We start from the raw sequence: 1,059,240 nt of genomic DNA, 5'->3' as shown, positions 1-1,059,240 counted from the left end.
TAATGAGTAATGGGTGTTTTGGGCATAATGTAATGAGAGTCTCAGCTCTCATCCCCTTTAAAAGCCAGTTGCGCTGGCACTATATCTAATCTAGATGACGCACTTTGTAAACTGAAAAACTAGCAGAGGAAGAAGACCCCCAGTTTAAGAATTATGTTAAAGCAACACTACGTAGTTTCCATGTAAAAATGACTTACAGTTCCCCCATGTGGTTGAAAAGCGCAACAGTGCCTGGTATCAGACACTCTTCTGCAGGCAGGGGGAGGAGCGGGGCTGTGCTTTCTACCCTCCACCGCCACTTTCAGAGTGTGCTTGTAGCAGCTAGGAGACTGCTCAGGTTGCAGCAACAGTACAATTTGTCCAGTTAGAAGTTGTTCTATCACTGAAATAATTTTAGAGACATTATTTAAAGGTAAAAAACTACATAGTGTTGGTTTAAAAAATTATTTTTTTCATTTTTATTGAAATTTTAATTTTTTTGGATAGTAATTGTGACGTGAGTTATATTCTTTAGAGATTAAAATGTAGTCGTGACTTACAGTAATTGTGGCCATAAACCTTGTTAAAAGAAAATAAGAGCAGCGGTGCAAACAAATGATGCACAATGGATGTCGTCACATCATCCTGAGTCTGGGGTGATCTCGCCGTAAGGAGTTTTTAGTGTAAGAAAATGGCTGTGTTAAATTTAAAATAATTATATGAAAAAGCAAGAAAGCTGTGATCTGCTTCATTTGTACAAATAAATATGTGGTTGTTAGGTCTGAATAATCTTGATGTTGAATTTAATATTTATCCTGTGCCATATTCAGCAACACAAACACATAGACTGTTTACCCTCAAGTGCCAATGTATTCTGATGAGGGCACGTTCATTTTTCCCACCAAGAAGCTGGGAGTGATTCATTTTGTCTTTATTAATATTTACTTTAGTGTTTAGTGTATTTACTGTGTCTCATTTTCATTACGCAATTTAGCTTTCAAAACCAGAACAGAATTTTACTTCTAAATCATTTAAAAACGGCTTTAGTTTTTTCCTTCACTGGTTACATTTCTCTCTGTCCTTAACTAGTCTGGTATATATGCCTCAAGCCAGCATTAACCCAGTCATACACAAACAGTCATATTCACCAACTCTCCCATCTTTAAAGTGTTATTAAATCTAAACTTAAGACATTCTTCTTTAACAAAGCATTCACATAAAATGTCCAGTAAATGTACATTTCCCGCAGTAGTTAGTTTGTCCAGAACAAAGCACTCACATACCTCATATGGGTAATATACTTATGCCGCAATAGTTAGCCTGTCTGGAACCGAGCCGACTTGAACCACTATAATGTTTGACACTTGCATTGCATGCGAACGGCCCCTACGCTAATAGAATTCTGTTTTTCTCTCCCTGTCTCGTCCTCAACCACGAGGACCATGAGACAAACAGACCCAGTTCCGGTTGCTGTGAAGATCATTGCATCACTGATCCACTGGCTGTCCTTCAACGTGATGACCAGCCGATGCCCGACCAACGACCACCGGCTAAACCAGTTTAATTCGCTTACCCGCCTCCTATCCCTACCGTTTCTATATATATATAAATATATATTAATTCCTCCCAAGGGTTTTTGTCCTTCTAGGACTTTTTCCCATTGGGTTTTTTTTCCTAGAGGGTTTTTAATCCCAGGGAGAGTCAGCCAACTTTGGCTTAACTTAGCACTTTACAGTATACGTTACATTATTAATATGCTCGCTTGTACGGTTTAACCGCTTTCTCTACTTCTTATATTATCTATTGAATTTCTGTGTTCTCCTCTACATCTTCTCATGTAAAGCTGCTTTGCAACAATTAACACTTGTGAAAAGCGCTATATAAATAAAATTGAATTGAATTGAATTGAATTGAATTGAATTATTCATTTATCACTACAACCTATCTGCCCGCAGTGCAGTTTTGCTGTGAAATGAATGCTGTTAAATGCAAGGTCCTGGATGGATTTGCTGAGGTGTGAAATTTAGCCTTGACAGTCCAGATATGAAGAAGTATTAACAGATATACAGCGCCACCATCTTCTCTATATATATTCAGAGAGTGAATGATATTAAATGAATATAAAAAGAGGCTATTTAACAGGAAAAGTAAGGGATAGAGGATGAACATCTGTATTAATGCATGATGATGAAGTTTCATGGTTACACTCGAAAAGTTGGGTCAAATATGGACAAACCCAACAGGGTTCACTTCAACCCAAATGCATAGTTGGGAAAAACCACCAAGCATATGGTAATTTATAATCACCTTTGGGTTTGTCCATATTTGACCCAACTATGGGTTTTTCTTGGCAAAAATGACAATCGTTTCACTAGATAAGACCCTTATGCCTCGTTTAAGATTGAGAGTTCTTTGAAACTGCAATTTTAAACTGCATTAAAAAACTGTAACGTGTAGGGGTCCATTAAAATGAAAAAAATCCTGGAATGTTTTCCTCAAAAAAAACAAAAACATAATTTCTTCTCGACTGAACAAAGAAAGACATCAACATTTTGGATGACATGGTGGTGAGTAAATAATCTGGATTTTTTGTAAGAAAATGGACATCCTTTAAGTTGTTATGCATTGATAATAAAATCAAAAATAGTAATAATACATTTGTTACGAAGCATCTTTCCTCAGCTCGAGTTGCTGTACAAAAGAAAGCTGCAAAATAATTTAAAAAGAAAGCATGAAGACAGTGGGTGCAAGGAATTAAAAAAAAAAAGGATGCAGTAAAAAAGGGTGGTAAAATATATTTGCTTGAGTATATGAAAGAATACAGCTTGATAAAGTTTCAGCATCTATTATTGTGAGTTTGGGATGTTGTGAAGGCAGGAGAAAAACGGTCTCATATCAGAGTTTATGTGTTAATGTTTGCCCCTTGATGAGTTAATTTTTCCTAACTGCTTTTATAATTCATTTTTATTTGTGCCACTATTTTGAATCTCTCTCTTTTGAATCCAATAGTCCTATACTGAAAGACACCAGTATCTGATTTGCATAATTACTGCACACTTAAAATTCATTCATAAGTTATTTAACAATGGTATAACGTCTTTAGCTTTGTAGGCAGTGCTGGTACAGAGAAAGGCAGGTCGATGTGTTTTATAATGTATTTGGACATCTTTGTGCTAGTAAAATAGAGCTGAGGGTGAAAATGTGTTAAAAGGTGAAGGGAAGAAAGAAGGTGGGATTAAAGAAGTTTGTACCCTTTGACCTTTGATGACAATCAATTCTCTGGAGAGTTGCGTGTATTTTAATTTCTCATAAACAGTGAAGTCTAAGGCCTCAGTAGGCTCTCTGTCAAACCTGACCTTTAGCAAGTGAAAAGAGATGCAAATAGCCTTCACTCCACTGTGCTGCGCTCTTTATTATTTTAAACTGCATGCTTTAAAAGCACCTGGATCCATTGAGAAATCCTGTCACTCATTCAAGTATTTAAAAAACTCGCTCTCATGTTTATTTTACTCTTCTCTGACAAAAAGATAGTTTCATTTTAGCCGAATGTGAATTAACCCTTCTTTTTACCATATACACTGCAATAAGACATTAACAACACATAAACAGGAGTACAACTCATACATGTTTGCAAGTTTTTTACAACTGTGTGTTTGAAAATATCTAGCTAACACTATTTAAGTGGAATAAATATATTAAAAGACATTTGGACAGTATGCTTAGGGCCTATCTCTTTCCCCCACGTTTCAAGTCTGAAATATACAGTACATCTTGTATGATGTTAATTTGTCATTGTGGGAGCATCTAAAAAAATAAACACGTTTCCCAATATTTCTCTAAAACATCCATGTGCGTATAGTACATCAGTAAATGTTGTTACTATTGTAACATCTAGCCTACATCAAAATGAGTCATTTTGAAACTGGCAGTGAATTAATTTAAAAAGGTAAAAGTTCGTTTTTTGTATACATTGATTGCATTTGGCAGACACTTTGATCCAAAGCAACTTGCAGTGAATTCACTGACACTGCTTAACTTGGCTAAATACAATGCATTCAACAAAAGGAGCAACAATCTTGGCCAAATCAGGTCAAAACAGAGGAGATATTGGTAAAAGGGTACACATTTTATCAGTAAGTGTATAATCCCTGGAAATAAAACCCACAATTTTTACACTAATGCAGTGAAAATAGTTCAAATAGTTTAATACTCTACCTCCATACATACATCTTTATTTGTGACTCTGGACCCCAAAACCAGTCATAATGGTGATTTTTTTTTTTTTTAAGATTTATGCTGTTTTAGGGTAGAACAATATTCGGCCAATAGACAACTATTTGAAAATCTAAAATCTAAGGGTGCAAAAAAATTAAGAAGTTAAGGTTTAATTCCTTACGTTTGCTTGTCTTTGTGTGTAAAGTCTAAGTACACTCACATATGAATTATAGTGTTGGCTTATAAATTGTTTAATTATTAAATATGTGTCTTTTATTGAGCTTGTGTATATTTCAAATTTGTGTAAGATAAGCTACATAATCACATTTAGGGTACATTAAAAGTAAATTTAACGCTCTTGTCCCAATGGAGCAAAATGAATAACCAAATTCATGCAACATGACAAAAGCAAGAACAAACACATCTTTTAAATATCACAATAATTTTTTATAAATCTTGTCAAAATATTCTCCTGTCAAAATATCTTTATTTTTTAAGTCAGAGAGACAATATTATTCAAAACATATCCAGATGATTGGCAGAAAAGAATAAAGAAATATAATATTTACAGAACAACAGCACGGATAGAGATGCAGGTAAATAGTCAATAATTGTCAATTAAAAAAGTAATTAAAAGTAAATTGTCAATAGTGATTAAACTTAACTTTGTAAATAAAAGTCAATAAAACGGTCTAATTTTTGTATGGCACTATAAATGAAATTTGTTCCTATGATTTAGGATAAAAATGATCCAATGAACTTGATTACAAGTATGCCACCATTTCCCATCAAACCATTAGTTACATACTTCTGGTTAAACAATTCCTATTAACAGTGTGTCAATAAACCACCACTACTCAAGAGTAACAAATGTAAAATTGAGTCAAGAGACTTAAGAAATACAACAGTAGTCCCACTGAGTATATTTTATATATATACTTTTATATTTTACAAAACATTCATTAGTTTAATCTTCATGACACTTTCCTGGATTATTATTGTGCTTTAATGCAAAACGTTGTCTTTAACCCTCTGAGTTAGATTCAAGGCAGTCAGGGATAAATATATGGTAGCGTTGACTGACGGAAAGTCTGTATAAGTACTCAAAACAAAAAATATAATCAAGAAAAAAGCAAATTACAAATAAAGCAGACTGATAAAGTAATGCAGGTAAAGACTGAGACTCAATAAATGTGGCCTATTATAGTCCATGACACCTAAAATAATAGTTTTATAATGTCTAACACAACAGTAAAGAAGGATCAATTGAAAAACCATCTATTTAACACATAAATAAAGAAAGCTAAATAACAATATATTTATCAAATCTGTATTAATTATCAAATATATTTGCAAACTTAAAGCAAATTTTTCAGTTTGATTTCAATTCAAGGTTCAATTAAATCTTTTTCACTGTTCTTTGATTAGCATTTGATCAATGGGGGAAAACTTTACATTTAAAGTGTACAAATTATACCCAGATTAGATTATTATCAGATTATTATGATCATACTGTTCCCTAGAATGTAAAATAACAGATTATGCTGAGGTAGGACAGAGAAATCTGCAGTCTGATAATGGGAATATGCTAAATTCAATCAATTTAAAGGGGACATTGCAGTGTGTAATTTTTAGAAGGATCTTCTGACAGAAATGCAAAATAATATACAAAACTATATTATCAGGGGTGTATAAAGACCTTTCATAATGAACGGTTATGTGTTTATTACCTTAGAACAAGACCTTTTTATCTACATACACCGAGGGTCCCTTACATGGAAGTCGCCATTTTGTGCGGCCATTTTTCTACAGAAGCCCTTAAAGGACAATTTTTTTACTAAGTTGTCTCAGACGATGACATGTTTGTCCGGTGGTGGCTACCGTAGCTTCTCTATGTGTTTCAAAAGCGAGGGGTAAGCCGTGGACTAAGCCGTTGGTTGCAATTCGCAACCTCACCACTAGATGCTGCTAAAACTTGCACACTGCACCTTTAACAAGACTTTTTTAGGTGTCAAATAAATCTTTCGTGTCCTCAGAGTACATATGTGAAGTTTAAGCTCAAAATACCATATAGATAATTTATTATAACATGTTAAAATTGCCATTTTGTATGTGTGAGCAAAAATGGCCGTTTTGGGTGTGTCCTTTTAAATACAAATGAGTTGATCTCTGCACTAAATGGCAGTGCCATGGTTGGATGGTGCAGATTAAGGGGCGGTATTATCTCCTTCTGACATCACAAAGGTAGCCAAATTTCAATGACCTATTTTTTCACATGCTTGCAGAGAATGGTTTACCAAAACTAAGTTATTGGGTTGTTCTTTATCACATTTTCTAGGTTGAAGCACTAGGGACTTAATTATAGCACTTAAACATGGAAAAAGTAAAATTTTCATGAAATGTCCCCTTTAAAAAGTGGTTTGTTTCAATAGATGAGCATAAGAAAAAACTATTTAATAGTTTATGATATTTTATAAAATTTGGTTACCACTCACAAGGATATTATTAGTAATGTTTAGTTGTTTATCAGTGATTTGGTCCAGAGGAAAGTTAACTTTAGTAGTAACATTGTAACAGTAAAATGACTAACAGTGTAGTAAATATATCTGTCTACATGAGCAAAACTTTTATCACCCTTTTAGCAGGCAGACCTGCACGTATCATTTCTGATTCCACTGTTTTCGGGGAAAGGCACAAAGTTTTAAGCCGTAAGTAAGTTTTCTTACTGGGGTGATACACAAGTTTCATGAATGCTTTAGAAATACACTCTTAAAATACAGCGATGTCTACCTCTGGCCAAATCCATTCATGCTATTGCTTCCAGGTGGGGTGATGGTAATGGAGTCTAGAAAAGGACGGAGTGCTTGGCCAAAAGGTGTATAAAGGAAAAAAAAACAGTTTCATTCAGTGCAGTTAGTAGTATTACCAATAACAATCACATTTTTGATTGCCAAGGGTTAACTATGAAGGGCAAACTTACGTAGAGAGCACCTCAGATGGGAGGTCAGTGATGTATGAGGGAATCTTCGCTCCAGTTATAAACTGTGCCACCTCACAACTGAAATTGTTACAGTTGTGTTCGAAAATGTGGTATTTGTCAGGACTGTGGAAACAGATGGATGAAGTATGTGACAGTTTAGTCGTATAGATTTAAAGATTGGAAATATGCCAACTGAGTCACGGTTTTATTTGATTTTCAGTCAAAATATAACACTGAAGTCACAGCTTTTTATAGGAGCATTGACCCATAATAGTCTATTCATCTATGCACACACTTACTAGAAAAGAGAAAGTATTTTCCTAATGAATTTTAAAATTAATTGTAAATAATAATCAATATACTGACCTATAAGAGTCACTAAGAGAAGACAGATACTCCAGAAAGAGCTCTCGGGGAACTTCTGTGTTTCCAAGATCCACAATAGAGTCAGGCATACCTAGAAGTGTGCCTCCCTAAAACATGATAAAAATACTCTTACGGTACATTCACATGGGACAAAAGCGTTAAAGGTGCAGTGTGTACATTTTTGTGGCATCTAGCGGTGAGGTTGCGCAAGCTGCTACTGTGGTTACACGCGTGGATACTGCCTACCAGCGGTTTGCGCGTGTTTGCACGTCGACGCGGAGGACGACGCAAAAGTATAAATGAAAACCTCAGCTACGCCGTAGGACCTACCCACGACTATAGCGAGCCCTTTAGTCCACTGCTCACCCCTCACTTGAAACGCATAGAAAAGCTACGTTAGCCGCCATGGGACAAACATGTCATCGTCAGGGACAACTTAGTAAAAAAAGTTTGTCCGTTAAGGGCTTCTGTAGAAACATGGGGCACAAAATGGCGACCTCCATGTAAGGGGACCCTTGGTGTATGAAGATAAAAACAGCTCATTCTAATGTAATAAAAACATAACGATTTATAAAAAAAGGTCTTTATACACCCCTGATCATATAGTTTTGTATATTATTTTGCTTTCTGTAAAGAGATTCTTCTAAAAAAAATACACACTGCACCTTTAATGCTTGACAGAAGGCTTGTCTGAAGCGTGGCCAACCGCCAGTCTTCCATAAACGTAATTGGCTGGCTCTGCCAAGGTTATTTGCATATGGCGATCTGATTGGCTGACGCACTAGCTGTCGCTTGAAAAGTTTAGAAATGTTCAACTTTTGCCGCGAGCAACGGCAGTGACACGGCGCTGACGGAGCCACAATTCAGTTCGCATGACGTCACCCATTACAAGTGAATGGGAAGCGTTAACGCTTATGCCCCGTGTGAACGTACCATTAAAGAGACAGTTCACCCAAAAATCTAAATTCTGTAAAAATTTACTCACCCTCAAGTTGTTACAGATCTGTATAAATTTCTTTGTTCTGCTAAACACAAAGGAAGATATTTTGAGCAATTTTTGTATCCCAAACCATTTTTAAGCACCATTGACTTCCATAGTATTTCTCTTTCCTACTACGGAAGTCGATGGTGCTCCTGTTACCTGCTTGATTTCAAATATCTTCCTTTGTTTTCAGCGAAACAAAGAAATGTATACAGGTTTGTAACAACTGAAGGCTAAGTAAATTATGACAGAATTTTAAAGGAATATTCCATTTTCTTAAAAGAAAAATCCAGATAATTTACTCACCACCATGTCATCCAAAATGTTGATGTCTTTCTTTGTTCAGTCGAGAAGAAATTATGTTTTTTGAGGAAAACATTGCAGGATTTTTCTCATTTTAATGGACTTTAATAGAGCCCAACACTTAATACTTAACTCAACACTTAACAGTTTTTTTCAACAGAGTTTCAAATGACTATAAACGATCCCAAACAAGGCATAAGGGTCTTATCTAGCGAAACGATTGTCATTTTTGACAAGAAAAATAAAAAATATCCACTTTTAAACCACAACTTCTTGTCTAAATCCGGTCGTGATGCGCCAGCGTGACCCCACGCAATACGTCATGACGTCAAGAGGTCACAGAGGACGACCGCGAAACTCCGCCCCAGTGTTTACAAATGTGTTGAAAGAGGACAGTTCCTACGTTGTTGTATGTCAACTGATACTAATTAATGTCTTTGTGTCAGTTTATTGTTTACAATGGTCCGCAAATTTGCGTTTTATATATGTAACAAGTGACCTCCCTACGTCACTACGCATTTATGTTAGGTCGCGCTGGACCGGACCTAGACGAAAAGTTGTGATCGTTTTGCTAGATAAGACCCTTATGCCTCGTTTGGGATCGTTTATAGACCTTTGAAACTCCGTTGAAAAAAACTGTTAAGTGTTGAGTTAAGTATTAAATGTTGGGCTCTATTAAAGGCGGAGTCCACGATGTTTGAAAAACGCTTGGGAAAAGGAGACGGGCCGACTGCCAAAACACACTTGTAGCCAATCAGCAGTAAGGAGCGTGTCTACTAACCGACATCCTTGCCGGGTTGCGTATGTGTGGGGCGGGTCTATCAACCGAAGGTCCAGATTCTATTGGGGTAGGGGCGTGTTTGTTTAGGTGATTTCAAATATCAACATTGGCTTTCAAACATCGTGGACTCCGCCTTTAAAGTCCATTAAAATGAGAAAAATCCTGCAATGTTTTCCACAAAAAAACATAATTTCTTCTCGACTGAACAAAGAAAGGCATCAACATTTTGGATGACATGGTGGTGAGTAAATTATCTGGATTTTTCTTTTAAGAAAATTGAATATTCTTTTAAGATTTTTTTGGGATAACTATCCCTTTAATGCTTTGAAAGTATGCATCTACTGTGTATAATCCATTCAACAGCTCTTACCGGAGGACAACTTGAAATGCCCACACCTCCAAAGAAAAACTCTTCCCCGTAAGCCACTATAGAGGTATGCCTAAAATTAAAACAAAATAAGTGCATATCCTGTTGAATGGTATAGTGATTATAAAAAGAAAGGTTTTCAAAAGGGTTTAATACTCACCATATTCCCTCCAGTTGCTTTCCTGTAAAATTAGATGGAAGTATTATAGTCAGTATTTTATGACATAAAATATAACATAGTTTCTCATGAACGTATGTCTTATTTAACTCCTTCAGAAATATAAACACAAAAACATGAAGCTTTGTCATAGAAGAAACACAAACTTTAACTCAGGAAGAACTCACCGAGCATCATAGGACTCAGCTGACGGGCCATTCCTTTTGACATGTCGTAAACATACAATTTCACGTTATAAGAGCTGCCATCGGCCATCGCTAAGGCTTAGTTTAGACAAACTTGTGTTTACAGACGAAACCGTAGAGAAACAACGCAATAGCTAACAAAGTTAAGCTTAGCTTGAGTTTCTCGCTCTGCTGACAACTTGACTTTTGCGTGCTCACATTCACAGCATCACAACATCATACAGACGCAGACAGAATAAACTCACGTTCGTTTAAATTATGTAAAGACTCACAACAAGGTTATTGACCGGTACGTCACCGTGACTCAAGATATTTCTGAAACCGGTTATGACAAATGCGCTTACTTATGCATTAGCGAACCGACCAATGGCAGCGAAGACACAGATGCGTAACGTTTGTACTAACAACTTAAACACTAGATGGCGACATGGTAAAAACAAGCATATGAGTGTTTAAAAGCAAAGATTGTGGGTTTTAACAAGATACCGCAGTTTTATTGCTGTGAATGGAGAAAAGTGCAACGGGAGGAAGTCCCGCCTTCCAGAATAAAGGGCCAATCATCAGCTAATAAAGACAACCGATTGTCTGGTTGTCTTGCACATGACATGCGCAGTAGCTGGAGCAACCTGTAAAATGTGTTTTTGCGCAATTCCAGCTTATAAAACTGAAATGATGGTACAGCTGATCTAATGTTTAATAGTTGGTCGACAATGTGTTGTTTTAATTGTTACCTAAGCAAGATGTCAGTCTTCCCCCATTGAAGTATATCGGACTTGGTCTCCTATGACTGAAATAGCTGCCCGGAGGCGTAGCCGAGTGGAATGGCTTTCCTTAAAGTGACTACTTTGTTCAAGAGTCAAGCAGAACCCTCTATATAAAACAACAAAATTGTACTGATTAATATTTAATCAATTATTTACAATACTCCCTTCAGAGTAGCATCTTTAAATAAACGTAATCTCGTTTTACTAAACTGGCGGTGCGAAGACGTCATATCTGAACGTTTGTTTACTTCCTCAGGTTTTTGCCCATGCACGCCGTTTCAATACTCCTCTGTGATAGGCTAATGGAGCTGTCACTCAAACTGTGGCGCCTAGGATGCATGCGCGGTCGTACGACGTTGAAAGGAAAAAGTTGTAAACCTGTTTTTTTCTGAAACTTATGTTAATCATACTTTTATTTGAGAGTAACTATTGATACAGTATAGAGAGAAATCGGAAAGCAATGGCAGACTGGAGAGAACATTATCATAATGAAGACGATGAGGCTGAGCAGGACGAAGAAGAATTTGAAGGTTAGCACAGCCATAGATATATGACCAAAGCTAACTACATTAATTGTTCAGCACTGTACAATAGCCTCGCTTTACGCTATTTTAAACTTATCTGAATCAAAATTAGTAAAATTAAACGTAAGTATTGTGCTTTTCAACTTGCAACCTTATAGGCGATTACAAAAACAGTGGACGCGACAGCTTGGTGTTTTTGGTGGATGCATCCAAAGAGATGTTCATTAAGGAAGAAGGTGGGGAGTCGACAAATTTTGATATGACCATGCAGGTGAATATAATATCAAATAAAATAATGCTCATTCATTTTTATTCTTCTGTGCTTTTTATAATTTAATTATTTTTAACGCATTAAAGAGGTTTTGTCTCTTGTGTCTAGTGTGTGCGTAGTGTGTACACTAGTAAGATCATAAGCAGCGACAAAGATCTGGTGGCTTTGGTTTTCTACGGGACTAAGGAGAGCAAGAACCCCAAAAACTCCTTTAAGCATGTCTACGTCTACCATGACTTGGATTCACCTGGTAGGTAACTTGTCTATGATAGCTTGCAAAAAATATAAAAATGTGTCCCATATCTTGCATACATATATTTTATGTACCCAACAATGCAGTATATCCGATGCATGCATCAATAACTAACCTCTGATTATGCATTTGTCAAAGTGGATCCATTTCATCACACATTTTATCTTCTCAGGAGCTCAACGTGTTCAGGATGTTGATAAGCTGCGGGGTGAGAAAGGAGCTCAGTTGGCTGCAGAAATCATGGGAAGTGGGGAAACTTCACTTGGAGAGGCTTTGTGGTGCTGCTCCAACCTCTACAGCGACATCAAGCTGCGACTGTCACACAAGCGCCTTATGATCTTTACTTGCAGGGACGAACCTCATGGAGGAGACGGTGCAAGAGACAAGCAGGCTCGTACAAAGGCTGGTGACCTCAAGGAGACAGGTAGAAAAACTAGAGGGGAAAATGAATAGATGTCTGTCATGAATTTGAGTTTGTAAATGCCTGTTTGCTCTTTAGGTGTGGTCATAGATTTGATGCACCTTGCAAAACCTGGAGGGTTTGATGTTTCCCTGTTCTTCTGTGATATTGTAAGCCCTCCTGAAGATGAGAGTGAGCTCGGCCTTCAACATGAGCCCAGTGGAAAACTTGAAGACTTGCAGAAAAGGGTCAGAGCGAAAGAGTTGAAGAAAAGAGCTCAAAGCAGGTAAATGCAGAGGGAATAAACAAGTACCTAGATCTTTGATATACTATTAGATTTACTACAGTGGTTGGATATGAGGAGCTCGGCTCTCGGCTCTGATTGATTTGCTTGGTGACTGAAATGTTTCGTAACAAATCTTTTTAAAGAATAATTCATTTTTGAGTCATTACTGGTCACGTTGTGTTGAATCATCGAACAATAACTGTACCTGTTTGTTTTTATTTTATTTTTAAGATTAACATTGTCTCTTGGAGATGGTGTCAATCTGGCGGTTGGGGTTTATGTGTTGGCCAGGACTGCCACCAAACCGTCTGCTGTCAAACTTTACAGAGAAACTAACGAACCTGTCCGCACTAAAACCCGTCTCTTCCACACCCACAATGGCAGCTTACTTTTACCAAGCGACACAAAGAGGGCACAGGTAAAACGTTATGTTGGGTTTACACCAACCACGTTTGAGGCGTCTAAATCGCCTCTATCGCGCCTAGTTTGCCGTTGAACAATTTGAATGCATTGGCGAAATCCGCTTCTTTTGGGAGGGGCAAGTGCTATGCGGTTGTCTGTTTGCAAGATGGCTGATGTTGATTGTGCATTTATCGAGAGAGTTAAGCCCGATGTATAGTCGTGCATATGTTCTACACCATAGCTACGTTCGTAGCCTGTGCGTAGCTCTGCGTAGCCTGACGTGCACCTCACAAAAATTTTAACAGCGCGTCAGATCTACGCGGACCGCAAGCGCTGTGATTGGTCCACCGGAACCCCTCCTGTCAGGTAAAAAAACTGCGTCATAGGTATTTCCGTTTGTGAGAGTGAAAACAAAGAAGAGCCAAGTTGAGGAGTGATTAAACTCAAACTGCATCAAAAGTCGTTGTTTATTTACTTCCATCATTGCTGTTCTTCTTAAATTATACACAAGAAGTTGCTGTTTCTTCTTCGTTTGTGGGTTAACTTGCTAAGCCTCTTCTTCTTTGGCGTTCACGCTGCTACTGTGGTAACACGCGTGGTTACTGCCTACCAGCGGTCTGCGCGTGTGTTTGCACATCGACGCGGACGACGACGCAAAAGTATAAATGAAATCTGACGCGGAACCTACGCCGTCGCAGCTACGCCGTAGGACCTACGCACAACTATAACAAGCCCTTTACCGGTTTGTATTTGGTCACCTTACTATAGGGGGAAAATAAACGGCGTGGGGTCGATAAACGTCATGTGACTCAAAAGTGAAATGTGTATTTACAACTTACCAGGTTGCCCAATGTCCTCACTGACACTCTTCCAAGCGAGGTCTCTATAGAAATAAGAACTTGTGACGTATAGCTCCGGGTGACTGCTCACGGACAAAATCAAGCATTCCTTCAGGTTGAATGATTGACTCTGGACGGGGCTGCCGCCACAGCAGCATGCATGCTCCTGATTGGTTAACGCGGTGCGAAAATCCGCCAAAGTTCAAATATTTTAACTCGGGCGTCAAATGCAAAATTCACCATTCGGGCGTACCGCGGCAAGACGCTCAATTTGCACGAACGAGGCGGAATCGTGTCTACCGTGCCGCGCTAAACGCCTCATTCGCGCCCCGAGACCTCCATACGTGCGTCAACGCGTCTTTACATTGACTTAACATTGAAATCACTCGCACTTGACGCCTCTACTGCGGCTGGTGTAAACGCAGCATTAGATCAAGACTAAACTATAAATTGCTTTAGCTCATGTTGTTTAAAAGTACCTAAATATGTTTTTCCTTTATGCTTCCTGAACCTTCTGTAGGTTTATGGGAAGAAACAGATTGTGATGGAGAAAAATGAGGTGGATGAGATTAAGAAGTTTGATGATCCAGGTTTGGTGCTGATGGGGTTTAAACCCATGGACCGCCTCAAAGTGCACCATCACATACGGCCTGCGCTCTTCATATATCCTGAGGAAGAGCAGATATCAGGCAGGTCTTCATTTGTTGATGTATTTATTATTTTGGAAACATGTTGTGCTGATTCTTACGTTTCTCTTTGGTTGACCATAGGAAGCTCCTGCATGTTCACAGCTCTGCTTTTAAAGTGCAGTGAGAAAAATGTGTTTGCACTGTGCAGATACATCCCTCGTCGTAACACTCCACCTCGTTTTGTGGCGCTGGTTCCACAAAGAGAAGAAATTGATCAAAGTCAAACCCAGTCAACACCTCCAGGTACCTGCTTGCAAAGTGTCTTACAAAATCAAGACATCATGTGACATACACATCATAATTTATTGATTATCTGTCTAGTCTCCTATGCATACAATGTTGATGGTATGTTTTAATATACCCCTATCGTGATGTTAAAGTCGTGGCAGACTCGTAAAGTGTCTTTCTTTTAGGCTTCCACGTGATTTTCCTACCCTTTGCTGATGACATACGCACTCTGGATGTCCAGGAGTGTCCCACAGCCTCTGAAGAGCAGGTAGACAAGATGAAAGAGATCGTGCATAAGCTCCGCTTCAAATACAGGTGTGTGGTCTTACTTTTCAGTCGTAGCGCATCGTTACTACAGACCATTTTTTAAATCGCATTTTTAGTCATGGAGTTTTAAATGTAAGATCTTCTGTATTTTCAGGAGTGATGCATTTGAAAACCCAGTTCTGCAACAGCACTACAGGAATCTAGAGGCGTTGGCTCTAGATATGCTTGCACCTGAGTCTATTGAGGATTTAACAAGTATTTGTAGTTCTGATTTATTTTAAAGCATTTCTTTCAAAATTTTCTTTGTCTCACATTGCTTTAACTTCTTCAGTGCCAAAAGTGGAAATGATGGATAAGCGTCTTGGCTCGCTGGCTCAAGAGTTCAAAGATTTAGTCTATCCTCCTGACTATAACCCAGAAGGAAAGCCTGCAGCTAAGCGCAAACCTGGTGAGATCATGTATTAACTCAAAACATGTCACATAAGTGCAAAGACATACAATTTTGCTCGGGTTATGGCTTTTGTTAAGGGAAAACACCACCGTTTTTCGGTGTTTTGCTATGTTCTTACCTTAACCTGGACAAATTAATACATGCCTGACGTTTTAAATGCGTGCATTTGATCTTTGTGCAGCGCGTCGTGAATGTGTTGGCATTTGGCCTGGCCCCATTCGTTCCTTGGGATCCAAGCAGCAATGAATTTGGAAGCCACCATGTTTCCATGTTTTTCCTATTTAAAGACCGTTACATGAGTAAGTATGGTGGAACAAAATAAAACGTGGCTGTTTTTTAAGCGGATAAAAAATTAGAACTATATTGTATGGCAGAAGAGCACTTTGTTTTCATCACTTCGACGTCGGGCGCAGTAATATTGACGGAAGTTTGAGCGAGAGGAGGAGTAGTCAATAGTGATGATGTTACTGTGCGCCGAGTGAAACATGGAAGTGTTTGGTGGCTTCTAAATTCATCCCTGTTTGGATCCTAAGGAATGAATGGGGCTAGGCTAAATGCTAACACGTTCACGACACGCTGTACAAAGATTAAGTGTACGCATTGGAAGAAGATAGGTATGTGTTGGTTCGTCTAGGTTGAGGTAAGAACATGGTAAAATATTGAAAAACGGTGGTGTTTTCCTTTATGTGTTACTGATATCAGAAACTTAAAACATTAAACAGAATCACAATTGAAATTGCTGTCTCTTCTTAACAATACTATTTATTTTTTGCACAGCTGATTCTGGTGGTGCAGCTGAAAAGAAGCCTAAAATTGAGATATCTGAGGAAGAGCTCAAAAACCATGTGGCAAAAGGCACCCTGGGCAAACTGACAGTGCCTGTTTTAAAAGATGCCTGCAAGCTGTTTGGAGTGCGAACAACAGGAACCAAGAAACAGGAGCTGATCGATGCTCTGACTATGAAGCTCTCTTAATGGCCTAATGTTGTTAAGGCCTTGCCCCTGTATATGAGAGGGGGTTATCATCACACCTTGATGTCATGCATACTAGTTCATGATAACAATACAAAATGTTTTTGTATGTCTGCATGTTTTAAACGGCTCCCTAATGAGTCTGTCTTGACATGTCGGACGTGATTTGGTTCAGCATTGTGATAATGTCATAATGCGTTCAATAAATGCTTGAATTTTGCAGTTAATTTTGACTGCAGTCTTGTTTCACCTTCTTTGCTTTTCTTTCTCTTTATTTTTGTCTAGGTTAGCATCAGCCAGTACTGACTACTAGCATTAATAAATTCATGACACCTAGGCAATTACATTATTAAAGACTATTATTAATATTAAAGTTTTTCTTTTGAATAAAATTGAAAATTATGTAACCTTTGTGTTCAGTCTGTAAAATCCCACAAAAATAAAATCATTTTATATAATGCAAAGAACATTCTGTGCAAATATAACCTTGATATCTTTAAGCTCATGTCAGAGATTGAAATCAATTTAAATCAAACTTAGTTGATGCATATCTCAAAATTAGATTGAGACTTTCGCCTGGATTTCACAGACAGGATCACATGTTGTCTAATGCTCTTTAGTAGATTTGCTTTTTTGTGAGAGTACATGGAGTCGACTCTGCTTCTTGCTGTTTTATGAACGACCAGGTCCAAGATATCAGGAAGCAAGTAAAATACAAATGAGAGCTGAAAGTTTAAAAGGAAAGAGTAGGCCCATGCAGAGATGATTTCCGTTGAATGCATGGGTTAATCCCTAATGCAATTTTGGTTGCTTTGTTTTGTGCAAGTTATATAATTACCGTCTGCTCCTTGTTTACTTAATATTTTATATAATTTGATTATGTCTTTAGCAGCCGGAGAAATGTGCAAATGCTGTCTGGGCAGTTCCTCTACATAAATATATAAAACTGCTGATTTAAATGTGGGTTGTTAAACAGTGCATAATCTGATAAAACCTGGAACATAGTAATCATAACTTGGAGTTACACATTAAACAGTAAATGAAACGTAAAGGGATTGTTGCCTAAAGGCTACATTTTCAAGATTACAGTAGATATATAACTAAACGTCTGTATGAACATTTTGTTTCTACAGCCAGGGCCAAATCACAAAAATATAATAAAATAAATTATTAAAAAAAATTATAAAAGCCAAAATAAAATCCCTCTTCTTAATTTCTTTACGTGGGACGACCAATGCGTGTTTGACAGCCCCATGGGATGCAACCACTGATCTATATAAATGACTGGATTGCGCATGACGTCACAACTGTGAAGCCACCGCGCCGCCATCTTGGTATACCCAAACGTTCCATTAAATCAATGGACGCGATCAGATTTTAATGATAAAACATCACTTTACTAGTCTTCGTTTTTATATCTGAAGTTACCCTGTACATTATGACAACACAAACGTCCTAAGCATGTACATAGTTATTTACTGAAAGTTGTACATTTTAGTTTTTAATCAGTAATTATACATTCATCTTCATTACGGTAATAGATCAGCAGACAGACCGCAGCATATTTAGAATTAATGACAAACGTGCTCATTCTGAAATCTAAATAAATGATCATACTTTGTACCGTATGTGCATGCAATAATTAGCTGGTTTTATGTTATCTAAACTTACAAGTTACCTAAACGTATTAAGAGAAATAACGCTGACCGTGTAGCTGAATGTCAAAAAAACTTTATTTATACCCGTGTCATTAACAGAACGCAGCAGACACACTCACCTTAACGGTTTTTTATAAATCCATTTTCCTGCCCGATTAAAGCATAAACATTGCAAATAACACCAGAATTAACCATTAATTTACGTACACACATCCTAAACATAATCTTGCGTGACTGATACACTGTAAAGCGGGTGAATTTAAAACATGATTTTGAATGGAAGTCAATGACGCCGTCTGCCGGTTGGGTATACCAAGATGGCGGCTCGAACTCTGCGCTGGCTTCACCTCACGCTGTTACGTTAAGCGTTCTATGCGCAATCCAGTCATTTATATAGATCAGTGGATGCAACCTGCCCGTGACGCAAGCCAGTGACGTTCTGCGCATGCTCACGACGAACCAGAGAGCTGCAAGCAAAAAGTACAAGAGACAAAGGGAATAAACAACTCAAGGAGTGGAGGTGAAAACATCGATCCAGGGGAACTTAGAGAAACATCCCATACTCAGATATATCACAAGTACACAATGGTATGTACGGCGAAGGAATCGAGTGAGATTTTGAAGTGTATCGTTATATATATTGCTATCAAACGAGTAGCACGTAGCAAGAGTGTCAAATTGGTAAGAATGCAGTAGCTGAGGTAAAATAACAAAATCCTAAGTGAAATATTGAGAAATGACACGTTTAGATGTTTCGCTTGGCTGAAGATACATTGTTAAACTTGTGTTGAAAGATTTAAATGTCGTTTCTGTCCGTGACCCAAGCAGTCATCTGGCAGGAAGTTTTACAGCCATTCCTAATGCAGTGATTCTGGCCACACATTCACATTAGCCTTAGTGGTTTACCTAAAGGGTTCAGGTTTGATTTCTTCAACGTTTAGTATTTAAGAAACTATATGTTTAGGCCATCATTAATGATTTATTTACATATCATTAACCCTCTTTCTGTTTCTTTCTCACTCTTTTGCAAGCTTCTCTCTGCATGACGGCAATTCTCACAGGGTTTATTGTGGCAGTTGTCCACCCTACCAGGATTCTTTATTGCTGACCCATTGTCTTCGTTCCTGATGTCATTCAAAATGGGAAGAACTGCTTCATCCTAGTGGTTATTATGGTGCTCGGCAAGTCTTGGTGCAATAAAGTGAATGCAAAACGTGGATGCAAGTGAATTTGCTACTAAGAAGATACAACAGATTCACAGACCAAACACTTTTAACCTAAAAGGTGCCCTGGCTCACCCTGTTCCCCTGTAGCTACCTCCCCTCCCCTTGCCACTCATCCCAAGCATCTGCGAGGTTGCTACGGAGATGATAGTGGTGACATAGCAGGAGCAGTGATGGGGAGCACTCCATGTTCTGGTAAGGGGAGGGGGGTAGGGGGGTTTCAGGAGCTAGGTTGTATGCCATGGAAGGTCAGCAAGCAAAAAGGAGCCGTCGGCGGACGCGGGTGCGAGCTGGAGGAAAGGCCAAATGCAGGAACGCCTCACGCATCCTCGCCAACTCCTGCCATCTATCACGAAAAGCAACATAGGGAGCTGTGCGCTCTGCACGCCCTAAACAACGTCTTCCAGGATGGAACTGCTTTTAGCAGGGATGCACTTCAGGAAATTTACCAAAGGTAAATAGGATTTTCACCAAAATTGGCTGCTTTTGGAATTTTTGTGATTATTAAATTGTTTTTAATAGGCTCTCCCCTAGCACGTTGGTGACGCCCCACAAGAAAAACATGCTGGGTAATGGCAACTATGATGTGAATGTTATCATGGCTGCTTTGCAGACTCGTGGATTTGAGGCCGTTTGGTGGGACAAGAGAAGGGACGTTTTCCTCTCGCGCTGTCTTCTGAGGCCTTTTTTTGTGGTCCAAATCTGTAAAGAGACACAGCGCACCGGGGGGAAAACAGTCCAGCCGTCTCCATTGACTTTGAATTGTGAGAGGCCGCCTCCTTGTCATTTCTGGCTTATAACAAAAAACAGAATAATGCCTAAAAGCTGCTGTGTGGCAGGGTGTACAGCTAGCAAGCCAAAAAAAACAAAAATACGTTTTTACAAGCTGTTGAGCCGTAAAACCCAGCCTTTAAGTAGGAAAAAAGTCTACGTTTTCCTCTAGTGGGCGCAGTTCTACTAATAGTAATACTATGAAAAGTTGCCTGTTTCCACTTTTGTGTCTTTAAACGCTCGTTTTTTGTGGTCGACAACTTATTAAAACTTATTTGTGGATTTTTTGGCTTGTTGGCTGTACATTGTGTCACACAGCAGCTTTTGTGCATTGTTCTGTTTTTTGTTGTGGGCCGGAGATGACAAGGAGGCGGCCTCTCGCAATACAAAGTCAATGGAGACGGATGGATTGCCCCCCCCCCCCCCCGGTGGGCATGGTTTTCAGGTTATGACGCGTTGCGCTCTGTCTCTATTTATTGCTCTAGAGGGACGTCGGCAGCATTGCGTTGCCGAATGTTACCGGTTTTATCTTAAACGTGCCATCCAATCTGCGTTGGGGGCCTTTGCGGCTGCCGCTCAAGCGGCAGCACTGGATCGGAGTTCGAGAAGTGGGAGGAGTCTACTACAACTTGGACTCAAAACTACGCAGTCCTCATCCCATTGGGACGGAAGATGAACTAAGGTAGGTGTGAAATGCCAAAGGTGATTTTTAACGTGGAGGTCCGTTTTATGTTTAGCTTTGGTTTTTATGATGTCGCAGGAAGTTCTTGCGTCACCAGCTTCGTGGGAAGAACTGTGAACTCCTGTTGGTCGTGCCGGAAGAGGTTGAGGTTCACCAGACGTGGCGGTCTGAAAACTGATGAACGTTTTGGATCAGTTTTTTCGGGGTGGTTTGTCCAGTTTATGCGTTGAAATGTTGGGTTCAATCAGTTTAAAACAAATGGAAGCACACTGGTCAGACATGGTTTACACACACGTACAGCTGGACTCTTGCCATGGAGACTAACGCAGCAAAGGACACACACAGGGATATCACAAACCTACTCAACAACACTACACTGATCTGAGATTTTGTTTGCTTTTTTGGGACGATTCTGATGCATTTTTTTTATATACGTTATTTCTTCTACTTTGTACTGTTTCTGACTTGAAACTGAGAGGTAATGGATTTATTAGTGATGTGTTTTCCCTGTGCATCACTGTCTGACGTCACCCTCTTTCCATGTGATTTCCTGTGCATCCATGTGATTGTTTGAACCGTCTGTCACACATCTAAGCCTCCTCTCTCACATGTTAAAGGTATCCGACTGTATTTTTAACACAAGGGTGCATATGTACTTATTTAGTGCATGTTATTGAAAATATATAGAGAAGGCACACAGTAGCCATTTAATGGCATATTGACAAATAAGTTCCCTGTATATTACAGTACAGCATGACATCACAGTAATTGGATGTTTGTACTAATTTATTGTATATTACAAAAATGATCAATCATTCATTTTTTTGCATTGGAAAAGATGAGCATTGGTAGAAAAGTAAAACTGCTAAAAGCTTTATACTGGAAATATGAAACGGGCTGCTGTGAGAGAGGAAGGACTCGAATCTGAAATTGGGTTGGTGTTTGGTTGATTCATCTTGACTTGAGATCGATATTGGATTTACATGGCCTTAAAATGTTTACAGGAGGAGCAGATCACACATTCAAAAGGGAACTCTAATAATGCATCTCAGGTTATCTTCAGATCCAGCTTGATTCAATTAACACCTAAACATCACTCATAAACAAAGATAAACAGGTTGTAAGTGTTTAAACAGACATTCCACATTTCCATAAACAGGGTGCTTTGTTACACAGTAGAGGTGGATAAATTCATTTGCCATGACAATCTAAATCCCCACTTCCCTTTTTAAGGGAGGTAGGGACAACATGTGCTCATGCCATTGTTTTCCATTGTTGAAATAAAATGCTTCTGATGGCACTTTATGTATTATGTAAAATGTGCTGTGACATCATTAAAGTTGTCTTTGTATGTACTAGGAAGTTGATGTATCTACTCCGTTAACGCAGACTTCCAGTTGCGAATTATGTATTCGTATTGTAACAATGTGAATAGATTTAGTATTAGTATTATTTTTAGAGTATTATAGATTGCAAAAGCAAAATATAAATGGTAAGTACATCAAAACTATAGTGGTATTGCTGTTTAATAATCCAACACGCTTCGAGTAAATCTGGTGTACGGCGCACGAGGGCGCGCTGCGCGTTGCAGATGTGTCGCAGATTTAAAAAGTCACTGTACTCATCCAGTACAAAGAGGAAATGGAGCGGCGCAAAGCATCAAATATTGACTTGTAAACAAGGCAGCGGAAGAGAGGCAATTGAGTGTCAACTGCTAGTCAAACCGCTCATGGGATTTACATTTCATGCTAACTGTAACCGAAAGCATAGAAAGACATTTTAACAAGCACTTGGTTATTTTAGGCGAACAACTTAACCGATGGAGCTGTCAGCAATCGGCGAGCAAGTGTTTGCAGTGGAGTCAATCATAAAGAAAAGAGTTAGAAAGGTAGGTGATGCGCGCGTATTTGTGTTTGTTGACAGTTCAATCTGCGCATGCTGCATATTCTAGAGGCGCGAGGACACACGTGTGTTTCTAGTCTAGTAACTTCGATGAGCATGCTTTGGGTTAGGATGGCAGTGCTTAAAGTTATAGAGACTAACGTAACGTTAGATAAAATATCCATCGGGTTACAATTAACTACTAAGGTAAAGTTTCGTCATTTAGTCACAGGATTTGTGTTTGAAAGCTGTTGGTTTTAGTGCATGCCACGATTTTATTTTTACTTGTGGCATATTGCTTATATAATCTTGCATAAAAATATGCCCGTTATAAGTGTAATGAAATATGAAAAGGAGGGGCTGATAGTTCAGCGTCATCTCATCTTAATTCTTTATGATGTCAGTGTCATTACGTCACCTTACATAAGAAAAAATATAAACTACGCAATCGGAAGAAAATACTTATCTTTTATCATTTATTTAATGTTTTAGGGACAAGTCGAGTATTTATTGAAGTGGAAGGGCTGGCCTCCAAAGTAAGTATATTCTATTAAAATAATTGTTAAATAATAAATTGCTACTATTAATATTGTTTAAAGGGGCCATGGCATGAAAATCCTTGTTTAAGTGCTATGATTGGGTCTCCAGTGCTTCTATCAACCTAGAAAATGTGAAAAAGATCAACCCAGTAACTTAGTTTTGGTAAACCATTCTCTACAAGCACATGAAAAAATAGGTCGTTGAAATTTGGCTCTCCTTATGATGTCATAAGGAGCTCTTATTATAATAATACCACCCCTTAATCTGCACTATCCAACCACAGCACTGCCATTTAGTGCAGAGAAAAGCACAATTGAGTTTTAATTGGACCATCATTGTGATCAGTGTTCGAATTTCATCAGCTCATTTGCATTTTAAATGACACATGCAAAACGGCACATTTTTGCACACACCTACAAAGTTGCAATTTTAACATGCTATAATAAATTATTTATGTGGTATTTTGAGCTAAAACTTCACATATGTACTCTGGGGACACCAAAGATTTATTTGACATCTTAAAAAAGCTTTACAATAGTATAAAACGGAATTATCTTTATGTATATAATTATGTATAAATAATAATACACATATTTCTGTGATGTATAAAGTTAAACCATTTTATATATATATATATATATATATATATATATATATATATATATATATATATATATATATATATATATATATATATATATATATATATATATTTATTTATTTATTTATTTATTTATTTATTTATTTATAACTGCATGTTTAACTTCTTAAAAATCTATATGTCATCCTTTCATCAACTTTTTTTACAATAGGTACAGCACATGGGAGCCAGAGGAGCACATCCTAGACCCTCGACTGGTTTTAGCCTATGAGGAGAAGTGAGCAAATACATAAAAATGAGGGATGCATTTGTTATTATTTTAGCCAGTGGTGTCTGAATTCATCCTGACATTTTCTTATGATTTCTAACTGCAAACAGAGAACAGAAAGACCGATCAGTGGGCTGGAAGAAAAGAGGTCCAAAACCTAAACGACTGCTTGTGCAGGTAATGATCTCCTAAATATTTCCTTGTTTTTTTTAATTAATGATGATTTCACTCCTAAAAAAGTCTTGTGTATGCCCATATGCTCTCTCTAAGAGGAACATTTACACAATGGATCTACGCAGCACACACAAAGATACAGATAATTCATCAGAACATCTGCCACTATCACTGACACGGTCAACGTTTGGTGATAAGCGTTTCCAGTCCACAGAGGAGTGTATATATCATGACTTAAGCCACCATAACAGTAAAAATACATCTGCATCTGAGGAAGAATGGGATAGAGGGGAAGAAGAAGATGATGATGATGAGGGTGTTATGGAGGAGGAGGATATAAGTCAGGAAGAAGTTAAAACTGGCTGCAGCTCTTTAAACAGTAAGTATGTTAGAGTTCGATTTTTAAGACTTGTTATTCGATAAATAGATGCTAGTATGCAAATGTGTGAATAAATAACAAAATATACTCTCTCTCTTTGTTGCAGAGCATGTCAGGACAGGAGGCTGGAGTCCAAGTGCTGAATCAGATGCAGTGACTATGTGTAACTGGAGTCCGGTTTTAGGCCCAGAGGAGGTAACGGTAACAGATGTCACTATCAACTCACTAACAGTGACATTTAGAGAGGCTTTGGTAGCAAGGGGTTTCTTCGGGACATGGGATCTGGAGATCTGATGTTGCAAAAAGACTGACAGTGGTGAGAGTAAGAGAAACTAAGTTGGTACATCTTTTATTGTTTTGCTATGTTTATTATGCCGTTGCATGACTTCCTCCAGTGTTTCAGACAGCGCTCATTTGTGCAGCAAATAACAAGTATGAAAAGTATTTTAATGTCATATATTGTACTACATTTATTTGTGCTAATGGAGCTATAACCTGCTTTTACGATTTTTGATAGCATCAGTTCAGATCACAGTACGGTTATAGCATGACAATCATCAAAGTAAGGGAAGAATCCTCCCCTTGTTTGTCACTGCACAGTTAGGTTCTGCTGTTAGCATAATGTGTGTGTGTTTATGTGTAGAAAACCGCACTTTATTTTTCCAACACTATATATGGCTAATAATGATTCATTTCTAACTGTTGCAGGGTCTGTGCAAGCATTTTTTCTCATTTGCTTAGGCACTTCCCTTAGTCATCTTGTGCATACTTTCACAAAGTGTGACTGCACCATATTGCACAGTAGTCTACTACAGTGTTCGATTTTAGCGTCGTTTATCGGTGTTATTTTAGATTAGGATAACTGAGGAGAATTGAAGACAACTTTGTTATATTTTTCTATTTTGACATGAATGTATATTTATCTTTAGACATATCAGTCTCTGGAGGCTCAGCTGTTTTATATGCTACATGCAGTAGCTGACTTCTTGTGACCTGTATTATGGTGTATGTGCGCCAAATGTCGTTGCTTTTGCTTTTCTGAATATTTGCACTTTAAATGTATTATTATACCATAAATAAATATTTGGTGTACTTGTGTTGCTTTTTTATATTTGATCAGAAATGCATGGCTCAGGGTTCCCACACCTTAGTTAACATCAAATTGTAGTACCTTTCAAGGACTTTCCAGGTCCAATACCCTCAAATTCAAGGACTAAATGTGGGGACACATTTCAAGTAAGAGCAAGGTTACACCGTGTTCCCTTTCGAGGGAACTTGCGCTGCGTCACTGTGGTGACACTTTGGTGACGCCTCCAGGGGTAAGTGCGTCTGAATGTGTATATCAAATTCAACCAGTGGTGAGGCTTAACGACAAAGACAGGGTGACGCGGGAGCCAGGAAGTATATCGTTATCTGAAATATTGCCAAAGACGGCGTTACAGGGATGTAGGAAGTATGGCAAGGGAGATGGAGCGTCTCGTTCCCTTCTCAGGGAACAAGAGTTACAGATGTAACCAGGGACGTTTTCATTTGTCAAACACAACTATGCGAAAAAGCATTTTGGTATGAATCAACATTCGCATACAGAAGATATAAGCATTTAAAGTGAACAGTTTTGCATAAAATAGATTCAAGCACTTTCAATGACCTGTATCTATAGATGTATATTTTCAAAAACTTCCCAGGGCCTTAATTTTTTCCCCCCAGATTCACAAAATATAAAGGATTTCATGGACCCGTGGGCTGTACAGATTTAACAATTTTAGGAACTTGAAGATCGCATAGCATCTCAGTAAATCAGGAGGAAACCAAATCTACAATATGAGAAGAAAACTCACACTGGAAGCAACTTATTTTTAAATGGTACAAACATTTTATTGTACAATTAAATAATTGGCAAAAATCTGACCACCATAATAACTTAAAACAAAACAAAAAACAACCAGCCAACCAAACAGTAAAAATTATGAAATCATAGCAAGTTTTTTTGCTCTTGTGTTATCAAGAGACAAGTGGTCAAAACTAACATTGGATGGTTGGTTTTCCAGTCTGTTTAAGAAGACAAAACAAAAAAATTACAGATCAAAGCAAATTTTTTCAGTTGCTATGTTTTGTACAGTGAATCATAATGTATATACTTGTATATGCACGCATAAGACATTTCCTCAAAATGCCATGATATTTCTCAGCATTCCCAAAGTGGGATGTATATGGTTATGACAGCAGTGTCATTTTGCATCAATACATCTTTGAAAAAGTGTAATTTAATATCAACTCTTATAGCTTCAAGTTTTTTTAATCTCAAAAAATAAAATTAAATATATCTATATATAAAAAAACAAGTATTGTTCTGCTTGTTTTATAAAACAACAATATTGCCACATAACCATTGATATGTGGTTATCTAGTACCCCCTGAACCTTCTAGAAAACAATTTAATGGGTAGATTATCCACTTTCCAAATTTCACAACTTGTCTCCTTCCTACTTGACTTATATGCAGGATTGAAACGATAACAGCCAATGTTGGTACACACACAAAGGCGCATTGGTGCTTTCTGACTTACACTATATTTACATATCAAAATCTGAGCCTATTCTAAGCTGCCCACAGTTCTTCAAGAGGAAACATCTGTCTCCATTAACATGTTTATACAATTTATTTTTCATTTAAAAGTCATCTTTATACAGTAAGGAAAACACTACAGATTCATGGGAAGGGTCTGGAAAGACAGTGAGGAAATATGACAGATGAAATTTTACATGTACAACTTGATTTGAGCAGTTTTCCCAGCACTCAGAAACACCTGTAGTGTCATTAGTACTTTCATGGTTTTGTTGTTGAATAGGACATAGTGAAAACACATTCATAAGGTTGAAAAACCGTGACATGCATAGGAGGACAGATGTTTCCCATGCAACAAACCATCCCAAAAACACTTGTTACCCATACACTGTCAAAACTTCACGTGACCCCCATCACCCCTTCAAGAAAAAGAAAAAAATACAAAAAGTAGAATAAGAATATAAAATTCATCCATTTATAGTCGGGTTCTATCATTAACAAAAATATACTCTTTGTGAATTGTTAGCAGTTTCGAATAGCATATGCCATAAACTGTCCAAAAAAAAAAAAAAAACTATTTGCCAACCAAAGGAGCCGAGTAATAAATAACAATGCCTGCGTTATTATAATCATTATTACATTTAGTTTAGGAATAAATTGAATAATCTTCAACAAGGATCAGACATTCTTGACGGTTTAGAGGAAAAAGAAACAAAAGTCCATTTTGTTTACTCATTTTGCTTTTTAATTCCATGCCACTTTTAAAATCTTAAAAAATATCTATAAAAAGGCAGACATCTTAACCCCAAAAATATTTCTAGTCATATACCAAGAGGAAATATTTCCCATCGTTTAACCCAAAACCCTTTGAACACAATTGGCAAAAAATATATATATTTATATATTAACAGCAATAACTTACCATTCATTTAACTTAATATGTTGACTTGCACATGTAGTATCTCCCATAGGAAGTTCAGTTCTTTTCAATTACATAAGAAAAATATTAAATAATAATAATACTATTGATGACAGCCATTGTAAATCCTAGATCTGCTACCAATCAGGACAGTTTTGCGCACTGCAACACTATATTCAATTTAATGACTTATGTTTGTCCCCATTTCTTGGTTATTAGCCAGCATGTCATTTGTCCCCTGACCGTGCAAAGTTCCCATTCCACCAAGCTGTGAAAGCATGGCACTCTGGTCTGCTCCAAAAGTTCCTTGGTCTATAGTATTAACCTGTTGCTGCTGCTGTGATGGCTGCTGCTGTTGTGGTGGTGCAACCATGCCAGTGTGGTGCTGAGGAAGATGACCCGGGTGAGGCGACCCCGTCTGGGTCTGGGGAGAGATGTGATGGGGTGATGGTTGGGGCTGCATTCGAGGAGATGGACTTGAATTTGGTGGCTGGGACTGGGGCCGAGGTGATGGCTGGGGTGAGCGGACTTGGCTGCTTAAGGAATTGGGCAATTGCTGGCCTTGCAAATGGGGCGACTGGGACATCTGTTGCTGTGGCTGCTGAGGGCTCATGGGATTGTTGTGCTGAGCAGGAGATCCTCCTCCTCGGTGTGACTGTTGTTGTTGGAGAAGCCTTTGCTGCAAAGCTTGCTGAAGCATGGCTGAGGGTTGCGAACTAACTTGAGCTGCCTGCATGTGCTGCTGCTGGAGAGGACCACCACCTCCAGGACCTCCATCAGCACCCTGCATTCCTGCCATAGCATTCTGCTGATTTTGTTTCTGATGCTGCTGCAATCTCTGTTGAAGAGCTGCTGCGACCTGCTGATGGGACATAGACCCAGAATAGTTCTGCTGCGTTCCAGGTTGGGTGCCTCCTTGTTGCTGCTGAAGACCACCAGGCTGTTGTAGAGGCATTCCAGACTGGCCAAGATAACCTAGTTGCTGGGGTGGCTGAGGATGCTGAAACTGAGCTTGAGTTCCCATATGTTGTTGTTGTTGCTGCTGTTGTTGTTGTTGATGCTGCTGTTGTTGTTGTTGCTGCTGCTGCTGCTGCTGCTGTTGATGCTGCTGTTGCAAATGCCTCCGCATCATCTCTCTGATCTGGGGGGGCATGTTAGACATGTTGCTGCCCTGATTGGACATAACACCTTGTTGATGCTGTAAAGCTGCAATCTGCTGTTGTTGCTGCAAATTGCCACCCATCATTGGCCGCTGCTGCTGTTGAAGTTGCTGCTGCTGTTGAAGTTGCTGCTGCTGTTGAAGTTGCTGCTGCTGTTGAAGTTGCTGCTGCTGTTGAAGTTGCTGCTGCTGTTGAAGTTGCTGCTGCTGTTGTTGTTGAAGTTGCTGCTGCTGCTGAAGTTGCTGCTGCTGCTGAAGTTGCTGCTGCTGCTGAAGTTGCTGCTGCTGTTGCTGAAGTTGCTGCTGCTGCAACTGATTCATTGGCATGCCAGTTCCCTGGGCCATATGCATACCCGCTTGAGCTGTCCCAGGATTTACATTCATTTGTTGGCCGTCCATGACCCCTGGACCTCCACCCGGTCCTCCTGTTGCCGCACCAGGACCTGCACCAGGCCCACCTCGACTAAGGTACCTGGGAGCCCGTTGCCTTATGAAGGTTGCCATTAGCTGAGGATTTGAACGTAATATATTCAGGACTTGTTGTTGTTGATGGGGTGAACTAGGTGACCTTAAGGTATTTAGGAGGTCCTGTAAGGTAGCCTGAGACTGGTTTCCAGTTGCAGCAGGTGTGGCCCCTCCTTGACCTTGGCCCATCATACCCATTACACCAGAATGGCCTTGCTGCTGCTGACCAACCGCTTGCTGCTGTTGCTGGGGTGCAATCATGCCTTGCAGACCCATTTGGTTCATCATACCAGGAGGTCTCTGCTGCGCAGGCATGCCAGGACCTGACCACTGCTGCTGCTGCGCCTGAAGTCCTCCATGCTGGGCCTGCTGCAGCTGCACTTGAGGGACCTGATTTTGAGGTCCTGTCTGCTGCGGCATGCCCGCTGTAATCATTCCCTGCTGCTGCTGTTCAATGTGACTGCGAGCCACTGCTGCTTGCGCTGGCATTCCCTGAGGCCCAACCATTCCAGCTCCTGGAAGGTTCATGCCCATCTGACCTTGAGTTTGAGGACCCTGATGCATGCTTTGTTGAGGCATCATTCCCTGTCCCTGGTTTCTTTGCAGAATCTTTTGCTGAGCCATTTGCCTTTGGCTCTCAGCCATTTGCTGAATCCTCATGGCAATTTCAACTGCAGCAGGTGGGGGACCAGACGGCTGATGTTGTGACATCACAGGCTGTCCTGGGTTTGACTGTTGTTGTTGAGGGAAACCACTTGGCCCCGTACCCGGCTTTCCCATTGACTGAGAAAGAGGAGAGGAGCCTGGTGGTCTCTGCGCATATGGAGGAAGGTTGCTGGCATGCTGAAGCTGCTGAACTGATGTTGGCTGTTGCTGCTGTGGTACTAATGGCTGCTGTGGGGAGTTCATCATCCCACCACCTCCAGACATTTGTTGGTACTGATGGGGCATTCCTGCCAGTTGCTGTTGCTGCTGTGAGGAAACACCTCCAACCCCAGGCTGGGGCAGAGGAGGCTGGCACTGCGGAGTCGGCGTCTGTGGGGTAGGAGGCTGAGTGCTCGGTGTTGGAGTGCTAGGAGCAGTAGTACTATTGTTCCCAGGAGACGGCAACCCACCATTACCTCCTGGAAGTTGCTGACCTGTCCTCTGCATGCTGGCCATTCTTCTACGCACCATCTGGGCCTGCTGTAACCTGTGCTGTAGCTGCTGTTGCCGCAGTTTCTGCTTGATGTTGAGGCAGAATGGCACGGGGCACTTGTTCTCTTGGCAGTGCTTTGCATGGTAACAACAGAGTGCAATGAGCTGCTTGCAGATAGGACAACCACCATTGGTTTTGCGCTTGCAGCCCTTGGTATGCTGAACCACACGTTTCATTTTCTGGCATGATGGAAGTGAGCAGTTTGCATTGCGGCATTGGCAAGCATGCACCAGGGACTGGATGCACCGCTGGATACTAAGACGACGTGAGTCTCCAGGATTTTGTGTTGAGGAAGCAGCCTGGCTGTTGCTTTCATCATCCAACCCCAGACCCAGTTTCTCCATCTTGTGCTCATGACCTTTTGCATGGTAGCAATTGATGCAGAGATCATAGTCCTGTGAAGAAGAGATTTAGAATAATGAATAAATTATTATTGTGTACTAGCCAAAAGGACAAAAATAAATGACATATCAAACTTAATATAAGATGGAGAAGCTATAACAATTGCCCAAATAGAAACAATATATGTGGTGACCATATTTTCTAATAATTCCAGGCACATAAAATGGTCACAAAATATGGATGTTCATTAGCTACACTGCGTTCTAAATTATTATGCACATGCCATTTTTGTTTATTTTTCCAATACAGTCAGTAAGATTACAAATTTTATTTTACCCTCAACACTTATATGACAATGTGAATTTTATTCTATTTAAATGAAATAAAAATAAGATACTTTAATACTTGAAAATATGCAAAATGTGCTGTTCCAAATTATTAAGCAAGTTGTAGTTCTCATACAATATAGGTATGAAAAAGGTCTAAAGAAAAAAGTGTGTATTCTCTTAAAAAAGCAAATTATTAAGTAACACTTTTTTCATAGTTTTGGGGGGTCCTGGAACTTAGGGGTTGTGTACATCAAAACTTTTAAACGCGGCTGAAAATGCCTGGACAATGCCGAATGCCAGCTGTTTTTCAGCTGAGTACCAGCTTTCTTCAGCTAAGCGCTTTGGTAGCTCTGATACGTCAGCTGTGAGACGATTGGTTGTTGTGATACTTGTCCCGCCCCACCTCCACTGTGGTTGGACGGCCGCGTGAGAACTGACATTGACGAGCGGAGCTTTTGTTCCAAAGTTGAACATTTTTCAACTCTCGACGCTCAGTGCTGAGCGCGGAAAACCTTTGTGCGCCGATTTTCAGCGCGGAAGAAAACCGCTAGCTGCTGGCTTATTAGAAAAACGCCGAGCTTCCATTGGAAACTATTGAAAGCATGCGCCGGCCGTGGGCGTAAAAGCTTTGGTGTGTCCAGCCCCTTATAGTCAGGTGTGACTTATACATCAAAATTATTTCATATGAACCAAGAGAAAGCATTACCGTCTACAGCCGCGAAAGTCCACTCTATGCTGCTCCTGCATTTATGTAATTTAATGGATTCAGTGATGTGGAATGACTTCGGGACCTTTTTGAACATGATTTGGCTTATTGTGTTAATTTAGCCTATTCAGCCTCATAGGTATGTTCTGTATGCTATTTTGTATCTTGTAAACAACCGTTTATGTTACTTTAACATGTACGGACACCTATTCAGCCTGCTGTTCTGTGTACTATTGTTTAGTTGAATAACTTGCCTTTCCAGATTAAATGTCTGTTCTTCAGCTTGGGTTTTGTGAAAAAAAATTCTAAATAAACGCGAATTAGTCCACTGCGACTTTTATGTTTTTCCTCTTCAAAACGCATTTTTGACTGATGCGACTTATACTCCGAAGCAACTTAGTCCGGAAAATACGATACTGTTGTATTATGTAAAAAGAGAAAATTGAACAGCAAGAAAATGCAACTACTTCTGACTTGAAACAAATGATGTTTGTCTATGCTGCTACACCAAAATAAATAACAAAATCCACACTGTCATATAACTGTTGAGGGTAAAATTAAATTTGCATTGGACTGTATTGGAAAAATAAACAAAAATGGCATGTGCATAATAATTTGGAACGCTTTAAACAGTATTCTTATTATTAGTATTCAATATGTGCTGAAATTTTCTGCAGTCTTAAAAAAACTTAGTAATGATTGAAATCAGGTAAACTCCTGCAGTCCTCACCTCACACACAGTGCAATGAAAGCGAGTCTCGACATGGTGCTTGCACTCATTGCAGGTATAGACAAAGCGATCCTGGCTTTGGTTGTGCAGTTCCACCAGCATGCACATAGTGCTCCATTTGGAACGTCGCATTGAAGAAAACTCCAAGTGTTTGTCCCGTGCGAGTGTTAAGAAGGCATCACGACCATCCATCAAATCACAAGCCATCAAAGGATCCGGATCAACAATGGGTGGAAGAGCATTGCAACTGGGCCCAGCGATAAGCCGAATCACAAAGAACACCTTATAAAGAAGACAAAATGGGGAAAACCATTAAAACAAAACTGTATATGTTTAGTTCTCGCAGTAGTCACATTTGATGGCAGTGTGATCACCATCATTGTATGTAAATACTTTCAAGTTTTCAATTTCTGAAAGGTTTAAGCTCTCTCCTCATACCTCTTTGTGCTTTTCCATAGTGGCATACAGTTTCTGTGAAAGGTCATTGGACACATTTGGCATCCCTGGCTTCTTTTTGTTGGCTCGGCTTAAACTGCTCTTGTTCTTGCTTGTCTTCTTATTGTTCTTTTTCTTGGCGTTTTTGCTATCACCTTTCGTTGTCTGTGGAAGCAAAGAGAAATGTTTATATGAAAATGCACATTTACAAGGAGCAGAAGTTGTTAGTGAAATCTTAAACACTGACATCAACACTCTCATTGGACGTGCTGTTTTCCTCTCTCTTCCTTTCTTCCTCTTCCTGCTCCAATTCTTTGATACTCTCCTCAAGCACATTAGGCCAGAAATCACCCTCAAAATAAGGCAGTTCTTTGGCGCTGGTGAGACGATCCTCTGTTGCCTGTTTGAAGATGTCCTGTAAAAGATAAAAAGAAAATGCAATTTAAATTACTTTTCCTCTCTTTCTACAATATTTCAATATAATTTATCTACAAATCAAATCTGCACCTTATAGTCATGCACAATACGATCTGTTACAGCTTTATCCAGCATCTTCTTGTACCACTCCTGCAGACGCTTAGGTTTGGGTATTTTTTGGTCTGCAGGATGACAGTGGAAAATGTAATCATCTCCTTCACTAGGAGGGCAGGCCCAGATGTGTCCCGTGGTAAACCTAAAAACATCCACAAGTTAGTAAAGTTCAAAGCAAGTCAGCATGTGTGGAAAAGACAAAGAAACTGGTCTTAAAGATCCAGCCATCTGCTCAATTAAAGGGACAATAAGTAGGATTTACCCCCATCTAGTGGTAAAATTTTATTTTGCATTCAAATGAATAGTGCTCTCTAGCGCCTCGCTTTTCGAAATGCATGTTGCAACTACGGTAGCGTTATGTAATCACTGATCTCAGCTGGTTCACGTGTTTTGAATGAAAACGCATTGTGGAAACGCATTGGTAGGCTAGTGCTTTTTGTCCCTCTATGCTATTATAGTTTATCAGTATGGTGGAACGACATGGAAGCCTCCTTGGACTTACCCGTTCTATGCAAGTAAAGAGAAGAAATTCTAAGCTTACAAAGAAAAGTTAGATCACTGGCAGAGGTCATTTGACACCAACGAGGACATATTTATTAAATAAAGACATTGATTTTGATTAATAAAACACTACTTACTGTCCCTAAGATATGCCATCTGCTGACATAAAGGAGTAGTATATATCCACCTACCCCTGTTTTTTGGCATACTCCAGGTACCCTATAAGAATCTCATGGTACACTCCTGTTCTCAGACAGCGTGGCTGAAAGAAGTGGACACTGTCCAGGTAGGATATGTAAACCCGTCTATAGCAGAAAAAAAAGGGGAGTGGCTTATCACTTACTGGTCTACGAACATTTTAATTAGTTAACAATTCAATTGCATTTGTCTAACCTCTGATTAGGGGGTGGACAGTCTGAGCCATACTCTTGTACGTGCATCCCAAAAAAACAGACATCAACACCGTCAACCTCCTCAAACGCAAATAAAACTTTAGTTCTGTATGGGAAAGACTCTGCCATCTCTCCACTATCCACAAACCTGGGAAAAAGAATGAACAACTATTAAAATCCATGGAACATCACTCTTCTTCCTTACAGCATTATAATGAACTGATATTTGTAATATATTACACTATAAATCAACATGAACAAATCACAACATCAGCATGTGTACATTTGTAGAAAATAATGGTTTTGACTTTTAGGATGCCCTACAATAGGCAGTTGTAGTCTAGTGGTTAAAGAGTCGGCTGTGTAACCCCGAGAGTTACCGGTTCCAGTCTCACGGCCGGAAGGTTGCGACTGTGGTGCCCTTAAGCAAGGCACCTTACCCTAATTGCTCCCCAGGCTGCTATCCCAAGACATGTGTGTTCACTACTCACTGGGATGGATTAAATGCAGGTGTCACATTTCGAGTATGCATTGCATACTTGACAAGCATTTCACTTTCAGGATGCTCTTTCGGAGTCGGTGTGTGATCCCATTAAGGCCAACATTTCTTACCTGGACTTCATGCCTGGTTTGACTTCCACCACTTTGTCTGAGACATGAACAACACGAATAGTGACATCACCAGCCTCTGGGTGATTGTGGCGCTTCAGAAAATCATTAACTCGTCCTTCCAGGTAGTTGCCTAGTTTGGTCTGCGGAAGCCCTGAACGTCCAACAAAATATAGTTAATATTACTGACTGAAAAAATATAGATTTATATATAAGGTGCAAAAATACATTTATAGAAATATTTATTTACTTATTGAAACATATGATCACATACTTTTAGCAGCATATTTGTTCTCTTTTCTGGTTTTGTTAGACTTCTTCAGACAGCAGTCACACACAAAGCTTGGAAAGGAAAAGATCACAAAAGTTTAAACAGACATGTTGGGGTTAGAAATGACTTACAAAATTTACAGTTAGTTAAGATTTTAATGCGGGGAAACTCACCCTGATGGCCAGATAGTGTCATTGTGCAAAACACAGATTTGATGCATCTTACGACCGCAATCAATACATTCCACAAATCTATAAGAAACAAAAATAAGACTTTACAATTTTAACAAAGACTAGGGATGATTATAAAAATGTTTTATTTACTTACAGCTCGGGGTCAAGCATGTCATTTTTCTTCTTCTCAAATTGATCCTTGTTGATTGATCTAAAACAAAATTGCGAAATTAAAAACTACACAAATGGTTTTCTTGAGCATTTAATTTCAAATCCATGGGCATTATTGGAGATGTTGTCCTCCAAAACAGATTTCACTGCTCTCCAATACATGTTAAACATGGCTGTATTAAAGGATTCTGCGGAGTGATGGAGCATTGCTAACAATCAACGTTCCAATTCATCCCAATTGTGTTCAATTAAGTTCAGGTCTGGGCTTTTACAAGATAAGTCAGGATTTTTCACACCATTCCTTTATTGACATTGCTATGTCTAGCAAGATGTTTAAAGCCAGGAGCTAAATTTGTCCCTGTTTGAATAAACCTTAAAGGTGCCAAAGAATGCATAGATACAATGTTAAATTGTTCTCTGGGATCTACATAGAAGCCGTGTGTCTTTATTAAGTGCAAAAATGATTCACATGTCTACATAGAAGCTGTGTGTCTTTATTAAGTGCAAAAATGATTCACATGTCCTTTTGCAACGCTAGAATTTGTCCACAGAATTAAATGATCTGTTATTACCTTATCTGCAAGGGTCATAAATAATAATGTTGAGCTCTGCTCTGATTGGCTGGTTCACATTACATTAGCTTACATGACATAAACAGACCTTATGTTTAAGCCTCTATCAGATAAAGGTAGAGATTAAGTATTTTTAGGCGATATGCCCCATTTTTGAGATCGTCCTACCGTCAGCCTGAGATTGCCAAAACACAATAGTATCGGGGGCGGGGTTATAGTTTACTCATTTATTTGTTAATTTGTAACTAATTAATGACGTCGCACAGCGACAATATTACGCAGTGCCCAAAAAAGTCCCCTGCTATTGAAAGTTATAAGGGGACTATTTTCGGCTGGTGCGTAATGTCATTGCTCCTGCTGCAGCCATGTTACGGCAGCAAAGTCCTTGATTATTATTACGCCAAAAAGAGAGTATAGTTCCTATCCATATATGCCTAGAAAATAACAACTTTTAATTTTCCGTCGGTCTTAGTACACGATGTAACTAAAGAAGAGTCAAGTTTTAAATAGGTAAAATATCAAAACTTTCTGGTTATTTTTTAGCGTGATGCTAAATGGTCTAATCAGATTCAATGAATTATGCTAAGCTATGCTGAACATGGTACGGCCAGACCCAGAAATGCACCGAATGGATTCCAAAACTGTAAAAATCAAATATTTAACTGTAGGGGATCTGAAAAATGTGTCCCTTTAACATTGTAACAACATTGTTATTCATTTAATGTAATATAATGTTGGGGCATACATCCCGACTGTAACGTCAGTCTGTGTTATGTTGAAATTGGCCAGGGAGGCTTTTTGTATTTAATAAAACAATACAAATTATGAATGAGTTTTGAACATAGATACTCACGTCTGAGGTTGAGAGGGGTCATCTCCCAAGGACACGCTCTCACCCTGGATCTCATTGAAACACTTCTCGCAGAAGTGGTACCTGTCAGCGAGAAGTCCATATTTTGGTGAACTACACCATGCAGCAACACCACAGCCAATCACAGAGAAGCAACATGGAGGCAGCCACCAATCAGTGCAGGACAGAGCAGGCAGGCAGGCCAAAGGGGGAGCGCAGGACAGGGTCGTCACCAGAGGAGCCAATCATGATGCAGGATTTTTTGGTAGGGAATTTGAGCAGGGAGGGATTTAGGTGCAGATGATTGGTCAGATGAAAGCAGGCGGTAGCAGACGCGACAAACGTAAAGTACAGAGGAGAAGAAAAACATTAGACGAGACGAAAATGGGAGGACAATGAGGGAGAAACACAACAGAGACAAGCAGAGAGCCAAAGCAAAGCACAGATTAGCATTTGTATGTATAATGAGAAACTATTATAGCAAAACAGGAGCAGAATCAATTGCAAAGGAAAGGGGTATGTTGGGGAGACTCATGGACACATGAGAACATTAAACATGAAAAAAAGTTGGCAGCCACAATGTCAAGCAGATACAGGCATTTTAAAAGGTGTCAGAATAAAAAAAAAAAAGTATTTTTATGGCACACAAATCTTTTAAAGGTCACTATAAGTTAAAAGAAAATATTTCACAGATCTTTTGTAGTTTAAAGGTGCAGGTTCATAGTATATTTCGCTCAAGATATACTATGAAAACATTGATGAATGAAATATTTGTTTTATTTATATGTACCAAAAAAGACTACACTTTAAAATGCCAGATCTTTAAATATACATAATATATTATAATGGCTAAAGACTGATTGGTGGTAAGCTTTTCAATCCCAATGCACAACTGTAAATTCACTTTATGCAGTTCATTCGAGTTAAGCTACACATGCATGTCTAGTAAATAATGTGTTTTTAATCAACATAGGTCCTTCAGATCGTGTCCTGGTGATACCGGACCCAGTTCTTACCTGTTCTGATAACTAAAGTAAGCAGCGTCTCGTGGTATAGTGCACAGCTGCTTCCCATAGCAGCACAGAGTTTGAGGAGAAAACTCAAGCTGTGAGAGAACAAGAAAATAATGAGCTTATGTTTTGAAAAGCGAAACATGCACATGACAAATGACAACTTACACAAAGCAGGCCAGAAAACCTGACTGTGGGCAAGATGTAACAGCAACCAAAAATTAAACAAAGCATAGCCCAGGCTTAAATATCATTAATGCATTAGCCACAAGCCATTGCTCTTATTCTGTCTTAATACAAATAAGATGGTGTAGACACGGAGGAGTGATTTACAAGACCAACTTTACCTTTTTCCCACAACAGTAGCCGAGGCTTTGCATGACTGGGTCGATCTCCTGCTCAAAAACTTCAGCCAGCTTGGAGCAGTACTTATAGACCCGTGACGTCTTGCGGTTGTAGAGCCAAGCGTTGTTGAACATGAGCCAGATGTCATCCACATACTGCCACGGCTCCTGATACTGGCCAGTGTCGAGCTTCCGTTTGATGGTAGACAAGTCCATGGGATTCTTGACTATGTCAAAATAGTCCTGCGATTCGTAAAAAGTGACAAGGTTAAATATCAGTGTATGATCTTTATCTATGAAGGACATTTTACAGAGTCACACCAGCAATATAGACTACAACTACAATTTCATATTAATGTAGGGCTGCATGACGATTAATCGCAACTAATCGTTTCCAGAATAAAAGTTTGTGTTTACATCTCTGTGTGTACGGTGTGTAATAATTATGTGTATATATACACACAAATACGCATGTATATCTTAAGAAATATTTATATTGTTTATATTTATATATAATTTATATATAATATACACACACACACACACACACGCACACATACACATATCAATTTTGTATGTACGTGTGTGTATTTATATATACACACATAATAATTATACACGATACACACAAATAATGTAAACACAAACTTTTATTCTGCAAACGATTAGTTGCAATTAATCGTTATGCATCCCTATGTCAAAGTACGCTGTAAAAATTCCTTGATGCACTTAAAATGTTTAAGTTTAAACCACTTGAATTAATAAGTCATTACAACTTTTTTGACTAGTTAGAAGATGCTATAAATTATAAAAATAAAGCTGTAATAACTTAAAGGAACAGTATGTAGGATTGTGGCCAAAACTGGTATTGCAATCACAAAACTTGTGGCTAAAGCTGGTACTGCAATCACACAACTGGTGGCCAATACACAAAATGACAACGTAAACATGAAAAACCATCAGTTGAGGGCTGCAATTCAACTTTTTAAATGACAATATCCTGTCCAGACCACTGTTGTCGGTGATATAAGTATTTGAAATGAAAATGATTTCTTAATGTCTAGTGACATATCAGGGCCATTTTATGATTAATTGATATAAATTTCTTACATACTGTTCCTTTAAGTCTATTCATCATCTTTGTTTTTGTCATTATACCAACTACTCACTGGTCAAGAAAGTTGAAATGACTTGTTGCACCTAAATTTCTAAGTTTGAACAACTTGAATTAACAAGGAAACATACTGGAATTCCCAGCAATGAAGGATCCACAGGTTGGCGGAAGGGTAGAGACTCTGGGTCCTGGCGGTAAAGAGACTCAAGTGTGGGCATCAGGGCCTGCCTCAGCTCCTCTGGTTTGAAAACTGATGACAAATCGAGAAAGTTATTAGTTACTAAAACACATTATTTTTACAATGTGAAACTGTTATTTACCCAGTTCACTCAAAAAAAATTGTTTTAAGAGTTTTGAGATGGTTTTGTAAATTACTTTTTTTAGTTCCACTGTGGGGATTATCAGATTTTAATTGTTGCTTATATGTTTATGTTGTGTTTTTAATACGTTTTAAGACGAGCCGTGTGCAAATTCATCTTTCAACACAATTTTCTTAAGTATGTTCTCCATAAAATTGGTGACAGTCTCAGTCCTGCAGTTTAAAATCGCCTTTGTTTCCAATATTAAAAATATGTAACCCAGTGCTTCCCAATTCTGGTCCCCGAGTACGCCCTCCCCGAATGTTTCAGATGTCTCCTTACTTAAAACACCCGATTCAACTTATCAGCCTCCTTCCAGAATGGAGCTAAATCTGGTGTTTTAAATAAAGAGACATCTAAAACATTCTGGGAGGGGGTACTAGAGGACCAGGATTGGGAAACACTGATGTGACAATCCTATCAATAAGTTAAACACTTGGATGAGTAGTTATAGATATTATGTATAGATGCTGCAGACTCGGCGCTGAAACGATTGCAGGACAGCTGCTTCAGTTCTGCTTCTGTGCGGCTCAAACATGCAGGGTGAGTGCTGTAACCACTGATCTATATAAATGACTGGATTGCGCATGATGTCTCACTTGTGAAGCCACCGCCCCGCATGTTGGTATACCCAAACGTTCTATTAAATCAATGGACGTTATCAGATTTTAATGATAAAACATCACTTTACTAGTCTTCGTTTTTATATCTGAAGTTACCCTGTGCATTATTACAAAGCAAACGTCCTAAGCATGTATATTTATTTACTGAAAGTTGTACATTTTGCGTTTTTATCAGTTATTATACATTCATCTTTATTACAGTATCAGATCAGCAGACAGACTGCAGCATATTTAGTATTAATGACAAACGTGCTCATTCTGAAATCTAAATAAATAATCATGCTTTGTACCGTATGTGCATGCAGTAATTTGCTAGTTTTGTAATTAAGTTATCTAAACTTACAAGTTACCTAAACTCATTCAGAGAAATAACGCTGACCGTGTAGCTGAATGTCAAAAAAAAACGTTATTACCCGTGTCATTAACAGAATGCAGCAGACACAGATTTAATAAATCCATTATCCTGCCCGATTAAAACATAAACATTGCAAATAACACCAGAATTAACAAATAATTTACATACACATATCCTAAAAATTAATCTTGTGCGACTGATACGCTGTAAAGGGGGTCATTTTAGATCATGATTTTTAATGTAAGTCAATGACGCCCTCTGCTGGTTGGGTATACCAAGATGGCCGCTCAAACTCTGTGCTGGCTTCACCTCACGCTGTTACGTCAAGCGTCCCATGCGCAATCCAGTCATTTATATAGATCAGTGGCTGTAACATGTCAACATCGGCGCTAAAAGATTTGTGCCGCAAACATGCAGTTCACGTATGCATTGTGTGAAAACGGATTTAGTAGTTATGTTTCTGAAACTGCACAATGTAGCATCTATTTGCATATATTAATGAGGGAAGGGTGGAGTTACATTTAAGCGGTTTTAAAGCGTTAAGAAATTACTGTGAAAGGTCAAACTTTTACAAAGTATGCTATTATGATGATAAAGAACTGATAAAATTCTTGAATAAATACAACTATCAAATTTGGGCCACTACTTTGTCAGGGTTCAGAAAAAAATATATAATATGAACAATAGATATTGAAATCCTATTTCACCTAACTTTGTCAACAATAATAACTGTAATGCAGATATTAATAACTTTGATTTAACTCCAACTTTATGACAATTATTAAATTATCATTTTTATTTTCATTCACAAGCTGTTTTATTGGTGTATGATAATAAATGTATATTATAACAATAACTCTTGCCAATTACCACATTTAGGTGAAATAGAGTGATGGGGCTGCTTATTTTCTCTCAAAAGCGCATCATCTGAAAAAAATTAGGGACCAATGCTGTAAACGCTGCAACTAAGTATCATATTACAGCACTAGGTGTAAAACTAGAATTGACATGAGGGTTTGAACATACTTTTCTTTTTGGTGACTCCAGAAGGTGAGCTGTGGGTAAGTGTAGGCCCTGAACCGTCCTCTTCAACCTTAGGCTCAATCTTCACCTCAGGCTTTTTATCCTCACCAGTTGGAGCAGATGACGACTCCATTGGCATACCTTTACAATCTTCACTCAATGGCTCTTCTTTCTTTATCTGATGCCAAAGAGAATGCAGTCAAACTACATGCAGTCAAAGTTATTAGATAGTTTATATAAGTCATGGAAAAAATGGGAAATACAGGCATGTGATTGGCCAAGGACAAAAAAAGAAGGAAGGAACTTAACATCCCTTCACGTGGGCAGAAACAAAATGCACACCATAACATACGCAGAAAATACATTATGACCATTATTTCAATTATTTAATTCTGACGGAAAATTTAGATTTCAAATTTAAAATGTAAACATTTGACCAACAGAAACCATGTTTAATTAAATGGATTGATAAATGTGGAAAGCTGTAACAAGTAGCATTCCCTTACTATTTTACATCTGCAATAATTTTATTTTGCCATAATCTGACTATCACTCGCAAGGTTATAAAATTTTAAATTGGTCTTGGAATAAGGTGGACCTGAAGGCCTACATCTAATTTGAAATGAATTAATTTTACAATATAGTACTGGTTAAATGAATTGCATTATGGTTTTTGAGTCATTGGTTGAATAATTTTCAGATAAGCAAAAAAGTGATGTGGGAAAATAAAATAAGAACAAAAAAAAGAAATTACAAGCATATAAAATAGAAAAGAACAAAGTTACAAATACAGGAAGACGATCTAACAGTATTGATTAGGTAGAGAAACGGTATTAAATTAATATATAACACTGTTTTCATTCTGTAAATTAAATATAATTGATATTTTTAAAGCTATAAAAGTGATTTTCCTTTTGTCTTGTAGTTTGATTAACATAATGACTCAAACATAAGCATTTCTTATAAGATGAACTGTCCCTTAAACACCGTGAGAATACTTGCAGAGACTGTGATATTACAATATAGTTTTTGCGCATATCTCCTGTCAAGCCCAAAGAAATTATGTGTTTGCGTGATTTTTGAAACGCACGTGGGCTTTGGAGTTTGTGCGCGTATGCGCACTGAAAACAGTTCACTTCAGCATCTTTGTCGCTCAAATAGTCTGAAATAGCTTAAATGTTACTGTAAACTGTAAACTTTCTTATTAACAGTATTAGTAACAGTATGTCAGTATGTTCTTATTACAGCATTTCATGCAATATTTTGCAGTTTCACCATATTTACATTTAAGTACTTACAGCCGTAGACTAGTTAGACCAATGTGACTTACAAGCGAGGAGTATGTCCATAATCCGTTCAAGTCCATTCCAACAAAAAATCTTTTAGGTCACTTTGCAATGTCAGTCTGTGTATATGTTGTTTTAATTAATTGATGCCTTAATATTCAACAATGAAAGTTTTACAGCGCTTTGTGTTGACTTTACATCCTGAAGGCAGTCGCTCTACGCATCTTCAACAAGCTTGTATGACGAAGAACACAGAAATGCGGATGACATCAAAGTAGCGCGAGAGCCGTTTGAAAGCAGACTTCCTTATGACATCTCGATTCGCTCTCGTGATACTTTGATGTCACCTGCCTGCCTGTCGGTTTTTGCAGCGCAGCATGAACTCAAATAAATCTAATGTCTGGTATACATGTTGGATGACAGGGAAGGGTGCGTCTACAAACAACACGCGCATACCCCCCTCCCCCCGAAAATGTTTTCTTATCGAATCTACACGTTTCACGTGGGTCACCTTTTTTGGCTTCAAAACGGCGAATTTCGCCGAAAGGTGAGGGATTTTCATGCCTGATGTGTATGACGTAGAACACAGAAAACGTCTGGGATCCATGTTGGATGACAGCGAAGCTCGTGCACAAAGACAGCGCGCGCATACAGACAACGCAGGCATACTGAGACAGCACTTGCAACAACACGGGCATCCAACACGCGCGTGATTACCCCCCCCCAATCTAAAAAAACACTCATCGGATTTACGCGATTCAGACGGGTCATCCCACCAAGGTCAGAAAATACGGAAATCCTTATTTATACGGAAAAATATAAAACGTATATAAAGTGTGCGCGCATTTAAGTGCACTCAAAAGTGCATACACGGAGAGACGCGTTTCCAAAAGCAGGCGAACATATAATCTTTCAATTCTTGACAGGGTACGTACAAATGTATGTACAGACGATTTCATCGGACACACGATTAAGCGTCTCGTCAGAACTTTCCTAGGTAATCTATGCGTTTATTTTGCTTGTTACATAAACAAACTACTTTAAAAGGACTTTGTTGTTCTTTATTCTTAGCGGAGTTTACCGGAAGTTACATGTTGACCACGAAATCCGCTTGTTTATGTAGTTACTGCTGAAACTGTCTATAAAAAGTCAGAAACCAAGTCCATGCTTATTTGTTCTTAAAGAGACAGTAACCTCAATTAACCTACTTAAGTCTGTGTCATTAATGTTAATCAAACAACCAAAGACAACGAAAAAATCACTTCTGTAGCTCTAAAAAAATTATATTTAATCTATACAATAAAGACAGTGTTTCCCAAAAAAATGATCCGATCCAAGACTCAAAAAACGTAATGTGGTCAGGACCGTGAGTTTTGTAATCCGTCACACTCCTAATTTAACAACTCATTTGTAACCGCTTACCACAGGCTTTTCCTCGGTTTTAATGTCTTCCTGCTTTCCTGTTCTTCCTCCCAGCATGGCTTCTTCATCGTCCTCCTCCTCTTTTAGTTTGGGCTCCAGGCTGGTTGTGGGGTCAGAGGGGCCCTGTTGAAACGAGGCATCTGTACTGCTTACAGAGGCAGGGGTCGCAGCCTTGCCATCCAATGCTAAGGAACCCTTTTGAGACATCTGAAAGAGAGATCAGATACTTAGAAACAAGTACAAAAAACAAATAAGCCCAAAATGCTAATTTTTTATAGGATAGCATGAGGGTGAGAATTAAAGGGGAATATTTGGGTGAACTAGTTCTTTAAACACAAATGAAGTAATATTAAAATTAAAGGGATAGTTCACCCAAAAATGAAAACTGTGTCATAATTTTCTCACTTTCATGTTGTTACGAACCTGTAAGCATTTCTTTGTTCTGATGAACACAAAGGAAGATATTTTGAGAAATGTTTGTGACCAAGCCATTCGTGGACCCCATTCACTTCCATAGTATTCTTTTTTCCTACTATGGAGGTGAATGGGGCGACATGAGAGTGAAAAAATAATGACAGAATTTTAATTTTTTGGTAAACCATCCCTTTAAGGTAGTAATACTCACTGGAGTGCGTGGATGCTGGCTAGCATTTGAAGCAGGGTGACCACAATGAGATACAGTCGGTGAAGCTCCTCCTAATGCCTGCTGCATGACATTGTCAGAACTGGGGGACGAGGGTAACTGCTGTTGACTGCCAGTCGTGGCTGGCTGGGGTAGGCTAGGGGTATGAGGCTGGGGTGTCTGGGAGCCCAGCCGGCCTGAAGGAGACATGAGGCGCGGTGTAGGTGTGCGGCTAGGTCCCGGGGAGGGAGAATTCTGATAATATGGTTGGCAGTGTGGAAGGTTCATGGACTGCGACGGTGTGGATGGAGGATGGAGCCCACCTATGTTGTTAGGACCCATAGAGCCCACCGAGGGCCCGCTGCCGGCCCCTCCGGCAGACCCAGGCTGGGCTAAAGGACTGCCAACTGGCAGAGATGACAAGGAACCCATTTGCCCCTGCTGGCAAAATAATAATGAAAAATAAGAAACACAGCACAAAAAATGAGAACGTAAAATATCAAGTCAGACAAACAACACAATTATTAAAACAATATAGCTTACTTGAGTGATGCCACCATCATTTCCTGGATGTGCCATCTCAACAGATCCAGGACCGTGAGGACTGGAACCCGGAAACTGTCCAGATGGCATGTACTGACTTTGCATTTGTGCAGCATTTGGCTGTGGCATCCTCCCAGTGCTCACCTGAAAAAGTTTATCGACATTGAATTCAACCCAGAACAACTGCTATGTGATTCAACAGTGACGTATGAAGGTAACACAATCCCAGTGCTCACCTGGTTAAGAGGTGTGCTGAGAGGAAGAGGTGGTGTAGATCTCTGACTCATGGACTGCATTCCCATATGGTTGAATGGATTCATCCCTACAATGCACAAAGGGTACAAATCAAAAAATGAGCTAATATATCATAAAATTCATGATTCATTCATGATTTTTATTGTGAATTCACATCTATCCCTTTTCCACCAGTTCTGGAAGTCAATCTTGAACCGTGCTGTGTTTTCCACACAAAACCGTGCCCTGATCCTGGTTTAGAATCAGCCCTAAAATCTTGCTGGTCTCGAACCAGTAAACCTGTGATGTCACCAAAACCCTAACAAAATGTGTAAAATGGTTCAACACGACTCCAAGTAAACATGAAATTAATTTTCAATTAATTAAACTAAAGCTGAACGATAAATCTTTTTTAAACATGTTACCAAACGAAACTTTCATGTTGATCTATTTATATGTTGCTATTACTAAGATGTTTTACAAAAGCAAAATACAAAACAGAATATATAGGACATAAACTGCTTTTTTATTAATGTCCATTGTGATTATTTTGTATTTTCAGCACTGATCTAAATAAAATGACTGGATTGTACATAGAACGCTTATTGTAAAAGCGAGAGGTGAAGCCACTGCAGAGTTCGAGCCGCCATATTTGTATTCCCAACCAGCAGAGGGCGTCATTGACTTACATTAAAAATCATGATTTAAATTCACCAGGTTTAGAGCGTATCGGTCACTCAATATTGATTTTAAGGATGTGTACACGTAAATTGTTACTTCTGATGTTATTTGCAATGTTTATGTTTTAATCGGGCAGGATAAGGGCTTTACGTTAAGGTGAGTGTGTGTGTTGCATTCTGTTGTAATGACACTTGTAGATAAAGTTATGACATTGAAAGCCTACACCATCAGCTATATTCTCTGAATAATTTGTAAAGTAAAGAAGACTTATATTCTATGGCTTTAACATAACTGCAAAACCAGCAAATTATTGCATGCACATGCAGTACTTAAAGTATGATTCTTTATTTAGATTTCAGAATGAGCACGTTTTTCATTAATAATAAATATGCTGCATTCTGTCTGCTGATCTAATACTGTATTGAAGATGAATGAAGAGTTACTCATCGTTTAAAAATTAAAATGTACAACTTTGAATAAATACTATGTACTTGCTTAGGACGTTTGCATTGTAAGAATGTAACGCAGTTAATGTTAACACAGTTATAGAGTTGTTTCCTCATGCTAAATGTAGGCAAAGTGTCAAAAAAGCAGTTGGAAGTGTTAGGGCTCAGTCACACCAAAAGCGCTTTAAACGCTTGCAAACGCAAGGCGCGACGCACTGCCTTTTTTAAAAAAGAGCAGTGCAGCGCGGCTTTTCATATTGCTAAGCAACCACAGAGTCAGTTGTCTTGTCAATCAAATATTGAAGCGTGAGCGCTCTTTTGCTGTTAACTGTCATATTAGCAGAAACTTTAAAAAGAGGGCGCTTGCTCTGACCTTGTTTGAGGATAAGAGGAGCACAAACACGCAGGAGAGAGTGAGCGAGTGGAGTTCGGTTCTTCAAAGCAACTGTAAACTTCCCTCGCCACAACGTAAGGCCCGCCTCTCCCCTCATTCGATTGGACAATGGAAGACGCGAATGACGTCAGGCGCTCCTCCGCTCTCAGCGCTCCTTCAAAAACGCGTGCGCGGCAGGCGGCAGAAAACCGCAAGGCGCTCGGCGCGCATAAACAGCGCGCAAACGCGCCCTGCCCATAGAATATCATTCAAAAAAGGCGCCTGCAACTGCCATAAACGCTTTTGGTGTGACTGAGCCCTTACAGAGTATTTCTGTGCCGAATGCACTTCACCAGGGTTTGTACAAGTTTCTGAAAGGTTTTTTCGATTACGAGTCCAGCTGACGTTTCAGGGATTTCAATACATATCACTTCTTTTTATGGGCACTTCCCCCGGAAAACCCCGCCCACCCATCAATCAGCGGGAGACGCTAGAACTTACAAACATCACATCACGCGATAGCTTTGTTTAATTTCAAAACTCAACAATGGCATAAATGAAAAAGTGTGTTTTTGGATGTAAGGAAAAGAAAGCCAGCCTTATGGAAACAATGGATATAGTTTATTATCTGGGGTAGCAGTGCAGTTTTGCGTGTGTGTTTGATGCGCTGGATTTCATTGAAAAGTCCCAACCAGGTCATGAGTTGCATGCGGTAAGACAGACTTCTGTCTTATGTTGAAAATAGGCACGTGCATATTATATAAATAACATGAACATGTAGTGAATCATAAGTTAAACAGTGTTGTATAGTGGTAGTAACTCCTCCTTGTTCATTTTTTCGTACGTTATCGGAAAGAATCGGTAAAGCTAATCTTTCTTTTATAAATCTGATTAAAATAAAGACTCTTCGGAGATATAAAGGATGTAATACTACTCTATAGGTACTCCAGATTAACATCAGAAATACAGAAACAGCATGTGTTATGTGAGCTTAAAAATGATAACGTCCCATTAATTTAGCATACCAACATGGCGGCGCGGTGGCTTTACAGTTGTGACGTCATGCGCAATCCAGTCATTTCTATAGATCAGTGGTTTTTGGACACATTTATTATGTTTTGAATGAATAAGCTAAGAATTTCCCTGCTCCCTTATAAAGCATAAGCAGCTAATTCATTTTGATGGGTAGTGAATACATAAATTCATATTTATGGTGTTTGTTTGAGGTTCCACAAGACATTTGACACTTAAATAAAATATACAAACCAGTGGCATTCGGCATCCTGTTCATCATCTGGTTTGGTCCTGGGGGCCGCACAATAGAAGGATCTGAGAGAGAACCATCTAAATTTAAAACAAAGAAAGAAACAAATTGCTTCATTTGTTAAGCACAAGCTTCTACCGTCCTGGCTAGGCTTGGGAATCGAGAATCGATTGGAACCGGGACTAGCTTTGCGATTTTCCCGGAATCGTTCAAAAGTTTAAATTTCGATTCCTAGTTTCGATTCACAGTCTGCCACCCGGAAAAAGAAACCGCTGAACACCAATGAAGAAGCGTCTGTTTCGTGCATAGGCACGTAGAACGTAATAAAGCACCTCGTTCATTGAGTAGAAATAAATGTGCGCCCCGTCTTTGACGCGCTGCGCCGACCGTCCTCTGCTGCCTCTTCCTCTGTCTCTGACCCCCAGCTTGGCACCGCAGTGACTGCACTGCAGTCCGTATCAAGTAAGTAAAACATACAATGAGGGCTCGCTAAATTTCAAAATCCCTGGTAGAAAAAAGAAACGCTAAAACAATGTTAGTCTCTGAAAACAAAAGGACTTATTATTTTTAAATTACTTGAGTTCGCGCTTTTTGCTGAGCACAAGAACAAGCGCGTACGTGTGAAGAGCGGACCCGGAATGCAGAGGAGTGCGCATCTCAGGCTGCGTTTACACTTGGCATTAACATGCGACCTGTATCCGGATGTTGTCCACATACACATTGAAAAGACAAGTGTAAACGCGTCTGTGATCGGAATGTTATCCGATCTGTGTGTCCTGATGCAGAGGTAGTCGAGGACGCATTGTGATCGGATCTCAGTGTAATGTAAACGCAATCCAGCCATCGTATCTGCATTTACAGGTCAACATCACAAAAAACCCCGCCCACTATCATCTCCTCTCACTGACAGCTGTCAAAAATAAAGGACGTTAGGTCATGGAGCGCAGGTGAGAGACGCATACATTCATATTTGTGGAGCAATGGAAGCTACGCTTAAAAGTATCTTAATAAATCGATATTCAAAAGCATTTTAACACTGCTGATTGTATTTAAGTTATTCAGGCATATGTTAAATGTTCCTATTCATAAAGAGATTTAATATTTAATGTCAGAATTCAGGATCGTCGTTATAATGTTTGAGTTTCCATGGTGACATATCAGCGTGAATGTTGCGCTTCTTTCTGGTCAATCGGCTGTTTCTGTCTCATTTAACACATTTTAAGTTACTTTAAAACACGTACAAACCATAATAACATTAACCAAATACATTTATTCAGTGTTGGTTTTATGCAAGGTTACTTAAATGTGTTTGTAAATTACATTACTTCTTACGCACTATGAACAGGAAATTTAGGAAATTGTTAGCTCTTTTAATTAAATCATATTAAAATTACCAGGAAACATAACTAACAACAGTTTATGGTTAAAATATAAATATACATATAAGTTCAGGCAGAGCCAAAAGCCCGTTATCAAGGCAGAATAAAACAGTGGAGTTGGTCATGTTTCACGCGGATTTTGTTGTTGATTTAAAGCATGCGGGTGAAAGTCAAGTTCAGGACAAGTTAAACAGGACATTCATCCGCGGTGCGGACGCTATAAGGCTTTTAAAGAAGGCTTTTAAAGCTAAAAAATATAACGCTTAAAATGTGAACATCACGGTTGTTGGGGTTGCTAGTTATTCTATGCTGTTGGCTTCTCGGTAGCACTGTACAATACGGGATTGCGGTTAGCGCGAAAACCCTAAATCCTGTGGCTAAAGACAGCTGTACCCATTTTGATTGACAGCTATCCACCCAGCGCGCGTCTCCCCGAACGGGATCCGATCACACATCCAGATACAGAAGCCACATTTATGTGACAAATGTAAACGCGCCGTGTCCTGATATACGGATGATCGGATCTGCGTGAACGGATCACCGAGATCGCATGTTAATGCAAAATGTAAACGCAGCCTCAGACGTGAACACGAAAGGAATAATGGGTTTAATTATACTTTCAGTTTCACTTCTTGTTACGTGAGGATAGTAATGACTGACAAGACGACGCTGTGCATACTACCTAACAAAATCTGAGAGAATGCAAAAACATTAAAATATTTTTCCTATGATAGCCCGACAGGCAGAGCGAAGATGCATTTCGGTAACCCGACAGGAATTCGCAATAGCCCCGGGACGTCGGGCTAGCGATTTTGCGAGCCCTGAAAAGAATGCCTTGCGCCAACATTGAGCTAACAAATTAGTCCATGTATTTTTTCATAGACAATTTACGAGCTAAGAGTGCGAATGTTAGTTAGCCCATCAATGGGAGCAAGGTAACATGTTTAAGTACCTGCAGCAGCATCATACACTCATGTGTAAATGTGTTTTCATGAGGTTTTCAAAAATAAAGCTCTCTTGAGGAAAGTGTACCCCTGTAAAAATATATTCTAAATTTATAATATTTATATTCAAGTTCATAGATTTGATATTTATATTGTAGTTGAAAACAGCCATGTGAGAAATGAATAGTAAAGTTCATAAAAAGTCAAAAGTTTATAAAATTTAAATTGATGGAGAAGGTCATACTATTTCCTTCAGAAAGACCATTGGTTAGCTAGCTCATTTAAAATATACTAAACATTTTTGACCCTGCCTCTTAAAAGAATCAGAATCGAGAATCGATAGGAACCGGAATCGAAACAAGGAATCGCAAATGTTCAAATTCAAACGATACCCAACCCTAGTCCTGGCCTACTATCTTTTCATCTGCATCATGACAACTGAGAACAGTACTCACTAGGTGGCAGTCCTGTGGGCATCCCTGCCTGACCCATTCCAGCAGGGCCTTGCTGCAGGCCAGTGGGAGGCATTCCAGACTGAGTGGGCATCACGCCCTGCTTTTGTAACCGCGTCCTTCGCTTTTCTTCTAGTTCCTTCTGGATTTTATAGATCTTCTCCGCCAGCAGGTGGTAATACTCCGCCTAAAATGTACAATGAATAGTAATATATGAACCAGTGACTGTAATGATAAACACTAAATCTGAACAGGACCGTATCCTCACCCTGCTGTTAGCAGACTCATACATATCTCCCTCCACTTTACGTGCATAGGCCACTAGATTATCCATACGTCTGTCCTTTAGTGCAGCTGGGTCTGGAGTGGGAAAAATGGCCTGGACACTAAACCAAAAAGAAAATAGTAAGCATGTGATTTTTAACCATGTTTAATTAACTTCATCTTTGACTTTAAAGCAAAAGCACTGGTAGAAATGTATGACTTACAGTTTGTGCACAAGGTGGTTGCGAAGATCTTGGGTGATGTCCTCGTGCCAGTTCTTCCTCATGCCAGCACCGGCAGCTGGGTTAGCCACAGGCATAGACCCCAAAGTGCTGTCATTCATCATACTGGGAAAGAAAGTGATGTGTGAGGACAAATGAGAATCTTTCTCTGTTTGTGAAACTCAGCCTAGTGCAAAGTGATTTAAAGACTGAGAAAACGTTGACTTTTTATAGGAGATGCTATTAAGGGATTGCTGACCTCTGAGAGCTCAAATGTAGCATTGCATCCTGCAGGAGGCTCGAATGCTGACTCTGAGACTGACCACCCACTGCCCCATTTACTCCTATGGGATTCGGTCCTGTTACAAGAAAAGTCATGAGAAGAGGCACACTATATCTTTTCAGAGTATGATATATAACCAACATAACATAAAACTGCATATTACTGCATTGAACGACTGCATTTTTTTCATTACCCATGGTGTTCAGTGTCCGTGATGTCTGTTGACCTGGCGAGGGCGATGCCTGGTTTCCTTGGTATGTTAGGCCCAAAGCTGCATAAGCTCTCTCAATGGAGCTGGGGTCAATCTGCCCAGGAGTGTTGAGACTGGGGGCACTGGGTGGGCCACCGGTCACGTTACCCAAAGCAGTACTTAATCCCACACCTGCAGATGCCAAGAGAGTCTGAGAAGATGGAGACAAAACATAAGTATGTCGTTTAAATACAAATAAATGTACAATAAAGTTACATTTAAAGTATAATAAGAATGATGGCACAAACTTTTCATGTTCATTTATGAATAAACACACTCACTCTGCTGGTTTCTCTTGTCTCCTGCATTTTTCAAAGGCAGACATACGGGGCAGTCATGCCGCGTGCAGTTCTTCCAGTGAGAGATTATCTGTCTGGATGAGGCACAGTGCGCCACTGAAACAATAAAAACACAATATTGGTATTACGTAATACTATATAAAATAGCAGAATAGCTCAAAAATAGATCAGATAATGTACAGTTTTTAATTTTGTACAGTTCATACACTTACCTTGGCAAGACTTGCCAGCCTGGCAGTGCGTCATGTGGTTAAGGACGTTCTTCATGGTGCGACAATGGGGCAGGTTGCACTGTCGTACTTCCCCGTTGGCTTGCTCCCGGCGCTGGCACTTGTGGGCATGAAGCAGAAGCACCAGCTGCTGCTGTATGAGTTTGCGCTTTTCGGGGTCGGCCGCTGGAGGCACACCGCCCACTGCTGCTGCGGTCACCGACGAGGCTGCCGAACCGGGCCCGAGAGTTCCTTGGGGGTTGGGCATCATGCCGGCCACTCCTGCACCCCCGGGAGGACCAGTCGGCGAAGGCTGAGATGTCTGCTGTGGACAGGATTAGAATAATGGAATGAGTCAACAAGAAAAAACAGCCACTGACAATTGCTATTATTTGTAATACATAGGATGTAACAAACCATGCCAGGTATGCCTTGCATAGGCTGAGGTTTCTTATCAAGGTTAAACTGGGCCGGACTGTTAGGCAGACCTGGTTTGTTCTGGAGCTGAGGGGCCAGCCCTGCAACACCAAGACCCTGACTGGCAGACTGACCATATGGGCCTCCATAGGGGCCTGGACTTACATTCATACCCATCTGTAAAGTATAAAGATGTTTTTCAAACAAAAGGCAAACAGGACAGATACAAAATGGCCAATATACAATTTTTTTACAAAGTATATATAATTCTCCAGTGATTTACCTTGTTCATTGCTCCAGGCTGCTGAGCCCTCAGTCCACCCTGGCCGCTTGTGGTCTGCTGTTGTTGAAGAGCCTCTGCTAATAGATTACTGTTGCTGCCCATGCCTGGGTTATGATGTCCCATTCTGGGCGACCCGTTCAACATCTGCCCCGCCAGCATGTTTTGCTGCTGGGGAGAGGGCCCTCCTGCCTGCTGCTGTCCATTGCCTTTCTGAGGTCCGAGCATATTCCTGTTCATGTTACCCATCATCCCAGCCATCTGCTGCTGCTGTTGCTGCTGCATTAGGCTGGCTTGTTGAGGGGAAAGATGTTGCTGACCGTGTGTGCCCATGCCCTGGGCACCTGGAGAAGCCTTCATATTTCCAAAAAGACCCATTGTGGCTGCCGAAGGGCTGCCCATTTGCCCCTGCTGCTGCGCTCCCGGTGTGGATCCATGCCGGAGCAGGTCTGAGAGCTGCTTGTGCTTAGCTGCTGCATCCTGGCCACTGGACGAGACTCCTCCGATGGCCCCGACCCCAGAACTCAAGCTGGTGTGCAGCTGACTGAGGTCCCCTCCATTTGCCAAACTCAACTCTGAGGAATTAATCAGCTCATCAGGGAGGTCATGCTCCAGGTCAAAAAGTGAGCCGAAGTCTACAGAAAGCAGAAAAAGAAGGAATTTAGACAATAAATTAATGATGACTATTGAAGTCCCCATTAAAAAAAACATCTTGGTTATTTTGGATTTTAAGGTTTTCTATAACATAGAATACTTGAAAAAGCACAAAAATTTGGATTTAGGGGATATGACAACTATGTGACATGCATAAAAAAAGTTTAGAATTTAGCTTCTCAACAAATTTACTGTCCAATCAAATGCTCTCTAGATGCACAAAACAATGTATCATAAAGCACTCTGAAGCACATCAAACATCGCTGTTAGGGGACATGTACACCAAAGCATTTAAATGCAGCTAAAAACGCCAGGAGAACGCCATCTGTGGGTGCTTGCCAGCATTTCTTGCGCATTATGATAGCTTTGTTTGTTTGCGCGGCAGGTATGCGACCCCCTTAAGACAGCCTCAACATTATAAACAGCACCAGCAAGTAGAAAAGTAGACAAAATGCAGCCATGTTCCAACATAAATACACATCACCAGTGGCGGCAGGTGACTTCTTTTTCGAGGGGCGCATGATGCAAAGCTCGTCACAACATGTATTTAGCCCATCATGTGTGTGGTTTGTCATTTCAAATTATGTGTTTTGCACGTCATGTGGATCATGTGCATCATGTGTCGTGTCAAAAAAAGTGCCTGCTGCACACGCATCTAAAGAGTTTATGGTAAAAGTGACGCTCGCGTTTGCCAGATATTTGCTTAATCTCATGTGTAGATATTAATCTCAAAGTTTACACTTAAGTGAGTTTTTTGTATTTTGTGAACATGAGCGTTTGTTTTATCATATACCCTATCGACGTGTGTGCAGCAGGCATATATTTTGACAAGACGCATGATGCACATGGTTTACGACGCAACAAACACATTTTGAAATTACGAGCAACACACACAACACGTATTTTGAATTTGCGCCCCTCGGAAGAGAAGTCACCAGCCACCACTGCACATCACTTCTATCACTGCCATGTTAGAATTTTCTAATTATTGAATTGCAGATTAATATTACTTAAATTAATTGTTTCTGAAAAACACGTAAAGCAAGTGTCTGACAAACAGTAAAATGACCAATCACCACTCACTTTTTAACGTGATGTTACGTCGTATTACAAACAGCAACACCACGACATCCAGCAAAGTCTTATTTGAAAGAGTACTGTGAGGTGGTAGCAATATAAACATTTACAAATCTCGTGGGTGGTAAGTAATATTATTGTGTTTGAATTCTTGTATATTTTTATTCAATATCTGCCACGTTTAACTTTCCACAGTTACCTAAATAGCATGTGTGAAGTGTACCTTTCCTGTGTTCAAGTCTGTTGTGATGCCATTAACTTGGCATGTAATGAGATTTTCACGACAAAGTATGTAGTCCCATGTAGCAACTTTTTAGCAACCAACATTTTAAAATCACGTTAAAGCTTTAAAAATCATGAGTGGGAGTATTATTGCTGCGTTTTATGTTATAGAATAACACGTGATAATGTGTGTTCAACCAAAGATCTTATTTAAGGTATTTAACCAAAACCCCATTCAAAAACCCACTGACTTCAGGACGATGGAACAGGAAGTGCTAAAAATGGTTCCGGGTTTTGCATCCACAAATACATCTCCCTGCGGCACTCTATAGTATATTTTTTTATAATCGTCATCGGTCGATAAATATTTTCAATAGGCCAAAAAATCTTTCTTGTCCCTACATTTGTTGTTCCTAAAAAAATAGACACTCAGATGTAAAGCCAAAATCTAATAGACTTTTTACGTGACGTTAATTGTGTTACAAGGAACAATATTTTCAAGTACTTTAAAGGGTATATTTATAAATATTGTGTGTAGCAAATGTTTATTTAGTTTAACAAATTTTTTGTTCATCCATGATTTACTCCATTTGTCTTATATTGACTTCATATCGGCCACATTGCCTTGAAAATATCGGTATCAGCATCGGTCGTCCACAATCATTTAGTTTGAACAATTTTCTGTATCTCTCTCATTAACCGTAATTACATTTGAATTGTATCAGATTCATATCAGCACAACCTCAAAATATATTTGGTAGCGTTTGTGCGAGTGCAAATGATTTTTGTGGTATGACCAGTTTTAATTTCTTTACAAAACGTTCCCATATACTGTTAAACGTTTCAGAAAGACCAACGTTACACGAATGACGCAGTTTCGTGCTGTTTTTAGCCACCGACTCCGAGGACACAAATACATAAAGTTCATATTCAGAGCTGCTGTTCATGCAGATTTCACATTTTCATTGAGATATGCAATTGTCAAATACACACGGACAACTAGTGTTGTAACTAGGGGTGGGCCAATCCAATTACTTGGGATCAGGCCAATCCAGACCTTTTTTGCTGGATCGATTCAAATATCGGACTAATGGTGCCAAGCAGATACTTTGCGTTACTCGTGATTGTTACTGTCATGATACAGAAAAGTCAGAGTATTATAAAAGCACCATAAAACTTTTTATACACTATATAAGTATATAAGTCACTATGGGCTCTCTCTTACACCCGGCGCAATGCAGCGCAATGCAGCGCAATGCAGCGCAATGCGCGACGCAAGTGTCTTTCGCTAATTTTCACGTTTAGCGCCGCGTTGTTTAAATAGCAAATGCATTTGCGCCCCCTTTTGCGCCCATGGGCGTTCTGGTCTGAAAATGAGGTGTGTTCAGGCGCATTGTTGGCGCATTGCTATTTTGAGGCAACTAAAATAGACTATGCCTTTGACCAACAAAAACCTGGTCTAAAGTCTAAAGTCAATGGCGCAATGTGTTTTATGTTATTTAAAGAGCGCATTAGTAATATGCGCCTAACGGGAGGACAACGCGGGTTTACTTATCACAAAGTACATGAATGCGCAGCAGCACAAAAATGCTTTTACATATGAAAGATTAAAGGATTGAATGTAAAATATTATTATTGAGTCTCTTGGACATAAATGAGGACTAATTATGAGACGTTAGAAGGCGCAAAGAGCTGCTTCACCTGCAGCCTGGTAAGTAAATAAATGCTTTGCTTTAAACAAATGCATCTGTTTTTAAATGTTTTTTTAAATGCTACCTCACGGATTTATTGTATATGATGACTCTGTACCTGTGGATATGGTGAGATGAGAAACATTTTTAAGTAATGCTTAAAAAAACCTCTTTGCTAAAAAAATGCTGTCCAAAGTGCTGAAACGCGCAGAGAGCCGTTTGTGAATCTTTATCTCCTGTTATTACAAATAAAGTATTTTTAGAGTACAAACCTTATCTTACATACTTGTAAATAATTTTTTGATGATATTGGATAGCCACACATTTAAAGCAATTACAAGCCTGTTTTTTTACTTCAATAACTAAAAGAAAACGGGTTTTAAAGGGTTTAATAAAAAAATAACAATTTCAATATAAGGGAAAAACAACACAATTATTTAACATTAATCTTAAACTGGGGATCTTCTTCCTCTGCTTAGTTTTTCAGTTTACAAAGTCCGTCATCTAAATAGGGATTAGACATAACGCCAGCGCAACTTGCTTTTAAAGGGGATGAGAGCTGAGACTCTCATTGGTTTACTGCACGTTACGCCCAAAATACTCCCATTACAATAGGACCAACCCTTTTCGACCATGCGCTCGGCGCACAAACCATTTTTCCCGTCGTTAAATTAGCAAAAGTCGATTAGGACACGCCCATTTACACGTTGCGCTGTGCGCTTTAGACAATGCGCTTAGATCGTAATATATTCAACAGATTTACGCAAAAAAACAAATGCATATATGAAAATATTTAAGGTCACAAAAATTAATGGTGTGGTGCTTGTGGAGATAATGCACTGACTAAACGCGTTATACACACACAAGAGACACAAACACACCCAATAACCGTATTTTACATAAAAAGTCTCAGTACACCGCTGGATTAATGCAATACACTACATGGCTAGCATATACCAGATTTTTTCAATATTTTACTATGTTCTTACCTCAACTTTCAGATACCCAAAGTATTCCCATACTGCAAATTTTTACTTTTTTTTTTTTGGGTACTCGGTCAATCGATTACTCGTGCCCATCCCTACTACATGTACAGCTGAAAAAAATGGCAGAGGATACAAATTCTGCTCTTATCCCCTGCCATTTTTTTCAGCTGTACATGTAGTAGGGATGGGCACGAGTAATCGATTGACCGAGTACCCAAACGTGGCGTCAACGATCGATCACCAAAACGATGATCGGGTGGGTTTATTTTTTATTTATTTTTCGTAATTATGGCAGCATTTGGATATCTGGTTAGCGTTACAAGCGCCTGTGGTAGTAAAGACCATAGGTAAAGATTGGGTGCGTGTTTGACGTCAACGTAAGCTGCACAGACCGGCGTATGACATCAGTACCATGCATGATTCAAAAGCTTCCCATGCGCATTTTCGCAGCGGCAACCCCACTGATTGCTGTGAAGCCAAACACACCTCACATTACTGAGGCACTATGGTTTTTTCAGATTCACTTCGGTAAAACAAAAATAGGTGCAAATAGGTCAATCAGGTGCAAAATGTACAGCGCTTTCACAAGTTCCCTTATATCATCTCATATTTAAACATCAATGTCAAGAGATACCAGAGAGCCATACGAGCATTACATTTTGACTGACAACAGGTGAGAGCATGACACGACACAACTATTCGCTAAAATGATAGCAAAAATCTTGTGCTTTGACTGGATGTGTTTAAAAACGCGCTGTTATTGTACACATCCACAACAGGAGTTAAACTTTCTGTCCAGTACATAACTTAGTTTAAGTCATGCATTTTGTGCAGATAGATGCACCTTGTATAATACATTTATGTTGTATAAAGGCTTAATATTATGTAGAGTGTGTCATATAAAAAGCGCATCAGTTTCAGTTTATTAACCCTTTAGTTTCACTTCATCACACAGTTAGAGGTTTCTTTACAAACATTTTATTAATTAATAATCTAGTACGTGTTCATTTTTCTGTCATAGTTTCTTACGCCCCACCCCTTTGATTGCCCCACCCCCAGCTAATCGAGTACTCGTTTTTAAGACCTATGGATTAATCGAAATGGAAAAATGAAATACATGCACATCCCTAACATGTATGAGTTGAGTCTAAAGGAGGTCACACACCGACCGCGCAGCTCAGCGTCATGCAGCGTCGCGTCTAGGACAACTCAGAGGTATCGTAAACCGTAAGTGCACATTAAATAGCGCGAGCTTCGTCAGATAGCGTCTACTTCAAAACGCAAAATATACGTTAGCAGCCAATGTTAATCGTTAATGATTTGGAACAAATATGTTGTTATTTAATGTTAAACTGTGTGAGTGGCGCTGTGTGGCGCGACAGGGATTTGAGCAACTTCCTGAGTCAAAGCTGGGCAGCGCAGACAGGCGCCACCGGTGTGCGTATACTCATAGAAAACAATGTGTTAGATTTTTTTTTAAATGGCGCGGCGCTGAGCTGCGCTTCAGGTGTGCGATCCCGTTAACAGTCAGCACAGCACCGCAGGTGAGATCTGCTTTCAAAACTGTGGATAAGCAAATGTTTACGTTATGATAACCATACACATGAATAATGCGGTAAAATGCATACCTGTATGCCGTTACAACCCTACTGACAACCCACCAAAGAGTAATAAAGTAAGAGTAATAAAGTTGACAGAAATACTACTATTGTATAGAACAATCTACTTTTAAATAGGTTTGTAACGATTAATCATGCAAATGCGTTTTTTCTCAATCAATGAATTTTAATGAATTACGGTGAAATCCCCGCACATCCCAAAGCCAGGGGACGCTCTCGTGCAGAAACTCCCTTTGTGCCACAGAAGAAGTAGCATTACAAACGCTATTCCAGGAAATGTCTGCAGGAATATTTATATCGCTGTTCTTCAAATTGTTTCAGGTATTTTCATGATAAAAGAATATTTTGAATGATTTTGTTTAACGAGTTATAAACGACTCCGACTCATGATTTTAGATTGATAAGGACTTTCTACCGACCAAATGCTGTAGTTTACGCACAAGCTGTGCAAGAAACACAGAATCGCAGCCTTGCGGTTCAGAATCGATTTCAGACAGGCATTTTTAATGGGACACACGATTAATCGTTACAGCCCTACTTTTAAAATAATAAAAAATAATGATATTAAATTATTTTTATTTCGTAAGTAATATAATCACACTCAAAAAATGTGTACTTCCATTTTGAATAAAAAAAAAGGTTTGTTATGCAACACTTAGACAAAAAATAAAAATGCATTTTTATGAAAATGTATATGTTTGTTTTTATTTGATTAAGAAAATATAAATTACTACATTTTATGAATTCAATTTATTAAACATGCTGTTTAATAAGTAAAAAGTAATTAACTATTAAAGAAAATGAAAGTGAAAATACAGAATCCAGAAAATTAAAATAATAATAATTTAAAATAACATTAAATTGTTTTAAAGGGCCCCATGAATCTACACGTTTTAGGCATAATAGTTAGTATAAAGATTGGCCAAGTGCAAGTCATAATTTAAGAAAAGTTTTTAAGCTTTTTATCTTTAGGATGGTGTTCCTATAATTTTCTATGGATGCTCCTAAATGTTTGCTGATGCTTTCAAATTTGGGAGCACTAGTGCTACCTACTCAAAAAGTTAATTTGGAGTCCTGTCAATATCAACATCAGCCATTAAATAACGTATTCATCTACCACCATTTTCCTTGAGAGCATCCCAAAACCTAGCCAGTGTGTAATGCAATAGGTGCATCCTTTCATCCCCCTCTATCATACCCTCACTGTCAATCTATCCATCAACACAGTCACATTCATAAGATAACTGACAAGACTTGTTTATTTAAGAATACCATAATGGTTAGCGGTGGTTTGACAGGGAGCCTAACAAGGATAAGTAGATGATTTTAGGTTAGTATGCAAAGTCTTGTAGTAAAGGGGAACATGACTTGACCATGACACTTGTTCACATACAAATTGCATATTACACTGCACTGTTTACATCTGTCATGTACATCCATTCAAAAGTTTGAAAACTAACCAGAACAGCCACTCATAGGGACCACTCATTTACTCCTCAAACAAAACAATTGACGCACACATCTATACGATGTTGTGCAGTGTAATGCATGCAGTTGTGTAACTTAAGTAATTTTTCGTTTAAGGACCAAATCCAACTCGAAGAACAAACGCTTGAAAGACACGAGAGACATCAACAAAGAAACATACTTCGCCTTTGAAGAATACACAGAAGGCGATGCATTTACTACGAAGAAGCAGCATTTACTACGCAACATAACACAATCTATATAGTTATAATTTCCATCACATATACTTTAAATAAGTTTAATGATTTGTTTTGAGAATACATGCTCGTTTGAGGTGTTATGGCTGAACAATGGAAATCAAGATTGGAGAAAAAAAATGACCGACGCACCATTTGAGCCAACAAGCTAACTCAAGACAAGTACACTTGTATTCTCTAAAACACAAAAAAAGGTCGTGGCTCTTCCATTCAAGCTTTATAAACTGTGTTTTAGCAAGCTTATACACTCCCAATAATTAATAAAGATAAGTAAACATCAAAGCTTAAATAATGAAATCATATGCATCTAGCTAACTAACAATGGCAGAGAGTTGTGCGGGCCTTGAAAGCATCACTCTGTTATTAGCTGACCAGCTAGCTAACCAAAGTAATCCATTTATTAGTAATAACAATAAGACCAGGACACATTCAGGAAAACACATGGAGTTATTTAAGGGCCAAAGTTGGTGCTCGTTGAACATCAGCTGTATGTGAAAACAACCGTGTTGAAGTGCAGTCAGAAAGTTTTGAAGTTGATTGACTCATAGTCGGGCAGCCAGGCTAATAATGTTAATCGTTGTCGATTATTATTAATAAATACAGTATTGATCAAATGTTTAAATTTAGTTTTCAAGAGGTAGTTATTGAAGTAAAATGGTTGTTTGACATTGCGCCACGAGTCTTTGAATCGATCACCATTATTAAAGTACTGATGCAAACTGTTTGTAAGCAAGATCTAAAACGAAACAAGCGTTTCACGGTAACATTTTACTTCACTGTTACTTCAACCGTACACCACCTTATACAAACTTAACCGCATTATTTGTTATTTGCAGCCATTATTTATACATTTAGACCAGATGACACCGAGTACAGTCACTCTATGCGAGGGATCACCGTGTGTAGTCCACTACTGTGAGTGAATCCCATCAGAGCGACGAGAGAAACGCTATGCTAACCACTAGCGAGCTGGAATGACAAGCTAACGCTAGTTCGTTAGCTTCTCAAACTAGCATTCGCTCGCTAGCCTGTGACAAAATTGAAAAATAAAAACCTATTATCCCCTTCAAAACCCAAGTGTGCACGGGTATATACAAAACGCTTGGAAATATGAGATTCAAACACATTGGTATTTTTAGAAATAAAAAATAATAATAATATTTACCGTTTCCATCGCTGGCTGAAGCTGAGAGCGCCGGGGAGGATAGCTTAGGCCTCTTGGCTAAAGGCGGGCCAGAGTCCAGAACGTTCTCGGCCATTTTTAACGAAATAAAATATATATCCTCAGAGATAGGCGCCGGTGACTATTTGTAATCCTCGGTTTTAAAAAATATCGCTTTTAAAAATGTGACTTTTCCCCCTCCTTTTTAGGGACGAAGGGGGGGAAAGTCCCGTGTACAAAATAGTCCTCTTTCCTGGGTTCGCCTCTCGATTTCAGCTTCAGCGTATCAATCCCCCTCCCCAGCCCGATTTTGTTCTTTATACAATTCTGCAAGCGGAGGAGGAGGCAGGGGGAGTCGGCTCGGCAAGAATGGATAGAAAGACACTTGCAGCAGCTCTACAAGAGCTCATCTACTCCTATCCAAGAGTTGACCAATCGTGTATTTAAAATAATTTTGCCTGCCTGCCGTGTCTGGTTGAGACAGGTCTGTGTTGAGGACTGGATCGTCTTGTTAGTACCAAATGGGATTGAAATCCTTTACTTTGCGATACTCGTTCAACAAGACTTTTTTTGAATATGATTTTGACACAAGTAATAATGTAGAAACTCTAAAGTGCGGAAATAACACAGATTCAAAAATATATAGGGCCAATACGTGATCGTATCACTTTCACATTCATATGTTCATTTTTGATTACATTTCAGAGCTCAAATGGTAATTTAAATAATTTAACCCTAAACTAAACAAGATTAATCTTAACAGTATTTTGTTGTTAAAAATGAAAATGTGTTAAAAAAAAGAATATTATTATTTAGGGTCTGCAGAAACAGCCAGAATCTTGGATGGTGTTATAAGTTCAAAGTCATTTTCACATCCACATAATAATATATGCATTTGTCAGTCTATTTTTACAATAAAGTACCAACTTGCAGTGAATACGCTTGTAATTAAATGTACAGAATATTAAATATTTATACATTTGGCCTAGTAAACTTATTGAATAGAGGTGATAAACTAGGTTGGATGGCCGCTATACAAATGTGACCTTGGTCCACAAAACCATTCATAAGGGTTATTTTACTAAATTGAGATTTATACATAATCTAAAAGCTGAAAAAAACAAGCTTTCCATTGATGTATGGATAGGACAATATTTGGCCGAGAAATAACTATTTGAAAATCTGAGGGTGCAAAATCTGTATAAAACCGCTTTTAAATTTGTCATTAGCAACTGCATCCACTCACAAAAATAAAGTTTAAATATATTTACGGTAGAAAAAATAACAAAATGGATGGAACATAATGTTTACATAATATCCTAATGATTTTTGGCATAAAAGAAAAATCTATCATTTTGACCAATACAATACAATATTTTTGGCTTTTGCTACAGATATACTATATGCCTATGCTGCCTGTGCTGACTGGTTTTGTGGTCCAGGGTCACATTTACATTTGTTAGATTCTTTGCTGATTCACTGTTTTATCACCTTATTGTGCATCCCAATTTCCTTTGACATCTTTTCACAGATTAGGACATTTTTCCACTCAAGAGATGAAAACATGGAAAAGTCCGATGCTATCCGTTGACAATTGTATCTGTAAAATCAAACCTTCCTAACAGCTTATTTCATCAAGCTATATATCAAGGTTTTCATATGTGCGAGAGCTGGATTCAATTACAGTTTTTGATCTGATTGGCTGGTACTGTGCAATGCCACAGTATACATTGCTATGAATAGTTATTATTTTGCTAATCATTTTGTACATAAATCCTACTTTAGCTTTATGCATGAATCAGAATTACTTTCTACTGCCTCACTTTAAAAAAACAAAATAGCAAACCTAGGTTATAAAAAATAATTTATGTCCACACAGAACTTCTTTAGAATGTACTATTTTTATTTGTTAAAATTAATAAAATTACTGTAATTAATTAATTTGGGTTAAATTCCTAGCCATTTGAATGGAATCACACTTCTTGCACATAAATGTAGTATAACAATATACCACCATTAAAAGGTTTAGGGTCACACACTTATTAGAATAACTGTACACTAAGAAAAATTATGTAATATGAATGGGGACCATGGGTTATGACTAAAAATATAATTTTTTATTCCTTCAAAGTCAAGAATTTCAAACTAGGGAACAACTTCTGATTTTGAAGCCGAAAAAAGTGCATCCATCCTTCACAGATGTAATCCACACAGCTCCAGGGGTTATAGGCCTTCTGAGGGTAATCAATGCATTTTTTGTAAATATTTAAAACCTTATAAACTACAATAACTAGCTTTCAGTGACAATAACTACAGTGGTGTGATAAAGTGTTGGCACCCTTCCTGATTTTTTTGCATGTTTGTCACAATTTAAAGGCAGGGTGCCTGATTTTTGAAAAACACTTTGGAAAAGGGAGTCGAGCCGACTACCAAAACACACTTGTAGCCAATCAGCAGTGAGGGGCATGTCTATTAACCAAGATCGTTGAGAGGGAGGTCTCTGTAGAACAAAAAGAGGCGTTTCCCAATTTTGGGGCGTTTTCAAACTGAAATAGGCATTTTTTTGGCACGGCCGCTGAAGGTAAGTGACTGTGTCATATGGTTTTAAAGTACCACAAGAGTGTTTCGAGAGTAGCCAGCTAGCTGCACGGAGTTTTGATGACGACACAGCTCTTCGTGATTGGTCACCTTACTGATGACAATGATCACGTGCGTTTCAAGTTTAATCCAATCTTCAAAGTTCCACTAATAAACATAAAAATTTGTGTTTTTCAAACAGGTAAAAAACTTTAATATGCATAAATATGTTATATTGTGTTGTGTAATAAAATAAAAATGAAAATACCAAACTCTGTTGGTATTGTAATTAGGGATGCACCGAATCCAGGATTCGGATTCGGCCGAATACTGGGCTTTTTGACGGGGTTCGGGTTCGGCCGAATCCTAGATTTTTTTTCCACCGAACCCTAGGCTTGCACTATGCTGGTCGACGTCACGCGGCCGTTGATCCTATTTTTACAGTTAAAATTAAATAAAATGAAAAATACACTGCTGTGGACGTTGTTTACTTCATTAATGTGTTTTACTGTGTTTATGGAATAAGGATGTGAGTAGGATTCGGTTTCGGATTCAGCCGAATCTTAAACAGTGGATTCGATATTCGGCCAAACCCAAAAAATCTGGATTCTGTGCATCCCTAATTGTAATAATATAGGCTTGTTTCCCATTATTTTCAGGCATACAGTATAAACAGCAATTAAAATATTAGATATAAAATGTTTTTTTGGTTGCAACTTTTTATTAAAAGGTTTGTTTTTAACAAATTCACCATCTAATTCGCTTCATTCGCAATTAAAAAAAGGAATCATGGCACACACGTCACTACGGCAAAGCAGCAGGTGTCCAGGTTGACGGTTCCGTCTTCAGCTCCTCCCTCGACAGCAAGCGGCAAACCTTGCCGTTCTGTCTGCGCAGCGCCAGATGATCTCGAACACACCTTTATACTTCAAATCGTTGCCTGGGTTGCGTATGTGTGGGGCGGGTCTATAAATAAAAGGTCCAGATTCTATTGGGGTAGGGGCATGTTTGTTTAGGTAATTTTAAATGTCAACATTGGCTTTCAGAGATCACGCACCCTACCTTTAATGTTTCAGATCATGAAACAAATTTAAATATTAATCAAAGGTAACACAAATAAACACAACATGCTGTTGAATGAAGGTTTTATTTATGATGAAAAAACAATGCAATTGCAATGACTTGTAATGAGTCTGTTACAGCACTGTGGAGGAATTTTGGCCCATTCTTCTTTGAGGAATTATTGTAATTCAGCCTCATTGGAGGGTTTTCGGGCATGAACCGCCTTTTTAAAGTCATGCTACAGCATCTCAATAGGACTGAAGTCAGGACATTGATTAGGCCACTCCAAAGTCTTCATTTTGTTTTTCTTCAGCCGTTCAGAGGTGGACTTGCTGGTGCGTTTTGGATCATTGTCCTGCTGCAGAACCCAAATTCGCTTCAGCTTGAGGTCACGAAGAGATGGCCGGACATTGTCCTTTAGGATTTTTTGATAGACAACAGAATTTATGGTTTCATTATCACAGCAAGTCTTCCAGGTACTGAAGCAGCAAAACAGCCCCAGACCATCACACTACCACCACCATATTTTACTGATGTTATGATCTTCTTTTCCTAAAACGTTGTGTTACTTTTACGGCAGACGTAATGGGACACACACCTTCCAAAAAGTTCACATTTTGTTTTTTCAGTCCACAGACTATTTTCCCAAAGGTTTTGGGGATCATCAAGATCTGGCAAAACTGAGAAAAGTCTTTATGTTCTTTTGGCTCAGCAGTGGTTTTCGTCTTGAAACTCTGCCATGCAGGCCATTTTTTGCCCAGTCTTTTTCTTATGGTGGAGTCATGAACACTGACCTTAACTGAGGCCTGCAGTTCTTTGGATGTTGTTGTGGGGTCTTTTGTGACCTTTTGTTTAATTTTCACCATGAAAATTAACTTAATACCTCCATTGCATGGAAACACGTGTAATCATCATTGTTTTGCAAATAAAAGTTATTCACAGCAATGATATTGCTGAAAGTAAGACTAAATCAATCATTCATAAAATCATTAAGAACTTCAAGGAAAGTGATTCATTTGATGTGAAGAAGGGTTCAGACAGCCCAAGAAAGTCAAGCAAGAAGCAGGGCCGTCTCCTTAAGTTGATACAGTTGTGGGATCGAGGCAACACCAGTGCAGTGCTTTTCTCAGAAATGGCAGCAAAGAGGTTGTGAGTGCATCTGCACGTACAGTGAGGAAAATACTTTTGGGGGATGGCCTGGTGTAAAGTAGGGAAAAATAAGACAAATCTTTCCAGGAACAACATCAGGAACAGACTGACATTCTGTAAAAGGTACAGGAATTGGACTGCTGAGGCCTGGGGTAAAGTCAAATTCTCTGATAAATCACCTTTCTGATTGTTTGGGGCATGTGGATAAAGCTTGCCCTTGTGTAAGGTTGCTTACTCACAATTTTGTCTAAGAACATAGCCATGGATAAAGAAACTCTAGACCTTAATCCCACTGAGAACTTGTGGTCAATACTCAAGATGCTAGTGGACACCCACAAATTCTGACAAACTTCAAGCATTGATTTTGAAGAATAGGCTGCCATAAGTAAGGATGTGGCCCAGAAGTTGACTGACAGCATGCCAGGGCAAATTGCAGAGGTCTTGAAAAAAAAGCGTTAACACAGAAAATAGCCTACTGACTCTTTCCATAAACGTAATGTAATTGTCAATAACAGCCTTTCACACTTATGCTTGTAATTATACTTTATTATAGAAACATCTGACCAAAAGATTTAAAAACACTGAAGCAGCAGACTTTGTGAAAATTTATATTTTTGTCATTCTCAAAACTTTTGGCCTGACTGCTGTAGGCCTATTGGTTTTAAGCCTCATAATATTTGTCATTATATAAGATGAAACCGGTTTTATATTTTCTATTTAATTTTTCTTGAGCAAGCCTAACCAAAAGATTGGAATGGGCCATGGCATGAAAATCGGACTTTTTCCATGTTTAAGTGCTATGATTGGGTCCCCAGTGCCTCCATCAACCCAGAAAATGTGAAAGAGATCAACCCAGCAACCCAGCCCCGGCAAACCACTCTCTACAAGCACATGAAAAAATAGGTAGTTAAAATTTGGCTCTCCTTATGATGTCATAAGGAGCTCTTATTATAACAATAATAATCTGCACTATCCAACCACATCACTGCCATTTAGTGCAGAGAAAAGCAAAATTGAGTTTTAATTGCAACAAACCACCATCATTGTGATCAGTGTTTGAATTTCATCAGCTCATTTGCATTTTAAACGACACATCCAAAACAGCACATTTTTGCACACAGCTACAAAGTGGCAATTTTAACATGCTATAATAAATTATTTATTTGGTGTTTTGAGCTAAAACTTCACATATGTGCTCTGGGGACACCAAAGATTTATTTGACATCTTAAAAAAGTTTTGTGCCATGGCCCCTTTAAAGCCTACATCTTTGAACTTTTTACTGGTAGTAGCCTACCATGGTGCAATTTTCTGCGGAACTTCCTTTGAACAACATGTATTTTGAATACTAAATAAAACATTATATATATATATATATATTAGGGGTGTAACGGTACGCAAAAATTACGGTTCGGTGCGAACCCCGGTTTTGAAGCCACGGTTCGGTTCATTTTCGGTACAGTAAGGGAGAAATGCAAACATTAAACTGCAGGTTGTTTATTACTATAAACTTTTTTATTATACACTCATTTTGAGATGAGTGAGTTGCATACCTAGCCATCTTTGATCTTTTGCATGTTTCTCCTAATCTTTGCTTGTGTCGTCAATGTAAGCTGTAACGAACCCCTCCGCAGCTGAGTGACAGCTGAGTAAGCCCGGGTTACAGCTCTTCTCTGTCCCGACCAGCTGATCGCATTGGCACAATGATATGATTGACGTGAGGTGCAGATGAAAAATCTGATCACGCATTCCTTATTCTCGCTGTCACAGAAAGCGCGTCTCATGAATGCGTAGCAACGAAAGACGTGCATCCTCTCACGCACCTTTGAAAGAACAAAGCAGCGCGTTGACACGCGTTTAACATGCGCTTTTAGATACGACACGTAAACGTTTACATCAATAATCAAACGGATATACAACTAAGTAAATAAAAATCTTTCTGCGGGCCGAATTATGTTATATGTTTGACAGAAGACTTGCGCTGAACGCGGAGACTTCCGCCACTTAATATGTTCGTGCGGAAACCATAGACCGTAAAAAAATATGGACGTAGTGTCCGTGACGTCACCCATTGGTTTGTGAAGATCGCTTTTGAAGCTTAAAGTAGGCGTTGCCTGCCGTCGCCATCTTGGCCGCGCGTCCCCGCGAATTACTCGCGGAAAACCGAAAATGGGTAAAGAGGCGGGACATGGGTGAAGCTGAGGTGAAACCACGCCCGCCTAGTGCGAGTCTAGTGACAGCAGTGGCTGTTCAACCGACACTCAAGCGGCCACGCCCTGAATTATGCAGAAGTTTAAGGCTTAATATAATCTAAACGGAGGAGTTACAAAAAAATTCACCCCCTCACAGTTGTCATGAAGGGCAAAATTAGCTATATAGGCCAAAAACACTTTTTGTACCAGGCTGTAAACATATTATTTTCTACTGTAAAGTTGGCCATTTTTAACATGGGAGTCTATGGGAATTGACTCCCTTTTGAAGCCAGCCTCAAGCGGCCAGTCGATGAATTGCAGTTTAAGTCACTTCCGTGTTGGCTTCATTAGAGAGATCGGAAGGTTGCCCCTCGGCGGAAACGCACGTATTATGTTCCGCACAGGCGCACACAAAATGCATTCGGCCTTTCGGTGCACGTGTGGACCGTGCCGAAAGCCCTGAACCGAAACGGTCCGGTTCGAATACACGTACCGTTACACCCCTAATATATATATATATATATATATATATATATATATATACTTCAATTGTCTTGCAGAAAAATTTAGGTTCCACCGAGATTTGAACTCGGATCGCTGGATTCAGAGTCCAGAGTGCTAACCATTACACCATGGAACCGCCATGTTGTATAATGCGGAAAGACTGTGTATTCTATGTACTTAACAACGTACAAATTGATGTATTAATAGAAAAGACTTTAAACGTGATATGCTTGGAAATGTTTATTAGACAGCTCATTATAAAATATAAAAGTTAATCGATGTTTATAAATTATTATAGAATATTTTAATTTTCTGCTCTCCAGCCCGGATGATGGCGATAACGAGCTGTTCACCGCACGTAAGCAACAGTACAGCAGGTGAGAAAGATTTTTCTAAACATGAATCGGGAGAATGTGACAAGTGTGGAGAATTAGAAACAGTAATACATATTATTAAGGAGTGTTCTGCATATGAAAGGGAGAGATTTCAATTAATACAAGAATTACGATGTATGGGAGTTGAACATTTTTCTTTAAAAGTATTGTTAGGAAATGAGGGTAGGCAATCAAGAATTCAAGAAGTGTTATTTAAATATTTGAAAAACATAGGAATAATAAACAGAATTTAGGTTTTAGATAATTTTTTTTTTTTTTTTTATTATTATTATTATTATTTTTTTTTTTTTTGCATTTCTTTCTTCCAAATCTATGCTCACTCCACACTCCAGATCAGTAGGTGGCGGTAATGCACCTTTTTCGTTGGTTTGCCAAACCGCCATAAAACACCAGAAGAAGAAGAAGAAGAAGAAAGATTTTTCTTTTTGCACATGATGATTTTTAAACTGTTGTTTTGACTTTAAAACGTTGTATGTTATGCTTTCATTGTGACACAAACGTGTATGTTGTTTTCCAGAGCTTTTATTTTGTTTGTGTGCAACGAATGAGTCTCAACAACACCACTGAAAACAGGTGGTGGATAACATTCGGTCGAGCAGCTGAAAACGCAATTTTTCAAATACGAGGGACTGGTCAAAGTTTTAATTAACCAAACCATTCATTGAAGTGAAGTACAAATGCCAAGCCGATGCGTTGCTTACGGTTGTGGAAAATCCAGAGACCAAAATGTCTCAATGTTCAGATTTCCCCAGGATCCAGAAGAGTTTCGCAAATGGGAGAAGCAGGTCCAAAAAACACGTCAGAACTGGGTGGCCAAGTCTTTTTCCTATTTGTGCTCAGAGCATTTTAGCAAGGACTGCTTTGAGCCTCGATCTAATGCCTCCGTTAAGGCAATGGGATTTAAAGGGCTGAAGCTAAAGGAGGGAGTTGTACCGACTGTTTTTATCCGACCATCCTGTAACTGTGGAGTTAGCGGCGAGTCCTCCTGTCCCATATGTACTTCACAGGTAAAGAAACCTTATTTTATTTTAAGGAGGTTGTCAGTATTGAAGTAACCATTTTTATTTTTGTAGTTAAACTGTAATAATAGAAATGAAAGCCACCCAAAACATTATTACTTCACTTTTAATACAATAAAGCCATGGTTGTTTTTTTTATTATTGTGCCTCTTAAAGAATGAACACAATCTGGCCTCCTTGAATATCAACACGGACACATTGAAGCAGAAGGATGGAGAAGAGAGAATATTGGATGAAGCTGACCATAATAAACAATTTAACTCTGGCAATGAAAGTCTTAAAAGTCATGAGGAGGACAATGGTGAAACATGTAAATTCTGAAACCTTTTTTTAAATGAAATACTATCCATTTTACCTGTGTGATGTTAGTGGTGTGTCTTGTCATCTAAACCCCTCTGTTTTCTGTATCTGCAGTATTGTGTGAAATGTGTGGGGCAGTTGGCACCAGGAGCACCTTTTTCTCCAGGTCCAAGCGCTTTTGCAGTAGATCTTGCTCTCGTTCATATTCATCCAACTCAAAGAAATCCTCCGTTCTCGCACGTCTCCAGGTGGGTGTGAGGGTTTGTCCACAAGAGGGGTTGTTTCCTCTCATTCAAACTTATTTTTATAAATAACGTCTCAGAGATGTGATCAACGACATATGTAATCATGCAGCTGGATATTGGTGATATTTGTATGTTTTGTGTGTCTTGGTATTTAGGGAAGACCACCCATGAAAAAGAAATCCCAAAAACTGACTCCGAAATCACCAACTGAGGCGTCCCATTTAAAGGTGAATGAGCAGCAGCAGGAGAGCAGACCGTTGGGACAAGATGGTGAGAAAATGACTCTGGCTCTTATCACTACAGTAAGCATAAATGGATAGTTCACCCAAAAGTAAAAATTGTGTAATAATTTACTCACCCTCAAGTTGTTACAAACCTGTATACATTTCTTGGTTCTGATGAACACAAAGATATTTTAAGAGATGTTTGTAACCAAGCCATTTATGGACCCCATTTACTTCCACAATTTAATTTTTTTGTGAATGGGGTCCACAAACGGTTTGGTTACAAACATTTTTCAAAATATCTTCCTTTGTGTTCATTAGAACATAGAAATTTATGCGGGTTTGTAACAACACGAGAGTGAGTAAATGATGACAGAATTTTCATTTTTTGTTGAACTATCTCTTTAAATGCATATAGTTCACCCAAAAATTCTGTCCTTTTTTTTCATCCTCATCTTGTTCTAAACCTGTATGTATTTCTTTTATCTTTAAACACAAAATAACATATTTTGATAAATGATTGTAAGCTCATGGTAACCATTGACGTCCATAGTAAGTAAAACAAATACGATGAAATTCAATGGTCCCTATTTTAACGATCTAAGCGCATGGTCCAAAGCGTACAGTGCAAGTGCATTTAGGGCATGTCCGAATCAACTTTTGCTAGTTTAACGATAGGATAGTGGCCTGATGCACAGTCTAAACGTGTTGTTCCTATTCTCGTTATGAGTGTTTTTTGGGCATAACGTGCAATAAACAAATAACAGTCTTATCTCCCATTCCCTTTAAAAGCCACTTGTGCTCACGATTTACTTGTGCTAGTGATTTTTGTTGTTATTTTAATGCAAAAGTTTTACACATTGTGCGAAATCTAAGAGTGTTTTCATTATTTTGTTTTCTTTTTAAGCTACTTTAGCTGGATTTGACTGGGGTAAATACCTTGAGAAAAATGGCTACCTCGCTGCCCCTGTATCCTGCTTCAGCCATGTGGGTGACTCGCTTCTTTATTCATGTAAAAATGTACCAGTGTAACATAAACGTGATGGCATTCTGTATAAATTATATTGACATCATTATTCAGAGATTTCACATTCATTGCAAAGATGAATATAATTTTTTTATAGTTGTGCTTTGAAATATTTAAAGGACAAGTTCAGTATTTTACACTTAAAGCCCTGTTTTCAGATTGTTTATGATGAAATAGAACGGTTTTGACTGAAATTTGGACATATGATGCTGGCCCGAGAATTTTCGGTTTCTGTTGTATTACCCTCCCACCCCAACAATGGGTGTATAGGTGCACTGGAACAATCCTTTCTAAAATGCATTAAACTTTTGTTTACAAAGACGTGAAACTCACCGAGTGGTCAGGGGTGTTCACTGATATGCTCACACAAAAATCGCTGCAAAAGATGCTTTCCAACAGGTGTTTTACCATTTGTTGTAAACTTGTGGACCTATTTTTTCAAACGCCTCACACCCGTACATTCTTTCGCTTAGAAGCTTGAATAATAGACACTCCAGCCCAGTTGGTGGTGATAATCCACCTTTGCCAATTGCAAGACTACAAACAAGGTTCCCGACGTGGAGTAATACCGTACCTCACAGCACATCTAATACAAGTCAATGGAGTTGGACAAAAACTACGATAAAACCTGTTGGAAAGCATCTTTTGCAGTGACTTTTGTGTGAGCATATCAGTGAACACCCCTGAACACTCGGTGAGTTTCACATCTTTGTCAGCATCATATGTCCAAATTTCAGTCAAAACTGTTCTATTTCATCATAAACAATCTGAAAACAGGGCTTTAAGTGTAAAATACCGAACTTGTCCTTTAATTGGATAGAAATTGTTTTCTAATTAGTTTAAAAAAATCTAAGTAATCATGAATGCCTTGAAAAGTTATGAAAAAAATAATGGAATTGTATTATAAAGGTTTGGGAAGAAAGTGTTGCACTACTGTTGTCCAAGTCAATCCATTTGTGACCACTTACTGCTAATTGACAGGCACCACTCTGTGAACATTGGGATGATATCTGTGTGGGATTAAAAGTGGAGGTTTTGAACTCTTACACAGCCTTGTCTACTAAAGTGTACTGGATTGCAACTATAATACTGCTGGCAGGTATATAAAACCTTAAGATGTATCTAGACCATGGCCTTCATTCAACTAATCTTGTTGTATGGTAAAAGAAGATTTAGTTTGTTTCAGAGAGCATGTTATCTTTTCTCTTCCTCAGGTTATAAAGCTCTTTTACGCTATGAGGGTTTTGAGGATGATGATAGCCGTGACCTTTGGTGTAACTTGGGGACAGCTGATGTTCATCCTATTGGCTGGTGTGCAGTGAACAGCAAACTTCTTGTCCCGCCACAAGGTGACAGTTGACCCCGTGAATCCACTGATATTTTATGAATCAGGCTTTGCTACTCTGTCAGAAAAAAATTGTCCCTAGCTAGAAATAAAACATTTGCACCTGAAGAGTTCATATTGTACCTTAAAAGTACATATACATTGAGGAAAATGGGTATTTGAACGCCCTGCTGTTTTGCGGGTTCTCCCACTTGGGGATCATGGGGGGGTCTGAAGTTGTCATCGTGGGGGCGTGTCCACTGTGAGAGACATAATCTAAAATCACAATGTATGATTTTTTTAAACTATTTATTTGTATGATACAGCTGCAAATATGTATTTGAACACCTGTCTATCAGCTAGAATTCTGACCCTCATAGACCTGTTAGTCTGCCTTTAAAATGTCCACCTCCACTCCATTTATTATCCTAAATTAGATGCACCTGTTTGATGTCGTTAGCTGCATAAAGACACCTGTCCACCCCATACAATCAGTAAGAATCCAACTACTAAGGCCCTGTCCCAAATGGCGCACTTCATGTGGACTTTCGGTCTCGTGGCCTTAAATTGCGTGTGCTCGCTTAGTCCACGAGTCCGTAGGGTGTCCCACCTGTCATTTTTACGCTTTGAAGTGTGCTCACCAGCGCCTCCTTTGCCCCCTTGATGTGGTCTTCAGCGAAGCCCGCACTGCAGCAGGCCTTGCGCACTTTACCTACCCAGAAGTCCTTGCGAAAAAGCAATCAGACCAATCAGACGACGGAAGGGAGGAGCTCACACTGACGGGCAACTTCTCTACCTATTTCCGGTGTGACGCTCGAGTCTGTCCCAAAATACGACTCCGTTGCACCCACGTGGACTCACATTAAGGGTCCCTAAAGTCTGGACTATGTGATGTTATCAAAGTGTGGACTCTGAGGAGGACCACAAGTCCGGAGTGTGCCATTTGGGACAGGACCTAACATGGCCAAGACCAAAGAGCTGTCCAAAGACACTAGAGACAAAATTGTACACCTCCACAAGGCTGGAAAGGGCTACGGTGAAATTGCCAAGCAGCTTGGTAAAAAAAGTCCACTGTTGAAGCAATCATTACTAAATGGAAGAAGCTGAACATGACTGTCAGTTTCCCTCGGACTGGGGCTCCATGCAAGATCTCACGTCGTGGGGTCTCAATGATCCTAAGAAAGGTAAGAAATCAGCCCGGAACTACACGGGAGGAGCTGGTCAATGACCTGAAAAGAGCTCGGACCACCGTTTCCAAGGCTACTGTTGGTAATACAGTAAGACATCATGGTTTGAAATCATGCATGGCACGGAAGGTCCCCCTGCTTAAACCAGCACATGTCCAGGCCCGTCTTAAGTTTGCCAATGACCATTTGGATGATCCAGAGGAGTCATGGGAGAAAGTCATGTGGTCAGATGAGACCAAAATATAACTTTTTCAAACAACGTGTTTCTCAGCAACAGGCCAGAAACCTGACTGATCTAGAGAAGATCTGTGTGGAGGAGTGGGCCAAAATCCCACCTGCAGTGTGTGCAAACCTGGTGAAAAACTACAGGAAACATTTGACCTCTGTAATTGCAAACAAAGACTACTGTACCAAATATTAACATTAACTTTCTCAGGTGTTCGGGTGCTTATTTGCAGCTGTATCATACGGATAGGTGGTTGGGAAATCATGCATTGTGATTTCTGGATTTTTTTTTTAGATTATGTCTCTCACGGTGGACATGCACATACGATGACAATTTCAGACCCCTCCATGATTTCTAAGTGGGAGAACTTGCAAAATAGCAGAGTGTTCAAATACTTATTTTCCTCGCTGTAGGTACCAAATGTATACATATCTGTACCTAAATGGTACATATTAGGACCTTTGTAAAGGGTACCTGCAAAGATGCTGGTAAGTGTTGTTAAACTGTATTTCCTGCAGAGATCCACCAGAAGATCAAAGACTGGAAAACTTACCTGATGGAGAGATTGGTTGGAGCGCACACACTTCCTGTCGACTTTCACGTCAAGATGGCATAAACACAGAATCAGTCCGTTTATACCATCTGTTTTACCATCATATGTGCATGTGGTCTTTATCAGTAATTTTTACCCCATCTCCTTGCGTTTCAGATGGCAGACAGTATGAGGTGTCCGTTCAGACAGGGTGTTAGGGTGGAGGTGGTTGATCGCTCGCAGGTGAGCCGTACGCGGTTGGCAGTGGTGGATACAGTGATAGGAGGCCGACTCAGGCTGCTGTACGAGGATGAGGCGCTGAGACCTTCAGGGGAGGTGCTCTCAGATTTCTGGTGCCACATGCAAAGTCCTCTAGTGCATCCTGTGGGCTGGTCTGCAAAAGTGGGCCACACAATTAAACAGACAGGTGAGTATATCTGTAGATAGAGCAAATATATATATATATATATATATATATATATAATATATATAAGCACTTTATTTGTACAAAGACTAGTTGAAATAATTTTTAAAAAATGCATTTGTTTTGATACTTGCATAAAATTTCTGACATAGATGTGAACGTCAACATGAGCACCCATCCTACATTTCGCAAAGCCCTTCAAGACAGTCTGCCACATCAGTTCAAGAAGGTAAGTGCATTACTTTTATTCTTATTTTGTAAATTTGATTGTAAATGTTTATTAATATTGTGCCAGTCAATCATGTACTGTGTCCACAAAGTTAAGGATCGTTTACATGGGAGAAACATATTTTGAGGAAGGCATGAAACTTGAAGCAATTGATCCTCTGAATCTCGGGAATATTTGTGTCGCTACAGTTCGTAAGGTAATTTAAAACGATTATAGTAGTGTATGTTAAATTGCTGAAAACATTAATTGCACTAACTTGTCTTATCTTGATGTTCAGGTGCTGTTAGATGGATACATCATTGTTAGCATTGACGGTGTTGAGATTGGTGATGGTTCTGACTGGTTTTGCTACCATGCTAGTTCACATGCCATCTTACCTGTAGGATATTGCCAGGACAACAACATACCTCTCACTGTACCCTCTGGTAATCTGCTTTGAAACTCTCTTCAATCATTTCCCAATTTCCGAACTAGTTATTTAATCTAAAAAACCATTTATTTAGCACGTCAAGCTGTTTTATGAATAGTTTGTTCAAAATTGCTTACTTTTCTTTTCAGGTTATCATCAAGCAACTTTCAAGTGGCCAAAATATTTAGAGGAAACAGAGTCTGTTGGCGCTCCAGGAAGACTTTTCAACACGGTTAACATTTAAATCTCAATTTAACTGCATCCAGTATTTTGTACTGCATACATTTTGTATGATGGTTTAAATTCAAATAAGCTTTGCTCACGGTTGTGCACTATTCAGTGTTGATACGCCCTTTCTGGTCTTTCCCAGGATGCTGTAGGTCACGGCTTTATCCCAGGTATGAAGCTGGAGGCAGTAGACCTTATGGAGCCACGGCTGGTGTGCGTGGCCACTGTTAGGCGTTGCGTAGACCGGCTTCTCCTCCTACACTTTGATGGCTGGGAGTCAGAGTTTGACCAGTGGGTGGATTGTCACTCACCTGAAATTTATCCTGTAGGCTGGTGTGAAATCACTGGCTACCAACTGCAGCCACCCATTGGGCCAGGTAGGGGAACCAATAAGAAAACTTTTGGAAATTGGTGATGAAGAGATAATATTGTTTTAAAGGGACATTCCACTTTTTTTGAAAATAGGCTCATTTTCCAGCTCCCCTAGAGTTAAACATTTGATTCTTACTGTTTTGGAATCCATTAATCTGATCTCCGGGTCTGGAGCTAGCACTTTTAGCATAGCTTAGCACAATCCATTGAATCTGATAAGAACTTTAGCATCGCGCCAAAAAAAAGAACCAAAGAGTTTCAATTATTTTCTATTTAAAACTTGACTCTTCTGTAGTTACATCGTGTACTAAGACCGACAGAAAATTTTAAGTTGCAATTTTCTAGGCAGATATGCTAGGAACTATACTCTCATTCTGGCTTAATAATTAAGGACTTTACTGATGTAACATGGCTGCATCAGGCGTAGTGATATTACGCACTGCCCGAAAATAGTCCCCTGCCATTGAAAGTAACCAAGGGGACTAATTTCGAGCAGTGCATAATATCTCTACACCTGCTGCAGCCATGTTACATCAGCAAAGTCATTGATTATTATGCCAGTTTAAGAGAATAGTTCCTAGCATATCTGCCTAGAAAATCATAACTTTTCATTTTCTGTCGGTCTTAGTACACGATGTAACTACAGAAGAAGAGTCAACCTTAAATAGGAAAAATATTGAAACTCTTTGCTTATTTTGTAGCGCGATGCTAATGGTCTAATCAGATTCAATGGATTGTGCTAAACTATGCTAAAAGTGCTAGCGCCAGACCTGGAGATCAGCTGAATGGATTCCAAAACAGTAAGAATCAAATGTTTAACTCTAGGGAAGCTGGAAAATTTGCATATTTTTAAAAAAGTGGAATGTCCCTTTAATATCTATAATATCATTTTCATGGTATTTATGTATGCACTGTATATAGAACCCCCCCAGGGTCAGGAACGACCCAACCCAAGCAAAAAGCCAAAACCTTACATGGGAAAAAGGAGTAAGTTGTGCTTTTTATTATAAATTATTTACTTTGTATTCGATTACATCTGGTTTTATCCATAAAAAATTGTAAATGGTTTTGAATTGTTTTTATGCTTGTCAACACCATTCTTTTTATTTTTTTGGTCCAGGACGAAGATTTGCAAAGAAAAATGTAAGCATTAAAAACCCATCTAAAACCCAGCTTCCTCAACCTAATGAGAATCCAGAGACTAAGCTCTCAAAAGAGGAACCAGACCCCTCCGTCATACCCACTACTTTACGAATAAAGACAGAACCACAGGAAGACGGTATGTGGAAATGCCTTGAAAGATATAAGTTCAGATGTAAAACCCTATAAGTGTTTTCATGTTAATGAGCATTTTTTTATCAGACTGTTGTTTAGGTTCAGTAATTTCACTTTAATAGCAATAAAAAGGTTATTAGTCAGTAACTGAAATGCCTTATTTTCACAAATGCCGTGCCATCTTTCTTTAGCATCCACTTGACAAGACATAGCAAAATCACTAAAGATGCAACTAGAAACATTGCAAATGATGAAAGTCAGAATCTTAAAATAAAGAAATTGAATCTCATATATGATGCATATGGCTGTCTCGTTTGGGTTGTATTTAGGGACAATCACAAGGGACACAAATTTGAATGAGATTCATGGTAGTTTCTCACCCCATTGTTTATTCAATTCATCTTATGTGGACTTTGTTGGCAGAATTCGATTCTTCAGCAAAGCCGTATTTCTAAACGGCCTGAGAAGGATTAAGCGATTTGAAGTGAAAGTATTTGATGATTATATAATGTGCTTCAGAGCATTTGGTTAATATCATCAAATTTTTAATGAAGATGTTTAGTGGCTTTTGCGTCTGAGCTCCTCTTGTTATGTATTTTTAGTTTGAATTTAGTCTTTTTAGCTTATATGTTTTTCTGTCTTAAGTTATTGCAGTAAAAGTGAAAGTGGAGGACATGGAAACCCCAATATTACCCAGCACAGACGGCAAAGTAAACAATGACCTGGTGGCCTTCAAAACTGTCAAACAAGAAGACCTCTCAGTTTAAAACACAGCCTGTACAGCTACATGTTCTTTATGGATCACTACACTTTTTTTAATGAAAACATTTTTCATAAACATAACTAGCAAACAGTAGTTAGTTATTAACAATTGTTTATTAGTTTACAAACTGTGAAAATACAGGAACAGTTGAGGCTGTCAAATCTATCACCACATTGTATGTGTAATGGTTTATTGTTTTTATACAGTGTTCATTTTTTTATATTACTGAAATGTTGCTATTCTGTGGTAAATGGATAAAATTGTATTAAAAACACTGACCTTTTTATTAACACAGTAAAGCAGCATACAAATGTTATGCGTGCTTAAAATGAAGAATTATTAAATATTGTGCCACCTTACAACCAGATTTTAATATGCTTTGTTCTAGGTAATAAATAAGAAACTATTAAATATGAAATCCATATAGCAAATGGGTTAGAAAAAGTAAATTTTGTCCAATTTTGGTAATGTAACGTGTGCCACTTTACTGATACATTACTGTTACCAAGCCTTAAACCATTAAATCAGCATTGTAAATTAAAACTGCACATTAAAAGTGATAGAAACTTATGGTTCTACTCAATTCACCTAGATTACTTACTGTGCATTTTGATATTTAAAACATTGGGCAGAGTATTATTTATTACCCGTATAATAAATCAAACGTAAATAAAACTGGTTTGCTTTCTATGGCTAAATCAGTAACAAGGTTTATACAGCAGGTTCACACTGACTTTCTTTTCTTGGTGGTGGTTTTCTGCACCGTATGAGGCTTTGCATTTGTGCGTGTCTGGACTTTGGCTTTAACTATTTTAATAACTTTTGAAGGGCTGATTTGAGCGGATACATTCCGTTTGGTTGGTTTGGTAATTTTGGGATTCCGAGCAGGAGAAGAATTTTCCCCAGGGCAGCTCTTAAAGACATGGACGTCTTTGACTCTTTGACCTCTGAGTTCTGGTGGGTGGCCACAGGTGGCTCTCACCTTCAGATTCACTTGTTCAATCCACCTAGAAGCAGGAGGAAATATTAATTTAATGTTCCACTTTCATAAAAAATAAAGTTTGGACAATTTACTCTCATGCCAGTTGAGAAGAAATTAAGTTCTTTGAGGAAACCATTACAGGATTTTTCCCTATAGTGGACTTAAGTGGACCTCAACAGTTTGCAGTTTAACCTCCTAAAGCCCGATTTATAGTCGTGCGTAAGTTCTACGGCGTAGGCTATCTGTAGCCTGTGCATAGCTCTGCGTAGCCTGACGTGCACCTCGCAAAAATTTTAATAGCGCGTCAGTTCTACGCGGGCCGCAAGCACTGTGATTGGTCCAGAACCCCTCCCGTCAGGTAAAAAAACTGCGTCATAGGTATTTCCGTTTGCGACGGTGAAAACAAAGTTGAGTCATTTAACTCAAACTGGAACAAAAGTCACTGTTTGTTTACTTCCATCATTGCTGGTCTTCTCAAATCATACACAACAAGTTGCTGTTTCTTCTTCATTTGTGGGTCTGTGGGTTAACTTGCCAAGCTTCTTCTACTCTGACGGTCGCGCTGCTACTGTGGTTACACGCGTGGATACTGCCCAAGTATAAATTAGTATAAATGAAAAAGTATATAAAAATGTTATGCATGCTTAAAATGAAGAATTATTTAATATTGTCCATCTTATATGTGGACATCACATTTTTTGTTGTTTGCACCATAATACTTACACTGCTTCATTTTCAAAGAAAAATATTTGGTTATTATATTTACTGGTTCTTCCTAACCCCAAATAGCTGAAAGAAATCTAAAATGCAAGCCAAACCAAGGCTCAGGTCTTCGGAGGTTAAAATTGCAGTTTTATTGCAGCTCCAAAAGGCTCTAAACGATCCCAACCGAGGTTTAAGGGTCTTATCTAGCGAAAAAAAGCACTTTAAAACCTCAACTTCTCGTCTTGCACTAGTCTAGCCGTGTGACGCGCCAGCGTGACCTTAGCTATTAAGTAATCACGTCGAAACGCTTGATGTATGCAAAACTACTGCTATAGTTTTTACAAGTGTGGAGAAAGAGGACCGTTCCAAAGATTAATTGTTAAAAATGGTTTGCAAGTGTGCGTTTCACATATGTAACATGTGACCTTTCGACTTGATTACGTAATGCGTAAGGCCGCCCTAGCGCATCACACGCTACTGCAAGACAAAAAAAGTTTCGCTAGATAAGATCCTTGTGGCTCGGTTGGGATTATTTAGAGCCCTTTGAAACTGCATTTAAAACTGTAAACCATTGAGGTCCACTAAAGTTCACTACATGGAGAAAAATCCTGGAATGTTTTCCTCAAAAAACTTAATTTCTTCTCAACAGAACAAAGATCTATACATCTTGGATGACATGGGGGTAAATTACCAGGAATTTTTTTTATGAAAGTGGAGTATTTCTTTAAGGGCCAATAATGACACTTAACGTAGGGTGATCATACGTGCCATTCTTCCCGCACGCTTCCTGGTCAGGATTTCGGGTGCGTCTTCCGGAAGTCGTATTTGTCGACCGCATACGTCATAGAGGATTTTTATTATTATTACAGAAAAGCAACCGTTACATTTTAAGGTAAGAATGAAACTACCATTGTATGTAGTAACTGAATGGCGTATGCGGTCAACAAATACACCTTCCGGAAGATGCACCAAAATCCTGGCCAGGACGCGTCTGGGAAGAATGGCACGTATGGTCACCCTACTTAACGGGCACAGCAAGATTACATAGGGAATAATCGTAAACTCACTTGCGAAGAGGCAGCAGTGGACAATCACAGAGCAGTGGATTCTCAGCCAAGTTTATGACCTCAAGACCTGAGAGTGGACTTAAGTCAGGAAGCTCCTCAAGCTGGTTCCCTTCAAGAAGCAGACTTCGCAGTCCAGACCCCAAACCTGCAAGAGACTCCCGAGACATCTTCAAAAGGGAATGAGATGAGTGATTTAACTTTTGTATTTTTGTCGCATTAAAGATGACACTTGCTACTCACCTTTTCTAAACCCATATGATCAAGGTAAAGATGTTTTAGTGTGGCAGAAACTGGCTGGAAAACTCCAGCTCCTATCCAGCGAATAGGGTTACGAGAGAGATTAAGCTCAGTCAGACTTTGGGCTTTAGAAAAAGTTTCACTTTGCACCTCATTCAGTTTGTTGTTGCCTAGATGTAGAGTATCCAAGTCAGGTGCAGGATCAAAGGCCTTGGGAGCAATGGTTGTTATAGCGTTTGATGTAAGATAGAGACCTCTCAGTTTCTCAGCACCTGTCAGGATCCCTGCTTCCAACTTAGTGATAGCATTATTCTCCATGTGTAGAGCCAGCAATCCAGGCAACAGTTTGAAAGCACCTTTGGGGAACTGTGTGAAACGATTCTTCTCCAGATGGAGGTAAGTGAGATGGGGTAACCCTTTAAATACATCAGGACTCAGTGAGGTGAGGTCATTTTCGGAGAGGTAGAGGTACACCAGACTCTTCATACCGTTGAAAGCACCGTCCTCTACATCGTGGATTTTGCAGCGCTGCAAATGAAGAGAAACCACTTCTGCAGTACCTGGAAAACTGTTTGCAGGGATGTAGTGGAAATGGTTGCCTCGTAAATCCAGCAAGCGCATGTTTGGTGCAAAACCACGGGGGATCTTGGTGTGGCCCTTGTTTTCGCAAGATGAGTGATGGTTCTGAGCCTGCATTAAATGCAAAGACTTTTTATATAAACAAATAATAAATATTTCAGTGGCATACCTAGCAAGTTCTCACCTACCTCACAATCACAGTTGGCAGGACATTTGACTTTATCTGGGGGTGGTGTTGTTGGTAACGTTGGAAGTCGTCTCAGCTCCTCCAGTTCAGCCTTCATCATGGCCTCCTGGCTCTGACAACGTAATTCGGCAGGCTGCACTGCCTCCAGGTTCTCGCCAGACAGATGTGATGGACCTCCACAAGTGCCAATCAGACGAATGCGCTCTTGTATAGCCCACTCTCGCAGAGGCCGCAGGTAACAACTGCAGTAGGTGGGGTTGCTTGCCAGATTGAGGCGTGTTAATTTGGGAGAGCCAGGGGCCATTGGCTGTAGGACACGCAGCTGGTTATGGCTTAGGTCTAGATAAGCTAGACGAGGAGAGAGCAGGATAGCTGTGTTTGAAAAATCCTGCAGTGAGTTGTGATCCAGATAGAGGTGAGTGAGCTTGGCCATGGATACAGACTCCTCTCCAAGGTAGGTCATAGGGTTATAACTGAGGTCCAAGCGAGTAACTTCTGGAAGTCTAAGGAGAGGGGAATTAAAGAATGATGAGGCGTTTTCCTCTCTATTGAAACACACACTTCTTAATGCATAATTGTGCGTGAGTTTCTACATTTTAAAAAGTGTCTTTATGATTTTTTTTATTACAATGTAATAAGCTTGATCTGCCTCAAACAACTTTTCATCTTATTTCATAATTAACTCTTTTTAAATATCCAGTTCAACCACCTGCCTCTACTTACAATTTACATCTAAACCAGGGGTTGCCAAACTTTTCATTTCACAACCCACTTAAAAAAGGTATAATCTAGCCCAGGACCCACCAACATACTAATTTTGTAAATGGGAAGATGGGGAAAACACATTATTTTCTTATGTGTAATGGATTCGTTTTTATTTTCTTTGTCATTCTATAAATTCAATTTGTATTTTATTCTATAACACATAAAATCAATGTCATTGCAAGTCAATTGTCGGACTAAACATTTTTTTTGTGTGTCTTTTACCGCAACAGCAAAACAACTTTGCATGACCCACATGTGGGTCCAGACAAACAGTTTGAAAACCCCTGGTCTTAACCATGTGTCTTCAACAGGGTGTTCCGTGGTGGTATTACCGGGGGTCCTCCAAATATTATTTGCATTCAAAATATTTTTGAAATTTTTAGAAAAATTAAATAGGCATCAAACAAAAATGCAAAAAATAAATAAAAATAAAATCTATTCAGTTCAATTAAAATGTTATGTAGTATGTTAACAGTACAGTATACGACTGTCTCTCTTTGTAACATAACCATCATAAAGTATGTAAATGAATGTTTAAATTTAAAGGGGACATATCATGAGAATCTGACTTTTTCTATGTTTAAGTGCTATAATTGGGTCCCCAGTGCTTCTATCAACCTAGAAAATGTGTAAAAGAACAACCCAGTAACTTAGTTTTGGTAAACCATTCTTTGCAGGCATGTGAAAAAATAGGTCATTGAAATCTGGCTCCCCTTGTGATGTCAAAAGGGGATAATACCGCCCCTTATCCAACCACGGCACTGCCATTTAGTGCACAGATCAGCTCATTTGCATTTAAAAGGATACACCCAAAAATGGCACATTTTTGCTCACACCTACAAGTGGCAATTTAAACATCCTATAATAAATTATTTATATGGTATTTTGAGATAAAACTTCACAAGAAAAGGTAAAATAGTTTTATTTTTGGTGCATGTTACAGGGTTTCCGTTAACTCACCGTGTCATTGTCTCGGTGGGAAAAAACTGCAGCGCATTGTTGTCAATGCTCAAACGAGTAAGAGTAAAGAGTCCGGCAAAAGCCTCCGTTTCCAGATAATTGAGGGAATTGTGACTGAGACGTAACCACTTGATGTTTTGCAAGCCCTGGAATGCTAAATTAGGTATGTACACCAATTGGTTGTGTGTGATGGAGAGAAGGTTGAGAAAGCCAAGCTGTGAAAAAGCACCAGGCTGGATCTCTTCCACCCTGTTTCGGTCAATAAGTAGCTGCTTCAGAGAAGAAAGTCCATCAAATGATTCCTGTACAAGGAAAGAGAATCACAACATGCATTTTCATCATAACTTTAAATATATTTAATTTTTATTTATTATGCATTTGGTAGACCTTTTCTGGCAAACTCAAAGCAACTTACAGTGCATTAAACGAAATATACTGCTTTACCAGTTGAGCAATATTTTCAAGGTTGCAGCAATGCGTTTTAGATTTTTCTCACCTGATAGAGGATCTCAATGTTGTTGTTGGATAGATTAAGTATGGTCAGTCGACCAAGTTTGCGAAAAGCTCCTTCTTTCACTCTTCGTATGTTGCTGTTCTGCAGTGACAGCTGGGTGAGGTAAGGGGTGCCTGAGAATGCCTCTGTAGGAAGCTCCTGCAGATCATTTCCTCTCAGGTCTAGTTTTACTGTTGTCTTAATTTTAAAGACATACCAATGCAGAACATAAAAGCGATGCACATAAAAAATGCATGACAAATAAAGCCAAAATTATCGGGGTGGTGAACAGATTACCTCATCAATGGTAGGTGGCACCTCAGTAAGATTCTTGTTGACACAAGCTACTGTGAGCTTGATTGTATCACACATACAGGACTTTGGGCATTTGCCTGGCCGTACTGTATGGATCCTTAAGGCAAGAGATATTATAAACAGCCACGTGGGGATAGACATTTTGGTCTCTCTGTGAAGAAGGATGAGAAGATATCGAAATCAGGTAACGATTTGATTTACCTCATTACATTTACTGTGTGATTTAACGTTAGTAAATTTAGGTTGATAATTTGACTGACTTAAAACGACAATGATCAGATCATAAATTGTTTCAAATCCAATTTGTAAACAAACGTTTTAAAAAATTAAAACATTAATTTTTTTAACTCAAAACCATATAATCGATTGATTAGTTTTAAAAAGACATCGTCTAAACAAAACGTTTAACAATTAATTGTGAAAGCAGCACATAATCTCGACATTCCTCACCTCTTTGCTGAAATTTCTCTTCTGCTGTGGTTCGGTTGAATAAACCGCGATAAGTTCTGTAAATTAAAGCTGGTAACGTTAATAACGGAGTTGCAAAATCACTTGAACGTTATGCAACCAAAAATGATCAGGAATACTTACAAGTAAAATCTTGAATAAATACAAAACTCAAAAAAAGGTTCAACTTAAATCAACAGCACCGACTGGAGCAGTGAAACTTTCCAAATGTGAAATATGCCTCCTGGAGGTCGAGACTTCAGACCGCAGATCTGCTGGCACACTGACTTCACACAAAGACTCACACTGTTCCTGTCTCATAAATATACAGTCTGAGTAGAGAAGGGTACCTTTGAAAAGTATATAAACTTATATTTTTACTACTAAAACAATAAAGCTTGATAATTGTAATCCCTTATGGCTCAGTGAGCTCGCGGCATTTATTTATTGTTTTTAGTCAGGCGTTGCAACAAAGCAACTGAAAGCTGGGGATTAATGCAAAAATCCCATTTAGCAATTTACAAAGTTTTATGTAACATCAGCCAATAAGTATGAACAGTGAAAAAGCAACAAAGATTTTCTCCAATGAAAATAATTAAGTTTAATAACAAAACGGAATGTTGACAATATAGCAAATATACAGTGTGTATACCTGCTTTAGTATTACATTATGATGTCCAAATGTAATATTTTAAAACCAGTAATCAATTTTCTTCACTTGAATCTCACTTTATGCATTTCCACAGCTGTTCTTTTGATTTCTATCAATACTTCACATTATAAGACATACTGCAATGACAAGTGTGCATTATTCTCCACTATTATTAAGACATATCAGACAGTTATAACATTACAATCATTGAAGAGATAATTAAGCCCTAATTATCATCCAGTGCCTTATTTCCTCTGCTCCCAGTTAAGTATAAAAATAGATGAAATATTTCTAAAAAAGAGACATAAGTACATCACACCATTCTTATTTAAAGCTCGAATCAAACAGTCAACAGTATGCAAGGTAATTTAGTTTGGTCTAGTCATCTTGAGGCACTAGTTTTGCGTGAGAAAATGGATCCAGAATTGACTGACCAAAGATAAACTACAATATAGTTTTAAAAAGTTTCACATAGGCTGTCAAGTTTGCAATAGTCCAGTTTTGACCCGTATAAAGAGATTTCGGTGGCTCATTTTAGGAATGAAGATTTAAGCAGTGGTCCTTTTTGCCAGTGTGGTCACGAGAGCATCCCTTGCAGTGGAACAGGATTCTAAGGCTTTCCCATGTCTAGAAAATAAACGCATACATAAGCTCAACATCTTAACAGTAACTAGTATGTTAGTTTATGTGCTTTTACTGCTGAAACACACACTAACCGTGTCAGAAACGCTTCCAGAACGAATGCCTGATCGAGCGGGAAGAAGTCCTGTGCAGCTGCGTGCTCGAGAGCTAGCAAGTGTCCAGCCAGCACAGACACATTCTTAACCTTCTTATCCTCACTCTGAAAATGCAGAAGGAATGAACCATTTAAATATACTGATGCCTGAAAAAACTTACGTTATTCTTAACATTGTAAAGTGTGCTACCTTTAAAAGTCCCAGGTTTATCATTAGCGAGGTGATTAAACTGTACGATTGAGAGTTGGAAAAAGCTTTCCTCAACAGGGCATCTGGACAACATGAGGAACAACAGATTTTACTTACAATGAAATACAATGTTTATAACAAAATAATAAAAGATTACACATTTACTGGACTTAAAGAGATAGTTCACCCAGAAATGTAAATTTTGTTATTATTTACTCACGCTCATGTGGTTACAAACCTCTATAAATTTCTTTGTTCTCCTCATGAACACAAAATACTTCTTATAGTATAAAAAAATATTACTATGGAAGTCAGTGGTGCTCAAGTCAAATATTGCTCAAAATATCTTTGTGTTCACATGAGGGGGTGAGTAAATCAGGGTTCCCACACCTTAGTTAACTTCAAATTCAAGGACCTTTCGAGGACTTTCCAGGTCCAATACCCTCAAATTCAAGGACTACATCATGTTACCTTATAAGATACATTGTTACAGTTCCCTTTCAAGGGAACTCGCGCTGCATCACTGCAGTGACACTTTGGAGACGCCTCCAGGGGTAAGTGCGTCTGAATGTGTATATCAAATTCAACCAACGGTGAGGCTTAACGACAAAGACATGGGTGACGCGGGAGCCAGGAAGTTTATCGCTATCTGAAATATTGCCAAAGACGGCGTTGCAGGGACGCAGGAAGTTTGGCAAGGGAGACCCAGGTTCTTGTTCCCTTCACAGGAAACAACAGTTACATACGTAACTCGAGACGTTTTCATGTGTCAAACACAACTATGCAAAAAAGCATTTTGGTATGAATCATCATTTGCATACAGAAGATATAAGCATTTAAAGTGAACAGTTTAGCACGTGTGATTAAAAGGAAATTTAAGTTTAATGATATGATCCTACACTACACAGGGAATAATATGGATTTTTTCCAGAAAACTTCTTGAATAAAATAGATTTAAGCACTTTCAATGACCTGTATCTATGTATGTAGATTTCCAAAAACTCCCCAGGGCCTTGAATTTTCCCCCCCAGATTCACAAACTTTCAAGGATTTTAAGGACCCGTGGGAAACCTGGTAAATGATGACAAAATTTACATTTCTGGGTAAACTATCCCTTTAAAGAGAGATAATAAAATAATGTTCATACCGGTGCTCTCAAATACAGCCTGTTTTACTTCTGGTTCATCCTTATAGACTGAAGAGATCTTAAAAAAAACTTCTGACACTTCACAGGCATCCGAAACATCAATCTGGGAGAAAAAATGGATTTTAAGTGATTGTGTGTAACTGCACTGACAGAATGAGGGAAAACGGTTTTGTTTGGTAGAAATTATTTAATGTATTCAAAGAAAAAGAGTGATTTGTGAAAAAACAAACAGTAAAACTAGGAATCAGCACCTGCTCGAGGAGTTGGATTCTCTTGGCTTCAAGGGAGATCAATTTCTCAGCTGATGGGGAACTGAGAAAGGTCATAAGCTCACAACTGTAGCAAGGCCTTCCCTGTGAAGAGACAGGTTAAATGTCTTAACGGATTAGTCAATTTTCTTAAAAAAAATCCAGATAATTTACTCACCACCATGTTATCCAAAATGTTGATGTCTTTCTTTGTTCAGTTAATGGACTTAAATGGACCCCAACACGTAACAGATTTAATGCAGTTTACGCTTGAATTTTCGACTGAGTTTCAAAGGACTCTAAATGATCCCAAACGAGGCATAAGGGTCTTATCTAGCAAAACGATAATAGAAAAATAAAAAATATGCACTTTTAAACCACAACTTCCCGCCTATCTCACCAGTGCGACCTCACTCAATATGTCATCACGTCAAGAGGTCACAGATGACGAAGGCCAAACTACGCCCCAGTGTATACAAGTGTGGAGAAAGAGGACCGGTCCGACGTTGTTGTATGTGGAATGATACTAATTAATGTCTTTGTGTCAGTTTATTTGTTTAAAATGGTCCGCAAATGTGCGTTTCATATATCTAACACGTGACCTTTCCACGTCATTAAGCAATTACGTGAGGTCGCGCTGGCGCATCACAGGACCAGAGATAGACGAGAAGTTGTGGTTTAAAAGTGCATATTTTCCACCCTTCTTGTCAAAAATGACAATCGTTTCGCTAGATAAGACCCCTATGCCTCGCCTGGGACCGCCCAGAGTCCTCCGATACTCCGCTGAAAATGCAAGTTCAAACTGCATCAAATCTGTTACGTGTTGGGGTCCATTAAAGTCCACCAAAATTAGAAAAATCCTAAAATGTTTTCCTCAAAAAACACAACTTCTTCTCGAATGAACAAAGAAATACATTAAGATTTTGGATGACTTAGTGGCGAGTACATTTTTTAAGAAAATTGACTAATCCTTCAAACAAATATGATCATCCCTTAAAAGCAGGGTGCGTGATTTTTAAAAAACACTTTGGAAAAGGGAGTCAGGCCGACTACCGAAACACACTTGAAGCCAATCAACAGTAAGGGACGTGTCTACTAACCCATAGCGTTGCCTGGGTTGTGTATGTGTGGGGCGGGTCTATCAAAAGAAGGTCCAGATTCTGTTGGGGTAGGGGCATGATTGTTTAGGTGATTTCAAATGTCAACATTGGCTTTCAGAGATCATGCACCCCGCCTTTAAAGTTATATTAACCAATAATGCAGCAGATACACTGTGTGACCAAAATATTATAGTGCTTCAGAGGTTTGCTGGGCTCCCTTTTCTTCACTAACATCTTCTGTTCCATTAACACCATTTTCTTCTTTTGTATCTTCATCATCATCCTCATCTTCCTCCTCATCGCCATCATCATCATCATCATCATCTGGCTCTCCTTCATCATCACTGTATAAGAAACAACTTTCATCACTCTACAAATGTAAATACTTTACATACAGGAAAATATGCTCATGCCAGCTTATACATCTAAAGCAAAAGCAACCACCCACTATATTTACAAGGCCACAGATAAATACCTGAGCGAGCCCAGCATATCCCCTATGTTCATGCTCTCCATAGCTTCCCTGAGAGCCTCACAGCCATCCTCTCCAAAGCAGTTTCCTAAACACACACCCAAACAAGCTCGAATGATCACAGAATAACATAACGTAATGCTAAAATATAACTTTAATTAAAATCCTTTGATTCCAAAACATTAAAATATTACGGCCAAATTGTTTCAATGATGCCTAGATGTCAATCATATTTTCACTGTTTAGCAACCTCAGTCATGACGCCTTTAAAGTTGTAATAATAAAATAATGTGACACATGATGCAATTGCTTTACCATTGAGGTCTAGTTTCTCCAGATCAGCTTTGTCCTGTGCAGCCTTAGCAATTACCATAGCCGCTGCCTCTGTAATCTCTCCAAATGACAAATTCAGCTCCTAGAAAAAAAAAAGAAGAGATATTTTACAAAATGAAATTGTTTTCATTTAAAAAAGCGTTTACATGTGAGTTGGCATCTTTTACTAACCCTGAGATGAGGCAGCCCCTCTTTAAGTGCCCATGCTATAGCAAGAGCACCTTCTGAGCGTACAAGACAGTCCCCAAAATTGATGACCTTAAGACACTGGAGGGGCTTGATGGCCTTAAAATGAACATGGAGGAAATGAATAAAAACGGTGTGTGTGCAAACAGATTTTTAAATAAATACCAGACCTTCCCCTATATAATTCTTTGAGATAATATACCAATTACCTCTGCCATGGCTACTGATCCTCTCTTAGTAAAAGTGTTGTCGTTGAGGTTAAGGACCTGTAGGTTTGGATTCTGTTGCATGGCAGTGGCCAAAGCAGTTATACCAGCATGGTTGATTCCATTCTGTGGCATATGGACCTCCTCGAGACTGCCTAACAACTTAAAAAGACAGGAAACAAATGTAAAACAACAGGACTGAAAGGCAAAATAAACTGAAACCTTGAACATTGTTAGAAGTTGATATTTTTTATTAAAACAGAGCAACATTAAGTGCAAGTACCTTAAATGCTTGGGCAAGTGCAGTGGCTCCATCATTCTCCAGCCGATTACGTCCAGCTATAAAGACTTTTAACCTCAAGGGGGTGCCAGCTGCAATAGACCGCTTATGGCATTCAGTCAATGCAGAAGCGAGGACCGTACAAAAATCACATACTGTTTAATAAACTTAAATACAATGTTGTTTTACAATTCTGTGACTCAAGTGATTACTGAAATCATGATCATAATGAATGACTAAGTGCTTTGATGCAAGACTACACTTACCGTACCCCCTCCGATGCCCATGCCACAATTATTAAGTCTGAGCTCACGTAAAGTGTAGCAGGCAGGGCTCTTGAGCAGGGTTTCAATTGCCTTTACACCATCTGGCCCGAAAGCATTGTCACTCAGGTCCAGCTGAGTCAGTCGGGCCCCTGATGTCATCAATGCACTGCCCAATGATTTCTATGGAAGTTAAACGCGTTGTTGATGATAAAGCAAAAGCATTGCAAATACACGGTACTTGCAATTGAGCGATTTAAAATGAAGTCTCACCAGAGCAGGTGGAATTTCAGAGCGAAGACGTCCTGTAAACATGTCACTCCAATGGCATTGCTTTATAAAATGAAAAAATGAAATTAGGAACAAATGGTAGATCTAAAATATCAATGTGAAATTGTTCTAGTAGCAATGTTAGAATACCTGCAGTTCACTTTTAGCTTCAAGAGCCTTTGCAATGCCCTGTGCTGCCTCCACCCCAAATGTGTTTCCCTCCAATCTGAGGGACTGCAGACCCTGAAACTGTTCAATGTCCTGCACCATTTCTTTGACTGCAGAGTCCAAGAAAATTAAGGAGTTTTACCTTTATGGGTTTATGCACATTAACTGCACATGTAAATACTGTCTAGTTAAAAGGTTTTACTCACCTGACTCTGCATTACACAGTTTAAGCCCTCGTCCCTTATAACTTAATTCCCCCACATGGGTCTTGGCAAGAGCCTCTGTAAGCTGAGCAATATCTTCAGCAGCCATTGCTTTTTTTATTATGTACTAGTAAAATAAAACACGCATACGCATTAATACAAAACTGGTTGGGCATAGACATTTAAATATATCTTAATCTTTTTAAAGTTATACATTTACACATTCGTAATCTTAAATATAGTCTTTGAAGAGATAAGAAGACCAGTAGCAATAGCAACACATTAGCTTAGCTTCGTATTCTTCATAGTTATAGATTATTTAAAGTAATAAATAAAAATCTAAACAACAGTAAGCGTTGTTGCACTTTGTGGTTACACTTTTCCATTCGAGAAAGAAAAAGTTTTAATCAACTCATGTTGTCCCTCAGCGTTAGCATGCTAACACGTAGCATTACACACAGCTCAGGCTAGCGCAGACAATTAGCAACCTAGCTATCCGCTTATGCTAGCTATTAAAAATAAAAACATTTGTATATCGTAGTAACTTTTTATTCAAGAATATTTACCTTACACCACGGTGTAAAAGATCAATGATCGTTTAGTTATTAAAAGAAGTCAGCAAATCACACAGGACTAGCTTTACTACTGAGAAAAGCATCACAACAAGTTGCACATGGAGGCGGCCGGTTTTTTGAAAGTGCCGGTGACATATCCTTACATAATAAAAGCTCGGGGTCCATTAACGTTACTCCTGTAATGGCTTTGCTGGATTAACATTACTGTTTGTACTGGGTATCAGTCATTTAGACGTCGTATAATTTATAGCGAACTTTATCAGTGTGAGAACAGTGGTTTAGTTTAGTCATTGCTTGCATTTAGCAGGATGACAGGATAACACACTAAGTGTGTGAATTTTATATTATTTAAAGAGTGAAATACAACAAATGCTATGTAGATCCAAGTAGCCAGCAACTAATTTATTAGATGCAGATATTCCGATATGTTTCAGATGATTGAATTTATATTTACATATTAGTTTTAATTTATGTTTTAATAACAATGGATTTGCATTACTACTTTCTGGACCAGGATGTGGTCCAATCGTGACGCAAGCCCCAGTGGCCTAATGGATAAGGCACTGGCCTCCTAAGCCAGGGATTGTGGGTTCGAGTCCCATCTGGGGTGGATGTGTTTTGATATTCCTTACAAATTAATGAAAACATTTAAAAGTGAATTTATTAAACAAAAGCAAGAAACAAGTTGCATTCAGGCTTTAGTCTGTTGGACATTAGAGAAAATCTATTTAATGCTAATAACTTTCTTTTTTAGTGCATTACTAGACCAACATATATTTAATATGGATGGACAAAAACTGTATGTAAATGATTTTATCTTAAAGGGGACATATCTGACTTTTTTCATGTTTAAGTGCTGAAATTGGGTCCCCAGTGCTTCTATTAACTAGAAAATGTGAAAAAGATCAGCCCAGTAACTTAGCTTTGGTAAACCATTCTCTGTAAGCATGTGAAAAAAATAGCTCATTGAAATTTGGCTCCACTTGTGATGTCAGAAGGGAATCTTATTATAATAATACCGCCCCTTAATCTGCACTATCCAACCACTGCACAGCCATTTAGTGCAGAGATCAAGTCATTTGCATTTAAAACGACACACTCAAAACGGCACATTTTTTTTGCTCACACCTACAAAGTGGAAATTTTAACATGTTATAATGATCTATATGATATTTTAAGCTAAAACTTCACATACGTACTCTGGGGACACCAAAGATGTATTTTACATTTTAAAAAAGTCTTGTGAAATGTCCCCTTTAATAGGACACATGCACAAGTAAAATTATATAAGAGTGATTCCTAGTGGCCTAAATGGATGTACTGCATGCCGGAGCAAGTCAGAAGATAATATGAGTTTGATAATATTATATAGACGTGACGTCCAATATTATATATAATGTCCATATGGAGACAGCTTCCATGGTATGTGAGAGCAGATGTGTGCTTTCATCTTTCAACTATGTAAAAAAATATACCTATTATACAGAAAGCAAAACAGTTTCTCATATCATTTTAAGGAATCTTGTCATCTCTGGATGACTTTTACTTGCTGGGAACTGGGTTGTTTATACCACAAACAACGTGTTAAACTCCTTTTCTGTTTGCCTGGCAGAGGGTGCGTGTAGCACATGCATTGGCCCTCACACGGAAAAAACTAGGCCCAGATATTTGTCAAGCACAACTCTGGCAAGATTCAGTGCAATGTGTGGCAGCACAGTGGCGAAGTGGGTAGCACTGGTGCCTCACAGCAATAAGGTCCCTGGTTTAAGTCCCGTCTTTCTGTGTGGAGTTTGCATTTTCTCTGTGTGTTAGCGTAGGTTTACTCCAGTTACTCTAGTTTCCTCTCACCAGCCAAAAACATGCAAGTTAGGTGAATCAGAGATACCAAATTGCCCCTCCCCCAACCTGTGTATGGATCAACCTGTTCTTGCCATGAATATAGCCATAGATGCTGGAATGGTGTGAAGAAAGAAAGAAAGTAAATGCACTATGGGCAAATGTGGATAGATTGTTATAACAAACATGCAAATATTGCAGTCCTTGTTTGCAGTATTCTAAAGCAATTGTTTTAGTTCACTCTGAAACTGATGATGGATTATAAACAACAGTGCTGTTCTGAATATGGAGCAGTGCACATGTGTTGGGCTGATCCACGCCAGCAGTTGGGTTTTTCGATTTAACCTGCTTATTCAACTCAGGTGGCTGTTATGATTTTAAAGAAACAGGTTGTGGTATGTGCAAAAGTCTTTATCAAAATAGTTTATATAGAAAATATCAGTGTAGATCTCAAAATTCTTTGGTATTTATCAAGTAAGATTTCTGAATGATAAAGGAGTCCTGAATGATAAACAGAAGTGTGATCCATACAGAGATCATATTTCACCATCATGTACCGTATGAGATAAAAAAAAATTAAGACAGACCAAAGACATAGAAAGTGTCTTCAAATAAATTCTCATTTTTCTGTTTCTCCTTTCAGGTTACAGATTATCACATGGCCCAAATGTTCATAGCAAAAGCTGTGTTTAATGGACTCACTATTCCGAATGAGTCTTCCATCTTTCTCCTGGAGCCATTTCAAACGGACAGCTCATCAAGGGCTCCCTGACACCTACAACTTCACATTTATCACCATGCACCCACTCTTGGGGTCTATAATTACTGATGGTATTAGTGTCATGGACACAAATGCCAGACATAAAATGTATGTAATGGACTTTGCATCAAATGTTAATAGCCTATTTTATAACAATAGCTTTACATAGTCATTGTAAATTAATATCTAAGTATGAGACTGTATACATAATATTTCAACATGATGTGCTTAATATTTGCTTAGAATACCTAAAATGGTTAGATAAGATAGTAATCAACATATATATATATTGAAATTTATTCATATAGTCTTTATAAGATTATTTACATTTTATTTAAAATCTGTCAAAATTAAATAAAAAAAGACAAAGATTACAGGGTACACATTTATTAAAACTAATTTAGTTACTTGATTAAAATGGTTAAATGTATTAAATTATCCAAAAAAATGCAGAAACAGGTTGGCGAAAACGCATCAACTGTGAAAGGGGCGGGGCCAACGCGCCGCAGGGACGAGCCAATCAACAGCTGCCCTTATTTTACACAAGGAAATGCTGCATGCGCAGTTGCGCGAGACAGAACCGTACTGACAGTTCGCCTCACACTCGTCTCTGTTTCCTGCCCTAATGGCAACGGAGGACAAAGGAAAAACAGCGGCGCTACAGGCTTTACCGGAAATTGGATCCATCTCAACAACACACATCAATCCCAACAATAATAACAACAACAACAATAACAACAAAGACAGCGACGGAAGCGAATCAGCCACGACAGCCACATCTACTGCCGTTGAATCCGTCGGGGAGAAAAACATCACAGGCAACGGTTCCGTCGTTAACATCACCGGAGGCAATAACGGCAAATGGGTCCGTCTCAACGTCGGTGGGACAGTGTTTCTAACGACACGTCAAACGCTGCTCAAGGAACAAACTTCATTTTTGTATCGACTGTGTCAGCAGAAGGACCTTCACTCAGATACGGTAAAAGTGAATGATGATGATGTTTAATGATGACGATGAGGCTCGGATGCATACACGTGCTTGTGTGTTAAAACAGCTTTGCATTATTAAGTCAGACGTTCACATCTTCATTCAGTTTTGTGACCAGCATAAGCTGGTTTTGTGCAGAGGGGCTTCATGAATGTGATTGGCAAACCTAGATAAAGTGGTTCGTTACTTCACGTTTGACATTTGAAAGAGATTCAGCTTTGGAAAATCTTTACGCTAAATCGCCAATGATCTATTAATGAGAAGAAACATACTGAGGTTGTTTTAAACTGTAGAAGAGAACACAATTTTATTTTCTGTTTTAATCTGCATTGTGGTAACTGATAGATCTTAAAATGTAATGATGCAAGGTAACTATAGGACCATCTACACCGTACTAAACGAAGAGCAAAAACGCACAATTCCATCCAAATGCTTTAATCTTTAATTTCTAAAACGTATAGAATATACATAACTACAGCACATGCTTGTAAAATATAAACAAATACATCCGGTAATGTAAAGTAAAGGTGCCCTTTAATCTTGACTTTGAAGGGTGTGTTGCGTTTTGGTTCCTAGAATGGCATTTGGACATATACAACTATAACACAACAGAACTGTTGTGACCTTTACATATGCCCTTTTACGGTTCTGATATTAGTGTGAAAATGGTTGTTAAAAACTGATTTTTTTCTTATCCAGTGTGAAGTGAATGCCTTTTATAGCAGAATCGCTTCCAGGAGCCAAAAATTTAGCTGTTGAATTTGTCCCCCCCATCTCATACACCAACCAACCCTCCTGTAGTCAACCATGTGAAAACAATCTGAACAAGTACAGTAATGTTTTTGCTGGTAGTAATGTACATTTGAAATGGAATGCTAAGTCATTTACATTGTTTTGTATAGTGTTTTTTAGATTACAGATACATATGCATTTCATTGTAAACTATATGTATGTATGTAGCCCAATATATGAATATTATTTTAATAGTAGCATCCTTATGTAAAACAAAATGCAAAATGTTTTAACCAGTAACAAGAGTCATCCTGAAAAGCTAAGATTATTTTTCTTAAGAGTTAAGAGTCTTTTCTTTGGTATACATTTAAATAGTATGCTGTAGGTCTGTGACTAAAATCAGCTTCTAATTGTTATGATAATAACAAGACACTCTTTTAAATTGATTTGAAAAAGATTCCCCCCTTCTGTACTTTGTATGGTCCTTACTTTGTTAGTGCTGAAGCATCTGTGTGTGGCAACACATTGAACAGACTACAACAGATAATGTGCCATCTGAATTCAGTTCTACGTTCTAAAAGCAAAACGATTTATACGGTTAAACTCGCACAGTAAGGATCCGATGACATTTATAGCCGCTGAACATCTGTCTAACATCCAATGTCAAATGGCAAAACCAACTTCATCACAGTGATGCCCCCTAAATACAATGTATACAATAAAAATAAAATCTATTATTCCCCCAGTTTCCCACTTATATTTATATTCTTATTTTGCATGGTGACATTATTTCCATGACAATTCAAAACTTTTTTGGACGCCCTCGTATTTAAGTTTATTTCTATGACGAGCATTTCCAGGGTTTCTCGCAGAAAATTTGTTAGTTAAGGTGATAGGGTTGAACAAGTGGGCGGGACCGGGTGCGTGGCAATCAAAGTGCGGGGTGTACATGTCATGATGAAAATTAAAATATTTTTATTAAAAACACCCAAATAAAACTTAATTTTGAAGAAACTATAACAGAAGTGAAACTAAAGGGTTTAATAAACAAACTGAGGCAGATGTTGTAGAACGCCTGGCGAACGATGATAAATAGCGCAAAGATTGTAAAAACAGATTATTTCCCACTATTAATTACATTATCTTAAAGGAGTGTAACTACTGTAGCATGTAAATAATGCACATAAATAACGTGAGCAAGAGCGCTCAACAATTATATCAAATCAACAGGCACATCATGCAACCTAGTAGCTAGCAGGTTGGTCAAACAACAAAATCACCAGCTAACTTTAAATTTGCAGTCGGCCGTGTGGCGTGCATGCCCGCTCGCGGTGTGAAGCGCGTCCGCAATATTCTCCGAGATGCACTTGATGGCCTTTTTGTTCAGCGAAATTTTTTTTTTTTGAATGACTTAAGGCGGTAGGGTTTCCCAGCTTGAGCGGGCCACCCGAACTGCAAAGTGCTGCGGGAAACCATGATTTCTTCACAAAACGGTTATTAACTTATAATAAATATATATTACGTATTTTATTTACTGTGTCTTTTAATAGCACTCCTGCCTTCAAGCGCACTATGCAACACTCCCGAGCTATCCTCTGATATTTCCTCTTATTCCACTTTTAAAGTACATCATTCACAGAAGTCTTGCTAAGCTCATCTCATATCTTCTCATCACCATCATAGCTCAGTTATTACCAGGCTCTCTCCTGTGCTGTGTGCTCTCTCTCACCGCTTATGTCACTTTTGTAATGGGATTAGATTCATGACACCTTGAAGACTTTTGAACAAAAATATCTATGGAGTTTTCTCTGCCATTTTTTAACAGATGGTATCCCCACTACCCCTCAAGGTTTTGGACAGAATGTTATTACCAAACTTCTCAAAACCTTAACATAGTCAGAAAAAAGCTACAAATGCTCTATCATCTTTTGATGGCTTTAAAAAGGTCTTAATATGTATCATGTAGGTACAGATATTGAGGTACAAAGGTGTACTTTTAGAAGGGGTACTACCACCCCAGTGACAGCTTTGGTACCTTTTCTGCAAGTGAAAATCTCAACACAAGACATATGAGGAATAGTTCCTCAATATTTTACTTTTTATACATGGATGTTCAAGTCTTTTTGCACACCGTGAAAACACGGGTTATTATGCAGCTCTGTTTTGAAATTAATAAGCTCTTTGTTTCCCTACCAGGTATTTCCCATGTGATGCAGCTATTTTCCCTAGGGAAATGGTTTTCATACGTCGTTGCGCAACTGCAAGTTAAACATTCACACTAGATGGGCATGGACAGACAGACTTGTCTGGTCTAACGTGTTGTATGTTTAGGTTATATTTGTGCTGTGTGTAAAATCTCATATGAATTCTCGTGTTCTTGTGAAATCCCAGTTGGAGGGACAGCTTGTTCCCTGTGAACGAGATGCTGGTGGAGTCATGCACAGGTGTTGTCATGCAAGTCTAGTCATGTTTAATGTCTGCTGCGATTGCGGTTTTAAAAATGGGATTTGTGTTTGTGCTTAACATGTTTTAATTAAGTTTTGAATCTATGTAAGTGACTCTTGATTGGCTATGTTTACGTGCACAAAATTTTTCAATCCGAATTTAATTTGATTGAAGGTTACGACAGTACAGTTTACATGCACCCTAAACATTGCAGTCTGATTAAAATGTTGGTTTACATGTACATTTTACATAATCCGAACCAAACGTATGCGCAAGCGCACAGCCAGGGTTGCCAGATTCGTGTATCAAAACCATCCCAATGGATATTTAAAACTAGCCCAAAAGCATACAATTGACTATAAACAGCCCAAATACCAATAACTAATCAACAAAATCATTTTTATCTTTAATTCACAGAAGAAAAATTAGCCCAAATCTAACCTCGAAAAAAAGCAGAGGACATGGCAACGCCACACAGCATCTCTAGAGTCAAAGCTGATTTGGAGAAAGTTGTTCTTAAAGAGCCAAAAAGATCCAAAAAGTAGTTGAACCAAAAAGTGCACGATTAATAAAGTTATTGGCTTCTAAAGTAGGGAGTCGACTTTGAATCGCTGAAACAAGTAGTTATATGGACAGTAGAAACATGACAGGGACTTCCATGTAAGGAGACCCGCCGTGTATATAGATAAAAATAGTTCATTCTAAGGCAATAAAAACAATACAGGTCATTATTTAAGGTCTTTATACACCACTGATAATGTAGTTTTGTATATTATATTGCATTTCTGGCAAGAGATCGTCCTTAAACTTACACAGTGCACCTTTTAGTAAGTGTTTTTAATCCAATTTCACGTGTACTCTTTTTTTCCCCCACTCTTCATTTACAGTGCTTCTAAAATCTTGAGACCTTTGTAAAATCAATATACATTTATTCATCTTCTTGACAGGCTTTTACATTTCTAATTCTCATTTCTTTTATCCAGTTTCCTTTCTTTGGGTGTTTTTATAGCACAGTTGGTCTTTCAGAGTGATCATGCCTAGGGCTCAGTTGAGTAATGTTCTCTGTATTATGTGGTATTAAGGTATGATGTTGTCTCTGTGTTATGGACAGCTCCGCAGGTTGTGTCTCGCTAGAGCTCTTATTCACTGCAAAGATGAGAGTCCCAGTCATTCTGGAACAATGACTGTGGCCATGCTAACGTGACCTGCACTCACTGCCACTTTCCACATGCCCTTTCCTTTAATGTTTTTCCTTTTTTGTGCCATGAAATCACATTTTTATTCCCTGGGGCTTTACTGCATGTGTCACAGAAGCTTAAGTCAGAGAGCTTCAGCAATTGCAGTGGCTTGGTCAAGTTAACATTACTAAAGGAATAGTAATTTTATGTCTTCCTGATGTATATGACTTCCATGTTGAGCCCCATATAAAAGAACATGATAGCATTTTAATATAAAATGTTTTGTTTATGTTCAACTACAAAAAGGAAGTCATCTGGGATGACTTGAGAGTGTGAGCAAATTATGAGAGTATTTTTTCATAGGTGAACTTTAGCTTTAAAATATTATTTAAAGGCGGAGTCCACGATGTTTGAAAGCCAATTTTGATATTTGAAATCACCCAAACAAACACGCCCCTACCCCAATAGAATCTGAACCTTCTGTTGATAGACCCGCCCCACACATACGCAATCCGGCATTTGATTTGATTTGATTTGATTGGCTATAAGTGTGTTTTGGTAGTCGGCCCGTCTCCTTTTCCAATACGTTTTTCAAACATCGTGGCCTTTAAATAAATCACTACATAATAATTAAAGATTTTACTTTTCTTTTTATTTTTAATGTTGATTTTACATAATTATGAAGTACAATTATTAAATGTTATAAACCCCTTATACAGACAAACAACCCTCACCTAATGAACACCAAACTGAATGTCAGAATGGGAAAGAAAGGTGGTTTAAGCAATTTTGAGCGTGGCATGGTTGTTGGTGTCAGACGGGCCGGTCTGAGTATTTCACAATTTGCTCAGTTACTGGGATTTTTACGCACAAACATTTCTAGGGTTGACAAAGAATGGTGTGAAAAGGGAAAAACATCTAGTATGCGTTAGTTCTGTGCGCGAAAATGCCTTGTTGATGCTAGAGGTCAGAGGAGAATGGGCCGACTGATTCAAGCTGATAGAAGAGCAATTTTGACTGAAATAACCACCCAAGGTATGCAGCAAAGCATTTGTGAAGCCACAACACGCACAACCTTGAGGCGGATGGACTACAACAGCAAAAGACCCCACCGGGTACCACTCATCTCCACTACAAATAGGAAAAAGAGGCTACAATTTGCACAAGCTCACCAAAATTGTACAGTTGAAGACTGGAAAAAGTTGCCTGGTCTGATGAATCTTGATTTCTGTTGAGACATTCAGATGGTAGAGTCAGAATTTGGCGTAAACAGAATTAGAATATCGATCCATCATGCCTTGTTACCACTGTGCAGGCTGGTGGTGTTGGTGTAATGGTGTGGGGGATGTTTTCTTGGCACACTTTAGTCCCCTTAGTGCCAATTGGGCATCGTTTAAATGCCACGGCCTACCTGAGCATTGTTTCTGACCATGTCCATCCCTTTATGACCACCATGTACCCATCCTCTGATGGCTATTTCCAGCAGAATAATGATCCATGTCACAAAGCTCGAATCATTTCAAATTGGTTTCTTGAACATGACAATGAGTTCACTGTACTAAAATGGCCCCCACAGTTACAGATCTTAACCCAATAGAGCATCTTTGGGATGTGGTGGAACGGGAGCTTCGTGCCCTGGATGTGCATCCCACAAATCTCCATCAACTGCAAGATGCTCTCCTATCAATATGGGCCAACATTTCTAAAGAATGCTTTCAGCACCTTGTTGAATCAATGCTATGTAGAATTAAGATAGTTGTGAAGGCGAAAGGGGGTCAAACACCGTATTAGGATGGTGTTCCTAATAATCCTTTAGGTGAGTCTATATTGACATATTATGCGTCTTGTTGATTCTGATTTGCCAGTCGCGACATTTGCAGGTTTGTTATTCCCAGATAACATCCGTTTAAAACTAATAACCCATGGTAACCCGAATGTTGCAAATCATTTTGACAGGTACAGTTTAATATTACACAAAAATTTTATATATGTTGTTTAATAACAACCTGCCTATACATTATTTCTTTACATACAATATACTGTACTGATAGACTTCTAATTCTTTACCTGTCTACCAGAAAAGTGTAACATCTTTATATTTTCATCATTTGAAGGGATTTTCTCTACAAATATTGTGAAAATGTTTTAAAGTCATTCTCTGAGTCCTGTGATCTGTGTGTTTATAGGATGAAACTGGTGCATATGTGATTGACCGAGACCCCACCTATTTCGGTCCCATACTCAACTACCTGCGACATGGGAAGCTGGTTTACAACAAGGAGCTGGCAGAAGAAGGTGTGTTTAATTTATGGTTTATTTAAACAATAAATGATTTCAGTCGATGAATCTTTAAATCTTTGTTTTTTGTATATTGCCAATTTTTGATATTCACAATACACCAAAACAAAGCATAATGTAAAAAAAAATCTCAAAAAAGGTTTCTGTAATTAAGGAGCTCAGATGCAAAACCCTCCAAGTGCATCTGACATGTTTACATGTTAAATATGCATTTTTATCAGGCTTTAGGTTCAGTAATTTCACTTAAATTGCAATGAAAATGATATGTAATTCAGTTTCAAATATCACTTTTTCACAAATATCTCTTGCACCTTGACATACATGCACATTCATTCATCCAATTCTTCCTCCGTGCACTTAGAGGACTTGCTGAAAAATCATGCTGTCGTTTAATGGATTCTGCCAACAAAGCAGCATTTCTGAATGGCTTGAGGCCGGGAACAAGCAGATTTGAAGCGAAAGTATTTAATGAACGTATAATACGTGCTGAGAGCATTCGGTCAATATCATGATTTAATTTTTGACAGAGGTGGAGTTTAGCGGCTTTTGCATTATTAAAGTGCAAGGTGTCTGTGATTTCAGGTGTGCTGGAAGAGGCAGAATTTTACAACATAACACCACTGATTAAATTAATCAAAGATCGGATTCTTGAGCGGGACTCCAAAGCCACACAGGTAATGAGCAAAGCCTTTGTCACACCTCAACATGGTTTTGATTTGAAGAAATTAAATAGCTTTGTGTTCATGTTTCTCAGCAGAATGATATTTCTGTCCATTACAGTTTCTACTTTAAACTCATGACTATATTGGTGCGCTTATGCAACAGCCATCAGCCTCTCGCCCACACTCCCTCTTCTTTCCATACGTGCATTCGGCATCATCTTTTGCTTCCCACCACATCTTTTAATTTATTCTCTACTCATCCTTGCCCTCTCTCTTTTACTGTCATACAGCAGGTACCACCAAAGCACGTGTATCGGGTATTGCAGTGTCAGGAAGAGGAGCTCACCCAGATGGTGTCCACCATGTCGGATGGCTGGAAGTTTGAGCAGGTCAGCGTGCGTCCCTGCAGAAAGCCCCGCCTTGGACTGCTCTGGACTGTGGGTTGGACTGACACGGAGTTGATATCCCTTACCCTGATCCTAACGCTCCCAGTGTCCAATTCTTCCCCCAGATTCAGAGTCCAGTAACACAGCTAAAAGTGGGCAATGTGGGCAAAAATTTGTCATGGTTTATCAAGTAAATAAATTTAACATGGTCATGGGCATCAAACTCTCTCAACAGTATTAGGAATATAAACTGCATGCTATATATTCTATTCAAGCTTTGTAGAAAATGCTGTTAAGAATTTTTTTTATAATGCCCTTACATTTTACCCAAAAAGCATTATTCTTAAGTACCATTTTTTTGGGTGTACTATACTTGTAAGAAATCTGTTTGTATTTAAGCTCATTTTGTGTTTTTAGAAGGTTCAAGTACATCTTTTTAAGGTATATACTAAACTCTTTGTTTACCATCTTTCACGAGTTCGCATTAACATGTAATCAATAGGGTACAATTGCATAAAGACAAAAAACTTGGTCATAAAAACTAAAAATCAAAGGCATACAAATTGTTAATGATTGCAGAAACAATGCACACCAGCCAGACAATTTTAAAATCTGACCTACAAAAATCTTGCAATAATAAAAATCAAACGTATTTTGGTACCCCGACTGCATTTGATGCATCTTGATATTTAAGGTCTTTATCCCTTTCCTCAAATCTCAAGTACCTGTCATGACAAAGGACTCTGTCTGTCTACTCTTTGCTTCTAAAGATGGTGAACATCGGCTCGTCTTACAGCTATGGCACCGAGGACCAGGCCGAATTTCTCTGTGTAGTGTCAAAAGAGCTACACACCTCAGGTGGAGGACTGGGGACCGAGCAGAATCACAAGACTAAGGTTGGAGCGCTCATAGACGCATACATATTAAAGGGACATTCCACTTTTTTTGAAAATATGCTTATTTTCCAGCTCCCCTGGAGTGGAGCATTTGATTTTGGCCGTTTTGGAGTCCATTCGGCTGATCTCCGGGTCTGGCGCTACCAATTTTGGCGTGGCTTGGCATGGTCCGTTGAATTTGATTGGACCATTGGCATCGCGCTCAAAAATAACCAAAGAGTTTTGATATTTTTCTGTTTAAAACTTGACTCTTCTGTAGTTACATCGTGTACTAAGACTGACAGAAAATTAAAAGTTACGATTTTCTAGGCAGATATGACTAGGAACTATACTCTCTCTCTGGCGTAATAATCATGGACTTTGCTGATGTAATATGGCTGCAGCAGGCGTAGTGATGTTTCGCAGTGCCCGAAAATGGTCCCCTTGGTAACTTTCAATAGAAGGGGACTATTTTCGGGCACTGCGTAATATCATTGCGCCTGGTTGTTTTTTGGCGCGATGCTGGTGGTCTGGTCGGATTCAGTGGATTGTGCTGGGCTATGCTGGGGGTGTTACCGCCGGACCTGGGGATCGGCTGAGGGGATTCCAAGGCGGTGGAAAGTAAATGTTTGGCTCTGGCGAAGCTGAAAAGTGAGCATATTTTCCAAGAGAAGTGAAGTATTCCTTTAACAGGTTTCATTTTTAATTGTGTCATCTCATCGACACCTCACAGTGCCAACATGCTTACGGCCTACAGAAACTGCATCTTTTTCATCTCTCCCCATTCCTTATCATGCATTAGTATGATCCCCATCAATAGCTTTGACAGCCATTCGCACACCTGTTCTTCACACTATTCTTCATTGTTTTTGCTATGCTGTCATCTGTTGCGCTCCGATCCCTCCGGTTTCTGTTCTCTCCGTTGTCCGCTCATAACACAACTAGACCTCGGAAACACAGGAGGAAGATGGAGCAAGGGGGGAAGAGGAAGAGGAGGAGGAAGCCAGAAATGCCACCCCCAATGAGTGGATTAGAGATTAGCAGAAACATAGTGTACCCAAGGAATTGGTGAGGAATGTTAACATGTTATAGTGTTGTAATAGTGGTAGATGCACACAATTTTAATCTTAAAGGGATAGTTCGGCCAAAAATGATGTTGAACCCATGATTTGCTCGCCCTGAAGCCGTTCGGGCTCTTTATGTCCATCATTTTCCAGACACATTTTCAGACACATTTTCAGTTATTTTAGAAAATGTCATATCCTTCAGCTGCTAAACAGTAAAGGGGTCATTCTACAGAAAAGGTGGAATTCAGGTAATGGAAATTTGCTTAAATGAACTTCTTTTAACATACCCAAAACTTCTTTAATAGTATTAATTAACTTGTCAAATCTATGAATCCGCAAAACGGGGAACTTAATCTATTTTTAACTTTTTTAATACATTTGAATAAAGAATCCATGAATCAATTTTTTGTCATTGGTGTTACCTGTGATTTAAACAACATTAATGTTGATACTAAATATTTTTTCTCATAACAGCTTGTGTATTTAGTTAAAGGTTGAGTAGAGGAATGGTAACAGCAAAAAAATAATTGATTATTAATATTTGTTTAATTCAATTCTTCATCTTTACCCAGCCTTGTATGAAATTATTTGATTCTCAGTTTGACTTTTTTCTTTAAAACCAACAAAAACAAAAATATTCAACCAAAAAGGCTTTGATGCAAAGACTGAAATATCAACAATGTCTTAAATCCCATATCAACAACAAAATATTACTAGAAAGTACAAGAAAATACATTCATTACACCAAAACTTTTTTTAACACCAATGACACAATGTAACACCAATGACAAAATTAGAATATAATAATAGATAATGAATATGATAAAACTTATAATCTTTCATAAAATGTTCCATCTTGTTTTGTTTTATGTTGGTCAGTTAAAGGAATAGTGCTTAGAAAGTACTCATTAGAGAAGTAACACTAATGACGGTAACACCAATGGTGGTAACACCAATGACAATTTACAGAAAAAAATTATATTTTAACAAAATGGCTGCCATTAGCCATGTGCTATTTCATCAGAGATGTAACAATCACATACTTATTCAGTATAATGTATTTTTATGTAAAGATCTTAACACTATAACAGCTATAAAAAAAAGAATAACACGTATGATGACATCCAAAAAAATTTATCTCAAAATTCTTAGATATATTATGATATTTTAGACAAATAAGGTAAGACATCTCAAAAACCTTTTGCCTTCCTCCACTGCACTTCTTTCACTGACCTCTTGACCCATGAAAAACTTCAAAGAGCTGATGCATTGTTTCAAAATAAAAGGGTAGGGTAACACCAATGACATAAATATGGGGGACAAATATTTATTTGATATAATTCATATTAATAGTGTATTTTTACCATTTCAGTGTTGTAGTACATTAATACAGGGTTAAAGGTAAATGTAAATTAGATTTGTTTTATAAAAAACATGGTTTTAAATTATAAGTACACAGTTCAACTTCCCTGTATGATCAAAGGGACAGGGCAATTTTCAGGACCAGACTTTAAAAAAAAGGATAAAAAGAAAATTAAATAAATAAACTCATCATTTTAAGGACAGTCTATATTTATTAAATATATATCATTATGGGATTATTGGGTCAAATTAAATGATTAAGGGGTCTGCAAAAGCAAGGGACAAGCATTTCCACCTTTTTTGTAGAATGACCCAAAGTTTCGGGGTCTACGTCCTTCAAGTCCAAAAAATCTGCATATACCCTCCCCAAAGAAATCCAAAGGGCACCCGGATGATAAACAGGGGTTTTCTTAGGGTAATCCGCACAGAAATATTAATATTTAAAACTTTATAAATTAAAATAACTGGCTTCCGGTGGTGCCGCCATCTTAGACTCCTCTGTATTCAGGAGAGAGTATTAGCGTAGTGTACGCACTTTTTTTAGTGACGTATAACAAATTCGAAGGGTGGGAAGCAGCAGCAGAGAAACCTCCGTAAACTGCGTAAGCGCTCATCTTAAATGCAGACGTGACTGGGATGGCGGCATTGCCGAAAGCGGGTTATTTTCGTTTATAAAGTTTTCAATATGGATATTTCTACAACAAAACGGCACGGATTGCCCTCAGAGGGCCTTTGTTTGTCATCGCGGAGCTATTTGGATTTATTTTGTGAAGGATAGATGCACATTTTTTGGACCCTGTAACTTCACATGTGATTAATTGAAAGATCTAAAACATTTTCTAAAATAACTGAAAATCTGTTTGTCTGAAAAATGATGGACATGTGCATCTCGGACGGCTTCGGGGTGAGTGAATCATGGGTTTGGTATCATTTTTGGCCGAACTATCCCTTTAAAGAGGGTTTTGGTAAATTGCATTTTATTGCACCAAATAATAAATCTGAACAGATTATATCTGCTGACTGTGCATATACTGTAGTAGGTGGTATGACTTTTACAGCATGGAAGGACTTTTCTGACTTGTAGTTTTACCTGCTGCATTTATTGAGCGTGGTGCAATGAAATGCAATAGCCTTCACCTTTTAGCAAAAACCCAAGCATGACTTTCCCCCATGAGTAATAATTGCATATAATATGTAAATTCAACTACACATTTCAGTGTTCAGATTTACAGTACTACCACATAGCACCAGACCCCTTATTGAAAGATGTTTAGCTCAGGTTACAAAACTTTGAAGTGATGACCATTTAACCAAATGACTCCTTTGATATATAGCTTGGTGTCCATAAATTGCCATTGAGTCATTGCCATCGTCACCCATTACTGCATCTACTACAAAATTTGTATTGGTTTACATAAATGCACAGGACATAAGGACATTTTTCCACTCAAAACTGCTTGTGATTGTTTGAAATATTTTGTAATGATTCAAATCAGTCTGAATGTATATTTCTATGTCTGTAATATCATCTCTGTTTTGCAGCTTTTCCAGATCCATGGATCCCGGATGTAGGACGAAATTAATTTTATTTTTCTAGATATTTATTTGATTGTGCTCTTGATGCTGGTTTTAAGCCATACTTTTTTTAGATTTGTTGACTTGAGCAACAGGTATTAGGAGACGACAATTTCACAACCAGCAGCAAAAAATTGTGCTGAATTAAAACATTTCTATAAACGGATTACAATTTAAGAAAACACAGTTATATCTTAGTACACAACCTGTTACCAAAGAGTGCAAACTAGTTATTGAACAATGCATTTGAATAAAAAAGACCGAAATATCCTGACAATGAGGGTTTTTATTGTTTAGTTGTTTTTTTTACATCAATAGAATGACAATGTTATCAAAATCATTTATTCATTAGGTTTTAGGTCCTGCAAATAGTACCTCTACATACAGCCAGCCAATGTTTCATCTAGCAAACGTGTAGATCCGTTTTGGGTATAGTGCCAGAAGTGTCCCACTGGCAGACCACCAGAAGTGCACTATACCCCTATTTTCAGTCTGCAGCGATTCATTGTGATAGTCAGTGGCGCCAGCTACAAGGTTATGATGTCATTATAGGTCACTGGGATGTATTTGGGTGCTGTATGTTTAAGTTCCTCTACACTATTTACAAGGTCTTGCACTCTAGACAAAATTTTAGTTTATTAGTTGATGTGCTTGAACTTTATTTGTACATTTATAGTACTGTACACATTGATTGTGTCAAGGATGAAAGTCTTTGAGGCATGTTGATTTGATTGCCAGTTACACAATTGATCAAATATTCAAGTTAAGCACTTTCTGCTCCCTTTAGCATAGAACAGAGCAAATCTGCAATTTTTGGACATGCTATAGGCCGATTTGCATGTCTGGGGTTGTTTATGAGTACATATGCTGTAGTTTTGCACAGATTTGCATAGATATCCAGATGGGTGGAAGTCATTTAAAATAGCTAGGAGTATGTTTTATTGTCAGAATTGTCTTTTTTTTTAAACATGTGTTATGTTCAGTCTGCGTTTGTAATGGTGCAAGGACTTGTTATGCTGGGTACACACCAAAAGATAATCGGGCTGATTTTGGGTCGATTTTCCCCCCTTCCGACAATCTTAGCTATGTCATGATTATCTTGATGGTTTTACGGATTATTTCATCAGATTTTCCCTTGGTGCGAGGTGTGTTAAGAGTGTTCAAACCTGATTGGAAAAACGTCAGAGCCACCCGATCGCGAATCGTAAATATTAAACACGTTTGAAGGACAGGTTCGGTGTTTTGCACTTGGAGCACTGTTGTCGGATTGTTTATGGTGAGGTAGAGCGGTTTTGACTGAAATTTCGACGTGTGCGGCTGCCCCGCGAATTTTTGGGTGATCGTTGTTTCACCTCCCATCTCTGCAGTGGGTGTGTGGGTGCACTGGAGCAATCCTTTCTAGAATGCATTGAACTTTCGTTTGCGGGGACGTGGGGCTCACCGAGTGGTCGGGGGTGTTCACTGATGTGCTATCACAAGAATCGCGTTAAAAGATGCTTTCCAACAGGTGTTTTAGCATTCGTTGTAAACTGGTGGACCTATTTTTCCAAACGCCTCACACCCGCACATTCTTCCGTTGAGAGCTTGAATAATAGACACTCCAGCCCAGTTGGTGGCGATAATCCGCCTTTGCCCATTGGAAGAATACAAACAAAGTCCTGGCGCGGAGTAATACCATACATCACAGCATATCTAATACAAGTAAATGGAGTTGGACAAAACTACGATAAAACCTGTTGGAGTGCGTCTTTTGCGGCGATTTTTGTGTGCGCATATCAATGAACACTCCTGACCACTCGGTGAGTTTCGCGTCTTTGTAAATGAAAGTTTAATGCATTTTAGGAAGGATTGTTCCAGTGCACCATTAAACCCATTGTAAAGGTAGGAGCTGAAACACAAACACCCAAAAATTCTCTGGGCAGCCGCATATGTCCAAATTTCAGTCAAAACCGTTCTATTCCATCATAAACAATCTGAAAGCAGGGCTTAAGGTGTAGAATACCGAACTTGTCCTTTAATATTTATGATCAGAAATCCTGATGTTTGGGTGAACCCCGAGGACAAACATGCGCACGCTCTTGAAATTATCACGTGAAACAAAAAATATCCAACCAGAAAGCAAGATGATGGAAGACGGAAGTAGTCACCCAAACCCTTTCCTTTTTTCCCCCTTGATTCATCCCCTGATGAAAATCATTCCAACACCATCATTGAAATGTCTTCCTGCATATCGTCTGCCATGCTTATTCTGAAGTCTCGCTAGATTTTGCGAGACTTTTTTGTGTTCACAGTCGAGACTCTGGCTGAAAATCTGTTTGTGTGTGGTGTGCTGTCTTTGACCCATCATGGCACACCACACACTATAGGAGCAAAACTGTTAAATCTAGGATTTTTATCCTCATGTTTCAAGTTTTGAAAAGCGTATAAGATGTAAAAAATCTTTTGGTGTGTACCCAGCATTAATGAATTTATAAAGTGGCAATAGGCAAATGTTTTGTTGCTGTGGATTAGCGTGTTACCGGATGAATAATTTCTATTGATGTACATGCAAGCACCAATGACACATTGTTGAACAAAATGTGAACATATTGACAGTCCTTGTGTCTAGACAGAGAGCAGTGAATCATTTGTAATGTCTTAAATTTGACAGCGTGAGTAGAAAGAATTTTTTTTTCCAAAATAAGACAACAGTTCAAATGTTGAACAAATCAAATCATTTCTGAAATATATTTGAGTTTATATTTTTATTTAGTGTGTCCACATATGTCCAACATATTCATGGCCTTTTGCTTTTTTTTATAAAGTGTAAAAAAACTAAACTGTACTGCTTTTTAAAGTGACCATGAATCAATTCACAAAGGGGCGGTTTCCCAGACGGATTTTATCCTAATCCCAGACTAAAATGCATGTTTGAGCTGGCTCAATTTAAAAACATCTTGCACTGATGTATCTTAACATATCTCAGTGTCAAATTAAAGTCAATTTAAAGTTTTGGCTTGTGATAAGTTGACATAACTTTAAAAAGTTGAAATTGTTTAACTTAATTTGTTAAGGTAAAAATACAAAATATATATTGATGAGAGGCTTAGTTCTGGATTCTAACAAACCCTGTCTGGGAAACTGTCTCATATTCTGTCTGTGTTTAATACAGGGTAATAAATCTCAGATGATGTTATTTGTCAAGGCACATGTAATGTTGAATGTGTTGTCTGTATACTGACAATATATAAGTTATGGTCTAAGATATAGTTTTGTAAAACCAACATACAAGATTTTTTTTCCTTGAGGAGGACCAGTCTGCTGATAATTCCAATCAAATCTCTTTTTGATATTTTTTAATTTAATTAAATATGAATTGTGTTGTTGCTTTTTAATGACTATTTATTTTTCAAGGTGTGAAAGATAAATAAGAATGTTGCTGTTTATTTATTTAGTTTTTGTCATGTACTTTATAATTACTGTATGAAATTATTTATACCCCTTGCATAATTCACAAATATTAGTTTTGGTATGTATATAAAAACAGACCCTAAGTAGTGCATGTATGGCAAACCTGGATTCAGGTCCAAGTAACAATCACGTGGAAAATGTTCAATTAGATGTTCAGACAGCGCTGCTGTGTACATGGATATTATTAAAACAAATCAAATAAAGTTTTAGACTTTTTAATTGTGCATGGTCATTTCTGTAAATTATTATTTTGTGTGCACAAAACATTCACATACTACATAAACAGTCACTGAAAGCTGAGAATATGAATTAATATAATAATTAAATTAATTAATAAATCACTTATATTTCCTTTATTAAATATCTAGTCCTTGACACAAATGCCATAAGTTAAGCTTTTACCGCAATAACATAATGGGGCGGATTTCTGCACAGGGTTTATCTTAGTCCCAGATTAAAATGCATGTTTGAGCTGCCTTTAAAAATATCTTAACATATATCAGTGCCATTGTTTTGTCCCAAGATGCACACCAGTAGTTGTTTTTGTTGTAAGGTATGTATGTAAAAACAAGTTAAATGTCCTAATATAACTAAGGCCTAGTCCTGGATTGATCTAAACCCTGTCCAGGAACCTGTCCATTTATGTAATTGCATTTAAATATTAGATTAGGGAATCTGTGTCAAGGACTAATAGATCTTTAGTAAGGGAAATATTAAATGCAAGGTCTAATTCTAAGTTATAGACAGTAATAACAGCAATAGAAAGTAATAGATAGTAACCAGATAACACAGGATAAATAAAGTATATACAAAGAGTTTCGTTGCAAAACAAGATAACCACCGTTTTTTTAATTGTTCAGAAATCTCGTTTTTTGGTTGTGCATTCCAATTAATTTCAATGCAACTGCAGTTGGTTTGTTTTGATTTAAACCTTCATAACTTAAAAAATACAGCTAAGTAGCACCATAAAACAAAATAATAACATGATAACGTAATAATAAACATGTTTTGACAAAAATGTTAAAAAATGGATTTATCTCGTTTTGCAACGAAACTCTTCATATGTTTTTTATCCAAATATAAAGTATGCACATTTTTCAGTGTTTACCCTAAAGTATTATAAAACATTTTGTGTAAATGTCCATATGTTTGTTTAGGAATGGTCTTACAGATATGTGCTTAGGCTGTCACCGGTGACCATAATCAGATACTCTGGCTGGTCTGTGCACTCCATGTCTGTTTCGGCTGCTAGCCTCTTGTGGCGCGTCGACAGGGTCTTTCTTTTCCTCATGCTGGGACGTTGCTCTAGGCAAGTCTTGATCATTTGAGCCAGATCTTGTTGTAGGTGTTGCATGTTTTCCCTTCAGAAGGAATATTTAAAATATTAAAGATGATAGCTTTTAAAGATGTATGTTCATATGACCTTTCCATCAAATCCTTTGGTACATCTCTGTGCTAATGTTCTCCTAAAATAAACTTTGTGGATAAATATATTTTCAGCAGATAAATGGATTGACCGTCTATCCCTTATGATCCTATATTAGTTTTTATAACATGTCAACTTTATGAGCATTATAAACTGTAAACTCACGCTGTTGGAGGCATGGGTAGGTTATAATCTTGCCCTGTAACTCCTGTCAACCAGTACGTTGTCTCTTTTCCTTTACCCTGTATTTGAGAAGATCATTAAACCATCACAATGAACAGGGTAATTTGATAAGAGTGTGAGACAATACAGAAAATGTCAAACACAAACCTTTAAGTATGTTTCTCCTCTCTTTTCATACTCAAACTTACAGTCTGTACGTTGGAGAATGCTGATGGTTGACTCGCTCACATGTATTCTTAATGCTGAAGTGAAGAGATAAAAGGAGAAAATGTATAATAAGATAAAATGCACATGGAGGCAAAGCACAATTACTTTTTTTGTGGCCCCTTCATTTCAATCTTTGACATGAAACACATGATAAAAGTTAGAAATGTATTGCTGAAACATCTATGTAGTACTGAAATGCAGAGTTAGATTTTTGTGTTCAGGATTTTTTTGGAGGGCCTAAACGTTTTTTTTTAATAATTCAAATTTGGTTGGGTGGTTAATAACAGATTTTTCTGTGGTGTGACAAACTCAAAATACATTTAATATCTTTTAAGATGTCAAGGTTATATTTTCACAGAATGTTCTTTACAATATGTAGGATGATTTTATGTAGAAAACAGTAAATCACACAAAAATTACTTAATGTAAGGTGGGATTTTACAGGCTGGGTGATTCTTGCAAAATTAGAATAATGAGGTGTCTTGAAACATTTTGATAAAAAAAGTAAATGCAAAGTAAGATTATCAAAATAAGAAGCATACAGTTACAAACATCTCTTCATGTACTATTTTGCACATGATTTCAAATGACATCATACAAACCAATTTTGTTTTTTTCCACATTTAAGGGGAAAATGTTCATTACCGCAACGTGTCCATGGTTGGATTTGGGTTCTTTGACATGGAAATATTTATAATTAAAAAATCTAAAAAATAAAAAGCTTTAGTGCATGTTATACTATAAACATTTACAGTAAAGAAACATGTGATATTTGGTGATCATTGGTAAATGTAGAGACAATAATAAGGAATATAAATGTGTCCAAGAAAAATGTTCTCATCCTCCGCAACCATTTTCAATCATTGTTTAAGCCCTCAAGGAACTAAAATTTTTTTTTTTAATTGTTGGAAGGGACATTATTGACTGTGACACTCAAGATGGCTACCAGGTGGGCAGTTCTTATTTTTTCTCTAGATAAAATGTAAAATTTTGTTTGTCATAGTACCTAGACAACTTTTTAGTTCTCATTACCGAAACAGGAGTTTGTAAATGCATATATTTTATGTAATATCATGTTGCAGTAATGATAATTTTTTATAATTAGAATCTAAAGATTTAAATAATTAATTCTATAGGAAATATTTTTTAAATCCTCTAAAAATAATGGTTATAGTAAGTTCAGACCTTAATCTTATATGTGCGGAAAAAAAACTTTGCTTCAATGTCTTTTTTTAAAAATCTGATGCTGGACACCTTTTAAGTCTGAATTTCGTGAGAATCACCTGGCCGAGTAAGATGTAGTGAATGCAGATTTAGATATGGCATTAGGTGTCATTACTTACGTAGACCTGTGGACTCCATTCGAGATGCTATGTTCACGGTGTCTCCAAACAGGCAATATCTGGGCATTTTAATTCCCACTACACCAGCAGCACAAGGGCCTGAACACATGCAAAATACATATTACAGATATAAAGGGGTCATTGTATGAATTTATAAATACACTTTTAATATGTCAAGTCATTTTAAATATTGTAACAAGTTCTTCTTTGCTTTCGTGCCTTTAAGAGGCTGTTTACACCTGGTATAAAGATGCGTCTTGATCAAGCGAATGCAAGTGGACGACACTAAAGACCACCCTGTCCACGTTTTGTCCCTACGTTGTCTCAGACGACAATATGTTTGTCCTGTGGCAGCTACCGTAACTTCTCGTTGCATTTTTTGATATTTTTATTGAAAACAATTTTTGAACTGTATATGGCTTAGTGTTGTGCAATAATAACCACAGATTGCAATTCCCAAACTAAAAACCCCACATTACACCTTTAAACCAGCTCCTCAAGTCTAAAATGAGCAACAGTGCTTTATTCTAGTAAGACTGGAGCTGCAAGTTTTCGTTCTGATTTGTAACTTCATTCTCTTTTCAAAGCCCGTGTTACACTTAAATTCAGAATATGTAGTCTATCTTGTGCGATACATTGCTAAAACCCCTAAACTAATGGTCTAAAAAGAATGACTGGGTGTCACCTGAATGCACACCAATACGGATCCACACAGGCAGACCGGGCAGATGGCGTAACTCAAAAGTGCCCATGAAGGCCAAGATGTCCAGAGCCATGTGGCAGATATCCATTGCATGTCTGTTTCCATTCCGTCGAGGCAGACCAGAGACCACCATGTATGCATCACCAATCGTCTCTACCTGAAAGACGCACAAAGACATTTGCTGGAGTCCAACATGATTTAGGCCTCATCTGGAATTGCCCATAGCATATGTTATCTTACTTTATAGACATCATGATTGTCAAGGATGCTGTCAAATTTCTTGTAGATGTCATTAAGCATGTCCACCACCTCCATGGGTGTGCTGTAATAGCATAATGTGGTGAAGCCTACGATGTCGCTGAAGTAGATGGTGACTTCTTCAAAGAGCTCAGGCTCCACTATTCCACTTTCCTTCAAAGAGCGCACAACCGGTCTGCAGTAAACCCAGAATAGCAGGGGTTAAAGGGTTATTTTGTGCTATACTTTACTCACCCAGCAGTAACAATTTTAGGCAGCATGAATTTTACACTTTTCATTAATGATGTATTTGTTATTAACTTAAAGGAATATTAAATTTTCTTAAAAGAAAAATCCAGATAATTTACTCACCACCATGTCATCCAAAATGTTGATGTCTTTCTTTGTTCAGTCGAGAAGAAATTATGTTTTTTGAGAAAAACATTGCAGGATTTTTCTCATTTTAGTGGACTTTAGTAGACACCAACAATTAACACTTAACTCAACACGTAACAGTTTTTTTCAACAGAGTTTCAAATGACTATAAACGATCCCAAACGAGGCATAAGTGTCTTATCTAGCAAAACGATTGTCATTGACAAGAAAAATAACAAATATACACTTTTAAAGCACAACTTTTCGTCTAGGTCCGGTTCAGCGTGACCTAACGTAAATGCGTAGTGGCGTACGGAGGTCACGTGTTACATATATAAAACGCACATTTGCGGACCATTGTAAACAATAAACTGACACAAAGAAATTAATTAGTATCAGTTGACATACAACAACGTTGGAACGGTCCTCTTTCTCAACACTTGTAAACACTGGAGCGGAGTTTCGCGTTCGTCTTCTGTGACCTCTTGACGTCATGACGTATTGCGTGGGGTCGCCTGGCGCATCACGACCGGATCTAGACGAGGAGTTGTGCTTTAAAAGTGTATATTTGTTGTTTTTGTTGTCAAGGATGACAGTCATTTTGCTAGATAAGACCCTTATGCCTCGTTTGGGATCGTTTATAGTCCTTTGAAACTCCGTTGAAAAAAACTGTTACGTGTTGAGTTAAGTGTTAATTGTTGGTGTCTATTAAAGTTCATTAAAATGAGAAAAATCCTGCAATGTTTTCCTCAAAAAACATAATTTCTTCTCGACTGAACAAAGAAAGACATCAACATTTTGAATGACATGGTGGTGAGTAAATTATTTGGATTTTTCTTTTAAGAAAATGGAATATTCCTTTAACTAGTAAAGAGTTGAATTATCTTAAGCTATATAGCCTAACAATAAACAAACAAACAAAACCTTAAAAAAATTTCTTATTTTTCTTCAAAAATACATTTTTTTAGCAAAAAGCTGAAATAATTGCATTTTTATGAAGGAATTTTGTTCAAATTCAGAATGATTATCAAAACATACACAGAGTTTAAAATTAGTAAATAACGTTTTGGCTTCAGTTTTTTCATAAATTGGGTAAGTGATTATCTAGTGGATAATAAGTATTGCAGATTAACAAAAATAAATTAATCAGGAACACCTTTTTTTATGGAAATGTGTTCTCTTAATTGAGGAGAAAACTCGTAAATGGCGGGGAAAGAGTTAATGCCAGTATAATTTTTCATGTTAGCTTATTATGCATTAACTAATGTTAACAGTTACAACTTCTTTTGAAATTAAAATTCAGTCATCATTTACTCATTCTCATGTTGTTAACGAGCAAAAGCACCATTCACTAGTATTATTTTTTCCTACTATGGAAGTCAATGGTGCTTCCGATCGGTTTGGTTAAAAACATTCCTCAATATAATCTTCCTTTCTGTTCATAAGAACAAAGCAATTTATACAGGTTTATAACAACATGAGAGTGAGTAAATGATGACATCATTTTCATTTTTGGGTGAACGATCCCTTTAAGTAACGTTAACAGATACAACCTTATTGTAAAGTGTTACGCAGTGGCGGCCAAGGACTTCTTTTTCAAGGGCGCATGATGCGAAGCTCATCACAACATGTATTTAGCCCGTCATGTGTGCGTCATGTAAGCTTATGTGCTTCATGCAACGTCAAGATATGAGCCTGCTGCAGACGCTTCGAAGGGGTTTATAATAAGAGACACGCCAGATACTCAGTGTCTTGCGGGTATTTTGTGAATGTAAGAGTCTCTTTAATCATAAACTCTTTCGACGCCTGTGCAGCAGGCACTTATTTTGACAAGACGCATGATGCAAATAGATTCACATGACGCAACGAACACATATTTTGACATGACGAGCAACATTGTTTGTTACACTAACCCAGGCAAAAGCATGAAGTTTAGGTAGTCTGCTCTGTCTCTTTCAGCCTTGTACAGAGCTGTACGCTCCTCAACCAGACACTCCAGGTTACGGGAATACATCTGCAACCTCCGAATCAGATTTTCCATGTAACTCTCACTTGCCTGGTTGTCAACACTATGAAATTAGAGATCACTGTTTCATTATAACACGAATTCCCTAAATGTGACCCTGCCTGTAAAAACCCAACTAAAGCCTCTTTAAAATAATGTTGTGATTTACAGAACATTGTACAGTAGAATGCACAGAACATTCTTCTGTGAAAATATAACCTTGATATTTGATATCAAGAAGTAAGGTCATGTCAAAGATTAAAATACATGACTGAAATCAAATTTTGATGCTCCTAATCTCATTAGATTAGTTTAGATTTCATAGACAAGGTCACAAATGTAATTGTCATATGATTCTCATCTAGACTAAAGCATACAAAAAGTGACCTGACAATCTTTCGTAGTGTGATTTCTATCTTTTTAAAGTCTGGTCTTCTGTCTGGGTCCTCATCCCAACAGTTTTTGATTAGCATGCACACCTGAAAAGAAAAGAGTGATGAGTAAATGAATACATGAATTATTAAAGTTAGCTGATCCATAACATTTGCAATTACTTTTCTTTTAAATCAATAGGAAACATTACAATTATGAATGTATAAATGTGTGGGCCAAAAACGCCTGCATAGAGGTACACATTTTACCTCTTGTTCTTTTTCGCCTGCATTCTCAAAGTTTAGATCAGGTCTGAAAATGGAGGTCAGACTGGGATACTGCACTCGGGCCAGCTTCTCTGTTCAAGAAATGTGAACTAGTTGGATTGCATGGTATGGTATAAACAAACAAACAATCTTGACTTTCATGCATGGTGATGTGCAAAAGGCAAAGTCACCAGTAGGGGTCACTATGTCTTTTGAGTTAAGGAACACATGCTGCCGTCATAAATCTTTGTCTCTCTTACCAGCACGATCAGAGCAGGTGTGTGTGTAAAATGTGCACTTCCTCATCATGATCTCCTGGGAAATGATGGCAAAACTGTACACATCTCCTTTCTGAGAAATCCCCTGTTTTCGCAAGTGTTCAGGGGCTGTCCACAAATCTGAGAGACACAGTAGAAAAATGCACAGGTTTAAGATGTATAAAAGCAAATAAATGGCACGCTAAATAATTATAGCTAAATCTAAGCACTAAAAACACTTTTTTTATAATAATGATCAATTTTACCTTTACTGGGACTGAGAATTGTGTTAAAGCCAAAGTCTGCAATCTTCACTACCATACGGTTGTCAACCACACAGTTGGTGGATTTAAGTCGCCCATGGACAGCAATGTTGCTTGTGTGGAGATAAGACATGCCCTGAAATACAGCGTCAAAAGAGTTTATGTGAGACAGTAAATAATAACAGATGACAGATGCATAACCATATATTCAAGCTATAAATAACTAACAAACAAACAAACATGTCAAAAATAAAACTTAAGAAACGTTATCTTAATATTCATGTTAGTTTCTAAAAAGTTTCTTTTTTTAGGCTATTTCTTTTGCAAAAAATGTGCCCCACATCAATAGATGCATTACATATACAAAGATTTTTGAGTTTAAGAACATTTAAGTATGAACAAAAATACACACAACCTCAGTATCAAATCATGTCAATTTACATTTATGCATTTGGCAGGAGCTTTTATAAAATAAAAAAATACAATGAATTACATGGTATACATTTTTTATCAGCAATGCTCTACTACTGAGCTACAGTATAAAGGAGCACCTGCTTTATTTACCTTTGCAATGTCATACATGACTGAGATCTTATACTGCCAGTCCATGAAAGTCTCATCTGGGTATGAAATCTTATCATTAAGCACATGCTAAAAGATTAAAAAGCAAGATTAAAAGTGTGACACTGTATTAGATAACAGGCTTTGATATTTTTTATCGGTTTGAGGTCAGTACAATACTCACTCTAAGAGATGCCCGCTCTCCATACTCGAACACTCCAAAAACTTCATGGTCAAACTTGACTGTGCCATAAAATTTGGTCAGGTTGTAATAATCAATTTTTAAAAGCTAAAAAAACAAAACAGCATTATGTTTCAGAGCGGTAGGTGTTAACAACAAGTAAAGCAGACACTGCTTAGGTTTTAATTTAAACATGATAAAAGACTTTAAAGGGGACATATAATGAAAATCTGGCTTTTTGCATATTAAAGTGCTATAATTGGGTCCCCCCAGTGCATTTATCAACCTAGAAAGTGTGAAAAAGATCAACCCAGTAACTTCGTTTTGGTAAACCATTCTCTGCAAGCATGTGAAAAAATTGAATTTGGCTCTCCTTGTGATGTCAGAAGGTGATAATACCGCCCCTAATCTGCACTATCCAACCACGGCACTGCCATTTAGTGCATTTGCATTTAAAAGGACACACCTATAAAGTGACGATTTTAACATGCTGTAATAAATTATCTATATGGTATTTTGAGCTAAAACTTCACATATGTACTAGTCTGGGAAAACCAAAGATTTATTTGACATCTTAAAAAAGTCTTGTGAAATGTCCCCTTTAAAGTTTTGTTCAAATTTAGCACTGTGTTAAGAGAGTGCATAAAGACTTAAGTGTGAGGACAGTGAAGAGATGATAATCTTTTATACCGCGTTGAGTTCTCTCCGTTGTTCCTCAGTGAAACTTCCATCGGTGTACTTTAATTCATTAAGGATAACAATCTAAAAACAAAACTCAAATAAGTGTTTTCAAAGCCCAAACTTAAAAGTTATGGAATCATATTGGATAAAGGTAATACTACCTTTTTATCATAGCGTGCACGGCGTAATTTGTAACTGTTATTTATAGAGTCCTCCTCAATCTATTGATAAGAGACAATACAATCTTTTAAAAATCCATTAATGTAACAATGCATGTTTATAAAGGGAAGTGTGTTTTACCTTCAAACTGATCATATTTCGCTCATTCATCTCTAAAGGTGTAATGAGCTCTGCTGGAATATGAGACCATTTCTTCTGCATGTTACGATAAGATCTGTTTTGCCAGTAAAAGATAGACAATATAGTAATAATAATGATTGATTATTGAAAATTATTATTATTATTATTATTATTATTATTATCAGCAGTGCCAAATTGTACAATTTATAAGGAGAAGATTAAGTAAATAATATGTATTGCTTTAACCAGTAAAAGATGAAGGCAAGTGTAGCCATCACTCCAACAACAGTTGCGCTCAGTGTTATTACAATATCCTGGACTTGCTGGCCTAAATTAAAAAAAGTGTTAGACTTGGTTAAGTATTGCTTTACATGTGCAACAGTGAAAATTACATTGATATAAATAATACTGAACATTTCAATAACAGAAAGAATGTTTATTGGATAAATTCCAGTTGTGTGAGCTGTTAAATGTTTGAGAAGTCCTTGAGGAGACCTTTACCTTTAATATTTGGACGGTCTTCAGGTAGACGATGCTGAGGCCAAATAAAGGAAGGATTGTCATCCTTTAAATATGTATGGTTGGTGGAAGTATTAAATTCATAAAGAACCTGGTACTAAAGTAAAAGAATAAAAATGACATGACACTTGATATAAATTTTTTATAATTTCATTGCCTTTAATAATATAATGTAATATATAAAAAAATACTGACATATCTAATACTACCTACCTCATTGTCAATGTTAGTGTAGATCAAAGAAAATATCAGATCTCTGTCACCAAACTCGTCCAGCTCATAATCTCCAGCAATACCTATGTAAAGATATCAATGTTGTCATCTAAAGTATCCTGAGGTGCTACCAAACCAAGTCTAAAAATGACTGCAGCTTTGCCTTATTCACCTTTGAAAGACACATTTCTGAAATAGTTTATGCTCACTGTCCCGGTCTGCTGAAAGTTTGAGCTGTCGACAATGTTTCTCATCACCTGTCCAAATAGCAGTACTGCATCATGATACGCTGCAATATAATCATTCATCTGCATAGAGAATAGAAAAGACATCAGTTACACATTTTGTACTAACTACACTCAACATAAAACTACATCGAATGAAGACATGTTGGCATTTGTTCACTTTTTAACCCACGGTTTGATTTTTATTCTAATAAACATATTTATACATTTATGGACATACATTATTTTGAACCCAACGTTGGGTAAAAAGGGGCCAAACCCAGCTATAAGGTTAAATTAACTCAGAAAATTTTTATATTTGATCCAACAGTGGGTTTGCTATGTTTGACCCGTTTTGAGTCAATGCAGGGTTGAAACTAATCCAGCAATTTTATTACATTTATATTAAAAGCTGTCATGGAAAAGACTTTAACCATCCTTTATCATTTATTATTGCTACTTTACAAATGTTCTTTGTGTATAGATTTGACTGTCAAAGACAAATACAAGCTTTTATCCTACCGTGTTGTTGTCAGAATTGTCTATGGTGTAACTTCTTGTATTGGGCATTGTTAGAACCAGAACATTCCTCATAGCAGCATTAGATGAACCATTGTAATAGACGTCACTGTGTGAGAAAGTTAGGATCTTTAACCTTTTCTGTCAGTGGACTGTTAAAATGTTCTTATAATTTGGTCAATATTGTAAACAACTGTACATTAAAGTACTTGAAAGTGAATGACTGACTTGTAAAGATCAATCAGGAGAAAGGCATTTTCATGATCAGAATCCAACACAGTGTCATTCTTCAGATCCATAATGTCTTCGGGCGTTCCACAAAGAATGAACACTGTAAAAAACATAGCAGATAAAACAGGGAGCGGTGAATCAAGAAATCAATTTTAACTTGAGCTTTTGTAATATATGCTGTCATCGTACTTGAACAAATATCTTGTAAGTTTCAGAACTGACATCATGTTTTTAATGTCTCTCTATAGTGGAAAAGCTCAATTAAACATGAGGAGATTTTTCATATGGTACTAGAACACAGCACTAAGTATCATATCAAAGTATCAAAATGTAAAAAAGTTGTTTTTCTTAACAGACGTTAAATTTAAGATGTAACGTGGCACTCACAATTACTCTCTCGATTTTTTTTGTCCAAAGCCTGAATGAGCTCGTCCTCTTTTCGCAGAACAACTCGCTTCTCCAAACTGGAGGAAAAGGGGGCTGAATCCACTTCAAGAGCATTCATGTACCTACAGATAAGAAAAGCTTTCAATAAACCCTAAAAAAATGGTCCAAAAAGGGTCCCAAGTTGTCACTTAAGTTAGGGCAGTACCCTTTTAAGAGGTCCTAATATACCATTTACGTACAGATATGTATTCCATTGGTACCACTGAGGTATTAATGTGCACTGCTTGGTACCAATATGTATCTCTAAGTTACTAATATAAACTCTTAGGTGCAAATGTGTGCTTTTTGAAAGGGTACCACCCTGGTGTCAGCTAGGGACCATTTTTTTTCTCACAGTGTATTGCATCAGAATCCATACAGTGATAAAATATATACTATATTTAAAGGACACTGCTTACCAGAAACAATCCTCAGTGTTATTCTGTTTCTTGTATATATACACTGTTTTCCATGTAGCCTTGATATGATCATTGAACTCCCAGAAGGAAACAAAGAAGCTAGATATTTTCCTTGCTGGAGGCAAAAGACGAGTCAGATCTCTCTTAAAATCACATGAGAGTCCAAAGCTTCCTGCTGAGATGATGGGCATATTGATGTCCAAGCCAATCTCAAGACTAGAAAAAATAACATTAGGTGTTCTTTAAAATCTAATAAACTATTCTGCATAACTAAATACAGTTAAATAACATCCACTGTTTAAAGGTGCAGTGTGTAATTTTTAAAAGGATCTTTTGACAGAAATGCAAAATATAATACAAAACTGTATGATCAGGGGTGTATAAAGACCTTTCATAATGCACCGTCCCCTTACATGGAAGTCGCCATTTTGTGCCGCCATGTTTCTACAGAAGCCCTTAACAGACAAACTTTTTTTACTAAGTTGTCTCCAACGATGACATATTTGTCCAGTGGTGGCTAACGTATCTTATCTATGTGTTTCAAAAACAAGGGGTGAGCAGTGGACTGTGCCGTTAGTTGCAATGCGAAACCTCACCACTAGATGCCGCAAAAATTTACACACTGCACCTTTAACACATTTTGTTTCCCTTGTAGACTGCTAGGTATATAAACAATATTGTTGCCCTGAGGACATCAACCACTTGGCAAAATCAGTTCGAGCATCCCCGTATTTAATACACTTGATGTTGTACTGTTGTTAGTCAGTAGTACAGGTCAGTAATATCATAAAAAGCCAAACTGACCAAAGCGGACATTTACGATAAATTTTAATTGATTTAAAAAAGCTAAATGAAGCAAGGAAATAAACGTATAATATAAACTCAAATTCTGACATACTCAACCATTTGGAAAGTAGCATAGGTGCAGGTTGGTCCCAGGAGAGCACATCCCACCTCACCTGTATTCTTAAAAAATCATAATAAACAACGTGAATACACTTTCACACGCTTCATATGCCGCTGCGCACCCAAAGCATATGACATCAAAGTAACGCGAGAGCGAGTCGAAAGTACTTGCTTGCGATATTTTGACGTCAGAATTATCGGCCTGCGCAGCGCCGAATGAAGTCGAAACACTTGTTATTATTATTTTAACAGTGCATCACAGTTATTAAAAGAACCTGAACTGACCTTAAGATCATTTAAAACTTCAACCCCCTCGCAGGCGCTATTGGTGCAGCCTTTTTTCAGGTAATAAGTGGTTTGAAATCCTTTGAAATTAACTGTTAAATTGCGACTCACACCTTAACGAGCAGAAAAACAAAACATTAAAGGCTCTAGATACAAGATTAACTTTTTACAGAATGAAATAAATGTGTAAATATTTTACCATATTTAAGGTTGATCTCAGAATCATGTTGAATAGCTCTCATAACTGCTGGCTTCACAAAGTTGATGCTCCAAGGCGATACGTCGTCATCCAACAAAACAACATTCATCATGTAACTGCTATTAAAGCAAGACTGACTCATGAAATTATTTTGCTTGAGAAATGTCCAGAAAACAAACGCAAACAACCATCTGTGGTAATCCATTGTTAAAAAAAAGTTAAAATGCGGCACACAGCTCTGGAAAAAAAATTGTAACGTTAGCTAGGATGTAAAACCCCTAATGAGGTTTTGTAAGAAGGCTCTTGTTTAAATAACAAGGTTTGCCTGATTATTTCGAAATTTTAAATGCAATATGACTGTCTGCAAAATTTCCAAAGAGGTGAAGTTTCTTCCAGTTTTTTCCTGGGTTGCTTCTAGTATCCTCTGTCATGTTTCCCAACAAAGGTATACACCGCAAAATGTAAGGTTTATTTGTCCAAGTTAAAATGAAATATGACCTTCTGCTTTCACATTGATCGCCGTGTTCTCGCCTGAGCGCGTTAATGAACAATCAGATGTAAAAGGAGGCGTCTCAAAATCATAAAGTGCACCCTACAAAGACAGCGTTTGTAGGCATCCAATAAAATGTTGGTCCAGATTCACCTGTCTCCCCACCCCACGGTTTTTGTTTATTTGTTTGTTTGTTTGTCTAGGTAGCTTGCTCAATAGGATTGAAAACACACCCAAACTCAAAGTTAGGTCAATTTTTAGGCCCAATATTTCTTTTCCTTTTAAAGAGCTCTTTAGTGTATAACTACAAAAAGGAGCCTACATTTCAGTTTCTCACTATTTGAATGTAGTTAAACAGAATTTTTTCAGAACAGTAATGGCATGGATATTAATCTCATAGGCATATTGTAGGCATCTATTGAAATGTTTATAAAATGAGTTATTTTAAAGTTACTGAAATAAATTCCAAGGTCTCCTGGTTTAAGTGTACAAAGGCGACTACAGAAGAGAAGTAAAGGACAAAGGTTGATGTAGTTGTTGGGCCATAAACCATCGTTTTATGATAAATATATCTGTCATAAAAAGCAATCAAAATGTCCCGTATGTTTGAACAAAAGAGGAAAACACAGGCTGATGGTGCGTATAAATCATGTCATGTTTATTATTTGCATTTGTAATCTTTTTGCTTTTTTATTTTTAAGTAAGTATAAATTACTTAGTGGTACTAAATTTGTCTTGAATTACATTTTATTATTATCCTATAATTTTCCTCTTGCCATCCCAGGTCTATATGATTTTCTTCAGCCATTCACATATGAGTTATATTAAATAATTTTCTGCTCTGCCCGGTTTTATAATGCCATTAAATGGGTGTCAACATTTTAAAGACATACAGTATTTTAACCCATTGGAGTTGTATGGATAAATGCTTTTTGGAGCATCATAAGATTGACCACTATTCATTATACACCTGAGATGGCATGAGGACAAATTATGGGATAGTCTACTTTTTATTTTCAGGTAAACTATTCGTTTAATTTCGTATTTAAACTTTTTTGTGTATAGTGTTTTAATTTTCACATAACCAGTCATTAGTTTTCATGATGTGCTGCTCCCTCTAGTGGTCCTGAAAACATTAAAGTCTATGTAAAGTGATATTAAATATGTGCTCTGAGTTTGTCACGTCGCAGAAAAATAAGTTATTAACCAACCAGATAAATGTAAATGATAAAAAACTGTACAGTAAATAAAATAAGTTTTTACTCCCACTCGCGGGAAAGCTGCGTCTCTTTGTGTTAGAGGCGGGGCCAAGCTCGGTGGCTCCAGTGCCTCATCGAGCCACCGGTTAGCCCCGCCAAAATGATCCTGAACACAGAAATATGGAACAACTTTTAACAATGTAACTCTACAATTTGTTAATAGATAGCTAACAGTCTTTGTAACATGTTTCAGCAATACATTTCTAGCATTTATAAAGTGTTTAGAAACAATTATCTTAAATGGCTTTACACAGACTTTAAAGTCATAATGAAATTTTAATTTAATATACCGGTACAGTAAGTTACTGTGCAAAAGCCTTAGGTCACAATGCCATTATTAGATTTGTTGTTTTTGCAATGTTATAGTGACTATATATATTTAGTTCTCAGGTTCTTTTTGAATACAACCAGAAAAGTGTCAAGTTTTTAGGGTAAACTCCCCTTCCACTTGAGCAATAGCATGCAACTGCAGGATCTCCTTAACCTATATGAAATTAATTATCCTAATTAATTTCTAATCGAATGACTTCAAGACTTCCGTCTCCTCAAAAAAGCTCAAGATGTGTTTAGTGCCAAGAGAGGTCACACTAAATACTGACCAATGCCTGAATATTTTGTGTACATATTTCCTGTATTTTATGTTTGTATCTTCATAAAATACATATGGATGGACATTAAAACTTCTAAAAAAACAAGTCTGGTGGTGGTGACTTAGGACTTTTGCACAGTACTGTATAATATAAATTATAAAAATTAGTGTAAATAATGCTGCATTGACCATGTCATTGGTTTATATTAATTTTATTAGAATGATCATAATAACCATTGTTCCTGATGGCAAAATTCACTATTGTGAATGTGGCTTTGTATCTTACAAAAAATCTAGGAACAATTGGTTACAATTAAAAAATGAAAATGTATTATGATGTGGCTTTTATATTAAATTTCACTGAAATGGAATGAAAGTACATTGGTGAATTAACACATAAAATTAAAATAAATACATAAATATGTGTATTATGTCAAAATTCAAAACAAGGGCAACATTGCTGCTTTTTATTGTCACAGTTATATCATGTTCGGTTAAAGCTCAGATGACACAGATCTCAAAGCATGTTTCAAACAGACCTCCTTGCCAACTTTCTATCGCTTACTTGCCAGGCTTGAGAAAATAACAGTTGCATAACCCTAATTACTATTCCATCCCTATCCTACATACACATAACACCATTGTAAACTTTTAACTCCGTCTTGCATGAGCAGCAATCCACATTTTAAGTTAAACCATTCAACTTTCTTTTTGTCTGTTTCTCTTCATAGCTTATTCCTTCATTATCTCTCTCTCTCTCTCTCTCTCTCTCTCTCTCTCTCTCTCTCTCTGAATGTTATTCTTTTGCTGGCCATTAAAAGTCGAAGCTAAGAGCTGATAACTTGCCCAGACCAAGTCTCGTGCTTCCTCCCGGAAGAAAGGTTGGTGATGACCACCTCAACAGCTTGAAATTTAATGTTCTTTGGAGGAACAGGACACACTTTGTAGGTCACCTCATCTCCCTCCATTGGTACATATTCACCTTCAATACTATGAAAAGAGAATTGTGGTTATTCATTTAATGATTTAATAACATACTTCAACATTACATTTCACAGGTCAATGTACAATAATAAAAAGTCATTTTAAGTCAACAGTTGGGGTTCCTTAGGTGTCATCGTGTGATAAGCTTATATTTCAGTTTTTTAAGAAAAACTTACTTCTCGGGTCATGCAAAAACTCTGAAGGTTTATTCAGTGACAGAATCATAAAAGCGTGTTGATGCACGTAAAATGTATATTTATACTACGGGGCTGTTAAATGCTTTATTCTGATTTGTTAAGAAATGTTCCATGGGTGTTGATTACTTTTCTGTAAAATGCACACCTAACATGTCAAATTTCTTTAAATAACCACCAGAGCAATGTCTGTGGGAACAGTGGTATAAGCGGGGTAAATAGCTGTGTATTAAGCAGGATAATGTACAAGCAGGTTGCCATTGCGAAATAAGCCCGTTCAGTGTGATACAAGACCCTTCGCGTTGGGTCCTGATCACACTGTCTGGGCTTATTTCTGCAATAACAACCTGCTGCCTATACATTATCCCTTACTTATTAAACAGATAAATAAGATGTAAGACTCACTTAAAAGGTGCCTAGCGGTTCTTTAGTGTAATGTAAAAAATCCATTATTGCACATATTGCATTTTTTGTTTTATCGACTTGAATCTATAATTCATTTCAACTTTCTTGACCTGTGAGGAGTTGGTTTAAATATTAAAAATAAAGTTGAATTAGTTTAAAGTTATTATGATATTAAACCCATGATTTACTCACCCCCAAGCCATCCGAGGTGCATATGTCTATCATTTTTCAGATGAGCACATTTTCAGTTATTTTAGAAAATGTCCTAGATCTTTCAGATCTTTTAAGACATAAGCATATGTGGTCCACCCACATGCATCCAGTCCAAAAAATGTGCATCCATCCTTCATCAAATTAATCCAAACGGCTCCAGGGGGACCAACGAAGGCCTTCTGAGGGTAATCCATGCGGTTTTGTCGTAGAAATATTCATATATAAAAAGTTATAATCGAATCTTAGATGCCTTAAGTTTTAAATATGGCTATTTCTATGACAAAACCGCATACGGACTACCGGCACATCCGGGAACTTGACGACTGTAAATTTCGTCACCGCCCCTTTTTGGGGGAAAACAAACCAGACTTTTCATAGACTTCCATACAAAATAGCGGAACAAAACAACATTCGTACACAGCCGGCAGGCATAAATAACTTATGAAATCACTCTGTCCACCCCTGCCTGCCATAGAGCGCGGAAGATACATTAACACATTTAATTTGGTCAATATAAAAATGTGTCCCTTTCATTCTCCCAGCGTTAAATTTGTGTAACAACGCCATCCAGCGATTTCTGGAAATATCACTAAGGCTAGTTGTATGGCTGGACGGAAAAGTGCACTCAGTACTCTAAATATAAAGACATACAAAGTAACTTTCAAATACGAAGTAAAATCATTTACTGTCTTCCCTGTTGACTCGATGAGGTACGAGTAAATGTCCGGGTAAGACAGGCTCTGGCCAATAGGGAGTGTTGTTACACAAATTTGACGCTGTGAAAATGAAAAAAACATGTTTCCACATTGACCAAATTAAATGTGTCAATGCATCCCTCGCGCTCCACGGCAGCCATGGTGGACAGATAATTAATCAACATGTTTAATCTGAGTGATTTCTTAAGTTATTTACGCCCGTCAGCTGTGTACGGACGTTGCTTTGTTCCGCTATTTTGAATGGAAGTCAACGGAAGGTCTAGCCTGTTTTCCCCCAAAAGTGGGCGTGAACCTGTTCAGAGACATTCTATGACATTGCGCCGGTTGTGCGTATTGCTTACCCTCAGAAGACCTTTGTTTATCCCCCTTGAGCCATTTGGATTACTTTTGTGAAGGATGGATGCACATTGTTTGGACTTGAAGGAGGTGGACCCCATATCCTTATATTTCAAAAACTGAAAGTTAAAATAACTGAAAATGTGTTTGTCTGAAAAATTATGCATCTCGGACGGTTTAAGGGCGAGCAAATCATGGGTTTAATATCATTTTTGTCAGAACTATCCCTTTAAGTTATTTCAACTTTATTTTTATAATTTATAGCAACTCCTCACTAGTCAAGAAAGTAAACATAATTGTAATTTCAAATTGATTAAAGCGACACTCCATTTTTCTGACAATAGGCTCACTCTCCAGCTGCTCTATAATTAAACACTTGATTTTTACTGTAATAATCATGGACTTTGCTGGTGTACCATGGCAGCAGCAGGCGCAGTAATATTACGCAGTGCCCGAAAATAGTTTGCTTGGTATCTTTCAATAGCAGGGGACTATTTTCAGGCACTGCATAATATAATTGCACCTGCTACAGCCATGGTACAGCAGCAAAGTCCTTGATTATTACGCCAGAATGAAAGTATAGTTCCTAGCAATATCGGCCTGGAAAATTGCAACTTTTAATTTTCCGTCGGTCTTAGTACACAATGTAACTACAGAAGAGTCCAGTTTTAAATAGGAAAAATATCGAAACCCTTTTGTTGTTTTTTAGCGCGATGCTAATGGTCTAATCAGATTTAATGGATTATGCTAAGCTATGCTAAAAGTGCTAGCGCCAGACCCGGAGATCGGCTGAATGGATTAAAAAACAGTAAAAATCAAATGTTTAACTCTAGGGGAGCTGGAAAATGAGCCTATTTTCAAAAAAAGTGGAGTGTCCCTTTAAACTTTTACAGCGTAGGATGCACCAATGCGATATCTGAGAAAACCCTAAAAAAGCCTTTATTTGCATTCAATGCCACTGTAATCTGGAACATGGACTCTTCTCACTTACTCAGAGATGTGAACAAAAATGTCTTCACCTCCATTGGAGGGTCGAATGTATCCATGACCCTGTGACCTTGAGAAGTTCTTGCAAACTCCCTTGAAAACTGGTCCAGATTTTGCTCTCACCGATCTGACAAGGAACCAGAGTTAGGAGCTTCTACAATCATGGTACAAATTTTCTAGCCAAGTATAAGTAACACTTTTTCGCATTATGTTTATACAAAATATATGAAATTTTTCTGCCTTTGCACTGCATGTACTCACGCTGAATAGGTGCGTGTGCGCTTGGTTGGTAATGGACTGAGTGGCTCCCCCGTCTGAGGCGGTTTCCTCTCCAACACAATACTACCCTCCCTCAGTACGGGTAATGAAAGTGAAGCAGATGTGCGTTGGGAATGCAACTTTGGATCGGGTGTAGAGGTGGTCTGTGAATCAGCCATTGGTGACAGGTTCACTAGAAATAAGGGTCTCTGTGGGTTAAAATTCATTTTGAGTAAAACAGAATAAATCTAGTGTATATAAATTCATTTATCAGTATACCCCATTTAAAAAGGCTTTAACTAATATTTAAAGTGTGATGTCTTTGAACTCGCAAATCAGGATCCAGCATCAGGACCACATCAGATCTTATTACTTCTTTTTATTATCACTCTTTCATTTTTTTAATGCATCATGGATCTGTCCTGTACTCTATGAAAGATCACACTGATCTGGGTACTGCCGACTTCATGTCAGCCTATTGAAAAATAACACTTTGTGATTCAACTGGGTGTGTATCGGCATCATCGCATTAATGTAAATATCCACTCAACAATGAAACATAAACTCGAGAATTTCTTCTGTTTTTATTGTCCACAGTATGCACACAACAACAAGGCCTTGGGATATTCAATGAATAAACGGAAGCGATAAAGCAAAATAACGGCATCAATGAAAGTCACTTGAAGCATCATCTTACCGTACTGCACGATACAAAGTCAATGTTGATATCGCGAGCGCTGCGGAAAAGCGTTCTACATAACTACACGAGAATCCAATGTTTTCGCCTAAATACTATCAATCGTGTTCAGCATCTCAGTTCAAGGGAACCCTGCTGAGCACACAATAAACGAGGATACGGGAGAAGAGGAGGGAGGGAGGGACACCCCATCCACAATGAAAACAAGCGATGCGACGCGACACTAGAAAACGAAAACGCCCATTTATAATCAGTGAAGCCGACTCCATAACAAACGATAGAACTCGGACGTCGACCAATCAGAACGCTTACATTCTATTCATGTACGGAATACGGTTCTTGTGTTGTCAATTTATATGAATTTTACTAAACAACTTACAAATAATAGGCTGTATTAAACCCCATTATATGAGCACAGACAAGAGAATAAAATAAACCAGATGTAAAGTGCCAACACTAGACTAAATGCAAATGAGACGTAATGGCGTTATGAGCTAAGTATTTCATGGCGTCATCTGACGATTAATATTTTTTAAGCAGCTTTTAGTAATGGAATCGCTAAATAAATCCATAATGCTTATAAAGAAGAAAAATTATATATATATATATATATATATATATATATATATATATATATATATATATATATATATATATATATATATATATATATATATATATAAATATCCAAATAATTTCCTTTTTTTGTTAAACAATTTTTTTGTTGAGTGAATTTGTGCTTTAGGAAGAAGAAATTATTTTTAATATGTTTTTCTTTTTGCGTGTATTGGCAGTTGCTTTAATGCATTTAGGGGTGTGGTCCTGGTCAGGACAATCTCCTGAACTCCAAACTGAATGTCAGAATGGAAAAGAAAGGTGATTGCGTGCCATGGTTGTTGGTGCCAGACGGGCCGGTCTGAGTATTACATATATCTGCTCAGTTACTGGGATTTTCACATGCAACCATTTCTAGGGTTTACAAAGAATGGTGTGAAAAGGGAAAAACATCCAGTATGCGGCAGTCCTGTGGGCGAAAATGCCTGCTTGATGCTAGAGGACAGAGGAGAATGGGCCGACTTATTCAAGCTGATTAAAGAGCAACTTTGACTGAAATAACCACTCTTTACAACCAAGGTATGCACCAAAGCATTTGTGAAGCCACAACACGCACAACCTTGAGGCGGATGGGCTACAACAGCAGAAGACCCCACCGGGTACCACTCATCTCTACTACAAATAGGAAAAAGAGGCTACAATTTGCTCAAGCTCACCAAAATTGGACAGTTGAAGACTATAAAAATATTGCCTGGTCTGATGAGTCTCGATTTCTGTTGATACATTCAGATGGTAGAGTCAGAATTTGGCGTAAACAGAATGAGAACATGGATCCATCATGCCTTGTTACCACTGTGTAGGCTGGTGGTGTAATGGCGTGGAGGATGCTTTCTTGTCACACTTTAGGCCCCTTTGTGCCAATTTGGGCACCATCTAAATGCCACGGCCTACCTGAGCATTGTTTCTGACCATGTCCATCCCTTTATGACCACCATGTACCCATCCTCTGATGGTTACTTCCAGGAGCATAGTGCACCATGTCACAAAGCTCGAATCATTTCAAATTGGTTTCTTGAACATGACAATAAGTTCACTGTACTAAAATGGCCCCCACAGTCACCAGATCTCAACCCAATAGATCATCTTTGGGATGTGGTGGAATGGGAGCTTCATGCCTTGGATGTGCATCCCACAAATCTTCACCAACTGCATGCTATCCTATCAATATGGGCCAATATTTCTAAAGAATGCCTTCAGCACCTTGTTGAGTCAATGCCATGTAGAATTAGGGCAGTTCTGAAGGCGAAAGGGGTATGGTGTTCCTAATAATCCATATATATATATATATATATATATATATATATAATGCGTGTGTGTGTGTCTGTGTTTAATTATTACACACAGCACATACACATATATTATGCAAAAACCCACTTTCATTTTGTATGCGATTAATCTTTGCCCAGCACTAGTTTAAATAAAAAAGCAGCTTTTAGCTATTACAAATAAATAGTTTACGTTCGATAGTTTAAAATAGTTTTAGTAAAAACGTTTACATTGATGGATCAGTAACATATTGTGTCAACAGTCTGATAAGTTTTTTCCATCTACAGAAAATAATTTTCAATACAGAGAAAAAGGCATAGCAATCAGTCAGTATTCACACACAAAAACAGCAATACATATTTGAAATGAATTTATTTTATAATGCACTGTGACTGAGCATTCATTTTCTCAAGAAAAACAAACAAAAGGATGCTTGTTTTAAGAGGAGTGTTTGTAGGGTGTTAATAGCAGTAAAATACCCATCATTTATTTTACAGAGCTGCAAACATACATATGTCTGGTTGCAACACAGTATTATTCACTTTTACAGTTGCCCTGGCTGGCACTTACACAACAACAGTAAAAAGTTAATGTGATGATTCTGATAAAGATAAAACTTACAGCTTTCTGAGAACAGGACATATAGTCTGACAATAAGTGTCCGATGTTGATGCTTTAAGCTTTGTAACAACAAAAAGTACAACCCTACAAAAAAGGGCACTCAAATTTACAGAAAAAAGTGCTGCTCACAAGCATAGAGGTCTGATTACTGATCCAATGCTCAATACTGTGAGCTAAAATGCTTCAGGTAATACACATTTGCAATTCATTGACTTATTTTTTTATAAATAACAATTTAAAGACTTGACCTGTGGTGCAAATCCGTAATACATTTCATAGTTTGCGTGGTATGAATAGTTGGACATTAAGCATAGACAAGTCATTCTGATTCGCAGTGGAAATAGCTACATAGTCAAGTTTCAGCTTGCATGAACAAGAACACCGATCATTAAGTGGTTGAAAAGCTGAGTTAAAAAAAAAGTGTGAAACAATCAATCCTCCAATAGATCCGATTACAGTACACAAAAATCACAAGCAGCTTGCAGTTCAGTAGAATATCACATAAGGAAGGAAGGAAGATCAGACTTAATCATTAATATCATTAATTATTATTATTATTATTATTAACAATAATCTGATATTATGTACTAAACTCTGGTGTCTTTGTGCGTCCCTGGCATGTCTTTGTATGCAAACCTTCCTTTTTACTAATTGTTTGTTATGTGATAACAGATCGAGCATGAATCTTCAAATAGTACAACTTGGCTCATTTCTAAACATAAGGCCTTTCATCTGCTCTGCAAATAATTTGTAATACCCCGTAATCTGACTGGCAAAAGTTTATGTACTAACATGGCTTGTCTATGCAACAGTTGATTGTATGCATCGTTTATGCTTGCTTTTAGTTAAATGACATGAGGGCATTTATAAACCATTAATATACGTACCAATCTTTCTGTTTGATACGCAACCCCCCACCCATATACAAGTATATGTAGCCCTCTTCCCATTAAAGGGCCAATCGCTTATTTCTGCAGCTCCTTCATCCTGTTGAGGGCAGAACCGGCCTTGAACCATTCAATCTGGGTCTCGTTGAAGGTGTGGTTCAACTCGATAGTTTCTTTGCTTCCATCAGTGTGCTTGATAACACCCTTCAGTGGCTAATGGATCATAAAATTACAAATGTTATTTAATTAATTAACATTTGAATGAGAACATATACTGTATACTTAAATGTGCAATGTGGGACTTTAAGAAGGATCTCTTGACAAAAATGCAATATATTATACCTAACTATATTTCAGTGGTGTTTAAAGACCTAACATAATGAGCTGTATTAATGACTCACCCTCATGTCGTTCCAAACTCGTAAGACCTCCATTCATCTTCGGAACACAGTTTAAGACGTTTTATATTTAGTCCGAGAGCTTGTTGACCCTTCATTGAAAATCTATGTACGGTATACTGTCCATGTCCAGTAAGGTAATAAAAACATCATCAATGTAGTCCATGTGACATCAGTGGGTCAGTTAGAATTTGTTGAAGCATCGAAAAGTCGTTATTTTTGGTAAAAAAAATAACGATTTTATTCAGCATTATCTTCTCTTTCGCATCTGTTGCATGCGCGAGACTAAAATCACGTGACTGTAGTGACGCAGATGGCGGATGACGTACAACGTGGCTGACGTGTTAAATGGTGCACCCCAGCTGTTTTTTTGCACCCGGGCTTTGCTTACAGTCTGAGAGAGACGCACGCTGTAAGTTTGAAAAAAACTATGCAAACATGTCTGAGGATAACATGTCAGATACGTCACTGCAGTCATGTGACTTTAGTCTAGCGCATGCGCTTCACAACAGATGCGGAAGAGAAGACAATGCTGAATAAAGTCTGAATTTTTGTTCTTTTTGGACCAAAATATATTTTCAATGCTTCAACACATTCTAACTGACCCACTGATGTCACATGGACTACTTTGATGATGTTTTTGTTATCTTTCTGGACATGGACAGCACACCGTGCATAGATTTTCAATGAAGGGTCAACAAGCTCTCGGACCAAATACAAAACATCCTAAACTGTGTTTCGAAGATGAACGGAGGCCCCACGAGCCTGGAACGACACGAGGGTGAGTCATTAATGACATGAATTTAGTTTTTGGGTAAACTATCCCTTTAAAATAAATTGTTTTTATCTACATACACCATCATGTTTTTTACAGTAGCCCTAAATAGACAAACTGCTCTACAGAGCATGTTTCGTCCCTAAGTTGTATCAGACGACAACATGTTTGTCCTGTGGCAGCTACCGTAGCCTCTTATTGCGTTTCGAAACTGAGGTTGGTTGCAATTCGCAATCTCACTGCTAGATGCTGCTAAAAGCCCACACTGGACCTTTAAGACTAACACAAAGTCCCTGTTTGACAAATTAAGTCTTACCTTTCCAGGAGCAAAGCTAGTAAGGCCTACAATAGAGATTTTATCATCTGGACGGATTTTATCATAATCAGCCGGGTTGGAGAAGGTGAGGGGTAGCAGGCCCTGTTTCTTCAAATTAGTTTCTGTTGACAAAAAAAAAAATCAATTGCTTAATAAGGCACTTTTTTTACATTTTATACTATGATATTACGCATATTCATGTGTCACACTCACCATGGATTCTAGCAAAGCTCTTCACAATGATGGCCCTCCCGCCTAAATGTCTGGGCTCCAGAGCTGCATGCTCTCTGCTGGAACCCTCACCGTAGTTCTCATCTCCCACAACAACCCATGAAACATTGTGCTTCTGTGAAATATCACAAGCCACACAAGAACAGTTGGCAACACATTTTTAATTAAAGGAACAGTAGGATTGTGGCCAAAACTGGTATTGCAATCACAAAACTTGTGGCTAAAACTGGTACTGCAATCACACAACTAGTGGCCAATATACAAAATGACAACATAAACATCAGTTGAGGGCTGCAACTCCACTTTTTAAATGACAATATCCTGGCCGGACCACTGTTGTGAGTGATATAAGAATTTGAAATGTAAATTATTTCTTAATGTCTAGTGACATATCAAGGCCATTTTATGATTAATTAATATACATTTCTTACATACTGTTCCTTTAAGACGTAAGATTTTAAATGAGTGAAAGCGGTGCACCCACTTTGTAATGGCGGGCAACATCTGGGACACCAGCGTACTCTCCAGTCAGAAGGTTACGAAGTTTATTGACGGCGTCATTCTCGATATTAACGGCACCAATGAGGAGGTTATTGGAAATGTTATCGAGGTGACCACGGAACTTCAGCCAGGGTCCAGCAGCACTGATGTGGTCTGTGGTGCACTTTCCTTTCACCTGACATTACACAGAATAATGCTTTAGTTTGAATGCGTCCTTTACATTTCGTCACCACTCTGTCACAGTTATCTTTCCCAGCATTTCAGTTTAGCTTGAAAACTACATTTATTTCATGGAGTCGTGGAAATGTATTTGTTTCGTTACTTACCTTGATAAGCACTTGGAGATCTTCAAGGTCTTTTCCATTCCATCTGTCAAAAGGCTCCAACAACTGTAGGCGGTTACTCTGCGGGTTGACGTCCACTTTCAGGCCCAAACCATCGGCTGGTGGGTGCTGGTAAGTATCCTGACCTGGGTCAAAGTCACGGGCAGGAAGTTCATCTCCTGTGGGTGGCATCAGTTTAAATTTCTCTCCATTGGGGGCTGTGAGAAAGTCAGTCTCAGGATTGAACTTCAGTGTGCCTGCAATGGCGAGGGCTGTGACAATCTGCAAGGTGATGAATACAAAATTAGAAATTTTACTAAAAGAGGTTTCAAAAGTAAAGTAAACGCCTCCAAAAAAGTACCTCAGGGGAAGTGACAAAAGCATGGGTGGCGGGGTTAGCATCATTTCTGGCAGTGAAGTTCCTGTTGAATGACGTCACGATGGTGTTCTTCTCTCCCTTCTTGACATCACGTCTGCAAGCAAGATTTTATTGGTTTGGGTTACATAGCTTTACTGCACAGTTCCTTGAAATACTTGATTTTGTTTGCCCAATTGCAGCATTCTGGGGTTAAATATTTTTGTAAAATGACACCAAACCCATGCTTATCTCCCACACCATCTGTGCTAGTTTAAGGTCTGTCACATCACTTCTCACATAATAATTTACAGTGAGCACAATCGCAAACAAACCCTTTCAATGTGATGTGAAACTGATTGCCTGGGTTTATTTTGTGATAATGGAAACACACACACACACACAAAGTAGATATTTCACTTTAAAAAGGCAAATACCTGTCCCATTGACCAATGCAGGGTCCACAGGCATTAGCCAGGACAACTCCACCAACATCCCTAAAAATTTTAGCCTGAAGGCACAAAGACATTTTATTGTTATTCACCAAATTGCAGAACAAAGTAACTTACATGTACCAACACTTTAAAAATGGCTAATATGAATGTTCTCAAACTCTTATTTCAATAAGAAATCCCAACGATTCAAACTCACATAACCGTCTCTTTCAATCGTCGCACGAATCTGCTCAGACCCAGGGGTGACTGTGAATTGAGCTTTGCATTTAAGGCCTTTGTCCAGGGCCTGTTTGGCTAAGGAGGCAGCTCTGCCCATGTCCTCATAACTGGAGTTGGTGCAGCTTCCAATCAGACCTGTAATATTAATAAAAAAAGCAAACTTAATGAAAGTCATCACATATTAATTATAAACACTGAAAAATGTGGTACACCACTGACCAACTTTAACATCCAAGGGCCAGCTGTTTTTCTCAGCAACAGAGCCAATTTCTGAAACAGGGTGGGCGAGGTCAGGAGTAAATGGGCCATTGATGTGAGGCTTCAGCTATCAAGAGGTATCACATATGTTGAGATTATTAGAAAACATGTTTTAAAAGAACTTGTGAGACCACTTTAATGTAAACCGTCCTCCTACCTCACTCAAATTGATCTCAATCAACTGGTCGTATTGGCAACCTGAATCAGGCACCAGCAGGTCTTGGTTCTCAGCTGCCAGTGATGCGATTTCTATCAAACAAGAGAAAAGTGGGACGTGAGGTCAAACATTTGAGAAAATAGCTGAATTATTATTTATTAATTATAGCCTGTTGTTATTGCTTACCCCCCCGACCGGTTTTCTCTAGGTATGTTTTCATACGGTGGTTGAATGGGAACACTGAGGTGGTGGCTCCGATTTCAGCACCCATATTACAGATGGTGGCCATACCTGTTAAGAGAACCCCCCCAAAAAAAGCATGTTTACTACTTACACAGAAAGACAAAAAAAACATCCCAGACATCTAGTTTTTACCTGTGCAGGAGATAGAGTCCACACCAGGACCGTGATACTCCACAATGGCACCCGTACCTCCTTTCACAGTCAAAATACCAGCTACTTTAAGAATGACATCCTTTGCCGAGGTCCAGCCAGATAAACTGCCAGTCAGTTTCACGCCGATGACCTAAAAGCACATTAACAAATAAATTACTATCCAGATAGTGAAATAAAATGACTAAATGTGACATGATTTTAAGCTCACATTTGGACACTTTAGCTCCCAGGGGATGCCTGCCATGACATCAACAGCATCAGCCCCACCGACTCCAATGCAGATACAGCCCAAACCACCACCATTAGGGGTGTGAGAGTCTGTACCAATCAGCATAACACCGGGGTACGCATAGTTTTCCAGGATAATCTACGAAAAGATCAAACAGAATCAAACACACACATTACTGTAAAATGTAGCCATCAATAATAGAGAGACCATTTATACAGAGATTATACAGAGCAGCACAAAAGGGCATGGGATCAAGTCCCAGGGAACACACTAATATATCAAATGTCCATGTAATGCACTGCAAGTTGCTTTAGATGAAAGCATCTCTTAAGTGCATAAATGTCAATGTAAATATAGAAAAATGTATTAAAGAAGAACTAACCACCATCTATTCAATGTTGTAATAGTTCAATATACTTGTCGAAAGCTTTTTCTTTAGTACCTGATGGATAATCCCAGATCCAGGTTTCCAAAAGCCAACACCATACTTAGCACCAGCACTAGCAAGGAAGCTGTAAACCTCCTGATTCATTTCCTGGCACACAGGAGAAGAAACAAATGGAACAAAAATTACAAACGTAACTTCATTCTCAAACTCAATTTAACCGATTAACATGTCTGACTTTACTGTGTTTTACTTATAACATCATTATATGAGCTTTAATAACCTTTGCCCTTTGAAGATCTTCCGCTCCTCCAATCTGGGCCTCGATAAGATGGTCGCAGTGGATTGTGGATGGCACGGCTACTCTTGGAAGTCCACTGCTGATGAACTGCAGCATGGCCATCTGTGCCGTTGCATCTTGCATGGCAACTCGATCCGGTCTCAGGCGCAAATATGTACGTCCCCGAACAATCTCTTGTCCGGCTGGGTCATCCAGATGGCCGTAGACAATTTTCTCTGACAGAGTGAGTGGCCGGTTAAGCCTGGAAGATGCAAATAAGATCAATTTCACATGTGAAGTTGAACTATATACAAGTATTTGGTAAAAACATTGGCAAGATTTAAGCTGGTATCTTCTGTGAAGGTACAAACATGCCAAACGTGTAAAATAAACACATAAGAGATAAGGGGAATGCAAGCAAATAGAGTTTAGTGTAAAATACTAAGCCCACTGACCTTTTGCTGACAATGCCAATATTTGAGCGAAGCTTGTCATAGTTGACGTAAGAGGTCGGCTCAAAGCGGCTCATGGACACCTTGGCCTTTGCGTTGAGTGCTGCCGCCACATGCAGGCGTCGGGCACCATGGCCCAGAGCGAGCTGAAATAAACGCAAAAACATCATTAAAGAGCTGCGATTAAATTTCAAAATGAAACTACAATAAATTTTAAATACAGTAAATAACTAGTTTACAAGAGTGCATCTTAATAACTACATTAAGAGTGTGTAATTTAGTTACAAGATCAACACCTGACAATATTAAGGTTATTTATATCAAGATTATACAATATTAATTGTATTTTGTACACTAAGAATGTTAGAAAATTGTATCGTAAATGTGACACAGTCTGTGAAAACCCACCTAAAATAATTTTTGTGATTTTCTACATAAATGTAAAGAACATTCTGTAAATAAATAACCTTAATATCTTTATAATGACTGTGTAGACTGAAATGAATGACTGAAATAAAACTTGAATGCCTCTGACAGGGTCACATTTATTATGAATTAAATTCTTAAAGTTTACCGCATTATTATAAAATCACTGCGCAAACCAAAATAGCGGTTTGGGTTGGCATATCTAACATCGTTGGCGGCGTTATGCTCACAGTACTATTTTAACCTTGCGTTCACCTTGCGAGCAAAGCTAAATACGCGCACATAAATAATACATAGTGAGTAAATCAATAAAACAGATGCCAATTAATAAACCATGCTTTTGATGTGTTTTATCAAGCAGCTGGAAATAAAGATTGTACGTCATCCGTTAGGCACAGCAGCTCTGCTGCAAACATCCTGGGACACTATGACCTGAGCAAACTCCCTGAACAGTTTTCAACATAAAAAGCGCAACTTCCTACCATGAAATCATAAGCACGGGAATAAGTCACAATAATACATTTACAAACAAATTAGTCATGCATGCTGACGCTTTAAAACGTAAAGTTTTCTATACCTGAAGCCTTGCGACGGTTAAGCAGTAGGTCGCCATTTTGTTCACTGACAAAGATGTGACGCCAGAAAATGACGTGCGGGTTTAAGAGCGCGTTGTCCTGGAAGGATGTTAAAAAATATTTGATAATTAAAAAAAAAAACAATTATTTATAATGTTCATTTTTTTCTCTCATTAATTGCTATTAAATGATTCTTAAAGTCTTAAATAACCTTATTGTTTAAAATATCTAGTAAACTCTATGGTCATCTATTTTCCAGTTGATTATATTTTGCTTTTAGGACCTCCTCTTAAAAGACAAACATTTCCTGCAATATTTTATTTTACCTGTTTTTTATTCTTTCTTTCTTTATTTATTTATTTGCTTACTTGCATTTTAATTTTTATGATTTTTTACCGACTATCTAACAATATTATGAACTCAAAGTCTAAAGTCTTCGCTAACGGTCATGTTATACTATGTCCAGTAGGTGTCCCTATTATAATATCTTCTAATCGAATACAGAAGAAGAATAAGAAGAGTTCAGAGGTTACTGTTGCGTCGCGGCTACGCTAGTGTTTGGCCAGCTAGGTGGTTCGTTGTTGAATAATGGCAAAACATCATCCAGATTTGATTTTTTGCAGAAAACAGGCCGGTGTTGGTAAGTCTTTTAATTTACTATGTATAGGTCGGTGTCAGTTTTAAGTTTAATAGCTTAAGATAAATAAATAGTTAGCAAATAGCTAAACAAGGCAGCCAGAGTGGTGGTTGTAATTGAGTATCATGTGCAGGGTGAAAGGAAAGTTACTTTAAATATTAACGTTAGTTCTACGATCTATATAAGTCTTTATTGGTTAACGTCTAAAACCAACTATTTATTTAAAAAATAAATAAAAAAATATTGAAGCAGTGTAGCGACCAGTGAGAACAGATGCTAACGTGCTTGTATTCTGTAACGTTAAATTAGTTGTACTAAATGTGTACCTTGAAGCTTTTTTGAGTTGAGTAAAGTGCTTTCAGTCTGATTTTATCTCTTTCTTTCTTACAGCCATTGGACGACTGTGTGAAAAATGTAAGTTTGGACGTTTTGGGGTTATATTGGTGCTTTTTATAGTGTTACTTATTGACAATATTTCTTCAAATACACTCATGGTTGATTTTTTTTTCAGTATGTCTAAGCATTTTACTTTAAAAAGTTTCACAACTATTTGGTTAAAGAAAATTGTGTGCTTCGATAAGCTCTCCAATCTTTCCATTATTGTGTCTCAGCAAATGTTTGTGCTTTTTCTGTTAAAGGTGATGGTAAATGCGTCATCTGTGACTCCTATGTAAGACCTTGCACACTTGTTCGCATATGTGATGAATGCAACTATGGGTCATATCAGGGCCGCTGTGTCACATGTGGAGGACCTGGAGTTTCTGATGCCTACTACTGTAAAGAGTGCACAATCCAGGAGAAAGACGTGAGTTAATTTGCCACACTTTTGTTTTAATATTAATGCTGAAATCTCCTCTGATCAATTTTACGAGAGTCCATCTCATAAGTGTAACGAAAAGTGTACATGTATTTTTGTAAACAAACATTTTGCATTATAACCATTTGTTTGTCCTTTCTGTTTGGCACAGAGAGATGGCTGTCCTAAGATCGTGAACCTTGGTAGCTCAAAGACTGACCTTTTCTATGAAAGGAAAAAATATGGCTTCAAGAAGAGGTGAAGACACCAAGCCCGCTCAGTTGTATATTGCAGTAATTTTCCATGCAAGTGTTTTGTTATAAGACTTGACCAATAAAACGTTTTTAAAAAATGTTGAGTTGATTTGAAGTGTTAGGAAAATGTACATCGTGATAAAACATTGAGGGTGTGTTTATCAGTGGAAATATATTCAGATGATGCATTTCAGAATGGCTTGAAAGTTAACCCTCCTGTTATGTTCAAATTTTAGCAACACTTTTAATGTTTGGAGTCAAATTGACCCCAAATAGTTTAATATCTGCTAAATAACTTATACAGTGAGGAAAATAAGTATTTGAACACTCTGCTATTTTGCAAGTTCTCCCACTTAGAAATCATGGAGGGGTCTGAAATTGTCATCGTAGGTGCATGTCCACTATGAGAGACATAATCTAATCCAGAAATCACAATGTATGATTTTTTATCATTTATTTGTATGATACAGCTGCAAATAAGTATTTGAACACCTGAGAAAGTCAATATTAATATTTGGTACAGTAGCTTTTGTTTGCAATTATAGAGGTCAAACATTTCCTGTAGTTTTTACCAGGTTTGCATGCACTGCAGGAGGGATTCTGACCTGTTGCTAAGAAACACGGAGTTTGAGCTCCCTCCAAAGATTCTCTATTTGGTTTAGGTCTGGAGGCTAGCAAGGCCACGCCAGAACCTTGATATGCTTCTTACAGAGCCACTCCTTGGTTATACTGGCTGTATGCTTCAGGTCAAAGTAATATTGGAAGACCCAGCCTTGACCCATCTTCAATGCTCTAACTGAGGGAAGGAGGTTGCATGCTTCACAGTAGGGATGTTGTTCTTGGAATGGTACTCATCATTCTTCTTCCTCCAAACACGTTTAGTGGAATTATGACCAAAAAGTTCTATTTTGGTCTCATTTGACCACATGACTTGGATTAACCAAATGGTCATTGGCAAACTTAAGACGGTCCTGGACATGTGCTGGTTTAAGCAGGGGAACCTTCCGTGCCATGCATGATTTCAAACCATGACGTCTTAGTGTATTACCAACAGTAACCTTGGAAACAGTGGTCCCAGCTCATTTCAGGTCATTGACCAGCTTCTCATGTGTAGTACTGGGCTGATTTCTCACCTTTCTTAGGATCATTGAGACCCCTCGAGATGAGATCTTGCATGGAGCCCCAGTCCGAGGGAGATTAACAGTCATGTTTAGCTTCTTCCATTTTCTAATGATTGCTCCAATAGTGGACCTTTTTCAACAAGCTGCTTGGAAATTTCCCTGTAGCTCTTTCCAGCCTTGTAGAGGTGTACAATTTTGTCTCTAGTGTTTATGGACAGCTCTTTGGTCTTGGCCATGTTAGTAGTTGGATTCTTACTGATTGTATGGGGTGGACAGGTGTCTTTATGCAGCTAACGACCTCAAACTGGTGCATCTATTTAGGATAATAAATGGAGTGGAGGTGGACATTTTAAATTCAGACTAACAAGTCTTTGAGGGTCAGAATTTTAGCTGATAGACAGGTGTTCAAATACTTATTTGCAGATGTATCATACAAATAAATAGTTAAAAAAATCATATATTGTGATTTCTGGATTTTTATTTTTTCAAATTATGTCTTTCACAGTGGACATGCACCTACGATGACAATGTCAGACCCCTCCATGATTTCTATGTGGGATAACTTGCAAAATAGCAGGGTGTTTAAATACTTATTTTCCTCACTGTATATACATAAATGGCTCAATAGATTTATTTCTATGAAAACGTATTTTTTGTAGCACATAAATTTTGTGTATATTTAGTAAAAAACAAAAGTAGTAATTGTATGTAACATTTATTTTATTTGAGAACCGTTTTTATGTATTCATAGTATAAAAAAACAATTATTAGATCAGTTTTACAGGAGCTGTGTGTACTGTGTATGTACATTTATGTACTTGGCAGACACTTTTATCCAAAAACCTAAAAGTAACTTCAAGTCAAAAAGTAGGTTTAAAAGTACAATTAGCATATTTTTCAGAGATGTCCAAGTAGCTTTGGGGTCAATTTGTTCCCAAACATAATAGGAGGGTTAAAGGGATAGTTCGCAGAAAAGATTGCCATCGTTTCCTCATCCTCAAGCTGTTCCAAAACTGCACACATTTATTCGGAACACAAAGATATGTTGAAAAACGCCAATAACCAAACAAAACTGGGGCACCATTCACTTTAACAGTATTATTCTTTCGTACTATGGAAGTTATGGTGCCTCAGATCTGCCTGGCTACAAACATTCTTCAACACATCTTCCTTTGTATTAAGCAGAACAAAGAAATGTATACAGGTTTGAAACAACTTGAAGGTGAAGACAGATTATTTATTTTTCTGTAAACTATCCCTTTAAGGCACAAAGTATTCTAGACAGTGCTTGAAACACAATTTCCCCTTAAAGTATGATGATCTGAATGTTTTATAATATTATGTAATGCTAAACAGTTTAAATGATAATTATTAATAGCTGTAAGGAAATCTGGCAAAAAACACCATGACTGATACTCTTATTTTCAGATTGGAATTTAGTTGCGTCAATGCATGATCTGCATATGACACTTTCCTTTTTTTAGCTCCTCTATCTTCACCTTATGCAACTTTTTTGGCAACGGTCTGTGTTACACAACATTTCTCTCCCATTATAAACTTGAGATTCTGTCATGCAAAATTCTTCTCTTAGGCATCAAAAGATTGTGATTGTACGCCAAATTCACCGTAAACAGCTTCGTTTTTGAGTTCTTTAATATTTACAACATAAAAAAGGCAAGGCATTAAGGCAACACAAGTCAAAAAGATCATCCTTTCTTACAAAAGAACAATGACTTAAAAAAACATTCAAATCTAACAAATATTAGTTATTCCAACAACGCTGGTAAAGTTGAAAATAATGAATGCAGCCAAGCTTTTTACAGAGGAAACACAATGCCAGGAAGCCCCACTTAACAACCATTAAACTGTATTTTGTATTTATTTTTTCTCTTTAGATTTCCCACCTTTAAGATAAAAAACTCTTATTTAAACAGAGGAAACACATTGCCAGGAAGCCCCATCAAACTGTATTTTGTATTTACGGTCATCTCTTACATTTTCCACCTTTTAGTAAAAAGCCCAAGGAGAGCGACATACCTAAAGTGCAATAAAACATAAAGGAGTGGTTTCCTGGACAGGGATTATCTTAAACCAGGATTAGGTCTGTTTAAATAGGAAATATAACTAGTTTTAACAAACATGCCTTACTAAAAACATTACTTGAGTGCATTTTGAGGCAAAATTAGGAAAAGCTCTTACATTGATTTTAGTCTAGGACTAGTCTAATCCCTGTCCGGAAAACCGCCCAAAACATTAAGACAGCCGATTGAAGTGATTTACTTGCTGCAAGAAACTTTTTGCACCCTTTGCTTTTAAATCCGAGTCAGTTTTGGTCAGAATTACATTACATATCAGATTCCATTTTAAAAGGCGAATAAATTTAGATTTGGTTCTTAATATTTAACATAGCATCTCTCATTGAAAACAGGTGCCAAAGATTCTTTAAGGTCTTTACAGAGATATTTTAGTTCACACTGTGCATTTAACTTGTTTTTGTTAAATATCTAAAGTTTAAAAAATATACATGATGTGATGCATATGAAAAAGACTCTGCATATTAATTCGTTTAGCTTTGTTTCTTAATTTTAAGCAAAGAAAATAAGAACAATCACATAAAGAGTGTTATTTATGTACACATATTGACCTTTTGAAACCATGGAGTAGTAAACACAATATGTACATTTTAGGCATATAATCTCAAGTAAACAAAAATTGAAAAGAATAAATCTCTAGGTGTTGTACTGCTATCAATCTACTATTAAAAGACTCAGTGTGGTTTTGCAGATATACAAGTTACATATCATCAATACAAATTTTTTGCAGTCAATTCTAGCACAGTAAGACAAAACGTGACTGTGTGTAAGCACATAACACGATACCTATCAGTACTGATAAACATAACATGATCCATTCACCTTATATTTGAAAAATATTTTAACTGTTAAACGCCTAAAACTGTTTAGGTCAAAAATGTACCACTGTGTGATACATTGTACCAACCATTCTAAATGAATTCTTAGAATTAATATTTTGTAATATTGTAGAGAAAAATCCCATAGTGATGTAAAAGGAAGTATGCGGTAGTCAGTGCTAGACATTCTCTATACAAACCTTTAAAAACATATTATTAACCATACAGTAAACCAGAAACATAGAAGGTAAAAAAACATTTCAATTACAAAAAGCACTTAAAAGCTTCATAAGATATATTGGATATGCTGTTTCACTGAATGCAAACTTACGACAAGTGGTTACATTGGTTGACAGGATTCAACTGTATAAGCTTATGAATGTCACTCGGCTCTACCAACCGAATCATTCAATTGCGTATCTCCTGTCATTTCCTCTTCATCATCGTCTTCTGATAACCCTGACTATTCAGCCCTCCATACTCCACACCATTATTAATTTATTGCCTTACAACAATGCAAATAAATCAACAATTGTTTAGAGATCTTCAGTTGGCTCACTTGAAAAAGAAAAGAAATGTTTGGTTATTCAACATAAGAGTATGTACCAATGCACATTTCAGAAATTCTGTACCACATTGACTAGGAGCTAGTTTTATATTATTGGAGTTTTGTATTTGAAAACTGTTTGTGCGCTGATGTAGGCTTGTGCACACAGCTGTTTCTTACAGTGGTCCGTATTTGGCTTCATAACGAGACACGATGTTCTTGCATCGACCAAAGTCCTTGCGCAGCTCTGCCACTTCCTGCCTCAGAGCGGTGTTCTCTCGCTCGAGAAATGCAGCTCGAACCGTGATCTGATTCTCCTTGAGCCGCCTAGCGTCCCGCGAACGTTTGGCCGCAACATTGTTCTTCTTTCTCCTCTGCCAGTATTTCTCGTCCTGGGACAGTGAGTGATGTTGAAATAAATTTTTTACCTTTTCATTTTTTTTATTAATGCCAATTACACTTTTTTAATGTCTTCGTAATGTTAAATAAAAAGAAATGAAACATTATTAGAAGAATGTTTCTACTGAATATAGTAGTATTTTGTAAATTTGTTCGTTTTATTCATAAATGTATTTACCTTCTGTTCCTCAGGCACAAACACCTTCTTGGCTTTCTTGATCATAGGCTGTGGTTTTAGATCGTCCTCAGAAAAGCGATGTCTTCGTGGGTCAAACAGTTCCCCTCCAGGTACACTTGACAGTACGAGGTCTGTGGGATCTGGTTGGAAGTTCACCTCTACTTCAATTTCATCTGGATTAATGGGATCTGGCGTCACACGCTCCTTGTCTTAAGTGCGAAAAAAGGAGATATTAACAATCAAAATCTAAATCTAGTATCTGTTTAGTATAAGTTTATGTAAACTAAAGTATTTTTTCTGATAAATAACTTGACCATGTAATTGATTTTTGTGAAAAATTACACAATGTTCTTTTCTCTCTCTGCTAACCTGGATTGATGTCGGTGGAGCTGGATGCGGTGATTGTGACCACTTCCTCCTCACAATGATCTAGATCCATGATCGGCAAGAGTGAGATTGGGGAGGTCTGGTCTCCAGATGTTGTAGATGGATTTTCAGTTGTCATCTGCGAGTTATCCTTCACAAGAATATTTTCCTGAATCTCATCACCTGTGGCAGGAATTCCGTTCTCCATGAGAAACTCCTCTAGATCCATGTATTCCAGGTGGAAGGTTCCACCATCATAGGGAATGGTCTTATCCCAGATAGCAGGAGTTAGGGCGGCCGTCGGACCCATACCACTGACCCCTCCAGAGTCCACAACATCTTCCAAGAGTTTCTCCTTGTCATTTTCTGCAATGTAAACACACCAACAAATATTGTTTTTTTAATCTAACCATATAACTGTGTTTTTTCAAAACAGGGGCAGGGCCCAGTAAGGGGACTCAACAAACTTTTAAGGGAAGTTTGACTTGGATTTAAAAACTACTCTAAATCAAAGTATTTCTTTGGTTATTTTTTTATAACGGAAATGCACCTTTCTGGTTATGCCAAGCTTTAGAACATTTTATTGAAAATATTAAGTGGGCGGGGCTATAAATATTTTTGGAAAAGGGCAATAAAATCATTTATTTGAGGAAATCACGATAACAATAGATAAATTCATAGTGTAAAAATGAAAGAGTGATATAATTTCAGTGTGCTGCTGATTACTGAAAGCGAAACCTCGATGTAACTTTACATACATTCACATTAAACGTCCCGTCCCACGTTAAACAATACATTTCACGTTTCAGTAATATTATGTAGATATATCGCTAAAACATGCCCTGTATCCATTTGCTGAACTTTATTATAGGATAAAAAAAGTTAATTTGGACGAAGTTTTATATAGGATGCATTTGTTAAATGCTAACATTTAGGGTGCATTCGTCAACCATTTTGCAGTGCAGCTCCCACCACCGGCGCAGGCTGCGCACAACGACACTCACCGTCCTCGCCTTCGAGAAGATTCGGTGGCGGGATTTCCATGATTTTCTTTAAGACCACTGGAATAACAGTCGGAATACCAGAAACAGTGTCCATCGTGACCGAAACAGGTTCCGTGGCCATTACTATCGCCGACCCTTCCTCGCAGCGCGTAACACTAGAGTAGTAAACCTTCAAGGCACAAACCTTAATAACGAAAGGGATTTCGTTTCTTCAAAACGAAACTTCGATACAATTTTCAATTAAACTTGACCATTAAAATGTCCTTGTTGATCAAGTTATGTCTATTTTCAGACCGCGCTACTGTTGTGCTTAGCCTGCTACGATCTTTAGCTAACCAACCAACTACAAAACAGTGTTCTAATATTCACATACACCACGCCCTATCTGTGTGTGGATAGGTTAGTAGGGTTCATCGCTCGTGAATAATTTATTACACGCAAAGTGAAGTCCTTCTATGGCTCTGAGTGAAGTGACGTTCGCTTGCGAGAGCTACGTCTCATTGGTCGGTTAAAAGAGCTATGTGCCTTTTTACTAATGTATGCGAATTTTTTTAATGAGATTTATCCTTCTTATAAAGTCTTAAATCAGAAATTTAATATAGAAATTATCCCCTGTTCATTTTGTGAAAGCCATTCTGAAGACACAGATATCTTTCTCTTGTGTAATTTCTCCAAACTCTTCTGGATATCAATTCAGGACTGGTTGATAAAAAAAATAGGTGGTTGTAGATAATTTTGTTTTTTCTTTGCATCATATTTTATTTGGAGTTTCTCAAGACTGTTAATTAATTTTTGATTAATAACATTGTAATATTAGCAAAATATTTCATTCATAAATGTAGATTCTTTAAAATGTGTCACTACTAGACAAGAAGCCTTGACACAGTTTGTACCTGCAAGCCAATTTTAATTTATTTATTTACTACCACAACATTGTTTGGGTTGTCTATTGTCTGTTGGCACCGGTTGGCACATGGCCTCACACGTGCCTCAGGGAGCGTACGGACCAATCGTGAACCAGAGAAAGTTGCCTTACCCCTGAGTTTACAACGGATATGCAGTAAGATGCAGCAGTCGAAAATTAGGTAATTCGTGTGTTGCACAAACAAATTAAAATAAATGTCTAATCCCAAACACCTACATAAAGGACAACAAAGATCCAATGGCACTACGTGTTGGGTATTATACACGTATTGTGTTTAATGTTGTTGTTCTCATATACATGTATAGAATACAGCTATATTATATATTAACATGTTAGTTGTACAGGGATCTCTGTGTCACTTTATTTTGTGAATAGTTTAGATTTTACGTTTCTCATAAATTCATTAATTGGCCATTTTGCTATTTGCTTGATATTCCCTCTACAAACACGCGGGACTTCTTCGCCCATCTATCTAAAACTCAAAAGCACGATGGACTATTGTTAGTAAATAACATTATTCAAACAATGTGAACAATATCTAAAATGCTTGTTGTGCGTGTAAAACGCACATTTGAGACTCTTTTCATTTTAACACTATACTCTAAACGTGAAAGACACGTGAGACAGCAGCACCCTTCAATCAAACCACATTCCAACAAGATAGCAAATAGGATAGTCAAAACATGCGTTTGTCGTCCCTTAACCTCATCAGTCTTCAGAAAACAACAGATGGGATAAAAACAACAAACGATGTATTGCAATATCTACTGTAAGACAATCACACGAGTATCTTAATGTATATTTGTATAATATATAAATTCTTACCGTTGTCTTCAAAAGAAGGAACAGAGAATGGGTGCTCAAGCAGGGATTTAAATATTTCCGGAATTTCTGAGCACATTTTAAACAAATATCGGTATAAAAGCGGTTGCAGGAGACAACTTTACGGGCTTCACCAAAGCAAACTGTTATGGACTTTCAGCCTGACCTCCCGCCCAAGAATCCTTAAACTTTGGCTTATAGTCACACGCTTTGTAACCACAAAAGTTACTTAACTAGTCCCACCCCATATTTATTTACTTTCAGAGGGCTCGAACATTTTGACCATTGAATGTCATTTAGGTTTGCGTTTTGTTTAATATTTAATGAGGGGCGATATTTAATTGGTCGATCCAACTGTCACTCAGTCCGCTAGCCAATAGGGATACAAACAGGTAATCTACGACAGACCGAAACATATTGATATCATGAAAGTAGTTGGAACTTTTTCTTCATTTTAATAAATAATAAACAAGCCAATATCACGAAATAACGTATGCTGCTTAAACATCAATGGGTTCATACTCAAATCACAGTTTTAACTTAAACATTTACAACAATAATCCAAAGAGTATGTTCAACAAATTACGACTCGTCCATTATAACTCGGTGAAAGGTTGTTCGTGCAAAGGTCATGACGATCTTTGTACGATTATCTCAGCAGCAATCAACTTCTTACAATTGCATATGTACCCATGTAGTTGCATATGAATCTAAGCAGCAAGTAAAACAGTCAAACGCAATTCAAAGTCAATTAAACCACACTTATTTTCTAAAACAGTCTATTTATTGTTAAACACACTCATGAGATTTGGTCCACGGTAATCATATTTCACTTCCAACCAGGGAGGAAAAGCAAAAACAAAACAAATGTAAAAAATACAGTACAAAAACAGGTGTTTTTCTATTTCTTTCCTTGAAAACCCTGAATTTTACTGGTTATCCGGTAAAGCAAGTCAGAAATAAACCCACCTCAGCATACACTGACCAATGTTTGTTAAATCCTGCATTGCCTTTTTCAGTCTGAATATGGATGAATTCATGTTTTTACTCCATCCAGAAAGTGTGAAGGTCATTTAAAAACGGTCAATTATTTTACTCCGGGTAGCCCCTATCATTATACAAACTCAGAGAATAAGAATATCGAGTAGATGACCATTACTCCTGCCCATAGACAGTCAATGGCCAACGGTACTAACCCTTTGATATGAATATGACTGATTGCAAACCACATCTCATGTTTAAGCAATAGAGACTGTCAACTGAGCTTCTTGGTTTCTTCTTTCTCTCAGCGGTTATGCACCCCACCTTTATTGTAGCCTAGAGAGAAGGCCAACAACTCAATCTAACCGTCTTCCTCACGAAATACAAGTTGTGTGCAAAACCCATTACATCAGTCTAAACCTTCACAAAAACAATCAGGGAGAATTTACAATACACTTTCATTCCCTTGAATCTATGTTCTTAAATTGTCTAACAGTGTGTGTGTATATATATAGATAGATATATAGATATACAGTATATCATCATACTGAAAGAGTAGGATTATTTGTTAAGGTATTCATAATTGTATATAAACATCGTATATAAATTGTATAAGGCGCTATGCAGACAAACATAAACATCCATGTATGCTTTGTGCTCTGTCACTGCGTATATACTTAATATAAGAAAGTAGTGGTAGGGGTATCTTCTAGTTTTCAATGATGTCACTTTGTTACAACTATTCTGTAAACCCTATACCACTAAAGCGAAAGTCCTATTCTTCTACAAAAGGACAGGAACTCAACAACAAACCATTAACACATCACAAAAGCATGACTTTCTCCCACACTACATCTTACATCTCCTGCTATATTCACTTATCTACCCTAGAATCTTAAGCATGTGACACAACATAGCCCGTACGGACATCTGATGTATTGTCATACATTAACATTATTATATATTTCAATATATCAGATTTCTGTATGGGAATCCAACTCCTCTATTCTGGACAGTTCACTAAGCATACATAGACAATTCACTGTTGTGTTAAGTATTATATTCATACATGATAGTACATATATTTAAAATGTTATACATAGCAATTAACATATACATATATCAATAGCATACAGAAGGATAGAATGGCAATCATTATCATTACTGTCATCATAATAATAGCACTAGTAATAATATGATCCCTCAGTAAAGCGTACAACTAGGTCACTCCAGAACGTCCCAATCCGGTTACAATCCATTTTTATCTGGTACCACTGATTCCCAAAAATCTGCTCTTTTTATATTCAAATTAAACTACTTTCTGTCTATGTGTCACATCAAATACTTCTCTAAAGCATTTTGGGATAGCAAATTCTTGATCTCACAAAACTGACATTTCTGGAGTGACACATAAGAAAAAAAATCACTAACCATCTAATCAGCAATACATTTCATATAGCATAGCTCAATAATAACAGGAAGTTCTATGTAATCAATACAATGTAAGGTTATAGTTATTTAAGCTTAACTGCTAAGTTATCAATAATCATTAGTAGAATGCCAATATAGTAGATATTTATGTGTATGTGTGTGTGTGTAATTATTTATATATATATATCATGTCCACTTATAGTAAGGACAAGGCTTACTAAGGGTAGCACAGCATGTCTTGACAATATATTTTGGGACTGATATAACTACGCAAAGGCACGGGCAAGTACGTTTTTTGCCCATTTTCTTGCTAATTTGTCTCAAATCATGCTCCTAATTTGACCAATAAATATTACATGGAGGAACTTTTGAATTCCCCCATACTGAACTGCGGCGTTCCCATGAGTCTCCTATGATTATGGACCAACCTATGAGCTCAAACGAGACAACAAATGGTCAGATCACACCGGAACGGTGCTGCAGACAATTTCCACAGTTACTTTTTGCAAATAGCCCTCGAGTAATGTCCGTTCCCCATTTTTTAAAACACTGCTCCATTGTCACTTAGTGTGCAAACCGAAATTAATGAAGAAATGAAGACTTCTCAATGCATGATCTGTGACTGGTGTATGCAAGCATTTACACTGAAGGATCAGGCCTTCCATGGGGCAGGTATTAAAGTTATACCTAATTGATTGCCTCATGTATCAAACACATTCTACATCTAAGAAAATCTCTTTTTTGTAAATGGCCACTGTCGGCTATACATTCAAACTCCTCTACCAATATGGCAGGAACAGAGTTAAGCACCACATCACAAATCTGACTGCTGCTTAAATTCGACAGTGGGGGAATCAATTCTTCCTCTGCAAATTTTTAAAAGCACTAAGGGTACATTAAGGATTGAGTAGATGGTTCAAGTCATAAAACTTCAAATCTGCCAACTTTGACGCAATAGTACCAGTGTGCACGTCCACATACATGACACCCATGAGTCTGTGCCGAGTGTCATGTCAGTGAGTGTGCAGATTTTGTTAAATGAGTAATAAAGCGTGTGTTGTGTGAGTATGTGTATGTGTGTGTCAACAATCACGGTGTTAGTCCTAAGGTCAAGCCCTCTGCCCTTCAGGGCAGCAGAACCTGGTACTTCCCAGAGTGGCACTGATAAAGTTGAGCCTTTAAACTGACATCAGATCAGGAAGTTTCATCCAGACAACCACATCACGGGCAACTGCACATTTGACCCAGGTCACAGATCTCCTCCTCCTCCAGACATGCGCCTCCCAACCTGTCAGCAAAACAGCTGATATGATGTTGCGGTTATAAAGAAATTTAGGAAACCTTGCTAGCTTTTCATTTTCAGGACTCTACCCAACAATAAAAAAAAAATCAACAACAAAAAATCACTGTACCAGCCAGCCACCCACCATTGTCTCAGAATAATCAGTTGGCATAGCGATCTGTTTTTCTTCTGGGGGAGGAGTCATGAGGGTGCCATCTGCACGGCGATTCTGGTTGGTCAATGATAGCCACATCTCGTACATCTGCTGCATGTCTCTCACTAGGTGAACGCAGAGATACATTTTCAATTTAAAAATGTTTGGGACCACTGAGGTCTTAACACTGCATGGAATTCAAAACAGAACAATGGCATACAAATTGCGGTAATGAATAATATAGTTTAAAAAATACAGATTCTCAAACTGTTGTTTTTCATATATGTCCACACATCCCTCTCCTCCAAACTGTGTGCAAAAGAGCAGTTCCCAATATAGTGGCACTTCTTTTGTTTCATAACATGAACGCACATCTGCAAGCACAAAAACAGATGCAATAATACAGAAAATATGCATTAAACAGTATGAGACTTTTTTATGATGTTAAATAAATCTTTATAGGGTCCCCAGAGTATGTATTTGAAGTTCTAGTTCTATAGATAATTTATTATATCATGTTAAAATTGCCACTTTGTAGGTGTGGGCAAAAATTTTCTGCACCAAATGGCAGTGCCGTTGTTGGAGAGTGCTGATTAAGAGGCGGTATTATCCCCTTCTGACATCACAAGGGGAACCAAAATTCAACTACGTATTTTTTCACATGCTTACAGACAATGGTTTACCAAAACTAAATTACAGGGTTGATCTTCATCACATTTTCTAGATTGATAGAAGCACTGGGGACCCAATTATAGAACTTAAACATGGAAACATTTTCAAGATATGTCCCCTTTAAGGTTCACATATTTAAAGGGGTCATGACATTAGGAATCAATTTTGCCTTGATCTATTGACAAATAATACATTTTGGTATCATTAATACATCCTGCAAGTGTAATGGTTTAAAACACCCTCCTTTTTAATAACGAAAGCATTTATGTAATTAGTGACATCACGTACATATAAATGAAGAGTTTGTTTCCAAAACGCGATAAACTCCATTTTTGAAAAAAATGAGTTACTGCCAAAATCAGTATTATATCAGGTCAGTAGTTAAAAGTAAATTCTTAATTTTACGCAAAATCCAATATCCGCCGTGTTATTCTGTCATCTTTTCTCCCTTTTTTCCCAAAATGCGATAAACGCCACTGCTCCTTTTTTACAGAACGCAATAAATCCATTTCTGATATTACAGCCCACCAGTCACGCAATGTAAACAAACAATGGCGGACGCGCTGAGTCCACGGAGTCCTAGTTTTCCTCATCTACTTTGTACTTCGTGATCAACAAACAAAACAAAATAATACTTTAATTGCATCGCTAAACCTGTGATGGTTTTCTGTGATGGGAAAGAAACGTAAGCCATCAGCATCTAATATTTTCCCCGAGAGGCACTCGGGAGACGGGTGCTTGTTCTCCCGACAGCAAGCTTCTCATGCTAACACATTGACCCCAGAGGATCTTATGAAAAACTTTCCATAATTTTACTCAAAGTCAACGAAAATCGAGCAGGACCAAAAACATTTTACAGCTGATCTCTGTGAAAGACGTTAAGCGAGGACGTCAAGTTACCGCAATGACAGTGATCTTAAAGGGGGGGTTTAATGGTATTTCAAGCATTCTGACTTATTAACACAGTTATAGAGTTGTTTCCTCATGCTAAACGTAGGCAAAGTGTCAAAAATGCAGTTGGGCGTGTTTCAGAGTATTTCTGTGCCGAATGCACTTCGCCAGGGTTCGTACAAGTTTCTGCTAATTTTTTTCGATTACGGTTCTAACTGACGTTTCAGGGGTTTTCGATACGTATCACTTCTTTATATGGGCTTCCGCCGGAAAACTTCCCCCGGAAAACCCCGCCCAGCCGTCAGTCAGCGGGAGACGCTAGAGCTTGCTAACAGCTTATCACGCCACTCAGCTTTGTTTAATTTCAAAAGTCAACAATGGCACAAGAAGAAGTGTGTTTTTGGATGTAAGGAGAAGACATCCAGCCTTATGGAAACAACGGATATAGTTTATTATCCGGATTAGCAGCGGAGTTTTGCGTGTGGGTTTGATGCGGTGGATTTTCAGAACCGGGTCATGACGAGTTACACGTGGTAAGTAAGACTTCTGTCTTATGTTGGAAATAGGCGCGTGTATATTATATAAATCACATGAACATGTAGTGAATCATAAGTTAAAACAGTGTTGTATAGTGTTGTATGACTCCTACTCGCTCCTCCCGTGTTATAACTCCTCCTCCTTCATTTTTTCGTACGTTATCGGAAAGATTCGTTAAAGCTAATCTTTCTTTTATAAATCTGATTAAACTAAATACTCTTCAGAGATATAAAGGATGTCATACTACTCCATAGGTACTCCAGATTAATATCAGAAATGCAGAAACAGCATGTGTTACGTGAGCTTTAATATGACAAAGTAAGTGTTTTGATTAATGACATTAATGTTTATATTTTTAATTAGTGTGTACAACTAGTCAACTAAATGAATATAACATGGCAAAGATGAATGCACATTTATATAGGCTATTGATTCAATAGATTTATAGCATTTTGAATAAAAACTTGTCATGGATTTATTGCATTTTGTGGAAAAAATGATCCGTTTTTATAATAAATCTTTGAAAATCAACTTATGGATTTGAATTTTTTATGTTTTTATAACCTAAAGATGCTATGTGAAAGTTTGTAACAGAAAATAGTTGTTTTCATCTTGTCACTTTCTTGGTATAGAAAACACCTTTTTACCAAAATTTGTCAAAATGGATTTATTGCGTTTTGGAACCAAACTCTTCAAATATTCATTTTCATATGACCTGTTTGCTCCAGGTCTGCGATAAAGATTGTTTGGCTGTCTGCGACATGAAAAAAACAATGTGCTTAAAAAGAAGCTGTATTTGTAATGAAACTGCGTCGTAGCGGCAGCATGTTTGCCATCAATCATAGAAGTGGGCGAGGCCGAACGCTCTTAAAGGGGAAACACACAAATCAGACCGTTTGATGAAAAACAGGGTGGAAAAGGTCATAAATTGTGCAAAAAATAAATAAAATAAGTACAACTTTTAGAACATAATAAATAGTAAATAATAAAAATAAACATGTCATGACCCCTTTAAATAAATACACAAATTTCTTTGAAAGTCATTTTTATGGGAATATGAAGCATATGATTTTTATGGCACTTTGGAATATTCAACTTTGATATTGCACATTTTTGTGGCAAGTTGTTTTTGTATAAGGCAACTGAACTGTTAACTGTTGACTACTGACAACTTACGTCATATTGTTGAGGGTAGGTACGGGAAAAAGGCAGCGGTCGGACTACCACCCACTTTTTCTTCTCAAATGATTTCACTAGCAACACCCTGCGCTCTTTCGTCCAGCTGCAAATCCACAAAAAACACCTTTACGTGAAATTCATAAATCAAATTGCCTACTAAAAGCAGTTACATTATAACTATAACTTGTATATAGAAAGGAAACCAACCTGTGTTTGGCTTTGGCAGTGCAGTACTTCAATGATTTGTCTGGTTCGTTGACCTGGCCCTCCCTCCAACACTGTCCGCACACAAACTTCATCTTCAAATTTAGGCCACGCCCTCGACCACATCCTACCAGTCCACCCCCTCCTGTGCCACCACCTCCAACGCTATCTCCTCCACCACTGACCACACTTCCAGAGACAACAGCACTACCGCTAACTGCACTGTTGCTGCCACTGGTGTGTTGGTGGGGTAAAGGCTGAATATGAAAAAAAAACATTGTTTTGGGAGTTTTGTTTAACAGCGAAAAAAATAAACATTTCAACACACAAAAACAAAAAGAAAGGCTAGATCTGGTCAACTGTACGTTTGTGGATACGGCACAGACACAGTGATGGAGTCTGGACATTGGTCTTCATAACCTCACCTTTTGTCTTTGTGCATTCTGTTCCAATCTGTGCCAGTGTCTCTTAGACTCCTGCACCATCTCCTCATGGGTAATACCTGACCCAAGACATAGATAGGGACACATTTCTGACAGTATAGTGCAACTAAAACTTGTGGACTTTTTTTAAAAACAAGGCACCCACATAAATGCTTTTGTATAAAAATGAAATAGCCACATCAGTCAAAACATTGAACAAGTCACTATATACAGAAATAAGTTAAAGTTTATGTGTACCTGTGTCCTGCTGAAGCACCCAACATTTAAGCTCTATGACCGAGTGTGCAAAGGAGCAACTATCCTCCCGCTGACAGCCATATCGCACCTCATGTCGGCACACGTCGAACTGGCATAGCGGATGAAGAGGGCGTATTTTACTGTAGCGCACGTTTGCCGAGCGAACCACGTGCACCAGGCACTTGTTAGGTTGTATCATAACAAGAGAGAAATGAAATAATGCAGTGTACATTAAGAGCTAAGTGCATCAAATTAGTCATTCAATTCTTAGTGCAGCCATGGATCTCACTTGTTATCGTCAAAAGGATGTCGTGCAGTAAGGTTGGAACACACGGCGAGATTCTCTTTGCTTCGCTTGCTAATGATACGAGGCTTACTGTCAAAACATTCCTCACAGGAAAGAAAGAAAGACCATTAAGACGACATAAATGGAAAAATGAGACAGGCATTAAATATGATACAGTAAGTGTGCGTTACCTCACAGAGGAACATAAACATGCCCATGTGGAGCTGAAGCAGACGGGTGACACTGAGGGCCCGTCGTTCATTGGTGCCCAGTGGGTCGAACAGAAGTTCGCGGCTTAGAGCTCCCTTCCTCTCTTGGGTCCATACATCTATCTCCTCCTGGCAATATGCAAAAGTGCAGTTCTCACCATACTGACACTCCTGACGCTCTTGCACCTCTGCAGAGATTGAGTGAACAGAAAGGGAATCGGGGAGTTACAGATAGATATATCAGACACACACATTTAGTACTGAGTTCCCAAATTGGAAACCAATTTCTTTGCTCAATCCTTAGTACACAGCCATACCTTTGCAGAGTACAAAAGCCCCAAGGAAGTTGTTACGTGCGGGGCGAGGTCGCACCCTTTTCCAACTTGGGTCTTCTGATGATTTGAGGCGACAGAGAAGCACGTCTCTTTTACAGCGATGAGCTGCATCAGGCTGATACCGGTAGTCCATTACCCTGGGACCTGAAGCAGAAAACGTTCACTTACTTGATTCATATATATATATATATATATATATATATATATATATATAACAAACAAAACACAACAATAGTTGCCCATGTTTCTTATAGAAGGTTTTTCATGTGAAATGTTTCATATTAATAGGCTTTCTTAAAGGAATAGTCTACTCATTTTCAATATTAAAATATGTTATTACCTTAACTAAGAAGAGTTGATACATACTTCTATCGTCTTGGTGCGTGCACGTGGGCGCTGGAGCGCGCTGCGACACTTCGATATCATTTAGCTTAGCCCAGGGGTGGGCATCGAGGGCCACAGTCCTGCAGAGTTTGGCATCAACCTTAATCGAACACACCTGAATGTCATTTCCAAACAGTCCTGAAGACTTCAATTAGATTTTTCAGCTGTGTTTGATTGGGGTTGGAGCTAAACTCTGCAGGGCTGTGGCCCTCAGGACCAGGAGTTGCCCACCCCTGGCTTGGCCCCATTCAGTCAATTGTACCATTTAGAGATAAAGTTAGAAGTGACCAAACACATCAACGTTTTTCCTATTTAAGACGAGTAGTTATACGAGCAAGTTTGGTGGTACAAAATAAAACGTAGCGCTTTTCTAAGCGGATTTAAAAGAAGAACTATATTTTATGGCGTAATAGCACTTTTGGGAGTACTTCGACCCGCCTGAAAAGTCTGCTCCCCCTCTCACTCTCATAATGGGAGAGGGAGGGTGTTACTGCACCGAGTCGAAGTACTCCCAAAAGTGCTATTACGCCATAAAATATAGTTCCTCTTTTAAATCCGCTTAGAAAAGCGCTACGTTTTATTTTGTACCACCAAACTTGCTCGTATAACTACTCGTCTTAAATAGGAAAAACGTTGATGTGTTTGGTCACTTCTAACTTTATCTCTAAATGGTACCATTGAATGAATGGGGCTAAGCTAAATGCTATCGAAGCGTCGCAGCGCGCTCCAGCGCTTACGTGCACGCACACAGATGATAGAGGGATGTATCAACAATTCTTAGTTAAGGTAATAACATATTTTAATATTGAAAATGAGTAGACTATTCCTTTAATAGAGTTTCAAGGTGCAATACCTATGCGACTGTAGCAGGCATTGCAGGCCTGTCTAAACTCGTGTGTAGCAGCCAGAGGGTTTCGTGACAGCAGAGAGAGGTTGGTACCTGTTGGGCCATTCTATTGGGAGTAAAAAACATTTTTCTGATTAGCTGACAGCTAAATACACAAAATAGTTAATGAGCAAAAGATCTAGGAAACAAATAAGACTCACTGAATTGGTGGTATTAAGATTACGCAAACCAGGGATAAAACTGTGAGAGAATCGCCCACCTAAAATTGTATAAGAGAAAATGAATAAGATAAAGACAAATTTATACTTGCTGTGTCTGGTTATTAACAAATCTACAAAAAAAAACAATATTTTGCTGGTTTCAGATAGTTAAATTAAATATCTTTTCAAGACCTTTTAAGATCATTATGAGTAAAATTTAAGACCAACACGGCACATTACTAGAAGCATTCAAATGATCTTAAAACATTCTATTTTTATTGATTCACTTATAAAAAAAATATCAAATTAACACAGTATTAAATATGTGCATAGTGGTATTTTTATGAAATTCTATCATGAATGTTTTTTTTTTTTTTGGACAAATAAAATTCAATAATATCAGAAGATTAGTATGGTCAGCTGCTGGTTTGTGCCTTGTCGACATGGTTGACATGGTTTACACTACCTCATAAAACTTTAAAGCTTTAAAAGGCTTCACACTGTGTAGTATGTAAGCTTATAATGTTTATACTGTACAATTAACTGTGTGATGTGTATACATCTTGTGCCTGTTAGATTTATAAATACACAAAAACAAGAGATCACTTTCAATTATTATTAATCCCTGAACGGATTAATATATGCATTTTATTAATTAAAGTTATTAGTAAATGCATTTATAGCATTTTATTTAATTAACCAGCATAATCATACAGCCAAAAACACTTCACCCAAACATTTTATGCATAAATATGCACTATGTACTGCCATCTCGTTTAATAGCCTCTCTAATTACACAATAACGGATGAATCTGCATTAAGAAAATACAATTTACCATTAAAGGGCTGCTCATGGTTTATTATGTGTTGCTAACGTTATCCACTAAGGCTGCAATATGTCATCAGTACTGTTTTATTTCAGAATATTAACAATTATAAAGTTGACTATTATTCTTTGTTAATCGTAATTTGTTGTAATATGCTTATGACTTGTGAATGTAATGCCCAGTTAACTTAAATAAAACCTGCATACGCAACATTCGGAGTCTATCCTCCTTATTTTCGAATGCGGAAGTAAGTGATGTGACGTATTTCCCTTCTTTGTGTGACACGTCCGTTTCAGTAGCCAGCCGGTAGAAAACAGTGTAGTGGGAGCACGCATAAAACATGATTTAAATATTTATTACACCTGTCATGTAAAATCCAGTGTGAGGATGAAATTAAGAAGTGGCCTGATATATCATATGAAGATATTTTCAATAATTCATGTTGTTGCTCGAGGGTGATGTGTCTTCAATGTGCAAATATTAAAGCACGGAGTATCTTTAAAATGGGAAAGTCAGTCAAGTGTTTGTACATGGAATAGACCAAGAATTCGTGTTTTAACCTTTTCAGGCTATAGTTTAAAATGTCACCACGGCCATAAACGTGTTCTGTGTGATCGGCCCCTAACTTACCAGGAAGTGTGTACTCAGAAAGGGAATCTAATCCGCCTGTGATTAGAGATCCAGACCCGGCCTTTCCAGCAGTGTCTTCCGCTCCAGCCCCAGAGCCAAAAGTTCCAAGGGATTCCATTGTCTGGGAAGAGGCTTCGCTCAACACTGAAAAGGATTCTAGTGGGGTAAGAGGACTGTTGAAATAGGGAGATGAGGATGAGGCTGGGAGACCAGGAGAGTATGAAGGCCTCAAACCCACAGCTGTGTTCGGGAGGTTAGTGGGAATGGCTCCTTGAACTGGGTTCTGATTGAGAAACAAGTGATGCTGACGTAAATAAATTAAAAACTTTAAGGAACCAAGCCATTGTTTCAGATTAGCCTAGCTCAAAGGTTATCACACAGCTACATGTTTTATAGAAAAGACTTAAGGTTAAAACACATGTTTGAGCTGTCTTAACTGAAAATAACTTGCACATACAGATGTCCCAGTGCCATGAGTATGTCTCAAGATACACACCAGTAACATATTTTTCTAAGGCATGTTTATAAAAAAAATGCTTAAACGTCTTAATTTAACTAAGGCATAGTCCAGGATTTAGCTATGTCTTGTCTATGAAACCTAAATTCTCAATTTCACTTACCACGCTGACCTCAGCTCCTTTGGGAATACTTTCCAGTAAGTTATCCAGACATTCCTCATTCATCCCACATTCATCCATGTGCTCAGATACAGGCACAGAGTATGGTACACGGCCTGATGGCTCCTGGCTTGGGCTCTCAGGCATGTCTTGGGGCAAAATAGGACTCAGAGGGGGCATCTGTGCATCATCACTGACCGGGATTGGTGTGGCCAGAGGAGCAGGGATACATTGGGCACTAGAAAGGTCTACAAGATAAACAGACAACTGTCTATTTAATTTCCCTTGATGAATATGTGCAATATACTAATATCTTTAATCAACATATACTGTACATGTCAACATTTTGAACAGTCCATACCTGATCCAATATCAGTCAAAGATTCAAGACCATTTGATGAGGTCTGAAGAAAGAAATAGGAATGTTTGCAAAGTGAATTTATAGCATACACAAAAAAATAACTAAACAATTTAGGGACTAGGGATGGGCATAATTAATCGACGATCGATAATTGATTGTTAAGAATTTTGTCGATGACGTTAATTTGTTATCAATTAATCGAATGCATTTTTTTATCTAACTCCTGTTTCACAAATACTCTGTATGCAGTGCGTTTGCGTATATGTGCGGCGAATCCGTCAAGCACCCGTTGCAGTGCGCTGCTGACCGGTTATTCTGCATATAAAACGTTCATGTGATTGACACTTTATGTGAACACTTTTCCGCATAAACAATAGAACAAAGCATAATTTTTTTCACAAAACAATATATTTTAGATATTATTTGACAGACTAGTAAGTGTGGAATAAGGATGTTTAAAATCTCTAGCCTGGTGGTCAGGATCTGAATGGATCAAATCAGCAGTTTTGCAATGCTTTATTTATCTCCACATATATCATAAATAAAAATAAGCAGAGTAACTGCTACCCTTCCACATTATATATTTCCTACTATGATTTCCAAATAATAAACGAGAGTATTCAACGACAAAAAGCGTCTCATATGGAAAAAATCCTCACAATATTATTATTTCTCAAAACTTTATGACAAAAATAAGCAACTGTATTCCTACAGTTATTCAAAGATGCAGACATTATTCCGCATATAATTTGAATATTATATAAAAGTATTCATTTAACGGCACGTTTCATGTGGCAAATAAATATCCTCACATTAACATAACAGCATAATGAAATGAATAAACAGACAATGAAACAGGATTGAAATATAAATTGTATTATTATTACCGGAAAAAAGCAATATTGCTAAAATAATCTCTGAGGTAAATGCGTCAAAAACGCTGTTACCCGCACAATAAGTCTAAATGAGCAATAACAGCGAAAAAAGCATTATTAGGCCATGTCTCAAAACTTTATTTGACAAAATATATTTAAAAGAAATGTATACTTACAGTTATTCAAAGATGCACACATTATTCCATATTACTCCCGTTTATGAGCACGTTTGTCTCTGGCCTCGCTCTGTTATGTAATAGATTGACAGGTGCGCATCTCCGTCTTTCAAACATATATCATTTTGTAATTACTACCTTAGGAAAATTAGCCATGATTTTATCATTGTGAAAATGTTTTTTTTCCAGATAAAAAACGAATTGTATTTCCGCAATTTTACTAGAAATAACATGGTTATGGTAGGCTATATTGTGGAGTTGGAGACCATAGTAAATTTGTGTCTACTGTTGTTTTACAACAAATAAAAACTAAAAGACTATGTTAGTATAATTAAATAATGGTGAATGGGGCTCACAAAACGCACGCTGTTTCACACATACTCTGTATGCGGAATAAGTTAGCGCTGAGGTACCTGTGCATCCTAGTCAGTCTCCTCAGAGCGGCTGTTTTCGGCGGCGGCTGGACTGACGGTCACCATGGGTTGCGGTCGCGTCTGACCCCAAAACATGTTTTTATTTCTCAAAAAAAAAATCAGTAGACTGGTGCAGAAGTTTTATGCGAGTTACTAAAGTTACTTATTTTTCACGAGGCTTTAATGCCTAATTTGTTATAGCCTAATGTTAGGAAGGCTAATATCTTGCACTTTCTTCTGGCTTGAATAATTTTGAGTTACATTTTGACAAAACCTTTCAGATCTAAGTATTATGTTTTTTGTTTAATTTAATGTTAAACATGAATCTGTTTTTTTATTTTTTATTTTGGAACTAATGAGGTCTCTGTTTAAGAACGCTGGCTCGCAGCTGCAGGTTCCGCTGCTTTAGAGCACCCACATGCACGCACATATATGTTTGAAACATAGTTTAATGTCTGCCACAAGTTGATCTTGTAATAAAGGTCTCATCGAGGAAAAACACGCTGTATATTTGTATTCATTGCATTTTATAAGTATAAAAGTTAAATAACAAATTTTATTATAAAAATATTAATGATTAATCGATAGTCGATCGTTAATTCTCCCGACGATCGACAAAGAAAACTTAATCGAATGCCCATCCCTATTAGGGACTATATGATTTCTTATCAAGCTGATAATGATACTTGCCTCCCCTGTAGGAGAATTAGTTTCACCATTGCTGTCTGCCCCAGATGATGTGGAATCAAGCTGAAATTAAAAAACATTAAGTTAGGTAAAGTAGAAACTTTCAATCTGTAAATGAACATATACAGAAGAACCAACCTGAGGGCTGACATAGGCTTTGCGAATTTTCAAACCAAGTTTGTTGGCTAGATCTTGTGCAAGCTCACTGACTTGCCTGTCCTGTGTTTAATAAAGCAAGCAACAGGCACAACCTTAATAACCAAACAAGGTATTTTTGTATATACAATGTATATTATACATATGTGACCCTGACTGTGAAATCCTGATTGAGATTTCACTCACTGATTTCAATATTTAACATGGACTTACTCAGTCAATTCTAAAGGGTATATTTTAACAGAATGTGAATGTACTTTACATTATGTGTGATGATTTTATGAAGAAAACAGGGAGGATCACATACATAAATCTTAATAATTGCATGCTATTGTAAAATCCTGAAAATGGAGGCATACATGAGGAGCAGATAGTAGACATCCAGTGCCACACTCATAAGCCTCTCTGAGTCGGCCCAGCTCTCTCAGACAAAGTGCCTTTCTGAAAAGCGCCCTGCGACTTCCCTCTGACACACACAGTGCCATGTCACAGTCCTGCACTGCTCGCTCAAACTCCCCCTTAACATATCAAATAAATCAGATTTATCAATATCATATAAATAATGCTGCATTGCATACTACTTTTCTAAAAAAAAAAAAAAAAATTAATTATTATGAAGTTGAGACCAACTTACAAGCTTATAGTGTGCGGCTGCCCGGTTCACATACAGGCCTTCTAATAGCTCTGCGGGAATGACCAGCGCTTCAGATTGAGCATAGCGAGCAACATTCACTCCTTCACTGTAATGTACTGATGCCTGCCTCCACTCTCCATCACGAAACACTGCATTACCCTCATCCAGCAAATTACACACTAGCTGAGTAAGAAATGCCTGCAGAAGAAGAGAATGCAGTATCCATTCAAATTAAAAGACATGCAATACAATACATGTGTCAGTTTACACATAAACATGTCAGATATACAAGAATCAGGGGCCCGTTTCAGAAAGGTGGTTAAGTGAAAACTCTGAGTTTGTTAACCCTGAAATAAGGGAAACTCTGAGTTTTCCGTTTTAAAAAGGGAGGTAGGTTAAACCTGAGACAGCGCGGCAAGTCAATCCTGTTTCAGAGGGAGTGGTAACTTATACTCAGAGTCTTATTCCGGAGTAACATACTCTCTGAACCTAACCTGGTCAGGAGCAGGTTTTATCCTGTAAACTCTGAGTTTCTTGTGGTCTCCTCCCCTTTTTTAAAGGAGAAGTGGTGTTTAATCGTGTTAGTTGCTTTAGTACATTCAATCATTGCGCACACTTTTATTATGTACACTGTAGAATTATTTTAGCTGTTAAGTTATAATAAATTGCCAGTGCAAACCATTTTAACTTACTACTTTATATTTTTATATATTACACTAAACTTTCAACTAAAAAATTAAAAGAGTAAATTGAAATGACTTGTAAAGCTAATATGATATACTTAGGTGCATAGATGGTCTTAGTGACTAAAATGTCAAGTACTTTTATAGAGAATCCTGTAGAGGATGATGTTGCATTCATTTGTAGAAAGTTAGATTTATGTCGCGAGAGGATTTTGAGACCCCGAGTGTTTTTTTGTCATATCCACTTACATTTATGTGAGCGAATTTATTATTTTTTTGCAGTCATTTTATATATATAAATATCCTTATATGACTAATATCACTCTTTGTGGTGCTCTTACACGTATACAGTTGTCTTGACATTTCTTACGCATTTGCTCGTCATTACCGCTGGTCTAGTGGGTAGCACTGTGTGCAGTGGTTAGGGCAGACGTGCTGTTGGCGATCGGAGTTCGAATCCCGGCTCTGTGAGCTTTTGTTTTATTCATGACAAACATTTGTAAAATTCGTAGCCTTATATCACAAAGTATTATGCTTAATTTCATTTTTAGGTGAGCTGCTGTCATCTTTTTGTCCATGGGATTGCATGTGCATGTAAATGAATATAATAACGTACAGTCCTCAGTTTATTTACTTCGGATATTTTAACTGTGATGAAAAATGAAATGTACGCATTTACTAGAGTAGCAATTAACAAAAACAACTCTTTTCTTTAAAATATATGCTCGTAGTTGCTGTACACTTGCAGTAACACTTTCAGTTTTAGTAGTAAAAATGATTAAGACCTCTTTGTCACGTGCTGTTGCCATGGTAAATCGTAATATCTGAGCTCCATTGATGATGGCTTTTCATTGTGGCTGTGCACGCGCTTAACTCAGAGTCAACCTACTCAGAGTCGATTGAACTAACTCAGATCAGCTTTTCTGTAACCGAAAACTCAGAGTTTACTATCTCAGAGTAAATCAACTCAGAGTTCAAGTTTAAACTCAGAGTTGGTTGAACCTCCTTATTGAAACAGGCCCCAGGAGTTATTCATAAATCAAAACAAACACTCTTACCTCGTAACTTTCAGGTTCAGGAAAAGGCAATGATGACCTGTGGAGAAAAAAACAACAACTATTGGGATGCCACACAAAGTGAAAAACTAGTAATGATGCAAGCAGTTAATATTATATTTGTATTATGAATGTGAATTTGTTACTTAAAGGTGCAATTTGTAAGATATTTGCAGTAAAATCTCCAAAAACCACTAGGCCAGTGTTATATATTTTGTCCAGCTGATTACTATCAATATCTGTAATGTTTTCAACTACTTGTAAATCGTGAGAAAATTTCCATTCAAAACATTGACACGGGGCAGTGCAGTCTCCTGTCAATGACGTTAATATCCATGTGACCCTTTGTCACCGCCTTTACTGACGTAACCCACATGAGAACACTGGTCGAGCTCGAAAAAATAAAATGGCGGCCAAGGAAGCGACCGGAGCACAAATTTAGTGAAAATAAACGTATATTTTCACTTTTTAAGCATTTTAATTTCATTTCTAGCGAGAAATTAGTATTGTAGTTTTCAAATATGTGATTAGTTATCACAAAGGCGCTCTCTGATTATATTTCAAACACGCTGCCTTTGAAGTGCGTCGGAAAGCCTTTCTCTGAGCGGCCTTCAGGCCTCCGAGGCCGAAGTCATGTCCTCATGAGGCAGCGAGGCCACAAGTCCTCACAGTCCTCACTGCCTTGAGTTTTCGGACGCAGCCAGTGGACAAATGCGGAACTATGCGCTTGCTTATGGACTTATGGATATCTCTGTACCGTCTGCCGCTGGTTGTGTCAGCTCCTGTAAGCGTACGGGCCAACCAAACGACCCAAGAAGAGTTTGGAACAAAACGAGGGAGGATCAATTTGGTGTTGCATTATCTGGATAGAGAGAGCTTCACGACAACATTTAACTAGACCGAGATTCTGATCCTGCTTGTGTTTTACGCGATGGGTGAGTTGTTTTGATTCGTAACCCTTCAAAAAACGTATGCTATTATATCGATCACAACATTAGTGTGTAGATTGTAATCAGCGCGTCTTCCCGCTGACGATATGCACATCAAAGGTATTGTGAGATTCTGATCCTGCTTGTGTTTTACGCGATGGGTGAGTTGTTTTGATTCGTAACCCTTCAAAAAACGTATGCTATTATATTGATCACAACATTAGTGTAATCAGCGCGTCTTCCTGTGGACGATATGCACATCAAAAGGTATTGTACAGCAATATAAATGGTCATTTTAAGACACTTCACAATAAGATTTGTACTGTCAATACATTATGTGAAAAATCATTGTAGATTGTAAGTTGAAAACTTAATTCTGAGCCGTGTTTACCATCGAATTTGGACTAATACTCTAATATCAATATGACTAACAATTTCGTTTTGAACATCACATATAAACTTACATAATGAAATAAACGATGTCATCAAACGCAACATTTATAAGACTTGATTACCTTATCCATCAACGTGATTTCTCGTTCTCGTCTGATATGGCTAAAGTTAAAGACTACAAATCCCATAATTCCACGCTGCTTCAGAGCGTCAGTAAACAACATCATTGTTTTTGTTTGATCTGGCGCCATCTTTCGGCGCATTTTACAAATTGTATCTTTAATTATGCAAACTTACTGAATGAATCCCAGAGCTTTCTGTATATCGTCTTTACGCTTCTGTCGTTCTGTATCCATTGCTGTAACATACAACATAAGCAAGACAAGACAAACCTCTTTAAATAGTTTGAATGGACAATTTTCTATTAGTGCAAGCAGTTTTATAAAGCATACACGAAATACTAAGGGAAATCACTTTATTTCTGTTTTTAACATTTACCTATCAGGCAAAATATTTTTTTGGATTAAATGTGTAGTGGTAGTTATTTGTCACGAAACCACTAAAGTCTAACCTAATAATACATTAATATTTACAATAAAATCACATGCACAACAGGTAAATACTGCAGAAGTGTTAAGAAAACGGATTTTAATCTCTAGGCCCCATAATGTGAGAAAAGCAAGCCTATGAGAAACACCCACTAATGCAACTGTTTTCAGACTGAAGTACTTAAAAAACAATGTCATGGACGCTTAAGCCGTACCTAAAGTACAATTTAATATTTAACATTTTAGTAAAATATAATTTAGTTAGTAAACTTTAAAAAGAAGTGGCAATGGAACACGCCGATGAGAAAGTTGAGATGCAAAAAGCTTCACGTTAGCATTAGCTTTACCGTTAGTTAGCATTCCGCTAGCTAGGCTAATGCTGTCAACTTCAGGTCTGTTTACACACAATTTCGATCAATGTTGAGCTATATCTAAGGTTAGAAAATATTACCAACGAGTACACTTAAGTATTCTTAAGAGTACACTGGTTTGGAACTAAACTGTAACGAACCATCGGCCGCCGTATCACATTAAAATGTCTTTAAACAATTCTCTTGGTAGCCAATTAGCAAGCTAACGTTACATTTCCCGAACTGTTGCAGCGAGGAAGGGTCTGGAGATGCATTTTGTTAGTTAACTTACCTGAACATTAACTACTTGCAGCAAATAAGTGAAATAAAACAAGATGTGCGTTTTTTTGAATAAGTAGAATACAAGTTAGCCTCTACTGCAAAAGTCAGCTAAGTAGCAAGCTAAAAACAGAAGCTTGCTGAGTGGACATCCTACCCACCTATGGTTTTACGTTAGTTCCTCTCTTCCACCAGGGACTGTTTATAAATCAATAAATCCTTTGAACGGCCAGACAAACTGTTTACTGTTTTTATTTCTTGTAAGTCATAATTTGGTTCAGTCGCCTGTTCCGATTAATGGACAGTACACGTGCGACTTCTCTGAGTCGTTTCTCCCAAGTTCCGCTCAAGTTTACCCAAACCGTGCAGACTTGTGAGGTCCTAAAGGCAGAGAGCGGATTTTTTTTGTTCAAAGCGGAGCTTTCAGCCACTAGGGGCATAGAAGGTATTTTTTAGGATAACAACGAAAAGCTTATATTTTGGTATTTTTTGACTGTGGACAAAGTCAAAACTGTTAAGGGATCTGAGGTATCATACTTATTTTTTAATAATAGTCATTTTTAATATACCCACATAAAACCCAATGAATTTAGAATATTTTGTAGAATATGTAATGTAATCATTAGAATAAATACATTAAGATAAAATAAGGTATATTTTCCGCTATATTTCCTTAATACTACGTTATGTTGAATTAATCTTATCAAAGCATCTTCCTAAATATATTAGTCCTATGTGTTTTATTATTATTATTATTATTATTATTTTGCAATATATTGTTTTATTGCAAAAAAAAAGTTATCAAACAATTTATTAGTCATAAGGTCTGTATAATTCCTTTATGAATGAAGGTCGTGGGAACCGAAAAGTCGGTGAGTAATAAACTTTTGCAAGATTTTGTTATTGATACTTTTGCAAGAGTTTTAGTGTGTGCGATCTTTTCTGTTGATTTTTTTGACCACTTTTGGTCTTACTTCCTTCGCACCTTACATTTGCTGATTGTTAACAGTAGACTAAAAATATATTCTCTGCAGATTCAATCACGTGGGACAAAAATCAAGTAACACAACGTCAATCTCATCTAGCATAATGCATAAGTTACATCAAATAACACACTAGTACAGGAGATGTTTCAGCCTTCTTTAAAGTTTTATGGAAGAATGGCAAACCAGTCCATGGTGCATTTTGTTCCAATGGTTCAGTCCTCATTATTTTAAGTTGTTGGGGGGACTTTTAACTCATTAAAAATCTTACTTCCCGCGTTGCTAGGCGCCTCCGGAAGTAGCTGCATGTTTACACGTTCCATGGCTTTGCCGAGCATTGATTAACCATTCGGTAAAAGAAGCTAAAGCAACCGTGTAAGTTTGTTTTTCTGGTTTACAAAAGGACAAACGTTGACATCTTTGTAAAAACAACGTTTTTGAAACGTCATATTAGACAATATGCTTTATAACTATATTATTACCAGCTTATTGATGACAGGAACGTTAACCGGTCTTGAAGATACAGTAACGTTCGTCCTTATTGTCTGCATTTTTACATTAATGTTAGTGTCCTTGGTAATACAAAATCACAAACAGTATTTGTAATACTTTGAGTCTTGAATAGAGTTTTGTTTCTGTTGATGCAGGTTAAAATCTACCTGTTATTCCTTCAAAATGCCCTTGTTTGGGAACACATTCGGTCAAAAGAAAACACCTCCTCGGAAATCAGCATCTCTTTCCAATATACACACAGTAAGTGCAAATAAAGCTTCTATTGGTAATAATATTTTTTTTATTGGGAGGTCAAATCAATCTTATGTTCAAAAAATTTTAATTTTGCCAGTTGGATCGGTCTACACGGGAAATAGAATTGGGTCTTGAGTATGGAGCCCCAGTAATGAACATTGGTTCCCAGAGCTTAAAATTTGAAGATGGCCAGTGGATCACAGGTATGACACTCTACAATAAAAGATGGGTTAAAAAAAAACGCTTGTGTTAGAAAAGTAGTAAATGTCTTTGTTATTCACAGAGTCAGGAGGTAATGTGTCAGGCAAAGAGGTACAGCGGCTGAAGAAGAGAAATCTACAGTTAGAAGAGGAGAATAATCTTCTTAAGATAAAGATTGAGATTCTTCTTGATATGGTGAGTGTCAGGTACATTTAATGATTAAATATGGGTTGAGTAAATTATTTGCACGAAGTGAATTAACATTTTTTTCTACAGCTTTCAGAATCAACAGCAGAAACGCATCTAATACAGAAGGAACTTGAAGATATGAAGAATAATACTAGGAGAAAAAAATGACAGAAGTGAAAAGCTCTTTAAGTGATAATTTCACATAGATTTACTTGATTTGACATGACTTGAGTTGTATATCACTGCATATTTTATATATAATTATTTAGGAGTATGTCACAGTTCATTTAAATATTGTAGAGTTTTTTGGTTTTTTTTGTGTTGGTTTGTTTTTTGCATTGAATTTATTTCAAAGTACATTAAAAGTTGCACTGATATATTACATATTTCCACGGATACAGATAGGCGGTTATTCAGAGTGATATCTGCCTGTACCGATAGTTTGGTGGTTGCATTAAGATTACATTTTCTGAATGTTATTTATTAATATATGATCAATAATATTGAACATTAAATTAGTGATGTTTAGAGTTCAAATTCATTGCATTTTCCTGTTCTCCTATGATTGAGAGGATATATCGGCCATGACTATCGGCTGTTTTTGAACTATCAGCTGATAGCTAAAAGCTAATAGTTAGAAAAATCCTTTTATTGACCAATACAGACTATTGGTCAATATATCAGTGCTTAATTAAAAGTAGCTAAACCTCAGCATGTTTAAAATACAATAACATAAGTTCACAATGACCAAATTAATTAAGTGATTGTAAGTGATTATATGGCAGTCTTAAAAACACCTGCATATGTGTTTTTTAGTCACAGGAAACAATCACACTCTTTCTTTGGTTCACAAGTAAGATTAGCCAAGAGCTCCAAAGATTTAAAAATGCACATGCAGATTTAGTAGGATTTTTATTTGGAGTGTACGGCACGTACTCTCACATGGTTGTAAAACCCTGCCTACAGTTTATAAATTCACACTAAATAAGTGTAGACTTTGTGTTGTGAGTATTTGCTAATTATACAGCATCTCCTTGTAACAGATATTCCATGTAATATTTTGCTGTACATAGTTTTCGAAATTTGCAAATAAACATTGTGTTCTAGATTTGTTCTGACTTGTTGAAACTGCACTGCACAATAAGCTGTACTCATAGCAAAACAAGTAAACAGCCAAAAAATGATGTCCAGAAATCTTAATGCATTTCTTATAAATAGGAGACTATGTGGGCATTACATGTCATAAGTAGGAGGGTCAAGAAATAAAGGAGGTTTACTAGAAGGCAGATTATCCCCCTCAACAATTCAAATACAGTGCCCAATAGGGCTCAGTTGAAAACATGAGACACTAAGGTGGCCGAGTTCATACAGCTTTCCGAAGGTTTTTTTCTGTGTTATACCACAGATCCGGTAAGAATTTACTTTTGTTTTGTGTGCCTGAACAAGATGTAAAAATTGCACTAAGGATGAAATGCTAATATTTAATACTTGAATATGATGATTTTAATTAAGGGAAAATTGGACCACTTGTCCTTAAGATCATTTATCCATGTGGTGCCGTCAGTGGTGAATTTATCAGCTGTGATGTTTACTAAACAAAATATTTTATAATCTGTTCAGTAAAATGCAAATGGACCTGAAAAATTAGCACAGGTTTTGCATGTCCAAAAATTCCTACTACATTGTATTTAGGGGACACTTAGTACTATTGTAGACAGCAAAGTGGGGTGATAAGCAAAACAGGTCTAACAATGACAAAATTACAAATGTGATTAAAATATTACATTTTCATCTATTTAAATGCATAACTATGCTTATGCATAACTACAACAAATTTAACAAAAACGAAACAATTTACTTTAAATATGTGTCCAGTCTGGAATTTGGTTTCCTTTGGAGAAATTTTCTGTTTTATCTTTTGCAGGCCTAATACTATCACAAGTAACAATGGGAATGAATGTAGAGGAAAGAGAGACAGTACGTCCCCCGGATGGTGGCTGGGGCTGGGCTGTTCTGCTGGGATGTTTTGTCATTACGGGCTTCTCGTATGCTTTCCCGAAAGCTGTAAGTGTTTATTTTAAAGAACTGATGAAGGACTTTAACTGTGGGTACAGTGACACAGCCTGGATTTCATCCATCATGTTAGCCATGCTCTATGGCTCAGGTAAGATACAGGGAATTAAGTTCTGATCAGATTGGTAAGACATTCAAAAGCTTAAAATTTTGCTCCATTTACATTCAGGTCCAGTCTCAAGCATTATGGTTAATAAATTTGGATGTCGTCCAGTCATGTTGGTTGGAGGATTATTGGCATCAGGAGGGATGATAGGGGCATCTTTCACGACTAACATTATTCAGCTTTACCTCACTGCTGGTGTCATCACAGGTGACCTGTCTTTGTTGCATGCCTATAGATAATGCAGAGCTTGTATAAAACAATACTGAATCATAAGAAAATAAATAGATCATGCTTTTGCCTCTTTAAAGGTCTCGGCCTGGCCTTGAACTTCCAACCATCGCTGATCATGTTGGGGTCTTACTTTGATAAACGCAGACCATTGGCCAATGGACTGGCTGCAGCTGGAAGTCCTGTATTTCTGTCGGCCCTTTCTCCATTAGGACAAGTACTGCTGAACCACTATGGATGGAGAGGAGGCTTTCTCATAATGGGTGGTCTTCTGCTAAACTGTTGCACCTGCGGAGCAGTCATGAGACCCCTGAAACGTAAAGAAAGAAAAGCTATGGCCAAAGGAGAGGTCTTCTCCCAAGAGCTCAACGAAATGCTGCCTTCTAAGGCCGGACAAGAGAGTGACAAATGTAAAAATAATAATGATGGAAGGCACAGGAAGAAGAAGAAGAAGCTTTTGGATTTCAGTGTGCTTCGTGACAAAGGACTTATTATCTATGTCATTGCAAAATTTATATTAGTTCTCGGACTGTTTGTTCCAACTATTCTCCTAGTCAACTATGCTAAGGATCAGGGTGTGCCTGACCAGGACGCTGCCTTTTTGTTATCTATTATAGGATTTATTGACATCTTTGCACGACCCACATGTGGCATAGTCGCTGGTTTAAAATGGATGCGACCCAAGACGGCATATCTCTTCAGCCTGGCTTTGCTCTTCAATGGCCTAACAGATGTTTGTTCAGCCACAAACACAGACTACAAAGGACTTGTTATCTTTTGTGTGTTTTTTGGGCTTTCTTACGGCATGGTGGGTGCTCTACAATTTGAAGTGCTGATGGGCATTGTGGGGACAAGCGGTTTTTCCAGTGCACTTGGATTGGTGCTTCTCATTGAGGCAGTGTCTGTGCTGATAGGACCTCCTTCTGCTGGTGAGTTATGAAGAAAACATACATTAGACATAAACATGGTATTATTTAATTGCATTAGATTAATATTTTATGCATGTTTCCTGCAGGTTATTTGGTGGACACTTACAAGAACTATGAACTTATTTTTTACATGGCTGGAGGAGAACTGATCACAGCTGGAATATTTCTTGCCGTCGCATCATTCTGCTGCATTAAACAAAAGAAAAGAAAAGACCCGCCGCAAATGCATCATGCTGAAGAGGCGAACAATCACATTAATCATGAATCCTAAAAGATAAAGGGGCAGTTTACCGGACAGGGCTTATCCTAGTCACAGACTAAAATGCATATTTGAGTTGGCTCAATTTGACATCTTGCACGTATCTCAACATATATCAGTGCCACTGTTTTTGTCTCAAAATCAGTAATGTTTTTTTTCTTAGGTATGTTCGTAAAAAGTACTGTCCTAAGATAACTAAGGGCTAGTCCTGGATTAATTAAAACCCTGTCTGGGAGACTGCCCCAAAGAGTTACAGAGCTACAAAGGTTGCTTTGCATCGAGTCACATGATCTACAGTAGTTGCCAAATGTTCTGTCCTCATCTTCACCCTTTATTCAAGCATATTATTTAAGATGTATTAAAGATTTTGCTCATTGTGTAGTTGTGCTTGTATTGTAAACTGAAGCTCAGATTTGTGGTAAATTAGGGGGCTTGGCTTGGCTGCTGTAATATAAAAAACAAGTATTAAAAATATTAATAATTAATAAAACTGTAGTCAATGCACACTTTATTTCCTATGCATTTTTTTTACATATTAGACCCATTTTTGCATAAAACCCATATTCTCTTATACCCTGTAATTTGCATGTTTGCCACATAATTGTATACAATTTTATAAAATAAATATTTAAGCAGGTTTAGTGTTTTCTCCTGTTTGTTCCATACCCTTATTTTGTATTATACAGTACTGTATGTGCGAGTGTCTCAGGTTTACCTAATTATCTGTTTAATATTATTAAAACTGTAGAATTTAAGGATATGAAGTATGTACGTACACATTAAAGCTATACATATGTAATAGTTAATATGTAAATGAATTATTTCGTCTACAAAGAGAAATGTCATAAAATATATGAAAATTCCCATTGGCCAGCTGTATGTGTCGTAAAAACAGTTTCGAATCATGATTGGCCGAACCGGCAATCAATCATCAACAGTAAATCCGGCGACGTCACCCCAGGAAGCGGCAAAATAGTGCCTTCAACGGGACAAATTTAAGTCGATTAGACTACCTTATATTCTCATTTAATTCCTTCGTTTGACAGAACGTAATACAGTTATCAACTCCGAACAGATATATTGAATTTCAGGACCAAATATTATCTTTTCTTTGAGGTTTTCGATCTTTACCGTTAGTGCGTTATCACCACAATGCCGAGAGGAGGTAAGTCTCGTGCTCTTTGGCGCTTTTCTACCTTTAACTCACCAACATCCCGCCAGACTATTATTAACTTAATCGCGTTTATTTCAAAATAATCATGATAGGTAATCTCGGGTATTTAAAGGTTACTAGGGGCTTGTTAGTAGAGACGGAGTCTCTTAACAAAAAAAATCAGTAACGTTAAGCCAATGCAAGCTCACGCCATGTCTGACCAGCGCAGGCACATGTGACTCACTACTGACTCCTTAAGGTTCTAGTTTAAGGTTTGAATAGCTCGTACATTGTCATTTCTTTCATATGTATATACATTTAATAATGTCCACCACATCGCAGGCAAGAAGGGACATAAAGGCCGCGGGAAGCAGTTTAGCAACCCCGAAGAGATTGATCGACAGATGAAGGCTCAGAGGGAATTGGTAAGTGTGTGTTAGTTTGTCACGTTTATTTAGTTGGCACACTTCAAGGAAAGTCCTTCACTAAAATACAAATCATTTTTCTGTGTAGGAGGAGAAGGAGAAGGAGGGGGCTGACCATGAAAGTTCATCAGGGTCTGAAGAGGAGAGCAGCAGTGATGAAGAGGTATAAATCAATGTTTTGTTTTTAATGCAAACCTTACTAATAAGATCAATCTTAGAGGAGCGTGTAGTTTATCAACTCCTTTTGATCTGTAATTTTTTATTTTCCCCAAAGCCACATAAAAGGAAGGGTGTAGAGGGATTAATTGAAATCGAAAATCCGAATCGGGTCTCCCAAAAGAGCAAGAAAGTTGCTGAAGTAGATGTCAATGCACCTAAAGAGCTCTCACGTCGAGAGAGGTACGTGGAGATGCGTGCGTTGTTGGGAACCTAATAAGAAAAGGCACACCGTCTTGTTGGTTTTGTTTATATGCATGTTTCCTTGTATAGGGAAGAGATCGAAAAGCAGGCGGCTAAGGAGCGTTATATGAAGCTGCATCTGGAGGGCAAGACGGATCAAGCCAGGGCAGACCTTGCCAGGCTGGCCATTATCAAAAAGCAGAGAGAGGATGCAGCAAGAAAGAGAGACGAGCTGAGGAAAGGTGAGCTGATTCTTAATAAACTCTTTCTGTTTTGCATTTCCCCAGCCTTTTGGGTCATAAATGATGGATTAAAGAAATGTGACCCAGTCTGTGAAAAGTAACCAGTCTATGAAAACCCAGCTAATGTCAATTCTTGTGATATAAGGGTATTTTCCCGGACAGGGTTTAGATTAATCCAGGACTAGGCCTTGGTTATATTAGGATTTTTTTTCCACAAACATAACTTTTTAAAAAAACGGTGTGCATCTTGAGATAATACAATGACACTGATATATGCTAAAGGGATAGTTGACCAAAAATGAAAATAATGTCATTAATGACCCCAAACTCGTAACACTTCGGAACAAAGTTTAAGATGTTTTATGTTTAGTCCGAGTCCGAGAGCTTGATGACCCTTCATTAAAAAACTATGTACGGTAAACTGTCCATGTCCAGAAAGGTAATAGAGGCATAATCAGGGTGGCCCATGTGGCATCGGTGGGTCAGTTGGAATGTGCTGAAGCATCGAAGATGCATTTTGGTCCAAAAATAACAGAGATTATTTTGTTCAGCATTGTCTTCTCTTCCGCGTCTGTTGTGAAGCGCATATGCGAGACTAAAGTCACGTGATGTGAATGACGACGTTTTTTTTTTCAAACAGCGTGCGTCCCCCTTAGACTGTAAGCAAAGCTTGGGTGCATAAAAAACAGCTGGGGCGCACCAGATAACACGTCAGTCGCATCATTGCAGTCATGTGACTTTAGTCTCGCGCATGCGCTATCACAACACGACACGGAAGAGAAGACAATGCTGAATAAACTCTAAATTTTTGTTGTTTTTGGATCAAGGTGTATTTTCATTGCTTTAGCACATTCTGGCTGACCCACTGATGTCGCATGGACTACTTTGATGGTGTTTTTTGTTGCCTTTCTGGACATGGACAGTGTACCGTACGTGGATTTTCGGTGAAGGGTCAACAAGCTCTCAAACTAAATATAAAACATCTTAAACTGTGTTCCGAAGATGAACTGAGGTCTTACGAGTTTGGAACGACATGAGGGTGAGTCATTAATGGCATTTTCATTTTTGGGTGAACTATCCTTTTAAGATATGTCAATGCAAGATATTTTTAAATTAAAGGGATAGTTCACTTTAAAATGAAAATCCTGTCATCATTTACTCACCCTCATGTTGTTTTAAACCTGTATGAATAAATTTTTTCTGATGAACACAAAATAAGATATTTTGAGAAATGATGGTAAACACAAAGCAGTAAGTGACCATAGACTTCCATAGTAGGAATAAAAAAATTGTGGAATTGAATGGGTACCGTCAACTGTGTGCTTACATCATTTACCAAAATATTTTTTTCCCTACTGTGGAGGTCGGTGGTCACTGTCTGCTGTGTGTTTGCCATCATTTCTCGGGATGTCTTCTTTTGTATACATCAAAAAAAAAGGACAACATGAGGATGTAAATGATGTTTACAGTAAATGATGACAAATTTTCATTTTGAAGTGAACTATCCCTTTAATTTAGTTCAAACATCTATTGTAGTATGGGACTAGGATAAACCCTGTCTAAGAAACTGGCCCTTAGTGTTTACTACATGAAATCATCGTACATAAAACCTTGATATTTTTAATATTAAATGAGTAAGGGCATGTCAAAGATTCAAATTAATGCAAAATTTTAAATTAGACATCTTTAATCACTCTAAAGTAATACAAAAGCATTCATTTAAACCTTTGCCACGTGCCATCAAAATAAATCAACTTGTCTTTAATCTTTCAGAAAAAGAAGCAGAGGAGGCTAAGATGAAACGCTAGCCCAACATCCATCCTGCAGGACAGGGCTTTTTAGGGGGGTGGGGAGGGATGCTTATACATTTCGTCCTTCTGCCTATTAAAGGTTGGAAGGGAATTTGGACATTTATAGGACGCGTAATCAGGAGTGGATGTATGGTATTAAAGCTTTTTTCAACACCACCAAGCTTTCCTCATCCCTCTGACACATTCACTGTGCTCAGGCTTTGAAGCTGCTGGAGTTTATTCTTAATTTCCGTTGTCGCCATTACATTAGATAGGTAAGGTTATTGGTGTACTGACATGGGTGCTTTTGTTCTAATAGGAAGGATTTGACACACAGAAGAATCTGTGGAGTAGGTTATAATGCAAAACCGTGAAACACTAGCCAGGCATTTAGCATGTATTTAATGTCATTATGTCAAGTCTTAAATCGTGTCCACCTTTTTGCCTAATTTTGTTTAAGTGTAAAACAATCCAGCTGTTCGATTCAAAGGTTATTGGTAGTTTTTTGTATGTCACTTGTGTAATCAGGGCATGTTGGTTGTGACCTACATCTGCAGGTTGCATCCACATTTAAATGTTTTTAAATGCAGAAGCAATGCAAAATAATGCACAGAAAAAGCAACAATATCAATACGCCAGTATTATAATGGCTGCGTCAGCACACCTGACTGTGTTTTGCTTTGTTTTGTAAACTTTATAATGCCCCCTTACTCACAGGTTGCACATTTTTCTTTAAATGAGACGATTATTTTTGTCATTACCAGACCCACTGGTGTGTCCTCGCAGTGTTTTATGCGTTAGCCTAACTTGCCTTGACTATTTAGGAAAGCAATATTACCTTGATGATTTTGTTGGTGCAACATTTTCTTTAGCTCTTAAACAATTAAATACAAAGTGTTTTAACATTTGAAAAGCATTTACCAGGAACGAAACAATTATTTACATGGGTTATTAATAGGAAATCTAGTAAGTTGTTTGTTTGAAATTGTTGTATACAAATAAAAACATTGATGAAATAAATGTTTTCTGTTTCACCTTCATTCACCAGCAGGGAGTAGTGGTGAAGCGGGGAAGTGATTTAGTGCTATTTTGTGATGGTAGCACAAAGCCCCACTTATTTGCTGAACGCAAGGTTCTGGATGGGGTGATTTCCCATCCACTGGTTTCAGTTCATTATCCTAACCAGTGTTATCCAGCAATTTTGTGTATGACACACCTTATTAGATAATAAAGGATTTCCCCTTTTACCCCTCTCACATCCTGCTACATGTTACAAAGTATATTTTTTTATTTTTAAGTGTGGCTCAACACTAACCGTTTCCAAATACCCATACTTGTGGTCTTGGCCACTCGAGAGCGTGTGCACGCCACAGAAGTAAGTAGGCAAAACTGATGTCTCTCATGTCTTTAAGTGGATATATCATTAAATCTGACTTTTTCCATGTTTAAGTGCTACAATTGGGTCCCCAGTGCTTCTATCAACCTAGAAAATGTGAATAAGATCAATCCTGTAACTTCGTTTTGGCAAACCATTCTTTGCAAACGTGAAAAAATAGGTCATTGAAATTTGGCTCCCCTTGTGATGTCAGAAAGGGAAAATACCGCCCCTTTATCTGCACTATCCAACCACTGCACTGCCATTTAGTGCAGATTAGCTCATTTGCATTTAAAAGGACACACCCAAAAACAGCACATTTTTGCTCACACCTAGAAAGTGGCAATTTTAACATGCTATAATAAATTATCTATATGGTATTTTGAGCTAAAACTTCACATGTGTACTCTAGGGACACCAAAGCTTTATTATACATCTTAAAGGGATAGTTCACTTTAAAATAAAAATTCTGTCATCATTTACTCATCCTCATGTTGTTCTAAACCTGTATGAATTTCTTTTTTCTGATGAACACAAAAGAAGATATTTAAAGAAATGATGGTAAACACAGCAGTAAGTGACCAATAAAAAAATATAATGGAATTTAATGGGTACTGTCAACTGTGTGCTTACCATCATTTATCAAAATATTTTCTTAGTCATTTATCACAATACTTCCAAAATATTTTTTCACTACTATGGAAGTCTATGGTCACTTACTGCTGTGTGTTTCCCATCATTTCTCAAAATATCTTTTTTGTGTTCATCAGAAAAAAAACTGAATGTAAATTGTGAGATTTTTGCCCAAACCTTGCAAGATGTCGCAGAAACTTTATGTAAGAAATATTTGACGACGGGCCGTTGAATTATAAGAAACTAATGCACACCCAAGGTGGTTATGCGCGTCTTGCCGTTACACCGCTGTTGTGCATTTTTTTTTCAAATAATTGAAAGGACCAGAGTCAATTATTCTACTTATACCACGGTTACCAAAAATATTGCTATGTTGCCTATTTTTAAGACATTTGGCAAGTTAGGTGTGCGGTTATTAAAAAATAATCAACACCCATGGAACATTTCTCAGCCAATCAGAATAAAGCATTCAACAGGCCCGTGGTATAATGTAAGTTAATACATGGATATTACATATTTTGGTAGTGAAACGGAAAGTGTTGCACATTTAATTGTTGCAAAATGTTTTTTATAAGACATCTGCAACTGCTTTTATCACATAATTAGAAACAACATTAATTGTGTAGTTTATTCAGTGACTACCGAATTAACAAACAATAAACTATAATAAAGCTACATGCACAAAACAAAAGTTTTTCTTACATGTGCAAATAATTCTGTGTCAGTGTAGATAATAAGCTTTAAATAAATAGACAATCCAGAGGGTTTATGTGTTCATTTTATTAAAAAAAAAAAAAAAAAAAATATATATATATATATATATATATATATATATATATATATATATATATATATATATATATATATATTTCGGAGTAGCCTAAATAAAAATCGAATACATTTTGGTGCAAATTGCTGCCACTTCCTCGACTGACATTTTTACACTTGCTAAGTAAGTCCCATTGGGTGAATAATTCAACATGCATGCTTGATATCTTCACGTCCACTAGAACACTTAGGTCAAATATAGGAAATACGTCATGTACGTAGTCAAGTGCAGAGACCGCAAGTTGGACGCAGCCTCAGTGATTGCCAGCCACTCAGAAAATAAACTGTTCTGCAGCATTACATTATACATTCACAAATTCCACAGACACCTTTATCCAAAGCGACATACAGTGCACTTATTCTGTAGTGCATTTCTTTTTAATGCATGTTGCCTGATATCTAACTTTTCTAATCTATCACCATCTGATCTACAGGAACTTGCCAATTTAAAGTAAAAAAAATAAAGTGACATAATGACCAATGTATGAAAACTCCCTAATTCTTAATGTGACCTCTGCATTTAACCCGTCCAGTAAGTAGTGAACACACACTTGCACACACACCTGGAACAGTGGGCAGCTATAACTGCAGGGCCCAGGGAGAAATAGGGGACAGTCACAACCTCCCAGCCGTGAGACTCGAACCAGTGACCTTTAGGGGACAAGCCCAACTCTCTTACCATTAGGAAATGAGTGCCATCAGTTTAAACAGCATGGTCAACAACAGTGATTATACAACAATTATACAAAAGTTTACACTTTGCACAATATACAGAACTCAGGCCTCCCAATATTCAGATTTGTGATGGACCAATGACCGAATATTTATATTTCACTTTTTTATGTATATTATTATTTCAATTACATTATTTATTATTAGCCCATTATAACAATGTAACTGTAAATTTGTTCAATAATTTTTAATAATGTACTAATTTTAGTACTGTACCCATAACAAATAAATCAACTTTAATTTACTCCATCGAAGGCTGCATGACTTTCGGCATGATACGAAAATGTCTTTCCCCCTCATGCATTTGGTAACTTCCTCTTTCTCGGAGTCAATGAGGTGTGTGCACAAATGTGAAGCCGTCAACTTGAAACTCTTGCTGAAACAAGTCTGAAGGACTCTGCCTGTTCATTAATTTCAAAATATTCTCCATGAAATGAAGCTACAATCCTCTTCTTGACAGGCGTGTACATATACGGGGACCATAGAGGCGACAGATTCTTCACAATCATGCTTAAGCAGTTTAACATTTTAAAGCAGTTTGGAAATGGGGGGAAGTAAGTACTTTCATGTGTTGTTTTCAGATAATGTTTGTGGTGCTGTGTATGTACAATGTTGTGACTGTTTCATACAAAACAAGGCATTACTACGGTAATTCTTGCAATATTTATCTTTATGTCTGGGCAATGTAGCAAATGCTATTTATATTCCTAAATAATTCTAAAAACAACTGTGTTTTTTTATGATGGCTGGTTATATAATCTGTTGTGACAGTAACGTTATTCATGAATGTGTCACAGTAAATTCATCTACGACAGAAAGGTTTCTCTTGTACTTGACTAATGTAATTTCTCCTGGTCTTTCATTGTTTAAACCCAGGGGAAGTACAAAGTTTGGCATTTGACTTGAAAATCAAAATGGCACAGAACAATGTACACCAATATTAGGCTTTCGCATTCAAAGATGCATATCGACTGTGTGCATGTCTTAAAATAAGGTAGAGGGGGCTAAAATGTATATGTAATATTTGTCACATGAATATATTTTAAAGTAAAAGTAATAAATACTTCCTCTGCAAAAACTTGCGCACGAAAAATGAAAGCATTTTATTTAAGAAGCAAAATACACATTATGGGGGAGTTTCCCGAACAGGGTTAAGAGTAATCCATAGGCCTTCGTTATATTGGGACATTTAGGTAGTTTTTACAAACAAACTTTACAAAAAACAATACTAGTTTGCACATTGAGACAAAACAATGGCACTGATATATGTTAAGATAGGATAAGCCCTGTTCGGGAAACTGCCCACTAAAGTACATACAAATTTACATTTTATAAATATTTATTTGGTAAAAATTATCCAATAAACTCTATTTCTTATTTATTTACATAAATTTGTTTACAAATCACATGGGCAAGCTGTGTCTCTAAACCATTCTTATATTATTTGAATTAATATATATGCTTCGGTTTAATATATTTTTGTTAATAGCAGACGTCCTACAATATTTTTCAGCAATATTTAAACGTCTATTGTTATTATTCAAATGTGTATATCTTATTGTTTAGATTTAAATCTCACGATTAGGTAATTGTCAAAGAGGAAGCTGTGATAAAAGGTGTCAGTTTCTAAGGGGTGGAGAGCACATCTGCATGTTGCAGAGAATAAGATGCTAGTTGCAACCCACATTGATATGAGGTTAGCAGGATAATAATATACTCCTTTACCCCTCACACAGAGCAGGCCAGAGACGGTATCACATTATGTGACATTTGATGCTAAAAACGTAGGCCACAAGCCGAATGTATAAATCTAGTGAAACTTTATCCGTGTTAGAATAAAGTCAGTACCCAGCAGATATTTTAACTGTGCCATTTAAGCATATCGAAAGGCCTCCATCCTTAAAGCAACACTATGTAGTTTTTTTTACCTTTAAATAATGTCTCTAAAATTATTTCAGTGATAGAACAACTTTTAACTGGACAAATTGTACTGTTGCTGCAACCTGAGCAGCCTCCTAGCTGCTATAAGCACACTCTGAAAGTGGCGGTGGGGGGTAGAGTCATTTTTACATGGAAACTACATAGTGTTGCTTTAAAGAGATAGTTTACCCAAAAATAGAAATTGTTCCAAACCTGTTTTAATTACTTTGTTCTGCTGGACACAAAGGAAGAAATTTGGTTACAAACATTGCTCAAAATATCTTCATTTGTGTTCAGCAAAACAAAGATATTTATAAATAGCGGCAGCTGGTGACTGCTCTTCCGAGGGGCGCGGATTCAAAATAAGTGTCGTGTGTGTTGCTGGTGTTTCAATATATATGTGTTCGTTGCGTCATGTGAACCATGTGCATCACGTGTCTTGTCAAAATAAGTGCCTGCTGCATACGCGTCAAAACCGTTTATGATAAAAGAGACGCTCACGTTCACAAAATGCACGCAAGACACTCCCTTAACACTAAACTCTGATTACGCATGAGATTATGCCAGTATCTGGCCAACGCAAGCGTCACTTTTATCATAAACCGTTTAGACATGATGCACATATGTTCACCTGACGCGACAAACACATATTTTGACGAATCACACACGACGGGCTAAATACATGTTGTGACGAGCTTCGCATCGTGCGCCCTCGAAAAATAAGTCACCCGCCGCCAAAGTTTATACAGGTTTGAAACAACATGAAAGTGAAAGTGAAACATTTTTGGGTGAACTGTCCCTTTAAATTGTCAAAAAAATTGAGTATTTTGAACTTTTTTTCCCCAAAGGTTAAGGTCAGGTTAATATTTGCTCTGACAACAGCCAGCTGTCTCCTTTGTGTCAAAAAAGTGCTTGCTTGTGTTTATGCTTTTAAAAACATATAATTAATGACGTGATAATTTGGTTTGATGATCTTCTCAGCATTTCTATAAGCCAAGCAGTGCACAGTGTACAGATACGTTAAGGCTGTTAAAAGAGAAAGCGTATAGAAAAGTTTTGTGCGTCAGATCACAGTCCACTTCCCCTCTACTCTTACCGGTGTCTTTTTTTAGACCAGACCTGACTCTCTAATTTAGGCTTTCGAAAATGTGACCAATGCCATTTTGGTTAACGTGCAATGTTTGATCTTCTCACAGACTTAAAATTGTTTTTATTGTGAATGAAGTGTATGAATACATAGTATTATCCCTATATGACTGTTGTTTTAGACAGGAAAAATTACTTAAATTTTAATTTGAACTAAAAATCCAGGCTAAAGTTGCAATCTAAATATGAGATAGCAGCATTAAAGTTTGATTTCACTCATTGATTTCACATTGATTTTAATCTTGACATAATCTTACGCAATCTTGGAATGCGTATTTTGCAGCAATTTTTGTGATAGCATATCAGTGAACACCCCTGACCACTCTTTGAGTCATTTTAGGAAGGATTGTTCCAGTGCACCTATACCCATTGTAAAGGTGGGAGGTGAAACAACACCCAAAAACTCTCGGGGCAAATTCTCATATGTCCAAATTTCAGTCAAAACCGTTCTATTTTATCATAAACAATCTGAAAAAGGGCTTTAAGTGTAAAATACCGAACTTGTCCTTTAAAGTAAAAAATATTAAACATGAAACACAAGTATGGCAAAAGTAACCAGGTGCAAAATACAGAGCAACCTAATTAGAGAAATGGCACAGTTTGTCTCCCATCAGATGCATAAGCCATGGCAAAAAAGGTGTGGTTGGTAAACGGAGACACTGACCTGAATTAGGGGTGCACCTATAAAGTGGCAAAAAACAAACAAAAAAAAAACTATAAAGTGGCCGATGACGCTCGGGAGGCTGCCCTTTATCTGAATGCCATGCGGGCTAGAATTGCCAAACATTATTGGATAATTCTTATAATTGACACTTCTCTGGGCCAATCGGAATCTTGGCATTTGCTTTTCTCTGGGCCAATCGGAATCTTAGCACTTCCTTCAGAATCTTGAAGACAGCGCGCGAGCGCGGTCCTTTGGATGAGAGACACACCTGGCTAACTTACCACGCGAGTCTGATGGACACTTTTAACGTGAAGGAACCATCTTATTCAAGGTAAGTCAACTTTTTTGGACCAAAAACAACAACTACTTGTTTGCTTGATTTAAATTAGCGTTAACTACCGCTTATATTGTACTTTTAGGAACGAGTCTACACCGAGTAATGCACAAACGTAGCCCTTGCATAAAGTTTGCCTACGCTTCGAGCAAAATGACTAATGTTAGCTAACTTAGCAGGACGATTGTTAGCTAGGCTTATCGTTACCCGGGTGCTCTGCCCTGAGTTCCAAGATATACGGCTACTACTCGAATTCTGAGCTAACGTTACCCTGAATAGAGGGTTTTCACGACGCGTCATCAGAGCGGAAGACGCCATATTGGAGGCACTCCGCATCACAAAGAGCACAGACACTGATGTATATGCCGAACGTCGACAAGGAAAATGGTTAATTATTGCCGTGTTTGAGATGGTACCAACAGCACATATTGAGAAAAACATTTGGATTATTATCGACATTCAAAAGTTATTAAAAACCAGGGAAAGGAATGCAAGAAATTATCAGAGGCGGCGCTTGTGGTTGGTAAAGCTCAGAAAAAAGGGTAGTATTGTATTAGAAATATGATTGAAGTACATAAAGTATAAAACAATTATGCTTCTACTTGTGCTTTATTTAAAGAGTATTTAATATGTACTTTAGTGTATGCACAAAATGTACTTAAACACAAATAAAATTTGCGCTGCTATGCCTTAATGCCAGTGTGCTTAATTGCTCATAACACATTTTCTATTGTAATGATAATAATATTTTTAATAGTAAATGGTAAAAACAATTATTGCTTTTATTTTTTACTGTGCTTATTTTACTGTAAAGCACTTTGGTAGGACACTGGCTATTTTAAATTTGCTATATAAATAAAGCTGACATTGACATATGGGCTCTGCATGAAAACTAGGTAGGTCACTAACTTATATCGGGATATGCAACTGAAGGAAGAATCGCCGGGTCGTCACAGATCCTAGAAGAGGGAGCTTGTAGGAATCTGCATCGCCTATAAATTGTAATTTCTCGAAATATCGTGCCTTTTCTTGTGGTCCAAGTCCTTCCCTATATGCCTTTGCATCTTGGACGCGTTTTCTGTTGTTAAGACATGTCTACATTCACTTAAAGTATCCAAAGCGCATAATATTCCATTGTACTCCGTTCAGTTCTTTACACCGAGTGCCTCCACGATGGCCGCGCATCCGGGTTACCGCCCAGAACGTGACGTCGGTGAAAACCCTCTATAACTTCATTACGGTGGCTGGCGTGCGCGCTTGCGCAGGCCAGGCAGTCATTCGTGATGTGGGTAAATGTTTACACAATAGCTGATGCGAGAGTAATGTTAAATGAAAACCCACCGTTTTTCAATATTTTACTATGTTCTTACCTCAACTTAAACTAATTAATACATACCTATCTTTTTTAAATGCATGCACTTAATCTTTGTACATCGCGTTGTGAATGTGATTTAGCCTAGCCCCGTTTATTCCTGGTGGCTGTTTACCTGGTAAACAGTAATTTTTTACAACAGGGCTAATACACCAACAGCAAATTTCTGTATAATAAAGGGCTACATTTTGCATCAAAGTCTGTCAATGAAATCTTTACATTATGTTGTAAGTTGAATTTACATTATGAACACTAGCACTTTGAGATTGTTTATTCAATGTAAGGAGCCCTACATATAAAATGCATTATTATAATAATTATTGAACAGAAATGTATGTTGATATTCACTGCATATCAGCCATACAGTATGGAGACACGTTGTTTTATCATATTAGTCCTATGTATGATAGTTTGCAAGGTTATATTTTAATTATTTTAATTTACTTTCAGGCAATGGTTCTGGGCACTTTGGTGGAGCACTCACTGCCATTCACAATGGCCCGTCATCGTCATCCTTGCACAGATGCTGGCTGAGGACAAAGTGGCTCTGTCGCACGAACATCGGCAAAATATATATGTATTTTTTTATTTCTGTCTGTCTCTTGTTATTTTTTATTTCAGTGTCATGCTTCACAACACTTCCAGGTGTTTCCGTGAGTTGTAAATAAAAACATTTGTAAAATATTAAATGTGTCATTCTCCTTAAGCTTCAAGGATGTTTTAACATTGATTTTTGATTAAAGTATGGTGATTTTTGTTAAGTCACGTCCAGAATCATATTCAAATCACACAAAGAATAGAGCTGGGGTAACCGCCCCAAAAGTACACCCCCCCCCCCCCCCCCCCCCCCCGCTTGACACTGTCACCTTTTTTCTCTGAGGAGTTTGCAGGTCTGTTATATTGCTTTTCTTCAAACCTTTACAGGTATTTTCATGATAATAAAGAATATGTATAATGATTATGTTTGACGAGTGTTGCTTTTTCAAATGCATGTAAGGAGTTATGAAGCCGTAGTACATGAAATAGCTGTGCATAATATCTGGGTGTGATGGCTACAGCGTCACACAGAACGTTTTTAAATAACTCGTTTTATGTTCGGACCAGGAATACCCTTAAAGCTAAAAAAAACCCGAATAATTTACAAGTTTAATATGCATATTTAAAGTAGCAAATGCACACATTTAATCAATCACATAGAAATTAATACACTTGCAATGAAGTGAACGTGGGTCCGGATCAAATTCCTTTCGGGTTCGGATCCGGAGTTCCGGACTTTGAGAACCCCTGCTCTTAGTGCATATGACATGTTTACTTGTAAATGACAGTTTTTTAACAGGCTCTTATGTTTAGGTAATTGATTTCACTTTAATGGCAATGAAAATGTTAGTCAGTTACTGAAATGCCTTTCACAAATGTCACTTTAGTCATTTCATTGGTATTTCACAAATTTGACTGTCTTTCAAGCTTTTTTGCACAAACCTTCACTTCTAAAAAAAACCCACTACTTAGGAAAAGACAGTAAAAAGTTGCAAAATCACTAAAGATGCAACTAGAAACACTGCAAATGCTAAATGTCAGAACTGAACCACACATTAGGGGGCGCTGTGATTCATATCACTGTCACATTCGGGTTGTATTCAGGTCCAAGTACTCACAAGGCAACCAAGTTTCATTGTGATCTACAGTCGTTTCGCATGCTGTCGTTAACTTTTATACTTATCCGAAAATACACGTGGCCTGGCGTTTGGCGCATTATTTATGAATTGCCTGTGGGAGTAAATAAGTGGCTTTGAAAATAATTTATTTGATTAATGTATAATACGTGCAAAGAGCATTCACTCAATATCGTTAATGAATATTTTACTTTTGACAGAGGTGGCATTTAGTGGCTTTAGCATCTAAGCTCTTCGTATTTAGTTTACAGAAACTGTATGTCGGATTAACATCTAGTGACTGAAGTTGGTATCGCAGTCTAAATTCAAACGATTGCTGACAGTTTTCCATCAGACACATACTAAAGAACTAAAGATGGAAAGCATAAGCTTATCTGCTCATTTTTACGGTTGCAATGTTTTTTTTGTTGTCTGGATTTTTATAACTCAATCTGCGGCTCATTTCGGAGGTTGCGTTCACCGGAGGTCGCATTTATTGCCAATTGCGGTCTCATTTATTGAGCAACCGTAATAACTGGCAACCGAGCTGTCGAAATACACTTTTGGGTAAATTGGCAGTCACACAGACCACAACAAAATCAGACAGTAAGGAACTGTCTCAGTTTCAAAAAGGGAATAACTGGCTACAGCGTTGTTGTTTTTTTGGAGAAACAGATATGTGAACTTAAGGGATAGTTTACCCAAAAATGAAAATTCAGCCATCATTTACCCACTTTCGTGTTGTTACAAACCTGCATACATTTCTTTTTTCTGATAAACACGAAGGAAGATATTTTAAGAAATGTTTGTAACCAAACCGTTCGTGGACCCCATAAATTTTTATAGTAGGGAAAAAGAATACTATGGAAGTGAATGGGGTCAACAAATGGTTTGGTTACAAACATTTCTCAAAATATCTTCCTTTGTGTTTATCAGAACAAAGACATTTATACAGGTTTGTAACAAAATTAGAGTGAGTAAATCAGAATTTTCATTTTTGGGTGAACTATCCCTTTAGCATATTTCCTAAATATCTACAAATATTATAGTATATTTAGTACAGTCAAAATCCTACCTACAGCTCCAGGATCTGCCAAAACTGCGTGTTAGATATGATATATGTATGGGTGATTCTCACGAAAACTTGGTTTTAAAAATGTCAAGCATGAAAATGTAAAAATTGCTTAAATTTACTTTTTTTCCCACCAGACATTGAAAAACAAAGTCTGGAGTAAATGGGAACATTAATTTAAAAATTTTTACTTATCATTTAACACTTTTTGTAACATAATTTTAAAAATTAGTCCTAAAAAATCTCATTACCGCAACAGTCAGAAAACGTCATCAACACTGACATATTTTCAAAATGACATGACAAACCTGAAAGAACATAATTTGGAGATTCTGCACATACATTTAAAATCAAAGTATTATGCTTCTATTAATTAAATAAACATTTAATAAGCATCTGTTGCGGTAATGATAATCAAAATGTCGTGTAAGCATTCTGACAAGACAATATTTCAAATTAACTGTAAAAAAATGATCTTACCTGGTAGCCATCTTGAAGTAACTGGTCCATGTGCTTGGTCACTCAAAATCAAACTTTATTAAAATTCTATATGTGTGCTTAAACTGTTCTCAAAAAGTGTTGCGGAGGATGAGAACATCAGGCATGGACACATCATTTTCCTAATTTTTCTTCATTATTATTATACATGAATATTCAGTAAATATTTTTTCTGTCATCTAAAGTAGTCTAGCAAAACATAAATTTTTTTTCTTAATATTTTTGTGTTAATTTGATTAAATTACAACATAACGCATGTTCAAACACAGCCGGACACATTGCGGTAATGAGAATTTCAGCAGAAAATGAGATAAAATTTACAATTATAAATTCTTATGTTGAAATCACACATTGTGCAAGGTAGAACACAGTTTTGTATTAATTCTGATGCTTTTTAATGTTACTATATTACACATTTTAAAGCTAAAATAATTAGTGCCGTGGTGTTTCAATGGTTTCGTGAGAATCACCTGTATACAAGTAATTTACTTGTCATTTATTTCCCTTGTTATCAGTAATAAACTGCTGTAAAAGGACTCTGTTGTTATTGATGTATTATTGTGAAAGTCTACCCAAAGATGCATTTAGTCCACAAAAGCCGTTTGTTTATGTTGTTACTGCTGAAACCATCTATACCACTTGTAAATTATCTGTGGAAGCTAATATGTGCCTCTATTCTATAGGTCACAAGATGCAACTGACCTACTTACAGATGATCTGGTTTTGGTAGGTCACTAATACTACTACACCTGAACACCTTAACCTTACGTGTGCTTACAGTACATAAATGCAGAGCCATGTAAATTAACTTGTTTAAATGTCCCAAGGTGGAACAGCGTGTTGAGCCAGCAAGAAAAGCTGCCCAGATCATTCATAAAAAGCTGGCGGGCTGCCTGCAAAGTCAGCTGGGACTGGACTCTGAGCGACGAATGGTAAACTGATCTCTTATTTAGTCATGAGTTGGCATGGATTTTGAGGCGGATTAACCACAAACTGTGGGCTATATGAGAAATACAGTATGTAACATTCAGAGAGATGAATGAAACCGCTTTGGCTAAGAAGAATCGTCCACATGAAACATTGCTACAGTGGATGGAGGTGGGATTTCTTCCAATACCGACTGATTTGTTCGACTACTTTCTCAAGAAACTTAATCTCTGGTTTAGGGATAAAGGAGAGTCAATGAATCTGTTTGAATCTGAGTTTATTGTGTGGGTCTGGAGTTGTTTAGTCACACTGCTTTAAAGGAGTGCAAAATACAGACCCTTATTCACCATGTCATTTTGTAAGATTGAATGTGGAAAAGAAAAAAGCTCTTCTTAAGTTAAAAAAAAACTATGAAAAAATATTTTCTCTAGTTTTTTTTCAGAAATGTAAAAACTTTGCAACCTTTAACAAACTTTGGATGACACTTCTCCTTTTTGCCTCTCTATAAGATGAAACACTTTCCTTCGCAAGTAGTTTTCAGTAAAAGTGTCTGCTATTTGAAATGTGAATACTGGTATACATATTTGCTCGGTTCTCCTCTCCTCGGTTGTGTGGCATTGTTACTGTACTCTTTCTTACTTATGATGTTTATGTAAGAGAATTTAAATAGACAATTACAAAAGTGGAAGTACAAACAATATGCTATAGCAGATACCGTAAGACTTCCTTATTTTCCTCATTCACACTCTTATGTTTCCTCCTTTACAGAAAAAGTTACCGCTCATGATGCTGTCTGTTAGTATGGCCGAGAGCTTTAAGGATTTCGATGGTGAATCTTCTATTAGGCAAGTATTCTGTCAGGAAATGTTACCCTACATTTTGGAACAGTTTACCCAAAATGTACTTACCCTTATGTTGTTACCTGTATACATTTTCTTTGCTTTGCTGAAAGGATATTTGTAATAAAGCAGGATACAGAAGCACCATTGACTTACATAGTAAGAAAATAGTAGTATGGAAGTCAGTGGTGCTCAAAAACGGTTTGGTTACAAACATTGCTCGGAAAATCTTCCTTTCTTTCTGTGTTTTTGAAGCTTTGATTGTGTTTACGGTGCACAATATAACGTGTTTATGTTTCACGTGTAACATGTTTCACTGTATAGCGCTGTTTATACTGTCCTAAAAACGGCTGATGTCTTCCTTGTTCTATGAAGTCCCTCCTTCAGAAATATGTATCGAGTTCTGATTGTGTAGCTTGTTTAGTGTGTTGTTATTCGATAGCAGCTTAGCTTGCCGTTAGCTTAGCTGTCGACTGAAGTATTCCTGTGGGCGGAGTTTAGTCAAAAAACTGTTCTAGTGACGTCATTAAAGCAGGAAGTAGAGGACTGTAGTCCAAATCGGCCATTCGCTGTAGGCTTTAAAAGGCAAATTCTGTTAAAGAAAATATATCGCCTGGCAGTAAACTTTGAGCTTTATCATTTTACAGGTATTATTTATGCTATTATAGCAACATTACACACTAATTAGGTTTCAAAAAATGGGATTAGAAAGAACGTGATCTTTTAAATCTTTGGGTACACTATCCCTTTAAGGCCACAGTATGCACTCTAAAGCCCGGGATACATTGCACGATTTTCGGCTGTCCCAGACGAAAGATTGCCATCGTGAAACAATCGTCGCGCTTTCTGTGATCGTGGCTCTTCATCTGTGGTCCTATGTCGTACAGAGAGAGGTTTAAAGACGGCAATTTTTCTGGTCTTGCGTCAAAAGATATAGCCTACGATAGATTTCTGATAGTGTCAGAAATTCAGCATGATCACCGCACAGTGTGTTTGCTGCTACGACCTGCGTACCGGTATTTGTTTACCACTAGCGCATGCTGATGTGTGACGCAGCCACCGAAGCCTCCGTGTCATCATCGTACAGTCTACATGCTTTAGTTTAAACGATCCATGTCGCACAGTGTGATAAGGTAATGATCTTATAGGAGTGCAAAAATCCTGCAGTGTATTCCAGGCTTAAAGGGACATTCCACTTTTTTGGGGGTGGGCTGATTTTCCAGCTCCCACAGAGTTGGGCGTTTGGTTTTTACCGTTTTGGAGTCTATTCAGCCGATCTCCGGGTCTGGCGGTGCCACTTTTAGCATAGCTTAGCACAATCCATTGAATCTTGTTGGACCATTGGCATCGTGCTCAAAGATAAGAGTTTGGATGTTTTTCTTGTTTGAGGCTTCACTCTTCTGTAGTTACATCGTGTACCAAGACCGACAGAAAATTAAAAGTTGAGATTTTCTATGCAGATATGGCTAGGAACTATACTTTCTTTTTGGCGTAATAATCAAGGACTTTGCTGATGTAACATGGCTGGAGGAGGGTCAATGATATTACGCAGTGCCCGAAAATAGTCCCTTGCTATTGAAAGTTACCAAGGGGACTATTTTCGGGCACTGCGTAATATCATTGACCCTCCTTCAGCCATGTTACAGGAGCAAAGTCCTTGATTATTACGCCAGACTGAGAGTACATTTTCTACTGTCTTAGTACACGATGTAACTACAGAAGAGTCCAGTTTTAAATAGGAAAAATATCAAAGCCCTTTGATTATTTTTGAGTGTGATGCTAATGGTCTAATCAGATTCCATGGATTATGCTAAGCTATGCTAAAAGTGGTACTGTCAGACCCGGAAATCGGCTGAATGGATTACAAAACTGTAAAAATCAAATGTTTAACTCTAGGGGAGCTGGTAAATGAGCCTATTTTCAAAAAAAGTGGAGTGTCACTTTAACAAGAAGGTCAAGTTTCTAAGCCCACCCAGTTTTGCCTTCCTACAGAAAAGTTTTGGAAATGTGCTGCTTCATGCAAAATTATCTGGCACGGACATTGGCTGACTTTGAGATGAAGTTGGAGAAAGACGTACTTGTGCCCCTAAATAAGCTCAGTGAGGTACAGTAGCAATTTTCTTACCACAAACATAACACGAACTAAAACAGTCAACATTCATGATCTTTACCATTGCTGTCCATGCAGGAGGACCTACCGGAAATCTTAAAAAACAAGAAACAGTTTGCTAAACTTACAACAGACTGGAACAGTGCTCGGGTCAGGTGAATATTTTGTAGATTTATGTGACCACCAATTTAAGTCAACTGTTAGTTAGGCCTACATCATATTAACATAATGAGATAGTTTCTCATGACCAGGTTTAGATTAAACCTGGACTAGGGCTTAAAGGAACAGTATGTAAGAAATTTATGTCAATTAATCATAAAATGGCCCTGATATGTCACTAGACAATAAGAAATCATTTTAATTTCAAATACTTATATCAATGACAACAATGATCTGGCCAGGATATTGTCATTTAAAAAGTAGAGTTGCAGCCCTCAACTGATGTTTGTGTTGTCATGTTGTATATTGGCCATTAGTGGTGTGATTGCAGTACCAGTTTTAGCCACAAGTTTTGTGATTGCAGTACCAGTTTTGGCCACAATCCTACATACTGTTCCTTTAATTATGAGTAGATTTTACAAAAATACATCACAAAAAATATTACTGGTGTTCATCTTGAGAAAAAAAACAATTGTACTGATATATTTCAAGATTTATATATTTCAGTGCAAGCTGTTTTCAGTCATGTATCTGGGACTAAGTTCAATGTGTTCATAATATGTGCCCTTTTCTTTGAAGATCTCAAACCAGCACAGGTCCACAAGCCAAGCAGGATGGTCTTAGAGAAGATTTAGAGGAGGCCTGGAAAAGACTGGAGTCCATTAAGGTATACAAACCCAATTCATACATGTTAACTGTGAGTGCATATATTTTACTGCAAAGTTGATTTGTTTTATACTTTTTTAGCCAGAACCATTAAACCTGAAATGATTTTTTTTTTAAAGTATTTTGCATGTAGACCACAATTATAAATGGCTCAGATGCAAACCCCTCAGTGTGTCTGACATGATTTTTTTAAAATGAGATTTTTTTATCAGACTCTTAACAGATTCTGCCAACAAACTGCTATTTCTGAATGACCTGAGAGTGGGATTAAGTGGTTTTGAAGTAAAAGTATTCAATGAACGTGTAATACGTGCCGAGAGCATTCGGTTAATATCGTCATCTTGTTTTTGACGGAGGTGCTTTTGCATCTGTGCTCTTTATATACCTCTGGGTTTTGTCACCCACATGGTAAGATTAGCTAGACACACAAGACTGCAAGCTCAGTGATTGGTTCACATGATTGGGCCAATGGGTTTTAAAATCTGGCTCACTCACATTCCTCATCTTTCCAATATAATGTGCTTAATAATAATGTGCTTCTCTACCAATAGGTATTTATTCATGATAAACGGCTAAAAAGCATGCAACTACAGTGGTGTAAAAAAACTGTTGACCCACAGGGCCGTGTGGGTTTGAATTTTGTTTTCCCTTCATAACAAAACCTTCATTTAAAAACTGCATGCTGTGTTTACTTGTGTTATCTTTGATGAATATTTAAATTAGTTTCATGATCTGAAACATTAAAGTGTGACAAAAATGCAAAAAAATCAGGAAGGGGGCCCACACTTCTCACACCACTGTATATGTTGTAAAAACTCTTAACAAACCCTTATACAAAGTTTTGCAAAGCCAACATTTGGCTTTGGTTTTAATTTAATGCAAAAATTATTCTTGCTTCCAGGATCAGTACTCTGCAGATCTTTATCATTTTGCTACTAAAGAGGATGAGTATGCCAGCTACTTTATCCGTGTGAGTACCTATACCTTCATTATAAGGTGCAAGGCATGTTTAGTTATATAGCACATTGCATACACAAAAGTACAGGAAGAGCTACACAGCAAGGTACAGATACCTAGCAAACAATAACGTCATTCGACCAGCTAGGTTAAATATAGACCCAATATAGTCTGGCAATGAGTAACCAACTTTGCTCCAAAAATAACCTTGAATGTGGTTACGTCGTTTTTGCCAAAATAACCTGCGAGATGTATAATATCCCGTCAACAAGGATCACAAAGTGAAATGTTAGACGTCAATTAAATGCTCGCTAGACGTCTGGGTTGTGTAGAAACAGCTATTAAAAATCTTTAAAATTGCTTGCTGGGTATAGGTGCACATACTCTGATATTGGGCCACACATGTGCTTATGCAGATGAGTTCAAATGCATTTATATCTGGTCTGACACATTGAGCCACTATAAATAGACTTCTAAATAAACTTCTCTGACAGCTTCTGGAGCTTCAATCTGAATATCACAAGGCCTCTTATGAATTTTTGGAGAGAAACATATCTGAGCTTAAAGAGAGCCACAGCCACACAGGTGAGCAGAGGAAAAGTGTTATCTACTGTAAATACGTTGCCATCCATTCTAGACAACATTGTCATATAGTGTGCACTTGTTTATTTCGATATAGAGCCTCAAGTGAATTTATCAGAAAATAAGGTATTTGGAGAACCCCTACTGTCGCACCTTCAGAGATGTAATCGAAAGATTGCTGTACCAATTGAGGAGTGTGTGAGCATGTTGATGCGTACAGGACTCAAAGAGGAGGTACGGTTTCGGCTTGCCCACACACGCGACTATTTAAACGCAGTTGACCACAGATGCACATCCGCACCCACTTGCATATATGCACACCCACATAACTAACTTTGTCCTATATATCTCGTTTCACTATCTCTTTTTAACATCCTTATTTAGGGTTTGTTCAGGCTAGCAGCTGGTGCGTCTGTTATGAAAAGACTAAAGAGCTGTCTGGATTCCGGGACAGTCGACCAAAATGAGTTTAAGTGTGACCCTCATGCTGTAGCAGGTAGAAGCCACAATTGGATTTTTATTATTATTATTTTAATTTATTTTTTATTTTAGTGGTGCATTTGATGATTCATTAGCTGACACTTTGACAACTGGACAAAAGTGCATTGTAGGTCAAACAAATGTGGTTGCAAAGTGTGGTGAGGTTGAGGCGGCAAAGTACAAAAGAAAACCTAAAGTTTTGTTCGTTTCGTTTTCAGGGGCTCTTAAATGTTATCTGAGAGAGTTGCCTGAACCGCTCATGACATTTGAATTGTATAATGACTGGTTTAGGGCTGCAGGGTGAGTCTGTAGTTGTTTTGTTTGTTGTTCAACTCAGATACTGATCTTAAAGATTCACTATATTTATTGTTTTCATACTTTTTTTGTTGTCAGAGAAAAAGAAACAGAAGAAAAACTAAATCTGTTACGGGCGGCGCTGCAAAAACTTCCCACAGACAACTACAACAACCTCAGGTTTATTTTTAACTTCTATTGGGCGGTTCCTTTAACCTCCTCAGTCCCGAGCTTTGGTTTGTCTTTTCTTTAGATTTCTTCCAGCTATTTTGGTAGAACCAGGAAGAACCAGTACATTTTCTTTGAACATGAAGCAGTGTAATTGTCCACGTTTATGTACAACAGGTTCCAGTTAATAAGAATTAAGTATTATGGTGCAAACAAAAAAAATTATGTCCACATATGTGGACATCCAGGTCTTAGGAGGTTAATCCAGGACTAGGCTATTTAAGTAGTTTTTACAAACATACCGCACAAAAACAATACTGGTGTGCTTCTTGAGACAAAACAATGGAACTGATACATTGACAAAACTCTATTTAAAAACTGTGTAAAAACCTTCTTGTTAATCTCAAACTTTTGCAGTACCTTGGTTTGCTGGTAGGTGGCCCCTGAGCCCAAATGTGAAACTACCTTGTTTTATTACTTGTGCTCTACCGTCACATGTTCATGTTCTGTGGGTTCCTTTTGAGTTATTGTTTCCTGTATCATGTTTGTAGTTTATTTAAGTTTTTTGGTGAATGGATCCCCTGTTAATTGTCTCCCCAGCCAACTGACATTGCTAATTTAACCAACCTAATCAAACTTAATGTTAATGGACTTGTTCTGTTATGGATTAAATCAGGCTCACCATGATAACCTAACCCGGCATATGGTCCTCTTGGGTCGTTTTCTCCGTTTCACTGCTTGGATCTCTCACAGTAGGCAAGGTGGAGGAGGAAGCTCCCCCTAAACATTTTCTAGAGCCGGGCCAGTCACAAAAGCCTGGAGGCCCTACGTTAATAGTGGCAGGTTCTGTGTTTGTGGAGGCTTTCTTTCCAGAGCCAGCTGACAACATTCCCGCCTCTCCAGAGCCAGTTTACAACATGACCGCCTCTCTAGATTTGAGGCACAGTGTGTGAGTGCTGTGCAGGCAGCTGGTGTTCAGGTGGTCCCTTAGACGTCAAGTCCGGTGGTCTGAAGTCCAGCATTCTCAGAGGTGTCAGAGGTCTGTCCACTATCTGCAGTTCTTCCTGTGGTGGCTATGGCCTTGTGGGGTGTTTGGGCCACACACTGCTCTATGGTTCCCCCCGAGATCGCTGTAGGCATAAATCCAATCCAAAACTTCTTGTCAGGGTCAAGATGACTGAACCTGAGTCTCCTGAGATTCCTGTCAAAGCCAAGATGACTTCTCCTGAGATTGTGCTCTTTGATCTTGTCGAGATAGCTGTTCCCCAGTTCCCTGCACTCTTCGTTTCAGCCAAGATGGCCGTTCCTAAGTTCCCTGTCCTGGCCACTACTACTCCTGAGTTTCCTGAGATTCCTGTCACAGCCAAGATGACTTCTCCTGAGATTCTTGTGCTCTTTGATCTTGTCGAGATAGCTGTTCCCCAGTTCCCTGCACTCTTCGTTTCAGCCAAGATGGCCGTTCCTAAGTTCCCTGTCCTGGCCACTACTACTCCTAAGTCCAGAGATTCCTGTCACAGTCAAGATGACTTCTTCTGAGATTCTTTTGCTCTTTGATCTTGTCGAGACGGTTGTTCACCAGTTCCCGGCACTCTTCATTTCAGCCAAGATGGCCGTTCCTAAATTCCCTGTCCTGGCCACTACTCCTCCTGAACTCCCTGTGTTCCCTGTCCCAGCTAAAATGGGCGTACACTAGTCCCTGGGTCCTTCCTGGTTCCTGTCTCTACCGGCACCACCCTGGTCTCCAGCTCTGCCATCGTTCAAGTCTCCTCCAGCACCAACCTAGGTCTCCAGCTTTGCCCTGGTTTCCGTCGCCACTGGCACCACCCTGTTTTTCAGCTCCATCCTGCTTCCAGTCTCCTCCCTGGTCCCCATGGCTCCTTCCTGGTCTCTAGCTCCACTGGATTCTCCCTAGTTTCTGGCTCTGTCGGGTCCTTTCTGGTCTCTGCGTCCACTGGCTCCTCCCTGGTTCCTGACTCTGTGGACTCCTCCCTGGCTGCCAGACCTGCTGGCACTGCCCTGGCATCCTGCCCTGCCAGACCTGTGTTTGTAGTTCAACGTAGTTCTTTTGTTGATTGGTTCTCCTGTTAATTGTCTCCCCAGGTGTGTCTTGTTAGCCCATGTGCATATGTAGTCCTAGTGTTACATTTGTCTTATGTCAGTTGTTGAATGTAATGTTTCATGTGTGCCTTGCCTGTGCCCATCGTGGTTCCGTATTTTTATTTTTTATTAAACCTAAACTGCATTTGATTTAATGCACTACCTAATTCTCAGGAAAAATATTATAGCTTTGTTTGAGGTTATTTACGCAAAGCTATTACATGACTTTAGAAAACTTGGGCTGTGTCTTATAATGTTCCTATTTAACCCAAATGTTTTTGTCTCTTTCTCAGGTACCTTGTGCAGTTTCTGTCACACTTATCAGAGTATCAAAAAGTGAATAAAATGACCCCCAGTAACATTGCCATAGTGCTTGGTCCTAATCTACTTTGGCCTCGCTGTGAGGGGTCAGTACACCACATACGTTTAATCACAAAATATCACATGACCTGCAAAGCATGCTGTCAGATCGTAATCTCCTCTGCCTTTCTTACATTCAGAGAGACTTCCTTGTTGGACATGGCGTCTGCATCTTCTGTGCAAGTTGTGACTATCATAGAGCCGCTTATACAGTATTCCAAGAGCCTTTTTCCTGAAGGTACAAGAACCGTACTGTTTTACTAACTTAGTTCTGGATGCTGATTGGTCAATAGGCATGCATTTATGATAAAACAAAGCTACAGCAGTCTGCACACTGCACAGAACCCATTGATTATTATTCTTGTTGTATATTAGGGACTGTATCTTTTAATGAATAGGTGTTGTGATTATACTTATGAAATAACAGTGGTGGTAACTGCTTAATAAATACAAAAAGCCTCAGCTGTGACAATATTTACATTACTGCTTATTTAAAGTCCACATAAAATCAAAATCGAAGTTTTTTGGCTTTTTGTATAAATATGTTACCCTTAAGCATATTTATAAATTAGCGTTCTCCAAAACATTGACACAATTCACATTTCGAAGACGTAAGCATTTAAAACGTAGTCTCTCACTTCTGCCAATACAGATCAATGACTTTTATGACATCATTCTGCACTTCAGCTTCTCATCGGATTTCAGGCTGTGATGTAAACTAAATGCTATTGGCTATTTTAAAAGGGGAAAAGAGAGTCAATATGCCCCACCCTAACTTCCAGTTTCAGTAGAAATTGTCATTGCATTGAACAAAGCTGCGCGTGCATATCAGTGGGTCACAAAACATTGCTGTGTATGCCGTGAAAACAGCTATAAATTTCCCTAATTTGTTTGATTTTAGATGCTGATTTTAAGATCACAGAGTCACATTCAAGCTTAGATTTGCAAGATGTGATTCCAGCAACATCCGAGAGGTCTCTTTCTGACAGCGTCTTTCCCCCGGCCCCCTCTCCCACTGGCCCACTTTCCCTCTCACACACAGACAGGTACTGAGACTTTCTCGGTGGTTTCCTACAAAGTCATGGTTTTCAACTAACTAACCAACTTGTAATACAAAAATATCTAATCTTATATAATACCATGTTACGTTTCTATTACTATTTCAGTTCAACCTCATCTGAGGACTTTGGGGTGACACTCAAAACTACTCAGATGAATCGTGACGCTTCTGTGTGGGACAACAATGATCCAGATCCAGCACCTCAGCCACCTGCACAGAATCACATCCCTACTCCTCTTCCCCGGTACACTCCTGTACACCCGCCATCCAACCACCCCTCCAGCCAATCAGAGCCCACTCAGGAACCTTCCCAGTTCCAAGAGCCCTCACTGAAGATCGGGTTTCCTTATAAACGTATGTTGCTCTGTCTGAAGCTCTTCTTTGTGTTGTTATTACAGGGAAAGCTAAATTTCCTATTTTTTGCATTACAGCAAGGAGGTCCTTCATGCAGCAAAAGACATCAAACCTCAGCAAAGTTTCTCCCGTGAGCCAGACAGGAGGGTCACCATTAAATCAACCAAGAGCTATCCCAGTTCCTCTGCCCAGAGTCTCTGAGGTACAACCACTGGCTTTAAACAAGCCTGAAACCACCCAAACACAACTGCCAGCGTTGCCTGAAACTGGACCACAAAAGAAAACCCAAGGCAGAAGACCCAAAGTCCCTCCTCCCCAACCACCACCACCCCAACCACTGAGCAAGCAACTTTCCTTTCCAGCTCAGTAAGTCTTTGAAAAGGAAGTGTACAGCTGGAGAATGAACACATGAAACCTAACGCTTTCTTTTGATAGTAAGCTCAATCTTGTAAATCTTTATTTTGGATCCTTTGACTTCAGGTGCAGTATTTACTGGTTAAAGGGATAGTTCACCCAAAAAATGAATATTTTATCATCATTTACTACTACAAACCTGTATACATTTATTTATTCTGATGAACACGAAGGAAGATATTTTGTGGAAGGTCTCAATCATGAGCCCCATTCACTTTCATAGTAGGAAACAAGAATACTATAAAAGTGAATGGTCGGTTTGGTTATAAACATTAAATGTCAGTGGCGGCCGGTGACTTCTTTTTTTGAGGGCGCTCGATGCGAAGTTCGTCACAACATGTATGTAGCCCATCATGTGTGTGGTTCGTAATTTCAAAATATGTGTTCTGCGTGTCGAGTGATCCTATGTGCATCACGTGTCTTGTCAAAATAAGTGCCTGCTGCAGATGCATCTAAAGGGTTTTTGATAAAAGAGACGCTTGCGTTTGCCAGATACTCGAATGATCTCATGCGTAATCAGAGTTTATTGTTAAGGGAGTGTCTTGTGCGTATTTTGTGAGCGTCTCTTTTATCATAAACAGTTTGACTTGATGCAGCAGGCACTTGTTTTGACAAAACGTGTGATGCACATGGTTAATATGATGGAACAAACACATATTTTGAAAACACAAGCAACACACATGACACTCCGAACACTTACTTTGAATTTGCGCCCCTCGGATGAGCAGTCACGAGCCGCCACTGTTAAATCTAAATGAGTAACTGATGACAGGATTTTAATTTTTTTGGGTGAACTATCCCTTTAATGCTTTCAGCTGTGCAGTGTTTTTGTGACACTGCACTTCCTCTTGTGTTTCGTTCATCTGCTGTAGAGATACAGGTTTTGTAAAGGCTAACAGAGCAAAATGCATATTTTATGTATGAGGGTTAGCGAGTGCTTATTATGTCAACAAAAATCTTTTAAAGCTGACATCGTTTATATCTTGTTTTAATGAAAACTTAATGAAAAAGGTAACATACATTGGTATTTTGTAAAATTCTTGTGCAAAGTTGCACATACGTACATTATGTACATATTATATCATGTGATTAAGGGAATGGAGACTTCAACTTGACAGAAATTCAAATGAATTCATATTAATATTTAATCATATTTTCATAGTGGGGATCATAAAATGTTAATGAATACTGTGCTGATCGGCAGATATTTATCATGTAATAAAAGCAATTGTGACACTGACAGTCATTGTAGTTTCATTGTTTTCATTTCCCAATGATGCAATAGCATAATTTCACTGTTTAGGACAGGAATTTCACCAGAGCCTATAGTCACATCTAGCCAAATAAACTTGAAATTGTTTACGCTGTTTTTGACAAAATAACTTGGGAGATGTATGATATTTCACCAGTAGCAGAGTCAAAAGTGATAACAAAGTGTTTGGTTTCATTTATTTACAGTATTTATTTTATTTCATTTATTTATGGGCTATGGTTAGCAGTGGCGGCCGGTGACTTCTTTTTTTCGAGGCCGCACAATGCGAAGTTCGTCACAACATGCCCCGTCATGTGTGTGGTTCGTACTTTCAAGATATGTGTTCTGCGCGTCGAGTGATCCTATGTGCATCACGTGTCTTGTCAAAATAAGTGCCTGCTGCAGGGTTTATGGTAAAAGAGACGCTTGCATTTGCCAGATACTCGCATAATCTAATGCGTAATCAGAGTTTACTGTTAAAGGAATAGTCTACTCATCTTCAATATTAAAATATGTTATTACCTTAACTAAGAACTGTTGATACATCCCTCTGTCATCTGTGTGTGTGCGCGTGGGCGCTGGAGCGCGCTGCGGCGCTTCGATAGCATTTGGCTTGGCCCCATTCATTCAATTGTGCCATTTGGAGATGAAGTTGGAAGTGGCCAAGCACATCAACGTTTTTCCTGTTTAGACGAGTGGTTGTACGAGCAAGTTTGGTGGAACAAAATGGAGCGTGGCGCTTTTCTAAGCGGATTTAAAGGAGGAGCTACGTTTTGTGGCGTAGTGGCACTTTTGGGAGTACTTCGACTCGCCTGAAAGGTCCGCTCCCCTTCTCCCTCTCATAATGGGAGAGGGAGGGTGTTACTGCCCCGAGTCGAAGTACTCCCAAAAGTGCTATTACGCCATAAAATATAGTTCCTCTTTTAAATCCGCTTAGAAAAGCGCTACGTTTTATTTTGTACCACCAAACTTGCTCGTATAACTACTCGTCTTAAATAGGAAAAACGTTGATGTGTTTGGTCACTTCTAACTTTATCTCTAAATGGTACAATTGAATGAATGGGGCTAAGCTAAATGCTATCGAAGCGTCGCAGCGCGCTCCAGCGCTTACGTGCACGCACACAGATGATAGAGGGATGTATCAACAGTTCTTAGTTAAGGTAATAACATATTTTAATATTGAAAATGAGTAGACTATTCCTTTAAGGGAATGACTTGCGTGTATTTTGTGAACGTGAGCGTCTCTTTTATCATAAACGGTTTTGACGCGTGTGCAGCAAGCACTTATTTTGACAAAACACTTGATGCACATGGTTCACATGACGCAACAAACACATATTTTGAAAACAAGAGCAACACACATGACACTCCCAACACTTATTTTGAATTTGCGCCCCTCAGATAAGCGGTCACGAGTCGTCACTGATGATTAGTCATTTTACTGACAGCCCAAATCTTGTTTTAGCCTAGACGCATGGGCTGTTGGACGGCTATTAGGCGTCTTTTAAATCCAAAATTGCTTGCTGGGCAATGACCTTTAGCCGTGTACTGGTTTCTCAGGAAATAAGTGATTAATAATGAAACTGCCATGTGACTTCTACCATGGCAATCTGTGGTTTTAAATCTACGTTAATGTAAAACGCTTCAATTCTGTGTAAAAACTGTGGCTAAAGTGGTTTGCATAGTAGATATACTGATATAAGTTAGCCAGCAAATAAATGTCTGTTCATACTTTTACATGGTATTACTGTACATTGTATAGTAGAGAGGTTTACTTGAAATACTATTTGAATTGTATATGGTAAGGGTATACCACTTTCCAAAGGCATCTTTGTACATTGCTCTTTTTTATCTTCCATGGCCAGGACTGTTTTATCCACAAGCCCAGTGAGAGGCAAATACATATCGTAATTGTAGTTCAACCAAATTTAGAGGAAGCCGAATGTTGGCACATCGTATCTGACTGTAGCATAACTGCTAATCCATCCTGATGCATTCAATGAAGGGCCACCTACCGACCTGTCAATCATCAAAATCCGATCGATTTTCATTTTCACATTGAAAATGTTATTAAAAGTGCTTGCGATTTGGATTTCTTAAGAGTCTCATTCTCTAAGGAATCTGAGTGTTAGACTTTGATCTCCTCTTCCTCATCAGGGTAGTTGTAGGGTCTCCTGTAAGAGTTTTTGGTGGCTGTATTCCTGAGTCCTCCTCCATAATGACGTGCCAGCACATCAGCGGCCCTCTGGAAACGCTCTGGCTCCATGCCATTATCCTCCACGGCGTAGGAGAACATCACATCTCCCCTCGCGGACTTTTTCGGCGACTCGCCATTTTCAAAATCCGAATGCTTCCACTCTCCTCCATAAAGCCGGGTCCTACCGTCACCATCTTCTCTCAAGAGGGAGTCCACCAGGGACGTGGTTGCATCTGAGTCCACCTCATCATCGGTTGATCCAAAGGCGGCACCGGCCTCGTGCGACTTTTCGATGATCGGACTGCTGTTTTCACGCATGGGGCTGTCAATCATACCAAAGACCTCAGACATGAGGGACGGGCCCAGGTCAAGGGTGAAAGAGTTCATGGAGTCAGAGGGACTGACGGAGTCTGAACAGGGGAAGGAGGAGATGCCAGTGTCCGTGAGGGAACCTCTGTGGATTTCAGGAGAGCAGGACAGGGGTGAGGCAACCTGGGAATGCCGCTCGGTGCGCGACAGCCTGGGCAACGTGACAAAGCCAGACTCCAAACCTAGAAAACATACAAACATAAATAAGACCATCATTATGTGTTTTTGTTAAGAGAACTGCACAAATATCTGCATCCAGCAGATGGCAGCAATGCACACATTGCAGGATAACAGAATGTGGTCAGAATAAATGCTATTAAATTTGTGAGTTCTTCCCATATTGAGCTCTGTAATAGTGCAGAGTAAAGTCAGGGATGATTAATTATTGAAAAACTGTAAATGTTTATAGATACAGAAACACACTTTACATGATTGAAAACAGGACTCTGAATTAGCATTTGTGTTCTGCAAAAACAGTTCCTGATCCGAACAATATTAATGTTTAGCATGATGGTGACATATTTATTTCACTTCAAGTAGCCCTTAAGTAGTCTTTTAACCAAATACATAATATTAAAGGAATAGTTCACCCAAACAGTGTGGTAAATTCATTCGGTGTAGTGAAGTGAAAAAAAAACAACAATGTTATGCATACTTGAGTAGTGAGTAAAAGTACTTCACTGCTTTCCGCCTTTGGTTTCCAAGAATTCACAATGTATTAGCCGCTATATAAACCTCAAAAAATATACAGCACTGTGCAAAAGTCTTAGGCCGCCATGCTAGAATAAGATTTGTTGTTTGTGCAATGTTATAGTGATCATATATAATTGTTTCTCAGTGTCTTTAACAGAATACATCCAGAAAATACAGGAAATGTGTATATAGCATTAAAAACTGTATAAAATGTAAACTGATGTGTCATGTTTTTAGGGTAAACTCCACTTCCACTTGAGTAATAGCAGGAAACTGCAGGATCTCTTAAACCTAAATAAAATTAAATCCTAATTTATAATTTTAAGGAAATGAATCTTTTTACGTCATTCTGCTCAAAAACGCTCAAGAAGTGTTTAGTGCCAAGAGAGGTCAAACTAAACACCGACGATGCCTAAAGAAGACATTTAGTCCTGAAAATTACATTTAAAATTTTTTTGTACACATTTCCTGTATTTTCTGTTTGTATCTTAATAAAATAGATAGAAAAATAAATATGGATGGACATTAAAACTTTTAAAACAAGAAGTCTGGTGGTGGTGGCCTACTTATGCACAGACACAATACTGTATATTAACCCAATTGAGTCATTTTGGATAAACATGCATTTTGGAGCTTCGGCATGTCGAGCCCAATATGTAAAGGGATAATGTATAGGCAGCCGGTCGTTATCGCAGAAATAAGTGGAGTCTTGTTAAGAAACGGATTTGGTTTAATCATTTGTAAATATAATGTCATATATATTATGAAAATACATATGGGTGATTCTTGCGAAATTAGACTTATGAGGTGTCATGAAAAATTTTGATAAAAAAGTACATGTAAATAAGAGTATCAAAATAAGAAACATACATTTACAAACATCTCTTCATGTACTATTTTGCACATGATTTCAAATGACATCATACAAACTATTTTTTCCCCACATTTAAGGGTAAAAATGTTCATTACCGCAATGTGACTGGATTTGGGTTCTTTGACATATTTATAAATATTTATAATTAAAAAATCTAAAAAATAAAAAGCTTCAGTGCATGTTATACTATAAACATTTACAGTAAAGAAACATGTGGTATTTGGTGATCATTGGTAAATGTAGAGACATTAATAAGGAATATAAATGTGTCCAAGAAAATTTTTCTCATCCTCCGCAACAATTTTCAATCATTGTTTAAGCCCTCAAGGAACTAACATTATCAAAAAAAATTGTTGGAAGGGACATAATTGACTGTGACACTCAAGATGGCTACCAGGTAAGCAGTTCTTATTTTTTTCTCTACAGATAAACATTGAATTTTTGCTTGTCATAGTACCAAGACAACTTTTTAGTTACCAAACTCATTACCGAAACATGAGTTTGTAAATGCATATATTTAATGTAATATCATGTTGCGGTAATGAAATTTTTTATAGACGGTTTCATCGGACGCACGTGATACACGTCTGGATCCGAACCTTACTTCCGGTTTCGTTTTTTTAATGGTCTGACAAGTTGCTAAACTGATCTCTTGAACAAATGCCTCGTCGAAAATTACAAATGTTTGGTTTCTTATGTAATCTATGTGTTGTTTTTTTGCTTGTTATATAAATAAACTACGTTTAAAGAACTTTGTTGTTATTTATTCTTAGCGGAGTTTACCGGAAGTTCATGCGGACCGCGACAGCCGCTTGTTTATGTTGTTACTGCTGAAACAGTCTATAATGATAATCTAAAAAATGTAAAAAAATTCTATAGAAAATATATTTTAAATCCTCTAAAAATAATGATTATAGTAAGTTCAGACCTTAATCTTATATGTGCAAAAAATATTGGCTTCAATGGCTTTAAGTCTGGATTTTGTGAGAATCACCCATATTTATATTTAATTTTGTGTGTAATATTAAATTGTACCCGGGTTACCATGTGTTATTAGTTTTGAGCGGGAATAATAAACCTGCAAATGTTGTGACGGGCCGATCAGAATCAAGCATTCCAACGAGCCGTGTAATAAGAGATGATAACATGCTGGCACTATAATATATAATTGTGACTACTGAAGAGAGGAAGTCATATACACCTGGGATGCCATTTTTATATTTTGATATTTTCCTTTAATAAAACACTGCAATCTTTCAACAACAGCACTCGACAGACTTTATTGAGACCCACCGTCTGATTCAAGATTGACAATAAATTGTTTGGATTTTATGAGACTGTGGGGATTGTGCTGTCCTGTAGAGCACACAGTGAGGCATGTTTCAAGTATTTACAGGGGTGAGCCATAGGAATTTAGACACAGATCACTGAACTGTGATACCGCGGTAAAGGAAGTCTGGGATTGGTACAGGTGTTCAGATAGTTTATCAGACACCTTCTTTTTAAACTTCTTTTTGAAGGACGACACACTATAGTCCTCCAACATAACCTGTATCATAAAGGCCTGGTATGTCACTCTTTTATTAAAGCTTATTCGAGACACTGTCTTCCTACGTAATGTACAGTGTGTGAAAAATATTACCTTGATATCTTTAATATTGACTGAGTAAGGTCATGTCAAAGATTAAAGTTAATGTGATATCAAGCTTTGATGCTCCTAATCTCAAAATTGGATATGAGACTTTAGATTGGGTTTCACAGACGGGTCACATTTCTCTGTACAGAGTTTGGTTATTTACAGGAGTGAATCTTCATTGCATATTATAAGCTAACTTCACAACTACTTATGCTATGCATTATAATTTTAGCAAAATTGAGCATGTCTGAATTTAAAAGAGTCATCTACCCACATACGTTGTTGTAAAATGATAAAAAAATATCTTTTAACAGAAAACATGTTCTCTTAAAAACGAATATTTGATGATGCTGTTTTGGACCCACCGACGGATGCAAAGAAGAGCTCAGTTTTATTGTAACTCACATTTACATTACAATCAAGTACATCTGACTAACTGACACTGTAAAAAAATCTGTCATAAAGACAGACAAACTCACCATACATGTAAGTGGAGTTATCCGGTGTCTTGGGTGAACTAGGAAAAAGTACTTTAACAGGACAACCGTTGGGTGAGTCCACATCCAGACGAGGGAGGGAGATGGCATTTTTTATGATGGGAGAAATGGGTGGTGGTGGGGGCGAAAGGTCCTTGGAGCCTCCGCGGGGTCTGTCTGGGGTCCTCCGGACATGGCGAAGCGTTCGGGAGAAGAATCCCTCATTCTTCTCTGAGGTGGAGGAGGAGTCTCCATCTGCGTTATTTCCTGCTCCGCCGTGGTTGCTGAGGAACGAGGTGTCGCCGAACACATCCCCTCCTCGCCCGACGTGCATGGTGTGGCGGAAGTCGCCCAGGGGGGGGCTGATCATGTCTGGGGTGAGGTCACCCTTAAAGCGACGCTTTCCTGAGGAGTGAGACACTAGGCCCTTCAGGCCAGAGAACTTCCCCAAGTTCATGACTTCTCCAGGTAGAAATCAAAGGAAACACTGTAAAACACAAAGTGGAGTCTTAAAAAAACAATGAGAACAGTACAGCAAATTCTACATGTATCAACCTTAAAGACTAAAAGTAATAGACTCAACAGAACTGAATTTTAAAGGGGAAATATAAAAATCTGACTTTTTCCATGTTTAAGTGCTATTTTCTGTCAACCTAGAAAATGTGAAGAACAACCCAGTAACTTAGTTGTGGTAAACCATTCTCTGCAAGCATGTGAAAAAGGTCATGGTAATTTGGCCTTCCCTTGTGATGTCAAAAGAGGATCTTATTATAATAATAGCGCGCCTTAATCTGCACTATCCAACCACAGCAGTGCTATTTTTGTGCAAAGAGTGACCATTTTTTTTTGATAGCACAATTTTGATAGTTTAATTTTCAACAAACCACCCTCATGGCGATCAGTGTTTGCATTTCATTAGCACATTTGCATTTAACTCTATCCATTGAGGAGTTAACTCGTCTATTAAGAGAAAATGTTTCCTTGCCAATGACGCTTCCCTGACGAGTTTTAATGGTAATCTATAATTCCGCTATTATCCACTAGATGGCGCTCTTACCCAATTTATAAAAAACTGAAGCATCAACTAATTCACCAAAATTGTAAACTCAGTGTATGTTTTGATCATTGTTCTAAATCTGGAGCCTCATTCATAAAGAGTGCGTACGCACAGATTTGATCGTAAACGCAAAAATCCAAGGCAAAGTCCATATTTATAAAAACTGTCTTTGACGTAAAAAGTGCTTAGCGCCACGTCAGGGTCTGAGCAGACGTACGCACTTTTGCTTGTCTGATTGCTGCAGGATTTTGGAAATAAGCCACAAAGGCTCTTTTTTATATCTATGACATTAATAGAGCCCTTCACAGTTCACATCACAGGTGGTTCCCAATGCGCATGTCGGGGTCAGAAAAGTCATTACAGCAGATTGAGTTGCTTATTATTCGGTAACGTCAAAAATGCCTACTTGCATCGTGGGCTTTCAAAATCGCACCAGGTCTGCCGTTATCACTCTAAAAATTATTGGGTTGTTTTTAACCCTGGGCTGGATAACTATAGGACAGAACACATTTCTGGGTTAAAATTACCCAAATAATGGGTTGTTTAAAACCCAACTGCTGGGTTGTTTCAACATGGTTGATTAACAATAACCCAGCAGTTGGGTTAAAATGACCCATTATTTGGGTAATTTTAACCCAAAAATGTGTTCTGTCCTATAGTTACCCAGCCCTGGTTTAAATATTTTTTAGAGTGTAAGTTTTTCGGGATTCCTGCAGAATCTCAAAAACAAAAAGTACAACATCTGTGGCTGCAAACAATTAAACGTGCAGACTGGGACAATGCAAAGATTAAAGGGACACAAGGCAGCATTTTTATGTTAATAAATCATCTTCGTAAGTTGGTATATGGTTAAATGACTCATTACATGACGAGTGAAGACTCTCTCGCCTGCCCCTACCGTCTGTAGGAAGAATACCCCACTTGCAAGTTCGCTGTATCCGACCCGGTGTCCTTCAGTCTCGTAAAGTCTCAGATATAGAAAGCATTTACTCCCAGACACTAGGGGGAGCTAGTAGAGAAATAATACTCAGACTTGCCTTGTGTCCCTTTAAAGAGGCTTGTGTTTGTAGTGCTTACTTCATTTCAGGTAAGTCATCATTTTTCTGCCCTGTTAGATTAAAATAGAAAGCCTAAATGGTATGAACAGTTTGACCCCATGCTGCGCGAGCACCCGATAGTCATTCAATGTTTACAAACCTTGAAGGGGTCTATTGGACATCGTTTAAAGGCAAGATCTGAAACTGCTCGTCTGTGCATAAGTTCAAGTTCATTTGAGATTTATAGATTTAAAAGGGGTACGCGCGTTTTATGCGCGTACGTTTGGTTTATGAATCACACGTACGCATTTTTGATAAATGATCGTAAGATCACATGTAGGATGGTTTTTACGCAGCATTTCATAAACGAGGCCCCTGATCTCTAACAAAAGTCCTTTAAAAAATGCAATCATTTCAGCTTTTGCTCAAAAATTTGTATTTTTAAAGAAAGCTACCCATATTTGAGAGGTGATAACAATAGAACAAATGAAGACAGGATGAAACCGTTCGGTTTTTTTTTTTTTCGTTTTGTTTGTTTGAAGGCAGAGGGTCTGTTCTTTCATTTGATATATTGTATGTTTATATATTTATAGAAGAACATTTTCCTGGAAGGCATTTTGTGAAACTTTTGTGAAAATCTGGCAACTTTAAAAAAAAATGCTGGCTGGGAATGAGTTAAAAAGACACACCCACCCAAAACTGGCACATTTTTGCTCACACCAACAGAGTGGCAATTTTAACATGTTATAATAAATTATGTATATGTTCTTTCACATATGCACTCTGGGGACACCAAAGATTTATTTTACATCTTTAAAAAGTCTTAAGTTTAGTGTAAAATTGCTTAGGGCTATTTTATAAAACGCAGACAGATGCGGCTATGTCCCGTTTCGTGTTTGGCCTTTGTTCATATCCAAAAAGATTTACTGACGATAAATGTTAGCTGAAAATATGCATGACTCCAATTCCTGAAAACCTCTGCTGGGTATGTGGTCACAGATTCTGGGCTTCACAGTTGTTCTGGGTTTCTGGCTTAGAAATAAATCAGTTCAGAAATAAATTCAGCTCTGGCTGCAGATTTTGCTGTGGTTTGCGAATAAAACCATAAACTTCTTCAGTAAGGTCCACAGAGTCAGCTCATACATGCTCTGCAACATCAACAAAATATCCGTCAACTATTTTTCCCTAAAAATAAAGGGGCATTAGCACTGACATGCTACATTATCAACCGGCTGTGAACGTTTATATATTTTTAAAAACTGTACGATTTGGATTAGTGTGACAAAGTTCAAGGCTCTTTAAAGTTCTACATTCAGACTGCTTTGACCTCTAGGTCATTCACTTTAAAACATGGTGTGAACTTTTTTAAAACATGCACAGTATCGCGGTCATTCACTTACTTTGCATCCTGTTATACAAAGCATCTATAAAAAAAAACCTACATTTCACAATAAAAAATTTAAGGTTCCCTTTTATCAAAAGGAAATGAAAGCTTCCTCTTGTCTTTGTCTATTTTCCACATTAAAAACTATTGGTGTTAAATTAACAAATGAAACATCTGGTAAATGATTTTGCTAATAGTTCACTTATGCAGAAAATGTATTATCTGGGTTACTGATATTTCAAGATTAGTGGTAGTCTTTTTTGGAAAATCTAATTTTGTATTTTGGTGTTTACATGTGATCTCTGCAGTCCTATTACTGTTATGACAGTGACAGCTGGTGTACATATTTTGACAATTTCCTCTGACAGTGTCTGATTGATTCCATCAATTTACATCAAGTTCTGGTTTGGCTGTTTTGTAAATTTGTGTTGTAAAGACAATTTGTTGTGTGATAAACACAAGACACCCAAACCGTATAACCAATTACTGTCAACTCGTACTTTATATTCAATCTGCTCTACATTTTATTGTTTCCAGCCACTATTAACAACGCACATAGGAATGGCAACATACCTGGATCAGTCTTTTTTCTTATTAATATGAAAGCACTATCCAAGTTCATTCAGTAACCTGTACCCTGCACCTTGCTGGTATGTAAGTTAGTGGCTCAATCCCAGACACTGCAGACTTTATCCCAGCACACATATATTCGTAGTCTGGGCAGAGCCCCTCCTTTTCCAAAGTCTCCTCTGCTCCTGATCCTTTGTTTTGATAGATACGCCGATCCAGCGGCCCGCTCCCCAGGCTCCCCCGGGGGAGGTACAGGAGTCTTTAAAGGCAATAAGTTAAATGTAATAATCTGGGAAAGAGTACGTCTTCAGGGAAGCTCCTTAAAGATTGGTCATGTCCAGGATTAGATCCTAATCCCTATATCCTTCCTTCTTCCGAACCCCCTCCCACCTTTGCTGGCTTTAGTCCAGTCCGCCGTCTCGGTCTGAAGGGTTTCTTGTAAAATCAACAGACCTCCTGTGTGGGAGAGGGAGACAGGTGGATGTGAACAGAATAGATCAGAATCCAAAACATACAGTGGGGTCCAGTGACCACTTCTGAAGATGCTTCTGTTTTGCATTTTTCTCATTTGGTGCATTTTTTATTACACATTTTATAATCAGCATAAAAATTAGATTTTAAAATTTTAAGTGGCCTACATCAATTATAAAATGTATTTTTTTTACCTTTTTTCATTATTTTTCCTAATTATTTTCAATATTATTGATTATTAGTAGGATTTTGCTACCTGGTGAAACATTTTTAAACATTATTTAAACTATCAGAAAAATGGTCAGAAAAAGTTCATAGCTGTCACTGGGACTGTATTAAAAACCACAGCTTTGCACATTAAGAGTACATATTAGTACCTCAGAGGTACATATTGCTACCGAATAGCAAATAGTACATATTAGGACCTTTTTTAAATGGTATAAACTAGAGAGGGACCATTTTCTGACACTTTTTTCTGACAGTGTAAGAATGTTTTCTAAAAATAAATATTTTTGGATTTGACAACATGTATATGATATAATGATGCTAAAATCTGATCCCTATAGAGTGCCGTAAAGATGACATATTCTTGTAGGCAAAACCTGAAAGCAAGTATTTTAGTACTTACGGCTTTACTGACGTCAATGTTTTTTTTGAATGGGGTTTTGGTTAACTCCTCATAAAAGATCTTCGGTTAACACATAAGCCCAAAGAGTTTTTACGTTTTATTCTACAACATAAAACACACCAACAATACCAGCAATACCACCACCAGTATAGTCCAGCATAATTCCCATGCTGGTTCATGCTGGTTTTGTGCTGGTTTAGCTGGTGGTCACGAGCATTCCAGCACCAAAACAGAACAGAGGCCTATGCTGGTCTTGCTGGTATCAATGACCAGCATGGGATAACCAGTATGGGAATTATGCTGGACTATACTGGTGGTCACCAGGAAACCAGCACCAAAACACAACATATGCTGGTCTTACTGGTATGCTGTTGTGTTTTTCCAGCAAGGATAGTGTAGATTGTTTGTAGCCTAAGGTTAGCTTTTCATTTCTAGTATTTAGATTTCAAATTTCCAAAGTTGTGATAATCTGTGAAGATTTTCTTGTTGGACAAAACTTGTCAATGTCATAAACTTTTGTTAAACACAGATCTTAATTTTTGCGATAATCCAAAAGTCTATGGGAAAAATGAATGGGCTTTTTAGCAACGGTGTTGCGCTTAATTCTGGATTGGCCTACAAAAATCTCGGTGGCACTCTATTATTCATTTATGAAAATGTGCATGTTATTGTTAATATTACATGACTAGGTGGCATCAGGACTTTTTATTTGAAATATGTGACCATATAAATATATGTTGTCTAAAATTAGATCATTTTTTAATACAATTATATATATAATAGATATTTTTACTTATTGTGGGAAATGGAAATCACAAGAGGCATGTGACAAATCACATGCTAGATATAACATAAGCCTACATTGACATTTAGCAGGACTACTGTTGCTCCTTGTAGGGCTGTCACGGTTATGAAATTTGGCTGATGGTTAATTGTCTAATAAATTGTGACGGTAATAACGATTTACTGTCTGTTTTAGGACTTTGACGTTTAACTCTCATAGATTTTTTTGTTTGTTCATGAAATAATTTTCACACATTGTTGTAATTATTTAAATTAAATCTTTGCCAGGTTTAGCTGGCAGTAAATATTAATACACATAACACATATTTAAAAGTAATTATTTAATGAATATATATTTTCAAAAACTGAAAAAAAACCCACCTAAATTTGAAATTGCCGTTTTGGAGATGTAGGTTTTACTTGGCAATTCATACCGCTTATCAAAGTTTTGCAGCATTTCTTTAACATTGTATTAAATGGCTTTGCAATGTATTGCGTTACACTGTCAGTCAAGGAGCGCCACTAGATACTGTCTCATTTATACAGGCGCTGCAGCTCCCCCTTGTGTTTTTTAGAGAGAAATGCAATCATTGCGGTGATCTGAAATCATCACGATGAGGTCAAACAATTGCGATGAGATCATTATTTCACCATTGTGACAGCCCTAGCTCCTTGCCATGACAAATGGCCATGGACAAAAACTCAAAACTATTTCAAATCCATCTATTCATTGGAAACAATACAATTATGTCTCTGGAAAATCATTTAAAAATTGCATTATTTGAATAAAGGAGATGTGCATGTCAACCACATAAAACCACAGTCTAATAGAAGCCGCCTGTTTGAATAAATTCCCGGGAGAAACATTTCTGGATAGTGTCTATTACATACAACAAACAGTACCCACATCACAGATTTGAAACACATTTTGGAAACACACAGGCTTCCTGTATGTGGGTATACATCTGCAAAAGAGATCTGTCTGATATCTCCAATATCATTTAGGTTTTGCAGCCCTCTGTGTCTGTTAAATAACTGATGTATATTGTATACTCATATCAATGACATGATAATAACTTATTGAGCTTCAAAAAGTGCTTTTTTAACCCAACATCCCTTTCCCATTTTCATGATTAGCTTGACGACATTACTTTATAACCCACCTAACTAGATGAACAAACATTTAAGATAAGGCCTCATTTTTCTCTTTCACCCAATGACCTCCAATCCTGTCAGGGCTCTAGTTTGGTCTAAAGAAACAGAGGACATCCTAGCACTAAATCACAAATACAATAGCTTACGTTATCAGAAAATAGCATATTTTCTTGCACAGCAATCTGACCTCTGTGACTGTGACCGTGGCAGAGAGGGTTTATGGTGGAAAATACCCCAAATGGAAACAGTCTTGGTGGTTTTATATGTGAATAATATATACACTTGGTCAAAAAGCCAAATGTCTGTCATTGCTGGAATGTCACTGCTACAACTATCAGAGGTAGCTGAAAGGAGCATAAGGCACATTGACCATTTTGCAGACCGAAAACTACTGCCTATAAAACACAAAGGATTCACAAATTAGGAAGCTTTATTGTTTTTTTACATTTTCTGCACACACCCCAACTGTTTTCTTTTAAGTTTTACAAACTCATGTATAAACTCAAAATCATGTACAAAAAGTGACAAAAGGAAAAATGTGATTTGTTACCAATCCCAATTTAAAATTAATTAAATGAAACAGCTATTTAAAATCTAATTTAATAGTTTATCAATTCTTTATAAAGCAATCAATACATCTAAAATAAATCGTTTGACTGTAAGTGAGGTTGCGGGTGCGCATGCGCCCACACTACATTTACAGCAGCACAGATTAAATTTCATGTAAAGGCTCCAAAATACACACTATAATTTTAGTTTAGTCTGTCCCTTTGCCAAAGGCTACGTTTACATAAATGAGCCCTGACTCCATTGTTAAACAATTTACCAGTCCCTACTAAAAAAATAAATCGAGACTTCATACAGTGGCATATTTCGAGCACTGTGACAGAGATGTGTGACAGTCTGAAATAAAAACTGTATCACTCACCTTGTATGCTGACGAATACAAGTTCATCACGATCCAAAAGCGATGAAAAATATTGATTCCCATATAAGTTAAAATCCTGCACTGATTCTGTCAGAAACGATCATCTAACTTTTGTCTTTGTCAGGTTCACAGTGAGAAGCAACGGTCAGTCAGTATGAACACACACTGCACTGCAGCCGCCGCGCGCTTCTCGAGTTTCCACAGAGGGGCGGGCATTTACAACATAAAAATATATCATTCTGTCAATGGGTTTAAAACGACGACGACGACAAATAAGGTCAAGAAACTCACTTTTTGTACTTTTAAATTTTTATAGCGGTTAGAAAAAATGAAAATTGACCTAGTTTTATTACGGTAACTTAAATTTGCAAGTTAAATAATGCGGTACTTCTCTATTTTTACAGATTTTTTGCATTAGCCATACGCACTTAATTTACATTCAGTGTACTTTTTTTTACTAGGGTAAGGTTATTTGTGCCACAATTATAACTTACGTGGTAAAACAGCTGGAAATCAAACAGGGTTATACTTTTACTATAATAAAACCGTGGTTAATTTTCATAATTAAAAAATATTTTATATTAAAACTCGCCCTAATACTAAAATACTTTTCTAGTATGGCTACTACGTTTTCCTTAAAGCACGTGGCTTTAGTGATGCATGGTACTTTTATATAGCCTACGATGGTAATTTTTCATCAATTTTTCATTTGTTATTATCACATCAAAGGAAGAGCTAGTACTGAGACCAAAATGGCATTTTTATAAAGTGAGTAAAGCATCCTTATGCGAGGATGTTTGCCCTTCTCATCAGGGATTGCATAAACTGTGTAAAAGGCCTATGATCAAAGTCTAGAAGGCTTCAGTTTTGGTGTGACTATAAGGACAAAATAATTCATAACCCACAGCGGTGTTGTTGATGTAAGCAAATCAGCGGATCAATGAACGGGTCGGATCCAAGAGCAACGTCTGAGAAACGCTGGGAAATTTTGTGATTCAGAACAGTCCTCTTCATTGTGAAGAAAAATTAGCCAGGAATAATACACAGATCTGCTTCTTGTATACAAGATTATACATAAACCAAGACACATTTCTAAACACGTCCTCTTTTCTACCACATACCTTGTCAGCATAACACCTTATTTTCTCTCTGTTCAACTTTCATTGTCCCATTAAGCCTCTATATCTTGTTCTTCCCAAAGTAAACAGTTCCCTCTGCTCAAGCATGCCAGCTATTTGCTGTGAATAACATGTAGCTTTTGGACACCGTTCAGATGTTGGTCTCAAAAGGGAGGCATGGACATAATTTTAAGTTTACTCTCCCGTTTTTGCCATCACAACAGTCTATCTTTCCTGCATCCAAACCAATCCCTACACATTTCCTTGTACTTTGAACATTTTGAGATCTGATCTCAAAATTTGAGAGTTTTGTTACTTTCTATACATACACAGATAAACAGAATAAGTGGATATGCAATGTGTCTACCATTTCATCTGTTTTGCGTTTTTCCAAGTCTTTTTGCAGTCTCCCATGATTACACAGAACCAACTTCTGTTCTGACCCATTAACTGTGATTCCTGACACAAGACCGGTGCCAAACGTGCAAAGGGTCCAGCAAAAAATTCTTAACTTATCATGGCAATGTTTATTGAGCTCAGATTTGAGCGATGTCGTGCGGCTGGCTTTTCTCTTTGTATGCTACCTCTTAATGAACTCTGGGGTAACAAATAGCGAGTGTTGAAGTTCATAATATCACGTTTCACTTCAAAAACTTCAAACAGACCACAAAGGCATTTAAACAAGCATCAAATTATTTTCACCCATGATTTGATGATGACAAACGTCTTTGAGAAAACAACGTGATTCTTTCTTTCCCACACTTGATGCTTTTTCTTGATTGAGAGGTGATTATTAAGAAATGTAAGATAAGCTTGTAATTGAGTTTTCTGTATACATTGTTGCAATCCTAGTGTTATTTATAGTTTCCACCCTTTGCTTTCAGTTGTTGTCTGTGCTTTTTGTTTATTTCCTTTTTGACTTTCATCCTGTTTTTGGGTTGTATACCGTGTCAAGGCCTTCGAGATTACAACAGAATAGAAGTAAATAAACGTTAGTGTCTTGTCAATAGAAATTGGATTTGGATTCCCGCTACACTAAAATGGGACAAACCCAGCCTATGCTGTGTTGTCTGACCCAAAATATTGATTTTGACCCATTCTTAGGTCAAATATAAACATTTCTGGGTTAATTTTACACATTGACTGGATTTGTCCCTATTTGACCCAATGCTGGGTTAAAAATTATCCATGAGTGTACATTGTTGTGAACGCTACAAACGACATAGAATAAAAAATGAAATCATTACAGTGCAAATAGTGATGCTAAATTATTAGCATATTATATGCCACGCATGGGCGTCGGCAGTGTTGGGGGTAACGGGGTTACAAGTAATTACGTAATAATATTACTTTTCTGAAGTAAAGAGTAAAGTAACGCATTACTTTATAAATGTACACATTAATATTTGAGTTACTTTTTAAAAAAAGTAATGCAAGTTACTTTTCAGTTTAATTAATTCAATTTAAAAATAAAATGACATACTGAATCAAACTGAACATATTAACGTAGAATGACGTACTCTGTGCGCCTAAGCGGAACAGTTTGAGTCAGAAACGGAGATGGCAGGCCAGAGCTTGACATTTTTGCTATAATAAAAAACACCTGCAAGGCCTGAAAGAGATCAAGCCTCAGCCAAGTAATATAAAGTAATGCAAAAGTAACTTAAAAGTAATGTAAGCATTACTTTCCATGAAAAATAACTAAGTAATGTAATTAGGTACTTTTTTGGGGAGTAACTTAATATTGTAATGCATTACTTTTAAAAGTAACTTTCCCCAACACTGGGCGTCGGAACCAAAAAAATGTGGGGGGGTCCAAAACATTTACTGGAGTAGATGCCAATTTCTTGTATTCTGGTGCCATTTAATTAAAAAGCACCTATTTAATTGCTAAAAACAACATTATTTTGTGTATTTGGTATAATACAATGTGTTCATATGGTTTATGGTTTAAAAAAATAATTTTTTCCACATACCGTATATTTTTGGTATTTCAGATTTCACTATCTTCCTGATACGCACGGATTTGAAAAGCTCTGTGTTCCTGATTGGCCAGCTAATCTGTACGTTGTGATTGACCTGACTACCTCTGACGGCAGCCGGAAACGTGCCGCTCCTTACCATGTTTGAAAGATTCGGTTGCTAACAGGAGTTAACTTAAAGGCTGTAAGTCCGAAGTGGGAGGAATTATGATAATGTCGGTCTTGTCTACATCACCAATACCAGAAAGTTAATTGTTGCCTACAATCCATGTGTTTGTTGTAGTCCAAGAAAAGAGATTTACGTTTGAGATGATAACTTGCGTCATCGTTTACTTTGGGGTATGTACATTTTGCATATCGTTAACATGTGCTAATACACACTTACACACCAAAGGAAATTTTAAAACATGAATCGGACAATAGGTGCTCTTTAAACACTTGTTTATATTGCCTAAAAGCTTTGTTTACCTTGAGTCGCGGCCCTCACAGTAGTTGGCGAAAGTAGTGAAAAGATAAAATGGAGTTGAACTTATATGGACTCTAAATGAGCCAAGTGAAATTAATTTGAGGAAGCAACAGTGTGGAAGTCAAGGCTGTAGATAAAATGCGGAATGGATTTTTATATATTAGGGCATACCTCAAGTGGAATGGATTTGACTGATGGCCCTTTGAGAAGTGAACAGACATATGCGCTAAATTTGAGAAAAAGTGAGATGGTCCAATATCATTGGTCTTAAAAAGTAAGCGGGTCTTGTCCCAAGCCCATGATGCCATGTTATTTACATGTTTCTCCGAGCAACTTCATTGACACCAACACTGGGTGCGTTGGCTCAAAAATGGATGAATGAACCGAGCCCATTGTTTTGTTATACCTATGCTGGGTTGTTTTTAACACAAAAGGCTGGGTTGTTTTAACCCATTGTTGGGTCTAATACATTATACATTATATTACATCTGGATTAATTTAACTCAACGGCTGGGCATGACCCTTTTTGACCCAACACTGGGTTGAAAATAACCCAGCATTTGTTACAGGGAAGGATTTATCATGATGTTTAAATCAACATGGTTAATTTTTGTTAGTGACATGTAACGCCCTACTGTTTTTAATCTTTATTGTAATAAGTTAAGTAGATTAAATCCACTAGTCTTGCTAGTGGCTCTCAACTTTCTGTTTAGACTGAGCCATCATCTCTCTGTAGAGATACTGATCATCCTGTTATTTCCATGATGAGACCATGATGAGAGACTAATTACCCCAATCCACAGACAAACAACAAGACTTTAAGTATGCACACTAGGTTTGTGTTCTCACATGGATGGGTCTTTGTGCCCGGTGTTTATCTGTGAGACTGGGATTTACAAAACTATTAGGAATTTAGATGTGAATAATGTCATGCAAGCTGTAGTTTTGTTGCTGCATAGTTCTGACAGGATTATTTATTCAATATGTGTTCATTTACCAAATGCATTAAAATGCATAAAAGCGGATGTTTGAAAAAAAAAACAGGTGAATAATGCAGTGAAAAGGATAAGAATCTAAGGCACTTTTAAAGTAGTGAGGGTACAGGAATGGAGGTGGAGGCAAGGAAAAGGGGCTAGTAAAACAGGATGAATAATTCCCGGTGAGAAAGGATGTCTCCTCAGGAAATTACTTTCACACAGGTTACGAAGCTTGCCAAGGTTTAAACTCTTGTCAGCATTTCACAACTTAATCCACACAGTAACATACATTACTTTGACAAAGCATTCAATAAAAATAGCATTTTTCTATTCGTAATACTCTGGATCTCGACTAAAATAATATTTCATAGTGGCATGCAGTTCTGCTACTTAAATAACATCCTAAAAATACAAAAGCTACCGTGCAACTCCAAAGTAAATATGCAGTTGAGAACCCTCATTGCTTTTTTAAAACTTTGTCATTACAGATGTATAGTGAAACCAATGCTGTAAATTATTAACCCTACTGATCATTTGTTCACCTCCCCAAAATTATTGTTTTACTAATCTGTTTCCTGATCCGCAGCTATTTCTTTCTTAACTAATTTTGGGGAAACAGTGTTAACAACGGTATGGGCGACACAAATAATCTGCCGTTCTGTTAAAACGTATATTTCTCTCATATTTCTCCATCCAGTTTTTCCCTAAAAGCAAATATTTGTCTAAATGTTGCGCCAGGACACAGACACCGAGCCTAGTGGTCAGATCTCCTATTTAAAGTCCATTAGGAACAGGAGAGGAGAATTGGCTAGGATTATGAAAGCCAGATGTTGCCGTCTGAGAAGGAAAGCTTTTTTGTCTTTAGTGTGTGTGGGTGTCTGGTGCGATAGGGGGGGTTATAGGGTATTGAATGTGTGGGTTGGAGACTTTTCGAGAATTCTTGCCTACTGGTATGTAAAATGTATGTAACCCAAAACCTAAAGACCAAGCATCTTTATGGCCATTCAGTCTAATGAACTTGTAATTGGAATAAACAGATAAAAGTTTCCATTTTGCAAGTGCAGGAGAAGCCGGTCATATTCCTGACTCCACCTGCTTCCTCCATGCTTTCCTGAAGAGCTAATTAACTTCCTGTTGGGAACATGCCCTTTCTGGGCACACGGCTCCTTGGAGCTGCGGGTGCAGTGAAACTGGGGTGGAGGTGTAGCCAAAAGAATTTGTTTGGACTACGTCTTTGCTTCCGTGAATTCTGCCGTGTCAGGAAGTGTGACTCGCCCCAAACAATAGGCAATTGTAAGGCTGGACCTGAGTTAGCAGGAAACTCAACACACACTCATTTACACACAAACACACACATCTATCAAAGGGATATAGTGGGTTAAAACATTAGTGTAAAGTCAAAGCAGTTGTCTCAAAATTGTATTTTAACTTAGCAGTGTCTAGATATGAAGAACCTGCATCCCATGAAAAGAGCCAAAACTTTTCTCTAATCCTCAATCCCTTGGCTGGTTGTGATAACACATAGGAGGACAGCTTACATAACTATGTGCATGCGTACGTAGTTTACTCTGTTTTTAGGGTATGTCTAAGGTCAAGGGTGTGTGTCCAGAGCTGTGAGGAATGTTGTAGTCTGACCTCTGAACCCTCTGTGTATTTGTGTATCCACGTCTTGCTTGTGTCCACTTGTGTATGCAAACACACACGCACACGCACACACACACACACACACACACGCACACACACACACACACACACACACACACACACACACACACACACACACACACACACACACACACACACACACACACACACACACACACACACACACACACATAAAAGGAAGACCAACATTATTCTTTTGGCCTTCTGAAGAAGACAAAGTCAAATAAAAACATCTCAACTTTCTTAAACAAAAAGATGAACCCTCCTATTCACATGTAGTGTAATTCAATCACTTAAGTTTCTTTGAATTGCAAATAAATGTTTGTGTCTGTCTGAATAAACTCGAGGTGGTTTGTTTTTCTTGGATTCTTCTGTCTGCATTTGAAGTCTGTGCACATATCTCGATGTAATTACCCCTGTGGTGTAGTAAGGGTGGGATTTTAATAGTAGAGGGTTTCAGAGAGGGCATAAAGCCCAGAAGCAGCCTGGCACTCGCTGACATGTCATTTGTGTTTTTATACAGCGGGGACATGTGATATCACATTTAAAGTGGTAGATAGTGTGGTCTGAACAAGTAAAAATATTCAGTCTCAACAGAGCAAATTTTCCAGCAAGATAAAAAAACGACATTTTATTTTGCTTTGAAGGTCACTTTATATGAGAAATTCACATGTTGTTTGAAAAAATTGTGTGAAACCTTTACACAACCACCCTCTAATGGCAAATATCTGCCCACTCTTTTTTAAATACCTGTAAAACCTCAACAGTCTCATGGGACAAGCTCGGCATTTTATGAGCAAACTGACATCACTTTGCGCAGGCCCCACCCATAATTGTCAAAGACCACAGTTAGATTGTAATTTCTATATAAATCTTTTTTAGATAATTCATTACCATACATTCATTATAACCATGAGGTAAGGTGATGTCTTGTGAACAGTGTATATATATATATAAACGGGGAGTGAAGCAGCAGCTCATTTGCATTTAAAGGGATACTCCATCGTTTTGTCATATTATACTATGTTATTACCTTAACTAAGAAGAGTTGATACATACCTCTATCATCTTAGTGCGTACACTTTAACACTGTGGACACGCTGCGACGCTTTGGTAGCACTTAGCTTAGCCCAGTTCATTCAATGGTACCAAACAGAGATGAAGTTACCAAACACATCAACATTTTCCCTATTTAAAACAAGTAGTTATATGACCAAGTATGGTGGCACAAAATAAAACGTGGCGCTCTTCTAAGCGGGTTAAAAAGGGTAACTATAATGTATGGCGGAATAGCACTTTTGGGTGATACTTCGACTCGGCGCAGTAAAAAGTCATGCCTGAAAAATCCGCTCCCTATCTCCCTCTCATTACTGTAAGTGCTATCAAAGTGTTGCCATAGCGATTAAGTGCACGCACTAAGATAATAGAGTTATGTATCAACTCTTCTTAGTTAAAGGAACAGTATGTAAGAAATTTATATCAATTAATCATAAAATGGCCCTGATATTTCACTAGACATTAAGAAATCATTTTCATTTCAAATACTTAATTCACTCACAACATTGATCTGGCCAGGATATTGTTGAGTTGCAGCCCTCAGCTGATGTTAATGTTGTCATGTAGTGTACTGGCCACCAGTTGTGTGATTGCAGTACCAGTTTTAGCCACAAGTTTTGTGATTGCAATATCAGTTTTGGCCACAATCCAACATACTGTTCCTTTAAGGTAATAACATAGTATAATGTGACAAAACGATGGAGTATCCCTTTAAAGAGACATACAAAAACAGCATTTTTCCCTGCACACCCAATAATGGGCACTTTCAACATGATATAATGAAAGATCTATAGAGTATTTGGATCTGAAAGTTCACAGGCACATTGTGGGGACACATTAGATTATCTCTTGAAAAATTGCCATATGCGTTGAACATTTTAAAATCAAGAAGTGTAGATGCAACACCCTCCCAAGCCTTCAGAATGAGCAGTGCGGGCACCAAATGGCAATTAAATCATTGCATTAACCAATCAGATTTCGAGTTTGTGTCATCAGCGCCTTCTAGCTGGCTTTTAATGACATCAGCATTTTCACGTAAATTGATTGGATTGACCCCCAGCAGTTTCAAACAAACCGGAAAAATTCCCGCGAACGTTCTCCATCTTCACGGAGAGTCACAGAACAATGTACCGGCTATAAACAGAACTGACCGTAATGTATGCCATGACTGATTTTGAAGGCAAAAAAAACCTTTGAAATCCTTGATTTCCTTCAGCATAAAAATCTGGGTGAGAGAATGTGACAGCTGTACGCGTTGACATGTTTGGCGGTGACTATTCCGGTCATCTGCTTCGACATTCTCAAGCCTAACAAATTAAAACGTATGCCAGAAATACTACTGGACAGTCTCGACTTTCAGCATTAGCCTCTATGGCGAAAAAGACTTCTTGTTGTACAAAAGAGTGATTGAACTCTTTTTGAGGAAAAAAAGGAGAATGGATTTCGTTAACAAAAAATAATCCACAGGCTAATTTGGCTCATTTTATTTAGTAAGTCAAGTATTGTCAATTTTGTGAATATCATAACCTTTGACTTATTGCATTATCTTTGACTGTCAACAAAATATTTTGTTATACTTTTGATTTTTCAAAACACTTGTTAAGCTTTCTTAAGAACCATTAATGTGATTTCTTTAGCAAAAACAAAGAGTTTGACTTCATTTCAAATACCTTTAATGGGTTTCTGTATAATATTCGCTGAGTCTCATTTTGTAGTGTCTTTTTTTAATAAAGTAAAATTAGAGGTGTAAAATACAGTCATTTCTATTTTACTATGCAATTAAAGGCGGAGTCCACGATGTTTGAAAAACGCTTTGAATAAGGAGACGGGCCGACTACCAAAACACACTTATAGCCAATCAAATCAAATCAAATGCCGGGTTGCGTATGTGTGGGGCGGGTCTATCAATAGAAGGTCCAGATTCTATTGGGGTAGGGGCGTGTTTGTTTAGGTGATTTCAAATATCAACATTTGCTTTCAAACATCATGGACTCCGCCTTTAAACTGTTGATGTGTTTCTATTGCTGTGACGTCATTATGATGGTATTACGAGATGGATTAATTTAGATAGGACACCACTAAAGGCCTATGTGTGAAATGTACGGACCGCCACTGCTGTTACTGAAATGCCTTATTTTAACAAATGTCACTTTAGTCATTTCATTGATATTTACCAAATTTGAGTTTTGAAATTGTCTTTCACTGCAAAACCCTCTAAGTGCATGCAGGTTTTCTTAAAAAAATCCAATTCTTTGGACAAGACAGTTAGCAAAATCGCTAATGATGCAACTACAAACATAGCAAAAAGATTATTCAGCAATATAGAATTTATCAGAATGTAAAAATGAAGAAACTGAACCACACATTAGAAGGCACTGTGATGCATGTGTCTGCCACATTCGGGGTTGTATTCAGGTCCAAGTACTTACAAGGAACCCAAGTTTGTGATCCACGGTTGGTTCATATTTGTCTTTCATGCAATTAGAGGACTTTGCTGAAAAATCAACGTGGCATTTAGTGGGTTCTGCAAACAAGCCGGTATATCTGAATGGCAGAGGTATTTGATGAACATATAATATGTGGCGAGAACATTCGGTCAATATCATTATCTAATTTTTGAGGGAGATGGCATTTAGTGGCTTTTGCATCTAAGCTTATAAATGCTTTGGCAAATAATTGAGAATCACAATAAAAATAATGGAAATTAAAATAAACACATAAACATGAAAGGTCTGGATGCATTTATTTATTTATGTGGAAAAAAATACTTTTTTGGGGGCAAAATGTGACTTCGCCCACAAATTTTAGATTCTGTCTCATTAACACCGTATCATTATTTTAATCTGCATCCTTCAGCTGAAATCCAGAAAAGCAACAAGTCAAAGACAGGAATGGAGTATATGGTTGTTATGTGGTTACCAGGGCAATGAAGCCCTTGGAGGACCAGTCTGGAGTCTGTGGCTGCTGGACTGCTGTATGTAAAGGGCTGTCGCTCTATGGCTCAACGCCCAGCCACCACTCCGGAAAAATTCCTTGGTAAGGGTCAGCAGCCAGAGACGGTTGAAGCCATATACAGCCATTTTACTGACTGCTTGTAAAAGTTATTTCACCGAATGCTTTTTTGCTGAAGAATCCATTTTAACTAATTTGAGAATTTACAAGGATTGCACATTCATGTGGTTCCACATTTTAAATAAAACACGCTGTTTCTTGCTGACAACCATTACAGTAAAACAATATGTGAGGTTGTGATAAATGCAGAAGAAAAACAGTTTGTGAAAACAGCCTCTGGATATGAAGCTATGCTGGGAATGATGTGATTCACGCAACTTTATTGCTTACTAAAACACTCGCGTTTACAATTATGTCATATCCCGCTAGCAAATTAAACAGTAACTGTTCTGTTAATTTCCCACAGCCAAAAACTGCCAAAGAAACCAATGTGATTTTTAACAAGAATGGTTTGTTCTCACATATCTTGACAAATGTTCGACTTGAGGTTAACCACAGTTCAAACAGTCATATTTGACATCAAGTGAATTCCCAACCCAGGAGTTAGTACGTTCTATCATCTTGTATTTAAAACACATTAAAATTTACTTTACTCAACCTTAACATAAGTTTGCTTTAACTAGTAGTTAACTTTTACAATTTCATTTTTTTTTCAATAAATTTACCTTGTAATGCATGTAAAGTAGGTTCTGCACTGAAAAAAACAACTTGTAAAATTTACTTTAAAAAAATCCTCATAACAATTTGCACAAACTTTTTTAAGTAAAATGTAAACATAGTTCTAGATACTCATAGTGTTATAAATGGCATTATAAAACAAAATTCATGACTGATTTTAAGTCAGTCATTAAATAAAATTGATTCTCCACAGAAATGCACACAAAACTGTGTATTTGATATAAATTGTCAGGACTGTGGAGAGAAATACCATAAAATGTTTTGAACACACTGTAAAAAAGAATACGCTGCATTTACTAAAAAATATAGTGCATCATTTTTGCGTCCCTCTTTGTAAGCAAGTTTCACATGGATATTTAAGCAATTTTAGCTACAATTTTTTAGTTTGCAATGCTTAAATTTATTGGTTGGTATGACATGGAATTTAAAGCAATTGTAGCTAAAAAATTTAGTCTGTAGAGCTTAAATATATTGGTTGGTGAGACAAAATATTTTAAGGCATTTTACCACTGTATTTTAAGTTATGTCTACCATTAAAGTCTTGTTTATACCATTACAACTTATCATTTACATCTAATTTATAATACATTAACTATAAGAAGACACAGGACAAAAAAATAAAAGTTTTTTTATTTGTAGAACTTTTTTAAATACAACATCTATTGTTTTGAACATTTTTGATTAAGTTAAAAAAATCATAGAAACAAGGCTGTAAAAAATAAAACACTGGATTTACTTAAAAATCTGGTGAATTATTTTTGCATCCCTTTTTTAAAGGAAGTTTTACATTAAATTCTAAGCAATTGCATAAATTGCTTAACATTCCATGTGAAACTTCATTTAAAAAGTGGATGCAAACAACATCCACTAAAAAGGCTGGATTAACTTAAAAATATAGTGCATAATATGTTGCTACAAGGCATAAAAATTCATAAAAAATTAAACAAGACATTTCATAACAATAACATGAATCAGCATGTAATGTCTATTGTTGTATGCCGTATGTTGCTAACAGGGCAAGACATTCATTTGAAAATAAGTAAACAACAAGTAAATGTTGTAACAATAACATTAATTAACATGCTACTAAATTTGTGTTGTACACGTGTGTCTGAGTGTGGTGTATGAATGTGTTTAGAAAATTAACTCAACACTCAGTTTATTATTTAATGTTAAAATCTTCTGAGACAGTTTTGCACTGTCTAAGTGCAGCAGTATTTTTTAAAGAATTTAAAAGTGTACCCAAGTCTTAAGATCAAGACAATATATTCAGCCAAACAAGGAAATGCACGCTTTGGTGAGACTGGACAATCCTCACAGAACCTGAACACCATTCCAGAACTATTTCAGCCTCAAATGGAGTGTCATCTGGTGCGCCCCCTCTGGTGAAAAATTAAAGAGATTAAAGTTACATAAAAATTAAATCTGATTTATAAGATACACATATAACATTGGGGTTGCACTAAAAGCCTGAAATGAATGCTGCTTATTTATTTTATTGCTTTTCTAAACATGCAGTAAATATGGTTTTTGATTAGCTGCATAGTTATTTTGAAGGAGAGCATTGCAACCTCAATGTTGCCACTGTCTCACCATAACAACCATAGTTTAACCATGATACGGTAATCAATCCTGTAAAAAAACAATACTTTCTCTTTCCTATTTTATTTATTATAATAGTTACCATCTATTTCAAACACAAGAAATCTGCATTAAACGTCATTTTATAAAAGAAATATGTACTTTTTTCACGTAATGTGCGGAAGCCTTCCCACATCTAGTTTAATTTGCTGTTCTCATAGCGGATAAATAAGGACAAAGATTCCTGTTAGAGAATCAGTCAATGGAGAAGTACTTCCTCAAACTTCTAACTTATTTATTATAATTAAGCAGCCAAGCAATGATAGCCATATACATTGGTAGTATTATGGAGAGTAATGATGAATTACGTTGTGGTCTGTAAAATAAACAAATAAATGAATAAATCTGTATACATTCACTTCAGTAGTTAAGTTTCAGTTATGTGATTAAAACAGCCATGTAAACATTACACCTAACTATTAGTTTAGTTAAGTAAATGAACAGTATATAACATTAACTCAAATAGTTATTAAATATACATTAATATTAAATATACATAAATAAATGTGCGAAGCACATGCTTGCACGTGAGCATCAACGTGTGCAATGCTAACATGGCTAATATACATATCAGATTACTGCGATCGCGTCGCGATCGTCATTTGCATATATAAACACTGGCATAACATCAAACATTCACAATAGCAGGCAGAAGGTGCTAAAGACGTAACAATATGCGTGATTACTCACATATTTGACATGAACGATATCAGAGAGCTCAGCTGTCTGTCACAGCTCTCAGGTCAGTGGCAACTGTTTAATGGTCCGTCGGAAACAAACTATAAAGGCAACAAAGTTCCCTTCCATGAACGGACTTTATGACACGTTACATTTAAATGTAGAATGTAATTTTACTTACCTTAATTCCTGAAGAGGTCTTAACAGTAACGCCACAGTTTAAAATGGCTGCTGCGCAGGCTCCCGATCTGCGTCACGTGACTCTTGACTTTGCTCAAAATTGCTTATAGTGTTAACAATTTTTATAAGTAAACCAAAAGCTCAGTATATTTAGTAATGATTATAGCCATAATTCAAGTAATGTGCAAAACTTAAATTAATGAGCAAAATCTTTACATTTATTTTAGCTATATTTGCTAAGGACAGGAATCAATTTTACTTAAATTTATTAGTAAAATCTGCATGTATTTTTAAGCTATATTTGCTGAGAATTAAAATCATTTTACAGTGTTAAAACGAATTAGCTCGATTTACTAAAAAATATAGTGCATCATTTTTGCGTCCCTCTTTTTAAGCAAGTTTAACATTTAATTTTAAGCAATTGCTTAATTTTTTTTTTAGCCTAAACTGCTTAAAATTCCATGTAAAGCTTACTTTAAAAATTGCAAATGCTTAAACTGCTTAAAATTCCATGTAAAACTTACTTTAAAAAGTGGGTGCAAAGATTGTGCACTATATATTATTATTTTTTAGTAAATCCAGCGTATTAGTTTTTTCAGTGCAGAGTTCATGTAAGAAAACACTGATTGCCTGAACGGTGACTTCACAAAATTATAATTTACAACAAAACAACATCAATAATATAAGAGCTTAAACCTTCATGACATTTTATTAACAAATATGTAAGTTACAGTTCTTATCAGTTCTTATTTTGTGAAAAAATCCAAATATTCAGGCACAAAGGATTGTGGGTATTCCTTACAACATGTGCAAATAAATTTAAGTTCATTTTACTTGAATGTTTTAGTTTAATGGATTTTATATGGTTCAGTTAAAGGAACTCAGATTTTTGACTTGAACACGCTAAAGTTTTTGATTAAAATGTACTTAATTATTTTAGGACCAGGGGTTAAATTGGGATTTGTTATGTGGGGGGGCTCTGCGGGGAGGGGTACTTCAAGGGGTAACATGTTTAATACTGATGATAGCAAAGTCACTGGTGTGTTTCAATGACATTCTGGACCTCTGATAGGATTTGATAAGTTTCAGCTTTAAAGCTGTGCCAGAGGTTGACCCCAAATATTTTATAACGAGCGTCTGAATTTTAAATGATGCAAATCTATGAGTCTGACACCCTATATGCATTTGTTGCACATGTCATTATGCACAATTGATCAAACTTTAAATGAAGTTAAAAGAATCAACCTCCTTGAATAATTCTAGGCATAAGATAGGCTAAAAAGACTCAAATAAAAAGAAAAGGTACAACACACAGTACTGTATCATCAAAATGTCTTATAAATTAGCCATAGAGATTCCCTATGCTGGTCAGCAGCTAAAACAATCATACAGTTAGGTTTGATTTGTGTAATCAAAATACATTATTTTATTAAATTAAACAATGGGTTATATCCAGTGTTATCCAGTTAAAATACTGTAATTAGATGAGTGACATACATACTTTAATCCTTTACACGTTTCTAGTCTTATGAAGTTTTCTCGACGTGGGCACCATTCTTACCTCTCTCTCTCTGTCTCTCTTTCTCTCTCTCTCTCTCTGTTTCTCTCTCTCTCGTCAAATGATCCTGTGTGAGAAAGCGTTCTTGAAGTTCTGAGTTTTTTCGCTTAAGTTGCATAACTTGCGCGAAGACTTTTTAAGGGAAAAGCGCGTGTTTTCGCGGCAATTGCGGCGCCCAATTCGCGTCATTGTCATCGCCCCTTGCAAGGACGCGCCTGGTTGCGTCTTTGCATTGACTTTGTATGTAATCTGCTCGCGCAAATCGTTGAACTTGCGTTGGTGAGTATGCCCCATAATGAATGAAAACGCATTATTCCCTTCGCGTCAGTGCACGCGCATCAGCGCAGCGAGTACACACGCACAAGCGCAGCGGGTACACTGGCAAGAGCAGAGCGCGACCTTCAGCCTATGTGACGGAGCTTAGCCCCGGACGGCCCCGGCCCAATTTAAACCCTGTTTAGGACAATGTGCAGTATAAAAAAAACATGTAATATGATTTACTATTCCCACACAGTTCATTTTGTACATGAATTAATTGTGTATTTATCAAAATTTTACTTAGGAAAATCTAGTTCTCAATAAATGTTAATATTACTATGTAGAAATTATGAGGGTTAATATATTTTACTACACCAAAAAGTGTAGCTTGTTTGCTGTGTGGTTTATTAAAGGTATAGTTCACCCAAAATTAAATCAAAATTAAATTCACACTTCATTCGTGCATGAAAGCAGCGCGTGAAATTCTAGTCATCGAGACATTCACGCGGCAATTCGCGTCATGTGAGGGGCTTCTGCGACTCCGCTCACTTCCTGTAATCACATCACTACTAGAGCAAGCTCCTGGATACTGCGGCGCCTTTTTTCGCCAAAGTTCAAATTTTCAACTCGCGCGTTTGCCACGGAAACTCTCAATTCGCGCCATTCGCGCAAACTAGACGTGCAAATGAGGTGGAACTGCGTGTACCGCGCCGTACTAAACGCCTCATTTGCACCGCGAGACCTCCAGATGCATGTCAACGCTTCTTTACATTGACTTAGCACAGGCCCGGCTGCCGGATGAAATGACTGAGGGGGCATGTGAAATTTTTGAGGGGGCTTAACTTTATACCATCAATGATACACTGAGATCTCGCTTTGGAAAGACATACTTTTAAATGCAGCGATCCATAAAACACTCCATATGCAACTGCACAGCACAGGTAACCAGAAACTCACTAATGATGATAGATCATGAGATATTATTTGATAGACTAGTAAGTGTGGATTAAGGATGTTTAAAATCTCTAGCCTGGTGCTGGGTGGTCAGGAAATGAATGGATTAAATCAGCAGATTTGCAAAGGTTTATTTATCTCCACATATAAATTAAAATTAGCAGGGTGCAGTATACCACATTATATATTTCCTATGTGATTTCCATATTATAGAGAAGAGTAGGCTTTTCAACGGCAATAAACGTCTGCAACAAATATCTTAACATTATTTCTCAAAACTTTGACAAAAGTTATTTTCAAAGGAACTGTATTCTTACAGTTATTCAAAGATGCACACATTATTCCGCATATGATTTGAATAGACTAGGGTATTTATATAACGGCAACAGACGTCTCATATGGCAATACATTTCCACATATAACTTAACATAGCAGCATAATGAAATTAAAAAACAGAGAAGGAAGCAGGATTGACATGCAAATTGTATTATTATTACCGGAATAACAGCAATATTACTGAAATAAACTCTGAGGCAGGCTTAATGCGCCAAACACGCTGTTAACCGCAAGTTTAAATAAGCAATAAAAGTGGATAAAACATTATTATCTCTTAAAACTTTATATGACAAAATGATATTTAAAGCAAACGTATTCTTACAGTTATTCAAAGATGCACAAATTATTCCATATATTATTTCTTGTTTAAGAGCACGTTCATCTCTGGCCTCACTTGCTCTGTTATGTAATAGCTGATTGACAGATGCGCATCTCCGTCTTTCAAACGGGTATCATTAAAACCTTTATAACAATAGAGTAAACTTTATAGTTGCTTCCACTGTGTTTGTCTGATATGAATAACACACGTCTGCAAATTATTATTATTTGAAAATAATATTTATTTATTATTTGCAAATTATCCTATTTGAATAGATTTTTATTGCTGCTTCCACAAACATCAGGGTGTATTTTACAAACTAAATGTAGGCTTTTGTTTTACCAGTGCTAATGTGTACTTAAATGTCTGAAATCTAATATAAACATTATGAGGTTGAAAACACTGCATTGATATATGACAGCGCTCGCGCTGAGCTCGTCCGTCTGACTCAGCGCCAACCAACGCGAAAGACGTTTGAATCTGGCAGTAATGTCACATCACTTAACATTATAAATCCCATATGGGGATAAGTTTAAATTATTACTTAACTCAAAAGGTTGAAGATTTTATTTGTAACCATGAATACAAAAATGAAACAGAGGGGGCACAAATCAGATCTGAGGGTGCAATGCCCCCTTTTGCCCCCTCGTGGCGCCGGGCCTGACTTAGCATTGAAATTACTCGCGATTGACGCCTCTACCGCGGCTGTCTGAACGCAGCATTATGTTGTTAAAAACATGTAGAAATTTCTTTGTTCTGATGAACACAAAGTAAGATATTTGGAGGAATGTAAACAAACCGTATTCACATCCATAGTATTCTTTTTCCTACTATGGAAGTGAATGGGGCTCATGATCAGTTTGGTTACAAACATTCCTCAAAATATCTTTGTGTTCTTCACAACAAAGAAATTTATACAGGTTTGTAACAACATGAGAGTGAGAGAATAATGACAGAGTTTCGTTTTTGGGTGAACTACCCCTTTAAGAACTACCTGACTGATATTTCCTTTATGCTGATGTAGGAAATGTATTTGTTCCTGTATAAATTCACATTCTCAGGCATGCCCCTGTTTTCTTATTAAGTCTGAAACTACATTTGTGTTATAATTGTGTAGGCAAAACATTTTAAGCTTGTTAAAATGCTAAGATTTTTAGGAGAACGTTATTTTTTTTTTCAGAAAACTACTACATCCTTACAAATGGCAGCCTTTCTAAAAATGGATAAGTCATGTTGATTGTAGGACTGAATGTGGCATTCTTGTGTGGTCCAGTTAATGGTGGTCTGTGAAAGTAGGGAGCTGTACCTTCTGTGTAAGCAGCTGCACCTGAGGTGGGGAGTCTGGGGAACAGGCAGCTGGACTTGGGGTAGTGGGGGAATAGGGCAAACAAATTAAGTTTAAAGCACAATATGTAGGATTTCACCACTATATGTCGCACTTTCAAAACAATAACTAAGGCGAAGCTCAATGACATCATGTAGGAGAGTGGAACGATGTAAGATGTTGTTTTCACCATCCAGAGATGGATGGATTTCGCTTATCATGTTCACGCATGAAGTAATGCTTTTTACCTGTACGTTTGATCACATTATTTTATGTCATCATAATGAATTAGCTGCAAGGCACAACCTTATTTGGAATAATGTATACAACTGCATGAAACATCACAGTGCAAGTGCTTTTAGTAAATTTTTTAATTACAAAAATCACACATATTGTGGCTTTAAAACTTTACTGAGAAGAGTTATAGCAAAAAGTAAGACAATAACTGTGGATCATTTAAAGAGCCCCTATTGCTAAAAAAACATAATTTTGTGTATTTGGTGTAATGCAACGTGTTTATGGTTAAAAAAAATTCACATACCATACATTATTGTTGCTCCTCTATGTCCCACCTTTCTGAAATGCGTTGTGCACAGTATGCTATGATTTGCTAGCCTGACGTTGTCATACTCAATTCTAGTCAGAATTTGAGTCTGATACCGCTCCATTGAGCTATAATTATGAGGCGTGTCTCAACCGAAAAATGCCTCTGCACTCAATTGGATAGACCTACGACCAATCAGAGCAACGAAGTGTGTGACGTACGTTACGTCTTTTACAACCTGACCGAACTGCTAGTTATTTCGCAACAATGACACTAACATTGTGATTATACTGAGTTAGCGAATGTACATCAACACCTATTATGTTTACAACATTTCGTTTATATCACAACATGAAGTATTTACTAAGTCATAGAGTAAGACTATCTCTTACCATTTGTACGTTAGGTGAACTTCATCCACGACGATACCCATTACGTTTGCTTGAAAATATTGGAGCCTAGCATGTCCCTCCACTTATTCAGCAACCACGATTCCGGGCTTCCGAAAAGAAGCTGGCAACGACCGCTAATTATATCCATCTCGTCGTGCACGCTGAGCTGCATCGCCGTGATAACGTTAGCCATTTCAGTTGCGACCAACTTTTGCCGAATAGGAAGGACGACAAAAACATCAACAAATGCCCTGCTCGCGTTTCTCTGTTCCTCCTTTAAAATCAATGCTCTGTCGATATCTTTTAGTACAGACTCAATGTCAGAATCCGCACATCTGAACTCTACAGCAGCAGCCATTCAACACACTCGCTCTTTGGTGACGGGCTTCATTACGTTACTGTTGATTATCTGTCCATCATCGTATAAAGCCCGCCCTGACAATTTGATTGGTTCGACCAGCATTTGTCCAAGCATAGTAGCTCCTCAACGGAGAAACGCCAGACCGATCTTCCCGTTTTCACATTCTTGTGGGCGGGGCTAAGATCGGCTGGCACCCAGGCTAATGATTTGCCAGCTATACAGTTCGTTGTCATTGGCCGAATACCTCAAGCACGTGACGGAAATGTGATGCTCTTTACAATATTTGAAAGAACAGCTCCCAACAGGAGATAATATTGTCTTTACTACCTTATCAATACGAGCCTGAATCTCATCCAGAAAATGCAGATGACCAAGCTGATCGATCAACTTTGCCAGTGCGACTTGCGCAGATTCTAACAGATTGGTAAAGTAAGGATATTAAGGAGGACATATCATGAAAATCTGACTTTTTTCCATGTTTTAGTGCTATAATTTCCCTAGTGCTTCTATCAACCTAGAAAATGTGAAAAAGATCAACCAAGTAATTTCGTTTTGGTAAACAATTCTCTGCAAACGTGAAAAAATAGGTCATTGAAATTTGGCTCCCCTTGTGACGTCAGAAGGGGATAATACCGCCCCTTATTTTGCACTATGAAACTATAGGCGACTTTATTCTGAAGCAGGCGAAATTATGATAATGTGTCAACATGCTGAGGAAGTAAATTGTTGCCTACAATCCTTGCATTCATTGTATTGAAAAAAGATTTCAGTTGGAGATGATAACTTGTCATGATAGACTTTGGGATTTGTATAGACTTTATAGACTTTGCATATGATTAACATGTACTACCACACACTTGCAAACCAAAAGAAATGTAAAATCATGAAAAGAAAAATAGGGGATCTTTAAAAATTAAGATAAAAAAGCAACAGAGACAAGCATACACAAGAAATAGGTTTCAGAGCAAACAGGATGATCTATTATTCCTATGTGCAGGCTCCCTCTTATGGCCAAAACGTCAATCACACCGACTATAATTGACTTTCTAAAAGACGCTTAAAGTAATTCAAAATACTGGTGAATTATAACGCTTTCATCAAGACTAAACTAATAAATCATTGTTTTTTTTTTTTGGACAGGAAATTCATACAGTCATATAAAAAACATTTTAATGCAAGAAATAACTGTATTTGTATTAGAAACAATGAGAAAAGAAATAAAGAGAGGACTCCTACATTTTTACAATCATAGAAAAAATTATAGAGACACTATCAAATGTTTAATTAATGAATATGTAGGCTGGTACATGAAGGGTGGTGTTCAAAATTTGTATTATGCTTCAAAAATATTAACTGCCGTGAATGATCAAGCCAGTTTCCTTTGGATTATCTTTAAACTCCTTTAGTTCTTCATTTTTCCACACAGGGAGTAAAGGAGCTCTATCTGTTCAGGATACTCAAAACCTGGCCTGAGTAGGGAGAGTCCAAATAAGATGCTGCAGTTACATCAGTGTCATAATTCACAATAAAAAGTTTTCCATTCTAAAACGTCTACTTACCGACCAGGTGTTTCTAAAATCAGAGGGATATTATCCAGTCGAGGCTCATTTACAATTTCTTGGAAGGCAGTAATTCCTATTTGGCCATGCCCAATGTCTTCATGGCGGTCCAGATGGCAGCCCAATTTTCCTTTAGAGAACAATGTAGAAACAACATTAAAGGAAAATTTTGTTTAAAGTTTAAAGTTTGTTAAGTTAAAAACTTTTTCAATGTGTAAGTGCTAAAATTCGGTCCCCAGTGCGTCTATCAACCTAGAAAATGTGTAAAAGATCAACCCAGTAACGTAGTTTTGGTAAACCATTCTCTGCAAGCATGTGAAAAAATAGGTCATTGAAATCTGGCTCCCCTTGTGATGTCAGAAGGGGATAATACCACCCTTTAATCTGCACTATCCAACCACGACACTGTCATTTGGTGCAGAGATCAGCTCATCTGCATTTTAGAGGACGCACCCAAAAACAGCACCTTTTTGGTCACACCTACAAAGTGGCGATTTTAACGTGTTATAATAAATTATCTTTATGTGGCATTTTAAGCTAAAACTTTACATACGTACTCTGGGGACACCAAAGATTTATTTTACACTATTAAAAAGTCTTGCGAAATGTCCCCTTTAAGATCAATTGACAGCATTTGTGAATAAATGTTGTTCTTCAATGTATACTGATATTATATAACCAATGATAGCAATATTAATATATATGCAGTATTCATAACTTCGTAATACCTTTAGAGTCATTTAGATGAACCGCTTTTAAATAATGCAGTCCAACCACGCGATCAAATTCATCAAGGATATTCTTCACACCTCCAGCTGGTGAAATGTCATAGCCTACAAAAAACATTCAATATATGCGTCAGCAGTGGTGGATTTAGCAAATTGGGGGCCCAAGGAGAAGGTATGTATGGGGCCCCCATCCGACCTTTAAAAGAAAACGAAAAAATTTTTTTACTCCAAAATGAAGATGGAAAGCAGAGAACACACAAAGTGTAGCACTACACAAACTAATAGTCACGATGGAACCCAATGGGGCAAAAACAGCCACGGAGAGTAAATGAGGGAGAACATTTTTTAAATCTAATGCTGCACAAAAATTAACAATGCATCAAAGCCAATGTTGTTACTTATCTTTCACATGCCAAACCTTTTATATTGAAAATAAGTAATTGTATGTGTGTTTCCCCAAATCAGTTTGAGTGAGTTTTGAAAAAAATCATTGGCAATTAAAGACTAAAAAACCTGGATTTTTTCTTAAACATTTTTGATCAGGACGGAGGGTCGTGAATTTGCCCACAATGTATTGTTGAATTTTCAAAGCATTTCCTCAAAATATGTGTCAAAATAAGATTTGTCACCAAAAGTTGTTTAATTATTTTTTACTATATCCCTTTGTAGCAGGATGACGTGTATACTTGCTATTGGTTGACGCAGGGTAAAACTGCCAACCTATTAGAGTACACTTCAGAGGGTATAAGAGTCCTGAATTGTCCGTGCATGTGAGACGTCACCCAGTGGTACCGCCCTCCCGGCAACGCGGGTTTTTATGAATGAACGGTAGGTGTATGCTAGACGTATGAAATCCGCTGGTTACTACGTTTTTAATAATGAACGTTACCTGTTGCTGCCAGGATAATGGTTCTCAAGTGTGCTTCCTCATCGCGGTGTATGGCGGTGGTGGTAATTTCCTGGACCAATTCTCCTTGGTAACATGTCGATTACACCTTAAGGGTGTCCGCAACCAAATTGAATGGGGCGGAATGTAAATCGTCAGAGATGACCGCGCTGCTGCCTTGCCTGGGTTTCATTCACTCCAGTTCGGATATTCATGTCTGAGTGACTATGGGCGAATTACGTCGTCCGGTGTTCCGGCTATGGGGCCATTTATGAGGGTTGTGAAAGCACATGAGTTTTTCCTCTGATTGCCCCGTGGCTTGACATGAACTGATTACTTTCAGCTGTCGTTTTGTTTGTTTGTTTGGTTATTTGTTTTTATTAAATCCTTTGACTGTTTTTGTTTATTTGTTTTGGCTATTAATGTTTATTATTCGATTGTTAATGAGCGTCTTGATTTTGTATTTTTGTTTTGTATTGAGTGGGAAACGTAAGCTGGGGATCGATTACACAACTGGTTGATATTTTGCAGTGTTTCACTGACTTTGCTGTGGTATAGTGTGTGGGGTGAAAACACGATCCCTGCCTGCAGCCTCCACTTTATAATTTATTGTGTTTGTCCCTTTGTGTCCGGGATAATGATCCTTTTAATGTGTAAAATAAATATTTATATTTTCTACTTTGTGTCCGTGTCCTCCTCGCCCCATATTTGACAACCGAACCTTTTGTGCCTTGATTTAATTTCCCGGTATAGTCCGGGTGGCGTAGTCGGACATTTTAATTTGTAGTTTCCTTTGTACACCACACTGCCACACCTTGATTTAAAGTAAAATCTTCCATTCAAGAAACAAAAATATATGATTTCGAACTAATAGTGGAAATACCTAGCCTGGTAATACCATCCTCTGCTATTTTGCTTCGCTTCATAGACAGAGTCTGGCTGGGCATAATTGACAATCGTTTTCCTTCTCGTGGGAGGGGCTTGTCTGAAGTTTAAAATCATTGGTCTAAACGTAAGCCAATCACACATAACATTTGGATATGATGTGCTTTATGCGCCGGATCAGCCGCATCGAATCTCTGCTGTAAAATACACGTATGATGTGAAAACAAACCCCATCGAGCGAAATACCAGAGTTAACATGGCTATGAACGACTTTTGCAGATTATGTAAAGTAAATCGGGCCAGAGCTAGTTGAACACTATCCTTACGGTGGCTTTCCACTCACGTCTAACGGGAGGAAAGCCCCTCTCTCCTCTCAAACTCTTCCACCAGACAACCATAACCATATGTAAATTAAATCTCCCTACCTTATTTTCTGGTTAATCAGGAATGTCACCAAAGAATGCTTGCCCACGCGTCCTCCACCATTAACTGTGAACAATATAATTCCCTTCCATGATTTCTTGATCGTTGTGCACGTCAAGCTGTGCTGCACACAGTTTCTCGCTGACGATCGGTAAAGTTGATAAATTAAACTTTTCCAAAAACTTGTCGGGAGCAGGGCAACAACATAATCTCCATTCAAATGTTTAACAAACACTTTTCTTGTTCGGGTTTAAGTTGGCAAGTGCCGGTTCTCCACAACAGAGCTTTCTGTATCTCCATGTCCACAACAGACTACAACCGTGATTCGGCGTTTAGCGTCTACGTCACGGCTCTCAGCCCGCCCTCTGTTCGGTGATTGGACGGTCGTTTTGAGACCGGTGGAAAACGGTTTGAATGGGAGGTATCTCAGACTGAGTACAGAAGCGTAATGAAATTTAGCGGAAGTACGAAGTCTGACGTAGTCAGGCTAGGACATACCATCATACCTGCTGCAAAAGCATGGCAAGTGTCCAGACACACTCCAACACGTGTCTTGTCACGCACTTGGTCTATTATGCTTCTCAGTTCACTGAACTGTCCACCAACAGTGCTGCCCTGACCACTCATGTTTTCAAGCACTATCAACATAAAGAAAGAAAGAATAGTGCAGTTACAAACTAAACAGCCATGTAAATTGCTATTTTCAAAAGCATTAAACATCATGATTGTCTGGTTGACCTGTAATGACGGCAGGCGTTTGCTGGTGTGCGTGGTTAATTGCTTGGGCAATTTTCTCCATGCATTTCTCCGGGGTGGAGTCTATAGCAGCACCAGGGTGAAAGTTAAACTGGCTCAGGCCCAGTGCACTGCAGCGACTCAGCTCATCCACAAGCATGGCCTGGCTCTTACTGAACACATCTAGATCAACAAGATAAAGATATGCATTATAGATAATACAGATACATTACATACAAATAAAGTTGGTTTTTAACTGGATTATATGACTTATGTTTAAACGTCAGTATTTGATGGGTGTACACAGACCTTCTTTAGGAGAGCCGCAGTTCATTAAATAAGATCCATGTGGCAAGATGTGTATCGGATCGAATCCATTTAAAGCACAGGCTTCTTGAAATTTAACTGCAGCCGCTGGATCAAGGGCAGGTCTGGTCCAGGAGCGCTGGGAGCCCAAGAAAAGGGCGAATGCATGACCTCCTATGGCCACACTTGCTTCAACAGCTTTCCATATTCCTCCTTGAAGATGTACACATTCATAAATATATTAGTTAGAATAACACACCTGTTTAGCTGATCAGGTGATTTGCTCACCTGATATTGAAACGTGAGCTCCTATGTATTTCTTCATTCCCTTTATCCTTTTTTTCAGTGGCTTTTCTTCTTCTCTTATGCTGCCATCTGATGGTTCTGCATCAGTATGTTGAAACTCTGTTGCTTCAGTAACATCCTCCTCCACCTTTATTTTCTTTGCTCCTTTTCTACGTGGACCCATATTTTTCTGAGGTAATAATAAATATGTGATGGTCAGACATTTTTGTGTGGTAAATCACTGTTTAAAAAATATAAATATACACTATACAAATCATGCCTAACCTATAAATCTTATTACAAATCATTGATGTGCATTTCAGACATGTAAAGTGTAGTCAGACCTATTCTTACACAATAATGGACAAGTATTTGTGTTATGTTAGGATGGATCTTTTATGATCTGACTTTAAAGCAACACTATGTAGTTTTTTTACCTTTAAATAATGTCTCTAAAATTATTTCAGTGATAGAACAACTTTTAACTGGACAAATTGTACTGTTGTTGCAACCTGAGCAGCCTCCTAGCTGCTACAAGCACACTCTGAAAGTGGTGGTGGAGGGTAGAGCACACAGCCCCGCCCCTCCCCCTGCCTGCAGAGGAGTGTCTGATACCAGGCACTGTTGCGCTTTTCAACCACATGGGGGAGCTGTAAGTCATTTTTACATGGAAACTACATAGTGTTGCTTTAATGTGCATAAGTAATAATATTTTATAGCAGGTTGATGCAAAGACTATAATTACACTTTACAAGAGGGTTGCAAGTGTTAACTTTAATGCTTTATTTCAGCATTTACTAATACGTTTTTAAAAATCACAGTAACTGTTAACATTAGTTAATGCACAATGAAATAACATGAACAGTTGTATTCTAACAATAAAATTGATTAGTAAAGGCTAAAAACTTATTGTTTATTGTTAATTCATGTTAGATAATGCATTTACTATTGCTATAACGTTACAACCTTATTGTAAGGTGTCACCGAATCATATTTAATTATCGATACTTGATTATAGGCTGTTGCAAGAGACTATATCGTGGCCTCACTTGAAATTAAATATCATTACAAAGAGTGACATCCTCAACAAATAGTATAACTTATGCATTTTATTACAAACAATTAATGAGTTATTGGACTTTTAATATTGAAGGTCAAAAATCTCCCTCGACTGCCCCCCTTCCGTCAGATCGGTCCAGACACACACATTCATACTGAGCAGTAAAATGGCCGACCGTCAACCAACTGACTTTGCAGCGCTTTAAACAGATTCCGCCTCTTTGGTTTACATTATCGTATTTCATATTTAAAACCTAGCATTACGGAAGGAGTGTTTTCAAATCTAGCTATTCGATCTTGATGGAGTATTGTATTTCACGTTGCCTCAAAACCCAGAATTTCGCACTTAAGCACTTTAGCTGTAGCTAGGACACTAGCTGCAGCGTATGTAATTCCTGAGGTAAGTGCTTTATTTTAAAGATCAAATGATTAAAATTGTTTTTCTCTCCCTATTACTTTATCGTGCATTTCAAAACTGCGGCGGTGTTAAAGCATTAACATGTTAAACAGCGTTTTCTCGTCGACATCTGTTAGCCACTAGCTCGACTGCTAGTTAAATTAGCCAGGCAGCTAGTTAGCATCTGCCTGTTTGCAACTTTAGCTTTGCGCTTCGCCGCCGGTCGATGACCAAAACATTGTGGTTTGCTTTTCGACCAGTAACTTACATTGGTTATTATTTATACGTTATTTTTGTATTAAGCGTAGAAACCGTACGCGTTTGTCCCGTGATCTAAGCAGGACATATAAGCTGGACCCGTAGTCTTGGCTCGTTAATATTATCAATATTTGATCAAATGCATGCCTTGTTTTGACAGTTGCTTACCCCTGTGGTTTTTTGTTGTGATCCCGTGTAAACAATCGGTGCCTTATAGGAAAATGTAACAAATGAACAGAGATTTTGGTTGAGTGTGTATCAGTATTTTCCTGCTAACAACCAACGTTAGCTCAGTATTTTATATATTTTCGAGTTTGGCAGGACCACTAAACGCATCAGTTATCTTAAAAAATGGAAATGTTATAGCATCGGTCGTTATAACTGTCGTCGAATGTTGTGCATTATTTGTTTTTGCACGAATTGTTCAGATATTAGCTAATGTATGGAATATGGCTGATTGCACCGGAGGAAATGGGCGGGTGAACGGAGCGCCTATCCGAAAGCTCTGCCCTGTCAACTGCAGACTCACAGACAGGCAGCAGCGACAGTTTCGTTTCTCCGAACAGGAATATGATTTAAATACTATAATACTAGTAATACCCTATCCTTTTTACAACATTTTTCATAATGCACAACATATGAAAATGCGTCTAAACAATATGCCATAAGTTACATATAAAATTCATTTCATATCACGATTCGGCTTGGGGCCTCTGTTGTGTCTCAGCTCTTTTCTGTTTGGTAATTTTGCATTTTAGGTAATAAGGCAGCAGCTCACAGTTCCAGGACTAATTGAATGTAATCTAATTTGATTACTTTTCTAAATTTCGTACGCATGTTTTCTTCTGTTAATCAAACATAATTTTCAAATATTTAAACCAGGGAGGGTTAACCTTACAGTATCACTGTATTGTATACTGGTTTTAGACTTTCTAAATCCTTTATCACTTAAATTAAGATTATAATAATAAAATGTTTAAACATGCCATCACAAAACCAGACTTGATAAATAAGAAATAGTTTAATAGCTATGATTCTGTTTTTGAAATTGAATCTTTGCATTATACATACATAGCTATGACAAAAAAACACTGGCAACTAAAAAACGAGGCCTTGGAAAAAAGTTAATCTTAAAAAATAAAGCATATACATTAACCCAAATGGAAAATAAAATGATTAATAAAAAATAAACATTTGTGTGTAATATTTTGTATGTGCACGTGTGTACGCACGCTCGCTCTTTATCTTTCAAAAATCAAACTGGACTGTAGAACGACATATAAAGTAGCTAAGTGTCCACACCATACTATACAAATGCTATGCATACAAATTTCCCTTGCTTAACCCACTTTTATTAGGGTGCTTTCACACATGTTGGTGCGGCCTCGGAGTGCACCAAATTACATTGGAACATTTTTCAGTTAGTGCGGTCCGTGTTCACATATGTTGTTTTTACCATACTCGAAACGCCGCACCGTACACCACGTAACAACGGTCAGCACTGTCATTGGTCTCTGACAGCTCTTACCATCTCATGACCACCCCCCATGTTTCCACGACAACCATCCTGACAGGAAGAGGGAAGCTAGCAGGATATGGAGATAAACGATGCAGGTCTTTGCGAAGTTTCTTTGCTTTAACGTGAAATTCCGCAACTGTTCTATTAAAAGTCTTCTCATGGAGCCATAACTATTTTTGTGTGTGGAGGACAGCTATGCATTTATAAAATCAACAGCTCAAATGTCCAGGAGACAGCGAATCTCTGCAACGGACCAAGATTGCTTTATTTGTTGTTAACCCACAATATAACACCCTGTTCACGTCACGACGGAAGCCCAGTGGCCCAAACATGTGGAGAACTTCCTGTATTTGGTTCGGCTTGAGGTCGAGCAGTGTTCACACCACAGATGGGTCGCACCAGAGTTCGGCGACAGCCGCTCCAAGACCACCTGTTTAGAGCAGAGTGTGGCTGTTGTGTCCACACTGACCCAAACAAACCATACTCGGACCGTACACTGTATTTTCCCATATTCGATTATCTTTAAATTAACCATTAATCAACCATTAAGCCTTTACTGCAGTGGCATATAGCCAATGACATGAAAGTGTGCGAAAAACGTCAGCTTCCTCAAGCAAATTAAAATATTTTTTGTCTAACTGACTTGTTGGTGGGATTGTACAATGAGACAAGGTAGTTGGTGTTTTGATAAAATCATCAATTTAAACTTTAATCTTGTAATGAAATATAATGACATAGACACAAATAAGTCTATGCATCCATGACATGGCAGAATAAAGGTTTTATTATTATCAAGTGTTACAGTTACTTTTATTTTGTAATTAAACATCATAACACTGTTACATGTAACTAGTTACTCCCCAACACTGGCTATTTTAGGTGTGCTCCGATAACGATTGGCGGTACACACTAATAATATATGGCCGATAACTTCTGAATCGCTAAGCCGATATTATTCACAGCTATTTCATGTACTACGGCTTTTGATCAGTAAGCCCTTATCAATCTGAAATCACTGTTAGTTTGAGTGGTTTAAAACATGCATTTGAAAAAGCAACAGTCATCAAACATAATCATTATACATTATTATTATTATCATGAAAATACCTGAAAAGGTTTGAAGAACAGCAATATAAATATATATTTTAGAGCGCCCTCTAGCTTTTGGATGTAGCAGCATTTCTCCGTATTTCATAGAAAAGCATAGCAAGCATCAGCAGCAGATCGATCGGAGAATCCCTAATATAGATATAAGAATTATCACTGTTGAATGTGCTGTTTTAAATAAAAAAGCTTCTGCATATTGTTTTCAATATTTTGTGTCTTTTCAGAAAGGAGCATCAGGAAAGGGAACAGCAGTTCATGGAAGACAAGAAAAGGAAAAAGGAAGACAAAAGGAAACGGGAAACCTCACAGAAGGTAAAGGTTATCATGCATTGTTACACTTGTGTTTATCTGAATGTGTATTTTCTTTGAATAATGATTATTAAGTTTACTTCACTTCCTTTTGGCATTTGCAATGTGATCTGTAGTTTGGATGTCATTAAATAAATTAAATTTAAGCATTAGCCAAGTAAGAATTATTATGTACTTTGAGTAATATCAGTATTAATGGTCAATAAAACTGTGTTTTTGTTTCAGGTTGTAGAGCAAAAAAATAAAGGTAACTTTATACAAATTAATTTAACTATTATTATATTCTTATATTTATTTATATTTAGCATTTAAAATGAATGTATGATTACAGATCATTAAATTTACATGTGCCGTTGTGTTAATGTTCATAATCTATTTATTTTTCTTTAACCGAATACATCTGCTCTCATTTGATCCTTAATTTTCCTCTACACAGTGCCAGAATTGACCAAGCCTCCATCTGCACAGTCTCCTGCCACCTCCAACTCAGTTTCCCCCAGCCCTGGCCCCGTCCCCTCATCAACCCCATCCGCTGCCACCCCGGCTGCTAGTGCCCTCCCTCAGGGTGGGAACAATGCTAAGCGGCCGGCGGTGGCCAACGGACAGCCCTCCCCCAGCACCCAGAACTCTCAGCGCTACATGCCCCGTGAAGTGCCCCCTCGATTCCGTTGCCAGCAGGACCATAAAGTGCTACTGAAGAGGGGCCAGCCACCACTGTCCTCCATGCTGCTGGGGGGAGGCAACAGCGGGGGAGATAGCCCCAATGAATCAGTGGCTTCTGCCTCAGGTAAGAATTGTCAAGTAAATAATTAGACCTGGTGCAAAAGTTCATATAACATTGTTAGTAATCTATGTGGATGAGATTTTGTGTATGAAACAGAGGAAGTTTTCTCAATGGTTAATCAACATGTGACAAACCCAGTGAGGGGTGTAATTCATCTTGTCAGTCAGCTAACGTACCATCGGAGTGAGAAAATAAATCTTAGACCTGCTGCTCATCTATGTTGTATGTTAGTTACTTGCGAGAACATTACATTGCACATGAGAGTCATTTATAAGGTTTCTGAAGGTTTCTGCTGTGGTCATTTTTTTCAGATCCAAGCCAGGGCCCTGTGGGTCCAGCTGCTCCCTCACTGCCCCATACGTCATCCCCCTCATCAATCGCTGCTTCTACTTCAAATTATGCAAATTCCATGTGGGGGGCCAGCTCTGGCAGCCAGCCCCTCTCTCAGGGCAGGGAAAAGGTGATAGTGGACCGGTCAGACCTAAAAGAATGGCCCAGTATTGCTGCTGGAGATGGGTCGAAATTGGGGGATACAGCAGGTACTGGAGGTGCAGATGGTAGCGGGATTCTGAACTGCAGCGCCTCATGGGGTGAGAGGCATCCTCAGCAGCAAGCTAAAGTTGTGGGAGGAGGGAATGGAGGCAGGAAAGGAGTTAATTCTGACAGCCCCTCCCCACCCACATCCTCCACTTCACCCAATGAATGTATGCAGTCTGGTAGTGTTTGGGCTTCATCCTCCCATGAACTTATAGGGGGAAGTGCAGTAGCAGCAGGATCATTGCCCCCCATTTCCAAAGCTGCCCCTCTTGTAGGGAACTCTGATGGCTCCCTTGGTGTTAGCTGCGGGATTCCAGGTGCCAATTTTACCCCTAATGCCAATCCCTCTGCTTGGCCAGCCCTGGTACAGGATGGGGCTGGGGCAGTTGCAACAGAGGGGGGCTCCTCTTCTCTCCAAAGCTCATCCTTGTCTGCCAGCAACCCTCTTTCTGTGAATCAAACCTCTCATCAGCACCAACTTCACCAAATGCAATCCAGAGACAGAGAGCCATCCTGCGGTGAGTGGGGTGGCACAGCACTGGAACCAGGAGCAGGACCAAAAAACACAGGAGTGGCAGAGGGGGCTGAGATGGACTCTGGAAGCACAGGTGGAGGGGATGGCTCTGCTTCCTCAACCTCCTCCACCAGCTCGTCATTGTGGAGAGCTCAGTCTTTCTCTGCAAACTCCAAAACTGGTGCCTCAAGGACTGAATCTTGGGAGGATGGAGCAGGGGGAAGCTCCATATCTGCTGAAGGAGGAAATGCATGGGGTTTCACTGGCAAGGATGAGCGAGGTGATTTGACAGGAGCAAGTGCATGGGGAACAGGAAGTGGGAGTCAGACCTCCGGGGTATCTCAGGGAGCATGGGGTGGGGACCATAAGTTGGTTGGGGAATGGGGGACTTCAGGTGGAGTTGGGAGTGTCAGCAATCAAGGTAGGGAAGATAGATCAAGCAGTAACAGCAGCAGCAGTGGTGGCAGTGTTGGCAACCCAACAACTTCCTCCTCCACACCTTCAACTATGACAAGAGCTTGGGACAATCAGAAAGGAGTTGGAGATGTTGGGGCAGGAGAGTCCACCGAGTGGGGAGGTCAGGGTAGCAGAGGTGGGGGAGGTACATCATCTTCTAGTGGTGGAGGAAACTCTAGAAGTGGCAATCAGCGCCATGGCCAGCACCGTTTTCATCAGCCTCCCAACCCTGAAGTGACCTTACAGAATCTGCTTAGCCGGTCTGACCTGGATCCTAAAGTGCTCTCCAACACTGGCTGGGGTCAGACACAAATCCGTCAGAATGTGGCTTGGGATTTGGAGGGACGAGGACCAGCAGCACCATCAGGTGGAGCTAATTCCTCTTCTGCAATGATTGCACCTGCCCTTAGTCAACCATACTCTACTGGTTCTACTGGTCCATCTACAACTACTGATCCATCTTCCTCCACACTGCAAGGTGCACCTCTAAATGCCAACTTGAACTCAAACTCCATGCTTGGACCACCAGCTGTCTCACCTGGTGAAGGCTGGGACAACAACAGCAGCTCTTTGCACACCCGAGGCCCTCCACCCCCTGGTGTCAATATCCAAAACCTTGGCGTCTCACAATCTGGAGGTGGAGGAGGTAATTCATCTGGTGGGCAGGGCAAGCCATCTGGGGGCTGGGGAGGGTCAGAACTCCAAGGTAAAGGTTGGGACAACGAAGGACATGAGTGGCGAGATCGCAGAGCAGGGAGTGTATCAGGTGGGTGGGGAGATTTTCAAACACAGGGTACTCCAGCAAGTGGTTGGGGAGACAGTCAGGAAGAGAAAGGATCAGAGAGTTGGAAAGAAATGAGCAGGGGGGATGCAGGCAATTGGGGACAGAGAAGTAGTGACTGGGGAGATAATGAGGCCAAATCAAGCAGTGGAGGTTGGGGAGATGGGAAGGGGAGTGGAGTTACTAGTGGAGACCCAGAGGGCAGTACATGGGGTAATTGGGATGAGGGAGCTCCTAGAGGGGCTTGGGGAGCTGGAGGTTCAAGGGTGAGTGGAGACATGGGTGGCAAGTCTCACCAAGGTTGGGGTGGGAAAATGCACCCTTCACAAATGCCAAACAGCCAATCAGCCTCACAGAAAGGCCCGGCACAACAGCAACAACAATCACAGCCCCAGCAGTGTCAGTCACTGGACACAGGGGCCATACAAGGGGGCTGGGGAAGACAAGGGGGTCCTTCAGCCCAGAACCAAAGTTCAGGTTGGACTTCAGGGCCCATACCACAACTTTCCAGTGGTCCTGGAGATAGCTCAGAGCCTAGTGGTTGGGAGGAGCCTTCTCCGCAGTCCATTAGCAGGAAGATGGAAATAGATGATGGAACATCTGCCTGGGGTGACCCCAGCAGCTACAGCAGCAAAGGTGTCAACTTGTGGGATAAGAATAGCGCCCCATCTGGCCAGGCACAATCAGCGTCCCATCAGCAGGGGCCTCCATCCATGCAACAACAGCCGCCTGGAAGAGTGCCAACAGGCCCTGGGAATAGAGACATACCTCTTACACATTCATCTAGCAAGGGGCCAGGAATGGGTAAGACTTACATTTTTTATAATACATTATTAAAGTAGCAGCCTGTTACATTTGTCTCTTTATCTGCATCTCTGTTTGAAACATAAAATTGCAGTTAGTTAAGAAGTTCTATTTGTGGTGGTCAATTTTGATATTGTGGTGTGCTTCCACAAATAAATCAATGTATAGGAAACACTGAACATGAACAGTGTTCGTCTGTAAATATGCACATTGTTTGTGGTGGTGTGGATTTTTGTCAATTTTTCAAGTCTATTGGACCTATTCCATAGGTCTGAAAAATGAGTATTCAGAGGCAGGGCATGTGTGGGGGGGGCAGGGTGTACTCGTCATGGTGATAATGCAAATATTTCTATTAAAACACTTTTACAAAAATGTATATTAAAGAAACTGTGACAGAAAATGAACACAGACTAGATTAACAGAAATAGTGAACAATTGCTTTCTTTATGATGGATTCTACATTATATGCTATACAAATGTTATATTACAAAGTGTATCTATCTGCACAAAATGCAAGGGAAATTTAACTAAGTTACATGCTGGCTAGAAAGTTTAACTCCGTTGTGGATGCACTTGACTAAAACATGACTTATCAAATGTGTCCATAACCAACCACGAAAAATTAAACCCCACTCTATAATCGTTTTTGGGGACGATTGTCAGTGTCACTCTGGTGCTCGTTAACAGTACTTATAGTTTGTACGTTGACGGAAGCTGTGCATACTAGTAGGGCTGCAGCTATCGATTCTTTTTGTAATCGATTAATCTAGCACTGAATTGATCGATTAATCGAGTAATCGGATAAAATTTTTGTGTGTGTTTTTAAACAACCAAAACAAATAATGCATAACGAAAATGACATGGCTGTAAAATGTTAAAGCATTTGGCTTTTATTTCTAAAACAAAACAGAGGTATTGGCATTTGGCTGCAAAAAATAGCCTATTTATTTCCATTTTTACCCATTTAGTGTTTATAAGTGCCAGTGCCAACAATTAAGCACTTTAATTTATTAATATGCACAACAGGTTTCATGCTGTATTCTAGCCCTTACATCAAAGTAAATATCTGGTTAATGTACATTTCTACACCTGCAGCATTTACCATTACTAACAAATAATATATCATTTCTGGGTTGAGCCTATTTGCTATAGTAACAACCTGTGTGTGTGCGCGCACGTGCACACACACACACACACACACACACACACATGCACGCGTGCTGCGCATGAGGAAGAGTGACACCCCAGTCAGACGTTCAGTTGCTTCATTGCATTTTGTTACGGCAGAAATACATACATTCATTTTCAATAGAACGCTGCATTGGGTTTGCATCACTTGCATTGCGGTGCATTTTAGGTTAAGAATCCGTTCGAAAAATCATAACATCACGTCCCGCTCTATACAGTGAATGCATGCAGCTGAAATTATTGTTGCGTGGCTACATAAAAGTTTAAGCATATGTGATGCATTACGCGATCGGTCTGACTCGCGTGAGAGAGAGACAAGGGTGCATGCATGTGTGTGAAGCCAACTAAATTCAAAATGTATCACGCGCTATGATGTACTTCCTGAACATTGAACAACGGTCCGTGTGAATCAGATCTCGGCGCGTGTAGTGCGCGTCATAGGAATTTAACGAGGCTTCGAGGCAGAATTTTTGCCTCGAGGAATTTTTTGAATCGAGTTAATCGAGTAACTCGATGAATCGTTGCAGCCCTACATACTAGTCTACATCTCAGCATAGCTGCATTGGTCTGTAGTGATGTTGTCATATGACTTTGCAGTTGTGCTTCTCTATAGTTCAGAAGTTGAGCATTGTGTTACCCGCGCAAAAGGTCATGGGTTTGAACCCAGGGAACACGCATACTGATATAAGAAATGTACACCTTGTAATGCACTGTAAGTTGCTTTGGATAAAAGCGTCTGCCAAATGCATAAATGTAGGGATGCGCGATAATTTGCATGCGATAGACTCTTTTATTTTTTTCATACATTATTCATAATGTCTATTTTATTGTGCCATTTAACTAAATGTTAGTTAATATGTTTTGAGTAGTGTGTCTGTAATATTAAATTGATTGAATGTCAATACCTTTTAATAGTGAGCTTGATATCTGAAATATAATTGTTCTGGATTTTATGTAGTATACCTAAGGACTAGGGATGCATATCAATTAATCGCGATCAATCCACAGCAGAACAAAAGCCTCTGTCCACATCATATATGTGTGTGCACTGTGCACAATAACTCTGCACAGTCAAATGCACACACATGCATGTATATATCCAAGCAATGTTTACATGTGTATATACATTTGTATATTTATGTATAATTTATATTATATATAAATATAAATACTTAATATATAAATATATTTTTTTCTTAAAATTATACATGCATGTGTGCATATTTATATATACATAATTATTATACACAGTTCACACACATATATGATGTAAACAAAAACTTTTATTCTGCTATAGATTAATCGCGATTAATTGATATGCATCCCTACTAAGGACTGTTTTGAACACTGTTTTTTTTTATCTCTTAGCACCATCTGGGTGGGGTAATAGTGGCTCTCCTTCCAGTCCATGTGTGGACAATGGTACTGCAGCTTGGGGCAAGCCCACTGAAGCACCCACTGGTTGGGGTGAACCTGAAGACGCTGGCAAAGTGTCAGGTTGGGGAGACCCCTCCACCAATCCAGTGAAGTCTGGTGAGACCTCTACATAATTTCTTAAAACGGATTATATGTATGTAAAGCATTTGTAGCCACTTGTGTCAAAGTAAAAATCCCGAAATGTTATATTTAACAGGTTCAAAGTCTATGCAAGAAGGTTGGGGTGAAGGAGAGGGTTCAGTCAGTGCTTCACGTCACTCCAGCTGGGAGGAAGAGGATGAGAGTGGTGGTGTTTGGAACAGTGCTGGTTCCCAAGGCAGCAGCTCTTCCTACAATTCTGGAGGCTGGGCAGCCAAGAAGGGCAACAAGGTATATCAATCTCAAGCCACCTAAATTGAAACTTGTCAACTAAAGTTGAACTGTCTCCACTGGTATTATTCATCAAAATCTGACCATTAAGTTACTAGTGATATGCATGTAACAACTGTAATTCTGATATTATTTAGGGTCCCATGAAGGGTGCAGGAGACTCTTGGATGAATCCTATGACAAGACAGTTCTCAAACATGGGGATTCTGGTAATAGCTTGTTTTATATTATAAGTATTTTACAAAGTCAATTTAAATGTAGTTGTACAGTTTTTAGAAAAAAATTAATCCTATTTAGTTTTATTCTTTATAATTAAACTCACTCGGACTCACCTGGAAAGGGACTCTTGTTGTAAACATAGCCATAGAAGCTAGCATGGCATAAAAAAGAAAAGAAAGAGGCTATGTTTACATGACAATGATGTAGTAAAACAGAATTATAAATGCAACACTTTTGTTTTTGCCCCCATTTTAATGACCTGAACTCAAAAAGAGGCTGTTTACATCTAGTAGTAAGATGTGTTTTGGTCGATCGGATCACAAGTGGACAAAGCTAAAGAAAGGTGTAAATGAGGTGTAAAACGTTTTGAGCTTGTCTACTTTCAACCACATTCAGAGGTAGTCAAAGGGGCTGTTTACACTTGGTATTAAGATGTGTTTTCATCGATCGGATCACAAGTGGACGAGAGAGACACATTACGTTTACACCTGGTATTTAAATCCATCTCTTTTGTCCACTTTCGACTGCTTCTGTGCTGAATACTGTGAGGGGGCGGTCTGTTGAGACGGTGGGCGAGTCTCTCTGCTGTCATTCAAACCCGAGCGAGAGTAATTATGGAGTTTATATGGATGCAAACTAATATTATGTCGGAGTCCACTGCTTGTTTAGCAAGTAAACATGCTGCACAGAGTTTTGTACTTGTGTATGTAAGAGCTTTCTCTGAATTTTCAGCGCAATTGATGAAATAGGATCGCGCAAATTTCACACGCTTTCAAAACGAAACTACGGAGATCAGCCGCTTAGTTTTATCAATGAAAGGCTAAAAATAGCGTTGTTCACCGTATGTTCACGCCAGAAGTAAAAAAGACGTAAAACCTGTGGTTAATACCTCAGATTAGATGAATGGGCGGAGAGAAGGCGGTCGCGTGTGGCTGTTCGAACGCATTCAACCACATGTAGGTTCCGCAACTCCAAAGCGATCCGATTGAAAGTGGTTTCGACTACCTCCTGGATGTGGTTGAAAGTGGTCGAAAGTGGACGAGCTCAAAACGTTTTGAACACCGTTTACACCTGGCATTAACGTCGTCCACTTGTGATCCGATCGACGAAAACGCATGTTAATGCCAAGTGTAAACCGCCTCAAAAACACATTCAAATGTGTTCGAACAGCCACAAAAGACTGCCTACTCTCCGCCTATTTATATAAAGTGATGTACCGAGCACAATGGTTTTTGACTTCTAGCACGAACAGAGTGTACAGCGCTTTCTTTAGGCTTAAAACTGTTTCTATGTACACAAAAAGGATTTTTTTCTCAAATATTGTTCAGAAATCTGTTTAAATCTTTGTTCATGAGCACTTCACTTTTGCTGAGATAATACATCCACCTCACAGGTGTGGCATATCAGGATGCTGATTAGGTCGCATGATTATAGCACAGGTGTGCCTTAGGCTGGCCACAATAAAAGGCCACTCTAAAATGTACAGTTTTACAGTATTGGGAGGTCTGCAATCCAGTCAGTATCTGGCTCACTAACACAGATGTAGACAGATTTGTGAACAATATTTGAGAGAAATAGGCCTTTTGTGTACATGGGAAAAGTTTTCAGCGACAACAACATAAAGAAAACGGCTTTCGTCCCTCGAGTAGATTATTTTTGATATCAAGCTAAATAAATAACAAGTAAATTGCCTTAAAGGTGTTGAAGAATGTAAAACTGTATTAAAGTTCTGTACATGGTAATGACATATCGTGAGCCTTAAATATGATTGTTTCCTCCTTTTTACGTTAACCTTGTGCATGCAAAAGACAGCTGGAAAACAGGCAAAGCTCCACATAACCACTGACTGTGATGTTACAGTTGAGATGTACACCCCAACATTAAATTATACTTACAATGCTTAAAACAAAATTTTGACTACTGAGTTAGGGCTATATGCTAGTTAACGTTTTGCATGCTCATACTGAAAAAAACTTAACACTCATTGTCTTCTATATTTCATTAGTTTTATACATTTACAGGTGCGCACTTACTGGCTGATGTTAATTTCTTTAAAACACTGCTGTGTTCTGTATTGACCAATGCTCTGTAAATTTGCACTTAACAAGCCTAAACTATGTTCTTCAATTTATTTTAGTTTTTTCACAAAATATATATTTAGCTGTAGTATAGCTTGTGTTAATCTTTTTCTCACAGGGGGATAGACACTTAGCACACTGCGTTCTACTTTAGTGCACATCGTTGTTTGGGATTTAAATAATAATTTTAATTTTAATAAATAAAGGAGGTAAAACCACATACTAGTGAGCCACTCTAAATTATATTTACTGCTGTACAGTATATGTCGCAGAAGAAATATCCAAGCAGCTAAGATGTGCCTTGAAAAACATGGAGGAAGTTGAAATGGAAATATCATTAATGGGTGTTAGACACAATGCAAAGCGTAGTTTACATTGTTATTTGCTTGCCAAGTAACATGATAAATAGTTTTTTGTTGCCAAGCAACATGATGAATTGCCAGATCTGATGTGTATATTTTATAAGGGCTGCCAATGTGACTTGAATTTATGGTAAAAAAAATATGCATTTTAGTGTTAAATTAACAGGTTTTACCTAAGTTGTTATATCCAACACTTTTTGTTAATACCATATTTTGGTTTGGCTTTTTTTATAAGCAAAAAAGATATTAATTGAAGTTGCTTTAATTGCTAAAATATTTAATTCACTGAATGTTGTTATTTCTATGACAAGTTCTTGGTCATACTACCCATATGGAAGATCCATACACTAGACATAGAGACAGAGCGCAGTGCGTCACAACCTGAAAACCATGCCCACCTGGGGGAAAACAATCCCTCTGTCTCCATTGACTTTGTATTGCGAGAGGCTGCCTCCTTGTCATTTCTGGCTTATTACAAAAAACAGTGTGACAGTGTACAGCTAACAATCCAAAAAACCCAGAAATATGTTTTTTAAGCTGTCGAACCCAAAAAACGAGTGTTTAAAGACACAAAAGTGGAAACGTTTCATAGTACTACTATTAGTAGAACTGCACCCACTAGAGGAAAACCTAGTCGGCGATCCACTTTTTTCCTTCTTAAAGGCTGGGTTTTACGGCTCTACAGCTCATAAAAACGTATTTGTTTTTTTGGCTTGTTAGCTGTACATCTTGTCACACAGCAGCTTTTAGGCATTATTCTGTTTTTTGTTATAAGCCAGAAATGGCAAGGAGGCGGCCTCTCGCAATACAAAGTCAATGGAGACGGATGGATTGTTTTTTCCCTGGTGGGCGTGGTTTTCAAATTAGCATAACTGTGCTCTGTCTCTATATTAGAGTGTAAATAACTTGGCAATAAACAGGTTTTATTTGCACTTTAAATCTGTTTGCAATGGAAATCTGTGAGGTTTATTAAAGTAGAGTGTTGGTAACAGGGAGAGGATCCCAATGGTCGTACCCTGGATCTGGCCCCTGGTCCTCCACAGGATAAAAAGATGGAAGGAGAAAAGCGTGGCATGGGTTTGAACGAGTACAATGGAGAGATGCGTAAAGTAGGACGTGGAGGGGGAGCAGGAGGAGTCTTCCGTTCACCTGGTTCCAAAGAGGTGGGGGCTTGTGATCCTGGGCCTTACTATGACAAGGTAATCGTGTTTTCCTTTAACATGAAAAGTGATGGCAATTCTAACTGCTGCATGTTTAATGAAATCTGTTTACTGTGATAATCTACAGACAGGTGGTCAGTTGTTTGGTAGCGGAGGTGGGATGGCACAATCCAGGCACCAACCAGGGGTGCCACCCATCAACCCATCTGTACGAGCGCAAGTGCCTCATCAGTTCCTGTCACCTCAGGTACTTAGAATTCACCAAGTTTTTCATTAAATGTCATTACCTTACTGCAAGGTTGTCAGATTTTTTATAAATTATAGGTCAAATGTGTAGCTTTTATGAGGACCGCGTGTGCGTCACTTCCATTATGAGCGCGCACATTGCGCGCCTACATTTGAAATAACGAACTTGAGTGCGCAAGAGACGTGAAATGAAAATTGCCCCTTAAAGAGTGCGTTTCATAATCACGTTGTGTCAGACCTGTGGTGGCTACCGTAGCTTCTCTATGCGTTTTGAGGGGTGAGCTGTGCACTGAGCTGTCGGTTGCAATTCGCAATCTCACAGCTAGGTGCCACTAAAAAACACATACTGGACTTTTTAAAAAAGTTGGATTTTCCGTGAAATAGCCATTAAGTCTGATTCAGGACTAAACCTAAATGCAAACAAACATAATGTTGTGAACTCAGTAAGACCAGAAACATTTATGAATAAAGTATCATTCCCGTTTTCATGTTGTGTTAAATTCGTATTTACAACATTAATGCAGGTGGGTGTAGTGTAAGCCAAGTAATAGTACTAACTCAGTTTTTTTTGTTGTTCCAGGTGCCAGGCTCTGTGCTGAAGCCTCCTCCCAGTGGAGGTGTGGGAGGTGTTGGGGGAGGCATCTTTCCTCCACAGCTTTCTCCACAGCACATTGCCATGCTCAGCAGCATCTACCCCCCTCATATTCAGTTCCAGCTGGTAAGTTAAAGCCTAGTACATCATCTGTACATCCACTCTGTTCGGTTCTGACTTTTGACCCTGTGATTGTGCGGTCTTGCAGGCTTGTCAACTGCTACTGCAACAGCAACCGCAGCAACAACAACAGCAGCAGCAGCAGCTACTCCAGAACCAGCGCAAGTTCCCTCCAAATATACGCCAACAAACAGACCCCCATCAGGTAACTTCCTTTTGCACACTAGTATCCGTTTTGTTATTTCTGTTGCTTTGTTTATAGTGTCCCTCCTGTTTCCACATTGATATATTTATGCACCATAGGAGAGGATTCTGTATTCCGAATCGTAATAAAATAGCAGATCTCCTGTCATGTTGAACCTGACCTGATGTTTCATTATTCCAGCTTGCCAGAATTATGGCTGTTCTTCAGCAGCAGAGACAGCAACAACAGCAGGTGGGAAGTGCAGGGGGCAGCTCCAAACTCTCTCCTTCTCACCTTGGTGCAGGTGGGCCGAAGATGCCCATGTCGGACCCCTTGTCACATCCTGGCTTAGCAGGCTCTGTAGTAGACATGCATCAAAAAACACAGGGCACTTATTCTGGTGAGTCTATTTTTTTTGAGTATATTACAGAAGATATCAATGCGTAGAAGTTCATGAATCTTGTACTATTAATGCAAGTCATAGCACACAAGGCTGGTAAAAAGTATATTTGGGCTGTAATGATTATTCGTGCAAATGCGCGTTTTCTCAATGAATGAGTTTTAAAGGACAAGTTCAGTATTTTGCACTTAAAGCCCTGTTTTCAGATTGTTTATGATGAAATAGAACGGTTTTGACTGAAATTTGGACATATGATGCTGGCCGGAGGATTTTCGGTTTCTGTTGTATCACCCCCATCTCTACAATGGCTGCATTGGTGCACTGGAACAATCTTTTCTAAAATGCATAAAATTTTTGTTTACAAAGACGTGAAAGTCACCGAGTGGTCAGGGGTGTTCACTGATATGCTCACACAAAAATCGCGGCAAAAGATGCTTTCCAACAGGTGTTTTACCATTTGTTGTAAACCTGTGGACCTATTTTTCCAAACGCCTCACACCCATACATTCTTCTGTTGAGAGCTTGAATAATAGACACTCCAGCCCAGTTGGTGGCGATAATCCACCTTTGCCAATTGCAAGAATACAAACAACGTTCCCGGCGCGGAGTAATACCGTACCTCCCAGCACATCTAATACAAGTCAATGGAGTTGGACAAAAACTACGATAAAACCTGTTGGAAAGCATCTTTTGCAGCATTTTTTGTGACCACTCTGTGAGTTTCAAGTCTTTTTAAACGAAAGTTTAATGCATTTTAGGAAGGATTGTTCCAGTGCACCTATGCAACCATTGTAGGAGATGATACAATAAACACCCGAAAATTCTCGGGCCAGCATCATATGTCCAAATTTCAGTCAAAACCGTTCTATTTCATCATAAACAATCTGAAAACAGGGCTTTAAGTGTAAAATACCGAACTTGTCCTTTAATGAATTACGTTGAAATCCCAGCTCATCCCAAAGCCAGGGGGTGCTCTCGTGCAGAAACTCCCTTTGTGACACAAAAGTGGCATTACAAACACCGTTCCAGGAAATGTCTATAGGAATATTTATATTGCTGTTCTTCAGATTGTTTCAGGTATTTTCATGATAATAAAGAATATTTTAAATGATTTTGTTTAACGAGTGTTGCTTTTTTGAATGCACATTATTAACGACTACGACTCATTTAGATTGATAAGGACTTCCAAATTCCGTAGTACATGCACAAGCTGTGCATGAAACACAGAATCAATTCAAAATCGATTTTAGAGGCATTTTTAATGGGACACGCAGTTAATCGTTGCAGCCCTAAAGTATACAGTGAATGCACTCTGACTCACTTTAAATAAAAGCTTCTGTCTAAATCGAGTGTAAATATAAACATTGCTTATTGGTTATTTAAATGACTTTGTGGCATTGTTTTATAGTACTTAAAATATATTTCTGTGTTTTGAAGGGTTCGGACCTGGTGTTGGCCTTTCTGGTCTTGAACTGGGTCCAATGGTTGGCGGCCCACCTGGGCCTAAAGACAGTGGAGCCCAACAGTCTCGTTTTAAATGGATGATGGAAGGTCACTCACCAGCCCCCTCCCCTCCAGATAGCGCACTCCATAAAAATGGTGCAAAACCTTTTTTTTTTTAAACCTACAAGTTTAAAAGTAAAGGTCGACAGTGTGGTGAATTATCTGTTCTGTGTTTGCCGTCTAGGTCCTATTGCTGCTCCTCTCAAAATGGGAGGTGGTTCTCCATATTCCCAGTATGAGATGCTGGGAGGTGATGGTTTGGGTGTGCCTCCACAAGGGCCATCGGATCACTGGCATAGAAGTCCTGGAAACAAAATGGGCACCAAGACTGGCACATCCAGCTGGCCTCCAGGTATACAGCCAGTGACTCGCAAATAAACACACAGATTTTTTCATAAACATTTGCAAAGGTTTTCAAACTTTTAAATACAGAAATATATACTATGATGGATACACAGGTTTAATTTTCATATTTATGTATTGCCCACAATGCATTTAATTGTGAACTTTGAATTTCAGAATTTCAACCAGGAGTGCCTTGGAAAGGTATTCCGAGTGTAGACCCAGAATCTGATCCCTACATGACTCCTGGAAGTATGCTGAGCTCATCGATGTCAAGCCTTAATGACACAGAGCACCAATTGCTAAGAGATAACACAGGTACATACTCTCCCTACAAAATACACAAATGTAACACTTAAAAACCTTTGATCTAAAGGCTTACAGTTCATGAGGAATACAGCCCAGAGTGACTAAACTTGATAAATGATGGTAGCAGTGATTTGTTGTTTCAGTTGCTAGCACAAACACCGATCTCTAAGCTTTGAATTTCGGATGCAATTTACATGCTTATGTAAATACTAACAAACAAGTCTTGTGGTTTGCATTTTTGGAGCAGAATCAAATCCCACCCTCAACACCTTGCTGCCTTCACCTGGTGCCTGGCCCTACAGTGCCTCAGAGAGCCCCCTCAACAATGCACACAACCCAGGTTCACAAGCACTCTTAATGCTGTTCACATATTTTTCTACTTGGTTGAAATAAGACGTCATAAGCCTCAGTACAGAATTCGGTTGGTTTGTTTGGAGAAACTGAGCTTTGTTTATGTTCCACAGCTAAGTACACAGACTACAAGCCCAGCTGGCCACCTGAGCCCATAGGACACAACAAGCCTTGGAAGACCAATCGGAACAGCTCTCATCTGCCACGCCCACCTCCTGGACTGACCCATCAGAAACAGCCCTCTGCGTCTCCCTGGACAGGAGGAGCCCCGCGATTGGGTAGAGGGTGGGGAGGCTCAGGAGGCGGCCAGGATACCAGATTTGGCCCTGGTAATAGAAAAAATTATGTGGTTTATTGTGGTTATATTAGTTGGATTTAGTAAAACATTTTTTTAAACCTATTTTTTTTATAGGAAGGGACACATTTTAAGCCTTTTAGACAAACAATTTTGCTGTTTGGTCAGATGACTAAGATTACTGGAATGCAAAAAAAATAAGAAAATTTTACACATTAATTTGTGTTTTAGGTTCTGCGTGGAGTGATGGAGGAGCCTCTAGAGGGAGCTGCTGGCTACTGTTAAGCAATCTTACCCCTCAGGTACTGTATGCATTGTATGAGTCGCTTGATAATAGCAATAATTATTAAAAAAAAACATATTTTAATGGTAATTTCTGTAATTTACATTCTAGATCGATGGCTCCACCTTACGGACAATATGTATGCAGCACGGACCGTTGTTGACCTTTCACCTCGGTCTGACCCAAGGTAGTGCTCTGATTCGCTACAGTACTCGCCAAGAAGCAGCCAAAGCCCAGAGCGCACTTCATATGTAAGTGTTTACAAATTCTTATCTTTATATTTTTGTAGCAAAAGGATTGCATATCAAGGTCATAGGTCGCTTCCTAAGTGTCACCCTTTATCCCCAGGTGCGTTTTAGGTAACACCACAATCCTGGCCGAGTTTGTGAGCGAGGAGGAGGTTGCTCGTTATTTTGCACATTCCCAGGCTGGAGCTGGTGGAAGCAACAGCGGAGCGAGCGGAACTGGTGCCGCTGTCTCCGGGCCAGCGGGCGTTGCGGGGTCATCGGGGGCGGGTGCAGTGGGTACCATCAGCACTGGGAATGCCGAGAGAGAACGGTCTGGAAGTTCGACAGCGGGAGGAAGTAACAACAGCAGCGGGACTGGGCCCTCGGGCTCCACCTGGCAGAGTTTGGACGGTACAGGCAGCTCCCCGGACCCAGCCTCTGCCCAGGGAGCAGGCTTAAGCATTTTCGCTCAGTGGAGCAGCAATGGTGTTGGCGGTAGTGTGGGCGGCAACGCGGGGAGCGTTGATCCTGGCAGAGCGGGGTTGTGGGGCGGCATGACCGCAGGGTATACGGGCAGCAGTTTGTGGGGGTCTCCGGCTATGGAAGATCGGCACCAATTGAGCAGCCCTGCAGCACTGTTACCTGGAGACCTGCTAGGGGGAGGGGCAGACTCTATCTGACTAACGCAGACACTTACAGACAAATAAACATACAGCAAGGCACACATACATAACAGATATATAAATGTAACAGTTATACTCCTATATTATCACAAACACATGCAGGAATATAGGAACATTTGTCACAATACAGGCCTGCATACTCCAGTAACTGGATGGGAATGCGCATAAATATTAAAGTATACATTTGCACCACCCATGTAGACGAGATTCAACGATAAGCACTCAAACACTTAATAATCTCGTATGTGCTGAAACTACATGACGAAATTTAGCAAGATGCATTAAATATATAAACGAAACCAGTTACAAATTGTTTTATTCCAGACTCTGCTCCCCATAATCCAAGCTCCATGACAAACCCCATCCACGGGAACATGGAGGAGCAGCGTGTGGAATACAAAGGTTTATGCGAGGAAGGCAGTACAGAGTTAGCAACCAATAAACACACCCACACATCCCATTTCTTCCCCTAAAATGAAGATTTCTACAGCAAGACTTGAACAGGACGTGCAGACAGTTGGACTTTAATACTGACTCAACTGGATGAATCCTAAACCTTGAGGTCATAGAGATCACACTCGCATACTGAGACGCTCTCACTCAGGCATGCACTGTAAAGGAGAAACCAGAGAAAAAAGGACAAATATATGCATCGTACAAGACTCGGCGTAGAGGACGATACGTTGTTACAGCTCCATTTTCATGCAGACTTAAAATTACTCAAAACACTGTTCTGATGTCTGACAAACTGTATCTCGTTGTCTTTTGTTTTAAATGATGGTGAAATCCAGATGTTTTTTTGTTTTTTTCCAAACGCTGACCTCGTTTTTTTCTTAATCGAGTATGTTGTCATAATGACGATCACTTGGATGTTACTTAGCTGTACAAGGTGCCCTTTCTGCCCGTGCGTGCATGAGTGGAGTCCCCAGTAGAGGTGGTGATGTTCAGTGTTCGCGAGGCATTGATGAATGTGTGGCAGTTAGAGATTAACAAACATGGTGAATTTACAAAGATCAGTGCTGGATGAGGAAGGCGAGCAAATGTATGAGTGACAGCTTATTTCAGGTGTTTGATGTGTCTATGTGTGCATGATGCGTATGCAAGCGTGGCTGCGCGCGCGTGTGTGTGTGTGTGTGAAGACAGCAAGTTCAAAAACATTGGCACTAATGAATATTTCTTAAGTTGTGGTTTTAGCAGCCTTTTTTGTTTTATATATTGTCTGAATTGCAATAATAATAATAAAGAAAAAAAGATTTTTTTAGAAGATGCAACCAACTGAAGGCATTCATACTGAAACACGGAACATGCCAAACCTTATTGTACCAAGCTGAGCTGGATGGGTGTTTTAGCGACACTTAAAAAGATACCAATTGTTTATTTTTGTTGTTGTGTACCATTATAAATTAAGGCGGGCTTTATCACTCGTGTTCAGGTTTTTTGTTTCTGATTTTACAAAAGAAATTAATTTAAAAAAAAGAACAAGACAATTAATAAAGGTTGAATTTAATTTTGTTGTCAGTTGTGTGCATTTTCATTTATTCGTTATTAAATTAACAAGCGTGTGGTCATAAATCTAAAGGGATTTTATTTTCACAGTTGGAATATACTATTCTGCTGGACTGTTGTTATTTATAACCTTATTTTCAAAGATCAATGACTTGACATGCTGATAAGGGCCTAATAGTTTGAAGTATCATATCAATGTAGCTGTCATCCACTGCCAATGTTGAGCTTAGTTGAGAAAATTGGCCTTATGAATGTTCTGCTCATACATTTCTTTTGCAATGTTTTCTAAAACGAAGAACCACAGGCATTGTATTTTATTTAGTACTGACCTGATAAACCTATTTGGCAGATTTACATGCACTTTTGTTTACATTATAAAATAAGTGCAGTATTTAATATCCAAAGAGACCAGGTAATATGAACAGGGAAATGTAAACAGCAGGATCTATTGTGTATCATTTAGAAAATTTGCCTAGTGTATTTGACAGTGGTTATGCACACTTCAGAGCTCGAATGTAAGAGCGGCTGAATGGGGAAAAACTTGATCGTAATGGACATGAGTTATTTGTCTTTTGAATAAATGTTGTTTTCATCTATCATGATATATTCTGTGCATTATTACACTGTAAAAATTGCTTTTTGTGTAAAAAGATAACGAGTTTAAAACAACAAATATGGTGAAAAAATTCAATGCAGTACTGCAATGTTTTGTATGTTTTACAATTCTTAACTGTATATTTCAGTACATGATTTATATGATATATAACTGTTAATAAAAAAATCTGCTTTGTAACTTATATAATTAAACACCGTAATACAAGTGAAAAAGGTAAAAAAGCAAGGCCACATTCAATTCAATTTCGATTCAATTTTATTTATATAGCGCTTTTCACAATAGTTAATTGTTTCAAAGCAGCTTTACATTAATAAATGTATGAAAAGCATAAAAAAGGGCATAGTAATAATGTAACGTATACAGTAAAGTAGTAAGTTAAGCCAAAGGTGGTGGACTCTCCATGGGATGAAAAAAACCCCTAGGAGAAAAACCCTCCTGGCTAGTCCAAGGGGAAAACTCCTAGGAGGGAAAAAACCCTACATATATATTTATATATAAAAATACTATCGAGGTATGTGAACGGGTAAGCGAATTAAACTGGTTCCGCCGGTGGTCACTGGTCAGGCATTGGCTGGGCATCTCGTAGAAGGACGGTTAGTAGATCAGCGGTGTGATGACCTTCACGGTTGCAGGAATTGAGTCTGTTTGTCCTCAGGGTCGAGGACGAGAGAGGAAGAGAGAAACAGAATCCTATTAGCATAGGGGCTGTTCACATGTAGTACAAGTGTCATACAGTATAGTGGTTTAAGTCAGCTCGGTTCCAGACGGGCTTACTATTGCGGCATAAGTATATTACCCATATGAGGTATGTGAGTGCTTTGTTCTAGACATGGCTAAGATGATGCTGTCGTACACAAATAACATGTGACACTAAAATATGGACATTAAATAAAAAACAAATGTAACAATATATTCTTTTATACATAACTTGTAACAAATATAGGAAGAAACATGATTAGCTAAATGAAATTATCAAATGTGATGAGTTACAGTAAATTATGAGAATGTCCTTTCTGTATAGTTAAGTTTACAATGACTTAACCATGTTAAAAAAAACAATAAAACCATTACAGAAAATTCTAATGGTTACCATTAAAATACCAATAGGAACTATTGGCTTTTACCATTAAAACCACTACACTGTATTGTGTTTTGGGCCATATTCCATTTAGAACCAATACATACCATTAGAGACCAACAAAAACCAATGCACTGTAGTGTGTTTTGGGCCACATTCCATTAGAACCAATACAATTCCCAATAAAACCATTAGAATTTTCTGTAATGGTTTTATTGTTTTTTTCAGCAGGGACAAAAAATTGTTTTAACATATATTTAACGTAAAAGTGTTTATAATTTTATGTAAACAGTATAGATTTTTCCATAGAATATGGCAACTCATACCTTGCACTTTCATATATAGGTAACGTTATATTTTACCTTATTTTATTATAGTAAAGGTTAGGCCTATTTAGTTTAGCATGTTTTCAGTAGTAAAATTACGCACATTTTTTAAAATGTTTCCGCTGATATGTACTGAAGAGTACAACAAAAAAAAGTAAAATATACATATATTTTTAAATTGTCTATTTTGTGTAATTCGTAAGCGAGCGGTAAAAAGCAAGAGAGTACACGCGTCAAGCGCGCGGCCCCTTGAAGTGATCCGGGTCCTTCAGCTCGTTTGTGAATGACATCATTTCTGTGAGAAGTGCGCTGGGATACAAACAAGGGAGGCTGCTGCTCGCTAGCCTGCTAATGCAAGTAGGTCAATCCATGTGCTGCGATTTTAAAGCAAGGATTTAAATATGTGAGGTAGAAAGCGGTGGTGGGAATGACATTTGTAATGAGTCGTGTAAAATGACGCTTGCATTCTTCGCTGTCCAGGGTCCTGTCGCACGAGCGCAAGACTGTCGATCAGCCTCACTTTTCCACCACCCTCACATTAGGTAAGGAAAGATATTACTGCTTTAAGGTCATATCGGGTATTTGAGATTAATTTGGTTGTCCCGAGTCGTTTTGAGTGTTACCTCTACGATCCGTTTGTGAAACCTCGGAGTCAACATGTTCTGGGTGCGGCTGCTACAAAATTGGCTGAAAATCACTGAAGACAGAGCTGTCTTGTGTATTCAGTTATGCAGACGCCATTAAACTCTTACAAGAAGGCCATTGTGAACAGATTATTCTTCATTCGGGCGTTTATTGTTGATAAAATACTGACCTATATGATGCACATTGATGATCTGTGATGATTAAATATTAACCTGTTCGTTGCAAGTGGTATAGGAACTGTGTTGCAGCACATCACATGACTTAAAATGTCAGATGTTAAATGGATGACTACCAGTGCTGGCTACATTAGCACATTGATGTTTGTGTGTATCTTTTCAATTTTAAATAGTATAACATTATAAATCTGAACTGGTGATAGTCACACTATAAGAAATGATGAAGTGAGCATCCTGTTTAAATCTGCTATGTGCATGCAGGTCTGTGTATTGCAGCTGTGGATACGTTTTACCTATAAAAAAAGAAGGATTAATTTATATGCATAATTTTAATATTTTGTATGATTTGAAGGCTGTATTTAGGGAAGACATAATGGAGTTACGTGTTGGGAGTAAATATCGCCTTGGGCGAAAGATTGGAAGTGGCTCGTTTGGCGATATTTACTTGGGTAAAACATACATCACATTTTACATTTTCAGTCACTTGCGATGGCTCTAGATTTTGTGAGTTTGAAAATTGTGAAAACGAAAAATTTCAGGTGCAAACATCACATCGGGAGAGGAGGTAGCCATTAAATTGGAGAGTGTGAAGACTAAACATCCACAGTTGCATATCGAGAGCAAGTTCTATAAGATGATGCAAGGTGGAGGTGAGACGTCTCAAAATCATTTTAATCCATGATGTTGTGAATGAGTTACTAGAAACGTGTACTCGATCTTCTTTCAACCATAGTGGGTATTCCCTCAATCAAATGGTGTGGTGCTGAAGGGGACTACAATGTCATGGTGATGGAGCTTCTGGGTCCAAGTCTGGAGGATCTGTTTAACTTCTGCTCAAGGAAATTCACACTTAAAACTGTCCTACTGCTTGCAGATCAAATGGTAATTTGATTAAAATGGTGTAAACAAAAACGTTAATGCCATCGATATTGTTCATTTGATGAAATTATAAATAAATTACACATGTAAAAATATAGTGCTAAAATTTATCCCATGATATATATATATATTGCATTTTGCATCGCAATTCTTTTTAAAGTGTTTACAAATATATTTTTCTTCTATCCAGATCAGCCGAATCGAGTACATCCACTCCAAGAACTTCATTCATAGAGACATCAAACCTGATAACTTCCTAATGGGTCTCGGCAAAAAAGGAAATCTGGTCTATATTATAGACTTTGGCTTGGCCAAGAAATACAGAGATGCCCGCACACATCAACACATTCCATATCGTGAGAATAAGAACCTGACTGGTACTGCCCGCTATGCCTCCATAAACACTCATTTGGGCATTGGTAAGAGCACAAGAGGGTCACTGAAATGCATTTTTGCCTTCAAGTTTTTTGTTTATTCCTTATTTACTTTCTTTTTTACAGAGCAATCTCGGCGGGATGATCTTGAATCCCTTGGCTATGTTCTCATGTACTTTAACTTGGGTTCTCTACCTTGGCAAGGCCTCAAAGCAGCCACGAAAAGGCAGAAGTATGAGCGAATCAGTGAGAAAAAAATGTCAACCCCCATTGAGGTTCTTTGCAAGGGCTATCCATGTAAGTATGCCGATTGATGTTGTGTATAAAAATAATCTATTATGCTATTTCATATATTGTTTTTTTCCCCACTTTTGTTTTGATTCATTTTGAATTTTTGCAGCTGAGTTTTCAACCTACATGAACTTCTGCCGCTCACTTCGATTTGATGACAAGCCAGACTACTCCTACTTGAGACAGTTGTTCAGAAACCTTTTCCACAGACAGGGATTTTCCTACGACTACGTGTTTGACTGGAACATGTTAAAATTTGTATGTACCTTAAACATTCTACATTACAGTACAGATCAAGTTTAGTATACTATACAACAATAGTGTTCAAACCTGCTCCTGGAGATCTTTCTTCATAAAGAAATTATTTTTTAACATACTTGCTTGAATGTATAATCTGTATAATTTATATTTCTGTGTTTCATGGGTTTTTTGGGGTTGGGGTTGGATCTATAGGTAGATCTCCAAAAACAGGACAAAGCACCCATGCTATATATTGTAAAGTGCGAGGTATGTGCAGAATATATGTCTATTACATTACTCACCTTGTGGGTTGTTCTGGCTCTGTCAGGGCTCCAGCAGGACAGCAGAAGAAAAGGAGAAGGAACAGAGAGGAGAGGGAGAGGAGAGAGAAGAGAGGACTGGAGGTGGACCACCGGGTTCAGCAGCTCGTGCCCTTCCCTCTGGCCCCAACCTCCCAGCCCCTAACAGGGTCCGCAATGGCCCAGATCCAGCCAGTTCAACACCGGCCTCACGTGTTCCACAGTCTGGTAAGTCTTAGGATGATTGGCACTACATGTGTTTTTTTATTGGCGGGATGACTCTCCTGTGCTGTTGGTTTCCTCAGGAAATGCATCTCCAAGAGCAGGTCGAGGAGCTGAGCGGGAAAGAAGAGTCTGTTTACGGTTACATCGAGGCGCTCCTGCCAACGCCTCCCCTGATCTGCCACTGCGCCACGATCAAATCCGCATCACTCCCCCACAGGTTCGGTTTACACCCGGCTTCTTCACCACATAAGTATTATTTTTATTGCATCTTTTACCTCTCTTTTACCTTCCTCTCACAGGTCAGTGTTCCATTCGAACACATGGGGAAATGAGTGCAACTTCTGTCATTTGCTGTTTTTTTAGGAGGTAGGCCATGCAAGTGCTACAAATGCTTCCTAAACAAATAATGTAATGTAATGTAATGAATTAACTTAAAATTTTGCTTTATATTGCAGGATAACAACAGACAACTCCCCTAAAGCATTTATATTCATCTTTCTATATAAAATGGGAGTGCGACACCGAGACTTAAAGGTAGACTGGAAGCAGGAAGAAAGGAATCACAGCTTTGTAATGGACAGCGTGCTCCCCGTCCTCACACAATGCAGGTTGTTGCCGTTGGGATGAGACGCATGAATCCATTGTGGACAGTGGATGAGAAGATTTATTGAGGACCACAAGGCCGAGATCAAAATCAGTGGAAGTGGAAAATAGTATTTTTACCACCAGCCCAATATGGTCGTTACTCTGACTGTTCTCAGTTTTGTCTGAAATCCCGGGAAAGAGATGGACGTGGTTGTTGGACTGTAATGTTTAAATTGATTATTGATAGAGTGTAAGAAATGTATCCTTCGCACTGTTACTTTACAAAGAGAAGTGTTGTATATTGATACCTTACTGACATATGAGATTTCGTGGAACCATCCTTACCATGTAAAACATTAAATATGCAAAAGTTAAGAATTTCCAAGAATGTAATTAATTTGTAATGATTCTGTGAAATTAATGGAGATATTAAAATCATTAATTAAAGGCTCTAGTGAGCCTAAATATCAAATTGAGCATTAAAACAGACCTGAATTTATTTCGTAAAAGTGCAATGTGGTATACAGAAAATGTCTAATGAAGACTTTTGCGTTTACGTTAGCCATGAGTACTTCATTTATAAATAAACGCACTCATATCAAAGTACTGTTTCAGCTTGGTTAAGCTCATTGAACTTTAATAAGAAGTTAAAAAAGGATTTAAAAATATTTATTATTATTGTATAACCCTAACTAACATTACGTCAGATCAGATGTTTTGCGTTACATAATTCTTTAAAATGCGTTATTTATGTTAGGTTTCGTTACGTCACTTGACTGAGGACTTTTATTATGAAGTTTGAAATCGTAACCCATTTTAGAAAAAAGTATCGCGCTCTTTGTTGTATCTGTGTTCACTGCAGCTTTGCAGTTTTATCACCGTTAAACTAATCCGCAAGAGATTTTAGTCACTGTTGGTTTTCGTCATTAAAGGAACTGCCTTTCCACGTCAATTTAACTAACGTTACACTGGATTTAAAGTCGTTTATAAGCGTGTGAAATACACCGTAAGGTTTAAAGTCGCGGAGAATCACTTCATGGGAAGAAATAAAAGGACAGAGAACAGATTTAATAGCAGCAGAGACTGAGGGCATCGGCGCAGCACTATAAACATGGATGACGGGCAGTAAAGATGCCTGGGAAGATTTAAGGCCAAATCTGTTTCTCTTTGTGCTCGGCGCAGGATTTTCAAGCTGTGTTTATGTTGTTGGTAAGTTAACGTTACTTACATCTGTCGTTTACAAAACGACAGTTTGATTTAAAACAATAAGGCGACCAACTTTGTGAACAAATTAAGGCGATGCTATTCAAAATAAGGTAATCGATTAACAGGAAAAACATATAAAGTTTGTATATGTCAAGCTTTTATTTTGTCTAGGAGGTTAGTTTAAACGTAAAACCAGCGCCAGTTTACCAGATTGGTATCTAATAAATAACGGTTAACAAGTTATCTTTCAACATACACAGTTAGTATGAAATTCACAGTTTTACTAAATCTGTAGTTTAATTATTTTGTTAAGTTTTATTTACGTGGCGTGAGCCTTATTTGTTTTGCTGAATGAACTTGAATTAGATTTTAAAGGTGCAGTGTGTAACTTTTAGAAGGATCTAAAGAAAGAAATGCAATATAATATACATAACTATATTATCAGTGGTGTATAAAGACCTTACAAAATGAACTGTTATGTGTTTATTACCTTAGAATGAGCCATGAGCAGTCTTTGAGGAGAAAAAAGTGGATCGCCGACTACGTTTTCCCCTTGTGGACGCAGTTCTATTAATAGTAGTAATATGAAAAGTTGCCCGTTTCCACTTTTGTGTCTTTAAACGCTCGTTTTTTGGGGGGTCGACAGCTTATAAAAACTTATTTACAGATAAAACTTAAAAACAGAATAATGCCTAAAAGCTGCTGTGTGACAGGGTGTACAGCTAACAAGCCAAAAAACCCAGAAATAAGTTTTTATAAGCTGTCGACCCAAAAAAAAAACCGAGTGTTTAAAGACACAAAAGTGGAAACCGGCAACTTTTCATAGTACTCCTATTAATAGAACTGCGTCCACTAGGGGGAAACTTAGTCGGCGTTCCACTTTTTTCTCCTCAAAGACTGGGTTTTACGGCTCGACAGCTTATAAAAACTTATTTTCAAATTTGCATAACTGCGCTCTGTCTCTATACCGTGTTAACCAATCCCTTTGTGATTCACTTCCATTATGTTTTGGAAATCAATTGTCGTTGCAGGGACTTTATTTTGTTGTAGTCATCCATACTGTCAAACATTCTTATCTCTATATCTCACACACAGCTTTTGAGACGTGACGTGCCCTTGTTTGATCAGTTTGAGGGAAAAGTTTCCAGGATGGCTCCTGGATCGCTAGTCACAGCGGCCCCTGTGGGGCCCAACATTTCCTGGTTTCCAGAGCTTCCTCTGCTCACACCGGAGCAGCCCATCTTCATCATGACGACCACAGCTCAGGCAGTGTCTGGTTTATTTGTGTGGACAGCACTTCTACTTACCTGCCACCAGGCAACCATATATATATATATATTTTTTAACATAAATTCATCTTTAAAAAATCATTCAAAGAACACTGAATGTTCATTACATTAAGACCCAGAATGTTTCAATGCTTTGATTTTGCTTTTTGTAGATCTACATGCATCTCCGTTACTACAGTTCTCCCAAAGAGCAGAGACATATAGTACGCATCCTATTCATCGTCCCCATCTATGCCTTTGACTCCTGGCTCAGCCTACTCTTCTTTACCAACGATCAGTACTATGTTTACTTTGACACAGTCAGAGATTGCTATGAGGGTAAGTTCTCTCTATAACCTGTTTTACAGCGGTCCAGTGTTGTGGTCTGTACTTCTTAGCTCTTAGACGCTACAGTCAGCTGGGATTTCCAGGGATGAGTGTTGCGTAGTAACCATGTTTAGCATGCATCAGTGGAGAGGGTATAGAGGAAACCTGTTCATGGATAAACCAATAAACCAAATGCTCATTTGACAGCAGTCTAGAATGTTGTCATAGCGTTAATCTCATCAGGTTTTTATATGAATGAGGTGCAAGACTTTCAAATGTCACGTGGGTGAGGAGTACAAAGGGAAAGCTGTATTCAGGGCTGTCTGATTCCCGACTCAGCAGCAGTAAACTACAGCTGTGACTGGAGGGTGCACATGCTATCTATAGAGCTGAGATCTCACATACAATGATTCACACATGCACTGATTCATAAGCAAGACCAGAGGACAATTTAACACCCACTAGAGATGCCACAGTATAGGATGCTTAGTTTCTTAAGTTAAAGAGTTATTTTCTTGCATCTAATGAAATTACACAGTGAGATCTGTTTTTAAATGTATTCAACATAAAACAACTCTAGGGTTCTAGAAGTACAAACTATTCATTTTCCTTATATAGAGCCATAGGCAATTCCAGTGTAACGGATGTGACATTTGAACCCATAATGACAGCTGAAGTGTCTCGGTAAAAATAAACTCCTTTTAGTATTTAAATGGTATTTTTTTCTAGAGTTTGAACTTCTAAGTATAATGTTTAAATATTGATATCTGAATGAAGTTAATATACAAGCTAACATAAACTAACAATGAATAATACTTCTACAGCATTTAATAATCTTAGTTCATGTTAATTTCAGTTTCATGTAGTTTATTTTTCTTTTACTAATACATTGACAAAATCAAACGTAGTAACTTTTAAAATCAATTAATGCACCATTAACTTACAAGAATAACTGTATTGACATTAAAGGGACACTCCACTCCATTTTCCAGCTCCCCTAGAGTTAAAGGTAGGGTTTCACATTTTTAAAAATGCTAACGGTAGCTGCCTAGCAATGAAATCAAGATCCCACCCTCAAGTCAAATCGCCATTCAAAGTCACGCCTCTTTCAAAACACATGAACACGCACATGTCAGACGGTCACATCTCATGTCTCATTCACCAGTGAGAAAACTTTGCAGTACAAAGTGAATAACATTTCCAAAATAACCAACATAAACAACTGGTTTACATCAGAATTAATTTAAGCACACTTTCGGTTGTAGACGTAGTAACTATATCGTTACGCTAATCCGTAAACGAACAAAAATTTCATAAGCAACACAATGTTTCATCAAAGTAGAATCTGAATCCATCTCAATACAAACATATCGCGTACCTACCTTACCAAAATAAACAGTGCAACGACTCTTTCAGACCATTTGCCTCCTGCAGCTGTTTGCATCTCGTGGTAAAGCAGTAGTTACCGATGTTAATTTGGGTTTTTGCTGTTGTTGTTATAAAAGATGTCTTTAGTTTTGTGCCTCCTGTGTAGGTTGTCAATTCAGCAGAAACGTTTGCTATTCTCGACGTATGGTGTCTGCGTGGACTCGCGTGGTCTGCGTGGACTCGCTGCGCGGTGGGCATTTAAATTACGCTTACGTATGAGGGACAAAACAGGAAACGTCCGTTCGGACCGAAATCTATGATTGGTTGAACATTTTTTGGTCCTACGCCTTTCACAGATGACATAAATTTCTACAAATACATTTTAACAACTTAACACAGTGATTGCTATCAGGATGTTAAAAGACTTTTAACCATCATAACTAAAAATGTTTCAGGATCAAATCTTTTACCCTACCATTAAGCGATTGAGTTTTACCGTTTTGGAATCCATTCAGCTGACCTCTGGGTCTGGCGGTACCACTTTTAGCACAATTGAATTTGATTAGACCATTAGCATCGTGCTAAAAATAACCAAAGAGTTTTAGAATTCTTCCTATTTAAAACTTGACTCTTCTGTGGTTACATCGTGTGGTAAGGCCGACAGAAAATTAAAAGCTGTGATTTTCTAGGCAGATATGGCTAGGAACTATACTCTTAAACTAGCATAATAATCAGTGACTTTGCTGATGTAACATGACTGCAGCAGGCGTAGTGATATTACGCACTGCCCGAAAATAGTCCCCTTGGTTACTTTCTATGGCAGTAGGGCTGGGTATTGTTAGGAATTTCACAATTCGATTCAATTTCGATTCTTGAGGCTTCGATTCAATTCGATTCGATTCAATTCAGTATTGATTTACTTATTTCAATATCGATTCAATAATAAGTAAATACACAAGCAATTAAGTACCTGAGTATATTTTTAAATAATGTGTGTAGTATTACTGTTTGATCACGTTGATGGTGAAGGCTTGAAAGAAGTGCTGCTGTTTGCCATCTTTGATCTTTCTGTTTTGATAAAGCGCGTCTTGTACAACGCTGAACGCTCTCACTAGAGTGTTGCCAACAGCGGCGCCACTTGCCGGGGGGGCTGAATCGATTCATAGGATTTGATGAATCGATATTGAATTGAGAAACAAATAATTGCAATGCATTGATGAATCGATATTTTTACCCAGCCCTATATGGCAGGGGACTATTTCTCTGTTTTAGGGCTTTATTGTTGGAAATAAAGAAAATGATAAAACAGAGACTTGAATGAAGATTTTGTCCTAAAAAATAATTTGCATTAATAATTTGCATTTATTGCATAAACATAATTGTGTTTTGTGTTCTTTTTTTATTTATGAATACAGCTGATATCCACACAATGCTAAATCTTTTCCATGTAAAAATATTACTAACTAGTATGAATTATTTTATTATAGGCAGACGAAGGGGTGAGACTCCTCTGTTCTGTAATCTCTGTTGTAGGAGAGATCACATTTTTGCTATTGTAACATGGGCTGATAATCACAAGGGACTAGGGATGCATATCAATTAATCGCGATTAATCTATAGCAGAATAAAGGTTTTTGTTTACATCATATATGTGTGTGAACTGTGTATAATAATTATGTATATATAAATATGCACACATGCATGTATAATTTTAAGAAAAAAATATATTTATATACTAAGTATTTATATTTATATATAATATAAATTATACATAAATATACAAATGTATATACATATGTAAACATTGCTTAAATATATACATGCATGTGTGTGCACTCAACCATACAAAGCCATTATACACAGCACACACACACACACGATGCAAACAAAAACCTCCACTCTGCCACAGATCAATCGCGATCAATTGACATGCATCCCTACAAGGGACATTTCATTGTGGACCGCTTTGCCTTTTTTTTTTTTTTTAGATTTTAAGTCTTTTGTTAGTGTTTGATTACACTGTTGAAGGGATTAAAGCAGAAACCATCTTTTACGTGACTGCTGCTTTTAACTTTTTTATGTAACATTTTCACTACTAAATGTTGTTACTGTAGAACAAACCTTTATCTAGCCATTTTAGTGGTCTTGTATTTTATTTTATATTTATTTACATTTATTAGTTTATATAGTATGGTTGTGTGTCTAATGAATATTCTAACTGCTTTTTTGCAGCATTTGTGATCTATAATTTCTTGAGCCTTTGTTATGAATATCTCGGAGGTGAAAGCGCTATAATGGCTGAGATCAGAGGAAAACCCATTGAGTAAACACCACATTCTTATAATTCTCTTTGTGTGATTTATTCACATTTTTTGTCACCGAATTAATTTTCATATTGATGTTTAAGTGGCTGCAAGTTCACAATGTCTTATCTTGTTTTGCTACAGGTCGAGCTGTATATATGGAACATGTTGTCTTTGGGGCAAGACGTACTCGATTGGCTTCCTTAGATTCTGCAAACAGGTTCACTTATTAATCATCTTAATGATATAATATAAAATGGATAGTAATAAACAATCATTTGAAATATAACAATATCCCTTAAAAATCCTTACTACTTCCCAGAAACTTTCCCAGAATTTATTTTTGGTTGTGTGCTTGCTTGTTCATTTCACAGGCAACTTTACAATTCTGTGTTGTCAAACCGCTGATGGCTGTGATTACAGTCATCCTGCAGGCTTTTGGGAAATACCGCGATGGTGACTTTAAGTAGGTGCTTCTCATGTTGTGGCTGTAGGTTTTATGTAAAATTCGAACTATAGATCAAGATATAAAACTGACTTTTTGTTTCTGACCTCACAGCGTCAACAGTGGTTATCTGTACGTGGCCATCATCTATAACATCTCCGTCAGCCTGTCCCTCTACGCCCTCTTCCTGTTTTACTTTGCCACCCGAGATCTCCTGAGCCCCTACCGACCAATGCTGAAGTTCCTCATGGTCAAATCTGTCATCTTCCTCTCATTCTGGCAAGGTCAGCATATGTTCACTTTTAACAACAATCTGAGTTGTCTGCCGGTAGTGATGCTCGGAGGTACCCATGATTGACAAAGTGGTCATGTGATCTTGTTGGTCTGTTAGGCATGCTGCTAGCTATTCTGGAGAAATGCGGTGCAATTCCTAAGATCAGCTCTGCTGAGGTTTCTGTCGGTGAAGGGACGGTCGCAGCTGGCTACCAGAACTTCATCATTTGCATCGAGATGTTCTTCGCCGCCTTGGCACTACGACATGCGTTCACATACAAAGTCTACATGGACAAACGACTGGATTCCCTTGGTGAGATTTAGACAGCAGTGTGGCTTCTTCAGGATTTATCTGGAGGATGCGTATTTTCTCTTTACATTTATCACATGATAATGTCTCTCAAAGCTGACTTTTTCTCTTTTCTTGTTCTGTTATTTTTGTATCATTCCTTCATTATTCATTTATTTATATCGGCTGTTCTGTTCTTTCAATGCTTTATTTATGCCCACCTTGCTTTTCATATTCCCTGCATTCCCATCATGCCATGCAATACACCCCCCCTCCATTCTTTCTCTTGTACTTTTCATGCTGCACATTAAAGGCCCTGTTCCAACATATGGACAGTACGGTAGGCTGCAGTTTCTGATCTTAACCCTTTGTTTGTTGATGTATGCAATGAGGCTGACAGGTGCGGCTTGAATACTACCTGTATGAACAATAACCAAAGTCAAGCCCCTTTGTATTCTTGCTTTGATAGCCTTGACTAAAAACCTGTTACCATAGAAACAGTGACCAAAGGGGAAAAAGATAGCCACTTCCATAACAACCGAAAGTGTTGTTGAGTTTGTTCATTGCACGATGGATCAAACCTTGGTTAACAGACAGTGGCATCTATTGTAAAGTATTTCTGTTTTGAGGTTATCCTAATGGGCAACTAGTTGCAAATCCTAAAAAGTTTAAGGCAGTTCATTTGATTACAGAATTCAGTTGTCACTTATGAGTTCTGTGTAAATGAGACTGTATTTAATAGTACAATAAACTAGGATTTACAACTGTATTCTTTTAATTTATGATGAATGTATCTTAAAGGGATAGTTGACCCAAAAATGAATTATTTTTCATTATTTTTCACCCTCATGTCATTTGAAACCCTAAAGGGGTATGAAAAAAGTTTAACATTAAATAACATCATATTTGTCCCAAATCATTAACGATTAACATTGGCTGCTAAAATATATATTTTGCATTTTGAAGTAGACGCTATATGACGAAGCTCGCATTTTAATGTGCACTTCCAGTTTACGATACCTCAGAGTTGTCCTAGACGCGACTCTGCGCGACGCTGAGCTGCGCGGCTGGTGTGCGCCCCAACCCCCCCCCCCCCCCAAGAGTCAACGGTGACTGCATTTTCAATCTCATTGCTAGATGCCGCTACAAAAAAAAATACACTGGACATTTATTTAAAGTTGACGACATATGAAAATTTGACTTTTTCCATGTTTAAGTGCTATAGACCATTTCAAAAGATGTAAAAAACACTGGTCCAGAAGCACTTCCTGTTTCAGTTTTTTAACACTAGATAAACGTCGGGATAAATAAGCCAACAGAACAAATAAACCTGAATTACCTGAAGTTAAACAAACATCTTAAAGGTAATTATATATGTCAAAAAAAAAAAAACTGTAACAGGAAGTGTTTCTGGACCAGTGTTGTTTACATCTACATAACCTAGAATAACCTTCTAATAACCTAGAAAATTTGAAAAAGAACAACCCAGTTACTTTGTAAGGAATAATTGACGATGGGCCGTTGAATTATTAGAAAAATAATAAGTGATGCAAACACGACGCGAAGCGGAGTGGCCTTTTTTGTACTTAAATCGCTATTGTGAGTAGGACTATTTCTTCCGCGTCTCATCCAACGGCTCTTTTGCTTGTTCCAAAACGTCATTTTAACTAGGCAATGGAGGCTTGAGCCTTGAGGCGATGGCATTCTAATGCAGTTATTAATGAAGTTATTAGAAAAAGAGCGAGAGTGACACAGAGAGAGAAAGAGAGCGAGAGAGTGGGAGATTGTGTGAACGAGGCTACCTACATCTGCGCGTCTCTAAACAGTGCTGTTATTGCCTCGGAAAATCATCTGTCATGTTGTTTTTGTTAGTCCGTTATTACAGTTAACAATGCGAAGTGATATGGAACTGTAATGCGATCAAGAGAGCTGCCTGGAACTACGTTCGCTGTGCGTTTCCCAGAAAATGATTGCACACCTCAGAACGTTCATCAGCCAATCAGATTCAAGCATTTAACAGACTTGTAGTATAAGTTTTGTTAAACCATTCTCTGCAAGCATGTGAAAAAATAGGTAATTGAAATTTGCCTCACCTTGTGATGTCAGAAGAGGATAATACCGCCTCTTAATCTGCACTATCCAACCACAGCACTGCCATTTAGTGCAGAGATCAGCTCATTTGCATTTAAAAGGACACACTTAAAAACGGCACATTTTTGCTCACACCTACAAAGTGGCAATTTAATAAATTATCTATACGGTGTTTTGAACTAGAACTTTACATATGTACTCTGCGGACACCAAAGATTTATTTGACATCTTAAAAAGTCTTGTGACATGTCCACTTTAAATGTTCTGAAGTGCAAAAGGGTTTGGCAAAAAATAATATAATCCATTATTTCATGTCAAGTTTCAAGTCTTGACCTGTGTCTCTCTTTCAGTGAACAATCTCTGTTGTTTAGGCAATTTTACCTGTAAATAATGTGTAACAACTGGGACATACAAAAGTAGAGGAAAATAGAAGAGGAAATGTCTCCTGGACACTTAAAATATATGAGACCGGTTGAGTGAAGCTTAACACTTTTGAAGCTCAGTCGCCATCCACTCCCATAATAACTAGAAAACCTAAAAAACTCTTTTTTAAATAAAAATCTGCATTCGGTGGAAGACATTGGGGGTTCAAATGACATGAGGGTGAGTAAATAATGCCAAGTTTTTGTTTTTGGGCGAGCCATCGGTTTAAGTATTTGTCAGTCTCGTTGATTTTCCAAATAATATGGCCATATGCATCTAATAAATATCCCCGTCCTTTTCAAGGTCGCTGTGCCCCCATGAAGAGCATCTCCAGCAGTCTGAAGGAGACGATGAACCCCGGAGACATGGTTCAGGATGCCATCCACAATTTCTCCCCAGCCTACCAACAGTACACCCAACAGTCTACCCTGGAGCAGGGAGTTACCGCCCCACCGCTATCCCGTAATCACAGCTCCGTGAGCTCTCGAGACAATGAGAAAACGCTCCTGTTGAGCTCTGATGATGAGTTTTAATTCAATCACCCTTTGTCCTAAGCAAAGGTACCTACTAAGGGACCGTGTAACAGCGATGTTACGTTAACATAGGTGCAAGTTATTAAAGGACCATCTTAAGCTAGTAGTTAATGGATATAGTGCAGTATAGTATGGATTTTAAGCTGCTTGTACTTGCTAGTTGTGACGACTTCTGCGCTTTGTACGTTTAATGTTGTTAAATACTACATTCAGCTATACTTGGATATTTGTAGCCAAACTTTTGAAATCGATGTATTTTTTTAAAGTGTGTAGTTTTACATAAGGGGTGTTTGAACATCCCAACATATTTATAAAGAGTGTATTCGACTACGGCGCAGGTCCGGCGGAAATTTGGCACAGTTACTTTCCTTTGTTTTTTGTTTGCGTTCAAGTGCACCTTTCCTTCTAAGTTTCAACAGTGTTTATAGCTTCCCCAGTGATTTAAAAGGAAGGTGTGGCTGCAATGAGAGAGTACAGTGAGGGTGGAGTGACTGTCGGCTCTTTGTAACATGCTGCTGTTGTTTTGACTGAATCGAGGGACGGTACAAAAAGGGGTTGATGGTCCATAAGATTATAGATTTATAGAAATCTGCTGTATATAGGCTTGGATAGGAGTGAGCAATGCTTAGCTGTCTGAACTATAAGGGTGTAATTGGGGCATTATTTGCCTGGTGTGATGACACTAAGTTAGCTGAGGAATATAGATTAAGGGTATGCTCCGCTCAGGGTACGCTAGCTTGTTCCTAAAAATGCCGTTTATCGTTATGTGTGTGAATAAGTAACAACTTGAAAACAATTTAAAAGGCACTTTTTGTGATCGCCCCACTAGAGGGAGGCATATCTCACATTTCACACAGTTACACACACACGTTGCTTATCTTTATCGGACACGCCTGTTATCACTGACCCTATGAGAGCCACACCAAAGTCTCCCATTCTTTAGAAGCACCCGTCGTTGCATATTGCATATATGTTAAGATAGCACTAGGCCCTTAACAAGCTAACTTTATGCTTGTGGTTGGTTATATGGTGTTTTGGTGTTACATATTAACTGCTGTCCTATGCTTTTATTGGTACTATGTAGGCCAGTTTGAAAACAAAGCAGCTGAAACCAAGTATGAGTTTGTATGGTACCTGCTTATTAGTGTGCTATAGTTTTACAGTTTATTCTTTCTTAAAAAAGAATTTCTTTTTAATATAGATGTTATTGCACTAAGCAGATTTTGTATATTTAGGTGAATTCCAAATATTCTAGTACAGTATATATTTTGGCAAGCGATATATGTATTTTCTCACGTTATTCAGAGTTGAGGCTTAAGTGATAATTAAAGGCATAGAAAGTCCTGTTACGTTTGAACTACAATATTTTGTGGAAACCGATTTTGTAGTAACACTAAGAAAAGTCTATATTTTCTTTGTACCGTCATGTTATTTTAAACAGAGCATTATGTATTACAATGTCAATTACGCTTCTTTTTTTCCCTTTGATGCTCTGACAAATATCTATGAAACAATAAATAATTCTGTATGTATATTTTGTCTTAAATTTATGCATTTGGCAGACGCTTTTATCCAAAGCGACTTATAGAGCCGTATATAAGGTATGGGTGATTCTCGCGAAATTAGACTTATGAGGTGTCTTGAAACATTTTGATAAAAGAAGTAAAGGCAAAGTAAGAGTATCAAAATAAGAAGCATACAGTTATATACATCTCTTCTTTGTTTTTAAATGCCCAATTTTTTTTCCACATTTAAGGGGGAAATTGTCATTACCGCAACGTGTCCATGACTGGATTTGGGTTCTTTGACATGGAAATATTTATAATGAAAAAATCTAAAAAATAAAAAGCTTCAGTGCATGTAATACTATAAACATTTACAGTAAAGAAACATGTGATATTTGGTGATCATTGGTTAATGTAGAGACAATAATAAGGAATATAAATGTGTCCAAGAAAAATTTCTCCTCCTCTGCAACAATTTTCAATCATTGGTTAAGGCCTCAAGGAACTAACATTTAAAAATAAAAAAATTGTTTGAAGAGACATAATTGACTGTGACACTCAAGATGGCTACCAGGTAAGCATTTCTTAATTTTTCTCTCCAGATAAAAGTTGAAATTTTGTTTGTTATAGTACCTACAACTTTTTAGGTCTCATTACCGAAACATGAGTTTGTAAATGAATATATTTAATGTAATGTTGCGGTAATGAGAATTTTTGATAATGATAATCTAAAAATGTAAATAATGGTTATAGTAAGTTTAGACCTTAATCTTATATGTGCAAAAAATAAATAAAAAATTGGCTTCAAGGGCTTTTTAAAAAAATCTGATGCTGGACACCTTTTAAGTCTGGATTTCGTGAGAATCACCCGTATATATTATCAGTCTGTGTGTCAACTGTCAACCTATGACCTTCTAACGCAATGCTTTACCACTGAGCTATACATGAACAGTTCCTGCAGATTTTACTCACTGAACGCATATAATTTTATGTACAATATATACAACATTTATTTCAATTAAATGATATAAAATAGACAATGAATTTACCATAGAAAAATACAGCTAATAAATACAAACAACATTTTTGTGCTTTACACTTTTACAAAACATTGGACACATTTGGCAAGCAAACGTGTCACGGGCACAAGTTAGATGATTCTCAGTACTGATGACATAGCTAAATACATTTATTTAAAAATCACCAGAGATATCATGTTTAAAATGATCTTACAGTATAACCTCTAAAGCAGGCTTGTAGTTGGCAAGAACCTTCCTGACAACCACGAGTTGATGTGACATACATGTGATAACCTCATTTCTGTCTTTCATATTCCCTCTGTCACTTTCTAATCCTTCATCTACCTCCCAAGTGAGCTGTACTGTAATTGCTCACTTCCCATTTCGCCTCCCCGCTTCCTCTTTGTCCTCTATTTTCACATCTTGCTCAAATTTCCCTTCGCCACTTTCCTTCTGATGGGATTTTCCAAATATTCCAACTGTTCAAAATATTCAGAGAAGTTTTTTTTAAATCATAAATAGCAAATAATATATATATATATATATATATGGTCTTGGTTTTAAATACACAAATACCACTACAAACAAGCTGCTCTAATATTAGGACGAATATGACCCTTGCACGTACTGAATCGAGTTAAAAGCAATGGGGCCGTATACTTTACCATTACTAAACTACTCATTACGACAAGTAAACGTTACAAAAAAAAATACTCACGTCAAAACCCATTACAATAATTAAGAATGACCCCAAGCTAGTCAAATAGAAGTAGTATTTAGACCAATCACAGCACAGATTACCTTCAACATTTCTGTCTTAAACACAAATAAAATAGCTTTTATGTCTGTTGTTGAACATTTGTCTTTTATACAAACAATAAAATATAGAAATGGCATGTATTAATAGATCTGCATTAACATAACATCCCATGATTAATAAATACCATGGAGACACTCCAGCAAAACTAACCAGCTTCTGAAATTTCAGTGGTCACACATGATGAGTCAAGCTCACACATTAGTCTAGTGAAGAAATTGTGTTACGACTTGCCAACATGTATGGACACCCAGAAAGCATATTAATATCAACACAGGCATAAAAAAGTAGCCTAATGGTATCATATCATTAGCTATAGCTTTATGCAGATGTATACACTTGTCATAATGAGTCCAGCACAACATATATTAGACTGTATGATGTATACATACAGTATATACTGTATGTCTGCGTATATGTGTGTGTAAGTAAATTTAACAGTCCAAAATAAAACTGTTTCCCAACTGGCGTGTTTTTGCTCCTTTATATGCAAGTATAAATAACTTTAGAAATCGCTGCAAATAGTTCTGTGCAACCGAGCAAACGTGGTCCTGTGTGATCATACTGTGTACCTATATGTGTCTGTGTATCCATGAGTGTGGTGCCACTGCGCCCTAGGATGCTCCCTGCTCTCTAGAGGCGTGCACCTGTTGCGGCGTCTTCACTATGGTTATGACGGAGGCCGTGTTCAGGCGAGGCGTGGCGGCCAGTAAACTGGCTCCCCCAGACTCCAAACCTCGAGCGAAGCGCTGCAAAGCAGCGAGGCGGGCCCCCAATCCTTCCAATTCCCGCCGCATGCCTGCGTTTTCCGCTCCCAGCCGCTCCACTTCCCGCTGGAGCTCCTTCTTTTGCTGCTCCAAGGCCTCACGCTGGGACACGCGCTTCACCCGGCAGCTGGCTGCATAGCCCCGGTTTTTCAACGTACGTCTCCTCTGTTTCAGCTTCTGCACCTCGTCCCGTGACAAACCACGCAGGTGCAAGTTCAGCTCGCGCACTGACAGCGACATGAGCTCACTGTCGCTCAGCACTGGAACGTTCTCGCCACATTCCCTTTTTACCTGAAAGCATGGGACAGTTTAGTTTACATGTTACTCGTCTAGTTGTGAATTAGATTTGAAGGACAAGTTCGGTGGTTTGCACTTGGAGCCCTGTTTTCGGATTGTTTATGATGAAGTAGAACGGTTTTGGGTTTTTGTTGTATTACCTCCCACCTCTACAATGGCACTATAGGTGCACTGGAACAATCCTTCCTGAAATGCATTAAACTTTCTTTTACAAAGACGTGAAACTTACCGAGTGGTCAGGGGTGTTCACTGATATGCTCAAATTGGTGGATTATCGACACCAACTGGTCTGGAGTGTATATTATTCAGGCTCTCAACGGAAGAATGTACGGGTGTGAGGCGTTTGGAAAAATAGGTCCACAAGTTTACAACGAATGCTAAAACACCTGTTGGAAAGCATCTTTTTCAGCGATTTTTGTGTGAGCATATCAGTGAACACCCCTGACCACTCGGTGAGTTTCACGTCTTTTTAAACGAAAGTATAATGCATTTTAGGAAGGATTGTTCCAGTGCACCCATGCAGCCACTGCAGAGGTGAGGGGTGACACAACAAAAAAACGAAAATTCTCGAGCCCGCACCACAAGTCCAAACCTCAGTCAAAACCGTTCGACTTCATCACAAACAATCTGAAAACAGGGCTCCAAGTGCAAAATACCGAACTTGTCCTTTAAAGCTATAAAGTACTCCTAAATGTTAAACTAACCTTTGGTAGATATGCATTTTTAATTATAGACTCGGATACTGACTCGCCCTTAACTCATCTGTCACTGACTAGCAAGTAGCAAATCATGGGACATGACCAGGCTTAGATAAAACCTGCTCACTATTATTGTATATTTTATTATATTGTGTGGAGTGATGTTAATTTAACTTAACTACAGCTTGTTGAAATAGATATGGATGATCTATTTCAAGTTTCAATTTTTCTTTTTATAAGGAAGGAAGTAAAAATAAATCATATACTCATTTTATAGTCTGTGCTGACGTAACAAAAGGAAACGTTCACCCAAATATGCATTCCTGCGTGTACTGTGAATAGTTGTCATATTCTTGTTTAGTTACGAGATTGACAAGAACCAATTAGATTCGACGTTACTGATGTGGTGCAATAATGGAATTTAACACTTTGATCTGTATGTTTCCATATGAAGCATTTTCTCTCAGAAGATATATATTAATTCACTGAAGTCACATTAATAATAAATGTGCTGTTTGGAGCTTCTTTTACAAGATAACATGATGGGATTTTAATATAGAAGTGTGTTTAACTAAAGAAATAAAGTCATGTACTGTGATAGCATGTGAATTATAAAAGTATTTTCATATTTGGGTGAACTACTCCTTTAAATGAGGCATAACCTGTCATTGTGAATGGGACATAGCATTACTCTACATGTATCCTCTGATATTAAATGGGCTCGTGATAATATTTTTGTCGGTAAGTGATTGTTAAGTTACCTTGAGAGCTTTACTAGCTCTGCCGTCTGAAGTCATTGTCTGGTTTTATTTATCCCTGAAACCTGTAAATGGAATGAAAAGCAGAACATCAGACAATGTCTTATCTAAGGGTTGTTTCTTGCTTACGAGCCTAAATATTTTGAAAGCTCATGAACCGTCAATTTTCACTTTAATTTGTTAAAACTAGGTTTGATCTCGTGTTATTTTTTTAAGTAAATGGTGAATGGTCAAAGTCCATATGGAGAAGTAAACGCTGCTGTGTGCTGACCACGAGTTTCCAGTCATGTGTGGGCAGGACGACTGAAATAACCGAGCGCCTGTAAGCAGCGTTTTAACACCGTCACCGTGATTCAGCACAAGTCCTCCATTCCTGTCTCAAGCAGCCTTTACTTTCACATTCACAGTTTTACATCGTTTATAAAGTTCTCAACAGAAATATATTCTTACTTATATTAAAATTTACAGCTAAGTTAGTTTAAAACCTAACTTAAATAAAACATTTGGTGTACGCCACCAGTTGGAGTTTACTATTACAATGATTAGGTAACAAGTTACACAATTTCTTTTAGCGAAAATTAAAAACATTTTTTTTTAAACATGTGACTTAAAACATAGTAAGGGTGTGTAACGACTTGACAACTCGTTTTTGACATACGTTCAAAGCAAGACCTTGCTGACTTGACATTTCTCATAAAAACAACTTACGCTGTTATATAAAATTCCTAAGAATATATATAATTACTTATTCAATATAAATATTAATATTTTAGTGAAAACACTTCTTAGTATCTTTCACAACCCCAGCCGTCAACATCTTAGCGGCTATTTCCTTATTTCGCGTTAGCTCGGTGCTACAGCTCGTGTCATGATAAAAACACGCGCCATACTGACGTTTATGTTGACTAATACTGTTGGAATTTATCAAATATGACTTTAAATCAACTCTGAAAGCACAAATATATTACATAATGTTATAAATGGAGGTTATTATTTTTAAAACTGCGTGCACTACAGCAGGTTGGCTAACACCCCCCGTTTCCTTAGTGTAAACAAATACCGAAAGGAGAAATTAGAAAATCTTGCCTTGTGTTGCTTGCTTTATTTCACAAGTCGCCGGATAGCGAAGTCCACGATTATCACCGCCGTCCCGAGATTTCAAATAACATACGTTATCACAATTCGGCCCGTGTTTAGACGGACTATAGAGCAAAACGCCTTTTTCCCGGAATCACTCCACCGTCCGCGGGCTGGATCCTTTCATTCATAAAAAACACACACACGATGACTCAAGGCTTTAAGAATGAGGGCGGGACCTTAGCAGACACATACACGCATACACAAATCTGTCAACAACCTTGTGAAACTCCCATAGTAGGCATATTTTCGTCTTTTCGCCACCCCATGGTTTTATTCCATGTGATAATGTGTTTTCTGTGTAAGTTCCTCCTACACTTAATTATAAAATTAAAGGGAACTGCGTCAATGAAAGCAAAAGTGAGACAAGGTTAAACTTTCCCGAATTTAGCAGAACTCTTTTAGGAACTACAGTAGTGTAGATTTTTATAAAGAGTAATGTAACAAACATTTGAAAGATTTTAAAAAATGTGAAACACTTTTTATCGTTCACTACGCAGAAGCATAATATGCAGTGAGTCCTCCCTGTCGCTAGGTGTCGCATTACCTCATTGTGTGTGTTTCCTTGCAGGGCACCGGGGAAGTACATCCGACTCACATGTAACCCAAGTGACCTCGGTATTCAATGCGTGCTCTGTTAATCTAAATCGTTGTGAGCGTGTATAACCGGTTATAACAACGACCACCAATTTTTTTTACAAAGGTATATTTGAAACCTAGGTAAAGTCACCTTTTGTCAGATTTTAAATGGCTACTATCCAGGAACTCTCTCCAGATTCGGGCCGTGTGGAGACACGATCCCTTGAAGATGAGATAGAGGGAGATGATGAAGATGAAGAGGTAATATTTTTGGATTAAAAAGCTAAGGAAAATATATATATTTTTTTGACTGTTAGCATAGACTAGCAGTTTAGCTTTGCAATGGCGTTTTAATCTATTAAAATTGAATTCATATGCCTTTAACATTTCATATACACTATATAAAACATATTTTAATATTACATATTTACCAGTGGAAACCACCAACTGTCAAGTGCAGTATACCTGATTGCTTAAACGTCCTTTGAATGTTGAGTTACCTGTTTGAGGCCATTAGGTCCAATGTGTCATGCATTTAGACTTGTTTCTGCCCAATTCTTATTTGATGTGGTATTGTTTCTTACAGTTGGATGAAACATTGCTGGAGAGACTCTGGGGTCTAACTGAGATGTTTCCAGATTCAATGAGATCTGCAGCTGAAGTATCTGCACAGTGTTCACTATCTGTAGCAAAAAAACTTTATAGGTGAGCTTGTCGCAGTTGACATAAATTTATAATGGTTGCTTTTATAAACTGCAAATTTCTTACCTTTTAGACCTCACATAATGTTTTGTTGATTGTGTTTGTCCTGTAGTTTTTCCCGCTCAGCTCTATGGATCGGTACAACTTCATTTATGATTTTGGTTCTGCCGGTTGTCTTTGAAACGGAGCGGTTACAGCTGGAACAACAACAATTACAACAGCAGAGACAGGTACAGTATATAAATACTTAAAGTGAAAATAAAAACTTAAATCAATTGTTCACAAGTTTAACATTCATTCTGATTTCTGTTCACCATGGTGAGAATGACATGTACTTGGTCAATGTCTGTTAAGTATCTAGCTCGTTCCAATGAGTTGTAGGGGCCATTGACAGAAGTGGTGACATAATTAATGTATTCATGTAGAAATACACTTTGTATCAGTTCGGAATAGATGAATAATTTAGAGTAAACAGGTGCCTTGGTTGTCTTGGAGGAAATGTTTTATTACCATTCATTTTTATGTTTCTTCTGTGTCTGTTTTGAGTAACATATACCTTTGTGTTCTGCTTTTACAGATTTTGTTGGGTCCAAATGCTGGCATGTCTGGAGGAATGTCTGGAATGATGCCTCCTGCCCCTGGAAAGCTCTGATTGCATAATGTAACATACATAACTTGCAGATCGTTAAGGTTGAAGACAAACAGAAGAATGGGAAAGAGAGAGGGAGCAGGAACTGAAGATACTGTGTTTGGTCAACATCAAGTCAAGGTCAAAGTCATTGCCTTGGAGAGATGATGACTTTTTTGAACTTCCCTCTCTCTCTGCCTTTCTCACCAAAATGCATAGACTGAAGGCTTAAGCTCTGACCTTTTCCTTTTTATAGGTATCGTGAGACATTATATTTTCCAAGGGACTGTTCAGTCTATGGTGCAACATTTGCCATTGTAACGTACTGTATCAACACTTAAGTTGTAGAAAATCATTAACTTCATCAAAGATCTGTGCATTTTAATGAGGGTACACCAAGCCCAATGCTGATTGTGAAATTTTCTGTCTTCAGATTATAGTTATTTCTTGTTTTTGATTTAGAAATGTTAAAACCTTTAGAAATGGCTCTCTACCTGTATTTTACAGGTTAAACGAAGATCATGCAAAGCTACTACGTTGTGTGTACATTCTGAGACAAAAGCCATACGGTCCAAGTGAATCGTTGTATAATTTCTCTGTGGGGTTTGAGAAATACTTGTTCAAAACATACTGTCAATAATAGGGACTCCTGTGAGTTTCACATGACAGCAGGAATAAAAATAAATCCACCCGGGTCTTTGTATTTTTTTTATCATATATTTTATATAACAGAATAACTAAAACAGTTGTAAAACTAATTCGTGTTTTGTCTTTTAGACGAAAAAAGTTTGGCATAAAAAGTTTGAAAGGCGCCTTTATCAATGAAGTCCTACAAAATAAAAGTCACCATAAAACAACTTGATAGAATTCTTTCAAAATAGAATTATTTTTGTATTTTATATCTTACGTAAATTACGTATATTTATTAATGATGGATACAGTATTTTTACGGAGCAAAAGATAAAATGTCCCTCCAAAGGACCTTTGCTTGTTGTTCAGAAAAATATATTTACATAAAATATACATTTTGTTTGTCTGTCTCAGTACCATTCATAAGTGCTGTTTAATATCGGTTGTACATTAAAATAAAGAAAAGTCTTTAGAAACAACAATAACAACAAAGATTAAACGTGACGTTCATGACAGCTGTCAAGCTCGCGAGACACCTGCTAGCGGCGCGAAAACACTCGGCGCGAAGACACTGAAGTTTCGGTCAGCGTTCCCTCAGATTTAAACGTGAGGTAAAATGTCATTCACATGAATTATTTTTTGTTTAAACAGTATTTACACACTTATAACAGCAGACATTTATCCACGGAAACGATATATTTTATTGTATGCGGTTTTTTTTTTACCGATTAATAGAATGAAGTGTGCGGAGGACCAGACTTTGGAGGATGAGGCGGGGTTCCAGGAAGATGAGGTGATACACATTCATTTCTATGGTGCAGCCAGAGCCAGTACAATTAATTACAATACAGTTAATGAAAGTAAACTAAAAACATGAAACTTTACTGTAGCCTAATAATGATAAAGTTCAAATTATCCACAGGAATCTTTCTTTCAAGACATAGAGCTCTTACAGAAGCATGGCATTGTGAGTAAAATGACTTGGGTTCAATATTGTAATTTAGAAGTTGTAAAAAATCATGACTGATGCTGTGCCTCTTTATGAAGAACATGGCTGACATTAAGAAACTGAAGTCGGGGGGGATTTGTACTGTGAAAGGAGTACAGATGACAACGCGCCGTGCCCTCTGTAATGTGAAGGGACTCTCTGAGGCTAAAGTGGACAAAATAAAGGAAGCAGCTGGAAAGTTGATGGTAATTTGATGTATTATTGTATTGGCATGAAAATATTCTTTTTTTTTATTGAAAAGCTATTTTTATTTGATGGAGCTTTAAAATGCTATGCAGGTGTGTGGATTTCAAACAGCCTCTGAATACAGTGTGAGAAGGAGACAAGTCTTTCACATCACAACTGGCAGTCTGGAATTTGAGTAAGAAATAAAAATAACCCTTAACCCATATTTACAGATCAAACACAATAGTTCTGATCTGAAGAACTGAGACACAAAACCTGTTGACAGTCTGTTTTGTAGGCCTGTGAAGTATGCAGGGAGAAACAAAATAGACAGCAATGCAAACAAACCTACCTTTTGAGAGAAAATGCTTCTCATATCTTTTGTTAATGTTTAAAAGCGGCGTCATCAATGAAATCCTATGGCATCTGGAGTCAATTCACCTGCCACTCATTCACTGCTTTTATTGACATTCTGTAGCTATAATAAGCAATTTTGCTATTGTGTTAATATCGCCACATAATGTCTAATGTAACATCTGGATATTGTAGAAAAATGAGTTGAGAATTCTAGTTGAGAGCTTTTATGTCTCTTTTAGCAAACTCCTTGGAGGAGGTGTGGAGAGTATGGCCATTACTGAAGCTTTTGGTGGTAGAGTACTTTTTGATAACATGATTATGTGCCACAATTATATGCTATGACTTTTACTTGTTTAAGCCAAAATTACATGTTTTTTTATCCTTTTTTATGTCTCATTCAGAGTTCAGAACTGGAAAGACTCAACTCTCTCATACACTTTGCGGTAAGGTTTTGCTTATGAAATAAAATCTGAAATGTATTATTTCTAAACAGTTAAAGCTCTGATTACGAACCATCAACTTTACTCAGCTTCTCTTTTCCTTAGTAACTGCTCAGCTTCCTGGTGAATGTGGGTACACAGGAGGAAAGGTCATCTTTATTGATTCTGAGAACACCTTGTATCCCTTCCACATTTGCTTTTTGGTAACTCTTTAGTTTAGGGACCAATTCTCATTATTAACTACGTAGTTGCTTATTTGCATGCATATTACTAGGATATTGGCTGTTTATTAGTAGCCTCCTCAATGCTTTATTTTGCATTACCTTCTTTTACATCCTGTAATCCCACCCAATACCTCAATTTAACCAAACTATCTTATAGTTAATAGTGTGTAATACAGTGTGACTGCTTTTTTGTGCCGAATTCATCTTTTCATGATATGTAATATGAAGAACCCCTTCATTTATCCTTAATAATTGTTACATCAGTCGCCCAGAGCGGTTAAGGGACATAGCTGACCGCTTTAATGTGGATCACGAGGCTGTATTGGATAATGTGCTATATGCACGTGCTTACACGAGTAAGTGGAAATTTGCTTTTTTTCAGTTTACATATTTGAATTGTCATTTTATTTTGCAGCATTAAAGGCTAGACAACGAGGTGCAAAGGGTCCTGTTTAAATATGTCATTTTACTGATAGGTGAGCATCAAATGGAGTTACTAGACTTTGTTGCAGCCAAGTTTCATGAGGAGGGAGGTGTCTTCAAGCTCCTGGTAATTCAAAGAGTAGAAACTTTAAAGTTTAACTTTATAGGAAATAGTTTTACGTAACCTTATGGCCATGAAAACTATATTTTCTACAGATAATAGACTCAATCATGGCTCTCTTCCGGGTGGACTTCTCTGGAAGAGGTGAGCTGGCTGAGAGACAACAGAAGCTTGCACAAATGCTTTCCAGACTGCAAAAGATCTCAGAAGGTCTGTTTTCGTATTATTTCCAAAATAATCTATTCAATTCACTTAAAGGGGACATATCATGACTTTTTTCATGTTTAAGTGCTATAATTGGGTCCCCAGTGCTTCTATCAACCTAGAAAATGTGAAAAAGAACATCACAGTATCTTAGTTTTGGTAAACCATTCTTTGCAAGCATGTGAACAAATGGGTCATTTGAAATTTGTCTCCTTGTGGTGTCATAAGGGGATAATACCGCCCCTTAATCTGCACTATCCAACCATTTAGTGAAGAGATCAGCCCATTGGCATTTAAAATGACATACCCAAAAACGGCACACCTACAAGTGGCAATTTTAACATTCTATAATAAATAATCTATATGGTATTTTAAGAACTTCACATATGTAGTATACACTGGGGACACCAAAGATTTATTTAACATCTTGAAAAAGTCTTTTGAAATGTCCCCTTTAAAGAAACTAGAAACATAACCCTGACATTCAATGCTAGTCAGCCATCATCATTGAACTAAGCACATGGTATTTACTTTGGAGATTATTGTTTGGCTTTTGCTCTGATCGATAATATCTGTTTTGTGGGAAATAGAGTACAACGTTGCAGTATTTGTTACCAATCAGATGACTGCAGACCCAGGAGCTGGAATGACGTAAGTATAAGACTAGAAATTAAGTTTTTAATTATAAAATATATACTGCTTGCAAACTAAATGGCAAACGTATTATCTTAGATTTCAAGCAGATCCAAAAAAGCCTATTGGAGGACACATCCTGGCCCATGCCTCCACCACACGCATCAGCTTAAGGAAAGGGCGTGCTGAACTGAGAATTGCCAAGATTTTTGATAGGTAATAAATGTTTTTTGTATTTGCTAATAGAAATTAAAAATAGATTACATAATAGAAGATATAATTGCTTTTCAGCTAGATATACTATACATTATTGCAGATTTTACAGTGGAAATCATTTACATGATAAAATATTACTAGTAGAATAATACAACAACAATTATACATTTAAACATATATGGGTGATTCTCAAGAAAATCCAGTGTCCATTCTCACGAAATCCGTGTCCATCATCAGAATTTTTAAAAATCCCTTGAAGCCAATTTTTTTTTGCACATATAAGAAGGTCTGAACTTACTATAACTAAGTTAAAAAATATTTCCTATAAAATTATTTACATTTTTTAGATTATCATTATCAAAATTTATCATTACCGCAACATGATATTACATTAAATATATGCATTTACAAACTCGTGTTTCGGTAATGAGAACTAAAAAGTTTTAGGTACTATGACAAACAAAATTTCAACTTTTATCTGGAGAGAAAAAATAAGAACTGCTTACCTGGTAGCCATTTTGAGTGTCACAGTCAATTATGTCCCTTTCAACAATTTTTTAAAAAAATGTAGTTCCTTGAGGGCTTAAACAATGATTGAAAATTGTTGCGGAGGATGAGAATTTTTTTTTTACCAATGATCACCAAATACCACATGTTTCTTTACTGTAAATGTTTATAGTACAACATGCACTGAAGCATTTTATTTTTTAGATTTTTTAAATTATAAATATTTCCATGTCAAAGAACCCAAATCCAGTCATGGACACATTGCGGTAATGAAAAATTTCCCCTTAAATGTGGCAAAAACAACAAAATTGGTTTGTATGATGTCATTTGAAATCATGTGCAAAATAGTACATGAAGAGATGTTAGTAACTGTATGCTTCTTATTTTGATACTCTTACTTTGCATTTACTTTTTTTTATCAAAATGTTTCAAGACACCTCATAAGTCGAATTTCGCGAGAATCACCCATATGTCTAACATAGTTGTCTGTAAATCTCTATACTTTTTCTGATTTTCTGATTATCAACAAAACCTTTGCTTTTTTTTATAGCCCAGACATGCCAGAAAATGAGGCTACTTTTGCCATTACTGCTGGAGGAATATCAGATGCCAAAGACTAAAAATCTACACAATTCCTAAAACATTTCCAAGTTATTCCTCAGGATGGAATTTGTTCCAGTTAATGCACATTACAGTTGTATTTATTTATTTGCATGTTTATCGATTCTCAATCTGTTTATTATTGTCATTTTGAAAAAATGGCATTTTAATAGTGACTTAATATTTATTACTTGTGTAAACAAAAATATTTATTGCTTGTGTATATGTTTTATTTTATTGCAAAATAAAATACAGTTAAAAATCTAGAAATATATATTTAAAATGTTCGCTGTAATTTTTCAATAATAGTGTTACTTTGAAAATAATTTTTTTGTGGTCATTGTGGTCGAGCTATGATAGCTGCATTCACACTCCACGCTTTTACACTGTGCGCATGCAGAAGCCACGATCAGCTAACCAGCTACACGTCTATGGTGTCGCATGAAGACCAGACGCCCCATGCACCATTTCATCACATGTAGAGTTTCCCAACCACTTTATTTACTTTGAATAGATCCTAAAATACAACATATTTGTTTTAGGTAAAAACTGCGTTGTGGGTTATAGCGCAACCCGCAATTAACACCAGCTTGTTCGCGTTATAGCAGCTATGGATTCGGGAGACACAGCCCCTGATTCCTGGGAACAGGAGGACGATGTTGAGGCCACGGCTGAGACTGAACTTCAGTCCGCCTTTATCGGGCTCAATGTCAACGCTCCGGAGTTCGTGCCGTCTTTTCTTTCCCGGGCCCCGGCGGAAAACGCCACGTCTGACGGCAAACCGACAGCGCCAATACACACGAGCCGACAGCAATGACACGGCCAGACCACAAAAGGACCTCCAACTGGCAATGCCACTGAAGGCTAGCCGTTGTAGCTGAGTGCCGTTTAAAACAAAAGTATCGAGTGAGCTCCGTTGTTTAAAAGACATTTTAATATTAATGCGTGTTTTGTCATGAACTGAAACCTATTAAGCCTCGCGTGACCGGTTTGGCAGCCGACTCCACATTAAACGTTTTTATTTTATACATACATGACGATGTGCAACACACTTCAAGTACACAACACCGCGCAGATTGAATTGTCACTGTCCCCAAGATACAAACAGCAAGAACTGTCAATAGACTAATGCTTACATGACGTCGGGGACACTGGGATTTTTGTGGTAGCCCACTCACTGTCCCAAATGATGAAATCCTGTAAAGCACTGAACTGTCGCAGACAAGACACATGATCTGACAATCTGTCAATAAATAAGTAATAAAGGGAAGTGAAATAATATTTGACACCTGTTGTTGTGATGTCACACTGTTGCGTAGATCTGACTGAGTGGAAACAACCCAACTTGGAAAAATCTGTAAAGCTGGATTTATATTACAAGCAATTTTATAAAGTCCCTGTGACAGATTCCACTGCTGTCACAGAAATGTAGCATCTAAAACAGTGTTACAAATGCTAAATAATTACATATGTGTCTTATCTTTATAACTGCCTATAAATGTCATTATTACTTCTGTTTGTCTCTACAGGAACAGATGCAGTGGCCAGCATGGAGATCTCAGAACCTGTGGGTATGTTAGTGTTTTTTTTAGGCCACTGTGAATCAAGCTGGACTTTTCTGCGTGGGTTTTGTGTTCTGGTGTAGTGTATGCCTGTAATGCTGGTTCATCAGCCAGGGCTTATTACATCAGCTCACTTGTGCTCATATTACAGACCTTATTTATCCCTTTACCAGCCACAGACAGTGACCCAGAGAAGTGTTTCAATGACAGTACTAGTCCTGATTCAAAATGTACAGTTTATGTATGATACATTTGGTACGAGTCATCAAAATGAGTGCAAAACTAAACATACTGAGCAATCCAGCATTATGGATGCGGCATTTGCATGTAAAACTTGAAAAATAAATTCTCAAAATGTATTACCAATATATTGAACCATTTGTTTATATTTTACTAAACACCTGATGATAGAGTCCAGACGTCAGAAAAATACCAATCTATAGACAATGTCAGCAGTAACAACATAAACAAACGCCTTTTTGGAATTAAAATAACTTCCGGAAACTTCCACAAAGAATCAATAACAACAGATTCCTTTTAGTATAGTTTATTTCTGATAACATCTAAATAAACAACAAGTAGATTCATATATCATAGCTAAAGCGAATAAAAAATGACACTGAGCTAACTTTACAGTGTAAAATGTGTACTATGGACCATTTCAAAAGATGTAAACAGCACTGGTTCAGAAACACTTCCTGTTACAGTTTGTGACAGTATTTTTTTATTTCACATATATCATTATCTTTAAGATGTTTGTTTAACTTCAGTTAATTCAGTTCTATATGTTCTATTGGTTTATTTTATCCCAACGTTTATATAGTGTTAAAAAACTGAAACAGGAGGTGCTTCTGGACCAGTGTTGTTTACATCTTTTGAAATGGTCTATATAATGTATACAATGTTAACTACAAATCAGCTGCCAAACCTCCGTTCACATAGCGGTTATCCACAGGGTTCCCACAGGTCCCTGAAATCCTTGAAAGTTTGTAAATCTGGAGAAAAAAATTCAAGGCCCTGGGAAGTTTTTGAAAATATACATGCATAGATACAGGTCATTGAAAGTGCTTGAATCTATTTTATGCAAGAAGTTTTCTGGGAGAAAATCCATATCATTCCCTGTGTAGTGTAGGATAATATCCAAAAATTATAGACTTTGTAAGCACACGTGCTAAACTGTTCGCTTTAAATGCTTATATCTTCTGTATGCGAATGTTGATTCATACCAAAATGCTTTTTTGCATAGTTGTGTTTGACACATGAAAACGTCTCGGGTTACGTGTGTCACTGTTGTTCCCTGAGAAGGGAACGAAGCGCTGCGTCTCCCTTGCCATACTTCCTGCATCCCTATAACGCCGTCTTTGGCAATATTTCAGATAGCGATATACTTCCTGGCTCCCGCGTCACCCTGTCTTTGTCATTAAGCCTCACCATTGGTTGAATTTGATATACACATTCAGATGCACTTACCCCTGGAGGCGTCCCCAAAGTGTCACCACAGTGATGCAGCGCGAGTTCCCTTGAACAGGAACTGTAACAATGTATCTTAAAAGGGAACACATTGTAACCTTGCTCTAACTTGAAATGTGTCCCCACATTGAGTCCTTGAATTTGAGGGTATTGGACCTGAAAAGTCCTTGAAAGGTCCTTGAATTTGAAGTTAACTAAGGTGTGAGAACCCTGGATCTATGATCGCCATCTCCCCATGTCTTTAGGAAACCAAAACATTTGTTATTTTTGACATGGTATTTGTTCCAGAATTCACTTTAGACACTATTAAACTTTAGACGCTACTAGCATTAAACAGAGACCGGAAGTTAAGTTTCGCCCAGACGCTTAACCACGACAACGCACGTGCGTTCGATAAAACCATCTATACTCATGTTTTCTATTTTAGATGATGGAAACATGCATGCGTTATGGATGGAAGGACACATGTTTTTGAAAGACAACATACTATGTACAAAAATAAAAAATATATTTAAATTTCAGCAATTGTAAAGAAGTGCATTTTTGCTGGTTTGTTTTCCAAGAACAGGTCATTGTTTCTTTCTGTACATTGTTTACAGAATGTCTACACTGAAACACAAGCATGTTTTTCCTACAGTTGCAGTGGAGAATGGAGAGACAGATGCTAGTACAGTAGACACGTGGGAGCAGAAAGAGGAGCCAGATACAGAAGAACCAGGGGCTGGAAGCCCACCAGAGATCGGATGCTGTGGAGATGATGCACAGGATGAAATGATGGAGGAGGATGAGGAGATGCCGATCCCCAAACTACCTCCGCCTCCACCTGATGCTCCCAAGAAAGAACATGTTAATGTTGTGTTCATTGGACATGTTGGTATGTTTGGATTATGATGACTTCGACTTTGTAGTTCTAATGTTATTATTTGTGATATAAACCTCTGATTTATTGTAATTTAACACAGATGCAGGGAAATCTACAATTGGTGGACAGATCATGTGAGTTCCCATCATTGTCTCTATATTGACGAAAACTTGTGTAATACACAAGTAATAATGCTTATTATTGTGCATTAAGGTATCTAACTGGTATGGTGGACAAACGAACGCTGGAGAAATATGAACGGGAGGCAAAAGAGAAAAACAGAGAGACCTGGTGAGGATATGTTGTTTACACCTGACTTTAAATGCACTTTTACTGTAAACACAAAAGCTGTCCCTATTCGAAGGCTGGATCCTTCAAAGGACGCGTCCTTTAAAGGCGAGGACTCGGTCTTCGAAGGTCGCAGCCTTTGAAGTCCAACTGAAATGAGACGATCTAGCCTTCGAGATCCATAACGCACATGTCAGCGGGACACAGGTTACTTATTAAAATAAATACATTTTATTTTAGAAAATATGTACGATGTAGATTAAACTACCCAACAGTATTTCAAATTTATCAACTTTACAAATACACGCAGCATACACAGAATAATATTAATACAAAACATAATTTATAATCCTAAAACTGACATTTTTTCTGCTAAATACACACTTTTATTTAACAAAGGTTTTAAGGGTTTATTTTAAAATATCCAGCTGTTATATTCAGCCGTTACATGTGTGCAATGAATTGCGGGATAGCCTCCGGTGTGAAAAATCCAAACTTGTCAAACTTGTGTTGTGGTTAAGCAGCCTTCTACATAACAGGATATAGTAGCAAGTCAGTCTTTAAAGAGGATTTCAAACATTCATCCCTATACACAAAATGTTTTTCTTCATTTAATGCAGTCTGGATTGAAGTGACATGATATCAATCTGCTTACCCAGGTATCTCTCCTGGGCTTTAGACACAAACCAAGAGGAAAGAGACAAAGGGAAAACAGTAGAAGTTGGACGAGCTTACTTTGAAACAGAGAAAAAGCACTTTACTATTCTTGATGCTCCGGGCCATAAAAGCTTCGTTCCCAACATGATTGGAGGGGCTTCGCAAGCTGATTTGGCAGTACTGGTGAGTTCAAAATCTTTAGTTATTATTGTCACATACACTACTACACAATGTGTATTTAAATATAATAGTAGCATGAAGATATGGATTAAAAAAATGAAATAAAACAATTAAGAATGATAAAAGAGTGTTTGAACGAATTATGTAAGGATATTGCTATTACTAAATGTTTAAAGAGCACCTATTATCTGGTTCACAATTTTACATTTCCTTTGGTGTGTAAGTTTGTGTAAACGATATGCAAAGGTACAAATCCCAAAGTAAACCATGGCTCAAGTTATTGTCTCCAATTGAAATCTCTTTTCTTGGACTACAACAAACACACAAATTATTATATAAAAATAGTTGTTGTATTTCAGCGTGTTTTAGAATTGAGCTGCACATTTTGTACATTAGGTCTTGGTTTGCCTGAATGCATTGACACACTCTTTTTTTAAGGTCATCTCTGCCAGAAAGGGGGAGTTTGAGACTGGTTTTGAAAAGGGAGGGCAGACAAGGGAGCATGCAATGCTGGCCAAAACAGCTGGAGTCAAACACCTAATAGTTCTCATCAACAAAATGGACGATCCCACTGTGAACTGGAGTGTCGATAGGTGAATTAAATGACATGTGTGACTTTTATATTTGCATCCTTGACCTTCTTTAGGAGATTATTGCTTATTTTTCTCACAGATATGAGGAATGTAAAGAGAAGTTAGTGCCATTTCTGAAGAAGGTGGGCTTTAATCCAAAGAAAGATATTCACTTCATGCCCTGCTCTGGGATGACTGGAGCCAACCTGAAGGAATCTTCTGACTTATGCCCCTGGTATACGTAAGTGACAATGCTACTGATTTTTGTGCCCCATAATCTTTCAGGCCATTATGCCAGTGGTTCTCAAACTTGGCTGTTAACCAACAGTACTACATTGTATAATTTAATACATTTTGTTTAATTAAAATGTGATTTTAGAATGTTTTATGTCATACATTTTCTTTGGGGTGGCCATGAAAGGCACAAGGGGAGGCCACCGTACACAAGGGGGGCCGCACTGCAAAAAAGTTTGAGAACCACTGTATTATGCAACATACAGTATATGCATTGTTATTTTTTTGAACCTGCAATGTTTTTAGGGGATTGCCATTTATTTCCCATCTGGAGAGCCTGCCAAACTTCACCAGACCAACTGATGGCCCCATCAGATTGCCTATTGTAGACAAGTACAAGGTAAAATGAAAGACTTTCTGAGTATTTTAACATCTGATTTCCTGGACAGAGGAAGCTTAGTCCCAAACAAAATGCATGTTTGAGCTGTCTTAACTGAAAACCACTTCATCACTTGACTTCCATCATAAGACATATCAGTGCCATCATTTTGTTTCAAGATGTTTTTGTAAGGTATGTTTGTAAAAACGACTTAATTGTCCTAATATAAATAAGGCCTAGTCTTGGTTTAAAGGGTATAATTCGTAAGATATTTGCAGTAGAATATCCCAAAACCACAAGGCCAGTGTTATATATTTTGTCCCGCTGATTACTAACAATATCTCTAATGTTTTCAACTACTAAATTATGAAAAAATAAACAGTGACACGGGGCAGTGCCATGTTAATCCTTTGTTAACGCCTTTACTGACTAGGAATCACACGACAACAGTGTCATGGACAAATGCGGAAGTATGCGTTAGGTTACTGTATAGCGTCTGTCGGGCTACTCGTTTGTTTATGGTAAGTTTGTTGATTTGAACACTTAATTCTGAGCTGTGTTAACACAACATTGGAATTGGACTAATACTGCAACATCTATGTCTAACAATTTCATTTTGAACATTACATAAAACCTTACATAATGAAATAAAATAATGTCATTAAAAGTAACATTTATAAAACTTGATTACTTTACCTCATCCGTTAAACTGATTTCTCGTTCCCGTCTGATTGATGGCCATCAGTGGTTGAGTTAAAGATAACAAATCCCATAATTCCACGCTGCTTCAGAGCGTCATTAATCTACGTCATTTGTTATTGTTTTAATTGTGCGCCCTCTAGTGGCATGGCTTATACAAATTGTATCTTTAAAGAACAAGTTCGGTGTTTTACACTTAAAGCCCTGTTTTCAGATTGTTTATGATGAAATAGAACGGTTTTGACGGAAATTTGGACATTGGCCCGACAGTTTTCGGGTGTTTGTTGTGTCGGCCCCCACCTCTGCAGTGGCTGCGTGGGTGCACTGGAGCAATCCTTCCTGGAATGCATTGGACTTTCGTTTGCAGGGATGTGGGGCTCACCGAGTGGTCGGGGGTGTTCGCTGGTATGCTCATACAAAAATCGCTGCAAAAGATGCATTCCAACAGGTTTTATCGTAGTTTTTGTCAACTCCATTGACTTGTATTAGATGTGCTGTGAGGGACGGTATTACTCTGCGCCGGGACCGTGGTTTGTATTCTTGCAATTGGCAAAGGTGGATTATCGCCACCACCTGGGCTGGAGTGTCTATTATTCAAGCTCCAAACGGAAGAATATACGGGTGTGAGGTGTTTGGAAAAATAGGTCCACAAGTTAACAACGAATGCTAAAACAAGTGTTGGAAAGCATCTTTTACAGCGATTTTTGTGTGAGCATATCAGTGAACACCCCCGACCACTCGGTGAGTTTCACGTCTTTGTAGACGACAGTTTTTTTTGTTTTTTTGTTTCATATATTTATTGGTTTGCTATAGACGACAGTTTAATGCATTTTAGGAAAGATTGTTCCAGTGCACCTGTGCACCCATTGTGGAGGTGGGAGCTGATGCAACAGAAGCCGAAGATTCTCGGGCCAGCATCATATGTCCAGATTTCAGTCAAAACCGTTCTGTTTCATCGTGAACAGTTTGAAAGCAGGGCTTTAAATGTAAAATACTGAACTTGTCCTTTAATGTAAACACTGTCCTAAACCGCCCCCTAATGTGTAATCTTGCATTTAAAGAGCACCTTGTATGCAAAATTCACATTTACAAGGTATTTGGACCTAAATGTGTGTTGGCAGTGTGTGAACACAACCACCCTACAATGAAAAAAATCACCCACTCCTTCTTTTCTAAATCCCCATTAAACCAAACCAGTCTCATTAGACATGCTTTTTTAATTCTCTTGTTAATATGACGTCACACTTATGAAGCCCCTCCTACAGCCACTGATTTACAGTCCTGCATTACCATAGTTTCCGTCATCAGCGAGTTGTACACTGTCCGCCATATCTCAATAGTGAGATAATATTGTCTCAGACAGGAATTAGATCTATTTTAACTGAAGGCGCTCACTGTCTCTTTTGGTAAAGGTGGTGAGAAGCAGTAGCTGTTTTGCATTTAAAGGTACAAACACCAAAACAGTGTTTTTTTGCTCCCACCCAAATAGGGGCATTTTGGACATTATAAAAAATATGTTGGGTGACTGGGGTATTTTGAAAATGGGCATAATAGGTGCCCTTTAATGGCTCTGTTGTACTGTGATAGATGTTCAATAGCCTTTGTCTAATCTTGTCAGTTTCGTCTGTATTTTCTGGACTATACGTCGCTCCGGAATATAAGTCGCATCAATCAAAAATGCGGCATGAAGACAAAAAACATATATAAATCGCAGTGGACTATATGTCACATTTATTTAGAAAATTATTTCACAAAATCCAAGCCGAAGAACAGACATTTAATCTGGAAAGGCAAGTTATTCAACTAAATAATAGTACACAGAACAGCAGGCTGAATAGGTGTCCGTATGTTAACGTAACATTATCAGTAATTTACATGATACACAATAGCCTGAACATACATGGAAGGCTAAGTAGGCTAAATGAACAGAACAAGCCAACGCGATCATCAAGTTCGCAGGCTCGTCATTCCACATCACTGAATCCATTGAATTACATAAATACAGGAGCAGCATATAGCGGACTCTAGTGGCAGTAGACGGTAATGTTGTCTTGGTTCACATACGTCAAAATTTATTCATACTGACTTACAAGTTGCACCTGACTATAAGTCGCAGGACCAGCCAAACTATGAAAAAAGTGCAATTTATAGTCCGGAAAATACGGTATTTGAAAATGTAGGGCCTTCATTTCCTCAAAGTTGCTTCCATGAGGCTAAAATATTATGCTTAGGTGTTTCTAACTAGACTTTTCTAATGCTCCAAATACTGCTATTTTTCAGTTTTATAATGATATTTCCTAGTTATTTAAATACTGCAGTGTGGAGTAGTATTTTGACAGGAATAAGAATAGTGTGTTCTCAACAGATCTCCTACAAGTGAGACGGAAAGAGTGAGATATTATGTCATCAAGAATATCAACTCATAAAATAAAATTAACTTCTGATTATAATAGCCTTGCCTACTAGTTTTATTTTTTTAAAAGGTAGCAGGACCATTGGTTTTATTCAATAAAAATATCAACATCAAAGCTTCACATATGGTTGAAAGGTGAAAAAGGATTTGAAAGGAAAGTACTTATTTTTGTCTCTTTTATAATCTGCTTTATAGGACATGGGAACCGTAGTTCTTGGGAAACTGGAGTCTGGAAATATAGGCAAAGCACAACAACTTATTATGATGCCAAATAGGGTAAGACTGTACAAACCAACCATGTGTACATTAATGCTTTTTCATTTGTTACAAATGCAATATGTTTTTATTATTACATATTATATATACTATTTCATTTATTATTATAGATGTAAAATGATATTATCTTGAATAATCACAGTTAATGTGATTATGTTGACATTATGTTGTTTCTTATTCCCCAGCACACAGTGGAGGTGTTGAGTCTGCTCTCTGATGATGTGGAGACAGAGTACGCTGGCCCTGGCGAAAACTTAAAGCTTCGACTCAAAGGCATTGAGGAGGAAGAGATTCTCCCAGGCTTTATCCTATGCAACGCTGAGAACCTTTGCCACTCGGGGCGCACTTTCGATGCCCAGGTCTTGATTTCAAAAGAAGTCGTGTTTTAATTAGGGGTCAAGCCCCGAAGGGGCGTAGAACCCTATTGTTATTGTTAGTTTTCTTATTAGGGGTCAAGCCCCGAAGGGGCGTAGAACCCTATTGTTATTGTTAGTTTTCTTATTATTATTCTGTTTCTTGTTCTTCCGCCATTGAAGTCAATGGCAGCCCATAGAACCGTATGTAGGAAAGTTATGAAATTTGGCACACATGTAGAGGACAGTCTCAGAAGTTACTATAGCAACATTGGTGTGTCTGACTCAAACCCTCTAGCGCCACCAACAGTCCAAAAATCCACTTATGTTCATGCTCACAACTTCTGACCCGTGAGTCCTAGAAACTAAATTCTTGTTTCCTCTGAATCCTTGGCTCATGATGATTCAATTGCACAAATTGATGTCATTTGTGTCATGCACATCTTTCCGCCATTTTGAATTTTTCGTAAAACCTACTTTTTCGAACTCCTCCTAGACCGTTTGTCCGATTTGCATGTCCTTTGGTATGTAGCATCTAGAGACACCCAAGACAAAAAGTTATCAAAAGCTTTTTGATAGACCAATGCGTTCTCATATAAATTGACAACATATATGGCGGCGAGCACGCCAAAACGGACGTGAGGCCGTATCTTCGCAAAACTTTTGTGTATCGACACGAAACTTGGTATATGTCATAACAGTCATGACCTGAGGGTGCCTGCAACGTTTCGTCACAGCGCCACCTAGTGGTCACGAGATTCGAAAAATGCCTATTTTCGCTTATAACTACTTCAAACTTAAGTCTAAAATCATGAAGGAGGTCTTGTTAGATTCCTTGAGGCATGCCGAGTCAAACGATACCAAACCGTTTTCGGTCGGCCATTTTGGGTGTCGGCCATTTTGAATTTTCTCATTAAGTTCAGTATTTCACAAACCGAATGGCGTATCGCTACGAAATTTGGCATGGTTCATCAGTGACATGTTCTGAGCGCACCTATAAATCTTTAGGACGGCGCCACCTAGTGGTCAGGATATGTAAATAAATTGTTTAAAATCTTTATATCATTTGATTAAATTGCCACTATGACATAAGACTTCACTCTATTGATTCCTTGGCTCATGCTGAGTCCGACTGTACCAAATATGTCTGAGTCAAACCTACTTCCTGTCGGCCATTTTGAATTATATTGAACACCTACTTTTTCGAACTCCTCCTAGAGCGCTCGTGTGATTGGCTTGATTTTTGGTATGCATCATCTAGAGACACTCTAGACAAAAAGTTATCAAAAGATTTTCGGTAGACCTATCCATTGTCGTATAACGCATCAAAGAATGCGAGGGCGAGCACGCCAAAATGTGTTTGAGCCTGTATCTTTGCAAAACTTTTGCGTATTAATATGAGACTTGGTATATGTCATAACAGTGATGACCTGAGGGTGCATGCACCATTTCGTCATACTGCCCCCTACTGGTCACGAGATATAAAAAATGTCTATTTTTGCTTATAACTACTTCAAAATTGAATGTAAAATTATGAGATTAGTCTTGTTAGATTACGTGAGGCATGCCGAGTCAAACGATACCAAATGGTTTTTGGTCGGCCATTTTGTGTGTCGGCCATTTTGAATTTTTCTTTAAGTTCAAGTATTTCAGAAACGCAACTGTGTATTGTTATGAAACTTGGTATGGTTCATTACCTACATGTTCTGGGAGGACTTGTAAACTTTTCGGTGCCCCCTAGTGGTCAAGAGATTTGAAGCTATATCTCTGCATCTCTTTATCGTATTTACACCAAATTTGGTGGGTGTCATCACAATCAAGACCTAAGTCACAATTTATTTTTTGGTCAGTGCCCCCTAGTGGTCAAGTCATTTAAGGCTATATCTCTGCATCTCTTTATTGTATTTACACCAAATTTGGTGGGTGTCATCACAATCAAGACCTGAGTCACAATTTATTGTTTGGTTAGTGCCCCCTAGTGGTCAAGTCATTTAAGGCTATATCTCTGCATCTCTTTATTGTATTTACACCAAATTTGGTGGGTGTCATCACAATCAAGACCTGAGTCACAATTTATTGTTTGGTTAGTGCCCCCTAGTGGTCAAGTCATTTAAGGCTATATCTCTGTATTGCTTTATCGTATTTACACTAAATTTGGTGTGTGTCATCACAGTCATGACCTGAGGCACCATCTATTAATTCTGCACCGCGCCACCTAGTGGTCTCAAGATACAAAAAATTGCTATTTTTTCATAAAACTAATGCAAACTTAGATCTTAAATCATGACAGTCATCACGTATGAATAATTTTTTGCCATGTTTGGCTTGACCCCGGTATCGCTGCTTGCAGCTATATTTATTATTATTATTATATATTATTCTTCTTCTTGTTCTTCCGCCATTAAAGTCAATGGCAGCCCATAGAACCGTACATAGGAAAGTTATGAAATTTGGCACACATGTAGAGGACGGTCTTAGAAGTTACTATAGCAACATTGGTGTGTCTGACTCAAACCCTCTAGCGCCACCAACAGTCCAAAAATCCACTTATGTTCATGCTCATAACTTCTGACCCGTGAGTCCTAGAAACTAAATTCCTGTTTCTTCTGAATCCTTGGCTCATGATGATTCAATTGCATACGTTGATGTCATTTGTGTCATGCAAATCTTTCCGCCATTTTGATTTTTCCGTAAAACCTACTTTTTCGAACTCCTCCTAGACCGTCCGTCCGATTTGCATGTCCTTTGGTATATAGCATCTAGAGACACCCCAGACAAAAAGTTATCAAAAGCTTTTTGATAGACCAATGCGTTCTCGTATAAATTGACAACATATATGGCGGCGAGCACGCCAAAACGGACGTGAGGCCATATCTTCGCAAAACTTTATTGTATCGACACGAAACTTGGTATATGTCATTACAGTCATGACCTGAGGGTGCCTGCAACGTTTTGTCACAGCGCCACCTAGTGGTCACGAGATTCGAAAAATGCATATTTTCGCTTATAACTACTTCAAACTTGAGTCTAAAATCATGAAGGTGGTCTTGTTAGACTCCTTGAGGCATGCCGAGTCAAACGATACCTAACGGTTTTCGGTCGGCCATTTTGGGTGTCGGCCATTTTGAATTTTCTCATTAAGTTCAGTATTTCACAAACCGAATGGCGTATGGTTACGAAATTTGGCATGGTTCATGGGTGACATGTTCTGAGCGCACCTATAAATCTTTAGGACGGCGCCACCTAGTGGTCAGGATATGTAAATAAATTGTTTAAAATCTTTATATCATTTGATTAAATTGCCACACTGACATAAATCTTCACTCTATTGATTCCTTGGCTCATGCCGAGTCCGACTGTACCAAATATGTCTGAGTCAAACGTACTTCCTGTCGGCCATTTTGAATTATATTGAACACCTACTTTTTCGAACTCCTCCTAGAGCGCTCGTGTGATTGGCTTGATTTTTGGTATGCATCATCTAGAGACACTCTAGACAAAAAGTTATCAAAAGCTTTTCGGTAGACCTATTCGTTGTCGTATAACGCATCAAAGAATGTGAGGGCGAGCACGCCAAAATGTGTTTGAGCCTGTATCTTCGCAAAACTTTTGCGTATTAATATGAGACTTGGTATATGTCATAACAGTGATGACCTGAGGGTGCATGCACCATTTCGTCACACTGCCCCCTACTGGTCACGAGATATAAAATATGTCTATTTTTGCTTATAACTACTGCAAACCTGAATGTAAAATTATGAGACTAGTTTTGTTAGATTTCGTGAGGCATGCCGAGTCAAACGATACCAAATGGTTTTGGTCAGCCATTTTGTGTGTCGGACATTTTGAATTTTTTCTTTAAATTCAAGTATTTCAGAAACGCAATTGCGTATTGTTATGAAACTTGGTATGGTTCATCAGCAACATGTTCTGAGAGGACTTGTAAACTTTTCGGCGCCCCCTAGTGGTCAAGAGATTTGAAGCTATATCTCTTCATCTCTTTATCGTATTTGCACCAAATTTGGTGGGTGTCATCACAATCAAGACCTGAGTCACAATTTATTTTTTGGTCAGTGCCCCCTAGTGGTCAAGTCATTTAAGGCTATATCTCCGTATCGCTTTATTGTATTTACACTAAATTTGGTATGTGTCATCACAGTCATGACCTGAGGCACCATCTATTGTTTCGGCACAGCGCCACCTAGTGGTCTCAAGATACAAAGAAATTGCTATTTTTTTCATAAAACTAATGCAAAATTAGATCTTAAATCATGACAGTCATCACGTATGAATCATTTTTTGCCATTTTTGGCTTGACCCCGGTATCGCTGCTTGCAGCTATATTTATATATTTAGGGGTCAAGCCCCGAAGGGGCGTAGAACCCTATTGTTATTGTTAGTTTTCTTATTATTATTATTATTTATCTTCCTCGTTCTTCCGCCGAAAGTCAATGGCAGCCCATAGAACCGTACATAGGAAAGTTATGAAATTTGGCACACATGTAGAGGACAGTCTCAGAAGTTACTATAGCAACATTGGCATCTCTGACTCAAACCCTCTAGCGCCACCAACAGTCCAAAAATCCACTTTTGTTCATGCTCACAACTTCTGACCCGTGAGTCCTAGAAACTAAATTCTTGTTTCCTCTGAATCCTTGGCTCATGATGATTCAATTGCACACATTGATGTCATTTGTGTCATGCACATCTTTCCGCCATTTTGAATTTTTCGTAAAACCTACTTTTTCGAACTCCTCCTAGACCGTTTGTCCGATTTGCATGTCCTTTGGTATGTAGCATCTAGAGACACCCAAGACAAAAAGTTATCAAAAGCTTTTCGGTAGACCAATGCGTTCTCGTATAAATTGACAACATATATGGCGGCGAGCACGCCAAAACGGACGTGAGGCCGTATCTTCGCAAAACTTTATTGTATCGACACGAAACTTGGTATATGTCATAACAGTCATGACCTGAGGGTGCCTGCAACGTTTCGTCACAGCGCCACCTAGTGGTAACGAGATTCGAAAAATGCCTATTTTCGCTTATAACTACTTCAAACTTGAGTCTAAAATCATGAAGGTGGTCTTGTTAGATTCCTTGAGGCATGCCGTGTCAAACGATACCAAACGGTTTTCGGTCGGCCATTTTGGGTGTCGGCCATTTTGAATTTTCTCATTAAGTTCAGTATTTCACAAACAGAATGGCGTATCGCTACGAAATTTGGCATGGTTCATCAGTGACATGTTCTGAGCGCACCAATAAATCTTTAGGACGGCGCCACCTAGTGGTCAGGATATGTAAAAAATTTTTAAAAATCTTTATATCATTTGATTAAATTGCCACACTGACATAAGACTTCACTCTATTGATTCCTTGGCTCATGCTGAGTCCGACTGTACCAAATATGTCTGAGTCAAACCTACTTCCTGTCGGCCATTTTGAATTATATTGAACACCTACTTTTTCGAACTCCTCCTAGAGCGCTCGAGTGATTGGCTTGATTTTTGGTACGCATCATCTAGAGACACTCCAGACAAAAAGTTATCAAAAGCTTTTCGGTAGACCTATCCGTTGTCGTATAACGCATCAAAGAATGCGAGGGCGAGCACGCCAAAATGTGTTTGAGCCTGTATCTTCGCAAAACTTTTGCGTATTAATATGAGACTTGGTATATGTCATAACAGTGATGACCTGAGGGTGCATGCACTGTTTCGTCACACTGCCCCCTAATGGTCACGAGATATAAAAAATGTCTATTTTTGCTTATAACTACTGCAAACTTGAATGTAAAATTATGAGACTGGTCTTGTTAGATTTCGGAAGGCATGCCGAGTCAAACGATACCAAATGGTTTTTGGTCAGCCATTTTGTGTGTCGGCCATTTTGAATTTTTTCTTTAAGTTCAAGTATTTCAGAAACGCAATTGCGTATTGTTATGAAACTTGGTATGGTTCATCAGCAACATGTTCTGGGAGGACTTGTAAACTTTTCGGCGCCCCCTAGTGGTCAAGAGATTTGAAGCTATATCTCTGCATCTCTTTATCGTATTTACACCAAATTTGGTGGGTGTCATCACAATCAAGACCTGAGTCACAATTTATTGTTTGGTCAGTGCCCCCTAGTGGTCAAGTCATTAAAGGCTATATCTCTGTATTGCTTTATTGTATTTACACTAAATTTGGTATGTGTCATTACAGTCATGACCTGAGGCACCATCTATTGTTTCGGCAAAGCGCCACCTAGTGGTCTCAAGATACAAAAAATTGCTATTTTTTTCATAAAACTAATACAAACTTAGATCTTAAATCATGACAGTCATCACTTATGAATCATTTTTTGCCATGTTTGGCTTGACCCCGGTATCGCTGCTTGCAGCTATATTATTAGGGGTCAAGCCCCGAAGGGGCGTAGAACCCTATTGTTATTGTTAGTTTTCTTATTATTATTATTATTATTATTCTTCCTCTTCCGCCATTGAAGTCAATGGCAGCCCATAGAACCGTACATAGGAAAGTTATGAAATTTGGCACACATGTACAGGACAGTCTTAGAAGTTACTATAGCAAATTTGGTGTGTCTAACTCAAACTCTCTAGCGCCACCAACAGTCCAAAAGTCCACTTATGTTCATGCTCATAACTTCTGACCCATGAGTCCTAGAAACTAAATTCTTGTTTCCTCTTAATCCTTGGCTCGTGTTGATTCAATTGCACACATTGATGTCATTTGTGTCATGCACATCTTTCCGCCATTTTGAATTTTCCGTAAAACCTACTTTTTCGAACTCCTCCTAGAGCGTTTGTCCGATTTGCATGTCCTTTGGTATATAGCATCTAGAGACACCCCTGACAAAAAGTTATCAAAAGCTTTTTTATAGACCAATGCGTTCTCGTATAAATTAACAACATATATGGCGGCGAGCACGCCAAAACAGACGTGTGGCTGTATCTTTGCAACACTTTGGTGTATCGACACGAAACTTGGTATATGTCATTACAGTCATGAACTGAGGGTGACTGCAACGTTTCGTCACAGCGCCACCTAGTGGTCACGAGATTCGAAAAATGCCTATTTTCGCTTATAACTACTTCAAACTTGAGTCTAAAATCATGAAGTTGGTCTTGTTAGATTCCTTTAGGCATGCCGAGTCAAACGATACCAAACGGTTTTCGGTCGGCCATTTTGGGTGTCGGCCATTTAGAATTTTCTCATTAAGTTCAGTATTTCACAAACCGAATGGCGTATCGCTACGAAATTTGGCATGGTTCATCAGTGACATGTTCTGAGCGCACCTATAAATCTTTAGGATGGCGCCACCTAGTGGTCAGGATATGTAAATAAATTGTTTAAAATCTTTATATCATTTGATTAAATTGCCACTATGACATAAGACTTCACTCTATTGATTCCTTGGCTCATGCTGAGTCCGACTGTACCAAATATGTCTGAGTCAAACCTACTTCCTGTCGGCCATTTTGAATTATATTGAACACCTACTTTTTCGAACTCCTCCTAGAGCGCTCGTGTGATTGGCTTGATTTTTGGTATGCATCATCTAGAGACACTCTAGACAAAAAGTTATCAAAAGCTTTTCGGTAGACCTATTTGTTGTCGTATAACGCATCAAAGAATGCGAGGGCGAGCACGCCAAAATGTGTTTGAGCCTGTATCTTCGCAAAACTTTTGTGTATTAATATGAGACTTGGTATATGTCATAACAGTGATGACCTGAGGGTGCATGCACCATTTCGTCACACTGCCCCCTACTGGTCACGAGATATAAAAAATGTCTATTTTTGCTTATAACTACTGCAAACTTGAATGTAAAATTATGAGAGTTGTCTTGTTAGATTTCGTGAGGCATGCCGAGTCAAACGATACCAAATGGTTTTTGGTCGGCCATTTTGTGTGTCGGCCATTTTGAATTTTTCTTTAAGTTCAAGTATTTCAGAAACGCAATTACGTATTGTTATGAAACTTGGTATGGTTCATCAGCAACATGTTCTGGGAGGACTTGTAAACTTTCCGGTGCCCCCTAGTGGTCAAGAGATTTGAAGCTATATCTCTGCATCTCTTTATCGTATTTACACCAAATTTGGTGGGTGTCATCACAATCAAGACCTGAGTCACAATTTATTTTTTGGTCAGTGCCCCCTAGTGGTCAAGTCATTTAAGGCTATATCTCCATATCGCTTTATTGTATTTACACCAAATTTGGTGGGTGTCATCACAATCAAGACCTGAGTCACAATTTATTGTTTGGTCAGTGCCCCCTAGTGGTCAAGTCATTTAAGACTATATCTCCGTATCGCTTTATTGTATTTACACTAAATTTGGTATGTGTCATCACAGTCATGACCTGAGGCACCATCTATTGTTTCGGCAAAGCGCCACCTAGTGGTCTCAAGATACAAAAAAATGCTATTTTTTCATAAAACTAATGCAAACTTAGATCTTAAATCATGACAGTTATCACGTATGAATCATTTATTGCCATGTTTGGCTTGACCCCGGTATCGCTGCTTGCAGCTATATTTCTTCTTCTTGTTCTTCCGCCATTGAAGTCAATGGCAGCCCATAGAACCGTACGTAGGAAAGTTATGAAATTTGGCACACATGTAGAGGACAGTCTCAGAAGTTACTATAGCAACATTGGTTTGTCTGACTCAAACCCTCTAGCGCCACCAACAGTCCAAAAATCCACTTATGTTCATGCTCATAACTTCTGACCCGTGAGTCCTAGAAACTAAATTCTTGTTTCCTCTGAATCCTTTGCTTATGATGATTCAATTGCACACATTGATGTCATTTCTGTCATGCACATCTTTCCGCCATTTTGAATTTTCCTTAAAACCTACTTTTTCGAACTCCTCCTAGAGCGTTCGTCCGATTTGCATGTCCTTTGGTATGTAGCATCTAGAGACACCCCAGACAAAAAGTTATCAAAAGCTTTTTGATAGACCAATGCGTTCTCATATAAATTGACAACATATACGGCGGCGAGCACGCCAAAACGGACGTGAGGCTGTATCTTCGCAAAACATTATTGTATCGACACGAAACTTGGTATATGTCATTACAGTCATGACTTGAGGTTGCCTGCAACGTTTCGTCACAGCGCCACCTAGTGGTCACGAAATTCGAAAAATGCATATTTTTGCTTATAACTACTTCACACTTGAGTCTAAAATCATGAAGGAGGTCTTGTTAGATTCCTTGAGGCATGCCGAGTCAAACGATACCAAACCGTTTTTGGTCGGCCATTTTGGTTGTCGGCCATTTTGAATTTTCTCATTAAGTTCAGTATTTCACAAACCGAATGGCGTATCGCTACGAAATTTGGCATGGTTCATCGGTGACATGTTCTGAGCGCACCTATAAATCTTTAGGACGGCGCCACCTAGTGGTCAGTATATGTAAATAAATTGTTTAAAATCTTTATATCATTTGATTAAATTGCCACTATGACATAAGACTTCACTCTATTGATTCCTTGGCTCATGCTGAGTCCGACGGTATCAAATATGTCTGAGTCAAACCTACTTCCTGTCGGCCATTTTGAATTATATTGAACACCTACTTTTTCGAACTCCTCCTAGAGCGCTCGTGTGATTGGCTTGATTTTTGGTATGCATCATCTAGAGACACTCTAGACAAAAAGTTATCAAAAGATTTTCGGTAGACCTATCCGTTGTCGTATAACGCATCAAAGAATGCGAGGGCGAGCACGCCAAAATGAGTTTGAGCCCGTATCTTCGCAAAACTTTTGCGTATTAATATGAGACTTGGTATATGTCATAACAGTGATGTCCTGAGGGTGCATGCACCATTTCGTCACACTGCCCCCTACTGGTCACGAGATATAAAAAATGTCTATTTTTGCTTATAACTACTGCAAATTTGAATGTAAAATTATGAGACTGGTCTTGTTAGATTTCGTGAGGCATGGCGAGTCAAACGATACCAAATGGTTTTTGGTCGGCCATTTTGTGTGTCGGCCATTTTGAATTTTTCTTTAAGTTCAAGTATTTCAGAAACGCAACTGTGTATTGTTATGAAACTTGGTATGGTTCATCAGCAACATGTTCTGGGAGGACTTGTAAACTTTTCGGTGCCCCCTAGTGGTTAAGAGATTTGAAGCTATATCTCTGCATCTCTTTATTGTATTTACACCAAATTTGGTGAGTGTCATCACAATCAAGACCTGAGTCACAATTTATTTTTTGGTCAGTGCCCCCTAGTGGTCAAGTCATTTAAGGCTATATCTCTGCATCTCTTTATTGTATTTACACCAAATTTGGTGGGTGTCATCACAATCAAGACCTGAGTCACAATTTATTGTTTGGTTAGTGCCCCCTAGTGGTCAAGTCATTTAAGGCTATATCTCTGTATTGCTTTATCATATTTACACTAAATTTGGTATGTGTCATCACAGTCATGACCTGAGGCACCATCTATTGTTTCTGCACCACGCCACCTAGTGGTCTCAAGATACAAAAAAATTGCTATTTTTTTCATAAAACTAATGCAAACTTAGATCTTAAATCATGACAGTCATCACGTATGAATCATTTTTTGCCATGTTTGGCTTGACCCCGGTATCGCTGCTTGCAGCTATATTTAGGGGTCAAGCCCCGAAGGGGCGTAGAACCCTATTGTTATTGTTAGTTTTCTTATTATTATTATTATTATTATTAGGGGTCAAGCCACGAAGTGGCGTAGACACCTATTGTATCTGTTAGTTTTCTTATTATTATTCTTCTTCCTTCTTCCTCCATTGAAGTCAATGGCAGCCCATAGAACCGTACGTAGGAAAGTTATGAAATTTGGCACACATGTAGAGGACAGCCTCAGAAGTTACTATAGCAACATTGGTGTTTCTGACTCAAACCCTCTAGCGCCACCAACAGTCCAAAAATCCACTTATGTTCATGCTCATAACTTCTGACCCGTGATACCTAGAAACTAAATTCTTGTTTCCTCTGAATCCTTTGCTCATGATGATTCAATTGCACACATTGATGTCATTTGTGTCATGCAAATCTTTCCGCCATTTTGAATTTTCCGTAAAACCTACTTTTTCGAACTCCTCCTAGAGCGTTCATCCGATTTGCATGTCCTTTGGTATGTAGCATCTAGAGACACCCCAGACAAAAAGTTATCAAAAGCTTTTTGATAGACCAATGCGTTCTCGTATAAATTGACAACATATATGGCGGCGAGCACGCCAAAACGGACGTGAGGCTGTATCTTCGCAAAACTTTATTGTATCGACACGAAACTTGGTATATGTCATTACAGTCATGACCTGAGGGTGCCTGCAACGTTTCGTCACAGTGCCACCTAGTGGTCACGAGATTCGAAAAATGCCTATTTTCCCTTATAACTACTTCAAACTTGAGTCTAAAATCATGAAGGTGGTCTTGTTAGATTCCTTGAGCCATGCCGAGTCAAACGATAACAAACGATTTTCGGTCGGCCATTTTGGGTGTCGGCCATTTTGGGTGTCGGCCATTTTGAATTTTCTCATTAAGTTCAGTATTTCACAAACAGAATGGCGTATCGCTACGAAATTTGGCATGGTTCATCAGTGACATGTTCTGAGCGCACCTATAAATCTTTAGGACGGCGCCACCTAGTGGTCAGGATATGTAAAGAAATTGTTTAAAATCTTTATATCATTTGATTAAATTGCCATACTGACATGAGATTTCACTCTATTCATTCCTTGGCTCGTGCTGAGTCCGACTGTACCAAATATGTCTGAGTCAAACCTACTTCCTGTCAGCCATTTTGAATTATATTGAACACCTACTTTTTCGAACTCCTCCTACAGCGCTCGTTAGATTGGCTTGATTTTTGGTAGGCATAATCTAGAGACACTCCAGACAAAAAGTTATCAAAAGCTTTTCGGTAGACCTATCCGTTGTCGTATAACGCATCAAAGAATGTGAGGGCGTGCACGCCAAAATGTGTTTGAGCCTGTATCTTTGCAAAACTTTTGCGTATTGATATGAGACTTGGTATATGTCATAACAGTGATGACCTGAGAGTGCATACACCATTTTGTCACACTGCCCCCTACTGGTCACGAGATATAAAAAATGTCTATTTTTGCTTAAAACTACTGCAAACTTGAATGTAAAATTATGAGAGTAGTCTTGTTAGATTTCGTGAGGCATGCCGAGTCAAAAGATACTAAATGGTTTTTGGTCGGCCATTTTGTGTGTCGGCCATTTTAAATTTTTTCTTTAAGTTCAAGTAGTTCAGAAACGCAATTGCGTATTGTTATGAAACTTGGTATGGTTCATCAGCAATATGTTCTGAGAGGACTTGTAAACTTTTCGGCGCCCCCTAGTGGTCAAGAGATTTGAAGCTATATCTCTGCATCTCTTTATCGTATTTACACCAAATTTGGTGGGTGTCATGACAATCAAGACCTGAGTCACAATTTATTGTTTGGTCAGTGCCCCCTAGTGGTCAAGTCATTTAAGGCTATATCTCTGCATCTCTTTGTCGTATTTACACCAAATTTGGTGAGTGTCATCACAATCATGACCTGAGTCACCATCTATTGTTTTGGTCAGTGCCCCCTAGTGGTCAAATAATTTAAGGCTATATCTCCGTATCGCTTTATCGTATTTACACTAAATTTGGTATGTGTCATCACAGTTATGACTTGAGGCACCATCTATTGTTTCGGCACAGCGCCACCTAGTGGTCTCAAGATACAAAAAATTGCTATTTTTTACTAAAAATAATGCAAACTTAGATCTTAAATCATGACAGTCATCTCGTATGAATCATTTTTGGCCATGTTTGGCTTGACCCCGGTATCGCTGCTTGCAGCTATATTTAGGGGTCAAGCCCCGAAGGGGCGTAGAACCCTATTGTTATTGTTAGTTTTCTTATTATTATTATTAGGGGTCAAGCCCCGAAGGGGCGTAGAACCCTATTGTATTTGTTAGTTTTCTTATTATTATTATTAGTTATTCTTCTTCTTCTTCTTCCGCCATTGCGGTCTATGGCAGCCCATAGAACCGTACGTAGGAAAGTTATGAAATTTGGCACACTGATAGAGGACAGTCCAATGTGTCCCCACAGCAAATTTGGACTCTCTATGTCTAACCCGCTAGCGCCACCAACAGTCCAAAGTTGCACTTATGTTTTTGCTTATAACTTCTGATCCGTAAGCCCTAGAAACAAAATTATTGCTTTCTCTTATTCATTGGCTCAAGACGATTCGATTGGACCCTATGGCGTCTTTTTTCGACATGAAAATTTTCCGCCATTTTGAATTATTCGTAAAACCTACTTTTTCGAACTCGTCCTAGAGCTTTTGTCCAATTGCCACGAAAATTGGTATGTATCATCTTGAGACACTTAAGGCAAAAAGTTATCAAAAGAATTTCGATACACCAATCCGTTGTCGTATACCACCTTAACGAATTTTACGTAGAGCGCAAAAAAACAGATTTTAGGCTGTATCTTCGTCAAACTTAGGCCTATTGACACGACACTTGGTACTTGAGATGCCAGTCAGGAACCGAGGGTGCATGCATAGTTTCGTTGCAGCGCCACCTAGTGGCCAGAGAAAAGTTTTATACACCTATAACTTTGGCTCCGATTGACGTATTTTCATGGGACTTGCTTCTTTGGAGTTCTGAATAGTTGCCGAGTCAAACGATACCAAACATTCCAGAATTCGCCTTACGATTAACCCTGCGCAGCAAAATAGCGCTTAAAAAACACGCGTGAATATCTCCGCGAACGTTTTTCCGATCGACTCGAAAACACCATAGGAAGAAACTAACCTTACCTTCTGAACAAAAAGTTCTATTGGTGTTATATTAAAATTTTCATCAGAAATGGCCGAAAATTGCAAAAAACGAAAAATTACCTTCAAATTTTGTGTTTTTTACACATAAATGGTTGTAACTTCGTAACGAAAAGAGATTTTTTCACCAGATTTGATACGCTGATGCATGAGCACATTCTGAGGCTACACAAAAAAAATTGTATGCTTGCACCACTAGATGGCCTTATAATTGAACAAAACCTTTGATAATAAGCCAGCCCTATAGTCATACAACTGTTTCTTCACTAAACTAAAGTGTATAGACATAAAACTAGCTAGATGTAAAACAATCATGACCTGATGTTGCATGCACAATTTTGTCATTGCGCGACCTACTGGTTTTGAGATAGAATATGGTATTTTTGCCTAAAACTATTGCAACAACACATCTAAAACCACGAGTCATCATGGATTATTCCTTTCATGGCTTTGACTATAATCACTGGTGTTTGCCAATTCACTCCCCAGCAACCATTGAGAATACCTTATCAACCGTTTTTGCAAAAGCTATATCTCTGCATCACAACATCGTAGAGACACGGGGATGGTCTCGTTTGATTAATTAAACTTGTTGTAACATGATGTGACCCATGTTTTGCAACTGCAAACACCACGCACATGCCCTTCAGTGCTCTAATGTTCCATGATTGTCAATAACAGAAGGACGATTGCAGTAGTCAAGAACTTAAATTATTTTTGTTGATTACTTTTTTGTTTTTTCATCTAAAATTATTAGGTTTACCTAGGTTCTTCAATCTGCTTATCCAATCTCAATTTTACATCCTTTTGTGCCCTTTTCGGCTTGACCCCGGCATTGCTGCTTGCAGCTATATTTTTATTTACAAACATTTCAGATAACCTTATTGGTTTTTATTTTTTTATTCACAGATTGTCATTATTGAACACAAATCCATTATATGCCCAGGTTACAATGCAGTACTACACATCCATACCTGCATAGAAGAAGTGCAGATAACAGTAAGTAATTTCGCATTGACATTCACACATGGACAAGGCTCTGATTACCACGAATGATCATTATCTACTCCCTAAAAATCTCCATAAACAGGCCTTAATCTGTATGGTGGACAAGAAGACAGGAGAAAAGAGCAAGACTCGTCCACGCTTTGTCAAACAAGACCAAGTATGCATTGCCCGTCTTAGAGCAGCAGGAACTATCTGCTTAGAGACTTTTAAAGACTTCCCTCAGATGGGACGCTTCACCTTGAGAGATGAGGGTAAGACAATTAAAAAAAGCTGTTTTTGACATCAAACTCTTTGAATAATATGTAATGTTGCCTACATACTGAATAGAGGTTGTTTTTGTAATTGTTTCATAGGTAAGACAATCGCAATCGGAAAGGTTTTGAAGTTGGTACCCGAGAAGGACTAAATGTGTATAATGGTGCACTCTGGGATAAAGGAGGATGCATTGGCTCCAGATCTCCTCCAGGCTGTTCCATCCTTTAATGTGGATCAGTCTAGAAATATTACTTTGGATAAAGGACATTATCAAAGTAACACTATCAATTTTACGAAGAACATAAATATAGAAAGACAAGCTCAGTGTGACGGCTTTCTCATATTGAGAGCTCAGCTATGCCACTCATGTAGCCCAATTTTCAAAGCCAGTTTCTTTTCACTGTTACACTTTAAATCTTAAAATGGATGCAATTTTCTTTTAAGACACTGGCGTTTAAGTGTTGGATATACAGATGACAGAGGTAATTAGGTTAGGTTAAAGCCATTCCTGTGTGGCCTGGCAATTCAATGTTCAAATCACCCATACCCCCCAAAACAGTGTAGGGTCTCTGATTGCAAATCGCTTTTTAACAGCATTACATGGGCAGTTAGAGAATGCTGACTGTTTATTTTGGCTTAATATAGGGTCCACACAGGGTCTAAGCTTGCCAGTAACCTTCTGAATTACATGGCAAGTTCTTTAGGGGTAGTACTTGTTAAAATCACATTAAGGGGAATGCCATACAAAAGTGGCCTGGGCCCTTTAAATATAATGACACTTAAGGTAGTGATGTAATTATGCACAAGATGACTGTATGAGTTTGTTTACTGTAATGTCATTACATAATAAAAGACAAATGACAAATGCACTCAACTGGTTGTCACATGAACTAGTGTATATTTTGTACACTACTGTTTGGATGTAAACATCAAACTTCACAAAATAGATATTAAATGTTAAAATGAAATTAAATAAAAAAATCCTTGCTTGTAGCTTGTCCATATTGTGTTTGATTTAATACCACACTGATGATTAGACTTCTGCAACATTATTGTGCTCACATATGCAATAATAATCAAGAGTATTGCAATGACAATTAATGGAGCTGGGTGGCAGTAGAGAACAACAGATGTGTACATAATAAAAAATGTATTAAAGTATTTATAAAAGTATTTTGTTTTACTATTAAAAGGCTTTTAATCGCGCTACTTTGAAAGTATTATGTGCAGGTACTGGTTTCTAAATATGACCTATTATTGGAAAGGCCGAGACGGAAATAAAGCACCCTCCAAATCTAAACGCCTTCAAACATAATACACAAAAGGCGAAAAAGATAATACATACATTATTAAATACTTAATTTTACATATTTATTAGTAAATAAATAAATAAATAAATATAAATAGCTTTACAAATAAAAAATGTAAACACATAAATAGTGCAAACGAAAGTCAATGTAAGGAAATGAAGGCATACATTTAGGTTAACAATGTAATTACTCCTTTTATCGTGACGACCAACGTATTTATTTATTTATTTATAGTTTGTTTTTATACATTTTGACATCTGTATTCAGAAAAACAAATTATAAATACATTTTAAGTCGGCTACTCCAGTTAGCTAAAAGTTTATTTCAAAATAAAAGTCTTGTGACGTTTACATTGGCGGTGCGCTTGCGCTGTGCTCGTTCTCTTAACACGTGCAAATATGGAGCCCACACGAGATGAGTTGGATCTTGATCGGTCTCAGGTAAATAAACGAAATATAATCATTACTCATCATTTATCCTACTGTATTTATTTTCCATGGGTATGCATTTATAAGATTGGCGGGGAAGTAACTTGTAAAGCTCGAGTAACCAACGAGACCGCGTGCTGTCTAACTGCTTACGTTAGCTGGCTAAGTGACTTGTAGTAGTAGCAGCACCAGCAGCTTATAAAACAAACGTATGTTACTTTTGTTTTAGTGTTTTAATTTGTGTATACATTTATGTCTGCTGGAGTTAATATTCTTCTTTGGAAAAACACGTAACGTTATGTAGTTAAGACTTCGGTTTCTGATGTTGACATAGCAAATTAGTTTAGTGTTTAATTCAAATATTTTCTGTGGATCACGTTTATTACAGGTGAAGAAAGCCGCCCTGGCTTTACAAGCCTTTTTAAAAAGCACAACTTCAACCCAGAAACTCTTTTTGAACGAGGGTCAACCCATCTCTCTTCTCTTTACCCTGTGGAAAATCCCTAAAAAGGAGCAAACCATTCGCATGTAAGTTTGTTTCAATCAATAACATTGATTTTGAAGATATTTCATGAGGTTAACTGTATTACTTCTCTTATGTTTTACAGTCCTTTACCCAGTGGATTGAGAACAGAATCAGGAGAGGTCTGTCTGTTCACCAGAGATGAGCCCAAAATGACATCAGAACAGACAGTGACCTTCTACAAAAGGTTGCTTACAGAGAGAGGAGTCAAAAATGTCACAGAGGTGATTTGATTCGTCTTCATTACTTTACATTATTCTTACATATATTATTTATGCACTTCAGCAAACCCTGTCCTTTCGTCTTAGTGCTGGTCATGGGTTTTAAAAAGTGCTAAAGAAAATCAGAGTAAATCCAGATGAGTCTTCTTTTTCATTGAAGCTTGTCTCTACAGACTTTGAAACATCCGTCACTTCCAATGCAGATCTATTTTGTAACAATTTGGCTGTTTTGTAAATAGTCTTGAATATCTCTTGTTAGGTGATTCCCTTCAGAGTGTTAAAGACAGAGTACAAGCCATTCGAAGCCAAGAGACGACTGCTGGGCAACTTTGATTTGTTTCTCTCAGATGCACGCATTCGCCGCAGGTTACCTTCCCACATTGGGAAGCATTTCTACGACAAAAAGAAGTAAGGAAATGCATGATATAAAATGTACACTTTTGACGTGGTGCTTGTTGGATCCATTAAAGGATTAGTCCATTTTCTTAAAAAAAAAATCAGATAATTTTCTCACCACCATCATGTCATCCAAAATGTTGATGTCTTTCTTTGTTCAGTCAAGAAGAAATTGTTTTTTGAGGAAAACATTCCAGGATTTTTCTATTTTTAATGGACCACAACACATAACAGTTTTAATGCAGTTTAAAATTGCAGTTTCAAAGGACTCTAAACAATTCCAAACGAGGCATAAGGGTCTTATCTAGCGAAACGATTGTCATTTTTGGCAAGAAAATTAAAAAAATATACACTTTTAAACCACAACTTCTCATCTTCCTCCGGTCGTGTGTCGCACCAGCACGACCTCACGTAATACGTCATCACGTCAAGAGGTCACGGATGACGTATGCGAAACTACACCCCAGTGTTTACAGAAGTTGAGAAAGAGGAGCGTTCCGACGTTGTTGTATGCGGTATGATACTAATTAATGTCATTGTGTCAGTTTATTGTTTAAAATGGTCCTCAAATGTGCGTTTCATATGTTACAAGTGACCTTTCGACATCATTACGTGGGGTCGCGCTGGCGCGTCGCACGGACGGAGGATGGTGAGAAGTTTTGGTTTAAAGGTGCATATTTTTCTTGCCAAGATAGATGAGACCCTTATGCCTCGTTTGGGATCGTTTGGAGTCATTTGGGGCTGCAGTTTTGAACTGCATTGAAACTGTTGCGTGTTGGGGTCCATTGGAATGGGAGAAGTCCTGGAGTGTTTTCTTTTCGACTGAACGGGGAGGGACATCAACATTTTGGATGACATGGTGGTGAGTAAATTATCTGGATTTTTTACGAAAATTGACTAATCTTTTAAGGGGCAGTCACACTACTTCTCGTTCCATTGACTTCCATTCATACGCATGCGAATGCGTCAGACCCAAAACTGCAAATTCGTATCACGTGGAGATATGTGACCAGTAAAAAAAACGATATGTCACGGCGTGACCTTTCTCTCCCTCTAAGCAAAGATGGACAAAGCAAAAAAAAACCTGTATGTTTATTAAGCCCTCCCCTTCTATATTTGCAGTAACGTCCGAAAAGTGTTCGCATGTTCAAAGTCTAGTGTGACCACCCCTTTATGGTGCTTAAAATTATGGTTAATCATAAATTAATGTATATTTGTGATTTAGGGCTCCTCTGTCTGTGGATTTAGAGAGCAAACACATGGCCAGAGACTTGGAACGTCTCATTCAGGGCACCACCCTCACTGTTTCAATGAAAGGATCATGTTGGTATGGACATTGCTGGTTTGATATTATAAAAAAATCTAGAAGCACTTCAGCGCAAAGTATTTCCTGCTCCATTAAAGCTGAAACTAGTTTAAATAAATTGTATATCCTACAATTGCAACAAAGTCTTTACACATGTAATGATATTGGTACACATTTGTGACCCAGTCTGTGAAAACCCACGTAAAGTCACTTTATTGTGATTGACTGTTTTATAAATAAAATCATCCTAAATGACGATAAGAGCATTCTGTGAAATTATTACCTTAATTACTTTATATTGACTGTGTAAAGTCATAAAAGAAAGATTGAGATCAATGATTAGGAAACTTCCTGATTTGATGCTCCTAATCTCATAATTAGACTTAGACTTCACAATCACATATATTTTCTTTATTGTTTCCCAGTTGCCCTGAATGCAGGTTTGTTTGTTTGTTTGCAGTATGGCACGTGTGGCACATTCAGGCATGACTGCAGATGAGATGGTGGACAACATAGTCGCAACAGTTAACACAGTCTCCACAAAGTTAGACATGGTGAGTGGAGTCGGCCAGAAGCTTTGTGTACATAACCAACCCACTGTCATTTAACTGCATCATTTATTTACATTTCTTTTTTTAACTAAGTTTTTATTTCCCTTGTAGAAAGGAAGAAACATTAAAAGCATACATTTAAAAAGTCAGACCTCAGCAGCACTTCCCATCTATACTTCTGATTTGAGTCACATCACATTAATGGAGGAGGTCATGAAGCAAGCCAGTTTAAAGAAGGTAAAGCTCACTTCAGGATTGCATTCATTTTAGAGCTATTAACAGAACTGCTGTTTCGTTAAGCCACTGGTTTTTCCCTTTAACTTTCAGGGAGCACAAAAGAGGAAGAGAGATAATGAGAATACAGAAGTACCGGGTGATGTCACTAAAGAGATCGAGGACGATCAGGACACTGAAGAAGAGGAAATTCCACAGCTTGTGCCAATCGAGACGCCAACCAAAAAGCCAAAACAGATGGTTAGTAATGTATGTCTATATCTTTCTTTCTCACAGGAGGAGCATCCTGAGTGTTTATCACAAATGCAAACGTTTATGAACAATACAGAATGGGTGTGTTAAACTCAGTTATTTTTTTGCTAGGCATGCTTTGTAAGTGTTGCAATTGTCTTCTGTGCATAATATTTCTATATTTTAATTTTTTTTTTTTTTTAAGGATGTGCCCAAAAAAGGATTGAAAAAAGCACCCAAGCCTTCACCTGGCAAAGGACTAAAGAAAACCGTAAAAGACAAGAAACTGGCCAAGAAAACACCAAAGGTCACATCACGTGGTCAGAAAATTAAAGCTTGATGCGAATGATAAACAGCCTTGTAATCCTGTTAACTATTTGGACACTTTTTTTTTGTTTAAAACAACAATTTACTGTACATGCTTACCCTTATAAAGCTTATGTCTGCATTTGTTCTGACAGATCAATGCTGAATTAAAATCATTCTTATTCTGATGTGTTCACGAATTCCTTACTCATTTCTGGGTTTGTCTGTATAGATGATACAATATTTTGTATGCATTAAATTTGTATAATAGGAGTATTATATTACTTTTGTTATGGCAGACACCACACCCAGTGATGTGTTGGGTCAGCTGCTCTTTTGTTTGTGTTGATGCTCCATCATGCACTGGCTCAGGTCTCAGGAGTTTGTGTATAAGGGTCAGTGATGTTCAGCATTAAGCGCCAAAGGAAATGCTTTACTCAACTTCTGTCTATTTTTTGCCAGCACTACCATTTTTTTGGTCCAAAAATTGCCACCTCTTATAAATTGGGTAAGTGATTTATTAGACAAGACCTATGAGTTGCATCTGTAGGGTGGTATTGTTAGTTCTTTTTAATCATTGGCGTATTGCAGCACAAGGAATTTAAAATCGTCAGAAACAAAACCCGAAAAGGTAAGTATGAAAGTTTTGCGTCTTTAATGGCTCTTAATAACTCAAAATCATAAAAACTTTATTTAACAGGGTTCCCACGGGTCCTTGAAATCCTTGAAAGTTTGTGAATCTGGGGGGAAAAAAATTCAAAGCCCTGGGAAGTTTTACATGAAAATATACATATATAGATACAGGTCTTTGAAAGTGCTTGAATCTATTTTTTGCAAGAAGTGCTAAAGTGAAACGCTTTAAATCTTGCTTATATCTTCTGTATGCGAATGTTGATTTATACCAAAATGCTTTTTCGCCTAGTTGTGTTTGACACATGAAAACGTCTCGGGTTACGTATGTAACTCTTGTTCCCTGAGAAGGGAATGAGACGCTGCGTCTCCCTTCCCATACTTCCTGCGTCCCTGTGACACCGTCTTTGGCAATATTTCAGATAGCGATATACTTCCTGGCTCCCGCGTCACCCTGTCTTTGTCGTTAAGCCTCACCATTGGTTGAATTTGATATACACATTCAGACGCACGTACCCCTTGAGGCGTCTCCAAAGTGTCACCGCAGTGACGCAGCACGAGTTCCCTCAAAAGGGAACTGTAACAATGTATCTTCAAAGATAACACAATGTAACCTTGTTCTTACTTGAAATGTGTCCCCACATTTAGTCCTTGAATTTGAGGGTATTGGACCTGGAAAGTCCTTGAAAGGTCCTTGATTTTGAAGTTAACTAAGGTGTGGGAACCCTGTATTAATTTCTGCACATATTTAACAACTGAATGTTTTTTCTTTTTCAGCTGGGTTAGATTTGAAGGATCAGTATGGACTCCATGGCTCAGGGTGATGGGACTGTACCATCTGCTTTAGCTTTGGTTCAAGATGTACCCAAAAGACCAACCTGCTGTTCTTACTACCACAAACCCATTTTCTTCTTAGTCGTCGGTGGGCTTTTGTTTGGTGCTGGTTTTGCATTCTTCTTCCACAGTTATGGCCAATTATTACTAAACGGAGAGTCTAATGTTACTATACCTGATGTGAACAATAACGGATTTGATGTGGGGCCGTTGTGTCTGTCAGTCGGGCTAGCGTTCCTTGTGATCGGTGTGGTCTTCTTATCGATCACAAAACGAGAAGTAAAACGTATGGAGCGAAAGAACCGTGCAAGATCTAGAAGGGTATAATGAAGGCCTTGCACTGAATATTTAACCTGTTTTTGTTTATCAATATTGATTATTTTTGCTAATATCGCTTTGTTTTGTAGTTATAATGTCAATGTTCAGCTTAAAGCTTATTCTGTTGTTACTTACATGGTGTGTTTTGATCAGAACTCATACAAGGACACGTTTCTGATACTGTATCTGTTAAGATAAAAGCATTAGTTGTTCCGCCAACCTCGCAAAGTTTATTCACTTCAGTGTACTTTGTACATCTGTACAGGTGCACGTCACAATTATAACACAGCACAGATTCAGTCTTTCTCATGATGCCTGTGTATCTGAATAGACAAGCTGCACTTTAGTCTACTTGAATTTAAAGCGTATATATTTCGTGCTATGGAGAAGAAACGTCCTGGAGTTGGTCGTTGTAAATGTGCGTTTTGGTTTGCAGTTTTTCATGACATCTTTGGACTCTTCATCCTCCTGACGGGGGTGTTTTGGCAGGTATTCTTCCATGACTTTTTAATATACGCTGGAGCAGTGATCATTTTTCTCAGTCTCATCTGGTGGATCTTTTGGTACACCGGTAATATTGAAGTGCCCCCCGAGGAACTGGAAGACGACATCGCACAGTACAGGCGCACCAAAGGGATTTCAGGTGTTATGCGTAAAGTCTCCAGCAGTCTTTCCAACGGACTGAGAAGTTCCTTCAGGAGGAACGGAAGAACCAATATGCGTGATTCTCAGGCAAGCCGAACTTCCAGAGCAGACCAACCAATTTCGATTGTCATGGGCGCTTATCTGAATACACAACCATCTGAGATGACCAATCATCTGAACAGAGATCCTTTAGTGATATAACATAAAGGTGACATATTTTTAATGCAGGCAAAGCAGATCTATTTTATTATGCATGTGATCCTTTATTGATCATACAATGTGTGGCCTTGTTAATCATTCATAGTATTCTAGTTATTACAAGGCCTCCAATTGCCCAGGACAGAGAATCAAATGTGACTTATCTTTTTTTACACGCACAGCAAACTTTGCTCGATGTTTAATGGTGGGCTGTGATTTGACTTGTTGTAATAGTCACCTCTATTTCCACAGTGCTCTTCAGGATAGACCCCTGAAAACTACATGAAAACTGCCTTGGAAGGATTTGCGTTATAAATGTGTTATAATGCAGATAAATGCGTTATAGATTTGTAACATTTATACTTGTGTGTTTATGTATAGCCTACAAATGATTTTGTTTTATTTGCTGCACACTTAAAAATTAAGGTGCTTATTCACAGAAATGGCAGATAAGAATAATTTTCAGTTCCTCAAAGAATCCTTTAGTCAAAGGTTCCTATTTCTTTCATGCCTTTTTATAATCTAAAGAACCTTTTTCACTACAAATAACAAAGAAGAAAAGTTTATTTAAGATTCTTTTTGGAACCATTCAGCCAAAAATGTTTTTTCTATGGCATCGTGAAGCACCTTTATTTATAAGAGTGTGGTTGTGTGTTGTCCCATTACAAGTAAGCTGTGTTTATGCCTTTGTTTATAGTATAACTAAGGAAAATATTGCATTGTGTAGAGAGACTTGTTGCAAGGAGTTTAAAGCAAGAAACATATTCAGTCTGGTATTGTTTAATTGCACAAAAAGAATATAAAACAAGTGCTGGTTATTACATAAATGGACATTTCTACAACCACAGACACTTTTATGTTCCATTCAGATCCCTATAGATATTATTATTAATAATAATAACAATATTATAAGAAGGATACAAATAAAATGTCATATTTACTTTTTTAAATATTGTAAATTTTTTTATTGTTTAACACTTAATTCTAAATTATATGAAGAAAAATGAAAAAAAAAAAAAATCTACATAAACTATTGCAAAAGGTACATTCCACTTTTTTTTGAAAATATACTCATTTTTTTGCTCCCCTACAGTTAAACATTTGATTCTTGCTGTTTTGGAGTCCATTCGGCTGATCTCCGGGTCTGGTGGTAGCACTTTTGGCGTGGCTTGGCATAGTCCATTGAATCTGATTAGACCATTAGCATTGCACAAAAAAATGACCAAAGAGTTTCAATATGTTTCCAATTTCAAACTTGACTCTTCTGTAGTAGTTACATCGTGTACTAAGACCGACCGAAAATTAAAAGTTGTGATTTTCTAGGCAGATATGGCTAGGAACTATACTCTCTCTCTCCGACGTAATAATCAAGGACTTTGCTGCCGTAACATGGCTGCAGCAGGCGTAGTGATATTCCACACTGCCCGAAAGTAGTCCACTTGGTTACTTTCAATAGCAGGGGATTATTTTCAGGCGCTGTGATGCTAATGGTCTAATCAGATTCGGTGGATTGTGCTGGGCTGTGCTGGGGGTGCTGGCACCGGACCCGGAGATCGGCTGAATGGATTCCAAAACGTTGGGAATCAAATGTCTAGAGGAGCTGGAAAATTGGCATATTTTCGAAAGAAGTGGAATGTCCCTTTAAAATGGTTTGTATGAGTTTTTCAGAAAATGCAGATGTTCATTAAGCCTATTGATAAACCAATAACTTTTACCTCGAATGTAATCTTTTGCGTAATTTATTACAAAAAGACAACAGTCTCAGTAAAAAAACGTGTTTGGGTGAAATGTGGTTTGTAAAGGAAACAACAAAGCAGCAAATATGCCAAGACAAACAAACAAACAAAATACTTGATGAAAATGATTTTAATCTTTGACATAACCTTACTCAAGTCAACATTTAAGATATCAACAATGTTGTATTTTCACAGATTGTTCTTTACATTACGTAGAATGATTTTATATAGCAAAAAGTATATCAAATAAAATGACTTTAGCTGTGTTTTGTTTTTACAGACTGGGTCATAAACAGTTATTTAAAAAAAAACATCAATACCAGCAAAAATAAGGTGTGAAAAGAAAATGGAAATTTGGTATGTGAGGGTAGTCCCATTTAAAAGGATAGTTCACCCAAAAATGAAACTTCTGTCATCATTTTCTCACCCTTATGTTGTTCTAAATTTTTGTTGATGAACACAAAAGCAGATATTTTGATAAATGATGGTAAGATGATTGTAACCATTGACTTCCATACAATGGAAACTGTGTGCTTACTATTATTTATCAAAATGTCTTCTTCATCATTTATCACAATACTTCTATAATATTTGTCTTCCTACTATGGATGTCAATGGTTACAATCAGCTGTGTGCTTACCATCATTTATCAAAATATTTCCTTTTGTGTTCATCAGAAAAAAGAAATCCATACTGGTTTAGAACAACATGAGGATGAGAAAAGAATGACATAATTTTCATTTTTAAGTCATGTGGAGATGTGACTAAAATGTAAACTTATTTCAATACTAAAGACAAAAGTTTTGATGTTTGGGGACATCCCCTTCTCAAGACACATATTTACATACTGGGCTTATAAAATGTTGCCTGCTATGTAAGTTCAGTAAACTCTCAACACCTCTGCAGAAAATGATTCTCTATGTATGGCTGCTGTTTTACATTGTTTCTCATGCTGAGGCAAAATGTGCAAAACATTTTTATTACGACGGACTTCTCGAGGAATGTCAGCATTGCGCCAGTAGATGCAACTCTCCACCCAGTATTTGCACAACATACTGTACCTCAAGTAAGTACTGTTTATTTGATTTGATCTGAACTCTGTTTTTCACTATTATAGATGTACAAGTGCATTGGATTTACACAGTTCAACTGAGTTGTAATCATTAAATCTACAATGTGTCTATATGACTTCAAACTCTTATTCAGACCTTTATTGTGTTCTTTTCAGTACCAGAAAATGAAGTTGAAAAGAGCCAAAATATACATTTTATTTTGATCATAGTTTTTTCTTTCCTGGGAGCTTTCATGGCACTGACCATTATTTTGAGAGTTATTCGCAGAAAAACCTGTAAGCCCATTGTCATCAAAAAAGGTATCTTAATGAAGAATTTCATCTTTGATGTATAAGAAACAAGTATTACTTATTTGTAATTTGGTTCAAATTCCTTAACATTGTAAATAATAATGAGTATGCATTTATTTTACTTTTAATTATTAACATAAGTAAATACACTTTTATATGCAATGTATATATTATTTATAAATATAAACCAAAATCTGTGCTAGACATTATTTTTATAAAGAGATTAATTGCGCAGTAAATCCTTATAAAGTTGAAATATCACACAGTATTAGGTCAAGAACAAAAGACATCTGTGAGTGAGAGAAGTTCGGCTGTCACCGATCAATCTGAAGATGCAGATGAAGCTACGACTGACCAAAGATCACCTAATGAGAGATTAAATCAACATCACTACAACTCCAACCTTCCTCTTCCCTCCACTGAAGAAGGCACAACGTTGCTGGTTACTACTAAGACTGTGCAAGCTTATCACTGTACACCTGTCACATAGAGAAAAGAGAAACTATTATTTAGTGGCATGGCACCATGTGCAGTACAGTAGACTATGAATCTGTTGTAAGCATCATTTTTGAGAAATCAGACTATGTGCTTATGTGCTTATTATGGACACATTCTTGTTGTCTAATGAACTAAACACATAAAAAGAGCATGCATTTGGCTAGTGAACTGCAGTTTTTTGTATGTTTTTTAAACATACTTATTATCTGTGATGTAAGACTTTAAGGGGCAGTTTCCTGGGTTTATCCTAGACTAAAATGCATGTTTCAGCTGCCGTAATTTTAAAATACTTTGTACAGACATATCTTAACATATATCAGTGCCGTTGTTTTGTCTCAAGATGCACACCAGTATTGTTTTTTGTAAGATTTGTTCGTAAAAACTCCTTAAATGTCCTAATATATCTAAGGCCTAGTCCTGAATTAAGCTAAACCCTGTCCGGGAAACGGACCCTAAAAGTTTTAAAAACCTTGTCAGTCTTATTTGTTTCTGTTTTTCTTTACTTTTTTAAAAAATTGAACCTGGTAAGGTATTTGTTTCTAATATTAAAATATATTGGCTGCCTATTATACTACCTTATGAAATTAATTCGTAGCAAGAAAGAAATGTATACATGTGAGCCATAAATGTATCTGTTCAAATGTTTAGAGTGACGTTTCTATTGGCCTCACAAACCTTTTGATCTAAAAGCATTTGCTTTTGAATGAAATTAGTTTTGTGTACAAAATATAATATTATTTCATACAATATTCTTATAATATATATTTTTATATAATTTTGAACAGTAGTATTTTCATATTTTATATTTTTTAAATGGATTACTTAGATTGAATAACTAAGAAAAAGCACATGATAGATAATAACCCATTCCATATGTTTAAAAGAGACCTCAAAACGACGTTTTAATAAAATGCCAAGAGTAGGCCAGTGGTCTCCAACATGGGCACCAGGTTGCCCGCACAGTGTCTGTGAGGTGCCCGCCAAAGCACATTCTATTAATAGTCTCAATTGTAATATTTGCTTATTGCATATTTTTTATGTTAGCTTGGCTTCTTTTACGTATGTTAACATTTTAAAAAAACGATAAAACATATCAACAAGTAAAATAAAATAGAATCAACAAGTGAAACAAAAACGTTTTAAGTAGATAAATATTAAAAAGTAGCCCTCCCGATTGTGGTAGCCCTTGCTCACAAAAAGGTTGGAGACCCCTGGGAGTCAAAATGTGAATACTTTAAAGATTTATTTTGATTTTTTATTGACGTTTTGATTTAATCAGAATTATTTTATTGGTGTTATTCAATAGTTTGCAAATTTACTGTTATTCTAAAATGTGAACATTTGTATTTGGCTTTAAAAACTTTCATTTTTATATCCTTTTTTTTGTTTTCCCACGTGACACGCTGCTGTCACGTGACACCCGGGTAATGTCATGTGATCAACACGAGCTTTGTGCAGCGCTGTTAGCGAACTGACGTTAGCACAAATACAAAGTGAAACTTCGCATTATTTTGCACTACAGTAAGCTGTTGCGATGTTTACTTTATAAAGCAACGACTTTATAGTTGCGAAGGATTACATTGCTTTTCAAGTGCCAGTATTGTGTAAGTTAGGCCGCGGCTTTGCTGTAACTGTTTTGTCACTGTAAGTTACATTAAAAATATGGACTTAAAATGTAAACAGTCATGTTGACATTCCCTGGAGTTATTTTGAGATTTTTCGGCGACACAACTGTTATTCATGCCGTATGCTAATAAATCGCGCCACCCCGTTTTATCTGGATATTCAGAATGAACGGTGAGTTGCAAATCTGAGGATGGATGTTCGTGAACTGTTAACCTCAGCGAACTGTGTTGTTTAAAATCATCATTTGTAAAGAACTTAATGGTTTCAAATTCAGCATATGTCAAATGCAACAATACAGCTTGAATATGCAAAGCCTAGAATATAAGTTGTGATGTAGTGCATTTAGTGCAAAATTAAATTTGTAAAAAGGAAATATGTGACCTTACAGAAGCCAAGAGGAAAATGTATCTTCACTACTTCATAACTTTAGTTTGACAGGGCTTTGTTCTCTTTTCAGCTGAAATTTTGAAGAGTTGAAGTCAAAAATTTTATGAGCATTACGTCTTTAAATCTTAGAGTAAATAATATTTTTGACAATAAACTGTCAAATAGATATGCAATATGTAAATATGCAATTAATTTCAATTTAATTTGAATTTTTTTGGTGTTGTTGCAAAGCAGTTTTACCTAATAGAAAACAGGAAAATGTATAAAATTGCTGTTATAGAATAGATACATACATTGCAGATGCACCAATGTGATCATAGTGAAATTATTGAATGAAATTAAATGATGCTAGTTATCTCAGAGTTTGATTTTGAGACTTGAAAAAATCCATAAATTCAAGCAATAAGTCAGAATAAGTTAAAATTTATATTTTAAAGTGAGTCATTTGGCATAAACTATTTAAAACTGACATACCATTACTCACAATTATCTGCCCTTATTAATCTTTAACCTGAATGTGAATTAGTGCAGGGCTTTTTTATGTGTTTATTTTAAGTGTGAACATGTTGCTAAGTAGATCATCCATTAATATATCCGGAAACTGTATCTTGCAGGCACAGAGCAAAATGACCTGAAAAGACAAAACCTGTTGGAGAGAGTACTCGATGCAGTTAAACAGGTAAGGTGACTTTACACACTCAAAAAAAACCTGGGTTATTTTTAACCCAGCGTTGGTTCAAAAAGGGACCCATTCGATGGGTTAAATTAACCCAGAAAATGTTTATATTTGACACAATGGGTTGAAAGAAACAGCCCAGAAATGTGTTTAGATTACAACCCAACGGGTTGAGGTCATCCTTTTTGACCCAACCCTGCATTAAAAATAACCTAGCATATATGACTTGTTTTTAGTGATAATAGGAAACAATTTTTATTAGATACCTATAAAAAATATAACAATATGTTAGTCTGTTATATTACGTTACATTACGTTACGTTACTTTATGTTGTTGGTTAGGTTAAACCCAATCGTTAGGTAGAAATTAATGTAGAAATTAATATAGAAAATATATATATTTGACATGACATAATGCGTTAAAACAACCCAGCATGGGTTGAATTACAACCCAGCAGGTTGGGTTCATTTACAACCCAGCAGGTTGGGTTAATTTCTATCTGACCCAAAATAACCTAGCATTTTTAAAGTGTATCTTCCATTCAGCAGCTGTTTCATTAAAGGGGACATTTCACAAGATTCTTTTAAGATGAAAAACAAATATTTGGTGTCCCCAGAGTGTATATGTGAAGTTTTAGCTCAAAATACCATATAGATAATTTATTATAACATGTTAAATTTGCACCTTTGTAGGTTGTGTAAAATTTGCCGTTTTTGACAGTGGCGGAGCCAGAGGGCTAATTGGGGTGGCAATTGCCACCCCAGACGAAGTCCTTGCCACCCCTGTTGCCACCCCGCTGAAAACATTACACTGTTTGATTTTTACGAACATTTCTCAAATCTCCCAGCGTGCTGTTGCTGCTACACTTTTCATTAGGCTTGTTCCACTTCATGTGGCGCCGCAAGAACCGACAGCCGGTGACGTCAAAGTTACACGAGAGCGACTTAAAAGCACTTAAAAGTAGGCTTATTCATATTGGCACGTGTAATGCAGCATATTGAACTTAATAAAACCACCGTGGAGATAGTACAGGGATGTAAACAGCGCGCTTTTCGGCGCCTCACGCTTTTTTCACGTCAGTTTGGGTGACTTGGGTCTGAGAGGGTTGGATTATAATTTCACAAAGTCATCTGAAGCCATTCCATAGCTTAAAGGTGCAGTGTGTAATTTTTAGAAGGGTCTCTTGACAGAAATGCAAAGTAATATACAAAACTATATTATCAGGGGTGTATAAACCCCTTTCATAATGAACCGTTATGTGTTTATTACCTAGGAACGAGACCTTTTTATCTACATAGAAAGAGGGTCCACTTACATGGAAGTCGCCATTTTGTGCCGCCATTTTTGTAAAGAAGCCCTAAATGGATACTTTTTTTACAAAGTTGTCTTCGACGATGACATGTATGTCCGGTGGCAGCTTCTCTATGTGTTTTAAAAGCAAGGGGTTAGCAGTGGACTAAGCCGTTGGTTGCAATTCGCAACCTCACCACTAGATGCAGCTAAAATTTACACACTGCACCTTTAATGTGAGGGACAGAAGTCTATTTACATCATTACATTTAAGTTTATGGAAACTCGTTCCCTCCTCCCTTAACATAACATGTCTAGACGTCTTTAAGCAATTTTCCTTGTGTTGTCAAATAGGCTAGACCTCAATATACTCAGATCTTGTCGTAATGTATTACTTTAGTATTTGTATTATTAGTAATGGTGTACTTGTGGTAAATAAAAACAAGCAAATTAAATTTTGGTTTCACATGAGGTGTGTAACCAAGTTTTCCTTTAGGGACAGCAGAATGAAGAGAAAAAGCGATATTACCAACTTCTTTCTAAAGAAGCAAAAGTCAGGTGCAGATTAGGGCCAAACAGATCCCAGTTGTTCTATTTTTGCTGTATACTTAATACATATATGCTATAATTGTGTACATTTTGGAAAATAAACAACTTTAATTTAATTTATATACATTTTGTGGAAAATAATTTATTTTTAGTGTAGTTGAACCCCCCAAAATAATACCTTGCTACCCCTGTTCTAAAAGTCTAGCTCTCGCTCTGCACTAAATAGCAGTGCCGTGGTTGGATAGTACAGATAAAGGGGTGGTATTATACCCTTCTGACATCACAAGGGGAGCCAAACTTCAATTACCTATTTTTTCACATGCTTGCAGAGAATGGTTTACCAAAACTAAGTTACTGGGTTGTTCTTTTTCACATTTTCTAGGTTGATACAAGCACTGGGGACTCAATTAAAGCACTTAAACATGGAAAAGTCAGATTTTCATGATATGTCCCCTTTAAGTTTGTAAGTTTTTTGAATGGGTTACACTGGAGTATTAAAAAACTTCCCATTAAATTATAATTTATCTTCACAGTGCCAAATCCGCTTTGGTGGAAGAAAGGAGATTGCCTCGGATTCTGATAGCAGGTGAGAAGAACATCACAACTAACCATTATTGTATATTATCTGTATTACAAATGTATGAGTTACAAGACTTTGTGCGTTAAAAATCATTATAGCTGTAGCACAAAAATCGTATTGCAGTCTGAGGTTGTACATTTCTTATTTTATTTGATGATTGTGTTTCTATAGAGTGATATGCCTGTGTGCCCAGTTTGAAGCAGTGCTTCAGCATGGCTTGAGGAAAAGTCGAGGGTTAGCCCTCACAGCAGCTGCAATAAAACAAGTGGCTGGATTTAGCAGTAAAACTGAAGCAGGTACTGTAACTGATTTTGTCAAATACACTTTATATTGTCTTATTTGCATTCTTATTTATTCTTTTGCCAGCCCTATTAATCGATGTGTCATTCTTGCGAAGAAGAGGCTGACGTGCTGTTTTTCATTTGGTGATCTCATTCACCCTACTTAATAATGAGTCGTTTCTCATGAGAGATTTTGCCTCAGAGATTTCCCTAGTAACAATGAACACATGTGGTGCTCTGGGCTGTCCATAGAGGAAACAGATGCTCATGAAAGCACATACAGGAAAAATCAGGTGCTGATAATGTTTATGAAACCAGATGGTTATGCAACAAGCCTTGTAAAAAAGGGCAAAAAAGAGAAACAAGGTTTTTCTGAGGTTAGTCCCTGCACCTGGTGTGGTTTTGAGTTGTTTAAAATTAACAGTGGGACTAAGAATGATACTACGAATCAAAGCTGAGTGCTTTTAGTTTTTGTGGAGTGTAAACTGTGGGTTTTGTTTGAGTGTGAGATGCATGAGAATTGTAAAAAGTACAATTGATGTACTCGTCAGGTACAACAGAAACTGAAACCCAACAAACATTCTTAAAGAGGTTGGTAGATAAATGAGTAATGCTTAGCTTAATCTACCTGTTTTATAGTTTTATCTTGCAGATGTGTTTTTTATTTCCTTGTTGGAAAAATTATACAATCTTGTACTGTGTTTTGTCCGGTGAGGAGTCTGTATTGATGCTGGGTATACAGGGCTCCAGACTGCCATCAAAATTTGAGAGTGTGCCACTGAAGTTTACATCCAGTCGCACATGTGCGACAAGTAAATTTGACCCTTTTTTTGTGATGTGACACTGAATTTGAAAGAGCACATGGTACTTTCCGCATCTATCATTAAAGTATTTGTAGAATTTATTGGAAATTAGTAGAAATGTGATTATTTGGTTGACATGTTGATTTACGGTGTGTGCACCTACATTTTCTGGGGGCCACTGTGCTCCTAGTGAAAAAGTTAGTCTGGAGCCCTGGTATATATATTCAAGGTCTGTTCCCTTGCAGTGCTGTGGGTGAGGATATAGAAAGAGTTAAAAGAACTGCTTATATGCAAATACATTATAAACGCAAAACATTTGTTTTTGCCCCCATTTTTTATAAGCCGAACTCAAAGATCTGAGACTTTTGTTCTCAAATATTGTTCACAAATCTGTCTAAATTTGTATTACCGAGCACTTCTCCTTTGCCGAGATAATCCATCCACCTCACAAGTGTGGCATATCAAGATGCGGAAGTTGTGGATCGAGTGGCCCATGGTGGCGGTGAGGTTATGGTATGGTCAGGCGTATGTTATGGACAATGAACACAGGTGTATTTTATTGATAGCATTTTGAATGTACAAAGATCCCATGACGAGATCCCGAGGCCCATTGTTGTGGCTTTCATCCACGACCATCACCTCATGTTGCAGCATGATAATGCACGACTCCATGTTGCAAGGATCTGTAAACAATTCCTGGAATCTGAAAACATCCAGTTCTTGCATGGCCAGCATACTCACCGGACATGTCACCTATTTAGCATGTTTGGGATGCTCTAGATCGGCATATATGACACATGCCTACCAATGTCAAGCAACTTCGCACAGCCATTGAAAAGGAGTAGACCAACATTCCACAGGCCACAATCAACAACTTGATCAACTCTATGCGTAAGAGATATGTTGCACCGCATAAAGCAAAAGGTTTCGGATCTCCCCATACAGTAAAACTGCACATTTTTAGAGTGGCCTTTTATTGTGGCCAGCCTAAGGCACACCTATGCAATAATCATGCTGACTAATCAGCATCTCAACGAAGGAGAAGTGCTCACTAATACAGATTTAAACAGATTTGTGAACAATATTTGAGAGAAATAAGCTGCATACGAAACTGCCTACTTCCATACTATATAGTAGCCGAAAAGAAGTATGCGAGGCGAGTAGTATGTCCGAATTCATAGTATTCGAAAAACAGTTTGCGAAAAGTACCCGGATGACGTACTGCTTCCGGCAAGATCCCAAAGTGTTCATTTTATGGACACTGTGAGCCCCCAGGAAAGGAGTTTTACAATGAAGAAGACGGAGGGGAGTATGCAATTTCGGACACAGCCATAGGCATTTTGTGTACATAGAAAATGTCTTAGATCTTTGAGTTCAGCTCATGAAAATGGGGGCAAATTTTTTTTTTTTGGATTAGCACATTTTTGCAGTAACATTAACTGGAGGAACCTGGGCTCAAGGGGCTTGCTTAAAGGGATAGTTTATCGAAAAATGAAAATTCTGTCATTATTTACTTAACAATGTTTAGTTGTTCCAAAACTTTATATTTCTTTGTTCTGCTGAACATAAAGGAAGATATTTTGAATAAGGTTTGTAACAAAGCAGATCAGGGGCAGCATTCACTTCCATAGTATTATTTTTTCAGACTTATAATTTTATTGTGAATTATCTCTTTAAGGACACTGTGTTATAGTTAATTTATCACAGCTCATTTATAAATATGTGATAAATTCTCAGATGGCTTAACCCACAGATTTTCAGTGACCAGCCCAGATTTTTAACCAATAGGCTGCAACACACCATATCTGGCACCACCTATGTGCCACAGAGCTACATGACTGGAACCGCATGCAGAAATGCACCAATTTATCAATTCAGAGTTCTGTAGTGTCAAAAACCATCAACCAAAAAGTCTTAAACAAGGCCAAATAATAAGACCAGCAAGGCGAGAATGAAAAATGACAATGAGATTTTTAATACAGTCTGAATATTTTGGAATTTTTCTCTACTTCCTTCTGCAAATCTCTTTCTCTTCATTATGCTTGTGAAGATTAACATTAAAAAAAAATTTTGATGATCTTTGCTGTTTCTTGTAATATTTGGTGTGGTCATTAAATGGCCATTATGGGGAACTGAAAATGTTACAATTCAAACACAGCCTGTTTGTGTTACAGAGCTGACGTTCTGGTTTTATGTGAAGGAGCACCTTAACCGTCATGAGCTGCAGCGTTTTTACTCTCTGAGGAATATCACTTCTGAATCGGGCAGGGGTCGAGCATGGCTTCGTTGTGCCCTGAACGAGCACTCTCTAGAGCGATACCTTCACATGCTGCTGGCTGACCGGTCCCGCCTAAGGTACAAACCCCTATGATGTCATCATGCGCTCTTCTGTCTTTTGGCATTGCGGAATGTTTATCACTACATATAAAATTGGGTCTTCTAGTTGAAAGTGAAATGGTCATATTTTTCACAATTTAGTGCCTTCTATGAAGACTGGGCTTTTATTCTGGATGAGGAGAGAGCCAGTATGCTGCCTATAATGGCTGCAGGTAAGAGTTTGTTGGCATAAACAGTTGGCTTTGTTTTTTCCTTTAGGATAAATAGGATGGAAACCTGTTATTGTCCTTCATCTCGGTCTATTGCCCTTTATGCTATAATGCTAGTAACCATTTATAAAATGCTTTATATAAAATGCTTTATAAATGAGGCCCGATCATTTCTCAAATACGATAATTTCTCAAAAGCATGCAGATGTGATTCGTAAGGAATAATTGATGACGGGCCATTGAATTATATGAAAATATTGCACACCCTAGGTGGTAATGCTTTGCCGTGGGTGTGCATTATTTTTAAAAAATGTAAAGGACCGGAGTCCATTATTCAGATTATACCATGGTTACCACAAACATTGCTCTGGTGCTCATTTTTAAGACATTTGACAAGTTAGGTGTTCGGTGTACAGAAAAAAAAATCAACACCCATGGAACATTTCTCAACCAATCGGGATAAACTAAAGCATTCAACAGCCTGTGGTTTAAATAAAACTAATGTATGCATAGAAAACACGTGTATGCCTCACTTTCAGACTTGAAATCTATAAATCGCAAATGAGCTTGAAATTGTGCGCAGCTGAACAGTTTAACATCAAAGACAGTTTTTATAAACATGGACTTTGCCGTGGATTTTTGGGTAAAAATGTGACACTTTATGATCAAATCTGTCCATACGCACGCTTTATAAATGAGACATACAAGGGTACTACATGCTTTGAGATTAGCAAGAGAGTGTGGCTTCATGGTTTTTAAATATGGTTTAATTGATTTAAAACTATTTTAGCCTTACATTACTCCATCTATCTATTAAAATATTAAAGAGCACCTATTATCCAATTCACGATTTTACATTTCTTTTGGTGTGTAAGTGTTTGTTAGCACATGTGTATGATATGCAAAGGTACAAACCCCAAGTAAACGATTACGATGAGTGAGTATCTGGCAAACGCAAGTGTTTATTTTATTGTAAACCTCTTCGAAGCGTCTGCAGCTAGCTCATATTTTGATGTATTTTTGAAGTTTACATGACACGACGAACACATATTTTGACATGACGAACCACACAAATGATGGGCTTAATACATGTTGTGACGCAAACAACAATACAAAATTAGTGCACCTGTTTTATTGATAAAAAACAACATTATTTCATGTATTTGGTATAATACAATGTGTTTGAGTGGTTTATGGTAAAAAACACATTATTTTCCACATACCGTACATTTTAATAGCTTCAAATTTCCCTGTTCTCCATAAACACAAAGATTTTGTACAAAACTGTACCAGATTTTTGGGATTCTAACCTGTATGTTGTGATTGGCCTGAATACCTCTGACGTCGGAAATGTGACCCTCCTTACCATATTTGAAAGATTCGCAATGCAATGCTAACAGGAGTTAACTTACAGGCTGTGAGACAAAGTGGGAGGAATTACGCTCTTTTCTACATCATAAATTCCAGGAAGTAAACTGTTTGTTGTATTCCAAGAAAAGAGATTTAAGTTGGAGACGATAATTTGCGTCATTGTTTACTTTAGGGTATGTACTAATTCTTACTTGCATACCAAGGGAAATGTAAAATCGTGAATCGAACCATTGGTGCTCTTTAAATGTTGACAAATATTTTATTCAACATAAAAAAATTACGTTTCACCTTTAAATCTCTGCCTTTACTTAACTTGTATGAAATATGTCTAATAATGTCTAGCTGGTCAGTCTCCCTTTGTAATTTCTTTGTGCGTCTAAACAGGGCTCAATTCCATCTTGTTTGCCATTAACATTGACAACACGGACCTAAACGGGCAGATTCGCAGTGGGTCATCAGTGTCCCATCTCCTTAAGGAGTCCACACAAGGAATGAGCAGTTTATGGAAGGAGTCTACACAGGGTGTAAGCACACTTCTGCGGGAAATTGGCACTGCCACTGCAGTGGTTCCTGGTTTCATCCCACGCACAGATGTTCAGTCAGATCCGCTGCCTGTTTTGCCCCGAAGCACTTCTGCAGGTACAGTTGTGTTTTAGTGTCAAATGCATGACAGTTTATTTTAGTACTGTGGATGTTTCTGTTTTCATAGCCTTAATGAAAATCAAGGTTACAGTATGGTTAATTAAGCACTTAATTACCTTACAGATTCCGGTTTAAGGAAAGAACGCCGGCGAAAAAAGAAGATCACACATATCATCTCCTTTGATGATGACTTAGATGGGGGTGCGGATGACGATGACGAGGCAGGTGAGGATGTTGTGAGGAGTCTCAGGAGGAGTGTGGTCGGTCATGTGAGTTCTGAAGAGGCGCTGGACCCTCCAGACTCCATTTTTCCTGCTCAGAACGGGCTGAACGAGTCAGGGATTGTGAGCTGGGCCGAAACGCCTCCACAAAATGGAGTCCTGCCTGATACCAAGAGCATTGATAATGAAGAGGAGGAAGATGATGATATTTATGGAAAGAACAAGCCAGAGCCCCAAGAGGATAATGGGGAGCCGTAAGTTTATTTTACACTAAGCTATTAAGTCTTGTCGGGCATGCAGTGCCAATTAAAGGGGTCATATCTTTTTGCTTCTTGTGTGTTTGAACCCTCCCTTCACATATGAAAGGAGAAACGGTTTGGATGTGGCTTTTTATGTTTGGCTTTAATACTGTTTTAACTAAATTTGCAGCACATAGACACGATCACAGAGCAAGCGCTGTAATGTGCAGATCACATAAATGATGAGTATTTAAAGTTCATAGTACATTGAACAAAAGATTAAAGAAAAGTGCAATTCCATGATAAGACCTCTTTAAAAGGCATGCAAAGTAAAGACTAACAAGCTAAACAAATGATAACTTAAAAGGACATTTCACTTTTAAAAAAAAAAAATATGCTCATTTTCCAGCTCCCCTGCAGTTAAACATTTGATTTTTACCGTTTTGGAATCCTTTCAGTCGACCCTTGGGTCTGGCAGTCCCACTTTTAGCATAGCTTAGCACAATTCATTGAATCTGATTAGACCATTAGCATCGCGCTAAAAATAACCAAAGAGTTTCAATATTTTTCCTATTTAAAGGGGCCATGGCACAAGACTTTTTTAAGATGTCAAATAAATCTTTGGTGTCCCCACTGCACATATGTGAAGTTTTAGCTCAAAATACCATATAGATAATAATTTATTATAGCATGTTAAAATTGCCACTTTGTAGGTGTGTGCAACAATGTGTGGTTTTGGGTGTGTCCTTTAATGTGCAAATGAGGTGATGAAATTCAAACACTGATCACAATGATGGTGGTTTGTTGCAATTAAAACTCAATTGTGCTTTTTTCTGCACTAAATGGCAGTGCTGTGGTTGGATCGTGCAGATTAAGGGGTGGTATTATTATGATAAGAGCTCTTATGACATCATAAGGAGAGCCAAATTTCAATGACCTATTTTTTCATGTGCTTGTAGAGAATGGTTTACCAAAACAAAGTTACTGGGTTGATCTTTTTCACATTTTCTTGGTTGATGGAAGCACTGGGTACCCAATCATAGCACTTAAACATGGAAAAAGACAGATTTTCATGCCATGGTCCCTTTAAAACTTGACTCTTCTGTAGCCACATCATGCACCAAGACCGACAGAAAATCAAAAGTTGTGATTTTCTGTGCAGATATGGCTAGGAGTATACTCTCATTTTGGCGTAATAATCAAGGACTTTGCTGATGTAACATGGCTGCAGGAGGCGGAATGATATTACGCAGCAGCAGAAAAAAGTCCCCTTAGTAACTTTCAATGGCAGGGGACTATTTTCGGGCAGTGGTAATATCACTACGCCTCCTGCAGCCATTACAGCTGGAAAGTCCTTGATTATTATGCCAGAATGAGAGTATAGTTTCTAACCATATCTGCCTATAAAACGCAACTATTAATTTTCTGTCGGTCTTAGTACACGATGTAACTACAGAAGAGTCAAGTTTTAAATAGGAAAAATATCAAAACTCTTTGCTTATTTTTGAGAGCGATGCTAATGGTCTAATCAGATTCAATGGATTGCTATATGCTAAAAGTGGTAGCGCCAGACCTGGAGATCAGCTGAATGGATTTCAAAACGGTAAGAATCAAATGTTTAACTCTAGAGGAGCTGGAAAAGGAGCATATTTTCAAAAAAAGTGGAATGTCCCACTAAGCCTTTGGATAATATCATTCTCTTTATAGGATGGTTGTGGGAAGTTTGTCCAGTATTTCCACATGGAGCCCAAGGCAGATCATCAGTGACAATGATAACGACAGCTCACACATTCTCATACCTGTGGTCTCCACTGAGCCTTACACAAAAGAAGGTCAGACCCACACTGCTTTCTGACAGACTTTCTACTATGTGTTCACAGTCCTGTCTGTGGAGGTTAAGATTAGGGATGCACGATATATCGGCCGACATATCGTTATCGACCGATAACTGCTTATTTTTAATATTATCGGTTATCGGTCTGATAGCAAAATTAGGCCGATAAATGATGGATTATTTTGGTTTGTTGAACCACTTCACTTGCTCATTGCTGGCCATGTGGAGTTTTGATTGGTGCTTTCTGTGACATAGCACGAAGATGACACATGTTGCGGGCTTAAGAGTATGCTAGTCTAGCGCAAAGACAAGACAAGGGAGTTTTTCATTGTGAAATTAATATGAATATTTATCGGCCTATATCGGTTATCGCCCCCCAAATGTAAAGAGTTATCGGTATCGGCGCATCCCTAGTTATGATATGATCATGCACCACAAACATGATTTAAATCAAAGTCAACATGAATTGTTATTGACAACCCCAAGCCCACTAGGCAACCTGATATTGATTCGATTGGATTGTAGGCATTGCATACCAGATTGAAGCAAGACTTAATGGAAGAATGGCTAAAAAAGCAATTTCTTGTTTAATTGTAATTAATAGCCTGTATGGCTTTAGTAATGTCAGCGGTAAATGAAAGTTAATTCGGACTAATTAATGTCTAATAGTGTAGTGAGTACATATAATGATAAATTATACTTGATATGTATCATGGTAAGGAGAAATGTGCTATTTTTGTATTTCAGCTGGTAGTTCAGTTGAGAATACAGAGTTTCATGGACAGAAGGAGAGCTCAAGCCCACCAGCTGACAGTGAAAAAGGAAGCCAACTCCAATTTAGGTAACTGATGTAAAAGGGGACACAGTTTTATAAAATTACCATTTGTGATGTCTTTGCTTATTAAAGTTTTATGCATGTTTTTTGCTATATCAGCATTGAGCCTGGGTCACCACATCAGATTGCTCCCGTCTCCAGTGTTATGCCGACTGCTGCACTTCCTGAGTCCATGACTGTTGGTAAGTTGAGTTTAGATTTAGATCCTTACGGCTTTTTATTTGTTTAGACTGACTCCTCTCTTGACATACTACATTTAAAAGAGTAGTTCACCCAAATATGAAAATGCACCCATCGCCATTTAGGTTAGACTTTAGGTTTAGGTTAGATGTCTGGATTCTGTTTTGATTTGAAGATCTTTGGTGGAGGAGAACATGTTCAGTAAATAACCTATTTTAGCCTGGTCATTACACACAATTCTATCATATAGCTTTATAAATGTGCAATATATCACATACGTTTTTATTTATTTTTTTGAACTTTGGTCAAATGGAAAAACTCTTCTTTCATGTTCCACTGGGAAAAAGTAACAGCATGTAGCTTTATGAAATCTCTGGGTTGAGTTCATTTTTGATTATTTTTTTGTGAACTCTTTCTTTGTCTTTACTTTGGTGTATTTAAACATTATCAAATGCATGTACGATTTTGTCTGTGAACAGATGGCATCAATAAGGTAATTTGTGTTGACTACAGCTCTGTTGTTTTGTGATTTAACAGATGTGAGGGATTTGTAATTATCATTAAAATGACTTTGCTATTTTAAAAGACCTTGAAAATGGATGTTGAGATGATGAACAAGCTGTCAAACCTTCTTGCTGTTCTCCACACTTATATGGACGGACGTGGTACCTAGATTTTTTCCTTTGCCACCTCCTGCATCCTTTTTTTTCCCAGTTGAGGGCACTGTTGCTTTAGTTATCATCTTTATCCTCTCTCTCTCTCTCTCTCTCTCTCTCTTCTCTGCTATTCCTCTATCTCTCTGTCTTTTGTCTGGACCAAACACATCTTTGAAATGGAGCTGGAGGTGACTGATCCAGTCATACTTCGCCTTTCAAAAATGAAAGGAGAAAAGATGAAACGAGAAAACGTTTCATGCAGAGTGCCAAAATGTCCTTGTGCTTCAAAATGAGATGAATAACGTTCAATTTCAGATCAAAAGTGGCTTACTCAGTATGACTTCGTAATCAAATAATTATTTTTTAATTACGAATATGACACAGTACCTTTGTGTCTCCAAAATAAAATTAAAGATGTGTTTAATGGACAACAAGGTAGACCTAGTTGTGACCTAATTTAGTGTTTCCTAATGCTTACTTGAATACCCCCAACGTTTCACATTTTGTATGTCCCTAATGTAACACCTGGTTTAATTCATCAGTTCGAACTCTATCACATGAATTTGATATGTCAGAATGAAGAAGCCATAGGCTATGTATGAAATAGCCCCTCATACCTATATATAGTGCATTGTTTGAGGCGTCAGCCATTTTTAGTTGTCCCCGAAACCATAGTGGGCATTAAAGTGCAATCATTTAATCCCATGATGCACCGCAAAGCAAGTGCACAACCGATCTACTAATATACAGTGGTGTAATAAAGTGTTGGCCCCTTTTTTGCATGTTTCTCACACTTCAGTGTTTCAGATCATAAAATAAATGTACATATTAATCAAAAATAACACAAATAAACACTAGGGATGCATCGAAAGGAAAATTCTTGGTCGAAGCCAAATAAAACGAAGAACTCAGAAGAAGGTCACTTCTCTGTGATTAAATAACTATAGATAGACAGTAACACCTTACAATAAGGTTCAATAGTTAACATTACTTATACAGCATTTATTAATCTTTGTTAATGTTAATTTTAACAATTAGTAATACTTTATTTAAATCTTGTTAACGTTAATGCACTGTGAACTAGAAACTTGCAAAGACGCTTATGCAGCACTTTACTGTATGTTGAGCAGCGGACGCGCGCCTGCGTGCACGGTCAAGCACGAGCAACGGGAGAGAGTGAGAGACGGCGGCAAGATTGACAGGAGATGACAGAGGATAAAGTGCTCAACAAAGCGGACTAACATAAAGCTTATTGTAAATAAACGTTTTATTACTCGTTTAATGTAAGCGTGTTTGTCATTGTAGGAATACTGGGTCTTGGAAGTTTTTATTTCATACTGCAGTTGCTGTAGTAGAGCTAAAGTCTCTCGTTCTCTGTGCTTGTGGATTCAGCAGACAAATACCCAGGATTGCCGCCACCGTGTCTTTTTCAAACGCTGCATGGTGTACAGGATGTCTTGATTTTAAATGGTAAATGAAACTTGTAGTGCTGTATGTTTTCGCGGACACTTTAAAAATGCTTTCACTGACATGTTTGCTTCATTTGCGCGTCTCTCACTCTTTGCTGGTTGCTATTTGAACGCGTTTATCAAAGACCTAATTTTTTGTAAAATGTATTTGTCCTTTTCACTTGTTTGAAGGTTTTTATTATGAAAGGAAAACAAAATACAAACTCACATGTCCCTGTGTGAAAAAGTGCTTGCCCCCTAAACCTAATAACTGGTTGTGCCACCTTTAGCAGCAATAACTGCAATCATGCGTTTGCGATAACTTGCAATGAGTCTATAACAGAGCTGTGAAGGAATTTTGGCTCACTCATCTTTGCAGAATTATTGTAATTCAGAGACATAGGAAGGTTATAAATATGAACTGCTTTTTTAAGGTCATGAGCATCTCAAAGACCTAGGACTGAGGTCAGGACTTTGATTAGGCCACTCCAAAAGTCTTTTGTTTTGCTTCAGCCATTCAGAGGTGGACTTGCTGGTGTGTTTTGGATCATTGTCCTGTTGCAGAACTCAGTTTGACCGGACATTGTACTTCAGGATTTTTTAGGTAGACAGCAGAATTCATTTTTCCAGCAAAACAGCCCCAGACCATCAGACTACTACCACCATATTTCACTGTTGGTATAATGTGCTTTTTATAAAATGCTGTGTTACTTTTACGCCAGACGTAATGGGACACACACCTTCCGAAAAGTTCAACTTTTGTCTTGTCAGACCACAGATTATTTTCCCAAAAGCAACTTTTTTCACACAGGGCCATGTGGGTTTAGATTTTATTTTTCCTTTATTATAAAAATCCTCATGTTGTGTTTACTTGTGTTGTCTTTGATTCATATTTTATTCGATTCATGATCTGAAACATTAAAGTGTGACAAACCTTCCAAAAAAATCACTTTTCACACCACTGGAGATCATCAAATGTATGACCATTTCATGATATTTAGGGCATAAGCACGTGGTTAACCTTTTTGTTAATGGTAATGTAATTTATTTTAATGTTAAAATACTTCCCTTTTCAAGCTGCTTATGCAACATTTAATAATTCATAAGCAGATTTCCCAGAGAGATGTAAAACATACTGATTGTTTAAACATACTGACACAGCAGTGTTGGTTCAACCCCTGGCGTCAGTTTGAGGCGGGACTTCCTGTTTATCAACCAACAGAATACGAGGGAAGCGTTTAGACAAACTGATCTGGAAACTGTAATGACTAATGAGTAAATCAGCACAACCCTGTTACATTTCCACTAGTAAATTGATAAATGTAAACTAATGGCAAATGTCTCATGCTGCCGTCTCCGAACCTTCATGCTTGAAGGAAAGTCAAAGCTTTACCTCTTGTAGTTGTTTTTTGCCTGTTTCCTCTGATGATTACAAACCTACTTGGACCATCTCACCCTGGTGAATTTCTTTACCTTCAGATCAAGGACTCGGGGAGGGAAGCGCGTTCGTCTGCTTCTCTGACTTCTCATTTAGGTCTCTCTTCAGCATACACATCTGTGTGTAACCGCACAGAAAAATGAATCCATAAAACACTTATGCTCTTTGTTATATCTGTAAACACTTTCTCAAATTAGTTTTTGAAAGGGACGTTGCACATACATTTATTGAACGGTTTATGATTACGCCTATGGCTGCCAAATTGATCTCCAGCGGTCTATGAAACTTTCATCCTCGAGAGAGAGAGCAATCAAACCATATCAGTCTTCAAAGAAGTAACACGGACATCTGAGCCTTTCTTATAACGGGGGTGCTTTAAGCTCGTGAAATGCGAAATCAGCCCAGGCCAGGTTTATATAGACGGAGCAGAGCCAGCCTTAGGTTCCTGTGAGATTCATTAAATGATAATGGGCTGATAGGAAAGTTGAGGCTTTGTCTTTTGCAAGCATGTTGTTGGGGTTATCTAGGTTATCCTTAGCCAGGTTATCCAGCTTTGGGAGTACAATGCAAAGCTCTCCGCTTGCCATGAAAGTCTGGTTTTAGACAGTTTCAGACACTGCAGTTTTTTGTTATTGTGTTTTGAAGTGCTTTGATAATATTGCCACAAGAGCTATATGTCACATTCTGATGAATAAATTGATGTCTTTTGAGACAAAATCTGCAGAGGCTCCCCTTTCAGCTCTTATAAATGCCTTTCCCATTCACGTCACCTTCACTTTTTTGTTAAATTAACGTCGTTCTGGTATTTTAAGACTCACATAGTTATTTTTATTAGTTCTGTGGTGCAACACAAATAAAAATGTCAGCAGTATAAAGTGGTAACCCTTGTTGAAAGAATGACATTGGGTCTTTATTGGACACTAAATCCCACTGAGATTTGTGTCTTATTGTTCAGAAATCACCCTTTTTTGGTCAGGTGAGGACAAATGTCATTGTTCAATTTAAGCAGGTTTTCACATTTTGTAACATTGATTTTTCTGCCCAGCTGAACTACGGCAAGCCATTGTGGCCATGATGAATAGGAAAGATGAGCTCACAGAGCAAAACACGTAAGACTATCTTTTTTATTAGTTTGCTTTGAGAGCTGTTTGATATTATAGCTAAACTTTTATCTGCATTTAATTATTCTGGAATGATAAGTAGCTATTTTAGTTTCCTCTGTATTTACTGTAGGTAAATTGTTTTGTGTTTTTTATATTTAATATTATATTTAATATTTAATATTTAGTTGGGCTGTCAAATGATTAATCATGATTAATCCTATACAAAATAAACGTTTGTGTTTGCATATTTTATGTTTGTGCACTGTGTTAATTATTATGTATATATAAATATACAAACATTCATGTATATATTTAAGTAATATTTACATATGTGTGTATTAGGGCTGCTAAAAGATGAATCACGATTAATCGCATACAAGATAAAAGTTTGTGTTTGCATAATATATTTGTGTGTAATTATTATATATTGTATAAATACACACACATTATTTATGTATTTTTTACATTTATATATAATATAAAAATGATGTTTGAAAGCCAATGTTGATATTTGAAATCACCCAAACAAACACGCCCCTACACCAATAGAATCTGGACCTTCTGTTGATAGACGCGCCCCACACATACGCAACCCGGAATATGATTTGATTTTATTGGCTATCAGTGTGTTTTGGTAGTCGGCCCGTCTCCTTTTCCAATGCATTTTTCAAACATCGTGGACTCCGCCTTTAATATCAATACCTTTAAGGTATACTGATATGAATTCTTGTTTTTAATATGAATGCTTTAGGTGCAGAGACTTTTTGAAAGGATACCACCCCTGTGTCAGCTAGGGACAATTTTATGACAAATTTTTTTTTGACAGTGTACAGTAATGCGGTGAAGACAATAAAATAACCTCCGTTTCTCAGTTTGGATGCACAGTTTCAATGTTGAATGCATTCAATAAGCTCAACCATTTTACCCTGTGACCCAACCTAACATAAAAATCAAACATGAATATCAAACTAGCATTTTTCCTAAATTTATGGTACTGTATACAGTATATGTATCACTAATTACTGTATAAAGTAGCATAAGGTCCCATACTAGGTAGCACCTAAGTAACATCTTACATTTGCAACCCTGTTACCCATCCTGGCATTTAAAATTTTTATTTGATATATTTAGTCTATATAATTTAGCTGTTTTTTAGTATTTATTGGAAGAGAATACCACACATCAGGATTATAATGTCCCAAATTTTAAAGGCATAATAGGTTTCCCCTTTTCATAAAAGTGTAATTTGCATAGCCAATAATGTTCTGTTGAGTGGTTATGATGTGCACTAGCACTCATTAAAGAAAGCTAATGAAATTGGGGTCAGCTTTGTGTGTGTGTGTGTGTTTGGCACAGGTCTCTGCGTGGTCTTCTGGATGGGGAGATGGAGCACTCTGCAGGGCTCAGACAAGAGGTGGACAGCTTGAAGAAGAGACTGGCTGAGCTAGAGGAGAGACATGCAGCCAAAGTCCAGGCTCTCATGAGGTAATGTCACAATAATAAATGTACACTTGATGCCTTTTTAAAATCAGGCCAAACACTTGACTGGAAGGAACAGTGGTCTGAATACTACAGTTTTGCACAGCAGATTTATGTATAGTATGTTTTACAGTAACATTTTGGCTTTGTTCATGGGAACTGTTCAGTAAAAGAGGCAGTTACTGTTGTGTTCCTTTGTTATTTTCTAAGCTTTACTTTTGTCCAAAATGGCAACATTATGGCATAAGGTTATGTGCTTGCACTCATCAACTAAAATCTTCATCAACCGTCAAGTGTTTTATGTAATAATTATCTTAAAGTACAAAGAAAAAATAACATTGAGCACCCCTGCAAGTGGCACCATAATGTGACCGTGGACTACAAAACCAAAAAGTCTTAAAGGTCACGTTCTTCCTGATACCATTTTTTAAACCCTAGTTAGTGTGTGATGTTGATATAATAGCATAAATAATACCTGTAAAATGATAAAGCTCAAAGTTCACTGCCAGGCGATATATTTTCTTCAAATAGAATTCCTCTTTAAAAGCCTACTACGAACGGCCGGTTTGGACTACAGCCCTCAATTTTCTGCTTTAATGACGTCAGTAAAACAGTTTGTTGACTAAACTCCGCCCACATGAATACGTCAGTCACCAGCTTTGGCTCAAACGGCTCTGCTAAGCTAAGCTGCTATCGAATCACAGCACACTAAACAAACTAGACAATCAGAACTTGTTACGTATTTCTGAAGGAGGGACTTCACATAACAAGGAAGACATCAGCCTGTTTTGAGGACAGTGAAAACTGCGCTATACAGATAAGTAAATTGTGTGAAAAATACTGCGTTTTTTTACACGTGAAACATTGACACATGTTATATTGCCCACTATAAACACATTATTTGACGCGCATCTCGAGGTCTTGCGGCGCGAATGAGGCGTTTAGCGGAGTCGCAGAAGCCTATGGAAGGCTCCCATGATGCACATTTTCGCGTTGACAAGAATTTCACGCGCGGCTTTCACGCTCGAATGAAGCGAGTAAACTCAAAATGTTCAAGTTACAAACTAGACGTAGTAGACGCGATTTTGACGCATCAAACGCGGCTGGTGTGAACCCACAGTCAGATTGCAGATTTTCAAATAGTTGTATCTCGGACCAATATTGTTCTGTCATAGCAAACCATACATGAATGTAAAGTGTATTTTTCAAACTTGAAGATTATGTGTTTCAAAAAATGGACCTTTTGTGGTTCAGGGTAACATTAGTGTATTGCCACATTGTTAATGTACAAAGTTTTTTTTACAAAGAGTCCTGAAAGTTTGAGGGTCCAGCCAGTTTGTCTAACTCGATTCTAATCTGTCTTAGTCAATAGAGACTAAAAATAAGGTTTGGATATTTTCCGAATGGCTGTGTGCTGGGTGGCAGCACCTGTGAGGCGTACACATGGTCTAAGCTCTATTGATTTCCCCTGCCTCAGTTGGCAGTCTTTAAGAAGTGGGGGATTTGTATAGCAAGAGGCCAAATTTCTTAAATTCCTGTCAGTATGAAGCGCTGCCATACTTTGACACCCAAGCAGATGAGCAGAAATGTGTGAAGGGACAGTTTATATTGTGGGGGAGTGGGTTTAAGCTAATGCTTTGAAATGAGTTGCAGGTTTGTTTAAGCTTGTAAATTCTTGGTAGAATACTACTAAACATGGGTCTGCTTTCAGCCTGGATAAACATGGTTTATGTCAGCTTTAATGGTGAATTATTGGCTGCCAAGATCCGTTTACATTACATTTACATTTATGCATTTGGCAGACGCTTTTATCCAAAGTGACTTACAGTGCATTTACAAGGTAAGGGTTTGAACCCATGACCTTTTGCACTGCTAACGCAATTATTTATAATTTTACTATTCAGCCATGTCATGTTAATAATTTTACATATTGGCACTTTTACATGTTGAGCAGTTTATGCTAATATTAAAGGGCACCTATTTCATTGCTAAAAACAACATTATTTTGTGTATTTAATATAATACAATGTGTTTGCGTGGTTAATGGTTAAAAAAAATCATTATTTTCCACATACCATATATTTTTGTAGCTCCAGATATCCCTGACTTCCTCAAACGCTCTGATTTTGTACAAAGCTTATTGATCTGCAAAACGCTGTGTCTCTGATTGGCCAGCTAATCTGGCCTGAATACCTCTGACGTCAGGCGGAAATGTGACGCTCCTTACCATGTTTGAAAGATTCGCTCACAATGCAGTGCTGACCAGAGTTAACTTACAGGCTGTATTTCAGAAGCAGGAGGAACCGTTGTGTTCACGTCAACAGACCTAGGAAGTAAACTGTTGCCTGCAATCCGTGTGTTTGTTGTAGTCCAAAAAAAAGAGATTTACGTTGGAAACGATAACTCACATTATGGTTTACTTTGGGATTTGTACCTTTTGCATATTGTTAACATGTACTAACACACACTTGCACACCAAAGGAAATGTAAAATTGTGAATCAGACCATAGGTGCCCTTTAAAAATTACGTTTGATACAATAAACAATCTTGGTTCCATGCTGGGTCGCAACCCAATGCAAACGAATACAAAATCTGGGTCCGGTTGAGAATCTCCATTGTAGGCCATCTGACCAACAGGCTACTTTACCAAGGTCACCAAAGCTGCCAAACTGTGCCAGTGGTTTTGTCTTCCTGATGTGTTGCTGGATTATTGGGGGAGGCATTTTGCTTTGTGAGCATTTCATCAGCTTTAATTTAGTGGTTCCTCAGGGGGATAATGTGAGGATTGAATGAACAAATTAATTTAGCTCAGTAGGAGGACAGCAGCTGAGAGCAGGAGGCAGGCTTGTCAAGAAGATGCTGTGTCAAAGCGAGGATTATGGGGGAGAAAACCACACTTACTATCGTGCTGTTGACATCTGCAACATGTCTGGATGGTGCTTCCCTCCGTTTGTTCTTTAACAGCCTGTCTAAAAACAAACGAGAGGCCATCTCGTTGACACCGAGATGGGATAATTTTAAAGTCACAAAGTCACAAGGTCAGGTGCTGCAAGCCATTGAGCATTAAATATATAAGTCATCCAGAGATGTTGTTTGCTGTTCTGTAGTACTTGAGGTAGTTGTGGCCGTTACCTAATGCCTGTCCTTCTACATTTTTATTTACCTGTAGCCTTAGGGAGATGGAAATGAGTTTTGGTTGGAACATCTAGACTGCTCATCTTGTCAGACCCTTGTGTCATGTCTCATGCATATTTGTGTCCAGTCTCACATGGAGTCTAAAGGAAATTAGCTGAATGATGCCTGTCAGTCACCATATTTTATATATATATATATAAAATATATGTGAGGAAAATAAGTATTTGAACACCCTGCTATTTTGCAAGTTCTCCCACTTAGAAATCATGGAGGGGTCTAAAATTGTCATCGTAAGGTGCATGTCCACTGTGAGAGACATAATAAAAATGAAAAAAATCCAAAAATCACAATGTATGATTGTGGTGTTCTTGGGATGGTACTCATCTTTCTTCTTCCTCCAAATACATTTAGTGGAATTATGACCAAAAAGTTCTATTTTGTTCTCATCTGACCACATGACTTTCTCCCATGATTCCTCTGGATCATCCAAATGGTCATTGGCAAACTTAAGACGGGCCTGGACATGTCCTGGTTTAAGCAGGGGAACCTTCCGTGCCATGCATGATTTCAAACCATGACGTCTTAGTGTATTATCAACAGTAACCTTGGAAACGGTGGTCCCAGCTCTTTTAGCTCTGTGTAGTTCTGGGCTGATTTCTCGCCTTTCTTAGGATCATTGAGACCCCACGAGATGAGATCTTGCATGGAGCCCCAGTCCGAAGGAGATTGACAGTCATGTTTAGCTTCTTCCATTTTCTAATGATTGCTCCAACAGTGGACCTTTTTTCACCAAGCTGCTTGCAAGCCCTTTCCAGCCTTGGAGAGGTGTAAAATTTTGTCTCTAGTGTCTTTGGACAGCTCTTTGGTCTTGGCCATATTAGTAGTTGGATTCTTACTGATTGTATGGGGTGGACAGGTGTCTTTATGCAGCTAACAACCTCAAATAGGTGCATCTAATTTAGGATAATAAATGGAGTGGAGGTGGACATTTTAAAGGCAAACTTTAAGGTCTTTGAGGGTCAGAATTCTAGCTGATTGACAGGTGTTCAAATACTTATTTGCAGCTGTATCATACAAATAAATAGTTAAAAAATCATATATTGTGATTTCTGTGATTTAAGATTATGTCTCCCACAGTGGACACGCACCCACGATGACAACTTCAGACCCCTCCATGATCTCCAAGTGGGAGAACCCGCAAAATAGCAGAGTGTTCAAATACTTATTTCCTCACTGTATATAAATAATGTTTATGGCCTGCTTGTAGCATTAGATGAAATGTGATGAAATGGGATCAGGACTCGAACCTGGTTTCCTGTTTGCAAACAGGTCCTTATGTTATGTCATGGGAGACACCGGCCAGTAATAAACAAGTTGCCTATGGGTAATCACAAGCTAGGGCTTTTGCGTTAAGCTTAAAACTGACGCTATGATTTGTGAGGCAGTCCTAACATTACAGTACGTGTGTGCTTGTCAGTTTAGGGATGCAAATGTGTTATTTGTAAAGAAGCTTAATAATAAGTGATGCCCAGAGACCTGCACAGAATCTACGAGGCAGACTTGTGATCCAGCACACAATCAATCTTGTTATCTACTACAGTATTACAACAGTATCTATAACCAAATGACTTACTGCTTAGGTATACACGTATGTATGTCATAAGTATGTGCACAGACACATAGCGTAACAGTTTAATGCATACTGACATTTTAAATCTGTTTAGCAGATTTTTCCGCAAAAAAAAAATCTCACCCCGTTTTCCGCGGTCATGTCCACATGTCAGACTTAACATGCCTGTGATGGGTATAATACGCTTTTTATACACATATTTTTTTTTAGGCACTCTGTGAATTCTTCTGTATGTGTTAGACAGATGCTAATGTCGTCACATCTCATCATCTCATGAAGGACACAAGGAGGTTGTTCTGCTTCTGTTTTTTTCTAGCATATTTTGTTTATACTGTGTCTATGATCCAATTTTCCTAATGGATTCACATTTAAGGAATGTATTGAGTAAGAGCATTTTTGAAAAGAAATCTTTTTGCATATACTGAATAGGTGTATGACTTGTTTTTGAGTGTGTTTAGACATAAATAGCTTGCCTGATGTGCCAACGTGAAAGCAAAGGACAGTGTTAAACTGAAGCTTCAATATGTTCTCAAATCCCATATTTTAGGACAAAATAATGTACAAGTGAAGATGAAATGTGTCATTTATGTGCTGCTCATATTAAATTGGAATAAAAGGTATTTCAGTATATATATTACAAACATTACGTATTACAAACCATTTTTAGCGACCTGTGTGTTGTGAATAATAACCTTTTGTTCTATAGATATATGATTTAAACACACATTTTTTCCAGCGTACATCTGTCCCGTTTAGATTTAAGAGTGAATGACATTATTACAGTTTTTCAAGGTGGGAGTCATTAAGTCGACCACCATGAGCATCAGGGCATCAACAGGCAGCAATCCCTTCTTGCGCTGTATGTTACTTTTCTCATATAAATATACTAGTATGTGTGAATACCGTGGCTCGCTCTGCAGGGACAGTGGAAAAGATCAATGTGACACACCTGACTCGAGAATCCTCCCCACAGCGAAGCTGTCACTTGTTAACTTTAATTAAATCGCCACTAACCGGCACACAGCTCGCCGCCAATCCATTCCTCTGAGAGTCTGACAGACGCCTTTCTGACCCTCTTCGTTCTTCGTCTATTGAGGGGTATAAAATGGACGGTGACGTGCGATTACAAAAGGCATCCTGGAGGAGTAGGAATGAATGTTTTTCACAGAAACACGACCTGGATTGATTCAGATTGATTTTTCCCAAACCAGCAGTAACCAGCCCCGAAAGCGCACGTACGCACACACTCCCATTTCCTTGAACAGGCTTATTAAACCTGCAGTGAAAATCAGCTCCTGGAATTCAATTCAGTGGGGGGCTTTTCATGGGAGGCTCACCGTGGGTAGCCTGCGTATACTGCACGTTCAAATGGACTTTGTATGTCACAGTTAGATTCGTCTTTTGGCCTCTCAAATATTTCTGTACTTTCATTTTGCTTTATTTACAATAAACTAAAAGATTTGTTTACTAATGCAATTTTTTTTGGAAGCAAGATTTATAATTTCTCAGTTTAACCACTGTTTACATGTATTGTTTTACTTTATAAGTATATATTTATATTTTGTGTTTGTTTTGCAGGGAGAATGAGGTTCTGAAAGTCCAGCTGAAGAAGTATGTTGGCGCTGTCCAAATGCTGAAAAGAGAAGGCAGTCAGGGCAATGATGGTAGGGCATTTTAATAAAATGTGCTAATTTCTTGAATTTAATGCTTGAGTGGGAAAGTTTAGCGATTATCTATGAAATACATTTTTATAGGGCTGTCAATTTAACACGTTAATTTACTACGATTGTTAAAAAATAATGACAATTAGTCACACTATTTGATCCATATGTGACTTTAATTAAAAGATTTTTCGATGATTAGATACTAGTGCTTTAACTTGACGTTTTATTATTATAAATTAATTGAAATTGATTTTAATTATTCTGCATATTAATTAATTAATCCATCAAAATCCCTAGTTTTTACTGTACTGTAGCATACTTTTCTGCTCAACAGGTGTGCAGATAAAACCACCTTATCAAAGATGGATAACAATACCTTGTTTTTTTTCTGATTGTTAATTATATTTGTGCAAGAAGTGTAGCAGTGCAGTGTATTAGCAGACATTTGCAACCTCTAGAGTAGGGTTTCCCAAACTGAAGTTTGTGAACCACCAGGGAAAGTGCAGGGGGTTTGTGAGTTGATGGAAAAATATAATTAAATCATAAAATAAGTCATAAATAATTACTTAATTAGTAAATAAATAATTTTAAATAAAAAAGCTTCTTGAAGTTTCACTTTAGGATGAATTTTAAAGAATATTCAAGTTTACATTAAATCTGGGCACTTATTGGCTGCTTTTTCTTCAATATTCAGTCTAAGTCATCTATTTTAAAAATAATTATTTAAAATTATTCTGTTACAGAAATGTATTTGTTTGACACAGGTATATTTGTTTTTCTACGAAAGTAACTTCAAGCATTCATTTTTAAAACATAATTTTAAAGATCATTATTAACATTTTAATTAAGTGTTTCAAAACTTTTGACCAGTAGTGTATACTATGGGTCAGGTCAAAAGTGTCTAAGACAGGTGGATTGTGACATTTCTAAAATTCACAGGCAGGGATGCGGGTCGATAATTAACTCTGTGTGGGCGGGTAGTAGCGCAAATGAAAATGTTCCAGCATGTCATATGAATATAATTTCATGGGTTTTATTTTTTTCAAACGCCAAAAGATCGCGTAGCTCACGTTTACAGTTGTAACAGTGGTCGCTTGGTTAAAGTTTATATTTAAAAAAATATTGTCCTAAAGGGGAATCAAACCCAGATCGCCCGTGTCGTAGGTTGTGACGCTACCATGGCGCCACAGTGTCACGTGAGATAAATCTCTCTACACTCCCCAAGTAGTGTAAAAAATGTGGACAGAACTTATATATGCAAGCAATATAAAATTACTTACTAGTCCAAAACCATGACGGCCAAGTCAGCATCGGTCAGGACCCCCTTCTCCTCCTTTAGTACACGCCAGCGAGCGAACGCTGCCCCAATATTGATCCTCGTCCTTCCTTTTCTTCCGACAAAACCTTGTTTTTTTTTTCTTAGTTGCTGCTTCGGCCATGACAAAAACATCAGGAAAATAAATAATTGCGATCTCACGTCTGATTTTTAGGAAGTGGAGGAAGGGATGTATGCCCTTAAGCAGATTGGTTGAAAAGGTTGAAAAACTGCAAAGTGTCACTTCAAGTAAGTATTACATGGAATTTTAAGCAATTGCTTAAAATTTCAAGTAAAACTTACTTAAAAAAGTAATATTTTTAAGTAAATCCAGCATATTATTTTTTACAGTTTATTTACTTAAAATCTCAGGGGGTACTTCAAATAAATAATTTACGTGAAGGGGGTTCAGCTGACAAAAATTGTGAAAACCCCTCTCTAGAGGTGAATGTAAAACATATCTGATTGAAAATGACCTACTGTATTATTGCATTGAAATATTGCATTGCTGTTATTCTCCTTCCTCCCTGCAGTCTATTATCATGTGTGTGATGAATGACATGACATCCCTTATTGGGAAGCCATCATATGTTTGAACAGCCTGTGTTTTGCAATAAAATAGATATTTCAATTATCTCAACATCATTTCATCAACAAAAAATTGCATTATAAGAGCATAGCACAATGATCATGCGCAGTATCTCTTTAGTGTGGAATCAGTGTGTACAAAGTGAAAAAAGTGCCTCATAGTGTTGTTTTGGGAATGGAAATACGAAGAGTTTTTGCTTCAGAGCCTTCCGATAAATCCGGCTAACTGGATGATGTGCACCTAGCAACATACGATCACAAACCTTTGTGATTGCACTTTTGCATCGTAATGGATTGGACAAACATGCGTGACTCAACAGATCACCAGTAGCGGCTCGAGCGATTACAGTGTCAGTTTGATGTGTGTGTGAAAGATGGTGCCAACAGGAAAGCGAGCTACATTCCAGACTGATGCCTAATAAAGCGCCTTTTACGGCTGCATCATGTCGGGCATGCTGGGTCTATTAGGGCTTCTTGTAGGATGCGGTGCCATTAATACAGCACTATTAATGGAAATTTCTCAATTTTTCTCTTCACATTGTTACAATAAGAAACCTGAAGCATTCTATGTCTAAATTATTCCCTTCTACTTCATGTCTTCTGGGCTAATGATCTGTTGTACTGTACTTTGACTTTGATGTTTAAAAGCAACTGGTAAGGATGGCTGGAACACATTGATATACGGTTGCACAATACACGCTTTTTTCATGTTCATGTTCAATCATAAAATGTGCTCTTTTAAAGTTTTCTTTAATAATCGAGCGCTCCCCATGTGATCTCACACTATCCCACGCTATCTGAAATCTTGATACGTTTTGAAAACTCCTTGTATCTCCCAGAAGTCGAGCCGCTATTGAGCTTGTGCAAGCGCGGGATTAGAGCGTGCAATTAAGTAAACGCCTCGCTCGGGCAAAACAGGGAATTGAAAAATCTCTTTCATTCCCATATCAAATATCCTTTTACAACACATTGGAATGTAGCACGGATTCATGCAAATAAAGGAGACTACTGCAAGAGTCTTTTTATTTGAAGAGAATGAAAGGGAGTAGGAGCAGCTGGGGTTTTGCTCTCCTCATTCGTCAGATATGTGGGTCAAAGGAGTAGTCATCAGTTTTGGGATAACCCAAGCTGAGAGAAACCCTACATTTGCATGTTGCCATACAGGATAGATGGTAGTTCTGTTAAATGCTATAAATCTGTTTCAGTGTGGTGTGAACTGAGTACTTGCATGATTTCTTTTGCGGTAACCTCTTATATGTGGAGATGTTAATGCATGTCCAAATATGCATGCTACAGAAAAGTACTATGTCAAACGAGTAGGTTGTTGAGTACTCACTATTCATGTTTTAGTAGGCGAATAGTGCACGGATGATCTACAGAGATGTGGAGGTTTGCAACATATTGCTATCCCTTTAGGCCATGGGCGCTGAAGAGCTGTATTATAGTGAAAAATTCAATTCGCGAGTTATTTTTAGTACGAAGTAGTCATTGGTCAATTGGTCATCAAATGCATAATGTGAAAGAATTTGGACACAACCGGTATAAGATATCCATAGCATTCAACTTATAATAGATGCATCAGCCCTCATTGACTTGTAATGCATCCATTTGTTTGAGCGTCTGACAGGCTAAATGAATCTTACTTCAGGAAATAGATCAGGGTTGCTATTTAAAAATGAATAAGCGTGCCGGGCTTTCGCCTCTTTCTTGACAGCCGCAGTTAATGAGTCAATGTAGGCCATTATTCACTAGCGCGGTCAGAAAACCGTTAATAATGTCATGTTTCAAATTCATTACACGGTGGATTGTATTTACCCATCGGCGTCTGGCTCTAGAAGTGAAACCGGTTTGTTGTTCGCGCCTCCGTTATGGTGAAGAGGTGTGGATGAGTGTGCAGCCGCGTGTGGGTAATGTGGGTTATTGTGTTTACTTTGACTAATGCGGATCCCCGTCGTGTGTGAGAGAGCTTGGTCTTTATTAAACAGAGGGGGTGTGTTTGCACCCGAGCCGAGATAAGCCGGGGCGTAGGTGGGGCCAGGTGGTCTTCAGCGAGGGGGATGACGTACCCGATCACCTGTTAACGAACAGTGTTAATGAACATTTTATTCATTGCCTGCGGGTTAAACAGGGACCTCGTACCTCACCCTCAGGCTCAAGCTGTGTTGGTTATTGCGAGGCCAATCTGTCTGATGATGGAGAGGGCGGCCGGGCAGATACCTCAGTAGGAGCACCTGGACAGTGAAATCTTCCATTGCCTGTGGTTATTTTTCATTTACTGTCAAGCCATCGTCCTACACCTCCCCTCTGGCGACATAGCGGGTCCTCTAGTTCTCAACTGCTGTAGACCTCCACTGGCAGTTAGAGTGCGACAGTGGAACTAATTTGCAATTCGGGTCCCTCTGTTGCACCAGAGAAGACGACAGAAACAGACAGCTGAATGAAAAGGACAGAAAATGGAATAGATTTATCAATCGTTTCTTTGGGAGTTTTGCACCGGTTTTGTCAGTGAGGTGCTTTGAATTGTAAGATCTTAAATAAAAACATGCCAATAGATGAGTTTGGGGTAGTATCATGTATCGACGATCGTCATAGTTTCACATTAACATGCACATTGCATGCTTTTCCTGGCATGAGAGGGTTTGTGGGCTTCACTTTGCGCGAGATGGGTTGAAGGTTTCCCAAGGGTCCTTGAAATCCTTGAAAGTTTGTGAATCTGGGGGCAAAAATTCAAGGCCCTGGCAAGGTTTTGAAAATATACCTATATAGATACAGGTCATTGAAAGTGCTTGAATCTATTTTATGCAAGAAGTTTTCTGAAAAAAAAATTCATATTATTCCCTGTGTAGTGTAGGATAATATCGTAAAAATTCTAGACTTTTTAAGCACACATGCTAAACTGTTTGCTTTAAATGCTTATATCTTCTGTATGCGAATGTTGATTCATACCAAAATGCTTTTTTGCATAGTTGTGTTTGACACATGAAAACGCCTCAGGTTACGTACGTAACTGTTGTTCCCTGAAAAGGGAACGAGGCGCTGCGTCTCCCTCGCCATACTTCTTAAGTCCCTGTAACGCCGTCTTTGGCAATATTTCAGATAGTGATATACCTCCTGGCTCCCGCGTCACCCTGTCTTTGTTGTTAAGCCTCATCATTGGTTGAATTTGATATACACATTCAGAGGCACTTACTGCAGTGACGCAGTGCGAGTTCCCTCGAAAGGGAACTGTAACAATGTATCTTAAAAAAATAACACGATGTAACCTTGCTCTCACTTGAAATGTGTTCCCACATTTAGTCCTTGAATTTGAGGGTATTGAACCTGAAAAGTCCTTAAAAGGTCCTTGAATTTAAAGTTAACTAAGGTGTGGGAACCCTGGGGTTTTAACTTGCACAGACTTGGCTCGCACATGAGCTTGTAATACGCGCAACTCTGAACATTTTCTAGAAAGTAATATTCAGTTGGTTGTCATATAGAATTTCACCGCTAGACGGGAGTAGATCCTACACAGTGGAGCTTTAAATATTTGAAGATCCTATAACATTATCCACCTTTTAAGTTATTTAAACGTTTTATTTTTGATGAACTTGATTTGATATTTGCTGTTTAAGCAAGCACGACTTAAATGTAATTTCAATGTACTTATTTTTCTTTCTCGTTGCTAAAAAATATTAGCTTTGGCATTGCGTTAGCAGTGCAAATGTGGTGGGTTCGATTCTCAGGGAACACATATACTGATAAAATGTATAATTTGCATGGGGCAGTTCACATTTTGCGTCTTTTGCTAAAACAAATACGTTATTTTAAATTTAGAGGGCACTTTTTCTAGGCGCGTTGGTGCCGCTGTGAGTTGAAAATACCTCAACTTTTCATAATGTCGCAATTTTAGACAAGAAATGTGAACTACCCCTTTGGGTACCAGCGTCTACCAGATGCATAGATATAAATGTTTTTCTGTTTATTTTCTAGACATATTCTTTGAATGTTTCAAAACAAAAGCTTAATATACTTAATATAATATATTATAATTAAGCAAGGAAGTAAGTTGTAACAATTAACATACTTTTCTTAATTGGATGTACTCCAAATAAGAATATGAATAATGACAAAGAAAATGAAACTCGACTGCATGAATGTTTTATCATTTAAAGTGTGCCATTTGTTTCCTCTATGACACACTGCTGGGTTTTTATTAATGATGATTAATTATTCAATTCAATTCCATAAAAGATGCTTATAAAACAGCACATTTTCTATTAGGGACCATTCCTATTAGGAGGTACTCCTTCACTTTGCAATCCTTTAGTGCACATGCTTACAAACCAAATGTGGGGTTGACTGTCAAGCCCTTACCACATTCCTCATCCCATGTAATTACCTGTCTATCCTGTATAACTCTGCCCTGTTCATGACTTGACGGTTTTCTCCATGTAGGATCACTGACTTGTTGCTTTTAGACAGTGAAGACTATAAAGTTGAGTTGAAAATAAAGGAGGGCAGACTGCATTAGCAGTAGTAAAGGTAGAGGAAGCAATGCAAACAGTTGCATTCTAGTGAGCACCAGCTGCTTATCTGACGTTATTCAGATGAAGCTGGACTTCAGAGGGCTGCATCACGCTGAGGCCCTCCAGGAACGCTCTGTGCTTGAACAGACTCGAGCTTGTTAGAGAAGCAGACCAGTTCTTCTGCGCTTATCAAAGAAGGGCTGGCCGCTCTGTCTGTCCCCAGGCTCTTCATGAAATAGAAATGCAGGTGTAGATCGTACCTGTACCATGCTAATGTGCCTCTCAGCATGGTGATTTAGGCTCTTCAACATGCATGATGTTATCATGGATGAACACAACTGTTCACCTACAGCAACCAGACTGAAGAGGTCATTGCTACTGGAGGGCCTTTTTGACTTTAGTCAAATCTGTGTTTGTTTTTCTTGTTATGCATAACTAATTATATCATTTTAGGCATAAACGTGACGTTCCATTAAAGTTCAATCATTTGGTGATGATTATGGTTGATCATTGGTTATTCAAAAATGTAAGATAAAGTATTCCTATCTTTCAGTTGATTTCGATTTAATTTATTGAAATTGCACTTTGCTGTATTATAAATTACCCGGCTTGGTAATGTTTGTAGCCAGCAAGGGAAGAAATTTCACAAGAAGTTCTCATTAAAACCAGGTCGTCAAAAGTGCTCTGCTGTAGCAATAGAAATCTTTTATGAGTGATTTGTGGCTTTTAAGAGTTCGTGTGTGAGGACATTCTGTCTTAAGATTTCTTTAATTATGAACAAAAAAACTAACTAGACCCAGACTAACCTTTCGAGACTTAAATTGCTCCTGTCGGCTGCTAAGTTATTTATTTGTAATAATTAGAAGAGATTTAATTCACTTACTTTTTTAATGCTTTGGAAGTGCTGTGTATTTATACACTGTAAGAAAAAATGGTCAAAAAATGGTCCCAAGCTTTCAATGGGGTAGTAACTTTTAAAAAGGTCCCAATATGTACCATTTAAGTACAGATATGTATACATTTGATACCAATATGTATCTTTGAGGTACTAGGTATCTTGACTTTGAGGTACTATTATGAACTTTTTAGGTGTAAATGGGTTTTAAATTTTTAGGTTTTTACATTTACACTGTAAAAAGTGAAAAGTTGGATCAACTTAAAAAAACTTTAATTGGTAACACCTATAATTTTTTTATCTTAAAATTTAACTTAAAACATTTTAAGTTGAAACAACTTATTTTTTTTAGGTGTTACCAATTGAAGTAATTTGTTGATCCAACTTTTCATTTTTGACACTGTAAAATTTTATTTTTGAGTCTTTTGGTCTCAAAAAACAGCAGGGAAAGAAAGATTGAGGATTTTTTTTCTTTTCAGACACTAAATATTAAAGATGTTTTAAATTGACTTTTTTAAGATGTCAAATAAATATTTGGTGTCCTCAGACTACGTATGTGAAGTTTTAGCTTAAAATACCATATAGATAATTTATTGTAGCATGTTATAATTGACACTTTGTAGGTGTGAGCAAACATTTTTGGGTGTTTTTTAACTCTTTCCCCGCCAGCGTTTTTAAAAAAAAGTTGCCAGCCAGCGCCAGCATTTTTCATGATTTTCAAGAACAGGCCCTCTGCTTTCAAAAAAAAAATTGTTCTCTTTTTATCACCTCTCAAATATGGGTAGGTTTCTTCAAAAACACCCATTTTTGAGCAAAAAGCTGAGATAATTCCATTTTTATGAAGGACTTTTGATAGAGATCAGATTCAAAGCGATCTTTAAAACATACACGGAGTTCTTTCTCTTTCACCTGAGGTGCTACTTCCGGGTTATATAAGTTGCTGAAGTCCGCTACCTGGTGGATAATAGCGGTATTGCGAAAAGCTGGAAATTCTCGCCATTGGCAGGTAAGCGTTTTCTCTTAATTGACGTGTTATCTCGTCAATGGCGGCGAAAGAGTTAAATACAAATGAGTTGATCACTGCACTTTATTGCAGTGCCGTGGTTGGATAGTGCAGATTAAGGGGCGGTATTATTGTAATAAGACACCCTTCTGACATCACAAGGGGAATTTTTAAATACCTATTTTTTATACAAATATGTACCTAGAGGTAACATGGGTACCTTATAAGGTGCCATCTTTACCCTTTAGGTACCAACATGCACCTTTAAAGGACAAGTTCGGTATTTTACACTTAAAGCCCTGTTTTCAGATTGTAATTGCTTTATAGGTGCACAGGAACAATCCTTCCTAAAATGCATAAAACTTTCGTTTACAAGACGTGAAACTCACCGAGTGGTCAGGGGTGTTCACTGATATGCTTACACAAAAATCGCTGCAAAATATGCTTTTATATTTTCTGATATATCCAGTTACCTGCAATCCCTATGTAGATATGTACATATCCTTACAATTTATGTTTCATAATGCTGTCTGTGCTTTTTTGCAAGCAGACTTTTAACATTGTTTTTCATTGTAAGCTGTAATGCAGTCAACCCTCCAACCTTTAATCCTTTCAGGGCTTTATTTTGTTTCCTTTCTGCTCACACTTTGAGATTTTTATCCCAGTTTGTGGAGAGAGGTAAAATGTTTTCCTGTTTATTCCTACCACAAACTGATTCGCATCATGCCCTGGATTTGTGAGTTCATCACAGTGACATCCGACATAAATTTAGCCAAAATCAGGAACTATTGGTGCATCTGTTTGCTCCAGCTGATCTCATAAGCTTCTCCGATTCTTTCAGCATCATTAGACCTACAGGCTTTTCAAATATCACTATATTATTTCTGGTTTATACTATCCTACTGTCGTATTTTGTATTTTTGGTCTGTAATGAGTTTTCAAGGAAAATATTAATGTGTTGCTGCTAAATCAGATGAAAATATAAGACGGCTTGTTGTTGACACTGTGTTGAAATGCAGAGATCAGTTGTGTTCAGACTCATGAGGTGCATTTGAAATGACTGATCATTTTAATCGTTGTTATTCAAATGTTCAGATTTATTAAATGCGTAGCATATGACTGCAAGGAAGCAGCGATCTAAAGTTCGAAACACAATGTTCGATCTTATTAACATTTTGCCACTGGTGACTTAATATCTAATGACAGTTTAATCTGAATGGTAATTAGGTTTCTGGCTGATTAAATCGGATATGCATGTTAGAGTTTATTTGTGCACTAGCATGGATACCAGGGGAGAAGATTACCTCCATTTCCTCTAGGACCATGGTTCTTAAACTTTTCAGTGTGTGTCTTCCTCCTTGTGTTGGGTGTATCCCTTGAAGCCCCCCAAAGAAAATTAATGACATAAAAAATCTCAAAATTTAAACAAAACAAAACGTAATGTCTTTGGTGCGAAAAGATGTTGGTTCTTTATTTTTTTTCTTGTGTCCTGCAGCCGCTGTTCTTAGTCTGCAGTGACAAATTCATAGCAGTGACATCACAAATACGCACATGGCATATGGAGTGATGATGTCAGAGGCCCACACAGGCCTGGTAATTACCATACGAGGGCCATACGCTTCCTCTATATGACATTTTTAGATTGGTACGTTCAGTGTTGAAGCCCTCTGGATATAGAAAAGTATCACATAAAGGAGCTCTGATGCGTTTCCTGTTCGTGGTCAACGTGGATGGACTGTAATCTCTCCTTATGAAAAGAGTCGTTCTTGGTGAAATTGCATGGAGTAGCATCTTTCTCAGGGGGTGCTTTGTGAAAACCTTGCTGGCAGTTGTCCATCGTGATTTAAAAGGGAAAATTCCTCTGCCATCTGCTGTCATGTTTTATGGATAGTGGAAGGTCTTCTTAACAATCAACAATAAAAAAGTCAATATTAAAATACAGAATTAAATAAGTTATTTACACTTATCATGCATTTGTCAGTTTAGGTGTTTTACTTAAAAGTTCATTCAATATAAGCATGTATGTGCGTTCCCTGGGAGTCAAGCCCGGGATTTTGGCATTTTTAGCACCATGGTCTACTGCATTTTTTATTTTCCGCTTGATGTGTTTTGTATTTATTAGTTAGATTAGTTTCTAAGTTCATGAAAATGACAGCTACATGGCATTTTTGATTGAACATGATTGTGAAATTTAAATGGCAAGTTATTTTGGAAATCTGGCGTGAGGTGGCTGCTTGTGTTAAAGTATTTGAGTCTACATTCAGGTAATTAAGGTGTCATTGTGAATATGCTGTTATTCCAGTTCATGTCTACAGGATCGTTCTTTGTAAAATGTGTTCTTGTTTAGGTGGTCTCTATGATTTGTATGATTTATGTTCCCATTTGCTATAGAATGAAGGCACCTGTCATTTAGTCTGGTAATTATAGTCATTTAATGGGTTTCTTAATCGCTATATTTAACCCTATTAAATGTTTATGAGCCCAGCTGGTCTTTTTTATGAAGACAAAGATGCTAACACAGTGATCAGGACCCCAATCTTGAGTCTGTATTTTGGGATAATGACCAGCTGACTGTATATTATCCTGATTATTGCCTCTTGGCAAATAATACATTCATGGATATGAGGTATTATTTTACTTTACTTTTAAAGGGGGGTTTCAACGGTATTTAATGCATTCTGACTTATTAACACAGTTTAAGTGTTGGTTTCCTCATGCTAAACATAGGTAAAGTGTCAAAGAAAGGAGTTGGACGTGTTACAGAGTATTTCTTTGCTGAATGCACTTGGCCAGGGTTCGTACAAGTTTCTGAAAGTTTTTTTCGAACACAGGTACAGTGGGGAAAATAAGTATTTGAGACATCAGCATTTTTATCAGTAAGGGGATTTCTAAGTGGCTATTGACACAAAATTTCCACCAGATGTAGCCATCAAGCCAAATATTGAATTCATACAAAGAATCGGAACATTTAAGTATACAAGTTGAATCATAATAAATAAAGTGAAATTGCTTAAATGTACCAATATGTGCCGTTGAGGTACCGCCCCCATGACAACTTTTATACCTTCTAATACCATTTTGTACAGTACTTTAGACTTTGTTGTTCTCATGTGCTCCATGATCTCACCCTAAAATCCCATAATTGACACAATCAGAATCAAGTACTCAAAAGAGCCACTGTAATGATTTCACATAAACACCTCTTTTTTTGTGTGTGTGTGTGGGGGGGGGGGTTAGATTTCATTTTATTTGTGTCTTATGGCTCTTTTCCATTGCATAGTACCCCACGGTTTGGTTTGGGTCGGGTTAGCTTACTTTTGGGGGCTTTTCCACTGGGTGCAGTAATGGTGCTTTTCCATTGCATAGTACCCCACGGTTTGGTTTGGTTTGGGTCGGGTCAGCTTACTTTTGGGGGCTTTTCCACTGGGTGCAATACTTTTTTTAGTACCACCTCGGTTGGGGTTCCAAGCGACCCGAGCTAATACCAAAACGTGATGCAAAAACACTGTAGATCACTGATTGGTCTGAGAGAATCGTCACTACCAGCGTCATCGCTATATTGTAAAAGATTAGCTTTACCTTCATGCTAGCTTGCGTTGTCTTGAGTGAACCTGTTGTCATCTGTGCTTTGCTGTAAGTTCCCAAACTCCCTTTTAGTGATGAAAACATCCACAGGTTGAGAAAAAGGAACACCATAACAGTTTTTTCAAGACTTGCAGTTTGTGGCAGCAGATTCACGACGCGCACGCCCTCATATATGCTTAAATACAACTTAAATAAGGCTCAGCGGAGCACGTCGACTGATGCCACAGGTGTTTGTACAGAAACTGTCATGTGAGGCAGAGGTAGAGATAAACGCGATGTGCAAACATCTATTTGTGGTGGCCAATTTAAATTTTGTGACGGACTGAGAAATAAATAAATGTATGGGAATGTACAAGGACGCTCTCACTTGTATGATGTCACAGCAGTAGGCAGCGCAAATATAACGACACGCCTATAATCCCTCCCACTCCGAAGTGATACTAAACTTGATGGAAAAGCTAACCAGGCCAAAGTGAGGTGAGCTGACCCGACCTTACCCAAACCAAACCGTGGGGTACTATGCAATGAAAAAGCACCTTTATAACCTGCAGTCACCTGTCTTTAAAACTCCCAGAGTCTCAGCACAGTTCTTAGCTGGAGCTTGTTATGTAATTGTGGGTCAGAGGTTATACATCAATGCCTTTTCCAGTAGGATTCATTTTCAGCTCTCTTTAGAGCCTCACTGTCCATGATGAACTCTGGCCTTGGGTGAAGGCCATTGTAAGGATAGGTTGTTTTGTTCACTTTTACCTGCTTCATCGAATAGGGGAAACATTTGAGGTACAGTACAGGACAGTTTTTTGGGGAGGGGGGCAAAAACATTCCCTAACTTTAGAATAACCCTGCTGTCACATCTCTGAAGGGTTTGAAGAGCCTACCAGTATATAACGTAAACACTTTTTAGGCAATGTGCAGTTTCTTATTTGTGCTTTACTGTATATACTTTTCTTGTTATGTATTTCTACAGTATCCTGACAACTTAAAGGATAAATCATACTGCTACTTTTTTTTTCCATATTTTGGTTGTTTTCAGAAAACATTTTGGATATTCTCAATTAAATCATCCTGCTGTGCAGTGCTATTACGGCCATACGAGAGCCAAACTTTAATGGTTTCTCCTTAAATGAAGAATTAAAGCATTATTATCTTTTTTTATCAGTCCTGACAGGCAAGAAGCCATGATTAGTAGCAAAAACTTGCCTAATGTTGCCTCTGGTGAATACAGTTTTTTCCTTACAGTTTTTTTGGTGTCTGCATGTTGAAATAATTGATTTGACCTACTTTAACATTTCTCATTAGTCATCTGCAAGTTTATCAGGCATGGTGCATTTAATTATGGCGAGGAGGCAAATTAATCGTGTGTAGGTTCTGGTCTCTCTCATGGGGAGGGGCATTTTTCTTTACCGTTGGCACTGTCAAGACTATTAACATAATAACGAAAAAGCAATTAGATTGACTTTTAAAAAATGGCAGTCAATTACAATGACTTGAATTAGAGTGTTAAGTGTCCAATAAAGTAGCTTTCTGCTAATTACAACAAGCATCCCACCACTGTATTAAACAGCACTGGAAGAAAATAACCTAAAAGCACCAGTGGAGACATTATCTACCTTGCGGCTTATAAAGACAAAGCAGCGTTATATAATTGACTATCAATCTTCATTATACGATTCCAGTCTGGGTCTTATTTGTACGATGGTGTTTGTAAAATTTCACCATTAATGAGGCACAACAAATGCTGGTGCTATGTTTTCTCTGCAGACGACATTTTCAGGTCATGTTTCTTATGGCTTTGATGACAATGTGAGTAATGAGGATTATACTATGGTACTTTGTATTTCCAATAGTTTAATACTAATAGGTATACTGGTTCAGATTCATAGTAAAGATCTGTACAAATCTGTAGTGACACAAGAAATTAGGAGCAATTTTGTCTAGTTTTCATCTCAGTGTTTTAAAAGATATTTTCTGTGTTTCAAGAATCCTCAAATAGGAAGGAAATAGTAATGGTGAAATGTTCTCCTTGATTATGCGTTATTATATTTGCTGACTTACGGTACATTCACACAAGGCGTAAGCATTGACGCTTCCTATTCACTTTTTTAATGGTTGACGTCATGCGTTGCTGAACTGAATTGTGGATCCGTCGGCGCCGCGTCACTGCCGTTGCTCACGGCAGAAGTTGAACATTTCTCAACTTTTCAAGTGGCAACGCGTGCATCAGCCAATCAGATCGCTTTATACAATTTACCTAGGCAGAGCCAGCCAATTACGTTTATGGAAGACCGGAGCATGTGTTGCCGCCACTGTGATTGGCTGTTGGCCACGCTTTAGACAAGCCTTCTGTCAAGCGTTAACGTTTTCGCCCCTTGTGAATGTACTGTTATGCTGCGTTTACACCAGCAGCGGGAGAGGTGTCAAGCGCAAGTGATTTCATTTCATGTGAAGACGCATTGACGTGCGTCTGGATCGCGCAAATTTCGGGAATTGAGCGGTGCCCCGGCAAACGCGTGAGTTGAAAAATTGTAACTTTGGCGGAAAACACAGCGCGTTAACCAATCAGGAGCTTGCTTTAGTAGTGACGTGATTACAGAAAGCGAGCGGAGTCGCGGAAGCCCCTCCCATGACACAAATTTCCGCGTGAATGTCTCGATGACTAGAATTTCACGTGCGGCTTTTACGCGTGAATGAAGTGAGTACACTCAAACAATTCAAGCGTCAAACTAGGCGCGGTAGACGCGATTTTGACGCCTCAAACGTGGCTGGTGTGAACCCACGGTAAGAGATATATGATCAGTTTTATTCAGTTATACAGTCATGATTGGGCAAATGTTGTCTATATTGACTTGGCACCAGAATACGGTTGTCACATTTATATCCTTAAACCGGTTTTGTTTACACAAAGTTTGGTTAATTATTTGAGTCACTACCGCATTCTTTAACCAAACTCACACCCATACATTTTTGGGACTCACAACCATATTTGCGGAGAAGTCCTGCTATATGAACTGAACTGTACTGGACAACCAGATGTCTGTGACGTCACCCGCCACTTAATTTTCAGACTTAAATGCGGTTGTCACTCCCGAAACTGTGCCATGTGAACGCAGCCTTAAATTTTTTTTGGGTCATTTTTAGTCCGTTTTTTTCTGATTAAAGCTCACATAACGCATAATCTTGAGTACCTGAGTAGTATTGCAACCCTCATATATCAAAAACGTCTTTAGTTTCATCAGATTTATAAAAGATAAAGTTCAGCTGTACCGATACTTCCTGAATAAATCCATGCTCCTGGAGGCAAACCGCGGGCGGAGCGAGTCACGAGTGGGCAATACACGCAAAACATTATCCCACTATCTCGTGATAACTTATGATTCACTACATACGTTTGTGTCATTTACATTATATGCACTTTGGTGTCGATTGCTAACAAAACACAAAAAGACGTTTGATGGAATAAGTTTTACTTACTGCCTGCAACTCATGACCTGGTTGGGGCCGCCCCATTTCAACGAAATCCAGTGTTAAACAAACACACGCGCACAACTCCGCTGCTACCCCGGATAAACAAACTATATCCATTTTTTCCATATTGCTGGCTTCATTGGGAAGCTGAATAAGTTTAAATTTCCCTCGCAAACAACAACACACTTCTTTGGTGATGTTGATTTCATGTCAGCTCTTGGTGTGTGCATGCACTATTCCAGTATAAGTGCCCATAATAAGGACTTCTGTACTCGCTGGACTTGTTATGCAACGGATTTAGAAGTAAAAAAAAATTCTGAAACTTGTAGGAAAGAGGAGGAGTGTGTTTGGCCCATAAATACTCTGTCACATATCCAACTGCTCTTTTGAAAGTTTGCCCATGGAATCCAACTCTTTAACTTTGTTAATAAGTCAGATTGCATGAAATCCCATAAGGCTTCCCCTTTAAAGGGCCGTTCACACTATGAAATATACATTTTATTTAGAAAATCTACAATATTAGTTAATGGCATTAAAGGCAAATAATTTGCATGAGTGCGTGAGCGAATGGACATAAAGTAATCATCCAGTGGTGTAATATTGTTAACGTTATGGTTATTGTTAACTCATTCCCCGCCAGCCAGTTTTTGAAAAGTTGCCCGCCAGCTTTTTTTTTATTTTCAAAAAGTTTCACAAAATGCCTTCCAGGAAAAATTTCTTCTAAAAATATATAAACATACAAATATATCAAATGAAATAACACACTATGCTTTCAAACAAACAATAAACAAACAAACAAACAAATCGGAAAAAAAAAAACGTTTTATCCTATCTATATTTTTTCTCTGCTTTTAAACTCTTAAATATGGGTAATTTTCTTTAAAAATGCAATTTGTTTTTAGCAAAAAGCTGAAATAATTGCATTTTTGTGAAGGAATTTTGTTAGAGATCAGATTCAGAACAATTATCATAACATACACAGAGTTTAAAATTAGTAAATAATGTTTTGGCTTAAGTTTTTTCATAAATTGGATAAGTCATAGTGGATAATCACGGTATTGTAGATTAACATAAAAATTCACGAGGAACACGTTTTTTATGTAAATATTTTCTCTTAATGGCGGGGAAAGAGTTAAATTGTGAACGGACCTTATAATGCCAGTTGTTTTTCAGCTGAGTGCCAGCTTTCTTCAGCTGAGTGCATTGGTAGCTCTGATACTTCATCTGTGAGCCGGTTGGTTGGTGTGGTAATGTCCCGCCCCTCCTCCACTGTGATTGGACGGCCGTGTGAGAACTGATATTGACGAGCAGAGCTTTTCACCCAAAGTTGAATATTTTTCAGCTTATTTGAAAAACGCCGAGCTTCCATTGGAAACAATTGAAAACATGTGTCGGTCGCAGGCATAAAGCTTTGGTGGGCACGCCCCCTAAATCAGGCTGGATTATTTTTACCGTAGTGCTCAAGAAAAAAATCAAACATTGCCAGCTTTCCATCTCCTTATGACATAGCTTTACCATCAGACAACTCATGCAGTAGTGAAACCTCTTTGTTGCCGTGCACAGTATGTTACATTTTTATTATATCCCCCAGTACATCCTAACAAAATATATAGCTTTTTGTTGATGATGTAAGCCTCAGCATCACCACCTGCCAGACAAACATCTCTGATCTCTTTCTCATTATTTTTGCTTTGTTGCTTCCTGTAAGATGTCTGGCATTACTGTTATCAGTCTTCAGTAGTGTATTGATACTTGTTCTAATTTCCGACATCTGCTCTTTAATACAAGGGCCTGATTGCACACCAGATGACCTTTCTTTGATGAAAGAACGAAACAGCTAGTTATAAAAGCAGTTGTTTGCTATATATTTGGATTAAAGGGAAACTGCTTCAAGGATTCTGTTTCTCTCTCTGGATATGATGGAAAATAGTGAAGTACAAGTATACAATGCTAAAATTTCCATGACGAATGGAAAATTGCAGGGTAAGATTAACCCAGCGGAGCGATTGTACAGTGTATTACCTTAACCTTAACTAAAGCAGGTTGAATTAGCTTGTTTTGAGGTCCCTACAGTACATCAAATAGAGAAGCAGAACATTGCAATCTGTGATAAAACTTTTTTTGCTATTTTTGTTGTCTTATCTCTCTTAACGCTCAGAATTACAGGTACAAAGGCTGTCACTGGGGCGGTATTCTGTACCTAAAGAGTGTTTAGTATGCAATTTCACGTTCAGGCGTCAAATTGACTGCATCCTGTACTTGGTAAAGATCGCTGATGGAATGATACGCTGCTGTTATCTCAAGCTGTCTCGCAGGAAGTGACTGGTGCATGATGGGAAAATGGATGGAGATTACTTTGATCAACACTTTCATTAAAGTTTTTCTTTTATTTTGTCCTCAGCACATTAACACGCTGTTTCCATATCTCTGTCAATGGCGTATAAAGTACATCTACTCCCACAGATGTATTAGAGGGTTGGAGGGTTTTTTTATGTCCAGTATATACTCCTATCTTTACATGGTCAGTACACATGCCACCTGTTCTACAGCGTAATTGATTATAAAAAATAATCATGAGGTTATTCATAAAACCAGATATCAATTCTGTGTGTAATCCATACTGGTTCATTTCCCATGTTAAGATTTTCAGTCCTCAATAGTTTTTTTTTAACAGAGATCTAAGATGCTCAGCTAGGATATTAATTATTCTATCCTCAAATACTTGAAGATGAACTTCTCTGAACTCTCTGAACTTCTTGACAGAAAAAACATAATATATGACTATTAAAACTACTGGGAGCTGTTTTCAACTTTATAGGCAGTAAAACTTGTCTAATGCCCTGAAACAAATTCAACACATTTTCTGGCAAGCACAAATCAATATAAAGGAAACAGAAATGTTGTCCAGTTTTATTATACTGTAAAAAAGTTGGTTCAACTTAGAATAAGTTTTTAGTTAATTCAACTTTTAAGGCAACCAAGTAACTTACTTTTTTTTTACAATGTTAGGCGTATTTTTGGCTGGGTCAGTAATTGACATTCTGCACCCACATAAATCTTAAATGCAGCATGAAGTTATGATCAATTCAACATACTATTTTAAGTTTTGACTTGTGAATAGTTGACGTAACCTATAAAAACAAGTTGAAATGGTTTAATTTTTTAAGATAAAGTAGGAGAGAACCGTGGCGAAAATAACGCAGGACGAAAGCAACAAAGCGATTTTCTCCAAGCCCTGATAACATTTGCATTTCAAACTATGACAGCATCTTTAGCATGCAACCCTTGACAAAGCTGACAAATATTGCGTTATTTACTTGTCGCTTTGCGCGTCTAGGTCTGTAAAGCTGTTTTTAACCATGATACCTGTAGGTAAATTCCCAAAGCGGTCATTTTTTTCACATAACGCATTGTGATTCTCATTTCATGTGTTAAATTACTGATCAATTTATAGGTATATTATTCTAATTTGATTTTATTTCATTTTATAGTCTTCAAACTTTTAAAAATGTTTTATTTTCAACAATATAAGTTTGTACTGTCATGTTGCTATTGAAACATTTGATAAAATTGAAATTTAAAACGAAAATGTATTTTTTTATTTTTTAGATAAATGACAAAATATGTTTGCTGTTACTGTACATATCAACAAGGTCATAGTATATTTACTAAAAACAAGTGTAACACAAAAATCTATCTTGTTCGGTTGTGTTACTTTTGACCCACCTGTGCTACATGTTCAAAGTGAAATTAATAGTCATTTTACATTTAAAGGGGCCGTGAATTGGTCGATTTTATTGCTTTATGACGTTGATTGATGTCTACTTATGCATTTTGCGTTGTTTTTACATTCAAAAACATCAAAAGCAATAAGTAATACGCTATTTTGTAACATGGATTAGTGGCTGTCTTGAGAAATGGTTCGTTTGAAGGGGCGGGCCGCATTGAAGACCTGAACGTAAACACCCACTGCTATGATTGGACAGCTTCATTCCCCGTCATTACATGTAGGGAAATGTTTTAAAAACATTAATGTGATAAAAATAGCAGCCGAACACAAATATGTTTGAGACACAAAAGATTCTGGGTGCTAAACATGATACACATAAATGACAATACGTATATTAAAGTAGAAACAAAACTCGACGTGACTAAATTATCGTATAAAACACAGTAAGCGTGCATCCGAATCTAAACTGCGGCTAATAAATCCTTATCAATAACTTTGTATATTTCTATTGTGCTTGTGAGGTTGCTTTTACATTCACGTAATGTTAAATACCACAGTTATATGATAAAAAATAAGCTTTGTTGAGTGTTTGACCTTTCAAACGCAACTTGCCTAAATTACCGTATACAACACAGTAAACGGGCATCAGAATCTAAACTGCGGTTAATAAATCCTTCCTTATAACTAACTTTGTATATTTCTACCTTTAAATTACAGTCGTATTGTTAAGTGTTGTACCTTTATTAATCGTTTAATGTTTTTAGTAAATTAAAACAGTCAACAAACGTATTTAGACACGGATGTTACAACAGGACACATCAAGCAATCTCTTTTAACAAAGCAATAGTGAAACGCAGTAACTTAAATAAAGTAAAATGTCTTACTGTGAATTATACTGCTGTGTCATTGTTGTCAGATCCAATATAAGTGGTGCTTCTGACTGAGTCTCTCTGCAAATCCAGCATCGACTTCTTTACAAATGAATCCATGTACACAACGTTAACAAACGCTCCCCACACGAGCTGGAACTTCTTCAAAAGCAAACTTTATCCAAGCATGTTGCTAATGTTAAGTTCCAAGCCTCCGAATTGAAGTATTTAGCTTCTGTGTTGTTCTCATGGTTGTTCCCACGCGGTTCTTTCACAACCGAAAAAGCGTTTCCATGGTATCATAACAGATCACCGCGTCAAAATAAAAGTCTCTCAGAAAAAATGTATTTAAAAAGTCATTTTGGTTAAATTTGTCAATCTTTAAAGACATGTTTACTTACTGAGACACACGTGTCACGCGAAGCTGTGGGCGGGGCTACAAAAGTAGACTTGTCCTTTTGGTTATGGGGAGGTGTTTCAATTCTACTTTGACGTCATAGATTTCCGAATTTTAGACTGGAGTTTTTAGCTGGCTTGGTGCCAAAGACGGTTATATTTCAGTAGCACGGACGTTTTCAGTTCTGAAACTTGCAGGATGTTCATTTAAGTATGATGACCTCTTATATAACAAATTATCAAGTTAAAATTGAGTTTTTGATTCACCGCTCCTTTAATAAAAATTCCACCTGGTATTAGATAGACCACACGTGTGAGTTATTGACCAAAGCAAAAATATATCTCTGTCTAAAACATTATCTTTTAAAATTAAGTTTTTCTGAAAATGGTACATTCGCCCCTGCTCTCCCCTAGCATAAAAATATGTTGATTTGACGAAAATGCTGAATTTTTTTACAGTGCGTGTGATTTTTTATCAAATATGAATATTTTCTGGGTTCATTTAATGCAACGTTTTGGTTTGTCATTTTTTGTCCCAACTCTGAGTTGAAAATAACCCACTTTTTTTAGAGTATAGCTTACTTATACTTATTTAATGGCGATTGTACTGGCGTTTCCCGGTGCGTGAGAACTCACACACAATAGCACTATAATGTAAGCAGTGGCGGCTCGTGACTGCTCTTCCGAGGATGCGCTAATTCAAAATAAGTGTTCAGATTGTCATGTGTGTGGTTCCCTTTTCCAAAATATGTGTCCTGCGTGTCGAGAGATCCTGTGTGCATCACGTGTTTTGTCAAAATAAGTGCCTGCTGGAGATGGGTCAAAACCGTTTATGATAAAAGAGACGCTCACGTTCCCTAAATTCACGCAAGACACTCCCTTAACAGTAAACTCTGATTAAGCATAAGATTGTGCGAGTATCTGGCACACGCGAGGGTCCCCTTTCAAGTTCAAGGCAGCAGGCACTTATTTTGGCATGACACGTGATGCACACACGATCTCTCTCTCAAAGCGCAGAACACATATTTTGAAATGACGAACCACACACATGACAAGCTACATACATGTTGTGACGAACTTCGCATCGTGCGCTTCAAAAAAATAAGTCACCAGCCGCCAATGACTGTAAGTATATTTCTTAATAATGCTATCAGCTATGCCTGTGGTCGACATAAATAAAGGTTGAGCGGCACGTAAGATGTAATGCGAGTCTGGTCCACTGTTGCTGACAGTGGTGGTGTGCGAGTTAGTGGCATGCATAGACTGTTGGCAGAGCGCAGATAAGACTCTGAAATGGCGGTCGGCTGTGTGTGAGTGAGGTGATAATGTTAAGCACTGTTTACTCCATATACTTATTCTCAGCTTTATGGCAAACTTTTTTAGCTGAGCACCACCTCCTCGTCTCCATCATTACCCCGGCAGATATGCGCCCTCTGGAGCCTTTGTGTGCATATCTCCACTGTGCCAATGATCCAACACATCTTTATCAGACGGTTGGTGTTAGGCTGGGATTTATCAGCAGTTCTGCACTGTCCATTGCACCAATCACAGATCCTGAAGTCAGTCTTTTCCTCTGCATTTCTAGACATGTGGATTTACTTTATTTCTTAGCAGCGAAGAAATGAGAGAGCCTAACAGCTGTTCTGTTGAATGTCGGCCAGGTCTGGGGTTGTTTTGGGTGCCTATTGGTTTTCTTGTTTCCGTTTGTCTTCTGCCGCCTCGGGCGACATTCGCAGTGTGAGATTTTAATTGCGTTTTCAATTGGTGAAGTTTTCTTTTTGCTTCTTATGAACTCAACATCTCACACATCACAGGCTGCTTAACTGAAGTTATACATGGGATTTAAAGGCGGGTGCAGGATTTTTGAAAAACACCTTTTTTTACCAAAACACACTTGTAGCCAATCAACAGTAAGGTGCATGTCTACTAACCAGCATCATTGCCTGGGTTGCGTATGTGTGGGGCGGGTCTATCAAAAGAAGGTCCAGATTATATTGGGGTTGGGGCATGTTTGTTTAGGTGATTTCAAATATCAACATTGGCTTTCAGAGATCATGCACCCCGCCTTTAAAGGCTATAGTCAGTGCAATAGAATAGTGAATCATGGATCAACTTTGATCCGTCGTAGCACTAATAATGATTACAAAACAAAAATGTTTTGCATAATTATTAGATACCTTCAAAATTACGTCTAAATCGATATGGAAGGTACTGTATTGATACGCACATCATCACAAGTTCATGACAATGTTTTGCCGTATCGATATTTTGAACACAGCACTAGTATTCTCACTCCTTGAAAAGATAACCTTATCAATCACTTCCTTAATTATCATTTGAACACATTAAACTATGGGATAAAGTATTTTAATATTAGATTTAAATCATTTGTGCTCTGGTCTTGTTTATGTGTCATGTTTATGTGTCATTTCCTCATTTTTCTTGCAAAAATGTGGCGGCCTATTTTGTATGGTTTCATTTTAATTGTTTTTCCTAATGCCGGTTACATTTTGTTCTCTGGTCCACAGCATTAATCATTCAGACGAATTGTGATGATCCGCCTCCAGCCCCACAAAACAGGTCTGTGGCTGATATAGAGGAACTGGCTTCCAACTATGAGCGTAAACTCATTGAGGTGAGTAATATCTGTAGCTTCCTCTGCATACCAACACAAAATTTCAGCACAGCATTCAAGTAGTTTTATTATAAATGTCTGTAGTAAATATTAGAATGACTTAAAGGAACACGGCAACTTTTTGGGACTTTAGCTTATTTAGCGTATCCCCCAGGTTTGGATAAGTCCATATATACCTTTTTCAACTTCGTCCGTCCCGTAACTCTCTCTGATTCACCCACTGCTAGCCTAGCTTAGCACAAAGACTGGAACTAAATGGTTCCAGCTAGCATACTGCTTCCAAAGAGTGACAAAATAACACTAACATTTTACTATTTATATGTTGTGATTTGTATAGTTACAGCGTGTACAAATAACAAGGTCAAATAAGACACAGCCATCTTTTAACCATATACATACTGGGAACTATTTTCTCAAAAGGCGAAGCACTGCTACATGGGCGGAGTGATTTGCTCACAACACCTGAGAAGTCCTGAAGTTTTTATGCAAGTTTTCTGGGGAAAAAATCCATATTATTCCCTGTGTAGTGTAGGATAATATCATAAAAATTCTTTTTAAGCACACGTGCTAAACTGTTCGCTTTAAATGCTTATATCTACTACAGGCGAATGTTGATTCATACCAAAATGCTTTTTTGCATACAGTTGTGTTTGACACATGAAAACGTCTCGGGTTACGTATGTAACTGTTGTTACCTAAAAAGGGATCGAGACGCTGCCTTTCCCTTGCCATACTTCCTGCGTCCCTGTAATGCCGTCTTTGGCAATATTTCAGATAGCAATATACTTCCTGGCTCCTGCGTCACCCTGTCTTTGTCGTTAAGCCTCATCATTGGTTGAATTTGATATACACATTCAGACGCACTTACCCTTGGAGGCATCCCCGCAGTGACGCAGTGCGAGTTCCCTTGAAAGGGAACTGTAACAATGTATCTTGAAAGGTAACTCGATGTAATCTTGCTCTCACTTAAAATGTGTCCCCACATTTAGTCCTTGAATTTGAGAGTATTGGACCTGAAAAGTCCTTAAATTTGGAGTTACCTAAGGTATGAGAACTCTGTTTTAAGTATCAGCTCAGTTTTCTTGCAGCATTTTGTGTTATTATTATGAAGGTTATAGATTTGGAACATCACAGAACACAGTCTGGGTTCATTTAGAAAATGACCCTAATTTGAAAAAGTAATGTCTGATGAGTCCACAATGGCTGTCGAGAAAGCAACATCTACAAAGCTGCCAGGACGATTGATAAGGCCGGTTGTATGAATAATTCATACATCCATAAAGTTCTGTAATTTCTGTAATGACTTGAAATTCTGCGTATGTACAATGTCCTTCAATTTTTTTGTGCATGTCATATATTTATTTATTCACATGCTAGTTGTTTGTCTTGATTGACAGCTACAGTAACATGAGTGTGCGGCCTTGTTTGTAGTTTTTACAGTTACACACAGCTCTAAAGGCACTATTTATTTTTGGTCGGTTGGCACGCAGTCATCTCTCTTAGCTCCTGCCCGGCTATGCAAAAGACTTGTGATTTTTCTCTAGTGACAAATATACTGTAGGTTATTTATTTTAGCTTCCACAACAGCAGCAATAAATTTGAACCAAATGGAAGTTTTATTACATTTGTGGTGTATTTATACAGCTAACTTCATATCTTTAAAGCTGTGCTGCTTTGCAAACTAAGAGCAATGGCATCTCAGCCGTAGTTGTGAGCTATGATATAAAGACAGTTTATATGCATTTATATCAATATAGTAAATCTAGTTAAGTAATAGTTTTCGCCTGTTTCACCACAAGAGTCTGAAACGTCTTTTTACAAGAAGCTTTTCTAGTATTTGTTTTTACATCAAACAAACACTGTAAATGTGTACTTACATCATTTTAAATGCACAAGCGATTAAAGACGTGCTTTCTCTCCAGTTCTACTTTCATTTTATTATCATTATGGAAAACTCTTTATCTCAGAGGCTGTCATACACCAGTTATTGATCCAGTGGGACTTTATACTGGAAAGTGTTCAAACTGGTTGTTTTGCTGTGAGCGCCTGGGCTTTGATCTCAGCTGGACAGTAGAAAATATTGGAACGTGGTTCTGCTCTACATTGAAATGGAGATCTATGTCATGTTTTTTGTTGGATTGTGAAGTGCTGTAAAATAGAAATCTTTAGTGTTTCATATCAGTTTTTACACCAGAGTGACCGTTTGCAGTTCAAGGTGGGGGGAAATTGATTGCTTGATATCCAACAAAGACACTTGCAGAGGCAGAAATGTTCCCAATGTAAAGATAATACTATACTCTTAGGGCCCAGTCACACCAAAAGCGTTTATGGCAGTTGCAGGCGCCTTTTTTGAATGATATTCTATGGGCAGGGCGCGTTTGCGCACTGTTTATGCGCGCCGAGCGCCTTGCGGTTTTCTGCCGCCTGCCGCGCACGCGTTTTTGAAGGAGCGCTGAGAGCGGAGGAGCGCCTGACGTCATTCGCGTCTTCCATTGTCCAATCGAATGAGGGGAGAGGCGGGCCTTACGTTGTGGCGAGGGAAGTTTACAGTTGCTTTGAAGAACCGGACTCCACTCGCTCACTCTCTCCTGCGTGTTTGTGCTCCTCTTATCCTCAAACAAGGTCAGAGCAAGCGCCCTCTTTTTAAAGTTTCTGCTAATATGACAGTTAACAGCAAAAGAGCGCTCACGCTTCAATATTTGATTGACAAGACAGCTGACTCGGTGGTTGCTTAGCAATATGAAAAGCCGCGCTGCACTGCTCTTTTTTAAAAAAGGCAGTGCGTCGCGCCTTGCGTTTGCAAGCGTTTAAAGCGCTTTTGGTGTGACTGAGCCCTTATGGTGCTTTTCCATTGCATAGTACCTCATGGTTTAGGTCAAGTCAGCTCACCTCACTTTGGCTTGGTTCGCTTTTCCATCGAGTTTAGTATCAGTTTAGTATCAGAGAGGGATTATAGGCATGTTGTTATTTGTGCTGCCTACTGCTGTGACTTCATACAAGTGAGAGCATTGTTGGAATGCTATACATTCCCATACATTCATTTATTTCTCAGTCCGCCATGAAATTAAAATTGAGCACCACAAATAGATGTTTGCACATTGCGTTTTTCACTACCTTTGTCACATGACAGTTTCTGTACAAACGGCTCATTTAAGTTGCATTTAAGCATATATGCGGACTTGCGTTTCGTGAATGTGCCGCCACAAACTGCAAGTCTGGAAAAAACTGGTATGGTGTTTCTGATTCTCAACCTGTGGATGTTTTTCATCGCTAAAAGTTTAAAGGGCAGAATTTCATTAACTTAATTCTCCCTTGTGGCTCAATGGTTTTGAATGACATATTTTGATGAATCCCTTGAGACCAACCTCATGGAGATCCTTTGAAGTCTGGAAAACTGTTCTGTTTTGGGAGAGATCCTTGCAATGAAGAGAACTGCTGGAAAGGATGCGAGTCTTCAATAAAAATGTGGTGTTCCCAGAAATGAGTGGCCTACAGAAAATAGCTTATAAATCACCCATTATGCAAAATTATAGTTTATCATTATCCTATCTTGTTATTAATATGAGCATGCTAGTATTGAAGGTTCATAAGCGTATATTGTTGCCAGTATACATGCCGCTGTTTCCAAGCACTTTGACTTTTTAATGGTCGTGGGGCAGGTTGTAAATATGATACTGTGGTGCGGAGCCAAATAATTTAATAAATGCGGAATCCGTGGGTTGGAAAAAACCCTGACTCGTGCATCACTAGTGTGGATCACAAGACAAAACTAATCTCTAAACAGGTGTAATGACATGGTCTCTAGGAATTTTATTGGCCAAGCAAAAATAGGATTTAAATCATAAAATCATGCAATAATTACCACAAACCTTTATGTTTACAGATTTCTAACATTCTGTAATAACATCAGCCAAAAATCTTCCAGTGTTGCCGCAGTGCTCACTAATGTTATGGAAATCAATGGTAATTTAACAGTGAAAGCATATATCCTATATCCGATGGGGTTTATAATTGTGTTTTATATTCATTTAGAGTTAGGCGTGATGTTTATTACCTTGGTTTGATGTATTTTGTGTAATGAACACCAATAACAAACTAATCAAATCGTTTTAATGAACAGACTCTGTTCAGTCCACCCAGCAGCATTATACTGCAATGAGTGTGTTTTTAAAGCTTGCGTCCTCCCACGGACTATTCTCAAGCTTTTTTTACCCCGTGACTGTCTTTGTATTGATTTTTCTATTCTCATTTCTTCCCAGCTGCATTTTTATCCATCAATTAGGATCTTCTTTCCATTTCAAACTCTATTCCATTAGCAAGTGTTTGCTTGGAAATTAAAGTGATACCAGCACATTCACTGTGACACATTCACTCCCCACCCACCTCGCTCTGACAAGTCAAGTCTGTTTTTGTTTGCTAAGCCTGTCCTCTAAGCTTACTTTTCAAACTTGTTTCACATTCAATTATGGGCAGTAGAGCTCCATTGGGCTACGTTCCCCCTCCACTATTTTTTATTCAGGACATCTGGCTCAGCACTTGTGTCAGCCGTGCAGACCAGACTGTAAGCAGCACCTGCGTCTGAAAGCCACACAGGTGCAAAATGCTAACAGCAACCTTACTCTGGAGCTCTCCAGACAGAAATTGTCCTCTGTAGTAGATGAATTGTTTTAGGTCTTGGGTAACTCTTTTACTCCATGTCTGGATGCTTTATATACCATCAAGTTAATATCGATTTGTACAACAGTTAGTTCAAAAGGACTTTCCAGGAGTGTGGATATTTTGTATAATAGCACAAGAATATGTCAGTGTGAGTGTATGCATATCTGCAACTGTTGACCCAGCTTTCATTTTTGGTGCTGTTTTTGTTAGTGGAGCAAAATTAATGCGGGCCTTTGTTCTAAAAGGTGTCTGATTAACTTCAGAATTGTTATATTAAAGCAACACTATGTATTTTCCATGTAAAAATGACTTACAGCTCCCCCATGTGGTCGAAAAGCGCAACAGTGCCTGGTATCAGACACTCTTCTGCAGGCAGGGGGAGGGGCGGGGCTGTGTTTCCTAACCTCCACCGCCACTTTCAGAGTGTGCTTGTAGCAGCTAGGAGGCTGCTCAGGTTGCAGCAACAGTACAATTTGTCCAGTTAAAAGTTGTTCCATCACTGAAATAATTTTAGAGACATTAATTAAAGGTCAAAAAACTACATAGTGTTGCTTTAAAGTCCCCCTGTGGTGGTTTTTATTTTTTTGTTGTTATGTCTATGTAGTTTTATTTTAACACAAAATCAGCATAAAATGACACATAGGGCCCTATTTTAACGATCTAAGCACATTGTCTAAAGCGCACCGCGCATGGTCTAAATGGGGGTGTCCGATTCTAATTTTGCTAATTTATCAATGGGAAAAAATTTTTATTCACCAAGCGCATGGTCGAAAAGGTTTGTTCCTATTCTTGTAATGAGTAATGGGTGGGTTTTGGGCGTAACGTGCAATAAACCAATGAGAGTCTTATCTCTCTTCACCTTTAAAAGCCAGTTGCCTGGTGCTATGTCTAATCCCTATTTAGATGACAGACTTTGTAGACTGAAAAACTAAGCGGAGGACGAAGACCCCCAGTTTAAGATTACTGTTAAAAAATTGTGTTGTTTTCACTTTTATTGAAATTTTTATTTTTTAGATTAAAACCTTTAAAAGACGTTTTTTTTCCAGTCATAGAAGTAAAAATAGCAGGCTTTTAATTGCTGTAAATGTATTGATATCCTACATAATCATTGTAATCTCATAAAATAATTTGCAAATATGCAAGAAAAGGTTTGAACTAAAAAAAATACTTTATTTGCAAAAAACATAAGATGAAGAATTTACAAACGTGCAGAGAGCCGTTTCAGCACTCGGACAGCGACATGTTTTTTTTTTAAAAGCATTACTTAAAAACGGCTCTCATTTTACCATATCCACAGGTACAGAGTCATCATATACAATAAATCGTGGGGTAGAATTTAAAAAACATTTAAAAATAGATGCATTTGTTTAAAGCAAAGCATTTATTTACTTACCAGGCTACAGGTGAAGCAGCTTTGCACCTTCTAACGTCTCATAATTGGTCCTCATTTATGTCCAAGAGACTCAATAACAATTGTTTACATTTCAATTCTTTAATTTTTCATATTTAAAAGCGTTTTTGTGCTGCTGCGCATCCATTTATGTGATAAGCAAACCCGCGTTGTCGTCCCGTTTTTAGGCACATATTACTAATGCGCTCATTAAATAACAAAAAACACATTTGCGTCATTGACTTTAGACTTTAGACCAGGTTTTTATTGGTCAATGGTCAAATAGTCTATTTTAGTTGCCTCAAAATAGCAACGCACCAACAATGCGCCTGAACACACCTTGTTTTCAGACCAGAACGCCCAAGGGTGCAAAATTGGGTGCAAATGCATTTGCTATTTAAACAACGTGGTGCTAAACATAAAAATGATCATTGCGCCGGGTTGAAACTAGCAAAAGACAACTTGCATTGCGCATTGCGCTGCATTGCGCCGGGTGTACATAGAGCCCATACTGTGTTAAATAGCAACACATTCTTTCTTAGATTTCTTGCTATACAAGTTAGAACAATTCATCCAAAAATAAACCTTTAACCCATCCATGATATAGGTGAATTTTTACTTCAGTTAAACAGCAAGGATGATTTTAAGATGAAATCATGGTTCTCGGTTTCAAGTTATTTACAACACTGTAACCTGAAATCCTTATCCTCAGTCAAACAGTCAAGAGGCAGTTCATGAGTCTGGATGGATTGCAGTTTTATAAATAATAATGTCAAGAATGTTATGCTTTTTGCCCAGATTGTTTTGCTTCAGTATATCTCCAGGGACCACTGTAGGTATTAATTTTGTGTTGGCTGTATCTGCCTTGACTCTTAAACTAACGGCACCTGTGTGCATTTTATGAATCACCAAGGACCGCGGCTTTAACTAAAAATCTTGTTTACTGTTTTACAACGTCACATACATTTGAATAGCTTGAAGGTGCGTAAATAAAATAGCAAAGTAAATAAAAATAACACATTTTCATTTTGGGGTAAACTGTCCCTTTAAGCAACTAAGCGGCTTAAACTTCTTTAAAGAGAGTTTTTAATTACTTTGTAGTCTAATTTCATTCGAATGCAAGCTGAAAATCACCAAAGCAGCTGGCAAACTTGTCATTTGCAAAATATAATTTCTCCTCTGCCACTGTTTATCTGTGAAACCGTCTGGCATATAAACCAGGTAGAAATAATGAACCGCTGAATCCGCTCAATTCATCTAACGCTCCTCTCATTAAACGGCTCCCGTCAACTCGTTCTTATCACGTAGATCTTAGCACATTATGAAAATGCATACATGCTTTTCAGCCTTTGACATTTATTACGGCTCTAATTTCAAACTTATTTCTGAGATGCTGCGCTTGCATGCTGTTTGTTTTTCACACAATTGTTTTTCTTTCATTCATGGAATTGATTGGGAGTAATTGCGAAATCGAGTGTTCCTGATATCTGCGTAGGGGCGGCCCATAATTACAATGAGCAAATACTGAAACAGTGACACGTGCAGATTCCTGCTAAGGCTGCTAATGAGGTTTGATAGCTTGTCTAAAAGTGCACGAACCTGTCGCCTGTTTAGATCATTTCAACGCTTTAGCACACGGCAGCGCGGGTCACAGAATTCACCCAGAAGGATTCGCAGCGCTTTTGGCTTCTGAACAACAAACTGATTAGCTCGCTTCCTTGCAGAGAATTAATTGGGTTCCTTGACGCTTAAAATTAATTTATATTTTTAATGTCCTATTTGAAAGTGGGGCCAAACATATGTAATATGATGAATGGGAATAATACAAGCAGTGTGCGTATGTATGTGTGTGTTTGTGACTGCTGGAGATGAATGAATCCTACACACATGCTGCTCATAAGCGTATGTTTATAAATGAGCTCAGGGTGTGTATCGATCAGAGTGAAATATGAAAGAAGTACGGTGATTTCCTCTGCTTATATCCAATTTAATGGTGTTGGCATGTGTTCACTTGTGCATGCTTTTAGACAGGCGATTGTGGTATGGGCTTGTAATCCTGTTTGTACCCTGGAGATTTTTTTCAAGTGTCTGCATGTTTAAGACCATTGATCTTGGAAAATGCTGAAATGGTCACTATTTTTGAGGATCGTTTAGGACGCATCACGCGCTCACAACATACTTAAAGGAATAGTCAATTTTCTTAAAAGAAAAATCCAGATAATTTACTCACCACCATGTCATCCAAAATGTTGATGTCTTCCTTTGTTCAGTCGAGACGAAATTATGTTTTTTGAGGAAAACATTCCAGGATTTTTCTAATTTTAATGGATCCCAACACTTAAGAATTTTAATGCAGTTTAAAATTGCAGTTTCAACGAACTTTAAACGATCCCAAACGAGGCATAAGGGTCTTATCTAGCAAAATGATTGTCATTCTTGGCAAGAAAAATAAAAAATATGCACTTTTAAACCACAACTTCTCGTCTTTCTCTGCTCCTGTGACGCGCCAGCGCGACCTCACGTAATACGTCATCACGTCAAGAGGTCACAAATGACGTATGCTAAACTACGCCCCAGACAGTGTTTACAAGTGTGGAGAAAGAGGACCGTTCTGACGTTGTTGTATGTGGAATGATACTAATTAATGTCTTTGTGTCAGTTAATTGTTTAAAATGGTCCGCAAATGTGCGTTTCATATGTAACACGTGACCTTTCCACATCATTACGCAATTACGTGAGGTCACGCTGGGTCGTCACACAGCCGGAGGAAGAAGAGAAGTTGTTGTTTAAAAGTGGATATTTTTTATTTTTCTTAGGGCTGGGTACCGATCGTCGATACTTTTATGGTATCGAACGAAAAAATCAGATACTTTGAGTATCGAAAAATGATTTGTCTTTCGGTGCCAAATTTCGATTCCAAAAGCCAAGCGGCTGTGTGAGCTTGTGCTTGCTTGTAAGGACCTAATGCGCCGGCGATCGGCTGTCCAACACCACGTGACCGGGAGGAGTTCAGAAATACTCGCAGTCCAACTCGCAGTCACCCAACACAAGTGTAGAAAGGATGCAATATGAGAAATATACAGAAAGTCTTTGTGACAGTTGTCTTACCAATAGAGTAAGCGCAAGTATGGCCGTGTTGTCTCCATGAAAGGCACGTCAACCAAAACTCCAAAGTGACGAGGGGTTTCAATTTAAAGCACGCGTGCAGCCTGTGTCTCTGCTTGTTTTACTCGCGCCTGGTTCCGCATGGCAAGACTTCGCGCGCGTCTCCCACAACAGTCTCGACCAAGGGTTTAAACTTGACCCACGCTCGAACCTTCTCTCAATGCTTATGAAATACTTGCGCCTGTCTCTCCGCATTGCAAAGCCTTCATGCCATAATCTCCCAAAATGGACGATGCGTTTAAAACTATTTTTTACAGTCTATGGTTTAAACTTGACGCACACGTGCAGCCCAACACTGCTTACAAGCCTGGCTCGTTATTTAAAACGAACTAAAATTCTGTTTAAGTGGTTTGCTAATTTCACGCATTTTCTAATCCCAAATGTATTTAATATTTTAATAATTATGAAGTTGAGTATTGTTTAAAACAAACATGTATACAAATCTTTCCAGTAAAACTCAGTCACCCATTTAAATATTTTAACTTTTTGTCAAAGTTGCAGCTATAATGAAGCCACTTATTAAATACTGTTAGTCCAAGCTAAATACCATTTTACGTTTCATAAAATAAAGCAGTGTTAATTATATTCTTAATTTCTTTATTTTTGTTTCCTTATTTTCATAAAAAATCTGATAAGTGTGTCTGCTGGCGCACCCCTATCCAAAAAGCAGAACCTGTTTTATTAAAGGAATAGTCTACTCATTTTCAATATTAAAATATGTTATTACCTTAACTAAGAACTGCCGATACATCCCTCCACCATCTGTGTGCGTGCACGCAAGCGCTGGAGCGCACCGCAACGCCCCGACAGCCTCCAGCCCAGCCCCACTCATTCAATGGTATCAAACAGAGACAAAGCCAGAAGTGACCAAACACATCAACGCCCCCCCCACTTAAGACGAGTAGTTATACGAGCAAGTTTGGTGGTACAAAACAAAACGTAGCGCTTTTCTGAGCGGATTGGAAGGGGGAGCTATATTTTGTGGCGTGGTGGCGCTTTTGGGAGTACTTCGACTCGCCTGAAAAGTCCGCTCCCCTTCTCCCTCTCATAATGGGAGAGGTAGGCTGTTACTGCGCCGAGTCGGGGTACTCCCAAAAATGCTATTACGCCATAAAATATAGTTCCTCTTGTGAGTCCGCTTAGAGAGGCGCTGCGTTTTGTTTTGTACCACCAAACTTGCTCGTATAACTACTCGTCTTAAATAGGAAAAACGTTGATGTGTTTGGTCACTTCTAACTTTATCTCTAAATGGTACAATTGAATGAATGGGGCTAAGCTAAATGCTATCGAAGCGTCGCAGCGCGCTCCAGCGCTTACGTGCACACACACAGATGATAGAGAGATGTATCAACAATTCTTAGTTAAGGTAATAACATATTTTAATATTGAAAATGAGTAGACTATTCCTTTAATAATGTTACCCTGAGTGAGAAGTGTTACCAGAATTTGTTTTAATTAAGGTGAAAAATAAAAGTTTTGTGTTTAATGTATAATGGATTTTAAAACATATGGTATCGCAAAAAATTATTGTTAGGAACCGGAATCGAAACTGAGGTATCGAAATTGGCACCCGATCGAAAGATTTTAAACAATACCCAGCCCTAATTTTTCTTGCCAAAAATTACAATCTTTTTGCTAGATAAGACCCTTATGCCTTGTTTGAGATCGTTTAGAGTCCTTTGAAACTGCAATTTTAAACTGCATTAAAACTGTTAAGTGTTGGGGTCTATTAAAGTCCATTCAAATGAGAAAAATCCTGAAATGTTTTCCTCAAAAAACATAATTTCTTCTCGACTGAACAAAGAAAGACATCAACATTTTGGATGACATGGTGGTGAGGAAATTATCTGGATTTTTTAAAGAAAATTGACATATTCTTTTAAAGTTTATTTCTTTAATCAGTGTACTGTATACCATTAGGGGCCAGTCACACCAAAAGCGTTTATGGCAGTTGCAGGCGCCTTTTTTGAATGATATTCTATAGGCAGGGCGCGTTTGCGCGCTGTTTATGCGCGCCGAGCGCCTTGCGGTTTTTTGCCGCCTGCCGCGCACGCGTTTTTGAAGGAGCGCTGACAGCGGAAAAGCGCCCGACGTCATTCGAGTATTTCCATTGTCCAATCGAATGAGGGGAGAGGCGGGCCTTACGTTGTGGTGAGGGAAGTTTACAGTTAGTTTGAAGAACCAGACCCCACTCGTTTAATCTCTCCTGCGTGTTTGTGCACCTCTCAACCTCAAACAAGGTCAGAGCAAGCGCCCTCTTTTTAAAGTTTCTGCTAATATGACAGTTAACAGCAAAAGAGCGCTCACGCTTCAATATTTGATTGACAAGACAGCTGACTCGGTGGTTGCTTAGCAATATGTAAAGCCGCGTCGCACTGCTCTTTTTTTTTTAAAAAGGCAGTGCGTCGCGCCTTGCGTTTGCAAGCGTTTAAAGTGGTTTTGGTGTGACTGGCCCCTTAGTCAACCAAATGAATATACATGGCAAAGATGAATGCACATTTATATATTGATTCAATAGATTTATAGCATTTAAAAAAAAACTTGTCATGGATTCTACTATTTTGTTTTTGTTTGTTGTTGATCACGAAGTACAAAGTAGATGAGGAAAACTAGGATTCTGTGTGTATTCAAAGCGCCACCCCCTTATTGTTTACAATGCGTGGAATGGTAGGCTGTGACGGAGGACTGGCGTTTATCGCATTTTTGGAAAAAGGGAGTAAAGATGACAGAATAACACGGCGGATATCGGATTATTTTTTAAATGAAGAATTTACTTTTTAATACTGACCTAAAACAATACTAATTTGGGCGTTATATAAAAAAAGGCAATTGGTGTTTGGAACCAAACTCTTTATATGTACTGAAAAAAATGTTGACGCGTTCAATACTTATTTTCCCCCACTGTAGACTACTCAAGTTTTCTCAAGCTTGTTGTGTATTCATATTTGCAACCCAATGCCACGTCAGGATTTTGTATTTCTTAATTTTATTTGTACTAATTCATGGTTATTAGTCTGGTCAGGTGGAACCCTGAAACCAGGGCAAACTTGTCAAAAAGTGACATGATGTGTCTGTCAGGCAAAATGGAGCTAACCTAAATACACCTTGACATATGATTTCCATAAACAAATGACTGCTGGTTCTGAATGGCAGGCAGGAGCCTTCCTCCGTGTCTGTGTCACTTACTCTAAATGACAGCTGACAAGTCACCTGGCAGGTGTGGGACCGGCTTTTAACAAGCAGCTACCGCTCGCCAGCCAAAAACTTCCACACCTCAGAGTGAAAACACATATTCAGCTTGCCTTGAAAAAATGACACTTTCTACAAGACTTTTCAAGACAGCTGCCTGGTAAGCCTTTCAGTGAGGGTTTGGTGTAAGTTTTTCATCTGTGCCTGTTTTTTATTTCAGGTCGCTGAGATGCACGGGGAGCTGATAGAGTTTAACGAGAGGCTGTATCGCTCTCTCATGGCGAAAGACAATCTGATCGGACAGATGAGACGGGAACTCATTGACTTGCGTGGCCCAGTAAGCAGATTCAAGCTTTCATACACACACACACACATGTAACAATACATACATTGAGTGCCTTGTTTTTTCCTTTTTATCGCTGCTCGACAGGCATTTGTTTGGTATGGATGTACATAATAAAATGACCCCATTTGGCATTGATTCCATCAGACCTCAAACACAATCTGAATGCAAATGACAATAAGTAAAAACATCTTTAGTGCTTCTCTTTTTCATATAATGCTTTTTGCAGTTTTGCGTAAGCCTTCAGCATATAACCAGAACTACTGATTTGTCTCGGGCGCAAATGAGGACTCCAGCATCTTTCAAAGTGCCTCTTCTCATGGTTTCCTTCCTTCTCATACTTTCCTCTTTGCTGCTTATCTGTCCGCCATGGATTACTTTGATACATCTGACAGCAGTGATTTTGAACCGTGGCCTGCTGTAACTGTGCTGAGCTGTACTATGTGGCAAATGCGTTATCTAACCTCCATGGCTCATGTGTCTGTTCTTCTCTGGTGCCACTGTCTGCCAGGATGCAGCAGCCTGTGACCCCTGCAAATGCTGACATTACCACGCTTTCACCAAAAGATAAGATTCACACTCCAATAGGATTAGAGTGTCAGTGCAGGTTGGGCTTGAGTATTGGCAGGAATGTTGGATAGATGTTTAGTTATTGGGTTTTTTGTAATATATTTTTTAATAAATCAATAATAATAATAATGCATTTTTCTGTAATATTTTTTTTATAAAAATTGTATTTCTTTTTAGCAAAGCCAACATTATAGTACATTTTTGTGTAACTTTTGTGTTCTATCATTTGAATGCCTTTTTTAATTTTAATTATAGTACATTATAGAGATTTTTTTAATGTTGGCTTTGCTAAAAAGAAATACATTTTTTTTATAAAAAATAACAGAAAAAAATACATTATTATTATTGATTTATATATAAAATATATATATATATATATATATATACACACACATATATATATATATATATATATATATATATATATATATATATATATATATATATATATATATATATATATATATATATATATATATATATATATATATATATATATATATATATATATATATATATATATATATATATATATATATATATATGAAGCGTTTGGTTCCACAACGCAATAAATCCATTTTGACAAATTTCGGTTAAAACATGTTTTCAAAACCAAGAAAGTGACAAGATAAAAACCACAATTTTCTGTTACAAACTTTCACATTGCATCTTTAGGTTATAAAAACATAAAAAATTCAAATCCATAACTTGATTTTGAAAGATTTATTATAAAAACAGATTCTTTTTTCCACAGAATGCAATAAATCATGACAGTTTTTTTTCAAAATGCTAGAAATCTATTCAATCAAATGTGCATTCATCTTTGCCATTTTATATTCATTTAGTTGAACAGTTGTACACACTGATTAAAAAAATAAACATTAATGGCATTAATAAAAACACTTACTTTGTCATATTAAGAACACTGTCATTGCTGCGGTTATACTTGACGTTGTCACTTAGCATTTTTCACAGCGATCAGCTGTAAAATGTTTTGGTCCTGCTTGATTTTCGTTGACTTAGAGTAAAATAATGGAAAGTTTTTTATAAGATCTCTGGGGTCAGTGTGTTTGCATGAGAAGCTTCATGCTGTCGGGAGAACAAGCACCCGTCTCCCGAGTGCCTCTCGCGGAAATTAATAGATGTTGATGGCTTACGTTTCTTTCCCGTCACAGAAAACCATCACAGGTCAATGCAATTAAAGTATTATTTTGTTTTTTTTGTTGATCATGAAGTACAAAGTAGATGAGGAAAACTAGGGCTCTGTGTACTCAGCGCGCCGCCATTGTTTGTTTACATTGCGTGAATGGACCGCTGTAATTTCTGGAATGTATTTATTGCGTTCTGTAGGAGGAGTGGCGTTTATCGCATTTTGGAAAAAAAGGGAGAAAAGATGACAGAATAACACGGCGGATATAGGATTTAATATATAAAAAGGCGTTTATTGCGTTTTGGAACCAAACTCTTCATATATATATATATACAACTATATTGAAAGACTGAATCTCGCAAATTGAAAACTTTCTTATGTTGCATGGCGAAAATTGCATATTGTGTCTTTAAAACACAATTCTCACAAGAGAATTTCATCAAAGTGTCTATTTGACTTATACTGTGGTTACTGTGGTTAGTACTTTTTATTTAAAACTCAACTTAGGTTTTAACTAATTTCAGATAATTATATAATAGAGGTCCCACTTAGACTTTAAACACACGTTATTCCTAAAAGCTAAAATATTAGTCACACACACTGAAACAGCGAATAACGAACATATACCTATGACAGCATCTATATTTTTATTTGCTTTTATTTGATAAGTTATACTTAGCAGCTGCACTTTGATTGATTCTGTGTTATGGACTTATTAAATCCTAATTAAAGGGGGTGGAGTTTATAAAATGGCATTTTTCAAAATTGTTGTCATCATTAATTAAATTTTTTGTGTACAATTAACTACATTTTTATTTGTTGACTCTACTAAGGTTTGTTGAGTTTACTTAAACTTTTTTTTTTTGTTGTAAAATTAACTAAATTATTGTTTGTTGAGATTACTTAAACAAATTACATGGAACCTGTTGACATAATATTTTAAATTTTTTATGGCCGTTGACGATATTAAGAAAGCAGTATGGTCGATATGAGGCAGATGAAACACAAATGTAATTACAGTAAATTGGAAACGAACCAAAAACTTACACTTGTATTCATCTTTGAAAATTAACTTGTTGAACAAAACATGTAAGTGTCTTTAACGTTTGTTAAACATAGAGCTTATTTTTTTTCGATAATCCAAAAGTCTGAATGGGCGAGAGAACCAGTGTTCTGAAAAATACGTCATCCCTCCGGCGCTCTATTAATGTGGATCTGACATCCCACGGTACTGTTTGAATAAGACTTTGCTGCACACCAGAGTGTTGTTATGTGTAACACAACATAAAGTCATGTTAAAAAGTGAATAATGATAGGTCATTTTACTGTCTGTCAGACTTTGGCTTTATAATAGGGTGTTTTCACATATAGTTCATTTTAAAAGAACCAAACCCAGTTCACTTTAAGTGAACCAGAAAAGGAACTAGCTGAATGTGACCTCAGTCCTTTTGGTGTTCACAATATAGTGGACTCAAAAGAGGACCCAGTTCTTTTTTTGGTCCTCTTCAGAACTGAAGTGATCTCAGACCTTTTCTTGTTCACATCACAACTTCATAAGAACTCAGATCCCAGCTTTCTGTGCAGCAGTTGATTTTGATACAATGTCCAAACGACACACAAAATGGACCGGGACCTCATTGATTTCACATATCAAAAAGAAATCGAACCACAAAAGAACCCAAAAGCGAACCGTACTCAGACCACCTCCTGACGTGGTCTGAGTTCGGTTCACTTCTGGGGCCTTTTAAGGGGGTCTGAGATCACTTGGTTTGTTCACATATACACCCTAAACTGATCTGAGAGCGTTTGGAGGGCTCAAACGAACTAGGTGTGAAAACACCCATATATGAGTGTCTTTCTAATAATAAAATTTACTGGGCAAGTATGTGCTGAATTAATAATATCAGCCCATATCGGCCACTATATATCAATCTATCACTACTTTAAATAAAAGCATCAGCCAAATGCATGACTGTAATGTAAATAATGAGGGCTATACAGTATTAACTTTTTCTTATTAAAAAACATGTTGATATACTCTTTTCAATTATAAGCCTATTATTAGTACAGTTAATATTAATAGTACACTTTCTGTATACATATTTCTTATACTTAAAGATAGAAGGTAGATTTGTATTACTTTTTAAATTGAATTCTTACCATTTCTTCCTGTGGTTGTGTTTTTGGGCAGGTTCCAGGGGACCTGAGCCAGACCTCTGATGATCCCAGCCTATCTGACTTTGAGACGTAAGTGGCCTCCTCCTCACTTTTCTTTATATTATGGTCTGTATGAGTGTTGGAGGTGTTATGCTGCATGCCTCTTGTGGGAATCAAATCGATGATATGGAATTTCATGAAGCGAATGCTTCTGTTTGGGAAGAGAATGCTCTAAAAATAAAGAGGTTGAATGCGGTTTCTGTTTTTACATTCGAAACGTTGACAAACTCCTTCCTCCCAGCGATAACCTTTGTATGTGAGAGGATGTCAGGTTTTTTAAAAGGCTTGAAGGAAATGCATGACACATTGATCCTATTTGTCGTGTAAAGAGCCTGTTGCTTTCGTCAATGACTAAAGGTGTCGATATTTGTCCTTCTTCCCCTTCATATGTCGATAAACTGCTGTTTTTATTTTTATATCCCTGGCCTGTGCAAAAAATAAAAAAGAACTGTAGCTACACTGATCTATTGCTTTTTTTTCTCGATGCTCCTGTTGGGGTAAACAGGATAAAATAAACTTAAATAAACTTTCAATTTTTATCTTTTTCTCTCTGTCTGTCTAAGAACTCAACGTGCTCTTGTCAATGTGTGGATCCCTTCTGTGTTTCTTCAAGGTCGAGCAGCCAACGCATATCATGTGTATCAGGTATGCTGTTCTGAGTATTTGGCCATCAAAAGCGAAATTTATATCAGATTATGTCTTAATATTTATTAGTAATTTGAGCAAAGTTAGACTGATTTGACTCAAACGTATCTGCACAGGATAAAAGTTACTGGTTATATGAAGACATAGTCTTAGCTTGTTGATGTTTATTTGTTCATATGAACACACAAATTTGTTCTGGTTGCTCAGCTGGTGTAGCATTGCATTAACAGCACAAAAGGTTGTGGGTTTGATTTCGTGTGAATGCACTGCAGTTCATTTTGAATAAAAGTGTTTGCCAAATGCATTAATGTACAGTAAATGTAATATGATTGGTCAGTTTAAAAAAGTTACCAAGCAAAATCATTAATGATCTACCTAATTAATATTCGTTACCACCATGTTACCAAAAAATCCATTATGGTGATTCAGGACAAGCACGATGTACTCTGCACAAAACACGCATGTCAACATAGTGAGTTAACAGTGAATGTGACAATGTATCACCTTTGTAATGCAGCTGTTTTAGATATGATATTGGGTCACGCACTTTCTATAAAAGCATATTTCCACATATTAGTTGATTTTTAGTCCACATATTAATTGGTTTTGATGGTGTTTTTCAATTTTTTTCTGTTCCCTTGAGTTTTGCACATGAAATGGATCCCTATGGAAACAGATCCTGTAGTTTTTCAAAGCATGAATGATGGATAATGCATTCCACTATTTTACATTTAACCCAGTGTATCAGGGCTTCACATTTCTAGATGTAATTGATGACTCCAGGCATTGTACCTCCCACATAATCACTAACATCTTTGGCATGTTTATATGTATCAGAACATACCTGCATTCATCTCATTGTTCATGGTGACATTCACGAGCTGATTCACACCAATTCTATGTAATATACCTTTTTTTATCTTACTGGTCTGTGATCTGTTTCACAAACGTCCATTGGTTTTCATTATTTTATACAAACAGTACGAAATAGGCAAATTCATGCTTTGAAAACAGCTGTTTCCATAGGGATCCATTTCATGTGCAAGAAAATCGAAAAACACCATCAAAACCATCAAAACTTTGGTGCTATAATCTATTGCTATGTGTTCTTTAAAAGTAATTGATGAGCACAGGCAAAGAGGTCAATATATGAGATGCGTGCGTTGAATGAAACCATCTTGATTTTACAAGCTTTGAAATTGATTTCGGATAGCTATAGTATTTCAATATCTCAGATATGTTTTGTAGCTGAACATATACATCATGTATATACATGAGTAAACATCTAATCATGTTTATTGCACTTTAATCAATGCGTACATGAGGCTACTAATTAACTTTTTATAGGAAAACACCAGTTTTTTAATATTTCACTATGTTCTTACCTCAACTTAGCCGAATTAATACATACCTATCTTTTTCAATGCGTGCACTAAGGGACGTGCACAGGAATTTTGAGAGGCAGTTGCCCCAAAATAAAAAAAAACTCATGGGGAAATGACAATCGTTTCACTAGATAAGACACTTATTCCTCGTTTGGGATTGTTTATAGTCCTTTGAAACTCCGTTGAAAAAACCTGTTAAGTGTTGAGTTAAGTGTTAATTGTTGGTGTCTATTAAAGTCCATTAAAATGAGAAAAATCCTGCAATGTTTTCCTCAAAAAACATAATTTCTTCTCGACTGAACAAAGAAAGACATCAACATTTTGGATGACATGGTGGTGAGTAAATTATCTGGATTTTTCTTTTAAAAAAAATGGAATATTCCTTTAATCTATGTACAGCGCGTTGTAAATGTGTTAGCATTTAGCCTAGCTCCATTTATTCCTTAGGATCCAAACAGGGATGAATTTAGAAATCACCAAACACTTCCATGTTTTCCCTATTTAAAGACTGTTACATGAGTAGTTACACAAGTAAGTATGGTGGCACAAAATTTACGGGCCTCCTTAATTTTTTTCATGTCTTTTTCATGTAAATATTAGGAGCCTGTGTCCTCTTCCAACACAATGTAGAGATGACAGGACCTTAGATGCAAAACCTCAGGATTTTCTAATGTACTTTAATTCAGTTTGTCTACATATAACAATAGGAAATCCTAAAATTACAGATTAAATGGATAGTTCACCCAAAAATGAAAGATATTTTGAGGAATGAGGCCCCGACTTCCATAGTAGGAAAATATACTCACTATAAGTCAATGGGCCTCTGATCGGTTTTATTACAAACATTCCTAAAAATATCTTACTTTGTGTTCATCAGAACAAATACATTTATACAGGTTTGTAACAACATGTTGAGAGAATTTTTGTTTTTAGGGAAACTATCCCTTTAATGCATCTCCATGTTACTTCAGCCACACCGGAATACCCTAAAAAATGTATCCACTAAAAGAGCATAAATGATGCTTGAGCATGCATGACAGTGTGAACTACAGTATTTATAAATAAATATCAAGCAATTTTGTAATTTCACAACTAAAACAGTTCTTTGGCCTCTTAATGTATAATTTTATGAGTAAATTTTTTTAGTCTGGAGTCCTGCATCAGCCATCTCCTGGCAGAAGATTATGGGACATTACCACCACATCCCAAAATTGCAGCTACTCCATTTTCCACTTTTGTGTTTCCGCCTCTCCTCTTCGCTTTGAAATTACAGTCTCTAAAATATAAATCAGAGTGCCATTGCACTCCATAGAAAGAACATAATTGATCTACAGTAATATTAGCAAAGCTTTGTTTTGCTGTGAAGAATTCCACCTCCTCTGTCTCATGTCACATAATGAAAAAATATAACAGCTGCATATAACAAGTCATACGCGCTTACACGATTTAGCCGGGAAATGGTTATTAAAAAAGAGCATGTAATGACTCTGCGAAAAGAAAAATATGTTTTTCAGCAGATTTTCTTCTGTTAGATTTAAGTTTGCTGGTGTGTAGCAGAAATGACCTGTATTCTGTGTTATGCCACTGTGCTTGTTGATGTGAGAGCCACATGAGTTTTAATGGCACTACTGTGATATGCAACGTGAATACAGTGGCAGACAGAAGTGACAGCCGTCATTAATGGTGTGCAGCTTACATGATACACTTTCCCTCTTTCCTTTGCTTGTTTCCATGCCGATTCTTTCTTCAGACATCAGAAGACTTTAACTGCATCCTTGCATCACTCCATACATATCTTAGATAGGCTGATGTTACACACTTTGCTGCACGCTACAAAGAAACACTTTTTTGGATCGGCGCTTCAGAAAATATAAAATACCTCTTCAGAAGATCTAAAATACTTAAGGAGGTGTGAAGACTTGACTTGTGAGGGCTGGCTTTCCCTGCTGGTGTAGTTGTTGTGCAGTCGACAAATACATATTTTTATTGATTAATGCTTTTCAAATTAAACCTGTTTAACAAAACATATTTTTAAAAATGGTTTGTTCTGGTTTTGTTGTACAAGATTGAATTATTCAAACATTTGGCCCCCACATAATGTACAGTATAGATGGTATGCATTGACGTCATTTTCCACGTGACCATGCCGGAACTCTCCCTGTTGAGTGGCTAACGTTCAACAAAATGGCTGGTTTTCATAGTGGCTGCTACGAAAATGCCAGTGAAACTGACTATTATCAGCTTAAATTGAATTTAGTTGGACTTGATAGCAGATGTGGACAATAGTTAGTTACATTTGTTACATTTATATAGAATCATACTGTGTATTCTTTAATATTGCATATTAAAATTTATTTAATACCTAATTACATTAAAATTGTGTACTTCTACTTCTGTAAAAGTACGTTTATGTACTTAAATATTAAATGTAAAACAAAAACTTGTATTTATGTAATGTAATAGAGTAAAATTATGATAATATGCTTTGGAATGTCTGTTTTCCAAAGAAAAACACGGATAAAATACAAATACTTGAAAAAATACTTTTAAGTAGAAAGTAAAACCTCTGCTAGATAGTGACCCTAGCAACTTATCAACCCACCTGTGGTTTGTGGACGTTGGCATGAACGATTCGGCCGAAACCGAATACCGAATCCTATTCGCATCCTTATTCCATTAACACAGTAAAACACATTAATGAAGTAGACAACGTCCACAGCAGTGTATTTTTCATTTTATTTAATTTTAACTGTAAAAAAAATGGATAGGCAACATTATGCCAAGATGACAAGTGGGAAAAACTATTTTGACAATTACTATAAGCCTATGCATAATGAAAACGTAGCGTTGCGACTCGCTTGTTTTTCCAGGTGCGTCCGCGAAATGTGAACTGCCCCTAAGGCTCACAAAAGAAAAAAAAGCTTATCTCCACGTCAGCACCCGATGTGTGTAATCAACGGCCGCGTGACGTCGACCAGCGTAGCGCAAGCCTAGGATTCGGTTCGGTGGAAAAAAATCTAGGATTCGGCCGAACCCGAACCCCTTCAAAAAGCCCAGTATTCGGCCGAATCCGAATCCTGGATTCTGTGCATCCCTATTTCAGACAATTCGGAAAAAGGTGTGTTTCTCAAAACTGCAAGTTTATTTGCATTAGCATTGTTTAAAGATGACGCAGTATGTACTTAAACATCCCAGAAACAACTCATACATGTCTGCTCCCAAGTATAAGAGGCTTTTCTTGCCAATAATGTTTGGATAACACTCCTACATCTCTTTTGTTTTAAAATAATGTACTATTTCTTCCAAGTAACACCTCATACGTTGCCATTCCTAAGTATAAGGGGCTTTCCTTGCCCGTAAAGTCAGATATTAAATGTGTTCTGAGTTTGTCACAGCATAGAAAAATGTTATTAACCACCCAACCAAATTTAAATGTAGGAAAAATGCTAAGTAAATAAAATAAGTTATCAAAATCTTGGAAAAATAGGCAGCATTCTCTGCTCTCAAGAGGTGGGGGCGTGTCCGCTGTCTACCCTGAAACCACGCCCACTCGCAGGAAAGCTGATGTTTCTCTTAACTTTCAAATACAGCTGAATGGTGCTCTTGATTGTGTTAGAGGCGGGGCCATGCGCAGGGGCTCAAGTGTGTCATTGAGCCACCGTTTTAAGCCTGCCTAAGAAATCCTGAACGTAGAAATGGTGGAAAAACGCAATTCAGTACTACATAGTTTACAGTCTTTCTGGCGTGTTTCAACAATACATACATATAGAAAATATCACAAGTTTTGTACAAATCTGTAATGAAAACACAGCTGTTGTTTCCACTTGGCAATTTATCTTTTCTGTAAGATGATGGATTGAATTCTCAGAGGTTTTTGCAACAGCTATACAATAATACAATAAAGTAGCTTACAGAAATTATAGCGAGCATTCATTTTTAATACAGTAGTATACTCAAAACATATTAATGGATTATTTGACAAGGCAAAGAAATTAGTTCATTTGAATTTATTACTTGTTTAGCGTCATCCATCCATGTGGTTTATTTAAAGTAGATTAAAGAAATAATGCACAAATCAATTTTCAGTGCGCGTCTGTGTCGGTTTGTAACTCTGTACGTCCGGCTGTAGTCCCAACAACACAAATCAATTCATTAAACTTCAATTCTGCCACATTAATTCATTTCTCGCAATACAATTGTGAAGAATTGTGTTGTATTAGTTCATTTATATTACAACTGATATGTCTTCTGAATATCCGGTCCAGTTCTCTGGCTTTGCTTTTAGCTTTCTGAAGTGCATATGCACAAGCACTGATCTGAGTTTATTCCCTTTGATCAGCAAGACCAGCTGAGCCCTCTTCCTTCCAACTCCGCAAAGTTCCTGTTTTTATGAACTAATAAGATTTGAACTCTTGTTTTTTTCCTCATCTCCATATTATTTTAATGGTTAGGGTGAAAGTGCAACCAAATTATGTGTGTACTCATACTTTGTGATGGGTATGTACAGTATGTTATGTAGGTTTGCCTTCTGTAGTGATAGCACTGAATGTGCACATATAAGTGACTTCTATTGAATCAGTCTCAATGTACTGTGTATTAAAAAGGACATTACATCATTTGTAAGAGGAATCTCTCCAGAGAGGACTTTGGAGTATATAACAAGGTCTGTAATATCAATATCACAGTCTTCACTCACCCGCCTATTAAAAGCGCCTCATTTGAAGCAGATTTTACTTGGCTTAGTACAAGAAAATGAATGTGACAGATGCTGTATGCATGAGCACACTGCAGTGGGCTAATCTGAACCATGCATATGTATTTTGAAGGATATTAGGCTGATTATAGTGTAATGATGATCGGGATGGTGAAGCCGGTGGTTATGATTATAATGAGAATCAGGATGACTGTTAGTGAGATAATGATTCTCATTGCAGTCTGATCATCGGCGGGCCATTATTAATTGCAAAGTACTTTGCATGTCGACATAAAAAAATTACCCGTCCGCTATTGTGCCACTACGTTTGATTGAAATTTGGCACTATTGATGAATGGACTATCGCTCGTATCATTTTGTCATTCGATCATTGATTACAATGGCGTGAAAAAGTCTTGTTTGTGTTTAGCTTCTTGAAAATTACAATTGCAGTTTTATTTCAGCTTCATCAATCATAAAGATGTTTCAAGAAATCCGTCATAGATTATGGCAGGTCAGTCTGTATTTGCTCTTGTCTGAGTAGTTGATTATTATGTTAACTCTTCAGGATGGATGAAGGTGCGAGAGTGTATGTTTAACCTTTAGAAAGGGTCTCATTACAAAGTAGAACCGATCTCCTGCTCATCCTCATTACGATGACTGGAGCCTGCGCTCATGACTAATTCATATGGAGACACTCGCTCAAGCTCACTGAGGGACAGAACTTCACTGAATGATGGGTAGACACAATGTCTTCATCATAGCTGGATGAGGAGAAACTATGGCAGCTTTCTAAAAATCCCTTTCTGTTTTCTCAGCCTTTTCTTTCTTGTCTCAAAAACTCCCACAACTATAAGTGCTTGCTGTATTGTGGCCAATATAACAGTTTCGGTATTTCATAATGATGCATGATTTCAGCCCAGAGGTGTATGCGTCATCTCTGAATATTTTATTTCAAAATATTGAGTCCTGTCTGGATGGACTTTTTGAAAACAATTTTTTTTATACTTTCTCTTTGTGCATGGTTGTTGTTTTTTAATGCCTTAGCTGAATAGCTAAGCTGGAACATACCAGTGAATATCTAACACCAAATTTCTTTTCAGAAAGTTTCAGGACATAGTAAGAGACTTGATGCTTTGAAAAAGCCAGTCTATAGTTCAAGAATTTAGTTCAGTTCATAAATCATCATTTACTAGTTGTTTGCAGGGAATGTTGTAAAGTGTGGCACATTTATATTTTAGAGGGCTTTGATGGGACTAAAATTTGTGTTATTCTTTTTTATGTAAATGTGGATATTAGCTAAAAGTTACTTACGTCACCTTTTAGGAGAACTGTATGTTTGTCTATGGATGGCTTTAAAGTTAAATACAATGGGGTTTTAAATGCTCTTATGGTTTTGGACAAATCCTTTAACTCCGGTGAAACCAGGTGTTGATCACAACTTCAGTATGCTAAATAATAGGATCTATGAGACACATAGCAAAGTCATTTTTAAAAAGTTTTGTCATTCTTAATCAGGTTGTTTGACATTAAGCACCCTATGGGCCCTATTTTAACGATCTAAGCGCATAGTCTAAAGTGCATGGTCTAAATGGGCCTGTTCGATTCTACTTTTGCTAATTTAACGATGGGAAAAATGGTTTATGCGCCAAACGCACAGCCTAAAAGGGTTGTTCCTATTCCCCTTAAGAGAAAAGGGTGTGTTTTGGGTGTAACACGCTATTAAGCAATGAGAGTCTCAGCTCTCATCCCCTTTAAAAGCCAGTTTTGCCTGGCGCCATGCCTAATCCCTATTTAGAAAGCGGAATTTGTAAACTGAAAACTAAGCGGAGCAAGAAGACCACCAGTTTAAGAATAAAAAAATGTGGTGTTTTCATTTTTATTGAAACTATATTCATTTGATTTTGAATTAAATATTTAAAAGCCATTTTCTTTCAGTCATAGAAGTAAAAATAGCAGGCTTTTAACTGCTGTAAATGTATTAATATCCTACATAATCATTGTAATCTCATAAAATAATTTGCAAATATGCAAGACGAGGTTTGTACTCTAAAAATACAAACAAGAGATAAAGAATTTACAAACGTGCCGAGAGCTGTTTTTTTTAAAAAACATTACTTAAAAATGTTTCTCATCTCACCATATCCACAGGCACAGAGTCATCATATACAATAAATCTGTGGGGTAGTATTAAAAAAAAACATTAAAAAATAGATGCATTTATTTACTTACAGGGTACAGGTGAAGCAGCTCTTTACGCCCTTCTAACGTCTCATAATTGGTCCTCATTTATGTCCAAGAGACTCAATAATAATCTTTTATATAACTTGTATATAAATAATTTTAATCCTTTAATTTTTTATATTTAAAAGCGTTTTTGTGCTGCTGCGCATCCATGTATGTGACAGGCAAACTTGCGTTGTTGTCTCATTCATACTATAGACACATATTACTAACACGCTCTTTAAATAACAAGAACAAAATTGCGTCATTGACTTTAGACTTTAGACCAGGTTTTATTTGGTCAATGGCGTAGTCTATTTTAGTTGCCTCAACACACCTCGTTTTCAGACCAGAAGGCCCATGGGCGCAAAATTGGGCGCAAATGCATTTGCTATTTAAACAACGTGATGCTAAACGTGATCATTGCGCCGGCTTGAAACTTGCAAAAGACATTTGCGTTGCGCATTGCTCTGCTTTGCGCCGGGTGTATGATAGAGCCCTGTGTCTTTCTTTGTTCTTTAGAACCCAATTTAAATATTTTTCCAACTTCAATCCCTTTAAAGTCACAATTAAATTGAAATTATAAACGTAATTTTTTGGGGGAATATTGTTCAAAAATTCTTTTTTTGTTCTTCAGAACCCAATTTCTTTTTTTGTAAATTTGAATCCCTTTAAAGTCACAATTAAATTTAAATTAAAAACCAAATTTTTTGAAATTTTGTATTTTTTGTACAAATGACATGCGCCCTCATAATCCTTAAATTAAAATGTTAATCTTCTCCCCTCTCTGAAATTATCTCTCTTTACTTCCTGCCACAAAGAATAGCAGGAGGGTGGGGCCCAGAAAAAGATCACAGCAACTAGCAAAATAGCAACATGAACCAACTTTCAACGATTCAAATAATTCTCAGTGGACACATTTATGCCCCGCCCTACCTTTTTTCTTATTTCAGAAGCCGTTTCACTTGTATATACGTCACGACAGGGAAAATACGATACTCGCTATATACATTTCATTGTGACTTAAAAAATGAAATTCAATACAGTACAAACAGTACAGTTGAATCGGTCTGGTTGCATTGATTCAAAAGATTGCTAATGAAACTGGGTCTCATGAGTATGTTCAGTGCAGATCTGGATCTTTGAAAGCGGTTCACCGTTTGAGTACTCGCTTGTTCCTTATTTCATATTATTTCCCATTTTATTTATTTTATCCTTCTAGTTCTCCATTTAAATCCAGCTGCAATCACATCTCTACAATAAACCATCTTAGTAAAGCCCAAGCAATAACTGCCCTCATACTGCTGTGTGAACTCAGTAACCCAGTCTAACAGTATTTATGGGCCCATCTGCTGCTGTCTTCACCCCTGCCTGCATCGCTGCCTCCAGCCCACACTCTCTCACACTGCATTGTTTGTCTTGACCCACGGTGGCCGAAACTTTAGAGGGCATCACGCCTGAAGTCTTACACCAAATGAGATCGATGCACGTTGGACAGAGAGGTCAGGCTGAGTATGGCTCACCAACTATACGGCTGGATTATTTGTTTCTTTTTGATTTTGATTTTATTCTGTTTTGGGCATCCAGCCATCATTTGTTGTTGACAATTTAGCCGGTCATTTGTGAAGTTGACAGATCAGGTTTAATCATATAGTTGATCTTACCTACAATGAACTTATGGTGCGTTCACACCAGACGCGAATGAAGCGTTAAGCACGAGTGATTTACATGATAAGTCAATGCAAAGACGTGGTAACCATCCTGAGGTGCGATTTGCACGAATGAGGCATTTTGGGCGAGAGTTGACAAATAAGAACTTTGGCGGATATTCATGCAACGTTAACCAATCAGGAGCTTGCTCTGAGACACAATTACGACGTAGCAAGCAGAGGCAGAAATACGAAACAACAATTTCAAGTGCGGATAACGCAAATATCACAAGTAAACTCAAAATGTTCAAGCATCTAAGTACGTGCAAATAGCCCGATTTATTTGCTTCATCCGCATCTGGTGTGAACGCACTTAGAAATTTTGGTGTTCAATATATTAACTATTAATAATGTGTTTTATGTAGATAACAGCACACATGTTTAGAATCCATTGAAGGAAAGTAAATAACAGTTTTCATTATTTGAAGGGTAATGGTTTCTCTTATAACATGACACACGCATACACACCTGCTCGCACTCTGCACACAGGTGACAGATGTTGTGGCTGAATGTTTCTAATGATATACTCTCTTGTCACTCGTTCTTTTTGCTCCCTCTTCTACGTTTCTTCCTCGCTTCATTCTTTTCCAATAGATCATGGCTCTGGCATTGCAATCTTTTAAATGGCTTCTATTTTCTGCTTAATTTGGCAAATGTTTTGTCTCGGTAGAACCAGAGAGAGGAGTGAACTTGAGGGGGGTTGTCAGATTGCAAAGCCGTGCAGCATGATGACTGTATTTTCCAAAATCAGTGCTCAAAAGTATGTAATTAGATGCTAGTGAATGGTGTTGTTTAAGATACTACATCCTGCTAGGATTATATTACTACTGTAAATACTACTTGGTGTAATTAAGGGATAGAGAATCCTTTTAAGCATTAAAAGTTCACTTAAAACGCATCTTTGAGCATCATAATTGCACTTGTAAGGGCTCAGTCACACCAAAAGCGTTTATGGCAGTTGCAGGCGCCTTTTTTGAATGATATTCTATGGGCAGGGCGCGTTTGCGCGCTGTTTATGCGCGCCGAGCGCCTTGCGGTTTTCTGCCGCCTGCCGCGCACGCGTTTTTGAAGGAGCGCTGAGAGCGGAGGAGCGCCTGACGTCATTCGCGTCTTCCATTGTCCAATCGAATGAGGTGAGAGGCGGGCCTTACGTTGTGGCGAGGGAAGTTTACAGTTGCTTTGAAGAACCGGACTCCACTCGCTCACTCTCTCCTGCGTGTTTGTGCTCCTCTTATCCTCAAACAAGGTCAGAGCAAGCGCCCTCTTTTTAAAGTTTCTGCTAATATGACAGTTAACTGCAAAAGAGCGCTCACGCTTCAATATTTGATTGACAAGACAGCTGACTCGGTGGTTGCTTAGCAATATGAAAAGCCGCGCTGCACTGCTCTTTTTTAAAAAAGGCAGTGCGTCGCGCCTTGCGTTTGCAAGCGTTTAAAGCGCTTTTGGTGTGACTGAGCCCTAAGAGGGTTTTCCTCTGACAGTCATTACTTCATGTTTTAAAATAGCCTAAATATCACTTGTTTTCTCATTAAGCATACGCAGGTTTATGAACAGTGTTGGGGAAAGTTACTTTTAAAAGTAATGCATTACAATATTAAAGGTATAGCGGAAGATTTTCTGAATTTTAGAAAAGAATTGCCCTCTCCACTGTATTAAAAAATGCACATGCGAAACACTCTACCTGCTCCGGAGATGGAAAGCCTATTAATGTGTGCACAAGCTTACATCACCTTTTACTAGTACTAGCAGTGATTTTAAAAGGATTTCTCAAAATAGCATGCCGAACTTTACCTGTCGAGTAGAAACTTCGTGACTGATGTATCAGTGAAAAGCCCAACCTGTGCTTTTAGCGCATGCCAGCGTGTGAGGCCTTTCTCTTCTTGTCATACAATTCGTAGACACTTTTTCTCCTCAGACATTTTGAAAAAACACGGTGAGAGCGACAAAACCGTAGCTCACCACAAACATACACTTCAAAGTGCGCATGCGCAGAAAACGAAAACTACATAGTGACGAGCATGTACAATGGCGCTATGTAAACATATCACCAGAATGATTGACAACTAGGAGGACCAATAGTCTTGATGATCCACCCAGAAAAAGAAAATCCTCCGCTATACCTTTACTCCCCAAAAAAGTAACTAATTGTGTTAATTTTCAGGGAAAGTAATACTTACGTTACTTCAAAGTTACTTTTGCGTTACTTTTTCTTACTTGGCTGAGCATTGATCTCTTTCAGGTGTTTTTTATGACTAAGAAGTTCTGCATTCAGAAATTGCATATTCATTGCAAAAATCTCAAGCTCTGAACTGCCATCTCTGTTTTTGACTTAAACTGTTACCGCTCAGGTATGCCCACATAGACTGTGTAATTCTACGTGACTACATTCAGTTAAATTCGGTACATAATTTTTTAAAAATCAAACTAATTAAACTGAATAGTAACTTACATTACTTTTTTAAAACGTAACTTAAATATTAATGTGTACAATTATAAAGTAATCTCTGCATCTCGGAAGAATAGCGTGGACACACGGCCGAAATGAGAAAGAGGTTGTCCGGACCTTCACTGTCTGGAGGATAACTAGCCAGTTGATAAAACATCTCAGAGAATTCACACCGCGAGCGTGCACGCGCGCCACATGGCCGAAATGAGATAAAGACGTGGTCCGTCATGTCTGGAGGACAGCCAGTTGATAAAATGCATCAACTGTAAGTGGACTTATGTTTTGGGTTTATTTAACCCTGTTATTGTATTAGTCTATAATTCTTGCAAATTAAAAGTAAGTTAGCAGGTGATTTTGTTGTTTGAGCAACCTGCTAGCTATGTTTCACGTGCCTGTTGATTAGATATAATTGTTGAACGCTCCGCTCACGTTATTTATGTGCATTAATTGCATGCTACAGTAATTACACTTCCTTCATGTAATTAATAGTGGGAAATAATCAGTTTTTACCATTTTTGAGCTATCTATCATCGTTCGCCAGACGTTCTACAACAGTGGTTCTCAAACTTTTTCCGCGTGCGGCCCCCCTTGTGTACGGTGCATTCCTTCGCGGCCCCCCCAGAGAAAATTTATGACAAAAACTGTTCTAAAATTTAACATTTGAATTAAACAAAACATATTAAGTTATACAAAGTAGTGCTGTTGGTTAGTAGCCTTATTTTTTAGGTTTAATTACACAGAATTCATGATAAATGAATGTATTTTATAAAATGTCATAGAACTGGGGCCCCCCTGGCACCATCTCGCGGCCCCCCTGGGGGCCCCGGACCCCAGTTTGAGAACCACTGTTCTACAACATCTGCTTTAGTTTATTAACCCTTTAGTTTCACGTCATCACGCCAGCTATTCCCGTTAGAGGTAAAAACATTTGATTCACTAATAATCTAGTATGTGTTCATTTTCTGTCATAGTTTCTTCAAAATTAAGTTTTATTTGAGTGTTTTAAATAAAAATATTAAAATTGTCATCATAACCCGTACGCCCCGCGCCTTCAGGAAACCCTGAATATATATGTATATAGATGCTACATTCAGCAGTTTCACAATGCATATGCGAGTTGCACATTTCTTTTTTTCGATGATTTTACCACGTTACAGCATTCACAGAAGTAGAGCTAAAGCAGCAGCGCTGCAATAGTTTCAGTGCCGAGTCTATGGGGTCTCCAATTTTTTGGAGAAAATACTCAGCAGTGGTGTTGAATGATGAATTTGCACATATTTTGTTTCAAAGCACATTAAAAACACCACATAGTCATATAAACGATAATAAAAACGTTGATTTATGACGATAATAATCGATTTTTACCACATTGTGACTTTAAATAAATAGATCCGGCCCCTTTCATTTTATAAACATTAGGGTTTATAGGGGTGCTTCACAGCACTGGGGCATTTCACATTTGCACATGTTTTTGTGATGTTTTTTACTTCCGTATATTAGTGTTGGCAAGGAGAAAGCACTCTGCGATATTATTTGAAGGATATGAGTGGACTTCTTCTTGGTCTTTGATGTGGGATTTCTTCTGAAAGTTGAGAGCAGCAAAACCCGTGCTGGATCTTGATAGGGGGATACAAAACTTTTCTGGTTTATTTCACAGGCCAGTAGCATCTAAAATCACAAGATTGAAGCTTGTTGATGACAATGAGAAAGAAATGAACCCAGCGGGGAGTTTGCATAAGAATACAAAATACACCTATTTGGGCAAATGAGAATAAGGCACTCAGTTCTAGGATTATCTAAAAGACAAATCTCTCCAGGGAACCCCGAGCGGGAGGAGACTTTTGCACTCTGACAACAGCAGTTTAGCTTAGTAGAGTGTATGTGAAGTCTCTATAGGTAGAAAAGTGTACCGTACTTTCTCTTTGACACGAGGAGGCGTCTCTCCTCTGTATGATTTTACCGGAAATGGAAGGGGTCAAACCACAGCTTTTACCACAGCTGGGCACCTCCAATTAGACACGCTGCCAAACCGACATTAACACCTTGCATCTCATCTTCAGGCTGACAGCATGCTGTCTGCAACACCGACAGATACGGTTGTAGGGGTTTCTGAGCTGGAACCGAGACGGGTGTTTACGCATGTGTGAGTGCTACTGTAAATCTCCGCTCCGTGTCTTCACCGTGCATCTCACGATATCTTTGTGTGAAAACACTTCCTCTCGCAATATGGATATAATGAGATATTGTAAATGCCTTTATAGTCGGGCAAAATATTAGCATCCTCCTCCAGGCTGACATTTGCTTTTAGTATGAATCATACACCGACTGCTCTTTTCTTCCTCCATCATTGTTTCCAAAGATAAATGGCTTTTCTATTATACAGTCCATGGTGGACTGCAAAGGTACACCAGTCTTACATACAGTATTTCCCTTTTATATTACAATAATGCTCAAATGAACTTGTGACTTCTCTTGGTGTTTATGAGAAAGAACCAGATTATTCTATGAGTGTTTGAGTGTACTTAATACAGTATTTACATTCAAATGAATACTTTTAATCATACTTTTCATTTGAATACACCAAATCATACTGTAAGTAGAAGGCTGTTTATACAGACATGAATGGTGCGTCTATTCATGCAGTTTGTTTAGGAAGGGTGAAGATAAAACTGGCAGCAAAAAATGCCATAGATTTACATCAAAGGAGAAACCCCAGCCATAGGGATCAGAATATCATAGAGACTTATGAATGAACTCGCAACCACACAGAACATCCCTGCATAACATAACATACAGCGAGTAAAAGAAGTATTAAAAGCAGGGTATCTGATTTTTAAAAAATGCTAACTTTAGCCTACTAGCACTGAAATCACGATCCCACACTCCATTTAAATCGCCATCCAATGTCACGTCTCTGTTGAGACATTCAGATGGTAGAGTCAGAATTTGGCGTAAACAGAATGAGAACATGGATCCATCATGCCTTGTTACCACTGTGCAGGCTGGTGGTGGTGGTGTAATGGTGTGGGGGATGTTTTCTTGGCACACTTTAGGCTCCTTAATGCCAATTGGGCATCATTTAAATGCCACGGCCTACCTGAGCATTGTTTCTGACCATGTCCATCCCTTTATGACCACTATGTACCCATCTTCTGATGGCTACTTCCAGCAGGATAATGCACCATGTCACAAACCTCGAATCATTTCAAATTGGTTTCTTGAACATGACAATGAGTTCACTGTATTAAAATGGCCCCCACAGTTACAGATCTCAACCCAATAGAGCATCTTTGGGATCCCTGGATGTGCATCCCACAAATCTCCATCAACTGCAAGATGCTATACTATCAATATGGACCAACATTTCTAAAGAATGCTTTCAGCACCTTGTTGAATCAAAGCCAAGGCAGTTCTGAAGGTGAAAGGGGGTCAAACACAGTATAAGCATGGTGCTCCTAATAATCCTTTAGAGAGTGTATTTATTAAAATAATGGTGATATTTACCCGTTGTATGGCACTTGAACTGCTTACTGTAAACACCATAGTAGTAGTTTTGCACTTGCAAGCATTATTGACATATTTTTCAGATATAAAAATTAATTTAGTTTGTCATTGTTGAATTACTACGCAGTATGAGGTGATGAAATGTGATTAAAGATTGTTGCCACTTTAACGCTGTTCGGATGTTTTGCTTGTCTGGCCCAATTCTGAAATTGAATCAGCCATGAAATTTTATTTTATTTGAGGAATGATTTCATTTTTGTCAAGAAAGACTTTGCTTTTCACGGAGAGCTGAGTGAATTTCCTTTTTGAAGAATTAATTTGCGATTATTCAGGAGGATGTGATTGCTCTTTAGAGGATGATTTGTTACCATAAATATGTATGCTAATGAGAGCGCCTCTATGGGATTATGATAGCTTTAATACTCCGTCAGTTTGTCATTTTGATTTCCTGTAGTTAAGGCAGTAAAACCTCTCTCTTGTGTGTGTGTGTGTGTGTGTTTGTTTGTGTGTGTGTGTGTGTGTGTGTGTGTGTGTGTGTGTGTGTGTGTGTGTGTGTGTGTGTGTGTGTGTGTGTGTGTGTGTGTGTGTGTGTGTGGTTGTGTGCATGGTTAGTGAGGATGTTCATCATTCTGTGTCTTAATATGATTGTGTCCGTTTCTGTGAAACATCTCCCGGATTAATATGTTTAGAGAATTTCAAGGTTTATGTTTAATCATAAATAAGATTTGTATGAAGCAGTTACTATCAAGCTGATTTGTAAGGAGAATTGCATAAAACCTAATAAAGCTTCGACATCCTATATTCATGATTGCACCAATCCAGGGTAAACTGAAATCGAGCTGAAACCTATTAAAGATAATGGTTACGAGTAAAACGTTAATGGCCCGCTGGTTGTGACTAATTCTTATTTGTTATTCTGCTTCCTTTTGTCTTCAGCTACCGAGCCCTACCCATGCCAACACGAGCCCATTGATCAGCAGTCAAGTCAAGCATATACAGTACTTGTTAATGAAGTTTTTATTGTTGAATATTTTACATTAGGTGCGATCAGTACAGGCTTTATCATGTCCACATCTGTTTTCCTAGAAAACACTTATAGATGCCCTTTAGTTAGTGATTTGGATCACAGAGCTGAGAGATGTTATTCATCAGTCTCTTTAATCCTTCATAGGCACTTTTGTTCACACATACTCTTCTCACTTTAGAAATGTCAGCTCTGTAACACCACTGTGAACAAACATAAAGTGCAAAAGTTTTCAAGGCTGTTTGAGTTATTTTGGTGATTGCACTTACGCACTGACACCAGAGTTTTACACTGTCAGCGTGGCCTCACAGGTAATAACACACTGTCAGAGTTTAACCTCTCATGAGATCCTGTTACTAAAGTCAGACATACACTTACTCTGCTCTGCATCCCAGTGGACTCACTCTTGCCGGTTTAGGAGACTTAAGTGTGCTGTTTCGCTGTGATCAAGGGTATTGTTCTGGAAATTTAAGCCTGGGCTCCTCTGTCCTGCTCTGAAAATACTGTAGTCCCTCACATCTCCTTCTTTATTTGCCCCTGTAATAAGTGTTGGCATTTTTGGTTTTCCCTTGTCTTAGTGGAATAACAGTAGTCTACCCGCATTCACAAACATACAAAAAGTGCCAGACATTCTGAACATCTCCGTTTCATAGAAATTCCTCATTAAGAAATGTCCGCCAGAACATGGCCCAGTCTGAACAACGGATACATGTTACGTAAAATGCATCTCATTTCCCCACTCTCATTCAATTTCCTCCCCTTCAAAATAGTTTGCATAAATCCGGCCTCTCGCCTCCAATGGGAAGTTAATTGCAGTAGTGTTTGCGAAGTTCAAGGTGAAATGGCGAGGTGTGCTCTTGTATCTGTAAAATTTTGTTCTGAAGATGGCGAAGTTAAAATTTTTTTGAGTGACAGCAAAGGCAGCCAATCAGCGTCAAGTGCTTGCATTTCATATTGAGGTTGCCAGTTAAGCCCGAAGGGATGCCAAATAGGTGCAAAACCACGCGTTAAAAATCCCCCACCCTAATATAGCTTTCTGAGAGAGGTACAGACCCAACCAAAAATGTTGTCGTCTACATGTCACATCGCAGAACAAGGATAAATACCACGTTCAATCATGCTATAGCACTATTCAGACGGGATTAGTTTTTCCAAACGACGTTTGAGTTTCAACATGTCCCCCAGGACGTCTGTGATTTTATGTACCGATTCGGACGGGATTCAAATTCTCAGGCTATTCCAGAGATGGGAGTGTCTGTTTCATACATTTGGGCGTTGCAGAAGATCACTTGCTCTGGATACGCGTGTTTGTAATGATTAATATTTTGCTTTAAATGTAAAATTATGACAGGACATGTAATTTATTAATTTAATTTTAACAAATCAAAATAAAAAATACAAATCCTACTAAAGTAACATTAGCCTACGTGTTTTATATAACTGGCTGCCTATAATAAACCCAAAGAAATGAAGAAATAATGATTCATAACAATTTATTATCTTTATTAATTAACATTACCATTCCAGAGTTGAACAAGTTTGAATGAAGTTTCTTACCTTATAACGTTACTCATATTACAGTGGCCAGTCTTAACAGTGTTTGATATTCAGCTTGTCTTGATTTAATTTTTTTTTCGCCAAATGGGAAAAACATCCTTATCGGAATGAATGGGACTGAGGAAATACAATATACGCGCGTTAGTAAGACATTACCATTCCAGAGTTGAACATACAAACACATTTCGTGTTTTTTAGCCAAAACACGAAATGAACCGTGTTTTCAAAAGATATTGCGGGCAAACACAGACATTTGCATCCGGACGGGATTCAATTTCTCAGAGGACCTCTGAGTTTGGCGAAAAACAGTAGGTAAATTGCTCTGGAATTCTTGTGGAGGTTGTCAGAGAAAAACACAGACATGGCTGACAGGGTTAAAAACACAGAGGACCCCTGAGAAACACGATTTTCTCAGAGGTCCCCCTGTAAAACTAACCCTGTTCGAATAGGGCTTATGTCACCTAAAAACTAAAATTGTCATTATTTACTTACCCTCATTTCATTTGAAGTCTTTTTCTTTGTTCTTTACAACCCAAATGCAGGAGTGTTGTTCAGGGTTTTCTGGTTACTATGAGAGTGGATGGTGACCATCTCTTCAAGCTTCAGAAAGACAAGTAGCTCTACTTGACCTGTGTTGTGTATTTTAAGTATACTGAAGGCATACAAAAGGGTTTAGTGACAAACAAACTAAAATATAATCCATTATTTGATGAAAGCCTTGACTATCTTGGTCACCATTCACTCCCATAGTAATCTGAAAACCCAAATCTGTGTTTGGGTTCTAAAGAACAAAGGAAGATATTGGAGGGGTTAAAATTACATTAGGATGAATTATGTTGTTTTAAAGCTGCGGTCGGCAACTTTTTTTAACATATTCACTGAAACCAACACTATGCTCCGATAGAACAACATAAATTTGACTGTTCCAGAAAAAAACCCGCGCTTCTAGCTCCACCTAGAGCCTGTTATTTGTTTTGCAAAAATCCACCGCTCCCGGTTCACTTGGTCCAATCAGCACAGGCCGGTTCATTTGGTCCAATCAGCACAGGGCTGTGTAAAATCTGCCTGTCAATCACAGTACCTGCACACACCACAGATCCCCCTCCCCCTCGTTACAATATCACGTGCATCCGCCTGAAGTTCACAGGTGTTTTGGTTTGAACGCAATGTGATGGCGGAGAGAACGTTCACTAACAAAATTCTGATTCCTCGGTTAACAACAAGAGCTAGGAAAACAACAAATTAAATGAAGGAAACAAAGATAGAAAGCGACAGTGCCCATAATAAAACTAGGATCAATATCGGACCAGCATTTGAAATATGGAGGAATCTACGAGATTTCAAAGGGTTCAAGCTGGATGCAGAGCTTGCCACATTTCTTCTCGACAGGTAATTCTTCTGATTGTATTTCGGAGTGTTATGAAAGGAATCTAAGTATTCTTCCTAAGTATGCGTTCACAATAATACTGGTGCACATGCGCTGACGAGGACGAGCTCGAAGGGAGGTTGCTCGGTGGTAGTGGGGGAGGGACATGAAATTGTAAACATTTGGAAACTGCTCAATCCTTTAGAGTTGCCGACGGCAGCTTTAATTCAATTTAACAAAGCTTCTGTTTTTTGTGTAAACTATCCCTTTAACAAAAACAACAAAATATTAAAATGACAACTTAAATGTACAGTAGGGGAGAGCGGGCACAACTTAACACTTTTTGGTTTTGGCTCAATCATGAAAAAGAAATTGAGTTTGATTAATTATATTTTTACACAAGCAACTCACACATCTCTGCTACAAATGACCATTTGTTTTTATTGCTTACCATTATTGGACAATTACACCAAACATGGCAGAAGTGCAAACCTTACAATGTACCCCATAGGTGGGGTTAATTGTTACAGGCAGGGGGTTAGTAGGGCTGTGCAAAAAAAAATCGCCTGCGATTCTTATGCATGTTTCATCAGTAAAGCCGGTTCCGTGATTAGAAGTAAATCGCCATCACCTGCTTTTAAATGGAGCGGCATTTAGTACACAGAGCTGTGGTTCGCCGAGAAGCTAGGCAAAATCGCATAGATTATCGGAGTCGATTTTCCTAGATTATAAATGGGATATTCTCTGTGAACTACAGCTGATGTCGATTTAATACTAATCAAGGAACCGGCTTTACTGCTAAAACACGCATGAGAATTGCAGGCGATTTTTTGCACAGCCCTATGGGTTGTAACACTTGCTAAAAATTAAGTTTGCAGGCAAATATTTCTATAATTTTTTGTCTATATACTTGAAGTAAATATTGTTTATATATCTGCCTATAATAGACAGATATCTACACTATTTATCCCTCATCTAACCATAGTTCAATTATAAATGGATACAAATGTCTAAATATGAAGAAAAAGCAGCACAATTATGACAAAAAACATTTTTATATGTGAGTCTGTAAAAACCATACTAAAGTCTCATAATCAAATTCAGAGATAACGAAAAATCAAAGTCTGATTTTAGCCATTCATTTCATTATGATTTTAATCTTTGACATGACCTTATTTAATCAACATTAAAGATATGATCATTAGAGAGTAGCCTATTTAAAACCACGGCAAGAATTACACTTGCGGTTTTCATATCGTTAGTGCTGAAGGTTTAGTTGTAACACAGCGTTACTATTAACCCCGCTGGGTCAAAATATTTTCAAGCCTACCAAAAAAGTTGCTAAGAGCTGCAGACATATTTCAAAATGGTGCTATGTTTTAGTCAACAAGACACTGATTAAGATGACATAACATTGGTTTTGGTATCTTTCACACCCAACTCAAAACCGAAAAAACATGTGATGAAAAAATTTACTTAACATGCTACGAAAACACTCGTTTATCAATAACTCTCTGAAAAAACATTATACATTTTCATAAATTTGCGGGAGAATGTCTTTTAGCAGCGTGAAAACAAAATAAGAAAAACAAATCGTTCAACCCTGTGCAACAATGTAAACAGTCCGTGTTACAACTAACCCCGCGTTAATTTTTGCCCCGCGCACCCCTACTGTACATAAAAAGCCTATTAGACAGCCTTAGGAAAGTTTATGGTGTAAAATGTATTTAAATAGTATCAGTTCAAAATAGTAAAACAGTAAAAAGCTGAATTTGCGGAAACTCTTGCAATGAAAAAAGTAAAATTGAAATAAAACAACCAAATGAAAAATAATAATACATATATAAAAACATTAACAATACATAAAAAAAATCTATATTACCCTTTACATAATGCCTTTTCCCTACTGTTCCTCATGTCTATTCAACTGTGGGATTTACATTAATGCAGATGTAACTAACAATGCATTAAAGGTATATATTTAATCAGACGTATTATTTTTGCACTGCTAATGCTAATGTGAGGCAATATGAGTAACTTAGTTTTATCTTCAAATATATCACATGTGTGAACATAAGTGGGTCCAACAAAAGCAAAACTTACACAGATGCACATAAATCATAGATGCTTTCTGTTGTTTCAGGTATACATTAGGATCTTGGACAATGAGTGGAATGTGTATCGGCGCTATACTGAGTTCAGGGTACTGCACAATCACCTCCGGTCGCAATTCCCACAGGTCGACAACTTCAATTTCCCACCTAAAAAAGCCATCGGCAACAAGGATGTTCAGCTGTTTATCTATCTAATGGAAGGTTTCTCTTTCTGCGTCTAATACTTCAACCTTCTGTTGCCATCTGAATTAAATTTCAAGTCAATTTAGTGGTGTTCATTTAAGAAACCAAACCAATTTCATAGGAAAATGTAGCTTTTTTTCATGAGGTGGTGATTTTGTATGAACTCATATAAAGTGAATCATACAAAACATGAAATAATCAGAAAATACAAGAAGCCCCACTCCTAAACCCAACATCACTGGGGCAAAAGTTGATTTGTAAAAATGTTTGCATTGAATTTATACAAGATATCCAACTTGTAAAAATTAGTTAGGGAATGATCTCAGAGAGATATAGGAGAACAAAATGGCAAAATTGAGGCTGATTTGTTCACAAAAGACATTTTTAGTAAAAAAAAGATCAATTGCTACTTTGAAAATGACCTTCAGAGGATTTTGAGAAATTGTCATGTTGGAACTACGAATTTAAAGTAGCTTAATAGCTGCTTCTTTGACATTTTCTGAAGAGAGCACTCAAATTCATCCTAAAACTCCCCATTACACTTTCCTGACATGCAGAACTACATCACACGAATATGCATTGATATGTGGAGCTTTGGAAGCAATTTTCTTATCTACAGTCCAATACCAATCACAACCAATCTTGGCACTCAGAGATTTTACTGCAATGTTATCGACAGATTTCCCACCTGAGGCTGATGCGCTCTGAGACTGTTGAGTGGTGTGTATAAGTACCCCAATGCCTTTGACATGGTACAGTACTGTTTCACATAGTCCTGGTCTGCCCCTGTGCCCATCAGTATCATCAGCAGGGCAACCCTGTATGCGCTAATACGATGGTCCACTCTCACAGGACTCTTGATTTCCACCTGTCCTTTCATTTTCCTCCTCTTTGCCTCTGTTCGCCCAGGGCCAAGAAATTGGTTTGTGGAAGTGCTACCTCTCCCTGTCTGTGATTTTGAGAGTATGCCAGCCAGAGCCAGTGGCCCCTGAGCAGCCCTTCAAAGGTAGACTTTTTAGAGCGTGAAAGGCAGACCTGATTTACCTGGACCTAGACAGACATTGCCATCCTGCTTTCCGCCTCAAGGACAGCCAATCAAATGAGTCAATCAACCTCAGGTCTGCCATGAAGACAGCATGCTTTGTAGATGCTCCAAGCATATTAGGTTTGGAGTATCAGCGGCCGGTAGTTCGTCTGAACTTCAAAAACTGACACCACACATGTTTTCAACATCAAGGTGTTGGAAACAGCTGAGGAATGGTCAATTAGGAGAATACACTGCAGGAGTTTTTTGTCTTTCCCCAAGTTTCTTATTTTCCTTGACCATAAGACTATCCTGATCTCTCAGGAAAGTGTTTGATCTGTCATGGTTGTTGTTTGATTACTGTGCAGATTCGACCAACCTCTTACCACTATATCGAACCACTCCAATTTCACTCATAGTGTATGTGAATTTATCAATGCGTCTCATGTAGGGATAAAGAACATTTAGAGCCAGATTTACTATCAGCTTGCGCCAGCGCAAACCATAATTTTGTCATTAAATAAGAGTGTCTGGATTTACTAAAGACACACAGGGAATAATTAGTGCTGAGAAGGTGTGGTCTAGTTATTTTTGCGACTGACCTTATTGTATAGACGGTTTCATCGGACGCACGTGATACACTTCTGGATCCGAACCTTACTTCCGGTTTTGTTTTTTTAATGGTATGACTAGTTGCTAAACTGATCTCTTGAACAAATGCCTCGTCGAAAATAACAAATGTTTTGGTTTCCTAGGTAATCTATGTGTTGGTTTTTTGCTTTTTATATAAATAAACTACGTTTAAAGAACTTTGTTGTTATTTATTCTTAGCGGAGTTTACCGGAAGTTACGTGCGGACCGCAACAGCCACTTGTTTATGTTGTTACTGGTGAAACCGTCTATATGCATTTCTAGGAGTTTCCCTTTTAGATGCAAAATTGATGGGAGGAGATTATTTAAATGATTCACGCAACACGATTTACTAACGTTTGCACGTGTGATATTACTGGTATTTGCGCCAATATGTAATGCGGAAATTAAGCATTTCTTACATCATTTTGCGCTTGAAATGTCTGCAATTGTTGCTGATATTAGAAGGCATTGCAGAGATCAGCAAACTTGTGGTACAAGGGAAAGGATTTTCTTCACACATAACATATTGAACATATTATTCAAAAATATTGTTCGCCATGCCATGTTATTTTTTATTTGCTGGAGGAAAAAAAGAGGAGTAACTAGAAAAAGTCACAGTACCAGGTGTGTCAAAACGTATTTTTGTTGTCTTCCAGTTCTTTGCAGTGTACTATGGCTTCGCACCCAAATTTTTTAGCTGCGCTGTCCATGGTGCTAAACTCAAGTGCATCAGGCGTTAGTAGATCACCCGCACCTGAAGACCATCAGCTCTGCTTATTTGTGACTCTGAACTAATTTGCACTGCTCTTAGTAGATTACTTTGGTCATTATGGAATAAGTTGTTGCGCCTGTGTTATTTAATTTGTGTCTTTTTAGTAAATAACCCGCAGATATTATCACTACCAAGGGGGGCTTTTTTGGAATTGCGCTCTCATGCTATTTTGCCCTGTTTAGTAAATATGTCCCTCAATCTGCAGTGTGAATGCAAGTTTCTCCAACTTCACTTTTTATCATTTTGCCAGTGTTTTATGGCAGTGGTTCCCAGGGGGGCCGCGAGATGGTGCCAGGGGGGCCCCAGTTTTATGACATTTTATAAAATACATTCATTTATCATGAATTCTGTGTAATTAAACCTGAAAAAATAAGGCTACTAACCAACAACACTACTTTGTATAATTTAATATGTTTTGCTAAATTATAATGTTAAATTTTATAACTTTTTGTTGTCATAAATTTTCTTTGGGTGGGCCGCAAAAGAATGCCCCGTACACAAGGGGGGCCGCACGCGGAAAAAGTTTGAGAACAGCTGTTTTATGGGGTTTACATGTTTTCATTATACTTAAAGGTCACATAACACACATCGGTGAATTCCAGGACAGGGATTATCTTATGCCAGGACTAGACCTTAGTTTTTTAGGATATAACTAGTGCCTTACTAAAAACATTACTGCATTTTTAGGAAAACAACGGGCACTGATGTATTTAAAGATATGTCAGTGAAAGTTGTTTTCAGTTTGGACAGCTCTTACATTTATTTTAGTTTAGTTTAATCCCTGTCCAGGAAACCGCCCCATAGTGTTTCTGCTAATCTCATGTTAATCTTGAGTACCTATAGAGTAGTACTGCATCCTTCATATCTCCAAAGAATTTTAAGTTTTATCAGATTTATAAAAGACTGATCAGCTGTACCGCTACTTTCTGAAAAAGCAGAGCTCTTGGAGGCATACCGTAGGCGGAGCCGTACTGGGACAGCCCCATTTCAACTAAATCTAGCGTTAAACAACTTGCGTAACTCTGTTGCTACCTAGTCTAAACAAACTGCATCCACTGTTCACGTAATGCTGGGAAGTTGAACAAGCTTAAATTTCCCTCACAAACAAAACACAGTTCTTCGGTGACGTTGATTTCGTGTCAGCTTGTGGTTGGGCCGGTTCAATTCCTATATAAGGACGTCTACTGTACTGTAAAGTGCATTCGGCATAAAAAACTCGTCTAAAATATGCATAAATGGTTCTTTGGATCTTTGCCCATGTTTAGCATGAGAAATCAAACTCTTTAACTGTGTTAATAAATCACAATGCATGAAATATCATTAGACCCTCCTTTTAATGACATGCAGTGATATGATTAGTGACACCATGCAAAACATGATGACTTGTGTATTTTGATAGAGGTTACAGAAAGAAGGACATATTTAAAAAAGTCAAACAAAAAAAGGATTGTCAAATATTTTGTTTACAAAAGTTTGACGGACAGCACAAAATTTGCTTTAATGTGAATATGTAACTTTTGTCTGTTAATCTTACACCGCAAAAGATGCAGTATGGGCAGATTTTTAAATTGCAATTATTCACATGACAAATAATCCTCATCCAAAACGTCATGATCTTGACAGGCTTATGCACGGTCTACATATTGTTTCGTTGTGCTGATGTGGAGAAACCACGCACCTGCCTCTCTGTTCCTGTTTCTCAGTGCCGAGAGCTACTAACTGCTTTCTGCTGAAGTTTCGGCAGGAACTTTGACATGCAAATTTAACTGGAGTGTGGAAGCCCCGAGGGCTCCGTTAGAAGAAGAAAGCAGGGGAAAAAAGACTGCGTGGAGAGCGGTCTTTTATATCGAAATGACGACAGCAGTGGAGGTTTGATGGCGACAGCGCTTTTGTTGGTAATCATCAGCCCATTGAGATTAGCTGCCATGTAGTCAGTAATTCAGTTATTATTATGCTGATGCTTGGTGGTGTTTCGTAACAACGGGGCTTGGCTCTATTTCTTCATGATACGCACCATTGCGCATATCTGATACTTCTCAGTCCTTATCAGAGCTGTGAGTTGAATCATTGTGTCCTCAGACAGGTTCAGACATTGTGGTTGGATCCACTTAAGGGGGTAACCTAAAGGTCATCTGGCTTCTGTACATTTATTAAGTGGGTGATATATATAAACATACATATACAGATTCATGCTTATTTTCATTGATTTGAGATCTTTTTTCCACACACTAAATAAATGTTTGTTTGTATCTGCAAGATATTAACAGTTTCTGGGTTTAATGTACGTGGGAAAATACATATTTTATAGCCTTTTTTCAAAGCGACATACAGTGGGGGTAGTGGTAGGAAACTACCGCTATATTCCCACATTGGAAATTTGATTAACCATTTCATCAGTTTTTGTATCAAACTGAACATAACTTATGTAAGGGATAATGTATAGGCAGCAGGTTATTATCACAGAAATAAGCCCCGACAGTGTGATCAGGACTTGACGTGAGGCGGAGGGTCTTGTATCATACTGAAGGGACTTGCTGCCTGCATATTATCCCGCTTATTACATGGCTATTTACATCATAAGAAAGGTAAGGAGTATTAAATATTGATTTGAAATATTTGATTTGCTCATTTTGAACGAATACAGACCTCCTGTGACTTTTAAGTTTTAGACGTTCAACTTGCACAAACACTATTTGGCTTAATCATTTGTAATTATAATGTCATATATGTTATTAAAAGTAGGGGTGCAACGAAATTTCGGTCGAAAATGGCATGATCGGTTTCGGGCCGAAATAAAAAATCCAGCCGAAAATGTAAACCGAAAATGAATGTCAACCGCGCCCCATCCATCCGTGCGCTAGCGCTTATGTTTCACCTACGGTGATCCGTCGTCTCCCACCCCTCCCCTTCGTGCTCAAGCAGGTTTCACTCACGGTCTAGCTGTTTGCACGCGTCTGCAAAGATTAAGCATGTCTTGATGTGTAAACTTTAGAGAGAGTCGCGCTAATGTGTCTCATACTGCAATCCATTAACATACATTTGGTGAATAAAGCAATGAAACACAACGTAATGTTTTTATGTGGAGCAATTGTTGCGCTGTTTGGGATTCACGCTCGGTCTCTGTATGTGCACGCGTTTAAGTGCCCTCGGTAGTGCACATACGAGAGAAACGCGTTTAAAAAAAACATAAAAAAACTCTTTTATAAATGTTTGCAATTTCTTTATTGTTTATTAGATTTTTCTAATAATAATAATTTATTTTCAGTTTTCGGTTTCGGCCAAGAATTTTCATTTCGGTGCATCACTAATTAAAAGACATATTTATATTTATTTTGGGGTAATATTGAACTCTACATGTCAAAATGATTTGCAGCATCCAGGTTACCGTGTGTTATTAGCAGTGTTGGGGAAAGTTACTTTTAAAAGTAATGCATTACAATATTAAGTTACTCTCTAAAAAGGTAACTAGTTGCATTACTTAGTTACTTTTAATGGAAAGTAATGCTTTCTTACTTGGCTGAGGCCTGATCCCTTTCAGGTCTTGCAGGTGGCTTTTATGACTGAGAAGTACGTAAATCTACGTTAATATGTTCAGTTTAATGCAGTAAATTGTTTTTTTTTACATTAAATTAATTAAACTGAAAAGTAACTCGCATTAGCTTTTTAAAAAATTAACTCAAATATTAATATGTACATTTATAAAGTAATGCGTTACTTTACTCGTTACTTCAGAAAAGTAATATTATTACGTAATGCACGTTACTTATAATGCATTACCCCCAACACTGGTTATTTGTTTTGAGCGGTAGTTATCTGAAAAGAACAAACCTTGGAATGTCGCGACTGGCCAATCAGAACCAAGCATTTCAGAGAGCCGTGTAATAATTAGATACAACTTGTTCAATACTTGGGCAACCTAGAAAATATAACCACAATGTTTGTTTTTCAAAGTAGCCTCAACAAATAATATTAACTACACTAATAAAAGGTTTCCATATTATTTGGTCCACCTCATGTACTTTATTAAGCAGATCTTTGCAGATAGATTCGTTTGCAGATAAATTGCTCATAGTTTTATTACTCTGCCTGATTTTGCGGCTTTATTTTATACAAAAAACAAACAATAACTCTAGTAAAGTGCATGTACATCATACAGTTTCCAGCCCAAATGTGCTCTCCTTCTGACTCTCATTACTGTGTTTTTTGATGTCTCTTGGTCTTGAGAGTCCATCCTGTAATCTTGCCGGAGCTAAAAGTCGATTTTGAACTGTGCAGCAGAACTGTGTTCCCCTCAGACCCAAATCTGGGGCACTAGTAACACTGACTACAGTAATGATGGGAAATGTTAATAGCGCCTTGGTTTGGGAGACCCTTTCAAGCTCTTTGAAAGTATGTGCTCCTGATCTTTTGTATGTGGATGAAATGAATGGACTTGCCTTGTGTAACCTACATTTGAAAATCTTTGATAGCACTTCTCATCGTTTAGCTTAAGAAACCATCTTGTGTAATTACCCTTCCAAGACCCTTCATGTATCTAAATGAAAGAAGCGTGACTCAAGGCCTGTTCTTGCATCTGCTCAAATGTTTTTAATAGAGCCTGAATTACACCTTTTCCACCTTTTGGTGAATCAACTGATTCTTTGGCAGTACGAAATGTTTATTCAGTGTGATGTTAAAGAATCAGATTTGTACTTTTTGTGGAAAAAAAATCAGGCTGGTGTGTAAACTGCTCGGTTTCCTGACCCCTAAATATAAATTTAATAGATTTCTTGTGTTCCAGGAGTTATATATTCAGAATTTTGTGTACAGTATCCCTTTAAGTTACTTTAGTGCTCCTTTAACGTCTTACAATTCTCTGTTTAGTCACAAATCTGTGAATATGTATTTGATTTCTTGTTGTCTCTGTCCGTGACTTTATCGGGGCATGTCTTGCCCCTCTGTGCTGAGCCATACTGACAGCTCCTAAACAGCTGATTTGTCAGAGGCTCAAACACACTAAACGCTCCCCAACCTTCCCATCAAATGTGCTCTGACTACCAAGCAAAACCGCGCTGAACCAAGCCAACCACTGGAGGAATATTGATATCAAAGAGGGGCGACTGTCAGCACACCAGTCAAACTGTCACCTCATGAGCTTCTCAGCTATGCTTTATTTTTTGATGTATTCTAGATCAAAAGTACAGATTTTAAGTTTGTGACTTTTGTATCATTTTAAGAATGAGCAGATTTTAAGATGGGTGCGCGTTGTACGAATGTTGGCCACAATTTTTTCTGTCAACATTCTGTGTTGCTGTCGTGCAGTATAACTGTTCCAATGATGGACAGATGAGAGTCAATGCTGCTTTTGGGACCAAGAATGACTATGAAGTATATTGTACAGAAGCAGCTAGTTTTAGATGGTAATGGTAGATATGTATACTGTATTATATATTGGGCAAAACCACATGGGAAATTTACATATATTTACTTTTAATGTGGTTATAGGCATGTTTTTATCATTTGGGCCCCTGGTGTATACTATGTTTATCAAGATCCACATTTTGCTCATGTTGTTCATTATGTTTCTGGTCTTCGGGGAAGAATAACAGACCTCTGAAAATCTTCATGACCCACATTTACCAAGCATTTATTACAATGATTAAAAACTTTTTTTGGTGCAGTGTCAGATATTTGCCTCAGCTGGGTGCCGCAGATGTAGAGAGAGGTGATGCTGTACTAAATAGCCACAGGCCAGAATGCCGTCGGAGATTCAGAAGTGCTTTGAGTGAGAACTTAGATATGGGATAGTCTTAAAGAGACAGGATGACTCTTACTGATGCTTCACTACACTACTGAGTCTCATATTCACCTTTTAATGCTTAGACATTTCTTGACTCCACAGCAAACAGAGGAATTTTGCCTGTATTGTACCAATACTTATGGAGGGCACTTATACAGTATGTGTGTGTAAAACTGCAACATACACAAGCAGTACAGATTGAAGAATAATTTAGACAAACACAGAATAGACAAGCATTTCTATGAAATTAACTCTAGTCTCAATGTTATGTATACATCTGATCCGAAATACAGTATCAGACAAGGAAACCAACAGAGTTTTGCATTCACTATGCAAGTTAACTAACTCAGAGAACCTCCTAGTGTGCAGTGTACACTTACATGAAACACATACTAATTTTAGACAAAAATCATGTTTTCTCATATTATAAATCCCTTGTCACTTGTGTGTTGTAAGAAGAACTTACATCATGCAGTATACAGCGAATAAGACGTCAATCTTTGATGGATTTTCTTTATACACTTCACAAGTGTACACGGTGCTTCTGGAGGGTGCGCGCGTTTAACTATGTCTGACGACAAACAGGCTGCGCGTATATAATGGCGGGTATATGTGTGAAGTTTGACTTTTAGTAAAAACTTATAGTAGATCTATATCAACATTATCCAACACTCTTTATACTCTGCGTGTTTCTTGATACGAGTAGAACCGCATTAGACGTTTTAGTTTTTGAAGCGAACTGAACTATTAATTCAAACTGATTCACAAACCAATTCAAAACATTTGGCTCGTTTGCTTAGTAAAGAAACGACGCAGAAGACTCATACATTTGCAATACTTTGTAAGGAATCGACTCAAACGAGTCATTAATTCGCAAATGCCCCAGAAACACGAGACGGCAATTTTAAAATAAAATACACATTTCATAATGAATTAAAATATTGTAACGAAGGAATGTCGTACAGTGAAACAGAGTAAAGGTAAACATTTTCCATTACAAATATACTCGAGTAAGAGTACATTACCCTCTTTTAAATGTACTCTTAAGAGTATTTTTTTCAAAAATTTTACTCAAGTAAAAATAACAAATTACCAACTCTGTCATCGTGAGATTGTAATAAAAATATTTGTACAACCTTTAAAAAACAACACTCTAAAAATGCTGGGTTGTTTTTAACCCATGCTGGATAAATATTGTACAGAATACAACACTGGGTTAAAAATTACGCAATGCTGGGTTGTTGTTACCCAACCATGACTTGTAATAAACCAGAGTTGGTTTGAAACCTCACAGCATTGTGTTGAATCAATCCAGCATTGGATCCTTTTTAACCCAGAGGTATCGGCAAGAATCTGGCGATACGATACGTATCAAGATACATGGGTTGGGATGATGAGATACATTGCGAAACTGTAAGCGGGGCTGTATATTGGGATCTTTCGTATTTTGGGAATATCATTTTGTCATCAAGAACACACCACCATATGCAAACCTTACCAAGTACTTCCTGTCACTCTTGACTTTTAGAGATAAGAAGACTGCTATCTAGTGGTCGGGAATTGATACAGTATTGGCAAAACAAAATATCCTGATATGCAGATCAATACTTTTTATACCCTTAATATTTACCCAACATGGGTTAAAAACAACCCAGCATTTTTTGTGTAAAGGTCATTAAAAGGTTCTTCACAGTGATGCCATAAAAGAACCATTCGGTCAAAGTTTTTTTTTTTGGATGTTAAAGAGTTGTTTATGGGACCATTCAGCCCAAAATGGCTCTTCTATGGCATCATGAAGCATGTTTATTTTATTTAAGAGTATATAGAGATTCTTCGAACTTCTCTTTCTGTGTTCCCCAGAGAAAAACAAAACAGAATACAGGTTTAAAACACTCAAGTTGTCATACACCGTCAGAAAAAAAGGTCACAATTTGTGCACCAGCTGTCACTGGGGCTGTACCCTCTCAAAAAGTACAGCTTTTTACCCAACAAGTTCATATTAGTACCCCAGAGATACAGTATGTCACGAAAGTATATACACCTATCACATTTGAGCAAATATTTTAGTATATCTTCTCAATGGACAATACTATAGAAATGAAATTTGGATATATTTTACAGTAGTTAAGGTGATGCTTTTATAGCAGTATAGATTAGCTGTCCTCTGAAAATTACTGAACATACAGCCATTGCTGTCAAAATACCTGGCAAAAAAAGTAAGAACACCCTAAGTGATATTAGATGTATATCGTTCAACCATGCAAAGCCACATGTCCTATTCATCATTCATCAAATTTGTGTATCTTGTATTAGAGTATTTAAAATTTGGTGCTTTGAGAACAATTCTCTCATACTGACCAATGGATGTTTAACATGGCACCCCATGGCAAAAAACTCCAAAATAAGGATTTGAGAATTAGAATTGTTGCTCTCCACAAAGATGGCCAAGGCTATAAGAAGATCAGTAAAAATCTGAAACTGAGTATGTATACTAAATATATGTACATATCTGTTCCTTATGTACTTATTTACATTAAAGAGCCAGTAAGATGCCAATTTTTCATCATTCATCATTAATCCAATAAAAATAAAAACGAAGACAGAAACTAACATTTTACACTCTTTTAAGCAAGTATGTAAGCTAATCGAACCATAGCAAAAATGTAGTAAACACTTAAGTTAGTGCACATGCGTTAACCGCTTGCTAACGTGACTCTCTGACAGTATATTAAGAGTTTTAAAAACAACATTATTCATCATTAGTCCAAGTTATAAAAACAACGACTACTTATTTACATTAAAGAGCCAGTAAGATGCCAATTTTTCATCATTCATCATTAATCCAATAAAAACGAAGACAGAAACTAACATTTTTACACTCATTTGGGCAAGTATGTAAGCTAACTGGACCATAGCAAAACCGTAAAACCGTAGCTAATGTAACTCTCTGACACTCATTTAAGCAAGTATGTAGCTATAATCATACTTACAGGTTGTGGTTAGGAGACGCATGTTGTTCCAAATAAAGTGGGTAATGAACCATCTTTCATTGCAAAACGTCTAGTAAATCCCTCCGTGAAAAAGTAATTTTAACCACTGATTCTTCACAGCCAAACATCTAGTTAATCGCTCAATGAAAAAGTAATTTTAACCACTGATTCTTCACAGCCAAACGTCTAGTTAATCGCTCAGTGAAAAAGTCATTTTAACCACTGATTCTTCACAGCCAAACGTCTAGTTAATCGCTCAGTGAAAAAGTAATTTTAACCACTGATTCTTTATATATCTTCATCCTTTGGTAGTGAAAACAACACAAACTGAAAACACAGTGTGATATGATTTTTTTGGTTACACTACTTTGCACATTGTTTACATTGATGGACAGCTACATGACACACTGCAATACAGGTCATTTTCGATTTTGGATCTGTGTGGCTCTTTAAAATGTAAATTTTAAAGAGTATTGTTTCAGTGACAGTTGGGGTACATATTTTGACATTTTTTTCTAAAAGTCTATTCAGGTAAACTGTTTCTTCAGTCATTTCACTCTTGCACTATTTTTTGTGTGGAGTTTAAGATCTCACTTTTCACCAGCTGCTTGCTGAATTATTCACAAACCCTCTGCAGGTCCACACGCATTCACTGACCTATTTGTTCTCATCATTGGCTTTCGTCCACACCTTGTTTGAGGCATAAGTAACCATATTTTTTGAGAGGGAGATCTTGGAAGTTTCTTTATGGTTCATATTGCATGGTCGTTACGGCACTGGCTACCTGCGCCATTCATTATTGATTTCCCACCAGCTTAAACAAAAGGTTGAGGGAAGCACAGAAATAGATGACAGTCTGTTCGGGTTTCTTCTGCGCAGCTTTAATTGAACTCTGCATTATCATTGCATTAAAGATGACAGCCTCAGGAGAATGTGGCCTGTTTCTCATTAATGCAGTATTTGCCATTTCTGCTTTCTCAAGTCAAAGTGAATAAATTATGAATCCTGGATTTTGTATGCATATGCAACACGCCCGCTGCTTGTATGCTTGTTTTCTTCCACTAGTAGCATGAGAAACTTGCACGAGAAATCCCCCTGACCTCTCATGCATCGCTTGGCAAGTGGTTTTCATTGAAAATTGAATTGTAATTATGTATGCATATTACACTTTTTATTTTTAGTTAATGTGCTTCTGTGTTGTTTGTGACCTAGAACATGCAGAATATTAAATATTTCTTATTTTCGGACCTATATACACGGTCTATAACATAAGTTTATATTTGTACGAGAAATTGTGTTATTTCAGCATGCAAAAATCAATGTTGCTTTATTCGTCCTCTCAACATCCTTCAGCACAATGAGCCACATGATAAAAAATCTCTTCCTCCCCTATTTCGGTCATAAGCGTTTAATTTTCGAGGAGAATATGATGGGTTGTATTGTGCTTTACTGTACCTTTCGTTTAATTTTGCACACGTGTCCTTACATGCCGCACGTGTGATTTCTACAAGACCAATCCTCTGTGTCGCTCCAGCTGGCTGAGGCCATCTCCTCATGCAGACAATGGCTTGTAAAGATAGAAAAGCACTTCAGCAAGTCTTTATTGGCTTTAATAGAAGTGTCTGGCAGGGATTTTTCTGTCTGAGAGATATGGGCAGAACTGTGCTATGAGGATTTTGGAGAAGAGCCTGACGTTTATGAAAAGAAACAAAACTGGCCCAAAGACAGCACTCTGCGAAAATTATTTCCAGAGAAACGCTCCATTCTATTTGGCTGGAGAGATCGCTTGGTGTTTTTGTCACGAGTTGTTTGTGTGAATTGCAGGCGAGTGTTTGTGTTTGCACATCCTCTGAACATCTTACTGTGGACATAAATGGCTAAAAACATCAATTTAATTGCAGTTAAATTCTGTGTGATCGTTTTTCAAAGTATTCAGCCTGTGATGGTCTCTTGGCACTTAATATCTTAGGTTTATGATGTCTAGATGCGACAAATGTTACTATAGATAATACAAATATTGAGTAAAAGCACAAAATCACAACAAACATACAGTTTTCCTCAAAAGTTTACATACCCCTTTTACAGATACAGAGAGGAAAATAAGAACCTTGATATGCTTCTTACAGAGCCACTCCTTAGTTATCCTGGCTGTGTGCTTTGGGTCATTTTCATGTTGGAAGACCCAGCATCAACCCATCTTGAATGCTCTAACTGAGGGAAGGAGGTTGTTCCCCAAAATCTCACAAGACATGGCCCCGGTCATCCTCTCCTTAATACAGTGCAGTCGCCCTGTCCCATGTGCAGAAAAACACCCTCAAAGCATGATGCTACCACCCCCATGCTTTACAGCAGGGATGGTGTTCTTGGGATGGTACTCACTCATCAACAGAGGTGGAAAAAGTAATAAAATATTGTACTCAAGTAAAAGTAAAGTTACTTTAATAATATTTTACTTAAGTAAAAGTAAAGTTACTTGTCTAAAAATCTACTCAAGTAAAAGTAAAAAGTAAATCATTTTAACTTTACTCAGAGTAAAAGTAACTTTTTTACAGCGGGAAGAGGTGGAGGATTCTAGTATAGTTCAAAAACGACAAGGGAATATACATCTCAAACTAGTTGTTTTTAATTGTAGGAACATCTTTACAATTAAAGGATTGGTCATTAAACAATTGTTTAATGATTTTTACATGTGAGTTATGCACTTTTGAAGGTGGTCAACAGCTTGTAAATACAATCACTATAGTAAGGTTGTATTGCTGGTAACATACATTATTTTATTAAACTATATATAGTTTAAATGAGCATATAATGAGATGAGTGCCATGTCTATATACATTTGACACATTTATTATCTTCTTACTTCCCTGACCTGGGTACCTGATGACCTTTATTCTTCTCTCTCTCTCTCGCTCTCGCTCTCTCTCTCTCTCGCTCTCTCTCTCTCTCGCTCTTTGCAATGTCTAATGACCTGTGCATTCGAGGATGTTTTGAAGTTGTGTTTGACTTGACGCGAAGCTGCTAGACCTCGGAAAATAATGCGCATGGTATTAAAAACGCGTTGTGCAATTTCGTACTTAAGAGCATGAATCCTACCTTTCATAGAAATGAAACACTCGCTTCGCGTCAGTGGAAAGTGGTCGCTTAAATATGACCAGGGGGTTCTTTCATAAGATTTGAACTGAGGCGGGTCTGCATTAGCGCGCACTGTCTCGTCCGTCTCCATGGTTCTTTTTGCGCGTTCCCCCGGGCCCCGCCCATTTACATCCGTTGCGCGTCTTTATCACCTTGCTTTTTAAAATAATTTTTTACTCAGTAACGGATATGATTTAAAATGTAGCGAAGTACAATACTTTAAATAAAACATACTTAAGTAAAAGTAAAAGTACAGATTTTAAAAACTACTCAAAAAAGTAAAAATACACAAAAAACTACTCAATTACAGTACATGAGTAAATGTAATTCGTTACTTTCCACCTCTGCTGATCAACATGTTTAGTGTAATTATGACCAAAAAAGTTCTATTTTGGTCTCATCTGACCACATGACTTTCTTTCATGACTCCTCTGGATCTTCCAAATGGTCATTGGTAAACTTAAGACGGGCCTGGACATGTGCTGGTTTAAGCAGGGAAACCTTCTGTGTCATGCATGATTTCAAACCAAGAAGTCTTAGTGTATTACCAACTGTAACCTTGGAAACGGTAGTCCCAGCTCATTTCAGGTCATTGACCAGCTTCTCCCGTGTAGTTCCGGGCTGATTTCTCATCTTTCTTAGGATCATTGAGACCCCACGACGTGAGATCTTGCATGGAGCCCCAGTACGAGGGAGATTGACAGTCATGTTTAGCTTCTTCCATTTTGTATTGATTGCTCCAGCAGTGGACCTTTTTCACCAAGCTGCTTGGCAATTTTCCTGTAGCCCTTTCCAGCCTTGTGGAGGTGTACAATTTTGTCTCTAGTGTCTTTGGACAGCTCTTTGGTTTTGGCCATGTTAGTAGTTGGAATCTTACTGATTGTATGGGGTGGACAGGTGTCTTTATGCAGCTAACGACCTCAAACAGGTGCATCTAATTTAGGATAATAAATGGAGTGGACGTGGACATTTTAAAGGCAGACTAACAGGTCTTTGAGGGGCAGAATTCTAGTTGATAGACAGGTGTTCAAATACATATTTGCAGCTATATCATACAAATAAATAGTAAAAAAATCATATATTATGATTTCTGGATTTTTTTTAGATTATGTCTCTCACAGTGGACATGCACCTACGATGACAATTTCAGACCCCTCCATGATTTCTAATGGGGAGAACTTGCAAAATAGCAGGGTGCTCAAATACTTATTTTCCTCACTGTATGTATACATTTGCTTCCAATATGTACCTCTGAGGTACTAATTTGAACTCTTTAGGTCCAAATGTGTACTTTTTAAAGGTGACATATCATGAAAATCTAACTTTTTCCATGTGCTATAATTGGGTCGCCAGTGATTCTATTAACTTAGAAAATGTGAAAAAGATCAACCCAGTAACTGAGTTTGGGTAAATCATTCTGTGCAAGAATGTGAAAAAATAGGTAATTGAAATTTGGCTCCCCTTGTGATGTCAGAAAAGGATAATACTACTGCCCCTTAATCTGCACTATCCAACCACGGCACTGACATTTAATGCAGAGATCAGCTCATTTGCATTTGAAAGGACACACCCAAAATGGCACATTTTTGCTCACACCTACAAATACTATATTATCTATATGGTATTTTGAGCTAAATCTTTACATACGTACTCTGGGGACACCAAAGATTTATTTTACATCTTAAAAAAGTCTTGCGAAATGTCCCCTTTAAAATGGTACCATCTCATTTACAGCTGGGGTACGTATTTTGCATTTTTTTTCTGACAGTGCACAAGCCACATAATGAGTACATTTACAAAATAACCCATGGTATACTTTGCATAAAAATGTGCTTTGCTTTCTTGATCATCAGTGAACGGTTGGACCTTTTGTAAAGTTGTGTAAAATGTGTGAAAAGATGGATCTTACCATCATAATGCCTCACAGTAAGGGGTTAAATATGCAGAAGATGCAATGGCAAGTTTATTTATATAGCACAATTAAAACAACACAAGTTGACCAATGTGCTTTACAATATTAGAAAGAAATGGCGCATTTGATTGGACAAAAGCTGTTGAAATAATGTAATAATGTGGAATGGGATTTTAGACCAATGAGACCAATGTTCTGACTCCCTTTGTAGTGGTCACAGCTTGTTACATTTAAATTTGTGCATCTGGCAGACACTTTTATCCAAAGTGAGTTTCATCATTAAAGCGTCTGTATTGAGCATTGCACTTTTCCATATTCATACTAATAAACTGCAGCATCTGTTATATAATCTTTTCTACAGTACTGGAACATTACAAGGACACCACAGTAATAAAAACTGTTATATGGAGCCATAATGTTATTCAAAATGAGTGTTACTTAAAGTGCTGTGATTTGTGCATTGTGTCTGTCTTCATTCACATTGTTTTTACGTATAAAGCGGTTCTGGGACACTGTGGATCTTCAGATGGAGCATTAAATTAGTCTTGGCAGGCACAGCCCTCATGGGTAAGCTAATCTGACAACAGTGATCTTCTCCACATATCCCATATCATAATCAACTTTTATGCCTTTCATGCCTGTTGATGATAGATCACCATTGAAACGTCATGCCCTGCACTAATACTGAAATGCAGGGTGACAGTGGTTTCGATGGCTCACAAACACACTTCCTAATGCGCTTTACTGTTGTCAGGTGATTGAGTGGTTGCCCTCTGATGGAGTGGGTGACGCTACATATAGAGTAGTCAACATCCTTAAAGGGCGTTTTGCAGGTAAAATTTTTCAACGAATTTGTGCAATTTGCTTGTTGATAATAAACATTTAAACTGTTATCCATTGTATTTTATGTTGTTGGGTATCACAAAACCCGAAAAAGTATGAAAAAGTACAGCAATTTGCAATGATTCTCCTTTCCCTCACAACGCACTGTATGACGTCACGCTGGGGAGAGAATTGACCAAAGCCGCCTTGAGAGCATTGAGAATGACTATACATACATACATACATAGATAGATAGATAGATAGATAGATAGATAGATAGATAGATAGATAGATAGATAGATAGATAGATAGATAGATAGATAGATAGATAGATAGATAGATAGATAGATAGACAGACAGACAGACAGATGGATAGGCTAGTATAGAGAGATAGGCAGACAGCCAGATAGCATAACGTTAGCATATCTCCGTGTAGAAAGTAAACAAACAATTAACATACTCGTGCATGCTGGCTTGAGGGGGTCCAAGATCCTGCCTGAAATGGGTGTAACTTTATGCGATCTTCAGCACAAACGGTTTTGGCAGCATGTCTCTAATCCTGGAAGGTGAGTGAAGCACGTCACGTCTGTTCGCGGGGACCAGCGACCCAAACGCACTCACTTTCTTACAGCCAGTAGCGGAATGGCAATCGAGAGAGTCGGGACTTTCCCGGGCCGATCTGATAATAGTTATACATTTCGAGTTATATTAGCAACACCGTCTGGCGGCGTGATGTGCGCCGGTTCCCGCAGCCCGCTGGTCAAACTGTGCAGGCAGCCTCTCTGCTCAATAAAGTATATAAAAGTGCTCAACCTGTTCGGCAGGTCCAAACATGTACAGGATTTATAAAAATACGGTGATCAATGAGCGGTTCCTCCTCAAATGGCTTAGCCTGTCGTGATGTAAAAAGCCGCCGAACGCCTGTTTATTACAGTATGTATGCGGTCGGATCCGAGTGTGCTGCAGTTATAATCGTGTGATTCGTTATAATCGCATAAACAATATAACAAAGCATCCTTTTATTTCACAAAACAATATATTTGAGATATTATTTGATAGACTAGTAAGTGTGGATTAAGGATGTTTAAAAATCTCTAGCCTGGTGGTCAGGACATGAATGGATCAAATCAGCAGATTTGCGAAGTTTTATTTATCTCCACATATATCATAAATAATAATTAGCAAGGTAACTTTGCAGTATAACACATTATATATTTCCTACGATGTATATATGATTTCCAAATTATATACGTAAGTATTAAACAGCAATAAATGTCTCATCTATCTCTATGGCTCTGGCTGAGTCTTTCTCCACGTCTCCCCAACGTGACGTCATCGCAGAATTGCCTTAAAAAAACCGTTAATACCAAAAACGTAAAAAAAGTGGTCTTTAAGACCATTTTTGAGACATTTTAAAAATTATACACATATCTTGAGTGATTTATGTACCCATTAATCGACAGTGGTGGTTAACCTGCAACATACACTTTAAGCACACGAGACATGACTCCAGTTCACACACACACACACATATACTGTATACACACACACATAGAGACGAGTACTGAAGCACAAAGACCAATTAATCAGCCATCAAGGGGACATTATTAACATATTAATCTCTCTCACTCACTTTTCCTTGTTCTATCCCATTTGCTTTTGATGTCACGGCCGCCACAGCACTGACTTTGATCTGGTTACCCATCAGCTTAATATGCTGGGTAAAAATCAGGATGTTGTGATGTTTTGATGTTGTAAATTCTGTGCAAGTTTTGATGATACGAGATGGTAAGATGAAAATAATGAAACTGACTCATTTCAGAAAGTCCTCAACTACAAAAAGCCTTATAAGTCATCCAGATAATGATTTTTTACTTTAATCTCATAATGTCAGCAGTTCACAACCATAAAGGTAGTTTTTGATTTTGTACTTGTTTTTGTGTATGTTTACATGACAAGCTTTTTCTTTGCGCTTTTGTAATAATTTCACACGACAATGCTCTAAAAAAAGAAATTTATATGGATTTGCAAAGACGACTAAATACACTGTATTAACTCTTTCCCCCCAGCGTTTTTAAAAAAAGTTGCCAGCCAGCGACAGGATTTTTTCATGATTTTCACAAAAATTTAATGCCTTCCAGAAAATGTTCTTCTTAAAATATATAAACAAACAATATATCAAATGAAAGAACAGACCCTCTGCTTTCAAAAAAAAAAAAACGGTTCATCCTACCTTCATTAGTTCTCTTTTTATCAGCTTTCAAATATGGGTAGGTTTCTTCAAAAACACCCAATTTTAAGCAAAAAGCTGAGGTAATTCCATTTTTGTGAAGGACTTTTGATAGAGATCCCATTCAGAGCGATCTTTAAAACATACACAGAGTTCTTTCTCTTTCACGTGAGGCGCTACTTCCGGGTTGCATAAGATGCGGAAGTAAGTTGCGCCACCTGGTGGATAATAGCGGTATTGCAGAAAGCCGGAAATTCTCGTCATTGGCAGGGATGCGTTTTCTCTTTGACGAGTTATCTCGTCAAAGCCGGCGAAAGAGTTAAAGGAAAACACCATCATTTTTTTATATTTTCTGATGTTCTTACCTCAACTTAGATTCATTAATACAGTGGTTCCCAAACTTTTTCAGCGTGCGGCCCCCCTTGTGTACGGCGCGGCCCCCCAAAGAAAATTTGTGACAAAAAACTGTTCTAAAACTCAACATTTTAATAAAAAAATTTAATTATACAAAAAAGTACTGCTTTTGGTAAGTAGCCTTATTTTTTTTAAGGTTTAATTATACAGAATTCATGATAAATTAATGTATTTCATAAAATGTCATAAAACTGTGGCCCCCCTGGCACCATCTCGTGACCCCCAGTTTGAAAACCACTGCATTAATACATACGTTTCTTTATTTAATGCGTGCACTTAATCTTTGTACAGCGTGTCGTGAATGTGTTAGCATTTAGCCTATCCCCATTCATTCATTAGGATCCAAACAGGGAGGAATTTAGATGCCACCAAACACCTCCATGTTTTCCCCACTTAAAGGCTGCCACATGAGTAGCTACACAAGTAAGTATGGTGGCACAAAACGTAATGGTTTTTAAGCACTTTTTTTTATAAAAAATGAGAACTATATTGTATCTTTTCCAGCACTTTGACCTCGGGCGCAGTAATATTGATGGACGTTTGAGTGAGAGTGTGAGTAGTCAGGAGTGAAGATGATGCTGCGCGCCAATGTCGGACTGCTGCAAACTAAGTGCTCTTCCACCATACAATGTAGTTCTCATTGTTATCCGCTTAAAAAATCGCCACGTATTTTGTGCCACCATAGTTACTCATGTAACTACTCGTATAACAGTCTTTAAATAGGGAAAACATGAAAGTGTTTGGTGGCTTCTGAGTTCATCCCTGTTTGGATCCTGGGGAGTGAATGGGGCGAGGCTAAATGCTAACACATTCACGACGTGCTATACAAACATAAAAGTGCATGCATTGAAAAAAGATAGGTATATTAATTCATCTAAGTTAAGGAAAGGACATAGTAAATTATTAAAAATGGGGGTGTTTTCCTTTAAGTGTGCCAGGCAATTATATGGCAAAGTTATCTTGTAAAGAAACACTACATGCATTCTTTACAAAAATACATCATAAATACAACCGGTCAATGTGGTGCAAAAATCTAAAAGAGTAGTTTTGTTTAGATGGACGGTGAGGTAGGTTTATTACTATTACTAATGACTACTAATTGACTATGAAGCACTTTGTTGGAGAATTGTTAATAAACTCAGTATCTTAAGCAGCACAAACATAGTCCTGTAAGCTGTAATTGATCTTATGGTTATTATAATTTTATTTTATTATTGCATGCCTATAGACTGAATTAACACATAATGACATAACATCAATATTTAAGATAGCAAGGTTATATTTTCACTGAATGTTCTTTACATTAGTTTAGGTAGAAAACAAATCACTGGGTTTTTAATCTGGGTTTTCACAGACTGGGGCACATATAAAACTGACATTGCTCGACTGTGCATGAAAACATCAATTTAAAAAAAAAAACGTTCTTGCCTCTGGCTCTCTAGGATTTGAGCATGTGAACAAAGAACAAACTTTATTAAAAATGATTGAAAATGCTAATGAAAATTTACTTGTTTACCATTTGAAACATTACAGACCAGAAAAAAATATTTTCCACCTTTGCAATTGATTTATCTTTTACTGGCCTCTTTTAAAGATGGGTCTGCCAGTTTAGTTAAATAGCCTGCAGCAAATCCTAACTCTCCCTGTGTGTGTTTTTGCAGGATGCCAAGTTCGTAGAAGAAAGAAGGAAACAGCTGCAGTCGTACCTACGTATGGTGATGAATAAACTGATCCAGACACTGCCTGAATTCACTGCCCATCCCACCAAGGAGACCTTACTGCAGCTGCTGCCTTTCTGCCAGTGAGTTGATGCAATATACCGTATTCACATGCATTATCCATCAGTTTATACTCGGAGACAAGCAGTGCATAGTTGACACTATGGTTTAATGTTTCAGTATAAGATATATCCCCAAGTAGAGTTGTTACTCAAATGAAGAGTTTGGTTCCAAAACGCAATAAATCTATTTTGACTAATTTCAGTAAAAACGTGTTTTCTATACCAAGAAAGTGACAAGATGAAAAACAGTATTTTCTGTTACAAACTTTCACATAGCATCTTTAGGTTATAAAAACATAAAAAATTCAAATCCATAACTTGATTTTCAAAGATTTATTATAAAAACAAATTATTTTTTCCAAAAAATGCAATAAATCCATGACAAGTTTTTTTTTCAAAATGCTATAAATCTATTGAATCAATGTATAAATGTGCATTCATCTTTGCCATGTTATATTCATTTAGTTGACTAGTGGTATACACTGATTAAAAAAATAAACATTAATGGCATTAGGGTAACCAAAACACTTACTTTGTCAAATAGTCATTGCTGCTGTCATCCTTGGGACGTCGTTGTTTAAAATTTTTCATAGTTATCAGCTGTAAAATGTTTTGGTCCGGCTTGATTTCCATTGACTTAGTAAAATAATGGAAAGTTTTTTATAAGATCCCCTGGGGTCAATGTGTTAGCATGACAGAAGCTTGATGCTGTCGGGAGAACAAGCAACCGGCTCCCGAGTGCCTCTCGCGTAAATTATTAGATGTTGATGTCTTACGTTCTTTCTCGTCACAGAACACCACCACAGGTTTATCAATGCTATTAAAGTATTATTTTGTTTTTGTTTGTTGATCACAAAATAGATGAGGAAAACTAATATTCCGTGTACTCAACGCTAGTGTTGGGCGATATGCCCCATTTTGAGATCGTCCTATCGTCAGCCTGTGAGATCGGCGATACACGATAGTATCGTGGGGCGGGGCAGTAGTTTACTCATTTTTATTTGTACATTTTTTACTCATTATAACAAGTCCCTTGATTGGTGGACAAAAAAGGACAGGAGCAACACCGTCATGACCGCAACCTTTTTAAAACTGATGCCATTAATGCGAGCCATCATTAAAACCCTAATCATGATTACTTAATAACTGTAAAAACATGCATCTGCGCGCACACACACACACACACACACACACACACACACACACACACACACACACACAGAACGCGATCATATTTTAAACACAATCATATTTTAAACACAAGGGACGTGTTGCTACAACTCATTGAAATGCATATCATAAATGGGATTAGTGATCTGACTTCGGACAGAGCGCAGCTCTCTGCACGTACGCGAGAGTGAGAGAGGCGCCAATATGCAGCGGGTCATATTCTAAACAAAAAGTAAAGTTTGCCTGAGCTCGCATGAAACGCATTAAACGGAACAAAGACATGAGGATTACTACTTTAGTTTATGTTTAGACTTCGGACAGATGCGAGAGCGCGTGCACGTGAGACAGAGAGAAGCGCAGCTGTTCATGACACGATGGATTTGCTATAAGGAGTCCAAGACGCGCGCATTAAGTGCAGGTACGTGCAAGAAGGAATTCTCTCTTTACAAGCTCTCCGCGTAAAGCGAAGCCCACAAACCCTCATGCGAGGAAAAGCATGCAATGTGGGTGTTAATGTAAAACTATGATGATAATAATAACCATTCCCCAACTATCGTCATGACTATCGCCATGAAAGCCCGCCATTGGCGATATGTCTGAAGATCGTCGATACACGATACTATCGTCTATCGGCACAGCCCTACTCAACGCGCTGCCATTGTTTGTTTACAATGCATGGAATGGTGCGCTGTAATTTGTGGAGTGGATTTATTGCATTCTGCAGAAAAGGAGGAGTGGTGTTTATTGCATTTTGGGAAAAAAGAGAGAAAAGATGACATTGGATATTGGATTTTGCATAAAATTAAGAATTTACTTTTAAATAATGACCTGATACAATACGGATTTTGGCAGTAACTCATTTTTTTATATTTTATTGCGCTTTGGAACCAAACTTTTCAAATATGCAACCAAACTTAGATTAAGATGCAGAAAAAGAAATTCAGACACCAGGGGCCGGATTCACGAAAACACACTTAAGACAAAAAATAAGAAAGTTCTTAAGATAAATTATAAGAAGTGCGTAAGAATGTTCCTAAGTGCAATTCTTGAACATTTCTTAAGAATTTCTCAATTTTTTTCATAAGAATATCTTAAATTTGTGTCTTAAGAATAAAATGACAAGCTTTGAAATTAATTATGATACCCTGCTAATGAGGTAACAATACACTTATTTATTAATCTTTTGACTACCTTGCGATCATTAACGCGATACAAACGAGTGATGCATTAAAGGAATATTCAATTTTCTTAAAAGAAAAATCCAGATAATTTACTCACCACCATGTCATCCAAAATGTTGCTCAGTCGAGAAGAAATTATGTTTTTTGAGGAAAACATTGCAGGAGTTTTCTCATTTTAATGGACTTTAATAGACACCAACAATTAACACTTAACTCAAGACGTAACAGTTTTTTTCAACGGAGTTTCAAAGGACTATAAACAGTCCCCTAGGACTATAAACAGCTGGTGCATCACGACCGGATCTAGACGAGAAGTTGTGGTTTAAAAGTGTATATATGTTGTTTTTCTTGTAAAAATGACAATCGTTTTGCTAGATAAGACCCTTATGCCTCGTTTGGGATTGTTTATAGTCCTTTGAAACTCTGTTGAAAAAAACTGTTAAGTGTTGAGTTAAGTGTTAATTGTTGGTGTCTATTAAAGTCCATTAAAATTAGAAAAATCCTGCAATGTTTTCCTCAAAAAACATAATTTCTTCTCGACTGAACAAAGAAAGACATCAACATTTTGGATGACATGGTGGTGAGTAAATTATCTGGATTTTTCTTTTAAGAAAATTGAATATTCCTTTAAGACTACTACAGGATTCGCTGTTGTAACAGAGGCCAGCTAGTATTAAGGCGGTGCGGTGCGTAAATATAATTCCATAATCTCCCAATCGGTCCGTCATATGGGTCGAGCGCTCTGGGTGTGCGTGCTTCACTCTCCATGCCCACGGCTTCGTCTCCCGCGACACGCGCTCACGCGTCAAAAGACGGACGCGGAGGGTGAAGCGTGTCCGGGGTTTCGGAGCCCTCGACTCACATGACAGAGCAATTACCGGTTCGCTTAGAGCGACTTTTAGCTGTTAAGTAATTTCACAGTTACGGAGGAAGTTAAATGTTTGCTAATATTATCACTAATACTTATTTGTGTTTCATGACATATTACTGAGTAAGCCATTAAACTTCATTATATGTGTGTGGAATTCCTCTTTAAACTAATCTATGTGAAGTAAACTGATTAAATTGCCATTTCAGGCTACAAAATACAACATGTCACATTTAAAACAACCACATTAACTTATAAAACATCTTACATTTTGAGATTTAAGACTACTGTAAGGTTATTCTAACTTTAAGATGTATTCTGTATTCTTCTTACGTTTTTTCTTAAGAACATAACTTAAGGGAAAAAATAAGAACTTTCTTAAGAAGCTTTTTTGAGAATACAAAATATTCTTAACTTTTTTCTTAGGCTTGAATTTAAGATAAAAATGGCAGTTAAGAAGATTTTTCTTCTTAAGAATGTTTTGTGAATCCGGCCCCAGAATCTTTAAAATGCCAATAGATACAGTATACACTGCTTGTCCGTCAATTAATCAAATGTTCATCCATATGGCATGTTTATGAGGCAAAATATTAATCCAAAATGGATGCTGTTTACAGACACACTAGTCCACACAAACAAATGAGTCAAAAACCAGCATTTCAGATCTCTTCATAACAGGAAATTTGCTTCACTTCCTGCATTTCACTGGCTAATTGTCTATTCCACTTGGGTCCTGGATCGATCAGTTCTGATTTCCATTCACGCGGCTGCATCACATTGGTTTATTGTTAGTTCAGTGTCTGGCAGCGTGACCCAATTACAAACAGGAAATTAATGAAAAACCCATTTTACCCTTACACCAAATCTGATTTGATTAAAAGAGAACCGTTGGCACATTCTGAGAAGATAATGGCTTTTTGGTTGGCCATGACTGGGAGATAATGTGCATGCCATGGACAGATGAGTCCAGATGAGCAGAAAGTTGATGTTTTAGCAGATTTTGACACAAAAGCATTTTTGCTGATGTACTGTATGACTCGCAGGATTATTTACAATGTGTAGTTTATTGGTTAATCACTTGCTTTTTAAACGCGTGCTATCTAGGAACCGTGTTTATTTAAAGCGTCAATGTTTGTCTGCCGGATCAATGTGATTTATGTGATTAACTGTGAAACAGCTCTCAGATCTGAAGTGTCTGTTCCTGCCATTAAAACACATAATAAGTACTAATAAGTATGTGCCAATGAAGCTGCCTCCTGGCACACAGACAATGGAAAGCTGTCACACAGGGGTTACGGTGATTGAACGCTGCCAGCGAGGGAATCCTTTCATGTTCAGACTGCTCAGTGTGCCGACTCTTGGCATCTCCTCGTGCCGCTGTCGGTTTCGAGTGGGGCCACAGAGGTTCTTGCGGGAAGGATTTTGTGGAACAAAAACGTTTTCAGTTTTTGAGTCTGTCTTTGAAATGGAAGACACTTCTGCTTCAAAGGACCTGAGGACGTCTCAGCAGAGGTCACAAGGGACTATTGAGTTATGTTCTGCCAAGTGAGAGAGATAAATCCTAGTTTGCGTCTGAGCCCCAAATTTGCTTTATACTGTTTTATACCCACCTAAACCCGCTACAAGAAGCCTCCCTGGCTGAGCACGGAGGATAAGGATGCTTTCCTCCATGGACAAATAAGGAGCCGAATCTCTGTTTTTAGATGTTATATAACGTGAGGAGGCTCCTTGAACGGCTACTCAAGTTAAGACTGCGGATCTGCCTTCTACACACACAACTGAATAGTGTTTCTTTGTGTGATATGTGTGTGTGCATGTTCTCATTTTTGGACAGACGGATGGATTTACTGGTAGGGGGCATGGCTGCACCACACTTACCTGCTTCTTCCCCGCTGCTCAGGCTTGATTGAAAGCTGCTCAGCACTTCATTCTTTCCCGTTCTCTATTACTGCCTGTCCAACCTTTTTTTTTTTGGGTCTTCTTTTATATCTCAGTCCTGTGCTGAATCTGACAGCAGCAGCACAGCTCACATCGTGTCGTGTTGGGCTGCCGGTTGCATAACCGTACTTCAGCCCTTATGTTCAAATTGAATTTCCTTTAAAACCTCCAGACCACTATTAGTTGTGTTTAATCAGTACGGCTAGATTTGCTCGCACTGCTCTATAAATTGCCTCTACAATGATGCTGCGACACTGTTTGTTTTTTGTTTATCGTCTTCTTTTCAGACCGACGAAAATCCACTGGAGATTTTACCCCGTGTTAATGCGTCCGGTGTGAGGCAGGCACATTAGGCTGGCTGAAATTCTTTGTTGTGATTCAATACTTCCAAAATGCCTGCCACTTATTGCCCACAAGTGTAAAATGAAGAACTATGAACTTAAAAGAAGTTTATTGTTTTTGTGCAAGCACAAATTAAATTGCATGTGTCGGGCTCTATTTGTGCCTTTTAAAATTTCAAATATTAAAATTCCCCTTTCATTTACTTAACAACAAGCAATCTGAGATACACATGTCGATCTTCTTTCAGACGAACAGATTTGGAGTTATTATACACCGTAAAAAATGTCTGTAGAAATTACAGTATTATTGGGTATTACTGGCTACTAGCTGCCAGTAACTTACTGTAGATTTTACATTTATGTTATTTACTGGTAACAGTTTGTTCAAAGTTAAATGAACATGAAACATTTTCAGTCGTTATCTTTTACAGTAAGTTACTGGCAACCAGCTGCATAATTACAGCTATTTTTTACAGTGCAATACATGTCCTTGCTCATCCAGGCTTTAGAAAGCAGGGATCGGGCAACAACTTCTGGCTTTGGGCCCCAAAGGAGTGCGTTTGTCCTTCGCAGAAGTAATCCACACAGCTCTATGGGGTTAATGAAGGTCTTCTGCGGATAATCAATGCGATTTTATAGGAAAAATATCCATATTTCATAAGTAGCTTCTAGGGATGCATAACGATTAATCACGATTAATCTATAGCAGAATAAAAGTTTTTGTTTATATCATATATTTGTGTGAACTGTGTATAATAATTATGCATTTATAAATATGCACACATGCATGTATAATTATATATATATATATATAATGAAGAGTTTGGATCCAAAACGCAATAAATCCATTTTAACAAATTTCGGTAAAAACGTGTTTTCTATACCAAGAAACTGACAAGATGAAAACCATTTTCTGTTACAAACTTTCACATAGCATCTTTAGGTTATAATAACATTAAAAATTGAAATCCATAACTTGATTTTCAAAAATTTATTATAATTATTTTTTCCAAAAAAATGCAATAAATCCATGACAAGTTTTTTTCAAAATGCTATAAATCTATTAATTCAATGTATAAATGTGCATTCATCTTTGCCATTTTATATTCATTTAGTTGAACATTTGTACACACTGATTCAAAAAATAAACATTAATGGGATTATTCAAAACACTTACTTTGTCATATTAAGAACAGTGTCATTGCTGCAGTTATACTTGACGTCGTCGCTTAACATTTTTCTCAGCGATCAGCTGTAAAATGTTTTGGTCCTGCTCGATTTTCATTGACTTTGAGTAAAATTATAGAAAAATTTTCATAAGATCCCCTGGGGTCAATGTGTTAGCATGAGAGCAACTTGATGCTGTCGGGAGAACAAGCGGTAGTCTCCCGAGTGCCTCTCGCGTAAATTATTAGATGTTGATGGCTTACGTTTCTTTCTCGTCACAGAAAACCACCACAGGTTTATCAATGCCATTAAAGTATTATTTTGTGTTTGTCTGTTTGTTGATCACGTACAAAGTAGATGAGGAAAACTAGGATTCTGTGTATTCAATGCGCCACCATTGTTTGTTTACATTGCGTGGAATAGTGCACTGTGATTTGTGGAGGGGATTTATTGCATTCTGTAGAAAAGGAGGAGTGGCGTTTATCGCGTTTTGGGAAAAAGATGACAGAATAACACGGCGGATATTAGATTTTGCGTAAAATTAAGAATTTACTTTTAAATACTGACCTGATATAATACTGATTCTAGCAGTAACTCATTTTTTTCAAAAAATAATGTTTATCGCGTTTTGGACCCAAACTCTTCATATATTTATATTAGGGGTGTCACGATTCTCCAAATCCTCGATTCGATTACATTTTCGATTCTAAGGTCACGATTCGATCCGATTCTCGATTTTTACATATTTTTTATATGGCATATAATTTAGACAAAAATTATATGCCATTATTTATTATTATTATTATTATTATTATTATACTTTAACATTAACATGCACATTGCACAACTCGCATGGGGGTTTGTGGGCTTCACTTAACGCGAGAGCTTGTAGAGAGAGGATTCCTTCTTGCACGCACATGACTATGCGCGGTTGGCAGTTACATGGATCGAGCGGATGACGTGACGAAAAATAATATTTTAATTAAATTCGGGCGGGTGCCAGATCGACTGCTTGTTATTAGCTGTGTCCTTCTAAGCATGCGACCTCTCTGTCTTTCATACTGGCAGCCTCAGAAGTTCAAGAAGAGAACTGAAATGAGACGGTCTAGCCTTCTGAGGACCCAAAATTTGCGTCACCTGCTGCACACGCCCCCAGTAGCGCCCACCGCGCCTGTCAGCAGAAAAAAGCGGAGACATTTCTGACTTATTAAAATAAATATGTAATCAGAAAAATATTAATTTATTTTAGAACATATGACACATTGATGTAGATTAATCTATTCAACAGCATATCAAATAATTAACCTAGAAATATACGCAACATAAACAGAATAATATTAACACAAAACATCACTTATAATACTAAAACAGTGACAAGAAAAAGTTTTCTAATAAATACACACACTTATTTAATAAACTTTTAATTGTTTGGGATATCCTCGGCTGTTAAGGATCCATTCGTTCTATCATTAACAGCGCGGAGAAATTAGGATGCATTTTGACAGCTCTTATCAACGCGGGCGAAGGAGGTACGTGGCAAACTCAAAAAATGAGAATTGAAAACAAAGGAAATAGAATGTCAGAAAAGGGTTGCCTGGTATAAGTTTTACAATGTGGTAAATCAGGATGACACCAGTGCAGGCTATGTAATTTGTGCGTTTAATTTAGGCTATTTATTTATTTATTTATTTTTGTCCCTGTGCGCCGATCGAAGACGGAGTTCACTGCTGATATTCTGAGAGCTTTCTAGTCTCGCGGCTGTCATCAGCACTTAATGCACATGGACTTAATGCGCGTGTCTTGGACTCATAGCATCTGAAATAAATCCAGCATCATAAGCAGCTGCCCTTCTCTCTGTCTCACGTGCACGCGCTCTCGCATCTGTCCGAAGTCTGAACATAAACTAAAGTAGTAATCCTTATGTATTTGTTCAGTTTTATGCGTTTCATGCGAGCTGAGGCAAACTATCCTTTTGTTTAAAATATAACCCGCTGCATCTTTGCGCCTCCCTCACTATCGCGCACGCGCAGAGAGCTGCGGTCTGTCCAAAGTCAGATCACTGGTAATCCTGTTTATGATATGCATTTCAAGGAGTTTTAGCAATACAACCCTCGTGTTTAAAATATGATCGCGTTCCGCTGGACAGATGGTTTTTACAGGCATCTCTGAGAGGATTTTTTCCTCGCTTGGCAAGCCGACCGGACGTGAAATGGGGCGTGGCAGCATCGACGATCCCATTTTTTAATTCGAAGTTCGAAGCTGTGACTTAATTTCGATCGATTTCGATTTAAAATCGAAATCGTGACACCCTTAATTTATATATTAAGTATTTATATATAATATTATAAATTATACATAAATATACAAATGTATAAACAAATGTTAACTTTTCTTAAATATATACATGCATTAATCACGATTAATCGTTATACATCCCTAGTAGCTTCTGGTAACGACGCCATTTTGGACTCACACAATTCATGGGTCACAGTGCAACATACCTATTGCAACCAGCACTTACTAATCTAAAACTTTGTGAATTTTTCTTAAAAATCGCATCGATTACCGCAGTGGTTCCCAATTCCAGTCCTAGGGCCCCCCCTCCCAGAATGTTTTAGATGTTTCCTTATATGAAACACCTGATTTCACTCATCAGTCTCCTTAATTAACACACTAACGAGCTGATAAACTGAATCAGGTGTTTTTATATATGGAGACATCTAAAATATTCTGGGAGGGGGGGCCCGAGGACTGGAATTGAAAACCACTGTGTAGAAGACCTTTTATTAACCCATTGGTGCTGTGTGGATTACTTCTGCAAAGGATTAATGCATTTTTTTGTGGTTTAAAATCAGAAGTTGTTCCTTGATCCCTGTTTTCTACTGTTAAAAAGCTTGGAAGAGCGATGACATAATATTTAAACATTTTCAACTTAAAGTGAGAAAAGTTTTGTTGAAAAATGTAACATTTTTATGCGTTACCAATTGAAGTAACTTTATAAGTTGATCCAGTGTTTACTTTTTACAGTGTTTACAGGAAAATAGGTTATATAAAAACACTATGTACAAGAAGAGAATATAAACTGTAAAAAAATAAACACAATAATCTGTAAGTAACTCATTAATGTATAAAATTACATTTTCTTTTAACTATATCTCGTCAATCAAGAGAAAACGCTTCCCTGCCAATGACGAGTATTTCCGTCTTTCCGCAATACCGCTATTATCCACCACCTTCTGCAACTTTTTAAACCTGGAAGTATTGCCCTATGGCAAGCTGCTGCATGTCCGTGTCTGTTTTAAAGATCGCTCTGAATGGGATCTCTATGAAAAGTCCGTCACAAAAATGGAATTATCTCTGCTTTTTGCTCAAATTGTAGTGTTTTTGCAGAAACCTACCCATATTCAAAAGCTGATTACAAAAAAACTACTGAAGGTAGGATGAAAGTTTTTTTGTTTGAAAGCAGAGGGTCTGTTCTTTCATTTGGTATATTGTATGTTTATATATTTAAAGAAGAACATTTTCTGGAAGGCATTAAACTTTTGTGAAAATCATGAAAAACGCTGGCAAGTGCAAGTAAACATAGAATATAAGCAGTGTAATGTTATGTTAACAGTATAATCCATACATGTATTTAGTATTGCTGTGTAAATTCAACCTATTGTGACCCTTTCAAGGAAGTTTGCAATGACTTTGCTTGATCTTTTGGCCACAAACTCCCCAAAATGTGATTTTTTTGGGGAGATATTTTCGGCAGTGTTATTGCACCAACTCTCAGGCATCACTCCTGTCTGTCGCCTATCCGCGCACACTCTCCGTTCCCGTCATATAAAATGATTGGTAACCTAGCAGGTAACTTTCTCCAAGCAGCTCCTTGTGTTGCCCTCAACACATCTTTGCACTGTTTGTTTGCCCATGAAAATTTCTCACCTGCTGGAAGGATGGGTGTTAGGTCAACAGCAGTGTACATCAAAGGTGATACGAGTCAGTGGCTCACACAGCTCATATGTGACATGCATGTAGTTCTCATGGTGTAGCCTACATGTATGCCAAGACTGGAGCCGTCACTATCTAGTGTTTTTGCTGATATTGAAAGTTTGAATTTCTTGCCAATGTCATAAAATTTTCATCTATTGGTGCTGTCCGATGTAAACGTACTGAGTGAGCCGCAGCTGTGTGGATAGGGTTTGACTTTTACCCAACAGCAGCTGAGTCTATATAAGCCTTAGGTTTCACACACTGTGTCTCACAAGCACACTCAGCCCTCAGGTGTTTTTCACTTTGTGCTAAACTCAAAAACTTATTTCAGTTCAGGTTTGTAAGCCTTGAATTACTAGCAGTGTGTTTCTGTGTAACCTGCAATGATTTTGGTTTGTGGAGAACTCGTTTCATTGTTTATTTACTTACTGGAGGGATATGTATTCATTGTTAATGCGAAGATCTCTGGGCTGTTGTTTCCTCTGCATTTTAGTGCTTGGTTAAAATCAGTTTTTGCAAAGGTAACACAAGTGAACATCTAAAATGAGGCAGGTGGAGGAAGACAAAGAAGCCCAGGGTGTTTAATTTTTGTTTGTTTCCAAACAGGGACGCCCCAGTAGCCGGCGAGAGTGGAAACAAAACTGCCCGGTCCAAAGCATCCAGCAGATTCCCAAGGTTGGGTCGCAACTCGGGCCGAGAAGCTCGCAACCCCGAACCTCAGAGCGGAGACCTTTAACCTGATGCACAGGATGTACGCAGAAACTGCTGCAGGCTTCTAAAACTTTGGAGTTTAACCTAAAAATATATCTGAGGGAGCAAGAGGTAAGAATATTTCCCACAGTCCTCGGAAATCCAGGAGCCTCTTTTCTATTATGGATGTACACACCACAACAGTTGGCGAATCAACGAGACTGCAAGAAAGAAACATTTGGCACATGTCAGTTAAGTGGTGGAACTTTCAGTTACTGTTGTGCCTAGCGATCTACAGGCAGATGTTGCTTTGGGGGAGAGCCAAGATGGATTTTTTACTGCAGTGATATGAAAGTTTTATGAGACTGCAATGAAAATTGTGCTATAGTTTCATTTAGAAATAACTTGCACATCATTATGATTTCATTTACAGTATGACTTGTCTGTGGCATAAGAGATTTTTTTGTATACATTTTGTTACCATGCTTTGCTGTTGAGGCACAGTAATGCCAACCAATACTTATGAGCGCATTATAATAAATGTACCAAACAATCACTCTCTACCCTCCCCATAGAGAAATCCACAATGTCTACAATAATTTAGCCTTTAGATTTTTGGCTACGATCAAACTAGAAGTATAGTTTTACGCATATGCGAAGGTCTGCGTACAGTTTGTGTAATGCAAATTTCATCATTATTGTACGAATAGTATGCGCACACTGTACGCACACCACCAGATTTTTGTAACCGCTCGTACTATGTAATACGTATGTCGCACATGCGCGTAGAGGAGAATGTAGTATGAAGCCGAGGAGATGCATTGCATTTTGTCGCAATGTGCATGCAGCGAACGTCTGTGTACACGTACAAGTCAAATAACCTGTGCGCGTACCTTCGCGTACACGTAAAAAAAACATATATTTCGGCTTTACATGACAACGAAAAGATGTAGTAAAAACAGATAAGTTTTGCTTTGCGTTTTTGAAAACATTCATTTAAGACAGCGCTGTCAAAAACATCTGCGTTTGCACGGATCTGCCAAGCAACTAAATACAGTACATTGTATTTTGTGTGCCAAGCCAGTAGTTGGTGAGGTTACTTTGTAAAGAAGAACTACGAAAGTATCACGCAACTTAGATTTATTACTATCTTGAACTATAAAACTGTAAAATTTTGTAAACCTTGTAAGAGAAGCGTTAATAAACTCAGTTCTTTAGGCCGCCATTTTGGTTTTGGTTATATTCACACATGCGTATAGACTGAATTAAAGAGCACCTATGGTCCGATTCACAATTTTACATTTCCTTTGGTGTGTAAGTGTGTATTAGTACATGTTAACGATATGCAAAAGGTACAAACCCTAAAGTAAACGATGATGCGAGTTATCGTTTCCAACGTAAATCTCTATTCTTGGACTACAGCAAACACACAGATTGTAGGCAACAGTTTACTTCCGAACAGATCAATGAGCTTTGTACAAAATCATAGCGTTTCAGGAAGATAGGATATCTGGAGTTACAAAAATGTACGGTATGTGTAAAATAATGGGTGATTCTCACGAAATCCAGACTTAGAAGGTGTCCAGCATCAGATTTTTTTAAAAAGCCATTGAAGCCATTTTTTTGCATATATAAGATTAAGGTCTGAAATTACTATAACCATTATTTTTAGAGGATTTAAAACATACTTCCTATAGAATTTTTAAATTTTTTAGATTCTCATTATAAAAATTATCATTACCGCAACATGATATTACATTAAATATATGCATTTACAAAATCATGTTTCGGTAATGAGAACTAAAAAGTTGTCTAGGTACTATGACAAACAAAATTTCAACTTTTATCTGGAGAGAAAAAATAAGAACTGCTTACCTGGTAGCCATCTTGAGTGTCACAGTCAATTATGTCCCTTCCAACAATTTTTTTTTTTGAAAATGTTAGTTCATTGAGAGCTTAAACAGTGATTGAAAATTGTTGCGGAGGATGAGAAAAATTTTCTTGGACACATTTATATTCCTTATTATTGTCTCTGCATTTGCCAATGATCACCAAATACCACATGTTTCTTTACTGTAAATGTTTATAGTATAACATGCACTGAAGCTTTTTATTTTTTAGATTTTTTAATTATAAATATTTCCATGTCAAAGAACCAAAATGCAGTCATGGACAGGTTGCGGTAATGAAAAATTTCCCTTTAAATGTGAAAAAAAAAAACCCAAAATTGGTTTGTATGATGTCATTTGAAATCATGTGCAAAATAATACATGAAGAGATAACTGTAACTGTATGCTTCTTATTTTGATACTCTTACTTTGCATTTACTTTTTTTATCAGAATGTTTCATGACACCTCATAAGTCGAATTTCGCGAGAGTCACCCTAATGTGTTTTTGAACCATAAACCACGCAAACACATTGTATTATACCAAATACAAAAAAATAACATTGTTTTAGCAAAAGTTTGCGTTTTCAGTACCCCAAAATGTTGTCATGTAAATAAGCAGCAAAACTGCACAAAAACTTTCCTGTTTATGATTAAAACGTTGTAGTGTAAAATGCCCCTTAAATTATTGTCTATTGAAGACCAGAATGTGATGAAATGCTTGTCAAGTAGATCTGTCCTGTGTGACAGATCCAGAGTCTTTCTGTCCCTGAAAAGCAATTATTTGAAATTTCCTTGGCAGCCATATTATCCTGTATGATTTCAGAGAGGACAGCGGGCACAGGCAGGGTGCTTGGCATTGTGCTGAATGAACAGGAGAGATTTTCTTAGCAGGGGAGCTTCTACTAAATGAACAAGCAAAATCATTTCACCCCTATATTTTAACTAGAAGCACAATGATCATTGGCCAATATTAGGATTAAATCGTTTTTATGGTTCTTGACAAATGACTCACATTGTCAAATAAAAGGTCATGGAGAGGAAATAGGACATTAGTAAATACTGTAAGTGAAATGTCCACTATTAAATAAAGTACACTCTCAGAAATAAAGCTGCAAAAGTTTTCACTGGGACAGTACCCTTTCAAAAAGGTCCACATTTGTACCCAAAGAGTGCATATTAGGTACATATTGGCAGTTCAAAGATACATATTTGTACCAAAATGGTACATATTAGGACCTTTTTAAAGGGTACTATCCCAGTGTCAGCTTTGTATCTTTATTTTTGACAGTGTTTGATTTTATATTATAAATGCACTTGTAAGTATAGAAGGCTGACACCGAGCAAAGCAATTCTGTGCTTTGCATATCTGTCTGTCTGCAACCTTTGTACTAGTAATAAGCAACTGTATATGATGTTTTTTTAAACCGAGCATCTTTCTGTCCCAAGTTTAAAGGGAACAAGATGATTCGCAGTGCCACTGCCGCCAGCATTAGAGTAAAAGAGCTTACTGAATACATGAATAAATATAAGTACAATCGCATTTGTTTTCTGTGTCAAATTTGTAATGGATGCAGATATTTTATGGGGGAGGTAAATCATGCGGTAAGACTTAAGTTGGTGATGCGATTGTTCTGTAAGGCATATGTCTATTTCAAGGAGTTTAATGATATACAGAACAATACAGCTAATTTTTAACTATACAGTAGTGTGCGCTAAGAAATTGTAAAAGTATTTTACAGGCTTAAAGTATAAAAAAACATCAAAGTAACAGTTTACTCAAAAATAATCATTCTGTTATATTGTTTTAGACTTTAACATACCAGCCTGATCTCAGAGGAATTCATATATATTTTACGAGTTGGCTACTTCATATGAATTCGTATGAAGTTAATCATGCAAAAACGTATGATTATTATAAAAACAGTATCGAAACCCCACCCCTGAACGGGGTCAAGGCAATCGTACAAAAATTTACAAATGTGGTTGTACGAATTAATACGAATTAGCCGCCTTGTTAAATACGTACGAATTGTTGAACATACTATAAGCAGAAAAATACGGAAGCCGAGAGAGGACATGCACTATTATTATTTTTGCTTGCTTGTTTTCTCGTAATCACGAGATAACAAAAGTGGTTTTCTCGTGATCACGACTTAATTTTCTCAGTTATCCTACCATGATAATCCAAATGTCATAATGTAATTTACTGTCCATAATATTTAGTGTATTTTGAAGTGGATTGCTAATGCATATGAGTTGGGGTCTTCGCCGTTACCACATGTAGTTAGCCGATAGACTTAATAAATAAATAAAGTTGGACGGTTTATGTTCGTGAATTTAGGGACCATCTCTAAAGTAATACTGTACACGTTTCTATCTTCAATAGTATTTAACAGTTTATTAAAATAAATATCAAAAATCTAGCATTATAGCTGACAACCACATAAACACATTGGTTTTGTGGCTGTTTGTTGACTTTAAGTCATTCCATTTAAATGCTGTTAAAAGTAGATGTCACAGGTCGAGAAGCGGACCGCCCCTGTCGTGGGTCACGCTCCTCCTATTTCCACCCTGAGGAGGTCCCAAAACACCCCAATGACCAGGCAGACAAAGGAATAAAAATTAGCTCGCCCGAAAATCAACCGCCCCTTCCGGCTTTTCTAACTTCATTAGATCGCCCAATCATCAAACGCCACACTCATCTCCACACCTGTTGCTAATAAAACACAGATTTGTGTTGCCACGGAGTTCCCGGAAGTGGCTGGTGTTTGGGGATTACTGTCCGGGCGGAACTGATCTCCATTACTTTTTGGTTCCGCCCCTCAAAGTCACTCTGTGACATAGGAACGTGTATATTAATGATTAACATAAAGACGGTCCCTAAAGGCACCACTGTAAAAATGTAAATATTGACAAATCTATTTCAGATTGAGTGAATCTCTGATCCAAGTAAAATCTAATTTGTTCATTCATGCTAATTTAGCAAATTATGCTTTTGCTGTTTACAAACAAAACAACACGTTCTATCAAGTACACGTAAGCTTTAATCACATCTCAAGAATACAACTTTTGTTATGTCGAGATCACGAGAAAACAACTTTTGTTATCTCGAGATAACGAGAAATTAAGTCGTGATCACGACAAAACAAGCAAGCAAAAATAATAATAGTGCATGTCCTCTCTCGGCTTCCGTAGAAAAAAGACTTTTCTGAAGAATAGTCCATGCAGTTTATACTGCTGTAAACAAGGGGTTAAAATTTTAAAGAAAGTACAGAAAAACACCACTATAAAAGCACCATAAATAAGTCTGTAGATTGTATTCACAGTAATACTTTATATCTGCCATCTGAGCCTTGAGTGATAACCTCAGATCTCAGATAACTGGATAAAGAGGTAATGAAAAAAAATGAGCATGTGCTTTATTTCTCTTTATTACTGCCATCATTTAAAAACTAAAGTTTTAGGTAAGTTTGTTTTTCATTTGAGTTTTATTTTTCAAGAGAAGACCACAATTTAGTGTGCAGATACTGTAGAGTAAATATGACTACTTTGCAGCTAATAGTCAAACATTGGGATGTTGTCGCTGTTGGTTACATTTTGACTGCAGATAATTGTAGGTATATGTAAGATTTACAACCTATACATTCCTTAGAAAGTATACAGTAGTTAAAAATAGATGGCACACCTCAAATTGATACTTTCTACAAAACAAAGTTTGATTTTGAGTCTGTGCTTAAAGTGGGTTGAACAGAATTAATTGCAGAAGTTTATTACTATGGGTTAGGGGTTTAAAAACTCTTCACTAGGATAGATATGAAAGATTAATTACAGTACTGCTTTGCAAAGCATAGTCTCAGCAAAACATCTTTTAAAAAGTCTTTGTGGACAGTACTAGGCAAAAGTCAAACACTTAATAAAGGTTTAAACTTCTTCAGGGTTTTTAGGTTTCTCAATCTCTGTCATTTTGATGATCCAACACAGATTCGGGTCAAGTCACAGGTAGGTACAGGTATGCTTCTTTCTTATATATTGTGTTATATTTGAAGAGTTTGGTTCCAAAACGAGATAAACACAATTTTTTGAAAAAAATGAGTTACTGCCAAAATCAGTATTATATCGGTCAGTATTTAAAAGTAAATTCTTAATTTTACGGAAAATCCAATATCCGCCGTGTTATTCTGTTATCTTTTATCCCTTTTTTCCCAAACCACGATAAACGCCACTCCTGCTTTTCTACAGAATGCAATAAATCCGCTCCACAAATCACAGCGCACCATTCCACGCAATGTAAACAAACATGGCGGCGCGTTAAATACACGGAATCCTAGTTTTCATCATCTACTTTGTACTTCGTGATCACCAAACAAACACAAACAAAATAATAGCTTGATGACATTGATAAACATGTGACGGTTTTCTGTGACGGTAAAGAAATGTAAGCCATCAAAATCTAATAATTTACGCGAGAGGCACTCGGGAGACGGTCGCTTGTTCCCCCGAAAGCATGAAGATTCTGTCATGCTAACACATTGACCCCAGAGGATCTTATTAAAACTTTACATTATTTTACTCAAAGTCAACAAAAATTGAGCAGGACCAAAACATTTTACAGCTGATCGCTGTGAAAAATCGACGACGTCAAGTATAACCGCAGCAATGACACTGTTCTTAATATGACAAAGTAAGTGTTTTGGTTAATGTCATTAATGTTTTTTTAATCAGTGTGTACAACTGTTCAACTATATGAATAGCAAAGATGAATGCACATTTATACATTGATTGAATAGATTTATAGCATTTAAAAAAAAAACTGTCATGGATTTATTGCATTTTGTGGAAAAAATAATTCGTTTTTATAATAAATCTTTGAAGATCAAGTTATGGATTTTAATTTTTTAGGTTTTTATAACATAAAGATGCTATGTGAAAGTTTGCAACAGAAAATAGTGGTTTTTATCTTGTTACTTTCTTGGTATAGAAAACACCAAAGTGACTTATAGTGCATTCGAGGTACATGTTTGATCAGTGCATTATATCTGTTCTCTGGGAATCGAACTAATGACATTTACACTGCAAATGTAATGCTCTGTAACTGCATACAAATTTTCCACATGCAGTATTGACTACCATCCCCTATGATATCTGTCAAATTCCACCCCCACAGACCTGATTTGACTAATCAATATCTCATTATATTGAATAAAGTGTAACAATTACACAATGGCTGAACATCCTTGCATGCATCTAAAACAGTTATCCACAAACTTTTGGAAAACATTATACATTTTAAGATTGTTACAATCAAATCTATCCCAATAACCTGTTTCCAAATATCAAAACTTTACTTTCATAAATAAAATAGTACTGTATTAACTTAATATTGACAGCTGGTGAATTAAATCCTTCCACACTTAACCCACGGGAAAACAATCCTTATTAATTCTGCAGGGAAACTGCAGACTTGGCAACACCGGTTTTCGTACCACATTGGACCGCTCTAATATGGCAGACGGCTTGAGTATTATGGCCCATATAAACAGCTGCTAATGACGCATCTATGTATTTATATCTGTGGCTAAACAGATTTCTGGAACAAATACCTTCGAAAATAAAAATGTTTTGGTTTACTAAAGACAGAGACGGCGTACATTTGATCTAAGGTAATCTATTCATTTATTAAGCTTGTTATCAGAAATAATCTACTCTAGAGGGACCTGTTGTTTTTTTTTTTACACAATTCTAACGGAAGTTAAGTTTGGGCCACAAAACCATACACATATACATTGTATATGGAGCCTATATACACTATATTGCCAAAAGTTTTGGGACACCTGCTTTTATATGCACATGAACCTGAATGACATCCCATTCTTAATCCATAGGGTTTAATATGGAGTTGGCCAAAAGTTTAACAGCTTCAAATCTTCTTGGAAGTCTTTCTATAAGGTTTGGGAGTGTGTTTATGGGAATTTTTCACCATTCTGATGTTGGACGAAGGCCTTGCTCGTAGTCTCCGCTCTTTTTCATCACAAAGATGTTCTATTGGGATGAGGTCAGGACAGTCAAGTTCCTCTACACCAAACTCATCCATGTCTTTATGGACCTTGCTTTGTAAACTGGTGCACAGTCATGTTTCCACAAAGTTGTAAGCATGAAATTGGCCAAATGTCTTGGTATGATGAAGCATTAAGAGTTCCTTTCACTGGATGTGATTGGATCACCTGAATTACATAATTTGGAGGGGTGTCTTAAAACTTTTATATAGTGTATTTCAATATATGGAGCCATTCCTTGAATATGCAGTATGTTGAAATATGGTATATACAATATATTAAATATTGACATTAGTTTTATTTTAAGGTAAATCTTTACATATGGAAACCTATAAATAAAGTGGAAAACTATAAATAATGCACTCTAAAAAATGCTGGGTTGTTTCAATGTGGTTTGGGTCAAATATGGATAAATCCAACTAGACATTCTAGGTTCATTTAATCCAATGGATGGGTTTGACCCAACCATAGGTTAAAACAACTCGTCATCAATAAACTCCATTGTCTGATTTGTTAACAAGTGACAGTTAAGTTTACAAGGTTCAGGCTGTTATGTTTTAGTAAGGGAGTTTTGCTTTGTGTTTACAGTGCGCAATATAACATGTGTTCATGTTTCACATGTAAAAAAACGCTGTATTTTTCAGACAATTCACTTCTCTCTATAACGCTGTTTTCACTGTCCTAAAAACGGCTGATGTCTTCCTTGTTCTACGAAGTCCTTCAGAAATACGTTTCGAGTTCTGATTGTGTAGTTTGTTTAGTGTGTCGTGATTCGATAGCAGCTTAGCTAGCCATTAGCTTAGCTGGCAAGTGATGTATTCCTGTGGGCGGAGTTTAGTCAAAAACTGTACTACTGACGTCATTAAAGCAGGAAGTAGAGGGCTGTAGTCCAAACCGGCCGTTCACTGTTGGCTTTGAAAGGGGAATTCTGTTAAAAAAATATATTGTTTGGCAGTGAGCTTTATCATTTTACAGATATTATTTATGCTTTAACAGCAACATTACACACTATAGGTTTTAAAAAATGGGATCAGAAAGAATGTGACCTTTAAAGTCACAAGTATACAGAATATATTCCACTTACTTGTTTCCTGTTATGTCTCTGAAATATTCAGGACAGCTCTGACCAAACACTCAAAATGTTTGTCTAATTTTCTTCAGGGATTTCAGCAGAATGGAAATCTTTGCAACTATTTAAATGAGTTAGAGAATTTGTTAGGGAATAGCTACAATATGTGACAGATTTTATGCCAATAGTCAAAAGTCTGGCTGGCGACACTGCGCCTGATTTATAGAACAGATTGCAGCTCTGAATGATTTTATTAGTGACAAAAATCACTGAAAATTTGGTGTGTAATAAACTTTCAGTAAACTTTTGGAATTTAAGCCCTAAAATCTCCCTCTTAGTGCCACCCATGGTTAAAAGTAAATGACTGCCTGCTGCAATCTAACACGGAAGAGTCACAGCTGAGTGAATACAGGCCAGACAATCTTTACGCTTCCACTCGGATAAACATCCAGATGATGTTACTTGTGCTCTTGGTCATAGCTTAGCAGCGTTTAAAGAAACACAGGTCATTTATTTGACTGTATCAGTAGTGAAGATACTATAAATGTTCCTGTTAGATCTGTATTATTAGACACACACACTGTCAGAAAAAATGGTCAAAAAAATTGTCCCAAGCTGTCACTGGGAAATACCATTAAAAATTTACCATTTAGGTACAGATATGTTTGCATTTGCTCCCAATATGTACCTTTGAGGTACTAATCCAGTATGAACTCTTAAGCCCGGAGTATTCATGGGTACGTCACTTCCGCCATGTCCGCTGCCAAATTTGTTTCCGTCTTGGCAGTGAACACAGCATATCTAATGTGCTAAATGATCACATTTATTAGTTTAAATAAGGGCTTACCAGAGAAAAAATGCTGACAGTCAGTCCAGTTGTTCCCGATCGATCGCAAGATTGGGAATCTTGCATTATTTGTCATATTCTGTATTAAATATTTCCAAAAATTTAAAAATTTTCATAAAAATAAATACAATATAATATCTGCCATTATATATAGAGTAGACAACTTGGTAAACATTTTTGGGTTTAATTTACTAACGCAAATGAACAATCCATCTCATAGCACTCTGTATCCTGTTATCATAACAGCTCTGCACCCCACAGTCAGTGAATCATATCTTCTGAGTACGCATAAAACCATTATCTCTACTATATTATTAAGTTTAATGGTAAGTTATAATGTATTATTTTTATTACGATACACACATGAAAAGTCCTCCTGAAACCTGTTTGGCGCACCTGCTGTTTCATATGCAAGGATCTGGTGAAGCAATATCATAATGTATTACAATTTATTGTTTTGTAGTCCTTATAAGTTGCTGGGACACAAAAGAAAGTCTCCTGTCCATAACATCTCAGCGGGAACAAATGTGCACATGCAGAACTGTGATCTTTCAGGCTTGCACTTGACAGTCACATACGCTCATAATTAAGTCAAAATGTCAATTGGCGAAAAATTCAATAAAGTTATTTGTAAAGTAAAAAGTTTAGGGACGAAAAGTGGTTAGGACATAACTGTATGAATCCATGCATTACTGTAGGCTTTTAAAGTGACACCTGTATGTTAAACAAAAAACAATCTGCAACTTAATGTTATATTTATTTATTTTTTTCATTTGTTTCGCTGTTCTTATTTTCTCACTTATGGGTTACTTGATTATTTAAAGAACTTTTACTATTCAATTAAAGGATTAGTCAATTTTCTTAAAAAAATTATTCAACACCATGTCATCCAAAATGTTGATGTCTCTCTTTGTTCAGTCGAGAAGAAACTATGTTTCTTGAGGAAAACATTCCAGGACCTTTCTCATTTTAATGGACTTTAATGGACCCCAACACTTAACAGTTCCAATGCAGTCCAAAATTGCAGCCCCAAAGGACTCCAAACGATCCCAACCAGCCACAAGGGTCCTATCTAGCGAAACGACCGTCATTTTCAGCAAGAAAAATCAAAAACGTGCACTTTTAAACCACAACTTCTTGTCTTCCTCCGGCCGTGTGACGAGCCAGCTCGACCTCACGTAATTGCGTAATGACGTGGAAAGGTCACGTTTTACATATATGAAACGCACATTTGTGGACTTATTAAAAAATAAACTGACACAAAAGCATTAACAACTTACACCCTGAGGCTATTTTGGGGATTTCTGCCTGGATTTGGCCTACCCAATTTCAAAAGCTTCCCATACCCACATGCAGAGGTTTACATACAAAACTTTGGTATCATTTTACAGGAAACCTGAATTCAAAAGTTATTCTTATTTTACCGAACGGTGTGAAAAAAATGTTTTTCATATAAAAGTACTTTGTTTTGTTTGCACATACAATAAATAGCAAGGGAAATGCTGAGATTCGAAGCTTTCAAACAGTATCTCATATGTGGTACTGGGGTCCATAAGAGACCACTTAAAATTAAAGGAATATTTTATATGAATTCATAATAAGTAATTTTGGACCTGGGACAGGGTCCTAGGGTTTAAGGGGTTAATTAGTATCATTCCACATACAACAACATCGGAACGGTCCTCTTTCTCCACACTTGTAAACACTGGGGTGTAGTTTCCATACGTCATCCGCGACCTCTTGACGTGATGACGTATTGCATGAGGTCTCGCTGGCTCGTCACACAGCCGGAGAAAGACGAGAAGTAAAGGCAAACCTTTATTCTGGCAATCTAACTCCTTTGGAATAGCATAAAATTGTGGCTGCTGTGACCATAGACTAAAGCAGAGTACGCAGTTGTGACCAGCCACAAAATGGCTCCGACGAAACAGTGACGTCACGTGGTCCGGATGAATAGCCTGTTTTTATGTGTATGCGAAAGTATGCGCACTGTCTTGCAAAGTGTTTGACCTGTTCGTGTACACACACATTTGACACATGTGCATTGTGACTGCATGGGCTACATACTACATTCCCCTCTAAGCACATGCGCGACCTATACGTCTACAATGTACGTGTGGTTTAAAAAATCTGGCGGTGTGCATACAGTACACACACACTCTTCTGATGGTAAATGTTAAATGGACTGCATTTGTATACAGTAGCACTTTCACAGACACATGGCCATCCAAATCGCTTTACAAATTGCCTCACATTCACCCATTCACTCACTCATTCATACACCGACGGCGGTGTCAGCCATGCAAGGCGCCATCCAGCTCATCGGGAGCAGCTGGGGTAAATATGAATGAAAATTGCATCACACGCACTGTATGCGGACTCTCGCGTACGTGTAAAAATTTGACCCTACTTCGGCCTTTTAGGTGCAATGGTGTACAAAGGGTACCATCCCAGTTGACAGTTTATCATAAGTTAAAACATCACTATAACATTTATTCAGCTATATTTGCATGATTTTTCCCACAGAAAACAGTTACTTTAGTTAAGTCAAGGCTGTTGTATAAACAGTATTTTAGAGGGGGTTTTTTGGAGGAAAAATGAATACAGCAGCCATGTTTTAACTTCTATTCTCAGCAGCTTTGTATGATTGATTTGCATCTCAAAGCTCTGACTGTCTGTGAAAAAACTTTTTAGCTTTACTTTTCTCTTTAAGAAATTCAATTCTTATTCAAACTCACTGTTGTGTGGACAAGACGTCGTACTGTATTTCGAACTATATACATAACCTTTAAACTAAAATCCATTTGATTGATTTCATAATTTTTTTTGTATAAAGTTATGTTTATTGCCACATACTTAACATTTTCAGCAAACTTCGTAGATTCACTGTGCCTGGCACAGCCACCAGTTGAAGATGCAGAAGCATAACAGTCAATAAAAACCAGAGGGAGCGTGCAGACGCTTGCAAATTGCCCACAAATTTCACACCCGTTTCCAAATCTAATGCTTAATGGGGAGGAGCGGCCGTCAGGTTTGTAAATACAACATGTGTCGTTGCATAAACAGTTGGTCTGAAAGACGAGCCAGATTTAGATTAGTGATCATCTGTACGCTTGGCTCGGTTTGCTTTCATGGAAAAGCTGGGAGGAGACATCATATCTGGACCATCTGGGATGTAAAAGAAGGCCCTAGTCATAGCCTGTAAGAAAACACGGCGAATTATGTGTCATTTTGTGTAAGTAACACTGCATGATGAGCACAAACAACATTAGTCGTATCTTTATCCAACAAACCTACTGTATCGTGATTCAATGTGCTAAAACCTAACAAGACTGGTGCCATTATAGATCTGTTTTGCATGGAGCCTTTGTGGTTTTTGCAGATGTAATTATGATTCAATTATTGTGATTATCATGCTAATCTGGGTATAGGGAAACATGAAAACACTTATCAACAAAGAAACAGGTATTTAAAGGAGGAAAGAAAACCCTATGGCTCTATTTTTGGGAGCAACAGATACTTCAGTACTCTCTTTGAGGTGTCAGGACATGACTTGTGTAGATCTGGCTCTACTGACTCAATGCTGTGTGACGGCATTCGGTGGCTGTTTTTAGGATATGCTGGCCTTTATATGTGCTGTGTAAACCAGATGATCTGTGATATGGAGATGATAGCATCCTCGAAACACCTGGATTCATTAATTTACACACATGGTGAACTAACCATATCACCTTACACCAACAAAACTATTAATTTGCAATCCAACATGAAAAATACTGTAGTAAACCATACCGTAAGTATTACATACTCTCACGAGAATCTTTCATATTTTACAAGTTGGCTATTTAGTATAAATTTGTATTAATTAATTAATTAAAAAACAATAATGAAACCCCTCCCCATCTTTGCCCATAACCCCAACGTCACAGGTGCTAAAGCCAATTGTTCAAAAATGTACGAATGTAGTCGTACAAATTAATATGAATAAAAAAAGAACAAATTGTCATTAAATAGTGCTAGTATGGCACTCTTCAAGCCTCATTAATGTTCTTCAGGACAAATGAATTTTTGCCTGAGAAAGGGCTTCATAAAGTAAAAAAAAATCAGAAAGTTACACTTAACAAAGTTTTGCAGTCATGCAATTGCTACACAAAATTGTTACATTTCACACTCATGTACTGCGGAGTTTCCTCTCCTTGTGCGGCGCAGGCGATTCCTCACACCTCTTTGCACCCGATTTTTCTTCTCATATCACAAAAAGGTGCTTTCTTCACAGACTTTACAGCATCACACCGTCTCTGCCTTCATTTATCATGTCCCGCAGCATGTTTTTATTGGCACCGAATACTGATTTGACATACCAGAGAAACCTTACAGGAACACTTTGAACTGCCATCTCTCACAACGCTTTAATAGCAAGATCAAGCACCACTTGACAGATACAAAGGTGTGAACCAGGAGGAATTGAGATCTGCAAGGTCACGCTGGTAGTGTACGTGCGTAATGCTGTTTTTCGCTGGATCATGACACTGTGAAACCAGTCATACATTTATAAGCTATATTTGTGCATTGTCTTCCTAGTGAGGTTATGAGACTGAGGTTAATCTGTGGTTACTGTGACCTCGTCAATCAAAATTCTTTAGGTTATCAATAGTTATTATATGGCTCGTTGGAATGCTTGATTCTGATTGACCAGTCGCGACATTTGCGGTTATGATATAGAGGGTATGCATCAATGTCACTTTCCACTTGACCACGCCGGAACTCGCCCTGTTGAGTGGCAAACGGTTAGCGGCTACTGCGAAAATGCCAGTAAAACGGACTATTATCAGCTTAAATTGAATTTAGTTGGACTTGATAGCAGAGGTGGACAATACTTAGTTACATTAGTAACATTTTCCAAGCATCTGTGCTTTATCAGGGTGTTTGTATTGGGAAAAATTTACTTCACTAAAGCATATAATCATACTGTGTATTCTTTAATATTGCATATTAAAATTGATTTAATACCTAATTACATTAAAATTGTGTACTTTTACTTGAGTAAAAGTATGTTAATGTACTTAAATATTAAATGTGAAATAAACATGTGTATTTATGAAATGTAATAGAATAAAAATTATTATAATATGCTTTGGAATGTATGTTTTCCAAAGAAAAACACAGATAAAATACAAATACTTGAAAAAATACTTTTAGTAGAAAGTAAAACCTCTGCTTGATAGTGACCCTAGCAACTTATCATCCCACCTGTGTTCTGTGGACGTTGGCATGAACGATCAATTTACTTCTCCTTTCGGTGTTTTTTGTAAGTCTGTAAAAAGATAGCTCCGAATTCTTGTTAATCTGTTAGTACAGTCTATCGCACAACACCTTTTTCCCATTAAGATGCGTTTTCCCCGTGTTTTTTGCTGACTTTACACAGTACACAAATGCAGACACTCTGTCTTTTGCCACTCAGTGGGAGTAACCGCAGTCAGTTTCGTCGAAGGTGACGTCACGTGCATACCCTCTATTCTAAAATAACAATCGCTCAAAACGAATAACACTGTAACCCGGATGTTGCAAATCATTTTGACAGGTACAGTTTAATATTATTACACAAAAATTAAATATAAATATGTCTTTAAATAACATATATGACATTATATTCACAAATGTGTTTGTGACATTTGAACGTCTTATCTTAAAACCGAAAGTAAACAAGTTTTCCAAGCTAAAAGTCTGCATTTGTTAAAATGAGCTAATCAGATATTAAAAATCAATATTTAATGTTGCTTACTTTACTTATGGGGCAAATAGCTACGTAATAAGCAGGATAATGTACAGACAGCCGGTTGTTATTGTGAAATAAGCCCCTTCAGTGATTCAAGGTCATACAATAACAACCGGCTGCCTATCCCTTACAAAAAAAACTATTCATTATTGGAAATAAAGCAGCTGCAGGAGACAAAGCAAGGTGCATTGCAAAGTTAAGGGTCTTAAAGGAAGAACAACAAGTCAACAAAGCCTTTCGATTTTCGTCTAGAAACGAACTGCACTTTGGGTGTCAGTTTTATCACTTTTTGAGAACAGATTGTAATCTTCAGGTCTTTTTAGCAGTGAGAGGCAGTGACACAGACAGTTCAGAACAGCTTGGCAGTCATAAACTCTCTCTTACAAACTATACTCCCCTAAAATACAATGCCATCAATCAATGTGAAAGCCTGAAAGCAAAGGGACATTACTACAGTAATGCATGCAACTTTAATAGTTTGACTGTAATAGTGTAATATTAATATTCATGGGTTTGAAAGTGTAATTTTGTATGGCGTTAAAACACTATCTCATATAACAGTTGAAAACTTTAAGTAAGCCACTTGTAAGTTGATATCACAAAAAAACTCACAAAATGTGACCCAGTCTGTGAAAACTTAGCTAAAGTCACTTGATATCTTTAATATTGACTGAGTAAGGCCATGTCAAAGATTGTGGTGCTTAAAAGGAGTGGCCCAACACTGACCAATGGTTCTGGGTTTGTGGTGGGACTATTTTGACAAGTGTCAAACAGGGGGAGTGTTTAAATCTAATCAGTTTAAAATCAGTTCATTTTTTGCTAGCTCTTCATCTTCAATGTGCGTTTACATGCACAGTCTTACGCCGATTATGCTTAATACGATTATGCTTAATAATATGCAAAAAATTATCAGCACAGGTAGTTTTTTGCTCATTTCCCCAATTTCGTTTTGCATGTAAACACCTTAACCAGCTTTTACGCAATTTTGTTCATGTGCGCAATTCTCCGCGTGTGAAGTTTATCCTTAACGTGGAAGCAAGCGCAAAGAATGCATAAAAGTCTAAAGCAGTTTGCAGAGAAACTGCAAAAATTAAAGCTCATGTTACATTTACAGGTTCTGCAGACACGAGAAAAGATACAATAGCTTAAGACTATTATGTATTATAGGCGATGACGTCACTGCCTGCGAGAAACCTGACAAATCTCCAAATCCCATATAAACACAGTTTTCTGCATAGCCGGTTTATTGATTTGCATCTAAACGCATAACAACTGGTTTCTACTGTATAATAAGCAGATTTTTAACAGTTATCCGCTTATTCTGTGCATGTAAATGCACACTCCGTGATAACGGTGTAAAAAATCCTGATTTGTTGATTTTCACATTAGCTAGCTGTGAAATATGCGAGACTGTCAGACACACAATTAGCAAGGATGTGGAAAGAATATTCTCTTATCTTTAAAAGGATACTCCAGCTAAATATCAAACATACCCTATGATTTACTCACTATCAAGCAATCCGAGATGCATCATGTGTCCATCATCTTTCAGACGAACACATTTGGAGTTATTTTAGAAAATGCCCTTGCTCTTTCTAGCTTTATAACCATAGAAAACAGGGATTAGGAAACAACTTCTGACTTTAAACCCCAAAAACAGAGATGTAATCCACACGGCTACAAGGGGTTAATAAAGGTCTTCTGCAGGTAATCGATGCAATTTTATAAGAAAAATATCCAGATTTCAAACTTTATAAATGATAATAACTAGCTTCCCGTAACAATGCCATCTTGGGGGGCTTTTCCATTTGGTGCAGTAAGTAGTACCCGATACTTTTTGTAGTACCACCTTAATTGGGGTTCCAAGCGACCCGAGCTGATACCAAAACGTGATGCGAAAACACTGTAGATCACTGATTGGTCTGAGAGAATCATCACTACCAGCGTCATCGCTATAATGTAGAACATTAGCTTTACCTTCATGCTAGCTTGCGCTAAATCTGTTGTCATCTGTCATTGTGCATTGCTGTAAGTTCCCAAACTCCCTTTTAGTGATGAAAAACATCCACAGGTTGAGAATCAGGAACACCATAGCAGTTTTTTTCCAGACTTGCAGTTTGTGGTGGTACATTCGCGACACGCACATCCGCATATATGCTTAAATGCTACTTAAATGAGGCTCAGCGGAGCGCGTCGACTTACGCCACGGGTGTTTGTACAGAAACGGTCATGTGAGACAGAGGTAGTGATAAACGCGATGTGTAAACATCTATTTGTGGTGGTCAATTTAAATTTTGTGGCGGACTGAGAAATGAATGTATGGGAATGTACAAGGACGCTCTCACTTGTATGATGTCACATCAGTAGGCAGTGCAAATATAACGAAACGCCTATAATCCCACCCACTCCGAAGTGTTACTAAACTCAATGGAAAAGCTAACCAAGCCAAAGTGAGGTGACCCAAACCAAACTGTGGGGTACTATGCAATGGAAAAGCGCAATTGGACTCACGATTCACAAGAGTCACTGTGCAACATACCCATGACAACAAACGTTTGAAATATGGATATTTTCTTTTATGAACCCCCATGTGGATTACTGTTGTGAAGGATGAATGCACTTTTTGGGGGTTTAAAGTCAAGAGTTGTTCTCTGATCCCTGTTTTCTACAATTATAAAGCGGTATATATTTGAAGAGCAAGGATATTTACTAAAATAACTACAAATGTGTTAGTTTGAAAGATGATGGACATATGTATCTCGGATGGCTGGAGGGTGAGTAAATCATGAGGTAATTTTGATATTTGGCTGGAATATCGCTTTAACTCTTTCTTATACATCGCAGATAAGAATGAAATTTTCACTTATGGATGAACTATTCCTTTATTTACATAATTTCTTATGTAAGCGGACATCCTTGGTATTAAACAATTACAATTAGACAGCTGTTTACACTTTTACATTGTTGAGAGCTTGTAGAGCCATTTCTTATCCGCCAAGATCTACTCCTAGGCCTGAATTTACTGTAATTGCACGATGGCTTTGTCCATGCACCCCACAGTTTCATAATGGGCCCTGGAGGCTGTGTTATATCTTCATGTAATCCACTCTGTAGGGACAACATCCATGTGGAGTATCGCCCAGAAAGCTGGGCATTTGTTCTTGTAGTGCATAGTAGCTGATTTGCTTGCCATGGGCCTACAGTATAACAATTACTGTACATGATGTGTCGTATGTGTTTATTAATGCATCACTTGCAAAGCACAAGATATTTCATAGATGGTAGGACCTTCACATGGTTGATAATGCATGAGTTTGAATGCCTTGTCATGTTTTGCAGATTTACAAACCTTAATAGGAGACCACTCCCTGTCTGGCATTTATATGCATTAGATACAGTCTGAACATTTCATGCTGCTGTACTGTATGTCACCATGGAAACATCTTGTGCTGTGATTTTTCTTTGTATGAGGGCGTGTGTGAGGAATGTAAAATCAGATGAGTTTCTGAGTGATCATCATCAAGCCACATATACTGCAAGAACAAAAAAGGAAAAAAATATCCTTCTTTCAGCAGAACAATTTGCAGAAAAACGCCCGAAAGCAAAGAAATAAACAACTTCATCAAAATCATTCACATCCAGCACACATCTGACTGTACAGAGAGCTCCCTCATCTTTGCTTTCTTTGTTTAATCTCCACAAGATCAAAGCCGAAGATAAAGCTTTCCTGTTCTGCTATGTATTTGCGTTGCTCTTTGTAAATGATATAATTGTGCACTTTAACTTTTGATAACCTGTGCAAAACCAGTTTCTGGGTTGTCATCGGCATGCAATATTTTGTTTTTACCCCAGCATATGAAGGGTCATACCCCACATCTTTGCACCATATGGCTAATCCAGATCACGCAGGTGTAAAAGATCATCACATCTGTCCACCTCGCGAGCATCATACAGTAAGTGGATCTGTTCAGCTTACCCATGAGAGTTATATTATCTATTTCACCCTGACTTCACACACAGCCCAGCTGAGCACCTGTCATGTGAAGAAGAAAATTGGATATGTACAGTTGATTTAGTGTAATATAAGAAAGGCCCTTAGCGCTTATGTTTCCCTTTGGAATCCACCCTTTGTTGACGTAAATTCACAGTTTGTTGCTGTTTATTAGACACGTAGGCACCGTTTACAGTGTGTATTAATATTCGCCACGAATGGTTAGCTGAGACAACGTCGTATATACCGAGCAATAGCGTCTTAAATGTTACTCCTGTGACCACCTACAGTATGATCAGATCTCAGATACTTTGAGTGCATACATCACACACCACATTTGTATTTGTGCATGATGATCAATCCAATCACTATAAAAGAATATGAATGCCCATGTAATTTGTCACTTGTGAAAACCCAGCTACGGTCATTTTGATTTACTGTTTTCTACATAACATAATCCTTCATGTAAGGAACTGAATTGATTGAAAATATAACATTGAAATCTTTTAATATTGACTGAGTAAGACCATGTGAAAGATTGAAATCAATATGAAATCAATGATTGAAATCAAACTTCCTTCTAAACTCATCATTAGATGATTTAACAGATAGGGTCACATGTTTATAATATTGATCAAATCAATACAAATGCAATGTTGTTTTGGGCTTATTCCACAGATTGGATCACAATAGCGTTTACAAAAAATGTATAGAGTGCAATTCTGAATCATAAATTGACAAATTGAGCATCCTATTGTGAACTTCACAGACACATGTGAATGAAGGCCACAAAACAGAGAGTTTAAAACAAGGCCATAATCTTGTTCTGGCCTTGTTTGTATTCACTTTGCACATAGCATCTTTTACATGCACTAGATGCTGTGTTGCATTGTGCGAACACAAATACATACACTGTAAAAAGTGTTTCTGTGCCTTAGTAGATTTAACAAAATAAAATGAGTAAACTGTATTAAACAGTTTTTTTATTCAAAATCCGAGTTAAAATAGCTAGTGCTGGGCAAAGATTAATCGCAATTAATCACATACAAAAAGTGATTTTTTTGCATAATATATGTGTGTGTACTGTGTAATTATTATGTATATTTAACCACACACAGATACATATATTCATTTCAGAATTTTTTCATTCATATATAATTTTTTATTTATTTATATATCATATAAAATATATAAAAATATAAATAAATGTATATAAACATGTACATGTTTCTTAAATACATACATGAATGTGTGTGTATTTATACATAATAATTACACATAGCACATACTCATATATTATGTAAAAAAATCACTTTTATTTTGTTTGCGATTAATCACGATTAATCTTTGCCCAGCACTAAAAATAACATAAAATTTTGAATAATTTGAGTGATTCTAAATGAACACATCATTTAGTTAATTCATTTTATCATGCATAATCCACTTATAGCAACACCAAAGTTTTTTTTACCTTAAAATAATGTTTCCAAAAAAGTTTCAGTCGTTCATCCACTCGAAACAGGGTGAACGGCACTTTCACATTCGCTTTGCAGCCCTCTATCGGTTTCCTGTAGAAAACTACAAAAACTTGTTTTACGGCAGACCTACAATCCAATCAGAGCAAGCTGTGCTGCAGTAGGCTAAATTATTTAGGACAGTAGTAATGGACAATTCCGCTTCCAACCTTAGGTGGAGCAAAAAGCAAAAACTCTTTAGTGTTGCTTTAAGTTTGTAATAAGGAAATTAACGTATTAATTTTGTGTTGAAACTACATGAATGATTTTATTAAACATAACTAGGCAGTGGACTCGTAGTTCCCAGCATGCTTTGCATGGGACTGCATTTGGAGAGTAAAATTTTAATTTAAAATCTATTTTATGTGTTTTTAACTAAAAAGAAAGACTTGTTAGTGTTTAATGTTCATTTATTTTCGAGATTCTGTTTCTTCTTTGAGTTTTGTAGTTACCATAGTTCAGAATACTGGTGCTTGTGCATAGACAGCAGTCGCGTAGCTATGGGTGGGCCTGGCCCACCCACCTGTCAGCTAGGCCCACCCACCTGCCTATCCAGTAAAGCCTATTAGTTATCCTAATGAGTAAATTATGTTGCAATTATCACTACTTGACCTATAAAATAAATCTTTTTTTTAACTCTTGTTTGCTATTATAATAAGGAATAAGTTAATTTTGTAAATAGTAGTGCAATAAACAGCGCATTTCGAACAGCCTCCTCGCCCCTCCTACACCCCACATTATAAAAATTAACACCCGGTTTAAGGCTGACACGTATGGAATAATGAGAGTTGCGCTGCTTCATTGTCTTAGAATGAAGGTCACGAAGACCTTCGGTGAGAAGACTTTATTACAGCTTGATGGTGCACCCTTTAATATTACCGTTGAGGATTCTGAACATGAGGTGTTGGTTCAGCAGCTAAAAAAAGAAAAGTCTTTGCAGATAACATTTGCGCCCACTTTTGCGACCATGAGCGTTCTGGTCTGAAAACGAGATGTGTTCAGGCGCATTGTTGGTGCGTTGCTATTTTGAAGCAAATAAAATAGACTACGTCAGTCACTGACCAACTAAAACCTGCTCTTAAGTCAATGGAGCAATATTGCTTTTGGTATTTAATGAACGCGTTAGTAATATGAGCCTACGGACGACAACGCGCATTTGCTTATCACATGGATGCGCAGCAGCACACAAACGTTTAAAATATAAAAAAATTAAAGGATTAAAATGTTAAAATGTTTAAAAACATTATTATTGAGTGTCTTGGACATAAATGAGGACCGAGTATGAGATGTTAGAAGGCGTATAAAGCTGCTTCACCTGTAGCCTGGTAATTAAATGTTTTGCTTTAAACAAATGCAGATATTGCATTTATTTAGAATTTTCTTAATGCTACCCCACAGATGTATTATATATGATGACTTTGTACCTGTGGATATGATGAGATGAGAACCGTTTTTATGTTATGCTTACATTTCAAAACATCCACAGCGCTGTTCTAGTGCTGAAACGGCGCGTTTCTAAATTATTTATCTCCTGTTCGTTACAAATAAACTATTTTTAAAGTACAAACCTTTTCTTGCATATTTGTAAATTATTCTTTGAGATTACACCGATCATGCTATCCATACATTTACAACAATTAAAAGTCTGCTATTTTTACTTCCAAGACTGAAAGAAAACGACTTTAGAAAATTTATATGAAGAATTTCGTTGCAAAACAATATAATTACGTTTTTAACATTTTTGTCAAATTATTATTATGTTATCAGGTTATTATTTTGTTTTATAGTGCTACTTAGCTGTATTTTTTTTAGTTATGAAGGTTTAAATCAAAACAAACCAACTGCAGTTGAATTGATATTAATTGGAATGCACAACCAAAAAACGAGATTTATGAAAAAAGCGGAATTATCTCTTTTTGCAACGAAACTCTTCAAATACCAACAAATTAGGCTACTATTTAAAGTATTTTTAAAGTACAAAGCTTTTTTTGCATATTTGTAAAATATTATTTGAGATAAGACTGATCACCTGGGCTATCAATACATTTACAGCAAAGAAAAGCCTGCTATGTTTACTTCCAAGACTGAAAGAAAACGACTTTTAAAGGTTTTAATACCAAAAACTAACAATTTCATTACAAATAAAAACAACTCAATTTTTTAATATCAATTTTAAACTGGTGGTCTTCTTCCTCCGCTTAGTTTTTTAGTTTACAAATTCTGCCAAAATATGGAATCGGGATGGCGCCACCAACTGGCTTTTAAAGGGGATGAGAGATGAGACTCTTATTGGTTTATTGCACATTGCGCTTAGATTGTTAAAATAGGGACCATACAGGCTTTTGTTCTTAATAAACGGTGATATATTGAAGCTGGTGAAGTAGTGTGTTTGTATATTTTGATAACAGATGCATTTTGGGTTAAGGCCCACCTGATTTTCTCTGGGACCACCCACATTGTGAATCCTGGCTACGCTAGTGATAGACAGCATCCTGAAGTACTTTAAAGATGCCCAAAACGAAACTGAGTGGGCGCGTTGATTGAATAAACGTTTAGTGCCCTCATCTCACGGAATAAAACCGCAACAACAAACCATAAATAAGTTACATGTTCCAAGAAAAGTTAATCTGAGTAATACTAGTACTATTAGTTATCTCAACTTGATTTTAATGAAATTAATTAATAAATCAGAAGACATAACTAGTATTTTTTCATTTAAATGTTACCTTTTTTAATTAAGTCTGATTTTTTTCACATTGATTGTACCTCATTTTTTCTACTTAATATTTTCGCATTTCGCAAATCCATATTATTTAGTTGTCCTTACTCAAAATATCAGTTAGTTTAATAAACTTGCAAAAAGTAGTTGGAAAATGATGTCTTGATTTTATTGATTTAGATCCAAGTAACAGTTTTAACAGTGTAGAAAGTTAAATATCACTATACACAGATCAGTTTACATTTACATTAATGCATTTGGCAGATGCTTTTATCCAAAGCAAATTACAGTGCATTACAACAAGTACATTTTTATAAGTACACGTGTTCCTGGGTTTGAACCCATGATTGAAATTATTTATTTCATAGTTACCATTGAAGGTCCTGTTCTTTCTGGGTTTTTGCAGCTTTTATTGTGTTTACAGTGTGCAATATAACATGTGTTCGTATTTCATGTGTAAAAAACATGGTATTTTTCACACAATTTACTTATCTGTATAGCGCTGTTTTCACTGCCCTCCAGGGACGTCGTTAGGCCTATTTTAGGGGGGCTGAAGCTACCCCAAAATGTTCCTAAGCCCCCCTAAATGATTATAAGAACAACAGTAAAATTTGATTTATCAAAAACCGTATCCTCATTAATATTTAGACTCAACAAATGTTATATATCCAGCTACAAAAAAACATCTGACAAGTCGGACAGAATACGCTAGATGTCGAACGTCAAGTGACCAAACTGGAAAACGGCGATCGCTTCCGGTTGCCTGTATTAGTGATGGGTCGTTCGCGAACGAGCGGCTCTAAGAGCTGATTCTTTGTAGCGAACGAGCAGAGCCGAATCTTCAGACGCATGCAGGGGAGCCGGCTCTTCTAAGGGAGCCGAGCCAGAAGAGCAGAATCTATGAAAAGAGCCGGACTGCCATCACTAAAATGTAGAGCCAGCGCTTGAGCCGAAAGAGCCGAATCAATGGAAAGAGCCGGACTGCCCATCACTAATACACACGCTAGTACGCACGCTAATGGTGAAATAAAGATTGGTAAGTGTCGTGATACGGAGGAGTGAAATTGTAAGTTGTTTTTAATTACCTGCTGGCTGCTTATCTTTAGCTACGTTTTCTTGAGGTAAAGGAATGGGAATATTTTGGTTTGCTATGTCATGAAAAACTTTAGTCTTGCACAAGCAAAATACAAGAAATTGTTAACTTAGCAATCTAATCACAACTCTTTATTCTTTGCCAACAATATAGGCCTAATAATCTTTAAAATAAAATATCTCTAAAATAAAATATCTCTAAAAGAGGCATATTCAACAGTATCAATCCCCATAGAATGTTGTTTTCACTGAAAACTAAATGTCATCATAGGGTCCCTGTTAATGCAATACTGTTGTATCCTTCAATTCATTGAGCAGATGAGATGGATATTAGAAAATATTTTAGGAGAGAGAAAGAGAAGCAGCTGCAGGAGATTGGCAGGCCAGTTGATTCTGAGGGAGCCGGACCCGGTGTGATTGAGGTCAGTAATGGTCTATAGGTCTAAGGGTTGTTTTTCTTTTCTTTTCTTGAATTTCTTATAACAATAAGCATTTGTTGGCAGGTCTAGGCACTATGCATAACATACACTACATTTTTTTTCATTATATTTAATATGCTAGCTATATTCTAACTAGGCCTGAGACTATTTTAATCATATAATGTGATAAATTAAAAATTAAATACGTAGATGTTACCTAAAAGTAGGCTAAAGATGAGTAAATGCCCACACTCTCCACAGATACACATGTGAAACAAAAATTAAAGCAGTCATACAGTACATATTATACAGTAATCATTACTCCAAATCTTTTATTCCTTCCGCCATCAGGTTATTGTATTTATACAGTAGCCACTTTAAAAAGGATCCATATCAATAGCTTACCTGGTAAAATACTGCCTTTTTGTTGTTGATTTATATTATACATTGTATTCATTTGGCAGAATAAATCATCTTTAATTGAGAAATGCTCCAACCTGTGTGTTGTCAAATGTCACTATGACTTTAAAACTCTAGTTCTTGGGTTAAACTGTATGCAAGTCAAACAAAATTGCACTCTGATTGAACCTATCCAGCATAGCACTCTGTGTGTGGACAACTTAATATAGAAATTAGATATAGTATGCTATTACTTTATCATACAGTTACAAAAGCATACAGATAGCATTTAAGTCATTGCTTATAGAATAACTAATCAGGAGCAAAGTCTGGCCTAAATTCCCCCATGCAGCTTTGATGTGTCTAAAAGCTAACATTACAGTAACTTTTATTTAACAGAGTAGAAATGGAAGAGGAGGATATGTCCGTCATGTTTTACTTGTTAACATCTTGGTTTCTTGACTGGTTGTTGACATAATTGTAGCTCAGATGTGAGTGCAAAAATTTTGCAAACACAAGTTACAAATACTCTGTGGGCTGAGCCCCCCCTGTCTTCCAATCCTAGTGACGTCCCTGCTGCCCTCAAAACAGGCTGATGTCTTCCTTGTTCCATGAAGTCCTTCCTTCAGAAATACGGATCGAGTTCTGATTGTGTAGTCTGTTTAGTGTGTTGTGATTTGATAGCAGCTTAGCTTGCCGTTAGCTTAGCTGGTGACTGACATATTCCTGTGGGCGGAGTTTAGTAAAAAAACTGTACTACTGACGTCATTAAAGCAGGAAGTAAAGGGCTGTAGTCCAAACCGGCCGTTCGCTGTAGGCTTTGAAAGGCGAATTCTGTTAAAGAAAATATATCGCCTGGCAGTGAACTTTGAGCTTTATCATTTTACAGGTATTATTTATGCTTTAACAGCAACATTACACAGTAACTAGGGTTTAAAAAATGGGATCAGAAAGAATGTGACCTTTAAATGTACTGTATGCATATGAAGAAATCTGTATTACACAAATAAACAACATTTGACTAAAGCCCATGGGAATAAGTGCTGAAACCGAGGATGGGAAAGTGATTTAAACAGCAAGTTTTAGCCCGTCTCTGTTTAATAGGCTCTCTCACAGTTCAGTGGAAAAAGATAACAAAGCAAAATTGCAATAATGGGGATAACATGCTACAGTTTACAATGAACCGCACAAACTGCTGATGGATTGTAAGATTCACTTACACGCCATTACAGAGACTGAATGTATAGCAGCAATTTACTGGCCACTGTGTGTTTAAAGTATCATGTACTCTAGAGAAAATTATTCTGATAACATACAGTAAAAATATGACTGTGTCAGGATTTTGTGCAGGTGCCCATATGCACTATAGGATCTAGTGAGACATTAGCAGTCAGATAAAAGACTGCAGTGAAACAATTGAGCCGTCACATAGAGTGTATTGACCTTTAATCTGCCTGTACAGTAAGTTTCTTCTGTAGTTTTTATTTAAAGTCAACCACGAGTGAGACAATGTCAGTAAAAGCAAACGACTGATATTTGTGCTTATTATTTCAGTTGCGATCTTTACAAATTATTTTCAATTCTGTGCCCTTCTAAGCTTTGATGTTTCCTCAGATGATTTTCCAAAGAGCGATTTTTATGTTTTAAATAAATAAGAAAAAATTCAGGAAATTGCTCCCATTGGGTCGTTTCCTTTTGTGCAACGTCTTACATGTATTTGAAGAGCTTGTCTAGTCCTTCATTCAGTCTATCAATCAAGCAACTGTAGCATGTGTTTCTGTTGTTTATGTGAGCTAACCTGCATACTCCAATGTGCTTTTGATAAACAATATCCCTATAGACATACATACACTGTGTTGTTTGTTGAATTGTATGCCAACTGTACCGCCATATTGCAGAGGTCAAGCTCTATAAATTAAAAAAAAGTGAACAGGTGAGGTGTGTTTTTTTTTTGACAAAATGCACAATAATGTTTCAACAATTTCAATGGTATCCAGAATGTCTGTGTTTTTTCTCCGACCACCCACGTAAAAAATCCTGGCCAAATTACCCAAAGTTTTTTTTTTTGACAAACACCAAGGTTGTGTGGTTATTTAATTGCCGTATGAATTCAGATCTCTTAGTTTAGAAAAGGTGATCAATGCAAAAGTCAATCCACTCATCCGTTTAGCCCACTAAAAAGCACCATATGGTCACGTGATTTGCATTATTCTGCATCAGTGATGCAAGTATCTTCATAACTGAAATGATGAAAAGTAAATATGAGGACAATCTTTTATCATCACTCCACTAAAGTGAGTGGAAAGTGATATAAATAAATATATTTTTTATAATATATTAATAATTTATTTACATGCTTTTATGTAAGCGGGCCTCCTTGGTATTAAGCAATAAGAATTAGATGTAGGTCAGCCAGAGCTTATTGAATTAGACAGCTAATTATATATAATATAATATGCTTGTTCGACTCATACACTGTAAAAATAAAGGTTCGACTTCTCGCGGCACTTTTACGTTATCTGCCTGTCAGTTCTAGCGGCACCGCATGAAGTCGAACAAACCTAATATAAACCAAGTATCCGGGTCATGTGAATGGTCATTTGATTAACTACATGAGAAGAGAATTTCCAGGTGTTTCGAATTATAAACTGAAATACAGTATCCACCACAAATTGATCTTTATTCAAACACATGAGTTTTATCACGGAAGAGACATGCGAATATGCCTTGATCTATTGCAAAAACAATAAAGCAGAGGTAAAAGGTTGATTTTTTCACTGAATGCTGGGCTGTTAGATGCATTTGACACTGCTGGAATTGACCTGTAGTTAAAACGATCTGGTTTATACATTTTGGCTATCCTTACAGTATGTTAGCTTTCAAAAGACTTAAGAGTCCTGTACCCCAATATGGGGAAGTTGTGCAGACTGTTTAGTGCCTTTATGGGATCATTATCATCAGGTATGTGCAAAAAAGTATTCCCAGTCAGTTGTGTTATTCCCACTTCTATCCTGTTGGATTAAAAAATAATAATAAAAAAACACATTTGCATTAACTCATTTAGCAGATGCTTTTATTCAAGGTGACTTAGAAATAAAAAAGTAAAAGGTAAAAATTAAACAACAACAATAATTTCTAGTAGCATGCAATGCATTTAACTAAAAGGTTACTTTACAGAAGAATCCATTATGACTACATGAATAATTATTGTTAACTTGGGGCGCAGGGTATGAGACAGGGGGTAAAAAGCTTTGAAATTAATTGATAGATCGTGTTTTTGGGCAAATCAAGAAAAGAGGGAGACTGGTGTTTAAATAATGCTTTGTTATATTGGGATTAATGTTTTGAATTTCCTGTACTAAGTCAGTTTGGATAAAAACGTCTGACAAATGCATAAATGTGAATTAGAAATATGAACAACTTTGCATGATTTAAAGGAAGCATGTTTTTTTGGTAGCCTACATTTGGTTCTGCCTACAATCAATGTAACATTATTAAAGACTTGTTTTATCACTGTCATCCCAACTTTTTTACATACAGCCTATCACTACACTTTTTATTACTTTTGCTTTTTCTATTCCCTCTTCTACTCTGTAGGACTCTCAGTTCTCCAATTGATATATATATAATGTGCTAGCAAGGAGGGATGAAGTTATGAGTCTAGTGAAACTGGGTCTGTGCTCTATCCCATTCACAGAGCGAGGTATTCTCCTCTCCAACAATACACAGTAGCATTCTCCATCATACTGTCAGTACAAAAGGTATGTCCTCAGCGGACGACAGACTCCCACTGCGTCTCACTCATCTTTCCCGCTACATTTTACCCAGAGTCTAATCCTCCAGCCTCCTCAGATACAGACATAATCCAATCATTTCTGTTTCGGCCATTTTGCACAGACTTTAAAAAGAATATGAGCTTCATCATATGAATACATCATTTGTTTCATGGTTGAAATGGGTACTTTATATGTACATACGATTAATGAGTTATATGTGGGAACACTACTACATATGCCACTGTCAGACAAAATGATAGAGCAGATACAATCATTCCGAAAAATGTGTGCGTTTGATTGAGTTGGTTTGCATCTTCCCTCTGCAATGACATAACAAATCAGAAGTATAGAGAAAAACACATTACGGTCCAAATAAAAAAGAATTACTCCTGGCATTTCCAGCCACAATTTGGGAAACTTAATGAAGCTCATTAAAACATGTTTTACTACAATGCACAAAGGCCATTAGCTGTCTGTGATTTATTCATAGAACTCAGGGACTATAAATATGGAAATGGCTTTTGACTTTTTCGCCGGGTAAAACTAGGTAACATCAAATGTCACATCATTTAAATAATAATACAGTAGTTCTAAACAACTTTTCAGAAATTACGTATACGATTTCTGAATAATTTCTGATACTTGAAATGAAGTATGAAATGATAAAGTAAAAACTTTATGTAGTACCATAACGTTTAAATCTCCGAAGTGCTAAATATTTCTGCATTGCACCACTAAACTTTTATTAAACCTTTTATTAAAAGTTCAAACATAAAGCCATATAAACAAAATATTTACAGTTATAAAATTACAGGCTAGCCACATAAATATAGTCATGTAGTCAGTGACAGTATACAGATAAGCGCTACTAGTGCCTACATCAAACAAATGACCCTGAAGTTTCTATCACCATGCTACAGTATAACAGCTAAGCCAAAGTCACTTTACAAAAATCGAGCCACTAGGCAGCCATGTTTGCAAGACCTTTGGGCAGTTATGCAAGACAGTTCTGCGGGTCTGGTCGAAACTTTACATCCGGTTTCTGTTAGTTTAATGGTCTAAATGAACTCGGGAACAAATACCTCGTCAAAAATAAAAAATCTTTTGGTTTCCTAAAGACAAGGGGAGATGGCAATCATAGGTCACCACTATATAAATGGAGGTTTGGCATTGGAGTTAACATTGTATACGGTGTAGTACACATTTTACACAGCAAAAACGTCTCAGTGACGTTTTTTATACACTTTAGCTATGAAATATTAACTAAGGTAATCTACTTGTTGTTTATTTTGCTTGTTATCAGAAATAAACTACTCTGAAAGGACTTTGTTGGTATTGATTCTTAGTGGCGTTTACCGGAAGGTATGTTTGTTACACAAAAGCCGTTTGTTTATGTTGTTACTGCTGATACCATCTATATTTTTATATTATTGTCAAGTACATTCATTTGTTACTGTATATATCAGTTTGGGTGATTCTTTGGATCTTCTGAGACTGTTAAAGGGTCACAATTCACATTAAGGTGTCAATTTAATTTTTCTTTGCTTTTATTATTATGACACTCTTGCTACTTGCTTATCTTGTATATTTGCTTTTTCCTCCCTTGACAGCTGAAAAGATCAAAGCAAAAAAGCAGTGTTCTGCACACTGACTTATGTAACATGAAAACACAGATGTTCCTAAGGATGTGCTGAGCATTGGAACATCTCAGTGGTCTAATGAGTCTGGGCTGCGGTCTCTGGGGGATTCGGACGTAAAAGAGCGCAAAACAACCCTCTGCCGCTTCCATGTGTTACTTGAACATTCTCTGCTGTTCTTGTTGAAGTTTAAATTTGAACCTGAAGCGATGTGGTTAAGGGGTTTAATCCAATGTTCCTCTTCATTTAAAGATTAGATGGCTCAGTTTTTAACCCTCAAGCATGTACCTTGAGAAGGTCTTTGTTGGAATAATACATGATAAAGAGAGACAGAGATAAATTGCATGGACCAGCCCAAGGCCAGAAGGACATGGAGTATTTACAAAGTTATGTAGCTCTCCCCATCATCAGATTGGATCAGCTTTATTCGTTTCTCCTGATCCAGATGCAGTCATGCTATCTTTGACTTGCCAATGCACTTGCGATGCGCAATCCTATGACTATCCTGTTGCTGTCCTATTCCATTTTGTTACAGCTGTGTTCCCTTACACTCCTAAAAATAGGCTAAAGGATGTTTGTCGGGCTCTATAGTGCCATAAGGAACATTTACCGAACCTGCCGAAAAGATTCTTTGTAGTGGAAGAAGGTTATACAGACTTTTGGTTATAATACATGTTCACTCTCAGAATCAACACACTGACAGCGTTAATATTTCACAACTGTTATCTTCATCTCGATAACATGTACTTGTGGATTTGTTGGCGTTGTGTGTTTCTCGCTTATGTAATGGCCTAAAGCAGTGTTCTTAACTGATTAGTCATAACCCAGAAATGGGTTGCAGGTCTGTTCTGATAGGCCTGTGGACAGCAGGGATAAAAACAACCTTTTGTTGTTGACATCAAAGGTAGTGCACATCAACTCTATACGGCTATTGCTTGCTGGGTATAATCAGTATTACTAGTTATGGTTCGCGGCATGAACTGGATATTACAAATGCGAAACTATTCAAAATCATGGGCAGATTTCACACAATTGCATCATTGCATTGAGTACCGTAGCTTACTGACAGTAATCTTTTTGACAATGAAAATGTTAAAATCATCTTAAAACAAGAAAAAATGCATTCATCTAAAATCAGCAGGCAAAGTATTCATTTTTCCATTGCAGCTCAAATATTAATATAAAAGTTAATAATTTATAAATCCAGTATGAGTACTGTTGCAAATGAGTCACTTCTTGAATGTTTACAGACTTGTTTGAAGTTTTTTTGGTGAACAAGAAGATGGTTGCCAACACAGACACGTCTATCATACTGTATGGATACACATTTGGCATCTCAATGTACTGTACTGTAAGACTAAACTAACTGTATGAATTTTTTAACATCTTGAGAAAGCAGAAAACCCTCTATGGAGGGCATCATACAGTCAATTAAACTCACAGAATTTTTCAAGTACACTGGCCAAAATTATAAACACAACACTTTTGTTTTTCATGACTTTTTCTATGTACACACAAGTCCTATTTCTCTCAAATATTCTTCATAAATCTGTCTAAATCTGTGTTATTAAGCTCTTTTCCTTTGCAGAGATAATCCATCCACTGCACAGGTGTGGCATATCAAGATGCTAATTAGACCGCATGATTATTGCACAGGTGTGCCTTAGGCTGGCCACAATAAAAGGCCATTCTAAAATGTGCAGTTTTTATCACACAGCACAATGCCACAGATGTCGCAAGTTTTGAGGGAGCATGCAGTTGACATGTTGACTCCAGGAATGTCCACCAGAGCTGTTGCCCATGAATTGAATGTTCATTTCTTTACTGCAAGCCGTCTCTAAAGACATTCCAGAGAATTTGGCAGTACATCCAACTGGCCTCACAACCGCATACCACATGTAACTACACCTTCACATCCAGCATCTTCACCTCCAGGATCGTCTGAGACCAGCTCACCCTGACAGCTGCTACAACAATCGGTTTGCATAACCAAAGAATTTCTGCACAAACTGTCAGAAACCATCTGAGGGAAGCTCATCTGCATGCTCGTCATCCTCACCGGGGTATCGACCTGACTGCAGCTCGTCATCGTAACGGACTTAAGTGGGCAAGTGCACACATGCGATGCCGTCTGGCACTTTGGAGAGGTATTCTCTTAACGGATGAATCCCGGTTTTCCATGTCCAGGGCAGATGGCAGACACCGTATATGGTGTCGTGTGCATGAATGGTTTGCTAATGCTAATGTTTGGGATGCTCTGGATCATTGTAAACGACAGCATGTTCCAGTTCCTGTGAATATCCAGCAACTTCGTACAGCCATTGAAGAGGAGTAGACCAACATTTCACAAGCCACAATCTACAACTTGATCAACTCTATGCGTAGGAGATGTGTTGCACTGCATGACACCAGTTACTGACTGGTTTTCAGACCACCCAGACCCTTCTAATTCAGTTCAACTTTACATTTTAGAGTGGCCTTTTATTGTGGCCAGCCTAAGGCACACCTGTGCAATAATCATGCTGACTAATCAGCATCTTGATATGCCACACCTGTGAGGTGGATGGATTATCTCTGCAAAGAAGTAGTGCTCACTAACACAGATTTAGACAGATTTGTGAACAATATTTGCGAGAAAGATGCCTTTTGTGTAAATAGAAAACTCTTAGATCTTTGAGTTCAGCTCATGAAAAATGGGGGCAAAACAAAAGTGTTGCGTTTATAATTTTATTCAGTGTAATTACTTTAAAGTTCCTGTTACATATCACAGATACTTCATTATGTGACACGAAAACAAATGACAAGGACTTACATACTATATAAATATATTTATCAGATGTCTTATATTATATTAATAATAGTAATAATTTCACAAAAAATATACTTTTTCGTGAAAATAGGTGCAAATGTTACAAATATGGTAGGGGTCCAAGAGTCTGAGAGCCCTAGTAAAAAAATAAGTAAATTGCTAAATTAAATGTAATACTAGTTTGCATTTTTTACTTTTTTATTACAGATTATGTTTGCACTTGATGATCTATGTTTTCTCAGCATGATTCTTTTCTGCTTTATTAGAAGAAATAAAATAAATCTCTTGTTGAATGCAGTTAGCGACCTGGAAATAATGCAAAATAGTAAACATTTAATTTGTTTTTAAAGATTAATTTTAAGTTATTTAACATCCTGAGTATTTTGTTCCTCACTGTAAAACAGACATATTTTGGTAAAATGAGCATATACTTTATACCTTTTTACATAAAAACAATCTCTCTTGAGGCTGCATCAAACACTGAAGTCCTATGAAGCAATCTGCCTCAAGCATATTAGAGATACAGAAATGGCTTTGTGTATAATTAGGTCACATCTTTTCATCTACAAATGCATTTCATTTCAGCTCCAGAACATTATCAGCACACTGTATGTATGGCTATACGCAGAGTTATAATAATTTTTCTGAAAACCTTTTTCTGGGCTAAAGATATAACATAAAGATGCACAGACAGGGTTTGTAATTTCTGTATTATTGGAAGGCTTTAATAACCTACGTGCATTCTGTAAGCTTTTTGGACGTTGTGTGTGTTGTATATTTTATAACCACATGCATTGTTTTACATGAGAAATATCTGTCTTTGTTTAGTGGAAAGCTTTGATGGGTGCAACAGTCTAATGGATAGTTCACCCTAAAACAAAAATTTTGTGATTTTTTTTTCGTGTTATAGTCACGCAAAATTTGATAAATTTATTTGTGTCCACGGCACAAAATTCTGCTTTTTCCGTGCCTTGAGCACAAATGTCTTTTTCAATTTCTTAAACTATTTCTATAAATAGTTTTTCGTGTTTGTTGCACGACTTTCTTTTTTTTGTATTTTATGTATTGTTTTCTCATATTTTTTTCCTATTTTCTTACCATTGTCACTTGGGGTTGGGGTTAGAATCACTTTCTGTTACATTTTTAGACATCCTAACCCTTACTCCAGACGAGAATAGTTTTTAAAGCGGAAGAAAAACATCCTAACCCAAACTCAAAATCTAACCCCAAGCAACAATGATTTAAAAATAGGAAAAAAAGAGAAAACAATGCATACACAGCAAAAAATGATTTTCAAGAAAACAATTCTTAGTATTTTTGTCTTTTTTTCAGTAAAACTATAAAAAAAAATTGTTGAGCAAAACGACACAAGAAAATAAGTCTAGTTTTTAGACCAAAAATATCAAATTTAAGTGATTTTGCGCATAAAAAAAGCAAAAAAAATATTGAAAATTTTTCTTAAACACTAAATTCAAGAAAAATCTTCTTACCCCATTGGCAGATTTTTTTGCTTGTTTTATTCACAAAATCACTTAAATTTGATATTTTTGGTCTAAAAACTAGACTTATTTTCTTGGGTCGTTTTGCTCAACAAGAAAAAGCATCTTCATTTAAGAATTTTTATGTATTTTTGCTGAAAACAGGACAAAAATACTAAGAATTTTTTTTCTTGAAAATCATTTTTTGCAGTGTAAAATGACATATAAAAAATAAATCAATAATGACAATAAAAAAGTCGTGCCACGGACACAAAAAACTATTTATAGAAACAGAGTATCACGAAAAAGACATAAAAGACAAAAAGGCTGAATTTTGTACCATGGACACAAATAAGTTGATCAAATTTTGCATGACTATAATACGACTTTCCGTGAGATCACGTTGCTTAATACAGTCCATAATTTTAGGTGAAAATAACTCAAATATGTCCATAGTTTACCTTACCATGCATAGGTTAAAACAACCCAGCAAAGGGTTATTTAAAATAAATGATTGGGTCCATATTTTACACATCACAAAACAAACCAGCATTTTGGTGTAGAAAGTTCCTTTTAGATGAACTACCACCTTAAATTTATTGCCATTTTTATAATTAGGGAATCTCTGACTGCATCATTTTCCATGGTTAATTTTTTCAGAGAGGCAAGATTGAAGAGATTTGCTCCAGCTGTTTTTCCTAACTCCGGAAACGTGTAATTGTGGATGTTCTTGTGAGTCTTTTGAAAGATGGTTCACCCTTGATCAGATCTGATTAGCGTAGAGAGACCCACAGTATATGACAACACCTGTGCATCTCCAATCTGCACGTGTGCTGCACTGTGAAGTGTGACAAACAGCAGGTGTGTGTTGTTGCGAAGACATATCAGCATTCAAACTAATGCCAAACTTAATAGTCTCTCACGTAGACGTACCTTTACTTTCTTCGACAAATATCTTCACAGGCGATTCACTTTAAATACAGAAAACTTGCAATGTTCATAATTTTTATCCCCTAAACAGCTCGTTTATCTTACAGGGCCTTTAGCAAATGGCTACCATCAAATTCACATCTCATTGAATGTGGTTCCAGCAGCTTTGTCACCCAGTCAGCCATCTGTTAATGCTGGCTAAGGGCCCAACACAAGGGCACAGCCAGTATGGCCAGGTTGACTCCTGCCTGAGGTGTGAAAATGAGCATGATTAGATGGAGGAACACACACGAAACAGCTCCATTACACTGCATACATAGAAAGCAACATATGCGTCTCTTCTCAGTATCTTGATTTTAGAGGAGTTGGGGATGAGGATGCCAGAATCATCAGAAGGTGCCGACAGGACCGAATAATCAGGCTCCTCTTAAACATTTATGTAAAACTGAATTAATAATTATGTATAATGCTATGTTTTTAATATGGAATTGTGTCTTATTATCTATTATTAATGAAAGTCTGTCATCATGTACAGGTGCTGTAATATAATTAAAATATCATCAAAAAGTTGATTTAATTTCACTATTTCCATTCAAAAAGTAAAACTTGTATATTATATTCATTCATTACATACAGACTGATATATTTCAAATGTTTATTTCTTTTACTTTTGATGATTATAACTGACAAATAAGGAAAATCCAAAATTCAGTATCTCAGAAAATTAGAATATTACTTAAGACCAATACAAAGAAAGGATTTTTAGAAATTTTGGCCAACTGAAAAGTATGAACATGAAAAGTATGAGCTTCTGATGCTGTCTGTTGTTCAAGAGTGACTTGACACAAGGAATGCGTACTTGCATACTTCTCTGCGTAGTGGTTCTTGAAGCACTGACTCCAGATGCAGTCCACTTTTTGTGAAAATCCCTATTTTTGTACACTTTTTTCTACCACATCTTTTCCTTCCCTTCACCTTTCTATTAATTTGCTTGGACACAGAGCTCTGTGAACAGCCAGCCTCTTTTGCAATGACCTTTTGTGTCTTGCCCTCCTTGTGCAAGGTGTCAATGGTCGTCTTTTGGACAACTGTCAAGTCAGCAGTGTTCCCCATGATTGTGTAGTCTGCAGAACTATACTGAAAGACCATTTAACGGCGTTTGCAGGTGTTTTGAGTTAATTAGCTGATTTGAGTGTGGCAACAGGTGTCTTCAATTGAACCTTTTCACAATATAATTTTCTGAGATACTGAATTTGGGATTTTCCTTAGTTGTCAGTTATAGTCATAAGACTACAAGAAATAAACATTTGAAATATATCACTCTATGAATGAATAATATACACGTTTCACTTTTTGAACAGAATAAGTGAAATAAATCAACCCCTGATGATAGTCTAACTACATGACCAGCACCTGCACTCTCCCTCATGTTGTTCTAAACCTGTATGAGTGTCTTTATTTTGTCGAACACAGATATTTTGATAATTGGTTGATTTCCATAGTATTTGTTATCCCTGCTATGGAAGTCAGTGGGACCCGTCAACTGTGTGCTTACCATCAATTGCCTTTGTTTTAGTTCAACAAAATAAAGAAACTCATGCAGAAGAGTACACATTGACAGAATTTTTATTTTTGGGTGAACTATCCCTTTAGGTTTTGCATATAACATTTATCTGCAAGCGGCAGAGTGAGATAGATGATTGTTTGTTGTTGTTGGGCATGATGAGAAAACTGATGAATCTTTTAGTTGTTTGTAAGACTTGAATACTAAGAATTCTTCCACAGCCGTCAAAACAGCAATGCATATTTTGTTGGAGGAAAAATCAGTGTAAACATTTGATGTTCAAATATGGCAGGCTTAGGACGAGATATGATCAAAATAAACTGTTTGGTTCAGAGGTAAATGGAAATAATGTTACACTGTCATTAAAGTTCTTTGACAGGCCCTTCACGCATAGGAATATTTGTGGATTATTGTTATTTCTGAGATTCAAGTGCTCTAATTTGACTGGACTGGCAGCATTTGGGTGCTGATATTTAGTATAACAGCACTGGGATGAACGGTATAAACAGTAACCATTTACAATAATGTTCAATTTCTTAGCATTACTGCACTGAACAATATTGCTATAGCATTTATTAATCTTAGTTAATCCCATTTAATAAAAATATATTTTTAAATATATTTTTCTGTAATATAATTCAAAATATACAAAAATGGCCGAAGTGTTTTTTGCAAATGTTTACAAATTATCTTTACAAAAGTATATTCTTTCACCAATATATTTGTGGCAATTTTTTGTATATTATGAAATATATTTAAAAAATGTAATGCATTTAAAAATATTTTAACCCTCCATATGTTTCAATCCAAGGAATTATATGTCACATTGGAAGAAAATAAAAAAAAACTTTGTTAAAAACCTGTAAACATGACAGACTTGCAAATGTTAAAATTTAAAATTCAAAAATATTCTTTCTTAAATAAATTTGTATATAGCATATATTTCAAATATATTTGGGCCAAGAATACATTTTTTGACATTTATAAAATTATAGTCATAAAATTATAAAATGTATAAAATTAGAAATGCATTTGCTTGCCCTTAAATTACATTTTGAAATATGTAAAGGTTCTCATCTCCCAAATCCACAGGTACAAAGTCATCATATAGCCAACAATAAATCCGTAGGTTAGCATTTAAAAAAAAAACATTTTTAAAAATAAATGCAATATTTGCATTTTTTAAAGCAAAACATGCAATTACTTACCACACTACATGTGAAGTAGGTCTTTAAATCTTCTAACGTCTCATAATCGGTCCTCATTTATGTCCAAGAGACTCAAAAACAATCTTTTTCATTTTAATTCTTTAATTTTTCATATTTAAAAACGTTTGTGTGCTGCTGTGTTTTTGCTCTTTGCTCCCCCTACAGGTTAGAAGCGTAATTGTCCATTACCACTGTCGTAAATACTGCAGCATAGCTGGCTCTGATTGGATTGTAGGCCTGCCGTTAAGCAAGTTTTTGTAGTTTTCACTTAAACTACAGGACCGCGACCCGATGGTTGGAAACTTCTTTAGTGCGGTTTTAGCCGATAGAGGGCTGCAAAGCGAATGTGAAAGTGCCGTTCACCCTGTTTCGAGTCGATGAACGACTGAAACTTTTTTGGAAACATTATTTTAAGGTAAAAAAACTCTTTGGTGTTGCTTTAACTTCAGCACTTTAGCACAACTAATACATTTCTGTTTTTGGGACTTACGAATGGGACCCTATTTTAAAGAGTTACTGCACAAACAAATAAACAAACAAACTCCAAAGGTGCAACTGTTTATTTATTGGTATTACTGTGGCTGTATTTTATTTTAGATGTATAAAGGTATGCATACCTGTTTAGTTGAAATGATCGGCTGCTGTTTTGTGTTTTATTATTCACGTTCCCTATTTAAATCTTTCCAGAGCTTACGCTGAGATAAGATCCTGCCTGCCTTGCATGAATAGAGAATATGTATCATGCTGGTGTGTGTGTACCTGAGACTCAGTGCCGTTTGGGTTGATGCCTGCTATTCTAATTGTTTTCTCAGATAAACAGCATCTCTCTGTGGGTTGAGGTTTTATTGGCCCTGGGTGAAGAGAAAAGCCTTTGTGTTTTTAGCAGAAGACTATGTAGTGCAAGTACTTGCTATTCTATCATAATAAGAAGCAGCGTAACATCAATTTAGAGCAATTATGGATACGCCGTGTTGTAAAGCCAGATCGGACTGACTAACAGTGTTTTCGGCTCTGCTTTATTCTAGTGGTGGTGGTTGCTATGGTTAACAGATGCTCATAGCTTAGATTCACTAGTTTGAGTAAAAATCATTTAAAAGTACCAGATAGAGAATAGTTCACACTGTGAATGCAATGAGATGACAACCACAAAATCATACTATTTATAAATCTATTCCAATTTAGCAATGGATGCTATTAAATCAGGTTTGTGGAGGGTTGCAAGAGTTTATCTCTCATGTTTTGAAAAGTGCTGATGAATATGCATAACCTAAACAAACAAACAAAAAAATGTTTGGCCCTCTGGAGATGTAATGTACACTAAAACTTTACCTCGGATGATATCTCCTGTATTGTTCAGCAGAGTTTGGACAAGTGATGTTTCGTTTCTATATCAGTGAATTCCAGTGCATAAACAATGCACACAGCACTCCCACTCACACACACTCCTCCATACAGCCGCCCCCTCTCCAGCCACCCATCTACTGTTGTTGCCGTGGAAACATACAAAGAGATTTGTAAGCAGGCGGCTCAAGATCTGTTGCCTTGGCAACGGCTGGGTTTCATCAAGGCTTCGGGAGTCTAGTTCTCTCAGTTTTCCTAAATTAGTCAAAGTGACCACCAACAGACTGCCGACTTCACAGTAAACCTGCAGAATAAGCGTTAAATGACGTCAGATTGCAATTAAAAAGTATTCCTTTCCCAAATGGACCGCACAGCGGGAGCTTATTAAAAAGGACGTTTGGCATCTTACTTGACCTAGCTTTTCTTTACGGATATGCCAAAATTCTCAAGTTATCGCTGATGATGAGTAAATTCTTCTTCCCCCGAGTGTTCATTACAGGCATTAAACGAGAAAGGGTTTTATGAAAACCCAATTCTTAGATCTAAAGACGTTAAAAATGGCTTCATTTCCGCCGAGCACTCACCTGTCATTATTTCATCATAATATTATTCAGGAGCGCAAATGAACCAAAAGAATTCCTGACAGTAACAAAAAGGTATTATTAGAATTTCCAAACCTGCCACTCAGATCTTAATTACAGCGGTGGATGTCTCGCAGCAGAAAGAAAAGACCGCTATGAATATTTTACAGTTCAAGTCTTTCCTGATGACCTGTCTTATGCCCTGTCATGGTTTATATATCATTCTATAATGACAGAGATCCTCAGCAAGCTATTCGACTGATCTGTGCGAGCCTTTTACCAAGGACAGGACACACATTCAAATTCAAGTTTATTTCTTTAGCGCTTTTAAGTACAGACATCCAAAAGAAGCTCATGAAAAATGTTCAATATGTGTGTTCTTGTATCCAGAACTGGGTAGATTACTTATGAATTGTAATCAGTTACGAATTACATGACAAACTTTGTAGTCAGTAATATAATCTCTTAGATTACACATCGTTGGTAACATAATCTGACTACTTTTGGATTACATTTAGATTGCTTTTGACAAATCTTATTTGATTTTAAATATATTCAATTCTTTATCACCAATAAGAGCCTTGAAAACTCCTTTTTAAAGTGCAATGTGTGGGTTGACAAGTTGCTAGGGTCACTATCAAGTCCAACTGCGGCTCCGGCGTGGTCACGTGGAAAAGTGACATCAATGCAAACCCTCTATTGTGAACATCGTTGCCATATGCTGCATCCGAAACCGCCTACTTCCATACTATATAGTACGCGAAAAGCAGTTGGTGGTGCGAGTAGTATGTCCGAATTCCTAGTATTTGAAAAACAGTAGGAGAACAGTACCCGGATGACCTACTACTTACGGTTAGATTTTGCAGTGTGCATACGATGGACACTTCACTATCCCATGATGCCCCGAGAGAGGAGTTAGCCAACGAAGAAGAAGAGGCATGCGGCTGTTTTCGCGCTGGAATGACATGACGTGATGACGACGTATGTCACATGATGTAGCAACATGGCAGATGTAGTACGTTCGAATCTCATTCATACTACCAGGATTCATACTATACAGTACCTACTGTTTTAACGGCAAGTAAGTAGGTACTTCATCTCATTCAGTACCTACTGTACAGTATGCGGTTTCGGACGCAGCCATAGTGTGAATAATATGTAATCATGTAATCCATTGAAAAGTAACGGTAGTCTGATTACGAGTATTTGAAAATGTAGTTTAATCTAATTACAAAATGCTTGATTTTTGGAATCTGATTACGTATTCTACGTAATCCGTTAGTACCCAGCACTGCTTGTATCTCAACTGGTAGAGCATTTAGTTTAAAGGTGACATAGAATGATTGAACGGAGTATTTATCCTTGTTCTGTGATTTGAAATGTAGACAAAAAAAATTTTTTTGGGTCTGTAATGCCTTAGAAGCTTCCTAAAAACCTCTCTCAGATAGCTCTATTAGGGTGGGGGATTTCAAACAAGTGGTTTTGCACCTATTTGGCTCCCCCTACTGGCTTAACTTGCAATCTCATTACTGATTGGCTGACTTTGCTGCCACTCAAAAAATGTAGCCAATTATTTTAAAGTGGAGGGGCAGTTAGATGCCTGTGATGTCATAAGCATCAGTTTTTCATATTGGGCTGTTTTCTGGCTGACATTTCTAAAAGAGGAATTTCTATGAGACTGAGATGTTTAGCATGTTTAGCACTTTTTGTATGTTTGTGAATGTGGGTAGACTACCATTATTCAACAAAGACAAGGTAAAATGGTTTTTCATTCTCTGTCCCCTTTAAAAGGTCATGCGTCCAAGGAAATACATGTGCATCCTAGGAAATACATGTGCCTATAAAATGTATAGCTTGTAATGCGCTGGAAGTCGCTTTGGATAAATGTGTCTGCCAATATGTAAATGTTGAATACAATACATGTACATCAATAATACAGTGAAAACAATAGGTTTGCAATTGGATTGTTATATTCAAAGTGCTATCAAAAAACAATTGATTTGGTTGTAAATGATGTTTGCACACATGTGCTATAAAATATTTATGTAAAAAAAAAAAGATTTGTACAGTTGTTTTGTGTTGTCTTATGTCACAACTTGGTTCTGGACAGGGGCAGTGCTAGGGTCAAATGGGATGAGGGGGGCTTAGCCCCTGAGAACATAAACTCACAAACACATTGAATATTTTGTATTATTATGATATTAAACAGATGCATGCTGATCTACTGTTTTAGATTCAGGTTCACTTCTGAACTAAAGATCTGAGCTCGTTTTGACATGAAAAAGGATTTAAAAAAACTAAAAAAGGAAAAAAACTGTTCACAGTCCTTTAGCTGTCCATATTTATCTTTGGTCTGTCTGTCTTTATAGTGGTTGTCTTTTCTTTTTTTATGTTTTTCTTTATTCCCCTCACTTCTTCCTGTCATTTCCTGATATTTTTTCTTTGGACTTTCTCTCAACCTGTCATGTGTTTAAATGTTGGCTCGACTAGCATTACTCTACATAACAAGTGCATTTAAAATGTTTTCGATCCTCAAAAGACAAAACAAAAGGGGCTTAAGATTTGAGCTCATTTTGATATTGTTAATGCTTTGTTGATGAAGCTACCTCACCGAAAAATGAAAAATACTCTTTTGGACTTTACTCTTTAACACATACTGTAAAGATAGTAGGGTAACAGAGATTAGCCACATATCCAAGCAGTACATTAGTCATCTCAATCAAACCTGAATTAGACACAGTGGGGAATAAAAGTATACTTTTTACTAAAGGTCCCCAATACATGAGGTCAACAGTCTTGCAGACTTTAACTCTCCAACACACCTGTTTGGATGTTTTTTTGTAGTCGCAAAGACCTTGATTCACCTCTGCAGGACTGTGGATCTCACCTTTACTAAATATTCATGTCGGTCAGGAATGTGGGTTGTAAAATTCATTGCAGTGACTCTCGATTTAAAAGACACAAACTCAGTGCATTAATGCTTAGACCTACCAGTGGACTATAACCTATACAGAAGAATAAGTCATTTGGGCATCAACTTAAAGAATGAAGTGCAGCAGTGAGCACAGCCCCTATAGTAAAACCCATAAAACCCACCGCCTGGCATGAGAGATTGCACCAGTAATTGTTTTTTGCAGCTAATTGGGTTTTGGTTTCTCATTTTAAACAGTATAAATGAAAAGGTGCTGCTGTAATTTAACCAGAGAAGTTTTAGTCTCTTTGGTGGATGTTTAATGTTGAACGGAGAGAATAACTCAATGGCCAGCAGGACAAAGCATGTAACTTATGCTCGAGAAATCCAATAGTCTCGCAACTGATGTTACCTGTGCTACTTCGATGTTGCAGAGACATTTTAAGGTAACAACCATACGTTTTGCAAGAAGGAGAGGGGTGTAATGAGGCTGACACGGTTCACATAGTTTATTCTAAGAACATCACAGTGAAATAATACCTGTCGGAATTTTTTTTACACATGAAACAGAAGAGGACAAAGTCCTAAATACCTAAAAACTCTGAAGCTTTTTACACACATAATGAGGCAGTTTCCCATACAGGGTTTATCCTAGTCCTAGACTAAAAATGCATGTTTGAGCTGGCCAATTTAAAAACATCTTGCCCTGTCATATCTTAACATATATCAGTGCAGTTGTTTGGTCTTAAAGGATTAGTCAATTTTCTTAAAAGAAAAATCCAGATAATTTACTCACCACCATGTCATCCAAAATGTTGATGTCTTTCTTTGTTCAGTAGAGAAGAAATTATGTTTTTTGAGGAAAACATTGCAGGACCCCTCCCACCCCAATGGACCCCAATAGAGCCCAACATTCAATACTCAACACTTAACAGTTTTTTTCAACGAAGTTTCAAAGGACTATAAACGATCCCAAACGAGGCATAAGTGTCTTATCTAGCGAAACGATTGTCATTTTTGACAAGAAAAATAACAAATATACACTTTTAAAGCACAACTTCTCGTCTAGATCCGGTCGTGATGCGCCAGCTGACCCCACGCAATACGTCATGACGTCAAGAGGTCACAGAGGACGAACGCGAAACTCCGCCCTAGTGTTTACAAGTGTCTTGAAAGAGGACCGTTCCTACGTTGTTGTATGTCAACTGATACTAATTAATGTCTTTGTGTCAGTTTATTGTTTACAATGGTCAGCAAATGTGCGTTTTATATGTAACATGTGACCTCCCTATGTCACTACGCATTTACGTTAGGTCGCGCTGGACCGGACCTAGACGAAAAGTTGTGGTTTTAAAGTACATATTTTTTATTTTTCTTGTCAAAAATGACAATCGTTTTGCTAGATAAGACACTTATGCCTCGCTTGGGATTGTTTATAGTCCTTTGAAACTCCGTTGAAAAAAACTGTTAAGTGTTGAGTTAAGTATTAAATGTTGGGCTCTATTAAAGTCCATTAAAATTAGAAAAATCCTGCAATGTTTTCCTCAAAAAACATAATTTCTTCTCGACTGAACAAAGAAAGACATCAACATTTTGGATGACATGGTGGTGAGTAAATTATCTGGATTTTTCTTTTAAGAAAATGGACTAATCCTTTAAGATGCACACCAGCAATGTTCTTTGTAAGTTATGTTTGTAAACACTACTTATTATTAATGTTCTACTTAAGGCCTTGTCTTGGCTTAACCTAAACCCTGTCTGGGAAACCGCCGATATGGAACAAATAGACTTGCTTTTACAGTAGCTTTACTCACAGTTTTTGTCATGTAAACATCTTTATTGGTCTAAAAACATGGTAGACACTGCTAGTGTGTCTGTAGCTCAACTGGATAAGAATTGCATTTGCAGTGTAAAGGTCTCAAGCTTAATTCCCAGAGCACATACTGTACACATTGATAAATACCTTAAATGCACTGTAAATTGCTTTGGATTAAAGCATCTGGCAATGCATAAATGTAAGCCTACTACATGCAAACAATTTAAAGTAAATTACAGAGAAATCTTAGAACATTGAGATTTTTTTTCATTGAGATCTGTTGACTGGTTTCATGTATTTGTAAACAATGTAAACAAAGACACGTGTAATGGTTTTGTTCTGTGTTTACTTGTGTTCTGTGTATTTTTGTATTTTGGACTTTTATTTTGATACCCTGCTCTGTTCTGACTTTTATTTTGATATTCATCATGCCATGTCACAGTTCACATTTCCTGTCTGTCTGTATATAAGTCACTTCCTGTTCACCTGTTCCTGGCTGAATATTATACATAGTAAGCCCAACCTGTTACCTGTCTGATTCTGATATCTGTTGATCTGTTAAACCCGTTACCTGTATCTGTTCCTGTTTTTTGACCATTGCCTGTATTTTGGATTCTGCCTGTTTTGCTGCCTGCCTTGAACCTTTGCCTGTACTTGGATTCTGTTTGTGGATTACCCTGTTTGGATTTGGTTGCTGGCCCTTTATGGGATTTTACTTAATAAACACCTTTTGCATATGGATTCACACTTTCTCCGCTTTCATTAAAGCACACCCTGTTACAGAATATTCAGCCTCACCGGAATCCAGCAAAGGTCAGTAATCTCCCACCAGCACCATGAAACCTGTTTTTGCACTGCTTGCACTCCGTCAGAACCACCGGCCCATTGAGGATTATGTTCAAGACTTTCTGGAATTATCAAATCAGGTACATTATGATGAGGACACTTTAAAACCAATTTTCTACAATGCATTGGATGAATGGTTGCGTTTATGTATGCCACGTGATATGTCTGTCTGGTCTCTGGAGCAATATATTGACTTTGCTTTGTTACTGTGTGGCTCACCATTTACTGTGGGTGTTGCGGATACACCTCCAGTGAATTTACACAACCCATCAAGCCATTTCATGCCGGTTCTGCCCAAACCTGAATATGTCATGCCTGATCATAAAATGGCCGCCACCATGCTTGCTCCCAAAATGGCCGCCATCCTGCCTGTCCCTAAAATGGCCGCCATCCTGCCCGTTCCCAAAATGGCCGCCATCCTGCCTGTCTCTGCACCTGTTCTCGAGAGAGCTACAACCATTCCTGCACCTGAGCTTCAGAGGGCCGTCGTCACCACCACACCAGCACTTAGGAGGGCTATCATTCACCCTGCACCTGCCATCAAAATGGCCGCCATGCCTGAACCAGCTACCGCTGAGGTATGTCTTCTTGAATATATACTACCTGAATTTGCCATAGCCCTGTGGTGCGTCTGGTCTGCCTTCTGCTCTGTTATTCCCGAGGTTCCTCAAGGCCCTGCATCTGATTCATCCGACTCATCTGATTCATCCGACTCTTCTGATTCATCCGACTCATCTGATTCATCCGACTCATCTGATTCATCCGACTCATCTGATTCATCCGACTCATCTGATTCATCCGACTCATCTGATTCATCCGATTCATCTGATCTGCCCGTCTCATCTGATCTGCCCGTCTCATCTGATCTGCCCGTCTCATCTGATCTGCCCGTCTCATCTGATCTGCCCGTCTCATCTGATCTGCCCGTCTCATCTGATCTGCCCGTCTCATCTGATCTGCCCGTCTCATCTGATCTGCCCGACTCATCTGATCTGCCCGACTCATCTGATCTGCCCGACTCATCTGATCTGCCCGACTCATCTGATCTGCCCGACTCATCTGATCTGTTCGACTCATCTGATCTGCTCGACTCATCTGATCTGCCTGATCTGCCTGATTCGCCTGATTCGCCTGATTCACCTGATCTGCCTGATTCACCTAATCCGCCCGACTCCTCTGATTCTTCTGATTCATCTAATCCATCTGATTCATCTGATTCGTCTGTCCTGCCCGACTCATCTGATTCGTCTGTCCTGCTCGACTCATCTGATTCGTCTGTCCTGCCCGACTCATCTGATTCGTCTGTCCTGCCCGACTCATCTGATTCGTCTGTCCTGCCCGACTCATCTGATTCGTCTGTCCTGCCCGACTCATCTGATTCGTCTGTCCTGCCCGACTCATCTGATTCGTCTGTCCTGCCCGACTCATCTGATTCGTCTGTCCTGCCCGACTCATCTGATTCGTCTGTCCTGCCCGACTCATCTGATTCGTCTGTCCTGCCCGACTCATCTGATTCGTCTGTCCTGCCCGACTCATCTGATTCGTCTGTCCTGCCCGATTCACCTGATTCGTCTGTCCTGCCCGATTCACCTGTCTTGTCTGTCCTGCCCGACTCATCTGATTCGTCTGTCCTGCCCGATTCACCTGTCTTGTCTGATTCATCTGGTCCACCACCTGGGACATCGCCACCCTGGGCTTTGGGAGCTTTCCCAAGTTTTTTTTGGGGGGGGGTAGTACCCGGACACAGGGAGGAGGCCGAGGACACCAAGGCGGAGGCCGAAGTGTGCTCGGACCCTTCCTCTCCCGGTGTTCCAGGTCTATTCCTGCCTCATGATCTAGCTCCATGTCTGCCCCATGACCCAGGTCCTAGCCTGCCCCATGACCCAGGTCCTAGCCTGCCCCATGACCCAGGTCCTAGCCTGCCCCATGACCCAGGTCCTAGCCTGCCCCATGACCCAGGTCCTAGCCTGCCCCATGACCCAGGTCCTAGCCTGCCCCATGACCCAGGTCCTAGCCTGCCCCATGACCCAGGTCCTAGCCTGCCCCATGACCCAGGTCCTAGCCTGCCCCATGACCCAGGTCCTAGCCTGCCCCATGACCCAGGTCCTAGCCTGCCCCATGACCCAGGTCCTAGCCTGCCCCATGACCCAGGTCCTAGCCTGCCCCATGACCCAGGTCCTAGCCTGCCCCATGACCCAGGTCCTAGCCTGCCCCATGACCCAGGTCCTAGCCTGCCCCATGACCCAGGTCCTAGCCTGCCCCATGACCCAGGTCCTAGCCTGCCCCATGACCCAGGTCCTAGCCTGCCCCATGACCCAGGTCCTAGCCTGCCCCATGACCCAGGTCCTAGCCTGCCCCATGACCCAGGTCCTAGCCTGCCCCATGACCCAGGTCCTAGCCTGCCCCATGACCCAGGTCCTAGCCTGCCCCATGACCCAGGTCCTAGCCTGCCCCATGACCCAGGTCCTAGCCTGCCCCATGACCCAGGCCCGCATCTGCCTCATGTTCCTGGACCATCCTGGCCATATGACCCAGGACCTCCCCTGAACTGCCCTGCCTTTGCCAAGAGGTCCTGGCCCGCCCGCCCACCCTCTATTGGACTTTGTAATTTGTATGTTGGGCTCCGGGAGTCGCCCTTTAGAGGGGGGGTTCTGTAATGGTTTTGTTCTGTGTTTACTTGTGTTCTGTGTATTTTTGTATTTTGGACTTTTATTTTGATACCCTGCTCTGTTCTGACTTTTATTTTGATATTCATCATGCCATGTCACAGTTCACATTTCCTGTCTGTCTGTATATAAGTCACTTCCTGTTCACCTGTTCCTGGCTGAATATTATACATAGTAAGCCCAACCTGTTACCTGTCTGATTCTGATATCTGTTGATCTGTTAAACCCGTTACCTGTATCTGTTCCTGTTTTTTGACCATTGCCTGTATTTTGGATTCTGCCTGTTTTGCTGCCTGCCTTGAACCTTTGCCTGTACTTGGATTCTGTTTGTGGATTACCCTGTTTGGATTTGGTTGCTGGCCCTTTATGGGATTTTACTTAATAAACACCTTTTGCATATGGATTCACACTTTCTCCGCTTTCATTAAAGCACACCCTGTTACAACACGGCACACAAATAGTATTTACACTGTGCTAAATTCATCTTATCTGCCACGTGGTCATAAATGAATCAACTAATAAACTGTAAACAAAATTAATTGCATTTTCTCATTAGATAAGAGCAAGCAGCAGTACTGGAATATGAAAAGAGAAGATAAGCCCTTAATCTGATTAGTTTTCTCAGTATCCAACATAAGTCCAATGATCATTTTCTATCTTCAAATTAATCATAACCTTATAACAATCAGATTTATCTCAGGCACAATCCAATATTCACAGTCAATACCATTTCTTAACCTCATTTATCCTTTGATTAAAATTAGGTTGTGCACATCATTTTGAAAAGTCCTTATAGTGTGAATATCATTGATATTGTGAAAATTATATCTCAAAAAACATTACTTGCAATAATATGCACATATTTGATTCACTGTTTGATTGATAAAGAAAACGAGCTATATTCAATTTCATCCATTGCTTAAAAACATTAAAAAGACAAACCGCACTATGTTCATGTTGTTGATTGCATTCCTTATTTGGATAAAAGCATCTCCGAATACATTTAGGATCATCTATTTTTATTTATAGTTTATAAAATAGTAAACTCTTCAAAAAACAATTAAATAACACCCATGTAACTATGAGAATTATGTTGTGACCAAAAAAATCTTCAAAGTCGCCAACCTTTGCCTATAATTTGTAAAATTGTACTCTTAGCATTTGATCAAAGCAGCTTCTTGAGGTCTCACACTCAGACCATCAATTTTGAGCTATTATTGCCTTTTTCTTCATTGTTTGTGCTCCATCTATTTTAATGTGTTTTTAATATTCTTTTTATAATGAAAGATCATAAAAAGACATTTCATTGAAGTGTCTCTGCACATTTAAATGGTAGTGTATTGTTTGGTCAGTTAAATGGTAAATGGACTGCATTTGTATAGCGCTTTCAACAGACCCATGGCCATCCAAAGCGCTTTACATGTTGCCTCACATTCACTCACTCATTCTTACACCGATGGCGGTGTCAGCCATGCAAGGCGCCAGCCAGCTCGTCAGGAGCAGCCAAATAGCTCAGTTAAGCCAATTAGAAGAACAAAACCATACATTTATGTATTTGATGTTGTTTTACAACTATGTGACATGATGCCATAACTCTCTTAAAGTCACATTGAATATAACTTTACACACATACGGTTAAATGATTTTATCAGGTAATGAATATAATGCTTACATCTTGTGGCTATACTTTCAAACAGTGTACACTCACCTAAAGGATTATTAGGAAAACCATACTAATACTGTGTTTGACCCCTTTAGCCTTCAGAACTGCCTTAATTCTATGTGGCATTGAGTCAACAAGGTGGGATAGCATAGGATAGCATCTTGCGGTTGATGGAGATTTGTGGGATGCACATCCAGGGCACGAAGCTCCCATTCCACCACATTCCAAAGATGCTCTATTGGGTTGATATCTGGTGACTGTGGGGACCATTTCAGTACAGTGGACTCATTGTCATGTTCAAGAAACTAATTTGAAATGATTCGAGCTTTGTGGCATGGTGCATTATCCTGCTGGAAGTATCCATCAGAGGATGGGTACATGGTGGTCATAAAGGGGTGGACATGGTCAGAAAAAATGCTCAGGTAGGCCGTGGCATTTAAACGATGCCCAATTGGCACTAAGGGGCCTAAAGTGTGCCAAGAAAACATCCCCCACACCATTACACCACCACCACCAGCCTGCACGGTTGTAACAAGGCATGATGCATCCATGTTCTCATTCTGTTTACCCCAAATTTTGACTCTACCATCTGAATGTCTTAAGAGAAATCAAGACTCATCAGACCAGGCAACATTTTTCCAGTCTTCAACTGTCCAATTTTGGTGAGCTCGTGCAAATTGTAGCCTCTTTTTTCTATTTGTAGCGGAGATGAGTGGTACCCGGTGGGGTCTTCTGCTGTTGTAGCCCATCCGCCTCAAGGTTGTGCGTGTTGTCGCTTCACAAATGCTTTGCTGCAAACCACGGTTGTAACGAGTGGTTATTTCAGTCAAAGTTGCTCTTCTATAGGCTTAAATCAGTCAGCCCATTCTCCTCTGACCTCTACCATCAACAAGGCATTTTCACCCACAGGACTGCCGCATACTGGATGTTTTCCCTTTTCATACCATTCTTTGTAAACCCTAGAAATGGTTGTGCGTGAAAATCCCAGTAACTGAGTAGATTGTGAAATACTCAGATTGGCCCGTCTGGCACCAACAACCATGTCACGCTCAAAATTGCTTAAATCACCTTTCTTTCCTATTCTGACATTCAGTTTGGAGTTCAGGAGATTGTCTTGACCAGGACCACACCCCTAAATGAATTAAAGCAACTGCCATGTGATTGGTTGATTAGATAATTGCATTATGAGAAATTGAACAGGTGTTCTTAATAATCCTTTAGGTGAGTGTATAAGTAATAATGTGTCAACCTTTTGTTCTTTAAATATACATATTAAGGAAAGTTGTTTTAATTTAAAACAATATGTTTAGTGGACTTTATTTATGGTTTGGCAAAACTTAAACTGCAAAAGTTAAATAAAATAAAATAAAAACTCAAAAAGCTTTGCAGCCAGTTGCTTTATTTTATTAAGTTTACTTAACTTTTTATTTTTTATAGTGTGGTCAACAATATTGCAGTTTTTAAAAAATCCTCAAGGTTAAAAAACAGATTGAAAGTTACTATATGGACTTGCTCTGGCACCTCAGCATGTAAATCCAGCTGACCTCTTAGTGTCCTAATACAATCTGTTTATATATTTAAAAAATATAAAGTAAGTTAAAATTGCCTGGTTGCCTTATAATAGTAAGTTAATTCCACTTAAAAATATTAGTTGACGCATCATTTTCAAACAAACCTTTTGTAAACTAATATTTTTAAGTTGAAGCAACTTTTTTACAGTGTATGCTGAACAGACCAGTACTGATTTATTTAACTAGGTCACTTTTACCCTTGATCCTAATTTGCCAAGCAGAACTTTGATTTCTGGAAGCTCAACAAGGCCCCCACAGAAACCGATTCATTCAATCGCTGTATCCATGCACCTGTTCAGAGGTGAATGTGTGCAGCTGAGGATTGGATTAGTTCACTTATGTGCCTGAATCAAATCAATCAGAGGCTTTTTCCTTTTCTGCTCCTCACATGGGACTTTCTCTAAATGCAGGAGATGAAAGATTTGCTGGCTATTTCTAACAAAACGCAGCAAGAGTCTTTGATGGACTACAGATTCAGCTACAGAGTATTCAGTGGGAGATTTTCCGTTAAAAACGGTTTAAAGTAGATGTTTCGTTATATAATCTACACTTACACGTATGCTTCTCTTTGCTTGAGGTGTAGTGGATGATGTAATAAAAACAGCATAATAAATAAATGGGCAAAGGTAAGATGCCATGATGCAAAAACACGCAAGCCTGGCACACAACATACAACAGAATAACTGAGAGGCGTGAGCCAGACTCTTCCACCAGACGAAGAAGCTGCCAGGATTCATCCCAGACCAGAGTTATTCCACATGATCTGGTTCCCTTTCACATTGCAGTCTTTGGGTTGATATTTCCAGGTTTACACATTGCTGAATTAACTTAATCAGTTCATCGACCTGTTTACGAAACTCTCACAATGCAACGTTCTGTTAACATCAAAGACGGAGATGGAAGACAAAAAAAGAGAATGTGGAAATAAAAAGCTCATTTTATTCCAGTACTTTTACTCCATTTTAAAGTACATCTTCATGACCGAAGCTAGAAATCCATTATATTATGACGAAGCAACAGAAAAATTTTCTATCAAATGTACGGTTTAATAAAACCCAAAAGAAATGATGTTAAATTATAACTGAACACAGCAACTTTAACCAGCTACTTCTTGGCACAATGTACTTTATAGTGTGCATACACATACTGGCAATGGTATTTATATATACTTTTATAGTGTTTTTCACTGTAAGTCTCATTTGTCTGGGTAAGAAATAATTTAAATAAATAAATAAATAAAATGAACCTTCCATACGACACATTGTAAAAGTGCAAAAAATCTCGCAAGGAATGTGGCCGATACACCTACTGATGTTAAGAAACATCAAATATTTCAACATGCTCTTATGAGAGTACACGTAAGAAATTAATTCCAAATTTACGCAAAAATCAGACCAAACACATATTTCCAAAAATTGTTTTCAAAGATCAAGTACTGCCCGACACAAAATGTGCCTCGGTGTCCTTTTAACAGTGTTGCTTGCGTCATGACAATGCTACCTTGTGGCGTTAAATATTTTGTATATGTGGCCTTTAGTTGCTTTATACTGTCCTGTTAAAGGCACAGCCTGGAACCAGTTCATTTGTTTTTCACTCCACTTATAAAAACAAGGTTCCTCTCATTAAATCAATATCTGCAACTGATGCATTTACTGTGTATTATTTTACATCACTTTGTATTTCATACCAGCCATGCCAGCCCTTTAATATCTGGGATCAATAATGTGGAATGTTTAAAGTCTCTTTATAGCCGTATAACTTTATAAGATCGTATTGCTATTGCTTATTTGATGTTTTCTTGTGCCAATTCTTTCCTTCTTTTGCTTTTAACCGTGTCGTTGACGAAATAAATCATTGTTAGCGTGTATACAATAGTGTTCCTGGCCTCACAGTCAGCTGATAATGTGCCAGTCATAATATGACATGCTCACTTCTGCCTCCAGTCCACTAGGGGCAGCGCAGAAAGTCATTTCACTTCTATCCCTCTGCTGTTTTCCTCAGGAAAGTCAGATTTTCACACAGTGACTTCTGTCTTACTGTTGGTTACAAAGTAGGGTTGCGTGGGTAAGTAATGATGACTGCGGGCAGTGTGTAGCTCATTAACCTGCTGTACCGTGCACAGCTTCCTCGTGCCATAGGTCTTGCGGCGACCCACCGTCTCTGTAGCCTCCCAGCTCCTCAGCATGCCCGGGTTTGCTATGGTATTGGAACTGTAGGTCATCGCAGGGTGGGACACGTTGGGTTTACTGCTTTTGGGTTTCTGTCCATTTTGTTTCAGGCACGGGATCTCCGTGACGTAAGAGGCCGTGGGCTCGACATGCTCAATTCGTACCGGATGAAGGGGAAGAGTTCCCTTAGCTGCCAACTCAACCAGGTGACGGTGCTGCTTGTTGAGGAGGTCACCGTTGGCTTTGTCCGCTAACAGCAAGAAACGAAAAAGAACGAATTAGGATGCGGAGTATGTGTGCAAAATCGTCATATTAAAGCAACGCTAAAGATTTTTTGCTCTTTACTCCCCCTACAGGTTAAAAAAGCGGAATTGTCCATTACCACTGTCATAAATAATTTAGCCTACTGCAGCAACGCTGGCTCTGATTGGATTGTAGGTCTGCCGTAAAGCAAGTTTTTGTAGTTTTCGCTTGAACTACAGGACCGCGACCCGACGGTGGGAAACTTCTTTAGTGCGGTTTTGGCCGATAGAGGGCTGCAAAGCGAATGTGAAAGTGCCGTTCACCCTGTTTCGAGTGGATGAACGACTGAAACTTTTTTGGAAACGTTATTTTAAGGGTAAAAAACTCTTTAGTGTTGCTTTAATATATTGGACTCATATCATGAGGACAGTTTTAATTTTTAGATAGTAAAGTTTAACTTAGTAAACTGTGGGGCGGTTTCCCGGACAGGGATTAGACTAGTCCTACAGTAGACTAAAACATTTTTAAGAGCTGTCCAAACTGAAAACAACTTGCACTTATATATCTTAAAATGCATCAGTGCCCTTTGTTTTGCCTCAAAATGCACACAGGTAATGTTTTTAGTAAGACATGTTTGTTAAAACTAGTTATTTTTCTAATTAAACTAAGGCCTAGTCCTGGATTAAGATAATCCCTGTCCGGAAAAAACGCCCCTATGTAATTTATAATATAATCTAATATAATCAACCCATTCTCATGAAGCGCAAATAAATAGCATGCAGTGTAAAAACTCGTGCAATACAAATGGCAAATTCTAATTTTGTGTGCATATGATACGCCAGTGCTTCCTGTTCACTTAATACACTGCATCTTTGCGTGTCGTTTTATTTTATTGGTTTCTCAGTTCTTTTTCTGTTTTTTAAACCATTGTCGCTTGGGTTTAGACTTAGATTTGATTTAGGATGTCATTTAATACGAAGGTTTCTCCGTGTTTTTGTCTATTTTTAAACTATGGTCGCATGCGGTTGGGTTTAGAATTGGGGTTTGGGAGGTCATTTTATGTAAGAAAAAGTTGTTCTAACCCCAAGCAACAATAGCAAAAAACAGAAAAAAGAAAAAATGAATACATAAAACGACACGCCGTATTAAAGGTGGTGTGTGCAAATTTTAGCGGCATCTGGTGGTGAGCTTGCGAATTGCAACCAATAGCTCACCCCTGAATTTAAAAACGCATATGGTAGCTGCCACAGGACAATCACGTCTTTGTCTTTGACAATGTAGGGACGAAATGCGCTCTTTAAAACAGTTTGTCCATTACGGGGCTACTCTAAAAACATTACGGCGACTTTCATGTAGGCGTATTGAGATAAAAGTCTCATTCTGAGAGGTACCTGTAATAAAAGCAATACAGTTTGTTTTGTAAGGTCTTTATACACCACTGATAAAATAGTTTATTATATCACATTTCTGTCAAGAGATCCTTTTAAAAGTTACACAACGTACAATTGCGCAGTGGCGGCCGGTGACTTCTTTTTTCGAGGGCGCTCGATGCGAAGTTCATCACAACATGTATGTAGCACGTCATGTGTGTGGTTCCTTATTTCAAAATATGTGTTCGGTGCGTCGAGTGATCCTATGTGCATCACATGTCTTGTCAAAATAAGTGCTTGCTGCAGACACGTCTAAAGGGTTTATGATTAAAGAGACGCTCGCGTTTGCCAGATACTCGCATAATCTCATGCGTAATCAGAGTTTACTGTTAATGGAGTGTCTTGCGTGTATTATTTTGTGAACGTTAGCGTCTCTTTTATCATAAACGATTTTGACGCGTATGCAGCAGGCACTTATTTTGACAAAACACGTGACGCACATGGTTCACATGACGCAACAAACACATTTTGAAAACACAAACAACACACATGACAATCCAAACACACATTTTGAATTTGCATCTTGCTATTTATACGCAAATCATGAGAATTATGACATAACAACATAGCATTATAAATGACCCATTTCAATTATTTTGGGAATAACCTTCAACGACTGTTGCTACAAAGAGCAAAATCTGTGGGCAGCACGGACGGCCCTTTGTGTTGCAGAGAAACTAAAAGACTATCCTTTTACCAGGTGATTCATGGTTACAGGATGAATCATTACTCTTAGGGTACTGGGTATCCTAGTGTGACTTCCTCAGTGTGCTTTTGATGGTTGCTTGCTTTGACGACCTTGGAGATAAATTTTTCACGCTTAAAACAAGTTGGGTCTGCGGCGTGATGATAAATCTTATTTTTCGCTCTTCTGCCCCTGTGGGAGTGAAGTGAGACGTCGAGCGCTGCAGACATTTTTGCGCTGGTGCACAGCCCGTCGTATCAGATACACAGATCATCACAACAGACAGGTAAATCAATTACAGTGCTCAGGAGTGCATATCCTCGGGAGTCATAATCAAGATGAAGCTGAGGTTTTGTAGCTGATACCGCAGGACAGAGTTCGAATATCTATCAGCTTGTTCCTCCACACATGGAGTTATTGTCAATCGGTATCTCAAAGGGACGGGGTTTGGTTAGGGGGATATTCAGGTGAGGGCCTTAATAAGTTAGCACCACTTCCCTATAAAGGGTGGAAATCCAATTATGTGACCTTAAAGATGTATTTGGGAACTGAGAGAGAAGTATTGTCAGGTAGAATTGGGACTTATCAGCGGTAAGGCAATTAAACAGGAAAGAAATAACCAGGCCACCAGAGGGTTTTCCAGTTTTTCCTCTGCTTAATAATCTCATAGTATGTCATTCATGATGATGTGAAATTATAGCATTTACTGTAGATCACCTGGTAAGGACAGGGATATTTAACTTAAAGGGATAGTGTACCTAAAAAATCTTTGTTTACGTATAAATGTCTTTGTTCTGCTAAAGACAAAGGAAGATATTTGTAACCAAACAGTTTTGGAGCATCGTTAAGTTCCGTAATGTTTTTTCCTACTTTAAAGTCAATGATGCTCCTGTTTCCTACTTGATTACATCATCTTTCTTTTGTGTTTAGCAAAACACAGACGTTCATACAGGTTTGTAACAGCCTGAGGGTGAGTAAATGGTGACAGAATTTTTTATTTTTAGGTGAACTATCCCTTTAAGGTGACTTCACATTATACAGTAAATAAAATGCAAATTATCAGTCATTTGCATTAAAGAGATAGTTAACCCCAAAATGAAAATCCTATCATCATTTTCTCACCCTCATGTTGTTCTAAACCTGTATGAATTCCTTTTCTCTGATGAACATGAAGGAAGATAGTTTAATACATGACAGTATGCACACAGCTGATTGTAACCATTGACTTTCATAGTAGAAAAAACGAATACGATGAAATTCAATGGGTACTGTCAAATGGGTGCTTACCGTCATTTATCAAAATATCTTCTTTTGTGTTCATCAAAAAAGAGAAAAAGTTATCATTTTTGATATCTTTAAGTAATCTCAATGACATCACAGTCAAACCACCACATAATATTTATGTATTTACCCCATTTTTTGTCAATCTGTGATTTCTGGGATTATAACACTGCTTGATCCTGGTTGGTCAATGGCAACATTGCAATGTATTTTTATTCCCAGATAACATCAACTAAAACTAATAACATCTTCAGTTGTGTACTGTGCGAAAAATACTTACAAATAAATGAAATATAAATATGCAGAATTAACAACATGAGATGAACCAGATTACATTACGTTTTTTTAAAACATGGATCGACAGCCTGATCTCACACAAAAATCGTACATATTTTATGAGTTGTCTAATTCGTATGAATTCATACAAAGTTAATCGTGCAAAATCTATGATTCTCATGAAAAAAGAACAACAACAATGAAACCGAACCCCTAACCTCGCACCTAACCCCAACGTCACAGGGGTCAAGGCAAATCAAAACTTACGAATGTGGTCATATGAATAATACGAATTAGCCAACTCATAAAATATGTACAAATTCTCGAGAGATACCGGCGGGATTGAATCGTAGTCAGAGTGTCGGATCAGCAAAAAATGGAAATAAGGAAAATAAAATATGGAATATTTCTTATCATATGGAAATAAAAATGAATAAATTTAAAAATAAAATATAACAGTAGTATTTATGAACAGAAATAGAATCAAGTGAATAATAACACTTTATTTCATTATATATATAAATTAAATACAGTAAGGACACAAACATAAACAGATTTTTGAAGGTACTGCCACTTTAAGACAGAATAAGTACGGATCCTGTTTGTGTTTACTTTAAGACATAACTGACTGTTTTTATAAGAAACCTTGCCAAGACTGTGATATTTCGAGATAATGTGTGTGTGACTTGTCAAGCGCAGGGAGATTCTGTGTTTGCATGATTTTTGAAACGCGCATCTCTATGCATGCGCTTATGATGTGTCCATTTGAGTATGTGTGTGTGTCTGTGTGCACAGAAAACAGCTCACTTTAACATGAATGTTATCATGAATTAGAAACACATGTAAATTATAAACTTTATATATAAATAGTGATTTATTTCTGAATGGTACGTATTTGAGCGATTATTATTAAAGAGATTATTATAAGTTATGCATGATTCTTTCTTTTGCTTTTATTTTGTGTCTCTTCTGACAACCTAGCATTTTTTAGAGAAAAGTTTTATCTTAATTTCTTACAAATAAGCTAATAACATATCAAATGAATATTTTGTGACTATACAGTACAGTACACAGTGTTCCCACACCTTAGTTAAAGTCAAATTCAAGGACCCATTCAAGGACTTTCCAGAACCAATACCCTCAAATTCAAGGACTACATGTGGGGACACATTTTAAGTGAGAGCCAGGTTACATCGAGTTACCTTTTAAGATACATTGTTACAGTTCCCTTTCGAGGGAACTCGCGCTGCGTCATTGCGGTGACACTTTGAGGACGCATCCAGGGGTAAGTGCGTCTGAATGTGTATAACCAAAGGTAAGGCTTTACGACAAAGACAGGGTGACGCGGAAGCCAGGAAGTATATCGCTATCTGAAATATTGCCAAAGATGGCGTTACAGGGACGCAGGAAGTATGGCAAGGGAGACGCAGCGTCTCGTTTCCTTCTCAGGGAACAACAGTTACATACGTAACCCGAGATGTTTTCAGGTGTCAAACACAACTATGCAAAAAAGCATTTTGGTATGAATCAACATTCACAGAAGATATAAGCATTTAAAGCGAACAGTTTAGCACGTGTGTATAAAAAGTCTAGAATTTTGATGATATTATCCTACACTACACATGAATAATATGGATTTTTTTCCAGAAAACTTCTTGCATAAAATAGATTCAAGCAGTTTCAATGACCTGTATCTATGTATGTATATTTTCAAAAACTTCCCTTGAATCCCCCCCCTCCGGATTCACAAACTTTCAAGGATTTCTGAGTATATCTACTCGTGTGTCAAGTAGCCGTGTAATAAGCAGATTAATGTACACCCAGCTGGTTGTTAATTTAGAAACCATGGCACGCAGTACATGAAAAGTTATAAAAAACTGTTTTATCCTGTCTTTTAAAAACATAACAAACTTTTTTCTAATAAAAACTTTTTTCTAATCATCCCAAATATCTCTTGACCGAACTCTTGGGTATAGCCTCAACAGACGGTCCTCTTTTCTGCTGGGCTGAAAAGCTAATGAGATATTCCTGAAAAGTCGCAAGTAAGTACAGTGTCTCCTTCACTACAGAGCAAGAGATAATAACACAGTTTTCCCTTTTTCTGAAAAACATTAATCATCTCGAAAATATTCAGCAGTAAATGCTTCGTTCAATAAGTGGAATAATTTATGAGTTTAGCACAGGAAAGATCCATATGAGAATAACACTGACATGCTATACAGTAAATGATCATTCGACTGTGTATTCTTACCCACAGCCTTTAGCGAAGCATATTTGTTGACTTCTTTTCCTGGATGCTGTTGTTCGTAGACATGGGACAGCTGACTGAGAGCTGGATATGGGCGGGTTTGCATCATGTTGCTTATCTGCCCACCTTCTGCAAACAAAACAAAATTATGTTAAACTGGCTTTTTATTATTTTTCTCTTAATGTACAACATTTTCTTTGTTGTTCCTAATAACGTGTCTCGCCTTTCTGCTGACTAACTGTACTGTGGATTTAATTCCCATAAAGGAGAGACAGATTCACATATATAGCAGACACATTCATTCAAATAGACCCACTTTACATTTAAGGTATTTCCTGAGACTCATGACCTTAGCATTGCTGATAGCACTACAGGCATTTCAACACCTCAAGGCTGTCTGCGGCAATGGGCTGAGCATTGACATATTACAAAAAGTGCTTTGTGTGACCTGAGTTTGAGTCCCGTGGCTCTTTCTTGACGACTCACCCTGCATGATTAACTGATTCAAAACACCTCAAAGTCGACATAACATAAAATCAGACTTTTTCCACGTTTAAGTGCTATAATTGGGTCCCCAGTGTTTCTATCAACCTAGAAAATGTGTAAAAGAACAAGCCAGTAACGTACACTCTAAAAAAACAAACGGTGCTATATAGCACCAAAACAATTGCTTTGGATCGTAACGATAGAAGAACCATTTTAGTGCCATATAGCACCGGTGAAGAACCAGTGAAGCACCTGTGAAGCACCAGTGAAGCACCAGTGTAGAACCATATAGGGGCCATATAGCACCACATATGGTTCTACATAGCACTATATGGTTCTACACAGGTGCTTCACTGGTGCTTCACTGGTTCTTCACCGGTGCTATATGGCACTAAAATGGTTCTTCTATCGTTACGATCCAAAGCAACTGTTTTGGTGCTATATAGCACCGTTTGTTTTTTAGAGTGTAGTTTTGGTAAACCATTCTCTGCAAGCATGTGAAAGAATAGGTAATTGAAATCTGGCTCCCCTTGTGATGTCAGAAGGGGATCTTATTATAATAATACCGCCCCATAATCTGCACTATCCAACCAAAACCTCAGATAAAGTGCAGAGATCAGCTCATTTGCATTTTAAAGGACACACCCCAAAACTGCCCATTTTGCTCACCCCGACAAAGTGGCAATTTAAACAGGTTATAGTAAATTATCTATATGGTATTTTGAGCTTGAACTTCACACGTACCCTGGACACTAAAGATTTATTTGACATCTTTAAAATGAAATTGGCAACTTTATCAACGTGGTTCATAAGGACAACAAAAGGAACTGGAATCTGACTGAATGACTCTGATATTAATAAGGCTTTTTGATTCATGTATTCTACAAATGTCACAACTGAGACTGAATCTCCCTCCTATGAAGTGACAGACACAGAATAAGCAATGATATGTATACAAGCGGTCCCATTGATTTTCTCCCATTGCTCCCTCTGGTTCGTAGAGATGAATAGTCATTGGTGAATGACGATCAAAGAGGTGTAACCTGCGTAGCAGCGCTGTCAGCGCAGAGCTCCTGTTGTGACTAATGAATCACTTAGCCCTGCAGCAGGGCTGCTGACACTCGTCTGTACTGAGTGCCATGCAATGAGTCACATCATAGCAGACAGCACACAGATTAGTGCTCAACTGCGCTTCTGGAAAACACTATAGATTACTGTACTGTATGCCTATTAGTAATTTTTTTTCTTTATGCTGGATTTCTGTTTTGGTGGAAAGTTATTTTTATTGGTTTTATAGAAGTAACTTACATCAGACTGTGTATATAGAGTTATGTATTGTACAAAACTGAATGCATGGAAAAGAAAATTAGAAATTGTTAGAAAAAAACTTGCAAATTGGGGTTATTATTTTGTTCTCTCTTTGCAAAACTTCTTGTCTTGACTTGATGTATATGAATTCTTGAATTTCAAAAACTTTTCTTTTCCTTTGGAATAAAAAAAAACTCCTAGACCTTTCTTCTTAGCCATTAGAGATTAAAATGAGAGCAACTAAAAACTTTTGCTTACTGTAATTCTTATACATTATGTCTCAAATATTTTTAGAAGGATATCCAGAAATCTCCCAAATGTCTCTATAAGAGTTTTAGAAAAGATCTCAACAATGTCACAAACTGACATACAGGACTGACACTGTCCCGTAAGCGGGATAACCAAGTTTACTTCAATATTTTTCATGTAAATGTTAATATATCCCGACAAACTATATATTGTTGGAAAGGTCTAAGAATGTAATTTCAAAACATTTTAGTAATAATAATGCAGTGTCTGTAATTTATTAATTTGTGAAAAGAGTATGCAGCAAACCAACACACCTAATTTTTTATACTTTTATTTATAAAATAATACTATATTGCATTATTTTTATTTATTACAATACATTTAAACTGCTATAACAATTTTTTTCTTAATATTAATATTTTAACCTCCAGACACTTCTGTAAAAACTTTAAAGTGTCTTCTTTAAAACAAGACCAAAATTAAACTTCTAGAACAAAAAATGCCAGAGTTATATAAATTTAAAGGGGTACATCCCCTTTTCACCCCCACTCAAAAATGTCTGTGTCAGGTAAAGGGTTAAATGCGCCCTTTCTGCAATTAGATGTCAATATTTTTGAAGATGTCAATATAAAATTTAAAATGTATATTTATATAAAAATGTATATGAAATTTCTTATCACAATTACACAAATCCAGATTATTTAATGTAAATATAAATACAGATTTATATTTATATACAAATTTATATAAAACCTTATGAAAATTACACAAATCCAGCAATAACATTTCCTTGCATAATCTTCCCTTCAAAGTTGCTTCATTTAGTTTTACATACCTCAGAATTCATGTTACACATACATTTGTGGATCTATTTAAAGCAAATTGAACTCCTCTGTTGTCTCAAATTGAAGAGGATTTGGTATATCTTTCTTAAATCATTTTAAATTGTATGTGTTCCTTTGTTTGTCTGGATTGTGTTTTATTTGTTGTACAACACTTTGATTGCAACTTCTGTTGTTTTTAAATGTGCTTTATAAATCAATAAACTAAACTAAAACTTTAGCTTGCTTGAATTAATGCTGTGAAGATGTATGTGTGTATGTGTTTCAATGCATGCATATTTTTCTTCCCCTGAAATTCTTTTGTGATTTGAACGTAAGATACAGTAAGATGCAGTTAGATATTAGACTTCATTTGAAATGAAAAAGACCCAGAGATTACACAAAGAGTATTTACAGAGACCCAGGTCACTGAGAGATTTGCCAATACCTAACTTGAGGTTTTATTATTGGGCCACCAATTTAAAAGTTGTAAAATATGGGCTTTAAAATAGGAACTTAGATTTTCTCCCAGCATGGCTTATGATTGAAGCAAATTCCACTAAGCTGGCCTCATTAAATTCCTAATGGATTCCCCCATCCTGTCTTCTACAGTACTTCACATTTCTCTAAGAATGTGATAGTTAAGACCACTCTTAAAATTTGGGCTTAATTTAAGCGTTTCTTTGGTTTAAAGTCATATTCAATCCAGGCCCCAATAGCGACTAATCATGCATTTCCTCCCTCCCTGGTGGACAATGCCTTCTGTTTTGGTCTAGTTGTGGCATTAACACACTTTAAGACCTATACATTAATGGTACATTTGCATCTTTTCAACAGCTTATGGAAAAATTGTCTCTTTCGAAGCAACATTTCTTCAGATATTTACATATTTGTAGTTTTACTCCAAATACTTTCCCAGACTTCCTCTCCTGCCTAATGATATTCATCTGAACAGATTTAACACTCCAGTTCACTCAGTAAAAGGTTTAATATCACAAATTTATATTCAAATTTATAGTCTTTGTCTAGAGACTTTGGACACCATTAGGGCTCTCTGGCAAGAGGATTTGGAGGAGGTGTGTTATCAAAGGAATTATGGGAAGAGATCCTCAGTAGGATGCATAAATCATCTGCTGTTAGACTTAACTGTAATTTCTACAGTTACTTACCACAAAATGCCCAGTAAATACCATCATTTCTTTTCCAGTTCATTAATGTAATATGCATTGCATTATGGGTATTAACATTTAATTTACAGTGATTTACTGTATGTTTGAATTTGTGGTAGACTGCTGTAAAACAACAGTAGTAGTGCTACTGTAGTTGAATAAAACAGTGTTATAAAAGCATATATATTGGAAAAATAAAATATATCTATGAAATGAAATACATTTTATTTTTTATGTTTTTTCAAACATAAAATTTCAAAATGTGAATTGTTTTTCAGCAGTGTAAATAATTAATTGAGAATTGTAGATAGAAACAAGAAAAGGATTATGGATAATGCTTGACTGTCAGATTTGAATTTGATCTCAAGACGTCAAGACTCTGTGGCACTGTGGTAGTGTTATGGACCTATGACATGGCTGACCCGGGTTCAATTCCCCTTCAAGGCAATTTTTTTTCAAACTAGGTTACAGTAAGGGTATTAAAATGGAACTGCGGTAAAGGCATCATACTGTAAAAACATGTTCAGTTATGGTACTGTAATGGGGCAGTTACAGTAACTCACTGGCAACACGTTGCTAGTGAGTTACCACATATATACAATAAAAAGTCTAACAGTGTCTATTTGAGCCAGACACGCGCTGATTCAATGTAAAGTTGTTCACCAAGTATACAAAAGCTAGATTGGCTAAGATATATCAAGGTGTATCTCTTTGTCAGAGATGCGGTCTAACTCCCGTAAACGAATTAATATGTTTTGGCTCTGTCCTTCACTATGTAATTATTGGAATAACATTTTTGAAACCCTATCTTTTAAAAGAGAAAACTGAACCATAGGCTTTTACAGCAGTATTTGGAATCTTCCACCTCACTTTTTTAAATTTTTAAAAAAATGCAATTGCCTTTGCAACCTTACTTGCTAGGCGACTAATATTGCTCAATTGGAAATCTAGAATCCCCCCTTCACACACTCGCTGGCTATCAGATATTTTGTATTTCCTTAAATTAGAAAAGATAAGATTCTCCCTCAAGAAATGTTCGAATAACTTTAGAAAAATATGGGGTTCATTTTTCCATAACATTAAAGAGATTAACTTCGCATTCTGTCCAAATTAGAATAGACGTATATGGTTGGTAAGGAGTAAGAATTTGTTTGATTTTGAATGAGATAAACTTAATGGACAGCTTAATAACTTATATACTTCACTGACTGCCTTTGTTTGGGGAATAAAGCTTTGTGGAGGTGTTTTAAAGTTTCTTTTTCTACAGTGTATATATTAATAAATATATAGCTTGACGTTTGTTATGTATTAATGTGTTCTGTATGTAAACAACCCTCTGAGATTCAAATCAATAAATAAACAAGGGTAAAAATACACAAATCCAAATTATTTTATGTAAATATAAATCCAGATGTATATATTTATATAAAATGTTATATGATACAGATTATTTTATGTGTACATAGTTTTACTTTCTTAATGCACTTTTACAATTGTCTCATTTGTTTCTGTTTTATTTATCCTAAGCAATTATATGAGAAAAACCTGGTTACTTAAATGAGAACTGCATCAAATATCCTGAGCTATGACGGAGCAACATTTGGGCAGTAACATTTTCCTCTGGGTATCTTTATTTGTGTCACTTTAATTGTATTAAACAAATTCTCAACAGGAGGTGAAATACTTAAATGGCGCACTAAACATGGTTGTTTGTTTGTTTGATTTGGTTAATTTAACGTATGGGGCTTGTAGCTCTGGGGACAGATATTCAACTAATTCAACTAATAATTTTTTGGTAGTTTTTGATTCCTTTTGAAATGTCTGTTTTTACAAAATGCCACAGAAATTTGACTGAGTGTAAGTGTGTGTGTCTGTGTACGTGCATGCGCGTGCGTGCGTGCGTGTGTGTGTGTGTGTGTGTGTGTGTGTGTGTGTGTGTGTGTGTGTGTGTGTGTGTGTGAGAGAGAGAGAGAGAGAGAGAGAGAGACACCCAGCGTGTGCGTGAGAAAATGTGTGTAAGAAGCAAAGAGGGAGCATGTGTATGTATGCGTGTGTGTGTGTGTGCGTTTGTGAGTGTACATGTGCGTGCATTAGGTCATACCCCTTTATATCTTATTTTCTGCATTTATGACTGATTTTTCTTGCCATACAAATGCTCTCTGTAGCAGTCATACCGGTGTGTGTTTGTGTGAGTATGTGTTTTCTGCATTGCATTTGTACACAAAAAACAGACTTTTTTGCATTTCCCATTCATTTTCAATTGGAGTCATATTGACCCCCAAGGGACAGATTACCAAAAAAAATTACATAACTTTAGAACAAGATAATCAAGCCCAGTTTTTGTGTACGTAAAGATAGATTATTTAGGAAAAGTCACAAAATCTCTGAGATGAAGGGAAACTTTTTTAACTAATGAAATGTTGTTTGGGTTCATATAGACCCCAAGGACCGTTTGAAGGTTAAGAATAAAAGTAAAATGTATGAAAAAATAATGCTTTTAGGAAAAAAGCAACAAATCACTTGTAGTGGACCCCAAAAACATAATCAAGGTTTGAAAAAATGAATAATAGGACCCCAAAAATCTAATACTAGCATTCAGGATCAAAGGTCAAAATATTAAAGGTTAAAATATGAACACAAAACAGTAAAATTTAGCGGTGGAAATCTGTTATTAAATTGATTTAGGGCCTAACTGCAATGTTCTTGGGTCTGTGAACACCAAACTTATACAGAAATATTGAGAATGGAATAAACAATGGCACAACAATAAAAAAATAAAACATTTCTTAAAACATTTGTTACACTTTTGGTGCCCAAAGCGTTCCTGTTAACCATACATGCTGTTAATTTTGTACAGTACACCACAGATTTTGCGTCCTACTCTCTTGAATGTTTGACAGAAGTAGCAGATAGGTGGGAGTGATCCCATGCTCGGCTCTATTCAATTTCCTGGGTATCTCAGTGTTTGTTTTGTTTTGTGTAAGAAGCTGACTCATCTCCACTGGGAAAACTTCCTCCCAAGTGTTTGGTTGCAAATTGTCTTTACACCATCTCGTGCTATCTCTCTCGTCATGGCAACGCAACCATTTGTGCTCTGTTTGCAGTGAATGTAGCTGGTCTCTTGCATGGTTTCTACCACCCACATGCGAAAGCAAACTCAGAGTTTGCCATCCATGGAACTTCAGTGTTTATTTTGTGTTGGTAAATACCCATTTCCAGTAGACAGCTGAATGAAAAAACACACACTGCATTAACGAGCGATTGTTATATACAGTACCACAGGGTAGAAGGATGGTTTTACGGAATAATGCTCAACTATGCGGTAGACAACAGTGTGGTTTGCTGTGATGGACTGGGCTTGTTCAAGTTAGGAACATGACAGCAAATCTCTACATTCGGTTTTTAAAATGTGAGGTGACTCTTTCATGTGCAGAGAAATGGGAAGAGGCTGTCGGCGGTGAAGAAGGAAGTGCAGCATATACTGTAGGGAGCTTCTTGAAGAAGTTACTTGTGAGGTCGCATTTGATTTTTTACTGAAAGGATAGATCAAAATAAAATAACTGTGGATGAGTGCATGCCTTTAAAGTAATGTGTGAGTAAGAGTTCAAATACAAAACCCTCTAAGCGTCTGTGTTTTCTTGTAAATGAGGCTCTTACTGTAAGTTTAGGTTCAATAATTTCACTTTAATGGTAATGAAAATTGTATTAGTCAGTAATTAAAATGCTTTATTTTCACCAATTTTACTTTAGTCATTTTAAGTCATGTAACAAATTTGACAGTATTTTGCTGCAAGTCTCCAGTCACTCTAGATTGTCCTTGCTGAATAAAGGGGAACAAAATTGGTCAATAAAAAGCTGTCAAAAAAATCAGGGTCATTTACTCATAATACTATTAAAGGGGACATTTACCAAGACTTTTTAAAGATGTCAAATTCATTTTTGGAGTCCCCAGAGTATTTATAACATGTTAACTTTGCCACTTTGTAGGTGTGAGCAAAAATGTGCTGTTTTTGGATGTGTCCTTTAAAATGCAAATGAGCTGATATTTGCACTAAATGACAGTGCCGTGGTTGGATAGTGCAGATTAAAGGGGCTGTATTATCCCCTTCTGACATCACAAGGGGAGCCACATTTCAATGACCTATTTTTACACATGCTTACAGAGAATAGTTTACCAAAACTAAGTTACTGGGTTGATCTTTTTCACATTTTCTATGTTGACCGAAGCACTGGGGACCCAATTATAGCACTTTAACATGAAAAAAGTCAGATTTTCATGATATGTCCCCTTTAATATTCCAATACCCCAAACACATTTGACAATAACAGTAAATTTATGAAATAACATAAAAAACAACAATAAATCATAACTTTTATATTCAGCCTCTTCTGTAATGTCACTTACTCTTTGCATATTATCAACCAGCTTCTTGAGGTATAGCCCCATAGAGAACTATGATGATATCAAAGATATTTTATATTGCAGGTGAACAAGCATGCTTGCCCAGTGTAGATAATCTCATTATTGTTTTCCCAGCCTAAATCACAGATCAAAGGTTTAGTATTAAATGTCGGGCCAGTGCAGAGCAAAACCTCTTTCTTTCTGTTTACATCCATTGCAACACTGAACATGTGCAGAACTTTCAGAATCGTGCCATTGCACGGGACAAAGAAATCAACAGGGTTCACAATATTACAAAAACAATACAATATACAGTGTAATTCATATTAAACATACGTAAATGTGCCAACTCTAAGAAAGTGTGAGATTGGACTGCTTGGTGTTATAAACACGAGTGTCCTCATTATCCACTCCATATGCTTATTTGTTCACTAGTTCTCATTACACATGCAGGATGCTGCCTCTCATGAGAATGCGCCACAGAAATCCACAGAGTCATTACCAACACCCCATAATATCAGCATATTGTTGCAATTCAAAAACGAGAACAGAGAGAAGATAAGAACCAGTTTATATAAGATCCATGTCGCTGATGAGTTAAAATGACAATCAAACAGGCGGCCATTTTTTTGGGGGGGGGTTCACTCACTTTCGTCTGATTTAATAATACTGTTCATGAAATTAGTTAGCAATGCTGTGTACAGGTAGACTTTAGTGGAAATATTTAAAGGGGACATTCAGATGTTTTTGAGATATTAAATAAATCTTTGATGTCCCCAGAGTACATATGTGAAGTTTTAGCTCAAAATACCCTATAGGTAATTTATTGTGGCATGTTAAAATAGGCACTTTATGGGTCTGAGCAAAAATGCACAGTTTTTGTGTGTATCCCTTTAAATCCAAATGAGCTGCTCAGGTGGGCGGAGTCTCAAGCACTCCCGCTGTATCAAGAGGGCGATTCTTTCACGAAAGAAGTTAATAAGCGATGTTCAGCATTATATATTTGAACAAGTTTTAAAAGTCAATCATCTGTTTTATGCATACTAAATACCTGTTTATCAGCAGATGGGGAACATTGTGGAGTAAAAATAAAGACTTTTAGGTCTCATGCTGCCAGTGTTTTAAACAGGCACAATGATTTTCAGCATGTTATAATAAAATACACTTCCACAAACACACACTCTCTCTCTTTCTCTCGTTCGTTTGCTCACTCGCTCTCTCTCTCTTGCACTAAAGTAACCTTAATCCTCATCTTCAACCTTTAGAAAGACCATAAAAACTACACGTTATAAGATTGTAGGCTACTGTTTAAGGGAATACAAACGTGTTGTGCTGTCAGTCATTCTTTCTCTCTGTCTCTCGCACTCGTGAGGCCGCGTCATGGTTGGATAGTGCAGATGAAGGGTTGGTATCATTATAATAAGATCCCCTTACTACGTCACGGGGGGAGGGAAATCCGAATGACTTATTTATTCACATGCTTGAAGTTACGGGGTTGCTTTTTTCATGTTTTCTGGGTTGGTAGAAGCACTGGGGAACCAATTATAGCATGGAAAAAGTCTGATTTTCATGGAATGTCCCCTTTAAATGATTCAGATTTGGTAAATTACGAAACAACTTTGTTTTAATGTAATTAACTAGTATGTGCTGTTGTATAGCTCAGTGGTACACCATTACATTAGCAGCACAAAATGTCATGGCATGGGCTTGAACCCAAGGAACATACAGTACATCCTGATAAAAACGTTTATAGTTTGTAATGTACTATAAATTGCTTTGGTTAAAAGCGTCTGTGCCAAATGTAAAAATGTAGTACTATGTGAATGTAGTTTGGCAAAGAACAGCCACAAATTCTGTTGTATCAAGTGTCTTTTGCACGACAAGATAATGTCTCACGAAGATAAATGAATATATGTCTCTGTAAACATTTGTCTAGATTAAAAGGCGATAATTCATTACTTTGATAAAACGCATTATAAAGGAATAGTCTGTGGATATGTTCAAGGAACATACAGTAAAGTAGGCTGAATATTACATGTTTAAAAATGTGTCTGCTTGTATTTTGTGCAGTTCCAGGAAGCACCTGAATATCACTGAGTCAGATAAGGAACCATACGAAAATCTAATTCATCAAACTAAATCGGTTTAAAAAGCTCCTTTCTTTTTCAAAGAATGCATGAGTTTGCAGAGCTGAGCTTGCTTCTGTCATTTCACCCTGTCTCCGTTCCAGCACCCTATTTAATACTTTATTGGCCTATAAAAAAGGCTTTTATTAGATGTAGCACCTAAAGTTATGCATGGGTGTTTTCCTTCATGTATCTGGGTCAGCTGCATTATGTGTATCTAAAACAGCAGATAAACACTTGCAGACACTGCATTCCTGGACAGCTCTGCAGGTCTGGGCGCCAGGTTGTCATAATCTGCTGCTGTGTATTAAAGAAAATGATTACATGTTTTTTTTTCTTTAAAAAGCTCCTGTTACAGAATTACTGACAGGAAAACTATCGCAATTGCCCTGCACATCAGGAAATACTTAATTCAAGAGGATAGACAACGACTGATTGGACAGCTGTGTGGTCTCTCTATGTTTGTTGCAGGTGCTGAGTTGCAAAATGTCACCAATGTGTTTGGAGAGGTCCATCAGACCTTGTTAGACAAATGATGGATGTGGTACAACACTTTACCTTTATTTAGTCATTTGAGGTAGGCAGTACTGACACTAAGACACACAAGAAGGAGGTACTATATAGTTTTTATTTGGGCTAGGGAGATATATTATGCCCATTTTTAAAATATGTAATATAATAAGTCTCAGGTGTGTCCAGAATGTGTCTGTGAAGGCTCAACTCAAAATACCCCACAGATCTATTATTATTTTTGCATGTCCAAAATGCCCCTATTTTGGTGGGAGTAAAAACGCACTGTTTTGTGCGTGTACCTTTAAATGCAAATGAGCTATTGCTCATCGCTCTCTTACCAAAAGAGTTGCTTTGGTTAAAATAGATCTGATTTCGAGAAAATCAGACAGCGTCCAACTCACAGAAGGCAGAAAATATGGTAATACAAGACTGTCAGTCAGTGGCCGTGGGCGGGGCTTTAGCAGTGTGACATCACATTGCTAAGAGAATCAAAGCAGCATGTCTAATGAGACTGCTTTGGTTTAATGGGGATTAAAAAAGACGGGGTGGATGGATTTTTTTTTTTGTAGAGTGGTTGTGTTCACACTGCCAACACACATTTATGTTTAAACACCTTGTAAAAGTGGATTTTGTATAATAGGTGCCCTTTAAAAGGTGGGGTGCATGATCTCTGAAAGTTAATGTTGACATCTGAAATCACCTAAACAAACACGCCCCTACCCCAATAGAATCTGGTCCTTCTTTTGATAGAACCAACCCCCCCCCCCCCCAACACATACGCAACCCAGGCAACGATGTCAGTTAGTAGACACGCCCCTTACTGCTGATTGGCTACAAGTGTGCTTTGGTACTCGGCCCGACTCCCTTTTCCAAAGCGTTTTTTAAAAATCATGCACCCCGCCTTTAAGTACTAGTTTGGATACAGCCAGCTTCAACAATCTGTACTTTGACTGTATAGCAGATCAGCTATTTAAATGCAGAAAAACTGGCTGTGCATGTCTGTATGTGTCCTGTTATAAAGTTCATTTGGTCATCATTTGATGCACTTGTACCATTATCAATAGAAAATGTACACTGTTAGGAAAAATGGTTGCTAGCTGACACCTTTTAAAAAGTACACCTTTGTACCTAAAGAGTGCATATTAGTACCTCAAAGGTACTGTACATATTGGTATGTATACATATTAGGACCTTTTTGAAGGGTACGTGCCCCAGTGATAGCCATCTATCTATGACCATTTTTTTTCTGACAGTACATAAACAAGAACATGAATTTTTGTGCTAAAAGAGTCAGAATTACTCAAGTTAATTATCACTGCTATTTTGCTGCCTAAATTGCATTCATTTTGCTTTGCATTCTGCACCTGCGAAGTTTGCAGGTGGCTAGTTAAAAAGAAATGCTCTGCTCACAACTGTGCACAGAATTCAACCCTGGATCTTTTGACACGCGTAGAGCAAAACTGCAACAAAAGACCATTTAAGAATTTTGCAAGTGGAGTAAAATCAGTACGCATCTGCTTAGCCACCTGCCTGTCAATCAAACCTCACACCTGCCTGATGCAAAAACCCATTCATTTACTACTATTAATACATTTACTACGATTCATCTGCGCGTCATTCCCAGACTCCTCAAAGTTCCCTGAGGTTAAAATGTCAAGGTTATCACAAAGCACATACACTGAGACTATAAGATACCTTTCCAGTTACTCATTAAAGATGCAGGAGGGTATTTCGGGAGATGCACATCCCTCTGGGATGGAAGCGACAGAAGGGCATATGAGCTCACCAATGATATCTACTGCGAATCAGAGAGCACTATTCTCTGTGTGTCTGCCACTTGCACTTGACATTAGGAAAATGCAGCCATGGCAGGACAGTTATTGCCAGATGTCAAGTTTCATCGCCTGTGAGTCACTCATTGTTGTACATTGTGTTTATCAGAGTGAAGTCATATAAGGTTATTGTTAATTAAGTCATATTTTGGCTTTTGTGATGGAAACTAGAGCGAATGGCATTTTTATTGTAACATAAATTGGGATCATGAGGGGACTGATGAACGTGTCAAGTTATTCATAATCATAAAATCAAAAAATTGAATAAATTGCACACTGCTAAATATTTTACACTACTCATGTTTGTTATTACATTGACGCATTTGGCAGATGATTTTATCAGTATTTTAGTTTGTGTTGTTTCTGGGCATCATGCCTTTCGCACTGCTAATGCAATGCTTTAACTATTGAGCTACAGGAACAATATTTATGCTGTGTTTTTCACCAGGTTTGCATTTTAGGATGCAATTAGGCAAATTTAGGGTGAAAAAAACAAAATATTGAAAAAAATCTCCTTTAAAGTTGTCCAAATGTCCTTAGCAACACATATTACTAATGATAAATAAATGTTTGATTATAAATGTACAAAATATCTTCATGGAACATGATCTTTACTTAATATCCTATTATTTTTTACCATAGACTGTAAGAAATATGGATGTAGTGTCTGTGACATTACCCGTGCACTCTTAAAAGAATGTGTTTAATGTGTTGTCCTAGACACATCTCTGTGTTATTTTTGGAACAACACATCTTGTGTTGCCCCTTTTATTTATTTGAACACAAAATCAGTATGAAATGACACATAATGTGTTAAAATGACACATAATTTGTTAAATAGGATAACACAAAACAATGTGTAAAAATGAACACATCCTTTCTTATGCTACGTTTACACCAGCCGTGGTAGAGTGATTTCAATGTTAAGTCAATGTGAAGATGAGTTGACACGCGTCTGGAGGTCTTGCGGCGCAAATGACACTATTCCGCCTCCATCGCGCGTCTAGCGCAATACGGGCGAATGTTGCTTTTTGTGCATTTTGCGTTTCACGCGAATTTGAGGACATTGGCCAACCTGGTATGTTGTAAATACACATTTCACTTTTGAGTCATGTGACATTTATCGACCCGCGACATTCCCACCGTTTTTTAAACTATTTTCCCCCTATTGTAAGGTGACCCAAACAAACCGGTAACTCAATCGATAAATGCACGATCAACATCAGCAAACAGACAACCGCATAGCACTTGCCCTTCCCACTAGAAGCAGATTTTGCCTTTGAAGCGCGTCAAATGCTTGCTTTTTCCGCTCGTCTACTTCGCTCGAGACGCACAAAAAAATTCTAACTGTTCAAGCAGCAAACTAGGTGTGGTACACGCGATTTTGACGCCTCAAACACGGCTGGTGTAAACGCAGCATTAGAGTGTAGGTTTGTGAATTAAAGCATGTTTGAAGCCTAAAGTAGGCGGAGCCTGCCCTCACCATCTTGGCAGAACGCCACATGCAGAAAAACGAAAATTGGCAATGAGGTGGGTGGACCTAAGGTAACTGGTTGCCTAACCATGCCCGCCTAGCCTTGTAATAGCAGCAGCAAATCACCTGTCACTCAAGTGGCCACTCCCTTAATTATGCAGAAATTGTATGCAAAATGTAATTTAAACAGATGAGTTACAAAAAAATGCACCACCTCACGGTTGTCATGCAGGGCAAAATTATCTATATAGACCAAATACACTTTTCGAACCAGGCTGTAAAAATTTTTTTCTCGTGTAAGGTTGCATTTTAACATAATGGGGTGTATGGGATTGACTCCCTTTTGGAGCCAGTATCTAGTGGCCAGTTAATGAATTGCAGTTTAAGTTACTTCCGTGTTAGCTTCACGACAGAGACCGGAAGGTTCCCTCATTTTTGACATTAAAAAATCTATTATTTAGACCCAAACAATCTATTTTTGGCTTTTGCTACAAATAAACCTATGGTACTAATAACTAGTAGGGTGTTTGAACCCCAGGAGACACATATTGATAAAATGTATACCTTGTAATGCACTGTAATTTGCTTTGAATGAAAGCGTCTGTAAATGCATAAGTGTAAATGTCAAGTGTAGTGGCTACTATACACACACACACATGCACATATGTGTGTGTGCAATTTACACTGCTTCCATTCTTATATTTTCTGCAGATTTTTGGGGAAAATGTGTGAAATTCAGTTGAATGTATTTAAAACCTGGTAAAATGTGTTAAATGAAGCATGCTACAATTTTATTGATAGCTAGAATCATTAAAAAAATTGCCAAATATTTAATGAATTATCATGCATGGATGAGGAGGAGCTTTGTGATTCACAGATGTTTAAATTTTGTGTAAATCCATGAAGATTTCTGTACTCTATGTGGGCTTGCTTATTACTGACACATTTATATATGAAACTCTTCTGACATCCCAGTCATTAGAATATGGCATGCACACTATTTCAAAACTGCATTAAGTTTTATGGAGGATATTACCTGCATAGTGCAGAGCTGCTCTTATGAAGAGTTAGTAGCTATATTCAGCTGACACTAAATTTATTACATCAAATATATTGTTATCATATTCACAAACAGCGTTTCATGTACACAGATGACTTCAGTCTATTCCAGACACTCTCTCTTACTCTCTATTTATTTGGCTTTATTGTCCAATAGAAAGATCATTGCGGGATATGAGACCGTGTGACAGCAGCAGAATTGGACAAATGGTGCTGCAAGGCAATAGATCTCCTTCTGTTAGATAAAAAATAACTGCTGTTCTTCCGAGGGTGAAAAATCCTTGTAAAGGGTAATCCCATATGGAACCTCAGTATTCCTTTGAGCAAAGTTTCAAGCTCTTTGCCGATGGAGCGCATGAGAACATGAGAGATCAAGATATGAGGAGCTTATGAATATCATACATCAAGGCAGGATTAGTGGGAAATGCAAGTGTGATATATATGTCAGTACATCTGGGACAGCTTACAAAAACCTCTATTCATTTGAAAAACATCATTTTGAGAACAGTATGAAATTTTGTGCTGTAAGTATCTGCTTGTTAAGTCTGAGGTTACAGACTACAGCTTCCAAATCAGATATAAGCAAACAACAAACTATACTAATATACACTCTCACAGTGTGCAGAAAAATGATCACGGTCTTTACACCAAAATTCCAGAAAGTAATTCAACTTTTATGAATTGTTAAAGTATTGCTGTCCAGGATGCTGTGAGAATGTAATGTACACGAATATATACAGTAAAAGCTAAGCCTAAATGTGTGATATGAATAAATAGCACTCATAAACGGCTGTTGGGATTGTAGTCTCAAATAAAGCGATACAATACCAGTTCCCAAAGTTACGTTTTGATCCTTGATGGTCCTTCAAAGTTTCCACATCATGTATGTACAGTATGTATTCTATTAAGATCCAAAGCGTCTAAAGTTTTACCTGTAAAATGTAAGTTATACTGACTATAAGAAGAAGCCTAATAATACAGCGGGAAAATAAGTATTTGACACATCAGCATTTTTATCAGTAAGGGGATTTCTAAGTGGGCTATTGACACAAAATTTCCACCAGATGTAGCCATCAAGCCAAATATTGAATTAATACAAAGAAATCAAAACATTTAGGTATACAAGTTGAGTCATAATAAATAAAGTGAAATGACACAGGGAATAAGTATTGAACACATGAAGAGAACAAGGTGCAAAACGGCATAGAAAGCCAGGAGATCACCTGAAATCTGTCATTATTGACAGAGAAACTATGCCCCCTATTAGTACTAATTGATATCAGCCGCTTTAGTCCTAAATGATGGCCTATAAAGACTTCTCATTACCCAGGAGGCACACAGGAAAGACTTCATGATGGGTAAAAGCAAATAACTGTCTCAAGATCTTTGTAAATTTATAGTTGAAAAGCATTTTGATGGGAATGGTTATAGGCGCATTTCCAGAATGCTGAATGTTCTTGTGAGCACTGTGGGGGCCTTATTCCCTGTGTCATTTCACTTTATTTATTATGACTCAACTTGTATACTTAAATGTTCTAATTTCTTTGTATAAATTCAATAGTTGGCTTGATGGCTACATCTGGTGGAAATTTTCTGTCAATAGCCCACTTAGAAATCCCCTTATTGATAAAAAATGCTGAAGTGTCAAATACTTATTTTCTTAGCTGTATATGATGAATTTTGATTATCATGGTCCTGAGATGGCGAAAGACATTTAAAGCACATCAGATCTCTCTCACACACATACACAGCTTCGCATAAACCTATTATCAGCATTATTTCAAAGCACTAATCATCAGATCCATCCAGTTTAACACCTGTTATGCAGTTAATGCCAATTGTTGCCATTGCCATTACTATAATATCTGCATAACACTGTAAGTCTGCCCCAATTGTTCATCACAAATTATGACCTGTGTCCTGCCATTGCTGTTTAGAATTAAATGTAACGAGTGAAAATTCAATCATAGGTAAATATTCATTTTCACTGTAGGGCTTGATGGAGTGGCACTTATCCTTGTTTACTGTTAGCATTAAAAGTGCATTCAATTTAACCTCTACTTAATCTGCCTGTTTATTTGTCTGTGAAACTGCATTTGGATCTCCTCCATCTGTACTCTAGAGGCCAAATTTACATTTTGTCACTTTAACATTTCTGTAGTTTAAAGAGTAGAGGAGAGTAGGCCTACTAGCAATCCCAGGGTCATAAATTTGATTCCTCCAGGGATTACATGAATTGATGTGCCTTGAATGCTCTGTAAGTTGCTTTTGACAAATGAATATGTAAATGCGTCCACTGATTGAATTGCTATTTGACGGTCTTGTCACATTTAATTAACATACACTTTCACAGGTAGATAAAATTAAATTAAAATTAATTTACATTCAGTATGTAATCAGTCCATGAGTGCATGGTCAACACATTAGGCATTAGGTATATATATATATATATATATAGTGGTGTAGTGGTGTCTGGAGAAGTGGGTATACTCTTCATTTATGCCCCCAGTAGAAGTGAGTATACATTTAATGTATGCCCCCAGTAGAAGTGGGTATACCCAGGGTTTAAATTGGGCCGGGGCTGTCCGGGGCTAAGCTCCGGCACATAGGCTGAAGGTCTCGCTCTGCTCGTGCCAGTGTACCCGCTGCGCTTGTGCGGCGCAATTGCCGTGGAAACACGCGTTTTTCCTTTTAAACGCGTCTTCGCGCAAGTTATGCAACTCGTGCGAAAAAACTCAGGAACTTCAAGAACGCGCTTTCACACAGGATCATTTGACAGAGAGAGCACGAGAGAGAGAGAGAGAGCACGAGAGAGAGAGAGCGCGCGAGAGAGAGAGAGAGAGAGAGAGAGAGAAAGAGAGAGAGAGAGAGAGAGAGAGAGAGAGAGAGAGAGAGAGAGAGAGAGAGAGAGAGAGAGAGAGAGATGTCATAATGGTGCCCACGTCGAGGAAATTTAATAGAAGACTAGAAACGTGTTAAGGACTATGTATGTCACTCATTACAGTATGTTAACTGTGTAACACTGCATATAACTCACTGTATAGTTTAATACATTTATGTATTTTGATTACACAAATCAAACCTTACTGTATGATTGTTTTAGCTGCTGACCAGCATAGGGAATCTCTATTGCTAATGTATTATGACATGTTGATGATACAGTACTGTGTGTTGTACCTTTTCTTGTTAATTTAATCTTTTTGGGTAGCCTATCGTATGCATATATCCTTTTACTTCATTTAAAGTTTGATCAATTGTGCATAATGACATGTGCAACAAATGAATATAGGGTGTCAAACTCATAGATTTGCATAATTTAAAATTCAGACACTCTTTATAAAATATTTGTGGTCAATCTCTGGCACAGATTTAAAGTTGAAACTTATCAAATCCTATCAGAGGTCCAAAATGTCATTAAAACACACCAGTGGCTTTGCTGTCATCAGTATTAAACATGTTACCCCTTAAAGTACCCTCCCCGCAGAGCCCCCCCACATAACAAATCCCAATTTAACCCCTGGGTATACCCCATGCCATCAAATAAAGAGGCGGGTGCGTATACCCTGCACTACACCACTGTGTATATATATATATGTGAATGGCAATGGGGTGTAATCCCAAAAACAAATCATATATACAATATAATTTCTAAACACAGTGTAAAGTTTAAATGACTAAATAGTAAAAAGTGTTGTTATTTTTAATATAATTTGCCAGTTAATAGCTACCTTTTATGACATGTTGTACAACATTTTGGGTCTTGTTTCATTCATTAAGGTTTCTCCATGTGACAAATAAATCCAACTGTCCACTTAAAACCAGAACTGAACAGAGAGTCAATAGTACGAAGCCCCTAAGGGGAAGTGGAGCAAAAATTAAATAAAGTTTAGTTTCGCGTGCGCACGGGAAACTATCGCGTGCTCACGTGAAACTATCGCGTGCTCACGTGAAACTATCGCGTGCTCACGTGAAACTATCGCGTACTCACGTGAAAGTTTTGTGTGCGCACGTGAAACTTTCGCTTTCACGTGCGTGCGTGATAGACTACTGCGTTTAGTTTCGCATGCTCACGTGAAACTTTCGCGTGCGCACGTGAAACTAAACTTTAAAAAAAATTCTGCACATGAAAGTTTCGCGTGAGCACATGAAACTAAACTTTCGATTTTTCTTACTCCATGTCACCTTAGGGGCTCGATAGAATAGAAATGACTCCCATCATGTCAAATAATAAATTGTCTTGAAGTACTAAGTATTCTTCCACAAAATACATGAATCTGTCATTTTCCCTCACTGCCGACTGCTAAGTGAAATGAATTATGCATAATTTTAGGGCAGTGCTATGTTGATCTAAGGATTAGATTTTGTGTATTTGTGCTTGTATCAGCGTGTCCGCCATGCCAACAACACAATCAGTCATGTTGGGGGAAGGACCGGAAAAGCCACAAGAACTGAAATCAATGCATGCATGATTGATGACTACAGGTAAAAAAGACAGCCTGTTTTGAATGCAATTCAATACGTTTTGAACTGTTAGCCTTATAACCAGAAAGAGTCTTACCCATATTGTAGCTTTTCATTTTTTGCCTTGAAAAAATCTTTTTAAACATCCTTAAAGGGGGAAATGTGTAAAACAAAAAGAAACAATACTTACCACTCAAATAATAAATTTAGGTTTATATTTATTAAAGGTGCTGTGTCTAAATTTGAGATATTTTTAACTATATTTTCAGTGGTGTACAAAGACCTTACTTAACCTCCTAAAACCCGAGTTTTGGTTTGTCTTTTTTTTCAGATTTCTACCAACTATTTTGGGGTTAGGAAGAACCAATGAATATAATTACCAAACATCTTTTTAAGAACATGAAGCAGTGTATCGTGCATGTTTGTGTACAACAGGTTCCAGTTACACAGAATTAAGTATTATGGTGCAAAACAACAACAAAATGTGATGTCCATGTATGTGGAAATCTAGGTCTTAGGAGGATAATGAACTGTATTGTTTTTATTACCTTAGAATAAGCCATTTTTCTATACTTCCCTTACAAGGAAGTCACCATTTTGTGCCGCCATGTTTCTTTCTACAAAAGCAGATGATTTATCATAAGTGTCTTATGCTGCATTCACACCAGCCACAGTAGAGGCATCAAGCGCGGGTGATTTCAATGTTAAGTCAATGTGAAGACTCGTTGACACGCCTCTGGAGGTCTCGCGGCGCGAATTAAGTGTTTACTGCGGCAAACGCATGAGTTGAAAATTTTGAACTTTGGCGGAAAAATGCCCCGCGTTAACCAATCAGGAGCTTGCTCTAGTAGTGACGTGATTACAGGAAGCGAGGGGAATCGCACAAGCCTATGGAAGGCCCTCCCATGACACGAATTTCCACGTGAATGTCTCAATGACTAGAATTTCACACGTGGCTTTCACGCCCGAATGAAGCGAGTAAACTCAAAATGTTCAAGCGCCAAACTAGACGCGGTAGACGTGATTTTGACGCGTCAAACGCGCCTGGTGAGAACCCATGGTAATGCTGCATTCACCCCAGCCGCGGTAGAGGCGTCAAGCACGAGTGATTTCAATGTTAAGTCAATGTGAAAACACGTTGACGCGATTCCACCTCATTCGCACGTTTAGTTCGGGCAAATTGAGCGAAATTTTTTAACTTTGGCAGAAAAACGCGCTGCGTTAACCAATCAGGAGCTTGCTCTAGTAGTGTCGTGTTTACAGGATGCGAGCGGAGTCGCAGAAGCCCCTCTCATGACGCGAATTTCCGCGTGAATGTCTCCATGACTAGAATTTCATGCGCGAATGAAACAAGTAAACTCAAAATGTTCAAGTGGCAAACTAGACGCAGTAGACGCGAATTTGACGCCTCAAATGCGGCTGGTGTGAACCTAGAATTATGAACGAGAGAGCAACATTTTGTCTAAGAAGCAAGTAAATAGAGTTGAAGCTAGGGAAAGATATAATTTAAGACAAAATAAGATTTTTTTACACAGTGAAAAGTTATGGGTTAAGTAAATGTGGAATAGATTTTTTAGTTGTTCTTTAAAGCCTGTGGTGGTGTCACCCAGGGAGGTCATGCAAGATCCCAAAAATTTATGCATATATAAGAGAAAAATAATACTTTTACTGTGTGCTTCAGACATGGAATAATTCAGTTGTCTTTAGTGTTGCTTCCACATTGACACAATGTGTTATCTGTCTTGACATCGGTTTAAAAAAAGAGTGTATTTTTACAGGCAGATGCACATCTCAACAACAGTTTTGGTGCAAAACAAATGCTGGGATCAATAAGATTTGGAAAACATTCCTAATGCTTATCCATCTTGCTTCTTTAAATCTGTTGTAGACAAAAGCAAAGCATCCAGAATCAACACATCAGAAATCTCAAGGTGCTCATAAGTTAATAGCAACTGATCTATGTTTTTGAAATGATCTTTCTTTAATAATTCTTTCGGTAATGTAAGCTCCTTTGAAATAATCACATTAAAGCCTGTTAAGCTCTTGGTGTGATACATAATGCATAGTTATTGAGATTCAGAGATCTATCAGATGCATTGCAATTCTAAAATGGTACATTTGCATATGTAGGAAACTAAATAAAGCGTATAATAAAGGGCAAGCAAGCTGTCTACATTTAACATTTATGATCTTCCAAAATTCAGTATTGAAGATACTGCTCTGCTGTGTAGATAGATAATCTTAATTGGTGTGTCTGGTACTGATAAAGTTAACTTCATCCATTTCCAAAAATAAAACATTTAGCAGAACCACCATTTCAAAAATAAATATATTTATCGCTTCCTGAACAAATGGCACCTATTATTTTCTCTTTACAAAAATACATTCTCAACAACGATCCCCACATTTATTTGATTCTTCTAGTAGTTTCAAGCTGGTATTTCCCTCTGACATGGAAAGTAAATTTCTGAAGTAAATTTAGCATTGGCATCAAATAGCAGACCTGTTTCAGTGACGCACATTCGATGGCCACATGTCCCTGTTCCCCTAGTGTGTCTTGTGCTCAGAAGAAAAATAAGATGCCAGTCTGTCCTCTGTGTGTGAAATCAGAGCCAGTTCTCCTTGGTGGAGCGAGGGTAGACCGTGGTGACCTGAATGCAATCCCTGTTAAGGGAATGTGGTGGGGGTGCTGTTATTGTCGCATGGCAGCCATGGTGTCTACCCTTGCTGAGCCAATAGAAATATGCTCCCCGCCTTAAGGCGAATAAACCATGGCCCAGTAGCCGGGATGGTATGGTGCTGTGCTGAGTTGGGGGTGATATATTGCACCGGTCACATGTAGGTTCTCAAGAGTATCTAATGCTCAAAGCCCAAAGAAAGAATAAAAGTTGGAAAACTGGCTTTTTTACAAGATTATTTATAGTGTTATCATTGAAAAACACAGCACAAAGCACTTCACTATTACAGAAGGGTACAAAATCAAAGCACTCTAGTCAGGGCCGGATTATCCATAGACGGGATTGGGTGAGTGCCCTGGGGCACCAGCAAATAGGGCTCCAGACTGAGACCAAGTTTTTGAGCTTTTTTACAATGTGCTACCTGCAAATTTGGAATTTCTTGTAGTTGTTATTTCATGTTAAAAGACGAGTAGATCGTGAGCCCACAAGTGTGCAGTGGTGGATTTAGGCATGGGTGACATGGCAGAAGTCGAACACAACTTAACATCTCATCACTCAGAACGGCGACAAGGTGCAGGGTATACAACATTGCAAAGATGAGAGAGAGAGAGAGATAGCAGAAGAACCTAATTAAACTAAAAACATTATAGAGAATTAAGGTCTTAGACATCAGGTGCCCTGAACAGGAAAACTGGATAGAAGATGAGAAACGTGTAAAGGATACAAGTATGTATAGCCATGAAACTCATCTCATTACAATATGCTAACCGGCACGGCAGTGGTGGCCGGTGACCTCTTTTTTCAAGGACACTTGATGCGAAGTTCGGCACAACATGTACGTAGCCCGTGATGTGTGTGGTTCCTCATATGTCATATGTGTTCTGCGTGTCGAGTGAACTTAATCACTTATTTTGACAAAACACGTGATGCACATGGTTCACATGACGCAACAAACACATATTTTGAAAACACAAGCAACACACATGACACTCTGAACACATCTTTTGAATTTACACCCCTCGGAAGAGCAGTCACGAGCCGCCACTGCTAACCAGATAACATTGGATATACTTTTTGTATATATAAAATCATGATATGTTGTAGGCTACTTTTTGTTGTAAATTGAGTCTTTTGTGGTTATCTTATGGCTAGAATTAGTCAAGAGGGTTGTATGATTTTTTTGGTTCACAACTTCTTATTCTGAAAGTTTGATCAATTGTACATCAGGACATGTGCAACCAATATATATATATATTATCAAAGTATTTGTCAGTAATACAGTTATTTGGGGGGAAAATGTGAATAATTGCATTGTAGGCTGTTTTAAGGCATGCCCCTAAATTTTCTGCTTGTGCTCCTACAATTTTTAGTGAGGGGCTACAGTGCTCCTAGTAAAAAGTTAAGCTATGTTTATACTCGCCGCGTCCGCACTGGCGCATTAGTGCGCGCGGCAAAAATGACATCAACGCGGAGTGGGCGGTTGTGTGCGTTGGGTGCGAGAGGCCCCATTTTGCGTGGAGGTGTGCATGGCATTTTTTGTAACTGTGGGCGCGGCTCCGCATCCAAAAATGACCGAACTCAAGGCGATTCTGTCCGAGCAGGCAAGCCTGTGACGTGTCTCTTTGATCAATCCAAGCAAAACAATGTATATATTTATCTGACACACTGGAAGTATGGAAACTTTGCAGTTAACACAAATTCTTTTACATGATTCAGAATGTTTTGCTTATATTTGTATTGAATAAACCACTGGACGAGGAATAAAATACAAACCTTAAAGGAATAGTCTACTCATTTTCAATATTAAAATATGTTATTACCTTAACTAAGAATTGTTGATACATCCCTCTATCATCTGTGTGCGTGCACGTAAGCACTGGAGCGCGCTGCGACGCTTCGATAGCATTTAGCTTAGCCCCATTCATTCAATTGTACCATTTAGAGATAAAGTTAGAAGTGACCAAACACATCAACGTTTTTCCTATTTAAGACGAGTAGTTATACAAGCAAGTTTGGTGGTACAAAATAAAATGTAGCGCTTTTCTGGGCGGATTTAGAAGAGGAACTATGTTTTATGGCGTGGTGGCGCTTTTGGAAGTACTTCGACTCGGCGCAGGAACACCCTCCCTCTCCCATTATGAGAGTGAGAGGGGGAGCGGACTTTTCAGGCGAGTCGAAGTACTCCCAAAAGTGCTATTACGCCATAAAATATAGTTCCTCTTTTAAATCCGCTTAGAAAAGCGATACGTTTTATTTTGTACCATCAAACTTGCTCGTATAACTACTCGTCTTAAATAGGAAAAACGTTGGTGTGTTTGGTCACTTCTGGCTTTGTCTCTGGATGGTGCCATTGAATGAATGGGGCTAAGCTAAATGCTATCGAAGCGTCGCAGCGAGCTCCATCGCTTACGTGCACGCACACAGATGATAGAGGGATGTATCAACAATTCTTAGTTAAGGTAATAACATATTTTAATATTGAAAATGAGTAGACTATTCCTTTAAGATGTCTGTACTGTTTGTTTAGTAAAAACGTTAATGAAATGATAATGTTTAAAAAAAGACATATTTAAGAGATTGTTGTTTTATTCATGTTGTCATATTTATATATCAAGCTCTGATGTTACAAGCACCAGTGTTGTTCCAGCGGTCGACTTCTTCTATTCTCTTCTTTGTGTTTGTTTTTGACTTGATTGCTCGCGGTTCAAAAAATAATGCAACAGCGAGCGTGTCAACTATAAACGGCTTGTCCATTTGGTGAGACGCGTGCGCAATCCGCGGAGGCTTGCGTTGTGGACGAAAGCGCGAGAATAAACAAAGCTTTAGTCTGTAGCCCTGACTAGACATTTAAAATATTTTAGGGGAGCACTTCAAATGTGGTCACCCTAGGGCACTACATTGTGTTAATCAGGGCCTGACTCTAGTATGTTAGAGATTAAGATCATTAGATCTTAGACAGCTTTAATCTCTATTTGTGATTATGTCCCTCTTCTTTTTACTATCAAGCTGACAAGACAAGTATGAATAACACTGTGTATTGTTTGGTTCGACTGAATCAAACTCAAGTTCACTTCCCCGTTGGTGTGGATCTTTTCAGGAGGTGTGGAAAAGCACGGATGTGGACCAAACAACCGTACCAAGACCCAGATGAAGAGGTGGTCTCGGTCCGGTTCCAAACTAAATCTGGTATGGTTTGTTTAAGGTGTGAACATGGCCCAACCTCGACATCGGTACGAAGACTTAATAGCAGTAATAGCAGTGGCGGCTCGTGATTGCTCTTCCGAGGGTCATAAATTCAAAATATGTGTTCAGAGTGTCATGTGTTTTACTTGTGTTTTCAAAAAATGTGTTTATTGCGTCATGTTAACCACGTGTTTTGTCAAAATAAGTGCCTGCTGCACACGTATCAAAACCATTTCTGATAAAAGAGATGCTCACGTTCACAAAATGCACGCAAGACACTCCCTTAACAGTAAACTCTGATTACGCATGAGATTATGCGAGTATCTGGCAAAGGCGAGCGTCTCTTTTATCATAAACCCTTTAGACGTGTCTGCAGCAGGCACTTATTTTGACAAGACACGTGATGCACATAGGATCACTCGACGCGCCGAACACATATTTCGAAATTACAAACCACACACATGAAGGGCCACATACATGTTGTGACGAACTTCGCATCATGCACCCGAAAAAAGAAGTCACCGGTCACCACTGGGTAATAGGCATCAAATCAGCAGAAAATTTCAAATAAGAAACCTTCTACAAACACCGACTTGAACTAAGAATGAACCACAACAATTTACACTAAATTGAGGTATTGGAAATAGTGTCAACAGGAAGATGAGTCACACAGTTGAAGAACGCAATAGACTTAAACATGAGCAGAATATTTCATTCTATTAAAAAAGAGTCTGCACTTATAAATTACTTTTTTATCCAAAGCAGCTTACTGTAAAGTACATTGTTTTTTATCAGCATGTGGGCATTCCCTAGGGATTGAACCCATGAACCCATGCTTTACCAATTAATACTATGTGAAGTGCTTGTTTTCCGATGTTCTGGCACTTAATTCAAAATGAATACAAGAAAATAGATTTAGGCTTTCTATTGGGATACCCTGTTATGGTAATTACTTGAGCTGTGGCACTGCTAAAGATCCCACTTGATCAGCAGTCATACACAGCTGTGCCTCCGTTTCTCATAAAAATACAGTTCAGGTCACGTATACCTGCAGAAATTGCGATTCCGTACAGTAAAATAATAGAAATCACACTGGGTTTTTCTGAGTATTTCGAAGCATGACCAAAAATATAAAGGCATTCAATTTTCATTTCTCTTATTCTTTCTCCTTTAAGCCATGGATACTCTCGTAATACCAAGCTGTGATGGTAATGGAGCACAGCATTGAATTCTCCAAAATCGTGGCTCATAGCGAATAAAGGTCTAGTAATTGTACCCTTTCGGTGAGGTAATGAGACCTTTGATGGGATCATTCAGTGCTCTGTGAGCGAGCATCTAGATCATTTTTATCAGCTTGTCAATGGAGAAATATGAGAAGATGAAGAAGCCAGCATGCATGTAGTATCTTTAGGTCTTTGTTTCTCTCGTGACCACTGAAAGTTCATAAAGAAAATAAATTAAGAATGCATAACAGATTTTCATCTTGCATGCCTCTTAATCTTGCATTACATTTCAAAAACGTATCTCTAAGAGATGAGAGCAGAAAATCAAGAAAGTGTTTGTAATCAGCGCATGTATTGGTTCACTTTAATGCAATCTCTTATCTAACCAGCTTTACATTAAACTATTAATAGTGCTTAACCTTCAACACACTACTAAGTCGAATGTCTCTTTGTCCTTTTCTTGTTTCATGTTGAAAGTAATAATATCACATCTGTCATCTAAAATTAGTGTCTTTTAAATTTAGGATTTAATAATCTTCTCCGTGACAGATTGTTTCACATTCCACTTTAAAAGACAGGAACTAAATGTCAGGTTTCGCTTATACATTCTTATCTTCTAGTCTTTGATACCTTATTCAGACAGCTTTAAAATACAAAAGGTCTCATTATTCGCCACAAAGGGCATGACCTTCAGATAATTTAGAAAACTTTCAGGTAAATTCAAGTTTAAGTAATCCTCTCCATAATCTTTCGGGTAATACTCAGGTCCTACTGTATGTTGGTTCTTATTATTTCAATTCAAATCATTATCTCATACATATAGCCCAGAGGATGGCATAATAGATAAGCGAGTGCAGAGATTAATAGCATTCCACATAATTACACTTAGGTCTATGAATTAGGAGCTGGTTAGCCATAATTATTTTAATAGTGTGATTTTCAATTAGAGGACTGAACTGACATTATAGTGAATCTGTATACTGTAACTTATCAAGCTTGTTTATGGTTTGTGTTAGATTCCATGTAATAACTGGGTATATAATTATTGATGTACTAAGAATGCTCTATTTTGCTTTGCCTTTAATGAAGCTTTTTAAACAGTGTATTACTATAAAACAGTGCAATAAACAGAAAACACAATTGAAAATAAAATTCCAGACAGATAATAAAATGGTTCTTCATAGCACTGTTACCTCATTGTACCAATAAAGAAAGTATTTTCCTCTGGTAATGCAGCTTTATCTCATGGGAATTCGTATATATTTTACGAGTTGGCTAATTCATATTCATACGATGGGCATCTTACAAAAACATAAGAATATTAAAGGAATAGTCTACTCATTTTCAATATTAAAATATGTTATTACCTTAACTAAGAATTGTTGATACATCCCTCTATCATCTGTGTGCGTGCACGTAAGCGCTGGAGCGCGCTGCGACGCTTTGATTTAGCTTAGCCCCATTCATTCAATGGTACCAATCAGAGATGAGGTTGGAGGTGACCAAACGCATCAACGTTTTTCCTATTTAAGACGAGTAGTTATACGAGCAAGTTTGGTGGTACAAAATAAAACGTAGCGCTTTTCTAAGCGGATTTAAAAGAGGAACTATATTTTATGGCGTAATAGCACTTTTGGGAGTACTTCTAGGTCGCGTCTAGGACAACTCGAAGGGTATCGTAAACTGGAAGTGCACATTAAATAGAGTGAGCTTCGTCAGATAGCGTCTACTTTAAAATGCTTAATATATGTTAGCAGCCAATGTTAATCGTTATTAATTTGGGACAAATAGACTCCTTCACAGTTCACGTCACAGGCGGTTCCCACTGCGCATGTCGGGGTCAGAAAAGTCATTACAGCAGATTGAGTTGCGTATTATTCGGTATCGTTAAAAATGCCTACTTGCGTCGTGGGCTTTGAAAATCGCACCAGGTCTGCCGTTAAGTTTTTCGGGTTTCCTGCAGAATCTCAAAAACAAAAAAATACAACATCTGTGGTTGCAAGCAATTAAACGTGCAGACTGGGACAATGCAAAGATCAAAGAAGCTTGAGTTTGTAGTGCTCACTTCATTCGAACAGTTTGACCCCATGCTGCGCGCGCACCTGATAGTCATTCAATGTTTACAAACCTTGAAGAGGTCTATATGATGTTATTTAAAGGCGGAGTGCACAATGTTTGAAAAACGCTTTGAAAAAGGAGACGGGCCGACTACCAAAACACACTTATAGCCAATCAGCAGTAAGGAGTGTGTCTACTAACCGACATCCTTGCAGGTGTTGCGTATGTGTGGGGCGGGTCTATTAAAAAAAAGGTCCAGATTCTACTGGGGTAGGGGCGTGTTTGTTTAGGTGATTTCAAATGTCAACATTGGCTTTAAAACATTGTGCACTCTGCCTTTAATGTTAAACTATGTGAGTGGCGCTTTGTAGCACGACAGGGATTTTAGCAACTTCCTGAGTCGTAGCTGGGCGGCGTCGATGTGCGTATACTAATAGAAAACAATGTGTTTGATTTTTTTAGAACGGAGCGGCACCGTCCGGTGTGCAACCCCCTTTAGATTTACATAAAATGACATCCTTACCCAAACCCAACTCTAACCCTAATGCCAGGCAACAATGGTTTAAAAATCATAAAATATAAAAAATAAATCATGAAGAAAGGTATAAAACCAATACTTAAAGTGACATTCTAACGCAAACACCAAATCTAACCCTAAACCAAAGCGTCAATGGTTTGAAATAGGACAAAACAGTTTAGTAACAAAGACATTGACACGAAAACAGAAATACGTGACATGTTCACGCAAAAAGGCAGAAAAACGTGTCAGTGTTTCGGAAAAGACTCACAAATTTATGTAACTATAGGTATATAATTTTGTGATACAGGGTTGCACCTCAACAACACAGGTGTGAAAGCAAATAGTACAAAAACGGACAAATGTGGTCATATGAATTAGCCACCTCGTACATATTAATCATCATAATGAATGCCGAAATCATATAAATAAAAAGCCAAAAAACTAAATCTAATCTAGTGCTATTTAGAACCATTGTAGAATCATTATTTAAGACCATGCAGGTGCTTGGCTTGAGAAAAATAAATGATATATTATCCCTCTGTTCAGTCTTTGTGCTTGGAAAAGCAATGCAAAAAAAAAAGCTTTTCAAAAAACTTCAGATCTCTACAATAAGCATAACAGTGAGGAAGAAGTCAGATTATCTTTGTAATAAGATAAAAGGGAAATTTCTCCAGCTACTGACTCACATCTTCAGTGTCAAGCAAAATGGATGCCTCTGAGGGGGGCTTTGAAAGACTCACTTTGTTTGGTGTTTTTTTTTTCAGCACAGATACATTTAGGGAGTTGATAACCACCGAGGGGGTGATGCAATCACTCTAGTATCATAACAAATGAGAGTTTAAACATTTGTGCTAAAGCCATTCATTTTCAACTGTTTGATCTGTGTTAAGCAATACCATACACACAACAGCGGTGCCAGCCCACGGTGGTGACCATAAATAGGTTTTAAATAGAAAACCTGCATTCTCAGCAACTATCTCTTACGAATCTTCATATACATCAAGCTTATATACTCAGAAAATAACCAGCAAATGTTCCATTTTGCAAACTTTACGCATTATAATGTTAAACCATTAGGTATGATATTGTTCTTAAACTCAGTCCATTTGAACCATCCAGTCAAATGGTTATGCTTAGCTCGTGGGAAAAGAAGAGAAAATAGGCTATTATCAACTTACGCATGTTGTGTGCTCTCGCCTGCACTGTGTCGTAATGCTGTGTGTGCATCCCGATGGCCTCCTCGTGTTGACTCTGACGGGCGCCTTGCATCACACTTGCCACCGCTCTGTTAAATAACAAGCAATTTTCTTGACTTAGTATTTTATTAGATTGCCTCAGACTCGGATTACTGTCTCGCTTTAGATAGAGACCACAGCGAAACAGTAAACAGCGATCAATAGATTAACTTCTATTCATTCAAGTCCTGTTACTGTTGCTGTCCATGGTGCTGATTTACAGTGAACATTAAATTTGGTTCCTCTGAAAATGGATGAGCGCACTTTCAGCAACCTGCACGCTGTGGGCTGCAAACCTCTCATCAGAGGCTATGACCTACTGCATCAGTAGCAACAAGAGATGCCCACCTCCACTATCCAAGCTGAGTAGATAAAGGGTAAAAATGGATGTTATGCAACATGCTGTAATAACTAATACGGTTTGTAAAACGTGTTTAACTGTGTAAGTCATGTTTCCACAACTAGGACAGTTTTTAAAATAGAGAAAATTTTACTGTATGTTTCTTTAGAAACCACCTATATCTAAAGGATTGTGGTTTACATACACTAAAAGGTTTCTAAAAATTTTTGTCAGGCTATATGGATCCACAAAAAACTATTAACATCCTTAGATGCTTTCTCTTGCACAAAAGATTCGCTGTAGAGAAAATGGCACTCTTAAAAATAATGGTGCTTAAAAGGTTTGATGCCACAGAAGAACCATTTTTGGTTCCTCAAAGAACCATTTCTTTCATACCTTCTTTCATAATCCGAAGATCCTTTTTTTACCACAAAGAACTATTTGTAAATCGAAAATGTTCATGTTAAAGGTTCTTTATTGAACCATTTAGCAAAAAATGATTCTTCTTAACTGAATGGTTCTTTGTGAAACCAAAAATCGCTGTCAAATCACTATCTTTTAGTTTTAAGAGTATGAGGCATTACTGTTAGGAACCATTTTAATCACATTTTAAAGAGTGTGTCCTTATAATTAGAAATAAAAAACAACACATTTGGCTCAAAATCAACAAAGACTGTATCATGATAAGAGGCATTTTTTGCCTTGAGATTGTCTGCAACCTAAAACAATAACTCTTGAGCTATAACAAAATCTCAGTGGGATCTTTTGTTTAAAAATCAAGGCAAAATGGGAGGGGGTAAAACACATTTTTTATGGCATTACTGTTAGGAACCCTTTTAATCACCTTTTTTTTAAAGAATGTGTGAAATAGGTAAAAAAAACACGTTTGGCTCAAAATTAACAACGATTGGATCATAATAAGAGGTCTTTTTTGCCATGAGATTGTCTGCAACTTCTATTGCATGAAGAAACAATAACTCTTGCACTAACAAAATCTCAGGGTCTTTTCCTCAAAGATAAAGGCAAAATGGGACACAGTGCACTTATTCATTAAAAATAACATTTGCCATGCAAAGAAACACAAATGACTATACAGTAACTTACCGAGACATACTTTCCCTGTGAGGTCTATGAGCCTTTTCTAGTCCGAGTTTTGTAAATATCCCGACTAGTGCCATGATCGCCACTACTCCACATATTACATACACAATCATGTTTGTTTTATCTCTTGTTGGATCGTGTCTCGGGTCTTTTTTCTTATATGGCGTCTGTCCTGTTAACCACACTGGAGTATCGTAGTTTTTACAAGTGCTCTGATCCAAGCGAGAGTTTTTATAAGCGCAGCAAAATCGAAAGCCACAAGTGCCGCAACAATACAAATAATTGCCAGTTCGGCAAACGAACGGCGGGTCCCACTGACCCATCACATCGTAGTAACCCCGACATTTGTCCTCAATATGTGGAGGCTCGGAAACGCCGCTCTCCTCATCACGGGACCCATTGGATCCTGACAGCATTATAAAGCCCTCGAGCTGCCCGTCCGCGCTGCCCAACAGCACCAGAACTTTCACCAAGACGTATTTCAAGAGCAGGACTGTCCATCTCATCCTGAAGTCTTCCCTTAAAGGACAAACTGAAGGAGTGAATCGAGTTGGTACTACCACTGACAGTACGGCATAAATCCACATGGGTGAACAAAGCCATTCGGGGAGGTTTGCATTTTAAAACTGAAACGTCTGTTATGGTGGGCAGCTAAATCACACAGATTTCTGTAAAGTCCACTCAAACTGATGTTTATCTCAAATCCAGGTGTTATGTTGATTTTATGTACTTTCAGCGCCGTGTACGCACTGTGCTCCTGCAGGCTGCTTTGTAGAGATGACAGAAGTGAGATGCGAGAGCGCGGATGCAGAACTGTAGAGCGCGCGCCTGTAGGAGAGAGAGCGTAAAGAGGAGGAGACACGATAGGGATTGGCTGCGGACAGACGTATTTAATAGTAAATTAATCGTAATTAAAAGTTGCCAAACTACTTTTCTTACGTGAAGTTTGTACGACTATGTCGTTGCACGCACGAGCAAGGGACGTGCAAATAGAAAAAATAGACGGAACATTGCTGGAGATTGAATTTTTTTATTATCTCTTTTCTATTTTTTTATTTTATTTTCTATTTTAGCTGTGCCTAAAATATAAATGCTGAAATCTTTTGCGCACGTGTGCGTCCTTGGCCACTCGCATTGTTTAGCGTACAATGAAATTCTCCCATTGTATATTTCCGCTTGTTTGTTGGTTTATGATGAGAGTACACCTCGAGCGTTTTGATAGCCATTGGATAAACTTATTGATACAAATATACACATCACATCTATGCAAGAAAATAAAGCACTTTGATAGCATACCTTTACAAATGAATGAATTAATGAATAAATGAATGAATGAATGAATGAATGAATGAATGCAAACTAACTAACTAACTAACTAACAAATAATAAATTAATAAATACATACATTTTTATATTTATGTTTTATTCACTTAATTTTGTTACAGTCTCGTGTCTGATGTTTGTTATTGTTTTAAAATGATTAATATAATTAGTCAAATCGTTTATGGATTTGAAAATATTGCATACACATTTTGAGATAGACAGCAACAGCAGAGAGCAGATCTGTCAGAATCGTTCACTCAATTGTCAGACATTGCTAATACATTACCAAACGCATCGATTCAATGAAACAACCAATGCCTCTGACAGGATTAGCAGCGTAACGTACACATTACCGGAATTACCAAAACACAGCGGTTATAACTAACGATTAAAGGTTTTAACTTTGCAATGGCAGGAGACGAAAGTATTTTTCTGCGAGCACAGGGTCGGAGCTTTTTGGGGCTGACAGAAGGTATTGGAGCTGATGCTAGCTAACGTCTATTATTGACATTACATAACTTATACGTGCAAGAATGGCACGTATGGTCATACCTTTTACGGAGTTTTAGAATATTTCATCTTAAAAAAATCCACTGTTTATTTTAAAAGTAAAAAAAACTGTTTTCCTACTTATCTTGCTTAACTTCCTCATTTTTGCTTAATTTAACTGTTAACTTTTTGCCAATAGCTTTTGTCTTGAGGTAATCTTTAATTTCCAGTGTGCTTGACTGCTCGTGTAAATCAAATCTGTAGTTTTCAGCAGTGTTTGCTTAGTTTCCACTCACAGTGTTGACACTGACATTTCTTTGTCTTTAATTTTGTGAAACACACAGCTCTAACTGTTAGCAGAGTGATTTAGAGTTGACTTGATATGTTATGCTTTATCACAGCAGGCTTTTATCTGTACTTATGATTAGGTTAGCAGCAGTATTTGAAAGCTCCAGAAGTCATTTGAGATATCCCTCTGTTTTATGTTTGCTAAAGAGGCTTGTGCTTATCAGCTGCCCTTGGAGCTTTGTGTGTTTCTTCTTTCAGTTTGTGTTATTTAAAGTTGCCTGGAAGTAGTGTTTGGAGTCTAGGGACTGTAAATGAGAGAGCTATACAAACAAGCTTTTAAATGCTTTTGAGTTTTAAACAGTTTTCGTTTTCCAGAAGAGATGCGCGGCATAGCAAGCATAAGTTGGAATAAAAGATTGGTTTGGAAAAACCTAGTTTGTTTATTGGGATTTGAAAGATTAACAAAGTGTGTTTATTACTTTACATTACTAATTTGTATACCCATTTGGTAATGAATGCAGTCTGACACGTATTTCAATATGACCAAAATCTTTTCACATAGGCTATGTGTGTGTACTGGATTGCAGTTGCAGACTGTTCCCAGAATGGTCTTTTTCAAGGTTTGGTCTTGGTTGTTAGGAAAGTTTTTCCTAACGTAAAATAAATGTTTGCTTTGGGGGCTGCTGTTATATTGCTGCAAACATCAACCTAAAAACAACCATTGTGGAACGTTCTTAAGGTTATACGACGGGCCTGTGGAATGCTTTATTCTGATTGGTTGAGAAATGTTCAACGGGTGTTGATAATTTTTCTATAAAACGCATAGAAAAATGTCTTAAAATAACCAATAGAGCAGTGGTAACCATGGTATAAGTGGAATAATTGACTTTGGTCCTTTTGAATTAAATGTTATGTATTTAAGAATAAAATTTCTACAATGTTCGGTGAACGTTATTTTATGTTAGCAGATGTTAAAACCTTATAAAATCTAAAATAAACTAATTAAACCTAAAAATAATTTTTTTAGATTATTAGGTTTTTCTTCCCAAAAAATAACCAAGCAGGAGACAAAAACTAATGTTTACTGTGTTTGTTGAGATAAGATGTGCCATAAATCCATTTTAGAGTCTCAGTAAATCATGAAAACTAAATAAAGGAAAACTGTTTCTGAAATGCAGAATATGTCAGTGTTATTGTGCTTATTAATACAACAGTTATTTCTGGTTCTCGAATCAGATTGGCTAAGAGCCATACGATATTGTACTGATAACGGCACAGTAACCGCTTCACCTTTTGTATCATTCCACCACCTAGTGAATGGAGGTCCTAAACAGGTTCATCTCTGAATGGAAAAACACAGACGCCCTGTTTTTAAACACTCTCCGTGTGTCTCATTAGTTTACTAGCTCATAAATCAGTCTGTGAATCCCCAATTGGAAGTTATTATTCCGTCAAAGATCAGCGCTCTTGGATGTTACGTTAAAGTTAATGGGAGTAATGTCTTGTCACATCGTGTGGACGATTAACACTTGGAAAGAGGAATATAAACACTCGTTTTTTCCTGGAGCTATATCTCTTATCAGAACGCGAAAACACTGTGGAACTGCAGGTAAGCACCGCAGCTTTTAAATGTGGACATTGATAATTTACTTTATCGTGACGTGACTATTAAAGCATGTTATGAGATATCGCCACTGATATATTTATAAGCAGCATGCAAAAACATCTCTCTGACACTTATAAAAAACCGTTTTATATAGTACTGACAAGAACAAAGTTTAATAATAATAATTGAGTGCTCGTATCGCGTTAAGAATAAACGAGAAAGCAATAGTAACGTTACACAAGTAGTTTTATTAACTTTTACCTCGCGCCAAAACAATAACAACACAAAAGACACTAAATATGAATAAAAAACAAGTAATAGTTTGATCATGACACCAAATACTGCTGATTTGATCTCATTTTGACGATCATAAACAAACAAGGCCAACATGAGAGCCAGGGAATTCCTGTCAGAGATGTAGCCCAGAGAGGTGGTGGTCAGCGGGGCGAGTGAACACTGACGTCCGCTCATGCTTTGGTTCTCATTCGTACCGAATCTCACTAAGCAAACGTTCAAACAGGCGCTATCTTTACTAATCGACTGCAGATTTAAATATAATACAGATACATTCTCGACTGAACTAATCTTAAAACTACACTTTGTGACCAAGAAACGGTAATATAAAGAAACGGCTTTTCCGTCCATTGAGTAAATATGAGATTCAAAGCAGCCGAAAGTGTTACCTGTCATTCTGGCCGCCCTCAAATCCGTGGCGGAAGAAGTAGTTCTCAAACAAAGAGACTTTTAAAATAACTCTGTTGTTGTTTTCTAGTTTTCGTTTTTCAAACGTGTGCCGTCGAACTGTTGTATAAAAGCAATATCGCTCTCGGAGTCATGTGATATAGCTCTATATCATCACGGCTGTGATTGCCTTCGGCACTCGGCCTCGTGCCTCTGGCCTAATCACAGCCGTGATGATATAGAGCTATATCACACTCCTACTCGAGGGATATTGCTTAAGTAAACACTCTCTCATTTGTCAGACATTGCTAATGCATTGCCAAACGCATCGATTCACTGATAACTACCAATAATTGCCTTACCAAAAACCAAAGCAAAACAGCAGTGTTTATAACAACAGATTAAACGTTTTAAAGGGGACATTTCACAAGACTTTTTTAAAATGTCAAATAAGTCTTTGGTGCCCTCAGAGTATACGAGTATGTGAAGTTCCAGCTCAAAATACTTTGTAGGTGTGAGCAAAAATGTGTCACTTTGGGTGTGTCCTTTTAAATGCAAATGAGCTGATCTCTGCACTAAATGGGAGTGTCGTGGTTGGATTGTGCAGATTAAGGGGCGGTATTATCCCCTATTGCCATCACAGGGGGAGCCAAATTTCAATGACCTATTTTTACATGCTTTCAGAGAATGGTTTAGCAAAACTAAGTTACTGGGTTGTTCTTTTTCACATTTTCTAGGTTGATAGAAGTAATGGGGACCCAATTATAGCACTTAAACATGGAAAAAGTCAGATTCCTATGATATGTCCCCTTTAAACTTTGCAATGGATGTTAAGAATAACATTTCTGCAATGGATGTTAAGAATAACATTTCTGCAATGGATGTTAAGAATAACATTTCTGCAATGGATGTTAAGAATAACATTTCTGCAATGTTCTGTAAATTTTATTTTATGGTTGCAGACTGTTAAAACATAATACAATCTAAAACAACCAATAAAATCATACAAATAAGGTTTTTAGAACGTTAAGTTTTGGTTCCCAAAACATAACCGAGCAAAAACCAAAAACATTTTTGGGGAAGGTACTTTGTTTGTTGTGATATGATATTCCCATAAATCCATTTTAGAAGCAGTCTCAGTAAATCATGGGTAAATAAAAACTGTTTCTGAACTGAAGAATAGGCTGTTATTACGCTGTAAACACTTTAAGGAGGTGCAAAACTCTTTTTCCTACCTTTTGTGTTTTCTTATTATAACACAAGAGCTGTGAAGGTGTCATAAACAGCTGAAGTATCTATGTGATTCCACACGTTCCAGATGTTTGGATTGCCTATTATTATAAATCCAGTTGATTTTGAATGTCTTCTGATTAAGTTTAATTATGTTATCTGAATCAGACACACAAGGAATTAAACAGTGCGCGCATCAACCACTAATAATGTTTTTAGATCAGCTGGAGGTGTGATGCACCAGTAAACGTGCCTGTTTTTGTTCCTCACAGATGAGCAGAAGGAGTGGAATGGGCCCTTTTATTTCATCCAGGCTGCAGACCCACAACTTGGCCTGATGAAGGCTTGGAGGATTGGTGATTGTGATTCAGGAGGGGATGAGTGGGCAGAGGAGGTCCAACTTACAAAGCAGGCGGTCCAGGCCATCAACAAACTGGAACCCAGACCTCGCTTCCTTGTGCTGTGTGGAGACCTGGTCCATGCTATGCCTGGTAAGTTTTTTTTAGCACTGGTAAGTACTGTAAACTTCTGACATTGACCATGTTATCCCTTTTGATCATAACGCTGGATTTATTTTTGCTTTTTAAAAATACTCTCAAAGGTGCTAAGGTAACATGGATCATCATGCTTTTGCACAAACTTGTAAAGTCAGTTCCCAAAGTTGCTATGCTAATAATATAGTTTTAATGCAAAAAGTATACAGAATTAGCAAAATAGGCAAAATGAAAGGATTGGTGTTTTGTACATTACATATTTGAAGGTCACATAATATACAGTGTTTCTGCCAATCTCATGTTGATCTGGAGTACCTACACAGTAGTATTGCATCCTTCATACCTCCAAAGAGTCTTTACTTATATTTTCCCAAGACTCTGGAGGCGTACTGCGGACGGAGCGAGTTTGTAAAATCTGCTATTCTCAGTTAACATAGATGGAAAAATATTCCTGGTTGGAAGAAAAAAAATACAATGAGGGTGTCATTTCTACAACAATGAATGAATGTAATGGATTTATTATACTAAAAGGTTCATTTCAGGCTAGTTTATTTTAAAATGATTAAAAAGGCAGAGAATGAGCAGTGTGTCCTTTCTACTCCATTATTCTTCTGCTGCCTCTAATCTCTCAGGTGGCTGTTATAAAATTGAGCTGTGGACCATCTGCATGAGCCGTCTACCTGAAATTTCTACACTTATCTAATTACCTCAGCTCAGACTGCAAAGCTCATTGGGATAAAAAACCTCTATAGACCGAGAGGCAGTTATCCTGCATATATGAATGTGTTGACAGGAAGGTGACAGAAATGTTTATATTGTAAACCTGATTCCTCACAGATCGTTTAAATGTAAGGTTGCTCAGCGCGAGTACATTTAATGCTGTCAAAATGTTTCTTAGCACATGAAATTGAAAAAAATCTAAATGGTGGCATTTTTCACTTATGATTGACTTAGGAGTTTATACCCTTTTAGAGTCTAGGGGAACTCAAGTGTCATATTTGCAGTGGGAGTTCAGTTTTGTGGCTTTCCCTCTGAATGTAATTTATAGGTCAGGTTGTGATAAGCTGTCGGTAAAAGCACAGTCAGGGAACTTTATAAGGTTTGTGCACCATTAAACGGCCAGGCGTCAACACACATTAATGTCAGGCCAGCAAAGCAGCCAGAGGATGTCATATGAATTACACACCTTGCCTGTCATGCAAATGGCTCCCCCTCTGTTCTGCATGGGGGTCATCATACAGTATCTTTATCATTCCTCCTCACCAAGCATTAGAGCAGGAGTCCTCACTTCTTATACTAGTCTTACAGCTTAGTTGTACACGACTTGTAATCACTTTTTACAGTAAGTTACATAAAAAGTTTGATTGGCCTAATTAAGCTACCTGTAGTTCTTAAGAGTCTTAACTTGGTGGCTATGTGATGTGACCAGTCAATGGATGGTGACCTATTTTCTTGGTTACAAAATTCTTTAGACTTCACCTTGCGAATTGCACGCCAAATTTTGTGTGCAAAATCCAGTTATATCTGCCTGCTCAAGAACCTTACCAGAATTTAGATTTTTGGTTGCAAGAAATTTCCCTATGGGAATTTCGACACTTGAAAACCTATGAATGTGATTAGACTATCACGCCAGGTGTATTTTAAATGAAATATAGCACAAGCACACTTTTTAGGCAAAGCATTTCAAAAAAAAGTTTGTACACTTTTTGGTTGTCAGATATTTAAATATCCAAAGAGCTACACTTACAATCACCTCATCAAACTGGCTTCACAGTACACATTATAGTTAATATAAATATTTGCAATAATGGCCAGAAAAAGTAAAGTTAGTTATTTATTTGCAGATGTCACTTAGTTTGATGCCTTATTATCAGTGCAGTAGAATAAATATATGTTTTGTGATGTGCAGTTGGGACTACAACAGTATATGTGTGGTGGATGATAATAACATCTATGGGTGCACGCACACTATCCAAACCAGTGCGCCTGGGCTCACTAAGGCCCAATCCCAATTCTACCCCTTACCCCTTCCCCTTTCCCCTTCCCCTTTGTTTCACGCGTTCACGTGAAGGGGTAGGGGTGTCTCAATTCTCCTTTGGCTGAAGGGGTAGGGGTAAGGGCCAGATAGCCCTTCAAACAAAGATTTTTCAGGACCACACTTCAGACGAAGGGGTATGATACATTTCCAATATGGCCCATAAATTTAAGTATTTTTGGACATTAAAAAGTATTTTAATAACAAATAATCACTTGTTTTATGTTGCCTTTAATCTTGTGTTCATGTATACGGTATGTTCTCAGAAAAAAGATTTGTAAAAATCGCCATGAAAAAAGTTTGCTAATGTTATTGACTTTGTGATAGTTCCACAACATATATTTTTTTAGTAATTTCTTGTAATATTAAATTTTATTGTATTATTACATTGGAGCATCTATGACGTAGGAGCTAGCAACGACTTATGATGAATTGTAACGGTCTAGTAGTGGTGTCCCATTTCTTAGGGGAATATTTTCAGCCCTACCCCTTGACACTCTGTTTCAAGGGGCAAGGGGAAGGGGTAGGCATAGGGGTAAGGGCAAGGGGGAGGGGTATAAAATAGAATTGGGATTGGGCCTTAACCCCCAAAGCCTGGTTCGTTCACTTGTGTGATCGCTTGGTTTGGTTTGGTACCAAACGACTCAGAATAAAAAAACACCAACTTAACATTACGATGGGTTCCAGTGTTCAGAGAGCGCTTTACTTCCTGCTTTGTTTTAAACAATTGCATCCTAATGACGAAAGCGCACCCTCCTCGGATGAATAAAAGTACAGTGTGAGTGCGTGTTTCTGGGGGAGTAGTAAGGGGGGACAATCGTGCTGGGGCATGGTTTGGTTTGGATAATGTTAGTGTGCCCTTAGGTGTTGCTAGCCCCTCACAGAGTCCTCATTAGGAGTCTGAATGGCTTGAGGGTAGTAACTCCTCCAGAACTTTCTCAGTATTGGCCCTAAGCCTTTGGTAGGTTTGTTTTTCTGATTGTAGCAATGAAATGATGGCAGGTATCCTTATTATTGCTCTGGCTGGTGTGGATATCCTGCAGGATGGGCAGTACACCCCTGGTGACACATTCAGACCATAACACTTCATGTATGCCCTTGTGGTTTTCTGCATTGCATTACCTGACAAATATCAGTAGTGCACCTGCAAAAGGATTTCAGTATCTTGGGTGACATAAGGCACTTTTTCAGGCTCCTGAAAGAACGGACGTGTTGGTGTGTCATTCAAATCAATTTGTCTTTCGACTGTCTTGGACCTGAAGCATCCGTTTGTAAATCCCTCAAGGTTTTAATTGCTGGAAGCTTACTGTTCATTTCTCACCGAGTCTTTGGATTCGAGATCCCGGATGGTGGAGTCCACAGACGTCAGTGCAGCATTAGTCATCCTTAACAGCTGTTGTGTTATTGTCTACGGGGAGTGAGGTTAGATTTGCCCTCTGTCAGTCAACCCTACCTTCATTAAACCCGTACTGTGACCTCTTCAAGCCTCATTGGCGGCCAAATCTGATTCTGTGTCAGCCATTCTACCTCCTGTGTACCAATTCGTAATGAACAGCAAGCAGGGACGTGTCGAACGAGCAAAGTTCCACATTGTAATTGAAGGGTCGCTCCATGATATCGCCGAAGAATCCTTTTGAGCTTTCCAGTTCAAGGACTTCCCCTGCCTGGCAGCTGGAGAGATTATCGAGGGAGGTGATTAGATTTGGAGAGCGGTGAACCTGATGCCATCCTGATGAGGACTGTAAAATCATTTGACTGGGCATGTGATCCGACAGGGGATGAGACGGAGGTATCGTACTCTCCTCCACGTACGTTAGGCTTTTAATTGCTGTTGAAAGCGGATAAAAGCGAAGTTCTCAGAGGAACAGCTGCACATCTGTAGGGCTGACCAGAGGGAAATCAGCTTTGAAGGAGCTCCTGCTTCTCTGTATGTTTAGCTGATAGGGATCTCTTTTGGGAGGTATTTTAATGGGTTTCTTTGGGATTTGGCTCTGCTGAAAGAGAGAGAGACCTGTTGGGATTGAGCGTTACGTAAATCAGTGGGAATCCAAACAAAGCTTTGTGTCCGATATTGGGAAATTTTTATCACGAAGGATAAGTAGTAATTAGCCAATTCACACAGAGTGCACAGAGACAAATAACCATGTTATCGGCTAGTGATTTCTTTTGGAGATAAAGAAATCTTTTTTGAATTGTTTTGTTTTGAGGGGGTAGGAAAACATAACCATGAAATTTGTGTGATTGTTTTCTCGCCCCTGCATTGTCCAAACTATGGCTTGTTAGTGGGAAAAAAGTTATATTTAAAGTCCCAATGAAACCAAAACTGACCAAAAATTCTTATTTTTTATGTAATATTGTAGTGTTTATTATAAAACAATTTATTTGTGTAAGTCATTATTTAAAAAAGGATGTATATGCCCTCATAAACTTCAATCAAAATCATGTCAGCTAGACAGCTTGGGTGGAAGCATCCGTTAACTCCGCCCCCTCCAACTGATAGTCTCATGTCTCTCAACCTTCCAATCTCTCTGATGAAGCTAATACGAAAGTAACTTAAACTGCAATTCATCGACTGGCCGCTAGAGGCTGGCTCCAAAAGGGAGTCAATTCCCATAGACACCTATGTTAAAACGGCCAACTTTACAGTAGAAAATAATATATATACAGCCTGGTACAAAAATAGTTTTTGGTCTTTATAGCTAATTCTGCCCTTCATGACAACTGTGACAGGGTGAAGTTTTTTTGAACTCATCCGTTTAAATGATATTAAGCCTTAAAGTTCTGCATAATTAAGGGCGTGGCCACTTGAGTGACGGTTGAACAGCCACTGCTGTCACTAGAGTCGAGTGAGGCGGGCGTGGTTTCAGCAACCAGTCACCTCAGCTTCACCCACGTCCCTCCTTTTTACCCATTTTCGGATATCCACGAGTGATGCGCGGTGACGCGCGACCAAGATGGCGACGGCAGACACTGCCTACTTTAAGCTTCAAAAACAATCTTTAGAAACCTATGGGTGATGTCACGGACACTATGTCCATCTTTTTTTACAGTCTATGCCTCAGCTTCACCCACGTCTCACCTTTTTACCCATTTTCGGATATCCGCGAGTGATGCGGGGTGACGCACGGCCAAATGGCGACGGCAGACACCGCCTACTTCAAAAACAATCTTGAGAACCCTATGGTTGGTGTCACGGACACTACGTCCATCTTTTTTTACAGTCTATGCCTCAGCTTCACCCACATCCCGCCTTTTTACCCATTTTTGGATATTCGCGAGTGATGCGCGGGGACGCGCAACCAAGAAGGGCGACGGCAGACACTGCCTACTTTAAGCTTCAAAAACAATCTTGAGAAACCTATGGTTGGTGTCAGGGACTCTACATCCATTTTTTTTTACAGTCTATGCCTCAGCTTCACCCACATCCCGGCTTTTTACCCATTTTCGGATATCCGTGAGTGATGCACGGTGACTCGCGGCCAAAATGGCGACGGCAGGCACCGCCTACTTTAAGCTTCAAAAACGATCTTCAGCAACCTATGGGTGACGTCACGGACACTACGTCCATATTTTTTCAAGTCTATGGTCTCATGCCAGTTCCATTTCTGAATGAAACGCCTACTTTTCTATACCTAATCAAAGCACAGTGGAAAACACAAGCCACAACCACTATTTTCCTTGCATGATATTCTGTTTCACTTGGAAATATATCACATCACAGTAGAATCATGACTTCCGGTTCACAGAGTTTAAAGATTCAGTGGTCTTACTTTTTGTAAAAATTGTCTGTTAAGCACCATCAAAGTCATGCAGTAGCTTTGGGTGAGGAGCAGAATTAAATTAAAGTCATTATTTATTTATAATCTTTCCCCAAGGGGGCTATTCATTTGAGAACCACTACAACCAGATCAGTGAGTCATTCAATCATCAGTTGTGAGACCCATCAGTCTGATTTGTAAACAAATAGTTTTTTTACCTGCTTCTTTTCAATAAACCAGTCGATTCACTTTACGAATCTATTCGTGAACCTGATTTTAAACTCAATGACTTTGGTTTGTTCCTCAAACACAGAGCTGTCATTTGGTTTCAGAAGACTTTGAATGTAGCTCACAAATAAATTAATTTTGTGGTGCATTATTTAAGAAACAATGACATAATTTTCCTTTTGAAAGAACTATTGATTAAACATCTTTTCATACTGTAAATTGTAAATGCATGAAGGCTGTCGGTGTGAATGGAATCATTTGAAAAGTAATCATGTTCAAAAATATCAATCTGTTTGCATTTCACATCTTTTGTAATTGTGCTTTTACTCTAAAATTATAGTTTGTTGGCTAAAGTTTTTTTGTCTACCGTCAACAGCACATTCACAACACTGCAGTCATTAATGCCAACTGTAATTTCAGCTCCGCTACTCATTGAGTTTCAAATCCACAGCAGGCAATTAGCAAGATGCCCTACTTGTCATATTAGAGGTAACCCAAGGCTGTTATTAATGAGCTTCAGAACTCAATATTTGACAGTCTGCCTTTACTGTGCAAAAGTGCGTTGAGACTGGATGCCTCTATATATTCTGCATTAAAATAAAAACAATCCTTAACATATTGGCTAGATGCACTACTACATATATAACATGAGCACAGTAAACTGATAAACTAGTTTATCATTATGTTGTCCAAATGGAGATTTAATTGACCCTATTTACTACCGCACCTTTCTGGTCTTACTGTGCATGATCCATCAGTACATATTTGTCCGTTCTATTTACCTGTTTTTCCTTTGTTTTCCCAGTCATCTCCCTAGGATTATGGGCCCTATTTTAACGATCTAAGCACATTGTCTAAAACTCACAGCGCAACGTCTTAATGGGCGTGTCCAAATCCACTTTTGCTAATTTAACGACAGGAAAAATGGTTTGTGTGCCGAGCGCATGGTCGAAAAGGGTTGGTCCTATTTTTTTAATGATTAATGGGAGTATTTTGGGCGTAACGTGCAATAAACCAATGTGAGTCTCAGCTCTCATCCCCTTTAAAAGCCAGTTGGGCTGGCGCTGTGCGTAATCCCTATTTAGATGACGGACTTTGTAAACTGAAAAACTAAGCGGAGGAAGAAGATTAATGTTAAATAATTGTGTTGTTTTTCACTTGTATTGAAATTGTTATTTTTTTCATTAAAACCTTTAAAACCTGTTTTCTTTTAGTCACGGAAGTAAAAAAGCAGGCTTTTAATTGCTTTTATTGTTTGGCTATCCAATATCATCAAAAATAATTTACAAGTATGTAAGAAAAGGTTTAAGCATTGCTTAAAAATGTTTCTCATTTTACCATATCCACAGGTACAGAGTCATCATATACAATAAATCCGTGAGGTAGCATTTAAAAACAGATGCATTTGTTTAAAGCAAAGCATTTATTTTCTTTCCAGGCTGCAGGTGAAGCAGCTCTTTGTGCCTTCTAACGTCTTATAATTAGTCCTCATTTATGTCCAAGAGACTCAATAATAATATTTTACATTCAATCCTTTAATCTTTCATATTTAAAAACGTTTTTGTGCTGCTGTGCATTTATGTGTGTGATAAGCAAACCCGCATTGTCGTCCCGTTTATAGGCGCATATTACTAACGCGCTCTTTAAATAACAAAAAAACATATTGCGCCATTGACTTTAGACTATAGAGCAGGTTTTTGTTGGTCAATGGCGTAGTCTATTTTAGTTGCCTCAAATTAGCAACGCGCCAACAATGTGCCTGAACACACCTCTTTTTCAGACCAGAACGCCCATGGGCGCAAAAGGGGGCGCATATGCATTTGCTATTTAAACAACGTGGCGCTAACCGTGAAAATTATAATTGCGCAGGGTGGAAACTAGCAAAATACACTTGGTCGCGCATTGCGCCGGGTCGGGTGTAAGATAGAGCCCTATAAGTTGCAGGACCAGCCAAACTATGAAAAAAATTGTGACTTTTAGTCTAGAAAATACTGTATATGTTCTTTGTCTCTTACAGTGACTAAATCCAACAGCCATCTAACAATGTCTGTGTTTGTAAGCGTTTGTTTGATCACTGTAAATTAGCTTTGAATAAGGCTTTTCCAGTAAAACAAACATCTTTCCATTTTCCAGGAAATTCATTCAGGGAAGATCAAGTTAAGGATCTGAAAGCAGCACTAAGAGGCATTAACCCTGACATTCCTCTTGTGTTTGTCAGCGGCAACCACGACCTTGGCAACGCACCCACTCCAGACACCGTAGAGCAGTTCTGTCGTGACTGGGGCGATGATTACTTTAGTTTTTGGATTGGTGGGGTTTTGTGTTTGGTGCTGAACTCTCAGTTCTTCTTCGACTCATCTGGCTGCCCTGAACTGGCGACGGCCCATGACGTCTGGCTGGAGAATCAGCTGCAGAGAGCCATCCAGACTCCCTGCCAGCACGTACTCATCTTCCAGCACATTCCACTCTACCTCCGAACACCCGAGGAAGAGGACGACTACTTCAACCTGCAGAGGGGGATCAGAGAGCGCCTGATCCAAAGGTTCAAACAAGCAGGTGAGAACAAAGAATGCAAGCCTCGCACATCAAACGAGAAGCTGTAAGTGTCCATGCCTCATACAGTAGCATGAATTATTGAATAGTATGCCTTTTCTCTGATGTCACACACCCAGTGTTTTCTGCGGGACATTGGTATGCAAATCATATGTGTAAAAACTTTCTTTTTTGGGAACTTCGATTCCGGGATTTATAAAAAGTGCAGGGAACAGTGCACATAGCTACGGTATATACAGTAGATGTTTCCCTGAATCTATTAATGTGGTCCAGAATGCTCCAAGCGTGAATGCTAAATGGCACTCTTATGGTCACAGACTGGAATAATGCCTTTGTCTTGCCTGTGGCTCTTTAATTATGCTGTTAGTGCCCTGAAGTGCTTTTTTGCTTGGACGTATAACAAATGCAACATGCAAGTTGTTCCTACACATTTTTGCATGTTCCAGATTGTATTATGAGTTTGGACCAAATGACAAACATTTTCTGGTTAATTATTGATTATAAAACCCACACTGTAAAAGAATGCAGCATGAGGTTAAACAACTGTTTTGTAAGTCAATTCAACCTACTATTTGGATCAGAGGGGGTGCTATTTATTTAACGACTGCGTGCTGTACATTATTTAACTCAGTACTCTATTCTCAATTTGATTTTTAATGAGAACAAAGATTTCGACTAATACCAGACATAAATTTTATATAAAAAATCTGTTTTTTTTCTTGACAGGAATGAAACAATTTGATTGGTCAATATTATTGTTACATCTAAGCAAATATTTTAATCTCTAAATGTGTTGGCTCACACTCTTGCAATAGCATTGCTGACACCAAGAACCTAATTTGTGAGTCATGCAAAGAGCTGCTATGTTTGTTTCATAGCAAACAAGTCATTTTGGAAAGTTCAAGGTTAGGGTTAGGGTTTAAAAGAAACAATGTATACAGTGTCTTTGTGTGGCATGATGGCATAAGTGTTTTGATTATTAAAAAAAAATATTGAAAAGGGCAGAAAGATTGCAGCTTTGTAGTTGTAGTCACAGATTTCAGTTTTTATTCATGCTGTGTGTTCATGCCGCAGTGAGTAGTGGGCAGAGCTGATCTGAGCTTTCAGGACTGACACGTCCACTTCACGGCTTTCATCCAAACACTGCTTTCACTATTTGCGGTTCACATTTCAAATTTTTTAGAGAATAGAGAAATAAGTCGAGGCCCGGAGCAATATGCAGTATAAAAATCTTACTGCTGCCTATAGATTTAATATACTGCAAAAAACTATATTAGTATGACTTTAGTTGACAGCAAGCCTGTCAGAAAATGTGCTGTGAGGGACGCAATGCATATTGTATCACTTTGTACTGTACTCTATGCTTTGTATTCTTAATACGCTGAGGGTCTCCATCTATAGACATCCATGCTATCAGTGTATCATCAGTGGTCAGGATTGAAAATGCTGCAGACTGAATTGACCTTGTTTCTAAAAACCACACTTCGCACAGTCCTGGAAAATAGTAATGAAATGTAGATGATAAATTTACAGACAGGTGCACATACACTCACCTAAAGGATTATTAGGAACACCGTACTAATAATGTGTTTGACCCCCTTTCGCCTTCAGAACTGCCTTAATTCTACGTGGCATTGATTCAACAAGGTTCTAAAGGCATTCTTTAGAAATTTTGGCCCATATTGATAGAATAGCATCTTGCAGTTGATGGAGATTTGTGGGATGCACATCCAGGGCACGAAGCTCCCGTTCCACCACATCCCAAAGATGCTCTATTGGGTTGAGATCTAGTGATCTGTGGGGGCCAGAAACAATGCTCAGGTAGGCCGTGGCATTTAAATGATGCCAAATTGGCACTAAGGGGCCTAAAGTGTGCCAAGAGAACAACCCCCACACCGTTACACCACCACCACCAGCCTGCACAGTGGTAACAAGGCATGATGGATCCATGTTCTCATTCTGTTTACGCCAAATTCTGACTCAACAATCTGAATGTATCAACAGAAATAGAGACTCATCAGACCAGGCAACATTTTTCCAGTCTTTAACTGTCCAATTTTGTTGAGCTTGTGAAAATTCTAGCCTCTTTTTCCTATTTGTAGTGGAGATGAGTGGTACCCGGTGGGGTCTTCTGATGTTTTAGCCCATCCACCTTAAGGTTGTGCGTGTTGTGGCTTCACAAATGCTTTGCTGCATACCTCGGTTGTAACGAGTGGTTATTTCGGTCAAAGTTGCTCTTCTATCAACTTGAATCAATCGGCCCATTCTCCTCTGACCTCTGGCATCAAAAAGGCATTTTCGTCCACAGGACTGCCGCATACTACATGTTTTTCCCTTTTCACACCATTCTTTGTAAACCTTAGAAGTGGTTGTGCGTGAAAATCACAGTAACTGAGCAGATTTTTTTATACATTTGGCAGTAGAGCTATAACGATTAATCACGTGTCCCATTAAAAAGATCTTTCTAGAAGCGATTCTGTGTTTCATGCGCAGCTTGTGCGTGTACAATGGCATTTTGGTCAGTAAGAATTCCTTATCAATCTAAAATCATTATGAGTCGGAGTCGTTTATACAACTCATAACACTCATTAAACAAAATCATTCAAAATATTATTTATTATCATGAAAATACCTAAAACAATCTGAGGAACGGCGATATAAATATTCTTCTAAACATTTCCTGGAATAGCGTGTGTAATGCTACTTCTTCTGTGGCACAAGTGGAGTTTCTGCAGCCCTCTGGCTTTCGGATGTGGCGGCATTTCACAGTAATTCATTCAAATTCATTCATTGAGAAAATGCGCATTTGCACGATGTATTGTTACAGCCCTATTTGGCAGACACATTTATCCAAAACAGTGCATTACAAGGTACAATTTATCATTATGTGTTTCCTGAGTTCGAACCAACAACCTTTTGCTCTGCCAAAGCAATGCTACTTCTACAACTACAACACTACATTTATTAAATATTTAAGCTGATTTTATTATCCTTTCAGCTATTTTTATATATTTATGCATGTGGCAGACACTTTTACCCAAAGTCACTGAAAAGCTATACATATTATCAGTATGTGTGATCCACATGTGATCCCTGGGATCAAACCCATGAGCTTTGCGTTGCTAATGCAATACTCTACAAAATGTACAAAGCACCCATAGGTTTGTAGCCCTCCAGTTTTTGTTTTGAAGAAACCATGTGACCTTTTTATGTTTTATATCCATCATAGTGTCTTAAGATTAAGCCAGCATTGATTAAAAGTAAAGTTTTTGTTTCTGTACGCTCTGTAAACACCCTTAATTAAATCTTTTTGATAAATCTGGAACCATATTCATCCAACGGCACCTGACGGACAAGGAAAACCCTTTTGCATTTTTATTATAATGCGAAACCATTTCGTTTTAAATTGCCATTCAAGATTTCTCACATTGCCAGTGGTGCTATCTCGTAGCGTGTTAATTGGCAGCGATAAGCCAAGTGTTTCCTTTACGACTTCTGCAGGCTTAAGGCTCTCATTCAGTGCAAGCCAGTGGAAATTAGTGCAGGCTTTGGTTAATCAGAGGAATGCTAGTCATTAGAGAATTGGAGGTACATTGGGAAGCGTGTTGTTTTCGGCAGAGAATGAAGAATAGATTGCTTTGTGGACCATTGAACTGAGAGATACAGCATGATGAAGTGCCCATTGTTATCAGGAAGGGTTAGCTTGTTGTTTTTGTTTATCTCAAGGTCTTGCATCATTAGAAGAAGTGTTTTCGGGTCCCTTGGATAAAATAACAAATGGGTAACAAAGGAGAGTGGAGAATTACAGGGTCAGTGACAAGCCTTAGATACCAATTGGGTATTTTATGTTATTTATGAAAAATTTGCGTGTAGTGATAATGGCTTGTGGTGTTTTGCGGAAAAACAAGCACACTTTGTATAAGGTTATTCATGTTTTTGTGACAATAAAAACCAAATAAAATTATAAGAATCACATGTCTAATGCATATTTTTTTTTGCATTGACAGTCACAAAATGTCTCACTTTTAGATGTGTTTTCTATGTATATTAGCTTCAGTCTGTGGAGAAATCATTGAAATTGCTACCACTTTGTTACGCCTTTCGCCTTTTATGCATATTTGTATTAAATCATAATTTAGCTATCCACAGTACTCATTTAGAGAGCTGTAACAGTGATAAATGGTCGTGATATATGACCAACATTAAAAATGTTCTCCTTGCACAAAATCGTTTTGTATTTCTATCATGCAAATTAGCCTTGGCAGAGTTTTTAAGTACATTTTCTCAGTGGCCTGATGACAGCCGACATAAACGGGTAAAATCACGCACAAACTAAACCGTTAATGCAGCCTGAGTTCTTTAAATAGACGAGAGTGTGGATTTACATATCATCCAAATCTGGCAGATCCGTTAGTTGTCTGGCTGGGAATTGAGGCTCTTGTGCTGCGTTTAGTGCATCTCAGGAGAGATAAATCCGGAACGGCGTCGCGCTTCCTTATTGGACGAGATTTCCGCTTATTTTATGTGAATTTTTATGCTTCGTGCCTGCTATCTGCCTCTCACATTCTCAGTAAATTTCACCTCTCTGCCAAAAAGCATGTTGATCCCTAGATACCACTATTCTTTGGGTTATTAGCCCATTAATTAACAGATAAATGGGATTTTCTGAATGGTATCTACAGGGTGTGAAATAAAAGTTCATGTGATGGAAATGAGTCATTGCAGGCAGTCGACAAAATTTGCAGAAATATAGTAATATAAATAGAAATATACAGTAGGTGTATGCGACTTTCTTTTTTCAGCCGATCAGAGTTATATTAAGCAATATTCTGGCTTTTCTTGTTATGCAGTTGAATGGTTTATGGGTTTATGATAAAGGGTTTATGATAAAATGTGTGTGTGTAAGTGAGACATTAAGACACTCACTTAACATTTACACATGAGATTAAATGAGTATTGAAAGTTAGTATGACTATGAAAAACTGTTATCCAATCCTAGCAGTAGGCCTTTACTTCCAGGTCTTTAATGCGGCTGGACCATCAACATGAATAATTTCTTGAGCCAGCCTCAAAACCAGGGTACAAAATGGCCTATTACTTATTGGGTGATTCTCACGAAAACTTGGTTTTAAAAATGTCAAGCATGAAAATGTAAAAATTGTTTAATTTACTTTTTTCCCACCAGACATTGAAAAACAAAGTCTGGAGTAAATGGGAACATTAATTTAAAAACTTTTACTTATCATTTAACACTTTTTGTAACATAATTTAAAAAATTAGTCCTAAAAAATCTCATTACCTTAACAGTCAGAAAACATCAACACTGACATATTTTCAAAATGACATGACAAACCTGAAAGAACATAATTTGGAGATTCTGCACATGCATTTAAAAGCAAAGTATTATGCTTCTATTAATTAAATTAACATTTAATAAGCATCTGTTGCGGTAATGATAATCAAAATGTTGTGTAAGCATTCTGACAAGACAATATTTCAAATTAACTGTAAAAAAATGATCTTACCTGGTAGTCATCTTGAAGTAACTGGTCCATGTGCTTGGTCACTCAAAATCAAACTTTATTAAAATTCTGTATGTGTGCTTAAACTGTTCTCAAAAAGTGTTGCGGAGGATGAGAACATCAGGCATGGACAAATAATTTTCCTAATTTTTCTTCATTATTATTATACATGAATATTCTGTAAATATTTTTTCTGTCATCTAAAGTAGTCTAGCAAAACATTCATTTATTTTTTTTCTTAATATTTTTGTGTTAATTTGATTAAATTACAACATAACGCATGTTCAAACACAGCCGGACACATTGCGGTAATGAGAATTTCAGCAGAAAATTAGATAAAATTTCCAATTATAAATTCTTATGTTGAAATCACACATTGTGCAAGGTAGAACACAGTATTGTGTTAATTCTGATGCTTTTTAATGTTACTATATTACACATTTTAAAGCTTAAATCATTAGTGCCGTGGTGTTTCAATGGTTTTGTGAGAATCACCCTATTGCTTTTGATGTTTTTGGATGTAAAAACCACGCGAAAGTCATGAGTAGACCTCAGACAAGAGTATAAAACAATCTAAATGACCGAGGAAGGGCACCTTTAAATTAAGTTTAATCAACTTGCATTTACAATTCATTTAAACTTTCTTGACTACTAAGGAGCTGCTATAAATTATACAAAATAAAGTTCGTTTTTTCAACTTTATTTTTATCATTTATAGCAACTCTTTACTAGTCAAGAAAGTCGAAATTAATTATAATTTCAAGTTGATTAAACTTAAAATTTTAAGTGCAACAAGGAATTTTTACAGTGTCGTCATAAGACGTGCAAGAACCAATGAGCTTTTGTTGTTTACTTGCCTCCATATTTGCTTTGATGCTCTTTTTGGCTTTCGGTTTTGAACCTGCATGAGTTTCAGTTAATCGACCACCATTCAATTGCATTACAAGGCTAAGCAAAGCCAGAATATTATTTAATATAACTCTTAATTGTGTTGTGAAGAAAGAAATAATATACACCTAAGATAGCATAAGGGTGAGTAATTTTCAGTTTTGGTTCTTCAACTGTGAAGAACAAGAACAGAAGCAAATAAAGTACAATTATAACTTGGTTATATGCTGGTGTGGGAAATGTCTACAGTCCCAAATTCTCCACTTGTGTGTGTGGCTGTGAGTGGTCAGACTGTACAGTTAAATCCACAGCACTGTTTGTTGTTCAGAAATTACAGCTTATTCATTAGCGTGAATTACAGGACGGGTAGGAGTACATTAAGTCATTGATACTTTCACAGACAAAATTTACAACTGAGATATGAAGCGAGTGCAAGCTGAGATTTTTAAGGCAAATAATACAAATCAAGAGACAAACAAATAATATCTTAGTTATAACGATAATGCAAAACATTATGGACAGTCTTTCAATGTCTTTTACCTTGCAGTTTTTGAATCACATTTCACTAGATGCAGTTACAGTAGATGTACGGTAATTAACAGTATTGCATGCCTAATTATTCTCTCCGTTGTGCAGTAAAGGCAATGTCCTCTGAGTAAAGCACTTTGATTGTTTATCCGACTTTAGTGTTTCCCATTTGACATCTCTGGATAATTGGACACGGAATTGTCCACGGCATGGAAATGCTTGAAATAACCTTAATCTTTCCACTGAAAACATGCAATTACAGTATTTAAAGACTCTGCCAACAAACTGGTATTTCTGAATTGATTAAGTGGATTTGAAGTATTTGATGAATTTATAATACGTACCGAGAGCATTCGGTTAAAGGCAGGGTGCATGATTTTTGAAAAACACTTTGGAAAAGGGATTAGGGCCGAGTACCAAAACACACTTGTAGCCAATCAGCAGTAAGGGGCGTGTCTACTAACTGACAATGTTGCATGGGGTTGCGTATGTGTGGGGCGGGTCTATCAAAAGAAGGTCCCGATTCTATTGGGGTAGGAGCGTGTTGGCTTTGGCTTTCAGAGATCATGCACCCCACCTTTAATATTATATATAATAATATGGGACTTTTAGCGGCATCTAACAGTGAGACTGTGAATTGCAACCAGTGGTCCACACATTAGTCCACAGCTCACCCCTAATTTTCTAAATGCATAGTAAGCTACACAGTCATGCCACATGACAAACACGTCATTGTCTGACACAACGTAATAACAAAACGTGATCTATAGAATACTTTGTCCATTTAGGGCTACTGTAGAAATATGATGGTGTGAAATGGCGACTTCCATGTATATTAAATCGTCTCTTTCTAAGGTTTGCAGTTAGATTTGGGGTTTGGGTTTGGGTGTCCCTTTAACTATTGTTTTACACTATTTTTTCTGGATTTTTCAACAATTGTCGCCTGATGTTAGGGTTAGAGTTGGGTTAGCATGTCATTTTAAGTAACAGAAAGGCGTTCTAACCCCAAACCTAAGTGACAATGGTAAGAAAATATGAAAAACACTTGAGTAACCAATACGTGAAACTGACACGGAAAAGAAAGTCCGCGGTACGGACACAGAAAAATGCGGAGATCCGTGAGAAATATGACACGGATAAATGAGCAAAATATCCCGTAACAGAGAAATTTGTGAGATCAGGCTGGATAATATAGTTATGTGATAATATAATATGCATATTATATTGCATTTCTGTCTAGAGATCTTTCTAAATGTCCCACATTGCATAATAAATGCCATGGTCACTGCAAATGGGTTTGTTTGCATTCGTTTCATTGCCATATAATTCTTCTTCTTTTTCAATAGTGCATGCAATAAACCCAATGCTTTAATAACGGTAAACGGCAAACTAAAATTCCACTCACTTTGTTGTGTTTTAGTTTGCTTACTTCTGTCTTACTATCATCATTGCGGTTTTCAGCACCTTTGCTCTGTGCGCATGAAAAATTCATGAAATTTCCTTCAGTTTCAAATGCATCCATTACCGCAGTATGGGGGCACCTCCTCTGTTAGAATTCATCCTTGGAAGCTAAACCTTGCCTGAACCATCTAGAAGAGCCACCCCCAACCTCACTTCTTTCAAAAATGATGGAGCTTATTTGTGACTAGTATTCTGGGTGACTTGTTCGATGGACTGCTGTGATCCTGCAGTCGGTCTGTTACTTTAAAGTCCTGATCGATAGAGTCTCGCTCACTGCTGAGGGGCGAGACATGAGGAGCTTTACAATGGTTATGCAGATTCATAAAAGAAAACTGAATCTGAAGTCTTCCACCCTGTAAGTGTAAACTTAGAGTCACTTCCCTTTTCAGATAGCATGTGTGGTTTAAAGCAGTGGTTCTCCACCTATTTTGGGTCAAATATCGAGGTCCCTTAGCAACCCTACCAAAGGTGGTAAATACTGCTGAAGAGAGCCTGCAATACTTTAATATATATATAATAAATTGACTTCATGTTACCTAGACCAGTTATGGAGGCTCCCTCTGTCTTTAGCATAGTGTTTTTAAATGTTTTGCATGTTCGATGCACGGGACAGATCTGATACAGGATGCAGCATTCATATTAATTACAAATATAAATTAATTTAATAAAAAAATACAATCCTACTGCTGCATTCAGACCAGCTGCGATAGAGGCGTCAAGCACAAGTGATTTCAATGTTAACCTTTATATGTCCCTTGGGGTGAATTTTACCCCCAAGCCACTTTTCTTTAGTTAAAAAACATGGTTCCCTTCATCTCAGTGAAGTAAGATTTTGTGACTTTTCCAGATTATCTGTAAAGATTCATATAAAAAAACTGGGCTTGATTCGATCGTTCTAAAGAGGTGTAAAAAATGTACCAAAAGAGGCCCTTTGGGGGTAAAAATGACCCCAATTGAAATTAATGGGAAATGCAAAAAAATCAAAGAGCTAGATTAATGAGATCAAATGCAATATAGAAAAGACATGCTCAATCACACACACACACACACACACACACACACACACACACACACACACACACACAAAGGTTTGACTGCCATAGAGAGCATTTTTTTACAGAATTTGGCAAAAAACAGCCACATTTGCAAAACAAAGATGTAAATTGGTCGACACACACACACACACACACACACACACACACACACACACACACACACACAAAGTCACAGTAAAACTTAAATACACATAAAAGACACGGACACACACATAAAGACACATGTGCACACACGTGCACACACACGCACACACTTACAAAACTACAAAAAAAAAAACAATTTAAATCTAATTTAGATAATAATTTATGTGAAATTTTCATAAAAATGTGATATTTTACAGGCAAGCTAATGGTGTAGTTGAGGAATTTAGTGGTAAACGGGTACAAAAGTACTTCATATCTTCCAAAACACAGCATTAATGTATAGATGGGAAGTAAACAAAAAAATTATATATTATTTGTAATCACTCTTTTAATTTCTGGGGTCATTTTTACCCCCAAGGAACTCTAACGTATACAGGAAAATAGGGTCTTGTGAGGGTTAAGTCAATGTAAAGACGCATTGACGCGCGTCTGGAGGTCTCGCGGCGCAAATTAGGCGTTTAGCGCGGCGCGCTAGATGCGATTCCTCCTCGAGTTGAAAAATGTGAACTTTGGTGGAAAAACACGCCGCGTTAACCAATCAGGAGCTTGCTCTAATAATGACGTGATTACAGGATGCGGGTGGAGTCGCAGTAGCCCCTCCCATGACGCAATTTTCCGCATTAATGTCTCGATGACTAGAATTTCAGGCGCGGCTTTCACACGCAAATAAAGCGAGTAAACTCAAACTATTACTGTGGGTTTACACCAGACGCGAAGAGTGCAGTCACATCGCGTTGCTCGCTCTAGATTACTCGCGGGATTTAACTTCGTGTCATGCAAATGTTTTGCTTGAGTTGAATATTTTCAACTTGGCGTTTGAGGCGAATAGCGGGCGTTTTTGCGGCAAACGCGCCGCCCATATCGCGTCATTCGCATCGCCCCACGCGAGGACGCGTCTGATCGCGTCTTTGCATTGACTTTGTATGGAATCTACTTGCACAAATCGTTAAACTCGCATCTGGTGTAAACCCACAGTTAAAGCACCAAACTAGGCACGGTATACGCGAATTTGACGCCTCAAACGCGGCTGGTGTGAACCCACGGTACTGCTTCCGTCTCGCACCATAATAACTAACACTGGACAAAATACGGAAATCAAAGCTTACGGGTCATAAAAATGGCAATGAATAAGCAAATCGAGATAGCTACACTGACAAGACCGATTATGACCCAGTCAAGCATGTGCACGAAAAAAAATAGTTTCATACCCTTAATTGTGATTGCCTAAGTGTTAGTTCACTCAAATCTAAGTAACAAGAGAACATAGAAGAGAATGGTGGCGGTGTGTGAAAAAAAGTGTCTTGGACGTGTTGTCCTGTGGTTGCTACGCACATGATCGCAGACAGTTTTAAAAGCTAAGTTAATATACTTGTGCTTTGATTTTTGGTGTAAGCTCTCAAACGTCCCTCAAGAGGACATTAATGTCCCCCTTTTAAAAATATTTAGCACCAGCACCAGATGCCCTCTGAACGCTCCCTGGCAGACAGTACCGCCCGGTTGAGAAATGCTGGTTTAAAGTGTTATGAAATTTGTTAGTGACATTAATAACATTACACTCTCTTTTAATCTGCTCTGTTTTAGGGATCAAAGCTGTGTTCTCCGGTCACTACCACAGAAATGCAGGAGGATCGCATGATGGGCTGGATATGGTGGTGAGCTCAGCGATTGGCTGTCAGTTAGGAGATGACACGCATGGTGTGAGGGTGGTGGTTGTTACAGAAGATGGCATCACACATCGCTACCATAGCCTGGACCAATTGACTAAAAGAGGAATGGATGAAGACCTAAAGAACCTGCTGGCATGAACCTTCAACCAACAGTACATTATTAGCAGTGAGTTATGCTCGTATGTCTGCACAGTACAACACCTTAATAAAAAGTTTTATAATTTGGGGAACAAAAATTTGAGTTATCATATAAATAGTTTGTAGTTTATTTTTGATTTAGTACTTCCCAAGGAAACTATTTGACCTAAGAGGAGTTAACATATACTTTAAAAGGCAAAATAATAACTGTTACGCAAATTAATCTGTTCAAAAGTTTACATCCCCTTGTTTCTGAATATTGCATTATTTAAGGCTTCCAGCTTTGTAAGGTTTGTTCACGAGTCCCTGTATTGTCTTCTTGACAAACTAGGTCCTGTTGTTGGGTTTTCTTAAGAGCACCACAGAGGGCTTGAGTTTCCAAAATGTTGAATGTTACCAGTCAGCACTATTTTGATTGTTCAAATTAAAGGTGCCATGTGGGATCTCTTGACGAAAGGATCTCTTGACAAAAATGCAATGTAATATACATAACTATATTATCAGTGGTGTATACAGACCTTACATAATGAACTGTATTGTTTTTATTACCTTAGAATGAGTCATTTTATCTACATACACCACTGGTAGCCCTAAACCAGGTGTCTCCAACCCTACATACACAGCGGGTCTGCCGCTAAACTGGACCTTTAAGGTCTCGTACACACTGCAAACTTTTGGGAGTGACAACCGCATTTAAATGCGGAAGTGAATCCCCTTAATGTTTGTTACATGCCTGTACGGATCAAGATGATTGATGATTGACATAGAGATAACCATAGCAACGTTATGCCGTCTCGCGTGCTTATCACTCACAGCTTTGACCAAAATAATTTAACAGCGTTATGTTTTGCAGTAAACCTCCGTCTTGGTGTTGTGTATTGTACGCATTTTTGAGGCTGCTCCATAGCGGGCTGTCTTGCAGTGTTGCCAGGTCCTCGTCTTTTTTTGTATGTACATACCATTTTGACGCATAACCGTTAAGGCTTTTGGTTCATGAAGCGATCAAGATTTTGGTGTTAATAAAGTGTGAAGGTGCCAGTCCCAATATTTTGATCTTTGAGGTAAATAATTTGGATTTATTTCGGTTTATTATTGGATTTTTCTTGTTCGCTGTTTTTTTCTTGCAAGATCTGCCAACACTAGTCAGCAAACGCTCGTTCCTCTGTCATTTTCTGCACCGTGCATACAGAAGACTTTTTCCCCTTTTAGGCATTTATTTTTTTAGAAGAGAGATCTGTCTACTAGTGTTCAGTTCGGTTATGTACACACTATGCAGAGTTTCTGTTAGAGCCCGACCGATAAAGGATTTTGAAGGCCGATACCGATACAAATGTTTGTTGGTTTTAAAATCCGATGTTCCGATTTATCGTCCGATCTTTTCTTTTCAGAAACGCGCAACAAAACATTAACAGGTTGCAGGATGTGTGACGCGTTATACATGAGCGTTGCGAACAGGGGGGTTGTAGAGTGCCCTCTGGTGGACAAACTGTACAACGGCAACATTCATGACATGGTTAAAGGCTGTTTCATCCGTTTTTGTTTTTTTTAAATATTCATTTATCGGCCATTATGATAGCCGATACCGATAGTTTGGAAAATGCCTAATATCGGACGATAATATCGAAAAGAAAGTTGAGTGGCAGCTTCAACATCAACCATAAGTTGCATAAGTTGTGTATTGTACGCATTTGTGAGGCTGCTCCATAGCGGGCTGTCTTGCAGTGTTACCAGGTCCTCGTCTTTTTTTGTATGTGCATACCATTTTTGACGCATAACCGTTAAGGCTTTTGGTTCATGAAGCGATCAAGATTTTTAGAGCCCGACCGTTAAAGGATTTTAAAGGCCGATACCGATACAAATGTTTGTTGGTTTTACAAATCTGATGTTCCGATATATCGGCCGATATTTTTTTATTTTTTTATATGCTCTGGGGGACAAACTATACAACGGCAACATTCATGACATGGTTGAAGGCTGTTTCGTCCGTTGTTGTTTTTTTTTAAATATTCATTTACCGGCCATTATGAATGCAGATACCGATAGTTTGGAAAATGCTTAATATCGGGCGATAATATCGAAAAGACAGTTGAGTGGCAGTTTCAACATCAACCATAAGTTGCATAAGTTGTGTATTGTACGCATTTTTGAGGCTGCTCCATAGCGGGCTGTCTTGCAGTGTTACCAGGTCCTCGTCTTTTTTTGTATGTACATACCATTTTGACGCATAACCGTTAAGGCTTTTGGTTCATGAAGCGATCAAGATTTTTAGAGCCCGACCGATAAAGGATTTTGAAGGCCGATAACGATACAAATGTTTGTTGGTTTTAAAATCTGATGTTCCGATATTTTTTTATTTTTTATATGCTCTGGCGGACAAACTATACATCGGCAACATTCATGACATGGTTGAAGGCTGTTTCGTCCGTTTTTGTTTTTTTTAAATATTCATTTATCGGCCATTATGAATGCAGATACCGATAGTTTGGAAAATGCATAATATCGGCCTGCTGATATATCGGTTGGGCTCTCTGTAAATGCGGTTGTCACTACCTGCATTTTGCGGGAGTTAATTCGGTTGCAGAATGTGGTTGTCAGTCCCGTAAATTACTAAATTGTTTGTGTACAGAACAGGATTAAGCATTAAAAGGTGAACTGACAACTGAATTAATATACTGGACCAAAAAGTACCAGTTATGTGGAAATTGAGCCAAGATCAAAAAGGATTTCAAAGCTGACCACCAGGAAAAAGAGAAGCAAACGCAGAATAACTTTAAATCAAGTCCAGACTTCTTTAAAAGAAAGTTGAGTGGCAGTTTCAACATCAACCATAAGTTGCATAAGTTGATGAAGTATCTCCATTAAAGTCACCATACTTTGTCAGTTTTTATAGACAAAAAGACATTTAAATGGCAACAGAACACAAAATGTATGCTTAAAATATGATACATACTGTCCTAGTGGATATATGCTGTTTTAAAGCTGTATAAGCTCTCCAGTGGACATTTTGTACATATGTACCATGCTAGGATGCTCCATCAGCGTAATTACCAAAAGCACAAGGTCAAGGCGACTGTAGTGACTGCAGCAGAAGAAAGTGAGGATCCTGAAGTGGTCCTCACTGTCCATGCAACCCAGCAAAGAACTTCCATGACCTGGAGGCTTTTTGTTAGGAGTGGACTCATTACAACACAAATGAATGAGAGGAATCATTAATGCCTGAGGGGACAACACAGGATATTCAGAACCAAGAATGATGAGGTTCGACATAATAGTTTGTGTTATTTGTCATTATTTTGTCTCATGGAGTGTGTATTGAAATGACTGCTATGTCAAATAGCTTCCTTTGGGCAGTGCTATATAAAGTAAATGTCATTTTTATGATCGCACACATATTTTTATAAATGATTCTGGAAGGGGTATGTAGACTGATCAGAAGTGTATGTCTTAAAGCGATACGGCATCCAAAAATCTCTCATGTCAATACAAACCTGACTTTTTTCTTTGCAACACAATGAGACATTTTGAAGAATCTTAATGCTGCTCTTTTTCTTTACAATGACAGCAAATACGGACTGAAGCTGGGATGAATTTTCCTCATTAAAGTCACCACACTTTGTCAGTTTTTTTATGGATTTCTTTGTAGGGTGATTGTGTCTACATACAGTATAAAGCTTTCATCAGGGGTATTTTTACAGCAATAAAAAGAGTCTCACGCTCTGAATATATTAGCAAGCATTAAAAACATGAACCAGTGCAACTTTTGATCTTTGATACAGAGATCATGGCTCTCTACAGTTTAATCATGCAAATGCGTCTGAGAATGTCTTAAACGCTGGAGTTAAATCAGCTCATCATACTAATGTAGAGAGGCAGTGCAGCGGTACAATGGTAGTTTAATAGCGCTGAACATTGTGGATGACAGTTTGATGAGTTCACTCCTTACTCCTCTACTCATTACGTACTCTGAGAGGAGGAAAGAGGCGATCACCATGGTAACCAGTGAAAGATGGTACTACGGTGAACAGGACAGCGAGTCACTTGCTCTGTGGGTTGATCACCGCAAACATAATTGCTGACATCACACTTGCATCCGGGTGTCATTAAAAGACTTTGGGATTGTGCTGGAAGAGACTTTTATAGTAGACCAAGCCTGTTGGTGATCTTGTACTTCTTCATCTGAGCTACCTTTGTATTGTATTTTGTACGTTTGTTATTTTCTCTGGATCTATTTACGTAATACGAAATGTAAAATGTATATAGATTTATGATCATATTGTCTACATGATTGTATTTTTACATTGTAATTATAAAAACATTAAATAAACTTGAGAAATTGTATGATTTGTCCTTTTTTCTTAACCTCATTAATTACCTTTTCATATAAAACAAGGGTTTCGAAGAAATCTAGTTGGTTATCAGAGTCCTTTGATACTCCGTTGAAAATGCAAGTTTAAACTGCATTAAAGTGTTGGGGTCCATTAAAATGAGAGAAATCCTGGAATGTTTTCCTCAAAAAACATAATTCCTTCTCGACTGAACAAAGAAAGACATCAACATTTTGGATGACATGGTGGTGAGTAAATTATCTGGATTTAAGAAAATTGACTAATCCTTGAAGTTATCTCAGGTTACTTTATTTTCCCTCCTGCTCTTTTCTGAATCATCACTGTTTATTAAAAGCATATTCCAAGGCTCTTTGTTGTGATCTTCGGGGCAACATTCAGTTTTCCTAGGGATGCACAACATAAACGATTTGTCCAGGTCAGTGACCACACCATAGCTTAATGACTATTAGATATCTATGCTTATGTCAGTAATTTCAGTAGGTTACAATTAGTCAGCTGACTAGAAATTGGCTTCTAAACAGAGAGGCAGCTTGGTGTGTACATGAATTCAGACTTGGAACATGACGCCGTATGACATTTAACAGGTTGGCTTTTTTCACACAGCAGAATGAACTCCTACACTGAGTAAATCACAGGACATTAAAAGTCTAAACCACAAATAATAATAATTTTCAGTCGTTTTCAGGAGTCAGTGAGGTGGAGGGCACATCAGCTAAGATGAAGAGAACACAGGCCAAATGAAGAGATGTAGACACACACATACATCATTAAGATTAAGACGCCTCATTAGCATTGCAAAATAAGATGGCCTGTCTAAAATCAAATGTTTAATCCCAATAAAGTGCTAAATAAATTTGCATACATTATTTTGCATGTGACCTTGCTGGTTATGCTTTTGAGTTATGGGATTAATTTAACATCTTTAATTAGTCATTCATTTTAACATAAAAATATAAACCGTCTCTTATACATGCAAAAGGTTTATAGGCTATAGGCTACATTGTATGTAAACATAATCTCTTTCTTTCTGGTTATTATAAATATCTCGTAACAGTGCTAATGCGGATAATCTGTTGCCACATTTTCTCGCATGCACTGCGGGCAGCCTTGACTTTTATCCCCTTCTTGAGTTAGATTGTTACACATTATATTAATATTTGGATTAAAGAAAAGATGAATGTCTCTAGCATTCACAGTAGTGAACACACTGGCATCATTCATCACAATTACCATATAACCTGCCAGTGTTTTGTATCCTTGAAGGTTCAAATGCACTCAGAATGTGGTTAGCATGTTTATCTCACCAGGGTCACACAGTTATCACTGTTACATAATTTAGTGTTATGCAAACTAAATATAAAACGGTATTATTTGTGTAACTACTAGCCTTCATCCAAAACAGTACAGGTGATTTCTCAAAACACCTATTTTGGCAAGATCTAAAATGTACTAGGTCCATTTAAAGTGTATTCCCTTAGGAGCCACTGTTTTGCATTGTCTGTAATTCATGTTGTGATTCCAAATAGCTGTTTACAGTAAGTTAAATATTTTGACTTTCTATAATGAGTCATTGACATAACTCTGTTTAAGCAAAATGCCTCCTGTCATGCTTAAAAAAAAGACTCTAAAACCCAGCTGCTCCCCGAGCCAACTTCTGCTGCTTCAATTATTCTGATATGCTTCTTGACATCTCCAGTCACTACAGTACTTAACAACCAGTGTTTATTTGCTTCCTCTCACTGTCCCATCCTCCTCATCATTACTGACATGTTCGGCATTAAGAATGGCTCATATTTAACTCTGCATCAAGTCAAATAAAAGGTTTCTCCTTGTTCTTTTAATTTTGCCATTGGGTTGCTTCAAGGGTTTGGTCTGTGACCTGAAAAAAACAAAAAGCCAATCTTATAATTTTCATGTTGAGTCATTCAGTGATGTGCAATGACTTCTCAAGTGGTGTATTAAAAGCTTTCTTGTAAACACGTTATTAGTAAAGGATTCATATACTAGGAGCTAGAGGAACACTTAAAAAAGGAAATAAGCTTAATTTAAAAAAAAAAATATGGGGTGGAAATACACTTCAGACTTGCATCTTGCACTTAAATAATCCACTCTCTTACTCTCAGAGCACTACTTACTTTTTGCACTTTGATGTTTCAGTTATATAAATATATGGTAGCCTATATTCAAGTATATAAACATATGTATTCTGTAAATCCATTTATTTTGTACATTTTCTTCTTTTTATTTTCAGCCAAATTATGTTGGCAGCAAAATGAAAATGTTCTTTAAATACTGTATATAGATTTCCAAGAAAAACATAATTGTGCATGTAATGTTCCTCATAATAGCTCTCTAAATCCATTTCCAATTTATTTTAAAGCCTGCTCCACTTGTTTTGTGATACTCTACACAGAAGAGCTCTACTGCTCTCTCGAGGTCACTAAATAACAATGCATCCACCTAAAATGTTTTATAATGAGCAAACTGTTTTAACATCTAAAATATTTGCATAAAGATGTTGCTTTAAAGTTTTTTTTTTTTTACAAAATTTAATAATATTAAATTGTTATTTATTTTATGTTTCTTAATAACACAGTTATTCAGATGAATGGCTTACTGATGTAAGAAGATGTGATTTTTTTATTTTTTATAATTTTCATGTTTTTTCCTTGTTTCTTTTTTCTTTTATGTCTCTATTGTTTGTTCTAAAATGTATTTTCTTTAAAGCTGCTTTGCAACAATGCAAAACTGTAAAGCACTATAGAAATACATGTTTACATAACAGTATTTATATCAAAAATTAATAATAGATTTTTGTAGAAAATGGTGTAATTAAAGAACCATGTTGAATTAGAAATATTTTAATCCTAATGATATTTTTTCAGTTAAAAATTTGTAGTTCATACCTTGTTGCCACAGTCTTTCAACTATGTCATAAAGCAGTGGTTCTCAAACTTTTTCCGCATGTGGCCCCCCTTGTGTACGACATACTTCGCGGCCCCCCCAAAGAAAATGTATGACAAAAAACTGTTCTAAAATGTAACATTTTAATTAAACAAAACATATGAAGTTATACAAAGTAGTTATCAAATCTCATAAAACTGGGGCCCCCTTGGGACCATCTCGCGGCCCCCCTGGGGGCCCCGGACCCCAGTTTGAGAACCACTGCCATAAAGAATGTTCACGGTCAAGACAGAAAGCAACATGATGGATGCTCTTTCACACATGACACCCGTTCATTGATTACACCTTTTGTGATTGCATAGGCTACTCACAATAAATAAGTATTTCTCCTATATATATATATATATATATATATATATATATATATATATATATATATATAGACTGCAGACCTGGAGCAAGGCAAATTTACGGCCTGAAGCAATATTACGACCCTGGTGTTCCTTATGTGTCCAGTAGGGTGTACAGTGAGTTCGCATCACATCAGACTAGAAAGAGCAAGTTCAAGTTTTCGATCGATACGATATAAGATACAGTGTAACCATACGTCATCTGGCTGTCTGTTCTTGCAGCGCTGCATGAAATCGAACAAGCCTCTTATCTTTGATTCATCTCCAATGCAGTAGGTGGTGCTAATGTTTCAAATACCCATTCAGTGTGTTCGAAATTTATGTAGCGCTGCGCAGATTGATCTCAAAGATCCGCGAGAGCAATTCAAAAACACAGCTATTAAATCACCCTCGCGGTACTTTGATGTCACACTATGATCAATCTGCGCAACGCTTAAACGAAGTCAAACACACACATCAAAACCGCCATTCTCACTCGCGAAGTCACGTGACAGAACACTCATTTTCAAAACAACAGTAACGAAAATAGCAAGTGTGCTAAGACGACATTAAAACAACCTTATTAATATGAACGGTTGTTGCTTCTATAGTTATAGCTCCTTGCTATAGCTAACGTTATACTCCTCGTCCAGATTAAAGAACGGATGATGAACTGCCGGCCGGCATAACTTACTGTAACCGTTTATCAAGCTTTTTCAGGCACACCTAAATCAATATTTCAGCACGTTAAGCTTTTAAATCAGACCTAAACATGGCGAGCCCTCTTCTCGAGTATGAGACGGAGATGTTTCTGAGTCTCTTCAGTACAGATGGGCTCTTGATCACAGCTGAGGGTCTTGGTATTGACAGACTTCTCTTACACTTTATGAAGGTGTATTCAGAGGAGGGCAGTCTGGTTCTTCTCCTAAACACAACTACCCCTGAGCAGGTGGGCTATAATTTACTATTTAGATCTAGAATAAAAGTGTGGTTGTTTGCATGTAAGGCAGTGATAGAAGTGTGATATGTTATGCTGTCTTTCTGTCTAACGTTATATAAATTGTATCTATTTGCAGTGCATCTATAAATCTATCTGTCTGTCTGTCTTTTCTATCTATCTTAAATTAGCACTTTCAAACTGTATAATAAGTAAATAAAAGTAACAAAAAATATCTGTGAATTGTGTGAATGTGTTTCATTGTTGAAGGAGTATTTCACAGAACAGCTACGAGCTGAAGGGGTGAGCCATCTTCCTCAAACTGTGACCAGTGATGTACAGAGCAGCGACAGATATGATGTTTACACCAGAGGAGGAGTTTTGTTTGTGACCAGTCGCATCTTAGTGGTTGACTTCCTTACAGACCGAATTCCTGCTCACCTTATAACGGGTCAGAGGATGAAAATAAACCTGTGTCCATTAAAGATTGCTTGGCCTTGTATAAATATGTAAAGTGGACGTGTTACAATTAACCCTGTGTTAGTTTGTGCCCCGCTCACCACTACTGTTGTTTACCTGCACAGGAATACTGGTGTTTCGTGCCCATAAGATCATTGAATCATGTCAGGAGGCTTTCATTCTGAGGCTTTATCGGCAAAAAAACAAGACGGGTTTTATCAAAGCTTTTACAGATAAACCGACATCCTTCACTTCTGGCTTTTGTCAAGTTGAGCGTGTGATGAGAAATCTGTTTGTGAAGAAACTCTTTCTGTGGCCAAGGTATAAACAACTTTCTTTATTAAACTACTTCACATTTATGAGCTGGGCTTCATTTTCATAATGTGTTTCGTCTGCTAGATTCCAGGCATCAGTCAACACAACATTGGAAAAGCACAAGCCTGATGTGGTGGAGTTGCATGTGTCTTTGACTCCAGCGATGAGAGCCATCCAGAGCTCGATTCTTGACATCATGAACGCCTGCTTGAAGGAGCTGAAGCGCTATAATCCAACTCTGGAGGCAGAAGATCTCTCTCTGGAGAACTCGCTGGGCACTGCCTTTGAGAAAGTGAGAAAACCCCATACATTTATGCTGATAATAATAATGATCTGAAAATATAATGTAAAAGCAATGGGTGTATAAATGTGATTCATTAATTAGGGTTCGCTAACACGACAGTGTTTAACTTAAAATATAAAAGTTTGCATTTTTAAAAACAATATTGTCAAAACAGTTCCGTACACAGATATGCGTGAGAACAACTAAAACGCCGTATTATGCATGCCAGACCAGTAGTTGGTATTGTCACATGATGACTGAACATAAGTCTGTTAAAGGATTAGTCCATTTTCTTAAAAAAAATCCAGATGGTTTGCTCACCACCATGTCATCCGGGGTGTTGATGTCTTTCTTTGTTCAGTCGGGAAGAGGTTATGTTTTTTGAGGAAAACATTCCATTCCATTTTTCTCATTTTAATGGACCCCAAACCTTAACAGTTTTAATGCAGTTTAAAATTGCAGTTTCAACAGAGTTTCAAAGGACTCTAAACAATCCTAGTGAAATGACGTATTACGTGAGGTCGCGCTGGCACGTCACATAACCGGAGATAGACGAGAAGTTGTGGTTTAAAAGTGCATATTTTTTATTTTTCTTGTCAAAAATGACAATCGTTTTGCTAGGATTGTGTAGAGTCCTTTGAAACTCTGTTGAAACTGCAATTTTAAACTGCATTAAAACGGTTACGTGTTGGGGTCCATTAAAGTCCATTAATGAGAAAAATCCTGGAATGTTTTCCTCAAAAAACATAATTTATCCTCTTAAATAAAAGTGCATATTTTTTATTTTTCTTGTCAAAAATGACAATCGTTTCGCTAGATAAGACCCTTATGCCTCATTTGAGATTGTTTAGAGTCCTTTGAAACTCTGTTGAAACTGCAATTTTAAACTGCAATAAAACTGTTACGTGTTGGGGTCCATTAAAATCCATTAAAATTAGAAAAATCCTGGAATGGTTTCCTCAAAAAACATAATTTCTTCTCGACTGAACAAAGAAAGACATCAACATTTTAGATGACATGGTGGTGAGTAAATCATCAAACATGGCTGTTTAAATAATATCCTTTATTTAAATGAGTAAAGGCTTGGACCCAGAAACAGTATTCTTTACGTCATGACCCAACAAGTGGATAATACCAACCTGATCTCATGGGAATTTGTATATATTTTACGAGGTAGCTACATGCCCCACCCCTAACCCTTCCCCTAAACCCACACAAAAAGGTACAAACTTAATCATACAAATCATACGAATTAGCAACTTTGTAAAATACAAAAAATTGCCATGTGATTGAGTTGCAATATGCTGCCCATGGTGCCAACATTTACACAGATTCTTGCTTTTGTATTACATTACAACAATAACAGTATAGTTTTCAAAAGTTTGTGTTTTTAGGCCCCCTAAACGGTATTGTTTAATGTAAATTGAACAGCCAAAGAGCAAATAAAGTTTTCCATTTTTCATAGAAAATGATGTTGTGTAAACAGCCCCCTTAAATTTACAAAACATTAATGATATAAAGTGTTTTGTACCAGATATATAGGGATGGTTTCCCAGACAGGGTTTTGTTTAGGTCAATCCAGGAATAGTCCTTATTTATATTAAGACATTTAAGTTGTTTTTACAAATATACCTTACAAAAAACATTACTCCTGTGCATCTTGGGACAATACAATGGCACTGATATATTTAAAATAGGTCAGTGCAAACTGTTTTCAGTTAAGACAACTCAAACAAGAATTTTAGCCTGGGACTACACTTAAGCCCTGTCTGGGAATCTGCCTCACAGTGTTTGCCAAGTCAAGTAATGCTCATTTATGAAGCACATAAATTGAAAATAAAAATATTAAGAACACGTAAATAGAAATTACACGACACATTTAAGATGAGGGGAGGAATTACAGAAGTTAGTGATGTGAGTTGTTGTTTTTTGTTATTTAGACGATCCGCCATTATCTCGATCCATTGTGGCATCAGCTGGGGTCCAGGACCAAATCTCTAGTTCAGGACCTGAAGATTTTAAGAACACTTCTTCTGTACCTCACTCAGTATGACTGCGTCACATTCCTCAATCTGCTGGAGTCTTTGAGAGCCAGCCAGAAAAGCTTTGGTAGTAATTCAGGTAGAGTCGTCTGTCCTGTTGCTCTTATTAAATGTTATTATAAATGAGTTAAAAGTCACAAATTTTTTGTCACCTGTTTCTGTTCTTAATCAGGCTGGTTGTTCCTGGACTCAAGCACATCAATGTTTGTAAATGCTCGCAGTCGGGTGTATCGCTTTCAAGATTTGAAGAAGAAAATGAAAGTCGGAGAGATTGACCAGAAGCACTTTGCCATAGGTACAATGCATTTAAGGTGGATTTAAGTATTTGATGAACGTATAATATCTGCCGAGACCATTCGGTTAAAGGCGGGGTGCATGATTAAAAAAAAAACACTTTGAAAGAGGGAGTCTGGCCGAGTACCAAAACCCACTTGTAGCCAATCAGCAGTAAGGGGCGTGTCTACTAACCAACATCATTGTCTGGGTTGCGTATGTGTGGGGCGGGTCTATCAAAAAAATGTCCAGATTCTATTAGTGTATGGGCGTGTTTGTTTAGGTGATTCCAAATGTTAACATTGGCTTTCAGTGATCATGCACCCCGCCTTTAATATCATTATCTCATTTTTAATGGAGGTGGCATTTAGCGTCTTTTGCATCTGAGCTCTTCATACTTTATTCTATATTCTCATACAATTCGTTTCCACTTTTTTGTAAAAGCATACTATTTGACTTTTTTTTGTATTAATTTGTGTATTTCACTAGCCCCTTTAACAAGAGAGCTGGTGCTTGAGAAAAATCCAAAGTGGGAAGCTTTAACCGAGGTGCTAAAGGAGATTGAGAAGGAGAACAACAGCTCTCAGCGTGAACCAGGTAAAACCGTGTTACAAATAAGCTTTTTACTCCCTGCATTCAAATCCAAAGCAGTAAGTTGACTATGTTGTCTGCACACCAGGCCGCGTGTTGATATGCGCCAGTGATGACAGAACCTGCGCTCAGCTGAAGGAATATATCCAAAAAGGTGCAGACCACCTTCTGAATCGCCTTTATAAGCGCACAATTGGAAAAGACGATCCCGAGTCTGATCTGCTGAAGAATGAGAAAGGCTGGCCTAGACGGCTCTCCGGTAAGACGAGCAAAGGAAAAAATGGGCAGCCAAAAAGTGCCAAAGCCAACTCAAAAAGACCCAAAAAGACTGAAAAACAAGAAGAAGTGGCTGAAAAGGACCTGATTGGAAACAGTGAAGATGAAGGAGGTCTAGCTGAAGTTGAGGAAGAGGAAGAAGAAGAGGTTCTTTTAGATCTTTCTTCAGATGACTACTACGGTATTCTTAAGGAGCCACTCACAGTCATTCACCCATTGAAAGGCTGCAGTGACCCCTACAGTCTCACAAGGGTGTTGCATGAGGTTGACCCCATGTTTGTGGTTTTATATGATGCTGAACTCAGTTTTGTGCGACAACTGGAAATTTATAAAGCCAGCAGACCAGGAAAACCACTCCGGTATGTATTTTATATACATTTTAAGACACAATTTTGTAATATAAGTACATTTTTAATATTTATCATTTCTTTTAGTGTGTATTTCCTTATATATGGAGGCTCGACAGAAGAGCAGCGGTACCTTACAGTCCTAAACAAAGAAAAACAAGCGTTTGAGCATCTCATAAGGTTAGTAGATGATTCCACACCTTGATCTGTGACGTTAATATTTCTTTATAAGGGTGATTCTCACGAAAACTTGGTTTTAAAAATGTCAAGCATGAAAATGTAAAAATTGCTTAAATTTACTTTTTTTCCCACCAGACATTGATAAACAAAGTCTGGAGTAAATAGGAACATTAATTTAAAAACTTTTACTTATCATTTAACACTTTTTGTAACATAATTTAAAAAATTTGTCCTAAAAAAATCTCATTACCGCAACAGTCAGAAAACATCAACACTGACATATTTTCAAAATGACATGACAAACCTGAAAGAACATAATTTGGAGATTCTGCACATGCATTTAAAATCAAAGTATTATGCTTCTATTAATTAAATTAACATTTAATAAGCATCTGTTGTGGTAATGATAATCAAAATGTCTTGTAAGCATTCTGACAAGACAATATTTCAAATTAACTGTAAAAAAATGATCTTACCTGGTAGCCATCTTGAAGTAACTGGTCCATGTGCTTGGTCACTCAAAATCAAACTTTATTAAAATTCTGTATGTGTGCTTAAACTGTTCTCAAAAAGTGTTGCGGAGGATGAGAACATCAGGCATGGACACATCATTTTCCAAATTTTTCTTCATTATTATTATACATGAATATTCAGTAAATGTTTTTTCTGTCATCTAAAGTAGTCTAGCAAAACATCCATTTTTTTTCCTTAATATTTTTGTGTTAATTTGATTAAATTACAACATAACGCATGTTCAAACACAGCCGGACACATTGCGGTAATGAGAATTTCAGCAGAAAATGAGATAAAATTTACAATTATAAATTCTTATGTTGAAATCACACATTGTGCAAGGTAGAACACAGTATTGTGTTAATTCTGATGCTTTTTAATGTTACTATAATACTCATTTTAAAGCTAAAATCATTAGTGCCGTGGTGTTTCAATGGTTTCGTGAGAATCACCCATATATCCTATGTTTAAAAGCCATTTATCCTTTTTAATATAGAGAAAAGGCCAGCATGGTTGTGCCAGAAGAGAGAGAAGGTAGGCAGGATACCAACCTAGATCTCGTCCGCAGTCAGGAGCCCGCCACTGCTGCCACTGACACCCGCAAAGCAGGTAACACTATGTTATTCTGTATCATAGCTGTACACAGTACATTTTCAAAGTGTGCAAACATTAAAATTTAATTTATTTTTGCAATTTAGGGGGTCGTGAAGAAGTTAAAGAGCCTCATCGAATCATAGTTGACATGAGGGAGTTTCGCAGTGAGCTTCCGTCTCTTCTGCATCGAAGAGGTCTAGACATCGAACCTGTCACCCTAGAGGTCGGTGACTACATAGTGACTTCGGAGATCTGCGTAGAGCGCAAAAGTGTCAGCGATCTCATTGGTTCGCTGCAGAGCGGCCGTCTTTACACACAGTGCCTCTCGATGACCCGATTCTATCGTCGCCCAGTGCTACTTATCGAATTTGACCCAGCAAAACCCTTCTCGCTGGTGGCCCGCAGTGACCTCCGGCAGGAGATCTCCGCCAATGACGTTACCTCCAAACTGGCTCTCCTCACTCTTCATTTCCCACGCTTGAGGCTGCTCTGGTGTCCGTCGCCTCACGTTACAGCAGAGTTGTTTCAGGAGCTGAAACACGGCCGCCCAGAACCCGACGCTGCGGCCGCTCAGGCCATCACGGTGGAGTCGGAAACCGTGACAGAGTCCGCAGACCTGTACAACCCCGGGCCTTATGATTTTTTGCTTCGTATGCCTGGAGTCAATGTGAAAAACTTTAGAAGCCTTCTGAAACATGCTTCCTGTCTGGCTGATCTTGTGACATTTAGTCAGGAAAAACTAAGTGAGATATTGGACAGTACCAGCAATGCCAGACAGCTTTATGAATTCATTCACAATCCCGTGAATGCAGTGCCTATTCAGAAAAACAAGTAGAAGTACTTGTGCGGTTAACTCAGGTTTGTTGCAACTTTGTACTTTTTCAGCGAGAGTGCATGTCTTGTATTAATTATGAAATTCATGCATAAAGTGTATTGAATGAATTGCTATTGTATATTTAAAAACTTTGTATGCTAGTATTAAACTTTCTAGTTGCATGTAGGAGTTAATCTGTAGTTGTGTATTGTAGATAAGCAGACATTTAAATGCAATTGTTTGCAGTCTCTAAGTAGGCTTAAAGCATTTTTATACATTTTTGTAAGATATTAAAATGATTGTGATGAAAAATAAATTATTTTTAAACATCTCCAAAGAATCTCTTAACTCACATTTCCCGCTGTTTTTTTTTTTTAAAGTTACATGCCAGCATTTTTTTGTGATTTTTACAAAAGTTTCACAAAATGCCTTCCAGGAAAATCTTTTCTTCTAAAATCATATAAACATACAAATATATCAAATGAAAGAACAGACCAAACAAACAATAAACAAACAAACAAACAAAACGGGGGGGAAAGTTTCATGCTATCTATATTTTTTTCTCTGCTTATAAACTCTTAAATATGGGTATTTTTCTTTGAAAATACAAATTTGTTTAGCAAAAAGCTGAAATAATTGCATTTTTGTGAAGGAATTTTTTTAGAAATCAGATTCAGAACGATTAGCAAAACATACACAGAGTTTAAAATTAGTAAATAATGATTTGGCTTCAGTTTTTTCATAAATTGGGTAAGTCTAATGGATAATCGCGGTATTGCAGATTATCATAAAAATTTATCAGGAACACTTTTTTATGCAAATGATCCTCTTAATTGTTGAGATAACTCTTCAGTGGCTGGGAAAGAGTTAATATTACAACATCTAAGGCAATATGCACGTTGTTATCGTGAAATAAACCTCTTCTGTGTGAGGCAAGATCCTCTGATCGGTCCTTCTCACACTTTTTTTTTCTGCGATAACAACCAGCTGCCTATATATTATCCCGCTTATTACATGGCAATTTGCCTCATAAGTAAGGTAAGGAAGATTAAATATTAGTTTGAAATATTTTATTTGCTCATTTTCTAACTAAAGCAGACCTTACGCGAGAAAAACCCGTTTACGATCAAATGTCATGAACACACTATTTGGTTTAATGATTTGTAAATAAAGATCATATATGTTATTAAAAGACATTAAATATATTTAATTTATTTATATATTTAATTTTGTGTAATATTAAAGGGCACCTATTTCATTGCTAAAAAATAACATTGGTAAAATACAATGTGTTTGTGTTGTTTATGGTTAAAAAACACATTATTTTCCACATACCCTACATTTTTCTAGCTCCAGATTTCACCCTCTTCCTGAAACGCACTGATTCATGTAGAAAACTCATTGATTTGCAAAGTGCTGTGTGTCCCTGATTTGGCCAGCTAATATGTACGTTCTGATTGGTCTGAATACCTCTGACGTCAGCTGGAAATGTGCCGCTCCTTACCATGTTTGAAAGATTCACTCACAATGCAAAGCTAACAGGAGTTAACTTACAGAATGAGTCCGAAGCGGGAGGAATTATAATAATGTCGGTCTTGTCTACATCAGTGGTTCCCAATCCTGGTTCTCGAGGCCCCTCTGCCAGAAAGTTTTAGATGTCTCCCTATTTAACACACCTGATTTAACTCATCAGCTCGTTAGGGAGACATTTTTACCATTTTTGAAGTAGGCTGATAAGTTGAATCAGGTGTTTTAAATAAGGAGACATCTAAAACTATAGCCGTTTCTCAATATGCGTTCTTGTCTGTACTTGTGTTCTTGTGGACTTGTGAAACGTCATCAGTCGCGGACCAAGTACTGTTCCAAATCAAAGTTCGCATCAAGCCCAAGTTCACATAAAATCCCCGGATGTGTTCTTGATCCTCCCATTTTATCGAGGATGCATCAGAGGAGACTTGTGTGGACTTATGACAGCGAAGTTTCCCAGAATGCATTTCGCGTCAGGAGTTCTTTCTTCCGAGTCTGAACTTGCAAGTTCGAACTACGAAGGACACAAGTCCGAGTTTGGTGTACTTGGTATTGAGAAACGGCTTTTCTGTCAGGGGGGCCTCGAGGACCAGGATTGGGAAACACTGGTCTACATCACCAATACCAGGAAGTTAACTGTTGCCTACAATCCGTGTGTTTGTTGTAGTCCAAGAAAAGAGATTTATGTTTGAGACGATAACTCGCGTCACTGTTTATTTAGGGGTATGTACCTTTAGCATATTGTTAACATGTACTAATACACACTTACACATCAAAGGAAATGTAAAATTGTGAATCAGATAATTGGTGCTCTTTAGCAGCAGTTGGGCTACTATGTGCTATTAGTTTTGAGTGGTTGTTATCTGGTATCTAACTTTTATACGTTTCAAAGTATAAAAAAATCTGAAAATTAGTTTTTCTTTCAGCCTGGTTTTAGCTGGTGAAGCAGGCTGGTTTGGAGGGGTTTTGACAACTGGTTAGGCTGAGAGACCAGCTGACCCACCAGCTAAAACCAACTTGACCATGCTGGCAGTTTGGCCAAGATGGTTGGCTGGTCTTAGCTGGTTTAAGATGGAAGTAATGGCAAAGTTGGTCAAGCTGATCTTCCAGCCTGGTGCTGCATGGTGTGAGTTAGCTGGTTTTAGTTGGTGGGTCAGTCTTTCAGCCAAAACCCATCTAAAACCAGCTTGCTAAACCAGCTAAAACCAGCCTATGCTGTTTTTAGCAGTTTTTTTTCCATAGCTTTGAACACAAAACAAACCTTAGATCCTTCAGAATATCCAAAAAACATCTGAGAATGTATTTTTCACTTGACAGGAACATGTTGAATACTCTCTTTGTATTTCTCTTCCTCCAACAGGAAACTTTGTATCTTCATATATGTGACCCTGTCTATGAAATCCAGAAGCATCAATGTTTGATTTCAACTACTTATTTCACTATGACGATGTCAATCTTTGACATGACCTTGTTAATATTAAGGACATCAAGGTTATATTTTCCCAGAATGGTCTTTACATTATGTAGCATGATAGAAAACAGTCAATTACTAAAAATGACTTTAGCCGGTCACATAGATTTGCCTCTTTAAGATGAATCACATTGTTTTCCTAATTTTTATAAGTCGCTTGAAATAAAAACATCTAGCAAATGCCAAATGCATAAATGTGAAGTCTGCACCTTTGGACTTGTTATCACATTAGCGCCCACTGTTGGTGCTACACCTACGTTTGCGTCACTAGCAGCCATCTTACTTCCTCAAAAAAAAAAACTTCAGTCCCAAAGAAAAACACTACCAATCTCGGTTACACGGGTGACCACATCGAGGACAGTTATGGAGCAATAAACCAGTGCCATAATACATATGCGAGCGAGCCATAAGGACATTATATGACAGTAAGTGATCTCTACATGTCGCGTTAGACTGATGATATTAGGATTTAGCCATTGAGAAACACGGAGCATGGCTGCCATGTACATCCGAAATATCTACGCTAAAATCACAGCGTAAAACACGATACGCTTTTGAAATCGTCTTGGCCGATTTATATGACCTCTTATGTGTCGAGATCGAGATACAGGACACTCATGTGGGTTTTGTAATTGACTAGCATGCTAACTTTATTATTGTCTGTAAACACCATGCTCTGTGCATGTCAATGCTGTTGTTTTACATGCTTATGGTTGGTAAGGCAGTGATGTTTGAGCCCTTAAACGTTACACTGGAATACTGTCTGATATTCAAAAAATGGGAATATGGATCCTCTGCATGACATAAATGTTAAACACACGTTTATGCATTATATTGGTGTGATTGCCTGAATGACAGTAAACAAGCCTTCAGATCAGACACAGGAGTCGAGTCATACACAAGTATAACTTTATATCAGAGGATCTGTGGCTCCTGGCATCCCCCCTCAGGTTATGGAGAGTGATAAAGGTTTTAATCCTGTGGAAATCCAAGTCCTTGCATGCAGGATTTTGGCTTTGCTGTAATGTGATCTTGAATTTAAGTGATTGTAACAATTATAAGTTGGGAGTCAGGGAGAGGAAAAACAATCTGATTCTATGTGCTAACATTGATTTATTGGGTGTTTTTGTAAGCCTGGGTATTGATCACAACCTGTTACTTTTAATTCCTTTAAATAGTCCTTTTATCAATATAATTTCATTGTTGAGGTTCCCATTCTAGACATTTTAACATTTTAAATAGCTTCGCAGACAGTACCCTGCTGAAAAAAACAATAAAACCATTACAGAAAATCCTAATGGTTTCCATTAAAATACCAATAGGAACCATTAGCTTTTACTATTAAAACCACTACACTGTAGTGTATTGGGCCATTTTCAATTAGAACCAATACATATTCCATTAGAACAAATACATACCATTAGAGACCAACAAAAACCAATACATTGTAGTGTGTTTTGGGCCAAATTCCATTAGAACCAATAAAATTCCCAATAAAACCAATAGAATTTCTGTGATGGTGTCTATTGTTTTTTTTTAGCAGGGTAGACCGGGTCCGGGCCGGATCCGTACCGAAGTCAGCTGCTCTGGTACGGATCCGGCCTGGAGTCGTCTGTTGTCTGGGTTGGGGCTGCTGGGTGATTCATTACAGATCTCTTCAAAACATAACATTAACATTATAATAAATGATTATTTTATATAAACAGATTATTACTTGATTCACAGTGGATTTTTACAATACACCATTCAGGGGAGATTTTGACCCTAATCTTACACTTAAACTGTTAACTGCTTTAAGAAGGTTAATGACAGGGCCTGGATTTAAGATTTAGCTTGTGCCGTCCCACCTTGTTACTTTCATTTGAGGAACAGATGGAAGTTGTTTTCTGTAGTTTTACCAGAACACATTAAAAAAGATCTAGCATCTGGATTAGCTTTTTAACTGTGCTTTACAGAGCAAATTTGTTTAGCCATGAGTCGTGGTATGTTGTCTCAGCAGAATCAGGTTCAGTCACTTCGGACATATTAAATGTTTTATTTTGTGCCTTTGTGAATGAGAAGCAATTGGTTGAAAGGAGAACTAAAGCTCGAGGGCACTGCAACTTCCTAGAGGAAAACCAAAAATTTTGTAACTTCTTTACTAGAACAATAGTAAAGCTCATTTCGACATTATCAAAACAAGAACTAGTTAAGGTAATAAAGTCACATGAGGTTTAACATACTGATTAAAGTTTGGCAATTTTAGGGGCGGTGTCCCAGACAGGGATTAGACTAGTCCTAGGCTAAAATAAATGTAAGCACTGTCCAAACTGAAAACAGCTTGCACTGACATATCTTAAAATATATCAGTATTCTTTTGTTTTGCCTCAAAATGCACACCAGTAATGTTTTTAGCAAGGCATGTTTGTTATATTTCCTAATTAAACTAAGGCTTAGTCCTGGTTTAAGATAATCCCTGTCTGGGAAACCACGCTTTTGTTGTGTTATTTGTTCAATTAGAAAGCTGCACATGAGCGCATGATTTGCAGAAACTTTACATAATGCAATAAATTCTGGAAATTTACTTAAAGTTCATATCTCCAATCCCTAAACGAAAGCCCAGATCCCTGAATGAAGTGTCTTGCCAAACACTTTCTGCTGTTGTTGTTTTGGTATGGAAGTTTTAAGCCAATGAAAACACAAGCTCAGTTTAAGTATCTGCCCTTTGACATTGCTAGACGTCATCGCATCGTCTGGTCATTTCTCAGTGAGGTGTCATTATTGGTTTGCATGTATTGAGCAAAGTTGTGCAGATCTTAAAGGGACATTCCACTTTTTTTTTAAAATATGCTCATTTTCCAGCTCTCCTAGAGATAAACATTTGAATCTTTCCGTTTTGGAATCCATTCAGCTGATCTCTGGATCTGGCCCTAGCACTATTAGCATAGCTTAGCACAATCCATTGAATCTGATTGGACCATTAGTCACTGTAAGTGACTTTGAATGAAATGCCTGCCAAGTGCATTGATGTTAAAGTAATGTAAATCATTAACTAAATCTATCTTGAGAGATAGCTTGTCATTCAGTTTTGTTATTCTGAAGTGTATTTGGATTGTGGGTTGATCACACCGTACTGTATGGAAAATTATTAAGCCGTGAGCTAACTTTAACAGTGAGGCATGCCAGGAAGAACAGACCACAGAATGAGCAACGCCCATATTCCTCTTATGTAGGATATACGTCTCGTATGTATTTTAACATTGCAGAATGAAGACAAAGTTTATCTCAAGTCTTGCTGGTGTAAACATGTCAACTGTAATGAGGTGTAAGCCAGATGTTGTTTCATAGTGTTGGTCTTTTGACACAGTGAATCTACATCAGTTCTTTGTGAGCTTGTATATGCAGTGTGGAGTTATTTTAAATGTCCTGTACCGTAAATGGATGGATGACATGTCATGAATTACACATTGTTTTAAGTTTAAACCGTTGGATTTTAGATAGATTTAGTTAATGAGTTTTGCCTTTAACCTAAACTTACATCACACATTTCTAACTTTGGGTTTGACTTAATTATACCTTAATTGAATATTTAATTTAAATTAAAATTGAATACAATACACTTCTGTTTGTTAATTTTTGTAGTTTTAGCTTTTATTCTTTTTTTAGACACAGAGCAGGATGTACTTTAACTCTTTCCCTGCCAGCATTTTTTTTTTAAGTTGCCAGCCAGCACCAGCATTTTTATGATTTTCACAAAAGTTTAATGCCTTCCGGAAAAATGTTTTTCTTTAAATATATAAACATACAGTGGTGGCAGTGACTTAGTGGTTTGTGTAGGTTGTCTACAAACCGGAAGTTCAATCCCTGCTCCACCTGACCAAGTGTCGAGGTGTCCTTGAGCAAGACACCTAACCCCAGGATAACGCCTTGCATGGCTGACACCGCCATCGGTGTATGAATGAGTGAGTAAATGGGTGAATGTGAGGCAAATTAATTGCTTTGGGTGGCCATGGGTCTATGAAAGTGCTATATAAATGTAGTACATTTACTATTTACAATAGATCAAATGAAAGAACCGACCCTCTGCTTTCAAAATCCTTTTCACAATCCTGCTGCTGTGTGACATCTCCCTACGACAATCGGCAGATCAAGAACCAATAGAAGCATAGAACCCGATGACGCAATTAGTGCGACAACAACAAATCAATGCTGACTAAAAAGCGCCATGTAGACTGTACAGCTGGAGGAGAAACTTGTGGAGTTATGGAAAGATAAAGAGTGTTTGTTCAATCTGTCATCACCACTATACAATGATAGGATAAAAAATGAATCAACCTTGAGAGAAATCGCGCTGAAAATACAAATATTAGTTTTTTCTTCTTTTAGGCTTGAGACAATGAATGGTAGATGTTGTTTCGGGTTGACAGCCTTCACTTCGGCGTGTGTTTGCCCAGTCATTGTCGATCAATGACGTAAACTACGGACGCGTTTGTTTCTTTGCATGCGTCCGATTTTTAAAGTCTTTAAACTCATACAGTCTGACATTGATGGAAACTGAGATCATACAGTGTAACATGGACTTAACTACGATCTTGCACAGTGTGGCAAGCAACAATCCTAAAGGACTATTTAAAGTCGCACAGTGTATACTGAGCTTAACCCCCATAATGCTTTCTGTGCTCTTAATTGTGCACAATAATGTGTTTACACCTTTGCCAAGTGATTTCAGAAATTTGAGGAAGTTCATTATTTAGTCATTTTGCTGTTCAAAGTATGCTTTGTTCATGCAAGCATATGCATAGTGTGTGTGACATTAATTTCATAATACACACTTTTACTGTGTGTAGTCTGTTCGCATAGTACAAATAATTCAAAATGAGTCGCACACTGTTTCAAAGTTATGGTGTCATAGCACATTAAGCTCCTTAATCAACAAAGAAATATTTTCCCGTTATGATATAAACCCCTTTAAACTTTTATATGTGCATGGGTTTGAATTTTGCCCTGGTACTATGAACAATTTCTAAAATACAGACTGTACAGTAGAGAGAGTGAGAGAGCAGCTTGACTTTATTTGTGTGGGATGTTGCTGTATCCTAGCAACTGTGACTATGAAGGACTAATAGCAGACTTACAATCCATGCACCTTTGTATCCAAAATGCTGGCATTAATCAAACAAGAGATGTTACAGTATGGAGAGTTTAAGAAATGCAAAATAAACACTTAACAATAAAGAAGACAGAAAGATGTTGACATTAGCTTGTGTGTTATATAAGGACACGCAGAGCTTGAGCTGTACAGTATTGTGTGAGGGTTTGTTTGCACAACATCATGTTCGGCTCTCTGTTTGTTTACTTTGGTCAATTTTCAAAAGGTTATCAGGGGTCATGCTTTTTTTCTTTCTCCATTGCATCTCCGTTTCCATAAACGCATTGTTTTTTTAATTGGGAAAGTCACCACATGTCCCACAAAGTTTTATTGAGTGAATTTCTATCTAAATGGCCCTGATCAGTGAGTAGAAACGGCTGGCATTCATATTTCAACAGCTTTTTGTAGACCAGTACACTTTTTAGGCAAACAATATCAGTCACAGTATACTTAGATAAAATAATTAATTTGGTATAGTTGCTTAATTGATCTGCCAATAAATTCTAATTTTTAAGTCATATGAAGAATGAGATGCTAAGTGTGCCCTTGTTACAGGACATGAGGAGGGTTTTTGAATGCTAAATGTTCCTGGATAAAGTAACGGTTGTGGTTTGTGCTGATGTGGTCTAGCATTTTGCAGCGCCATGGTGAGCACTATATTTGTTTCTGTTGGTATCACATCCACCACGATGATGTCAAGTAATGATAGGCTACCAAACGCAAAGTTTTCATTCATATTCTGTAGAGAGGCTCTCGTGATTACTTCAGCCGTTTTGATAAATATTTGGTAAGGCAGCAACTGTATATGTTGAATATTTGACACATCCTGCATGTTTTTCTTTTTTTACATTGCTAAAGCGATATTACAGACATTACCACATCCTTGACCTATTACATCATTCACATAAGCGCCATTTAATCTATAACAGATTTTGGTTATTACTTTTAATATACAGCCTGCAGTCTTTTTCCTGTTCATCTGTTACCTAAATCTCTTCTCACTTTGTTTTCGCAGAGACTAAAGTGAGGGTCTTCCTGTAATCGTAGCTTCTGCTGATTTCCAGCGATACCTTTGACTCCTCGGCTGAGGAGACATGGAGGACCAAGGGGGCGCTGGGATTGGGGGCTTGTTGGTACCCAGCCCCCAGAGTGAGGCTGTTACCCATGAGATGGGCGAACTGTCTCTGCATCCCTGCCAGAAGCTTCCCCCTCTCAATGAGCGCAAGAACGGTAAGTAAAAAAACACAGAGAAACATAATCAAATGTATTCGGGGAATCATACTTTGGGAACATAAATACATAAACATCTCTCTTTTTTCACATTTTTATTAAAGATGCATTAAAATATTTTGTATGCATGTTGCATTAGTGTGTTTGAAGGTTTAATCTAACCAGAGGGGGCATTAAAAGCACACTTTTGGGCACTACTGTATGCCTGGAGTTAACTCTTTTCACTTGGTGTACTGTACTGGGCCATATACCATGTACTAGGGTTCCTGGTGGAGACCTAAAAGAAGTTTTTAAAAATGGTCACGCTGTTGCATAAAATGAAGGTGTATAGAGGCTGTCAGTAGATGGAGGCTTCAAGCCCAAAAAAGGTCATAAACCCAACTTAGTATTTTGCCTTGAAAATTTTTCTTGACAACTGATTGCCAATTGTTTTCGTTGTATGGAAAAGAGTAACATGGATCAAATAGATTCAGTTTTTAACTGAAAAAGGTCATATAGCAATCAACAAATGTTGATACTTTTCACTTTTGATTGATTCGTTCCTTTACGATGTACAGACTGGTGCTAGTTGATTTCTCATTCAACAAAATCACAAAGATATCCGGTTTACATGTCTATCTTGGCTGGTTTGCCATCAGTCAGACATTTTGGCCATTTTTGGTCAACACAGTGAATTTATTTTGAGAATTAAAACTTGGCCTGTTCTGGAATGATGTTGAGTGCCACTTTGTAATTACATCTTGTGGAAATTCAGCTATTATTAATTATGGGCCTTCGGTCTGCTTCCTATTCCAATTCACAGTGTATCCTGATTAGGTTTGCCTCTATCTCCAGTCGATTAGATAATGTTTTATTTTTGTGACCACTTCAAGAACCTGTTTTTCCATCCCTTTAGTCCTCAGTCAACAGAAGCAGCAAAATTCTGACATTTCTTTGCGCTGTCATTCAGACGCAGACTTTGATTGACATGTGAAAGGTCACAAGACAGCAATTCCTGCGGTTGCTGGCTCACAGCTGCACCTCTGTGTCTCTAGTTATGCCGAGGTCATGCCGTCATTTCGAATTGACATGTGAACGACTCTGGCAGAGCGTGTTCATGTACCCATCCTCTGATGGCTGCTTCCAGCAGGATAATACACCATGTCACAAAACTCAAATCATTTCAAATTGGTTTCTTGAGGATGACAATGAGTTCACTGTACTAAAATGGCCCCCACAGTCACCAGATCTCAACCCAATAGAGCATCTTTGGGATGTGGTGGAACGGGAGCTTCGTGCCCTGGATGTGCATCCCACAAATCTCCATCAACTGTAAGATGCTATCCTATCAATATGGGCCAACATTTCTAAAGAATACATTCAGCACCTTGTTGAATCTATGCCACATAGAATTAAGGCAGTTCTGAAGGCGATAGGGGGTCAAACACAATATTAGTATGGTGTTCATAATAATCCTTTAGGTGAGTGTACATGTTGTATATGCTGTGTGATGGGGATGTGAAGACGCATTGCGCTGCATGTTAGGACTGGAGCGCGCCCTCAGAAAATGTACATCTCTCTGTAAAGTCAAAGAGAGAAATTCAAATTTGCAGGTCGCACATGAGCAACGGGTTGTAAATATGGTTGGACTCCGTAAAAGTTGTCTCAAATTGCACCTGCATTAAGGAGCCCTATGATGACAAAAGTAAATAAAAAGATCGGTTAATGAGATCTGCAAATTTAGCAAGTACCGATCGAGTCAATTAATGTGATGATCGACCAATACCGATCTACGGCCGATCCATCAAAGCATCCCTACTCTTTAATGATCTGTATGTGAAGATCCAGTGACATGTCAATGAAATTCTTTGCTGAAGGTCTTCTATGAAGAAGGCAAAAAAAATGTCGTTTTTGGATGTGCTTTGCTCTACAAGGTAAAATGGAAAATTTCAAAAATAAGAAAAAGGAGTGTGAATCTTCCAGGCTTTTTATTTTTTGAGAAAATTTGTACAAATCTAGCATACGGTATGCATCTAGCAAAGCATTGGGAGTATAGTGATTTCACAGTGGTTTTGAACCTGAAATTCAGACTGAAGTGCATTCTCTAATTTAAAAATGCTATAGATTTGGTTAGGATTAGGCGTAACATCAAATGTCATGTACTTTTGCTCAAACTCACAAATCAGATTTGAGTAAGATATTCTAAAAAAAGTTTACTTTCTATCTAAACAAAACCAGACCCATTTCTAAAGATCTGTAGTTGCAAAACAACAACACCTAAACTTGGATATGAGGATCCAGGGCAGAGAAGGGTTAACCTTGAACTGCCCTTTCTACTCCCTCCTTTCTCATTTTGCTGGAGGAGCAGAGATGCTCTTTGGTCTGAGGGAGTCCCAGTTTCACAGGAGCTGCTGCTCACTGTGCATGGAGAAACCTGAAGAACGTAATCTGCATGCCACCTTTGCACGGTTCTGGATCGCTCTGGAGCCCACTTTGAGATCTTATGAGGGCATTTCAGGACAAGCAGACGTCATGGCCTGCTTAGAAGTGAAGACTCCTAACATTTGCAGAGGAAGCCTGATATCAGATTCTGCTCTTTGCGGTTCGAGTCTAAGAGGTGGATATCATCTCAATACTGTGCGGATGCAGGTTTAGCTCACTTTGAATAGCTCTCATTGGCTTTCTGAAGCTTTGTCAATTGTGTTTGCTAAGCTAATGTTTAATAGAAATTTGCATGACGGCATTAGTAAAGAGAGAGATGACAAAGCTAAGTGCTTTGGTCTGCGGTTAAAAACCAGCCATGGATGTTTGAGGTTACGCATAGGATGCAAAACAGGATGAGGCTAATTGTTTCAGATAAACAGCATCTCTTTCTAAACCATAAGGCATCTAATGGACCTTGAAAAACTTTGTGTAAACACTTTGGTTTTTGCTGTTTGGCGATGCTTACGGTGCAGAATATACACTCCTCACTTTTGAATGCATAGATTCATAGTGAAAGTGGTAAAATGACATGTCGAGCCCAGAATTTTGTTCACTTAGCATCAGTTGACCCTGTAACGGTAAACTAACTCACTCAGTGAGTGAAAATATATTTTGGTCTTAACGTAAACCTTACCACTCTTACGGAGAACCTCATTATGCATTTACTAAATTAAGATATACGTTCCGATTCCATGACCTTGACATCTGTAAGTACCATACTCTACTATTTCAGCCACTAACAACAAAATGTTTAATGTTTGACTGAAATTGTGTAACGTTATGTCTTGTTATTTTTGGCATGTCTAAAGGTCAGCCATGTGTTGCACCGGCTGTGTGTGTTTTATGATTTTGGTTAATGAATTCCCCGCTGATAGAGTTCTTGTTTTTCGGATAAATGTCATGTGTTATCTTTTTGCCTTTCACGCAACTCTGACCAATCTGAGCTGTTATTACAATCAGCCAAGTAAATCCGGGAGGCTCAGCTAAAAGGGCGAAAGAAAAATGTCTTCTAAATTTTTCCAGGAACAGCATGCTTCAAAAGGGTCACTCAAGTGCCCGTTGTTTTAGTAGCAGGAAGGTCTATTTTTTCTTGTCAGTGGTAACTCTTATGTAATGCTAGAAAGGAAATGTGCACGATCTCAGCTCAATTGCCCCTTTGTTTTATTCAAGGTGTGTTGGTGGTTTTGTGTAGATGTGTTAATGAACTGTTGAACAGCTTGTTCTCTAGAGTAGGTGTCTCCATCCTTTTTGTTAACAAGGGCTACCACAATGGATAAAATAATCTGCTGGGCTACTTTTTATATAGTCTTCTCAAAACTTTACTTTACATGATGATATGTTTTATCATGGTTTAAAATGTTACCATACATTAAAGAAGCCAATATAAAAATATGTAATGAATAAATATTAAAATTGAGGCTATGAATAGAATGTGCTTTAGCGGGCAACTCACAGACTCCGTGCGGGCAACCTGGTGCCCACAGGCACAATGTTGGAGACCAATGTTCTAAAGGTTGGGTTATGTTCATAAGATTTCTTCTTCTCTTCACCAGTACTCCAGCTCAGGCTGCAGCAGAGACGGACCCGCGAGCAACTAGTTGATCAGGGCATCATGCCACGTGAGTACCTCACTTCTGCCATCCAGTGCTCTTGTGTGAACCAGAATCATCATATTTACTCATTCAGAATTAGGGATGCATAACGATTAATCACGATTAATCTATAGCAGAATAAAAGTTTTTGTTTACATCGTGTGTGTGTGTGTGTGTGTGTGTGTGTGTGTGTGTGTGTGTGTGTGTGTGTGTGAACAATATATAATAATTATGCATATATAAATATGCAAACGTGCATGTATAATTTTAAGAAAAAATATATAAAGTATTTATATATAATATAAATTATACATAATTATACAACAGTTCTTTCTGGTTATTGAATCTGATTGGCTAAGAGCTATGCGATATTGTACTGATAACGGCACAGTAACTGCTTCACCTTTCATATCATTCCGCCACCTAGTGAATGGAGGTCCTAAACAGGCTCATCTCTGAATGTAAAAACACAGACGCGCTGTTTTTAAACACTCTCTGTGTGTCTTATTAGTTCACTAGCTCGTAAATCAGTCGGTGAATCCCAATCGGAAGTTATTTTTCCGTTAAAGATCAGCGATGTTACGTTAAACTTAATGGGATTAATGTCACATCATGTGGACACTGGGAAAGAGGAATGTAAACACTCGGTTTTTCTTCTGGAGCTATATCTCTTATCAGAACACGAAAACACTGTGGAACTGCAGGTAAGCACCGCAGCTTTTAAATGTGGACATTGATCATTTATTTAATCGCGTCGTGACTATTAAAACATGTTATGAGAATATCGCCACTGGTATATTTATAAGCAGCATGCAAAAACATCTCTCTGACACTTATAAAAAACCGTTTTATATAGTACTGACAAGAACAAAGTTTAATAATAATCGAGTGCTCGTATCGCGTTAAGAGTAAATGGGAAACCAATAGTAACATTATATAAGTAGTATAGTTTTATTAACTTTTACCTCGCGCCAAAACAATAACAACACAAAAGACACTAAATGTGAATAAGAAAACAAGTAATAGTTTTATCATGACACCAAATACTGCTGATTTGATATCATTTTGACCATCAAAAACAAACAAAGCGAATATCAGAGCCAGTGAATCCCTGTCAGAGATGTAGCCCAGAGAGGGCGGTGGTCAGCGGGGCGAGTGAACACTGACATCCGCTCATGCTTTGGTTCTCATACGTACCGAAACACATGTAAACATTTTTAAATATAAATATATACATATGTACATGCATGTGTGTGCATTTATTTATATTTAGTTATTATACACAGTTCACAAACATATATGATGTAAACAAAACCTTTATTCTGCTATAGATTAATCGTGATTAATCGTTATGCATCCCTATCTTTATTTAAATAAAAATACTTCAAAGATTAAGACTTTGGGGACTTTATCATTTTGCAGGTACTATTTATGCTTTAACAGCAACATTACACACTAACTAAAGTTTGAAAAATTGGATCAGGAAGAACGTGACCTTTAAGATGTGTCAGTACAAGGTTTTTTTAAATTAAGGCAGTTCAAACATGCATTTTAGTCTGGGACTAGGATAAGCCCTGTCCAGAAAACCACCCCTAAAAGTATTATTACAAATCCTGTCCACATGAATTGCGGTTTGAAACAGATGAGGGATTTGTAATGTCACACAAGCAGGAATGCTGTTTCAGAGGCGAAGCCAAATCCAACTTTTTGATAAAGGAAGATCATGCAGAAATAAATCATACATAATAAAAACAGAAACATTCTTCAAAAGTAAATAGGCCGGTTTTAGAAAATGTATTCGGTCTTTTCACACAAACAACAAAAATGCTTTTTTTGCTTATTTTTGGCCGAATAGTTCCGGTTACAGAACACGTTGTGCATCATAGTTTTGATTCTGCATTGACTGAGAGAGAAAATCAGTTGGTGTTTTGGTTATTGTACCACAACACAACCGCTGAATCAGTTGAATGTCTTTCACTCCACATCACAGTCATCTTTCAGTAGGCCACGAATGACCGAACACTTCAAACATGCGCTTCATCTTCTTCCATTATTGCTCATTAATTTCCGTCCAAAACGTGTCAGTAAGCAATGCGTGAGTGTTCACACTTGCACTGAACACAGCTTTACTTTTCTATGACTGAATAATAGATTACTATGCTTTCTTACTCATAAATCATACTTGGATCTTGTCCTAGCTGTTGGATCCAGAAAGTTGCTGTGTAGCTTGCTGTAATCTCTGTGTGGCTGTCCTCCTCTCTTCATCTCTGATTTATATCTTCGTGTAAGACCAGCACTTAGAAAAAATGTAACAGATGAAAGAGCAGCATGTGTTTGAAGTTGCGTGGGTGATGACCTTGTGTCATCCTGAGACTGATGCTCTGTATGTATGTGTGTGTGTGTGACTTTACAGCCCTGAAGAGCCCTGCAGCCTTCCACGAGCAGATCCGCAGCCTTGAGAGAGCCAGGGTAAGAGGAGACCACCAGGACCTTGTCGTCCTGTACTGTCTTGAGTCATCTGGGGTCTCTGATCCTTCTTAAAAACCCTATCAGAGATTTACAGATGTGTAATTTGAACCTCTCAGTAGTTTTAGCAACTTAATGCCCTCCGTAAATGTGTTTGTAATTTGCGAAGCACATAGGAGATCAAACTCTCTTATCCCTGAATTACCAAAGGATTTCTGAAAGTCAGAATTTTTTTGTCTTTGTATAGACTGAAAATTTCCTAAAGCACAAGATCCGCAGCCGTCCAGAAAGGTCTGAGTTGGTACGCATGCACATCTTACAAGGTAATCCTACATTCACATCACATCAGATATAATAAAAGCAGGCATGGTAGGAAAAATTTGTGCATCAACTACCTTTCAAAACAATATATTTGTTGTTCAAGGTCAATATTGAGAAATGTGAGGTCGGCGCTGAAGGAATAGTTAAACCAAAAGTTTAAATTCGGTGATTGCCTCACCTTCATATTATCACAAGCTGTATTTTATTCAGTTGCATACAGTCCAGAATTTCATAACATATTGGGGCTCAGGAATACAAGTCCTAGTCTGCGTAACAAAAATTAGAACTCGTTTGCATTATTTCTTCTTTTGTATACCACGGACGAAAGTAAGTAATTTGTTTTTGGAACAACACGAATGCAATTCAATAATCACAAGACATTTTTTGAGAAAACGATTTCTTCCGATTGGGACGCATCCATGAATCAATCAGAAGCTTGTACATTGTTTACCGCTATGATGTGGTTGACCTGAGTGTTTGGTCTTGATTGTTGTGATGGTTGTTTGGGAAATTGCTGTACTGATTGTCTGCGGTTCCTTGTGGTTTGGCAGAGACAGTGGCTGAACCCTCTCTACAGGCCACCCAACTAAAACTGAAGAGAGCTCGATTGGCCGATGACCTGAATGAGAAGATCGCTCAGCGACCCGGCCCCATGGAGCTGGTGGAGAAGAACATCCTGCCTGTAGATTCCACGGTCAAGGAGGCAATCATTGGTAAATCAAGTCTATTGTTGTAATTGTTAAATTTTTTTGTTAATCAAAGGGATAGTTCGGCCTAAAATGATTAAACCCTAAAACCCATGATTTACTCACCCCCAAGCCGTCCCAGATGCATATGTCCATAATTTTTCAGACAAACACATTTTCAGTTATCTTAGAAATTGTATTAGATCTTTCAGTTAAACAAATGTAAAATTACAGGGTCCACTCCTCCAAGCCCCAAAAATTTGCATTCATCTTTCACAAAATAAATCCAAACTGCTCCACGATGATAAACAAAGGCCTTCTGAGAGTAATCCTCACCATTTTGTTGTAGAAATATCCATATTTAAAACTTTATAAATGAAAATAACTAGCTTCCGGTAACGCCGCCATCTTAGTCGCGTCCGCATTCAAGATGAGAGCGTACACAGTTTATGGAGATTTCTCTGCTGCTGCTCCGTGCCTCCGTCCTTCGAATTTGTTATACGTCACTAAGAAAAGTGCGTACACTACGCTGATACGGGCCGTTTCTCAATGTCAAGGATACTTTCTTGGCAGGACTAGTCCTTACAAGTCACTTCCTTCAGAGGCGAGGCGAGGCTCCTCTTTAGCTTTAGAAGAACACGTAAATTAAACAGGCTAGCAAGTGCATGTCATAAAACAGCACGGATTACCCTCAGAAGACCTTTGTTTGTCATCGTGGAGATGTTTGGATTTCTTTTGTGAAGGATTGATGCGCATTTTTTTGCATGGATGAGTGGACCCTGTAACTTTACATTTGATTGACTGAAACATCCAAGACCTTTTCTAAAATAACTGAAAATGTGTTTGTCTGAAAAATGATGGACATATGCATCTCGGACGGCATTGGGTGAGTACATCATGGGTTTAATATAATTTTTGGCTGAACTATCCCTTTAATCAAATTTCTAATAAACCTCTCTGTAGATGATACATGTCGATTTAGTTACACCTGAATTATGTACTGTAATGATTTAAAAGAGGTCATCTGTTCTGTCATACTGTTTTACATGGGTAGATGGTCAGATGCAGTACCCGAAAATTTTCGAGGAATACCCAATAGATGAGGACAGTGATGCCCTTTCACCTGAGCAGCCTGGCAGTCAGGAGTCTCAAGGTTCTGCAGCCTCACCGAGAGATGCTCGGACTATGGAGGAGCCCCTACTATTGCCCAATCACTTTATACAGGTAATTTTTGCTCAGAGTACAAAGAATATTGGGCAGAATTACTAATTTGGAGATTCAAAACTCACCATTTGTTTTGCTTGTTTACAGAAGTTACCTACAATCACAACCACTTCAACAGAGTTCCTCAAGCCTTTTTCCACCAATGAGCCATCAGTTAGCCCTCCTGTGCCCATGCCACAGCCAGTCACTGTGGCCCCTGTGAAATCTGGACCCACCCTTGTAAAGGTCAGTAAATGTGCAAAATCTCTAATGTGCAAAAACAAGCCATTTAAATGTTGATTTTCTTGAAAAATGGAAACACTGTGACTGTGGACCTATCAGAACAATGCTTTTTTGAGCATTCCAGCCAATCTCACATGGCAATGGTGGCTAAATCAATGACTTGAATATGAGGCAGGACTATCTGTTTGACCAATAGCAGATGGGAATAGTGTTAGGATATCTTGGTTTTACAATACCATTCGGTGATGCTAGTAGAAATAACATGCTTTACTAAAATTAATACTTCACTTAAATTGCAACTTACAATGCATTGCACTAAATCGAATCGAACTCTTGGCATGTTGCATTGCTAAACAGTGAGCTATAAACATTCAATCTCTTCTCAATCTACAGCAGAGTCAGCCTAAGTTACCTGGAGATAAGAGCCGCAGCAAGAAGGGCAAGGAGGCCAAGTCACGTGTGAAAAAGTTAAAATATCATCAGTACATTCCCCCCGACCAGAAACAAGAACCTGACCAGGCCCCTATGGACTCCTCGTACGCTCGATTGCTACAACAACAACAGCTATTTTTGCAGCTACAGATCCTCAGCCAACAGCAACAGCAGCACTATAACTACCAGACCATTCTTCCTGCACCTCTCAAGTGAGCAATAACATCCGGTTCGGTGTGTTTTTAATCAATATATAAGGCCTAATTGTTTTTAAAATGCACATTTGGTATCGAATTGTTTCCAAGTGCTTTCATTAAGTTGAGCGCAGGCATCTGGTTTGGTTAATGTAAACCATATGTCATCTTTTAATATGCATATTTGGTATTTGGTTAAAGGTCATCTAGTGCTTTTGAAGCCTTGCTGGCCTGTCTCTTGTCAACAATTAGTATAACGACTGTGTATGATTTGGTTATAGTTGGAAGAGATTGTGTGGCCAATGGCCCTCAGGACCATTACCTAGTTTCCAATAACAAATCCCGCTTAGTGATTTCATCAATGGCAGGAAGTCGATGAGGTTTTCCTCTACTTCCTTTTTAATCTCCATGTGTCCAAGATTTATTTAACTGCCTTTGTTTTCTGCCTCTGCATTGTTCAGTGCGTTTATTTATTGAGGATTATTTTGTTCCCCTCTTTTCCCATCTGCCACACATTGCTCACCAGGCCAGTAATAGAGGGCCAAAACAGCAGTGCCACAATGGCTATCAACAGCACCAGCAGCCTTCCTGCTTCCATTGTGGTGTCTCTGCCCACAGGAACACCTGTACGGCCTAACAGCACCCTTTCCAACCGCAAGGCTGGCGTACTACCAGCCAACCTGGAGGAGATGAAGGTGGCAGAGTTTTACTTTCCACTTTATTTTTCCATCTAAGCTAACAGATTGCCAGTTGATATCTAATCCAATTGTTGTACTTTGGCAGGTGGCAGAGCTGAAAATGGAGTTGAAGTTACGCTCCCTTCCTGTGTCGGGAACAAAAACAGACCTTATTGAACGCCTAAAGCCTTTCCAAGATAACCCTGTTGCTTCTGCACCCAACAACTGCAACGGGCCTAAGACACAACCCTGTGGCACCCCTATGGAGGTATCCAGCACAACTGTAACACTCATGCCAATCCAGCAAACCTCGGAAAATATGATCTCCACTTCACCCATTTCCCCTGGTTCCACAGAACATCACAACAAAGAGGATGGATCATTGGAGGCACAGAACCGTAGCAGCAGCAGTGTTGTAAAAGCGCCCCCCGCTCCTCAGGAGCACGACCGGCGATTACACGAAAAAGAAAGACAGATTGAAGAGCTGCTACGTAAACTTGAGCAGGAGCAGAAACTAGTGGAGGAGCTGAAGATGCAACTAGAGGTGGAAAAAAGAAGTGGACAGGTTGTGTCACCTGTAGAAAGCAACAACAGCCCAATCTCCTTGTTGGCCTCTGTCAAAACTGAAAGCGCACTCCCACCCAACTGCACATTGGGTTCACACACTACACCAACTCTGGTGAAGCTTGAGGATGCACACCCTCCTCAGATCACCGCTACGCCTCTCCCTCAGTTTATTATCAGCCATCAGGGGGTCATTGGACAACCTCAGACTCTTCTTACCACTCAACATGGGGGCACACAGATCCTTCTTCCGATGCCCCTGGCAAATAATACCACTACCTTCCAGCTGCCTAACACTAATGCCAAACTGCAGGTACATAAACCCTTACAAGTTGTTGTCTGTGTGGTAACTTGGCATCAAAACTTTGATTCATTATCACTCAAATGTTATTTTAAATGCTTTTCAACAGCAAGTCTTGCCAGCTGCTGTGTCACCATCAGGGCCAGGCCTAATTCAGACTCCCCAGCTACAGCCCAATAAAACTGAGAGTCCTACATCACGGCAGCTAGTCAGTCACAACCAAATAGTTCAGGTCAGTTCTCATCCACACATCCAGTATACGTATACTGGTGTATATACACAGATCAGCCATAACATTATGACCACCGTCAAAGGTGAAGTGGATAACAAGGATAATCTGCTTGTCATGGCACCTGTCACTGGATGGGATATATTAGACAGCAAGTGAACATTTGTCCTCAAAGTTGATGTGTTAGAAGCAGGAAAAATGGGCAAGTGTAAGGAACTGAGCAACTTTGACAAGGGCCAAATTGTGATGGCTAGACGACTGGGTCAGAGCATCTCTAAAACCGCAGCTCTTGTGGAGCAATCAGAGCAATTGAAGATTCTTATCTGGCCATGTCATCTGGTCATTTCTAGGCTTTCACTCCAATGTAATCGGCCTGTCCTGGCAGCAGGACAGCATCCTTAAGTTTCCTCTGCAACCTCATGCCTAAAACATTTGCATAATGACTGAGTCTGGCCAGAGTCCTGGTTAAGGGCGACTGTTAACTATTGGTTTTGATGAGCTGATAACATTTTCATCGACAGCTACATGCCAGTGTTGCATGAGGTGGACTTTTCTTGAACACACAACAAAGCCTTTAGTTATGACAGGCAGAAAAGATAATAAAATCGTCATCTACTGGTTGATATTTGACTAGACGATGATGTAATGTCTGTGTATGTTTATATATTAAGTTGTGGTTCTTTATTTAGAACATGCCGGTGGGCATCTCAGAAGGCTCAGGTTTTCAACACGGTCCTAGTGAGAACCCAGCAGGCCTGGAGATACCTCAGTGCTTTTTAAGCAGCTCCCCAGAGCATAGGATCTCTCATCGGGCATCCCCCATCCCACCCTCACTTATAAATGGGCCAAATAAGGTAGATGTTTCCTCATTTCACATTTTTTTTGTGTTACCGTTCTGTTCTACAATGAGAATGATTCATTTTCCTTCTTAGCTCCAGTCCTCCTTCATCCAGCAGTCCTCAGCTTTCAGCCAGGCACCCAAAAACAGAGAGCCGCCCCGTTACGAGGAAGCTGTCAAACAGACAAGAAATCTTCAGAACCCCACCGTTTCAGAGGTGATAACTTCTTAAAGGTGTAGCGGAGGATTTTCTTGAATTTTAAAAAAGAACCGCCTTCTCCACTTTTTAAATAGTCTTGTTGATCCACCCGGAAAAAGAAAATCCTCCGCAATACCTTTCCACACATCTATGCATGCTTGTACATAGAAAAACATGTTGTGATGTTTTAATAAATTACCGTACTTTTCATCATTTAACTGGTTTTAGGTCCAACAGAAGTTTTGTGAGAATTAGATTATAGGTAGTAAGAAGCTCAGTTTGCATTAGCAGTGCAAAAGGTCATGAATTTGAGCACTAAGGAACCTGCATACTGATAAAATATGTATAACTTATAATGCACTGCATGTCATTTTGCATTAAATTGTGTGCTGGATGCATAAATGTAAAGCAGAAAGTCATAACTCCTGTTTGTGGACTATAAGTCTTTCGAAGTCATATGTTAGCTTTGATTAAAGAAAACAAATCAAGAGTTTGGTTTCAAAACGCAATAAATCCATTTTGACTAATTTGGGTAAAAATATGTGTTTTCTATACCAAGAAAGTGACAATATGAAAACCAGTATTTTCTGTTACAAACTTTCACATAGCATCTATAGGTTATAATAACATTAAAAATTCAAATCAATAATTGGATTTTCAAAGATTTATTATAAAAACATAATTTTTTCCACAAAATGCAGTAAATCCATGACAAGTTTTTTTTTAAAAAATGCTATAAATCTATTGAATCAATATATAAATGTGCATTCATCTTTGCCATGTTATATTCATTTAGTTGACTAGTGGTATACTCTGATAAAAGAAACATTAATTGCATTAAAACACTTACTTTGTCATATTATTAACACTTTCATTGCTGCTGTCATTCTTTGGACATGATCGCTGAAGATTTTTGATCAGCTGTAAAATGTTTTGGTCCTGCTTGATTTTCGTTGGCTTTGAGTAAAATAATTTTCCAGTAAAACATTTTTTTCATAAGGTCCCCTGGGGTCAATGTGTTAGCATGACAGAAGCTTGATGCTGTGGGGAGAACAGGCAACAGCCGTCATTTTTCCTTTGCCTGAGTGCCTCTCACGTAAATTATTCGATTTTGAAGGCTTAAGTTTCTCCTCCGCCACAAACACCATCACAGGTTTATCAATGCCATCAAAGTTACTATTTTGTTGGTTTGTTGATCACGAAGTACAAAGTAGATGAGGAAAATAGGATTCAGTGTGTATTCAAAGCGCCGACATTATTGTTTACAATGGAAGTGGATTTATTGCATTTTGCAGAAAAGGAGGACTGGCGTTTGTCGCGGTTTAGAAATAAAGGGAGAAAAGATAACAGAATAACACAGCGAATATCGGATTTTGCGTAAAATTAAGAATTTACTTATTAATACTGATACAATACTGATTTTTGCTGTAACAAGTTTTTTTTAATGACGTTTTGGAACCAAACTCTTCAAATTAAAATTTCTGTTGATGTTCATTTTTATCTTTATGTTTTAGGGAGAATGTCCACACTGTTCTTGTCTATACAGCTTATTTTGTTTTTTGCATAAGAAAATAATAGGGGGTCGAAATTATTTTTGCATGAATAATTGTATGAAAAATAATTTTTGTGGTTGATTTTCTGTAGATTCCCACAGTAACAAGTCAACAGATGGATGATCTCTTTGACATTTTAATAGAAAGCGGAGGTAAGTTCTTCATATTTGTGAAGAGTAGACTTTCAATTTAAGCTAGAAATATAGTCCCATTATTTTATGCATAGGTGTGGATCCGTGCACAATGCGCGTGACGCAAATTTTATCCTCAGAATAATACCCGCATTGCTGGATTTTTGTCACCACGCGTACTTTGTACATGTAGGTCACGCATGCACATACAGGAGAATGTAGTATGTAGCCCAGGAGTAGGGCTGTCACAATGATTAAATAATCGATTGTTTGACCTCATCGCAATGATTTTAGATCACTGCAATGATTGCACATCTCTTTAAAAAACACAAGGGGGAGCTGCAGCGCCTGTATGAATGAGACTGTATCAGATGGCGCTTCTTAACTGACAGTGTAACGCAAAACATTGCAAAGCCATTCAATACAGGGGGAAAACAGTATTTAAAGAAATGCTGCAAAACTTTGATAAGCAGTATTAACTGCCAGGTAAAACATACATTTCCAAAACAGCAATTCCAAATTTTGAGAAGTGAAGGATGCTATTCTTAAGGATCTATAAGGAATGTATTTTTTTTGTAGCCACTACAGACATGTGGTCCAGTATAGGGCTGGGCGATTTGTCCCCCTAAAAAAATCTGTGATTTTTTTTTTATAAAAACTCGATTTACAATTCGATTCGATTTTTTTCCCCCGCCCCCATTTAAAACAAAATGGAGGAGGAGCAGCTCTTTTTCGCCGGCTGTTTTTGCCATGTTGTTTGTGTATGCATGCGCTGCCCTCGGGAGAGGGGCAGAGGGCTGCCCCGCAGGGAGCGTGCTACGTAAACCCTGAAGGAAGATTTGGCGAATGCAAAATGTATGTACTGCGCTATACTGCAGAGGGGGAGGGGGATCGTTTAAAAATCGATTTTTTGAAAATATGAATCGATTTGACCTACCAACTCGATTTTAAAATCAAATCGATTTTTTTCCCAGCCCTAGTCCAGTACTAATATGACCTTAGTAAGATATGGCTACTATTAAGGCCTGTTCTCGTATAGTCAGTTTATTTTTATTGCATTTTTATTTTTAATGATTTTTCAGACACTTTATTGTGTTTATTTCTTATAAACAATTTTCAGTTTTTTACAGGTATATTCATTAAATAATTATTTTTAAATATGTGTTATGTGTATTAATATTTACTGCCAGGTAAACCTTGCTATATATATATATATATATATATCACATCAATGTGTAAAAATTATTTCATGAACAAACAAAAAAAATGTGAGAATTAAATCTCAAAGCAATAATACAATTCATAGTCATAATCGTCACAATTTATTAGGCAATAAACCATCAGCCAAATTTCATAATCTTGACAGCCCTACCCAGGAGATGCATCGCATATTGTCCCAATGTGCATTCTTCGAATGTTTGCGTATACGTACGAGTCAAATAAGGTATGTTTTGCAAGGCAGTGCATTAAACCGTGCGCATACGTTCGCATTCACGTAAAAAACGAACTATACTCTGTGCTTTACAGTTAAATGATTTATAAGCGACTTTACGCCTTTATTGACAGCTCTGTTTAGAAAATAATCACTTTTTTATTGGCAATCAGAAGGGTTGAATAAAACGCATCAGAACTCATGCTGTGTGATAATTTTGAATTGGGTGACAATAACAACTGAATTGCGGTTTGTACTCTATGCACTTAGAGGACTTCAGAAAATAAAAGTTTTAAACAAAGAGTAAAAAAAATCTGTATCTATCTGTATTAGTAGATGTCAATCTAAAGCTGGAATCCGCCAGATTATTGTTAATGCGCATAGTTTGTATGCATAGGTCGTGTATGCGTCTACAGGATAACATAGTAGGTAGTCCAGGAGCATTTTGTCACAATGCCGCTGAACGTAAAAGGGAAATAAACTATGTTTGCAAGGCTTTGCTTTCAACTGTGTGCATACGTTCCCGTACACGTAAAAAACAGACTATACTTCTGGCTAAAGCATCAGCACTGAAATTTTGTATCGGTGCATCCCTAATGTTTTCTTCTGCCAGATTTAATTTTAACTTCAAGTTGTATATGACGAATATAAAATCTTGAATCTGAAGTCTCAGATGTTTTATTTCATGAGAGTCCTCAAGGCACCTCTCATTTTGTTTCCTGCAGAGATCACCCCCTTTAGTCAACAGGACCCATCTGTGCCTAAGATGATGCCTGTCACCGCCAGCATCATCACGCTGCCTATCAACACCGCCCTTTCCCGACCGCCCGCCCAGGTTCAGATGGCACCCCCGCCGGCATTAATGGACCCCATGCCCAGCCTGGCCTCCCTGGACTCTGACAACCAGCTGGAGGCCCTGCTGGAGGGCACGCTGTGCAGCGACACAGAACCAGTGCAGAGGACTTTGGGCCTATTGGACGAACTGCAAAACCAGATCCTAGAGCAACCCAGTTCCCCAATGGACACTTGCGATCTGGGTTTCAACGACCCGCCTTCTTCCTCCCTCTCCTTGGGCCTGGACAATATGGAGTGGCTGGACCTTACTATGCCCGGGCCCATGGGCGGACTCAACTCGCTGGGTATCACCTCTGAATTCCTGGATGCGCATGACCTGCAGCTACACTGGGACTGAGGGGAATCACTTACTGTCCTTAAAACACATTTCTTCATTCACATCTCAAACATGTGGGTCTTGAAGAAGGCTAAATGGGGATCTTGACTAAAAAATGTCAAATCTGTCACTTAACTTAAATCACAACGTAACATCTCCTCTTGTTTTTTCGAAAGTAAAAAGTCATACAAGTTTGAAACAGCACAAGGGGGAGTAAATGATGACAGATTTTTCATTTTTGGGTGAGCCATCACTTATAAGCTGGCAAATGAGACCCGAGGCCCAGCGGGGTACTGTTATCATCTTGCTTTGAGAAGGCTCAGCTGTATACTTCACTAATGCTGTGGTTTTATTCACCATCTGTTCTTATTCACATTAATGCTCTTGTTTGATTGAAATGGGCACTGTAGTGGGTACGCTGGCTAGATTCTGGTTGTGCTTTCCTTTCTGTGCCATGCTGTGGGAAGCTACTTTGGGCGGATTGAATTCTGCTGCTTTGCTTCCTTCATGTGCCATTGACTTCAGATTGGTTTTGCATTCAGACTACAAATAGCAGTTAAAGTCCTAGTCCTACAAAGTTTCAGATGCTATGGCACAAGTTTGTACAAAATTGACTAACCCTGAGCAACAACACCTTTATCTGTCTAGTTTTTGGTTGTGAGTGTCTGTATAGAGGAGAGATACCTCACTAAATCAAACAACATTTCCCAGAATCCTCCATTTTTACTGCAGGAACAGCCTGATGTCTTCAGGACGTTCAGTGGCAAATGAAGCGATTCATTGATCATATCACAGTTTTTAGTTAAGATGTTAACCAATCCACCTTTCTGTGATCTACTCTAAATCTTAAGGAAAGAAATTTTGTTAAAATGACGAGATGGGCAGACTTGTTTTGGTAGATGTTCTGTTAGCATATAAAGCACATGGACAGGCTTTGTTTGGTTAGGAAAATAGCAGACAGACGTCATATTTTCAGTCATAGGCGGCGCACAAGGAAATAACATCGTAGATCAATTCATAGCAAACTTCAGTTGTAGACGTTAAACAGGCAGTTTCATGTAAAATCTCTTGAACACACTTTTTTTTAAAGAAACACCTTTTTTTGTCACATTTTGTATGTGAATCATTGTGTATAGTATGTGATTATTCATCATATGCTGCGTGTTTGACAACGAATTACTCTTTTTAGTTAGTTTTACGTGCACCATACTGTAGGAAAATTTGTGTTTTTCCCTCTTTGAATGCAGTTTAGTTTGGCACAGTGCCCTTTTTTTTACATTCTCGCTTGTTTGTTTTTTGTTGCCGTGGAACGAAATACTGATAGAGACTCTTTTTGAAAAAAATATGTAAATGAAGTCATATTTCACAGCTGACACTAAATACAAAGGTCTTTCTATCAGCACTATATTATGTACGAACATAACGAACAGGAAAATGCAAAACACTATGTATCAGAAGTTGATTCGTTCAGTTAAAGCGGTTACTGACTACACGCCGCTTGTGAAACGCTGTGGCAGCTTAATAATTCGTTTTTTTTTTTTTTGAGGGCATCAGAAAACAAACTCATGTGTTTGTCCAGTTTGGTGGTTGTACGTCAAAATTTAAATCTTTTGCAGACCTGTTTTGTTTTTGTGATGGTTTACATTAGCACCATCAGTCATGTTTGTACTAATGTCTGTGTGCATGTTTGTATGGTTTTGTGTGCGTGTGTGTGTGTGTGTGTATATGTGTATATGTGTTGGTCTGTTTTTCTTTATACCGTTTGTTCTGCATAGAAAAAAATACCTACAGACCTTTTGAATGAAATACAGTATCTGTATAAAATGAAGATGAAATCTTGGCAGCATGTGAATAATGTAATTGATGTAATATCTATGAGAGAAGCACATCCTTTTGTTTTTATCGTTCACCGATTTTTATTTTATTTTTTAGAATTATATCTAGTATTTTTTTATTTTGAGACACCTCATGGAAAGTTGTAACCTTTTTTATTTTTTGCTCTAAAAATATTACCTGATCTGTACCATTTGCCCATCAATAGATAGAGCCTTTCTGGTTAGTAAATTTGGTTCGTACATTTACAAGATGTAAAGCATCTTCTTGCTGCAGTGATGAACTGTTCATCACGTATCAATCGCACAACATCAAAAGCACCTTTACAGATGAGCTTTTTGCTTCGTTGTTCTTTGTGTTATCAGCTCAGATGTCTAACTGAGCGTTCACACCAGACACAGAAGAGGTGGCAAAAACGTGCTATTTGCGCGTTTTTGGACGCTTGAACATTTGTCTTCTCTTTTGGGATTTCAAAAGCACGTTACTTGCTTCATTCGCACATGAAATTCTAGTCATTCGAGACATTCACGTGTAAATTAGCGTCATGGGCGGGGCTTAAATTGAGTAAACTTACCAGATCGACCTCCTCACTCTTCCAAACAAGATCATTTTAATTCCTGTAAAAGTACGAAGATGTCTTGTGTAGCGATGATGATTGTCCTTCGTTGTTATTTTGTTTTTTTACCTCCACTTGGTTCCTGTAATCATGTCTTTGCTAGAGCAAACGCGCAATTGGTTAACGCTGCGCAAAAATCCGCCAAAGTTGAGATTTTTCTACTCGGATCACGTGGCAACGCTTAATTCGCAGATGTCTATTTGCGTCTTTGCATTGACTTAAAATGGAAATCACTTGCGCTTGCCGCCTCTTCCGCGTCTGGTGTGAACGCACCATAACTGTGCGTTCACACCAAACACGGTAGAGGTGGCAAAAACGCACTATTTGTGCGTAGTTTGACGCTTTAACATTTTGAGTTTACTCGCTTCATTTGTAGGGCTGGGTATCGATTCAGATGTTCCAGATCGATTCAATTTCGATTCATAAGCTATCAAATCGATTCAATTTCGATTCTCGATTCAATTTTCGATTCCGGATCTCGGGTCGGTTTTTATACTCAATTCTCAATTTAACAAATACTATATTAATAAAAAAACAGTGAACATAAGTTTACAAGTGGGTAATTAATAAAAAGAAATTAAAAGCCACAACACTATCGTCGTCGTCGTCGTCTTGCTAGGATCAAGCATCAACGTCGATGAAGCACCCAAAACCGCCATTTTAAGGACTAAATGAAAGAATGACAGGCTCACCTCTCGCTCCTTGGTAACATCGCGCAAGGCAAAAAAGAGGGTGACATCTAGTGAAGAAGACTAGTAAATTTATTAATGTTAATCTTACGTTCAATGTTTGCAGAAAAAAAGAAAAAAATCGATTCTGCTCTTTCAGAATCGATTCTGAATCGACTACATTTTAAAAAACGATTAATCGAAAAATCGATTTTTTTTTTGCCCAGCCCTATTCATTTGCATGTGAAAGTCTAGTAATTTGAGGCATTCACGCATAAATTCGCATCATGGGAGGGGCTTCTGCGACTCCGCTTGCTTCCTGTAATCATGTCACTACTAGAGCAAGCTCCTGATTGTTTAAGGCGGCACGAATATCCGATAAGGTTCAGATTTTTCAACTTGCGCGCCGCAGGATGCCTATTCGCGTCTTTGCATTGACTTAAAATGGAAATCACTTGCGCTTGCCGCCTCTTCCATGTCTCGAATGACTAAAATGGTGCGTTCACACCAAACGTGGTAGAGGTGGCAAAAACATGCTATTCGCGCGTAATTGGACGCTTGAACATTTTACTCGCGTCAATCGCGCGTGAAATTCTAGTCATTCAAACATTCACGCGTAAATTCGCATCATGGGAGAGGCTTTTGCGACTCCGCTCGCTTCTTGTAATTATCCCACTACTAGAGCAAGCTCCTGATTGTTTAATGCAGTGCGAATATCCATTAAGGTTTAGTTTTTTCAACTCGCGCTGCAGGATGCCCATTCACGTCTTTGCATTGACTTTACGTGTAAATCACTTGCGCTTGCCGCCCCTTCCACGTCTGGTGTGAACGCACCATAACTGTGTGTTCACACCAAATGAGGTAGAGGTGGCAAAAACGCGTTATGACGCTTGAACATTTTGAGTTTACTCGCTTCATTCCCGCATGAAATTCTAGTCATTCGAGACATTCACGCAGAAATTTGCGTCATGGGAGGGGCTTTTGCTTCTTTGCTTCTTGTAATCACGTCACTACTAGAGCAAGCTCATGATTGGTTAACGCCAAAGTTCAGATTTTTCAACTCCCGCATTTCCTGCAGGATGCCTATTCCTGTCTTTGCATTGACTTTACATGTAAATCACTCGCGTTTGCCGCCTCTTCAGCGTCTGGTGTGAACACACAGTAAAGATTTGTGACGCTCATGTCTGGGGATTCATCGGCTGTGTCAAAATTGTGACCTCTTCAGAAAAGAAAAATGCCATGTGTTGATTTGAACTGTACGAAGAGTGTAAAGCAATTGTTTGGCTATTCAGATCCGTTCTACAATCCACATTGAAGTTTTTAACAAAGTTTAGATGAATTGTGTTTGTTTAAAGAGTGAAAATGCCACTAACCGGTTTGAATTGCAGTTGGAGAGTAAAGCAATAAGTCAACTTGTGTTTTATACACGGTGCTGTATTGTATACGGTATATGCAGTTGATCAGGTATAAAGGTATCAGCGTCATAAACCCTTTATTTGCACGGACGTCTGTTCTAGCTGAGCACCGCTCGTGTTTTGGACTTTTGGATGTCAAAGCTCAGCCCCTGTCAAGATTCAAGTGCACAAGTCACCTAAATTTTCCTAATCATTTCCAATCATGTTTGCTGGACCCATCTACATAAATGTCATGCTCTTTTTAAAATGATTAATGTATATTTTGTATTAGCGTTGATGACACTGGGCAATATTTACTGCCGCCATTGAACATCCTCCAAAGCGGGAGATCAATTGTCATTTGTATGCCATTTGTATGTTTTGCACATTGTGTATATATTTTAATGGATGTAATACATATTTTTATACATGTCTGGCGCATCCATGAGCTCTATTTTGTGAATAGTTTTAAAGAGTCACGTATATATGAAGAGTTTCGTTGCAAAACGAGATAACCACCAATTTTTTAATTGTTCAGAAATCTCGTTTTTTGGTTGTGCATTCCAATGCAACTGCAGTTGGTTTGTTTTGATTTAAACCTTCATAACTTAAAAAATACAGCTAAGTAGCACCATAAAACTAAATAATAACATGATAACATAATAATAAACATGTTTTGACAAAAATGTTAAAAAATGGACTTATCTCGTTTTGCAACGAAACTCTTCATATACACAACATCACGTGTCAATGAAATTTGATGTATTGTAAAAATACCGTCGTAGAGGATGTTTAGAATCTCTTAAATATATCAAATGAATGACATACAAAGCATGTGTGTGTGTTTGTATTATTTTTATTTGAGTTACAGATTCTTTTTTAACTAACATGTCAGTAGCTACACATAAAATTATGCATCTGTGCAAATGGTGACCGGGCTATAGTGTATAGTTTTTGATAAAGTCAAGATTCTATATTCTTGTATGTTGTGTACATTATTCTGCAGGTACAGTATAGTTTGTTTTCTTTATAGCATCACTTGTGAATTTTCTATAGGTTCTAAAAAGCATTTTTTATATTTTATAATTAAAATAAAGTTGATTTTTAACATTGCATATATATGTATATTTATACAATTTAATAAATATATAAATGTATATACATATATTATCTCTTAAAAATATTCATTTAATGTGAATTTTGAAGCTATCAAAATCACAACTCTTCACCACTCACTAGATCTTCTCTGGAATGCCATGCTGTTAAAAATAAAAGTTGTTTCAACTTAAAAAAATTAAGTTACCTGGTTGCCTTAAAATTATGAGTTAATTCGGCTTAAAAATATTAGTTGACACATGTTTGCACAACTTTTTTGTGTGAACTTATATTCTTAAGTTGAATAGTAACAGTAAACAGATTACAAATAGTAAAGCATCCTAGTGCTCTTGTACTGAATATCAGTGTTCTTGAAATACCACTCTACCTTTCTTTAATTCCAATTAAATTTAAGGACAAGAATTAGATATTGTAAAATCCTATTACTCTAGTTCTTTATAAAGTAACCAACCAACTCCAGAGTCCATCCATATTTTATTTGCCACATTGGCGAGTTTTAATGTTGGACCCTGCATGTAAGATCTGCAACTACCACAGAAGTTATATTCAAAAAGTCAATTATCAATCGATACACTCGACTAGTTGAATTCCTATGAGTTTGCACAACAATTAAGAAAATGTTGACTTTCCCGAACAGTCCCATTGAAAAGATTAAGATGAACATCCAGCAGTCTCTTCTGAGGGACCTTCAGTCATACTGTCACAGATCAGGAACCAAATGACACCGTCGGTGTCTCAGAGCTTTTCTACCACGTAAATCTTTTTTTTGCAGGCTGGACATTTGTGCAAGATGTCCTTAAAGCGAGCCATAAAAAATGGGGCCAAGCAGCATCCGGCCACACACCTGCAATGTATAGATTTTCAAAGATTTTAATACTATAGCAATAAAAATCAGTTTTGTACGTTTGCAGATTCCTATAAAGAGATTCATTCAAAATTTCAGAACATGTAATGAATAAGTTAATCATCCTGTAGCTCAGTTAGAGCATTGAATTAGCAACGCAAAGGTTGATCCCAGGAAACACATTTGTATCCCAAGCAGACGACTCCGGGCCGGATTAGCACCAGAACTGCTGACTTCGGTGCGGATCTGGCCCGGAGTCGTCTGCTGTCTGGGGTTGATTGAAGTAGGAGCCGAATGCATAAACCTAACGTAAATCTAATAACTGATGTCAATTTATGAATAATGATTTATTTTCCCCACACACCCAACCACAGATAGTAGGCAGCAAAACAGAAAGGAATTGCTGCCCACTTTGAATTGAGTATCAGTCATGACAATGCCTTGGCAGGAAGGGCACTTCACCATTGAAGGGTACATGCCGAGGTCATCCAATTTGGTGATCTTTGGGAGCTCTTTTGTCACTGGGGAGGTTAAAAAATTATTCACTAGCCATAGATGGGCTTAACATTGTTGTACGACCTGAAGCTGGAGCTGGATTTGGACTTGAAGTAGGAGCTTTTGGCTGTTGAACAACAGGTTCTGAAGCGTTCGGCTCCTCTATAATGTGATAAACGGGTTAGACAGAATGAAATTTGAAGACTACCTTGGTCATCATCATGTGTTATGTAATGCCGAATATTGCATAAATGTACCTGTTTCTTCCTCTTCCAGAGGAATGTAGGGAGCAATTGTTTCTGAAGCATTAAAGGGGAGAACATAGAGTCCTTGGATGGCAATGTCTGCAGAGAAGATACAAATTTTAAGGGTGAAGTGACTGAAATAGTTTTGTTCATGATCTTAAAAATCAAATGTATGCTTAAATGTTTGAAATTAGTTTATATACAATTTAAAGTTTTTTTAAATGAGCCCAGATGGGAACTCTCTTTCAGTGCTGGTTAAAAGTCATCTCAGGGTGCAGTTGGCTGGTAAAATACCAAAAGTACATTTTTGATTTACATAATTCCCAAAGAACCTCTTGTCAGTAGGATTACCTGAGGATTGTGGTGACTTCACGTTGGGTGATGTGACTTTATTGTGGCTTTTTTTCTGAATAAGCTCTTTCTCTTTTTCCTCCAGAGACTTCAGCTCTTCCTCGATTCTTTCTAGTTCTGACGGGCCTTCTTCGCTTGTATTTGAATCTAAGGATGCAAACTATGTAAATGAACAGCCAAATCGTTGTTTTCTCTAACTAGTCAAATTAATCATACACACGGCTTTCAGCCTAGAGCCAGTTGCCTAGCAAAGTACTGTAGATAGATCATCTTTAGTATTAATAAAAAAGAGAGGGATTATTGTTCTGATCATTCTTTGCATATTATTGATGCACACAGCAGTGAAATTTTAATGCCTGACAGTTTCTAAATCCTCAGACATTTTGTCTCTACAGGGATCAGTTATTATTATAGGAACATGCTTCTTTATGTAACCTTTAAATTTACCTTCTGGTGTTCTGGTGTTCTTCTTCTGGATCTCCTTGAGGAACTGAAGCCGGTTTTGGAGCTGTTGTCGTCTGTATCGGCAGTTCCATATCTCGTCCTGTTCATCTGGTGGCACCGAGGCCATTGTACTGCTGCCCTATAAACCACATTATACTGACTGTACATTAACCTCATTTGTAAATATTAACATTCTGAGTAAGAACAAAAGTCATACTTTTAGTCTATTTGAATTTAATAACACTTAAAACCTGATTCTTTATTGTTAAAATACTGTGCATATAATACTCAGCAGTGATACTGAATAGTTCACTTAAATGTATCTTTAGAAATGTACAGTTGTGGCAAGAATTTGCAAATGCCTTATATGTAACCATGTCTGTGAAATCCATGTTTATGATCTAATTCTGAGATTAGGAGCATCAAAGTGATTGATTTCACATTGACTTCAATCTGTGACATGACCTTACTCAGTCAAAATGAAAGATTTTAACAGAATGAGCTTTACATTATGTAGGATGATTTTATGTAGAAAAAACAGTTAGTTAATTGACCATCTGTTGATCTCATACCTGTTGATAACATTTGCAGTAGTATTGCAAAACTATATTTAAACAATGACTAATAAATGTTTTTATATCTTGGATTACACCGACACACACTTTGTAGATAAATGTTATTATTTTATAGTTATTTAATAATTATTCTTTTGTTCATTACATAGATTACATTACATACACACACACGGTAAAAATTTTTGTTTCTTTAACTTAACTAATTAAGTTAAACAAGTTCAGCTTGTTTTATAAGTTGTCAACTTATCAAAAGTCAATACTTAAAATAGTAAGTTGAATTGAATTGCAAAACAAAGTTGTTTAACTTCATGCTGCATTGAATGCACTGTAAAAAAGGTTTGTTGGTTCAACTTAAAAAAAGTAAGTTACCCGAGTGCCTTAAAATTTTGAGTTCATTCAACTATTAGTCAACTAAAAAAAGTTGTGTAAAAATTGTTGGGGCAACTAATATTTTTACGTTGAGTGAACTCAAAAATTTAAGGCATCCGGGTAACTTACTTTTTTAAGTTGAACAAACAAATCTTTTAGTAGTGTGTATGGTTTGTGATTATGCCCATATTCATATTTAAATTTTATTATATTAGATCTGATAGCGCTGTAGATCATATTTTGCTAAAATAAAAGAAAAAGGAAAGTGCATACAACTTATTTGTATATAAACGGTGTCTTCATTTTTTCTTTATAAACAATCTACAATAATGCAAAATTGTAAGAAAAAAAGAAAATCTATACTATTTGATGCAATACATAGGCTGTGCAGAAGTAGTGCTACATATAATCTGCTATGGCAGTTTACTAAAACTATTTAATTACAAACAAAACAAACTCTAAAATAAATAAATGTAAATATTTAATAATTATAATTTTTTTAGATTTATTTTTATGAACATTTGGCCTAATCAGTACATTAATGAATATTGCCTTTATAAAATTAGAGTTTTAAGTGTCAGAATGCTAATCTAGAAAAACAAGACATGTTTTATATGTTGTTACCCAGTAAAGACATTTTTAAAAGATTTTGAATGAGCAGTGTGTCACATTACCTTTAGGCACTAAGATGCTGTTTTTGTTTTAGGCTCTATGTAGATAAATAACAGTTCAGTTTTAATCCTGGAAAATTACCAGTTTGCTCCAATTTTATTCCTCTGGCAGTCTTTGTTCAGTAGATTTCCTTTAACTGAAACATTTCCACTCTGTGCTGTCTTAGACTTCCCATCATCTCCTGGTTTGCATGTTATGGCTTCATCCCCCCATATTGGTGTAAAAATGTAACGATGAATGATAATAAAAAGAAATAAATACAAAAATATTTCGTTTCTTGAAAAAACAAGCTCCGTGTACAGAATACGTTACAGTAAATGGTATTGATCTTTCCCGTTTACCTTTGTGAGACCTAAACGAGGCAAAGATATGATTTCCATCGTGGTTTGAATGTATTTTCATAGTCAAATTTCTTGAAAGGGTTGACATGCTTACCGTCAACTTTACTGGCTGTGTGTGTGAGGAGTAATAGTTAATATTTCTTTAAAATATATTTGGATGTCTGACTAATCTCATAGAAACGCTTATTAAAATTAACCAGTAACAATCATTTATGTGATAAATATTGTTCGTGATCATTAAGCATTGCAAAGACTTTAAAATAGACTTATATTTTGCTTTTTCCTGTGGTCACCTCTAGAGGTCAGGCTCTCATATACAATAATATATCTGTGTGCATACTGTTTTGTGTTGTGGTCTTTATCGATAAACAGTTTCATACTGATATGTCAAAGCCATAAATGAAGGCAGACTGAACAAACACCACCACTTCCGGTTTGTGTGAATAGCCTACTTCATCTGGATTATAAATCATTCAGAAATGAAAGTGAAAAAAAAACTAAATTAAATTATATATTGTTGATGTAATGTTTTAATGCATTTTAATGTTCAGATTGATCAATTACCAAAGCCTATTATAAATAATAACGTTATCCAGTATCCAGAACTATTATATAAGTAATCGTCATGAATCGCATTGGATAACGTTAATTTGTGACATTGAACCTCAAAACCAGGCTTAAGCAGCACGGGTATATTGTAGAAATAGCAAAAAAAAAAAAAAAATTATATGTCAAAATTATTGATCTTCTTTTATAACCTTATATATGACTGGTTTTGTCGTCCAGGGTCACATTTGTTTGCAGTAAAGGAAATGGCTGGGTTTACTCTAGTTAGGGACATATTTTATATTTCTAAAATCCTCTAAAAGGGTCAAAAAGGGACAAACACAACTCGTTCGGTTTTAGTTTTACATATGCTGGGATGTTTTAACCCAAAATGCTGTGTTGTTTTAAACCATTGTTGAATCAAATATAATTAAATAAATATTATTATATATATTATTCTTGCATTAGAAGGAAAATTGGTCTAACATTTACTTTTTGTACATTTTGTAGCATCATATGCAAAATGAAAATCTGTGGTTCTGGTGTTTCACAGCTTTGAACTTAAAGAAATATATCTTAGTTGAGAAAAAAATGTAACTTCTCCATGTTTGTAAATAATTGTCAATTCAAATTCCAACGTATTAAAAGAAAATCAATTGTTACAAGGACAAATTTTCCAGGGTCCACGAGAGCTTGTTTGTGTAGAGAGGATCAAATGTGAGGTACAGTTCAGGGGGTTGTGTATAGGAAACATGTGTCCATGTCTTTAAAAATACTAAGAATCACTTCCTGGAAGCAGCTGCAGTTAAGCTGTGAGTGATGAATGACAGTCCTGTTACACATGACGTGGACAGCATTACTGCCGGTCTTTTCTCCATTCATTTCAACCTCACAACACTGCATGCATCTCCACTGTTCCCTGTGATTCTTCCTTTGTTTCTTTGCTTTATCTTTAAGATCCACAACATCTCATATGTACCCACGCTGTGCCAAACGTGATCTAGGATGATGACATAATTGGAGGAGGTCCATGAACAGACAGTCTGATGAAAGGAGGGGTCTAAAACCGTGGGCCACAAGGATGCAGTGTGCTATCTTTCTCAAAGTAGCTTCAGTTTTTCCTGTAGTCCATCTGTGGAAACATAAATCATTGATTGAACAGAACACCCAACAGTTGTGGCAACACGATGACTCAGACTTTATAAATCTAATACGACACAACGAATTTGATACTGGACATACAGTAGTCCTGTCTTAATGAAATCTTTAAATTATTTATATATTTGTCTAGTCTACCATTTTTGCCACTTTTCCAAAAGTGCAAAGGGCCATTGATCCTTATCATTCGCATGCCCATTTGATTACGAAACAGTGCATTGGAGGACAGTTGATCTCTGCAGATAATGCTGCGAGTGTGTGTGTCAGGGAAGCAGCTGTACTCATTTGTCTATGACGTAGCTTTAATCTGCTGCAAGTCAGTGCAGACACAGGCAGAGGCAGGGGAGGAAACTGTATGCATACGTGTATACGGGGGAGGAGAAGAGCCAACAAATCAGATCTTCTGGGTAGTGATGTACCAAACACTTCTCGTGTCTCTGCAGTCTTTACTCCGGTATGACCTGCTTGATGCAGTCTGGTCAGCACGCTTCACATACACCAACATATACTGTACAAGCACTATGCAAATAGGCACTACCTAGACTGCGTGTTAGCAGGTAAGGCAAGTTATCAAATCAAGGTAACATGAGTCACACAGATATATATTTGTTCATTCAGTAAATGCAAAATTCAGGTCAGGGCAATGACATACTTATTATATAAAGGGCTTACACAGACATAAGTTAGCAACAAGAAATGTAAATGTGTCATGATTTTAGGTGGTTTTTGTGAAGTTAATTGTACCAATTTTAACTCTTTCGGTGTTTAAGGGCCCCATGCACTAAACTACCATGGGGGGGGGGCTGTGTTACGGACAGGGCTTGTCCTATTGCGAGACTAAAATGCACGTTTAAACTGGCTTAATTAAAAAACATCTGACATAACATAATATTAAGTGCCATTTTTTTTTTGCTCAAGATCAGGGGCCTCATTTATAAAGCGTGCGTACGCACAGATTTGATCGTAAAGTTTGCGTACGCAAAAATCCACGGCAAAGTCCATATTTATAAAAACTGTCTTTGACGTGGAAAAGTGCTTAGCGCCACGTCAGGGTCTGAGCAGACGTACGCACATTTGCTTGTCCGCTGCAGGTTTTTGTAAATATAAGCATTCTTACTGCTCGAAAAGGGTTTAAACATTGACAAGCGCTCTTTTATATGTCAATGACATTAATTAGCCAGCATTTAAAGGCAGAAATCTGAAACTGCTCAGCTGCGCACAAGTTCAAGATTATTTGCGATTTATAGATTTCACATCTTAAAGAAAAGGGTACGCGCATTTTAACACATATTTTTATGAAATGTTATAATTATCAAGCAATGCACCTGTGATGATTTGCTATTAAGAAAATTAGTAACTATAGTATAGTAACTTTATTTGAAGTAAGAACCCTCAAATTTCCTATGTTCTCACCATAACAACAATGGTAACAATTAAGCACCTATTTCATTGCTAAAAAAACAATGTTATTTTGTGTATTTGGTATAATACAATGTGTTTGAGTGGTTTATGGTTAAAAAACACATTATTTTGCACATTCCATACATTTTTGTAGCTCCAGATTTCACTCTCTCTTCCTGAAATGCATGGATTTGAAAAGCTCTGTGTCCCAAATTGGCCAGATAATCTTGTACATTGTGATTGGCCTGAATACCTCTGACGTCAGCCGGAAATGTGACGCTCCTTACCGTGTTTGAAAGATTTGGTCACAATGCAATGCTAACAGGAGTTAACTTACAGGCCGTGAGTCCAAAGCGGGAGGAATTATGATAATGTCGGTCTTACATCACCAGTCCCAAGAAGTAAACTGTTGCCTACAATCCGTGTGTTTGTTGTAGGCCAAGAAAAGAGATTTACATTGGAGACGATATCTCGCGTCATTGTTTACTTTGGGGTTTGTACCTTTTGCATATCGTTAACATGCACTAATACACACCTACACACTATAGGAAATCGTGAATTTATGTGTATATACAATTTAATGTTAATAGTTAATATTATCTTACACTGTCAGAAAAAAATGGTCCATATAAGTGTCACTGGGATGGCGCTGGTACCTAAAGTATCTAAAAGTGTACCACAGACTCTTGGCTGAGGCTTTGTGCAGTAAAACTCACAGCTTTGTCTGTGTGGTGTCTTCTGACCTGAAGCATTCCTCAGTCTGTGTTATAACGCTAATGCAGTGATCAGATCTAATCCTTCTCCGTTACTGCTGACACATGCCTATTTGTCTATTCCAGGACATACGGTGGCGGATGTCTCCTGATAGACTTCTGGCTGCTGTAATCCTGTAGTGGCAGCGTGCGTCATCTGATATCAAACCTGTACTGATTCATTAAACCCTGCAGTACTTTCCCTACCTCATCAGAAACCTTTACAAACTCCTGTTCTAAATGCTATTCACGCTTAGCAGGAAGACATCTGCGCTGTCTTTATCCCCCACCACGCAGAACATTGTGCCCTAAACTTCGAGCTGTGCCAGTGATACAATGAGAAACGAATGAAGGGCAAGCAAACAACACTTACTGGCCTGTGGTGTTTGACACTAACATGCAATGAAAACAGCTAAACAAATCGAGTGTATGAAATAATGCAATAAAAATAATGCAAGAAACATTTATGGTTAGTAATTGTGACCTTATCTGTGAAATGCGGGTATAAAATTATGAGATGAAAGTTTGATTTCACTCATTGATTTTACATTCATTTCAATCTTTGACATGACCTTACTCTAAGATATCAAGGTTATTTTTTCACAGAATGGTCTTTATATTATGTAGGATGATTTTATGTAGAAAACAGTAAATCACTAAAAAATGACTACACAGACTCACAGTTGGTCTTCAAAATGTTAATTTGTGAACCTGAAATATGAATGCAAAACTGTGTATAGACTGTTACTGCAGTTTTAAGGCCCAGGCTAAGGTCTTATCTTACACACCACCATGATGTGATCTAATGCTAGTTTGCTTGAGAACATTTTGGTATCCAAGTCACGCCCTGAAAAACATAAACACACAAAGCAAAGAACATATAAACAAAGGGTGACGAAGAGAGAGAAAGAAAGAAAAACTATGATTGGGGCTTAGCAAACTCTCTCTCTAATTCAGAGGTGAATTAAGGAAACCACAGAACCTGGTACCCTCCATTGGACCGGTCGTGAGCTTGATGTTTCTTTAGAAATATTTCCTGTGTTTGTGCTTATACTGTAGATTTTAAAGAAAACATTCATTTGTAGTAAAAAGTGGCCTACTAAAGGAAAACACCACCGTTTTTATATTTTATATTATATATTTTACTATGTTCTTACCTCAACTTAGATGAATTAATACATACCTATCTATTTTTCAATGCGTGCACTTAATCTTTCTACAGCACGTTGTGATTGTGTTAGCATTTAGCCTAGCCTCATTTCTTTCTTTCTTTCTTTTAAACGCCATACCAGCTTCTAAGGCTTTATTCATGGAGAGAATAAAGTGTTAATTAAATAAAGTAAGACTAGAAAAGATGTTTAAAATTCATTTCCTCTAAAAATCCTAAACCATGTTTGTATTTGCCTAGCCTCATTCATTTCTTAGCATCCAAACAGGGATGAATTTAGAAGTCACCAAACACTTCCATGTTTTTTAAGCAGATATAAAATGAGAACTATATTGTATGGCGGAAGATCACTTAGTTTGCAGCACTTCGACCTCGGCGCGCAGTAACATCATGACTCCTGACTACTCCTCCTCTCGCTCAAACTTCCGTCAATATTACTTACTCAAAAAAATAAATAAAAAATTTGTCACGTATTATTTTACAAAGATTAACTCCAGCATTTTTCATGATTTTCACAAAAGTTTAATGCCTCCCAGAAAATGCTCTTCTCTAAATAAAAAACAGACCCTCTGCTTTAAAAAAAAAAAAAAAAAATTCATCCTACCTTCATTATTTCTCTTTTTATCACCTCTTAAATATGGTAAAAACACAAATTTTTGAGCAAAAAGCAGAGATAATTTCATTTTTAAAGGACTTTTGATAGAAATCAGATGCAGAGCGATTTTTAAAAATTAGACGGACATACAGCTGTTTGCCCTAGGGCAATACTTCCGGGTTTTATAACTTGCGGAAGTGTGCCAGTGGTGGATAATAGCGGTATTGCAGATTGACGAGATAACTTGGCGGTGCACGCAATGAAAAAAGATAGGTATGTATTAAAAGTGCTCTAAGCGAATTCACGCATTTTGGACCATAAAATGTTTTTTGTTACATACAGCAAACATCTCCTCACTATCTGCTTGCTGCCTGTCCGCTGATCAAACTGTAAAAAAACGGGATCTCTGTAAACAGCCCAGCCTCCACAAACTGCAATAAAAACAAAGTGGCCAAACCTATCACCAGAAACGATAAGTGTTCCAGCAAATAAACGACAAGAAGGATTTGGGGGTGGGGGTTGGGCGCGTTCATGAAAGCAAGGAAGGGAGGGGGAGGAGTTAGCTACGCTCCGTTTGTTTGAACAGTTCAAACATCAACAAAAATTAACGTCACACAGATTCGCTTAGAGCGCCTTTAATTCGTTGTGTTAATAACATAGTTAAATATTGAAAAATGGTGGTGTTTTCCTTCAAAGGGCTAGTTCACCCAAAAATGAAAATTCTGTCATCATTTACCCACTCATGTTGTAACAAACCTGTAAAAATTACTGAATGTCCTGAGACCTGTACAACAGATATTCAAAACAAACATGGGATGGAACAGTCCATTCAACAACAGAAGTCACATCATAGGACATAACAATATTTATTTAAGAACACAAACAATGATAAGTTAATTATCAGGTAGTCCACAAATATTGTGGGAATGGTATCAATACAGTCAAACAGGGGAAAACATACATGGAAAACCATTTGGTACAGGTACACGTGACCCCAATAGTTTGATCAGAAATTGGTGTAAATGGAAAATAAAAAAAACTACAGTTAAATGGTAGCATTGCTTCTTGAAAATGTATCCAAATCCCCCCCAAACAATTAATTTGACACTAAAATATGTTTTTTTTTATAATTTCTAAATGCAATAGAAAAACAGATAGGGTCCACCCTGAATTAGCGCATGAATTAAAAAAAATCTCTCTCGATCTAAAACTGGTAATAAGACAGAATTCCCAAAAAGTATTCATGTAGATTTTACCCCCAAAAGCAAGAAACTACAAAATATGATATACATATGAATACATCATGCAAAGTGGCAAGTCTGCTTACAAACATGTATAGTAGTCTGGTTTAATGTAATTTTTTTAGCATCTGATTAAACAACCCTAACAAGTCGGCATCGCCCATTCCCCCTTAACCCAAAAAAAAAAGTTTCAAGAAAACTTTTAACCATGACTATAAAATATCTAAATCTTTCTGTCGATCTAGAAAACAACGCTTTTTTGGATCAGACAGATCAAACCTTACAATCTTTGAGAACAGTGAGGATGCGTAATGAATGAAGCAAAGCATTATGTTAAAATCCAATTTCAGTTCGAAAAATATCCTGTGTTTGTGTGTGTGTTCAACTAGTAAGATTCCCTGATTGGTTGAGTCATAGAGTCATGTGACCAGTGAGGTACGAAAAGTCCCATTATCCATGGGAAAAAGATGTCCAACAGATTTGATGTTCAATGTGCGCAATGAATACTATTTAGTTAAAAAAACGCAACAACAGATCGCTTATCCACATGCAACGTCAACTCTCGTAATGAAGAAGGATCTTGCATAAAGAAAGAACACCGGATAAAAGAATAAAAAGTATTGTGAGAAAAGTTGCTGCCTTAGGTGCTAGACGTCCACCAGTCAGAAAGTGTACAGCAGAAATAATCCATGGGTGTAATGATCGTAGTCCCGTATATGTTAAACTATTTTTTATTATAGAAATAAAAAACTTGACTAATTTTCAGTTGCTCTCTCTTAGTAATACAATGTGCGTTTGTTTCCATTCCTGTTACCTTTGTGTTGGCTTTCTATCCTCTTCATTAAATGTCCATGTTGCTTGGTTATTCTTGGTATAGCTCTCTCTCCCCTCCATGTTTGGTGAGTAAGAGAGAGAGAGAGAGAAAAATGAGCGCCCCTGACCCTCCCCTAACCCTCTCTCCTCCCATCGACTGTGTGAGAGTGGGAAGGGGGCCGTGCAGTCCGGGCCCTCATCTCTCGGCCTCCATGGCGACACTGGCCTTCTGTTCGGTCGCTGCTTGCTGGTTGACAGCTGATGGCCAGCCTGGGGGTGGGTGGGTTTGTTGATGGGATGGGCCCTGAGTCCATAAACCCTGCTGGTTGGGCACAGGTGGGGTCATGCCCCAGCTGACCGGAGGTGGAGGGGGTGAGGTGGCCATACTGGGACTGCTGCTGTTGAAGCTTTCCGAGGCTTTGAGTCGCGAGAACATGGTGAGTGCGTCCGGGAAGTTTGGTGGCGTCGCCGGCGTGTTGGCGGGTGTACACATCTGTAAAGCAGCGGATAGAGAAAGATTCACAAATGGGTTCTTGAATAATGCACATTAAACACTAAACATTTACTTAAACTAAATAATTTGTATAGAATGAAATGACAGTAATTTTGAGGTAAATAATGCACGTATATCATTCTTCACTAACAAAACATATCTTAATCCCCATGGCTAAAATAAATTCTATTTATCCCTTTGGATCACTCCGACATTCCCTCCCTTCCCTTCACATTCATTCTCGCTGTTTTGATTGGTTGATCTTCTAACAGTTGTACTTCCTGTTTCTCATCTGTGCCTGGCATCACCCGCTCTGTCTTCCTCTGTGCCTCATTCGGCCACTCTTTTACCTCCATGACCTCTCCATTGTCCTCTCTGAACTGGTTGTCCTCTGTCCACAACAAATCCCACATTAACTGTTGTACACAATAGGCCTCATGAGAGCACCCCCACTATCCTGCAGTATTTTCGGCTGCAGGACAACACCACCAAAACAAACACCATTCACAGGTCACCGCAAGTATCACTAGGTTGAATTGGCAGCTTAACAGATGCCTTTGTCTGCCCAATAACGTAATGTATTTGAATGGTGGGCTCAGCAAACACTTATAAAGGAGATTGAATAATTAAGTGGCATGTGATGTACGGTCGTTTAACACCGCTAGTATAATATTTACAATTGACTAATTCCACCTAACCCTGACAAAATATGCAAAAATTGATATCTGCATTATGCTTTGCGTTTTTCCTGGTGTGCCCTTGCACTGGTATAAGAATCATCTCCATATTGTCTTACTGCTGCGATCACATAGGCGCTTGGTGTCCGCGTCTCATCCTGTCAGCAACCTTGACTTCTGGAGGCTGCAGTTTATATTGACCTGTCAGTAAGAAAATCTCTCGAAAAACCATAACAATCGCCTCATTGTGGACGGTCAAAAGTCTCAAATGTAACTCGGTGACCCTAAATGCTTTTAATTCACGAAAGGAAGTATGAGGGATTATAAATGCCCGTGAAACTATTACACAGGCTTTAAATGCCACACTTGACTAAAGCTCTCAGTTTAGTAGGGTTGCACGCAATGGCATCCAGTTCTAGAAAAGCTTCGTGGACAGCTGCTGCAGATGTGGAAGAGAAGGTCAGCGGCTTAACACGGCCCTCAAACCAAGAGCAGATGCATCTGCAGATCCATCACTGAGAAAGTGCACTTCAAGAGGTGCGGTGTACATAACAAACACGGACAGACCGACAGCTGGGTTGCTATGGAAATATTTGGGTTGTGAGGACGGATCTGATGATGACAAATGAAGTCAGATTTGGTGTAGAAAAACAGGACCTGGAATGAGGTCCAGTACATTTTGATTCATCTCTGAAAACCTCAAAACTTTGTGTTTATATACTATTTTAGGGGAAGAGAATATTTTTTGCACCACAAACTTCAGTATTACCATATTTTCTGGACTATAAGTCACATTTTTTCATACTTTGGCCGGTCCTGGAACTTAAAGGAATATTCCTTAAAAATTTTCTTAAAAGAAAAATCCAGACAATCTACTCACCACCATGCCATCCAAAACGTCGATGTCCCTCTCCGTTCAGTCGAGAAGAAATTGTGTTTTTTGAGGGGAACATTGCAGGATTTTTCTCATTTTAATGGACTTTAATAGACACCAACAAATTGCAGTTTCAAAGGACTCTAAACGATCCCAAACGAGGCATTAGGATCTTATCTAGCGAAACGATTGTCATTGTTGACAAGAAAAACAAAAAACATGCTCTTTTAAACCACAACCTTCGTCTAGGTCCGGTTCAGCGTGACCTAACGTAAATGCGTAGTGACGTAGGGAGGTCACGTGTTAGATATATAAAACGCAAATTTGCGGACCATTGTAAACAATAACTGACACAAAGACATTAATTAGTATCAGTTGACATACAACAATGTAGGAATGGTCCTCTTTCAACACATTTGTAAACACTGGGGCGGAGTTTCACGTTCGTCCTCTGTGACCTCTTGACGTCAAGACGTATTGCGTGGGGTCAGCTGGCGCATCTCGACCGGATCTAGACGAGAAGTTGTGCTTTAAAAGTGTATATTTTTTATTTTTCTTGTCAAAAATGACAATCGTTTCGCTAGATAAGACCCTAATGCCTCGTTTGGGATCGTTTATAGACCTTTGAAACTGTTAAGTGTTGAGTTAAGTATTAAATGTTGGGCTCTATTAAAATCCATTAAAATGAGAAAAATCTTGCAATTTTTTCCCCAAAAAACACAATCTCTTCTCGACTGAACAAAGACAGACATCAACATCCTGAATGACATGGTGGTGAGCAAACCATCCGGATTTTTCCTCCAAGAAAATTGAATATTCCTTCAAGTTCATGTGCGACAAAAAAATTATTTCATATGAACCAAAAAAAACCATTACCGTCTACAGTCGCGAGAGTCTGCTCTATGCTGCTCCTGTATTTATGTAATTCAATGGATTCAGTGATGCGGAATGACTTCGGGACATTTTTGAACTTGATTTGGCTTGTTGTCTTAATTTAGCCTATTCAGCCTCTTAGGTATGTTCAGTATGCTATTGTGTATCGTGTAAATAACTGTTTATGTAACATGTACGGACACCTATTCAGCCTGCTGTTGTGCTATTGTTTAGTTAAATATCTTGCCTTTCCAGACTAAATGTTTGTTCTCAGGGTTCCCACACCTTCGTTAACTTCAAATTCAAGGACAAATTCAAATTCAACTTTCCAGGTCTAATACCCTCAAATTCAAGGACTAAACTTGGGGACACATATCAAGTGAGAGCAAGTTACATCGTGTTACCTTTTAAGATACATTGTTACAGTTCCCTTTCGAGGGAACTCGCGCTGTGTCACTTCGGAGACACTTTGTGGAAGCTGCCAGGGGTAAGAGCGTCTTAATGTGTATATCAAATTCAACCAATGGTGAGGCTTAACGACAAAGACAGGTGACGCGGGAGCCAGGAAGTATATCGCTATTTGAAATATTGCCAAAGATGGCGTTACAGGGACACAGGAAGTATGGCAAGGGAGAAGCAGCGTCTCGTTCCCTTCTCATGGAACAACAGTTACATAAGTAACCCGAGACGTTTTCATGTGTCAAGCACACTTATGCATAAAAGCATTTTGGTATGAATCAACATTTGCATACAGAAGATATAAGCATTTAAAGCGAACATTTTAGCACATGTGCTTAAAAGGCTAGAAATTGTATGATATTATCCTACACTACACAGGGAATAATATGGATTTTTTTCAGAAAACTTCTTACATAAAATAGGTTCAAGCACCTTCAATGACCTGTATCTATGTATGTATTTTTTCAAGAATCTCCCAAGGCCTTAAATTTTCTCCCAGATTCACAAACCTTCAAGGATTTCAAGGACCTGTGGGAACCCTGTGTTCTTCAACTTGGATATTGTGAAATCATTTTCTAAATAAACGCAACATATAGTCAAATGCGACTTATATATGTTTTCCTCTTTAAAACGCATTTTTGACTGATGCGATTTATACTCCGGAGCGACTTATAGTCCAGAAAATACGGTAATGAAAGCACCAAAGATCCATTCTTAAACTTTACTGAGAAATCAGTTGACAAATGTCTTACATACAGTTGTTTTCATATACTAGGATAGATAGAAAAACATCGAAATAAATTTGCCTTCACTGTAAAAAAATTGTTGGTTCAACTAAAAATAAGTTAGTTGTGTAAAAATTCCTGTGACAACAAATATTTTGCATTGTACCCCAATTGTTTTTAAATTGCGTTCTTTGTTTCAATGTAAGAAATGTTCGATGCCTATGATGGGTTCAGGTCAACTATGGGATTTGTAAACAAAGAAATCCTCATCAATCCTGCTATCATTTCAAGATGGTGACTAGTGTGTGTTTGATTATTTCCAACAAGGATTTAGGAATAAGCATCAGAAACACAGTGATTTAAACACATCAAATTGAAGCAAACCTGAAGCACATTCCTCAACTACAATTTAACCTCACTTCCATGAGCATTGGGGAACAATTGTGGTATCGTATTGTGGAACGAAACAATACCCAATCACAAAGTGAGCTGATGAAAGTAACAACTGCAGTCATGGCACAGCAGGCACAGTCCAAACTAAGCTAGACATCTCACTTTGTAAAAAGCAGTCCAACGTATTAATGCCATTTCTTTATGCCAGTTGTCCGCCATGTTTGTTTGGCGTGAAGTCACGTTTGACATTGATCTAAAATTGGATAAGATTTTAAAAATCTTTTAGAGTGGCTCTAGCTTTAGTCTCTTACTTCTGCCAATACAAATCGATGACTTTTATGACATCATTCTGCACTTCAGCTTTTCATCAGATTCCAGGATGTGGCTATTTTAAAAAGGGAGGAACTACTCAATATGTCCTGCTCTAACTTACCCTTTCATTTGAACTTACATCAACACACCGAAGGACATTTTAAAGCACTTTTGTGGATCTTTAATCCCCTGTAATTGAAAATGTATGACATTGAAAAGACAAAATTCTTCAAATTCCTTCGGCCTAACAGATGACGCAATTGACCACTCCACACACATTCTAGCTCAACCAACCATGTTTAGCGTCTACTACACACGCACACATATGCGCATGACTCAGGGCTCGAATCATGGAAAGTGAACACGTTGTGGCAGACAGTGTACGTAATGTAATGACAAGGTTTGTAATAAAATAATTATTGGTTTACTAAAGCGTTCCATTTGAAAGCAAAGACTCTGTCTGACCTGGCAGAGGTATATCTGTAAGATTATATGAGAGAGAGAAAGAGGTGTTGCAGACAATGCCTTTAGGATGCATCTTTTTTTTTTACCAAAAATGTCCTCTAAAGCAATAATTTGCATAGGTTCATATGATCTCTGCATTGTTATCCTGCAAGAAACCTGATGGGCCTTTCTAATGTGCGTGTAGGTTCGAGTGATTGGACATATGTAAACAAATGATCTCTTGGTTCAAGGCTTGATTATTAACCAAAGATTGTTGACATAGTACAGCAGGATATCAGAGCAAAACAAAAGGCAGTTATTGTCTGAACACGGTGACTGGCTTTGATGATCCGCCCTTATGTATAAATTAATGCAGAGACTCTACAGCCAAAACTGGTTGTAGTGTCTTCTGCTAAGTAAGCAACGACATGCGTTGATCGTAAAACAGAACAAATGTTTAATTTGCTTAAGGTGCGTCCAATTAAAAGACACCCTGGAGAGTTATGACGTTCTCGGCCTAACATCATTTGTAAAAGCCGACACTGTCCTCGGGTTAATTCAACAAAACACATGAAAGAGGCTTTAGCAGTCTTGGTGTAAAGATTGTACGGTACATCTGAACAAGTACACATAACACTTCAAATGCGGTTTGCACTGTAGAACCCATACTGACACAGAGCACTAACCAAAACTTTAACACTCTCAAATGCTCCCATAGTCTATTGTTAGGTTAGTTGTTTATTATTTTTATATAACAAATGTATATTTTCTATAATAATAAATAGTTTTTTCCATCGCAAGCATCATAATAGGCTTTATGCCCAGCTGCACTACTTCCTGAACTTCAGCCAGCTCCTTGTTTCCTGTCTGCCATTATTGGACCAACTGATTAATCCAAGTGTGTCTGATTATTGTTGTTGTGACTACTGAGGTCAGGCACACCTGGATTAATCAGTTGGTCCAATAATGGCAGACAGGAAACAATGAGCTGGCTGAAGTTCAGGAAGTAGTGCAGCTGGGCATAAAGCCTATTGACTAGGTTTACATGTACACCAATAATGTGATTATTTCCAATAATTAAAGTAATGAAGATGTTTACATGACTTTATACCACGGGGCTGTTAAATGCTTTATTCTGATTGGTTGAGAAATGTTCCATCGGTGTTGATTATTTTTCTGTAAACCACACACTAACTTTTCAAATGTCTTAAAAATAGGCAACAGAGCAATGTTTGTGGTAACCGTTGTATAAGCGGAATAATTGACTCCAGTCCGGCACTCCGTATACCACCTTGGGTGTGCATTATTTTCTTAAAATTCAGCGGCCCATCGTCAATTATTTATTACTTGGCAAACCTCTTTAGTCCTGTTTAATAATAATTGTGGTTATTATTCACATAGCCCAATGCACAGCACAAATAATGAACACAAATATAGGTGTGTTACTGGCCAATGTTTTAATTTATTTACGTTACAAAAACACATGCGCACTTCAGTTAGTGCAGTATATGTAATTAAAGTGATTACATGGCCGTGTATTGTGATTAAAATCTGTGTATGCCATTTTTTTCTACAATTATACTTGCTGCGATTATAAGCTTAATCACATTGTTTTTAGCAAAGCATTGTGTTTACAAGAGAGTGCAATCGCAATATTTCCAAAATCTCATTATAATCGCATTATGCGGGTGCATGTAAACGTAGACTTTCGGTGAACTGTCACTAATTGGTGTGGTAGTATCTTCAATATACTGAGGTAGCTTTTACAGCATCAATAGTGGTATACTTAGTTTATAATCAGAATGTAAATAGTTAAATAGTCTGTAAAAAAAGGCTTTTGCCAGTAACTTACTGTAGATTTAAATGTATGTAATTTATTGGCAACAGTTTGTTCAAAGTTAAATAAACATTAACATGTCTTTACAGAATAAAACTTTAAAATAACAGCGTCATGCAAAGCATTCTGGGAACCAGAAATCTTCAACAACCTTTTCTGTTTTTTCCTTCAGATTTTGGTTCCCAGAATGCTTTGCATGAGGCACATTTAAAAAACAAATTTAAATCTACAGTAAGTTACTGGCGAACAGCTGCCAGGAATACTGTAATTTCTACAGAAATTTTATACAGTGTAGCTATAATTTATTTGTTCAATTAATTCTTTAAAATACATTTCAGCATCATAAGCGGATAACAGCTGAGCACTGCTGAATCACACAGTGTTTTCCTCAGCAAAATTCAATTCTACAGTAAATTTAAACATTTTTGAAGGCAGCGAGTTTAGAATGACATCATAGACAATTCACCGGAAATGCCTGAGCTGACTTATCAAAAACCAGGAAGTAACCGTGCATATATTCAATTGACTCAGGACAGAGCAAAATATTGCCTTAGTTTAGTCATTACAATATTTCTTAACTTTTTAGTTTATACTTGATGTTTCACACAATCTGACTGTCCCACTTCCTCAATTCACAACCTCTACAAACGACAACATCTGTTCTCTTTTAAATATGACAGCTAGGCCAATGAGATAAGACACATCGTCCAGGATAGTTTTAATCAAACTGTCAGATTTACAGTATAAACTGTTTACTTTCCCACCTTCTTGTGTAGTGTAAGGTGCAGGCAATGAACATGTATCTGAGAATTAACCAATTACTTTTGATCCTGTATGTCCACTACTGAGAGTTCAAACTCTAAATCCACACCCCAAAACAAACCACACCCTTCCTCTTAGCCAGAAAAACTGATATTTATTAAATTCTGTATTAACTGTTGTACTTAACCTGGTCAGACTACCAAGGCTTACTAGAAGATGACTGCATGGTCAGAGCTTCACTTAAATGGCATGGACAGAATTCCAAGAGTTTCCAAAAATGTGTCATATAAAAAATATTCATAAAAAGTTGATCCACAAACATCAAAATGCATTTGCTCAAGTTTTGATTTGTACTCCAATAATGGCATTTCCAGATTTAAATATTTGCTTACATCATATCTGTCAAAAACTGCTCCTGTATAGCCCAGGGAACACACATACTGCTTAAAAAATTATACTTTGTTGCTTTGGAAAAAAGCATAATAATGTAAAAGGTATTATAAAACAATAACATCATTTAATTCAATCATTCAGTATAAATGGTATGGCACAAATCCCTCTATGTCTTTGGTGGTTATGGCATTATAGTAACAAGATGTATTTTGTTATGCAAGGCAGTAACTAAATGACGTCCATGGCGTGCCTAGATTCGCACTGGCTGCATTCAGTTTTGATATGAGTCATAAGTGATGCACAAATTTAACCGTTATTTGATAGAAGGACAAACTCAGAATGAACAAAGTCATTTCAGTTCCCTTTTTAAAGCAAAAAAAAAACCAACAAATATAAAAGGTCCACCTCTCACACTGCATAATACTCTGTGACAGAGCCTCTTTTTCATATGCCCAATATCCTGTTTGAGGCTTTCGGGCCAACGTGTGAATTATGAGCAAACGTGGTCAGCAATTACTGTGTGACTGCAGCGAGGAGACAAACCTCTAACATTAAATCTATCTGATGCATAGCCTCTGCTTTGATAAACTGCCATTGAGAAATGATTGCTGTGAATGGGAAACTCACTTTTTTACGATCACATTTAACAGCAGTGCATACAGATGTTAAGCCTACAGATGGGAAATTGTGCTTTAAAATAGCACAAGCAATAGCACAAGCAGATTCGATTGACTACTGTGGCTGACAGCCAAAATATTTACATGACACTTTACGTTTAGTCACTACCTATGCCATCGGCCATTCATTTCCATCCTTCTGATTTCTGGCAGCCGTTTAACAAAATCACACATGCTTATTTGTTTTTACCTGAAATCTGAATTGTGTTGGAATGAGCACACGGTCCGATGTACAGTAGAAGCCAAAAGGGCATATTTGCACAATATTTGCACAAAATGCTTTTAATGACCCTACAGATTAGCACAATGATACATAGACCATAAAATGATACAATGCGTATGACAAAAAATGAAAAAACACTAAATTAGTTTAGAGTATTTGACTATATCTTGCTTTTTATTTATACCAGTCATTCTCCAGGGCCTTGACTGAGTAAGCTTTGCACATGTATTGTGTGTTTGTTTTTGCCAAGCCTCCTTACATTTTTCTCAATCCTCAGCTTCAGTTTATATGCCAATCTACATTTATACAATAAAATGTTTGAATAAAGGGCAATGTCGTAAATTGTCTTGGGGTGAACATTGCTTTCGCAACTAACGTTACTACTATATAAATGTTAAACATAATTTATAGATTTTCAATGCTTTGAGCATCAGTATCATATGTATTTCCTTCCCCCAAAACCATCTGTGCTCCATACAGATAAGCAGTCTTGCTGACATCAATAACACAGCCTCCAACAGACACAAACATTGACTGCTATCTCTGATGTATTGCACAACTTTGTGTACTGATGTGTAATATGTAACTAAACAAAGGATGTCAAATGTGTAATTGCATGGTAACAAAGACATGATTTTAATAAGATCCTCTTTAGCAAGTAACAACAAAATCACGAGCCTTTTCACAATGCGCATTTCATGCATAATATAAATGTTTGTTTTCTGTGAGGAATTGAGAAAACTCACATGCATGAAACTTGAACCGTGCGGCCATTATTTGATTTCATTAATACTGTAACACTGTATCTGTCTGTGCACACTATAAAGACAGCGCTGTGTTTATTTCTGGTCTCTCCGCAACATGGCCGACGCTATGGCTACAGCTTTACATTGTTATTGTTTCAGCCAAACAACCAAAGCCACGATATAAACAACACGCGTATGTTTAAACAATAAACACAGATCAAAAAGCTTTCATTTAATAAAACGTACACCAATAAACACAGAGCCGATGACTTTCATACTCACCATTTGATGATGGTGACCGTAAGGAATATTTGTTTCTTGAAAAAAGGCACTGAGGGCTGTCTGTGAGTGAGACAAGACAACAAAACATTAACTTACTTCATAATAATAAACACTGGTTTTTATGACGCCAGACTGACAAACTGGAAAGGTTTCACTTATTTTTATGGAGCTGCATGGCTTTATAGATTAATGAGGATCAAAAGTCAAACGAGCACTGTGTAAATGTAGACATTTAAATCAGTGAAATCTGTCAGCAGTCATCTCCATTGCAAAATAATAGCACGAAACTAGTACAGTGTGTCATGGGAAAGGATTATAGTATTTAATCTGATAATAGACTATCTCAGATGCGCTTTTCTCCATTGTTAAACTATATATCTTTACATTACGTATACATATTTACATTATTGTTGTTAGTCATTGATAGCATTGACAGGTTAAACACGCTACACATTATGTCTTGCATCACATAAACAATGCATAGGCACTGCACTGTGTGTGCTCTCCGCTGCGCGTACCTCAAACTGCCAATGTGCCGCTTGCAAAAGCTGTTTTGCCTGGTCTGCGGCACATCCAGCTGTCAGGACGAACTGGTTAATCATAACCTGATGCTTAAGTTCATCCATTGTCGCCGGTGTTTGTTTCCGAGCCGCGAACAATAGTGTTTCACCCGGGATTGGATTTTTGAGATGTAGTCTCTCGGCTTTTCTCTTTCAGTCGTCCACCATTACAGCCGGTTGGGCAAACACAAATATTTACTGTAGGAGCGCTGGCGTAAGGAGCGCCGGATGATTGACAGCATGACGGAGCCAATCAGAGTGGCGCAGTGGTCATGGGAATTGTATGCCTCGGGAGTCCACGTTTGTTGTGTTTCTGATGACACCGTTTTGTTTTGATACACAAGTGAAACCAATCGATGGAAATGATTACGAGTTTGTTTATACGCTCTGAAATGATCTACTCTTAATCAGAGAAACTCGTATATAAACCACACAACGTGAATATTGCGCGTGTTGAAATGCCTCTATAATCATTAAAACTACATTTCCCGACATGCAACGCTTTGTTTGTTAAATTCGCGAAGGCAGAATTTTTTTATGAATGACGGCCGCTCCCGTCCAATTCCCACTCGAGCTATGCCACTACCTTCCCAAATATGGTAAACAAATCTTACCAACAGTAACACCAATTAAATCGCTAGGATCTTGTAAAAGACCACGGAGGTAGATTAGCGCAGTCCCATATTGCATCTCGCTCGTAGTATTATTCCTACGCTTATGACGAAAGCTTTAGATGACGCAAATTTCACTTTTAATTGCATAACTGCGCGTGGACGTGCATCTCAAAAGTATATGCCTTCACAGAAAAACATAAATAGACTCACGTCAGTAAAAACAATACGTATTTCATATTGCCCGATCTAAACCACATTGTATGATATAAGTCTGGGAGTTATACAAATACTTTAGAGTTAGACTACACAAAGTTTCTTATTTTTAATAACGCTCATGCTATGTTTGTCTGTTCATGACAGCTAAAACTACAACGAACAGTGGACGTGTCGTGTACTACATATCCCATCATTCTTTGCGCTCTAAAATGTAATCTCGCGAGATTATGGCTTACTCACAAGGGAGTCTTTTCTAACATTGTTGTTTATGTTTTTATTCTGTTAACGGATCGTTTGCATCGTTCTTTAGGACTTGTAAGTTAAAACAAGTCCATCTTTGTTTTGATAGGGATTAAAACGTCGATCCAGAAGTATTTTTTGTCCTCAGTAGTTTGCCTTCGTCAGAGATGGGAATGTATCCATAGCAGAGGAAACAAACGTTATCCAGCTAACTGTAACACTATCCAAACAAACCTTATTGTTTCACATATATCAGTCATAAACAGCTATTTACCTCCAAACATGGGCTCGATAATTAGCCGGAGAATTGGTGGAGTTGAAGACATCGACATTCAAGCCAATTCGGCGTACAGATACCCTCCAAAATCAGGTAAAATGTGACTTATGTAACTTGAAAGTGTAAACAATGCTGACCTGGTGGTTAAATTAAGCCTAATGTAGTCTGTTATACAGGCGCTCGTTACATTACGCATTCTTGGTGGTGTTTGACTTTGTACATTTTGTCCTGGTCTCTAGTAGTTTAGTTTTTGTATTTGATTTTAGAAAATGTGCACAGAAAATGCCTTATTCTGATGCCCCTGCATGACCTTATTCTGATGTGAACAAATCCATCCTATATAATAATCTTTCTAATCCTAAATAATAACCTTTTCAATCCTAAATAATAACTTTTCAATTTCTTAACCATAGGAAATTATTTTACAAGTCATTTCTTCATGGGAGGAGAAAAGTTTGACACGCCACATCCTGAGGGATACCTTTTTGGTGAAAACATGGATTTAAATTACCTAGGCAACAGACCTGTGCAGGTGACCCACCTAATACAACTTTAAAACTGTCAACAGACATCTCACATTATTCTCACAGATATGGTAAATGGACATTTCTTTATCTTTTATGTAGTTTCCCTATGTGACCCCTGCTCCACATGAACCTGTGAAGACATTGAGAAGTTTGGTGAACATTAGGAAGGATTCTTTACGACTTGTCAGGTAGTCTTCACATTGTGTTTTGAAAAGTCCTTTTGATATTTTTATTGAGATTATAAAAACATCATAAATGGATAGTTCCTCGACGTTGGCTGAGCTATACCGAGCAAGACTAAAAGAAAGGACAGTTTGTATAGTTTGGGCATTTTTTACTATAAAAGTAACTTGATAAATTTATGATTTGTGTCACTTTATTCTGTAAAACCTATTTAGTTTAAATACATTTTCAGAATTTTTTATAATAAATATTTTTGTTTTGGTATCTCAAACTTGTAAAATATTCCATCCGTACAAATGATCAGTTTAAGACAACTGTTAAAAATGGTGTTCAAATTATTAATTATTCAAAATAAGATACTTTGGCATTATTTTTCGTTCGAAACATTTCCTATAAACAAATTTCACAAATATCAGTAGTTGTTGGGATGTTAGGATAATTCAAAAACTTTTGTCCAACAATTTGGATGTTCTCAAATGTCAAGGTAGTATAACCGCAATCATGGACCTTTTATTAAGAAGTTAACAAGGATAAAGAGTTAACACAGTGCTTCTCAAATAGTGGGGCGGGACCCCCAGGGGGGGCTCGATGCGACACCAGGGGGGGCGCGCGAGACCCCGGGGAAAATACTTTTTCAGGAAGTGATTTTCTTTGCACCGTCACTTAAAGACATTACACCCCAAACACGCTGATAAGCCGCTTGCGTTTTTTTATTATTATTTATTGATTATATTTAATTAAATTTTTCCGTATTAAATGGTCAAAAAATATACTGTAAATAAGGATTGATTTTTTTATTTCAGGCAAATTGATGCATTTTTAGTCTTTTCTGTTACAGAGTAAAAAACAATGTTAATAAAGTTATTCTTTGTTGTTAGTTGATTGATATTTCTTTTTTTGTGTTTTCTTTAATGTTAATAAGGATGCAATGTTTTGCAGATGTGTAATTTTATAGACAAATTATACGATTTACAGTCGCAGCGGAGAGTTGGGGGGGCGCGAAATGTTTACTTCTTCCTAGGGGGGGGGTGTGACAGAAAATAATTGAGAAGCACTGAGTTAACATGTTGTCACATCCTCCAGGTGGTCTTTATGGCTGAATGATAAGTTTGTAGACTTCTCTCAAATACTGAAAAAATACATACTTTAATTAGGGATGCACCGATAGGATTTGTTTGGGCCGATGCCGATTTAAACAGACAACTTCTGGCCGATACCGATATTAAACACTTGTATACAATACTATAGTTGTCTATTAGCTAGTTTATTTCTGCAACAAATTATTTTTACTGAACATGGATTGGATCTAATTAACATTCAACTGACCAACATAATAAGAGAGGCACAAATTAAGCTAAAACAAATATAATAAGACAGCATGACAACCTTCGAAGGTGGTTTTTGCTATTCAGCATTTATTTGATAAACAACATTAACTCATTTTTTACATATAATGGATTTCTTTATGCAGTTAATTAATAAACAATCGGTATCGGCCTTTCTCGTGCTATTGCCGATATGCCGATGGTTTCAAATTCATCAAAAATCGGCCGATAAATATCGGCGGCAGATACATCGGTGCATCACTAACTTTAATGTAATTGGTAGATTGGTACACTTTCTGTGTCAAGTGGTACAACCAATGAAAACTAGAAAAACTGCTATTTTATCAAACACATTTTAATTGTATTTTAAAAAAAGTATATTTATAAATTTGATATCACAGGCAAAAGCTTATGCCAGCTTCTGTAAATTAGTCGCAGAGGTCAGGTGGTGCAACTGGAAAGTCAGAGGGTGCAACTGCTATGAATCCCCCTAAGAAATAAAACATTTAGCTAATAATTTATCTGATGGTTTTAGTTTTAATAAATGCAAGCTAAGTTTGTCTCTAATTGTTAATTATGAATAAACAAATAATTATCATGACACAGGGAGCGCATTAAAACTTATCTGGCAAATAAACAATGATTGGTTGTAGCACCTGACATTTTTCAATGATATCAAAAATATTGTGATATTGTACTTAAAGATTAAAAAAAAAAAAAACTTTATAAACACATGGTCCCTGACCCAAAAATTAAATCTATTTTAAAAAATATGTTTTTAGAAGCTTGTTTTGTCATTGACCCCTGCATGTGTGTGTGGTTTTAACAACCAGCTCTTTATTTCAGTACATACTGTTAATTTTAATTTTCAGGTATAAGGATGATTCTGACAGCATGCCAGATGACACAGGAGATCCTAAAGTCCTTTATGGTGTTGAATTCTGCTTTGATACTGACGCTAGAGTGGCTATTACACTGTACTGTCAGGCATTTGAGGAGTTTGCCAATGGAATGGCAATATAAGTTTACTGAATAATGATTCTGTATGATAATGCATGTTTCTAAATCATTTGTTTTCACCGGTGCATATTGAGTTCACTTTTGTAAATAAGTGAAGGGGGAAGAAAATATGTAGAAACTAAAGTTTTTTTGAAGATTGATAATCTCAGTTGCTTTCTAATACCACTTGTGCTATTTGATCCCAGTGAAACATAAGCCACTGGTATCTAGACAACAACTATCATGACAGCTTAATGAACTCTTTGGAAACAGTGGTGTAATTAACGCTTGGTTTTTGTAAATACAGAAGACTGAGTGAGCCTCATTTTGTAATAACAGTGATGAACTGTAGTTTGCAAGTAACTGAGACTTGCATGTATGCTTAGACCTGTTTGTGATAATCATTACAATTTTCTTCTTGAAGATACAGCCCCAAGAGCCCTTCAATGGTGTCTGAAACGGTCCATTATAAGAGAGGAATAAATCAACAATTTTCTCTGCCATCCTTTAAGATTGATTTCACCAAATGGAAGCCTGAGGAGCTGTGATTTTTTATTTATTTAATGATGACAATATTGCTGTAGACAAATTTATTTGCATCTGTTCCATGTGATGTGATTTGAATGACATTTATAGGTATTTAACATTTTAATTTTAAGTCAATGTATGTTTGCAGCTGAACTTTGATCTGGATAGAGGTGTTTTCCCTTTGGTGGTCCAGGCAATAGTGGATGATGATGGTTGGCAAAACATTTTATGATTATAAAATACAGTACATGTAGTAAATAACTGCATATTTTGGTCTTTCAAAACATTTTGTTTTGTTACAGATGTCACAGGCCATGCACATGTTCTCTTGGCAGCTTTTGAAAGGGTGTGTATTTCTTTTTTACTTGTATTTCTGTTTGTTTTATCTTTTGTCTTTCTGCTTGAAGCATTTCAGCTAATGTTCAAAAGCATTAGGTAACATGCATTTTTTTTAAAGTAGAAATATCTAACAACTCTCTGTTAAATCATTCTTTGCATTGAGTCAGTCATTAACCAGGGTTTAAGAGAAAGTTAAAATGATATAATATTGTTATATATGGAGTGTAGAAAAAGGTAAACAGAATTATCACCATCTAATTTTACTGCAATAGGGGGATAAAGTTTCTACAAAAACCATAAATTGTTAAATTTCTACTTTTTTTTTAGCACAATGATATTTAAAATGCATTTACTATTCAAACTTTCATCATATTGGGAACAAGTACTCTTGACATTTATTGTGGCCATCTCCCAACAAAACAGAAGTGAGCATTTGAACTCATGTAAATGACATTATCAAGTTCTCGAAGCACATAAACTTACCAACATAATATACCAACATATAGTGCCGCTTTCCTGGACAGGGCTTAAGTTAAGTCTAAGACTAAACTGCTTATTTGAGCATTGTTTTGCCTCAAGATGCTCACCAGTAATGCTTTTTTTAAGGTATGTTTGTAAAAAACTACTGAATTGGCATAATATAACTAAGGCCTAGTCCTGGTTTAATATAAACCCTGTCGGGGAAACTGCCCCATAATATCTTACCAACATAATCATAACCATCATCCTTATTCATAGCACAAGGATCAAATAATTCTTTAAGGTATTTTGAGTGACATCTGACCCCGTCAGTTTTCTTTTTAAACAGCACGTCGATGGCAGTTTCTCAGTGAAACCCTTAAAACAGAAGCAAATAGTAAGTATGTGTATGGATAATCTTTCTTATTATCGAATGCAATGGTGTGTTTTTCGTGCCTTGAAGCAAAAAACTGTCTGGTTTAGCAATGTATCTGTGATTTTGGCTGTGTGAATAATTAGATGCCCAAATTGTAAGCTATATCGCTTCATGAAAAGATCCTGATGCCTTTGATCTGTGCTGTTGCTTTCCCAATGCCAGTAATCCGTACTTCATTACATGTTGCCTATTCATCCTTTAGGTGGATCGTGTGAGCTATCTGCTGCAGGAGATTTACGGCATTGAAAACAGGAACAATCAGGAAACAAAGGTAAATCGTGTCATTACAGGTGATCGAATTTAGATGCAAACAAGATATTGCATATGTGATTGATTCCGATCCGTCCTGCCATTTCCTGACTCTGATTGGACGTGATATTTTTAGTCCACAGAGGATGAGAACAGCGACAACAGCAGCGAGTGTGTGGTCTGTTTATCAGACATGCGTGACACGCTCATCCTTCCCTGCAGGCACCTGTGTCTGTGCAATACCTGTGCCGACACACTGCGTTACCAGGCCAACAACTGCCCTATCTGCAGACTCCGTAAGTGCTCATGAATCAGTGCTTAAATGTGCTGCATTGTCCCTCTATTATCATTTAGATTTGTTCCTCCAAGCAATGCCAACATTTCAATTGGGTATGGCTATGAAGATAAAAGACTTCTTTATTCATTATTTAATAAAGACTGATTTACTATTGTGTGTTCATTCCCCATTTTATTGTTGTCTCTAATTGAATAGTCACTTGCGTATCATGTGACTGTCAAAGAACGCTGCCACCTGCTGACGATATCTTGTATTATTTCACAATTTCACTCTCTTATACATCATAAGTGCTATCAGTTGGCATTCTCATTTATCTCATTTCCAGTCACCCAAGCTATAAATAACCCATCTCTTGTTAGCCACAGGAAAATTACATCCTGACAATGTTACTGTGCTGATGGCAACAAAAAAAAGGTTTTTCATATGGACATCACATCAGCTCCTTGATAAATATATAAAATAAATATTATATGTATAATAAAGTAGTTATCTTGCTCACAGAAGACCATAGTATTTTCCTTTAATGTTGAGTATATTTTCCTGCTATACATTTTTAGGAGAAATATGCTAATGAGACAGAAAACTTTATAGTAAGAACTGGCAGTGATTTGCTTTAGCAGTAAGACCAGCTGTGTAAACATTGGTTCCCTTTTGTTGCCGAATCTGGTAACATTTAAGTGTCCATGTGAAGATCCAGCACCTGTGTTTGTTTATGCATGCTGCTCCTCACACAACCTTTATTTCTCCTCTCACTACCCAGCATTCAGGGCTCTGCTCCAGATTCGAGCTGTGAGGAAGAAAACAGCAGCCGCTCTGTCCCCGGTTTCATTCAGCCCGGTGCTGTCCCAGAGCTCTGACCATACTGAGCATTCGGTAAAAGTCGCATGCATACTTTATTATGAACTCAAGTTAGTCATGCTAGGCATTTGACTGGAATTGTCAAATATTTTGCATATTTTTTTACTTAAGCTAAACATTTCGCAAAAGAGTTTGCTTTTTCTAAACCATACATGTATTATTCTAAAGTAAGATTAAATGCCTTCAGACACTTTTTGGTTTGCAGTGGATTGTTGCCTAATATACCTGTGGTTACGTTCCTGGGACACTTATGTGCACTTACGCCCACTAAAAATGATCTTGGGACCAGTTTAATAAAAAGTAAAAAACCTTGGTACTTGGTTTTTATTTAAAATATATTATACATTGCACGCAGATGTACAGTGTTCAAATATGCCTTTGTAGTGCCTTTGTGTGTATATATAATGCCTTTGTGTATAAGTAAATATTTAAAATGATTTGATGCCAAGGCTTAATTTTGACAATCCTGTGTGTTTAAAATATTTTGACAGTGAAGAATCCTTTTGCAGGAAGTCAGAGTCTTGCTAACTGCACACTTTATTCACTTGAATCTCAGAATGCTGATAATATCCCACCTGGCTATGAGCCTATTTCTCTCCTGGAGGCCTTGAATGGGGTGCAGCCGATGTCTCCTTCCATCCCATCAGCACCTCTGTATGAGGAGATCCAGTTTTCGGGGGAGATGGGAGATCCGCTGAACCTGACCGGGCGGCAGCAGGGCGCAGACACTGCATCAATTAAGGGCAAAGGCAGCAAGTCACCAGATGGGTAAGTTCAATAGTTAGAAGCTTTTAGGTTTTTTAATGGATAAAATTGGTTAAGTAAATGGTGATTAGATGATAATCCCTCAGGGATCCATCTGTAATGCACCTTAAGCGCTATTAAAATACATGCATTTATCATGTATAGTTTTGTGTTGCATCTATATAATTTTGTGTTGCAGTTCTACACGTTCTCCATCGTCACCCATACAAGAGGAAGAGGATGAAGAGAGGTTGTCGGAGCTCTCAGATGCCCAACCTCGGGCGGTTCTGCCATGCTGCCTGACTCCCACTGAGGTCAGCCACCTTTTATTCCCACATTGCAGTTGCATTTTCAACTTAGTTTATTAAAGGATTAGTCCATTTTCTTAAAAAATGTTGATATCTTTGATTGTTTAGTCGAGAAGAAGTTGTGTTTTTTGAGGAAAACGTTCCAGGATTTTTCTCATTTTGGTGGACTTTAATGGACATCAACAAATTGCAGTTTCAGAGGGACTCTGGACGGTCTCAAACGAGGCGTGGGGGTCTTATCTAGTGAAACGATTGTCATTTTTGGCAAGAAAAATAAAAATATGCACTTCTGAACCACAAGTTCTCGTCTTCCTCTGGTCGTGTGGCGTGCCGGCATGACCTCACCTAATGCGTCATCACGTCAAGAGGTCACGGATGACGTATGCGAAACTACACCCCAGTGTTTACAAGTGTGGAGAAAGAGGACTGTTCCGATGTTGTTGTATGTCGAATGATACTAATAAATGTCTTCGTGTCAGTTTATTGTTTAAAATGGTCCGCAAATGTGCGTTTCATTTATGTAACACGTGACCTTTCCACATCATTACGCAATTGGGTGAGGTCGCGCTGGCGTGTCACACGGCCGGAGGAGGCAGGGAAGTTGTGGTTTAATTTATCGTTTCGCTGGTTAGGACCCTTGTGCCTCGTTTGGGATCGTTGGGAGTCCTTTGAAGCTGCATTCAAACCGCAATTTTAAACTGCATTAAAACGGTTAAGTGTTGGGGTCCATTTGAGTCCATTGGGGTAGGAGGGGTCCTGGAGTGTTTTCCTCGGAAAACATTGTTTCTTTTTCGACTGAACAAGGAAAGACATCAACATTTTGGATGACATGGTGGTGAGTAAATTATCTGGATAATGCTTTAAGGTTGGTTATAAAATGTCCTGCACACAGTAAACACTAACATAAATACTATACAGTACTTTCCTAAAATTTTGTCCCATGCAAATCTGAGAAAAAAAGCATTTTGTTATGTAGTATGGATGAGCTCATCGTCTAATGGGATAGTTTGCATCGACATGTGTTTTTTACATGGTTGGACGTCATTGGTAAAGAAATGCAAACTAGTAAAGAATCTACACAGTTTTATCTGTCCATCATTTCTAATTCTGTGTTAAAAATAGTTCATCCGCTTTTATTTCCCGTAAGGCAACTCTAGAGGGCGTGTCCGCCAAACCTGGCTTCCCAAATTCAGGTGAGCAAACTCTATTTATGAAAACCTGTGGTAACAAAGTAACCAGTTATCAGATAACATAGCTATGGAAAAAAATGTTTTGAATGAGTGAAGTGTAAAATATTTGAATGAATATATTCTGCTTTGGTTGTATGTTGCAGTATTATATTATCAGTTATGAAGAGAAACCATGCTAATCATCTGACCTATGTGTTGACAGGTTCAGAGAGCAGATCGTTGGGTGTGTCAGTGAGTGAAATCCTACAAGACTGCCACAGTGAGCGCAGCAGTTTGAGTCGTACAGAAAGTGACCCTTCAGCAGATTTGGCCCTGCCTGGTGAGCCTGTTAACACACACGCAGTACCCAACAATCCTAACCCTCCCCACTAAATCTGAATCTGACAAAATGCATCTGTTCTTTTATAGGAACAGTTCCTTTACGTTCATTTCGTCTTTTATGTCCGAATTAAACCTGGCTATGTTGACTTTGAGAAAATGCAAATCTAAAGAGCTGTGTTGAAGCAAGCAAATTTTTCAGCAGCATGTTTGGTTGAACTGATGCAGTCTGTTGTGTAAACCTTCTATGTTTGTTATTGCTGCTTCTCTCAGCAAATTTTACATATGGAGGTAATCTTTAAATGCACATTTTAGTGCTTAAAAACATTTCTTTCTCTATAACATGCTTTCTTCCCCCTTTTTATTTTTAGCAAGATTAACTTAACTCTTTAGTATCCCTTTAAGTTTGTTATTTGTAGCATGATGGATTATTGTGGTACAATTATTGTTTGAAGATATTCTTACGACACAGATGCAAATAAATTGCTTCATACTAGAATATTGCCAAAACTAAAAGATAAGTGCCAGTAAATGGTATTTTGGATACATGTTGCCTTTGTTATACATTTTGGCTTTCAATTTTCAGATCACATTTTCACACCCTTATCTCTTAGCTGTGTGTTGATGCATGTGTCTAATCCTGTACTGTCTTGTAACCCTAAATCTCTTTTTCTTTCTCTGTTACTCTTAACTCTGCTTTGCTCTTAACACAAACAGCATCTGAGTCATGGTCCACAGCTGTAGAGGAATGTTGACTCTGGTAGGTTACCTGTGTCATTAATAATTCACTTTTCTTTATTGATTTCCAGTGACTTTATAAGAGTAAACTTGTACTTGTGTCACATGCAACACAATAACTATACACTGTCCTCTCCTTATTCTTTTATTATGTATAATTGATAATTTCTTTAGCTGCTTTTAACAGCTGCCAAGGTCAGGGCCAGGGGTACATGTCATGATTCCCAGTAGGCACATACAGCATACTTGACACTACATGTAAAATGTTCGAGGTTATATTAGTAGTCTATCTCTGACCTTTTTTTAGGGTCATCAGGGTCCACTGAAAGCCTGAAGAGTCAGAGCACCAACAGCTCCAGTCAGCCCTTGCTCTGCCTCCCCAGCACACTACACATGGAAGATGAGCGTCTCACTCCATAATGACCAAGCCGTTCTGTCATTCCCACCTCTTCTCCGTTTTCATCCTAGGGGATTGTTGTTCAATGAAGCGATCAAATCAAGTTCCACAATCAAAATCTCATGCTGAAGTGTTCAAAACATTTTTATGTAAAGTAGAGATCTGTAACAAACAATATACAAATGTTTAGCACGGTAGCTTTAAGAAAACTTCATAAAGATGAGATTTTTAAGACTGAACTTTTAGCTTAAGAGTGCAATGCTTTAATGTTTCAAATTCATTTCTGCATGTTTTTGTTTATGATTGCGTGATGGAAATGTTTTTACTTTTTATCGTTTGTATAACCAGCAAATGTACACTAAATGAGATCAGATTTTAGTCTGATTCAGACACTATATAATCATATACCTACGTAATCGCGTATGTCTGTATATTATATAATTGTTTTGTGCCTTACAGTAGTGTGTGGTTGTTTGGTTTCCTTTGAAATATACATACATGATGGGAAGCTAGCCCTTCTTAAAACTTTAATGGGTAGATTATAGATGGATTTGCCATCATTTACAGCAACATATCTGATGCTTTTTAGTGAATTCACTGCTGCTTATCTACGTCAGGCACCTTAAAAGTAATGTATATTTGTATGTAGTTAAATCATTTTATCATAAAGTTTTGTGCACTATATTCGTCACTATTGTCATTTCTTTTAATTCTGTTTTTATACTCATTTAGATCAAACTAGATTACAAACAACATGTTTTGTAAACGCAAATAATATTTACATTGATTTAACAACCTTTGGATTTAAAGGTTAAACACTATAGTATATAACAATGTTTAACAACCAGAGGGACAGTGCCCACTAGGGGGCCTCGAGATGACTTTAAAGTATTTAAATAAGACAGCCATAGCGTGCATAGGCATGGTGTCAATAAGAAAAGAAAAAAACTCAGTTTTTAGTTGTTTTGGCTATTTTATAACACAAACACATATTTCTAGTTGTGCCAATACATATTTTATTGGGTAAAAATTGTAAGTGTGGAGAATCTAGGCCTGGTTTCACAGAAAAATAGTCGGGGCTATGGGTGGAATTTGAAGTAAAATGAACTTAAATGGATAGTTCACCCATTTACTCATCCTCATGTTGTTCTAAACCTCTATGCATTTCTTTTCTCTGGTGAACCGAAAAGAAGATATTTTGATAAATGATGGTAAGCAGTGCACGCAGATGATTGACTTCCATAATAGGAAAAAATATATTGTGAAATTAATGTGATAAATGATGAAGATATTTTGATAAATGATGCAAGCAGTTGATGGTAACCATTAAATTCCATCGCATTTGTTTATGGAATTCAATTGTTACAATAAGCTGTGTGCTAACCATCATTTATCAAATATCTTCTTTTCTGTTCACCAGTGAAAAAAATTATCCAGGTTTAGAACAACATGAGGATGAAAAATAATTTTTTGATGAACTATCCCTTTAATGTCCACGGATGTAGAGACCATGTATTGCCAAATGATGGCGGTATATCCGCTGTTTTCGAAATACGGTCATTCACATTTGGTCAACTTCAAACTGCATCATTTGTCCTTTTCTGTAAGTTTTCCTACTTGAATTTAGCTCAAAACGTTGTTTTGGCCTGCTGGGGAAAATTCTATATGTTCGCCAGTGTGCGTTTATACACACAAGATATACGTTTTCACTATATGAATTGAGAGGGAACAGGTGTCTGCAGGCGGGATGAGTGGCGCGCTTCTCACATAGCTCGTCACTGTTTTCATTTGTGCGCCTTTCCTCTGTTGTTGGCGCGCGCATACTATATTACTACCAGCTTTTTAACGACTTATTTCAGATAGCAGACATAAAAAAGAAGCCGATTTCATCAGGAAAAACATCAAATAATTAAAAACATAGATATTTATAATAAAAAATAATGTGCGTGCAGTTAAGTGTATTGGTTGTATTAAAACTGTTTTATTCATGGGACGTTATAAATGCTTACTGAAAATAAACACACATCCAGGTATATTTGCTGAAGAATGACAACCTGTCACATTTCGCGTGGATGTGTGTTTGTACAGAAAGGCATCTTAGACTTTATGCAGCACTGCACAGCACAGACTGATTATGACTTCAAAGTACCGCGAGTGCAACTCGAAAGCATAGTGCTCTCGCGGTACTTTGATGTCATAGGTCAATCTGTCTGCGCAGCGCTGCTTGAAGTCAAACTCTGAAGCCTTCAGCCAATCACAGAGCGTCAACATTTAAAGGGCTATTAAGAAACAGCCAAAACGCAGGAGCGCAAAACCTACATCTCATTTCTTCAATTCACTCGCTTGCTGTACGAAACCACCCTGGATACTTAAGCGTGTTTCTAAATGACTTTCTTTCTCTGAAACGGGAGTGGAATGATACTTTACTCAGTTTATTTGCAGATCATGACCATTTTTGTGGATGCGCTCGTGTTTCGACTGCACTTGTTGCGCTGAGGCGAACATCAGAATCTAACGGACTGATATTTAAAGATCGGCGCACCGGCACCGTTAAAAGATCATCGGTACATTTTAATTGACCAGGTATGCATTTACGTTGGAAAATCTAATTTGCTTATTTAGGAAAAAAAATCTAGACACTTTTAACGGTTAAACATTTCTTTAACTGTCCGTTTATTTTCGAACGCGCACGTAACGTGTCTACATTTTACAGATCCTCAAAACACGAAATTAAAGGGCACATCCAAGTTTCATCCAAGATGCCCGTGTTAATGAGTCCCGAGATAGCGAACAAATTCAAAGAGAAATGGATGATGCTTCACCCGGAGGATCAGGACAACGTCAGCGGCTCCATTCATTTTGACGACAGTCTCACAAGTCTGCACTGGCTGCAGAACTTCTCCATCCTGAGTGCCAGTCCGGAGAGGATTCTCACCTGCCATCCCCAACATCTCATCTACCACAAAAACCAACTTGGGGGAAACGACTCACCCTCCAGCCCACCTGCCGGAGATACAGCGGCCACGGGGATGCCACAGACACCCGGCAATCCCACAACCTCCTGCAGCAGTCTGGCAAATGCGTACGTCCACCAACAAGCAGGACACTACATAACGGGGCAAACAAATCCGTCCGAGGAGATAGACTATAAAACAAACCGCCACGTGAAGCCACCTTATTCATATGCCACGCTGATTTGCATGGCAATGCAAGCTAGTAACAAAACCAAAATCACTCTGTCCGCCATATACAGCTGGATCACAGAGAACTTCTGCTATTACAGATACGCGGAGCCAAGCTGGCAGGTAAGATCACAGCTTTTTACGCCACATGTAACAGGTGCAACAGGTGTACTGACCATGCAGTTTAACTAGGATGCTTAGGTTTTGATCCAGATCAACCACACTACCAACATCATGCCAAAACTGCACTTATCTAAGATATGTTGATATACTTAGCGTAAAAATACCCTGATGATGAAAAGTGAGACCACTAAACCCAAGAGCACAGGGTTTCCTGAGACCTCACTCCATAATGAGTGATCCTTATGGGAGCCCCTGATCATGTGAAACAAGGAGTGCTGAATTACTAGAGATCCTTATTCACCACATTTCTTCTGCTGTACACGCAACATTCCCCTCCCCCAATTGTATCTCTATGCACAGTGAGCTAATGAAATAGGACACCTCTACCTGCTGCACAATGGGATTTTATAGGAGCCTTTATGTGTTGCTTACTTCTACCACTGGACCTTATAGCATTTATAGTACAATTTACTAATAAATGTAACTGTATTTAACTTTGCACAAGAACTAACTTGCTGATTTTGCTTTACTTTCAGAATTCAATCCGCCACAATTTGTCCCTGAACAAGTGCTTCATGAAGGTGCCCAGACAGAAGGATGAGCCAGGAAAGGGAGGCTTTTGGCAGATCGACCCCCAGTACGCTGACATGTTTGTCAATGGCGTTTTCAAGCGACGGCGAATGCCTGCCACACACTTCAATACCCAGAGACAGAGCAAAATGCTATCCTCCCCCAGCTCCTCTTTTGGCTCCCATTGCAACCAAACTGGCCAACAAATGGGAATGGGTCATTTCCAAGGACCCGTCTCAGGAAACAAACGCAAACAGGTCTTCCCCAAACGAGCGAGCAAGCTCGCCAGAGTCTCCAAGTCCCCTCTTTTAACCACAGAGATCAAAACATCAGATGTACTGAGAGGTGATTTCGACCTTGCCTCTGTTTTCGATGATGTGCTCAGTGGGAATGACAGCACATTCGAGGATCTGGATATCAACACAGCCCTGAACTCGTTGGGGTGTGAGATGGACCTATCTGCACAGAACCAGCACGGGCCTGGCTACAGCAACGAGGACGAGCAGGCTTGTGCTTACCTAGAGGCGAATGGCATGATGGGATGCAACATGGAGGAGTTTCACCACCAGCAGCATCATCACCAGCAGGTGCAGGTTCATCCGCAATATTACGAAGGAGCGACTCTGTTCTCGGATCAGGTTCAGCAGCATCAGCAGCACCCCTGGGAGATTAAAGAGGAAGTCCAACCCATCCCAATTTCTTTGGATCACGGCTATGGCATCTGTGAGGGATTCCTTTCGGAGATGCAACTGTGGGAGAGAGCAGAGTCATATCTGTGAATTCACTATTGGATAAATATGCACTGTCTTTGCTGGTCTGAAGACCTATTGACTTTTGTTTTGCTACATTAGCATAATGAATTATTGAAGATATGAAAAGTTATATGTAATTATTCTTTGTACTTCTTTTTTGCATTTTTAAAGAACTTATATACCAATTCATTTATAATCAACCTTGATTCTTTGTTGGAAATTTCTTAAGATGCAGATAAATATTGTTGTGGGGCAAATCTATAGTTATTTAGGGTAGTGACATTTTGGTCCTGTATTGATTAATTGATCTAATATATTCATTTTAGCTGACCTGATATTTTATGTCATGCTTTGTAAGTCTAACAGAAAATAAATACAAATTAGATATTCGAGGGGAAAAGGGATGCAACAGGCCAAAGTGCTTCACAATATCATTTTCAGATACAAAAAAAATCAGCACAAGCACTTTGAAACATTAGCTCAGTTTGTTGCCCAGTGATTTAGGCCTTATAATTTATTTTCTCTCTTTTACGATGATCTTTAATGAGAGTGAAAAGTGTCCCTTAAGATGTCTCATACGGTTCAAAATGCAACACTTGTGGGAGGCAATTTCACATGGCGATGACTGTTCTGGAAGTGTACTTGTATTCTTGATTCTTTAAAAAAATGAACATGCAACTTAAAATATATTCTGTTCTTGAATAAAAAGATCAAACTACAACTGGTTTTCAGCTTGTTGCTTTATACATTTCACATGTAAAGCATCCTTTAATATAAAAACTATAACTATAAAAAAATGTAGATTATATGTACAAACAAGTTACAAAATATGGGTGATTCTCACGAAATCCAAACTTAAAAGGTGTCCAGCATCAGATTTTTTTAAAAAGCTATTGAAGCCAATTATTATTTTGTGCACATATAAGATTAAGGTCTGAACTTACTATAACTATTATTTTTAAAGGATTTAAAAATATTTCCTATAGAATTATTTAATTTTTTTAGATTATCATTATAAAAAATTATCATTACCGCAACATGATATTACATTAAATATATGCATTTACAAACTCGTGTTTATGTAATGAGAACTTAAAAGTTGTCTAGGTACTATGGCAAACAAAATGTTTACTTTTATTTGGAGAGAAAAAAATATGAACTGCTTACCTGGTAGCCATCTTGTGTGTCACAGTCAATTATGTCCCTTCCAACAATTTTTTTTTTGAAAATGTTAGTTCCTTGAGGGCTTAAACAATGATTGAAAATTGTTGCGGAGGATGAGAAAATTTTTCTTGGATACATTTATAGCTATTCATTATTGTCTCTATATTTACCAATGATCACCAAATACCACATGTTTCTTTACTGTAAATGTTTATAGTATTTATAGTAATTATAAATTTTCCATGTCAAAGAACCCAAATCCAGTCATGGACACATTGGGGTAATTAAAATTTTCCCCTTAAATGTGGAAAAAAACAAAATTGGTTTGTATTATGTCATGTGAAATCATGTACAAAATAATACGTGAAGAGATGTTTGTAACTGTAGGCTTCTTATTTTGATACTCTTACTTTGCATTTACTTTTTTATCAAAATGTTTCATGACACCCCATAAGTCTAATTTTGCAAGAATCACCTATATTTTGTATATAGCTATATACTATATTATATAGCTGATTATAGAATAAAATCTGAATTCTCTTTTTTTATAAACTATTTATGATATTCATGAATTTTTATATTACTGCCTGTGTTTTAGTAAAAGTCCCTGGTTGTACCTCACAATATAGATATAGATAACACAAAACTTCAGGGCCTACATAAATTATCCATCATCTCCATTTGCTGCTTTAGTAAAACTATATTTTGTTTGTTTTGCCCTTTATTTCCATTCCTCTCTGACATATCTCAACATAATCTTTACGCCCCACCTCATAAACAGGACTCTGTCACGTCTATGACCCTATTCAGCATAGTTGTTTGTGATTTATTGTCAGAACGGTTTGATTATTGACACCGAAAATACAATAAAGACAAGTCCAAACTGGCCCGCATTTCTCAAATTACCTTCAGTTTCACTTTAATAGCCACATTACTGTTTAGGCTTATAACAGATGTTTGCTTAGACTGACCTTTACTGTTAATGTCAATATGAGTTGCCATAAGGAACATCAAGCATGCTTACAGTATGGGTCTTAATGATAGTTTATTGTTTTGGCTGGTAAAAACATGTAACATTCATGAAAGCTTACCATTGCAAGTTCTTTAAACTATAAACAGGTGCCTTTTAGTAAACTTGCACTGAAAGGTTCTTTAGGGAACCAAAAATCATCCATGGCATCACTGTGAAATCCTCCTTAATTTTTAGAAGTGAAGCATTTTATTTACTTGTGCTGTGCTTGAAAGTTAATTTTCTTGTTTTGCCTCCCACCTAAAAGCTGACTTAAATATCTGTGAAAATCCAATGCGTTTGGCAGAAAAATAATAATACGTTCACACTTGAAATCTCTTTTTAATGAAAAAGAAAGAAGGAAAGAGAGGATTAGTCGATTTCATCGGCTCTGCCTCCTTCTGTTGGAGGTCATGTGTGGAGAACCCTTCTGAATCTGTGAAATAATTCACATTCCTTAAACATCAGCGAGAAGCGGGCATGATAGCTGGCAATAAGCTGTGGCAAACAATGCCATGGTCATGGCAAAGCTATTCATTCATGCATACATCCAGTGGCCTACAGCATACATGTTCCGTTTTCACCACAAAAACACAATCCCCCCATTTGTCGGGTCCCTGTGGAAGTGACAGAGGTGACTTACGCTGTGATTGCGATGTAGGCAGGGTGAAAGGGGTGGAGTGGGGTTGATGTATGCTTCTCAGGGGACGTGTTTTTGTGGAGGAGGGATGGGAGAGCTTCTTGACGCTGGAGATAACATTATCTCCCCAGAGGCAGAGACTCCTGCCTGTATTTACATGGGTACCGTCGCAGCTCCGGTCCCACATACGGACCTGTCAGCGGGAACAAGGGTAGCTGTCACGGCAGGGCATTGCCACGCTGCTTTATGTCCCCCCGGGCACTGCTGGCAGACCCTGATTACAGGTGTTATGTGGGCATGTCAGCCAGATCACACAGAGAGATGGGTCAGCTATTCTGCTGAAAAAGTCAGCAAAACATTTGCCATCAGTTTTTAGTGTGTACAGTTTTCTTCCTGAACCAAACACCTTTAGTTGCATTTAAATCATGCATTTATGTAATATAATAAAGGAATATGAGTTGAAATTTGTTTTAATAAAGATAATAATACTACGTGGTTTGATATAATTAGACTCTTTTATCCAAAGTGACTCACATTTTATCTAAGAAAGGTACAAGAAGGTACAAAAGTTTAGTACCTTTTCAAAAAGTACATTTTTGTACCTAAAAGGTGCATATTGGTACCTCAAAGGCACACATTGATACCTTAAGAGCTACATAGTGGTACATATCTGTAACAAAATGGTACATATTAGAAGGTACAGTCCAAGTGACAACGTTTGTACCTTTATTTCTGAGAGTGTATGAGCGAGCCCTTGAAATCAAATCCATGACCTTTGTATTTCTAATGCAATGTTTATCCAACTGAGCTACACTTTAAAAAATGCTTGGTTGTTTTTAACCCATGGTTGGGCCAGAAAGAGAAAAACGGGGTGACTAATTCGTATCAATTCGTAAGACCACATTTTTGTACGGTTTGCCTTGACCCCTGTGACGTTAGGGTTAGGGGTGGGGTTTCATAATTGTTTTTATAATAATCGTGCATATTTTGCACGATTAACTTCATACAATTTCATGCAAATTAACCAACTCATAAATTATGTACAAATTCTATTGAGATCAGTCTGAATTTAACCCAACGGTTGGGTTTGTCCCTTTTTGACCCCAATAACCTAGTATTTTTTAGTGTACAGGAACACTAAATAGTTAACTGCAAATATTTGTCTATAATGCAGACTTGATCTAATACTCACTTGCCTTACTTTGGAATTCAAGGTGACAGGAATTCCTTTCGTACTTTTTATTATCTCGCAAGGACTTTTCTGTCAATTTTGTCTTTTCACAGACAAAGATAGAGACAACGAACTGTGACTGTCAGAAAACATGGAGCCACAGAATCATTTCTCCTAATCTTATTTAAAGCTTTACTAAATCAAACAAACAAACCCTTTTCTCTCCACGCTGGATTGGCTGCCAGTCACCAACCGAACAAGGTTAAAGGGCAAAGGTAATAAAATCCCTCTTATCTTACAGAACTATAGAGCAGTGTTTAGATGATGTTTTCTGATAAGTCAGTGATAATGTGCTCATGTTTAAACCTTTATGACATGTACACCAGTTAAATTCTGTTTCAGTCTATCGAAGCCTGACACATCATAAAAACAAATAACATTGCATGAGAGGCAAAAATTTTTTTCACACTGTTCACACTTAGAAGACTATTAAGAAATATGATTTTTAAAAGCCCTGTTTTTTTTTTTAGCTCCACAGCAAGCAATCTTGCATTTAAAAGACATCTAATAACCGTCCAAACACAGCCTAAACGTCTAGGCTAAATCAAGGCAAAATTGTCAGTGAAAATGTAAACTCTGTGAAAACGCCAGCGGGTCCAAAACCGCATCATCAAATAAAAAATTAAAAGATGCAAAACATCTAATTATACTGCAGAGCATAAGTAGCATCTAACAATAATCCCAAAATAAATGAAAATATAAATAAATAAATAAAACTAAACACTTTGTAATCACTGTTGACTTTGCTTACATGACGAAATGTCATACATCTTGCAAGTGATCGCACAAATTTTCGTGGGATAGTCACAGAATTTTTTGCTCATTTTCCGTGGCATTCTCACGGATCTCCGCATTTTTCCGTGGCCCTGCCATGGACTGTCTTTTTCCGTGGCATTCTCACGGATTGGTAACTCAACTGTTTTCTTACCATTGTTGCTTCGGTTTAATTGTATAAACCAATAGTTAAAGTGACATACTAACGCAAACACCAAATCTAACCCTAAACCGAAGCGAAAATGGTTTGAAAATAGGAAAAAGGAGTTGTGTAACCAATCCGTGAGAATGCCACGGAAAAAGACAGTCCATAGCAGGACCACGGAAAAATGCGGAGATCCGTGAGAATGCCACGGAAAAATTAACAAAAAATTCCGTTACTATTCCACGGAACTTTGTGAGATCACGTTTCTATTTTGGCAAAAATTACATGGAACCAATTTAAGTTTATTTTGGTTAGAAGTGGTTTATATATAGCTGGTCTAAAGTTGACACAAACAGTGAAATGACACTATTTGGTGATTCTCGGGATGTTAGACTTATGAGGTCATGAAACATTTTGATAAAAAAGGTAAATGCAAAGAAAAAGTATTAAACTATGAAGCATATACAAACATCTCTTCATGTACTATTTTGCACATAATTTCAAATTAAATCATACAAACCAATTTTGTTGTTTTTTTCACATTTAAGGGGAAAATTGTCATTACCGCAATGTGTCCACGACTGGATCTGGGTTCTTTGACATGGAAATATTTATAATTAAAAAATCTAAAAAAAAAAGCATCCGTGCCTGTTATACTATAAACATTTACAGTAAAGAAACGTGGTATTTGGTGATCATTGGTAAATGTAGAGACAATAATAAGGAATATAAATATGTCCAAGAAAAAGCTTCTCATCCTCCGCAACAATTTTCAATCATTGTTTAAGCCCTCAAGAAACTAACATTTAAAAGAAATGTTGTAAGGGACATAATTGACTGTGACACTCAGGATGGCTACCAGGTAAGCAGTTCTTATTTTTTCTCTCCAGATAAAAGTTGAAATTTTGTTTGTCATAGTACCTATACAACTTTTTAGTTCTCATTACCGAAACATGAGTTTGTAAATGCATATATTTAATGTAATATCATGTTGTGGTAATGATAATTAAAAATTTTAATATTTATATAGGAAATATTTTTTAAATCCTCTAAAAACAATGGTTATTGTAAGTTCAGACCTTAATCTTTTATTTGCAAAAAAAAAAAACATTGGCTTAAGGGCTTTTTAAAAATTCTGATGCTGGACACCTTCTAAATCTGGATTTCGTAAGATTCACGCTATGCTTGCTGGGTCAGCTGCTAGTACATGCTGCTAACAATGTAAAAAAACATGAACAAATACAAATTTGCATAAAAGCCAAACGCATAAATGAAAACCATATACGTTACAATCTCACTTCAAAGCATTTTAATGTATTTCCACTTATAATTTGGGACAGTTTTGTTACCATCATCGCTGTTACAACTGCCAGCTTTATTCTGTCCTCCTTGATGTGCTAATTTCATTGTGTCCAACCCACAAATAGATACACACGCAATATGGGCTACCCTGCGCTGTTTATGTCTCTTCGGGATGAGATCTTTTTACCCGTGTCTGAACGAATGGAGATGCTATTAGGGAAATCTTCAGAGGAGATAAGAGCCCATTCAGAGGCCGCCGTACATGCAGACATTGAATGGCCTGTTTTGTCGTCTCCTCTCCCCTAAATGTGTCAAATGTAGATTTACCTTCCTCAATCGCATCGCATTGTTGATGTAATTCGTTTATAAAGACATAATGACATATTTCTTTATAATATGATATGTCAGGTTATCGGGTAGGTCATATTGCATTGATTTACCGTCACTGTGCTTAAAATGAAAAATAGCATTTTACGAATGCAGCGCACCGAAATTTGGCTCACTTTGTACGAGACACGGCTGTGACTGGAATGCAGAATTAGTCAACAGAGTTTTCCTAAATGTCACTCCTGCCTGCTCCTTTCATTTCTTCTCCATATCTTTTGTGGGTTGCTATAAAGCATGGTGCAGGCCCAGGATGGGTTGGCAGGGTGGCTGGTGAAAAGCATTCCTCAGGGGTTTCTTAGATCTCTGTGGCTGAGCAAGAAAGAGCAGCCAGAGGGCAGAGTGTCGAGACGGCCAGAACCAGAAGCAGCGTCCTGGAGCCGGGCCACACACCCTGTCCCATGCCAGATAGTAGAGACAAACAAATGCAATGCCATCCACAGACTTTTTATGCTACGTGCTACTGATATTTTGGGTCATTAATGATATCTGAATGTTATTCACGTGATTTCAAAATGTTCCAGTATATCTCTCAGTTCTATTGTTTCCACTCCAGTGGCTGTCTTTTATCCGTATCGTATAGGATTGGTTATGTCCCTGTGCACTCTCAAGTATAGGTCTTTTTACCCGTTCTCATTAAAGCCAGCTGCATGTCATTGCCTCTCCTTAATCACGCACAGCAATGAGCTCATCTCCTATCACCTGCCTGTTGGCCCTGTTCAAACTCTCTCCTCCTACACTGTCTGGGTGTGTGGGTCGGAAGCAAATCTCATTTGCTTTAGCACTCGCACTAAATCAGTGAGAGAAATAGCGCTTGATTACATAAGCATGACTCTACATGGGGAAATGTGAGCCTTGACACCTCCATCCAACGTGTCGCTCTTCTTCTTAATAATTGATGACCGACCTGCGTGTTGCATGTACGGGCACTGTGCCGAGATGAGGTGTCCGGAGGCTTAAATGAGTCTGAACTTGACACTTCACTGTGTGGCCCACAATGCACCTCTACAGGGGATGGTTTAATACACTGTCAGCAAAAAATAGTCAAAATATGTACCCCAGCTGGGACAGTACTCTTTCAAAAAGTACAACTTTGCATCTAAAGCGCTCACATTAGTATCTGAAATGTACTAATTTATACAATGGTACATATTAGGACCTTTTTAAAGGGTACTGCTAAAGTGACAGCTGGGGTACGTACACTCACCTAAAGGATTATTAGGAACAACATACTAATACTGTGTTTGACCCGTTTTCGCCTTCAGAACTGCCTTAATTCTAGGTGGCATTGATTCAACAAGGTGCTAAAAGCATTCTTTAAAAAAGTTGGTCCATATTGATAGTATAGCATCTTGCAGTTGATGGAGATTTGTGGGATGCACATTCAGAGCACGAAGCTCCCGTTCCACCACATCCCAAAGATGCTCTATTGGGTTGAGATCTGGTGACTGTGGGGGCCATTTTAGTACAGTGAACTCATTGTCATGTTCAAGAAATGAATTTGAAATAATTCAAGCTTTGTGACATGGTGCATTATCCTGCTGGAAGTAACCATCTGAAGATGGGTACATGGTGGTCATAAAGGGATGGAAATGGTCAGAAACAATGCTCAGGTAGGCCGTTGCATTTAAACGATGCCCAATTGGCCTAAAGTGTGCCAAGAAAACATCCCCCACACCATTACACCAGCCTGCACAGTGGTAACAAGGCTTGATTGATCCATGTTCTCATTTTGTTTACACCAAATTCTGACTCTACCATCTGAATGTCTCAACAGAAATCGAGACTCATCAGACCAGGCAACATTTTTCCAGTCTTCAATTGTCCAATTTTGGTGAACTTGTGTAGATTGTAGCCTCTTTTTCCTATTTGTAGTGGAGATGAGTAGGTGGGGTACCCGGTGGTGTTTTCTGCTGTTGTTGCCCATCCGCCTCAAGGTTGTGCGTGTTGTGGCTTCACAAATGCTTTGCTGCATACCTCGGTTGTAACGAGTGGTTATTTCTGTCAAAGTTGCTCTTCTATCAGCTTGAATCAATCGGCCCATTCTCCTCTGACCTCTAGCATCAACAAGGCATTTTCGCCCACAGGACTGCTGCATACTGGATGTTTTTCCCTTTTCACACCATTGTTAGTAAACCCTAGAAATGGTTGTGCGTGAAAATTCCAGTAACTGAGCAGATTGTGAAATACTCAGAACCTTTCTTTCCCATTCTGACATTCATTTTGGAGTTCAGGAGATTGTCTTGACCAGGACCACACCCCTTAATGCATTGAAGCAACTGCCATGTGATTGGTTGGTTAGATAATTGCATTAATGAGAAATTGAACAGGTGTTTCTAATAATCCTTTAGGTGGTTGTATTTGCCATTTTATCTAACAGTGTGTATTGCAAATAAAACTGATACGTTTTCAATTAACATTTACATTGATGCTCTCCAAAATGCATTCAAGGTATGCATATTTTTATAAATATGTGTTGGTATCCAAAACCAATTCTCATTGCATTACTAATCATTGCATTGTTCTACCAACTGTTTGAAGAAAAAAAAAAATTTTCTTTTCTTTGATCACATAGCAAAAAAAGCACTCTGGGTATACATCATTAGCATGTACGTGCTACAATATACCCACCTGGCACAAATGCTATGAGGATCTGTGCTAAAATGAAGGTGTAAAATTTATAAAAAATGTAAAGAGCAGACCACCCACTATTAAAAACGTATAGTTACAAATGAGAGTTGATAACGACAACATATGTGTGAATTATTAAAAAGAACATTGAGCATCGTTCATTTATTGACCTTCATGTCACTTCACCTGCTGAACTGAGCACAGCAGCACACAGCTGATGTCTAAATGCTGGGTAAATTAGATTATGAAATTGCTAGCTGAATCAAGAGAGGTGGTACAGTGGAGATATACTTGCTGATACCTGAGAGAGGGGTAAAGCAAACATCAGCCTATTCCTGTAGAGCAAACACTACCACCGGGGTTTCATTAAAACTGATTGGACCCACAGGGACCACACCTGTTCCAGGCAGGCTGAGATCCACACACACACACACACACACATACACACTCGGTGGCTTCAGCTTTCAAGGGATCTGGTTTAATACACTGCAAACACACATCGGGAGAACATGAGTGTTCTGGATTCTCAGAAGCAGTGGGAAACTCTGGAAGGACGGACTGTGCTTAGATATTCCTTACACTAACTTGCGTAATTCTCCATACTCCCTTCCATGTACACTGTTTGCCCAAACAGTTCACATGTAAATATCATCAGTAAATTCACATTTGTAAATACAAGCATGCTACAGTAAGCCTCAACCATTTACTAGGAATTTTCTACATTAAATTTTGAGAAGACACACGTGCAGATGAGAAATAAAAACTTGAACTATGTTTTAAAGCTATTGTTGTGCATCTAACTGTAAAATGCATATAATCTATGCATTTAGCTCTTGGTATCTTCACTTTCCCCGAGAACAAGCAAACTAATCTTTCAGATTGCATGTGTTTAATGTGCTTTACATAAATAAATGTAACGCATGCATCCACATTGCTCTATTCACATACAAATGTACATACATACTGCCACAAACAGACTGAAATGTACAGTCAGTCGAAAAGTACAGTAGGGTTGAAGCGAACACCTTTGACGACTCAGAGGTTTGTAATTGGGCCCATGAGGACCGATGTGGATAATAGCTCACCCGCGGGACTGAGACGAGAACGAGCGACCGAGAGAGACGTGGAAGTTGAAGCAGGAAAATATAGGAAGAGCGTAATGTGTGTGTACCCGTGTGTTAAGTACACTACTGTTTATAATTAAATACATGTTGTTTGACAACACATCACACTGACAAGAAACAAAAATGTTACCAGAAGTCATTTGAGGGAAACGGAAGTACCGGCGTAAAGGCTTAACATCGTAAAACAATGTTAGTGTGTGTTTTGTTTTTTATGATATTTGTATTATCCTGAGAGCTGGTGATGTAAAAACCAATAGGGTTGATTCCAAGGGAATACACATACTGATGAAGTGTAAGCAAGGTAAATGTATTACATACATCAAAATGGTAAATGGTTGGAAGAATGTGATGAGTCAGAATTGGTTTTACTAGTAATAATAAAGTAATTGAAATATATTTCAGATTTACATTTTATATTCTGATTTATATTATTCTGACTAATCTATATATTTGGATTTACATTCATATATTCAAACTTCTAATTATATAATCAGATTATATATAATCAGATTATATATATTCAGATTTTATACAATCAGACTTTATATATTTGAAGAGTTTCGTTGCAAAACGGGATAAATCCGTTTTTAACATTTTTGTCAAAACATGTTTATTATTATGTTATCATGTTATTATTTTGTTTTATGGTGCTACTTAGCTGTATTTTTAAAGTTATTAAGGTTTAAATCAAAACCTTAAAGATTTCTGAAAAATAAAAAAACTCCTCTTCATTTATATTTATATTTATATTTATATTTATATTTATATTTATATTTATATTTATATTTATATTTATATTTATATTTATATTTATATTTATATTTATATTTATATTTATATTTATATTTATATTTAATTGGCATTGTTGGGAGATGCTGTTATATCTCCTGTCGGGATATCTCTCTAGGATATACAGGCATGATTCACAGATGGATCATTAGTGGACGGGGATGAAGAAGAGACACTGACACGTGGAGGGTCAGTCTAATGATAGTCGATGTTTCATTAAAAGATGTGAACGGGGGAGACAGTCCTGTGGGTACTGCACTTTCCTATCACTGGTCTCACACTGGACAGCTACACACAACTCACCCTTATCACGCAACACCACGCACTAAAACAGAATGACCATCAGTTCCAATGGACACTTTTGTTTCTTATAAACCGAATCTTTGCCAAATATCAGCCGCATGCCAGCCTAAAAGACATCCTATGAGCCAGTGTATTCAGATGAACACAGAAGGCTTTAAGGAAAGAGGTTTAGAAAGCATCCAAGATCTGTCTTTGGACTGGTAAAACCACAGCAGTGGTCCTGACACCGCATCAAAAGATGCTTTAAAATATCTGCGAGAAAAACATGTATTTCAGCAACTGAACGCCCCACGGAAGACCCTGGTTGAGATGTTTTGTTCATTCTCCTGATATACGTTTTTGTGCTTTTCGTTTGGTAAAAGTAGAAGCTTTCACAAAGCCCTCCTATGCCAATGTTCATTTAAAGTCAGTTGTGGTTCTGTTCTCCGTAATGACCCAACTTGACCACACGCCAGAGAAGACAGTATACAGCACAACTTAGGAGTTTGCAAGATAAACTCAAAGTACAAAATGCTGCCAAATATTCACATTCAAAGGGCCTCATTCACACAAGGAGTGTTTGCAAAATTATACTTGCCAAATACACAAAAAAAAAATGGTCCCTAGCTGTCACTGGGGTGGTTACCTGCAATATACACTGTTAGATGAAATGGTACAAATATATACATATATACATCTATAGTGGTTGTTTTTATGGGCTGTCGTAGAAACAACAAATTAAGTCCCATGGGCAAGTCGACCCCCATATTGAAACGGTCGTTTACCCGTGTTGCCAAGTCTGCGGTGATCACTTTAAAACTGGTGACGTGGATTGCTTTATCTGAGTGTTAAATGTTGAGGGAATTTATTTATTAGCAGTCAATATATTAAGGCAAGATTATTTTAATTATGAAAATAAAGTGGTATTTGGGATATGGTCATTGGGCTAGACTTAATTGGCCATTGGGTTGGTTTTGTTTTGGAAATCTGGCAACCCTAGAAGGCCTTAAAGCAGGGGGTAGGCAGCATCGGTCCTGAAGTGCCAATGTCCTGCAGAGTTTAGCTCCAGCTCTAATCAAGCACACCTGAACAACTAATCAAGGTCTAAAGAGTCACCTGATACTACAATCTGCAGGACATCGGCACTCCAGGACCGACGTTCCTACCCCTGCCTTAAAGCTTATGGGCATACAAAATGTATCCGCAAAGGTCATCAATTTGCTTACAGGGGAACATATCATGAAAATGTGACTTTTTCCATGTTTAAGTGCTATAATTTGGTCCCCAGTGCTTTTATCAACTAGAAAATTAGTTTTGGGTAACCATTCTCTGCAAGCATGTAAAAAGTGTCAATTTCAACATGCTATAATAAATAATCTACATGGTATTTTGAGCTAAAACTTCACATAAACACTCTGGGGACACCAAAGATTTATTTGACATCTTAAAAAAGTATTTTGTAAAGATAAAGACTTGTTAATATTTAAAATTTATTTAAAGGACAAGTTTGGTATTTTACACTTAAAGCCCTGTTTTCAGATTATTTATGATAAAATAAAACGGTTTTGACTGAAATTTCGACATATGCGGCTGCCCCGAGAATTTACGGGTGTTTGTGTTTCACCTCCCACCTCTACAATGGGTTTAATGGTGCACTGGAACAATCCTTCATAAAATGCATTAAACTTTCGTTTACAAAGACATGAAACTCACCGAGTGGTCAGGGGTGTTCACTGATATGCTCACACAAAAATCGCCGCAAATTACGCATTCCAACAGGTTTTATCGTAGTTTTTGTCCAACTCCATTGACTTGTATTAGATGTGCTGTGAGGTACGGTATTACTCCGTGCCGGGAACTTTGTTTCTATTTCCTGCAATTGGCAATGGCGGATTAGCGCCACCAACTGGGCTGGAGTGTCTATTATTCAAGCTCTCAGCGGAAGAATGTACGGGTGTGAGGCGTTTGGAAAAATAGGTCCACAAGTTTACAACGAATGCTAAAACAGCTGTTGGAAAGCATCTCTTGCAGCAATTTTTGTGTGAGAATATCAGTGAACACCCCTAACCCTCGGTGAGTTTCACGTCTTTGTAAACGAAAGTTTAATGCATTTTAGGAAGGATTGTTCCAGTGCACCATTAAACCCATTTTAGAGGTGGGAGGTGAAACACAAACACCAATAACATAAATCTACGGTAAATTACCGGCAACCCAACTGCAATAACATTGTAATTTCTACTGATTTTTTTTACAGTGTATAAATATAAGCTTTTAAAGGTCTCAGAGGTTTAACATGTTCTCAGACATTATTGCTCATAAGAAATTTTGTTTCGCATGTCCTCCACTGCAAAAAAATGACTTTCTTTCTTAGTATTTTTGTCTTATTTTTAGTATAAATAGAAATTCTTAATCAAGATGAATTTTCTTGATGAGCAAAATGACCTAAGAAAATAAGTAAAATTTAAGAAAAATTAGCTTACCCCATTGGCAGATTTTTTTTGCTTGTTTTTAGCACAAATTCACTTAATTTTCATACTTTTTGTCTTAAAACTAGACATTTCGCTCATCAAGAAAATGCATCGTGACTTAAGAATTTTTCAGATATTTGTACTTAAAACACGACAAAAAATAGCTAATTCAAAAAAGTCTAAAAAATATGCAAAATAAGTCCTTTTTTTAGTGTATCTCTCATTCATATGTAATCATCTAATTGTCTCTAGCCTTTTGGCCCAATTCAGCTCTCAGAAAAGCCGGACAGATAGTGCCCAGACTGCTCTCTATGGATTGGCAGTGTTCAAATTAGAGACCTGAGCAAAACAAAGCAGGCGGTCCTGCAGTACAGTACAATGTGTGCTACTCGTGTGGACAATAGCATACATTTTTCACAGTGGATTCAAATGCGTGTTTATTTAGTAACATTTGCAAAAATAATTGTGAAATTCATACAGAAATGAGTAAAATGCAACCCTGTCTATGAAATCCAGGATAGTCTCATAATCTAATTATAAGATTAAGAGCATCAAAATATGATTTTAATCATTGATTTCAATCTTTGACATGACCTTACTCAGTCAATATCAAGGTTATATTTTTACAGAATGTGTTTCACATTTTGTAGGGTCACATATACTATTTTATATTTTGTTTCTACAAATCATATTATCAGCATAACAAATTGAGCCAGTTATTGACCGTGTGGAACGTCTCCTATTTGTACCAGAGAGTGCATGGAAAAATCTATCCACTTGTAACAATGTAAACTCTTGAACATGTTAAAAGCTATTTTGTATAGCAAAAGTATAGACAGTTGCAACTTTTTTTTGGGAAGGGGGGTGATCTTTTTACGGGCACAAACTCTTTGGGCAGTTGCTACAGAGTTTATTAAAAGCTTCAGTTAAAAGACGCCGTCATGAAAGATCTTTGAGAACATCTTGTCCCTCTCACGGTGAGGTCTGATGGTAGGGGAGTTTCTGCCTGTCTGTTGTGTCAATCTTTTATCCTTTAAACATGTATCCTGGCTCCCTGATTCTGCTTTAGCATTACAATGGAGGCCTGCTGAGCTACCTCCCAAGGCTGAACCGCGTCCACCGTCGTCTTCATTCACTGGGCTGACTCACACTGTATTGTAAAGATCTTGTTAAGAGTCTGGACTGGACGGATGAGCCTCATCTTTAAGCGGGATACAATGCATGCCTGATTTACCATACGGTCGTGCAGCGGATGGCACGCCTGTTAGTTTTATGAGACGGCTCGAGTTTGTGTGGGGCTTTCAAAGGCATGGGCCACTGTTTTGGACGCGTTGCACTTGAAAGAAATCTACACGAACAAACTGTCTGGTTTGTGTGATGGGAGACTCTTTAAAGTTTAGAGCGGAGGTTGGGGCTAGTTGTCGCATGAGGGCTGTATTTCAATGACGATAGAGTTTTGAGTTCAAGTTCAATTGCACTAATGCTTTGTTTTCCAAGTTCTCTTGAGTGCTTTGCCTGAATGGTACTTTGGGAAGGAACCGTTTTGAAGAACCTTAAAGCATGGTTTATGTTGGTTTCATTTACTTTTATGCATTCGGCAGACCCTTTAATGCAAAGTGACTTACAGTGCATTCAAGCTATACAGTTTATCAGTATACTGTATGTGTTCCCCTGAGAATCAAACCCATGACCTTCTATGCTCTTAATGCAATGCTCAACTGAGCTACAGTAACACATTTACTTTCTCTTTTGTATATTAGAATAAATTTTGGTGAATTCTTCAAATAAAAATTTCAGTATAGTAGCGGTATATCACTGGTTGGTCAACTATGTTTGCACTAAATAATTCATTTGACATATTGGTTTCACTCCAGTAACACTGGGATTGGGGTGGAGTTTTATTCTTGCTTTTTCCGTATAATCAGGCGCAATTATTAAAGATGCACTGATATAATTTTTTTGTTCACCAATCTAGATTATTCAGACTGATATCTGTTGACACCAATAGTTTGGTGGTTATATGTTTCTGGATAGCTCAGTGGTAGAGCATTGCATTAGCAGTGCAAAGGGTCATGGGTTTAAACCCAGAAAACGCACATACTGATAAAAATGTAGGCTATATCTTGTAATGCACTGTATAATTGTGGGTTCAAACCTGACACGAGTTCAACGATTTGCAAGAGTAGATTACATTCAAAGTCAATGCAAAGACGCGATCAGACAATAGACTGTAAAAAAGCTGGACGTAGTGTCCGTGATGTCACCCATAGGTTTCTGAAGATCATTTAAGCTTAAAGTAGGCATTGCCTGCCGTCGCCATCTTGGCCACTCATCATCGCGCATCACTCGCAGATATCCGAAAAGGGGTAAAGAGGCGGGACGTGAGTAAAGCTGAGGTGACTGGTTGCTGAAACCACGCCCGCCTAGCTCGACTCTAGTGACAGCAGTGGCTGTTCAACCATCACTCAAGTGGCCACGCCCTTAATTATGCAGAACTTTAAGGCTTAATATAATTTAAACGGATGAGTTACAAAAAATTCACCCACCTCACAGTTGTCATGAAGGGCAGAATTAGCTATACAGAACAAAAAAACATTTTGTACCAGGCTGTAAACATAATATTTTCTACTGTAAAGTTGGCCATTTTAACATGGAGGTCTATGGGAATTGACTCCCTTTTGGAGCCTGGCTCTAGTGGCCAGTCGATGAATTGCAGTTTAAATCACTTCAGTATTGTCTTCATCAGAGAGATTGTAAGGTTGCCCCTCGGATCAGACGTGTCCTTGCGTAGGGCAATGCGAATGACGCGATATGGGCGTCGCATTTGCCGCAAAAACACGCGTTATTCGCCTCAAACGCGTCTTCGCCCAATTTGAAAATATTTAACTTGAGTGAAAATTTGTGTGTACGTAGCATAAGGGGGCCATTCATATGTCGCGGCAAAAACGCATGGAAACGCTAGGTGCGCTGCTTTCTCCTTTTTTCCTAAGCTCCTGAGGCATCTGTCGTTGAACCGCAATTATGAACTGCCCCTCCATTTTTTTGCTGAGGTTTCAAAGTAACGGAAAAGGTGAGGAAGCTGATTGGTTGGTTCTTGTCACATGACCTGCGGTGCGCTTGCACCATCTTGAAAAGTTGAGACTCGATGCAGTGTGGACGCGCCTGGAAAAAACAAGCGTCACTTCCATTATAAGTGCACATTTCGACATTTGAAATAATGAACTTGAGCGTGCAAAAGACACCATATGTGAACGGTCCCTAAAGGTACATTCACATTATAAGGGACTTTGTCGCTATGTGTCGCTCATCTCTTTCAAAAGAGGCGTTTCTATATCTGGTTGTCATAAACAAATGAGTAACATCCACTCCAGTAACTGACGAGAGATGGATGACATGAACTCCACTGCTTCGTTCTCATTGGTAGTCGCTTCCGAATGTCGCTCGCAATATGCATAAAGTTAAACATTTCTCAACTTTGTCGCACGACTGGACACGCCCATCCAGCCGCCAACGGTCATTGTCGCTCGTGTCGCCGGATGCCGCCGAGCTTCCATTGAAATCAATGAGATTGTGTCGCTCTGCTACTGCTAGTCGCTTATAATGTACCTTAAGTCCCTTTGGATAAAAGCGTCTGCCCAAGGCATAATGTTATATTAACTAAATTCTGAAGATAAACATTTTCTGAATGTTATTCATTCATATGATGACCATTAATATTTACATTTTCTATACACAGAGCACAAATTCATTGCAATTTCCTGTTTTCTTTTGATTGACAGGATGTTTCGGCCTTGACTATCGTCTGTTTTTAAACTATTGTCCGATAGTCGATTGCTTTTATCGGCCGATACCGATTATTGGCCAAAATATTGATGCATCTGTAGTAATTGTACAATTCACATCATACCACCACACAGAATAAGTAAGTTTTCCTGTAAGATCATGTAAGTCATTCAAAGTCCCATTCTGATGATTGTGACTTTGCCGGAATAATCTTGCTGTGAACTTTGAGTTGCTTGTGGGTTGATCGGCCAGCGTTGAAGACAACACTTGATTATCCTGTTTAGAGAGCCTCTCCAGCTACAATCAGCAAAGCTATAATTTCGCTGGCAGGCCAGTCACTATGCCCGGCTGTGATTGGGTGAGGGCCGTGTTAGAGGACTCCACGTGCCTGCTCCTTGGGAGGGCTTCTCCGACAAGTCCAAACTCGCCCGGGAGACGTCATGCCCTTGTTGAGTCCACAACCTTAGACCAACTCGCAATGGATGGTCATTGAAATCAAAGCACAGGACACGTAGTTCATGTTACACGACTATTGAAAATCACGTATAATTGGCTTGACAAGTTCTTTATCAATGCAGCAATCCAGGAAGCGATGTTCTGCTCTGTTATCTCCATTTGAAGATTAATACAGACAGACAGATAGATGTGTGTGCGTGCGTGTATAAAGGCAATGACCCAGTGGAGCTGGCCAAGGACCTATAATCACTATGATTGAACCCACTACAATCTCATGAGGTTTGATGAAAGAAGAGCTGATTGAGGGCTCTACTGAAATATCTTACAGCAGAATCTGTGACAGAAAGTCAAGCTCTATTGGGACAACTTCATATAGTTAGTTATACGTGCTATATTTAACTTCCATTCATAATTCATTTCCTACGTAAAGAATATTCTGTGAAAATATGACCTTGATATACACTGTAAAAAAAGTCCATAAAAATTTCAATGTTATTGCAGCTGGGTTGCCGGCAACTCACCGCAGATCCACATCCACGTCATTTACTGGCAAGAGTTTGTTCAAAGTCAAATAAATTCCAAACATCAACAAGTCTTTATCTTTACAGAACAAAACCATACAATAACAGCCTCATGCAAAGCATTCTGGGAACCAGAAATCATCATCAACCTTTTTCTGTTTTTTGCTTCAGATTTTGTTTCCCAGAATGTTTTGCTTGATGCTGTTTTTTAGTTTTACTCTGTAAAGACAAAGACTTGTAAATGTTTAATGTTCATTTAACTTTGAACAAAATGTTGCCGGTAAATAACATAAATTTAAATCTACGGTAAATTACCGGCAACTCAGCTGCGATTTCTACGGATTTTTTTTACAGTGTATTTAATATTGACTGAGATTGAAATCAATATGAAAACGGTTTGGTTACAAACATCGCTCAAAATATCTTCCAGAAGAGATTGAGTAAATTACCATTTTGAGGTGAACTATCCCTTTAATAACCTCAAAAATGTTTATCTCACAAACTGATTTGTAATTGAATACAGATGAGCAATATTTCAGTCAAATGCTGTTATGCATAACGTGACATTCCTCAGAAAAGAACTTTCTTTGTCGTTCGTGTGCAGTCATGTGGCGCTCATTCAGCGTTACCTCCTCAGAAACGACACGCGCCGATATCTCTGACAACCTCGTGCTCAAGCCAATCTTTTCATAACGCTGAACCGGCACAGAATAACTTGAGACACAAGCCGCACCTCGGGTCGAGGCAAGCCCACACATGCTCGGTTTACTGATTAGACACGCTAGTCATGAGCAAGAACAATGCATCATTCCTCAGCACAATGGGTCAAACAGCGTTAGGGAGGTCCGGCTCGCAATATTTCAGTTTTTCCGGTTATAAGTGCACCCGTCATTAAAACTCACATTGGAGTAGGTTGGGGGTGGCAACCAATGATATGTGGTAGTAAAGGTATTCCATTTCATACTTATTTAAGTTCGTAGTTCTTTAGTATGGTCCAATAATTGCATTGCTTGTCATATATTTAACACAGTATATAAAGCTAAATTCTGTGTATGGATAATTGGATAAGCAAATGTCAGTTTGGTGGCATGGGTGCTGATGACCAGCTGAGCATCTGCTGCATTGAGGTCACTCATTAATCTCAGAAAGGGCAATGTGTGTGCTTTGGGGAGCTTGTTAAACTTTTCCCTAACCAGCAGAGATGTCACTTAAACAAAATGCTGTGGAGCCACATAAGATGGACTGAGGACCAGTGAGTCCTGCACCCCGAGGCCTGTATCTGACAGCTGAGTAGGCAAATGAAAGAGACAGAGGAGATGGAAAGCATGGCGGTTAACTCTTGAAACATGAGAAAAGGACTGACAGGCCTGGCACACAGAAGAATAGGACGTAAATGCTGAGTGAGTTGTTAACATGAGCAGGTTATAATCAGAGGGAACTTGTCTGAGGGGTTTTCCTGGTGAAGTCTTTAAAGAAAAAAAAAGCTTTTGAAAAAGGTATGAAAGATGGCTATAAAGTAACAGTTTAAAAGTTGTGTTTTAGGCCATGTTTACACTAGAGCATTTAAAAAAAGAAAATGAAAACGATCCTCGTCTGTAGTGACATTCCAGAAAAGATTTCCATTCACACACTCTTAGAAAAAAGGTACTAAATTTGTTACTGGATTGGCACCTTGGTACCATGGTTTTGGTATAGATATGTAACTTTAAGGTACCAGTACGCAATTCTAAAGCCCGGAGTATAGTCTGTTTTTTACGTGTATGTGAACGGACGCACACAGTTGAATGCACAGCCTTGCAAAGTATAGTTTAATTGACTCGTACGTGTACGCAGATGTTCAACAAAATTCAAAGCATCTCCTGGGCTACATACTATATTCTTCTGTAGGCGCAAGCTCAACCTACGCCTACAATGTACACAAGGCTTAAAAAATCCAGCAGCACTCTTTTGCCCGTATAAAACCTTTGTGTGCACGTAAAAATGTACTATACTTTACTGCCCTCCAAAGGCTATGTGCAGTATCTACGCAAACACTGAAACTGAGAAAAATGGCTTTAAAGTTTTTTACACCAGCCAGTCAAACATGTTACTGCAATTTTGGCACACACATTTCTCTGAATTGGGACAAAATTTAACCAGGAGACTTTGTCACAAGACACAACAGATCTCACAAAGCCCATTTTAACCCTTAACTCAATTTTGACCAAATGCGTAGTTACTGCGCTTTCGCTTTGTAGGGCAGTTTAGCCTTAACTCATTCCCGCCAGCCATTTTTTCAAAAGTTGTCTGCCACCATTTTTTGCGATTTTCACAAGTTTCACAAAATACCTTCAAGGAAAATTTACTTCTAAAAATATATAAACATACAAATATATCAAATGAAAGAACAGACCCTCTGCTTTCAAACAAAAACAAACAATAAACAAACAAAACGGAAGAAAAAATTAATCCTATATTTTTTCTCTGCTAATAAACTCTTAAATATGAATACTCTTTATTCAAAAAGCAAAAAGCTTAAATAATTGCATTTTTGTGAAGGAATTTTATTAGAGATCAGATTCACGATTATCAAAACACACAGAGTTTAAAATGAGTAAATAATGTTTTTGCTTCATTTTTTTAAATAAATTGGGTACATGCGGCATCTAGCAGATAATCGCGGCATTGTAGATTAACAAAAAAATTCATCAGGAACACGTTTTATTTATGCGAATGTTTTCTCTTAATTGACGAGATAACTCGTCAATGGTGGAGAAACAGTAAAGGTACCAGTGTGTACCTTTGAGGTACCAAAATGCACCTTTTAGGTGTACTTTTTGAAAATGTACCTCCCCAGAGACAACTTTTGTACCTTCTTTTACCTTTTTTTCTGAGAGTACATGACCGTAAACACATAAAACATGACAATTTACCCACATTGAGCATGCATAGATACGCGTTTAATAGTTCGTTAACCGCACTGTCCCGTGAGTGGGACACTCAAGTAGACTTCAATATTTTCATGTAAATATTAATCTATCACGATAAACTATATATTGTTGGAAAGGTCTAAGAATGTAGTTTTCATATTTCAAAACCTTTTAGCAGTAATAATAATGCAGTGACTGTAATTTATTCATTTGTGACAAGAGTATGCAGCAAACCAACACAAACCTATTTTTTTTATACTTTTATCTATAAAATAATACAATATTGCATTATTTTCATTTATTACAATAAATTTTAACTTTTATAAAAAATATTTTTCTTATTTAATATTTTTACCTCCAGACACTTCCGTAAAAACAAGATCAATACTTCGCTTCTAGACCAAAAAAAAAGCCAGAGTATATTATTTTGAATGGGTACATCACCTTTTCACCCCCCCCCCCCACTCAAAAAAGGGTTAATATAGTTCAATTTTCATGTTATTGTTTACAAGGTCATTGCTGCTAGTCATTGTGATCTTTCAGTGTAACAATCATATAATAGGGACTTGACGAATCACGGAAGGATTAATGATCAAGAACACCCAATAAGGGAGCGAATGTGGGCACTTAATGCCTTCGGTTACATAAGACTTCAGCTAGGTTGGTCTACACCGTAGTACAACCCCAGAGTTTTCAAGGTAAAACAGGGTCTGCAGCATTAGAAAACTATTTTTTGCGCTTCAAAAGTCTCCACTTACAAGGGTCAAATTCTGGATGCCAGGCGTAACCATAGCAAAAGTAATGCGTTTTAAAACAAAAACGCTCTTATATGAATGTATAACCTTAGACGCTGGGTCTCAGTATCATTTGGTGAACTACACTGTCAGAAGAAATGGTCAAAATATGTACCTTAGCTGTCACTGGGGTGGTACCCTTTCAAAAAGCACATAAAGAGTTCATATTAGTACCTCAGAGGTGCATACTGATATCTCAAAAGGTACATATTTATATAAAATGTATACATATATGTATCTAATGATACCCATTAGGATCCAGTGGCGGCTCGTGACTGCTCATCCGATGTGTTCGGAGTGTCATGTGTGTTGCTTGTGTTTTCAAAATATGTTTGTTGCGTCATGTGAACCATGTGCATCACGTGTTTTGTCAAAATAAGTGCCTGCTGTACACGTGTCAAAACCATTTATGATAAAAGAGACGCTCACGTTCACAAAATACACGCAAGACACTCCCTTAACAGTAAACTCTGATTACGAATGAGATTATGCGAGTATCTGACAAACGCAAGCGTCTTTTTATCATAAACCCTATAGACACGTCTGCACAGGCACTTATTTTGACAAGACACGTGATGCACATAGGATCTCTCGACGTGCAGAACACATATTTTGCAATTAGGAACCACACACATGACGGGCTAAATACATGTTGTGACGAACTTCGCATCAAGCACCCTCGAAAAAAGAAGTCACTGCCTCACACGTTTAAGATCTTTAAAAAAAAGATATCGCCCCAGAGACAGATGGTGTACATATTTTGACCATTTTTCTAACAGTGTATTCCTTAAAGAAAACTGTGATTTATGTCCACCATATCTCCAGTGTAGAAATTTATGTTTGTCCGAGTTGACCTTTTGATGAGTGTTATTATCAGTTTTAAATACTAGTACTAGATAATACCCTTTATGTATAAACTAATCGAATATCTTTCACATTGAGCACTGTATTTAGCACATTATGACAGATAACCCTAAATTCATCTACCTGATGCCGCTTGCCCCTTCAAATTGACAGGGGCACAGCACAGGTGGCAAATAGGACACATTTTGCGACCAGGGGCTCCTCTCTTTCTCTTCACTGAGCCATGACTGCACTGTCTGAAGCAGGTGCACTGTAGCCCTCCTGCCCCCCTCCCCCCATCTCGTTCACCTGTAAGCCCCTGACCTGCAGCAGTGGCTCTAGGGGTCTGCTGCGACCTACGTGCTCATCTGAGGGACAATGAGGATAGACAGCCTGCCACTGACCACCTGCTGCGCAGCTGCCAGGTTCCTGTTTCAGAATCGGCTTTCAGTAACCACCCCCATCCCTCTAACCCCTCTGCCTGCAGGATGACGCTCAGACGGATGTGTGTCGCACACTGCTGTTTATCACACCCCTCACCGCCGTACTGGACGTGACCAGATATTAGATAGATATAAAGCGGTGCTCTTCAGATGTTTTGTTTAGCAGTTACATATTTTATTTGTTTATTAGATAAATGCGTAAGTGAAGAGTGATGAGAAATCATTGGGAAAGAGAGAATGGGAAAGACACGTCGCAGACCATATTCGAACGTATTATATTGCTCAGTGGTAGAGCATTGCGTTAGCAGCGCAAAAGGTCATTTGGGTTTGCACCCATACTGATAAAAAGTCGCTTTGGATAAAACCATCTGCCAAATGCATAAAAGTAATGTAATGTAAATGTGCACCAAAGCCTTAAAACGTCTAAATTATGCCCTACAAATGTCAAACTTATATGGCATTTCGACAATTGAGCTGAGACAAGCGCTGTAAATACAAAGAACTGTATGGATGTCTCATCTCACTGAACAGGTGAGCACAGCTCTGGTTAATCTGTCAACAGCTGGAACACAAAAATGTTCCCTATCAGACCAAAGGAGTCAACTGTTAAATCCCATAAATGTTTATAATTACCTAAGCAAAATAGTAACTAAATATCTTTTGTGTCCGAAAATGTGGTCCGATACCATATTGAAAACTGAGTTTTATGAAAAGTTGACACAATGATTTAAAATAAACGTGAAATGATGAAGATTCTGCATCAACTTACATAGATTACAAAAATGCCTTTTTAAAAGTAATAGTACCCAACTTTGATACGCACTGCAACCTTAAAAATAAAGGTGCTTTACGATGCCATTTATTTTTGGCTACGAACATTTAACAGCTAAAGAACCTTTCTGTTGCACAAAAGGTTTTCATATTATCAAAGGTAAGAAAGAAATGGATCTTTAATATTCTTTGACAAAATGGTTCTTTGAGAAACCAAAAATTAGCTCTTCTATTGGTGTTTTTCCAATGTGAGGTAAACTAGATTTGGCACGGTTTGCTTTACTTTGGCTCGGTTTGCTTTTCCACTGCAGTTTTCTGCCACTTTAAACTATGATTATTCACTTGTTAAATGGGTCCAACCAATCTCAAATGCCATATGGAACTAACAAAAAAAATCATGCTAATATACACTCACCTAAAGGATTATTAGGAACACCTGTTCAATTTCTCAATGCAATTATGTAACCAACCAATCACATGGCAGTTGCTTCATTGCATTTAGGCGTGTGGTCCTGGTCAAGACAATCTACTAAACTCCAAACTGAATGTCAGAATGGGAAAGAAAGGTGATTTAAGCCATTTTGAGCGTGGCATGGTTGTTGGTGCAAGACGGGCTCAGTTACTGGGATTTTCATGCACAACCATTTCTAGGGTTTACAAAGAATAATGTGAAAAGGGAAAAACATCCAGTATGCGGCAGTCCTGTGGGCGAAAATGTCTTGTTGATGCTAGAGGTCAGAGAAGAATGGGCCGACTGATAGAAGAGCAACTTTGACTGAAATAACCACTCGTTAGAACCGAGGTCTGCAGCAAAGCATTTGTGAAGCCACAACACGCACAACCTTGAAGCGGATGGGCTACAACAGCAAAAGACCCCACCGGGTACCACTCATCTCCACTACAAATAGAGAAAAGAGGCTACAATTTGCACAAGCTCAACAAAATTGGACAGTTGAAGACTGGAAAAATGTTGCCTGTTCTGATGAGTCTCGATTTCTGTTGAGACATTCAGATGGTAGATTCAGAATTTGGCGTAAACAGAATGAGAACATAGATCCATCATGCCTTGTTACCACTGTGCAGGCTGGTGGTGGTGGTGTAATGGGGGGGATGTTTTCTTGGCACACTTTAGGCCCCTTAGTGCCAATTGTGCATCATTTAAATGCCACGGCCTACCTGAGAATTGTTTCTGACCATGTCCATCCCTTTATGACCACCATGTACCCATCCTCTGATGGCTACTTCCAGCAAGATAATGCACCATGTCACAAAGCTCGAAACATTTCAAATTGGTTTCTTGAACATGACAATGAGTTCACTGTACTAAAATGGCCCCTACAGTCATCAGATCTCAACCCAATGTAACTTAGGTGTTTTCAGCAATATAAAAATAACCTCTTGTATCCCCAGAACGGGTCTGTAAAGTTTCAGCTCAAAATACACCACAGATCTTTCATTATATGAGGCTGAACATGGCCATTTGTGGCTGCAATGAAAAATGTGCTCTTTTTGTGTTTGTCTCTTTAAATGCAAAGAAAGCTTCTGTTCCCCTCCCCGTATGCAAAGTAGGGGGTAGAGCGTTTACACATGTGCTTTGGACTACATCAATTAATTCGTAATAATTCGTTACATTTATATAGCGCTTTTCTGCAGCACTCAAAGTGCTTTACATATGAATGGGAGAATCTCCTCAACCACCACCTTTGCAGCATTCACCTGGATGATGCGACGGCAGCCATATTGCGCCAGAACGCCCACCACACACCAGCTTATTAGTGGAGAGGAGACCGAGTGATATAGCCAATTAATATGAGGGGATGATTAGTAGGCCAACGGGCAAGTTTGGCCAGGATGCCGGGGCACACCCCTACTCTTTATCGAAAGACATCCTGGGATTTTTAATGACCACAGAGAGTCAGGACCTCCGTTTAACGTCTCATCCGAGGACAGGGCTTTTTGACAGTATAGTGTCCCCGTCACTATATTGGGGTGTTAGGACCCACACAGACCACAGGGTGAGCACCCCCTGCTGGTCTCACTAACACCTCTACCAGCAGCAACTGGTTTTTCCAGGTGGTCTCCCATCCAAGTACTGACCAGGCTCAGCCCTGCTTAGCTTCAGTGGGCAAGCTGTCTTGGGCTACAGGGTGTTATTCTTGGCATGTGGATGTTTTTCAGTACAAAAAATGTGTACAACAAAGCAAAGATGATGACATACCCTACACAGGTAGTACTAAAACATATAGGTACAAAGTACTGTACACAGTGGAAAACTGAGAGAGAGAGAGAGAGAGAGAGAGAGAGAGAGAGAGAGAGAGAGAGAGAGAGAGAGAGAGAGAGAGATGTATATCAAATATTCACACTGTTGGTAGAGCAGCCCACCAATCACCAAATAGCTGTTATGCACAATTGAAGTAGAGTGATTAGAATATCTCACTGCATGCTGATTTGATTCTGATCAATGATTTGCGATATGGCCCTCTTACCCTAAAATTACCATCTCTATAGGCCAGTGGTCGGAGAGGATGGGACTGGGGGAGGGATGACTAATTTCCTCTGAAGAGCTTGTGTGGGGTTTGATGTATAGAGCTGCTAAAGAGATCTGATTGCGGTGCTTCCCTCAGCTGCTCCTTTGTCTTTATCTGAGTCGGGAAAAGAAGCATACAGAGGTGAGGCAGGTCAGAAAGACAGTGGATGAGATGAGTTAAAGGTGTTGTTCTTCAAGCTCAAAATGAAATGTCATTGTTTACTTACAATCTTGTTGCCTCAAAACTGTACCACTTTAATCTTTCAGTAACACTTTATTTAAACGTGTCCTTGCAGAGTGTATTTATACAGTAAAGTACTAAGTAATATTTGTTGAACTTACTATAGTACAAATGTGTAACAAAGACTCTAAAATAAAGTGTTTCCAATTTTTCTTTGATACATAAAAGTTTAGTTTCTGAGGAATAACTTTTCCACATAATGAAGGTGAATGGGACTGTGGCTGTCAAGCTTTAAAAGGACAAACATGGATCTTTTACGGTGAACAGATTTTGTAAATAAAAAGCAGGGGTTTTCTCCTCCTAGGAGTTTTCCCACAGGGTTTTTTCATTCCATGTAGAGTCAGCCAACATTGGCTTAACTTAGCACTTTCCTATATACGTTACATTATTACTACGCTCACTTGTACGGTTTATTCTTAGCCGCTGAATTCTGCTTCTTATATCGATTATTCTGTGTTTTCCCCTACATCCATTCATGTAAAGCTGCTTTGAAACAGTTAACAATTGTGAAAAGCGCTATATAAATAAAATTGAATTGAATTTCCTAGTTCAATGGTCAAAATATAACTGAAATCTTATTTATTTTTCTCTATAAATTAAACAATGGAGACAAAACCTTTTTTGAATGTTTTAACATCTGGTCACCTTCTTTTAAAGAATCACACAATTGAACAACATGAGCTGTCTGACATATAATTTGTCTTGCGAATTCATACATTGGCTTTGTGTGGGGAACGCACTAAAATTTAAGTTGTTTTTCATTGATAATCTTCCGCTCTAGTGAGCTGTTAACCACAATGACCGGATCATTGAGTCAATAAGTTAAACTCTAGAACTGGATCAGTCAGTTTGCAAACAAATCATTTTTATCAAATGATTCTCAGACTCAAATGAATCTCTTTTTTTTACAAATTGGATTATTACTTCTCTCATGAACCCTCATAAATGTGCCAAAGGGAGCTAGGGTGGGTGTCAAAGTGAATTTAAATGAATACATTTTAATCTTACATTTTACAATTAAAGGAAGAAATTTATATCAAGTAATCATAAAATGGCCCTGAAATGTCACTAGACATTTAGAAATAATTTTCATTTCAAATACTTATATCACTCACAACAGCGGTCTGGCCAAGATATTGTCATTTAAAAAGGGTTGCAGCCCTCAACTGATGTTTATGTTGTCATGTTGTGTATTGGCCACCAGTTGTGTGATTGCAGTACCAGTTTTAGCCACACGTTTTGTGATTGCAATACCAGTTTTGGCCACAATCCTACATACTGTTCCTTTAAGGTTAATCTCAAACTGTAAATATCAGATTTGCAACACTGTCAGAAAAAAAGGTACAAAACTGTACCTTTTCTGTTGCTGGGATGGTACCCTCAAAGGTTCATTTTTGTACCTTTATGGGGTATTGAAAAGTTGTACCTATTGTGTACCTTAAGAAACAAACCTTGTGTACCTTAAAAAGGTAAAATACCTTTTTAAATACATTACTGTACCTTAAGAATCTAGTGTGTACCTTTAAAGTACACAATAGATCCTTAAGGTACAGTAATGTATTTAAAAAAGGTATTTTTTATTGTATTATGTTTAGTAAAGATACAAAATACCTGTAAAGGTACAAAACTGAACCTTAAGGGGATTGCACACCAGATGAGCCGCGTCATGTCTAGGCAACTCGGAGTTATCGTACGCCGCAAGTGCACATTAAATTGCGCAAGCTTAGTCAGATAGCGTCTACTTCAAAATGCCAAATATAACTTAGCAGCCAATGTTAATCGCTAACAATTTGGGACAAATATGATGTTATTTGATATTAAACTATGTGAGCAGCGTCCAGAGTCACAGCGGACAGACGTTTGCATACATTCATAAAAAATAATGTGTTCTGTTTTTAGATTCATGGTGCGACGCTGCATTTCTCGTCCGGTGTGTGACCCCCTTTAGGGTACCAGCCCACCGACAGAAAAGATACAAGTGTAAACTGTATCTTTTCCACTGCGTAGTACGACTAGGCTTCCCAGATAGCTAAATTTTTCAGGGCCAGAAATGGCTGAGTTCAGGCTGTTCTTTTGGCACACATGCCGCCACGGCTTACGGTCCTTGATTGGTCCCAGAGCTGCTTGCCTTAAGTAATCCAGAATCTAGCCGAAAGCAGACCATAACTTAGCCGCAACCCTTTCACACCTCGAGAAATCACCCACAGCTCTCCCGGAATCTCCAGATAACAACCAAAAAAGAGCCCAAATGACCACATTTATCCCCAAACTTACCCACAACTTTTCCAGAAACCCCAAATGTAACCCAGAAAATAACCAAAATTACCATATTTACCCCAGAACCCACCCACAACTTATCCAGATGCCCCAGAAAATAGCCATAAAGTGACCAAAATATATTTATATCCCGTAAAATGTGTAATTGAAAAACACAGATATAAAGCAAATATAGAGAGTTTTATTGATGGTGACAAGGATAATTTCAGATAACAGCAAAATAAATGAAATGTCAAATGTTCTGCCAAATAGCCAAATAAACAAATAACAGTAGAAGGATCAAATAAAAACAAAGAAATAGCCAAAGTAAAAGCTAACAGAGAAACATTAACTTAATTGTTAATTACTTAACTTAATTGTTTTAAACAATAAACAGGCAAAAAAACCCAGATGTAATAACAGAAAGCAATATACAACAACTGGTTAAATATAAAAAAACATCCTATATAAAATGAATGTTTACAGATGTGCAAATGTGTATTAGATAACATGGTATTATTTTCAAATGTATTTATGACACCAGCTAGAAAAAAGCAACATTTAGTAACTTTAATCTCCAGTCATGTCTGTACACACAAAGGACTTCTTACAGCCTACAGAAAAAATCATAAAATACAGTTAGAAAATACATTTACATAAAATGAATAAGAGTAAGGAAAAAATGATATAGTACACACTGCCAGTCCAAGAACTGATACTTTTAACATTCAATTCAAGACATGGGAAAAAATATGTTTGCAGATTTCAGAGTTCCAGAAGGATTTCTAAAAATTGTTTTAGTCAAGCATTTTAATTTCCTGCTTCATTATTTTCCAGCGTTCACTCCAAACAATCCAAGATCAAGTACCTGGAATATTTTTAAAACATGGTGTCACTTTTAAGCCAAAACTTGTGCTTTTGTAACTTATATGAATATAAGACAAATTACCCTAATAAGAGGCTTAACAAATTAGATATAGACAATAATGTAATTCATCAAATCAAACTGCACAAAGATAAATAATGTACATAATATACATCATCTTACTTAATTTTCTGTTTTGATGTCCATGTCTTTGTCTCTGTCTGGAGAATGGTTTGCTGTTCTCCAAGAGGCAGTAATGTCTATCAAATACAGAAGTCAAAAATCAAATCACACACATTGGTTTACTCTTTTAAACTGATACATTTTTTAACGAAGTTAAACTCACATCAGTCTTTACCCAGACAGCTGGAACAACATAGTCTGGTATAGGACTTCTGCAAACAAAACACAAGTATAAGTAAACTTTATATTGTAAAAAGGTAAAATAAAAGATTAAGACAAGCAATAAAGACAACATTTATAACTCTTAGGTATAAAATTCCTTTACAAAAGCAATGGATGTCCTCATGTCTTTGTCTCTGTCTGGAGTACAGTCTGCTGTTTTCCCAAGAGGCAGTAATATCTATTAAATAGAGAAGTCAAACATCTTAACACATACACATTTGTTTAATATTTAAACTATTACATTATAAATGAAGTATTAAAGTCACATTATTCTTCATCCAGATTGCAAGAACAACATGCATTGTTGACAAAGTGTGATACATGACTTCTACAAACAAAAAACAAATATAAAAACAAGTATAAGTAAACTTTATATTGTTAAAATGTCAAATAAAAGATTAAGACAAACAATAAAGACAACATTTATAACTCTTGGGTATAAAATTCCTTTACAAAAGCAATAGATGTCCTCACGTCTTTGTCTCTGTCTGGAGTACGGCCGGCTGTTCTCCAAGAGGCAGTAATATATATTAAATAGAGGAGTCAAACATCTTAACACATACACATTTGTTTATTATTTAAACGGTTAGGTTTATTAACCTCATTATTATTCTTTACTCACATTATTCTTTATCCAGATTGCAGAAACAACATTTATTGTTGACAAAGTGTGGTACATGACATCAGCAAACAAAATGCAAATATAATTAAACTTTATACTGTAAAATAAAAGATTAAAACAAACACATACAAAATGCATGACTCTTGCATATTCAATTCTTTACAAAAGCATGTGGTTATTCTTCAAGTGGGGTTGGTTATGTTATACCATAAAATAAAGCAAATAAATCTGGCCTTTTAACAACACAATCTTGTAAACTGCACTGACCAGGACTGAAGAGAATAAGAAATCATAGTAAACCATCTTTATTAAGCTAAAACTTGAATACATGCCTTTCTAGAATATCAAAAACATTGTTTTACTAAGATATAAAGAGTTGGAATGAATGAGTCACTTTGTAACTGTTATGATTACCAGCAAATGCTGATTTGTGGTTTGGTACAGAAAACATCTAATCTTCGTTTGGCTTCTTTGGGGTTCAGCATTCATTTAAAGATTCAAACTTCTTATTGATTATTTTATCATCCCCGTCATGCATGTTGCGTCTCTTTTACTGTAAAAACATGCATGTTTTACGTTAAATGGCGACTGATGATAAAATACTTGCACTTACACGAAAATACATCACAGAAAAGAATAACAAACAAAAACGAAAACCAACTGGGTATCGCGCTGTAGAACAATAAGTGCAATCTACGTGAATTTAAAAGAAAAGTATCTTAATAACTTACCTTACTGTGTAGTACGACTAGGCTTGGCTTGCATTACTTTGGCTTGGTTTGCTTTTCCACTGCAGTTTAGTAATGCTTGGTACCTCAACTGAGGTGGTACTAAAAAAGTACCACGTACTAGGTACAGTACACAGTGGAAAACCTCCTAAAGTGAGTCGTACCGAGCCATACAATGCAGTGGGAAAGCGCAGACATAGTTTCGTCCGCAAAATAAAAAAGGTATACATGTTTGGGACTACATATGAAGCCGACTAAGTGAAAACAAAATCTCTTTACAAATATAAGCAACTATGATGGCAAAGAATGCTGAGACTTGTTCCTGATTAAAGATTTGAGACTTTATGCCACAGCGGCACTGTTTAAGGATCGGTGAACGCCGGCAGAAGAGCACTTGAGTGACTGCTGCAGCACACACATTCATTAGCTAGCTTTTAATTACCATCTCGGCTAAACTAACACAAGGTTTGTTGTGTTGTGTTTGCTACATTAAGGAAACGGGGGATGGGAGCCTTATAATTAGCATAGCTCTCAATAGAGGAGCCTTCTTCTCTTGGTTTTTAACGTGAGGTGGAAGAGAGACGTTGGACCGTGAAGACGGGGCTCCATTAATTCGCTGATGTGCTCTTCAGACTCCCGCAGATCCTTCAGGCTGATGGCAGGCGGCGCGGTACAGGATAACCACGCGCGATCCTCCCCCACACACTTACAGCACAAAGAGCTGCTCTGAGATCAGGACCAATCATCTGTGCATGTCCTCTGTCTGTCAAAGAGGCCTGAGATGAGTATGCAAACGCATGCAGCTCTCTCAAGAACAGACAACCACGTGTCAGAGTCTCGGGGTTCGGAGAGCTGTGCTTTTTGCAGAATGGAAATAATAGGGAACATTTTGGACTCATGAAAGAGTATATTATTAAATATCTGCTATAGGTATGTGGTGCATACATTTAGATATTATGTTAGGGTAGAAAAGTATTTAAAGCACTTCTATGCGCCTTTATATGCACGTTATGCTATGACGCTTCAACACGCTGCCTATGTACCATAAGCAGCTTAAAGGGACACTCCACTTCTTTTGAACACGTGCTCACTCTCCAGCTCCCGTAGAGCCAAACACTTGCTTTTCACCGTTTTGGAATCCAGCCGATCTCCGGGTCCGGTGCCACCACCTCTAGCACAGCTCAGCACAATCCACTGAATCTGATTAGACCATTAGCATCGCGCTCAAAAATAACCAATGAGTTTCGACATTTTTCTGTTTCAAACTTGCAGGAGGTGCAATGATACCACGCAGCTCCTGCAAATAGTCCCCTTAGTGTCTTTCAATAGCAGGGGACTATTTTCAGGCGCTGCGCAACATCACTGCACCTCCCGCAGCCTTGTTATGGCAGCAAAGTCCTTGATTATTACTCCTGAATGAGAGTATAGTCCAAGCCATATCGACCTAGAAAATCGCAACTTTTAAATTTCCGTCTGTCTTAGTATACGATGTAACTACAGAAGACTCAAGTTTTAAACAAGAAAAATATCGAAACTCGTTGGTTATTTTTTAGCGTGATGCTAATGGTCTAATCAGATTCAATGGATTATGCTAAGCTATACTAAAAGTGGTACTGACAGACCCGGAAATCAGCTGAATGGATTACAAAATGGTAAAACTCGAAAGTTTAACTCTAGGGGAGCTGGAAAATAAGCATATTTTCAAAAAAAGTTGAGTGTCCCTTTAATAGGTTTTGGTAAGTGCCATTATCTTTCAGAAGTAAAAGACGGAAAAAGACATTTAGACTTAGTCATTTGTTCACATTGTATTCTCTTTAACATGTGAGCAGGTAGCTAAAACACTACCGAGTATTAAACAACACTGTAGCCCTATACACATACAGGTCTTAAAAGTGCTCCAGTCCAATAGATATGGCAGTTGGTGGTACTAAGAAGGCACTGTTGGAATAACTATCCCTCCTGGGGAGTGCTGTTTTTTGATAATGACACCTTTAAAACAATAAAATCTTCTGTATGAAGTACTTAAAGGGTTTCAGACTAATGAAGATTGTCCGTTTGCCAAAAGTTCAATGTGGCGTCCCACTGCCCTCCATTGCAGCCAGTCCTCAGTGGAGGTGAGCATTGAGGTCGTACTTCTCACAAAACTTGTCCGTCAATGGAATGCAGGTGAGGAGCTCGCACCACTCGCACTTGATAGGGTACACGTAGAAAAGCACGACGAAGCCGGAGAATATGCCCAAGAAAAGCGTGAGGGCAACGAGGATCTGCACACGTTTGCGGTACTTGTCCTCGCGTCCGAAGCTGATGTAGGGCAGGAAGGCGAAGGAGAGGAAGAAGCCCGAGACGAATCCACAGATGTGGGCGAAATTATCGATCCAAGGAAGCAGGCCAAAGGTGAAGAGGAAGAGCACCACGCATGAGAGCTTGGCGAAGGCTCTCCACGGTCGTGCGAGGATCTGCCAGCTCTGGAACAGCTCCACGAACAGACAGGCCAAGATGCCAAACTGAGAACCTGCTGGACCCACCTGCCATCAAAATAATACAGGAAAGAAGAGGGTTTACTTGCACGGATCCAATCATCCTTTAATCTCTTCAGCTAATCTCTTGGGAGGGCTTAATGACTTTTTACAGTTATTATCAGGTCTTGGCATGTTAACTGTTTGCATATTTATAAAGCATGAAATATGTATTTATTAAAACTAAAGTAATTGGAGATATTCAAGTGTAGGGGATACATCCTAGCTTTCAAAATGTCTGCATGACCTTTCAAAACATGACTTTACAAGCTCAACCAACAAATAAACGTTCGTGTAGCAGATGCTTTTATTCATAGGGACTTCCAATGGAGAAAGCATTTAACTTTTTGTCTAAAACACTAACAATAACAAATGTAACAGATTAGGGAGTGGTTTCCTGGACAGGGTTTATCTTAATTCCAGACTAAAATGCATGTTTGAGCTGCCATAATAAAAAAAACTTTTACTGACGTATTTTAACATATACCAGTGACATTTTTTTGCACACCAGACAACAAAGTTTGTTTGTAAAAACGACTTAAAGGTGCAGTGTGTAATTTTTAGCGGCATTCAGTGGTGAGGTTGCGAACTGCAACCAACGGCTCAGTCCACCGCTCACCCCTCGCTTTTGAAGCGCATAGAGAAGCTATGGTAGCCGCCACCGTAAACACATGCTATTGACGGAGACAACTTAGTAAAAAAAGTTTGTCCGTTAAGGGCTTCTGTAGAAACATGGCGGCACAAAATGGCGACTTCCACGTAAGGGGACCCTCTGTGTATGTAGATAAAAATGGCTCATTCTAAGGTAACAAAACATAACGGTTAATTATAAAAAGGTCTTTATACACCCCTGATAATATAGTTTTGTATATTATTTTGCATTTCTGTCAAGAGGTCCTTCTAAAAATCACACAGTGCACCTTTAAATGTCCTAATATAACTAAGGCCTAGTCCTTGCTTAATCTAAACCCTGTCCACGAAACCGCCCCTAGATGTCTTTTCTAAATGTGAAAACTAAGGAAAAAATTTAAAATACCTGCCTTAGCATTTAATCTCACATAAGCATGATGAAAAAATGTGTGCTAGGCAAAGATTAATCGCGATTAATCGCATACAAAATACAACAATACTATTTGTATATATTCTATATTATATATAAATAAATAAAGCAATTGTATATAAATAAAAAATTCTGAAATGAATATATGTATGTGTGTGTGGTTAAATATACATAATAATTACACACAGTTCACATGCATATATTATGCAAAAAAATCACTTTTATTTTGTATGCGATTAATCGCGATTAATCTTTGCCCAGCACTAGAAAATATACATTTACTGTACAAAAATAGTGAGTTTTTTTCTTGTTATCCTTATAATCTCTTATTGAGCCTTGGTCCTAAACGTATTTGGGTACTTTTATGTATTTGACATAAAATGCATTTATTCAAAGCACCTTACAGTGCGTTCAATTTATATATTTATTTTTATCAGTATGTGTTTTAGGATCGAACCCATACACGGCAAAAAATGAAAATGAGTATTTTTGTCTAGTTTTTAGTACAGATATCTAAAAATTCTTAAATTAAGATGTTTTTTTTTTTTGATGGGCACAATGAAAGAAAATAAGAAACCTAAGAAAATAAGTCATAAAAATATGAAAAAAATATAAAATTTAAGTGAATTTGTGCTTAAAACAAGCAACAAAAAAAATCTGCCAATGGGGTAAGAAAAATTTTCTTGAATTGTTCTTGAACTAGGTGTTTAAGAAAAAAGTTCAAAAAAAATTTTCTTACCCTATTGGCCGATTTTTGGCTTTATGTTTCTTTCGTGTCGCCAATGCAATGTTTTATTCATTGAGGCACAGGAACAATATAAGATTTTAGGAACGCACTAACATATAGATGACTTTACAGCCAACAGACATAAATAAAAACAACAAATCTCCAACTCTAATTTCATGGGGTCTTGCTCCTGCATCTGCCCTACTGACTGCCAGCTGAAGAGCTCTGATCTGGACTAATGAAGCTGTAATCCTCCTGTACCTCAGCTCTGTATGGCAGAAAGATGGCACTGGCGAGGTTGCCCGTAATCCCACTGAGGATGTAGATGATGGAGATTCTCAGCCAGCCTGCTAGCTTCTCCAAATCCCTCAGAATGGTCATTTGGAAGCACACAGACACCAGACAGTGCAGGATCCTGCAGAGACGGAGAGAAAACCAGCAAGTGGTTTAATCATTCAAGCATGTCTTTATATAATATTTTTCATTCATCGTAAAACTGTAACTCACACAGGACCCCTGTGACAAATCACACCTCCTACTCACCCAGCGTGCAGGAAGAGAGAGAGCCACAGCCGATAAAACTGATCTGGGATCTCTGGGTTTAAGAAAGGCAGTAGGCCGCACACATCATCCATGCAATGAACCTGAGATCAACAAGTGCTTATCATCACAATGAGCTTTAGCTGTTATTATACAAACTCCATTGTGGATCTAAAGGTTTGTATGCTGAGTGGATCTGCTGGCTGTCTGGTGCACATTTGTAGCACATTACACCTCCTGGTGGCAGTGTGTAAAACACCGACTTACAGTGCATTCAAGTTATACATATTTTAGCAGTATGTGAGAGATGTCTCTGGGATTGAACCCATTACTACATACAACAGAAAGACATGCTTGCTGACCTGGGAACAGAGTGTGGCCTCTTCATGGAAGTACCCTTTCATAAAGTTACAGTACTCTCTTGATGTAATTTCACACCTGGTCAAATCACAATATACGCGTATTAGACATGTACAGTGTGTCGCACTTACAAAGAGTTTATATGTCTGAGGAATTAAAAAAATAAAAAGAATGATTGGTTGAATCAGGCATAATAAAGTTTAGAAGAAATACATTAGATAGTAGTGAGTAAGTTAATAAAAGCAGCTATAAAGTGTCACAATCATGCGGTTACTAATGGCAAATAATATTTTAACAAATGACTGTGGGTTCTCCTCACCGTCCTTTGGTACCAATGCAGCAGGGTCTTCCAGTGATGACACAGTCAATATGTGGCAGGTTCGTGTGATTCCCTGTGCTGTACCTGGTGCATACCTGTAAGGGGGAACATAGCTTATAAAAGTACAAAACAATGCGATACAATGAAATGTTGTGGCTACCTGTCCAGAAACTCACTGGCCACTTGGTGATGTCATCAGGCCACTCGTGTGGACTAACAGAAGCGGGCTCCAAACAAATCCTAATATCATTAATAATTGAAATGAGATCACTTCATCAACAGGCAGTGTGGATTAATTAAAGGGACACTCCACCTTTTTAAAATATGCTAATTTTCCAGCTTCCCCAGAGTCAAACATTTGATTTTTACTGTTTTGGAATCCATTCAGCTGATCTCTGGGTCTGGCAGTACCACTTTTAGCATAGCTTAGCATAATCCATTGAATCTGATTAGACCATTAGCATTGCGCTAAAAAAATAACCAAATAGTTTTGATATTTTTCCTATTTTAAAACTTGACTCTTCTGTAGTTACATCGTGTACTAAGACAGACGGAAAATTCTATACTCTCATTCTGGTGTAACAATCAAGGACTTTGCTGATGTAACATGGCTGCAGCAGGCGCAATGATATTATGAGCCCCAAAAAATAGTCCCCTTGGTAACTTTCAAAAGCAGGGGACTATTTTCAGGCACTGTGTAATATCATATACACAATGTAACTACAGAAGAGTCAAGTTTTAAATCGGAAAAAAATAAAATATTGAAACTCTTTGGTCATTTTTGCGCATAATGCTAATGGTCTAATCAGATTCAATGGATTGTGCTAAGCTATGCTAAAAGTGGTACTGCCAGACCCAGAGATCAGCTGAAAGAATTCAAAACAGTAAAAATCAAATGCTTAACTCTAGGGAAGCTGAAAAATGAGTCTATTTTTTTTAAAAGTGGCATGTCCCTTTAAGATAATATATATTTTGTAAGAAGGGTAAGTGATGTACCTGGGGTCTTGATGGCACACAGAGCCATACTGACGCAGTTTCCCTTCAAGATGTGGAGCACTTGGGTGCTGAGGCCACTTCACCCATAATGCAAGTGTGCTCTGAAGACATGAAAATGAAAGGGACAGATGCCTTAACTCATTTGTATGAAAATAGGTCAAGCACACACCTTACAGGAGATATGTGTCATGTGAGGTAGGGTGCAGGAACTGACTGAGCACTCCTCCTGCAAGGTCTGCAAGCAGCCTGATTTGTCATTGCGAACGCAGCACGCCGAATGACGCTCGCTCTGCCTTTTATGCTGAATGAGCTCGTGCACCTCCTGATCTTGACGCATGCAGGGTGAGAATTTGGCCCCAAGGTGAATGAGCGCCTCCTGCAGGACAGTAAGAGGAAATGAACTTAATAGCAGTAGAAACAACATACGATGATTGAAGTAGGATATATTATACAGATTTGTGGGGTACAAAGAAGGTAAAAACGTTTTCTGTGATTTACTGTTTTTTACAGAAAATGATCCAATGTGATGTAAAGAAGATTCTTTGAAAATATAAACCATTTTCTTTAAAAAATCCAGATAATTTACTCACCGCCATGTCATCCAAAATGTTGATTTCTTTCTTTGTTCAGTCGAGAAGAAATTATGTTTTTTGAGGAAAACATTCCGGGATTTTTCTCATTTTAATGGACTTTAATGGACCTCAATACTTAACAGTTTTAATGCAGTTTAAAATTGCAGTTTTAAAGGACTCTAAATGATCCCAAACGAGGCATAAGGGTCATTTTTGGCAAGAAAAATAAAAAATATACACATTTAAACCACAACTTATCTTCTTCCTCTGGCTGTGTGACGAGCCAGCGCGACCTCACGTAATTGCATAATGACATGGAAAGGTCACGTGTTACATATATGAAACGCACATTTGCGGACCATTTAAAACAATAAACTGACACAAAGACATTAATTAGTAACATTCCACATACAACAACGTCAGAACGGTCCTCTTTCTCCACACTTGTAAACACTGGGGCGTATTTTCGATACGTCATCTGTGACCTCTTGACGTGATGACGACAAGACCAGAGGAAGACGAGAAGTTGTGGTTTAAAAGTGCATATTTTTTATTTTTCTTGCCAAAAATGACAATCGTTTCGCTAGATAAGAACTGTATGCCTCGTTTGGGATCGTTTAGAGTCCTTTGAAACAGAAATTTTAAACTGCATTGAAACTGTTAAGTGTTGGGGTCCATTAAAGTCCATTAAAATCAGAAAAATCCTGGAATGTTTTCATCAAAAAACATAATTTCTTCTCGACTGAACAAAGAAAGACATCAACATTTTGGATGACATGGTGGTGAGTAAATTATCTGGATTTTTTTAAAGAAAATTAACTAATCCTTTAATATTTACTGAGTAAGACCATTATCCAAAATGACAATATATAAAATAAATATATTTACAGAGCTCGGTCCAACCCAGAAGTTTTCCTGCTGCACAAATTTGACGCTTTCGTACACTCCTTTATTTCGTAATACCTACAGCAAATGACAATATGTTACACAGCGAAATAAACACAAAGACAGTGTAACACAACACATAGTTTTGCTTACCGAATCTATTGCCTCGTGTTGTGAAAAGCCTATAGGAGCGATGCCATAGATGCAAACTGCCAAGATGGTAATCAGCAAATGGACAAAGGTGATCCAATAAGTAAAGAAAGGCCTGTGGTCATAAAAACAAACGTAAATTCATCAAACATCTATAATTCAACTAAAAAGCATCTCAGCCCCCTAAAAAGAGTTATGGTTTATACCTGTGGTCATTCATATCTTCTATTTGTCTCTTCACATAGCTGTCGATGCGTTTGCGGTAGGTGCGGTTAGTCAGCCGGCCCACCATGCCGAGCCCGTAAGGTCGCTTCTCCTTGGCAAAAAGCTTTTTAACGGGTCTGGTTATACGCTGCCCGCGCCGCTGACCACTAACGCTTACCACCTCCTGACGTAAGCGCAATTTAGGCTGAACCACAGTGCCATCCTTTCCCTTACGCCAGCCTCGCTCAAGAGGTCTGTGATATAAAGAAAAAGAGATGAATAGACAGACAGTAGAGCATTTCAGAGGTTGAACCGGAAGAATTCTGTGTTGGTCTTCACGAAAGATGTGGGACTCACAGCATTAAGTGGCTTCTCTCTAGTTCTGTCTTATCTAGGGCACTTCCTGTCAGATCCCTCTCATCTGCCGCAGTCGTGCCATCAGTTTCTTTGACATCGGCTTCAGAGGACAATTCGAACACCTCGTCCGCGTACGTGGACAGCTCTTCATGTGGAAGCCCATCCTGAAGAACACAACTAAAACTTCACATATGTGCTCAGGGGACACCAAAGATTTATTTGACATCTTAAAAAAGTCTTGTGCCATGGCCCCTTTAAGTTTGGTACGGTACTATGTTCATCAAACAAATGACATATGAGGAGAGAGTCTTGCAAACTTGTTTACTAGTGTACATTAAATTTTAGAATTAGGACACATTGACTGTGTTTACGTATGCTAACCCCTAGGTGGCATCATTGAGATGGTATTGACTCACTGGGCTGTAATGGCATGTTTCTACAGCTGGCTTTACCTTGGCAAAGAAGGATGTGTCCAGTTCATCTGGGAAATCCACAGTATCCTCATCCAAGAAACTGGCTGTGGCAAAGCTGCGCCGGTGGACTCGTCGAACGGTACCTTCCCGCAAAGAGCGCCCCTGAAACCACCAGCAACAACCATTCTTAGAGTTATTATCATTTTTTAACACTATCATTCACAGCAGTCTACTCAAAATTCCCATTGATGTACCTACAAACAAATACAAAATGCACAATAACATCTGTAAACTTGTGGAATACAGCTGTGCCATTTCCATGGTTGGGCAGGGATTACATCAACCTGTTCTAGAGTTGACTAACAGCTGAACATTCCCATGGATTTATCATGGCCATCTGTTAACACTGTTTCAGATCTATAGTCTGGTCATCTGGACAGAGGAACTAAAATGAACTAGGCCAAATCCCAGCCAACAAGTCAAGCCAGATTTTATGAGTGAATGCAATATTTATTGTGTTTTTTTACAAGGATGTCAAAGTGAGCCTCCTATGTAATCTACGATAATCGCTATGGCTAGGTTTATTGGGTGCCCACTGTTTTACGTCACAAATGAATATTGACTTAAATCAAAATGTGAATGACTACCAATGGCCAAGAAGGAATCTCTCAATCCTGTTATTTTTTCCTATCTGGCATTGACTTGTTTTGTCTGGTGACACCAGGAATTAAAATCAAGAGCACAAATTATTTTGTTTTGTTCAGTGCTATTTAAATAAACCTGATTTCTGGGCCCACGAGCGTTAAATGCATCTAAGGTTGAATGTTAAACGCATTTGGGTGATTCTCGCGAAATAAGACTTATGAGGTATCATGACACATTTTGATAAAAAAGTAAATGCAATTAAGAGTATCAAAATAAGAAGCATACAGTTACAAACATCTCTTATTTTGTACATGATTTCAAATGACATCATAAAAACCAATTTTGTTGTTTTTCCATATTTAAGGGGAAAATTTTCATTACCGCAAGTGTCCATGACTGGATTTGGGTTCTTTGACATGGAAATATTTATAATTAAAAAATCTAAAAAATAAAAAGCTTTTTACACATTTACAGTAAAGAAACACGTGGTATTTGGTGATCATTGGTAAATGTAGAGACAATAATAAGGAATATAAATGTGACCAATTTTCTCATCCTCCGCAACAATTTTCAATCATTGTTTAAGCCCTCAAGGAACTAATTTAAAAAAAATAGTTGGAAGGGACATAATTGACTGTGAGACTCAAGATGGCTCCCAGGTAAGCAGTTCTTATTTTTAAAGATAAGAATAAAATTTTTAATTTTGTTTGTCATATAGTACATAGACAACTTTTTAGTTCTCATTACCGAAACATAAGTTTGTAACTACATATATTTAATATAATATCATGTTGCGGTAATGATAATTTTTATAATGATAATCTAAAAATATGTAAATAATTCTATAGGAAATATGTTTTAAATTCTCTAAAAATAATGGTTATAGTAAGTTCAGACCTTCATCTTAAAAAATCTGATGCTGGACACCTTTTTAATTCTGGATTTCGTGAGAATCACCTATTTGTGTTCTGTGTGTGTAGTAAACAGTTCGTGTATGTCAATGAGGCGCCACCAGCAGAGTTGTACCTTCACCAAAGCTGCGGCCGCTCTGAAGCCCATCTTGGCGACGGACTCACGCTTGCGTCTACGGGGAGGTCGATTGAAACCAGAGCGGGAGCTGGTTAAGGAGCAGAGGGAGACGGCACACGGGGTGATGGGGGTCTGAGGTATACCAAAGCCGTCCACTTCATCTATGTTACGGAACGCTCGACCCCGAGCCAGCGGGTCCACGATCTGCAGAGACCAAACAATGAGTCACGATCAATCAAGTGTGTCTTTTTGAGCCATGTGTGTACAAACTGTGAGGTGTTCATAGCAAATGAGTAAATATTCATGTATGTGTTGTTTTTTACATAAAATCATCCTGCATAATGTAAAGAACATTCGGTGAAAATATAACCTTGATAACTTTAATGTTGACTAAGTGAGGTCATGCTAAAGATTGAAATTAATGTGAAATCAAACTTTGATGCTCCTAATCTCATTATTTGATTATCAAAGGATCACAAAGGTGCTATCAGACATGTATTGGTATGAACAAAAGTGTACCCTCTGCATGCCATGCTGTGCTGGGGGGATGTATAGAGGAGGAGGCGTCTCCGTACTGGTCATGGAAAGATTGTCTTGGCTGGGAAGATCCATTTCCCGGATCACCTGAGGCTTCAGCTTGCCGTAGCGCAGGGTGCAGTGCCGCAGGCTCTTCCGCTGCCATTTCTGTGTGGCATCAGAATCATTGCTGATCCCAAACCAGTCTGCTGTGCCCCTGCAGTCACAGCAACATTTATTTATTAGACCTGATGTATCAATTTATCACAGCAAGCATACAAACATATGTAATAGGAAAAACCTCAAGAGTCTCTCTCTCTCTCTCTCTCTCTCTCTCTCTCTCTGAGTGTTTGAAGTGTGTGTAAAAGCTGGGAGTACAGTGAGATATCACTAGTGTTTAGAGTAAAGAGTGTGTAGTAATAACAGAGTTGGGCTGTGGATCATTACAAGCTGAGAGGAGACCATTTAAGGCAGAAGAGCGAGCGAGCGAGAGAGAGAGAGAGAGAGAGAGAAAGAGTGGTGGGACACTTCCCGTTACCCATTTTTTAGTTCAACATTTCCAGTCAAAAGCAATGCAATGCAAAAGTAATGACAGATATTTACCAGATAAATTAATTTACGTGAAATCTTGAATTAGGTTTAGATTATTTTGTCATATGAGAAGCATGAAATGAAGAATAATGTAACTAGCCATGGATACGGTAAAATACACAGTTGATCAGTCATTGTACCTAAACTTGCGGTGACTGACTTATCAGAATCAAGTAGACAGCTGTGTAATACGCCATAAACTAAAACAGAATTTTTTTTAAGAAACCTGCTTGATATTTATAAATTCAACATAAACCATTCAGTCAAAAATGTACAATTCAATACGAAAAATAATATCATAATTAAATTTAGTTAGATAACGGTGGGGAAAACATTGCTTACTTGCGGTTTATCTTGCTGCAGTTTCCCACAGCTTCCAAATGCAACAACTTTAAAAACACATTGCGCTTTATTATACAAGCTCAAAGTTTTGATTTTCACGAATTCACCTAAACGTTAGATTAAATCCTCACCAAAAAGATGGTACAATATCACACACCGCAAGCATAATCACTCAATACTCCCCTACCTGTCGAACTCATCCCAAGATGCGAGGAAGGTCATGTCTGAGGTGAAGAGTTGACAGATAAGTATACTGACTTGTCTTTTCATGACATATTAATGTCACAAAATGTCATTTGAATTGTGCCAGAAACCCAACTCCACAAAAGAATCAAAATTCAGTTAAACAACTCTTCACTTGTATTCCTTCAGCTTAATGTCCTCAAAGCAACTCGTTTTAAAAAGACCATAAAACTGCTCATAACTCCTGCCGCTGTCTCTTCCAGTACGAAGCTCATCTGACTAAAGGGAAAGGGACGTGCCGCAACCTGAGATAAACATGAGCACTCAAACTAAGTGACTCAGTTTACTCTCGACCACATGTACACGCACAAACACAAACACATCATACGGTGTCTTTCATCGTGGTCTGAAATCTTCTTGATGACTTTTTTACCCACAATGTACATCCGATGAAAAATGCACTGTAATCATAATTCTTGTCTCATAGCAAGTTAAAAAGGCAAAAGAGTTGCCCAAACATACATTCTAAAAATTTTGGGTTGTTTTAACCCATGGCAGGGTAAATAAACCAATACTGAGTTGTTGTTGTTGTTGTTATCCAACCATTTGTTGAACTAACCCAGTATTTGAATTTAAACAACCCAGCACTGTAAAAAAATATGTTAAATCAACAACTATTGATGAGATGTGCATGACAATCGCATGCGATTTATCGTGCAGCCCTATTGTACAGTGCACTTAAACAATTAAGTTCACTTCATAAAGACTACCAATTTACACAAGCAAAAACATGACGGCAATAACCTTCTGAATGTTATTAAGTAGAAATATCAAATTGGTTATTTTGGTGCCATTTTGGTTCTTTTTCCATTACATCACGACAGTCAAGTAAAATGTCCAGAAAATCCAGAGATAGCCAACTAACTTATAATTTTGAGTTCAACAAAGAGCATTTTTACAACTCGAAGCTCAAAATGACAACAGTTTTGATGTGACATGAACACAGTTAGATTTAAAGCACCTGATACCATCAATCACAAGGTGTTAGTAATAACAAGATGCATTCACAACCCAGCTCATTGCCCAAGATAAATACTGGTGACCTGTCCGGAACAAACTTTGCATAAATACAGCATGAGTCACACGCTGTATTTTTTTTTAGTTTAAATAGCCAAAAGAGGCCTACATGTTATTTCTACTATTGTGAATAACACATTATGCCATAACATGTCCTTCTTCTACTGTACAAATACCTTTGATGGCAGACACAGTGTGGCTTGGCTTTAACACTTTCCTAATTTTGTGTGTAGAGGTAGAAAGGGTCTCTCTTTCATGTTTGTGTAGGGGTGTGTATGTTGTAACATTCTTTTAAACCCAAATGAAAAATGATGGTGGTTCAGGGAACGGCTTGTGTTTTACTAAAAAGAAGGAGTGTTGGGGTTTAGTTGCAGTTTTTTGTATGTTCAAATGCCAAACTGCTGTCACGGGGGCTAATGTTTTATTTCTTTAATGAAGGTTAACTAGATTAAATAAAGATGAAATGCTATGCTGTGGTAAACCAGATTTTCCTTGTTTTTTCCGAATCAAAGAGTTTGATATACTTAAAGAACTCAAAAGTCCCTCCCCAGTCCACCAAGGTCACTATTTGAAACTAAGCTGCTCAGTTATTAATCGGTGAAGACGTTGTTGGCCATAACAGAAGTCATTTATATACAGAAGTCTTAAAGAGACAGAAGCAAAACCTGCTTGTTTAAGGCTGCAAAGTGGTCATGAAAAATAAATTAAACAAATTTAAACAAATTTTTTGTCAGAAACGATGGCTTTAAGTTTATGCAAAACTTGCTTGTGAAATACACTCACCTAAAGGATTATTAGGAACACCATACTAATACTGTGTTTGACCCCCTTTCGCCTTCAGAACTGCCTTAATTCTACGTGGCATTGATTCAACAAGGATGCATTCTTTAGAAATGTCGGCCCATATTGATAGGATAGCATAAATGGACTGATTTGTGGGATGCACATCCAGGACAAGAAACTCCCGTTCCACCACATTCCAAAGATGCTCTATTGGGTTGAGATCTGGTGACTGTGGGGGCCATTTTAGTCATTGAACTCATTGTCATGTTCAAGAAACCAATTTGAAATGATTCGAGCTTTGTGACATGGTGCACTATCTTGCTAGAAGTAGCCATCAGAGAATGGGTACATGGTGGTCATAAAGGGATGGACATGGTCAGAAACAATGCTCAGGTAGGCAGTGGCATTTAAGCGATGCCCAATTGGCACTAATTGGCCTAAAGTGTGCCAAGAAAACATCCCCCACACCATTACACCACCACCAGCAGCCTGCACGGTTGTAACAAGGCATGATGCATCCATGTTCTCATTCTGTTTACTCCAAATTCTGACTCTACCATCTGAATGTCTCAACAGAAATCAAGACTCATCAGACCAGGCAACATTTTTCCAGTTTTCAACTGTCCAATTTTGCTGAGCTTGTGCAAATTGTAGCCTCTTTTTCCTATTTGTAGTGGCAATGAGTACCTGGTGGGGTCTTCTGCTGTCATAGCCCATCCACCTCAAGGTTGTGCATGTTGTGGCTTCACAAATGCTTTGCTGCATACCTCGGTTGTAACGAGTGATTATTTCAGTCAAAGTTTCTCTTATATCAGCTTGAATCAGTCGGCCCATTCTCCTCTAACCTTTAGCATCAACAAGGCTTTTTGCGCCCACAGGACTGCTGCATACTGGATGTTTTTCCCTTTTCACACCATTCTTTGTAAACCCTAGAAATGGTTGTGCGTGAAAATCCCAGTAACTGAGCAGACTGTGGAATACTCAGACCAGCCCGTCTGGCACCAACAACCATGCCACGCTCAAAATTGCTTAAATCACCTTTCTTTCCCATTCCGACATTCATTTTGGAGTTCAGGAGATTGTCTTGACCAGGACCACACCCCTAAATGCATTGAAGCAACTGCCATGTGATTGGTTGATTAGATAATTTCATTAATGAGAAATTGAACAGGTGTTCCTTAAAATCCTTTAGGTGAGTGTATAAAAAACACTCTATAGTGAATAGTGTAATTGTATATAGAAACTTATTTTGAATAAGTTGTGAATAATTTAGACTGTCATGGATTTACTTTGATTTTTCTGTACCTGAGGAAAATTTGGGGCAGTGACTGACGTCTGGGTGGCTCTAGACGTGAGAAACACTGGCCTTTAATAAGTATGGTGTTCATCTGTTCAAAGCGAACCCTCTTTCCTGTGGGGCTTTGAGGAGAGTGAGAGGAAAAGCAAAGAGAAAACATGGGAAAGAAAGAGAAGATAGGAGAGAATCCAGTTTAGTAACAAGAAATGGAAAAATTAGTTTCATTCAGAAAGTTCACAGGAACTTATTGTTTCAGAAAGTAGTAGAACGAGGGTTAAAAAGTAAATGAAAGAAGAGCTTATATTATACAACTTTGCACAGATGCAGTTAGAAAGAACACCAAAAGATGAGCACTATTTATCATCATGCATCATTGTGGCTCCAGTTGAAGATTTCGGTTAAATCAATACAATAAAACACTAAAAGTGATTATGATATAAAGTGATCTTTCCCACATTTAAATTAAATAAGAAATTTCACTTTAACATAGAAAAGCACAAAGACATATAAAATGAGTCTTTTCCTGGCATTACGACAGGGTCTAAACAAATCAAATATTAAACGGCTATGTTTACTAGGCATTTAGCTATACACACATGCTAATGTAGCATAATATGGTCCTGTGTTTGTACACAAATGCACTTATGTAAAAGTAGGCTACAAAATGTGACCCTAAACAGATTAACTTCATACATGATATACTGTATAGCCCAGAAATTTTTTATGGGAACTTAATATGGGGAATTTTGGAAATATTCCAAATTGAAAACTTAACGGGAATTATTTGGAAATGTATATAAACTATATCATATACATACATAAAAAAATATTTTGTTTGGTCAAAGTATTTGTAGATCTTACCTCTTGATGGTTTGAGAGATGGAGGGTTTGCGCAGGGCCGAGGTTCTGCGGTAGGCATTGGGGTCACCCGGCGGGCATCTGATCTGCATATTTTCAGTGGGTACACTGGCACTACGCAGATACAAGCTGTTACGCATGACGGGCTGGAGGACATGGGAATAATAGAATATTCTTTCAATATAAAGAAAATTTATTAAAATATGTACACTTTATACAGTATAGTCAGTACTAAAATACAAAATGTGATTTACAACATAAACAACTCTCTGGAAAGTAATCTATCAGTTAAGATAGTTTGCACAATGAAACTATATGAACTATATTTGACTGTTGTCATGTGCTTTGGTTTTGTATTGATTTCATATCTCTTTCCCAGACTCTAACATTCTTAAAGTCATCTGGTAATTATATTGCACAATTTGTGATAATGTGACTTCAAATGATCCTATACCAATAATCCTATACTTAGTATACAGCGGATAAAATAAGTATTTAACACATCAGCATTTTTATCAGTAGGGGGATTTCTCTACCAGATGTAGCCATCAAGCCAAATATTGAATTTATACAAAGAAATCAGAACATTTAAGTATACAAGTTGAGTCATAATAAATAAAGTGAAATGACATCAGTTAAGTTTGCGGGTGAAAGCATCATGGTTTGGGGCTGCTTTCAGCAAGGGGTACTGGCAGACTTCATATTATTGAAGGCAGGATGAATGGAGAAATGTACCGGGACATTCTGGATAAAATTCTGCTATATACTAAAAAGCTGACCCAAACACAAGGACAAGGAAACAATGAAGTGGTTTCAAAGAAAGAAAATCAAGTTGCTTGAATTGCCCAGTCAATCACCTGACCTAAATTCCATAGAAAATCTATGGAGAGAACTGAAGATTAAAGTTCATAAAAGAGGCCCAAGGAACCTTCAAGATTTAAAGACCATTTGTGTGGATGAATGGGACAGAATCACTCCTGAGCAATGCAGACGACTGGTCTCTCCATACAAGAGGCATCTAGAAGCTGTTATCACAAACAAAGGCTTTTCTACAAAGTATTAAATAAAATGTGTTCAATACTTACTCCCTGTGTCATTTCACTTTATTTATTATGACTCAACTTGTATACTTAAATGTTCTGATTTCTTTGTATGAATTCAATATTTGGCTTGATGGCTACATCTGGTGGAAATTTTGTGTCAGCAGCCCACTTAGAAATCCCCTTACTGATAAAAATGTGGATGTGTCAAATACTTATTTTGTCCGCTGTACATGCATAGTGCGAAGAGCAAGACTGCACCCTCTTTTTGAAAGCCTTTTCATTTCATGAAAAGATAAAAAAAGGCTTTTGTTTTGACTGCTGTCTACCTGGAGAAAGTTACTGTGTTCTTCCACCGTGTTCAGGTTGCTGGGGATGTCCAGTCTGAGCCAGGGAGGTTTTTTCCTGCGCAAGCTGCTGCTTCTGCTCTCGTCCTCAGCTTCACTCATGTCTGCCACCCCTCCACTTGCCAGCCAGCTTCAAGATTAAACAGGGTCAAATAAACGACTTAATCACACATATACAAGATATGGGTGAACAATGCACACACACACACACACACACACACACACACACACACACACACACACACACAACTGTCTTATGTAAGAGACACGATAATCTGCACTCCCATCTGGTTGCATGTTCTTTCATTCACTCAACTCAGGTCACATCTCTTTCAGAAAAGGCTGCTTTTATAAATGGATAGAGATATAGCATTTTATTCAGATATGTTTATATAGACACAATAAAGTAAACTCCAAGCCTGTCTAATACTTCACTGGAGAGTGTGAAATTCACTAGATGTGCATTCCCCAACTTCTCCACCAGAGGATGCGAATTCTCCTATTTCCAACAATTCGGCATTGGGCTTAAAAGACTCTCATTGAATGCCTACAGTATATTTTATTTAAATGCTCTAAAGGTCTCTGTTTCTTTTAAAAACTACAACCTGAAAGATGTGGTTGGTTCGATTACTGTTGCTGTTTTCACAATGTAAGTTCATGTACTGAGTAACCAACATTACGGTCCTATACCACTATAGAACTGAACTCTAGTGGGTATATAGGGAAGGTCCAGGTCCAAGCTACAAACAATACAGACAAACAATGAAACTGCATCAAACATAACATATACAAGTGTTGATGATGTAACATTGAGAGACTTCTCATGCACACAACAGCTAGAACAGACTCAACAGAAGCACACATATATTTTTTTGTTACATTTTAATGTGGAATTATGTGAAAATTCCCAGAGAAAATTACAAACCTAAGCAATGAGATGTACTACAAAAAAAAACTGTAAATAAAGCTGTAATTTAAATAATATTAAATGTGTGTATACACTTTAAATATATACAAATATATAGGGTGAATTCAGGTAAACACCTTGGACACTTTAAAATCGTCTCAATGGAAAAAAGTGTCCCCGTTTACCTGAATTCACAGTTTTTTTGTAAATCATACACAACACACCCATATACAATTTTAATTACTCTTTTACACTTAATAAAACAAGAGGCATTCACAAATTATTTAAGAGGATTTCTTTTCTGATGACATATACCAAAGCCATGGGCTTCAGGATTTTAATGCATATGAAAATCATTTAAAGAACTCTTTTGTGAGCCCAAAAACATGATTGTTTGATTTGAAAGCGACAGATGGTCGCAGGACAAATCAAAGCCTCTTTTCTGTTTTCAATGTTGTGAATTTAAAAAGAAAGTGTTTTGGACTGATTATTATATGATTACTGAACCCACTGACTTTCTCTGAATGTGACTTCTCTCAAATACCAAAGGCACAATGTTTTTGCTTATGCAAACAAGGCCATTTATTTTTACGGAAAGTTAAACATAATCCTATAAACATCACCCTGTGGGAAAACTTCAACCACATCCTACTGCGGACCACATTTTAACCAAGCAAACACATTAAATGCGGTTCAATTTCAGGTTTGTGGAAAAGGTTAGCAAAAACCCTTATAAACCAAAAATAAATAAATAAATACATGATGAATCCAACACATTTCCCTGAACTATTCCATCTTTTGTCTTCATTGTTATGTGTATTGTGGGTTCACGAATCCAATTCCTTATACATAAAAAAATGTAGTATCCTCCCTGTTTTTGTCCAAAATGATAGACTTTCCTTTTAAAACATACTGATGAAACCGACTTTAACCACATTGACTGACTGAGAACCACTAAAAGAAACCGGACATTAGATGAGCCCAGATTTCCCAGAAATCCACTTAAATCCAGTAACATAATTGCTAACTACCATTTAAAGCAGAGGTTCTCAACTCTGGCCCTTGAGATCTGCTTTCCTGCAGAGTTTAGCTCTAACCCTGATCAAACTCACCTGCCTGCAAAACCTTTCTTACCTTGCTCAGGTGTGAAACTAAAATATATTAGAATAAAACAACAACAAAATATTTTCTATTCTAAAATGAGGAAATTTAAAATAGATTGCTATGGTTATGGACAGTAAATTGATTATTTTCTCTTATGATGGCTCAAATGAGACTCTTGTTTAAAAAACTCTTCTAGCTATGCTTAATTCTTATTGTTTATCTGAATAAATCCATGCTGCAATAAAACGTGCAGATATTAATACCTACATTAATAGTGTGCAGCCATTTTGTATATTTTCCTATTTAATTTTTGTAGTCTAAGCAACTATAAACATTCACATTAGAGGTCTTGAAAGTTTCATAGCGTTTTATATATTAAGTGAAAAAACAGCTGCTGGTTTGTGGGATGAGTTGTCATTCATGAACCTTCTTGTTGTTTTGTAATCAAAGTGAATGGGTACTGAGGTTGTCAAGTTAGTTTTCATGCTTTCGTGTTTTTAACAACATCTGGGTAAATAATTGAATTTTCAATTATTATAATAATATAATATATAGGGCTGGGCAAAAAAATAGATTTTTCGATTAATCGTTTTTTCAAATGTGGTCGATTCAAAATCGATTCTCAAAGAGCAGAATAGATTTTTCTTTCATATTTATTTCCGCAAACATTGAACGTAACATTAACTTTAATCTAATTACTAGTCTTCTCCACTAGAAGTCACCCTCTTTTTTTGCCTTGCACGATGCTACCAAGGAGCGAGAGGCAAGACTGTCATTCATTCATTTAGTGCTTAAAATGGCGGTTTCAGGTGCTTCATCGACATTGATGCCACCTTCACATAAAAAAGTCAGAGGTATGGAAGCATTTTAGATTTCGCAAGCAAGACAACGACGATTGTATTGTGGCTTTAAATTTCTTTTATTAATTACCCACTTGTAAACTGCTGTTCACTGTTCTTTTTTATTAATATAGCATTTGTATTAAATCTATATTAATTGAGAATCGAGTATAAAAATCGACCCGAGAACTAGAATCGAAAAGTGAATCGAGAATCGAATCGATAGCTTGCGAATCAAAATCTAATCGATGGAACATCTTAATCGATACTCAGCCCTAATAATATAATAACTATACTTTTAAGTCAAATAAATGACGAGTCCTTTAAGACAAAAATTAGTTTGATTCCAAAACGAGATTTTGTCAAAACATTTTTATTATTATGTTGTCATGTTTTTATTGTGTTTTATTGTGCTACTTAGCTTAAATCAAAGGCTTAAATCATAACAAACGAACTGCAGTTATCAAAACATTCTGTACCAAATCAAAGCTCCGTACCAGCATTCAATGACTGTGAGTGATCTTACTATTCTTTCTAGGGATGTCCCGATCCGATATGCTGGATCGGTATCGGGTCCGATCCGGGCTTTTTGGCTGTATCGGACATCGGATCGAGGACTGACAACATGACCGATCCAATTCCGATATGTGCGTTAGCCGTGGTTGTTACTGACAAGCTATTAAAAGGACAACGTATTATAAACGTTTTATGCACTATATTTAAAGTCTTTTAATACTTTCAATAGCTTCATGTGAAGGAACAAACACACATTTAAAGATCTTTACATTTACAGAAACACTGTAACTAACTCGCAAACTGAGTTAATCCACCTATGTTCTCCTAAACACTGTTTAATGATTAATATTTACTAATGTTTCCTGTATCTTGTAAATCATTTTAAATTATTGATTTTAACATTTAAATGATACTAGATGTAGCAGAAATCACTATACACATTTAATTACAATAGTATCGGGCAGATATCGGTATCGGGCTGATATACGGAATTCTCGTATCGGAATCGGATCGGAAATGAAAAAGTGGGATCGGGACATCCCTAATTCTTTCTTACAACAAAAGCATCTTTGTGCATACAAAAAACTCAAAATAAATATCACAGGTTTATATGTATATGAACCAAAACCCCACATCAAACAAGAACACAATGTTATATTACTCTCCAAATTATACAACGCATTTATCAGTGCCCTGCATAAGTATTGGGACAGTAAAGACAAAACTGCTCTGTTTGTTGTGAAAACAGGAAATTTGTAAGATGAATATGAATGTCACATTTTTAACGTGTGATTGTTTCAACACATACATGCTTTAGCAACAAAGAACAACAACCTTTCATCCTCCTGACTTATTTGTGTCACCAAATGCAAGACTCAGACTGCAGCAGCAATGAATCAAACTGATTAATCATGTGTGAACAATTAATGCATCAGGACACAGCTCATCCCTTAAAGGGGTGGTTCAATAGTATTTCAAGCATTCTGACTTATTAACACAGTTATAGAGTTGTTTCCTCATGCTAAACGTAGGCAAAGTGTCAAAAAAGCAGTTGGGCGTGTTACAGAGTATTTCTGTGCCGAATGCACTTCGCCGTTTTTTTCGATTACAGTTCCAACTGACGTTTCAGGGGTTTTCTATACGTATCACTTCTTTATATGGGCACTTCCCCCGGAAAACCCCGCCCACCTGTCAATCAGCGGGAGACACTAGAACTTGCAAACATCTTATCACGCCACACAGCTTTGTTTAATTTCAAAACTCAACAATGGCATGAAAGATGAAGTGTGTTTGGATGTAAGGAGAAGAAAGCCAGCCTTATGAAAACAATGGATATTATCCGGGGTAGCAGCGGAGTTTTGCGTGTGTGTTTGATGCGCTGGATTTTCCCAACCGGGTCACGAGTTGCATGCGGTAAGTAAGACTTATGTCTTATGTTGGAAATACAAATAACACAAATACAAATACAAATAATATAAATAACACGAACATTTAGTGAATCATAAGTGTTGTATAGTGTTGCATGACTCATACTCGCTCCACCCGCGGTAGTAACTCCTCCTTCTTCATTTTTTCGTATGTTATCGGACAGATTCTGTAAAGCTAATATTTCTTTTATAAATCTGATTAACTAAAAACTCTTCGGAGATATAAAGGATGTCATACTACTTTATAGGTACTCCAGATTAACATCAGAAATGCAGAAACAGCGTGTGTTACGTAAGCTTTAACACTTGTGAGCCAATTGTCTTAATATGCTCACATTAGAAGTTTTTAAATCCAAATGTGTTGTTTCATTGAGTAAGTAAATTATTTGTCCTGTGGCGGCTACCATATACATTTTAAATTTTAGGGTTGAGCTGTTGGTATTTAATATTACAATCTCACCACTAAATGCCGCTAATATTTACACACAACACCTTTAATGTTTAAACATTTTTACTATTATTTTTTGACTAAAAGCTACTTTTTCCTTTATTGTCCCAATACTTATGGGGGGTCTGTAAGTTTCTTTAAATGTTTCTTTCTAACTTTTTCTTCTAAAAAATTTTTCTTAAATGTAATCTTCAGTTGCAATTAACCTACACAATATGTAATTCCTCTGTCTGATATCGGAGCTCTGTTGGAAAGGACATAAGATGTTTGAGTTGGCCCAGATGTTACTGTGGGACACTGACTGGACAGAACTGGGCACCAGATGTCTATGTGTTGTCGGCTAATGATGAATGACCTCATTTGGAGAGCACTTCCTTCCTGAGCAGGGATGCTGTTTCTCTGCTTTCTCTCTCACACAAACAATTCTATGAAAAACATGTTTTGGAGACAACCAAGCAGCTTTGCTTATTCATGGCACAAAAGTGTCTTGATCAATCAAATTGCTATCCAATTGGGAATACTTAGCCACATAAAATATATTTGATTTTCCGCATTATATGCAAACTAAACTGTCAAAATTTAGCCTTTCTCTTGCTCTGTAAAATCAGATGTTTATTGTAACTTTGTTGATGCTATTTGAAAACTATTATCGGAATCTCGAAATAACTGTGCAATGTTATTACACTGTCCTTATCCCAACTTATTATGCAAACTTAAAAAAAATAATTAAGCATTTGTTGTGTTGTAAAAAAAATTTAAACTCTATTACTATCAAAACATTGCTTTGTAAGTTTGAGCATTTCAACTATCCTCCTACACTCTTAAAAAATTCTGGGTAGCTTTGGGTCAAAAAGGGTCAATCCCAGTCATTTGATTAACATAACTTAGTAAATGTTTTTATTTGACCCAACAATTTGTTAAAACAACCCAGCATATGTTAAAATACAACCCAACAGGCTGGGTTCACCCCAAATAAGCCAGCATTTTTTAGAGTGTATATTTTTAGAGTGTATGGCTCAACCAATGGTGTGAGTTTTGGACGAGACTATTTGTTTTCTGAACAATTAAACATAGGGATAGTATAGGGCTGCAAGATATATAGAAATTATCGAAATATCACAAATGTGCAAATTACAGTGGTTTGCAATGACGTAATGATTTTAATACTTTAAAAGTTTTATGTTGATGCAGACAGCAGGGAGAGAGGTAAGACAGAGAGAGTGATACTTTTTTTGCCTGAACGAATGTGAAATGTATTGTTATATAGCCTAATTTTTTAGTTTTTAAATATATTTTATAATTATTCAAATTTTCACAAAAGTTTCACAAAATGCCTTCCGGGAAAAATGTATTCTATAAATATATAAACATACAATGTATCAAATGCAAGAACTCTCAAGCAAACAAGTGGCACCTTTCCAATGCATAGTAACCACGGTTTGGTTTGGGTCAGGTCGGGTCAGCTCACCTCGCTTTGGCTTAGTTAGCTTTTCCATCAAGTTTAGTAACACTTCGGAGTTGGAGGGATTATAGGCGTGTTGTTATATTTGTGCTGCACACTGCTGTGACATCATACAAGTGAGAGCATCGTTGTACATTCCCATACATTCATTTATTTCTTAGTCCACAATTAAAATTGACCACCACAAATAGATGTTTGCACATCGCGTTTATCACTACCTCGGTCTCACATGACAGTTTCTGTACAAACACCCGTGGCATCAGTCGACGCCTTATTTAAGTTGCTTTTAAGCATATCCGGATGTGCGCGTCGCAAATGTGCTGCCACAAACTGCAAGTCTGGAAAAAACTGTTATGGTGTTCCTGATTCTGAACCTTTGGATGTTTTCATCGCTAAAAGGGAGTTTGGGAACTTACAGCAAAGCACAAATCACAACAGGTTTACTCGAGACAGCGCAACCTAGCATGAAGGTAAAGCTAATCTTTTACATTAAAGCGGTGACGCTGGTAGTGACGATTCTCTCAGACCAATCAGTGATCTACAGTGTTTTTGCTTCACGTTTTGGTATCAGCTCGGGTTGCTTGTAACCCCAACAGAGGTGGTACAAAACAAATTATTGGGTGCTACGCACTGCAAAACATACACTGAGTTTACAATGTTGCTGAATTAGTTAATGTTTCAGTTTTTTATACATTTAAGAGCGCCACCTAGTGGATAAAAGCGGAATTATAGATTACCATAAACACTTGTCAGGGAAACGTCATTAGCAGGAAAAGGTTTTCTCTCAATTGACGAGATAACTCCTCAATGGCGGGGAAAAAGTTAAGAAAATACTTTTTGCCAATACATTTGGTTCACTCTAAAAATGTCTGGGTTATTTTTGACCCATAATGGGTAAATATTGGACAGAACACAAAGCTGGGTTAAAATTGATCCAATGCTGGGTTGTTTTTACCCAACTGCTGGGCTATTATATGGTTCCATAACATTAACCCAACACTGGGTCATTTTTAACCCAGCATGTGTTCTGTCCAATATTTACCCATTATGGGTCAAAAATAACCCAGACATTTCATTAGAGTGTAATGAAAGTGCTGCAAAATTCATTTCACTATTAGTTATCCTAAATGAAATGAAATGTAGGTGAACAAAGAAATGCTCTTTTCTCCAACTACCGTAAGTGTCCAATAACCTATGACTGTTGACTGACTGTCTCATGGGACACTCATGGTTTTCTCTGCTCTTGTACTGACTAAACACTGAGTCGAATTCATTCCATGATCAACAATAGACACAATAGTTCCTCTCAGAAAAGAGAGTAGACACAGACATAAAGAAACCACAGGAATTTGATCTAGGTTTTTTATCCTTTTTACATCAACGGTAACCTCACATCTGAAGTAAAATTGTTAATTTTACTGATCTTGTTTATATTCTTTTAACACTGGAATTAAATACAAAACAGTCAGTTTTCCTCCCAATTACTGCAACCGGCTGATAAGTGCAATATGCTGAAGGTGAAAATCTTCTATGAACAAAATAAATAAGGATGAAAATTGTTTTTCAACAAGCCATACTGTCGCTCTGGCAGGATGCCTGGCAGAGCGCTCGCATCACAATCTGGGAATAACTGCACATACCTCAAGCTGTTCTGCACTATTTCATTGCGTTTATTTCAGTTGGCAAGTGGGTTTCAGATTGTAAGTCTGCTAAAATAATTCAGCCAACCTCTGTGTGATGGGTCAGCTTGCTTATATAGCATTGACCTGCTGATCTGGTAAAGTAAGGCTGTATGCATTTTGGATGGTGGTCCCTTGAATAGGATTTTGGTGTGGTTACTGCTACCAACCATTAAAGGGATACTCCAGCCAAATATCAAAATTAACCATGATGTACTCACCCTCAAGCAATCCAAGATACATGTGTCCACCATCTTTCAGACGAACACATTAGGAGTTATTTTAAATCATGTAAATGTCCTTGCTCTTCCAAGCTTTATAATGGTAGAAAATAGGGATCAGGGAACAACTTCTGACTTTATACACCAAAAAGTGCTTCCTTCACATTCCTGACAGGGGTAATCCATGGTTCCAATGGGTTAACAAAGGTCTGTGGGTAAACGATGCGATTTGTAGAGTTTTAGCGTAGTGAGTGTTTTCTGTGTCATGGGTACATTGCGCAGTGATTTATTATAGTTTATCAAATTTAAAATATGGATACTTTTCTTAGAATATCACATCAATTACCCACAAAAGACCTTTATTAACCCCTTTGAGCCGTGTGGATTACTTGTGTGAAGGAGGGATGCACTTTTTTTGGGCTTTAAAATCAGAAGTTGTTCCCTGATCCCTGTTTTCTCCCATTATACACATGGAAAAGCAAGGACATTTACTAAAATAACTCCAAATGTGTTCGTCTGAAAGATGATGGACACGTGTATATCAGATTGCTAGAGGGTGAGTAAACCATGGGGCAATTTTGATACTTGGCTGGAGTAGGGGAGAGCGGGGTAAGTCGTCACACTGCTTATAACTCCAACACTACTATTTTAAAAAATCAAATAGCAACTTTGTTGGACGACTTGTTCCAACTTTGTGTTCACATGTGGTCAAAATCGCTCTAATCTGACATTAGCACAATTTTCTTATTTTTTGTCTTAAAAAGTAAAAAATTTGCAAATTTTATGCAGTACAACTTTGTTAGGAAATAGGAATGAATGTTAAAAATTATTATTTTGCACAAAATAGAAGAGACAATAACGTGTCTTTTGATACTTTAACTGACACGCTATGTTGAGCTAACCCTGAGATTTAGCCAACATTAGTACACATGTCAGTTTGGGTTATTCCAAACCCCCAGGTTAACAGAATCCTGGGTTATGTTTCACACTGTTCGTACTTAACCAGGGGTTAAGAGATAACCCTGGGTATTCATAATCTGACATTTCACACTGTGCATTCAACCTGATCTCACGAATTTCCGTGGCATAGTCACGGAATTTTTTGCTAATTTTTGCGCATATTTCTGTGGACCTGCCACGGACTTTCTTTTCCGTGGCATTCTCACGGATTGGTTACTCAACTGTTTTGTCCTATTTTCTTACCATCGGTTTAAGGTTCGATTTACATAAAATGACATCCCTACCCAAACCCAACTCTAACCCCAACGCCAGGCGACAACTGATTAAAGTTTAGAAAATATAAAAGAATACATCAGAAAATTTTTTATAAACCAATAGTTAAAGTGACATACTAACGCAAACACCAAATCTAACCCTAAACCGAAGCAACAATGGTTTGAAAATAGGAAAAAGCAGTTGAGTAACAAATCCGTGAGAATTCCACGGAAAAGAAAGTCCGTGAGATTTGTGAGAATGCCACGGAAAAATGAGCAAAAAATTCCGTGACTATCCCACGGAACTTTGTGAGATCATGTTGGTGCATTCCTTAACCCTTTGTCCAGTGTCTGAAACCCTGCTCATACACCTGTTTTATTAAGCAACCCTGAACACCTTGATTAGCTGCTTCATATGTGTTTAATTGGGGTCATAATAAGATTCTAACCCTACTATGTTTCACACTGCATGCCTGCGTTTGGCACCGCAATGCGGGGTTAACCCTACAAAAGCAGGGCTAGCAGGGTTTCATAACCCTGGGTTAATTTCAGGGATAACCCTGCTTCTAAATTACAAGTGTGAAACGATCCTTAACCTAGGATTAAAAGCAGGGTTTAGATCGAAGATAAAACAGGGTAAGAGCAGTGTGAAAGGCCCAAGAGTTAATATTTCCAGTTCTGGTTTAAATTTAAAAATTAAAATCAATAATCACAATTAAACTGTTCTTCTTTTTAAATAATCTAGTGTGACAACTTACCCACCGATGGGGCAAATTGTCACAAGTGAACATTCTCTATTCAACAGTCTACAACTCCGTAATGAGATAAGATATGAAAATGTAATGAATACAACACATGTGCCCAAGACTCCCTTCTTTCATCTGGCATGAGATTTATAAGATTTTGATATATGGTGCTCAGTAAATGTTTGAAAAGTGTGACAACTTACCCCGCTCTCCTCTATCTCTTTAAGTTTCTATCAGCTTCCCTAAGAGGACTTGACTAACTTATATTTGCAGATTTTTTTGTGATTTTGCTATCGCAAAGTGGAGTTTTCAGTACAGTCATGAGATCCTAAAAGCTATGACTCAATAGTGCTACTCTAGGGTGATGACTAAAAACATTTAAAGTTTTTTACACACTATATAAATTACAAAAATTGTCTATTAAATGGTCTAGATGAGCAGTGTTACATTATAGGTTTCCTTTAAGAGATTACAGTAAATGTGGTAACAGGTCGGTGCTGCTGATGACCCCAGAATGCAGAATGTGAGAAGCGGAGGTGTGGAATGACTCTGTTAGGGGACTTAGATCTGACTTCTGTCCCGCCAACAAACATCTTTCTGTCTCGGTTGTGTCAGACCAGACGCAGACCAAGTGGACTTGTGCAGCGCACGCCCATGCAACATGTGATCTCCATTTAAATACTTTCCAGGGTGATGGTCGCCTGGAGCATTTCCCAATAGAGAGGACTCACTGTGTGGGTTGTCTGTATTGATTTGGGCTGTTAGAGATTCTCACTGGCTTTTGATGGAAATGTCAAAGCTCTCTTAATAAAGTAGCTGTGTCTCATTACTTCTGGGGGAAACAATGGGTCCACTACAGCACTAATGGCGAATTTGGTGAAAAGTAATGAAATATTTTAGACGCAATTTACTTCTGGAAAATCCCTTCAGTTATGCAACTGCCAAAAATGCAATTTGAGAATAATATAGTTCTCAACTGTGGACTTCTAATTACAGGCAAACCTTTTTGGTGGCTGACCTGGAACGATTTTTTTTAATATGCTGTGATAGCATTATAATGGTTGAAAATGAACCAGTAGAGCGACAAAGACAAAAGAAAACTTTTGAAGAAAAAGTGTTTGAAACTGAATTTTTTCATAACGACATCTTGTTGTAAACCTTGTACATTGTCACTACATAAACTCAAATCTGTGATAACATGGCTGCAAGAGGTGCAATGATATTACGTGCCTGAAAATAGTCCCTGGCCATTAAAAGACACCAAGGGGACTATTTTCGGCTGCTGCGTATCATTGCGTCTCCTGCAGCCATGTTACAACAGCAAAGTCCTTGATTATTTCGCCAAAATAAGAGTATAGTTCCTAGCCATATCTGCCTAGAAAATCACAACTTTTAATTTTCTGTCGGTCTTAGTACACGATGTAACTACAGAAGAGTCAAGTTTTAAATAGGAAAAATATCAAAACTCTTTGGTTATTTTTTGCACGATGCTAACGGTCTATTCAGATTCAATGGATTGTGCTAAGCTATGCTAAAGGTGATAGCGCCAGACCTGGAGATCAGCTGAATGGATTCCACAACGGTAAAAATTTTAATTTTTAACTCTAGGGGAGCTGGAAAATGAGCATATTTTCCAAAAAAAGTGGAGTGTGCCTTTAAATCCATTTCTTCAAAATAATCTGTCTGGTCTCTATTGCCGTAAATGACTCATGACAGCCTGCCAAAAGCTTGACTTTTGAATACAACTAAAAGAAAGCCGGCTGTGTCAACAGATCTCAGTTCCCAGATAACACTTTTCGGCAAGCCCAACACACCCAATTAACAGACCCCCGAGCGGCTGCTCTCTTTTATGCAGTAGATCACAATCCCAGCTTCCTTTAACATGTAGCAACACGAAACAAACAGGGCAAGCCTTGCACCAGGATAAGACTGCAGAATGTGATTTGTGTTGAAAAATAAAACCAGTTTTTATTAGCTTTTGTACCAGTTTTACCAGAGCAAATACACAGCGGTAAATCTAGCACAGCAGATGGGTAAATTGTGTTGTATAAGGGGCTATCTGAAATCTGCAGGGTGGATCATCGCTTTTGTCTAAGAAGAGGCTGTTTTCACAATGGTCCTCATTATGAAGCATCCTCAAGCTGTGAATTTGACATGAACACTTCCTCTGTTGGATCACACTGTAAGAAAATAAAATGTTAATTGTACGCAGATGGTGTGCGGGTTTGAAAAGAAAAAAAATTCAACGTCTGACATTCTAGATCAAATAAAAATGCACAAGCACACATATCACGGATTTTAGCCGTTTACCCTAAAAGTTATTTTGGAAAATAAAATAAGAAAAACTGACATCACAATTTTGACACTAGATAGCTATTCATGATCCTTTAAGACAGCTGTTTTCACCTATATATGATTTTATTTATGACTCTTCTCAAAAAGTCACTCAAAAAGTACATGAAAGTTGGATTACTGTTAAATTTCCATTTCAACTAAAGCTTTAAAAAAAAAGTTTATTAGCCCCTCAACATACCACAGCATTAGTTTATATGGGATCGAATTAAACGCCTGTGATGTGCATTACTGCAATCACATCTTGGTGATTTACTAGTAATAAACTGCACATTAATATGATTTGTCTATATGAATGTAACCATTCAACCAAGAATGCTTTTTGTTGGCAGTAACACCAAAGGGATGCTTTTGAAAAGGTCTACCATCAAAGACAGAAACTACATCAGCTCCAAAATACATTTTTCTGTTCATCTACTCAGATAAAAGTATTATCTCATGGAAAAAGACACTTTGAATGTCTACTGTAATTCTATCCAATATTGTGTTTTTCTTGAAAGATCGATTTAATAAAAAGTCTTGCAGGACGAGCCAAAAAAAGAATTTGAGATTTATAGACATTGATTTTTCTGAAGATTGTTCCTCTGTACTGATTTCAACTGTGTTTCAGTGGTCTGTCCAACATGTTTGATTGAACCATGGAAAAATTTAAAGGGAAGGGAAAAGCAACAGGTGAAATAGGAAAGGGAAATGTATTATATTTGTGGTTCTGCTCTATATGATACCACTAATGGAGCAAAAACGACACACTTCCCCTTTAAATCCTCAAGATTAACTCAGAAACATCCCTGACCTTTCATTATCTTTCCTCGTTGCTCACACAAAGAGGTCTTGGAGCAAAACTGGTGGAAACGTCAGGGTTTTCTTTAATGCGTGATTTTTATTACAAGCATTTTTATTTGCAGTGATAAGATTTAAGTCAATGAACAAGTTTAGTTGATAAAGACTAAAAGCCTGCATGATGATGCGCAGATTGTAGACAACAGATGAACTTGTCTTACCATGTGACACCCTAAAGCCCAGACACAACTCATGCCTCTGCTATCCCACCCAGCAACACAGTGGCTATTGGGATTAAGATTAAAAAGTCCAATTGAGGATAAATCTTTATACTTTTCATTTTTTACAACATTCAGCAAGGGAAATCCCACTTCATCACACACACACACACACACACACAACCGTCACGCTTAATTACAGAAGCTCACTGGCTGTATCTGCTGTCCATGGTCGACTGACAGACCTTTTACAAAATCAAGTCATCCAGTAATCCTCTAAGGCCTCATAAAAGTTTGTTATGCCGAGCAAAATAATCATGCAGACAATATCCATCTGAAGGTCTCAGTACTGTGATTAACAGAACACATTTTGTGCAGAAAGAATGTGGAAATGAATGCCTTCCCTGGATCTGACAGAATTATTGGTATGCTAGTATGGGATACGTTTGAACTAGCCAGTACTTACTCAATGCTACAAAAAATATGTCTTTTTGTATTTTTAAAGGGGACATTTCACAAGACTTTTTAAGATGTAAAATAAATATTTGGTGTCTCCAGAGTATGTATGTGAAGTTTAGCTTATACAGATCATTTATTATAGCATGTTATAATTGCCATTTTGTAGGTGTGAGCAAAAATAAGCTGATTTCTGCACTAAATGGCAGTGTCGTGATTGGATAGTGCGGATTAAAGGGCGGTATTATTATAGTAAAATCTCCTTCTGCCATCACAAGGGGAGTCAAATTTCAATGACATATTTTTCACATGCTTGCAGAGAATTATTTACCAAAACTAAGATACTGGGTTGTTCTTTATCACATTTTCTAGGTTGATTGAAGCACTGGGGACCCAATTATAGCACTTATAGCGGAATTGAACCCTAGACATTTTAGCCTGTTATCACGGGTAATTTAAGTCCAATTTGCATTTAACATGAGAAAAAAAAGACATTTGCACGATTTCGATTATTAGATTAATAGTGTGTTGAAGTGGAATTTTCGTTACAGTCTTTGATGGACTCAATTAACCAGAATGCACTGTGCGAAACTGAGTCATTAGCTCCACCCACTAACAAATGATCGATGCAGCCTTCAGGCTTGTTCGACTTCATGCGGCACCGCAAGAACCGACAGCCGGATGACGGCAACGTTTCGAGAGAGCAATTTAAAAGCAAACTCCTCCGTTTGATTTCGCGAATTGCTCTCGATATGAAGTTGAACAAGCCTAACAGCTTCTTTTACCGCTCAACCTGCTCTCAAATCAAGTCAACTTGAAGTTAGCCAGCAGACGAACCCAACCAAAGAGTAACTCCGCTTTAACCGTCTCTGAAGAGCAAATCACCAAAACCCTCAATAAAAGATGACTAGAACCTGTGCAGTGTGGATGTAAGGACAACAAATTCAGGCCACCAGGAGTTTTTATTGCTTAAATCAACGCGACCCTCAGCTGACACACCACTAACAGATTACTCAAAAATTTTAATATGCAGCCAGCCAGCACTTTCGTCAGGAAGATTTCGAGTACTGTTTAATGTAATGTAAAATGGTAAAAATATCTAAAACATCATTTGGCTTAGTTGTTGCTTGTTTTGTGTAACTACGGTAAACATACTACGTACAAAGTTATTATCATGTTGTTGTTATTATGAACACGAGCAAAGCAAGCTAAAGTTAGCTCATCCTGTGCAGCTGTCAATCACAGAACGATATCATCTACTGTCAATCATGTCGCCTCAAGACCCGCCCCCATTTAGAACGTTAAGAATTATGCAGTCGTGCACTTTTCTTCCGTTACTGTGGCAGTTAAAAGCTTTCATTTTTTTAGATGGAGTTAGTACATTTGATGGCAGCACAATCAACTACATACAGTATATGTGATAAAATATACTGTTGGAGCATAATGTTGTTTTAGGGTGGACTTCCACTTTAAACATGGAAAAAGTCTGATTTTCATGATATGTCACCTTTAAGTGTATTATCTGAGTGACCTACTTTTTGTGGACATTAAATTAACTAATTTCAAGCAAATCATATAAGCTGGACAACTCTACAACAACAAAAAATGTGTAAAAACTAATGGCCAAGTTTCTTGAAACACTTTAATTTCTGTAGAAGATACGATGTAACAGTTGTAGTTTGACAGCATGAAATTCTGGGAGATAGATACAGAATTGTGTGTATGTGTGAGAGTTTACTGGAGCAGAGCCCTGCATTCTGCTGCGGTCATAATACAACACTTATTCCAAGAAACAGTCAATTGTCTATGTTTATCTGATTGTGACATGCAATTATCAAATCGACGGACATCAAGCTTTGTTAAACCGTATGAGTCCAAATCATCCGAGCTTATGATAAATCCAAAATGGGATCATGGAAAACTCACAACAGCCAGCCTCATCTCGGCTAAGTCAGAATAGATCAGTTTAACCTTACACAGTAACAACGCAAGATAGTTTACTTACAAAGCACTCAGAAACGGTGATAAAATTGTATAATTCATAGATATCACTAGATATTACAATAATACCATGAAACCTGTGAAACAGTTGTAATACTGCATAATATACTGTATAAAAGGGAAAATATAACTACTGTAGTAGGCTATCAATAATTTTGCAATTGCTCTAAAAAAGTTTTTATGCAAATAAATGATGTATTTAGTCAGTATTGTTGAGTCAGATGGTTGAATCTTGGCCAACCTCACTGTTCATTAAAATTTCCATGCCCTTTTTTCAGTTTAGATAAAGAAATGTTCAATACTTGCTGTTTGTGTGTCTACGGTTTTGAATAAATATTGTAAATCACAAGAAAAATGCAACATGCATTCAATCTTTCAATGAGATATTTTTCTTATTGTTAGATAAAAACGTTTACTTCTCTTAATTCAAATGGGATTATAAAAGTATAACTGTTTTTGCAAGGTAATTTCCGAACTTTTTTCTAAATTGAAGACACTTCAAATGTAGTTTCATGTAGCCCTTAGTTGTGAGACATGACATTAAATTGCATCTTGCAAAGCCCTGCAGCTGTAACCACTAAAATGTGATACAGGTGTCATCACATGAATACAGTTTCCGCGTTCCGTTAAAGCATAATTTACTGTGAGGAATTCAAATTAAAATAGTTCAAATACAGACTGCATAATCAAAATATTTACACAATCATGTTTATTTATCGTAAACGATTTCGATGATGTGAGGTTGCAATCATGTGGTATCGCAGAAAGTAAAGCACGCGCCGGGGGAATCCACGTCCAAAATTACTAAAGCAGTGACGCGCGTTGCACTTAATCCATCCGACTGCAGATTAACACGCAGTCACATTACAGATGCATGCAGGGACATCTCACAGATACATGCAGGAACAGAAGTAGCATTTACAGTAAATGTCAGACTCAGCAGGCGCAAACATGCTGTCTTGGTAAGCAGCTCATCATCTCACATGAATATACACATGAATGATAACAACACCCCTTACGAAAATATTAACCAGAATTGTTACTATAATCATGTTTACCACAAAAAACCATATGGTTACTGTAGTAAAACCATGGTTTATCAATACGCTAAAACACAGTTACTAGCAAAAGACCGCATGATCTTGATACAAATGACACAAATAATCACTTTCGCACGTGAGTATGAATACGATATTCGCTAATATTCATAATAAATATGATATTCACTCCCAACCATACATCTCTCCTCATGATCGCAACTTTGAAACAATGTTAACTAACGCGTCACATTAAAATATGGCCATACCTTCAGAAGAACTTTTAGATGTGTATTTCTTCATGAATCGGTGTCCAGGTATGATGCACCTTTTTCGCAGAATTAAGAACCGACCATAACTAAACACATAAGCGAATGTGATTCTCACAAGTTGTATTTCTATAAAATAAACGACTAAATCCAGAGTTTGTGCGGAAACGGGCTGAGGTAAATATAAAACATTCCCGCTCGTACCGAAGCCCGAGTCAGGGCGGCGAGTTTCAGTCTCGAGTTCAGTTTCTAGTTGAAAACACCCACACTCACAGAATGAAGCGGTGTGGGCGGAGACTGTCGAAATGTGAAGATGTCATTGACCAATCACAGACGCCTGCGGGCGTAAACATACGCCTACTGAAGACGTCTCTATTCTTTAAACACAAAACCGCAAAAGGATGCCGAAACCACAGGACAGGGTTGTGCGTCATTAAAGGAAAAAAAAACATGAAGGAACATTATATATATTTCTTTTTTTAATATTAGTCAACAATTTGGATATTACAATATTAAGCTGTAAAGGAAGAATTATTCTGCATTATTTAACTTGTCCCATCCACTTGATCCTGATCTTTAGGTCATATTTCTCCTATTGCCTTATTTTATATTAAATGAAATAAGTACATTTACAGCACATTGTGGTGCACAAGAAAGAATCTACAATAACTCAATTGGGTTTCTGTACCAGGACCAGGAGAGATTTTGTGTAGCAATTATGGACATGTCACAGTAATGAGATGCAAATCTGATCCCTCCTCTGTGGATTCAGTTTGGATGTTTAATTCAAGGTTACATTAATGTCATTTCATAATGGAGACTCGGCTCTGTGCAATCACGATTGAATTTGGAGGCAGTAACTGTGGCGATCGTAATGGGATTTGTGATAAAACATCTAAATGAGAGCAATGGAGCAAGTCTAGAATCTAGGTTTAGCAGTAAGAAATCACAAATATTCAGGCAGTGCGGGTAATAAAGTTGACAGCGTTACAAAAAAGTAGTTTGAAAATACCAGGCCAAGGCAATCTTAATTTTTTGGCTATGAAACTTTTACATCAAAGGTTGTTGAACAAAACCATGGTTTCATATGAAGTTTCTCTATACAAGTGTTGTGAAAAAGTGTTGGCCCCTTCCTGATTTTTTTCCATGTTTGTCATACTTGAATGTTTTTAGATCATGAAACAAAATAAAATATTAATCAAAGATAGCACAAGTAAACACAACATGCAGTTTTTAAATGATTGTTTTTATTATGAAGGTAAAACAAAATCCAAACACACATGGCCCTGTGTGAAAAAGTGTTTGCCCCCCTGTTAAAACATAACTTGTGGCATTTAAAACATTAAAGTGGGAGAAACATATAAGAAAAAAGTCTGGAAGGGGGCCAACACTTTTTCACAACAATGTATATAGTGTTTAATACTGAAAGGTACAGATACACTTTCTGGCACAAAAACCAAATCAAACAACCCTGGTCACTATGTTGATCGGATCTGCATGTGGATGCATCCCCTTCCTTTTCCTGAAATCCAACAGCATTTCTCCAGCAGGATGGACAAACTTCCGACTGGGATTTTCCAGTACGTAGCTTGGGCCCAAATAGGACATTTTTGGCTTGCATTTTCATTTATTTACCAGATGCCCTTTTAATAGTGACTTGCAAATGATCTGTCCTTACTAAACACAATTTAGATAATACTTTAAATCTATGTCTAAAATAAATAGGGGGATTTATGTACTATTTATGCATAACAAATATAAGTTTTACATTTCTTGTACATTTACATTATATTTACATTTATGCATTTGGCACATGCTTTTATCCAAAGCAACTTACAGTGCAAGTTAATAATCAGAATTTGTTTTCCCTGGGTTCGAAAATGCAATGCTTTACCACTGAGCTGTGTATGTGACCATATATCAGAATTTACATTTTTGAATTTGTGCATACATTTACATGCTTAATGCAACTCTAATGCAAAGCCTAAATGAAGATCTTTCTTCTTTTCTGGAATACACAATGTTGAGTGATATGACTGTTCGGTCAACAAGCTCACAGCTGAAAGCAGAATAAATCCGATATGCTTATGCACACTTGCTACATCAAGGAAAGCCAGAGATTTCTTAAGATCACCCTTGGAGTAAAGCAGTCTGTTTATGGGAGAGGCTGACAGAGATTTAGTGCTCTGTGTTGATGAAGGAATGCAGGTAGAAAGGAGAGAGCAAACGAGAGAGAGAAAGAAAGAAAGAGAGAGAGATCATAGCTGGCATCAGCATATGGAAGACATTACACCCTGACCTGAGTTTTAACCCTCTCTGAAGCCTATGTGCTTCTCAGGTTTATGGCTTGTGCACTGTGATGTGTGTTTGTGGTTTACACACTGACATGATGTTACATGTTAATGGCTCAGAAATATTACTGGTCTTGATTTATAGACATCACAAGCTTCAATAGCATGCACTTTAAGTGGTATAAAAGGTTGTGACAGCAGACTTTTTTATACCTGATTCATGTTTTTGTAGGAAAGCCTCACAGGGAATTTAAACAATACTAAAAATAGCCTACCTACAGTATAGTGTCTTACAAGGGCTGTCCATAAAGCTTTGCAAAGCTTGTGTTTGAAACTGAATCACCAGGCACATTTGCTTACACTTTATATGCAGCATTTAAAAAGCTAAATAATGTATCACTTTTGTCTGTTCCATTTTATTGTCAGTCATCTGTCACTTTGTATTAAATGTATGTTTTTCTTGCGGCTTCTGTGTCCATGTTCCTATTACCCAGAACTGGCAAACTTTACTGCTCCAGTCCTCAAACTAAACCCAAAAAAAAGGAAATGATTATAGGGTTAAGTGCTTCCATGCTGTAGCTGCCCACAAACTTTTGTTCATTATCAGCAGATAAAAACAGCTTGGGGTTTAAACACTGTTAAACTCAAAGTACTTCAGGGATACTGAGATGATGTTTCATCTTAGTTTATTAACTTGGGGCCATAAACCTAAACGCAGTGGATTACAATACCATCATGCACAAGCCCTACTATTGGTTTTTGAAAGCCATTCATTATTTTGTTAGTTATTCTGTTTAACTGTTATAGTTATTAAGATTTGCAATAAGTTCCGTTCTAATGATGACTCACCTGGTTCCCAACATCTTCCCACTTAAGTTTTTTTTACCAGTGTTGCCTCAACCAAGGCGTTGCACATTGTTAAAATAAATGGACAAGACAGCCATACCCTTTATTTAGTGAATTGTTTGTAACGTTAATTGTCTTTTGACTGAATAAGAATATTCAGAATACTTACTTTTTTTAAATAATTCAAATAATTGGAAAATAACAACAACAAAAAAACGTAACAATAAAAATCATGAACCCTTAAACCTGCTGGTTAAACTCTTTTCCATTAAAAGGTCACACAGTTTACATGTCATTGACACAGCAATTTAGAACTTGAGTCAAAAACAGTAGTTTCAGAATATATATGTAGGCTATGAGTGTTTGACATACTTTGTGTTTTTCATATAAATGATTTGGTAAAACAGTGTTTGAAATGAAGGCTCTCATAATTTAATTATGGGTTTAGGAGCATCAAAGTTTGAGTTCACTCATTGATTTCACATTGATTTTAATCTTTGACATGACCTTACTCAGTAAAGATAGCCAGGTTATATTTTTACAGAATTATTTTTACATTATATTCTGTAGGATGATTTTATGTAAAAAACAGTAATTTCACATGCTGAGTCACAAGTAGGAAATGTCTGGATCTCAAATCCCTATTTTCCATAATCACATTTTATTTAATTTAAATTAAGCGGGAAGCAAGTAAATTAACTTCATCTGTCATTAAAAAGAACCCAGGCCTCTTTTTATTTTTAAACAAACCAAAAATGACAAAAGCTTGCATCTTAAGCAAATGTTTTTTTTTGCATGCTTTTACAGTCTTTGCTTTCCGCTCCTGTTTCTTACATCTACATTGTGAGATGAACTATGATTAAAATCCTAGCTTTCTACTTTCAATACAGTTCCTTTGGAGCACTGTGTAATCCCAGTACACCATGTGGTGGCTGGCTGTAATTTTACCTTTAATGAAAGTGTGTTGAAAAAATACCATCTATACTCTTAATAAGAAATCCTTACACATCACGGCAGAATTAAGGTTTAAGACAGAATTTACTATCTTAAATATCATGTATCAAATTATTGGTGTCATTTGAAGTGACGTTTCGAGCATGCAGGCTCTTCATCAAATCAGTTTGCACCATTTTAGAGAAAAAAAGCAGTAGTTGATCAAACTTCTTTCATAATGTACTCACCCTCAAACCAGCCCTGAATCTGTATATGATTTAATTTCTTCAGTTAAACACAAACTATTTTATTTGTTTAATATAAAAAAATAATAATTGTTTTCTCTTAAACACGTTTTGCTTGAAATAACCTAAATGAACCCAATTGGATTACTTTAATGATTGATGTATGTGCTCTTTCGAGATTTTCTATTATGACCCGCATATAAGAAGATAACGTGACATCACTTTTTATGAAATTTATAATTTATAATAAAACAAAGAATTAGGTGATATACATATGTGAAGGCCTGGGGTCAGTAAATAATGATAGATTTTTAATAGTTTTCAAAATAGAGATAAGTTAAATTAGTCTAAATTACCTTATTCTCTCTCTCTCTCTCTCTCTCTCTCTCTCTCTCTCTCTCTCTCTCTCTCTCTCTCTCTCTCTCTCTCTCTCTCTCTCTCTCACACACACACACACACACACACACACACATAATGCATGCAGGCTTCTTGTCTGTGCCTGTTGCTCACTTACACGGCGTAACCACATCAAAGACTCCTGTACTCCAGCAGAGACCCTGCGCAGGAAGCACAACTGGCAGCTCTTCAGGACTGGAAGTATGCCTCTCTCGTTCCCTACTGACCTTTTTGTTTATAGGGGCCAAAAGGGAGTCCTAGCTTACAGTAGTCCTTCTCCTGATGACATGTCCATGTTGCCTGAGAAAACCTGAGCCTAAGTCTTGCTTGCTTTTGATACATCCACATAACATATTGTTACTTACAAGATCACTCAAATGTTTTATTGCTTATTTTCAACAGAAAGCAAAAGTAGAAGGATCTCTTGCAAAGACAAAATAAGTGATTGACTTCTTATTCTCAAAGACAGAGTCGGCTGCTGTTGTTTTCATCGAAAATCAGTGCAGACAGTAAATCTGCAAACTGTCTCTAACTACACACTGACGTATAGTTCAGATGAGCTGTTTCAGATCTCTGGTGACATACAGCATTTATTACTGAGGTCATATATCATTGTCCATACTAAACCCACAGGATGAACTGTATTATACTTTAAATAACAAATCACCAAACTACATTCTGTTATTGTGCTGTGAGAGCAGTTTGTCTAAATATTGTACTCTATCTTGTAATAATTTCTCTTTATTCAGTGCTTGTAAATCCATGTATTTTACACGATACAATAACAAATGTTATATCTGGTGATTGTAAGTCCACTTCTGTTGCAATGTTTTCATTCAGCTTTGTCATTTGAAAAACTTGGTTTTGTTCTTTTCATTCAGCTCCTGACTTGTCATGTTGACTCTTGATTATACGTGCAGGAAATCCAAATCCCCGTCCCTTTTGTGTGATGTGGTTACAATGCATGGGTAAAAGCAAAGGGGCATTCATAAAATGTTGTGAATGGAACGATCAAGAACAGGAAACTCCAGAGTAAATGTTTTAGAAAGAGTCATTTTTCATTGGATTTTGAGTTAATCCTGTAAATGAATATGTTGATGCAAACTATAATGAATCTGGTTGCCAGGTTGTAAACTATATATTTTATGCAATTCAACTTCAAAACATTAGTTGACACAACAATTTTTACACAACTTTTTAAGTCAACTAATATTTTTAAGTTGAATGAACTCAGAAATTTAAAGAGCACCTATTTCATTGCTAAAAACCAACGTTATTTTGTCTATTTATTATTTACATAATGACATCCCTACCCAAACCTTTCCCTAACCCCAATGCCAGGCGACAACTGTTTAATTTCGCGTACCTAATAGTATTGAAGTCCCCAGTTCGTCAAAAAATGACGCGAAAGGTATACCCTCTGCGTCAACATATTGACGCATGGTCAAGTGTCGTCAAATATTGACGCCATGGATGTGAGACCGTGTTAAATTTACAGGTTGTGAGTCTGAACCGGGAGGAATTATGATAATGTTGGTCTTGTCTACATCACCAATGCCAGGAAGTGTTGCAAATAATCCATGTGTTTGAGGTAGTCCAAGAAAGGGATAAATCGCGATAAACCGCATCAGCGTTTACCAGGCCCGGATTGGCCATAGGGAGAACCGGGAGGATTCCCGGTGGGCCGGTCTGTTTTTTTTGGCCACGAGGGCCGGTGTTGTCATGCCACCGGGATGAAGCGTATTTGCGGGTGAGAGATGTCCCCGCCGCTTTATGCACAAGTTGATTGTGTCCCGATTCCCGACCACTTATTGGAAGAATTCTTGCGTTAGGGTTCATTCATATCTAAAACGCATGGGAAACGCAGGACGTGCCGCTGTCTTCTGGTTTTCAAAGCGCTTATTTGAACACGAGTTTTGTTTCAGACGTGTCTATATTGAGTGCGCTTGCCGGCCGCGCGTCTATATTTAAAATAAACTTGAGCGCGTCTTTTGAGTGCGCTTGCCGGCCGCGCGTCTATATTTTAAATAAACTTGAGCGCGTCTTTTGAGTGCGCTTGCCGCCCGCGCGTCTATTATATTTTAAATAAACTTGAGCGCGTCTTTTGAGTGCGCTTGCCGGCCGCGCGTCTATTATATTTTAAATAAACTTGAGCGCGTCTTAATACAAACAGGCTGGCCTCTAAAAGGAAAATAATTTACTAAAAGACTTTTTTCCATTTGTTTCCAATGCATACTTGATAAATCTTGCTTGTGTATTGTATATCAGGGGTTTCCAAACGTTATCAACCCAACAGTTAATCTCAAGACTCACCATTTTTTAGAAATATAAATATAGAGGAAAACACAAACACATTTGTTTCCTTTAGTTTTTGAATAAGTTTACTTTAGTAATATTATGGTCTTATGGCAGGGCTGCATGATTATGGCAAAAATTATAATTGCATTTGCACGGAATATGAAATTATATATTTGAAAAATACAGTGAATTGCAAGGCTGCAGAGAACAGTGCACTACTGCAGACTTATACTACTGAGGGTTTAAAGATATTATTTTAATAGTCAGTCGTGAACTAAAGTGGGCCGGTCTAAGGCATGAAACTCCAGGGCTGAAAATGAGTCCCACTCCGGCCCTGGCGTTTACTTTGGGGTTTGTATCTTTTGCATATCGTTAACATGTACTAATACACACTAACACACCAAAGAAAATGAAAAATCGTGAATCGGACAGTTGGTGCTCTTTAGGGCAACTGGGTAACTTTTTTTTTTAAGTTGAAACAACAAATCTTTTTTACAGTGTACATCAACACATTCTCACTTCCCAAGGCGTCAAAATCTGAAGCATGTTCAAACGCCTTCAGTGTCAGTATGAAGACGCGAAGGGTGCCCCTATACAATAGGACATTTATTTACATTTGTTCTTATATAGAAATTTGTTTTTATGAACTAAACCTACCATTTCAAATATTTACTGGAGTACAAAAGTGGACAACTTGGTCCAGTAAAAAAAAAAAAAATAAGCACTGTTAGCGTAAGCACAAACCGTAGTGTGAAACATCGAATCCTGGTAGAATTAACTCAAATTTTCTGCACACTGATTGGCTGATCATTGAAGTTCAAGCTTCTACAGCAAAGGCTACTGGATTGAGATGCTTTTCAGACCATATATTTCCTTTGTCACCGGCAGGTTCCACACATGGTTTTGATTTTAAATAACAGCGAAGGAGGAGTATCTGTCACAAAATGATAAATGTTTCAGGCCCTCATGGGGGCATCCACAGGATGAGAGGACATGACATGGTTTAAGAGGTAAGCAAACAGATGGGCACGATAAAAGATCTAAACATGATTTATTGTCTTTGCTGGGCAAGATGCAAAGTACTTTTTCAATCACTGCCAAAGTATATTTTGTTTCATGTGCAGAAGTATCAAGCTGAAAGATTGCATGTCTTGTTTGATATTTCACAGTCTTCAGCCTGTTTTCCCATTATTGCATTCTTATTAGAGCTTGTGGGCTTTCTGAACCCTCTAATCTAATGTGTCACAATGTAACATGTCTGAGTGTTTGACAGGTTGAGGCTAGACAGAGTGGGTGGTGTGCGTGATCAACTATAGAGCTCAAGGAAATTACACATGGATGGAATTGGGGCAAAATATATGTGATCCTGTCTGTGAAATCCAGGGTAAAGTCTCAATCTAATTATAAGAGAGCATCAAAGTTTGATTTCAATGATTGATTTAAACCTTTGAAATGGCCGTAGTCAGTTTTAAATATATCAAGGTTATATTTTTTAGTTTTTACAAACTGAGGCATATGTATTTAATACATAATATTTACCAGTGAAATTACCATTTTAATGTCATGGTTTGTTTTTATTTTCCTGTAAATACTGATGTTATTTACAGTTATTGTGTTATTACAAGGTGAAGTATTCAAATAAGCCCAAATGGATTTTAGTCTGTGGTGTTTTATCATGGTTCAACACAACCAACCAAACAAAAATGTATCTTGCAAGCATTAAAGAAAAGACTAAAACATGCATTTGATATGCATTAATATTGCTTGCAAGCATATGCATGTGTTTGGAAAGCACAGCAAATGTGTGCATACATAAAGGAGATTCAATAAAATGTTTATTTTCTATGAGGCACCACTATCAGACTGTTGGTTTTCTGCAGCAGGTGAGCAGTAAGCATTTGTTGTGCTATTGCCATCTAGTGGAGAACGTTTAATGCTTAGCAGCATACTGTGATAAACCATAAGTTTTAAGATTTTACTTATACCTTAAATAAAAAAATTATAATCTACATGGTCTGAAGTATGAAAACAGTTATGCATCATATATAAAATAAAAGATAACAAGCATATAACAGTTTTTAAACTTTTATTTCATATTATTCATTTACAAATATCTTCTAAGGACAATAATATACATTCAATAAAAATATAAATAGCAAAATAAAAAAATATGCAGAGTTGTTTTTGAACTTGAGTTGTCACATTTTTAATAGACATGCAAACCGTTTCTTTATGGTACTTTAGATGAAGTAGACCTACAACAGGTGGCTTTTCTTCAGTCTAGCAATAAACTTTTGAATCGAATGGAAACTTTTCCATTTTAAATACAAAAATATGGATTTTGACTTTATATATTGAAGTGCATATAATTGGGCATTAATAAATATGCAAAAACATCTATATTACAAATTAAAATTAATATACTCTAGTTTTTACATCATCAACATCTTGGCTGGTAATTGTCACACAATATTTAATAAAACAAAGCATGCAGGCGTAAGTTTACATTGATGCATTTAAAAGATGCTTTAATTGAAAACAATTAGCAGTATTTTTTAGACTATAAGCCTATGCTTCATTACAGTAGTGTGTGCATTGCGATGATCCCATTACCATAAGCATTGTTAGAGCCCAGATCAGTTAAGCTATATCAGAAGCACTACTAAACAAAATAAGTGTTTTTGAAGCTCAATTGGTAAAGCATTGTGTTAGCAATGCAAATGTCAAAAGATTGATATAGTGATCAAGTATATTGTACATTTAATGCACTGTAAGTCACTTTGGATAAATGCAAAATGGGTAAAATATAAAAGTTGATTATGAACAAAATAAAAATGACTTTAAATTGATGTGGCATATCCAGCAGAACTATATGATCTCTGTCAGCAAAAGGGCGGGGCAGGAGAGAGATATGTGATTATGCCGTCCTTCAGCTTCCACCCACCGAAAGCCCACAGCTTGAGCCACTGATAGGAACAGACATCATTATCAGACCAATGGCATAACCCCTCCCTTGCTGTTCAAACAGCAAAAATAAGAGTCACTGTAATTTGATATCATATACATTATATAAAATAAAGAGAAGGCCATTTAAGATTTAACAGATGGGTCACAACTGAAACACACTGAGCACTTTATGAGTATCTCCCAGATCTGTGTAACTAAAAATTTAGTATTTGTATCAATGTGTTTAAAAACATTTTTAATGAATGAAAAATGTGTGATATGCTCCCTATTATATTTATGTTTGAATAAAACATCCTTAAGATGATGGTGATTAGTATTAGTATAGGTAATATTATTTACATTTGAGTTTTATTGTATAGACTTAAGTAAATTATAGTCAGTGCTGTTTGACGCAGACTTACCATTGCGCAGTATCACGTGGTTAACTTTCCATTACCTTTGAGTTCACGAGAGCGACTTAAGGCAACGACCGATATCTGCGAACTATTCTCCTGTATTTTTTTACATTTGTAATTATTTGGATGCTTCATTTATGCTTATTATATGATATTATTACGGTAAAACGAATATTATATTACGGTAAAACGGTCAAGTAACTGAACACGACAGTTTATGTTGCGTTTTGTTCACGTAACTTTTTATAAGTAGCGTAACATATAGCCTACTGCATTAGGGCCACGACGATTTAAAATGCTTTCAGCAACCGAAAAAGAGCTTATTGTACAGATATGGGAAAAAATGCTTCCTGTGGCAGAAGATATTGGATCTGAAGCTCTTTTAAGGTATGCTGTCATTGACCGGACCAATATAACTCTTAAAGCAGTGTAATAATTATTAAACGGAATTAAAATATTTCCAAAGACTTCTAATAAATATCTTCACTTTTTGGTACTAAACTGTATTACAATGTCGACTGTTAAAACCTGTAGGCTAATACAAATGTACAATTTATTACAATGACTTACTAATTTAAAGTAGCTTAGACTTACCGTATGCTCTTTGGTTGATCCTTGGTCCTCCAATTTTTTAATATCGTAATATTAAAAGTTTTGTCATGTCATGTTTTCCCATAATACGCAAGCACCGGAGAGGGAGGAGGGTTCTTCTGCATGTTATTGATCTCAACAATTATTTCCTTCATTCCTTACCGTTTTACAGGATGTTCACAACGTTCCCTAAAACAAAGACATACTTCGCTCATCTAGACATCAGTCCCAGTTCAGAGCATTTAAGGTCCCACGGGAAGAAAATTGTCCAGGCTTTAGCCGAAGGTGCCAAAAACATAAGCACACTTACCACTACGTTGGCACCCCTCAGCAGATTTCACGCTTATCAGTTAAGAATACATCCTACAAACTTCAGGGTGCGTTAGTACATAAGTCCACTATAACACTTTTTACAGTACTTTATATTTAGTTATTCAGAACTGTTTTATCTACCCAATCATAATGCAATATTTTATTATACACCTTACCTGTCACTTTTGTTTTTCAGCTTCTCAATCACTGCTTACTTGTGACACTAGCTTGCAATATGGGTGAAAACTTCACCGCGGTTGCGCACGCGGCGGTGGACAAGTTTCTTTCAGCATTCTCTGCAGTTTTATCTGAGAAATTCAGATGAAGACACCCTCGAAGAAGATGAAAGGCTTCCACAAACTTACTTTATCTTTTATTTTACAAAAGTGTTTTGTAAAGGAAAGTCGTTTGCTGAATGTACTGCTATATGGTGTGTGTGTGTAGCAATAAAGAGCATAAATCTAATACACCCTCCTCATATCTTTTCTTATAGCGCCCTCTGTTGGATTGTTTGTTTGATGTCCCTGACTCATAGCACACAATTCAAAGTATAGTTTTCCAGTAGGCCTACATTGTATTTAAATGAAGAGTAGCCTTACATTTGGTAATTTAGCAGACGATTTAATAGTCCTGAACTTCAGCCAGCTCCTTGTGTCCTGTCTGCCATTATTGGGCAAACTGATTAATCCAGGTGTGTCTGATTATTGTTGTTGTGACTAATGAGGTCAGGCACACCTGGATTAATCAGTTTGTCCAATAATGGCAGACAGGAAACAAGGAGCTGGCTAAAGTTCAAGAGGTAGTGCAGCTGAGCATAAAGCCTATTATAGGAACATCAAAAGTATGCTAATGTGTTAACCAAGAACTACAATATCGTAATGCTAAGTTCAAAGAAGCCAGAATAGTAAAGAAGCTACATTAGAAATGCTTTATATATATATATATATATAAAATTTGTTTGTTTATTTATTTATTCAATTTATAAATTAATATAAAGTGCATTGTTGTGGTCTATTCTATATGTTGGTTATTTTATTTATTTTTTCGTTGTGGGGTTTTTTTAAGTTGTGAAATTGGTGCTCAGATAGGCTACCTGATACCCAATTCTTTGTTAAACTTGAACTGCTAATTAATATTTAATCCAGTAAGGTGATTAATATTGATCATTGATCTAAGAAATAATGGTATATGTGTGGTGCTGTCCAGGGTTGAGTGCTGAAATCTCGCGTTTCAAGAAATGGACGCTCTCCGTTGTGCTGAAATCGTCAGCGCATTATTAATTGGTAATGAGATAATGACTGCATTTATATTTGCGAAATGCTTAAAATATTGTGAAAGTTATGTTCAGTTATGTTCGGTTATGTTCAAACTTTAAAAGCATACCTTTTTTAAAGGATTACAGTATTTGTGAGACTTATAAGAAAAGGGAAGGAAGTGATCGTATCAAAGTACACAAAGGCCTCGGGCTTCCGCTGCTGCATATCCTGGTTCACGATCACAAGCGGCTGAAAGCCCTCATATATGATCATATTTATTTATTTATATCATGTTTATTCTTTTAATCTGTTGTCAATTCACAATATTCCAGTTTTACTGAACTGAGCTCTCATTTGTGCAACACCACTGAAATGTGTTGCAATTTTTACAGTATTAACAATTGTAATAAATGGAAAATAGGAAAACTTTGATACAATTTAGCACAATTTAGCGATTTGTCCAATTAGATGAAATCTAGTTAACTCGTTTGGAAATATAAGTCCAAACATCATTAGAATGTGAGTTTTGCTGATTGTCTTATGTGTCACTTACTGGCATGACGTCATGATGCCTGATCTAAGACTTCCCAGAGAAAAGGTATAGTCAAAGCAGTTACATCCTTTTCTTTGTAAACAATATTCTGAAATTGCCTATATTATAAAGACAAAAAGAAATAGCATTTAGCTATAAAAAAGTTTTATTACTAGTAATCTTCAGTAGGCTAATGATTAATTTCCAAGTATTGAAATCATGTGTTACTAAAAAATGCCTGATTCCATGGGTAACTCGACTGTGTGTGTTGGCATATGTGGTTTACGGGGACATGAATAGTGTATAATTACATGTTTACTATTCTATAAACATGGTTTACGGGGACACAAGAAGACACAGGAAGTGTCAATTGAACAGCTAAAAAACATACTAAATGGTACCTTTTCATAGATTAAAGACTGCCAGAACAGTTTGTACAGTATAAAATGCATTGCTTCTATGGAATTGACCCTGTAATGTGTGTGTGTGTGTGTGTGTGTGTGTGTGTGTGTGTGTGTGTGTGTGTGTGTGTGTGTGTGTGTGTGTGTGTGTGTGTGTGTGTGTGTGTGTGTGCGTGCGTGCGTGCGTGCGTGCGTGCGTGCGTGCGTGCGTGCGTGCGTGCGTGCGTGCGTGCGCGTGCGTGCGTGTGTGTGTGTGTGTGTGTGTGTGTGTGTAACTATATGCAGTGGTGTAAAAAGTGTTGACCCCCTTCCTGGATGTTTGTCACTCTTTAATGTTTTACATCATGAAAATAATTTAAATATAAATCAAAGTAAACACAACATGATGAGAACGGCATGATGAGATCCAAAGAAATTCACGAACAAATAAAAAAGAAAGAAAGTAATGGAGGTCTATTTGGTCTCAGTTTGGAAAAGGTTATAAAGCCATTTCTAAAGCTTTGAGACTCCAGCGAACCACAGTGAGAGACATTATTCACAAATGCGAAAACATGAAACAGTGGTGGCCAGCAGACCAAATTTACCTCATTGCAAGTTATTGCAAACGCTTGATTGCAGTTGTTGCTGGCTGACAGGGGTGGCCAGAACAGTTATTTTATGGGTCAAGCACTTTTTTCACACAGAGCCATGTGGGTTTGGATTTTGTTTTCCCTTCATAATAAAAACCTTTATTTAAAACATTAAAGCGTGACAAACATGCAAAAAAAATCAGGAAGGAGGAAATCACTTTTCATCCCACTGTATATAATTTATTTATTTTTTAATACTATGATGTGTGTGTTCATAAACTTAAAATCAAAAAATGGTAGGCTACTTCATGTGGTCTAAAAAATTAACAGATTTTTTCAGAAAGCGTTTTTATTATTAGTGGTTTAAATAATATCATCAAAGATCATAGATCAATACACTTATCTTTACAGAGCGGTCCAGTTTCTGCGTTAATTTACGATTGAAAAGGTTGCGTCCCATGCAACCCACCAGCATTACGTTAGAAGTGTGTTGTGGGAGCTGTCTGGTCCTATTGGTGCTGAAATCAATATCAACGAAATTTGCGCGAAAATCAAAGTTTTCAAAAAGAACTTTATCATCGAATATAATAATAAAATATAGGTTATATTGATGGTAATCTGTCAAAAAACTAAAGTCATTGAATCTAATGTTCTCAAATACTTGCACTGACTGCGATGCAACCCGATGTAAAGGTTTCGTCGTGCAGACACAACACGGATATAGGTGCTGTCGGACTTTGTGGTTCAATAAAGAGACATTAACATCCACAAAAGACTAGGCTATTGACCATTAAAATGTAAGAAATGTTTTTTTTAAAGAACATTCATTGAAAAGCTATTTGGGGGACCATATGGTTATTGGTACCCTTTATTTTAAAATAATAATGGAGAAAATGATTCACAATGTTTAGTTGAAACACGTGGCAAAGTTGCACATCAAGTCCTCTTTATTGATTTTAAAGACAGAAACATTACACGTTTGAATGTTTGTCCATATGTTTTGAGGTCTTAATGGTACTGTCTGCATAGAGCAGAGACGACAACAGCCAGGAATTTCTGCCAGGCAGCCTGCTTTTCAGGTGTGAAGGCGCTTCCCATATTCGCAGCAATCACGATGGTCAGACAATCGCCCAACAGCTGAAAAACAAAATAGGATCAGCACAACACATCACTAATTGGTATTGTATGAAGCTTTAAATAAACTGTATAGCCAGTAAAAATGTAATCTGCATGCAGATTTAAGCTAAGTGGTGTTAATCTTATGAATTATAATTACCCTAAAGTTGTCAGGATCCACGTGCAGTTTATCGGAGTGTAGCACGCTCAGATCTTTGTAGGCATTTTTGATATCGTCCAAGTTCTTCACAGCTTTGTCAAGTCCGTGAAGTACAACAGCGCCGTGGGCTGCGACCTGTGGATTGGACAGGATGGCCTCTGCATTATACAGGTTTCCAAAACCTCCAAAGTACCGCTGAGTCCAGGGATACACAATCAAGACCCTGCAACAAACAATGCAATATATAAATACATTTAACTGTTACAATTTTTCATCATGAATAAAACAATAGTTTAGAACATGAAGTCACATTCACTCTGTACCTGCTCAAAGCTTTTTGACCAGCATCCTCATAGTTAAGCTTGCTGAAAATCTCCTTGATGATGGCACGCTCTTGATCGGTCCACGCAACCATGTTGTCACTTTTTGTGCTTCTTCTCCCTTAGGAATAAGAATCATACCTTTACACCTCACTCCACACTATTTATGCCATCGGGCTACCACGCCAATTCGGGAGGGCTCACCTGATTGGCTGAAAATTAACATGGGTGCGGCACAAAAGATGTGGTGATTATTTTTGACGTGTGTATTTTTCTAGAAGTCTGACATAGTTTTGAAAATGAAAAAAAAACACTTATGAACAGCATGTGTTTTTATAGAAGATAAAATATCCCATCATTAAATAATTACATTTATTTATTTAATAAGTAATAATGAATAAAAATTTAATAATTATTTATCCATTGATTTTCTCTTTACACTGATAAACTGTAAAATGAATATTAAAAGGCAAATTAAGTGTAATAGCTTCATATATCAAAAATAAAATGTATATATAAAAGTTTTTATAACTTCATAAGATATAGATTTTATTTAGATTGTTTTAATCCTGCACACCATGATTGAAAATATGACTGCGCATAAAACGTGAAATGAGTTATCAATGTGATGTCTGCTGTTGCTTTATCTCATGCATGCATATTCCAAACGTCTGTGTCTTATCTGCATTTACAGACTCTCAACTTACTCAGCATTTATAATAAATATGATTGGCCTGTTTATTAAACACTACAAGTCCGATTTTAGGGCGTGGGGGGTTTATCTATTTTATTCAAGGGCCAATTAATGAGATACGCGATTTATAAATCAATTCTAAAAAATAAATCTGAATATTTTAAACTCAAATCAGTGGTCCCTTTTTGTTGGTCTTTATAAACAAAATGTATCTTGTAAGAAGACCATGTTCCATTAAGAGGTATCATTTTAACTCCTGTTCAGCTTTGCAATGCACTTGCATCACATAGTTAGTGGTGGTACACTGAAAAGTATGCGATCAGTAAATCCAGACGTTTTTATGTTACTTAACCTTATCAGGTTAAGTTAGCCAATTTCAAATAGTTTTTGTAATTTATAAAAATTAATCACATGTGAAACATTTAAAGTAGTAGCCTAGTTGACACTGGCCTACTTACTGTATATAACTATAGTTTGATTAAACTTGCACTCTTAAAAATTTTGGGTTGTTTTGAACTCCTTCTGGGTTAAACAAGGACAAACCAAACTGTTGGGTAACCCTGTAGGATAACCCAATACTTAGTGGTTTTAGTGCAAAGTACAGCGTCGTTGCAACCTGGTTGGGTAAAATATGGAAATTTCTACACTGTAAAAAAACTTTGCTGCCTTAAAATTTTTTGTTGAATCAACTTAGATTTACAAGTCATGTCAACAGAAATTTGTTGTCACAACTTATAAAATATAGTTAAGAAAAGTCAACTTAAATTTATAATTTATAACAACTCACCTGTAGTTATAACAACTCATCTGTAGTCAAGATAAATAAGAGTAAGTTGAAATGACTTGTAAATCCGGGTTGATTCAACAAAAGATTTTAAGGCAGCAAAGTATTTTTTATAGTGTAGGTTAATTTAAACAAGTGGTTGAGTTTGTCCCTTAGGTTGCAAATTTTAAAGTGTAAAAATTTAGGACAACAACATTTTTTACAGTGTAACCATAATGAACTTTGGTAAAAACTGTTGGGTGCATACATGTGCATAATGGGCGATCCACGCACAAAAAAATGCTGGGTTGTTTTAACTCATGGTAAAATATGTCTACATATTTTACCATGAGTTGAAACAACCCAGCATAATCGCTGTATTAAATTAGCAAAAAAAAGTCCCTATTTGACCCAACTAAGTTGAAAAAATGTTTTGGTTTTAAGAAATCAGCACAGGTAAATTTAAATCAAATATTTGTCAATTTTTTACTGAACCATGAGTTAATTGTTTTAGAGTATATTCAACAAAGACCCTAACTTAACAAAAAACTGCAAGCACTAAATTGAACTAAATCAATCTAAATTGAATCTAAACTAAATCTAAAAATGCCTAAAAATTTGTTCAGCCCTTTAGTCTAACAAAAAATAGTGCTAAATAGTACTAAAAGCTCATAATCATAGGGGAACCATTTTTTTAACACTACAGAGTACCTATCTAGCACCTCTGTAGAACCATTAGTGGTGCTAAAGCATGACTATAGCACCACTTATGGTTCAACATAGCACAATATAGTTCTACACAGTTGCTTCACAGGTCCTACAGTAGTTGATGTTTAGCACTAAATATGGTTTCCCTTTGATTACGAGCCAGTTAACCACTTTTAGTGCTGTTTATCACTATTTTTAAGAGTGTTGATTGGGTCAAATATGGACAAAACAGACTGCGGGTTTAAATTTACCTTGAATTAATCCTTGAGTTTTCTAGGTAAATTTAACCCAATGTTTGGATTTGCTAATATGACCCAAATGTTGATTGAACCAGAGTACAGGTTGTGAGGTTTGTTTGGTACTGAAGATGCAAACGTTGGGTGATTAGGATCTGAACCTGCTCGACACTGATAAAATTCTGGCATGTGTTTTGACACGTTCTCCTGAAATGAAATCATGCCAATTTTTCAATGTTTTCTGGCAGCCGTTCAATCTGACACGCAATTCGACCTATCTTGGGTGTGCCCACTCAACTGCAAGCACTTAAAAAGAGGACCAACTTTTAGGAGGCAAGTCAGTCGGCACTGGCACATCTGTTCATACCACAGATTCAAAATGAGTCTCTCTGCTAAGGACAAGGAAACCGTGAAGGCCCTTTGGGCTAAGGTCTCTCCAAAGGCTGCAGACATTGGTAATGAGGCCTTGTCTAGGTAAGTCAAATTAGTTCGTCTATCTTTATTTTTATATCAAACATTAAGTTTTCAAAGGTATTGGTTAGATTTGTTCTATTCCCAACTATTTTGCAGAATGCTCCTGGTCTATCCTCAGACCAAGACCTACTTCGCTCACTGGAGTGACCTGACACCTGGTTCTGCTCCTGTAAAGAGCCATGGAAAGAAAATCATTGGAGGACTTGGTCTGGCTGTTGAAAAAATTGACGATCTTTTCGCCGGCCTGCTCAACCTCAGCGAGCTGCATGCCTTTCAACTGAGAGTTGATCCTGCTAACTTCAAGGTAAACATGCTGTTGAGTCTGACTCATTAACATTTTGCAAAAAAGGCTGTCAAAAATCTTGAAATATTTGTTTTACTCAAAACGACGTAGAAGTTTAATTCAATTTATTTCTCTGGAAACAGGTCTTGTCCCACTGCATTCTTGTGGTGATTGCCATGCTCTTCCCCAAGGACTTCACACCTGAAGCACATTTGGCCTTTGACAAGTTCCTTGCAAGAGTGGCACTGGCTCTGTCTGACAGATATCGTTAACCAGTTTGACTGTTGTTAAGTGACTCGAAAACCAGCTTGAATGTTGTCTTGCTGATTTGGTCAACAACATGGCCTAATAAAATAAAAAAGTCTTGAGACCCTAAAATACTGTATGTGCAATTATTTTCTAAAATCCGTTTGCATCTACTCAAAATTATTATAATTATATAAGCATTAAAATCTAAAACACAACATCTAACATCATGAGGAAAATATAAAAACAAATTATAAAATTATGTAAGCAATCAGCAGACAACAGAGATTCAAGTCTGCTTGGAAAGAGAGATGTCAAATATTTAAGCTACATCAGACTTTGACGTTAAAAAATGTAATCCAAAATAATTACAAATTAAGTATGAGATCAAAGATTTTTGGAGGGTTATTTTGTGACTTAATTTTTATGAAAATGTATTATTTTTCTTAATAACAACAAATCTTTTATTTGTCTTAAAACAAATTATTTTTTTCTTAATTACAATTATACAAGTTTATTGTTATTTTTCTTAATATAAAATAATTTTGAATTTTTCTAAAAACAAATGAATCATTTTTTTCTTAATTGCAATTAGATAGATAGATCTTCATTGTCATTGTATTATACAACGAAATTTCAGTTGGAGCCATACTCTTCAAATAGCAGCATGAAGTAAAATATACACATATATACACAATCTTGGAGTACACATTATACAAATTCATTGTAATTTTTCTTAACATCAATTTATTTTTATTTTTCTAAAAACAAATTAATAATTTTTCCTTAATATTACAATTATACAAATTCCTTTTTATTTTTCTTAATTACAATTATATAAATTCATTTTTATTTTTCTTAATTACAAATTATTTTCTCTTTTTCTTTAAACAAAAAATAATTATTATTTTCCTTAATAAATTGTTTTTTCTTTTTCTTAAATACAAATTAATTTTTATTTTTCTTAATTACAACTATACAAATTAATTAATATTTTTCTTAATTACATTCTTCCTATTTCAAAATACAAATTGATTATTGTTTTTCTTAATTACAACTATAAAAATGTATTATTATTTTTCTAAATTAAAATTACAATATAAAATTTATACAACATTAACACAATAAAAAGATGAATAATTAATTATTTAATTTATTAATAAACACTGTCAAATATAATAAAGAGTCAAGAGCTAGTCACTTGAAAAACACGTGTTGATGTGACGTTGCAATGCGCAATGTCCTTCCATCTACACATCGGTTTTCGCATTTTTACGCAAAACAAACATTATGCCAATGTACATAAACTTGTTGCGTAAATTGTACCTGGCATGACGTTTGTCCTCCTAAAACTTTTGAATAATCTAAAATCCTACAATACAAATTATTGAAGATAATTTATTACAAAATATTAAAAGTGTTACCAACAACAACCCAGAATTGGGTAATTGTCAGCGGTGTTCTGTCCAGGGGCGGTAGACCCTTTTTAGAGGGGTTCTAGCCACCGTGTCATTTTAGGCATTTTAGGCTAAAATCAGTATACGTCTATCAAACTATCAAAGATATTTTTCAGAAGTTTAATTTGCAAAAAAAATGTATTCGAAAATAGTAATTAAAAAAACGCAAAATGCAGGACATTTCAATGTTTATGGTTAAAACCAACGCAGCATTATTAAAAGTACAGTAATTATTTTATATAATACTTACAAAAACAACAAATATATGTTTATACGAAAATATGCCTAAATAGTCCCAAATGTTGCATAATTAGGTTATTTCGATTAATAACAGTTGTGATAAACATTATGCGTTAGATGTAACACTATACAGTCAAAGTACTTTACTGACATCTACTGGGAAAATGAAAAATGGTAAGCAAGCCTTGGGTGACATCAGTATTTATTTACACCAAGAACAGTGACTCAATTTGTTATTGTTAAAAATATAAAATATTTCTTCTTCATTTTTTATGAAATTGTAAACACATTAAAGCACTACTATATTATTTCAGTATCACTCGAATCTTTTCATCTCCAAGCAGAAGCCTGTTAAAACAGAAATTAAAGTCTTACAGTAACATTAAAAGCATGACATGAAAAACAATCCATTATGAGAACAATAAGACGAACTGACCTTACGAGACCAGCGGCAATCAGACCTCCCCCGACTGGGCCGACCCAGTATACCCAGTGATAAGTCCAGTAGTTAGCCATCAATGCAGGCCCAAAAGCTCTTGCAGGGTTCAAACAGGTACCAGAAACATCACCTCTATAAAACAGCAAAGCAGCACTATGACAGCATTTCTGAAACTGATAAATGACATTAAAAGATGCTAGATAGATTTTTTGTATTCATGACTCACCCTGCCAAAACATTAATAATAACTGTGCAGCCCACCATGAATGGCACCATGGGACTTTTGCTCTTCCCATTCACTGCCCCCAATAGCACCACCATAGTAACCAGACACGTCATGGCAATTTCAGCAAAGACAGCCTTCCACAGTTGGTCATCAGATTGAAGAATATTAAAGGCTGCCCCAGTGGCATTCATGTAGTTCTCATGTGATGTCATAACCTTAAAAAATATACTTGTTATTGTCTGACAATCAACTGGCTCCTTAAAAATGCAAAATGAATCACTTCCTGCACTCTAAGAAAAGGAAGTACAAAACTGTACCTTTTCTGTAACCCTAAGACTCAGTTTTGTACTTTTCAGGTATACAAAACATAATTAAATGCAAACATTACTGTTTGTGTACCTTTATGTTTTATACCGCTAACCTTTAACTGGGACACAATAGGTCCATAAGGTATGATATTGTACCCAAAAAGGTACAACATTTCAATATGTACCCATAAAAGTACAAAAAGGAACCTTTGAGGTACCCCCCCCCCCCCAGTGACAGAAGAGGTACAGATTTGTACTTTTTTCTGACAGTGTTTCTCATATAAATAAATACTATTATTGTCTGTTTCTGACATGCGTGACTTTTGTTCACACCTTTGACATAGCTGCTCCAAGTACACCACCGATAAGCTGACTGATAATGTAAGGAACAACCATTGCCATTTGCATTCCACCACATAAATAGATAGCAATGGTAAAGGGGGGGTTGAAATGTGAACCGCTGGAGAGACAAAAAAATATTAAATAAAAAGTTGCTTTTAAATCAAATCAAATTCAAATAAATGACTTTAAGCTCCCTTTTAATATTGCAATAGAGGTATCAAACTCAAAAAGTCTTATTATTTACCTTATAATAAAGTTTAGGGATTGTCCCTGAAATATTTAAATTGCGAAGTAAATAACTAAAACATCATATGAAATAATTACATTGTAAACAATAAAGCAGGTGAAATATTATTAATCATTTTAATAATGCACTTACAAATTTTTGTAAAAAAAAATTATGCATGAAAATAATGCGAGATAACATTTTTCCTACCTGATTTCTGCCATACATGCTACCAACACAGCCACTGCCAAACCATGTACGAGTGCTGGCTGTAGTCTGCCCGCAGTCTCTACATTCTCAATTACAGACACGCAGCCAATGAAGACAAAAAACATTGTGCCCACCAGCTCGGCAACACAGGGCTGGATCACTCTCACATACTTGCCCTGAGGCTTAGCTGCCGTCTTCTGTAGTAAAGTTTTGTCCAATTCTTGAAGCTCTAACTTCTCTGCGTCCATTGTCATTTTGCCTTGTCCACAACCAAATGCAGCTAACTCTCCCAGCCACAGTAAACACCTCCGTTTATGATAACAAAGTCAATTGAACTTGAACCACCATAAATCACTCTTAACACCCAAAGACATGATTTAGCGCTGCCTAGATTGTTATAAACAACAATCAAGCAATACCTATAGTGTAAGCAAATTATAAAAGAGCTGGACACCTGTGGTCAGTTTAAAGTCCACTACATTGGAATAAACGCAAGGTTATTCACATATTGACATCCATGCCAAACAGGAGCAAGTGATAAACTCATAAGAAAACAAACACTCTCAATTCTGCTGGGTCATTTTCAACTCAATGTTGGGTAAAAATAAAAAAAATCTATGCCGGGTTCTTTTAACTCGTGGTTAGGTTAACATCAACCCAGCATAGGTTTGTTTATAACCCAACATGTGTTCTGTCTAATATTTACCCAGCATTGGGTTATAAATAACCCAGCAGAAGTCCAGCATGCTTTTCATGTTTTCGAAGTGTAGCAAATAATACCTGTGAGGTATCTGAGTATTGCATATTCATATTATTTTTTATCTAAAAAATGTTCTTATCAGATGGTGGTGTGTGTTACTCCACTGGTGAACTTTGTTATTGATTTGCTGGATCATAACTGCCCGGCCTTGGGTGTAAATGCTATCAACCCAAAAGATAGAATACAATAATCATAAAGACATGAAACTGACTAAAAATTTTAAATGAACTTTGAAACCTGATATGTGTGGATGGAGAATTTACAAAAATATTAATGTTGCTTTAATATGAATGAAGGAAAAATTAATTATTTAATCATAAAAAATATTCATGCTTATATAGTTAATTATATTGTTATATAACTATATGATGATGATAATAAATCCAATAAAACTTTTTGCAACTTTCATGTTTTAGCGTGGTGTATAATTACACACCAATAAATAAATAAATACACTTAGGCAAGATCTAACAAAAGACCATGTTTATTAAAATAAAATTTTTGAATACATACACAGAGAGCTATAAAAAGTAAAACAACAAATACATTTTTAAAGAGACTGTAGAGCATTAGTATACAAAATCAAAGTTAAGTAGACAGCAGTAATATAAATGTTTACAAATATCACACAGTGCTTTACATAGCTTTACAAGTTATTTTGAATCAAAAAGCTTGCAGCATAGGATCTTCTGAGGTCTCGATCATTTGAAAATAACACGGATCTTCTTATCGCCCATTATCAACCTGACAATAAATCAAATAACTGATAAGATAACATAATAGCAGATTTGCTTGTATAATGGGCACCAAAAATGTATTCTTATATAACCTAATACCCAAATACATATCATACATAGATTAAACTGACAAATGAAATATACATAATATTCTCTCAAAATGAGTAATAAAAATTGTTTATGTTAGAAAAAGCAAATATACCTGACAATGCTGACAGTGACCAGAGCACCAGTCAAGGGTCCCACCCAATATATCCAGTGGTAGGTCCAGTGACCGGACACTATCGCTGGTCCAAACGCTCGTGCTGGATTCATACACGCTCCTGAGATCCCACCTCTGTTTAAAAGTCAAATAAATTAGGTAAATATTTGTAAGAAAATATTTTGGCATTTTTTCTGTTTTTATGAGAGTTATATAACCTCATTAAAAAAGTAAAATAGTAATAAAGTACTATACATTATTTTTGTGGCATCATGTGCAATACTCAATACTCACCCAGCCAAGATATTTGCAGTCACAGTGAGTCCGATGCAGAAAGGAGCGAGATTACTCCGGGTTCTTCCATTTACAGCACTCATGCTGACAACTATAGTTAAAAAGAAAGTCATTATCATCTCGGCCATAGTCGCAGAGCCCATGGTATCAACGGATTGAACTGCATTGAATGCTGCTCCAGATGCATTTCCAAATGCAATGTCCGTAGTAACAGCCTAAAGAAATAAAATAGGAAAATATGGGAAAATGTTTCAATTATTATTTAGCTAAAAAATATATAAAACAGTAATTATATAAATGTTTAAGTTCGGCCATATGAGATATTTGAGTTAAAAACACATTTAAATGGTTAATAGCTGGAACACATACTTTGGCAAGACTGGCAGCGATCACCCCACCAAGCATTTGGGAGAGGATGTATGGCACCAGGAGAATGAGTTCCATTCCTCCAATAAGATAAACACACACAGAGACAGCTGGATTGAAGTGACCACCACTTAAAGACAAAAACACAATAAATTAATGCATTCAATAAGATGAAATATAGTTCAATTCTACAGCCAGTTTACTCCAAATAAGCTTGATTTTTTTTGTGCACAGAACTTTAAATAAAAATTAAAGCAAATTGAGCAACCCCATACTTCAGAAGTCTACTCCATTGATAAATCAAGCACACAAATATGCCCATTTACCTTATTTCTCCAAAAATTGCGATTGCAATACCCAGTGCAAGTCCATGTGCCAGTGCGGGCTGGATGCTCCCGCTGATGCCCACGTTACCCATGACAGACACGCACCCGACAAACATGAAGAGAGTGGAACCGACAATCTCTGCCAGGCATGGCTGAATGTAGCGTTCATAAGAGGACATCTTTTTGGGCTGATTCTGATGGCCGTCTCCTCCATCGCCTGTTGTTACAGTGAAGAGTTCTGACTTCGACTCAGTTCCAGACATCTTGCCAGTTTGAAGCGTGCCGTCTGCTCTGTCCACAGTTCAAACGCGGCAGCTTTGTACTGATAAAGGTGTACGGAGGATGGGGTGGAGTGGTCATGAGGCGGGCCGACAGCCCACCCCTTCGTCACTCTCGGTGGCTTGGGAAAATTCACTTAACAATTAAAGTGGTAGAGGGCATTGTTTGAGGGGTGACGGGTTCAGGATATAGCTTATCATCCACCAGGCTGTTATTACACAACAGAGGGTTGTAAAATCTGTGCAATGAAATCTCATGTCACTCAAGGTCTTCTTGCTTGTTTTATGTAATGGAATGGACGTGCCCAGATGCAGCTTCCCAATTTTTTATTTGTAATGGCATATTATTGATTTGTCTGCATTTCAGTGATCTGCTCTCATGCAGTAATTCAGGGTTCCTGTGGCAGTAAATAACAGCACAAGGTCGCTTTGGGTTAATGTTTCTTTGGTGACAAAATGGTATACACTTTGCAGGATGCCTGCATGGGCTGAAGGTTTATTGGTTGAAAAGGAAATGTTTCCTTTTTTTGTCTCTTTTAATTGCCTTTTGTTTTACAAAACTACTTCCTAGTGATTATTTATGACTTTTGAAAAAAATACAGCCTTTTGAAGAAAATACATAAAAGGCATAACTTCATATTAATACTCTTCTTTAAATAATTTTATATTGTGAAAATACACACTTAATAAAGCTGTTAAACAATGCCATAGAGGAATCATTTTTGAACCTTCGACATCCACATAACATTTCTGTTTTACAAAAGGTTCTTTGGCGAACCAAAAATCGTTCTTTTATGGCAACGCTGCAAACAACCCTTTTACAACCTTTATCTTTAATAGTGAATTTCCCTTCAGAATGGACAATATACACAATATGGCAGCCATGTCTTGTTTAAATAAAATAATAACCACAAATTCAAAATTTTAAGGACAAAAATAATATTTTTAAGTTTTATATTAAGTGAAATCAGTTAATGCTCTCCGTCCATTAAAATTATTCTTTTTGAATTATTATTATTGCTATGGAACAAAAATTTCAACTATAAGGTCTGAACAATGCAAAAAATTATATCATATCAACATATATTTTTATGTTACTTTAACTTAAAGGTGCCTTTTTGTAACTTTTAGATGGATCTCCTGACAGAAATGTAATATAATATACAACTATATTATCAGTGGTTTATAATTAAAGGGGCCATGGCATGAAAATCTGACTATTTCCATGTTTAAGTGCTATTATGGGGTCCCCAGTGCTTCTATCAACCTAGAAAATGTGAAAAAGATCAACCCAGTAACTTAGTTTTGGTAAACCATTCTCTACAAGCACATGAAAAAATAGGTCGTTGAAATGTGGCTCTCCTTATGATGTCATAAGGAGCTCTTATTATAATAATACCACCCCTTAATCTGCATTATCCAACCACAGAACTGCCATTTAGTGCAGAGAAAAGGAGAGAGAGAAAATATTTCACAGCACGATTGAGTTTCAATTGCAACAAACTGCTCATTTGCATTTAAAAGGACACACCCAAAACGGCACATTTTTGCACACACCTACAAAGTGGCAATTTTAACATGATATAATAATTTATCTGTGGGGTATTTTGAGCTAAAACCGCACATGTGAGCTCTGGGGACTACAAAGATTTATTTGACATCTTAAAAAAGTCTTGTGCCATGGCCCCTTTAAAGGCACACCAGGCAAGTCTGAGTATTATTTCTCTACTAGCTCCCCCTAGTGTCTGGGAGTAAATGCGTTCTATATCTGAGACCATACGAGACTGAAGGACACCGGGTCGGATACAGCGAACTTGCAAGTGGGGTATTCTTCCTACAGACGGTAGGGGCGGGCGAGAGAGACTTCATTCGTCATGTAATGAGTCATTTAACCATATACCGACTTACGAAGATGATTTATTAACATAAAAATGCTGCCTTGTGTCCCTTTAAAGAACTGTATTGTTTTATTATCCTAAGATAGGCCTATACTAGGGCTGTCCGCATAAGCGAGTCAACTTGTGCTGTGAAGTATTTTCGTCACAATAATGTTTGATTCCTTTTCTTTGTTTTCTTGCTGTTTGTTCTAAACTTTGTTTCCAATGGTGGATCTGCTACTTTTCTTCATCCATCCTACATTTTTTAATGTACTGTAAATGTCGCAAATCATGTTGTCTCAGATGACAACATGTTTGTGCTGTGGCAGCTACCGTAACTTTTTCTTGCATTTTGAAATTTAGGTAGGTTGGAATTCGAAATCTCAACCCTAGATATGCTGCTAAAACCACACTCTACCTTTAACAAATTAAGTTAAACAATTTAAACTTGTTTTTATAACAAGGTTCCCACAGTTAACTTCAAATTCAAGGACCTTTCAAGGACTTTCCAGGTCCAATACCCTCAAATTCAAGGACTAAATGTAGGGACACATTTCAAGTGAGAGCAAGGTTACATCGTTTTACCTTTTAAGATACATTGTTACAGTTCCCTTTCGAGGGAACTCGCGCTGCGTCGCTGCGGTGACACTTTGTGGACGCCTCCAAGGGTAAGTGTGTCTGAATGTGTATATCAAATTCAACCAATGGTGAGGCTTAACGACAAAGACAGGGTGACGCAGGAGCCAGGAAGTATATCGCTATCTGAAATATTGCCAAAGACGGGGTTACAGGGACGCAGGAAGTATGGCAAGGGAAACGCAGCATCTCGTTACCTTCTCAGGGAACAACAGTTACATACGTAACCCGAGACGTTTTCATTTGTAAACACAACTATGCAAAAAAGCATTTTGGTATGAATCAACATTCGTGTTGGTATGAATCAACAGTTTAGCACGTGTGCTTAAAAAGTGTAGAATTTTTATGATATTATCCTACACTACACAGGAAATAATATGAATTTTTTTCCAGAAAACTTCTTGCATAAAATAGATTCAAGCACTTTCAATTAACTGTATGTATGTATGTATATTATCAAAAACTTCCCAGGGCCTTGAATTTTTCCCCTCAGATTCACAAACTTTCAAGGACCAGTAGGAACCCTTTTATAAGTTATGTCAACTTATCACAAGTCAAAACTTAAAGGAAAACACCACAGTTTTTCAATATTTACTATGTGTATATTAGTGTAGCCCCATTCATTCCCTAGAATCCAAACAGGGATGAACCCAGAAGCCACCAAACACCCCCATGTTCTCTCCATTCAAAGACCGCCACATGAGCCGACACACGAGTATGTATGGTGGCACAAAACAAAACGTGGCGATTTCTCAAGCAGATAAAAAATGAGAACTATATTGCATGGCGGAAGAGCACCCAGTCTGCAGCACGTCAACCTCAGCGCAGCAAGATCATCACTCCTGACTCCTCCCCCACTCACTCAAACTTCCATCAATATTACTGCACCCGAGGTCGAAGTGCTGCAAACAAAGTGCACTTACGCCATACGACACAGTTTTTATTTTTTATCCACTTAAAAAAAATGTTACGCTTTATTTTGTGCCACCATACTTACTCGTGTAACTACTCATGCAACAGTCTTTAAATACAGGAAAAACATGGAAGTGTTTGATGGCTTCTAAATTCATCCCTGTTTGGATCCTAAGTAATGAATGGGGCTAGGCTAAATGCCAACACATTCACAAGCGCCGTACAAAGATTAAGTGTATGCATTGAAAAAAGATAGGTATGTATAAATTTGTCTAAGTTGAGGCAAGAACATAGTAAAATATTGAAAAATGGTGTTTTCCTTTAAAATTGTAGGTTGAACTGATTTGTGTAAAGAAGTTGCTTAAACTTCGGGGCCTGCTTATTTTACAGTACACATGGGAATAGAAATAAAAGCTACACTACTGGTTAAAGGTTTGGGGTCACTTCACTAAAATGTACTTATCATAAAATGTTTGATCTGAAGGTGTACATTTGAATTAGTTTTGTACATAAAAATATCAATGTGCAAACACATACATTTCTATCATTACAAACAAAAACTATTTCTAAAAAGAATTATGAAGTGGATGAGTCATGCCCCGTTCACATTACAAGCGACATTCATTCATTTTAATGGAGAGCTGCCAATTTCCGGCAACACGAGCGATGGTGACCGTTGGCGACTTGATGGGGCGTGTCCAGCGACGCTTAAAAAGTATGTGAGGGTGAAACCTCACAAAGCTGCTTCATAAAATAAAGAGAACATTTTTACAATTTCTAGGCAAAAGGTGTCTACTTTAAAGATAATAAAGTTTAACAATTTGTGAAGATGCACTGATATGAAATTTTTCCACTAATACCGCAAGCCGATTGATTAATCATACAGATATCTGCCCATATCGATAGTTTTGTGGTTATATTAACTTGCATTAAATTAAATTCTGAAGATTACATTTTCTGAATGTTATTCATTTATATAATGACCATTAATATTAAAGTGATTTTCTATACACAGAGCTCAAATTTATTGCATTTTCCAGTTCTCTTTTGATTGACAGGATATATCGGCCATGACTATTGGCTGTTTATAAACCACTGTCGAGAGTGTAAAAAAATTGCTTTTATCGACCGATACCTATTATTTGCCAATTAAATAGGTGCATCTCTAGTTTGAATTTATTTTTAATTAACAATATGTTACCCTATCATTCTGATGTGTTTACTATTATTCTAAAATTAGAAAAAATATAAAGAAATGAGCAAAGAATGGCCCTAAACTTTATCAGTAAATCTGTACTGTAAAAGGATATAGTTTTATCATAAATAAACTACAACAACTGACAAATAAAGGACTGTATCTAACCATTTGATAAGTAGTAATAAACTTGTTACTAAACAACACCATTGTTGTGGGCCACTTTCTCTTAGAAGCAAGGTTGAATGACCTGCACACTTTTATTTTCTTTATCAAAAGTAACATCTTTATTTACTTGGCATCTTATGTGTCAAGAATTGCATTAGAAGAATATGATTTAAATCCTATAAAAGAAAATAAAAATAGATTACACACATCAAAGGCATTATAAACTTCAAGCTTATTTTAGAGACACATTTGTCTTTATTATACATCACGATTTTAGCTTTTAACAAAGCCCACATACAGTTAACAAAACTGTACAAGTCTTATTACATTTCACAAGTTTTTGTTGTCTGTTAAATATTTGATGCTTATTGTTTCTACGCTTACAAAACATTATGAAAACACAACATGAGACATGCCGATCGCGGAGATATGAGCAAAAAACGAAGACGCTGATGCCAGTAGTCTCCATTTTTATTGGGCTCAACAATGGAAAAAGACAGAAATGACTTCCCTTTCCTCTCCTGACCTCTGCTCATATCGTCTCAAGGCAAACTTTAAAACCAAGTCCCTATTGGCGTTTAAAACCCGATCTGCGAGAGGCCTGAAAAGAGAAGTCTGCTATTAGTTACAGCGAATTTCAATGTGTTCAAAACAAAGACTAGAATATGAAAATGTTTGAAATTATTTTAAACTCAAATGCAGTTAATTTGGTACAACAGGACCCCTCACCCAAATTGAGTTTATCTTTAACAGCCCAGCAGATACAGTAGTGTTGTAGAAGCTGATGGAGAAGTTCCTTCTCATCTAAAAACTCCAGGTTCTCAATTCTGGTAATGAAAAAATTACATTGGTCACTGTCGAGATTCTGATGCTGAAACGATCATTGGACGGTTCACTCAGTTATACAAGTTAGCTTTGACTTGTGTACCTGGCTACATCTTCCTGAGGAAGCATGCTGTAGACCATCATCATGTCTAGTGCTTCCACACTTTCCCAGCCTGTCGACAAAAAGCGTTCTTTCTGTGAAAAAAACCCACACACATTCAATTCGTGTTTTCAATTCAGACACAAATTTTAATCACATACTTTACACTTTTGCACAGTTAATGGTAGTCATATGAAGAAATATTGGCCCTCTTTATGATATTTTTTTTATTACTGCCTATCTGAAAAAAAAAACAAATAAATGGTTGAAGAATCATCTTGCACGTACAGTCTTGCACATAATGTCTTAAGTTCCTAAAAGTTGATGCTACAGATGGGACATTTTTCTATGAGGTGCCACTGAGCCATTTGGAGAAATATTTGTTGTTTGACATTTCCATTACTTCTGGCAATGCCCACCACTAGTCAAGAGTCTTCTTCCTTTGTATATAGATTTTGTGGTTTATTGAAATCCAAAACAAAAGAAATGGCCTTGTAACCCTTTCCAGACTAATATTACCAACCCACAATTTTCTCGGCTGTTTTGAATTTCCTTTAATTGTAGCATTGTGTACTTTACGGACTACTTTATTTTGTTCAGTCCCTTAAATCTAACTAATCTAAAAAGTAAAATTGTGTTCATTTTAAGTCTATGTTTCAATTAAACAAACAGAAATAATGATTTACAAATTATGCTTAGTGTTTTCTCAGGTTTTCCCTGATGCATTTGATATGAAACCATTCAGTAAAAATACATACAAAGAAGATTATTTTTCTAATATTGTACTTAAATTCGAGTATCCATTTAAAGTCAACATAGTTTACGTCTAAATTAACCTTGGAAGACCTGATACATCATGTGAGACTTCAACAGTTCTGGCAACGGCCGCAGTAAACAAAGAGTCAAGCAACGGTGCTGTTTTCCTGAATGTTGATCACCTATTGTATGTTGAGCAGGAAAACAACTTCTGAGCAATACCCCGTGTAATGTTGAGATTGTGCCTATGACACGTTTTACTGTATAGGGTGGAACGACCGTCTGACAGTTATGTACATGCTGTCGAGTGCCAGTACTATACATGTGAACAATGAGTTACTGGCATGCCTGAATGTAAGAATGACGTACTTGAGAGTCCAGAGATTGACACACATCCACGCCAGCCAGATTACACTGACGTCTTTGCAGGTTCTCGATCATAATGTGCCCAAAGCGATCGTCCATGTTTACCTAAAAAAATCCGGTTAGTTACACTCACAATACATTCGGGATCATTTTAAAGCAATATTATAAATATTGCAGTTATAGTTTTTCTATTTAATTTCTAATAAAGTTACACTGGCAGGGAAAACAGTGTTATGATGTTTAATAGTACCTTATACTGTAAAAAAAATTATCAAATCAACATTAACTTAAAAAATTAAGTGAAACAATTTCAACTTGTTTTTATAAGTTATGTCAACTTATCACAAGTCAAAACTTAAAGCTCACATAACACACACTGTTTCTGCATTTCTGATGTTATTCTGGAGTACCGATAGAGTAGTATTACATCATTTATATCTCTGAAGAGTCTTAAGTTTAATCAGATTTATAAAAGAAAGATTAGCTTTATCGAATCTTTCCGATAACGTACGAAAAAATGAAGGAGGAGGAGTTACTACCGCAGGAGGAGCGAGTACGAGTCATGCAACACTATACAACACTGTTTAACTTATGATGCACGCGCCTATTTCCAACATAAGACAGAAGTCTGTCTTACTGCATGCAACTCATGACCCGGGACTTTTCAATGAAATCCCGCGTTAAACAAACACACATGCAAAACTCCGCTGCTACCCCGGATAATAAACTATATCCATTGTTTCCATAATGCTGACTTTCTTCTCCTTACATCCAAAACACACTTTTTCATTCATGCCATTGTTGAGTTTTGAAATTAAACAAAGCTGTCGCGTGATGTGATGTTTGTAAGTTCTAGCGTCTCCCGCTGATTGACGGGTGGGCGGGGTTTCCGGGGGAAGTGCCCATAAAAAGAAGTGATACGTATCGAATACCCCTGAAATGTCAGATGGACCTGTAATCGAAAAAAACTTTCCGAAACTTGTACGAACCCTGGCGAAGTGCATTCGGCACAGAAATACTCTGTAACATGCGCAACTGCTTTTTTGACACTTTGCCTACTTTTAGCATGAGGAAACAACTGTGGTAATAAGTCAGAATGCATGAAATACCATTGAACCACCCCTTTAAAATAGTAGGTTGAATTGACTTGCAAAACCAAGTTGTTTTAACTTCATGCTGCTTTATTTTATTTTTTTAAAGTGTTGACTTATTTAAGCTATTGAAACAAAAAAAGTGTTCCAAGTTAGTAAATTGGATTCATTCTTTGATTAATAATCCATCACAAACTGTCCATTGAATCATTTTTCCTAATTCTTTATTACTTGAAAATACAAAATTGATATTTTCTACAGACACACCAAAGCAGAATACATAAAAGAACTAACTTAAAGCTAATGTTTTGTTAAGTCTTTTGCATACTAATTTTAGCTATATTGCCTTGCCCTCAGTTAGCAGATCTAATTAGTTTGATCTAAACTAAAGCTGTGTAAAATCTAAAAGGATTGTCATAAGGATCGTGCGATATGTTAATAACTCTGTTCCTCACCTGTTCATAGTTAATAAACATTGCAGTGGGGAAGGTGTCAGAAATCCAGCGCACGAGATTGGAGGATTGCTCGGAGGTCATGTACACCAATACACATTCTGACAAAAACAGAGTAGGCAACTCTGGGTGAAAAGGAGCAAAAAAAAAACTGAAATAAAGGAATGATAAGCACAATTCAGTTCATATAAATGGTGGGAAAGTCTCATATGACAAATTCCTGATATGGCGTCCTACTTTTTACTCAAAATTGTATTTCCTGCCAAAAAAAAGATAAGGCAAGAATGCTGTTTTTTCGTCTTTGGGAACATTAGATTCACTTACCAAACAAAATGTTCTTGTAAGCCAAAACAAACCAGTACCACAATATTTTTAAGTACACCGTAGGAAATCAGGTTTGCGTGCTAAGATAAACAGCTCCAGGCTGTTTTTAATTTAGAATCTGAGACACTGATGGGATTTGCAGGCAAGCTGGCAAACGTAAAGGCGCCAAGTAAGGGTGGACTTTACATTTACTTATCAGGAAGCTGAGAAAGAAAAAAATCAAGGTGAGAGACCTTGAAGATTGCACCATTGATGTCATACACCTACTGGAACGGTAGCTTCCTTTAGGTCCCATCAGTTCACATCAAAGAAAAAGAGGAGCTATTGACGCACCTTAGGAAACTCTAAATGCTCCCAAGTGTACTATTGTTGTCAGGGGCATCAACAAGAGATGCACGACAACAAAACAATAGATGCTAGTAGCTCAAACAGGATGGGTAAACCCTATCTAGGATGCGCAGATTTAAAATGGACACTTTCTAATAAATCAAAAGTCAACTGCTGGACACACAACATTCCTCTATTTGAGACAAAGAGTTAAAGGGAAAGTTCACCCAAAAATTTACATTTGCTTGTTCTGATAAACATGAATGAAGATATTTTGAGGAATGTTTGTAACCAAACCGTTCGTGAGCTCCACCATAGTAGGCAAAAGAATACTATGGAAGTGAACGGGGCTCACAAACTGTTTGATTACAAACATTTCATAAAATATCTTCAATCGTGTTATAGACCATTTCAAAAGATGTAAACAACACTGGTCCAGAAACACTTCCTGTTACAGTTTGTGACAGTATTTTTTTATTTCACATATATCATTAACTTTAAGATGTTTGTTTAACTTCAGTTAATTCAGTTCTATATGCTCTGTTGGTTTATTTTATCCCAACGTTTATCTAGTGTTAAAAAACTGAAAAATGAAGTGCTCCTGGACCAGTGTTGTTCACATCTCTTGAAATGGTCCATAAATAAAGACAGAATTTTAATTTCTGGTTGAACCATCCCTTTAAATACATGACCCTACAGACTAGGACAAAACCAATATAGAGTCAAATAAAGATCAAAGTGATGGATTGTAACATTTGTGCCATCACTTTCACTGTGAAATGTACAAAAAATTTGACATACTCTGGATTTATATGAAACTTTCTTAGTTTGTCTTCTAGAGTTGGGAGGTCCCTCAGATCAGCACTGATAATACAATATCTGTCCGAGTCCAGACTGTGACCATCTATCAAAGCAACATACAGAGGAGAGGTTGAAGTGAATGCAACACAACAGCAACAAAGTAAAATGCTTTGTAACACAACAGTTTGACTTCAGTACCCAAATGGAGTGAATCAGTGGAGTGGGTCTCAACTAAAGGCTTGGACAGTGGAGGTTTTGTCCTGTGAAAAGTATAAACAACATAGACAGTAATAAATAGACAGATAGTACATTCATATTGACATTTTTACATTAGTGCATTTTACACTTTTTTTTGCATGTGGGAAAGCGACTTAACCTTGCATTTAAAGTCTATTTTTAGCAGTATGTGTGTTTCCTGGGAATCAACTGCTAACACAATGCTCTTCCAATTGAGCTACAGGAACTCATTTATGGATTTGGCAGACACTTTTGAACAAAGCGACTCGTGCGTTCAAGGTATACATTTTTCCCATATGTGTTTCCTGTGAGTCAAACCCATGACCTTTGCGCTGCTAACGCATAGCTCTACCAGTTTAGTTACAGAAAAAAGCGTACCACATAATGGACACCGAAGACACGCTTGTGAGTATCACTGCATTAAAATCAAACCAAGTAGAATTTGTGTTCAAGACAAATAACCCAAACGAAACACTCAAACATGTATTACATTATAATGCAACAAACTGATTGTACAAAACTAACATATATGCATTTGGATACTTTCTGGTTGTCAAACTACTTGCACCTAAAGGATTGTTAGGAACACCATACTAATATTGTTTTTAACCCCCTCTGACTTAATTCTATGTGGCATTGATTCAACAAGGTGCTGAAAGCATTCTTTAGAAATGTTGGCCCATATTTATAGGATAGCATCTTGCAGTTGATGGAGATTTGTGGGATGCACATCCAGAGCACGAAGCTCCCATTCCACCACAAACTAAAGATGCTCTATTGGGTTGAGATCTGGTGACTGTGCGGGCCATTTTAGTACAGTGAACAGCTTTGTGACATGGTGCATTATCTTGCTGGAAGTAGCCATCAGAGGATGGTACATGGTGGTCACCGTCATAAAGGGATGGACATAGTCAGAAACAATGCTCAGGTAGACTGTGGCATTTAAATGACACTTGGCACTAAGGGGCCTAAAGTGTGCCAAGAAAACATCCCCCACACCATTACACCACCACCACCAGCCTGCACAGTGAAAACAAGGCATGATGGATCCATGTTTTCATTCTGTTTATGCCAAATTCTGACTCTACCATCTGAATGTCTCAACAGAAATTGAGAAATTGAAACATTTTTCCAGTCTTCAACTGTCCAATTTTGGTGAGCTTGTGCAAATTGTAGCCTCCTTTTCCTATTTGTAGTGGAAATGAGTGGTACCCGGTGTGGTCTTCTGCTGTTGTAGCCCATCCGCCTCAAGGTTGTGTGTGTTAAGGCTTCACAAATGCTTTGATGCATACCACGGTTGTAACGAGTGGTTATTTAAGTCAAAGTTGCTCTTCTATCAGCTTGAATCAGTCGGCCCATTCTCCTCTGACCTCTAGCATCAACAAGGCATTTTCGCCCACAGGACTGCCGCATACTGGATGTTTTTCCCCTTTTCACACCATTCTTTGTAAACCCTAGAAATGGTTGTGTGTGAAAATCCCAGTAACTGAGCAGATTGTGAAATACACAGACCGGCCCGTCTGGCACCAACAACTATGCCACGCTCAAAATTGCTTAAATCACCTTTCTTTCCCATTCTGACAAAATTGTAGACCTACACAAGGCTGGGATGGTCTACAGGACAATAGGCAAACAGCTTGATCAGAAGGTAACAACTGTTGGCGCAGTTATTAGAAAAAGGTGAGGGAACAGCCTAGAACTACACGGGAGGACCTGGTCAATGACCTGAAGAGAGCTGTGACCACAGTTTCAAAGGTTACCGTTAGTAACACACAACACTGTCATGGATTAAAATCCTGCAGCGCACGCATGGTTCAACTGCACTGTAAAAAATGTCTGTAGAAATGACAGTAAGCTGCCAGTAACTTACTGTAGATTTTACATTTATGTTATTTGCTCGCAACAGTTTGTTTAAAGTCACATGAACATGAAATATTTTTAGTCTTTATCTTCTACAGTAAGTTACTGGCAACCAACTGCAAAATTACAGCAAATTTTTTACAGTGTGCTCAAGCCAGCACATGTCCAGGCCCATCTGAAGTTTGCCAAAGACTATCTGGATGATCCAGAGAAGGCATGGGGAAAAAGTCATGTGGTCAGATGAAACCAAAATTGAACTTTTTGGTATTAACTCCACTCGCGTGTTTGGAGGAAGAAGGCTGAGTGCAATCCCAAGAACACCATCCCAAACGTGAAGCATGGGGGTGGAAACATCATGCTTTGAGGGTGCTTTTCTGCAAAGGGGACAGGACGACTGTATCATATTGGGGGATGGATGGGGCCATGTATAGCGAGATTTTGGGCAACAACCTCCTTCCCTCAGTAAAGGGTTGTGGTTGGGTCTTCCAGCATGAGAATGACCCCAAACACACAGCCAGGGCAACTAAGGAGTGGCTCCGTAGGAAGCATTTCAAGGTCCTGGAGTGGGCTAGCCAGTCTCCAGACCTGTGCCCGGTTGCATGAAAGTCCTTAACTCTTTCACCGCCAGCATTTTTTAAAAAAGTTGCCAGCCAGCGCCAGCGTTTTTCATGATTTTCACAAAAGTTTAATGCCTTCCAGAAAATGTTCTTCTTTAAATATGTAAACATACAATATACCAAATGAAAGAACAGATCCTCTGCTTTCAAACTAAAAAAAGTTTCATCCTACCTTCAGTAGTTCTTTTGTAATCAGCTTTTGAATATGAGTAGGTTTCTGCAAAAACACCACATTTTGAGCTTGTGACAAACTTTTCATAGAGATTCCATTCAGAGCGATCTTTAAAACAGACACGGACATGCAGCTGCTTGCCATTAGGCAACACTTCCGGGTTTAAAAAGTGGCAGAAGAAGCGTTTTCTCTTGATTGACGAGATATCTCGTCAATGGCGGCGAAAGAGTTAAGCTAAGAAATCCCTTAAATATAAGGTTAAGGGTGCCCTTAATAAAAAATAGGTTGCAAGAAAAACCCTTAAGTGAACCTTAAGGCTGTCAATAAGTATTTACCCTTAAATGCTAAAGTATTACCTTAAGTTCTGCTATGCGTTGCTACAAAGTCCTTAAGTCCAATTTTCCCTTAAAAACTTAAAGGACTATAACAGGTCCCTTAACGTCACACGCAATCGCTGATTTTATGGTTAAATTAAGTACCAACGCGCATTTCTAACGATCGAAATAATCCCTAGAGAAAAGTGATGCGCATTTATTAGGAGAATAGCGGTTTGATTATCCATCAATCTAAAGTGCTTCAAGTTTGAATTACTTTGAGGTTTTATACATGCGGCACTTTACAGTCTGTTATTTGCGATGTTTCATTGTACACAAATCCGCCGTCTGTTGAGCTGGGCACTGAACCCAATAGAAAATCTACGTTGGGAGCTGCAACTCTGTGTTGCCCTGCGACAGCCCCAAAACCTTAAGGATCTAGAGAAGACCTGTATGCAAAATCCCTGCTGCAGTGTGTGCAAACCTGGTAAAGAACTAAAGGAAACGTCTGACATGTGTAATTGTAAACAAAGGTTTCTGTACCAACTATTAAGTTAGATTTTTCTATTGTATCGAATACTTATTTCATGCCATAAAGTGAAAATGCATTATTTAAAATCCATACAATGTGATTTTCTGGATTTTTTTTAGATTCTGTCTCTCAAAGGTGTATCTACAATAAAAATTACAGATCTCTCCATTCCTGATAAGTGGGAAAACTTGAAAAATCAGCAGTGTATCAAATACTTGTTCTCCCCACTGTATGTCCCCTTTTGCCACCAACACAGCCCTTACCCGTCGAGGCATGGACTCCACTAGACCTCTCAATCAGAACCAGCATTCAATTTTTTGCCTATTTCAGCTACAGTAGCTCGTCTGTTGGATCAGAGCACACGGGCCAGTCCCCGCTCCCCGCGTGCATCAATGAGCCTTAGCCACCCATTACATTTCACCTCTGTAACTGAAATTGCTGAAAAAGTAAATGCTGGTTCTGATAGAAAGGTCTAGTAGAGTGCATGCCTTGACGGGTCAGGGCTGTTTTGATGGCAAAAGGGGGACCTATACAATATTAGGCAGGTAGTCATAATGTTATGGCTGATTGGTGTATTATATACTAGTACACTGAATCTCTTTTAGAATGTGACCCTGCCTGGATCAGATTTATACATCATCTGACAGCTGAATAATTAAAGGGATAGTTCACCTTAAAATGAAAATTCTGTCATCATTTACTCATCCTCATGTTGTTCTAAACGTGTATGAATTCTTTTTTTCTGATTAACACAAAAGAAGATATTTTGAGAAACGATGGTAAACACATAGCAGATAGTGACCATTTACTTCCATAGTAGGACAAAAACATTTTGGAAGTATTGTGATAAATGAGATAAGCACACAGTTGACGGCATAGATACACTGTAAAAAAATTCCGTAGAAATTGCAGCTGGGTTGCCGGTAATTTACCGTAGATTTAAATTTATGATTTTTACTGGCAACATTTTGTTCAAAGTTAAATGAACATTAAACATTTACAAGTCTTTGTCTTTATAGAGTAAAACTAAAAAAACAGCATCAAGCAAAACATTCTGGGAAACAAAATCTGAAGCAAAAAACAGAAAAAGGTTGATGATGATTTCTGGTTCCCAGAATGCTTTGCATGAGGCTGTTATTGCATAGTTTTATTCTGTAAAGATAAAGACTTGCTAATATTTCAAATTTATTTAACTTTGAACAAACTCTTGCCAGTAAATTACATAAATTTAAATCTATGGTAAATTACCGGCATTCCAGCTGCAATAACATTGAAATTTCTACGGAATATTTTTACAGTGTATGTATAAATGCTAGATCTGTTACGGCAGAGTCTCTAACGTCATCACCTGGCGGCCATCTTACCAAAGGCAGCTCGCTCACTCTTAGCATTGAATTTAATGGGGCAGGTACTTTTAAATTACCATAACCCGCTCAACTTTCCACCAACCTTCAAACGGTCTGGTTTCTTACAAACGTCATTAACGTGGCTATTATTCTGGATGCTTTAACATGTTTCATAAAAAAATAATAATATGTAGGAGTATCATATGTACATCTTTGACGTTTATAACAAACCAAACCGTTTGAAAATCGGTAAAAAAAAGTATGGTCATTTAAAAGTACATGCATCATTAAAACTTAAAGGCGGAGTCCACGATGTTTGAAAAACGCTTTTGGAAAAGGAGACGGGCCGACTACCAAAACACACTTATAGCCAATCAGCAGTAAGGAGCGTGTCTACTAACCGACATCCTTGCCGGGTTGCGTATGTGTGGGGCGGGTCTATCAACAGAAGGTCCAGATTCTATTGAGGTAGGGGCGTGTTTGTTTAGGTGATTTCAAATATCAACATTGGCTTTCAAACATCGTGGACTCCGCCTTTAATACTACGAGTGAGCGAACTGCCTGTGGTAAGATGGCCGCCAAATGCGGACGTTCCACTCAATTGGCCAGCAGCGCAGGCAAGACATCTAGCCTTTATACATATCTATGGTTGACGGTACCCATTAAATTCCATCATATTTTTTATTCCTACTATGGAAGTCAATGGTCACTATCTGCTGTGTGTTTACCAACATTTCTCAAAATATCTTCTTTTGTGTTCATCATAAAAAATAAATTCATACAGGCTTACAACAACATGTGGATGAGAAAATTATGACATAATTTTCATTTTAAGGGGAACTATACCTTTAAGCTTTCCATTGTATGGTTTGTTAGGATAGGACAATATTTGGATACAACTACTTAAAAATGTGTTATATTGAGAAAATCGCCTTTACAGTTGTTCAAATGAAGTAGCAACACATATTACTAATGATAAATACATTTTTGAGATATTTAAGGTAGAAAATAAACATGATCTTTACTTAGTATCCTAATCATTTTTGGCATTAAAAATCTAATTTTGACCCATACAATGTAATTTTGGATATGCTACAAATACACCCGTGCAAATGTGTCTGGTTTCGTGCCCAGGGTCACAAATGACATCTGGAGAGTTAACAAAGTATTTTAAAAAGCAAAATGATTCTGTATAGCTCAGGAGTAGAGCATTGCATTAGCAGCGTATAAGTCATGGTTTCAAACACATGATGAAATAAACAATGTATTCTTTGTAAAGCACTGTAAGTCAAGTTGCATTGGATAAAAGCATCTGCAAAATGCATAAATGTAAAATGTAAGCATTGCTTTGGAGCAGAGTTGTATAGTACTTAAGTATTTTTACTTTCTACATAAAAGTACATTTTCAATTATTCGTATTTTATTCGTGTTTTTCTTTGGAAATCAAACATTCCAAAACATATTATCATAATTTTTACTCCACTACATTTCATAATTTCAATTTTTTGGTTTATATTTAATATTTAAGTACATTAAACATCTAGTAATTTTTTGTACTTTTACTTAAGTAAAAATGTTTTTCGTACTTTTACTCAAGTAAAAGTACACAATTGTTATGTAATTAGGCATTAAATCAATTTTAATATGCAATATATAATGAATACACAGTATGATTTTATGCTTTAGAATGTAGTGAACATTTTTTAGTAAAGTAAATTTTTTCCCAAGACAAACACTCTGATAAAGCATAGATGCTTGGAAAATGTAACTAAAATACTTAAGTATTATACACCTCTGCTTTGGAGCATGAATATCTATGCAAAATGGCCAGTAAGATTTTGTCTCCCTCTATAGGAATATGGCTTAAATAACACAGTAAACACAAAAACAAATAATTTTATTATTTAACCAAAAAAAGCAATTGAATAAAAAATGCAATAGTAACAGAACGCAGGCTTTACACCTTACTTGATGTTGTGTATTTTTCTGGCAACAATCATTGGGAAGTCAACTTCAAAATACTTTTTCGGCATAATGTTCTCATCCTAAGAAAACAAAACCGCAAAACATATACTTTTTAATACATTTTATTCTTCATGAAATCAATAATAACCAGATCTAACATTGTGAAATGGATCCTCCTACTAGATATTAAAAACAGCTAAATAATCTATTTATAATAAAAAGAGGAACCTTTAATCTCCAAAAAGTAGTATCCAGTCCTGCCCCAAAATTCACCACCTGACAGTGACATTGTGTCTTCTTCAGAAAATCATCAAGAAGATTGTTCACCGCTCTGACACGGGCGTAATAACCTACAACATTTAAACATTGGGCAATTACTGTAGCCTACTGTACATCAAACGTTACCCAGTAGGGGGCGATATTTCAACAATAAAGCTTACCTCTGTTGATCTCAGGTGCTTTACGTTCACCTATTTGCCTCACGAAATACTGCAGGTAGAGGTCAGTCCAATAACCTTTACTGGTAGCAAACCTATGGACCAAAACCATAGTTATATAAAAAAAAAATGATTAAATTGTTCAATAGTATATCTACAAACATTTACACACATAAAGTATAAATATATATTCAAATAAAGTGATTAAAAATAAAACTTTTTTAACAACATCGTACGTAACCATAACATCATTTTATCTATTCAAGTAAGTTACCAATATTGCCCATTTTATCATATTTTAAATGTGCATTAATTCCTGGTTATTAGCAACATGCAGGTATTGCTGATAATATACATAATGCGGTTTTATTGTGACTTATTGCGTGTGCTACCTTTTGCATATCGATGCATCGTCGCATGTTGCTCTGACTGCTTCATCAGCAGTGTCACTATCTGAAAATGTCTGTTTGGATGCCATAAACTCTTTCACGTTTTAAGCATATAGGATTGCTTGCTGTACGTTGTGCCGTATACACTGAAACGTTACGTTAATCACACTGTGTTATTTTAAACACCAATGCTAAATGTTAGCTGAAATGACCCGACTTCGAAAAACGCAAACATTAGCATTTCATTGCATATTCGCAGATTATTTAAATATTTTCCAAGCCCGTTTACTAACACACGACATATGAATTTTCTTTACAGTAGCATAACAGCGAAAACGCAGCAACAAGCGCTCGTTGACAATCACATGTTTACGTTACTTCCGCTCAGTGACGGATATTTCCCATAATGCACCTGGAGGGGGAGACATCTTACTGCGCATGACAGTACATTTAATAACATTTATGTGTAACATTCACATTGGTTACTTAGATATTAACCCTGTTTTGCAAAAGTCGTTTCAATTGTCTTTTTTATCATTTATATGCTGTTAATTTTATTAGTTTTTTTTCTCCCGATTTCAAGTTATACTTTTATAACGTCAGTAATAACGGACGTGTGCCGTTAGCAGAGATTTATTATGGAGAGAGGGCAACATGATGAATATAAAACGGGATTAAACAAAAAAAGATTAAAAAGTGTTTACAGTGTAGCTTGTCTATATCCTAAATCAGACATTTTAACCCGTATTACTATTAGTATTAACTTACTTAAAACGTTGTTTTAAAATAAAATGATGGGTTTTGCTGGGTTAGTGCATGTAAAGCTATGTTGCAGAATACATTTATTTATTTTTTATTAAGATTAAAGTATTGGTGAACCATAAAGTGAACCAATAAAATAAAATCTTAAGCTAGACTTTAAAAATAGTAGATATATGAGAGTGTATGTATCACAGTAAGTAATATGAGTTGAGACTCGACGCAGACTTTCTGGCTGTGTCTTAAAACCTACTTTGCTCCCTACACGAACAAGAATTTTGGGCGCTGTCTGGACAGAAACCAGTTCATTTTGAAAAGCCTATTTCTGCTCAATGCAGTCTATGGAGTGAGCTCACTATGGTTTTGGGACAGCCCCTATATCCACACAATGCCATCACGATCAGTCTGGAGCTGTGAAACGCAGTGCCCGACACGGCTGGAGTGATCAGCCCGCTGCCATGCACTTCCACTCTCACCCGTAGATGTCACGGGCTGGCAAATGGGAAAACATCACTCACTCATATCATACTTATGAGAAGAGTTGCAACATGGAATGACATGAAACGAGCACAGCTTTTTACCGGAGCTAACTTTTTTCCCCCACTGCTGTTTTTTCATACACCGATCGGGCTAATTTTCTAGCAGCTTGAGCTAACCGTTCACCGGGTTATTTTAATGTAATTATCCACGAGACTTCGCTACAGCGCAGCAAGATCTTTTGGCTCATGACGAACACGCTCTTCACGTCGTAAAAACTGGGTTTTGAGACCGAGAAAATGAAGAAACAGTTTAATCGGATGAAACAGCTCGCCAATCAAACAGTTGGCAGAGCAAGTATAGATTTAAATGTTTCTTGATGCTTTTTGTCAGGCACGAGCCGCTTTGCCTTGATCGGTTGTTATGTTGTGTTGTCAAGGCGGTAGCCGAATAACTAACCAGCTGCATTAAACAAATCATTCCGCCTTATAACAACAACATCAGCAGCAACTAGCCAAACAGTAAACTTTTTATCCGTTGTTTAAAGTTATATATTCGGCCTCTGCGGTTGTATATGCAAATATTCAACTTTAATATAACGTAGCTCAGTTGTTTGTGGGAATACGGTTGTGGCCTTGTTACTGTTTATTTAATACTAAATCTAAATAGGACGTCCTTTAAGATAAGCTATCTCTAATAAATGAAGATAGCAGATTTATAGGTGCAATGAGAACATCTTCTGTTGAACTAGACAATACAATTTCCACACTTTCCATTACAAAGTCATTATGGACAGTCAGCTGTTTGATCATCAAAACTATTACAAAATTCCTTTATGTAGTGTGTTGGGTTGGGCCTCATCCCAGTAGGATTTATTGGTGTTATATCGGTTCACACCAGCCAGATAACATCCCACTAATACAACCCAAATACATTATCAGCAAAGACAACATTATGGTTTCATTACAACCAACACAATTCCCACTATAACCATTAAATCCATTAGAATGTCTTTGATGACTTCTATTTTTTATTTGGTGACACTACATACATCTATTTCATAATATGCCTTGTTTGTCGGCTATCTAACAGTCTCCTTTGAGCTCATACTTCGTATCCTACATTGAACTGGTATGTGCATACTCATCAATTCTGACTCCTCTGTTGATAAACTGCATTCTTTATACTTCTCAAGCTGTGTACACATGGGCCTTTAAATGCTCACTATGAGGATCAGAATCAAAGGTCTTTCAGGGTGTTAGGGTCCTTTTTTAAGCCAGTCTGGTTATCTTAAGTCTTCTCCATTTTATATTCAAATGAATCTGCATGAGTTTCTTTTTTTCTGTTGACTCAAAATGAAGATATTTTGATAAATATAGATAAGCACACAGTTGGTGGTACCTATTGACTTCAATGGAATTTGTTTTTCCTACTATGGAACCGTCAACTGTGCGACTAACATCATTTATTAAAATATCTTCTTTTGTGTTCAACAGTGGAAAGAAACTCATACAGGTTTAAAACAACATGAGTAGGTAAAATATCCCTTTACAGAATGGCTGAATAGGGAACATCCACCATTATGTTACTCCGTAATCTAGGAATTTCCTTTAGCAGTCATTCTCCAATAAATATTTTAATGCACCTTTCTTGTTTTTAGTCACTGTGGCACATTTGGGTGGGTGGATATACCTCCCTAGAAGCTTTACCTGGTGGTTAACCTGACCTTTAGCATCCATGTTCACAGCCTCATTCCCTTTAAAAGTCTGTAATTCGATCAGCCACCAGAGGCTTTTGGCTAACTTGGTGACAATAGGACAGTATGCGGTGCGAAATGCTACGCTGTTCACAATGAGGTTAACTGTGGCGTTTCCTATTTCATTTCAAAAGGTGATTTATAATTTTGTTGCAAAGTTTGGAATGCCAGGAAGTTTGCAACCCCCTCAATGTTGAAGTGACTCATAAAATTACTGTCTGCGGTTAAGGGGGGTGTATGTTTTATCACCATAATGCAGTCTAGTGTGTTTTTACAAAATGTGAGGTGACAGATTACATCTATGACATTATAATCACAGATTTCGCAATTATTTTAGTTTAATATCCATCTTAAAGGACAAGTTCGGTATTTTACACTTAAAGCCCTGTTTTCAGATTGTTTAAGATGAAATAGAACGGTTTTGACTGAAATTTGCGGCTGCCCCGAGAATTTTTGGGTGTTTGTGTTTCAGCTCCTACCTTTAAAATGGGTCTAATGGTGCACTGGAACAATCCTTTCTAAAATGCATTAAACTTTCGTTTACAAAGACGTGAAACTTATCGAGTGGTCAGGGGTGTTCAATGATATGCTCACACAAAAATCGCGTTAAAAGATGCTTTCCAACAGCTGTTTTAGCATTCGTTGTTAACTTGTGGACCTATTTTTCCAAACGCCCCACACCCGTACATTCTTCCGCTTAGAGCTTGAATAATAGACACTCCAGCCCAGTTGGTGGCGCTAATCCGCCATTGCCAATTGCAAGAATATAAACAAAGTTCTCGGCGCGGAGTAATACCGTACCTCACAGCACAACTAATACAAGTCAATGGAGTTGGCAAAAACTCCTGTTGGAATGCGTATTTTGCAGCGATTTTTGTGTGAGCATACCAGTGAACACCCCTGACCACTCGGTGAGTTTCACGTCTTTGTAAACGAAAGTTTAATGCATTTTAGGAAGGATTGTTCCAGTGCACCATTAAACCCATTGTAAAGGTAGGAGCTGAAACAGAAACACCCAAAAATTCTCTGGGCAGCCGCATATGTCGAAATTTCAGTCAAAACCGTTCTATTTCATCATAAACAATCTGAAAACAGGGCTTTAAGTGTAAAATACCGAACTTGTCCTTTAAAGTAGGACATTGCAGTGTCCTATTCATTTAAGGGGCAGTCATTGACACCATACCCCCCCCAAAAAAAAATAATCTTCATAACTTTGTGATGTCAGTGGCTCACATATTCATTCACAGATGTCATGGGCTAAAAGAGCTGTTAACAAAGGATTTTGACCTTGCATTGTAAAGCTTGCTCCAGCTTTGCAGTTTTTGTTTTGTTGACAGTGCATAAACCGTAAGGTAGTGTGATTTGCAAAAATAAAATGCATTTGCATTTCTTAAACCATATAAAAAACCTAAAAGGCCGTTGTTTTAATTACCTTCTGTGAATCTTTGGATTCAGAACATTAAGCACAAATCATTTACATGGAGCTATATTCATCTGGAATTCTCATCTCTTCCTGAATTTATTTTACGAACAATAAATTACTTAAGTGTGATGCAGAAAGCAGACTTGAATTCGTTGAGGGTGGGACGTAGGGGGACTGGGGGGTAAGGAGGTTAGATGAGGGATTCCATGGTTCCTGTGATTGTGAAGAGGCAGTACACTGTGTTCGGCATTCAGTCCCTCAGAGGAAATCTCTTCTTATTCCTTTTTAAACAGGAAGTTGTACTGAGGAAGTTTCATTTCTATGAATGAAATCAAAGAATCAACTCCAAGGCAGATGCAGAGATGATCTGGGCTGGTTTTGCTTTTAAAACATGCATGTCTTTCTGTGGAAGGTGACCTAAACGTTTGCGTGTAGCGTGTGTTACTTCGCATTTTATCAAGGTTACAACCACCTGTCAATTTGCTGTTGATGCAGAACTATTGTCAGATCACTGCAGAGGATTTTCAATGGCCAGTGACCAATGTTTGTTTTGACAAACTTACCCAAATTGCAACAAGTCTGCATTTGGTTGAAATTAAATAATCTTAAAACATCCTTTCAAATAAATGTCTGGTTTAATAAATTGATACAGAAAACAAGCAGTCAATAGGTCAAAAAAGATTATTATCATAGCCATATCTATACTTACCTCTGGATAATTTCAGAGATTATTTCAAACCAGTGTATTGTCGCTGTGATATTTGATTTTTTTATCCCTCAGGGTGTGAAACTTAATTCCAAAAGCATTCACTCTAATGCTGGTTATTTTCAACCTAGCATTGGGTCAACATTGGTCAAAACCAGTTGTTGGGTTGAATTTACAATTTGCAATTGGTTAAAACAACCAGCATTTTGGGTTGACACATCCCAGCAGGTTCAATTTAGCGGGCTGGGTTTGTCCCTTTTTTGACCAAGTGCTGCATTGAAAATAACGCATAGTTAATCCAAATATGAATATTGTCTCATAATTTACTAATCCTTATGTCATCCCAAATAAGACAGCATGTTCATAATGTAAAATCTTAGTGGTTCTTGCATGTAATAAAACATATGACAGATTTTGTATTATTGATGTGCTGCCATATATTTGAACTTATCACACTGATACGTTTTTTCCAAACGTACATATCATTTCTCATCTCACTGGAGTTGGATTGCAGATGGATGTATGTGCTGTTTGAAGATTTGCCCTTTCGAGTCCCATATAAACATGACACGCATATAAAGTATAATGTAAACTTATTTGTTATAAAATGTTTTAGTTTGTGTTCAGAATGAAAGGAATAATACATCTGGGATGACATGAGGGTAAATAAATAATGACAGAATTTTCATATTTGGATGAACAAAACTATTTAAGGTCAGTTTTTATATGTAATCCCAAGGGCTTTGGTAAGATACACTCTCAAGACACTTAGGGTCAGATTTACTAAACGGGGCAAATTAGCATAAGATCGCAATTCCAAAAAAGCGCAGATGGGAGGGATAATATCTGTGGGTTATTTACTAAAAAGGCGCAACAAATAACACGGATGCAACAGCTGATTTACATAATGACCAACGCAATCTAATGAGAGCAGCGCAAATTAATTCAGAGTCGCAAATAAGCAGAGCTGATGATGTTCAGGTGCAGGTGATCTACTATCGCCTGATGCGCTTGAGTTCAGCACCACGGACATTAGGGGTGGGAATCTCTATGCACCTCACGATTCGATTTGATTACGATTCAGAGGGCGGTGATGTGATACTAAAAACGATTAACGTTTATCGATTATCTAAATCTTTTTTTTATCTGACTATAGATACTTTGCTTTAAAAGTACCAAGTAATGACCCATAAAGAATTTACGTCCAATATATTTTATTAACATAGCAAAGAACCAACAGCAATATAAATGTATGTCTGAACTAGCAGACCTCCTCTGGGTGGAAAGTGTAATATGTATCTCATGTTTGTCGTGTTTTCGAAATATTTTAGTTTAGTTTGACAAATTGCATCGGATTGCATCTCTGTCTTTTATGTGCACACCACAGACTGTCCGGACACTGCACTTCCGTTCCTGTTCAGAGTTCCACCTTTTGCGTTCTGTCAATATTACTTTATTATCATTTTTTTTAAAGAAAATCGATTTTTAACATTTGTGAATCGATTCAGAATCGTCCACGTCCTGCATCGCGATGCATCTAAGAATCGTTTTTTTCCCCCACCTCTAACGGACATTTCAGCTGAAAATTTGGGGTGTAAAATCCCAGCTAACAAAGCCATTTTAAACTGAAATTAACTGGATGACAAGACGTTTTGAAACACCTGGGGTCTCATTTGTAAAACTGCGTAGGACCTTTACTAAAAGTCTACGTACGCACAAAAGCCGAAAATAGCATACGGCTAGCAATATTTTTTTGAATAATATGCTATGTTCCTCTGGCATTCCAAATTTGCTGTTACGTGTTGAACAATCCTCTGCCTTGTACCATGCACTCTGTGATTATCCTTTATCAGGAACAATTGCAGCCATTTTAAGCGCAAAATGATTTAAGACATTCTTTTTTGTCATTAAGTAATGGCGCAAATACCAGTAATATAATCTCCTCCCATAAATTTTGCATCTGAAAGGGAAACCCCTAAAAATGCATATGCAATAAGGTCAGTCGCAAAAATAACTAGACCACACTTTTCAGTGCTAATTATCCACTGCGCGTCTTTAGTAAATCCCGACAGCCGTTATTTAAGGCCAAAATTATGGTTTGTGCTGGCGCAAGCTGTTAGTGAATCTGGCCCATATAGTTCTTCTGTTTGAAATGATTTCAGTCTTGTAGACCTTTTTTCATGTCTTCCTTTGTTAATTAAAAGCAGCTGTTCTCCACTGTCACGAGGTTACAATTGTGTAGTTTTGGCAGAGGGAGGAACTGGGGCTGAGATTTGTGGGTAACATGGCAGACAAAAGAATAAAAGTACAGAAGATTCCTGAGCTTTGACGGATCATTTATTTCTTATTAAAACCCAATATTATGCCCCATAACCAAATTAGCCACACTTCAAATGTTGATAATCTTTGCATGATAAGCCTACAATAATTGCAATGGGAATCACCTTTGATGACTATGAGCTGATTCAAGACCGTAATTCACTGTTAGTCAGCAATAGAGATATGGCAGTGTTTAAAACAACTAAAAACACACCTGTTCACATTCACTTGACCAACCTCTGACTTTCAGCTGTCCAGTGTCTTAACTTTGTTTTTTTAAGTCTATAAATAAAGTACAAAGTGTATACTATAATATATACAAAGTGTATATGAGGAGTTCAGATGCAAAACCCTGTAAGTGCCTGTATTTTTTTGTATCAGGCTCTTATGTGTAGGTTCAGTTATTTTACTTTAATGGTAATCTTGTGTGGTTCAGTTTCTTTATTTTTACACAAAGAAATTATATTTTCTTTAGTGTTCAACAGAATAAAGCAACTCGCAGGTTTAGAACAACACGAGGGTGCGTAAATGATTACAGAATGTTCATTTTTGGGTGAACTATCACTTTAAGGTGCAAGTATTTAATACTCTAGGTATGACAGACAAGCTGAGACTAGTGTGTTTATACATGACATCCTTCACGCATTTGGGTTTTACGGTTGCCACAACAGAAGGTAACTGCGATAGTAGACAGAGACCCACCTTGCTACACTGAGGAAACAATTTTTCCTATTGCCTCGGCATTTTATTTTATTAGCCTTTATGTTGACATGTGCTTAATGGTTCATAAATATGACAAAATCTACCTGTTCCCATCGTTCTGGCTGCATACTTCAACATCTTAAACCAGCCCACTGTGGTTAGCTGGTGTTTTAAACCTGGTTAGGTTGGTCTGTTCTGCTGGTTTACAAAGGCACCTGTCTGCTGGTTTGCTGAGAGACCCACCTCAAGCTGTTTTTCAACTAGTTAAGCATAGTGAAATCCTTCATTCTTACAGTAGCTAAGACATTAGGTAAACAACAATTGCGTAGGAGTAAAAAACTTATTTAGGACAGCAAATTTAATGTAAGGTCACAAAACCTGTCTTTGAGTTATTGTTCTGAAATAGCAGTGTGTCAGATTTGTAATGTGCAGGAACTTGGGTTGGCGTTGTTCTTTTACATTCTCCAAGTTTCAGATAGACGGCACATAATCCAGTGCCATGGTCAAAGCCCTCTATAGTTTACTATTAATAGGGCCTTAACTATTTGTTCACAGTACTGACAGTAAGCTGCTAAAATTCCCTGGGAAAGTAAATACCTATCACTCCCATTTCAGACAGCTGGTTGGACAAACTGTCAGCTGTTGAATACTCCCAGACTTAACCATTACTGGGGTTAACATGATTTTACCCTTATTTATGACCATTTTTAATAACACAAAGTTATTCCTAACCAGGCTTTCATGTAGCCTAATCAAGCCAGCAACAGCCATCATGGTTTTAATTTCCATGAAATGCATGTACTGATAAAGCCTAAATGTACGTTACATACGTTTTAGTGTAAAGCATCTGCCAAATGCATAATTATAAAGGTTTAGTATGCAGTGTGTATTAAACAATGGGTTTTATATCTATTGCTGTATTGTTTTTTACAGAGCAGAGAAAACTGAAGTCCTCAGTGATGACCTGTTACAGGTGAGTGTTTTCTCTTTTTTTATCTCGGTCTTCAGTGATAGTTGCTCTGTTTTTTGGCTCTAGTCCATCTTCCTTTAAATGGTGGGAAACTAATGAGTCACTGAGTGAGTAGAGAAAGGTGAAGTCATCGATGTTAAGCAAATAAATTCGAGGTAATTTATTTTTCTTCACATTAGACTGAATGTTCTGTTATATGAATAGGCACACTGAAAATTACTTGCGTCACACTCACATACTCCAACTGAGCTTTTGCTTTTGACCTGTTTGTGTGAAATTGTCCCGCCTTGAAATAGTGGAAGTTTTGTAGACGAGTGAAATTGAAAAAAATTGTTGCCATGGAAATTGTACAAGAAATAAGGGAGCTAATCAGAGATAATACTGTTTGAAATGCACATTCAATTTTTTTAAAGAGCCAGTATTATCCAAAGCATGATTTTACTTTTCTTTTGGTGTGCAAGTGTATGTTAGTACATGTTAACCATATGCATAGCTACAAATCCCAAAGTATACAATGATGCGAGTTATTGTCTCCAACTTAAATCTGTTTTCTTGGACTACAATGAATGCAAGGCTGGTAGACAACAGTTTATTTTCACAGCCAATTGACGTGGACTCGATTACATTATTATACAGCCTGTAAGTCGCCTATGTTTTCATATTTAAAGGGAACATAATGAAAATCTGACTAAGTGCTATAATTGGGTCCCCAGTGCTTTTATCAACCTAGAAAATGTGAAAAAGAACAACCCAGTAACTTAGTTTTGGTAAACTATTCTCCGCAAGCTTCTGAAAAAAAATGGGTCATTGAAATTTGGTTCCCCTTGTGATGTCAGAAGGTGATAAAACTGCCCCTTCAAGGATAAATCCTTTTCTTAAAAATAATCCAGAAGATTTACTCACCACCATGTCATTCAAAATGTTGATGTCTTTCTTTGTTCAGTCGAGAAGAAATTATGTTTTTGAGGAAAACATTCCAGGATTTTTCTAATTTTAATGAACCCCAACACTTAACAGTTTTAATGCAGTTTAAAATTGCAGTTTCAAAGGACTCTACATGATCCCAAACGAGGCATAAGGGTCTTATCTAGTGAAACGATTGGCATTTTTGGCAAGAAAAATAAAAAATACGCACTTTTAAACCACAACTTCTCTTCTTCCTCTGGCTGTGTGACGCGCCAGCGCAACCTCACGTAATTGCGTAATGACATCGTAAGGTCACGTGTTCAGTGTTGGGCAAGTTACTTCCAAAGTGTAATACATTATATATTACAAATTACTGTCATTTGAAAGTAATTAGTTACATTACAATATTACTGTCTCTGAACTGTAATGAGTTACACTACTTTTGCATTACTTTTGAGTTACTTTCATCAAAAGAACAGAAGTATGACTAGGCATTATAAAATGTTAAAAAGTAGTTTGTTGCTGCTTATAAATCTAGAAGTTATGTGTTGGCCCTCGAGCTTTGAATAGGCAAAGTGAAGATTTATGGCAAAATACAGTAACAATCACTGTCAGAATCAAAAACATAGACAAATGATCTGGTAAAAGTCTGGTAAATTATGGTACACACATACTAAACACAATAGAGCCCACTATAATGCAACCTATAGCCTAATAACATGGCAAGACACGCAACCTCTTTTCATTTCTATTCTTAAGTGATCACTCTTAATTCAGATTCACAGCACAAACCTGGCATGCACTGGATTGACACAACTTATCAAAAAGTGCTATTGGAGGAATACAGCTCATTTCAGTACAATATAAGGATAACATGAAGGCTAACACATAATTGCTTAATAAAACACAGACAAACAGAGGAACACTGCTTTTGCCAAACAATGAATATAGGCTCCCATACAAAGGCTGGTAAAACTTTAAACAGTGATGTTTAAATGTACTAAATTATATTTAGATAACCACGTTTAAGTCTTCACTAATGTTATGTTGTAGTTTAGGTTGCTGTTTGTAATAAAACTGTAGATAGCATAGGAATAGCCTAGCACTGTAATCATAGCAAAGCTTACCTTGTCATTGCTGGTGTGATATGGATTTTACTGGCAACATTTGTAAAGTCTCTTTACTTCTGAGGTTCAAGCAGCACAGGAGACCGATAGAAACTTTCTGTTGCTTTTACTTAGTGCTCTTATTCGCAAAAGTATGCGTTTGCGGCGCTACCGGACCTGATTGCGACCACTTTAGTCAATGCTTACGGCCGCGGACTTCCACATGTCTATATTTGACGCGCACCGCGTCCAAATCGCATTTCAAATACAAAGTTAAAGTAAAAATTAACATGTTGCATACAGCACGTGGAAACAGACATACGCTGCGTCTCAAACCGCCTACTTCCATACTATATAGTAGGCAAAGAGTACGAGAAGTAGTGATTTTCGCCCACTATATAGTATAGAAGTATGCGGTTTGGGACGCAGCCATAACTATTACACGCAGCTTTTTCATGTGTGGATGCTGGTCGCGCGCATTGGTCAAAAATAAAAAAATTAAAATAACAGTCTAATTTTGAAATGCATTGTTGTAACGCGCTCGTTACTAAGACTGTAACGAGTAAAATATTACCAAAATTTTATTAGTAATGCGTTATATTACTGCGTTACAGCAAAAACTAATATATTACAGTAATATATTATATTTTGTAATGCGTTACTCCCAACACTGCACGTGTTATATATATGAAACGCACATTTGCGGACCATTTTAAACAATAAACTGACACAAAGACATTAATTATCATTCGACATTCAACAACGTCAGAACGGTCCTCTTTCTCCACACTTGGAAACACTGGGGCGTAGTTTCACATACGTCATCTGTGACCTCGCACTATTCAGAATGATGAGCTTTGCACCTAATTGACGCATTTTAGGGAGGCAGGGCATAGAGGAGCAACAATAATAATTTACGCTATTTGGAAAATATGTTTTGAACCATAAACCCTGTGAACACATACACATTGCATTACACCAAATTCACAAAATAATGTAATAGGGTCTCTTTAATCTTATAATGCAGGAGCAGTGCTTTGTCTACTAGCATTTTTGACAGCTTTTTTTGCCTGACTGTGTCTAAAATTATCCAAGAGTTATTTGGTCATATCAAGGAAGAATCATGTTGACATCCCCTTTGGCACCCACCCATCGCCCCATTCTCAGCTGTCTGGACACACGTGTTTCACTGGTTCCTCAAAGCTACTACAAACCCTCATGGTCAGATGTGAGCTGTCTTACTCACAGATGCATTCTGGGATGTCTTGGACCAACCTGTGGGACTTGACCCAAGCATTTGAGTCTCAGTAGTGACATACCTCCAATTACATCCAAGTCTACCTAATCGCTAATATAGACATGACTGCAGTTTTTATGGCAATGACTCGGCATTGTACTGGTGTTTCCCCATTCTCTGAACACATTATAATAAATTTTATCAAAAAAAAACTAAAAAATAACTACAGCTTATTGTTAGTGAATGTTTAGTCTGTCGTTGACCTGCCAAATTTTAGTCTGTGATGGCAACAAGGCAAACATTTAAAGACCTCTCGCAGCAGAGGATCCAAACAACTCCCTTCGAACAGGATCTCCCTCAGCAAAAAAAGAGCCGACAATAACAGTCAGTGATTCCCCTTGTTCCCGTGCCAGGTGGCAGAGCTCTCCGCTTTCCCATGCAGGAGACGCCTGAGCGGAATGTACGCATGACCCAGCTGTGCTGGGACCGCTGCGGGGTGACGCTATGACGTAAAGGAGTCAGAGAAGTGTGAGGAGGTGGTTATCTGTGGCATTCCTAAACTGGGCTGTTTTTGGAATACGAGTCATTTTTATTTGCCTGTCATCCTGATCTCTCTTCTGTTCCCCACTGTTTGTTCAGACATAGCGCTCTGTTCACACAGTTTTAGAACGGCATTCCTTTCATGTTTGTTGTTAGTGCTGACTTGTATTAAAGGGAGACGCCCAATACTTCCATAAACAAAATTACACATTGTTTTAAAAGGCTTAGACGGTGATCCTCGCCTTTGATAAAACATTTAAGACCTTTTATTAGAGGTAAAGTAAATCATAAAATAAATGTAATAGACACTTTGTTTCTTTGAAATAAAACAGAATAGTGCACTCTGATCATTTCCTGTTTTCAGATGTTGTCCTTTAAAGCCAGGCCCTGTTCATGCCAAGAATGATATTTGTTAAGTAAACTATAGATGGTTTTATTGGATGCATGAACGTTGTTGTGGTTACGTGCCTGTCCCGAAGTTAACTTCCGGTCTGGGCCTGTTTATCGGTCTGGCTAGTGACTAAACTGACCTCTGGAACAAATAACTTGTGGAAAATAAAAAAGTTTCGGTTTCCAAGACACAAGGGGAGACAGTGAGCGTGGATCACCATTGTGCGGATTTGGCAGCCAGGCAAGAATTTAACAATCTGTAGCTAACATTGTTATTGATTGTATGCGTAAGTCTACCCAAATTTAAATTTAGGCTGCAAAAGCTGTTTGTTTATGTTGTTGACACTGAAACCATAACGATAACCATTTCACATATTTAGCGTAAAATATAACTATTTTAACATTGACACCAATCGAAGATAAGTTATTTTTATTCTACACCCTCGTTGCAGTTTGTCATTTTAAATGCATGATGAGCCCTTTAAAGTTGCAATGAAATGGAAATGAAAAACTGTTTGTTTTGGAATATTTGGTATAATTTATAAATATATCTGTGAGCTTTATTATTTAAAAAAAATCATGTGCCCTCATAATCTTGAATCAAAAACGCAAATCTTCTCCTCTCCTGGAAATTTTCTCTCTTTACTATATGGTATATGGCTGATATAAACTTGCACGGGTTCGGGGCTTTCCATTTTTGACCACAGGCGCAGTTTGAACTTTATCATTCTGTTTTGTTGTGAAATCTGCTAATCTCTTAAAGTTCCTGTGAAGCCAGATATTAAATGTGTTTTGAGTTTGTCACACCAAAGAAAAGTGTTATTAAAGCGGTCAAAATTTAGTTGGTGTGTAAGGTTGCTGTTGGAGCATAAATAATGCCTGCAAAATTATAAAGCTCAAAGTTCAATGCCAAGCGATATATTTTCTTTAACAGAATTTGCTTTTCTAGGACCTCAGAGAACGGCCGGTTTGGACTACAGCCCTCTACTTCCCAAATATTTGACGTCAATATAAGAGTTTTTAACTAACCTCTACTCACAGGAATACGTCAGTCGCTAGCTAAGCCAAGCTGTTGTCGAATCGAGACACATTAAACCAGCAACACAATCAGAACTCATTACGTATTTCTGAAGGAGGGACCTCAGAACCAAATTTAAAAGCTGGAAAATGCAAGTAAATAAAACAAGTTATTAAAATCTTGGAAAAATAGACCGCATTCTCTGCTCTTAAGTGCTGGGGTCGTGTCCGCAGTAGGGCTGTAACGATTAATCGTCTGTCCCATTAAAAATGCCTGTCTGTTTCGTGCACAGCATGTGCGTGTACTACGGCATTTGGTCAGTAGGAAGTCCTTATCAATCTAAAATCATTATGAGTCGGAGTCGTTTAAAAGGTGCATTTAAAAAAGCAACACTCGTTAAACAAAAATAATATAAACTATTCTTTATTATCATGAAAATACCTGAAACAATTTGAAGAACAGCGATATGAATATTCCTAGAGACATTTCCTGTAATAGCGTTTGTAATGCTACTTCTTCTGTGGCACAAAAGGAGTTTCTGCACAAGAGCGCCCCCTAGCTTTGGGATGTGCCGGGATTTCACCATAATTCATTTAAATTCATTCATAGAGAAAACGCGCGCATTTGCATGATTAATCGTTACAGCCCTAGTCCGTAATATTCACTAAAACCAGGCCCACTCGTGGGAAAGCTGCCATTTCTTTCAACTTTAAATACAGCTACAACCTGAATGGATGCTTGCAATTGTGTAAGAGTAAGTGCAGCACTGTAAAAACACTGCTCAAATAATCCTGAACACAGAAATGGTGAAAAACTGTTTAACAATTTAACTCTGCGAATCAGTTTTACATACTTTACAGTCTTTTTGGTGTGTTTCAGCAATACATTTATAATGTGTTTAGAAACCATTTTCAAGATTGACTTTAAGTTGGCAACAATTTTGAAGTTTTATTTTTATAGCTCTCGTTATTGTCCTGGGTGCTTTGTTTTTAAAAACCCTTACAACAATAACATTTTCCAAAGCACTCCCATGTGGGGCATAAAAATGACTTTAATAAATTGAGCTAAAACATAAATCATAAAAATGTTTGATCAATAGACGGTTTCAGCAGTAACGACAACAAAGGCTTTTGTAGAACAAACATAACTTCCAGTAAACTTATGCAAAGAATCAATAAAAATTGAGTCATTTAACTTTAATTTATTTCTAAAAAGCAGGAAAAAGAAATAAACAAGTAGATTACCTTCAAATTAGGGGTGGGCCAATCCAATATCGATATTAGTCCGATATTGGCGAAAATGGTACCAACATGAACCTTAATTATCATGGCAACTTGCAATATGCACAAAGTTGCACTTTAAATTGTCCAAAGTTTCACCTTAAAGGAATATTCCATTTTCTTAAAAGAAAAATCCAGATAATTTACTCACCACCATGTCATCCAAAATGTTGATGTCTTTCTTTGTTCAGTCCAGAAGAAATTATGTTTTTTGAGGAAAACATTGCAGGATTTTTCTCATTTTAATGGACTTTAATAGAGCCCAACATTTTAATACTTAACTCAACACTTAACTAACAGTAGTTTCAACGGAGTTTCAGATGACTATAAACGATCCTAAACGAGGCATAAGGGTCTTATCTAGTGAAACGATTGTCATTTTTGACAAGAAAAATAAAAAATATCCACTTTTAAACCACAACTTCTCATCTAAATCCGGTCGTGATGCGTCAGCGTGACCTCACGCAATACGTCAAGAGGTCACAGAGGACGAACGCGAAACTTCGCCCGAGTGTTTACAAGTGTTGAGAAAGAGGACCGTTCCTACATTGTTGTATGTCAACTGATACTAATTAATGTCTTTGTGTCAGTTTATTGTTTACAATGGTCCGCAAATGTGTGTTTTATATATGTAACAGGTGACCTCCCTACATCACTACGCATTTACATTAGGTCGCACTGGACTGGACCTAGACGAAAAGTTGTGGTTTAAAAGTACATATTTTTTATTTTTTATTGTCAAAAATCACAATCGTTTCGCTAGATAAGACCCTAATGCCTCGTTTGGGATTGTTTATAGACCTTTGAAACTCCGTTGAAAAAAATGTTAAGTGTTAAGTTAAGTATTAAATGTTGGGCTTTACTAAAGTCCACCAAAATGAGAAAAATCCTGCAATGTTTTCCTCAAAAAACACAACTTCCTCTGGACCGAACAAAGAAAGACATCAACATTTTGGATGACACATGGTGGTGAGTAAATTATCTGGATTTTTCTTTTAAGAAAATGTAATATTCCTTTAAATTTCATTTTGAATTTTTGTGCTGACTAATTAAAAGTCTATTTGAAACATTTAAATAAAAATGAAGCAGCAGTGTGCAAAATGTTTCAATGACTCATGAATTTGCACAGTCATTTGTTGCACAGTAAAACATTTGAGTTCTGTAGCTCTGTTTAAGCAAGATGCTTTTTGTATGGCTAACAAATTTGTTACTTGCAGCTTAATTGATTAAAAGGGCAATAGAGATGATATTGGTTCGGTATCAGTATCGACAGATACTCCAGGTTGTGGTATCGAACAAACAGAGACCAGAAGTCCTAAGACGTTGTAACCGCAACCGCCATACATCTAACAAAAGCATCTATACTGTACGTTTCAGCTTGACACCGCCTTTTTCAGGATACAGTTCAGGATTTATTTCTCACAAGTATTTTTTAACTATTTGCAACCAATAAAACATCAAAAACAGCTGTTAGCTAGTGGGAGTGCCAACACATTTTAGTTGTTGGCACCCATTGCTGCTGATGATCAACTTTTAGTTTGACTGACATGGGAAAATAATACCATCTGAATTTATTTGTTTGCGTGTAATAAAATCTGTCATAAAATTTATAATTGAATTGCTTGTGTGTATTTACTGCAGTCGGTACTATAATCTTTTTATTCTGTTGTATTTGTTATATTCATGTTTATATTAGGAGTTTCCTCCTAACTTTCTCAACTTTCTTTCTATAACATATTAAATAAGCAGAGTAGAATTTGCAAGTTTATTTTAACTAACATTTTTAATTAAATTTTAATGAATTTTATTCAAATGCATTTGAATGTATCATGCTCCCATCTTCTTTTATTATGTCGTATCACCAGCCTTTATCACGCAACAGAAATATCCTGTGAATGTCTGGTCTGCTTCTGTACATCTTATTCATGACATTTCCCAGTGCAGCAGTACTCACTCAACTAGTAAACATTGTTCGGGCAGTGTAACATCGTTTACGTGCCTTCACTAGGAGTGGGGTAATAAATCATGCTTACCACACCCCCCAGGACCAGGACCATTTTTTCATGTTTTGGTATTATCATCACCTGTTGATTGAAACAGGGACACAGGTTGTATAACTGCTACGAGTTAAACCGCTAGTCTAATGCAACACTGAATGTAAAGAATCTGTTTCATGTCACAGAAGTTTCTCATGCTGTGTTACGTAACATGTTAACAGGCTTTAGTCTGCCAGCATGCAAGGTCGAGGCTCAATATGGAGTGCGGGCCTTTATTGACATCATGTTTTGTTTCACACAGATTGAGCGCCGTATGGAGTTGGTGCGGGTCGTTTCGCACAACACACACAAAAAGGTGACCGCGTGTTTGCAGGGGCATATCGGCACAGATGCTGAGAAGAGACATGTAAGGGACGCACAGAATGAGAGCACCACATTGGCTTAAGTTTACGTGTAATGTTGCACGAACCTCCCTTGTGTTTCTGTCGCAGAAAAAGCTTCCGCTGACGGCTCTGTCGCAGGCTATGCAGGACGGTGGGACCCAGTTGGGGGAGGAGTCTCTGATTGGGATAATTAGAAGACATCAGTTTTAAATAGATTTGTGTCGATTTCTACATGCATCTGCATCTTGTTGTATTGAATTATTATAATGGATTAGCTATGATTGTATCATTGAACTTAGTGTATGTGAGTGTGGGTTTCTGTAAAGATTAGATATACGGATGTTCTTTATCTTCCTGGCAGGAAAATGATGGAGATGTGCGGAGATGCAGAGAACAGACTGGCGTCTGAGCTAATGCAACACGAAATGCAGATTGAGAAAGAGATCTTAGACCCACTTAATCAGCTAGCAGAGGTACTGTATGTACAGTAAAAGCATATGGAGATTTTTAGGACACTGGCATAGCCAGAGACAGAATCAACAAGGTGATTTAGCAGCTATATGTCACAGTATTTTTAAATACAAATGTCTCTTATTGTTGTCATAGCTGGACATTCCTAACATCCTGAAACAGAGACGGCAGTTAGCTAAGCTGGTGTTGGACTATGACTCTGCCCGAGCAAGGTAAGGAATCTGTCATATGGTGTTAGATAAGGGTCTGTGTTTGTTTATAACAAAGTAAATAGAGATGCTTCAGGAACTCCTTGTATTATATTGTATCGAACTAAGTGTTTGCATTTTAAGCTTGGTCTATAACATATGCATGTAGGACCATATACATAAAATACGGACAAACTGCCATGAGGTAGAGTTGGATTTACAGTGTCATATACTTTTTAGAGTTTAAGACCTATTAAACATATAGCCAAACTCCCGCTTCTTATACTTAAAGGGACACTCTTTTTTTTGTTAAGCATTTGATTTTTTACCGTTTTAGAATACATTCAGCTGAAGGGTCTGGCGGTACAACTTTTAGCATAGCTTAGCATAATCTATTAAATCTGATTAGACCATTAGCATCGTGCTAATATAAAATAGTCCCCTGCAATTGGTATTGATACCAAGGGGACTATTTTTGGGTGCTGCGTAATATCATCGTGCCTGCTGCAGCCATGGTACAGCAGCAAAGTCCTTGATTATTACTCCAGAATGAGAGTATAGTTCCTAGCCATATCGACCTGGAAAATCGCAACTTTTAATTTTCCGTCGGTCTTCGTACACGATGTAACTACTGAAGAGTCAAGTTTTAAATAGGAAAATGATCGAAACTCTTTGGTTATTTTTGAGCGCGATGGTAATGGTCTAACCAGATTCAATTGTTTTTAAGAGAAAACCACTGTGAACCCACTGTGACACATTAAAGGCCCCTGCATTACATCAATAGACTAGTTTAACAATTGAAACATTTCTCTCTAGGTGGTTGCAGGCGACCAAGTCGATAATCTCAGGAACAAACACACACGCACTGACAGCCAAAGCGGACTTGCTTAAAGAAGAGGTTGATGAGGCAATGAACAAAATGGAGCTGTGTAAGGTAATGTCTACTGTATGTTCTTTAACTGCTGTCTTTAAAGGCGCTCTATGCATTTTCGGCGTTTTTGTCAAACAGCGACCCCTAGAGTCACTGGAGAATACTTGCTCGTAATTTCCCACTCCCACTTTAGTACACCTCCGAAGATAATGACCAGGTAATGTTTCACAATTTCATACAAATATTAGGCTACTGCATAGTCTACTAAACTACAGATGATGGCAATAGGATAATAAGAAGTTTATTCCAAGTGTAGAGTGCATATAATAATAAAGTAGCCTACCACGTTGGCTGGCTTATAACGTTTTTACATGATTGCAGCTAAATCACAAGTAAACAGTATATAGTCTATGTCTACTGTATCATTTCATTTGTGTTCTTTTATTGTAATGTAAACATTACACAATGCCATGACAAAGTTAATTGTGTACGTTGCATTATTTCATAACATTGGTCGTTATAATGTCACTAAACAATATTATTGCTATTTATCATAATAGTTTGCAAATTGTGCATGTTTACACTATTTACAACCTCTAGGCTTATTTATGTCCTGATAATTATGTGAGATATTGACAACTGTCGTCATGATAATCGCATGACATACTACAAGCAAGCGCAACAACATACAACATAGACTGCAAACAAGTTTACAAATAAGAGATTTACTTACTAGTCCATCAACAAGATCGCCAGATCAGCATCCCTCCAGTGCTGTCTGTTAGCTCACGCCAACGAGTAAAAACCTGACCGAGTGGGACTCTTGTCCGGTTCCTAAAGCGGTCAGATTCTCATTTCCTACTCTCTTCCGAACGCGCTTTCTTAACTTTTAAATCGTTTTGCCTCATGTCTCAAATTTGCGCGTGCAGTTGTTGTTATAGGCTTGATCGACTTCATGCGGCGCTGCAAGAACCGACAGCCGGATGACGTCAAAGTGTCATCTCGGATCATTCTCGCGGTACTTTGACGTCATCCGGCGGTCTGTTCTTGCAGTGCCACATAAAGTCGAAGAAGCCTAATGTGTGTGACGTCGTTGCCGTAAAGCAAGCCGTGATTCTCGCGATATTTGTCAGGGGCGGTTCTCTCAAGCTTGCATTGCTGGTTTTGCTAGCGGCGTCCTCCCCGAGCTTCAACAGGACAATGATTCGCCCTACTATGACTTTGTTTACCACCGAAATAACTTTGAAGCTGTTATATTAAGGTAAAATAACTGCATAGTGTGTCTTTAAGTTGCTTAGTCAGGGCCGCTGGAAGTCATTTTGAACAGGGGGTGCTGTGAATTTTTTTTTTTACAAAAAACCTATGAGCCTATAGGCCCATTTAAAATACATTTTAAAAATAAATACATTGAGTTTCACACTACTTTATTGTCATATACACTTTAGTGCACACAGCAGGGTCTGAAACACACAGACATCAGATTAATATAATGCGCTATTAATCAGAAGGAGAAATACTTATAACAATTCCAGGGGAAATTACTTTCGTTACAACTTCAGACATACATTACACATATATATATATAATATATATATATATATATATATATATATATATATATATATATATATATATATATATATATATATATATATATATATATATATATATATATATATATATATATATATATATATATATATATATAATATATTATATATATATAAATAAATATATATATATATATATATATATATATATATATATATATATATATATATATATATATATATATTTATACAACATATAATATTATAACAACATATAATATAAAATAAACTTCAAAATTTTCAATGTTCAGACGAACATATTTTACTTTCGTTTTTAAGTTAGGATCACACGTCGATTAACAGTGGTAAAATATTCTCACAATTACATACCTTATATAGACCTTTTTTTTTTACAAAATAGTACTATCGCTGGCTTTTTTGAACAAAAATAATAACGGGTTTAGTTCTGATATTGTTTACTTTTATAAAGAAATACATGCTGTATAATTACATTGTTAGAATATATTACGCTTTATATAAGGTTTGTACTCTAAAAATACTTTATTTGTTACAAACAAGAGATAAAGAATTTCCAAACGTTCTTATTTCACCATATCCACAGGTAAAGAGTCATTATATACAATAAATTCGTGGGGACGCATTTAAAAATATCTGCATTTGTTTAAAGCAAATCATTTATTTACTTTGCGCCTTCTAACGTCTCATAATCGGTCATTATGTCCAAGAGACTCAATAATAATCTTTTACATTTTAATCCTTTAAAAAGGCGTGTTTGTGATGCTTCGCATCCATGTATGTGATTACAAACGCGCGTTGTCGTCCCGTTAATATGCGCATATCATCAACGCGCTCTTTACTCTAGCAAAAGACACTCGACTCGCGTCGCGCATTGCGCCGGTTGTATAATAAAGTCCAAAGTCTCTTATGATGGGCGAATGCCCAGGGAGTTCAGAATTTCTGTGTGGGCATCCATCAGCCAAAGGTGTGTGAGTCTTTTCTGGGTCCTGGTGAGTGCGTACCCAATACCATGTCTTCAAAAGACGCAAGGCGGAGAAGTGCGCTCGGATGAGAGATGGGTAGGCACAGACAGTAATGAAATTAAAATCCAAAATACACGTAATAAACTACGTGTGTCAAAAATAATTTCCTAAAATATTCATAAGTAATATATAGACGGGGTTGCAGGTTTACAAACATTACAGGGTGCGCGAGCATCCAGGAGGCAGAAATCCCGATTTTGAGCTGATCCGCTACTGCAACAACCTTAATTATTGAAGCGTTCTTTATTGTTTGTATATAAATACAACTTGATTTTAGTTGGAACTGTTTTTCTGTCTTTATTTTTGCAGTGTTACTGTGATACATGTATGAATTATAATGTTGGGCTAACGTAATAGTCGCATTTACTGGTAACATCAGGCACCCAGCACTGACTCTGTTGGTACTATTATCCACACAACAACTCCTTTGCATTTTGACTTAAAGACACAGCTAGCCTACAACACAAGGCACGTCTTTTCTTTCTGCCTCTCGCAACCAGTTAATGACGTCGCCGAGCAACCCATCTAAAAATTTTGAAAAATCTCCCTCTCGCCAACAGGGGGTGCTGCAGCACCCGCAGCACCCCCACTTCCCGCGGCCATGTGCTTAGTTATAGATTTTGCAACCAGCATATAGGTGTATAATGTCCAATCATGTTTAGACTATATTCAAAAGCATCACGTAATTTAAAGTGATGGATTACCTATAAATTACAGTTCAGTCATTGTGTACTTTGGTGTTCTAAAGCTGCATAACGCTTTTTTTGTTGTTGGCGTGATTTGTTGATTTCGCTGTTGTCCACATCATCGCTTCTCAAACTGGGGTTTACAAACCCCTGGTGGTTCACAGGGAAATTGCAGGGTGCTTGTGAGTTGAAAATAATGAATCACAATTAAATCCAAAATGTAAATAAATAATTATAAATAAATAAAACACATAATAAAAACAAAAACATATGCTTTATTTGTGTAATCTGCATTTCATGTGACACAGCACTACACTACAGTATATTAGGAAACAGATACGTTTTATGTATCAATAAAAGAAAATTACCAGATGAAGGTCCAATTACAGGCAATAATAACAAAAACTCGACTCGTAAAACACGACTGATAAAAAAACTGATGAAAAATAAATGTTTTTAAAGTTAAACATGTGAATGTGCCATTAAATTACCGGTATTGTAATATTTTTATTTAAAATCTCAGGGGATACTTTGGTCCATTGAATTATTCGCAAATAATGCACACCCAGGGTGGTAATGCGGCACAACACGAAGTGTAGTTAGGGGCAAATAACACCAAACCCATTTATGTGAATGTGAGGCAAATTTTATAGCGCTTTGGATGGCCATAGGTCTGTTAAAAGCGCTATATAAATGCAGTCCATACATTTATGGCAGTTGCAGGCGCCTTTTTTTAATGATTTGCTATGGGCAGTGAGCATTATGCTCACTGTTTATCCCCCTTCCACAGCACGCGTTTTTGACCGCGTTTTGAATGACAATAAAGATTGATTTTTAACCTTTGGGCGAACTGTCCCTTTTAAAGCTTTCAAATAAAATCTTCAAAATCTGTCAAATTAAAAGACTAAGACCAGACATCAATCTGCTTATTGTGAAGTTCATTAGACATTCTCCAGTGAAAAGTTGCTGCTTTGGCAGTACTAAAGCTTAAAAGGCTTTCAGTAAATCCTGTAAAGACTTCAATTTGATTCAAAACAAAGCAGTCAAGAAGAAACCAAGCTTGCACAGCAAAACCATTCAGCTGCTAGTCTGGCAGATGATGAATGATTCATGATACACTGGTTGTCATAGCAGGCAAAATTTGACCTATTATCAGGGTTAAATAATTGGAGAGAAGAAATTAGGGAGATGTGGAAAAGTGATCCCACGTTACCCACTACAGTATCAAGGCTATGTGTGTGTGTTCCCGTAACTTAAAGGAACAGTATGTAGGATTGTGGCCAAAACTGGTATTGCAATCACAAACCTTGTGGCTAAAACTGGTACTGCAATAACACAACTGGTGGCCAATACACGAAATGACAACATAAACATCAGTTGAGGGCTGCAACTCCACTTTTTAAATGACAATACCCTGGCCGGTCCACTGTTGTCAGTGATATAAGTGTTTGAAATGAAAATGATTTCTTAATGTCTAGTAACATATCAGGGCCATTTTATGATTAATTGATATAAATTTCTTACATACTGTTCCTTTAACTGGTAGAGCATGGTGCTAACCCCAATGTCATGGGTTTGATCCTCAGAGACTGTATGCACTAATTAAACAACAACTTCAATCTTATAGCCACATTTCAATTCAATCAAACCAATAGTTTTGCATCAATATGAACCAAATGTGTGGTTTTCTTTCAGGATCAGCTTTCAGCTGACATGTACAATTTCTTCTCAAAGGAAGCAGACTATGCCCGCTATTATGTAATGGTGAGAACCTTTTGTATTGTATGTGTTCAATAACTCAGACAGTTGCTATGTTTATTCTTGTTCATTTCCTTGTTTGTTCTGCCTATTGTTTATTATCCCATGTGTCTCCTAACTCAATGTGTGTTCTGTTCTCAGTTATTAGAGGCACAAGCGGATTACCATCGAAAATCTCTCACCTTGCTAGAAAGCGCCCTGCCAGCCATTCAAGCTCAACAAGGTGACGGCTCAGTTTTATTGCTGTGTAATTGAAATGACTATGAATGAAACCTGCAGTAGGGGACTTTATGAACACTGTCACTGTTGCGTTCAAAGGACAAACCAAAACAGCAAAGCTTTTCTGTTACTCCCAGAATGAAAATTCTGTCATTTATTCACCCTATTCAAGTTGTTTCATACTTGTGTCAATTTCTTTGTTCTGCTAAACACAAATTTAGATATTTTAAAGAATGTTTGTAAGCAGATCTGGGGCGTCATTGACTTCTATAATAGGAAAAATTATACTAGTGAATGGTGCCCCCATTTTTTCTAAAATACCTTTATTTGTGTTCAGTAGAACAAAGAAATGTATAAAGGCTGAGTTGGTTACTAACTTGAGGGTGAGAAAATGATTCCAATGATTTTTGGGTAAACTATCCCTTTAAGACCACTTAATTGGTTTCACTTTAGTTTGTGTTCATAAATCAAGCTTTTAAGCACTATAAATTGTTGTTTTGATGTTTTCCTGGGAGCACACGTGAGTCAGAGTCACTTGTTTTCCCAGCATATGGCCCGTGAGTAATATTTCTCACATCTCGCTCACTTGGTTCTTTAGCTTGTCGAAAAGGTAGAGAACATTCAGACCATTTGAAATTGACAACAAGATACTTAGGCTATTTGGAAAACTGATGAGTCATAGACAAATGCTGCATTCTACTTTTTTAAAACCTTTCTTACCATTTTTATTTGCCGGTGAGACTCATACAGAATAGGGCTGCAGGATATATTGAAATATCACAAATGTGCATATTAGGGTTGCACAATATATTGGAGTCATCAAAATATTGCAATAAGCATATTGAAATAATTAGTAACTGAATCATTTTAACACTTTCAAAACATTATGTATCGTCAACGTTTTTGGTCAGTGCAACAGCAGAATATCAGTGATCAGGAAAAATATGAAATGGATGAATTTTGAGTTTTAAAATGTATTTTAATATAGTTCAAATTGATTTTACCAACTTAAAGCATTATCGCATTGCGTACCACACTATTTAGCAAGCTACCGCATACTGCGATTTTCTAGTGCATAATGCAGTGGTTTACAATAACTGAATGATTGTAAAAATAGTCAAAGTTTTGGGACAATGGACACTGCAGAGAAGCTGGCGAGACTGAGAGTCACAGAAACAATGTGAATCTTGTATATTTACCGTACTTTTACGGACTATAAGCTGCACCGGAGTATAAGCGGCATTATTTAAAAATGCGTCATTAAGACGAAATAACATATATAAGTCACAGTGGAATACGTCACATTTATTTAGAAAATTTTACAAAAACCAAGCCAAAGACCAGACATTTAATCTGGAAAGGCAAGTTATTCAACTAAACAATAGCAGACAGAACAGCAGGCTGAATAGATGTCTGTACGTTAAAGTAATATTATAAGTTATTTAAACGATAAACCATAGCATACAGAACTTACCTGGAAGGTTAAATAGGCTAAATTAACCGAACAAGCCAACTAGCGTGAAGTTCGCATACTCATCATTCCACATCACTGAATCCACTGAATTACACGAATACAGAAGCAGCATATGGCCACTCTCGCGGCTGTAGACGGTAATGTTGTCTCTTGCTTCATAAATGTCAAAATTAAATTTGAATTTACTATACTCTTATCATCAAGCAACCATCTACCATTATTTTTTTTGTTTATGTCACATTAAAGCGTTTGCCCTGAATTACTAAGCTATTACTGAGATACGTGCCCATTAAAAGTATTCAGATTAGGTGATGATGTTTTCGGTCTGATTTGTACACCTATTGCAATCCTGATAGGTCGACGTTTTTACACGTGTTTGTCTATGATTAACAGGCCAGGGTAAACAGTCAATCTGAGTGTTTTGGGTCCATTTTATCCCTTTGAATGTACATTATCCTGCATATTGAGAGTAACTTTTGTCTTCTTAACAAGATTCATGGGCTGAGAAGCCAGCATTTGGAACAGCTTTGGATGAGCACCTAAAGCGCAGTGGCAGAGAGATAGCGCTCCCATTAGAGGCCTGTGTCATGATGTTACTGGAGACTGGAATGAAAGAGGAGGTATGACAGGACCGCTACAGTGCTCATCATGCACATCAAACATTATATTATGGATATATAACAGAACTCTTTTTGTATCCATTCAAAACATAAGTTTGTTAAATCATAAAGCAACTATCGTTCATGATCTCTTAGCTTCCAATTGTGTTGGCACATCTCGGCACTGTAAACAAAGTTGGTTATACAGTACTGTGCAACTCTTAAGGGGGTCGCACACTGGCCGCGCAGCGCCGCACTGCGTTGTTCTAAATAACTCGAACACATTGTTTTCTATGAGTATACACACACCGCGCCAACAGGTGGCGCCTGTCCTTGCAGCCCAGCTACAACTCAAGAAGCTGCTCAAATCCCTGTCGGGCCACAGAGCGCCACTCACATAGTTTAACATTAAATAACATCATATTTGTCCCAAATCATTAACGATTAACATTGGCTGCTAACGTAGATTTTGCATTTTGAAGTAGACGCTATCTGATGAAGCTCGCGCTATTTAATGTGCACTTCCGGTTTACGATACCTCCGTGTTGTCCTAGACGCGATGCGGCGCGACGCTGACCTGCGGGGCCGGTGTGCGACCTTTAGGCTGCCATCACCAGCTTTGTTGTTTTAGCAAAGTTTTAATGTCCATCCATATTTATTTTTCACTCTTTTTATTAAGATACAAACAGAAAATACAGGAAATATGTACATAAAATTAAAAACAAAACAATTTTCAGAACTAAATGTCTTCTTCAGGCATCAGTCAGTTTTTAGTGTGACCTCTCTTGGCATGAAACACATCTTGAGCTTTTTTGAGGAGACTGAAGTCCTGAAGTCATTCGATTAGAATTAGAAATTAGGATTTAATTTAATTTAGGTTTAAGAGATCCTGCAGTTGCCTGCGATTTTTCAAGTGAAAGGGGAGTTTATCCTAAATACTTGACACTTCAGTTTATAAATGTATACTGTTTTAATACTACATACACATTTTCTGTATTTTCTGGATGTATTCTAATAAAGAGACTATAAATAAGTATATATGATCACTATACAATTGCAAAAATAACACATCTGATGGGAGCATGGTGCGCTAAGACTTTTGCACAGTACTGTACTTAATAAAGTAAAGTACCTGGTTGCCCTAAAATTTTGAACGAATTCAACTTAAAAAAATATGAGTTGAAAAAAATTTCTTTGTGTTAACTAATATTTTTAAGTTTAAAGGCGCTCTAACCGAATCTGTGAGATGTCACTTTTTGTTGAAGTTTGAACTGTTTTCAAACAAACGGAGCATAGCTAACTCCTCCCCCTCTCTTCCGTGCTTTCATGAACGTGCCCAACCCCCACCCCAAATCCTTCTTGTTGTTTATTGGCTGGAACACTTTGTTTTGTTTCTGGTGGTAGGTTTGGCCACTGTGTTTATATTGTGGAGCGTAGGCTGTCTACAGAGATCTTGGTTTTTTACAGTTTGATCAGTGGACAGGCAGCAAGCAGCTGGTAAGGAGATGTTTGCTGTATGTAACAAAAAAATGTTTTATGGTCTAAAACGCGTGAATTCGCTTAGAGCACCTTTAATTAAAATTTTAAGGCAACCAGGTAATTACTTTTTTAAGTTGAACCAACAAATCTTTTTTCCAGTGTAAAATTCTATGAAATGTGAAATCGTCTACTACCGTATTATAAAGCAAGCGAAAACCAGTACGCATAATGAATGGTATTTTTAAAATCTGCATGAAAAACAGCCAATATTTTTTGTATGCATCGGATAAACATTTTTTGAACCCATAAGGCCTAAATACTAAATAACTAAATACTAAATAAACTATATTTATGTATGTCATAGGTTGGCAAGCATATGAGCAGGATTCAACGCAAATTATTTTTTATACTGGCCCAGTCGGCCCAGTGGTTCAGGTTTTCACTTGCCCTGCCAAAATTTTTACTGGCCCCGTCAAAAAAGATTTCAGTGTCACATATTTAAAATAATAATTCCAAATGCGAATATAATGTATACATTTACAATTCATGCATTATTTGTTAAGACAATTGGCAATAAAGTTCAGTGGACCAGATAAAGGATTATCTGAGAAGTTAACGTTCGCAATGCTTAAAATGTGTCTCTGTGGTAACATTACATAAGAATACATACAGACACCGGGCAGTCCATAATGAGCCCTGCATATGAGTCACATGACAATGAAAACTGCATGGCAGATGTAGCATGTCTATAATGTATTCATAATGCACCAACACATACTATACAGAATGCACTGTTTAAACGATTGATGAGTAGGTACTGTATTTCGGTATGTATTGTCACAGTATGCCATTTCTGATGCATTCTGTGCATCCTAAAAGTATCTTAATACTTTTAACATATGAAAAACGTTATTAGCTGCAGAAACGTAGGTTGTGGTGGCAAAGTTGCTTTGTACTTTCTGTACGAACAACAAATATTTAGTTCAAGAAACTAACAGACTTTCATACTTTACCTTATTTCTCTGTGTTTTGTAGGGTCTTTTCCGAATAGCAGCAGGAGCCTCGAAACTGAAGAAGCTGAAGGCAGCACTGGACTGCTCCACTTCACAGCTAGAGGAGTTTTACTCTGATCCACACGCTGTTGCTGGTATAGTCTGTTTTATGTGTATTAATAATATTTTTATGTCATTTATACCCTCCTAATTTGAAAATAATCTTTCTTGCTTTCAGGGGCATTAAAGTCGTATCTTAGAGAATTGCCCGAACCTTTAATGACCTACCAGCTGTATGATGAGTGGACTCAGGCATCCAAGTAAGCCATTCTGCTGTTTTAGTAATGAAAAGTTTTATAACTATTTTATTTTTGAGTTGTTAATTCTGTGCTTTTGCTTTGTCAAGCATTCCTGACCCAGACAAACGGTTGCAAGCTTTGTGGGTCACCTGTGACCAGTTACCAAAAAACAACAAGGCAAACTTTAGGTTAGTTTCAGAAACGTCTAAATGTGAAGAGTAAATTGTACAGCAACAAGGGTTGAGGAATTAAAATGATTTATTTTGCCCATTATGAATACATTTGTTGCATTTTACAGATACCTTGTTAAGTTCCTTGCCAAGCTTGCCCAGGAGAGCGACATAAACAAAATGACCCCCAGTAATATTGCCATTGTCCTTGGACCCAATCTACTGTGGGCCAAAACTGAGGGGTAAGAGTGTTCATCTGAGCTCTTCAAACACTTCTTTTTTTTTTTTGGCTGTGAAAAGTCTCTTCTTTGTACCCATAGGAGCCTAGCAGAAATGGCTGCTGCAACCTCTGTTCATGTGGTGACTGTAATTGAACCCATCATTCAACATGCAGACTGGTTTTTCCCTGAGGGTAGGGGTGTAATGCATCCAGTTTTTCCCAGTGCAAATTTTTGCAATGAGGTTCAAGGTTACCCAGCCGGTTTTGATTTTCTTAACTTTGTTTATTCTTCAGATGTGGATTTTAACGTATCTGGTATGTTTTCAATGCCTACACCCCTACCGAACAATGTCAACCACCTGACCCCACCTGATTATGACTCGGGCACTATAGAGAGGAAGAGACCTGGTAGCATGGTGGGCCCTGATGGGGAATTACCTCGAAAAGACAGGTATTCACTCTGATATGTTATTTCACATCAAATCTTTAAAGAGGTTTAAAGCTTAAATCTAGTCACTCAGGGGCTGTATACACAACGTTTTCAACCAAAAACAGGAAAACATTTTATACATATTGGTGCTGAGAAGAGAAATGTTTGAAAATGGGTTTTTGAAAACTAAACAGTTATCGTTTCCGTGTAAATGACAAAAACGCAAATCTATGAAAAGGGTGATGCCATGCGCATGCATACTATTACATGTACATCCTGGAGGCATACGCGAGCACTTGGCAACCATAACACAATGGAGGCCTACAGGAGTATGTTTGTGCTACTTAGTAGAGTTTATTAAATTTTTACAAAATTTAGTTTTATAGTCCTGTCCTGTAACCTCATCGCACTTCCAAACAAAATTGATTGATGCTTTCGCCATCATGATTGTTTGTATGTATCACTCTGTAGAAGAATGTGTATGTGCGCAGATGCATAGTGTTGTTTTAAAAAGCAGCATCGCCAACTACTGGCCTGGCACACCTACTACAGCATTTTTTTAAGTTGTTTTCACAGATCTTTAAAAAATCCAAAGGATTTTTTTATTTTTAGTATAAAAAAAATTGTGTGTACGTCAGATTATTTCCTTTGCTTCACAAAGATCTACAGTTGATTTAGAATCCATTTAATTAACCATTCACTTAAATGAACATCTCAGCTGTCAAACAGATCAGATTATACTCACCATTAACCATCTTGGGTATTGTCTGTTCTACTGATAATTCTCATGCTATTCCTTTTAACCCTGCAATGTATGTGGGTATGGAGAGCCAGATTACTCAAAATTATTACAAAATGTCAATACCTCAATTCATTTTGAGTTGATTTCTGTAGCGCTTTTCACAATTTGGCATCGTTGCAAAGCAGCTGGCGGGACTACAGTTTTATAAATGGGGTGGCCAAGGCTACTTTAGAGGGTCCATTTAGTCCATGAAAGAAAACGTTGTATAACCCTGTATCAAAAAAGCATGAATTAATCTCATGATTGCTAATTACTTCACATTACACATTAGAGATATTCCAACTGCACTGACCGCGTTACTAGCACATATGTAAACATAATGTAAGGCTGATTTTAAACTATTTCTCACATCGAATTTACTGTTTGTTAATGAAGCAAAATATCTAATGTTGAAGGGTTAGTCCATTTTCTTAAAAAGAATACAGATAGTTTGCTCACCACCATGTCATCCGGGGTGTTGATGTCTTTCTTTGTTCAGTCGAGAAGAAATTATGTTTTTTGGGGAAAACATTCCAGGATTTGGATGGACTTTAATGGACACCAACACTTATTAGTTTTAATCCAGTTTAAAATTGCGGTTTCAAAGGACTCTAAATGATCCCAAACGAGGCAGTAGGGTCTTATCTAGCAAAACGATTGTCATTTTTGGCAGGAGAAATAAAAAATATGCACTTTGAGACCACAACTTCTCGTCTTCTTCCGGTCCTGTGGCGCGCCAGCTCAACCTCACGCAATGCGTCATCACGTCAAGAGGTCACGGATGACGTATCGAAACTACGCCCCAGTGTTTACAAGTGTGGAGAAAGAGCACCATTCCGACGTTGTAGTATGTGGAATGATACTAATTAATGTCTTTGTGTCAGATTATTGTTTAAAATGGTCCACAAATGTGCGTTTCATATATGTAACATGTGAACTTTCGACGTCATTACGCAATTGCGTGAGGTCGCGCTGGCTCGTCGCATAACTGGGGAAGGCGGGAGGTTGTGGTTTAGAAGTGCTTTTTTTTCTTGCCAAGAATGACAGTCGTTTGGCTAGGTGGGACCCTTATGCCTCCTTTGAGTCCTTTGAGGCTGCGTTGAAACTGTTGAGTGTTGTGGTCCATTAAAGTCCATTGAAATGAGAAAAATCCTGGAATGTTTTCCTCAAAAAACGTGGTTTCTTCTCGACTGAACGGAGAGACACATCGGCATTTTGGATGACATGGTGGTGAGTGGATTATCTTTTTTTTTTTGGGAAAATTTACTTATCCTTTAACTGCAGTCACTTTCATAGAAGTTGGTCAGCAACCTCCAAATAGCATAACTCAACACTAAGGATTTTTTGCAAAAAAATTTAAAAATAAATATGGAGTAATCTTTTTTTACAAAGTTACAAATGTTAGTCGAGAAGCAGTGAGCGATTTTCTCTTCTTATTTTGTTATTTAAAAACATGTAAGACTGAATGCAATAAAATGTTATTCCATGAGGACATTTGTTTACAATGATACTTTGATAAATGTTTTGTGTATTTGTCAGTTTCAACCAAAAAGACGCAAACATGTACTCATTTAAGCACTGTGCATGTGCGCTATTGAAGCGCTGTACAGGGAACACGATGCGTATTGCGTTTTCAAGTTCAAGGCGGCAGTCAAAATAAACACATCAATCGACAGGAATTGAATTATTGTAGGGAGTGAAACTAGCGCCTTAAATTTGGGGTTTTACCCAGGGTGGCCAGCCTGATGTCAGGGGGTCCAGTGCCACCCCGGACACCCCTCTGTCTCCACCACTGTTAGTTATACATAGAATATATACATATAAAACAGAAGCTTATGAAATATTGCTAAGCCTCATGATGTATTTTTCAAAAATGCCATGTATTCTATATATCAGCTGCAAATTAAAATAGTCTGTAGGTTTGTAATTGGAACATAATATTCATTAATGCTATTTAGCAAATGTGCATCTTTTATATAAGATGTACACTACCATTCAAACGTTTTTAAAAAAACTTGACTGAAATGTTTCTCATTATCTTAAAAACTTTAATCTAATGTTATATGCTTAAATGTTTAAATAATTGTGCAACATAATAATCACTTTCATTAGAAAACTTTTTACAACCAAGATGATATTATATTTTTGAAATGGATGAGTAAGACTGAAAAATGAAGGGAAAGTAGCATATAAGAGGCCTATATGGGACCTGCTTCAATACTGAAGTTGATAAAATGCCAAGAGAACTTTTTACAAATTGAAGGGAAAAGGTGGCTACACTGAAGATGCTAAAATATAACAGTTTTGGTTTTAATTACAACATAATTCCCATAGTTACAGCTGAGATGAGTTTACGATTGTTCTAAAATGTGGGAAAAATGAAAGAATATGTGTTTAAAACTTTTGAACAGTGGGGTATGTCTAAGCGATACTAATTAAAGGAATATTCCATTTTCTTGGAAGAGGGGTCCAGATGGTTTGCTCACCACCATGTCATCCGGGGTGTTGGTGTCTTTCTTTGTTCAGTCGGGAGGAAGTTGTGTTTTTTGGGGAGAACATTGCAGGATTTTTCTAGTTTTGATGGACTTTAGTAGAGCCCAACATTTAATACTTAACTCAACACTTAACAGCTTTTTTTAACGGAGTTTCAAAGGACTATAAACAATCCCAAACAAGGCATAAGGGTCTTATCTAGCAAAACGATTGTCATTTTTGACAAGAAAAATAACAAATATACACTTTTAAAGCACAACTTCTCATTTAGATCCGGTCGTCATGCGCTAGCATGACCCGACGCAATACGTCATGACGTCAAGAGGTCACAAAAGACGAATGCGAAACTCTGCCCCAGTGTTTACAAGTGTGTTGAAAGAGGACCGTTCCAACGTTGTTGTATGTCAACTGATACTAATTAATGTCTTTGTGTCAGTTTATTGTTTACAATGGTCTGCAAATGTGCGTTTTATATATGTAACACGTGACCTCCCTACGTCACTATGCATTTACGTTAGGTCGCGCTGGACCGGACCTAAACGAAAAGTTGTGCTTTAAAAGAGCATATTTGTTATTTTTATTGTCAAAAATGACAATCGTTTCGCTAGATAAGACCCTTATGCCTCGTTTGGGATTGTTTATAGTCCTTTGAAACTCCGTTGAAAAAAGCTGTTAAGTGTTGAGTTAAGTATTAAATGTTGGGCTCTATTAAAGTCCATTAAAATGAGAAAAATCCTGCAATGTTTTCCTCAAAAAACATAATTTCTTCTCGACTGAACAAAGAAAGACATCGGCATTTTGGATGACATTGTGGTGAGTAGATTATCTGGATTTTTCTTTTAAGAAAATGAAATATTCCTTTAATACAATATTTACATATGTCATTAAATAAATAATAAAATCATAAAAATGATATCCAGTCTTTTTCCAGACACTCTTATCCAAAGCGCACTACTTAGGCAAAGTAGTTCTTCAAAGTAGTCCCAGAACAAACAAATAAAATGTCTACTTTGCACTTTGAATTAAAGCATATGTCAAGTGCATGAATGTGATGTAAATACTAATAAACTTTTTTACTGATTTAATTTTGAGTAATTTTGCTTTCCATATTTGTGTAAGGGGTCAAACAATAATGACCATTATCTTTTCTGTGGTGTCCCTCTCCTGGGAATTTTTTTTTTTTTGGCACTCGTGGTATCTGTGCTGTCTCCTCTTTCTGTAGCTCTGCTAATAAATTAATGGACCACAATCCTCGTAGAGGCTATACAGTACCTAGAAAGCAGCACGCTTCTCCTGCCTACCAACCCCCACTGCCCCCGGTGGAGGCTGCAGGTACTGCAGGGAGTCAGCCTATGGCTGAGTTTCTGCTCCAGCAGCCTGCGCAGGCAGGTCTGGGTTTAGAGGGTTGTCAGACTGGGCTGGCTCTGGGGATGGCTGCCCTGGCAGCAGCGCAGCAGCTTCTAGCCCAGCAAACCGAGGAAATCAGGTAAGATGCCTGCGGTGTGTGCTGAACCGGTGCTGTGCATGAATAAACCGTCCCTGCATGCACTGTGTAGTAGCCATGGAGGAAAAAAATTCCTAGCTTTTTTCTCTCCGGTGTTTATTACAGTGATTCCTGTAGCAATCCAAATAAAACAGCTTAAAGGAATAATTTACCCTATTCCTTTAATATGCAAATAAGATGTTTGCTGTCAATTCAAATTAAATTATTGCTTTAATTGCTTAAACTTCTTGACCAGCTGGACACCGTAACATTGGCTCAACCTAGTTTGGAGCTGGACTACCTGTTTGTTTTTCCAATAGCAAAATAGGGAAATGTTCAGCCATTGTTTTCCATTTGGTAAAATTAGCGGCATAAAATGCTACACTTCCTCTTTAAATCCATGTCCATGGAGTTTGTATTAAAAGGTTGTTTTTCTTTTCTCAGTTCAAAGAGTCGAGACTCTGCGTCCACTCCTCCAGCTCAACGAAATGGCACCGGAGGATCCGGACAGCTGAATGTGGGCACTCCTGTGGCTGGATCTACAGGACCCAGTCCTCATATGGCACGCAGAGGTTAATGCACATCACTGTCATCCCATGTACGAAAGCTACAAACATCAAAAAGATTAAAGTATCTAAAAATTCTCGTATTATTTATAGGTACAAAGAAGCCCGCCCCAGCTCCTCCTAAACCAGCTAACCCACCACCAGGGCAACCAACCAATCAGCCAGCACCCCAAACCTCTACTGGCACCCCTCAGTCCCTTAGCCCCTCCCCTAGACCGCTCTCTAGTTACTCACCAACCAATCTGAGCCCCACACAACCACAGGCTCAAACCAACACAACACCACGTCGTCACTCGAGCAACCAGCCTCCAATTCAGGCGCCCAGCCATCCGCCCCCTCAGCCTCCTACCCAAGCCACGCCCCCTCTCCAACCCAGCGCTTTTGGCCAGATGACTGGCGAACCAGGAGAGGACGTCTCTCCTCCAAGCACTCCCACCCCTCCAAGCACCCCTCCGCCCATAGCAGTCTTTCAGGACAGTCCGGGTCCCTCCGCTCCGCCGGCTTATCAGTCAGGGTCTCTCCCTCGCCCAAGGCCCGTGCCTAAACCACGCAACAGACCCACCGTCCCCCCTCCGCCTCAGCCTCCGGCAACAGGAAATGACAGCAATGGAATTTGCAGCGCTGCCTTCAAAACAATGGGTGAAGTGCATATTTTTTCCCATCGCTTCTGTTTTTTGTGTGTGTGTGCTTGTGTAACAGCTGGATAAATCCTACTTTGCAAATTATGTGACGCTGTCTGTGAAGCCCAGGCTAAAGTTTTGTAATCAAATTATGAGCATCAAAGTTTGAAGTAATATTTAAAAGCAGTTTAGCTGCAGATCTAGTGCTATAACTACCGGTGTAATAATTTACCCAACAATGCCTTAAAGGGATAGTTCAACCGAAACTGAAAATAAAAAATGTCATAATTTTCTCATCCTCATGTCCTCATTTTCCACGTACAGTACGCGTGCACTACTCTGATGACGAAAAATTGTTCCACACCCTTGTGTACAAGTAAAAAAATTGACCATACGTTGGACTTTAGCAGTAAACGATGTAAATTTTTCTCCATTTAAACTAAGAGGATCAGCCCACTAAAGCTCTTTTCACACAGAGATTACGGAAAATACAAGGAAAATACATCCGGAATTTGTCCAGGATCATTTCATTTTTGGTTCATTCACATTGCCTCAGTTTTCGAATTATGTCAAAGCTTATAGGGGGTCCCCTAGCTAAGCCCCACCCCCCAGCCAAGCCCCACCCTCCCTCATTATAGTGTTGCTGTGATTTCACAAAGTAAGATGTGATCCTGGGTCAACAATCATCTGGTCCTGGTTTTAATCAAAACCCTAAACATTTTTTACCCCAGAAAAATGGGGTTGAAATAGGGTGGACCTCAATGCCTATTCTCAAATTACATAATTTTACTATATAGTAGTGGTTAAATGGATTACATTACGTTTTTTGAGTCATAGATCGAATAATTTTCGGATCAGCAAAACTGGGGGTGGGAAAATAAAATTTAGAAATTATGAGCATACAAAAATAGAAAAGAACGTAAAAATAGAGAAGTTAAAAATAAAGTAAGATCTAACAGTAGTATTTATTAAATGAATAATAACACTTTCTTCTTCATTGTATAAATTGTATAAAATAAATCTTTTTAAAGATACAGAAGTGATTTTCCTTTGTTTTTTGTTGTTTAATTAATATAAGTGACACAAACGTAATCAGATAAGAACTGCTACTTTCAGACCAACACAAAGATCTGATTTCTTTCTGAACTGAATGTTTTTATGAGAATAGGTGCCAAGACTGTTGTATTTCGAGATAATTTTGTGTTTGCATGCTTTAGAATCACGCGTTTCCGTGCGTCCGCTTATGAGTGTGCGTTCATTTGAGTATGTATGTGTGTGTGTCATTGTCTGTGCGCACACAAACCAGCTCACTTTAACATCTTGCGCTCAAATAGTTGAAAATCGCTTGCATTTTTACATTTGCAAGGTTTAAAAAACACATGCAAAAGATAAACTTTCTATAAATAGTTATTTTTTTCTAAATGATGCGTATTTAAGCGATTAGTATTATATAACTTTCATTTATTATCATTTATGCGTGATTTCTTCTGCTTTCCCAATAAAATACTTGTGTTTCTTTTGACTTGGTTGACCAGCCGTCAAACCCCTAACCCTAAAGATTACTAAATATTTTTACCGCCACTGAGGCGAAAATAATCCACACGCAGGGAGGGACATTAACTCGTCTGTCAATTCCTTCAGAAAACAGCATGAGGCGCACTTGAGAGTATATTTATTTCAGACAGAAATCATTTGAATTAGTTTATTGCAAAATAATGGACAGTATCGCTTTGTGACAGTGCAACATGAGAATTTTAAATTCATGTAGTATTTTGATTTTAATAAAAACCAGGGGACCCCCCTAATTTATATTTTTGTGCTTTATGGGGGGTCCCTTAAGGCTTATAGGAGGTCCGGGACCCCCCCTGACCCCCTCAATTCCAACACTGCACTGCGTATGATTTTGATAATGATTTTCTGGAATCTGTGCGTGCATTTACACACAGACCGGAAAGATCCGGTAAAGACATGTTTCAATTTTCAATTTTATTTATATAGCACATTTACAACAGCCACACGGCTGACCAAAGTGCTTTACAGTGCATAAAATATTACACATACACTTATCAAAGCAAGTATCAAAACAAGCTAAAATAAGAATTTAAATTGTTAAAGGAATAAAATAACCAGTTTAAAAGAAAGTCATATAAATATAAACCATATAAATATGTGTGACATATTTTTTCATGTGTCTGTTCTGTCATGCTGGTAAATGATCTTGGCTTCAGCGAGAATAGTGACGAGCTCCCTGATCCCTGCTTCAGTCCAGTTTGCCGAATTTCTCGTCATTAATATTGATCTGCGTTTAAAATCCCTGTGTCAAAGAGCAGAATCATAACGTCTGGTTGCGGTGACACGTGTATCCTTACTACGGCACGCCCCTTAAGGCATTGTTTCTGCATCTTGTTCACACAGAATGCTTTCCATGTATTTTACGGCAATGTTACTAGGTCCGATTTTAATGCGTTTGCATTCACACAGAAGCCTCTCTGCCAATTTTACAGAAATTTTCTAGGACCTAAGTGCTGTGTGAATGAGGTTTAAGTCATACAAGAAACAATGAATGATTAGTATGTGGACCCTTTAAAAATCACTGTCTAATACTTCATAAACATATGCCTTGCAGATCCTGGGATGACTTTTAAACCACTGGGTCGTGCCTTCGTTCCTGAAATCGCTGTTGAGAACCCTGTTACCCAACTCAAGGATGCGGATCTGGACACTGAGAGCACCGTTCTTTAAACGGGTCGCCTTGAATATGGCACCTGTTCCCGTAACCAATGGATTGCTTGAAGGGCTGCTCTTCTCACCATTACCAAAGTGTTTATCATTTCTAATGCTCTTTGCTTCAGACAATCATCAATCCCAGTGGCACCAGGGAAATGTGCGTCCCCAGGATGTAGCACACCTGTTTTTGATACGGCAGAATAAAGACTTGTATTGCGCGAGGAATATTAAAGTAAGGGACTGGTATGTACTGTATGGTGAATTCGGTGAAACTGATCAGATTGTTATGAGGTACTTGTAGGTGAGTATTAAGTGGCCTTAGTTAAACAGAAGCTGTGGAAGACACTACATAAAAAAGCAAAAAGAAAATGTAGCTTGTGACTGCAGGTCTCCGGTCAGCTAGTTTGCATCACATTCACATTCCTTAAGGTTGATATCTTTTTTTAATTTGCAAACATTACTGTTTCAGTTTGGATATTAGTTACATATATTAGTTTAAGGTATATAAATTCCCAAAGGATCATTTTCTGCCCTTTTACAGCTGACAATGTCATGTTTTTCATACCGGGGCATTAATATTACTGGACTGAGATAAAAAATGTGGTAGTGTACTGCTCCACTATGTGTAACAGTCATTCGGATCTGCATATGTGAAAGAAACATTTTCCTATTGGACATGACTGTCAGTTTATGTGATGGAAAAGGTGAGCGCATGTGCTTTAGTGATATTCTGGTATATTAATTCATATGTTATGGCTTTGTTTGTATGTTTACCAGGCCTTGGCAAGATAGCTTTGTATTCCCCTCCTTTTACCACAGACATGGTACCAAAAGTAGGGGGGGAATATACCACTTTTGTTCAAATTTTCTGTACTTTAGCTAAGAGAGGACATACTTGCTTACATTTTTCCTTAAATACTCCCACAATCACAGTTAATGTTTTGTTAAGATTGTAATTTAACCATTTCAAAACAGCCGACTGATGAATACAACTAGCACTGCTGATATGCAAGATCTTAATGTTCTCTATCACTTTTTACTGTATATGACAACACTGCTTTAAGTGAACAAAACATTTTTTTTTTGCCATGTTCACATTGTTATTGAGAGTCAGTTTCATTTGAGAGAAAAAGTAGGCAGTAATGTCCGCTGTTAGCTTTTTTTTTACTTGCCTTTACCATGCTGCCTTACCCAAATACACTTACCAGGGCTATTTTACAAAGGAGAAAAAAAATGACTTTACACCTATGAAACTAAACATGTTGATGGTGTATTTAAAGTTCAGAGGTTTCATGCCAGAAGACATTATCTTTAAAAAATTGGAAAATGCAAAAATAAAAACGCTTGGTATTACTGCTTGTAAAACAGAAACTTGTTGTAGTGTTTATTTAGTTGCTGCTGATCGGGCTCATCTTTGTGATCCGTTCCATGAGTTTTTGTTTAATGTAGATAAGGCACAATTTATAGTAAAAAAAAAGTGTATGATTGTTTGACTGCTAGGCATCACATTAACCAGACATTTTTTGAAAAGTTGCCCGCCAGTATATTTTTGTGGTTTTCACAAAATGCCTTCCAGGAAAATTTTCTTCTAGAAATATATAAACATACAAATATATCTAATGAAAGAACAGACCATCTGCTTTCAAACAAACAATAAACAAACAAACAAACAAAACTGGAAAAAACATTTAATCCTATCTTTTTTTTTTCTGCTTATAAACTCTTAAATATGGGTATGGGTATTTTTCATAAAAGAATACACATTTTTTAGCAAAATAAATGAAATGAAATAAATGCATTTTTGTGAAGGAATTTGTTAGAGATCAGATTCAGAATGATTATCAAAACATACACAGTTTTAAATTAGTTTAAAAAAATTTGCTCCAGTTTTTTATAAATTGGGCCATCTAGTGGATAATCGCAGTATTAAAGACTACCATAAAAACTTATCAGGAACACATTTTTTATGCAAATGTTTTCTCTTAATTGATGAGATAACTCGTCAGTGGAGGGGAAAGAGTTAACTATGATGAACGTCTATACCTTTAACCAGTCTGGAAGAGGGCGCACTGGCAGAAACCTAAATGCTAGATTTAGGTTTCTGTAGCAATAGCCAACAATATATTGTATGAGTCAACATTTTTTATGCTAAGGATATTAACCCTTTAACTGGCGTAGCCCTTTTTGAGTAGGGGGTTGGTGAAAAGGTGATATACACCTTTAAATTAATGTAACTCTGGCATTTTTAATTTTTTTTGGTCTAGAAGCCTAATTTTGGTTTTAATTTTGGTAATTTTTGGTTTTAAAGAAGACACTTCAACGTTTTTTAGGGAAGTGTCTAGAGGTGAAAATATTATTTTTTTAAAGCAGTTTACATTTATTTGTAATAAATAAAAATGCAATATAGTATAATTTTTAATACATAAAATTGTCAAAAAACTGAGGTTTGTGCTGGTTTGCTTTGAGGTTTGCTGCATACTTGTGTCACAAATGAATAAATTACAGTTTTTTGAATAAATTAAGGTTTTGAAATATGGAAACTACATTCTTAGACCTTTCCAACAATATATAGTTTGTTGTGATAGATTAACATTTACATAGAAAATATTGAAATAAACGTAGGTGTCCCGCTCATGGGACAGCGGCAATTAACGGGTTAAAGTTGTCCAGATGAAGTCCTTAGCAACACATATTTCTAAAGATAATTTTTTTTATACATTTACAGTAAGATAATCTACAAAATAATCTTCATGGAACATGATCTTTACTTAAAAAAACAATTTTCTCAATATTTAGATTTTTGGCACCCTCAAATTTCAGATGAATAAATAGTTGTATCTTGGCCAAATATTGTCCTATCCAAACAAACCATACAACTTATGACTGGTTTTGTGGTCCAGGGTCACATATAGTTAAAGAGATGTGAATTTTCAGGAGTTATATTTTCAAACGAAAATTCAATAATCAATCACTTTCCCAGTTGATACAAATACACCTTAATACATTTTAAAGGGATAGTTCACCCCAATACGCAAACTGCCATTATTTACTCACCCTTATGTCATTTGGTCCTCCGTGTCTCTCTTTGTTCTTCAGAACCCAACCACACAGATTTCAAAAAGTGTTGTTTTAGGTTTTCTGGTTACTATCTGTGTGTATGGTGACTGCCTCTGTAATGAGCTTGTGTTCTACAAATAACTTCACTTGTGCTGTATATAACTTGCACATTAAACAGCTGTTGTATCTTATTAAATACTGTATGTGACCCTGGACCACAAAACCAGTCTCAAGTCACACAGGTATATTTGTAGCAAAAGCCAACAATACATTGAGTCAAAATTATTGATTTTTCTATTATGCCTAAAATCATTTTGTTATTATGTAAAGATCATAGTCCAGGAAGATATTTTGTACATTTCCTACTGTATTTTTGTGAATGGATGCAGTTGCTAAGGACTTTATTTGGACAACTTTCAGGGCTTTGAACCTTTTTTTTCCCAATTGGTTCGTTCCGAACAGAAGTATTTTAACGTTTTCGGTTCAACCCTACTGACTTTCCTGAACTGGTTAGAACAAAAAATAAAGTTCCAGAACCGGTTAATAACGTTCCATGTCACCTGTGGGACTTACAAATAAGTAGGCTGATCATTAAGACATTAAACTTAAATTATTAGTCTACACAATTTTCTCTATCTTGTCATCAAACATTAAAAAAGGCTACATTAAGTAAGCGACATAACTGTAATTCTGACATGCCTACATTTGTTTCAGCATTATACATGAATTAAGAAAAGGACAATTATGAGGGCAAACTACTTAAACAAATGTTTTTATTAGAAAAAGAATACTGTGGTATTTGGAGATCATTCTGTTTGTATGTTTCATGTCAAGAACAGAAAGATTGTTCGCTTGCTTTTTGAAACGCATCTCTCCGTGTATGCACTCTTGAGTGCACTTAAACACGCGCACACACACAAACACAGACGGATACCAAACAACACTTCGGGAAGAAGATGCAGCATAAACAATCGCTCCACGTAAAGTGAAAATTACATTGTTTTTCAGTTCTTTATTCGCCAATTGTATTTTAATGGACTACAGCAGGGGTCACCAACGTAGCCCGCACAGAGTCTGTGAGGTGCCCGCCAAAGCACATTCTATTAATAGTCTCAACTGTAATATTTATTCATTATATATTTTTTTATATTAGCTTGGCTTGGTTTACGTATGTTACAATTTTAAACAATACTAAAACAAGTCAAATAAAATAAAATAAACAGGTAAAACAAAAAAGCTTTAAGTAGACTATATCAAAAAGTAGCCCTCCAGATTGTTTTATCCATTGTGGTAGCCCTTGCTCATAAAAAGGTTGGAGACCCCTGGACTACAGTATGAGACACAGTAGCCCAACTCTCTCTCAAGTTTACACATCAAGAGTTCTGATCTTTGAAGGGCATAGAGATAATCACGTTTGATTTGGATCGGACACATTCAATTGCATACATCTGTGCGTCTGTGCGTACAGAAAATTGCTTACTTTAGCGCCTTTTTGCTGCATAAATTGTTAAAAATCACTGAAGTGTTGACATTTTCCAGCCTTTGAAACACGTGCAAATGATCAACTTTCACCCCACTTAAATTTGCGTATTAATCCGCAAATCGCATGTGAGCTGAACCGTGGGTCATGATCTGTACGGAAATGTAACAACTGCGATCCGTTACACCACTAATTAGTATTAAAAAAACAAACATCTTGAGATACTTGGTAACCTACAATATTTCCCTCTTATGATTGAGTATTAGAGACTTGGGCTTGAGTAGACTACTTATGCGCAATCCAGTCATTTCAGTGGTATTAACCTGTTACCATTATTTAAAATAACTGTATTGACCTGTTACCATTATTTAAAAAAAACTATTCTGTTCCGGAACATATATTTTTTTGAAAGTTTCTGGTTTCGTTTCTGTTTCTCGCAAAACATCAAAAATTTCTGGTTTTTGTTCCGTGAACCAGTTCAAAGCCCTGACAACTTTAAAGGCGATTTTCTCAATATTTAGATTTTTTTGCACCCTCAGATTCCAGATTTTCAAATAGTATCCAAATATCAAAGGAAAGCTTCAACTTACAGATGATGTATACATCTCAATGATTGGTTTTGTGGTCCATGGTCACATATTTGAAACTCTGAGTTACAAAATAATCACATTGAGATTAATATTCGCAAAAGCTTATTTATTCAGGCAAAACAAATTAGACATCTCATTAAAATGCAGCAATATGTGGCCCATAAATACTGAAGCCAATATAGGACCGCTCAGGAAAACACTAGGCTAGGACGCCAACAAACTGTACGCAAATATTAAATAACAGCTAATTAATTTGGTACAACTGCAGTATAATATAACATAACAAAAAGATACATAAAAGATTAAAACATAACATTCTGCTACATGCAAATGTAAATTTAAAAGTTCTCCTCAAAGATGTCTTTAATTTCAAAATCATGGAGGCTCTGACAAGAAACAAGAAAAATGTTGTTTTGACACCAAGACGGGCGGGCAATAAGAAAAATTCATGCATTTGTTAAGAACAGAGACAGGAAGAAATGCATGAATAGCAGACCTAAAGGTCAAACAAGCTACATACCTGTAATCATGTTAACCAGTACACAACAAGAGGATTTAAGATCTGTCATCCTGCCATTTAACAATGTGACATTCAGAACAACTTAAAATCCCCATAGCGAGATAAATCATAGTTGACAACCAATTTCATGATGTCAAACCGAGCAAATGCGAGGTGTAACCATTTGTCCACTAATGAGTTCTGAATGAGGAAAAACAGAAATAAAGGATGCAGTACTCTTGTCCTAGGTACTGGGGTATCACAACAGTGTTTAATGAAAAAATACTGTGATGTAACATGTTTTTTACTTTAAATACATTTGGCATGAGGATGAGATAGTTTAACATACATTCACTTTGTTTGTGCAGTTATAAAGTTCCTCTTGCCAATGTTTACCAGCAAAGCCTATTAGACCATTCCAGAACAATAATACTAAAATATACCATCAAAAATACCATTATATATATATATATCTTTCTGTTATATTCTCAAAACAAAACACTATAACAAATAAGCTATATTAAAGGGACAGTTAAATTAAAGGGACACCCAAAATGAAAACTTGGCCATCACCCATTTACCCTCATGTTGTTCCATTCCTGTATAAATGTTTTTGTTCCACAAATGAAGATATTTTGAACAATATTTGAAGAGTTTGGTTCCAAAACGCAATAAACGCCATTTTTGAAAAAAATGAGTTACTGCCAAAATCAGTATTATATCAGGTCAGTAGTTAAAAGTAAATAATTAATTTTACGCAAAATCCAATACCCGCCGTGATATTCTGTCATCTTTTCTCCCTTTTTTCCCAAAATGCGACAAACGCCACTGCTGCTTTTTTACAGAATGCAATAAATCCATTTCTGATATTACAGCGGACCATTCACGCAATGTAAACAAACATGGCGGCGCGCTGAGTACACGGAGTCCTAGTTTTCCTCATCTACTTTGTACTTCGTGATCAACAAACAAAACAAAATAATACTTTAATAGCATTGCCAAACCTGTGATGGTTTTCTGTGACGGGAAAGAAACGTAAGCCATCAACAGCTAATAATTTCCGCGAGAGGCACTCGGTTGCTTGTTCTCCCGACAGCATCAAGCTTCTCATGCTAAAACATTGTGTTCTTCATATAACAAAGTAAGTGTTTTGGTTAATGCCATTAATGTTTATTTTTTAATCATTGTATACCACTAGTCAACTAAATAAATATAAAATGATAAAGATGAATGCACATTTATACATTGATTTAATAGATTTATAGCATTTTGAAATAAAAAACTGTCATGGATTTATTGCATTTTGTGGAAAAAAGAATTCGTTTTTATAATAAATCTTTGAAAATCAAGTTATGGATTTGAATTTTTTATGTTTTTATAACCTAAAGATGCTATGTGAAAGTTTGTAACAGAAAATACTGGTTTTCATCTTGTCACTTTCTTGGTATAGAAAACACGTTTTTACCGAAATTTGTCAAAATGGATTTATTGCGTTTTGGAACCAAACTCTTCATTTGTAACTAAGCAGATCTGGGGCACCATAGACAGCATAAACAAACGTTTTTGTTTTTTTTGACAGAGTCCTTTTTACAGTAGTTTATTTTTGATAACGAGGGAAATAAATTACAAGTTAAAGGAATAGTCTACTCATTTTCAACATCAAAATATGTTATTACCCCAACCAAGAACCGTTGAATCATCCCTCCACCATCTGTGTGCGCGCACGCAAGCGCCGGAGCGCGCCGCGACGCCTCGATAGCATTTAGCTTAGCCCCATTCATTCAATGGCACCACCCAGAGACAAAGCCAGAAGTGACCAAACACATCAACGTTTTTCCTATTTAAGACGAGTAGTTATACGAGCAAGTTTGGTGGTACAAAATAAAACGTAGCGCTTTTCTAAGCGGATTTAAAAGAGGAACTATATTTTATGGCGTAATAGCACTTTTGGGAGTACTTCGACTCGGCGCAGAAAAACCCTCCCTCTACCATTATGAGAGTGAGAAGGGGAGTGGACTTTTCAGGCGAGTCGAAGCACTCCCAAAAGTGCTATTACGCCATAAAATATAGTTCCTAAAATATAGTTTAGCCACTAGCCAGACCGATAAATAAATACAGTCAGACCAGAATAAATGATACAGGTATGGAACTTGAGCGTGAGTAAATGATGACAGAATTTTTATTTTTGGGTGAACTGTCCCTTTAAAATACTTTTTTATAAATACTGTATTTATATATTCTTTATTCTAAATATATTTTTAAATCCATCTATGTCCGTTTCCCTCCACGCTATCAAGTTTTCTGTTATTGGCACATGGGCAGTATTGGTTATAGAAACCTAGTTTCACCATGCCAGCGGTGAGGCTATCCGAGGGCTTCTAGGGTTTTCTGTTCCCTGTATTTCATTGAGTGCTCTCTGTAAAACAGAAACACAAAAAACTTGTTATCCATATAAACATAACAATGATCCATAACAACATATGCTTAAAAGGGAAATTTCACAAGATTTTTTTAAAATGTGAAATAAATCTTTGGTGTGCCCAGAGTACATATGTGAAGTTTTAGCTCAAAATACCACACAGATAATTTATTATAGGATGTTAAAATTGCCACTTTAAGGTGTGAGCAAAAATTTGCTGTTTTGGGGTGTGTCCTTTAAAATGCAAATGATTTGATCTCTGCACTAAATGGCAGTGCCGTGGTTGGATAGTGCAGATTAGGGGTGGTATTATCCCCTTCTGACATCAAAAGGAGGCCAACTTTCAATGACCTATATTTTCACAAGCTTGCAGAGAATGGTTTACCAAAACTAAGTTACTGGCTTGTTGTTTTTCTAATTTTTTAGGTTGATAAAAGCACAGTGGACCCAATTATAACACTTAAACATGGAAAAAGTCTGATTTTCATGATATGTCCCCTTTAAAAATAAGGATTTTTGCAACTCACCTCAAATTTGGAGATAAATTCAGCAAAGATGCCAAAAAAGGCTTCGGTGGTTGTGGCCTTACTGTCTTCTCCAAAGTAAGATGCCACCTTATTAAACTCATCCATAGCTCTTTGCTGCAGGGAGTCCAGTGACTGCACAGATGGATGACTGTTCTCTAGAAAGCTCTAATATGAAGGTCAAGGACCAGTACACGGCTACTGAAATTCATCGTAAATATTTTCACAACAAAGTGTAAAGTCAAAGTGAACTGTAAGAAATACTAATGAAATGTAGTTTTATGAAATCTGTGTTTTTGCAAAATATGACCCAGTCGGTAAAAACCAAGCTAAAGTTATTTTATTGTGATTTGCTGAAATCATCCTACATCATGTAAAAAACATTCTGTGAAAATTTAACCTTGATATCTTTAATATTGACTGAGAAGGGCATGTAAAATTAAGGATTGAAATCAAACATTGATGCTCCTAATACCATAATTTCATTATGAGACTTTAGCCTGGACAGAAAACAAGTATTGAATACAGGTAATACAATACGCTCACCTAAAGGATTATTAGGAACACCTGTTAAATTTCTTATTAATGCAATGGTGGAATGGTGTGGGGGATATTTTCTTGCCACACTTTAGGCCCCTTAGTGCCAATTGGGCATCGTTTAAATGCCACGGCCTACCTGAGCATTGTTTCCGACCATGTCCATCCCTTTATGACCACCATGTACTGATGGCTACTTCCAGCAGGATAATGCACCATGTCACAAAGCTCGAATAATTTCAAATTGGTTTCTTGAACATGACTATGAATTCACTGTACTAAAATGGCCCCCACAGTCACCAGGTCTCAACCCAATAGAGTATCTTTGGGATGTGGTGGAACGGGAGCTTCATGCCCTGGATGTGCATCCCACAAATCTCCAAGATGCTATCCTATCAATATGGGCTAACATTTCTAAAGAATGCTTTTAGCACCTTGTTGAATCAATGCCACGTAGAATTAAGGCAGTTCTGAAGGCGAAAGAAGGTCAAACACAGTATTAGTATGGTGTTCCTAATAATCCTTTAGGTGAGTGTATATTATATACTGTGTATATATATAGCTCTGTTGGTGGATACACTCATAACCGCTGCAAAATGGTCCTCTGCAGTGGCTGGGATTTTTGAACAGGCAGTTCTTATTTCCTGGATGGTGGAGTGAAGGTCACTGAGATCAGCAGTAATGGTCCTCTGATTAACTGTATGTACAATAAAAAGTTGTTAACATATATGTGATCGTGGACCACAAACTAGTCATAATTCGCGCAGGTATATTTGCAGGAATAGCCAACAATACATTGCATGGGTCAAAATTATAGATTTTTATGCCATTTAGTAAAGATATTTCGTCAATTTTCTACTGTAAATATATTTAAAATGTATTTATCATTAGTAATATGTTTTACTGAGGACTTCATTTGGACAACTTCAAAGGTGATTTGTTTGCACCCTCAGATTCCAAATTTTCAAATAGTTGTATCTCAGCCAAATATTGTCCTATACTAACAAACCATATATCAATGGAAAGCTTAATTGTTCAACTTTATGAGACAATATAGACCCTTATGACTGTTTTGTGGTCATATATAATGTTTGTGACGCCTCTTATGATAACTATTTAAAGAGACAGCTTAACTTTGGCAGCTTGTGGCACTGTTACGAGGTCCATGGCAAAGCTGAGGAGTTCTGGGAAGTGTTGGCATAGTGATTTGGCAAGAATGTGGAGAAAGGTTGACTTTCCATCAACTGTTTTTGTTGTGTTTAGCTGTGGAAGATGAAATATTTAATGATTAAGATTAATGTAACCCAAATATAAACAATAACTATAGTATGCACTGTAGAAAAAGGCATTCCTTTTGCAATGGATGTAAACATACCTCAGTAAGAAAATTTATTTTGAACCCCGTTGTTTTACTCGTTTTTGGCTGACCATTATTCAGATAATTTCCCATAGCTAAAACAAACTGAAAACAGTAACAAAATGAAGATACAGAACAGGTCATTCCCAATTATTTTAAATTATAAGAGAAATCAAATGTATGCATAATTGTATTGTTTTACCTCCAGGATTTTGGCCAGCCTCTTGCTGTTTTTGAGCTCTAAAGAGGCTTTGTAGATGCACTCATAAGCAGCTCTCATTTCTTCTGTTTTCTCCTGGACAGTGGTCTTGAAGAGAAGACTCCTGAGTCTGGTCTTATACTCCGGTACATGTAGCATCTGTAGATCACACCCATGAGAACCCATGATTATACACTGTTAGACAAAATGGTCAAAACATGTACCCCAGCTACCACTGGGGCAGTATTCTTTAACTCTTTCCCCCCCACCATTAACAAGTCAATTAAAAGAAAACATTTGCATAAAAAAAGTGTTCCTGATTAATTTTTATGTTAAACTGCAATACCGCGATTATCCACTAAATGGTGCACTTACCCAATTTATGATAAAACTGAAGCCAAAACGTTGTTTACTCATTTGTATGTTTTGATAATCTTTCTGAATCTGATCGCTAACAAAATTTCTTTACAAAAATGCAATTATTTCAGCTTTTTGCTAAAAAAAATGGTATTTCTAAAGACAAATAACCATATTTAAGAGTTTATAAGCAGAAAAAATACATAGATAGGATGAAACGTTTTTTTCCCCCGTTTTGTTTGTTGTTTGTTTGAAAGCAGAGGGTCTGTTTTTTTTATTTTATATATTTGCATGTTTATATATTTTTAGAAGAAAATTTTCCTGGAAGGCATTTTTGTGAAACTTTTGTGAAAATCACAAAAAATGCTGGCGTGCAACTTTTCAAAAAATAGCTGGCAGGGAATGAGTTAAAGCGGTCATATGAGAAAATTTTTTAACAATGTAAAATAAGTCTTTGGTGTCCCTAGAGTGCTTATTTGAAGTTTTAGCTTAAAATACCACACAGATAATTTATTATAGCATGTTAAAGGAACAGTATGTAAGAAATTTATATCAATTAATCATAAAATGGCCCTGATATGTCACTAGACCTTAAGAAATAATTTTCATTTCAAATACTTATATGACTCACAACAGTGGTCTGGCCAAGATATTGTCATTTAAAAGAGTTGCAGCCCTCAATTGATGTTTATGTTGTCATGTTGTGTATTGGCCACCAGTTGTGTGATTGCAATACCAGTTTTGGCCACAATCCTACATACTGTTCCTTTAAAATTCCCATTTTGTAGGTGTGAGCAAAAATGTGCCGTTTTTGGGTGTGTCCTTTAAAATGCAAATGAGCGGATAAAATGCAAACACTGATCACAATGATGGTGGTTTGTTGCAACTGAAAGTCAATTGTGCTGTCAATTATTTTTTCTCTCTTTCTTTCTCTCTGCACTAAATGGCAGTGCCGTGGTTGGATAGTGCAGATTAAGGGGCGGTATTCTTGTAATTTGCCTTGCTACCTACCTCACAAAACAGGAAAAATTTGAATGACCTAATTTTTCACATGCTCAAGTCACCCTGAAAATACAGTATTGTGCAAAGTCTTAAAGGGCACCTATTATGCCCCTTTTTACAAGATGTAATAGGTGTGCCCAGAATGTGTCTGTAAAGTTACTCAAAATACGCCTCCAATCATTGGTATTATATCATGTCCAAAATACCCCTTTTTGGGTAAGAGAAAAAATGCACTGTTTTTGTTTGTGTACCTTTAAATGCAAATGAGCTACAGCTCCTAACTTCCTTACCAATAAACAATGAGCATTTTACTTCAAATAGATCTGATTCCTGTGAATACAATCTGAGATAATAGAGTCTTACTAATCAGATATCATGGAGGACAGCATACAACTCACTGAGGGCAGAAACTATGGTGCAATGGGTGGGGCTTTATCAGTGTGACCTCACATTGATAAGAGAATCAAAACAGCATGTCAAATGAGACTGCTTTGATTTATAGGGGATTAAAAAAGAAAAAGTGGTTGGATTTTTCTCATTGTAGGGTGGTTGTGTTCACACAATACAGTAGCAACACACATTTATGTCCAAACACCTTGTAAAAGTGGATTTTGCATAATAGATGCTCTTTAAGCCACCAATATTTTTGTTGTTTTAGAAGTTTTCCATATTATTTTTTATCTCTTTATTAAGATACAAATATAAAATTGTTTCTTCAGGCAAAAGGCAGTATATAGTGTGACCTCTCTTGACACTAAGGACATGTTGAAATCTTTTGAGGAGGAGACTGAAGTCCTAAAGTCATTAGATTAGATTTAGAAATTAGGCTTTCATTTCATTTTGGTTTGAGAGAGCCTGCAGGTTCCTGCACTGTAAAAAATGCTAGTTAAAAAATCAATATTGACCCGTGATAAGTTGACAAAACGTAGATTTTTTTTTAAATTGCTTAACTTATATTTTCATGTTACTTTAACTTAAATTAGGTTGATTTGACAAAAATGCTGCATTTTTTTACTTTTTAATACTGCAAACAAATTTCCTGTATTTTCTGGCAGTATTCTATAAAGAGACTAAGAAATAACCATTTAACCACTGTACAGTCACTTTACTATTGGAAAAACAACAAATATTATGATGGCATGGTGGCCTAAGACTTTTGCACAGTACTGTATGTCTCCTGCAATTCATGAAAACCTCAGGAGTACCTGTAGGACAAACTGGTCGGGCTCACTGAGCTTGGATGGGTCTTGGTTGTAGTGTTGAAACTGTTTGACCTCCTCGTCATCAGGTGCATACAGCAGCAGTTGTTTGATGTGCGAGGGTTCCAGGCGCTCGGTGCTCATGGTCATGAGGATTTCTCGCAGTTCATTCGGCGACAGCTTCAGGTGCGCAATGAGGATAGCTGAACAGGATTTCCAAAGGTGGTAAATAGTAGACTCTCAAACACTCTCATTGGGAAAATTCCCACACAGATGCTCAACACATCTCTATAACCTTCTCCGACACAGCTACGTGCCTACGTCACATGACAAAACCTGACTCACTCTAGATGATTCCTCTTGAAAATAACCTCGGTCATACTCACAGGCGTTGTAGGCCTTTTTATGGGAGAGAATCTCTACCACGTCTTTCTTTTTAAAGTTCTCGGGCAGGAACGCGGGCTCTGGAAGAGAGACTGAAACATTTAATGACAGTGTAAGCATGGGCTCTTCCGTTACCGGTAGTGGAGACAATAAACTGTATGGAAGGTCATGAGAATGAACAGAGGCTGAAAAGCCAATAACTGGATGGGAATGACGGGATTGGAGATACACAAGTCTCCATGAGAGATGAGCTGAAAAAGTCCAAAAATAGACAAGGTAATTGTGTAGTACATTTTCATGATACTGTACAAAATAACGGCACATATGGATGAATACATATTGTATATGAAGAGCTAACATGTTTTTCTATAAATGAGCAATTGAAAAGTTTATTAGTCAGAAATGCCTTATTTTTTACAGTTCACTTTAGTCATTTTATTGGTGTCTTTTGCTGCAAAACCCTCTAAGTATATGCAAAAATCTCCACTTCTAAAAAAAGTCTCCATTGTCCTTTCAGAATAAAGGATAAAGGCTCAAAAAATGTCAATATCCTAATATATCTCCAGGAAACTAAAAAACTTGCCCTACACGCACTGTCGTTCATCCTATTCATCTCCCGTGAACTTAGAGGACTTTGCTGAAAAATCATTGTGGTGTTTAATGAATTCTGTCAACAAATCGTTATTTCTGAACAGCATGAGGCCGGGATTAAGCAGATTTGAAGCGAAAATATTTGATGAACGTTGATACTTGTATGTGCCAAGAGCATTCGGTGAATATCATTATCTCATGTGGAGTGGAGGTACCGTTTAGCGGCTTTTACATTTTAGCTCTTCATATAGTCCTTTAAAGACTGAAAATTTTGTTAAATGTCTCTTAGGGGGCATGTACACCAATGCGTTTACGCTTGTGATCGCTGAATGTTTTCCAATGGAATCACGTGCTTTTCAAAAATGGCAGTAGTTGGCAGGTTTTATCTGCGTTCGGCACTAAGGGGGCGTCCACACCAAAGCTTTTACGCCCGGGGCCGGCGCATGTTTTCAATTGTTTCCAATGGAAGCACGCCAATTTTTCAAAAAAAGCTAGCGTTTGTCCGTGCTGGAAGCAGACGCTCTGCGTTTTTTCCGCGCTCAACGATGAGCGCCGAGAGTTGAAAAAGATTCAACTTTGGGTGAAAAGCTCCACTCATTAATTTCAGTTCTCACATGACCATCCAATCACAGTGTAGGAAGGGCGGGACAAATATCACAACAACCAACAGGCGCATCGCACAACGACTGATAAACAAAGTAGAAGTATCCCAGCTACCAAAGCACTCAGCTTAAGAAAGTTGGCAGTCGGCTGAAATAAAGCTGCCAGTGGGCGCCCACCGGGCGTTTTCAGCCGCGTTAAAAAGCTTTGGTGTGTCCGCCCCTAAGCGCCCAGAGTTAAAAAAAAAAGTTCAAGTCTGGGTGAAAAGCTTGTCAATGTCACTTTTCTCTCAGCCGTCCAATCACAATGTAGGAGAATACCACAACAACCAACTGGCACATCATACAACGACTGATAAACAAAACAGACATATCATAGCAAACAAAGCGCATAACTAAAAAAACACTGGCAAGCACCCACAGTCAGCATCTGCCTCGCGTTTCAAACGTTTTGGTGTACATGCCCCTTAATGGAAATGAATAGTAATGCATTTGATGGTATTCTTGGTTAGAATACAAATAGTAGAACTTACTGGAATTCCTCTGTGTGCCAAAGTACAGATCCAGATCCAGATACTTCACCATGTCACTCAGTTTATGATAATCAGGATCATCTCCCAGCTATCAAACACACACATCTCCATTCAGTGTTGAATCACATGATCTCTGCCTAAATCTGAACACATTTCCCATATGCAATGTAGTTGTTATGCATCATTAACTCACCTGTCCCCAGATAGTTCCTTCAGAGTTCTCCACCTGCTCCCAGCGTAATCTCTTCACGCTCATGTGATTGTTGTCAGATGCTTTCGGGCTGGGTTTGGGTAAAGGTGGAGGATCGCAAGGTGGTGGTAGAGGAGGTGGGGGTGGTGGGGGTACCTTGCTCGACAGTGTGCTTTCATATGAAGGTTTGGAATGATGGCTCTGTTGTTTGGGCTGGCTGGGGGAAGTTCTGGCAGCAGAGGTCTGCTGGCTCTGATAGATGGACTGGGTGGGATGTCGAAGGTGTGTGTGCTGCGTTTTTGCTTGTGGAGGTTGAGGAGCGGTGTGTGGGGTGGACTGCAGGATGGGGTGAGCTTTTGGTTGGTGCAGCTGGAGAACCAGCTGAGTGCTGGGCTGAGGAGAGGAGCGTCGGGGATGGGTATGTTGGGATCTGAGATCTTCGCTGGTTGGAAGGACCTTGTGTATGGAGGGACGGTTGAGGAGAAAGGAGCGGGGCGGTGGTGGGGGCGGGGCTATTATGGGGTGGTGCTGAAAGGCTGGCGGAGGCTGGGGTAGGTGTTCCGGGGTGATGGGAATGGGCGAGGGAGGGTCTGTGAATTGGAGGGGAGGCGGCGGAGGTGGGGGGCTCTGTGGGGGAGGGGGGATGTGGTCAGAACCTGATGAGTAAGAGACTGAGGTGGAGTCGTCACTGCTGCTGTGGTCTTCACTGCTGGCACTGCTCAGTTCATGAGGAAGCATGTTGACCTCCTGTTCATCTTGGAAACTCATCTGGTGATAGCACACAAACATTTACGTTTATGCTTTTCACTGATGATTTTATTTAAAGCGACTTACAATTAATTTAAGGTACAGTATGAATTTGATCAGTATGTGTGTTCCCTGGGATCGAACCCATGATCTAATGCAACAAGAACACCAGGACATTTTTACAGGATCACTGTAACCAGGCCTAAACTTACTCTTACTAAACGATGTTTTATTAACAAAGTTTGGGAGGAAGATGTTCAAATCACCTTGTAATTTTGACCAGCTGTCAACAATCAACAATCAGGTGTCCACCTGATCACCATTAATGGAAACCTATATACTGGCAATTGACTCACTCACTTACCTGGTCACCTTTTTAACCAGAACAGGGGGGATTGTTCTGGGTTCGAGCCTAAATCCGAGCCCGGAGCCCTCCCCTCACCAGGAAGCACTCCGGGCTCGGGCCAATACCGAGCTCAAAGCCCTCTCTTCGGACAGCACGGCAAATACGCATTCCAATAACTCTATCCGACTTATTTGTAAGTGTGAACTTGTGAAACTGTCCGTGTGTCTGACACAAACCTCCTCATAGTCGTTCTCTCCTCCTTTAATGTCATCCACGATATTGACACGGTGACCCAGCTGCTCGCTCAAGGCATCCAAGAACTTGTCTGTATCTCGGCTGCGAGGTGGACGTGAGAAGGTGAAGAGCTTCCTGCGGTGAGGAAGAGAGCTGGGAGGCTCGTCGGAAGGCAGAGGGGAGGGAGGGGGGCTGTCCAAACTAACATAAGGATTAGATTCGACACTGCCCGGAGAACGAACAATCTGCTGGTAAGACTCAAACTGAGGGCCTGGAAAGGATTCAGTCCAAGTCAGAGAGAGGCCAGATTTACGGTTCCCTGCAAGATGAAAAGTCATTATTGAGAATAGGAAATATAAAGGTGTTACTCCTAACAACTAATGACAAAGACTTGAAGGGATAGTTCACACAAAAATAAAATTTCAACATGTATCCACCTTAATTATGCTGATCAAAACCCACATATGACTCTTTCTTAGAGGCCTTCACGGGTCCACTTAGATTGGAAAACCTGAGGTCCGACCCGAGACCCGATCGGGTTCGGGTCTAAAAGTTTCACATGTGCCTCGGACACGGGTCGGGTACAGTAATAGCGGCATTGGGTCTCGGAATTTTTTTTTGCCGAACGGACCTGAGAAGATCCAAACTCTCTCGCGTGTGTGCGTCAATGTCCTTCTCAAAACCTCTCATCTGTTTGCCAAGAGTGCTTGCAACATTGTGTGGCTGGCGGTAGGTTAATTTTCATTGAGAAAATGTCAGTCAATTATAAATGTACATTTTAGGGTTACCTTGGTGTCGTCGTCAGATAACAAAGTAAAACAAATAGAATAGCTCACCAAATAGGTTGCTTTCTGTCTGACTGCTGTGTGTGGGTCTGCAGAATGCACACACGTCAGTGCCGTTTACATTCGGGTCCAGTCGGGTTAAAAAAAATTCCAGTAGTTCGGGTCTGACTTGGGTCTAATTTTCTCGGGTTGTCTCGGTTCAGGGTCTTTCTTTAAAAAAAAAAATTTATCCACGTCGGGATCGGGTATAAAGTGATTCGGGTCATTTCGGGTCAGGTACATTTCTTTGGACCTGAGAAGACCTCTACTCTTTCTTCTGTGGAACACAAAAGACACTATTTTGAGAAATGACCATACAATAGAAGTGTCAAATTGGTTCCCAAAGTTTTAAAAATATCTTCTATGGCATTCTTCAGAAGAAAATCATTCAAGTTTGGAATCACATGAGTTTTCATTTTTAAGTGAATTAACCCTTTAAGACAAGCTACTAAGTTAAATCTTAAATGATATCTACATAAGCAAGCAAATTTGCACAGCCATTATCATATCTGCTTGGCTTGTCATGAAGTTCACTACATCTCCAAACATGGTAGACACCTGAACAACACACCCAATTGTGCATGCTGATCATTTAATTTCCACAGATATGTTTTCATTTTTTTACATTTATATTGACATAAATTGAAACATTTAAAAAGATTTTAAAGCTGCAAATCGTAATTTTTTTATAAAAATAAATTGTTGAGTAAATACGCACTGTAAAAAACAACTGATTTAACGGTAAAGCCCTGAGTATAGTCTGTTTTTTTTCGGAGTATGTGGACGTACAAGCATAGTCGAACGCAACGCATCTCCTGGGCTACATATTACATTCTTCTGTAGCCGCATGCATGACCTACGCGTACAATGTACGTGGGGTTTCAAAAATATGGCGGTGCGCATACAGTACGCGTGCACTCTTCTTCTTCGAAAATGGAGTCATGCTCACTGTATGTGGACCCTCACGTGCGTAAGTGTAAAAATTGACAATACTTTGACCTTATGCTTATAATAATGATTTTTAAGTTGCTTGGTTGGATCGGATTTCGCAGGAAATATAACTTGAACTTTTTGGGTTCACACCAGAAGGGAGTTCAACCATTTGCGCAAGTTGATTACATACAAAGTCAATGCAAAGATGCAATCAGAGATGTCCTCGCGTGGGGCGGTGCGAATTACGCAATATGGACGGCGCGTTTGCCGCAAAAACACTCGCTATTTGCCTCAAACACGTCTTCGCGCAAGTGGAAAAATCAGGCGAAAAATCAGCATTACACAAAGTTAAATCCCGCGAGTAGTCTAGAGCGAGTAAAACGATGCCCCACGTTTGGTGTGTACGTAACATTACTGCATGATTATGTCAAATTGAAACAGAAAGAGGACCTGACTACACTTTTGAGTGTGTAGTGCTGCAGTTGGAGTGTTTGTAGCTTGTTCAACAATTGCTAAGATTTTAAGCTTGTCATCTAGATGGCAGTGCATAATCTGTAAAGTTTATCTGTAAAGTCAGGGTTTTTTAACATCTGAAGATATTAAATACTGTCACAGTGATGACTTTTTCCTCTGAATAGGTAATACATCAACCTGATTTAGTGGAAACATTTACATTTTCATTTAGTCAGAACAAACACTGTAGATATGATAAGGACTTTAAGGAAGTACTTACTTTTCTCAGCGAATAACTGCAATTTTATGTTTTAAACAGAGATGGCGATAGAGAGGCAAAGGTTACGTATTGCAGCTTTAAAATAAATGCGGGAACATAGCTGCCCCTCTTTTAGGAACATCAGTAAGGTCAAGCACAGATGCTCAGTGATGGATTGTCACAACTCAGATCCATCCCAAAGGTTTAGAGGGGTTCATTTTTTGGCTTGTGCATATGCAATTTCTTTATGGATCTTGTTTTGAGAATAGGGATATTTCTACATAGTCATTCTAGACAAAGTCTATATTAAAATAAAATTGCATGGCTCAGTTTCATGTACTTTTAGTAATGGGTATAGCTGATGGGTATACCCAAATCTGTTTATTAGAAAAGGGTGTCCACGTATTTGGCCACGTAGTAAACACAATAATAATAGCCCCAAATCTTTTTAAGTGAGTGCTGTTGTATATGTAAGCAGACAAAGCTCAGAATACCTGTGTTACTGTGTGTATAGGACTGCGTGTATGTATTGTTCTCGGTGTGGCTCATGCCGACAGCCCTGGGCGAGGAGTGACTCTGGAGAGTGCTGTCGTTCTTCCCGACGTACACGTTCCCAAGCTCCGTGTACATTCCTGACATCTACAGGTCGGGGCGTGGATGCATGAGAGTAAGCATGATTTAATAACAGCAGTGATGGGAATGAATTTTGGATGATCTTTAAATTGTACCCACGTGGCTGAGATCTGGGGATTCTGGGAAGGAAGTGCCATCCCCACATTGTCTTTCCTCAGGAGTCACAGGGTCAGTGAATGTTCCTGAGACACAGAAAAAGTGCCATCTAGAAACATAGCATGTGCATGGAGCTGTTTGCCCTTCAGGAGCTACATGTAATGTATGAAGAGCCTGAGGACAATCAGCTGGGCAGTAGGCGGCTGAGAGGCGTACAGTGTTTGCAAGCAGTTTATAGCTTCGCCTGATAAATGTTTGATGAATCATAAACATGACTGAGAAGAGTTAGGACTGCTTGTTTACCCCACAAGAGCGGCAGAATGGCATTGCTAGGTGGAGAAATGTTACTGCATAAATGGTCAAAAAACAGGCACAAGCTGTCACTGGGGCAGTACCCTTTAAAAAAACGTATCATTTAGGTAGAGATATGTATACACTTGGTAGTACTAATATGTATCGTTGAGGTACTAATATCCACTCTTTAGTACCAATATGCATCTCTGAGGTATTAACATTTTTGAAATTACTTTTTGAAAGGGTGCCGCCACAGTGACAGCTAGGGACCACTTTTTTATATTTTTTCTGACATTGTATGAAACAATGAGTGGCTTATATATGGCATACTGTATAAACTTAGCAGTCTATATTCGTTTTATATAATCTTAATCGCAGGGTCCAAAATTAACACTTGAGATAATAAGAGTAAATATTAATTTTTGTCATTTATTATAAAGAAAAAACTAGCCAGTTAAATCATCAGCTAACTGTATTACCTGAATATAATTTATATTAAATTATTATATTATATATTAAATTAAAATTCTTATTATAATAATTATTATTATATATTAAATTAAAAAATTCAAACATCTGAATATATACAGGAGTTATGAGTAACATATTTGGGTGATTCTCACGAAACCATTGAAACACCACGGCACTAATGATTTTAGCTTTAAAATGTGTAATATAGTAACATTAAAAAGCATCAGAATTAACACAATACTGTGTTCTACCTTGCACAATGTGTGATTTCAACATAAGAATTTATAATTGTACATTTTATCTGATTTTCTGCTGAAATTCTCATTACCGCAATGTGTCCGGCTGGTTTGAACATGCGTTATGTTGTAATTTATCAAATTAACACAAAAATATTAAGAAAAAAAATAAATGGATGTTTTGCTAGACTACTTTAGATGACAGAAAAAATATTTACTGAATATTCATGTATAATAATAATGAAGAAAAATTAGGAAAATTATGTGTCCATGCCTGATGTTCTCATCCTCCGCAACACTTTTTGAGAACAGTTTAAGCACACATACAGAATTTTAATAAAGTTTGATTTTGAGTGACCAAGCACATGGACCAGTTACTTCAAGATGGCTACCAGGTAAGATCATTTTTTTGCGGTTAATTTGAAATATTGTCTTGTCAGAATGCTTACACGACATTTTGATTATCATTACCGCAACAGATGCTTATTAAATGTTAATTTAATTAATAGAAGCATAATACTTTGATTTTAAATGCATGTGCAGAATCTCCAAATTATGTTCTTTCAAGTTTGTCATGTCATTTTGAAAATATGTCAGTGTTGATGTTTTCTGACTGTTGCGGTAATGAGATTTTTTTAGGACTAATTTTTTAAATTATGTAACAAAAAGTGTTAAATGATAAGTAAAAGTTTTTAAATTAATGTTCCCATTTACTTCAGACTTTGTTTTTCAATGTCTGGTGGGAAAAAAAGTAAATTTAAGCCATTTTTACATTTTCATGCTTGACATTTTTAAAACCAAGTTTTCGTGAGAATCACCCATTTACAATGCCTCAAGTCTTGTATTTTTTTATATTGCTCACAATATGAAATATTAGGAGGACAAACAATGTGTCTGATGCTCCAGACTGTTGCACCCTGATTTCACAAGAATTCGTATTTTACATACAATAGTGCTAATTTGCATGAATTTGTACAAAGTGAATCATACAAAAATACTATTATTTATTCATATTAATGTATTATTAGAAAAAAGCATAAAGCCTAAATCTATCATCAGGCGAAAGCAGTTAAAGTCCCTGTAAAGTCAATCTTGAAAATTGTTTCTAAACACATTATAAAAGTTAAAAATGCATTGCTGAAACACGCCACAAAGACTGTAAACTATGTAGTACTGAATTTCAAAGTTAGATCGGTAAAATTTTTTCACAATTTCTTAGTTTTTTTAGGTGCCACGAAAACAGTCGCGCAATGACGCACTTGATCACCGCGCCTGCCCTAACACTATCGCGAGCATCCATTCAGGTTGCAGCTGTATTTTAAAGTTTAGAGAGGCCTTGTCCCAAATGACACACTCCGGACTTATGGACTTCCTCAGAGTCCACACTTTGAAGAGATCATGTAGTGCAGATCTTAGGGACCCTTGGAGTCGTATTTTTGGTCCATCAGTGTGAACTCCTCCCTTCCGTCGTCTGATTGGTCTGATTGCTCTTTCGCAAGGACTTGTGGGTTGGTAAAGTGCGCGAAGCCTGCTGCAGTGTGGGCTTCGCTGAAGAAGATACAAAGGGGGCGCTGATGAGCACACTTCGGAGTGTAAAAATGACAGATGGGACACCCTACAAACTCATAGACTAAGCGAGCACGTGAAATCTAAAGCCACAAAAACAGAAAGTCCACATGAAGTGCGCCATTTGGAACAGGGCCAGAGATGGCAGCTTTCTCGTGAATGAGCGTAGTTTCGGCGCAGACAGCAGACACGCCCCCAGCATTTGAGAGCAGAGAATCCAGCCTGTTTTTCCAAGATTTTGATAACTTATTTTATTTATTTGGCGTTATTTTTGTAATCATTCAAATTTGGCTGGGTAGTTCATATCACATTTTTCCTGTGGTGTCACAAATTCAGAACACATTTAATATCTAACTTTACAGGGACTTTAATACTAAAATGTGTTATAATATAATGTAACAGATACAAATATCCATGACAGTTGCCGTCACACGCTCTAAAAAATCATGGGTTATTTCCAACCCAGAGTTGGGTCAAAAAGGGATGAAACCAACCTGTTGTGTTGTAATGCTGGGTTGTAAACATTTTGAAGCATTTGATTGGATTGAAACAAATCCAGCATTTATTAGAATGCCAAAACTAAGGGCTAGCGCAAACGCCTCTTGCCATTAGAAAACTATTATCGGGATTTACCAAAAACAAGCATTTAGATTAGCGCCATTATTTAAAGCCTACAAAAAGGGGGCTAAACCCTATGCTAGTTTGCACTGCTCTTGGTAGTTTGTGTTGGTCATCATGGAAATTTGATTTTTGCGCCTCTGTTCTTTAACTCCCTTTAACTGTCTTTTTTCCACTCCCATCAGCGCTTTATTGAAATTGTGCTCTCACGCTTATTTTCCCTATATATACAATAATATATGAACAAATAATTCAATTGTCATAAGTACAAAAAGCAATGCTTTATATTGTATATTTAAAAAAATAAGTTTTCCTAAATGATCATATATGAACAAATAATAAAAAAAACACAATTTTACTGTTGCATGTTTTACTGTTTAAATTAGAACTAATTTTAAATCCCTCACTATTGCTAGTGTGGCAAAAAGTTAACTTTGGATCCTGTTTATTAGTAAATCACCACATTGTGACAGCTTGAGAATGACATACCCATCCCGAGGTGAGTGCCGATGATGCAGTCATCTGAACTTCTCTCCCTCACATTGTTTTTGTGAGAAGAACTCGACACTCGCATGGAGCTACTGCGTCTGTGGGTTTCTGGACCGAGTTCTGGTTCTGCATTAATACACACGCACACAAACTCACAATGGATTCAGGACACAAAACCTCTATAGGGCTGATGGTCACACACTAACCTGCGCTTTTAAAACCCAGGAAGCGGGCGATCTTGTTCTTGCAGTGTTCCTGCTCCTCGTAGGTCAGCAACTGATATATGAACTGCCAGATCAGCTGTTTGGCTGGAGTGTCCAGCACAGGAAAAACATCCACAATGAGTGTGTCCACATTCCTGTTACATACAAGAAAGAAAGCCATTTTAAAAATATCTGGGCCTGTATCTTTGAGCGGCTGCACTGGCGAGAGTTATTTATTAAATCTGGAAGAGCCCGCAGATTGTTCCTTATTGTTTATGAGTATGTATTTGTGCTCGAGGCTTAAGCTATTTTTGAATGCTTTTCACATTTGCCGTGGTACTGCCAAGCTGCAGAAAATCCCTCGCTGTGAGAACAGCGTGCTATGACATTTGTAGTGATATGGAAGGATGGTTACAGCCTATTAGAGTTAATTAGCTCTATTGCCTTTAATTGCACATCCACCACTAATATATACTTATATGTATGACTTATTTTTAGTAATAAATAATTAGATTTCTCTTGAGATCTTTAATACTGACTGAGTAAGACCATGTCAAAGATTGAAATCAGACTTCTCATTAATAGATTGTAACATTTGGATTTCACAGATGAATTTTGACCTGACCTGTGCTGGAAGAACGTCTCCAGGGCTTTGCAGATGGCGTATCTTTCTTGCAGGGTAAGCAGGTGTTCAAGTTGTTGGCTGAAGGTACGTCCATGTACCCGGATGCTTGGGGGCAGGATCTCAGCTACCCACTGCAGTGAGCTGAGGGCCGGAGAGCGTGAGCGCGGGACTGTCGGTGTGTCCTCTGGCTCTGAGTCGGACAGTGGAAAATCTACTGGACCCTCCTCCACAACTATAGTGGGCATGGCACCACTGCCCTGCAGCATGGACACTACCTTCTCATGGGAACAGTTCCTAAATGAACATCAAGGAGATAGTAGCAGTAATGTTGTAAGACTAGATTAACTATTTGCAACCTAAAAGCCTGGTGGCATTTTTTAAATAAAATAAAATATGCAAATAATTACAGCATACACTACCATTTAAATGTATAATATAGGGTCACTTACTCATTCTTTATTATTATTTTGTATTATTCATATATGAAGAGTTTGGTTCCAAAACGCGATAAACACCTTTTTTTATAGTTACCACCAAAATCAGTATTGTATCAGGTCAGTATTAAAAAGTAAATTCTTAATTTTACGCAAAATCCAATATTCGGCGTGTTATTGTGTCATCTTTTCTCCCCTTTTTCCCAACACGTGATAAACGCCAGTCCTCCTTCTCTGCAGAATGCAATAAATCCACTCAACCAATCACAGCGCACCATTCCACACCAGTGGCGGCTGGTCACTAGGGGGCGCTGGGGCGCCGCCCCCTTAAAGCTGGCCAGAGAGGAAAGCTACTTTAACATGTTACCAAAAAGTTAAATATATAGTGCAAATTAATACAAAATAAATTCATTTAGTTGTACTAGTTCACTGTGGGTCAGGTTATAATTTATTTAAAACAATTAAAAATCAAAACTGAGTTCGTTGTGTGTGTGTCATGTTTGTGTGTCTGGGGCGCACCCCTAATGAGTGTCTATGTAGGTCAGGAAAAAGGGTAAAAACATGTGACCTGAGGCTGAGCTCTAAGTGGCTGGTTTCGGATCCGCCCTGGGTCGCAGGACTGTGCACCCCAAACACTCCCACTTATGTTGAAAGCGAATCAATATTGCTTTTAATGTTTTTTACCTCCTGTGATTGGATCGTTCGAAGAGTCTCATAACTGCGTTGGAGATTGCTGTGTTAACTGATAGCTACAGTACAGATCAGTGAAAGCAAGTGAAATATCTTGAGATGAAGGAAAATATGCTTTTATCCTTACAAAATCACCCTATACAAGGTATTTAATTGATGAATAAATAAAGGATTAAGAAGCTTGGATCAGATCGACCAACGGAGTCAAATGATGGCAGTCTGTTTTCTCCACCACTTCTCATGGCTAGCTGGATATCATGTAAGTCTTCTTGAGTTTTATTTTTTCCCTGTTTGCTGTTTTAAAGTCTGAATGTGTGATAGACGTGCACGACATGAACTTTTGTGGCACGTTTGAGCTTGTGTTGCGTGGACATAATGAGAGCGAGTGCTGCTCATATAATCCGGTAGGCTATATTACGTGGCTTGGTCAACTTTGTTGTTAGTTTTGTTGTTGTAGAGTTTAAAAAGCACCCACGAGAAAACCACTGTTTTTAAGTAAACTTCACGAACCGTGCATATTGAGCTGATGGACTGTATGTAACAGTTACTTAGTCTGTTGTGAGGGGAAAATGTGCTTGTGCTATTGCTATAAAAGCAAAAAGAAACGTACGAGCCTGTGATTAGGCAACTTTAGTGTCTCTTTTTGTGTGTATTCGGTTGCGCTAAACGAAAAGTCTTTGACGGAGAAAATTTAAGCAGGATAAAGAAAAATATGAGCGCCATTTTGGCAGATGCCCATACAACTCAACTTGAGAATGTAATTCCTAAGTATGTCCAGTTGGTGGCAGTGTGTTGCTCAAATGACACCCTGGTTTCTAGATGTTCTCGCGATATTTTGATGTCATACACTGATTGGTCTGCGCATGGCTGCTGAAGTTAAACACTACATGTCAGGAGCGCTGCAACAAGACGCCTGTCTAAAGTAAAGATACAAAATCTAATGACAAGAGTCTGCATTAATCTGCCTTCATGCGTTTATTACATAAGATGGTTTCAGATGAGTTTAGTTCAATTCAGATTTTTACATGTTTATTGATATTTTAATGGCAGTAGTATTTTGTTATTTGATTTGTTCATATTTGCCTGTTCAGCACAAGTAGAGGTAACTGCAGGCTGGAGCAATGGGCGTGGCAAGAGGTTGGAAAGAAATAGGGCGTGCCACGAGGAATGGGGCGTGCCGTAAGGTCTTTTCAATTGGACGCGAAAAGCTTCCTGATCCGCATAAAAGCGAGCCATAAACTTAATCACTTCATATTATGTTGCTTGCTGATGTATGTATATAAACAATTTTATCGTAACACACAGAGCAACACTCACACGGTGTTTGCTGATTCACTCACTTCTTTTACTGCTTTATTCAGTACAGAACTCACTCTAATATAGAACACTGTTGCCCCCTAATGGCAACTCTTCATATAGCCCAACATTTAGCTGCATATATAACACTATACAAAATACATTTCTTTCACTGTAAAAATAATATTAATGATTTGAGAATACATTCAAAAGTACGTTACCTTCGAAACCTTCTGTATGGCGCGGGTTACATGACGTCATCACCACCGCAACTTTTTCAGGATCAATCATTAAAAACATTCATAATGTTTGTGATAAATGCACTTTTTGTAAAACATCACTTAAAGATATTAAACATTTATTTTTGTATTGCCCTTTTTCTATTTCATTTTGAACTAACTTCAAAACAGATATTCCTAAAATAGAAATTCCCAGTATTAGAATTTAGAACCTCATGACATTTTACTTTGTTTCCAAAACCCATATTTTTCTGATAAAAAATTATATAATTCAATGATTTTGTCGACGTTTTATATGCATAATACACAAATAAAAGAAACCCTCCTATATTAACTTTTATAAGACCTCGCAGTATACTTGGAAACCCTTTCAAACATGAGATCACAAAACAAAAAGTTTTTGAAAATATCTATAACTACTTTGATTCATAAACTTTTATTTTTGTATTCATTTGTATTTTTCATTTTATACTTGTTATTCTCCGATTTACACATTTTGAGCTGTATTTACAATGCTTTGTATTAATCGTTTTTTTATTGCATTATACTTGAAATGTCTGTATTTGAACTAAATAATAAAATAAAAAATCATTAAAAAACAAATTATTATTTTAAAGATAAAAATGGTACAGCAAATGTTTTGGCTGTATAAAGGCATATACGTGTTTGATCAAACACACCATATAATCATTATATGAAGTAAAAACGGTTTAATAAACTTCTTTTAAGTGACATTAATCAATTAAGCAAAACAAACACCATTTTATCCAAAAAAAAAAAAAAATATATTCAGTCATTTTTACAATATTTTTTTGAAACGTAAATTGAAGTTTTCATAAAAGGCTTTTGTTATCGTGTTCAAAAATCATTCCTTGGAAAATAAACCATCAAACACTCTATCAAAATAGAACGCACAGTGACCCCCTTTATGGCGAACCGCGCGAAATCTGTGGCTTTGCAAATGGCTTTATTCTTGCGATATTCACAAGGTCTAACAACACTGAAAGCACAGAACGGACATAAATCGCCGACTCGGATGCAGGCGCGGAGCTATGGGCGGGCCTGGGCGGGCCTGGGCCCGCCCAGATTGACAGCTGGCCCGCCCAATCAGAAATGTAAAAAATACTACTCTGTATAGTTAGACATGTATACTACTTTATGTGGTGTAATTTATCTATTGTTATGTTAAAAACAGTAAAATTATAAGTAAGCCTGATAACTATTTAAAAACTATTAAAGCAGTTGAATGTTGCGTTATAATGAAATATTCCCGAGCAGCTTTCATCCATGATCACTTTGAGAACTTTTTTTGCAAGCAAGTAGAAAACGTATTTTGAATAACAACACGTTATAAATATGTGCTGCGCGCTTTCCTCTCAATAACATAAACACACAACAAATATGACAGCGGGGTAAAAAATAGAAAGAAAACATCTGATCATAGTGATGTTGTTTGATATAGCAGCCTACCAGCTCTGTAACTCAACACTATAAGTCACGCCACGTTTATTGATACACTTTATACAATATAGCCTATTGCTTTTAAGCAACAAATAGCCTATCATAACAACCTATAAGCCTACTGTGTAATTGAGACATTAATTTAAGAAATGCATTAAAGCAGAAAGACGTAGGCTGCGGAAATATAGTGGGTTCACTTCAATCCACACCACAGACGTTCTTGGTTTGCTTCTTATTTATTAAATCGAGGCAATTGTTTGATCAAACATTGATTAATATTAAGATACAATTTATACAAAACGAAATTCACTTTAAAGAAAGTCTTTCTACAAAACAAACCTCGCAAAATCGCTTGCCCGACGTCCATTAGGGGCTATGGCGAATTCCTGTCGGGCTAAAAAAATGATGCGCCTTGGCCGTCGGGCGGAGGACAAAATATTGTAATGTGTTTGCATTCTCTCAGATTTAGTTAGGTAATTATGTTGTATGTAATTCGGCGTCATCTTGTTAGCCATTACTATCCTCACTAACAAGTGAAACTGTCAGGAATTGAAGTGAAAGCATTAAATCCATTATTCCTTTCGTTCACGTCTGATATGCGCGCTCCTCGGCTCCGCTCTTCACGAGTAGGCTTGCTCTTGTGCTCATCAAAAAAGTATATTAAATGTTTATTTATTTGTCATTTCGAATAACCCCAGAGTCTAACATTATTCTAGCAATTCCCTTTTTCTTTCTTTATTTAGTAAGTTAACTTAAATATGTGAGAACGAAAATATATTTTTAGTGATTTGCATGAAGAGAATATGATGTTAGAAGCTTCATTTTAAGCATTTAGTAGCCGTATTTATTTAAACACTTTAATAGGTTATTTTAAAAAGTATAAGGTTTTTTTGGGTTCATTTATATTTCCTGTCACTGTGTGCAGGTTCTTTTTTGTAGGCTTTGAGAGCCCAATATTTTTTTTTACCAAAAAGGCTTGATAGATGTCACGTTGCATTACAATTTAAAGTATCAATAATGTCAAAAATGTGACGTGCAGTTCGGGTGTGTGTGTATGCTGTTTAAATTAGTATTCTGGAGTTTTGACGAATTTTATAGACTTGTTATAGTTTCTTATTCAAAAGTGACACCCATAGATTCAGGCCCACCCGGACTTAATCCATGCCCACCCATATGTCACGTTCTGCATCCGCCACTGCTCGGATGTCTTCAATGCAAATGCAGTCATTCATTTTTCTCACTGTAACATGTATCTGTCAACAACAATTAAATAATCCCCGAAGCTGAAAAGACGTCAAGCAAAGAGACCATCAAATTATATCGCACATGTATTATATCAATGTTCTTCTTTCCATCAAAAGAAAATTACGATTTCTTTTTAGCTAAAGGAAATGACGTATAACTATGGTTACGGCTGATTGGCCAACGCAGTTGCCAGGAGGAAGCTCCTTTGACGAGAAACTCTTGACTCTTTGATGAGAAACCTCTTACCACGCCCCTACCTCCTGCCACGCCCCTACCTCTTGCCACGCCCATTGCTCCAAGCTGCAGCGACCCCTGTCTCGTTCAGCATAAAGCTCCGTGTTTTATTGCTTCCGCTGTCACTGTGAGTTTATCTGTTCTCTAAACAAATGAATAAACACATTTGACTTGTATGCTCGTCTTGTAAAGTTTATTATTAGAAATGGACATGTGAACGAAAATGAAAATAATTAAAACATGAAATGACGGATAATAAATGACTGTGAAGGACTCTTTACAACGCTGTTTATCAAATAAAAATGACGGAGATTGAAAATGTCTTTCGCAATCTCTCTCTCTCTCTCTCTCTCTGTGTGTGTGTGTGTGTGTGTGTGTGTGTGTGTGTGTGTGTGTGTGTGTGTGTGTGTGCGCGTGCGTGTGAATGATTACCTTGATATTAGTTAATTACAGATTCATAATACATTTATTTTGTGCGTTTGATTTCAACGGTAACATTTTCAGCATTAAATGCTAATGATACTCATCACCTGATAAATGGCTATTAAGAGTACTGCATTACTACAGTAAAAGATTGATTTTGAGTGTGTTTGCACCCCCCCAAATTTTTTTAGCACCAGCCGCCACTGTTCCACACATTGTAAACAATAAGGGTGGCGCTTTGACAGGGAATCCTAGTTTTCCTCATCTACTTTGTACTTTGTGATCAACAAACAAACAAAAACAAAATAATACTTTTGAAGGCATTGATAAACTTGTGGTGGTTTTCTGTTGCGGGAAGAAACGTAAGCCACTCGGGCGAAGGAAAAATGCAGATTGTTGCTTGTTCTCACATGATAGCGTCAAGCTTCTGTCATAACACATTGACCCCAGGGGATCTTTTAAAAAACATTCCATTATTTTATTTGAAGTCAACAAAAATCGAGCAGGACCAAAACAATGTACAGCTGATCACTGTCAAAAAAGGTTCAGCGACGACGTCCCAAGGATGACAGCAGCAGCAGTGTTCTTAATATGACAAAGTAAGTGTTTTGATTAATGCCATTAATGTTTATTTTTTTAATCAGTTAAACTAGTCAACTAAATGAATATAACATGACAAAGATGAATGCACATTTATATATTGATTCAATAGATTTATAACATTTTGGAAAAAAAAATGGATTTATTGCATTTTGCGGAAAACATAATCAGTTTTTATAAATCTTTGAAAATCAAATTATGGTTTTGAATTTTTTTTTATAACCTAAAGATGCTATGTAAAAGTTTGTAACAGAAAATATTGTTTTTCATCTTGTCACTTTCTTGGTATAGAAAACACATTTTTACCCAAATTAGTCAAATTGGATTTATTGCATTTTGGAACCAAACTCTTCAGTAAACGTATCAAAACTATGGAATAACACACATGTAATTGGAACTATGGGAAGTATTAAAATCTAAAATTAATAAAAAAACTGCTATATTTTAGCATCTTCAGTGTTGTCACCCTTTACCTAAATTTTTTTGCATTTATAACAGTATTGAAGGAGTTCCCATCTATTTTGAGCTCTTATTCAGTGCTTTTTCTTTAATATTTTGGGTTAAGATATCATATAAAAAATATTTTATAACATTTAGTTTGTTTAATAAAAAAAGTACAAATTGGTGCAATTGTATTTTTCTCCACATAACTAATTTGAAACATTTGGACATATATTTTGAGATTAAATGGTTTATAAGGCCATAAAATATATTTTGGTTAAATGATGCTACTTTCAAATAAAAACAGTATATATCTGTTGCAGTACAGTTCCACAACAATACGATCATCTACATTAGTCGAATACATGCTGTGCTTTTGAGATCTGTAGATAAATCACAGCCGGAGGAAAACCGATACATTTGATTCACACTGGTGGGTTAGTAATCAGCAGAAGAACACCAAAAGCAAAAGTGATTCATACATTTTCATCTATACAATAGACTGATTTGGTTATTTTGATATTTGAGATCGGATAATCTGGCACTGTATGAAAAACTCGCAGTAATGTGAAATAATATCATCTGCACTTCAGTGATACTGTATAATGACAGTAATTATGTATTTTTAGATCATTTTTAATACAAAAACTACTGTTATAGCACTTCACTGTTATAAAAGTATTAAAGCACACAATGAGCTCACCTCATGTCGAGTCCATTTAGGAATAATATCCGGTCTCCTGGTTTAAGGCCGCAGGCCTCGGCTGGACTACCTGCAATATGGAAAAACTATAATTCACCTTAGGAAAATAGAGAGCAAGAGTTGGGTGGATGTAAAAATCAAATTGTCTCTATAAAAATAGATTTGAAAAGAAAAGTACTTTTAGAAACCTGTAAGGTTAGACATGCTTATTATACAATCTCTATGCTATGCTTCGAAATATGCTGCTGTAGCCGGTAAGTAATGTGATTTTAAAATTATAAGCAAAGTATTGTTATTTTAGTAAATGATTCTCCAATTATCAGATCAATAATTTTTTGTAACACTTTAGAATAAGGTTGTAGACTATTTGTTAACCTTAGTTGCATTAGTGAACATGAACAATACTTTTACAACATTTATTAATCTTGGTTTATGTAAATGCCAGCATTTACTAATACGTTTTTTAAAATCAAAAGCAGTAACTGTTAACATATAGGTAATGCACAATGAACATGAATAATTGTATTGGCATTAACTAACATTAACAAAGATAAATTAATGCTGAAAACTATTTCATTCATTGTTGGTTCATGTTAGTCCATAACCTTATTGTTATTGTTAAATTAAAGTTTCGCATGCTGTGATTTATTGCATCAGAGCCGGTGGGTTTAGTTCTTGGCTTAGAAGTCTTTAGTGAAGAATTCATTGAAATGTCCATGCAGAACCCTTACAAAAAAAGCAACCCATTCTCACCAAAAAGCGTACAAATGACACGCAGTGTGATTATCGTGCAATAGATACGCCAAATTCCGATTTTGCGTGCATATGATATGCCAGTCCTTCCCATTCACTTATGGCGAATCGTTTCGTGACGTTTTATTTATTGTTTTCTCATTTGTTTTCTGTTTTTTTTTTACCATTTTCGCTTGTGTTTAGGGCTAGAACAACTTTTTGTTATATAAAAATGACATCCTAACCCAAACCCCAACTCTAACCCCAACTCCAAGCGACCATGGCTTAAATATAGATAAAAACATAGAGAAACCTGTAAATTAAATAACCTGCTTAAACACATGTGAAATCTAACCCTAAACCCAAGAGAAAATGGTTTAAAAAACAGAAAACAAATGAGAAAACGTCACGAAACGATTCGCCATATAAGTGAATGGGAAGGACTGGCGCATCATACGCACGCAAAATCGGAATTTGGCGCATCCACTGCACGACAATCACACTGCGTGTCATTTGCACGCATCTTGGCGAGAATGGGTAGCAACAAAGATACTCAGAATACCACTTTTTTTTCTGAAAAAGAGGGCTCACACTATTTACAAGGCACGTATTGCTGCCAATAGCCTATAAAGTTGCTGGTAATTAAAACATTTAAACAGTCAGCAGTAAGTCTGAGAGGGAGTCTAATCTGGTTTCTCATCACGATCCTAGACTCCTACTTTATTTTCATAAGCAGTCCCACACGGGTGGCTGAGTCAGTGTTAACCAGTTTCAGCACAGGCCTTAAGTGGGCGAACGTCGTCATACAGACTCTCACACGCTCTCACATCGTCCTCTCTTCAGCTCTCTATCATCTAGACTTCAAAACAAAATGAACCCATTGCTTGACTCCTTGAACAACAGCCTACTCCTTCCTTTTTCACAACGCACCAAAAACACTCAACTCCTCTTCCAGACAGTATATCATACAGAAATCTATCTTTGTCTGTTTTATTATTCACACAATAGTGTCATCCACACAAACTGAAACAACATACATATACAAGATCCTATAACAATGTGCCTTCTTATTATAGCCTTTTTTTAAATGGATAAAAAAAGATTGAGCATATATAAAGAAAGCATCCTTGCTTATTTAATAGGCGTTTTAGAAATTGACAATAAAATGTTACTTTATAGATCTAGATCTGTGGGCTTCGTGACACAAATGGCTGATTTTGTTCTGCATGTCAAATTTAGAGAAATGCATCCTCAGATCAGAAACTGAGACGCAAAGCTCCTTTTATTATGATCAAAAATGTTAGATTCTGTGGCAGGTAGGCCTACTTCTGGGTAGACATTACAATAACACATACACACCTGCTATTACTGAGTCGATCCACACAGGGGCGTGGCCTCTCAGAGTAAATCCGAAACTCTTTTTACCTCTGTATACCCGGATGGTTCTGCAAGACAATCAAAGTATTCAGAGAGAGAGAGAGAGAGAGAGAGAGAGAGAGAGAGAGAGAGAGAGAGAGAGAGAGAGAGAGAGAGAGAGAGAGAGAGAGAGAGAGAGAGAGAGAGAGAGAGAGAGAGAAAGAGAACCTTTAATGACTATATAGATGTTCAGTACAATAATAATATAATAATAATACACTGTTCAATATTTATTCTTAAAACAAAATGTCAGCAGTGCTTGTCTGCTTTAACTGAAACTGAAAAGACAAAATAATAATTGAAGAGCTCTGATGCTAAAGCCACTAAACACCACCTCCATCAAAAATGAGATAATGATATTAACCGAATACTCTCGGCATGTATTATATGTTTGAAATACTTTCGTGCACAGAAGATGAATGTGATGCATTCAAATTTTCTGTAATGGTTATATTGTTTTTTTCAGCAGAGAAGTACAAGTTGTTTATCATTATTACTCAGTACTTAAATGTTTAATTACACTGGACATCGTAAAATATTGTAACCCAAACGTATATACCTTACAATGGCCCGTTACAAAATGTACAAGCATACCCAAGCATCAAATTAACAGCTCCAGTATATAAAGAAAGCAGTTTGCCTGCATCTAGAAAACATATGACATTTCATTATAGTGTATAGGCCAAGTGGTTGCTGTGGCAACACCTCAAGGCAAAACTGGGACCGTTGAGTATACATAAAGATAAAGACAAGCACTAAAAACATTTTCATCTTGACGCAGTGCCTTTTTAAATAAGAAGTGCCGGCAGTAGCAAACACTGAAGGTGGATTAGAAAGGGGAGGACAGACAAACAAAAGACATGAGAAACAAAAGACAGAACAGCTCTGTATAGATATTACATAATGGCCGAGTCACGATAAAGCATTATTTATAGATGCCTACCAATCAGATCTTCCCATAGTATTCAGTAAACTTAACACCATTGTAATATTTTATATATTTTATATCTTTTCACAACCAATGAATTTTAATAGATTGCGAAAACCTCATCTCATGCTGGCAACCAATTACAGAAAGACACTCTAAAATGTCAATCGAGCATACCAATATGAGACAGATTTGCTCAAGCTTTGCCCATATCTCAGACAATCGTCTTTGCGGATATACATCAAGAGGTAAACTCCCATTAAATTCCAATATTAAGCAGTATTGTAATGATTTACAGTATACATGAATTTTACATTGAAAAGCTCACCACATAAAAAACTATACTTGTGATATGTGTGTGTCTAAGTGGACTCGTTGAGGGGAACGCATGAAGCACACAAACAAACAAACGCAACTCAATGGTGCTTCTCTCTCTCACCCACCCACACATAAAACCTCCCACATATCACACAGTGTTCTGAGCATGTGCTGAGACAGGGACTTCCTTTAGAACATCATCAAACCAACAAAATAAAGCCAAATCGACCATGAAATCAACTAAACCCTGACATCCAAACCACTATATCTATCATGCAGGAGGTGAAGGTTATTTACCTCTGGTTGACTCCAGTGACGTAGTGGCTAGGAACCATGGTGTTGCTCTTTCTAAGGCCACGCTCGGGTTGAGCCGGGTCATCGCCTGTGTCTCTGGGGACCGAGCTGGCACGTTTGGATCCCTGCGGGCGCTCATGGTGGTCCTGACTCCGGCTACGTCTGAGCCTGTTTTGGGGCTCAGTCAGGCTTTTGCTGCGACACACGCGGTTCAGGAGACTCTGAGACACGGCCTCGTCAAAACGTTGGCGGTGCTTCTTGGGAATGAAGATCCTGGCAAACATGGTCACAGGTAGGCAACAGAGAAAACAGAAATGTCAGTCAACTACGAGGAGCCATGAGGTAAAGGTTGCTTGTTCAGATCTTTCCATCAAATGCTCTCCATCACGACCGAAAAAGAAGAACCTTCGAGAACACAAACGAGGGTCCACTGGCTTATTTCAGATTCAACTCAAAAATGTACAATTTGACAATCCAAAAGTAAGACACAGGGACTATAACTGAATCTCTCTAATGTAAGCTGAGCAATGAAGCTGATGACGGTTTTCACAGTAGTCGTGAGGAACTCCAACGTATAACAGCTTCTCCGTGTGCTGGCTTCATCTGAAACTCCCACTCTAGAAGCTCTGGTACAGATACCAGAATCCAGCAATAGCAAAGATGTGGGAGTATACCACACTGCCGTCTCTCTCTCTCTCTCTCCCTTTCTCTCACTCCGTTTCTCTTTTCTGATGTGATCTTCTATTCAACTTGCAGCGTGACATACTAAATATAATCGATTGTGGATCAAAACATGGTCTGAACAGAAATGGGACACAGAACACAAATATAGTTTATGCATTTGGCAGAAATGACTTACAGTGCATTCAATCTATTTTTTAATCAGTATGTGTTCATTGGGATCAAACCCATAACGATTGCATTGCTAATGCTACATGAAACCATCATTTTATAGATCATATCTTGTATGTAATAATTAAGTGATGTTGTAAAAACCTTTTATGCCATCTACTATTGTAGGAAGAGATGAAAAGCTTGAGGAAATATAACCTTAGTAACATCGGCACAATGCAGTATATACATTTAAAATTGTGTTGAAATGAACAACACATTACATTTCTGGGTCATGAAATAATTTCACAAGCATATTTGTAGGACTGTAATTGTATGTGTCAGACTTTATTGGTTTAATATAATTAATAGACACAAAATGAATACATAATAAACTCCTGTAGGGTTCCCACACCTCAGTTAACTTCCAATTTAAGGACCTTTTAAGGACTTTCCAGGTCCAATACCCTCAAATTCAAGGACTAAATGTGGGGACACATTTCAAGTGAGATCAAGGTTACAGCGTGTTACCTTTAAAGATACATTGTTACAGTTCCCTTTCAAGGGAACTCGCGCTGCGTCACTGCGATGACACTTTGGGGACGCCTGAAGGGGTAAGTGTGTCTGAATGTGTACATCAAATTCAACCAATTGCGAGGCTTAACAACAAAGACAGGGTGACGCGGGAGCCAGAAAGTTTATCACTATCTGAAATATTGCCAAAGACGGCGTTACAGGGACGCAGGAAGTATGGCAAGGGGGACGCAGCGTCTTGTTCCCTTCTCGGGGAACAGCAGTTACATATACGTAACCCGAGATGTTTTCATGTGTCAAACACAACTATGCAAAATAGCATTTTGGTATGAATCAACATTTCGCATATAGAAGATTTAAGCATTTAAAGCGAACAGTTTAGCACGTGTGCTTAAAAAGTCTAGAATTTTTATGATATTATTGTACACTACACAGAGAATATGGATTTTTTTTCCAGAAAACTTCTAGCATAAAATAGATTCAAGCACTTTCAATGACCTGTATCTATGTATGTATATTTTTAAAAACTTCCTAGGGCCGTGAATTTTTTCCCCCAGATTCACAAACTTTCAAGGATTTCAAGGACCCGTGGGAACCCTGAAACTCGATTAATGATATTTTCTATAGTTAATTTAATTCATACCATTTCCTTCATACATCAGTTGTGTACATGTTATTTTTAGCATCCTTTACTCTAAAGAAACCACTGCACACTATGCAATAACTGTTTAACTACAAATAAAATGTATAATTATACACTTTCACGAAACCACTTCTCTTCTCTCACCATACCTTGACTGACAGCATTGACAAAAACACACTATTATACAATTGTAGAGTGCCTAGAGTTGCCTCAGGTTAACATTACTATGCTGAGAGAGGCATAATCGAGTGGCCAATAACGGCTGAAACTTCAGACAGCGGAGACGATTGAAATAAAGTATTAAGAACCCTAGGAAGCCAATATAAACCTCACTGGAGCAGTAAAGTACCACTGTAATCTATTATAAACGTTTGCATAGATATTGTACAGTGCAAAGCAACTTTGTGCCTCTCAGATAAAAAATAAGGTTTGAAACTAACACTGCCTGATGGAATTTGCATATGAGATGAAATTCATTTGGCAAAGTCACAGATGGTAGCCCGACTGCCTGCTTTTTAAGTAAATGAGATTGGCATAAAGAAAAGAACATATCGCTAACAGATGTGCCGAGGAGTAAACATGATTATACAACAAAAGCAGGGAGAGTTGAAGAAAGCGGGGCAAAATATGAATACGTAGACTGATGAAGATAGCGAATATAATTAATAAGACACAGTAATCTACATTACTGTCATAATATATCAGAAAAATCATCACTTCTGCAAGCGTGTAAATACAGTAGCGTGGACACAAAGTCGGTTTTGTTGACATAACTAACTGATAACAGCTCAAACATCCAAATCATCCAACCCAGTATCACGAAATTATGTAACTAGTGGCGTAAATTTATGAGTCTTTTGCGTGAACATGTCCTATTTTCAAACCATTGATGCTTCGGTTTAGGGTTAGATTTGGTGCTTGCGTTAGGATGTCACCTTAAGTATTGGTTTAAACAGGGTTCTCACGGGTCCTTGAAAGTTTGTGAATCTGGGGGGGAAAATTCAAGGCCCTGGGAAGTTTTTTAAAATATACATACAAAGATACAGGCCATTGAAAGTGCTTAAATCTATTTTATGCAAGAAGTTTTCTGGAAAAAAAACTATATTATTCATGTGTCAAAATTCTAGACTTTTTAAGCACACATGCTAAACTGTTTGCTTTAAATGCTTATATCTTCTGTATGCGAATGTTGATTCATACCAAAATGTTTTTTTGCATAGTTGTGTTTGACATAACTGTTGTTCCCTGAAAAGGGAACGAGACGCTGCGTCTTCTTTGCCATACTTCCTGCGTCCCGCGTCAACCTGTCTTTGTTGTTAAGCCTCACCATTGGTTGAATTTGATATATACATTCAGACGCACTTGGAGGCGTCCCAAAAGTGTCACCACAGTGACGCAGCGCGAGTTCCCTTCAAAAGGGAACTGTAACAATGTATCTTAAAAGGTAACACAATGTAACCTTGCTCTCACTTGAAATGTGTCCCCCATTTAGTCCTTGAATTTGAGAGTATTGGAGCTGGAAAGTCCTTGAATGGTTCTTGAATTTGGAGTTAACTAAGGTGTGGGAACATTGTTTATACCTTTTTTCATGATTTTTTTTATATTTTATGATTTTTAAACCATTGTCGCCTCTGGCATTAGGGTTAGAGTTGGGTAAGGATGTCATTTTATGTATATCTAACCCTAAACCGAAGTGTCAATGGTAAGAAAATAGGACAAAATAGTTGAGTAACAAATACGTGACAGTGACACATAAACAGAAATGCGTGACATGTTCATGCAAAAAGGCGCAAAACCGTGTCAGTGTCACGCAAAGAACCTACAAATTTACATGACTATAGGTACGTAATTTCCTGATACTGGGTTGAATCATTATACATAATGTAAAGAACATACTGTGAAATATAAATATAACTTTGATATCTTTAGTATTGACTGAGTAAGGTCATGTCAAAGATTGAAATCAGTGTTAAATTAGTGACTGAAATCAAACTTTGATGCTCCAAATCTCATAATTAGATTATAAGACTTTATCTTGCATTTTACAGACATGGTGACATTTATCAAATTCAGCTAATGAAAATTAAACCTAGATAGATTGATTTGATATGAAAGTACAGTACATACCGAAGGCAACTCATTTTGTGTTGTTTATCTTGACTCCGAAACTGGATGAAACAAGTGACTTCTTATGAGACACTAGCAGCACTTTACCCGGAGAGAGATGTAATTGCAAGAATCATTGACCGCAAACTATCTAGGGAACACTGGCTCTCTACAATGACCTGCAGAACATCAGCACTGAATAATGAGCAGAAAATCCATGAGATTCACAGGTGGAGAGAGTGAGAGAGAGAGAGAGAGAGAGAGAGAGAGAGAGAGAGAGAGAGAGAGATAGGTGGTGGAAATGGAGATGTGTGTAATACATTGATTAACGTATTGAGGATTACATGAGATCAATCACTTGTTTTACTGATCGTATCCTGCGTCCAACTTTCTGTTGAATGCACATTGGTTGCTACTGGAAGCTAGTTATTATTGTTTATAAAGTTCTAAATATGGATATTTTTCTTAAAAAAACCCATCGATCACCTTGAGATGGCCTTTATTAACCCACTGGAGCAGTGGGAATTACGTATCTGAAGGATGGATGCACTTTGGGCTATAAAGTCAGAAGTTGTTCCCTGTTTACTACCGTTATAAAGCTTGGAAGAGCAAGGACATTTTTTTACAATCTGTAATTTGTTTATGTCAATGGTAATTTAGCAAGTATTGTATATAAGTGTAAAAATAGCAAAATAAGCAATGACAGCCTAAATGTATCTTCTATGTCGTCATGATGGCTTGAAGTGTGGCCTAATTCAGGGATTTCTAGAGATAATAAGGATCATCATGGCTAGATACTTTATTAATGCCATTTAAAAGTGCACAGCTTAAATTAATTGTGATCTGGCTAATGTCCTAGTAGGCCTTTGCAAGCTAAATCTACCCAGACAGACAGACTAAAAATCTGACCCACATTTGTTCAATAACGTTAGGGAGTATAGACCATTTGTGTGTTTGCAAACAGAGATGACGTTTTTTGTGGGCGTAGTCCATCTGGTGGCAGAAAGTGACAGCTCTGCAGTAGCGGTGTGAAGTCTTTTAGCGTTAAACTGTGATTGTTATGGATCCGATGTTCTGTCGAAGTCTGTTTCTCTTTAGTGTAATGATTCTTATAGCGTTTATATCGCGTTGCATTTATTTTTTTAGATAAATTAAGTTTAAATGGGTTGGCTACTGATATATGTGCATGTATGTAATGTATATCTATTGCCGTTTATTAGTAAATCAATTATTTTACAGTATGAATCACTAAAGTACATATAAGAGCAATACTTACATGTATTCTATATAATATAATTTATTAAATATTTCCTTATTTTCCTGTTTTCTATTATTTCTTCCTTATATTTATAGCCTACATGTTTGTTCTAAAACTATTATAAAACTATTATGTTTACATAGAAATTAATATGCATAGGTCTGTTTATATATTGATAACACTTTACATCGTGTGTGTGTGTGTGTGTGTGTGTGTGTGTGTGTGTGTGTGTGTGTGTGTGTGTGTGTGTGTGTGTGTGTGTGTGTGTGTGTGTGTGTGTGTGCTATATTTATTAAGTATGTAAACATAGGCTAATAATTTTAGAACAAACAGGAAGAAGACATAGGCTAAGATATAAGGTAAAATGAAATTATGAAAAAAAAAATTTAATACATGGTGATATTATTGATATTATGAACTCATTCAAATCATTAATCTTTCTAAAAACATTATAAACGTAACGTGATGAAAACACTATAAGAAACACAGACTTTGACAGAACACCGGATATCTTCTCTAATTACTTTCTATTGTAATTATTAATAGATTTCCAGATGATTTTATCACTCCAGTCTGTCTGTTTAAGGGCTTATTGCAATCATAAACACCTACGTTTATCTTTAAATGGTGTCTTCGACAACGGTATTCTATAAAAATGAAGGCCATCTTTTTTTTGCATTCCTTTTCTGACACTCAACAGCACAAGACATTTTTTAGTGAGATATTGCTTGTTTCACTCATGTGTAATTCATTTCCACTGTTTTTCTGCCACCACATTGTGCTTGCAGCTTGCAATGATGTAACTGTGACGTCTATTCGAAAAAGGTCTATTGACTAATAGCTTTTAAGTACAAACAGATAAACACAGTTTTTTTCATTAACCATGTTCATCCACAAATGCTGTGTGGTGGCTATTGATGAACTCCCATGCTTAATCTTTTAAGTGTATTTACAGTATAGCACATACAGAATTCCTTCAATAGACAAAATGAACCATTGGGATAAATTTAACCAATAAGTGTTTATATTTTACCCAAAATTTTGGGTTAAAACAAACAAGTCAGCATTGGTTAAATGACATCCCAATGGGATGACACTGAATTTTAAAATAATTTTTTTAAGTGTATGTACGCACATCAGTAACATTATCTGTTAGACAGTGGCCGAGAAGGGAAGGCTAACGCTAATGCTAAATATAGTTAACATTAAAAATCTCTGTTCATCTGACCCAGTTGGCATTAAGAAATGAACTGATTGGAAAGAAAACTTCACTATTAATTGTGCCAGCATTAAACATCCGAGGATTAGATTATTATCAGTGTGCATGACAGCACCAGATGGACCCACCAAATCTACTGTATAAGTGTCTTTATTGGGTCACACTAGATCATAGATTAGATCCCAAAATAGCACATACTCAGTGGCGGCCCGTGACTTATTTTTTCGAGGGCGCTCAATGCGAAGTTGGTCACAACATGTATGTAGCCCGTCATGTGTGTGGTTCATAAATTTCAAAATATGTGTTCCGCGCGTCGAGTGATCCTGGATCACGTGTCTTGTCAAAATAAGTGCCCGCTGCAGACGCGTCTAAAGGGTTTATGATAAAATAGACGCTCGCGTTTGCCAGATACTCACATAATCTCATGCGTAATCAGAGTTTACTGTTAAGGGAATGACTTGCGTGTATTTTGTGAACGTCTCTTTTATCATAAACGGTTTTGACGCGTGTGCAGCAGGCACTTATCTTGCCAAACACCCGATGCACATGGTTCACATGACGCAACAAACACATATTTTAAAAACAAGAGCACACTTGAGACACTCCGAACACATATTTTGAATTTGCGCCCCTCGGAAGACCAGTCACGAGTCGCCACTGAACATATTGATAAAAAAGTATATCACTTTGGATAAATGTTTTTTAGTAGTAATTTAGAAGTAATTTGTTACTTTCTAAAGCGATGTAACAATAAAAGGCTAACAAACGTACATGTAAACTATTAAAACATTTAGCGAAATGTGAACTAAACTGTGATGCCCCCTGCTAGCATTCGAATTGTCCTGCAAGGCTAAATACAGAAGATTAACACATCTGGGTCAAGGATGGAGGTTAAAAATTAATGAGTACTGTAGGTGGCAGATGGTGTTGCCATGGTTACCTGATGTTTGAGATGAGCTGTTGCTGCTCTTCGGTTGTCAAAATGTCAGGGAGAACGGACGCGAGCCAATCCACCTTCCTCTCAGCAGCGAATTGTTTTAATACAGCAAACAGCTTCTCCTTCACCTCTGGCTCGTCCCGTAAAATCTCTTCAACCTGAAACAAGAATGATGGCTTAATCTGAGAAATTCATAAAAACCCTTTCAGAAATCACAGTTACTTACAGGAAAGAATAATCACACACTTTTTCTTAAGGAATACTCCACTAAAATATCAAAATTACACCATGATTTACTCACCCTCAAGCAATCAGAGATATACATGTCCATTATCTTTCAGACAAGCACATTTGGAGTTATTAAAATATAGCTTGTTATTATTTATTGATCACATCATTGCAGTGCCTAAGCTCTCACAGAGGAACCCATAAGGAATAAAGCAGTCGTCTGGAGTCACTTTAAATCTATAAGGCCATGGTCTGTCTGATGACCTCACCTTTCTGTTGAACTCCAAGGCCTTGTGTTTGCGATCCTGACGCATACCATCTATCCCTTTCTGAGGGTCCTCCAGGCTGCCACTACTGCGCTTCTGACGTCCCATACACAACACCCCAAGACGCAGCGTTCGACCCTGAGAGGCTTTAATCAAAGCCGCAGCCATCTCATGGTGCTTCACCGGGATCCCATTAACCTCCATGACATAATCTCCAGCCCTGAGACCACTACGACCAGCTGGAGAGCAGGGTGAGCAATCCTCTACCAGCAGGGGGCAGTCTCCGACTATAGTGAATCCGAAACGACCGTCAGGGCCTGGTGTGATATCCATCTGCAAAGAGTCAATAAAATCAAAAGTTCTTACAGACATAAATACCTGACCTTTGAAGTAATTTTTACCTGTTCGATGCGTGAGACGACTCCGATACTCGGTGGGATGTTTTTTTGTGACTGGGCCAGGGCGATGACCTCTTGAGCACTAAGGCTGGAAACATTCTGGCCCTCGATCTCCAATACCTGGTCTCCAGGTTGAAGCCCAGACAGGTGAGCACTGCTTCCCTCCTCCACAGTTAGGATGTAGCTGGGTCCATTCCCTCCTATCTGAAAGCCAAACTCCTCTGGCCAGCCCAGGTTGGATGCTGGCATGGTGAGAACTGTGAGAAAGACACAAAAGAGCAATCTTTCATGTCACAGTCATGTGGTTTGACTAAGCGAATCTAAATGTTTGGTCAATCTGTGAAAAACAATACCTGCTTACACAGAGAAATTATTATGTGACTTTGCTCACACTGTAGATGTATCAAGTCAAGGGTTGGGAAGAATTCAGATATTATGTATTGGACAGGTAAAGTTAGAATTAAATAAATTATAAGACATTTACTAAACTGTTATTTTAAAGAAATTCATAGTCACACAACTGAAAAAATAGTCCAAAACAAGAATTAATGAAAAAAACTAATAATTTGTTAATAATTATAACTACTACTTATAATAACAATAATTAAACAATAACAATAAATAAACTAAAAGGTGATAACTTGAACGTCTGCTTCTTGTCACCTGGCCCCCTTTATAAAGATTTAAACCTACTTGGAAAGGATTCGTCCTTCCACTAAGCCTGTCAAAATATTAATCACAATTAATTGCATACAAAATAAGAGTTTGTGTTTGAATACTATATTTATGTGGGTATTGTGTGTAATTAGTATGTATATAACTACACACATACAAGTTTACGTTTAAGAAAAAACTTATTTATGTATATATATATTTATGTGTATAATAATAAAATATATCCAAACATATATATCACCTAAAAGATTATTAGGAGGAACACCTGTTTAATTTCTTTTTAATGCAATTATCTAATCAACCAATCACATGTCAGTTTCTTCAATGCATTTAGGGGTGTGGTCCTGGTCAAGACAATCTCCTGAACTCCAAACTGAATGTCAGAATGGGAAAGAAAGGTGATAAGCAACTTTTAGTGTGGCATGATTGTTGGTGCCAGAAAGGCCGGTCTGAGTATCTGCTCAGTTACTGGGATTTTCACACACAACCATTTCTAGGGTTTACAAAGAATGGTGTGAAAAGGGAAAAACATCCAGTATGTGGCAGTCTTGTGGGCGAAAATGCCTTGTTGATGCTAGAGGTCAGAGGAGAATGGGCCGACTGATTCAAGCTGATAGAAGAGCAACTTTGACTAAAATAACCACTGGTTACAACCGAGGTATGCAGCAAAGCATTTGTGAAGCCACAACACGCACAACCTTGAAGCGGATGGGCTACAATAGCAGAAGACCCCACCGTGTACCACTCATCTCCACAACAAATAGGAAAAAGAAGCTACAATTTACACAAGCTCAACAAAATTGGACAGTTGAAGACTGGAAATATGTTGCCTGGTCTGATGAGTCTCGATTTCTGTTGAGACATTCAGATAGTAGAGTCAGAATTTGGCGTAAACAGAATGAGAACATGGATCAATCATGCCTTCTTACCACTGTGCAGGCTGGTGGTGTTGGTGTAATGGTGTGGGGGATGTTTTCTTGCACACTTTAGGCCCCTTAGTGCCAATTGGACATCGGTTAAATGCCATGGCCTACCTGAGCATTGTTTCTGACCATGTCCATACCTTTATGACCACCATGTACCCATCCTCTTATGGCTACTTCCAGCAGGATAATGCACCATGTCACAAAGCTCGAATCATTTCAAATTGGTTTCTTGAACATGACAATGAGTTCAATTAAACAATAGTTCTGAGGCACTCACAAGAAATATAAGTTGAAAAGCCGTTATTTTAAACTTGGCTTTCAATTAAAAACATGCCAACATGTTTCGGCCTATGTGGCCTTCTTCAGGGCAAATTCAAAATGGCAGTCTATAGCCCTAAAAAAGGCCACATAGGCCGAAACATGTTGGCATGTTTTCAATGGAAAGCCAAGTTTAAAATAAAGGCTTTTTAACTTATATTCCTTGTGAGTGCCTCTGAACTATTGTTTAATTGTGTCAATTTTGGATCTCCAAGCTGAAGAGCACCAGAGGAATACACCTTTCTACACCCAAGTAGCACTCCAATTAACTCGTTTGTAGATCTATGACAATGAGCTCACTGTACTAAAATGGCCCCCACAGTCACCAGATCTCAACCCAATAGAGCATCTTTGGGATGTGGTGGAATGGGAGCTTCGTGCCCTGGATGTGCATCCCACAAATCTCCATCAACTGCAAGACGCTATCCTATCAATATGGGCCAACATTTCTAAAGAATGCTTTCAGCACCTTGTTGAATCAATGCCACGTAGAATTAAGGCAGTTCTGAAGGCAAAAGGGGGTCAAACACAGTATTAGTATGGTGTTCCTAATAATTCTTTAGGTGTGTGTATATAGTGTGTGTAATTATGATGTATGTATAATACACACACATGTAAATGTTTCTTAAATACATACATGCATGTGTGTATTAATTAATTGAAGAGCTCAAATGCAAAACCCTCTAAGTGCATCTGACATCTCTTTTAAATTAGCATTTCTTTATCAGACTTGGTTCTTTAACCAGAATAGGTTATGCAAAAAAAAATATCTGAATCACCTAAGGCTGATTTTAAGGAGATTTTATGCTAAAGGTTTTGATAATTGTATTAGGCTATACGTGTTGAGAGTATTTGGTTAATATCATTATCACTTTTTTGACAGAGGTGGCATTTAGAGACTTTTGCACCTGAGTTTGTTAGTAGTACATCAGTATTTAAAATATAAGTATTTTTAAAAAACACACTTACAATTATTAAAAACTAAACCAAACCATACTTGCATGCATTTCTTGGAATTTCATTTTACTTTAAAAGACCAGCATGCATTGTCATTTACAGTAAATGTGTGCATTTTTAATCCTGGCCTCTGGCATTAAAAACTGCAAGGATTGTGTCCCAACCAGCAACCTGTTATCCAACTTTATCAAAGAGGCATTGCTGTTTGACTAACAATTTTTGTTGGTAAAACGCATAGGTATCTTCGTCTACAAAGCATTCTTAATAAAATTTCTCCTGCTCATAAGACACTAATATGAATGTTATTCTCTCAGAATTTCTGCCTGTCATGATAAGACAAAGTACTGCAGTCTCCCGTAAAGACAGCCGTGCAGCATTCACTAAATGTGGAGTCTCAGCTGACACATTAGACCTCCCAGTATCATTGACCTCATTGAAAAGCAACAGAGTCTCCCAAAACCATCCGATATCTGAGTACAGATGTGCTTGAAACACAGCATCAGCAACATGATACGTTACACAGCAAGTATGTCTCACTAGCAACAACTAAACACATAAAATGCAATGAAGTACATTAATGTAGTTCAATTATCTGAATGACAGACTATTGTGATTATGGGTCCTTTCACGCATAGCCTCATTTGTTTCAAGGTAATTCATCAGAGCACTAACCTACATGCACATCCAAATTGGCTGGATCCACATTAGCAGTCTATTTATTTCAGATTCTTGGTTGTTAGTACTATACCTTCTGAACACTTAATATAAGACCAGTGTAACTTACAAAAATCTTTGGGTGGATAGCGAGGGCCTGGCTTGTTCTGTCGTAAGGAGTATCTCCCTTTCTTATTCTGCAGGAATTTCTTCATATTGTCGTAATTCAACAAGTGTCAAATATTATGATGCCCGGGGAAAAAAATGTCCATTCCAAGTTGTCTTCACTGTCGCTGTTAAATTGAGATCCTCCTGCAGCACCTCACCATTTTAGGGGATCCGCCTTTACAATGTACCCCGTCATGCCGTGGCAAGCATAGCATTGCCACCTAAAATAATAGCGTCATGGCATGCAGCGCCCGAGATTTGTCGTCTCCGGGTTGACTCTGCATCTCTGGTAGTTCTGCTGGTTCTGCCTGCAAAGCTCAAATCATGAAACTGGGACACCTAGCGCAGATCCTTAATGATTCTCTCTCCAAAAAGGGTAAAGTGAGGCCCCATTTCTCTATAAATACCCTCTTCCTATACTCTCTCTTCTAGCTGTCTCTCCAAGGGACGAAAAGTAGCCCAGCATCAGCTTGGGGATCCGACAGGACGATGGTGGATAATTGGAACGTCTGAATGCACTGAAGAGCTCAGTCACACGTCTTTGAATAGTAGCAGGGCTATTAAAGCTCTTGTTCTGGATTAGACAGATTAAATGCTGCCTCTCAAGATGTCTCATGCCACATGGCAGGGATACACACTGTCATGTATCTACTGTAGGGGCATTTAGGAGAAGGATTGATTTACTGGATGAGATGGCATTTCATGTTTCTAAAGTATTGACCCATGCAGGCAGATCATAAAACTCAACATGCAGCAGGGGAAACACATGACATAACTGTGCTTTCACAGTTTCAGGGTTACAGGTCTTAGTAATACACATATTATGTTAAAGGCTTAAGCAGAGGCAAGTTATACACTGCTCAAATCAATTATTTAGTGCTTGTATATCCACACTGTTTCTCATTCAACATCTCCTCTTACAACAGAGAGGCAATTGGGTATTTGGACTGGTGTGCAAATGCATCCATAACTTTCAGTATTTGTGAATATGTTTCATTTTTTATTAAAATAAAAGAAGAAATGCAAAATAGTCATCTGACAAAAAAATTGTTTTTTTTGTATTGAAAATCTTTTAAAATTGTTATGTCAATGTAGATGTGTTGTTTAGTAAAACGATGTGCACTTTTAGAAGCATGTATATACAATAATGTAACATGGTGGTAACATTCCTTGAAACTTCCTTTCAATTTAAATATGAATTGTACACCTCTAAATACAAAAGGATCAAAAGGAAAGGTAACATAAACCAAAACATACAACAACAATAATTATTAATTACATTACATGTATTACTTTTAAACAATTTAGCTTTAAACATCAGGAACACTTTCTTTCTTATCCATAAAAAATCTAAGATTTACAAATAGGCACATACCTTAAAAGACAGTTTCTCCTTAGTTTGCACACTAGAGTATTCTTGAAGGGTTTTGTGATACCTCTCCTTTGAGACATCACCGCTGTAGTGTAGTGTCTGTGCAGGTCTGTAACTTGATAACTGAGGCAACAGTTAAAGATCTATGGCAACCCTCAGATGAAAACAGTTATACAATTGACATTTGGCTGGGAAGTAGTGACGAAATGCAAAAATGTTTGTTAATTTTTGTTTGAAAATTATTGATTTGTGTTAATTATAAAAGCCCCCCTGAAATTAAAATGAAACTTTTCTCCTTTTAGTATAAATATGCTATAAATATATATGATATATAGGCTACTGGTATGGTCCCAAATTCTCATACAGACGATATAAGCATTCAAAAACTACAGTAGCCTACGGCACGTGCGCTACAAAGGTATAGATTTTTATCACCTTCAGCTTCTCATCAAATTTCCTGTCCAATGAAATGCTCTCAAGTGGTTTTAGATGTTAAAGCTTCTTGATAAACGTCACCACATCAAATAATGCTGCACATTCCCAGACACTTCATAAAAACACGAGCGAATAAGAGTTGTCTTGTCAGAGAATGATCGCCACAAGAGGGCGGAAGTAAGCTACATTTTCAGATTTTGATTAAAATTTATGAGGACACATTAATTAAAACTTACACAATACATTGTTTTTAAAAAACACTGCAATATTTTGTTAAAAAATAAGAACTTAGTTTTAATTTAAACAAAGGGGAACTTTGTTTTAATTTAGTTTTAATTTAATTTGAACTTTAAGTTCCAAGAGAAATGAAAATTATAAAGAAAAGTCTTTAATAACCCGATATTGTTTATTGCTTGATACATTATTTATAACATATGCATTGTATTACATATTAAATCGTGAAATTTATCTTACATTAATTTAATGTAGCCTACAATTATATTTATACATTTTCCCCTAATTACATATAAATAATCTCGTTTTCTTTAACGGTCATTTGAAACACAAGATTATATCTTAAAAACTTTTTTGCAAGCTTGAAACTAATCTACATCAAACGACAATTTACGAAAAAAAATAATTCAACAAGAGCTCCACGATGACTTTTATTTTGACAGCACAGTAATCGTAAATTCATCTACTTCATTTACTAGTTCCGCTCCACACAAAACACCATACAGATCGTTTGATGATGATACTCAGGTAAATAAAGATAAAATAAATCAGTTTATTTTCCTTTAACTGTGTACACACTGCCACAACTGTATGACATATAATGTTTATAAAAAGTTAGCGTTATTTCGGCATAAACACAGTTTAAACTTTGTTTAGCCTAACTTACCTGCCTTACCTGTTCAGACACCGTTATGATTTAAGCTTTCTTTCTCGTAATGTACATATACAATTCACTGAATGAATTAAGTGTAATTATCACAGTTTCGTCCTGCTCAGGTAGTTGCAAATGGACTTTCTCACTTTGTTTGGTATATATGTGGCGGTGGTGCTCACCTGCATTGCTCTGGTTTGTAAGTATTCAGGACATCAGCAGACTCCTCTCGGCCGGCTATTGGACACAGTCATAGGTGTAAGAGCTTTTGGACTATACCCCCAAACTCAAGCTTTGTATGCATGAATACGGCATCTGTTTATAAATGTAATGAATATGTTATTTCTTCAAGGTTGTCTCTCCATGGATCCCTCAAAGTCTGCAAAGCATTTGCTACAGGGCTTTGCACAGATTATTCCATCAGAGGCAAGTTATTAACATGTTAAACTTAACAGTGTCGCTGTATTTTATGAATAATCATTGTAAACCTGCACAATTGTTGTTTGATATGATCAAAATGTATAAACAATTGTCTCCAAACCCCTTTAAATACCACTTAAAGTCAATAGTTGATTTGTTAGCAAATGTATTTGGCATTTGTAAAGTAACATACTTTGTTTCCTATACACCAGGAACAACTTATTCCTTTACATGCATCTGTTACTTGAAGTTGCTGTGTATGCGGAGTTCTCCTATGAGGTTTTTGGCTTTTGTTCGGATATGGGCACAAGTTTAATCAGCTTGTGCGTTCCCTACGTCCTACTTGCACTCAAGTCTTATCTGTTCTACCTGTGTTGTAGCAGGGATCCAGGTAAGCACACGATTGCTACCTTGTGTTTTTTTGTTCATTAAAGAAATCAAATTGGATATTTCAATGTCCGTTTCATTCACAAGGCACATTGACAAAGGAAAACCATAACGCACAATTGAAGGTGTACCAGTATGACGAAAAACTTTTCCATAAGGGAATTAGATGTTCGACCTGTGACCTGGTGAAACCGGCCCGTTCCAAGCATTGTAGTATGTATCCTCCATTTTAAGATCAGACAGTCCTTCTACTCACAGTGTTCTTATAATCTTGTTTTGTTAGTAATTGAATCCAGTTCCTTTTAATCTCAGATAAACTAATTTTAGGTTGACTTCTTTTGTTTAGGAGTTTGCAACCGCTGTGTCCAGAGGTTCGACCATCACTGTGTGTGGGTGAATAACTGCATTGGTGCTCAGAACACCAGGTACTTCCTGCTGTACCTCATGAGTGTATGTGCCATTGCAGCTGATATTGCAGTCCTTACAGCAGATATGTTGCTCCAGACTGTTCTGAGAACTGGACTCCTTCATGCTCACTACATTGATGAGCAGGGTCAGCAACAACCTGCTGGATTGCTTTTTATTATTCAGGTAAGTGTGTAAAATACCACAAAAGTGATCTTTATTAGTAATTTTACCATAGAACATTTGATTTTCCTTATTTCCCTAATGTCATGTTTCCCTAATATTCCCTTTTGTCATTTTGTACAGCATCTGTTTCTGACCTTTCCAAGGATTGTCTTCATGCTGGGGTTCCTGGTATTCGTCTTTTTCCTTTTGGCGGGTTATTCGATGTTTCACACGTATTTGGCTTTGATAAATCAAACCTCAAATGAGTGGTTTAAGGGAAAAAGCCACAGTTGTCAACATTGCTATCCTTACTCTGGACACAGCTGCAGGACCTCATACAATATGTTTAGAGGTTTCTATCACAGGGGAATTCTCAAAAATCTTGGGGAAATCTTTTGGCCTTTATGTCCTGTTATGAAAAAAGACAATTAAGCATGTGTTGGATTTTGGTAAATGGGATTTTTTTTAATAAATATTTTATTGCAATGTGTTTACCATGCAGTATTTGTACCTTTTATCTTCTTATTTATCTATCTATCTAACTTACTTAGTTTTTGGGTGTTTTCACATATAGTTCATTTTAAAATAACCAAACCCTGTTAACTTAAAGTGAACCAAAAAAGGAACAAGCCGAATGTGACCACAGTCCTTTTGGTGTTCACAATATTGTGGACTCAAAAGAGGACCCAATTCTTTTTTTTAGCCATCTTCAGAACTGAAGTGATATCAGACCCTTTCTTGTTCACATAACAACTTCATAAGAACTGAAACCCCAGCTTTCTTTGCAGCAGTTTATTTTGATAGAATGTCAAAACCACACGCTGGGACCGCTGGGATTTCACATATCAAAAAGAAATCAAACCACAAAAGAACCCAAAAGCGAACCATACTCATAACACCTCCGGACGTGGTCTGAGTTCGGTTCGCTTTTGGGTCCTTTTAGGGGGGTTTGAGATCACTTGGTTTGTTCACATATACACCCTGAACTGCTCTGAGAGCTTTTGGAGGGCTCAAACAAACAAGGTCTTTAAAGACCCGCTTACTGTAGGTGGCAGTGAAATGTGCAACTTTGTTCAATGCACTGAGTAAATTTCAACTGAATCGGAAAGTTAAGATGCGGGCATGCTAATCTTTCAGTATGTAAAATTTCTACGCAGGCCCTTGCCTATGTGGACAGCAACTGGATATATTGTCACGCTTTTTAATATTTGTGCTGTTTTACCCTAATCCTACCCCCAAACCTAACCCTAAACCCAACATTTTAAGGGACTAAGGCCTTGTATCCCATTTAGCCAGAACCACTGTTTTCATCCTAATCCTACCCACATACCTAACACTAAACCTAACATCTCGCGAGATTTCTGCCATAGCTGTATCCCATCTAGCCAAAACCAGCAAACTCGCACAAGCTTGTATTTCCGGTCTGACAAATTCCCATCCGTATGAATGGAAGTCAATGGAACGAGAAGTGTAGTGTGACCCCACCCTTAAGCCGGGCTCACACTACAGGTTTTTTTTTTCATTCTGGTCGATTATGAAATCTGGTTGGAGCACATGCATAAGGAGACTCTTAACAGATTTTCTTCTCTTTAATGTAAAATTATAAGATTAACGTGCCAAAGTGAACGCTTCACGTCACCTCACGGGGAAGAGGATGTAAATGAATTGAGATGTGAATTTTTTTTTTTATGTTTACATTCGCTAACTAGTACATTAGCAGTTTTCTACACTCACGTGGTGTGTTTTTTTTTTTACGTGGTGTTTTCAAAACCAATCCGATTTCTCCTCAGCTCTTGTTTTTGAGACAACGATCATGAATACTCATTATTCTGGCAGTTGTCCCCGAACCCCAGTTTGAAAACCCCTGGATGGGCTTTGTGCCCGGCTGCACTGCTTCCTGAACTTCAGCCAGCTCCTTGTTTCTTGTCTTCCATTATTGGACAAACTGATTATTCCAGGTGTGCCTGACCTCAGTAGTCACAACAACAATAATCAGACACACCTGGATTAATCAGTTTGTCCAATAATGGCAGACAGGAAACAAGGAGCTGGCTGAAGTTCAGGAAGTAGTGCCGCTGTGCATAAAGCCTATTAAGACACGTTAAGTTTTAAAGGTTTATATCTACTAAGTAGTGGCGGCTGGTGACTACTCTTCCAAAATTATGTGTTCGGAGTGTCGTGTGTGGCTCATCATGTCAAAATATGTGTTCAGTGGGTCATGTGACCCTATGTGCATCATGTGTCATGTCAAAATACGTGCCTGCTGCACATACGTCAAAAGGGTTTATGATAAAAGATGCTCACATTAACAAAATACTCGCAAGATACTAATTTATCACTAAACTCTGATTACATGTGAGATTAAGCGAGTATCTGGCAAACGTGTCTCTTTTATCATAAGCCCCTTTGAAGCATTTGCAGCAGGCACTTATTTTGACATGACGGGCTAAATATGTTTTGACGAGTTTCGCATTGTGCGCCCTTGAAAAAGAAGTCACTGACTGCCACTGCTACCAAGTGAAAATTTTGTCAGTGTTATGGAACACAAAAGTTTATAGATATCATTAATGTTAAATCTAAAAAGCCACAAAACATTCATTTTGATTTTATGTGGACTTTAAATGTGGTTTAGTGTAAGCCCACAGTACATATGAATGAGAACACGCTGGCTGTTTTATTTGAGTTACTGGCTCTTTAAATGGGTGCGGAAGTGCCTGAGTAATTTAAAACGTCACGTACAGTGTCGTCATGCAGTGTCATCCTTGCCAAACGAATGAATCGCTTGCTCGAGGCAGCGTGCCGTTTAGTGCAGCAGCTATTCATTTCCAGTGCCCTGTCATTCCGTATCTGGTCTAAACCGGTCGCCGGTTAGCAGATTAAATATCAACAGAAGATCAGATGGTATTTTAGGACAAGAATATCTCTGGACGAAAATAACTTTAGGAATTTCGATGGCAGCATCTAAATGTACGCGACTGAACGGCGCTTTAACCAGACAGTTACTTGAGTCCGTTGACAGCGTCCTGTTTGACTGTGACGGCGTGATATGGCGAGGGGACCAGGCCATTCCCGGAGCTCCAGAAGTGATCAAAAAACTGAAGAAAAATGGAAAACGGGTGTTTTATGTCACAAACAACAGCACCAAGACCCGAAAAATGTACGCGGATAAATTAGGGAAACTCGGTTTCGACGCCACCGAGGACGAGGTGTTCGGGACGGCGTACTGCGCTGCGATCTACCTCAAAACTGTGTGCAAAGTTGAAGGGAAGGTCTATTTGATCGGGAGCAATGCGATGGGGCAAGAGCTCGAGATGTTGGGGATCCAGCAGGTCGGTGTGGGTCCTGACCCCATCTCGGGGGTTCAGAGTGACTGGGCGAATGTCCCTCTCGATAATGAGGTCCAGGCGGTTCTGGTGGGCTTTGATGAACATTTTAGTTACATGAAGCTCAACAGAGCCTTGCAGTACCTGTGGAACCCTGAATGTCAGTTTGTGGGCACCAACACAGACAATAGGTTGCCCTTGGAGGGTGGCAAAGCAGTACCGGGTGAGTATTTATGAAACTGCTTAAAATATGTGAAGCTGTGTGTGAAATGCAATTTTAAGTTTAGGAGCAAAGTTTGATTTCACATTAATTTCAATCTTTGACATGGTCTTACTCAGTCAACATTAAAGATGTCAAGGTTATATATTTCACAGAGTGTTCTTTTACATTATCATGTATGATAATTTTATATATAACAAAAATGAGTGTTTTAGAGACTGGGTCAAGTATATGAGCTGGTTGCATGCCATTTAACATTATGATTGTCATGTTATGATAATAACTTTGTCTTTGACTACAGGGACAGGGTGCCTCCTAAGGGCAGTGGAGATGGCTGCACAACGCCAGGCGCAAGTGGTGGGCAAACCCAGCAACTTTATGTTTGACTGTGTGGCCAGACAGTTTGGCCTGAACCCTGATAGGTGTCTAATGGTGGGAGATAGACTGGACACTGATATAATGCTGGGCTCAAACTGCGGCCTGAAGACTTTGCTGGCCCTCACAGGAGTTTCTACTGTTGCGGATGCAGAGGCGAACAAGATGAGCGAATGCCCTCAACGTCAGAAAATGGTGCCCGATTACTATATCGACAGCATTGCTGATATTTTACCTGCACTGGATGCATAAACAGTGTTTACCTGAGATTTACCCGCTTCACTAGAGAATATATAATGAGGGTATTTGCTTGAATCAAAGTAACCTATTTTAACATTAAACTTATTACTTTAAAATATTAATTATTTAAACTTTTTAAATATTCACATTTTATTTTAATCTACACACATTGTAGTTAATTTCTTTACACAAATGTCTTTGTCTATACAAAACTTATATTGCCAGGATTCAATTGAAACAGGCCTACCTCCTTCGGAAGTTCCTATTGTAACATTTTTTTATTGTTTTTGGAAATATAAGGGCAATATGTTTTTTTCCTTATTTTTAGTTTGTTTTATTGTTTATTATTTGTCTGAAACCTTATTTGTTCAAGTTGTCTTCTGAATGAATACCAATTCATAAACTGAGCAGCACTGAAGTATTATGAAGTAATACTAATATATTCAGAAATAAGTGTAACACTCAGGTACTAGAACAACACAGATGGCTTTTCGTGGTGTTCAAATGCATCCAGCTATTTCACTGTGGCTGACAAAAAGGAATGAATATTTGCAATGATTATATTTTGCACTTTATAACTGCACTCTTAACACCATCAACCTGTTAAGATTTTAATTCTCAACTCATCAAGCTGAACAAGCATTCTACATGACTGAGCAAATAAAACAACCATTTTAACGAATTGTGTAAGTTTTATTATATTCTGTGGAGGGTTGACAAAAGATTAATCGCATACGAAATAAAAGTGTAGATATTTATGTGTGTAATTATTATGTATATATAAATACACAAATACATATAAATTCAAGAAAAAGGTATACAAAACTCTTTGGTCTTGGCCATGTTAGTAGTTGGATTCTTACTGATTGTATGGGGTGGACAGGTGTCTTTATGCAGCTAACGACCTCAAACAGGTGCATCTAATTTAGGATAATATGGAGTGGAGGTGGACATTTTGAAGGCAGACTGACAGGTCTTTGAGGGTCAGAGTTCTAGCTGATAGACAGGTGTTCAAATACTTATTTGCAGCTGTGTCATACAAATAAAAAAAATCATAAGTTGTGATTTCGGGATTTTTTTTAGATTATGTCTCCCACAGTGGACATGCACCTACGATGACAATTTCAGACCCCTCCATGATTTATAAGTGAGAGAACTTGCAAAATAGCAGGGGGTTCAAATACTTATTTTCCTCACTTTATGTGTGTGTGTGTGTGTGTGTTTATATATTTATATATATATATATATATATATATATAGATATAGATAGATATAGATATAGATAGATAGATAGATATAGATAGATATATATATATACAAAAAAATACACAGTGCCGCATATATATTATGCAAAAACATTTATTTTGTATGTGATTAATCGTGATTAATCTTTTGACAGCCCTAATTCTGTTCATATTTTTTCACTGATCGATACTAAAAAAACAAGGCTTAAAAGTCACCTTGGTCAGTCAGCGGCCTTAAGCCGGGGTCAGTCATTGTATCTTAAAACTGGCTCGGTGTGACGAAAAGCCCTGTCCACAGCACAGTTCTACCTGTCCCCTTTGTCTATTGTCTGGTTTGGGGTAGCCAGCCAGTGGGTTGGACTACCTGGTGCGAGGCAAGAGGTGGGGGGCAGAGGATGGCAGGGACTTGTTAGAGAGCTATAGTACAGACTTTTGTCATGACCATCGCCTGATGCAGTAAAGAACGAGACGGGTACTGAGGAGAAGCAAAAAAGGCCAGAATGGTGAGGTGCTGGAGGCATTCAGAAGCCAGCTTGGAGGACCCACATTGCATGGTGAGATTTGATGCAATCTATTACTGCTTACCATTCAGCTTAGTACAAATATGTCAGTGTGCTATACACAATTCTGCTTTATGAGCATACATTTGGACTGGAGCTTTAAACGTTATATGAACAAACCATAAATCATGAGGATTTACATTTTTTACTCTGGCTTTCACCCAGCACTGTGGTCCTGTGGATTTTTGCAGAATTCCTCATAAAGTAATCTGGGGGAGTCTTGCAGCCACGCTGCTCGTTGTTGTCATTGGCCTTGGTGTGACTGCACATCTAGTGCTACAGCACAAAAGACAAGTAAGCATTTCAATCTTTACATATTCATGTTTATTAACATTGAATAGCAATCACTTTTCTCTGTAGTCTTCATTGCAGGTTGTCAGAATCCCTGATCACACAAGTGACTTTATCAATCAGTCTGCGTTGATTGACAAGCACAACAATGTAGTGACCTACTCTGTGACTTCACGTGTCAACCACACCTCCACTGTGATTTTTGACATGAGACAGGTAAAACCTTTTCCTTTCGTACTCCAAGGATTAAACATTTTCTCCAAACTCAGTTACGTTTCATCTATGTCTTCCTTAGGGGTTGGTATGCTATAAACCTGACAACCAGGACAGCTGCTTTCTTCGCCACATGGAAAGATTGGATTATGAGAACGTAAAATCTCAACTGAATAAATCAGAGCAAGAGGTAAAGGATTTTTCGGTGGATTTAAGTTGATTTTGATAGTATAATTAAGGCCGATGGTACGAAACAGACATTATGAGCAAAATGTCTTAAAAAAGGAAATGATTTAAATATGAATATCATAATCTAATTATGATAAAATGACTCAAAGATTGACTTCAATTATTGATTTCAATATTGTGGTCTTACTCAGTCAATATTAAAGATATCAAACATATATTCTTTACATTATATAGAAAGATTTTATGAATAAACAGCTGGGTTTTCACATTTATTTGCCTGTGTGTTGTTCTAACCCCATATTATGTATTGTTTTTAATGGAAATGTTGATGTTTCATTCAATGAAAGTAAATGGGTACTTGCATAGTCAACATTCCACCAAATTTCTCTTATTTTGATAAAGAAAAAAAGTCTTGTGGGTTCAGAACAACATAAGAGTGAGTAAATAATGACAGAATTTTAATTTTTGGTAATCTGTCCCTTTAACGGGGTGCCTCAATCTAAAGAAGCTGCACTCTAAAAATTGCATGGGGTCAAAAAGGGTCGAACCAAGCCATTGGGTTAAATTAACCCAAAACATTTTTATATTTGACCCAACAATGGGTTAAAACTACCCAGCATAGGTTAAACTACAACCCAACTGGTTGGGTTCATCCCTTTTTGACCCAGCAGTGTACTGTATGTGCTACATATGCATAAAAGCCTAAATTGGAGCTGGTTGGCAAATTGACTGACACTTGAACACAGCACCACCCAGGTGCTCTTAGGTAAATGAGAGAGCTCTTTTGGTTGCATTGTCCAGAAAAGGAGTAATGGACCGCACCAACTCAGGGGATCTTAGTGCTCCCGAGTCCGAATTCCTCAGACCATCTGATCCACCTCGACTGGATCGCGTTACAGGATAGGACCACAGGGTGCACAATGGCCACTCTGTTGGCTTTTTCCTCTTATAAGTCACTCTTGGAAAGACAGACTTCCCTTCCGCAAACAGAGCGGAGACCTGTGCTGGACACGCTTCTCTCAGCACTTAACAAGGTGATTCAATGCTGGGTTATGATCTGCGCAGAATGGATAAGGTTGTCCCTGTTGAACCGATCCAGTATCACCATCCAGCACTTAAAATCTTGGTCCAAGTTAAGTTTTATGCACCATTGCATTTGATTAAAGCCATTAGGCAACTTTTGGAAATTCAACCCGCCCACCAGGAAACATGTTCATGGTTGCCTTTTAATGAAAAATGAGCTATTGAGGGGCATAAACTGTTTGTCACGGATTCATTCAAGCATCACTCCACTTTAACAGGTGTCTATCTGATCTGGAGTGGAGTAAGTGGTGTAATTACAAATGCCTTTTGTACCAGAGGAAACACTTCTCAAGTCACAAATATGCGATCGAGAGCCGTACAGTTGCGCGTTCGCACATTAACAATAAATTGTGTATCACACACCATCAGAGTATAATTTACACTATACTAAGATGTGTGATTATTCCCAAAGGTCCATCAGGTCTGGCCAGTGAGAAATGAGACTGAAAGGCACACCGAGTTTTTGGGAGTGCTGTCCAGCAGTCGTGTTGATGCTTCCATTCTTCAAGAACCTCTTCAATCCCTCTGTCAACAAGCCTCTGTCTATTGGACTAGAAAATCTGATGGTAAAGAGTATGTCAAATTTTACATGCATGTCGAATTAAACCTAAAATTATTTTCAAATATTTAATTTCATTTTTGTGATGAATGCACATGTTGTATTATAAGCTGAGATAATGCATAACAAACCAAAAACATGCCGAGATGCTCTTTAAAGAGCACAGTGTGACAGAAACTTAATCTAGTGCTCCGGGGAATCGTGACCTTTCGTAGTCGCACCAACCAAGCATAAACTGTAAAAGGACATCGGGCCGTTTATGAATGGCATCGGAGCATCCACAGAAATAAGAACCTCTGTGTTTCTTCTCTGCAGGTCCCGGGAAACAAAGACTTATTTACTTCTGCATCGACATCTGCTTTCCCAGCAACATTTGCGTCTCTGTGTGTTTCTACTACTTGCCAGAGTGAGATTCCACTGGATTCATCACACGCCAGGAAACAAATGCTTTGACATCAGAGAGAGCAACTGGAGAAGATGCACAAATGCCATAAGAAATGCCAATCTGGTGAAAGGCGGAAAGATTGTCACGTTATCTACCGAATACTTCATCCTTTCTTGTATTTAGCCCCATTTTTGCAGACTTGGCTCGAAGACTTACTCCAGCTTGTTTCTCTTGTAACCTCATGCAGATGAGTAATGGCAAACACTGTTGGTCTATAATAAAGCACTATTGTGTTAAGTCAGTCAAATATCTGAATGACTATATCATTTAAGAAGGGGATAATAAATCAAAAGGTAGATGCGTGCAGCTTGCGTTACCCCATGTTGCAAAGATGTCATTTTTATTAACTAAAGTGTTAACAAAAGTGTTCGCATTATAATACACATTTGCCAACATTCTTACATGGATTTGACATTTTTGTCGTCAGTTTTTTAGTCTTAAAAGTAGAGATTCATCGAATGCTCAGCAACCGAAACAAATCTTTCTTCGACATTTTAAAATGTTTCCACACCCTCAGAATAAAGGTACAAGGAGGTACAATACGGTGACCATACGTGCCATTCTTCCCGGACGCAAGGATTTTGGGTGCATCTTCCGGAAGTTGTATTTGTCATCAAGGTTCTCACATTTCAGTTAAAAACATAAGACATAAAATCGTAGTTTCATTCTTACCTTAAAATGTAACGGTTGCTTTTCTGCATAGAACCTGAAATAATAAACCTCAATGACGTATGTGGTCGACAAATATGATTTTGAAATCCTGACCAGAACACGTCCGGGAAGAATGGCGGGTATGTTCACTCTAGGTACAAAAGCTGTCACATTTTCAAGATGTACACTTTTGTACCTATAAGGCCCGATTCACACCGGCTGCATGGCATGAGCGTCTCAGCTGCGTGGCGTGTCCGTTTTTATTTAGGCTCCCATGTTAGCAGGTTTGACCGTGCACACCGCCTGCATCACACGCACGTCTCAGGCGCGCCTCGAGCCGCACCAAAAATGCGTGCATGCTAGGAATAGGACCGACGCCTATTTTTTTTTCACGCCAAAGGCAACCGTCAGGTCAGTTTATCAATAGGAAACATACATGTATACAGAATAGGCAAGGGCATAGAAAACGCCACGCAGCTGCCATGCGAAAGACACGCAACAGACACGCCACGCAGCCGGTGTGAATAGGCCCCAAGGTGCATATTGGTATCTCAAAAGTACATATCTGTAACAAAATGGTGCATATTAGGACCTTTCAAAAGGTACCGTCCCAGTGACAACTTTTGTACCTTTATTTCTGAGAGTGCACACTGTCGAAATGTTTGCCACATTTATAAAGCACTTGACCCTGGTTGCTATTCAACCGCGTCATTAAAAACGTTGTTTCTTTAAAATGTTTATATTCTCACTTATTCGGCCGAACACTGAAAATGCTATTTTTGGCTGAATAGTTTCGGTTGCCGAACACGTGTACTTATAAGGTTACCATTAATGCAAGAAATACTTCAATATATGAATGCACAAAATGTTAATTTAATACCAAGATGACCGCTGAATAACAGATGCAGGTGTCAAATGAAAAGTCCTTGTGTTACGACAGCCACAGCTATCAAAGCAGACTGCATCTCATCCAAGTACACTGTCATTGAAAGCCAAACACACCACGGCTTTCTGATGTCCGCTGTATTCGCGCTTAATCTCTCCCGTCTCCACGCACCACAGACGTGCAAGGTTATCGGAGGAAGCTGAAAATCAAAATAATCCAAATGAGAATAATTCATACTGAGATCAGCATATTGTAGTGCTGCCTCTTGATTAGTCGCGACTAATCATTTGCAGAATAATTTTTTTTTTACATAATATATGTGAGTGTACTGTGTATAATAATTATGTATAAATACACACACAGGCTTGTATATAATTAAGAAACATTTCCATGTGTATATACATGTTTATATTACATATAATTTATATTATATATAAATATTTATTATATAAATATAATTTTTCTTAAAACTCTACATGTATGTGTGTGTATTAATATATACATATTTATTATACATAGTTCACACATATTACACATATTATGTAAACAAAAACTTTTATTCTGCAAATGATTAGTCGCCACTAATCGTGAGGCAGCGCTAGCATATTGTATGTATTTGTAAGCTCGCTTGCAATAGTAAAACACCCTCACCAGTAACGATGTACTGAGAATCTCCAGAAAAGGCACAGTCCCACATCCAACCGCGGGACGTCTCTCCTGGGTTGTTACTCTTAATGCTCAACTCTGTCATCAGAGAGAAGTTAGAGGTTCTCCAGATTTTACAGGTTTGGTCAGCAGAGCACGTGGCTAGCAATCTAGTAGAGATAAAAATCAATACAAGCCAATTTGATTTGCTTATCAGTTACTTTTAATTACCGCCTGTTTTGTTTTGTAAAACACTTACGTGGAGTCTGGGCTGAATTTGCATCGTAAGGAGTAGCGTTTGTGGGCAGGGATCTTGGTCTTGGGTATCAGCTGCGTCACCTCATCCCCCATTCCACCAGCCAAATTCCACACATAACAGTTGCCCTGTACCCAAACCCAAATGGACCAAAGTTCAGATCCATTATGTATGAGCAAATAAAAATTAGCACGGTCATATGGCGCTTTTCCATTGCATAGTACCCCACGGTTTGGTTCGGGTCAGCTTACTTTTGGGAGCTTTTCCACTGAGTGCAGTATGTAGTACCCGATACTTTTTAGTACCACCTTTGTCGGGGTTCCAAGCAACCCGAGCTGATGCCAAAACGTGATGCGAAAACACTGTAGATCACTGATTGGTCTGAGAAAATCGTCACTACCAGCGTCATCGCTATAAAAAAAAATAGCTTTACCTTCATGTCATCTGTGCTTTACTGTAAGTTCCCAAACTCCCTTTTAGCGATTAAAAAACATCCACAGGTTGTGAGTCAGGAACACCATAACAGTTTTTTCCAGACTTGCAGTTTGTGGCGGCAGATTTGCGACCGCACGTCTGCATATATGCTTAAATGCAACTTAAATGAGGCTCACCGAAGTGCATCGACTGACGCCACGGGTGTTTGTGAGACACGAGATGTGCAAACATCTATTTGTGGTGGTCAATTTTAATTTTGTGGCATTCCAATGACGCTCTCACTTGTATGATGTCACAGCAGTAGGCAGCGCAAATATAACTACATGCCTATAATCCCTCCCACTCGGAAGTGTTACTAAACTCGATGGAAAAGCTAACCAAGCCAAAGTAAGGTGAGCTGACCCGACCTGACTCAAACCAAACCGTGGGGTACTATGCAATGGAAAAGCACCAATAGTAAAGGTTCAATGCGATTACTGACCGAGCTGTTGACTGCTGCCATATAACTGGCATCAGGATCGATGTGAACAGAATTCACGGACACATCTGGTTCTGGGATGAGCTGTTCGTTGTGGTCGGTCTTCAAATCCCAGATGTGAATAACACCACTTTGGTCCCCAACAATTAATTCGGCCTGTAACAAAGAAAAATTTACTTTATTGTCCGATTGGTTTCCTTACTAATAGTTGTTGCCATTATCACTAAACAGAAATATTCAAATGAGACCAGCTGACCTGATTGGGATGAAGGCACACACAGTTAATAGGTGCATTTACTTGGAAGATTCGTTGGCACTGTAGATTCCTCGACCTGAATGGATACAATTCAGGTTGCTTAAAACATGTCCTAAGTGATCTTTAGACACATGGCAAACAAAATTTATTTACCTTAAATCCCAGATTCGAGCCATGCAGTCTTCTCCACCCGTGTACATCCATCTACCATCCTCGTGAAAGCCAACGGATGTGATGTTTTTGCTGACCCCATCATAATTGATCACTGGATTTGGATTATTCGAGTTTAAGTCATACATGCGTATATGCTGATACCCTGAGAAGCAGAAGAAACTGACATCAGTTTGCACATAACTTTAAGGTTTTCTGTCTAAGCTACAGGAACTTACCAGCAGCAGCAATCATACTCCTATCAGGTGTTACTTCAAGGGAGTTAACTTGCTGATGTAGGAGTTAAGGATATGTATCAAAGCATTTATTCTGAATCTAAACTCATTTTACTGTACATAACATTGACACTCTTTGAAATGGCTGTGTATCTGTAAGGTGTTTATAAAGGATACAGAGTCTTGGTGTTGGACAGTTCTTGTGCATATGCCGCTGTGGGCCTGCCAGAATCTGACGGTGTGATCATATCCAGCAGTAGCCAGTATAACCGGATCGCTGCCCACTGTACCCTGATTCACATTCATGATGAACGTGAACCCTGCTTAAACAATACAACAATACAGATTCAAATGATATCCATTTATGCATTTGGCAGATGCTTTTATCCAAAACCACTTAGGGGTTGTGCACACCAAAACTTTTAAACGCGGCTTTTCAGCCGAGTGCCAGCTTTCTTCAGCTGAGCGCTTTGGTAGTTCTGATACTTTAGCTGTGAGCCGGTTGGTTGTTGCGATACTTGTCCCGCCCCTCCTCCACTGTGATTGGACGGCAGCGTGAGAACTAACATTGACGAGCGAAGCTTTTCACCCAAAGTTGAATATTTTTCAACTCTCGGCTGCCAGTGCTGGGCGCGGAAAAACTGCTGAATGCTAAGCTTCCATTGGAAACAATTGAAAACATGCGCGGGGTGTAAAAGCTTTGGTGTGCACGCCCCCTTAAAGTATAGACCCTTTAACTGTTTGTACACAATGATGACGTGGCAATGTATGCGCGCACATTTTGGCAACAGAAGTGTGGCAAGAATCAGCAGTGAAGCAACACAGACAGAGAAAGTTATTTTAAAAAGTTGACTTTAACAACTTTTTCAACACGCTACCAGATCTGAGTACTATAGTGGAGTGAATAGAAGACGTTGGCAGATGGCCAAAAATAAAGTTGCCAGATACATATATACGTATATTATATATAGTGCAACCAAACGCAACAACCAGACATTTTGATCCTGGGAAACCGTTTTAATCAACTTTCTGAGTTGCTAACACGTTAGAACCAATGGGGAACAACACCACTTCCGTTGCCAAGATGCGCGCGCAGGCTATTTGATCACGTGGTCTGTAAAAGGGTCTACACATTTTTATCAGTGTGTGCGTGTTCCCTGGTTCGAACCTATAACCGTTTTGGGATGCTAACCCAAATGCTCTGAGTCTGAACTATACAGGAGCATATGCAAATACCTTTAAAAAGCAACTTACAAATGATGTAACATTTCGACTAAGTTAGTTATGTAGTGTTTTAGACCTTACTCCAGTAGGAGTTAATGGTGTTTTACTGGTTCCCATCAGCCAGATTACATCCCACCAATATAACTTAACCCCAAAACATTACCAGTAACGTTAGAGAACCTTCGACGTTATTACACTGTCGATTAAAACCAATACAATTCCCGTTATAACCATTAAATGCATTAGTATTAAATGCTTAGCTTTTATATCAAGGGAAATTTTCGCTAATGATAGTTTTGACTGACAGGTGTTTTGACAACAAATGTTTTTATTATGGGTTCAAACACGAATTCTGAAACCCTATTATAAGGTTTTCTTTTGTAATAAATTTACAAGTATGCCATTCTGGGAGAAGATTACGATAATAAAACCCCTGAGGCATTTAGCATGAACTGCTTTGTTTGATCTCTAAAACGATAACTGTCAATATTAATATAAAATATTCAACTCAATTCAATACTCTTACCTGAGGGCAAGGGATGCACAAAAAATCCGATGAGCTAAATGTATAAAAATAACAACCTCAACAGCGAAAAGCACATTATTTACATTAATGGCAAAAGCAAACGTGTCACCCCTAAAAGCGTGTCCACAGAAACAATTCCCAAATAAAGGTTCCGGGTGCAAATTACAGTACTCATTTTTTTTTATATAGTTTATTCATATTTTTTGCATTTAAGTGAATCAATGACTACTTTGAAAGAAATAAATGATACGTAGATACATCAAAAAGGAATTAATTTACAAAAGCCAAATGCAAGCCAAGTATCCTTACAATATTAACGAAATGTCATATACTAGTTATATGAATATTAATAAATAAAACAAATGTTTTCCATTTTAATCACAAATAAATATTATTAATACAAATTATAACCACAGAACTTAACAAGTTGTGTATTTCATTGGTTTGGTTGCTGTGTTGCAAAACAGCCTTAAACCAGTAACAGGGCACGGTTTTGGTCAACTTCCACAGGGTCAGTGAGTGCACATGACAAAATGCTTGCCCTCATTCCACTTATGGTTTTGGGAGACTGAAGAATCTATAAATAATAAAACATTAATTGACATTGTTATTTGAAATATTCAAAGTAAGAAATGTAAAAATGCCAAACCATTTAACCTGTAGATAAATTTTGCATTTCTCCAGAAGAAAGGTCCACTTCATAGCTGTCCTTTTAGACTCTGACAGATACATAAACTCTTCTGTCTGTAAGAGTAAATATTTTGCTTTAAATTGAAATAGGTTGTTAAATGTGGTCAAGGTTTTAATAAAAATAAACACAAAGAATAAGGTTGGTTTATAAATGTATAAGTCCAGATTATTGCTTACTGTGCAACCCAGGGTTTTCTCAGCGACTGTGCCTGCCAGGTTGCATGACTTTAATGTCCCAGTGTGATCACTGATATCTACCAGAAGGTGAAAGCTTGACGTGATGCGAGTCTGTTGTCCTTGACTTGGACAGGCAGCATTGGAACAAATCTGACTTTCCTCGTTGATTTCAACCTTGCATTTGGCACTAGCACAAAAATCATGTTATAAATATCAGCTTTGTGAGCAGTATGTCATATAACACTAGTTGCAACTATCAAGGCACTTAGACTCACCATCTGTTGCGTATGACTTTGGAGATGGAGCAATCTAGTTCAAGGGTTGTGATGAACCCATATGTGATGCAATGAAAAGCATCAGTTTGTTCTTGACACCTGGCTTTGAGTTGGCTCACAGTCAGCACATCACTGATGGAATCCACTGAAAAATACAAAATTTTACTGCGTGGCTACATGCTATGATCTGTATGTATACTTTATTTTCTGCTAAAAGGTTTTTCACAGCGATACCATAGAAGAACCGGGTTTGGTTCCTCAAATAACCATTTAGTCAAAGCCTTAGTCTTTTAAACATTTTTATAATCTGAAGAACCTTTTCACATTAAATAACAGAAAGGTTTGTCAGATTTTGAAGGTGCTTTAAAGGGGACATTTCATTTTCAAGACCTTTTTAAGATGTGAAATAAATCTTTGTTGTCTCCAGAGTACCATACATATGTGAAGTTCTAGCTCAAAATACCATATAGATAATTAATTATTATAGCATGTTAAAATTGCCACTTTGTAGGTTTGTGAGCAAAAATGTGCTGGTTTTGTGTGTGTCCTTTAAAATGCAAATGAGCTGATCACTGCACTAAATGACATGCAGTGCCGTGGTTGGATAGTGCAGATTAAGAGGCTGTATTATCCCCTTCTTACATCACAAGGGGAGCCAAATTTCAAGTATCTATTTTTCACATGCTTGCAGAGAATGGTTTACAAAAAAAAGTTACTGGGTTGTTCTCTTTCACATTATCTAGGTTGATACAAGCACTAGGTACCCAATTATAGCACTTAAACATGAGAAAAGTCTGATTTTCATAATATGTCCCCTTTAAAGATCCATTTAGACAGAAAAGGTTCTTCTATGGCATCGAGAAGCACCTTTATTTGTGTAAAGCAGAGGTTAAGATGTATAGGCTACGTCAGAGGATTTCAAACCCCCAGAATGCTAAGGGGTCCCCAGAAAATTTCATAGAAAAAAAACGAATCTAATACATAGCCAATATTTGGAAACAACATGGTGTTTATATATAACATCAAAATTAATTTTTATCTAACAATTTAAATGTTTTTATATGAAAATATATAAATGGATATATATTTTAGGTCCCTTGCATAAGGTTAATCATTTTCGGGGGTCCATCATAAAGTTTGAAAACCCTTGGGCTGTGTCACATGACTTACATGGCATACTTTCACCTGGGAGAACCTCTTGGTCCAGATCGCCATTTTCTAACAATCTTCTTACACATGAGTACAGTTGGTTGGCCTCTGCTGTATCTAAATTGTATATAAATAATGAATGATTAGAACATAAATAATTTTAATCATATTTCCAATTGTTAAAACGGGTTAAATTTAAACTTTTCAAATGATGGTTTCCATACCAGGATGGATGGTAATGATTGTTTTTGAGGTCACTGTTGCTATCATACAACTGCGAAAACTATCAAAGGTGACGCGAGCATCTGCAATGAACAGCACTAAAAGAAAACACACATTTCCACATTAAGTTTATTTTGTCAAATATTTCCAATTGAAACAAAGGCCCGTAACTATACACGATTATACCTGTTCCTCTCTGTGTTTGTGTTCGTACCAGCTGAATTGTCTCTTTATCCCAACTGATACAAATGACAACAAAAAGCAATAAAATTGCATATTTAGGGTTTGTTTTTTGTAAATAGTATTTTGATTTTAATTTTAGTTGCTTACCACACTAAAGGAAATGATTTCACAGTCTCATCAAACAGCCTTATTTCTTGCCTCTGTCCTTTGCGTCCATCTGATTTTGTGAAGAATTTCTCCTCTCCCACCTTTGAAAGACAAAATCTAAATAAATGAAAAGCATACACCTGGCAACTTTTAGAAGAAAACTGTACACTGTTCAGTAGTAAGAAGGCCTGGCAATTATTTCTGATGAATCTAACCGATTGAACAGCTGCTAGAATGTTAAGAATGTTTCCATCCAGGTTCTTTCCATTTGCAGTAATGTCTCTCAATGAATAGAAGTCTCCCGGGTCTTTAATAAGCATGTGGTACAATGGCAGAATCCTGTTCTCAGTTTCTAAATCTGAGCATATCCTAATAGCTGAGTGAGTCTGTGTTAACAACAGCCTGTAAACACTGAGATAAAATATTTATATGCATCACATACAAAGATAATGACAAAAGAGTATTTTGTTGGATGTACAGTAAAGCACAAAGTTTTGCTATAGTATTTACCTGGGTGTTGAAGGACAAAATCTTTCTTCTTTTTCATAGTCTTTCGTCACAACAAGGGGATTTTCAATTACAACTAAAATAGAAAATTCTTCTTAGCTCACAAAGTGTTCAATAAAATATATGTGACCCTGGACCACAAATCCAGTCTGAAGTAGAACCGGTATATTGTAGCAATAGCCAAAAATGCATTGTATGCACTGCAAAAAATGATTTTCAAGACTTTTCAAGATTTTTACAAGCAAAAAAATCTGCCAATGGGGTAAGCACATTTTTCTTGAATTTAATGTTTAAAAACAATGTTCAAGATTTTTTTGCTTACCCCATTGGCAGATTTTTTTGCTTGTTTTATGCACAAAATCACTTAAATTTGATATTTTTGGTCTAAAAACTAGACTTATTTTCTTGGTTCGTTTTGCTCATCAATAAAAAGCATATTAATTTAAGATTTTTTAGATATTTTTACTGAAAACAAAGCAAAAACACTAAGAAATTATTTTCTTGAAAATCATTTTTTTGCAGTGTGGGTCAAAATGCTTAATTTTTCTCTTATGCCAAAAATCATTAGGATAAGATCATGAAGACTTCATTTGGAGAACTTTTAAAGGCGTTTTTCTTAATATTTAGGTTTATTGCACCCTCAGATTCCAGATATTGAAATAGTTGTATCTCGGCCAAATATTGTCCTATCCTATCAAATCATACATCAATGGAAAGCTTATTTATCCAGATTTCAGATGTATAAATCTCAATAAAAAAATACCCTTATGACTGGTTTTGTGGTCCAGGGTCACATGTAATATAACATAAAATGTGGTTTTATTAACAAGAGATCTTCCACAAATCTTACCACAATCCCCAATCTGAAAGTGACTGCTCAGTCCATGAATGTATTCCTCAGTTCCCCATGCAGACACATTGATAAAATCTGTTGGTGAGTCTTTTAGGGTGAAACTGAAGGTGAACCTTTCAGAGCCAACATCTGAATGGAAAAATATGAATTATAAATACCAAAAAATATATTTAATAAATGGCAATGGCTTGGGTCAATAAGCAAAACGTATACCTTAACATAGGATAAACAAATCAGCAATAAAGTATTAGTATATTTATAAACTGTTTGTGAGAGAAATGAATAACGGATGGATAGGTAACGATAACAAACTTTTTCTGTCAGGAAATCCTCTTGAATCAGTCTTCCCTATAATCACTCCAACCACTTTCTGGAAAATTAACAAATGGCTATTTAACTGTAAATAGACGTTTTACATGTATCTATTACATTACTATGTGTTAAGTTAACAGTTACTAATTCAGAAGTCGTCACAACATCATACAGTAAGAGGACACGCGAGAGATGTTTGATATGATAATCTCACCGCATGCGTGATGTTTACATTAAGCCCTGATATTGGCACACAGTTCTGCATTTGAGCGGTTTTCTTCCTATAATGACAATAACACAAACATAATGACCTAAACATCATATAACCGGCAGAAATGTCCGCTTTTGTTACTAACAGCAGTACACGAGTTACCCAGACAAGAACGAACCGAAATCCTCTCAGTAAGCAACCTGAAGAGTTTTTGAGGTGAAAGCGTTTCGTAGCGAATTTCTTACTTTATCGTAACTTAGCTGTATTATCATATAATAATAACAATAATAACAAATGAAACAGCAATTTACATTTATTTTATAGTAGTAAAATGTAATACGTATCAGTGTTTTGCGAGCCAAACAGGTCACGAGCTCCAAAACGGACCGTTACCACCACTATCTGCTTCGTTTTGGCGGGTTCGTTACACTGCGTGATGCTTTTTATAAGGGGGAATCCAATGCAAACACATTCAAAATCAAACAGCAATATGATTTCAACTTTTAATAATATTTATCAATGACAACATGAAGAGACATTTATGATACATTATGTATATCTGTGTAAACTCTACGCCAAAATTAATGGCATGCAAAAAGACATTTGATCAAATATAACATAACATCATCTAAATTATGACACATACAGTAGTCCTGTAAATTACAGGAAATTATCATTAAGGCTCAAAATTAACATTAAAAATCTAAAATGGGTTTGAAGAAAGTAATGCCATTCATTCTTGCATATTTTATCAGAGCTTATGCAGGCTAATATAAAAATAGATAAAACTACTTTAATCTCTGAATCTCAGGATGGCAATAATACATCTGTGTACAGGACCCCTGACATGGGTTTTTCCTTGTTCACTTCATAAACTGCATCCTGTTGTGCGTGTGTGCAACAGCATCATCATCAGCAGCAGCAGGTGTTCATCTCGCTTTAGTGTTTATCAACCTTATCTGATGGAAAAGAGTGCAAAATAAAAATTAAGTGACCAATACAAATGCTTCTTAGACATGGGCAATATGCAACTACTGCATCCAGCCGTTATAAATTACATAATAACATAATAAATAACATAATAAAGCTGTCTGTATCTTATCTTTTGGGACAAACTTAAGCGAGTGGCTGAATATTCAAAAACGTGATAAGCCCTCCTCTGGCCCATCATTCAGAAACTCATGGCCCAGTCCATTGCCACACTTGCCACACAGAACCTGCACATTAAAACATATGAGCATATACAATGTAGATCTGCGATATAACTGGATGATTGAATTTTTCACCTTATATGCTGTAAATGTCTCCATAACTTTTGTTACACTGTCTTCTCGCATGGTCTCTGTGAAAGCAGGCCAAGGGGATGAATGTTCATATTTGGACCTGCTTGAAAAGAGTGGATGTCCACATTGGGAACAAACATACATTCCTGCAGATACAAAATTAAGAAAAACACCACAAATGTTATAAACTCAGTTTGATGTCCATTTGTTTGTTTTAACAGCATTTGTTTGCTTAGACATGCAGTTAAGCGGATTAGCAAAATATATTTCAGTTCAGTCAAGTTTACAACAGTTGAGTTACATCACAGTACTTACACCGCTGGTTGTGAAGAGTGGGCTAAATAAATAAACGAAAAGACATTACTTACCAGGTTTAAAATGATCTTTATAAACTTCCTTCCCGAAAAAAGAACAAAAGGACATTGTTTACCAACAGATCAATATAACAACAACAGAGTATTTTAACCAAGATCTAATGTGAGAAGGACACTAGGATGATACTGTTCCGGTCACGTGACCCTTTACACAACTTACTAGTTTCAGCATGTTCCCTAAAAGACCGCTAGGTGACGCACACTCATTTTTACATGTTTGAGTTCAGAATGTTTTTATCCATGCAGCTACAATAATACATAAAAAAATTATATTGACACATTTAAATCATTAACAAAATTATTTAAGCAATATAAATCCTGAATATTATACCACACTCAATCTTTAAAAAAAAAAATAAAATCCAATAGTTTGCAAAGTGTAATTAGTATATTTTTTTTCATTAAATCAAATCATTCTATTATCAGTATGACATTTTGCCTAAAAGTACTTTACTATTAATCCTTTTTTAAAGACAACATGTACTTGAGCTGGCGTGGACTCCACAAGTTTGCACTAATGGGCTATCACAACATGATTTAAAGGGGACATTTCACAAGACTTTTTTAAGATGTTAAATAAATCTTTGGTGTCTCCAGAGTACATATGTGAATGAGCCGTTTTCGGGTGTGCCCTTTTAAATGCAAATGAGTTGATCTCTGCAATGGCAGTGCCTTGGTTTAATAGTGCAGATTAAGTGGCGGTATTATCCCCTTCTGACATCACAAAGGAGCAAAATTTCGTAGACTCGATAATACGATCAATGTCACATTATTGATAACCTAGAAGTCCACAATCTAAAATACTTCATATTCATTTTACACCATAATGTTTTTGAAATATTTTTTTAAATACTTTTTAATCTTAAACTCTCTGTTTATTTCAAGGTTTAAATGACATTTTGTCTCAGAGATTTTCAACATGGTCTCAGACCATGAACACCACTTTTGAACACCACTGTACAATATTTTATGTCAGGGATGTTGACATTTAACACACATCCCAGACTAAAATGTATATTTGAGTTGCCTTAATTGAAAACAGCTTGCACTGACATAACTTAAAATATTTCAGTGCCATTGTTTTGTCTCAAGATGCACGCCAGTAATGCTTTTTTGTAAGGGATGTTACATAATTGCTTACTGAATCACAGTATCTGAATGTACTAAAACGCAGAATCGTACATAATAGAAATTTTATTAATACTAATATTTTTCCTGGTGATAAATTGCATCCACAAAGTTTAAGCTTGAAGAAAACATTTGGTAATGCATCAGATGAAGAGTGTTTTTGATGGGAAGGGACTTTCAGCTTTCCTTGTGTTTTTTAGTTAAAAACAAATCCACAGTTTTGCAGTCTTTGGAACTATCTATCCAGATATCTGACAGGTTTGCTCATTCATATTTACAGTAATGTTTCAGTAAATCTGGAAGTTCCAGCCAGTCCAAAGCCATTCTGTGAATGATGTGTTTCTGGATAATCTTTCGGCAGAGTGTCTGCAATGAGGCAACTGGAAAAGAGAAGCAAGCAGAAGAGAAAATAGTTACATTTGTCAGATTTTAGTCATAGGGTAATAATACCAAATTTTTTAAAAGATGAAACTTACAGCCATATTCCACCTGGACGATCCTGACACATTTAGTAGCTGCGAATACATCCACAACAGCATACAACGGCCTATTAGTTGGGATCCTCTTGGCACAGGCTCCCATGTCTTCACCATTGATGATAATGTGCATATCACCATAGCCTTGTCCCTTAGGCACATAAACAACCCCTATGCGACTGCGGCGTGCAGTGGGAGGTAATGTGTTGGTTTTGTACAAGTCATCCAGAATGTGACTGTACCTCCCAGGCCGACTGCGTCCCACCAGCTTGTCTCTCGGTATGCATATATTTTCTATATACAAGTGAGTGTCAGTGAAAAATGTTTTAGGCTTGTTTCCTGTCTCACCAGCCACAACTGGTTGTTCTCCACCTTCCACCTCTCCGGCTTGATCCTCAACAACTTTATTATGGTTTCTTGTTATTGCAAATACCCAGCTATCTCCCATATCCACAAGATCCGGCAAAGAATATTCAGGCACCGTTTCCAGTGTTCGGGGGTCATGTGCAGTGAGTCCAATCCTTAAATGACCACACCAGCCCAGTTCCTTCTCTTCAATCTCAACAAGGAAGATCTCTCCGGGGCTCAAAGGGTTTTTACTGAAGCAGACGCCATTCGCAAAACTTTCTACGCGGGTGGCCTGAGTTCCCGAGGGGTCCAATTTCACGTTTGTACCATGAACCGAGTGAAACTCCATGAACTGATCTAAAAAGGCTGTCATTTTTACAATGGAAATCAATGGAAGACCAGCGACTGCGCAGTCAGGGTTAAATGTTGTTGCAGTCTGTCCTCAACACTCAGTCACACAGTAAACCAAATATTCTCATTGTCCCCAATGTTGACTCCTCTAGAGATAATCTTTGGTGAACACATGGTCTTTTCAGTAGTCGAACCCCTCCGCCATCCAGAATCACTTTAGCTTACTGAAGTTTCTAGTCCTGAAGGGCTGACTATTTTTGACCTGCTGCATGTGTCACTGGTTTTAAATAGATGACAGGGTATGCTGAGTGAAGATAAATGACTGGGAGGAGTTTAGCTGCCCATCCAAATTACGAGATATGATGTTGTTCTTTAATTTAGCCATTTATGTAAGTACAAAGTCAGCACGCATTGTGCATAAATTTTTTTTTGTTATTTCTCAGCACAGAAAGATCTGCAATTGAGAGCTGCACATTGCTTTATCTAGGCCGAAGTAATTGTCCTCTTTTACCCCACTTTCCTAATATTATAGGGTGAAATGTGAGTGATGAGAAAGGCTGCAGTAGCCTATATGAGCAGACCTTGCTTTCAAATGTGATAGTTGATGATTTAGTTAAAAATAACTATAATACTTTTTCTATGATGTTGTTTTGATTCATTATGACTGTTTTGTGCCATCAACATGTTTTGGGTCATGTTATGTTAGGCTATATCTTTATCTGTGAGTGGATGTTAGAGCAGATTTTATTTTAAATCGAGATTAAAGTGGACTGCAGCCATGCTTTCTATAATCAGATTGAGAAACTACGCTTGGCCAGATCACATCTGGATGGATGAAGGCTGTGAGGGGGGAGGAGTTAGTTTTCATCCAGGTTCACATACAGTATAGGGATGTACGAAAGAAGTGCAGTAATCATTCAAAACTACGAGTTTTATTTTGGAGGATCCAGATTACCTACCGACACGCGCACATTTGCACGGCACCGCGAGCGCAATGATGCCATAAGCGCGCGCTATCGGGCTTTAATGTAGCAGCATTAAATCTGATAACAAGCTGTGTGCAGACTTATGATTCATGCAAGACGTTTAAAGAAAGTGTCAGCAGTCGTGAATGAAGCGGAGAAGTGCGACTTCATATTACTGACAGGACGGCGTTAAGATGCTATTATTTGGAGATCTGAAGATCCCGTGGTGCCGAAATTAGGTAAGTTATTTGGAAATGCACACGTACTTCTGTTAAATAAGTTGTTTTACGGTAGTTTATACGTGCATTTATTGTGATTTGCTTTATCATCTATTATGCAGCAGATAGCAATCTGCTTTGATGAATTACATGCAGTTTTGCAGCCAATTAAACGTCATTTTTCTGATCTTTGTTTCTGCACCAATCACATCATCACTCTGTGAATGCTTAATGATGATAATCCATCTGAAACATTTGCATGACTTTATAATTCCAGTTTATCTGACATTAATCTGCTCTAAAATCTGAGGTGTCACAGATCGACAGATGTGTTAAGAAATATCTACAGTTGAGGGTTTATAGATGTTCATATAGTGTATAATTCTCTGCATTATTATTATTGTATGCATATATAGGCCTAATATATTTTATAAATGACTATGCATACAGTGCTGTTTAGCAATAACACAAAAATTCTAGATATAGTAGTTTAGTCTAGATTGCAATAAGTTCTGAATTGAACACACGCTTGAATAAAATAATGGCGTTGAAAGGGTTCTTTGCAGTAATGCTGTAAAAGAACCATGTGTGTTTAGCCAAAGAACCTTCCTTAAACAGTCATTTCTTTTATACATGTAATAGTCTGCTTCAGAAAGGTTTCCTATGCAAAGATCCTCTGAAGGGTTATGCAGTTATGCCACCAGACAAATGGCATTTTAGGAACCTACATGAGTGTAGAGTCTGCACAATCTTTTCCATCGTCTCCCTCTTTATTTTTTCTTACTTCATCTGTCAAGGCTAAAAATAATAGACAGCAAATGTTTCACACTACATTGTGTTTTAACCCTGTAGTCTAAAATCACAGCTATATGTGTCACTCAGATGTTATATTGTCTACCCATGCCTGGAGAGAAAGCCATATATTATGGATATTGGTTATTGCAAATGCACACATTTATACAGTACAGTTTGTGTGTTGATTTTATTCACATAAGTAATTTGTTGGCAGATGTCAGATGGTTATTTCAGTAGGATTAGACCTGGGGTTTTCAAACTGAGGTCCCCCAGGGATCCCCCAGAAGGTTCCAAGGCGTCCCCAGAGTCCACTGTGTTTCCTATTATTTAAGTTTGTAAACAATTTAATGTCTTTATAATATCACTATTACTATTTATCTAACATAGTTGAAATGTTTCTTTATAGACGGCTTAATCTGACGCAAGCGCTTTATGTGGCTGGCCTATAATTTACTTCCGGTCTGTGTTTGTTTATTGTCTTAAATGGCCTCTGGAACAAATACCTTGATATTATGTTTCGGTTTCCTAAACACAAAGAAAGGCGGTGAGCATGGATTACTGCTGTGTGAAGACAGGTTTGGCAGCCAGACAATAATTGAAGGATCTAACTTGCTTACATTGTATACATTCAACTTTAGCTCAATGTAGTGGTTAATATGGTTTAGCTGTGATTTGAATTAAAGTGCACCTATTTCATTGCTAAAAACAACATTATTTTGTGTATTTGGTATAATACAAGGTGTGTGCGTGGTTTATGGTTAAAAAAACACATTCCGTATGTACGTATCGTACATTTTTGTAGCTCCAGATATACTGTCTTCCTGAAACGCACTGATTTTGTACAAAACTCATCGATTTGAAATGCCCTGTATCCCTGATTGGCCAGCTAATCTGTACGTTGTGATTGGTCCGAATACCTCTGACGTCAGCCGGAAATGTGACGCTCCTTACCATGTTTGAAAAATTTGCGCGCAATGCAATGCTGACAGGAGTTAACTTACAGACTGTGAGTCCAAGCGGGATGAATTATGATAATGTCGGTCTTTACTACATCATCAATCCCATGAACTAAACTATTGCCTACAATCCGTGTGTTTGTTGTAGTCCAAGAAAAGCGATTTACGTTGGAGACGATAGCTCGCGTGATCGTTTACTTTGGGGTTTTTACCTTTTGCATATTGTTAACATGTACTAATACACACTTACACACCAAAAGAAATGTAATATACAGTATATATATACACGCCCGCCGACAGGGGGGGACAAACGGGTCTGTTGTCCCGGGCCCAGGGTGGGGGTGGGCCCAGAGGGGGGCCCAGAAATAGAACCTATGGAATAATTGTTAAAGAAATAAAGAAAATATTTGATTCATTTAATTTGAAGTTCAGTACGCTCAAAAGGTCCGGTCAGACTCAGCACAAGTCCGGTGCTCAGAAAAAAAAGTAAAGGAGAAAATATAGGCCTTATAGAGGAAAATAGAATTCCTAATTCTCCCCATTAGGAATTTGTGACCGCAGATATAGTCACTGCATCGCGTGTGTTTGTGAGTAGAAGTCTGTGCTGTTTGCTGTGAGGTTTTTATGAGAGAAAGCACAAACTATTTAATATTTAAAATATAAAACTTGAATTTGAAATAAAACTTACCGCGGAGAAGATAATGAGATCTCTATCGTCTCTATTGCAAGTGACGCGACAATTATTTATTATTTCAAATCCGTTTACAAGATAAATATACATTGTGTTGTTAAACAGATTAAATTATCTTGATATAGGATACATTCATTATGAGAAGCCTTTTATTTTTACTGTTACACTGTAGAAAGTAATATATGTATTTTATATAAAACTCTATGGTCGTGACAGCACATTATCCATTATCTGTTGGTTCATGTTGGTCCAGTTTAATTCAGGGTCCTTTAATAAAATGTAATTATAAAATATTTTATTGTTTTATAATATTCACAGCGCACATTTTCTCAAATCGTTTTAAAACATTTTTTATTATTCTGCAAAATTCCGCATAGATTTTGCAAAAGAAATCCGCAGAAATAGCAAAAAATAACTCCTTACACAGATTCCTTATACAGCTGTACTACTCTTGCAGCAATTAAAGCAGTTCAGATTTGTTTTAAATGGCAAAATAGTTATATTTCTTTTTTTATTTACATTTTAGAGTATTTTTGGTTGTTAAAGTTTTTTTATGATAACCAACAAGCGGTTAGCAGCCGACTGCAAGTTGACGACATGTTTGATGAATTGAACTCTCATATCAACACTTCACTTGCCTATAAGAACAACTATATAAAATATATATTTTCAGCATATCACAATGTTAGTTTAAACGTTTATTATCAACACACACTAATTTTAAAAAGCCGAGGCAGGTTGCTCTGCTGCTCGCAGCTGCAACGGTTGCAGAAATAAAAAAATAAAAAGGGCTATAGCTACAAAACGAAACGAAATAAACATGAAACAGAAGAAACATGCAACCTGCCTTATCTTACAACTTCGCTATGCATATATAGATTATGTCTTGGATGCTGTTTGCATAGATTATGCGCAGTATCCAAGGATTTAATCTAGTCCAACATTAATAATTTTTCCCTGTGCGCTGAAGGTCCTGCTGTTATATGCAACAGCTGCATTGTAAATGTGTGGCTGGCTGCGCTTATAGCGGACTCGTGCTATAAAAGTCTTACTACGTTTGTTTTGCAATTATTGTCTGTCAAAAGGTTCTTTTAATTAAATTGAAAAATATAAAAAGATGGAGAAGCCTAAATAAGCCCGAGGTCCGCCCGCGTATCAGCTGTGACGTTAAAATTGTCCCGAAACCCGACCCGAGGGGTGTAAAAAGGTCGGGTCTCCTCGGACTTGGGCTGAAATGCAGGGCTCTACCCTGAGTAGCATTCATTGAGAAAAATCTAATGCTCATCATGAAAGCTCTTTACAAAATAATATCCCTCGGGGCTTTTGGTTCAAAGGCGTGCATGTTTGGAGAAATATTGATTGATTTTATATGTTTACTTCAAATTTCTAAAGAGAGGAGTAATATTTAATCAATTTTTAGTCCAAACACGGCATAATATTAGCTGAAGTTGTTTTACTGATTTTCCAATAGTCTGTTCATAATTCATACGTGATTATATGATATTTTGTGTCACTCAGTATACAGTGTCAGTACTACATTTAACTACTATATAAATGTTTTATACAATGTATAATATGCAATATTCGTGGGTCCTGAATCTGATAAAGCCAAATGTCTTGTTACCAGTAAAAAGTAGGGGGGGGGGGGGGGGCTCTAAGATTATCTTGTCCCGGGCCCAGGCAAGACTGTCAGCTGGCCTGTATATATATATATATATATATATATATATATATATATATATATATATATATGTATGTATGTATGTATGCATGTATGTATGTATGTATGTATGTATGTATGTATGTATGTATGTATGTATGTATGTATGTATTAGGAAATGTCCCTCACTAAAGGTTCATCATATGTGGGGGTCCCTGCCATCATAAAGTTGGAAACAACGGATAAAAGAAGTCCAACGTGTCACTTATTGTAGACTGGTTGAAGATGTGCCCTTGAACAGCATGTTGATATATTATTTTATATTTATATATTTTATATTTGTGTCACAAGGTTACATAAATACAGTAGCAAGCTTTTAACTTATAACTTACTTGACCTACAGTAGAAAGACAGTTGGAGCTTTTCGCTTAATTCAGTCAGTTGACTGCTCTTTATGTGTTTATACCACAGATCTATATAAATGACTGGATTGTGCATGACGTCACAACTGTGAAGCCACCGCGCCGCCATGTTGGTATACCCAAACATTCCATTAAATCAATGGACGTTATCAGATTTTAATGATAAAACATCACTTTACTAGTCTTCGTTTTTATATGTGAAGTTACCCTGTACATTATTACAACACAAACGTCCTAAGCATGTACATAGTTATTCACTGAAAGTTGTACATTTTGCTTTTTAATCAGTTATTACATTCATCTTCATTACAGTATCAGATCAGCGGCCGACTGCAGCATATTATTAATGACAAACGTGCTGAAATCTAAATAAATATGCTTTGTACCGTATGTGCATGCAATAATTTGGTGGTTTTGTAATTATGTTATCTAAAATTAGAAGTTACCTAAACTTGTTTAGAGAAATAATGCTGACCGTGTAGCTGAATGTAAAAAAAAAACTTTATACCCGTGTCATTAACAGAATGCAGCAGACACACTCACCTTAATGGTTTTCTATAAATCCATTATCTTGCCCGATTAAAACATAAGCATTGCAAATAACACCAGAATTAACTATTAATTTACGTACACATCCTAAAAATGAATCTTGTGTGACTGATACGCTGTAAAGCGGGTAAATTTAGATCATGATTTTGAATGCAAGTCTGACGCCCTCTACCAAGATGGCGGCTCGAACTCTGCACTGGCTTCACCTCACGCTGTTACGTAAGCGTTCTATGTGCAATCCAGTCATTTATATAGATCAGTGGTTTATACACATACATTCTTATAAATAAAGGTGCTTCACATGCCATTGATGAACCTTTTCTGTCTAAATTGTTTTTTAAAGCACCTTTAACATCTGAAGAACCTTTCTGTTTCACAAAAAGTTCTTTAAGGTGAAAAAGGTTCTTCGAATTATATGAATGTAAAGAAATGTTTTTTTTTTCAAAGAAATTGACTTTGTGGAACCAAAAACGGTTCCTTGTGACGGTACCTTTATTTTTAAGAGTGTGGCCTACAGTACAATAATTGACTTAACAAAATGAAAATCAGTTCTATTATAAGTTCTTACTGCACACAAATGTATTATGTAACTTTAATCATTTAATAATAATTAATGAATGAATTACAATCATTATTTTAAGTAGGCTTCTTTTGTATTTCCAAGTGGAAAAAATCTTAAATTGTTGGTGGAAGGTACATTTTCATGGCTTTGGGGTTGATGTAACATTAAAGTGAAAATGCAAATACTGTATGCTGCATAATCATTCTCGCTCCAGTACTTTCATTTCTACACACAGAGGATATTACCATGCATGAGTTAAAGATTTAGTCTTTTTTAAACCCTTATATGTAGAGTAGAAACATCATGTCAGAGCCTTTTGGTGCAGCTTACAGTAGGCAGATTGTTATTAACGAAATCCCTGCTCAGTGCTCATGCAGACTCTAGTACCATTACAGAGGTTTTCCTGTAGCAGGAGATCAGTTTTTGGAAGATGGGTGATGCAAAATGTCATAAAAGTTGTTTTGTTTAAACTGTTATTTGCCAATGCATTAGTCATACAGCTCTGTGATGTTCTGAAAACTGCTGATAAAAGCTGAAGTAAAATAACTGTTGTCCATGTACCAAAAAAAAGCTAAATGGTTTATTCTTTTTTTCTGTTATTCTACTTGCTGTGTAGATATACACCATGGCAGGGATGACAGGAAATGAAGAAATCCACAGATTGCCCTGTGAGATCCAGAGGCCGGGCCTAAAGCCTCTTCCACCTGAGCAGCAGACAGCAGACATGGACAAAAAGGGTATCGTGATCCATCTGACTGGCACTGAGGGTGAATGGGACAGTCTTGATGACAGTGACCTCATATTCACAATGGACTGTGATGGCCAAAAGTCACTCAGCTCCCTTCCAAAGAAAATACCATGTTCGGTAGACATTCAGGCTGAGGAGGACTGGAGCCTCAACTCATCTGCATCCAACGTTCCTCTCTCTCCATCTTCCCAAGACTCTTTCACCCTAAGCTCTGGTTTCCTATCACCTACCCACCGGCCCTTGGCCAGCTTTGTAAAGTCTATGTCTACGGAGTTGGATCTAAAAGACTCATCTCTGAAGCCCAAGCCGCTTCTCAGCCTCGTCAAATCGATTTCCACCGAGCTTTCCCGCAGCGAGCCCGAAGTGTCCCAATCCAAGTCCGATTCTAAGCTCAATCTGCACCTTTTTACACAATTCACACAGTCTAAAAGCCGCAAAGGCGATTCCCACACTGCCCCTCCGTCTCCGGTCAACCTGTCACCAACTGAGCCCAAAGCCAGTTTCTTCAAAATGGAGCTTGAGGACACTCGACGCAAATTCTCAGAGGCCGTGCAAGAACCTCTAAACATGTTCAGTAAGATCATGCGTGAGGACAGTATCGGCAGTCCCAAACACCAAAGGAGCACAGGGTCAATAGACTCCCCAAGCTACAAAGGTTTTGGAATTGCGAAATCGCTTACTGACTTGACAGTAGGCGAATCTCCTAAGAGTGGAAGGAAAGCAGATTGCGAGATGCTGCCGCGGTGCAACTGGCCGGTGAAACACCGCAATCGATCCTGCCGTGCATGTGAACACCATAGTAGACAAGAAGAAGCTGGACCTGTAATGAAATCTAGCACAAAAAAGAATAGGAGTGATGTGGCAGACCAATACCCCTCATCTGTTCCAGTGGGTCTTGCCTATGTAGCATTGCTATCATACTGCTATTTTATCGTGCCATTGTCACCTTATTGGTCGGGCCTGTTTCTCGGGTTAGCATTCGGGTTTATGCTGGGACTTATGCTTATCCGATGGAGCTCCACTGGACGTTCATCTACCAAGCACCAAAATAGACCAAATTTTCTCCTTGAGCCTCAACAAAGCAAAGGTATTTTTCTCAAGGTAAGTTTGATGCTCATTTTAAGTCAATTTTTTTATTAAGAAATATGTGTCCAGATAGAATTGGTGTAATACACTGTCAGAAAAATGGTCCCTAGCTGTACCCTTTCAAAAAGTACACCTTTGCACTTTTATAGTTAGTACCTCAAAGGTACATATTGGTACCGAATGTATACATATCTGTACCTAACTGATACATATAACGACCATTTTAACCAATTATTGACCTTTTTTTGACAGTGTAGTACTACACTCACCTAAAGGATTATTAGGAACACCATACTAATACTGTGTTTGACCCCCTTTCGCCTTTAGAACTGCCTTAATTCTACGTGGCATTGATTGAACAAGGTGCTGAAAGCATTCTTTAGAAATGTTGGCCCATATTGATAGGATAGCATCTTGCAGTTGATGGAGATTTGTGGGATGCACATCCTGGGCACGAAGCTCCCGTTCCACCACATCCCAAAGATGTGAAGGAATAATGGATGCATTGGAGCAGTTTATGCATTATACTTTTGGACATGAAGTTGCGAGTTTTGCACGGGTTTGATATAAAATAAAATATACAAGGTTTATATTTAGTTGTTTGCAATTTGAAATATTTTTACCAGATATTCCTAATAAATGTAACTTGAACTATTTCTGAAATGTTTCTTTAATAAATAACACCGCTCTCTGATAACGCAGCGAAGTACCTATTACATAAAGTGAACAATTGATTGTCGAGCAATCGATATCAACCTATTCAGCACCATCGCCATGGACAGCACCTGGTAACGTCGTACATAAGAAAGTATACCTTAAAGTGTATGTTGCAGGTTAACCACCACTGTCGATTAATGGGTACATAAATCACTCAAGATATGTGTATAATTTTTAAAATGTCTCAAAAATGGTCTTAAAGACCACTTTTTTTACGTTTTTGGTATTAACGTTTTTTTTAACGTAATTCTGCGATGACGTCACGTTGGGGAGAAGTGGAGACAGACTCAGCCAGAGCCATAGAGATAGATGAGACATTTATTGCTGTTTAATACTTACGTATATAATTTGGAAATCATATATACATCGTAGGAAATATATAATGTGTTATACTGCAAAGTTACCTTGCTAATGATTATTTATGATATATGTGGAGATAAATAAAACTTTGCAAATCTGCTGATTTGATCCATTCATGTCCTGACCACCAGGCTAGAGATTTTTAAACATCCTTAATCCACACTTACTAGTCTATCAAATAATATCTCAAATATATTGTTTTGTGAAATAAAAGGATGCTTTGTTATATTGTTTATGCGATTATAACGAATCACACGATCATTTTATACGCAGCAGCAGTCAGCAGCTGCAGCACACTCGGATCCGACCGCATACATACTGTAATAAACAGGCGTTCGGCGGCTTTTTACATCACGACAGGCTAAGCCATTTGAGGAGGAACCGCTCATCGATCACCGTATTTTTATAAATCCTGTACATGTTTGGACCTGCCGAACAGGTTGAGCACTTTTATATACTTTATTGAGCAGAGAGGCTGCCTGCACAGTTTGACCAGCGGGCTGCGGGAACCGGCGCACATCACGCCGCCAGACGGTGTTGCTAATATGCAACTAATATAACTCGAAATGTATAACTATTATCAGATCGGCCCGGGAAAGTCCCGACTCTCTCGATTGCCATTCCGCTACTGGCTGTAAGAAAGTGAGTGCGTTTGGGTCGCTGGTCCCCGCGAACAGACCTGACGTGCTTCACTCACCTTCCAGGATTAGAGACATGCTGCCAAAACCGTTTGTGCTGAAGATCGCATAAAGTTACACCCATTTCAGGCAGGATCATGGACCCCCTCAAGCCAGCATGCACGAGTATGTTAATTGTTTGTTTACTTTCTACACGAAGATATGCTAACCTTATGCTATCTGGCTGTCTGCCTATCTCTCTATACTAGCCTTCCATCTGTCTGTCTGTCTGTCTATCTATCTTATCTATCTATCTATCTATGTATGTATGTATGTATGTATGTATGTATGTATGTATGTATGTATGTATGTATGTATGTATGTATGTATTTATCTATTATCTGCGCTATCAGAACTGTACTTTACTCGTCTTTCTATAGTCATTCTCAATGCTCTCAAGGCGGCTTTGGTCAATTCTCTCCCCAGCGTGACGTCATACAGTGCGTTGTGAGGGAAAGGAGAATCATTGCAAATTGCTGTACTTTTTCATACTTTTTCGGGTTTTGTGATACCCAACAACATAAAATACAATGAATAACAGTTTAAATGTTTATTATCAACAAGCAAATTGCACAAATTCGTTGAAAAATTTTACCTGCAAAACGCCCTTTAAGAAACCCGCTAAGGTACAGTTCGGGAAACACGCCTAGAAAAGGTAAACCTGTAGTTAAGGTTTAACTTAAGAGTCTTCGTAGCGCGCTAAGAGAGAACGTTGTCGGAAAACGCAGCCCAGAACAGGCAACATTTTTCCAGTCTTCAACTGTCCAATTTTGGTGAGCTTGTGCAAACTGTAGCCTCTTTTTCCTATTTGTAGTGGAGATGAGTGGTACCTGGTGGGATCTTCTGTTGTTGTAGCGTGTTGTGGCTTCACAAATGCTTTGCTGCATACCTTGATTGTATCGAGTGGTTATTTCAGTCAAAGTTGCTCTTCCTTCAGCTTGAATCAGTCGGCCCATTCTCCTCTGACCTCTAGCATCAACAAGGCATTTTCGCCCACAGGACTGCCCCATACTAGATGTTTTTCACTTTTCACACCATTCTTTGTAAACCCTAGAAATGGTTGTGTGTGAAAATCCCAGTAACTGAGCAGATTGTGAAATACTCAGAGCGGCCCGTCTGGCACCAACAACCACAACACGCTCAAAATTGCTTAAATCACCTTTCTTTCCCATTCTGACATTCAGCTTGATTTCAGGAGATTGTCTTGAACAGGACCACACCCCTAAATGCATTGAAGCAACTGCCATGTGATTGGTTGATTAGATAATTGCATTAATAAGAAATTGAACAGGTGTTCCTAATAATCCTTTAGGTGAGTGTATGTGCTTGTAGTGTTCCTGTAGCTCAACTGGTAAAGCATTTGGTTAGCAGCGCAAAAGGTTGTAAGTTCGATTCTCAAGGAACTCACAGACATACTGATAAAAATGTATAGCTTGAATGTACTTTAATTTGCTTTGGATAAAGGTGTCCACCATATGCATAAATGTAAATGCAATACTAACTCGAGCAATGAACATTGCCTGAGACATTGCAGCCACTGGTAATTTAAGTGCTAAGAAAAGCAACAAAAAGGCACCCTAGGTAAATTGTCTCACAGATTGCTGTTAAACCAAATCCTGCACTTCATTTCGTCAAATCCAATGTCCTTGCTGCATTTCTCCAAATACCCAGCAAGTCCCACATTACTGCTCTGTTTCATGATTAATCCTGACATCTGATGTAAAATAACACACACCCACAGCTTGTATCCTAATGCTCCACTTCTTTAATTTGTCTGTCTCTGTGCTATTTTACAGAGAGGATGCAGCCATGCATAGATGAGTAGGATTTAAGTGATGTGTTTCTGCGTTTCAGGGCTGGATGAATGAAATGTACACATATGATATAGAGACCTACCACCCATCCCTCATGCACTCTGTGTTTGTCACATTGGAAGGAGCCTATTTGCGGCTTGACTACCCCCGTAACAACATTCCCCGCTGGGCCGCCTTTGATGAGAACTGCTACGAAAAGAATTTCACCCACTCTCGGATATTTAGACTCACTAGCAGCAAGGTCGGTGTATCACTCATTCGAGCTTTTTAGTAGATGTACAATACACTTCTGTGATAGCGTGACACAGTTTTGCTTATGGCTTGAAATCGTGGTCGAGTTTTGGAAGGATGCAAATATTAATGAGGTTGTTGCCTTGGTAACAGGTATTTCTTATGCCATTGGCTTTGGCACACAAGAGAGTGTGGAACAGGAAGTATCCCATTTGCATACGTTTGGCTGAAGAAGAAATGAATGTGGAGGAGGAGACAGCTGAGGGACAGGGGGTGAGACTGAAAGCGGAGAAGCCCATTGGCCGTCCTATCACACTGTTCCTCTTTGGAAGGACGGGGCGGGAAAAAGAGGAGTGGTTTCATCGACTGCTTTCTGCATCCAGTTACAACGAAGAGGACCATTTTGAATGGATACTTGGTGGGAAAGTTGCTATCAATTAAGATAAAATACAATTAAGTCAAGCCCATTAAGGGATTAGTCCATTTTCTTAAAAAATCCAGATAATTTACTCATCACCGTTTCATCCAAAATGTTAATGTCTGTCTTTGTTCAGTCGAGAAGAAATTATGTTTTTTTGAGGAAAACATTCCAAGATTTTTCTCATTTTAATGGACTTGAATGGACCCCAACATTTAACAGTTTTAATGCAGTTTAAAATTGCAGTTTCAAAGGATTCTAAATGATCCCAAACAAGGCATAAGGGTCTTATCTAGCTAAACGATTCTCATTTTTGTCAAGAAAAATAAAAAATATGCACTTTTAAACCACAACTTCTCGTCTAACTCTGGTCCTGTGACGCGCCAGCGCGACCTCACGTAATTGCGTAATGACGTTCAAAGGTCACGTGTTACATACATAAATTGACACAAAGACATTAATTTGTATCATTCCACATACAACAACGTCACAACAGTCCTTTTTCTCCACACTTGAAACACTGGGGCGTAGTTTCGCATACGTCATCCATGACCTCTTGACATGGCGCGTCACACGAACGGAGGAAGACGAGAAGTTGTGGTTTAAAAGTGCATATTTTTTATTTTTCTTGCCAAAAATGACAATCGTTTCGCTAGATATCCATCTTCCAAAAACGAGGCCTTATGCCTCGTTTGAGATAATTTAGAGTCATTTGAAACTGCAATTTTAAACTGCATTAAAACTAATAAGTTTTGGGGTCCATTAAAGTCCATTAAAATGAGAAAATCCTGGAATGTTTTCCTCAAAAAACATCATTTCTTCTTGACTGAATAAAAAAAGACCTTAACATTTTGGATGACATGGTGGTGAGTAAATTATCTGGATTTTTTTAAAGAAAATTGACTTATCCTTAAAGTTGACATACAAACCAAACAAATCAATTATGTTGCGTTAATGATTGATTTTGTTAAAGGTGCAATGTGTAACTTTTAGAAGGATCTCTTGACAGAAATGCAATATAATATAAATAACTAGAATAGAGACCTTACATAAAGAACTGTATTGTTTTTATTACCTTAGTATAAGGCGTTTTTATCTACATACACCGCGGGTCCCCCTACATGGAAATCGGCACTGCAATGTTTCTACGGTAACCCTAAATGGACAAACTGTCCTATAGAGCTCGTTTCGTCACTGCGTTGTCTCAGACGATGACATGTTTGTCCTGCGGCAGTAACTGTAGCTTCACTATGCTTTTCGAAAAGGAGGGGTGAGTTGTGAACTGAGCCGTTGGTTGCAATTCACTGTGTCACCGCTAGATGCCGCTAAAAGTCCTACATTGTGCCTTTAAGTAATTACACTTTGCTGTAATAAGATAAAGAGCTATGGTTTCTCAACATAGTTTCCTCCACCATATCATAAAAATTACAATACTGGTTATTTCTTTTGCTCTCCAGACAAATCTGCGTTGCATGAGGAAAACCCTTTGGATATCTTACATGGTGCTGAAAGCAAGGAGAGCAATGAAGATGTGTTTCACAGTGACCCGGTTGGCAAAGCAAAGGATAACATTTTGCCAGACTATACTTCCTACATGATCGGTCTCATCTTCTCAGGATATGCAAGTCCTCTGCCAAGCCCCTGCCATTGCAGCCCCCAAAGTAGTCCCACTGACAAACAGCAGGTGAGATACTTGATTGATTGATATATTTTTCATCTTCTGAAGTATTTATTACTATATCTATTTTAAAGTTTTCCATCCCTTCTATGAAGCACAACTTTTGCAGCCATGACGATGAAACAAGGCCTGTCTGGTTGAATGCTCTGATTGGCCGAATCTTTTGGGACTTCCTTTATGAGAAATACTGGGCCGATCAAGTGGCATCCAAGATACAACGGAAGCTAAGCAAAATCCGGGTAATATAAGAGACAGGAATGACAGGATCATTTTAATATTGTAAAAGTATTTGAATTTTGTGCACAATTAAAAAAAAACACTTGATACAGTGACAGCAATGTTAAATGAATGAAAGAACTATACAAATATAAAAAAAACAAAAAAACTTTAAAAAGTAAATTACCTGCTTGGCTTAAAATTTTTAGTTAACCCAACTTGTTAGTATTAATTCAAAATATTAATATCTCTTTATTAGTATTTTTTACTTTATTAATACAAATATTAGTAAAAATTGTTGTCAACTAATTTTTTTCATTTGAATTGACTCAAAGGCAAGTTTTTTTTTTACAGTGAGATGGTTTTAGATTGCTATATGCCAGAAACAGTAAACATAAGACAACAGAAATGTTGTTTTGGCATTATTTTGTGGTATTTTCATGTTATAGTTTCTTGTTATAGGTACAGTATTTGGATGTTTTTATAGAGGCATATGTGGATCTTTCCATATGTTTTTGTGTTTACCTACAGCTGCCTTACTTCATGGATGAACTGACCCTTTCCGAACTGGCCATGGGCTCCAGCATGCCCCAGATAACAGGCACGGCTTTGCCACAGGTCAACAGCAGAGGTAAGTGTGCATGCCTCTTATAAAAGAGCAGATTAGGTCATTCATCCATTAGGACTGCTTGAGCGTATGTGTTATTATGTTACTGCATTGAGCAGTAGATGAGATGTTATTATCCTGCTGTAATCTCAGGGGGCAAAGGAGCACGTAACATTACATCTCTCTGCTTAAGCAAACTAAGCCTGTCTAAGCGTGTGTATCTGTTTATCACACTAATATTATCACACATGAGAAGTGACTTATAATGTATTCTGTGGAGCCCAGGGTGCATCTTTCACTATTATGATGTATTATGTAACACAAAATGGCATTTGGCAGTATGCCATTGATGGATTTATAATGTTGGCTGATGCATGTGTGTTTTACTGTGCTATATGATTTGTTAAAACTATGAACTGTTTATATTTTTAAATCTTGACATACACATTAAGCTTATTGATGTTTTTAGGTGTCAGTTACTCTTAATTTCTTACAATTTTTTTGGTCAGCACTAAAATAGAATTTTTTTTATCTGTGTTGTAATTTATCATGAAAATAAGTAAAAAACATTACTGAATCTACAATTAGTTGTTGTTATTAATAAACTATTATTTTATGACTATTTATCAGTGTATACCTTTCTATATTATTGTTTTTTTAAGACTTATGAACATGGTCTATATGTCAAACGTGTTGTGTAGTGTGTGGCACTAGATGTGGTGCTTGTGTGCAAGATAATTGGGATCATATCACTGTAAAAAAAATCTGTAGAAATTACAGCTGGGTTGCCGGTAATTTACAGTAGATTTAAATGTATGTTATTTACTGGCAAGAGTTTGTTCAAAGTTAAATAAATGTTAAATATTAACAAGTCTTTATCTTTACAGAATAAAACTATACAATAACAGCCGCATGCAAAGCATTCTGGAAACCAGAAATCATCATCAACCTTTTTCTGTTTTTTTGCTTCAGATTTTGTTTCCCAGAATGTTTTGCTTGATGCTGTTTTTTTTGTTTTACTCTGACAAAGACTTGTAAATGTTTAATGTTCATTTAACTTTGAACAAAATGTTGCCGGTAAATAACATACATTTAAATCTACGGTAAGTTACTGGCAACCCAGCTGCAATAACACTGTAATTTCTATACGGATTTATTTTACAGTGTATTGTGTCCTTTTGCATTGTTTTTCTGTCTTTGATATCTATAAAATGGCAAAAACAAAAGACAAATATCTTTGCTTGTTAGGTCTTTGGTTGCATATGGAGGTGGAGTACACAGGGGCTCTACAGATGAATCTGGAGACCAAGATAAACCTCTCCAGACTTGGAAAGGAGGGAGTCCTGGAGGGAGACACAGAGCTTGAGACCATCAATGATGTGTGAGTTTGTGTAGAATTGAGGAAATTTTGATTTTCCTAAAGAGTAAAAAGTGTTTTATCCCATATTTAATTATGTTACCTATGGAGCAGGGTTCGAAAAAGGTTCAAAACGAGACCACATATATTTAAAAAAAAAAAAATTAAGAACTATTTACTTTATGCTACTAACAATGTTACTGCTTTGTATAAAATTGCTTTGCTTGCATTGAAGCACACAATATGCTCTCTGAAGCAATCTTAAAGCTGCATTGTGTAACTTTTTGAAGGATCTCTTGACACAAATGCAATGTAATATACACACAACTATATTATCAGTGGTGTATAAACCTTACATAATGAACTGTATTGTTTTTTCTATCTTAGAATGAGCCGTTTAACTACACACACCCCTTAAGGTCCCCTTAAACGGAAGTCGCCATTTTGCACCTTCACACTCAAAAACAGTTGGTGCTAAATAGTATTAATAGCTCATAATCATAGGGGAACCACTTTTTAGCACTACAAACTGTAGAACCATAAATGGTTCATGTAAACATATGTGCATCACATGTCATGTCAAAATACGTGCCTGCTGCAGACGCTTTTTAGGGGTTTATGATTAAAGAGACGCTCATGTTTGCCAGATACTCACTTAATCTCACGTGTAATCAGAGTTTAGTGTTAAGTTAGTGTCTTGCGAATATTTTGTGAACATTAGCGTCTCTTTTATCATAAACCATTTTGATGCGTGTGCAGCAGGTACGTATTTTGACAAAACACATCGTGCACATGGTTCACATGACGCAACAAACACATATTTTGACATTACGAGCAACACACATGACACCCCGAACACATGTTTTGAATTCGCGCCTCTCAAACGAGAAGTCACCGGCCGCCACTGACTACAGTATATAGCAATATTGTCTAGCAATATGCAATGTAGCTTTATAAGTGTTCAAATATTAAAATACTAAATTAATTAAAAAGAAAGAAACATTTTCATAGTTTATGGTTCTAAAACCACAGATGTAAGTGGAGATTTGTGTTTGTGAAATATGATTATAATATTGCTCTTTAGGAGCAGGTCTAGGCTCTCAGTGCTGGCTGACAGTGAGGAGGAATCCTCAAGTGCAGGATCCTCAGAGGAAGAAGAAATGTCATCTGTTGACACACATGGAGCTCCCACAGAGAAGACCCAACCTGCTGCTGAGGGGTAATTATTATTTAACCAGACCTTAAAAAATTCATTCACTTGACTTTGAAAAATCTCTCATCATGATATACGCAACCTTGTGCCATCACAGATGTATATGACTTCTTTTCTTCAAGTAAACACAAATTAATAACTTTAGATAAAAAGTCATATTTAAATGGTAAATGGTAAATGGACTGCATTTATATAGCGCTTTTAACAGACCTATGGCCATCCGAAGCGCTGTACATGTTGCCTCACATTCACACATTCATATACAGACGAGCGTATATTTAAGTTCATTTAAATTATACTTTGCATTGTGGATATGAGACCCTCCCTTTGAAATTTGAGTGTTATAATGCAATTATGAAATTAAAGGAGAATTAAGTTTTGATTTTAGTCACTTAAAGGGACATTCCACTTATTTTAAAATATGCTCATTTTCTAGCTCCTCTAGAGTTAAACATTTAAATATTACCATTTGGAATCCATTCAGCTGATCCCCAGGTCTAGCACTTATAGCATAGCTTAGCACAATCCATCGAATCTGATTAGACCATTAGCATTGTGCTAAAAAATAACCAAATAGTTTCAATATTTGTCCTATTTAAAACTTGACTCTTCGCAACACATTCTCACTCCCCAAGGCGTCAAAATCTGAAGCATGTTCAAACGCCTTCAGCGTCAGTTTGAAGACACGAAGGGTGCCCCTATGCGTCACTATATCGACAAAATGGGAACTCCGTTACTTTCATGCTAATCCCTCAGCGTCGGATATAGACGAAAGGGAATCCCGTAAGGTGATGCCGTCACGTTATGCGACGATCGGCAGGATCATGCCGCTTCTGGACGGTAACTACAATTTTTTTTCCAATTTTTAAACCATTGTCGCTTGGGGTTAGACTTGGGATTTGGATGTCAGTTTAAGTATTGGTTTATACTTTTTGTCTTCTGATTTTTAAACCATTGTCGCTTGGGGCTAGCGTTAGAGTTGGGTTTGGAGTTAGGATGTAATTTTATGTAACAGAAAGTCGTTCTAACCCCAACCCCAAGCGACAATGGTAAAAAATTTGGAACAAAAATTCAGTAGTTACCGTCCAGAAACAGCATGATCCTGGCGTTCGTCGCATAACATGACGGCATCACCTTCCGGGATTCCCTTTCGTCTATATCCGACGCTGAGGGATTAGCATGAAAGCAACGGGGTTCCCATTTCATCAATATAGTGATGCATGGGGCACCCTTCGAATCTTCATACTGACGCTGAAGGCGTTTGAACATGCTTCAGATTTTGACGCCTTGGGGAGTGAGAATGTGTTGCTCTTCTGTAGTTACATAGTGTACTAAGACCGACTATTTTCGGGCACTGCCTAAATTCTTCTATGCCTGCTGCTATGTTACATCAGCAAAGTCACTTAATATTTAGGCAGTTTGAGAGGATAGTTCCTAGCATATCTGCAAAGAAAATTGCAACTTTTAGTTTTCTGTTGGTCTTAGTAAACGATGTAACTACAGAAGAGTCAAGTTTTAAATAGGAAAAATATTGAAACTCTTCGGATATTTTTTAGCGCAATGCTAATGGTCTAATCAGATTCAATGAATTGTGCTAGGCTATGCTAAAAGTGCTAGCGTCAGACCCGGAGATCAGCTGAATGGATTTAATGTTTAACTCTAGGGGAGCTGGAAAATGAGCATATTTTTTTTAAAAAAAGTGGAATGTCGCTTTAATACACTAGGATGATTTTATGTAGAAAACAGTAAATCAGAAAAATGACTTTAGCTCGGTTGTTACACATAGGCTATTGGTATATAATCTTCTACTTTAATTGTACCTGTTATGTATTATTGTACCTCTGTGTTATTTTTGGGTTCTTTGTCAATAATTAGAGTGTCTAGAGAACATCAAGGCTGTGATGAAAATGTTACATTGCTCCCCACAGAGCCGCAGCTGGTGGCAGCACTAGTAGGCGGATTTTGAGATTTGTCGACAAGATTGCTAAATCAAAGTATTTCCAGAAGGCCACCGAAAATGAATACATAAAAAAGAAGTTTGAAGAAATGTCCAACACCCCTCTGCTGCTCACGGTGGAAGTTCAAGAGCTCTCAGGAACACTTGCTGTCAACATACCACATCCCCCTACAGACAGAATATGGTACGACACGCTCATGTTGCATTAGAGACTGAAGCTTTGCTTAAGCTCACAAGATGTTTACAAAGATTATCTAGTGTAATCATTTGACATCATTCACTCTTTGATTAAAAGTTTGACATAATTACATTTCAATTTGAGGTTTAAGGATTAGGAACATGTTTAAGGCTGTATGAAGTGATTTTTGCCACTTCAGGGTACAGCACAAGCTGTTAGATTGACATCCTAAAATACAGCATTATGATTTTATTATTTAGGTGCCTGGAAAAAATGATACTGTACCTGTCTCTGGGACAGCCCTAGGCTAAAGGGAATCAGAGGAGTGGCTTGTGCTTTTGTAACAAATCAGAAAAGTAGACTCATTTGTTAAACTTGTAGTCTTGCTTTGTGTCTTTTTTCGCAGGTATGGTTTCTGCGTGCCCCCGAAGCTTGATCTAAGAGTCATACCTAAGCTTGGAGAGCGAGAAGTGACCTTCTGTCATGTGACCGAGTGGATAGAGAAAAAGCTTAAGGATGAATTTCAGGTTCAGCTAAGAACTCAGTGTATACTATAAAAATTATTATTATTTTCAGTTGAATGCCTAAATGAAGCCCCAAAACCAATCTCATTCAGGTTTCTTCTATTTTCCAGAAAGTTTTAGTTTTGCCCAACATGGATGACATTTACTTACCACTAATGCATTCTGGGATGGACAATGTACACCCTGCACAAGTGTCCCATCACTTCACTGAAAGGTGTGATCTGGAACATTCTTCAGAATTACAGTAGTGCCTCCTTGTGGACAGACATAAAAATGCAATACTTTCATAAACTGTAAAAAATATTCAGTTTCATTTATAAATCAAAGAACAGTTTTAGTAGGTTTCAAATATGCTTAAGCAATAAGTTACAACAGGCTGTGGTTTATTGTTGTTTATGATATAGTCATGGACACTTTTATAAATAGTTACCACATATTAGAAATATCAAAGGAATGCTTCAGCCAAATATCAAAATGACCTTATGATGTACTCACCCTCAATCTGAGATACATATGTCCATCATCTTTTAGACAAACACATTTGGAGTTATTTGAGTAAATGTCCTTGCTCTTCCAATCAGAGGTAATCCACACGGCTCTAATGGGTTAATAAAGGTCCTCAGTGGGTAATTGATGAGATTTTATATGAAAAATGTTCAGATTTTAAACTTTGTAAACTGTAATAACTAGCTTCCGGTGGCGGCACCATCTTGGACTCACACGATTCACAATATTTTTAGCGTAATGAGCGTTTGTTGCCATGGGTACGTTGCACAGTGCCGTGAATCTCGTGAGTCCAAATGGCGTTGTTACTGGAAGTTAGTTGTTATAGTTTATAAAGTTTACTTTATATATTTATATCAGGGATACCTTATCTCTGTTTTCTCCCATTATAAGCTTCGGAAAAAATAACTAAAAAAAATAATGTGTTGGACATATGTATTCTTGGATTGCTTGAGGGTGAGTACATCATGGGATCATTTTGATGTTTGTCTGGAGTATCGCTTTGAGGGACAGGTTCTGTATTTTGCACTTGAAGCCCTGTTTTCAGATTGTTTGTGATGAAATAGAACGGTCTTGACTAGAATTTCGACATGTGCGTCTGCCCCGATAGTTTTCGGGTGTTTGTTGTTTCACCTCCCACCTCTGCAATGGGAGTATTTCATCATAAACAATCTGAAAACAGGCCTTTAAGTGTAAAGTACGGAACTTGTCCTTTAAGAATGCAAATGTTCAAGTAAAAAATATATTCTTTCAAAATTAATTACTTCATGGACTGGAACTATTCATTTTATAACCTCACATACATGCTCTTACGAAAATTAACCATGGCTTTACTGTGGTAAAAGTCTAGTAACCATGTTTTTGTGGTGTATTGATTACTATCGGCAAAGCTATGGTTTAACTACACTAACCATGGTTTAACTATGGTTTTTGAAAACCACAGATGCCAAAACCATGGTTATTTTGTGCTTACCATGGTTTTCCTACAGTAACCATGTTTTTTTAGTGTATTGATTACTATCGGCAAAGCCGTGGTTTTACTACAGTAACCTTGTTTTTTTTACTGTAGTAAAACCATGGTTAATTTTTGTAAGGATGAGATTGATTTTATACATTATTAACACTACTGTAATAAATGCAGCTTTCTTGCTTAAGTTAACAACTGATGCCATACTAATGCCAACTTTGTACATATTTATTTTATTGCATTATTGCATCATGTCATGACGACTGCAGTTTCAAGTATTATTAGTTATAAATCCTTAAATGTTGATGTTCCATAATAAATTTATAAAAATATAATAAGTAAACCTGTTAAATAACAGTCCGTCACAGTTTCAAGAAATATTGGCCAAATAAGGTTAAAAAAAAACATGCAGGCATTTGCATGCAATACAAATTGTTTATTTAGGTTATGCATTACAAATGTACACTCTTTTAAACTTTTAGTTTTTAAGCTGTATAAGAATTCATCAATATTTCTTTGTAACTTATCCTGCTTTTTTAATAAACATAACCACATTGGTGTGCATAAACTGTGCTATCCTTTGAATGCTTTAAAGGAAATCACCACAAATTTTCAACATTATACTATGTTCTTACCTCAACTTAGATGAATTAATACATACCTTTATTCAATGCATGCACTTAATCTTGTAGAGCGCGACATGAATGTGCCAGCATCCAGCCCAGCCCCATCCATTCCCCAGGATCCAAACAGGGATGAATTCAGAAGCCACCAAAAACCCCCATGCTTTTTACCCATCCAAAGACCGCCACATGAGTAGTTACATGAGCAAGTATGGTGGCACAAAATAAAAAGTGGCGATTTTCAAGCGGATAAAAATGAGAACTATATTGTATGGCGGAAGAGCACTTAGTTTGCAGCACTTCGACCTCGCCAGGCAGTAACATCCGTACTCCTGGCTACTCCCCCTCTCGCTCAAACTTTTGTCAATATTATCATTAAAAACGCCACGTTTTATTTTACTAGTGTAACTACTCATGTAACAGTCTCCAACCAGAGAAAACATGGAAGTGTATGGCGGCCCCGAAAAATTCATCCCTGTTTGGATCCCAAGGAATGAATGGTGCTAGGCTAAATGCTAACACATTCACAACGCGCTGTACAAAGATTAATGCACGCATAGATAAAAGATAGGTATGAATTCATTCATCTAAGTTAAGGGAAGAACATAGTAAAATATTGAAAAACTGTGGTGTTTTCCTTTTAAAAGGGCAAAGACACATTATATATGTATTACTGTATTCTGTAAAACAGCTGAATTCAAAGTTATTATGTAGGTCTTGCTCTTAAACTGTGATGATGCCTGCTGCTTGGACTGGTGGAGACACGGCTGGTGTCACTGTTGGTCTGAGTGCTTGTTCCCTCTCCAGATTCAACGTCCAGATCTTCAACCTGTAGGCTCTCACACAGCTGGCTTATCTGCCTTTTCATTTCAGCCATGCGGCTCTGCATGCGAATCATCTTCCTGCGCAGGTTTGTTGCAACGGCCCTCTGTTTCCGTCGTTCATCTACATAGCATCGATGCAGCTCTCTGTAGCAGTTGTGTCGGGTCTGGTTCTCACGACAGAGCAGCGTGCCGCAGCCCATGGGACACAGTTGTCGCCAGTGGGTGCAGGTTTGATCATGAGCCTGGGCATCTTTCCTCAGCACCTGCTCACCACAACCCTCGTGCGGGCAGAGCTGCCACTCATACGGACAGTTAGATATGTTGAGAGATTCATTAGAAAGTGGGAATGTGGCTCCGCAGCCCTGATGTTGATTTTGACACTTAAAAAAAAACACATGAAGATGTTACTTTATAATAGTAACTTAAGTAGTTATTAGGCTTGAGTCGTCACAATTGTGCTTACAGTCCTACCTTGATTGATAAGCGACCGATGGATTTTCTCAGCTTGAACAAAACAAGCATTTGGTCCTGGTTGATAGACTTCCTACAGCATGGGCATCTCACCTGTCTGAAAGCACAGTATAGCTCTAATGCTTGCTCACATACTGTATGCTGTTAGTGGAGAAAAATGAAACGTCACAGAAAAATGTAAATTGCAAACACAATGTTACCGTTTCATCCACTGTAAAATGCATTCCTTGCAGAAGACATGGTTGCATGTAAGTCGTACAGGCCACCGGAGAACCGCTTTACAGATAACACAAATCAGATCATGATCTGGAGTCTCCACAAACTTCTCCACTTCATAGCCACCGCTCTGATATTAGACAATATACGTATATTATATATTTTTCTTAATTACATTCAAACATCTACCCATGGCTATATTCATGGTGAGAACCTATACCAATGTTACACATAAATAATAAATAAATAATATAAGCTGAAATGACTGATTAATCAAAAAAATTAAGGCAGCAAAGATTTTTACAGTGCAATACCAAATGTATATATAGGACCTTTTTTAAGTGTGCTGCCCTAATTAAAGGTGGGGTACATATTTTTACCATTTTTTTCTTACACTGTGTATTAATCTATTTTGTGTGACAAAGGCACAAGCTTTGTAAAAAATATATATAATGTAAGATTAAAGAAACTCACCATTTTTCACTATAAGCGTATTGAAGGATATTTGTTAGACCGTGGACAGCCAAAAATCCTCATATCATGCACGGCTTAACATGTACCAAAGGAGATCACTTGTCCCTGGATGATCCAGAAATGCATTGCAGATGTTCAGTTTACTCTTCCTTTCCATTCCAGCACAAGTAACAAATGTGTTAAGCACCTGACAACTTTTTACACCAAACACTGGAACTCTGTTTTAGTACCATCTAGGTTTTACTTATTTAACAATGGCATCGCTATGGAAACCACTGAACTTTCAATGGCTGCCTGCTATAGAGGCTACCGGCCCTAAACAGAGGTCTGAATGAGAACAAAGTAGCATTTGCTGCACAATAGAGTACATACAATATGTTTACATATGTAAAATCAAATGAATATAAAATATTATGTTTCTAAAATTATGGCCTGCACTTTAACTAAGTTTATTTCATGCACTTTGTCTAACCAGTGAACATTAAAAACAACTCTGGTATTTTATGAATGATTCACTTGAGCTTTTGTGCATCTAAAATGTTTTCTACTACAGAAAACACCAGATTGTACTGGCAACCAACCAGTATAGGGGTTAGTGGCATAAGATGTGCAAGTTGTTACAGCATATCTACACTTTAAAAAATCCTGGGTTATTTTTTAACCGAAAATGCTGAATCGTTCGGTCAAATATAGACGGTTTCAGCAGTAACAACATAAACAAGCGGCTGTCACAGTCCGCACATAACTTCCGGTAAACTCCGCTAATAATAAATAACCACAAAGTACTTTAAACGTAGTTTATTTATATAACAAGCCATAAACAACACATAGATTACCTAGGAACCAAAACATTTGTTATTTTTGACAAGGCATTTGTTCAAGAGATCAGTTTAGCAAGTCAGACCATTAAAAAACGAAACCGGAAGTAAAGTTCAGATCCAGACATGTATCACGTGCGTCCGATGAAACCGTCTATAAACATTTTTAATTACATTTGATAACATTTTTATATTTATTTATTTTTTACTTTTCAAAAATATTGCTCCAAATCAGCTTGACTCCAATGCAGCAGTTACAAATGACATGCACAGAAGGTTTGGTTTCCTACTGATTTCTTACTGTTAAAATGTATGTATCATTATCATTTGACCCTTTGATGACCATAGAAAAATGGACCACATTTTAAAAAGCCTTGGCCTCAAGGACAATCTACAGTATATACAAAGTCCTACATCTCTTCCCACTTCATAAAAAAATTGTGATACTGTAATGCAATGGTTCTCAAACTTTTTCAGCGTCCGGCCTCCCTTGTGTACAGTGCATTTCTTCGGGGCTCCCCCAAAGAAAATTTATGACAAATTTGTTCTAAAATGTAACATTTTAATTAAACAAAACATATTAAATTATTCAACGTAAATAATACTGGGGCCCCCCTGGCACCATCTCGCTGACCCCAGTTTGAGAACCACTGCTGTAATGTACATCACAACAACAGTTTGGTTGATATAGAAGTTGAGGAAATAAGCAGCATCACATAACACACTGGACAATGTGAACGACATTAAAAAAACATCAGACAATAAAAAATGTAATACAGTCGCTCTGTTAGTGTGTTTTGGTCAGACTTTTTAAACTGGTTGTGTACTTAACCGTGACTTAAGAGAAGAGCGGCTCTTTGGTATAGAAAAAAATAGTTTTAGTTTTTCGTAGTTTTGTCACAAGTGTATTTCTTCCCACACTTTGTCCAAAGAACAAATGAGTTCAAAGCTATTAATATCAACAATGCTGCTTATTTAAAACCACTTCACATGACTTTTTAGAAAGAAACCTTTTTGTAAATCCAAAATATACAATTGTTTAAAATGTATCATGAACTTCAAATAACATGTGAATATTAACTTTGTAAAAATGTAGCGGTCAAGTTTTAATACATAAAACAAAAAAGAATCTATGACACAAATTGTGTTAATAATATGATTTAATAAATATTCATAACAAATTGCCGGTGTTTCGTAACAACCTTTTTTTTTACAGTCTATATGGCAGGGTTTCCCAAATCTATACCCTGGAGGGCCGGAGCACTGCAGAGTTTAGCTCCAACCCTGACCAAACACACCTGAGCAAGCTAATCAAGGTCTTTATGATCACTAGAAAATTACGGGTGAGTAAGTTTGATTAGGGTTGGACCTAAACTCTGTAGTGCTCCAGCCCTCCAGGGTAAGGTCTATGGGAACAACACATTGTATTAAAAGTAACACAAAATGTGTTGTCCTGCTTATAGACACATGGGTGTGTTAAGATATTAAACAGGTTATGTTGTTTTTTTTACAAATCTGTTTTAAGAGTGTAGCAAGAGGAAGTCGCCAACATGTCTGTACAATCAAGTTTATCTAAACAAACAAACAATTAATTGTGACAACAGCAATAAAGTTTGACAGCTCTGCTTGAATGTTTTGTTTGTGATGTACTTACATAATTTGTGATTTGATGGAATGTAGACTATGTATTATATAAAAAGACTTCTGTTAAAATAAACAGTGATTAAAGGTGACTTCACTGCATGGTTTGCTGTTTACACTTTACACTGGTATTTGTAAAGTTGGAGACACACCTAATAATTTTCACACAGATTATGAATGTAATTTGATCATAATTTGAGGCTTAGTCTTTCTTTACAAGATTAAAATTATTTATGTAAGAAGTACTCCTTATGTGTCTTGTGTCCAGTTTTAGAATGCTTATCCCTTATATGTGAACTGCAGGCCAACCTTAACCACGGGGGACAAACTAGACCAGCTTAAACCAAGGCTAGAACTTGATATGACACTATTTACACTTTAAATCCGGTAGATTTTTAATCTTTCTTAATTTTTTAAGAAATCTTTCTTAATTTTAACATTTAAGGTTCCACTAGATTTGTTAAGAAATGCATTGCACATGGTGAGCATGGATAGAGGTCAGTTAATAAAACATATATATATATATATATATATATATATATATATATATATATATATATATATATATATATATATATTAACAGAAAATATAAAAATATTATGACCAAAATTTTAGCTATTTGAATGCTTAGTGTATACGTGTGTATGGGCTGGTATAGAAAGCACTGAAAGTGGAGCATTGAAAGTGTTCCAGTAAAAAACATTTATTAAAACGTATACATGCTTATATCCAAAAGGGTTACATTTCTGAGTATATGGTATCATTAACAAAACACACATAAAAAAGTGTAAAAAATAATCTGTGAAAACACAGTACAGTAGTTAATTAAATACTTTGAATATGCCTAACTGATATCTGTAACTGCCTTCAAGTTATTTAATATATAAATGATATATCCAACAAAGGATTACTAAGAGATTACAATGAACTCAAGTTAACATGATGTTTTCTCAAGTACATTAGTACAGTTTTTCATAATGTAGCTCAATGCCGAGGTTACAAAGAGGTTATAGAGAAACCTGCACTGTTATGCAATTATACTTTTGTTTCCTGCCTCCATTACTATCTTCTATGCTCTTCCTCCATCTACCAAACCGCCCCTTCCAACAAACAGACGAGAAGAGGTCGCCAGAGCGGCTTTTCGGGTGTAGGTCGTGCAGCGACTCAGGATCTCTTGAGTCTGTGGTCTTGGTGGCACCTTGGGGGTCGTAGCTGCTTTTAAAGGGAGGTTGGGTTCTGAGCTGATGGGGCTAGACTGGCTACTAGAAATGCTGCTCTCACTGTCTTCTGGCTGTCTCAAGCCCTCGTCTCCATCTGAGCCGGACACGCTTGGGCTCACAGAGTCGGTATCTGAAGAGCTAGAATCAGTCACATCGTCGCTGAAGCTGCTTCTCAGACTACCGGACTCCTCGTGCCCCCCTTGTTCTGAAGAGCTTTTTGATAGCCCTTCCAGAGAGCAGGATTTGTGGATAAAGCTGTTGGTGGACAGGTTGATAGTGGAGCTGTAAAGTTTCTTTTGAAGATTTTGAATGCCAAAGGTGGGGCTGATGTATGGCTTTAGGTACATGGAGGGCACATAGCCGGCCTTTCTGTTATATCTGCAGGGGTAACAATTAATATGTCAGTTAAAAAGTTTAGGGTCACTAAAATGTTTTCCCATAATCTCTGAAATTATATATAATTTTATATATTATAAAAGATTGTGCCAACATATTTATTTATTTTATTATAAAAGTCATAATTGGTATGTGCACATAGCATTTTATTTAATTTTTACATTTTACTTTTCTAAAATTACTAATTTCCCTCCAGCATATTTCCCTGTAACTTTCATTTCCTGATTAACATCTTCCTTAAAGCTATAATATACACATTTCCTTTAAATGGCCCCTCCCACATTCTTCTGGTCTATAAATACATAAGTCTTTTATTTTCTCACATCCTTATCGTCAGTGTAATCTAAAAATAACAACTTTAAATACCTGATGAGCCACCAGCCATTATCAGACATCTGTAACACCTCCACAACAGCACCAATACTCAGAGACAGCTCATCTTCTTTGCCTGAGGTGTAACTTCGGATGGCGCAGTACAGAGTCGCTAGGGAAAATATATGAGGAACTTAAGTTAGCAAAGTGTCTTGAGGCAACATTAAACTAACAAGTCATTGTAATACTCTTACTTTCAACATTTGTTGAATCAAACTCATCTTCATCCTCTTCTTCTTCACATAATTCCAGATATGGGGCAGGAAACCATGCTAGTTTTTTATTCTCATTTTCAACAAGCCACCAACCTGCTTGCAATAGCATGGATAGACTGTGAAAACCGTGCCTGTATCTTGCTTAATAATATCTATCAGTTCAGATCCTCATGAATAGATACCTGCTTGGTCTTTGAGAAGGACATCCAGTTTTTCGTCCACAGCAACCTTAAAAGGTTTGTTCTTTGTGTCCTTGGTCTCATATGGAGCCACACATCGATATGTCTTGGATACAAAAGGCTGAGTCACATTGCCAACGCTCAGGCGTGGTGTAGCCACGTAAGTTTCTCCCTGGGTAGTAGGGATGACGTCTGATTGCAGAATCATCAAACTACAAACAGAAGCAAGCATGACATTTTTCACCAGGTTCAGCATGAAAGAAAAAATCTAACTATTTCCTGACAAAGTGTAAGTGATACCTGTTTTTGGTAAACTCCGGCTGAAGCTCTTGCTCATTTGGCAGGAAGAACTGAATGACCTCTGTGGAACGTGATACAGTCGATTCACACTGCAGCAGGTTGAAGCAGTACATCTCCAAACTCTTCAGTCGATTTATAGACTTGGTCAGACCTTTTATTAGAAAGGTTTTCTTTCGGGCTCCAAATGCAAATATCATCATACGCATCATCAGTTTCGATCAACATAAAACCTCGCCCAATGAATTGGTTTGATTCTTAAAAATGTGCTTTTGTTGGTGTAACCGTGTCCCAATTCGCCTATTTACAGCATAATATGCCTGAATTGTATGTACTGTTGTTATGATGGGAAGTATGTACATTTGAATGCATAGCAAAAGAGTATACAAGTACTGGAAGACATTGTAACATGTAACAGAAGTGAAAAGTTGCTAAGATTGTGTGTGATCTTTAACAATCACACACACCAAAATACAACTCGCCTCACATTTCATCTTTTATTCATTAATTTTTTTGTATGTACTGTTTACTGTATAGCTTTTAAGGTCGTAAAAGATTAATCGCAAATAATCGCATCCAAAATAAAAGTTTGTGTTTACATAACATAATGTGTGTGTACTGTGTATAAATATTATTTATATATAAAAAACACACAATCATGTATAAAAAAAAATTATAATATCTATATATGAAATATTTATATTTCTATATAATATAAATTATATAAATGTATATACAGTATATAAATGCAAATATTTCTTAAATATATACATGAATGTGTTTGTATTTATATATACATAATATTTACACACAGTACACACACATATGTTATGTAAACACAAACTTTTATTTTGGATGTGATTAATCGCGATTAATCATTTGACAGGCCTAATAGCTTTACATTAACACTTTACAATAAGGTTGTGTACAAATCCATGGACTAACAATGAACAATATTGCTTTCAAGCGTTTATTGTAAATGTTAGTTAATGACAATACAACTGCTTATGTTAGTTCAATAATCTTTGTGCATTAAAGCCACAATATGTAAGATTTTTGTAATAAAATAACCAAAAACCACTTGAACAGTGTGATTTATTCAATGCAGTTGTACACTTACATTATCCCAAAAGTTCTCAAGGATTTTTAAACAAGAGTGGTTGTAAGAACTATAGCAAAATGACTGAACAAATGCGGTTATACAGCATCTAATACGCAGCTGTTGTGCCTTTCAGCTTATTCATTATGAAGGAATAAAATGTGATCAAACACAGAGGTAAAAACATTAATTCATTACCTCGTTCATGAAAATGAATAGCGAATTTCTAAACGTCTTTGGATGGTGAAAACAATCATGTCAATAAGCTTCGCCTTTGTTATTGTGTAATAGCGACCTCTAGTGGTGAAAATCTACATATTGTGGCTTTAACTATGTTAACCGTTACATTCTGTATAAGTATTGTTTATTGTTAATAATTGTTAGCTAATGCATTAACTTACAGTAGCAAATAGAGTGCTGCAGGGATGACATATTTTTGTTCCTCACCAAAAAGCCCATTAATTTTCCCCATAGACTTATCGCAAAAAAATAAGCTCTGTATTTACAGTCACAATGAAATTGTGTACAATTAATTTTTTTAATATTGTGGTATTTAAAAAAAAAATCTTATTTGTGTGTTTCATTATTTAAAAAAAAATGTATGTGCCCTCATAATCTTTAATTAAAAATGCAAATCTCCCCCTTCCTCGAAACAACGCCTCTTTACTTCCGGGAACGGGAAAAGATGGCAGCAATAGCAACATGACCCAATCAATTCAATGTATGAATTCAAGTCCAGCCCTACCTTTTTTCATTTCAGAAGCGTTTCACTTGTGGAAAATAATACTTTGGTTTCATTGTGACTTTAACAAAGGTTTGTGACACTAGTCCAACAAAATAATCTGCACGGATGAACACAGCTTTTATGAAAGTCTAAATGCGTTTACTAGAAATGAAAAGCTAACCTCCTACACATGCGAACAACACCAGCTGTCTCTCAAGATCAACATCATCATCATCACCAAGCTTCCGACAGCTCTTTCAAACTATATTGAACACATTTAAAAATTGTGGGAATTGTGCCCATGTTGCATTGTTTTTTAGATCTGCATGCGTGATGATGTTTGAAGTCCCCAATAAAGTCTGTATTCCCATGTAGCAACTTGTTAGCAAGAATACACTTTAAAAGTGTAAAAAAAGTCATGATTGGGGGTATAACATGTGTGTTTAATGTCGTATAATATAACATGAAAATATTTGGGGTTAATGTTAGCCCAAGGTCTTATTTAAGGAGTTTAACCAAAACCCCATTTAAAAAACACTGACTTCGAGACGATGGAACCGGAAGTGCTAAATTGTTAAATTGCTTCCGGGCTTTGCCTACAAAAATATTTAATCCCTGCAGCACTCTATAAGAACCTTATTGTACTAGCAATGAATTGTTGGTAATATCAGCTTGGATCTAAATGGATGCGCGCTTTAAATTTTCAATGGAAACAGCAAACCATCCAGGTACTTTAAGGATAACGTTACTCACTTCATACTATAATTTGGGACATACTAATTCTAATTTTAAATTCCATATAAGACAGATAAAATACAGATAGTATGTACATTAGGAGGTTGGGCTGGTGCATTCTGGTTTATTTATTTATATAAATTATATATTTTTACTTTAAACACAAAGCAATTGTTAAAATTATTATTTATGTGTGTATGCACAACATACACAGAACCTTCCCCTATAACATTAGCTCTGGGTTCATGTTTGCTTATTTCTCGGAAACCCAAAACTAACGTTTTTTGAGAACGTTATGGAATAGTAATTAGAAAATTTTAACAATACCTCCAAATCTGGGCACTCTTTCCTCTTTACGAAGCCTGTTTTCCACAGGGAATTTCTTTTTCAGCTGTTTCTGTTAATAAAAAGTAGTAAAGGAATTAAGTTTCCAAGTCTAATAACAATTTGCCACAATAATGTTCAAAAAAACTAAAACCTACGTGAAGAGTCTTGAAGTCGCGGAGTGATCTGTACACCGTCACCTCACTCTTATCAGACCATAACACGGATGTCATGTACATCTGTAACAATCACACAAGCACAATCATAAACATTAATTTTTAAACGGTCCCAGCCAACACTGAAAGTTCCTCTATGAATACATGATGCTCTTACTTTACTCTTTTCTTTCTGCATTACTCCGATGACTCGGACATCGAGGAGAAAGCGCGGATCACTCATAGCTGAAGTTGTTGGAGTGATGTCAAGAGATCATTGATCAGCATCCCCAGCATCCACATCATTTATATCCGTAAGACAGCTGGGCGTGTTGTTTATCTTCACGTGATAAAGAGTGTCACGCGCCTACGTGCGTTAAGAGTCAAGTCGTTGAGGGTGTGTGTGTGTGTGTGTGTGTGTGTGTGTGTGTGTGTGCGTGTTTGTGTGCGCGTGTGCGCGCGTGCGCGTACGTGTGCAGCAAAAGCCTTTCAGTGATAGAAATGTTGTTTAAATATTTCTGATTAGGTCAATGGACAGTTTGCTACAAGAACACAGACAGTGCATAGGTTTTACAATTCCTTACGAAAATTAACCATGGTTTTACTACAGTAAAAAACAAAAAACATGGTTAGTGTAAAACTATAGTATAACTACAAAATAAAAACCATAGTTTCAAACCTAGTTAAACCATGGTTAGTGTAGAAAACCATGGTTTTGCTGATATATTTAATATATTTATCTGTCGGTCTGTCCATTTAAACTACATATATATGATAAAACGATGGTTAATTTTTGTAAGTGATATGCTGTAGCCTATGTGTCTGTCTGTTTGTATGTCTGTCTGACTGCATGTGTTTGTCTGTCTGTCTGTATATGTTTGCACGTATGTATCTGTCTGTCTGTCTGTCTGTGTGTTTGGTTTTTTGTATCTGTCTGTCTGTCTGTCTGTCTGTCTGTCTGTCTGTCTGTCTGTATGTATGTCTGCATGTCTGTCTGTCTGTCTGTCTGTATGTATGTATATATGCATGCATGTATCTGTCTGTATGTGTCAGTCTGTCTTTCATTGTATGTATGTATGCATGTATGTATCTGTCTGTCTGTCTGTCTGTCTGTATGTCTGTTTGTCTGTCTGTCTGTATGTATGCAGGGCCTGAAGTTAACTTTATTGACCACAGCCACTGTGGCAGGTGGATTTAGAAATCCACCTGCCACAGTGACTTTTTACCAGCCAGTTTTTTTTTCCCTGAATATTGAATGTTAACACTGTCTTTATTGTATAAATTAAATATAATTATTTTTAGAGCTACAAAAGTGATTTTCTCTTTGTCTTAGGTTGTTTGATTAACATTAATGACACAGACTTAAGAATGTTAATTGAAGTTACTGTCTCTTTAAGACCAAATAAGCTCCGACTGATTTTGACTCTCTATAGACGGTTTCATCGGACGCACGTGATACACGTCTGGATCCGAACCTTACTTCCGGTTTCGTTTTTTTAATGGTCTGACTAGTTGCTAAACTAGAAGTGCCTCTTCTTCTTTCCAATGTGGCCGGTAGATTGACAGTGTTACCCGCCAATTGCAAAATCCACCCGCATTTGACGCGTGGTCGGGTGTTAATTTCAGGCCCTGTATATATGTATCTGTCTGTCTGTCTGTCTGTGTCTGAATGTATTTATGTATGTATCTGTCTGTATGTCTGTATGTATGTATGTGTGTATTTTATGTCTGTCTGTCTGTCTGTATGTATGTATTCATGTGTCTGTCTGTATGCATGTTTGTATGTATGTACAGTCTGTCTGTATGCCTGTATGTGTCAGTCTGTCTGTCTGTCTGTATGCATGTATGTATTTGTCTGTCTGTCTGTCTGATTTATGTATCTGTCAGTCTGTCTGTCCATTTAGACTAAAATATATTTAAAAACTGTAAATTATATAACCAACTTATGTTTCACAGTTTTTTTGATCGTTGATCATCTTACGCATGCACTTATGCACACACAGGCACTAACATGTATGTGCCATTTGTGTCTGTACGCAAAAACTTTGAAACAATAAAAACATAAGCTATATATAATCCAATGGATTAATGTAAAAAATGACCCCAACTGGTAACGCCTAAAAAGTTTTTCCACTTAAATTATCTCACTTTGTTAAAAATGTAAGTTGAAAATGTTTTAGGTGTTACCACTTGAAGTATTTATTTATTTATTTTTTATAAAATTTTCATCTTAAATTTTTTAACTAAAGTGAGAAGTTTATAAACAATTGTAGGTGTTACCAATTAAAGGATGTTTCGTAAAGGAGTAGTCCACTTTAAAGATGGGGCACATTGACTTACCATAGTATTTTTTCCCTACTATTAAAAGTCAATGGGCCCCATCTTTAAAGTGGACTACTCCTTTAAGTTGCAATATGCGTGTTCATGGAATTGTAAACATTTCGAATTTTTTTGCAGCTGTATTTATCTGTATGCATGCTTGTTTCTAAATGAATGCATTTATGCATGTTTGTTTGTACGTATGTATGCATGCATTTGTATGTTTGTATACTGTATCTGTTTGTACGTCTGTCTGTGTGAAAATGCTATAGGCGGATAGAATCACTGTTTCTTCATCCGTAATAACAAAAAGCAGCGATATTTTGCTGAGTCAGTTTGAGTATTACAGCCAGCTCTTTTTAAACCATGGCCTTTCCATAATAACATTTCATGAAAATAATCAGTGTGAGCCGTGCATTCATCTCTTTCATCCTTTAATTATTTGCTAGTTTTGTGTGGGTGGACAATCTGAGTGGAGCTCACAGGTGTGTCTTCAAACCATGGTGCTGAGAGCGCGGACAGCTAGAACATTGATCTGAAGCTACTGACGTCACACTAGCCTGTGAAGGACCGCCAAGACTCCTCCACAGAATCCTACTCAAGGTCATCAACAGAAAAACCAAAACGTGCCTCCCTCATAACAACATCATCACCTGGATGAGGACCCCGACGGCACGTTTTGAGCCCCCATGTGAAAACTCCAAACACGTGCTTTTTGTGTACCACCGCCTCAACTGGGGGAATCCAGGAGAAAAAAAACTGATTCAAAGCCAGCTGCAATAATGAACAATAAGATCATCCTTGCAAAACAACCCCATGAAAGTGCCCGCTGAAGGGTAGAGAAGTCCGAATATTAAAGGCATAGTTCACCCAAAAATGAAACTTCATTTACTTGCCTTCATGTGGTTACAAACCTGTATCTATCTCCCCGTTCTAACAAACATGAAGGAAGACATCCAGAGACATGTCTGCAACAAAACCGCCCATGAGCCCCATTCACTTCCATAGCATTCTTTTTTACTAAAATGAAAGTGAATGGGGCTCATGATCGGTTTGGTTACAAACACTTCTCAAAATATATTCCTTCATGTTTATCAGAACAAAAAAATTAATACAGGTTTGACAACATGAGAGTGAGGAAATGATGACAGAATTTTCATTTTTGTGTGAACTATCCCTTCAACAAAATGTTGCTGATCTTTCTCATCTGTAAATTGTCAATATTATCTTGTGCATATAAAGTAGTACAATTTCTACAATGCATCATTAACTGAGAGTAGCCCTTTATTTGCATTGCTATATAGCATTTCATTAGTAGCTCATTAGTGTTAGTATTTTGTAAAATTTTCTTTATCGCCTTTCTTTCATCTCTATGAGTTAGGCTGTATAGTTATATAAGTGTAGTTTAATAAACTAGTTTCTTTTTACCAAAGCTGTTCTGGACCATTCAGAAAGCTGAGCATGTACCATATTTCTATTAGGATTGTTGTTGTTACACAATTCACAAGAAAATCGTTTTTGTTTCCTGTAACAGTTCTTTGTAATTTAACCATTGCATTATTTAATGCTTTGACTTATTTGGAGACACAATGTGCAAAAAGATGTTTGTTTGGGTACATTTAAATTGATTGACAGCTAGCAACATTATCAACCCTCCAAAAACTACCCTGATTTCTTAATGTAGTGTTTTCAGGCATTTCGAAATCTATCCCTTATATGAGTCATAGCTCTACTGCTATTGCACATGACAAATGCATTGATTCAACAAAGTGTATACAGACATTTTCTTAATACCACATAATTAATGCAATAAAACGTACAGTTTATTTACTTTTTGTGAATAGTTGGTCATAAAGGTTGTATAAAGTGGTGCCAGAAGGGTTAAGTATACAGTACAGTACAGTACTTTACTGTTTCACTTACAAGGAAAAAGGAAAAAAAGTTTTTTCATGTTACTGGAAGAGCTTTTGTCATGTCCAGTAAATGATTGTGTTTTTTTATGGTGTGTTGAACAAAGACCCACCTTGATAACTGTTTTGTATTAAAACAGGAGACCCTTGTACATATATGCAAGCACTGTAAACAAACAGCATAATATTACATACAGTAGATTTTTAATTCAAATTTATTTTGTACTGCAACAACAACAACAAATCGTGTTTTATAGCAGCTTTAAAGGAAAAGCTGCCATATAAACCCCAGTGACCGAGATAAAGTGGACTGTAATAAGGAAACACACTAAAAAGATACAAAGCAAATATAGTTTAAACAATTTTGGAATGTACTGTATGTTGTAAGAAATGAGAGATAAACCTAATAAATAAATCAACTTTTTTTGTCTTTTTCTCTGAAATTTTATGAGGATCCCCTTAAACCTCCTGGAGGCCCTCTTGGGGTCCCCAGACCCCTGCAGTTTGAAACCCCCTGCTCTAACATGGTTCCATTTGACACATACAGTACGTGGTGCTCGAATTACAGTAGGAGAGAGCGAGGCACAAAGTGAAGCTTTTTGGCTCTATTATTCAAAAATATTTAAAGGAACAGTGTGTAAGAAATTTATATCAATTAATCATAAAATGGCCCTGATATGTCACTAGACATTAAGAAATCATTTTCATTTCAAATACTTATATCACTCACAACAGTGGTCTGGCCAGGATATTCTCATTTAAAAAGTGGAGTTGCAGCCCTCAACTGATGTTTATGTTGTCATGTTGTTTATTGGCCACCAGTTGTGTGATTGCAGTACCAGTTTTAGCCACAAGTTTTGTAATTGCAATACCAATTTTGGCCACAATCCTACATACTGTTCCTTTAAGTTAGATTAATCATTCTTTTAAATAATTCACACACATCTCTGCTACAAATGAACTCTTAAAGTTTGTTTGTGGGACCTATCGTACAATTACACAGAAAGTGACAGGAGTGCAAATGTTAACTTACCCCATGGTTAATTGTAACAAACAGAGGTTTTGTTGTAACACCTGCTAGAAAATTTTGATTAAACACAAATAATTCAATAAAATTGATAAAAGTTTTCAATCCCAGCTACAGTATCAGTAGGAGTTCCTTCAACGAAAAGTCAAGATCTTCGCAATTTATCATCGCAAAGGGCTTAAAATCAGACTGACCAAATAAGATGATGATTTGATTAAATCTCTAAGAGCAGTAAATCACAGCACAAAACATGGCATTTCCTGCTGCATCTAGGTGGCGCTATGACTGAAGCTGAATATTGGCATGGAAATGTGTTCAGCACAGAACTCTTATCAAACATGTGAAGTGTGGGTCAGATTGAATATTGTATGCCTGAGTTAGAACTACTTCCTGTTTCATGGCGAAAATGCTGAAATTTGTCAGGCCGCCACGGACAGACCCTCCAACGAAAAGTCAAAAGCTCCACAATTTAACATCGCAAAGGCCTTTAGATGACACAGACCAAATATGATGATGATCTGATTAAATCTCTAGGAGAAGTTCAAAATGGCCGACTTCCTGTGGGGTTTAGAACTGGTTCCAAGGGACTTTTGTGTAGATCTTGAGATTTTGCAGGTGGCACTATCGAGTCATTTCTACACGCCCACTTCTGATGCCTATACCACATGTAAATTTTCATCACTTCTGATGTGTGTGCAAAGTTTCATGAGTTTTCGAGCATGTTTAGGCTCTCAAAAATGCATTTTATTTCGGAGAAGAAAAAGAAGAAGAAACTGAGCAAAAACAATAGGGCTTTGCACCCACGGTGCAGGCCATTCTGGCCTGCTCGTCAGTGCTCGGGCCCTAATAATGTTGATGAGTAAACGTTACAGTAACTGGTATCAATATTCCCTTCCCGAAAGGAGAGAAACTAATGCCGAAACAAAATGAAAATGGGAAAATGATTAAAAGCGAAACAGATATGAGTGGATAATGGTTTCTCTGTTTAACCCCAAGCTTTTGTTGGTTGTAGCCTTTAATAAATGGACTAAGAGGGACTTTTTGGTAATTGGATGAGACATGACCTTGGCATCAAGCACAACCTCTATGTATCATTGTTCCCTATAAAGGAAGGGTGAGGTTATTTAAGTAAAATATTTCAGAACAATATTGCACAACCTAAAGGCACAAAAAGGCCATTGTCCATATAGTCAAACAAGATGCTGCTTTCAATACAAATAATAAGCCCCCGGAAACAATGTTTTACATGATGAACTCCAATGGGACTGCATGCATGCATGGTTTATTAGTCATTCCAAACTTTTATTGCCAAAATCAGTTGTAAACAATTTAAACTTGATGACTTTTATGTTTGCATTTATTATATATTAGGTGTATTCACTTGCAAATTTTTAAAATAATATTGATGCATTTAATAAAGACAACATGAGATATGTACAGGGCAATGAAGCATTCGTTGGTAAGCTAAAATCAAACATGTAGAAAAAATCCAGGTTTGTTACTTCTCAACAGTAAGTGAAGTGTCTAATTTATAACTTCAAGAGTCCTGCATGTTTTGCAGGAGATGCTTTGGAGTTGTGTGGTTTGAAATGTGATTATAACAGTACATGTTTTCTTGCAGTCAACTGTCATTTATTATGTATTTTGACATTATATTTTAGATCAATATTGTAGATTTTGTTATACACCTATGTCAGAAATTGGTACATTGTAATACAGTTTTTTACAATCACTTTGCTACTATTTTCAGAACCTTGATGTCATTTTTCACAACTCTAGATACAAAACTCAAAACGGTAATCACTTGTAACACAGGCTGTCTAGTGTTCAAAACATTGCATTGTGCATTCACATCTTTAAAGACATCTTGCACTTGCACAATCATTGTTTCAAAACACAAATTTACGGTGAAATACCATGGAAACATAACTATAGATCACCCACACACCTGATAGTTTCACTAAGTCATTGTTTGTACAATCATTAAGTATTGTAGAACAAAATTGGTGATACAGATTTCATTATGGTACATGTAGAGCAAATACATATCTGTAAAAGTTCTGCAGTAGTAGAGAGAATACGACAGACACATTGGAATCATTGAACAAAGTTGGTAATGTATTGATGAAAACACTACAGTACAATCACAACATAGGTCACATCATTTCACAATCTGCACTCAATCATCAGTAACAAGTTGGCAGAATTGGACAAGCAATTACAAGGGCCTGCATCTATACAGTACAGTGATATTTGGTTCATGCTCCATGCTTATTGGTTACAATGAACCTCATAATCTTGAAACTTTCATGATTTTCAGTAAACATGGAAGATTCTTTGTCTGTTTCCATACAACTATTATGAATAATGCAACAGTTACTTATCATTTTGGGCAGTTGTATTGATTGATAGTTAGATCATTGTAAGAAAATGAATAGACACTTATTTGAAATGTGATGTGTGAATAGCCTTTTGAAACAGTAGTACTTTGATGTTAAGTTGTGTCATATTGAACACGTGATTTTGGTTGAATGAACAAATGATCCAAGTTTTATGTGTATTGAATCCAAGCAATTGAGAAAAGAGTTAAGAGTTTTGAAAAATGTGCATTTTGATCTTTGGTTGTGAGTTTTGTGTCTAGAGTTGTGAAAAATGACATCAATGTTCTGAAAATAGTAGCAAAGTGATTGTAAAAAACTGTAAAATGTAATTATGCCTTGTTAAAGGCGCTCTAAGCGAATCTGTGTGACGTTACTTTTTGTTGATGTTTGAACTGTTTTCATACAAACGGAGCGTAGCTAACTCCTCCCCCTCCCTCTCCCTTCCGTGCTTTCATGAACGCGCCTAACCCCCACTCCCAAATCCTTCTTGTCGTTTATTAACTGGAACACTTTGTTATCGTTTCTGGTTGTAGGTTTGGCCACTTTGTTATTATTGCAGTTTGTGGAGCCTGGGCTGTCTACTAGATCACGTTTTTTTACAGTTTGATCAGCGGACAGGCAGCAACCAGATAGTGAGGAGATGTTTGCTGTATGTAACAAAAAATGTTTTATGGTCTAAAACGCGTGAATTCGCTTAGAGCACCTTTAATTCTTTTTACATCAATTTCATTGAATCCTTTAGCAGCCTAAAGTATGAAAATGAGGGCGCAATTACATACAAACAGTGTTGGGGAAAGTAACTTTAAAAAGTAATGCATTAAAATATTAAGTTACTCCGAATTGGGTTACTTAGTTACTTTTCATGGAAAGTAATGCTTACATTACTTTTTAGTTACTTTTGCGTTACTTTTTCTTGGATGAGGCTTGATCTCTTTCAGACCTTGCAGGTGTTTTTATGACTAAAAAGTTGAAAATTGCATATTTCATCACAAAAATGTCGAGCTCTGGCCTGCCATCTCAGTTTCTGACTCAAACTGTCTCCACACATGCGTGTACGCATAGAGTGCATAATGTGACTACGTTTAGTTTATTTCAGTACATTTTTTTAATCTAATAAAAAAAACGAAAAAAGTAACTTGCATTACTTTAAAAAATAAGTATAACTCAAATATTAATGTACATTTAAAAAGTAATGTGTTACTCGTTACTTCAGAAAAGTAATGTTATTACGTAAAGCACGTTACTTATAATGCTTTACCCCCAACACTGCATACAGACATATGGTACATACATTTAAAGAATATATACATCTGAACCCAATATATACATGCCCGTTATAAAGTTTATAAAGTTTTCAGTGCAATGTAAATGGCAATTGTGCATGTGTATGTGCAGTTCAAATAAGGTAGGTTGCAGATTGGCTACGTTGTCAGTTTGACATGCAAAGTCAGTGTCTGCTGTGATAGAAGGAGAGGCAGTGAATGGCAGTCATCACCAACCTGATGGCCTGAGGGTAGATCAGCATTTAAACTATTGCAGAATTGTAATGATAGCACATTACTGTAACATGAGCAAGAGCAATGTATTGATTATGATTTGGTGATGAATAATTTGCTTTTAGTTTAATGTTAAAGGTGCAGTGTGTAATTTTTAGAAGGATCTCTTTAAAGAAATGCAAAATAATATACAAAACTATATTATCAGTGGTGTATAAAGACCTTTTAAAATGAACCGTTATGTTTTTATAACCTAAGAATGAAATGTTTTTGTCTACATAACAGAGAGGGTCCTCTTACACGGAAGTCGCCATTTTGTGCCACCATGTTTCTACAGAAGCCCTTAACGGACAAACCTTTTTACTAAGTTGTCTCCGACGATGAAATGTTTGTCCGGTGGTGGCTATTCGTAGCTTCTTTATGCATTTCAAAAGCGAGGGTTGGGCAGTGGACTGAGCCGTTGGTTGCAGTTCGCAACCTCACCATTAGATGCCACTAAACTTTACACACTGCACCTTTAAGCTTATAACACTAAGCATATGACTTGTTTATGTAGCCTACAGTGTCAAAAAAATGACATGGTAAATATCAGAATGCAATATCAAAAAGAAAACAAATTGTTATGACTATCCTTCAAAAGATAGAATCTAGATTTTCTTGATGGGAATGTGTGCTTATTTGTATAAACCATTAGCTCTGTCAAAAAACCATTAGCTCTGTCTCTTTTGAAAATGGACTTCCTCATTCTCAGCAACCAAAACATCCAACACCCATCCAGCAACCTATCTATCTAAATCTTAAAACCATTATCCAAACATAACATTCATCTTCTTTAAAAAGGTAAAACCCCTTTGCCAATCCTCCAGCAAAGAATGTGGTTAGGTTTAAATATTCCTGTAAAGGCAGAAGTCTAATCAACAGTTACTGTAACATGACATATGATAACTATTTCTACACAATGTAGGAATGCTTTAAGGAAACATGCTGTGATACAGGTTCACTTTGACAGCACAAAAAAAATAATGAAACATTTTCAATGCAAAGTGTGGAGAAATTTTCTTTTACAAACATTTACCAGAATAAAAAAAAGTTTCTTCCAAATAGCACACGTGTTTTAGGCTAAATACTATTAGAACACATGCAATGTGTGTGTGATCTATACATGGGATTTCTTTGATCATTTACTTTATTATTAAGCAGTGACAGTAGTATCAATGGCCTTTTAGAGGTCATTCATTAGTAAATGTGAAGGGTCAGATTTGCATGATGACATTTCTTGGCGATGCTGAGTATCACATAGTCAATTTACAGTAAAAAAGTTGAACAAAGAAAAGAACCATAAACTGAAACTGACTACTGGAGCCAGTTTAAATAAAGGTGTGGATGACTGGCATACTTGTTTGTTTCCTGAAACACAACACGTATCTAAAAACACAACTGCAACATAGTAGTAATTTATCTTGAAGAATTTAGATGCACTGTACATTGTGATGCAAAATGATACAGATTGCTTTCATTTAAATTGTTAAATATACAACATAAAATTCTGTTTTGTCTATTTTCAAATAATTTTAGTTATTTAACTTTAAAAGTGGTATTTTTACAATTAAATATTTTCTTTCTCCATATCCAAATATTTTAGCTATTCACATAAAGTAGAAAAGTTAGATCAATTAATAAAGTTTACCAAAGAAAAATCTTAATCAAAGAGATAAAATGTGTAATTTATATAAAATATACATGTAATTATAAAAATGTAAATAAAACAGAAGATTTACGTATAGGCTACGTTTTTTGCAATTTATTATTACCTGAAGGAGGGTGGCAAATATTTAACTTATATATTAATATTAATACAAAACTTTAATAGTTATTCTGATGTTGAATGATAAGTGTAACGTTACATAAAGATTTAAAAAACTCATATACGTAAAACAATATAAAAGGTTTAGTGACTTTTATTGTGAAGTCCTTAGAGTCGCAATCTTTGTACGTCACAGTCGTCAGCTTCACGTTTGTCGCTTTGCTTTCACGTTGCTGAATATCCAAAGAAACGGCATGCATGATATGAAATTTTTAGAATAGACATTTTATTAAACAACTGAGTTATCCTTTATAACATTTATTACGTGCTTTTGATGTGTCATTACTGAAACGTGAACGATGATGTATCAAGCCAGCTAAAACGGCTTCTTATCCATAATTGAATGCTTCTTCAGTTCAACTTCGAAGATTTATACTAAACTTTAATACATAACGTTACATTTAAAACATGTTGCGGAGTTTCTGTAGGCATCACAAACAATTTGCACAGGTCATTTGGCCATTTTCATTTCGTCAAGGACAGCATGCCCCTAGCACATCAACATCACACCTCCAAAAGGCGAACTATAGCAGCGCATTAACAGGTAAGATCATTGCAAATAGACAGTGTCTATGTCCCAGTCTGTTTTCTACATTAAATCATCCTCTCTATGTAATGTAAAGAACATTCTGTGAAAATATAACCTTGATATCTTATTGAGAAAGTCAATGTCAACGACTGAACTCAATGAGATCAACACGTTAGATCAAGGTCTGATGCTCCTAATCTCATTATATTGAGGATTTCACAGACAGAGTCACACATATATACAGGCAAACAGTGATATGTTAATCGCGCTTACATTTTTCTACAGAAAAAAGGAAGTTCTATGAGAATGTGTCGATATCCCAAGGTGAAGGTAAGCATCATGCAGCATCTTTTAGTTCAACAAACAGCTCAGATTTGCTACTCCATTAAATAATTTTTTTTCTTTAAAAAAGAGACAAATGTTTAAAATTAAAAACTCTGTTTGAATGTATGTTTTCATTAGGAGGCTTCGAAATTATCCTTGACAAGCGAAAGCTGAAGACTCCTGGAGGAAAGCTTTTCACAGTGCCCAATGAAGCTCTTGCCATAGCTGTTGCAACGGAGTGGGATGCTCAGAAGGACACATTGAAGTTTTACACCATGCATTTAGTACGGTGTCAGATTAGTAAAAGCAAAAGTTCTGTGATTGTGCATGTACTACCATGACATGATCTATATAACACCCATTATTGTCTTTACAGACCACACTTTGTAACACAGCTCTTGATAACCCAACACAGAGAACGAAACACCAGATAATCTCAGCAGCGCTTAAGTTTTTGGACACCGATACGATCTGGTACTGATGTTCACCTGTGCTAGTTCAAGTTAAAGAGAGACAGTATTTCTTTAATCTAGTTGATTGAATTATGTAATTGCTGATGATAATAGTTTCCTAATTGCATCTGCTAAATATAATGACATTTTAGTTACAGAGTTGAGGAACCTCCACCTCTTGTGGAACTTCAGAAGAATGAATGGGACCCTGTACTGAACTGGATAGAACAAAGGTGACCTTTAAAGTTTTGCTGTTTGGCAACACACTTATTTACGTAATAATAACAGTACCCATAATATACTATAAATGTCATGTTTGAATTACTGTTTAGGTACAATGTAGTCATAGGCTCATCTTCCAATATAATGGGCCCTCAAATTCCACAAGAGACTAAGGAGATTTTTCATCAACACCTCAATTCTTACAATTTTTGGTCTTTGACAGGTAAAGACACAATAGCAATATTTTGGATTTTGTGCTAATAAGCATAGGCTTGAGTATGTGATCACTCAATTAAAATCATTGGTCCTGACCTTTGGGGTGATTGACAGACACCTAACCGTGGAGCAAGCCGTTCTCTTGTCCAGACTGGAAGAAGAATTCCAGGTATGACAATTTTTTTTTATATTTTTTAATTACAAATGTGCCTCTATACAAACATAACATACCATTTTGTTTTGTTTTAGATCCAGCACTGGGGAAATGTGGAATTCGCTCATGATTATGACATGTATGAGTTGCAGGCGCGAGCAGCTGCTGGTGCATTGTTCGTACATCTGTCTTCTGAATCCAGAGCTGTTAAGAAAAAACTTTTACAGGATTGATTAAAAAATAAACATGTACAAATGAGCAGTGAGTGACTGAAAGCAATCTGCTTGGTTTTAATGCTATGAAAGAATTTTGAACAACAATATAAATATTCAAGAACATGATATGTACCTTACAATACGTAACATGCAATTAACAGCAGCCAAATTTGTAAATAGCAAAATCCCAGTATTTCAATGTCGGAGATGTAAAACTGTATGCTTTATTTGTTTGAGAGTTTTCAACTTAAAGACTGTCATGTGTGAACGTGTGGTTGTGTCACCTCATTTATTTTCCACTACACATTAACCTACAAAAATCCTTTAAGGTCAAAGTAAAGTCATACCTTTACAGTTTCTCAGAACATATATTTACATAATAATCACAGCAGCCACAATATGTCACATCTAAATCACTGATGTTTAGGTATAATGTAGTCATTGGCTTGTCGTAATTTGTGTACTATATTTGGCCACCAATCAGACTAACATATCTATCAGTAATAAGAAATTGTACATGGAAATGGAAAGTCAACACAACACAGTAAGGTCATTACACAGCAGGAACTCAAAAATTTCACTCAAAAATGAAAATTCTGTTGTCATTTCATCATCCTCATTGTTGTTCTAAACCTGTATTAAAAAAATTCTGATAAACACAAAAGCAGATATTTTGATAATAGTAAGCACACAGCTGATTGTAACCAATGCCTTCCATAGTAGAAAAAACAAATACAATGGATATCAATGGGTAGCATCAACTTTGTGCCTACCATCATTTATACTTCCATAATATTTGTTTTCCTACTATAGAAGTCATGGTTACAATCATTTGTGTGCTTACCATCATTTATCAAAATATCTGCTTTTGTGTTCATCAAAAAAAAAATTGTCCTGGTTTAGAACAGGAAAAGGATGAGAAGTTGACAGAATTTTTTATTTTTAGGTGAACTATCCCTTTAAATCTGTTAATTCACTACCTCAGTAAAATCTACACCACAAACCCTCCACATCTGTCCCTTTAACTAACTGGCGTGGCGTTTAAATAACAGACAGCACGTTTGTCCAATAGCATTGCTGCTTTGAATGACGCGACCCAATGGGAATCATTCGTGGGCGGGGTTTGACTGTTTACTGTCTCATTGACCGTTTGACGGCGGGTATGATGACAAGATGGAGTTCTTGCTGGGAAATCCGTACAGTACTCCAGTGGGACAGTGCATTGGTATGTTTTTCTCAACTAAAATAATGCTTCAAAATAATCTCATAACAATTTAAGCCCTATGGAGACGTTTCTTTAGCTGAACGGATGTACAGAGGCCGTATAGATAGCCTGTCAGTTAACTGCTAACAGCTAATTCTCCACAATGCTAACAGTTTCTGACTAGCTCTTATTAACGTTACGTGCTTTTACAAAACAGTGATTTATTTAGTCATTTCAGTTTTAAGGAAACGAAAATGCAGAATTTGTTAAAGTATGTACACTTTCATTTACCAGCTGGTACAATGTTATCTAGTTAGCCGTTGACAACTGCGTTCATTTTTTAAATTCAGTTGAAAGACTAAAAATCATTTGTAATTGCTCAACTTTTGCTTACTGACTTTTATGTATAAAATAATGAAACTGACTGCTTGTCTTCGCATAACTTATCACAAGCTTATACATTTTGCATGACATGCATTTAAGGGCAATGTCAACGTCATTAGTCCTGATGCTATTGAATAGACTTGAATTACTAACAGCCAATATGATTATTTCATTTAGTTTTGTGCAGTTTACTCTTTGTAACTATATATGTTTTTATAAAAATATTGTTTTTTGATCTTCCTTAGAAAGGGCCACAGATGGATCCCTACAAAGTGAAGACTGGGCTTTGAATATGGAGATATGTGACATAATCAATGAAACAGAAGATGGGTAAGAAATAAATGATTTATAGCATTTAAAAGATTTAATTAAATAACCTTTGTGCTCATGTATTTATTCTTACGCAAAGCCAAACTGCTCGCATGGGTTTTATCAGAATAGATTTTTATTACGGGTCATCGGTTATTCTGTTATCTTCTGACATAGTTAACATTCTGATGTATTTACCATAATGGTAACGAATGCTCTTTAAGTCGAATATTTATTTATAATGTGTTAATGCATCATTTGTAGAATCTGACACGCTTGATTCATTTATAACTCTTGATTTACACATAATTTTAATTTAATCAAAAATGCTTGTTATCTTGCATGTTATTTCTATCTGATTTGTAGGCCTAAAGATGCTATAAGAGCTGTGAAGAAGAGGCTAAATGGAAATAAGAACTATAGGGAAGTGATGCTTACACTGACGGTGAGCAATAACCAATTGAAACAAATTTGTTTTGTAGTCTTATAGCAAGCTTGCAGCTGCCTTAAATGCTTTTAATACTCATTATCAATTGTGTTCAGGTTCTTGAGACGGGTGTAAAGAACTGTGGATATCGTTTCCACGCACTTGTCACCACCCGGGACTTCATCGATGGGGTTCTGGTGAAAATCATATCTCCTAAAAACAATCCACCAGCCATAGTGCAGGACAAAGTGCTAGCTCTGATACAGGTAAGGCAAAAGTCACATGGAGTTTTGTTTTTCAGTTGAGAAAATAATGTTGTTTTAAATCTCTTTGCAAAGCATGAGGGAAAGAGAGATATGAAATGACCCATTAGAGAGAGAGAGAGAGAGAAAGAGAGAGCGAGAGAGAGAGAGAGAGAGAGAGAGAGAGAGAGAGAGAGAGAGAGAGAGAGAGAGAGAGCATCATGGGCTGGTTACCTGATGCTCAGTTGCCAGGGAGATCTTGTTCATTCGTTATTACTGGAGTTGTGCTCGTTGGAACTGAGTGGATCTGGTTACCAGGTTTGGTTCAAGTGACCAAGGGCGACCTGAATTTAATTAGTCTGTGATAACTCCCAGTGATGGTACCTCTAGAATCACTTTGTTCATGACAAAGTTTATTTTTTGGTTGACTACATATTTTGATTTAGAAAACATTGTTTGGTATTTTTAGCAGTTTCCAAAATGCCTAGTGAATACCTGGTTTGTTTCGCCCTTTGCCTAATACTACTAATGCTAAATATAGGACAAAGAAGATCACTCAGAACGAATTTACCTCCTTGTTAGCTTTAAAAAAGTCCTATGTTTATAGTATACACTGCTTATTCAGTTTTCACATACTCTCACAGGCTTGGGCAGATGCATTCAGAAGTAGTCCAGATTTGACCGGAGTGGTCCACGTCTATGAGGAAATGAAGAGGAAGGGTATAGAGTTTCCTCGATCTGAATTGGAGACCTTGTCCCCTATCCATACACCACAACGGGTATGTGCTGACATCAGCAGCATTATGCTTTGTTGGCAACATAGGCTCCTTGATAAACGTTTATTCTTATATTTTTACTCCCAGTAATTATTTAAAAATTTTAAAAATATTCTGCCCCTTATCATTTATTAAACTTTATAGCTTTACCAACCTTCTTTATCTCTGCACTTTTACTTATTGTCTTGCTCTGCTGATAACGGCAACAAAGTGCTCCGGAACTAGAGCAGCCAAAATTCACTGCCCCTCCCCAGCCCAAACCACAGCCCCAACCTGGCTCTGCTCCTCCCTTCCCGGCGGCACCTGTCGCCCACACTTCTCCACAGTTGCCCAATCTTCAAATGTCTGCATCAATCAATCCTTCCCCTGAACAGGTAAGGTAGAATTTACTAGTTTCACTATTTTAGTAAGATGAGTTGACACTTGTCAGATTGCATATAACACAGTATAATATTGTGGTTTAGATTTGCAAGCTGCGCAGTGAACTCGACGTTGTGCGTGGGAACACTAAGGTGATGTCGGAGATGTTAACAGAGATGGTTCCAGGTCAAGAAGATCCATCTGATCATGAACTTCTGCAGGTTTGAAATTGATTTTGACCTGATATTCAGAGCTCAGGTGATCCAATCACAATAGTTCCATAATCACATGTAGTCGAAAATGCTTATGACCACCTTGCATTTGTGATGTTACCACTTAATTCGTTTAAAGGTCACATCTGCTTTGTAAACATTCTTGGCTGATGAATTATGATTGAGTCACCATAGATATATCTTGAAATCAAGTTCAAACAGGGCCATTGTTGCAGCAAATATCACTGAATTTTAAAATGACCACTAGAGGGAGTGTTGATACCTCTCTACTACGGAGCATTAATGTATTTTACTATTCATTTACAATGTTTCCTGCCTGCCTTGAAGGAGTTGAACAGGACATGCAGGGCCATGCAGCAAAGGATAGTTGAGCTCATCTCTCGTGTGTCCAACGAAGAAGTCACGGAAGAGCTCCTGCACGTCAATGATGACCTCAACAACATCTTCTTAAGATATGAGAGGTGTGATCCAGTTTTAGTGAGATTAATGAAAAGGTAATTAGTTACATTGGTTCTTATTGTTTATCTATTGTGTTTCTTTTAGATATGAGAGGTTCCGAACTGGCCGAACAGCTCAAGGCGTTAACAATGGGGTATGTTGTATTTACTTTAAACAAGACCTTTAATCTGTGTATTACTCTGGTTTCACACTGCAAGCGTGAGCAGCGCATGGCAATTGTGCTTTAACACCGGTTTGTAGTACATACTGTGCAGTTTACCAACAGTATAAAAATCACATTATTTTACGTACATTTATGAGCAAAACCTCTTCAATACGTTTTATGACTATCAGTGTAATTTATATAATTTTTATATAATTTGTTTAACCTCTATTGTTTTTGTACTGTTCTGGTCCGTGTAATGACAGATACAGACACAATGCACAATTATAGACATAAAAACCCCATGGCACAATATTAAATCTGTTTCTCTGAAGGTTACGATAAAAGAAAAGATTTCACTTAGTGATTGACAGCATGATGCAATAGATCAACAGTATAAGTATAAGATTTAGATTTATAGTTGTACATGCTTCTCTGACGGTAGACCAATGGCCATCCAAAGCGCTTTACATATTGCCTCACATTCACCCATTCACTCACACATTCATACACCGACGGCAGCACCATCCAACTCGTTGGGAGCAGCTGGGGTTAGGTGTCTTGGTCAAGGACACCTCGACACTTGGTCAGGTGGAGCCGAGGATTGAACCACAAACCTTTCGATTTGTAGACAACCTACATGAATCACTGCCGCCCCATATATGAGGATTTATTAATGCTGTGCAGAAAGTAAATGACATCGCAGTTTTGTGGCAACGGTGTGTTTTTAAATATTTTTTTGCTTTATTTTAAATGTTTAATACACACTTGGCATCAAGTTCATGATTTTATGGGAAAATTACACTTTTTCACGTCAATCCTCGAGCATTTAAACCATAAACAATGCACTGTCACTTTAATTGAGCATGAGCAGCGCAGCAAAAATAGAGTTGGCGCAGAAATGATCGCAGCACTGCTGCTTCACACCGCTCCTGCTACGCGAGCACACGCCGTTCACGCTTGCGATGTGAAACCGGCGTTAGCATCATTTTATCCTCAATGTGTTTTTTTTAATAGGTCATCATTTCAAAGGCACAGCTCATGAATATCACTTTCCCTCATTGCTTGCTTTTCGCTTGATAGTATTCTGTGAGAATGTACATTTGCTGTGCAAACATCTGTCATTAGTACAAGGAGATGTGATTGTGCATGTTAGTATTATGTACGGTGTGGTTTTTCTGTTTTGTGATTTGTGTTTCTTATGTTTTTGTTATTGCTAGCTGAGGGAGGCAAGTATATAAGTCATCTATTGGCATTTTTGTGGATGCTACGGAATGTTGAGTCAGGGTTGGCTGGAACATTCTTCCCATGTTGCACCTTGCATGCTTCATCATGATCGGCCCGCCACCAGCCTGTGACCTTTGCTTGCCATGCCCATACCACCTCATATCATTGCCCAATAAGTATAGTAGAAAGGGGATTAAAAGTTTTGGAGAAAGACGGTGGAAATAATCACAATCATGGGATTAGGACATGTTGCAGGCCAGATCTGAACCTGCATCACCTAAATAAGCACAACAACACCTCTATCATATCAAGTAAGGATGCATAACGATTAATCGTGATTAATCTATAGCAGAATAAAAGTTTTTGTATACATCATACATGTGTATGAACTGTGTATAATAACTTTGTATGGATAAATGCACACACATGCATGTATATATTTAAGAAATGTTTTCATGTGTATATGCATTTGTATATTTATATATAATTTATATTATATATAAATACTTAATATATAAAAAAAATTCTTAAAATTATACCTGCATATGTGCATATTTATATATACACATAATTATTATACACAGTTCACACACATATATAATGTAAACAATAACTTTTATTCTGCTATAGATTAATCGTTATGCATCCCTAGATCAAGATAATGTGTAGTACCACAGCACCAGAGCATGTTTTTGCCTAATTAACATGTGCGCCTCCACAGCAGTACTGCTCTGACAAATCACATTTCGGCATGTTTTTTTATTTTTTTATTTATAAATTTGAACTTGCGTCTATGAGAGCAGGCTCCTCTGAGAGCATGTGTCTTTTATGTGACGACAGGCTATAAGGAATCATTCAGCTATACAAAAAAGTTGTCTTATTCCAGATACAGGGAATGTCCTAAGTTGCCATCAGCATCTCTTATGAGCTCCTCAAGCTCATTGCTTCACCATTTTTATCAATTCTTAAATTTTGAATTACGCATACTAGACTTAATTTCACAAACCAAACAAGGCTTGGTGAATATGGTGAAATTAATCATCCCAGCCATTTAACTCACACTTTCCTCAACCTATAGATCTAAACTTTAGTGACTCCCTTTTTACTGTAGTAGCCCATCCTGTATACCGGTGTAAAAATATTAATTTATTGTTAGGAAGCAAGTGACTGTCCTTAAGTGTTGGTAGTCAATATGCATCTATGTGGAATGGTGTTTACATCCACAGGTCCTGAACGAGGCTACAGAAGATAACCTGATTGATCTAGGACCAGGCTCTCCAGCAGTGGTCAGCCCCAGGATCAGCGCTACTCCTCCATCCAGTCTGCCTCCCTCTGTGGCTCCAATTCGTTCTGCCTCTCCCGTCACACTATCCTCTAGACTGGCTGGTTTGGGTGAGTCTTGTACCTTGTGCCACAGTATTCTTCAGATGTTTGTGCTGATGTAAATTAATATCTTTTATTGCTTTACAGATGTCGGTTCAGACAGCGTGACTGGCACCTTGAGCTCTCTGACCAGCTGTCAACCCCAAGATGATTTTGACATGTTTGCCCAGACCAGGACTGGCACCATTCCTGACCAGCGGAAGACGTATGAAATAGAGTTATTATGCCATTAGGGCTTGTCTACTTGTCTGAGACAATAACAAAGTAATTACACAAATGAAACTGCAAAAACGGATTCAGTCTCTATACTCTGTAAATGCAGCAGGGAAGTGATGGGAATGATGCACGACTATTTAAAAACATGACTGGGGTTCTAATGATACAAAGCTTAATGCAAATTGTTGAAGTGTCCCTTTAAAGAGAATGTATCGCCTGGCAGTGAACTTTGAGCTTTATAATTTTTCAGGTATTATTTGTGCTTAATGTGCCGCCCTGCCATAACAATGAGTCATTTTGATAATACTTGTTCAGAAATGTGCAAAGCAAAAGCAAAATAGCATGTATCTGACTAGCAAAAGCCTATATAGATTCACTCTAGTTATAATGGAGGCATCATTCAGATCAGATGCTAATAAAGTTTTTAGCATGTTCACTCACACAGTACTGGTTTTTGAATTTTCAGTGTGCCATTCGAGGACACAAAGGCTTTGAGTGGGACAGCCCCGACTTTGGATGTCAGACAGCAGCACAACACTGGGGTGAGTGTGATGTGACCCTGTGTGCGTATTTTGTCATACATACATACTGTACAGACTGCATATAAACAATTAAAATTTTAAGTATGTAGATCATTATGTGGTTAAGGATGTGAAACCATGCTTGAAATACACCAGTTGATGAACAACAAAGGGTTAAATGGGCAAGAAGCACTTTTATTTTGTACTTCTTATCTTTGCCTTTGTTGTTTTGTTGGTGGGTATGGACTATTTGGTGTCTAGTGCAATGCTGCAGTTGGCTTAGCATGTGTCTGTATAGTTTTTTTTGTTGGTTTGTTTAAGATTTCATTAAGTTATATTTTGTTTGTTTTGCTTTGTTTTGTTTTCTTGGCATTTATTTATTTGATTTGTTTGGTTCCGGCCCATGGTTTGGGTCCATAGACTGCTGTTGACCAGTCCTCTGTCATGGATGACATTGAGGAGTGGCTCAGTACTGACGTGGTGAGATTTCCTTTTGTTTGTTTTATTTGAGCATTTTTCCTACTTTAGGCTTTATATTTCCCTTAATATGTTTTCACTAACCACCTTGTACTATTTATAGGTCATTTTCTGTTCCTCCTGTGGTGTAATTCAGTGGCGGCCGGTGACTTCTTTTTCGAGGGTGACGATGGAAAGCTTGTCAAAACATGTATTTAACCCATCATGTGTGTGTATCGTCATGTCAAAATATGTGTTCGCCATGTCATGTAAACTTATGTGCATCACGCGTCATGTCAAAATACATTTATTTTTATGAAGAGATGCTCACGTTTTCCAGATACTCGCTTAATCTCATGTGTATTCAGAGTTTAATGTTAAGTTGGTGTCTTAAGAGTATTTTGTGAACGTGAGCGTCCCTTATATCATAAATCCTTCCGACGCGTGTGCAGCAGGCTTGTATTTTGACATGACGCATGATGCACATAGAAGCACATTACGCAACAAACATACATTTTGACAAGATGTGAAACGCACATGACACTCCAAACACACATTTTGATATGCACCCATTGGAAGAGAAGTCACCAGCTGCCACTTATGTTATTAATTATTAATAAATAACTGTGTTTCTTTTCTGGAATATTCTTACAGACTTCTTTTTTTTTTATTGGAGCCTTTTGAGCAGATGCTTGCTTCACACGCTTTTAACTAGTGATGCACCGATAGGATTTTTTTGGGCCGATACCGATTTAAACAGACAACTTCTGGCCGATACCTATATTAAACACTTATACTATACAGTTGGTCTACTAGCTAGTTTATTTCTGCATCAAATAATTTTTACTGAACATGGATTGGATCTAATAACATTCAACTGACCAACATAATAAGAGAGGCACAAATTAAGCTAAAACAAATATAATAAGACAGCATGACAACCTTCAAAGATGGTTTTTGCTATTCAGCATTTATTTTATTAACAACATTAACTCATTTTTTACATATAATGGATTTCTTTATGCAGTTAATTAATAAACAATCGGTATCGGCCTTTCTCGTGCTATTGCCGATATATATCGGTCGGCCGATACATCGGTGCATCACTACTTTTAACTTTTTAATTTCTATACTAATGCCTCTCTTGGATGTTTTTCTGGGAATTACTTTGGGGATTTAAATTTGTGATGAAGTTGGTCATTTAAAGGGAAATCATTTATTTATTAATTCTTTATATTTAAAATGATAACTTTATTAACTTTAAATTTAAAGTTTTGTATAAACGTGTCATTTGTATTTTAAGCATCCATGCACTAAAAACTTTTCTGGGTTTTTTTCTTTTGCAGAAAGGAGATGAAGGAGAGGAGGGTGTGACAAGTGAAGGTATGAAAATGAACATTATTCATACGCCATCTTTATCTTATAGTGAAAATCCTTCAGTTTTTTTATTTTTTCCTATGTAATTCACAATTTTTAAACGATCCGATCAGCATAATTATTTTAGGTTGACATAAATAAATCTTGTTTGCTATTTAACATTGCTGAAATGGTTAACATGAATATCTTTTTCTTAGTATTTTGTTGACTCCTCTATCTCTTTAAAGCTGCACTACATTAAATTACAAGTTTAAACGTTGTTTCCATATAGTTAATTTTCAAATACTTTCTTCCAGAGTTTGACAAATTTTTGGAGGAGAGGGCCAAAGCGGCAGAGATGCTCCCGACGCCCCCTAATGACGATCTTTCCGCTCCTGCAGGCGCTGCTGCAAGCGCGAATAAAAAGACGGGACGGTCCGAGGACACCCTGTTTGCCTTGTAGATAAGTGTCAGTTGTTCTGGGATGGCCCAGCACTGCTCATGTGTGCTTGTGATGGGTCAGTCGCTTAGCAGATCCATCAGCCTCCCCTCTTTCTCTCCTGCTTACAGCATTTCCAGCACAATCAACACTATCACAGTGTCCACTGAACTGTTTCACACACTACACATTTTCATATTGGACATTTTCATACACTACAAAGTTTTCATTCCATTGAAAGTGCTGTATAAGAAGCTCCCTCTTTATCTCTCTCTAAACATACTTTTCAGTGTGGGTTTGAGAGGTTGATGTCTATTTTTTTAAATAATATTCGTGGTACAACGCAAGAAAATTCACGTTGAAGTTGTCTGCTACTGTAGATCTGACCATGTTTCACTTTGTGTTCAATGTGGTCTTGCATGCAACAGCAAAATAATCCTGTTTGTGTTTTCTCAAGAATCTTTAAAGGGAGCTGTTTTTCTTTTAATTCCACTTTCCCAATGAGTTTTTGAAAGAGATGCTTAATTTGGTGTTATTTATTGTGACATTTTCCGTTAGTACCTCTGATGTTAATGGAGGCTGAGTTTAAACCAATCAATCGCACATTCAAACTCATTTTTACACATTTTAAGGAACACTACACTCTCAAAAAAGTTGGTTCAACTTAAAGGAAGTTACCTGGTTGCCTTTCGAGTCAACTAATATTTTTAAGTTGAATGAACTCAAAATTTCAAGACAACCAGGTAGCTTTCTTTTTTAAGTTGAACCAACAAATCTTTCTTTTACTGTGTATACATTGTCATTTTCTCATCCTTATGAATGATGATTTCTAATGCTAAGCTTTGGACAGATCAAAGAGGCGCGATTGAAGTATTATAAAAGTAATCTCCGAGACTTTTGAATCGAAACCGTATCTCTTTGTGATAAACAGTGAGAAAATTGCTATTCGCAGAGGTCTAGAAGGAGCTATAAAAGTAGCATGGGGTTTAAAAATGGTTTGTTGCCATTGACCCAAAACGCCAGCAAGCAAACAATATGATTTTTGGGTGAACTATTCCTTAAGGTCATATTACAATAAAGAAATTACCTCAGTTATTAAATGAGACAACAAGCATAACTATTCCAGAAAAACATTTTAAACAGTAAAAGGCTCATTTAAAAAGCTATTCACAATGAATTTTACTATTTGAACATTGTGCTGTATAATTGGTTTAAATGGAAGTGTCTTGGTCTGTACTACATCTCTGAACTACACAGTCATACCACAGGGGGAAATTATATTATTTTCACTGGATGCTTTTAAATGGTATTATTTGTTTCATGGCAAAATCATTGTCTATTAGATAGGATTAATAGGAACAAAAAATATGTAAGTATTTTTTAATTTGCACTGAAAGATTTATTCACCTATCGGCTGTTAAGAGGTTTTGTTCGAATGCAACATTTAAGATATCACTTATTTCAATGCTGCCTAATATAAGACAGAAAACAAATGAAGTTTATAGAGAACTGATGGTGACTGCAAGGCACTTTAAATTAGATTTTACCTTGCACAACTGCCGCAGAAATGGTTTCATAGCGTTATTATTGGGGAAAGAAATGGATCTGCCTTAAAGAACAGAATGTAGGTAGTTTTAACAGCTAACAGTCATTAAATGTTCGGTACTCGTGTTTGCACATTTAAACTTTAGTCAGTGAGTTGAATGTGCTAATCAAATCTTTGTAGTTTGAGTCTCACTATTGTGTACATACTGCTTTGACGGACCAAACTTGAGCAAACATTAGCAAATATTTTAAGCATAAAGTCAACTAACTTAAATACGTATATGGCTTTTTAGTGTCCAAAGGGGTTGTAGTTACGTTCGTAAATGATTTTGTTCCTAAAGGTTTACACAAATCAAAAGGACAGTGCACTTTTTGCATGGCTAATAATTTTATATAATTTATCACACTACATGTTATTAAAAATGATCCCGTTGATTTTGATTAATTTTGCTTTTGTAATTGCGGATATATTACTGTGGAGGTTAATTGAGGATCAGATTTTGTGAGAGTTCATTGTGCTATGCTTGTAAACTTTACAGTCACGTCAAACTTAGGTTGTTGATTCGTTAAAGGGAAACAGTGTCATGGTATTCATTCATTTAGTTTTGGGGAAATGATGAATACACCAAAGCAAATAATTGAGAAATCATTTAGCAGAATTTATATAGATGTTGTTTCTTAAAAATTCGCTGGGTATGAGGATAATTCAATTAAATTGCATTGCTGTTAAATACTATGGCTGCTATATATTTCTTATGCAGAGATTTTAGAGACAATGCTGGTGGTCACATTTGATAGTATTTCTATAAAAAGATGTAGATCTCAGCATAAATATTCATTCATATATATACACTACTAAGTTTCCTATGGATGCTAACTGTCCTTTTGAAATGCTGTTGTTTATGACACTATCGCAGAAGTGGATCATTAAGGAATATGTAACTTTTTGAAAATAGTTATTTATCACTTTACTACTTTCATTGTAGGTAAATTGTGCAATTTCATCTATAAATGCTGCAAGTTGATTTAATTTGAATTGGTGTTGGCTGTAAAATTGTCTCAGAAATGTACAGTTTGAGAATGTAAAACAAATTTATTTTGATGAATCAGTATTGACTCTATATTAATATGAAGGGACTGTAAAGATCAAATTCATTTGCTTTGTTTCCACACTTTCCTTTTTTGACTATGCTTTTCAACCTGGAGTGGAAATACTTTCCCAACACATAGATTACAGCAATGTTTTTTGGCAGAGGAACCCTTTTTGTACCGTTGAGCGTTTCTTTAGGAATGGCACCTTGATATGTATTTGGAGTTGTGTGTCTGTGTATGTGTTTCAACAGCTCCTGGTATACTGGTGTCTGTTGCAGACACAATGTTTATTCTGTATTTATCAAGGAAAGAAAGGGAGAGAATCGAGCTTTCCAACATACAGCAGAACTGAAATGCAGTATGTGTGTGTTTGTGTGTGTATGTGTTTTTGTATGAGGGGTTAGGCATAAGTTGTACACTTTTAACCAGCGATCATTGCTGTGATTGGTCTTGGTTTTACAGATTGTACTGGTTGTTGGTCTGTGTGCTTACCTGTTGTTATACCTCAAGTTGCGCTCTGTACTGTTTGATTCATGCATGTGTTGAACTCCAATAAAATATACCAAAATGGTGATCTGTAACAAACCTTTATTTTTAGTATATAGTATTGATTATAGTTTTAAATGTTTAATAATGACATCAGTTTAAATTTAAATACTTCAGATGCAAAACGCTCAAGTGTGTCTGAAGTTTTTACTTGTAAATGAGCATTTATTATCAGGCTCTTATGTTTAGGTTCAGTCATTTTAATTTAATGGCATTAAATTAATCAGTGGTTATTAGTCAGTACCTGAAATACCTTATTTTCACAAATGTCACATTAGTAATTTCATTGGTATTTAACAACTTTCACTGCAGAACCCTTCAGTGAGGAAAATAAGTATTTCAACACCCTACTATTTTGCAAGTTCTCCCACTTAGAAATCATGGAGGGGTCTGAAATTGCCATCGTAGGTGCATATCCACTGTGAGAGACATAATCTAAAAAAAACGGAAAAAAAAGAAATCACAATGTATGCTTTTTTAACTATTTATTTGTATGATACAGCTGCAGGTAAGTATTTGAACACCTGAGAAAATCAATGTTAATATTTGGTACAGTAGTCTTTGTTTGCAATTACAGAGGTCAAATGTTTCCTGTAGTTTTTCATCTGGTTTGCACACACTGCAGGAGGGATTTTGGCCCACTCCTCCACACAGATCTTCTCTAGATCAGTCAGGTTTGAGCTCCCTCCAAAGATTCTCTATTGGGTTTAGATCTGGAGACTGGCTAGGCAATGCCAGAACCTTGATATGCTTCTTACAAAGCCACTCCTTGGTTATCCTGGCTGTGTGCTTTAGGTCATTGTCATGTTGATAGACCCAGCCTCGACCCATCTTCAATGCTCTAACTGAGGGAAGGAGGTTGTTCCCCAAAATCTTGCAAGACATGGCCCCGGTCATCCTCTCTTTAATACAGTGCCGTCCCCCTGTCCCCATGTGTAGAAAAACACCCCCAAAGCATGATGCTACCACGCCCATGCTTTACAGTAGGGATGGTCTTCTTGAGATGGTACTCATTATTATTCTTCTTCCTCCAAACACGTTTAGTGGAATTATGACTAAAAAGTTCTTTTTTGGTCTCATCTGACCACATGACTTACTTTCATGACTTCTCTGGATCATCCAAATAGTCATTGGCAAACTTAAGACGGGCCTGGACATGTGCTGGTTTAAGCAGGGAAACCTTCCGTGCCATGCATGATTTCAAACCATGACGTCTTAGTGTATTACTAACAATAAACTTGGAAAAGGTGGTCCCAGCTCCTTCCATGTAGTTCTGGGATGATTTCTCACCTTTCTTAGGATCATTAAGACCCCACGAGGTGAGATCTTGCATGGAGCACCAGTCCGAGTAAGATTGACCGTCATGTGTAGCTTCTTCCATTTTCTAATGATTGCTCCAACAGTGGACCTTTTTTCACCAAGCTGCTTGGCAATTTCCCCGTAGCCCTTTCCAGCCTTGTGGAGGTGTACAATTTTGTCTCTAGTGTCTTTGGTCTTGGCCATGTTAGTAGTTGGATTCTTACTGATTGTATGGGGTGGACAGGTGTCTTTATGCAGCTAACAGCCTCAGATAGGTGCATCTAATGTAGGATAATAAATGGAGTGGAGGTGGACATTTTAAAGGCAGACTAACAGGTCTTTGAGGGTCAGAATTCTAGCTGATAGACAGGTGTTCAGGTGCTTGTTTGCAGCTGTGTCATACAAATAAATAGTTTTAAAAAATCATATATTGTGATTTCGATGACAATTTCAGACCCTCTCCATGATTTCTAAGTGGGAGAACTTGCAAAGTAGCAGGGTGTTGAAATACTTATTTTCCTCACTGTACATGCAAGCATACATGCATACACTTTGAGCTTTAAAGGGGACATATCATGAAAATCTGCCTTTCCATATTTAATTGCTATATTTGGGTACCTAGTGCTTCTATCAACCTAGAAAATGTGAAAAAGATCAACCCAGTTTTTGGTAAACCATTCTCTGCAAGCATGCGAAAAATAGGTCATTGAAATCTGGCCCCTTTTGTGATGTCAAAAGGGGATCTTATTATAATTATACCGTCCCCACTATCCAACCAGGGCTTCCATTTAGAGCAGAGAGAGAGAGAAATAATTGACAGCACAAATGAGTTTCAATTTCAACAAACTACTATCATGGCGATTAGTGTGTGCAGCTCATTTGCATTTAAAAGGACACACCCAAAAACGGCACATTTTTGCTCACACCTACAAAGTGGCAATTTTAACATGCTATAATAAATTATCTATTATAAATGTATTTTGAGCTAAAACTTCACATATGTATGGGGACACCAAAAAATTATTTTACATCTAAAAAAAGTTGTGTGAAATGTCCCCTTTAAACCTAAAGTATATTGTGTTGTTAAAAAATATTCTGATGTAAGACTAAAAAGCAAACGGAATATAAAGAAAGATTTAAATGTTGGTATATTTTGATTCCCCTGGGAAATGAAGAATCGCTTAAAAGGAGTAAAAATAAGAGAACCTGTCTGCTAAAACAAAACTTTAATCATCAGAATGATCTCAAACCTTTTACTCCTAAACCCTTGAAGACAGAATCTTCTGTGCATGTGGATAAATTTGACAACGATTTAGAGGAAATGATGCAAGCCCCAGTGAGAATCAGGCTTGCGTAGCGCATTCCTGTAGGGGTTCAAAATAAAACCTCTTGTGTTAGCTGTGTTACACATTCCTTCCCACAGGTTTTGCTCTAAATGAATTATTTCCTGAACGAAAGGACAGTTTTTGGTTACAGTATGTACTATTTGTACGCTATGTAATCAACTCGATAACCTTCTCAAATAAATGCCTTATTCCTCGCAAAACATGGCTTGACAGACTAAATGCTTGTGTTGATAGAAACACAGGTAGAACAAATGTACAACAGTCATATTTTCGATAAGACAGCCTGTTGGGTTTAAAGTCCGCTGTGAATTTTTCAGGTATTTACTTAAGGCTTTAGGTTCTTGTTTATGTTTCCTGCTGTCACCTGAAGTCATGTAGGTGGTTGCTTTTAAGTTTTTTTTTGTGAACCGTACAAGCATTCAGAGGCGCGACTGAATTGATGTTTTACTGGTGTCACTTAATATTATCCATCACATAGCATCTTTCATTATGTTTAAAAACCTCATAACCCCCAGTTATTTGAAGCAATCTCTTTAGCTCCTAACTGCAGAAATATGCACACGCTCTCTGCTTATTTATTAAATTGAGTTATTCAATGAATGCTACATCCTCAGTGCTCACCACAACCACACCTTAAGGAAATGATGATTGTTAATCAGGGACTTATTATTTGATTATTAGATTGCGTTTTTCTCTCTATAAACATTTATTTCTTAAAGGCTTCATCACTATCTTGTTTTTATAATAATATCCTAGCCAAAATCCAATTATAAAACAGGGGAAAAGGCAACAAAAGCTAAACATTTTGAGTAAATTAGCTGTTTATGTTTATTATATGGGCGCTATTATGGTTGCACATCACTGATTTCCCAATTTCCTCATTCAGTGCTGTTTACTTTGCCGTAAGCCTCTCATTTCACAACTCTGACAATGCTTTAATATAACGCAAAAAATAAATGCAGAAAAAGAGAGCTTTATTTACAAAAATGCTTTAGATTCGTGGCAAAATATATATTCTTGAACCATAAGACGAATTTGTCTATAAATTGTGTTTGATTAAAAAATAAAAATAATACGCATTTTTATCAACTCCTTTTGACAGTACACTATTACGTGTGCTTATTTATTTATTTATTATTTTGTGTATATCAGGCCTTTTAAGATCAAGCCTTGAAGCACTTTATGCTAAGTTAATTTACCCAAATATATCCACACCACAGCACACAACATCAACAGCACTGTTAATAGAAACCTGCTGATCCATAACCGTTTTAGAGTTAGACGTTCACTGGGGGGCAGTGCAATATTTACCTTAATATCTGCGATCGATCAGAGGATTTGCAAGCCGGCATAAGGCGTTTAATTATAATTGCGTCAGGATAGGTGTTGTAGATTTGAATAAGGTCACATATCCGGCTAACCTTGCAAGTGTAATGCTATATTAAATGCCAGTCATGTTAAGTGTGTTGAAACCTTTCTGATGCAGTCACTCTGTAATGTAAAGGTTAAATTGAAATATGTCCCCTCCTGAGCGCGAGGCAAGCCATGATTGATACACCTTAGAAGGAAAATAAATGTTAACAGGCTCCCGTTTTAAACTCGCGGCTTCTTGAGTGATATGTATTCTAATGGAGTGTTCGGATCAAATTTAAGTCCGGCTTCATATAAATGGAAAAGGTCAGTCAGAGAGATTAGGGAGATTTGGAGAAGGTTAGACTGCACTTGTCTGACAGTTTGTTAATATTCGGTTATTAAAATGCTTATAAAAAATACTTTTTCACAGCTAAAATAAAATATACTGTATAGACCAATCTGTACTTTGTATAAGTCAATATTACACACTAGTAGCAATATTTTATTACACAAGGGATTTTCTATTCGTTTTTAACTGATGTGAGATTTGACATTTCTCATAAGTAGGCTAACTACATTTCTATAGTAAATTGTGCAATATAACAAGGTGAACTTGTTATTATTGTATTACTATTTTTTATTTAATGCCTAAACATATCAAAGCATTTAAGTATTACACACACATATTTTTTCTTTTTTTTTTAGACCTGAAATCATATAAGGGATGCACAGATATATATCGGCCTCTAATTGGTATTGGCAGATAAAAGCATTTCCTCCACTATCGGACATTGGCGGATTGTTTATAAAGTCAGATCCTGGCAATTGAAAGATGCATCAGAACTCATATTGTGTGATTATTTAGAATTGGGTCCCAATGACAACAGAATTGCGGTTTGTGCATTCTGCACTTCCAGGATTTCAGAACATAATAATTTGAAATGTAGACTATAAAGCAAAACTATCGTTATCTGTCGATATTGGTGGATAACCGAATATCGGTATCGGCACAGACATTTTTTAAATTGGTGCATCCCTTATTATAATGCATGTGTTTGGGTTATTTTCAACCCAGCATTGGGTCAAAAAGGGATGTGTGCAGCCCACTGGGTTGTAATTTAGTTTTAGATTAAGATTTAGTTGTTTCAACCCAAAATGCTGGGTTGTTTTAACCCATCGTTGGGTCAAATATAAAAAATTTCTGTGTTCATTTCAACCAACGGGCTGAGCTTGTCCATTTTTGACCCAACGCTGGGTGAAAGAAAGAGGCTTTAAGCGATAAATTCAATAAATGCTATTTTATTGCCTTGAATTGGCAGTAAAATTAAATATATCATATATTCCAGCATTACTTTCTCCCAACCCACAAATGTAACAAATGCTATGCGGTATTTTACTGTATTTTATATTTTTATGTAATTTTAACAACTGTTTAGCTATCAAAGTAAGGATTGGATTTGTCTGAAAAATTTGTTTTTACAAGGGCTACGATGTATTTCCGCAGTTAAGCATTAAAGTTAATGGGGCGGTTTCCCGGACAGGGATTAGCTTAAGCCAGGACTAGGCCTTAGTTTAATTCATAAATATAACTAGTTTTAACAAACATGCCTTACTGAAAACATTACTTCTGTGCATTTTGAGGCAAAACAAAGGGCAATTATGTATTTTAAGATATGTCAGGGCAAGTTGTTTTGAGTTTGGGCAGCTCTTACATTTTTTTAGTCTGGGACTAGTCTAATCCCTGTCCGGTAAACCGCCCCAATAAGTACAAAGAAAATTGTTAGCATATATAATTCTGAAATCATCTTTCACTTTCCAGCATTTAAACATGCAATGAAATAACAAGAGATTCCCAAACTGTAAACAAATCTCTTGTTGCACTTAAATTTTTTAGTTGAATCGGATGCATAAAGATTAATCACGATTAATCTATAGCAGAATAAAAGTTTTTGTTTACATCATATATGTGTGTAAACTGTGTTTAATAATTATGTATAGATAAATAATGCACACATGCATGTATAATTGTAAGAAAAAATATATATTTATATATTAAGTATTTAGATTTATATATAATATAAATTATACATAAATATACAAATGTATATACACATGTAAACATTTCTTAAATATATACATGCATGTGTGTGCATTTATTTATACAAAGTTATTATACACAGCTCACACACATATGATGTAAACAAAAACCTCTATTCCGCTACAGATCAATCGCGATTAATCGTTATGCATCCCTATCACTTCAACTTTCTTGACTAGTGAGGAGTTTTATTTTCTTTATTTATTTTCGACTTTATTTTCATAATTTATAGCAACTCCTCACTAGTCAAGAAAGTTGGAATTAATTGTAATTTCCAATTGATAAAACTTAAAAATGTAAGTGCAAGAAGAAATTTTTACAGTGCAGATTCAAAACAAGATCTTAAAACACCCCAGGGAAAGTTTAAGTGCTGGCGTGCTGTAGTGTTGCCCTCAGGAGCTTGTTTTCAGTCTATCAGTGATTGATACGGATCACAGACTGTCAAGGGCCAATGATAAACATTATAAACAGCGTATGTAAACAATAGAGTTATTCAGCAGTTCTGCAGTAAGCAAGGAATGCCGATTCCATTAACCCCATAGCTATGTTAAAGCATTTGTTTGCAAACACTAAATGGTCCAGCACCAACGCGTTTCAGGTGTGCAAAAGAGTTTTACCATTTAAAGAAAAATACAGTTAAGCTTCTGCTTCTAAATAACCATTTTCATCATGTATGCATTATTACATTTACATTTATGCATTTAACAGATACCTTTATCTACAGTGACTTACAGTGCATCCAATCTATACAATTTTTTCAATCACTATATACTGTATGTGTTCCTTGGGGATTGAATGCTTGACTTTTGCATTGCTATAATGCTTTGCCAATACAAGAACATTCACTACCAAAGACTGTAAAGTGACTAAAATTGTTTTAAGTACACAGTTCTTGTGGTGAAGTGATGAACACAGCTAACAGATTCCCAACACTCTTATTATGAAGAATGATATAACTTACTGTTAAGTGCTTACATGAACCACAGCGAGAAAGAGTCACTGATATCAGTGCCAGCACATAAAACACTGCATGTGCCTAATTACAAGCCTAGTTGCATTATGGGAAATCTTAAAAGAGTTTTTTGGCCGCTATAGAAGCTTTAAGTGGTTCAGTTTTGGTTACATGGTCCAGAAGTGTAGATTAAGATGCTGTGGTTCCAGATGGTGGATCATGGCTCCAGTCACACTGTTAGCGGCCCTGAAGCCCGGCAGAGGGTCCGGTGTGGAGAGAATGTAGTCAATGCTGAATTTGATCTCGGGTTCGGGTTTGCCGAGGGACTGGTTGATTCGGGCCGGTCTGTGAGTAGTGTTCATGGGGCAGAAAGTATCTGAATCCATGGCTCTTACTGCAGGTCCCTGATGTGTGTCCATGGCAACAAAGGGTTCAGCCGGCTCCTTGAGGCCCAGTTTTAAGTTGCGTCTGCGGCGGCGACGTCGGAAGTTGCCATTTTCAAAGAGGTCCAGCATCGACTCGCAGCCTGTGGCAAACGTCCAGTAATTACCTTTTCCTTTCTCGTTACCTTCTGTGCGGGGCACCTGAGGAAACGCAGGTAATTAGATCTATAGATAGAACTGATATGATACCATTATGCTTGCTTATACTGCATAACAAAACAGTCTGATTTCAAATACACTGGGGTCTAAAAGTCAGAGACAACTAGAACTATTTTTTTTGTTCTTTAGTTTAATACAAATTATTCATTGCAAATTGTGATTAAACAATCATTTATGGGGAAATGTTTAATTGAACATTGAACAGTATTATAGGCTATGTCTCATTTTTGCTTTTAAGAAATGTATTTGTCTGACACTCCAAAATGACTTGGGGTGCATTGAAATAATACATTTTTTAATCATTTAATGCTTGTAAAATAAATAAAACCTCATAATCTTTGCTATATCAGCATTATTCAAAAAAAATGTTAAACCTGAAATATTCATACACTGGTCAAAAAAAAGGTCAAAAGATGTACCTTAGCGGTTGCTGGGGCCTACTATGAATGAATTAAGTACAGATATGTATACATTTGGTACAAATATGTATTTTAAGACACTTATAAGTATATTCAGGTGCAATGCTGTACTTTTTTAAAGGGTACAGGCAGTGACAGCTGGGGTACATATTTTGACAATTTTTCCGGACAGTGTAACCTTTATCAAAATTCTTAAAACTTTTTGTTTAGGTTTAAAATAAACAAATCAAAATTTGTAACATGATTTCAGATTTTATGCACGGAATGATAACCGAGTAAGCTAGTTGTTAATAGTTATTTGTCTTGTTTATTGTATTTCAGATTTTTTATAGTGTACCTTTATAAAGCAGCTGTTTAGAGAGAGGTTATGACGAATGGAGTTTTGCCAAGCCCTCTGGTTGGATCTGTAATAAGGAAATCTCTTCATGATGAACTCGTAGATTCCCGATAGGGTAACTTTGTTCTCTGGGCTCTGCTGTATTGCCATTGCTATTAGTGCAATGTAACTAATAGAGAAAGACAGAGAACGGATGAGAGTCAGGGATCATTTGTGCCTCTAAAGAGCCTTGTATCCCCTTGATTACAATCTGTGGGGCTGGAGTAATTAAGCAAAAAAATCACACGCACATACACAAATGCTTATACATGCATTAAATATAAAACACTTGTGTTCTTGTTTATATAGCAGCAGCTTTTATGTATCATCTTACACAATATTATAAACCAAAACCAGTTACAATAGTCTTGGTATTGTTTTTATTTATTATTACTTCAAAACGTATTATTATGGGTAGATTCCCACATAAAAAAATACTGTACTTTAGTATTTACTACAGTAAAATAATAAATTGCAGTATACAGTAATTTCTACACTTTATTAATTATTTGATAAATTATTGTAAATACTGTAGTTCACTTTATGGTAAGGTTCAAACACTATAGTATCTAGAAACTTTATTACAATTTACAACAATAAATAAAGTATTTTTTCATGTGTTTTTTTTTTAAAGTTGTAATTATTATTAAAACAGTTTAAATATTAAAATAAATAGTAATAAAAAACGTAAAAAGTAGTAAAAATAAAATAAATAAATAATACTATTAATAATAATAATAATAAAGTACCTGTAAGCCGGTCGGCACACTTTCTTTTCTTCATCAGTGCCACATGTGGGGTATCCATCTCCATCATAGTTAAAACAGTTATAAGGATACTGTGAGTTGTCAAACATCATGAGACGTCCAGGATGACGACGAGCCTTTATGTTTGAATAAAAAGGCTGTGTATGGCAAAGGCAAATGAAGCTGCTCTCATGAGAAGTGTGTATGAGTGTTTGTGTAAGGGGGCTGCTGGTCAGATGCTGATATAATGGGCGTACATGACTGAACTACTGTAAACGCCTGAACCCACCCAAACCAAACTCCACTCACTCATTCACTCTTTGATTCCGGGTGGTCCAATCCCATTTGCGATTGGATGTTTTGTTTTCGAGTGTTTCTTTTTATAGTCTGATCCACTTAACAATAATTGAATGAAACATTAACAAACATGCCCCTCGTGTCTTTAGTCGTAACTCTTTCAGGTTGTTTTCGTTCCTCTCGGAGTTGTGGCCCCTTGAAATGAATCACATATCTCTCGGCAACGACTCTCGGCTTCTGTAGATGCGATCTATAATGCGACATAATGGACCTAAATTGTGTTTCCGTGACTAAAAAGGGGATGTGTGTTCAAAAGGACATTTAAGTGGCCATATGAAGGACCGAAACACGCGCAAACAGCCCGCGGCGCGAGATGTCTGTGTGTGGCCCCCTTGATCTACAGACAGATTAATCCCAATTGTTTGGAATGGACACACAACATCCTTCATATTTCTCTTCTGAAATTCAAGTGTCTAAGTTGTTTATTTACACGCGCTTTGTGGCCTCGACCCACATGAAAAATTTGAGTAAATAAACGTTAATGTAAAATTTTTAAAAGTTTTGGAACCAATAATAAATAGTAACGGTATTTACCACAGTTTTGTCTATCCATTTAATATATTCAATACAAAATAATAGTATGTATTAATACCAAATTACTACAGTAAATAGCTACTTTTTCAATGTGGGGATCCGCGTTTTATTTATTTTGGCTATTATAGGTAACCTCTTATATTGTTTTAATTCGGAAATATTTTAAAAAGTTGACAGAACCGATGACCAGACAGAGCGCGTTCATGTGTCGTTTCCTCCTGTCTGAGTGCACTGAAGGTCTGATCTGATAACGGCTCAGTCCCAGCGGAGTCCCGGCCGGTTCCCATGACGCCGTTTCCTCTGCTCTCATTACTGCTGTCCGGTTAGTGGTCTCTGTCTCCCCATACCGATCTCACCATCATTACACCAGAAGAAAAACACACTGCATCGTGCTTAGTCTCTTGGTAAGGCTTTTATACCGCACGCGAATAATCTAACTCAAATGTATTAGTGTTAGTAATGGCACACATGGGGTATAACTTATCAAATACTATTTAAAATTGTACTACACCATTAGTAATTATACTTTAGTAGTCCATAATTACTAGCCTAGTCTGTATAGGCTTTATTAATACTATATTTTTTTAATGTGGGAATGGTGCATTTAACAGAAAGGCATGCATACTTCTGGTGATAATCCAGACAACAAGGTGACTTCAGGTGAGTTTATTATGAGATTACAGTAAATATTGTTTTAAAATATTTCTATTTTAAAATGATGCATCACAAACTACAGTATGTGTTTCAAATCAGATCTCCATTCACTCCCACTTTTTATTTCACCCTGAGCAGTCATGCTTAAAATTATGTTTCATTTTTAAAGACAAGAAAAGTTTATTTCATTTTTTTAAGCATCACACAGCGCAACTAAATATCATTTTAAGAAACATTATGTATAAAACCATTTGCTTAATGTTTAATTGCACCATAACCAAGGGGAAAAACTGAAACAAATAGTCCCACTGAGAGACAAAACTGGATGCGGGCAACAACAACAAAAACATAGTGTATTTCTTCCAAGATGTGAAAAATACTAACTATACATACTGTACAAAGAAAACAATGTACAAAATGTACTTACAATAACAATCATTGTCACACTACAATGTCATTATGATATAATAAACATTTACTCGGCTACTTAATCGGTTATCTTTATAACCGATTATTTAAGTATTTCTATCATTGAACAGGCACTAAAGAGTCACATATTTACACATTTTTTGCAGTTTTGTAGTAAGACTGCTTAGGGCTTTATATAAACAACCATTCCATCCCACACCAAACTAAAAACACTGAAATCCACAATATACTTGCAATGTCCTGTCAAATGCAGCACACAGTACACTTTATACAAAATATACAAGAAAATATCTTAATATCTCTGATATGGTCAATTTGCTATAGTCAATGACTCTGGGTTATGACTGTACTATAAATCAAGAGGTAATAATGCTTCAGTTACTGTGACTGTGTATTAACTATTTCTACTTGTAGGCCTTTTTTTGGAGCAGCACAGTATATGACAAATGTACTGCAGTGTATATGGTAATCCATTGTATATTATTTTCTGTGATTTGCTTTTTTCTACATAAAATCATTCTACATGAGAACATTATGTGAAATATAACATTGCTATCTTTGATATTTATTGACCAAGGTCATGTCAAAGATTGAAATCAACGAGACTTTAGGATTTCACAGGCAGTCAATAATGGTTATTTTTATGTGAATAGAAGCTCTAGAAAAGGTCTATGCTATATCAGAGATCCACAAATGTGTAAACCAACATTTAGACTCAAGATGCATCAATATGCCCCTGAAAAATGTTTTTTTCAAAAGGTTAGTTTAATAGCATGACAAATCTACAACTATTCATAGATTTCACATAATCAGCCTTTTATTCCTTTAAAGTCCACATTTGTAGGTCAAATGCATGTGAAAATATTGGTGATATTTGAACTTCCAATTTTTTTTATATCACTTTAAATAGAAAAACAGACAGATATCCATGTGCGTGTAAAGTTAAGTGATTAATCAAAGCCAAAATTATGCAAATTATTAAATGTTAAGGATGTTCCCTTAAATCCAAAACAACAATGTTTGTTTTAAACACATTGCAAATGTTACTAATCTACTTGCTGGAAAAAAATGTGACCCTGCCTGTGAAAACCATGCAGGCTAAAGTTTAAAATGCACCAAGCATCAAAGTTTTAATTTCACTATGATTTTAATCTTTGACATGACCTTACTCACTTAGTATTAAAGACATCAAGATTTTATTTTCACAGAATGATATTTATGTAGAAAACAGTAAATCTAAAAAAATAACTTTAAGTTTTTACAGGCAGGGTCACAAACAGTGTTGGGGAAAATTACTTTTAAAAGTATTGCATTACAATATTAAGTTACTCCTCAAAAAAGTAACTAATTGCGTTACTTAGTTACTTTTCATGTAAAATAATGCTTTAGTTACTTTTACGTTACTTTTTCTTGGCTGAGGCTTGATCTGTTTCAGGCCTTGCCGGTGTTTTTTATGACTGAAAACTTCTGCATTCAAAAATTGCATATTTCATCACAAAAATTTCGAGCTCTGGTCTGCCATCTTAGTTCCTTACTCAAACTGTTCCCACACAGGCGTGTACGCATAGAGTGCATAATGTGACTACGTTTAGTTTAATTCAGTACATTTTTTTATTGAATTAATTAAACTAAAAAAGTTGCATTACTTTTTTTAAAAAGGAACTCAAATATTAATGTGTACATTTAAAAAGTAATGCGTTACTTTACTCATTACTTCAGAAAAGTAATATTACGTAATGCACATTACTTGTAATGCGTTACCCCCAACACTGGTCACAAATACCAAAATCTTGATGTAGCTACTAAGATGAACAAACCGTTTTCATAAAAATAAACCATGAGTGGCATTTTTGGAATAAATATAAAACTCAACTATCAAAAATAATTTTACAGATGGACTTTTTGAATATAACTCAAAGCTTGCTGTCCTAAAGAAAAATACATCGCACACTGTAGCAGTCAGTCTGTCTGGCACGTGAATGTGCAGCTAGTACTTGACTTTTTAAAAAACTAGATGCTATAGCTTTAAAGTAACAGCAAATATTGGATCAACAATATTTAGTAAAGATGTGGAAAAAAATGTAATATGCATTTATTTCTATTCTTTATAACAGTGATTCTCAACTGGTTTTGTTTCAGGGTGTAATTTTTACATTACACATCAAGTGCATGGTGACCCAACACAGGACATACAAAGTTGTTTATCATAGAAAGGTAAACGGGTGTTCTTAAAGGGATAGTTCACCCAAAAATCAAACTCCTGTCAACATTAACATTAGTCAGCCTCATGCTGAATGAATTTAATACAATGATTCACTTATAAAGCACCCAAAGGTATCAGCAAACATGTGGCTCTCCAATCATTCATCACATGTTCAGACCTGTCAAAATGGCACCATCCAAGAATCCATGTAGTATTCCAGCATTAAGGAATCCTGTAAATATGAAACGTTTAATTGACTTGTGTAGGAGGGGTAAGACATCGGGCTTATCGGCAGGTGGTTTGCTGAGCTAGTATGTTTGAAGGGTAAAAAATCATATTACATTTTACAGTCTGTAGCTTTGTATATGCTGGTCAAACATTTTAGAACACTGACTCTTTATTTATATATTTTCCCCCATTACAGACTAATAATAAACTGATCCATGAATAAAACAAATGTAAAAAAAAAGCATTCAGAATAAATCAAAACTCTGTTATATTTTATCATCTATGAAAAGCAGTCACACTTGCTTAGAAATTGCAAAATCGTACGCATGTCATTTTATCAAGAAGCTTTAGAAGTTTCACTTTAGGATGAATTTTAAGGGACCTTTAATATTCAGTCTAAGTCATCCATTTTTTTATAATACATTTTTTGTTTTCTAATAACAGAAATGTATCAGTTTGGTGTATATTTTTGTCTACAAAAGTAATTTAAAGCATTTAACCATACACCTTCAGTTTTTTAAGATCATTTGTTTGGTCAAGTGTTTCAAAACGTAGTGTATATTATATAGCAATGTGATTAATAGTTGTATTAACTTATATGACTATACAGTGTCAAACAAAATGCTCCCCAGCTGTCACTATAAGCAATAACTCATGACAACAGTTCAAATTATGTGCAAACAAGACAATGTGTCTATGAGGTTTCTTATATTGAATCCACATATTCACACACTGGATAAGTGATCCCATATTGTGTTCAGAAAAAGGAATGGGTTTGAAACAAAAAGGGTGAGCAAATGATGACAGTAATTTCTTTTCTGGATGAACTAGATTTAAATTTATTAACATTAGACGTCACAAGAACTGCACAAGCCCAGCAATATGCAAAATTATTAACATGACCTAGTCTGAATAGCAAAATGTACAATTTCGTAAAAACAACAGCAGAAGCCAACCTGTGCAAATCAGTGACCACTTGTCTATGTGGCTTTAACTTTTCTCAGTGTGTCAATTTTTATATATTTTTATAAAATTTATTTGAACATTTAACATATCTCCAACGCTGGTCATAACCAACCAGTTAAGAACCACTGCTTTCCAACGCCTGCGAAGATCAGCTACCATTCTGGATCAAGTCGATGCTAATTACAGATCATTGTCTCTCGATCGTTTTCTCTCCACAGTGAATCATTTTCTAACACATGGTCCATTGGTTTTTGAATGAGTCTTTGGAATTCACTGAATTCAGAAAAGTTTATCAACAAGAGCATCTCTTGCAAGATGTTCATGGCCCATAAGAGTCAAGGTAGGACTTCAAAAAACCCATCGAGGGCACCTGACCGGTCTGTGCCCACTACCTCTGTGGGACCGTGCCCGCGTCTGAACCCGCTGTGCCCAGGTCATCCTCTACAACGTTAGTGTATCCCTCTTTCTCAATGCAGTCAGCCAGAACCTGAAGCACCAGACGTAGTCTGCGGTCCATGGCGTCCAGGTGAGGTTTTATGAGGATTGGTGAGAGGGTGTCTGTCTGTAAGCTTTCTTCCATTAGAACGCTCAGTCTGAATTCCTCCTCAGCCAACAGTTGAAGCCGTAAATGGGTGGACTTCTTCACCCTGAGTCAAGCAGTAAAAATCATTACTAATAACCAAACACCAAGTTCTTCCTATATAACACTTAATTTATTAATGCAAAATAATCATCTAAAATAAAAGTAAGCCTGTCACTTAAACTCATCATTTCTCATGTAGAAACTAAACATTTTGTACATTTAATAATGCTATTCTAATGACTTTATTGCAAAAAAAGATTTAAGTTATAAATAAATTAGCTGTTGTGTGTCCTACTAGGGCAACATATTGACATTCAGATTCTCTATTTTTGTAATGGTAGACTCATACTTCTATAAAAAGGTTTTTTTCATAAATCATAATAATAAAACATATGTTCAACCCCAAACTTTTAAGGGTCATTATAGCTGATGCTTATAATAATAAAGACTGTTTAATTGCGTATACCGTGAAACTGTGATGTTATCATACCATTAAAACCCTAGCTTGTATAATACCAACCTGCAGCATTGACTTAAAGGCACCAGTATGGAAAGCTCATCGTGAGAATGTTTACCAAATCTGAAGATTAAGAGAGAGATTGGACAGAAAAATTATAATTACATTTATATGACAATACTTTGGAAAATATAAGCAGCACATTACTTGTATATATGGCAGTTTTTTATTGATACTTATGGTAAAAGAAGAAAAAATATGAATAATGTCTTACCCTCTTCCATTATCAAGATGAATAATGAAAGTTTCATTTCCAAATTTTTCAAAGGTCTCATAATGATGACGATCCATATTTCCTTAAAGAAATGCAATATAAACATATTTACTATTGCATACATTTTACATAAATACCTTGATTAAATCAGCCACTTAGATTGTTTGCTGACAAAGTGGCTCTATCTTAAAGGGATAGTTCACCCAAAATCTTAACTTCTGACATAATTTGCTCTAAACTTGTATGAGTTTCTTTTTTTTTGTTTAACACAAAAGCAGATATTTTGATAAATGATGGTAAGCACACAGTTGTTGGTACACATTGACTTCCATAGTAGAAAAAAAACAATACTATAAGAATCAATTAGGTACCGTCAACTATGTACTTATCATCATTTATCAAAATATCTTCTACACTCTTACAGATTTAGATCAGTATGAGGCTGAGTAAATTATGACTGGATTTTCATTTATGGGCGAACTTTCCCTTTAACCCGACAGGTTTGTGTACAAGTGGTCGTCGTTTCTGAAATCTTACCCATAAGGAAATCAAAGATTGTCATGTCCATGATGTCCAGCAGACGAGTGCCGCTGTCATAGGGTGGTGTTTGCTTCACCTCTTCACAGTAATCTGGATCAACCTCCCACCTACAAACACACAGACACCATTAGTTTGCACTGACACACATACTGTGCAGCGCAAAACAACACAATATTTATGGAGTACATATTTATGGTACTGTGCACATACTGAGTGCAGTTACACTCTTCAAATAAAGGTACTGTAAAGGATTCTTTACTGAAAAAGTCTTCTTCTATGGCATTAAAGTCAGAAATTTTTTATATAACTTTCTGTCTAATCATTATATAGCGTGTAAAACTTTAATCCACTATAAAGAATCTTGTACAACAGAAAGTTTTGTGGATGGTAAAGTTTCTTTTTGGAACCATACATCCTGACCTTTTGTAACTCTTTATTTTTAAGAGTGTATTTTGTTTATCATGACATGTGTGGCTACAGGGCGTAAAACATAAAATAAAGTATTTTTTAAAAGAGTACTTCCTCACAATAAACATTAAATAATCTTTTTTTTTTTAAATGTATATTTATATTATTACTTTATTTATTTAATTATGAAAGGTCCAGTGTGGGTTTTTAGTGGCATCAAGTGGTGAGATTGGGAATTGCAACCAACCTCAATTTCGAAACGCAAAGAGAAGCTACGGTAGCTGCCACAGGAAAAACATTTTTATCCCTCCCAGATGATTACATGCAGTTTGTCTGTTTAGGGTTACTGTAAAAACATGACAGCGACTTCCATGTAAGGAGACCTGCGGTGTATGTAGTAGATAAAACGTCTTATTTTAAGGTAATAAAAACAATACAGTTCATTATGCAAGGTCTTTATACACCATATCAGTGGTGTGTAAAGACCTTACATGGTCAACTATTGTTTTTATTGCCTTAGATTGAGATGTTTTTATCTATATAGTTATGTATATTATATTGCATTTCTGTCAAGAGATCCTTCTAAAAGTTACACACTGCATATTTAAATGCTGTTAATAAAGTTATGAACTAACAATAACCAATACTTCTACAATATTTATTAATCTTAGCTCATGTACATTTCAACATCAACTAGGATGTTTTCAAAATTAAAAGTTGTGTGTGTTAACATTAGTTAATGCACAATGAACTAACACAGCAGTACAGACATTAAGCAACATTAAAGGAATAGTCTGTGTGGGAAGCCTAGTAAAAAAACTGTTATGTGTTAAGTTAAGTATTAAGTGTTGGGCTCTATTAAACTCCATTAAAATGAGAAAAATCCTGCAATGTTTTCCTCAAAAAACATAATTTCTTCTCGACTGAACAAAGAAAAACATCAACATTTTGGATGACATGGTGGTGAGTAAATTATCTGGATTTTTATTTTTAGAAAATGGACTAATCCTTTAACAAAGAATTAATGCTAAAAATACTATATTGCTTATTGCATGTTTGCTAATGCATTTCTGGTAATGCAGCTAAGGTAATAAATACAACGTTATTGTAAAGTGTAACCAAATTCTTAGTTAAAAGTTACTTTTAAGATTTTATTAATTTCTATGACCTTTTAAAGTCTGAAAATCTGCAGTTTTGTACCATGATTTTCAACACCATATGGTCAGTTTTTTCCCAAAAACATTGACAGCCTACTGGAATTGCTGGACAGTGATGCAAAGAGTAAATTATTGCCATTACAAGAAATATTAGCATTAAATGCATCCAGTCAAGAACTTTGTTTTAAAAAAGGTTCTTTGGTATACTATAAAAAGTTATTAAAGAAATGGTTCTTTGAGAAACCAAATATGGCTCTTCTATGGCATTGCTGTGAATTTATTTTTTAAAGTTGTAACCCGAAAACAAACTTTTGTACATTCTGAATAAAATGTGTGCTCACTCTGCTTTCTTGCGTTTGTGGTAGGATCGCCTCCAAGGGTTTCTCCAGGTCCTGCGCTTGGCCAAAGCCAGATCTGGCAGAAAGGCGGCTAATGAGCCCTCGATCTGGTCAGGCTTCCCACACAGAGCATGCTCAGTCGAGCAGTAATACGAACACTCACCATAGAAGCAGATGTTATTGGCTGGAGGGATGATAGATAGTGAACAACAAAATAAAAATTATTTACACTTAGAACGAAAATACAACTTTCAAACACAACACTTTTCATAAACAATTGAAGAGTTTCGTTGCAAAACGAGATAACCACTGTTTTTTTAATTGTTCAGAAATCGCATTTTTTGGTTTTGCATTCCAATTCATTTCAATGCAACTGCAGTTGGTTTGTTTTGATTTAAAACCTTCATAACTTATAAAATACAGCTAAGTAGCACCATAAAACAAAATAATAACATGATAACATAATAATAAACATGTAAAAAAATGGATTTATCTCGTTTTGCAACGAAACTCTTCAATTGTATCTCATTATTACTTACATAAAATCTACCTCTACTAAATATATATCCCACACTTCTCAAATTGATACTACTTTACTGACAGTCAAAGGCATACTTTTAAAAACCTACAAAAGTAAGACTGTAACAAAGAGTGACAATGGATTTATAACAGCGCCATAGCGCCATCTACTGATCGTAGAAAAGCACGATGGTTTTTGATGGAATAATGCAACCAAACCATATATTAAATATAAACATAAAAAGATCTCGCAAATGATGTTTTATTAAGGAGCTGTGTATTAGTTTCTATACAGCGGTTATAATGATCTTTAGCAGTGATGTGCTAAGAGCAAAACTAAAGTTTAGTTACTAAACCATATGTGACATAATTTGGCTGTCACTCCTTGCCATTTCTGTCTTATAACAAAAAACAAAACAAAAACAGAATAATGCCTAAAAGCTGCTGCGTGACAGGGTGTAAAGCTAACAGCCTTTAATAAGACAAATGTGGATCGCCAATTGTTCCCTCCAGTGGGCACAGTAATAGTAGCACTATAAAAGTTGCCTGTATCCAGTTTTGTGTATTTAAACGCTCGTTTTTTGGGTTCGAAAGCATATAAAAACTTATTTCTGGCTTGTTATCTGTTACTGTACACTACACAGCAGTTTTTGTTAAGCCAGAAATAAAAAGGAAGCACGCCCCCGGTAGGCGTGGATTTCAGAGGCGTTGCGCTCTGTCTCTATTGGCCATGTTGAATCCAAAGTTCAGACAATTTTTTAACAGTCTACTCTACACAGTTTGAGTCGCGCAGGCGAAACAGGTAACGTTATTTGTATTTTTAATACTTTAAATACTATAATGAGCATATGAAAATATACAAGCTAATATAATATAAAAACAAACGTTTTGTCTAAAAACTATTTAAAAGAATAGTTACAGACTTCCACTTCCTTAAAAGCCGTCAGACCATTAAAAACGAAACCGGAAGTAAGGCACACTTTAGTCCCACTGAAACAAAAATATTTGTTCTCAGTCATAAGCGATGTAATAAACCCTTAACTGGTTTAAAAGAATGTAATGTCCAGACTTGAATTAAACTTTATCTGCTTTCTCGTAAACCTCGTCTTCCTGTACACGCGTCATTGCTTACGTCACACACAGCGACACACGTATCACTCCAACAGGAGAATTTGGTATTGTTTTATCTTGTTTCGGGGAACCTTGTGTTTTATCCCGTGTCTTATCAGCATTCTATGTCATTGGCAGTGCACTCACATGATGTGGGTTATTTACAGATGTTGTTATTGATGGTTTCCCTGCCGGCATGCCCTGGAAGTGGCACCTGTTGCTGCATAACATACCTCCTTGCTCTGTCTCCACTAAATACGATCGTGGTGTGACACTCCCCTTCATGACAGTTGCTTTTGTTAGCCAGGATTTTTGAGTGTCCAATTTAGTGAGGACCTGATCCCCTGGATATATGAGAGGTAGGGTTTTCACACCATGACTCTGGTTGTTTTAATGAGCTTGTTCCCTTTTCTTGGCTGCATCATTCTGCCTAATGACTTTTGTGTTTGGCCATTTAGGTAACAGATTTCTGTTAAGGGTGGGTAACGTTGTTCGGATCTTGCGACCCATCAGGAGTTCTGCTGGGCTGGCACCTGTACTGCTGCACGGAGTGGATCTGTAACACATCAGTGCTAGGAGGGGATCTTTTTGCTTTAGAATTCTCTTGGCTATTTGCACAGCTCTTTCAGCATGCCCATTCCCCTGTGGGTGATGTGGGCTGGAGGTTATGTGTTTGAAATCGAGCTCGTGAGCCAGCTCATTGAATTCTGCACTGGTAAATTGTGGTCCGTTATCACTGACCACCTCCTCAGCTATACCATAGCGGGCAAAAGTAGCTTTCAGTTTGTGTACTACTTGTGTAGTGGTAGTTGTGGGCATGTGCAGTACCTCAATAAAGTGTGAGTAGTAGTCTAAAATGACTAAATAGGCTTGCTTGTTGTGTTCACAGAGATCGATTCCAATCCTGGTCTTTCGGGAAGTGGTGTGGAAATGAGTGGTTCTCTGGGCTGTGCTCTTCTTATTTCTTGGCAGGGCTGGCAAGACATAACTTTACATTTAATTTGAGATGATATGCCGGGCCACCATACAGACTTATTCGCTCTATCCCGGCATTTGCTCAGGCCCTGATGCCCGTCGTGTATGCGGTCTATAATTTCTGCTCTTTGGTTGTTTGGTATGACCATTTTGTGACCCCGTGTGACAATTCCATCTTGTATTGACAGTTCATTTCTCACCGGAAAAAAGTCTCTGGCCATTGGGTGTACCCTGGCTATGTGTGTAGGCCAGCCTGACTTAATGTATGTGATTACCTTTTGCAGGATTTTATCTTCGGCAGTGCTGGACTTGATAACGTCCATCTTTTGCTTTGAAGCTGGCATGCTGTCAAGAATAGACGCCACATAGCACTCCACTTCCGAGTGGGTGTCGTTACAGTCCAGTACATCATCTGAGGGGCTCCTGGACAGGGTGTCAGCAACTATGAGGGTTTTTCCAGGTGCATATTCAGCAGTAGGGTTGAATCTCATTAATCGCATCAGCAGCCTTTGGCAACGGAGCGGAACCATGTCCAGGTCCTTGGCGTTTATCAGAGGTATCAATGGCTTGTGGTCGCTGATCAGCATGAACTCATTTAGACCGTAGAGGTATTTCTCAAATCTTTCACATGACCAGACAGCGGCCAAACACTCTATCTCTATTTGAGCGTATCTGGTTTCAGCTTCGCTCAGACGTCTGGAGCAGTAGGCCACTGGTCTCCAGTCCTTGTCGTGCTGCTGCATCAGTACGCCACCACTTTCATAGCTGCTTGCGTCTGCCGACACCCTGGTTGGTTTCCTTGCATCATAGAATGCCAGTGTAGGTGACGACACGAGAAGTCTTTTGATCTCCTGAAAAGCTGCTTGTTGAGCTGGACCCCATGTCGATGTAGATTTGGTTTCAGCAGATCATAGAGCGGCCGTCCCACGTCTGCTATATTGGGAACGTATCTGCCCAGATAATTTACCATCCCGAGAATTCTTTTTAACCCTTGGACATTATCAGGTAGAGGCAGTTTATTAATAGCCGATACCTTGGCTGCATCTGGTCACACCCCTTCTACGCTGATTTCATGGCCCAGGAAGTGTAGCTTTTCTTGCCTCATTTTACACTTTTCCATGTTCAGCCTCAGGCCAGCTGACTGTAGTCATTCCAACACTGACCGTAGTCGCTGGTTATGCTCAGCCAAGTCTTTTCCATGAACAATAATATCATCCATGTAGACCTCCACCCCTTCCAGGCTTTCTAGTGTTTCCATCATTTTCCTTTGGAAAATTTCAGGAGCCCTGGAAATTCCGAAAGGTAAACGTTTAAAACAGTACCTGGCGAAAGGGGTGATGAAGGTTGTAAGTTTTTGACTGTCTTTGTCCAGCGGTATCTGCCAAAATCCTGCAGCCGCGTCGAGTGTGGAAAACACTGTTGCTCCATTAAGCTTTGCTGTGATCTCCTCTGCAGTGGGTAAGACAAACCTTTCTCTCTTGACAGCTTTGTTAAACTTTCTGAGGTCACCACAAATGCGTATCTGTCCAGACTTTTTGGGAGCGGGCACTATTGGTGCTCTGTTACTCTTCCTATAATGCCCTCTGCTTCCATCCTATCCAGTTCCTCCTTCACAGGTTTCATAAGGGGTATTGGAATTCTGCGTAGGGCATATACTGCATAGGGCTCTGCATTCTCTTGTAATGTAATTTTTACTAGTTGAGTTTTAAGCAAGCCGACCTGCATTACTGCGCTGTGCACTTCTTGAATTCTTTTTACCAACCCCATCTGCTCAGCTACTGATCTGCTTAGTAGGTTGCTAGTGGTCTCTCCTCTGATGACAAACACTGTGAATGAGTACCGGTTATTTCTGAATTCGGTGTGTGCTGTGAACTGGCCAATACAGTTTAGGCGGCCTCCTGGGCTATTTAGTACAGTCTTAGCAGTGAGCAGTCTTTTCTCAGGCTTAAGCATTTTAAAAGCTGCTTCAGTCATGATGCACACATCTGCACCGGTGTCTATTTTAAAATCCACCTGTGTGTTATCAATTTCTAACTGCACAGTCCATTCATTGTTTGAATTTGTGCTATTAACTGAGCCCAGAAAGTGATAATCATACTGTGTTCACAGTCTCTTACTTTACTTACCACTTTGCTCTTGCACATCTTTTCCCAGTGTCCTGTTTTCCTACACTTTTTGCAGGTGGATTTCAGTGCTGGACAGTCTGCTTTTTTGTGCATTTCCTTTCCACATCTGCCGCATACTTTCTCTCTATCGTTGTCTCTGTAGTGGTGTTTAAACTTTGGCCCTGGGGCATGTTGCCTCCGTTGTGTGTGTCGTTTGTGTGCTAACTCCTGAACAGCCCATGCACTCTCTCCCTGCGCGCTAAAGGCTGGGGTATACCTTTTTTCCACGTCCGCGCAGCTTTTCGAGTATACTCCCCGCGGCTACACGCGGATGGCCGCGTTCTACACTATACGCAATACAAATGATTTCTTATTCAAATTATTAGTCTAACAGGCTGTCAGGGCAGCACTGATTTGGAGACATTTACAGTACATTAAAACATTAGGATAGGTGAAGAAAAGTAGAGAGCCGGTTAGATCTTTGCGTGGCAAAGTAACTGATCCACCATTGCAAACACAGTTTAGAACAAACAACAAGACAACAAAGAACAGGAATCAAACAAACATGCTCCAGGGCTTTCTGTTCTTGGAAGAAGTAAAAGTTAAAGAAGAAAAACGATAGTGTTTGTGCAAATGCTGTCTATTTCCTTTGGATAATTGTTTATAGTGGAAACCCACTTTTATAGAGGGTATGCATAAACGTCACTTTTCCACGTGACCACGCTGGAACTTGCCCTGATGAGTGGCAAACGTTCAACAAAATTGCTGGTTTTCATAGCGGCTGCTGCGAAAATGCCAGTAAAACTGACTATTATCAGCTTAAATTGAATTAAGTTGGATTTGATTGCAGAGGTGGACAATACTTAGTTACATTTTCCAAGCATCTGTGCTGATTTCACACTGTATACAAATGCTGCCGCTCTGTCTTTTGCCACTCAGTGGGAGTAACCGCAGTTACTTTCGCCGTAACGTGCATGCCCTCTATTGTAAAATAGATGAGGAAAAAGAGACGTTGGTATAAACATGGCCTCTTTTATATTTAAAAACTGTCTAACACCAGTCTCTTTTGCAGAGCCTTGAGGAAAGAGAGGGACAACACTAAGAGTCATTCATCATTTCTGCAGCAGCGATGTTATATTTTATCCCAGAATATGTGGATAAACTGTTACCATATTCTTCTTTCAACTGTTCTACGTCTAATCATCAACATCAGTCTCTGTATAGCAGCTTGTTATAATGGAGAGTATGAAATAAATGGTCAGTGCTGTCCAATGTGTGATGCAGGTGAGTCCATTTAATAATCTAAGATGAATTTAAATTGATTGTGACACTTGGCATTTATTTCAACCAGGAATTTTTTTTAGGAAGCCCCCACCCAATAATCAAAATAGCAATTAAACCCCCGTCACCAAAAATTATACGATTAGTGGTTAATGAAAACATACTGCTGACCCTTTAACCAAACCAAATCTACGCCCATGATCTCACTGTCAAGGTCCACGCTACATTTTACTTCCAATTTTTCTTAATGTGGTCATGTAATTAAATCACTTAATTGATATAGTCTGACATCTGTAATATCAAATTATCTGTAATATCTGTTACACCTAGTAATTGGAATTTCTTATTTTTACCTTTAAGTAACTTGAATGATATCTGGATGTTTTAATAATAATAATAGTGACTATCCTACTGTCTCCTTATTACGTCCCAGGGACTGACCAAACCAAACTGCCAAACACTAAGTGAGCATTGCTGATATGTAAATTAAAATGTTACATTTGAATAATTGTTACAATTGCAGTTTAACATTGCAAGAGCCAAATGTTAATAGTTCAACAATATGAACATTCCACAAAAAAGTGCTAGTGTAAATAATCAACACGTGTATTTTTGTATAGCACTAACCGTAATGGGAGCTCTTAAACGTCTTGTGTTTATAACTGTTGAACTTTCATAAATTGTTACATTTCAAGTATTCACAACATATAGCCAGTCTTCTCCTAATTAGGGATGCATCGAAATGAAAATCCTTGTCTGAAACCAAAAAAGAGGAAACCAAGGCCGAAAACCGAAACAAAATTAGGGAAAGCACCGAAATAAAAATTCTTGCCCGAAACCGAAAAAGAGAAAACCAAGGCCAAAAACCAAAACTCACGGTTTGGATCACATTACAGTTTTTGAGGCAAAAAAGGGGTGGGAAAAATCTAATAACAAAGAAAGAAATTACAAACATTTATAAAAAAGAACAAAGTTGCACATTAAGTAAGGTCTAAAATTAGCATTGGGTACAGAAATCGAATTAAATGAATAATAACACTGTCTTTATTGTATAAATTAAATATAATTATTATTTTTTAGAGCTACTGAAGTGATTTTCTCTTTGTCTTGGGTTGTTTAACATTAATGACACAGACTTAAGTAGGTTAATTGAGGTTACTATCTCTTTAAGACCAAATAAGCCCAGACTGGTTTCTGACTGTAATCTATACATACGCACTTAAGACATAAACAAATGTTTTCATTAGAAAAAGAATACTGTCGAGATCGTTTATTTGTATGTGCCCTGTCAATAACAGAAAGATTTAATGTTTGTTTGGTTTTTGAAACGCGTCTCTCCATGTATGCACAACTGGGTACACTTAAACGCCCGCGCACACACAGACGGAGTTCGAACTCAAAACGGCGCAGCATAAACAGTCGCTCCACATAAACACATTATGTTGTTTTTCAGTGCTCTATTCGTCAAATGTATTTTAATGGATTATCATTTGAGACATAGTAGCGCAACTCTCTCTAAAGTTTACACATAAAAAGTTCTGATATTTGAAGGGCATAGGGATGATCACGTCTGCCTGGAGCTGGCCCGGACACATTCAACCGCATGTGCGTCTGTGCGTACAGAAAACTGTTCACTTTAGCGCCTTTTGCGGTTAAATTGTTTTAAAATTACTTGAATGTTAACATTTGCAAGCCTTCGAAACACGTGCAATGATAAACTTTCCCTACTTAAATTTGCGTTATTAATCAGCGAATCGCGTGCAAGCTGACCCGTACTGATTCACGACCTCGGGAGCTAGGGAACACCGCAGACATGTTGCTTCAGACAAGCCTGTGCAGGTCGCGGTTTCTGTTTGCGTCACACAACATTTAAAATTGCACTTCGTGTTTTTTTTTTTAAATATATTTTAAAGATGTATAAGCTAAACTGCCTTTCCATTGTACAATACATTTGGACACGACTGTCGGAGTTTGCCCCCTAGTGGCAGTCAGATTAAAATTGTAGTTTAATCATAAATCCGTGTCAACATGGAAGCTCATTCCAGCACAAGAGCCTTTAATCTACGAATATATTTATACCTAATTTACTTATCAGTAATCAATCGTTTTTAAAGGATTTAAGTGTTATAGATAAAGGTAAACAAAAAAGGATTAATAATTTTCACCTTGCACACAGTGTTTTGATTGAGACATACTGAAATGCATCACTTTCAGTCGGCGTGTCACATGCGGTGTAGTTGCACATCCAAAGCTCAAATTGGATCTGAAATTTTTACATCCGCAGATGGTTGGCCCCTACGCAGCCCTTTTTTGATTTATTTCCGGTTTAATAGCCATTATTTGTCATGTACAGTGGAAAGGCAGCTTTAAAGTAACCACGCTGATTTAAATCAGACAAGGATGACCGGCAGGCTGGATAAAGATTGGAGGGCTGCATTTGGCCCGCAGGCCGCCAGTTGACTAGCCCTGAGCTATAGCATTTAAATAATCATTAAAAAGTTGCAGATTTTTACTGTTTGACAAAAGCTTCAGCTGCAAAGTCTTTGAACAGTGTGTTATGTTGGTGTTTTATCATGTACAGTATATATGCAGCTTGACTCCAATCTAACACTTTTATTTTTTAGGAAACCGAGTTTTATTGCACTGTGATAAGTCCAGACGCACAACATGTATATCATGTATTAAAGACACTTACACTGACTCCTCTAACGGATTATCCAAGTGTCTGCAATGTTTTGTCTGTGATTTAAGTAAGTAAAAGTACACTTTACAATTCTTAAAATACAACTTTTCAGAAGTGTCATTGCCAATTCTGTGTTTACTTTCTTTTCACTTTCTCTTGAAAGGTAATGGCCTGAGAGTAAAGAAAGCATGTACAGTGACATCAGATACAGTGTGTGAGCCTCTGCCAGGTCATTACTGTATAGACGTAAAGGGGAAAAGCTGTTTACAGGCCAGAAAGCATAAAACCTGCTCACCTGGACAGTATATCAACCAGACCGGTTAGTGTTATCATCAATGCTGGATTTGTGAAAATGTACAGGTTGTTTATGAGTTAATAGCTTACTTTGAATAAACAGGCAATCTTTCTACTGTAATTGTAGTAAAAATGTAGGGCTATACAGGTGCTTTTTTATAGCTCAGTGGTAGAGTAGTGCATTAGTAGGCAAAAGGTGAAGGGTTCGAACCCAGGGAACACAAATACAAATAAAAAAAAAATGTCGACCTTGTAATGCATTGTAAGTTGCTTTGAAAAAAAGCATCTGTCAAATGTATATATGTAAATGTAAGATGTACATAAATATTCCTTAATTTATTTGTATAGTGCATATTGCTCCAAAACCGACCATTGTTCAGAAGGTTTCATGATGTCAACATGACAGACTCTTTACTAACTGTGACTGTTACATCAGCCATCTTATAAAACAAACTGATTATGATTATGGAGAAGCACTAACAGTATTAGTTAATTTTTAAGTAACGAGTTATGTAAGAAATAATTGATGATGGGCTGTTGAATTATTCGAAAATAACGCACACCCAAGGTGGTAATGCGAAGCACTATTTTAAAATAATAATAAAAATAAGTCAATTAGTCCACTTATACCACGATTACCAGAAACATTGCTCTGGTGGTTATTTTAAGACACTTGACAGGTCAGGTGTAACATTTTTCAACCAATCAGAATAAAGCATTCAACAGTCCAGTGGTATAAGACGACATTGGGTCTTATTCAATAAGCATGCGAACACATTTGTGCATGAGATGTGCGTACTTATGTTTTCATGAACAAATCTTGATTCAACAAAAACTTTCGTATCAAAATTTCTTCTAAATGTACGCAAAATTTTAACAAAACCTAAAACAATTCGTACGCTATAATCAAATACTAGGCTATAATTATAAAGTTTATAATGATGTTGATATATAAAATTTAGTGTATATTTTCTGTATTACATCCATCCTCACTTTTTAAATCTATATGAAAGCGTCTGCTTAATGCCTAATACGTTATGTAAATGTAATGAGAAGTCCAAATGTTAATCACTTGATCTCCTGTCTGTTTTATTTTACAGATGCGCGTCTCTGTCATATTAATTAAATGTCATATTTGTTAACGCATCCAATACTTATTTAACGTTACTTTGGTGGACACACAGCATGGCTCCCAAAACCTCCCAAATTAAAAATGCAAAGCAAAACAGAAGTTTACCGATAATAAATAGAAAAAAAGTATGTAATTATTAGTGTATGAGACCCAATAACTGGTTGTTGAAAGGGGATTCAATGAAGATTTACAATTGAGATTTAGCCAAAGGATTTAGTTTTATGAAATTGAAAAACATTTGACATATTGTAAGGAGTGTTACTTTTGTTACATGAAAATAAATCTCTTTTTAGGAACAGAATTTCAAAATACGGAGTGTGCAGACTGCCCTGCTGGTTCATATTCAGATGGTACACTCTGCAAACTACACACAAAGTAATTACAATTTATTTTATTTTCAATGTTGACTTTCCACATGCTTAAAAATAACAATGTATAACACTTAAAATGAATCATTATTATTTGTCATATCAAAGCTTGTTATTGTTTTACACACAGACTTGAAGATCAATTTTTTTTTCTCTTTAACAGTTGTGAATCTCTTGGAAAAATAGCAATTAAACCAGGAACAGAAAAAGATGATGTCGAGTGTAGTGATAATGGACCATCTTATATACTGCCTTTGATTCTTACTTTGTGTGGAGTTACTGTGTTGTGCGTGTTGGCTGTCATCACTGTATTTATTGTAAAGAAAAAAAAACAGAGAACGCCAATGTCATTGAATCCAGAAGTTATCGTTCATCTTAACACGAGGGAATTAAATGAAGATTAACATTCACGCGCTCCTTATGATCTCCGTATGACGGATTATAAGCAAACACTGATTTTTACACTCTGTTATTATATGACTGTTAAATCTTGGAGGCTGTGCTTCCAGTTGCTTTAATTCTTCCAAGGCTACGTTGATGTGGACGGCTTTTAAAAAGCAGTCTAGAGCATTAACTTGTCAAACTGACGCGTCTTTGTTTACAAACGTTTGTAAACAATTTCACAAGAACAACCAGCATATCATTCGAAAGGTCTAAGGGTTTACTTGTGATATCCGAGCACTGTCTTATTAAATAAATGTGTAGCATTCGCAGTGCATTAATTTGTGCAAGGACTGCAAACGAGACCATGGAAAATCATAACGTATTTAAAATTGCATGTGAGTCCTAATTCCATCCGGTCTCATGTTTGTAAATTATTTTTGCCAAGCATTCCCAGTATGACATCAATGTGCATTTGTAGTCTACAAAAGTAACCAATCTGAGAAATATTGATTTAAATCTCCATTGTTTACATCAGAGAACCATCCGCCATTGTTGCTTTTCAATACAATATGCATGCAGCGCTGTACAACTGTGTTAAAACTCCATAGTGTTAACAATTGTTGTCAATTGGTTATCAATTTCTTACCTACCAATAAAATGGTTATCAATTTCTCACACATATCAAAATAATGGTTAGTCATTTCTCTGATTAACATTTAAAGTTGTAAATAGAAAATATCTGCTAAAGTTGACTTTTTTTAAGGATTTTTTTACCCAAAATATTTTGTGTAAATATGTAAAAAATTTTTGTAAAATAAAAAATCATAAAACATCATTTATTTGGTGTGTGTGTGTTATTTTAAAAAACATTTAAAAACTGAAAATAATGAAGATTTGCTAGATGTGGTACATCTAAATTGCACTATTACATTTTTTTTATACTACTTGGGTGTTTTGAGGCCTCCCAGTGGACATTTTTGAAAATCTTCAAAGCTTACAGGAACCTTATTTTTATAAAATCATATTTAAATTTGAAACATAGATTGGTCAGACATGTGCTCTTAAGTCTATGTTATTTTAGGTTGGTATGGCACATTTAATATGACATTATTAATGAAATAAAATCATGTTTAATGTTAATACTTTTTTTCACCAAACTTTAGTGTCTATAACTTTTTGCTTTTTTACATATCTGAATTCTGATTGTGTCTATAGGTCAAAGGGTTAAGAAACTACAACTATTTTAGTGTGGGCATGTCAATTTCATGATTTGGCCTGAAAACGGCTGTTGGTTTTTTTAACAGGTTAATATTAAACCTTATCTTCCACTAATGCTGAATTATCTTGGAAAGATAAGCATTTATTACCTTTTGGCTGTCATTTAAGAAAATTCTGTAAAAACTGAATCTTTACTACAACAGACTTAAGTCTAAAATACTTCATGATGATTTAAGATTTGTGTATTGTATGTGGTATGTTTTATTTGTGTTCAGAGGTGTCAAGTAATGAAGTACAAATACTTTGTTATCTTACTTAAGTAGAAATTTGGGGTATCTGATGGTCTCGGAAAGACACGTGACCTGTGGAAAGTCCCGCCCTCTCTTCTACGCAGCATCTGAAGTTTGCAAAGTATTTATTATTCCTCTCTCCAGAAACAACTCGCGTGCATTTTTGTTTATAATAAGACTACAAAGGAGCGCGTGAACGCACAGTTCTATGCTGGTGAATGATGTCAGCTTCAGAGTGGATATTTGACGAACTCCCTGATCTCTGCTTTAATACAGTTTTTAGACATTTCTCATCGTGATTGTTTATATGCATTTAAAACCCGCATTTTGAGGAGCTGAACGATATATCTTGTTGGGATGACCCGTGGGTATTTTCGTTTATTATAGCTCAAATGAGCACGTGACGCGATATTCTTTTATGCTGCTGAATGATCTCCGTTTCAACGCAGTAAATGACAAGCTAACTTACCTGATTCTGCTTCAGTCCCGTCTGCTGACATTTCTCGTCGTGAATGTTGTTAATTCCTTATTTTAAAGAGTTGAACCAACTTCATGTTGCCATGACACGCGCGTCCTCACTACGGCATGTGCGTTTATGCGTCTCATTTATCATTTCCTGATTACTGCGTCAATCTAGTTTGCAACATTTCTCGTGGTGAATGTTTGCATGTTATCTCTCGTTGTAAGGAGCTGAACCATAACTTGTGTTGTGATGACGCGCATTATGGTGAGCCAGCCAAGATAGTCAACATTACCCAAAACTCTTATGGCGGTATGACGAGCAGAGTGGTCCATGGAGGGAAGCTTACGGAGAACTTCGAAGTGAGAACCAGGGTTCGTCAGGGATGCCTGTTCTCGCCATTTCTCTTCTTGCTAGCCATTGATTGGATAATGAAGACTACAACGGAACATACAAAAACAGGAATCCAGTGGACAACATTTACACAACTCGACGATCTGGATTTTGCGGATGACTTGGCCTTGCTATCCCACACCCGACAGCAGATGCAAGACAAGATAAATAGCATAGCTGCCACCTTAGCTCAAGTAGCTCTGAACATTAATAAACATAAGACAAAGATCCTCAAGGTAAATAACATCAAAAACAACCCAGTCCTGTTGGACAGAGAAGCGCTAGAAGAAGTAGAGGCCTTCACCTACCTGGGCAGTGTCATCGATAAGCAGGGTGGAACAGACGCTGACGTCAAGGCACAAATACGTAAAGCAAGAGCAGCCTTCCTACAGCTGAGGAACATCTGGAGCTCGAAGGAACTGGGCCTAAGGACAAAGGTCAGGCTGTTCAATACCAGTGTCAAGACGGTCCTTCTCTATGGTGCAGAGACATGGAGGAAAACAGTGGCGACGATTAAGAAAGTTCAGACCTTTATGAATTCCTGTATGAGAAAAATCCTTCAGATCTGCTGGCCAAATATCATCAGCAACCATGACCTTTGGCAAAAAAACAATCAGCTTCCTGCAGAAGATGAGACGCTGGAGATGGATTGGCCACACGCGCCGCAAGCCAGCTTCCAATATCACCAGGCAAGCACTCAACTGGAACCCCCCAGGCAAGAGAAAAAGAGGAAGGCCAAGAAATACATGGCGCCAAGATTTGGCAGCTGATACCAAAGAATTTGGATATACCTGGAGTCAGCTGGAGAGAAAAGCCCAAGACAGACAGGGATGCCTGGAGAGCTCTTGTCGGCGGCTTATGCCCAGGAGGGGTAGCAGGCATAAGTAAGTAAGAAAGAATGAGATGTTTTAATCTATATAGTTATGTATATTATATTGCATTTCTGTCAAGAGATCCTTCTAAAAGTTACACATTGCACATTTAAATGCTGTTAATAAAGTTGAACTAACAATAACCAATACTTCTACAATATTTATTAATTTTAGCTCATGTAAATTTCAACATCAACTAGGATGTTTTCAAAATTAAAAGTTGTGTGTGTTAACATTAGTTAATGCACAATGAACTAACACAACTGTATAGGCATTAAGTAATACACTCTAAGAAAGGATGTGTTAATTTTAACACATTGTTTTGTGTTAAACTATTTAACACATTATGTGTTATTTTAAAGGATAATTCCAGTATTTAACACTTTGAGTCTCCTTTCTGGTTTGTTTTGGATGAACTACAGTGATGGACACAGAAATTTTGACAATGGGTCGTGTCTTGAGTTAATGCAGAGCTTTTGCCAAGCAGGAAGTGCGCTTCACGCTTCCGCTCTATAGGTGGCGCAGACAGACCAACATCCATAGCCAACAGCCACCAAACGGCACCAGTGTGGAAGAGATCGCCTTGAACGTAAAGCGCGCTTCCTGCTTTGGCATTCACGCTAATAGTGTTGTAAATAACGTTCAGTTTCTTGCAAAAACTGATTGATTTGCTTCACAAGATGTCAATATGTCACACGGAGTTATGGGGGATTGCTGTTGTATTGGATATATATGCTTTAGCTCTTAAAGTGTCCGGATCTGTTGACTTGCATGACGGAGCACCGGGGTTTCTGCAAAATATCTTCTTTATTGTTCTGCCGATGAAAAAAACATATTGGATGGTGTAACTGTTATAAATAAACTTGATTTTGAAAGTATGCTACCGTTTTATTACAGTTTGTTGGACTACGTTCATTCATGCTTCAGACTCAAATATAGAGCGGAAGTATATACGCGGTTGTGAGGTATCTGAAAAAATAGTTCCACTATAGCAAATAACACGGATTGAAATCATACATTGCGCCAATATTTGTTTTTAATCATCAACGAACACCACGAACCACTCGGTGAGTAGTACAGTTTTGAAAATGAACGTTAAGTGTTGTTTTAATGACATGTTTGTGCATGGCCATTGACTTCCATTCTGAAGCAGTCAAGAGACGCTTCTAAATGAGTCGAAAAGTCAAGACTCGACCCATTGTCAAAATTTCTGTGTCCATCACTGTAGTTCATCCAAAACAAACCAGAAATGAGACTCAAAGTGTTAAATACCGGAATTATCCTTTAACTTAAACTGTAGCCTACTGAATAACTGAAACACCCAGGCTGTTTCTCAATTCCAAGAACGCAAAGAACGGACTTGCGTCCTCGTGGAGATCGGTCTTGCCAGGCGACCTTGGAAGAACGAACTCGGAAGTTTTGCCGCAATGACTTCTGGGGCGTAAAGCGATTTCAGCAAGTCTGCACTCGATGCATCCTCGATATCAAGAACACATCCGGGTATTTTCATGCGTCCTCTGTCCTTGCGTTCTTGAGAATTGGAATGAACTTCGACCGTAAATGATGACGTAGAGCGAGGACACGAGGACGCAAGATCGCTGAAGAACGCATATTGAGAAACAGCCATCCACTCTCTCCCACACACCTGAAGTAAATAATGCGCTTTAATTTGACACTCGCCCCTCCCCCACATCTCTCACGGAGTTTCACCGAGCAGCAGCAGTCAGAACACAGACGCTAACAGGTAAGCACTGCAAACTCATTCATCCTCTTTAAAGCATCTTTAAACTTTAAAAACATGCTGTTTGTCTTCATTTTAATACTGACTCGGTTACAGTAATTTGTGTAATGTTGGACATACGACGAGACAACGTGACATTGACACAGCAATATTGCCTGAGACTCATTTTTATCAGCAGATTAATGTACACCACAGTTCTGTAAGTGGAAAATTAATTCATATTTATGTGTTCTTCTTTTTCTGTAAGGACTAACTTTAAAGGAACAGTATGTAAGAAATGTATATCAATTAATCATAAAATGGCCCTGATATGTCAATAGACATTAAGAAATCATTTTAATTTCAAATACTTATATCACTGACAACAGTGGTCCGGCCAGGATATTGTCATTTAAAAAGTGGAGTTGCAGCCCTCAACTGATGTTTATGTTGTCATGTTGTGTATTGGCCACCAGTTGTGTGCTTGCAGTACAAGTTTTAGCTACACAAGTTTTGTGATTGCAATACCAGTTTTGGCCACAATCCTACACACTGTTCCTTTAACTGACAGTCTGTCTGTTCTCAACCAAACGGCCATTCAAGACCTTAAGGTAATGTTACCACATTTATTCATTCATTCATTATGTTTTGAGTACACCACAGTTGTAGACAATTTATTAATATTTGTGTGTTTTCTGACTGTTTAGCACAAACGTTTCCCGTGCAAGTTTGAATCTCTCTCAGTAAGGACTAACTGACTGGCTTTCTGTTCTCAACCAAATGGTCATTCCTACTTGTAAAAACCTTTTAAAGGTAACATTACCACATTTATTAATTCATTTGTTGAGTACACCACAGTTCTTTCAATGGAAATTTAATTAATATTTGTGTGTGTTTTCTTACTGTTTAGCACAAACGTTTCCTGCGCAAGTTTGAATTTCTCTGAGTGAGTACATCCGGCCCTTTACTCATAAAATGTTACCACATTTATTCATTTATTTATTATGTTGTGAGTATACTACAGTTCTGTAAGTGAAAAGTAATTCATATTTTGTGTGTTTACTCCCAGGTTAATTATGGATCTTTACCATTGAGGAGACTGCCTGACTGACTGTTCTTCACCAACCATCATTAACTAACAAAAACTTTAAAGGTAGCACATTTATTTATTATGTTGTTAGTATACCACAGTTCTGTTAGAGGAACATTTATTAATATTTTTGTTTTTTCTCACAGGTAAGTATGAACGCGTCTAGAGTTTTCGATCTTTACCATTGAGGAGGCTGACTGACTATCATCTATTACTACAAGTGGACCTATTCATTTACTCATTATGCTGTGAGTACACCACAGTTTTATCAGTAAAACAATAATGTTTGTTGCTTTCACTGCTTGGCATAGACAAATGTGACCCTGTGTAATTTGGAAATGTCTTGGGAAAAGTGTACATCTTAATGTTTAAATGTCATTTGAATTAAGGAACAGTACACTGATTTATTAAAAGTGTACAATACAAATCTAAGTATAATACACTCAAAAAATGATTCAAGCCCTTCTTAGAGATGACACATTAAAATTGTGTTCAATGAATTAAAAATACCTAATTAAGAGCAATAAGTATATATATTTAATTAGTCTAACACAAAATAAATATGTACTATAATTTATTGATTTCTTTTTAATTGCGTTAACACAATTAGTTTGAGTCTGGGTTCTGGAAAAATAATTTCCCAGCATGCTTGGCATGCAACTGCTTTTGGAGAGTAATTTTTTAAATTAAGTGATATTTTATGCATTTTTAGGTAAAGAGAAAGACTTAATAGCGTTTAATGTCCATTTATCTTATTGATTTAGAAGCGTTTGTGTTATATTTTTTCAAATTGTTTGGTTACCATCGTGCAGAAGAGTGGCACTTGTGGTTAGGTTGTGGATGTGACATATTTCTTTCAATGAGCACTGTGTTAATGCCTGTTTGGACATCAGTCTCTTCTGACATGCTCATCCAAAGTATCATATTTTATTATTATTAGCATGCTAACATATGCTTATGCTAATTAGTATGATATAAAAATGTTTTATATAAAATAACAGAATTGAGTTAGTCAGACTACACTACATTGAGTTATTCAGACTACACTACATTGAGTTATTCAAACTACACTAAATTGAGTTGAGTCAACTAATCGAGTATTGCCATTTACTTTAAATTGAGTTGGACTAACTCAATATATTTTTATTGTGTAAAGCAGTTTTTTATGAGTTAGGGGTACACATTCATATTGGATGGAAATCCTGCCCACAATGAATCATTTTTTTGAGTGTAGTGTAAAATAGTGTAAATCTAATATTAGTTTTAATGTGAATTTGGATTGAACCGCACACTTTTGTTTTATGTCTAAAAAAATGTTTGTAAAATAAATGATTGTTCAATAAACTGTAATAATTTTACAATTTTCTGTCATTTTTTATACTAATGTTTTACTGAAATTTTACATTTCCTATAGTAAGTTTACCATTAATTGCTGTAGTATTTTAATACAGTTCACTTTATTATAGAATGGTCCAAAAATACTATAGTATTTGCTAGAGTAATTTTACATCATTTCCTATAGTTACATTACTATAGGAATTATAGTACTTTTAATACAGTTTACTGTAGTACATTTACTATAGTATGGTTCAAAAACACTATAGTATTTACTAGAGTAATTTTACTACATCTTTCTATGGTAATTTTAGTATAATATACTATAGTATTTTTTCATTTGGGTTGGGACACAGCTTGTGTGTTTCAGTTATTCAGTACAGTTTAAGTTAAGTTTTAATGTATTAATTATTTGGTAATAAGTTATGGTAAATCATTTGCAGTTTTTGAGTTCATATCACAGTTTTTATTAAGTGAAAATAAAAAAAGTTATATAAGCATAATATTAAGAGCAGTATAAGGAGAGATTCATCAAAATAGTAATTTCCTATGTCACTACACATTTTAGTAGATTGGATCTTTTTTAGTGAAGAAAAAAAATATTTAAAGTAATTTATAAACCAGACAAAGGAAGGCTTAGAACACCTCCACTTTCAGTAATGAATATGATATTTACCCGTAAGAATAATCATATTGACCAAATCTGATATTGATGAATCTATATTGTCAAAAATGTGTTACAGTTTGATAGTAGGGATATTATCCACCTTACATGACAGCCAATTATGTATCTCAGACCAGAAGCTGTTAGATACGGGATAAGTTAAATAAACTCATTTCGTTTAGTGACTTACACTGTCAGGTTTTACAGTGTATAGTATACTACAATACACTATGGTTTACTGTAGTAAGAACTAAAGTCTATGGTACTTACTACAGTTTATCAGTTTAGTTAATACTATGGTATACTATCATTTACTACAATACACTATAGTTTACTGTAGTAAGAACTAAAGTGTACTTCAGTTTATCACTTTACTGTAGTCAATACTATGGTATGTATAGTAAATACTATAATATACTATAGTATACTACAATACACTATAGCTTACTGTAGTAAGAACTAAAGTATACTATGGTCTTTACTACAGATTATCAGTTTACTATAGTTAATACTATGGTATGTGTAGTAAATACTATAATATACTTTAATTTACAACAGTTTACTACAGTTTACTATAGTAAATACTAAAGTATACTACAGTATTTTTTCATGTGTAGTGTATTTGTATAGTGCATATTGCTCCAAAACTGATTATGGAGAAGCACTAACAGTATTAGTCCATTGTGAAGTCACAAGTTATGTCATGAATAATTGACAACGGGTCAATTAACGGGTAATGCGGCGCAACGCGAAGTGGAGTGCTGTTACACCATGGGTGTGCATATTTTCAAAAAATTTAAAGTACCGTAGTCAATTATTTCACATATATCACGGTTACCAGAAACATTGCTCTGGTGGTTATTTTAAGACATTTGACAGGTCAGGTGTAAAAAATTTTAACCAATCAGAATAAAGCATTCAACAGTCCAGTGGTATAATAAGGCAATATCTGCTTGTTAAAAGGGAATTCAATGAGGATTTAGAATTGAGATTTAGCCAAAACATTTTACATATTGTAAGGAGTGTTACTTTTGTTACATGAAAATAAATCTCTTTTTAGGAACAGAATTTCAAAATATGACGTGTGCAGACTGCCCTGCTGGTTCATATTCAGATGGTACACTTTGCAAACTACACACAAAGTAATTACAATTTATTTTATTTTTCAATGTTGACTTTCCACATGCTTAAAAATAACAATGTATAACACTTAAAATTAATCATTATTATTTGTCATATCAAAGCTTGTTATTGTTTTACACAAGGACATAAAGATAATTTTTTCTCTCTTTAACAGCTGTGAATCTCTTGGGAAAATAGCAATTAAACCAGGAACAGAAAAAGATGATGCTGAGTGTAGTGATAATGGACCATCTTATATACTGCCTTTGATTCTTACTTTGTTTGGAGTTACTGTGGTGGCTGTCATCATCATCATTGTATTTATTGTCAAGAAAAAAAACAATGCCGTAAGGGGCGTGCCGTAGAGAGAACGCCCACGTCATTGAATCAAGAAGTTATGGGGGAATCACATTCACACGCACTTTATGATCCCCTTATGACGGATTATAAGCAAACACTCTGATTTTTGCACTGTTGCCTCTCTGTTATTACTGTATATGACTGTTAAATCTTGGAGGCGGTGCTTCCAGTTGCTGCTTCAATACTTCCAAGGCTACGGAGATGTGAACGATTTTACAAAGCAGAGCATTACAGTTTTTCTCGGTTGCTTAAACACATTTATTGAAACTATGCCTCATATTCTCAAAACAGTAAACACAATATCATAACGCTTTACACAATTCTCCAAACATCATATTTTCAGGTCAAAATGAAGCTCTACACTCAAAACCATTCACTCTTACTGAAAAACCAAACTTTTCCCTCAGACAACACACACAAGCTTTCAAAAACACACACACTACAACATAGTCATAGTGCAATAAATTCAAACAACAATATATCCAAAACTGGTAAGTTGCTTGTGGTTCTCCCCCTCAAAAACCTTTTCACATGACCAAAAAATACACAATCAATGTATGCATTAGCACATTTGATGCATTTCTTTATTCCAGTATCATAGTCCAGCAGTGTATGCTCACTACTGTAAAGTTACTGTACAGAGCAGTCTTACTGTAAGTACATCTATTGTTTTCCTCCCTGAAGGCTCTAAAGGTGAGGCGACAGTGAGGCGACTCAAATTAGGCTTTACTGGTTTCTCAGCCTCCCTCATAGTCATACCATACACAAGGACATGGTCAGCTAGAGTGGCTCGAATTTCATCTGAGACTGCTTGTCACCTGGCCCTTCGTCTCCCTCCTCCTCTTCCTCCTCCTCCTTCACCACGTCCTCCTCCTTTCCCTCCTCTTCTGCCTCCTCCTTTCCCTCACCTTCTTCCTCTCCCTCCTTCTCCTCAACCTGTTTCTTCATCATGTCCTCTTCCTCCTTCACCACGTCCTCTTTCTTTCCCTCCTCCTCTTCCTTCTCCTCGACCTATTCCTTCATTTCTCTGTGGATCCATTGTTCCAAAGCTCAGTGAACTAATTCAGGCCCTTTTATCTATCTATTGAAGGATCTGATTGATCGATGTTTGTTAAATTTTGACTCTTAGTGTTTCCACCTTGGAAATTGTTTGCTAATTGAGCCTAAGCTGTGCTGCCTTGAGTGAAAAGTATTGAATGCTAGTGCTTTCCATGGTGTAAGCACTAAGAAATGTAGGGATTTGTGTGTCGAGTTTTGAAGTAACCGTTCACCAAATCTGACTGATGTGTTAAAGCAGGGGAGTAGTGTTTATAGTTCCGCAAAATGATTGTGCTTCTTGAATAAATGTCATTATGGTTTTGAAATTTTAGTTCAAAAGCCTAGTTATAGTGTTTTAGCAATTGAGAAAAACTGTAATATTAAACCTTATCTTTCACTAATGCTGACATACTCTTGGTGTCATGAGTCTGTTCTGTGTTCCCCTGTGTATGTCTCTTATTTTGAAGTTCTGTCTGTGTCTGCCATGTTTTGTAGTTCTTTTGTTTCATTGGTTTGTGTGCTGATTGTTCCCCCATGTGTTTCTCATTTCCCAGTTTATTTAACTCCAGTTTTTGCCTTGTCTGATGTCGGTGATTGTTAATTGTAACGTTCTTGCTGTCTCTGTGTTCACCCATGCCTGTTTCTGGATTGTGTTTTGTATTTGTTCGTTTGGATTTCTTTTATAAAATATATACTGCACTTTGATCCTCCGCCTCTGACTGTTTTATTTAAGCAACATAATTTTCACTTGGAAAGATAAGCACCCTATTTTATTACCTTTTGGCTGTCATTTAAGAAAATTCTGTAAAACTGAATCTTTACTACAACAGACTTAAGGTGGAAATACTTGATGATTTGAGATTTGTGTATTGTATGTGGTATGTTTTATGTCTGTTATTAATAATATAAATATAAAAATATACCAATGATCGTTTTCAGTGATTCTTTTCTTCACCCTAAATTAATGTTTTGATTGTTGTGAACATGTATGAACTATTAACAAAGTATATATTCCTAAAAAAAAGTAAAGTGATGTGGTATGTCAGGTATTATTATCATTTTTACTGGTGTAAAGCAGGTGTGAGTAACACTTTTTTTTTTTAAAGCTGTCAACCAGTGAGTAATCATGCTAAGGATGAAACATAAAACTTCAAGGCTGTCCTAAAGGCTGATTTATCTTTTGGTATAGGAGATCAAATAATATCAGCTTCTGATATAAATTAAACATATTAAACTAAAGATACTGTTGTTAGATTTGAAACAAAATAGTAACTAATGCTGAATGCTGTGACATATAAGATAATATTTATTATGTGAACAAAACGTGGTTCTGGTTCTAATAATGAACCGTTGATTTTGACAATACATTCATAGAAGTGCAGGTAACGTCTTTAAAAGGCGTTTAGTCCATTTATGTATTGAATTAAAAGAATAATAAATTAAATGTGTTAGTGTTGTAGTTAGTACAGTAGCTTCTGTGGATATAAAGTAGTATACTGGAGCAAAACTCTTTAGTCTTCCTGTAAAAAAGCAGTTTAGCAGTAGATTTATAGTTCTATACTGTAGGTGTAGTAAGATAAAAGACTTTTAGATGTAAGTGGGTAATTTACATAACAATGCCTTACCAGTGATCAACAACATTTGTTTGTGTATGTCTCTTTTGAAACAGAGAAGACTTGCCCACTAACCCTACTGAATAATCCAGCAAGACCAGCATAAGCTGGTGAGCTGGTTTTATCTGGTCTCCCAGCTTGGTTTTAGCTGGTTTTTCTAGTGTAGGAAGCTGGTTTTGCTGGTGTAGCAAGCTGGTCTAGCTGTGTTTTGGTCACTTTTTAAGCTGGTCTAGCTGGACATAGCTGGTCAGGCTGAAAGAGCAGCTGACCCACCAGCATGACCAGCTATGTCAGGCAGGGAGGACCAGCGTAAACCAGCTAGTGTCACCTTAAACCAGCTACCAGCTAATGCTGGTCTTAGCTGGATTTTTTAGTAGGGAAGTCATACTTCATTCTTAAAAATAAAGGTGCTTCACGATGTCATTGAAAAACCTTTTCTGTTTAACATGTTCTTTAATGCACATTTAACATCTGTTTTACAAAAGGTTCTTTCAGGTGAAAAATAATTATAAATTACAATTAATCCAAACTTAAAAGTTTATATTTCATTGTATTTAATAATTATTTAGTGTTTTAATATTTAAGTACACTATATTTAAAACTACTGCTTACAAATATTTCTCCTTTTTCTGTAATTAACCGAGTCCATATGATTATTTGTTTGCTCTGCTTTAACCCAAGCAGCATCTCTGTTTTGGCAGAGAAGATATTGGCAGTTTATTGACTCGAGGCTTGCCGTGCTGAGTTTTGTTGTAGAAACAGTGCAAACAGAAAAAGAAAGGCCAATCTATATTCAGTCAACAAAAAGACAAACACTATACACCCGTTCTTACAGCCTACGATTATATTATTGAGTAAAATTTGCAACGTACGTACATTGTTTTTAACAATGTGCTGCGTTGCCGCACGCCAAAATAAACCGTGTTGATTAACGAGATGTGAACGTAGCACAGGAAGTGAAAGTAACTTGGGGTGCAGTTAGATGTACCCCCACTGGCTTTGTTACTGATCACTTGAAGATAAGATAAATGTTTGGAGATAAACACAGAAAAGATTTATTAAAAGAAAAAGACAAATCATATATTGAGCTCCTGATAAGTTGCTGTCTTGCTCAGATGGTAAGAATTTGTTTTTCCTACCATGAAATACAATGTACGGCGTGGTTCACATCAGTTCCCATCAGAAGAAAAACACTGCATTGTGTTTAGTCTCTTGGTAAAGCTTTTATAGCGCACGCGAATAATCTAACGCAAATGTATTAGTGTTTGGCACAGTTAAGTCCACATGTGGTATAGCTTATCAAATGCAATTTAAAATTGTAGTACACCATTAGTAATTATACTTTAGTAGTCCATAATTACTAGGCCTAATTAATAAACTGTATAGGCTATAGATGCATCATAGGCCCCTGAAAAGTTTTTTCCCCAAAAATGTTAGTTTAATAACATGACAAATCCTCATTAAAAGTTATTTCAGTCAATAGAATCAATTTGGGGTCCTAATTTGACCAAGTGGATTCAATAGCTCATGACAACAACAAGGTGTCTATGAGGTTTCTTAACAGCTGTGAATTTGCTTACATTTAGTCATTTAGCAGACCCTTTTGTCCAAAGCGACTTACAGGTGAGGTAAACAATAGAAGCAATTATAGCAACACAAGAACAGCAATACATAAGTGCACTGGAACTAGTCTCATCAAGTCCAACAGAGTATACATAGCCAATGGATTGTTAGTATTTTTTTTAAGAAGTGTAGAGATAAAGAGAAATAGAGAAAGATAGTAAGTCCGTTATTCGGAAGTGAGGTAATGGCGAAAGAGATGGGTTTTTAGCCGAGTCTTAAAGACAGCTACAGTCAGTGTCAGCAGATCGTGTCACGACCGGCAGATCATTCCAGAGTTGTGGAACAGCTCCTGAGAAGGTACGCGCTAGTGTTTTTTTCCCTTTTTGAGATGGCACCACAAGCCGTCGCTCGGTGGCAGAGCGCAGGGATAGAGAGGGTTCATAAGGCTCTATAGGTAAGTGAAGGTAAGGGGTCCTGACCCAGTGATGGTTTTAAAGGCCAGGAGCAGAGCCTTAAATTTGATGTGAGCTGCTATAGGAAGCCAGTGTAATTTGACAAAGAGAGGAATGACGTGCACCCTCTTTGGCTCATTGAAGACAACTCTTGCCGCTGCGTTCTGAATCATCTGTAGGGGTTTGGTCGTGCAGGCTGGTAGCCCTGCCATTAGCGCATTGCAGTAGTCCAGTCTGGATAAGACAAGAGCTTGGACTAGGACCTGCGTAGCGTGCTCATTTAGGAAAGGTCTAATTTTCCTAATATTGTAGTAATGAACCTACAAGAGCGAGCAGTGCTGGCAGCATGCTCCGTGAAGCAAAATCATCAATGACCACTCCCAGGTTTTTGGCCGTCCTGGAAGGGGTGATGGTTGAGGAACCTAGCTGAATGGAAAGGTTGTGCTGAATCTTTGGTTCAGATGATATGGCAAGCAGTTCTGTCTTCGCAAGGTTAAGCTGGAGATGCTTAAATATCAGGTTGTCTTCAATCAACACCGATCATAGTACATGAAATGGTCAGCAAGTCACACGCATAGCTGACACTCTTGGTCACTTTAAGCATTATAATATTGTGTCATTATATTGAATTTACATTGGATATCACACACTGGATAAGTGATCTCATATTGTGTTCAGAAAAAGAAATGGGTTTGAAACGACAAAAGGGTGAGCGGATGATGACAGTAATTTTATTTCTGGATGAACTAGATTTAAATTTATTAACATTAGACGTCACAAGAACTGCACAAGCCCAGCAATATGCAAAATTATTAACATGACCTAGTCTGAATAGCAAAATGTACAATTTCGTAAAAACAACAGCAGAAGCCAACCTGTGCAAATCAGTGACCACTATGTGGCTTTAACTTTTCTCAGTGTGTCAATTTTTATATATTTTTATAAAATTTATTTGAACATTTAACATCTCCAACGCTGGTCAGAGCAGGACTGTCATCCCTTTCTGTGTCACGACTAACCAGTTAAGAACCACTGCGTGCTTTCTAACGCCTGCGAAGATCAGCTACCATTCTGGATGCTAATTACAGATCAATGTCTCTCGACCGTTTTCTCTCCACAGTGAATCATTTTCTAACACATGGTCCATTGGTTTTTGAATGAGTCTTTGGAATTCACTGAATTCAGAAAAGTTTATCAACAAGAGCATCTCTTGCAAGATGTTCATGGCCCATAAGAGTCAAGGTAGGACTTCAAAAAACCCGTCGAGGGCACCTGGTCGGTCTGTGCCCACTACCTCTGTGGGACCGTGCCCGTGTCTGTACCCTCTGTGCCCATGTCATCCTCTACAACGTTAGTGTATCCCTCTTTCTCAATGCAGTCAGCCAGAACCTGAAGCACCAGGCGTAGTCTCCGGTCCATGGCGTCCAGGTGAGGTTTTATGAGGATTGGTGAGAGGGTGTCTGTCTGGAGGCTTTCTTCCATTAGAACGCTCAGTCTATATTCCTCCTTAGCCAACAGTTGAAGCCGTAAATGGGTGGACTTCTTCACCCTGAGTCAAGCAGTAAAAATCATTACTAATAACCAAACACCAAGTTCTTCCTTTTTAACGTTTAATTTATTAATGCAAAATAATCATCTAAAAAAACAGGACTGTCACTTCATAAACTCATCATTTCTCATGTAGAAACTAAGCATTTTGTACATTTAATAATGCGATTCTACCGGGGAATGACTTTATTGCAAAAAAAGATTTAAGTTATAAATAAATTAGCCGTTGTGTGTCCTACTAGGGCAACATATTGACATTCAGATTCTCTATTTTTGTAATGGTAGACTCATACTTCAATAAAAAGGTTTTTTTCATAAAAAAAAGTTTGACATAATAAAACATGTTCAACCCAAAACTTTTAAGGGTCATTATAGCTGATGCTGCTTATAATAATAAAGACTGCTTAATATCGTATACCGTGAAACTGCGATATTATCGTACCGTTACAACCCTAGCTTGTATAATACCAACCTGCAGCATTGACTTAAAGGCACCAGTATGGAAAGCTCATCGTGGGAATGTTTACCAAATCTGAAGATTTAGAGAGAGATCGGACAGAAAAATGATTATTACATTTATATGACAATCCTTTGGAAAATATAAGCAGCACATCACTTGTATGTATGGCAGTTTTTTATTGATGCTTATGGTAAAAGAAGAAAAAATATGAGTTATGTCTTACCCTCTTCCATTATCAAGATGAATAATGAACGTTTCATTTCCAAATTTTTCAAAGGTCTCATAATGATGACGATCCATATTTCCTTAAAGAAATGCAATATAAACATATTTACTATTGCATACATTTTACATAAATACCTTGATTAAATCAGCCACTTAGATTGTTGGCTGACTTACTGGCTTTAACTTAAAGGTATAGTTAATCCAAAATTTCTGACATAATTTACTCTTAACTTGTATGAGTTTTTTCTTTTGTTGAACACAAAAGAAGATATTTTGACAAATGATGGCAGCACAAATTTGTTGGCACCCATTGACTTCCATAGTAGAAAAAAACTAATACTATAAAAAAATTGTGTACCGTCAACTGTGTACTTACCATCATTTATCAAAATATCTTCTATTGTGTTCAACAGAATAAAGAAACTTATAGATTTAGATCAACATGAGGGTGAGTAAATTATGACTGGATTTTCATTTATGGGCGAACTTTCCCTTTAACCCGACAGGTTTGTGTACAAGTGGTCGTCGTTTCTGAAATCTTACCCATAAGGAAATCAAAGATTGTCATGTCCATGATGTCCAGCAGACGAGTGCCGCTGTCATAGGGTGGTGTTTGCTTCACCTCTTCACAGTAATCTGGATCAACCTCCCATCTACAAACACACAGACACCATTAGTTTTGTGCTGCCCTTAGAGTGTAAAGTGGTATTTTTGTGCATTATTTTATAATTTTATTTGTGTAACTTGTGAATTAGTTCATCCGGGACTTTTATTTTGAAATCGCGATCTCGCAACGAAAGTGCGTATGTTTCAGTTCCCTTTAGAAACGTGAGAGATGTAAGGATGTCGCAGCATAGCTCACACATGCTTTCTTATAACAGAGTTTACCCTCAGAAAACGTTTGACTGTGAGTAATATATAACTTTAATCAAGTGTTACATTTATGTAAGAGATGTTATAATGAAAATTGATATGCAAAACAACAGTACAAGAGATGCATAGTTAGTGTATTTGTGTTTTCCTGTAATGTTTATTTATATATTATATTTTCTGTTTTTTGAAGTTTAACAGTAAAGAATAATAACCAAGCAAGATCACCTTGGGACTTTATTCAAGTGTTCACTATTTGTCTAATGGAGCAGAGTCACGCTCTATAGACCATTTCAAAAGATGTAAACAATACTGGTCCAGAAGCACTTCCTGTTCCCGTTTTTTAACACTAGATAAACGTTGGGATAAAATAAATCAACAGAACATATAAACCTGAATTAACTGAAGTTAAATAAACATCTTAAAGATAATAATATATGTGAAATAAAAAATAACTGTCACAAACTGTAACAGGAAGTGTTTCTGGACCAGTGTTGTTTACATCATTTGAACTGGTCTATAAGGGCAGAATAAGTTTGCACTGACACACATACTTATGGAGTACATATTTACAGTACTGTACACATGCTGAGTGCAGTTACACTTTTTAAATAAAGGTACTGTAAAGGATTCTTTACTGTAATGCCATAGAAGAAGACTTTTTAAGTCAGAGCTTCTTAAAAAAACAATTTCTCTCTAATCATTATATAGCGCGTAAAACTTTAATCCACTATAAAGAATCTTGTACAACAGAAAGTTTTGTGGATGGTAAAGTTTCTTTTTGGAACCATACATCCTGATCTTTTGTAACTCTTTATTTTTAAGAGTGTATTTTGTTTATCATGTGTGGCTACAGGGCGTAAAACATAAAATAAAGTATTTTTTAAAAGAGTACTTCCTCACAATAAACATTAAATAATCATTTTTTTAAAAATGTATATTTATATTATTACTTCATTTATTTAATTATGAAAGGTCCAGTGTGGGTTTTTAGTGACATCAAGTGGTGAGATTGGGAATTGCAACCAACCTCAATTTTGAAACACAAAGAGAAGCTACGGTAGCTGCCACAGGACAAACATTTTATCCCTCTCAGATGATTACATGCAGTTTGTCTGTTTAGGGTTACTGTAAAAACATGACAGCGACTTCCATGTAAGGAGACCTGCGGTGTATGTAGTAGATAAAACGTCTTATTTTAAGGTAATAAAAACAATACAGTTCATTATGCAAGGTCTTTATACACCATATCAGTGGTGTATAAAGACCTTACATAATCAACTATTGTTTTTATTACCTTAGATTGAGATGTTTTTATCTATATAGATAATATAGGTATATTATATTGCATTTCTGTCAAGAGATCCTTCTAAAAGTTACAAACTGCATATTTAAATGCTGTTAATAAAGTTATGAACTAACAATAACCAAAACATCTACAATATTTATTAATCTAAGCTCATCTACATTTCAACATCAACAAGGATGTTTTCAAAATTAAAAGTTGTGTGTGTTAACATTAGTTAATGCACAATGAACTAACACAGCTGTACAGGCATTAAGCAACATTATAGGAAAAGTCTATGTGGGAAGCCTCGTTAAAAAAACTGTTAAGTATTGAGTTAAGAATTAAGTGTTGGGCTCTATTTAAGTCCATTAAAATGAGAAATATCCTTCAACGTTTTCCTCAAAAAACATTATTTCTTCTCGACTGAACAAAGAAAGACATCAACATTTTGGATGACATGGTGGTGAGTAAATTATCTGGATTTTTCTTTTTTTAGAAAATGGACTATTCCTTTAACAAAGAACAATTAATGCTAAAAATACTATATTGCTTATTGCATGTTTGCCTATGCATTTCTGGTAATGCAGCTAAGGTAATAAATACAATGTTATTGTAAAGTGTAACCAAATTTTTAGTTAAAAGTTACTTTTAAGATTTTATTAATTTCTATGACCTTTTAACGTCTGAAAATCTGCAGGTTTGTACCATGATTTTCAACACAATATGGTCAGTTTTTTCCCCAAAACATTGACAACCTACTGGAATTGCTGGACAGTGATGCAAAGAGTAAATTATTGCCGTTACAAGAAATATTAGCATTTAATGCATCCAGTCAAGAACTTTGTTTTAAAAAAGGTTCTTTGTGGACTATAAAAAGTTATGAAAGAAATGGTTCTTTATGAAAGAAATATGGTTCTTCTATGGCATTACTGTGAATTTATTTTTTTAAAGTTGTAACCCAAAAACAAACTTTTGTACATTCTGAATAAAATGTGTGCTCACTCTGCTTTCTTGCGTTTGTGGTAGGATCGCCTCCAGGGGTTTCTCCAGGTCCTGCGCTTGGCCAAAGCCAGATCTGGCAGAAAGGCGGCTAATGAGCCCTCGATCTGGTCAGGCTTCCCACACAGAGCATGCTCAGTCGAGCAGTAATACGAACACTCACCATAGAAGCAGATGTTATTGGCTGGAGGGATGATAGATAGTGAACAACAAAATAAAAATTATTTACACTTAGACTGAAAATACAACTTTCAAACACAATACTTTTTATAAACATTTGTATCTCATTAATAGTTACATAATTATATCACACACTTCTCAAACTGATACTACTTTACTGACAGTCAAAGGCATACTTTTAAAAACCTACAAAAGTAAGACTGTGTAACAAAGAAAGACAATGGATTTATAACAGCGCCATCTACTGATCATTTAAGGTAAAAAAGCACGATGGTTTTTATGAAATAATAAAAATATATAATAAATATGCAAATGAAAAGATCTCGTAAATGATGTTTTATGTAGGAGCTGTGTATTAGTTTCTATACAGCGGTTATAATGATCTTTAGCAGTGATGTGCTAAGAGCGGAACTAAACCATATGTGACATAACGTTAATGCAAAGCTTATGTGGCTGTCACTCCTTGCCATTTCTGTCTTATAACAAAAAAACAGAATAATGCATAAAAGCTGCTGCGTGACAGGGTGTAAAGTTAACAAGCTAAAAATACAGAAATAAGTTTTTTATAAGCTAACGTTACCGAGCCGTAAAACCCAGCCTTTAAGAAGACAAATGTGGATCGCCACATTGTTTCCCTCCAGTGGGCACAGTAATAGTAGTACTATGAATAGTTGCCTGTATCCACTTTTGTGTCTTTAAACGCTCGTTTTTTGGGTTCGAAAGCATATAAAAACTTCTGGTTTGTTATTAGGCTTGTTTGAGATGAGCAAATTCTGCGCAGAATCGATCACCGGTGATCCGCGCAAGATGCATGTCGGTTAGAAAAGTGTCCGACTTACGTCCGACTTGCTCTGATGTCACGCTGACGTGTGCAAAATAACTCTCGCGATGGAGAGGCGGGCTCGTCGGATTCTACAGCCGAGCGCAGTTGCTCTCCACCGACTGCGTTGACGAAAAGCACGATGGGAAAAGACTTGCTGACGACACAGCTTAATGCTCATTGGCCAGGTTATGTCAGCTGATGACTTGTTAATTCTAAAAACTCTAATTCCTGTAGTAGTTTTTATATTAATTCAATTGTTCTTTACTATGACATTTATATTTTTTATGAATTCCTGTAAACTTTTGTATTGGTGTTGATTTATTTGTACTGTGAGCTGTTTATATTTCACACAACAGAAACGAATTTGTATTACCACTAGATTTATTCATCCCAACATTAACTAAGTAACCTTTTCCAGTAACGAACAGTTCACCTTCGTTGATTCTCCTTATAAACATCTTTATGTAAATGAATTTATTGGTATTTAAGTTGCATCTATTTAATCCGCGATAAAATACGCGAACGTGATCTCTGCCTATGCTGACGTTTGTAGTTGACTGGACTGCGAGATTGGTGAAGTGTCTGACTTAAAAGCTCTTTTTTCACTCCTCCCCTTACTGCAGCCGTCTGCTCTCGTCTGAATTTCAGGCAAGGTAAGCTGCATCTCAAACAAGCCTAATTGTTCCTGTACACTCACGTCACTCACTGACTACGTTTTCCTAGCCAGAAAAAAAATCTGATTGGCTAGTATTCGTTGCCATCTGGGTCAGAGCCAATTAGAAGCAGGATGTGGGTGGGAAACTCTGCTGTCTCCTGTGTGCATGGGAAAAGGGAGGGACAGAGAGAGAGAGCAGGCTAGACAAACTCCTACGTTTAAATAACATAGAAAATATCTAATTGGATTTCAGAGGCTTTGCGCTCGGTCGCTATTTGCCAAATTCATTTGACGCGCAATTTTTGAAGTTAGAATCTTTTGAAGTTGAGACTGAGAGTTCAGACAATTTTTGTACAGTCTACACACTACACAGTATGAGTCGCGCAGGCGAAACAGGTAACGTTATTTTTATTTTTAATACTTTAAATACTAACGTAATGAGCATATGATAATCAGCACTTAAATGTTTGTTTATGATGAAACAAACGTTTTGTCTAAAAAGTATTTAATTAAAAGAATAGTTACAGACTTCCATTTCCTTAAAAGCCGTGCGCTTTATCTTTAAAAATGAATACATTTGGATTAACGTTACATATGCAGGAAAATTGCATGCGTGTGTGTTTCTTTATTAATGGAAGGCTGCTTTGAATGCACTATTGTAAAAAGGCGCTAAATGTGAATTAAACTCACACTAGCAACTATGGAGAAACACTTTAGTCCCACTGAAACAAAAAACATTTGTTCTCAGTCAATCTTCGACCTAACATTAGTCTATAAAGGGTCATGAAACGCCGCTGTTTCCGCTCCAGTCCACCTCACTGCCTTTTTTAGAGGGTATGCATAGACGGCACTTTCCACGTGCCCACGCCGGAACTCGCCATGTTGAGTGGCAAACGTTCAACAAAATAGCTGGTTTTCATAGCGGCTGCTGCGAAAATGCCAGTAAAACTGACTATTATCAGCTTAAATTGAATTTAGTTGGATTTGATTGCAGAGGTGGACAATACTTAGTTACATTTTCCAAGCATCTGTGCTGATTTCACACTGTATACAAATGCTGCCGCTATGTCTTTTGCCACTCAGTGGGCGTAACCGCAGTCACTTTCGCCGTAACGGACATACCCTTTTTGTGAAATAGATGAGGAAAAAGAGACGTTGGTAAAACATGGCCTCTTTTATATTTATATTTATATAATAATTTATATTAAGCTGTCTAACACCAGTCTCTTTTGCAGAACCTTAAGGAAAGAGAGGGACAACACTAAGAGTCATTCATCACTTCTGCAGCAGCGATGTTTCATTTTATCCCAGAATATGTGGATAAACTGTCACCATATTCTTCTTTCAACTGTTCTACGTCTAATCATCAACATCAGTCTCTGTATAGCAGCTTGTTATAATGGAGAGTATGAAATAAATGGCCAGTGCTGTCCAATGTGTGATGCAGGTGAGTCCATTTAATAATCTAAGATTAATTTAAATTGATTGTGACACTTGGCATTTATTTCAATTTTTAGGAAGCCCCCCACCCAATAATCAAAAATAGCAATTAAACCCCCTTCACCAAAAATTATACGATTAGTGGTTAATGAAAACATACTGCTGACCCTTTAACCAAACCAAATCTACGCCCATGATCTCACTGTCAAGGTCCACTCTACATCTTACTTCAAAATGATTGTTTCTACCTTAATGTGGTCATGTAATTACATCACTTAATTGATATAGTCTGACATCTGTAATATCTGTTGTTCATGTAGACAGGTACACCTAGTAATTGGATTTTCTTATTTTTACCTTTAAGTAACTTGAATGATATCTGGATGTTTTAATAATAATAATGGTGACTATCCTACCAGTTCCCATGGGACTGACCAAACCAAACTGCCAAACACTAAGTGAGCATTGCTGATATGTAAATTAAAATGTTACATTTGAATAATTGTTACAATTGCGGTTTAACATTGCAAGAGCCAAATGTTAATAGTTCAACTATATGAACATTGCACAAAAAAGTGCTAGTGTAAGTAATCAACACATGTATTTTTGTATAGCACTAACCGTAATGGGAGCTCTTAAACTTCTTGTGTTTATAACTGTTGAACTTTCATAAATTGTTACATTTCAAGTATTTCACAACATATAGCCAGTCTTCTCCTTATTAGGGATGCATTGAAATGAAAATCCTTGTCTGAAACCGAAAAAGAGGAAACCAAGGCCGAAAACCGAAACAAAATTAGGGATACACCAAAATAAAAATTCTTGCCCGAAACCGAAAAAGGGGAAAACCAAGGCCAAAAACCAAAACTCACGGTTCGGATCACATTATTTTTGAGGCAAAAAAGGGGTGGGAAAAATTGAATAAAAATAAAGAAATTACAAACATTTATAAAAAAAGAACTAAGTTGCACATTAAAGCGTAACTAAACCCCTGGTCAGAGCCTGACTCCACCCACTGGCAATATTTGAAAAATGCAAGAAAAGTAGGCAGATCCCAACAGAGATATAGGGGACGAACTAAGCTTGTACCAAGTGTGTGGTGAGATCGTAACAAGGGCGTGGTAAGCTTGAACCTGCTTACGTCACGAGTCATTTTTTGGACCCAACATCCAATAGGAAAATTCAACTGCAGTAGCCACCGTTCAACCTGAAGAGGGCAGCACTCAGACGTTTTTACACCATATATTGTAGTATTGAAACACTTTATATCCAAATGTCAAAAAACTTACTTAAATCAATCAACAGCAATAATAAACCGTCATTCTTACAGATCAGTAACTAAAAAATGTTGGATTAGGGTTTAGTTACTCTTTAAGTACGGTCTGAAATTAGCATATTAGGTACAGAAATCAAATTAAATGAATCATAACACTGTCTTTATTGTATAAATTAAATATAATTTTTTTTTTTTAGAGCTACTGAAGTGATTTTCTCTTTGTTTTGGGTTGTTTGATTAACATTAATGACACAGACTTAAGTAGGTTAATTGAGGTTACTGTCTCTTTAAGACCAAATAAGCACAGACTGGTTTCTGACTGTAATCTATACATACGCACTTAAGACATAAACAAATGTTTTCATTAGAAAAAGTGGAGATCGTTTTATTTGTATGTGCCCTGTCAATAACAGAAAGATTTAATGTTTGTTTGGTTTTTAAAACGCGTCTCTCCATGTATGCACAACTGGGTGCAGTTAAACGCGTGCGCGCACACACAGACGGAGTGCGAATTCCAAACGGCGCAGCATAAACAGTCGCTCCACATAAAAACATTGTTTTTCAGTGCTCTATTTGACAAATGTATTTTAATGGACTACAGTTTGAGACACAGTAGCGCAACTCTCTCTAAAGTTTACACATCAAGAGTTCTGATCTTTGCAGGGCATAGTGATGATCACGTCTGACTGGACCTGGCCCGGACACATTCAACCGCATGTGCGTCTGTGTGTACAGAAAACTGCTCACTTTGCCGCCTTTATGGGGCTAAATTGTTTTAAAATGACTTGAATGTTAACATTTGCAAGCCTTTGAAACACGTGCAAATGATAAACTTTCCCTACTTAAATTTGCGTTATTAATCAGCGAATCGCGTGCGAGCTGACCCGTACTGATTCACGACCTCGGGAGCTAGGGAACACCGCAGACATGTTGCTTCAGACAAGTCTGTGCAGGTCGCGGATTCTGTTTGCGTCACCACAACATTTAAAATTGCACTTCATGTTTTTTTAAATATATTTTAAAGATGTATAAGCTAAACCAGTGATTCCCAACCGGGGGTACGCGTACCCCAGGGGGTACGTGAAGAGTTTCCAGGGGGTACGCGAAAAGATTTACATTTTGCTTTGATCTCATTTACTTTTAATAAAAATGTCTTTCGTTTGTCCAGTCATTTACCTAAGATTGATTTTTGTGAGGAAAGCATTGTAAAAAGGACAACTTTGTAGTTTTAATCTTATCATTAATATAATTTGTTGTCAAGAGTAAATGCGCTGCATGATCCCAAACGCAATAGCGATGTCCAGCTCAAGAACGATCTGACTATTTTCAGTGAACTTGAATAGTTTCTAAAGACACAAAGTTTATTAACTATAAATAATGTTCAAATAATGTTATAATATTCATTCCCGCTGCCATTGCATTTTCAAATTATGCAAAATAACTTTTGCATTGTTTTTGGCTAACATATTTTGTCCCGTATGATGTCTTTTGTATTAATAGAGAATGTCTTAACACATTTTGTTTCTCTTTATATTTTAACAGAATAATTTAAATTATTTGCACACTTTAATTATCAGTAACTTAAATTGAGATTTTAGTAAATTTAGGGCATTTACTAAAAAGGACGTGAGAGCTCAATTCCAAATAAGCGCCGGAGTGGAAAATTTGCGTGTGATTTACTACAAAGGCGCAAATAAAATACACAGGCACAATAATGACATAAGCACATTTCTCTAATGACCACTGCAATCTATAAGAGCAGCGCAAATTAGTACAGGGATGCAAATAAGAGACCTCGGCAGGACATCGCAATGAAAATGCGGACTGCGGAGTGTGAAATTCCAGCTAAGTAAAAGTAAGAACCGGAGGACGAAAGATGACGGGTAAAAGAGGTTTTGAAATACCTGATTTGACTTCTCCTCGTGACTTCTCCTCTTTTCTCCAGCAAATTAAACATAGCATGACTTGGCAAACTATATATATATATTTTTAAAGTATGTAATGTTCCTCTGGCAAAATTTAATACTCTTCTCGCATTAATGTTAATGTAGGAAAACTTCCACAAATGCATATGCAATAAGGTCGCAAAAATAACACATTTTCAGAGCTAAATATCTACTGCGTGTCTTTAGTAAGTTCAGTCGTTATTTAACGCCAAAATGATGGCTTGCGCAAGCGGTTAGTATCTGGCCGTTAAAGGGGTCATATGATGAAATTTTTTAATTTGTAAAATAAGTCTTTGGCATTCCCACAGTCCATATGTGAAGTTTTACCTCAAAACACCCTACAGATAATTAATTATAGCATGTCAAAATTCATTTTGTAGGCTTGAGCAAAATGTGCCATTTTTTGGGTGTGTCTTTTAAAATGCAAATGAGCTGATAAAATGCAAACACTGATCGCAATGATAGTGGTTTGTTGAAATAAACATGCTTCATCAGTCAGTGCTTTTTACTTTAATGTTTAAAATCAATTAATTAATATTACTAATTATTTGTCTTTAAAAAACAACTTTGGTTTAGTTTCGATGAAGGGGTACTTGAGCCTTACTGATAGGGCTGTGGGGGTACTTGGGGCTAAAAAGGTTGGGAACCACTGAGCTAAACCACCTTTCCATTGTACAATACATTTGGACACGACTGTCGGAGTTTGCCCCCTAGTGGCAGTCAGATTAAAATTGTAGTTTAATCATAAAGCCGTGTCAACATGGGAGAGAAGCTCATTCCAGCACAAGAGCCTTTAATCTACGAATATATTTATACCTAATTTACTTATCAGTGATCAATCGTTTTTAAAGGATTTAAGTGTTATTGATAAAGGTAAAAAAAAGGATTAATCACTTTCAGTTGGCGTGTCACATGTGGTGTAGTTGCACATCCAAAGCTCAAATTGGATCTGAAAATTTTACATCCGCAGATGGTTGGCTCCCACGCAGGGGGGTTTAATAGCCATCATTTGTCATGTACAGTGAAAAGGCAGCTTTAAAGTAACCACGCTGATTTTAAATCAGACAAGGATGACCGGCAGGCTGGATAAAGATTGGAGGGCTGCATTTGGCCCGCAGGCCGCCAGTTGACTAGCCCTGAGCTATAGTATTTACATAATCATAAAAAAAGTTGCAGATTTTTACTGTTTGACAAGCTTCAGCTGTAAAGTCTTTGAACAGTGTGTTATGTTGGTGTTTTATCATGTACAGTATATGCAGCTTGACTCCAATCTGACACTTATTTTTTAGGAAAGCGAGTTTTAATACACTGTGATGAGAACACAAGCATAACATGTATATCATGTATTAAAGACACTTACACTGACTCCTCTAACGGATTATCCAAGTGTCTGCAATGTTTTGTCTGTGATTTAAGTAAGTAAAAGTACACTTTACATTTTTTCAGACGTGTCATTGTCAATTCTTCTTGTGTTTTACTTTCTTTTCACTTTCTCTTGAAAGGTAATGGCCTGAGAGTAAAGAAAGCATGTACAGTGACATCAAATACAGTGTGTGAGCCTCTGCCAGGTCATTACTGTATATACGTAAAGGGGAAAAGCTGTTTACAGGCCAGAAAGCATACAACCTGCTCACCTGGACAGTATATCAACCAGACCGGTTAGTTATCATCAATTCATCATTCAACCAATCAGAATAAAGCATTCAACAGTCCAGTGGTATAAGACGACATTGGGTCTTATTCATTAAGCATGCTTACACATTTGTGCATGAGATGTGCGTACTGATGTTTTCACGAACAAATCATGATTCAACAAAAACGTTCGTATCAAAATTTGTTCTAAATGTACGCAAAATTTTAACAAAACCTAAAACAATTGGTACGCTATAATCAAATACTAGGCTATAATTATAAAGTTAATGATGTTGATATATAAAATTTAGTGTATATTTTCTGTATAACATATTACATCCATCCTCACTTTTTAAATCTATATGAAAGCGTCTGCTTAATGCCTAATACGTTATGTAAATGTAATGAGAAGTCCAAATGTTAATCACTTGATCACCTGTCTGTTTTATTTTAGATACAGATGCGTGTCTCTGTCATATTAAATGTCATTTGTTAACGCATCCAATACTTATTTTACGTTACTTCGGTGGACACACAGCATGGCTTCCTCCAGCAACAGCAAAACCTCCCAAATTAAAAATGCAAAGCAAAACAGAAGTTTACCGATAATAAATAGGAAAAAAACGTACGTAATTATTAGTGAATGAGACCCAATAACTGGTTGTTGAAAGGAGATTCAATGAAGATTTAGAATTGAGATTTAGCCAAAAGATTTAGTTTTATGAAATTGAAAAACATTTTACATATTGTAAGGAGTGTTACTTTTGTTATATTAAAAATAAATCTCTTTTTAGGAACAGAATTTCAAAATACGGAGTGTGCAGACTGCCCTGCTGGTTCATATTCAGATGGTACACTCTGCAAACTACACACAAAGTAATTACAATTTATTTTATTTTTCAATGTTGACTTTCCACATGCTTAAAAATAACAATGTTTAACACTTAAAATGAATCATTATTATTTGTCATACCAAAGCTTGTTATTGTTTTACACAAGGACTTGAAGATCAATTTTTTTTTTTCTCTTTAACGGCTGTGAATCTCTTGGGAAAATAGCAATTAAACCAGGAACAGAAAAAGATGATGCTGAGTGTAGTGATAATGGACCATCTTATATACTGCCTTTGATTCTTACTTTGTGTGTAGTTATTGGGTTGTGTGTGTTGGCTGTCATTACTGTATTTATTGTAAAGAAAAAAAAACAGAGAACGCCCGCGTCATCGAATCAAGAAGTTAACGTTCATCTTAACATGGGGGAATTAAATGAAGATTAACATTCACACGCTCCTTATGACGAATTATAAGCAAACACTGATTTTTACACTCTTGCATCTCTGTTATTATATAACTGTTAAATCTTGGAGGCTGTGCTTCCAGTTGCTTTAATTCGTCCAAGGCTACGTTGATGTGGACGGCTTTTACAAAGCAGTGCAAGGACTGCAAACGAGAACATGGAAAATCATAACGTATTTAAAATTGCGTCCGAGTTAGCAATTTCTCACCTATCAAAATAATGCTTAGTCATTTCTCTGATTAACATTCAAGTTGTAAATAGTTTACTTTTTTAAAGGATTTTTTTACCCTAAATATTTTGCAGTTTTTTTGTAAAATAAAAATCATAAAACATAATTTATTTTGTGTGTGTTATTTTAAAAAACATTTTGCAAATAATGAAGATTTGCTAGATGTGGTACATCTAAATTGCACTATTACTTTTTTTATACTACTTGGGTGTTTTGAGGCCTCCCAGTGGACATTTTTGAAAATGTGCCATCGTGAAGTTCAAAGCTTACAGGAACCTAATTTTTATAAAATCATCATCAAATTTGAAACATAGATTGGTCAGACATGTGCTCCTAAGTCTATGTTATTTTAGGTTGGTATGGCACATTTAATATGACATTATTAATGAAATAAAAACATGTTAATGTTAATAATTTTTTCACCAAACTTTAGTGTCTATAACTTTTTGCTTTTTTACATATCTGAATTCTGATTGTGTCTGTAGGTCAAAGGGTTAAGAAACTACAACCGTTTTAGTGTGGGCATGTCAATTTCATGATTTGGCCTGAAAACGGCTGTTGGTTTTTTTAACGGGTTAATATTAAACCTTATATTCCACTAATGCTGAGATACTCTTGGAAAGATAAGCATTTATTACCTTTTGGCTGTCATTTAAGAAAATTCTGTAAAAACTGAATCTTTACTACAACAGACTTAAGTCTAAAATACTTCATGATGATTTAAGATTTGTGTATTGTATGTGGTATGTTTTATTTGTGTTCAGAGGTGTCAAGTAATGAAGTACAAATACTTTGTTATCTTACTTAAGTAGAAATTTGGGGTATCTATACTTTACTGTAGTGATGGGCAGTCTTTTCATACATTCGGCTCTTCTGGCTCGGCTCCCTTAGAAGAGCCGGCTCTTTATATAGCATCACTGGGAGACTTATTTTTTAGCCCAATTTAGCAACTGTGAATGGTTTGTGTGTCGGTATGCAATTTTTGTATCAATTGTTTTTATAAAAGCCTTATTTTTATGATTTTTTGTTACAAAAAATACAATAATTATTATTTTACATTATTGTTCAATTGTTTAATTAAAGTTTTATTATAAACACAGAACCACAGCAAACAAACCTAATAAATAAAGGCAAAATTAGTTTTTTTCCCGGTTTTCACTCATGACATAACTTTCTGCTTCATTTTGGTAAATGCCTTAACTTTCTTCCAACGCGCTTACATTTAAATCATACTCCCCCTCCTCTCTCTATCACTTTGTACCTGGCCTGCACCACTCCACTAGCTTTTTGAAGCATCTATCCCCGTTTCTTCTTTCACATAATGGTATAATCCTAGTCTGTCTTTCCATTTGATTGGACGCATATCTCCCTCTCCATATAAAACATTAATGCTCAGTAGTACACATATATGGTTCTTTAATTCAGTGGTTCTCAAACTTTTTCGGCATGCAGCCTCCTTTGTGTATGGTGCATCCCTTCAAGGCCCCCCTCCCCCAAAGAAAATGTATGACATAAAACATTCTAAAACTTACAATTTTAATCAAACAAAACATATTAAATTATACAATGTATTGCTGTTGGTTAGTAGCCTTATTTTTCTGAGGTTTAATTACACAGAATTTATGATAAAGTAATGTATTTTATAAAATATTAAAAAACTGCGGCCCCTGGCACCACCTCGCTTCCCCCAGTTTAAGAACCACTACTTTAATGTATTTGTTTGCATTGTACTAAAATGCATTTATTTTTAATGGAGATATATGCGGATGAAACAGAGGTAGGCCTATTGCATCCCAATTTTTTTTAACATTAACATTTTAATATAATGGCCTTTAGAAAACTGTTTTTTGAGAAGGTAGGGTAGTGCACAATAGACCCCTGTGGTGCAGCCTAAGCTTTTGTCCTTAATGGCTTTTTCCCTTACATTACGTTTATACTTTAAGTAGTTAGGAAACCAGTACTTTTACTTGAGTAAAAAGCTTGAGTTGATACTTCAAAAACCCTAGTATCTATACTTTTACCCGAGTTATGAATATGAATACCTTTGACACCAGTGTTTGTGTTATTAATAATTTTAATAAAAATACAAACCAATGATGTTCTTTTCTTCACCCTAAATGGATGTTTTGATTGTCGTGAACATGTATAAACTATTAACAAAGTACTTATTCCTTAAAATAAAAAAAGAGTAAAGTGATGTGGTATGTCAGGCATTATTATAGTTTTTACTGTATGTTGCGGGTGTAACACTTATTTTTTTAAAGCTGTCAGCTAGTGAGTAATCATGCTAAGGATGAAATATAAATCTTTTAAAAGCAACACATAGTATGTCAATAAAGGCTGATTTATCTTTGGTATAAAGGAGCTCAAAAATTATCAGCTTCTGATATAAATTAAACATGGATTAAATGAAAGATCCTGTTGTTAGATTTGAAACAAAATAGTAACTAATGCCGAGAAAATTATATTTATAATGTAAACAAAACTTGGTTCTGATAATGAACCATTGCCTTTGACAATACATTCATTGAAGTGCAGGTAACCATCTTTAAAAGGCGTTTAGTCCATTTTTGTTGTGAATTAAAAGAAGAATAAATTAAATGTGTTAGTGTTGGATTCAGTACAGTAGCTTCTGTGGATATAAAGAAGTATACTGGAGCAAAACTCTTTAGTCTTCCTGTAAAAAAGCAGTTTAGCAGTAGATGTATAGTAGTATACTGTAGGTGTAGTAAGATAAAAGACTTTTAGATGTAAGTGGGTAATTCACCTAACAATGCCTTACCAGTGATCAACAACATGTGTACAACACTCTTAAAAATAAAGGTGCTTCACGACGATGTCAGAACCTTTTCTGTCTAACTTCAACATATGTTTCACAAAAGGTTCTTTAGTTGAAAAAAGGTTCTTCAGATTATGAAAATGTACACTGTAAACAATTTACACTGTAAAACTCGACAAGTTCAGAGTACTCAAAACTTTTAAGTAAACCAACTCAAATTTTTTAAGTAAATAATATTTATAAATTAAAATTAATCCAAAACTTTAAATAATTATTAAATACAATGAAATATAAACTTTTGTGTTTTAATATTTAAGTACACTATATTTAAAACTACTGCTTAAAAATGATTTCTTATTTTTCTGTAATTAACCGAGTCCATATGATTATTTGTTTGCTTTGGCCCATGCAGCATCTCTTTTTTAGCAGAGAATATATCTCTTTTTTAGCAGAGATATTGGCAATTTATTGACTCGAGGCTTGCCGTGTCAAGTTTTGTTGTAGAAACAGTGTAAACAGAAAAAGAAAGGCCAATCTATATTATATTCAGTCAACAAAAAGACAAACAATACACACTCTTCCAGCCTATACAATTAAATAATTAAGTCAAATTTGCAACGTACGTTAATATTCTCTCAATATTTGTTTTTAACAATGTGCTACGTTGCCGCACGTCAAAATAAACCCTGTCAATTAGCTACCCAGTCTGAATGTGAACTATCGAAGGAAGTGAAAGTAGCCCATTAAACTTGGGGTGGCCGGTCAGTCAGATGTCAGGGGGGTCCAGTTACACCCCCGGCTTTAACTGGTCGCTTGAAGATAAGATAAATTGTTGGAGATTAGCACAGAAGAAATTTATTAAAAGGAAAAGACAAATCATATCTTAAGCTCCTGATAAGAAATTGTTATCTTGCTCAGATTGTAAAAATTTACTTTTCCTACTATGAAAGACAATGTACCGTGTGGTCCATCCCATAAAAATATCTTATTTTGTGTTCAACTTAATAAAGAAACTCATATAGGTTTAGATCAACATGAGGATGGGTGAGTAAATGATGCATTACAATTATGAGGATGTTACAGATGGTGCATACCTGGTGAAATAAAAAAGGTTCTCCACAGCTTTTTGTCACGGGTCACGTCTCTGATCTCTTTAGTCATATTCACCAGTCTTCCGGCCACCGGTGGTACTCGACGAAAATCCAATATCCTGTTGATCAATGAAATGTGGAAGTTTATTTTTACTTTAATAATTTGTTATATTCTACATACATTTTTACAATGTAGCCTAATACATTGTTGCACAATGTATCATGCACATGACGGTTTACCAGTGCTAACTGTTAGCAGATTGTAATTTTTATTCAACATTTTACTCTTATATGTACATTTTTCAGTCAGAAAGTGTTGACTTTTATAAAAAAAGATTGATTTTAGAGATAATTATCTTTTAATTTGTAAATATGTATATTAATATTTAAATTTGACCTCGCGTGACCACATGCTACAGAACGGCCGTGTCTCAATGCGAAGGCTGCAGCCTCCAAAGGTCGCATTTCCAGGCTGCATACGTCAGCAAGACTGTCTTGTTTCAGAATATTAACAATTTAAAAGTTATTCTTAGTTAATAGTAAATATTTTAATATGCTTATGACTTGCGAATGTAATGTCAGATAACTTAAATAAACCACGCTTGATGACGTGTGCACGCACCCTGCATACGCAACCTACGCAGGCTGCAACCTTCATGCGCGACGCAAGAACGAACCGACAAGCGGATGACATCTAAATACCGCGAAAGATATTCAACAAATAATGCGGAAAAGTCTGATTTCGAATTCCTCTCGCGGTACTTTGACGTCATCCCACTGTCTTTTCTTACGGCACAGCATGAAATAAAACACATCTGAGAGAGTGAGGCTGAATTGGTATTAATTTCAACCAGTAGAGGGCGCACAAAGCATACAAAATCAAATACATTTCAAACAACTTTAATAATAAATCAGTACAGTCAAAAGAAACATGGGTATCATACCACAAACCTTTAGCATATTTAAACATAAGGGTCATTACATGGACTTCTTTTTTTTCTTTCTTCCTTTTTCTTTCCTTAGGCAGTAGGTACATCTGCATCAGCTATGTGCCGTTTCCCCGCTTTTCATGTTTTAAAACCTATTCCTCCTGCCTGCTGCGTGCATGTGTGTACCGTCTGCTGACAGGGCAACTTTAAAAAAAATCCCCTGAAATCTACTAATGGAAGGGGCCTAAAGGATAAAAGCATTTGAAACTACTGATTGCCCAGTCATCCTGACAGAAATGACAGAGAGAGTTTGTGTGCAGGAGTCATTCCTCCACAATCACTGTATGATACATAACTCACTGGGACCCAATTAAAGTGTCTCCCTCCAAACCACTCTTCTTCCCTAAAGCCACACTACAATGAGCCTTCCCATCGACTAAAATCAGATAATTAATAGTATGTTGTTGGATATAGCACTGGTGGGCTCGGGAGGACGCAGAGGCCCACTGGGTCACGCTGCTTAAAAATAGAAATAGCAACCTGCACTTTTGTCAAACCCGGAGGACCTTTATTTAGAAAAGCAGGCGTTTTTCATGTGTTTGGTTTTGTGCTGTCTACCCACACACATGCCTGTGTGCGCCGAGTAGATTTTATTCCCGGCCAGATGTGCGGACGGAAGTAAAGCGGACCTAGCCGGTCTGGGCCGGGCCTGTTGAATGATGATATTGTGCCCAGGGTTTAGAGAGGAGGGCTGGACTCTGGATACAGGACAGCACGTAATAACAACATGACACAACAGCTGTGTGAAGGGACTTTTATAGAGCATATGGGGCTCATTTTGGGGGGGGGGTCTTCTGCCCTGTATTGCAAAGCTCATTTGTGACCCAACCCTATGAAAAACACAGCTATAAAGTCATTTTTTGAGTTTATGGTTTTCATCCTACGTAATGAAATAAAAATTTAACCTTGATATCTTTAGAATTGACTGTGAAAGGCAATGTCAAAGATTGAAAAAATGCTTTTCAGTCCCTTCTAAGTATATACCTCACATCATTTTGTTACATATAAAACAAGCACATTTTTATATTTTACTGGAAAACAGGATGAAAATGCAAGTTTTTTCCGACAATGTTCCCTGCCGACAGTAACACACCCATCCAATCACATTAAACAAAAGAAGAAAAAGTATAAGGATGGAAATAAACTATAATAGCAATAAATCCCACAGATTCTGGGAATATCTGACTCATATATCACTATTGCAAGCAACCAATAAACATGAAATGAGCTGACACGGACAGATGGGTTATTGTGGCATACAGATGAAAGTCTCTCAATCACTTACTGACACTTATCAGAGGGCTAATAGTCTATAAGCGGACATTGTTGGATGAAGCTCTATTGGTGATGGGATGTTGACGGATGGGTTTGTGTTCACAGTCGGTTGTTATGTTCTCTCTGGATTTGGTATTTTATGAATGTAAAACTGCAGGTTTCACGCTGCTCAGTGCCCCCATTAAACTCGCAATCTGTACTTTCACACCTATGTATGAACGCAAATTCAATGTGCTGAAAACATAGGATAACCCATAAGCATCGTGTGCAGTCACACCAACATAAAAAAATCTTGTGCAAACAAATCCTGCCCCACAGTTACATATGATGACACATTTGACTTAGTATATTATATTTTTTACCTAAAGGTACAATAAATGATTAAATGCTTAAATTTAGTTTTATAGACAAATCTATAATGCCTATGGACAGTGGTGGCCGGTGACTTCTTTTTTCGAGGGCGCACAATGCAAAGATTGTCACAACATGTATGTAGCCCGTAGGCAAAAAAATTTTATTTTTCGATTAATAATTTTTTTCTGTGGTCGATTCAAAATGGATTCTCACAGGCCAAGAATCGATTTTTTTTTTCAATTTTATTTCTGCAAACATTGATCGTAAGATTAACGTTAATCTAATTACTAGTCTTCTCCACTCAATGTCACCCTTTTTTTGTTTTGCGCGATGTTACCAAGGAGCAAGAGGCGAGCCTGTCATTCATTAATTCAGTCTATATTATAATATATTACAATATAATATTCTATATAATCTATATTCATTGAGTTGAATCGAGAATAGAGTATAAAAATCGGAACCGAAAATCAAATCAATTTGAATAGCTTGTGAATCGAAATCGAATCGATCTGGAACATCTGAATCGATACCCAACCTAGCCCGTCGTGTGTGGTTTGTCATTTCAAAATATGTATTCTGCGCACCGAGTAATCCTATGTGCATCACGTGTTTTGTCAAAATGTGCCTGCTGCAGACGCATCTAAAGGGTTTTTGTTTGCCAGATACTCGCATAATCTCATGCGTTATCAGAGTTTACTGTTAAGGGAGTGTCTTGCTTGTATTTTGTGAATGTGAGCGCCTCTTTTATCATAAACGATTTTGACGCATGTGCAGCAGGCGGGTGATTCTCACAAAACCATTGAAACACCACGGCACTAATGATTTAAGCTTTAAAATGTGTAATATAGTAACATTAAAAAGCATCGGAATTAACACAATACTGTGTTCTACCTTGCAAAATGTGTGATTTCAACATAAGAATTTATAATTGTAAATTTTATCTCATTTTCTGCTGAAATTCTCATTACCGCAATGCGTCCGGCTGTGTTTGAACATGCTTTATGTTGTAATTTAATCAAATTAACACAAAAATATAAAAAAAAAAATGGATGTTTTGCTAGACTACTTTAGATGACAGAAAAAATATTTACTGAATATTCATGTATAATAATAATGAAGAAAAATTAGGAAAATGATGTGTCCATGCCTGATGTTCTCATCCTCCGCAACACTTTTTGAGAACAGTTTAAGCACACATACAGAATTTTAATAAAGTGTGATTTTGAGTGACCAAGCACATGGACCAGTTACTTCAAGATGGCTACCAGGTAAGATCATTTTTTTACAGTTAATATAAAATATTGTCTTGTCAGAATGCTTACACGACATTTTGATTATCATTACCGCAACAGATGCTTATTAAATGTTAATTTTATTAATAGAAGCATAATACTTTGATTTTAAATGCATGTGCAGAATCTCCAAATTATGTTCTTTCAGGTTTGTCATGTCATTTTGAAAATATGTCAGTGTTGATGTTTTCTGACTGTTGCGATAATGAGATTAGGTCTAAGTTTTTAAATTATGTTACAAAAAGTGTTAAATGATAAGTAAAAGTTTTTAAATTAATGTTCCCATTTACTCCAGACTTTGTTTTTCAATGTCTGGTGGAAAAAAAACAAATTTAAGCAATTTTTACATTTTCATGCTTTTTAAAACCAAGTTTTCGTGAGAATCCCCCAGGCACTTATTTTGACAAAACACGCGACACAGGATCTCTCGACACGAAGAACACACACCCCGGAAAAGGGAACCACACACAACACTCCGAACACTTATTTTGAATTGGCGCCCCTCGGATGAGCAGTCACGAGACGCCACTGCCTATGGATCAAACTCGACTTTATTAAATTGATGACAATTGATTTAAGTAGTGAAAGTCCCAGGATGGTCCATATGAAGTAAAGGCAAACTTTAAAGACGCAGAAATACAAGACTTTCGATTTGTTAAACATTTTAAGTCACTACATAGTCTATAATTCCTATACTTACTAGTGAGTTTTTATTAAATGTATAAATCTAGCAATGACTTCTATCCAGGTTAGAAATTTAACCCATGACCCAGCACCATGCTTTCCCAACTAAGCAACAGGAACACTTGTGTGGTAACAGTACTTAAAAGTATAGTAAAAATAATGAATGAGTACAGTAGGTGTGTTTGACCCGTAGCATATATTGTGGTCATAAAGAGAGAAAAATGATATATTATTATATACAAAAAATATTGTGGTTGTACCCTGGTGAAGTTATAATCATCTTTACATACCATGATATGTACATACAGTAGTACTTAAAGAGAACCATGTTACTATGCATGAAAAAAACTACAGTACTGTGCAAAAGTCCTAGGCCACCATGCTACCATTATATGTGTTGTTTTTGCAAATGTATAGTGATCATATATAATTATTGCTCAGTCTCTTTATTAGAATACAACCAGAAAATACAGGAAATGTGTATGTAGTATTAAAAACAGTATAAAAATATAAGCTGAAGTGTCAAGTATTTAGGGTAAACACCCCTTCCACTTGAGCAATAGCAGGCAGCTGCAAGATCTCTTAAACCGAAATAAAATTAAATCTAAATCTAATCGAATGACTTCAGCACTTTAATCTCCTCAAAAAAAGCTCAAGATGTGTTTAGTGCCAAGAGAGGTCACACTAAATACTGACTGATGCCTGAAGAAGACATTTAGTTCTGAAAATTTTTTGTGTACATATTTCCTGTATTTTCTGTTTGCATCTTAAAAAAGAGTGAAAAATACATATGGATGGACATTAAACTTTGCTAAAACAACAAAGCTGGTGATGGTGGCCTAAGACTTTTGCACAGTACTGTATGTCAATACATTTCTTTATTGTAGGTGCTATCTAACACATGCATGCCTTCATATACACTCCCAGGAAAATAAACATGTGCAGACTCACACATACATCCGCACAAATAAAACTATTCATTCCAAAGGCTGACGTTTATGACTCCAGGTGAGCAGCCCTTTACCTGTCTAGATGATATGCGGCGATCTCTGCATTGTGCCTCTCGAAATCGGAGAAGTAGAAGAAGTCGGGGGGCGTCTCCTGCTCCCGTGTCTGCCTGCAAGGCAAAGGTTAATCTGCTGTGAGTCCCTTTCATCAACAAAACCATAATCGCAGCCCTGGCCCTTAAAAATAAACCCACCCTGTGGAAAATTAAGCACAGGTTAGGAAATATCTCCATTATTTCTGGATGGCTGTGATCCACTATTAAGACATATTTATGAACAACTTTATTTATAAAGCTACTTAATGATTTTTACTAAAATAAAAAAAACTAAATAAATATTAATAAATATAATATTAAAGGTGCAGTATGTAGTTTTTAGAAGGATGTCTTGACAGAAATGCACAATAAAATACAAAACTATATTATCAGAGGTGTGTAAAGACCTTTCATAATTGTTATGTTTTTATTACCTTAGAATGAGACGTTTTTATCTACATACTGAGGGTCCCCTAACATGGAAGTCGCCATTTTGTGCCACCATGTTTCTACAGAAGCCCTTACTGGACAAACTTTTTTACAAACTTGTCTCTGAAGATGACATGTTTGTCTGGTGGCAGCTACTGTAGCTTCTCTATGCGTTTCAAAAGCCGAGGGGTGAGCAGTAGACTGAGCCGTTGGTTGCAATGCGCAACCTTACCACTAGAGGCTGCTAAAATATACACACTGCACCTTTAATATGAATTTTCAAAAACAACATTTAGTTTAGTGTTCCATGACCTTTAATCCATTAATTTATTATTATTATTAAAGGAACAGTATGTAAGAAATTTATATCAATTAATCATAAAATGGCCCTGATATGTCACTAGACATTAAGAAATAATTTTCATTTCAAATACTTATATCACTGACAATAGTGGTCTGGCCAGGATATTGTCATTTAAAAAGTTGAGTTGCAGCCCTCAACTGATGTTTATGTTGTCATGTTGTGTATTGGCCACCAGTTGTGTGATTGCAGTACCAGTTTTAGCCACAAGTTTTGTGATTGCATACCAGTTTTGGCCACAATCCTACATACCGTTCCTTTAAGTACTGTAGTTTTACCCCAATAATATCCCAGGACATCAAAATTGAGTTAAAATTCTTGCAGTGCAATTTTGTTGTGGTTATTTAAAGGAAACACAAAGATTTTCTGTAAAAACATTTTCACTCAAATTCAAAATCTTTCACCTGATTAATTAATAACAAACCGAACAACAATATTGTTTAATCGATACTTGTAGGTCAACAGAGGACAGATTATTTTCCAGGCAAGCCTCCCTCCAAACAAGAGCCAGGGAACCTATTTTTATCCGACTGCACAACTTCATATGTTCCTGTTGAAATGTTTTCGGCAGGCTTCATTTCAAACATACTTGAGATTTCTCCCTCTCTTTCGTTTTTCGAATTCTGTCTGAACGTCAAAAGAATTAAATCCAGCTGCTTTTTCAACACTTGAATTATCTGAGAAAACGATAAAAAAAACATAGCTTCTATAAACGGGTAATCTTATTACACCCCAACATTTTTCTTGCAAACCAAACAATCTGAACCAAAGGCAAGGAAGCTGAAGACAGCAGTGCCAGCTCAATAATGCAAACAGATCCTTATCTTGGCAAAATCAGGGTTTGGGTAGCGTCCTCAGCTGGCGGCATTCGTTCAAGGCGCAGCTGTGAGGCCGACACGCTCACCGATCATTAAATAACACAGCATGGGACCTGCCAAAACGAAAGTATCCAACTTCGCATTCTTTTGCCGCTCGCTCCTCAGTTAGATCTCCGGATAATATCGCTCCAACATGCCCACTGTGAGCTTCTTTTCAAGCATGAAGAGAATTAAAATGGATTTGTGTTTGTGCCGGAAGAAACAGGCCTATTTCTGCCCCAACCCTAAAGTACTTGTGATGAAGCTGCTTGGACTCTCGCCCTCAGATGTTTAACTGGCTGAGAAGACATAAGGGTGTGTCTTCAACTGTCTGCCTGTGGGTTTTTATACAATAAACTCCTGTTTATAGTTTAAACTGTTTATTTGTATAGTTTTTTTTATAAGGTTGATGAGAGAACAAACATTTCTTGCAGTGTTTTATGGTAATGACATTTGAAATACTTCCAGTATGGAATAAAATGCCAAACTAATTTAATTGCTAAAATTTTATGTATTATTACAAAAAAACAACACTTTTCATCTTTCACGCTTTTTGCATAATTTGACAACATTATAGCTTCTTTGGCAAATAAAAGTTTATAAGTGATGATTTGTTTCTGTTTTCATCACACTTTATTAAAGCTGTTTGTTGTAGGTCACACTGCTTTCTAAAGCCTGGAGTATAGTCTGTTTTTTACATGCAAGTGAATTTACGCACACGGTCGAATGCACAGCCTTGCAAAGTATAGGCTATTTGACTCGTATGTGTACACAGATGTTTGAAGCATGTGCATTGCGACAAAATGCAATGCATCTCCTGGGATACATACTACATTCTCCTTTAGGCGCATACGTGACCTACACGTACAATGTATGCAGGGTTTCAAAAATCAGTAGGCACCTACTCTTCTGACGACAAAAATTGTACTTGGACCCTTGCATACACGCAAAAAGTGGACCAAACTTCGGCCTCAACTGTTTTTGCAAAGCTTGACAGAAATTAAGCATTAGGCACTGAGGGACAGTCATCATTTTTGTAATAATGAATATAAATTGATAATTTCACATTTCACAATACATTTAAAATGCTATTAATGTTATAAAAATAAATGTATAATCTGTATAATACATTTTCATATTTTAAAATCCTCATGAAATCAAAACTGACAAGTTTTATTTTTTAATGGAATTATGCAAAATGTGCCCTTAATTTAATCAAAATCTGAAAATGTTCTTCGATTGTACGATCATTCTCTGATGACGTCAGCTAGACGGCTTGAGTGGAGCATCCATTAACTCCGTCACCATCCAACTGTCAATCTACTGCATTTCTAAACGAAACACCTCCATCCCGTACACTGCGGTCGCAAAATTCTGGTCTCTTAACTATCCCTAGAATACCAAAAGTGTCTAAAGGTGGTAGATCCTTTTCCTACTTAGCCCCTAAGGTCTGGAATGATTTGCCAACTGATGTCCGAGAATCAGACACAGTCAATCAATTTAAGTCTAAACTTAAGACTTTTTTCTTTAACAAAGCATTCACATAATTTGTCTAGTAAATGTACTTATCTTGCAATAGTCAGCCTGTACGTAACAAAGCATTCACATAACTTGTCTGTGTAATATACTAATGCCGCAATAGCTTGCCTGTCTAGATCCGAGCATATATTAAAACACAACACTGTGTGACACTTGCATTACATGCGAACGGCCCCTACGCTAGTAGGATTTTGTTTCTCTCTCCCTGCCTCATCCTCGAACCCGAGAACATTGAGACAAACAGACCCAGTTCAACACACCACTGATCTACTGGCCGCCCTTCAACGTGATGCCCAGCCGATGCCTGACAAATATATACACCATCAAGGGATTTTTTCCCTCCAAGGACTTTTTGTTCCTCCCAGGCTAAAAAAGTCTGGAGATTTTGCTCCTAGGGGGTTTTTCAACCTCGGGGAGTCAGCCGACATTGGCTTATCTTAGCACCCTCTTGTATACGATACATTATTAATACGCTCGCTTGTAGAGTTTATTCATAGCCGCTGTATTTTGCTACTTATATTGTCTGTCGACTTTTTTTTGTTTTTCCCTGCTTCTATTAATGTAAAGCTCCTTTGCAACAATTACCAATTGTAAAAAGCGATATATAAATAAAATTGAATTGAATTTTCAAAATCCAATCAATTCACAGTGGAAAACACAGGCCATGCCCGCTTTTTCCTTATATTATTTTCCAATTTACTTATTGAAATATGTCACAATATGGAAGTCGATCGCGACTTCCTGTTCCTGGGGACTATAGAGTGCCGCAGGGATGATGTTTTTGTAGGCTAAACCCAGAAGTTAGCGGGACAACTCACAAAAAAACTATAAATTTTTCCCAAAGACTTTTGGATTATCACAAAAAATAAGCTCTGTGTTTATCAAAAGTTATCAAAACTTACACGTTTTGTCCAACCAGATATTCTTTACAGATGAACACAAGTTTTATGAATTTAAAAGTCTAAATGCATTTACTAGAAATATAAAAATTCATAAAAGTTGTGTAAAGATTATATTGTTTACCAAAATAGTAAATTTTTGTTAAACACAGAGCTTATTTTTTGCTATAATGCAAAAGTTTATGGGAAAAATTAATGGGCTTTTTTTGCAAGGGAACCAGTATCCCGCTAACTTCTTGGTTAGCTTACAAAAATAAGTCAACCCTGCGGCACTCTATAAGATCAAAAGACTAAATATCCCGATCCCACTTTTTCATTTCCGATCCGATTCCGATACCAGAATTCCGAATATCAGCCTATACCGATATCTGCTCGATACTATTGTAATTAAATGTGTATCGTGCTTTCTGCTACATCTAGTATCATTTTAAATGTTAAAATCAATAATTTAAAATTATTTACAAGTTACAGGAAACATTAGTAATGATTCATCATGGCAGTGTTTAGGAGAACATATAATAGGTACGTTTGGTCCCGATACCGATCCAGATCAAAGTCAAACAAAAGTAAAAGAAATCTACGCTCTAAAAATGCTGGGTTATTTTTGACCCAGTGTTGGGTCAGAAAATGTTTATATTTGACCCAACAATGGGTTAAAACAACCCAGCATTTTGGGTTTAAACAATCCAGCATCCCAACGGGTTTGGTTTGTCCTTTTTGACCCAATGCTGGATTAAAAATAACCCAGCTCTAATAATGTTATATTGAGTGCATATATAGACATTTAAAATGCAGCAAAAACAAATAAAGACAGGGGGAAAGTTTAATGGGAACCTCACACACAAATAAAGTAAATTGGGCTGTTTTAATAAAAACAAACCCTTTTGACACAAAAGTGCCAAAAAACACCCATACAACCGTTTCCAAACCATACTGAGATTTTGCATCGCTCCAGCTCATAAATTCTGTACCCTGTAAAAATAATAATCAGCCTGTTATCACAGCAATTATCACAGCTCACTGTCTAATGCACTGCAAGTCTACTATTATGTCTTTAAGTACTTATTGAACACCACTGAAGCAAAGCACTTGACCCGACGATGACAGCACTTAACGTCTGCACAGATCCGCCTCAGAGCTCTACAGCGATGCTTTCCATCAAACAGGCCTCAACATCAACTTTATAATGTAAATAGTCAGGGAAACACAGAATTATAAAGAGACACAGAGACAGCAGCTGATGGCAAAAGCTGAGGGTGGAAACCCTTAAACCCCCTTCTTCCGCACTGGCGCTCCAGACAACCTTGTTAAGCTTGAGTTTGCAAGCTCTCATTTATTCCCGTGAAACCCCAGAGAGATACGAGGAAAACAACACTCGACTGGCTGCTGGACTAGAAAATTATAACAAAGCAAAGCAGACGCAAGCTGGCCTGTGACGGGGTCAAAACAATCCCTCAGAAGCATTCGGGATTGAGGCGAACAACAACAACGCATAGAGGAAAACTTTCCCATGTATTAGCGAAAAGAGGCCCTAAAAATAAGGAAGAAAGCAAGAAACTGTTTGAGGAGAGAGACGGGTCGACTCAGTTCAGCGTATGTGTGGGTGATTTTTTTCATTCTATTTTCTTCAAAAACGCCCTCAGTGGATGTGGTTCACCATCAAAGATGCCATGTAAGCGGCAGCTCTTAACATACACTTAGCCTCAAGACGGGTCCATGGGATGTGTGTAGACATCTTAAAACCAGCTCTGCCGAGAGCAGGATGTCTCGGGCCATCAAAATACACTGAGAGAGCCGCTCTCTGTGACCCTGCGCTTGAAGATAACCATGATGTTTACTCTCGCCGGGTGGACAGGTTATCAGTGCATACAAACAGAGTCACAAAAGGAGAAATACACTAAATGGCTGCACCATGTTTTCTAGTTATTCTGGACACTGCAATTTACCAAATGATGATCGAATGGTCAAAAAACCCAGCATATATACGATGTAGTTCAGCACGCATTTAGCATTTTAAACAGCCGATTCAGGTGCCTGGATTGCAGTTGTTGAGCAAATCTGCACAGTGTTACCAAAGTATAACTGGCAGTCTGCTGTGTCCTTCACAAAGTAGCACTCAGAACAGGGAACGTATTGTCCAAAACCTATTGAGCACAGATTTTTGTGATGTTAGCAAAATTTGCATTATTTCTTTAGTGAACTGGGAGCTGCAACAATGCACACAGCGCATGCAAGTAGACAGCAAGATGAGCAGGAAAAATGTAATGTTGAAATTAATTTCCACCATACCACCTACCAGACATTAGTGGTAGGTTTTTAATGTCCGATGCTGATATCTATATTAAGAAAGCAGTATGGCCGATACGAGGCCGATATAACACAAATGTAATTACAGTAAATGAGAGACAAACAGAAAATGGGTGAAACTAAACAAACATTTGTTATGCATTATATTTATAAATATATCCGCGCGTCTGGAGGTCTCGCGGCGCGAATGAGGTGTTTAGCGCGGCGCAAATTGACCGTCTGGCGCGGTACACGTGAATGGTGTTTTTGGTGATTTTGCGTTTGACGTGAATTTGCGGCTGATGCCCGAGTTGAAAAATTTTAACAGGTGGATTTTCGCGCATTGTTAACCAATCAGGAGCCTGCTTGCTGCTGCGGCGGCAGCCCCGCCTTGAGTCACTCATTCAATATGGAGGAACGCTTGATATTGTCTGTGAGCAGTCAATAAGTTATTTTTAAAGAGACAGGAATAAAAAGGACCTCGCTTGGAAGAGTGTCAGTGAGGACATCGGGCAACCTGGTAAGTTGTAAATACACATTTCACTTTTGAGTCACATGACGTTTATCGACCCGCGGCATTCTCGCCATTTTTTAAAATTATTTTCCCCCTATAAGTAAGGTGGCCAAATACAAACCGGTAACTCTCTTGATAAATGTACAATCAACATCAGCCATCTTGCAAACAGACAACCACATAGCACTTGCCCCTCCCACAAGAAGCGGATTTCTTCAAAAGCTTGCTTTTTCCACGCTATCAATAATATATGTATAGTACAACAGTGGACAGATATTTTACATTTTTATCTGGATTAAAACCTCCTAGCCCAGAAAAAAAATATTTCTAGATATTGGTTAAAAATATTTTGATTATTTATTATTACAGTTGTGTTCTTTTGCATTTGAATATGTTTGAAACAGTTGTATTTATTTTAATCTTTTACATTTAAATATTATTTTACAGGGCTCGAAATTCGCATGCGCACCTGAAAATTAATCGGCGCAACCTTGAAATATATTTGGGAGCATTTGTACGAGTGCAAATTATTGTTGTGGTGCGACTTGTTTTAATTCCTTTACGAAATGTTCACATACTGTATACTGTGGAATAATTGGTGAACATCTCATAGAGATCAATTAAACTTTACACGGATGACTCAGTTTCTTGCTGTTTTTAGCACACAAATACATGAAGTTCATATTCAGAGGCTGAGCTGCTGTCAGAGTTCACGCAGATTTCATTGTATCTTTGAGAAATGCGATCGGCAAATAGACACCGACAACCCAACAAAATAAAAAGTCAGTTAAACGTAATGAAATTGACATAAATATATTACTATTGTAGCTATAGTAAAATCTACTTTTAAAGTAACAAAAAAAATCATTTTAAATTATTTTTATTTCTTAAATAATATAATCACCCTTAAAAGATTTGTACTTTAATTTAAACAAAGTTTTGTTATGCAAAAAATAAAAATGCAATATTTTTATGTAAATAAATTGTTTCTTATTTGAGTAATTTAATTGCTCAAGTTGTGGTGCTCCTATAATTTTCAATGGATGCTCCTAAATTTTAGCTGGTGCTCCTAACGTTTAAATTTGGGAGCACCAGAGCTACCTACTAAAACAGTTAATTTTGAGCCCTGATTTTATTGATTTAATTTTTTTAATATTCAAAAAACTTTTCAAACTTGTTTTTTGGAAGACAACACTTTAATTTTTAACCCGTTTCTGTCAATACCGTGAAAGTACAGTATAGTGCAATAAAAGTCCCAGCAATTACCACAATACAAAAAATTGCCTGCTGAACAAAGGTGATTGACAGATTTTTTATGTGATATCTATATCTAGAGAGCAGACTAGACCAGTGGTTCTCAAACTTTTTCAGCGTGCGGCCTCCTTTGTATACGGTGCATTCTTTCGCGGCCCCCCCAAAATTTATGACAAAAACAGTTCTAACACTTCACATTTTAATTAAAAAAAACATTAAATTATACAAAGTAGTGCTCCCTTTTTTTTAGATTTTATTTCACAGAATTCATGATAAATTAATGTATTTTATAAAAATGTCATAAAACTGGGGCCCCCCTGGCACCATCTCGCGGCCCCCCTGGGGGCCCCGGACCCCAGTTTGAGAACCACTGGACTAGACAATATGTAGGCCGAAATACAGTACGTAATACAAAATAATGAATAAAAAATTTTAAACAAGATTTACATTTACAAGATTTATACAAAAATGAATGAACAATTTCGGAACTGAAACTAGGCAAAATAACCCTTTCCCCAAAAAGCCCTGATTTTGAACTATTGGTATAAAACAGTCCATCACTGTACACACACGCTTCAGCGGTCATGGCTATCCTTGCAATAATACAAAAGGAGCAGATGAGAAAATTGCTGATGGACAAAGTGCAAAAGCTACATTCATCAAAAAACTGATGAGACCAAACTAATGAATCAAACAAGACAAGGTATCTGAACAATAAATTCTGGCAAATCCCTTTGTTGGCTCTGCACTGATTTAACGCCAAAAAGGGCGTGAATGCGAATTCATTTCACAAACCCTGATGGTTGCCGCACTTGTAAAAGCTTAACGCAGCATTCTCAGGATGAGTGTTGGTCAGACCGCGATGCAGCACAGAGACAAAAGGCAGGACACTTAAAAACATGCTTTCTTGGCTTTAGGAGAAAAGCTATTGGACAGAGTGCTAAATTTGGTCACTTCACAGACCCTTTTCAACAACGGCCACTTTGTGACTTTCTCACTGTGAATGATTATCAAACGGAGCATTGTTTAAACTGCAGGAGCATGCAGAAGTGACCTTTGAAGCTAATGTCATGGTGCTGGAAGCAAATATTAGATGAGGAGGTGCCTGCTGCAGAATAAAGCTGCTTTCTGTGGCCTGTTTTTGATAACTGCTAACTGGTAATGTCAAGAGATGGATCGTTTTACAACCTTCAGCAGTTGCTTTATGCACAACAGTAAAAGAAAATACTCAGAAACACTGACATTTATTTAGTCAAACAATAAATCAAAATATTAACATTTAAATATGTTATAGTTTTTAGCATATTCAAAGTAGCCATGCTACGATTTGTAAAAATGCACTCTTGGCATTTTATCAAACAGCTTGTTGATGTCTCCTGAGATATATACAGTATACTGTGCCAAAGATTGGTAGTGATCTTTTTATTCGGTAGTGTATAGAAACTTGCCTCAAGAAAAACAGCAATTTTATTGCTATTCTATCGGTATTGAGCACAACGTCTAGCAGGTTACTGCAGGACTGATCTCAACCTATCCTTTATTTCCAGCCCAGAAGAGCTACTGGTGGCTCAATGGGGATGTCTGGTATTTAGTGCTGTGTCTGACAGTGGCAGTAGAGTCGTTTATTAGTAGCGCGAGGAGGCTGATGTTGGCCTTGAGCCTGCTTTATGTGAGGGAAAATCCAGCCATGTTGTAAAAATTCCTGAGAAACTTCATTTTTACTGTCTCATCTTTGTCTCTGGAGGCTGGTTGAACATTTTTGTTTTTTCACAGCTATCACACGCTAAAGTTTACTCAGGTGTGCTCCTGTATTATCAAAATGCAACAGTCTTTATGGATATGGTGAAGTCTGCCATATCTGTGCCACTATCAGCAAGAAAGAAATGGAAAAAAAAAAAGATTAAACATTCACTCACAAAAAAAGATCAATTGTATTGATGACTCTTAGCACTACATAGATTTTTATCCAAGCATGTGCGCTCTACAATAAGAGTATACACTGTATAGCAAATAGCAAATGATAGCTCATGGCAGTGATGTACTGTAATGTAATAAGAGACTATTGGCTATTTGAACAAAGGGAAGAGACGTTTAATATGTCCTGACAAACTTTCCCCACTTGTTAACTCTTTCCCCACCAGTATTTTTTAAGATTTTTCCAGAAAATTTTATTCTTTAAATTTATAAACATACAATATCTCAAATGTAAGAACGGACCCTCTGCTTATAAGCAAAACCAGTTTTATCATATTTAACAAAAAGCTGAGGTAATACCATTTTTGTAAAAGGCTTTTGTTAAAGATTAGATTCAGAACAATGATCCAAAGAGAACAAATGAAGGTAGGATGAAACTGTTTTTTTTTTTAAAGTGGATCGAGGGTCTGTTCTTTCATTTGATATTTTATGTTTATTTTAAGAAAATAATTTTTCTGTAAGGCATTAAATTAAAACTGGGTGGCAACTTAAAAAAAAAAAAATTGACAGGGAAAGTTAAACATGCTTCCAACCATATTTGATCATCACTTCAACAGTTGCACGATATAAATGTTAATATATAAGTTAGATGAATGTTGATTTATAATCGTATTTTCATTGTGTCTTTGCTGCATCTGTGTGTTGGTTGGAGTAATATTTGTACTAATATAATTACAACTTATTTGTGTTTCACTCTGCTTTGAGTCATGCCTAACAACCCCCCTTAGCTGTTATAAAATGCACAGGTAACCCACTGCTTCTTGGGGCTTATTGTTTTATTAATTGACGAGATAACTTGTCAATGGCTGGAAAGATTTAAAAGAAATGGATGTCAAGCACTTTTTGGGGTCTTCAAAGGGGACATGTAATGAAAATCTGACTTTTTTTCATGTTTAAGTGCTATAATTGGGTCCCCGTTGCTTCTATCAACCTAGAAAATGTAAAAAAGATCAACCCATTAACTTAGTTTTGCTAAACCATTCTCTGCAAGCATGTGAAAAAATAGGTCATTGAAATTTGGCTGCCTCTGTGATGTCAGGAGGAGATAATACCGCCCCCCTAATCTGCACTATCCAACCACGGCACTGCCATTTAATGCAGAGATCAGCTCATTTGCATTTAACAGGACAAACCCAAAATAGCACATTTTTGCTCACACCTACAAATTGGCAATTTTAACATGCTATAATAAATTATATATATATATATGATATTTTGATCTAAAACTTCACATATGTACTTTAGGGACACCAAAATTTTATTTTACATCTTTAAAAAGTCTTGTGAAATGTCCCCTTTAAAGGAATAGTTCACCTCAAACTGAAAATCTGGGATGAACTACGACACACAAGATGATCACTAGTTTTCGCCAGTCTTGTGACTAGTCATCATATGCGTTGTGACAAAACATGTACACGCAAGAACCAACAATCGTCTTATCGTACCGTTGAGGATTTTTTTTGAGATGCATTTAGATTTAAATGTAACTATCGGCCACTAAATAAGCTCAAACACGAATCGTTTTCCCTTAAAAACATACTCTTTTGCTTCAAAAGACATAAATTAACCCACCAGGGTTGTGTGTATTCTTCTTCCTGATGATGGATGGGCTTAAAAAATGGCTACTATTCAATGCTATTACAAAGCTACTATAGGAAGAGCCAAAAGAAAGCTATGTACACCTAGGATAGCTTGAGGGTGAATAAAATATGGGCTCATTTTCAATTTGGCATGAACTATCCCTTTAATATCAACTGAAATGTTTGTATTTTACCCCCGCCCCTCAGTTTTTTCACAGCTGTTCTCCAGTATATGAGGCGGAGCTGCACAGGCCAGCTGTTTTAAGTCCAACACAAATGTGAAAAATGACCTCACATGAACACAAGACAAAAACAACAGCCCTAAGGGAAAAGTCAACATTTTTCAGCAAAAAACTTGTCTAGGCTCAAAATAATTGTAGAACATTTTAATTATATTGTGTTTCTGAACTTTATGTGCTCTTGTTAACATTAGTGAATATAAAACTTTTGAGATAACAAGCAAGTTTTTTTCTCTGCGACGTTTGGATACAGCGCAATTTGCCACATGGTCATAATGAATTTTCCAACTGTCCTTGAAGTCGCTTTTCACCCATATAGTTGTAAAAGTATTTAGGATAAAGTTATTATTAATTCTCACACAGTTTTGACTGTAATACATCTCATCTTATTGGTTGTATGCAGTGCAGTCACGCAACTTAAATATTTTAATGCATTCTACAATAGCTCAAATTTGATCCGAAAAGTCTGCATCATGTGAAAGCCAGAACTTCACGCAACCCCTGCCATCCTCCATGTAAATAAATATTTCTAGTCTATCGTACACCATTTGTTGTGACAAATCAGCCTAACAGATCTAGATGATGAAACACAGTCAAAGGGTCAGAGTAAGTTTATATGAAGAGAAAGCAAAAGAGAGACTTGGAAGAAAATAAAAGAGAGCACACACGATAAGCTGACAGACAGGCAGGCCTAAATAAGAAAGACCACAACATCATCCTCTCATCCGCATCATCCATTTAATGGCATCGTGTAAATATTCCAGCCAGATCAACGGGCCATAAAGAGAAATCCATCATCTGCACATAATCTCTGATTTACTGGCCCAGACTGACAGGCTTCTCCGTATGATAGCGGGTCTGATAGGCCCACGGCACATCTCCTCTCTGACAGGCAGAGGTGATGGCTGTGCTATCAGGTTAAAGTGTGCAGCGTGTGCTCTCAGCCTTGCTGTAGTTTGATCGGGGCTTTTTTAGATGTTGAAGCAACTGCTATTACGCATAACTGGGGTTTAAAGATCCATCAAATATCTGTCCCTGCACATCTTGATGGTTTTGGCAACTGGGTGGGTCAACAGTCTATGATATTTTATGGTATTTGCAAAATAAACTGCAGATGAATGTAGGCCACTAAAAGATTTAGGTTCATTGACATCAATTAGGACTAAATCCTCTTTAGTAATGTTTATTTGTCAGCCAAAATGATGCTTTACGTTTCTAAATCCTCTTTTTGTAAATTGTATTTTTTGTCAGCCAAAATGATGTTTACGTTTAATCTAATATTGATATATGCAAATATTTGTGAGTAAATTCAGCATGTCGTGCATTTTTTATTTTACATTTTTATTAAAAGTAGTAATAATATTATTGTTAATATTAATTATTTTGTTATTATTATTAGAAAATACAAGAAAAATAATAACATTATTTGAGGAGCTCAGATGCAAAAACCCTTAACGGCACCTCTGTCAAAATGAGATTTGAGCACATATTATACTGTATGTTCCTCAAATACTTTTGCTTAAAATCCTCTTATTTACATCCAAAATACTGCTTTGTTGGCAGAATCCGCTAAACGTCACGTAGATCCTCGTGGATCACAGCGCCCCTAAAAATAAAGGTACAAAAGTTGTTATTGGGACAGTACACTTTCAAAAATGTACACCTTTGTACCAAAAGAGTGCATATTAGTACTTCAAAGGTACATATTGGCAGTTCAAAGATACATATTTGTACCTAAATGGTACATATTAGGACCTTTTTTAAAGGGTACTGCCCCAGTAACAGCTTTGTACCTTTATTTTTGATAGTGTAACGTATGGTTTAGTTTCTTCATTTTTACATTCTAGCTTTCAGTATTTGCAGTGTTTCTAGTTGCCTCTTTAGCAATTTCGCAACTGTTAACTATGTCTTGGCCAAAGAAGTCGATTTTTTAAAAGTTTAAAATTAACATTTCAACGGCTTCAGTGGAGCTAGTGGACCTGCTTTCTGAGGTGAAGTCACTGGTTTGAATCCACTTTTGCCGACCTCGCTCTTCCTCCCATCACATATCACATCAAAAAGGCATTTTTTTCAATAAAAATTAAGAAAAATGAAAAATGGAAATAAAGTCCCTAACGAGTGTTTATTAAGAATACTAGGTTTTTGGGCATGGTTAGGGGTCAGTGTAGAGAGTATGTTTTATTCTTCCAATAATGCATCCATTTAATAATTTTAATAAATATACAGTACTGTGCAAAAGTCTTAAGGGGGTCACACACCGGACGCGCAGCTCAGCGCCGCTCTAAAAAAAAAACACGAACACATTGTTTTCTATGAGTATACGCACACCGGCACCGACAGGTGCTGCCTGTCTGCGGCGCCCAGCTACGACTGAGAAAATTGCTCAAATCCCTGTCGCGCCACTCACATAGTTTAACAATAAATAACATCATATTTGTCCCAAATCATTAACGATTAATATTGGCTGCTAACGTATATTTTGCATTTTGAAGTAGACGCTATCTGAATAAGCGCTATTTAACGAGCACTTCCGGTGTACGATACCTCAGAGTTGTCCTAGACGCGACGCTGAGCTGCACGTCCGGTGTGCGATCCCCTTTAGGCCACCTGCATGCCACCAATAGATTTGTTGTTTTTGCAATGTTATAGGTAAGGGATAATCCACGGCTAGCCATGCATTAAAGGATTTTAATGAACGACGTAGAGGCGAAGAACCACCCGACGCGAAGCGTCCAATATAGCATCTAATTACAATTTACACTTATTACAAATTTGATTATTTTATTTATTACATTTTGTAAATGTTGATATTGTCACTTAGTTTAAATAGAAAATATCTCTTTATTTTTTACTTTAGCATTTATTAGTAATTATTGTAAAAGTATTGTAATAGTTTTTAAATTAGTTGAAATAAAATGTCTTTAATTAAAGGGACACCATGAAACTTTTTGGCCACTAGGGGGTGCTAGACATGTATTTTTCACTTCTAGCGCCCCTAGAGCCCACAAGCGCCACAGCACTGTCGCAAAGGAAAGGAACTGGCCAACCTTAAAACTAAACTAAAAACTAAACATTTAAAATGCTAAACGATCAACATTTTGAGACAACAGGGAGAAACGCAGTCATGTTACAACTTTCTGATGAGGAACTCGTCGTGGCAGAAGACATTTCTCAATCTGAAGGTTGCAGCCTCCGGATGTCGTATTTCTAAGCTGTATACGTCATCAAGACTGTCTTATTTCACAATATTAACAATTACAAAGTTGACTATTATACTTAGTTAATCGTAAATTGTTGCAGTATGCTTATGACTTGCGAATGTAATGCTCAGTTTACCTTAATAAACCAGGCTTGATGACGTATGCAGCCTGCATATTTGACCTCCGGAGGCTGCAGCCTTCCAATTCAGAAACGACCAGACGTATTTCCTTGCCTTTTTCCAAACAAATATTGTTGCATCCTCTCTCTCTCCCTCGCCACCAGGATTTTCCGCAATGGCGCTCGTTATTCCTCTATTTTGTGTGAAAATCGCTCCAAATCCAAGTAAACCGATGCGTTTAGGTCTGCCGCTTTGTAATACGTCACGCGAGTGACAGCGGAACGCAGCAAATGAGGAAGAGAGAAGAGAGAAACGCTCGGATCTGATTGGTGAATGAATAGGGTTTGGTTTTACACTGTGAGCAAGTTTGAGTGCTATAGCATCCTGGATTGTAATGTAAATATCATAGACACAGTAAAAGAAAGGTAAATACGTGAACACAGCATCTGAATACAGGGAACTATATGCAATATAATCGCCGTAATTTATAAAGAACATCGCATTTATGTATGAATCAACAGTTTATATAAAAAATTGCCTTAAAGGGGAATCGAACCCGGGTCGCCCGTGTCATAGGTCCGTGACACTAAAGACTGTGCCACAGAGTCACATAATAGAAACTGCTCTCTACGCTCCTTAAGTAGCCTCCAGCAAAATTCACGTTAAAAACAAATTATGTGGAGGAAGTGACGTATGCCGTAAAGCAGTCGAATTTTGGAGTTTTTTTTGTGCTCTGGTTACTACCAGAAACCCTAAGTTTTAAAATACGAGTAAAAGTGATACAGACCCCGTCAGGCTATGGTAGACATGTCATTCAACCTATTTAAAGTCGATGTACTATCACAAGGGTCTTGAAAATTTATTATGAAGGTTGAAAAATTACATGGTGTCACTTTAAATAAGTATTTTAAACCTACCCTGTCATCCTTTGTTGATCCAAACGGACCTAGTATCTCTGCTCTAAATGTCTGACATGTCACTATATAAAAACCTAACTTTTGTTATTAATTTTGATCATTTAAAGGTAAATGTAAAATGTCCGGCCATGAACACCGTCTGGTTCCCTTTGATGTGAGGGCCAGATTTTAGTATGAAATCTGTGACCCTATCAGTCACTATTATTGAGCTTTATCACTTACTGCTCGGCTTTAAAACCTCAGGGTGGGCTAATGATGAAACGGTGAGATGTGCCGCATGATTTGTAATAACCTAAAATCAAACGTGACGGTGCACGTTGAGGAAGAATAACAGTCATAAAATCAGATGACAACAAGAAAAACTAGTTGATAAATTACCGTGCCAGGTGTGTCAATGACTATTAGAGTTTATTTGAAAGAATTATTATGAGGTTTAAATATAGTCTTAAACCTTCAGTGATGTAATTCAGGTTCACATGCATTGTTGCGTTGAGGTGATAGATGAATAAAACAGCGGGCATTGGGTAACAGGCATAGCACTATAACTGAATTCCTGTGAACATTAATATTATTTATGGGTCGTGTCAAGTTTTTGCAATACTGGAGTTCCAATCACCTTCATGTAATTGGAATTGACCTCTCCATCTCATTCACTGCATTCCAGCAGAAAGAAAGCTGCTGCCATTATCATTTATAATTACAACTGACCCATGGGACCGGTGAGTATTACTCATTGATTTTCTAGCTCCGCTATGCTTTTCTGGGCAAACATGTCCTTTTACTGGTTATATAAATAGAACAAAGGCCTGACAATGTCAATGTTAAATGCATTATACGCAATCTCTCTGGTGAAAAACTAGAATAGAAAGGTTAATGTGCTTATAATACAACATTAAAAATCTAACACAATAATAAAAGAAAATTTTAATAAAAACGTCAGGATCCAGAATACATGTGTGTTTATTTGCTGTTATTGTTTTGGTTTTGCACATGTGTGTCAGCTCCACCTCTCGTTTCCCTAATTATTGCCCTCACCTACTCTTCTTGTTTGCTCCATTTATATTCTAAGTGTGTGTTCAGTGCTGGTTCATTCTCTTGTTTCTGTTTCCAGTGTTTGGGCCTGTCTGCTTGTTACTGCTGCCCTGATTGGTCTGTCAAAATATACAGTTTTTGTCTCGGCTTTTACTGCTTTGTTTTCTTTTTCTTGCTATGCCCTTCTGTGGGATGGTTTTAATTTGCTAAGACGGTTGCTTGGACACATTTTTGGTTTCTTTTTCCCCTATTTATTCTCTATTTTTGATTTGGATGTGCTTAAACTGAATAAATATGATTTTGATAGTTGTTGTCTTCAGAATAACCTTTTATGGTTGTCAGATTCATACAAATTCATGCACTCTATGTTTTATTCCCAATCCAAATGCCAATAAGCTGACACATTATATTAGCACATTCTGTGACATCCTGTACCTTCTGTTAGCAGAATAGTAGTTCACCAAAATATGAAGATATCTCATAATTTACTTACCCTCGTGGTATCACAGATGTATATGATGTCCTTTCTTCAACTGAATAATAATTCTGTATTAAATTCTGTGATCTTATTTGGGGATCAAAATTGTGAAGCTTCAGAAAACACATAGATCCATCATTCAAGAAATACATATGACTTCCATGGGTTAATAAATGTCTTGTGAAGAGAAACAATACATTTGTAAGAGAAAAAAAGATATAAAAAATGTAAGCTTATTTAGATATTGATAAGTTGTATTATTGTTAACTTTCAAATAGTTGCACTGATCTGTATGTTTACAATATTACATGACATATTGATCACTAAATAATCTTGTAATCTATAATATCTATTAATAATTTTTTCTGCCAAATGTAGTTTAGTTTCAGAAGTCAAATGTTAACCCACTAGGGACATTTGGATTACTTTAAAGATGGATTATTGTGCGTTTTGGAGTTTCGCTATTTTATATAAGATAACAGGACAATATTTTAATATAAATGTATTCATTTGTATTCACCTTAAAAAAGGAAGTCATACATTTGGGATGTTTGAGAGAATTTTCATATTTGGGTAAACTATTCCTTTAAAGTAGCAGTTTTTCCATATCCAATCCGATTTCGATACCTGATTTCTGAGTATCGGCCAATTCCGATCCAACCTAATATGTTTCTTGATCCATTTAAAATGTGTGTGTGTGTGTGTGTGTGTGTGTGTGTGTGTGTGTACACACAAATAAACAGTGTTGGGTGTAACGCATTACGTAATAATATTACTTTTCTGTAGTAACGAGTAAAGTAACACATTCATTTTTAAATCTACACAGTAATATTTGAGTTACTTTTTAAAAAAGTCATGCAAGTTACTTTTTAGTTTACTTCATGTGATTAAAAAAATTATGTACTGAATTAAACTAAAAGTATTCACATTATGCACTCCATGCGTACACGCCTGTGTGGGAACAGTTTGAGTCAGAGGCCAGAGCTTGACATTTTTGTTATAAAATATGCAATTTCTGTATGCAGAACTTTTCAGTCATAATAAACACCTGCAAGGCCTGAAAGAGATCAAGCCTCAGCCAAGAAAAAGTAATATAAAATGAACTAAAAAGTAACAAAAGCATTACTTTTCATGAAAAGTAACTAAGTAACGCAATTAGTTACTTTTTTGGGGGAGTAACTTAATATCATAATGCATTACTTTTAAAAGTAACTTTCCCCAACACTGCAAATAAATATATATACACACATACACACACAAAATCAAGAGAATGTCACGTCAAGTGTAAAAAACTCATTTAAAATGAGTTACAAGTTAAAAGAATGTAAATGTTCTTAAATATTTATTAAAATGCCAGTTTTTGAGTGACCTGTGCTGTCATTTAAGCTTATGCGAATCCTGGAAGAATAATGCACTTGAATAATCCTGTCCTTTCTGTGTTTCGGGATTGTAGGCAACAGTTTACTTCCTGGGCCTGTTGACGTGGACAAGACAGACATTATCAAAATTCCTCAACAGCCTTTAAGTTAACTCCTGTCAGCATTGCATTGTGAACGAATCTTTCAAACATGTTAAGGAGCGTCACATTTTATGGCTGACTTCAGAGTTATTCAAACCAATCACAATGTACAGATTAGCTGGCCAATCAGGGACACAGAGCTTTTCAAATCAATGAGTTTTGTAAATAAATCAATGCGTTTGAGAAAGGCAGGATATCTGGAGTTACACAAATGTACGGTATGTGGAAACCAATATGTTTTTTTAACCATAAACCACCTGAACACATTGTATTATACCAAATACACAAAATAACATTGTTTTAAAGCAATGAAATAGTGCACTTGTTTGGGCATACCAATATGGCGGCGCGTGGCTTCACAATTGTGACATCATGAGCAATCCAGTCATTTATATAGATCAATGGGCATAATATTGAAAAATTAAGGACACCTAAAAAGCTCATTAATCAAAGTGACCTCTCAAACATTTACAAAGCTCTCAAAGGAAAGCCATGTGTGATTTACAGTACTGAAGAGAAAACAAGCAAATTGCTTTGCCTATACAGCAATTACCACCAATTAGTCGGGCAGAGTCGTCCATTTTGGATTTAGTTCTCTGTGCACGTCCCACACCTTAATTGCCTCTCCTTAGTTTCAAGTCTCCCGATGAGAACACAGCATCAATTCCTTAACAGCAGGGAAACAATACTAATGCTAACCTTAAAAAAGCATCAGAATAGATACTCAAAGGATAAACAGACGTTCAAAAGAGAAGCCTTTACAAGAGCCTGTTTGGCAAAGGCGGCCTTTAACTGAGGCGAATATCAGTAGTCCCCAGCATTAGGTGTTATCTTCTGACGGGAAAACAACATTGAGTATGCTGCGAGACGAGAGTCGGAAGCAGAACGCCATATAAAAGTGCATCTCGGGCACAGGCTATACATAATTTATATCCCATACTCCCCCCCCTCCTTTAGGAGCATTACCAGGAATATCTGGCATTCCAACACAGCCTAATAAACATAAGCCGCGGTATGTATGTTGTTGTGTGAGTTAATGGTTGATTATTAACAGCACTGGATGAGTAAACTTGACATTTCTGATAACCTGTGAAGGCCAATATTTTTATTTCTCAAACGTCTGTTTATCAAGTACTTAAACTGGAATTCTGGGTGGCTAATGAACAACATACAGCGCTCAAAAGTGTCACATCTGTTCAGTGCACCAGTGTTTTTAAATCATGAGTGTTATATCGGCATGAGAAAATGGCTTACATCACCCATCTCCTTTGTGAGGGTGTGGATTAGCTGTAGATGGCATTCAGAAAGCTTTTCAGACCAACCCCACTCCACCTTTCCCTCAATAGGATTAACCAAATGTCTAATAAAAAGCCCATTATTTGTGCCATTTCAGCGCTGGATTCAGCCATGCGGCAAACGCAGACCAGCGGAGGCAGATACACAGGTTAATGATGACAGAGAATGTCAGGGCGCCGAGGGCATTTCATTCATTCATATTACAAAGCTGCTGGAAACGGTTTAATGGGCAGCATCCGAGGCCACGGCTCAGCGTGAGGGCACAAAACAGTAAAAGCGAGATGGACATGGATGAGCGATGCATGAGAAAGAACAAGAGAAACCCTTGAGAGGGGATGGTCATTCGGACAGCAGTGATATCCCTCTGGGCGGAGATAGAGGGATGCTGTTAAGAGCCAGATTTGGCATCAGATACAGAGCGTGAAAATACATCAGAGCTCTCACTGAGACGGCAAGACCTGATGTCACACAGTGCTCACATGCAGTACAAAGCACTGACTGATCACTGCTCTGAAAACCGCAAAATGGTTGGAACGCAATGTATAAAACATCACAAAAGTCTTAAGACATATGATAGCTTTGTGTAAAGAACAGAATGAAATTCAAGTCATTATTCACTAATAATCTCCCTCTCCAGTAAGAAACTGCTGCAAACTCACTTAATGATTTGTTATTGTCAAGTTTCACAGTTCATTTTGTGAACTGGATCAATGGGTCACTGAAGATAACTGGTTTAAAAAGAATGATTTATTTACTTTTACTGGTCCAGTTTTTAAGTTCAGCTCACTGACTCAATGATCTCACTGAGGGGGAAGATTATCAATAAATAACGACTTAAACTTCAGTAGTGCATTGACGAATTTAATGGTGCTTTTTAGTGTACTTTTTAAAGGAATTGTTCTAACCGAATATGAAAATTCTCTCAATTAATTAATCCTCATGCCACCCTAGATGTATATGACTTCCTGTTATAAGATGAACGCAAATAATTTATCTTTTTATATGGGGTCTAACCTGGCAAACTCCAAACACCAAATACAGCCATCAGTTAAGAAATCCAAATGACTCGGTGGGTTAATATACAGTATGAGTATCTCAATGCAAAAGTCCCTAAACGCCACCTGCATCGAAAAATAAGATAATGATATTAACCGAATCCTCTCAGAATGTATTATATGCTTATCAAATACATTCGCCTTAAATCCGCTTAGTGTTAGTTCACCTCAAAATGTGCATTTTATCATAAATCACTTACCCCTGTGTCGTTCTTAAACACCAAATCCTTCGTAGTTGCCGTTTTTTCCCGTTTTTATTTAAGCCATTATGCAAACATTGTAAACAATATTTAAACAGCACATATAAATGCACAAATTACGTAATAACGTATTCTGTGTCTGTACGCTGGCAACTATGTCAGCAGGTCACTGCGCATGCGCAGTAGTCTGCTCATGAACGTGCACTGAACGACAAGGAGAAAAACAAATTGTTGAATAAAATTATTCATTTTGTTTTCTTTGCAGACAAAAGTTTTCTCGTCGCTTCTTAATATTATTATTAAACTACTGATGTAACATGGACCTTTTTGATGATGTCTTTTATTCTTTTCTGGGCTTAATGGTAAAAAATCTAATTGTAGTCTGTAGGACAGTCACAAACCTCCTAAAAGGTTTTTTATCAAAATTATCTAAAAATGTTTTCTGAAGACAATTGAAGAACTTGGTGGTTTATAATGACACAGGGGTAACGGCACATTCACACGGGGGGAAAGCGTTAACGCTTGACGGAAGGCTTGTCTGAAGTGTGGCCAAGAGCCAATCACAGTGGCCGCTACACATGCTCCGGTCTTCAACATTATTGGCTAGCTCTGTCTAGGTTATTTGCATAAGGTGATCTGATTGGCTGACGCACGCGTTGACGCTTGAAAAGTTGAGAAATTTTCAACTTCTGCCGCGAGCAACGACGGATCCACAATTCAGCTCGGCAACGCATGACGTCACCCATTAAAAGTCAATGGGAAGCGTTAACGCTTACACCCCGTGTGAACGTACCGCAAGTGATTTATGATAAAATTTTGTAATTGTGGGGTGAACTAACCCTTAATCCTGGCTTCAGGCCCTTCAAAAATACCACTTTGTTGGCAGAATCCATTAATCTCATTAATCTAATCTGTTTTTTCAGCAAAGTCCTCTAAGTGAACAGATGTAAAATTGGATGACAGCACCCAAAACAATCATGGATCGCATTTAACTTGGGTCCATTGTGAGGACCTGATACAACCCAAATGTGGCAGTCATATGGACCACAGTGCGCCCTGATGTGTGGTACAGTTTCTTTACTTTTCCTTTTTTTACTTTCATAATTTGCAATGTTTCTAGTTAAATCTTTAGTGATTTGCAACTGTTTACTATGTCTTGTCCAAAGCATGCACTTAAGGGGTGTGCACACCAGTGCTGAGCGCCAAGAGTTGAAAAATATTCAACTTTGAGTGAAAAGCTCAGTTCTCACATTGCCGTCCAATCACAGTGGAGGAGGGGCGGAGCAAATATAACATAACAAACAAGCAACACATCGCACAACGACTAATAAACAAAGAAAAGTATCACAGCAACCAAAGCGCTCAGCTGAAGAAAGTTGTCTTTAAAAGCTTTGGTGTGCACGCCCCTTAGAGAGTTTTGCATCGAAAGACAGTAAAATTTGTTAAATACCAATTAAATAATTAAAGTGACATTTGGGAGAATAAGGCATTTCAGTTACTGACTAATAACCTTTCCTTCACCATTAAAGTGAAGACAACATGTCAGATGCACTAAGAGGGTTTTGCATCTAAACCAGGGCTGGGGAACCCTGGGTCCTGGAGGGCCACTGTCCTGCAGAGTTTAGTTCCAACCCTAACCAAACACACCTGAATTTCATTTCCAAGTAATCCTGAAGACTTGAATTAGATTTTGCAGGTATTTTTAATTAGGGTTGGAACTAAACTCTGCAGGACAGTGGCCCTCCAGGACCCAGGGTTCCCCACCCCTGATCTAAATGTAAAGATTTAATGTGAAGTATATACATTATATATGTGGCGTAAGTAAATGATGAACTGTTATATTTGGGGGAACTATTCCTTTCATAGACACTAGCTCTATGAACTATTATATGAAAAAGAAAAAAATCCTTTTTCCACAAAATGTGTTTTTGTGGAACTGTTCCTTTAAAGGGTGCACACTGCAAAAACATTAGTCACACCAACAAAAACAAAAATGAGTCCAAAACTCAGGCCGTTTAAATGCCTTTTCCTTTTGTAATACCCCGTCAATGGGTTTCAGTTCAAGCACTTGACATTTATTGACATTTCCAAAGTTTTTCTCAGGTCAGCACGGTCTCAACCCGTAGCTGCAGCTATGCAGAGATAATTTAGACGAGCAACTGAGAGTAAGAGGCATTTCCTCCTCGCCGGGATGCTGGTCTTTATTTTCCTTGTAAACAGCTCGGCTACTCTGCCCAGAGGGATAAACTGGGGCCACACTGTGAATGGAAGAAACATCTGCCTGAAGATGTCTGTTCTGTTGTTTTCTGTCCTTGGTGCTTTGACAGCAGTGGTTAAACCGTCACTGCTGTGAACGACCTTGTGGTTGTGCTGTTTATGACATGAAAATTCAGTCCTATGCAAACATAATCATACTATTACATGCTATTTTTTTAAATATATAGTTTCTATCTATTGCTGTCTCCTATTTCCAGGCTACTTTTTCTGCTACAGTTTGCATTTCCTATAGGCGGCAGTCAGCATCCAATTCTGACCCGACCAATCAGAAAACAGACAATAGCCAGCAGCAAGCACAGCACTACACCTGGAGAAATTAACTCTTTCCCCGCCAGCGTTTTTTTTTAAAGTTGCCAGCCAGCGCCAGCATTTTTCATGATTTTCACACAAGTTTAATGCCTTCCAGAAAATGTTCTTCTTTAAATATATAAACAAACAATACATCAAATGGAAGAACAGACCCTCTGCTTTCAAACAAAAAAAGTTTCATCCTACCTTCATTAGTTCTCTTGTAATCACCTCTCAAACATGGGTAGGTTTCTTCAAAAACACCAAATTTTTAGCAAAAAGCTGAGATAATTCCATTTTTGCGAAGGACTTTTCATAGAGATCAGACGAAGAGCGATCTTTAAAACATACACAGAGTTCTTTCTCTTTCACGTGAGGCGCTACTTCTGGGTTGTATAAGTTGCGCCACCTGGTGGAAAATAGCGGTATTGCGGAAAGACGGAAAATCTCGTCATTGGCGGGGAAGCATTTTCACTTAATTGACGAGATATCTCGTCGATGGCGGCGAAAGAGTTAATTGACAAGTTATCTCGTCAATGGCGTCGAAAGAGTTAACAAGCGACAGCAAAATTGTTTATTTACACCATACTTCATTTTTCTTTGACCTGTTGAGCCAGCACTGATGATAAAAACATTTTGTACTGTTATAAACATGACATTTTGACTGACAATACGCATGCACTGCAGGTCATTAATTAACATTGAACTTATGGGTATGGTTTTTTTAGCAGCATCTAGTGGTGAGATTGCAAATTGCAACCAACTTCAATTTCGAAACGCAAAGAGAAACTACGATAAATGGCACAGGACAAAGACGTCGTCGTCTGAGACAATGTATGAACCGCTCTTTAGAGCAATTTGTCCATGTAGGTCTACTGTTAAAACATCGTGGTGACTTCCATGTAAGGAGACCCACGATGTATGTAGATAAAAACAATACAGTTCATTATTTAAGGTCTTTATACAATGCTGATAATATAGTTATGTATATTATATTGCATTTCTGTCAAGAGATCCTTCTAAAAGTCCCACATTGCACCAACTAAATTCCTATCAACCTAGAAAATATAAAAAAGAACAACCCAGTAACTTAGTTTTGATAAACCATTCTCTGCAAGCATATAAAAGAAGGTCATTGAAATTTGGCTCCCCTTGTGATGTCAGAAGGGGATAATACCGCCCCTTAATCTGCCTTATCCAACCACAGCACTACCATTTAGTGCAGAGATCAGCTCATTTGCATTTTAAAGGACACACCCAAGAACGGCACATTTTTGCTTACACCTACAAAGTGGCAATTTTAACATTCTATAATAAATGATCTCTATGAGGTATTTTAAGCTAAAACGTCACATATGTACTCTGCGGACACCAAAGATTTATTTGACATCTTAAAAATTCTTGTGAAATGTCCCTTTTAACTTTTAAAATAATTTAATAACAACAAATATTTGCTCTTCAAATGTCAATGGAATTTATAGTGCACCGCATCCCAAATAATATAATTTAAACTGAAGTCACAAAGACACTAGACGCCACAATCAGTGTAACAACCACCCTGATACAGTCATATTTTGTCTGTCAGATACAGTGTCAACAGGTCTTTTGAAGTGTCATGGGCATTTTTGAGCTTTAGCACCTGAACAAATTAAAAGACACCATTACTGAGAAGCCAATATTTTAAAATCAAACGTTCCCTAGATAAATTCTTCATAAAATATCTCCTAGTTGCCAAGTGGTTATTTGGTCCCCACTGTGTGTAATTAAAGATGTTCCCTGAAATCTTTCATGTCTGGGTTCAGATTTATTGCCGAGACAATTAGAGTAATTATACCGCTGCAGTCTGGCCTGGCTGTTGGTGGCAAGAATGCTGGCGAGGCTCAAAATGTTTTCTCATTTTCGTTGCCTTAATTGCAAAAGCAGTGCCCTTTTGTTCTATACATTTAAATCTTTGAGACGTACGAAAACCTCTTCTCTAGAAATATACATTAGGTTTTTCTCTGTTGTGGATTTGAAAACGGCCACATTACTAACACAGTTCATTTATCGTAACTGTAATTTGTAATATTTTTGTATTCCCTCCCAAAATCATGGCCAGGTAAAATGCAGCCGTAAGCTATAAAATAACAACTTCCTCAGTCTGTGGTAAGCGCTCCACCATGAAATTAGGTAAATTAGTGGGTGGAAAAGCAGGAGTTGATAAGCAGAGCTTTATAAATTAAAGGGCAAGAAAAGACCGAGCCCAGGTTAAAGCAGTCCAACTCGACTTTCAGCAGTTTTGATTATAGTATGCCATTGTGATTCACATCAAGCCCCAATATTTGTTGGGAGTCTACTTTGCTAACAACATTTCGACTTTATATGGGCCTATTCACAATAAACACATTTGCACAAAAAGCATTCGTCTGTCTACAGATCTATAAGGTTTTCATTTAACGGAGAAACATTCCTTATTTATATTTCTGCATCCAACGAAAACTTCAAATGACTTTTCTGTCTTTGTCCCATTTGAGTTTCATTTCATGAATAATTTGCTGAAAATTCTTCATCATTACTAATAAAGCATGAAGTACGTTTGATTGATGTGTGACTGTTTTGAACAGACATCCACAGCCTCTCTTATGCTTGTGAATATTTCAGTCCTCTCACTTGAACAGATGGAATGACATATAACGCCAATTTAGGTAAATAAGTTGACTATTTAACCTCAGGAGTGAAAGCGTTTACATTCAGCTCTAAAAATATTTTTTTCTTAAACTATATAAGGTATGCTTATGTACAACACTTTTCAAATACTGAATTATGAGAATACGTCTTTTCTTTTATGAGAAAAGGTCCAGTGTGGGTTCTGTAGTGGCATCTAGCGGTAGGATTGCGAATTGCAAGCAACCTCAATTTCGAAACGAAAGAGAAGCTATGGTAGCTACCACAGGACAAACATGTCGTCGTCTGAGACAATGTAGGGACAAAACTTGCTCTCTAAAAAACCTTGTCCGTTTATGGCTACTGTAGAAACATGACGGCGACTTCCATGTATGTAGATAAAAACGACTAATTCTAAGGTAATAAAAACAATACAGTTAATTTTGTAAGGTCTTTATACACCACTGATAATCTAGCCGTATGTATATTATATTGCATTTCTGTCAAGAGATCCTAAATACAGATAAGTGTCTTTTATTCTAGGAGTGAACATAATCCACAGCCTGTTCTGTTTAATCTTTATATCAGATGTTAAAAAAATGATAGACAGAAAACTGTTATCAAATACGCATAGCATATAAAACACAGCAGGTTTAACATTCCTGGGATCTATCTAACACAATGAAATATGGTTCTGGGGTCATACCCTTAAATTTGACTTAAATCATATGTTATTGACCATGTGGTAGGAACATGGAATCTAGCAGCTGGCTGCAACACAATAGGAAACATATCGGTCACATTGTAGACAGCAGAGCCAGAATCAAAATTGTTAAACATTTATAGGAACAGTCTGAGACGGAGGAAAAAACAAGTTTGTGAGTGAAAGCTTGGATTAGCAATACTTTTGATGCTGGCTTGGTTAAAGAAGTTCATATTTTCCAGCTATGTAGAAGCTCCTTTCATAATTCCCCAAGCACAGGTACAAAAGACAGGAGAAAGATAAAAATATAAAACATTCGCTGGAAAAATTCTGCTGGTATATTGGTGAGTGCAGTAGATGGCACATTGCCTTTTCAGAACTGTGAGCAGATTATAGATGACATTGATTACGGAGAATATAATCTAGAGAATATACATATATAGAGAGAATTCCTAAAATGATTCATTGTGCTTATGTTATGGCTTGTTTAGGCTGCTTTCTAGGAGTGACTATGGCAATTTCTCAATGAGAGGTTTTTGGATTTTGTCAATAAGATTAATGTTTGTCTGACTGGACCTCTATGAACACCCTGGCAATTTTCTTGATCCTCTTATAACTGCACAATAGTGCTATTCTAATGCACAAATATAATGTATGCATTCTATTTAAAAGCTTTGTGATTAGCCACAAAACCAGTGTTTCAATGAAAAATTTGATTCCAAAGCTCATATTTGCATATGCTGTATCACAAATGGGCGGCATGTTTTCTCAGGTCCACTCATTTCTGCAATCCTGTGTAAACAGATCAATGGACTCCTGCAAGCTGTTTTGCTCTTGGGCTGTACAGTCATTAGCCTACATCTCCCAATCTAACAGACCATTAGATCTACATTTGAGGCTAAAGGCTTTTACAAATGGCTTTTTTACTTGGGTATGCGCACTTCAGTATGCGTGGCTGAGTTAAGCCTGTTATCTTTTAAGCACAAGCAAATACGTAAATTTTTTTAATGATCGCGCTGAATAACTTTATTAATTACTTCATTACTTGGCATACAATCTAAAAATGCTGGGTTATTTTTAACCCAGCATTGGGTCAAAAAGGGATGAACCCTGTTGGGTTGTAATTTACCTTTTTCACCGCCACTGACAAGTTGTCTTGTCAATTAAGAGAAAACGCTTCCCTGCCAATGACGAGTTTCTACGGTCAACCATATTTCCGCTATTATGCACTAGGTGGCGCTCTTACCCAACTTATAAAAGACTGAAACATCCACTAGTCCAAAAACAGTAAAAACTCAGTGTATATTTTGATAATCGTTCTGAATCTGATCTCTAACAAAAGTCCTTTACAAAAACTAATAAAAAATTATCTTAGCTTTTTGCTCAAAATTTTGAATTTTTGTGACGCGATAAACGCCTGGTCTGCACTTTACTTCCGATTTCATTTTATTTTAATGTTCTAAACCATTGGTTCTCAAACTTTTTCTGCGTGTGGCCCCCCTCGTGTACGTGGCATTCCATCACGGCCCCCCAAAGAAAATTTATGACAAAAAACTGTTCTAAAATTTAACATTTTAATTAAACAAAAAAGATTAAATTATACAAAGTAGTGCTGTCGGTTAGTAGCCTTATTTTTTTAGGTTTAATTACACAGAATTCATGATAAATGAACTTTTTTTTAAAATGTCTTAAAACTGGGGCCCTCTGGCATTATCTCGCGGGTCCCCTTGAGGGCCCCGGCCCCCAGTTTGAGAACCACTGGTCTAAACAAATGCCTCATCGAAAATAACAAATGTTTTGGTTTCCTAGGTAATCTACATGTTGTTTATTTTGCTTATTATATAAATAAGTGTTTGTTTAAAGTACTTTGTTGTTATTTATTCTTACACTCTAAAAATGGCTGGGTTATTTTTGACCCATAATAGGTAAATATTGGACCGAACACATGCTGGGTTAAAAATTACCCCGTGCTGGGTTAAAAATAACCCAATGTTGAGTTGTTGTTATGCAACCATGGGGTATAATAACCCAGCAGCTGTGTTAAAACAACCCAGCATTGGGTCAATTTTTAACCCAGCACGTGTTCTGTACAATATTTACCCATTATGAGTCAAAAATAACTCAGCCAATTTTAGAATGTAGCGTAGTTTACCGGTAGTTACGTGTTGACCACGAAAGGCGCTTGTTTATGTTGTAACTGCTGAAACCATCTTTAAAGACATGCAGTATATTAAAGAAAATACACTGCACAGTAGGAATGACCCAGCTGTGCATTCTCATTGCTCTTGATTTTCAGTATGCCTAAAAGGCACAGGCTTAAGAGCTACAATGAACTGTGCCTTTCTGGATAAAGTCAAGGGCTTATCATATCACAAACAAGCAATCCTGGAACAGTGAAAAACAGAACATAAGAGAAAAACTCAAATGAATCCAAGGCCAGATACATCATATGTTGTGTCTACCCAACCTCACTGTTGGGTAAGAATGTAAAGAGAGGAAAGTCACGGCCACACTCATCTCCCTCAGATCTCTGATCTGAAAAGCGATCCCACAGTTCCAAATACAAAACAGAGTAACAGAGTTGTTCCCATTCACTGCTACAGTAAGCTGAAGAACAGATGTCTTCAAAGCTTTGGATGGAAGCAGACGTTGTATTATACTGCGCATGACCGAGTTGCTGCTGTCTGTTTTGTTGATTAAAGCATTTAAGGCCAATTAGAAAGTTTGTTGCATTGCAAAGAAGTGATGCCATTTAAATTAAGAGTGACAATCAAGAATTTTAACAATTGTAAACGCAGTATTTTACCTCGTGCCTCATTATCTGCTAATTATTCCCAGTGGCGCTCGGGTGACAGTAACTACAGGTTATAAGATAGGTCTGTTTGTGTTGCTGTTTGCTTTTACACGACCCTCTGCTTTTAAGACTACACTAAAAGTCAGTGCACACACATATATACATATATACATACATATGCATATATATTAAGACTAAAACGCTTGGAGATATCTACACATTATACACAAAGAATAATAGCAAATTAATGAAAACAAGCATTGGAATTATATACTGTAGTGACCAAAATATGTCCCAAATTTCTTTGAAGCTACTTTTAGATTTGTAATTTACAAATGAAGGGACTCCTATGTTGCTGTGATGCCTTTTTATGAGTCAGGCCTTGGCAAAGACAGGAAAACAACTTATCAGATATGGGATTGAGCACTGAGTGGTACTACGGAGACGTTTAACAGATTCTGATGATCTATCATAGTTATATTATGGATGGAAATAGATTCGTGGAGGATACAGTACTGCAAGGGCAGATATCATTAACCTTGTGGATGCACGGCATTTTGACAGTAATAGGCTATGACAGACATCCCTAAAGCACATGCTTCTGAGACTCCGACTCAAGAATCGGTACAAACCACATGAATCACTAAGCCTCCTTCTGTAAGATCCAGTTGCTGCTAAACATCATAACATATAAAGTCAGTTTAACGTAACAGTGAACACTTCAAGAAGTTCACTTAAGTTCAGGGCTCTCAGAATGTCTGGTTTGATGACTGGGAGGTGTTTTTCAGCTTTTTGGCTTTATTGCAGCAAGGCTGAAGCATTATTACAGCTCTGTAAAAAATAAACTTCAACTAAAATGACCATGGAAGATAACAACAAAAAGCCCAGACTCTGAAACCCACAATAAAAAAGATACTTTAGCTGCTCAGTGCCACGTTAGCAGAAGCTAGAATGTCTGCATATTATGCAATACAAAATCATTAAAATTTTAAAACTCAGTTAGTTTCAATTCTATAATTTGATTGGCCAGTGTTTCAACAGCAATAAGGGGCTTTACTGTTTATGTGAGGGACGTGGAGTGTAAGCAGATTTGTCTGAACGCCTAAGTTTCTGATACGGTAGATGAAAGTCAGGCTATCTGACGTAACAACGCTAATGGAGAATTCATGAGTAAGTATCTCTGCATCTCATCTTGTTTTCAAATAGACAAAATGAGTCTGTCATCAACATGTGCTTGTCATGTGACATTTCAAGGGAGATGTCACACAATGGAAGCAGATGAGAACAACTATGTTGTTGTCCTTTTGCCCCTTTGTGTCAGAACAGAAGAAGATCCATTTTGTAGTGTTTCATGCCCCAGAGAGCAGCTTTTAAGACATGTCTGTTTACTACTGAAATCTCTTTTATCTTTAAATAGTGCCTGATCAATGATGCATTTAAACCTGTTCTTCTCTACAGTGCATTGAGTGCCTACTCTTTTGGTCATCTATATTAAACCTTCTTCTGGAGTCTTAATGTAGAAGTTCTTAAGAAATCATCCATTCCAAATTATCTGACTACTCACTCACACATTCATCAGCGCTTTTCATGAACTCACTGTTAAATATCCAAAGTCCTTCTGTTTAAGTAGATTGCACAAACAAACAAATCTGTCTTTTAGGGCCAGTCAAAGAGTTCTCCGTTTTCAAGAGTTATGCTGGTTTCAGACTGAATAAATGAAGGAAATGTTTAACAACAACCAAAGTCTTTGCTAGTTTGATAAGGAGCTGTGAGCTTGAGGCTGCACAGTAAAGAATGAAGAAGGTCTGAGTATGTAGCATATGTGAGCATTCAGACATGAGTCATCAAGATGTCTCCTTAAAGACATAATGCACGTCAACAATTTACATTATGCATTTCATAATTTCAATAAACTGAACCTCGTTTTCCAAACAATAATTAATAATTGACATTAATAAACGCTTTATTTCTTTGTTTAATATAAGCGTGTTTGTCATTGTAGGATTTTATTGGTTTTAAAAAGTTGTTGTTACGCAATCTCGTCGCTCTTTATCGTTTCTCTTTTCATCTATGACATGAGATGCAGCGCAAAGAGTCTCTTGCTCTCCGTCCTTTTTATATAGGCCTAATTTTTCGGTAAAGTTTATCCCACTTGTAATAATTTTGGTTGCCAAACATTCGGTGGGTCCCTAGCATTTTCAATTCACGTTTGAAGTGTCTCAATTCCAATTCTTTTCTCTCATGGGGCACAGATCGGATATGACCCACAGACGTGTAAGCAGGAAAAAAATGCATAGATTACGACATTCTCAGCATTCTCATGTGGAAGTACATTGGATATGAATCGTATACATGCATCTGATACATGCACTCTTAAGACGTGTCGTATGTCATTGATAAAGCGATGCTGGCAAATGATGTCAACTCAGATGGACACCACCTGTGATCACATGACTCTTTTTAGCAGCGCAATGGAGGATTTTTAAAGTTTTACGTGTTGTTACAGAAATAAAACGTTATAATTTTGTGTGTAAACATTGTATGTAAAAATATGTGCTGTAAATCTGCAATTCACATGCATTATGAATAGAGCTGGGTATTGGCAAGGGCCTCACAATACGATACGTGTCACGATACATGGCCACGATACAATGCGTCGGGGTACGGTACAGTACGCTGCATGTAAGCCAAAGTGGTTCACACGAAAGCTGCAGGTGTTTTTAAATTTTCTGCCATTTTTTCACTCCCGTTAACTTCTAAGACATTAATTGTATATGACAGACAACTGGACAGCGACAACTACAGCAGCGTCAGAGGAGGTCGTTTGACGCACACAGAGGGATCATTAAGGTTTTAAAATACCGATAGTAGAGATTGAAATATCGATACACTATCGTGGAAGAAACGTATCATGATAGTTAGCTGTATCAATATTTTTGAACAGCCCTAGTTATGAAACCATCAGCTACGTGTCTGGAACTGCCAAATGAGGCATCTATGTACATATATATCTATGGTCTGACCTTGTGCGATTAAGTGGAGGCAGGGACTAATCCGCATATTTATGTCTATGGTCCTAGTTTGTGTGATTGAGTAAAGGCAGGTACTCATTTGCATATTCATAGATCCGCTTATACTAAATGCAGGGTTCCCATAACCTTAGTTAACTTCAAATTCAAGGATCTTTCAAGGACTTTCCAGGTCCAATACCCTCAAATTCAAGGACTAATGTGGGGACACATTTCAAGTTAGAGAAAAGTTACATTGTGATACCTTTAAGATACATTGTTACAGTTCCCTTTTGAGGGAACTCGCGCTGCGTCACTGCGGTGACACTTTCGGGACGCCTCGAAGAGTAAGTGCATCTGAATATGTATTTCAAATTCAACCAATGGTGAGGCTTAACGACAAAGACAGGGTGACGCAGGAGCCAGGAAGTATATCGCTATCTAAAATATTGCCAAAGACGGCGTTACAGGGACACAGGTAGTATGGCAAGGGAGACACAGCGCCTCGTTCCCTTCTCAGGAAACAACAGTTACATACTTAACCCGAGACGTTTTCATGTGTCAAACACAACTATGCAAAAAAGGATTTTGGTATGAATCAACATTCGCATACAGAAGATATAAGCATTTAAAGGGAACAGTTTAGCTTTAACAGCTTTAGTAAAAAGTCTAACATTTTTATATTATCCTACACTACACAGGGAATAATATGGATTTTTTTCCCCAAAAAACTTCTTGCATAAAATAGATTCAAGCACTTTCAATGAGCTGTATCTATGTATGTATATTTTCAAGAACTTTCCAGGGCCTTGAATTTTTTCCCCCAGATTTACAAACTTTCAAAGATTTCAAGGACCCGTGGGAACCCTGTAAATGAGGCAAGGGTTTAGAGTTACATTCAAGCTATTTTAGGGCATAAAAATATTATGACAGGAAAAACTTTTTTGATGCTCAAAGATGAGTTTTAAAGGATAAAATGATTGACTACTTAAACATAACAGCATACAGCAACATGAAAGTGAGTTCTGTGATGCGAGCAAATAACCACAAGTATTTAACATACACCTCTGTACCCATCTGTGAAAAAAATGCATAATCACATCAGTTTGTGAAAACAATATTTAAAAAGGTAATTAAAAGGTTCCAGAACAGGCTGCGATGAATAATGTTACAGTTTGACTTTGATTTGCAGTGAGCTAGGTGTTAAAAGGATAAACATCTCAAAGACATTTATATGTCCTCAAAGAAGGTCGGATAAGTGCTGGTTTTCAAACCTATCAGTGAAAAATGAGAAGGCAGGAAAAAAGATGATCTCAAAAGCAGGATGAAGTATAAAGCTTGTGGTTGGAAGAAATGTGTGTCTCTTTGTTGGTCTGTGCTAATTATAGCAGGAACAGGCTAGGCCCAGACCTCCTCTCTCTAATAACATTTATCAGCTTCTTGTCACCAAAGACCATTGTTCTCATCTCTCCTTAAATACTCCCCAAGCACAAACCAAGAACATCTCCCAATGCCCGAATCATCTGGGACTCACTCATGCACAAAGCGCAGCTCACATATCAACTTCCTTTATTCTCAAAAATGTTGTTCTTTGTCAAAGCGCATAACACAAGAAACTTCAAGTTAATGAACAAAACTATTGATCCACTCTTCGATGTTATCATCACACATGAAAAAGCTTCTCATATTGAAGGCTAAATCATGTCTATGAATACAGGATGTTTACCAGCGTCATGGCCAATAAAGACTCTGAGCTGGCAGGACATATGACCAAACAGCACATCAGTAATGATTCAGTCATCCATGCCCACATCCTGCATGCATTAGTCTTTAACTGCTGCTATGAAAAACCATTAAGTATCTCACAGAGTAGATCTCAATGATGCTAAGAGACCACTAGGATGTTAAATACTAATTTGCCAGAGAAAGCACGAGAACCGTGCTTGAAACCAATAGTTAAAGCACATGCAGATGGAGGGGCTGCTTGCTCTAGATCCGACAATGACACCAAAGATTCACTTGCTTCCATTTACAGAAAATTACAGGGAGGCAAGTACTATATTATTTGCACTGAGGGGTTGTCAGATCCATAAAAACAACCTTCCTCCCATTGTAACCTACATTTCACATGGGATATGATCCGCCCATTGTGGATCACTATGGCGACGAATATAAATCCTATTTCAATAGCCCTGATCCGACCATATTATCACACAACTGTAATAACAGACATATCCAAATTGAATTGAGCAACTAAGCCAAAAAATACCTCACAAAATGACAGTGTGTCTGTCACAAGATTTAATAACAGTGTAAGTACAACTACAGAGGACTGAAAATATAGAAAGCTACTATTCTAACTTAAACTGAAAATCCATACAGTATCTTGAACACTGCACCACATGGTGTAATAATGCTGTACATACTAAATACATACGACACAGCAGTAACTAACAATGTAAAAGTTACTGCAAAGCTCAGGAATGAGGATTTTTCTTAGTGTCTTAGTCAGGATAGAGGTTTAGATTTGTACCGCAAATTTGTAAAATATTTTATTATTATAGAAAGATTTATTAAATGTATATTTTTATTTAAAAATTATAATTGATTTGATTTATAGATAGATGAGTAGCTGAAAGTGTAGTTTAATTGTTTAATAATAGCTGGAAATTACGTTTAATTTATTTATATGCATATGATTAATAACTGGTGCTGTATAAATTCATGAGCATATTTGTTCTGGAAAACAATTTACATCAAACCATTTCAAGTTTTTCACAAATCATTCTCACTTGTCCGCTAAACTATAATCTATGATAGTCAGCTATAGATAACATTATCTTTATGACACAAAATCTATGTGTGACTTACTTAAATCAGTAAATTACGCAACAACAACATTCAAAATAAGTTTGACACTTTTTGTTATGGCCTGTAACATCTTGTGATCCATGACAATGAGTACCAAATTACTAAAATAATTAAAAATATGACCATTTGAATTTTTTTTTTTTAATTATGACTACACAGCAAAAAATTATGTGTTAATTTTTTACACATTGTGGTGTCATGCCATTTAATGCATTATTTCATGTTAAAATAAATGAAAGGGACAACACAAGTTGTGTTAAAAACAGTGATGGAAGTAACGCGTTACAATTAATTCTGTTACTGTAATTCCACTACTTTTAGCGGTAATAAACATGTAACAAAGTATTTTTTTAAATCAAGTAACGCAGTTACAATTAGTGAAATTTAAATGAGTTGGTTACTCCTGTTACTTTATTTTGTGATAAATTAACACTTGCAGACAAGACATTTCTGATCTAACGTCGCAGGACCATGGTGGGCGGCACAATGAATAATAACACAGAAGGTGTGTTAGTATAGGGACAACACATTTATGGAATTACATTAACAGAATCAATTGCAACGCGTTACTCCCTTCACTGTTTTTGGCACAACTTGTGTTGTCCCTTTCATTTGTTTTGGCATGAAGTGGCGCGTTGGATGGCACGACACGCACAATGTGTGGAGGATTAACACATCATTTTTTGCAGTGCAGACACCAAATGTACCTGCAATTATACCATTACCCACATGTGACTGGCCGTTTAATTACATGAAAGTTTACCACAGACATTACTGAAACATTGCTCTAATGGTTATTTTCATACATTTCACAGGTCAAGTGTGCATTTATTAAAAAATAAGGCATACCTGTGGAACATTTCTTAACCAATAACAATAAAGCATTCAACAGCCCCGGGGTATAAATAATGATAAACAAGTATAAGCCTCTAACACTGGCCATATGGATCACCCTAATAATATATAAGCCATGACTTGTGCAGTATTTTAGTTTTATGCAGTATTTAACCACAGGTTGCAAAGTGTACACGTTTGTTGTTTGGATATTATGACTTACTTCATGGGTTTGAAGAGAGCTTGGCCATAGTTCTGGAATGTCATGATGAGCTTCAATTGCGTTCCTCCAGATTTCATTGCTATGGAGAGAACAGAAGTGATGATAAACAAAACTGGAGTCCTCTTATAAACCATCTTTAAGATAAGACTCATTAAAAGCAAATAGTAATAACAACGTGAAAACGGTCAAGTGGTAACTGTCAACCATGTCATGGTAAGCACTCTGTCCAGCTCTTATTACAGATGATCCTGGTATTGTATTTGATAATAGTTACAGTAATAGGAAAAAGGCAACAAGTGTATTTTAGACAAATACTACGTTATTGGCATCAGTGAAGATGCTTGTGCAGAATATCCTGGCAAGAGGCTGTTGTGCACTTTTTTACTTACTGCTAGAGGTATTTTTAACTCCAAATGTCCTTTATTTAATTACATGTTGGTTTTAGAGGTTTTTGGAACTCTTAAAAGCATATCAGACATATCGACCCTGGGGTTCCACATAAACGCAGCCCATTGGTAATGTCTTTCTCTCCTACTTGAAGATAGCAAGGTTTGGCAGGACATACTTTTCCACAGCATGGTGTTTGATTAAGTCTAAATTGCACACTCTTCTAATTCATTTACCCAGCTGGATCCCACTACCTGTAAATCTCAGTCCAATTTTATTGATGCGGAATGCAGGAAAATTCAAGCCATTATCTTGGAAGGACTATACTCAGAGGAACTAAACTCATCACACTGTAAAAGTGAACAACTGCATCTCAAATATTGTCTTACCGACACTGGTAATTTGTTGCGAGACCAAGTCTTTCAGCATAGCATCAATGACTGGGTTGTGCCTGGAGTACAGCTCATACCGGTTGATCCCAATGTGGAAGCGGAGCCAGTTTGGGTAGGAGTCCGGGGAGATTTTGCCGGTAGTAGCATAATCTCCATCCTTTTCTTCTCCTTGCCTATGGAGAAAAGGAATGACCCAGAATTCATTGCATTTGGGACTTTGTAATAAACCCTTCAGGAGGGATTGATATATTACTGTGCAAGTATCTCATGTTTTCTTTTAAACCACAAGGAAAGCTACAGAAAACACTTTTACAAATTAACCATGATTTTATCAAAGTAACCATAGTTTATAAAAAACTAACATTGATATTTGCAATAAAACTATGGTAATACCGTAATAAACATATTTATTATATACTTTTACTATGACATGACTTTCTCCAGAATTATCACTTTAAGCCACTTGACAGCAAATTGAGAGCATTTAATTGAAAAAATGAGATCCACCCACCACTCCGGGTTTTCAGCAGCTTTAGGGTCAAATCTTATATCAGTGTTGACATTAAACAGCGTGTCTTCTTCAGCCAGATGAGGCAACGGCCTCGTGTATAAAGGATGCTGAAACAGAGCAGAAAGCTTTGAGCCTTTGACGGCCGCGTGCTTACGGAAGCTAGAGTCCCGTGTCGCGCGCTTGTCGTCACCTGTCTTCAGCCGCTCGAGTCTCTTTAAAGTCTCAGATTTATCCCCAACGTTAATCTTTTCCAGTGAATGGGAGGACAGGTTTGAGTTGGGCTCATTGCTGAAGTCCTGAAGTATTCTCAGCGTGTGTTTGTTAGGCCAGCCGGACTCTGATACCGGTTTGGCTCGATGCTTTGCCCAGTTCTGCGGCTCTTCGCTGGGCGCGTGAGAGCACAAGCAGGCGCTACTGCCCCGTCTCTCCAGCTTTGGCAGTAAGTCTATCATAATGTGCATAGAGCAGGCTATAAGAAACACCATTAACACCAAGACGCGGAATTTTCTAAAAAGGATCATCTTTAATGTGTCCTGTTCAAGAAAAGATTTGTTGGGAATGGCAGGGATAAAAGTGAGCAAGCGCACTACATCGCCGACAGTACATAAAACACGGGATCCCAGTTTTATGAGCACACATGGAAGGTTTTCGTTTGCCAGTTTAAGGAAATAAATAAGGATTTATTTGCCACAGGCTTGTCCTTTCATCCACATCCATGCGAAACGATAATCCTGGTTATTTTCGGGCGCTCGCGATTAAATTCCTCTCGCGCGGTCAGGTACGGTGAGTTGACGGGGCGCGAGGATAATTTCCGAAAACGCGCAATTGCTCATATTCTATTTTAGCATTTAAGACTGTAGACATTATATTTCAGATGTCGGCGAGTTAACAAACCCCATCCAATTAATATATATATCCACAAAGTGCGTGTTCAAGACTCCGAAAGCGCAGCGGTCCATCGATCACGCTTGCTGGCGAATGACCGGCTCGCGCAGCAAACATCTGTCGCTATTCATACAGCGCGAGAGATTTCTCTTTCACAGCTGCACAAGTTCACTGTCTCTTATTTATCCAAGGCTGTTCAGCAGAGGCGCATGGCAGACCTGGCAGGTTTCATGAAAGTGAATCCAACCTCCTCCTGTCGATAAAAACGTGATGTTTGGAGAAGTTTCAGTATTTAATGCTGAAGATTCAACGGGCGCGTTGCGGCGACACGCTAAAGTAATTTTTACGCGTTGACAGGCGCTTGAGGAAATACCTCTGTCGGATATTGGGTGGGTGTGTTAAATATCATGATGCTGAAGCCACTCCGAGCGGGCGTCACACATAGAGGATTGGCTGAGTTTAAAACAGCATTACAGACAGCCCAGGCTTGGTTTTTCCTGTAGAGTCAAACTGTGCAAGAAGAGGGCGTCTTAACACACACTTCTACTCCTGTTATTGTCAGAAATGATTTTTTTAAAAGAGGCACTTAGCACGCACGTCCTAAACCACTCGCTACATCAGCTTGGACATGTCTGACCTGTGTCTCTATGGGACATAACTTAGTTAAGACACACTTTAACAGGAGGTAAAGCAATATAGGCTTCTTAAAATATGTGACCCTGTCTGTGAAATCCAGAGTGAAGTCTCTTTTTATTTGTGGGATTAGGAGCATCAAAAGTTAGATTTTTTAGTAGGTATGTTGCTAACATTTTCAAAATGGTTAAATGCTAAAACTAGTTGATCAGATAGAAAGAGCTTGAAAAAAGCTTTTAAATGAGACCAAGATCATATTATGGGTTCAAGAATAACAAAATACTGGTAATTTGAAACTCGAAAATCATCACTTTATTTTGTCCCATGTTTTCCATTAAAATTCTAGAAAATGTGTGACTGAATCATGAAAATTATAAAATTTTTGCTATAACTTTTTACATTTTTGAGATATTGACCTGAATCTTTCAGGATAAGCTGTTTGCCAGATCCTCTAAATACTACTTCTGAAAAGTCAGATATATAAAAAAACAAACCACTAATTACAACAAATAACACTACTTATTCAGAATATCACTAATAACCCCAAGATTGGCTCCAAGATCTCATTTGTTTTTAACCAAAGGGTTTTGAATCTAAAATCCTTCACAAGTTTTAGATTAAAAACAAAAATACTAAATTCATAACTATTTTATTGTTTTACATTTACATTACGCACACATATATACAAACATTTAATGCATGGCAATACGGCTGCTTCACATTCTTTGTCCATTTAAGCAGATTTTGGGGGTGGTAAAACTCCCGTGGTAGTCGTTCAAATTTATTAAAATTTCATTCACTTGTAGTTTAGCAATTAAACTAAATGTCTATTACAATTTCAAGAATGTCTTAACTTCAGCAAAAACAACAACGATTTTACAAACAACAGACTTTGGCGAGCTCGCACAGCCAGTAGTTAAACATGAAAGGTGGTGACTGAAAACGAGAAAGTATGGTTCTTCCGGTGGTGATAACAATAGT

General features: G+C 37.4%; 63 protein-coding genes, 5 long non-coding RNA genes and 4 other non-coding genes across 136 annotated transcripts; 39 read left to right on the top strand and 33 right to left on the bottom strand.

The window, feature by feature from the left end:
* Positions 1-5,115: 5,115 nt before the first annotated feature.
* desi1b (desumoylating isopeptidase 1b) lies at positions 5,116-10,874 on the bottom strand. The gene is made up of 6 exons (XM_073866873.1): positions 10,319-10,874; positions 10,134-10,155; positions 9,977-10,046; positions 7,541-7,647; positions 7,178-7,297; positions 5,116-7,074 (listed from the first exon to the last, which is right to left on the bottom strand). Exons 1-6 carry the CDS (start codon positions 10,404-10,406, stop codon positions 6,981-6,983), a joined length of 501 nt encoding a protein of 166 aa, XP_073722974.1. The 5' UTR covers positions 10,407-10,874; the 3' UTR covers positions 5,116-6,980.
* Positions 10,875-11,386: 512 nt separating this feature from the next.
* Positions 11,387-16,906, top strand: xrcc6 (X-ray repair complementing defective repair in Chinese hamster cells 6). 2 transcript variants are annotated; one of them, XM_055176292.2, is made up of 12 exons: positions 11,390-11,630; positions 11,783-11,895; positions 12,004-12,145; positions 12,321-12,572; positions 12,648-12,834; positions 13,066-13,252; positions 14,596-14,768; positions 14,850-15,007; positions 15,178-15,307; positions 15,414-15,514; positions 15,591-15,707; positions 16,488-16,906. In XM_055176292.2, the coding sequence occupies exons 1-12, from the start codon at positions 11,561-11,563 to the stop codon at positions 16,682-16,684; spliced, it is 1,827 nt and encodes a 608-aa protein (XP_055032267.1). In that variant the 5' UTR covers positions 11,390-11,560; the 3' UTR covers positions 16,685-16,906. The 2 variants fall into 2 exon arrangements, with proteins under 2 accessions (XP_073722971.1, XP_055032267.1); XM_073866870.1 differs by having other exon boundaries at positions 11,387-11,630; positions 14,596-15,007.
* Positions 16,907-18,767: 1,861 nt separating this feature from the next.
* Positions 18,768-22,371, top strand: josd1 (Josephin domain containing 1). Its single transcript, XM_073866871.1, has 5 exons — positions 18,768-18,927; positions 19,371-20,016; positions 20,085-20,219; positions 20,827-21,015; positions 21,094-22,371. Exons 2-5 carry the CDS (start codon positions 19,736-19,738, stop codon positions 21,191-21,193), a joined length of 705 nt encoding a protein of 234 aa, XP_073722972.1. The 5' UTR covers positions 18,768-18,927; positions 19,371-19,735; the 3' UTR covers positions 21,194-22,371.
* Positions 22,372-22,523: 152 nt separating this feature from the next.
* Positions 22,524-25,950, top strand: cbx7b (chromobox homolog 7b). 4 transcript variants are annotated; one of them, XM_055176295.2, is made up of 6 exons: positions 22,524-22,903; positions 23,389-23,432; positions 24,249-24,314; positions 24,416-24,482; positions 24,546-24,858; positions 24,965-25,950. In XM_055176295.2, exons 1-6 carry the CDS (start codon positions 22,835-22,837, stop codon positions 25,150-25,152), a joined length of 747 nt encoding a protein of 248 aa, XP_055032270.2. In that variant the 5' UTR covers positions 22,524-22,834; the 3' UTR covers positions 25,153-25,950. The 4 variants fall into 4 exon arrangements, with proteins under 4 accessions (XP_055032270.2, XP_055032271.2, XP_055032268.2 ...); XM_055176296.2 differs by having other exon boundaries at positions 22,539-22,903; positions 24,576-24,858; XM_055176293.2 differs by lacking the exon at positions 22,524-22,903 and adding an exon at positions 22,983-23,103.
* A 758-nt stretch (positions 25,951-26,708) lies between these two features.
* Positions 26,709-64,105, bottom strand: ep300a (E1A binding protein p300 a). 10 transcript variants are annotated; one of them, XM_073866868.1, is made up of 32 exons: positions 63,612-64,105; positions 54,477-55,108; positions 54,194-54,370; positions 53,780-54,098; positions 53,554-53,663; positions 53,212-53,422; positions 52,995-53,094; positions 52,739-52,861; positions 52,519-52,636; positions 52,254-52,437; positions 49,478-49,555; positions 46,714-46,799; positions 46,478-46,621; positions 45,938-46,372; positions 45,313-45,519; positions 42,608-42,782; positions 42,452-42,508; positions 40,376-40,494; positions 39,134-39,373; positions 38,793-38,881; positions 37,780-37,860; positions 36,338-36,394; positions 36,184-36,261; positions 36,014-36,081; positions 35,743-35,893; positions 35,132-35,278; positions 34,930-35,043; positions 34,214-34,379; positions 33,954-34,121; positions 33,710-33,871; positions 33,272-33,553; positions 26,709-31,559 (listed from the first exon to the last, which is right to left on the bottom strand). In XM_073866868.1, the coding sequence occupies exons 1-32, from the start codon at positions 63,703-63,705 to the stop codon at positions 28,524-28,526; spliced, it is 8,208 nt and encodes a 2,735-aa protein (XP_073722969.1). In that variant the 5' UTR covers positions 63,706-64,105; the 3' UTR covers positions 26,709-28,523. The 10 variants fall into 10 exon arrangements, with proteins under 10 accessions (XP_073722969.1, XP_073722960.1, XP_073722964.1 ...); XM_073866859.1 differs by having other exon boundaries at positions 37,780-37,890; positions 45,938-46,375; positions 53,780-54,101; positions 63,612-64,104; XM_073866863.1 differs by having other exon boundaries at positions 45,938-46,375; positions 53,780-54,101; positions 63,612-64,104.
* A 7,049-nt stretch (positions 64,106-71,154) lies between these two features.
* trnaq-cug (transfer RNA glutamine (anticodon CUG)) lies at positions 71,155-71,226 on the bottom strand. The gene has a single exon. It is a non-coding gene; the product is annotated as a tRNA-Gln (tRNA).
* Positions 71,227-71,339: 113 nt separating this feature from the next.
* l3mbtl2 (L3MBTL histone methyl-lysine binding protein 2) lies at positions 71,340-81,322 on the top strand. 2 transcript variants are annotated; one of them, XM_073866855.1, is made up of 18 exons: positions 71,340-71,467; positions 72,003-72,492; positions 72,661-72,814; positions 72,919-73,052; positions 73,205-73,319; positions 74,181-74,260; positions 75,282-75,399; positions 75,515-75,649; positions 77,556-77,650; positions 77,753-77,996; positions 78,146-78,222; positions 78,314-78,418; positions 78,500-78,647; positions 78,781-78,863; positions 79,002-79,236; positions 80,153-80,218; positions 80,352-80,510; positions 81,152-81,322. In XM_073866855.1, exons 2-18 carry the CDS (start codon positions 72,163-72,165, stop codon positions 81,271-81,273), a joined length of 2,400 nt encoding a protein of 799 aa, XP_073722956.1. In that variant the 5' UTR covers positions 71,340-71,467; positions 72,003-72,162; the 3' UTR covers positions 81,274-81,322. The 2 variants fall into 2 exon arrangements, with proteins under 2 accessions (XP_073722956.1, XP_073722957.1); XM_073866856.1 differs by lacking the exon at positions 71,340-71,467 and having other exon boundaries at positions 71,901-72,492; positions 72,661-72,805.
* A 47-nt stretch (positions 81,323-81,369) lies between these two features.
* On the bottom strand, positions 81,370-88,296 carry chadlb (chondroadherin-like b). Its single transcript, XM_073866857.1, has 9 exons — positions 88,151-88,296; positions 88,010-88,065; positions 87,542-87,710; positions 87,248-87,442; positions 86,752-87,053; positions 85,028-85,529; positions 84,264-84,950; positions 84,024-84,190; positions 81,370-82,276 (listed from the first exon to the last, which is right to left on the bottom strand). Exons 3-9 carry the CDS (start codon positions 87,698-87,700, stop codon positions 81,994-81,996), a joined length of 2,295 nt encoding a protein of 764 aa, XP_073722958.1. The 5' UTR covers positions 87,701-87,710; positions 88,010-88,065; positions 88,151-88,296; the 3' UTR covers positions 81,370-81,993.
* A 286-nt stretch (positions 88,297-88,582) lies between these two features.
* Positions 88,583-95,165, bottom strand: rangap1b (Ran GTPase activating protein 1b). The gene is made up of 16 exons (XM_073866858.1): positions 95,027-95,165; positions 94,464-94,587; positions 94,240-94,367; positions 94,093-94,152; positions 93,828-94,002; positions 93,560-93,699; positions 93,280-93,438; positions 93,056-93,169; positions 92,867-92,966; positions 92,555-92,639; positions 92,299-92,423; positions 90,983-91,086; positions 90,732-90,834; positions 89,585-89,667; positions 89,375-89,499; positions 88,583-89,285 (listed from the first exon to the last, which is right to left on the bottom strand). The coding sequence occupies exons 2-16, from the start codon at positions 94,567-94,569 to the stop codon at positions 89,207-89,209; spliced, it is 1,686 nt and encodes a 561-aa protein (XP_073722959.1). The 5' UTR covers positions 94,570-94,587; positions 95,027-95,165; the 3' UTR covers positions 88,583-89,206.
* Positions 95,166-95,572: 407 nt separating this feature from the next.
* On the top strand, positions 95,573-95,645 carry trnar-ccu (transfer RNA arginine (anticodon CCU)). Its single transcript has one exon. It is a non-coding gene; the product is annotated as a tRNA-Arg (tRNA).
* Positions 95,646-98,175: 2,530 nt separating this feature from the next.
* Positions 98,176-111,476, top strand: kctd17 (potassium channel tetramerization domain containing 17). Of its 2 annotated transcripts, XM_055175699.2 has the most exons (7): positions 98,178-98,610; positions 105,161-105,269; positions 105,855-105,946; positions 106,225-106,323; positions 107,091-107,216; positions 108,141-108,263; positions 111,167-111,476. In XM_055175699.2, exons 1-6 carry the CDS (start codon positions 98,257-98,259, stop codon positions 108,234-108,236), a joined length of 876 nt encoding a protein of 291 aa, XP_055031674.2. In that variant the 5' UTR covers positions 98,178-98,256; the 3' UTR covers positions 108,237-108,263; positions 111,167-111,476. The 2 variants fall into 2 exon arrangements, with proteins under 2 accessions (XP_055031675.2, XP_055031674.2); XM_055175700.2 differs by lacking the exon at positions 108,141-108,263 and having other exon boundaries at positions 98,176-98,610.
* Positions 111,477-114,606: 3,130 nt separating this feature from the next.
* gucy2cb (guanylate cyclase 2Cb) lies at positions 114,607-129,375 on the bottom strand. Its single transcript, XM_073866854.1, has 27 exons — positions 127,951-129,375; positions 127,752-127,864; positions 127,459-127,526; positions 126,561-126,776; positions 126,103-126,224; positions 125,713-125,815; positions 125,488-125,593; positions 124,914-125,049; positions 124,742-124,824; positions 124,511-124,625; positions 124,267-124,337; positions 124,010-124,123; positions 123,871-123,930; positions 123,719-123,790; positions 123,032-123,136; positions 122,851-122,937; positions 122,290-122,422; positions 122,027-122,164; positions 121,770-121,858; positions 121,516-121,607; positions 121,037-121,192; positions 118,752-118,944; positions 118,494-118,668; positions 117,809-117,907; positions 116,406-116,500; positions 116,241-116,317; positions 114,607-116,010 (listed from the first exon to the last, which is right to left on the bottom strand). Exons 1-27 carry the CDS (start codon positions 128,153-128,155, stop codon positions 115,815-115,817), a joined length of 3,219 nt encoding a protein of 1,072 aa, XP_073722955.1. The 5' UTR covers positions 128,156-129,375; the 3' UTR covers positions 114,607-115,814.
* A 1,352-nt stretch (positions 129,376-130,727) lies between these two features.
* Positions 130,728-135,400, bottom strand: csdc2a (cold shock domain containing C2, RNA binding a). Of its 2 annotated transcripts, none has more exons than XM_055175683.2 (4): positions 135,079-135,400; positions 134,385-134,574; positions 134,128-134,250; positions 130,728-131,278 (listed from the first exon to the last, which is right to left on the bottom strand). In XM_055175683.2, exons 2-4 carry the CDS (start codon positions 134,558-134,560, stop codon positions 131,116-131,118), a joined length of 462 nt encoding a protein of 153 aa, XP_055031658.2. In that variant the 5' UTR covers positions 134,561-134,574; positions 135,079-135,400; the 3' UTR covers positions 130,728-131,115. The 2 variants fall into 2 exon arrangements, with proteins under 2 accessions (XP_055031658.2, XP_055031657.2); XM_055175682.2 differs by having other exon boundaries at positions 134,385-134,590; positions 135,079-135,394.
* Positions 135,401-137,314: 1,914 nt separating this feature from the next.
* On the bottom strand, positions 137,315-145,318 carry aco2 (aconitase 2, mitochondrial). The gene is made up of 17 exons (XM_055175678.2): positions 145,201-145,318; positions 144,201-144,343; positions 143,749-144,007; positions 143,523-143,615; positions 143,060-143,218; positions 142,831-142,981; positions 142,642-142,746; positions 142,456-142,547; positions 142,260-142,365; positions 142,018-142,175; positions 141,804-141,877; positions 141,373-141,484; positions 141,015-141,293; positions 140,672-140,863; positions 140,170-140,302; positions 139,957-140,078; positions 137,315-138,680 (listed from the first exon to the last, which is right to left on the bottom strand). The coding sequence occupies exons 1-17, from the start codon at positions 145,234-145,236 to the stop codon at positions 138,546-138,548; spliced, it is 2,349 nt and encodes a 782-aa protein (XP_055031653.1). The 5' UTR covers positions 145,237-145,318; the 3' UTR covers positions 137,315-138,545.
* A 382-nt stretch (positions 145,319-145,700) lies between these two features.
* On the top strand, positions 145,701-146,993 carry phf5a (PHD finger protein 5A). The gene is made up of 4 exons (XM_055175679.2): positions 145,701-145,838; positions 146,226-146,249; positions 146,474-146,640; positions 146,804-146,993. The coding sequence occupies exons 1-4, from the start codon at positions 145,787-145,789 to the stop codon at positions 146,891-146,893; spliced, it is 333 nt and encodes a 110-aa protein (XP_055031654.1). The 5' UTR covers positions 145,701-145,786; the 3' UTR covers positions 146,894-146,993.
* Positions 146,994-150,614: 3,621 nt separating this feature from the next.
* tefa (TEF transcription factor, PAR bZIP family member a) lies at positions 150,615-155,346 on the bottom strand. 2 transcript variants are annotated; one of them, XM_073866852.1, is made up of 5 exons: positions 155,162-155,346; positions 152,411-152,773; positions 152,042-152,250; positions 151,645-151,856; positions 150,615-151,475 (listed from the first exon to the last, which is right to left on the bottom strand). In XM_073866852.1, the coding sequence occupies exons 1-5, from the start codon at positions 155,235-155,237 to the stop codon at positions 151,454-151,456; spliced, it is 882 nt and encodes a 293-aa protein (XP_073722953.1). In that variant the 5' UTR covers positions 155,238-155,346; the 3' UTR covers positions 150,615-151,453. The 2 variants fall into 2 exon arrangements, with proteins under 2 accessions (XP_073722953.1, XP_055033050.2); XM_055177075.2 differs by lacking the exon at positions 155,162-155,346 and adding an exon at positions 153,412-153,786.
* Positions 155,347-155,920: 574 nt separating this feature from the next.
* Positions 155,921-653,897, bottom strand: zc3h7bb (zinc finger CCCH-type containing 7Bb). Of its 3 annotated transcripts, none has more exons than XM_073866848.1 (22): positions 653,892-653,897; positions 174,164-174,226; positions 172,548-172,584; positions 170,807-171,004; positions 170,532-170,690; positions 170,155-170,235; positions 170,020-170,079; positions 167,866-167,908; positions 167,508-167,752; positions 166,888-167,170; positions 165,431-165,489; positions 165,237-165,336; positions 163,982-164,143; positions 163,647-163,852; positions 163,465-163,559; positions 163,170-163,357; positions 162,915-162,991; positions 162,493-162,746; positions 162,283-162,388; positions 159,272-159,380; positions 158,998-159,131; positions 155,921-158,858 (listed from the first exon to the last, which is right to left on the bottom strand). In XM_073866848.1, exons 2-22 carry the CDS (start codon positions 174,220-174,222, stop codon positions 158,820-158,822), a joined length of 2,694 nt encoding a protein of 897 aa, XP_073722949.1. In that variant the 5' UTR covers positions 174,223-174,226; positions 653,892-653,897; the 3' UTR covers positions 155,921-158,819. The 3 variants fall into 3 exon arrangements, with proteins under 3 accessions (XP_073722949.1, XP_073722948.1, XP_073722950.1); XM_073866847.1 differs by lacking the exon at positions 653,892-653,897 and adding an exon at positions 175,205-175,443 and having other exon boundaries at positions 174,164-174,224; XM_073866849.1 differs by lacking the exon at positions 653,892-653,897 and adding an exon at positions 175,057-175,173 and having other exon boundaries at positions 174,164-174,224.
* cby1 (chibby 1, beta catenin antagonist) lies at positions 176,313-178,271 on the top strand. The gene is made up of 5 exons (XM_055177077.2): positions 176,313-176,401; positions 176,674-176,779; positions 176,871-176,976; positions 177,057-177,169; positions 177,251-178,271. Exons 2-5 carry the CDS (start codon positions 176,702-176,704, stop codon positions 177,329-177,331), a joined length of 378 nt encoding a protein of 125 aa, XP_055033052.1. The 5' UTR covers positions 176,313-176,401; positions 176,674-176,701; the 3' UTR covers positions 177,332-178,271.
* slc16a8 (solute carrier family 16 member 8) lies at positions 178,484-181,390 on the top strand. Its single transcript, XM_055177074.2, has 5 exons — positions 178,484-178,573; positions 179,088-179,327; positions 179,406-179,549; positions 179,651-180,499; positions 180,586-181,390. Exons 2-5 carry the CDS (start codon positions 179,111-179,113, stop codon positions 180,768-180,770), a joined length of 1,395 nt encoding a protein of 464 aa, XP_055033049.2. The 5' UTR covers positions 178,484-178,573; positions 179,088-179,110; the 3' UTR covers positions 180,771-181,390.
* On the top strand, positions 181,683-185,787 carry pdap1a (pdgfa associated protein 1a). The gene is made up of 6 exons (XM_055177076.2): positions 181,683-181,923; positions 182,254-182,336; positions 182,425-182,499; positions 182,611-182,735; positions 182,826-182,977; positions 184,751-185,787. Exons 1-6 carry the CDS (start codon positions 181,911-181,913, stop codon positions 184,783-184,785), a joined length of 483 nt encoding a protein of 160 aa, XP_055033051.1. The 5' UTR covers positions 181,683-181,910; the 3' UTR covers positions 184,786-185,787.
* On the top strand, positions 188,648-209,702 carry sh3bp1 (SH3-domain binding protein 1). The gene is made up of 18 exons (XM_055176414.2): positions 188,648-188,889; positions 197,677-197,719; positions 197,821-197,925; positions 198,689-198,765; positions 200,752-200,863; positions 200,948-201,024; positions 201,608-201,695; positions 202,596-202,664; positions 203,146-203,236; positions 203,331-203,467; positions 203,618-203,729; positions 203,932-204,013; positions 204,107-204,187; positions 206,566-206,679; positions 206,773-206,870; positions 207,534-207,678; positions 207,799-208,046; positions 208,124-209,702. The coding sequence occupies exons 1-18, from the start codon at positions 188,843-188,845 to the stop codon at positions 208,414-208,416; spliced, it is 2,019 nt and encodes a 672-aa protein (XP_055032389.2). The 5' UTR covers positions 188,648-188,842; the 3' UTR covers positions 208,417-209,702.
* On the bottom strand, positions 211,735-225,275 carry cdc42ep1a (CDC42 effector protein (Rho GTPase binding) 1a). 3 transcript variants are annotated; one of them, XM_055176416.2, is made up of 4 exons: positions 225,092-225,275; positions 220,009-220,461; positions 215,961-216,444; positions 211,735-212,460 (listed from the first exon to the last, which is right to left on the bottom strand). In XM_055176416.2, exons 3-4 carry the CDS (start codon positions 216,412-216,414, stop codon positions 211,841-211,843), a joined length of 1,074 nt encoding a protein of 357 aa, XP_055032391.2. In that variant the 5' UTR covers positions 216,415-216,444; positions 220,009-220,461; positions 225,092-225,275; the 3' UTR covers positions 211,735-211,840. The 3 variants fall into 3 exon arrangements, with proteins under 3 accessions (XP_055032391.2, XP_055032390.2, XP_055032392.2); XM_055176415.2 differs by lacking the exon at positions 225,092-225,275 and adding an exon at positions 223,971-224,167; XM_055176417.2 differs by lacking the exons at positions 220,009-220,461; positions 225,092-225,275 and adding an exon at positions 223,971-224,167.
* On the bottom strand, positions 235,820-237,734 carry LOC141363638 (uncharacterized). Of its 2 annotated transcripts, none has more exons than XR_012369118.1 (2): positions 237,425-237,734; positions 235,820-236,306 (listed from the first exon to the last, which is right to left on the bottom strand). It is a non-coding gene; the product is annotated as an uncharacterized lncRNA (long non-coding RNA). The 2 variants fall into 2 exon arrangements; XR_012369117.1 differs by lacking the exon at positions 237,425-237,734 and adding an exon at positions 237,256-237,414.
* LOC129420303 (probable endonuclease 4) lies at positions 244,785-251,609 on the bottom strand. Of its 3 annotated transcripts, none has more exons than XM_055175132.2 (8): positions 251,159-251,609; positions 249,280-249,466; positions 248,995-249,204; positions 248,689-248,868; positions 248,457-248,588; positions 245,757-245,861; positions 245,029-245,158; positions 244,785-244,938 (listed from the first exon to the last, which is right to left on the bottom strand). In XM_055175132.2, exons 2-8 carry the CDS (start codon positions 249,458-249,460, stop codon positions 244,872-244,874), a joined length of 1,005 nt encoding a protein of 334 aa, XP_055031107.1. In that variant the 5' UTR covers positions 249,461-249,466; positions 251,159-251,609; the 3' UTR covers positions 244,785-244,871. The 3 variants fall into 3 exon arrangements, with proteins under 3 accessions (XP_055031107.1, XP_055031108.1, XP_055031106.1); XM_055175133.2 differs by lacking the exon at positions 251,159-251,609 and adding an exon at positions 251,001-251,023; XM_055175131.2 differs by lacking the exon at positions 251,159-251,609 and adding an exon at positions 250,792-250,945.
* tnrc6ba (trinucleotide repeat containing adaptor 6Ba) lies at positions 250,456-272,252 on the top strand. Its single transcript, XM_055175128.2, has 21 exons — positions 250,456-250,735; positions 253,841-253,928; positions 254,151-254,172; positions 254,362-254,712; positions 255,021-257,801; positions 260,358-260,522; positions 260,623-260,795; positions 260,933-261,004; positions 264,447-264,653; positions 264,742-264,861; positions 265,441-265,578; positions 265,661-265,777; positions 265,958-266,156; positions 267,594-267,755; positions 267,844-268,011; positions 268,179-268,319; positions 268,558-268,650; positions 268,775-268,990; positions 269,188-269,258; positions 269,351-269,490; positions 269,588-272,252. Exons 2-21 carry the CDS (start codon positions 253,872-253,874, stop codon positions 270,144-270,146), a joined length of 5,952 nt encoding a protein of 1,983 aa, XP_055031103.2. The 5' UTR covers positions 250,456-250,735; positions 253,841-253,871; the 3' UTR covers positions 270,147-272,252.
* csnk1e (casein kinase 1, epsilon) lies at positions 273,937-277,992 on the top strand. Its single transcript, XM_055175130.2, has 12 exons — positions 273,937-274,032; positions 274,156-274,217; positions 274,849-274,945; positions 275,036-275,146; positions 275,230-275,378; positions 275,566-275,794; positions 275,876-276,046; positions 276,150-276,298; positions 276,609-276,807; positions 276,885-277,021; positions 277,104-277,170; positions 277,260-277,992. The coding sequence occupies exons 3-11, from the start codon at positions 274,870-274,872 to the stop codon at positions 277,134-277,136; spliced, it is 1,254 nt and encodes a 417-aa protein (XP_055031105.1). The 5' UTR covers positions 273,937-274,032; positions 274,156-274,217; positions 274,849-274,869; the 3' UTR covers positions 277,137-277,170; positions 277,260-277,992.
* On the top strand, positions 278,203-289,447 carry tmem184ba (transmembrane protein 184ba). 2 transcript variants are annotated; one of them, XM_055176049.2, is made up of 10 exons: positions 278,203-278,598; positions 279,691-279,912; positions 280,037-280,202; positions 283,791-283,881; positions 284,006-284,081; positions 284,236-284,327; positions 284,421-284,590; positions 284,698-284,892; positions 285,182-285,208; positions 287,686-289,447. In XM_055176049.2, exons 1-10 carry the CDS (start codon positions 278,590-278,592, stop codon positions 287,913-287,915), a joined length of 1,278 nt encoding a protein of 425 aa, XP_055032024.1. In that variant the 5' UTR covers positions 278,203-278,589; the 3' UTR covers positions 287,916-289,447. The 2 variants fall into 2 exon arrangements, with proteins under 2 accessions (XP_055032024.1, XP_055032025.1); XM_055176050.2 differs by lacking the exon at positions 285,182-285,208 and having other exon boundaries at positions 278,205-278,598.
* Positions 290,406-295,134, bottom strand: maff (v-maf avian musculoaponeurotic fibrosarcoma oncogene homolog F). The gene is made up of 3 exons (XM_055176056.2): positions 294,863-295,134; positions 293,780-293,841; positions 290,406-292,314 (listed from the first exon to the last, which is right to left on the bottom strand). The coding sequence occupies exons 2-3, from the start codon at positions 293,813-293,815 to the stop codon at positions 291,871-291,873; spliced, it is 480 nt and encodes a 159-aa protein (XP_055032031.1). The 5' UTR covers positions 293,816-293,841; positions 294,863-295,134; the 3' UTR covers positions 290,406-291,870.
* On the top strand, positions 295,457-297,516 carry tomm22 (translocase of outer mitochondrial membrane 22 homolog (yeast)). The gene is made up of 4 exons (XM_055176058.2): positions 295,457-295,753; positions 296,079-296,197; positions 296,307-296,424; positions 296,772-297,516. Exons 1-4 carry the CDS (start codon positions 295,661-295,663, stop codon positions 296,844-296,846), a joined length of 405 nt encoding a protein of 134 aa, XP_055032033.1. The 5' UTR covers positions 295,457-295,660; the 3' UTR covers positions 296,847-297,516.
* Positions 297,920-302,625, top strand: dmc1 (DNA meiotic recombinase 1). Of its 2 annotated transcripts, none has more exons than XM_055176053.2 (14): positions 297,920-298,063; positions 298,188-298,245; positions 298,375-298,419; positions 298,500-298,646; positions 298,740-298,822; positions 299,223-299,275; positions 299,385-299,426; positions 299,529-299,601; positions 299,912-300,003; positions 300,124-300,197; positions 300,287-300,401; positions 300,986-301,046; positions 301,128-301,244; positions 302,302-302,625. In XM_055176053.2, exons 2-14 carry the CDS (start codon positions 298,189-298,191, stop codon positions 302,369-302,371), a joined length of 1,029 nt encoding a protein of 342 aa, XP_055032028.2. In that variant the 5' UTR covers positions 297,920-298,063; position 298,188; the 3' UTR covers positions 302,372-302,625. The 2 variants fall into 2 exon arrangements, with proteins under 2 accessions (XP_055032028.2, XP_055032029.2); XM_055176054.2 differs by having other exon boundaries at positions 297,990-298,058.
* gspt1 (G1 to S phase transition 1) lies at positions 302,680-328,277 on the top strand. 4 transcript variants are annotated; one of them, XM_055176048.2, is made up of 15 exons: positions 302,680-302,829; positions 302,957-303,127; positions 303,881-303,922; positions 306,027-306,257; positions 306,346-306,379; positions 306,459-306,536; positions 307,193-307,373; positions 307,809-307,963; positions 308,043-308,183; positions 308,483-308,576; positions 311,863-311,943; positions 312,129-312,302; positions 327,045-327,134; positions 327,226-327,394; positions 327,497-328,277. In XM_055176048.2, exons 1-15 carry the CDS (start codon positions 302,793-302,795, stop codon positions 327,547-327,549), a joined length of 1,731 nt encoding a protein of 576 aa, XP_055032023.1. In that variant the 5' UTR covers positions 302,680-302,792; the 3' UTR covers positions 327,550-328,277. The 4 variants fall into 4 exon arrangements, with proteins under 4 accessions (XP_055032023.1, XP_055032021.1, XP_055032022.1 ...); XM_055176046.2 differs by having other exon boundaries at positions 306,021-306,257; XM_055176047.2 differs by having other exon boundaries at positions 302,681-302,829; positions 302,960-303,127; positions 306,021-306,257.
* On the top strand, positions 329,016-333,092 carry rsl1d1 (ribosomal L1 domain containing 1). 2 transcript variants are annotated; one of them, XM_055176052.2, is made up of 9 exons: positions 329,016-329,148; positions 329,525-329,664; positions 329,745-329,883; positions 330,140-330,288; positions 331,502-331,603; positions 332,043-332,136; positions 332,245-332,370; positions 332,461-332,607; positions 332,804-333,092. In XM_055176052.2, exons 1-9 carry the CDS (start codon positions 329,107-329,109, stop codon positions 332,936-332,938), a joined length of 1,074 nt encoding a protein of 357 aa, XP_055032027.2. In that variant the 5' UTR covers positions 329,016-329,106; the 3' UTR covers positions 332,939-333,092. The 2 variants fall into 2 exon arrangements, with proteins under 2 accessions (XP_055032027.2, XP_055032026.2); XM_055176051.2 differs by having other exon boundaries at positions 332,461-332,616.
* On the top strand, positions 329,936-330,067 carry LOC129421596 (small nucleolar RNA SNORA55). The gene has a single exon (XR_008637147.2). It is a non-coding gene; the product is annotated as a small nucleolar RNA SNORA55 (small nucleolar RNA).
* Positions 334,165-336,427, top strand: LOC129420898 (uncharacterized). Its single transcript, XR_012369244.1, has 2 exons — positions 334,165-335,539; positions 335,782-336,427. It is a non-coding gene; the product is annotated as an uncharacterized lncRNA (long non-coding RNA).
* LOC129420896 (uncharacterized) lies at positions 338,174-339,784 on the top strand. Its single transcript, XM_055176055.2, has 3 exons — positions 338,174-338,331; positions 338,494-338,637; positions 338,895-339,784. Exons 1-3 carry the CDS (start codon positions 338,175-338,177, stop codon positions 339,116-339,118), a joined length of 525 nt encoding a protein of 174 aa, XP_055032030.1. The 5' UTR covers position 338,174; the 3' UTR covers positions 339,119-339,784.
* snx29 (sorting nexin 29) lies at positions 340,460-464,510 on the top strand. The gene is made up of 21 exons (XM_073866845.1): positions 340,460-340,923; positions 341,754-341,818; positions 344,189-344,241; positions 344,407-344,531; positions 347,494-347,674; positions 347,798-347,868; positions 349,621-349,875; positions 350,002-350,353; positions 352,046-352,170; positions 352,920-353,013; positions 353,107-353,189; positions 357,775-357,838; positions 359,189-359,317; positions 365,656-365,741; positions 388,621-388,727; positions 401,351-401,467; positions 405,385-405,440; positions 405,974-406,055; positions 428,106-428,250; positions 449,633-449,768; positions 460,997-464,510. Exons 1-21 carry the CDS (start codon positions 340,917-340,919, stop codon positions 461,124-461,126), a joined length of 2,463 nt encoding a protein of 820 aa, XP_073722946.1. The 5' UTR covers positions 340,460-340,916; the 3' UTR covers positions 461,127-464,510.
* On the bottom strand, positions 514,568-555,028 carry shisa9a (shisa family member 9a). The gene is made up of 4 exons (XM_055176644.2): positions 554,219-555,028; positions 552,718-552,824; positions 521,981-522,106; positions 514,568-516,064 (listed from the first exon to the last, which is right to left on the bottom strand). The coding sequence occupies exons 1-4, from the start codon at positions 554,800-554,802 to the stop codon at positions 515,661-515,663; spliced, it is 1,221 nt and encodes a 406-aa protein (XP_055032619.1). The 5' UTR covers positions 554,803-555,028; the 3' UTR covers positions 514,568-515,660.
* On the top strand, positions 555,811-584,639 carry cpped1 (calcineurin-like phosphoesterase domain containing 1). 2 transcript variants are annotated; one of them, XM_073866844.1, is made up of 5 exons: positions 555,811-556,010; positions 560,105-560,323; positions 568,481-568,903; positions 580,080-580,331; positions 583,866-584,639. In XM_073866844.1, exons 1-4 carry the CDS (start codon positions 555,947-555,949, stop codon positions 580,301-580,303), a joined length of 930 nt encoding a protein of 309 aa, XP_073722945.1. In that variant the 5' UTR covers positions 555,811-555,946; the 3' UTR covers positions 580,304-580,331; positions 583,866-584,639. The 2 variants fall into 2 exon arrangements, with proteins under 2 accessions (XP_073722945.1, XP_055032280.2); XM_055176305.2 differs by having other exon boundaries at positions 580,080-584,639.
* On the top strand, positions 588,410-595,895 carry ercc4 (excision repair cross-complementation group 4). The gene is made up of 11 exons (XM_055176672.2): positions 588,410-588,891; positions 589,150-589,330; positions 589,464-589,659; positions 589,738-589,945; positions 591,877-592,057; positions 592,151-592,273; positions 592,741-592,848; positions 592,931-593,477; positions 593,553-593,645; positions 594,655-594,767; positions 594,857-595,895. The coding sequence occupies exons 1-11, from the start codon at positions 588,715-588,717 to the stop codon at positions 595,585-595,587; spliced, it is 2,658 nt and encodes an 885-aa protein (XP_055032647.2). The 5' UTR covers positions 588,410-588,714; the 3' UTR covers positions 595,588-595,895.
* Positions 598,828-626,962, top strand: mrtfba (myocardin related transcription factor Ba). Of its 2 annotated transcripts, XM_055176826.2 has the most exons (16): positions 598,829-598,989; positions 604,708-604,922; positions 608,939-609,004; positions 611,391-611,446; positions 611,691-611,766; positions 612,316-612,477; positions 613,505-613,674; positions 613,762-613,899; positions 614,290-614,540; positions 615,049-615,217; positions 615,306-616,076; positions 616,174-616,296; positions 616,983-617,147; positions 617,226-617,348; positions 618,975-619,035; positions 621,172-626,962. In XM_055176826.2, exons 2-16 carry the CDS (start codon positions 604,787-604,789, stop codon positions 621,636-621,638), a joined length of 2,934 nt encoding a protein of 977 aa, XP_055032801.2. In that variant the 5' UTR covers positions 598,829-598,989; positions 604,708-604,786; the 3' UTR covers positions 621,639-626,962. The 2 variants fall into 2 exon arrangements, with proteins under 2 accessions (XP_055032802.2, XP_055032801.2); XM_055176827.2 differs by lacking the exon at positions 616,174-616,296 and having other exon boundaries at positions 598,828-598,989.
* LOC129421362 (uncharacterized) lies at positions 627,717-650,433 on the bottom strand. The gene is made up of 8 exons (XM_073866853.1): positions 649,943-650,433; positions 649,425-649,484; positions 629,627-629,762; positions 629,180-629,326; positions 628,841-628,927; positions 628,666-628,745; positions 628,453-628,613; positions 627,717-628,088 (listed from the first exon to the last, which is right to left on the bottom strand). Exons 1-8 carry the CDS (start codon positions 650,048-650,050, stop codon positions 627,980-627,982), a joined length of 888 nt encoding a protein of 295 aa, XP_073722954.1. The 5' UTR covers positions 650,051-650,433; the 3' UTR covers positions 627,717-627,979.
* mgrn1a (mahogunin, ring finger 1a) lies at positions 651,056-661,909 on the top strand. Of its 3 annotated transcripts, XR_012369246.1 has the most exons (18): positions 651,056-651,424; positions 651,745-651,863; positions 651,958-652,046; positions 654,239-654,388; positions 654,793-654,910; positions 655,045-655,105; positions 655,196-655,239; positions 656,041-656,088; positions 656,330-656,398; positions 656,513-656,672; positions 657,435-657,547; positions 658,089-658,300; positions 658,476-658,590; positions 659,732-659,777; positions 659,977-660,093; positions 660,183-660,383; positions 660,810-660,852; positions 661,138-661,206. XR_012369246.1 is itself a non-coding variant. In XM_073866851.1 (17 exons), the coding sequence occupies exons 1-16, from the start codon at positions 651,337-651,339 to the stop codon at positions 660,845-660,847; spliced, it is 1,587 nt and encodes a 528-aa protein (XP_073722952.1). In that variant the 5' UTR covers positions 651,058-651,336; the 3' UTR covers positions 660,848-660,852; positions 661,138-661,909. The 3 variants fall into 3 exon arrangements, 2 of the variants coding, with proteins under 2 accessions (XP_073722952.1, XP_073722951.1); XM_073866851.1 differs by lacking the exon at positions 660,183-660,383 and having other exon boundaries at positions 651,058-651,424; positions 661,138-661,909; XM_073866850.1 differs by lacking the exons at positions 660,183-660,383; positions 660,810-660,852 and having other exon boundaries at positions 651,058-651,424; positions 661,138-661,909.
* Positions 661,910-663,471: 1,562 nt separating this feature from the next.
* foxj1b (forkhead box J1b) lies at positions 663,472-666,575 on the top strand. Its single transcript, XM_055176966.2, has 3 exons — positions 663,472-663,810; positions 663,941-664,532; positions 665,069-666,575. The coding sequence occupies exons 2-3, from the start codon at positions 663,987-663,989 to the stop codon at positions 665,879-665,881; spliced, it is 1,359 nt and encodes a 452-aa protein (XP_055032941.2). The 5' UTR covers positions 663,472-663,810; positions 663,941-663,986; the 3' UTR covers positions 665,882-666,575.
* Positions 666,576-695,523: 28,948 nt separating this feature from the next.
* On the bottom strand, positions 695,524-697,499 carry LOC141363705 (uncharacterized). 10 transcript variants are annotated; one of them, XR_012369242.1, is made up of 7 exons: positions 697,234-697,491; positions 697,065-697,114; positions 696,878-696,939; positions 696,715-696,789; positions 696,553-696,601; positions 696,390-696,466; positions 695,524-696,209 (listed from the first exon to the last, which is right to left on the bottom strand). It is a non-coding gene; the product is annotated as an uncharacterized lncRNA (long non-coding RNA). The 10 variants fall into 10 exon arrangements; XR_012369241.1 differs by having other exon boundaries at positions 696,715-696,939; positions 697,234-697,495; XR_012369243.1 differs by having other exon boundaries at positions 696,715-696,939; positions 697,086-697,114; positions 697,234-697,494.
* Positions 697,500-699,751: 2,252 nt separating this feature from the next.
* rhbdf1b (rhomboid 5 homolog 1b (Drosophila)) lies at positions 699,752-733,712 on the bottom strand. Of its 3 annotated transcripts, XM_055176467.2 has the most exons (19): positions 733,445-733,712; positions 715,751-715,898; positions 714,385-714,527; positions 713,532-713,645; positions 709,254-709,467; positions 708,732-708,938; positions 707,100-707,222; positions 706,648-706,811; positions 706,293-706,544; positions 706,090-706,201; positions 705,940-706,014; positions 704,694-704,855; positions 704,480-704,580; positions 703,660-703,723; positions 703,484-703,578; positions 703,167-703,242; positions 702,808-702,908; positions 702,526-702,679; positions 699,752-700,486 (listed from the first exon to the last, which is right to left on the bottom strand). In XM_055176467.2, the coding sequence occupies exons 2-19, from the start codon at positions 715,868-715,870 to the stop codon at positions 700,067-700,069; spliced, it is 2,697 nt and encodes an 898-aa protein (XP_055032442.2). In that variant the 5' UTR covers positions 715,871-715,898; positions 733,445-733,712; the 3' UTR covers positions 699,752-700,066. The 3 variants fall into 3 exon arrangements, with proteins under 3 accessions (XP_055032442.2, XP_055032443.2, XP_055032444.2); XM_055176468.2 differs by lacking the exon at positions 713,532-713,645 and having other exon boundaries at positions 733,445-733,711; XM_055176469.2 differs by lacking the exons at positions 713,532-713,645; positions 714,385-714,527; positions 715,751-715,898; positions 733,445-733,712 and adding an exon at positions 710,371-710,657.
* A 9,569-nt stretch (positions 733,713-743,281) lies between these two features.
* On the bottom strand, positions 743,282-745,398 carry LOC129421074 (uncharacterized). The gene is made up of 5 exons (XR_012369233.1): positions 745,318-745,398; positions 744,895-745,026; positions 744,717-744,776; positions 744,410-744,595; positions 743,282-743,419 (listed from the first exon to the last, which is right to left on the bottom strand). It is a non-coding gene; the product is annotated as an uncharacterized lncRNA (long non-coding RNA).
* hbae4 (hemoglobin alpha embryonic-4) lies at positions 743,411-745,281 on the top strand. The gene is made up of 3 exons (XM_055176370.2): positions 743,411-744,202; positions 744,579-744,783; positions 744,915-745,281. Exons 1-3 carry the CDS (start codon positions 744,111-744,113, stop codon positions 745,041-745,043), a joined length of 426 nt encoding a protein of 141 aa, XP_055032345.1. The 5' UTR covers positions 743,411-744,110; the 3' UTR covers positions 745,044-745,281.
* Positions 745,399-748,382: 2,984 nt separating the features above from the next.
* LOC129421164 (hemoglobin subunit beta) lies at positions 748,383-749,366 on the bottom strand. The gene is made up of 3 exons (XM_055176491.2): positions 749,076-749,366; positions 748,753-748,975; positions 748,383-748,613 (listed from the first exon to the last, which is right to left on the bottom strand). The coding sequence occupies exons 1-3, from the start codon at positions 749,165-749,167 to the stop codon at positions 748,485-748,487; spliced, it is 444 nt and encodes a 147-aa protein (XP_055032466.1). The 5' UTR covers positions 749,168-749,366; the 3' UTR covers positions 748,383-748,484.
* A 2,422-nt stretch (positions 749,367-751,788) lies between these two features.
* hbae5 (hemoglobin, alpha embryonic 5) lies at positions 751,789-752,611 on the top strand. Its single transcript, XM_055176490.2, has 3 exons — positions 751,789-751,947; positions 752,044-752,251; positions 752,374-752,611. Exons 1-3 carry the CDS (start codon positions 751,853-751,855, stop codon positions 752,500-752,502), a joined length of 432 nt encoding a protein of 143 aa, XP_055032465.1. The 5' UTR covers positions 751,789-751,852; the 3' UTR covers positions 752,503-752,611.
* A 1,747-nt stretch (positions 752,612-754,358) lies between these two features.
* Positions 754,359-756,392, bottom strand: aqp8a.2 (aquaporin 8a, tandem duplicate 2). Its single transcript, XM_055176489.2, has 5 exons — positions 755,925-756,392; positions 755,480-755,606; positions 754,839-755,053; positions 754,610-754,744; positions 754,359-754,521 (listed from the first exon to the last, which is right to left on the bottom strand). Exons 1-5 carry the CDS (start codon positions 756,176-756,178, stop codon positions 754,479-754,481), a joined length of 774 nt encoding a protein of 257 aa, XP_055032464.1. The 5' UTR covers positions 756,179-756,392; the 3' UTR covers positions 754,359-754,478.
* A 760-nt stretch (positions 756,393-757,152) lies between these two features.
* On the bottom strand, positions 757,153-758,988 carry aqp8a.1 (aquaporin 8a, tandem duplicate 1). Its single transcript, XM_055176898.2, has 5 exons — positions 758,610-758,988; positions 758,287-758,413; positions 757,918-758,132; positions 757,624-757,758; positions 757,153-757,428 (listed from the first exon to the last, which is right to left on the bottom strand). Exons 1-5 carry the CDS (start codon positions 758,870-758,872, stop codon positions 757,386-757,388), a joined length of 783 nt encoding a protein of 260 aa, XP_055032873.1. The 5' UTR covers positions 758,873-758,988; the 3' UTR covers positions 757,153-757,385.
* A 4,919-nt stretch (positions 758,989-763,907) lies between these two features.
* Positions 763,908-776,990, bottom strand: lcmt1 (leucine carboxyl methyltransferase 1). The gene is made up of 11 exons (XM_073866843.1): positions 776,590-776,990; positions 776,201-776,292; positions 775,989-776,110; positions 775,764-775,840; positions 768,916-768,977; positions 768,723-768,820; positions 767,269-767,394; positions 765,726-765,827; positions 764,604-764,695; positions 764,405-764,502; positions 763,908-764,276 (listed from the first exon to the last, which is right to left on the bottom strand). The coding sequence occupies exons 1-11, from the start codon at positions 776,673-776,675 to the stop codon at positions 764,254-764,256; spliced, it is 978 nt and encodes a 325-aa protein (XP_073722944.1). The 5' UTR covers positions 776,676-776,990; the 3' UTR covers positions 763,908-764,253.
* A 635-nt stretch (positions 776,991-777,625) lies between these two features.
* arhgap17a (Rho GTPase activating protein 17a) lies at positions 777,626-817,063 on the top strand. Of its 2 annotated transcripts, XM_073866841.1 has the most exons (20): positions 777,626-778,179; positions 785,667-785,701; positions 794,474-794,578; positions 794,664-794,742; positions 794,919-795,028; positions 795,162-795,238; positions 796,031-796,148; positions 801,078-801,146; positions 801,282-801,363; positions 803,326-803,453; positions 805,947-806,058; positions 806,142-806,223; positions 806,310-806,390; positions 806,501-806,614; positions 806,693-806,784; positions 806,887-807,043; positions 811,519-811,782; positions 812,224-812,351; positions 812,439-812,984; positions 815,592-817,063. In XM_073866841.1, exons 1-20 carry the CDS (start codon positions 778,122-778,124, stop codon positions 815,705-815,707), a joined length of 2,553 nt encoding a protein of 850 aa, XP_073722942.1. In that variant the 5' UTR covers positions 777,626-778,121; the 3' UTR covers positions 815,708-817,063. The 2 variants fall into 2 exon arrangements, with proteins under 2 accessions (XP_073722942.1, XP_073722943.1); XM_073866842.1 differs by lacking the exon at positions 811,519-811,782 and having other exon boundaries at positions 777,638-778,179.
* Positions 817,064-823,405: 6,342 nt separating this feature from the next.
* grid2ipb (glutamate receptor, ionotropic, delta 2 (Grid2) interacting protein, b) lies at positions 823,406-865,410 on the bottom strand. Of its 5 annotated transcripts, none has more exons than XM_073866837.1 (23): positions 865,184-865,410; positions 860,114-860,367; positions 859,716-860,045; positions 859,222-859,376; positions 851,694-851,963; positions 850,094-850,179; positions 848,003-848,072; positions 840,237-840,530; positions 839,615-839,766; positions 839,409-839,534; positions 835,738-835,820; positions 835,500-835,644; positions 832,539-832,855; positions 831,213-831,977; positions 831,020-831,107; positions 829,299-829,388; positions 828,919-829,115; positions 826,358-826,513; positions 826,174-826,260; positions 825,934-826,061; positions 825,377-825,497; positions 824,265-824,429; positions 823,406-823,734 (listed from the first exon to the last, which is right to left on the bottom strand). In XM_073866837.1, the coding sequence occupies exons 2-23, from the start codon at positions 860,357-860,359 to the stop codon at positions 823,663-823,665; spliced, it is 4,143 nt and encodes a 1,380-aa protein (XP_073722938.1). In that variant the 5' UTR covers positions 860,360-860,367; positions 865,184-865,410; the 3' UTR covers positions 823,406-823,662. The 5 variants fall into 5 exon arrangements, with proteins under 5 accessions (XP_073722938.1, XP_073722937.1, XP_073722936.1 ...); XM_073866836.1 differs by lacking the exon at positions 865,184-865,410 and adding an exon at positions 863,771-864,310 and having other exon boundaries at positions 829,299-829,376; XM_073866835.1 differs by lacking the exon at positions 865,184-865,410 and adding an exon at positions 863,771-864,308.
* An 841-nt stretch (positions 865,411-866,251) lies between these two features.
* Positions 866,252-868,376, top strand: zdhhc4 (zDHHC palmitoyltransferase 4). Of its 3 annotated transcripts, none has more exons than XM_055176278.2 (7): positions 866,252-866,377; positions 866,627-866,759; positions 866,854-866,927; positions 867,134-867,312; positions 867,396-867,521; positions 867,655-867,899; positions 868,020-868,376. In XM_055176278.2, the coding sequence occupies exons 2-7, from the start codon at positions 866,637-866,639 to the stop codon at positions 868,308-868,310; spliced, it is 1,038 nt and encodes a 345-aa protein (XP_055032253.1). In that variant the 5' UTR covers positions 866,252-866,377; positions 866,627-866,636; the 3' UTR covers positions 868,311-868,376. The 3 variants fall into 3 exon arrangements, with proteins under 3 accessions (XP_055032253.1, XP_055032254.1, XP_055032255.1); XM_055176279.2 differs by having other exon boundaries at positions 866,292-866,377; positions 866,612-866,759; XM_055176280.2 differs by having other exon boundaries at positions 866,309-866,377; positions 866,631-866,759.
* A 2,249-nt stretch (positions 868,377-870,625) lies between these two features.
* pgp (phosphoglycolate phosphatase) lies at positions 870,626-872,718 on the top strand. The gene is made up of 2 exons (XM_055176527.2): positions 870,626-871,424; positions 871,723-872,718. Exons 1-2 carry the CDS (start codon positions 870,830-870,832, stop codon positions 872,046-872,048), a joined length of 921 nt encoding a protein of 306 aa, XP_055032502.2. The 5' UTR covers positions 870,626-870,829; the 3' UTR covers positions 872,049-872,718.
* A 635-nt stretch (positions 872,719-873,353) lies between these two features.
* On the top strand, positions 873,354-876,861 carry bricd5 (BRICHOS domain containing 5). Its single transcript, XM_055176167.2, has 6 exons — positions 873,354-873,834; positions 874,006-874,134; positions 874,201-874,347; positions 874,427-874,534; positions 876,029-876,182; positions 876,491-876,861. Exons 1-6 carry the CDS (start codon positions 873,781-873,783, stop codon positions 876,583-876,585), a joined length of 687 nt encoding a protein of 228 aa, XP_055032142.2. The 5' UTR covers positions 873,354-873,780; the 3' UTR covers positions 876,586-876,861.
* A 1,263-nt stretch (positions 876,862-878,124) lies between these two features.
* mlst8 (MTOR associated protein, LST8 homolog (S. cerevisiae)) lies at positions 878,125-882,503 on the bottom strand. Of its 2 annotated transcripts, none has more exons than XM_055176164.2 (9): positions 882,364-882,503; positions 880,791-880,933; positions 880,617-880,668; positions 880,381-880,543; positions 880,228-880,303; positions 879,975-880,127; positions 879,062-879,186; positions 878,809-878,972; positions 878,125-878,356 (listed from the first exon to the last, which is right to left on the bottom strand). In XM_055176164.2, the coding sequence occupies exons 2-9, from the start codon at positions 880,917-880,919 to the stop codon at positions 878,238-878,240; spliced, it is 981 nt and encodes a 326-aa protein (XP_055032139.1). In that variant the 5' UTR covers positions 880,920-880,933; positions 882,364-882,503; the 3' UTR covers positions 878,125-878,237. The 2 variants fall into 2 exon arrangements, with proteins under 2 accessions (XP_055032139.1, XP_055032140.1); XM_055176165.2 differs by having other exon boundaries at positions 880,791-880,936; positions 882,364-882,484.
* A 158-nt stretch (positions 882,504-882,661) lies between these two features.
* On the bottom strand, positions 882,662-887,500 carry meiob (meiosis specific with OB-fold). Of its 5 annotated transcripts, none has more exons than XM_055176778.2 (14): positions 887,430-887,500; positions 887,093-887,159; positions 886,879-886,936; positions 886,564-886,695; positions 885,717-885,789; positions 885,422-885,617; positions 885,207-885,307; positions 885,063-885,115; positions 884,879-884,974; positions 884,676-884,771; positions 883,506-883,650; positions 883,231-883,417; positions 883,021-883,107; positions 882,662-882,940 (listed from the first exon to the last, which is right to left on the bottom strand). In XM_055176778.2, the coding sequence occupies exons 2-14, from the start codon at positions 887,141-887,143 to the stop codon at positions 882,833-882,835; spliced, it is 1,383 nt and encodes a 460-aa protein (XP_055032753.2). In that variant the 5' UTR covers positions 887,144-887,159; positions 887,430-887,500; the 3' UTR covers positions 882,662-882,832. The 5 variants fall into 5 exon arrangements, with proteins under 5 accessions (XP_055032753.2, XP_055032752.2, XP_055032751.2 ...); XM_055176777.2 differs by lacking the exon at positions 887,430-887,500 and adding an exon at positions 887,401-887,421 and having other exon boundaries at positions 885,258-885,307; XM_055176776.2 differs by lacking the exon at positions 887,430-887,500 and adding an exon at positions 887,268-887,394.
* Positions 887,501-887,578: 78 nt separating this feature from the next.
* msrb1b (methionine sulfoxide reductase B1b) lies at positions 887,579-888,917 on the bottom strand. Of its 2 annotated transcripts, XM_073866834.1 has the most exons (4): positions 888,741-888,914; positions 888,376-888,518; positions 888,194-888,306; positions 887,579-888,050 (listed from the first exon to the last, which is right to left on the bottom strand). In XM_073866834.1, exons 1-4 carry the CDS (start codon positions 888,793-888,795, stop codon positions 888,029-888,031), a joined length of 333 nt encoding a protein of 110 aa, XP_073722935.1. In that variant the 5' UTR covers positions 888,796-888,914; the 3' UTR covers positions 887,579-888,028. The 2 variants fall into 2 exon arrangements, with proteins under 2 accessions (XP_073722935.1, XP_073722934.1); XM_073866833.1 differs by lacking the exon at positions 887,579-888,050 and having other exon boundaries at positions 888,106-888,306; positions 888,741-888,917.
* A 1,008-nt stretch (positions 888,918-889,925) lies between these two features.
* Positions 889,926-891,354, bottom strand: neurl2 (neuralized E3 ubiquitin protein ligase 2). Its single transcript, XM_055176440.2, has 2 exons — positions 890,351-891,354; positions 889,926-890,254 (listed from the first exon to the last, which is right to left on the bottom strand). The coding sequence occupies exons 1-2, from the start codon at positions 891,069-891,071 to the stop codon at positions 890,139-890,141; spliced, it is 837 nt and encodes a 278-aa protein (XP_055032415.1). The 5' UTR covers positions 891,072-891,354; the 3' UTR covers positions 889,926-890,138.
* Positions 891,355-891,845: 491 nt separating this feature from the next.
* tex2l (testis expressed 2, like) lies at positions 891,846-912,141 on the top strand. Its single transcript, XM_055176301.2, has 12 exons — positions 891,846-892,253; positions 898,484-899,716; positions 903,310-903,510; positions 903,654-903,918; positions 905,376-905,602; positions 905,692-905,835; positions 906,344-906,443; positions 907,668-907,800; positions 908,861-908,995; positions 910,918-911,130; positions 911,531-911,651; positions 911,759-912,141. Exons 2-12 carry the CDS (start codon positions 898,493-898,495, stop codon positions 911,894-911,896), a joined length of 2,901 nt encoding a protein of 966 aa, XP_055032276.2. The 5' UTR covers positions 891,846-892,253; positions 898,484-898,492; the 3' UTR covers positions 911,897-912,141.
* A 2,186-nt stretch (positions 912,142-914,327) lies between these two features.
* Positions 914,328-916,022, bottom strand: rnf151 (ring finger protein 151). The gene is made up of 4 exons (XM_055177144.2): positions 915,728-916,022; positions 915,238-915,383; positions 915,038-915,134; positions 914,328-914,946 (listed from the first exon to the last, which is right to left on the bottom strand). Exons 1-4 carry the CDS (start codon positions 915,728-915,730, stop codon positions 914,449-914,451), a joined length of 744 nt encoding a protein of 247 aa, XP_055033119.2. The 5' UTR covers positions 915,731-916,022; the 3' UTR covers positions 914,328-914,448.
* Positions 916,023-918,874: 2,852 nt separating this feature from the next.
* On the bottom strand, positions 918,875-924,239 carry noxo1b (NADPH oxidase organizer 1b). Its single transcript, XM_055176967.2, has 8 exons — positions 924,082-924,239; positions 923,907-923,987; positions 923,752-923,821; positions 920,870-921,047; positions 920,573-920,781; positions 920,370-920,483; positions 920,170-920,287; positions 918,875-919,785 (listed from the first exon to the last, which is right to left on the bottom strand). Exons 1-8 carry the CDS (start codon positions 924,145-924,147, stop codon positions 919,257-919,259), a joined length of 1,365 nt encoding a protein of 454 aa, XP_055032942.2. The 5' UTR covers positions 924,148-924,239; the 3' UTR covers positions 918,875-919,256.
* A 10,782-nt stretch (positions 924,240-935,021) lies between these two features.
* On the top strand, positions 935,022-937,280 carry atpaf2 (ATP synthase mitochondrial F1 complex assembly factor 2). Its single transcript, XM_073866831.1, has 8 exons — positions 935,022-935,444; positions 935,715-935,759; positions 935,892-936,037; positions 936,130-936,227; positions 936,358-936,438; positions 936,538-936,651; positions 936,698-936,812; positions 936,893-937,280. The coding sequence occupies exons 1-8, from the start codon at positions 935,309-935,311 to the stop codon at positions 937,028-937,030; spliced, it is 873 nt and encodes a 290-aa protein (XP_073722932.1). The 5' UTR covers positions 935,022-935,308; the 3' UTR covers positions 937,031-937,280.
* An 805-nt stretch (positions 937,281-938,085) lies between these two features.
* tom1l2b (target of myb1 like 2 membrane trafficking protein b) lies at positions 938,086-950,355 on the top strand. Of its 2 annotated transcripts, XM_055175959.2 has the most exons (15): positions 938,086-938,237; positions 938,846-938,930; positions 939,276-939,354; positions 939,453-939,602; positions 940,223-940,357; positions 940,558-940,728; positions 940,819-940,935; positions 941,275-941,408; positions 941,491-941,539; positions 944,002-944,167; positions 944,246-944,363; positions 944,841-944,916; positions 945,316-945,375; positions 946,698-946,734; positions 947,025-950,355. In XM_055175959.2, the coding sequence occupies exons 1-15, from the start codon at positions 938,186-938,188 to the stop codon at positions 947,168-947,170; spliced, it is 1,575 nt and encodes a 524-aa protein (XP_055031934.2). In that variant the 5' UTR covers positions 938,086-938,185; the 3' UTR covers positions 947,171-950,355. The 2 variants fall into 2 exon arrangements, with proteins under 2 accessions (XP_055031934.2, XP_055031935.2); XM_055175960.2 differs by lacking the exon at positions 945,316-945,375.
* A 6,662-nt stretch (positions 950,356-957,017) lies between these two features.
* On the bottom strand, positions 957,018-960,395 carry foxl3 (forkhead box L3). The gene is made up of 3 exons (XM_055175113.2): positions 959,524-960,395; positions 958,736-958,904; positions 957,018-957,961 (listed from the first exon to the last, which is right to left on the bottom strand). Exons 1-3 carry the CDS (start codon positions 959,631-959,633, stop codon positions 957,545-957,547), a joined length of 696 nt encoding a protein of 231 aa, XP_055031088.1. The 5' UTR covers positions 959,634-960,395; the 3' UTR covers positions 957,018-957,544.
* Positions 960,396-964,735: 4,340 nt separating this feature from the next.
* Positions 964,736-968,988, bottom strand: LOC129420748 (extracellular serine/threonine protein kinase FAM20C). The gene is made up of 5 exons (XM_073866830.1): positions 968,652-968,988; positions 966,743-966,852; positions 966,206-966,287; positions 965,995-966,054; positions 964,736-965,538 (listed from the first exon to the last, which is right to left on the bottom strand). The coding sequence occupies exons 2-5, from the start codon at positions 966,771-966,773 to the stop codon at positions 965,280-965,282; spliced, it is 432 nt and encodes a 143-aa protein (XP_073722931.1). The 5' UTR covers positions 966,774-966,852; positions 968,652-968,988; the 3' UTR covers positions 964,736-965,279.
* Positions 968,989-969,824: 836 nt separating this feature from the next.
* LOC129420722 (tumor necrosis factor receptor superfamily member 14-like) lies at positions 969,825-990,766 on the top strand. 4 transcript variants are annotated; one of them, XM_073866827.1, is made up of 6 exons: positions 969,825-969,969; positions 974,430-974,641; positions 977,263-977,388; positions 977,485-977,640; positions 988,602-988,683; positions 988,839-990,766. In XM_073866827.1, exons 2-6 carry the CDS (start codon positions 974,509-974,511, stop codon positions 989,026-989,028), a joined length of 687 nt encoding a protein of 228 aa, XP_073722928.1. In that variant the 5' UTR covers positions 969,825-969,969; positions 974,430-974,508; the 3' UTR covers positions 989,029-990,766. The 4 variants fall into 4 exon arrangements, with proteins under 4 accessions (XP_073722928.1, XP_073722927.1, XP_073722930.1 ...); XM_073866826.1 differs by lacking the exon at positions 988,602-988,683 and adding an exon at positions 979,041-979,122 and having other exon boundaries at positions 969,826-969,969; XM_073866829.1 differs by lacking the exons at positions 988,602-988,683; positions 988,839-990,766 and adding exons at positions 979,041-979,097; positions 979,279-979,525 and having other exon boundaries at positions 969,827-969,969.
* Positions 984,225-985,883, top strand: LOC141363637 (uncharacterized). The gene is made up of 5 exons (XR_012369116.1): positions 984,225-985,063; positions 985,160-985,265; positions 985,363-985,398; positions 985,522-985,605; positions 985,689-985,883. It is a non-coding gene; the product is annotated as an uncharacterized lncRNA (long non-coding RNA).
* A 3,652-nt stretch (positions 990,767-994,418) lies between the features above and the next one.
* On the bottom strand, positions 994,419-1,058,082 carry fam20cb (FAM20C golgi associated secretory pathway kinase b). The gene is made up of 10 exons (XM_073866824.1): positions 1,056,742-1,058,082; positions 1,056,228-1,056,403; positions 1,055,452-1,055,530; positions 1,018,045-1,018,137; positions 1,012,430-1,012,545; positions 999,083-999,263; positions 996,466-996,575; positions 995,921-996,002; positions 995,710-995,769; positions 994,419-995,238 (listed from the first exon to the last, which is right to left on the bottom strand). The coding sequence occupies exons 1-10, from the start codon at positions 1,057,260-1,057,262 to the stop codon at positions 994,980-994,982; spliced, it is 1,677 nt and encodes a 558-aa protein (XP_073722925.1). The 5' UTR covers positions 1,057,263-1,058,082; the 3' UTR covers positions 994,419-994,979.
* LOC129420749 (uncharacterized) lies at positions 996,621-1,008,046 on the top strand. Of its 3 annotated transcripts, none has more exons than XR_012369230.1 (6): positions 996,621-996,829; positions 999,107-999,516; positions 1,001,973-1,002,184; positions 1,006,689-1,006,814; positions 1,006,902-1,007,057; positions 1,007,826-1,008,046. It is a non-coding gene; the product is annotated as an uncharacterized protein (transcript). The 3 variants fall into 3 exon arrangements; XR_012369231.1 differs by having other exon boundaries at positions 996,644-996,829; positions 999,107-999,189; positions 1,007,826-1,008,042; XR_012369232.1 differs by lacking the exons at positions 996,621-996,829; positions 999,107-999,516 and adding an exon at positions 1,000,773-1,001,133 and having other exon boundaries at positions 1,007,826-1,008,042.
* Positions 1,058,083-1,059,240: the final 1,158 nt, after the last annotated feature.

Source organism: Misgurnus anguillicaudatus, chromosome 4 (genome assembly GCF_027580225.2).
Source record: "Misgurnus anguillicaudatus chromosome 4, ASM2758022v2, whole genome shotgun sequence".
Taxonomy (NCBI): domain Eukaryota; kingdom Metazoa; phylum Chordata; class Actinopteri; order Cypriniformes; family Cobitidae; genus Misgurnus; species Misgurnus anguillicaudatus.
Note: the sequence above shows the minus strand (reverse complement) of the source record. Positions and strands in the feature narration are given on the sequence as shown.

What these genes read in the sequence shown, in the direction of transcription:
- desi1b (XM_073866873.1), bottom strand. Translation starts at nt 10,406, where the DNA reads ATGGCCGATGGCAGCTCTTATAACGTGAAATTGTATGTTTACGACATG. An exon ending in GCATTTCAAGTTGTCCTCCG is followed by an intron (nt 7,648 to 9,976) that starts GTAAGAGCTGTT and finishes ATCATGTTTTAG; the next exon opens with GGAGGCACACTTCTAGGTAT. An exon ending in TCTCTTAGTGACTCTTATAG is followed by an intron (nt 7,298 to 7,540) that starts GTCAGTATATTG and finishes CTGTTTCCACAG; the next exon opens with TCCTGACAAATACCACATTT.
- xrcc6 (XM_073866870.1), top strand. Translation starts at nt 11,561, where the DNA reads ATGGCAGACTGGAGAGAACATTATCATAATGAAGACGATGAGGCTGAG. An exon ending in CCATGACTTGGATTCACCTG is followed by an intron (nt 12,146 to 12,320) that starts GTAGGTAACTTG and finishes TTATCTTCTCAG; the next exon opens with GAGCTCAACGTGTTCAGGAT. An exon ending in AACCCAGTCAACACCTCCAG is followed by an intron (nt 15,008 to 15,177) that starts GTACCTGCTTGC and finishes TCTTTCTTTTAG; the next exon opens with GCTTCCACGTGATTTTCCTA.
- josd1 (XM_073866871.1), top strand. Translation starts at nt 19,736, where the DNA reads ATGGGGAGCACTCCATGTTCTGGTAAGGGGAGGGGGGTAGGGGGGTTT. An exon ending in CTTCAGGAAATTTACCAAAG is followed by an intron (nt 20,017 to 20,084) that starts GTAAATAGGATT and finishes TGTTTTTAATAG; the next exon opens with GCTCTCCCCTAGCACGTTGG. An exon ending in GGGACGGAAGATGAACTAAG is followed by an intron (nt 21,016 to 21,093) that starts GTAGGTGTGAAA and finishes ATGATGTCGCAG; the next exon opens with GAAGTTCTTGCGTCACCAGC.
- cbx7b (XM_055176293.2), top strand. Translation starts at nt 23,008, where the DNA reads ATGAGCATGCTTTGGGTTAGGATGGCAGTGCTTAAAGTTATAGAGACT. An exon ending in GTTTTAGCCTATGAGGAGAA is followed by an intron (nt 24,315 to 24,415) that starts GTGAGCAAATAC and finishes AACTGCAAACAG; the next exon opens with AGAACAGAAAGACCGATCAG. An exon ending in TGGCTGCAGCTCTTTAAACA is followed by an intron (nt 24,859 to 24,964) that starts GTAAGTATGTTA and finishes TCTTTGTTGCAG; the next exon opens with AGCATGTCAGGACAGGAGGC.
- ep300a (XM_073866859.1), bottom strand. Translation starts at nt 63,705, where the DNA reads ATGGCCGAGAACGTTCTGGACTCTGGCCCGCCTTTAGCCAAGAGGCCT. An exon ending in ATGAGTCTGCTAACAGCAGG is followed by an intron (nt 52,438 to 52,518) that starts GTGAGGATACGG and finishes TGTACATTTTAG; the next exon opens with GCGGAGTATTACCACCTGCT. An exon ending in GAACAAATATGCTGCTAAAA is followed by an intron (nt 35,894 to 36,013) that starts GTATGTGATCAT and finishes TTGGACGTTCAG; the next exon opens with GGCTTCCGCAGACCAAACTA.
- l3mbtl2 (XM_073866855.1), top strand. Translation starts at nt 72,163, where the DNA reads ATGCCAAGCCGATGCGTTGCTTACGGTTGTGGAAAATCCAGAGACCAA. An exon ending in CAGACCGTTGGGACAAGATG is followed by an intron (nt 73,320 to 74,180) that starts GTGAGAAAATGA and finishes TTTCTTTTTAAG; the next exon opens with CTACTTTAGCTGGATTTGAC. An exon ending in ACCTTACATGGGAAAAAGGA is followed by an intron (nt 80,219 to 80,351) that starts GTAAGTTGTGCT and finishes TTTTTGGTCCAG; the next exon opens with GACGAAGATTTGCAAAGAAA.
- chadlb (XM_073866857.1), bottom strand. Translation starts at nt 87,700, where the DNA reads ATGTCTATCCCCACGTGGCTGTTTATAATATCTCTTGCCTTAAGGATC. An exon ending in CCCACCGAGACAATGACACG is followed by an intron (nt 85,530 to 86,751) that starts GTGAGTTAACGG and finishes CCCTCTCCTTAG; the next exon opens with ACTTCCAGAAGTTACTCGCT. An exon ending in CCACTGCTGCCTCTTCGCAA is followed by an intron (nt 82,277 to 84,023) that starts GTGAGTTTACGA and finishes TCCTGCTTCTAG; the next exon opens with GTGGATTGAACAAGTGAATC.
- rangap1b (XM_073866858.1), bottom strand. Translation starts at nt 94,569, where the DNA reads ATGGCTGCTGAAGATATTGCTCAGCTTACAGAGGCTCTTGCCAAGACC. An exon ending in CTGAAATTCCACCTGCTCTG is followed by an intron (nt 94,003 to 94,092) that starts GTGAGACTTCAT and finishes TAACTTCCATAG; the next exon opens with AAATCATTGGGCAGTGCATT. An exon ending in GGAGAAACTAGACCTCAATG is followed by an intron (nt 92,640 to 92,866) that starts GTAAAGCAATTG and finishes GTGTGTGTTTAG; the next exon opens with GAAACTGCTTTGGAGAGGAT.
- kctd17 (XM_055175699.2), top strand. Translation starts at nt 98,257, where the DNA reads ATGGCAACGGAGGACAAAGGAAAAACAGCGGCGCTACAGGCTTTACCG. An exon ending in AGGACCTTCACTCAGATACG is followed by an intron (nt 98,611 to 105,160) that starts GTAAAAGTGAAT and finishes GTGTGTTTATAG; the next exon opens with GATGAAACTGGTGCATATGT. An exon ending in ATGGCTGGAAGTTTGAGCAG is followed by an intron (nt 106,324 to 107,090) that starts GTCAGCGTGCGT and finishes TTGCTTCTAAAG; the next exon opens with ATGGTGAACATCGGCTCGTC.
- gucy2cb (XM_073866854.1), bottom strand. Translation starts at nt 128,155, where the DNA reads ATGGATTACCACAGATGGTTGTTTGCGTTTGTTTTCTGGACATTTCTC. An exon ending in AAGTTTTAAATGATCTTAAG is followed by an intron (nt 127,527 to 127,751) that starts GTCAGTTCAGGT and finishes TGATTTTTTAAG; the next exon opens with AATACAGGTGAGGTGGGATG. An exon ending in CTCCTGATTGATCTTTACAA is followed by an intron (nt 125,594 to 125,712) that starts GTCAGTCATTCA and finishes TTTCTCACACAG; the next exon opens with TGACGTCTATTACAATGGTT.
- csdc2a (XM_055175683.2), bottom strand. Translation starts at nt 134,560, where the DNA reads ATGGCTGATTCACAGACCACCTCTACACCCGATCCAAAGTTGCATTCC. An exon ending in CGCACACGCACCTATTCAGC is followed by an intron (nt 134,251 to 134,384) that starts GTGAGTACATGC and finishes GTTCCTTGTCAG; the next exon opens with ATCGGTGAGAGCAAAATCTG. An exon ending in ATTTTTGTTCACATCTCTGA is followed by an intron (nt 131,279 to 134,127) that starts GTAAGTGAGAAG and finishes CTCTTTTCATAG; the next exon opens with TATTGAAGGTGAATATGTAC.
- aco2 (XM_055175678.2), bottom strand. Translation starts at nt 145,236, where the DNA reads ATGGCGACCTACTGCTTAACCGTCGCAAGGCTTCAG. An exon ending in AAGATCTTCAAAGGGCAAAG is followed by an intron (nt 143,616 to 143,748) that starts GTTATTAAAGCT and finishes CCTGTGTGCCAG; the next exon opens with GAAATGAATCAGGAGGTTTA. An exon ending in CTAGCTTTGCTCCTGGAAAG is followed by an intron (nt 138,681 to 139,956) that starts GTAAGACTTAAT and finishes ATGATCCATTAG; the next exon opens with CCACTGAAGGGTGTTATCAA.
- phf5a (XM_055175679.2), top strand. Translation starts at nt 145,787, where the DNA reads ATGGCAAAACATCATCCAGATTTGATTTTTTGCAGAAAACAGGCCGGT. An exon ending in TGGACGACTGTGTGAAAAAT is followed by an intron (nt 146,250 to 146,473) that starts GTAAGTTTGGAC and finishes TTTCTGTTAAAG; the next exon opens with GTGATGGTAAATGCGTCATC. An exon ending in GCACAATCCAGGAGAAAGAC is followed by an intron (nt 146,641 to 146,803) that starts GTGAGTTAATTT and finishes TGTTTGGCACAG; the next exon opens with AGAGATGGCTGTCCTAAGAT.
- tefa (XM_055177075.2), bottom strand. Translation starts at nt 153,532, where the DNA reads ATGGCCACGGAACCTGTTTCGGTCACGATGGACACTGTTTCTGGTATT. An exon ending in CTCCACCGACATCAATCCAG is followed by an intron (nt 152,251 to 152,410) that starts GTTAGCAGAGAG and finishes TTCGCACTTAAG; the next exon opens with ACAAGGAGCGTGTGACGCCA. An exon ending in TTGTGCCTGAGGAACAGAAG is followed by an intron (nt 151,857 to 152,041) that starts GTAAATACATTT and finishes TCACTGTCCCAG; the next exon opens with GACGAGAAATACTGGCAGAG.
- zc3h7bb (XM_073866848.1), bottom strand. Translation starts at nt 174,222, where the DNA reads ATGGATACAGAACGACAGAAGCGTAAAGACGATATACAGAAAGCTCTG. An exon ending in GGCTTTTGTACTCTGCAAAG is followed by an intron (nt 163,853 to 163,981) that starts GTATGGCTGTGT and finishes CAATCTCTGCAG; the next exon opens with AGGTGCAAGAGCGTCAGGAG. An exon ending in AGAATGCACAAAGACAAAAG is followed by an intron (nt 162,747 to 162,914) that starts GTGAGGTTATGA and finishes TTTCATATTCAG; the next exon opens with CCTTTACCCCACCAACACAC.
- cby1 (XM_055177077.2), top strand. Translation starts at nt 176,702, where the DNA reads ATGCCCTTGTTTGGGAACACATTCGGTCAAAAGAAAACACCTCCTCGG. An exon ending in CTCTTTCCAATATACACACA is followed by an intron (nt 176,780 to 176,870) that starts GTAAGTGCAAAT and finishes TAATTTTGCCAG; the next exon opens with TTGGATCGGTCTACACGGGA. An exon ending in AGATGGCCAGTGGATCACAG is followed by an intron (nt 176,977 to 177,056) that starts GTATGACACTCT and finishes TGTTATTCACAG; the next exon opens with AGTCAGGAGGTAATGTGTCA.
- slc16a8 (XM_055177074.2), top strand. Translation starts at nt 179,111, where the DNA reads ATGGGAATGAATGTAGAGGAAAGAGAGACAGTACGTCCCCCGGATGGT. An exon ending in AGCCATGCTCTATGGCTCAG is followed by an intron (nt 179,328 to 179,405) that starts GTAAGATACAGG and finishes ATTTACATTCAG; the next exon opens with GTCCAGTCTCAAGCATTATG. An exon ending in CACTGCTGGTGTCATCACAG is followed by an intron (nt 179,550 to 179,650) that starts GTGACCTGTCTT and finishes GCCTCTTTAAAG; the next exon opens with GTCTCGGCCTGGCCTTGAAC.
- pdap1a (XM_055177076.2), top strand. An exon ending in TGAAGGCTCAGAGGGAATTG is followed by an intron (nt 182,337 to 182,424) that starts GTAAGTGTGTGT and finishes TTTTCTGTGTAG; the next exon opens with GAGGAGAAGGAGAAGGAGGG. An exon ending in GAGCTCTCACGTCGAGAGAG is followed by an intron (nt 182,736 to 182,825) that starts GTACGTGGAGAT and finishes TTCCTTGTATAG; the next exon opens with GGAAGAGATCGAAAAGCAGG.
- sh3bp1 (XM_055176414.2), top strand. Translation starts at nt 188,843, where the DNA reads ATGCTTAAGCAGTTTAACATTTTAAAGCAGTTTGGAAATGGGGGGAA. An exon ending in TTACAGATGATCTGGTTTTG is followed by an intron (nt 197,720 to 197,820) that starts GTAGGTCACTAA and finishes AAATGTCCCAAG; the next exon opens with GTGGAACAGCGTGTTGAGCC. An exon ending in TGGACTCTGAGCGACGAATG is followed by an intron (nt 197,926 to 198,688) that starts GTAAACTGATCT and finishes CCTCCTTTACAG; the next exon opens with AAAAAGTTACCGCTCATGAT.
- cdc42ep1a (XM_055176416.2), bottom strand. Translation starts at nt 216,414, where the DNA reads ATGAACTTGGGGAAGTTCTCTGGCCTGAAGGGCCTAGTGTCTCACTCC. An exon ending in TAACTCCACTTACATGTATG is followed by an intron (nt 212,461 to 215,960) that starts GTGAGTTTGTCT and finishes TATGTTTTCTAG; the next exon opens with GTTTGGAGTCTGGCTTTGTC.
- LOC129420303 (XM_055175131.2), bottom strand. An exon ending in TTGCCATGCTTTTGCAGCAG is followed by an intron (nt 245,862 to 248,456) that starts GTATGATGGTAT and finishes TGTTTTTTGTAG; the next exon opens with GCTATGACATTTCACCAGCT. An exon ending in TCATCTAAATGACTCTAAAG is followed by an intron (nt 245,159 to 245,756) that starts GTATTACGAAGT and finishes TGTTCTCTAAAG; the next exon opens with GAAAATTGGGCTGCCATCTG.
- tnrc6ba (XM_055175128.2), top strand. Translation starts at nt 253,872, where the DNA reads ATGGAAGACAAGAAAAGGAAAAAGGAAGACAAAAGGAAACGGGAAACC. An exon ending in AACGGGAAACCTCACAGAAG is followed by an intron (nt 253,929 to 254,150) that starts GTAAAGGTTATC and finishes TTTTTGTTTCAG; the next exon opens with GTTGTAGAGCAAAAAAATAA. An exon ending in ATCAGTTCCTGTCACCTCAG is followed by an intron (nt 264,862 to 265,440) that starts GTACTTAGAATT and finishes TTGTTGTTCCAG; the next exon opens with GTGCCAGGCTCTGTGCTGAA.
- csnk1e (XM_055175130.2), top strand. Translation starts at nt 274,870, where the DNA reads ATGGAGTTACGTGTTGGGAGTAAATATCGCCTTGGGCGAAAGATTGGA. An exon ending in AAACACTCATTTGGGCATTG is followed by an intron (nt 275,795 to 275,875) that starts GTAAGAGCACAA and finishes TCTTTTTTACAG; the next exon opens with AGCAATCTCGGCGGGATGAT. An exon ending in CTCACGTGTTCCACAGTCTG is followed by an intron (nt 276,808 to 276,884) that starts GTAAGTCTTAGG and finishes TGGTTTCCTCAG; the next exon opens with GAAATGCATCTCCAAGAGCA.
- tmem184ba (XM_055176049.2), top strand. An exon ending in TTCTACTTACCTGCCACCAG is followed by an intron (nt 279,913 to 280,036) that starts GCAACCATATAT and finishes TGCTTTTTGTAG; the next exon opens with ATCTACATGCATCTCCGTTA. An exon ending in CAAACGACTGGATTCCCTTG is followed by an intron (nt 284,893 to 285,181) that starts GTGAGATTTAGA and finishes TGCACATTAAAG; the next exon opens with GCCCTGTTCCAACATATGGA.
- maff (XM_055176056.2), bottom strand. Translation starts at nt 293,815, where the DNA reads ATGACTTCAGACGGCAGAGCTAGTAAAGCTCTCAAG. An exon ending in GAGCTAGTAAAGCTCTCAAG is followed by an intron (nt 292,315 to 293,779) that starts GTAACTTAACAA and finishes CCATGCTTTCAG; the next exon opens with GTAAAAAGGGAATGTGGCGA.
- tomm22 (XM_055176058.2), top strand. Translation starts at nt 295,661, where the DNA reads ATGGCTACTATCCAGGAACTCTCTCCAGATTCGGGCCGTGTGGAGACA. An exon ending in GTAGCAAAAAAACTTTATAG is followed by an intron (nt 296,198 to 296,306) that starts GTGAGCTTGTCG and finishes TTTGTCCTGTAG; the next exon opens with TTTTTCCCGCTCAGCTCTAT. An exon ending in AATTACAACAGCAGAGACAG is followed by an intron (nt 296,425 to 296,771) that starts GTACAGTATATA and finishes CTGCTTTTACAG; the next exon opens with ATTTTGTTGGGTCCAAATGC.
- dmc1 (XM_055176053.2), top strand. Translation starts at nt 298,189, where the DNA reads ATGAAGTGTGCGGAGGACCAGACTTTGGAGGATGAGGCGGGGTTCCAG. An exon ending in TCTTACAGAAGCATGGCATT is followed by an intron (nt 298,420 to 298,499) that starts GTGAGTAAAATG and finishes CTCTTTATGAAG; the next exon opens with AACATGGCTGACATTAAGAA. An exon ending in GACCCAGGAGCTGGAATGAC is followed by an intron (nt 301,047 to 301,127) that starts GTAAGTATAAGA and finishes GTATTATCTTAG; the next exon opens with ATTTCAAGCAGATCCAAAAA.
- gspt1 (XM_055176046.2), top strand. Translation starts at nt 302,793, where the DNA reads ATGAAGACCAGACGCCCCATGCACCATTTCATCACAT. An exon ending in GGAAAACGCCACGTCTGACG is followed by an intron (nt 303,128 to 303,880) that starts GCAAACCGACAG and finishes TTGTCTCTACAG; the next exon opens with GAACAGATGCAGTGGCCAGC. An exon ending in CTTCACCTTGAGAGATGAGG is followed by an intron (nt 327,395 to 327,496) that starts GTAAGACAATTA and finishes ATTGTTTCATAG; the next exon opens with GTAAGACAATCGCAATCGGA.
- rsl1d1 (XM_055176051.2), top strand. Translation starts at nt 329,107, where the DNA reads ATGGAGCCCACACGAGATGAGTTGGATCTTGATCGGTCTCAG. An exon ending in CATTTCTACGACAAAAAGAA is followed by an intron (nt 330,289 to 331,501) that starts GTAAGGAAATGC and finishes TTTGTGATTTAG; the next exon opens with GGCTCCTCTGTCTGTGGATT. An exon ending in TCTCCACAAAGTTAGACATG is followed by an intron (nt 332,137 to 332,244) that starts GTGAGTGGAGTC and finishes TTTCCCTTGTAG; the next exon opens with AAAGGAAGAAACATTAAAAG.
- LOC129420896 (XM_055176055.2), top strand. Translation starts at nt 338,175, where the DNA reads ATGATTCTCTATGTATGGCTGCTGTTTTACATTGTTTCTCATGCTGAG. An exon ending in CACAACATACTGTACCTCAA is followed by an intron (nt 338,332 to 338,493) that starts GTAAGTACTGTT and finishes TGTTCTTTTCAG; the next exon opens with TACCAGAAAATGAAGTTGAA. An exon ending in GCCCATTGTCATCAAAAAAG is followed by an intron (nt 338,638 to 338,894) that starts GTATCTTAATGA and finishes AATATCACACAG; the next exon opens with TATTAGGTCAAGAACAAAAG.
- snx29 (XM_073866845.1), top strand. An exon ending in AGGCAGTCAGGGCAATGATG is followed by an intron (nt 365,742 to 388,620) that starts GTAGGGCATTTT and finishes TCTGGTCCACAG; the next exon opens with CATTAATCATTCAGACGAAT. An exon ending in CAGCTGCTGCCTTTCTGCCA is followed by an intron (nt 449,769 to 460,996) that starts GTGAGTTGATGC and finishes GTTTCCAAACAG; the next exon opens with GGACGCCCCAGTAGCCGGCG.
- shisa9a (XM_055176644.2), bottom strand. Translation starts at nt 554,802, where the DNA reads ATGTGGATTTATGCCGTACTGTCAGTGGTAGTACCAACTCGATTCACT. An exon ending in GGCGAGAGCACACAACATGC is followed by an intron (nt 522,107 to 552,717) that starts GTAAGTTGATAA and finishes TTTTGTTTGCAG; the next exon opens with AAGGTGGGCAGATAAGCAAC. An exon ending in TGCTTCGCTAAAGGCTGTGG is followed by an intron (nt 516,065 to 521,980) that starts GTAAGAATACAC and finishes TCTTGCTGTTAG; the next exon opens with CGGACAAAGCCAACGGTGAC.
- cpped1 (XM_073866844.1), top strand. Translation starts at nt 555,947, where the DNA reads ATGGCAGGAGACGAAAGTATTTTTCTGCGAGCACAGGGTCGGAGCTTT. An exon ending in CTTTTTGGGGCTGACAGAAG is followed by an intron (nt 556,011 to 560,104) that starts GTATTGGAGCTG and finishes TGTTCCTCACAG; the next exon opens with ATGAGCAGAAGGAGTGGAAT. An exon ending in CCTGGTCCATGCTATGCCTG is followed by an intron (nt 560,324 to 568,480) that starts GTAAGTTTTTTT and finishes TCCATTTTCCAG; the next exon opens with GAAATTCATTCAGGGAAGAT.
- ercc4 (XM_055176672.2), top strand. Translation starts at nt 588,715, where the DNA reads ATGGCGAGCCCTCTTCTCGAGTATGAGACGGAGATGTTTCTGAGTCTC. An exon ending in ACACAACTACCCCTGAGCAG is followed by an intron (nt 588,892 to 589,149) that starts GTGGGCTATAAT and finishes TCATTGTTGAAG; the next exon opens with GAGTATTTCACAGAACAGCT. An exon ending in CCAGAAGCACTTTGCCATAG is followed by an intron (nt 592,274 to 592,740) that starts GTACAATGCATT and finishes GTATTTCACTAG; the next exon opens with CCCCTTTAACAAGAGAGCTG.
- mrtfba (XM_055176826.2), top strand. Translation starts at nt 604,787, where the DNA reads ATGGAGGACCAAGGGGGCGCTGGGATTGGGGGCTTGTTGGTACCCAGC. An exon ending in ACGCATGCACATCTTACAAG is followed by an intron (nt 611,767 to 612,315) that starts GTAATCCTACAT and finishes GTGGTTTGGCAG; the next exon opens with AGACAGTGGCTGAACCCTCT. An exon ending in CCAACCTGGAGGAGATGAAG is followed by an intron (nt 615,218 to 615,305) that starts GTGGCAGAGTTT and finishes GTACTTTGGCAG; the next exon opens with GTGGCAGAGCTGAAAATGGA.
- LOC129421362 (XM_073866853.1), bottom strand. Translation starts at nt 650,050, where the DNA reads ATGGATGAACTTAAGCATCAGGTTATGATTAACCAGTTCGTCCTGACA. An exon ending in ACGGTCACCATCATCAAATG is followed by an intron (nt 629,763 to 649,424) that starts GTGAGTATGAAA and finishes TGTGGTTTATAG; the next exon opens with GGCAGCAGTACAATGGCCTC. An exon ending in TCTGGAAGAGGAAGAAACAG is followed by an intron (nt 628,746 to 628,840) that starts GTACATTTATGC and finishes ATCACATTATAG; the next exon opens with AGGAGCCGAACGCTTCAGAA.
- mgrn1a (XM_073866850.1), top strand. Translation starts at nt 651,337, where the DNA reads ATGGGCTCGATAATTAGCCGGAGAATTGGTGGAGTTGAAGACATCGAC. An exon ending in CCTTAAAACAGAAGCAAATA is followed by an intron (nt 656,089 to 656,329) that starts GTAAGTATGTGT and finishes TTCATCCTTTAG; the next exon opens with GTGGATCGTGTGAGCTATCT. An exon ending in ACCTGGCTTCCCAAATTCAG is followed by an intron (nt 659,778 to 659,976) that starts GTGAGCAAACTC and finishes ATGTGTTGACAG; the next exon opens with GTTCAGAGAGCAGATCGTTG.
- foxj1b (XM_055176966.2), top strand. Translation starts at nt 663,987, where the DNA reads ATGCCCGTGTTAATGAGTCCCGAGATAGCGAACAAATTCAAAGAGAAA. An exon ending in ACGCGGAGCCAAGCTGGCAG is followed by an intron (nt 664,533 to 665,068) that starts GTAAGATCACAG and finishes CTTTACTTTCAG; the next exon opens with AATTCAATCCGCCACAATTT.
- rhbdf1b (XM_055176467.2), bottom strand. Translation starts at nt 715,870, where the DNA reads ATGAGTGAAGCTGAGGACGAGAGCAGAAGCAGCAGCTTGCGCAGGAAA. An exon ending in CTGCCCCAAATTTTCCTCAG is followed by an intron (nt 709,468 to 713,531) that starts GTACAGAAAAAT and finishes CTGTGACTGCAG; the next exon opens with GGGCACAGCAGACTGGTTTG. An exon ending in TGCATTGGTACCAAAGGACG is followed by an intron (nt 703,243 to 703,483) that starts GTGAGGAGAACC and finishes TGATTTGACCAG; the next exon opens with GTGTGAAATTACATCAAGAG.
- hbae4 (XM_055176370.2), top strand. Translation starts at nt 744,111, where the DNA reads ATGCTTTCAGCAACCGAAAAAGAGCTTATTGTACAGATATGGGAAAAA. An exon ending in GGATCTGAAGCTCTTTTAAG is followed by an intron (nt 744,203 to 744,578) that starts GTATGCTGTCAT and finishes ACCGTTTTACAG; the next exon opens with GATGTTCACAACGTTCCCTA. An exon ending in TACATCCTACAAACTTCAGG is followed by an intron (nt 744,784 to 744,914) that starts GTGCGTTAGTAC and finishes TTTGTTTTTCAG; the next exon opens with CTTCTCAATCACTGCTTACT.
- LOC129421164 (XM_055176491.2), bottom strand. Translation starts at nt 749,167, where the DNA reads ATGGTTGCGTGGACCGATCAAGAGCGTGCCATCATCAAGGAGATTTTC. An exon ending in GGTCAAAAAGCTTTGAGCAG is followed by an intron (nt 748,976 to 749,075) that starts GTACAGAGTGAA and finishes TGTTTGTTGCAG; the next exon opens with GGTCTTGATTGTGTATCCCT. An exon ending in TGGATCCTGACAACTTTAGG is followed by an intron (nt 748,614 to 748,752) that starts GTAATTATAATT and finishes TTTGTTTTTCAG; the next exon opens with CTGTTGGGCGATTGTCTGAC.
- hbae5 (XM_055176490.2), top strand. Translation starts at nt 751,853, where the DNA reads ATGAGTCTCTCTGCTAAGGACAAGGAAACCGTGAAGGCCCTTTGGGCT. An exon ending in GGTAATGAGGCCTTGTCTAG is followed by an intron (nt 751,948 to 752,043) that starts GTAAGTCAAATT and finishes ACTATTTTGCAG; the next exon opens with AATGCTCCTGGTCTATCCTC. An exon ending in TTGATCCTGCTAACTTCAAG is followed by an intron (nt 752,252 to 752,373) that starts GTAAACATGCTG and finishes CTCTGGAAACAG; the next exon opens with GTCTTGTCCCACTGCATTCT.
- aqp8a.2 (XM_055176489.2), bottom strand. Translation starts at nt 756,178, where the DNA reads ATGACAATGGACGCAGAGAAGTTAGAGCTTCAAGAATTGGACAAAACT. An exon ending in GCATGTATGGCAGAAATCAG is followed by an intron (nt 755,607 to 755,924) that starts GTAGGAAAAATG and finishes TTGTCTCTCCAG; the next exon opens with CGGTTCACATTTCAACCCCC. An exon ending in ATTGCCGCTGGTCTCGTAAG is followed by an intron (nt 754,522 to 754,609) that starts GTCAGTTCGTCT and finishes CTGTTTTAACAG; the next exon opens with GCTTCTGCTTGGAGATGAAA.
- aqp8a.1 (XM_055176898.2), bottom strand. Translation starts at nt 758,872, where the DNA reads ATGTCTGGAACTGAGTCGAAGTCAGAACTCTTCACTGTAACAACAGGC. An exon ending in GCAATTTTTGGAGAAATAAG is followed by an intron (nt 758,414 to 758,609) that starts GTAAATGGGCAT and finishes TTTGTCTTTAAG; the next exon opens with TGGTGGTCACTTCAATCCAG. An exon ending in ACTGCAAATATCTTGGCTGG is followed by an intron (nt 757,759 to 757,917) that starts GTGAGTATTGAG and finishes ACTTTTAAACAG; the next exon opens with AGGTGGGATCTCAGGAGCGT.
- lcmt1 (XM_073866843.1), bottom strand. Translation starts at nt 776,675, where the DNA reads ATGGCATCCAAACAGACATTTTCAGATAGTGACACTGCTGATGAAGCA. An exon ending in TAAGAAAGTTTCATATAAAT is followed by an intron (nt 767,395 to 768,722) that starts CCAGAGTATGTC and finishes GCTCCTTTTCAC; the next exon opens with CCAGAGTTGCCTACTCTGTT. An exon ending in TGTTTATTAACTATGAACAG is followed by an intron (nt 765,828 to 767,268) that starts GTGAGGAACAGA and finishes GGATTTTTTTAG; the next exon opens with GTAAACATGGACGATCGCTT.
- arhgap17a (XM_073866841.1), top strand. Translation starts at nt 778,122, where the DNA reads ATGAAGAAACAGTTTAATCGGATGAAACAGCTCGCCAATCAAACAGTT. An exon ending in AGACTGGAATGAAAGAGGAG is followed by an intron (nt 803,454 to 805,946) that starts GTATGACAGGAC and finishes TGTGTTTTGTAG; the next exon opens with GGTCTTTTCCGAATAGCAGC. An exon ending in AACAACAAGGCAAACTTTAG is followed by an intron (nt 806,391 to 806,500) that starts GTTAGTTTCAGA and finishes TGCATTTTACAG; the next exon opens with ATACCTTGTTAAGTTCCTTG.
- grid2ipb (XM_073866835.1), bottom strand. Translation starts at nt 863,855, where the DNA reads ATGAAGAAATTCCTGCAGAATAAGAAAGGGAGATACTCCTTACGACAG. An exon ending in AAGGAACTATCTGGGGACAG is followed by an intron (nt 831,108 to 831,212) that starts GTGAGTTAATGA and finishes TGTGTTTGATAG; the next exon opens with CTGGGAGATGATCCTGATTA. An exon ending in CCGACCAGTTTGTCCTACAG is followed by an intron (nt 826,514 to 828,918) that starts GTACTCCTGAGG and finishes TGTGATCTACAG; the next exon opens with ATGCTACATGTACCGGAGTA.
- zdhhc4 (XM_055176278.2), top strand. Translation starts at nt 866,637, where the DNA reads ATGGACTTTCTCACTTTGTTTGGTATATATGTGGCGGTGGTGCTCACC. An exon ending in GGCCCGTTCCAAGCATTGTA is followed by an intron (nt 867,522 to 867,654) that starts GTATGTATCCTC and finishes TCTTTTGTTTAG; the next exon opens with GAGTTTGCAACCGCTGTGTC. An exon ending in GATTGCTTTTTATTATTCAG is followed by an intron (nt 867,900 to 868,019) that starts GTAAGTGTGTAA and finishes CATTTTGTACAG; the next exon opens with CATCTGTTTCTGACCTTTCC.
- pgp (XM_055176527.2), top strand. Translation starts at nt 870,830, where the DNA reads ATGGCAGCATCTAAATGTACGCGACTGAACGGCGCTTTAACCAGACAG. An exon ending in GGGTGGCAAAGCAGTACCGG is followed by an intron (nt 871,425 to 871,722) that starts GTGAGTATTTAT and finishes CTTTGACTACAG; the next exon opens with GGACAGGGTGCCTCCTAAGG.
- bricd5 (XM_055176167.2), top strand. Translation starts at nt 873,781, where the DNA reads ATGGTGAGGTGCTGGAGGCATTCAGAAGCCAGCTTGGAGGACCCACAT. An exon ending in TGATTTTTGACATGAGACAG is followed by an intron (nt 874,348 to 874,426) that starts GTAAAACCTTTT and finishes TGTCTTCCTTAG; the next exon opens with GGGTTGGTATGCTATAAACC. An exon ending in TGAATAAATCAGAGCAAGAG is followed by an intron (nt 874,535 to 876,028) that starts GTAAAGGATTTT and finishes TTATTCCCAAAG; the next exon opens with GTCCATCAGGTCTGGCCAGT.
- mlst8 (XM_055176164.2), bottom strand. Translation starts at nt 880,919, where the DNA reads ATGAATGTGAATCAGGGTACAGTGGGCAGCGATCCGGTTATACTGGCT. An exon ending in GCTCGAATCTGGGATTTAAG is followed by an intron (nt 880,304 to 880,380) that starts GTAAATAAATTT and finishes GTATCCATTCAG; the next exon opens with GTCGAGGAATCTACAGTGCC. An exon ending in TGTGCCTTCATCCCAATCAG is followed by an intron (nt 880,128 to 880,227) that starts GTCAGCTGGTCT and finishes TCTTTGTTACAG; the next exon opens with GCCGAATTAATTGTTGGGGA.
- meiob (XM_055176778.2), bottom strand. Translation starts at nt 887,143, where the DNA reads ATGCAGAACTGTGTGCCAATATCAGGGCTTAATGTAAACATCACGCAT. An exon ending in ATGTAAACATCACGCATGCG is followed by an intron (nt 886,937 to 887,092) that starts GTGAGATTATCA and finishes TTAATTTTCCAG; the next exon opens with AAAGTGGTTGGAGTGATTAT. An exon ending in CCCAGGTGAAAGTATGCCAT is followed by an intron (nt 883,651 to 884,675) that starts GTAAGTCATGTG and finishes TGTATTTTTCAG; the next exon opens with TGGATTCCATCAGTGATGTG.
- neurl2 (XM_055176440.2), bottom strand. Translation starts at nt 891,071, where the DNA reads ATGACAGCCTTTTTAGATCAGTTCATGGAGTTTCACTCGGTTCATGGT. An exon ending in CGTCCAGGTGGAATATGGCT is followed by an intron (nt 890,255 to 890,350) that starts GTAAGTTTCATC and finishes TCTCTTTTCCAG; the next exon opens with TTGCCTCATTGCAGACACTC.
- tex2l (XM_055176301.2), top strand. Translation starts at nt 898,493, where the DNA reads ATGGCAGGGATGACAGGAAATGAAGAAATCCACAGATTGCCCTGTGAG. An exon ending in CCATTTTGAATGGATACTTG is followed by an intron (nt 903,919 to 905,375) that starts GTGGGAAAGTTG and finishes TTTGCTCTCCAG; the next exon opens with ACAAATCTGCGTTGCATGAG. An exon ending in CTTGAGACCATCAATGATGT is followed by an intron (nt 907,801 to 908,860) that starts GTGAGTTTGTGT and finishes ATTGCTCTTTAG; the next exon opens with GAGCAGGTCTAGGCTCTCAG.
- rnf151 (XM_055177144.2), bottom strand. An exon ending in ATTTTACAGTGGATGAAACG is followed by an intron (nt 915,135 to 915,237) that starts GTAACATTGTGT and finishes CTGTGCTTTCAG; the next exon opens with ACAGGTGAGATGCCCATGCT. An exon ending in TCGGTCGCTTATCAATCAAG is followed by an intron (nt 914,947 to 915,037) that starts GTAGGACTGTAA and finishes TTTTTTTTTAAG; the next exon opens with TGTCAAAATCAACATCAGGG.
- noxo1b (XM_055176967.2), bottom strand. Translation starts at nt 924,147, where the DNA reads ATGAGTGATCCGCGCTTTCTCCTCGATGTCCGAGTCATCGGAGTAATG. An exon ending in TGCAGAAAGAAAAGAGTAAA is followed by an intron (nt 923,988 to 924,081) that starts GTAAGAGCATCA and finishes TGATTGTTACAG; the next exon opens with ATGTACATGACATCCGTGTT. An exon ending in AATGGCTGGTGGCTCATCAG is followed by an intron (nt 919,786 to 920,169) that starts GTATTTAAAGTT and finishes TTACCCCTGCAG; the next exon opens with ATATAACAGAAAGGCCGGCT.
- atpaf2 (XM_073866831.1), top strand. Translation starts at nt 935,309, where the DNA reads ATGTTGCGGAGTTTCTGTAGGCATCACAAACAATTTGCACAGGTCATT. An exon ending in AGTTTTACACCATGCATTTA is followed by an intron (nt 936,038 to 936,129) that starts GTACGGTGTCAG and finishes TTGTCTTTACAG; the next exon opens with ACCACACTTTGTAACACAGC. An exon ending in GACTGGAAGAAGAATTCCAG is followed by an intron (nt 936,813 to 936,892) that starts GTATGACAATTT and finishes GTTTTGTTTTAG; the next exon opens with ATCCAGCACTGGGGAAATGT.
- tom1l2b (XM_055175959.2), top strand. Translation starts at nt 938,186, where the DNA reads ATGGAGTTCTTGCTGGGAAATCCGTACAGTACTCCAGTGGGACAGTGC. An exon ending in AAGTGCTAGCTCTGATACAG is followed by an intron (nt 939,603 to 940,222) that starts GTAAGGCAAAAG and finishes ATACTCTCACAG; the next exon opens with GCTTGGGCAGATGCATTCAG. An exon ending in CTCAAGGCGTTAACAATGGG is followed by an intron (nt 941,540 to 944,001) that starts GTATGTTGTATT and finishes TTACATCCACAG; the next exon opens with GTCCTGAACGAGGCTACAGA.
- foxl3 (XM_055175113.2), bottom strand. Translation starts at nt 959,633, where the DNA reads ATGATGTTTGACAACTCACAGTATCCTTATAACTGTTTTAACTATGAT. An exon ending in GTGTGCCGACCGGCTTACAG is followed by an intron (nt 958,905 to 959,523) that starts GTACTTTATTAT and finishes TTTCTCTATTAG; the next exon opens with TTACATTGCACTAATAGCAA. An exon ending in TAAACAGCTGCTTTATAAAG is followed by an intron (nt 957,962 to 958,735) that starts GTACACTATAAA and finishes GCGTTTCCTCAG; the next exon opens with GTGCCCCGCACAGAAGGTAA.
- LOC129420748 (XM_073866830.1), bottom strand. Translation starts at nt 966,773, where the DNA reads ATGGACATGACAATCTTTGATTTCCTTATGG. An exon ending in CATCTTGATAATGGAAGAGG is followed by an intron (nt 966,055 to 966,205) that starts GTAAGACATTAT and finishes CTTAATCTTCAG; the next exon opens with ATTTGGTAAACATTCTCACG. An exon ending in CCTTTAAGTCAATGCTGCAG is followed by an intron (nt 965,539 to 965,994) that starts GTTGGTATTATA and finishes TGCTTGACTCAG; the next exon opens with GGTGAAGAAGTCCACCCATT.
- LOC129420722 (XM_073866825.1), top strand. Translation starts at nt 974,509, where the DNA reads ATGTGGATAAACTGTTACCATATTCTTCTTTCAACTGTTCTACGTCTA. An exon ending in ACAGTATATCAACCAGACCG is followed by an intron (nt 977,641 to 979,040) that starts GTTAGTGTTATC and finishes ATCTCTTTTTAG; the next exon opens with GAACAGAATTTCAAAATACG. An exon ending in CTCTGCAAACTACACACAAA is followed by an intron (nt 979,123 to 979,278) that starts GTAATTACAATT and finishes TCTCTTTAACAG; the next exon opens with TTGTGAATCTCTTGGAAAAA.
- fam20cb (XM_073866824.1), bottom strand. Translation starts at nt 1,057,262, where the DNA reads ATGATCCTTTTTAGAAAATTCCGCGTCTTGGTGTTAATGGTGTTTCTT. An exon ending in GCCGCATATCATCTAGACAG is followed by an intron (nt 1,012,546 to 1,018,044) that starts GTAAAGGGCTGC and finishes ATTGATCAACAG; the next exon opens with GATATTGGATTTTCGTCGAG. An exon ending in CATCTTGATAATGGAAGAGG is followed by an intron (nt 995,770 to 995,920) that starts GTAAGACATAAC and finishes CTAAATCTTCAG; the next exon opens with ATTTGGTAAACATTCCCACG.